Genomic DNA, 1,153,433 nt, shown 5'->3' on the forward strand with positions numbered 1-1,153,433 from the left:
GATGTTTACAATAACTGGATGTCTGACATTGCTCATTATCATCGCCATCAGGAATAGTGTTATCTATAACATTATCTGTAATCTAGTATTAATATCAACAGCGGCAGTGAACATTGATGTGGGGCAGGATGCAAAAAAGACAATATTGTATTTGTTGGTGGGTATAGGAACACCTGATATTGAGATCTGATGCTGTAACATGTTGCAGCTGCATTAAATTACAGTTGAAGACAAGCGAAAGGTGAATCATATTAATTTATGGCCTTTCTGTCTGTAAGAGCCGACTTTTTAAAATTTATGATTAATGATCAACTGTGAAGCGTTAACAGGCTGAATCTTACTTTCTTTTGGTTCAGTGTTAATATGTTTCATACAGGGTTTCTGTCTCTGAGACCTTATGAATTTTCTTGCACTATCATGCCAGCCTCGCATCATGCTTACCTGGCCTGCGCTATAGTGCCCCCTTCATCTGTTGCTAGCCTGATTTCAGCACTTCCTGCTACTGTGTATCCTAGAATGGACAGGCATCTCTGGAAGGTAATTGCACAGCCAGACACGCAGCGCCAGTCCAGAATTGTCCTTTGAGGATCTTGACGTTTGTACCAGACCAAGCGGGATACAGGGCATTTGGTGCCCTGCTTTACAGATAGGCGACTGGAGGTCCTGCTGAATGGGATTGTGCAGAAGAGGGCCCTTCTCTACTACCAGACCCTTTCATCCTGGTCTGAGGATGCCACCTGGGACAGTGTCTGGAGGAATGCCCTGCACTGTGGGGGGATGGTCAGTGACTTTCTCTGCTCTCCACAGTAAACAGCACAATGTAATCCATGCAAACTTGAAAGGGTTCAGAAAAGATTTGCAAGGATATTGCCAGTGTTGAAGGGTTTGAACTATGGGGAGAGGCTGAATGGACTTCGATTATTTTCCCTGGAGCTTTGGAAGCTGAGGGATGATTTTATAGGGGCATGGATAGCGTAATTAGCTAAGGTCTTTTTCCCAGTGTGGGGAAATTCAAAACTTGAGGGCATAGGTTTAAGGTGAGATGGGAAAGATTTAAAAGCGATGGAGAGGGTGGTGCATGTATGGAATGAGTTGCCAGAGGAAGTGGTGAATAGATTACAACATTTAAAAGGCATCTGGATGGGTAGATGAATAGGAAGGGTTTAGTGAGGTATGAGCCAAATGCTGGCAAATGGGACTAGATTTGTTTCGATCTGGTCAGCATGCATGAGTTGAATTGAAGGATCTGTTTCCATGCTCTACATCTCTGACTCTGATGTTCACTGGGGATACCATCATTGATATCCCCACTATCGATATCCTTCGATTGGATTGGATTAGATTAGATTCTCAAAAGTATGGAACCAGGCCCTTCAGTCCAACAAGTCCAGATCGACCCTCTGAAGAGTAACCCACCCATTTGCTGCCGGCCAAACCTCCTGTTGTACATAACTTGTGGGGCCAACCTGTCTGCTTCCACTCATCCTCACTGATTGGACAAAACAGCCGTGTAAACACCACTTATAATGAGCATTAGTAACGTGATGCTTAGTACTGCAGTGCCTTTCATTATTTTTGGTTTTAACACCGTTGTTTTCCTGTTTCCACAGTCAAAACTACAGAAAAGTCATTGATCATGCATTTATACCAACACAGAATCAAAACTATCTCTCTGCTTTCAGCCTTCCAGTGAAATTTCAGTCCATATTAATGCATTTTTCACTCTGTGTTTAGACTGATTGGTAATAAATTAGGAGATTACTGTGTGGGGCTCTGAAGAATCCAGATTGTAAAATAAAGAGGCTGGGCTAAGTATGAGAGTCTGACACTGTTTACAATAATTGGATGTCTGGCATTGTTTATTATCATATTCATCAGGAATAGTGTTAACTATAAAATTATACATAATGGGTATCTGTAATATTATTAATATCAACATTGGCAGTGAAAATGGATGTGGGGCTGGACGCAAAAAAGACAATATCATATTTGTTAGTGGTTATAGGAATACCTGATACTGACATCTAATGTTGTAACATGTTGCATCTGCATGAAATTACAGTTGCAGACAAGGGAAATGAGAATTGCATTAGTTTATGCCCTTTCTGTATATAACAGCTGACTTTTTAATTTATGATTAATGATCAACCGTGAAGAGTTAACAGACTATATCTTTCTTTTTGGCTCAGTGTAAATTTTATCATGTTTCATAGAGAGTTTCTGTCTCTGAGACCTTGAGAATTTTCTTGCACTATCAATCCAATCTTGCCTCATTAATTACCTAGCCTGCCCCCATCGTGCCCCTCTCATCTGTTGCTAGTCTGATTTCACATCCTGCCACTGCCCGTGTATCCCAGAATGTGCGGTGCGTCTTTAGAAGGTAATTGCACACCCAGCTAAGTAGAGTTAGTCCAGAACTACGCTACATTGATCCTGACATTTGTCCCAGACCAAGCGGATACCGGGAATTTGGCACCCTGCTTTACACACAGGCGACTGGAGGTCCTGCTGAATGGGATTGTGCAGAAGAGGGCCCATCTCCTCCACTAGAACTGACAGAGTAGGTTGCAACACCAGACCCTTCCGGCCTGCTCTGAGGATGCCACCTGGGCCAGTGTTGTCTCAGCCATCTGGAGGAATGCCCTGTACTGTAGGAGGAAGGGCGATGCCTTTCTCTGATTGTTACAATACCGTGGTGTTGTAATCAAACCAAACACCCAGAAAAGCTCATCTCACCTTGTAATAAAAGTATGGGTGACAGACAACTCCCAAATTCCACTATTAAAGAAAATAACGTCAGTTTATTCATTAACTCTAAAAATGAATATTAAACAACAACTATTCACAACTCTAAGCCTCCTTTCTCTTTAAGGTTTGTTATCTGCCTCTAACTCTATAACAATATACTGTTCTAGTAAAAGCTCCTGTTAAAATTATATCAACTTACTTTTCAAAACCAGACAGTGGCTGTCGTTACGGTGTCCTTCTTCTCTCAGCTGTAGATCTCCCCGGGTTGTCTTCTGTGTTTTGCTGCAAAGATGTTCATGTGAAAAAAGTACCTTTGAGAGAGAGTGTTTTGCTAGCAGTTACTCTGGTGATGGCAGTTGGTCGCTGTCTCTGGCCAGCTCTCAAAATGCCGGCTTCTTTATACTCCAAACATTGGATCTTCTCATTAGTTCAAGGTTGACAAAAACAATTAATTCAAATTCGGTTGAGTTTTAGCAGCCTGGGCCATAATTTAAACTGGTTAAATTTGAACTGTTGTGAAAACATAGCAACCAAAAGTCAGGGATTTGTTTCACAGCCAAATGTTACATATTTTCAATTTTCTATTACACTCTGAGACTGCTAGTCAGCCACATGACAGGTGCTTGTAAGCTCTCAGTGCAAAACGTGTTTCACCGTCTCTTAAAAGGTACAGTACGCGCCTTCAACCTCATAACACTGATCCACCACGGTAAATTACACAATCCACTCTCTGCTACCTCATACTCACTGTCTCTGCTACTATATACAGCTCACACCCATTCTTGTACTCACTATTGGATGCACCATCTTTCCTCACTCTCTCTCTTACTCACCCAATGCCCTGACATTATTAACCCTGCATAGCCTCTGTGCTGCCTACTAAGAAGACCTCACCACATTTTCCCCAGTATCGTGAGCTGTGCCACTCACTTTCTTTTCCCTTAATCTTTCCTTTTCTCCAATTTCAGGAGAAGATATGGCACAATAAGGCAGAAAGAATCAAGACAGATGAATATTGGCCTGCCCAGTATTCAGCTCCTCACTCCTTATGTGGAGAGGATCTTGACTGTCTGTGACTGTCTGTGTTCCAGCTCCTGGACTGGGATCAGAGGCTGTCCTTGATTCTCCTTTGACTGTGTGCTGTTGACACAAAAATGTCCTTGCTTTACTTCTCTAAACAACAGGGCAACAATCTGTCCTGTTAGCTTGGTGTGTTTTGGCTAAAGGAGCAAAGAGTGAAAGGCAGGGCAAAGCAGGGAAATTGCGAGCATCCGGCTAGCGTGCTGTCACTTGGAGCCTAGGAGGTAGTCTGGTCTGATCCATCAGCTTGGTGCCTGTCACTGAGCACAAAGTGTCTTTGCAGCAGCTTTGCAATGATAATTGCTGGTGCGCCCTGAGATTCAGCTTTAAAGAGCACAAGCAGAATGTTAATGGATCAGAGCTGTGCCATGTTGTTGCAGTTAGTGAGGCTGGCAACAGGGAAAGATTTCACTCCCCAGTAAGAATACGTTCTCCACACCTGGGACATTCCACTATGTAGATGTCAAGATGGGCCTTGCTAGACTTCTCATGTGACTGTCCCACGTTTCTCAATGTGGTCCAAATTGTTCAGGGCCCTATCAGATTCTGTTGTCATGCTGTGACCTTTACTCAGATCTAGTGGAAAAACTAGGTATGTAAAACACTTTTCACTGCATCTTGAAAGCGTACGTGACAATAAATAAATCATTTATTCATCATGTGACGGGTTTTAAGCAAATAATATTTGTGTCACACAAGTACCAGACAATGACGATCTCTAATAAAAGTCAATCTAACCACTACCCTCGAACAACTTGAATGGGCTCAGAAAAGATTTACAAGAATGTTGCCAGGGTTGGAGGGTTTGAGCTACAGGGAGAAGCTGAATAGGCTGGGGCTGCTTTCCCTGGAGTGTCAGAGGCTATGGGGTAACCTTATAGAGGTTTATAAAATCATCAGAGGCATGTATAGGGACCTGGGGTTGGTGAGTCAAAGTGAGAGGGGAAGGACTTCAAAGGGACCTCAGGGGCAACTTTTTCATGTTGTGTGTGGTGCATGTGTGAAACAAGCTGCAAGAGAACATGGTGGAGTCTGGTACAATTACAACACTTAAAAGTTATTTGGATTGGTATAGGAATAGGAAGGGTTTCGAGGGAAATGGGCCAAATAGGAATCTGCGGACAGAAAACCGACAAACGCTGACCAAATATTTAATTACACCAGCAACCATCCCAACACACACAAACAAAGCTGTATCAGAACACTATTCCAATGAGCCACCTCACACTGCAGCACAGACTAACTTCGGAAAACAGAGGAGAACCACCTATACAACGTATTCAAGAAGAACGGATACTCAAAAAATACAGTGCGCAGATTCCTCAAGAACAAACCACGACAAGCAGATCAAACACAGCCAGAAACTCTAACCACCTTACCATATATCAAAGAAGTTTCAGAAATGACAGCCAGACTACTAAGACCCCTCAGAATCCTAGTAGCACACAAACCCACCAACACTCTCAAACAAAAACTAACAAACTTAAAAGACCCAGTACAATCCATGGACAAAACCAACATCGTCTACAAAATTCCATGCAAGGACTGCCACAAACACTACGTAGGACAAACAGGAAGAAAGTTAGCCACCAGGATACACTAACACCAGCGAGCCACAAAAAGACACGATCCCCTCTCCCTTGTAGCCCTACACATGGAAGGAAAAAAACACCATTTTGACTGGGAGAACACCTCTATCCTGGGACAGGCTAAGCAAAGACATGGCAGAGACTTCCTAGAGGCCTGGCACTCCAACCACAACGCCATAAACAAACACACAGATCTAGATACCATCTATCAACCCCTTAGAAAACAAACAGGAAATGACATCACCACAAACCCCAGGAACCCCATCCAGGACAAACATATAAATAGAAAGCAGGAGACAACAACTTCACTTCACTTGGAGGTCACCACTGATGATGTTACCTCACCAGGTAATGAAACGTCTGGATATCAAACCTACAGCTCAGCGAGCAAACCTACACCCTAAACCTCACCTGACCTACAAACCTTGCAAAAATGTAGAGATGGCTGAGGGTTGGAATTAGTGTAAAATTGGCTGCAAAGGTGGTGGAGGGGAAAGCTCAATGCTTTCACTTTGGAAGTGGATATTACTGGAGGTGGCCTGGCTAACAGGAGGTCTTGTTTGAACCCAGTGGGAAGGTAATTAACCCTCTTCAACAGGCAATTAATTGATTTAATAAGCTTTACATTTAAAAAAAAACAGGATGCGTATATACAGCTGAGCATAGAATCTAAGTGTAAGGTCAGTACTGCAATTGACAGAAAAGGAAGGCCTTTTAGAACTGGGATAAGGAGAAACTTCTTCAGCCAGAGAATGGGGAATCTATGGAATTCACAGCCACAGGAGGCTGTCGAGGCCAGGTTATTGAGTATATTTAAGATGGAGATAGCTAAGTTCTTGATTGTCAAGGGATCAAGGCTTACTGTGAGAAAGTGGGAGAATGGGGTTGAGAAACCTATCAGCCATGATCGAATGATGGAGCATACTCGATGGGCTGAATGGCCTAATTTCTGCTCCTGTGTCTTATGGTCTTGCTTTGTGTCAATAAGATCTTCCCTCATTCTTTTGAAATAAAAGAATTAAACTGGTTTGCTCCCCTTGGTGAGTCAACATCTACATCTCTCAAATTAGTCTCATGAACCTCTTTTGATCTGCCTCCAATGCTGATGCCTCATTTCTTAAATACAGGTACAAAACTGTACAGAGCACTGTGTAGAAACTCACTAACACTCTGTATAGTTGTTGTAAGACTTTCCTAATTTAAGCTGCATCTGTCCCCTCACCAGCAATAATGATCAAAATTCAATTTGCCGCCTTAATTACTTGTAGTCTCTCAATCGATCCTTCACCCTTGCAACCTTATTGTGATCGGAACCCATCTATAATGGTATTCCCCATTTAGGGATTACCTCTTTTCCCATTACTTGAGTAACAGTTGTAGGTACACAGTCTCATTTGAATGATGCTTCACCTACATTGTAAATAGGTTGTAATGACCAAACAATAAATCTTTCCCTGGCTCGGTGTCGGATGCTGCGGAATGTTTTTGTCACTGCTCCCATGGTTCCTTCAGCCAGGACCAGTACAACATGAGGACCTTGACTGGCGTTCCCAGGTTATACTGAGCATTCCTGAAGAAGGGCTCATGCCCGAAACGTCGATTCTCCTGCTCCTTGGATGCTGCCTGACCTGCTGCGCTTTTCCAGCAACACATTTTCAGCTCTATACTGAGCATATTACATGCATCAACATAGTGCTTTTGTACATCTCTTCCCATTCCTTGCCATCACAGAATATTGGTCAAGAATGTGTAGCTGGAAAAGCACAGCAGGTCAGGCAACATCGGAGGAGCAGGAGAATCGATGTTTCAGGCATAAACCCTTCATCACCGAATCTTCCCTTCCTCCTCAACATAACTTCCCTCCCATATAATTCTGTGGGATGATGAGGTTATGGTGCTGCCATTTCTCCTCTCGAGAGCAAAGCTGTCGGTGCCTTTTTGCCTTTACATGGTTTTCCAATTTTTTTGCTTCCTCCTTCTTTCATATCCTGCTTAAATCTACTGTTTGAACTTCCTCAGCACACAATTGCTGCTGCTGTCACTTGTCGCTTTGGTCTGTTGAGATTGGTTGCTACGTGCCACATTTACCGGTCAGTTACCGAATTGGATAAAGTCTGTTCACTTCTGATGTGCTATAATCAAACCACTGGTGGCTACAGTGGTGCTTTACTGGCTTTTGATAATTCCTTATTTAATGTTTAATGCTCTAGATGTGTGTCTCCCTAAGTAGTATAAACCCTTTTCCCCACCCCCCACCCCAACCACACCCAAACTACTATACAATCATCTACCACCCAAAGACATACCTGCTATCTGTTTGTCTGTTCTGCATGGCACACGCTAAGAATAATAATCCGTACTCAACATTTCAATTTGGTTTCAAGATATTATTTCTTCTCCCCACCAAACCTGAAGATGTAATGGTTCCTGTCTGTCTCCCTGATGGCACTGGTAACCTCTAGATTTCTTCATGATCAAACAGAAATTATTTCTGATTCTTAATTATTGGTATTGAAACTTAAATGCTTTACCTTCCAAAACAAAAGAACTTAAGATCCTACTTTTTACCTTTTCCTTAAACTGTATTGAACTTGTTGATATTACCTAGTGTCCTCATTATAGTTCCCAAGCGATTAATTGTTCCAATCCAAACTTTATCCTTTACATACTTGGATTATAGAATATAGTATATAAACAGTACAGCACAGCACAGTACTCGCCCTTCAGCCCACAATGTTGTGCCGAGTATTTATCTTAACCTAAGATCATCTTAACCTACACACCCCTCGATTTACTGCCATCCATATGCTTGTCCAGCCGTCACTTAAATGTTCCTGGTGTCTTTACGCTACTACCACCACTGGCATTGCATTCCATGCACTGCGTAAAGAACCTATCTCTCACATCTCCCTGATACTTTCCACCAATCGCCTTAAAATTATGACCCCACGTGACCGCCATTTCTGCCCTGGGGAAAGGTCTCTGGCTATCTACTCAAACTATGCCTCTCATTACCTTGTACACCTCTATCAAGTCACCTCCCTTCCTCCTCCTCTCTAGTGTGAAAAGCCCTAGCTTACTCAACCTCACTTCATAAGACAAGCCCTCCAATCCAGGCAGCTTTCTGGTAAATCTCCTTTGCACCCTCTGTAAAGAAATATTCCAAGTGTGGTCTAACCAGGGTTTTATAGACCTGCAGCAAAATCTCGCGCCTCTTAAATTCAGTCCCCCTGTTAATGAAAGCCAAAACACCATATGCCTTCTTAACACCCAATCAACTTGGGTGGCAACTTTGGGGGACCTGTATAGGTGGATCCCAAGATCCTGCTGTTCCTCCGCATTGACAAGAATCTTGCCTTTAACCCTGCATTCTGCATTCAAATTCGACCTTCCAAAATGAATCCCTTCACAATTATCCAGGTTGAACTCCATCTGCCACTTCTCAGCCCAGCTCTATATCCTGTCATGTTATAGCCTTCAACAGCCCTCGACACTGTCTACAACACCAATGAGCTTTGTGTCATCAGCAAACTTACAAACATACTCTTCCACTTCTTCATTCAAGTTATTTAAAAAAACAACAAAGAGCAGAGGCCCAGAGGCTGCACTTGGTCTTAAGTTGTATAAAATCCAAATTAATATTGTCAGTCAAATTACACTCTGATAAATTATTCCTCGTTCTCATATCAAAGCAGATTGGCTGTTTTTATCAACTGTTCTAATTGAAGACCTGCCATTCTGTCTTATTCACGAGTCTTGGGGAATTTTTATAATCCAATAAAGCATTTTTACAATATTCTTAAAACAGCAATCAAACGTATCTATTTGATTCTAGGCATTGACATCAGTTCATTGATTTATTGTCATGTATTAGATTTTTTTAGATTACTTACAGTGTGGAAACAGGTCCTTCGGCCCAACAAGTCCACACCGGGTGCTCTGGTTTCTTCCCACAATCCAAAGATGTGCAGGTCAGGTGAATTGGCCACGCTAAATTGTCATAGGGCTAGGTGCATTAGTCAGAGGGAAATGGGTCTGGATGGGTTACTCTTTGGAGGGTCGGTATGGACTGGTTGGTCCAATGGGCCTGTTTCCACACTGTAGGAAATCTAATCTAAAGTATTAATTGGTCAAACAAATTTGAATGGTCTAGTAGCATCCTGTTTGCAGTAGCATTGCTCTAACAGAGGTCCTGCAGAGAGAGGAACCTCTTGGGTAGAAGCCTGTCAGTGGGTGGGGAGGTACAGCAGCAGTGTCGGCAAAAGGCCATTATTGAGCAATGAGATATAATGGAGGATAAATGGATCCCAATGGGAACGGTGAATGTTAATATCGATCGACAGTAACAGTCACTGTGGCACTGAATTTCTGCAGCGTGGGTTAATTCCGTGGACCTTCTGGAGATGACTGCGGTAATTTCCAGTTTGTGGCTCTTCACGACATCAGTACTATCTTTAAGAACACCAACCAATACAGGTGCTATGGCACAATTCAGTCAGTTATATTGCAGGCCTCAGGGCCTTCATTAGATTACCACAGGAGCAGGGTGTTTTTTTTTCTACTTATTGACTAGTGGGATGGAGGTGTTGCTGGCTGGACCAGTATTTATTGCGTGTGAGCTGCCACCTTGAACCACTGAGTTCATGTGCTGTAGGTTGAACCACATTTTATTGGGGATGGAGTTCCAGGATTTTCATTCAGCAACACTGCAGGAATTGTGAGATATGTCCAAGTCAGGATGGCAAGTAGCTTGGAGAGGGAATTGCAGGTGGTGGTGTTCCCAAGTATCTGCTATCCTTGTCCTTCTGGATGGAATTGTTCATGGAAGGCACTGTCTAACTACCTTTGGCAAATTTCTGCAGTGTATCTTATCAAAGAACAAAGAAAATTACAGCATAGGAACAGGCCCTTCGGCCCTCCATGCCTGCGCCGATCCAGATCCTCCCTTTGAACTTGTTGCCTATTTCTTAAGGGTCTGTATCCCTTTACTCCCTGCCCATTCATGTATCTGTCTAGATACATTTTAAATGATGCTATCCTGCCCACCGCTATCACATCTGCTGGCAGTGCATTCCAGGCACCCACCAACCTGTGTAAAGAACTTTCCCCCTAAATGTTTCCCCTCTCACTTTGAACTCATGACCCTTAGTAATTGAGTCTGCCACGCAGGGAAAAAGCTTCTTGCTGTCCACCCTGTCTATACCTCACATGACTTTGTAGATCTCAATCAGGTCCTCCCTCAACCTCTGTTTTTCTAATGAAAATAATCCTTATCTACTCAACCCCTCTTCATAGCTAGCATCCTCCATACCAGGCAACATCCTACTGAACCTCCTCTGCACCCTCTCCAAAGCATCCACATCCTTTTAGTAACGTGGTGACCAGAACTGTATGCAGTATTCCAAATGTGGCCGAACCAAAGTCTTATACAACTATAACATGACCTGCTAACCCTTGTACTCAATACCCTGTCCGATGAAGGAAAGCATGCCGTAAGCTGCCTTGTCCACTCTATTGGCCTGCGTTGCCACCTGTAGGTTACAATGGGCCTGAACACCAAGATCTCTCTGCTCATCAATTTTTCCCATGTCTTTTCCTTTTACTGTATAGATCGCTCTTGACTTGGATATTCAGATCACCTCAGATTTGTCCGGATTGAACTCCATCTGCTATTTCTCTGCCCAATTCTCCAATCTATATTCTGCTGTATTCTCGGAGAGTCCCCTTCGCTATCTGCTACTCCACCAATCTTAGTGTCAGCTACAAACTTGCTAATCAGACCACCTATATCTTCCTCCAGATCATTTACATATATTGCAAACAACGGTGGTCCCAGGATAGATCCCTGTGGAACACCACTGGTCACAGCTCTCCCTTCCCTCAGCAATGAAATTTGTCACTTCCTCAAAGAATTTAGATTACATTACAGTGTGGAAACAGGCCCTCCAGACCAACAAGTCCACACCGACCCGCTGAAGCGCAACCCACCCATACCCCTACATTTACCCCTTACCTAACACTACGGGCAATTTAGCATGGCCAATTCACCTGACCTGCACATCTTTGGACTGTGGGAGGAAATCGGAGCACCCGGAGGAAACCCACGCAGACACGGGGAGAATGTGCAAACTCCACACAGCCAGTCACCTGAGGCGGGAACTGAACCCGGGTCTCTGGCACAGTGAGGCAGCTAACCACTGTGCCACCGTGCCGCCCACTCACTCTCTCTCATCTAGCTGCCTGCCTCTCTCTCGTCTAACTGCCTGCCTCTCTCTGTCTATGTCTCTCTCTCTCCCTCTCTGTCTCCACCTGTGTGCCACTCTTCAACTCTCTCTCAATCTCTCTGAATTTCTGTCACACTCTCTCTCTGCCTGCTACTCTCACTCACACTCTGTCTCCCTAATTGCCTGTCTCCCTATCTCTTTTGCTCTATGTGCCTACCTCTCTCTCTTTCTCTCTGTCTACCTGCCTGCATCTCTCTGTCTCTCTTTTTCCCTACCTTTGTGCCATTCCCTCTCTCTGACCATCTGTCTGCCACTATCGCTCTCTCTCTCTCTCTCTCTCCCCAGCCTGCCCCTCTTTCTCTTTCTCCTCCTTATATCTCTCTCTACCTCTCTGCCAATCTCTCTCTCTCTATCTCTCTGCCTACCTGCTTGCTACTCTCTCTGTCTCTCTGTCTCTGTGTATCTCGCTCTCTCACTACCTGCTTGACCCCCTTTTTTATCTCACTTTCTCCACCTGCCTGCTACTCTTTCACTTTATTTGCCTGATTGCCTCCCTCCCTGCCTGCCGCTCTGTGTGTGTGTTTGTGTGTGTGTGTTACCTGTCTGACACTTTATATTTATCTCTCTATTTCTCTCTCGTCAACTGCCTGCCTCTCTCTTTGTCTCCCTACCTGCCTGCATCTCTCTCTCACTCTCTCTACCTGCCTGTCCCTCTCTATAAATACCTTCCTCTCTATCTCTCTCTCTACCTGCCTGTAATGCTGTCTCTCTCTCTCTTTCTCTTCACATGCCTACCTCTCCCTTTCTCTCTGACTACCTGCTTGTCACTCTCTCTGTGTCTCTACCTGCCTGCCGCACTCTCTTTCTACTTGCCGACTCTCTCCCAATTGCCTGTTACGCTCTCTCTATGTATGTATATGAATGCCTGCTATGCACACTCTCTCTCTCTTTACCTGCCTGCCTCTCTCTCCCTCCTTCTCCAATTGCCACTCTCACTCTCTCTGTCTCTCTCTATCTGTCTGCCACTCTCTCTCTCCCGCTCGCTCTCCACCCGCCTGCCTCTCTCTCGCTCTCTATCTGCCTGTCACTCTCTCTTTCTATCTGCCTGCCACACTTTCTCTCTCTCTGCCTACCTGCCTGCCACTATCGCTCTCAGTCTCTCTCTCTCTCTCTCTCTCTGCCTACCTGCCTGCCACTATCGCTCTCAGTCTCTCTCTCTCTCTGCCTACCTGCCTGCCACTATCGCTCTCAGTCTCTCTCTCTCTCTCTCTGCCTACCTGCCTGCCACTATCGCTCTCAGTCTCTCTCTCTCTCTGCCTACCTGCCTGCCACTATCGCTCTCAGTCTCTCTTTCTCTGTTTCTGCCTACCTGCCTGCCACTATCGCTCTCAGTCTCTCTTTCTCTGTTTTTGTCTACCTGCCTGCCAATCTCTCTGTCTCTGTCTCTCTCTCTCTCTTTCTCTCTCTCTGTCTACCTGCCTGCCATTCTCTCTCTGTCTCCATGTATCTCGCTCTCCCTCTACCTGCTTGACCCTATCTCTGTTTTATTTTCTCTCTCTCCACCTGCCTCCTCTCTCTCTCTCTCTCTCTCTCCCTCTCTGCCTGCCACTTTCACTCACTGTCTCTTTCTACCTCTCTGCCACTCTCTCTCTCTAACTTTCTTTCTTCGTGCCTGTCTCTCTCTCTCTCTCTCTCTCTCTCTCTCTCTCTCTCTCTGCCTACCTACCTGCCTCTCACTCTCACTCTCTCGCTCTCTCACTCTCTCTCTCTCTCTCTCTCTCTCTCTCTCAATCTACCTGACTCCCTCTCACTCTCACTTTCTCTCTCTCCCTCTCTGCCTGCCACTCTCACTCTGTCTCTCTTTACCTCCATGCCAGTCTGTATCTTTCTCTCTCTCTGTATTTGCCTGCCACTCTCTCTTGCTCTCTCTTTCTATCACTCTACCTGACTGCCCCTCTTTCTCTGACTCTCTATACATGCTTACCTCTCTCTCTACCTCTCTGCCAATCTCTCTCTCTCTAACTTTCTTTCTTCGTGCCTGTAACTCTTTCTCTTTCTCTCCCTCTCAATACCTGCTTGCCACTATTGTTCTCACTCTCTCTCTCTACCTGCCTGCCACTCTCTCTCTCTCCCCCTCTCCCTCCTCCCCTCTCTCCTTTTTTCTCTATCTGCCTGCCACTCTCTCCCCCTCTCTCTCTCTCTTTCTCTCTACCAGTCACTCCTTGCATGGTATTTTGTAAATGACATTAGTTTTGATTGTCTGTGTAGGGTCTTTCAAGTTCATTAGCTGCTGTTTTAGTGTGTTGGTGGGTTTGTGGGCTACCATGCTGCCAAGGGGTCTGAGTAGTCTGGCAGTCATTTCCGATAACAAACACTACATTAGCCAAACAGGCAGAAAACTAGTCACCGGAAACACAAACACCAACTAGCCACAAAAAGACATGACCCTCTCTAACTAGTATCCTTACATACAGATGAGGAAGGACACCACTTTGACTGGGACAACACATCCATCCTAGGACAAGCCAAACAGAGACATGCACAAGAATTCCTAGAAGAATGGCATTCCAATCGGAACTCTATCAACAGACATATCGAGTTAGATCCCATCTCCCACCCCCTGAGAAAAACATCACAGGAAATGATGTCCCCACAGGAAATAACACCACCAACCCAAGGAAACCTAAAGAAACATATAAATAGAAAGCAGGAATTATCAACAGTGCTTCACCCGGAGGCCCACTGAAGAGGTTACCTAGTAGAGTGATGACATGTCTGGAAATGAACCTTCCAGCTCAGTGAGCAAACTTACATCCAGAACCTCAACCTGAGCTACAAATCTTCTTAAAGCTCACACTCTCTCTCTCTATCTACCTGCCTGTTACTCCCTTTCGATATAGTCATATGTATACCTTCCACTCTCTCTCTATACAGGCCTGCCCCTCTCTCTTTTTCTGCAAACCACTTTATCTATCAGCCTGTCTCTCTCTTTCTTTCTGCCTGCCTGTCACTCTCCCTCTCTCTTTCTCGACCTACCTGCCACTCTATTTCTCTCTCACTGTCTACCTGCCTGCCTCTCTCTCTCCCTCCCTCCCTCCCTCCCTCCCTCTCTCTCAACCTGCGTGCCTCTCTCCACCTCTAACTACCTGACTCTCTCCCTCTCTGTCTGCGACTGTCACTCTCTATGTCTCTCTCTGCCTGCCTGCCACTCTCTCCCCTGTCTAACTGCCTGCCACACTCCCTCTCCCTGCCTAATCTCTCTCTCTCTCTCTTGCTCTCTCCTTCTCAACCTATGTGCCACTCTCTCTCTTTCTCTATACATGCCCTCCTCTAGAACATAGGACATAGAACAATACAGCACAGAACAGGCCCTTCAGCCCACGATGTTGTGCCGAACATTTGTCCTAGCTTAAGCACCCATCCATGTACCTATCCAATTGCCGCTTAAAGGTCACCAATGATTCTGACTCTAACACTCCCACAGGCAGCGCATTCCATGCCCCCACCACTCTCTGGGTAAAGAACCCACCCCTGACATCTCCCCTATACCTTCCACCCTTCACCTTAAATTTATGTCCCCTTGTAACACTCTGTTGTACCCGGGGAAAAAGTTTCTGACTGTCTACTCTATCTATTCCTCTGATCATCTTATAAACCTCTATCAAGTCACCCCTCATCCTTCGCCGTTCCAATGAGAAAAGGCCTAGCACTCTCAACCTATCCTCGTACGACCTATTCTCCATTCCAGGCAACATCCTGGTAAACCTTCTCTGCACCCTCTCCAAAGCTTCCACATCTTTCCTAAAGTGAGGCGACCAGAACTGCACACAGTACTCCAAATGTGGCCTAACCAAAGTTCTGTACAGTTGCAACATCACTTCACGACTCTTGAATTCAATCCCTCTGCTAATGAACGCGCTCTCTCTCTCCTCTCTCTCTCCTCCATCGACCTGCCTGCCACCCTTTCTCCCGTCTACCTGCCTGCCCCTCTCACTCACCCTCTCTACCTGCCTGCCCCTCTCACTCACCCTCTCTACCTGCCTGCCCCTCTCACTCACCCTCACTACCTGCCTGCCTCTCTCTCGCCCACTCTATCTGCCTGTCCCTCTCACTCGCCCTCTCTACCTGCCTCTCCCTCTCCCTTGCCCTCTCTACCTGCCTGCCCCTCTCACTCACCCTCTGTACCTGCCTGCCTCTCTCATTCACCCTCACTACCTGCCTGCCCCTCTCTCTCGCCCACTCTATCTGCCTGCCTCTCTCACTCGCCCTCCCTACCTGCTTGTCCCTATCACTCGCTCTGTCTACCTGCCTGCCCCTCTCACTAGCCTTCTCTAGCTGCCTGTCCCTCTCACTCGCCCTCCCTCCCTATCACTCAGGAGAGAAAGTGAGGTCTGCAGATGCTGGAGATCAGAGCTGAAAATGTGTTGCTGGAACAGCGCAGCAGGTCAGGCAACATCCAGGGAACAGGAGAATCGACGTTTCGGGCATAGAAGGGCTTATGCCCAAAACGTCGATTCTCCTGTTCCCTGCATGCTGCCTGACCTGCTGCGCTGTCCCTCTCACTCGCCCTCTCTACCTGCCTGTCCCTCTCCCTTGCCCTCTCTACCTGCCTGCCTCTTTCACTCACCCTCACTACCTGCCTGTCCCTCTCTCTCCCGTCTAACTGCCTGCCCCTTTCTCTGTCTCAATCTCTCTCTATCTCCATCTCCACCCGCGTGCCACTGTTTATCTCTCTCTATATATACCTGACTCCCCCTCACACCCCTCTCTCTCTCTCTCTGCCTGCCACTCTCAATCACTCTGCCTCTCTCTACCTACCTGCCACTCTCTCTCTTTCTCTCTACGGGCCCACCTCTCTCTTTGTCTACCTGCCTGCAACTCGCGCTCTCTCTTTCTCTCTCTCTCTCTCTATACACCTGCCTGACACTCTCTCTGTCTCTCTCTCTCTATCTGCCTGTCACTATCTCTCTCTCTACCTGCCTGCCACTATCTCTCTCAATCTCTGTTTTCTCTACCTATCTGCCTGCTTCTCTCTCTCTCTCTCTCTCTCTCTCTTTCTGCCTGCCACTCTCGCTCTCTGTACCTGCCGGCGTCTCTCTCTCTCTCTATCGTAAACTGCCACTCTCTCTCTCTGTCTCTCTCCAGCTGCCCGGATCTATCTCTCGCGCTCTCTCTCTCTCTACCTGCCTGCCACCCTGTTTCTCTATCTATTTCTCTCTACGTGCCTATCTCTCTCTCTCTCTTTTTTCTGTCTACCTGCCAGCCACTTCCTCTCTCTCTCTCTCTCTCTCTCTCCCTGCCACTCCCTTTCTCCCTGCCTGTCACTTTCTCTCTACCTGCCTGACACTCACTCTCTCTCTCTGTCTACCTGCTTGTCTCTGCCTCTGTCTCTCTCTCACTCTCTCTCCATACATGCCATCTCCCTCTTTCTCTCTACCTGCCTGCCTCTCTCTTGCTATCTCTCATTCTCTACCTGCCTGCCACTCTCTCTCTTTAACTGCCGGCGTCTCTCTCTCTCTCTCTCGTCTTACTGCCTGCCTCGCTCTCTCAATGTCTCTTGCTCAATACCTGTCTGCCTCTCTCTCTATCTGCCTTCCACTATCTCTCTCGCTCTCTCTTTGTCTCTCTCTCTGCCTGCTACTCTCCTCTCTCTCTTTCTCTCTCCCTCTCTCTCTCTCTCTTTCTCTCTATGTGCCCACCTTTCTCTCCATCTACCTGCTTGCAACTCGCTCTCTCTCTTTCTCTCTCTCTCTCTCTATATACACCTGCCTGACACTCTATCTGTCTCTCTCTACCTGCCTGTCACTATCTCTCTCTCTACCTGCCTGCCACTATCTCTCTCTCTCTCCACCTGCCTGCCACTATCTCTTTCTCTTTCTACCCGACTGCCACTCAATCTCTGTTTCTCTCTCTCTACCTACCTGCCTACTTCTCTCTCTCTCTCTCTCTTGCTGCCTGCCACTCTCACTCTCTGTATCTGCCAGCATATATCTCCCTCTCTGTCTCTGTCTGTCTCTCTCTCGTAAACTGCCACTCTCTCGCTCTCTCTCTACCTGCCTGCCACCCTGTTTCTCTATCTATTTCTCTCTACCTGCCTATCTCTCTCTCTCTCTTTTCTGTCTACCTGCCTGCCTCTCTCTCTCTCTCTCTCTCCCTGCCACTCTTTCTCCCTGCCACTTTCTCTCTTTATGCCTGACACTCACTCTCTCTCTGTCTACCTGCTTGTCTCTGCCTCTGTCTGTCTCTCTCTCACTCTCTCTCTCCATACATACCTATCTCCCTCTTTCTCTCTACCTGCCTGCCTCTCTCTTGCTGTCTCTCATTCTCTACCTGCCTGCCACTCTCTCTCTTTAACTGCCAGCATCTCTCTCTCCCGTCTTTTGCCTGCCTCGCTCTCTCACTCTCTCTTGCTCAATACCAGTCCGCCTCTCTCTCTCTATCTGCCTTCCACTATCTCTCTCACTCTCTCTCTGTCTCTCTCCCTGCCTGTCACTCTCCCTCTCTCTCTTTCTCTCTCCCTCTCTCTCTTTCTCTCTCCCTCTCTCTCTTTCTCTCTCTCTCTCTCCCTCTCTCTACCTACCTGCCTGCCTCGGTCTCTCTTTTTTTGACCTGCCTGTCACTCTCTCTCATTCTCTACCTGCTTGCTCTCTCTGTTTGTGTCTACCTGCTTGCCACTCTCTATCTTTCACTCGCTCTCTATCTGACTGCCACTTGCTGTCTCTCTCCACCTGTCTGCCACTTTCTCACTCTCTCTTGATAACTGCCAGTCTCTCTCTCTCTCTCTCTCTCTCTACCTGTCTGATTGTCTCTCAATATATATGTATATGTATGTCTGCCACACACTCTCTCTTTACCTGCCTAGCTCTCTTTCTCTCTCTCTGCCTGCCCCTCTCTCTTTATTTCTCTCTCGCTCTGTCTGATCTTACCTGCCTGCCACACTCTGTCTCTATACCTGCATTCCTCTCATTCTCTTGTCTACCTTCCTGCCCTCTCTCTCTCTCTCTCTCTCTCTCTCTCTCCCTCCCTCCCTCCCTCCCTCCCTCCCTCCCTCCCTCCCTCCCTCTCCCTCTCTCTCTCCCTCTCTCTACTGGTGTCTTTCTCCCTCTCTCTTTTTTGTAGACCCTTGGTGGTTGAGGATATAATTCTTACCTAATTAATGGTCTTGGGTCCTGTTGTAGAACACAAAGACTTTCTGGGTGCAGAACATAATTATTATTTAATTAATGTAGTGTTGTAGAACGGGGTCCTCGTGGGTGTAGGATGTAAATCTTATATAATTGATTGTAGTGTCTTGGGTAGTGTTGTAGAACAGAGGGAGTTAGTGGATGTAAGGCGTAATGCTTATGTAAATAATTGTACGACCATGGATAGTGTTGTACGGGGGAGCGAGGGGATGTAGGACATATTTCTATAATAATTAATTAGCAGTCTTGTAGAACACGGAGAATTAGTGGGTGTACCACATTATGCTTGCGTAATTAATTGTACAGCCTTGAGTAGTGTTGTAGTATGGGGGATCGATGTGGTGCAGGACACAATTCTGATATAATTAATGATTGGGCTTTGGGTTTTGCTGTACAACATAGGGACCTTGGGTATGCTGGACAAAATTCTTGGACAATTAATGGCAAAACTTGGTCGTTTTGTAGGACGGGTTACCTAGGGATTGTAGGGCATGATTCTGATATAATTAATGTTTAGTGCCTTGGGTGGTGATGTAGAATGGGGGACCTTAGGGATGTAGGACATAATTCTGATATAATTAAAGGGTGCAGGGACCTGGGGATATCTGACATAATTCTAACATAACAAAGGGTAGAGCTTTGGGCAGTATTGCAGGCAGGAGGACCAATGGCTTTTAGTACACAATTCTTATATAATTAATGGTAGGGCCTTGGGTAGTGTAGTAGAAACTAGGAACCTAGGTGGTTTAGGACATATTATATATTTAATGTTAGGGTTTTGGGTGGTGTTGTAGAACACTGGGATCAAGGGGTTGTAGGACATAAGTTTACATAATTGATGGTAGAGCCTTTGATAGTGGAGTATAACAGGGAGACCTATGGGACGTAGACCATAATATTTATGTAATTAATGGCAGGACATTGGGTAGTGTTGTAGAGCAGAGGGGCCTGTGGGATGTAGGACATATTTATTATATAATTAATGTTAGGGTCTTGAGAAGAATTGTAGAACACAGGGATCTAGTGGTTATAGGACATAATTCTTACATAATTAATGATAGGGCCTTGGGTAGGATTGTCGAACAGAGAGACCTTGGGGGTACAGGACGTAATGCTGATATAATTAATGTTAGGACCTTGTGTAGTGTTATCGAACACAGGGACTGAGGAGTAGTAGGGCATAATGCTTACATAAGTAATGGTTGGACCTTGGGTAGTGTTGGAGAACAGAGGGACCCAGGGCATTTCGTGCACAACTCTTATGTAATTAAAGGTAGGGCCATGGGAAATGTTGTAGAACAGGGGGACTTCGGAGGCAGAGGACATAATTCTTATTTAATTAATGATAGGGTCTTGGGTATTGTTGCAGAACAGCGGCAACAAGGGTGTATAGTACACAATTCTTATCTAATTAACGGTCGTGCCTTGGGTAGTGTTGTAGAACTGGGGACCTAGGTTTGTAGGATATAATTCTCATGAAATTAATGGTAGGACCTTGGATTATGTTGTTGAACTGGGGTCCACATGTGTGTAAGGAAAAAATCTAATATTATTAATTGTAGGGCATTGGGCCTTGTCGTCGACCAGGGAGACCAAGGGGGTGTAGGACATAATTCTTCTATAATCAATGGTCGGGCCTGGGGTTGTGTTGCAGAACAGAGGGACCTGCGGTGTGTAGGACATAATTCTTACCAATTAGTTGTGGGGCCTTAGGTAATGTTGTCAATCAGGGGGACTTAGTGGTGCAGGACATAATTCTTCTACAATTAACAGTAGGACCTTGGGTCATGTTGAAGAACAAAGGACCAAGGGAGTGTAGGATAATGGTAGGGTCTTGGGCAGTTTTGTAGAGCAGGGGGACCTAGTTGTGTAGGACATCATTCTTATATAATTAATTGTAGGGCCTTGTGGAACAGTTTATAGGAATAATCGTAGTGTTGTGAACAGCGGGACCGAGGGGTGTAGGGCATACTTATTATATAATTAATGGTAGGGCCTTGGGTAGTGTTGTAGAACACAGGGACCTTGGGGATGTAGGACTTAATTATTACATAATTAAAGGTGGGACCTTGGGTGGTGTTGTAAAACAGAGGGACCTATGGGGTGTACGACATAATTCTGATGTAATGAATGCTAGGGCCTTCGGCAGTGCGGCAGAATGGAGGGGCCAAGTCTGTATAATACACAATTCTTATATAATTAATGGTAGGGCCTTGGGTAGTTTTGTAGAACACAGGGACCTCGGGGGTGTCGGATTACATAATTAATGGGCAGTCCTTGGGTCGTGATTTGGGACAGATTATTATTTGTGGGCGGCACGGTGGCACAGTGGTTAGCACTGCTGCCTCACAGCGCCAGAGACCCGGGTTCATTTCCCGACTCAGGCGGCTGACTGTGTGGAGTTTACACGTTCTCCCCGTGTCTGCGTGGGTTTCCTCCGGGTGCTCCGGTTTCCTCCCACAGTCCAAAGATGTGCAGGTCAGGTGAATTGGCCATGTTAAATTGCCCGTAGTGTTAGGTAAAAGGGGTAAATGTTGGGGTATGGGTGGGTTGCGCTTCGGCGGGTCGGTGTGGACTGGTTGGGCCGAAGGGCCTGTTTCCACACTGTAAGTAATCTAATCTAATCTAATCTAAGTAATTATATACTGCTGGAAATGTGTTGCTGGAAAAGCGCAGCAGGTCAGGCAGCATCCAGGGAACAGGAGAATCGACGTTTCGGGCATAAGCCCTTCTTTATTCCTGAAGAATCAAGGGTGGGGTATTGGGTAGTGCTGCAGACCGGGGGAGTTTAGGGGTACTATACATAATTCTTATATAAATTAATAGTAGGAACTTGGGTGGTGTTGTAGAACACAGGGACCTAGGTGCTCATAATTCTTATATACTTAATGGTAGGGCCTTGGATAATGTTGTAGAACAGGGGGACCTGGGGTTTATAGGAATAATTCTTATATAATGAATGGCCGGGCCTTTAGTAGTGTTGCAAAACACAAGGACAGTGGGGTGTGTCGGAGAAATACGTAAATAATTAACGATTGGACTTTGGGTAGTGTTGTAGTACAGGTGACCAGTGGGGATATAGGATAAAATCCTTATATAATTAATGGGAAGGCCTTGGGGAGTGTTGTAGAACAGGGGATCTCAGAAGTTTCGGACACAATTCTTCTATAATTAATGGTAGAGCTTTAGGTATTGTTGTAGAACACAGGGACCAAGGGGGCGTAGGAAATCATTCTTATATAGTAGGGCCTTGTGTCATATTGTAGGGGTTATAGGAAATAATTTTTATGCAATTAATGGTATTGCCTTGGGTTGCGTTGTGGAACAGGGGGACCTAGTGGATATAGGACATTATTCTTATGTAATTAATAGTTGAACAGAGGGATCTAGGGGATGCAGGACACAATTCTTACATAATTAAAGAAAGAGTCTTGGGTATTGTTTAGAACAAGGGAACTGAGGGGGTGTTGGACATAAATCTTACATAATTAATTATAGAGCCTTGGGTAATGTTGTAGAATAGGCAGACTAGGGAGTGGAGGGCATAAATCTTATATAAGTAATTATAGGGCCTTGAGTTGTGTTGTAGATCATGGGGACCAATGGGATGAATGACATAATTTTAATGTACTTAATAGTAGTGCCTTGAGTAGTGTTGCAGAACACAAGGTCTTCGTGGGTGTAGGGCATAATTAATTGCAGAGCCTTGGATAGTGCTGTAGAACAAAGGGATCTTGGAGGTGTGTAGGACATAGAGTCATAGAGATGTACAGCATGGAAACAGACCCGTCAGTCCAACACGTCCATGCCGACCAGATATCCCAACCTAATCTAGTCCCACCTGCCAGCACACGGCCCATATCCCTCCAAACCCTTCCTATTCATATACCCATCCAAATGCCTCTTAAATGTTGCAATTGTACCAGCCTCCACCACATCCTCTGGCAGCTCATTCCATACACGTACCATCCTCTGCGTGAAAAAGTTGCCCCTTAGGTCGTTTTTATATCTTTCCCCTCTCACCCTAAACCTATGCCCTCTATTTCTGGACTGCCCGACCCCAGGGAAAAGACTTGCCTATTTATCCTATCCATGCCCCTCATAATTTTGTAAACCTCTATAAGGTCACCCCTCAGCCTCCGACGCTCCAGGGAAAACAGCCCCAGCATCATGATTCTTATATAAATAATGGCAGGACCTTGGGTAGTGTTATAGGACAGGGTGACCGAGGCGTTGTTGGCCATTATTCTTGTATGATTAATAGTAGGGCCTTGGGCAGTGTTGTAGAACACGGGGGCCCAAGGGAGAGTAGGACATAATTCTTATATAATTAGTTGTTGGGCCTCAAGTTGTGTTGTAGAACAGGGAGACCCGGGGGTGAAGGACATAATTCTTGGATTATTAATGGTAGGACCTTGTGTAGTGTTGTATAACAGAAGGACCTAGGAGGTTTAGGACAAATTTCTCAGCTAATTATAGTAATCATAGGACCTTGGGCATTGTTGTAGAATATAGGTATCTCAGGTCTGTAGGACATAATTCTTATAGAATTAAATGTGGGGATTTGGGTAGAATTCTAGAACACAGGGACGAAGTGCGTGTAGGACATAATTCTTACATATTTTGTGGTAGGGCTTTGAGTAGTGTTGTAGTTCAGAGGACCTTGGGTATAGGTCATAAATTTTATGTAATTAATGGTAGGGCCTTGGCTAGTGTTGTAGAACACAAAGACATCGGGGCTGTAGGTCACAATTCTTGTATAATTAAAGGGAGGAGAAAGTGAGGTCTGCAGATGCTGGAGATCAGAGCTGAAAATGTGTTGCTGGAAAAGCGCAGCAGGTCAGGCAGCATCCAGGGAACAGGAGAATCGACGTTTCAGGCATAAGAAGGGCTTATGCCCGAAACGTCGATTCTCCTGTTCCCTGGATGCTGCCTGACCTGCTGCACTTTTCCAGCAACACATTTTCAGCTCTAATTAAAGGGAGGGCCTTGGGTAGTATTGCAGAAGACAGGGACTTAGGATGTGGAGGACATAATTAATTTATAATTAATGGTAGGGCCTTGAGCAATGTTGCAGGTAAAAGAAATAAGAAAGGGATGATCACCTTACTGGTATTGTAATATAAATACCTCCCAAAGTCAGCGGGAAATTGAGAAACACATTTGTAAGGAGATCTCAGTTATTTGTAAGAATAGTAGGGTGGTTATCGGAGGGGATTTCAACTTTCCAAACATCGACTGGGACTGCCAAAGTGTTAAGGGATTTTGGGGTCATAGAGATGAACAGCTGGGAAACAGACCCTTTGGTCCAACTCGTCCATGCCGACCAAATAGCCCACCCAATGTAGTCCCACCTGCCAGCACCAGGTTCATACCCCTCCAAACCCTTCCTACTCATATACTCATTCAGGTACCTTTTAAATGTTGTAATTGTACCAGCCTCCACCACTTCCTCTGGCAGCTCATTCCATACACGTACCACCCTCTGCTTGAAAAAGTTGCCCCTCAGATCTCTTTTATATCTTTCCCCTCTCATCTCAAAATTATGCCCTCTAGTTCCCCCAACCAAGGGAAAAATAAACTTTGTCTATTTATCCTATCCATGCCCCTCATGATTTTATCAATCTGTGTAAGGTCACTCCTCAGCCTGCGATGCTCCAGGGAAAACAGCTCAGGTCTTTGCAAACACTCCAACCCTGGCAACATCCTTGTAAATCTTTTCTGAAACCTTTCAAGTCTCACAACATCTTTCTGATAGGAAGGAGACCAGAATTGCATGCAATATTCCAACAGTGGCCTAACCAATGTCCTGTACAGCCTCAACATGACATCCCAACTCCTGTACTCAACACTCTGACCAATATATGAAAGCTTACCAAACGCCTTCTTCACTATCCAATTTACATGTGACTCCACTTTCAAGGAACTATGAACTTGCACTCCAAGGTCTCTTTGTTCAGCAACACTCCTGAGGATCTTACCATTAAGTGTATAAGTCTTGCTCAGATCTGCTTTCCCAAAATGCAGCACCTCACATTAATTTAAATTAAACTCCATCTGCCACTTCTCAGCCCATTGGCCCATCTGGTCAAGATCCCATTGTAATCTGAGGTAACCTTCTTCGCTGTCCACTACACCTCCAATTTTGGTGACACCTATAAGCTTACTAAATCTTTGTTACTTACTAAGTTTGTGCCCACATTCAAATCATTTATGTATATGACAAAAATTAGAGGACCCAGCACCGATCCTTCTGGCACTCCACTCGTCACAGGCCTCCAGTCTGAAAAGCAACTCTCCAACGTCACCCACTGTCTTCTACCTTTGAGCCAGTTCTAAATCCAAAAGCCTAGTTCTCCCTGTATTCCATGATATATAATCTTGCTAACCAGTCTCCCATGGGGAACCTTGTCGAACGCCTTACTGAAGTCCATGTAGATCACTTCCACCGTTCTCCCTCATCAATCCTCTTTGTTACTTCTTCAAAAAACTCAATCAAAACTGAGGCATGATTTCCCACGCATAAAGCCATGATGACTATCCCTAAACAGTCCATGCCTTTCCAAATATATGTACGTTCTGTCCCTCAGGATTCCCCAAAACAACTTGCTCATCACCGACGTCAGGCTCACTGGTCTATAGTTTCCTGGCTTGTACTTACCACTTTTCTTAAACAGTGACACCACGTTAGCCAACCTCCAATCTTTCGGCATCTGACCTTCTCTAGTAGGTACATGCACATACTGAATCAGAACATTTTCTAGTCCATATTTAACAAATTTCTCTCCTTCATCTAAACCCTTATCACTATGGTAATCCCATAGTGTTTGGAAAGTTATAATCTCCGACCATAATCACCCTATTATTCTTACAGATGACTGAAATCTCCTTATACATTTGTTTCTCAATTTCCCGCTGACTATTCTGGGTCTATAACACAATCCCAATAAAGTTTATTATTCCTCAGTTCCACCCAAATAACTTCCCTGGATCTATTTCCAGGAATATGCTCCCTCAGTACATCTATAACACTATCCATTGTCAAAAACGCCACTCCCCCTCCTCTCTTGCCTCTCTTTCTGTCCTTCCTATAGCCTTTGCATCCTGGAACATTAAGCTGCCAGTCCTGTCCTTCCCTGAGCCACGTTTGTGTAATTGCTATGATATCCCAGTCCCATGCCCTGAATTCATCTGCCTTCCCTGTTCGGCCTCTTGCATCGAAATAAATGCAGTTTAATTTATCAGTCCAACATTGTTCTCTGCTTTGTCACTGCCTGCCCTGACTGTTTGACTTGCTTCTTTTCTCAACTATTCCAGTCTCAGACTGATCCCTTTCCTCAGTATCTCCCTGGTCCCACCAACACACCCCACCACTTACTAGTTTAAATCCTCCCGAGCATCTCCAGCAAATATTTCTGCCAGTACATTGGTCCCCTTTCAATTCAGGTGCAATCCGTTATTTTTGTACATGTCACTTCTACCCCAAAAGAGATCCCAATAATCTAAAAATGTGAATCCAAGTACCATGCATCAGCTCCTCAGCCACACATTCATCTGTTCTATCCTTCTATTCCTGCCCTCATTAGCTTGTAACACCGGCAGTATTCCGGATGTTACCACCCTGGAGGACCTCATTTTTAAATTCCTACCTAACTTTTGATATTCCCCCTTTGAAATCTCATCCTTTTCCCTTCCTATGTCGTTCATCCCAATGTGTACAACACTACACAAGGCCCTACCATTAATTATCTAAGATTTATGTTCTAAACCCCTGAGTCTCCCTGTTGTACAACACAACCTGAGGCCCTACAATTAATTATATAAGAATTGTGTTCTACACTCCCTGAGTCCCCGTGTTCTACAACATTGGTGATCCCTTTCCCTTTTGAGAACATTCTGAACCCTCTCTGAGACACCTTGACACTGTCACCATGGAGGCAACACACCATTCTGATTTTTCGCTGCTGGCCACAGAAACATCTCTCTGTGCCTCTCCCTCAAGAGCCCCCTAATACAATCGATCTCTTGTGTTAGGGACCCCGATATACCCCTCATTATTTTAGAGCCAGTCTCAATACCAGAAACTTGGTTGTGCTACATTCCCCTGAGAATCCATCCTTCCCAAAATTTTCCAAAACAGTATTATTTTTTGAGATGGGGAGAAACACAGAAGACTCCTACACTACCTGTCTACCCCTCCTACCTTTCCTGGAGTTAACCCATCTATCTGACTGTATCTGAGACTTTTCTACCTTCCCATAATTGCCATCCATCATACCCGCTTGCTCTTGTAAATGCCTCATTGCTTTCAACTCCAACCAATGTATTCGATCTGATACGACTCATAACCAAAGACATTTATTGAAGGTTTAATCATCAGTAACATAAAATATCTAAAAACTCCCACATCTACAGGCCCAGAAAATAGCACCATCTTATTGCTCTACAAAATACTGTTCCAGGCTAATTTCACACGTATGGCTTATATTTGTAAGGTTAATCAAGGAACAGATCTCAATAAAAGACATAATCAAGAACCCACTGTACTCAGTCTTGAAGATTTACAGCAAGGCTATAATTAAAACCATTTACTTAACTGTTTCTGTGCTGTGACTTCTCCCATATAGGTTCCTCCGAAATCAGTTGTGAATTTCGCTATTTGTTAAGTTTCCCTGGACGCAGTCCGATGTCCAGTGATTCATGAATTCAAACAGCAAAGGCAGTAAGTGGCAAAAAAAAAAATTATTCAGAGAAACTTATAACGAACAGTGTGATAATATTTACGTGTAACTGTCTGACCCGATCTTGGAAATAAAGAGATTACGTTTTTACCCATAAAAAAGTGAGCATTATTGAGAATTAAGTTTTCTGCATAAAACATATTTTTTAATTTAAGGAATATCGTTAAATCAGCAATGCAACTACATATTATTTTCACAGTCCTAAATCAATAAACGTTTTAACCCACACAGAGGGTGGTACGTGTATGGAATGAGCTGCCAGAGGAAGTGGTGGAGGGTGGTACAATTGCAACATTTAAAAGGCATCTGGATGGGAAAATAAACAGGAAGTGTTTGGCGGACTATGAACCGGGTGTTGGCAGGTGGGATTAGATTGGTTTGGGATATCTGGTCCGCATGGACAGGTTGGAGCGAAGGGTCTGTTTGGTGCTGTACATCTCTATCACTATGACTCTATATATTTTTGGCGAAACCCAACTTGATCCAATTAAAGTATAAGTAGGCCATCTAGTGGCTATTTGCTAGTATTGTGTCAGCTGAAATACTGTATAAACCCTTAGAGATGATTGTATTTCGGAGCAGTTCATTGACTGCTTCCCATGGTGTCTGTGTGTGTGTTGTGTGTATACACACATTTGAACAATACTGATGGTCTGTTATCGACATTTTCTTCAACAGTCATCAAACAAAAGCTTTTCTTTCTCCTGCCTAATTGTTTAATGTACTTGTCCGATAACTATTTTTTATTTGTATAAGCCACCCAGACTGCCCTGTATCTCAACATTCTCTAGTCTTCTTCAGTTAATGTACATTTTGCTTGTCCTTGCTGAATACGAGATGCTGAACTCCATCTGCTATTTTTTTTGTTTACTCACCTTAACTATATGTTCCCGATGGAGACTGTTACTATTCGACTCATTAGTTTCCTTCTTGACTCTGTATTAGTGTGAGACAGTTTGTAATGATGAATGCACCAGCACTGATCTCGCGTTATAGTTTAATGACCTGCAAATGACCCATTTTTTCCTCCATCTGTTTCTCATCATGATTCAATTCTCGCCCTAAACTATTACATTCACCCCATCACCATGTGCTGTGAGAACGGGCTGTAACATTATATCTGGAATATTATAAAATGTCCTTTAGAAATTCAAATACACTATATCTGCAGGCCCCCGTTTATCCATCCTGAATGATTTATCCTCCTAGGTTATGGACTAATTGGCTATCATGTTTTGCTTTTCATAAAACGCTGGCTTTGCTTCATTTTGAAATATCTTACAACAACCTCCTTAAAAAGGCAGTGTAGCAATATTTTCTTTGACGGTAACTGTTAGACTGACATAAATATTATTTCCTGGTTCTGTTTTCCATTCTTGGGTTGAGGAGGAGAGTCCTTCGTGGCAGTCTCAGTCAGTCACAGGGATTGAAGCTATGCTGTTGGCATCACTGTGCAACATAAACCAGCTGACCAGCTAACCAACCCTCTCTCAGGAGGTGCAGGTCAGAATAGAATCAGAAGCTGGCATTCCCATTCATCTGAGAAATGGAGGTGAGGCTGTGCATTTCAGAGGGCTAAACTACTGTTCAGGATTAAAACAGCGATGCTGCTGAATGAAAACAGGTTGTTGTGATGTTTGCCCTGGCAGGTAAAACAGTGACAATGATTTGACTGGATGCAGGGTAAACACTATGACGATTATTTTCCCTTGAGAAATGAGTAGGCGTACAACTTGAAACCATGTATTTTGAGAATGTTTAATTTTCACAAGTGCAATCCTCAGCCACATCAGAATAGGCTAAACAGAGTGAGAATACAAGCGGATATTTATTTAGTTTGGGAAGAAAGTTTTGGTTTCACTGTTTTTTTAAACCAAAGCCATGTTGAAACGAAAGGAGATTTCATCATCTTCATTATCTCTTCCCTGAACTTTGTTTGTGTCGCTACATAAATACCTGGGTTTCCACAGGAACTCAAACACATGAGAATGTACCCAGACTCAGTGGCAATATACGTTGGAGCTGTGTGATCCCCTCGGTAATATGCTGTTGTTGTGAGTTTGCTGGTTAAAAAGTTAAAGACTGCTGTTAGCCACAATAGGGCAGTAACACGCTGGATTTCCTTCTGCTTTTCATCTTTGGGTCGGTGCTATTCTCATTGCTGAGATCCAGCAGTCCTCTGCGGACTTTGCTGACCACTAATCAAACAGAAAGGCTGCCATATAACTAAAATACTTGTCAGCCAAGAGTAGGCCTCACCTGCAGGCGATGTATAAAAGGCCATCTTGGAGAGACAGCCACACGCAACACTGGAAATTATTCGCCTGGGATCATATGCAAACCAGAAGGGTATGTTCTCCAAAGAACAGAGAAGGGCAGAGAATATGGTTAAAATCACAGTGGCAGTTCTCACTGTACAGTAGCTTGATTTAAACTTCTGACAACAGATTGTTGCAAACCAGTCAGTTGTTAAGAAGACAATGAACCACACAGGCTTATCCAATGTGGCAGGATTAACACAGAGAATGAACTTACAAACAACAGTGTAGGAGAGAAATGAATGTGGAAAGTGATAACTCAAAATGTGATACACAATGACATTGAAAAATATCACCAGGAAATCTGCAGTTGCCATGGCAATCATGTAAGCCAAGATACATTAAGAAAGTCCACAATTCCCACTGAAGAGAATGACAATGGTTGGTAGATTTGCTATAAGAGGGAGGGAGAAGAGAAAGAAATATTGCAGGAAATGTTTGGGTATTAGTCAAAGGTGATTTTACATCGAGTTTCCCAAAGATTTGTTTTTATAAAGTTGACGAACACACTGACAATTTGAGGACAAAACAACATTGAAATTTTAATGTCTATGCTCTTCCAAGAAACTTTATATTTCATTGATAGCAACGTCTAAATCATTTCCAGATAATTGCTAAATGTTTCTTGATTTCAACAAAATATTGTGTTTGGGCACAAACATTGCATTAATGTCCAAGAGTTGATTTTCTTCGTTGATACTCATTCTGGAGGAGCTGCTCAGTAAATGTGCATCACCGAGTCTGTTTTCCCCACTTTCTTCTGATGGATAAGCGACTCTGCAATGAGGAATATTCCTGAAATCTGTTACATGAACACCATAACATTCACTGTCCATGAAAAAAATAACATTGTCTTACCAAGAACACCAAAGGCTGCAATATCAGGATCGCAAATGTTCTTTATATGGAGAATTGTTGCCATTCTTTCATGAAGAATGAAAAAATTCTCTCACATTCTCTGGCTTCTTGTGAAATCCATCTGAGATCCTTAATTTCAACTCCTTTATAGAGCAAGCCATCTCCCTGAGAGTAAATGAGACCACACATAGCTGTGGCAATACAATTAGTGGCAGTCCTGCAACAAACAAGGAATGGCTTTCTACCTCAATGCTGCTGGATCATTAAGACGATAACTACAAAGCTCGGGCCATGAATTTCCAAATATCAAACCTGGAGAAGGGAAGATGAACCCAAAGTGCAGGGAATAATTAGTGAAGACTGTTGTGGAATCGTGCTAATTAAAGCAAATGTTCAATAAATTATTTAATAATATTGTTTAGTCAAAGAATGACCGTGTAACATAATGGTATTGACTGCTTCTTTGTTCCTCACAGTACAATGCATTGCGTAATGTCATTAGCAGTGATGGTAATTCTTATTTAAGATTACTTCTCGTTGGCCCCTGCTCTTCTTCCTGGCAATGCATGAAATCGAGCATTAACGTCAACTTGACGCTTACAGAGCACAGGAAGTACTCGAACATGGTGTAAAGGACAAATAACCCTTATGATGCAGATGTGTGGTGGCATGCACACCCTTGTAAACACAGGTATGCGCACAAGCATGCACACATACACACACACACACACACACACACACACAGTAGTTTCTAAGGAACTTTGAATTCAAAAGATTAATTGGATTTTTGCAACCCTTGTATGTCAGGAAATTCACCCAGCTGGGTCAGGCTCAAGAATCACCTCCCAGATAATGGAAACTGTTCATGTGGACGTTTCAAACCATGAATCTAACAAAGCAGAATGGAGAGAATCACACAACGTTATTTGCAATGAATTTACAGAATGCTTCCATCCTGTTGGGAATGTTAGGAAGGTGATATCACAGAATGATTGATTAATACTTACAGGAGAGACCATTCTACCCATCAAGTCTCTGCCACCAAAAGCACACTCATGCCTACACTAATCACACTTTCCACACTAGGCCAATAGCCTTGAATATATCATGTGCTCATCCGGGTGTCTTTTAAAGGTTGGGAAGTTTCCCGTCTCAATTGCCCTCTCACACAGTGAATTCCAGGTTCCCACCACTCTCTGATAGGAAACTAATCCTCAAACTCACTTTTTTAAATACTCCTCATTTTCATTTTAAAAGTGTGCCCCTTGTTATTATTCCTTCAGTCAAGGTATTTGACCATATGGTTGAACAGATGAAATTGTGTGAATTTATGACAGTGTGTCTCTGCACAAGGGTGTGTGAAGAGCATGTAACGACATCTGTGTGAGTGACATGAATGTGCATGGCGTGTGTGTGTGTATCTGGGACTGCAGTGCACAGTGTGATTTAATGGGAGCGATTGAATAAGTGTGAGGGGGTGTGAATGTGAGGCAGTTTGCTGAAAAGTGTGAGAGACTGAATGCGGGAAATTGAGTTTGAGAGAGCATGTGGGTGTGCCAGAGTCGGTGCCCATGTGTGATACAGTGAGAGCAGGGGGTGTTTGGTATTGCGTGTGAGAGACTTGAGAGTGTGTGAGAGTGTACAGGGGTCTGTATGTTTTGTGAATTATTACTGGGACAGGGACAGGTTGGGATTTATAGACAGTAAAACTGTGGGATCATCGACACTCGGACTTTAAGCTCGGATGGACACATGCAGGCAGACAGGCACAGTCACATGTCCACATACTCAGGAACACAATTAGAAACATTCTCTCTCTCTCACACACACAAAAAAAACCACAAAACAACAGCATTCAACATTAACCTTATGAATCATAATAATAAACATTCAGATATCGAGTTGTTATGCAGAAACACATGGAACTGGAACTGAAGTAGATCACTTGCTCGCTAGAACCGACTCCATCATTTCAGAAGATTACAGCTGATGAGTTTACATTTACGGCTCTGCATTCCCATCTACCCAGAGTAACCTTAGATACTTGTTATGCAAGGAAATAAGTTTACCTGTAACTTATACATTTTCATTGTCCCCACCCCTATCACTTTCTGGGACTGTCAGCTTCCAAGTTACACATCCCTAAAAATAAACTTCCTATCTCTGTCCAAAAAGGGTGACAACTACCACATTAATTTTAAAACCATGTCCCCAGTCTGAACTCACCCACAAGGAGAAACATCCATTGCCCATCAACCATGTCAAGATTACTAGAGACGTTATACACTTTGATCAGGTCATCTTTAACTCATCAAAACTCCAGCAGAAACAAGCCCAGTCTGTCCACCTATCCCCAAATAAAAAGTCACCCATTCAAGGGGATTAAACGAGTAAGATCATGAGAGGCATGAATAATGTTGATAGCCAATAGCTTTTCCCTAGGGTAGGAAAGTCGAAGACTAGAGGGCACGAAGGGCCTGTTTCCATGCTATCAACCTCCATGACTCAATGACTCAAGACAATTGGATTGCCAACCAGTGATCCTGGTGTCACCAAATTCCCTGTGGCATCAAGCCTATGGCTCAACTGACCATCAGACAGCGATAAAAATGATCAGGGCAATGAGGCAGCTCTACACATTAGTCTCATCATCTGCTTTGGTGGGACACAAACCCAGTTTCCTCACAGGAGGCTCTACAAAGGTCAGTACAGCAACATCCACATGGTCACTGTGTCCGGGCCAGGTGGAGAGAACTCGACACTGCATCTAACCCTGTACTGTACCTGTCCTGGGAAGTCAAGTCTGAAACTGGCTAGTAACATGCGGGACACACTGTTAGGGTCATGCACAGGGAGCACAACACTGTATCTAAGCCTGTGTTGTACGTGCACGGGAGCTGACATTGCGTATAAAGTAGGAGTGATTGAATAGGCTGGGGCTTTTCTCTCTGGAGCATTGGAGGCTGAAGGGTGACCTGACGGACGCTTATAAAATCACGGTGGGCATGCGGAGGGTGATCAGCTAAGGTATTCTCCTCAAGGTAGGGGAGAACAAAACTAGAGGACATAGGCATAAGGTGACAGGGGAAAGATTGAAAAGGGAGCTGAGGAGAAACGGTTTCATGCAGAGGGTTGTACCTGTATAGACCAAGCTTTCGGAGGAAGTGATGGGGGCTGGGATAATAACAACATACAAAAGGCCATCGGGATTCTGATGTGAAAACGAAGGGTTTAGAGGGATATGGGCCAAGAGCTGGCAAATGGGACTCGATCATTTTCAGATATCTGGTCAGCATGGACGAGTTGGACCTAAGGATCTCCTTCCGTATTGGGAGCATTCGGTGCTGACCATCGGGAGAACTGGGGAATATTCTGTCAGGGTAATGTAGTTGAAGCTCTACACTGTGTCTAAGCTGTGCTGGACCTATCGTGGCATAACGTTTTGCTGTCAGAAATTCAATATCCCAGACAACAGAGAGGGTTTGACTTTTTATTTATCACAGGACAATTCATATATTATCCCGAGCACAAAGAGACACAGAGTCATACCCATCAGCATTACACAGTGGGTTCACCAGGTCAAAGTTGCTGATCCTTTAACCCACTGAAGTGAAGCCTGTCGCTGATATTTTACCAGGAGGTCCTTCACCCTGCTGGCTTTCAAATTCAGTTCCAGCAGAAAGACACTGGACAGTGATCAGGAGCAGGAACCCTGGCTGCTTTCCCCCAGCTCTCTCTCTCTCTAATCCAGGGGTCACTGGACAGTGATCAGGAGCAGGAACCCTGGCTGCTTTCCCCCAGCTCTCTCTCTCTCTAATCCAGGGGTCACTGGACAGTGATCAGAAACAGGAACCCTGGCTGCTTTTCCCCAGCTCTTTCTCTCTCTAACCCAGGGGATCACTGTACAGTGATCAGGAGATCTGCCTGATTTCCCCTCTGTCACTAACACAGGAGTCTCTGGGATGTGATCAGGAGTAGGAACTCTGGTTCATCTCCTACCTCCATCCCAGAGAATCACTGGACAGTGATCAGGAGCGCTGACTGATTTCCACACTGTCTCTAACACAGGAGTCTCTGGACAGTGACCTGCAACTGGAACCCTGGTTCTTCTTCTATCCCTAACCAATGAATGACTGGACAGTAATCAGGGCCAGTCCAAACATGTGAAGATTAGGTGGGTTGAACAGGTTAAATTTACCGTAGTAGGTGGATTAACCCTGCATCATTCTCAACAAACCTTAGCTTAGTTTTGTAACTGAGGGTGGATTTTCACTGTCTGTACACATGTCCTATCTGATGCATTATATAAGGCCCACAGACAGAAAGTCTCCCATGCAGCTTTGTGGTACAACTTTATCTGTGATTGTAAAGAATATCAATGAATTGGAATGGAAAATGTATCCCGTCACAGAAAGAGGGAAAGGTAGACCCTTGCCTCTGAAATAAAGTAGACGATGTTGAGAAACCGACAAGATTAGACAGCATCCAGAGAGAGACAGGAACAGTGAGATGGCAGTGGGCAGGGGAGAGGTTAATGATTGGGTTATGGTCGACTTCAGCAGCACTGACACAAGTTAGAAAAATATTTTTTTTCATTCAAGTGCTGAAGAAAGAAACTGATAGTCTGTGATAGAGGGAGGTTGCTGAGATGAAATGACAAAAGGTTTTAATGGAATCAAATCCAACCGGATTGGTCATTGGTTCATTAATGAACACAAGGACCCAGAAAATTGGAGCAGGAGGAGACCTGCCCATTCAGTCTTTTCAACCAGTTGTATGGTAGTGGCTGATTTTTGGCTTGAAATCCTGCCTCCTCCCCATATCCTGTGATTCCCTGAGACATCAGCAATCGGTGTACTCCAATCTGAAATGTTCTCAGTGAGGGAATATCCACAATCCTCAGGAACAGAAAATCTCAAAGACCTGGAGACTCTTTGAGAAAATTGTCTTCACTTCATCTGAGTCTCACAGAAGCTGTTCCTTATCCTGAGATTGTGTTTCAGATTCCCAGAACACGGGAAGAATTTCTCAGCATCTACTGGATCAAGCCTCTGACCTTCAGAACCTGATACATTTCAATCAGATCACTTCTCAATTTTCTGATCCCTGACAATATGAACCCACAGCAATAACCCTGACACTAAATAGGGAAACGGATTTTGTAATCTTCATGGGTTTGTGGCATTTCTAGTTGGGCAGCATTTTTTGCTCATATATAGTTCATCTTGAGAAGTGTCCATGAGCTACCTTCCTGAACTGCTGCTATCCATTTGGTGCAGCTAAACCCACAATGTTGGGTGGCACGGTGGTACTGTGGTTAGCACTGCTGCCTCACAGTGCCAGAGACCCCGGTTCAATTCCCGCCTCAGGTTACTCTCTGTGTAGAGTTAGCACATTCTCCCCGTGTCAGCGTGGGTTTCCTCTGGGTGCTTTGGTTTCTTCCACAATCCAAAAATGTGCAGTTTAGGTGAATTGGCCATGCTAAATTGCCCGTAGTGTTAGGTGAAGGGGTAAACGTAGGGGAATGGGTCTGGGTGGGTTACGCTACGGTGGGTCGGTGTGGACTTGTTGGGCCTAAGGGCCTGTTTCCACACTGTAAGTAATCTAATCTAATCTAAAAAAAACACTTCACAAATTATATCTGTGCAATCCAAAAATAAAACATCAATCCCAATTCTATCTTCCGTGCATGAGAAGATCTCGACCCACGGGAGGTGTCTCTCGGTTCTGCTATTAGTCAAAGGAACATTAGTAATTTGGTCTGGTTCTGCAAGATTTCACACTTCATTCAATCTTGGCCGGGCACAGGTTGTCCAGCAACACAGAGGTTAGACACTTCTGTGTTCCTAGGAGAAAGCTGCACACATAGCTTAAGACAAAGACATTTCATGCCCTTTTTGAAAAGAATTACTGCCATGGTTACAGAGCAAATTCAGACAATCACTAATCAAACTTAATAAAATGACATTATTGACAGCCACTTAGCCGAATGATATTTCCTGGGAACCAACATTGTTTTACACAAACAAGCTTCTTTATCTCCCTTTGCACCTGCAATTGCAAGGTCAGTTAGGATGGCTTCTCATGTCTTATCTAGTCTAGATATTTCTATGCTGTAAAGGAAGCATCTGTGATTCAGTAGTCAGGCATGCAGCTTTTAAACAGGGTTAGAAAGCCATTTTAAGCAGTATTGTCAATTGCAGCCTAGAAGCCATATTACTTGCATTCAGAAGCCATTTTGCTGTTAGCGAGAGCATGTATTAAATGGTTGCTCCTGACAGTAGCCTGTATTCAGATTTTAGATTCTCACATTAACTAATTCTCAATGCATTCTAATAAATAACCCCGAAATTGTGAGCTGCTAACTTTTGGAATAACGTTTAATAACATACCTTATTGAATGCCTTCTAAACATCCAATTAGCTCACATTTCCCAATTCCCCTTTCGCAACATTGCTTGTTATATCCTGGAGTCATAGAGATGTACAGCATGTAAACAGACCCTTCGGCCGAACCCGTCCATGCCAACCAGATATCCCAACCCAATCTAGTCCCACCTGCCAGCACCCAGCCTACATCCCTCCAGACACTTCCTATTCATATAACCATCCAAATGCCTCTTAAATGCTGCAATTGTACCAGCCACCACCACATCCTCTGGCAGCTCATTCCATACACGTACCATCCTCTGCGTGAAAAAGTTGCCCCTTAGGTCTCTTTCATATCTTACCTCTCTCCCCCTAAACCTATGCCCTCTATTTCTGGACTCCCCAAAACCCAGGGAAAATACTTTGTCTATTTATCCTATCTATGCCTCTCATGATTTTATAAATCTCTATAAGGTCACCCCTCAGCCTCCGACGCTCCAGGGAAAACTGCCCAGCCTGTTCAGCCTCTCCCTGTAGCTCAGATACTCCAACCATGGCAACATGCTTGTAAATCTTTTCTGAAGCCTTTTAAGTTTGACAACATCTTTCCGATAGGAAGGAGACCAGAATTGCACTCAATATTCCAACAGTGGCCGAACCAATGTCCTGTACAACCGCAACATGACCTCACAACTCCTATACTCAATACTCTGACCAATAAAGGAAAGCATACCAAACGCCTTCTTCACTATCCTGTCTACCTGTGAGTCTACTTTCAAGGAGCTATGAACCTGCACTCCAAGGTTTCTTTGTTCAGCAACACTCCCTCGGACCTTACCATTAAGTATATTAGTCCTGCTAAGATTTGCTTTCCCAAAACCCAGCACCTCGCATTTATCTGAATGAAACTCCATCTGCCACTTCTTAGCCCATTGGCCCACCTGGTCCAGATCCTTTTGTGATCTGAGGTAACCCTCTTCGCTGTCCACTACACCTGCAATTTTGGTGTCATCTGCAAACTTACTAACTGTATCTCTATGCTTGCATCCAAATCACTTATGTATATGACAAAAAGTAGAGGGCCCAGCACCGATCCTTGTGGCACTCCACTGGTCACAGGCCTCCAGTCTGAAAAGCAACCCTCCACTACCACCCTCTGTCTTCTACCTTAGAGCCAGTTCTGTAACCAAATGGCTAGTTCTCTCTGTATTCCTTGAGATCTAACCTTGCTAATCAGTGTCCCATGGGGAACCTTGTCGAACGCCTTACAGAAGTCCATATAGATCACATCTACTACTCTGCCCTCATCAAACCTCTTTGTTACTTCATCAAAAAACTCAATGAAGTTTGTGAGACATGATTTCCCATGCACAAAGCAATGTTGACTCTCCCGAATCAGTCCTTGCCTTTCCAAATACATGTACATCCTGCCCCTCAGGATTCCCTCCAACAATTTGCCCACCACCGACATCAGGCTCACCAGTCTATAGTTCCCTGGCTTTTCTTTACCACTCTTCTTGAACTGTGGCACCACGTTTGCCAACATCCAGTCTTCTGGCACCTCACCTATGACTATTGATGATACCAGTATCTCAGCAAGAGGCCCAGCAATCACCTCTCTAGCTTCCCACAGAGTTCTCGGGTACACCTGATCAGATCCTGTGGATGTATCCACCTTTAACCGTTTCAAGGCATCCAGCACTTCCTCCTCTGTAATCTGGACATTTTGCAAGATGTCACCATCTATTTCCCTACAGTCTCTATCTCCCATATCCTTTTCCACAATAAATACTGATGCAAAATATTCATTTAATATCTCCCCCATTTTCTGTGGCTCCACACAAAGGCCGCCTTGCTGATCTTTGAGGGGCCCTATTCTCTCCCTAGTTACCCTTTTGTCCTTAATATATTTGTAAAAACCCTTTGGATTCTCCTTAATTCTATTTGCCAACGCTATCTCATGTCCCCGTATTGCCCTCCTGATTTCCCTCTTAAGTATACTCCTACTTCCTTTATACTCTTGTAAGGATTCACTCGATCTATCCTGTCAATACCTGGCATATGCTTCCTTCTTTTTCTTAACTAAACCCTCAATTTCTTTCGTCATCCAGCATCCCTATACCTACCAGCCTTCCCTTTCACCCCGACAGGAATATGCTTTCTCTGGATTCTTGTTATCTCATTTCTGAAGGCTTCCCATTTTCCAGCCGTCCCTTTACCTGCGAACATCTGCCTCCAATCAGCTTTCGAAAGTTCTTGCCTAATACCGTCAAAATTGGCTTTTCTCCAATTTAGAACTTCAAAGTTTTGATCTCGTCTGTCTATTTCCATCACTAATTTAAAACGAATAGAATTATGGCCGCTGGTCCCAAAGTTTTCCCCTACTGACACCTCAGTCACCTGCCTTATTTCCCAACAGTAGGTCAAGTTTTGCACCTTCTCTAGTAGGTATATCCACATACTGAATCAGAAATTTGGCTTGTACACTCTTAAGAAATTCCTCTCCATCCTAAACCTTTAACACTATAGCAGTCCCAGTCGATGTTTGGAAAGTTAAAATCCCTGACCATAACTATCCTATTATTCTTACAGATAGCTGAGATATCCTTACAAGTTTGTTTCTCAATTTCCGTCTGATCACCAATAAGTTGATCATCCCTTTCTTTATTATCCTCCAAGAGTTCGAGCAAATTTGTCAAATGTGATTTCCTTTTCCCAAAACCATGTTTTTGATTATGTTACACTTTTCTAAATGTCCAGCTCCGTCTTCCATAAGAATGAATTCTCGCATCCGCAACAGATTTAGGTGAACTGGCCTACAGTTTCATGTTTCCTGTCTCTCCTCCATCTTGAACAGGGACGTCACATTAGCAGCTTTCCAATTTGCTGGAGTCCTTCTGGAATCGAGCCAATTCTGGAATATTTCAATCAATGCCTGAACTGTCTCTGCAGCCATTCCTTTGATATCCTTTGATATAGATGATCAGTTTGGTGAGTTGTCTGTCTTTCGTCCGATTAGTTGATCAAATGCTTTGTCCCTTGTGATAGTGACTTATCAGATCTTTCCTCTCCTAAGCACCTTCTTTAACTATAATAGAGGCATCGAGTCATACAGCATGGAAACAGACCCTTCGGTCCAACAAGTCCATGCCGAACATCATCCCAAACTAAACTAGTCCCATCTGTCTTCTCCTGGTTCATATCCCTCCAAACCTTTCCTAGTCATGTGCTTATCTAAGTGTCTTTTAAACATTTGTAACTGTGTCTGCATCCCCCACTTCCTCAGGAAACTTATTACACTTGTGGAAAAAGAAGTGCCTTTAAGTTTTCTTTTTAATCTTTCATCTTCAAACTATGTCCCCTAGTCTTGAATTCCCACATCATTGGAAAAAGACACCCACCAGTAACTAATCTATCCCCCTTGTGACTTCATAAAGTCAGCTCTCAAACTCCTACATTCCAGTGAAAAAGGTCTCCGCTGATCATGTCTTTATAACTCAAAAGTTTCATACCCTGCAACATCCTGGTAAATCCCTTGTGAACCCTCTGTGACTTGATAATGTCCTTCCTATAGCAGTGCGATGAGAACTGGACATGGTACTCCAGCATCTGCAGTCATTGTTTTTACCTATGGTACTCCAGAAGTGTCCTCACCAATGTCCTGTACAACCTCAACACGACTTCTCAACCCGCATGCTCAGAGGACTGAGCAGCAATAGCAAGCGTGCTAAATGCCTTTTTAACGACATCTTTGGGATGTTTACAGCATCCTCCAGGGTGAAGACTGATGCAAACTATTGGTTTGTTATTTGTCATTTCCCTGTCACTCATTATTAATTCTTCAATTTGGTCCTTCATGCAACCCACAATTCCTGAGTTACTGTACCTTAAACAAAAAACAGGAGAACTTCTTGTTATGGTTTGTGCCAAATTATTTTCATAATTAATTTCTTCTTCTTTATCAGTTTTTCGGCCTTCCAGTACTGGTTCCTTGTTGTAAGAAAAAGTTCCCAATCCTCCTACTAATCATGAGGTTTTACTGCATTATGTGCTTTTGTTTAGGATTTGGTATTATTTAATTAACCACAGGAGGTTCATCCTTGCCATTAAATTTTCATTTTTGACTGAAGTTAAGTTTTACTGAGCACTATGAAATATTTGCAAAAATGTCTGCCCCTGCTGATCCACCGCCTTCCCTCTTCCTACTATCCCAGCATGCTTTAGACAGCTTTTATCGCGATTCGTCTTGCCATTGCCTTCATTAAAGTTGAGGACAACTCTGATTCCTGATGAAGGGCTTATGCCCGAAACGCTGATTCTCCTGTTCCTCAGATGCTGCCTGACCTGCTGTGCTTTTCCAGCATCACACTCTTCTATACTAGTTTGGGAACCAATTTGCTCAACCTCAAACATAATTTGAAATTCTCTTATAATGGATGTTTGTCGAGTTTAAAAAAACTGTGACGGGCATGGATAGCATAAAGAGACAATTTCTTTTTTCCTGGGGTGGAGGAGTCCAGAACTAGAGGGTATTGGTATAGGGTGAGAGGAGGAAGATATTAAAGGGACATAAGGGTCAACTTTATCACGCAGAAAGTGGTGCGTGCGTGTATGGAATGAACTGCAAGAGGAACTGGTGGAGGTTGGTACAATTGCATCATTTAAAAGGCATCTGAATGGGTATATGAAAAGGAAAGGTTTAGACGGATATGCTAGCAAATGGAACTAGAATAGGTTGGAATATCTGATCGGCAAGGACGAGGTGGACCGAAGGCTCTGTTTCAGTGCTGTACGTCTCTATGACTCTGTGACCCTGTATGGAACTGAGATGTTTTTCCAAGTCAGGGTGGTGAGTGGTTTCATGTGTAATTGTCAACTGGTCGTTTTCCGTGTATCTACTGTGCTTGCATTCTAGATTACAGTGCCATGGTTTGGAAGCTGCTCTGTAAGAAACTTTGGTGAGTTTCTGCAGTGCATCGTCAGTGGGACACACTGTTGGAATCAGGGAATGTTTGTGACTGTAGTGATGAGCAAGCTGCACTGCAAGTTTATTCTCTCTAAATATGGAGAGCACAACTGATCCAGATGTGGTCTCAATGATTTTTGGCAATATTATTTTTGTTAAGTCCATTTACTTCTGTTAAATAAAAATGCAGAAAACTGTGTGCAGTGGCGTGGAGAGGCCAGCACAGGGTGGTATTGTATCATTTTAAACACAAGACGGTGCACACACAGACTGAGGGAGAGTCCCGCCGTCTCCCTCCATCTCCCTCCATCTTTCTCTGACTCTTTACTCCCTGTCTGCATATTTTCTGTCTTTTATCCCTACCCTCACCTCCTCCCGTGGTCAACCGTTGGTGTAAATTTCTTCTATTATGCCATTCAAAGAATCCATCTTGACTTACTCGCTTTTTGTAAATGATTTCAGAAAAGTTGTTTACATGCTGCGGAACTTAAGCTGTTGCACAAACACATTTATTTACTGAGGAAAGTGAAGAGCTGGAATGCAATAAAATGGCTGTTTACATGAATTCCATACTTTATGAATAAATAAAACTCTTCACTGAAGCCCACAGGAGGGTACTGCTGTCTCCAAACCGGAAAGAATTTTTAAAAAAATCATTCATGGGATATGGGTGTCACTGGCTGGGTCAGTGTTTACTGTCCGTCCCTAGTTGCCTCCCTTGAGAAGGTGGTGGTGAGTTGCTGTCCTGAACTGCTGCAGCCCATCTGCTGTCGGTTGACCCACAGTGTTGTTAAAGAATGAATCCCAGGCTATTGACCAAATGACACTGAGGAAACAGTGATATATTTCCAAGTCAGGATAGTGAGGGACTTCGAAGGGACCTTGTGGGGAAGGAGGGGTTGTCATCCCATGAACCTGCTGCCCTTGTCCTTCCAGATAAAAGTGGTCGTGGGTTTAGAAAGTGTTGTCTCAGCATCTGTGGTGAATTTCTAGAGTGCATCATAGAGATGGTACACAATGCTACTATCGAGCATCGTGGTGGAGGGAGTGAACGGTTGTGGATGTTGGGCCAATCAAGAGCTTCTTTGTCCTGGATGGTGTCGAGCTTCTTGAGTGTTGGAGGTACACCCATCTGTCCTCACAATCCTGACAGAGACGTCCTTATCCCAGTGCAGGGAGAGAGTTAAACAGAGGACCTGCGGATTCCCCATTGCAGCGCAATCCAAAGGAATTGTCCAGGTAAACGGAATTTCCTCCTGGGTAATTCATATCAGCTTGGAGCCCTCTCTAAGTCTCTATCATAATCAAATCCTTCTGAGGGTTCTCATGGAATTTAATAGAACAGATCATCAGAAGATGGGCCGACGAGTGGCAGATATTGTTTAAATCAGGTAAGTATGAGATGTTGCACTTTGGAATGAGAGGTGTGGCTTAAGAAAGAGACATTGGGGTGCAGGGTCATAGTTCCTTGAAGGGAGAGTCAGAGATAGACAAGATAGTGAAGAAGGCATTTGGTACACTTACCTTTATCAGTCATTGCATTGAGTTTGGAGTTGAGCTATGATTTTGCAGCTGTAAAGGACATTGGTTCGGCCACATTTGGAATATTACGTCCAATTCTGGTCTCCCTGCTATAGGAAAGATGTTGTCAAGCTTAAAAGGGTACAGAAACCATTTACCATGATTTGGCCAGAATTGGAGGTCTTGAGCGATAAAGGGAGACTGAATAGGCCGAGGCTGTTATCCCTGGTGTTTCGGAGGCTGAGGTGTGACGTTATCGAGGTTTGTAGAATCATGAGAGTCTGGATAGGATAAATAGACAAGGTCATTTTCTCAGATTAGGCGATAAGTGCATCACTGGCTATTCCAGCATTTAATACCCATCCCTAAATCACCCAGAGGGCATGTTACTGTGTGTCTGGAGTCATGTGTAGGCCAACCAGGAAAGGATGGCAGTTTCCTTCCTTGAAGAATATTAGTGAAAAAGGTGGGGCTTTCCAACAATTGACAGCAGATTCAGGGTCCATATTTACATTGAATTGAAATTCCACCATCTGCCGTGGCCAGATTCAAACCCAGGTCCCCAGACCATTATCTGGTCTCTGGATTAACCGTCCAGAAATATTACCACTAGGTCATCACCTCACCTGCTGACCTGAGTAATTGTTGGTTAATGTTGGGCACTGTAATTTCTTTGTCAGAATTTAAAACAGAGGAACAAACACATGAGGGCAGACTCAACAAACAAACAAAAACTCGGAAAAGTCAAGAGGTTAGGATGTTAAGTTGTTTTGCATAATGTTGATTCCAGCTGCTTTGTCAGAATATTAATACCTCACACTGAACTCAAAGAAGGCAGTCTACACATTTATTTCTGCAATCTCCAGACCAAGAAGAACATTATCTGCACTGTTCATCTAATCGACACATTTAAAAGTTCAAGAGAAACGTTGTGATGCCACCATTGAAAGGTCCAGCCCAAGTGGGCTTAATGGCCAGCTTCTGCTCGACTATCTTATGGACTTATGAATTGAAGAGGGGCCACTGTGTGAGAGACACTGCATCAGACAGAATTCGGTTTACTTCATTAATTAACTGATTGTCTAGCCTTTACAGGGAGCTTTGAACCAATCATTCAGAATAAATAATGAGCAAGGACAACCACAGGCCAAAGGTGAGCAGAACAGTCCTGAGAGTCAAGCTCATAGCTTGGACATTTAAGTACAGAATACCACCAGTACAGAGCTAAACCACCGTTTAGCCGTTCATTACTGACTGGTCACAATCGAATGCAGAATATTTCTCAAACACTGAAAAGATAAGTTGAAGGTGATGGCAATAAATCAGCTTTGGAAATGCTACTGCAACGGTGTGAATTCCAAGTTCCAATCGCATTCAAACTCAGAAAACAGGGCGTGGGAGATGCTCAGTGTAGAATTCTCACTGTTTACCTAATTCCTGTCCTTACCTCATTGTTAGTTCTAAATATAATCATAAGGGTAACACTCAGGATGGAGGGAGATAGTGGGACTCTCTCTCTCTCTCTCCTCTCTCTCTCTCTGTCTGTCTGTGCCTGTCCCTCTTGTGTTTAAAGTGATACAAGGCCAGTCTCTGCTGGCCTCCCCGCGCAACTGCACAATGAGCTGAGTGACGCTAAGGTGCAATGGGCTGCATGTTGACATCACCCCAAGATGGCCAAACCCGTGGGAATGGATTGACAAGGAGGAAGCAGAAGGAGGCAAGAGGTGACACGTGCCAGGGCCATGAGCTGAAGCAGAGTGGCTCCCTCTGTCTGAATGAATGAAAACCGGAAGAATTGTGGAAGCTGTAAATCAGGAAATTAAAAACAGAAATTGCTGGAAAAGATCAAAGTTAAAAATTAGACAACAGCAGGTTTTAGTTAAACAGTATTATTCAGAAGCATTAGCTTTTGGAGTGCCGCTCTTTCATCAGTCCAACATCAGCACGTCCAAGTCATAGAAAAGATCAGCAAATCAAGCAGCTTCTGTGAAAAGAATTCAGAGTTAACATTTCGGGACCGGTGACCCTTCCTCAGAACTGGGGGGAGCTGGGAACATGTCACTTTAAATGCAGAGGAGAGGGTAGTGGGGAAGGGGTAAGTAGTAAACGGTTGATGGGAATAATCCCAAATAGAAAGAAGAAAGGACAAAGGAGTGAATAATGAGCTGGCTGGGAGGGTAAATACCTGTTAATGGGGGATGCTAGTGGCTAACAAAGGTAGTGTATAATAGCAGACTACGTGATAACAAGCCCTGCTGTGTTGGGTAGGGAGCTAGGACATGGGAGATTTCAGACGCTAAAATCATTGAAGATTAGATTACTTACAATGTGGAAACAGGCCCTTTGGCCCAACAAGTCCACGCCGATCCCCCAAAGAACAACCCACCCAGACTCATTCCCCTAACTTATGCACCTAAAGTACAGGCAACTTAGTATTACCAATTCACCTAACCTGCACAGCTTTGGACCGTGGGAGGAAACTGGAGCAATTCCACACAGACACGGGGAGAATGTGCAAACTCCATACAGACAGTCGCCTGAGGAAGGAAATGAACCCGGGTCTCTAGCTCTGTGAAGTAGCAGTGCTAACCACTGAGCCACCGTGCTGCCCATGAACTGATATTGAGTCCAGAAGGCTGCAGAGTCCTCAAGCAGAAAATGAGATGTTGTTTTTCCAGTTTGCACTGAGCTTCGTTGGATCACTGCAGTAAGCCTGAGACAGAGATGTTGGCCTGGGAACAAGGTGGGGTGGAAAAGTGGCAGGCAGCTGGAAGCTCAGGATCTTTCTGGAGGCTGAACGTTGATGTTCTGTGAAGCAGTCACCCAGTCTATGCTTCATTTCCCTAATGTAGGAGAGACCACACTGTGAGCAGTGAATGCGGTAGATTGGATTGTGGGAAGTGCAGTTAAATCGCTGCTTCACCTGGAAATTATGTTTGGGCCTTTAGATACTGGGGAGGGAGGTGGGGAATAAGCATGCGGTGCATCTTCAACTCTTGCAGAGGCGTGTGCTGGTAAGGCTGTGGGGGGAGAGAGGGGTGTTGGTAATGAAGAGTGGATCAGGGTATCCCGGAGGGAATGGTCGCTGTGGATGGTGGGGAAGGGAGAAGAGGGGAATTTACAGCCTCCGCAGTTCTTTAGGAGACAGATAGAGTGGAGTGGTTTAACCCCATTCAATCAGCGCACCCCCAACACAACAGAGAGACCATTGCACAGAGATGCAGATACAGACAGATGCACAAGCACTGATTCACACACTGAGACACACAAAGGCAAACATATCCTACAGTCAGATGTTCAGACAGAGATAGACAGACACACACAGTTAGAGAGTCACTGGTACATACAGGCACACAGGTGCAGAGCCACAGACAGACACATTGACAAACATATAGAGAAACATATACACAGAAACACACCCTTCTTCTCTCTTTAATACCCAGTCTCACAATCTCACTTTCTCTCTTGTACAATCTCCCCATACTCGCTCATTCACAATATCTCTCTCTCTCAAGACACCAAAATTGGAGGTGCAGTGGACAGCGAAGAGGGATACCTCTGATTAAAACAGCATATTGATGAAAAGGGCCAATGGGCTGAGAAGTGGCAGATGGAGTTTCATTCAGATAAATGCGAGGTGCTGCATTTCGGGAAAGCAAATCTTAGCAGGACGTATACACTTAATAATAAGGTCCGAGAGAGTGTTGCAGAGCAAAGAGGCCTTGGAGTGAAAGTTCATAGCTCCATGAAAGTGGAGTCGCAGGTAGATAGGATAGTGAAGAAGGCGTTTAGTTTGCTTTCCTTTATTGGTCAGAGTATTGAGTACAGGAGTTGGGAGATCATGTTGCAATTATACTAACGTCCACCACTTCCTATGGCAGCTCATTTCATGCACGTACAACTCTTTGCGTGGAGAAATTGACCCTGAGGTCTCTTTTATATCTTTCTCCTCTCACCCTAGACCCATGCCCTCAAGTTCTGGACATCCCCATCCCGGGAAAAGCATTTGTCTGTTTATCCTATCCATGCCCCTCATGATTTTATGAACCTCTATAAGGTCATCCCTCGGCCTCCGACACTCCATTGGAAATAGACTCAGCCTATTTAACCTCTCTGTATAGCTCAAATCCTCCAACCCTGGCAACATCCTTGTAAATCTTTTCTAAACCCTTTCAAGTTTCACAACATCCTTCCAATAGGAAGGAGACCAGAACTGCACGCAATATTCCAACAGTGGCCTAACCAATGTCCTGAACAGCCACAACATGGCCTCCCAACTCCTGTACTCAACACTCTGACCAATAAAGGGAAGCATACCAAATGCCTTCTTCATTATCCTATCTACCTGTGACTCCACTTTCAAGGTGCTATGAACCTGCACTTCAAGGTCTCTTTGTTCAGCAACACTCCAGAGGTTACCATTAAGTGTGTAAGTCCTGCTAAGATTTGCTTTCCCAAAACCCAGCAGCTCTCATTGATCTAAATTAAACTCCATCTGCCACTTCTCAGCAAATTGGCCCATCTGATAAAAAGCCTGTTCGAAGAACAACACTGCATAAGGATCGAACCCTTGACACTTTCAGAGACAGATCACTGTTGTTGGAATCCTGGCCAGATTCCACCATTAATTGGATAATATGCATGTTGCATTGCGTAGCTTAACTTGCTTACTTAGAAGGTTTTATTTCTGCATGCAATAAAGTCTAAATCATTGTTTCAATACTTGTAACATAAGAAGCAGCAGCAGGAGTCGGCCATCTGTCCTGCGAGCCCGCTCCATCATTCAATAAGATCATGGCTGATCTTTTCATGGCCTCAGCTCCTCTTACCCACCCGTTAACCATAACCCTCAATTCCTTTACTGTCAAAACACTATCTATCTTTGTTTTAAACATAGTCAATGAGGCCGTCTCAATGGCTTCACAGGGCTAGGAATTCCACAGATACACAATAGTTTTGGTGAAAAATGTCCTCCTGAATTCAGTCCGAAATCTGCTCCCCGTAATTGTGAGGCTAAGCCCTCATGTCCTAGTTTCACCCAACAGTGGAAACATCCTCCCTGCTTCGATCTTATCCATTCCCTTCATAATTTTATATGTTTCTGAAAGGTCCCCCTCATTCTTCTAAATTTCAATGAATATAATACCAGTTTGCTCAGACTTTCTCTTATAAGCCAAACCCGTGGGCGGCATGGTGGCATAGTGGTTAGCACTGCTGCCTCACAGCGCCAGAGACCCGGGTTCAATTCCCGCCTCAGGCGACTGACTGTGTGGAGTTTGCACGTTCTCCCGTGTCTGCGTGGGTTTCCTCCAGGTGCTCCGGTTTCCTCCCACAGTCCAAAGATGTGCAGGTCAGGTGAATTGGCCATGCTAAATTGCCAGTAGTGTTAGGTAAGGGGTAGATGTAGGGGTATGGGTGGGTTGCGCTTCGGCAGGTCGGTGTGGACTTGTTGGGCCGAAGGGCCTGTTTCCACACTGTAAGTAATCTAATCCATCAACTCCGGAAACAGCCCAGTGAAACTCCTCTGCACCCTCTACTGCCAGTACATCTTTTCTCAAGTAAAGAGACCAAAACTGCAAACAGTACAGCTGCAACATAACCTCCCTATTTTTAAACTCAATCCCTGTAGCAGTGAAGGACAAAATTGAATTTGCCTTCCTAATTACCAGTTTCACCTGCAGACCAACCTCCTGTGATTCATACACATGTCCCTCTGCATAGCTGCAATGTTTTACCATTCAAATAATAGTCCTTTTTACTGTTATTCCTACCAAGATGGATGACTTCATATTTATCAACATTGTACTCGATCTGCTGGAGATTTGGCCACCCACATCAAGTATCTACACCCCCCCTACAAACCTGATTCCCTGTGACATTTCTGAATATGCAGCCAAATTAAAAAGAACTTGTGGAGATTTAGATGCTTTGCTATATTCATTGCTAGTCATATGTACCTTTAGTGAAGGGAATGAGTACTGAATGCTGTGATTGGCATGCTAATCGATTGGCTGTTTGTCCTGTACAATGTGGAACTTTGTGAGTGTTACAATTAGGGTGGTATCAGACAGATATATGGGGAGCATTCCATCCCAGCCCTGAGCTGTGCTTCCTGGATGGTGGACATGGATTGGAGAGGGATTGTCAAGCAATCAAAGTATCTGAAAGACCCCTGTGGCCACAGCAATTACAAGGCTGGATCAGACCATTTTCTTGCCAATGGTTGGCCCAGATTGTTGTTAGCCATGCATTCCGTGATGGTGATGTCACAGTAAACCAATGGGAGATGAGTAAATTCTCACTCTTTGAGATGGTCATTGCCTGGTGCTTGTGGGATGTGAATGGTACTTGTCAATTATGAGCCCAAGCTAGATGCTATCTTGCTGTATATGGACACATATCTATTCTTTATCTATGGAATTGTAAATGGTGCTGAACATTGTGCAATCACGTAAAAGCATCTCCAATTTAGACTGAAGGGCATTGTTAAGGCATGTTCAGATTTTAAAGCCTCAGTTATGAACCTGACGAACTGCTTTAGAGATGTCCGATGGCTGAAATGATTGACCTCCAATAGCTAAAACCATCTTCACTTGTATTCAGGATGAAACTAAAGAGAGTTGTAATTGCTTTGACTCCAGTTTTTCAAAGGCTCCTGTTATGACGTGGGTTGGGGGGGGGGAGGGTGTAACTCTCTTGCTTAGTTTAAACCAGCAAACACCGAAAAGCTTTATCCTGTGCAGTAATCTATGAAAATCCGAGAGGCCAAGAATTATTCAAAGTAAAACTTAACAACTTTATTTCCGGAAGTATTTTAAAGAATAATTAACTAACAAATATTTATAACTCAGTCCTCGAACCTATTGTTTAACTTCCCCTTCCACAATAAGAGTCTGATACAACTCCCAATTAAGATATGCAAAACAAAACTTATCTCAAGACCGGCAGCTTTCGGTTCTCTATCTGGATCTTCCACAGACTTTTCTTCTTCATAGGGATTCTGCTTCACAGGTTACTGATTGATAAAGGTACATTCAAGAGAGCTATTTTTCAGGCAGTCTTTTTTATATGCTGGTAGCTAGGCAATTCTCCACCCAACTGTTCAATTTTCTCTGGTCTTATACACGCAAAGCAACTGATTGTGTCATTGGATTTTAAGATTGTCAATATAATCAGTTCAAACTGGATTGGAGTTTGGTATTTTTTGGTGCACAATTTATCTGATTGGTCAAATTCGAATCTGTTCTGTCATTTCCAGGCAACCATCTACATTAGCTTTCGAACAAGTGTACATTGTTAACTTACTGAGAACACTTGGTGCTGTCAAGTCGCCCTACCAGCTTTTAACTCTCTTAAAACTACAGAACAACCACATCTTTATAACACCTTTTCTTTAAGAAAAAATGAAACATTGTGATGAAAAGATGGCTTCATTTCTTTTTTTCTATTTTTAAACACATTTCCCTAACATATAGATAGCATTAATATATTCTTCAACAGGTATTTGATGTCAGTTTTCACAGTAGAAGACACAAATATCCTGCAATGACTGATGACAAGGATTCGCTGGCTGGTGAGAAACAAAAAAAAACCCGATCATTTTCACAAAAGATGCAGTGTTGGGTAAGTTACTGGGGGCAAAAAAAGAGAAGTCTCATTCCCCTGCTAGAATGCGTCGTAAGGTTCTAAAAGAGTCAGCAGGGGACATAATAGATTCGCTCATGGTAAATTACCAAAATCTGGAGGACTGTGGTTTGGTCCTGGCAGGTTAGAAAAGAACAAATATGATGCTACTGTTTAAGAAAGGAAGTAGACAGAAGATAGGTAATTATAGGTCCATTAGCTGAACTCCTGTAGTGGCGAAAATGCTTGAATCGATAATCAAGGAAGACACAGTGACACATTGGGATTGAAATTGTCCAACTGGGCAGACATCTTATGGGTTTATGAATGGTAGGTCATGTTTAACTAATTTACTGGAATTTTTGACGACATTAGAAGCGCAATGGACAATGGGGAACAAGTGGATGTGATGTGTCTGGATTTCCAGAAGGCATTCAGTGAAGTTATGTACAAAAGGGTGCTGCATAAGATAAAAGGGCATGGCGTTACGGGTAATGTATTAGCATGGATAAGGGATTGGTTAAATAACAGGAAGCAAAGAATGGGAATAAATGGGCATATTGTGGTTCATGATCAGTGGCTAGTGGATTGCCTCAGGAATCAGCATTGGGATCACAATTGCTTACAATTCACACAGATGATTGAGAGTCGGGCATCAAGTGTAGTGTGTCAAAGTTCTCAGATGGCAATAACATTAGTTGGAGACGAGAACGTGTAGGGGACACTGAAAGTCTTCAGAAGGATATAGATCAGTGAAGTGAGTGAGCACATAGTGTAGAGTGTTGGTAAACGTGAAGTCATCCATTTTGGTACAAATAACGGCAAAATAGACTATTGCTTAAATGGTGAAAGATTGCTGAATACTGCTATGGCAAGAGACCTAGGGGATTGGATTAGATTAGGTTCCCTACAGTATGGAAACAGACCCTTCGGCCCAATTAGTCCACACTGACCCTCTGAAGAGTAACTCACCCAGACCCATTCCACTACTCTATATTTACCACTGACAAATGCACCTAACATTATGCAATTTAGCATGGCCAATTCATCTAACCTGAACATCTTTGGATTGTGGTAGGAAACCAGACACCTGGAAGAAACCCATGCAGACACAGGGAAACGTGAAAACTGCACACAGACATTCACCCAAGACGGGAATTGAACCGGGTCCCTGGCGCTGTGAGATAACATTGCAAACCACTGAACCTGAGCTGAAAATGTGTTGCTGGAAAAGCGCAGCAGGTCAGGCAGCATCCAGGGAACAGGAGAATCGACGTTTCGGGCATAAGCCCTTCTTCAAGAAACGTCGAACGTCGATTCTCCTGTTCCCTGAATGCTGCCTGACCTGCTGTGCTTTTCCAGCAACACATTTTCAGCTCTGATCTCCAGCATCTGCAGACCTCACTTTCTCCTCAAAAACCACTGAACCTCCCTGCCGCCATGAACTTGTGCATTAATCGCAAAATGTTGGTTTTCAAGTGTAGCAAGTAGTTAAGAAGGCCAGTAGAATATTGTCCTTCATTGTGAGAGGAGTGGGGTTTAAAAACAGGGAGATTATGTTGCAGCTGTACAAGGTGCTGGTGAGGCCATACCTGCAGTACTTTTCGGTGTACAGTTTTGGTTTCCTTACCCGAGAAAGAATGTGCTGGCACTGGACGGGGTGCAAGGAGCTCCACTACGTTGATACTGGATTTGAGACGGTTGCCTTGTGAGGAGAAACTGAGGAGACTGCCACTGTATTCACTGGAATTTAGAACAATGGTGGAGGGGGGTCCAATAGAAACATATAAATTATGAAGGGAATGTACCAGATGGAATTTGTGTCCGCTGCCAGATGACACTATAACTATGAAGCATAGCCTCAAAATGAGTGGAAGCAGACTGACTGCAGGAGGATCTTCTTTACCTGAACGGTTGTGAATCTGTGGAATTCTTTACCCAGTGAAGCAGTTAAGGCTACCTCATTCACTTCCTGTTCAGGCAAAGATTTCAAAACAGTAAATTAATTAAGGGATATGGTGAGCAGGCTTTGTCTTTGAAAAAGATCAGCCGTGGTCGCATTCAATTGTGGAGCAGGCTTATTTGGGCAGATGCCCTACTCCTGCTCCCATTTGTTCTGTTCTTATGTTCTGTTAAAGTTCAGTCAATGGACTTCAGTTTTTAAAGACCCCATTGATTTTTTAAACGAGAACTATGAGTGAAATACCGAAGCAGGGAATAGATGTGGTTGATTTTTGATGACTTAATGATACACCCCTTCCGAGCATCATACTTTAGAAAAGATGGCAAGATGACACAGCGAATATTTGTGATAATGTGCGAGAGATGGGGTACTGCAGGAAGGGCAGGAAGCTGGAGTGCTCCCCTAACAACAAAGGAGCTGTGGGGGAGGTTTTATCGAGCCGTTGAAATGCTGAAGACATGCTGAAATGAATGAGAGCAATCTGTTTCCATTGAAAGATGAGGAGAGAACCAGAGGATAGAGAGGGAATTGAGAACATTGTCTTTGATGCAGCAGATTGTTTTGATCTGGAATTTCCTGCAGAAGGGCTGTGGGAACAGATTCATTAATAACATTCATTTTGGATTTCAGTAAATACCGATTTTGGGGTGTGACAGTGTCATGGATTAAGGAAAGAGGAATTTAATTAATTGGATACAAAGGACAAATGACCTTCTTCTGTGCTCTATTATTCTGCCTCATCGTTACATCCCACGTTTAAGGTGAGATGTGTAAACTACTGCACCCTCTCTCATAACCTCTCTAACTGTCCTTATCCCTCTCTCAGACTATTCAGTTAACTCACCTATTTAAGACATATTCTTAAGTTTTTGAGTAATTTATTGTTCTGTTACCTCATTTTGCCTTTGATGGCTCAAGTCAACTTTGTTTAACTTTCAAAATAAACGTTTTGTGAGATATATTTGGGGATTGTGTTGAATTGCAATCCAGCGCCATGGCGGCATAGCTGCCTTCCAATCAGTTCTTCCTGTTTTGCTTCCCAACTGTTGCAAGTCTGGAACTTTAAAACCATCAACAGGAAAACGTAGAGGCAAAATCAATGTTTTCACTGCTTGTCTTTGCTTGGAAAACACATGCAATGTTTGTTTTACAAAGAAAGACCCCCTCAGTATTTCTCATTTTTGGTATTGCTGGTTCAAGTTTTCTTTTCATTTACTATCATAGTTTATTACACTGTTGTCTGACGAAGACACCAGCACCACATTCTTCAGAAGGACATTCACGACTCATGTGAGAGATGTTTCCATCTACTTGACTGTCTGATATGGAATTGCCACACAAAATTTATAATAACATATCGCCCGACATACGATATGATGAGTGAAGGACAAAAAGTGAGTGAGTTGCAGAGTAAACGAGTGATCGATGGAAAACCAGTCCAAGGCTGGTCCAAGTGACTAACTGAAACATTGGCTGGCAGGATTACTGGGAAAGTGAGAGTGCAAGGAAAGGACACGGCGCAGTCAAGAAGAAGACAATGTCGGAGTGAATGAAAGACTGGTGAGAGAATTAGTAAACAAGTGACAAAAAAGTGGCAGTTGAGTGAAACAGACTGAGTGATGGCAAAACGAAGGAGCAAGGAAGTGACAGAGTGTGAGCATTGGAATAACATGAGGAAGTAAGCGAGCACACAGATATCAGAGGCAAGCGAGTGACGGCGATGCATTACTTCAGGTCACACTTTGATGCACGCACATAACATGGAACACGATTAAATTATAAACTAAATCATGTATTTTATTAACTTGAATGAAGGAATGTTGCAGCACTTTCTTCCAGTGCTCTCTGAACTTCTCCTGTGGGATGAAATAAATCACGATATTTGTGCAGCAGCTCAGGAGCTGCAGCATGAAGCCTAATTCCTTTACAAATGGATGCAGATGCAAATACTTATATTCCAATTCCCTCATTCTGTACCATATAACATTAATCATGAACATCGACCATAACAGGATGAAATTTAACGAGATATTCAAAAGTAATATTATCGATTTCATTCGACTCTCCATTTCTGGATCATGGGAACTATTCCCAGTGCTATTGGCTCGGGGTCTCCTGCAGGCTCTGTCTGACGGTGAGATCATTGAGGAGCAGAATCAGGAGGAATGGGAGAGCTCCGGTTAGAATATGGAGGAGGAACTCGACTGGTATCTACATTGGACAGTAGAGAACAATCTACGCAAATTTACAAAACCAGGGGATGTTCCCCAGCTGATAGCGACGCTTTAGCATAAAATACCAGGAAATACTTTTTAAACAGCTCAGCATAGTCACTGTTCCCCAACCATAGCCGCTGCTTTCTTATTGCAGTATGCATTTTTCAGCTTCTGGCAACAAATGACCACAAACCGATCAAAGGTGAAAGTGACGGGGAACCAGACAGAACAGTCAGTGGCTGCGTAAAGCAGGACAGCATGGATATTACACACGGGAATGTCCCTCAGGAAATAAAACTATTCCTGATAAACAATGGGAATATGTCTCAATATCAGATCGAGGATAACGACCAATCGATCCGCCACTGCCATGGCTCCCAGTTAACGTCTGACACTTGGAGACAATCCACAATCTTTATAAAGCAGCACGTAGATCGTTACTACATTAACTGTGAGTGAGGTAAAAACAAACAATTGAAATATGGGCCAAACATTATGAGTTTTAATGTACATCTACAGACAACATAAAGTATGTTTCTGCATTCAGTGATTTATTGAAATGTGTATTTGAAGTAACAGTTTAGGTGGTTTGAGTTATTTGAAAATATGAAACTCAAAAGATATTTAGCACTCACTCCCCAAACAAGTTCAAATGCAAAAGCACAAGGGATTGCGAGACAAATAAATTGCATTGCATTACTGGAGCCCAGACCAAGTTTATTCTGATACTGTCGGTATTTGCCATACATGCTGTTTCCCAGTCAATTAATCATGCTGTTGACTTTCCAATTTCCACACGTTAACATATCCATTACATAGACCTTCCTGAACCTGAAACAGCCATCCCTTTAAAATCTCCACAAATCTGCAAGAATTGATAGGAAGGAGTTCAAACATCCATCAGGACCATTCAATCAACTCACACTCAATCATCGATACTAGATGCTTGACTACCCACTGATTGGAAATACCCTGAAAACTAATTTACAAAGCAGCGGAGGTGGCATTTCCACAATTCGAATTTCTTACAGAAACATGAGCAGGCCACATTTTGCACACATTCCCTATTGTTCTCCCCAGCATATATCTGACTGTGTAATAATTTGTCTGAGATGCCCCTATCATACACACAGAAAAAGGACAAACTGGAACAATCCAGTCATGGTCTGCAAGCTTCCTTTCAGTCATTAATAAATATTGGAAAGAGACATCAGCTGTGCTGCCAAACATAATGTATACTGCAAGATATTGCTGACTGAACACTCAATCTGTGACCTCATTCTGCTTCTCAATCAAACAAAGATGAAAGAGAACACCATAGAATAGGTGAAAGTGACTGCCTTTGACTCATGGATGCATTGAACAAAACATGGCATCAATGATCCCCTCTCAAACTGTAATAAATGTGGCCAAGGAAAAACTCCATTGGTTGCAGACATGTCTTGTCCAAAGGCAAATGTTATGGTTGTTTGAGGTCAATCAACACAGCTCTGGTCTTCTCTGCAACAGTGCCTTGGTGTAGACGTTTTTGTTTAAATTACACAGCACAGAAATGTCATTACATATGTCTGGGGTTGAGTGACACTTGAATCGGGAGCTTGCATGTCAGACGTAAAGACACTACCACTTTCCCAAAGGAACCCTTAGACGTCTGTCAGCGTAATGTGTTCAGCCTTACAATATTCAGTTGCTTTTTCAATGTATTTTCCTCTGTAATAAGTGCATTTGTTGACATTTCCACAGTGGTCAGCACTATTCAGGACTTCACCGAGAGAAATCTGATTATTGGAAACATGCAAAAATTCTGAGCGATACGTGTTTGCTCCTGGAAAGGCTCAGTCTGAAATGTATTCCGTTATTTCCATTTTGCTGCTCCCGAGTCTATCTCTCTATGTTGTCATCTTCCTTTTGTTCGAATAACGGAATACTTGTGTTCGAAATAACATCAGACTTGCAATGTTCCAGGAAATATCAATTTTTGAATGCTTCAGAGAATGTCAGGTGCAGATATTTCAGACTGCATGGAACAGTAATGTAAGATTTAATTTGCAACTATAATAATTCACCCAACCTAGTGATAACAGACCTAATGAAAATGTACATCATAGCTTGCTTTAAACAAATATACAAAAAAGAGATAGATTTACTCGGTCATAGAATCATAAATATCTGTAGCACATGGACAAAAGATTCCGGATGAAGGGTTTTTTTGTCACTTTTCCTGCTCCTCGGATGCTGCCTGACCTGCTGTGCTTTTCCAGCACCACTCTAATCTTGACTCTGATCTCCAGCATCTGCAATCCTCACTTTCACTTAACCAATGTCCTGTACAACCGCAACATGACATCCCGTGCGTTGTTCAGTTTTCATCACATTACCACAAAACTAAATAATTGGTGTGGAAGGAGGTCAGAGGAAGATCAGTCCACGAATTTATGGAATGAAGGATTAATCTTGGCACAAGATTTTGAACAAGTTCGATCAAGGTCGATAGCATTTACAGGAATCAGATATGATTTTGTTTAAGCATACACCATCCTAAAAGGAATTGGCTGGTGGATGAACAAATGCATATTCCCCAAATTGGGAAGGCAAAGTAGCAACAGAAAGTGCTTTCAGCTCATTCATCCTCTTGCAGAGAATAGCATGTTAAATTAGACCATCAGACATGTTACAGGGAACACGGGGAGATGGTTGAGCTTGTGGGCCCATGGGCCGTAAGATTGATTAGGGGACAATGATAACCATTCCTCCGGCCTGGGTATCCTGTTGTGAAGAGGCAACTTCACCATCTCCAAGGTTAAGGAGGTGGTGGGCGGGCGCCTTCTTGTTACCGATGTCATGTCCAGGAATGCTCCTCTGAGACTACTTAATGTATACACACCAGCTGGTAAGAGTGAACGGTTGGCTGTCCTGCAATGGCTTCCACTGTTGCTGGCTATGTCCAGGCTGATCATTCTGGCCGGAGACTTCAACTACGACATCGACACTAAACTGGGCCATTCAACTGGACGCCACGTACAGAGTCCTGATGGAAACAGTAAAAGATGCCAAGCTGAACGACATCTTCAGCATCCCTGCAGACAGAGTGCAGCGTAGATACATCTGGTCATGGGCAGATGGGTCTATACGCTCAAGGATAGATTGTTAGAGTCCCGAACTTTCTCGGTCAGATCCACTGAGGTCAAGCCAGTGTTCTTTTCTGACCACTGCCTCCTGCTGGTCAACTGTCACCTACAGGACAAGCAGTGGGCTGGTAAGCAAACGCGGAAGATGAACACAAAGTTGTTGACCCCAGGAAACATTGAGGAGCTCAATCGGGATTACACAGGCTGGAGAACCTTGAAGCCCCTCTTTGAGTCTCCAGCGGACTGGTGGGAAACAGTAAAAGGGAACATCAAGATGTTCTTCATCCTCAAAGTTATTCAGGAGGTAAGAGAGAGGCGGGGAAACCTGTCCCAACTACAGGAAAGTCTGTAGAACCTGCTCCTGCTGGAAATGATGAGGGTCGATGTCACGGAGAACCTCCAGGAGGTGAAGGACCAGCAAGCCTCGCTCTTTGCCTCGGAGGCGTTCAGGATAATCTTCTGGTCCAGGGTCCGCTCTGTGGAGCAGGAAGAGACGTGCTCATGTTTCTTTTTCCAGAAGGTGCACAAAGAGAGCTCCATGCTCAGCGGCCTGAAGGAAGAAAATGGCTCAATAACGTGATCTCAGGCTGACATCATGAGGGTCATCAAATCCTTCGATGCAGTCTGTATGACTCGAAGCCAACTGTCTGCACGGCCTCCCAGTCATTCCTGTCCTCGATCATGGAGGTCTTAGACGACAGAACAAGGGATGTGCTGGACCAGCCAATATCTCTGGATGAGCTGACAAAGTTCGCCGAGTCATTCAAAAAGAATAAAACTCCCTCAAGCGAAGGATTACCAGTCGAGTTCTACTCTGGTCTATGGGACTTGATTGGCCAGGACCTGCTGAAGGTGCATGTCGGTATGTTTCTAGCAGGTACCATGAGCGAATCCATGAGGAAAGGCATCATTGCCAGCATTTACAAGCAGAAGGGGGAGAGGGAGGAAATTAGTAATTGGCAACCAATTTCGCTACTAAATGTAGACGACAAAATCTCGTCAAAGGTCATCACTAAATGGGTCAGGTCTGGTCTGGGATTGGATATTCACCATGACAAAACCTGTGCTGTACCGGGCAGGAAGATTGCTGAGAGTCTCGCAGTCCTCAGGGATACGATTGCTACGTGCAGGACAGGGGGGTGGACACCTGTCTCATCAGCCTGAACCAGGAGAAAGCCTTTGACAGGATATCGCACAAGTGCATGAGAGATATTCTCTCCAAAATGGGCTTTGGGGAGGGAATCTGCAATTGGATCAGACTGCTCTACATCAACATTGTCAACGCAGTCTCAATCAATGGGTGGGAATAAGATAGCCTCCCAGTCAGATCTGGAGTCAGGCAGGGCTGCCCTCTCTCTCCTGCCTTGTGTGTGTGCTGCATAGAACCATTTGCCGAGTCCATCAGGAGAGGGGTGAGAGGGGTGACTACTCCTGGCATTTGGAGCCTACAGCTTAAGGTCTCCATGTACATGGATGATGTCGCCGTTTTCTGCTCAGATCCGTTGGCTTGCACAGACTCAGGTGCATCTGCGACCAGTTCAAACGGGCCTCTGGGGCCAAGGTAAACCGAGGCAAGAGCGAGGCCATGCTCTTCGGGAACTGGGTCGACCAATCCTGTATCCCTTTCACCATCAGGACTGAAGGTGCTGGGTATTTGGTTCGGAGGGGCTGGGGCATCCACCAAGTCTTGGGAGTAGCATATCAGTAAAGTTAGGCAGAAACTGTGCAGATGGGAGAAACTGTTGTTCTCCATTGCGAGTAAAAACCTGGTCATCAGGTGTGCGGTACTGTCAGTGTTGTGAAATGCAGCACAGGCCTGGCCTATTCCCAGAACCTGTGCTGCCGCAGTCACCTGGGCCATCTTCCATTTCATGTGGAGATCAAGATGGACCATGTCCAAAGGGACACGATGTACAAAGATCTGGGCAACGGGGCAAAAAATAAAACAACTCCCAATGCATCAAGCTGTGTCTTAATCTCAGGTACGCAAGCACCAAGTGTCACTCCGTACTGAGGCTACCTGTCCCCGGTGTTGTGAAGGATATGCCTGGTCTCACTGCCATGGAACACTCCAAGTAGTTGGGCCGTTCCATATCACCTGTCTTTAGTAGAAAAAGTTATGAAGAAAAACACCTTTGACCAAAGTCCATCAGGAAGGGGTCCGTAGGTCGTGTCCTTGAGACTCTTCGGGAAAAGGAGAAGTGGATTCTATTGTATGGTTCCCTGGGCAGTCTGTCAACGTCATTTGGCAGAATGTCTAATCTCCAGAACTTTCAAACAAGCACCAAAATATGGATTGGCTGGTGGTGAGAAGGGCTGTACCAGTGGGATCCTTTATGCATGCCTGGACTCTCTGCCCCACCACATGCTGCCTTCGAAGCGGCTGTGGAGGGGAAGAGACTGTCGCACACCTCCTTCTGGAATGTGCTTATGCAAGGGAAGTCTGGAGAGGAATGCAGTGGTGCTTGTCGAGGTTCGTCCCGAATAGCTTTGTGACGTGGGACTCCGTGCTCTACAGACTGCTCCCTTGGACTCATACTAAGATGAACATCAACTGTGCCTAGAGGATCATCAACTCGGTCAAAGACGCTCTTTGGTCTGCACGAAACCTGTTGCTCTTCCAGTTGAAGGAGTTGACCCCGACTGAGTGCTGCAGACTGGCACATTCCAAGGTCCAGGACTACGTGCTGAGGGATGCATTGAAGCTCAGGGCAGTGTCTGCCAAAGCATGGTGGAAAAGACTACCATGTAAGGTCTGCCTGCCAACGAAGAACAGGGGCCCCACCCAGTAATTGGGCTCCACTGCCGCCTCAGCTAAATACCTGAATGGTTAACATACAGACTTGTATATACGAATGATTAAGTCCGATCTCTGTATGTAAAGAAACACAATGTATACATATGAATGGGATCACCAATTGTACAGATATCAAAATAATCTTTATGAATTAAGTATATTTTTGAAATAAGAAAATTACTCGCTGCACTCTTCCTCATGTCCGTAGTCCCATGCCCTGAAAATAATTGGCAAACAAGCCTAATACTTGGTGACAGAAGCACATTAGGTTACTGTGATTTGTGAACAAGGATGTGAAAAATAATGTTTAATATTTAAGTCCTGAAGTGAACGAGGACTTGACTCAATATTGTAGGGCCTGGTAACAGCCAGACAGACTGACGGACACAAACACACACAGATGCACACTCTCTCTCACACACACACAGACGCGTGTGCACACACACACTCTCTCTCACAAACACACACAGGCACACACACAGATGCACACTCTCTCACACACTCTCGTGCGCGTGCACACACACACTCACATTCTCTTACACTCACTCATACACGGGCACACACATACACACTCGGTCACACAGTTACACAGGGACACAGAATGATAAGATAATGTTGGGATTGTCAAATATTAAAGTCCACTAAACAGTCCCTGGGTGTCCGATGCCCACATTCACACACCTGGGTCAGGCTGAAAACTCACCTCGCTCTGACACTGACAGGCTTCTGTCTCACTCCGGATTGGAATCAGATGCTGTGTTTGGGAGCAGGACGTAGCATCATGGGATTAGGGTGACTGTCCATGTAGATATTCAGAATCAGGAATCTAATGGAATCAGAACAGAACAGAGGGAATTTAAAAAAAAAATCCCTTGCTGTTGAATTTGTGGAGTAGTTCTGTTTTTGTTATGTCTGTGTGTAAGAGTAGAGAGTCAGTTTAAATCAGTATCTTTTGTCAGATTATACCTGTGTTTTTAAATTGTTGATTTGGGAATCATCGAGGGAGCTTCACTCTGTATCTAATGCTGTGCTGTCCCTTCCTGGGGGTAGTTGATGGGGATACAGTAATTCCAGCTTTATAGTGTATCTAACCCCATCCTGTCCCTTTCCTGAGAGTGTTTGATGGGGACAGTGTAGCGGGATTTTTGTTTTGAAACAGGAGTAGACTGTTCGGCCCCTCAATACTGTCCCATCATTCAGTTGTATCATGGCCGTTCTGTGTCTTAACCCGATATTCCTTCCTTGAGCCCATATCTCTCAATACCTTCACTGAACAAATATTTATCGATTGCAGATGATCCCGCATCCACTGCTGTTTGTGGACGTGAGTTCCAAACCTCTCCCATCTTTTGTGTTTCAACGTTCTTCCTAACATCTCTCCGAACGTTCTGGAATCCCTTTGTTCCCTCTTGTTATCGAATCATTTATCTTGATCTCTCCTGTCTCACCCTGTTTATATCTTGACGGCTTCTATCAGATCACTCCTTTACCTTCTCCATTCCAGAGGAAACAGGTCTCCTTTGTATAATCTCACCTCAGAGTGTTAATGCTGAAGTCCAGGGTCATTCTTGTAAAGCTCCTTTGTGCTCCCTCTTTATACTCCACTCACTCGCTTGCACTGGCATAGGTTTTCCCTTATCCCAGTCTATAAATATTGCTCCGTAATTCCAAGGTACCATCAGCACTGTTTACAACGCTGCCTAACTTTGTACCTATACCCGTGCTGTTTCTGTCCTGGGAGTGTATGGCTGGAACAGTGTAGAGAGAGCTTTACTCTGCATCCAGCCCCATATTGTAGTCCTGGGAATTTTGGATGGGAATAATGTAGAGGGTCTTCACTCTGTACCTAACTCGATGTTGTCCTTGTTCTGGGAGTGTTTGATAGGAACAGTGTAGAGGAGATTTCCTCTGCCCTAGCCCCATGCTGTACCTGTCCTGGTAGCATTCCATGGGTGCAGTGTGGAAAGGTCTTTATTCTGCATCTAACTCTAAGCTGTTGCTGTTCTGGGAGTATTTGATAGAAACAATGTAGAGGGCGTTTTATTTATCTAACCCAGTGCTGTTCCTGTCCTGGGAGTGATCGATAGAGACAGTATCGAGGGACCTGTGCTCTGTATCTAATCCTATTCTGCCAGATTCGGGGAGATTCAGATGGAGAAAGTGTCGAGGGACACATACTCTGTATCTAACCCAGTGATGGAACCGTTCTAAGTGTATTTTATGGGGAGAGGATGGAAGAAGTGGGTGATTGAATCAGTATCTAATCCCACACTGAACCTAGCCTGGAATTTGAGAAGTTACAGTGTAGAGAAAGCTTTACTCTGAAATTAAACCATTCTCTAACTGCTCTGGAGTTTTAGATGGGACTGGTTTAGAAATGGGGAGTCTGATGAATTGGCTGGACAACTGAAATGATTTGAGATGCTTGTTAGAGGCAAGATAAATTAAGGGGGTCAAATGTAAACTGGAAGCAGGAAGACAGAAAACTGCTGGTTCGTTTCTGTTCTGTTACACATCTCCAAGTTTCAGTTTGGGGCTGAAATACTGTCCCTGTGGGCAATGCCTCTAAAGCTGTTTCCTGTCCCACATTATTGCATCATAAACTTGTCGAGATTGGAAATGGAGACAGCTCTTTGAATTGATTAAAATGCAAATTCCAGAAGCTGTTTACAGTAAATGTCTGAGAGAATGTCACGTTTCAGCAATGCTTGCCTTACTTTGCAAGCTTCTGAAAGGTTCCAATGTACAAAAGCTGAAACAGTTATCTGTTATTCTATATACAAAGCACCTTAAAACCCTTGATTAGATTCCAGTTTGTAACTCACTTCCGGTCTCTGTTATTCTATATCTAAAAACGACCTCAAACCCCTCGATAGGATTCCAATATGTAACTAACTCCCGGGTTTCTGTTATTCTACATAAAGAAATCACCTCAAACCCCTCAACAGGATTCCAATATGTAACTCACTGCAGTATATATGTGGCTGATTACGTTCACCAACTCAATCCCTTCGATAGGATTCCAGACTGTATCTCACTATCAGGTATCAATTATACCAGATGTAATCCACCTTCACCCCCTCAATTAGATATGTTTGTAACTCACACTTGGGTATCTATTAAAATAAATCAATCGATTAGGTTCTAATCTGTAGCCCACTCATATATATCTTACTCCACACATAACCATATCGAAAGCTTGCTTATATTCCAGTCTGTAATTCACTCCTGACTATCTGTTGTTCTATATGTAAACACTCCGAACCCCTTGATTAGATTCCAGTCTGTAATTCACTCCCGGATATCTGTTCTTCTATATACAAACCACCCAACGTCCTCAATTAGATTCCAGTCTGTAACTTATTCCCGGCAATCTGTTATTCTACACTTAACCCTCCTCAAACCCTTCAATGGATTCTATTTTGAAACTCACGCTTGGGTTTTATTTTAATATAAATAAACCCCTTGATCCAACGATTAGATTCTGATCTGCAACTCACTTATCTCGTATATAACCCACCTCAAAAACCTCAATTATATTCTAGTCTGTAACACACTCCTGTGTATCTGGTGAACCATATATAAACCAATACAATCTCCTCAATCAGATTCTAGTCCGTAACTCACGCCTGGGTATTTGTGATTCCACATATAAACCAATCCAACCTCCTCGGTCAGATTCTAGTCTGAAACTCCCTCCTGGCTATCTGTTATTCCATATATCAACCAACCCAATCTTCTCGATCAGAATCTAGTCTGTAACTCACTCCTGGGCATCTGTTATTCCATATATCAAACAACACAACTTCCTCGATCGGATTCTAGTCTGTAACTCACTGCTGGGTATCTGTTATTCCACATATCAACCAACCCAATCTCCTCAATCCGATTCTCGTCTGTAACTCAATCCTGGGCATCTGTTATTACATATATCAACCAACCCAACCTCCTCGATCAGATTCTAGTCTTCAACTCACTCCTGGGCTATCTATCATTTGATACAAGAACACTACAAACCAGTCTGATTAGATTTCAGGCTGATTTACCCACTCACTTACCATCTCTACATCCAAATATCCTTCTGTCAAACACTCACCTTTGGTAAGTGTGTGTCTGTTTGTCCGTTTCACTGTCCTCTCCCGAATATCAGGAAATTGCCATAGTCATCTGTCAGGCATTTTGAATAGGTCCATGGTATGTGTGGAGGGGATCATTTACCAGGGAACACAGGCACAAAGTGTGGGGTTGGGGGGGGCATTTAAAAGTGATGTGCAAGGCCAGTTCTTCACACAAGGGGTGGTGTGTGCCTGGAACGCGCTGCCAGAGGAGGTGGTGGAAGCAGACACAATAGCAGAATTCAGGAAGTATCTGGACGAATATATGAATAGGAAGGGAATAGAGGGATTTGGACGCTCGAAGTGTAGACAGCTTCAGTATGGCAGCACATAATTGGAGGGTCAAAGAGCCTGTTCCTGTGCTGTATGTTCTTTGCTCTTACATTCACAGTGATTTGGAAGTCGACTTGCAGGTAGCTAAGATAGTGAAGAAAGTCTTTGGTAGGCTTGGCTTTATTGGCCAGTGAATTGAGTTTCAGAATGGAGGGGGTCATGCTGTGGCTGTAGAGGACATTGGTTAGGCTACATGTGGAATACAGTGTGCAATTTCGGTCTCCCTGCTGTAGGAAGGACTTTGTGAAAATTGAAAGGGTTCAGAAAAGATTTACAAGGATGTTGCCACGGTTGGAGAGTTTCGGCTAAAGGGAGAGGTGGAATAGGCTGAGGCGAAGGAGGCTGTGGAGTGACTTTATAGAGATTTAGAAGATCATAAGGGGCATGGATAGGGCAAATAGACAAGGTCCTTTCCCAGAGCTGGGGTAGTCCAAAACTAGACGGCAGAGAGTTAGGGTGAGAGCAGAAAGATTTAAAAGGTTCATAAGGTTTAAAAGGTTCATAAGGGGCAACTTTTTCACGCAGAGGATGGTGCATATATGGAATGAGTGGCCAGAGGAGGTGGTTGAGGTTGGTACAATTACAGCATTGAAAAGGCATTTGAATGTGCAGATGAATTGGAAGGCTTCAGAAGGATATGGACAAAGTGCTGACAAATGTGATTGGACTCAGTTGGGATATCTGCTTGTTAAGTTGGACCGAAGGGTCTTCTTCTGTGCTGTCCAATTCTGTCTCTGTGTTGCTATGACATGACATGTCAATTGAGCAGGACGCTGACTTTTATTTGACATTTACCCAGAACACTTACCCATGTAACTGGACTTATGCTGAGAACAATTCAATCACTGTAGTTACTTGCGAGTGGGATGACGTCATTTGCCATCGTGCCGACTGGAGAACAGTCTCTCCCCCGTGTGAACTCACTGGTGTACACTGAGGTGGGAACAACACTTGAACCTAGTCACCCTGTGAGAGCAGCTGAATGGTCTCTCATGTGCGAACACATGGATGGGAATTCAGATCCCCGCTACTTTTAAAGCATTTCAGAGTGTGGATAGTTGGAAAATAAGTGTGCACTCACTGATGTGCCAGCCAACTGTATAAATGACTGAATCCTTTTCCAACATTCTGAGGAGAAAATGGGAGGTCATGTTGCGGCTGTACAGGCCATTGGTTTGCACTTTTTGGAATATTGCTTGCAATTCTGGTCTCCTTCCGATCAGAATGGTGTCGTGAAACCTGAAAGGGTTGAGAAAGGATTAACAAGGATGCTGCCAGAGTTGGAGGATTTGAGCCATAAGGAGAGGCTGAACAGGCTGGGGCTAATATCCCTGGAACGTCAGAGGCTGAGGGGTGACCTTTTATAGGATTGTAAAATCATGAGGAGCATGGATAGGATAAATAGACAAAATCTTCTCCCTGCGGTGGGGGAGTCCAGACCTAGAGGGCATAGGTTTTGGGTGAGAGGGGAAACATTCAAAGGGACCTAGAGGCAACTTTCACGCAGAAGATGGGGCATGTATGGAATGAGCTACCAGAGGAAGGAATGGAGGCTGGTATAATTGGAGCATTTAAAAGGCATTTGTATGGGTGCATGAATAGGAAGGGTTTGGAGAGATTTGGGCCAAGTGCTGGCAAATGAGACTACATTTGCTTTGGATATTTGGTCGGCATGGATGAGTTGAACCAAAGGGACTGTTTCCGCGCTGTACATCCCTATGACTCTCCGACTGTGTAAAGTATATATGTTCTCCCTATGTTTGCATGGGTTTATCCAGGTGCTCCAGTCTTCCACCACAGTTCAAAGATGTGCAGGCTAGGTCGATTGGCCACGTTAAAGTCCAGAGTTATGGGGATAGGGTAGGGTGCTAGGTCTGAGTGTGATGATCATTGGAAGTTTGATGTAGACTGGATGGGCTGAGTAGCCTCTTTCTGCACTGTATGGATTCTGTGATTCGATCTGGAACAGAAGAATGGCAAGACTGATTTGACGAGTTTCCCGTTCAGATGGTGATCTGTATCCCATCGCATTATTCTCACATGCTCCATAGTTGGTCCAATTGTTGTTTGACGGGTCACATGATCAGCTAAAACCTTGTCCATGTCGAGAAAGGTGTGTGGTTTCTCAACACTGAACCATGCTCTTTCCTTCCATGTTGAAATCCCGAAGGTGTTCAGGTTACAATAATAAACTGGGTGACTCTTAAAATCTTGATGTCCACTTTGCTTTCAATTTCCTGATTATGAGACCTCCTATGACATTCTGTAAATTAAAGTCAGAGTCATAGAGATGTACAGCACGGAAACAGACCCTTCAGTCCAACTCGTCCATGCCGACCAGACATCCTAACCCAATCTAGTCCCACCTGCCAGCACCTGGCCCATATCCCTCCAAGCATTTACTATTCATACACCCATCCAAATGATTCTTAAATGTTGCAATTGTACCAGCCTCCACCACTTCGTCTGGCAGCTCTTTCCATACACATACCACCCTCTGCATGAAAAGCTTGCCCCTTAGGTCACTTTTATATCTTTCCCCTCTCACCCTCAACCGACGCCCTCTAGCTCTGGATTCCCTGGGGGTAATCCAATCCAGGGAAAAGACCTTGTCTATTTATCCTATCCATGTCCCTCATAATTTTGTAAACCTGTATAATATCACCCCTCAGCCTCTGGTGCTCCAGCGAAAAAAAGCCCCAACCTGTTCAGCCTCTCCCTATAGCTCAAATCCTCCAACCATGGCAACATCCTTGTAATTCTTTTCTAAACATTTTCAAGTTTCACAACATCTTTCCGATAGGAAGGAGACCAGAAGTGCACTCAATATTCCAACAGTGGCCTAACCAATGTCCTGTACAGTCGTAACATGACCTCCCAACTCCTGTACTCAATATTCTGACCAATAAAGGAAAGCATACCAAACGCCTTCTTCACTACCCTATCTACCTGCGAGTCCACACCCAAGAAGCCATGAACCTTCACTCCAAGGTATATTTGTTCAGCAACACTCCTCAGGACCTTACCATTAAGTGTATAAGCCCTGCTAAGGTTTGCTTTCCCAAAATGCAACAACTCACATTTATCTGAATTAAAACTCTATCTGCCAATTCTCAGCCCACTGGCCCATCTGATCAAGATCCTATAGTAATCTGAGGTAACCTTCTTCGCTATCCACTATCCCTGCAATTTTGGTGTCATCTGCAAATTTACTTACTATACCTCTTATGCTCGCAACTAAATCAGTATATAAATGACGAAATGTAGCTGACCCTTCACCGATCTTTATGGCACTCCACTGGCCACAGTCGTCTAGTCTGAAAAACAACCCTCCACCACCACCCTCTGTCTTATACCTTTGAGCCAGTTCTCTATCCAAACGATTAGTTCTCCTTGTATTCCAAAAGGCCTAACCTTGCTAACCAATCTCCCATGGGGAACCTTCTCGAACACCTTACTTAAGTCCATGTAGATCACATCTACTGCTCTGCCCTCATCAATGATCTTTGTTACTTCTTCAAAAAACTCAATAAAGTTTGTGAGACATGATTTCCCACGCACAAATCCATGTTGACTATCTCTAATCAGTCTTGCCTTTCCAAATAAGTGTACATCCTGTCCCTCAGGATTCCCTCCAACAACTTGCCCACCATCGATATCAGACTTACTGGTCTATTGTTCCCTGGCTTATCCTCACCACCATTCTTAAAAATCATGTTAGCCAATCTCCAGTCTTCCAGCACCTCATTTGTGACTACCGATGATACAAGTATCTCAGCAAGAGGCACATCAATCACCTCTCTAGCTTCCCACAGAGTTCGAGGGTATACCTGATCAGGTCCTGGGCTTTACGCATTTCAAGACATCCAACACTTCGTCCTCTGTAATCTGGACATTTGGAAGATGTCACCCTCTATTTCCCTACAGTCTATATCTTCATATCCTTTTCCACAGTAAATACTGATGCAAAATATTCATTTAGTGTGTCCCCCATTTTCTGTGGCTCCACACAGAGGCCGCCTTGTTGATCTTTGAGGGGTCCTTTTCTATTCCTACTTACCCTTTTTGTCCTTAATACATTTGTAGAATCCTTTGGATACTCCTTAATTCTATTTTCCAAAGCTTTCTCATATCCCCTTTTTGCCCTCCTGATTTCCCTCTTAAGTATGCTCCCACTGCCTTTATACTCTTCTAAGGATTTACTCGATCTGTCCCCTCTATACCTGACATATGCTTCCTTCTTTTTCTTAACAAAACCCTCAATTTCTTTCGTCATCCAGCATTCCCTATACCCACCAGCCTTTCCCTTCTCCCTAACAGGAATATATTTTCACTGGACTCTCGTTATCTCATTTCTGAAGGCTTCCCAATTTCCAGCCATCTCTTTACCTGCGCACATCTGCCCCCAAACAGCTTTTGAAAGTTCTGCCTAATACCTTCAATCTTGGCCTTTCTCCAATTTAGAACTTCAACTTTTACGTCTGGTCTATCCTATTTCATCACTATCTTAAAAATAATAGAATTATGGTCGTTGGCCCCAGAGTGCACCCCTACTAACACCTCAGTCACCTGCCTTGCCTTATTTCCCAGGAGTAGGTCAAGTTTTGCACCTTCTCTTGTAGGTACATCCACATACTGAATCAGAAAATTTTCCACCTAGTTCACTGCTTTGTCCCTGCCTGGTCTGACTGTTTGACTCGCTTCTGTTCTCAACTGTACCAGTCTCAGATTGAGGTATTTCCTCACTATCTCCCCGGGTCCCACCACACCCACCTTACTAATTTAAATCCTGCAGAGCAGCTCTCGCAAATCTCCCTGCCAGTATATTAGTCCACTTCCAAATTACGTGCAATCCGTTTTTTTTGTACACGTCACTCCTACCCCAAAAGAGATTCCAATGATCCAAAAGTATGAATCCTTCTCCCATACACCAGCTCCTCAGCCATGTGTTCATCTGCTCTATCCTCCTCTTCCTGGCCTCAATCGCTTGGAGCACCAGGAGTAATCCAGCTATTCTCGAGGTCCACCTTTTTAAATTCCTGCCTCACTCTCTACAATCTTCCTTCAGAATCTCAACATTTTCCCTTCTATTGTCGTTGGTTCCAATGTGGACAACGACCTCCTGCTGGCCCCTCTCCCTCTTGAGATCATCCTGCACCCTGTCTGAGACATCCTTGATCCTGGCACCAGGGAAGCAATTCCAGTCTTCAGCCAAGCCAATTCACTCCATGTGGTATGAATATACGATTGGAGGCACTGCATACTGCAAAGACAATGACACCTGATAATATTCTGGAAGTAGCACTTAAGACATGTCCTCCAGAATTTACCACTCCCAGGGCCAAGCTCTTCCAGTGTAGTTGCAATATTAATATCTGTTGACAATATGGAAAATTTGTCCAGGTATGTACTGTACACAAAACGCATCACAAATCCAATCCGGCCAATTACCACCCCAGCAGTCTACTCTCGTCAATAAAGTGATGGAAGTGGTCATCATGTTATTAAGCAGCATCTGCTCACCGACGCCCACTTTCTGTTTCACCAGGGTCACTCAGCTCCTGACCACATTACAGCCTTGGTTCAAACATGGACGAAAAGCTAAATTCCGGAGGTTAAGTGAGACTTCCAGCTCTTGACAACAAGGCTGCGTTCGACACAGTGTGGCATCAAGGAGCATTAGTAAAACTGGAATCAATCCATGTCGGGACGAACTCTCCAATGGTTCGAGTGGAATTTGACACGGAAGAAGATGGTCATGTTTGTTGGAAGTCAGTCATCTCAGCTCCAGGACACTTCTGCGGGGGTTCATCACGGTAGAGTCCTCGGACCAACCATCTTTAGCTCTTTCATCAATTTATCAATGACCTTCCCTTCATTAGAGCTTCAAATTTGGGGATATTTGCTGATGATTGCACAGTGTTCCAGCACAATTCGCGATTCCTCAGATACTGAAGGAGCCCAGGTTCAATTGTAACGAGATCTGGACAATATACAGGCTTCGACTTACCAGTAGCAAGGAACATTCGTCCACACTAAATGACCAACTATGACTATCACTAATAAGAGACAATCCAACCACCACCCTTGACATTGAATCGTGTTACCATCACTGACTGACCCACTATCAACAATGTGATATGGAGTTACAACTGACCACAAACTCAGCTGGACTTTCCACATAAACACAGCAGTTGAAGAGCAAGTCAGAGGCTAAGAATATTGTGGCGATTAACTCTCCTCTTGACGCTGCAAAGTCTGTCAATCATCTGTAAAGAACAAGTCAGTGGTGTGATGGAATACTCCCCACTTGCCTGGTTGCGTGAGTTCCAACAACATTTAAGAAGCTTGACACCATCCAGGACAAAGCAACCCGCTTGATTGACACAACATCTACAAACATTCAATCCCTCCCCCACCGGTGCTCAGTAGCAGCAGTGTGTATTATCCACAATATGCACTGCAGAAATTCACCAAAGATACTTACACAGAACCTTCCAAACCCACGACCACTTCCACCTTGAAGGAAAAGTGCGGCAGATACTTGGGAACACCACCACCTGCAGGTTACCCTCCAAGCCACTCACCATCCTGACTTGGAAATATACTGCCGTTCCCTCACTGACCTGGGTCAAACTCCTGGAATTCCCTCCATAATGGCATTGTGGGTCAACCCATAGCAGGTGGACTGCAGCGATTAATGGGGGCAGATCACCACCACCTTCTTAAGGGCAACTAGGGACAAGAAATTAATGCTGGCCAGCCAGCAGCTCCTAAATCCCATGAATGTATGTTTTTAGTTCATTGTAACCTGATGGATGATGTTACTCCCTTTCTTTGTATGAATCAGCTGACGTGTTGATGGGAGAATCCAAGGCCAACCAAACTGCTTGGTGGGAGACAGAAGATTAGGAATGGTGTTTGATGTGGCAGATGATCCGAATGTTGGGAATGGAGTCGGATGTGGCAGATAATCCGACATGCTCAGTACCTTCAAGAAAATGTATTTTTGACAGCATCTGTGGAGGCAAAGCAGAGCAAATATTTTTGTTCCAGTGACTCTTAGATTAGATTAGATTAGATTACCGTTAGATTAGATTACATTACAGTGTGGAAACAGGCCCTTCGGCCCAACAAGTCCACACCGACCCGCCGAAGCACAACCCACCCATACCCCTACATCTACCCCTGCACCTAACACTACGGGCAATTTAGCATGGCCAATTCACCTGGCCTGCACATCTTTGTGACTGTGGGAGGAAACCGGAGCACCCGGAGGAAACCCACGCAGACACGGGGAGAACGTGCAAACTCCACACAGTCAGTCGCCTGAGGCGGGAATTGAACCCGGGTCTCTGGCGCTGTGAGGCAGCAGTGCTAACCACTGTGCCACCGTGCCGCTCTTCTGCTAGAGCTGCTGAGTTTTCCCAGCAGCTTATGTTTTTTTGCACTGGATGAAAACTGTTTGCTTGTGGCTTCAAATTTGAACCTGATGTAAAATTTAAAAAAGAGATATTTCCACCAACACGAGCAATTATGTTGCCATCTGCAAAACAGCCCCTGAACCCATACTGAAAACAATGACTGCTGGAGATAACAATGGGTCAGGCAGCATTAACGGAGAGCAAGCGAATGCTTCGAATGTCAGTGACTCTTTAGCAGAGCTGAAGTGAAGTGTGGAGGGTCAGTATTTATGCTATAGCCTGTGGGGCTGGTGATGTGGGTGTTACTATAGCATAAATGCTGTCCCTCCATACTTCACTTCAGCTCTGATGAAGAGTCACCTCGACTCGAAATGTTAGCTTGTTCTCTCTCCATGAATGCTGCCTGACCCACTGTGATCTCCAGCATTGCTTGTTTTCAGTACTGATTCCAGTATCTGCAGTAATTTATCTTAGCTCCTAAATCTATCCCTGCGTCAGCTCATAATTGGTGAATCAGTCATTCATTTCACTGTTACCTCTGGACAGTTGTAACCAGCGCCGTATCAGCCTGTCAACAGATTATAAACTCCATACATTTATTTTGTTCAAATTTCTTCCATCCTCCTGATTTGCTTTCTCAACAATTCCCATTCCCAGGTCATCCACTTACCGTGGTGACCTACATAGGGATATTCTCCACCAAATTCTAAAATGTAAATGTTTATTCGTCTCTTCAAAGTGTCCCATTGTCAACCATTCATTTCTTTACATCTTTGGATTGGTGTAAATCTTCTTTTGGAAACTCCACATGAAAGTGTTCAAAGTTCTGCTGTGATGCAAATGTTACCAGCTAGTACAATGGAGAAATAAAATACAAACAATATTGTACTGAGCCAAATGTAAAGGTAGATAATAATGCCAAGAACAATAGTAAGTAGACAGGCAGGAGGATGGAAGGACACATCAAGCCAGGCAGCATCTGGAGGCGGAGAAGTAAATGTTGCAGGTGTAACCCTTCTTCAGGATCGGAGGTGTAGAATTCGGAGTCGTGAAGAAGGTTATACCTGAAATGTCAACTTCTACACCTGCCGTCCTGGAGAACGACGACATCTGAAACTTCAATTTCTACATCTTCCGATGCTGCTTGGCTTGCTGTGTTCTTCAGGTTTCCTGCCTGTATACTTTGGATTCCAGCATCTGCAGTTTTATTGTCTCTACCCAGAAACAGTTTTAAGCCTGACAATTGGGAGCAATTTAGGATCCAGAAAAGGATGAGCCAGAAAATGATCACACGAGGAACAGAATATGAATTCAGCCTTCCATTGAAGCCAGGAACCCATTTACATTCCCAGGCCATTTCCAATCCCATTTATCACCTCCCCAATAGCACTCACAAACCTCTTTGCGAGGATGTTCACCCCAGGCCTGCCAAGATGTAAACTGTCCATCATATTGAAGTTTAACGTGCTCCAGAACTGGTTCCAAAGCTTCCGTGACATGTTGCCTGCCCTCCTTACCCAGTTTTCCAGCCATATGTTCATCCATTCAATTATTCCGCTTATACTCTCATCAACACCTGGGGCTGACAGTGATTCTGAGATTACTATGTTCTTGGTCCTACTTTTCAACCTTACTCCGAGTTGCCTGGAATCTGATTTAGGGACCAAATGCCTCTACTTGCCTTCGGACTGAAGTATTTATAACCAACATGGTTCATATCCCCACCTTCCTACTGAGGTCTTTATAACCAACATGGATCACATGCACGCCTTCCTACAGAGTCTTTTTAACCAACCTGAACAATATCCCCGCCTCCCTACTGTGGTCTTTATAACCAACATGGATCACATCCCTGCCTCTCTACTGAGATCTTTGTCACCAACATGGACCGCATCCCCATCTTCCTGCTGAGGCCTTTGTAACCAATATAGAGCACATCCCCACCTTCCTACTGAGGTCTTCGTAACTAACATGGAGCACATTCCCACCTTCCTCCTGAGGTCTTTTTTATCCAACATGGAGTGATGTCCTTTGACCCTGCTCCAGCAGAATTTCCTGCAGTTAGTTTTTGGTCCCGGCAGTAGGGAGGTTATCATAACATGCTGAAGATATATTTATAGCTGTAGAAACTCCACCCTGTTCCCATAAGTAAAGAACCCACTGTCAGTACTGCGTGCCCACTCTTCCTCCTCCCTTCCTATCCAGCCGAGCTGCACACAGGTGCTGCTGACATAGCTCTTGTCTGAATTCCTCGACCTACACCTTTACGACTCAGCACATTGTACAATAAAAGCTACAATTCAGGTAGCGGTACTGACAGTGTGAGACACAAAAGGAGGGTCAATACTGACAGAGCTCTCTGCTCGTCGGTGTTATTACTGGGGGAGTGATGTATTGTTGAAAGGTCAGTCGTAACAGAGAACCGCACTATATGTGGATAATTCTCAGTGCCTGATTCACTAAGTGGTTAAGGTACAGAGCTCATTGTCTCCGCAATTTCAGTCAAGGGCCTCGTCTGTTCTCTCAAAGTAACCTGATCTCTATCACGACAGAAAGAAAGGCGTCAGGAATATTCCTGTTATCTTGTGGTCAATGATTCTTCCTCACAATAGAACACTCACAGAAACACAAGGTGACCTGGTTCTGATAATATTACTGTCTGTGGAAGGTTGGTGTGTGTAATGTAACTTTCATTTCCCTCCATTGAAATAGGGACGACACTTCACGACTTAATAGACTTCATTTTCTGTGAAACACTTTGGCATGTACTAATTTGAGAAAATTCTTATTTCTGATGGAATGTGGGCGAGCGTTAGGGATAAATCCCAGGAATATAGGGACTATTCGACCAAATAATGTTGAGAGAAATACAACATAGTTTCACTTTAGGTTTGTGTGATGTCATCAGTTGATGGGTACCTGTGTGTGTCTGGATCTTGACAACGGCCTCTTTATTTTTGGATGTTTACGTCTATGGTCTTTTAGTTTGGAAGCTGAAGCACGCAGAATCTCAGAGCTAAACAAAAATTAACACTTAAAGTTACTATCCAGAGTGAAGTCTGAACCCTGTTGGGGTGGATCCAGGATTAAGCAGTGGGAGAAACAGAGAGAAAGACAGAGAGACAGATCGAGAGAGAATTTGCCTTCTTACCCACAGACCAGACAAGGAAGGATTGGCGATAGGCTCTAGGATTGAGAGGGAGAAATCACACTGCGAAGACTGATCATAGATAAAATATGAACTGGAGTTTAGTTCTGGACAATGAAAGCAAGAGCATAGGAATCGGAACTTCCAACAATTAGTGCTGTCAGAAAAGCTGAACCAATAAAAGCTCGAGATGATCTATTCCTGAGACAAATCAATGAACTTGAGCCTGCTTTTGGAATAATGTGAGAGAAAAATAACTTTGTGTTCGTTTCAAAATGAACAACTCAGATGAGCTTCAATGTTTTGTATTTCGCAGAGAATGTAATCCTCACAATCAGATTCCTCCTCTATGCTAATCTCTCACATCCAGCTCCACCTCAATCAATCCATTTCCACCTCAATTTCTTCTCCTATCTCCAGTTCTTTATTGTCCAGTGTTTCCCACTCGTTATGCTCTTCAATGGTAGAGATATAGGGATTGCCTAGGTCAGCGGAAAAGAGTGCCATTTGTGATTAAAGTTTTTATTCCACATTAAAAATCAGTCCCAGATATTCTACCAGTTTAAGTAAATTCCAAACTTCCTCAGAATAAATCTCCCGAATATCAACTCTCCATTCCACCCATACCTTCAATTAGTGCAGAAGAATATTTTTAGACAAACTTTTTAAACTTTGCCATGTTCAGTCTGATCACCTCGCTGATGGTATTTTCATAGCATTGTATTCTCTCATTGTAAAGTGAAGGAGTTTTGATCTTCTCTCTGATCACACTCACTCCCAGTCAGATCAGCCTGAGACACAGTCAATGCAGCGATCTTGTCTTCCCTGTGTTTTCTCGTGCAGCCTCGTGTCTCAGATGGAGCCAGTTTACAAACCAATTGTGATGTCAGGTCTATCTCTGTGATGTATGCTGTGAGGTCACACTTGACCTGTACCATGCAAGGAGCCTCATTGCGATCAAACAGGGAGTTAGTGAAACCCTCACTGTCACCAGGTTGCAATATGTTCATATTGTATGCAGAAAGCTCTTTCAGACATAGACATTGTGGTGTATGTGTGATGGGATTGTCATCATCTTTTGTGTCTTCGCATGACTTTACCCAGTATTTGGCACTAATAAGCAGTCACTGGTGATCACCAATGGCTTCAAAAAGCTGCTCTGTGAGGGAGATGAGAATTTGCATCAATCACCATCCCTCCCTTTCTCTTGTAACCTCTCCATGCCCAAAACACCTATTTCTGCAAAACCCTCTAGTTCCTATACCCCTCTATATTTCTGTAAAATACTACAGCTCTGATACATCTACCTATCTCTCTAACCTCCCTCGGGCACATACACCTCTCCCCACTTTGTAACCTCCTGCAGCTCAGCTACTCACCCCATCTCTATTTTTTTCAACAAAACTGCTTATCTCTGTAACACCCTCAAGACTCTACATCAGACCCAACCATTGTAGCCACCTCCTGTCCATACGCATCTCCATAGCTCTGCATCCTCCTTTCCCCTACTCTTGAACATATCTATGTAACCTCCAACATGCCCTGCTGCCTGAACCATCTCTGTAACTTCCTCTAGCAATAATACCACGCCCAATGTCTGTACCATCCTCCAGTAACTTAAAACCTCCCTTTCACTCTGACCTCCTCCATCCCCTGCACCCTTCCGTATCTCTGTAACCTCTCCAGCCCCAACAACCCTCCATGACCTCTTACACAGTCATACAGCATGGAAACAGACCTTCCAGTCTAACCAGTCCATGCTAACCATAATCCCAATCTAAACTTTAATTAATGTATCACTGGACATCAGTGTGCGTCTGGTAAAATTAACAAACAGTGAAATTCACAATTAATCTTGAAGGAACTGTTTGGGTGAAGTTCACAGCACAGAAGCAGATAAGTGTATTGTTTTTAAGTGGGACCTACAGTAAGTCTGTAGTAGTGAGTGGACTGGGTGCTTTCTTGATTACATATTTTTTGAGCTATGCCTCTTGATTAAATTTAAAATCTAAGCCATAACCGTTAATTTAACTTGGGTCAGTGCTTTGTACAGGAATAAGACGGTGTTAATTTCTGGGTCTGTAAATTGTGAAGGAGCAAAAATGGCCTTTAGTAGAGTGATAAGCGCTTATTGTCAGAGATGGGAGTTCAAAGAGACTTTAAGGGTTCTGCGGTTATATCTGCAATAAATGCTGTTGATTGATAATCTTATCAGATCGAATGGATTGGTTGGAGAGACAGTAAGAAGCAATGAGGAATTTGCAACAGCAACAGTATGTGATGGATGGCAGTGATAGGACGGATGGAAAGTCTCAGATACAGTCACATCGATGGGTTAACTCCAGGAAAGGTAAGAGTGGTAGGCAGCTAGTGCAGTAGCCTTCTGTGGCAATGCCCATTTCAAACAAGTATGCACGCTTGGAAAATGTAGGTGGTGATGGATTCTCAGGGGAACATAATTTGGAGATGCCGGTGTTGGACTGGGATGTACAAAGTTAAAAATCACACAACACCAGGTAATAACTGGTTTAATTGGAAGCACACTAGCTTTCGGAGCGACGCTCCTTCATCAGGTGATAATGGAGGGCTCAATTCTAACGCAGAATTTATAGCAAGAATTTACAGTGTGATGTAACTGAAATTATACATTGAAGAATTGATTGCCTGTTAAGCCTTTCATCTGTTAGAATACATTGATAGTTTCACTTCAGGGGAACATAGCACGAACAGCCAAGTTTCTGCTATTGAAACTGGCTCTAATGCAACTAGGGGTGCGTCGGGATCCAAGAAAAGTATTAGGGGACACTCTAGTTAGAGGTACAGACAGACGTTCCTGTGGCCATCTGCGAAAAATCAGATTGGTGTGTTGCTTCCCTGGTGCCAAGATCAAGGATGTCTCAGAGGGGTACAGAATGTTCTCACGGGAGAGAGAGGTCAGCAAGAGGTCATTGTCCACATTGGAACCAACGACATAGGAAGGAAAATGGTTGAGATTCTGAAGGGAGATTACAGAGAGTTAGGCAGGAATTTAAAAAGAAGATCCTCGAGAGTAGTGATATCTGGATTACGACTGGTGCTACGAGCTAGTGAGGGCAGGAACAGGAGGATAGAGCAGATGAATGCATGGCTGAGGAGCTGCTATATGGGTGAAAGATTCACATTTTTGGACCATTGAAATTTCTTTTGGGGTCAATGTGACCTGTACAAGAAGCACGGATTGCACCTAAATTGGAAGGGGTCGAATACACTGGCAGGGACATTTGCTAGAGCTGCTCGGCAGGATTTAAACTAATAAGGAGAAGAAAGCGATCAATCTGAGACAGGTGCAATTGAGAACAGAAGCGAGTCAAACTGTCAGGCCAGGCAGGGATAAGGTAGGACTAATAAATTAAACTGCATTTATTTAAATGCAAGGGGTCGATCAGGGAAGGCAGATGAACTCAGGGCATGGTTTGAAACATGGGACTGGGATATCATAGCAATAACATGGCACAAGGATGGGCAGGACTGGTAGCTTAATGCTCCAGGATACAAATGCTACAGATAGGGAGGCAAGAGAGGTGAGGGAGTGGCGTTTTTGATAAGGGATAGCATTACAGCTGTGCTCAGGGAGGATATTCCAGGAAATACATCCAGGGAAATTAGTTGGGTGGAACTGAGAAATAGGAAAGGGATGATTACATTATTGGGATTGTATCATAGACCCCTAATCGTCACAGGGAAATTGAGAAACAAACTTGGAAGGAGATCTCAGCCATCTGTAAGAATAATAAGGTGGTTATGGTAGGGATTTTAACTTTCCAAACATAGACTAGGACTGCCATCGTGTTAAGGGTTTAGATAGAGAGAAATTTGTTAAGTGTGTACAACGACATTTTCTGATTCAGTGTGTCGGTATACCTACTAGAGAAGGTGCAAAACTTGACCTACTCTTGGGAAATAAGGCAGGGCAGGTGACTGAGGTGTCGGTGGGGGAGCACTTTGAGGCCAGCGACCATCATTCTATTAGATTTTAAATCGTGATCGAAAACGATAGACCACATCGAAAAGTTGAAATTCTAAATTGGGGAAAGCCCAATTTGGATGGCATTCGGCAACCTCTTTCAAAAGCTGGTTAGGGGTAGATGTGCGCAGGTAAAGGGACGGCTGGAAAATGGGAAGCCTTCATAAATGAGATAACAAGAATCCAGAGAAAGCATATTCCTGTCAGAGTGAAAGGTATGGCTGGTAGTTATAGGGATGCTGGATGACGAAAGAAATTGAGGGTTTGGTTAAGAAAAAGAAGGAAGCATATGCCAGGTATAGACAGGATAGATCGAGTGAATCCTTAGAAGAGTATAAAGGCAGACATTTTGCAGGAGGGCAAAATGGAGACATGAAATAGATTTGGCAAATACAGATAATGAGAATCCAAAGTGGTTTTCAAAATACATTAAGGACGAAAGGATAACGAGGGAAAGGATCAGAAAGGCGATCTTTGTGTGGAGCCGCAAAAAATGGGGAGGATACTAAACGAGTATTTTGCTTGAGCATTTTGCTGTTGAAGAGGATATGGAAGATGGTGACACCTTGCAAAATGTCCATATTATAGTGGAGGAAGTGCTGGATGTCTTGAAATGCATAAAGGTGGATAAATCCCAAGGTACTGATCAGATGTACCCTACAACTCTGTGGCAATCTAGAGAAGTGATTTCTGGGCCTCTTCCTGAGATATTTGTATCATCAATAGTCTCAGGTGAGGTGCTGGAAAACTGGACATTGGCTAACGTGGGGCTACTGTTTAAGAAAGGTGGTAAGGACAAGCAGGGAACTATAGACCAGTGAATCATTTCAAACAATCCACCGCCAAAGTCAGACTCACGGGTCTATAATTTCCAGTCATCTCCTGACATCACTTCTTAAACAAAGGCACACCATTCGCCACTCTCCAGTCATAGGGCACTTTATTTTATTTATAGATGCTACAAATATTTCTGCAAAGGGCCCCACAATTTCCTCCCTAACTACACACGAAGTCTTGGGTGACACTATATCAGATCTCAGAGATTTATCTATCTTTATATTTTCTATGTTCTCCAGCACATTGTTCTGAAATGTGTACTGATTTCAAAACATATTTTTCCGCTGAGTTCTCTGGCCTCCACCTCTTTTTCCATCGCAAAAACTGACGCAAAATATACTTTTAATATCTCTCCCATCTCCTGAGATTCAGCACAAGGACAACCTCGTTGATCTTTAAGGGGACGTACTGTCTCTGTAATTGCATTCTTACTCCTTATCAACTTCAGGAATCTCTTAGGATCATCCATAACCTTATTTGCCAAGACGATCTTATATTTTCTCCTTGCCTTCCTGATCTCCCTCTCAAGAATGTCCCTATACTGTTCAAGAGAGCCATTGTATCCACTTGTTTATAATTAACATATGAATCTTTTTTAAAATTCCTGATGTGAACCAAAATATCTTGATTCATACAGTCATAGAGGCAGAGAGATATACAGCATGGAAACAGACCCTTTGGTCCAACTCGTCCATGCTGGCCAGATAACCGAACCCAATCTCGTTCTACCTGGCAGCACTGGCCCATATCCCTCCAAACCCGTCCTATTGATATGCCCATCTAGATGCCTTTTAAATGTTACAATTGTACCAGCCTCCACCACTTCCTCTGGCAGCCTATTCCACGCACATACCACCCACTGCGTGAAAATGTTGCCCCATAGGTCTCATTTATATCGTTTCCCTCTCACCTTTAACCTATAATCGCAAGATCTGGACTCCCACACCCCTATCTATGCTCCTCATGATTTTAAAAACCTCTATAATGTCACCCCTCAGTCACCAAAGCTCCAGGAAAAACTGCCCTCATTTATTCAATTGCTCCCGACAGCTCAAATTCTCCAACCCTGGCAACATCCTTGTACATCTTTTCTGAACACTTTCAAGTTTCACATCATTCCGATAGGAAGGGAACTAGAATTGTAGGCAATATTCCTAAAGTGGCCTAACCAATGTCCTGTCTGGCCACAACACAACCTCTCTATCCTGTACTCAATATTCTGATCAATAAAGGAGAGCGTACTAAATGCCTTCTTCACTATCCTATCTACCTGCGACTCTACTTTCAAGGAACTATAAACCTGCACTCCAAGGTGTCTTTGTTCAGCAACACTCCCTAGGACCTTACCATTAAATGTATAAGTCCTGCTAAGATTTGTTTTCCCAAAATGCAGCACCTCAGTTAAACTCCATCTGCCACACCTGAGCCCACTGTACCATCTGATCAAGATCACATTGTAATCTGAGGCAAAATTCTTCGCTGTCCACTACTCCTTCAATTTTGGTGTCACCTGCATACTTACTAACTATACCTCTTATACCTCACATCCAAATCATTTGTATAAATGATGAACTGTAATGGACTCAGCATCGCTCCTTGTGGCACTCCACTGGTTACAGGCTTCCAAACTGAAAAGCAACACTCCACCACCACTCTCTGACTTCCACCTTTAAGCAGTTCTGTATCCAAATAGCGAGTTCTCCTTGTATTCCACGATAACTAACTTTGCCAACGACTCTCCCAAGGGGAACCTTGTCGAATACCTTACTGAAGTCCATATAGATCACGTCTACCACACTGCCCTCATCAATCCTCTTTGTTACTTCTTCAAAAAACTCAATCAAGTTTGTGAGATATGATTTCCCACGCACAAACCCATGTTGACTATCCCTAATCAGTCCTTGCCTTTCCAAATAAGTGTACATCCTGTCCCTCATGATTTCCTCCAACGACTTGCCCGCCACCGACGTCAGGCTCACTGGTCTATAGTTCCCTGGCTTGTCCTTACCACCTTTCTTAAATAGTGGCACCACGTTAGCCAATGTCCAGTCTTCTGGCACCTCACCTGTAACTATCGATAATGCAAATATCTCAGCAAGGGACCCAGCAATCACTTCCCTAGATTCCCACAGATTTCTAGGGTCCTGTGGATATATCCACTTTTATGCGTTTTAAGACATCCAGCACTTCCTCCTCTGTAATGTAGGTATTTTTCAAGACGGCACAATGTATTTCCCTACGTTCTATGTCTTCCATGTCCTTTTCCACAGTAAATGTTGATGCAAAATATTCATTTCGTATCTTACCCTATCTCCTGTGGCTCCACACAAAGGCCGCCTTGCTGATCCTTGAGGGGCCCGATTCTCTCCCTAGTTACCCTTTTGTCATTAATGCATTTGTAAAAACCCTTTTAATTCTCGTTAACTCTATTTGCCAAAGTTATCTCATGTCCACTTTTTGCCTTCCTGATGTCTCTCTTAAGTAGACTCCTCCTGCCTTTATACTCTTCTAAGGATCCACTTGATTTATCTTGTCAATACATGACATATGTATCCTTCTTTTCCCTTTGTTCTCCTGACCTTCGAGCCTCACACTTCATTCCAACAGAAACATAATGACTCTGAATGTTCGTTATCATATTCTTGAAGGCTTTCCACTGATCAGATTCCCTTTACCTGTGAACAGTTTACTCCAATCAATTTTTGGCAGTTCTTGTCTCATACACTTCAAAGTAACCATATGCCAATTGCCTTGTCTCTGTGTTGTGTAGAGCCTTTTGCTGAGTCCATTAGGAAGAATGCCAGCCTGAGAGGGGGGACCATTCCAGGCAGCGGAGGTCTGCAGGTCAAAGCCTCCCTGTACATGGACAACGTCACTGTTTTCTGCTCCGATCCTTTGTCAGTACGTAGACTCCTGAGGGTCTGAGAACAGTTGGAACTGGCCTCTGGAGCAAATGTAAATAACGAGGTTCTTTGGGAACTGTACTGACAGATTCTTTATTCCCTTCACCATCAGGACAGATTACTGGAAGGTGCTGGGAATATGGTTTGAATGGGCCAGTGCATGAATTCTTGAGAGGAGCACATTGCCAAATTGAAGCAGAAACTGGCCTTTTGGGAGTACCGCTCCCTGTCCATTGACAGTAAAAACCTAGTTAGCAGGTGTGAGGCACTCTGTTATTGTAAGTGGCACACGTCTGGCCCATCCACCCAAACTGTACTGTTTCAGTAACCAAAGCCACCTTTCACTTCATCTGGAGGGCTAAGAAGGAGTGTGTCTGCAGGGACTCCATATACAAAACTCTAGGTAAAGGGAGTGAACAATGTACCCAATATCACCCTCATCCTGGTGGTCACATTTGTGTGTGACTGCATCGAGCTGTGCGTAGACCCTTCATATGCAAACACCAAGTTTCTCAATGTACTAAGGTTAAACCTGTACCCAGTGTTATGAAGAATGAGATTGGGCTCTAGGCAGTTGGATCATTCCGTATCGTTCGCTTCATGCAGAAATTGGCAAAGAAAAATTCTTTTGACAACAAGTCCATCAGGGAGCGGTCAGTATATAGCGTCCTCAAGACCCTGCCAGAAAAGGAAGGTGGATCCTTTGGGTCGTTCCCTGAGCAGACTGTAAAGTCATTTGGCAGAATGCCTCATTACCAGAACTTTCTAACAAACCATTGCTTGGCTTGTGGTGAGAAGGGCACAACCTGTCAGATTCTTCATGGATGCCCGGGTCTGTCTGCGCCATTGCAAGCTGCCCTCAATGCAGGGCAGAGAATGAGACCGTCGCACATCTGCTTCTGGGAGGTGCCTTTGCAAAGTAAGTCTGGAGAAAGATGCAATGGGTTTTGTTGAGGTTTGTCCCAAGCAGCTTTGTGATGTAGGACTCTTTGGTCTACAGTCTGTTCCCCAGGATGCACAACAAGACAGACATCAACAGTGCGTGGGAGTCCATCAACTGAGTGAAAGACGCTCGTTTGTCTCCCTAAAATCTTGCTGTCTTCCAGACCAAACAGTTGATCGAGTTTTGCAGACTGACACATTCTAAGGTCGAAGACTACATTGTGTGGGATGCACTAAAGCTTTTGGCAACTGTCACCAAGGACAGTGGAGAATGACCACAGTCTGAATTAAAAATGGCAAATTTAAATGGGGGATCATTCAGTTATCAGACATTCAAATATATGACAACATAATTTTTACACAAGGAAGAAATATCTTCAGTTGGTTGTTGGTTGGAGTCCAATTTCAATGTATGTTTTGTTGCCTTCATATTCTATTGTACAGAGCCAAAATGCTTCAGCAGCTATGTAGTTCGTAGGTTTTAATGAAGAAAGTGTACTTTTGAAATAAAAGTCCTTCCAGAGATACTGGACCCAAAACTGCCCACAATATTCCAAATGCCTTATACAGCCTGAGCAGTACATTCCTGCTCTTGTATTCTAACCTCCTCAAATAAATAAAAACATTGCACCTTCCTTTCTTACTGTCAACTGAAGCTGCAGTTTAACCTGAAGACAATCCTGAGCACGGACTAACAAGTCCCTTTGAGTTTCAGATTTCCGAAACCTTTCTCCATTGTGAGGAACAAAGCTCATGTATCAATAAATTTCAGTCCGAGTCCAATTCTGAAGTAGCGAACTTTATTGAAACGTTCTTGCAAGGACGGGTCGTTAATACATAGGCACACCAATTAGAAGGTTACATCCCAAGTTATACAGTTTGGCTGAGTCTCTCAGTACTTCCCTGTTTATTCCATTGGCTTAGCATATAACGCGTCAAACCTATCACTATTCCCAATTGTACTCCGCCCCTGCCTAGCTTCGCTCCGCCCGTGTTTACTTCTCCCACTACTTTAAGCCTGTCACCCCTTACTCTTGTTGGTTGTATTCCTTGTATGTCTTATTCCTGGCTCGTTCTGCTGCCTAAGTGAAGGCAATCTGCTAAACTGGCATGACTCAGTGACCTATTCCTTCATACTATCCTTTTTATCTACTTGTCTGACTGATTTGTATAACATGTTCTATTGTTGCTCGTCCTAATCTTAACTGACTCCCTTCCTTTGGTTTCATCTTTGCACGCAAGACTAGCCAGCTCAGCTCTTTGCAGAAGCGATTATGTAATTTGTTTTCCAGCTGCAGAAGCAATACTACTTTAGCCATATCTCACAATAGCCCCTTTTTTGAATTTACATTTCTTGTATTTGCATTTCCTTCTTATGTCACCTCCAAGTTAGCGAGCATCATCCTCAAGATTTCATTTAATTTGGAAACCTCCGCCCCGTTGTTCACTCATCCCCCCGTTGTTCAAAAGGTAGAGATCCTCTCCCCGACTGCTCTTTAGTGGCAGTTCTGATTCCCCTTTCTTTGCTATCCTCTCCTTTTCAAATGCCAGGGTGAACGGAATTGGCAATTGCACGATCACACAAGTGTCCCTCCAATGTGAAGGGAGAGTAGGTTCAATATTCTCCCTCCGCAGTACCTCCATAGATCCGCTCGGGGAATCCTTAATGCTGAGTAGTTCCCTCTCGTATCCGTTTCTGTCACGTACTCAATTTCTGTACATGATTTCAGCTCCCCAAGTGTCTGGACCAATTTGTTCCTTGTCTGTTTACAGATGGTGTGTGATTTCCGACCATGGCAGAAAACGTGGGGTGGCGCGGGATGGAGGGGTGGGGGTTCGTTTTAATCTTCCTTCTTTAAGGGAGGGAACATTAATAGAAGGAGTATACAATTCTAAGTACTCAATGCGGTCTCATCCTGATACAGGGCTATCATGCACGTCATGCCCCTCCTGTCTTGCTTCCACCTGAGCGGAAAGGGGACTACTTGGGCCATTGGTCTCCCGGAGGCACATGCATAGCAATTGCTTTTACTTTACACATTCAACCCAGGAATGTGTATCCCCGTGTCCTGTTTCTACTTCAATGGTCTGTTTGAAGTCTTTTACCTCTACAATTTTTATCATCTTCAGTCATTGGGAGGGGCTTTACTATTCGTTTCTTCTGCTTGGGTTCCGTCTTCCACTTGTATATTGAAACAACAGCCCAAGAAATCCTTGTCGTCTGCTTTCATCTCTATCCCAAATGTTTTGTTTAATTGGACCTGATAGGTTTCTCCCCAAAAACCCGCTTCATGCCATCAGGTTTTCTTCATTGTTAAATATATTTTGTTGCACTTTTTATCGGGACAGTCAAGAGCTGGCTGGAAGGTGGGCCCGCTGTACTGTAACGAGCGGATTAATCAAAAGATCATCCTCACGGTCTTCCTGCCTCCACCATCCTTTACTTCCTCCATTCCAAAGATATCCCTTACACTTCTCTCTCCGAGATACTTTCTTCCCGTCAACCCCACCCCGTGCCCAATCTTCGGAGCCTCTTTCGTAGATACTAAGATCTGTCTCTGATAGACTGTATTGTTTCTAACTTTTTACATCTCCGCAATCCACTAGGCTGCAGGCATCCGTTTCTATAACTTGTGGATTTTTACTTTCTGGAACTGTTATTACTAAGTAAGACGACCACACCAGGATCTGACAAAATTCTAGGGTTAGAAGAGTGAATATCGTGTACCTAAACATCACCCTCATTCTACAATGGTACTGAAGCACCGAGAGACTTAGCATACAATACTATAGAAAATATCCCGAGCTCACATCGCCACTGTATAATCAGTTACTTAAAGTCTTTTTAGCCTGAGTTCAAGTGGTTCTTTTGTCGATTCAGTTGTCCAGATTTCTCTCTCAACCGGAGAATCCACTAGCCCCTTAATCCGGGTGTAGTGAGTCGGGCCTTTTTCCGCCGTTCTTATCGCCGTTTCAGTAGTCAAAAGAGCCTGGTACGGCCCCTCCCATTCCAGTTGCAATTTAGTCTCAGTCCATGATATGACTGGCACCCAATCTCCCGGTCAGATCGGATGGACGGCGAATTCAAAAAGGTGGGGTCTGTGCCAATAAACTCTGTGTCCTGAGGAAAGACAAAGAGGAGGACAAGCCCAGTATATACTTCCTTAAGAACAGAAGTTCAGTCTCCAGGGTTGGCAGTTCCCCTTTGTTCCCAAATAGGGCAGGCCAAACAATACCTCACAAGGGGACAGCCCCATATCTTTCCTTGGGGCCGCTCGCACTCGCAAAAGGGCTATAGGTAAACATTTAGTCCAAGGGAGTTCAGGTTTCTATTACAAATTTAGATAACTGCCTCTTGAGTGTTTGGTTCATTCTCCCAACCTTTTCTGATGAAGGTGGGTGCTAGGGGTGTGGAAATTCCAGAAGATTCCTAACCCCTTCATTGTTCCCTGGAGTACCTTGAATGTAAAATGAGTCCCCTGATCTGAATCTGTACACTCCACTATCCCGTATCTGGGGATTATGTGTTCAAGTATTATCTTAGATACCCCACTTACTGTGAGGTACACTTCCACCTATCCAGATAGGTGATCAACTATTACCAGCATATACCTCAGTCTTCCCACTCGGGGTAATTCGGTATAATCTACCTGGATGCTCTAAAATGGTCTTAGCCCAGGTTCTCTCCCTCCTGGGACTTGTTTCCTTTACACCTTCTTGATTATTTTTCTGGCATGTTATACATCCCTCACATATCTGTTTGGCTATCGTATATACCCCTTTGCATCCACATTTTCTTAGGACTAAATCACACATTGCTTGCACTTTCCAGTAACTCCCCTGATGTAGGACAGCCATAATTTCTCGCATCATCATTTTATTCAATATTTCCCTCCCAATGGCTAACATCCAGCGCCCATCTGCTGTCTTTGCAGCCCCCTAAATCTTTTAGTTTCTGTAGAAACAAAAGCTCACTCACTTTAATAATTTCAGTCCGAGACAAATATCTGAATCAGCCGTTTATTTGTACACCTATAGATGGGTGCTTTGTCTAATTACCAGGCAAGGCAATGACAAAATGCACAGTATATCCCAAAAAACCCTTGCAATTTATACTGTTTTTTCCCATATGTTTTCCTTATTCCATTGTCTGTTCCCTGCTTCGCTTACGTCACTCATTTCCTTAAGACTTATCCCACAACTTCTGTTGATCCTGTCTTGTCCGTGACAAACTCTTATCTCTGACTCCCATAAGGGTGTTTGACGTCAGTCTATTGTAGATTATTGATTAGGCATATCTTTTCTTCTATCAGCATCTATTTCCATCCAGAGGCCACTTTGACCTCTTTGATTAGGGTTTGTTCCTGTGTCTCCGTGTAAGGGGGAAACAGATGCTTTCCTGTTTGCCCATATATCCACCATTGTTCTGTATTCACGTCTCATGCTAACATATCCTTTCTTTTTGCTGAATATGTATTTTCTCATTCCTGTTCTGTATCAGAATTTATACTTGCAGAAATAACATTAATTCATTTATATCCCACAATTTCCCCTTTTTCTTTTCATTACTATCTGTTATCTTCTGCATTTTTGTCTCCTTTTTTTTAAACATTGTTCCCAAAATTCGCAAGCATCATTTCAGAGATTTCATCCATCTTAGTCTCACTCATCTCCTTATTATTTAGTTGATAAAGTTCCTCTGTCAAATTTCCCCTCAGGGGCATTCGTTTCATCAAGGCCGTTTCAATCAGCCTCTGGGTGAGCCCTCGTATACAGGGTATGATACAACAGCCAATGGCCACCAATACCCCGACTACTACTATCAGGGAAGTAAGGATAGAAACCACCACCCCCTTTCTCTGCTAAAATCATATCAAGGGCTATTCTGTTTTCCCATGCCATCCTACTCGTCGCATCAAGCTGTTCTGATATTCCTTTAACCGCCTCTCTTGTATAATTTATAAATCGCTGTTGATTATAGAAAATGTAATTTATCCAGTCTACATTTTTATTAATTGTTACCCACCAAAAGAGAGCTGACTCAAAGCCTGCTGCAATCTGGTTACGAGCCTTGAATTCATCAGGTACTCCCCTAGGAACTCCTACCGAATCAAGATAAATCCTGTCATCAAAAGAAGTATCTAACAGTAATCTCTTACCCCTTCCCCTTTTGCTTACTATCTTCTCCTTCTCAAATGCCAAGGTAAATGGAATTGCCAATTGTACAATTGCGCATATCCCTTTCCAATCTGGAGGTAGGGTGGGTCTCAATATTTTTCCTCCACAGTACCACCACAGATCCGTTCGGGGAACCTTTAATGCTGAGTAGTTCCCTCCCTTCTCCGTTTCGGTAACATTCTTAATCTCTGTACATAATTTCAGCTCCCCCAAATGTCTCGACCGACTCGTACCTCGCCTGTGCACACATGACGTGTGATTTCCAACTGCGGCGGAAAATGTGGGGGGAACTTTTGCATCTTTCTCCTCCAAGGGAGGGAACATCAGAGATAGGGAGGTACAATTCCTATCATTCCATGCAGTCTCATCCTGATACAGGGCTATCATACATTTCATGCCCTTCCTGTCTCGCTTCCACCCGAGCGGAAAGGAAACCTCCTGGGCCACTGGCCTACCGGAGGCACATGCAATTGCTTTTGTTCAGACTTTTTACAGTATACTTTAACCATTCAACCCAGGCATTTGCATCCCCGTACCCAGTCTCTATCTCGATGGTCTATTTCAAATCCTTTACCTCTATAATTTTTACTACTTTAGGATCATCAGGAGGGGTGAAAGGTTGTAACTCATTACCCAGTAATTCTACCCGTTTTCCCTGTCCTACGCTAATTCGAAAACAACAGCCCACAAACTCCTTCCCATTTGCTTTCATTTCAATCCCAAATGTTTCATTTAATTGTACCTCATAAGTGCCACCTCCCAAAACTGCTTCGTGCCATGTGGTTTTCCTTATCGTTAAATATATGGGGTTACACTTTTTTATCGGGACAATCGCGTGCTGGTCGGAAGGGGGCCCGGTGTATTGTGACAAGACCATTATACCAGGTACCATCCCCGAGGCCATCCCCATAGGACTTAAGATGTATCTCTGAGTTGCGGTATTGTCTCTGATTAGCTACATTCCCACAATTTACTAAGCTACATACATCAGTGTCTATTACTTGTGGATTATCAGACTCAGGAACCATTAATAATACATATGAAAATGATATTTGACAAAATCCTAATATGAAGAGGGCTAGCATCATAACTCTAAGCATTCCCAATATTCTAATCACTATGCTAAAACACAAAAAGGCTTAATATACAATCTTACAGAAATAATCCCGCACTCGCGTCGCCACTGTATAGTCAATTACTCAAAGTCTCTTTAGTCTGAGTTTCAGCCGGTCTTGCGTTGATTCGGCTGTCCAGACTTCTTCCTCAACTGGAGGGTCCACTGGCCCTTTGATCCGAGTATAATGAGTCCAGCCTTTTTCCGCGTCCTTATTGCCGTTTCGGTAGTCAAAAGAGCCTGATACGGCCCTTCCCAGTCTGGCTGCAGCTTAGTCTCTGTCCATGATTTTATTAAGACCCAATCTCCTGGCCGGATGGGATGAACAGCAAATTCAAGGGGCGGAGTCTGTGCCAATAGACCCTGTTTTCTGAGGAAAGATAAAGAGGAGGACAAGCCCAGTATATACTTCTTTAAAAACAAATCTTTAGTTTCGGGAATTGGCAATTCCCCCTGCGTTCCCAGATAAGGTAATCCAAATAAGATTTCATAGGGGGATAGTCCCAAATCTTTCCTCCGCTAAGGGACAAACCCAAAAGGCATCCTTTAAATCTATCACACTAAACCATCTGTGGTCATGAGGGATCTTACTTAATAACGTGTAGGGGTTTGGCACCACTGGGTGCCTGACCTGTACTATCCGATTTAATGTTCTCAAATCCTGCATCAATCGATAAGTTCCATCAGATTTCCGCACTGATGGAATTGGGGTATTATAAGGAGACATACATGGTTCCAATAGTCCATCTCTAATCAGTCCCTCAATTACTGGCTGCAGTCCTCGTTTACCTTCTATGGAAATAGGATATTGTCGTTCACAGATAACGTCTCCTTTTCGTTTTAAATTTATTGTAAGGGGAGGGATCTGTAGTTTTCCACGATTCCCTTCTCTAGCCCATACAATAGGGTTTATCTCTCTCTCTCTGCATCCTCTGTCAACATTGCCAGTTGTACAACTAATTCTTTTTCCTGAACTCCAATCTCCAGTCCTAAAAGGATAATTAGGTCTCTCCCCAGTAAGTTACTTCCTATATCAGGGATATACAGCAGTTCCCCTGTAACCCTACCTTAGGATCTTCTATCATCATAGGTTCAAATACTGGAACAGTAAATCCTTCCCCTTTTACCCCTGAAACAAAGAAACAATAATTGACCGTGTTAACATTTCTACTTTCTTTGGTTTAAAATTTAGCGATGACCGTGCTGCCCCCGTATCTACTAGGAAGACTACCTCTTCCCTACAGGGTCCCACCTTCAAGTTTATCAAGGGTTCCTGGTGGGCCCCCGAGGGCAGGAACCCCTGACAACCCTATTCTTCATCATAATTCATAAGCGGAATTGCCCTTTCTTCCCTTTGTAGATCAGGACACTCCCGCTTAAAATGCCCTATCTTTCCACAATAATAGCATCCTGCCTGTAGCGACTTCCATCTCTGCCCCTGTCGCTCAAACCCTCTATCAAATGTTCCCCCTTGTCCTCTCCCTCTTCCTCTTCCTCTCTGTCCTACATGCTGCCTCCTGCCGCTCCGGTTGCTCACTATTGGTTCCATTCTCCCCTTAATTACCCCATCAACCGTAGCTACCATCATTTTCACCTTCTGTTTTTGTCTCTCATCCTCCCTTTTTACAAACACTTTCTGTACCTCTCTCAACAATTCATCCAATGGTTTTTCGCTCCATCCTTCTATCTTCTGTATCTTTCTCTGTATGTCTGGCCATGCTCTTGTCACAAAATGTACTTTCAAAAGACCCTGTGCCACTGGGTCCTCAGGGTTCATTCCAGAGTACTTTCGCATTGAGTCCCTTAATCTTTGCAAGAAAGCTGAGGGAGTCTCATCTTTCTCCTGTCCAATTTCAAAGGCTTTAATCAAATTCTGTGACTTCGGAACTGCCTCTCTTATTCCTTTTAGAATCAGGCCTTTCAATTCCCTCATTTCTTCTCTATGCTCCGGGTTTTGGTTTTCCCATTGGGGTCTCTGAGGGGAAACTTCACCTCCCCCTGTCCAGCATACCCATCTCCAATCGGGTGTTCCCTGTCCCATATTTTAATGGCAGTTCCTCGTATAAGTCCCCTTTCCTCCCCAGTAAATAGTATATTCAAAATAGACATTAATTCAGCCCAGGTATACAGACTGGGCCCCAAAAATTGATCAATTTGTTCAGACAATCCCACCGGATCCTCAACCAGGACCTCATTTCCTTTTTAAATGTTCTGACCTCCCCACTGGTGAGGGGGGCACTTACAAACCCAATCTCTTTGTCCCCTATGGGTACCTCCCGAAGGGGATAAGTCATTACGTTTTCCCCCTTTTTCTTTTTTTTAAAGAAATATTGCAATATTTCTAGCTCCCCATAACTTCAAACACCAATTCATCAATTCATGCTTGACTAACCTTCAAAGCCTGTTCCTAATTTATAAATATATTTATATATATTTACGTTCATTTCTTCAGTATTTAATAGTTAAAATGCAAAATGCATACAGTTCCCAATTTTGCAATTCACTGTAATTACCCAGTTTTAGTCCTTTAATTTAGATCCAAAATTAGTTTTCTTAAATAGTCCTGACCAATCATTGCTCAATTACAATACTATAGGTCGTAAAATAATCAGAGCTTGCCTTAAAAGAATTTGTCTACTCAAGTTTTTTTAAAAAAAAACTTCTAATGCACGAACAATGGCTGAATCCAAGGTCACAGATATTAACCATAGAATTTTGCTTTTACTACAATCTAATGTTGAACTGAAACTTTAACTGTCCTCCATAAATCGCTGTTATGTAAAGATAAAAGAGATTAGTTAGAAACTGATAGTAAGGCAGTCATGATCTGTAAAAAGAACAGGAGTTATCATTCCTTTTTTTTCTTCATAATCACAATAGAATCCTTAACCTTAAAAGAAATCATGTTAAGAATCAGATTCAAAACAATCCTGGAACGCAAGCTCCAGGGAATAAAACACAAACATTCAATCACCAACAAACAAATGTTCACTCAAACCAAATCACAAAGGGTTAAACTTCCTACCAGCTGTACAGCTCTTTACATTGTCTCTCTCTCTCGCACATTGACATATGAACTCAGATATTCACAAACTCAGTCTTCATCCGATCTGTACTTTGGCCAGAAGACAGCGGGACGAAGAATGGAGTCCTTAGTCCATACAAAGCAACAATATTTAATCATCTTTCTCCCTTGTACAAGTATTATTTTGCCAATTTCCACAACATCCTGCCCAAAGGACTTTCCGGAAGAATGTTGTAAGGGACCCCGCCTCCATTTCCATTGCCGTTTCCTTACTTTGTTTCCCCGGAGGCTTTTTCCTTACGCACAGCGCAAGCCATAGTGAGTTCCTTCGTTAGTCCCTTATTAACTACTAAAACTCAATCCCGGCCACCAAGGCAATACTTAAAAGTCAATTTTCTTACCTTGGTCTGTGCACAGAGTTACCTGGCTCCTTTTGTCACCTTATCTTCTATCGAGCTCCAATCACTGTCTGATTCAGATGTCTCTCTTATAGGATTCACATCAGTCACCCAAGGGAGCAGACCAAACCGGGAAACGAGACCGCTCCTCAATGGGGAACGGGACGCATCTTCCCAGTGTCCAAGGCCAGCCACTCCCCCCGGTGATGGAAGAAAATCCCGGACACGAGCCCCCAATTGTGAGAAACAAAAGCTCACTCACTTTAATAATTTCAGTCCGAGACAAATATCTGAATCAGCCGTTTTATTTGTACACCTATAGGTGGGTGCTTTGTCTAATTACCAGGTAAGGCAATGACAAAATGCACAGTATATCCCAAAAAACCCTTGCAATTTATACTGTTTTTTCCCATATGTTTTCCTTATTCCATTGTCTGTTCCCTGCTTCGCTTATGTCACTCATTTCCTTAAGACTTATCCCACAACTTCTGTTTATCCTGTCTTGTCCGTGACAAACTCTTATCTCTGACTCCCATAAGGGTGTTTGACGTCAGTCTATTGTAGATTATTGATTAGGCATATCTTTTCTTCTATCAGCATCTATTTCCATCCAGAGGCCACTTTGACCTCTTTGATTAGGGTTTGTTCCTGTGTCTCCGTGTAAAGGGGAAACAGATGCTTTCCTGTTTGCCCATATATCCACCATTGTTCTGTATTCACGTCTCATGCTAACATATCCTTTCTTTTTGCTGAATATGTATTTTCTCATTCCTGTTCTGTATCAGAATTTATGCTTGCAGAAATAACATTAATTCATTTATATCCCACAGTTTCTCTTCCTTCTTTGCAGTAAATAACGGGGCACCCTGAAGATCTGGACTAGGGAGTATATCGCTGCTCCTTGTGGATCGAGGGCTGCTTTTTAAGCTACCTCATCGGCCAGGTTATTTCCTCTTACTTTCGATTCCTTCCACTTCTGATGTCCGTTTATATGAACTATCGCTTTTTCTCCCGGGAGGAACGGGATCCCAGCATTTGTTCTATCAATTCCTCATGTGCTAGTTCTTTTCCTCTGCTATTTATTAGTCCTCAGCTCTTTGCAGAAGCTAGCCAGCTCAGCTCTTTGTGGAAGCAAGTATACAATCATGCAAGTTAGCTCAGCTCTTTGCAGAAGCAATTATGTAATTTGTTTTCCAGTTGCAGAAGCAACACTAGTTTACCCATTTCTCACCCATTTACAAAACAGTCTCCACCTTTCTTCTTCTAATCGCAGTGCATAACCTCACACACTTTCCCACGTTGTACTCCACTCTCCAACTGAACCTTCAGAGAATCCTTAACGAGGACGCACCCCAACCGAGTATCTTTGACTGTGTTTCAGATCTGGCAGTATCTGCCCAGGGAGAGATAAAGCAGAGACAACGTTTCAAGTCCGGGGGCGGCCGTCCTTCGGGACAGTGCGCTTTGGGACTTGATGCTCTGACATACAATTCCTTCATCACTTTCAACTCTCTGTCTGTGAGGAGTTTTTATTCTGATCCATATTATTGTGTTCACCCACACCCGGATTCGGCACCTTTTGTGTTTTTGTTTTCTCCTCTGAAAGGGTTGTTTCTCTTTAAAACGTTTTTTTTTCCTGAAGCAACTGCTAACGGTCACGTGGGGCATGACGGCGGCTGTTTACAGCCATCTCCATGCGCGCGGGGCCTGAGGGGGCGTGGCCTTAGGCTAAAATGGTAGAACATAAAACATAGAACATAGAAGAATACAGCGCAGTACAGGCCCTTCGGACCTCGATGTTGCGCCGATCCAAGCCCACCTAACCTACACTAGCCCACTATCCTCCATATGCCGATCCAATGCCCGCTTAAATGCCCATAATGAGGGAGAGTCCACCTGCTACTGCTACTGGCAGGGCATTCCATGAACTCACTACTCGCTGAGTAAAGAACCTACCCCTAACATCTGTCCTATTCCCCCCTCCCCCCCTTAATTTAAAGCTATGCCCCCTTGTAATAGCTGACTCCATACGTGGAAAAAGATTCTCACTGTCGACCCTATCTAAACCCTAATCATCTTGTACACCTCTATCAAGTCACCCCTAAACCTTCTTTTCTCCAATGAAAACAACCCAAAGTGCCTCAGCCTTTCCTCATACGATCTTTCTACCATACCAGGCAACATCCTGGTAAACCTCCTATGCACCCGTTCCAGTGCCTCCACATCCTTCCTAAAGTATGGCGACCAAAACTGCACACAATACTCCAGATGCAGCCGCACCAGAGTCTTATACAACTGCAACATGACCTCAGTACTCCGGAACTCAATTCCTCTACCAATAAAAGCCAGTACGCCATATGCCTTCTTCACCGCACTATTTACCTGGGTGGCAACTTTCAAAGATGGACACCAAGATCCCTCTGCTCATCCACACTACCAAGTATCCGATCATTAGCCCAGTACCCCATCTTTTTGTTACTCTTACCAAAGTGAATCACCTCACACTTAGCTACATTGAACTCCATTTGCCACCTTTTTGCCCAGTTCTGCAGCTTATCTATATCCCGCTGTAACCTGCCACATCCTTCCTCACTGTCTACAACTCCTCCGACTTTCGTATCATCCGCAAACTTGCTCACCCCTCCTCCAGGTCATTTATAAAAATGACAAACAGCAATGGTCCCAAAACAGATCCTTGCGGAACACCGCTCATGACGGCACTCCAAGATGAACCTTTGCCATCAACTACTACCCTCTGTCTTCTTCCAGATAGCCAACTCCTAATCCAAACCTCCAACTCACCCTCAATGCCATACCTCCGTATTTTGTGCAGTAGTCTACCATGGGGAACCTTATCAAACGCCTTACTAAAATCCATATACACCACATCTACCGCTTTCCCCTCGTCCATCTCCTTAGTCACCTTCTCAAAGAATTCAATAAGGTTTGTGAGGCACGACCTGCCCTTCACAAAACCATGCTGACTATCCTTGATCACATTATTCCTATCCAGATGTTCATAAATCCTATCCCTTACAATTCTCTCTAAGACTTTGCCCACAACAGAAGTGAAAGATGTTAACCGCCACCTGCCGCACGCGGAGCCGAGTGGGCCGGGACCGCAGCTAAAATGGCGGCAGCGGCCGGTCCCACCCAGAAAGGGGCAGCGTCGGAGGGACCGCGGACTGTGTCGGCAGAGTCCCGTTCCTGAATGACTGGGGGGGAGCGCGGAGAGTTTCCTCTTGGGCCCAATACCCTTCCCCCTCAGTGGGTCATCTTTCCGTTAAGTGAGGCCGGGGACCGTTACCGATTTTATTTTATATTTTCCCCTCTCTCACTCAGACCACAGGGGTTTTGTTTAAACTGAACTGTACTCTTAACAAATATATTCTGACTCTCCTGGAATAATCAGTCACTGCCCATATGGCCATTGCTACCGTCTCCAAACACTTTTCCCACCCCTGGAAATGCAACAACAGCCTGTCCCCTCCCTCACACTTTCCAACAGCAGAGCGATAATTATTGCCTCTCCCTCCCTCACACTGTCCATCACAAGGGCAAAAATTATTGTCTCTCCCTCGCTCACACTGTCCCTCACAAGGGCAAAAATTATTGTCTCTCCCTCGCTCACACTGTCCAACACCAGGGCGATAATGATTGTATCTGTCTCCCTCACACTGTCCAACACCAGGGAGACAATGATTGTCTCTCCCTCCCTCACACTGTCCAGCACCAGGGCAATAATTATTGTCTGCCTCTCCCTCACACTGTCCAACAGCAGGGCGATAATTATTGTCTCTCCCTCCCTCATATTGTCAACACCAGGCCGTTAATTATTGTATCTCTCTCCCTCACACTGTCCAACACCAGGGCGACAATGATTGTCTATCCCTCCCTCACACTGAAGAAGGGCTTATGTCCGAAACGTCGATTCTCCTGTTCCTTGGATGCTGCCTGACCTGCTGCGCTTTTCCAGCAACACATTGTCAGCCCTCCCTCACACTGTCCGACACCAGGGCAATAATGATGATTGTCTGTTGTCCCCATCTCTCTGATCGGGAAACGTCACTGTTCTGCAGGTTATTGACCACTACTGGCCGCAGGTGGGATCTGCAGCCACTCTGCAGAAATGTTCAGAGTCCGTCAGGGTCAATGAATCAGTTCATGTGAACAAACCGATTCTGGTCTGTACACTAGCACTTACTTTGTAATATATTCAGATTGAGAAATATAACAAAATTGTACATAATACAGAATATTGTTTGGATATTTTTGAGCTTGACCAGTTCCACTTTGTTTCCATAAAGCAAATTACTGTGGATGCTGGAATCTGAAACCAAAAGAGAAAATGCTGGAAAATCTCAGCAGCTATGGCAGCATCTGTAAGGAGAGAAAAGAGCTGACGTTTCGAGTCTAACTGATGCTTTGACAAAGCTGGTCAGCTTTGTCAGCTTTGACAAAGGGTCAGTTAGACTCGTAACGTCAACTCTTTTCTCTCCTTACAGATGCTGCCAGACCTGCTGAGATTTTCCAGCATTTTCTCTTTTGTTTACACTTTGTTTCCAGCAGCTTCTATCACAGTTTCAGGTTCCCAACGGGAGCAATAGCTCACATTTTGACCTAAAACATATCCCGGTGCTGCAATCAACATTTAAATAAGGAATGGGAAGCAACGGCGAATTAAGCTTCTGAGATGGCACAACAGGTCAGGCAACATCTGAAGAGCATGCCCTTTTTCAGGAAATTATGTCTGAAACGTCGATTCTCCTGCTCTTGGACCTGTTGTGCTTTTCCAGCACCACACTCTGAACTCTGATCTCCAGAACCTGTAGTTCTCACTTTCTCCAAACGGAGGCTTTCCGCAAAGCTTCTGAGATGCTGAGTAATGCTGCCTGGTTCCACATTGCAATTTCACAGAATAATCACAAGAAAGAGCAAGCAGCAATCTGATGGATCTATTTGACACATTTATGCACTTTTCGGCAAAAATCACCAATAAATCTCACCTTAGATTTTTCCTTTGAAAGTCGCCTTAAAGCTGCAACCTTGAGATGGCCAGGAATCAATCCCGGGTCAACTGCTTGGAAGGAAGCTATGTTCACCACTATGTAATCATCGCTTTGACAGCAAGCTTCTCAGTATTCCCAAACACATTTAACTTAACCGTGATCATGACCAATTGAATGGGGCTGAAATAAAAACTGAGTTAACTGGAAAAGCTCAGCAGTACTGGCAGCATGTGTGAAGTGAAATCAGAATGAAACTCTTCAATCACCGAACCAGAAATGTTCACTCTGATTTAATTTCTCAGATGCTGCCAGTACTGCGGAGCTTTTCCAGCAACTCCTGAGGTTGTGTCATTGTTTTCCAGACTCCAGAATCCCGGCTATCTCAGCATCTACTCTACCAACCCTGATACACTCCAATGAAATTGCCTCTCAATGTTCAAGAATGTAGACTCAATATTTGCTCATTCTCAGTGTAATAGCAGATAGACTATCAATTAGTGAAGCTTTTGTTTATGATTCATTAATGTATTTGGGTCACCGATGGCTGGGACACCACCGATTGCTCAAACTTAATTGCTATGGTGAAGGTGACAATGCGTTATCGTTTTAAGTGTTGCAACCATTTTGTGCAGGTGAACGCACCAAGGGAGGGAGTTCCAGGACATTCAACCAATGGCATTTGTGGAACCGAGGTGTTTTTCCAAGCTAAGGTGGTGAATGGTTTGTTGTGGAATTGTCAACTGATGATGCTCCTGTGTATCTGCTGTACCTGACGGTCTAGACTATAGCGCCGTAGATCTGGAAGCTGTTGTGTAAGGAATCTTGGTGAATTTCTGCAGTGTATCTTGTCTATGGTACACACGGCTGCTCCTGAGCATCGGTGATGGAGACAAGGGATGTTTGTGGCTGTGGTGCTGAGCAAGCTGTACTGTAAGTGTATTCTACTAATTATAGAGAGCACAACTACTCTCCATAATCATCAATCCATTTCACAGATGGACACCCAGTAGTAGATCTTTTGTAAAAGCCTGTTAATTGTCTAAATGAACATGAGTTTTCAACAGATTCACCTCTTCCCTGACAATAGGCTGAGGGACATCACTTTCTCATCTGTAAAAGCTGATTGACATAATTTGTGTTCCAGATGGTTAAACTCAGGGAAGAGTCAGTTATTGCATACGGGATCCTGTGTGTGTGTGTGTTTCTATATGTATGTGTGTATATTCATGTGTTTCTGCGTCTGTGTCTATGTGAATCTGTCTAAGTTTTCTGATTATCTGTGTCTATATGCGTGTGTGTGTGAGTTAGTATGTATCAGCGTTGTACTAATATTTGTCTCTATGTTTGAGAGTCTCTCTTTGTCTGCGTTTTCTCTGCAATGGGGTTAATACTTTGGGATTTGTATCACTTGAAATGTCTCTGTCCATCTTTCTTGTGTATAAAGTGATACGACGCTCTTGGTCATGTTGATGTGTCTCTACGTGTTTTGTGTGTGTGCCCACCTCTGCCTGCAATGGGGCACAGCTTGTCCTAGAGTGAAATTTGCTTTTTAATTAATTTAACTAATTCAATGAATCAATATCACTGTCTCTGTCTCTCTCTCTTCAGACAGTGCTGGCCTCCCCGCACCACTACACAAGCAGAAGATTTTTGTCTCTGGGACAATTTGCTCCTGTCCCTGTTCATTTTGTTATTTCTGACAGTCTCACGATGACCTGAGTGATGCAAAGGCGCAAGGGGCTGCGCGATGACGCCACCCCAAGATGGCAGCCCCCATGGAGAAGTTTAAAAATCACCAGGTTATAGTCCAACAGATTTAATTAGAAGTACACTAGCTTTCGGAGTGCTGCTCCTTCATCAGGTAATAGTGGCTTCCAATTAAACCTGTTGGACTATAACCTGGTGTTGTGTGATTTTTAACTTTGCATACCCCCAGTCCAACACTGACATCTTCAAGTCCAACCCATGAAGAAGGACAGACAACAAGGAAGCTGGAAGAGGCAAGAGGTGACTCAGGCCATTCCTGTGAGGCGAGGCAAAGCGGCTCCATCTGTCAGCCAGAAGGAGGAATCAGCAGCCACTGTCTCAAAGAATAACACTAATTTAATAGAAATGGCCCATTGCCGCCTCTATTCTCCTTTCACCATCCTGTGAGAAGGCGGCAATCACCCCCTGAAATACCAACATAAATTATTTCAACACAGAATATATGTCACTGTTAGGAAACTCAGAAGTATGACAACCTTCAACATTGTTGCCGACATTGTCTAAGGATGTGCAGGCTCGGCGGGTGAGACATGGGAAATGCAGGATTACAGGGATAGTGTGGGGAGGGGATGGGTCTGGGTGAAATGCTGTTCGAAGGGTTTGTGTGGATTTGGTGGGCCAAATAGCCTACATGTGTCCTGCCAGTATTGTATGATTCTCAATCGAAATGCGGGTGCTGGTAAAGTACAGCTGGTTAGGCAGCATCTGAGAAGCAGGAGAGTCCACATTTCGAGCATAAGCCTTTATCAGGAATTACTCCGTGATCCCCATTGCATGATTCTCAGTTGGATGGTTGCTTGGTGATGGAGAGCGATGCCCACAACAAGGACTGAGTTACCCATACCAGCTGAGTTCAGCCTGAAGATCCTGCCTTGTCAACCTCAGGTTAATTCACCACTAGTCGCCTCTATCAAATGAGAGAATGACCTCCAGGACAATGGTGATTGGGTCAATAAAAGAGACACAGTGGGGCAGTGTGCTCTCCCCTGGGTCAATGACAGAGACACAGTGGGGTTAGAGTGCTCTTCCCTGGATCAGTGACAGATACACAGTGGGGTCAGTGCAGGATACCCTGGGACAGTGGCCGAGACACGGTGGGTCAGTGCGGTCTCCCCTGTGTCAACGTGGTCTCCCCTGGGTCAATGATGGAGAAACAGTGGAGTCAGTCTCCTCCCCTTCCCCCGTGGGAGGGGCTGATGATGCCTTCCCCCAAGGATTCGGACATGCTGCAGGCAGGGCTATGCTCTCGAGTACCATGGGCAGGTCAAGGCTGGTCCCGTCCCATCGAGACAAATGCAAATCTTTGGTTCATTGCTTCTGGGAGTTTTATTCTTCACAAAGAATTCTCCACGTTTTGCACATTGTCCAAATCCTCCAATATAGCATTGTCTGTGGTGGGCATGATATAGATTGGGAGCGGATGGAGGCTGTACTGTTTGTGGACTTCACATCACACGGTCCAGCATTAAACAATCCTCTGTACTTCAAAAATGTCAGACTGTGAGGAAGCTAGGGAAGAGATTGCTAGCCCTCTTACTGAGATATTTGTGTCATTATCAGGCATGGGTAAGGTTCCAGAAGACTGGAGGGAGGCTGATGTGGTAAGGTTCCAGAAGACTGGAGGGAGGCTGATGTTGGGCCTTTTTTTAAGAAAGGTGGAAAGGAAATGCCTGTGAAATATAGACCTGTGAGCTTGACATCACTGGTGGGTAAGTTTTAACAAAAAATATTTTCAAAAAAATGTAAACTAGGAGATATCTTTGCTTGTGGAGAGGCTGACACAGTTGGACAGCTCTGGAGAGAGTTTATTTTAATCCGGATCTTGAAAGCTGAATGTTGGATTTTTCGATGAGGAGTCATTTATTTTGTTTGTTCAATTGCGTTTGATTTCTTTTCAACATTCATATTTTTTCCTATTTTTTCTGTGTGTCATATTAGATCTGTGGTAAAGGAACGTAAACTCATTTTCATATATAAGGTGCCATTGACAGCTCTACTTCTTAGCTTAACCCCACTGAAAGCAACCCTGACAAACTGAGTGTGATGACCAGTAACTTTAGAGAAGGGATTACACAGCAGCATCAGTCAGACAGATGATTTACTGTCAGGAAAGGTGAGAGTAGTTCAGAACTCTCCTGCTGCTATTCTTCTCTCAAACACATATTTGAAAGAGAGAGTCTCTCAGGGGAATATAATGCCCAAGGTCTGATGAGCACTACTAAGAATAAATTTGTGTTCAATGGTTTTGTCAAGATATAAAAGAATCATTGTTATGGGGACTCTCCTTTCAGAGGCACAAACAGAGATTCTGTGGCAGTGAGCATGAACCTTGGACAGTATGTTGCTTTTCTGGTGTCAGGGTGAAGGACGTTTCAAAACGTGTGAAGCATATTGCCAAATGGGAGAATAAGAAGCTGGACGTTGTTGTATACGTTGGGAGGAATGATATTGTCAAGGAAAGGGTAAAGGCTTTGCAGAGTGAGTATAAAAGATTGGGTAGAAGGTTAAAATGCAGACCATAAAATGTAGTGATCTCTGGTTTCCTTCCAGCCCCAAGTTCAAATGAGGGAAGGATAGAACAGATAAATCAATGGGTCAACATGCAGGAATTATGTTTCTTGAATCTTTAGGGTCTCTTCTGGGGTAGAAAAAGGATGGGTTTGATCTGAACTGGAAACGGAACAATATCCTGGCAGGGAGATTTGCTCGTTCTATTTTGGGAGCCTGTAAACATTTAGTGATTGGGGTGGTGGCTTCCTAAGTACCAGTGAAAATAAACGGAAAGTGAGGATGCTTCTGAATCTAAAAATAAGGTAATTCGAAAAGACAGACAAGAGCCAGTCAGACAACAAAGTCACTTTGATGAATTAAACAACATTTATTTCAATGTAAGAGGTCTTACAGATAAGGCTGATGAGCTCAGGACACGGATGGAAACATGGGGCTGGGATATCATAACTTTACAGAAGCTTGGCTGAGGGAAGGACAGGACTGTCAGTTCAATGTTCTAGGTTTTAGATGTTACAGGAAGGATAAATAGATAGGCAAGAGAGGAAAGCGAGTGGCATTTTTGATTAAGGAAAACATCACAAGTATAATTAGATTAGATATTTCCGAGAGACCATTTAATGAAAATATATGGCTTGTAAGGTAACTGAAGCTGAGGTGTGACCTTATGGAGGTTTATAAAATCATGAGAAGCATGGCTATGGTAAATAGACAAGGTCTTTTCCCTGGAGTGGGGGAGTCCAGAACTAGAGGGCATAGCTTTCGGGTGAGAAAGGAAAGATATAAAAGGGACCGAAGGGGTAACTTTTTCGCACAGACGTTAGTGCCTGTATGGAATGAGCTGCCAGAGGAAGTGATGGAGGCTGGTACAACTACATTTAAAAGGCATCTGGATGGCAATATGAATAAGAATGGTTTAGAGGGTTATGAGCCAAGTGCTGGCAAAATGGACTAGATTAGGTTACGATATCGGATCGGCATGGATGAGTTGAACCGAAGGCTCTGTTTCTGTGCTGTATATTTCTATGACTCCATAACTGTACCGGCACTCCCCACTTTCTCTGGCAGCCCATTCCAGTAGTCAGAAGGGGTTCACTGATACCTTTTTCAATTCACTTCAAGATACCAAGTGTTAAATCCATTCTCCATTTATTTTTCACATTTACCTAAATAGTTGAAGGAATTGAGAAGCAAACATGTAGACATCTCGAATATATGTAAGAACAATAAGCTTGTAATAGTAGGAGATTTCAAATGTCCAAACATTGACTGGGACTGCCATAATTTTAAAGAATTGGATGGTGAAGAATTTGTTAAATGTGCTCAAGAAAGTTTTCTTTATCAATATATAAATGTTCCAACTAGCGAAGGAGCAATTCCTACTGTGTGGAAACACGTTCTTTGACCCAACAAGTTCACGTCAATCCATGGAAGAGGATCCCATCCCCATATTTCGTACTTAACACACCTAACCTGCAAACCATCAGCAATTTAGCATGGTCAATCTCCATAACTTGCGCATATTTGGGCTTTGGGCTAAAACCCACACAGACATAGGGAGAATGTGAAAACTCTATCAAACAAGGGTGGAAACAAACCCAGAGCCTTTCACTTTGAGGTAGCAATGCTAACCTCTGAGCTACATGCCACCCTATCTTCTGTTTGGAAATTAGGCTGGGGAAGTGACTGAAGTGTTGATGGGGAGCACTTTGGGACTCGTGATCATAGTACTGATAGTTTTGAAACAGTTATGGAAAAGGATAAGTCTTGCATAAAAGTTAAAGATCTTACTTGGAATAAGCCATGAGCTTTGAAAAATTGATTGGAGTAAACAGTTCTGAGATAAAAGGACGACTGACAAATGGGAGGCTTTCAATTGTGTATAACGAGAGTTCAGAACCATTCTGTTTCTGTTACAGTGAAAGGCAAGGCTGGTAAGATTACGGAACAATGTATGAACAAGTATATTAAAGTTCTCATCAAGAGGGGAAAAAAAAGGATCAACCGAATCTCTTGAAAAATATAAAGAATGTAGGGGCATTCTTAAAAAGGAACTCAGGAAGGCAAAGAGGGAATGAGATAGCCTTGTCAGATAAGGTTAACTATAATCCAAACAAATTATACAAATACTTTAAGAGCAAGAGAGCAATTTGAGAGAGAGTAGTACTCTCAAAAGATCAATGAGATTGTCTTTCAGTTGAACGTCAGGAGATGGGAGAGGCATTAAATGAATATTTGTTTTCAGTTGTGTCTGCTGAGAAAGAAATGGTGTTAGTGAACTCAGGGTAATAAATATTGATGTTTTGAAAACAGTTTACATGATGGAAGTGGAAATGCTGGAGATCTTAAAAAACATAAAGGTAACTAAATCTCCAGGAACTGATCAAGTTTGTCCCAGAACATTGTAGGCTCCCAATAGAAATACATCAATTACTGATAAAGATGGGTGAAGTAGCGTAGGACTGGAGGGTGAAAACCTAACTGCAACAGGATCTTGATCAGCCGGGCCAATGAGCATAGGAGTGGCAGATGGATTTTAATTTAGGTAAATATGAGGTGCTTTCAGTTCTTGTGTCTGCTATAGCAAAGATGTTCAACTTGAAGTGATTCAGAAAAGATTTACAAGAATGTTATTGGCACTGGAGGGTTTTAGCTACAAGGGAGGCTAAATAGGCTGGGGCTTTTTTCTCTGGAGCGTCAGAGGCTGAGGGGTGTCCTTATAAAAGGTTATAAAATGATGAGGGGCATGGATAGGGTGAATAGCCAAGGTATTTTTTTCACAGTAGAAAGAAGTCCAAACCTAAATGGCATCGGTTGAAGCTGAAAGGGGGAAAATTAAAAAGGGACCAAAGGGGAACATTCTCACACTGAGAGTGGTGAGTGCATGGAATGATCTGTCAGGGAAGTGGTAAAAGCTGGCACAATTACAACATTTAAAAGGTATCTGGATAGACATGTAAATAGAAAGATTAAGAGGGATAGGGACCAAATGTTGATAGCAGGGACTACATTACATCAGGATATGTGTTTGGTATGGATGAGTTGGACCAAGAAGCACGTTTACATACTTTACAGCTCTATGTCTCGAAAATCATGCTTAATAAGACTTTTATCATATCACATTAGAGTTAATGTTGACCTATCAAAGGTGACATTTGGTCAGGTAAAAATAACTTACTCAAGGAGATAAATTACAAAGAGCATCTTATTCGGGAGAATGAGCTGAGTAATCGGAAGAATTGAGAGGGGGTTTCAGACAAGAAGTGGACGCATCTCATTAACACAGGATTGTCAGTCCCGCAATCAAAGCCCATCCTAATTCCCCCTCTCACTTCCTTTCCGACATGACCATCCTTTTCCTGCTCTATTACTACAATGAATCAAGCCACAAACTGGAGAAACAACATCTCCTGTTCCGCCTGGGCAGCCTACTGCTGGAGGATTCAACATTGAGTTCTTTGATTTGAAATAACCTCTGTTCCCATCATCCAACTTCCTTTCCAAACCCACCCAACCCCTCAATACCGGCCTCCCGTCCAAGCCCCGCCCCTCCCTTGCATTCATTTCAGCCACCTACCAGATTCATCCCTCCCATTGACCAATCAGGTCTTACCCTCTACCTGTCTTCACCTGTCCCCAACTCACCACACTGCCCCGCCCACTACCTTTATCTACAGCTTCCCCCACACCCACCCCAAGTTCTGAGAAAGGGTTACACCGAAAATGTTCCCTTCTCTACCTCCTGATGCTGCCTGGCTTGGCGTGTTCTCTCACCCACCTCCGCTCCCCCCACTTGTATACCTTGTTACTGTTTTTGGCATTCTTACCTGCCATGTCATTTCACATAATTCTGCGAAATCTATCATTTCTTTGATCATCACATTAGATGGTAACATTTACCACCAGAATGTCTAACAAATTCATTAAGATATTACAAGACAAGATTTATACCAGTTCAAGAAAGCAAAGAAATCAACGAATGATATTGGAACATGTGGAATAAGAGTGAGAATGTAAAATTGAGAATTTGGAGTACAACATGTCCGTGTAGATCACTATGGTCAGTGAATGATCCAGGAATGGGAATTGTTGATAAAACACGCCAGGAGGGGATAAGAATTTGGACAAAGTAAATGTGTGGAGTTTACAATCTAGAGGCAGGGCGCTATGATTCTGGGATATGAGGATGCAGAGGTAACAATGGAACTGGTTTTAAAACATCAATATTTATTTCCCTGCGTTCTCTAATCTGCATTCCTTTCTCAACAGTCACAGCTGTTTCACCAATTATGAGCTGAGGTAGGGATGGCTGTGTTGCAAATGGAATTAATAATTCTTGTTGATGATGTGAATGGCCTTTTGAATTGATCTCAAGCACAAATGTGAGACCATAAGCAAACAAGGTTCATCCAAAGTCAGTTCCATGGAGTCAGTGAGAGCCACAAACTATTTTCTTGGAATCAGTGAGGGTGTTGGCTCATGGCTCACATCTAACCGCATTCCCGAGCTTCGGATCCCGTCTGTCACAGAGCCCTCTGATTGGGCTGTGGATTTCCCCATCAACACTGCAGCTGATTGGTGGAAATAAACAAATAAAGAAAGGGACTGATGGCAGCTTCCGGGCGAGGGAGTGGGGGGAACTGAATGTGAACAAAGTACAGCTGAAAATATATATGTCATCAAATACACATTTTAAAAAGTATATTATTTAATCTTTATAAATAGGAACATTCACATTTTTAAAATTATGATCCATTATCTACAGCAGCTAATGTTGACTCTCAGTTATTTGGATTTATTTATCAATTGAGCTACTTTTATAACTGGATATTTCACAGCATACTTTAACTGGTCTCTGAAATTTTTCTGCGTCACCACATAAATGCAAACATTTGTGCAGCAACTGAAGTCTCGCAGCATATATGCGAATTGTTCAAAGAGATAATAAGCATCAGAATCTAAGAAACGACTCACACGAAAGAAATGTAAAATATACCCCAACCAGAGAAGGATGAAGCTGGCAGATATGGCAAAGAGTAAAATCACAGATTTCTTTCTGCTCTCTGTCTCTGGGTCATTCTTTGTGTTTCTCTGACCCCTCAGTCTCTTATGCACCTTAATGGCCTCAAAGATATGTCTAACAGTCAGAATGTTGATAAAGAGAATAAAAATGAATGGCAAAAATGGTGTTAAAAATTGTTCAAAGTATTTAAAACATGCCCATTGCTGGCCATATGTATAACTGGAACTAGTAACACAATACACTGGAACATTGTTGATGATCTTCCAAGGTCTAAATCGAAAGTAGTTGGGAATGTTCTTTAAACAAAAGAAAATACAGATTGCTGCTAGAATCCTCATTGCAGTTTTCTCTGTGCAATACTTTGTTTTCATTTGATGTAAACAAATGATGACAAATCGATCAAAGGAAAAAGCAGCAGTGAACCAGACAGAACAATCAATGGTCAAGCAGGTCAGAGCATAGATGACACTACAAACAGGAGTGATGTCCAGGAAACACCGTGGATAATAATAATACATAAATCGATTAAGTACGACTTCAGAAAGAATGAACAATAGATCAGATGTTGCCATGGCCAGCAGATAGCGAGTGCTGCATGTAGAAAGACCATTCTTGCCCCGAGCTAAGAATACAATCACCATTAGACTAACTGTAAGAGAGAGAAAGGAAACAAGAAGACTTGAAGTTACTAATGAAACATTCTCAACGCCTGAGCCCAGACTGTAAGTAATAGCTGCAAGATAATAGATGCTCTGTGTCATATGAAATTTAAAGAATCTGAACAACAGCGTAAACTCTTGTCTAAATGAATCATTTGCACTTTTAAAAGACAGAGGGAAGAATATGAGCAGCAGATTGCTCACAGAAATATGACCACGTACTCAATGTGGGGTTTTGTTTGAGATTGGCAGTGTTTGATTTCATCTGTTTTATAGGTCACTCTGACTGGCTGGAGTTTCCCACAACACCCACTCAAATATACCTGGGATCAGTGAAACAAAGAACAGGAGACACCTAACCCAGACACGGTTTGCAAAATTCCTGCATTTGGTTTTGGAGTCTTCACAGTTCAGATTGCCTCCAGAGTTGTATATCCACACTGTATGAACAACAGTAATGGGGAACAGTAACAGTAAACATTAACAACTCCACAGTGTCAGGAAATGAATGCTGTCCACAATGTGAATGAACAAATGATCGGGCACTGAGTACTTTATGTACAGAATTGAACATCCTGACGATCTGAAGTTTGAAATTATTCAGCAATGAGTCCAACCAACATGTCCCAGGGTGGATTCCCATCACAATCCAAAGAATTACTTTAACATTTGGTATGACTCCCCTCTCATGTCCACAATCCTGGCCCAAATGGAAGCAGAATCCATGCAGCATCGGTCATTGCAACTTTCTGGTTTACAAATCACATACTTTACCTGGGATTAAGCAAAGCTTGCTGCCTGATGTTCAGGCTCATGCACCCAAGCTCCTCTCCATGTGAACAGAGATCCCGCTCCCAGATTGGAAGCAACCACCGGGACTAGGAATTTCCATAGCACTCTGCATGGAAATCACCAGAACTGTACCACAGCTTGTTCTCGGAAACTCAAGCATTGTCCTATTGATGGCATCAGAGACTGACTCTCTGGATTCAGGCCAATTCTAATGGTTAGGGGAGATGATGTCCAAATCATCGTATCACCATAGTATTAATTAAGATGCAGGTAATATACTAGGGAGCTGGGTTTTATGTCTACCATGTCAGATTGTGGAATTCCAGTTAAACAAAAACTGAACTTCCAATGTCTGATGATGACAATGCAACAGTTAGCAGTTGTTGGGGGGGAAATAAAGAAAAAAAGCTCATTCCTTTGGGGAGGATAGTCTGAGATCCATACCTAGTCTGATATAGATGTGACTCCAGATCCACAACAATCTGGTTGACTCTTACCTGCCCTGTGGGAAATTAGGGAAGGGTGGTAATTGTTGGCCTAGCCAGAGACACCCACATCCCTTTAAAGAATGAAAGAAAATGGGGGTCCCCATGCCTAGCTAACTCCCTGGCACAGATGACTTCTCTCTTTTTAGACCATTCTCTGGATTGGATATCACCACAGTAAATCCACTATCACTGAAATGTATCTCCCAGAATTGATCCATTTTCTAAGGTAAGAGATTCAATGCAGTTGTCTAACGTAGGGAACAACAAAGCAAAGACCAGTGCAAAGCACAGAGAACCGAGGCAAAAGGATCTGCCTCTTGGCTTTGAGACCAGTAAGAGTTGGGAAATGCGTTGGACTCAGTAAAATAAGTGGTCACGGATTAACCGCTGGGATATCTGATCCCCTAAATTTGGTAGGACCTCAGCAGCAAGAAGGATCCAGCCTTTCCCCTTGGGCACTTCTCCTGCTCTCTGCCATACAGGATATTCCAATGGACAGTAATCATCCCTGTGGTTCAGGGGTATCCTCATGCAGATTTAGGAATAGTGATTATTTGTAAAGGTACTAACATAATCTGAGCTTTGGGAGCTAGCCCAGTTGTATTCCCTTTGCGATGGTGTTGGCAATCTGGCTTTTTGAATATCTACATTCCCTGATGTACAGAAAGCCCACTGTGTTTTAGGGGAAGAATTGCAGAATGTTATCCCAGCAACAATGATGGAATGACAATAGTTTAAAGTCACAACGAAATCCAGCTTGAAGGCGAGCTTTCATGTTGAGGCATTTCTATGTAGCTGCTGCTCTTGTTCTTCCAGATGCTGGAGGTCATAGGCTTGTGAGGTGCTGCCAAAAAGAGACTTGGTCTGTTACTGGTTTGCATCTTATAAGTGATATTCATTACTGGTCATGCATTCTTTGGTTTAGGAAGTGAATCCTGAATGTGGTGATTGGCACACCGATCAATCACCTGTATGTCCTGCACAATGTGGAGCTTAGTTATTGCTTTGGGTGTCAGAGTTCCGGGATTCAAATCCCAGATGATCCCCCAAGCTGTTACCATACGGCGGTAAACCCTTCTGCTAATTAAACCAAAGACACAAAAATCTGTTAAAGTATGAATGACACAGAACTCCCCAAATTCCACTATTTAAAGAAAAAAGAATCAATTTTATTCAGTTTCTCCAAAGGTGAACATTAGACAGCAACTATTCACAGCTCTAAGCCTCTTTTCTAGAAATGATTTACCTCCAACTGTGTAACAACATATTATACCAATAAAAGCCCCTCTTAAAATTACATCAACTTAATTTTCAAAACCAGACAGTGGCTGTTGTCGTTAGTGTCCTCCTCCTTTCAGCTGTAGATCTCCCTAGCTGGTCTTCGGTCTTTTGCTGCAAAGATGTTAATATGAAAAAGGTAAATTTGTCAGAGAGTGTTCTGAAGGCAGTCTCTGTCTTGATGGCAGTTTATCGCTCTCCAGTTAGCCCTAAATAAATATCCACTTCATTTTTAACTGAAACATTGGATTATCTATTTTGTTCAAATTTAACAAAAACAATAAATTCAAATTCAATTGCGTTTTACTATCCTACGGCATAGTTTAAAGTGATTGGTTCAATTCAAAATGTTGTGAAAACAGCCAAATATTGCATATTTTCAAGTTTCCACTATACTCTGAGCCTGTTAGTCAGTCATATGACAGATTCTTGAACACTCTCAGTGGTAACAGCTTTCACTCTGAAAGGTACAGTACACTCCTTCAACTTCATAAGTGAGTGTTGCTCTCAGTGTTGTATTTGAGCTGTACTCAGCCAGATACATGAGGAGTGTTCCATCGCTTTCTGGATGGTAGACATGGATTGGAGCGGGAGGCAGGCAGCTTATTATTAAAGTAACCAGTATATCTGACTTGCTCCTGTGGCCACAGCACTTGAGTGGCTGGAGCAGGTCATTTTCCTGTCAACGGCCGACTCAGGTTGTTGACTGTCATGCATTCAGTGAAGTCATTGGGAGATTGGTAGGTTCTCACTGTTTGGAGATGGTCGTTGTCTCGTGTTTGCAGGCTGTGAATGTTACTTGTCGATTATCAGCCCAAGCGAGATGTTATGTCACTGGATATGGACACAGTGAGAAAGTGAGGACTACAAATGCTGGAGATCAGAGCTGAAAAATGTGTTGCTGGAAAAGCGCAGCAGGTCAGACAGCATCCAAGTAGCAGGAGAATCGACGTTTCATGCATAAGCCCTACTTCAGGGAAATTCCTTAATTCCTGAAGAAGGGCTTATGCCCGAAACATAGATTTTCCTGCTCCTTGGATGCTGGATATGGACACAGACCTCTTCATTCCCTAATTGTTATAAATGGTCCTGAATATTGCACAATCCTGAGAAAGCATCTCTAATTTGGAGGGGAGGACATTGTTGAGACATTCAGATTCTGGATTGTAGGACATGACCCTGAAGAATTGCAGTAAAGATGTATGATGGCTGTGATGATTGTCCTCCAACAGCTATAACCTCTTCACCTGTAGTCAGGATGAAACTTAAGAGAGTTTTAATCTCATTGAGTTCAGTTTATTGCGAACTCCTCTTTGTGAATGTTTAAGATTGCGAATTATGTTTAACTGTAGAAATGGACGCATCTGATTGAAAAAAACATAATCAATCCTTATGTAAAGGATCCTTACGCAAACCTGAGTTTGGTGCACCACAGAGTTAACATGCAGTTGTGCTGGAAGGTCAGGGTACGGTACAAAAAACAAGCAACGAGTGACAGAGATTAGGCTCCTTGGCAGAGTCCAAATGTTTGTCATTATCAAATTAAAAGAATAGCATTGATCGTAATTCTAGTAACTGGATTTGATAGCCATGTTAGTATAGAGTTGTGTTGAGTAGACATAGAATATAGAGTGTAGTTAATGAGAGAGAGAGCAACTGAAGTTCATGAATATGGAATATTCATTCAGGGCTAGAAAACGTGGTAAATGGGGGAGGCTCGTACGTTACATTAAATGTTCTGTAATCTGGATTGTTAATTTTATGTATTCCACATCAACTCAGATATTAACTATAGTCATAATATTGCAGGTAATGAAGCTAGTGTTTATTTCATTGAAACAGACATTTTTCTTCCTATTTGTGGGCGGCACGGTGGCACAGTGGTTAGCACTGCTGCCTCGCAGCGCCAGAGACCCGGGTTCAATTCCCGACTCAGGCGACTGACTGTGTGGAGTTTGCACGTTCTCCCCGTGTCTGCGTGGGTTTCCTCCGGGGGTTCCGGTTTCCTCCCATAGTCCAAAGATGTGCAAGTCAGGTGAATTGGCCATGCTAAATTGCCCGTAGTGTTAGGTAAAGGGGTAAATGTAGGGGTAGGGGTATGGGTGGGTTACGCTTCGGCGGGTCGGTGTGGACTTGTTGGGCCGAAGGGCCTGTTTCCACACTGTAAGTAATCTAATCTAATCTAATCTAATCTAAACAACAAGTTTAAAAAAAAATTATACGTTGCTTTAAAACTGATTGATGGGTGATTCTCATCAAAACCTCTTCCTCCCAAGGAGGACACATGTCACAAAGTGAACATAGAAGAATACAGCACAGAACAGGCCCTTCGGTCCACGATGTTGTGCCGAACATTTGTACTAGCTTAAGCACCCATCCATGGACTTATCCAATTGCCGCTTAAAGGTCACCAAAGATTCTGACTCTACCACTCCCACAGGCAGCGCATTCCATGCCCCCGCCACTCTCTGGTTAAAGAACCCACCCCTGACATCTCCCCTATACCTTCCACCCTTCACCTTAAATTTATGTCCCCTTGTAACACTCTGTTGCACCCGGGGAAAAAGTTTCTGACTGTCTACTCTATCTATTCCTCTGATCATCTTATAAACCTCTATCAAGTCACTCCTCATCCTTCGCCGTTCCAACGAGAAAAGGCCTAGCACTCTCAACCTATCCTCGTACGACCTATTCTCCATTCCAGGCAACATCCTGGTAAATCTTCTCTGCACCCTCTCCAAAGTTTCCACATCTTTCCTAAAGTGAGGCGACCAGAACTGCACACAGTACTGCAAATGTGGCCTAATCAAAGTCCTGTAGAGTTGCAACATCACTTCACAACACTTGAATTCAATCCCTCTGTTAATGAACGCTAATACACCATAGGCCTTCTTACAAGCTCTATCTGAGTGGCAACTTTCAAAGACCTATGAACATAGACCCCAAGATCCCTCTGTTCCTCGACCTCACTAAGAACCCGACCGTTAACTCTGTATTCTGCATTCTTATTTATCTTTCCAAAATGGACAACCTCACACTTGACAGGGTTGAACTCCATCTGCCATGCCTCAGCCCAGCTCTGCATCATATCTAAGTCCCTTTGCAGCCGACAACAGCCCTCCTCACTATCCACAACTCCACCAATCTTCGTATCATCTGCAAATTTACTGACCCACCCTTCAACTCCCTCATCCAAGTCATTAATAAAAATTACGAACAGCAGAGGACCCAGAACTGATCCCTGCGGAACTCCACTTGTAACTGGGCTCCAGGCTGAATATTTACCATCTACCACCACTCTCTGACTTCGACCGGTTAGCCGGTATCTATCCAATTGTGCAAATTTCCCTCTATCCCATGCCTCCTGACTTTCCGCAAAAGCCTACCATGGGGAACCTTATCAAATGCCTTACTAAAATCCATGTATACTACATCCACTGCTCTACCTTCATCCACATGCTTGGTCACCTCCTCAAAGTATTCAATCAGACTTGTAAGGCAAGACCTACCCTTCACAAATCCGTGCTGGCTGTCCCTAATCAAGCAGTGTCTTTCCAGATACTCATAAATCCTATCCCTCTGTACCCTTTCCATTACTTTGCCTACCACCCGAAGTAAGACTAACTGGCCTGTAATTCCCGGGGTTATCCCTATTTCCTTTTTTGAACAGGGGCACAACATTCGCCACTCTCCAGTCCCCTGGTACCACCCCCGTTGACAGTGAAGACGAAAAGATCATTGCCAACGGTACTGCAATTTCCTCTCTTGCTTCCCAAATAATCCTAGGATATATCCCGTCAGGCCCGGGGACTTGTCTATCTTCAAGTTGTTCAAAATGCCCAACACATCTTCCTTCCTAACAAGTATCTCCTGTAGCTTACCAGTCCGTTTCACACTCTCCTCTTCAACAATACGGTCCCTCTCGTTCGTAAATACTGAAGAAAAGTACTCATTCAAGACCTCTCCTATCTCTTCCGACTCAATACACAGTCTCCCACTACTATCCTTGATCGGACCTACCCTCGTTCTCGTCATTCTCATGTTTCTCACATACGCCTTTGGGTTATCCTTGGTCCTATCCGCCAAAGATTTTTCATGCCCTCTCTTAGCTCTCCTAATCCCTTTCTTCAGGTCCCTTCTGGCTATCCTGTATCCCTCCACTGCTCTGTCTGAACCCTGTTTCCTCAACCTTACGTAAGCCTCCTTCTTCCTCTTTACAAGACATTCAACCACCCTCGTCAACCAAGGTTCCCTCACACGAACATCTCTTTCCTGCCTGACAGGTACATACATATCAAGGACACGTCGTATCTGTTCCTTGAAAAAGTTCCACATTTCCACGACATCCTTCCCTGACAGCCTATGCTCCCAACTTATGCACCTCAGATCCTGTCTTACAGCATCGTAATTACCCTTCCCCCAATTGTAAAACCTACCCTATTGCACGCACCTATCTCTCTCCATAACCAAGGTGAAAGTCACAGAATTGTGGTCACCATCACCAAAATGTTCACCCATTAACAAGCCCATCACTTGTCCCGGTTCATTACCGAGTACCAAATGCAATATGGCCTCCCCTCTGGTCGGACAATCTACATACTGAGTTAGAAAAACTTCCTGGGCACACTGCGCAAACACCGCCCTGCGCAAACACCGCCCCATCCAATCTACTTGATCTAAAGAGCTTCCAATCAATAAATGGGAAGTTGAAATCGCCCATGACTCCTGCCCTGTGAAGAGCAGCGATTGCTGAAAAAATAACTGTGCGCAGATTATGAATTACAAATTCACCAACTGTTAATCCAAATCTAATGAATAAACAGATATGAAATTTTGTAAACGTTACAAGCTCTATATCCATCTTTATTAACGTACAGATAATAAATTGATGTAGCCATGTCCCACAACGTATCCTAACCTTGCTGGCAGATTAATCATTACCAAACTAATTATTTGAGTTGACAAGATATGTCTTTAGGGCATTTTATTGAATTAACATTGTTGCTCCTTCATGAAAACTGTTCAATCTGTTTGTCTTCAATGGGATGTTGCACATTGTAAATTTAGCACCATACATATCCAACTAGCTGTGACGATTTTCTCACTTGCAATCTATTTTTACATTTACAAACTATATTGATTGGAATTGTCCCCTCGAAATTCACTGTAGATTAACACAGTGCAGGTAGACCGCAGCAGTTCAAGATAACAGCTCACTACCACCTTCTCAAGATCAACTGGATCAGGTAATAAATGTTGACCAACCAGCGAAACCGCCATCTAACAAATGAATTAAAAAGACATCTGCATCAATGGACAGAACAGAAATAAGGAATGTCATAGAAGTGACGGATTTCATGGTGTGTACTGCTGTGGTCCTAGTTCCCACTGCAGTCAGATATTTCACTTCATTCAGATCTCCACAAATAGTTAAGTTCTGTCGTCTGATGTATTCCTACTTATACAAGACCACTGAGGTTGGTTGCTCCTCTCTAGTTTGTAATGACCAGTGTTGGACTGTGGTGGACACAGTAAAAATCACACAACACCAGGTTTTCATCCAACAGGTTTAGCTCTAGCTTTCAGAGCGCTGCTACTTCATCAGTTGGTTATGGAAAACAATAATCAGAAACGCCTGATGAAGGAGCAGTGCTCCGAATGCTAGTACTTCCACTGTTTGGAACCATATTTGGAAGTTTGACTATAATCTGGTGAAATGTGATTGCTAGCTTTGTCCAGTTAGTAACTCATACTCAGTGTAATTTTCCTTTGAGAGATGCTCCCGGTAACACATGGATACTAGGGTTAGTTGTTCCTCTTTGGCCAGGAACACATACTCGGGTAAGTTCTAATTGAGGAGAAAGTGAGGGCTGCAGATGCTGGAGATCAGAGCTGAAAATGTGTTGCTGGAAAAGCGCAGCAGGTCAGGCAGCATCCAAGGAGCAGGAGAATCGACGTTTTGGGCATAAGCTCTTCTTCAGGAATGAAGAAGGGCTTTTGCCCGAAACGTCGATTCTCCTGCTCATTGGAAGCTGCCTGACCTGCTGCGCTTTTCCAGCAACACATTTTCAGCTAAGTTCTAATTGATAAAATGCAGATTTACAGTGAAAGATATTCCCAATAAAACTTGTGATTACAGTCATTTCCTCTCATAGCTCCACACTTACCACAATGCTGCAATTACAGATACACACAGAAAAGCAGGCATACTGGGTCAGTAGATCATATTTGCTCAGTTACCCATGATCAGTACAACGCTTCAATGACGCATCCTCCCAGTTACATGAGACCACAGCAATCAGCGGGTTCAGCCTGAGGTTCATGATCGCCATTCAATACAATTCCACGATCAGTAACACCTTCACTCAGAGTGATTCCTGGAAATCGGGCTCAACAATACACAATATTCCAGTCAATCCCTGGAAAATGCAGAGAGCCCCGGGAACTACAGACAAAAGTCTTATTTTCTCTCAATTGAGGAATTACACCACAAAGTTAGTTTGAAACTATTAATAGCATACATTTTGTCACACATTAGGAACTTGCCCTGCCCCTGCTAGTGACCAATAAGTCAAGGGTTAAATGTAACCATTATACACAGCTTCCCACATCAGTGAGTCAGATGCTCTGGCGAAGTAGCTAATGAACTTCAAGAGAAGAATAAAAGACTCCAAGAGGGCTCATAACACAATGCTAGTTTCCACAACAGTCAGCCTTTTGCATTGTCCTAACCCCTGGCATTATGGCAGTAACGCATATTCTCTGAATCTTTCACAGTCTTACAGGATAGCAAATGAAATTACTTTGATATCTTGCCCCCATTAACTGTATTTGCCCTCGAGTGAACTGTATTGAAATTGAAGAAACAGGTCATTATTGCATCAAAGAGTTTGATCCACTGTGTTACTCCCCTGACATGAAACACACTATGCCAGATATGTCCAAGCCAGCAGGGTTGATGCAGCAACCCTGACATTTACAATGTGCTGTGGGAATGAACAGCTCCGTGTTATCATTACTGCAAACATTTACCGCAAACATTTACTGTAAACAAGATAGGGGTAAGGCTCCATGGGGAGTGGGGGGTGGGGGGTAAGGTAACTGGGAAGGCCATAGGTAGATGCTGGTGGGAGGTGATAGTGATAGTTCAGAGGAGAGGGTGGATCATCTAGGAAGGAAGATGGACAGGTAGGAAAGTTTAAGATGGCAGTTAAATGAAGAGTTGGACTTGGGATGAGGTGGTGGAAGGGGAGATGATGAAACTGGTGAAATCAACATTCATCCCGTGTGGTTGAAGAGTCCCAAGGTGAAAGATGAGGGTTTCTTTCTCCAGATATTGGGTGGCTTGGATTTAATGGCTGTATGAATCCCAGGACTTGCGTGTCCATGGTGGAGTGGGTGGGGCAGTTGAAGTGGTCAGCCATAGGGCGGTGGGGTTATTGGGTGCGTGTGGCCCAGATATGTTCCCTGAAACATTCCGTGACTTGGCGTCCTAATTCCCCAATGCAGAGACCATAACGAGAGCATAGTAGATGGAGTATTTGGATGTGTAGGATAATCTCTGCAGGTTGTGGAAGGCTCCTTGAAGGTCTTGGTTGGTGGTGGTGGCAAGGTAAGGTGGATTGGTGGGTAGCGCCTACCTAACAATGGAATGGTGGAGTCAATGGCCTCTGCAGAATGCTGATCGGGGCGGGGAGCGAAATATATCTCTGGTGGTGGGGACTGTTTATAGGTGGCAGAAATGGTGGAGGATGATGGGTTGTATCCAGTGGTTGGTGTGCTAGAAAGTAAGGACCAGAGGAACTCTATCCTTGTTGCGCTTGGAGGGTTGGGTTCGAGGGGGTAGGTGCAGGAAGTGGAGGAGATGAGATGGGGATTATTGTTGGGCACATGAGAGTGGAAATTGCTGCTGGCAGTTTTATCCCTCAATCGTCACAAAACTGTCGGGGTTACTGAGCTCCAAAATGTGACTTCCAATAAACCACCACACCTTGATGCAGCGATTTAAACGACATGAAGCCTTTCAGCTGAGCAGAAGCAGCTGACCATACTGAGCTGTCCTGAGTGGGGTCAGTTCCCTGAATGGCAATTCTCATCCAGCACAGGGTGTAGACATCAACAACTTCCCTAAAAGTGACCACAGGCAAACAGGCATTCCCACTTACCCCCACTGTCTGGGCATTCAGAGGGCAAGGAAGACGTGACAACATTTCTAAGATGCAGATTGGCTCAAATCGACCAGTGAGATATTGAACTGCATCAATATGAGTACAGTAAATCGCATTATAAATATCTTTATAAATCTGTCCCTGTGGTGTAAACCACAATCACTGTTCAGACTGACATCCCGTGTGACAATCGGTGCATTAATGTCCCATGCCGTAAGGCAAAGAGCACCATGTAAACCAGGGTGGACAGATTCTGATTGCAGTGTACTGCTGGTGGACTGTGAATAAATTGGTGACCCTGACACGATTCCCAGCTCACCATGCCCCTCAGTGCTGAATGGCAAGTTAAAGGGAGATCAAAACAGCAGGGCTGACTTACACTGGAGGTTCTTGAGCCTGACGAAACCCTTGGAGCAGCACAATATCAAATGTCCTAAATCGCACATCAGTCACCCCAAACCAACTTGTATTTCATCAGAGGAAAAGTCCTTCAGTACCACCCAATCTCCACTGTTCTGAGGCATCTGGACCAGGTACAATAACAGGAAATTCACAATGTTAGTGGAGAACTGCACTCCGTGGTGTAACACTATTTTATCACATTGAAAACAATAATCAAAATCATAAATACATATCTAAATTGGTACCCAAAGACTAAATGACAATCCCAAATAAATTCCCATGGGAGCACCTTCACACAGACGTGTATTGTTCAGAAATATCAAAGGATAACAGCAACAGAGGGCAAGGTGGGAAACATCTTGTTTGACAAAGATGTTTGATCCTCTGTGGGAGAGCTGTTGCCCCAACACTCCAGATCTCAGCCTTTGTCCGATTAAACTGTGTACTGTGCATCTTTTTACAAACGCTATAACATACACGCCTTTTTGGGAATCAAATAATTCAACAATAAACATCATAATTGGAACCCTGTTCTCAACACCCCGCTCCTAGCGATCAGTCCTCACAAATATCATGACCCCAACACATCCAGTCACTGACGAAAACATACAGGATAGTCAAAGCTATTCATGCTGACCGTCACTGATCACTCGATAACGGCCTGCCCGACTCACCCATTGCCCACCTGTTGTATCTGGGCTCCTATTTGCAGAGAGCTGCCTGAGCAAGACCCACCAACACAATCCCTTCACATCAAGGAATGGGAAACACCAGGTATCGCAAAGTGGTGAGTTGTTACAAAACTCATCTGTCCAATAGCAGGCTTTGAACTCCCACAGAGAGAGAATGGTCTTGCTAAACACTTTCTGGACCAGCCAGGGCCGGTGCTCAGCAAAACCCCATCAGTGTGGCCTCAGTGCAAACCCATTCTGCACAGTATAGAGCAACAGGCAACAGTGGACATCACTGAGGAGCCTCCTAATCAAACAATTGTTCACTTTAAATTCAGCAAGTGAGGATAGTATCGCTGGGCATCAGTATTTGCCTTGCCAAATGGAAATAAAGTAGTCATCAGTCATAGAGTGGTCAAAAGTCTACTGCACGGTGGCTCAATGGTTAGCATTGTGCCTCACAGTACCAGGGTCCTAGAGTCGATCCCAGCCTCGGTTGACTGTCTGTGTGAAGTTTGCACATTCTCTCTGTGTCTGCGTGGGTTTTCTCCGGGTGCTCCGGTTTCCTCCCACAGTCCAAATATGTGAATTGGCTGTGCTAAATTGCCCCATAGTGTTCGGTCAGTTAGTCAGAGGGAAATGGGTCTGGGTGGGTTACTCTTCGGAGGGTCGGTGTGGAGGGCCTGTTCTACACAGTAGGTAATCTAAAAAAAAGTACAACATAAGTTGGTACAGGCCTTACCAGGAAAACCGACGATGACAAGGCTGGTGTAGTACACTTTAGAGAGCATTAGCCTCTCCGTTCCTGCTGCTGGCATTCTGTCAGGATTGGAGAAATCTCTCGGAATTGGAGATGACACAGCTCCAGAGAATCTATTTTATATTGTGTGGTATCTCCACTGGGAAACTGATTACATCTTCAATTTTTAAAAAAATATTTTGAACAAACAGATTACGACAACAGGTTTATTTTAATGATGTGATATCATTGAGATTTGCATCTCTAATGATTACCCGAAAGGATGGATTAATATGATACTGTTAGGTCTGGAATGTTAGTTGCAACTTGTCTTCAAACAATAATACTAGAGTTATTTCACACACATGGTCAATCCTATCAGTACCTAAATATCTTCTGATAGTCTTTTCAGTGAAGCCCTTCATTTTGCTGAATTTATTCAGTTATTCAGTGCCTTATGTTGTACAGCTCCTTGAGAACTGTTGTACTGCACACTGTTATCCCACTGCTTTCCTTATTAGTTTAATGTTACAACACACTGGGAAATTCTATCTGTGAATGAACACGTGCCTGAAGCTGATATTGACCACAACAACAGCTGGAACTTACACGAGATAATATTTTATCAAAATAAAGATGAGAAATAAACTAATTCGGAACCTTAATTGTAAAACCATAGAATGATAGAATCATACGGAAGAGATGGGTTTGCTCATTCCATCGAGTTTGTACCTCCAAAATTCCTATAATAACTGCACCGTTCCGAATTTCCAACACTTAATAGTCAATAGTCATGAATATGATGACATTTTAATGTGCTAATCCAAGTCCTTTGTAAAGGGTCTGAGGATTCACACCTCAGTTACCCTCCTGAGCAGTGCAGTGCGGACTCCTACCATCCTCTAGGTGGCATCTTTACTCTCAACCAGCTCCTTTCAACTGCACATTACACCACCTTCTCATTGGCCCTTCAACTGAGGGGAACAACTGTTTTTTTTATCCCCCTCAACATGCTCCTCATAGTCTTACATATTCGGATCTCTGCTCGGAAGAAAGCAATGCAAGCTTATCTAGCCTTCCTCTTCACAGCTTATATGCTGCACCCATGCAACGTGCGGGTGAATCTCCTTTACACTCCTTCGAATAGGATCGCATTCTTCCTATTGTGCAGTGACCAGAACTAGACACATACCCCAGCTGTGGATGAATCGAAGGCAAACAGTTCCAACAGAACCAGTCTGCCAATATAGAAATAGAAAGAATGCTGTTAATCAGGAACAGAAAAAATGAAATTGCTGAGAAAGCTCAGCAGGTCTGGCAGTATCTGTAAATAATCAGATATAATGTTTCGGGTCTGGTGATCCTTCCTCAGAACTGATGCTAGGTTTGAACATGTCGGTTTATACACAGAAGGCAGAGTGGAGCAGGGAGTAAGGAGTAAATGGTAGTTGGGAATAAAGTACAAAAATGAGAACTGATCGATAGACAATGGTAACAATCAGGCTAGGAGACTGAATAGCTGTTAATGAAGACTGTTAGTGTTTAACAATGGGTAGTGTATAATGGTAGGCTGTGTGATAACAAGGCCTGTTGTATGGAGTAGGGGTGAGGACGTTGGAGCGTTCAGGCCTTAAAGTTATTGAATTCGACATTGAGTCCGGAGGGAAACAGGGTAACCAAGTCAAAAATGAAATGTTGCTCTTCCGGCTTCGCTGGAACGCTGTTGCAAGCCTCAGATAGAGATATTGGCCAGGGGATAGGGTGGTGTGGTAAAGTGGCAGGCAGCTGGAAACTCAGGGTCTTTTTTTGTGGGCAGAATGCAGTTGTTCTCCGAAGCAATCACACAGTCAGTGTGAACCCAATGTAGAGGAGACCACATAGTGAGCAGTGAATGCAGTGGCCTAGATTTTGGAAGGACAGGTAAAATGCTGCTTCACCTTGAAGGTGGGTTTGTGCCCTTGGATACTATGGGGGAAAGGAGGTAACTGGGCAGGTGTTAGACCTTTGGCAGTTGCAGGGGAAGGTGGTGTGGAGTTCTGGGAGGCTGTTGGGAGAGAAGGAAGAGTGAACCAAGGTGTCCCAGAGGTTAATATCCCTCCAGAAGGCAGACAAGGGAGGAGGGGGGGCATATGTGTCTGCTGGTGGCATCTTGCTGAAGCTGGCAGGAAAAGTGGCTGATGATCTCCTGGACGGCGATGTTGGTGGGATGCTAGGTAAAGACAAGGGGAACTATGTCACGGTTGTAGGAGGAAAGAGAAGGGGGTGAGGGTGGAAGTACGGGAGATGGGTTGGACGCAGTTGAGGGCTTTGTCAAAAACGGTACTGGGGAATCCTTGTTTGAGGAAGAAAGTGGACATTTCGAGGCTTCTTTGTTTAAGTTGGCCTCATCAGAACATACAACAGAGATGGAGGAACTGGGAGAATGGAATGGTGTCTTTACAGGAAGCAATGTGTGAGGATATATAGTCCAGTTAGCTGTGGGAGTCGATGGGTTTATGGTGTATGTTAGTGACCAGTCTATCTCTGGCAGTAGAAACAGAGATGTCGAGGAAGTTAGGAGAGGTGTCAGAGAAAGACCGAGTCAAAATGATGGCTGGGTGTAAATTGGAGGTGAAATCAATGACCATTTCCAATTCCAGATGAGAGAGGAAAGCAGCAGCGATGAACTGAGCGGCATCTCTCAGATGCCTCCTTCTCTGTTCCTCTGGACCACGCCCAATACCACAACGCTTTCTTTGATATATTGTAATATTATCAATTCAAAGTTTGTGAGAAGATTTGTAGCTCGGGTGCTTGTTGTTGTGGTTCTGTTTGCCGAGCTGGGAAATTCTGGTGCAGACGTTTCGTCCCCTGTCTAGGTGACATCCTCAGTGCTTGGGAGCCTCCTGTAAAGCGCTTCTGTGATCTTTCCTCCGGCATTTAGAGTGGTTTGTCTCTGCCACTTCCGATTGTCAGTTCCATCTGTCCGTTGCAGTGGTCGGGAAATAGGGTCCAGGTCGATGTGCTTATTGATTGAATCTGTGGATGTGTGCCATGCCTCTAGGAATTCCCTGGCTGTTCTCTGTTTTGATTGTCCTATAATAGTAGTGTTGTCCCAGTCGAACTCATATTGCTTGTCATCTGCGTGTGTGCCTACTAAGGATAGCTGGTCGTGTCTTTTCATGGCTAGTTGGTGTTCATGGATGCGGATCGTTAGCTGTCTTCCCGTTTGTCCTATGTAGTGTTTTGTGCAGCCCTTGCATAGGATTTTGTACACTACATTGGTTTACTCATAACAGCACACATATCAACAGCCACTCTCAGACAACAACGCACCAGAACAAAGGACCCGATACCCAGCATGAGCCAATATACCGACCACTGCAACGGACAGCTAGAACTGACAACCAGAAGCGACAGATATAAACCACTATAAATGCCGGAGGAAACATCACAGAAGCGCTTCACAGGAGGCTCCCAAGCACTGAGGATGTCACCTAGACAGGGGACGAAACGTCTGCAACACAAATTCCCAGCTCGACGAACAGAACCACAACAATATTATCAGTGTTTCTTCATTAATTAATCAAATATTTGTTTCCAATATCTATCCTTCTCTCATAATCCCCTGATCTTATTTAACTTTTCTCTTCCCTGACTTGTCTGTTTCCATTTCTGTGCAAAGGTTATACATCATCATCCATTATAAATCCACCAACTCCCAGTTATCTCGAATATCCTTCCTCACATCCTGCACCCGGTGAGGATTCCACTCCATTCTCCCTGTAACTCCATCTACATCTGTTCTGATGATGTCAACTTGCATCCCCATGTATCCAACACAAGCTCATTTATCATCAACTGAATTTCCCCCCTCCTCCACTCTGATATTCTCATTGAATCGACAATGGACGTGATAGGGTTCAGCTGAGAACTTAAAAAAGGTGGCAACCTCACTGCTAGTAATTTACTGTTAACGACCAAATCCTCTAAACAAACAGAACAGTAGGATGTGAGACATGCCTGAGTATTAAAACAATAGGACTACTTGGGGATTCCATCTCTCAAATGCCAATTAGTATATGAACAGATTGAAAGACACTGAGAGCACACAGTTCTTGAATTGCATTTAACCAATCTCTTTAGCAGGCAAGAGTCCATCAAGACGGAGAGCAATTCTAGATTTAATTTAATGAAGTGAAGCTGATCATGTGGACGAATTGCCAGAGACGGACTATTTTTAAGCCTGTGTCAATACATTTACATTTCGCGTAGGACCACCAGTGTAAAGCTTTGATGTTTAGCGTGGACAAATCTTATGAATCTAAGAGATTATCTGGCAAAATTGGACTGGACGTGGATATTTTAACCAAAAAAAATGACAGTGGGAGGAGAGGCTGCACTCACTACACCCGGATTAAGGGGCCAGTGGAATCTCTGTTTGAGAGAGAGGTCTGGACAACCGAATCAAACCACTTAAATGACTTTATATAACTGATTATACATTGGCGACATGAGCGCGCAATACTTTCTATCGTATTGTATGCTAAGTCTCTCGGTGCTTCAGTACCATTGTAGATTGAGGGGGATGTGTAGGTACACGATGTTAGCTCTTCTAATCGTAGGATTCTGTCAGACCCTGGTTTGGTCGTCTTACTAAGTGATAGCCGTTCCAGCAAGTACAAATTCACAAGTCATAGAAATGGATGCCTGCAGCCAAGTGGATTGCGCAGATGTAAGAAGTCAGAGGCAATACTGTAACTTATAGGTACATCTTAAGTTCTACGAAAAAGGCCCCCAAAGATGGTGGTGGTGGTGGGGGGTGGGCATGTGGTAGGGTTGATGAGACGACAGTGTCTCTGAGAGAGAAGTGTAAAGGATATCTTTGGGATGGGGGATGCAAAGGATGGCAGAGGCAGGAAGACCGTGAAGGTGATCTCTTGATTAATCCACTCATCACAGTACACCGGGGCCCCTTCCGGCCAGCTCTTGACTGTCCCGATAAAAAGTGCAACCCGATATACTTAACAATAAAGAAAACCTCATAGCATGAAGCGTTTTATGGGGGAGAAACCTATCAGGTACAATTAAACAAAACATTCGGGATAGAGATGAAAGCAGGCGGGAAGAATTTATTGGGCTGTTGTTTCAATATACAGGTGGAAGACGGAACCCGAGCAGAAGAAACGAATAGTAAAGCCCCTCCCAATGACCGAAGGTGATAAAAATTGTAGAGGTAAAAGACTTCAAACAGATCATCGAAATAGAAACAGGATATGGGGATACAAATGCCTGGGCTGAATGGGTAAAGTGCACTGTGAAAAGTCTGAATAAAAGCAACTGTTATGCATGTGTCTCTGGGCCACCAATGGCCCAAGTAGTCCCCTTTCCGCTTAGGTCGAAACGAGACAGGAGGGGCATGACATGCATGATAGCCCTGTATCAGGATCAGACCGCATGGAATAATAAGAATTGTATGCCTCTTCCATTATTGTTCCCTCCCTTAAAGAAGAAAGATTTTAAAACACCCCCCCACACACACATGTTTTCTGCCATGGTCGGAAATCACACATCTTGTGTAAACAGACGGGGATCAAATCGATCCAGATCCTTGGGGGAGCTGAAATCATGTACCAAAATTGAGTACGTGACGGAAACGGACAAAGGAGGGAACTACTCAGCATTAAGGATTCCCCGAGCCGACCTGTGGTGGTACTGCGGAGGGAAAATATTGAGACCCACACTACCTCCAGATTGGAGGGGCATGTGTGCGATTGTGCAATTGGCAATTCCGTTCACCCTGGCATTTGGAAAGGAAAAGACAGCAAAGAAAGGGGGACGGAATAAGAGATCATTATTGGATAAATCATTTGATGATCGGATATATCTGGACACTATGGTATTTCCAAGAGGGGTACCCGATGAGTTCAAGGCTCATAACCAGATCACAGCATATTTTGAATTGGCTCTCTTCTGATGGGTAACGGTCAACAAGAATGTGGACTGGATAAATTATGTTTTCTGTAATCAGCAAAAGTTCATTAATTACACAAGAGACACAATTAAAGGCACAGCCGAGCAACTTGATGCAACCAGTAATCTGGCCTGCGGGAAGAGCATGGCCCTAGATATGATCCTAGCAGAAAAAGGGTGTGTGTGTGTGTGTTGTATCTTTATTCCAAATAACACAGCCCCAGATGGGTCTTTTATTCGGCCCCTAACAACACTGGTGGAAGAACTAGCCGAAATCTCAGGAGTCAACACATCACTCACCGGGTGGCTAGAGTGGTGGTTTGGAAATTGGAAGGGTGTGGTGGACTCCGTCCTTACCTCTTTAATCGTGGTGGCAGGAGTATTGACCACAATAGGATGCTGTATCATATCTTGCGCAAAAGGACCAACCCAAAGGCTGATTGAAATAGCTTTGGCCTCACAAATGCCCCTAAAGCACAATCGGGGAGAAGGTCTCTACCTGTTGAACGAAGGGGACATGAGTGACCCCTTGGAGGTTTCCAAATTAAATGAAATTTCGGGGATGATGCTCGCCAACTTGGAGGCGACATATGAGGAAATGCAAAGACAACAAATGTTAATAAAAATGGGAAATTGTGAGATATGGCTAAAGTAGTGTTGCTTCTGCAGCTGAAGACCAAATTACATAATTGCTTCTGCAAAGCACTGAGCTAACTTACACAATTGTATGATTGTTTCTGCCAAGAGCTGAGCTAGCAAGTCTTGCATGCAAAGATGAAACCTTATGAAGGGAGTCAGTTAAGATTAGGACGAGCAACAATGGAACATGTTAAACAAATCAGACGGACAAGTAGATAAGGAGGATAGTCGGAAGAAAAGGTCACTGAGTCATGCCAGCTCAGCAGATTAAGTTTACATGGGCACGAGAACGAGCCAAGTTAGTTACAAATAAGGGATAAAGCAAACAAGAGTAAGGGGCTCTAGGCTTAGAGTAGCAGGAGAAGTAAACAAGGGTGAAGCGCAGGTTGGCAGGGACGGAATGCAATAGGGAATAGTGATAGGTTTGACTATCGTGATATGCTAGGCCAATGAAGTCAACGGGGAAGGACCGAGAGAGACTGAGTTAAACTGTATAAATTGTGAAGTAATTTTTAGATCGCTATGCCTACTTGTTAGTCACCCTTCTTTCAAGAACGTTTCAATAAAGTTCGCTGCTTCAGAATTTGAATCGGACTGAAATTTATTAATATGTGAGGTTCGTTCCTCACACTCCTGACACTTCCTCACAGTACAGAGGAGACTGTAATGTCAATCCACCAGTTACCTGACTCCTCCTCCCAGTCCTGGGGAGACTGCAATGTTAATCCTCCAGTCTCCTGACCCCTCCTCCCAGTCTTGGGGGACTGTATTGTCCATCCTCCAGTCTCCTGACACCTTCTCCCAGTCTTGGGGGACTGTAATGTCCATCCTCCAGTCTCCTGACCCCTCCTCCCTGTCAGAGGAGACTGTAATGTCCATCCTCCAGTCTCCTGACACCTCCTCCCAGTCCTGGGGAGACTGTAATGTCCATCCTCCAGTCTCCTGACCCCTCCTCCCTGTCAGAGGAGACTGTAATGTCCATCCTCCAGTCTCCTGACCCCTCCTCCCTGTCCTGGGGAGACTGTAATGTCCATCCTCCAGTCTCCTGACCCCTCCTCCCAGTCCTGGGGAGACTGTAATATTTGAGCCAGTGGCTCCATAGTTTCTCCTCTCGCTTCACTCAGAATCCTCGGGTGTATCTAATCCTGTCCTGGTTTCCCGCTAACCCCGAGGACCAACATTATTTGGGCAGTTACATGGACAGGAAAGTTTCCCTGTTCACTACCGTATATCTGCACATTAACAGTTTGCTGATAAATATTTAAGCTGTTTTCTCACGTTCACTGGAAAGATTTAAAAATAGATTCCTCATTCCCAAGCGCGAGGCCCTTCCCGCCGCGAGCTCGCGCAGTGTCCACTCAACGGCCGCGCCTCGAGATTCTGTGTGAGGCCTTAGGGCGGGGCGTTACTCTACATCCATTTCCGATTGGTCAGGAAGTCAGTCAGTCTCCTGGTTATGGCCAATAGGAATTGAGGTGCCGCCCTGGGAACATCGCCTGAAGGTGAATGTAGGAGAAAAGAGAAATCGCTTGAGAAACTCGGCATATTTGGCAGGATCTGTGGAGTTAAAGCAAAGGTAAAGTTTCGGATTCAGAAATTTGGTATATATGCTGAAGGGATCGGCAGGGGTGGGGGTGAGAGCTGTCACTGCTGCAGTAGGTGAAGGTGGAGCTCAGGAAGAGAGAGAAGGACAGTCAAACAGAGAAAGAGCTAGATCACTGTGAGGCAGGGAAAAGAATAGCTGATAATGGGACCGGCTGTGCCTGAAGCAGCCCATGTCAGGACAAGGGCCTGGGCTGCGGGGAAAGGACATTGCACAAGGTGCTGAGCCTTTAAAATTGTTGAGCTTGATATTGAGCCCTGAAGGCTGCAGGCAAAGTGAGCATGTTGTGTTGTGTTCTAGTTCGTGCTGAGTCTGCTGGAGCCCTGCAGCAGGCCCTAAATCAGATGCTGGGGACAGGGAACACGGTGTTGTGGGCAAGTGGCAGCAAAACCGGGAAGCTCGGCCTCATTCCTCGAAAACATGGGTGTCTCTACAAAGGGGTGGCACAGTCTGTGTCCCGTCTCCCTGATGTAGAGGAGAGCACAATGTGAGCAGTGAACACCGCGAACTCAGTTCAGCGAAGTGCAGAGTCCAGAGTATGGTGCTGCAAAAGCACAGCAGGTCAGGCAGCATCAAAGGGGCAGGAGAACCAAGCAAAAGCCCTCCGCCTGAAACGCCGATTTTCCTGCTCCTCTGATGCGGTTTGAGCTGCTGTGCTTTTACCAGCACCACACTCTCGACTCTGATCTCCAGCATCTGCAGTTCTCACTTTCTCCTGAGCAAAGTGCACGTAAAGCGCTGCTTTACCTGGAAGGTGTCTGGGGTCTTGGACAATGAGAAGGGACGAGGTAAACGGGAAATCTGTAATTGTATGGAAAGATGTCATGGGAGGCGTGTTGGAAGTGGAGATGGAGTGGACCAGGGTGTCACTGATGGCACGGTCCCTGCAGGATGCTGACAAGGCAGGGAAGGGGAATATTTGTTAAGTGGTGGCATCTCACTGGAGGTGGTGGAAATAGCAGCCAATGATCCTTTGGATGCAGATAGAAAGCATCCTATCCGGTTGCATCACAGTGTGCCGTGGCTGCTGCTGTGTCCGAAATGGCAAGAAACTGTAGAGAATCATGAACACCGCCCAGTCCATCACACAAACAAGTCTTCCACTTAAAATTCCCGCTGCCTCAGGAAAGCAACCGACATCAACAAGGACCCTTCACGTCCCAATTACACTATATTCCACCTGCTTGCATCAGGCAAAACATATTATATTGAATTGAATTGAATTGAATTTATTGTCACGTGTGCCGAGACACAGTGAAAAGCTTTGTTTTGCAATCAGATCACACAGTTAAGTAGCATAGGTAAGTAAACAATAGGTAAGCAGCGGCAAAAACAAAAACACAGATACAGGCAAATGTTAAGAGTTTGTGAGTCCAATCGGTATTTTAACATCAGTAGGGTAGAAACTGTTTTGAATTCGGCTGGTGAGTGTGTTCACGTTTCTGTACCTTCTCCCCGATGGTTGAGGTTGAAAAGCGTTGCCAGGGTGGGATGGATGGTGGTAGCCTTCCCTTGACAGCGGGCCTGGTAGATGATTCTGTAGACAGTAGGTTGACCTTTGTGATTGTCTGTACCAAGCTCACCACGCTCTCTGCCTTCGATCTTGAATGGTATAGTTGCCGTACCAGGTAGTGACACATCAAGTCAGGATGCTCTCAATGGCGCACCTATAAAAGTTGGCAAGGGTATTTCCCATCATGCTAAAATCCCTCAGCTGCCTGAGTAAGAAAAGACGTTGTTGGGCATTTGCAACCAGTGCGTCCACATAAAGTGTCCAAGAAGGCTTGTTGTGGATGACCACTCCCAGGAGCTTGACATTGTCCATGCAGTCCGAAAGTCAGCAGATTAGATTAGATTCATTACAGTGTGGAAACAGACCCTTTGGCCCAAAACGTCCACACTGGCCCTCCGAAGAGGAACCCATCCAGACCCATTTCCCTCTGACTAATGCACCTATGGTTAATTTCACACGGCCAATTCACCTGATCTGCACAGCTTTGCACTGTGGGATGAAACCGGAGCACCCGGAGGAAACCCAGGCAGATATGAGGAAAATGTGCAAATTCCATACAGACAGTCACCCGAAGCTGGAATTGAACCTGGGTCCCTGACGCTGTGTGGCAGCATTGTTAACCACTGAGTCACCACGCCACCACATAACATGCGCAGATTCAAGAACAACATCTTCCCTACTACTATGAAACTTCCAAATTAACCTCTCAAATGTTAAATTTAATGTTAATCATACTCACAGTGCACCTTCTCTCTGCAGCTGTAACATTGTATTCTTCCCTCTGTTCTGTTATCCTAATACACTTTGTATGGTATGGGAGGATCTGCCTGTACTGCACACAAAATAAAACTTTTTTTGTTGTACCTGTTTACATGCGATGATAATAAATCAAAGATGGTTGGTGCCAGTGGAATCCACATTTAAGTTGAAAAAGTGGATCTTTCTGAGGCCCGGCTGGGATTGACAGGGCCTTATCCATGTCCCATCCATTTCCTGCACTTCTGCCGTCACCATTACCTTCTCTTCCCTCCCACAACATGGATAGGATCCTTTTGGTCCTCACTTTCCATCCCATATGTGTCCACATCCAGAAGAGCGTATGCTACTTTTTCAGCCAACTGTAGTTGCCCCCTGTCCACTGGCCAACAGAACACAGTGTAAGTTACCTGCCTCTGGAAATATGATACAGTAATAAGGACTGGGGCAGAGGGAGGTTCTCTCAAAGGGTAGTTCTCATCAAGCAGATTTTGTCAGCAGCACTTCTCATCAGTTGGTCCCCAGAGAGCGATCTTCATTGAGCAGTCCTCACCAGGCAGGTGAAAGATGGACCAGAAGAAGAAGAAGACCGAGAGAAGAGTTCCCTACCACCTCGATGAGAGACCAGGTCCTGCCTCCTATGCTTTAATGAAATTGGAACATTTCATATTAATAGTCTGTTTGTTAACATTTCATATTAATAGTCTGTGTCAGTAGTAATACCAATTGTCACTGTTGTACACTTTCTCTATCTCGTTCTTCGAGAAAGGATGTTGTGAAATTTGGAAAGGCTCAGAAAAAAATTACAGGGATGTTGACAAGGTTGGAGGATTTGAGTTATAGGGAGTTGCTGAATTGGCTCGGCCTGTTATCCCTGGAGAGTCGGAGGCTAGAGGGGTGACCTTATAAATGTTTTATAAAATCTTAAGGGACATGGACAGTGTAAATAGATGAAGTGTTTTTCCTTGTGGTGGGGCTAGGGGGGAAAGGTTGGGGTGGTGGTCCAGAACCAGTGGACTTAGGCTTACAGTGAGAGAGAAAAGATTTAAAAGGGACCTATGGGCCAACTTTTTAACGCAGAGTGTATGGAATGAGCTACCAGCAGAAGTGGTAAAGGTTGGCATAATTGCAAGATCTAAACGGCATCTGGATGTGTGAATGAATAAAAAGGGTTAAGAGGTATATGGGCTAAGTGCTGGCAAGTGGGACTAGATGAATTAAAGATATCTGAAGGACATGGGTGAGTTGGACCAAGGGGTCTGTTTCTGTGCTGTACCTCTCCGTGACTCTATAATTAGTGCATCATACTGAAACTGATGCTTTGCAAACTCAATGAACAATGAAAAAATACTTACAAATTGCTGTCTGCCTGTTTTGGGTTCCTGTGATTACAAACACCCCAATAAAAATCAACAATAGTGTATGATTTGGAAGAATTGTGTTTAATGTGAAGTGAGGCCTTTCTTGCCACTCACACCATCAAGTCACCTTTACCAAGCAAATCTTGGGGGATGAGATGAGATTATTACTAGTAAATGGCGAGAGACCTATTGGGGATTATTGCTCGTTACGATGCTCATTATTACTTAACCTTGCCTTATTAATACACAATATCTTATTTTACCACTTGCCAAATGGAAACGAGATGTTGAAAACTTTTGACATAAAAGTTAGTGATTCCCTGTGACACCAGCTCGCCGCTTACTTCTCTGGACATCTACCTTGGATACTCAGCATCACCATCTCAGGGTTTGCTCAATTGGCAACGGCCACATGTACCCCATGTGTATGGACACTGACATGCAACATGTGGCATCTGACATGTGCTAACCTTTCTGCATCTTCGCAGCAAAGCAAAAAGCTTCTTACCATACATGATCAGAGTGGTGCTGGAAAGCACAGCAAGTCAGATAGCGTTCGAGAAGCAGGCAAATCGACGTTTCGGGCAAAAAGTTTTTCCTGTTCCTCGGATGCTGCCTGACCGGCTGTGCTTTTTCCGCACCACTCTAATCTTGACTGTAATCATCAGCATCTGCAGTACCCACCTCCGCCTTCTGACAATACATGTTTGTACCGCCAAGCTGCTAGGACAATTTGCACAAAAGAACAAGTACCCAGCTCACAGACTAGATTAGATTAGATTACAGTGTGGAAACAGGCCCTTCGGCCCAACAAGTCCACACCGACCCGTCAAAGAGCAACCCACCCATACCCGTACATTTACCCCTTACCTAACACTACGGGCAATTTAGTATGGCCAATTCCCCTGACCCTGCACATCTTTGGACTGTGGGAGGAAACCGGAGCACCCGGAGGAAGCCCACGCAGACACGGGGAGAACGTGCAAACTCCACACAGTCAGTCGCCTGAGGCGGGAATTGAACCCGGGTCTCTGGCGCTGTGAGGCAGCAGTGCTAACCACTGTGCCACCGTGCCGCCCATAAATGAGGCTGCATCTCTGTTGATACCTTCATGGTGACTTTTGTGCTCCCTGTTGTGTTGCTTTGCCTTTTTGCAATTTGGCCCCTCAGATAGACCTTAAAGATCACAAAAGTTTGTCTTGCAGTGCAATTTAGTCAAAGTATGTTCGGCTGCAACTCTAGGGAGAAAAGAGTTAGCGTTTCTGGTGACTTTGCATCAGAATGCTAAACATGCTGTATATTTTACAAGCAGTTGGTCATGCTTCAAAAACTGATGCTTCAAAAACGTGTACAATAAGTCAAGGGCAGTACCTGATATCTGTCCAGCAGTTTGGATGTGGTTAGAGAGCGGTCAGGCCAACAACAGTCAGAATAAGGGTTTTGCACATCTTTAGTGCCTTCCAGTGGGTCATAGTCTGCCTTCTCGATCCAGGTGCAACCTGTCGTGGAACGCAGTTGAGGAGCTCTTTCCCAAGATAAGTTTGTCACGAGAATCGAGCTTCATCTATCCTTGGGCTCCATTCATGAAAAGTCAAGAAGGATGATCAGAGCTGCTGCTACAGAAGGGAACATGGGAATTTAATTGTGGGATTATTGTCAAGAGGCTTTGATGCAAAGGGAACTACAATGCTGAAAGGGGACAAATCAATATATTAGGTGGGGAGATGATATAGAGTGGAAAGAGATTATGGGAGTTCAGGGGAAAGACGTGGAATCCAACGTGAATGTCTGGCTAACCACTGAGCCATTGGTCTGCCGTTTGTTTGAGAATACATCAAAGACTGTGAATCTCTCACATTGCACAATTGTTTCATGCGTCAAAGCATTCCTTGCAGACAGACAGTACTTTGTCTCATCCTTTGCAGTGTTGACCTTGAGATATTACCTAAAGAGATGGACATGCCCATGGTTGACCAGCTCCACCACTGGTCTGATTAAAGAATTTGGAATACATTCTTACGTATTACTGGCCAGAGTGTATCACAACAAAATTGTAAGTTCCAGAATGTGCAATTACAAATGCATCTCCTTACACGATGGTTCACTCGGAAACATCTGAGCACAATTGCTGTGGAAATACACCTTAATATATTCACTCTGTCTCATGAAATATACGCAAAGTCAAATCATTTCCACATTGCAGAGGGAGAGGGTTATTGATTTTAATTAACATCCTGGTTTCCATGGGGAGAGAGGACACTACTAGACCTGGCATGTTTTCTTCATATGCCTGGAGTTGGAGGGTGGTAGAGTGGTAAATAGACAGGTTAAGTGGGGACTTGGGAAAATGCAAATCTGCGGTGTCACCTGATGGCTGTTTAACTAAAGCAAAACGACTGAGTCTGAGACTCACTGCACATACTCCTAGCTCATCAGACCTGACCAAAAATTCCCAATCGCAGCACTACCCTTGTATTGATCAAGATTTTCTAATCAACTTGTTCAGTGATGTTATTTCACACTACTGAAACCATTGGGAGTGGAAACCAAACTCAGAGTTAGGGTCACTACCACTGTGCAGCAAAAACCTTCTTTGAATTATATGTTAGCTCAGTTAGCTGAACAGCTGCATATGCGATGCCAACAGTACAGGCCAACATCAGCTGAGGTTACCATGTCTTCTCAGTCTAACCTTTCCTTTAATTTCAAAACTATACTTTATTCATCAAGAAAATTGTGTACAGTTTTGGTCACCATGTTAAACGAAAGACCTAATTAAACTGGAAAGAGTGCAAACAAGATTTACAAGGATGTTGCCAGGCCTAGTAGGCCTGAATTACAGGAAGTGGTTTTCCAGGATAGGACTTTCATCCTTGCAATGTAGGAGAATGAGTGATGATCGTATTGAGGTCCATGAAATCATTAGAGGCATAGATAGGACGAATGCATGTCGTCTTTTCCCCAGGAATGGGAGTTGAAAACTAGAGGGCAGAGGCTTAAGGTGAGAGGCGAAAGATTTAAGAAGGACCTGAGGGGGCAACTTCTTCACGCAGAAAGTGATGGAATAGGCTGCCGGAGAAAGTGGTTAAATATGCTGGTACGATAGCATCATTTAAAAAGATTTGGACAGGTACACGGATGGGAAAGCTGAGAAAGATATGGACCAAAGGTGGGTAGTTGGAACTAGCTGACTGGGCACCATCGTCAGTATGGATCAGTTCGTGCTGAAGGGCATGTTTCCATTCAGTATTACTCCATGATTTTAATACCTTTATAGATATACGTAGTCACAAACACAGTTCAGTTCTGTACATTAACCATTTTAACGAAACAAACATTGGAGTTTGGTCATCTAACAAACAAATCAAACGTATCTCTTTCTTGTTTAAGATTATACTTCCATATAATTAAGATACTGGGAAGATCCAATAACGCGACAGATCTACATTTATCTTTGGCAGGAAGACTTCAAACAATGGTCTTTCCCCATTGCGACTTGATGGCAGCTGACTCAAACTTTAATTTGTCACTCAACACATATTCCTGGATCTTCGAATGTGCTAGTCTGTAACATTCGGTCAGGGTCAACTCCTTGTTATGGAAGACCAACAAGTATCGGCAGACCAAAGAATGTCTTTCTCTGAGTTGATGGTTCTCCAGGCGCAATCAGTGTTTGTCTTGGTGTGCATTCAAGGGAACAGACTGGAGAGCACCGTGTCCTCTGTAGTGGAGCTACTTGGGATGAATGCGACAAATACCACTGCATCTTTCTCCAGACATTTTGTGCAAAGACACATTTCAGAAGGAGGTGTGCGACATTCTCTATCCCTCCACAGCTGCTTCAAGGGCAGAGTGCAGTGGCGCAGGCTGACTGGGCATACAAAAAGGATCTCGCAGGTCGTGCTCTTCTCATCACCAGCCAAGCAATGAATTGGTGATTATTGGAAAGTTCTGTGTGAGGTTATGTGAGAAACTATGCATGTCAATGTCTGTATATGTGGAACTGTTAGTGTGCGATTATGTGTGTGAGCATTTATTTGTGTACGTCTACGTGGTTGCCTGTGTAACTGCATGTATGAGTCCACGTGTGACTATGTGAGTCTGCATGTGTTACTGTGTGTATGTGTGCGTGTGTGTGAGCGAGAAAGACTTTGTGCGTGTTTCTGTGCATGTGAGTGTGTATGTCAATATGCAATTGTGTGTGTAGATCTGCATGTTTGTGCATTTGAGTGTGTATTTACCTGAGCATGTATGTCTGTGTGAGCCTGTGTATGTTACTGTTTGACTCAGAAGTGAAATAGCCCTTCATGTGTATCATAGATTCTGTCTATGTTGTGATTCTGTAATTATTGACTGCAGGACGGTCTGTGTTTTCATGTAAGGAGCTGCTTTCCATCAGGCAGCTCAAAGTGCCGCAGAAAAGCAATTTAGGATGAGAACTGACCTGTTCTTAGTTCTAATGTTGTTGGTGATGGTGCAGCTAGGCACTGCTGACGAATTTGTGAAATAATATCTTTTCTTTGAACATGAGTCCATCTCGCCTGAAACAGACTTCACAAGCATTTAGAAGGGCAGACTGAAGTCACTCATTCCCCTGAAGACCAAGTTCCATTCCTTTGGTTTTAGCTGACAAGAGCCTAAAATCAATCAGTTAATATGTACAATAATTGCTCGTGAGATGCTAAGCCAAGTACAACCCTGATTTCCCAGATGGCATTTAGAAATAAATCTGGAGTCACATGTAAAACAGACCAGGTAATTTTCTTCGCTGAGGGCATTAATGAAGGAGCTATTCCCTCGTTTCACCACACCAACGGGTCTGGATAGTCAACAGCATTTATACATCTGACATTACACTTTTTGAATATGATTCAATTTTAACCATCGCCATGATGAGATTGGAAAGTGGTCCCTCGGTATATGAGCTTAATTGTCCAGTGATAGTCGCACCCAATCCACCATCCAGTCAATGCACATTTGGTGAACTATTGCAGACACTTCCCATGAGTGAACAACCCACTTCTGTTCTGAAAGGTTTTGTACTTTTGATTTCGTTTGGAATAAATAAACAATAGATTGTACCATTTTAAACCATCCCATGTCAACCTGTCCTTGATCACATCATAGTTACAATTGGCAAATTGTTCTTCCTGGGCATGTCCTGTGTTCATTATACACCAGTTTCTCATCACGGACTGAGAGAACATTCATCTTTACAGTTCCTGTGTCCAGGTAACGGGATTGGTTGTAAGTTGCGGCCCCTGACTGCAGGCATCAATGAACTGCTCTTCTTTTTGTTCCAGGTGTCTGTGTGTGTTTGAGAGAGAGAGAGAGAGAGAGAGAGAGAGATGGAGAGAGCGAGAGAGAGAGAGCGATAGAAAGTGGCCAGCAGAGGGAGAGTATGAGTGCGAACTTGTGCCTCGTGTTTGATGCGTATTGTCAACTTCTATACTCAATGTCTTGACTGATGAAGGCCATTGCACTAAAATCCCTCCTCACTGCCCCGTCTACCTTTGACTGCACTTTCTGAGAACAGTGCACCTGAACTCCAAGATCCCTCTGTTCTACTACACTCCTTACGGCCCTGCCATTCTGTATGAAACCCCTATCTAGATTTGACTTTCCAAAATGCAAGACCTCACACTTATCTCGATTAGACTACATTCTCTATTTCTCAACCCACTTGCCCAGCTGATCAAGGCCCTGCTGCAATTTCTGACAACCTTCATGTCCATGGTACCACCTATTTTAGTATCATCAGCAAACTTACAAATCATGCCTTGTACATTCTCATCCAAATTATTGATATAGATAACAAACAATAACGGGCCCAGCAGCGATCCCTGAGATACACCACTAGTCACAGGCCTCCAGTCCGACAAGCATCCTTCCACTATGACCTTCTGCTCCCTACCGTCAAACCAATTGTGTATCCAACTTGTCAGTTCCACGGATTACCTGCGATTCAACGTTTCAGAGCAGCTTATGATGTGAACCTTATCAAAAGCCTTACTGAAATTCATATAGAACACGTCTACAGCCCTGCACTCATCAACCTTCCTGGTCACTTCAGCAAAGAACTGTCACAAATTTGTGAAGCACAATGTCCCAAGAAGAAAGCCATGCTGACTACTCCTAATCAACCCTTTTCTTTCCAAATGCATAGATGTCTTATCCCTCAGAATCTTCTCAAGTATATTATCCACCACTGATGCTAAGCTTATTGGTGTTTAATTTCATTCACTCACAGGATGTCAGCTAAATTGGCTGTCCAGCATTTATCCCCCATTTCCCATCGCCCTTGAGAAGCTAGTACTGAGCCATGTCATTGAAGTACTGACAGAATTCCAGAGTCAAACTGAGTTTTTGGAAAAATGGAATGTAGCAGAAATTAAACTGCTGCTTTCTCTGTTTCTGCTCCAGGTTTAACATTTGACCAGTTAGTTTGTGCTGAGTCTCCTCAGTCTATTTTATAAATAACATCCACTCGCATCTCACAGTATTTCAGTTCTGTAGCTTTGTCTATCTCCCTGAACTACCTGCATCTTCCAAAAGACAATTGGCATGTTATCTGCAAACTTCGAAGCTCTGTCCCCTGAACCCAAGTCCAATTCATTAATATAGAACAGAAAGAAGCCTTGCATGACTGCGAGTGTGGATTTTAGATTATATTCCCGACAGCGTAGAAACAAGACCTTCGGCCCAACAAGCCCACACCGACCCTCTGAAGAGCAACTCACCCAGAACTATTTCCCTACCTTTACCCCTGACTAATGCACCTAACACTATAGGCCATTTAGCATGGCCAATTCCACCTAAACTTTAGACTGTGGGAGGAACCCAGCGCACTGATGGAAACCCACACAGACAGAGGGAGAACGTGTACACTCCGTGCACTGTTTTCCCCAGAACTATGTGGGTTTCCTCCCACTGTGCACAGATGGGCAGGTTAGATGGACTGGCCACGGGAAATGCAGGGTTACAGGGATAGGGCAGAGGGTTGAGCCTGGGTAGGATGTTCTTTTGAGAGTCAGTAAGGACTTGTTGGGCCAAATGGCCTGTTTCCACACTGTAGGATTCTATGATTCCTCCAGTCTTTTTATATCTTACATCACCCCTAGCAGTTACCTTGTGCCTTCTTACCTGCTTTCACTATCATGTCCTTCAATTTTGTTGAAGGTGGAGGCCGATAGATATTTATTCAGCTTGGGAGAGAAGGTTAGTCCTCTGGGACAGATGGGAATGTGGATCTGATGTGACACTTGAATTGAGGCTAGACCAGATTCGAAGGGTCGAATGTCCCTGTTCTACCCATGTCTCCGTAATAGCCACAACAGCGAAATCCCAGGTACCAACCCACGCTGCAAGTTCATCTACCTTATTTCGTATACTTCTTGCATTGAAGTATACACACTTCAAGCCACTTTCCTGTTTACAGGCACCCTCCTTTGAAATTGATGCCATGTTCTTAACCTCCCTACACTCCAGGTCCTGCACCCTAAAGCTACAGTCTAGGTTCCCATGCCCCTGCAGAGTTAGTTTAACCCCCCCCCCCCCCCAGAGCACTAGCAAACCTCCCCCCAAGGATACTGGTGCCCCTCAGGTTCAGGTGTAGACCATCCTGTTTATAGAGGTCCCACCTTCCCCAGAAAGAGCCCCAGTTATCCAGCTACCGGAATCCCTCCCTCCTGCACCATCCCTGTAACCACGCATTTAACTGTTCTCTCTCCCTATTCCTCGACTCTCTATCACGTGGCACGGGTAACAAACCAGAGACAACAACTCTGTTCTAAAATGTTATAATGCTGGGTGATGCCAACAGTGTATCATTCAGGTTGATTATAGTTGGTGTTATCCATCAGGCTCTTGATGTTCCAGCTGCAGATTCACTTGAGGATGGGACAGGGTTGGGATGGAAGCTGCCTGTCCCAACCACCACACTGTCCCAACGGAGGGAGGTCTGGAGCCAATGGCAGGGAAAATCCAAGAGAACTGAAGGCCAGACTCTGCTTTAGGACGCTGTTGGGTTTCTTTGAATAAGGGCTGGAAATGTGTTGCTGGAAAAGCGCAGCAGGTCTCGTATTATTCTTTGAATAAGGACGAGACTAGACAGTGTTTCTGTTACTATCTGAAATTTGTTTGGGGGAACAAGTAGCTTGTGATGACGCTAGGCAGACAATTTTTTTTCTTTTTGCTGAAATGCTACCTTCTGAGTTCAAGGGCAAAGAATCTGGAGACACATTCACACAGACTCAATGGCTTAAGGCACTTATCAGGAGTTGCTACGATTGGAAGGGTCGTGTGAAATTCTCTCTGCACTTGCTGAATGGGAAGATGCATTTTCACACAAGTCCCTTTGTAAAGTCAGTTTGTCTTTGTACAAAATGGCGAAGTGATATTTCCACAAAGGCTTTCATTTCTACCTTCTGGCATTAGCTAGTGACAGTGATATTGTGGTTCAATTGTTTGATTTAAGAAACTGAACAAATAGGTGACGACCGTGATTTAATTCCTTTTGTGATAGAACATTTATAGAACTGAGATTTACTGGTTTATACAAATTTCAATCCATAAATAAAAAAGTATTGGAAATGCAACCATGATATTGATACATGGTACTACCCATCCCACGTTGAAATCTCGTTTTATTTACGTGGATTTTGACCATTTGGTAATGAAATACAGATTGTTAAGTAGCCTTCTGATAACTGTTCTCCCCAACACTGGGATGTGGCTTCCTAGTTTAATAGAGACTGTGCCATAAAGTGACGAGGGTTGGTTACTGAGATGACACATTGTAGGTGTTAACAAATCCAACATTCAACAGATTTCCTCACAATGCAAGGATCCAGTGATTCCATCCAATATAGTTTAATGCAGAAAAGTGTGAAGTGATTCACTGTTGAAAAAGTAACAGGAATGTAGAGCACTGGGCTAATGATAAGATTCTTGATAGTGTAGATGAGCAGAAAGATCTCGGTGTCCATGTACATGGATCCTTGAAAGTTTTCACCCAGTTTGATAGGGTTGTTAATAAGGTATATGGTGTGTTAGTTTTTATTGGGAGAGGGATTGAGTTTCGAAACCAATAAGTCAAGATGCAGTTGTATAAATGTCTGGTGCAGCTGCACTTGGAGTATTGTGGATAGTTCCGATTGTCGCATGATAGGAAGAATGTGGAAGCTTTGGAAAGGGTGCAGAGGAGACTTACTCAGATGTTGCCGGGTACGGAGGAAAAATTGTTTCTTAATTTCAGTCTTGAAAGAATTTCAGGCCATTGTTCGATTTATAGATGATGACCTTAATAATAGATCACACTGCAACAAGAGGCTTTTCTGTCCATAAATTTCCAACAGTGTTCATTTTTTCTCTTGACAACTTTCATCCTCTCAGATCCTTCTCAATCTGAGGAATAGAGCCCTGGATTTGTGGGATTTGACTCCGTCATCATTGAAGCCTTGCTGTCCAGTTATCTTCCTGATGAATATATGCTGCACTCAAATGGAAATGGACTCACAAGTGCCTGCTCTTTTTTTTTTCCTTTCCAATGTTTATGAAGCCAAAGTCGATGCCATGCTAACATGGGATTGTAGCTTTAAAATGTGTTGATGGATTCCTGAAGAAGGGCTTATGCCCGAAACGTCGATTCTCCTGCTCCTTTTATGCTGCCTGATCTGCTGCGCTTTTCCGGCATCTGATCCCCAGCATCTGCAGTCCTCACTTTCTCCTAACATGGGATTGTGGCAGTCAAGAAATCGATAAAAGCTGACTGACTGGTTCTGAATGAACAGACAGACTTGACCAAGTTCAGGGTGAAATATTACGAGAACAATGCTTTATCTAAAGCATCAAGGAGCTTTAGATTAAAAAAAACTGCAGAAGCTGGAATTTAAAATAGACAGGCAGGAGGCTGGAAAAATGCAACAAGCCAGGCAGCATCAGGAGGTGGAGAAGTCGACTTTTTGGGTGTTAACCTTCTTCAGGTCAGAAGAGTTACACAAAAAAGGTTGACTTCACCTCCTGAAGCTGCCTGGTACGTTGAGTTCCTCCAGCATCAAGAAGGACACTGAACTGAGTCAGAACATTTGGGGGAGTGTGCATGGGGATGAGGTCAGAGGCGAGAACGGGCAAGTGTAGAAAGTAAAGACGCAGAGGTCAGGGGTTGCAGTACCATTAACAAGGTTTGGTCACCAATTACCCATTTATTCACAAATGCTTGGCCTTTGACAATAGCCTCGCCCTGAATCTGGCATTGAGCATCTCAATATCCCTGACACTCAGCTATTTATGAGAGCCAGGTCTTCCTGATTAAATCAGACTACTAGCCGCAGTCAGGGAGCTCATATACTCTGATGTCCAGTTGACTGACCTCATTACAAACAGCACAGGACGTAAATGCAGCGGGTTCTTGATAAAGAATTGTAGGAGTCGAGCAAGAGATTGAAAAGCTGAACCCTGACTTACTCCGATTGCTCATTCAGGCGACGAAAATGTGCCAGGAGCAGGCCCCTGGTCATCTTGAATATTGATGATGCTTCTGGAGCTAGTGCGATGGAATAACTTTGAAACATTGGATTCTTCTGAATAGAATAAGGTCTGCAACCCTTCTAAGGAAACATGTTCCTACTGTTGTGGAGTATTTAATCGAACCTGTCAGAGGGCTTCAATCTTGAAATCAAACTCAGTCAGGAAGAAAATAATGCTGGTCAAGTGAAGTAGAAAATCTGTGAATGAAAGAGAAAAGCAGCAGAATGACTTTCGACACCTATAAGAATGTAGTGCTTCCGAATGCTCGCCTTCAGGATCAAATACTATCCTGCCAAGCCTCACAGATTCAGAGGCAGGACTCTTTGTGGAGTGATGCAGTTTGTTTTCCCCGAGATCCTCAGTCACGTTTGGGTGAAATGGTGCAGTTCCTGCCGGAAGCTAACTTGTTGTATTTGATGACACTGAGGCACTGGACCTCTGGAAGAATACATCGATATCTAGAAATACAACCACCCAATGTCAAAACGCACACTTGAAAAACCTCCTCTTACATATCAGTGCATTGAACTTACACAAGAACACGGAAAAGAGAAGGCAGCAATTCAGTACACTTTCTTTAAAAAGTCCAACATACCTCTCCACACAGAAATCTGTTCTGTTGAACATGTGTTCCGCAGAATGGGATCACAATGGATGCATTTCCATAGAACAGATGGAAGATATAAACCCGGCAGTTCCACACTTGTTACCACATCTCAGATCTCAATCTCCAATTGAAACTGAATAACGGATCCAGTGCTTATCAGAAAACAGGCATTCCCTTGCCTCGCCCAGTATTGCACCCCAGGAACAAATGCACGTTACAAACAAAGCTGCAAGAAATTCATGTCTCACTGATTTCCAGTTGTCCTGGCTCCTCTTTTCCATCAAACATCTTTCTCCCAAATTCCAGCCGGAGCTCCCTCCTCATCTGCGTGTGTGGCTACTAAGGATAGCTGGTCGTGTTGTTTCGTGGCTAGCTGGTGTTCATGGATGTGGATCGTTCGCTGTCTTCCTATTTGTCCAGGACAAACAGGAAGACAGCTAACGATCCACATCTATGAAAACCAACTAGCCGCGAAAAGACGCGACCAGCTATCCTTAGTAGCCACACACGCAGATGGCAAGCAACATAAGTTCGACTGGGACAACACTACTATTACAGGCCAAGCAAAACAGAGAACAGCCAGGGAATTCCTAGAGTCATGGCACTCATCCACAGATTCAGTCAATAAGCACATCGACCTGGACCCAATATACCGACCACTGCAACGAACAGCTGGAACTGAAAACCGGAAGCAGCAGATTCAAATTACTACAAATGCTGGAGGAAAGATCACAGAAGCGCTTCACAGGAGGCTCCCAATCACTGAGGATGTCACCTAGACAGGGGATGAATCGTCTGCAACACAGATTCCCAGCTCGGTGAAGAGAACCACAAAAACATCAAGAACACTGTGGATTACTTTCATCCTCAGACCACCTGCAAACAGTTTCTGTCCGTATCGTTCTAAAGGCTGCTTTGATTATCTTCTCTGTTCTCTGCCTCCCTGTTCAATTTGTGTGTCCTAAGAAAGCATGTGTCGTGTTTATAGCGAGGTCAGAACTCATATATTATGAGTTCCCGGATTGGGGTTGTTAATCTGGTACAAGTAGGGAGCCCTGGCTGACAGACAAAACAAAAGGAGATATTCTGACGGTCTTAGAGCTGGGTCTGAGGGAATTGGAGCAGTATCAGAGACTTGTCCCGTGTAAAGAAAGTGTGACTTGATGATGGGATATCAGCCTCTGTGGAGTTATTTCAGCAAATTCAGCAAAGTATTGAATACAAGCTGCCACCTGTGAGTCACAGTTGCTGAGAGGACACATTGGGACATTGTGTCTGTGATGTTTGTAATTTTCGGTCTGTTATTTTCAAAGGGTCTATCCTGCGATGTCAGTGCCAATGATCTTAACATTGTAATGTCATTTATCACAGCATGAATATGGGAAGGAATATCAAAGACTTTTCAGATACAGAGAAAGTCTCAAATGAAGAGGCTGAATATTTTTTATATAATGTCCCTAATTCTCAAGAAACAGCAGAAGCATTGTTTTCCAATCCATGTTCAAATCAGACAGTTTTCCCCATCTAGATGTTGAACTTGGAATGATTTGAACCATATGATCCACACTGCTCCCATTTTGTGTTCGTTTTTAAAATTTCTTGTATGACTCTGGAAACTCAGTCTTCATGAAATCTCAATTGAAACATGCTCTGGTGAATATTTCCAGGATTTTAACAGAGGAACAGAAGGAATCGCCCTAGTTCTGAGAGCTGTTCAATCGGAGAGAGACAACTGCTGCTAAGCTTAACCTAAGGATCACCTTGCCTCTCTACATCTCACACCAGTCGTATAACCAATTGTGTTAACAGATTCTGACATACGGCATTATGATTGAGGGAGCGGCAATCATAATACCAATTATTTATTCAACTGAAGCTCCGGAATTCGTCATGATAAGACTTGACGGAGATGAGTACTGCAGATGCTGGAGATTAGAGACAAGTGGTGCAGTACAGCATCCGAGGAGAAGGAAAACCGACATTTTGTGAAAAGGCCGCTCATCAGGAGTGCAGGAAAATCGAAGTTTCGGGCGAAGGCCCTTGATCATGACGAACTAATCATGATAAGACTTGACCTGAATCGATCATAATAGATTGGAAGCATCTAAATATTTAGAACCCAAATGTGATACTTCTGTTCCAATAACAAAAATTAGGGTTTTGTGTATTGCTATTTATCATTGAGAGTAATATTAATTTGTCGTTATTTAGTTTCTAGAAAATGGGAACGTTGACAAAGTGGGGCTGAAAATTATAGTAAATTGAATTGACTGTGAACAATTGTGAGAGATTCAAGTTTTCTCCTGATTGAGATGGGCATTTGCTCAGTGGGAATCCTGAAGGAATCATGGATGAACGCAGTGAAATGTTTTCCTGTGCAAAGGAATGTATTAAGTAGAAACATTGAAGAATAATTTACATGTGTAAGGTTTATGTGCTGTGTGTGTGCTTGCATGTGTGTGTGAGTGTGTTTATAACACCCCAGACACTCTTCCACATTATGAGTGTTTTATTAAGAATTCTTTCTTTCACTTAGTCTTAAAGGACGTTGGAATGCCTTGATCCTCCAGGTGCTCTGGTTTCGTCCCACAATCCAAAGGTGTGCTAGTTAGGTGAATTGGCCAAGCTGAAATGCCCACAGCGTTCACGTTTGAGTAGGTCGGGTGCATTTGTCGAGGGGAGGTGTACAGTATTGGGGTGGGGGAGTGGGAATTGATGGGTTGCTCTTCGGAGGGTTGGTGTGGACATTTGTGAAGGGCCTGTTTCCACACTGTAATGATTCTCTTCTATACTGTAGGTTTGGAAAGCTTAAAAGTGAACAGGACCTGAGGTCTGCAGGAGTTTTAACCAAAGAAATAATGGTGGAAATTACAAGTATTGTGACCAAACCTTTACTGTCCCTTCAGCTACTCAGGATGTGTCAGGGAACATCAGCACAGCTGATGTGTTCCCACTTTTCAAGATGGGTGATAGAGATTGACCTGGATCATCAGTGATTCCCAATGCATGGAGAAAATTCTGAACTTGAGATTTAACGTCTATTTTGAGAGGCAAGGCTTGATCAGTCAGCATGGCTTTGCTAGAGGGACAAAATGACTCACAGATCTGGTTGGATTTTTCAAAGGGTTGACCAGGTTTGTCGATGAGGGTAGGTCCACTGATGCAGTTTATATGGTAGGCTACTGCAGAAAATACGGAGATATGGCATTGAGGGTGAGTTGGAGGTTTGGATTAGGAATTGGCTGGATGGAAGAAGACAGAGGGTAGTAGTTGATGGCAAAGTTTCTTCATGGAGTGCCGTTACTAGCGGTGTTCCGCAAGGATCTGTTTTGGGACCATTGCTGTTTGTCATTTTTATAAATGACCTGGAAGAGGGGTTAGAAGGTTGGGTGAGCAAGTTTGCGGATGATACGAAAGTCGGAGGAGTTGTTGACAGTGAGGAAGGATGTGGCAGGTTACAGCAGGATATAGAGAAGCTGCAGAGCTGGGCAGAAAGGTGGCAAATGGAATTCAATGTAGCTAAGTGTGAGGTGATTCACTTTGGGAAGAATAACAAAAAGATGGGGTACTGGGCTAATGGTCGGATACTTGGTAGTGTGGATGAGCAGAGGGATCTTGGTGTCCATGTACACAGATCTCTGAAAGTTGCCACCCAGGTAAATAGTGCGGTGAGGAAGGCATATGGCGTACTGGCTTTTATTGGTAGAGGAATTGAGTTCCGGAGTCCTGAGGTCATGATGCAGTTGTATAAGACTCTGGTGCGGCCGCATCTGGAATATTGTGTGCAGTTTTGGTCGCCATACTATAGGGAGGATGTGGAGGCACTGGAACGGGTGCAGAGGAGGTTTACCAGGATGTTGCCTGGTATGGAAGGAAGATCGTATGAGGAAAGACTGAGACACTTGGGGCTGTTTTCATTAGAGAAAAGAAGGTTTAGGGGTGACTTGATTGAGGTGTACAAGATGATTAGGGGGTTAGATAGGGTTGACAGTGTGAACCTTTTCCCGCGTATGGAGTCGGGTATTACAAGGGGGCATAGCTTTAAATTAAGGGGGGGGTAGATATAGGACTGAAGTTAGGGGTAGGTTCTTCACTCAGCGAGTCGTAAGTTCATGGAATGCCCTGCCAGTAGCAGTGGTGGACTCTCCCTCTTTATGGGCATTTAAGCGGGCATTGGATAGGTATATGGAGGATAGTGGGTTAGTATAGGTTAGGTGGGCTTGGATCGGCGCAACATCGAGGGCCAAAGGGCCTGTACTGCGCTGTATTCTTCTATGTTCTATGTTCTATATGATTTTCATCAAAGCCTTTGACAAGGCCCCACGTGGGAGATTGATAACTCAGGCAAAAGCACATGGCATCCAGAAGTAATTAGTAAATTGGCTCCAAATTTGGCTGAGTCAGAGGAGGCAGATGGCTGCTATGTAATTGTAGGCTGGTGTCCAGTGGTATATCACTGGGATGAATGTTGGATTCATTATTGTTTGAGATATTCATAAAAGTGTGCCTGTTTAAGTGTGAACGCGTGTGTTTGTGTGTGTGTGTCTATGAGTTTGTATGTGAGTGCATGTGTGTATGTGTGTGTGTGTGCGTGCGCATGTGTCAGCGTGCGTTTGTGTATCTGATTGTGCTTGTGAGTTGTAGGGGGTGGGGTGGTTGGGGATGATAAGTAAGTTTGCAATGACACAAATATTGACCAGGTGTTTGACAGTGAGGAAAATATTCTTAGATTACAAATAGAAATAGGCAGATTAGTCAAATGGGCAGATCACTGGCATTTAGAATTTAACCATGATAAACCTGGAGATGATACACTTTGCCAGAAGTTGCAAGAAAAGGCATCACTTAATGAATGGTGCAACACTAGGAAGGTCAAACGAACAAAAATGTCTTGACGAGCTTGTTACCAGATCTATAAAGGTAGTAGAACAGGTTAATAGGGTAGTTAATAAGGCGTATGGGATATGTGCCTTTACCATTCAAAACACAGATAATAAGAGCAAGGAGGTCCTGTTGGAGTAATTAAGGTGATTGGAGAAAGGTTTCGGGGAGATGTCCGAGGTAGGTATTTTACAGCGAGTGGTGAGTGCATGGAATGCCTTGCCAGTCGTGTTGTAGAATGAGGTGAATTTGGCACATTTTAGCGACTTTTGGATAGGCACATGTGTGATAGTAATATGTAGGTTAGTTTTATCTTAGAGTAGGAGAAAAGGTCGGCACAACATCGTGGGGTGAACACAACATTGTGTTCTATTGTATGCAAATCTGGTCAGTGCCCCATAGGAAGGGTGCAATTGCATTAATATAAACCAAACTGGTTCACCAGAATGTTGCTTGTACTGTAGCAATTCGGCTGTGAAGTGGAAGGCTGGATAAACGCAGGTTGCTTTCTTGAGAGCAGAGTTGGGAGTATCTATGCGAGGCATGGACAGAGTGAACGGAAAGGAGATGTTTCCCTTAGTTGAATGGCCAATAACAGGGTGGTTTAAGCTGAAAGGCAGAATCTTCAGAGTGGACATGAGGATAATTCTCCTCAACTCGAGGGTGGTACAGGCCTGCAATTGAAATGCAAAACCTCAGAAAATTAATTGGATGAACACATCAAATATCATAACGTTCAAGATTATGGGCCAAATGCTGGAAAGTGAGAATGCTGTAGATTTAGTGTCATTTTAGTGGGACAAGCACAATGGGCCGAAGGGCCTCTGCTGTTCAAGTTGATTCTATCATTCTAGAATTCTGCAATGCAGGCTCTGAATTAGTTTCTCTGATTCTTGTATTTGTTTTGAGAAACTTTCTATACGTTCCAGCTGTTTTTGTGGTCAATATCAGCTTCAGGTTCTCTATTGGAATGCTCATTCACAGTTAGAATTTCCCAATGGAGTTGGAAAACTGAATTAACAAGGAAAGCAGTGGGACAACGGGATGCAGTAGAATAGCTCTCAAGGAGCTCTACAACAAGAGGTATTGAATGACTGAATAAACTCAGCAAAATGACGGTCATCACTGAAATGAATATAGAAAAATATTTTGAAATTGATGGGACTGATAGTGAGTGAAATAATGCAAGTCTGGTTGTTTGAAGACAAATTGCAATGAACATTTCAGACCAAAACAGATCAGATTAATCCAGTCCTTAGAGTATTCAAATACAAATCTAAACCTGATTGATATCACTGCATTAAAATAAAGCTGTTTTCGTTCAAAAACGATTTGCAAGATAATGAAAGTATCATAATATTTTCCCAGTGGAGAGCCCAAACAAGATAAGACAGTCTCTGGAATTGCCTCATGTCCAATTACGAGCTAATTCTCCAATGCTGAGCGATTGTCATCGGTAGGAAGGGAGAGGGTGTTTCACAAACAACAATAAATATTGTCCAAGGCTAAGGATTTTTAAAATGTACGACATCATCCTTCCCGTTGTTAGTGTGGCCGGTAAGTCTTTTAACCAATTAAGTTATATAAATCTCCACATTTCTACTGTATGCCTGATAAGTATTTTGTTTCCACTTAGCAAGGCAAATCCCGAGCCAGATGATAGTGTCATCACTTATGGAGTTTAAAGTGAATAGTTTGTCAGTTAGGACGCTCCTCAGTAATGTACAGCATTGGCTGTTTCTCCATACTATGCAGAATTGGTTTACACTCAGGCCAGGTTGATGAAATTTGGCTGAGCACCGACCCTGGATTGAGGCACATGGTGGCTGAGCATTTTGCACTGCTGCCCCACAGCACCAGGGACTCAGGTTCAATTCCAGCCTACATGCCCGTTTGCACATTCTCCCCGTGTCCATGTGGGTTTCCTCAGGGTCCTCCAGTTTCCTCCCACCAAGATGTGCAGGTTAGGTGGATTGGTCATGCTAAATTGCCCACACTGTTCAGGGAGTAGTGTCAGTTTGGTGCATTAGTTGGGGTAATATGGAGTATAGGGAATAGGTCAGTGTGGATTACTCTTTAGAGGGTTGCTGTGGACGTGGGCCAAATGGTCTCATTTCCACACTGTCGGGATTCTATGGATTGCCTATAACGTGTGCAGCAAGATGACTCTCTCTCTGTGGCAGTTCAAAGCCTGCTATCGGTCAGATGCGTTTTATAACATCCCACATCTTAGTGATGCATGGTGTTTCCTAATCCTTGAAGTGAAGGTAATTTGTTGCTAGATCTCACTCAGGCAACTTGTTCCAAATAAGACCACAAGTACAATGTTGACAATATGTGGTTGAGAAGGTTATTATGTAGTGATAAGTGAGGGTCAGTACGGATGGCTTCCACCATCCCGAGTGTTTTTATCAGTCAGTGCATGCGTATATTTGAGAACACATCACTGGGAGGAGTGTTGGGTACAGGGTTCCAATTATAATGTGTATTGTTGAATTATTTGATTGTGAAAAAGACGTGCCCGTTGTGCCATTGGTAAAACGATGCACAACACTGTGGTGTGGACTTTAATAGGTCAAACGCTGGGATCTGGGGTGTAGTGGCAGCAGCTCTCCCATAGAGGATCAAACAACTTTGTCTATCAGGATGTTTACCACCTTGACCTTTGTTGCCGTTATCATTTCACGTTCCCCAAATAATAATCGTCTCTGTTAAGGTGCTTGTATAGGGAGCAGGAGAAGTTCTTCAAGGTGGGCTTCCTTGGAAGAGGCTTCACAGTAAGGTCTACAGTGGCTGAGGAAAAGTGAGGACGGCAGATGAGGGAGATTCGGAATGGAGAAGTGTGGCGCTGGAAAAACACCGCAGGTCGAGCAGCATCTAAGGAGCAGAAGAATTGGTGTTTCAGTCATAAGCCCTTCGTCAGTCCTCGCTTGCTGCCTGACTTGCTGTGCTTTTCCAGTGCCACACTTTTCGACTCTGACTCTCCAGCCTCTGTAGTCCTCGTTTTCTCTCCATGTGAAGGTGCTCCCAATTGTATTTGTTTGGGATTGTTAGTTCAGTTTTGGCTATCAATTTGGATAAGTGTTTGTTGTTGTTATTATTATTTTGATAGTACTGACATTTTGCAGATGAATACTCTGGAAGTGTTTTGAGGCCAATTCACTGTATGGCCATAGTATTACACCATGGAATTCAGTTTTCCATCAATTTTGTGAAATCTATTTTATTGTACCTGGCCCAGAGGCCACAGAATGGTGGAGATTGGGTGATACAACAGGATTTTTTTTTCATTGATGAAAGACAAGTTAGTTTGTGGTGACTGATATGTGATTTGGGATATTTGATATTGTTGTGCTGCTCTGAGGCTCCAATCAGGATCAAGAACCTCCAGCCCCATAACGAGTGAAAATCCGTCCTGCTGCTGTACTCTCCAGGTGGCCTGATGTTCAGTATTGACTGATTTGGTGAGTCGGAAACTGTAAATGAATCAGTAGTTGATTCATAGATCATCAGGAGCACACCGCTAAAAGAATATGGATCATCTGTCAAGTCTGATATAGCATGATGCACTTTGCATCATGGTGTGGGACATCATTGCACTGATTGTCACACGGGATGTCTGTCCAAACAATAATTGTAATTTACACCACAGGGACAGGTTTATATAAATTCATAACTTCCAACAGAAATAATGTAGTTACATCAGAACTGTTCAAGATCTTGCTGGGCAATTTTAGTGCATCTGTCTCTTGGAAATTTTATTGCATCTTGCTCGCATTTTGAATTATTGGAAAGCAATGGTGAGTGGGAATGACTACTCGCCTGTTCTCATATTGTAGGAAATTGTTCATGACCAGACCCTGAACTGGATGAGGATGGTCATTCAGGGAATGGATCCTACACAGGGCCGTTCAGTATGTTCATATCCACCTGGTTGGATGACGATTCTGAAGAAACGTTAACTCCAATTTTTCTCCACAGATGCTGCCAGACCTGCTGAGCTTTTCCAGCGATTCCTGTTTTCGTTCCGGATTTACAGCACCCGCAGTTCTTTCAATTTTTATGACATTTTTCACATTCAAATCACTGTATCAAGGTGAGTTGGTTTATTGAAGGTCACATTTAGGTGCTGAGTAACCTCAGACTGTTTTGTGCCTATTGAGGAATGGCAAGAGTGTTAGGGTGGGAGTGAGGTAGTATTGAAGGGACTCATTACTACCAGTTTACAATTGAAAGTTTAAAAATGTTTGCTGTAGCACCAATACTGAGCTGAACATTTCCACGATAAATGTCAGGGCTGATGCTGGCTGGGACGTATCTGGCACAGCGTGTTTTTATCAAGGGAGTAACACAGTGGATCAGATTGTCTGCTGCAATAACAACTTGTGTCTTCAATTCCAAAATATTTAATGAGAAGGAAATGCTTTTGTTGGAATGCTGGGTGGCAAGATCTCAAACAAATTTTATTTAGTAGCAGATCAGACTTCTAAGATTTAAAGAACATGTCACAAATCTGATTCGGAGATGCCGGTGTTGGACTGGGGTGTACAAAGTTAAAAATCACACAACACCAGTTTTTTTTTTTAGATTACTTACAGTGTTAAAACAGGTCCTTCGGCCCAACAAGTCCACACCGCCCCGCCGAAGTGCAACCCACCCATACCCCTACAGTTACCCCTTACCTAACACTACGGGCAATTTAGCATGGCCAATTCACCTGACCTGCACAACTTTGGACTGTGGGAGGAAACCGGAGCACCCGGAGGAAACCCAGGCAGACACAGGGAGAACGTGCAAACTCCACACAGTCAGTCGCCTGAGGTATTGAACCCGGATCTCTGGCGCTGTGAGGCAGCAGTGCTAGGCACTGTGCCACCGTGCCGCCCCAGGTTATCGTCTGTGGGACTGTGGGAGGAAATTGGAGCATCCGCTGAAAACCCACACAGACATGGGGAGAATGTCTAAAGTCCACACAGACAGTCCTCTAAGGCTACAATTAAATCTGGGTCCCTGGCGTTGCAAGGCAGCAATGATAAGCACAATGCCACCAGAGGTAATGGCGACGGCAATTTATATTCATGCCACATAAATGCCAGGAAATAATGATGACAATACCAATCTAATATTCACCCTATGACATTCACTGCTACTATTCCTGAATCCGTCCTTATCAACACCTTGGTGATTACCATTGAGTGGAAAATCGTTGGATTTACAGTATGAACACAGTGGTTGGAAGAGAAGGTCAGAGTCTAGGAATATGCGGTGAATAACTCAGCTCCTGATTCCCAAATCCTGTCCACCATCAATAATGCGCAAATCAGGAGTACAATGGAATATAACCCAATTTCCCTGGATGGGCGCAACTCCAAGAATACACAGGAATTTTAACACCATCAGGATGAATCGGCCCGTTTGATTGGTATCACATCCATATGCGTCCGCTGTCCCCAACACTGATGCTCAGTAGCAGTAGTATGTACCATCTACAAGATGCACTGCAGAAATTCACCAAACATCCTGAGACAGTACCATCCAAAACCAGGATCATGATCATCCAGAAGGATAGGCCAGTAGATACATGGACACACTACCATCCAAAGTTCCCCTCCAAGTCAAAGGGTAAGTATTTATACTCACTGCTTTCCTTCACGGCTGCCCCTCTGGTTCTCGTCACTTCCTCCGCTGCTCCCGCTCCTTCTGTGAAAGAGCAAACACCGCTGCCTGCTACCAGTAAGTAATTTTTAAAAGCTGCCTTGCCTTAGCTGCAGTCTTCCGGGTTCGTCTTACCTCCGCTGCTGCTCGCACTCAAAATGTGATTGAATATATTTGGTAATAAGTTTACATACTGAAATGTCCCTATGGAGATAAACTGATGTGATGTCTTTTTAATAAAGGGAGAGTAGCAGAGCTACAATGTTGATTCAATAAAATGCCTTACAGATGAAAGACTCAACAGACAATCAAGGCATTTTCCAATGTATAACTTCAGTTAAATCACACCGTAAATTTTTTGCTATAAATTCTGTGCCTTACAATTGTGTCCTCCATGATGATGAAGCGGCGCTCCGAAAACTAGTGCTTCCAATTAAACCTGTTGGATTATAACCTGGTGGTGTGTAATTTTTAACTTTGCACACCTCAGTCCGACACCAAATCTTTAACCTTAGATTTCAACAGGGAGACTGTGAGCAGCGATAGAAGACTGACTTTTCTAAAACGGAACCATTTAGCTTTGTTAATGGATAACTGAGGATTGCTGGTGTTTTGACAACAAGTTGAATTTGACCAATTAATTAATTAACATTCAGTCATTCAAAGCCAAATGAAGGACCTGATCACTGTCTGGAACATGGTCGAATCGCGTCGCGCCTACCCTCCGGCTGGAGTAGCGGCTGTCGTCAGGGAGCCGTTGCTCAGGAATCCGCACCTCCGTACTCGCGGGTTCGAGTGGCTGTCAGAGGGGAGGGCCGTGGCGGCGAGGGTGACCAGGGTCGGGGACGTGCTGGGTGCCGGGGGCCTGGGCTGGACGCTGCCGCAGGATATAGCAGGCAGGGCAGCGGTAGACGTCCGGTACGTGGCCACCGCCATCCGACGCATTAAAACGGCGGTGCTCGGACCCGACGTAGTGCACCAGTTGGAGGACGCTCAGGTGTGCGGTGGGATCCCGTCTGCGCTCACCCCAGCCCGGACGGAATTTCACATTGGCCCCAAGGTCCCGTACTTCTCGCGGGAGCCTGTGCCGCCTCCGAAATTTTAATTTTGTTTCGTTTAAGGAGGTGAAAAGGAGAGCCCTGTATAGACTGCTGCTGCACACCGTCCACCTCTTCTCCCTCATCCACCGTCCGGACACGCCTTGGCGTGCCCATTTGCCACCGGGCGGTGGGGATCCCCAGTGGAGGGCTCGCTACGCGGGAGTCCTCCCCCTTTCTCTCGGGGATCTGGGGTGGAGGGTGCTGCACGCAGCAGTCCCCTGCAACCGCAGATTGTGGTGGTTCACGGACTCCCAGCCCAACTGCTTGTTCTGTGGCGCTGTGGAGTCCGTGGAACACGTATATATTGGGTGTGGGCGTTTGCACTCCCTTTTTGATTTTCTGAAAAACCTTCTCCTCTGTTTTTGGCTGCACTTCAGTCCCACGCTCCTGATCTTTGGGCACCCGGTACGGAGGAGGGAGGGTAGGTCTGAGGACCTCCTCGTGGATCTGCTCCTGGGCCTGGCCAAACTGGCCATCAACAGGTCGAGGCAGCGGACCGTGGAGGGGGTCGTTAGGGCCGACTGCCTGCCCCTCTTCCGCGGTTACGTTAGAGCCCGGGTGTCCTTGGAGAAGGAGCACACGGTGTCGACCAACACCCTGGAGTTGTTCAGGGAGAGGTGGGCGCCGCAGGGAGTGGAGTGCATCATTTCTCCCTCCAACTCTATTTTGATTTAATCCCTACCCTCCCCTTCACTGTTTTGATCACACAGCACTGCCCTTTGATGTGAAGGGCAGTGTTTGTCACTAGCCACCTGGGTGTTTTCCTATCTTCCTGGTGGTGGAAATTGAATAAAGATTCGTGCACTTTGTGTCTTTCACTGTGTCTCACACCTGCACACACACACACACCATGGGTGCTGGGGAAAAAAAAATAAGCACTACCGCACTTAGGTGGTAGTGTGGGGGTTAAAGAAAAAAAGAAAAAAAATATAAACAGGAGATTTCCCGACCAACAAAAAAAAGAAAAAAAAAACAGGAGTGTTTCCCTCCAACAAAAAAAAACAAAGCCAAATGAATTTAGAAACTGATGGTGTTTACAGCATGAAATCAATCACGTTGCAAGAATTTTATGCATCATTAGGAATACGTCAAACCGGGATTTTTTAAAGTTGGTCCTTGCTAACTGTCCATCAAAACAGACAGCGCGTGTCACCTGAAAGGGGCTCTGAAAAGGAAATCTCAGAAGGCACTATCTATCAAAGATATCTTTTCCATTAAAAACATTAACAAGTAAGATGCCCATCTAGGGAGAAACAGCAGAATCGGAAGGACGGATGGAAGACAGCATAAGAGAGTATATGGACTGTGAGACATTAGGTTGACTTAATGTTTAATAATTGTATTATTAGAGCAGCTTTTTAGTAGCATCAGGATCAGGTAGCGATTAGTTAACAGAAAGGGGGCTCAGATTTGTTAATAGTTTTGTCGGGTGTTCACTGTTAGTGTTAGGAAAATGAATTGTTACTTTTTTAGACCGTGGAAATCAGGAGTTTCTTTCACTCACACTTTTTGGAGATCTTGGTGTGGTGAGCTTTTCTGGGTGATTTCGTTTTAATTAGCAGAGAGGTTCGACATCCATGTTGTAACACATTGAGCACTTGTCGCCCAGGATTTAAAATGATTGGCTGTTCAGGTCCCAGGTAGGGGCTCGACTCTGAGATCTGCCTGGTTCATTACAGGACCTGAACGGATCTGAATGGATTTGGACAGATTCAAAGAGACTTGGGGATTAGCCTCCTAATATTTAGATAAACCATAGGTGATAATACCTCTTTAATTTCGGTTATTTGTGGTTGGTTCGATGAAAAGGCAGAGAAATGCTGGGGGGTGGAAAAGGCAACTTGGGGAGTTTTACAGAAGGTGAGCTGGGAAAAGCTGCTGGAAGTGGCAGACAAGCTGGAGCTGGGGTTGTCTGTGAAGAAAGAAGAAGCTGTTACAGAAATAACTCGACATTTAAATGTGCTGGAAAAGTATTCAGAATCTTTGCCAATGGTTAAAATTCAATTTAAAATGAAGCAGCTTGAATTAGAGGCAAATTAAAAAGAAATATAAAGGGAAATGAAACTGTTTGAATTACGCTTACAAGCAAAGGGGAAAGAAAGAGAGAGAAGGTCTTGTCACTTCTTCAACATTCTGTTCTTCCACATAAGCAAAACGAAAAAGAGAGTTCGAACTTCAGAAGTTGCAAATTTATCAGGAAAGTCAATTCAAAAGGGGAGGCGAAGGGAGAGGTAGAGATACATACAAACAGGTTAAAACATTCCCACCTTTCTATGAGAAAGCTGTCGAAGCCTACTTTATTTCATTTGAAAAATTGGCTAGGCAGATGGAGTGGTCAGAGAGCATTTGGGGAATATTAATTCAGGCTTAGCTGGTAGGTCAGGGCGAGTGAGGTTTTTGCAGCGCCATCAGATAAGGGCTCACAGGATTATGCAGATGTCAAACAGACAATGTTGAGTGTCTACGGATTGGTATCAGAAGTGTACAGGCAGAGGTCCAGAACCATAAGTCTGATCTGGTTCCTCCTTTGAGTTTGAAAGAATTACCAGAACAATTTTAATATATGGGTGTGGGCCTTTAAAGCAGACAAGTCATGTGAGGCTGTAAGAAAGGCTATTCCACTTATGGAGTTTAAAAATTCATTCCAGAGATGGTAAGAATTCATGTGGATGAACAGAATGTTCAAAAGTGACAAGAGCTGCAGAGACAGCATACACATGGTGCATACAGCGAAATTCTGCTTCTGACAGGAATTTCATCCCATGAGGGATACAAATCAGGAGAAAGGGAGATCCTTTACCACAACAAAGAAAAGAATATCACCCTAAAACTAGTGAGAAGATTTGTAGCTCGGGTGCTCGTTGTTGTGGTTCTGTTCGCCGAGCTGGGAATTTGTGTTGCAGACGTTTCATCCCCTGTCTAGGTGACATCCTCAGTGCTTGGGAGCCTCCTGTGAAGTGCTTCTGTGATCATTCCTCTGGCATTTGCCGAGACACCTAGACAGGGGATGAAACGTCTGCAAAACAAATTCCCAGCTCGGCGAACAGAACCACAACAACCCTAAAACTAGCTAGTCACAGGTGAAAGAAGTAGCTGGTAAGCCAGGTGTTTCCAGTGTGATAAGGTGGGACACACAAAGTCCCAGTGCTGTTTGTTGAAGAAAGGCATTGTGGGAAAATACGTGGCAAAAAAGACTAAGACAGTAGAATTAGTGCAAGTAGCAAAGGAAACTCCATGGAAAGTGACGAAGAGACAAGAGAGTACACAGACGAGGCAGGGGCTGGGTATTGAATTAATGACTCAGCTCTATAAAGACACCACCTCTGTGGTTAAAACTTACTCAGGAAGAACAAGGGGAGATGGGAACGAGGTTGCAATTTTAAGGCATATAGTATCTGAACAATCTCTAATGTGTGAAGTGGAAGGATTTGCACTCTCTCACATATTAACAAAAAGGCCGGAAATTTTTGGAATAGATGGATGGAGATGATTGTCCCCCTGTGTAAGATCAGATTGGAGAGCCAATCAAGACTGGGGAAGTGATAGTGGAAGTGATTAACAGAGTGTCAGGAATGTAGTTTGTTTGTGAAGACAATCTAGCAGGATCCAAGGTGGGAGTGATGACTCTTGTGGTGGACAATCCAAAGAAAAGCAGGGAACTGAGGAGTTAAAAGAAAAACATCCTGGAACTTTTCCAAACTGTACAGTAATAAGTTACAGCAAAAAACTAAAGAGAAAAATGAAGGTGTTGAGCTTCAGTTACCCAACACCACGCATGATGAAAATGTGTAGGAAAAAACCTAAACAGGTAGAGGGTCAGGCAGAGGTCTTCAGTCTTGAAAGGCGAATGGATTTACAACGGAAAGATGAGGCAATAAAATCCCTAATATGATGCATATACAGGAAAGAAATTATAATGTTTTCCCAAAGGTTATTATCTTAACGGTAGAATCCTAAGGTGAAATGGAAGCCACAGCAGGTAAATTCAGAGGACAAACGGATAGCAGTGCACCAGATTGTGTTGCTGCTAGCTTACAGGCAGGAGACTTTTGTGAATATACCCATTTCAAACAGATATGCTGTTTTGGAAAATGTCATGGGTGATGGTTTCTCAGGGGAACGTAGCACGAACAGCCAAGTTTCTGGTATTGAGGCGGGCTCTAATGCAACGAGGGGTACGTCGGCTTCCAAGAGATCAATTGTGTAAGGGGATTCTGTAGTCAAAGGTACAGACAGACGTTTCTGTGGCCAGCAGAGAAAAAGCAGAATGCTTTGTTGATTCCCTGGTGCCAGGATCAAGAGGGTGCAGAATGTTCTCACGGGGGAGAGGGGCCAGCAAGAGGTCATTGCCCACATTGGAATCAACGATATTGGAAGGGAGAAGTTTGAGACTCTGAAAGGAGATTACAGAGAGTTAGGCTGAAATTTAAAAAGGAGGTCCTCAAGGGTAGTAATATCTGGATTACTCATGTGCTACGAGCGAGTGAGGGCAGGAATAGGATGATAGAGGAGATGAATGCATGGCTGAGGAGCTGGTGTATGGGAGAAGGATTCATATTTTTGGATCATTGGAATCTCTTTTGGGGTAGAAGTGACCTGTACAGGAAGGACGGGTTGCACGTAAATTGGAAGGGGACTAATATACTGGCAGGGGAATTTGATAGAACTGCTTGGGAGGATTTAAACTAGTAAGCTTGGGGGTGGGGGGTGGGAGCGATCCAGGCAGATAGTGAGGAAAGAGATCAATCTGAGACGGGTACAGTTGAGAACAGAAGTGAGTCAAACAGTCAGTGCAGGCAGGGGCAAGGTAGGACTAATAAATTAAACAGTATTTATTTAAAAGCAAAGGGCCTAACAGAGGAGGCGGATGAACTCAGAACATGGTGAGGAACATGGGACTGAGATATCATAGCAATTAAGGAAACATGGCTCAGGGGTGGGCAGGACTGGCAGCTTAATGTTCCCAGATATAAATGCTACTGGAAGGACAGAAAGGGAGGCAAGAGAGGAGGGGGAGTGGCATTTTTGATAAGGGATAGCATTACAGTGTGCTGAGGGAGGATATTCCTGGAAATACTTCCAGGGAAGTTATTTGGGTGGAACTGAGAAATAAGAAAGGGATGATCACCTTATTTGGATTGTATTATAGACCCCCCAACAGTCAGAGGGAAATTGAGAAACAAGCTTGTAAGGAGATCTCAGCTATCTGTAAGAATAATAGGGTAGTTATAGAAGGGGATTTTAACTTTCCAGTCATCGACAGGGACTGCCATAGTGTTAAAGGTTTAGATGGAGAGGAATTTCTTAAGTGTATACAAGACAATTTTCTGATTCAGTATGTGGATGTACCTACTAGAGAAGGTGCAAAACTTGACCTACTCTTGGTTAATAAGGCCGGGCAGGTGACTGAGGTGTCAGTAGGGGAGCACTTTGGGGCCAGCGAAGATAATTCTATTAGATTTAAAATAGTGATGGAAAAGGATAGACCAGATCGAAAAGTTGAAGTTCTAAATTGGAGAAAGGTCAATTTTGATGGTATTAGGCAAGAACTTTCGAAAGCTGATTGGAGGCAGATGTTCGCAGGTAAAGGGATGGCTGGAAAATGGGAAGCCTTCAGAAACGAGATAATAAGAATCCAGAGAAAGTATATTCCTGTTAGGGTGAAAAGGAAGACTAGTAGGTATGAGAATGCTAGATTACTAAAGAAATTGAGGGTTTGTTTAAGAAGCAGAAGGAAGCATATGTCAGGTTAGACAGGATAGATCTAGTGAATCCTTAGAAGAGTATAAAAAAGTAGTATACTTAAGAGGGACATCAGGAGGGCAAAACGGGGATATGAGATAGCTTTGACAAATAGAATTAAGGCGAATCCAAAGGGCTTTTACAAATATATTAAGGATAAAAGGGTAACTTGGGAGAGAATAGGGCCCCTCAAAGATCAGCAAGGCGGCCTTTGTGTGGAACCACAGAAAATGGGGGAAATAGTAAATGAATATTTTGCATCAGTATTTACTGTGGAAAAGGATATGGAACATATAGACCGTAGGGAAATCGATTGTGACATCTTGCAAAATGTCCAGATTACAGAGGAGGAAGTGCTGGATGTCTTGAAATGGTTAAAGGTGTATAAATCCCCAGGACCTCATCAGGTGTACCCAAGAACTCTGTGGGAAAGGTGAGGTGCCAGAAGACTGGAGGTTGGCAAATGTGGTGCCACTGTTGAAGAAGGGCAGAAAAGACAAGCCAGGGAACTACAGACCGGTGAGCCTGACCTCGCTGGTGGTCAAGTTGTTGGAGGGAATCCTGAGGGACAGGATGTACATGTACTTGGAAAGGCAATGACTGATTCGTGATAGTCTACATGGCTTTGTGCGTAGGAAATCATGTCTCACAAACTTGATTGAGTTTTTTTTGAAGAAGTAACAAAGAAGATTGATGAGGGCAGAGCAGTAGATGTGATCTATATGGACTTCAGTAAGGCGTTCGACAAGGTTCCCCATGGGAGACTGATTAGCAAGGTTAGATCTCATGGAATACAGGGAGAACTAGCCATTTGAATACAGAACTGGCTGAAAGGTCGAAGACAGAGGGTGGTGGTGGAGGGTTGTTTTTCAGACTGGAGGCCTGTGACCAGTGGAGTGCCACAAGGATCTGTACTGGACCCTCTACTTGTTGTCATTTACATAAATGATTTGGATGCGAGCATAAGAGGTATAGTTAGTAAGTTTGCAGATGACACCAAAATTGGAGGTGCAGTGCACAGCGAAGAGGGTTACCTCAGATTACATCAGGATCTGGACCTGATGGGCCAATGGGCTGAGAAGTGGCAGATGGAGTATAATTCAGATAAATGCGAGGTGCTGCATTTTAGGACAACAAATCTTAGCAAGACTTATACACTTAATGGTAAGATCCCAGGGAGTGTTGCTGAACAAAGAGACCTTGGAGTGCAGGTTCATAGCTCCTTGAAAGTGGGATCGCAGGTAGATAGGATAGTGAAGAATGTTTTCCTTTATTGGTCAAAATATTGAGTACAGGAGTTGTCAGAAGATATTGTGGCTGTACAGGGCATTGTTGGATTATTGCATGCAATTCTGGTGTCATTCCTTTCGGAAAGACGTTGTGGATCTTGAAAGGACCCAGAAACTATTTAAAGGATGTTGCCAGTGTTGGAGGATCTGAGCTACAGGGAGAGGCTGAACAGGCTGGGGCGGTTTTCCCTGGCACGTCGGAGGCTGAGGGAAAACCTTACAGAGGTTTACAAAATTACGAAGGTCATGGATAGTAATTAGATTAGATTACTTACAGTGTGGAAACAGGCCCTTCGGTCCAACAAGTGCACACCGACCTGCCAAAGTGCAACCCACCCAGACCCATTCCCCTTCACCTAACCTGCACATTTTGGATTGTGGAGGAAACCAGAGCACCCGGAGGAAACCCACGCAGACGCGGGGAGAATGTGCAAACTCCACACAGAGAGTCGCCTGAGGCGGGAATTGAATCCAGGTCTCTGGCTGCTGTGAGGTAGGAGTGCTAACCACTGTGCCACCGTGCTGCCCATAAATTGACAAACGTTTTTCCATGGGGTCGGCGAGTCCAGAACTAAAGGGCATAGGTTTAGGGTGAGAAGGGAAAGATATAAAAGAGACCTAAGTGGCACGTGTATTGAATGAGCTGCCCCAGGATGCGGTGGAGGCTGGTACAATTGCAGCATTTAAGAGGCAGTTTGATGTAAATGAATAGGAAGAATTTGAAGGGGTATGGGCCGGGTACTGGCAGGTGGGACTAGATTGCGTGGGGATATCTGGTCGGCATGGACGGGTTGGACCGAAAGGTCTGTTTCCATGCTATACATCTCTACGACTCTATGACTCTAAATATTATGGGTGGCACCTGAATTGCCAGTAGGAGGTGATCTAGGTGTGAGGAAGACTCTCAGGATAATGTGCAAAAGCACATCTCATGGCCTAGACTGCTTTAGGGTGTGGTTGAATGTTGCCATTCCTTGAAATGTGCCAAAGTTTAGGAAAGCCTCCAGAGAAACATATCCTACTTACTGCTACAGAGAATGACATGGATTTTAATGTGTCTCAAAATAAATTAATGAGGAAGAGCTTGAAGAATTGGATAGGATAATGAGCTGTCTTTCTCAGCAGTAAAAAACGAAGTTGAAAGGTTTGTTGCAGGAATATGAGTACACGTGTAAAAATAGAATGGGGAGGACTAATACTAGTGTGCCTGAAAGAAAAGTAGGGAATGTTGTTCCAATTATGCAACACCCCTGCAGGCCTAAACCACTTAAATCTGCACAGGTCCAGAAGGAGGTGGATGTGATGCTCAACGAAGACATCATCAAGGTAAAAACAATGACTGCAGATGCTGATGAAGGGCTTTTGCCCGACACGTTGATTTTCCTGCTCGTCGGATGCTGCCTGAACTGCTGCACTTTTCCAACACCACTCTACTCCAGAAGATATCATCAAGCCAAGACAGAGTGAGAAGAGTTCGCTGATCTTGTTAATTCCCAAACTTGATGAGACTCAACAGTTTTGTGTGAACTCTCGGAAGATCAACGCTGTAACTAAATCAGACTCTTATCCAATACCAAGGTTGGAGGACTCTATGGAGAACATTGGACAAGCCACTTTACATCGCCAGGTTGGACTTATTGCGTGGTTATTATTAAGTGAATGTGGAAGTTGTCAGAGAAAGCGAAATAAACTTGTGTTTGTGACCCCAAATGGGCTATATCAATTCAAAGTGATGTCTTTTGGAATGAAGGAAGCACCCACCACATTCCATAGACTCATGAAGAGAGTTGCAGCAGGATTAAGTATTTGTGCCGTATAGCTTGATGGTGTAGTGATCTTCAATCCTTCATGGAAAGATCACATGATACAATTGGCAGAGCTTTTTGAATGATTACAAGAGAAAAACTGGAAATAAGCTTAAAGAAACATAATTTGTGAAGATAGAGGTGAAATTCTAAGACATAACACCGAACAGGGAAGGTTGTCTCAAGGGAACGTGAAACAGAAGGCCATCAGGGAATTTCCACAACCATCATTGAAGACAGAGGTGATTCGAATTTTGAGTTACCACTGACAGATTTATGAAAGAGGAACACGAAATATTGGCAGACAAAACAACTCCAGGAGGCATTTGAGAATTTAAAACCACCACACCAGTTAACCACCACACCAGTTTTAGCTACTCCAAATTCTTGGAACCCCTTTAAAGTTGCAATCGACGCCAGTTGGTGCCGTGATGTTGGAATTGAAAGGCCAACTGGTTATTTTTCAAAGAAACTCACTGTACACCAGAGAAACTGTCCCACCATCGTAAAAGTTATTAAGTTTGTACAGGCCTTACAACATCTTAACCTTTATGTTAACAACAATGTTTCGGAGATAGTTGTGTACACGGACAAAATCCATTCACACTTTTGGACACATTGAAAAACAAAAAAATGTGAGACTAATTCATTGGAGTCTTATGTTGCAGGCTTTTACGCAACAAATTGAAGTTGTTGTGGGTCGGACAAATGTCATCGCAGATGTGTAATCATGGTCTGAAAGGACCATGTGAAGATAAGATAGAACTGATATAGTCCAATATTTATATTTACGCAGCAATACATTAATGACTTATGTTTCTCTTTTCATTATGATGGTTCATTGTTTTCTTCAGGGGAAGGTGTTATGAAGCAGGTAAAATAACAGGGAATTGAAAAGCACTGAACCATGCTCTTCCCTTCCATGTTCAAAACGCGATGGTATTTAGGTTACAACAATAAACTGAGTGACTCTCTCAAATCCAGATGTGAACGTTGGTTTCAATTTCCTGATTACAAATCTTCCCCTCTGATACACTGTAAATTATTTGAAACTTTATTATAACAGGGAGCTGATAGCATTATGATATTGACACGGGACTATTAATGCAGGTGATGTTCTGGGGACATGTATTCAAATCCTGCTCTGACAGAGGTGGAATAGTTTTTTTCCGTTTAAAAAAAAAACAGGGATTAAGAATCTATTGGTCATGAAACGATTGCTGATTGTCAGAAAAAACTCATCTGGTTCACTCATACCCTTTTGGGGAGGAAATCTGCCATCCTTCCCTGGTCTGTGCTCGGTATGAATTAGGGGAAATTAGGAAAAGACATGAAATCCTGACCTGGCCAGCAAGTCTGTACGGCGAATGGGTCGGGCAGCATTCATGGAGAGAGAGCAAGCTAACATTTCCAGTCAAAATGGCGCTTCATCAGATCTGAAGTGAAGTATGGAGTGTCAGCATTTATGCTACAGTAACACCCACATCACCAGCCCCACGGGCTATACCATCAATACTGTCCCTGCACACTTCACTTCAGCTCTGATGAAGAGTCATTTACACTCGAATCACTAGCTTGCTCTCCACGGATGCTGCCTGACCCGTTGTGATCTCAAGCATTTACTATTTTCAGTATGGGTTTATGAGATGTTTTGCAGATAGAAACAATGATTCTTGGTGATTGTGGAAATATCTTTTTTCAAAAAATTTACCTCAGGTTCAAATTTGAATCCACAAGCAAACGCCGTTCATCCGGCACAAAAACAGAAGTTTCTGGGAAAACTCGGCAGCTCTAGCAGAAGAGTCAGTGGACTCAAAACATTTACTCGGCTTTGACTCCACAGATGCTGTCAAAAATACATTTTCATGAAGTTGCTGAGGATGTCCGATCATCAGCCACATCCGACCCCATTCCCAAGCTTTAGATCATCTGCCATATCCAACACCATTCCTAAGCTTCTGTCTCCCACCGAGCAGTTCGGTTGGCCTTGGATTCTCCCACCAACACATCAGTTGATTCACAGAAAGAAGCAAACAAAGAAAGGGAGTAACATCAATCATCAGGTTACGGTGAACTTTTTTTCCCTTAAAAACATGCATTTATGGGATTCGGGAGTTGCTGGCTGGCCAGTGTCTATTAATGTCCCTACTTAGAGGCATAGTGTCATAAAGATGTACAGCATGAAAACAGACCCTTCGGTCCAACCTGTCCATGCCGACCAGATATCCCAACACAATCTTGTTCCACCTGCCAGCAGCCGACCCAAATTCCTCCAAGCCCTTCCTATTCATATATTCACCCAAATGCCTCTTAAACGTTGTAATTGCAACTGCCTCCACCAGTTCCTCTGGCAGTTCATTCCATACGCATACAAACCTTTGTGTGAAAATGTTGCCCCTTAGGTCTCTTTTATACCTTTCTCCTCTCACCCTAAACCTATGCCCTCTAGTTCTGGACACATCGACCCGAGGGAAAAGACTTTATCTATTTAACCTATCCATGCCCTTCATAATTTTGTAAACGTCTATAAGGTCACCCCTCAGCCTCCAATGTTCCAGGGAAAACAGTCCCATCCTGTTCAGCTTTTCCCTCTAGGTCAAATCCTCCAACCCTGGCAACATCCTTGCAAATCTTTTCTGAACCCTTTCAAGTTTGACAACATCCTTCCGATAGGAAGGAGACCAGAATCCAAACGTATCCAAATGGCTAGTTGTCCCATATTCCATGAGATCTAACCTTGCTAACCAATTCCCCCATGAGGAGCTTTGTTGAACACCTTACTGAAATCCAAATAGATCACGTCCACTCCTCTGCCCTTATCCATCCTCTTTGTGACTTGTTCAAAAAACTCTATCAAGGTTGTGAGACATGATTTCCCAAGCACAAAGCCATGTTGACTATCCCTAATCAGCCCTTGCCTTTCTCAATAGGTGTAAATATTTTCCCTCAGGATTCCCTCCAACAACTAGCCCACCACCGACATCAGTCGCACTGGTCTATAGTTCCCTGGCTTGTCCTTACCACCTTTCTTAAACAGTGACATCACGTTTGCCAACCTCCCGTCTTCCATCACCTAACCTGTGACTATCAATGATACAAATATCTCAGCAAGGGCCCCAGAAATCACTTCCCTCGCTTCCCACAAAGTTCCAGGGTGCACCTGATCAGGTCCTGGGCACTTATCCACTTGTATGCATTTCAAGACAACCAACACCTCCTGTTCTGTCATATGGACATTTTTCAAGATGTCACCATCCAATTCCCCACATTCTATATTTTCATCCAAGCTTGCAATTGGTCGAGGTCCCTCGAGCATTGCTAAGCAGTGTGCCACATTGCTGTTCCTTACTGTGGGAAGGGATTCACTCAATTATCCCAACTGTTGATATATGATCACATTCACACTGAGGAGTTGGCTTTTAAATATCCAATTATGGGAAATGGAGTGAAAGTGCTTTGGAATTGACACACCATTAATGTGCACACACTGAGGAGAGGCCACCCTGATGTTCTCACTACAGACCTGGGTTCAGGCAACCAGCTCATCAAACCGTTTTCACACCGGGGCGTGGCAGGGGCGGGGTAGGGGCGGGGCCTGTAGCAGGGGCAGGGCCGTGGGTGGAGACTGTGGCGAGGTAGGGGCGGGGCTATGGGCGGGGGACCATTCACCTGCACAGAACGTGTTTTCTGACACATCAGCAAATTGACACTGAACTTTTCACGATCCACACACTGTAATGCTTTAACAGTCGCGGGGATCTGATTTCCCATCCATTGTTCGTACATGAGAGATCATTCAGATGCTTTCACAGGGTAGATGGGTTCAAGTGTTCTTCCCAACTCAGTATACACCAGTGAGTTCACACGGGGGAGAGACTGTTCTCCAGTCAGGACGATGGGAAAGGATTTGCTTCGTCATCCCACTTGCAAAGATAGCCCACATAAAACTACAGTGATTGAATTCAAAGCATCAACCAAGTTACAGGGGTAAATATTCTGGGTTAGTGTCAAATAAAAGTAAGCGTCCTGTTCAACTGACATGTCATGTCAGAGAGTCACAGGGACAGAAGTAGACAACACAGAAGAAGACCCTTCAGTCCAAATCGACAACCTGATATCGTAACCCAATCCAGTCCCATTTGCCAGCGCTGGGCCCCTATCCCTCTAAACATTTCAAACTCATGTACCCATCCAAATGCATTTTAAATGCTGTAATTGTACCAGGCTCCACCACTTTCTCTGGCAGCTCATTCCACATAGGCACCACCCTCTGTGTGAACATGTTGCCCCTAATGTACCTTTATATCTTTCCCCTCTCACCCTAAAGCTATACTGTCTAGTTCTGGACTCCCCCACTCCAGGGAAAATACCTTATCTATTTACTTTATCCATGCCCTTCATGATTTTATAAACCTCTATTAAATCACCCCTCAGCCTCCGATGCTCCAGGGACAACAGCCACAGCCTATTCAGCTTATCCCTGTAGCTGAAACTCTCCAAACCTGGCAACATCATTGTAAATCTTTTATGAACCATTTCCAGTTTCACAACATCCTTCCTCTAACAGGAAGACCAAAATTGCACACAGTATTCCAACAGTGGCCTAACCAATGTCTTGTACAGCAGCAGCATGAACGCCCCCAACTCCTACACTCAATGCACTGACCAATAAAGACAAGCATACCAAAGACCTTCTTCACTATTCAATCTATCCACAACTCCACTTTCAAACAACTGTGAACATAAGAACAAAGAGCAATACAGCACAGGAACATGCACTTTGGCCCTCCAAGTATGCGCTGCCACACCTTGCCCTTCCACACTAAAGCTGCCTTCACATGGTTCATCCAAATCTCTCTATTCCCTTCCTACTGATGTCTTCATCCAGGTGCTTCCTGACTGCTGCTATTGTGTCTGCATCCACTACCTCCTCTGGCAGCGCGTTCCAGACACAAACCGCCCTTTGTGTGAAGAACCTGCCTTGCACATCTCTTTTAAACGTCCCCCTCGCACTTTGTCCCCTAGTAATTGATCCCCTCCACTCACACCATGAATCAATTCAAAATAGCTGACAGATGAATGTGGCAATTTACTGATATTCTGGGAGAGGAGAGTGAAACAGACAGACAGTCACACACTGAGAAAAGGACAGGGTTTGGCAGGAGGATATTTGGATGTCGAGATGGTAAGTGAGTGGGTAAAACATTGTCCAAGCGTGAAGTCTTATCAGAGTGCTCTTATATCGAATAACAGATACCCAGGAGTGAGTTACAGACTGGGATATAATCGAAGAATTCAGGGCAGTTTATATTGAGAAGAACAAATTCTAGGGAATGAGTTACAGACCAGAAGCTCATCGAGAGATTCATTGCGGTTGCTGGGCAGAGACACAGAAACATGGGCGTGAGTTAGTGGTAGGAATCTTATTGAGGGATGCAGAGTAGTTTATATTTAGAGTGACAGATGCATGGAAGCGAGTTACAGATTCAAATCTCATTGAGAGCTTTATAGACAGAATAACAGATACCCGGGAGTGAGCTGCAGACTGGAATCTAATCCAGGGGTTTGGGAGGGTTCATGTAGAGAGTCGCAGAGATATGGGAGTGAATTACAAATTCAAATCTAATTAAGCTGTTTGGGATGCTTTATATATGGAATGCACAGACCCAAGAGTGAGTAACAGACTGGAATTTAATTGAGAACATTTGGGGTGGCTTACCTGGAGAATGACCGACACTCAGGAGTCAGTTACAGACTAGAATCTAATTGTGGGATTTGGGGTGGTTTATATGTATATATGGAATAATAGATACTCAGGAATGTGCTACATGCTGGAATCTAATTTTGGAGGTCGGGTTGGTTTATATGTGTAATTACAAATATACATGAATGAGTTACAACTGGAATCTAATTGATGAATCGGGGTGGTTTATTTTTATATTAAAAAAAGTATCAGTTACAAACTGGAAACTAATTGCGGGATTTGAGGTGAGTTATGTATAGAATAATAGATGCCTGGGAGTGAGTTACAAAGTGGAATCCAATTGAAGTGCCTGAAGCTGGTTAGACGTTGAAGAACAGATACCTGAAATGAGTTTCCGACTAGAATATGATCTAGGAGGTTGGGTTGGTTTATATATGGAATAACAGATACCCAGGAGTGAGCTACAGACTGGAATCTGATTGAGGATGTTGGGCTTGGATTATATATGGAATAACAGATACCCAGGAGTGAGTTACAGACTAGAATCTGATTGAGGAGCTTGTGTTCAATGATATGTAGAATAACAGATACCCAGGAGTGAGATACAGTCTAGAATATAATTGATGTTTTTGCGGTGATTTATATGTGGGCTAGCAGATATATGTGAGTGTGTTGCAGATTAGAATCTAATCCGTGGATCAAAGGGTTTTCTTATATTAAAATAAAACCAAAGTATCAGTTTCAAAATGGAATCTATTGAAGGTTTTAAGGTGGGTTATATACAGAATAACAGATTCCCGGGAATAAGTTACAGACTGGAATCTAATTGTGGGTTTTGGGGTAGTTTATATATGGAATAACGGATAATCAGGAGTGACTTACCGATTGGAATCCAAGCGAGCTTTTGATAAGGTTTGTGTATGGAGTAACAGATATACGTGAGTGGGGGACAGATTAGAATCTAATCGATTGATTGAGCTTTATTTATAAAAAGAAGACACCCAAGTGTGAGTTACAAACTGAGATCTAATTGAGGGGATTGATGTGAATTATGTCTGGAATAATTGATACCCGGGAGTGAGGTACAGTCTGGAATCTAATCAAGGGGTTTGAGGTGGTGAACGTAAAAAGCCACAGATATATGTGAGTGAGTTGCATATTGGAATTCGATCGAAGGGTTTGAGGTGATTTTATATGTAGAATAACAGAGACCCGGGAGTGAGTTGCATATTGGAATCCTATGGAGGGGTTTGAGGTGGGATTTATATGTAGAATAACAGAGACCAGGAGTGAGTTACAGACTGGAATCGAATCAAGGAATTTCAGGTAGTTTGTATATAGAATAACAGATAGCTGTTTCAGTTTTTGTACATTGGAATCTTTCAGAATCATGCATAGTCAGGGAAACATTGCTGGAGTGTGACTTTGTCTCAGGCATTTACTGTAAACAGCTCTGGAATTTGCGTTTTAATCACCTTCAAAGAGCTTTCTCCATTTCCAACCTCTACAAATAGAATTCACATATTTATGATGCAATAATGTAGGACGGGAAACAGCTTTAGAGACATTGCCCACAGGGACAGTGATTCATCACCAAACTGATACTTGGAGATATGTAACAGAACAGAAATGAACCAGCAGCTTTCTATGTTCCTGCTCCCAGATTAACATTTGACGGCTTAACTTATCCTGCCTCCAACAAGCATCATTTCACATCTCATATTATTTCAGTTTGACAGCCAATTCATCTGATTCCCCATATCTCAACCAGTCCCATCTAAAACTCCAGAACAAATAGAGAATGGGTTAGTTTCAGAGTAAAGCTCTCTCTACACTATAACTTCTCAAATTCTTGGCCGTGTTCAGTGTGGGGTTAGATACGGCTTCAATCAACCACTTCCCCCATACTGTTCCCATCAAACATAATCAGGGCCGCTCGATCACTGGGTTAGATACAGAGTATGTGTCCCGCTACACTCCCTCCATCTGAATCTCCCAGAGACTGGGAGAATGGAATTAGATACAGAGTAAAGGTCCCTCGATACTGTCACCATCAACCAATCCCAGGACAGGGTCAACTTGGGGTTAGTCAGAGTAAATCACCCTCTGCACTGTTCCTATCAGTAACAGGACAGGGACAACAGCGAGTTAGATAGAGAGTAAAGACTCCTCTGCAACGTCCCATCCAAAACTCACAGGACAGTACAACATGGGGCAGGATGCAGAGTAAAACTCTCTCAATACATTTCCTGACATCCACTCCCAGGATGGCAACAGCACGGGATTAAGTACAAAGTTAGGCAGCGTGGACAGTGCAGATGGTACCTTGGAATTACAAAGGGACATTGATAGACTGGGCTAATGGGAAAATCTGTTAGATGAACATCATTGCCAGCAAGTTAGCGGAGTACAAACAGAGAGTATAAAGGACGTTTACAAGAATGATCATGGACTTCAGGGGTTACATTCTGAGGATAGATTATACAAAGGAGGCCTACTGCTCTGGAATGGAGAAGGTAAGGGGGTGATCTAATCAAAGCCTTCAAGATATAAACTGGGTGAGACAGGCTAGATCAAGATAAATGATTCCTGCTGGCTGCAGATTCGAGAACAAGAGGGAACAAAGTCTGAGAATTCGGGCCCAGAGCATTCAGGAGAGATGTTACGAAGCATTTTGTTACACAAAGGATGAGAGAGATTTGGAACTCTCTTCCACAAACAGCAGTGGATGCTGGATCATCTGCGATGGGTATTTTTTCATTCAATGAAGGTATTGAAGGAATGGGCCAAAGAAAGGAATATGGGGTTAGGCCACAGATCAACCATGATCCCATTGAATGATGGAACAGGATAGAGGGGTTGAATGGCCTACTCCATTTCCAATGCTCCAAAATAAAGATCCCCAACACTGTCCCCATCAAACACTCTCAGAAAGGGACAGGATGGGGTTAGATACACAATAAAGGTACCTTTACTGTATCCCCACCTACCACCCCCAGGGAGGGACACCACAGTGTTAGATACAAAGTGAATCTCCCTCGATGTTATTCAAATGAAAAATTTAAAAAGCAGGCATAATCGTCTGGAAAATACTGATTTAAACTGATTCTCTACTCTTCCCAGTTTACCCAAGAACAAAACTACTCCACAAATTCAACACCAAGGCCTTTGTTTGATTCCCTCTGTTCTGTTCTGATTCCGTTAGATTGCTGGTTCTGAACATCCACATGGACTGACGTCCTAATCCCATGGTGCCACGTCCTGCTCCCAAACACCACATCTGATTCCAATCCGGCGTGTGAGATAGGAGCCTCTCAGTGTCAGAGAGAGGTGAGTCTTGAGCCGGACCCAGGTGTATGAATGTCCTGTGTTCATCTGACGCTCAGGGATTGTTTAGTGGAGCTTTAATATTTGACAATCCCAACATTATTTTATCATTCTGTGTCCCTGAATACCTGTGGGAGTGAGCGTGTGTATGCCTGCGTGTGCCTGTGCGGGTCCCGGTGCACGTATGTCTGCGTTGATGTATGTTTGCGCGTGTGTGTGTGTCTGTGTGTATGTGTGAGTGTGCGTGTATCTGTGAGTGTGTGTGTATCTGTGTGTGAGTGAGAGTGTGTGTGTCTGTGTGTGAGTGAGTGTGTGTGTGTCAGTCTATCCGCCTGTTACTCGGGCCCTGCAATATTGCGGCAAGTCCCCCTTCACTCCAGCACTTAGTATTAAACATTATCTCCTGCATCCTTGTTCATAAATCACAGTAATCTAATGTGCTTGTGTCACAAAGTATTAGGCTGGTTTGCCGATTATTCTGAGGGCATGGGATTAGGGAAGTGAGGAAGCCTCGCTTCGTCTACAGATTTAGTCTGCAAGAGCAGCAAGTGATTAGCAAGGCGAAGGGATTGTTCATGTTCATTGACTCTCGGGATGTGTGCATCAGTGGCTGGGCCCAACATTTATCCGCCATTCCCTTCAGCCCCTGAGAAGGTGGCATTGAGCTGCCTTATTGAAACACTGCACGTCTTCAACCTAATATTTTAGGAACAACAGAATGTAGCAGAAATTAAATTATAGTTTTCTGTGCTTCTGCTCCCAATTTAATACTCCACCATTTGGTTTATACTTAGTTCGGGACTGAAATCTCATCAATGGTCTCAGCGAGTTTATGTCTTGCATAATACACTGCAGAGTGAGTTTCAGTCTGAAATCTAATTGAGAGATGGGGGGATTAATATACAGAGTAACAGGTCACAGGGAATATGTTACAGATAGGAGTATAGTCAAGGGTATGACGTGGTTCACAATTGACTAACCAATGCTGGGGAGTGAGGTACAGACTGGAATCTAACTGAGGAGTTTATGGTGTTTAGACATGAAATCACACATACTCAGGAGTGAGATATGGGCTGGAATCTAATGGACAGTTTCGGAGACTGGTGTTATGTATAGAATAACAAGTAAAGCAAAATTTGTCAGAGATCGGAATATTATTAAGGGGTTTGGTGCGTTTATTTACAGAATAATGTAGACTCGGGAGAGACATCCTGGCTGGAATCTGATTTCAGGGAATTTTAGATATAGAATAGCAGATGCCCAGGAATGAGATTCTGACTGGAATTAATATCTTTTAGAATGGATTGCAGGTTTTGGTTCATTAATATGTAAATCCCAGAGTTCTTTTTACGTCACATTCTCGAAATAACTTTAAAAGATGAAAGACTTAACAGCCAACTAGGTTTGTTCAATATATCATTTCGGTTGCATGACAGTGTAACCTTTCGCAATAAATTCTGTGTCTTATGATCGTGCTCCACAACCACCTGATGAAGAAGCAGCGTTCCGAATGCTAATGCTTCCAACTAAGCCTGCTGGACGAAAGCCTGGGTTTGTGTGGTTTTTAACCATGTCCACCCCAATCCAACACTGGCTCCCCGACATCAGAGTAGATATACAGAAGGGATTACACTGCAGGATCAGTTAGATAAATAATTGACTGTCTGGATTGGTAACAGGATAGTTTGGAGTTTTCATGTGGCTGTTGCTCTCTCAAGCAGATATTCCGTTTTGAATTGAATTGAAGCTGAATTGAATTCATTTATTCAAATCCCGAGACACAGTGAAGAGCTTTATCTTGCAAGCAACACAGGCAGATCATAGAGTTAAGTTGTAACAATAAGTAAATAATAGGTAAACAGTGGCAAAAAAACACAGAGACAGGCGAATGCAAAGAGATTGTGAGTCCATTCAGTATTCCAACAACAGTAGGGTAGAAACTGTTTCAAAACCAGCTGGTGCGTGTGTTCAGGCTTATGTACCTTCTTCCTGATTGTAGAGGTTGTAGAAAAACATTGCCAGGACGGGATGGATCTTTGAGAATACTGGCAGCTTTCCCTTGAGAGCAGGTCTGGTAGATGGATTTTATAGATGGGAGGTTAGCCTTTGTGGTTATCCGGGCCGAGTTCATCATCTCTGTAACCGTCACTGATCTTGAATGGTACAGTTACCATACCAGGTAGCGATAAATCCAGACAAAATGCTCTCGATGGCGCACCTATGAAAGTTAGCAAGGGTATTCAAGTCTCTCAGGGGCAAGCTGAAGTAGGAGTCAGATCTTGGGCAGCAAAAATGAATTGTGTTAAACCTGTTTGTCAAGATTCAAAAGAACAATTGTTACAGGAGACGGTCCTGTCAGGGGCACAGTGAAGACATTTCGCAGCAGTATATGTGAACCTAGCAAAATATGTTGCTTTTCTGGTGCCACGGTGAAGGACATCTCAAAATTTTGATGCAGATTGTCAAAGGGGAGGGTGGGAAGCTGGAATTTGTTGTATACATTGAGAGGAATGACATAATCACGGCAAGGATTCAGGTTTTGCAGAGTGAGTGTAAGAGCTTGGGTAGAAGATAAATGAAACAGAACATAGAGTCATAGAGATGTACAGCATGGAAATAGACCATTCAGTCAAACCCGTCCATGTCGACCAGATATCCCAACCCAATCTAGACCCACCTGCCAGCACCCGGCCCATATCCCTCCAAACCCTTCCTATTCATATACCCATTAAAATGCCTCTTAAATGTTGCAATTGTATCAGCCTCCACCATTTCCTCTGGCAACTCATTCCATACCCATGCCACCGTCTGTGTGAAAAACGTTTCCCCTTAGGTCCTTTCTATATCTTTCCCCTCTCACCCTAAACCTATGCCCTCTACTTCAGGACTCCCTCACCCCAGGAAAAAGACTCTGCCTATTTACCCTATCCATGCCCCTCATGATTTTGTGAACCTCTACAAGGTCACCCCTCATCCTCCGACGCTCCAGGGAAAACAGCCCCAGCCTGTTCAGCGTCTCCCTATAGCTCAAATCCTGGCAACTGGCAACACTGACAACATCCTTGTAATTATTTTCTGAATCATCTTTTACAAGATGATTAGGGGGTTAGATAGGGTTGACAGTGTGAACCTTTTCCCGCGTATGGAGTCGGGTATTACAAGGGGGCATAGCTTTAAATTAAGGGGGGGTAGATATAGGACTGAAGTTAGGGGTAGGTTCTTCACTCAGCGAGTCGTAAGTTCATGGAATGCCCTGCCAGTAGCAGTGGTGGACTCTCCCTCTTTATGGGCATTTAAGCGGGCATTGGATAGGTATATGGAGGATAGTGGGTTAGTATAGGTTAGGTGGTCTTGGATCGGCGCAACATCGAGGGCCAAAGGGCCTGTACTGCGCTGTATTCTTCTATGTTCTATGTTCTATGAACCCTTTCAAGATTCATTACATCTTTCTGATCGGAAGGAGACCAGAATTGCACACAATATTCCAACAGTGACCTAACCAATGTCTTGTACAGCCGTAACATGGCCTCCCAACTCCTATACTCAATACCCTGACCAATAAAGGAAAGCATACTAAACGTCATCTTCACTATCTTATCTACCTGCGACTCCACGTTAAAGGAGCTGTGAACCTAAACTCCAAGATCTTTTTGTTCAGCAACACTCCCTAGGACCTTGCCATTAAGTGTATAAGTCCATTTAAGATTTGCTTTCCCAAAATGCAGCAGCTCGCACTTATCTGAATTAAACCCCATCTGCCACTTCTCAGCCCATTGGCCCATCTGGTCAAGATGCTGTTGCAATCTGAGGTAACCCTCTTCGCTATCCACTACACCTCTTATTTTGGTATCATCTGAAAACTTACTAACTGTACCTCTTGTGCTCGAATCCAAATCATTTATGTAAATGACAAAAAATAGAGGAGGTTTACGACTGGTCCCAATTTCAAATGAGAAGAGAACAGGGCAGATAAATCACAGCTGAAAATTTGCAGCGATTCAGTTTCTAGGATCATTGAGATATCTTCTGGTAATGAAACGGCCTGTTCAAAAAGGGAGGGGTTTACCTGAAATACGAAGAGACCTATATTCTGGTGAGTTCTATTTCGAGAGGCTGTGAACCCTTTGTTTTGGGAAGGGGCGAGGTTGGGGCTTTCCTATGTAACAGTGAAAATAGACAGAAAGATGAGGATGGTTCTGAATCAGAAAAGAGCAAGTTAATTAGAAGAGATAGTCAACAACAATTCAGAGCCCAAAGGAAATCTGAAAAATTAACTGTATTTATTTCTGTACAGATAAGGCTGATGAACTCAGAGTCTGTCTGGCAACATGGAACTCGACTGTCAGAGCGATTACAGAAACGTGGCTGAGGCAAGGACAAGGCAGGTTGTTCAATGTTCTGGGTTTTATATGTTATATGAAGGGTAGAAAGAGAGGCAAGAGAGGAGGGGGATAGCATTTTGATTGAGGAAGAGAGGAGGGGTCTTAATTTACAGTGTAACGGGTACCAGGGAGTGAGTTACAGATTGGAGAATATTCGAGAGGTATAGAGTGGATCACAACTAATTAACCCGTACTGGGAAGTGAACTACAGTCTAGAATCTAACTGAGGCGTATAGGGTGTTTAAACATGGAATCACAGATACCCAATTACCACTGTACTTTGTGCAGCTATTATTGAGGAACCATGTAGTGAAAATCTATGGTTTGAAATGAGAAGTAAGCAAGAAATGATCACCTTGATAGGATTGAACTCCCGGACCCCCAGTAGTCAGAGGGTAATCGAGTAGAAAATATGTTGAGATCTAAAATGTATGTTAGAACAATAATGTTATAATAGCAGGGAAGATAATTTTCCTAATCCGGCACCATTTGGAAAAGTGTGGTAAGGAGTGTTCAGAGCATGTTGCTCCTGTTGGAATGAAAGGTAAAGCTGATAAGATTAGGGAACAATAGATGAATAAAAGTATTGAAGTTCTCGTCAAGAATAAAAAAAATCATATATTAGATACAAAATATTGGGACCAACTGGATCTCTTGAAGGCGATAAAGAGGATGGGGGCCTTCCTATGAAAGAAATCAGGAAGGCAAAAATTCATTTGAGATAGTCCTGGCAGAGAAGGTTAAGGATAATCCAAACAGATTCTACAAAGACATTACCAGCCAGACAGCAACTCCAGAAAGAGCTGGACCCCTTAAAGACTAGCAAGATTATCGTTGTATTGAACTTCAGATGAATATTTTGCATCAGTTTTTACTGTTGAGAAAGAAATGGAGGCGAGCAGAGTGTGCAGAGGCCTCTTCTGGATTAATGTGTGCAATTCTGGTTGCCCTGTTACAGGAAGGATTAAACTGGAGAGGGTTCAGGAAAGATTTCCCAAGATGTTGCCGGAATGGAGGGTTTTCGATGTAAAGATAGACTGGAAAGTCTAGAACTTTACTCACTCCAACATTGGAGGTGGAGGGTTGACCTTATTGAGGTTTATACAACCATGAGGTGCATAGAGAAGGTAAACGACAAGGTCTTATCCATCCGGTGGGGGAACATCAGAACAAGGGGTCATATTTAAAGGTGAAAGGAAAAAGATTTAAAAAGGACATGAGGAGGAGCATTTTTACACAGAGAGTCATTTGTGTGTTGGAAAGAACTGCAAGGGAAAGTGATGATTGCAGATACAGTTACAACGTTTAAAAGGCAGATCGTCACAGAAATGTACAGCACAAAAACAGACCCTTCTGTCCAACTCGTCAATACTGGTCAGATACCCAATATAAATCTTTTCCCGTTTGTCAGAAGTTGTTCCATATCCCTCTAAATGCTTCTTATTCATATAACCATCCTCCACCACTTCCTCAGGCGTACATGCACCACCCTCTGTGTGAACAAGTTGCCCTTTAGGTCCCTTTTGAATCTTTTAATTCTCACTGTAAGCCAATGCCCTCCTGTCCTTCCCATTCATGATTTAATAAACCTCAATAAAGTCACCCATCAAATTCCAATGCCCCAAGGAAAACAGCTCAACGTATTCAGCATCTCCCGGAAGCTCAAACTCTTTGACCCTGACAACATTCTTGTAAATCCTTTCTGAACCCTTTCAAGTTTCCCAATATCATTGCTATGGGGGGAGACCGGAACTGAATGTACTATTCCAAAAGTGGCCGCACCAATGTCCTGTACAGCCGCAACATGACCGCCTAACTCCTATACTCAATGTTCTGACAAATAAAGGAAAGCATTACAAATGCCTTCTTCACTATCTTATGGACCTGCGACTCTACTTGCAAGGACCCGTTAACCTGAACTCCAATGAATCTTTGTTCAGCAACACTCTCCAGGACTTTTTCGTTAAATGTATAGGTCCTGTCCTGATTTGCCTTTCCAAAATGCGCATTTGGATAAGTTCATGAACAGGAAAGGGATATTGGGATCCAGACCAAGCATAGGCAGGTGGGACATTTTAGTTTTGGTTTATGGTTAGTGTGGACAGGTTGGACCGAAGGGTATGTTTCTGTGCTCTATGACTCTGTGAGTCTATGACATTACAGCAGACAGTCAAATGACAGGTTAATTTCTGCACAAGCTCCCTTTATCCTCCACCCCAAGCGGGCTGGGACAATGCATGGAGAGTATTGTGGATGGATGGAGACACAGAGGTTCTCTTATACACAGTGAGTGTGTAACTGGGGAACGACAGAATGGGCGGCTCAGCGGAGATTAAGACACACAGGGGAAGGCAATTAGGCGGGATCATGGAAGGGGAAGGTGCTAAGTTTGTGAAACTGCAAAGTTTGCCAGGGTGGGGTGCGCAAAAAGAGAGAGAGAAAGTGCAACACGAAGAAAGAAGGGAAGAGTGTGAAAAAATATCCACAAAGTTGAAAGCAGAAGTAGGACAGAAAAAGGTTAAAAGAAAGGCTGTCAGTAGGAAAGAGAGAGAGACAGTTTGAGAGAGAGAAGGCTGAGAGAAATGTGGAACGTAAGCAAGAGAGAGCGAGAAAAGAAGAACGCTCAGAGAGCGATAAACATGAGTAAAAGAAAGACATGACTGGATTAACGTGATGATACTCACCATCCAGTTTGGTCCCAGCTCTCTCGATGGTCTCCCACACTCCCTCTTTCCCACTGGGGACAGACCCTGCTCCAGGGGCTTCCTTTAGGAGGGGCTAGTTCAGGGAGGGAATGGGGTATTAAAGGATCAAACAGGGATTGAGATACAAACACTCCCACACTCTCACACATAGAGACAGAACCACACAAATACTCACTCCCTGCTCAGTGAACATGGCGAAAGCGACAGTGGCTGACAGAACCTGTTTAAAATACTCCCAGGTCTGTCACTCACAGATGCCCTCTCCACCCAAATCTCAGTTCATCCAGTCAGCTCCAAGCTCCCTCTCCCTGTGGCAAACCTCCCCAGTGATGGAGCACAGCCAGAGTCATTTTGGTGTGATTAGAGGGAGGAACCGAGGAAGAGAGTTGTGAGAGAAAGCAGCAGGTAAATACTTTAGCCCAGATTGCCTTCTGTCTGTTGCTGCTTAACATTTTACTGTCTTGGAATGAAAGTTGTATATGTTCTCATCCTGATCAAATTCCTTTTGTTACTTTGGGTTTTCCGATTGATCGATGTCAAAATCATAACTTGCGATTGCCGGGAATCAAACACAGGTCACCTGTTTGGACGGCAGCTGTACTCACCACGATAGTACCATCAATGTCCACTTTAAATCAACATAATCTTCAAACACGTTTCAAACAGACCTTTATCATGACAAACTAAACAGAGCTGATGTTGACCCACTGAAGGTGATATTAGGTCACGTGGCAGTAACTGATATAACGATGCAGATTTCCAGGAGCATCTTAAATCGTAAGGAGAAGCTGGCTCATTGGACGGTGCAGAGAGAGAATCCAGAAGTCCCTCTGGTTGTGCTTGGATTCCCCGCCAACCCGTCAGCTGGTTCATGGGAAGGAAGGAATAAAGAAATGCAATAATATAAGGGATTGGATGGAAATGAAGTATGTTACTGCTGAAAATAAACTTGCAATCAGAAGACATAAAATATTTACAGGGCATGATTTACTTTTTAGAACAGAAGCTTTTTTTTCCCTTTCTTTGAGATGTATGGATCAGTGAATTCAGTGAGGAAGAGTGGAGAGGAGTCTGTCGGTGTGTTTCCCACTCTGGGCCTGTAGTGAACAATGATCGTTTCCTCCAGCTCATTTATTCATGTATCTGTGCGACCCACTGAGAACTGATTGCTTGAGATGAATGTATCTTTCGTTCATGTCTAACTCCTCTTTCAGTTTTGCTTTTGGTGTTCAGCTTTCTACAAACTGTTGCTCCTTGCTAACATCACTTTACACAGGCTTTACTCCTGCAATCTTTTTCATTCTGTTCCTCAGACGCAGTCATTCATTGCCCATGAGAAAGGACTGTTATGTTGCTGCCCCTCCTCCTTCCGTCCATGCCTCACATGGATTTCTTGTTCAATTATCTGCTGCAGCTAATGTTGGCTGTCAGTTACTTGGATTTGCTCATCAATTGAATTATTTTTATGACTGGATAGTTCACTGCATATTTTAACTGGTCTCTGAATTTTTTCTGTGTCAACACATAAATAATTGCATTTGTGCAGCAACTTAAATTCCGCAACATATATGCAACTTCTTTAAAGAGACGGTAGTCTTTGTAAACCAAGGAATCACCAGCTTGAAAGAACTTTAAAACATACAGAAACCACAACAGGATGAAGCTGGTAGTTATGGCAAAGAGTAAAATCACAGAATTCTTTCTGCTCTCTATCTCTGGGTCATTCTCTACTTTTCTCTGAGCTCGGAGTCTCTTACGGATCTTCACGGCCTCGAAGATGTGTCGGGCAGTCAGAATGTTGAGAAAGACAATAAAAGTGAATGGTAACATTGGTGTTAAAAAATGTTCAAAGTACTGAAAACTTTCCCACCGGTCACGATTATAACTGGACCTGGTATCACAGTACCATGGAACATTGTTAATAATCTTTTCAGGTTCAAATCGGAAGTAGTTGGGAATATTTTTTAAAGAAAAGAAAATGCAGATTGTGGCAACAACTCTCTTCGCAATTTTCTCTGTACAATACTGACTTTTTATCTGATGAAAACAAATGGCGACAAATCGATCAAAAGAAAAAACGACAGTGAACCAGACAGAACAATCAATGGTCAAGCAGGCCACAACATGGATAACACTACAAACAGGAGTGATATTCAGGAAACACCGTGGATAATAATAATACGGAAATCGGTAAAGTACGACGTCGAAAACAATGAACAATAGATCAGATGTTGCCATGGCGACCAGATAGCAAGTGGTGCACGTAGAAACATTGCACTTCCACCGAGCAAAGATTATAATCACCACTAGACTAACTGCAAGAGAGAGAAAGGAATAGACAGATTTGAATTTATTGATTAAATATTCGCTGATGCCTGAGCCCAGACTTAAAATAATGGCACAAAAATGATTGTTGCTCCATGTCAGATGAAACTTAAAGAGGCTGAACCACAGCAGCAACCTCTCACTAAATGAATCATTTGCACTTTTAAAAGACAGAGGGAAAAACATGAACAGCAGATTACTAACAAAAACGCGTCATCGACACAATTCTTTTGGATTGGCAGCGGCTTATTTCACCTGTTTTATAGGTTATTCAGAATGGCAGGAGATTTCCCTGAGACCACAAAATCTACACCATGATATCTCGAATCAGTAAAACAAAAAATGGGAGACACCTAATATTGACGTTGATTGCAAAATTTCTACCTTTGGTTTTGCAGTCTCCACTCCTCAGATTGTCCCCAGAGTTGTATATCCCCATTTTCTGAATGACTGAATCACTCCACACTGTACAGGAATGAATGCTGTCCACAATGTGGATGAACAAATGATGGGGCATTGAATCACTCTGTCATGGACAGAATTGAACATTCTGACAATCCGTTCTATGGGAGTACTCAGCAGTGAATCGAACCATGTCTCAAACTGCATACTCACTGAAATCATAATCACTGCAACATTTGACACGGACTCTCCCATATGTCCAACATCGTACACCACAGACCCGATCCAAACAAACCTTGAATCCATGCTGCATTGTTCATTGCAACTTTCTGGTTTTAGACAATGCACAATTTATCAGGGATTAAGTGAAACTTCCTGCCTGATGTCCAGGCTCATGCTCCCAAACATCTCTCCTTGTGAGTAGAGATCCCCCTCCCAGATTCCAAGAACACACTGGAGCTGTGAATTCCCATCACCTTACCAGCATTCTCCATGGCAATTATCAGAGACTATTTCTGTGATAGGATCATAGAAACCCTACCGTGTGGAAAGAGGTCATTTGGCTCATCAAATCTGCAGGAAACTTCTGAAGAGCATCCTAACCACACCCCACCTAACCCAATATCCTGGACACTATGGGGAAACCCATCTTATGTGCACATCTTTGGATTGCGAGAGGAAACCAGAGCACCTGAAGGAAGTCCACACGGATATGGGGAGAATGTGCCAGCTCCACACAGTCATTCAAGGGTGGAATCGAACCCAGGTCTTTGGCACTGTGAGACCACAATGCTAACCACTGTGCCACCAAGCCACCCTTAAATCTCTGTGGATTCACACCATTACCAAAGATGTTGGAGGACGATGGCCTAATGGACCTATCACGAGACTGTTAATTCCCAGACGTAGGCAATGATCTGGGGAGCTGGGTTCAACATTCCACATGGCTGATAGGGGAATTTCAATGTGTCTAATGATTACGATAAAATGGTTACCAGTTGTCCAGAAGAAAAACCATCTCATTCACTGATGTCCTTTGGGGAGGGCAATGTGCCATCCTTACTTCATCTGCCTTACTTGTGACTCCAGACCCATGAAAACCTGGTTGACTTTTACCTGCCCTTTGGGCAATTAGGAAAGGATGGCAAATGTCGACCTACCAAGCGACACCCAAAACCCTTCAATGAAGAAAAAAGAAAATGGAGTTTCTCATGCACAGCCAACTCCCTGCAGCAGCCATAGCTCTCTTTTTCTAGCTTTCTCTGGGATTGGATATCTGCACCCTGAATGCATCATCACAAATATGAAATGATCAACTCCAAATTTGATCCAATTTCAAAGATGAAAATATTGCAGGAAGATTAGGCATTCTTCCTCCAGGTGTCAGTTGTTAGGGTTTGACAATGGAGAAGGTCCAGGACCTGTGTGTGGTTGTGGAGTGGGTGAGGGAGTTCACGTGTTCAGCCGTGGGGCTGTGGGATTGGTCGGTTTAGGTCCCAGAGATGTGAAGTGCAAAACCTGCACCCACACCTCCACTCTCACATCCGTCCAAGGCCCCAAGTGATCCTTCGACAGAAGTTTCTGTTTCTGTTTTTGATTTCCAGTATCCACAGTTCTTTCAGCAGTTTTTTCGAAGAGACAGTGTTCTAAAACATGAACATTCTGTCATTGGTTGCCCTTGGAGATTTTTCTTATTCTTCTCTTGAAGTTCAGCCTTTACTTCCCCAGAGGATCCTTCTCGCTGATGTTGGGTGCTGTGTGATCCACTGCTCTGCATGATGGATTTAACCCTTGACGTACTCAGCATTCTACTGGGGCAGAAATGTACCTGTACTTCTACAAATGTCATTCGCTGTATCCATTACACATGATGTAGTCTCCTCCACATTGGAGAGGCAGGGTGCCAATTCGCAGATAATTTCAGAGAACATCTCTGAGACTCCCATACGAACTGTTATGAAGATGTGGGTGCACTTTAAGACGGTTAAATGCAGCAGAACGACCAGACACAGCACAAAATGTTCTCAATAAGGTAAGACTTGATCGAACAACTGGGTTAGCTCATTGCCTGGAGACAAAAACAAATTTGAATTCGGCCAAGCAGTTTACATTATAGAACGAAAATTATCAAACTCCAATCCAGTTTGAATTGAGAATATAAGCAATATTAAAACACAATGACACAATCTGATGCTCTGGGGTATATGACTGGGATAATTAAACAGTTGGGAGGAGAACTGCCAAGCCACCAGCATTTAAACAGACTGCCCGAAAAAAAGCTGTCTAAAAAATACCTTTTAAATCTGTAACCTCTGAAGTAGAAATTCCTATGAAGAAGAAAAGCAGACACAGAAAGACCCAAATAGATGAACTGAAAGCTGCCTGGTTTTGCGATAAGAAATGTTGTCTTGTAAATCTTAATTGGGAGTTTTATCCGACTAGTATTATAGAAGGGAATGTAAAAGATAGATTAGAGTAAGTATTCGTACATAGTTGTTAGTTAATTATTCACTTTTATACTTTGAGAAATAAAATAGTTAATTTTCAATTTAAATAGATCTTGGCCTTTCGAAAATTTTCAGATCACAGACAAATCTTTTATGTGTTGCTGGTTTTCAATTAAGCAGGAAAGTTAACACCAACCAACCTCACTGCCCCATGGCTGAGCAGTTGAACTCTCCCTCCCACTCCCCCAAGGACATGCCGGTCCTGCGCCTCCTAGATTGCCAAAGCCTAATCACGACGCCTGGAGTAAGAACGCCTCATCTTCTGCCTTGCGACTCTCCAACGACCTAGAATTAATGTTGAATTTCCCAGTTTTCCCATTTCCCTACCTCCACCTTAACGCAGGCCCAACTCTCCAACTTGGCACTGCCTTCTTTAACTGTCCAAACTGTCCATCTTCCTTCCTACCTATCAGCTCCACCCTCCTCTCCGACCTATCACTTTCACCCCCACCTTCATCTACCTATTGCATTCCCAGTTACCTTACACCCCAGCCCCACCCCACCTCACGTTTATCTCTCTACCCTCTCGGCCCACAAGCGTCATTCCTGATGAAGGGCTTATGCCTGAAATGTCGATTCTGCTGCTCCTCGAATGCTGCCTGATTTGCTGTGCCTTTACAACACCACACTGTCGACACTGCCCCAGCACAGTGCTGAGTACGTCAAGGGATAAATCCATCATCCAGAGCACTGGATCACACAGCACTCCACATCAGTGAGAAGGATCCTCTGGGGAGGTACAGACTGAACTTCAAGAGAAGAATAAGAAAAATCTTCAAGGGCAACCAATAACAGAATGCTCATGTTTCAGAACACTTTCTCTTCGAAAACAAATTACGGGAAGAACTGTGGATACTGGAAATCAGAAAAAGAAACAACAATTTCTGGAAAAGGTCCGCAGGCCTGGTGCGTCTGTGGAGAAAAATCACAGTGAACCTTTCAGCTACAATTATTGGATCTGAAACATTAACTCTGACTTCTCTCCACAGATGCTGCCAGACCTGCTGACTTTTTCCAGCAATATCTTTTTTTTCTTGATTTGTTGTTGACTCAGTTTTCTGTATTGCACTAACCTCTGGCACTATGGCAGTCACGTTCTCTGAATCTTATTGTCTTTCGGATACCATATGAAATTCGTTTTGATGTTAGTTACCCAACACTCCAGAAATAACCTTTTCTCTCAAGGGAACTATTTGGAATTGCATTCAAGACTTTGATCCACAGTGTTACACCCCTGATGTAAAACGCACAGTGTCAGATATTTCCCAGGCAATAGTATTGATGCAGTGGCCCTGACATTTTAAATCTGCTGTGAGAATGTTCAGCTCAGTGCTACGGTTACTGCAAACATTTATAAACTTCCAATTGCTAGCTGGCAATTAAAAGTCCCTTCAATACTTACTCACTCCCACTCATCACCTAAATGTGATCTCCAATAAACCACCCCACCTGTAAACCACAATCACTGTATGAACAATCACCGCGTGTGACATTCGGTGCAATGATGCTCCATGCTATGGGGCAAGGAACATTATGCACACCAAGGTCAACAGTGCACATGTCTTTTTGACAATCAAAGAATTCAACAACACAAATCATAATTCATATTCTTTGAGCTATGTGCTACTGATGGACATGGTTAAATTGGTGACCCATTTATGTCATTCAACTCACTGAGTCCCTGAGGACTAAACATCAGGTCAACGGAAGATCCCAACAGCAGGGAGATTCCTCTGCAGTGTGCATCATTGCATGTTTCTCTATATTGTGCAGAATGGGTTTGCCCTGAGGCCACATCGATGGGATTTGGTTGAGCACTGGCCCTGGCTCGTCTAGAAAGTGTTTAGCAAGACCATTCTCTCTCTCTGGGAGTTCAAAGCCTGAAATTGGTCAGAAGGGTTTTGTAACTACCCACCTCTTTGTGATACCTGGCGTTTGCCATTCCTTTATGTGAAGGGATTGTGTTATTAGATCATGGTCAGGCAGCTCGCTCCAAATGGGAGCACAGGTACAACAGGAGGGCAACGATTGAGTTGAACAAGTCATTAAGGGCTTTTGCCCGAAACGTTGATTTTGCTGAAGCTCCTCGATGCTGCCTGAATTGCTGTGCTCTTCCAGCACCATTGATCCAGAATCTGGTTTCCAGCATCTGCAGTCATTGTTTTTACCATTAGTCAACAGTCAACTATCAGTCAACTTGGCCGGTTGTTCTTGATCGCGATAAACACAACAATGACAAATATCCTAAATCGCACATCAGTCACTCCAATCAAACCAGTCTTTCATCAGTGAAAAATCCTGTTGAACCACCCAATTTCCACCGTTCTGAGTTCTGTGTAGCAGGTTAAAAAACAGAGATTTCACAAAGTTGTCAGAGCACTGCACTCCATGGTATAACACTACGGCCTCACAGTGGATCGATCTAAAAAAATATATCCAGAGGATTCTTCTGTCAGCACCAACAAAACACCAATAACAATAATCAAAATGATAATAAGATTTACCAAATTGGCAGCCAAAGACGAAATAACAATCCCAAACGAATATACATGGGAGCCCCTTCACATTGACCAGTATTGTTCCAGGAATATGAAGGGTAACAGCAACAAAGGTCAAAGTGGGAAATATCCCGTTGGACAAAGCTGTTTGATCCTCTGCATGAGAGTTGCTACCACTATACTCCAAATCGCAGTGTTTTTCCTAATAAACTCCACACCACCACACTGTCCAACATAACCAAATGGCGCAACTCACTCATCATTTGATTGTCAAATAATTTAACATTATGCATCATAATTGGAACCCTGTGCTCAATGCCCCCTCCCAGTGATCTGTCCTGACAAATATCGTGCCCCCACACGTGCGTTGACTGAATGAAACAGACAAGATGGTTACACCTATCTGTGCTAACATTCACTTGTCACTCTGTAGTGACTTGCTCAACTCGATCGTTGCCCTCCTGTTATATCTGCGCTCCCATTTGGAGGGAGCTGCCTGGCCGTGATCTAACAACACAATCCCTTCACGTAAAGGAATGGGAAACACCAGGTATCACAAAGAGGTGGGTTGTTACAAAACCCTTCTGACCGATTTCAGGCTTTGAACTCCCAGAGAGAGAAGTGTTGCTACACACTTTCTAGACGAGCCAGGGCCAGTGCTCAGCCAAATCCCATCGATGTGGCCTCAGGGCAAACCCATTCTGCACAGTATAGAGAAACATACAATGATGCACAATACAGAGGAACGTCCTAATCAAATTATTTTTTTCAACTCAGTAAGTGAGGATACTGACAACTGGCGTCAGTATTTGTCTCGTTAATGGAAATAAAATGATTAAGTAGAAAAAGTCTGATTTAATGCAGAGATGTATACAACTTACGTTGTTACAAGACTTACCTGGAATACCAACACCAGCAAGGATGGTGTAGTATACTTTGGCGACCTTTTGTTCTGGACGATGCATTTTGTTGTTTCTGAAACAACCTATCCCTGCTGCTGGCAATCTGTCAGACCAGGAGAATTTTCTCAAAATTGGAACTGACGCAGTGATTTGATTTTTATATTCTGCGTGGCATCTCCACTGGGAAACTGTAATTATATCGTCAAATGTTTTCTATCATTTTGGCAAACAAATTACGTCAACGGGTTTATTTTAATGATGTGATATCTTTGAGATTTGCCTCTGTAATTGAATACCCCAAAGACTGGATTAATCTGAACTTATTAGACATCAAAGTTAATTTCAATTTCTCTTCAAACGACAGTACTTATATTATTTCACATACTATCAATGCCATAAGTATTTATTTCAGATCTGATAGTCCTTTCAGTGAAGCCTTTCATTTTGCTGACGTTATTCAGTCATTCAGTACCTCATGCTGTCTAGCTCGTTGAGAGCTGTTCTACTGCACACTATTATCCCACTGCTACTCTTGCTTATTCAGTTTTCCAACTCATTTGGGAAGTTCGATCTGTGAAACAGCACTCTAATACTGAACTTGAAGCTGATACTGACCACAACAAGAACTGGAACTTATACTCAGACAAATACGAGAAAAAGATACTAATTCAGAACATTCCCTTCAGAATTGTAGAATAACAGAATCACATAGAACAGAAGAAGCTGGGAGGCCCACCATGTTTGTCCTCCCCCAAAATTATACTGAATCTCCAGTCGTCCCATTTTCCCGCACTTGGCGAATTGCCTTGAATGTTATGATATTTCAAGTGTTCATCAAGTATTTTATGAAGGTTGCTGTTTAAAGTTTTTAAAAGTTTCCCATTTCAACATCAGTGTGTTGCAGGCCCTTTCCTTCCTCGAGGTGAGAAGAGTTTTCCTCATGTCCTCCCTAAGCTTTTCAGCTTAAAGTTTTCCAGCCCTGTTATTGGCCCTTCGGCAAAGGGGAAACAACTACTGTTTCTCCGCACTGTCCAAATCCCTCAGTATTATATAACCCGATTCCTGCTCTAAAGAAAACAGCCAGAGTTTATAAGCCACCCTCTTCACAGCTGCATTATGACACCCCCAAAACATTCTGGCAGTATTTCCTTTGCACTCCCTCCAGTCCACTCACCCTCATCCTCTGGTGCAGTGACCAGAACTGCACAGAATTCTCCAACTCTGGCCGAAATAAAGTCCTGATTGATTCAGTTTTCTGAAGTGGTAACCAAGAAGTTCTATGAGGGCAGTGCGATAGCCATTTTCTACATGGACTTTAGCAAGACGTTCGACAAGGTATCGCAAGGGTAGTTTGTTGAGTAAGGTTAAATCTCATGGGATCCTGGAGAGCTAGCCAACTGAATCCAAAATTGGCTTGATGGTCGATGGTGTTATGAAGGGAGTGTAGAGGTGCTGTGCTTTTCAGAGAGTTGAAAAGCTAGCAAAACTGCCTGACACAGCACAAAGTGTTCTCAACAAGATAACAATGTAACACATGGTTGACACAAATAGAGCAACTCGGTTCTATGAGACAAAAACAAATTCAAATTCAGCCAGTCAGTTTGAATTGTGCCCCAAGTCACCAAACTCCAATGAAGTTTGATTTTAGTATTTTAACAATATTAAACAATGAAACGATCTGATGTTTTGGGATATAAAACCGGACATTTTTGAACAATTGAGAGAGAACTGCCACGTAGACTGGAAATTATAAGGGAATTACTCAAACACTTTTGTGTGTCAGAGAAACAGGCAAGTGCAGTAGAGATAGAAAAACGTAAATTACAATTGAGGAAAATTGAGTGAGAATATAAACAAAGGGAGAGAGAGAAGGAAGAGAAAGAGAGAGAGGCAAAAGAGAGAAAAAGAAGTTTCTTATCTGAGCAAAGGAGAAATGGAGAGAGGAAGAGGGAGAGAGAGAGAGGAAAGAGAGAGAGAAGGTGCTTAACTGAGCAAAAAGAGAGAAAATATGAACTTGATAAGTTGCGACTTGGTCAGCAAAGTTAAGTTAACAGGATGGAGATTATAACAGAAGGTCGTGATATATACAGATATGTCAAAACTCTGCCCCATTTTGATGAGAAAGATGTTGGGACCTTCTTTATTTCACTTGAAAAATTGGCTAGGCAGATGGTGTGGTCCAAGGATTTATGAGTAACGCTAGTTCAGACTAAACTGGGAGGCAGAGCTAGTGATGACAGATGAGGGGTTCGAAAGATTATGAGGAGGTCAAGCAGGCTATTTTAAGTGTTTATGAATTGGTACCACAAGCATACAGGCAGCAGTTCAGAAACAAAAAGAAGGAACCATGTCAGACTTATGTTGAGTTTGAAAGAAGTTAACATAGTAATTTGGATAGATGGGTGCACGCTTTAAAAAAAGGATAGGGCCTTTGAGGCTCTAAGAGAGATTATTCTGCAGGAGGAGTGTAAAAACTCACTTCCACAGATGGTACGAACTCAGATGAAGGAAATGAAATGTCAGGAAGTGAGAAGGGCAGCAGAATTAGCAGATGAGTGCATGTTGGTGCATAAGACAAGCTTTTAGCCAGAATTTCATCCATGAGGGAGAGAAGTTGGAAGAAGGGAAGATCAAAAACTATGAAACCAAGAGTAGAGATCACTGCAAAAATTTACCACAGGATAAGACAGAAGCCAAGTGGGTGGAAAGTAGGTGAAAGTCCTCAGTGTTTGCACTGTGGTAAAGTGGGACACATAGAGACTTAGTGCTGGTTGTTAAAGAAAGGCATTGCGGGAAAAGATGTGTTAAACGAAGCTCTGCCGGTGGCATTAGTGATGGCAGTAAAGGAGACCCAAGAAGAGCCGAGGAGCTGCAAGAGAGTGCACAGTCCAGGCAGGAACTGGGTATGGAGTTATACCTGATCTCTTACAAAGAATTCACCGCTAGGGGTGAAGTTTACTCAGAAAGAACAGGGGGTCAAGGACAATAAGTTATAATTTTGAGAAATACAGGATTTAACCAGAAAGAGATGAGCGAATTTGCGCTCTTTCTGATCTGTAACCCAAGAGTGTGGTAATTTGTGGAATACAGAGGAACGCCGATTATCAGAAGACGATCTTAAGATCCCAATAGAAACATTACGTCAAAGAGCTGTTTTAACGCTGATTGCATCTTTTCTTTAAAGGTACAATGATTAAAACCGAACCCGCCTCATTGAAATGCGGCCAGGAACAGTTCTGGACAGTCCAGGCACCGTCGCTAAATGACTGGCCTCCCACCCTCTCTCTCTTTCCCCACACTTTCCCTAGAGGTCTACATATGGGTGAAGCCTGAACACCCCCTTCTCCAGATAACCTCCGAAAAGGAGGCAGAGGATATTCCTGAGGGTTATTATCTGAAAGATAGAATCCTTCAGTCAAAATGGAGACCATGGCAGGTTAGTGCAGAGGAGAAATGGTCCGAAGTGCACCAGATTGTGTTGTCAGTGCCATACACACAGGAGGTATTACATGTAGCACATGAACTACCTGTATGATGTCACTGAGGTGTAAAAACGACTCGGGCTAAGGTACAAACACATTTTTATTGGCCCGGAGTGCACCAGGATGTGGTTACTTTTTGCTGTACAGGGGATACATGCCAAATGGTAAGACAGGCAGTCATGAAACCAGCAGCTTTGTTGCCAATTCCCGCATTCGAAGAATCTTTCATGTGGGTTATAATTGATTCTGTATGTCTGCTCCCGATAACCAAAATTGGGAACCAGTACTTGTTAGCCATAATGGATGTGACTACCACATTTTCAGAGGCAATTCCATTATGGAGTGTGAAGGTAAAAAGGGTGGTAGAGGAGATTGTAGCCTTCTTCACACGGTATGGGCTACCCAAAAAGATTCAGTCGTACCAAGGGTCAAATTTTACTGCGAGGCTGTTTAAGGAGGTTATGGATAACTTCAGTATACAGCACTTTAAATCCAGTGCATACCATTATGAATCCTACGGACCTTTAGAAATGTGGCATCAGACCTTGAAGACCATGTTGAGAGCATGCTGTCAGGATGACCCAAATGATTGGGATAAATGATTCTTATTGTTTGCCATTAGAGATGCCCTAACCGAACCTATTCACTACAGTCCCTTTGAGTTAATATTCAGGCATGAAGTGAGAAGCCCTTTGAAATTAATTAAAGAAAAAAATGCCAGGACCAAAGTCGGGAGTCGAGAATCAGGAGGTGTGCGGTGACTATTAGGAGCTGTCTGGGGCTCAGTGGGTATCCTGGCATAAAACCGCCATTGTTGAAAAATGTGGTGCTGGAAAAACACAGCAGGCCAGGCAGTATCCGAGAAGCAGGAGAATCGACGTTTCAGGCATCAGCTCTTCTTCAGGTCCCCCATTCCTCAGATAAACACATAGAGATAAACAGAGAGACACACACACAGATATACACAAGCAAAGATATGCACTGTCAGACACACGCTAATATGCACTAACATAAGCACATGCATGTCCGCAGATATACATTGGTAGTCAGTGTCACAGATGCATAGACAGAAACACACACACTCAGATACAGAAACATACATTGCTAGAGGCACACACATATACACAGAAACAGACACACACACACGCATAGACATGCAGACACATAAACAGAGACAGAAACACTTATACAGATAAACACACATAGATCACACACAGAGACACACAAACATACATATACACGCAGACACTCACAAAGACATACATCTTCACAGACACAGAGACACCCATACACAAACACAAGCAAGCATACACCTGTCATTTCCCTATGTCCTTATTCTCATTTTGTTTTACCCCTTTTTCTCCCATTGTCTTTTCTATGCAATCTATTCCCCTTGTCTATTCTATCCCATTGCTTTCTCTGCCACCTATTGCCCCCAAAACTATTTCCCTCATCGATTCTGACCATGTATATTTCCCCATCATCCTCCCCAGTCTATTCCAAATATCTATTCCCCCAATCATCTTCCCCACCAGTCAATTCCTCATGTCTATTTCCCCTAATCATCTTCCCCAACAGTCTATTCCCCATGTCTATTTCCCCGAATCATCTCCCCCAAGTCTATTCCTCGTGGATATTTCCCCAATCATCCTCCCCAGTCTATTCCCCATATCTATTCCCCCAATCATCTTCCCCCAGTCTATTCCCCATGTCCATTCCCCTCCCGAGCCTATTCCCCATGTCCATTCCCCCAGTCTATTCGCCATGTCTATTTGCCCCATCATCTTCCACCTCCCCAGTCTATTCCCCATGTCTATATACCCCCATCATCTCTCCCCAGTCTATTCCCCATGTCTTTTCCCTCCCAGTCTATTACCCCCACGGCCTGAGATGGAGGAGGGTGCACAAGAGGCAGAATGTAAAACACGGGGGAGAAGCTGTGTCCACAGGAAGGAGATGCAATGAGACCATTCAGGGTCAAATCCTGAGGAGCCAGACATGACTGGGAACATTTAGAACATAGAACATAGAACATAGAACAATACAGCACAGCACGATGTTGTGCCGAACATTTGTCCTAGCTTAAGCACCCATCCATGTACCTATCCAATTGCCGCTTAAAGGTCACCAAAGATTCTGACTCTACCACTCCCACAGGCAGCGCATTCCATGCCCCCACCACTCTCTGGGTAAAGAACCCACCCCTGACATCTCCCCTATACCTTCCACCCTTCACCTTAAATTTATGTCCCCTTGTAACACTCTGTTGTACCCGGGGAAAAAGTTTCTGACTGTCTACTCTATCTATTCCTCTGATCATCTTATAAACCTCTATCAAGTCACCCCTCATCCTTCGCCGTTCCAATGAAAAGAGGCCTATCACTCTCAACCTATCCTCATACAACCTATTCTCCATTCCAGGCAACATTCTGGTAAATCTTCTCTGCACCCTCTCCAAAGCTTCCACATCTTTCCTAAAGTGAGGCGACCAGAACTGGACACAGTACTCCAAATGTGGCCTAACCAAAGTCCTGTACAGCTGCAACATCACTTCACGACTCTTGAATTCAATCCCTCTGCTAATGAGCGCTAATACACCATAGGCCTTCTTACAAGCTCTATCCACCTGAGTGGCAACTTTCAAAGATCTATGAACATAGACCCCAAGATTCCTCTGTTCCTCCACCTTACTAAGATCCCTACCGTTAACCCTGTATTCCGCATTCTTATTTGTCTTTCCAAAATGGACAACCTCACACTTGGCAGGGTTAAACTCCATCTGCCACTCCTCAGCCCAGCTCTGCATCATATCTAAGTCCCTTTGCAGCCGACAACAGCCCTCCTCACTATCCACAACTCCACCAATCTTCGTATCATCTGCAAATTTACTGACCCACCCTTCGACTCCCTCATCCAAGTCATTAATAAAAATTACAATCAGTAAGTTAATGGATAGAGGCAGGTACGACGGACAGAGAGAAGGAGAGAGGGAGATAGAGATGGTGAGAGAGAAAGAGAGATGGAGAGAGTGGAGATTGAGAAGTAGGGAGGGAGAGAGAGCAAAGCACAGGGAGAGACAGAGGGAGAGGCCAGAGAGATTGAGAGCACGGGGAAATGTCAGACAAAGACAACATGAAGTTGGGACGTGGACAGATTGAAGGGCTGATCCTCATTATTCAGTTTGTGCCAGCTCTCTCTCAGTGGTTTGTCCCACTCCCACTCTCCCATGAGGGACTGACCATGCTCCTGGGGTTTGTTGCAGCCTGGAATGTATCAGTGTGTCTGTCCCTCAATACTGACCCTCCGACAGTGCGGCACTCCCTTAGCACCGACCTTCTGATAGCCTGACAAAATCCTTCAAAATGAAGTGCGTGAGCCCATAGGCAACCCCATCATTGCCATGAGTTTCCATCATAAATGCAGAGATCCAACTGGAAATAGAGAACGTGTGCTGGTTGAATTGACACAATGTGCTGGTTGAATCTCTTAGACACAATGGTTTTGTTCCAAATTCCCCAGGAGGCCAAACGTCAGAGGCATACTGTGAGCAATGACATCTTCCTAACAACATCACTGTCCTTCAAAAGAAAAATGAGGTCAGTGAGGAGCACCCTTGTACTGGTTTTGACTGCTGATATCTGGGCTACTTCTTTCTGATGACCTTCCGGTATTGAACATCGAACCGAGCAAAACCCAGCATTATGGCGCATGGTGGATAACATCTCATTCTGCTCATTAAAATCCCGAACACGTCAAACCAACTGTCCAGCTGCAGAGCAGCATTGGAAATATTGCTTCATTGTGTCAGGATAGATTGTAGAATCCCTCCAGTGTGAAAACAGGCCCTTCAGCCCAACAAGTCCACACTGACCCTCCACCGAATGACCCACCCAGGTGCATTTCCTCAACCCTACATTTACACCTGACTAATGCACCTAACCTATACTCCTTAAACACTGTGGGCAATTTAACATGGCCAATCCACCTAACCTACACATCTTTGGACTGTGGGAGGAAACCGGAGCACTCTGCACTCTCCCGATCTCTGTCACCTCCACCAGCCTTTCCACCCCTATCTCTGTAACCTCCTCCAGCCCCTACACCCCTCACTATCTCTATTATCTCCTCCATCCCCTACATCCTCCCGATCTCTGTAACCTCCCCCAGCCCGAAGACCCTTCCTACCTCTATAACCTCCTCAAGCCCCAACACCCTCCTGATCTATGTCACCACCACCAGCCTCAACATCCCTCCCTATCTTTGTTACTTCCAGCAACCCTCTAAACCTCTCCCTATCTCTGTAACCTCTTCTAGCCCCTACACCCTCCCGATCTCTGTAACCTCTTCCCGTCCCCGCACACTTCTCGATGTCTGTCACCTCCACCATCCTCGAAATTTCTCCTTTCTCAGTTACTCCTCTTTATGTCTGGAAACATCTCCACCCTTACATGCCGCCCTATCAGTGTATCCACCTCCTCCAATCTATCTTTCCTACTCCCGACCCCAATATTCCATCAGAACAAGATGTACAACATCAACCAGAGGCTTTGCATTTTATGTTTTTTGTGCGATACTTTGATATTTGGAATCCATGTGAGGTTTGTGAAGCATGGTCTGTCCCTGGTTGTATTTGTCATGTTACTATTCACTCGACACAATCGTATTCAGTGATGGGGAATTAAAATGGGGTGCTGGTGAGAGTTCAGTGAATTTTAACATTGCATCCAATGATTGCTATCTCTGTTTCTATTTCAAACTCCGTCTCTGACTTTGTCTCTGCCTCTCTGAGTCTTGCCCTCTGTCTTTCCTCAACTCTCTTCCTTCCATCTACCTGCACCTCTCCACACCTCTGTCCCTCCCTCTCTCTTGGCTCTCTCCCTCCCCTCAGTTTTCACCCTACCTCTCCTCAGCCCTCCCTCTCTGCAACTCTTACTCTTACCCTCCTTCCTCCTGTCGTTTTCCCTCCTCTACCTCTGGACTGCTTCCTCTCTGCTCACCGCCTCCTCCCCCCACCATTCAACACGCACTCTCACTTGGTCTGCCTATCTCCCGCTCCATTTGTCTATCTCCATCTGTCTTTTTGTTTTTTTTCTCTCTCTCCCTCCCTCCCTCCCTCCTTCTCTTTCTCTGTCTATCTCCCTCGCTCTCTTTCCCACTCTATCCTTCTCCATCGGCCCGTCTCTGTTTCTCTGTCTCTCCCCGTCTCTCTCTCACGATCTCCCTTTACCCCTAACCTCTGTTTGTTTAGTCTCTTTTCCACTGTATAACTGCCAGTCTGTCTCTCCCTCTCTCTCGTTTTCTTCCCCCCCACCCTATCTCTCTCTGTCTTTTTTCTCTGTGACTCTCTTTTACTCTCTCCCTATGTCTCTCTCTCTCCCTCCAGTAACCCAGTACCAAGAACGGAGCACCTCCTACCTTATCGTGGACTACCTTGATCTGGACTAAATCGGCAACCTCCAGAAAAAGATCGGCCTTTCAGTAAAGTGATGGAAGGGATCATCAACAGTGCTATCAAACAGCACCTGCTCAGCAATAACCTGCTCAGTGACGCCCAGCTCGGAATCCGCCAGGGCCGCCCAGCTCCTGATCTCATTACAGCCTTGGTTCAAACATGTACAAAAGAGTTGAATTCCTCAGGTGAGGTGGGAGTGACAGCACTTGAACATCAAAGCTGCATTTGACAAATTGTGGCATCAAGGAGCCCTGGAAAAAATTAGAATCAATGGGCATCGGGGGAAAACACTCTGCTGGCTAGAGTCATACCTGGCAGAAAGGGAGATGGTTGTGGGTGTGGAGGGTCAGTCATCTCAGCTCCAGGACGCCTCTGCAGGAGTCCCTCAGAACACCCCAAGAAGTCGCTCATGAGGCACAACAATCTTTAGCTGCATCATCAATGTCATAAGGGCAGAAGTGGGAATATTCGCTGATGATTGTTACTGTCGTCAGCACCATTCACGACTCCTCAGATACTGAAGCAGTCTGTGCTCAACTGCAACAAGACCTGGACAATATCCAGACTGGTGTCGACAAATGGCAAGTAACCTTTGCGCCACACAAATGCCAGGCAATGACAATCACCAATAAGAGACACTCTCACCACTATCCTTGAAATTCAACTTTACTACCATCACGGGATCCCTCACTGCCAACATCCTTGGGATTACCATTGACTAGAACTCAACTGGACTCACCACATAAACACAGTGGCTACAAGAGCAGGTTAGAGACGAGGGATACTGTGGCGAGTAAATCACCTCCTGACACACCAAAGTCTATTCACCATCTCCATGACACAAGTCAGGAGTATAATGGAATACTCCCCACTTGATTGGATGGACGAAGCTCCAACAACGCTCAAGAAGCTTGACACAAACTAGGGCAAAACAACCCGCTTGATTGGCACCACATCACCCAGGGAAAAAGGCCCAGCATGCATTGCCTCTCCTTGTGACTCAAACTGGCCAGTCCTGGTAGCCTCCTCGTAAATATTTTCAGAATCCTTTCTACTTTAATAATATTATTCCTAAAGCAGTGTTTTAAAAATGGCATTACCAACGAGATATCCCAACTCCTATGTTCGGTGCTCTGATCAATGAAGGCTAATGTGCCAAACACTGCCTTCACCACCCTGCCTACCTGTGACACCACCTTCAAGGAAGGGGTATCTGAAAGTTACGCTCACTATCCTCCCAGGCAAACATTCCAGACCCGCACAACCCACTGGCTGAAAACACTTTCTCTGAGAAAACTTCCCGAATGTGAGTACAGAGTGCCAGTCGTAGCTTCATTCCAGTTCAATATCCCTTCCTCACTGAGAACTCAAGTTTCAGCTCAACATTATTTTCAACCAATTTGTTATTGGTAATATTTGTGTCTTTAGATTAATCATTATTTGTGCATAAGAAGCATTTTGTTACCATGAACCTTACCACATTCTCAAAAAAAATTATGAGTAGACAAGCAGCTGCAGTCATTTTGCAGCCGATAACAATAGGAATGAACAATGATTGATTAGAACCGCTAAGAAAACAAACTTAGGATTTAAATTGAGAGTCTCGAACCAGATAATTATAATGGATTTCAGAGTTAGAAACTGTGCTGGTGTTATATGATGAAATTAGATTTTGAATACATGAATTTCCAGTTTATATTGAAGATTCTTAACAAATCTCATACTCAGTAGGAAGAAAATTGTAATTTAATATCAGAATGAAAATTGCGCATAATAGAACACTCCTGATCAATTTAATGTATACAACCCTAAGCAGATTTGAATCATTTTTGCGACATGAAAATCTGTCTGATCTTATTAATTAACAGTGAAATGCTTCAGTCACTTGTTCACTTTCCATCTCTCAATTAGGGAATATACTTATATTAGTCAATATTTTTAAAACATTTCAGCAAGATTTGTGAAGGTTTGTAGCTCATGTTGAGATTTAGGTTGTAAGTTTGCTCGCTGCGCTATAGGTTTGATATCCAGACGTTTCATTACCTGGCTATGTAACATCATCAGTGGCGACCTCCAAGTGAAGCGAAGCTGTTGCCTTCTGCTTTCTATTTATATCTTTCTCCTGGATGGGGTTCCTGGGTTTGTGGTGATGTCATTTCCTGTTCCTTTTCTGAGGGGTTGATAGATGGCATCTAGATCTATGTGTTTGTTCATGATGTTGTGGTTGGAGTGCCAGGCCTCTAGGAATTCTTTGGCATGTCTTTGCTTAGCCTGTCAAAGGATAGATGGTAGCTTTTTCGACTGGTAGCTACCAGACGAAATGGTAGCTTTTTTCATCCGTGTGTCGGGCTACGAGGGAGAGAGAGTCATGTCTTTTTGTGGCTAGCTGGTGTTCGTGTATCCTGGTGGCTAACTTTCTTCCTGTTTGTCCTATGTAGTGTTTGTGGCAGTCCTTGCATGGAATTTTGTAGATGACGTTGGTTTTGTCCATGGGATGTACTGGGTCTTTTAAGTTTGTTAGTTTTTGTTTGAGAGTGTTGTGGGTTTGTGTGCTACTAGGATTCCGAGGGGTCTTAGTAGTCTGGCTGTCATTTCTGAAACTTCTTTGATATATGGTAAGGTGGTTAGGGTTTCTGCCTGTGGTTGGTCTGCTTGTCGTGGTTCACAGACCAATCCGTCCACTTTCTCACCCACCTCATAAAAACTTGTAAGAGTTTACAGGAGATTGTGTGAGTATTGATGCTCATTTTTAAAGTAATAAATAAAATATGAATAGGGTTGTTTCAGTTTTAGCCTTATAAAATTGCATCAATAAAATATAAACTCCAGTGAGATGAAAAGGAAAAATATGGTATTTATTTACAAGATTACAATATAGATATTCCAAGTATTTTAAGCATCAATGATGTGAAAAATATTTTTAAAAATAGGACAAATAATTTCGAACATAAATTTAAGATGCATAGATCACCGAGGGAAGTTGACCAAAATGGCATCAGAAATAAAACACTGGTGTCTTACAAGGAGTGGGCAGTATTTTAAATTGAGATAATACCATAAGATTACTTTTTCAAGTCTAATTATTTGTATTGAACAAAGTTCAGAAAGTCATTGATCTAGCACATCATAGAATCTTGCACTCAAGGGACAGTCTCTGATTTAATTTTCTAACAGTCGAATCCCATATTTGAGCATCTGCAACGAGTCGGGGATTCCCAGAAATTCCCTTGAAATATAACAATAGCTGCACCTGCAGTAAACATGCAGCCCGCTGAATAGTGTATCAAGTGGGAAACTCCCCTTCCCTCCAAACCAACAGAACAGCGATATTTCAACAATGTCATGACAGAGAATAAAATTTCTTCCTTGTATATAATCCAGTGGATGGATTTATAGCAGCTGTTAATATGGTTTAATGATATTACTCAACCGGAAATAATCTAAAGATTAAAATGATGTACGGTTATTAAGTTCAAGAAATTGCGATTTTATCGTTTAATTCATCGAAAATTGTGCCATTCTGAAAATTCCCAGATTTAGTAACATCCAAGATGAGGGAAATTTTCGAAAACCTGGCATTCACACTGCTTCTGGAAGTTAAACCTGATTATCATGGAATGATATTAATGTGAACAGAAAGAGAGAGTTGTTTTTTTTATTGTTCTGTCTGTCACAAAGGTGGTTTTAGTATATTTTCTTATGTATTTTCCTGTTGGAATTGGGCTATGCTGTATTGCCCAAAATTTATGTTCGTCAAGTTCAACTTTTGAAAGGCACTCAAAAATGCATGGGGATTAAAATTTTAAAAAAGTTTGATTTATACAAACAGGCAACGGGGGATAGATCACATCAAATGTGTATACAGCACACGCACACACAGCGTAGATAAGGTGTGCAGCATCTGCAGTCCTCACTATCTCCTAAGCACGTAAACACGCACACACACTCATATTCAGACATAAGAAAGCAGGAAGAGAAAATGAGGAAAGAAAGTCATAAATATATTTTTTTTATTTACTAAGTCGCCAATGATTAATGTGAATTCAAGACCAGTATTTTGACATCCAATGTATGTTTGCAGTTAGCTCATAGCAACTCTCCGAGTGGATTACAGTTGAAGGTGCAGCAATAAAATTATTTCAGGTGGTGCATTAATCTAGTTTGCAGGTGATATAAAGGATTCTCACCAGAAGTAAAACTTTTGACAAACTATGAACTGTTGGTGTATCCCTTTGCTAATTAAAACTCAAACAATGTTACAAAACTCCTTCTATCCTTGGAAACATACAGACCTAATAAAAAACAATGGTGTTATGGATGAGGAGAAAGAAATGGGAAGATCACAAAATGGTTCCTTTCTCTTGAGATCACGCAGATGATGATTTAACTTGCCAGGATCTGCTTGTTCTTCAATCACTCTTCTCTCAATTCACTTCCTTGGAGGAAGCATTGAATGAACGATTTACAAATTGTAAAATGCCTGACTTACTGATTAAAAGTAATCGAGGAGAAAGTGAGGACTGCAGATGCTGGAGATCAGAGCTGAAAATGTGTTGCTGGAAAAGCGCAGCAGGTCAGGCAGCATCCAAGGAACAGGAGAATCGACGTTTCGGGCATAAGCTTAAGAAGGGCTTCTGCCCGAAACGTCGATTCTCCTGTTCCTTGGATGCTGCCTGACCTACTGCGCTTTTTCAGCAACACATTTTCAGCTCTGATTAAAAGTAATACCTTACAACAAATAGTGATGCAAAATATATTGGCTTTCCTCAAGATTCAAATATTTTCTACTGCAGAAAGACACACCCCACACTTCAAGATGTCTGAAAACTTTGTGCCATGCACATCCAAAAGCTGTTCAGCTCCCCAGGAACCAATCACACATTTGTTGACAGAGATGTGCACTTTATCATCCACAGCTGGTCGCACTCTACAAACCAATCAGCTACTTGTTGCCGGCCAAATTTGATATTGTACACAACCTGTGGGACCAGCCTGTCTGCAGTCCTCACTGATTTGACAAAGCATCAGTGCAAATGCTAAATATAAGTGTTGGTAACTTCCTTTTAATGTCGCAATCCCTTCTGCAGTTTTTGTTTTTACACCAACCTTCTTTCCTATTTCAGTCCACAATCAAAACAAGAGAAAAATCAAAATATAATGCTTTTATATTAACACAAAACCAAAACTAGCTCCTGTTTTTCAGCCCCCTACTGAAAATTCAATTCCTATTAATGCATTTTTCTCACACTCTCTGTTTAGACTGAATTCTACTGAACTGGGCAATTCGTTAGTGAGACTACTGTGCAGTTCTGCAGAATCCAGACTGTAAAATAGAGAGACTGGAGTAAGTACCAGAATGCGGCACTGTTTACAATGTCATAACTGGACATCTGACATTGTTTATTATTAATGTCATCAGGAATAGTGTTATCTATACTTTTATATATTGGGGTATCTTTTACATTATTAATATCAAACAATGGCAGTGAAAATGGACGTGAGGCAGACTGTAAAAAATGCTATATCACATCTGTTGGTCGATAAAAGAACATCTGATATTGACATCTAATGCTGTAATATATGATTGCATCCGTATCAAATTGCAGACAACGGAAAGGTGAATCGATTATAGCCTGGCCTTTCTGCCTGTAAGAATTGACTTTTAAATTTTTGATTAATGACCTAGTATGAAGAGAGTAACAGGCTGAATATTTCTTTATTTTGGTAATTTTATCATGTTTCATACACGGTTTCTGTCTCTGAGACCTTATGAGCTTTCTTGTACTGTCATCCCAATCTTATGTACTACCTAGCCTGCTCCGATAGTGCCCCTCTCATTTGTCATGAGCCCAAGTTTACCACCCGCCACTACCCACATGTCCTAGAATGGATTGGCATCCTTAGTGTATCTTTAAAAGGTATGTGCACACCCTGACAAGCAGTGTCAGTCCAGAACTGCCATTCACAGATCCCCTGACATTTGTCCTTGACATAGCAGATAAGGGAAATTTAGCACCCTGCTTTACAGATACAAATTTCCTTGCTTTACTTCTGTAAATGACAGAACAATAAACAGTATTGTGAGCTTGGTATATTTGGCTAAAGGGACAAAATGCAAAGAAGCAATGCAAAGCAAGGCAGGCATGCTGTAAACATTCGGACAGCACGCAGTCACTTTGAGTCTGAGAATTATTTTGGACTCATCCATCAGCTTGGTGCCTGTCATAGAGCACAAAGTGTCCTTGCAGTAACATGGTAATGCTAATCTCTGGTGCGTCCTTAGATGCAGCTTGAAAAGGCACAAGCAGATTGTTCATGGATCAGAGCTGTGCCATGTTGATGCAGTTAAAGAGGATGACAACAAGGAGTGATCTCCCTTAATAAGCATTTCATCACTCCCGAGCGAGAATCTGTTCTCCATACCTGGAAAATTCAGCAAGTCAGGTGTCAAGATAGTCCTCGCTAGAATTCTCTTGTAACTCTCCCAGGTTTCTTGCTGTGATCCATATCATTCAGGACCATATTACATTTTGTTTTAGTGATGTTAACTTTATTCAGAACTGGAAAAAGCTAGGTATGCAAACGACTTTAAGAAAAAAAACATTTGTAATGCATAAATGCTAGGCAATAAACACCTCCAATAAGAGACAATCTAACCACATTCAATCATTGATTCCTCCACTTTCAATATATTTGGGATTAGCATTGACCCGAAACTGAACTGGATTCGCCACATAATGACAGTGCCTACAAGAACAGGTAAGAGGCAAGGAATAATGCGTTGAGTAACTCATCTCCTGACTCCATGTGCAAGGCACAAGACAGAAGTGTATTGTAATATATGTGCCTGGATTGGTGCAGCTCCAACAACATTCAGGCTTGACAGCATCAATGTCAAAGTAGCCTACTGGATTAGCACCAAACCCACAAATATCTACTCCCACCACCACGACCAGTGCTCATTAGCAGCAGAGTGTATTATCTCCAAGATGCAATGCCGAAATTCACCAAAGGTCCTGAGGCAGTAACTTCGAAATCCATGACCACTTCACCTAGAATGCCAGCAGAAAGACATGCACAACACCCCTAAAAATTCTCTCCAAGACACTCTGACTTGGAAATCTGTTGCCATTCCTTCACTGCCACCAGATTAGAATCCTATAATTTCCTCCCTAACAGCATTGCAGGTCAAAAAACATGTTAACTGCAGCAGTTCAAGAAGGTAGATTTCCAAGATTTTCTTAAGGGCATCGAAGAGTGGACAATAAGTGCTGGCCAGTGTTGTGAATTTGAAGATGTGTATTGTACCTTTAACCTGTCACGTGACTGACTAACAAGCGCAGAGTGTACTGTAGAATTGAAAGATGTAACCTTACGATGTAACCTTTGGCTGTAACCTAGATATCACTTGCTTTCACAGCAGTTCGAATTTAACCAGTCAGTTTAAATTATGCCCTAAGATACTAAAACCCAATCGATTTTGAATTTTACCGTTTTGACAACCACTGAGATGATCTGATGTTTGGGATATAAAAAACAGGCATTTGGGACTGTTGGCCAGAAAGAGCACCATTTGAAAGACTGCTATTCATCACACTCTCTGTCAAAGGTACCCTTCTCCTAGGAAACATCTTTGTAGCAGAAGACTGGAGACAGCCCAGAAAGATTTACAAACCGAGGAAGATTGACACCACAGACAACAGCCGCTGTCTGGTTTTGAAACTTGAGTTGCTGCAAATTTAACAGGGACTTTATTGGATCACTATATATTGTTACAGAGTGGGAGGTAGATAACAAATTTTTAAACAGGAAGGAGGCTTAGAGTCATGAATAGTTGTTTAATGTTCACTTTTAGAGTTAAAAAATAGAATTGACTTTTTTGTTAAATGGTGGAACTTGGGTAGTTCTGTGTCACTCATTCTTTTACAGGTTGAGCCTTTCTGTGTGTTTTGTTTAGTTAGCAGAAGAGTTTACCACCGTGTAATAACACCAGCCAACAATGTCCAGTCCACTGACTGAATGAAAAGAAAATGTACTTGGACAGTGAGCATGGACAGGGAGGACAAAGCAAAGTGGAATGTGAGAAATAGAACGTATGAAAGGAAAAATAACAAAATGCAGATAGTTGGAAACAAAAATATTGGAAGGTTTGAATACATGACCCTGAACTGGGTAACCAATGTAGAGATGGGCTGCGGATTGGATTGGTGTAAAAATGGCTGCAAAGGTGGTGCAGAGGAAAGGCCTTCACTTTGGAAGTGGACATTACTAGAGGTGGCCCGGCTGACAGGAGGTCATGCTTGAAGGCAGTGGAAAAATAATTAACCCTCTAACAGGAAATTAAGTGATTTCACAAGGTTTACATTTCCATTATAAGGAGATACATCGATACAAGTGAGTATGCAGTCTGAGTTTGAGGTCATTCTTGCAATTACCAGTCATTGTGACAGGTAACATGATTTGGTGATACCAGCTGCACAACAGCAGTAACAATTTGAGTTCTACACAACCTACAAGCTTACTTAGCAAAAAGGAGCAGAAATAGGCCACACTGCTTCTCAATTCATGGCCCCACCACTCATAAGGTCAATATTGATCTGCACAGGACCCAGGGCATCTTTGGTGTTCGCTCCTCATAGCCCCTAACTCCCTGATACTTCAAAAATCTACCTAATTCCTCTTAGAACTTGCAGTGATCAAAACTCCACAACTGTCGGGGGTGGACAATTCCAAGTGTTCACTATTCTCTGGGAAAATCAATTCCTTTGCCTTTAGTTTAAATTATTCTGTAAGTAAATTCCTTAGTTTGAGGTTCCCCTACCAGTGGAAATATTTTCAACATCTACATTCTTAAGCCCCTTCCCACACCCGCAAAATCTTGTGTGTTTCAATAAAATGTTACCTCATTTTTAACAAATAAAATACTAAAATCCTAATAGATTTTGCCGTCCTTGATGAGTCAACATCTTGATCCCACTAGTTGGCCTCGTGAACAACTTTTGAACTGCCTTCAATGCTGATATCTCCTTTCTTAAATACCAGGTACAAAACTGGACATTTTACTCTGCGTGCAAGCCCTGCGTAGTCATTGACAGATTTCTCTAATGTCAACTCCAAGCCACCACCACTAACAAGCACTCTCACCTCAGCAATAAAGATCAAAATTATTTCCACCTTCTTAATTACTTGTTGCCTTTTGATCACTCCTTAATCCTTAAAACCTCATCATGATCTGAATCAATTTCTAATCGTATTCCCCATCGAGGAGATAACCCCTTCTAGCATTCCTTGAGTGACGGTTGTGGGTGAATCGTGTGAAAGAGGCTTGACCCATATTGCATATACGTCAATAGTAACCAAACAATGAATGTTTCTGTGACTCAATTGATGGTCCTGATAAACAGATTTCTAACCGTTCCCATGGCTGCTTTGTTTGCAGCTAGTACAACAGTGTGACCTTGACTGGTGTTCGCAGGTTATACTGAGCACATTCCATGCAGCAACATAGTGCTTTTAGTATTTTTCTACGTCTCTCCCCACTCCTACACCCCACCTCCAAAAGAATCTGCCCTTCCTCCCCAACATGGCTTCCCTCCTGTGGTGTGCATTTCTTGGGATGCTGAGGTCATTCTGAGTGCAAATGGTGCTGCCACCTTCCCTTTCTTCACTGGACTCGATGGTGCCTTTTTGTCATCCTTGTTTCTCCTATTGCTTTTGTTTTCCTTCCTCTCTTCCACATCCCTGTTTAAATCTGCAGTTTGCACTTCCTCAAACTCGATTGCTGCTGCTATTACTTGTTGCTTCGAGGTCTGTAGCAATTGTTTATGCCACATCTGCTCATCAGTTACCTAACTCGTGAAGCCTGTTCCGTTCTGATATGTTTGAAAAGTTATAGCTGTAACCTCTGGTGGCCCTAAAGCGGCTTCTTCTAATTCCTTAATTACAGTCTCATGTCGAGATGTGTCTCTTCCAAAGTGATGTTCTCCTCACCCCGGCGCCACAGGGCAAAAATGTACAACCCAATGATGTATCAGGCAATAATTCAATTGAGCGCATTAATTTGGAGTTTAGACATTTATAATGATATACAAATAAGACCAGTATATAAGGGAAAAAGTTTAGATTGGAAAAATTAATCGTTTGGGAACGACAATAAGGATGCTAAGTAATATCAACTGTATGTTAGAATGTTGAGTGTAATAATCTGGATCCGAACTTTTGATTTGTTTTCACAGTGTTATTTCTTCATCCTTCCACACTGAGGTTGTGATTGTTACTCGCTGTCTCTCTGATGGTATTGCTTACCTCCAGACTACGTCACTCTCAAATAGACATTATTCCTACTTTTTAATTACTGGCATTTAAATGAAAATGCTTGATCAACCCAATAAAAAGAACTGAAAATGTCATATTCTTCACTTTTCTTGAATGTGTATCCAATTTGCTGATATTGCTTACTATCCTCATTGTAGTTCCCAAACGATTAATTGTTCCAATCCAGATTTTATCTCTTATATACTGACCATATTTACACAAGGTTAAAATTGTATAATTTCCAAATTAATGTACTCAATCAAATTACAGTCTGATAAGTTATTCCTTGTTCACAAAAAAAAACGTATTTGTTGTTTCTGTCATCTCTTCTAATTGATGTATTTCATGACTTCTATTCTGGTTTATTCATAAGTCTTTTATTATCCAATAAAGTATTCTTACAATATTCTTAAAATGAAACATTTCTATTTGATTCCAGGCGCTAACATAACTTGACGGTTCCTTCTTTACATTTGTGCATCGTGGGTTTCCAAAAGCAACGTATTAACTCCTGCAAGCAATTCATATTTCAAAATTCCAATAACTCACAAATTTCCTTTAATTTGAATGCTTTTTAAAGAAAAATGTTCAAAGTTTGTGCGAAGATTTGTAGCTCGGGTGCTCGTTGTTGTGGTTCTGTTCGCCGAACTGGAGGTTTTGGTTGCAAACGTTTCGTCCCCTGGCTAGGCGACATCATCAGTGCTTGGGAGCCTCCTGCGAAGCGCTTCTTTGATGTTTCCTCCGGTGTTTATAGTGGCCTGTCCCTGCCGCTTCCGGTTGTCAGTTTCAGCTGTCCGCTGTAGTGGTTGGTATATTGGGTCCAGGTCGATTTGTTTGTTGATGGAGTTTGTGGGTGAATGCCATGCCTTTAGAAATTCCCTGGCTGTTCTCTGTCTGGCTTGCCCTATGATAGTAGTGTTGTCCCAGTCGAATTCATGTTGCTTGTTGTCTGCGTGTGGCTACTAAGGATAGCTGGTCGTGTCGTTTCGTGGCTAGTTGATGTTCATGTATGCGGATTGTTAGCTGTCTTCCTGTTTGTCCTATATAGTGTTTAGTGCAGTCCTTGCATGGTAATTTGTACACTACATTCGTTTTGCTCATGTTGGGTATCGGGTCCTTCGTTCTGGTGAGTTATTGTCTGAGCGTGGCTGTCGGTTTGTGTGCCGTTATGAGTCCTAGGGGTCGCAGTAGTCTGGCTGTCAGTTCCGAGAAAAATGTTGTCTGTTCACCCTTTGTTCTTTCTATTGTCTGTCCCAACTCAAGATTGGGAATCCAGGCTGGAGAGCAAGGGGAGGTGTCTTGCTTCAAACATTAGCCAGCCCACCAATGAGGTTTTGGTTTCTTGATCAGCATCAACTAACCTTTTTAGTTGTTTTAAAATTGGCCTTCTAATTTCTTTCCAGCTTGACATATTTTCACCTGCCTACGCAGCCTAGTTTTCTGACTGACTTTGGCCTATCGCTTCCCTTTGTAATTATTGAGGGATGTGCCCTCTCTGCTCGGATTTTTGTCTCTCTCCTCCCACTGTATCACCTCACCTGCTTGGTTCTGTCATGACCTGGACTGTCCAAAGTCTTCATTCAGATTCTTTGCATATTGTGCCAAATGCCTTCTTCGCTAACCCGTCTACCTGCAATCCCACTTTCAAAGAATCATGAACTTGCATGCTTAGGTCTCTCTGTTCAACAACACTTCCCAGGACCCTACTATTAATGATGTAAGCCCTGCGTGGTTTCCTTATCGACATGCACCCCTTGCATTTATCTAAATTCGACTCCACTGCCCCTTCTCAGTCCATTGGCCCATTTGATCAAAATCTCATTGTACACTTTGATAACCTTCCTCACATTGCACTACACCATCAATTTTGTTGTCATACGCAAACTTACTAAGTATACATCATCCAAATCCTAGCTATAAATGATGAGCAATCAGTCAGAGCACTGATTAAAGGAGTGGGATGTCATTTTGCACTGTATAAGACAGGTTGCCCTGCTATAGGAAGGATGTTGTTAAACTGGAAAGGGTACTGAAAAACATTCTAAGGTTTGTTGTTGGGACTGGAGGGTTTGAATAATTAGGATAGGCTGGTCCTTCTTTTCCATGGAGCATTGGAGGCTGTGGCCTGAACTTACAAAGATTTTTTGTTTTAAATAATGAGAAGCATATATAAGGTGAATAGTCAAGGTTTATTTTCCAAGGGTAAGGAAGTCAAAACTACAGGCCATAGGTTTAAGGCGAGAGGGAAGAGATTTAAAAGTGACCTGAAGGGCAACCTTTACACGCAGTGGATGGTGCATGCATGGAATGAGCTACCAGAGGAAGTGGTGGAGGCTGGTGTAATTTCAAAATTTATACGACATTTGGACTGGTATAAGATTGCAAGGGATATGGGCAAAATGCAGGTAAATGGAGCTAGTTCAGTTCAAGATACGTGGTCATCATGAACAATTTGAACAAGAGTCTATTTCTGTGCTGTGTGACTCTATCTATCTATCTATTTTGTATCCATCTCTGCCTGCTGCGGCTCTCTGCCCTAACCACTGGTGGTAAATTAAAACACTCTTGCCTCAATGCAGTGATAGTTCTGGGGATGTGGCATCAGAACTTGCTGACTACTTCAGATTCTTCTGTCTCTCAACTCAACGAATTGATAAGAAATTCACGAAGCAGGTACATGAGCATTTATTTTCATGCATACGAAAGGATAGCGAGTCTTATTCCGCAGAATAATGCACACCTACAAGCTTCATACAAAACATGTCAATTTGATGTATTGCAGTGTTTTATCATTCACCTGTCTTTTGTTTTCCACTGGGCCTCCATTCCACACCCGCCCACCAACACCAACACACCCCCCCCCCCCCACACACCCCGTTTACGCAGCTACTGTCTATATTTTGCCCAAGGCATGTGCTACCCTGCTCATAGTGCATCTCCTGCGCACCTATTCTTCCTTTGTACCGCTGTGGATTCCCATTTGCTTTTATTATTACTGACAATACGATTGAAAATTTAACCATTAACAAGCTGCAACACCTGCAGATAGGAAAGGAGCATAGAAGAGGGGACACAGAAACACACGATGGCCCTTTTGTGCACAGACTAAACAGGTTCATCATCAGAGATTTTCTGTCCATATCAGAACAGCTGTGTTGCTGCAGACAATGCCTCTCCAGGGAAGCCATTATTAAATAGCAAGGGACGCTGGAGGATAAATTAAGCCCAATGGAACAGGCAAATACCAAATGCTGATTGACATTTATGAGTTTCTGCATCTCAGGTTAATTCCAAAAATATACTGGTGACTTCTGTAGTAACTCCCAATATGTGGATTTTTACATTGTCAACGCTATTTTTAAGAGCACCGACCAATACATACGTTTTGGCACAAATGTAATAAGTTAGGCTGCAGGCCTCAAGGCCATCATTACATTACCGGTACAGTGTGCTTTTTCTTTTTATTCATTTGTGGGATGAAGGTATTGCTGGCTGGACCTGCATTTATTGCCTATCCTTATTTTCCCTTGAGAGGTTGGTGTTGAGCGGCCACCTTGAGCCACTGCAGTCCATATGCTGTAGGTGGACCCACATTTTGTTAGGCGGGTGGGGGAGGGGAATTCCAGGAGTTTGATCCAATGACACTTTAGGAATTGTGATATGTTTCCAAATCAGGATGGTGAGTAGCTTGGAGGGGAACTTGCAGCTTGTGCTGTTCCCATGTATCTGCTGCCCCTGTCCTTCTAGATGGAAGCGGTGCTGGGTTTGGCATTTGCAACGTATCATTGACAAATTTCTGCGGTATAACTTGTCAATGGTATGTACTGCGGCTATTAAATGTTGGTGGCGAGGGAGTGTGTTTTTGGAGATGGTGTCATTCAAGTAGAATATTTTGTTCTGGATGGTGTTGAGGTTATTTTATTATTGGGGCTGCAAGAAGGGCTTATGCCCGAAACGTTGATTCTCCTGTTCCTTGGATGCTGCTTGACCTGCTGCGCTTTTCCAGCAACACATTTTCAGCTGCAACCATCCAGGCAATTGAAGAGTACTCCATCACACTCCTGATTGGGGCCTTGTAGATGGTGGACAGACTTTGGGAGTCAGGAGATGAGTGACCTGCAGCAATGTTAGTCTGTGACCTGCTATTGCAGTCACTGTATGTATATGGTGCGTCCTGTTGAATTTCTGCTCAATGGCAACTTGGAGGGTGCTGATAGAGGGTGACACTGTTGTATGTGAAGAGGCAGTGGTTATATAGTCTTTCATTGGAGCTGGATATGATCTGGCATTTCTCCGGTGTGAATTTTAGTAGCCACCTGTCAGCCAATCTTGGATATTGTCCAGTTCTTGCTGAATTTCTATACGGACTGCTTCAGTACATGAAGAGTTATGAATGGTACTGAACATTGTGTAGTCATTGATGAATCTCCCCACTTTTGATCTTCTAATAGAGGGACGGTCATTGATTTTGCAGTTGAAGATACTTGGCCCAAGGACACTCCCCAGGAACCCCTACAGAGATGTCCTGGAGCTAAAATGACTGACCACCAGCAATCTCATTCAAAGTCCTATGTCACAGATATGACTAACGAACAGAGAATCATGCTGATTCCAGTATTGCTCAGGCTCTGTGATGCCACAATCAGGCAAATGCAGCCTTGATGTTGGGGGCTGTCACTTTTCCCTCACCTCTGGAATTCAGATCTTTTGTCCATGTTTGACCCAAAGCTGTAATGAGGTCAGAAGCTGAGTCGTTCTGGTGAAACCCAAAATGAATGTTCCTGAGCAGGTTTTTGCTGAGCAGGTGCTAGTACTAGTGATGTCATCAATAATGTTCTCACTCTTAATAACACCTTATATCACTTTACTGATGATTGAGTACAGACTGAAGCGGTGATAAATATCCGGTTGGATTTTTTCTGCTTCTTACATATAGGGCATACCGTGGTGGTTTTCCACATGGTGGTGTAGATGCACTAGCTGTATTGGAACAGCTTGGCGCGGAGTGTGGAAAGTTCTAGAGCACATGTGTTCAGTCCTGTTGTTAGTATTTTGTCAGGGCCTGTAGCCTTTGCTGTGTGCCATTGACTGCGTGCAAAAATCCATCAGTTGAATCTTCCACAGAGCAATCAGCGGCGTTTGTCAGCAAGAAGGACTTTCACTTTCAATGTACAATTGATCTATTACCACCACAGACTAAACCTTCATGACTGTGCACGTTCCTATGATACCAACACATTGTGGTAATCGTCGTGCTTGACTTTTTCAGGCTCTCTCTTTGTCATTAAGGTTTGGTACTGGATGTCAGGAGATAATGGTTTAATAGAAATGTCACTGAACTATTAGTCCAAAGCATGTCCATCATTTACAAGGTTCAAGACAGGAAAATCATGGAATGTTTCTCTCTTGTCTGAATCAGTGCCGTTCCATCAACACTTGCAACTCGACATCATCCAGAGAACAACTGGATCCACTCACTCTGCTGGCAATGCACTCTGCAAGCTGTGTGAATGGCATAGAAAATGCACTGAAATGATGCACACATATTTATTCCATTTGGTATATCGTGATCTAGCAAAGCCCTTACATCCTGGAAGAACAAAGGCAACAAGCACATGAAGGCAGCACCATCTGCAAGTTCCATGCAAGCTGCACGTTGTACTGTACTCAATACCAATAGCTGCCAATCTCTAAACACCATCCTACAACTCATCCGCTTCATCATCAAATACAACATTTTCACCTTTAACAACCAGCTCTCCATCCAGACACGCAGAACCGCCATGGGGATCCAATTTGCACCCCAGAATGCCAACATTTTCTTGCACAAGCTCGAACAAGACTTCTTTGCTGCACAGGATCTTCAACGTGTTATCAACGAGTTTCATCCCACCATCAGACTATGGTCTACTCTTTAGGATCTGTCTCATTCTTGGACACATGCATTTCAGTCAAGGATGGCCATCTCAGTACCTCACTCTACTGCAAACCCACAGATAGACTTACGATGCTACACTTCCCTAGCTTCCACCCGAAACAGATTAAAACAGCCATCCTCTATAGACAGGCCTTACACTGGATCTGTTCAGATGAGGACGAACATGACAGACACCTGAAAGTGCTCAAGGCCGCTCTCATAAGGGCAGGGCATGATGCTCAACTCATCAATTTCCAGTTCTGACATGCCACAGTGAGAAACCATAATGACCTCCTCAGGATACAGACACGTGCTGCAACTGACAGGGTACCCTTCGTGGTCCAGTACTTCCCAAGAGCCAAAAAGCTGCACCATGTTCTTCGTGGCCTGCAACGCATTATTGATGAGGAAAAGCACCTTACCAAGATCTTCTCCACACCTCCACTTCTGGCCTTCAAACAACCACCAAATCACAAACAAACCATTGCTCGCAGTAAACTGCCCAGCCTTCAGGACAACATTGAGCATGTCACCATGCAACCCGGTCATCGCAACACTGCAAGACGTGTCAGAGTGTCGACACGTATACCGCCATTACACGTGGGGACACCTCCCACCATGTACATGGCAGGTACTCATGTGACTTGGCCAATGTTGTCTATCTCATTTCCAGCAGGCATGGTTGCCCCAAGGTATGGTACATTGGTGAGACCAAGCTGATGCTACGACAACGGATTATTGGAGACTGTGCAACATTCACCAGACAGGGATGTTTCCTCCCAGTCAGGGAACACTTAAACGATCCAGGTCATTCGACCTCGGATCTTCGGGTGACCATCCTCCAAGGTGGATTTTGGGACAAGCAAAAACACAAAGTGGCTGAGCAGAGGCTGATAGCCAAGTTCGGTACCCCTGAGGATGGCCTCAACCTGGACCTAGGGCTCATGTCACAATGCAAGTGACCCCACTACACGATACACTCTCTCACATGCACACGCACACATGCACACACGCTACTCCATTTTCACACCCTCATTCAGACCCTCTCTCATACACTCTCCACACTGAGACCCTCGAACCCACCCTCTCATAGGCTTATACCCTGGCACATTCACACACATGCAAGCACACAATCTCTCTCATGAGCACTCACACACACTCATACTTTCTCTCTCCCACTTTCTCCTGCATACACATATACGTCTATGGGGGAATTTGTATTTTCAGAATTATATTCGCAGATACATTCTATTTTGCACAAAAATGCACAACCTGTGCATAGTCAAAGCAGATGGTCAATCCATATAAATTTTATAAATTCCTACTTTGGAAATAGAACCAGTCCGACTCAAGATTGGGATACAGACAGACTCTGACCTCACACCTTTAATGCATTGGTTGAGATGAGATCTCACCTTTTTTTGAGAAAACCTTAAGTTATCTTGAGAATGTGACTTAATGGAAATTCTGGGATTTACATATTAATGAACTGATACTTGTAAGCCATACTAAAAGATGAAAGACTTAACAACAAACTAGATTGTTAAATATATCCTTTTACTTACCTGAATCTGAAATCTTTTGCTATAAATTCTGCATCTTATGGTCCTGCTCCATGACCATCTGATGAAGGAGCAGCGCTCTGAAATCTAGTGCTTCCAAATTGGGTGGCACGGTGGCACAGTGGTTAGCACTGTTGCCTCACAGCGCCAGAGACCCGGGTTCATTTCCCGCCTCGGGCGACTGACTGTGTGGAGTTTGCACGTTCTCCCCGTGTCTGCGTGGGTTTCCTCCGGGTGCTCCGGTTTCCTCCCACAGTCCAAAGATGTGCAGGGTCAGGTGAATTGGCCGTGCTAAATTGTCCGTAGTGTTAGGTAAGGGGTAAATGTAGGGGTATGGGTGGTTTGCGCTTCGGCGGGTCGGTGTGGACTTGTTGGGCCGAAGGGCCTGTTTCCACACTGTAAAGTAATCTAATCTAATCTAATCAAATAAAACCGTTGGACTACAACCTGACATTGTGTGATTTTTAACTTCGTACACTCCAGTCCAACACTGGCTGCTCCACATCACATTTAAAAATATTTCCAGCATTGGCTGGACCGGGACATCCTCTGCCCACACTGTATGGATGACCCTCCCGTGCCTGCCGACCATGAATTGTCCGGCTCTGACAATAGTACATCCATGACTCTTCCTACCCTGTCCACGTGGCCACACCTCCTGATTCCAGTCCTGTTCCCAGGATTTCATCGCTTCCAGGAACATATTCAACACCAGCAGCAACTCCATTCCTGCTCCACTGACTTATCCCATTATCTTTCCTAGCAACACGGGGCAAAAACGTGAGGATGCAGAGATTCTATTTTGCACACTTATCCTTTTGTTGTTTAATCAATCCTGCTCTTCTATCTTGTTCTTTCATTCCCTCCGGTTCCCCTCCTCTTTCTTAGTCACTAAACCATTTCACTTTCTGGTTTCTTCCATTTTGATGAAAGCAGATGGCACTCATACACTAGTTTAACAGGATCTATGTGACTTTACTTCTAAACATAATCTTGAGGACATTACACTATACGTAATTATTGTCATCAAGACCACAGTGGATTTACCCTCATTTCTCATTCTACTCTCTGTGATCTACAGACTGCGTTATAAGCGTCTCATAGATTCCTGTGCAAAGCATCTTGCCTCTATTCTCAGTACAAACCAGTCATTGAAGTGTTTGGAGCTGACATCAAACTCTTTCACAGACAAATCCATCCCGTTTCTCACCTGCCTCATACAGATCTACAAGAACATACAGGAAATTGGGTATTTATGTCTATTTTTAATATAATAGTTAACATATGAATCGGATTCATTAAATTTCAGTCTTAATAGTTATAGATAAGTATTACTGAAAAATAAACTACAGTGTCCCCATTATTTTCGCTACTGCTGATTTTCTTCCTGACTTAATTTTCATTTTTCACATTACAGTACAATCAGTTCAGTTCAAATGGGAGAAGACAACTGGAGTTGCTGCAGGCACAGAGAGCCAACCTGACTGTGGACATGTGAGCTTTACAGTTTATATTCTCACTGCTCTCTCCGTCTGAACAATTTCTTCTGATTTCCTCTCCGTCCCCTTTTAAGTGGCCGTTCTCCAGGGTGAAATCCTATTGGTTGTTGCTGAGTCCCCAGTTCGAGTTAAGTGACGGTCATCGCCCATTATGAGGTCAGAGGCCCAGCCACAGGGTCACGTGATCTAGGACCCATCCCCACAGCTCTGCTTCTGTATGACATCCAGATCTCAGTGTTCCCCAATGGGAACTACACACCCAGGAAGGAGCCACTGTGGACTGCACAGTGGAAAACTGACAATTACACTCAGGACTTTGAGGGAATGTCCCAAAGGTTCACATGGGATATCTGTGCCCAGTTACTCTACTTGGGAAGTGAACCTGCAAGTGTTTTGGACAGGATCTCTTCAACTGGGATACATCCACTCATGCAAAATGGTCCAATACCGATGTCAATGGACAGTATCATATTTCAGGAGAAAGTGAGGACTGCAGATGCTGGAGATCAGAGCTGAAAATGTGTTGCTGCAAAAGCGCAGCAGGTCAGGCAGCATCCAAGGAACAGAAAAATCGACGTTTCGGGCATAAGCCCGAAAGGCCATTCCTGAAGAAGGGCTTATGCCCGAAACGTCGATTCTCCTGTTCCCTAGATGCTGCCTGACCTGCTGCGCTTTTCCAGCAACACATTTTCAGCAGTATCATATTTCAGCAGATTCTAGCAGATTGTGCATTACACTAAACGGTATAAACACTTTTATGCATTACCTCACTCAGCAAGGAACAATTCCAGAGGCACAGGCTGGAGATGCATTTAGGAATCTGTGGAAGCGTGGACATAACAGACTTTGTGGGAAGCACCTGGAGAACTGAAGACTCTGATGGGAAAACCATTATCCTAAAGACTCCACTAAAATTGGAACATTTGGAGGGTTCCATTTCTGTAAAGTTAATAATTGCTTGGGGAACGATAGACAGTGAAGACCCCAACTCAATACCATTTGAATAGTCATTATGACCACTGCCTCCCTGACATTTTCTGCCCTCCACCCCCCCTCACTGACCCTGATACATACCGAAACGCCCTCTCTACCAACTACGACATTTTTCGAATCCCTCCCGCCAGCCCCAATACCTCCAGCTCCCCCTACCCAACTTTGACCCCTTATAAGCAGGCCACCACCTTTACAGCAGTCTAACTCCTGAACAAACTGCCACCTAACCCGATACTTACTGTTAGGGTCTGGCTGGACTTCTCGGTACTTATCACACTCGGCACCCTCCTGCACAAAATGGGGTGGCTTGATTTCCCCCAATATGCCTGAATTAGAGGAAACTGTGTTCATGTCAACTATGCTCTGCATTTCTGATGGGGCTGACACTGGGAATGACAGGATTGTTCCATGAGGAGAGGTTGGTTCACCTGAGCCCGTGTTCAGAGGAATGAGAGGGGCATTCTGATCAAACCGTATCAAATTCGAATGTCTGGACAGACCTGATGCAGGGAGGAGGTTTCCCCTTGGTAGAGAAGTCTCAAACCAAGCATCACAGTCTCAGGATGTGGGCTTGGGCATTTTAAATGAAGAACTTTCTGAACTCAGAGGGTGGTTAACCTTTTGAATTCTCTGCCACGGTAGACTGTAGAGGACAGGTCACGGAATATAACAAGGAAATAAATTGATGGTGTGTTTCGAGGTTAAAGGCATCACGAGGATGGAGAGAAAGTGGGAATATGGCAGTGAGTAGGGTAGAGTAGCATTTCTTGGTTATTTCTTCCAAATACAAATGATAAAGCAAAACGAGACAGTGTTCCTCCAGGAAAAGGGTTCTACATGGGCAGCACAAACTACACAACCATACATACCATAAAATGCATAAGAAACGCAAAACACACAAGTTACAGTGTAACGAAAAATGATGGATAATGGACATTTTTCCAGCAGAATGTAAGAATTCCAGATTGCAAAGTGTCCAATTATACTGTGTTAAGGAGCCTGACGGTTCAAAAGGGTTCCGACTATTGTTAAATTTTTAGATGATGAGCCTAGCTCTGGAATCCAGAACCAAAAAGAATATTTTCTATCTCTATAAGGCAGCAGTTTCGGTTATTGTCTCAAACTTTCATTTCCGCAGATCTTTCTAAATAGCAAGGGCACAATCCTGGGTTTGTGTCATTTCAGTTCTTTAACATTGAACCCTAGCTGTCCAGCTATCTTTCTGATGAATGTACGCTGTGCTCACAATGCATATGGACTCGCAAGTTCCCCACTCTTTCTTGCCCTTCCCTATCTAGAAAGTCAATGTCAATGCTGTGCTAACATGAAATGGTGCCGTGAACAAACTTAAAATGGCTGACTGACTGACACCTTCAGAATCATTAGTCCCTGCTTTGCAGATTAAAACGATTAAACCGTTTTATTATCATCTCTCTGTCTGCTACAGATGAAATACAGTGAGATGTTAACCAATGGTGTTTGGATGTAAAGACTGAGCAGGGACAATATAAACAGAACAGTACAATGTGAAACTGAGGGCAGGACCTGGGAAGTCTTCCGTCTGGGTCTGGATTTCTGTCAGCAGAGAAGAGGGGCCAATGTGGCAATAGGTGTTTCCATTCACACATTCCTGCACTGTCGAAATGTCACGTTTGCAGGCAGAAGCAGGATATGGAAATTTTGATTGATTAATCTGTTTAAAGTCAGTGCCCTGAGATAATTAAGTGTCAGCATTGTCTGTCTAACTTTCCAAAATACAAGCATGAAAATATGAGGGGAAAAAAGGAAAGGTAACATGACAGGCCTGCCATTGGATTAGAGATTAAGGCCTTGTTCAGAATCTGTCACAAAATCTTAATCTGGAGTCAGGCATATTTCAGTCAGAAAACAGGAAGTGATCGAATGCAGCACTGATGGACGTTGGCTTCAAATTTTGTGCTATCTGAAAATAAAACAAAAATGGACTTGCAATGAGAAAAACCTCCTGGATCCTTAGATACATGTGTGTTGTTTGTGTATAATTGTGAGGGAGTGAGTACCTGTGAAGTAGTGAGTGTGCCTGTGTGGGAGTGAGTTTGTGGTTAAGTTTCTTTGACGAAGAGATTGTACTGGAATATGTGAGTGCCATGTGTAAGATTGAGTTATTCTGTGAGATGGAGATTTTGTGACGCTTGAGATATGTCTGTCTCATTGATTGATTTGGACAGCTCCTTACTCTGCATCTAATCCCATTATCCCCTGAACCTGGGAGTTTCAGGTGGAGAAAGTGTAGAGGGATACATGTTCTACATCTAACCCAGTGATGTAAATGCCCTGATTGTGTTTGATGAGGACATTATAGGGTATGGGGTAAAGTATTCAATGTCAAACCCCACGCTGAACGTGGCCTGGGAGTTTGAAAAGCTGTAGTGTAGCTTTAATCTGCATATAACCTCTGTTTCACCTGTTATACACATTGATGCTCTCGATTAGATTGCAGTCTGTAAATCACTCCCAGTTGTGTTGTAAGATGTATGAATTCGCTGAAACAGTCAATGAGATTCCAGTCTCTACCTTTCACTAAACTAAGTGGTTGAATGTAAAATGGGAGTGGGAACAGGGAAAGCTGCAGTTTAATTCCTGCTACATTCAGTTTCTCCAAATGGAATAGCATATGGAGTGCAGTGGTTCAATAAGGCAGCTCACTGCCACCTTCTCAAGGGCTGATGAGAATGGGAGACAAATACTGGGAGAAAGTGAGTACTGAAGATGCTGGAGATCAGAGCTGAAAATGTGTTGCTGAAAAAGTGCAGCAGGTCAGGCAGCATCCAGGGTACGGGAGAATCGACGTTTCGGGCATAAGCCCTTCTTCAGGAATGAGGAATGTGTGTCCAGCAGGCTAAGATAAAAGGTACGGAGGAGGGACTTGGAGGAGGGGCGTTGGAAATGCGATAGTTGGAAAGAGGTCAAGGTGAGGGTGATAGGCCTGAGTGGGGTGGGGGAGGAGAGGTCAGGAAGAAGATTGCAGGTTAGGAAGGCGGTGCTGAGTTCGAGGGATTTGACTGAGCCAAGTGTGGGGAGGGGAAATGAGGAAACTGGAGAAATCTGAGTTCATCCCTTGTGGTTGGAGGGTTCCTGGGCAGAAGATGAGGCGCTCTTCCTCCAACCGTCGTGTTGTTGTGGTCTGGCGATGGAGGAGTCCAAGGACCTGCATGTCCTTGGTGGAGTGGAAGGGGGAGTTGAAGTGTTGAGCCACGGGGTGGTTGGGTTGGTTGGTCCGGGTGTCCCAGAGGTGTTCTCTGAAACGTTCCGCAAGTAGGTGGCCTGTCTCCCCAATGTAGAGGAGGCCACATCGGGTGCAGCGGATGCAATAGATGATGTGTGTGGAGGTGCAGGTGAATTTGTGGTGGATATGGAAGTATCCCTTGGGGTCTTGGAGGGAAGTAAGGGGGGAGGTGTGGGCGCAAGTTTTGCATTTCTTGCGGTTGCAGGGGAAGGTGCCGGGGGTGGAGGTTGGGTTGGTGGGGGGTGTGGACCTGACGAGGGAGTCACGGAGGGAGTGGTCTTTACGGAACGCTGATAGGAGAGGGGAGGGAAATATATCCCTGGTGGTGGGGTCAGTTTGGAGGTGGCGGAAATGACGGCGGATGATATGCTGTACATGGAGGTTGGTGGGGTGGTAGGTGAGGACCAGTGGCGTTCTGTCCTGGTGGCGGTTGGAGGGGCGGGGTTCAAGGGCGGAGGAGCGGGAAGTGGAGGAAATGCAGAGGAGGGCATCGTCGACCACGTCTGGGGGAAATTGCGATCCTTGAAGAAGGAGGCCATCTGGGTTGTATGGTTTTGGAACTGGTCCTCCTGGGAGCAGATGCGTCGGAGATGAAGGAATTGGGAGAATGGGATGGCGTTTTTACAGGGGGCAGGGTGGGAGGAGGTGTAGTCTAGGTAGCTGTGGGTGTAGGTTGGTTTGTAGTAGATTTCCTTGTTGATTCGGTCACCTGAGATAGAAATGGAACGGTCTAGGACGGGGAGGGAGGAATCTGAGACTGTCCAGGTGAATTTGAGGTCGGGGTGGAAGGTGTTGGTGAAGTGGATGAACTGTTCAACCTCCTCGTGGGAGCACGAGGCGGCGCCAATGCAGTCATCGATGTAGCTGAGAAAAAGGTGGGGGGTGGTGCCAGTGTAGCTGCGGAAGATGGACAGTTCTACATATCCTACGAAGAGGTAGGCATAGCTGGGGCCCATGCGGGTGCCCATGGATACTCCTTTGGTTTGGAGGAAGTGGGCGGATTGGAAAGAGAAGTTGTTCAGGGTGAGAACCAGTTCAGTCAGTTGAAGGAGGGTGTCAGTGGAAGGGTACTGGTTGGAAAGGAAGACGAGGAGGAAGAGACAAGAGATGAAAGTGCAAGCACTCTGACCTAAAACTTTCACTCCTCTCGGGCAACAGAGGAGGTGCCAGACGACTGGAGGGCAGCTTCACAAGAAGGATGGTAGTGAAAGACAAGATAGAGATCATAGAGATAGAGATAGACAAATACGATAGATCATAGAGTTATGTGATATATACGACTAATGAGTGTCACATCATTGATATGGAAAGTATTTGAGAAAATTCCAAAGGCGAGAAATAATCTCCATTTGGAGAGCCAATATTTGATCATGTACAGTCAGCACGGCTTTGTCAGAGGGAGTAATGCCTGCCAAATCTGGTGGACTTTTATGAGGAGGTCACCAGGTCTGTAGATGAGGATAGGGCAATTGATGTTTATTTGGATTTCAGCAGCACTCTCCATGGAGATTTGAATTAGCTGAATTTATTTTACTGTCCTCTTTTTCCTCAACCGTGCATTTTCCTGGATGGCTTTCCACATTGTGTTGGAAACCTGCATGGAAAAGATGGAAAGCAAGCAACTGGATTATGACCATTTCCGTGGTACTTAATTAGAGACATAGAAAGGCAGTGTTTAATCCCACTGAAAGGACCACAAAGGGAAAGGTTTCTGGTGGCCAAATGTCTATCACCTCAGCAGTGCAACCTTTCCATTGGAGTCCCTCATAATAGTCTCCAACACCTCACCATGGCCAATACTTGGTTTCAGTTAATCAAATTCTATCTATTATGAGGTCAGAATTGTGGGTGTACCCCCAATCAATTGCCTAACACGCAACAGAATTGTCAGCTACTCAGACACTGAAGCGATCCGTGACAATATTCAAAATATTTTAGGCTTGGGATGAAAAGTGGCAAGTGGTATAAACGACATAATCCAGAGCCTAGCAGTAAGCATCCCCAGTAAAAAAGAATCCAAATAATCCCACTTGTTGTTCAGAGAGATTTCCATAAATCTGGGCCTATCAATATCATGGAAGCAAGACATGAGCATAAACTAAATTGACAAGTTTTATTAATACTTTGAGAAGTAGAGCTGGTGAGGAAATTATTTGATTTATTTTGCATTTTAGACTTTGCTTTCTGATTGCAAAAATAAATATTAAACTACTTATATTAATAACGTGCAGTCTGCACCTTAATAACAATATAGTTCTGGTTAGTTTGATGTCAGTGGTGGTTAAGTTACTGGACGGGATTTGGAGGGACAGGATTTACATGCACTTGGAAAGGCAAGGACTGATTATGGATAGTTAACATGGCTTTTCGTGTGGGAAATCGATTCTCGTTAACTTGATTGAGGTTTTTGAAGAGGTGACAAAGAAGATTGATAAAGGCAGAGCAGCAAATGTTGTCTACATGGACATCAGCAAGGTGGGTGACAATGTTCCCACATGGGATGTTAGAAGCTGAGTGGTGACATATAGACATTTATAAAAACCATGAAGGGCATGGATAGGGTGAATAATTGAGGTCAATTCCCCAGGGTAGGGGAATGCAAAAGAAGAGATCATAGGTTTAATTTGAGAGAGAATAGATTTAAAAGGGACGGGAGGGGCAACTCTTTCATACAGAGGATGTGGTGGAGGCGGGTACAATTTCAACATTTGAATGGCATCTGGATAAGTATATGAATAGGAAGGATTCAGAGAGATATTGTCCAAATGTTGACAAATAGGACTAGATTTATCAAGGTTATCTGGTTGATGCCAGCAACTTAAGTCAATTGTGTGTTTCTGTGCTGTACAACTCCATGACTCTATGAGTATTGATTTGCAATGGTAAGAGAGCAAATTACAATTGGAATATTTGGAGTCGAAGCCAAATCATTTGTGGCTGATTGACTCGATCGAACTTCACCACGGTTCTGTTCATTTCAATTGGCTGGGTGGGCAGAGTTTAATGGATTGGAGATCAGAGTTCACATAATACAGGTCAGGTGGACTAATCTAAGGATTTCTGTTCATAAGAGTGACCCAATATTTCCTTACAGTGATATCACTCGATCAGAATTAGGACCCATTTCAATTGTTTGTCGTGATTTGCCTTGTGGAGAGGCAGGAATTGTTTGTATTGCTCACAGTTCAGTTTGTTTAGACCAGGGAATGGAACAGCACAAATTGCAGACAATTGCACATTATCAGGGGAATACATGGGGGGGGGGGGAGGAGGGTTTATTTAACAACGTATTACATTTCATCCATGTTGGTAGGTAATCCCAACCACCTTCATCGACTGGTTACTATCGGTTGTGCACTACCTGAGGGGGCACTGGAGCCAGATTCACTCATGGCTTTCAGGAAAGAGTTGAATAATTACCTGCTGAGAGATTTTCAGGGCATACACCAGGAAAAGCATGGCGAGTGGAACTAGGGAAGGAGCCCATACAAAGTGCTGATGCAGACAATGAGAAGCTGCAGTGCTTTCCTCTGTGCTGCACCATGCTCTGTGTACAGGTCTGTCGCAATGGTTTGCTGCAATCTCACTGACGCTCTGTCAGACATATAATCGGATTGTGAGTGACAAACACTCAGTTCCAGTGCATCTGATTGGTACTTTACTGATCATCTACATTCACTATCAAACCGGCTCCCAGAAAAGATTAAAAGTCACTTGGCAAAACAGTTCGTTTACAACTGTTTGGAAATCTGGAAAGCTCGAGGTAGCATTCAAACTGTCAGCCATGAGCTTAAAAGGCTTTGATTACAGTCAGGGTGACAGAAAATATAGGAAGTGGCGGGGATCTATCGCTTCTCCGGATTTTGGCTAAAATTATGTGCAGTTGTTTAACAAGGAGTTTACTCTGACTGCCGAACGCTCTCGGTCAGATCCACCGACGTCAAGCTGGTGTTCTTCTCTGACCACTGCCTCTCGCTGGCCGACTGTCACCTACAGGATGAGCAGCGGGCTGGTAAGGGAACGTGGAAGCTGAACACAAAGCTGTTGACCCCGGGAAACATTGAGGAGCTCAAGAGGGACTACGCAGGTTGGAGAACCGTGAAGCCCCTCTTTGAGTCCACAGCGGACTGGTGGGAAGCAGTAAAAGGGAACACCAAGAGGTTCTTCATCCTCAAAGATGTTCAGGAGGCGAGAGAGAGACGGGGAAAACTGTTCCAGCTCCAGAAAAGTATGCAGAACCTGCTCCTGCTGCAGACGATGGGGGTGGATGTCACGGAGGACCTCAAGGAGGTGAAGGACCAGCAAGCCTCGCTCTTTGCGTGGGAGGCCTCCAAGATAATCTTCCGGTCCAGGGTCCGCTCGGTGGAGCAGGATGAGACGTGCTCACGTTTCTTCTTCCAGAAGGTGCACAAAGAGAGCTCCATGCTCAGCAGCCTGAAGGAAGAAGATGGCTCGCTAACGTCATCTCAGACTGACGTCATGAGGATCACTAAATCCTTCTCTGCCAGTCTGCATGACGCGAAGACGACCGACAGCACGGCCTCCCAGTCATTCCTGTCCTCTATCACAGAGGTCTTAGACGACAGAACACGAGAGAGGCTGGACCAGCCGCTATTTCTGGACGAGCTGACCAAGGCCCTCGAGTCCTTCGAAAAGCGGCTTACCGGTTGAGCTCTATTCCGCTCTGTGGGACTTGATTGGCCAGGACCTGCTGGAGGTCTATGTCAGTATGCTTCGGGCAGGTACCATGAGTGAATCCATGAGGAAAGGCATCATCACCCTCATCTACAATCTGAACAGGGAGAGGGAGGACTCAAAAATTGGAGACCAATCTCACTGCTGAATGCGGATTACAAAATTCTGTCAAAGATAATCGCCAACTGGGTCAGGTCTGCTCTGGGGTCGGTGATTCACCCTGACGAAACCTGTGCTGTGCCGGGCAGGAATATCGCTGAGAGTCTCGCACTCCTCAGGGATACGATCGCCTACGGGCAGGACAGCGGGTTGGACACCTGTCTGATCAGCCTTAACCAGGAGAAAGCCTTTGACAGGATATCACAGAGGTATATGAGAGATGTTCTCTCCAAAAGGGGCTTTGGGGAGGGAATCTGCAATTGGATCAGACTGCTCGACACCAACATTGTCAGTGCAGTCTCAATCAATGGGTGGGAATCAGATAGCTTCCCAGTCAGAAATGGAGTCAGGCAGAGCTGGTTCAGGGAAGGAATGGGGTGTCTTAAAGGATCAAACAGAGATTGAGAGTTAAACACTCCCTACACTCTCACATACAGAGACAGACAGAACCACACAGATACTCACTCACTGGTCAGTGCACATGGCGAAAGGGACTGTGGCTGCCAGAACCTGTTTGAAATACTCCCAGGTCTGACACTCAAAGAATGCCCTCTCTACCCACGTCCCTGCTCATCGAGTCAGCCCCCAGCTCCCAGCTTCCTCTCACTGTGGCAAACCACCTCCAGAAATGGAGCAAAGTCTGTGTCATTTTGTTGGGATTAAAGGGCGGAAGGGAGGAAGGAAAGTGTGAGAGAAAGCAGCACGTAAGTGGTTTAGCCCAGACTGTCTTCTGTCTGATGTTGCTTCGCATTTGACAGTCTTGGAATGAAGGCTGTATATATTCTCATCCTGTTCAAATTCCTTTTGTCCTTGTGTGTTCCGATTAATCAATGTCCAAATCAATCATAACTTGCGATTGCCGGGAATCAAACCCAGGTCACCTGTTTGCAAGGTAGCTGTACTCACCACGATAGCACCACCACTGTCCATTTTAACTCAACATAATCCCCAAACACATTTAAAAAGCACCATTATCATGACAAATTAAACAGAGCTGATGTTGACCCACCGAAGGTGATATTAGATCAGGTGACAGCAACTGACATAAAGAGGCAGATTTGAAGGATCATTTTAAATCGGAGGGGGAGCTGGGTCATTGGAAGGTGTAGAGAGAGAGAGTCCAGGAGTCCCTCTGGATGGGTTTGGATTCCCCGCCAATACATCAGCTTGTTCATGGAAAGGAAGGAATAAAGAAACGGAATGATACCTAGGGATTGCATGGAAATTAAGTAAATTATTGTTGAAAATAAACTTGTTATTAGAAAACACAGAACTTTTTACAGGACATTATTTTATGCATATAACACTCTTCGTTTTGTCGAGATATATGGATCAGTGAATTCAGTGAGAAAGAGTGGACAGGACTCTGTCGCTGCGTTTCCCACTCTGGACCTGTAGTGAACAATGATCAATTCCTCCAGCTCATTTATTTATGTATCCATGTCATCCACTGAGAACTGATTCCTTGGGATGAATGTATCTTTCGTGCATGTATAAGTCCTCTTTCGCTTACATATTATTTTCTTCAGCTTTCTACGACTGTTGCTCCTTGCTAACAGAAGCAAATTGCATTGGCTTTACTCCTCCAGTCTCTTTCATTCTGCTCCTCTGATTCAGTCATTCCTTGCCCATGAGAAAGTTATGTTGCTGTTCCTCCTTCTGCTTCCGACCATGCCTCACATGGACTCGTCGTTCCATTATCTGCTGCAGCTCATGTTGACTCACAGTTACTGGCATTTGTTCATCAATTGAATTATTTTTATAACTGGATATTTCACAGCATACTTTAACTGGTCTCTGAATTTTTCTGCGTCACCACATAAATACGTGCAATTGTGCAGCAACTGAGGTTCCAAAGCATATATGCGACTTCTTGAAAAAACAATAGTTTTTGTAAATCAAGGAATCACCAGCTTGAAAGAACTTTAAGGCATGCGTTGACCACAAACAGATGAAGGTGGTGGTAATAGCAAACAGTAAAATCACAGAATTCTTTCTGCTCTCTATTGCTGGGTCACTCTCTATCTTTCCCTGAACCATCAGTCTCTTACGCATCTTCAAGGCTTCGAAGATGTGTCTGACAGTCAGAATGTTGAGAAAGACAATAAAAGTGAATGGTAACATTGATGCTGAAAAATAGTCAAAGTATTGAAAACTTTCCCACCTGTCACCATAATAATTGGACCTGGTATCACAGTACCATGGAACATTGTTACTAATTTTTTCAGGTTCAAATTGAAAGTAGTTGGGATTGTTCTTTAAAGAAATGAAAATGCAGATTGTTGCTGCAACTCTCTTTGCAATTTTCTCTGTGAAATACTGAGATTTTATCTGATGAAAACAAATGGAGACAAATCGATCAAAAGAAAAAAAACGACAGTGAACCAGACAGAGCAATCAATCGTCAAGCAGGCCACAACATAGATAACACTACAAACAGGAGTGATATTCAGGAAACACTGTGGATAATAATAATACGAAAATCGGTGAAGTACAACGTCGAAAACAATGAACAATAGATCAGATGTTGCCATCGTGACTAGAAAGCAATGGTGCACGTAGAAAGACTGCACTTCCATCGAGCTAAGATCATAATCACCACTAGACTAACTGTGAGGGAGAGAAAGGAAGAGACAGATTTGAAGTTACTGATCAAATATTCGCTGATGCCTGAGCTCAGACTTAAAATAATTGCACAACGATAATTATTGCTCCATGTCAGATTAAATTTAAAGAGTCTGAACCATAGCAGCAACCTGTCTCGAAATGAATCATTTGCACTTTTAAAAGACAGAGGGAATAACATGCACAACAGATTGCTAACAAAAACACATCATGGACACGATGTTTTTCGGATTGGCGGCAGCTGATTTCACTTGTTTTATAGTTAATCAGATTCGTTGGAGTTCCCCCTGAGACCACAACACACTCACAATGGCACGTCAAATCAGTAAAAACAAACTGAATGGGAGACACCTAACATGGACGTTGATTGCAAAATTTCTATCTTTTGTTTTGTAGCCTCCACACCTCAGATTGTCCCCAGAGTTGTATACCCACATTGTATGAGTGAATGAATCACTCTACACTGTACAGGAATAAATGCTGTCCACAAAGTAAATGAAAAAATGATCGGGGATAGAATCAGTCCCTCATGGACAGGATTTAACATCCAGACAATCTGTACCATGGAAGTACATAGCAGTGAAATCCAACCACCATGTCCCAAGCTGTGTACCCACCGAAATCACAATCACTGCAACATTTTACCCGGACTCCCGCACATGTCCAACATCATACACCACAACCCTCACCTAAATAAAACCTGAATCCATGCTGCATTATTCATTCCAACTTTCTTGTTTAGAAATGACAATTTATCAGGGATTAAGTGAAGCTTCCTGCCTGATGTCCAAGCTCATGCTCCCAAACTCCTCTCCTTATGAAATAGAGATTCCCCCTCCCAGATTCAGAGAACACACTGGGTCTGGGAATCCCATTACCTAACCAGCATTCTCCATGGCAATGATCAGAGTCTGTTTCTGTGATAGGATCATAGAAACCCTGCCAGACAGCCCATCGAATCTCAGCAAACCGCTGAAGAGCATCCTACCCAGATCCCACCTGGACACTATAGGGCAACCCATTTAATATGCACACCTTTCGATTGCGAGAAAAAAAAACAGAGCACCCAGAGGAAGTCCATGCGGAGAACGTGGCCGATCCACACAGTTATTGAAGGGTGGAATCGAACCCCGGTCCTTGGCACTGTGAGGCTTCAAAGATAGCAACCCTTAAATCTCTGTGGATTCACACCATTACTATAGATGTTGGAGGACGATGGCCTAATGGACCTATCACGAGATTGTTAATTCATAGATTTAGATAATGATCTGGGGAGTTGGGTTTAACATTCCCCATGGCAGATGTTAGAACTTCAATGAGTCCAATGATGACGATGAAACAGTTGTCAGTTGTCAGGAAGAAAAACCATTTCATTCACTGATGTCCTTTGGGGAAGGTGATCTGTCATTCTTACCTCATCGACCCCACATGTGACTCCAGACCCGTAACAACCTGGTTGAATGTTACATGCTCTCTGGGCAATTACAGAAGCGTAGGAAATGTTTACATACCAAGCGACACCCAAATCCCTTTAATTAAAAAAAAAGAAAATGGAGTTTCTCATGCACAGCCAAATCCCTGCTGCAGCCATAACTCCCTTTTTCGATTTTACTCTGGGATTGGATATCCCCACAGTGAGTGCATCATCACAAATATGAAATGATCAACTCCAAATTTGATCCAATTTAAAAGATCAAAAATTGCAGGAAGATGAGGCATTCTTCCTCCAGGTGTTGGATTGTAAGGTTTGCGATGGAGGAGACCCAGGACCTGCATACACTTGTTGAGATGTTTATGCACGTGGCGGTAGGCTTTTTAAGTTCAGGTGTCCCAGAGATGTTTAGTGCAAAACCTGCACCCGCACCTCTCCCCTCACCTCCGTCCAAGGCCTCAAATGATACTTCGACATATGACAGAAATTTACCTGTACTTCCACCAATGTCATCAACTGCATCCGTTACACCTGATGTAGTCTCCTCCACATTCGGAACATCTCTGAAACGCCAACACCAACTGTTATGAAGGGTTGGGTGTACTTTAAGAGGGTTAAAGGCAGCAGAACTATCAGATGCAGCACCAAATGTTCTCAATAAAGTAAGAATGTAATATTTGGTAAAACAACTCGATTAGCTCGTTGCCTGGAGACAAAAACAAATTTGAATTTGGCCAATCAGTTTAAATTATATTTCGAAAAATACGAAACTCCAGTCCAGTTTTGAATTGATTATATTGACAATCTTAAAAGTCAATGACACAATCTGATGCTCTGGGGTATAAAACTGGGAAAAGTTAATATTTGGGAGGAGAACTGCCATGCCACCAGTCTGCCTGAAAAATAGCTCTCGTAAAAGTACTTTTTAAATCTGTAATCTCTGATGCAGAAATTCCTATGAGGAAGATAAGAAGTCACAGGAAGATCCAAATAGATCAATTGAAAGCTGCCTGGTTGAGTGATAAGAAATGTGGTTTAGGAAATCTTAATTGGGAGTTTTATATAACTGATTTCATAGAAGGGAAGGTAAAAGATGGGTTAAAGTAAGTACTTGTTCATAGTTGTGAGTTAATTATTCTCTGTTACACTTTAAGAAATAAAGTAGTTAATTATTACTTTAAATAGAACTTGGCCACTCGAATATTTACAGATTACAGCTAAATATTTCTGTGTTGCTCGTTTTAAATTAGGCATAAAAGTTAACACCGACCATCCCCACTGCTCCATGGCCGAACACTTCAACTCACCTCCCACTCCCCCAATGAAGGATATGGAGGCACTTATAGGAAGGATGTGGAGGCACTGGAACGGGTGCAGAGGAGGTTTACCAGGATGTTGCCTGGCATGGTAGGAAGATCGTATGAGGAAAGGCTGAGGCACTTGGGGTTGTTTTCATTGGAGAAAAGAAGGTTTAGGGGTGACTTGATAGAGGTGTACAAGATGATTAGGGGTTTAGATAGGGTCGACAGTGAGAATCTTTTTCCATGTATGGAGTCAGCTATTACAAGGGGGCATAGCTTTAAACTAAGGGTGGGGGGGGTAGGTATAGGACAGATGTTAGGGGTAGGTTCTTTACTCAGCGAGTTGTGAGTTCATGGAATGCCCTGCCAGTAGCAGTGGTGGACTCTCCCTCATTATGGGCATTTAAGCGGGCATTGGATAGGCATATGGAGGATAATGGGCTAGTGTAGGTTAGGTGGGGTTGGATCAGTGCAACATCGAGGGCCGAAGGGCCTGTACTGCGCTGTATTCTTCTATGTTCTATGTTCTATGACATGCAGGTCCAAGACCTCCTCCATTACCAAACCCCAACCACCCGACGCCCGGGCGAGAAACGCCTCATCTTCCGCGTTGGAACCCTCCAACCACATGGAATTAAAGGTGATTTTTCCATTTTAACAAATTCCCCTACCCCCAACTTATCCCAGGCCCAGCCCTCCAACTCGGCACCGCCTTCTAGAACTGTCTTATTTGCCCTTTTTTCGTCCCACGTGTCAGTTCCACCCTCCTCTCCGATCTATCACTTTCACCTTGCCTTCAACTACCTACCGCATTCCCAGCTATGTTCCCCCCAGCACACCCCCCGCCCCATTTATCTCTCAGCCCCCTTTGCCCACAACCATCATTACTGATGAAGGGCTTATGCCTGAAATGTTGATTCTCCTGCTCCTCGAATTCTGTCTGACCTGCTGTGCTTTAGCAGGACCACACTCTCGACAATGCCCCAGTCCAGTGCTCAGTAAGTCAACGGTTAAATGTATCTATCATGCAGAGCAGTGGATCACACAGTACCCGACATCAGTGAAGATGATCCTCTTGGGAAATAAAGACTGAACTTCAAGAGAAGAATTAAAAATAAAACTCTGAGGACAGTCCATGACAGAATGCTCGTGCTCCAGAACACTCAGCCTTCGGGAAAGCAAACTTCTGAACGAACTGCAGATGCTGGAAATCTAAAACAGAAACAGAAATTTCTGGAAAATGTCAGCAGACCTGGCTGCATCTGTGGAGAGATATCGCAGTAAATCTTTCAGCATCAGTTACTGGATCTGAAACATTAACTCTGATTTCTTTCCACAGATGCTGCCAGAACAGCTGACCTCTTCCAGCAATATCTGTTTTTTTTTTGTTGTTGTTGACTCAGTTTTCTGTAATGCACTAACCGCTGGCACTATGGAAGCCATGTTCTCTAAATCTTCCAGTCCTATCGGATACCGTATGAAATTAATTTGATATTCGCTACCCAACGCTCCAACAATAACTTGTGCCCACAAGTGAACTATTTCTATTTGATGAAAGGGGACATTTAGCATCAGAGAGTTTGATCCACAGTGTTACTCCCCTGATGTAAAACACACAGTGTCAGATATGTCCCAGCCAGCAGTATTGATGCAGCAGCCTTGACATTTACAATATGCTGTGGGAATGTTCAGCTCAGTGTTATCGTTACTGCAAACATTTATAAACTTCCAAGTGTTAGCTGACAATAAAGAGTCCCTTCAATACTAACTCACTCCTACCCCTAACACAATTTCCATCCCTCAATAGCCACAAAAGATTGTGGGTTTACTCAGCACCTATATGTGACCTCCAATAAAAATTCCCACCTGTAAAGCACAATCACTGTTCGGACAGATATTCTGTGTGAAAAGTCGATGCAATGATGTCCCAGGCTAAGGGACAAAAAACATCATGCAAACCAGGGTCAACAGGCAGTATAACACACATGTCGTTTTGACAAAGAATTATATTCATCTGGGATTGTTAATTAGTCTTTGGCTGTTAATTTGATAAGTCTTATTATTATTATGATTATAATAATAATATATACAATATAATTCATATTCTTTTAGCAGTGTGCTAATGATGGACATGAATCAACTGGGGACGCAGGTATATTATTCAACTCACTGAGACCCTGAGCACTGAACATCAGGTCAACTGAAGATCCCAACAGCAGGGCTAACTATCAGTCCACAAGGCCGGATTTTCTTGATCACGACCAACACAACAATATCAAACATCCTAAATCGCACATCAGTCATTTCAAACCAACCTGTCTTTCTTCCGTGAAAAATCCTGTTGAACCACACAATCTCCACTGTTCTGAGTTTTGTGGACCAGCTAGAAAACAAAGATTTCACAACGTTGTCAGAACTCTGCACTCCATAGTATAATACTATGGCCACACAGTGAATCGATCGAAAAATATATCCAGATGATTCATCTGTCACTACCAAGAAAACAACACTAACAATAATCATAATAATATTAAAACTTATCAAATTGGCAGCCAAAGACGAAATAACAATCCCAGATGAATGTACATGCGAGCCCCTTCACATTGACCAGTATTGTTCCATGAACATCAAAGGCTAACAGCAACAAAGGGCAACGTGGGAAATATCCTGTTGGACAAAGTTGTTTGATCCTCTGTGTGAGAGCTGCTACCACTATACTCCAGATCTCAGCGTTTGTTCTAATAAACTCCACACCACAGCACTGTCAAACGTTTTACAAACGGCACAATTCACTCATCCTTTTGACCGTCAAATAATTCAACAATACGCAGCATAATTGGAACCCGATGCTCAACTCCCCCTCACAGTGATCAGTCCTCACAAATATCAGGCCCCCACACGTGAACTGACTGAATGAAACAGACAAGATGGTCAAAGTTATCTTTGCTGCCAATCACTTCTCTCTCTGTAATGACTTGCTCAACTCGACTGTTGCCATCCTGTTGTATCTGGGCTCCCATTTGGAGGGAGTGCCTGACCATGATCTAACAACATAATCTCTTCACATCAAGGAATGGGAAACATCAGGTATCACTAAGAGATGGGTTGTTACAAAACCCACATGACCAATTGGAAGCTTTGAACTCCCAGAGAGAGAGTGATCTTGCTCAACACGTTCTAGAACAGCCAAGACCGGTGCTCAGACAAACCCCATCAATGTGGCCTCAGAGCAAACCCATTCTGCACAGTATAGAGAAACAGACAATGCCGCACATTACTGAGGAACCTCTTAATCAAAATATTATATTTTAAACTCAGTAAGTGAGGATATTGGCGTCTGGCATCAGTACTTGCCTCGTTAATGGAAATAAAACGAATAAGTGTCATACAGTGGAAAAAGTATGATTGAACGCAGAGATATATGCAACTTAAGGAAATTAGACAAATGCAACATAGAACGTTTCTGTGCAGTACGGGCCCTAAATAGAACCGCTCTTCTAATAAAGGAATTTAGACTCATAGAACAAGGTACATGACAGCGCAGTACAGGCCCTTTATGGAACCTCTCGGCCAATAAAGGAAGTTAATTCGGAGAGCATGAGCTTTGCAGTGGAATACAGTCATTTTATGGAACCGCTTGGCTAATAAAGGAGGTTCAATTAATAAACATAGAACATTACAGCACAGTACAGACCCTGTTTAGAACTGCTCAACTCATAAAGGATGTTAGACTCACACAACATAGAACATTACAGCGCAGCACAGGCCCTTTATAGAACGGCTCGGCTAGTAAAGGAAGTTAGACTCAGAGAACATAGAATATGGCAGCGTAATACTGCGCCTTTGAGGAACTGCTCGGCTGATAAGGGGAGTTCGACTGATACAACATAGAACCCTACAACGCAGTACATGGCCTTTACTGAAACGCTCAGATAATAAAGGAAATCAGACAACGGCACGGTGGCACAGTGCTTAGCACTGTTGCCTCACAGCACCAGAGACCTGGGTTCAATTCCCGCCTCAGGCGACGAACTGTGTGGAGTTTGCACATTATCCCTGTGTCTGCGTGGGTTTCATCCGGGTCCCACAGTCCAAAGATGTGCAGGTCAGGTGAATTGGCTATGCTAAATTGCCCGTAGTGTTAGGTATAGGGGAATGGGTCTGGGTGGGTTGTGCTTCGGCGGGTCGGTGTGGACTTGTTGGGCCGAAGGGCCTGTTTCCACACTGTAAGTAATCTAATCTAATCAGACTAATACAATATAGAACATTACAATGCAGTATAGGGCCTTTATGGAGTCGCTTGGCTAATAAAGGAAGTTATTCTCATAGAACATGGAACATCACAGCACAGTACAGGCAATTTATGGAACTGCTCGGCCGGTAACGGGAGTCAGACACATACATAATAGATCATGACGGCGCACGACAGGCCCCTTGTGGAACCGCTCGGCTGACAAAGGAAGTTAGACTCATGGAGCGTTACAGCGCAGTGCAGGCCCTTTATGCAACCGCTCGGTTAATAAGGCAAGTTAGACTAATACAACATAGAACATCACAGCTTATTGAAAGGTCATTTATGGAACCACTTGGATAAAACCGACGTTAGACTCATACAATATAGAACTTTACAGCGCAGTACAGGCCCTAGATTGAAACAGGCTGATAAAAGAGATTAGGCTAATACAACATCGAGCATTACAGCACAGTACAGGCCCTTTATGGTACTACTTGGCCAATAAAGCAAGTTAGATGAATACAACATAGAACATTAGAGTGCAGTACAGGCCCTTTAGAAATGCTTGGCTAATAAAGGAAGTTAGACTATACAGCATAGAACATCACAACACAGCACAACCCTGTTACGCAACTGCTCCGTTAATAAATGATGTTAACAAATACAACATAGAACTTTACAACACAGTACAGGCCCTTAATTGTACTGCCCGGCTAATAAAAGAGTTTAGACTAATACAACAGAGAACATTACAGCGCAGTACAGGCCACTTATGCAACTGCTTGATAATAAAGGAAGTTAGAATCATGGAACACAGAACTTTACAGCACAACCGCTGATGCAAAAGCTGGGCTGATAAAGGAAATTAGATTAATACAATGGAGAACACTACAGTGCAGTACATGCCCTTTATTGAACCGCTTGGCTAATAAAGGAAGTTAAACTCATACAACAAATAACAATGCAGCGCAGTACAGGCCCATTATGGAACCGCTTGACTCACGAAGGAAGTTAGACTCATACAAGATAGAGAATGACAGCGCAATACAGGTCTTTTATGGAACCACTCAGCTAATCAAGGAAGTTAGACATAGAACATATAACATGATGGCGCAGTGCAGGCCTTTTATTCAACCGCTCGGCAAATAAAAGAAGTTGGACTGATGCAACGTAGAACATTACAACGCAATACAGACCCCTTATGCAACAGCTCAGCGAATAAAGGAAGTTAGACTAATACAACATAGAAAATTACAGCTCGGTACAGGACCTTTATCGAACTGCTCGGCTAAGAGAGGATGTTGGAGCAATGCAACATAGAACATTACAGCGCAGTACAGGCCCTTTAAGGAACCGCTCAGCTAATCAAGGAAGTTAGACTAATAGAACGTCGAAAATTACAACGCAGTACAGGCACTTTATGGAATCGCTCACCAATAAAGGAGGTTATACTCATGGACCATGCAGCATTACAGTGCAATACAGGCCCTTTATGGAACCACTCGTCTAATAAAGGAAGTGAGACTCAGAGACCATAGAATATGACAGCGCAGTCCAGGCACTTTATGGAACCACTCGCTGATTAAAGTGAGGTCCACTAATTCAACATAGAACACTACAGCGCAGTAAAGGCATTTTATTGAAATACTCAGACAATAAAAGAATACAATCTGCAACATTACAGCACAGTACAGAGCCTTGATTGAATCGCGTGGCTAATAAAGGAGATTAGACTAATACAACATAGAACATTACAGCGCAGTACAAGTCCTTTGTAGAACCACTCGTCTAATAAAGGAAGTTCGACTCAGAGAACATTACAGCGCAGTACAGGCCTTTTATGGAATCACTCGGCTAATGCAGAAATTTAGACTAATAGAAAATTAGAGCACAGCAAATGTCCTTCATGGAACCGCTCACCTAATAATGGACGTTACACTCAAAGATCACATAACATTAAATAACAGCACAGGCCCTCTTTGGAACCACTCAGCTAATAAAGGGAGTTAGACTAATACAACAAAGAATATTACAATGCAGTGCAGGCCCTTTAAGGAACTGCTCAGCCGATAAAGGAAGGCAGACTAATACAACATAGAAAATTAAAGTGCAGTACAGGCCCTTTATGGAACAGCTCGGCTAATAAAGGAAGTTAAACTCATACAACATAGAGCATACCTCTTATGCTCAAATCCAATTCATTGATATAAATGATGAAACGTAGTGGACCCAGCACCAATCCTTGTGGCATTGAACTTGTCACAGGCCTCCAGTCTGAAAAAAAAATAACTCTCCACCACCACCCTCTGTCTTCTACCTTTGAACCAGTTCTGTATCCAAATGGCTAGTTTCCTCATGTGTTCCATGAGATCTAACCTTGTTAACCAATCTCCCATGGGGTATCTTGTCAAACATCTTTATGAAGTCCAAATAGATCATGTCCACTGCTCTGCCCTCATCAATCCTCTTTGTTTCTTCTTCAAAAAACTCAATCAAGTTTGTAAGACATAATTTCCCACCCACAAAGCCATGCTGGCTCTGCGTAATCAGTCATTGCCTTTCCAAATACGTGTAAATCCTGCCACTCAGGATTCCCTCCAACAATTTGCCCACCACCGATATCAGGCTCACTGGTCTATGGTTCCCTGCCTTTTCCATACCACCTTTCTTAAACAGTGGCATCACGTTAGCCAACTCCAGTCTTCCTGCACCTCACCTGTGGCTGCTGATGATGCAACTATCTCAGCAAGAGGCCCAGCAATCGCTTCTTTAGCTTCCCACAGAGTTCTAGGGTACACTTGATCAGCAAATGTTCTTTATGGAACCGCTCGCCTAATAATGGACGTTACATTCAAAGATCACATAACATTACATAACAGTACAGGCCCTCTTTGGAACCACTCAGATAATAAAGGAAGTTAGACTAATACTTCCTTTATTAATACAACCTTTATGTGTTTCAAGACGTCCAACACTTCCTCCTCTGTAATATGGACACTTTTTAAGATGACACAGTCTATTTCCCAACATTCTTTATCCTCCATGTCGTTCTCCACAGTAAATATTGATGCAAAATATTCATTTAGCATCTCCCCATCTTCTGCTACTACACACAAAGGCTGCCTTGCTGATCTTTGAGAGGCCCTATTCTCTCCCTAGTTACCCTTTTGTCGTTATTGCATTTGTGCAAACCCTTTGGATTCTCCTTAATTCTATTTGCAAAGCTATTTCATGTCCCTCTTTTGCACTCCGGATTTCCCTCTTAAGTATAATCCTACTGATTTTATAGTCTTCTAAGAATTCACTGTGTATGCATGACATAAACTTCCTTCTTTTTTAAACTAAACCCTGGATTTCTCGAGTCATCCAGCATTCCCCACACTACCAGCCTTTCCTTTCACTCTAACAGGAATATACTGTCTCTACACTGTCATTATCTCATTAAACCATCTCTAAACCTGTGAACATCTGCCCCCAAACAGCCTTAGAAAGTTATTGCATAATACAAGTAAAATTGGCCATCCGCCATTTTAGAACTTCAAGTTTTAGATCCGGTGTATCCTTTCACATCACTATTTTAAAACTAATATAATTATGGTTGCTGGCCCCAAAGTGCTCGCCCATTGACACCTTCAGTCACCTCCCCTGCCCCATTTCCCAAGAGTAGATCAAGGTTTGCACGTTCTCTAGTAGGTACATCCTCATACTGAATCAGAAAGTTTTCTTGTACATACTGAACAAATTTCTCTCCTTTCCAAACCCTTAACACTATGGCAGTCCCATACTGTTTGGAAAGTTAAAATCTCCTAACATAACCAAACTATTATTCTTATGGATAACTGAAATCTCCTTACAAATGTGTTTCTCAATTTCGCTCTGACCATTAGGGGGACTATAATACAATCCCAGTAAGGTGATCATCCTTTTCTTATTTCTCAGTTCCATGCAAGCAACATCTCTGGATGTATTTCTGGTAATATCCCCCCTCAGTACAGCTGCAATACTATCCCTAATCAAAAATGCCACTACGCCTCTTCTCTTGCCTCCCTTTCCGTCTTTCCTATAGCCTTTGTGTTCTGGAACATTAAGTTGTCAGTCCTGTCCATCCTTGAGCCATGTTTCTGTAATTGCTATGATATCTTGTTCCTTGTTCCTAACCATGCCCTGAAATCATCTGCCTTCCCTGTTAGGCCTCATGTATTGAAATAAATGCAGTTTAATTTATCAGTCCAACCTTGTTCTCTGCTTTGTTCCTATCTGCCCTGACTGTTTGGCTCGCTTCCTTTCTCAACTGTAACAGTCTCAGACTGATTCCTCAGTATCTCCGTGGTCCCACCCCCATCAACCTTATAAGGTTAAATCCTCCCAAACAGCTGTGGGAAATCTCCCTGTCAGTATATTCGTCCCCTTCCAATTCAGGTGCAATCCATCCTACTTGTGCAGGTCGCTTCTACCCAGAAGACATTCCAATAATCCAAAAACTTGAATCTTTCTTCCATGCACCAGCTCCTCAGCCACACATTAATCTTCTCTACACTCCAATTCGTAACGTCATTAGCTTGTAGCAACGGAAGTATTCCAGATGTTACTACACTCGAGGACCTCCTTCTTAAATTCCTGGCTAACTTTGGATATTCCCCCTTCAGAATCTCATAATTTTCCCATTCTATGTCATTGGTTCCAATGAATACAATGACCTTCTGCTGGTCCCTCTCCCCCATGAGAACATTCTGCACCCTCTGTGAAACATCCTTGACCCTCGCACCAGGGAGACAACACACCATTCTGATATTTTGCTGCTGGCCACACAAACATCTGTCGGTACGTCTTCCTCGAGAGTCTCCTAACACAATCGATCTCTTGTGTTAAGGACCTCGATGTACCCCTCATTACATTCGAGCCAGTCTCAATACCAGAAACTGGGTCGTGCCACGGTCCCCTAAGAATCCATCCCTCCAAACATTTTCCAAAACAGCATTATTGTTTGAGATGGGGAGAGCCACCAGAAGTCTTCTTCACTACCTGCCTACCTCTCTTACCTTTCCTGGAGTTAAACCATCTATCTGGCTGTATCTGAGACTTTCCCCCTTCCTATAACTACCATCCATCACATCCCCTTTCTCTTGTAAAGTTCTCATTGTTTTTAACTGCTGCTTCAACTATTGTATTCGTTAACAATTTAATTCTCAGTAAAAACATAAAATCTCTTAAAACTTCCACTTCTACAGACCCAGAAAATATCACCGCCTTATTGTTCTACAAAACACTGCTCCAGGCTAAATTCATATTTATGGCTTATATTTTAAAGTTTAATCAAGAGTCAGATCTCAATAAAACACATAATCAAGTACTCACTGTACTCACTCTTGTAGATCTACAGCAAGTCTATACTTGAAACTATTCACTTATCTGTTTCTGTGCTGTGACCTCTCTCATGCAGGTTCCTCTGAGATCAGTTGTGAATTTCGCAGTTTGTTAAGTTTCCCTGGACTCATTCTGATGTCCAGCGATACATGAATTCAAACGGCAAAGGCAGTAGGTGGCTAAAAAAAACTCAGAGAAATTTATAACGAACAATATGGCAATGATTATGTGTGACTGTCTGACCCAACCTTGGAAAGAAAGAGATTAAGTTTTTTTACCCATAGGAAAGCGAGCCTTATTGAAAATTAAGTTTTCTGCATTAAACATTTATGGAATCTCGTTAAATCAGCAATGTAACTACACATTATTTGCACAAAACTAAAACAATAGACCTTTTAATGTATATTTTTGACAAGACCTCCCTCGGTCCAATGAAAGTACAAGTAGGCCATCTAGTGGCTGTTTTGTAGTATTGTGTCAGCTTTGATATTGTATAAACCCTTGTAGCTGATTGTATTTCGGAGCAGTTCGTTGACTACTTCCCATGATATAGATATCGTGAATAAATTTGATCAATACTGAAGGTCTGTTTCTGAGATTTTCTTCAACACTCATCAAATAAAAGCTTTTTTTTCTCCTTCCTCATTGTTTGATGTACTTATCAGACAACAATATTTTATTTGTATAGGTCACCCAGGCTGCCCTGTATCTCAACTTTCTCCAGTCTGCTTCAGTTAATGAATATTTTGCTTGTCTATGCTGAATGCGAGATGCTGAACTCCATCTGCTGTTTTTTGTTTACTCACCTAAACTATATGTCTCTGATGGAGACTCTTTCTGTTCGACTCATTAATTTCCTTCTTGACTCTGCATTAGTGTGAGTACAGTTTGTGAAAATGAACGTAACAGCACTGATCTCTCGTTACAGTTTAATGACCTGCAAATGACCAATTTTCCTCAACCTGTTTCTCATCATGACTCAATTCTGGGTCTAAACTAGTACTTCACCCCATCACCATGTGCTGTGAGAACGGGCTATAACATTATTTCTGGAATATTATAAAATGTCCTTTAGAAATTCAAAACATTACATCTGCTGGTCACCCTCTATCCATCCTGCTTGATTATCCTCCTTGGTTATGGACTAATTGGTTATCATGTTTTGCTTTTCAGAAAACACTGCTGGCTTTGCTTCATTTCTAAATATCTTGCAACAACCTCCTTAAAAAAAGGCAGTGCAGCAATGTTTTCCCTGATGGTAACTGTTAGACTGATACAGACATTATTTCCTTTTACAGTTTTCCATTCCGGGGTTAATGAGGAGAGTCTTTCTTGGTAATCTCAGGCAGTGACAGGGATTGAACCCACGCTGTTAGCATCACTGTGCATCATAAACCAGCTGACCAGCTAACCAACCCTCTCTCAGATGGTTCAGGTCAGAACAGAATCAGAAGCGGGCAGTCCCATCCATCTGAGAAATGGATGTGAAGCTGTGCAATTCAGAGGGCTGAACTACTGTTCAGGATTAAAACAGCAATGCTGCTGACTGAAAATACGTTGTTATGATGCTAGCCCCTGGCAGGCAAAACAGTGACTAGTCTCAGGGTAAACACCATGTCGAACATTTGATCCTGAGAAATGAGCAAGCATAGAGCTTGAAAATATGTATTTCCAGAACGTTTAATTTTCACAAGTGTAATCCTCAACCAAATCAGAACAGGCTGTTCTGAGTGAAAAAACATGCTGATATTTACCCAGTTTGGGAAGAATGTTTTGGTTTAACTTCTTTTAAACCAATGTCAATATCAAATGGAAAGGAGATTTCATCATCTTCTTCATCTCTTCCCTGAATTTGGTTTGTGTAGCTACATAAATACATCGGTTTGTACAGGAACTCAAATACATGAGAATGTATCCAGACTCAGTGGCAATATATGTTGGAGCTGTGTGATCCCCTCGGTAATACGCTGTTGTGGTGAGTTTGCTGGTTAAAAAGGTGATGACTGCTGTTAGCCACAATAGGATAAAGCTACCTGATACACTGAACACTTACAAGATGGATTTCCATCTCTGGGTCGATGCTATTCTCATTGCTGAGACCCTGCAGTCCCCCGCGGACTTTGCTGGTCACTAAAATAAGCTGGATTGTAATATCAAACAGTAATATCAAACACAAAGGCAGCCATGCAACTGAAATACTTTTCAGCCAAGAGTAGGCCTCATCTGCAGGCGATGTATAAAAGGCTAGTGTGGAGCAACGGACCCAGGCAGCGTTGGAAATTATTTGACTGGAGTCATATGCAAAGAAATCAGGTCAGACAGCGTGGTTGAAATCACAGTGGCAGTTCTCACTGTGCAGTAGTTTGATTTAAACTTCTGACAACAGATGGTTACAAAATGGGCAATTGTAAAGAAGACGGTAAACCACACAGACATACCCAATGTAGCAGAATTAATGAGAGAATGAACTTACAAACAGCAGTATGGGATAGAAATGAATGTGAAAAGTGATAACTCAAAATGTGATAGACAATGACATTGAAAAATATCATCAGGAAATGTGCAGTTACCATGTCATTCATGTAAGCCAAGATACATTTAGAAATTCCACAATTTCCACTGGAGAGAATGACAATGATTAGTAAGTTTTGCTGAAACAGGGAGGGAGAAGAGACTACAAGGATGTCTTCCATAAAGAAATATTACAGGAAATGTTTGGGTCATAGTCGGAGGTAGTTTTACATCAAGTTTTCCAAAGATTTGTTTTTATAATGTAGATGAATGGACTGACAATTTGTTTGAGGACAAAACAACATTGCAAATTTAATGTCTGTGCTCTTCCAAGACACTTTATACTTCATTGATGGCAATGTCTAAATCATTTCTAGATAATTGCTAAACATTTCTTGATTTCAACAAAACATCTGTTCGGATTCAAAAATTGCATTAACGTCCAAGAGTTGATTTTCTTTGCTGATACTCGTCCTGAAGGATCTGCTCAGTAAATATGCATCACCGAATCTGTCTTCCCCAGTTCCTTCTGATGGATAAGCGACTTTGTAATGAGGACTATTCCTGAAATCTGTAACATGAACACCATGACATTCACTGTCCACGAAGAAAGATATCATTACCTTACCAAGAACGCCAAAGGCTGCAATAACAGGATAGCAAATGTTCTTTACATGGAGAATTGTTACCATTTTTCCATGAAGAATGAGAAAATTCCTTCACGTTCTCTGGTTCCTTGTGCAATCCATCTGAGATCCTTAATTGCACCTCCTTTCTAGAGCAAGGCATCACCCAGAGAGTAAATGAGACCATAAAACAGCTGTGTCAAAACAATTAGTTGCAGGTCTTAAACAAAGAAGGGATGGCTTTCTACCTCAGTGTGGCCATGAATTCCGAAACATTAAACCTGGAGAAGGGAAGATGAACCCAAAGTATAGGGAATATTTTGTGAAGGCTGAATCGGTTATTGCTGTTGTGGAATCATAATAATTAAAACAAATCTTCAATAAATTAATCTTTAATAATATTATTTAGTCCAAGAATGACAATGTAATATAATGGTACTGATTATTGTTTTGCTCCTCACAGTGCAATGTGTAATTTCATCAGCAGTTACGATAACGTATACCTAAGATTTAACCTGGTTGGCAGCTACTCAACTTCCTGGCTCTGCATGAAATCCAGCATTAATGTTAATTTGACTCTAACAGAGCACAGAAAGTACTCTAAGATGGTGTAAAGGATAAATTGTCTTCATGATGCAGAAGGATGGTGGTGCGTGCATATGCATACACTCGCGTGCACACACACTTGCACACACAGGCATGCACATGTGCACACACTTGTGCACACGCACACTCACACAATTTTGGAGGAACTTTGACTGCAAAAGATTATTTGGATTTCTGCAATCCCTGTGTGTCAGATTAATACAGGAAATTCATTCAGCCGGGTAAGGCTCAAGATTCCCCTCACAGATAATGGAAACTGTTCATGTGGACGTTTCCAACCAGGAATCTAACAAAGCCAAATGGAGAGAATCAATAAGGATATTTGCAGTGAATTTAGAGAATTCTTCCATCCTGTTTGGAATACTGGGAAGGTGATATCACAGAATCATTGATTAATACCGTACAGGAGACGCCATTCTACCCATTAAGTTTCTGCCACCAAAACCACACATCCCTACACTACTCCCACTTTCTACAATGAAGCCGAGAGCCTTGAATATACCCTGTGACCATCCAGGTGTTTTTTTACAGGTTGGGAAGTTTCCCATCTCAATTACCCTCTCACGCAGTGAATTCCGGGTTCCCAGTACTCTCTGTTGGGAAACTAATCCTCAAATTCACTTTTAAAACTCCTGCCTTTTACTTTAAAAGTGTGCCCTTGTTATTGGCCCTACAGTCAAGATATTTGCCCATTTGGTAGCACAGATGAGATGGTGTGAACGTGTAACAATGTGCCTCTGCACAAGGCAGTGTTTAAGAGCATGTGACTATGTCTGTGTGAGTGGCTGAGTGTGCAAGGACATGAATGTGCATGGTGTGTGTGCGGCCATGCCTGCAGTGCACAGTGTGATTTAATGGAAATTTCTGAATAAGAGGGAGTGGGTGTGACTGTGAGGCACTTTGTTGCAACATGTGAGAGGCTGAGTGCGGGAAATGATATTTGAGAGAGTTTATGGGTGTGTCAGAGTTGGTGACCATGTGTGAAACAGTGAGAGCAGTGGGTGTTTGGTCTTGAGTGTGAGAGACTGTGAGATTGTGTGTGAGTGTACAGGGGTCTGTATGTTTTGTGAATTATTATTAGGGCAGGGATATATTGGGGTTTTTAGACAGTTACACTATGGGGTCATCGACACTCAGACTTTGCACTCAGATGGACAGATGCAGGCAGGCACAGTCTCACATCGATATACTCAGGAACACACTCTCTCTCTCGCAGAAGCTCAAAACCACAGTGGGTGGCACGGTGGCACAGTGGTTAGCACTGCTGCCTCACAGCGCCAGACACCCGGGTTCAATTCCCGCCTCAGGCGACTGACTGTGTGGAGTTTGCACGTTCTCCCCGTGTCTGCGTGGGTTTCCTCCGGGTGCTCCGGTTTCCTCCCACAGTCCAAAGATGTGCAGGTCAGGTGAATTGGCCATGCTAAATTGTCCGTAGTGTTAGGTAAGGGATAAATGTAGGGGTATGAGTGGGTAGCGCTTCGGCGGGTCGGTGTGGACTTGTTGGGCCGAAGGGCATGTTTCCACACTGTAAGTAATCTAATCTAATCTAAAACAGGGTTCAACATTAACACTATAAATTTTAATAATAAAGATTCAGATATGGAGTTATTACACAGAAACACATGAAACTGGAACTTGCTCGCTGGAACCGACTCCTACATTTCAGAAGATTATAGCTGGTGAATTGATGTTTATAGCTCCACATTCCCATTTCTGCAGAGTAACCTTATAATCTTATTATACAAGGTAACAAATCTACCTGTCACTTATAAACATTCATTGTCCCCACCCCTATCACTTTCTGGGGCAGCCAGTTCCAAAGTTACATAGCCATAGAAACAAAATTCTCATCTCTGTCCAAAAAGGGTTACCCCCACTGATTTTAAAACGATGCCCCCAGTCTGAACTTACCCACAAGGAGAAACATCCATTGCCCATCAACCATGTCAAGATCATTAGAGACATTATGTACTTTGATCAGGTCACCCTTAACTCATCTGAACTCTAGCAGAAGCAAGCCCAGTCTGTCCATCTATCCCCAAAGCACAAGTCACTCATTCAGTGTTAATCGAGTACAATCATGAGAGGCATGGATAAAGTTGATAGCCAACTGCTTTTCCCCAAGGTAGGGAAGTCTAAAACTAAAGGGCATGGAGAAGTTGGGCCTAAGGGCCTGTTTCCATGCTAACAACCTCCATGACTCTCTGACTCTGTGAGGAGCCTGTGGCTCAAGCCAATTGGATTGCCAATCAGTGGGCCTGGTGTCACCAAATTCCCTGCAGCATCAAGCCTATGCCTCAACCGACCATGGGACAGGTCTGAAAATGACAAAGGCACGAGGCAGCTCCATACATTCGCCTCATTGTCTGCTTTGGTGGGACCCAAACCCAGTTTCCTCGCAGGAGGCTCTGCCCTTCAAAGGCCAGCACAGCAACATCCACATGGTCACATGGTGAAGGAGAGGTGGAGGGATCTCTACACTGTACCTAACCCTGTGCTGTACCTGTCCTGGGAGAGCTCGATGCTGAAACTGGCTGGTAATATGTAGGACACACTGTGAGGGTGATGTACAGGGAGCTCTACAATGTATCTGACCCTATGAGTGCCTGAAATGGGAATGCACAATGTTGACATTGTGTACAAAGTGGGAGAGGCTGAATAAGCTGGAGAGTCAGAGGCTGAAGGGTGACCTTGTGGAGGTTTATAAAATCATGGCGGGCATGGGGAGGGTGAATAGCCAAGGTCTTCTCCTCAGGGTAGGGGAGCAGAAAAACTAGAGGGGAAACAGGATTCAGATGATCGGGGAAAGATTGCAAAGGGAGCTTGTGAGCTCCTCTCTTCTGGAATAACGTTTAATAAAACAATTTATTGAATGCCTTCTGTAAACCCAATTATCCAACATTCACTAATTCCCCTTTATCAACTCTGCTATTTATGTCCTTAAAGAGCTGGAGCAAATTTGTCGAACATAATTTTGATAATGTTAATCATTTCTCAATGTCCAGCTCCGCCTTCCTCAAGAATGAATTCTCACATCAGCAACAGATTTAGGTGAACTGGTATAGTTCACCTAAATATGTTTTCCTACAGCCCTTCTGAATTCTAGTCAATTCTGGAATATTTCAGCCAATGCCTGGACTGTCTCTGCAGCCACTTCTTTTAAACCCTTCGATACAAATGATTAGACCCTGATGAGATGGCTGTCTTTTATCCAATTAGTTGACCAAAGACTTTCCCTCGTGACAGAGACTTATCAGACTTTTCCTCTCCTTAGCACCTTCCTTAACTATAATAGAGGCAGTGAGTCATATAGCATGGAAACAGACACTTCGGTCCAACCAGTCCATGTTTAAAATCATCCCAAACTAAACTAGTCCCACCTGTCTGCTCCTGGCTCATATCCCTCCAAACCTTTCCTCATCATGTGCTAATCTAAGTGACTTTTAAACATTTTCAACTCTCCTGCATCCACAAATTCCTCAGGAATTTCATTCCACAGACACAGTATCCTCTGTGGAAAAAGAAATACTCTTAAAATTTCTTTTTTTAAGCTTTCATCTTAAAAGTATGTCCCCTAGCCTTGTAATCCCTCATCATTGGAAAACGACACCTACCAGTAACTCATCTATAACCCTCAAGGCTTCATAAAGTCACCTCTCAATCTTCTACGTTCCAGTGAAAAAAATCTCAACTTATCCAATATTTCTAACTCAGAACTTTCTTACCCTGCAACATCCTGGTTAGTCCCTTGTGAACACTATCTGACTTGATAATATCCTTCCGATAGCAACGCGATGAGAACTGGACACAGTACTCGAGAAGTCTCCTCACCAATGTCCTGTTCAATATCAACATGACTTGCCAACCCATATACTCAGAGGACTGAGCAGCAAAAGCAAGCCTACTAAATGACTTTTTAACAACCCTCTTCGGTATGTTTATCGCTTCATTCAGGGTGAAGACTAATGCAAATTATCGTTTTGATATTTATCATTTCTCTGTCCCTCATTATTAAATCCTCATTTCCGACCTTCAAGCAGCACACAATTCCTAAGTTATTGTACCATTTATAAAAAAACTTCAAAACTCTTGCCATATGTTTGTGCCCAATTCTTTTCATAATTAATTTCTTCTTCTTTATTAGCTTTTCAGCCTTCTAGTACTGGTACTTGTTTTAAAAAGATGTTCCTAATCCTCTTACCAATCAGGAGTTTTTACTGCAATATGTGCTTTTATTTGGGATTGGATATTATTTCATTTACCACAGGAGGCTTATCCTTGTCATTGAATGCTCCTTTTTGACTGAAAAATGGACTCAAGTTTGACACTGTGAAATATTTGCAAAAATGCCCGCCCCTGCTGGTCCACGGCCTTCCCTCTTCCTACTATCCCAGCATGCTTTAGACAGCTCTACCTGTGATTCCTCTTGTCATTGCCTTCATTAAAGTTGTGGACAACTCTGATTCCTGATGAAGGGCTTATTTTCGAAACGTAGATTTTCCTGCTGGTCAGATACTGCCTGACCTGCTGTGCTTTTCCAGCACTACACCCTTCGACACGGTTTTGAGACCCAATTTGCTCCACAACAAACATAATTTTAATATTCTTATGTAATGGAGATTTGTAGAGATTTATGAAACCACGAGGACGAGGGGCAGGATATTTTCCCTAGAATGCGGGAGTGCAGAATTAGAGGGCATAGGTCTAGGGTGAGAGGAGAAAGATATAAAAGGGACATAAGGGTCAACGTTTTCACACAGAGGATGGTGCGTGTATGGAATGAGCTGCCAGAGGAAGTGGTGGAGGCTGGTAACATTACAGCATTTAAAAGACATGGGTATATGAATATGAAGCATTTAGAGGGATATGGGCCAAGTACTGGCAAGTGGGACAAGATTGGGTTGGGACATCTGGTTGGCATGGGCAAGTTGTACTGAAGGGTCTGCAATGCAGTGCAATGTTCCTCCTGCAACATGTATGAGGTGAGGGATGCCATCGACGTCCCTGCCGATTACACTTGCAGGAAGTGCACCCATCTCCAGCTCCTCCAAGACCGTGTTAGGGAACTGGAGCTGGAGTTGGATGAACTTCGGATCATTCGGGAGGCAGAGGGGGTCATAGATCAGAGTTATAGGGAAGTAGTAACTCCAAAGATGGCAGATAGATGGGTGACAGTGAGGGGGACTGGGAGGAAGCAGCCAGTGCAGGGACGCCCTGCGGCCGTTCCCCTCAAGAACAAGTATACCGTTTTGGATACTTGTGGGGGGGATGACTTACCAGGGGTAAGTAACGGGGCTCAGGTCTCTGGCACGGAGCCTGTCCCTGTTACTCAGAAGGGAAGGGTGAAGAAGAGCAGAGCAGTAGTAATTGGGGACTCGATAGTTAGGGGCACAGATAGGCGGTTTTGTGGGAACGAGAGAGACTCACGTTTGGTATGTTGCCTCCCAGGTGCAAGGGTACGTGATGTCTCTGATCATGTTTTCGGGGTCCTGGAGGGGGAGGGGGAGCAGCCCGAAGTCGTGGTCCATATTGGCACCAACGACATAGGTAGGAGGAGTGCCGAGGATGTTAGACAGGCTTTCAGGGAGCTAGGTTGGAAGCTCAGAGTTAGAACGAACAGAGTTGTTGTCTCTGGTTTGTTACCCGTGCCATGTGATAGAGATTCGAGGAATAGGGAAAGAGAACACTTAATTGCGTGGCTACAGGGATGGTGCAGGAGGGAGGGATTCCGGTTTTTGGATAACTGGGGTTCTTTCTGGGGACGGTGGGACCTCTATAAACAGGATGGTCTACACCTGAACCTGAGGGGCACCAGTATCCTTGGGGGGAGGTTTGCTAGTGCTCTTGGGGGGGGGGGGGTTTAAACTAACTCTGCAGGGGCATGGGAACCCAGATTGTAGCTTCAGGGTGCAGGGCCTGGAGTGTAGGGAGGTTTGGAACATGGCATCAATTTCCAAGGAGGGTGTCTGTAAACAGGAAAGTGGCTTGAAGTGTGTATACTTCAATGCAAGAAGTATACGAAATAAGGTAGGTGAACTTGCAGCGTGGGTTGGTACCTGGGACTTCGATGTTGTGGCTATTACGGAGACATAGCTAGAACAGGGACAGGATTGGCTGTTGCAGGTTCCAGGATTTAAATGTTTTAGTATGGTCAGAGGTGGGGGTAAAAGAGGGGAGGTGTGGCATTGCTTGTCAAAGATAGTATTACAGTGGTGGAAAGGACGATGGATGAGGACTTGCCATCTGAGGTAGTTTGGGCTGAGGTTAGGAATAGGAAAGGTGAGGTCACCCTGTTAGGAGTCTTTTACAGGCCTCCTAATAGTCCTAGAATCATTGAAGAAAGGATAGGGAAGGTGATTCAGGAGATGAGTGACAGTAATAGGGTGGTTGTTATGGGGGACTTTAACTTTCCTGATATTGATTGGGAAAGCTATAGCTCAAGTTCGTTAGATGGGTCAGTGTTTGTTCAATGTGTGCAGGAGAGTTTCCTGACACAATATGTAGACAGGCCAACAAGAGGTGAGGCCATACTGGATTTGGTTCTGGGTAACGAACCAGGCCAGGTGTTAGAATTCGAGGTAGGTGAGCACTTTGGGGATAGTGACCATAATTCGGTGATTTTTACTCTCATGATGGAGAGAGATAAGTGTGTACTACAGGGCAAGAGTTATAGCTGGGGTCAGGGAAATTATGATGCGGTGAGGCATGACTTAGGATGTGTGGCTTGGAAAAGTAGACTCCAAGGCAAGAGTGTAAATGATATGTGGAGCTTGTTCAAGGAGCAACTATTGAGTGTCCTTGATAATTATGTACCTGTCAGGCAGGGAGGAAAGGGTCGTGCGAGGGAGCCGTGGTTTAATAAGGAATTGGAATCCCTTGTTAAATGGAAGAGGGCGGCCTATCTCAAGATGAGACGTGAAGGTTCAATTGGGGCGATTGAGAGTTATAGGGTAGCCAGGAAGGACCTGAAGAGAGAGCTAAGAGCAGCAAGGAGGGGACATGAAAGGTCCTTAGTCGGTAGGATTAGGGAAAACCCTAAGGCTTTCTATAGGTATGTTAGGAATAAAAGAATGACTAGGGTAGGAATAGGTCCAGTCAAGGATAGTAGTGGGAAGTTGCGTGTGGAGGTGGAAGAGATTGGGGAGACACTGAATGAATACTTTTCTTCAGTATTTACTCAGGAACAGGGCATTGTCGTCGATGTGAATACTGAGTCACAAATAAGTAGAATGGATGGCTTTGAGGTATGTAGAGAAGAGGTGTTGGAAATCCTGGAAAAGGTGAAAATAGATAAGTCCCCTGGGCCTGATGGCATTTATCCTAGGATTCTCTGGGAAGCAAGGGAGGAGATTGCAGAGCCATTGGCCTTGATTTTTATGTCCTCTTTGTCTACTAGAGTAGTGCCAGAAGACTGGAGGCTAGCAAATGTGGTTCCCTTGTTCAAAAAGGGGAGTAGGGATAACCCTAGTAACTATAGGCCGGTGAGTCTCACTTCTGTTGTGGGCAAAGTCTTAGAGAGAATTGTAAGGGATAGGATTTATGCACATCTGGATAGGAATAATGTGATCAAGGATAGTCAGCATGGTTTTGTGAAGGGCAGGTCGTGCCTCACAAACCTTATTGAATTCTTTGAAAAGGTGACGAAGGAGGTTGATGAGGGGAAAGCGGTAGATGTGGTATATATGGATTTTAGTAAGGCGTTTGATAAGGTTCCCCATGGTAGGCTACTGCAGAAAATACGGAGATATGGCATTGAGGGTGAGTTGGAGGTTTGGATTAGGAATTGGCTGGATGGAAGAAGACAGAGGGTATTAGTTGATGGCAAAGTTTCTTCATGGAGTGCCGTCACTAGCGGTGTTCCGCAAGGATCTGTTTTGGGACCATTGCTGTTTGTCATTTTTATAAATGACCTGGAAGAGGGGTTAGAAGGTTGGGTGAGCAAGTTTGCAGATGATACGAAAGTCGGAGGAGTTGTTGACAGTGAGGAAGGATGTGGCAGGTTACAGCAGGATATAGAGAAGCTGCAGAGCTGGGCAGAAAGGTGGCAAATGGAATTCAATGTAGCTAAGTGTGAGGTGATTCACTTTGGGAAGAATAACAAAAAGATGGGGTACTGGGCTAATGGTCGGATACTTGGTAGTGTGGATGAGCAGAGGGATCTTGGTGTCCATGTACACAGATCTCTGAAAGTTGCCACCCAGGTAAATAGTGCGGTGAGGAAGGCATATGGCGTACTGGCTTTTATTGGTAGAGGAATTGAGTTCCGGAGTCCTGAGGTCATGATGCAGTTGTATAAGACTCTGGTGCGGCCGCATCTGGAATATTGTGTGCAGTTTTGGTCGCCATACTATAGGAAGGATGTGGAGGCACTGGAACGGGTGCAGAGGAGGTTTACCAGGATGTTGCCTGGTATGGAAGGAAGATCGTATGAGGAAAGACTGAGACACTTGGGGCTGTTTTCATTAGAGAAAAGAAGGTTTAGGGGTGACTTGATTGAGGTGTACAAGATGATTAGGGGGTTAGATAGGGTTGACATTGTGAACCTTTTCCCGCGTATGGAGTCGGGTATTACAAGGGGGCATAGCTTTAAATTAAGGGGGGGTAGATATAGGACTGAAGTTAGGGGTAGGTTCTTCACTCAGCGAGTCGTAAGTTCATGGAATGCCCTGCCAGTAGCAGTGGTGGACTCTCCCTCTTTATGGGCATTTAAGCGGGCATTGGATAGGTATATGGAGGATAGTGGGTTAGTATAGGTTAGGTGGGCTTGGATCGGCGCAACATCGAGGGCCAAAGGGCCTGTACTGCGCTGTATTCTTCTATGTTCTATGTTCTATGTCTGTTTCTGGGCTGTACATCTCTATGATTCTGTGGCTGTATATGGAACTGAGATGCTTTTCCAAGACAGGGTGGTGAGTGGTTTGATGTATAATTGTTAACTGGTGGTTTTCCATTTATCTGCTTGCATTCTAAATTACCATGCCATGGTTTGGAAGCTGCTCTCAAGCTAAGTTATGCTTTCTTTTATTGGTCATAGTATTGAGTATAGAAGTTGGCAGGTCATGTTGCAGCTGTACAGGGCATGGTTAGGCCACTTTTGGAATATTGCATACAATTCTGTTCTCCTTCCTATTGTAAGGATATCGTGACACTTGAAAGGATTCAGAAAAAAAACTACGAGAATGTTGTCCGAGTTGGAGAATTTGAACTATAGGAGAGGCTGAATAGGCTGGGGCTGCTTTCCCTGGAGAGTCTGAGGCTGAGGGGTGAACTTATGGAGGCTTATAAATCATGAGGGGCATGGATAGAGTAAATAGTCACGGTCGTTTCCCTGGAGTGTAGAGTATAGGTTTAGGGTGAGAGGGGAAAGATATAAAAGAGACCTAAGGGACCAACTTTATCATGCAGAAGGTGGTGTATGAATGGAATGAGCTGTCAGAGAAAGTGGTGGAGGCTGATCCAATTACAGCATTTGAAAGGCATCTGGATGGGTATATGACTAGGAAGGGTTTAGTGGGATATGGGCAAAGTGCTGGCAAATGGGTCTAGATTAGGTTTAAGATATCTGGTCAGCATGGATGCGTTGAACCGAAGGGACTGTTTCTGTGCTGTAAATCTCTATGGCTCTATAAGTCTATCATTGAAGTACAAACAAAATAAATATATATTGGAATAACCTAACTCTATTGGAAAACTTAACTGAAGGAAAGATTATTCAATGACTAAACAGTAACTCTTTCAAATTTGTAAAAGTCCATAAAACACTGTTGCACCTACCACACAGTGCGTTTGAACTCTTATTTCGTGTAAAGAACTACGAGTCGATTCTGAATAATGACAAGTAATAGTATTCATTTATATAACACAATATTTGAACAATACACTATAAAGTAACAATAAACACTACAACTATGTCTTATACTTTAATTTAACTTTGGATGATTGTATACACTAGAACTTTGCCATGTTCCATGTGGTGATGTCATCTTCTTCCATCTTGGAGAAGTTTTCCCATTCGGTGGTCATTCTCGAGTTAATACACCCAGATGGTTTTGCAGCGATTCTTATCCTCGAAAGTCTTTGCACCTTTTAGGAGGTCTTGAGTATTTTCCAATGGATCGATCACCTTTGGTCACCTTAATTGATCGGACCCAACAAGGTTTAGGCACACTGATGACAGGATGGCCTTTAGGTGCCCATTACTGGAGGTGCTGGGTACACGTGACCTCCTCCAAATAAGAGTGTGAGGTGCCTCCATGTCTTGTAGACACATCAATGTTTCCAGTTGTGCTTGGGATGACATCCCATTGTCTCATTCAAACTCAAATTCCGGTGGGTATTGCAGGGTCTGCGGTGACTAAGTTGTTTGGAAATTGTATGCAATTAGATGCAGCCTGTCTGCATTCTGCAGGATGTTAATTAACCCAGTCACTTTGGTAAAGGCTGGCTTTCATTTTCCAGCATCCTTTAATCCTTGTCCACTTTTATCAAATTCCGACATAAATCAATTATTTTAAGCGGCCTGTGCGGTCAAGTAATCCTGAATGGGAAACGTGACGGATCACATTATAAAAGACCAACCACTCTGCGGTGAGCAAACGATAATCCAAGCTCAAGTAAAGCACCATACCTATTTAAATAACTAAACTCTTCCAGGTAGTGTAGTAAATTAAAATAAATAATGACATTGGAGAAATTGACAAAGATAAAAAATTTCACAGTGAAAATTATAATTGCCAAATGTTATAAAGTCATACAATAAAAAAGTCATTAATAATGATAAAGAAAATTGAACCAACATTATTCACACACGATGGTAACTAAGATTCCTTCGCCCTTACCAAATATTTACAAGGTTTCAATAAGCTCAGGGCGACCGCGAGTGTATTGGGGTGTACACATTCAGTTTGTTTGATAGTTTATCCTCCGGGTAAATTTAATGGTGTGGTATACCAGGGTAACTAGAATTAACAACACAGATCATTCTGCGACAAGGCCGACCCAGGGATGGATCTGTATGTTGCAGCACCATTGCTAGAAATCCTCCCACCAAGTCGTTATTTTAATCTCCTTTCTTCACTGTTTGGCTCCGTGGGTCTGCTGTCCCACCTTAGATTAGATTAGATTACTTTTTTTTTAGATTACTTACAGTGTGGAAACATCCCCTTCGGCCCAACAAGTCCACACCGACCCTCCGAAACGCAACCCACCCAGAGTAATTCCACTACATTTACCCCTATCTAGCACTATATGGCCAATTTAGCATGGTCAATTCACCTAAACTGCCCATTTTTTGGCTGTGGGAGGAAACCGGAGCCCCTAGCGGAAACACACGCAGACACGGGGAGAATGTGCAAACTCCACACGGTCGGTTGCCTGTGGTGGGAATTGAACCCGGGTCTCTGGCACTGTGAGGCAGCAGTGCTAACCACTGTGCCACCATGGGGAAGATTCTATTGGCTGTGACCAATCCAGCTCGACGCTGTTGTACCTCCTCCAGCAGGGGCTCGGGGACGGTGTCATACTTCTCCAGATATTCCCCCAGAGACTTCTAGAGATCCTCACTCACATTGAATACGTCCCTCTCCCTTTTATGTTTATTAATGAGCTGGATTTGGCCTGTGCTAGCAGACATGTGTGCCCTAATGCTGAGTGTGCTGTTGGTGGTATTATGTTGAGCTGTGTCATGCTGATAAGGGCAAGTGAGGTTGAGAGGCCATACTGCCCTTCCCCGTTGGCTCTTTGGGTTTATGTCGGTGTTGATTTTCATCCAAAGTGGTCCCTATGAGCCTTCCATCCTTCTCTACTATGTACGATAGGGTATCGTAATATGCTATCCATAGGTCCTCGTGAATAGTGCCTATGTTTTCTAATTCGAACACCCTTAGTCCAATTCTGTCATGCGTAATTATTTGGAGTCCTAATGCTACCCAGGAGTCCCTTTCAAGTCATCATTGAATCAAATCTTGGTCAGTTGTCTCAGTTGGCAGTCCGGGAGAAAGTTAAGACTGCAGATGCTGCAGAGTCAGAGTCGAAAAGTGTGGTGCTGAAAAAGAACAGCAGGTCTGGCAGCATCTGAGGAGCAGGAAAGTTGACATTTCAGGCATAAGCCCTTCGTCAGGAATGTTGGCACTCTGGTAATTTGGGGTGTTTCTTTCCCCGAAATAAATGTTCCATGTTGGTGTCTATGAGACTCTGTCCCTCTGTACTGCAAATGGTAGAGTATCATTATGTCTTATCCATAGGTCCGCGTGAATAGTGCTTATGTTCGTGGTTGATCCAGGATGCAACCTGCCTCTGTCTCACCTGATCAAGATTTCCCTCAACTGTATTATCAAGCATTGTCTGCACATGTTGCACAGGGTCCGGTTGTATTGTCTGCCGGTATCTTCTAATTTCCCTTTTATTATTGGGTTGATTGTTGTGGCATGTCCTTCCCGCACAGCTACCATAAGACTACTGGCTTTATTTTCCTCCTCTACCTGCTCGGCATCCTGACAATTATTCTTATGAATTGTGGCGAAAGTCTGTTTTACTTGTCGAGTCAGGATTTGGAGTTCATTGTCCAGGTCGGCCAAATCCAGGGCATTAGGTGTTGATTAGCCTGCGACCTGTGCTGTCGCTAAATCATTCAGCATTTCACTTCGATGCCATTTTTCTGTCTGAGTTTTGGTTATCCTCTGTCCCTATCTCTCGTCCCAATAACTGATGGGTCAAATGGAGTTGTAGTCTTCTGAGTTGAGGAGAGCACCAGTCTGGCAGTTGTGTTCCTGTTCAATGTCCCATCACAGGTTCCAATTTATGGTGGATGGCATCGTGTAAAGCTTTCTCAATTGGCTCTAAAACTAATCTGTTTTATGGTCCGGGGTAGCTTCAGGACACAGGGTTGGGCTATCTCTGTAGTTGGTTTCAGGCCATTCCGTATTTCATACAGAGCGAACTTCCCTCTTGTGAGTTTCCTGGGACATTTCTGCGTGAGTCCCAATCCCTTTTCTGAGTCGCTTGCTCAGCATCCAATCTCAGGACACCCATTGCTTGACAATCTCCACCAATTCAGGGTTACCATGAAGATTTGTAGCTCAGTGCTGGTCACTTTAGCTGTGGTTGTTTTGGCCAAGCTGGGAAGTTGGTTTGCAGACATTTCGTCCCCTGTCTTGGTGACATCTTCAGTGCTTTAGCGCCTTCTGTGAAGCGCTGCTGTACTATGTCTTTTTGGAGTTTATTTGGTTTCATTCCTGTTGCTTCCAATTGCTGGTTCAGATAGCTCGTTGTACTGCTGCAACCAGCAACTGAGGATGTAGGAACGGAACAAAATAAACTCCAGAAGGCACAGCACAGCAGCGTTTGACAGGAGGCTCCAAAGCACTGAAGATGTCACCTAGACAGGGGACGAAATGTCTGCAAATCAACTTCCCAGCTCAGCCATCTTACCCACAACTACCACAATACCCATCAGTCACCCGTTATTTCAACGTTCAGGTTACAATCACCTGAGCGTCCATTTGTGTTTTTATACACTGCCCACTGATTGGTGCATCCAAACGTTATACTCTTATTGGGGTGCACGCGTAATGCGTCATCCTCACATTCGCCTGCATCCAGTGGGCCCAACTAAAAATATCCTGGAGATATCCAGTGGGCTAAACCATAAATATCCTGGGGACATCCAGTGGGCCAAAGCATAAATATGCTTGGGGCACCAGTGGGTGCAACCATAAATATCCTGGGGACATCCAGTGGGCGCAACCATAAATATCCTGCGGATATCCAGTGGGCCAAGCCATAAATATCCTGGGGCCATCCTGTGGGCACAACCATAAATATCCTGGGGACATCCTGTGGGCGCAACCATCAATATTCTGCGGACATCCAGTGGGCCAAGCCATAAATATCCTGGGGCCATCCTGTGGGCACAACCATAAATATCCTGGGGACATCCTGTGGGCGCAACCATCAATATTCTGCGGACATCCAGTGGGCCAAGCCATAAATATCCTGGGACCATCCAGTGGGCACAACCAAATATATCATGGGGACATTCAGTGTGCCCAACCATAAATATCCTGGGGACATCCAGTGGGCGTAACCATAAATATCCTGCGGACATCCAGTGGGCCAAGCCATAAATATACTGGGACATCCAGTGGGTCAAGACATAAATATCCTGAGGACATCCAGTCAGTCAAACAATAAATATCCTGGGGACATCCAGTGGGCCAAGCCATGAATGTCCTGGGAACATCCAGTGGGCTTCGCCATAAATATCGCGTGGACATCCAATGGGCCAAGCTATAAATATCCTGAGGACATCCAGTAGGCCAAACCATAAATATGCTGGGGACACCAGTGGGTGCAACCATAAATATCCTGGGGCCATCCAGTGGACACAAACATAAATATCCTGGGGACATTCAGTGTGCCCAACCATAAATATCCGGGGGACATTCAGTGAGCCCAACCATAAATATCCTGGGGACATCTAGTGGGCCAAGCCATAAATATCCTGGGGCCATCCAGTGGGCACAACCATAGATATCCTGGGGACATCCAGTGGGTGCAACCATGAATATCCTGCGGACATCCAGTGGGCCAAGCCATAAATATCCTGGGGACATCCAGTGGGCACAACCATAGATATCCTGGGGACATTCAGTGTGCCCAACCATAAATATCCTGGGGACATGAGGTGGGCGCAACCATAAATATCCTGCAGACATCCAGTGGGCCAAGCCATAAATATCCTGTGATCATCCAGTGTGCTAAACCATAAATATCCTGGAGACATCCAGTGGGCCAAGCCATGAATATCCCGGAAACATCCAGCGGGCTACGCCATAAATATCGTGTGGACATCCAGTGGGCCAAGCTATAAATATCCTGGGAACATCCAGTGTGCTAAACCATAAATATCCTGGGAACATCCAGTGGTCAAAGCCATAAATATCCTGGGGATATCCAATGGGCCAAGCCATAAATATCCTGGGGATATCCAATGGGCCAAGCCATAAATATCCTGGGGATATCCAATGGGCAAAGCCATAAATTTCCTGGGGTTTCCAATGGGCCAAGCCATAAATTTTCTGGGGTTTCCAATGGGCCAAGCCATAAATATTCTGGGGATGTCCAATGGGCCCAACCATAAATATCCTTGGGACATGTCGCAATGATTGTTTGTTGTCTCCTGCACCTGGTTCCCAATGATGACAATGATCACAATGAGGTATATCATGAGTGCGTTTCGTGCAGTCAAGGCTCTCCTAGGGAGAGACCAAGGTTGCTTTTGTTGTTATCCTTGTTTAATCGCTGAATAGTTTTGGTACAGTACTCTATCGTATACACACTAACCCTCCCCCCAAATTTTGTTTTTAAGGAAACAAAAATAAACTGAAAACTTGTAATGTGAACCCCAGGTGCAAAGTTTAGTCGGGTTTTCAGAGCCAGGTCTGCTCTAACTTTGGTTTCTAGTGGTCGGCTTGAGGACTGTTTCAATGACACGAGCATGGTGTGGTTCGCGAAGTATGAAACAGGGTGGTCCCCACAGTACCAGGGAACCGGGTTCAATTCCAGCCTTGGGCGACGTTCTGTGTGGACTTTGTACATTCTCCCTGTGTTGTCACTTTCTCCAAATCAGGCTGCGAGGTGCTTCCATGTCTGGTGCACACCTTGATGGTCCCGATTATCCTGGCGATGACATCAGGTTGTCACATTCAAACCGAAATCTGTGTGGGCACTGTAGGGTCTGAAGCAACCAGGTTGTTTGCAGCCTGTCTGTGAGTAGCTATAGTGTTCAAAAGTGCAAAGTCTGATGAAGGGCTTACTCTCCTCGGATGTTGCCTGACCTGCTGTGCTTTCAGTGCCACACGTTTTGATTCTGACTCTCCAGCATCTGCAGTCCTCACATTCTCCTGTTGGTTGCTGCAGCTTGTCTGCATTCTGCATCATGTTGGTCAGCACTGTTATTTTGTTCAAGGCTGGTTCCCATTTTACAGCCTGCTTTAATCATTGTCCATCCTTTGTAACTCCATGATAAGCTCATTATTTTACATCATAAGTTCATTATTTTCCTTTATAAATTCATTACTTTGAGTGGGCCGTCCGGCCACAATATGGAATAAATCTCAAACACAGTTACATGATTCAAAGTGATTGAAGTAATAAAATAATAACTAATACATTGATATACCATGATTTGTGTTTGTGTATCAGTCTGCAAATGCACATTGGCTTACATCAATTATTTTGTGTGATTCTTTGACAGCCCTATAAATTTCAGAGTTATCTTTTGGTATTAAATCTACTTGTATAATTTTTTTTTTGTTGAACGTACCCGCTAGTAATTTCCCTCTGTTCCCTTTCAGAGTTTATATTTAATTTAGATTTTCTGTTGGGCTTTCTTTTGTTTTAGGATTTTTTGTCATGGTAAGAATCTTTTTTTTACTGTTCCTTGCCCTATATGCTTAATGACACCAATATGACTCCCGATCTGGAAATATGACGATTTATATTGTTGGATCATGTCTGCGCTGTGCCTCCAGGAGCTCACTTTTAAAATCTTCCAACTGATTTGTCCTTATTTTCTCTTCAAGATCCAATTCAAATTAATCAGATAATCTCTGAGATTCTTCATATTTGGCTGCAACAAAATTTGAGGCTTGACCATTGTTGTCATTGTCTTGTTCCATATTTATACTCAACATAAAAGTGTTAACGTCGCTGGCTCAAAAACACTCCCTCCCAGCCAATTCATCCACAAACCCAGCATCATTTCAGAAGGTTAATTCTAGAATTGCTGTCCCTGTCGTGGGCTAACGTGTGCTAAATCGGTTGGTGAAATAGGATTCAAGAACTCTGTGTTCTCAGTCCCTTTCACTCTGTTCATAGGTTTCGAGGAGGTTGAGAGTAGTGAGGTCAGAAATAAGGTTTCAAGGTAGCAAGAATGCACAGACAAGCAGGAAGGTGGTTTAAAGTGTGTTTACTTAAACGCCAAGAGCATCCAGAATAAGGTGGGTGAGCGTGCAGCATGGCTTGTCACCTGGGACTTCGATGTTGTGGCCATTTTGGAGACATGGTAGAGCAGGGAGAGGAATAATTGTTGCAGGTTCTGGGATTTAAATGTTTCAGGATGAACAGGGTAGGTGGTGAAAGATGGGGAAGCATTGCTAGTCAAGTACAGCATCAGCAGGAAGGACGTTTGATGACTCATCTACTGGGGTAATATGAGCTGAGGATCGAAACAGGAATTGAGAGTTTCTGTTTGGAGTTTCCGAAAAGCCTCCGAAAGTTCCAGAGATGTAGCAGAAAGGATAGCAAAGATAATTCTGGATAAGAGCGAGAGCAACAGGGTAATTGATATGGAGGACTTTAACTTCCCAAATATTGACTGGAAATGCACTAGTTCTGGTACTCTAAATGGGTCAGTTTTTGTCCAATATGTGCACGTGTGATTTCCTGACACAGCATGCAGACAGACGAAGAAAGGGGTGATGCCACATTGGATTTGGTACTGGGTAATGAATCCGGCCAGGTGTTAGATTTGCAGGTGGATGGGCACTTTAGTGACAGTGACCACAATTCAGTTATGTTTACTTTTGCAATGGAAAGGCATAGGTATAGGCTGCAGCTCAAGAATTATGGCTGGGAGAAAGGCAATTATGATGTGGTTAGGCAAGATTTAGGATGCTAAGGATGGAAAAGGAATCTGCAGGGGATGGGCACAACTGAAATGTAGAGCTTATTCAAGGAATATTTACTGTAGGTCCTTGATAAGTATGGACCTGTCAGGCAGGGAGGAGGTGGATGCGCCAGGGAGCTGTGGTTTACAAAAGAAGTCGAAGCTCTTGTCAAGAGGAGTAAGGAGGCTTATGGTAGGATGAGACGTGAAGACTCAGTTTGGGCACTTGAGAGTTATGTTAGTCAGAAAAGACTGAAGTAACACGTTATGAAGAGCCCGGATGGGACATGATAAGTCGACAGCAGGTAGGATCAAGGAAAAGCTGAAAGCTTTTTATAGGGACATCAATAAGATTAGGGACAGTAATGAGAAGTTGTGCGTGGAGTCCGAGGAAATAGGCGAGGCTCTAAATGAATATATTTTGTCAGTATTCACACTGGATTCACACTGGATAAAGACAATGTTGTCAAGGGGAATGCTGAGATACAGGCTCCTAGACGAGATGTGATTGAGGTTCACAGGAGGAAGTGTTAGCAATTCTGGAAAGTGTGAAAATAGGTAAGTCTCTTGGTCCAGATGGGACTAATCCTAGGATTCTCTGGGAAGCCAGAGAGGAGATTGCAGAGCCTTTGGCTTTGATCTTTATGTCATCATCGTTTACAGGTTTGGTGCCAGAATGGAGGATAGCAAATGTTGTTTCCTTGTTCAAGAAGGGAAGTAGATACAGCTCTGGTAATTACACACCAGTGAGCTTTACTTCTGTCGTGGATACAGTGTTGGAAAGGATTATAAGAGAGAGGATTTATAAGTATGTGGAGAGGAACAATTTGATTTAGGATAGTCAACATGGTTTTGTGAAGGGTACGTCATGCCTCACAAACCTTATTGAGTTCTTTGAGAAGGTGACCAAACAGATGGATGAGGGTGAAGCGGTTGATTTAGTGCATATGGATTTCATTAAGGCATTTGATAAGGTTCCCCACAGTAGGCTATTAGAAAATACAGAGGCTTGGCATTTTTGGGTGATTTGGTGGTTTGAATCAGAAATTGGCTAGCTGAAAGAAGACAGAGGGTGGTGTTTGATGGGAAACTATCATCCTGCATTTCAGTTACTAGTGGTGTACCGCAAGGATCAGTTTTAGAGCCACTGCTGTTGGTCATCCTTAAAAATGAACTGGATGAGGGCGTAGAAAAATGGGTTAGTAAATTTGCAGATGACACTAAGGTCGGTGGAGTTGTGGACAGTGCAGAAGGATGTTGCTTGTGACAGAGGAACATAGATAAGCTGCAGAGCTTGGCTGAGAGGTGGCAAATGGAAGCGATTCATTTTGGAAGGAGTAACAGGAATGCAGTTTACTGGGCTAGTGTAGATGAACAGAGAGATCTTGGTATCCATGGACATAGATCCCTGAAAGTTGCCACCCAGGTAGATAGGGTTGTTAAGAAGGTGTACAGTGTTTTAGATTTTATTGGTAAGGGGATTGAGTTTCAGACCAATGACATCATGTTGCAGCTGTACAAAGCTCTCGTGCGGCCGCACTTGGAGGATTTTATGCAGATCTGGTCGTTGTATTATAGGAAGGACATAGCAGCCGTGGAAATGGTACAGAGGAGATATACCTTGATGCTGACTGATATGGAAAGAAGGTTTCATGGGGACAGGCTGAGGGATTTGAGGCTGTTTGCATTCGTGAGAAGAAGGTTAAGAGGTTACTTAATAGACATATATAAGCTGATCGGGGATTAGATAGTGTGGACTGTGAGAGCCTTTTTCCTCGAATGGTGATCGTTAGCACAAGCAGACATAGCTTTAAATTGAGGGATGAAACATATAGGCCAGATGTCAGAGGTAGTCTCTTCACTCAGAGAGTAGTAAGGGCGTGGAACACCCTGCATGCAATACTAGTAGACTCGCCTAACGTTAAGGGCACTTAAATGGTCATTGACTAAAACATATGGATGAATATAGAACATAGAACATAGAACATAGAAGAATATAGCGCAATACAGGCCCTTCGGCCCTCGATGTTGCACCTAACCTACACTAGCCCACTATCCTCCATATGCCTATCCAATGCCCGTTCAAATGCCCATAATGAGGGAGAGTCCACCACTGCTACTGGCAGGGCATTCCATGAACTCACGACTCGCTGAGTAAAGAACCTACCCCTAACTTCAGTCCTATACCTACCCACCCTTAATTTAAAGCTATGCCCCCTTGTAATAGCTGACTCCATACGTGGAAAAAGATTCTCACTGTCGACCCTATCTAAACCCCTAATCATCTTATACACCTCTATCAAGTCACCCCTAAACCTTCTTTTCTCCAATGAAAACAACCCCAAGTGCCTCAGCCTTTCCTCATACGATCTTTCTACCATACCAGGCAACATCCTGGTAAACCTCCTCTGCACCCGTTCCAGTGCCTCCACATCCTTCCTATAGTATGGCGACCAAAACTGCACACAATACTCCAGATGTGGCCGCACCAGAGTCTAAGACAACTGCAACATGACCTCAGTACTCCGGAACTCAATTCCTCTACCAATAAAAGCCAGTACGCCATATGCCTTCTTCACCGCACTATTTACCTGGGTGGCAACTTTCAAAGATTTGTGTACATGGACACCAAGATCCCTCTGCTCATCCACACTACCAAGTATCCGACCGTTAGCCCAGTACCCCATCTTTTTATTACTCTTACCAAAGTGAATCACCTCACACTTAGCTACATTGAACTCCATTTGCCACCTTTCTGCCCAGTTCTGCAGCTTATCTATATCCCGCTGTAACCTGCCACATCCTTCCTCACTGTCAACAACTCCTCCGACTTTCGTATCATCCGCAAACGTGCTCACCCAACCTTCTAATCCCTCCTCCAGGTCATTTATAAAAATGACAAACAGCAATGGTCCCAAAACAGATCCTTGCGGAACACCGCTAGTGACGGCACTCCAAGATGAACCTTTGCCATCAACTACTACCCTCTGTCTTCTTCCAGCCGGCCAACTCCTAATCCAAACCTCCAACTCACCCTCAATGCCATACCTCGGTATTTTTTGCAGTAGCCTACCATGGGGAACCTTATCAAACGCCTTACTAAAATCCAAATACACCACATCTACTGCTTTCCCCTCGTCCACCTCCTTAGTCACCTTCTCAAAGAATTCAATAAGGTTTGTGAGGCACGACCTGCCCTTCACAAAACCATGCTGACTATCCTTGATCACATTATTCCTATCCAGATGTTTATAAATCCTATCCCTTACAATTCTCTCTAAGATTTTGCCCACAACAGAAGTGAGACTCACCGGCCTATAGTTGCTAGGGTTATCCCTACTCCCCTTCTTGAACAAGGGAACCACATTTGCTAGCCTCCAATCTTCTGGCACTACTCCTGTAGACAACGAGGACATAAAAATCAAGGCCAATGGCTCTGCAATCTCCTCCCTTGCTTCCCAGAGAATCCTAGGATAAATGCCATCAGGCCCAGGGGACTTATCTATTTTCACCCTTTCCAGAATTTCCAACACCTCTTCTCTACATACCTCAAAGCCATCCATTCTACTTAATTGTGACTCAGTACTCACATTGACAACAATGTCCTGTTCCTGATTGAATACTGACGAAAAGTATTCATTCAGTGTCTCCCCAATCTCTTCAGCCTCCACACGCAACTTCCCACTACTATCCTTGACTGGACCTATTCCTACCCTAGTCATTCTTTTATTCCTGACATACCTATAGAAAGCCTTAGGGTTTTCCCTAATCCTACCAACTAAGGACCTTTCATGTCCCCTCCTTGCTGCTCTTAGCTCTCTCTTCAGGTCCTTCCTGGCTACCTTATAACTCTCAATCACCCCAATTGAACCTTCACGCCTCATCTTTACATAGGCCGCCCTCTTCCATTTAACAAGGGATTCCAATTGCTTATTAAACCACGGCTCCCTCACACGACCCTTTCCTCCCTGCCTGACGGGCACATACTTATCAAGGACACTCAATAGTTGCTCCTTGAACAAGCTCCACATATCAATTACACCCTTGCCTTGAAGCTTACTTTTCCAGGCCACATATCCTAAGTCATGCCTCACAGCATCATAATTTCCCTGCCACCATATGGAATATGGAATAGTGCAGGTTCGATGGGCTTCAATCCTGTTTCACAGGTTGGCACGACATCGAGGGCCGAACGGCCTGTACTGTGCTGTAATTTTCTATGTTCTGATACTTGTGGGTCATAAATCATGTGGATCACAGATTCGATAGACCGGGATGCTGCCTGGTATGGAAGGAAGGACGGGCACAAATAAGTGTGTGAAAAGTTTAGTGTACAATTTTTTGGGGGGAGCCATAAACTTGTTGGTTGCAAAAGTTTGAATGGGGGAGGCAGGGCAATTCCAGACTGGGGTGGCAGGAGGGAGGGTGTGAAGAGTGCGCGCTGCGGGAGTAAAAGGGCAGAGAGAGCAAAGACAGAAAGAAGACAATGATAAAAGGAAAGAGTGAGCGAGAAATTGAGAGGCTTCCAATAAGAAAGAAAACAAAAAAAGAGCACGAAGAGGAGAGAATAGCAGAAAGGGATAGAAGCAAATACGCATAGAACGAAAGAGACAAAGGGAGATGCTGCCAGTGAGGGGGATGGGGAGAACAAGAGGGAATGAAAGATAAAGATAAAGAGAGAAATGACAACTGATAATTGTTCAGAAGTATCTGAATATGAGTCAATTCAATCGCTGGATTCCTGGCTGATTTAGAAGCCAATTTGATATTTATGTTCCAAATACGAAATACAGGTGTAAATGTTGTGGTTTATCATTGAGTGTAATATTATTTATTCTGCTTTGGTCTCTCGAAAAGGGCGATGCAGACACTTGAAGTTGGGCCTGACAACTACACTGTGAACAATGATGAGACCATCCAGGTTGCTTCTGATCGAGATGGTTTCGTGTATTTGCTCAGTGGGAAGTTTGATCTCTGTTCACAAGAAAAGGGTCCAGAAGAAGAGCTTGGGAATGTGAGACTGAACATCAAGCAGAAAGCCTTGCTTAATCCAAAATACAAAGTCTGATTTCTAAACCAAAAAGTTGCATTGAGCAATGCTGCATGGATTCAGTTTTTATTTCTTTGGGAGCTGTGGTGTACAGTTTTGGACAGGTGGGAAGTCCGGGCCAAATGTTGGAGTTCTTCTGGTTGCAGTGGGAATCCAACTGGTAGTATGGTGATCGGATTCACTGGGTTCTCTATACCCAGCCATTGGATTCACTCCTGAGTACCTTCATAGTTCAGAATGTCAGGATTTACAATGCTGCACGATATAGGGACTCTCTCGATGATTTGTTCGTCCATTCATGTGCACTATGGAGTGATTCGATGTGTATTTTATATTGTGTGGATATATAATGGCCAAAGTAATCTGAGTTGTGGAGACTCTGAAATCGAATACAGAAATACTGCAATCCGTGTCCATGTCAGGTGTCTGCCGTTCTTGGTTTTGTCGATCCCAGGTGTCTTTGTTTGGATACTGTGATCTTATGGAAAGTCTCAGTAACCTATAAAACAGTTAAAATCATCCACTACTGTTCCCCTCCCAAAACAATTGAGAACATGACGATGCTTCTGTGAGAAATCCTTTGCTCATGATCTTCACTATGTCTTTGAAGAGTGCAAATGATTCATTTTAGAGATAGTTTGTTGCTGTGTTTCAGATTTTTTAAACTTCATATGGATGTAACAACAATTATGTCTCAGGCACGGAGAATGTTTGATCAGTATCTTCAACTTTTCCTTTTTCCCTCTTACAGTTAGCCTCATGGTGATTATAACCTTAGCACGGGGCAAGTGTGGTCTTTCAACATGTAGCACTTGTTATCTGGTGGCCATGGCAGCATCTGAACTAATCTTCATTGTTTTTTACATCCGACTTCGCCGATTTCCTGACGATTATTATCCACCGTGTTTCCTGGATATCATTCCTGTCTGTAGTGTTATCTATGCCCTGGTTCGCTTGACCATTGATTGTTCTGTCTGGTTCACTGCTGCTTTTACTTTTGATCGATTTGTTGCCATTTGTTTTCATCAGACGAAATCTCAGTATTGTACTGAGAAAATTGCAATCACGGTTCTATTAATAATCTGCATTTTATTCTCTTTAAAGAACATTCCCAACTACTTTCGGTTTAGACCTGGAAAGATCAGCAATAATATTCCATGGTACTGTGATACCAGCGACAGTTATTATTCTGACCATCATTGGGCAAGTTTAAATATTTTGAACAATTTTTAACACCATTTTTCCCATTCATTTTATTCTCTTTCTCAACATTCTGACTGTCGGACACATCTTTGAGGCCATTAAGGTGCGTAAGGCACTGAGGTGTCAGAGAAAAATCGAAGCTGACCCAGAACTGGAATCAGAGAAATCAAGGAAGAGTCATAAATGGATCAGGTGGCCATGAGAGAACGAGAGAAATTGGAAATAAATTGTTTTTTTTAGTCTAATCCTGGGAATTAAATAGCACCAATCGAGTCACTGGTACATTGGACAAAGACCTCTGGGTGGATCCCTAACTGGTACCGGAACAAGGAATATTCCACATTCCCGAAACAGAGACAGATACAGCTGGGAACCGTGCAGGTAGCCAGAACCACACCTTGGGTTTGGAAAAAGTGAGACAAGTTAACGTTAAGAAGTTAAAAATGAGCTCTGCCTGGAGAAAGTGGATGATGTGGACTGTTAAGGTCTCTTATTGAGGAAGAAGCAGAAACCCTTCAGACCATTCTGAAAGCAGACAAATGTGTAGAGGGATTGCACATCCACAGTCAGGAGGAGGCAGTTCGGGCCAAAGAAAAGAAATGGAAATTGTGCACTAACTTAAAGCCTCAGAAGAATTGTGGTTTCCACGGACACCTCAAACCTTTACTTCCTACTGTACACTGGGGATGAGCCATGGAGAACCATGAGGAACAACAGTTTCAGGAATCGAATAGTAAAGCGGTTTCACTGGCCGATAGTGTTTTCCCCATTCTCCATCAGAGGGGATGATTTCCTCAGGAACTGAAATATTCTGACTGATGAATGACCAAGGAAATCGAAGTGAATCGATATTATTGTACGCATCTTGGCTTTGACACTAAGATGGCGTTGGAGAATGACGACTCTGTACAGTTTTTACTGCCCTCATGTATTCCCATACTCAAATACACGTCGCAATAAAATCTATTTCTAGTTCTAATTCTAACATCAAATCTCGCGGAGTCAATTCGATTAACTGAACAGTTACATTAGTCACAGACATTTCATAAATATACTGAGATATGGTTTGTTTTATATACATCAAATTGAAAGCATTAGTTGGCAATGACATTAGATAACTCAGTAAGACAATGTTTACAGCTGGAAAGTGAGGGTTTGAAGTACTGGCAGTGAGCCTATCGCCACAGGACAAGTCATGGCAACTCATCTCAGACACAGCATCATCAGCCTGTTCTTGACCCAGGTTTTATTCCCCATCTCCTTCAGATCAGTGCTTTCCATATCACACCCAACAAGGTGACTGCACCTTACCTATTTCTGACTTCAGCCTGAAACATGAACACTGATTATTTACACATACTGCGAGACCTGCTGAGCTTTTCCAGCAATTTCTTTGTTTGTTCCTGATTGACAGCATTCACTGATCTTTCCATTTCGATATTGGCAGGCTGGCCCTGTTGGAGCTGTTTGGGTCTTTGGATCAGCCACAGCTGGAGTATGTGTCCAATTCTGGTCACTGCACAATGGGAAGTATGCGATCCCTTTAGAGGGAGTGTAAAGGAGATTCCCCTACACGTTGCTTGGGAGCAACAGATTAGCTGTGAAGAGGGCAGCTGGATAAGCTCGCATTGCTTTCTTCCGAGCAGAGGTCAGGATATAAACGACTATGAGGAGCATGCACCGGCTGGATAGAAAGCAGTTGTTCCCCTCAGTTGAAGGGCCAATGAGAAGGTGGTGTAATGTGAAGCTGAAAGGAGGAGGTTTACAGGGAAGATGCCAACTAGAGGATGGTAGGAGTCTGCACTGCACTGCTCAGGAGGATAACTGAGGTGTGAAACCTCAAACCCTTTACAACGGACTTGTCATCATATTCATGACTATTGACCAAGGATTGGAAATTGGGAAAAGTGCAGTTTTAGAGGGATTTTGGAGGTACAAACTCAATGGAATGAGCAAACTCATCTCTTCACTGCGATTCTACCATTCTATGGTTTTACAATTAAGGTTGCAAATTCGTTTATTTCTCATCGTTATTTTGAGAAAATATTACCTTGTGTAAGTTCCAGTTGTTGTTGTGGTCAGTATCAGCTTCAGGCAATTGCTCACTCAATTGAATTTTCCAATGTGTTGTAAAACTGAACTAACAAGGAAAGCAGTGGGTTAACAGTGTGCAGTACAACAGCTCTCAAGTAGCTCTACAACATGAGGTACTGCATAACTGAATAAGCTCAGCAAAATGAAAGGATTCGCTGAAAAGAATATCAGAAGATACTTAGATATTGATGGAACTGACAGTTTGTGTGAAATAACTCAAGTATTATTGTTTGAAGACAAGTTGCAACTAACATCCGAGGCCTAACAGAATCAGATTAATCCGGTCTTTTGGGTATTCATTACAGAGGCAAATCTCAATGTTGTCACATTATTGAAATAAAACTGTTGTCGTAATCTGTTTGTTCAAAATAATTTTTAAAATTGAAGGTGTAATCACAGTTTCCCAGTAGAGATATCACACAATATAAAATAGAGTCTCTGGAGCTGTGTCATCTCCAATTCCGAGATTTCTCCAATCCCGACAGAATGCCAGCAGCAATAACGGAGAGGATGATGCTCTCTAAAGGGTACTACACCAGTCTTGTCATCATCAGTGTTCCTGGTAAGGACTGTGCCAACTTATGGTGTACAAATCTCTGCATTAAAGCAGACTTATTCCCACTCTATGACTGACAATTGCATTATTTCAATTTAGCAAGGCAAATACGGATACCCGGCAATACTGTCCTCACTTGCTGAATTTAAAGAGAACAGTTGTTTGATTTAAAGTTTCCTCGGTCATCTGCACTGTTGCCTGATTCTCTATACTGTGCAGAATGGGTTAGCCCTGAGAGCACCGATCCTGGCTGGTCCAGAAAGTGTTTAGCAAGACTACCCTCTCTCTGTGGGAGTTCAAAACCTGCTATTGGTCAGATGGGTTTTGTAATAACCAATAGTGAACCTGGTGCTTCCCATTCCTTGATGTGAAGGGATTGTGTTGGTGGATCTTGCTCAGGCAGCTCGCTCCAAATGGGAGCCCAGATACAACAGGTGGGCAATGGGCGAGTTGGGCAGGCCGTTATGGAGTGATCAGGGAGGGTGAGCATGAATAGCTTTGACTATCCTGTATGTTTTCGTCAGACACTGGATGTGTTGGGGAACATGATATTTGTGAGGACAGATCGCTGGGTGCGGGGGTTGAGCACAGGATTCTAATTATGATGTTTATTGTTGAATTTTCTGATTCCCAAAAAGAAGTGTGTGTTATGGCGTTTGTAAAAAATGCACAGTATTGTAGTGCAGATTCAATTGGACAAACGCTGATATCTGGAGTGTTGGGGCAGCAGCTCTCCCACAAAGGATCAAACGCTTTTGTCAAACCAGGTGTTTCCCACCTTGCCCTTTGTTGCTGTTATCTTTTGATATTCCCGAACAATACAGATCTGTGTGAAGGTGCTGCCATGGGAATTTATTTGGGATTGTCATTTAGTGTTTGGGTACCAATGTAGCTACGTATTTATGATTTTGATTATTGTTTTCACTGTGAGAAAATAGTGTTTTAACACGGAGTGCAGTTCTCCATCAACGTTATGAAATTATTGTTATTGCATCTGGTCCAGATGCCTCAGAACGGTGGAGATTGGGTGGTAGAGCAGGACTTTTGCTCTGATGAAGAACAAGTTGATTTGGGATAACTGATGTGTGATTTAGGATATTTGATATTGTGCTGCTCCAATAGTCCCATCAGGATCAAGAACATTCGGCCCCATATGGAGTTAAAGTCAGCCCTGCTGCTGTGATCTCCCGTTGACCTGATATTCAGCACTGAAGGTCTTGGAAACTGTGTCAGGGTCACCAATTCATTCACAGCCCTTCAGCAGCATAATGCTATCAGAATCTGTCCAACCTGGTTTACATGATGCTCTTTGCCTTACGGCATGGGACATTAATGCATCGACTGCCAAGCAGGATGCCAGTCTAAACAGTGGTTGTGGTTTACACCACAGCGACAGTTTTACAAAAATATCTATAATGTGACTTACTGTACTTATATTGAAGTAGTTAAATATCTCGATGGTCATATTGGGCCAATCTGCATCTTAGAAATGTTGTCGCATCTTCCTTGCCTTCTGTATGACTGGACAGCGGGGGTGAGTGGGAATGCCCAATCGCCTGTGGTCACTTTGTGGGAGTTTGTTTGTGACCAGACCCTGTGCTGGTTGAGGTTCGTCATTGAGTGAACTGACCCCATACAGGGCAGCTCAGTGTGTTCATCTCCTTCTGCTCAGCTGAAATGTTTCACGAAGTTCAAGTCGCTGCATCAAGGCAAGGTGGTTTTCTGGAGGTCACATTTCGATGCTCAGTAACCCCGAACAGTTTTGTGACGATTAATGGATCAAAATCACCAGCGAGGAATTTTCCCTCTCATGTGGTCAACAATTATCACCAGGTCATCTCCTCTACTTTCGACACCTCCCCCCTCGAACCCCATCCTTCCAACCACAAGGATAGAACCCCCGGTCCTCACCTTCTTTAACTGTCCCACATGTCCATCTTCCTTCCCACCTATCTCCTCCACCCTCTCCTCCGACCGTTCACCATCACTTCCCACCTGCATCAACCTATCGCCTTCCATGAGACCTTGACCCCAACACCCCCCAGCCTCACCCCTACCTATTTATCTCCCAGTGCTGTTCCCCCACTTTCCCCATCACATTCCCGATGAAGAACTTATGCCTGAAACATCGATTCTCCCGCTTCTCGGATGCTGCCTGAGTTGCTGTGCTTTTCCAGCAAAACACTTTTCAACTCTGATCTCGAGCATCTGTAATCCTCACTTTCTCCCAACTAGCACTTGGACGTTTTAAATGTTTGCGGTATTGATAATATCGAGCTCTTCATTCCCACAGCACATCGTAAATGTCACGCCTACTGCATGTACCCTGCTGGCTGGGACATAACTGGCACAGTGCGTTTTACATCAGGGAAGTAACACAGTAGATCAAACTCTTTGATGTAATATGACCTGTTTCTTCAATTTCAAAATAGTTCACTTGAGGGAAAATGCAGTCGATGGAGTGTTGGGTGGCAAGGTATCAAATTAATTTAATTTTCTATCCGATAAGACTCTGAAAGATTCAGAGAACACGTGTTACTGCCATAATGACAGAGGTTAGTACAATGCAAAAAAACTAGCATTATGTAATGAGCTCTCTTGGAGTCTTTTATTATTCTCTTGAAGTTCAGTGGTTACCTCCCCTGAGCATCATACTCACTGATGTGGGAAGCTGTGCATGATGGTTACATTTAACCCTTGACTTAACGGGCACTGTCAGGGGCAGTGCAAGTTCCTAATGTGTGATATCAATTTGTAAATTAACTCTGTAATGTAATTCCTCAATTGAGAGAAAATAAGACTTTTGTCTGTACCTCCCAGACTCTCTGAATTATTCAGTGATTGACTGGAATATTGTGTACTGTTGATCTCGATCTCCAGGTGTTACTGATGGTGGAATTGGATTGAATGGGGATCATGAACCTCAGGCTGGACTCTCTGTTGCTGTGATCTCATGTTGCTGGGAGGGTGCGTCATTGCAGCGTTGTACTGACTGTGGGTAAATGAGCAAATATGACCTACTGAGCCAGTATTCTTGATTTTCTATGTGTATCTATAAATGCAGCATTGTCAGAAACATGGAGCTGTAAGAGGAGACTACCGTAATTGCAAGTTTTACCGTAAATATCTTTCACTGTAGAACTGTATTGGAACTCAATTAGATTTTTCCCGTGTATGGGTTCCGGCCCAAAGAGGAAGAACTAACCCCAGTATCCATGTGTTACTGGGAACAGCTCTCAAAGGAAAAGTACACTGAGTATGAGCTACTAACTAGACAAAGGGAGAAATCACACTGCACTAGGTTATAGTCCAACATCCAAATATGCTTCCAAATAGTGGCAGCACTAGCTTTCGGAAAACTACTCGTTCACCAGGAGTTTCTGATTATTATTCTCCACAACCAACTGATGAAGGAGCAGCGCTCTTAATGCTCGTGCTCCCAAGGAAACCCGTTGGATTATAACCTGGGTGTTGTGTGATTTTTAACTTTGTTCACCACAGTCCAACACTGGCACCTCAAAGCCATTACTAACTGGAGAGGAACAACCTACCTCAATGGTCTTGTGTAAGTAGGAATACATCTGACGATAGAATTTACCTGTGTGTGGAGAACTGAATGAAGTGAAATATCTGACTGCAGTGGGAACGAAGACCACAACAATACGAACCATGCAATGCATCATTTCTATGACATTCCTTTTTTTCTGTTCTGTCCACTGATGCAGCTGTGTTTTTAATTCATTTGTTGGATGGACGTGTCGCTGGTTGGCCAGCATTTATTGCCTGATCCAGTTGCCCCTGAGAAGGTTGTAGTGAGCTGTTTTCTTGAACTGCTGTGGTCCACCTGCACTGTATTAACCTACAGTGCCTTTCAGGGGGGAATTCCAGTCAAAGAGTCATAGAGATGCATAGCATGGAAACAGACCCTTAGACCCAACCTGTCCACGCCGACCAGATGCCCCAACTGGGACCTGGGACTTCGATGTTGTGGCTATTACGGAGACATGGCTAGAACAGGGACAGGATTGGCTGTTGCAGGTTCCGGGATTTAAATGTTTTAGTAGGGTCAGAGGTGGGGGTAAAAGAGGGGGAGGTGTGGCATTGCTTGTCAAAGATAGTATTACAGCGGTGGAAAGGACGATGGATGAGGACTTGCCATCTGAGGTAGTTTGGGCTGAGGTTAGGAATAGGAAAGGTGAGGTCACCCTGTTAGGAGTCTTTTACAGGCCTCCTAATAGTCCTAGAATCATTGAAGAAAGGATAGGGAAGGTGATTCAGGAGATGAGTGACAGTAATAGGGTGGTTGTTATGGGGGACTTTAACTTTCCTGATATTGATTGGGAAAGCTATAGCTCAAGTTCGTTAGATGGGTCAGTGTTTGTTCAATGTGTGCAGGAGAGTTTCCTGACACAATATGTAGACAGGCCAACAAGAGGTGAGGCCATACTGGATTTGGTTCTGGGTAACGAACCAGGCCAGGTGTTAGAATTAGAGGTAGGTGAGCACTTTGGGGATAGTGACCATAATTCGGTGATTTTTACACTCGTGATGGAGAGGGATAAGTGTGTACTACAGGGCAAGAGTTATAGTTGGGGTAAGGGAAATTATGATGCGGTGAGGCATGACTTAGGATGTGTGGCTTGGAAAAGTAGACTCCAAGGCAAGAGTGTAAAGGATATGTGGAACTTGTTCAAGGGGCAACTATTGAGTGTCCTTGATAATTATGTACCTGTCAGGCAGGAAGGAAAGGGTCGTGCGAGGGAGCCGTGGTTTAATAAGGAATTGGAATCCCTTGTTAAATGGAAGAGGGTGGCCTATCTCAAGATGAGACGTGAAGGTTCAATTGGGGCGATTGAGAGTTATAGGGTAGCCAGGAAGGACCTGAAGAGAGAGCTAAAAGCAGCAAGGAGGGGACATGAAAGGTCCTTAGTCGATAGGATTAGGGAAAACCCTAAGGCTTTCTATAGGTATGTTAGGAATAAAAGAATGACTAGGGTAGGAATAGGTCCAGTCAAGGATAGTAGTGGGAAGTTGCGTGTGGAGGCGGAAGAGATTGGGGAGACACTGAATGAATACTTTTCTTCAGTATTTACTCAGGAACAGGGCATTGTTGTAGATGAGAATACTGAGTCACAAATAAGTAGAATGGATGGCTTTGAGGTATGTAGAGAAGAGGTGTTGGAAATCCTGGAAAAGGTGAAAATTGATAAGTCCCCTGGGCATGATGGCATTTATCCTAGGATTCTCTGGGAAGCAAGGGAAGAGATTGCAGAGCCATTGGCCTTGATTTTTATGTCCTCTTTGTCTACAGGAGTAGTCCCAGAAGACTGGAGGATAGCAAATGTGGTTCCCTTGTTCAAAAAGGGGAGTAGGGATAGCCCTAGTAACTATAGGCCGGTGAGTCTCACTTCTGTTGTGGGCAAAGTCTTAGAGAGAATTGTAAGGGATAGGATTTATGCACATCTGGATAGGAATAATGTGATCAAGGATAGTCAGCATGGTTTTGTGAAGGGCAAGTCGTGCCTCACAAACCTTATTGAATTCTTTGAAAAGGTGACGAAGGAGGTTGATGAGGGGAAAGCGGTAGATGTGGTATATATGGATTTTAGTAAGGCGTTTGATAAGGTTCCCCATGGTAGGCTACTGCAGAAAATACGGAGATATGGCATTGAGGGTGAATTGGAGGTTTGGATTAGGAATTGGCTGGATGGAAGAAGACAGAGGGTAGTAGTTGATGGCAAAGTTTCTTCATGGAGTGCCGTCACTAGCGGTGTTCCGCAAGGATCTGTTTTGGGACCATTGCTGTTTGTCATTTTTATAAATGACCTGGAAGAGGGGTTAGAAGGTTGGGTGAGCAAGTTTGCGGATGATACGAAAGTCGGAGGAGTTGTTGACAGTGAGGAAGCATGTGGCAGGTTACAGCAGGATATAGAGAAGCTGCAGAGCTGGGCAGAAAGGTGGCAGATGGAATTCAATGTAGCTAAGTGCGAGGTGATTCACTTTGGGAAGAATAACAAAAAGATGGGGTACTGGGCTAATGGTCGGATACTTGGTAGTGTGGATGATCAGAGGGATCTTGGTGTCCATGTACACAGATCTCTGAAAGTTGCCACCCAGGTAAATAGTGCGGTGAGGAAGGCATATGGCGTACTGGCTTTTATTGGTAGAGGAATTGAGTTCCGGAGTCCTGAGGTCATGATGCAGTTGTATAAGACTCTGGTACGGCCGCATCTGGAATATTGTGTGCAGTTTTGGTCGCCATACTATAGGAAGGATGTGGAGGCATTGGAACGGGTGCAGAGGAGGTTTACCAGGATGTTGCCTGGTATGGAAGGAAAATCGTATGAGGAAAGACTGAGGCACTTGGGGCTGTTTTCACTAGAGAAAAGAAGGTTTAGGGGTGACTTGATTGAGGTGTACAAGATGATTAGGGGGTTAGATAGGGTAGACAGTATGAACCTTTTCCCGCGTATGGAGTCGGGTATTACAAGGGGGCATAGCTTTAAATTAAGGGGGGGTAGATATAGGACTGATGTTAGGGGTAGGTTCTTCACTCAGCGAGTCGTTAGTTCATGGAATGCCCTGCCAGTAACAGTGGTGGACTCTCCCTCTTTATGGGCATTTAAGAGGGCATTGGATAAGTATATGGAGGATAGTGGGTTAGTGTAGTTTAGGTGGGCTTGGATCGGCGCAACATCGAGGGCCAAAGGGCCTGTACTGCGCTGTATTCTTCTATGTTCTATGTTCAATCTAGTCCCACCTGCCAGCACCCGGCTCATATGCCTCCAAACCCTTCCTATTCATATACCCATCTAAATGCCTCTTAAATGTTGCAATTGTACCAGCCTCCACCACTTCCTCTGGCAGCTCATTCCATACACATATCATCCCCTGCGTGAAAACGTTGCCCTTCAGTCACTTCTTTATATTTCCCCTCTCACCCTAAACCTATGTCCTCTAGTTCTGGTCTCCCTGATCCCAGGGAAAATACTTTGTCTATTTATCCTATCTATGTCCCTCATAATTTTGTAAACATAGAACATAGAACATAGAAGAATACAGCGCAGTACAGGCCCTTGCACCCTCGATGTTGCGCCGATCCAAGCCCACCTAAACTACACTAACCCACTATCCTCCATATACCTATCCAATGCCCTCTTAAATGCCCATAAAGAGGGAGAGTCCACCACTGTTACTGGCAGGGCATTCCATGAACTAACGACTCGCTGAGTGAAGAACCTACCCCTAACATCAGTCCTATATCTACCCCCCCTTAATTTAAAGCTATGCCCCCTTGTAATACCCGACTCCATACGCGGGAAAAGGTTCATACTGTCTACCCTATCTAACCCCCTAATCATCTTGTACACCTCAATCAAGTCACCCCTAAACCTTCTTTTCTCCAGTGAAAACAGCCCCAAGTGCCTCAGTCTTTCCTCATACGATTTTCCTTCCATACCAGGCAACATCCTGGTAAACCTCCTCTGCACCCGTTCCAATGCCTCCACATCCTTCCTATAGTATGGCGACCAAAACTGCACACAATATTCCAGATGCGGCCGTACCAGAGTCTTATACAACTGCATCATGACCTCAGGACTCCGGAACTCAATTCCTCTACCAATAAAAGCCAGTACGCCATATGCCTTCCTCACCGCACTATTTACCTGGGTGGCAACTTTCAGAGATCTGTGTACATGGACACCAAGATCCCTCTGTTCATCCACACTACCAAGTATCCGACCATTAGCCCAGTACCCCATCTTTTTGTTATTCTTCCCAAAGTGAATCACCTCGCACTTAGCTACATTGAATTCCATCTGCCACCTTTCTGCCCAGCTCTGCAGCTTCTCTATATCCTGCTGTAACCTGCCACATGCTTCCTCACTGTCAACAACTCCTCCGACTTTCGTATCATCCGCAAACTTGCTCACCCAACCTTCTAACCCCTCTTCCAGGTCATTTATAAAAATGACAAACAGCAATGGTCCCAAAACAGATCCTTGCGGAACACCGCTAGTGACGGCACTCCATGAAGAAACTTTGCCATCAACTACTACCCTCTGTCTTCTTCCATCCAGCCAATTCCTAATCCAAATCTCCAATTCACCCTCAATGCCATATCTCCGTATTTTCTGCAGTAGCCTACCATGGGGAACCTTATCAAACGCCTTACTAAAATCCATATATACCACATCTACCGCTTTCCCCTCATCAACCTCCTTCGTCACCTTTTCAAAGAATTCAATAAGGTTTGTGAGGCACGACTTGCCCTTCACAAAACCATGCTGACTATCCTTGATCACATTATTCCTATCCAGATGTGCATAAATCCTATCCCTTACAATTCTCTCTAAGACTTTGCCCACAACAGAAGTGAGACTCACCGGCCTATAGTTACTAGGGCTATCCTTACTCCCCTTTTTGAACAAGGGAACCACATTTGCTATCCTCCAGTCTTCTGGGACTACTCCTGTAGACAAAGAGGACATAAAAATCAAGGCCAATGGCTCTGCAATCTCCTCCCTTGCTTCCCAGAGAATCCTAGGATAAATGCCATCAGGCCCAGGGGACTTATCAATTTTCACCTTTTCCAGGATTTCCAACACCTCTTCTCTACATACCTCAAAGCCATCCATTCTACTTATTTGTGACTCAGTATTCTCATCTACAACAATGCCCTGTTCCTGAGTAAATACTGAAGAAAAGTATTCATTCAGTGTCTCCCCAATCTCTTCCGCCTCCACACGCAACTTCCCACTACTATCCTTGACTGGACCTATTCCTACCCTAGTCATTCTTTTAAGGTCTTTATAAGGTCTTTATAAGGTCACCCCTCAGTCTCCGACGCTCCAGTCTGTAAATATAAAAATAGATTGCAAGTGAGAAAATCGTCGCAGCTGGTTGGATTTGTTTGATGTTAAATTTACAAAGTGAAACGTCCCATTGAAGACAAACAGTTGTGACATTTTTCACGAAGGAACAACAATGTTAATTCAATAAAATGTCCGATAGACAAATTTTGTTCACACAAGATTAGATTAGATTAGATTAGATTGCAGTGTGGAAACAGGCCCTTCGGCCCAACAAGTCCACACGACCCGCCGAAGCGTGACCCACCCATACCCCTACATTTTACCCCTTACCTAACACTACAGGCAATTTAACATGGCCAATTCACCAGACGCTGCACATCTTTGGACTGTGGGAGGAAACCGGAGCACCCGGAGGAAACCCACGCAGACACGGGGAGAATGTGCAAACTCCACACAGTCAGTCGCCTGAGGCGGGAATTGAACCCGGGTCTCTGGCGCTGTGAGGCAGCAGTGCTAACCACTGTGCCACCGTGCCGCCCACAAATAATGCTTTTGGTAATGATTAATCTTCCAGCAACGTTAGGACGCGTTGTGAGAAATGGCTATATCAAGTTATTATCAGTACGTTAATAAAGATGGATATAGAGCTGGAAACGTTGACACAATTTCACTTCTGCATTTCATTCGATTTGGATTAACAATTGGTGAATCTGTAATTCATAATCTGCGCACAGTTAATCTTCCAGCAATCGCTGCTCTTCACCTTGTGATGAGTGTCCTCTTTGGGAGGAAGAGGTTTTGATTAGCATCACCCACGAGTCAGTTTTAAAGCAATGTATATAAATAAAAGTTACTTGTTGTATTAGGAATAAAAATGTCTGTTTCAACATTAAAAATATATCTTAAGTACCTACAATACCTCGGGTTAACAACTGAGTTGAAGATCAATACATAGAATTAACAGTCCAGAATACTGAACATTTAATCTGACATACACAACTCCACCATTACCACGTTTTCCATGTTCAAAAAATTCAGTTGCTGTCTCCCTCATTAACTATACTCTGTATTCATCTGTATACTCTATTTCTATTCTACACAACTCTAAACTAACATGGCTATCTAATCCAATTACCAGAATTAGGATCATTGCTCTTTTATTCTGATAATGACAAATATTTGGATTCTGCCAGGGAGCCGAATCTCTGTCACTCATTGCCTGTTTTTTGTACCGTACCATGATCTTCCAGCACAACTGCATGTTAACTCAGTGGTTCACCAAACTCAGGTTTGCATAAGGATCCTTTCCGTAAGGATTGATTATGTTTCTCAATCAGATGTGTCCATTTCTACAGTAAAAATTTAAAAATAATTCGTAATCTTGTACATATAAATTATAAACACATTCACAATAAGGTGTTTCCAATAAACTTAACTCAATGAGATTATAACTCTCTTAAGTTTCATCCTGACTACAGATGAAGATGGTTATGGCTGTTGGTGGACAATCATCACAGCTATCATATATCTTTACTGGAGTTCTTCCGGGTCATGTCCGACAATCCAAAATCTGAATGTCTCAACAATGCCCTCCACTCCAAAGTAGAGTTGCTTTCTCAGGATTGTGGAATGTTCAGGACCATTTATGACAATTAGGGAAAGAAAAGGTCTGTGTCCATATCCAGTGAGATAATATTTCGCTTGGGCTGATAATCGACAAGTAACATTCATATCCCACAAACACCAGGCAATTACCATCTCCAAGCAGTGAGAATCTACCCCTCTCTCATTGGCTTCACTGAATGCAAGACTGTCAACAACCTGGGTCAGCCATTGGCAGGAAAATAACTTGCTCCAGCCACAAAAGTGCTGTGGCCACAGGAGCATGTCAGAAACTCTGATTACTTTAATAATAGGCTGCCTGCCTCCCTCTCCAATCCATATCCAACATCCAGAAAGCATAGGTCAGGGGTGGGATGGAACACTCCTCATGTTTCTGTCTGATTGCAGCTCAAATACAACACTGAGGCCAACAATCACTCTTTTGAGGTTGAAGGAAAGTACTGTGCCTTTCAGTGTGAAAGCTGTTTTTTGCTGAGAGTTTGCAGGCATCTGTCATGTGACTGACTAGCAGGCGCAGAATGTACTGGAAACTTGAATATATATAACATTTGGCTGTTTTCACAATGCTTTGAATTGAACCAAGCAGTTTAAACTCTGCCCCAGGATACTAAAACCAATTGAATTTGAATTTATTGTTTATGTCAACCTTGAAGCAATAAGGCAAATCGGTGTTTTGGGTTATAAGGAAGAAGTCATTTTTTAGCGTGAACCAGAGACTGATAAAGTGCATTCTAGAGAGAGAGACTGTCATTCAAAACACTCTCTGTCAAAGGTACATTTTTCATATGAACATCTTTGCAGCAAAAGACCGAAGACCACCTAGGGAGATATACAGCTGAAAAAAGGAGGACACCGACAGCAACAGCCACTGTCCGGTTTTGAAAATTAAGATGAAGTAATTTTAACTGGGATATTTATTGATATAATATATTGTTATTGCGTTGGGGTAGAAACAAACCATTCAGAGAAAGGAGGCTTAGAGTTTGTCTAATGTTCACTTTCAGAGAAACAGAGTAAAATTATTTTCATTTTAAATAGTGGAATTTGGGGAGTTCTCTGTCATTCGTACTCTAACAGATTTCTGTGTTGGTTTAATTAGCAGAAGGTTTACTGCTGTGTTGTAGCAGTTTGGGGGCGCATCTGGGAAAAGAACCCGGAACTCTCGCACCCAAAGCAAGAATTAAGCTCCACATTGTGCAGGACAAACAGGTGATTGATCGGTGTTCCAATCACCACATTCAGGATTCACTTCCTCAACCAAAGACAGCATGACCAGCAATCAATATCACTTACAAGATGAATGCCAACAGCAGACCAAGTCTCTTTTTGTCAGCACCTCACAAGTATCTGACCTCCAGCATCTGCAAGAACAAGGAAAGCAGCTACATAGAAACGCCACCACATGAAAGCTCGCCTTCAAGTTAGATGTCTCTGTGACTTTGAAACTATTGTCATTCTATCATTGTTGCTGTGGTAAACATGCAGAAACTCTTCCCCTAAAACACTTTTGATTTTCTGGGCATCAGGGAATGGAGATGTTCACAAAGCCGATACCATCGCAAAGACGAATACAGTTGGGCCAGCTCCCGAAACTCGGATTGCATTAGTACCTTTAAAAATGCTCACTATTGCTAAATCTGCATGAGGATACCTCTGAAACCAAGGAGTGATTACTGTCCATTGGAATGTCCTGTTTGGCAGAGAGCAGGAGAAGTGTCCAAGTAGAAAGGCTGCATGCTTGCTGCTGAGGTTCTACCAAATTCAGGACATCAGCAATCCCAGCGGATAATCTATAACATCACTTATTTTACAGAGTCCAACGCGTTTCCCAACTCTTCCTGGTCTCAAGCCAATAGGCGGATCCTTTTGCCTCGGTTCTATGTATCTTTGTGTTGTTGTTGTTCCCTCCTCTTGATAACTGTACTGAATCATGGGCAGGATCTCTTATCTTCAAAAGTGGATCAATTCTGGAAAATTCATTTCAGTGATAGTGGATTTACTGTGGTGACATCCAATCCCAGAGAATGGTCTAAAAAGGGAGCAGTCATCTGTGGCTGCGTATGGGGACCTCCATTTTCTTTCATTCATTGAAGGGAAGTGGGTGTCGCTGGTGAGGCCAACACATACCACTCTTCCCTAATTTCCCACAGGGCAGGTAAGTGCTAACTAGATTGTTGTGGATCTGGAGTCACATCAAACTAGACCAGGTTTGGATCTCAGATTACTTTCCTGAAAGCATATGAGGGATTGAGGTTTTTTTTCTATATTTTCCCCCACCAACTGCTAACTGTTACATTGTCATCATCAGACATTGGAAGTCCAGTTTTTTTTTAAACAAAAATTCCACAATCTGCCATGGTAAACATTGAACCCATTGTCGCAGTATGTTACCTAGATCCAAGTTAATACTATGGTCATAAGATCATTTGGACATCATTTCCCCTAATCTTTGGCATTGACCTGAATCCAGAGATGCCATCAATAGGACAATGTCTGAGTTTCCTAGAACAAGCTGTGTTACAGTTCTGGTGATTTCCATGCAGAGTGATTGGTAAACTATGGGAATTCCTCGTCCCGGTGAGTGCTTCTAATCTGGGAAGGGGATCTCCATTAACAAGGAGACGGCCTAGGACAGGGACTTGTGCGAATGAGCCTGGACATCAGGCAGGAAGCTTTGCTTCATCCCAGGTAAAGTATGTGATTTGTAATCCAGAAAGTTGCAATGATCAATGCTGCATGGATTTTGCTTCCATTTGGGCCAGGGTTGTGGACATGAGAGGGGAGTCATACCAAATGTTGAAGTAGTTCTTCGAATTGTGGGGGAATCCACCCTGGAACATGGTGGTTGGAATCATTGATGAATAATTTCATACTTCAAATTGTCAGGATGTTCAATTCCATACACAAGGGAGGGACTCAATGCACAATCATTTGTTCATCTACATTGTGTTAGGTGTATCCTGTTCTTTGTTTTTCTAATCCCATGAGTCTTTGTGTGGATGTTGTGGTCTTAGGGGAAATTCTAGCCAGTCAGAGTGACCTATAAAACAAGTGAAATCAAACACTGCCAGTCTCAAAAATAACAGAGAGGACATGATCATATTTCTGTGAACAATCTGCTGCTCATGTTCTTCCCTCTGTATTTTAAAAGTGCAAATGATTCATTTCGACAAGAGTTTGCTGCTGTTGTACAGATTCTTTTAATTTCATATGACACAGAGCAAATATTATCTTGCAGCTATTGCTTACAGTCTTGGCTCAGGCAAGATTAGTAACTTCAAGTCTTCTTGTTTCATTTCTCTCTCTTACAGTTAGTCTCATGGTGATTGTATTTTTAGTTCGGGGCAAGAGTCGTCTTTCTACATGCAGCACTCGCTATCTGCTGGCCATGGTAACATCTGATCTATTGTTCATTCTTTCTGAAGTCGTACTTAATCGATTTATGTTTTATTATTATCCACGGTGTTTCCTGGACATCACTCCTGTTTGTAGTGTCATCTATGCCCTGACCTGCTTGACCATTGATTGTTCTGTCTGGTTCACTGCTGCTTTTTCCTTTGATCGATTTGTCATCATTTGTTTACATCAAATGAAAACAAAGTATTGCACAGAGAAAACTGCAATGAGGATTCTGGCAACAATCTGTATTTTCTTTTGTTTAAAGAACATTCCCAACTACTTTCGATTTAGACCTTGGAAGATCATCAACAATGTTCCAGTGTATTGTGTTACTAGTTACAGTTATACATATGGCCAGCAATGGGCATGTTTTAAATACTTAGAACAATTTTTAACACCATTTTTGCCATTCATTTTTATTCTCTTTATCAACATTCTGACTGTCAGACATATCTTTGAGGCCACTAAGGTGCATAAGACACTGAGGGGTCAGAGAAACACAGAGAATGACCCAGAGACAGAGAGCAGAAAGAAATCTGTGATTTTACTCTTTGCCATATCTGCCAGCTTCATCCTTCTCTGGTTGGGGTATATTTTACATTTCTTTCATGTGAGTCGTTCCTTGGATTCTGATGCTTATTATCTTTTTGAACAAGTCGCATATATGCTGCGAGACTTCAATTGCTGCACAAATGCTTGTATTTATGTAGTGACTCAGAAAAATTTCAGAGACCAGTTAAAGTATGCTGTGAAATATCCAGTTATAAAAGTAGCTCAATTGATAAATAAATCCAAATAACTGAGATTCAACATTAGCTGCAGTAGATAATGGAACATAAGTTAAAAAAAGAAGTTTCCTGTTTATAAAGATTAAATAAAAACTTTTAAAAATGTGTATTGGATGACAAATATAGTTTCAGCTGTACTTTGTTCCCATCAAGCTCCCCCTTCGCCCCACCCCGACACCTTCGGCCTGATGCTGCTATCACTCCCTTTCTTTATTTGTTTCTTTCCACCAATCAGCTGCTGTGTTGATGGGGAAATCCACAGCCCAGAGGGCTCGGTGACAGACGGGATCCAAAGATTGGGAATGCGGTTGGATGTGAGCAATGAGCTGACACCCTCAGTGCTTCCGTGAAAATAGTTTGTGGCTCTCACTGACTCCATGGCGCTCAGTGGGAACTGATTTCAGACGAACCCTATTTGCTTGTGGTTTCATATTGGTGCTTGAGATCAATTCAAAAGGCCATTCACATCATCACCAAGAATTATTATTTCCATCTGCAACACAGCTCTTAAAGCCATCCCTACCTCAGCTCGTAATTGCTGAAACAGCTGTGACTGTTGAGAAAGGAATGCAGATTAGAGAACGCAGGGAAATAAATATTGATGTTTTGAAACCAGTTCCATTGTTTCCACTGGATCCTTATATCCCGAAATCTTATAGGCCTGCCTCTAGATTGTAAACTCCATACATTTACTTCGTCCAAATTCTTACCCACTCCTGGTGTGTTTTATCAACAATTCCTATTTCTGGATCATCTACTGACCACAGTGATCTACGCAGACATGTTGTCCTCCAAATTCTCAATTTTACATTCTCACTCTTTTATTCCAAATGTTCCAATATCATCTGCTGATTTATTTGCTTTCTTGAACTGGTATAAATCTTGTCTTAGATTAGATTAGATTACTTACAATGTGGAAACAGGCCCTTCGGCCCAACAAGTCCACACCGCCCCGCCGAAGCGAATCCACCCATACCCCTACCCCTACATTTTACATTTACCCCTTACCTAACATTACGGGCAATTTAGCATGGCCAATTCACCTGACCTGCACATCTTTGGACTGTGGGAGGAAACCGGAGCACCCGGAGGAAACCCACGCAGACACGGGGAGAACGTGCAAACTCCACACAGTCAGTCGCCTGAGGCGAGTATTGAACCCAGGTTTCTGGCGCTGTGAGGCAGCAGTGCTAACCACTGTGCCACCGTGCCGTCTTGTAACATCTTAATGAATTTTTTCGACATTCTGATGGTAAATGTTACCTATGGTGTGATGATTAAAGAAGTTATAGATTTCACAGAATTATGTGAAATGACATGGCAAGTAAGTATGCCAAAAACATACTTACAAGCAGGAAGAGCGGGGGTGAGTGGGAGAACACACCAAGCCAGGCAGCATCAGGAGGTAGAGAAGGCTAAATTTTGGGTGTAACACTTGCTCAGGACTGGGGGTTGGTGTGGGGGAAGCTGCAGGTAAGGTGATGGGCGGGGCAGTGTGGTGAGGTGGGGACAGATGAAGACAGGTAGAGGGTAAGATCTGATTGGTCAATGGGAGAGATGAATCTGATAGGTGGCTGAAATGAATGCAAGGAAGGGGAGGGGCTTGGAATGGAGCCCGGGATTAAGGAGGTGGGTGGGTTTGGAAAGAAAGTTAGATGATGGGAACAGAGGTTATTTCAAATACAAGAACTCAATGTTGGGTCCTCCGGCTGTAGGCTGCCCAGGCAGAATAGGAAGTGTTGTTCCTCCAGTTTGTGGCTTGATTCATTGTCGTAATAGAGGAAGCCAAGGATGGTCATGTGAGAAAGGGAGTGAGAAGGGGAATTCAGATGGGCTTTAACTGTGGGACTGACAATCCTGTGTTTATGAGATGCATCCACTTCTTGTCCGCATCCCCTTCTCAGTTCTTCCGATTATCCAGCTCATTCTGCCGAATAAGATGTTCTTTGTAATTTATCTCCTTGAGTAAGGTATTCCGACCTGACCAAATGTCACCTTTGATAGGTCAACATTATCATATCAAATTAGACTTAAAGGTCTTATTAAGCATGTTTCGCGAGACATAGAACTGTAAAGTATGGAAACAGACCTCTTGGTCCAACCCATTCATACCAAACCCATATCCTGAAGTAATGTAGTCACAGTTATCAACATTTGGTCCCTATCCCTCTCAATCCTTTCTATTTACTTGTCTATCCAGTTGCCTTTTAAATGTTGTAAATGTACCAGATTCTACTACTTCCTCTGGTAGATCATTCCATGCTCTCACCACTCTCTGTGTGTAAATGTTAACCTTCCATCCCTATTTAATCTTGCCCCTTTCATCTTAAACCTATGCCCTTTAGTTTTGGACTCCTTTCTACTGAGAAAAAAATACCTTGGCAATTCACCCTATCCACGCCCCTCATCATTTTGTAACCTTCTGTAAGGTCACCCCTCAGCCTCTGACGCTCCAGGGAAAACAGCCCCAGCCCAGTTAGCCTCTCCCTGTAGCTCAAACCTTCCAATGCCAGCGACACCCTTTTAAATCTTTCCTGAATCCCTTCATGTTGAACAATACCTTTCCTATAGCAGACACAAGAACTGAAAGGGCCTCACATTTACCTAAATTAAACACCATCTGCCACTCCTATGCTCATTGGCTCGGCTGATCAAGATCTTGTTGTACTCTGAGCTAAACCTTTTCACCCTCCAGTTCTATGCTACTTCACGCATCTTTACTAGTGATTAATGTATTTCTACTGGGAGCCTACAATGTTCTGGGACACATTTGATTAGTTCCTGGAGATTTAGTTTCCTTTATGTATTTTAAGACCTCCAGAATTTCCACTTCCATCATGTGAACTGTTTTCAAAACATCAATATTTATTACCCTGAGTTCACTAACCCCAATTTCTTTCTCAGCAGACACAACTGAAAACAAATATTCATTTAATGCCGCTGCCATCTCCTGAAGTTCAACATAAAGACAATCTCATTGATCTTTTGCGAGTCCTACTCTCTCTCTCAAATTGCTCTCTTGCTCTTAAAGAATTTGTTTGGATAATATTTAACCTTATCTGCCAGGGTTATCTCATTCCCTCTTTGCCTACCTGAGTTCTTTTTAAAGAATGCCCCTACACTCTTTATACTCTTCAAGAGACTCGGTTGATTTTTAAATGCCTTTTGATGGGAACTTTGATATCATTATTCATCCATTCTTCCCTAACATTACTAGCCTTGCCTTTCACTCTAACAAAAACACAATGGTTCTGAACTCTCGTTATCAGACAATTGAAAGCCTCTAATTTGCCAGTCGTCCTTTTATCTGTGAACTGTTTACTCCAATCAGTTTTTCAAAGCTCATGCTTAACCCTTAAAATGTGCCTTACTCCAAGTAAGATCTTTGACTTTTATGCAAAACTTATCCTTTTCCATAACTATGTCAAAACTAACAGTACTATGATCACTAGTCCCAAAGTGCCCCCCACCCCCTCATAACTCTTCAGTCACTTTCCCAGCCTAATTTCCAAACAGATGATAGGGTGGCATGGTGGATTAAAGGTTAGCATTGCTACCTCAATGTGAAAGGGTCTGGGTTTGATTCCACCCTTTGGTGATAGAGTTTGCATATTCTCCCCATGTTTGTGTGGGCTTTCTCCCAAAGCCCAAAGATGCGCAAGTTAGGTAGATTGGCCATGCTTAGTTTCTGATGGTTTGCAGGTTAGGTGTGTTAACTACGGGATATGGAGATGGGATCCTCTTCCATGGGTTGATGTGGACTTGTTGGGTCAAAGAACCTGTTTCTACAACAGGAATAGGAATTGTTCCTCGATAGTTGGAACATTTATATATCGATAAAGAAAATTTTCTTGAACACATTTAACAAATTCTTCACCATCAAAACCTTTAAAATTATGGCTGTCCCAGTCAATGTTTGGAAATTTGAAATCCCCTACTGCTACAAGCTTATTTTTCTTCCATATATTTGAGATCTCTACATGTTTGCATCGCAATTCCTTCAACTATTCAGGTAAATGTGAAAAATAGATGGAGAATGGATTGAGCACTTTTTTATCTTGAAGGGAATTGAAAAGGATATCAGGGAGAATGGATTAGTGAAGCCCTTCTGACTATTGGAATGGACTGCCAGAGAAAGTGTGACGTTCAGGTACAGTTATAGATGCATAGAGATGTACAGCACAGAAAGAGAGCCTTCGGTTCAACTCATCCAAACCAACCCGATATCGTAATCTAATCTAATCCCATTTGCCAGCACTTGGCCTATAACCCACTAAACCTTTCTTATTCATATTCCCATCCAGATGCCTTTTAAATGTTGTAGTTGTACCAGCCTCCAACACTTCCTCTGGCAGCTCATTCCATACAGGCTCTAACCTCTGTGTGAAAACGTTGCCCCTTACGTCCCTGTTATATATTTCCTATCTCACGCTAAAGCTATGCCCTCTAGTTCTGGACTCCCCCACTCTAAGGAAAAGACCGTATCTATTTAACCTATCCATGCCTCTCATGATTTTATAAATCTCTGTAAGGTCACCCCTCAGCCTCAGTTACATTACAAACCATATATTTTCACTAAATGTTTTTTCAGAAATATCTAATTTAATTATACTCGTGATGTTTTCCTAAATCAAAATTGCCACGTTCTCTCCTCTCTTGCCTCTCTTCTTATCCTTCCAATAACATCAAAACCCAGAACATTGAACTGACAGTCCTGTCCTTCCCTCAGCCAAGCTTCTGTAATAGTTATGATCTCCCAGCCATGTCCTAATCTCATCAGCCTTATCTGTAAGACCTCTTACATTGAAATAAATGTGGTTTAATTCATCAAAGTGACTTTGCTCTCTGACTGGCTCTTGTCTGTCTTTTCGAATTACCTTTATTTCAGAAGCATCCTCACTTTCTGTTTATTTTCACTGTTACTTAGGAAGCCTCCACCCCAATCTCTAAATGCTTACAGGCTCTCAAAATAGAACGAGCGAATCTCCCTGCCAGGATATTGGTCCTTTTCCAGTTCAGATGAAAGCCATCTTTTTTCTACCCCAGAAGAGATCCCAAAAATCCAAGAAACATAATTCCTGCACGTTGACCCATTGATTTATCTGCTCTATCCTTCCCTCATTTGAACTTGGGCTGGAAGGAAACCAGAGATCACTACATTTTATGGTTTGTATTGTAACCTTCTACCCAATCTTTTATGCTCACTCTGCAAAGCATTAACTCTTTCCTTGACAATGTCATTCCTCCCAACGTATACAACAACGTCCAGCTTCTTACTCTCCCCTTTCACAAAATGCTTCACACTGGCACCAGAAAATAACAACATACTGTCCAAGGTTCATGCTCACTGCCACAGACTCTCTATCTGTGCCTCTGACAGCAGAGTCCTTATAACAATGATTCTTTTAAATCTTGACAAAAACATTGAACACAAGATTTATTCTTAGAAGTGGTCATCAGACATGGGCACTATGTTCCTCTGAGAGACTGTCTCTTTCAATAGTACACAAAATAAAATATGTGCTTGAGAGAAGAATAGCAGCAGGAGAGTTCTGAACTACTCTCTTACCTTTCCTGACAGGGAATAATCTATCTGACTGATGCTGCTGTGTAATAACTTCTCTAAATTTACTGGTCACCACAATCAGTCTCTCAGGGTTGCTCTCAGTGGGATTAAGCTAAGAAGTAGAGCTGACAATGGCACCTCATATATGAAAATAAGTTTACATTCATTTCCCACATATCTAATATGACACACACAAAAAATAGTAAATGTTCAAAAGAACGAATGTTCAAAAGAAATCAAACACAATTGAATAAACAAAATAAATGACTCCTCCTCGAATAATCCAACATTCCGCTTTCAAGCTCCGGATTAAAATAAAATCTCTCCAGAGCTGTCCACCTGTCTCAGCCTTTCCACAAGCTCTTTCAATGAAAGATATCTCCTCCTTTACATTATCAAAAGAAAGTAAGCCTTTTTTGTCAAAACTTACCCACCAGTGATGTCAGGCTCACAGGTTTATAGTTCCCTGGCTTTTCCTAACCACCTTTCTTAATTAATGTCTCCACATCAGCCTCCCTCCAGTCTTCTGGAACATTAGGCTGCACTTCCTGCAGATGAGGTCACCCCTACCTCAAACATCCTGCAGGAGGAACATTCCACTGCCTGCGCCGCCATAACTCTATACTTAGTCTCCAATACAAGAACACTAAGTAACTTTCCAATTCAGCCGACTGAGTCTTTTTTTTTAGGTTAGATGAGGAGGGAGGGTGGGAGACACTACACGTGTAGCGTCTCGGGTTCCTTCTCCACTCAAATAACAATCACTTACCTTCCCAACCAGCTCTGCGCTCCGACGTCACTTCCGCCCAGCTCCCGCCGCTCTCTGCTGCAAAAAGACCATTGGCGTCGAGGCAAGTTCTCAAATAACTTACGTCATCAGAAATATGGCGGGCGGAAGTGTGGGAACAGTACTGGGAGATAAATCGGAACGTAGTGGTTAGGTTGGGAGGGTGTTTGCGGGAAGGTAGCTGGGAAGGCCATAGGTTGATGCAGGTAGGAGGTGATGGTGATCAGTCGGAGGGGAGGGCGGACGATCCAGGAAGGAAGATGGATAAGTGGGACTGTTCAAGAGGGCAGTTCAATCGAGAGTTTGATTTGGGATGTGGTGGAGGGAGGAGAGCTGAGGAAACTATTGAAATCAACATTGATCCCTTGTGGTTGGAGAGTCCCAAGGTGAAAGATGAGGCATTCTTTCTCCAGACATTGGGTGGCTTGGATTTGACAGTAGAGGAATCCCAGCACTTGTGCATCTTTGGTGGAGTGGGTGAGACAGTTGAAGTGCTCGGCCACAGGGCGGTGGGGTTGTTGGGTGTGTGTGGCCCAGATATATTCCCTTTAACATTCCGTGACTTGGCGTCCTGACTCCCCTATATAGAAGAGACACTAACGAGAGCAGAGTAGATGAGGCATTTGCATATGCAGGATAATGTCTGCAGGATGTGGAAGGCTCCTGTAAGATCTTGGATGGAGGTGAGGGGGTAGATGTGGGCTAGGATTTTACACCTCTATTGGCGGCAAGGTAAGGTGGGCTGGTAGGGTCGCCGACCTAACGATGGAGTGGCGGAGGGAATGGCCTTTTCAGAATGCTGATAGGGAGCGAAATATATCTCTGGTGGTGGGGTCTGTTTGAAAGTGCCAGAAATGGTGAGGGATGATGGGTTGTATCCAGTGGTCGGTGGGGTGGAAGGTGAGGACCGGAGGGATTCTATACTTGTTGTGGTTGGAGGGATGTGATTCGAGGGGGGAAGTGTAGGAAGTTGAGGATAAGTGCTAGGGATCATTGTTGACCACATGATTGGGAAAATTGCTCGCTGGCAATTTTGATCCCTCAATCGTCACAAAATTGTTCGGGGTTGCTGAGCACCGAAATGTGACCTCCAGTAAACCACCTCACCTTGATGCAACAATTTGAACCACATGAAGTATTTCAGCTGAGCAGAAGGAGCTGAACACACTGAGCTGCCCTGTGTGGGTGAGTTCCCTCAACCAGCACAGAGGCTAGTCATGAACAACTTCCCACAAAGTGAACGCATGTGAACAGGCATTCCCACTTACCCCCACTGTCCAGGCATACAGAGGGCAAGGAAGACGTCACAACATTTCCAAGATGCAGATTGGCTCAAATTAACCAGTGAGATATTGAACTGTATCAATATGAGCACAGTAAGTCGCAATATAAGTACCTTTATAAATCTGTCCCTGTAGTGCAAACCACAATCACGGCTCAGACTGACATCCCGTGTGACATTGATGTCCCATGCCGTGAGGCAAAGAGCATCATGTAAATCCGGGTGGACAGATTCTGATAGCAGTCTTCTGCTGATGGACTGTGAATGAACTGGAGACCCTGACACAGTTTCCAACCTCACCGAGTCACTCAGAGCTGAATATCACGTTAAATGGAGATCACAACAGCAGGGCTGTCTTTCACTCCGTATGGGGCTGGAGGTTCTTGATCCTGACTGGACCCTTGGAGCAGCACAATATCAAATATCCTAAATCGCACATTAGTCACCCCAAACCAACTTGTCTTTCATCAGAGGACAACTCCTGCTGTACCACCCAATCTCCACCGTTCTGAGGCATCTGGACCAGGTACAATAACAAGAATTTCACAACGTCGATGGAGTCCTGCACTCCATGGTGTAAAACTATTTTCTCACAGTGAAAACAATACTCAAAATCATAAATAGATATCTAAATTGGTACCCAAAGACTAAATGACAATCCCAAATAAATTCCCATGGGAGCACCTTCACACAGACTCGTATTGTTCAGGAATATCAAAGGATAACAGCAATAAACGGCAAAGTGGGAAACATCTTGTTTGTAAAAGTTGTTTGATCCTTTGTGGGACAGCTGCTGCTCCAACCCTTCAGATTTCGGCGTTTGTCGGATTAAACTGTGCACTACAGTACTGTGCATCATTTTACAAATCCGATAACATATACTTCTTTTTGGGAATCAAATTATTCAACAATAAACATCATAATTGGAACCATGTTCTCAATACCGTCCCCCTCCCAGCGATCTGTCCTCACAAATATCATGTCCCCCAACACATCCAATGACTGACGAAAACAAACAGGATAGTCAGAGCTATTCATGCTGACCCTCACTGGTCACTCAACAACGGCCTGCCCGACTCACCCATAGCCCACCTGTTGTATCTGGGCTCCCATTTGGAGCGAGCTGCCTGAGCAAGATCCACCAACACAATCCCTTCACATCAAGGAATGGGAAAAAAACAGGTATCACGAAGAGGTGGGTTGTTACAAAACCAATCTGACCAATAGCGGGCTTTGAATTCCAACAGAGAGAGAGTGGTTTTGCTCAACACTTTCTAGACCAGCAAGGGTCGGTGCTCAGTGAAACCCCATCAATGTGGCTTCAGGGCAAACCTATTCTAGCACTTGCCTGAAGCTGATACTGACCATAACAACAGCTGGAACTTGCACTCGGTAATATTTTCGCAAACTAAAGATGAGAAATAAACTAATTTGGAGCCTTAACTGTAAAACCATAGAATCACACTGCTCATTCCATTGAGTTTGTATATCCAAAATTCCTCTAAAACTGCACTTTTCCCAATTTCCAACACTTGGTCAATAGTCGTGAATATGATGACATATTAAAGTGCTCACCCAAGTCCATTGTAAAGGGTTTGAGGATTCACACCTCAGTTACCCTCCTGAGCAGTGCAGTACCGACTCCTATCATCCTCTATGTGGCATCTTCCCTCAAAGCCTGCTCCATTCAGCTTCACATTACACCACCTTCTCATTGGCCCTTCAACTGAGGGGAGCAACTGCTTTCTATCCACCCAGTCCTTGATCCTCAATTATCTGATCTCTGCTCGGAAGAAAGCAATGCGTGCTTTTCCAGGCTTCCGCTTCACAGCTAATCTGCTGCACCCAAGCAGCGTGCGGGTGAATAACCTTTACACTCCCTCCAATGGGATCACATCCTTCCTATTGTGCAATGACCAGAACGAGACACATACTCCAGCTGTGGCCGAACCAAAGGCCCACACAGCTCCAACAGAACCAGCCTGCCAATATCGAAATTGAAAGAACAGTGAATGCTGTAAATCAGGAACAAATAAAAAGAAATTTCTGGAAAAGCTCAGCAGGTCTGGCAGTATCTGTAAATGATCAGAGTTCACGTTTCGAGTCTGGTGACCCTTCCTCAGAACTGATGCTAGCTATGAACATGTTGGTTTATACATAGAAGACAGGGTGGGGCCTGAAGAAGGGCTTATGCCCGAAATGTCGATTCTCCTGCTCCTTGGCTGCTGCCTGACCTGCTGCGCTTTTCCAGCAACACATTTTTCAGCTCTGATCGCCAGCATCTGCATTCCTCACTTTCTCCAGAGTGGGGCAGGGCGTAAGGAGTTAATAGTAGATGGGAATAGAGCACAGAGAGAGAGAATAACTGCTGGATAGACAAAGGAGTTGGTATCAATCAGGCTCGGAGACTGAATAGCTGTTAATGAAGACTGTAAGTGTTTAACAATGGGTAGTGTGTAATGGCAGGCTATGTGATAACAAGGCCTGGTGTGTGGGGTAGGGGGTGACGACTTTGGAGAGTTCAGGCCCTAAAGTTGTTGAATTCGATATTGCGTTCCGGAGGGCAGCACGTTAACCAGGTGGAAAATGCGATCTAGTTCTTCTGGCTTCGCTGGAATACTGCAGCAATGAGATGTTGGCCAGGGAACAGGGTGGTGTGGTAAAGTGGCAGGCAGCTGGAAGCTCAGGGCCTTTTTTTGTGGGCAGAATGTAGCTGTTCTCCAAAGCAGTTACCCAGTCTATGTTTACCTAATGTAGAAGAGACCACATAGTGGCCAACGAATGAAATGGACTAGATTGTGGGAAGTGCAGGCAAAATGCTGCTTCACTTGGAAGGTCGGTTTGGTCTCTTGCATACTGAGGGGTAAATGGGCAGGTGGTGGACCTTTGACAGTTACAGGGGAAGGTGCCGTGGAGTTCTGGGAGGGTGCTAGGAGAAAAGGAAGAGTGAACCAATGTGTCCCAGAGGGAACTATCCCTCCAGAAGGCAGACAAGGGAGGAGGGGGAAAATGTGTCTTTTGGTGGCATCTTGCTGAAGGTGGCAGGAATAGTGGCTGATGATCTTCTGGACGGCGATGCTGGTGGGATGCTAGGTAAAGAGAAGGGGAACACTGTCACTGTTGTAGGAGGGAATAAAAGGGGTGAGGTCGGAAGTGCAGGAGACGGATTGGACCCAGTTGACGGCCTTGTCAACAATGGTGCTGGATAATCCTGGTTTGAGGATGAAGATGGACATTTCGACATACCAACTGGGATATGAACAGACTGAAAGCCACTGAGAGCACACACTTCTTTAATGGTATTTAACCAAGCTATTCAGCAGGCAAGAGCTCAATGAAAGGAAGAGCAGTTCGAGATTTATGAAGTGAATGCAGTCATGTGGTTGCATTGCCGTAGAGGCACTACTTTTAAGCCAGTGACAGTGCATTTACATTTCGCATAAATATGGCACAATGCAAAGACCACCAGTGTAAAGTTTTGATGCTTGGTGTGGACAAATCTTATGAATCTGAGAGATTATCTGGCAAAATTGGACCGGATGCAGATATTTGAAGCAAAAATAATGGTAGTGGGAGGATCTCAAGAGTGAGATTCCAGAGGCACAGTGCAGATATGGCCCATCAACAGAAATCATTATACTTTCAGATCTAGAGCCCCAGAGGTATTCCCAACCAATCAGGGCGAGATGAATCAGTAAAATAAAGATATTTATCATGAAAAGTATCCTAAAAGCATAGAGAGTTTAGTCGAAAATCGAAATCGATAATGTGAAAATATGTAAAAAAATTACTCAGAAAGGCCAAGCCGGGCACAAGGAAATTATTAGCGGGTAAGATCAACAAGAAATGCTTTTTTCAGTAGATTAAGAACAAAAAGGAAAACTACGAAAATTAAAGGGCTCCCAAAGTAGTTTCAGCCATTCGCACATGAATACACATTACAAAATCTTGATCATCCAAACTGTAACATTTTTTTTTTACTAATCATGTAGATGGCCCAACAAGGGGCGAGGCCACATTGGATTTTGTACTGAGTAATTAACTCAGCAAGGTGTTAGAATTGGAGATAGGTGAGCACTTTGGTGATAGCGATCATAATTCAGTTGCGTTTACTTTAACAATGAAAAAGGATAGGTACGTTTGGCAGGGCAAGCGTTATAGCTGGAGGAAAGGCAGTTATGATGCGATCAGGCAAAATTTAGGATGCATGGGGTGGGGAATGAAACTGCAGAGGATGGGCACAATTGAAATGTGAAACTTATTGAAGGAACAGCAACTGCGTTTCCTTGACAAGTATAAAACTGTTAGGGAGGGAGGAAATTGTCAAGTGAGGGAGCCGTGTTTTACTGAAGGTGAATCTCTTGTAAAGTGGAAGGAGGAGGATTATGCAGCAATGAGACGTGAAGGTTCAAGGTCCTTGAGTGTTACAAGTCAGCCAGGACGGACCTATGATTTGGAGATGCTGGTGTTGGTCTGGAGTGTACTAAGTTAAAAATTATATTTCCCTCCCCTCCCCTATCAGCATTCCGTAAAGACCACTCCCTCCGTGACTCCCTCGTCAGATCCACACCCCCCACCAACCCAACCTCCACTCCCGGCACCTTCCCCTGCAACCGCAGGAGGTGCAAGACTTGCGCCCACACCTCCCCCCTCACCTCCCTCCAAGGCCCCAATGGAAACTTCCATATCCGCCACAGATTCACCTGTACCTCCACACATATCATCTATTGCATCCTTTGCACCCGATGTGGCCTCCTCTATATTGGGGAGACGGGCCGCCTACTTGCGGAGCATTTCAGGGAACACCTCTGGGACACCCGGACCAACCAACCCAACCACCCTGTAGCTCAACATTTCAATTCCCCCTCCCACTCCACCAAGGATATGCAGGTCTTTGGACTCCTCCATCGTCAGACCACAGCGAAACGATGGTTGGAGGAAGAACGCCTCATCTTCCGGCTAGGAACCCTCCAACCACAAGGGATGAACTCGGATTTCACCAGTTTCCTCATTTCCCCTCCCCCCAGCCTGTCTCAGTCAAATCCATCAAATTCAGCACCGCCTTCCTAACCTGCAATCTTCTTCCCGACCTCTCCGTCCCCACCCCAGTCTGACCTATCACCCTCACCTTGACCTCTTTCCACCTATCACATTTCCGACGCCCCTCCCCAAGTCCCTCCTCCCTATCTTTTATCTTAGCCTGTTGGACCAACTTTCCTCATTCCTGAAGAAGGGCTAATGCCCAAAACGTCGATTCTCCTGTTCCCTAGATGCTGCCTGACCTGCTGCGCTTTTCCAGCAACACATTTCCATCTAAGTTAAAAATTACACAACACCAAGTTATAGTCCAACAGGCTTAATTGGAAGCACTAGCTTTCGGAGCACCGCTCCTTCATTAGGTGGTTGTGGAGGCCACAATTGTAAGACAATTGTAATTTATAGCAAAAGTTTGCAGTAAGAGGAGGGACCTAAAGAGAATTATAAAGAGCCAGGAGGGAACATGAGAAGTCTTTGTCAGATAAGATCAAGGAAAACCCTAAAACTTTCTATAAGTATGTCATGAATAAAAGAATTAATAAAGTAAGAATCGAATCTGTCAAGGACAATAGTGAGAAGTTGTGTATGGAGTCCACAGAGATAGGAGAGGTGATAAATGAATGTTTTTGTCAGTATTCACACAGGAAACAGATAATATTATCGAGGAGAATACTGACATACAGATAATTAGACTAGACGAGACTTAGGAGGTGCTGTGAGCAATTCTGGAAAGTGTGAAAATAGATAAATCACCTGGGATGGATGGGATTTATCCTAGGATTCTCTGCGAAGCCAGTAAGGTGATTGTGGTGCCTTTGGCTTTGATCTTTATGTTGCCATTGTCTACAGTAATTTTGCCAGAAAACTAGAAGATAGCAAACGTTGTCCTATTGTTCAAGAAGGGGAGTAGAGAAAACCCTGGTAATTATAGAGCAGTGAGCTTACTTCAGTTGTGGGTAAAGTGTTGAAAAGGATTCTCAGAGATGGGATTTATAATGAACTGGAAATTCGTCATTTAGTTCGGGATAGTAAACATGGTTTTGTGAAGTGCAAAAGTTTTGAGTTCTTTGAGAAGGTGACCGAACAGATGGATGAGGGGAAAACAGTTAATGTTGTGTATTTGGATTTCAGTAAAGCATTTGGTAAGGTTCCCCACGGTAGGCTATTTCTGAAAATACAGAGGCATGCGGTTGAGGGTGATTTAGTGGTTTGGATCAGAAAGTGTTTGGCTGAAAGAAGACAGAAGGTGGTGCTTGATAGGAAATGCTCATCCTGGAGTTCAGTTACTAGTGGTGTACCGCAGGGATCAGTTTTGGGCCCACTGATGTTTGTCATTTTTATAAATGACCTGAAAGAGGTGTAGAATGATGTGTTCGTAAATTTACGGATGACACTGAAGTCGGTGGAATTATAGATAGTGCAGAAGGATGTTGCAGTTTACAGAGAGACCTAGATAAGCTGCAGAGCTGGGCTGAGAGATGGAAAATGGAGTTTAATGCAGAAAGGTGTGAGGTGATTCACTTTAGATGGAGTAACAGGAATACACAGTAATTGGCTAATGGTAAAATGCCGGGAGATTGTAGATGAACAAACAGACCTCGGTGTCCATGTACATAAATCCCTTAAATATGCCATGTAAGTTGAGAGGGTTGTTAAGAAAGTATACGGTGTATTAGCTTTTATAGATAGAGGGATTGAGTTCCAGAGTCACGTGGCCATGTTGCAGCTGGACAAGACTCTGGTGCAGCCACACTTGGGAGTATTCAGTACAATTCTGGTTGCTGCAGTATAGGAAGGACATGAAAACATTGGAAAGAGAGCAGGGGAGATTTACCAGGATGTTGCCTGCTATGGAGGGAAGGTCATATGAAGGAAGGTTGAGGGATTTGAGGCTGTTTTCATTTGAGTGGAGGTTATGTGTTAACTTAATAGAGGCACACAAGATGATCAGGGGATTAGATAGGGTGGACAGTGAAAACCTTTTTCCTCGTATAATGATGGCTAGCACAAGAAGACATAACTTTAAATTGAAGAGTGATAGATATCGGACAGATGTCACAGGTAGGCTCTTTACACAGAGAATAGTAAGGGGGTGGAATGCCCTGCCTGCAACAAGAGTAGACTCAACAACATTGGGGGCATTTAAATCGTAATTGGACAAATAAATGGATGATAATGGAATAGTGCAGTTTAGATTGGCTTCAGATTGGTTTCAGAGGTCGGCGCAACATTGGGAGCCGAAGGGCCTGTACTACGCTGTAATGTTCTATGTTCTCTCACTTTGGTTAATGTAACTGTGTTTGTGATTTCTCCCATCTCAATGATTATGAACCTTGACTGTATCCCATGGGGTTGCTACTTCTGCTAGTTCTGTCCTGACAGAGGGACAGGACCTGCCCTGAGATGATCATAGTGTTGTCTGGGACATTGTCTGGAAAGTGGGATTCTGTAAGTGTGACTATATTCGATTGTTGTTGGAATAGTTTGTGAGAAATATACTGTAGGTCAGTTTTAAGTTTTTTACAATAAAGAGTTAACCTATCTTTGTTTGTTTGGATCTTAAAACCAAGCCAAACTAAATTGATTATTCATTTCAATAATCAGAATGCACACCAAATTATTGCTAATGTTAGTAACTGTAGTAACCAGCTGATTATTGCTCAGTTCAATAACAGCAGTAAACAGCTGATTCATGTTCAGATGAGTAAACACAAGATCTTTGCACTATCATATGCATCAAAAATATGATTGAAAAGGCTGGAATCTAAATCTCGTCTTGCTGGACCACACTGGCACCTCCAGTAAAGAGTGACTGGCTCCTTAATATTTCCAGACAGCTCCCAAACTGGATCTGGACAGTTATTCAAACATTTTCTCACAACAGACAATTTAAACTCACCCTTGAACAAGGGGTAAGTGCATGGAGCAGACTGGCCAATAAACTGGCACAAGGCTCAGTGCAATTTTCACCATTTATACAAATAAGCTGCCAATGACCATGTCTGGTAAGTTTGTCCATGTTGATGACATCTAGTGTGTCACATTCTCCTCTTTGGAGCAGATCCTTATAGAAGGTATTAGAAAAGTGATGGATCACATGGCATCTTGCATTGAATCCCTCATCAACAATACCCAGTGCATGTCAGCTCCACAATCCCAGTGTCCAAAGAAAATTGTGCATCTACATTGATAGCCAGCATGATCCCGACTAACATTATTGTGTGTGATATAAACATAAAATTTTATGGAGTTTTTTTCAAATATTTTATTGATCATTAACAGCAAAGTGTCATTATTGAAGATCATAAATCCTTTCATCATTACCACTTGATCATCCAATAAACAAATCCGCCCAACTGTTCAGTTCAATTTTTGGGGTGAAATCTTATGAAAACATAGCGCCCAAATGATGAATCTGATTATCACACCCACGATCAAATTATTACTTATCCCAAGTACTTTCAAAAAGTCCAATTATTTTTCCCTCGAATGTAAATATTCCGCACCTAATTGTTTTCATAACAGTAATTTAACTATGTTTCCAAATATTCCAGATGCGAGGACATATTAAATTGATTCTATCTATCTCACATGTGAGTAATTTGGGATATGAATCTCAGTGTCTGAGTGATGCTATGTACGGAGGCCGTGCCTCTGAAAGACTGACAGATTGTTCCAAAGAATATATCGCTTCAGCTCTTCATAACAAGCGAGGTACTGCTTGCAACCAACCAGCTTACACTCACAAAACCTCAAACCCAGTATCCACCATGAGTCACAATTGGTCAACATTTTTATTGAATTCTAATCCATTCGTGGGCATCGCTGGCTGGGCCAGCATTTATTGCTCATCTCAAGTGGCTGTTGAGAATGTGTTGGTGAGCTGCTTTCATGAGCTATTGCTGTCTCTGCGTTCAACATAGACTTGCAATACCGCTATGAAGGGCTGTGTAGCAGGGATACTTACAGAATGGTGAATTATTTCCAAATCAGGATGATGATTGACTTGGAATGGATTCTGTCGTGCATGGTGATCCCATGTATCTGCAGCTCGTGTCTTTCGAGATGATTATGGGTTTGGAAAGCTTTGTTTGAGGAACTTTGGTGAATGTCTGCAATGAATCTAGTAGTTGGCACATATTGCTGCTACTGAGAGTCAGTGGTGGAAATAAGATGGTTGTGGTTGCCGTTAAGTGAACAGCTTCATCTCAGAGAGTAGGTGAAAATGAGGTCTGCAGATGCTGGAGATCAGAGTCAAGATTAGAGTGGTGCTGGAAAAGCAATGCAGATCAGGCAGCATCCGAGGAGCAGGAAAATCGACGCCTAAAATATCGATTTTCCTGCTTCTCAAAAGTTGCCTGACCTGCTGTACTTTCCCTGCACCACTCTGATCTTGACTCTTATACCAGATAGTGGCAAGCTCCTTGGGTGTTGTTGCAACCTCAATCATCTCAGCAAATGGGGAGTGTTTCCCACACTCCTGACTTGGGCACATGGATGTCAGAAAGTGAGTTATTTGTTGCGGTATTCCTAGCTTCTGCCCTGCCTTCTCACCGCTGTATTTAAATGGATGTCCAGTTCAGTTTCTGGTTAATGCTAATCTCCAGATGGTGATAGTTGACGAATCAGCAACAGTAACCCCATTGAATATCAAAGGACGATTGTTTGATTCGCTGATATTAGAGTTGATTGCTGTCTGACATTTATGCTATTTGCCACTTTTCATCCCAAGCCAGCATATTGTCCAGGTTTCACTGCATTTGGTTAAGAACTGCTTCAGTATTTGAGTAGTCGCAAATGCTGCTGCACACAATGTATTCATTAATTAATATCCCCATGTCTGACCCTATGATGAAGGGAAGCCCATTGATGAAATTACTGAAGGTGGTCAGGCCTAAGACATTCCTTTGAGGAACTCCTGCAGCGTAGTCCTGCAGCTGTGACGACTGACCTCAAAGAACCACAACTTTCTTCTTTTCTGCCAAGGATGACTTCATCCAGTGGGAGAGTTTCCCCCGATTTCCATTGCCTCCAGTTTTGCTCAGGCTCCTTGAAGCCACATCAGGCAAAACACAGCCTTGATGCTAAGTACAGCCAGCCACACCCCACCTCTGGAATTCAGCTCTTTTTGTCCATGTTTGGACTAAGGTTGGAATGAGACCAGCAGCTGAGTAGTGTCACTGAGCATGTTGTTGGTATGTAGATGCTGCTTCATAGCACTGTTGATGAAGCTTTCCTTCACAATTTCATGATCGATATCATATTGATAGGGTGGGAATTCGCTGGGTTGGCTTTGTCCTGTTTTTTGTGCACAGCACATCCTGGGTCCATTTCTACTCTCTCAGGTCGATGTCAGCAGGAACTGCTTGCCCAGGGGTACAGCATGTTCTGGAGCACATGTCATCTGTCCCATTGCTGGGATATTGTCAAGGCCCCAGCCTTTACCCACTACCGGAGGCGCAGATGGATCAACCCATCAGCGTTTCTGTCTGAAGAGCTTGGTGAATGGGTTTAGCCTTATCTTTGCATTGATTTACTGGGCTCTCCCATGGTTGATTATTGCGGATACATGTGAAGCCACCTCCTGAAATGAGTTGTTTAAATGCTCCCCATCACTCACGACTGGATGTGACAGGACTTCAGGGCTCACAACTAACATGTTGGTTTTAGAATTGCTTATTTCTGTCTGTCACTTCCTACTCATGCATGTGGCGAATGTGTTGGTGAAGACCATAGCTTGGAAGTCATTTTGAAGCAGGCGGAGAATGGTGACAGAATTCTGTGGGCATCCACGTTTGAGGAAGATATCCCACAATCCCTCGCAGTCCACAGAGTCAAAGGCTTGACGATTGAAAACGGCCGTGTACAGAGGTTGCTGCTGTTCCCTGCACTCTGCTTGGATTTGTCACACACACTCCACCCGAGCCATTCACCCTCTTGATGGGCTGAATCTGCACTGAGACTCGGGAGGAGCTCTTCAACCACTGGGAGCAGGGACTGAGGAGGATACCCATGATGACCCTTCCCATGGCGGACATTGGGAAATCTCTCTGTACAGTCGGATCAGTCTCCTTTCTTGAAGATGGTCACAATAATGGTGTCTCTTCGCTCTCCCAGCATGCTCCCTTAATTCCAGACAAGGATGGTAAGGTGGATTCATGTCAAGAGCGACTCTCAGCCATATTTTAGTCCTTCACTGGGGATTCCATCAGTGCAGGTGACTTGTTGTTGTTCTTTTGTTGGAGGTGTTTTTGCCCTCAGGGTGAGTTGGAGGTTTGCAGAGATGGCAGTGGGTAGTGTGTTGTATGATGGTATCAGGACCGTTTGTGCTGAAGGCTGTGAATTGGTGGAGGAGGCCCTCGAAGTGCTCTCTCCAGCGAGTGCTGACTGCCTCTTGGGGATTCTTTGTGTTTGGCTCTCAATAGGGTCACTCCCTGGGTACTCGGGCTGACTCTCTCCACTCACCATCTATTCTTTAGGTCCGTTCGCACCTCGGACTTCAGTTGTGTCTCCACTTGTTTCCTTTTGCTGGTGATTTGATGGAGCTGCCGGTTCAGGAATACCTCACGTTTGGTGTCTCAGAGATCCTGGATCTCCTGCTTATTCGCACTGAGCCAGTCCTGGGGTTTCCTGGTCAAGAGGTCAAGGGTCTCCACACAGCTGCTGAATGGGGAGTGGTTTCGGGTGGACCAGATGCTGTGGGCAGTCTGTGACTCATGTATCTTGGTCATCATCAGGTCGGCTGTGAGGCACTGCCTGAGAACCACTTCCTTCGGCGGGATAGAGATAGTTCGAGATTGGTGTGGAATGAATTTTTTGTCTCGTCCATTGTGTCTACATTCAGGGCAGAGGCACCGACGGCTGAGATGTACTGCTTCTGGCTCAGGGTGTGTCAGAGTGTCATAAGGAGCTCATTTACCCCACAGGGGAATTTGTTGGGACGTCTGACTAGTTTGTTTGTGATGGTGAAGCCGATCCCATAGAGACATTGTTCTGTGTTTGCTTTTCCAGTACCCACCATCTTGTTCTTTAAGTTGTCTTTCTCCAGGTAATCATATCCCACTCACGGCAGTGGTGTCAATGTTGTAATGCTGCGTTATAGCAGCAGTATATTGGTATTGGTATTACCCATCGGGTTCCTGATGTTCCAGCTCCCAGGTTCATTTGTCAGTGGGGCTGGGTTGGGCTAGAAGCTGCCTGTTTCTCGATCCCTTTAATGTAGAGTGGTCACTGCACAACAAAAACCAAATGGTCCCAAAGGAGAGAGGTCTGGGGCCAATGACAGGGAAACTCCCAGAGAACTGAAGACCAGTCTCTGCTTTAGGACCCCGTTGGGCATGTTCGATCAGGGACTAGACAGAGATGGATGCTGTTATCTCCAGTTACTGAAGGGACAAGATGCCTGTGATGAAACTGACCGACTGATTTTTCCTGTTTCTGAAATACTCTCTCCTGAGTTCAGGGGCAAATATTTCTCTCCATCTTAAAGAGTGTCTGAAAAAGTTCCCCACCATGATAATTACCGAACAGCGTGTGCCTGCCAAGACCACGCAAGGAAATGCACTTGGCTTGGGCACTACCTTCTAGATCCACAAAACAAAATTAGAGATGATGTTAATATTCTATATTTGATGCTTTATTTTTCACTTCAAGAACAAAACCATCCTTTGGACGCAAGATTTTATTTATTATTTCAGAATGAAGAGTGAGTGTGTGTGTGTCTATGTTTCTATATTACTAATGGGTGTGGTTATTCAGGATTATGTGTTCATTCAATAAGCTGTGTTTTGATTCTAAATGTATGTTTTTAAACATCCCTGGCTGTTCAATCACTATTTTAACATGACACCGATCAGATGTTTAATTCGCTGAATTTGCAGTCTCCCAATTGTGCACCATCCCGTCCATTACCCCTGCCTAAATGGCCTAATCTGTGCAACTTCATTACCCTGAACTGCGCCCCCATAGTTCCTCCACCATACACCCATCGCATATCAAAGCCACTCTGAATCTCCAAAAGTGTACAATACCCTCCTCCATCCGAGAGTCTGAGAGGACTGGAGGCGGAACAAATAAAATCGATGAAAATGCCCAGAATATAGCTCCAAAGCCAAGTGAGTAACTGCAGGAGATCTCATATGACACAGTGAACATTGATGGTGAAAGGAGTGAATGTTTGTTGATGTGGGACCAATCAAGGGGCTGCTTTGTTCTGGATCAGGAAAATCCTTTTGTGTGATGTTGGAGGTGCATTCATCCAGGCAAGTGGACAGAGTTCCATCACACTCCCATCTTATGCCTTGTAGATGCTGAGCAAGCTCTGGGCAAAAGGGAATGGGAAGAGGTCCGGAGGCAAGTTACTGTCTGCAGGATTCTCAACAGCTGAACTGTTCTTGGAGCCACAGGATTTGTTTGGCTGCACCTGTTCAGTTTCTGATCAATGGTAGCTATTGGGAATTTAATCTCGATAATACCACTTAAACACAAGGATGTTGCTCGAGATGGTCATTGACTGGTACTCCCCGGTCATGAGCATTGTCCAAATCTTGCACCATTTGGACATGGACTGGTCCCAGAATTGAGGAGCTTCAAATGGTGCTGTTCATTTTGCAAACATTAGTGAGTATCCTATTTCCAACCTTCTGATGGAACAAAGAAGCAACTGAAGATGGTTGGGTCAAGGAAGCCAAACTCAGTCAATTATGACCTTTACATCAAGAGCTGTCACTCTCACTTCACCTCTGGAGTTCCTCTCCCTTTTCCATGTCTGTGCCAAAGTTTTAATGAGATCAGGACGCAACTGGCACTTGCTGAAACTATACTTACAACCATTGAGCATGCCATAACTTTGCAAGTGCTGCTTGGTAGTGATCCTTTCCACCAGTTTGGTAATCTTGGAGAGTAAAAAGTGAGGACTGCAGATGCTGGCGATCAGAGCTGAAAATGTGTTGCTAAAAAAGCGCAGCAGGTCAGGCAGCATCCAGGGAACAGGAGAATCGACATTTCGGGCATAAGCCCTTCTTCATTCCTGAAGAAGGGCTTATGCCCGAAACGTCGATTCTCCTGTTCCCTGGATGCTGCCTGACCTGCTGCACTTTTCCAGCAACACATTTTCAATCTTGGAGAGTAGACAGGTAATGGACTAAATGGTTAGGATTTGGATTTCGTGCTGTTGATACATGAGGACATGCTTCTGAAATATGTCCCATTGTCAGATTAATCGCAGATTTGTATCGAATCCTGCTCCAATAAAGTTTTATTGCATCAGATCAAACGTGGGCAAGGTCACCACCTATTGATTCCTAATGATGTCAACCCTCATCATACTTCGCTGCTGACACATCTCGTTTCCATTGTCAGAACCACTTAGAAGAAGCACTGAAGGCGAAACGACAAAGACTATGCACAAGGGCCTTTCTCTCTCTCACACACACACACACACACACACTCTTGTTGTCTCTCTTTGTCTTTCAGAAGTCTTGCTTCGACTGTTTTACTGTGAAAACATCAGTAACACTGTGGAACATTTTCATCCTCTGACCGATTGTAAACAACTTTCTTGTGTACCTTCCTAAAGTCTGCTACGATTCTCTTCCATGGCCACTCTATCGTCAATTTGTGTGGCATCTGTAAAATTGGAAGGTGCGTCCTGAGAACCCAAGTGTCGTGCCATCAGCAAGCTAGACTTCACTGCATAACAGTTCCCTGATTGGGGCTGTTAATCTGCTCCAATCAGGAAGTTCTGGCTTTAAAAAAAGAAGTGCCAAACATCCAACACTCTGAGAGAATTGGAGCAGTGTTAAGGATTTTCCCCATGTCAGTAAAGAGGGACTGGGTGATGGGATACCATCCTCTGAGGAGCTATTTCACCAAGTCCAGTAATGTTCTGAACATTAACTGCCATCAGTGAGTCTCAGTTGCCGGGAGCACACATTGGGACGTTGTGTCTTCAGTGATTGCCATTTTCAGCCTGTTATTTTCAACGGATCAATCTTGAGTGCCGCTGAATTTAACATCATCTTCTAATTTATCATGCACTCAGCAAGAATAAGTTGTGCAATATTAAAGATCTTTCAAATATTAAGAATGTCTAAAATGAAGAGGCTGAACCTATCCCTAACCACCTTCCCAAAAAGCAGCAGGAACACTGTTTTCCTGTCCCTGTTAGATCAGACACGATTCCCATATAGATGTTGAACTTGGAACCATATGGACCAGTTAATCAACACTGTTGCAATTTCCTTTTCTCTTTTCTTTGATATTGCTTGTGTGACTCAGTTTTCATCAAATCTAAATTGACATATGCTCTGGTGAATATTTCCAAGATTTTGACAGAGGAACACAGAAGGAATCACCCGGTTCCAGAGGGCTGTTCTTAGTGAGGGAGAGTGAGAAAGAAAGAGGGCGAGAGAGACAGAGCTGCCTTCTTGAATCACTGTTGTCCACTTGCTGTGGGTTGACCCATAATGCAGATAGGGGGGGACTTCCACGATTTTGACCCACTAACAGTGAAAGAACAGCAGTATATTTCCAAGTCAGGGTGTTGACTGGCTTGCAGGGGAACTTGCAGGTGGTGATGTTCCCAAGTACCTGCTGCCCTTGTCCTTCTCGATGGAAGTGGTTGTCGGTTTGGATGGTGGTGTCTGAGGATCTTTGGTGAATTTCTGCAGTGCATCTTGTCGATAGTACACACTGCTGCAAATGAGCGTCGGTGGTGGAGGGATTGAATGTTCGTAGATGTGGTGCCAATCGAGTGGATTGTTTTGTCCTGGATTGTGTCAAACGTCGTGAGTGTTGTTGGAGCTGCACCGATCCAGGCAAGTGGAGAGGATTTCATCACTCTCCTGACTTGTGCCCTGTAGATAGTGGATAGACTTTGAGGTGTCAGGAGGTGAGTTACTTGCTGCAGCATCTCTAGTCACTTGTATTTGTCGCCATTGTGTTTACGTGGTGAGGCCAGTTGAGTTTCTGGTCAATGGTAACCCCAAGGATGTTAACAGTGGGGGATTCCGTGATGGTAAGACAGTTGAATGTCAAGGGGCAGCGGTTAGAGTGTCTGTCATTAGTTATGAGATTATTGTCTGGTATTTGTGTGCCACGAATGTTACTTGCCACTTGTCGGCCCAAGTCTGGATTTTGTCCAGATCTTGTTCAGTTTGAGCACAGACTGCTTCAGTATCTGAGGAGTCACGAATGGTGCTGAACCCTATGCAATCATCGGCGAACATTCCCACTTCTGACCTTATGACAGAGGGAAGGTCATTTATGACGCAGGTGAAGATTGTTGGGTCTCATGAGGGACTTCTCAGGGTATCCTGAGGGACTCCTGCAGAGATGTCCTGGAGCTGAGATGACTGGCCCGTCTCAACAACAACCATCGTCCTTTGTGCCAGGTTTGACTCAAACCGGTGGAGAGTTTGTCCCCAGACACCCATTGATTCCAGTTTTGCCAGGCTGCTTGATGCTGTAACTGGTCAAATGTGGCCTTGGTGTCAAAGACTGTCACTCTCACCTTACCTTTGGAAGTCAGCTCCTTTGTCCATATTTGAACCATGGCTGTAATGAGATCAGAAGCTGAGTGAACCTGGCGAAACACAAACTGGGCGAAACTGAGCAGATTATTTCTGAGCAGGTGATGCTTGATAGCACTTTTGATGATCCTTTCCATCAATTTACTGATGAAGCTGTCATTAATAGTGGGAAACCTGATGGAAGTCAGAATACAAGTAATTTAAATATATACTTTCAGAAAAGTAGGATATTATGAGACAGTCAACATGACTTTGCCAATGGAAGGTCATGTCTCACAATTTTAGTTGAGTTCTTTGTTGAGGTGGGGCATGGGCAGCGGATGAGTGTCGTCCTCTGTATGTTGTATTTTCCACAATAAAGACTGATGTAAAATAACTGCCAACTGACATTTTCCATCACTGTCTCTCCATCACTGTCTCTGCAGATTGAGAAAGAGGGTTGACGAGGGAGAAAGGAGGTTTTACTTAGTGGGACAATCTGTAACGAGAGGATAGAGTTTAGGATAAATGGGTAGCAGATTTAAATCAGTGATGGGGAGGAATTACTTCCCACAGAATCATGAATCTGTGGAATTCACTCCCCAAGAGTGCAGTGGACATCAGGACACTGAATATATTTACGGTGGAGATGAATAGGTTTTTAATGGGTAATGGAGGATGACAGAGAGTGGGCAGGACAGTGGGAGTTGAAACTGAAATGAGATCAGTATTGAATAGCAGAGCAGGCTCGAGGAGATGAATGGCCTCCTCCTGCCCCTAATGCTTATGTTCTCATGGTGACTTGACAGAAACATCAGACAACTCTCCGCAGAGGCTGCCAGACCTGCTGAGTTTTTCCAACATTATCTGTTTTTGTTTGAGTATTAATTCGAGGTGCTATATTTAGTCGTGACATTGAAGTGAGATGAGAATAAAATTTATTTTGAAAATGGGGTTCCTATTTGGCAGCTTTTAATCCATATCCCTCTAAACTCTTCCTATTCATAGACACATCCAGATGCCTTTTCAATGTTCTAATTGTACCAGCCTCCAGCACTTCCTTTGGCAGCTCATTCAATACATACACCACTCTCTGCATGGAAGTGCCATTCTTTTGATCATATCTCAATCATTTCTGCCTCACTTGAAACCTGTGCCATCCAGTTTTGGACTCCTCTACCTTGAGAAAAAGAAAGTGTCTATTTACCCCATCCTTGTCCCTCATTATCTTATAAATCTTCATGAGGTCTCCTCTCAGTCTCTGACACTCCAGGGAAAATAGCCCCGGCCTATTCAGCCTCTTCCTCTAGCTCAAACTCTCCAAACCTGGCAATTCCTTTGTAAATCTTTTCTGATACCCAAGTATCACAACATCTTTCCTCTAACAGTGAGGCCGGATTGGGATGAAGTATTTAAAAGTGACCTAACCAGTGTCCATTACAGCCACAACATGACATCTCAACACCTATACTCAATGCACTGACTAATAAAGGCAAGTGTATCAAACGCCTTTTTCATGGCACTGTCTATATGCAACTCCACTTCCAAGGAACTATGAACCTGCACTCCAAGGTGTCCTTGTTCAGCAATAGCATCTTATAATTAAATGTGTAAGTTCTGCCCTGATTTGCCTCACCAAAATTCAACACCTCACATTTATATAAATTAAACTCCATATGCCACTCCTCAGACCATTGTCCCATCTGGTCAAGGCCCCATTGTATTCTGAGATAACCAAATTCACACTCCACACCATTACCAGTTGTAGTGGTAAATTTATTTTAAATTATAGATTTTAAAATTTTCCCCTCTAACCCTATACCTATGCCCCCTAGTTCTGGATTACGCACCCCAGGGAAAAGACCTTGTCTATTTACACTACCCATGCCCCTCATGATTTTATAAACCTTTATAAAATCCGACACTCCAGGGAAAACTTTCGAGAGCCTCCGACAATCCAGGGAAAACAGCCCCAGCCTATTCAGCCTCTCTCTGTAGCTGCAATCCTCCAACCCTGGGAGCATCCTTGTAAATCTTCATGAATGTTTTTCATTTGAGTGCAAGAGCAACTGGAATCAATAGGTGTGTTTGTGATGGCTTTATTTTATCAGTTCAAAGGCCTGTGAGTTGAATCAGATTACGTATTCACTGATGTAGGACACAATTTTGTGTGGTATCACGAATGACCAAGTCAGAGGCATAGTACTCCGAAAGTCAATTCTCGCATTTACCAATCCAATAGACACTTGCAGAGCGGGCGAAATGAGCCAGAGTTAACTAAAAGCACTGCAGCAAGATATAGAATTACCTGTCCACGAAGTACATTACTGCTCTCAGAACTCTACAAACATTCCAGTACCTGAGGCATGTCCAGCTCAGGGACTTGCACAATATCTCTGCCTTTCCTTGGCATTTTTGCACTTTGGTGCCTAAACCAGAATCTAATGTTTCACAGTGTTCCTGTCTTGCCTAGGCGATTATTGACAGACATAAGCCAGGCAGCTTAGCCTTGTTGTTAACGGTGATCAGTAAAGGGGCTGGACTGTCAAGCACTTGGAACAGCAGCTAAAGCAGCAAACACACTGCATCTGCTTCAACCAAATGGTCACGTCTCAAAGCCTCAGGGAATCAGTTCCCAGTCAAGGCAATGGAGACAGGGTTCAGTCAGGAGATCCTAGCACAGCATGTCCAGGGACTTTGACATTGTGTGGGACAATCAGGAGCAGGCAATCTGTATCACTACAGTCCAGAGCCACACAAACTACTCATTACATCCCCGAAATGCTCTGGTAGATTTTTCGATCCATAATTTCCGTTCACCAATCCATGCTGACCCTGTCCATTCCTGTCACTGGGGATCAGTTCAATGAAATTTAAAGGAGGGGTTCAGAGGCCCCTGCAGCAAGCAGTGAAGTTGGGGAAGTCAGTTCTGGGCACTGGGGACAGCCTGCTTGTAGAAGAGTGGACAGGAATTGTGGAAGGAGTGGGAAAGTCACCATATTAAAGGTGGAGGGAGACAAGGATGTGGGTTACTGTGGAAGTGCGAGTCACCTTCGCTGTCCCGGTTTTGATATGGGGACAGTGCAGCGTGGTGTTGTCATGGTGACGCTGTAGGCCTGGGGCTGGGGGATGGGTAGTGTTGTGAGGTGACGTTTGCAAATGAAGGAGCTGTGTGGTAAAGTACAGTAGCTCATGGACTCTACACAAAGTGCAAGGGGGAAAGGAGGCGGAGGATGTCATGTTGCAAATGTATAAGATTATGGTTCGGCTTCACTTCGAGTGTTGTGTTTAATTCTGTTCACCACCTTACAGGGAGGATGTGGAGGGTGAAGAAGAGGTTTACCAGGATGCTGCCTGCATTAGAGGGTATGAACTATGAGGAGACTCGAGAAAAAACTCAGGCTGTTTTCCTTGGACCAGCGGAGTCTGAAGGGTGACTCCGTAGAAATCTATAAACTTATTGGAAGCATCAATAAAGTTGACAGTCAGAATCTCTTTCCCAGAATTGAAATGTCTAAAACTATCCAGCACACATTTAAGGTGAAAGTGGGAAACTTCAAACGAGATGTGGGACACTGTTGTTTTCCACAGAGAGCGGTAGGTGTCCGGAACGTAATGTCAGAGGTAGTAATGGAGGCAGATATGACAGGGGTATTTCAGGGGCGTTTCGCCCCATAAGCAGATGTCTGTTCAAGGAATGGAGGGATGTGGAGAAGGTGACCATCCACCAGCTGGAACTGACAGTTAATAAATAAATGCAAACAGGCGTGAACGTATTTGCAGGAATAGTGGGCAGCAACCTAATCGAAAAAATAGACGAGAATTCAAACAGTGCCACTGTTCTTGTATTGGTCAGGAGATCTCTCACTGCCATGGAGACGAGGGAAAGTTCTGAAGAGACTGTATTTTCCCCTGAACAGCATCACAATGCTCGCCAGGGTCGAGAATAGATCAGGAAAATGTAAGCAGGGATATAGCACAGGACTCGTCTCAAACATTTGTTTGGAGTTAAAACTTTCCTTTGATTGTTATCCACAAATTGAAAGATTATGTTGTCTCCAACAAACAAATATCTATTTGGAGCTGGAATGTCTGTGGAAATGTAATAGGAATTGCAACTGTAAAGGTGTGCAGATGTATTAACCAAGTGCTGATTAACACATAAAAAGCCACATGACCTGAGTGCAATTTCCCGATTTATAAAGTATTCCATACTAAATGTTAACAATTCAGTGTGCTCAACAACGGATTCCCATCCATCTTCGATTCTTACAAGCGACCCATTGTTTTAGTCTATCCTCCTACATCGAACATACCCTCTATGAACAGAGAAGCAGCTGTCTCTCAGTGACTGTGAACTCAAAACTTTAATCATTTGTGTGTCTCCCCAGAAGCCACACCTCCTCCTGCAGCATCCAAAATATTTTACTTTTCTTCGTGATTTCAACTTTGGTTTGCACTCTTGTACAATTGCTCCAGATAAATTGCATTTTCTATTTACCACCTACTTATCCCACTTCAAAAAGATGTTGATGAAATTTCGTTGAGCTAAAATTTTCTCTGTGTGTATTTCCACCTGCCTGATCTGTTGAGTATTCCCAGCAATGTCCTTCCGAGAGTTGGACCTTTATACAACGGCGACGTCTCACAACGTCAATCTATGGAAAGATTTCCAGAATTAGCTGAAGATTTCTCCAGAACCAACCAGTAATCTGTGGAAAGGTGATGTGCTCTCTGTCCTGGAATCATTTGGTTTATGTCCATTGAGAGACATTTCACATTAACTCTGTCAGATCAATGCTAGTTTTGATTCAATTTAAATTCCATCATTGATCAGATCGATATTTATTTACGCATGACCTCCATCAAAGTATCAGGATCACAATATTATTGGTGTTTGTGTGTCAGCATTGAGTCCAAGGTCATTAACATTCATTGCATAAAATTTCTTCCTCACGTTCTCCCTGTGGGACATCCCCAAACTGACGTAACTCTCCTCTAATCCCTTTATGGTCAGCTAATGGAAGCAGCTTCATTTTATTTACATTGTGCGAACCAATCATGAACTTCTGCTCCTACTCTGTCAAATCTCCCTCAATGCCGATTTCGACAACCTAACCTCATCACCGAAATCTCTCATTCTCCAAACCATCCTGGTAAACCTCCTGCGTCCCTTGTCAGGAACACTGCCGTCCTTCCCAGTGTGTGGAGGATCTCGAGTTTGCAAAGACCCAGATGCTCTGTGTCCCTGTGGGTGATGTCATCACACAGTGACTATGAAATGGTGACATCACACCCATCCTGGGCATTCCCTCAGATTTAAGGGTTTTCTCTGACACCAGAGTTCAGATAGCTTTCCAGTTGAAGAATTATTTCAGAAGCGAAATTCTTTCATCGCTTTTTGAGCTTGCATCTCCAATGTCATTCTTTTTGTGTTGTGCTGTGTTCCATGAGTAATGATCCATGTCTCAGCGACTGTGATGACTCCTTACTGTTAATCTGAATTTCTATCCATCCATTGCTCGGTCTCACCTCTACAGATCCTAACCATTACGTTGCCATTCCCTCCCTTCCCTGCCTTTAACAATGAGTGAATTTTAGCTCAATACGGTGTTTAATTTCTGCTCATGCCAACTGTGTTTAACTGAGTTTTCCATCGCTGCCCATGTGCAGCTAATTTGCAATTTTTATCTTCCATCAGTTTCTCTACAATCACGAATTCTTTTCCCTTGCACTGGGGTGTGTTTCTCTTATGTTTCTGAGCTTATAGTGATGATAAAATTGTGCACTCTTCTTATTCCCATCTGAAACATGAACTGTGTTTGGTTTTTTTCTCCATAGATACTGCCCAACTTTCTGAGAATATCCAGCGCTTCCTTTTAGATGACAGATTTCCAGCAGCTGCAGAATTTCTCCATTATTTGATTACAGATGTTGCTCCCAGAACTGACTCTAACATAGACAGAGCAATTCAGAGCCAGATGTATCAGAGTGAACATTGATGGCAGAAGGTGATCCCTGGTCGCCACTGCTGTTTCATTTACCCCGAGTCACAGAATTATTGAATGATTTTCATATGGAGTGAGTCGACTGAGCTCATTGTGTCTGTGGGAGCTTTCTGCACGAGGAGATCAACTTGTTCCGTTCCAATGTATCATTTAGCAGCTAGCATTTAAGGATGATCAGATTGAGCAGTTACATTCTAGGGAAGATCATGTTGAGTGGCTAGATTCTGGAAACGATCAGTTGAATGGGCAGGATCTTGGTAAGATCAGGTGGAGCAGACAGATTCTCGGCAAGATCTGGTTGAGAAGATAAATGATAATGACGATCATGTCGAGCAGGTAGATTCCAGGGAAGATCAATTTGCTGAATAGACATTGTCTATAAAATGTAAAGCAACATTTTTTCAGAAACAAATTTGATGCTCTGAAGCTGTTTCATGCATACATATTTATAAATCTGTATTCTTCGAATTTGGAGTGCACTGCCAAGACCAGCAGTTGTTCCCATTGTGGGGAATCTGGTGTTTAACCTTTGAATGACTGCAGTGTGCATGGGCGACAGTGGTCCCCCAATGCTGTTTGGTGAGTAGCTACAGATGAATCACCCTATGATAGTAGTGGCAAGCCAGACAGAGAACAGCCAGGGAATTCCTAGAGGCATGGCATTCATCCACAAACTCCATCAACAAACACATCGACCTGGACCCAATATACCAACCACTACAGCGGACAGCTGAAACTGACAACCGGAAGCGGCAGAGACAGACCATTATAAACACCGGAGGAAACATCAAAGAAGCGCTTCGCAGGAGGCTCCCAAGCACTGATGATGTCGCCTAGCCAGGGGACGAAATGTTTGCAACAAAAACTTCCAGCTCGGCGAACAGAACCACAACAACGAGCACCCGAGCTACAAATCTTCGCACAAACTTTGATCTCTCTCACACTTCTTTTTAATCCATTCATGACATGTGGACCCCGTGGGTCTCTGCATTAATACTCTTGTGCTAATACCACAATGCGATCACCTCCCTTGTTTTAATAAAGTTGCAAACAATTTACAGACTATCAGAGTGGAGGAATTGTAATCAGGAAATTGAAACCAAAGTTCACATCAGGATTTGACAGAGTCATCCAGTTTATTATTGTAACCTGAATACCATCGAGTTTTGAACATGGATGGAAGAGCATGGTTCAGTGTTGTGAAACCAGACACATATTCCCGACATGGACAAGGTTTTAGCTGATCATGTGATTTGTCAAATAACAAGTGGATTCACACTGTGGACCAACTATGGGAAATGTGAGAAGAATATGATGGGATACAGACCATCATCTGAACTGGGAACTCAGCAATGCAGTCACATCAGTGAGAGAGTATTCACTTACTCTAAGTCGAATCACAGAATCCCTACAATGCGGAAAGTAGCCACTCAGCCCGTCAATTCAACGCCAACCTTCCAAAGATCATCATACCCAGATCCAGCTCCCTACCCTATCCTTATAACCCTATATTTGAACAAGGCCAATCGACGTAACCTGCACATCTTTAAACTGTGGGGAAAGACCGAACCACATGAAGAAACCCATACTGACACAGTGAGAACATAAATACTCCAACAGAGAGTCATAGGTATGCACAGAATGTAAACAGACCCTTCAGTCCAACTCGTCCATGCCAACCAGATATCCAAACCGAATTTAGTCCCATTTGCCAGCACTTCGCCCATATCCCACTAAACACTTTGAATTTATACACACATCCAGATGCCTTTGAAATGCTGCAATTCAACCACCCTCCACCACTTCCTCTGGAAGTTAATTCCACAGACATGCCACCCTCTGTGTGAAAAAGTTGCCCCTCAGTTCATTTTACCCTGAAGCTCTGCCCTTTAGTTCGGGACTCCCCCACCCCACGGGAAAGATTTTGTCTGTTTACCCTATCCATGCTCCTCATGATTTTATGAACCGCTGTAAGGTCACCACGTAGCCTCTGACGTTCCAGGAATTCAGCCCAGCCTATTCAGCATCCCCCTATAGCTCAAATCCTCAGATCCTGGCAACATCCTTGGAAATATTTTCGAAAAATCTTCAAGTTTCACAACATTCTTCTGATAGGAAGGAAACCAGAATTGCACACAATATTCCAACAGTGGTCTAGCCAATTTCCTGCACAGGCACAACATGACCGCCCAACTCCTATACGTCTCCTCGGAACTTAACACACTCTTGGACATTGCCATTAGGTGTAGAAGTCCTGCTAAGATTTGCTTTCCCAAAATCCAGCAGCTTGAATTTTTCTAAATTAAACTCTATCTGCCACTCCTCAGCTCATTGGCCAATCTGATGAAGATCCCGTTGTAATCTGAGGTAACCTTCTTTGCTGTCCACTATAGCTCCAATTTTGGTGTCCTCTGCAAACGTAGTAACTATACATACAATGTTCAAATCCAAATTATTCATATAACTGACAAAAAATACTGATTCCAGCACTGATCCTTGGCACTCCACTGGTCACAGGCCTCCAGTTTGAAAATCAACCCTCCACCAACACCGTCTGTCTTCTACCTTTGAGCCAGTTCTGTATCCAAATGGTTAGTTCTCCCTGTACTCCATGAGATCTAACTTTGCTCACCGGTCTCCCATGGGGAACCTTGTGGAACACCGTACTAAAGTCCATATAGATCACGTCCACCACGCTGCCCTTATCAATCATCTTTGTTACTTCTTCAAAAAACTCAATCAAGTTCATGAGATATGATTTCCCAGGCACAAAGCCATGTTGATTACCCCTAATCAGTACTTGCCTTTCCAAATGCATGTATATCCTGTACCTCAGTATTTCCTCCAACAAATTACCCACCATCGACGTCAGGTTCACTGGTCTATGGTTCCCTGACGTGTCCTCACCATCTTTCTTAAACAGTGGCACTATGTTAGCCAATCTCCAGTCTTCTGGCACATAACCTGTGACTATTGATTATACATATATCTCAGTAAGAAGCCCAACAATCACCTCCCTAGCTTCCCACAGGTTTCTAGGATATCATCTGATCAGATCCTGGGGATTTATGCACTTGTATGCATTTCAGCACATCCAGCACTTTGTCCTGTATAATATGAACATTTTCAAAATGTTACCATCCACGCCCTCACATTCTATATCTTCATCCAAGCCTGGAATTGGTTCGAGGTTCCTCGAGCTGTGAGCCAGCATTGCTGAGCACTGTGCCACAGTGCTGTCTCTTACAGTGGGAAGGGATACACTCAAACATTCCCACTGTTCATACATGACCATGTTCACACTGGGGAGTTGGCTTTTAAATGTCCAAATTGTGGGAAACACAGTAGAAGTGCTTGGGGACTGACACAACATCAATGTGCACACACTGAGGAGGGGCCACTTAGATGTTCTCACTGCACAACATTTCGTATGAGGTAACCAGCTCAACCCACTGTATTCACACCGGGGCATGGCAGGGGTGCCCAGGGGCAGTGCCACGGGCGGGGCCAGGGTGCGGCTTGGCAGGGACAGGTGCAGGCGCAGGGATGTGGGCGGGGCTTGTGGTGAGAAGGAGCGGGGCCTGAAGCAGGGGTGGAGGTGCGGACCATTTACCTGCTCAGAATGTGGAAAAGGATTCACTCATTTTCCCAGTTGATTGGCACAGCAGTGAGTTCACACTGACCTTTGAACTATCTCCACTCTGACATGCTCTAAAAGTAGCGGGGATCTGATCTCCACAGTTCACAAGAAACAGCAGTGATTGAATTATTCGAAGCATAAGCCCAGTTACAGGAGTAAATATTCTGACTAGAAGTCAAATACAAGTCAGCGTCCTGTTCAACTGACATGTGATGTCATAGAGTCACAGAGAGAGAATTGGACAGCACAGAAGAAGGCCATTCGGTTCAATTCGACAACCTGATATCCCAACCCAATCTAAGCCCATTTGCCAGCACTTGGCCCATATCCCTCTCAACATTCAAATCATGTACCCATCCAAATGCCTTTTAAATACTGCAATTGTACCAACCTCCACCACTTCCTCTGGCTGCTCGCTCCATAGCCGCACCACCCTCTGCACCATAGGTCCCTTTACATCTTTCCCCTCTCACCCTAAACCGAAATTGTCTAGATCTGAACTCCCCCACCCCAGTGAAAAAACCTATTCTATTTAGCCTATCCATGCCCTCATGATTTCTTAAACCTCTATGAAGTCACCAACAGCATCCGATGCTCCAGGGAAAGCAGCCCCAGCCCATTCAGCCTCTCCCTGTAGCTGAAACTCTCTGAACTTGGCATCATCTTTGTAAATCATTTCTGATCCCGTTCACGTTTCACAACATTTTTCCTGTAGTGCGGAGACCGAAATTGCACGCACTATTCCACATGTGGTCTGTACAGCCGCAGCATGACTCCCCAACTCCTAAACTAAATGCACTGACCAATAAAGACAAGCATAACAAAGCCCTTCTTCACTATCCTAGCTACCTGCAACTCCACTTTCAAATACCTGTTAACATAAGAACAAAGAACAATGCAGCACAGGAACAGGCCCTTTGGCCCTCCAAGTTTGCACTGCCACCCTTGCCCTTCCATACTATAGCTACCTTCACTTAGAGCATCCAAATCTCTATATTCCCATCCAATTCATGTCTTCATCGAGGTGCTTCCTGAATGCTGCTATTGCGTCTGCTTCCACCACCTCCACTGGCAGCACATTCCAGGCACACACAACCATTTGTGTGAAGAACATGGCTTGCACATCTCTTTTAAACGTTGTTCCTCAAACTCTGTCCCCTGGTAATTGATCACCTCCGCCCACACCATGATCCAATACTAAATGGCTGACAGATGAATATGGTAATTTACTGATATTCTGGGAGAGGAGAGTGAAACAGACAGACAGTCATACATTGACCAAAGGAGAGGGTTTGAGAGAAGGATATTTGGATGTAGAGATGGTACGTGAGTGCATAAAACATTGTCTAAGCCTGAAGTCTTATTGGAGTGCTCTTATATCGAATGACGGATACCCAGGAGTGAGTTACATATTGGAATTTAATTGACGAGTTCAGGGCGGTTTATATTGAGAAGAACAAATTCCCGGGAATGGGTTACAGACCGGAATCTCATCGAGAGATTCATTGCGGTCGATGGGCAGAGACACAGAAACACGGGAGTGAGTTAGAGATAGGAATCTTATTGAGGGATGCAGAGTAGTTTATATTTAGAGTGACAGATGCATGGAAGCAAGTTACAGATTCAAATCTCATTGAGAGCTTTATAGACAGAATAACAGATACCCAGGAGTGAATTGCAGACTAGAATCTCATCCAGGATTTGGGGAAGGTTCATGTACAGAGTCACAGATATATGGGAGTGAACTGCAAATTGGAATCTAATTGAGCTGTTCGGGTGCTTTATATATGGAATAGCACAGACCCAAGAGTAAGTAACAGACTGGAATTTAATTGAAAAGATTTGGGGTGGTTTACCTGTAGAATGACAGATATTCAGGAGTCAGTTACAGACTAGAATCTAATTGAGGGATTCGAGGTGGTTTATATATATGGAATAATAGATAACCAGGAGTGTGCTACAGGCTGGAATCTAATTTCGGGGTCGGATTGGTTTATATATGAAATAACAAATATACATGAATGATTTACAGATTGGAATCTAATTGATGAATCGTGGGTTTATTTATATAAAAATAAAGTACCCAAGTAGGAGTTACAAACTGGAATCTAATTGAGGGATTTGAGGTGAGTTATGTACAGAATAATAGATTCCTGAGAGTGAGTTACAAACTGGAAACTAATTGAAGTGTCTGAAGTTGGTTATATGTTGAAGAACAGACACCTGGAATAGGTTACTGATTGGAATCTGATTGAGGAGGTTGGATTGATTTATATCTGGAATGCCAGATACCCAGGAGTGAGTTGCAGACTAGAAAGTGATCAAGGAGATTAGGTTGGGTTATATATAGAATAACAAATACTCAGGAGTGAGTTGCAGACTAGAAAGTGATCAAGGAGATTAGGTTGGGTTATATATAGAATAACAAATACTCAGGAGTGAGTTGCAGATAGAATCTGATCGAGGAGACTGGGTTGGTTGATATATGGAAGAACATATACCCACGAGTGAGATACAGGCTGGAATCTTTTCGAGGTGGTTGGATTGGTTTATATATGGAATAATAGATACACAAGAGTGAGTTACAGACTAGAATCTGATCGAGAAGATTGGGTTCGTTGATATATGGAATAACAGATACCCAAGGAGTGAGTTACAGACTAGAATCTGATCGAGGGGGTTGGGTTGGTTTATATATGGAATAACAAATACCCAGGAGTGAGCTACAGACTAGAATCTGATCAAGGTATTTGTGTTGGTTGATACGTGGAATAACAGATACCCAGGACTGAATTACAGACTAGACTCTGATCGAGGATGTTGGGGTTGTTTATATATAGAATAACAGATACCCAGGAGTGAATTACAGACTAGAATCTGATCGAGGGGCTTCTGTTGGTTTATATATAGAATAAAAGATACCCAAGAGTGAGTTACAAATTCGAATCTGATCAAGGATGATGTGTTCGTTTATATATAGAGTAACAGATACGCAGGAGTTAGATACAGATTGGAACCTGATCGAGGAGGTTGTGTTGGTTGATATATAGAATTACAGATACCCACGAGTGAGATACAGACGAGAATATAATTGATATTTTTGAGGTGATTTATATGTGGGATAACAGATAAACGGGAGTGTGATGCAGATTTGAATTTAATCGGTGAGTCAAAGGGTTTATTTATATTAAAGTAAAATTCAAGTGTAAGTTTAAAATAGAATTCATTAAATGATTTGAGGTGGGTTATGTATAGAATAATAGATACCCAGGAGTGAGTTACAGACTGGACTCTAATTGAGAGTTTTGGGGTGGTTTATGTATGGAAGAACATATACCCGGGAGTGAATTACAGACCGGAATCTATTCGAGGGGTTTGTGGTGGTTTATGTATAGAATAACAAATAATCAGGAGTGAGCTTTTGATGTGAGTTACGTATGGAATCACAGATACACGTGTTTGGGTGACAGATTAGAATCTAATCGATTGATTGGGGTTTATTTATAAAAAAGACACCCGAGTGTGAGTTACAAACTGAGATCTAATTGAGGGGATTGATGTGGATTATGTCTGGAATAATTGAAACACGGGAGTGAGGTACATTGCCGAATCAAATCAAGGGGTTTGAGGTGGTGAACATAAACAGCCACAGATATATGGGAATGAATTACATATTGGAATCCTATCGAGAGGTTTGAGTTTTTTTTAACGTAGAATAACAAGAGGCCCGGGAGTGAGTGACATATTGGAATACTATTGAGGGGTTTGAGGTGGTTTTTATATGTAGAACAACAGAGACCCGGGATGAGTGACATATTGGAATCCTATCAAGGAGTTTGAAATCTTTATATGTAGAATAACAGAGACCCGGGAGTGAGTGTTTGTGTGATCAAGTGTCTTTGAGTGAGTATGTGTGTGTGTGTCTGTCAGTCTGTCTACCTGTTATCAGGGCCCTGCAATATTGAGTCAAGTCCTCCTTCACTTCAGGACTTGTTCACAAATCACAGTAACCTAATTACTGTGTCACCAAGTATTAGGCTAGTTTGCCGATTATTCCGAGGGCATGGGATTAGGGAAGTGAGGAAGTCTTGCTTCGTCTGTAGACTTAGTCTGCAGGAGCAGTGAGTGATTAGCAAGGCGAAGGGATTGTTCATGTTCATTGGTTCAGGGGATGTGAGAATCACTGGCTGGGCCCAGTATTTATCCCCCATTCCCATCAGCCCTCGAGAAGATGGCAGTGAGCTGCCTTATTGAATCACAGCACTCCATCAAACTAATATTGTTGGAGAAACAGAATGTTGCAGAATTTAAGTTCCAGATTTCTGTTTTTCTGCTCCCAATGTAATACTCAACCATTTAGTTTATACTGAGTTATGGACTGCAATCTCATCGATGGTCTCAGCGAGTTTATGTCTTGTATAATACACTGCAGAGTGAGTTTCAGGCTGAAATCTAATTGAGGGATGGGGGATTAATATACTGAGTAAGAAGTTACAGGGGATAAGTTACAGATAGGAGTATCGTCGAAGGATATGACGTGGTTCACAACTGATTCACCAATGCTGGGGAGTGAGGTAAAGATTGGAATCTAACTGTGGAGTTTACTGTGCTTCGACATGGAATCACAGATACTCAGGACAATATACAATAGGTTGCAGGAGTAGGCCATTCTGCCCTTCGAGCCAGCACCACCATTCAATATGATCATGGTTGATCATCCTCAATCAGTATCCTGTTCCTGCCTTAACCCCATAACCCTTGATCCCACTATTCTTAAGAGCTCTATCCAACTCTTTATTAAAATAATCCAGAGACTTGGCCTCCACAGCCTTCTGGGGCAGATCATTCCACACACCCACCACTCTCTGGGTGAAGACGTTTCTCCTCAACTCTGTTCTAACTGGCTTACCCCTTATTTTTAAACTGTGTCTTCTGGTTAGGGACTCACCCATCAGCGGAAACATGCTTGCTGCCTCCAGAATGTCCAATCATTTAATAAGCTTATACGTCTCAATCAGATCCCCTGCTGAAAATGTGTTGCCAGAACAGCGCAGCAGGTCAGGCAGCATCCAGGGAACAGGAGAATCGACGTTTCAGGCATAAGCCCTTCTTCAGGACAGCCCTCCTGTTCCCTGGATGCTGCCTGACCTGCTGCGCTGTTCCAGCAACACATTTTCAGCTCTGATCTCCAGCATCTGCAGACCTCACTTTCTCCTCAATCAGATCCCCTCTCAGCCTTCTAAACTCAAGCGTTTTCAAGCCCAGTCGCTCCAATCTTCCAGCGTAAGAAAGTCCTGCCATTCCGTAAATTGACCTCATGAACCTACGCTGCACTCCCTCAATAGCCAGAATGTCTTTCATCAAATTTGGTGACTAAAACTTCGCACAATACTCCACGTGCGGTCTCACCAGGACCCTGTACAGCTGCAGAAGGATGTCTTTGCTTCTTTACTCAATTCCTCTTGTAATGAAGGCCAGCATGCTATTGGCTTTCTTCACTGCCTGCTGTACCTGCATGCTTGCTTTCATTGACTGATGTACAAGAACACCTAGATCTCGCTGTACAGCCCCTTTATCTAAAATGACTCCATTTAGTTCGTAATCTGCCTTCCTGTTCGTGCCACCAAAGTGGATAAACACACATTTAGCCACATTAAACTGCATCTGCCATGCATCTGTCCACTCACCGAGCCTGTCCAGGACACCCTGTATTCTCCTAAAAACGTCTTCACATTTCATCCTGCCACCCAGATTTGTGTCATCGGCAAATTTGCTAATATTACTTTTAATACCTTCATCTATATCATTAGTGTACATTGTAAAAACCTGCGGTCCCAGCACTGATCCCGTGAGATATGGGCTGGAATCTAATGGAGAGTTTTGGAGACTGGTGCTATGTATGGAATAACAGGTAAATTAAAATTAGTTAGAGACCGGAATTTTATCAAGGGGTATGGAGCACTTATTTATAGAATTATGGACACTCAGGAGAGAGATCTAAGCTGGAATCTGGTTTCGGGGTAGTTTATGTATAGAATAACAGATGCCCAGGAGTGAGATACTGACTGAAATTAATATCTTTTAGAATGGATTGCAGGTTTCGGTTTATTAACATGTAAATCCCAGAGCTTCTTTTACGTCATATTCTCGGAATGACTTTAAAATATGAAAGACCTACCAGCCAAATAGGTTTTTTTTAATATATCATTTCGTTTGTATGATAGTGTAATCTTTTGCAATAAATTATGATCGTGCTCCACAGCCACCTGAAGAAGAAGCAGTGTTCCGAAAGTTAATGCTTCCAAATAAACCTGTTGCACTATAACCTGGAGTTGTTTAATTGTTAACCTTGTCCACCCCAGTCCAACATCGGCTCCCCAACATCAGAGTAGATTTAGAGAAGGGATTACACAACAGGCTCAGTCAGTTAGATAAATGACTCTATGGAAAGGTAATAGGGTAGTTCAGAATTCTCGTGTGGTTGTTCCACTCTCAAACAAATATTCCGTTTTGAATTGAATTAAATGTGAATTGAATTTATTTATTCAATTCCTGAGGCACAGGGAAAAGTTTTATCTTGCGAGCAATACAGGCAGATCACAGAGTTACGTAGCATAGATGAGAAAAAAATAGGTAAACAGTGTCAAATTAAAACAAAAACACAGGTACAGGCAAATGTTAAGAGTTTGTGAGTTCATACAGTATTCTAACAACAGTAGGGTAGAAACTGTTTCGAACCCGACTGGTGCGTGTGTTCAGGCTTATGTACCTTCTTCCTGATGGTAGAGGTTGTAGAAAAACATTACCATGGTGGGATGGATCTTTGAGAATGCTGGCGGCCTTTCCTTGTCAGCGGGCCTGGTAGATGGATTCTATAGATGTGAGCTTGGCCACTGAGATTGTCCAGGCCGAATTCACCAATCTTTGCAACTGTCTCCGATCTTGAATAGTACAGTTGCCATACCAGATAGTGATACATCCAGACAAAATACTCTCGATGGCGCACCTATAAAAGTTGTCATGGGTATTCAAGTCTCTCAGAGGAAATCAGAAGTAGGAGTCAGACGTTGAGCACCAAGAATGAATCATGTTAAATGGGTTTGTCAAGATTTAAAATAACAATTGTGTATAGGAGACTGTCCTGCCAGAGGCACAGATTTAGCAGCAGTAGACGTGAAACTAGGATTGTATGTTTCTTTTCTGGTGCCAGAGTGAAGGACATCTCAAAACATTTGAAGCAGATTGTCAAAGGGAAGAGTGAGAAGATTGAAGTTGTTGTATATATTGGGAGGAATGACATCATGAGAGCAAGGATTGGGGATTTGCGGAGTGAGTATAAGAGAATCGGTCGAAGATAAAAGAAACAGTACATACAGTCATAGAGTCATAGACATGTACAGCATGGAATCAGGTCCTTCGGTCCAACCCGTCCATGCCGATCAGATATCCCAACCCAATCTAGTCCCACCTGCCAGCACCCGGCCCATATCCCTCCAAACCCTTCCTATTCACAAACCCATCCAAATGCCTCTTAAATGTTACAATTGTACCGGCCTCCACCATTTCCTCCGGCAGCTCATTCCATACACGTATCACCCTCTGTGTGAAAATGTTGCTCCTTAGGTCTTTTTTATATCATTCCCCTCTCACCCTAAACCTATGTTCTCTAGTTCTGGACTCCTCGACACCAGGGAAAAGACCTTGTCTACTTATCCTCATGCCCCTCATAATTTTGTAAACATCTATAAGGTTTCCCCTCAGCCTCCGATGTTCCAGGGAAAACAGTCCCAACCTGTTCAGCCTCTTCCTATCACTCAAATTCTGCAACTCTGGCAAAATCCTTGTAAATGTTTTCTGAACCCTTTCAAATTCCACAACATCTTTCTGATAGCAAGGAGACCAGAATTGCACACAATATTTCCACAGTGGACTAACCAATGTCCTGTACAGCCGCAACATGACCTCCCGACTCCTGTACTCAATACTCTGACCAATAGAGGAAAGCCTTCTTTCCTACCTGCGACTCTATTTTCAAGGAATTGTGAACCTACACTCCAATGTCGTTTTGTTCAGCAACACCCCCGAGGAACATATGATTAAATGTATAAGTAGTGCTAAGATTTGCTTTCCCAAAATGCTGTACCTCACATTTATCTGAATTAAACTCCATCTGCCACTTCTCAGCCCATTGGCCCATCTGGTCAAAATCCTGTTGCAATCTGAGGTAACCCTCTTCGCTGTCCACTGCACTTCAAATTTTGGTGTCATCTGCAAATTTAATAACTGTACCTCTTATGCTCGCATCCAAATCATTTATGTAAATGTCAAAAAGTAGAGGAGGTTTATGAACGGTTCCAATTTCAAATGAGGGAAAAACAGGGCAGATAAATCAATGGCTGAAAATGTACAGGGATTCCGTTTCTCGGAACATTGGGATCTCTTCTGGGACAGAAAAGGCCTGTTCGAAAAGGGAGAGTTTCACCTGAAATGGGAAGAGACCTATATCCCAGTGGTTTCTATGTCGACAGGCTGTGAATGTTTATCTTTGGGAGGGAGGAGGGTGGGGATTTCCTGTGTAACAGTGAACACAGCCAGAAAGACGAGGATGGTTCTGAATCAGAAAAGAGCAAGTTAGTTAGAAAAGGTAGTCAACAGCAATTCAGAGCCCAAAGGAACTCTGAAGAATTAAAATGCATTTATTTCTATACAGATAAGGGTGATGAACTCAGGGTCTGCAAGGAAACTTTGAACTCGCCTGTCAGAGCGATTACAGAAACATGGCTGAAGTAAGGACAAGACAGGCTGCTCAATGTTCTGAGTTTTAGATGTTAGAGGAAAGAGAGAAAGAGAGGCAAGAGAGGAGGGGGAGGAGCATTTCTGATTGAGGAAGAGATGAGGGGGCTTAAATACAGAGTAACAGGTACCAGGGAGTGAGTTACAGATTAGAGTATATTCGACGGGGTATGGTGTGGTTCACAACGATTAACCAGTACTGGGGAGTGAAATACAGATTGGAATCTAACGGAGGAGTTTAGGGTGTTTACACATGGAATCGCAGACATTCAGTTACTACTTTACTTAGTGTAGCTATTACTGAGGGACCATTTCGTGAAAAACTATGGTTTGAAATGAGAAATGAGAAAGGGATAGTCACCTTGATAAGATTGGACTATGAGTCCCCCCATAGTCAGAGGGAAATAGAGAAGATAATATGTTGAGATCTCAAATGTATGGAAGAATAATAACTTTGTAATAGCAGGGGAGTTTAAGTTTCCCAATCCGGTGCCATTTAGAAACGTGTCGTAAGGAGAGTTCAGAGCATGTTGCTCCCGTTACAGTGAAAGCCAAGGCTGGTAAGATTAGGGAACAATGGATGAATAATGGTATTGAAGTTCTAGTCAAGAATGAAAAAACATGTATTAGATTCAGACAGTTGGGATCAACTGAATCTCTTGAAGACGAGAAAGAGTTTTAGGGTATTCTTATGAAATAAATCAGGAAGACAAAGAGAGATATGAGACAGCCCGGGCAGATAAGGTCTAGGATTATCCAGAAAGATTCTACAAAGGCATTAAGAGCCAGACAGCAACTCCAGAGAGACCAAGACCCCTCAGAGTTTCACAAAGTCATCTTTGTGTTGTATCTCAGAGATGAATATTTTGCATCAGTTTTTACTGTTGAGAAAGAATTGAAGGTGAGAGGACTCAGGGAAATAAATACTAATGTTTTGATAACAGGGATGACATTACAGAAGAGAAAGTGCTGGAGGTCTTCGAAAACATAAAGGTGGCTAAATCTCTAGAACCTGAACAAGAGTATCCCAGGACATGAGACGACATTAGGGAAGAAATTGCGGGGCTCCCAGAAGTAATATTTGTATCATCTATAAACACGGGTGAAATCCCAGACGACTGGAGGGTGGGCCATGTTGTGCCATTTCTTAAGAAGAGAGGGAAGGAGAAGTCAGCGAAATATTAACCTGTGAGTCTGACTTCGGTAGTGGATAGTTTGTTGGTAATTCTGAAAGATGTTGATTTACATGTATTTCAAGGGGAAAGGATTGCATGGGGATAGTAAGCATGGGTTTGTGTGAGGAGAATCATGCCTCACAAATTTGATCGAGTTTTTTTAAAAAGAAGTGACCGAAAAGATTGATGTGGGCAGAGCGGTAGACATTGTTTACTTGAACTTCAGCAAAGCCATTGACAAGGCTCTGCATGGTAATCAAATTAGTGAAATTATGTCACATGGGATTCAGGGAGTGCTTGCCAATTGAATACGAAATTGGCTTCATGGCAGGAAACAGACAGTGATAGTGGAAGTATATGTTTTGGACTGGAGGCGTGTGACTAGCGGTATACCACGGGGATCTGTACTAAATCCACTTTTGTCTTTCATTTAAACAAATGGTTTTGATGGAAATATTGAAGGATGGTTAGTAAGTTTGCGGATGACAGCAAAATGGAAGAATGTTACCTCAGATTACAAAGAGATATTGATCAATTGAGTCAATGGACTGAGGAGTGGTAGATGGAGTTTAATTTGGAAACGTGTGAGGGGTTGCATTTTGGTAAAACAAACAAGAATAAGACTTAATAGTAGTGTCCTGAACAGAAGAGGCCTCGGGATTCAGGTACGTCATTCTTTGAAATGTTTGTTCGAGGCAGACTGGGTGGTTAAGAAGGTATTTAGCATGCTTGCCTTCATTACTCAGACCATTGAATATCGCTGTTGGAATATGAGACTGAGGTTTTACAGAGTGTTGGAGAAGCCTCTTCTGGATGAATGTGTGCAATTCTGGTTGGCCTGTTATAGGAAGTATTAAACTGTAGAGGGCTCAGTAAAGATTTACCAACATGTTGCCGGGAATGGAGGTTCTGATATATAAAATAGATAGGACCTTTCCCCACTGGAGCATCGGGGATGGAGGCGTGACCTTATTGATAGTTATATAACGATGAGGTGCATAGAGAAGGTAATTGACTAGGTCTTTTCCATCGGGTGCGGGAGTATCAAAAAAAGGACTCATATTTAAAACTGAGAAGAGAAAGATTTAAAAAGGATATGAGAGGCAACGTTCTTAAACATACAGTGGTTTGTGTGCTGGAATGAACTGCAAGAGAAAGTGATGAATGCAGGTACAGTTACAACGTTGAAAAGGCAGAGAGTCATAGAGAGGTAAGCACAAAAAGAGAGACTTTGGTCAAACTCTTCCATGCCAACCAGATAACCTAAATAAATCTTGCCCCATTTGCCAGCAATTGGCCCATATCCCTCTCAACCCTTCCAACTCATATCATCGTCCAGACGTCTTTTAAATGTTGTAATTGTACCAGCCTCTACCACGTCCTCAGGCAGGACATTCCAAACACGCCACGCCCCCTCTGCAAACGCCCTCTCTGTCCTTTGGGTCCCTTTTTGAATCTTTGTCTTCTCAAATGAAGCCAATGCACTATTTCTTTCACCTATCCATGCCCCCCCACCCTCCCCCTCCCCCCGATGATTTTATGAACCTATATAAGTTTGTTAAGGTACAGATATGAGACGGATCAGGGAATCACTTGTGGAGTCAGACATGTAAGTGTCTCTCATGTTTCGTCCTGAGATCGTACTCTTTAGTGGTCTGGAATAAAAAAACTCTGAGAGACAGTTTAATTTAATTTTAATCTTTCCCTTCATTTACTAATAGCATCAACTATTACAACATAACACTGATACCGATAAGCCAGGATAACTGGATTGCAATAACACAGGAGAGTAGAACATGAGCTCTTCAAGAGCCTTGGCAGGTTATCAAAAACAGACTATTTATATACAAAGGTTTACACAAGCGTTACTGTCACAAACACAAAAGTTAATGAAAGCACTGCATATCCTTAAGTAGAAAGATAACAGCGTAGGACGATAATTAGGGAGATAAGTGAATTGATACAAAGTTTGTTTCGAGTTCAGAACCAAACACCGTTATTAATTTCATAAAAGAACAGCTGTGAATATTATCACTCCGTATTTTCTTTGTACAGATTCGTTGATATTTAGGCAAATTATTCTTAATTATCTTAAATTCCCTGCTTGCCTATTTTCTCGTTTGAAGTAAATGTGTTCTATAATTCAGAAAATTACATTTTAATCTAAATACTTAAGGACAATTTTTAAGGCTATAAACTTTCCCATCAAAATCTAATGCTGCAGGGAAAACAGCCTCTCCCTATAGGACAAAATTCTTCAACCCTGGCAATATCCTTTTGTAAATCTTTTCTGAACCCTTTCAAGTTTCATAACATCCTTCCTATTGCAGGGAGACCAGAACTGAATGCAATATTCCAAAACTGGCCGAACCAATGTCCTGTACACCCGCAACGTGAACTCCCACCTCCCATACTCGATGTTCAGACCAATAAAGGAAAGCATTCCAAATGCTTTCTTCACTATCCTATCTACCTGCAACTCCACTTTCAAGGAACTGTGAACCTGAAATTCAAGGTTTCTTTGTTCAGCAACACTCCTAGGACCTTACCATCAAGTGTATAGTTCCCGCCAGGATTTGCCTTTCCAAGATACACATTTGGATAAGTTCATGAATCGAAAAGATTTGGTGGGATCTGGATCAAGCAGAGGCACTTGTGACTTTCTGGTTTTGGAATATGGTTAGTGTGGACAGGTTGGCCCCAAGGTTCTGTTTCTGTGCTCTATGACTCTATGGCATTACAGCAGGCAGTCAAAAGACAGGTTAGTCTCTGCACATGCTAGCTTTGTCATCCACCCCAGGGGCTTGGACACGGCATGGGGAGCATTGTGGATGGATGGAGACAAAGGGGGTCTCCTACATACAGTGAGTGTGTAATGGAGGAACTAGAGATTGGGTGGTTCAGGGGAGATGAAGACACACAGGGGAGGGCAATTAGACAGGGACCATGGAAGGGGGAGGTGCTAAGTTTGTGAGACTGCAAAATTTGCCAGGGTGGTTTGTTTAAAATTGGGGTGGGAGGGCTGCAGGTTCAGGATAGAAAGATGGAAATAGGGAAGGAAGGAAAGAGAGAGAAAAGGTGAACCAAGAAGAAAGAAAGCAACAGATTGGGAACAAATATCCACAACGCTGAAAGAAGTAGGAGGGAAAAAAAGAAAGGCTGTCAGTAAGAAAGGGAGAGAGGGAAAAAGATTGCTAGAAAGGTATGGAATGGCAAAGGGAAAGAGATAGAGAGAGAAAAGAGGAAAGCTCCGAGAGAGATAAACAGGAGTTAAGGAAAGACATGACATGATTAAAATGGTGATACTCTTCATTCAGGTTGGTCCCAGCTCTCTCGATGCTCTCTCACACTCCCTCTTTTCCATTGGGGACAGATCCTGCTCCAGGGGCTTGCTTTAGGAGGGCTGGTTCAGGGAGAGAATGTGGGTATTAATGGATCAAACTGGGATTGAGACTCAAACACTCCTCACACTCTCACTCACAAAGGCAGACATAACCAATCAGATACTTACTCCCTGCTCAGTGCACATGGTGAAAGGGACAGTGGCTGCGAGAACCTGTTCGAAATGACCCCAGGTCTGTCACTCAAAGACACCCTCTACACCCAAGTCTCCGCTCATCCAGTCAGCTCCCAGCTCCCTCTCCCTGTGGCAAACCTCTCCCAGAGAGGCAGCACAGCCAGAGTCATTTTGGTGTGAATAGAGGGAGGAAGTGAGAAAGGAGTGAGAGAAAGCAGCAGGTAAAAATTTTAGTCTAGACTGTCCACTTTCTGTTCCTGCTTAGCATTTTAGTCTTGGAATGAAAGCTGTATATATTCTCATTCTGATCAAATTTCATTTGTCTTTGGGTTTTGCAACTGATCAATGGCAAAATCATTACTTGCGATTGCCGGGAATCAAACCCAGGTCACCTGTTTGGAAGGCAGCTGTACTCACCATGATAGCACCATCTCTGTCCATTCTAACTCAACATAATCCCCAAACACATTTTTAAAAGACCTTTATCATGACAAATTAAACAGAGTTGATGTTGACCCACCGAAGTTGATATTAGGTCAGGTGACAGTAACTAATATAAAGAGGCAGATTTGAAGGAGCATATTAAATCGGAGGTGTGCTGTGTCATTGGAAGGTGCAGAGAGAGAGAGTCCAGGAGTCCCACTGGTTGGGCTTGATTTCCCCGCCAACATATCAGCTGGCTCATGGGAAGGAAAGAATAAAGAAACGGAATGATACCAGAGATTGAATGGAAATGAAGTCAATTAGTGTTGAAAATAAATTTGCAATCAGAAGACAAAGGATTTTTTTACAGGACATGATTTACCCTTGATAACACTTTCCCCCTTTTGTTGAAATGTGCGGATAAGTGAATTCAGTGAGGAGGAGTGGAGAGGACTCAGTCGCTGCGTTTCCCACTCTGGGCTTGTAGTGAACAATGATCCTTTCCTCCAGCTCATTTATTCATGTATCCGGGTCACCCACTGAGAAATGATTGCTTGGGATGAATGTATCTTTCGTGCATGTCTAACTCCTCTTTCACTTACGCTTTTGTTGTTCAATTTTCTACTAATTGTTGCTCCTTACATTTACATTGGCTTTGCTGCTCCAGTCTCTTTCATTTTGTTCCGCAGATTCAGTCATTCCTTGCCCATTTGAAAATGGGTGTTGTCATGTTGGTATTCCTCCTTCTCCTTCCGACCATGCCTCATATGGATTCCTTGGTCCATTATCTAATGCAGCTAATGTTGGCTCTCAGTTACTTGGATTTGTTCATCAACTGAATTATTTTTATAACTGAATATTTCACTGCATACTTTAACTGGTCTCTGATTTTTTTCTGTGTCACCACATAAATATGTGCATTTGTGCAGCGATTTAAGTTCTGCAGCATATATGCAACTTATTCAAAGAGACGATAATCATTGTAATAATTGTAATTATAATGATTGTAAACACACACACGCAGATAATCCTACACACACACATTCTCACATGCACACGGACACAGGTACACACAGACGCGCACACGGACACCCACACACACCCTTATAGACACACACACTCCCACACTCACACATGCACCCCATCACAGACTTAAGACACTCTGCACTCACTACACACATACACACACTTTCTCACATTCACAACCCACAACCCAGACAGAAACACACAGACAGACAGACAAAGACCCACATGCACGCATATATTTTGTGGGGTGAATTTGTACTTGCAGAGTTACATTGTACTTTGCTCAAAAACTGCATGCATTCATGTAGAACTCTGAGGTCAAAAACTGCATGAATTGATGTAAAACTCCGTTATCGCACTTTTTAGATTAGAATCAATCTAAACATCATGGGCTTGGACAGAGAACACAGGGGGCCAACGCCTTCAACATATTGTCGAGCTATCACCATTGTTAACAACTAACACGAGAATGCAACTTTAAAAAACGGTTTTGTGCTTTACACATGAAAGAAGTGAAACTATCACTGTATTCTAATAGATGAAAGGCTTAACAGACAATCAATTTTTCAATGTATAATTTCAGTTACATCACACTGTAAATTTTTGCTATAAATTCTGCGTTACGATCGAGCCCTCCACTGTCACCAGATGAAGGAGCGTCGCTCCGAAATCTAGTGTGTTTCCAATTAAACCTGTTGGACTATAACCTGGTGTTGTGTGATTTTTAACTTTATGCACCTCAGTCCAACACCGGCATCTCCAAATCATCAAAGATTTAAGTCTTATTATTATTGTTTTGTGAAGTATTAACTTGTTTCTACTTGATTCCAAGAAAATGAGAATGCAGACAAAGTGAGCACTGTCAACGACATCACGATGAATTGATTGTGAACAATTGAGAGACAATCCCGTTAGTATCTGTTTGAGATGGGTTAATGTACTTGCTTAGAAGAAGGTTTGAATGAACTATGTATGAGCTACGGGAATTGATTTTACATGCGAAGGAAAGTATTGAGTAGAAAGGAGGAAGCATCATTTTTGTGTGTGTGTGTGCGTGTGTGTGTAAGTAAAATGCCTAAGACATTCTTTTGAGTTATGTGTGTTTTATTCAGTGGATCAGTGGTTAGCATTGCTACCCCACAGTGCCAGGGACACAGATTCATTTCCATTCTCAGCAACTGTCTGTGTGGAATTTGCATATTCTCCCCCGTCTGTGTGGGTTTCCTGTGGTGGCTCCGGTTTCCTCCCATAATCCAAAGATGTGCAGGTTAGGATATTTGCACATAGTGTTCAGGGATATACGGGATAGGTGCATTAGCCATGGGAAATGCAGGCTAACAGAGATTGGGTAGGGGATGGGACAAGTTGGGTTGCTCTCTGGAGAGTTGATGTGGACTTGATGAGACAGATGGGACTCTGAGCCAAACAGTTAATTCCGTGAAGGACGTGCCAGATGACTGGAAGAGAGCCGATGTGTTTCCATTTGTCAAGAAGGGTTGTGGAGATAACTCAGGAATCACAGGCCATTGAGTTTCACATCACTGTTAGGGAAACGATTGGAGAAAATTGCAAAGGAGGGAATTAATCTCCATTTGGAGAAGTGAAGTTTGATTAGAGATAGTAAACGTGGATTTGTCAGAGATAGCGTCATGCCTCACAAATCTAGTGGAGCTTTTCAACGAGGTGACCAGGTCTGTGGCAATTGATATAGTTTATATATATTTGAAAAAGACTTTGGCAAAGTCCAACGTGGAGGTTGAAAACGAAGGTAAAAGCACATGGCATCTGTAATAACTTTGTAAAATGGCTCCAAATTTGCTCAGTTCAAGGAGGCAGAAGGTGTTGATTGATGGCTGCTTGTGTAATTGGAAGCTGGTATCCACAGGAATCAGCATTGACTCCCTTATTGTTTATAATATCTATAAATAATATTGATGGGAGAGTGGGTTTGTTTGTGGTACGGAGGTGCAGGGGGTGATTTTGGGGATAGGCAGCATGTTTGCAGATGACACAAGTATTGACCGGGTTGTTGGAAGGGATGTATAATGTCTTCAGTGACCGATAGAAATAGACAGATTGTTCAGGTGGGCAGATCAGTGGTGGATGAAATTTGACCCAAATAAATATGAGGTGATGCACTTTGACAGAAGTCACAAGACAAGCAAATACTCAATGAATGGTTGGACACGAGGATGCTCAAAAGAACTGAAAGATCTTGAGGAGCTTATTAACAGATACCTGAAGGCAGCAGGACAGTTTAATAAGGTAGTTAAGAAGGCATACAGAACCAGTCGAGGTTACCAGTCAAGGCAGAGATTATGAGAGCAGGGAGATCCTATTGGAGCTGTTTTATTTGGCCACAGATGAAGTATTGTGTGTATCTCTGGTCACTTCATCAGAAGGAGGATGTCACTGCGTTGGAAGGAGTGCAAAGGAGATTCACACAGAATGTTGCTTGGGCTATAGCAATTTAGTTGTGAAGAGGGAGGCTGGATAGGCTGGGCTGCTTTCTTTAAAACAGAGATTGGGATGTGTGAGACTATGAGGGACATGGTCAGAGTGAATAGAAACCAATTGCTCCCCTTAGTCGAAGAGCCACCAACAAGGTGGTATAATTTTAAGCCAAAAGGCAGGAGATTTAGAGGGGATATGTGGAAAAACATTCTCACCTCAAGAATGGTAGGAGCCTGTAATTGAAAGGGGAAACCTCAAAAAAAGTACTTAGATGAGTATTTGAAATGTTGAAATATTCAACACTGTAGATCAAGTGCTGGAAAGTGGGATTGTTGTAATTTTGCCAGACAAATATGATCGGCCAAAAAAGCCTCTTCTGTTCGATGTGATTCCATCATTCTGGAATTCTGAATGCTAGATTCTGAATTAGTTTCTGTTTTGTTCTGTATTTGTTTTGAGAAAATGCTCCCAAGTGTATGTTTCAGCTCTTGTTGTAGTCAGTATCAGCTTCAAGTTCTGTATTATAGTGCTCATTCACAGACTGAATTTACCAAATGTATTGTAAAGCTGAGTGAACAAGAACCGCAGTGGGATAACAGTGAGCAGTAGAACAGCTTTTAAGGAGCTCTGCAACATGCGGTATTGAACGAGGTTGGTGTATCTAGATTTCCAAAAGGCAAGGTTGCTGCGTAAGGTTAAGCTGCATGGGTAATGTACTAGCATGAGTACAGATTTGGTTAACTGACAGGCAGAAAAGAGTAGGGGTAAACGTGTGCTTTTCTGCTTTGTAATTAGTGACTCGTGGTGTGCCTCAGGGATCAGTGTTGGGACCATAACTGTTGACAATTTACATAGATGATTTGGAGTTGAGGAATACGTGCTGTAGATCAAAGTTCGTGGATAACATTAAGATGTGATAGAAATAGAGAGATTGTTTTCACTGGGGTGTGAAACTAGGACAAGAGGGCACAGCCTCAAATTTAGGGGAGCAGATTTCAGACTGAATTGAGAAGGAACTTCTTCACCCAGAGGGTTGTGAATCTGTGGAATTTCTTACCCAGTGAAGTAATTGAGGCTTCATCAATGAATGTTTTTTTAAGTTCAGATAGATAATGTTTTGAACAGTAAAGGTGGACTAGTGGAGCTGAGGCTATGAAAAGCACTTTTCCAGTAAAACATTTTTCAGCTCTGATCTCCAGCATCTGCAGTCCTCACTTTCTCCTATGAAAAGATCAGCCATGATTTTATTGAATGGCAAAGCAGACTAGATTGCCTCCTCCTGCTCCTAGTTCTTATGTTCATCTGTTTTTATCAATAACCTTGGTAGAATGAAGATCATCACTGAAAAGAATATGAAAATATATTTATGTATTGCTGGGACTGAGAGTGAGTGAAATAGTGCAAGTCTTGTTGTTTGGAGATAAATTGGAATTAACATTTGAGACATAATCGGATTGACGTTTTGGGCATAAGTCCATCATTAGGAATGAGGACTCATTCCTGATGAAGGGCTTTTGCCCGAAACATCAACTGTCCTGCTTCTTGGATGCTGCCTGATCTGCTGCGCTTTTCCAGCACCACATTCTCCACTCTGACCTCCAGCATCTGTAGTGCTCACTTTCGCCTTGTCTGTAATGTGTTTAGCATGACCACTCTCTCTCTCTCCGTGGTAGTTCAAAACCTGCTACTGGTCAGATGAGTTCTGCAACAACCTTCTTCTTAGTGACACCTGATGGTCCCCATTCCCTGATCTAAAGGAAATTTGTTGACAGATATTCTTCAGGCAGCTTGCTCCAAATGATACAATGTGGTACAGACACAGTGTTGAGCAGGTCATTATGGAGTGGTAAGTGAGGGTCAGCACAGAGTGCTTCGACTATCCTGTGTATTTTTGCCTGTCAGATGTGTAGAGATATGGGATTTGTGAGGACAGATCCCTGGGACGGATGCTGAGCACAGGATTCCAATTATGATGTGTATTGTTGAATTATTTGATTTTCAACAAGATAAGTGAGTTGTGTCATTGGTAAAAAGAAACTGCTTTGGTGCAGAGTCTAATAAGACAAACGCTGAGATCAGGAGTGTTGTGGTAGCAGCTCTCCCACAGAGGATCAAACAGCTTTGTCAAACCGGATGTTTCCCACCAAGTCCTTTGTTGCTGTTATCCTTTGATGTTCCCTGAAAACTCAGTTTATGTGAAGGTCCTCCCACTGGTGTTCATTGGGAATGTCATTTAATTGTTGACTGTCAAATTAAACTTTTTATTATTAATAATAATAATAATAATAATAATAAAATGCTATTTTTATTTCGTGGTATTGACATTTTGGAGATGGATCTACCTAATATGTTTTCAGACTAATTCATTGTGAGGCCATAGTGATAACCATGGACTTCAGTACTCTGTAAACTTTACGAAATCTGTTATTGTCCCAGGTCCACAGGACTCAGAATGGTGGAGATTGTGTATACAACAGGATTTTGGGCAAATGGAAGAACGTTGGTTTGCAGTGACTGATGTATGATTTCAGGATATTTGGTATTGTTCTGATGCTCTGAGATTCCAATCAGAATCAAGAACTTCTGGCCATATGGGGTGATAGTCAGTAATGCTGCTGTGACCTCTAGGTGACCTGATGTTTAGCATTGAGGGGCTCAGTGAGTTGGATACTATATCAGGGGTGCCAGCTGATTCATTGTCCATCAGCAGCACACTGCTAAAAGAATATGGATCTATTAACCCAGATGGTGAGACTTCATTGCACGGATTGTCACATGGGATTTCTGACCAAATAGTAATTGGGATTTACACTACAGAGACAGTTATATGAAACAAATAAATTTCTACAGTTATAATGTTATTTGTTATAGTTACATCGATGCAGTTCAAAATCTCACTGGTCAATTTGAACCAATCTGCCTCAAGAAAAGTTGTCACGTATTCCTTGCACTCTGGATGATTGGAAAGCGGGGGTGACTGGGAATGTCTGCTCACCTGTCGTCACTTTGTGGGAAGTTGGTCATGACTAGACCCTATGCTGATTGAGGATGGCCATTTAGGGACCAGACCCCACAGAGGGCAGCTCAGTACGTTAAGCTTCTTCTGCTTGGATGATTTTTTTTCATGTAGTTCAAATTGCTGTAGCAAGGTGAGGTGGTTTAATGAATATCACATTTAAACACTGAGTAACCCCAGACTGTTTTGTGGCGATTTGAAGGCTGTAATCTATGTTGGAAGTGGGAGTGAGATGGTATTGCTGGCTAGGACATAGCTGGCGCAATTTGTTTTACATCAAGGGAGTAACACAATGGGTCAAATGCTTTGATGCAATGACAATCTGTTTCTTCAATGCCAAAATGGTTCATTTGAGAGAAAAAGCTGTTGTTAGAGAGTTCGGAGGCAAGGTATCTAATGAATTTCATTTCGTTGCCGATAGGACATTGTAAGACTTAAAGATCATGCAACAAGATCTGGACAATATCATAAGATCCTAGAATCTCTGCAGAACAGAGAGAAGCCATTCACCCGATTGTGACTGCGTTCATCCTGAGAAGAACATCCCACCCATGCACCCCACCCTATTGCCATTACCCTGCAGATACCATGGCTACTCCACATAGCCTGTACAAATTTCGACCGTGAGAAGAAGTCGGAGCATCCATTCGATGCCAATGCAGACATGGGGAGAACGTGCAAACTGCAATTCCCTAAGGCCAGAATCAGATCTGGGTCCCTGCATGAATGCGAAACACTGTGCCATCAGAGGTGCTGGATATAGAAAGTTATGTTCATGTCACACAAATTGCAGGCAATTACCATCGACAAGAAGAGAAAATCTAACCTCCACTCCTTCGATATTTAGTGTTACAGATACCGAATCCCTCATTACCAACATCTTCAGGGTTACCATTGACCACTGGACTCACCCCATAGACACAGTGACTTAATCAGAAAGTAGTTAGCTAGGAAAACTATGGAGAGTAACTCACTTCCTGACTCTCAAAACCCTGTCTGCCATCTACAAGGTACAAATCAGGAGTGTGATAGAATGTCAGCTTAAGTTGCCTTGATAAGGGTATCCACCACAATCATGTTCAGTTTTGTTTGACTTGAATTTGCAGAAGCATTGATTACATTTATTTCAATGAGATGGTCCTCATTTTACAGTTACACTTTAATTACTAAAAAGAAACACTCAGTTTTTAATCATATACATTGTGAACTATATTCATAATAAGGACCCAATCTGGAATCAATGAGACTACAGCTCTGTTTGGTATCATACTGGCTACAGTGAAGATGGCTCTGGCTGTTGGTGGTCAGTCATTTCAGCCATTGTATATCTCGGCAGGAATTCTTCATGGTCATGTCCTCCGCCCCAAAATCGGCAGCTGCATCATGAATGCCTCCATTGTCATTTCCGAAGTGAAGAGAATTGCTCGTAATTGCACGATGTTCAACATCATTTCCAATTCCTCAGATCATAAACAGGTTGTATCCATACACAACAAGATCGAGCTTGGCCTGATAATTGACAAGTAACTTTCACAATCCACAAGCACCAGACAATGACCATCTCCAAAAGTGAGAATCCACCATTCCCCCAACTGGCTTCCTATGACAGTACTATCACTGAATGCATAGCTATCAGCAACCTGCACCAACCACTGACAGAAAATGAACTTGTCCAGCCACATGAGTGCTGTGGCCACAGGAATATATCAGTCTGATTACTGTAGCAAGAAGCTCTCGGCCTCCCTCCCGAATATTTCTCCACCATTCAGAAAGCTACCGCAGTGTGGGATGGAATGCCCCCCACGTATATGACTGACTGCAGCTCCAGCAATATTCACAAAGCTTCACACTGTGCAGGACAAACAGCTGATTGATTGGCATATCAGTCACCACATTCAGTAATCATTCTGTTCACCAACAACATGCATGACCACAATGAATACATCGACAAGATTTAATTGAATTAAATTGAATTGACTTTATTGTCACGCGTACCGAGGCACGGTGAAAAGCTTTGTCTTGTGAGCGACAATAACACTACAAGTCTCTTTTGGCAACACCTAACAAAACCATAACCTCTAAAACCTAAAAAAAGGGTAGAAGCTGCATAGAAATGCCATCACATACTAGTTCCCTTTTAAGCCAGCTTTCATTCTGACTTGGAAACACATCGTTGTTCCACCAATGGCAGCCCTGTCGAAAACTTCTGGAACTCACCTCCAAAACTACAAGGTTTTCCTGTACACCAGATAATAGAGATGTTCGCTGATGCCACTCTCCAATACTATCACAAAGGCAATCAGAACTTGGCAATGAGTATTGGCATAGCCATCAGAACTTATATTCTATCAGCATATTTAAAAATAAACCAGTACTCCCAATCTGAAAGAAGATATCTCTGAACCCGAAAAGTGATTATTGTACAAGGGAGTGCTTGACATCGGAGACAGCCTGAGAAATGTCCAAGGGAAAAGTAGAGAAACTTGGTGCTGATGTCCTGCTGGATTCAGGGTGTCAGCTATCTCAGAGGATGGCACATGTCAAAGCTTATTTTGCCGAGTCCAATGAATTTCCCAACTATTATTGGTCTCAGAGCGAAGAGACAGATATTTTTGCCTTGGTTTTCAGTGGCCTGTGTTGGCGCTCCCTACTTCAAAAAAACGACTGAATTGAGGAAAGGGCCTCTTATCTTTGAAATTGGGTCAATTTTGGGAGCCACACCGTTGTAACAATTAGCATCACGTGAGGATATGCAATCCAATGGAGCTGTCCAAAAAGGGCAGCAGTCATCTGTAGTGAGGAGTTGGTGCTTTCCTGCTTGGTCCTTGTTTTTATTATTTCAATGGATGTGGTTGTCAGTGGCTAGGCCAGCAATTGTCACCCATCTCTAATTACCCAGAGGGCAATAAACAATCAATAGATTGTTCTGTGGCTGGACTCACATGAAGGCCAGACGAGGCAGGGGTGACAGATTACCCTCCATAAAGGACATTAATGAATGAAATTGATTTGTTTTAGAACATAGAACATAGAAGAATACAGCGCAGTACAGGCCCTTTGGCCCTCGATGTTGCGCCGAACCAAGCCCACCTAACCTATACTAACCCACTATCCTCCATATACCTATCCAATGCCCGCTTAAATGCCCATAAAGAGGGAGAGTCCACCACTGCTACTGGCAGGGCATTCCATGAACTTACGACTCGCTGAGTGAAGAACCTACCCCTAACTTCAGTCCTATATCTACCCCCCTTAATTTAAAGCTATGCCCCCTTGTAATACCCGACTCCATACGCGGGAAAAGGTTCACACTGTCAACCCTATCTAACCCCCTAATCATCTTGTACACCTCAATCAAGTCACCCCTAAACCTTCTTTTCTCTAATGAAAACAGCCCCAAGTGTCTCAGTCTTTCCTCATACGATCTTCCTTCCATACCAGGCAACATCCTGGTAAACCTCCTCTGCACCCGTTCCAGTGCCTCCACATCCTTCCTATAGTATGGCGACCAAAACTGCACACAATATTCCAGATGCGGCCGCACCAGAGTCTTATACAACTGCATCATGACCTCAGGACTCCGGAACTCAATTCCTCTCCCAATAAAAGCCACCCGAACCCCTTGATTAGATTCCAGTCTGTAACTCCCTCCCGGGTATCTGTTATTCTGTATATAAACCACCCCGAACCCCTCGATTTGATTCCAGTCTGTAACTCCCTCCCGGGTATCTGTTATTCTGTATATTAACCACCCCGAACCCCTCGATTTGATTCCAGTCTGTAACTCCCTCCTGGGGTATCTGTTATTCTGTATATAAACCACCCCGAACACCTCAATTAGATTCCAGTCTGTAACTCCCTCCCGGGGTATCTGTTATACTGTATATGAACCCCCCCGAACCCCTCGATTAGATTCCAGTCTGTAACTCCCTCCCGGGGTATCTGTTATTCTGTATATAAACCACCCCGAACCCCTCGATTAGATTCCAGTCTGTAACTCCCTCCCAGGGTATCTATTATTCTGTATATAAACCACCCCGAACCCCTCGATCAGATTCCAGTCTGTAACTCCCTCCCGGGGTATCGGTTATCGGGGACTGGTTTTCTGATAAGTGAGAACTGTTTCATGGTTATCATGAGAAACTTAAATCCAGATTTTTAATAGAATTAAAATCCCACCATCTGCTACAGTGTACATCAAACCCAAGACCCCACATAATTACTGAGGTCTCTGAATTAACATTCCAGTATTTTACCATCGTCTGACCTGACTTTGACATTGGCTTCAATCCAGAGACAGTGTCTGACACTAAGCAATGGTACAATGCATGGGTCTCCTGGAACAAGCTGTGGTGAAATTCTGGTGATCTCGATGGGGAGTGCTGCTTAAACTGTGGGGATTCCTAACCCCAGATTCTGCTCCGAATATGGGAGCTGGATCTCTGTTCACGAGGAGAGGAGCTTCGGTGCGTGCACCTGGACATCAGAGAGATTTGTTTAATCCCAGATAACGTGTGTGGTTTATGAACCAGAAATTTGCAATGCTGCAAGGATTCTGATTTTTTTGGGTGTGGGATGTGGTTAACAGTGTTGGACACATCGGGGGAGTTTGGGACAAATGTTGAAATTCTTATGATTGAGGGTTCAGAGGAGGTTTACCAGGGTGCTGCCTGTACTGGAGGGCTAATCTTATGAAGGGAAGTTGTCTGAGCTCGGACGTTTTTCATTGGAGAAAAGGAGGAGGGGAGGGGACCTAATTGAGGTATTTAAGATAATGATAGGCACAGATAGAGTCGATAGCCAGCGATAATTTCGCAGGGCAGAAAGCGCTAACATGAGGGGGTCATAGTTTTAATTAAGCTGGTTGGAGGAAAGTGTAGAGAGGATGTGAGAGGCGGGTTCTTTGCACAGAGAGTTGTGAGAGCATGGAATGCTGGAATGCGTTGCCAGCAGCAGTTTTAGAAGCAAGGACATTGGGGATATTTAAGAGACTGCTGGACATGCATATGGTCACAGAAATTTGAGGGTGCATACATGAGGATCAATCGTCGGCACAATATCGTGGACTGAAGGGCCTGTCCTGTGCTATACTGTTCTATGTTCTATTTTCTGAAAGGATGTGAATTTATGGATGTACATATACTCTGAGAGAAGTTTCTGGAATTTTGTGATTAAATAATATGGGTGGAACTGCAATGTAGTTTCAGTTCAGGTTGATGTGATGTTATCAATTGATGGGTTCCGAAGTGTCTGTGGAACCTGTCCTTTTAGATGACAGTGGTCTTTTTATTTTTGGAAGTTTACTTCTCCGGTGCTTTAGATTAGATTAGATTAGATTAGATTAGATTACTTACAGTGTGGAAACAGGCCCTTCAGCCCAACAAGTCCACACCGCCCCGCCGAAGCGCAACCCACCCATACTCCGACATTTACCCCTTACCTAACACTATGGGCAATTTAGCATGGCCAATTCACCTGACCCTGCACATCTTTGGACTGTGGAAGGAAACCGGAGCACCCGGAGGAAACCCACGCAGACACGGAGAGAATGTGCAAACTCCACACAGTCAGTCCCGGGTCTCTGGCGCTGAGAGGCAGCAGTGCTAACCACTGTGCCACCGTGCCGCCCACTATGCTTTGGTCTGGAGCCTGGAGCTGCAGCAACCTCAGAGCGATGGTCAAACTGAGATTGAAAGTTAATATCCAGACTCAAACCCGAACCCTGTTGGCACAGATGCAGGAGCAAGCAACAATTTGATTTCAGATAGTGAACATGGTTTCGTTCAGGGCAGGTCGTGTCTCACAAACAGGAAGACAGCTAACGATCCGCATCCATGAACACCAACTAGCCACGAAACGACACGATCAGCTATCCTTAGTAGCCATGCACGCAGATGACAAGCAACATGAATTCGACTGGGACAACACTACTGTTATAGGACAAGCCAAACAGAGAACAGCCAGGGAATTCCTAGAGGAATTCCACAGATTCCATCAATAAGCACATCGACCTGGACCCAATATACCGGCCACTGCAGCGGACAGCTGGAACTGACAGTCGGAAGCATCAGATTCAAATCACTACAAATGCCAGAGGAAAAATCACAGAAGCACTTTACAGGAGGCTCCCTAGCACTGAGGATGTCACCTAGACAGGGGACGAAACGTCTTCAACACAAGTTCCCAGCTCGGTGAACAGAACGACAACAATTAAGTACTAACTTTAATGTAGATTTATTAAAGAAAATAATTTCTTTTACCATAATGCTTAAAATAGCAGTTTCAGCAAAAATCTAAGATTACTGAAACATATAAGCGAAGCACGAAAAAGAGACATTGTTAAGATATATGTACAAGAATGGAATGTACCTATGGATAATGAAAGAAGTTACAATGGGGAACATCGAGATAAGAGTTTAGCTTTATGACAGCACGTGCAAGGGGGAAATTGCCAACTTGGAAAGAAAGGGGCAATGGGTGTGGAGCATAGATGGGTAGAGGCGAAATAGTAAGAGAGATTGGGTAATTAGGAGTCTGGAGAGATGACCTCACTCAGTTCAATGGGTATAACTGGACACTAACCTAAGTTCTAATTTACTTCATTTTGCTTCTGCAATTGAAGCCCTTACTTACAAGTTCATAATAAATTGTCTTGTTTCCTGTTTTGGTGGTCTCGTCTAAATTTTATTGATTTTGTTTCTAACTATGGCAACGTCTTAGCTACTATTCATTGTTTTTGAGGTTGTCCTTCTTCGTTTCCATTTTGTTATAATCCACGGTGTTTCCTGGATATCACTCCTGTTTGTTGCGTTCTCTGTGTCCGGAGCTGCTCGACCATTGATTGTTTTGTCTGGTTCACTGGCGATTTTACTTTTGGTCGATTTGTTGCCATTTGTTTTCATCAGATGAAATCTCAGTATTGCACAGAGAAAATTGCAATGAGGATTCTAACAGCAATTTGTTTTACTTTCTTTTCATCAATGAATATTCCCAACTACTTTCGATATAAACGTGGAGAGATCATTAGTAACGTTCCATAGAACTGTAAAACCAGGTTCAGTTATTATAATGACCTTCAGTGCGCAAGTTTTAAATATTTTGAACAATTCTTATCACCGATGTTCCCATTCACTTTCATTCTCTTTCTCAATATTCTGACTGTCAGACACATCTCTGAGGCTATGAAGGCACAGAAGGGACTGAGGGGTCAGAGAAACACAGAGAATGATCCAGAAACAGAGAGCAGACGGAATTCTGCAATTTTACTCTTTTCCATATCTGCCAGCTTCATACTTCTCTGGTTGATTTATAATTTATACATCTTTCATGTCGGTCATTCCTTGCATCACGCTGCATTTCATCTCTTTCTACAAGTTGAATTAATGCTGCGGAACCTAAGTTGCTGCACAAATGCTTTTATTTATGTGATGATACACAAAAACTTCAGAGACCAGTTAAAGCATACAGTGAAATATCCAGCTATAAAAGTAATTCAATTGATGAATACATCCAAGTAACTAAGAACCAACATGAGATGCAGCAGATAATGGAACGTAGTGTCCACATGAGGAATGGACTGAAAGAAGAAGGAGGAGCATCAGCATGATAACACTCCTTTTCTAATGGGCAAGGAATGACTCCATCTGTGGGGCAGAATAAAGGAGACTGCAGGAGCAAAGCCAGTGTAAAGTGTTGTTATCAAGGAGCAACTTTTCATAGAAAGCTGAACAACAAAAGCATAACCGCTATGCAGAAAAATACATTTATCCCATGTAATACATTCGCAGTGAGTGAAGCGAGTACAAATATAAATGACCTGAAAGAAAGTATCATCATTCACTGCAGGTCAGAGTGGGAAAAGTATCAACAGGTTCCTGATCCACTCTTCCTTACTGAATTCTCTGATTCACTCATCGGAACAAATGTTCAAAACTGTGAGAAATTTCCTGTACAAAAGATTAAATAATACACTGTAAAAAAAGTGTATTTTGTTTACAAATGTATTTCAGCAATACATTACTTTGCCTGTTTCCATTCAGTTCCCCCAGCCTGATGCTGATACCACTCCCTTTTTTGATTTGCTTTTTTTCCCCATAAATCAATTGCTGTGTTGATGGAGAATGCAAGGCCCAGTCAGAGGGTTCAGTGGCAAGTGGGATCTGAACTAGGAAATGGGGTTGGATGTGGCAGGTGAGTCTACATCCTTACTGCTTCCATTAAAAAAAGGTTTGTGCCTCTTAGTGACTCTGGAAGAACTTTGTTTCCATTGTGGCTTCATACAGAAGGGTGTGATAAATTCAAAAAGATGTTTAGACCATCATGAAGAATTGTTTGTTTCAGAAATCTCTGCCTCAGCTCATAATTAGTGAAACATTGTCACCACTGTACCCTTATATTCCAGAGCCATATCAGCTGGATACTAAATTATAAACTCCATGTCTTTATTTTTTCCAAATTTCTTCTATCCTCCGAGTTTGCATATCCCAACAAATCCCAACAAATCCCAATATTCCATGATCATTTGTTGACTGGCAGATCCAACACGTTGTCCTCCAAATTCTTGGTTGTCGATTCTCACTTGTGGATTCAAAATTTACCATATTCTTCCACTGATTTCTTCATTTTTTTGGACTGGTGTGAATCTTGTATTATAAACCCTCTATCAAAGTGTTAGATATTCTCCTGTGCTGTCAATGTTACCAGCGTGTGCGATGGCGAAATAAGTTACTGATCGCTTTGGAATATGTCAAATGAAATGACAGTTAAGAACACCATAAACAATAGTAAGCCTAATGATTGGGAGCACTTTCAGAATAGTTTATGTTTTCAACAAGATTGCTGCCCACCATTCCTGCAAACACATTCACCTCTGTTTTCATTTATTACACAACTGGCAGTTCCAGCTGGTTGATGGTCACTTGCTCCATGTCCCTCCATTCCGTGCACATCCATTTGCTTATGGGGCTAAAAGCCCCTGAAACACCCCTATCATATCTGCCTCCATTACCACCCCTGACATTACGTTCAACACACCTGCCACTGTCTGTGGAAATAAGCCTTGCCCCACATTCTGTTTGAACTTTCCCATGTTCACCTTAAATGCATGCTCCATAATTTTAGACATTTCAGTTCTGGGAAAGAGAATCTGACTGTCAACTCTATTATTGCATCTAATAATTTTATAGACTTCTATGGAGTCTCCCCTCAGCCTCCGCTGCTCCAAGAGAAACAACCTGTGTTTTTCTAGAGTTTCTTTATAGCTCATGCCCTCTAATACAGACAGCATCCTGGTAAACCTTTTCTGTACCCTCCACATCCTCCCTGTAAATTGGCATCCAGAACTACATACAACACTCTAAGCGAAGCTTAACTAAAGTCTTTTCCAGCTGCAACATGACATCCTCACTCTTATTTCTTCCTTGCATTTTGTGTCGAGTCCTTGAGCGTCTGTACTTTCCCACCCAGCTCCTTCATTTACAACCTTTCTCTCACAACATTACCCATCCCCAAGCTCCCGGCCTACAGCGTTGCCATGCCAACATCACGCTGCATTGTCCCCACATCAAAACCGGGAAAGTGAAGGTGCCTTGCACTTCCAAGTTACCCACGTCCTTGTCTTCCTCCGCCTCTAATATGGTGACTTTGCCACCCCTTCCACAATTCCTGTCCACTCTGCTACAAGCAGGCTGTCCCCAGTGCCCAGGATTGACTTCCCCAACTTCACTGCTACTGCAGAGGCCTCTGAACCCCTCCTTGAGCATTTCTTCGAACTAATCTCCAGTGACAGGAACGGCCAGTGTCAGCATGGATTGGTGAACGGGAATTCAGGATCGAAAAATCTACCAGAACATTTCGGGGATGTAATGAATAGTTTATGTGGTAACCTCTCTGGACTGTAGTGATATAGATTTCCTGGTCCTGATTGTCCCAAACAATGGTAAAGTCCCTGGATGCACTGTGCCAGGGTCTCCTGATTGAATCCTGTCTCCCATGCCCTGATTGAGAACTGGTTCCTGTGTCTTTGAAACGTGACCATTTGTTTGAAGCACGTGCAGTGTATTTGCTGCTTTAGCTGCTGTTCCAAGTGCTTGACAGTCCGGTCCCTTGACTGATCACCGCTAACAACAAGGATAAGCTGCCTGGGTATGCCTGCGATAAACAAGCAGGCAAGGCAGGAACACTGTGAAACATTAATTTCTGGTCTAGCCATCAAAGTGCAAAAAAGCCAAGGAAAGGCAGAGATGTTGTGCCAGTCCCTGAGCAGGAAATGTCTCAAGTGCTGGAAAGTTTGTTCGTGTTCTTAGAGTAGCAATGTACTTTGTGCACAGGAAATTCTACATTTGATGCAGTGTTTTTACTTAACTCTGGCTCATTTCACCAGCTCCACAAATATCTATAGGACTGGTTAATGTGAGTATCGGCTGTCGGAGTAATATGCCTCTGACTTGGACATTCGTGATACAACACACAATTGTGGCCTACATCAGTGAATATGTAATCTGATTCAATTCACAGGCCATTGAACTGAGAAAATAAAGCCGTCACAAACAAAACTATTGGTTCTGGTTGTTCTTGCACTCTGATGAAAAACATTCTTAAAGACTTACAAAGATGTTGCCGGGGTTGGAAGGTTTCAGCGACAGGCTGAATAGGCTGGGGCTGTTTTCCCTGGAGTGTCAGAGGCTGAGGGATGACCGTGTTGAGGTTTATAAAATCATGAGGGGCATTGATCGGTTACATATGCAAGGTATTTTCCCTGCGCTGAATAGTCCAGAATGAGAGTGCATAGGTTTAGTGCAAGAGTGGAAATAAAATAAAAGGAATCTAAGGGGCAATGTTTTCACACAGACGATGGTGAATGTGTGGAATGCGCTGCCAGAGGAAGTGGTGGAGGCTGGTAAAATTACAACATTTAAATGGCATCTGGATGAGTATATGAACGGGAAGCGTTTAGAGGGATATAGGCCAAGTGCTGGCAAATGGGACTAGATGAGGTTACAAATTCTGGTCAGCATGGACGAGTTGTGCTTTAAAAACATCATATCTTTTCCTACTTCACAGTGTTCTCAAAATCTCTCGTTCAATATATCTGAGTCATCATTGTTATCATCAAAATCCAAACTGCTGAATACTTCAACAGCTTCATCTTCTCCATTTTGTTTTCCAAAATGCCGTTTGCCATTAGGTAGAGCTGGGGGCAACATGGTTTTACTTCTGCTGTTCGGAGTTGGGAGTTGGTGTGAAGGGGGGGCATGCAACAGGGATGAAATGACAACATTGAGAGTGAAGGCTGAACATACAGAAAGAGACCGATGGATAGCAACCTAGAGCGAATTGATTTGCATGAAAGCGAGTCTGACTTGACCAAAAGACTGCCTGTATACTTTCTTACTTAGAGACTCGGTAGATGAGAAATAAACTAGCACACAAAGAAGTGAACTAATAAAGCTGTGTTTCGGATTCTTTAATGACGGGTGCACCATTCCCAGAAACATTGCAATACCAGGACGCTACGCGAAGTTGGTGGAGCAAGCTCCTAATCCCACTCCTTCCTACAAAAATCAGATTAATATTCTCCCCCTAATTCAGGAACGTATCTGACATTAGAACAGATACTACACATGATCTTAGCCAAAAGGCAGAGAAGTGATATTGGTGTCATCATCAAGATTAGAGTGGTGCTGGAAAAGCACAGCAGGTCAGACAGCATCCAAGGAGCAGGAAAATTGACATTTCAGGCAAACTCCCTTCATCAGGAATGAGGCTGGGAGCCTCGGGAGTGGAGAGGTAAGTCAGAGGTGGGTGGGGCTAGGGTGAAGGTAGCTGAAAGTGCAATAAGTGGGTCGAGGTGAGGTAAAGGTGATATGTCGGAGATAAGGGTGGAGCGGATAGGTGGGAAGGAAGATTGACAGGTGGGACAGGCTATGATGGTGTTGAGCTGGGCGGTTGGAACTGGGGTAAAGTGGTGGGTAGGAGAAATAAGGAAACTGGTGAAGTCCACACTGATGACCTGGAGTTGAACGGTCCTATGCAGAGTATGAGGCATTCTTCCATCAGGAGTTGGGTGGTCAGGGAGCGGAGATGGAGGAGGCCCAGGATCTGCATGTCCTCGGCAGAGTGGGTGGGAGAGTTGAAATGTTCAGGCACCGGGCGGTGGGGTTGATTAGTGTAGGTGTCCTGGAGATGTTCTCTGAAGTACTCTGAGAGAAGGCATCCGGTCTCCCCAATGTAGAGGAGACCGCATCAGGAGCAACGGATACAATAAATGATATTTGTGGAAGTGCTGGTGAAACTTTGATGGATGTGGAAGGCTGCTTTGGGGCCTTGGACAGAGGTTAGCAGGGAGATGTGGGCACAGGTTTTGCAATTCCTCAGCCGACTCTTCCTCAGCTCCAACTCCTCCAAGCGATGATGTGAACTGAACAAGATCGTCCCCGGGAGGTTTCTTGTAAACCTGTTTGACCTTGTCTGGATTGTCTCCACAATCCTTCCCATTATGTGGTTTCCAGAACGGAAAACAATGTTCCAGCTGAACCTGAACTGGTGCTTTATAAAAACACACCAACACCTCATTGCTCTTGCAGTCTCAGTCACTGTGAACAAGGACCAGGAGACAATGTTCTTTATCAGATATTCTCTCAGACTCTCCTGACACATAGATTCCATAAGTCCATGTACACCCTGCTACTGTAAGCCCTTTTTTGATTTGGATGACAGATTGTCGATTGACTCTTCTTCTGCTCGAAATCTCCATATTTGACTTCATCTACATCAATCCATCTACCTCACCAAAATGCCAATATCTTTCCGACGTTCAACACTATCCTGCTAACAACTGTCAGCTTCCCTTTTCACTGTCATTGCCTGGCAACAACTGGGAACGTATAATTTGTCCTCCTGTTTGGCTGCACCATCACATTAACTTTCTGATCGTTATGTACAGGGCACTGCCTTTCCCAAAGGTTGGTAATTTTCAAAATTTCTCACCATTTTAAACAGAAGCATTCATATTTTATCTATACTCCCTACTATCATGAATTACATTTCACTACATCACGTTTGATTTGTAAAATTTAAAATTTTATTTACCCAGTGAACTTTTCAGAAATCTTATTAGCACAGTTGGAAGTTTTGGTCACATGGAATGCAGGGAAAGCTAGTCATTTAGATACAAAATTGGTTTGAAATTAGGATACAGAAGGTGGTTTTTGATGATTGCTTTTTGGACTGGCGGCCTGTGACCAGAGGTGAACTGCCAGGATTGGTGCTGAGTCCACTGCTGTCCAACATTTATCTAAAGGACTTGGATGTTATTTTAGGAGGTATGTTTAGGAAGTTTTCAGATGACACGACAACTGGTGATGGGGTGGACAGTGGAAATGGTTACCGCAGTATACAATTGGACCTTGATCAGGAGGGCCAATGGGCCGAGGAGTGGTAGGTGGAGTTTAATTTAGATAAATGTGAGGTGCTGAATTTTGGTGAGACAAATCAGGGCAGAACTTACACATTTAATGGTAATATCTGTTGGTGATCAAAGGCACCTTGGAGTGCAGTTTCATAGTTCCTTGGAAGTTGAGTTGCATTCGACAGGGCCATGAAGAAGGTGTTTAATTCACTTGCCATTATTCGTCAGTGCATTAAGTATAGGTGTTGAGCTGTCATGTTCTGGCTGTAAAGCACACTGATTAGGCCACTTTTAAATGTTGTATTCTGTTCTGGCCTCCTTGCTTTAAAAGACATGTTGTGATACTTGGGCATCAGAGAAGATTTGCAAAGACGTTGCCAGGTTTGGAGGGTTTGAGCTGGAGGAAGAGGCAGAATCGGCCGAGGCTACTTTCCCTGGAGTGTCAGAGTCTGAGATGCGATCTAATGAAGGTTTTTCAGATCATGAGGGACATGGATGGAGTAAATAGACAATATCTTTTTCTCAAGGTAAGGGAGTCCAAAACAAGATGGCATAGGTTTAAGGTGACGGGGGAGGGGGAGGTTTGGATGTGATCAAAAGGGTGACATTTTCATGCAGAGTTGGTGTGTGTATTGAATGAGCTGACAAAGGAAGTGCTGGGTGCTGTTACAATTACAACATTGAAAAGACATCTGAATGTGTATATGAATAGGAAGGATATAGAGGGATATGGCTTAAATGCTGGCAAATGGGACCCCCATTTCCAAAATAAATTAAACTCACATCTCACTTTAATATCACGATGAAATATAGCACCTCAAATTGTAACACAATCAAAAACAGATAATGCTGGAAACACTCCGCATGTCTGGCAGCATTTATGGAGAGAGGGAGAAGAGCTATCTCATGTTTCTATGAAGTTACCCTGCGAATATAAACATTAGGGTTCAGGAAGAGGCCATTCAGCCACACAAGCCTGCTCTGCTATAAAATACGGCCCTGGCTGATCTTATTTCGGTCTCAACTCCACTGTCCTGTCTGCTCTCTCCAACCCTCCAATCCATTACCCGTTAAAAATCTGTCAATCTCCTCCTTAAATGTATTCAGTGTCCTGGCATACACTCTGGGGCAGTGAATTGCACAGATTCATGATCCTTTGGGAAGTAATTTCTCCTCATCTCTGTTTTAAATCTGCCACTCCCTTATCCTAATCTATATCCTCTTGTTCCAGATTGTCCCACGAAGTAAAACCCCCTCTCTACCTCGTCAAACCTCTTTTCCAATCTGCAGAAATAGTGCTGGAAAATGGCAGTTCGTCAGTTATTTTTCGTTCGTCTTTATTGTGGAAAATACAACATCCACAACACAACCCTCAGCCACTGCCTGTATCCATCCTTAACAAAGAACTCAAATAAAATTGTGAGACATGACCTTCACTTGACAAAGTCATGTTGACTGTCTTGTAATAACTGAAAAATGTGTTGCTGGAAATGCGCAGCAGGTCAGGCAGCATCAAAGGAGCAGGAGAATCGACGTTTCGGGCATAAGCCTTTCTTCAGGAATGTCTCGTAATAACCTATTTTTCTCAAAGTTATTATGACTTCCATCAGGTTTCCCAAATTGATGACAGCTTCATCAGTAAAGTGATAGAAGGGACGATCAACAGTACTATCAAGCAGCACTTGCTCACGCAGTGATGCCCATTTTGGGTTTCGCCAGGGTCACTCAACTCCTGAACTCATTAGAGCCTTGGTTCAAACATGGACAAAAGAGCTGAATTCCATAGGTGAGGTGGGAGTGACAGCTCATGACATCAAGGTCATATTTGACCAAGTGTGGCATCAAAGAGCCCTGGCAAAACTAGAATCAATGGGTATGAGAGGGCAAACAATCCGCTGGTTAGAGTCATACCTGGAACAAAGGCAGATGGTTGTGGTTGGGGAGGGTCAGTCATCTCAGCTTTCAGACATCATTGCAGGAGTCCCTCAGGTCACCCCAATGAGTTCCTCACGAGGCCCAAAAATCTTCAGCTGCTTCATCAATGACCTTCCCTCTTTCATGAGGTCAAAAGTGGGAATGTTCGCCAATGATTGCACAGTATTCAGCATCATTTGCGACTCCTCAGATACTGAAGCATCCCGTGCTCAACTGCAACAAGACTTGGACAATATCCAGGCTTGGGCCGACAAGTGGCAAGTAACATTCACGCCACACAAATGCCAGACAATGATCATCACAAATAAGAGTCCGTCTAACCACCGCCTCTTGATATTGAATGGTATTACCATCAATGAATCCCCCACTGTCAACATACTTGGGGTCATCATTGACCAGAAACTCAGCTGGAATCACCACATAAACACAGTGGTTACAGAGATTAAGGATACTGCGGCGAGTAACTCACTCCTCACACCACAAAGACTATCCACCATCGACAAGGCACAAGTCCGGAGTGTGATGGTGTACTCTCCAAGTGTCTGGATTGTTGCAGCTCCAACATCACTGAAGAAGCTCAACACCATCGAGCACAAAACAACCAGCTTGATGGGCACCACATCTACAAACATTCAGTTCCTCCACCACCATCGCTCAGTAGCAGCAGTATGTACTATCTACAAGATACACTGCAGAAATTCACCAAAGATCCTGAGACAGCATCGTCATAACACGGGACCATAGTGTCTTTTGGGGATCAATTCCACCATAACAAACAAACTAGTCAGACGTCCCAACAAACCCCACCATCACACACCCCTCAGGGGGGTACATGAGCTCCTCATTACCCTCTGACACACCCTGGGCCAGATGCAGTACATCAAAGCCGTCAGCACCTCTGTCCAGAATATAGACACAATGGAGGAGATAAAAGACTTATTCCCCACCAGCCTCGAACTATCGCTATCCTGCTGAAGGAAGTGTTTCTCAGGCAGTGTCTCACAGCCGACCTAATGATGACCAAGATATCTGAGTCACAGAATGCCCACAGCATCTGGTCCACCCTAAACCCCTCCCCAGTCAGCAGCTTTGTGGAGACCCTTGGCCTCTCGTCCAGGAAACCTCAGGACTGGCTCAGTGAGAATAAGCAGGAGATCCAGGATCTCTGAGACTGCAAACGTGAGGAATTCCTGAACCGGCAGAGTCATCATAACTCCAGCTAAAGGAAACAAGAGGAGACACAACTGATGGCCCAGGTGTAACAAAGAAGCCATGAACGAAAGGATAGATAGGGCGTGGAGAGAGTCAGCAGGAGAGTCAGTGCCTCACTGACAGCCACAATGTATGCGGCTTCTTAAGCACAATCAAAGCCATCTACAGCCTGGGTACCCAGGGAATGAACCCCACTGAGATCCAAACGCAGAGAGTACCTCAAAAAAGACAGAAAAGCAGTCAGTACTGACTGGAGAAAGCACTTCGAGGGCCTCCTCCACCAATTCACAGACTACAACACAAGTGTTCCTGACAACATCCCACAACACGGTACCCACCGCCTTTTCCGCAAACCTCCAACCAACCCTGAGGGCAAAGAAAACAACAACAAGGCCACTAGCATAGGTGAAATCTCGAGTGAAGGACTAAACTGTGGTAGGGAGTCATTTTTGACATGAATCCACCTTCTCATCCTTGTCTATATAGAGCACACAGATAACTGAACTTCAAGAAAGCAGCTCACCAACACATTTTCAATAGCCACTAGAGAAGAGCAATAAATGCTGGCCCAGCCAGAGATGCCCATGAATTGATTAGACGCTGTGTTTGAGGTTTTGTAAGTGTAAGCTCGGTGGGTACTGGCAGCACCTTGCTTGTTGTGAAGAACTGAAGTGATATGCTGTCTGAAGCAATTGTTCAGTTTTTCAGAGGCATAGCCTCCATCCATCGCATCACTCGGACACTGAGATTCATATCCCAGATTACTCACGTGTGAGATAGATACAATCAATTTAACATGTCCCCGTGTCTGGAATATTTGGAAACTTAGTTGAATTATTGTCATGAAAACAATTAGGTGCGGAATATTTATATTCAAGTGAAAAATAATTGGTTATTTTCAAAGTGGGCTAAGTAATAATTTGATCCTGGGTGCTCATCATTTGGGTGCTATGTTTTCATTAGATTTCATTCTTAACAAATGGGTGGATTCGTTTATTGGACAATTTTATCTTCAATCATAACACTTTGCTGTTAATGATAAATACAATATTGAAAACATCTTCAAAAAGGTTTCCAGTTTGAGCCACACATAATAATGTTAGTTGGGATCATGCTGGCCATCATTGAAGATGCACAATTCTGTTTAGACACTGGAACTGTGGAGCTGACATGCACTGGATATTGTTGATGAGGGATTCAATGCAAGATGCCATGGAACCCATCACTTTTCTAGCACCTTCAATAAGAATGAGCTCCAAAGTGTAGTATTATGAATCTTATGTGGCACACTAGATGTCATCAACATGGACAAACTTTCAAAACATGGTCATTGGCGGCTCATTTGTATAAATGGTGAAAATTGCACTGAGCCTTGTGCTAGTCCATTGGCCAGTCTGTTCCATGCACTTCCCCCTTGTTCAAGGACAATTCTAAATTGTCTGTTGTAAGGAAATGTTTGAATAATTGTCCAGATCCAGTTTGGGAGCTGTCTGGAGATATTTAGGAGCCGGTCACTCTTTACTGGAGGGGCCAGTGTGTGGTACAACAAGACTATATTTACATTCCAGCCTTTTCAATTGTATTTGGCAGTGCAAACATCATGTGCTTACTCATCTGAACATGAATCAGCTGTTTACTGCAGTTATTGAACTGAGCAATAATCAGCTGGTTCCTACAGTTACTACATTCAGCAATAATTAGGTGTGCATTCTGATTATTGACGTGAATAGTCTTCAACTAAAAAAAAGTTTGGTTTGATTTTAAGATTACAAGAAATAAAGTGGGGTTCACTGTTTATTGTACAAAATTTAAACCTGACCTGTAGTATATTTCTCACAGACTAATCCAGCAACACTCGAATATAGTCACGCTTATGGAATCCCATTTTTTGACAATGTCGCAGGCAATACTCTGATCGTCTCAGGGCAGGTCCTGTCCCACAGGAAGTACAGAGCCAGAAGAGGGAGCAGTCCCGTGGGTTACAGTCAAGGGTGGGATGGGTACCCTGGAAGTGCTCAGCGTTGATTCCTGTCCCCATGAATCCTCATGGCATCATGTTAAAAACGGGCATGGAAACATTCTGCTGATTACCAATTACCACATCCCTCGAATTTCCCTGTTTGAACACAACATTGAAGGTGGAAAGGACAGTAAATGGATTGTGTGTGGGAGGCTTCAGTGTCCATCAGCAAGACAGGCTCAGCAGCACCACCTGCTGACTGAGCTGGGACATTCCAAAAGGCATCGTCACCAATCTGCCTGCACCACGTTTTATCGATATTGCATCATGTGAGTTATATCATATCATGGAGTCACAGAGGTGGATAGCATGGAAACAGACCAGTTGGTCCAACTCGTCCACTCCGACTTGATATCCTAACCTAATGTAGTGTAACTTGCCTGCACCTGGCCCATATCCCTCCAAACATGTCCTATTCATATACCCTTCCAGATGTCTTTTAAATTTTGCAATTGTACCAGCCTCCAACACTTCCTCTGGCAGCTCATTCCATATAAGTACCATCCTTTTAGGTCCCATCTATATATTTCCCCTCTCACCCTAAACCTATGCCATGTTGTTCTGGACTCCCCTACCCGGGGAAAGACTTTGTCTATTTGCCATGCTCAGGCGCCTCATGTTTTGATAAACCTCTATAAGGGCACCCCTCAGCATCCAAAACTCCAATAAAAACAACCCCGGTCTATTCTGCCTCTCCCAGTAGCTCAAATCCTCCAACACTGGCAACATCCTTGTAAATAGTTTCTGCACCCTTTCAAGTTTTACCACATCCTGGCAGTACCTCTGTGCGGAATGAGTCAGAATTCAAACAGATCTATCAACTTATGAGAAGGTGTCCATGACAATCAATCATAGTCTATCTGCCCGACACATCTTCACTGATGTCCTGGACTCCTCCATAACTGAGAGGGGCAATAGAACACCTCACATCTATTTGAATTAAACCCCATCTGCCACTCCTCGCCCCATCAGCCCATCTCATCAAGGTCCATTGTACTCTGAGACAACTTTATTCGCAGTCCAGTACAACTCCAATTGTGGTGATATTTGTAAACATACTAACCATCCATCCGATAATGACATCCAAGCCACAAAGGAATTTGTAGGAGCAGGAGTGCACAGGCATACACAGACTCATGGCATGAATGAACAGGTTGAGAGAACATCTTATGAAAAGTACTGTCTCCTGGATCTTGCTTACAGTGACAGAGACTGTGAGAGCAATGAGATGTTCTTTATGTGATTAGAGAGTGGTGTGGGCGAAAGCAGCAGGTCAAGGGTTTAGCACAGCGCTGTCCCAGCCTGTACCTGTCCTACTCCCACCCCCAGTGGACCCAAACTTGGAATGCACACAGACCCAAAGCTGCAGTTTCAAACATGAAGCAGCAACGACACCAATTCACACAAGACTTCTGCACAAATTAACACAAGGTCTTTGCACAAACTCGTGCAAGTTTGTCCCCAAAATTAATACAAGATGTGTGAACAAATGGGCATATGTTTATTTCACAAGTGAACACAATATTACTACATACTAAGACAAACAGGTAAAGTCAGCAAGCTGAATGAGCTTGAGAAATATATATATATATATATATATAAATGATGATATGTACACTTGAGCACACTGCAAAAGTGGGAAAATTGGAAACCTTCAAAACTGTAATAATGAGCACCAGGGACATTATATTCCTGTTCTGGCGAAGAATGTCAAATTATTAGAGAAATTGAGATTTTGGTTAAATGGTATGATGATGTGGGTGTACCTTTAAAAGAGTTAAAAGCAGCAGACCTACTGGACTCAGCACCAAGTATTCTCAATAAGACAACAATATATGTTATACTGAGTAGAACAACTTGAGTAGTTTGTGGCCTGGAGACAAAAAAAAAACAAATTCGACTTTGGCCAATCAGTTTACTTTAAATCCTGATAAAAAAAAATACCAAATTCCAAATATCAAGTTTGAATTGAGTATATTGACAATGTTAAAAGTCAATGGCACAATCTGTTGCTCTGGGGGGGGGGGGGGGTAAATTGCTTGAAAACAACATCTCTCTGAAAAGTACCTTTTTGGTCAGTAACCTGTGATGTAGAAATTCCTAACACGGAGAAAAGAAGACACAGGAAGATCCAAACACAAATACCTACAGCTGCTGGATTTGAGATAAGAAGTGTTCGTTTGTAAATTTTAATTGGGAGCTTTATCAGAATAGTATGATAGAAGGGAAGGGAAAAGATAGGTTCGAGAATGAAATTGTGAATTGTAGTTGGTTATTTTTTCTCTGTTATATTTGAGAAATGAATTTGTTAATTTTTACTGTATTCTTGTCTCAAGTTAAGAGTGGTCTTTCGAGATGCACCATTCACTATCTGGTCGCGATGGCAGTGTCGGGTCTACTTTACATCATTTTTGTCATCATACTTGAAAGAGTTTTCTTACTATTATTATCCACCTTGTTTTCTGGACATCACTCCTGTTTGTCATGTAAAACAGGCACTGACCGACATTGCAGTTGATTGTTCTGTCTGGTTCACTGTCGCATTTTCTTTTGAACGGCTTGTCCCCATTTGTTTTCACCAGATGAAAGCTCATTATTGCACAGAGAAAACTGTGAAGAGAGTATAAAGAATATTCCCAACTATTTTCGATTTGAACCCAGAAGGACCATCAACACTGTTCCGTGGTATTGCTATAAGAGTTACAGTTTCTTAAATGAACCTTTGTGGGTAAGTCATAGATACATTGAATCATTTATGACACCACTTCTCCCATTCACTTTTGTTCTGTTTCTTAATGTTTTGACTGTCAGACACATCTTCGAGTCCAATAAGGTGTGTAAGGGACTGCGGAGTAAGAAAAAAAACAGAGAATGACCCAGAGATAGAGAGCAGAAACACTCTGTGAATTTACTATTTGCAATATCTGCCAGCTTCATTCTGTTCTGCTTGGTGTATATTATACATTTATATGGTGCCAGTTATAACGCAGATGATTTTGATCTCTTTGAACAAGTTGCATACATGCTGCGGAACATAAGATGCTGCACAAATGCTGTTATTTACGTGGTGAAACAGAAAGGTTTCAGAGACCAGTTAAAGTATGCAGTGAAATATTCAGTTATAAAAAATAATTCAATTGGTGAATAAATCCAAATTTATGAGAGCCAACATCTGCTGCAGCTGATAATGGAATGCGGAGTCATAGAGTCATAGAGATGTACAGCATGGGAATCGACCCTTCTGTCCAACTCATCCATGCAGACCACTCTAGTCCCACCTGCCGGCTCCCGGCCCATATCCCTCCAAACCCTGGCTAAAGTGAGGACTGAAGATACAGTCATAGAAATATACAGCATGGAAACAGACCCTTCGGTCCAACACGTCCATACCGACCAGACATCCCAACCCAATCTAGTCCCATCTGCAAGCACGTCGCCCATATCCCTCCAAACATTTCCTATTCATATGCCCATCCAAATACTTCTTAAACGTTGCAATTGTACCAGCCTCCACCACATCCTCTGGCAGCTCATCCCATACATGTACCACCCTCTGCGTGAAAAAGTTGCCCCTTAGGTCTCTTTTATAACTTGCCCCCCTCACCCTTAACCTATGCCGTCTGTTTCTGGACTCCCCGATACTAGGGAAAAGATTTTGTCTGTTTATCCTATCCATGCCCCTCATAATTTTGTAAACATCTATAAGGTCACCCCTCAGCCTCCGATGCTCCAGGGAAAACAGCCCCAGCCTGTTCAGCCTCTCCCTGTAGCTCAACCCTGGCAACATCCTTGTAAATCTTTTCTGAATCCTTCCAAGTTTCACAAAATCTTTCTGATAGGAAGGAGACGAGAATTGCACGCAATATTCCAACAGTGGGCTGACCAATGTCCTGTACAGCCGCAACATGACTTCGCAACTCCTATACTCAATACTCTGACCAATAAAGGAAAACATTCCAAATTCCTTCTTCACTATCCTATCTACCTGTGACTCCACCTTCAAGGAGCTATGAACCTGCACTCCAAAGTCTCTTTGTTCAGCAACAGTCCCTTGGACCTTACCATTAAGTGTATAAGTCCTGCTAAGATTTGCTTTCCCAAAATGCAGCACCTCGCATGTATCTGAATTAAACTCCATCTGCCACTTCTCAGCCCATTGGCCCTTCTTGTCCAGACCCTGTTGTGATCTAAGGTAACCCTCTTCGCTGTCCACTACACCTCCAATTTTGGTGTCATCTGCAAACTTACTAACTGTATCTCATATGCACGCATCCAAACCATTTATGTAAATGGCAAAAAGTACAGGACCCAACACCGATCCTTGTGGCACTCCATTGGTCACCCTCTGTCTTCTATCTTTGAGCCAGTTCTCTATCCAAATGGCTAGTTCTCCCTGCATTCCATGAGATCTAACCTTGATAATCAGTCTCCCATGGGAAACCTTGTCGAACGCCTTACTGAAGTCGATATAGATCGCATCTACTGCTCTGCTCTCATCAATCTCCTTTCCAAATGAGAAATGGACAGATAGGAGAAGGAGGAGTTGCAACATGATAATGCTCCTTTACCAAGGGGCAAGGATTGACTCCATCTGAGGGGCAACATGAAAGCGACTGCAGGAGTAAAGCCAGCGTAAAGTGCTGCCAGCAAGGAGCAACAATCAGTAAAATGCTGCAATACAAAAGCAAAACAGTAAGAGGAATTAGACATGCACAAAACATACACTCATCAGTTCTCAATAAGTGAACTGGGTACATAATGACCTGGAGGAAGAAATCATTGTTCATTGCACCCCAGAGTGGGAAATGCAGCGACAGGCTCCTGTTCCTCTCCTTCGCGGAATTCTCTTATGTATATATCTAGAGAAAAATATTTTGAGAAGTTCCTGTTAGGAAAGAGTACGTAGTATAACATAAGCTGTAAAACAATCTGCGCGTATTTATTACAATGTATTTTCATCCATATTTGACTTGGTGCATTTCCATTCAATCCACCGTGCCCTGATGGCTGACGATACTTTCTTTATTTGCATTTTTTGTAGCGGAAGAGCAGGTGGATGTTCGTGCCAGTGTAGCTGCAGAAGATGGACTATTCCACGTACCAGACGAAGAGACAGGCATACCTGGGACCCAAGCATTCGTCATGGCTACCACTATTGCTTGCAGGAAGTGGGAGGATTGCAAGGATAAGTTGTTGAGGGTGAGGACCAGTTCAGTCAGGTGGATGACGGGGTTAGTGGAAGGGTACTGGTAAGAACGGTGTGAGAGGAAGAAATGGAGGTCTTTGAGTCCCTGGCCATGGTGGATGGAGGTGTACAGGGACTGGATGTCCATGCTGAAGATAGGCATTGGAGACCGAGGAAAAACAAACGGTTTGGAGCATTATGAGGGCGTGGGTGGTGTCCCGAACGTAGGTGGGGAGTTCCCGGACGAAGGTATGCAGAGATGAGTTCAGTGGGACAGGCGCAGGCTGGGGCAATGGGTTGACTGGGGTAGTCAGGCTTGTGGATCTTCAGTAGGAGGTAGAACCGGGCGGTGTGGGGTTCAGGTCTGTGAGGTTGGAGAATTTGGACGGGAGATCCCCTGAGATGATAAGATTGTGGATGGTCTGGGAGATGATAATTTGGTGATGGGAGGTGAAATCGTGTCGAGGGAACAGTAGGAGGATGTGCCTGCCATGCGGCCCCACAACGTACTCCAAGTTCTCAGCTTCTTCCTCTCAGGCCGTCCCAACCAATACCCTTCCACTGAAACCCTCAGCCGCCTGGCTGAACTGGTCCTCACCCTCAACAATTTCTCCGTTCAATTCTTCCACTTCCTCCAAACCAAAGGGGTAGCAACGGGCACATGTATAAGTCCCAGCTGTGCCTGCCTCCTTATCGAGTATGTGGAACAGCTTATCTTCTGCAGTTATACCGGCATCATTCCCCACCTGTCCATCTGCTACATTGATGGCTGAATCAGCGCCACCTCGTGCTCCCTTAAGGAGATTGATATATTTATCAACTTTACTAACGCCTTTTATCCCCACCTCAAAGTTCCCCGATTTTCTCCAATACCTCGCTCCCCTTCCTGGACCTCTCCATCTCCATTTCCAGCAACCGACTAACCAGGGACATCTATTATAAACCCACCGACTCCCACAGCTGCCTGGATTACACCTCCTTCCACACCGCCTTCGAGAAAAACGCCATCATTTATTCCCAATTCCTCGGCCTCCACTGCATCCGTTCCCAGGTGGTCAATTTTACCTTAGAAAATGCCAGGTGGCCTCTTTTTTCCAAGATCGTAATTTCCTCTCCCATGTGGTGGACAAAGCCCTTCAGCGCATCTTCCCCAATTCCTGCACATCCGCCCTCGAACCCCACCCCTCCCAACGCAAAAAGGACAGAACCTACTGGTCGTCACCTTCCAGCCCACAAACCTCCATAGACATCGCATCATTGTCAACCACTTCTGCCAACTACAAGCAGACCCCACCACTCGGGATATATTTCCCTCCCCATCCCTATCAGTGTTCCAGAGAGACCACCCTCTCCGTGACTCCCTTGTCAGATCCACGCCCTCCCCACTAAGCCACCCTCCCCTCCCACTACCTTGCCTTGCCACTGTAGGAAGCGCAAAATCTGCGCGAACATCTCCCTCCTCACCTCCATCCAAGGCCTCAAAGTATCCTTCCACATCCGACAGAAATTAACCGTACTTCCACACACATCATCTACTGAATCCATTACACTCGATGTGGTCTTCACCACATCAGGGAGACAGGATGCAAACTGGCTGACCATTTCAGAGAACATCTCTGGGACACCGGCACCAACAAATCCCACCACCCCTGAACACTACAACTTCCCCTCCCACTCCGCCAAGAACTTGCAGGTCCTGGGCCTTCTCCTTCACCAAACCCTTTACCACCCGACGCCTGAAGGAAGAACGCCTCATCTTCCACCTTGGGACCCTGCAACCACACTGGATCAATGTGGTTCTCACCAGATTCCTCATTTCCCCTCCTCCCCACATTATCCCACCCTGTTGACCTGTCCATCACCTTTCCCATCTATCTGCTCCACCCTCCTCTCCGACCTATCACCTTCTCCCCCACTTCCATCTACATATCACATTTCCAGCTACCATTCTGCAGCTCCAACCCTCTCCTATTTATCTCTCAGCTGCCCGGCCGCATTCCTGGTGAAGGGCTTTTGCCAAAAATGTCGATTCTCCTGCCCCCTCGCATGCTGCCTGACCTGCCGTGCTTTCCAAGCACTATACTCTTGACTTTGATCTCCAGCATCTGCTGTAATCACCGTTTCCTGGATGAGTCGACATCCTCAGTGCTTTCATGAAAAGTTTTGTGGCTCTCACTGACTCCACCAAGATCAATTGGAACTGATTCTGGATGAATCCTGTTTGCTTCTGGCTACATTATGTGGTCTGAAATCAACTCAAAAAATTATTTGCGTCATCAAGGGATTTTTGTTTGCACCTACATCTACAACAGCTCCCAAATCCATCCCTGCCTCCACTCATAATTGATGAAACAACCATTCATTCCATCCATTGTTTCCCCGGAACCTTCTTAGCCAGCGTAATATCGGCATAACAACAGAGTATGCTGTTGGTACAAACTTATTCCATCCTCCTGGTTTACACATCCAAACAAATCTCAATAATCCCTGATCATCTGTTGACTACAGAAACTAACACAGGCGTATTGTCCTCAAAACTCTCGTGAATTCAAAATGTTCCATGTTCATTCAGTGATTTCTTTATTTTTTAGACTGATGTGAATCTTGTTTGATAAACTCTAGATGAACATATTCGATGTCCTGCAGTGCAATAAATGTCACCAGAGTATGATGGTAAAAAGTAGTTAAAGATTCCATTGCATTAAATCAGATGCAATGGCGGATAGGAATGACAGCAACAATAGTAAGTCTGATGACTGGGAGCAATTTAGGATCCAGCGAAGCCTAATGATCATGGGAGAGAGGGAATATGAATGCAGTGTTGTCTTGAAGCCAAGATCTTATCTTCCCAGGCCATTACGAATCTCATTTGTCACATCCCGAACAGCATTCACAAACCATTCCAGGCCTGCCAAATGCAAACTGTCTGTCTTGTTCAGCTTGGTCTGACTCCAGAACTAGTCCTATTGCCTCTGTAAAATGGTGCCTGCCCTCCTGAAACAGGTTTCCAGCCACATGTCCAACCATCCAATAATTCCACTTCAATTCTCACCAGCACGTGGGACTGACAGTGATCCTGAGATGAGTGTGTTATCGATCCTGCTTTTCAGTCGGAGGTTTCATTGCCTGATATCTGTCTATGGCTGGCATTCCTACCTTCCTCCCTCGGTCTTTAATACCGACAGGGAGCGTGGGTTCTCTTTTGATACTGTTCCCGCAGAATTACCAGCAGAATCTACTGAGTAAACGAGAGACCAGTCCCCATGTTATAACAGGAACTACCACTCGTGAAGAGGCATAGTTTCTGGTGACATTTAATCATTTTTCACAAGGTTCAGTGGAACAGATGAGGCCAGTTGAAGAGGTTGATTGCGGATCGAGGGCTAAGACCGGCATTTAAATTAAATCCAGCGATTCCAACGTTGTAAATTAGGATACTTCTGCGCACAAATAATGTTGGAACACTTGAGCTCCCTCCTGTGCATAGTCATTCCTGCGTGATTCATTATTTTATTTTAAATGCGAGATAAGGAAAGTTCGGTAAAATGTGGATGTGAAGAATTCTGACAATGATGGAAAATGAAGGATTTGGGGATGGCCATCAATGAACCCCAGCATCAGTGAATAACAGAAAAGTCTCCAGTGACTACAGTGTCTCAACAACAGCAAAGCTCAAATATCAGAATCTCATCTTCTAAAGTGGTCATTTTCTGGACTCAACATTTGACTTAAATAATTTTAGATCATAACATCACCTTCTATGGTGTTTCATACACATTCATGTTAAGTATGCTTTGTTTTTTTCAAATATCTCTTTATTTCCCCTTGTTGCAGTTAGGGCCCGTCATGCAACCATTTGCAACCTTGTGCTGTTTTTATAAGCAGTCCTACTTTTCCATTATAACACATTCTGTATTGCATACTCCAGCATCGCAGACCTTCACTTCCGAACATGACGCACCCTCCTGCACTTTTGATTTAAACCTTGTTGTTTTTCAAACTTCCTTCATTTGGGATGAAAAGTTATCCGCTTGAACTGTTCTGTCTGCATCTATTCTCTCTGACCTGCTGAGTATATCCTCAGTTTTCTGCATTTTATTAACAGAACGGAGTCCAAGGAGCTAACAGTCTCAACAAAATTAAATTTGCCGAACAAGAGGAACTAGAAGTGCTCACTGTATCTGACATGCTTCATGATAATCTGAATAGATAGAAGCAGTCCCTATTCCGCATTGAGGAAACAACTGAGGTAAATTAGACAAAGGACAGATCAGACAGCGAAATTCCACCATCGGTTACAAAAGAAGCTCCAAATTCTTGAGGATACAGAACAGGAACATCGGAAACAGAAATGGTGGAGGAAGAAATGTGATTGGGGAACGAATATTAATATGCATCCTGAGATTAGGGTAATATCTCACGTAGTGGTAGTAATACAATTAGTATTGGCCCTGGCCTAGGGAGCAATGGATTGTAGACCCTGTCAGTGTGACATGGTAAAGAAAAAAACATGGGCCCTGATAAGAGAATAGAAACTGCGAACAATACCAGTACTTGGACATACTGTTTTAACCGAACAGGATTCCTGAAATCACGGTATTGGCCAACACGAATGAGAGGAGGAATACCAGGCCTGGAAACTGTGTGTAAACTTTGTTCAAAGCTCTTTGGTTGACAGCCCTTACTCAAAGGGGAGAAATTGTTGGAGCTGCAAATGGCTGAAAGCAGCACAAAATAACCAAAACTGCTTCTCAGTTGACATAAGATGACTGAGAAGATTTTCAGCTGGAATTGTACCTTGGTTAGCTGAGTATCAAAAGGCAACCAGTAATCTAGGACAATTGTTGCCTTGAAAAAAGACGATATTCAAGGTAAAATCGCATGCATAGTACATAACACTTGTTGTAAAGCAGAAGTTGACCCCCCTCTTAGAACTAGAACTGAAATACCTAAAGAGCAGCAGCTCACCCTATAATCTGTAAAAGGAATGCGAAAAGTGGTGTCACCTGCTTTTCGGCTACGTCCAGTGGTTGGCTAAAAATAAATCCCTGACACTCACTTTAAAATAAACAAGCAACAATTTATTTATCTACCTCAAACAGCAAAAAAATTAACTAAACTATTAGAAATCTTAATAAATCCCTTCTAACTACTAACTATTCCTGAATATAGCAAGATTCTAATGGAATGCTGTTTCAATAAATGTAACCTCATATCACAAAAATGGAATTGAGTGTCTCCAAATTACAGCCAAGTCACGTGTCTTCTTGAATGTTCTGTGCCTTCTCCCTCGAGTCTTCTGTCAGGAATGTCTTCTACTTCATTCGTACCATTGTTATTGAGATCGTGCTTTCTCTAAGGCATAGATGAGTGTGGGAGCCCATTTCTCCCTCTTGAGAGCTCTGGCCTGTTCGCTCTGGCAGGTGGCAGCTTGATTTGGGATCTCTGTCCAATTGATCTCTTCTTTTACACCCTTGATGATCTCAGCATTTCTTACAATAGGATTGTTTCTCTGTTGTCAAAGTCATCAGATTTAAATTATATCGTTTTTTTCATTTAAGTACATGGTTTAAACTGACAGTTGCCTGAGGCGGGAATCATCCCTGCTAGCTTTTCACGACTGTCGAGGGCTCTACCTCAGGTAAATGTGTGTGTGAAGTTTGCACATTCCCCACATGTCTGCGTGGGTTTCCTCTGATTGCTCCGATTTCCTCCTACAGTCCAAAAATGTGCAGGTCAGGTGAATTGGCCATGATAAATTGCCCGTAGTGTCAGATGAAGGGGTAAACGTAGGGGAATGGGTCTGGGTGGGTTGCTCTTCTGAAGGTCGGTGTAGACCTGTTGGGCTAAAGGGCATGTTTCCACACTGTATGTAATCTAATCTAATCTAAATACCAGATGCAGAATCGGCAATATTGGAATGTGGTTGAAAGCCTAAGGATAAGTGATAAGGGTGTCTGGGAAACATCAAGAGATCATGGGAAGCCCTTGGATTGTCCATCACTCCATTGATTGATTGTGAATGTAAATTAATAATACAATTGGTTTGCAATTGCTACAGGTGAGTTTAAATAAACGTATAAAGGCATACGTTTTCCCTTTGTCCAGTGAAGAAGCTTCTCGATCCCCAGAGGTTTCTTCCCATCGGTGTAACATCAATAAACTTTGACACTCAAAGTGGACTAAAGATTGTCTGTGATTTATTCAGTCATTCGAAGCCAACAGATGCAGAAATGAAGGGGTCCATTGGCCCGATCACGCCTGTGCAGACTTTCTGGAAGGTGTACCAAATTAGCTCAACACCACTAACTTTCTCCATTAATCTTTAACTTCACAACATCAGATATTTACCGAAATCCATGATTAAAGTTATTATTGTATTTGCTTCCACCGCCCTTTCAGGCAGTAAATTCCAAATTAAAATAATCTGCTGTAACAAAGCAATTCTTCTCATTTCCCCCAAGGATTATATTGCCAATTCTGCATTCTCTGGTTCCCATCTCCACTCTCAATAGGAGCAGCTTATTCACAACCACCCTCAGCATGACCTCAGCTCTATTAAACCTCCTGCCTGTATCACCCTGTGTTTGTTTCAGGAGCTTAAGGAAACACATACACACAAACCACCAGGTCTGTCAGTCAAACCCCGCTCTCATCCCAAAGCCTAGCTCATCCAGTCTTTTCCAGTGCTCCGTCTATCTGGAGTACACCTCATCCTGGGAGAGCAGGAGACTGTAATCTTTGTGAGGTTACGGAGGGGAGTGAGGGAGGGGGAGGTGAGAGGGAAAGTGCAGTATGTCCCTTCCCTGTCCATGTCGTTCCCACACACAGAGACACAGCTGAAGTTTCAAACCAGCTACAACGCATTTATTTAAACAAGGGTACACAAGCTTTTGCATCCAGGGAACACAGATATATCCCAGATGGGAACACAGACCTTCACACAGACCAACACAAGGTGTGAGTGGGACTGAAATGAACCAGTCAAGTCAGCAAATTTAGTTTGTTAATGATTTTCCGAGGATGGACATCAATCCATTTCACAGATGGATTCCCAGTGGTTACATGGATCTGTTCTACAAGCCTATTAATTGTATAAATGACTATGAGGTTTTCAACAGATTCACCTCTTTGACTTTCTCTGCAAAAATGAGGACTGTAGATGCTGGAATCCTGAGTTTAGATCAGAGTGCTGCTGGAAAAGCAGCACCGAGGAGCAGGAAAATCGAAGTTTTGGGCAAAAGACCTTCATCAGGACTGGAGGCAGGAAGCCTCCAGGGTGGAGAAATAGATGAGAGGGGTTGGGGGCGCTGGGGAGAACGTAGCAAACAGTACAATAGTTGAATGGTTGTGGGGATGAAGGTGATAGGGCAGAGGGGAGGGTGAAGGAAAGTAGCAAAGAGTACAATGGGTGAATGGGGTGGGGATGAAGGTGATAGGTCAGAGAGCAGGGTGAAGCGGATAGGTGGGAAGGAATATAGGCAGGTAGGACAAGTCATGAGGGTAGTGCTGAACTGGAAGGTTGGAGCTGGGGTAAGGGGGTGGAGGGGAAATGAGGAACCTGGTGAAGTCCACTTTAATGACCTGGAGTTGAAGTGTTCCATGGTGGAGGATGAGGCGTTCTTCCTCCTGGCGTCGGGTGGTTAGGAAGTGACGGTGGTGGAGGCCCAGGACATGCATGTCCTCGGCAGAGTGGGTGGGGGAGTTGAAATGCTGGGCCACAGGGTGGTGGGGTTGATTCGTGCGGGTGTCCTGGACATGTTCCCTGAAAAGCTCTGCGAGTAGGCGTCCTGTCTCCCCAATGTAGAGGAGACCGCATCGGGAGCAATGGATGCAATAAATGACATTGGTGGATGTTCAGGTAAACTTTGATGGATGTGGAAGGCTCCTTTGTGGCCTTGAATGGAGGTGAGGGAGGAGGGGTCGGCGCCGGTTTTGCAATTCTTGCTGTGGCAGGAGAGGGTACCACGACGGGAGGGTGGGTTGTTGGGAGGCGTGGACCTCACCAGGTTGTCACGGAGGGAACAGTCTTTGTGAAAACCGGAAAGGATGGGGAGGCAAATATATCTCTGGTGGTGGGGTCCGTTTGGAGGTGGCAGAAATGTCAGCGAATGATGCGGTTTATACAAAGGTTTGTAGGGGGGAAGGTGAGCACCAGGGGGTCTGTCCTTGTTACAGTTGGAGGAGTGGGGTTTGAGGGCGGAGGTGTGGGATGTGAACGAGATGCATTGGAGGGCATCTTCAACCACGTGGGAAGGGAAATTGTGGTCTCTAAAGATGGAGGCCATCTGGTGTGTTCTGTGGTGGAACTGGTCCTCCTGGGAGCAGGTATGGCGGAGGTGGAGGAATTGGGAATACGGGATGGCATTTTTGCAGGAGGTAGGGTGGGAAGAAGTGTTAATCCAGGTAGCTGTGGGAGTCGGTGGGTGTGTAAAAAATGTCAGTTTCAAGTCGGTCGTCATTAATGGAGATGGAGAGGTCCAAGAAGGGTAGGGTGATATCAGAGATGGTCCAGGTGAATTTAACGTCGGAGAGGAATGCATTGGTGAAGTTGATGAACTGTTCAAACTCCTCACGGGAGCACGACGTGGCGGCGATGCAGTCATCAATGCAGCGGAGGAAGAGGTGGGTAGTGGTGCCGGTGCAACGACAGAAGGTTGACTGTTCGACATATACACCAAAGAGACAGGCATAACTGGGTGCCATACGGGTGTCTGGAGGAGGTGGGAGGATTCGAAGAAAAAATTGTGAAGGGTGAAGACCAGTTCAGCCAAACCAATGGGAGTGTCAGTGGAAGGGTACTATTGGGGACGTTGGGAGAAGAAGAAACAGGGGTCTTGGAGGCCCTGGTAATGGCGGATGGCGTTGGAGAGAGATTGGATATCCCTGGTGAAGATGACACGTTGGGGGCCGGGGAAACGGAATTCTTGAGGGAGGTGCATGGCGTGTGTGGTGTCTCGAACGTATGTGGGAAGTTCCTGAACAGTATCGAGGTAGGTGGAGATGAGTTCAGTGGGGCAGGAGCAGGCTGAGACAATGGGTCGCCAGGGTGGTTAGACTTGTGGAGCGTGGGATGGAGGTAGAATCGGGCGGTGCACGTTTACACCCCTAGGTCCCTATGTTCTACAACATTACCCAAGGTCCGTCTATTAATATATAAGAATTATGTCTTACAACCCCTAGGGCCCCCTGCCGTACCATACTACCCAAGGCCTTCCCATTATTTAGATAAGGCTAATCTCCTACACCCCTAGGTCTTCCGTTCTACAGCACTCCCCGAAGCACTAATTATTAATTACATCAGAATTATATCCCGCACTCCCTAGGTCCCTGTGTTCTACAACATTATGCAAGACCTAGCATTAATTATACAAGAATTACGTCCTATAGACACTAGGTCCCCCTGTTCTACAACACTACCCAAGTTCCTGCCAGAAATTATACAAGAAATATGTTCTTCACCCGCAAGGTCCCTGTGTTCTGCAACACTACCCAAGGCCCGACCATTAATTATAAAAGAATTATGCCCTACAGCGCCGAGGCCACTCTGATTGACAACACTACACAAGACCCTAATATTAATTATATAAGAATTATGCCCTACACCCCCGAGGAACGTCTAGTCAACAACAATACCCAAGTCTCTACCATTAATTATATAAGAATTTTGGCTGACACCCCGTAGGTCCCTCTGTTCTACAACACTACCCAAGGCCTTCCATTAATTATATAACAATTATGCCCTACTACCACTAGGTCCCGCTGGTCTACAACACCACCCAAGGTCCGAGTATTTATTGTATAAAAATCATGTCCTACACCCCCTAGGTCCTTGTGTTCGGCAAAACTACCCAAGGCCCTACCATTAATTACATAAGAAATATGTCCCAGAACCCCTTGGACCCACTGTTCTACAATACTAGCGAAGGTCCAACAATTAATTAGATAAGAATGATGCACTACAACCCCTAGGTAACCTCTGTTCGACAACACTACCCAAGTCTCTGTCATTAATCATGTAAGAATTATGTCCGACACCCTGTATGTCGCCTGTTCTACAATACAACTCAAGGGTCGACCACTAATTATATAAGACTTATGTCCTACTCCCCCAAGGTCCCTCTGTTCGACAACACTACCCAAGCCCTACCAATAATTATGTAAGAGTTATATCCTCCAACCCCTCAGTCCCACTGTACTTCAACACTACCCAAGGCCCTACCTTTAATTATATAAGAATTATGTACTACGCCCCCTAGTGCCCTCTGATTGACAACACTAGCCAAGGACCACTATAAATTATATAAGAATTATGTACTATGTCGCCGAGTGCCATCTGTTCTACAACACTACCCAAGGGCCTTTCATTAATTATATAAGAATTATGTCCTACACCCCTTATATCCTTCTGTTGTGCAACAATATCTAAGGCACATACACTTGTTATGTAACAATAATGTCCTATATCCCCTGGTTCTCTGTGTTCTACAACACTACCCAAGTCCCTACCATTAATTATATCATAATTCTGTTCTACAACCCTTGGGACCCAATGTTCTACAGTATTAGCCAAGGTCCAACAATTAGTTATATAAGAATTATGTCCTACACACTGAGGTCTCACTTTTCGACAACATTACCCAAGGACTGAGTATTCATTTTGGAAGAATTATGTCAACCACCAACTCGGTCCCACTGTTCTTCAACAGTACCCAATCCTCTACCTTGAATTAGAGAAGAATTATGTCATACACCGCCGTGGCCCGCATGTTCAACAAGCACTACCCAGGGCCCGACCATTAATGATATAAGAATTATGTCCTACACATCTTTAGGTCCCTCTGTTCGATAACACTACCCAACGCCTTACCATTAATTATATAAGAATTATGTTCAACACCTGCTAGGTCCCTGTGTTCTGCAACAATACCCAAAGCCCTATCATTAATTATAGAAGAATTATGTCCTACACCCTCAAGGTCCCTGTGTTCTGCAACACTACCCAAGGCCCTACCATTAATTACATAAGAATTATGTCTTACACCCCCTCGGTCTCCCGTTCTACAACCCTGTCCAAGGCACTAACCCGCAATTACATCAGAATTATATCCTACACCCCCTAGGTCCCCGTGTTCCACTACCGAAGGTCCTATCATTCATTATACAAGAAATATGCTCTACATCCTCGAGGTCGCTCAGCTCTGCAAAATTACAAGGCCCTACCATTAATTGTAAAAGAATTATGTTCAACAGCCCCTCGGACCCCCTGTTCTACAACACTACCCAAGGTCCTGCCATTAAACGCATCAGAGTTATACATGCACGGTGGCACAGTGGTTAGGACTGCTGCCTTACAGCGCTAGATGACCCAGGTTCAATTCCCGCCTCAGGTGACTGTCTGTGTGGAGTTTGCACATTCTCCCCGGGTCTGCATGGGTTTCGTCCCAGAATTCAAAAATGTGCAGGTTAGGTGAATTGGCCGTGTTAAATTGCCCGTAGTGTTAGGTGAAGGGGTAAATGTAGGGGAATGGGTCTGGATGGGTTATGCTTCGGCGGATCAGTGTGGACTTGCTGGGCCAAAGGGCCTATTTCCACTCTGTAAGTAATCTAATCCAACACCCCGAAGGTCCTTGTTTTCTGCAACACTACCCCAGACCCGACGAAGAATTAAATTCTGATGCACCTTGGTCCCTCTGTTCTTCAACACTACCCCAGGCCCTACCATTAATTATGTAAGACGTATGTCCTACGACCATTAATTATATAAGAATTCTGGCCTATGCCGCCAAGGTCCCTGTGTTCTATAACACTACTCATTAATTATATAAAAATAATGTACTACACCCCCAATGTCCCTCCGGTCTTCAACAGTACCCGAGCCCCCACCATTGTTCATGCACATGTTAGGTCCCTCTGATTTATGACACCACATAAGACCCTAACAGTTATTATATAAGAATTATGTCCTACACCCCTAATGCCTCCCTCTGTTCTGCAACACTACCCAAGGCCCTACCAATAATGATATAAGAATTAATTCCGACACACCCCAGGGCACTCTGATCTACAACACTACCACAGATTCTACCATTAGGTTTACAAGAAATATGTACTACGCCCTCCAGTTCGCCCTGTTCTGCAACACTCCGCAAGGCAGTTCCTTTAATAATAGAAGAATTATGTTCAACTCCCCTTTGGTCCCTCTGTTCTACAAAAGTACCGTAGGTCTAACCATTAATTATATAAGAATTATGACCTATATCCCCTACATTGTGCTCTCTTCTGAATAACTATGCCAGGCCCTTCCATTAATTAAATAAGAATTGTGTCCTCCAGCCCCTCGATCTCGCTAAACTGCAACATTACGCAAGGCCCTTCCATTCATTATATCAGAATTATGTCCTACATCCCCTAGTTCACTGTGTTCTACAACAGTACACAAGGCCTTACCATTAATTATATAAGACTTATGTCTTACACCCGCTCGGTCGCTCTGCTCTACAACACCATCCAAGGCCCGTGAATCAATCATTTAAAAATTATGTCTTGCACATGCCAGGTGTCTCTATTCTGCAACACGATCCAAGGCGTGACCATTAATTAGATAAGCATTATCTCCTACATTCCCTACGTCTCCGGTTCTACAACACTACTTAAGGTTCCACAGAAATTATGTCCTATGGACCCGAGGTCCCCCTGTTCTACAACACTACCCAAGGCCCGACAATTAATTATGTAAGCAATTTGCCCTTCTCCCCCTAGAGCCCTCTGATCGACAACACTAGCCAAGGCACCATTATAAATTATATAAGAATTATGTCCTAAACGCCCAAGTTCCCTCTGTTCTATAACACTATCCAAGGCCCTACCATTAACTGGAGGAGAAAGTGAGGTCTGCAGATGCTGGAGATCAAAGTTGAAACTTTATTGCTGGAACAGCACAGCAGGTCAGGCAGCATCCAGGGAACAGGAGATTCGACGTTTCGGGCACAGGCCCTTCTTCAGGAATGAAGAAGGGCCTGTGCCCGAAACGTCGAACCTACCATTAACTGGACAAGAATTATGTTCTACAGCCCATAGGTCCCCTTGTTCTACAACACTACACAACGTCCTGCCATTAAATATACAAAAATTATATCCAACACCCCCTAGGACACTGTTTTCGGAAATATTACCCAAGGCCCTACCATTAATTACATAAGAAATATGTCCCACATCCCCTCGTACCCACTGTTCCACAATACTAGAGAAGGTACCACAATTAACTGGATAAGAATTATGTTCTACAACCCCTAGGTCCCGCTGGTCTCCAACACTACACAAGGCCCTACCGTTAATTATATAATAATTGTGTCTTACAGCCCTGAGTTCTCTCTGATCGGCAACACTACCCTAGACGCTAATATTCATTATACAAACCCCGGAGGTGGGCCTGTTCACAACACAACCCAAGATTCTACCATTAATTATATAAGAATTACGTCCGACACCCCGTAGGTCGCCTGTTCGACAATACAACTCAAGGGTCGTCCCCCAAGGTCCCTTCTGCTCGACAACACTACCCCAGCACCACCATTAATTTTGCAAGAGTTATATCCTCCAATCCCTCGGTCCCACTGTTCTTCAACTCTACCCAAGGCCCTAACATTAATTATATAAGAATTATGTACTACGCCCCCCCCAGTGACCTTTGATTGACAACATTTGCCAAGGCACCACTATAAATTGTATAAGAATTATGTACTACGCCCCCTAGTGCCCTGTGCTCTACAACACTACCCAAGGCCCAACCATTAATTATGTCAGAATTATACCCTCCAACTCCTCGGTCCCTCTGTTCTACAACACTACCCAAGGGCCTTTCATTAATTATATAAGAATTATATCCAACACCCCTTAGTTCCTTCTGTTCTGCAACATTACCCAAGGCCATACCACTTGTTATGCAACAATAATATCCTATACCCCCTGGTTATCTGTATTCTACAGCACGACCTAAGGCCCTACCATTAATTATATCTTAATTCTGTTCTACAACCCCGGGGACCCACGGATTCACAATATTAGCCAAGGTCCAACAATTAGTTACATAAGAATTATGTCCTACACACTGAGGTGTCACTTTTCGACAACACTACCCAAGGACTGAGTATTCATTATAGAAGAATTATGTCCTCCACCACCTCGGTCTCTCTGTTCTTCAATACTAACCAAGCCTCTACCTTTTATTATAGAAGAATTATGTCCCACACCCCCGAGGTCCGCTTGTTCAATAGCACTACCCAAGGCCCAACCATTAAATATATATGAATCAATGATATAATGATATAAGACCTTTAGGTCCCGCTGTTCTACAACAATAGCCAAAGCCCTACCATTAAATACATGGGAATTATGTCCTACACCCTCAAGATACCTGTGTTCTGCAACATTAGCCAAGGCCCTACCATTACTTATGTCAGAATTATAACCTACAGCCCATAGGTCCCTCTGTTCTACAACAATACCCAAGGCCCTACCACTTGTTATGTAACAATAATTTCCTATACCCCCGGTTCTCTGTGTTCTACAGCATTAACTAAGGCCCCACCATGCATCAAAGAAGTTTCAGAAATGATGGCCAGACTACTAAGACCCCTCGGAATCCAAGTCGCAATCAAACCCACCAACACTCTCAAATAAAAATTAACAAACTTAAAATACCCAGTACAACCCATGGACAAAACCAACGTCATCTGCAAAATTCCATGCAAGGACTGCCACAAACACTACGTCGGACAAACAGAAAGAAAGTTCGCCACCAGGATATACGAACACCAGCTAGCCACAAAAAGACACGAACTTCTTTCCCTCATAGCCCTACACACGGATGAAAAAATCTACCATTTCGACTGGGACAACACATCTATCCTGCGACAGGCTAAGCAAAGACATGTCAGAGAATTCCTAGAGGTCTGGCACTTCAACCACAACGCCATAAACAAGCACATAGATCTAGGAACAGGAAATGACATCACCACAAACCACAAGAACCCCATCCAAGAGAAAGATATAAATAGAAAACAGGAGACAACAGCTTCGCTTCACTTGAAGGTCGCCACTGATGATGTTACCTAGCCAGGTTATGAAACTTCTGGATATCTAACCTATAGCTCAGCGAGCAAACCGACACACTAAACCTCAAACTGAGCTACAAACCTTCACAAACCTTGCAAAAACCTATGGGCACAACACGCTAAAACTTGCCCGAAAATAGGAAAGGAATGCCATCCGAGAGAGTTCCACCCTCGAACAACTGTACTTCCTGCATGAATGTTTGAGAAAACAGGTACTGCCAAAATTTCTCCAATATAAACCGCCAATAAAAACTCCTGAAGCCAGAAGTTTAGCAGAACAAAACGGCCGCAGAATGCTCCGAGAACTAATCCATGACGCCGACCACAGACTCCGAAAATACAACCGGAAATTGCGCGCCAAAAACCGTTATTCAAACAAGCAACAAATCAAGAATGGACAGATGCAGTAGAACGAGCCATAAACACCAAACAACGACAAACACAGATAAAGAAAAATCGGGACCTGAAGAAAAAACTTGACAAACTCACAAAAAAAGACAAAAGCGATAACAGGGGCATGGATAAAGATCTTATCAGACCGGACCCTTTCAGACACAGAAAAAGCTGTACTAGTAAAAGGATTAAATTTCAATTACCGATATGCTGACAAGAAGGATTTCCTCTCGGCATTAGAAACCACGTTGAAGTACAATTACCATACATCAAAGAAGTTTCAGAAATGACAGCCAGACTACGAATACTCCTCGGAATCCTAGTAGCACACAAACCCACCAACACTCTCAAACAAAAACTAACAAATTTAAAAGTCCCAGTACAACCCATGGACAAGACCAATGTCAACTACAAATTTCCATGCAAGGACTGCCACAAACACTACGTAGGACAAACAGGAAGAAAGTTAGCCACCAGGATACACAAAAAGACACGACCCTCTCTCCCTCGTAGCCCTACACACGGATGAAAAAACACCATTTCGACTGGGACAACACATCTATCCTAGGACAGGCTAAGCAAAGACATGGCAGAGAATTCCTAGAGGCATGGCACTCCAATCACAACGCCATAAACAAACCATAATTACATCAGAATTATATCCTACACCCCCAGGTCCCTGTGTTCCACTACCGAAGGTCCTACCATTCATTATCCAAGAAATACGTCCTTCACCCTCTAGGTCCTTGTGTTCTGCAACGTTATCAAAGACCCTACCAAGAATTATATAACAATTATATTCTGATGCACCTAAGTGCGTCTGCTCTTGAACACTACCCCAGTCCCTACCTTGAATTATGTTTAAAAAATGCCCAACACCCCTTGATCCCCTTTTTCTACAACATGACCCAAGACCCGACCATTAATTATATAAGAAATATGACCTATACGCCCAAAGTCCCTGTGTTCTACAACTCTACTCAAGGCCCTTCCATTAATTATATGAGAATTATGCCCAACACACCCCAGGTCTATCTGTTCTACAACACCACTCAAGGCCCGACCACTAATTAAATAAGAATTATGGCCTATGCCACCAAGGTCCATGTGTTCTACAACACTACTCATGGACCCACCATTAATTATGTAAGAATAATGTGCTACACGCCCAAGTTCCCGCTGTTCTCCAACAGTACCCAAGCCCCCAACACTGTTTATGTAAGAAGTATGTCCAGCACCACAAGTCGCGTTGATTCATGACACCACACAAGGCCCTACCAGTTATGATATAAGAATTATGTCCTACATCCCCTCCACCTCGCTCTGCTCTGCAAAACTACCCAAGGCCCTAGCATTAATTATACAAGAAAAATGTCCCACACGCTCCAGGTCGCCCTGAGCTGCAACACTCCACAAGGCCCTACCATTGATTATATAAGAATTATGTTCAAATCCCCTGACGTCATTCTGTTCTGCAACACTCCACAAGTCCCAACCATTAATAATATAAGAAGTATGACCGACATTCCCCACATCTCTTTCAGTTCTGCAACACTACATAAGGCCCTTCCATTAATTACATCAGAATTGTGTCCGACATCCCCTAGGTCTCCGGTTCTACAACACTACCCAAGGCACTAACCATTAATTATACAGGAATTTTGAGTGCGAGCAGCAGCGGAGGTAAGACGATCCCGGAAGACTGCAGCTAAGGTAAAGCAGTTTTTTAAAAAATTACTTACCGGTAGCTGACAGCGGTGTTTTCCCTTTCACAGAAGGAGCGGGAGCAGCAGAGGAAGTGACGACGACCAGAGGGGCAGCCGGGAAGGAAAGCAGTGATCATATATATCGGCAAGGCGGCTAAACCTGAGACTCTACAACTGTAGAGTCTCCCATCCGCCCTCCTCCTCTAACCAAGTTAATAAGGAAACGTTCATTCTAAACTTCCTCTATTGAATATAAGTTTGTTATTAATTTTATAGCAACTTGAACTAAGCTTTCTACTTTAGAACTGAGTGCGTGTTCAGATAAGCCGGGTATGGATGCTAGGGCAGTTGCTTGCTCCTCCTGCAGAATGTTGCAGGTGGAAGATATGGCACACGTCTCCGCTGGCTACATCTGTGGGATGTGCACCCAATTCCAGCTCCTTGAAAACCGTGTTAGGGAATTGGAGCTGGAGCTGGATGAACTACGAATCATTCGGGAGGCTGAGGGGGTAATTGAGAGGAGTTACCGGGAAGTTGGTCACTCCTAAGGCTCAGGACAAGCATAAATAGGTTACAGTTAGGGGGAGCAAAGGGGACAGTCAGACAGTGCAGAGATCCCCTGTGGACATTCTCCTCAGCAATAAGTATACCGTTTTGGATACTGCTGGGGGGGGGGGGAATGACCTACCAGAGGAAAGCCATAGCAGTCAGTTCTTTGGCACTGAGCCTGACACTGTGGCAAAGAAGGGAAGGGGGCAGAATAGAAAAGTACTCGTGGTAGGGGACTCAATAGTTAGGGGATTCGACAGGAGATTTTGTGGTCAGGATTGGGATTCCCGGAAGGTATGAAGCCTCCCTGGTGCCAGGGTTGGGGACATCTCCAATCGGGTCAATAAGGTTCCAAAAGGCAGGGCGAACAGCCAGAAATCTTGTTATATTTGGCACTAATGATATAGCCAGGAAAAGGATTGAAGATATAAAAAGTGATTTCAGGGAGTTAGGAAGGAAGCTGCAAAGCAGGGCGAACAGAGTAGTGTTCTCTAGTTTACTACCGGTGCCATGAGATAGCGAGGCGAGGAACAGGGAGAGGGCGCAGCTTAATATGTGGCTGCGGAGCTGGTAGAGGAGGGAGGGCTTCAGATATGTAGATAATTGGGACGCCTTCTGGGGAAGGTGGGGCCTGTACAAGAAGGACGGTTTGCATCCGAACTGGAAGGGGACCAATGTCCTGGGTGGAAGGTTTGCTCGAGTAGTTCGAGAGGGTTTAAGCTGGTATGGCAGGGGGGTGGGAACCTGAGCTGTATACCGGAGGTGAGAGTTGATGCAGATGAGGGAATAGCAAGAGGAAGACCAGCTCGTGGGAAGGATTTTCATGGCAAGGAACCAAGGTATCAGTTAAAGTGTGTTTGCTTTAACGCAAGGAGTATCAGGAATAAATGTGACGAACTTAGAGCATGGATCAGTACCTGGTGCTATGATGTTGTGGCCATAACAGAGACATGGGTTTCTCAGGGGCAGGAATGGTTGCTGGATGTTCCAGGGTTTAGAGCATTTAAAAAGAATAGGGAGGGGGGGAAAGAGGAGGGGGTGTAGTACTACAAATCAGAGAGGGTATCACAGCTACAGGAGCTTCCATTGTCGAGTCAGTATGGGTGGAAATTAGAAACAGCAAGGGAGCAGTCACCTCTTTAGGGGTTTACTACAAGCCCCTCAATAGCAGCAGGGAGATGGAAGAAAGCATAGGTCGGCAGATTTTGGAAAAGTGTGGACGTAGTAGGGTTGTTGTAATGGGTGACTTTAAGTTTCCAAGTATTGATTGGAACCTCCTTCGAGCAGACGATTTGAATGGAGCGGTTTTTGTTAGGTGTGTTCAAGAGGATTTCCTAACTCAGTACGTTGACAGGCCGACGTAGGGAGAGGCCATTCGAGACTTAGTGCTCGGAAACGAGCCGGGGCAGGTATCAGATGTTGTGGTGGGAGAGCATTTTGGTGATGGCGACCACAACTGCCTCACATTCTACATAGCTATGGAGAACGGGAGGATTAGGCAAAATGGTAGGATATTTAATTGGGGAAGAGGAAAATATGATGCGATTCGACATGAGTTAGGAAGCATGGATTGGGAGCAATTGTTCCATGGGAAAGGCACGATAGACATGTGGAGATTGTTTAAGGAACAGTTGTTGCAAGTGATGAATAAATATGTCCCTCTGAGACAGGCAAGAATTGGTAAGATAAAGGAATATTGGATGACGAGAGCGGTGGAGCTTCTTGTCAAAAGGAAAAAGGTAGTTTACATAAAGTGGAGGATGCTAGGGTCAAGCTCAGCTCTAGAGGATTACAGGCAGGCCCGGTAGGAGCTTTAAAACGGTCTGAGGAGAGCCAGGAGGGGGCACGAGAAAGGCTTGGCACAACGGATTAGGGAGAACACAAAGACATTTTACACTTATGTGAGGAACAAGAGAATGGTCAAAGAAAGAGTAGGCCCGATCAGGGATAGCACAGGGAATTTGTGTGTGGAGTCTGAGGAGGTAGGGGAATCCCTAAATGAGATTTCTGCTTCTGTATTTACGAAAGAAACGAACTTTGTAGTGAATGAAACCTTTGAAGAGCAGGGTTGCATGCTGAAATGGATAGAGATAGAGGAAGCGGATGTGCTGAAAATTTTGTCAAACATTAAAATGAGAAGTCGCCAGGCCCGGACCAGATTTGCCCTCGGCTGCTTTGGGAAACGAGAAATGTAATTGCTTCGTCACTTCCGAAGATCTTTTCATCCTCGCTCTCCATTAGAGTTGTACCTGAGGACTGGAGAGAGGCAAATGTAATTCCTCTCTTCAAGAAAGGAAATAGGGAAATCCCCTGCAATTACAGACCAGTAAGTCTCACGTCTGTCGTCTGCAACATGTTAGAAAGGATTCTGAGGGATAGGATTTATAGCCATCTGGAAGACCATGGCTTTGTGAGGGGCAGGTCATGCCTCACAAACTTTATCGAGTTCTTTGAGGATGTGACGAGAAACGTTGATGAGGGACGAGCGATGGATGTGGTGTGTATGGACTTCAGCAAGGCATTTCATAAGGTTCCCCATGGTAGCGTCATTCAGAAGGTCAGGAGGAATGGGATTCAGGGGATAATAGCTATCTGGAGACAGAATTGGCTGGCCAACAGTACACAGCGAGTGTTAGTAGAAGGAAAATATTCTTCCTGGAAGACTGTGGTGAGTGGTGTTCCACAGGGCTCTGTCCTTGGGCCGCTATTGTTTGTAGTTTTTATTAATGACTTGAATGAGGGGATTGAAGAATGGGTCAGCAAGTTTGCAGATGACACAAAGGTTGGAGGTGTCGTTGACAGTATAGAGGGCTGTTGTAGGCTGCAGCGGGACATTGACAGGATGCAGAGATGGGCTGAGAGGTGGCAGATGGTGTTCAACTTGGATAAATGCGAGGTGACGCTTTTTGGAAGGTCGAATTTGAAAGCTGAGTACAGGATTAAGGATAGGATTCTTGGCAGTGTGGAGAAACAGAGGGATCTTGGTGTGCAGGTACATAGATCTCTTAAAATGGCCACCCAAGTGGACAGGGTTGTTAAGAAAGCATATGGTGTTTTGGCTTTCATTAACAGGGGGATTGTGTTTAAGAGTCGTGAGATCTTGTTGCAGCTCTATAAAAATTTGGTTAGACCGCACTTGGAATACTGCGTCCAGTTCTGATCGGCGTATTATAAGAAAGATGTGGATGCTTTGGACAGGTTCAGAGGAGGTTTACCAGGATGCTGCCTGGATTGGAGGGCTTATCTTATGAGGAGAGGTTGACTGAGCTCGGACCTTTTTCATTGGAGAAAAGAAGGAGAAGAGGGGACCTAATTGAGGTATGCAAGATAATGAGAGGCATAGATAGAGTCGATAGTCAGAGACTATTTCCCAGGGCAGAAATGGCTAACACGAGGGGTCATAATTTTAAGCTGGTTGGAGGAAAATATAGAGGGGATGTCAGAGGCGGGTTCTTTACACAGAGAGTTGTGAGAGCATGGAATGCGTTGCCGGCAGCAGTTGTGGAGGTAGGGTCATTGGGGACATTTAAGAGACTCCTTGACATGTATATGGTCACAGAAATCTAAGGGTGCATACATGAGGATCAGTGGTCAGCACAACATCGTGAGCTGAAGGGCCTGTTCTGTGCTGTACTGTTCTATGTTCTATGTTCTATGAATTATGTCCTACAGACCCGAGGTCCCCCTGTTCTACAACATTACCCAAGGAGCTGTCATTACTTATATAAGAATAATATAATACACCCTCAAGTTTCATGTGTTCTACAACACTACCCAAGGCCCGATAATTAATTATGTGCGCAATATGTCCTACTCCGCCTAGTGCCCTCTGATCGACAACACTAACCAAGGCACCATTATAAATTATATAAGAATTATGCCCTATACCCCGTTCTACCACACTATCCTAGGCACTACCAATAATTGCACAAGAATTATGTTCTACAGCCCCTATGTCCCCCTGTTCTGCAACACTACACAAGGTCCTGCCATTAAGTGTACAATCATTATATCCAACACCCCCTCGGTCACTGTGTTCAGAAATACTACCCAAGGCCCTACCTTTAATTACATAATAAACACTAAATTCTAATTATATTAGAATTATATCCTACAACCCCTAGGTCCCTCTGTTATACAACACTACCCAAGGCCCTTTCATTAATGATATAAGAATTTTATCCTACACCTCTTCGGTCATTCTATTCTGCAACAATACCCAAGGCCCTACCACTTGTTATGTAATAATAATATCCTATACCCCTGGTTTTCTGAGTTCTACAACACTTGCCAAGGCACTACCACTAATTATATCATAATTATTTTCTATAGTCCTCTGGGACCCACATTTCTACAAGATTAGACAACGTCCAATGATTAGTTATATAAGAAACTAGTCCTACACACTGAAGTCTCATTTTTCGACAACACTACCCATGGACTGAATATTCATTATGGAAGAATTATGTCCTCCACCACCTAGGGTCCTCAGTTCTTCAACATGACCGAACCCTCTACCTTTAATTATAGAAGAATTCTGTACTACACCCCCAAGGTCCGCATATTCAATAGCACTACCCAGGGCCCTACCATTAATGCGATAAGAATTATGTCCTACACCCTCAAGAACTCCCGTTCTACAACCCTGCCCAAGGCACTAACCAGTAACTACATCAGAATTATATCCTACACCCCCAGGTCCCCGAGTTCCACTACCGAAGGTCCTACCATTCATTATCCAAGAAATATGCCCTACAACCTCTAGGACGCTTTGTTCTGCAAAATTACTCAAGACCCGACCATTAATTGTAAAATAATTATGTTCTACAGAACCTAGGTCCCCCTGTTCTACAACTCTACCCAAGGTCCTGCCATTAAATATACAAGAATTATATCCAACACCCCAAGGTCCTTGTGTTCTGCAACACTACCCAAGACCCAACCAAGAATTATATAAGAATTATATTCTGATGCACCAAGGTCCCTCTGTCCTTTAACACTACCCCAGGCCCTACCATTAATTATGTAAGAAACATGTCCTTTACCCTTTGGTCCCCCTGTTCTACAACACGACCCAAGATCCGACCATTATTTATATAAGAATTATGGCCTATGCCGCCATGTTCCCTGGGTTCTATAACACTACTCAAGGACCCACCATTAATTATATATGAATAATGTACTACACCCCTAAGGTCCCTCTGGAGTACTACAGTACCCAAGCCCCCACCATTGTTTATATAAGTATTATGTCCAGCAACCCCTCGGTCCCTGTGATTTATGACACCACAAAAGGCCCTAGCAGTAATGATGTTAGAATTATGTCCAACACCCTCAAGGTCCCTGTATTCTGCAACACTACGCAAAGCCCTTCCATTAATTATACAAGAACTATGTCCCACATCCTCCAGGTCGCTCAGTTCTGCAACACTCTACCATCAATTATATAAAGATTATGTTCAACTCCCCTTAGGTCACTCTGTTCTGCAACGCTCCGCAAAACCCAACCATTAATTAGATAAGAATTATGACCTACATCTCCTACATCTCTCTCTCTGTTCTGCAACGCTACGCAAGGCCCTTCCATTAATTACATAAGAATTGTATCCTCCAACCCCTCGATCTCGCTGTTCTGCAACATTACTCAAGGCCCTTCCATTCGTTATATTAGAATTATGTCCTACATCCCCTGGTTCCCTGTGTTCTACAACACTACACAAGGCCCTACCATTAATTATATAAGACTAACGTCCCACACCCGCCAGTTTCCTCTGCTCTGCAACACTATCCAAGGCCCGTGAAACACTCGTATGAGAATTATGTCTTGCACACGCCAGGTCTCTCTGTTCTACACCACCCAAGGCTGGACCATTAATTAGGTCAGAATTATTTCCTACATCGTCTAGATCTCCGGTTCTACAACACTACAGACCCGAGGTCCCCCTGTTCTACAACACTACCCAAGGAACTGCCATTACCTGTGTACGAATTACATAATACACCCTCAAGGTTCATTTGTTCTACAACACTACCCAAGGCCTGGCAATTAATTATGTGAACAATATGTCCTTCTCCCCACAGTGCGTTCTCATGGACAACACTAGCCAAGGCACCAATATAAATTATATAAGGATTAAGTCCTAAATCCCCAATGTCCCTCTGTTCTGCAACACTATCCAAGGCCCTACCATTAATGGGACAAGAATTATGTTCTACAGCCCCTAGGTTCTGCTGTTCTACAACACTATCTAAGGTCCTGCCATCAAATATACAAGAATCATATCCAACACCCCCTCGGTCACTGTGTTCGGCAATAATTCCCAATGCCCTACCATTAATTACATAAGAAATATGACCCACAACCAGTCCGACCCACTGTTCTAAAAATACTAGCCAAGGTCTAACAATTCATTAGATAAGAATTGTGTCCTACAACACCTAGGTCCCGCCGGTCTACAACACTACACAAGACTTTACCATTAATTACATAAGAATTGTGTCTTACAGCCCCGAGGTCTCTCTGATCGGCAACACTACACTACACGCTAATATTATTTATACAAAAATTATGTCCTAAGCAACGGAGGTGCGCCTGTTCAACAACACTACACAAGGCTATGCCATTGTGAAGAAAAGAAAAATGTTTGACACTCCCACTATCCCTCTGTTCTACAACACTATCCAAACCCTACCATTAATTATGTAAGAGTTATATCCTCCAACCCCTCGGTCCCACTGTTTTTCAACTCTACCCAAGGACCTACCTTTAATTATATAAGAATTGTGTACTACGCCCCCTAGTGCCCTCTGATTTACAACACTCGCCAAGACATCACGAAAATTAAATAAGAATTATGTACTACGCCCCCTAGTGCTCTGTGTTCTACAACACTACCCACGGCCCTAACCACATTAATTATGTCAGAATTATATCCTACAACCCCTGGGTCCCTCTGTTCTACAACACTATCCAAGGCCCTTTCAATAATTATATAAGAATTTTACCCTACAACTCTTAGATCGTTCTGTTCTGCAACAATACCCAAGGCCCTACCACTTGTTATGTAACAATAATATACTAAATCCCCTGGTTCTCTGAGTTCTACAACACTTGCCAAGGCCCTACCAATAATTATATCATAATTCTTTTCTATAGCCCGCTGGGACCCACTTTTCTACAATATTAGCCAAGGTCCAACGATTAGTTATATAAGAATTAAGTCCTACACACTGGGGTCTCATTGTTCGACAACGCTACCCAAGGACTGAATATTCATTATGGAAGAATTGTGACCTCCACCACCTCGGGTCCTCAGTTCTTCAACATTACCGAAGCCTCTACTTTTAATTATAGAAGAATTCTGTACTACACCCCCTACCCAAGGCACTAACCATTAATTATACAGGAATAATGTCCTACAGACCCGAGGTCCCCCTGCTCTACAACACTACCCAAGGAACTTTCATTTCTTATATAAGAATTATATAATACACCTCCAAGTTTCATGAGTTCTACAACACTACCCAAGGCCCGACAATTATTTACGTAAGCATTATGTCCTACTCCCCCTACTGCCCTCTGATCAAAAACACGAGCCAAGGCACCATTATAAATTATATCACAATTGTGCCCTAAAACAGCAAAGTTCCTCTGTTCTACAACACTACCCAAGGCCCTACCATTAATTATGTCAGAATTATATCCTGCAAACCCTAGGTCCCTCTGTTCTACAGTGCTACCCAAGGACCTTTCATTAATTATATAAATATTATGCCCTACACCCCTCAGATCCCTCTGTTCTGCAATAGTACCCAAGGCCTTATCATTTGCTATGTCACAATAATATCCTATACCCCCTGGTTCTCTGTGCTCTACAACACTACCTAACGTCCTATCATTAATTATATCATAAGTATGTCATACAATCCCTGGTACCCACTGTTCTACAATACTAGCCAAGGTCCAACAATTAGTTATATAAGAATTATGTCCAACACACTGAGGTCTGACTTTTCGACAACACTAACCAATGCCTAAGTTTTCGTTATGGTAGAATTATGTCCTACACCCCCTAGGTCCCTCTGTTCTACAACACTATCCAAGGCCCGTAAATTAATCATATAAGAATTATGTCCTGCACACGCCAGGTCTCTCTGTTCTACAACACTACCCAAGGCTCGACCATTAATTAGATAAGAATTATCTCCTACATCCCCTAGTTCTCCAGTTCTACAACACTACCCAAGGCACTAACCATTAATTATGCAAGAAATATGTCCTGCAACACCGAGGTCGCCATGTTCTACAATACTACCCAAGGACATGCCATTACTTATATAAGAACTATATACTAAACCCCCAAGGTTCATGTGTTCTACAACACTACCAAAGGCCCGACAATTAATTATGAAAGCATTATGTCCCACTCCCACAAGGTCCTTCTGCATTTACAGAAGGATTGATGCTCTGTTCCTCAATCAGTTATTTTCACAGTTAAATTTTAATTGCTGAAAGAAATCTTCAGCTCTTAAACATATAAATTGTGAGTACATGTTCACAGTAAGGAGCCCTTGAAACATTGAACGCAACGAGATTGCAACCCTCTTTGGTTTCATGCTGACTCCAGGTGAAAATGGTTCGGGCTGTTGGAGGTCAACCATCTCAGTCACTGTACATCTCTGCTGGGTTCTGCATGGTTGTACCTTGAACCTAAAATCTGCAGATGCCTCATCAATGCCCTTCCCTGCATCATAATTTCAAAATTAGAGATGTAGATATAGCTTGGATTCCAGCACCTGCAGGTTTCTGTCTCTGTCAATTTCCTGGACCAACCATTGATGAGAAAATCACCTGGTCCAGCCATATAAGTGCTGTAGCCACTGGAGTATGTCAGACACTCTGATTACTGTGACAGTAAACTCCCTGCCAGTCTCTCCAATCCATGTCCACCGTCCAGAAAGCTCAGGGCTAGGATGGAATGGTCTCCACGTATTGGCTGAGTGCAGCTCATATGCAGCACTGACTGTAACACTCATAAACCTCCACATTGTGCAGGACAGATAGCTGGTCATGGTGATTGGCACACAGATCATTTAGTACACACTCTCTTTAACAGTGATGCCATGACCAGCACTGAATATCACCGACACGATGCAATCAAGGAACAGTGCAAGTCTCTCTTGAACAGCACATCCCAAGATCTCTCAGAAGAACAAGGACAGCAGATGCAGAGAAACACCATCAAACAAAAGCTCCCTTTCAATCCAGGTTTCATTCTGACTATAAAATGTTGCCCTTTACTAACTGTTGCTGGATACAAATTCTGCAACTGTGCCCCAGAAAAATGTGGGCTTTCCTGCATCTCAGGCAATGTAGACGTTCAAAAAAGGTAGATCTCCGGTCCCATCAAAGGTGAATAGAGCTGGGCAACGAATACTGGCCTGGCCACTAAAGCTCACATTCCAATGGAACATTTAAAAATAACCCCCATTCCCAAATCTGCAAGTGGATATTTCTGAACCTGAGGGGTGGTTAGTGTTTCAGGGATTGTCTCGGATGGCAGAGAGAAGGAGAAATGTATTGGATGAAAGGATGAATGCTTGTCGCTGATCAGATAATCTCTGTCACAGTTTATTTTACCAAATCCAATTAGTTTTCTTATTCTTGATCTTTGAAATTGGATCAAATCTGAAGAAGATCATTTCATTATCTGTGACAATGGACTCAGTGTGGGGATAACCAATCCCAGATAAAGATCGAAGAAGGGAGCAGTTGGCTGCAGCACGGAGTTGGCTGTGCACGGGGAGCTCCATCTTTTTTTTTCATTGAAGGAATGTGAGTATGGCTAGTTAGGTCAACATTTACCTTCCTTCCATTATTGCCCAGAGGGCAGGTAAGTGTTAAACACGTTGTCATGGGTCTGGTGTCACATGCAGGTGAGACGACGTAATGTTGACAGATTGCCTTACCTGAAGAACATTAGTGAATGAGATGTTTTTTTTTCTTTCTGACAACTGTCAACCATTTCATCATCTTGATTAGACTCATTAGAATTCCCCTATTTGCCATGGGGAATGTTGAACCCAGCTCCCCAGTTCATTACCTAAGTCTATGAATTAGCAGTGTCATGATAGGTCCATTTGGCCATTGTCCTCCAACATCTTTACTAACGGAGTGAATCCACAGAGATTTAAGTGTCATGGAGGAACACTTGGTTAGCATTGTGGCCGCACAGTGCTAAGGACCTGGATTAGATTCCAATCTTAAGCCCTAACCATTTTCACCTGTGTAAAGCTTGAACATTCTCCCTGTCTCTGCATGCGTTTCCTCCAGGCGGTCCGGTTTCCTCCCGTAATCCAAAAGTGTACACATTGGCTAAACTTAATTGCCCCATAGTGTCTCGGGTATGGGGTTAGGTGAATTACTCATGATAAAAACCAAATCCATTGGGTGGGGTCTGGGTAGGATGCTCTTCAGAGAGTTGCTGCAGATTCTATGGGCCAAATTACCTCTTTCCGCACGGTCGGGTTTGTGTGATTCTATCGTAGAAACAGTCTCTGATGATTGCCGTAGAGAATGTTGATTCGGTGATGGGGATTCCCATCCCCAGTATGTTCTCTGAATCTGGAAGGGGGTGTCTCTATTCACAAGGAGAGGAGTTTGGGAGCATGAGCCTGGACATCAGGCAGGAACCTTCACTTAATCCCGGATAAGATGTGTGATTACAATCCCAGAAAGTTGCAATGAACAATGCAGCATGGATTCAGGTTTTACAGTATTTGGGTGGGGACTGTGGTTTACGATGTTGGACATGTGGGTGACTCTGCGTCAAATGTTGCAGTGCTTACGGTTTCGGTGGGTATACAGCTTGGCACACGGTGATTGGATTCACCGCTGAGTATTCCATCGTACAGATTGTCAGGTCGTTCAGTCCTGTCCATGAGGGAGTATTTCAATGCCCAATCATTAGTTCATCAACATTGTGGACAGCGCTAATTCCTGGACACTGTGGAGTGATTCAGTACCCTGTACTGTCATTCAGACAGTGCAGATACACAACTCTGGGGCCAATCTGAGGTATGGAGGCTCCAAAACCAAAGCCAGAAATTTTTCAATCAATGTCCATGTTAGGAGTTTCCCATTCTTTGTTTTACTGATTCAAGGTGCCATTGTGTGGATATTGTGGTCTCAGGGGCACCTCCAGCCAGTCTGAATAACTTATAAATCAGGCGAAATTAACCACTGCCAACCGCAAAAATCATTGAGTAGATTAGTGTGTTTCTGGGAGAAGTCTGCTGCTCATGTTTTTCCCTCTGTCTTTTAAAAGTGAAAAAAAGATTCATTTAGAGAGAGGTTGCTGCTGTGGTTCAGATCCTTTAAACATCATATGACACGGAACAACAATTATCTTTGTGCCATTGTTTACGTCTGGGCTCAGGTATCAGAGAATGTTTGCTCAGTAACTTCAAGACTGTTTATCAATTTCTCTGTCTCTTACAGTGAGTGCCGTGGTGATTGTAGCCTTAGCTCGGTAGAAGTGTGGTCTTGCTACATGCACCACTAACTATCTGGTGGCCATGACAACATCTGATCTACTGTTCATTATGTTTGAGATTGTACTTGACCGATTTTCATATTATTATTATCCACGGTGTTTTTTGGAAGTCACTCCTGTTTGTAGTGTTTTCTATGCTGTGAGCCGCTTGACCATTGATTGCTCTGTCTGGTTCACTGTTGCTTTTTCTTTTGATCGATTTGTTGCCATTTGTTTTCATCAGATGAAAGCTAAGTACTGTACAGAGAAAACTGCAAAGAGGGTTGTAGCAACAATCTGCTTTTTCTTTTCTTTAAAGAACATTCCCAAATACTTTCGATTTGAACCTGAACAGATTAATAACAATGTTCCATGGCACTGTAAAAGAAGACCAGTTTTCATGGTGACCGGTGGGAAAGTTTTCAATATTTTGATCATTTTTTAACACCAATGTTACCATTCACTTTTATTCTCTGTCTCAACATTCTGACTGCCAGACACATCTTCAAGGCCGTGAAGATCTGTAAGGGACTGATGGGTCAGGGAAAGATAGAGGATGACCCAGAGATAGAGAGCAGAAAGAATTCTGTGATTTTACTGTTTGCCATAACCACCAGCTTCATCCTTCTGTGGCTTCTGTATGTTTTAAAGTTCTTTCAAGTTGGGGATCCCTTGGATTACTATGATTATCGTCTCTTTGCAGAAGTCACATATATGCTGCGGAATCTAAGTTGCTGCACAAATGCACTTATTTGTGTGGTGACGCAGAAAAATACTTCAGAGACCATTTAAAGTATGCAGTGAAATATCCAGTTAAAAAAAATCAATTGGTGAATAATTCCAAATAACTGAGAGCCAACATTAGCTGCAGCAGATAATGGAAAGATGAGTCCACGTGAGGAATGGTCAGAAGGCGAAGGAGGAATACCAACGTGAGAACACTCATTTTCAAATGGACAAGGAATGACTGTATCTGAGGAACAAAACGAAAGACTGGAGGAGCAAAGCCAGTGTAAAGTGCTATCAACCAGGAGCAACAGTTAGTAGAATGCAGAACAACAAAAGCAAAACCGAAAGAGGAGTTAGACATGCACAAAAGATGCACTCATCTCAAGCAATCAGTTCTCAGTGGGTGACACGGAGACATAAGTAAATAAGCTGGAGGAAAGGATCATTGTTCACTCCAGGCCCAGAGTGGGAAACACAGCGAGAGAGTCCTCTCCACTCTTCCTCACTGAATTCACTGATCCACTCATCTTGACAAAAGGGAAAAAAAGAAAGTGTTATAAAGAGTAAACCATGTTCTGTAAAATATTCCGTGTCGTCTGATTGCAAGTTTATTTTCAACAGTAATTTATTTCATTTCCATTCAATCCCTGGTATCATTATGTTTCTTTATTCCTTCCTTTCCATGGACCAGCTGATGGGTTGGCAGTGAATCCAAACCCAACCAGAGGGACTACTGGACTCTCTCTCTGCACCTTCCAATGACTCAGCTATCCCTCTGATTTAATATGCTCCTTCAAATCTGCCTCTTTATGTCAATTACTGTCACCTGACCTAATATTACTTTCGGTGGGTCAACATCAGCGCTGTTTAATTTGTCGTGACAAAGGTCTTTTTTAAATGTGTTTGTGAATTATGTTGAGTTAAAGTGGACAGTGATGATGCTATGGTGGTGAGTACAACTGCCTTCCAAACAGGTGACCTGGAGTTGATTCCCGGCAATCGTATGTCATGATTTTGATATGGATCAATCAGAAAACCCAAAGACAAAATGAATTTGATCAGGATGAGAAGATATACAGCTTTCATTCCAAGACAGTGAAATGTTAAGCAGGAACAAACAGAAGGCAGTCTGGACTAAACTATTTACCTGCTGCTTTCTCTCACACCTCTCTCCCTTCCTCTAATCCCACAAAAATGACTCTGGCTGTGCTCCATTTCTGGCTGAGGTTTGCCACAGGGAGAGTGAGCTGGGAGCTGATTGGATGAGCTGAGACTTGAGTGGAGAGGGTGTCTTTGAGTGACAGACCTGGGGGTATTTCAGACAGGTTTTGGCAGTCACTGTCCCTTTCCCCATGTGCACTGAGCAGGTAATGTGGATCTGTGTTGTTCTGTCTGTCTGTGTGTGTGAGAGTGTGTTGTTAGTGTTTGAATCTCAATCCCAGTTAGATCCTTTAATACCACCCCATTCCCTCCTTGAACCAGCCCCTCCTAAAGCAAGAGGAGAAAGTGAGGACTGCAGATGCTGGAGATCAGAGCTGAAAATGTGTTGCTGGAAAAGCACAGCAGGTCAGGCAGCATCCAAGGAGCAGGAGAATCGACGTTTCGGGCATAAGTGCTTCAAGAAGGGCTTATGCCCGAAACATCGATTCTCCTGTTCCTTTGATGCTGCCTGACCTGCTGTGCTTTTCCAGCAACACATTTTCACCTCCAAAGCAAGCCCCTGGAGCAGTATCTGTCCCCAAGGGAAAGAGGGAGTGTGACAGACCATCGAGAGATCTGGCACCAACCTGAATGGAGAGTATCACCATTTTAATCATATCATATCTTGCCTGAACTCCTGTTTATCTCTTTCTGAGATAACTTCTTTTTTCTCTCTCTCTATCTCTCGCACATTCCACATCTCTCTCTCAATCTTTTCTCTTTCACACTATCCCTCTCTCTCTTTCTTAGTGATAGCCTTTCTTTTTGTCTATTTCTCTCCTACTTCTTTCAATTTTGTGGATATTTTTCACACTTTCTTCCGTTCTTTCTTCTTGTTTCACTTTCTCTCTCTCTCTTTCTTTCCTACATATTTCTGTCTTTCAATCCTGAAACTGAAGCCCTCACACCCCAATTTTGCACACCCCATCCTGGCAAATTTTGCAGCCTCACAAACTTAACACCTCCTCCTTCCATGACCCCTGTCTAATTGCCCTTTCCTGTGTGTCTTCATCTCCCCTGAACCGCCCATTCTGTAGTTCCTCCATTACACACTCATTGTATGTAAGAGACGCCCTGTGTTTCCAGCCATCCACAATAGTCCCCATGCTGTGTCCCAGCAACTGGGGTGGATGACAATGAGAGCATGCGCGGAGACAAACCTGTCTTTTGACTGACTGCTGTAATGTGATAAAGTCACAGAGTCATGCAGCACAGAAACAGATCCTTCGTTCCAACCTGTCCGCACTAACCATCTTGCAAAACTAAAATGTCCCACCTGCCTGCACTTGGTCCTTATCCTTCCAAAACTTTACTATTCATGAACTTATCCAAATGTGCATCTTGGAAAGACAAATCCAGGCACTTAATGGTAAGGTCCTGGAAACTGTTAATGAACCAAGAAACCTTGGAGTTCAGGTTCGCAGTTCCTGGAAAGTGGAGTCACAAGTAGATAGAATAGTGAATAAAGTCTTTCCTTTATTGGTCAGAGCATCGAGTTTAGGAATTGAGAGGTCAGTTTGCGGCTACACAGGACATTGATTCAGCCACTTTTGGAATACTGCATTCAATTCTGGTTTCCCTCCTATAAGAATTATATTGTGAAAATTGAAATGGTTCAGAAAAGATTTACAAGAATGTTGCCAGGGTTGAAGAGTTTGTGCTTTCGGGAGAGGATGAATAGGCTGGAGCGTCGGAGGATAACAGATGACCTTGTAAAGATTTATAAAATCATAATGGGCATGAATAGGTTAAAATAAAATGACATTGGTTTAAGGTGATAGGGGAAAGATTTAAATCGGAAATAAAGGGCAACTTTTTCACACAGAAGGTGGTGTTTGCATGGAATGAGCTGCCAGAGTAAGTGGTGGGGGTTGGTACAATTATAAAATTTAAAAGGTAGCTGTATGAATTGGAAGGGTTTAGAGAAATATGGGCCAACTGCTGCCAAATGGGACAGGATTTATTCAGGGTGTCTGACTGGCATAGACAAATTGGACCGAAGAGTCTGCTTTTGTGCTGTACATCTCTATGACTCTCTGCCTTTTAAACGTTGTAACTGAACCTGCATTAATCACTTTCTCTGGCAGTTCATTCCAACACGCAAACCAATCTCTGTGTAAAAAAGGCGCCCTTTATATCCTTTTTAAATCTCTCTCCTCTCACCATTAAATATGAGCCCTTGTTTTGATATTCACACACCCGATGTAAAAGAACTTGTCATTTACCTTCTCTATTCCCCTCATGGTTATATAAAACTCAATAAGGGAAACCCTCCATCGCCAATGTTCCAGTGAGGAAAGTCCTAGCCTTTCCAGTTTATTTTTATATCTCAAACCCGCCAGTCACTGGCAACATCTTGGCAAATCTTTACTGAACCCACTCCAGGTTCATCCTTCCAAAATAGGGCAACCAGAATTGCACACATTAATCCAGAAGAGGCCTCCCCAACACTCTGTGAAACCTCAGTATAACATCCCAACTGCTATATTCAATGGTCTGAGCAATGGAAACAAGCGTGCTAAATGCCTTCTTAACCATCCTATCTACCGGGAACGCACATTTCAAAAAATGATGTACGTGAACCCCTGGGCCTCTCACTTGTCCAGCACTGCCCAGGGCCCTACCATTAAGTCCTGTCGTTGTTTGTTTTACCAAACTGCAATACCTCACACGTTTCCAACTTAAGCTCTATCTGCCACTCCTCAGTCCATTGACCCAATTGATCAAGATCTTGTTGTAATCTGAGGTAACATTCTTCACTGACCACTTCAAAAACAATTTTGGTGTCATTCACAAACGTACTAACCATGCCTTTTGCATTCTCATCAAAATCATTTACATAAATGACAAAGTGGATCCAGTACCGATCTCTGTACCATGCAGAGCCTTGTCAAAGGCTTTGCTGAAGTTCAAGTAAACAATGTCTACTGCTCTGTCTACATCAACCTTTTTGCACACTCCTTAAAAAAACACACAATTGAATTTGTGAGACATGAATTTCCTCTCACAAACCCATGCTTAATATCGCTATTTAATCCTTGTCCCTCAAAATTCATATGAATCCTATCTTTCAGAATGATCTCCAATAACTCATCAACCATCGAAGTCAGACTTACAGGTTTATAGTTTCCTGGCTTCTCCTTCCATCCCTTTTTAAAGAATGGCACAACATTAGCCACCTTCCAATCCTCTGGTAATTCACCCGTGTTTATAGATTATACAAATACCTCTGCTGAGTGTCCCGTAATTTCCTCTCCAATGTCCTACCATGTCCTGGGAAACACTTGATCAGTATTGGAGATTTATTTACCTTTAGGACTTTCTCTTTTTTAATGTAATCCCTGTTTTCAAAACATCAATATTTATTTCTCTGAGTTCTTCAGCCTCCACTTCTTACTAAACAGTAAAAACTGATGCAAAATATTAATCTCCTGAGGTTCAACTCAAAGATAACCTTATTAATCTTCCAGGGATCTTGCTCTCTCTGGAGTGCTGTCTGGCGCTTAATGTCTTTGTATCATTTTTTTCTATTATCCTGAACGTTATCTGCCATGACTATCTCATATCAATTTTGCATTCCTGATTTCTTTCCTAAGAATGCCCCAATACTCTTTATTGCCTTCAAGCACAATTATCTGTATCTAATATATGATTATTTTGTATTATTGACTAGAACTTTAATACCTTTATTTATTCATTGTTCCTTCATCTTACCAGCTTTGCCTTTCACTCTAACAGAAGCAACATGCTCTGAACTCTCCTTACCACACATTTCTAAATGGCGCCGGAATAGGAAAAATTAACTCCCCAGCTATTACAATGTTATTATTATTACATGCATTTGAGATCTCAAAATATTTTCTTCTGGATTTCCGTCTGACTACTGGGGGTCCTGTAGTCCACTCCCACCAAGTTGACCATCCATTTCTTATTTCTCATTTCAAACCATTGGTTTTCACTAAATGATTCCTCAGTAATAGCTACACTAAGTACAGTAGTAATTGAGTACCTATGATTCCATGCCTAAGCACCCTAAATTCCTCAGATAGATTCCAGTCTGTAGTTCACTTTCTAGTACTGGTTAATAAATTGTGAACCACACCATACCCTTCGACTATACTCCAATCTGTAACTCACTCCCTGGTACCTTTTACTCTGTATATTAATCTCCCTCCTCTCTTCCTCAATCAAAAATACTACTCTCCCTCCTCTCTTGCATCTCGTTCTCTCCTTCCTATAACTACAACCAAGAACATTGAGCAGCCTGTCTTGTCCTTGCCTCAGCCACGTTTCTGTAATCGCTCTGACAGGCGAGTTCTATGTTGCCATCTATACCTTGAGTTCATCAGATTTCTCTGTATAAATAAATGCAGTTTAATTCTTCCGAATTGCTTTGGACTCTGAATTGCTTTTGTCTATCTTTTCTAATCAACTTGTTCTTTTCTGATTCAGAATCAACCTCATCTTTCTGTCGATTTTCACTGCTACATAGGAAAGCCTCCCCCCCAAAAAAAGTGTTTCCTGCCTCTCTAAATAGAACCCACCAGGATAAAGGTCACTTCCCAGTTCAGGAGAAACCTCCCTTTATTGAACAGGCCTTTTCTGTCCCAGAAGAGATCCTGATTATCCTAGAAACGGAATCGCTGCACATTGCACACCCCTTCAGCCACTGATTTACATGTTCTATTCTTCCCTCATTTGAAATTGGGGCCAGAAGTAAACCAGAGATTACTGCTTGTGATGTTCTGTGTCATTAAACTTCTTGCCAACCTCTTATACTCACTCTGCAAAGCCATAACCCTTGCCCTGATGATGTCATTCCTCCCAATGTACACAACAACTTCCGGCTTCTCACTCTCCCCTTTGATAATTTCCTTCAAATGTTTTGAGATGTCCTTCACCCTGGCACCAGAAAAGCAACATACTATCCTAGTTTCTCACCTACTGCTGCTTAATCTCGTCTCTGTGCCCCTAATAGGACAGTCTCCTGTAAAAAAAAAATTCTTTTAAATCTTGACAAATCCGTTTAGCATAAGATTCATTCTTCGTTCCCAAGATCTGACGAGTACTTCCGCTTTCCTCTGAGAGACCTGAATACCATTGCCAACTTTTATAGGTGCACCGTTGAGAGCATTCTGTCTGGATGTATCATCTGGCATGGCAACCATATCATTCAAGATCGGAGACGGTTACAGAGAGTGGTGAACTCGACCTGGACAATCGCAAAGGCCAACCTCCCACATATAGAATCCACCAACAAGGCCCACTGTCAAGGAAAGACCGCTATCATTCTCAAAGAACCATCGTGGCAATGTTTTTTCTACAGCCTCTATCATCAGGGAAAAGGTGCAGAAGCCTGAACACACGCACCAGGTGGTTTTGAAACAGTTTCTACCCTAATGTTGTTGGAATACTGAATTGACTCACAAACTCTTCACATTCGCCTATCCCTGTGTTTTTGTTTTTGCTGCTGATTACCTATTATTTACTTATCTATGCTACAGAACATTGTGATCTGTCTGTGTCGCTGACAATGCAAAACTTTTCACCTTGGTTCAGTACACGTGACAATAAATAAATTCAGTTCAGGTTCAATTCAATTCAATTCAAAATGGAATATCTGTTTGAGAGAGGGATTGCCACATGACAAATCTGAACTACCCTGTTACCTTTCCAGACAGTCAATTTTCTATTTGACTGATACTACTGTGTAATCCCTTATCTAAATCTACTAAAACAAGCTGGTGTTGGATTGACGTGGACTAGGTTAAAAATCACACAGCCCCAGGTTATAATTCAGCAGGTTTATGTGGAAGCACTAGCTTTCATAACGCTGCTCCTTCATTAGGTAGCTGTGGAGCAGGATATTTTGCAATGGCTACAGTGTCATGCAACCGAAATGATATATTGAAAAAACCTAGTTGGCTGTTAAGTCTTTTATCTTTTGAAGTTATTTCGAGAATGTGACTTAAAAGAAGCTCTGGTATTTGCATATTAATGAACCAGAACTTGCAATCCATTCTGAAGGATAATAATTCCAATCAGTATCTCACTCCTGGGCATTCTATATACAAACTACCCTGAAACCTTCGATAAGATTCCAGCTTGGTTCGGGAATTATTAAAATTTTGCACGCAATTTTTGTCTCCTTCCTATCGGAAAGATGTTGTAAAACTTGAAAGGGTTCAGAAAAGAGTTACAAGGATGTTGCCAGGATTGGATGAGTTGAGTGATAGGGAGAGGTTGAATAGGCTAGGCTGTATTCCCTGGAGCGTCGGAAGTTGAGGGGTGACCTGATAGAGGTTTATAAAATCATGAGGGGAATGAATCGGATAAATGGACGTGGTATTTTCCCTGCGGTGGGGGAGTGCAGAGCTAGGGGGCAGAGGTTTAGGGAGAGCGCGGAAAGATATAAAAGAGACCTTCGGGGCAACCTTTTCACGCAGTGTATGGGATGAGCTGCCAGAGGATGTGGTGGAGGCTGGTACAATTGCAACATTTAAAAAAGGCATTTGGATGGGTATATGAATAGGAAGGGGTTGGAGGGATATGGGCCAGGTGCTGGCAAATGGGACCACATTGGGTTTGAATATCTGGTCGGCATGGACGAGTTGGACAAAAAGGTCTGCTTCTTTGCTGTCCATCTCTGTGACTCTATGCAGCCTAGTTTCTAGTGTTTGATAGGAACTGTGTAGTGGGAGATTTCCTCTGTATCCAGCGCCATGCTGTACCTGTCCTGGTAGCGTTCGATGGGGACAGTGTAGTGGGGTCTTTATTCTGTATCTAACTATATGCTGTCCATGTTCTGGGAGTGTTTGATAGGAACAGTGTAGAGAGAGATTTACTCTAACTAACAACATGGTATCTATAACCTGGGAGCGAGCGACCTTTACCCTGTTTCTAATCCCATTCTCCAATACTTTGGGAGATTCAGATGGAGGAAGTGTAGAGGGACACTACTCTGTATCTATCCCAGTGATGGAGATGCCCTGAATGTGTTTGATGGGGACAGGTTGGGGGATGTGGATTATTTAATCTACATCAAAAACCACGCTGAACCCGGCCTAGGAATTCCATAAGTTACAGTGCAGAGAGAGAGCTTTACTCTGAAACTAAGCCATTCTCTATCTGCTCTGGATAGATGGGACTAGTTTAGATATGGGGAGTCTGATAAATTGGCAGTCGAACTGAAATAAAGTAAGATGTGAAGTGATGCTTATTGGAGGCAGGATAAATTAAGTAGTCTAATGTTAAACGGGGAGCAGGAACACAAAACGGTGTTGGTTATTTTATGTGCTGTCACATGTATCCAAATTTCAGTTTGGGGCTGAAATACTGTCCCTGTGGGCTTCCTATCCTTCATTATTCCATCATAAACATGCGAATTCTCTTTGTCGCGGTAGGAAATGGAGAGAGCTCTTTGAAGGTGATTAAAATGCAAATTCCAGAAGCTATTTACAGTAAGTGTCTGAGACAATGACAAATTCCATCAATGTTTGCCTCCGGGAGCAGCGGAGGAAGTGACGAGGACCAAAGGGGCAGCCAGGAAGGAAAGCAGTGAGTAGAAATACGCACCCTTTGAAGCCAAAGGCCATTTTGAGTGTGAGCAGCAGCAGAGATAAGACGACCCCGGAAGACTGTAGCTAAGGTAAGGCAGTTTTTAAAAAAAATTACTTACCGGTAGCGGACAGTGGTGCTTTCCCTTTCACAGAAGGAGCGGGAGCAGTGGGGGAAGTGACGAGGACCAGAGGGGCAGCCGGGAAGGAAAGCAGTGACCATATATATCAGCAAGGCGGCTTCTCAAATAAATTCCAGTCTGTTACTTACTCTTGGGTCTGTCTTATTCAATATATAAAGCATCCCGAACAGCTCAATTTGTGGTTAGGATCAGGATTCCCGGAAGGTATGTTGCCTCCCCGGTGCCAGGGTCGGGGACATCTCCAATCGGGTGTATAAAGTTCTAAAAGGGGAGGGCGAACAGCCAGAAATCTTGTTACATATTGGCACTAATCATATAGCCAGGAAAAGGATCGAGGATATAAAAAGTGATTTCAGGGAGTTAGGATGGAAGCTGCAAAGCAGGACGAACAGAGTAGTGTTCTCTAGTTTACTACCGGTGCCTCGAGATAGCGAGGCGAGGAACAGGGAGAGGGCACAGCTTAATACCTGGCAGCGCAGCTGGTGTAGGAGGGAGGGCTTCAGATAAGTAGATAATTGGGACGCCTTCTGGGGAAGGTGGAACCTGTACAAGAAGGACGGATTGCATCTGAACTGGAAGGGGACCAATGTCTTGGGTGGAAGGCTTGCTCGAGTAGTTCGAGAGGGTTCAAGCTGGTATGGCAGGAGGGTGGGAACCTGAGCTGTATACCGGAGGTGAGAGTTGATCCAGACGAGGCAATAGCAAGAGGTAGACCAGCCAGTGGGAAGGATTTTCCTGCAAGGAACCAAGGCATTAGTTAAAGTGTGTTTGCTTTAACGCAAGGAGTATCAGGAATAAAAGTGATCAACTTAGAGCATGGATCAGTACCTGGTGCTATGATGTTGTAGCCATAACAGAGACATGGGTTTCTCAGGGGCAGGAATGGTTGCTGGATGTTCCAGGGTTTAGAGCATTTAAAAAGAATAGGGAGAGGGGAGAAAAGGAGGGGGTTTGGCACTACTAATCAGAGAGGGTATCACAGCTACAGAAGCTTCCATTGTCGATGAAGATCTGCCTACCAAGTCAGTATGGGTGGAAATTAGGAACAGCAAGGGAGCAGTCACATCTTTAGGGGTTTACTACAGGCCCCCCAATAGCAGCAGGGAGATTGAAGAAAGCATCAGTCGGCAGATTTTGAAAAAATGTGACGAAGTAGGGTTGTTGTGATGGGTGACTTTAACTTTCCCAATATTGATTGGAACCACTTTCGAGCAGAAGATTTGAATGGAGCTGTTTTTGTAAGGTGTGTTCAGGAGGGTTTCCTAACTCATTACGTTGACAGGCCGACGAGGGGAGAGGCCATTCTAGACTTGGTGCTCAGCTCTACAGGATTACAAGCAGGCAATAAAGGAGCCTAAAACCGGTCTGAGGAGAGCCAGGTGGGGGCTCGATAAAGGCTTGGCAGAACACAAAGATATTTTACACTTATGTGAGGAATAAGAGAATGGTCAAAGAAAGAGTAGACCCGATCAGGGATTGCATAGGGAATTTTTGTGTGGAGTCTGAGGAGGTAGGGGAAGCCCGAAATGAGATGTTTGCTTCTGTCTTTACGAAAGAAACGAACTTTGTAGTGAATGAAACCTTTGAAGAGCAGGGTTGCATGCTGAAATGGATAGAGTTAGAGGAAGCTGATGTGCTGAAAAATTTGTCAAACATTAAGATTGACAAGTCGCCAGGCCCGGACCAGATTTGTCCTTGGCTGCCTTGGGAAACAAGAAATGCAATTGCTTCGCCACTTGTAAAGATCTTTTCATCCTCGCTCTCCACTGGAGTCGTACCTGAGGACTGGAGAGAGGCAAATGTAATTCCTCTCTTCAAGAAAGGAAATAGGGAAATCCCTGGCAATTACAGACCAGTAAGTCTCACTTCTGTCGTCTGCAAGGTGTTAGAAAGGATTCTGAGGGATAGGATGTATGACCATCTGGAAGAGCATGGCTTGATTAAATGCATGGCTTTGTGAGGGGCAGGTCATGCCTCACAAACCTTATCGAGTTCTTTGAGGATGTGACGAGAAACGTTGATGAGGGTCGAGCTGTGGATGTGGTGTATATGGACTTTAGCAAGGCAATTGATAAGGTTCCCCATGGTAGGCTCATTCAGAAGGTCAGGAGCAATGGGATTCAGGGGAACATAGCTGTCTGGTACAGAATTGGCTGGCCAACAGAAGACAGCAAGTGTTAGGAGAAGGAACATATTCTGCCTGGAAGTCTGTGGTGAGTGGTGTTCCACAGGCTCTGTCCTTGGGCCTCTATTGTTTGTAATTTTTATTAATGACTTGGATGTGGGGATTGAAGGATGGGTCAGCAAGTTTGCAGAAGACACAAAGGTTGGAGGTGTCGTTGACAGTATAGAGGGCTGTTGTAAGCTGCAGCGGGACATTGACAGGATGCAGAGATGGGCTGAGAGGTGGCAGATGGAGTTCAACCTGGATAAATGCAAGGTGATGCATTTTTGAAGGTCGAATTTGAAAGCTGAGTACAGGATTAAGGATAGGATTCTTGGTAGTGTGGAGGAACAGAGGGATCTTGGTTTGCAGCTACATAGATCCCTTAAAATGGCCACCCAAGTGGACAGGGTTGTTAAGAAAGCATATGGTGTTTTGGCTTTCATTAACAGGGGGATTCAGTTTAAGAGTCGTGAGATCTTCTTGCAGCTCTATAAAAATTTGGTTAGACCGCACTTGGAATACTGCGTCCAGTTCTGGTCGCCCTATTATAAGAAAGATGTGGATGCTTAGGAGCGGATTCAGAGGAGATTTACCAGGATGCTGCCTGGACTGGAGGGCTTATCTTATAAGGAGATGTTGACTGAGCTCGAACTCTTTTCATTGGAGAAAAAGAGGAGAAGAGGGGACCTAATTGAGGTATACAAGGTAATGAGAGGCATAGATAGAGTCGATAGCCAGAGACTATTTCCCAGGGCAGAAATGGCTAATACGAGAGGTCATATTTTTAAGCTGGTTGGAGGAAAGTATAGAGGGGACGTCAGAGGCGGGTTCTTTACACAGAGAGTTGTGAGAGCATGGAATGCATTGCCAGCAGCAGTTGTGGAGGCAGGGTCATTGGGGACATTTAAGAGACTCCTCGACATACATATGGTCACAGAAATTTGAGAGTGCATACATGATGATCAGTGGTCGGCACAACATCGTTGGCTGAAAGGCCTGTTCTGTGCTGTACTGTTCTATGTTCTATAAACTGAAATAGCTATCTGTTATTCTATATACAAAACACCTTAAAACCCTTGATTAGATTCCAGTCTGTAACTCACTCCCAGTCTCTGTAATTCTACATATAAAAAACCACCTCAAACCCCTCGATAGGATTCCAATATGTAACTCATTCCCATGTATCTGTGGCTGGTTACGTTCACCACCTCAAACCACTTCATTATTTTCCAGACTGTATCAATTATTCGGACATGATCCACCTCAAACCCCTCAATTAGATTTCACTTTGTAACTCACACTTGGGTATTTTTTATCCGAATAAACCCCGATCAATCAACTCGATTGTAATCTGTCGCTCACCCACGTATTTCTGTTACTCCATACATAAACCACCTCTGAAGCTCGCTTACATTCCAGTCTGTAACTCACTCCAGAGGATCTGTTCTTCCATACACAAACCACCCCTACACCCTCAATTAGATTCCAGGTCTGTAACTTCTTCCCAGGAAACTTATTCTCTACATAACCCACCTGAAACCCTTCAATAGTTTCCATTTTGAAACTTATACTTGGATTTTATTTTAATCTAAATAAACCACTTTATACACCGATTAGATTTCAATCTGCAACCTACTCACATATATTTGTTATTCCATATATAACCTATCTCCAAAACCTAAATCAGATTCTAGCCTGTAGCTCTCTCCTGGATATCTGTTATTCCATATATAAATCAACCCAACCTCCTCGATCAGATTCTAGTCGGTAACTCACTCCTGGGTATCTGTTATTCCATATATAAACCAACCCAACCTCCTCGTTCAGATTCCATTCTGTAACTCACTTCTGGGTATCTGGTATCCCATATATAAACCAACCCAACCTCCTCGATCAGATTCCAGTCTGTACCTCACTCTTGCGTATCTGGTATCCCGTATATAAACCAACCCAACCTCCTTGATCAAATTTCAATCTGTAATTCATTTCTCAGCAGAGAGCGGCGTGAGCTGGGTGGAAGTGAGGTTGGAGTGCAGAGCTGGTCGGGTAGGTAAGTGATATATAAAGAACTTACCTCGACACCAACGGTCTTTTCTCAGCAGAGAGCGGCGCGAGCTGTGCGGAAGTGAGGTTGGAGCGCAGAGCTGGTCGGGTAGGTAAGTGATATATAAAGAACTTACCTCGACGCCAACGGTCTTTTCTCAGCAGAGAGCGCCGCGAGCTGGGCGGAAGTGAGGTTGGAGTGCAGAGCTGGTCGGGTAGGTAAGTGATTGATATTTGAGTGGGAGTGGTCTAAACCCCAGGCCCTACATAGTAGGGCCTCCCTCCCATCCTCCTCCTCTAACCTAACTTTAAAGTTCACAGGTAAGCTACTCAGTGTTCTTGCTTTGGAGACGAAGTGGAGAGTAATGGCAGCGCAGGCAGTGGAATGTTCCTCCTGCGGATGTTTGAGGTAGGGGTGACCACCGATACTCCTGCCGACTTCATCTGCAGGAAATGCAGTCAGATTCTGCTCCTCACAGAACGAGTTAGGGAACTGGAACTGGAGTTGGATGAACTGAGGATTATTCGAGAGGCTGAGAAGGTGATAGATAGAAGCTACAGGGACATAGTTACGCCAGAGAACAGAGGTAGCTGGGTAACAGTTAGAGGTGGGAAGGGGAGGAAGCAGGCAGTGCAGGGATCCCCTGTAGTCATTCCCCTAAACAATAGGTATACCGCTTTGGATACTGGTGGGGGGGGGGGGCAGCCTAGCAGGGGTAAGCTGCAGTGACCGGGTCTGTGGCGTGAGGTCTGGCTCTGAGACTCAGAAGGGAAAGGGGGAGAGGAGGAGAGCGCTAGTTATAGGAGACTCTCTAGTTAGAGGGACGGACAGGCGATTCTGTGGGCATGGGCAGACTCTCGGATGGTTTGTTGCCTCCCGGGTGCCAGGGTCCGAGACGTCTCGGACCGTGTCTTCAGAATCCTTAATGGGGAGGGTGTGCAGCCAGAAGTCGTGGTGCACGTTGGCACCAACGACATAGGTAGGAAGAGAGGTGGGGAGGTCATTCAGGAGCTCAGGGAGTTAGGCTGGAAGCTAAAAGCTAGGACAGACAGAGTCGTCATCTCTGGGTTGTTGCCGGTGCCACGTGACAGTGAGGCAAGGAATAGGGAGAGAGTGCATTTGAACACGTGGCTGCAAGGATGGTGTAGGAGGGAGGGCTTCAGGTATTTGGACAATTGGACTGCATTCTGGGGAAGGTGGGACCTGTACAAGCAGGACGGGTTGCACCTGAACCAGAAGGGCACCAATATCGGGGGGTAGGTTTGCTAGCTATCTTCGGGGGGGTTTAAACTAATTTGGCAGGGGGATGGGATCCGGACTTGTAGTCCAGCAAGTAGGCTAGCTGTTTCTCAGAATGTCCAAGAATGTAGGGAGGCTGTGAAGAAGGTAGCACTGACAGGGAATACTTGCGGACACAGAGATGGGTTCAAGTGCATATACTTCAACGCAAGGAGTATCAGAAATAAGGTCGGTGAACTTAAGACGTGGATAGGTACCTGGGACTACGATGTTGTGGCCATCACGGAAACGTGGATAGAAGAGGGACAGGAATGGTTGTTGGAGGTTCCTGGTTACAGATGTTTCAGTAGGATTAGGGAGGGTGGTAAAAAAGGAGGGGGGGTGGCGTTGCTAATTAGAAATGGTACAACAGCTGCAGAAAGGCAGTTCGAGGGGGACCTGCCTTTAGAGGTAGTATGGGCTGAAGTCAGAAATAGAAAAGGTGCAGTCACCTTGTTGGGTGTTTACTATAGGCCCCCCAATAGCAGCAGAGATGTGGAGAAACAGATTGGGAAACAGATTTTAGAAAGGTGCAGAAGCCACAGGGTAGTAGTCATGTGCGATTTCAACTTCCCAAATATTGATTGGAAGCTCTTTAGATCAAGTAGATTGGATGGGGCGGTGTTTGTGCAGTGTGTCCAGGAAGCTTTTCTAACGCAGTATGTAGATTGTCCAACCAGAGGGGAGGCCATATTGGATTTGGTACTCGGTAATGAACCGGGACAAGTGATGGGCTTGTTAGTGGGTGAACATTTTGTTGATGGTGACCACAATTATGTGACTTTCACCTTGGTTATGGAGAGAGATAGGTGCATGCAACAGGGTAGGTTTCACAATTGAGGGAAGGGTAATTACGATGCTGTAAGACAGGATCTGAGGAGCATAACTTGGGAGCATAGGCTGTCAGGGAAGGATGTCGTGGAAATGTGGAACTTTTTCAAGACGTGTCCTTGATATGTATGTACCGGTCAGGCAGGAAAGAAATGGTCGTGTGAGGGAACCTTGGTTGACAAGGGAGGTTGAATGTCTTGTAAAGAGGAAGAAGGAGGCTTACATAAGGTTCAGGAAACAGGGTTCAGACAGAGCAGTGGAGGGATACAGGATAGCCAGAAGGGACCTGAAGAAAGGGATTAGGAGAGCCAAGAGAGGGCATGAAAAATCTTTGGCGGATAGGATCAAGGATAACCCAAAGGCATTTTATGCGTATGTGAGAAACATGAGAATGACGAGAACGATGGTAGGTCCATTCAAGGACAGTAGTGGGAGACTGTGTATTGAGTCGGAAGAGATAGGAGAGGTCTTGAATGAGTACTTTTCTTCAGTATTTACGAATGAGAGGAAACGTATTGTTGAAGAGGAGAGTGTGAAACGGACTGGTAAGCTAGACGAGACACATGTTAGGAAGGAAGATGTGTTGGACATTTTGAACAACTTGAGGATAGACAAGTCCCCCGGGCCTGATGGGATATATCCTAGGATTATGTGGGAAGCAAGAGAGGAAATTGTAGTACCGTTGGCAATGATCTTTTCATCTTCACTGTCAACGGGGGTGGTATCAGGGGACTGGAGAGGAGCGAATGTTGTGCCCCTGTTCAAAAAAGGGAATAGGGATAACCCCGGGAATTACAGGCCAGTTAGTCTTGCTTCGGTGGTAGGTAAAGTAATGGAAAGGGTACTGAGGGATAGGATTTATGAGTATCTGGAAAGGCACTGCTTGATTAGGGACAGCCAGCACGGATTTGTGAAGGGTAGGTCTTGCCTTACAAGTCTGATTGAATTCTTTGAGGAGGTGACCAAGCATGTGGATGAGGGTAGAGCAGTGGATGTAGTATACATGGATTTTAGTAAGGCATTTGATAAGGTTCCCCATGGTAGGCTTATGCGGAAAGTCAGGAGGCATGGGATAGAGGGACATTTGGCCAATTGGATAGAAAACTGGCTAACTGGTCGAAGTCAGAGAGTGGTGGTATATGGTAAATATTCGGCCTGGAGCCCAGTTACAAATGGAGTTCCGCAGGGATCAGTTCTGGGTCCCCTGCTGTTCGTAATTTTTATTAATGACTTGGATGAGGGAGACGAAGGGTGGGTAAGTTAATTTGCAGATGATACGAAGATTGGTGGAGTTCTGGATAGTGAGGAGGGCTGTTGTTGGCTGCAAAGGGACTTAGATATGATGCAGAGCTGGGCTGAGGAGTGGCAAATGGAGTTCAACCCTGCCAAGTGTGAGGTTGTCCATTTTGGAAAGACAAATAAGAATGCGGAATACAGGGTTAACGGTAGGGTTCTTACTGAGGTGGAGGAACAGAGGGATCATGGGGTCTATGTTCATGGGTCTTTCAAAGTTGCCACTCAGGTGGATAGAGCTTGTAAGAAGGTCTATGGTGTATTAGCGTTCATTAGCAGAGGGATTGAATTCAAGAGTCGTGAAGTGATGTTGCAACTGTACAGGACTTTGGTTAGGCCACATTTGGAGTACTGTGTGAAGTTCTGGTCGCCCCACTTTAGGAAGGATGTGGAAGCTTTGGAGAGGGTGCAGAGAAGATTTACCAGGATGTTGCCTGGAATGGAGAATAGGTCGTGCGAGGATAGGTTCAGAGTGCTAGGCCTTTTCTCATTGGAACGGCGAAGGATGAGGGGTGACTTGATAGAGGTTTATAAGATGATCAGAGGAATAGATAGAGTAGACAGTCAGAAACTTTTTCCCCGGGTACAACAGAGTGTTACAAGGGGACATAAATTTAAGGTAAAGGGTGGAAGGTATAGGGGAGATGTCAGGGGTGGGTTCTTTACCCAGAGAGAGGTGGGGGCATGGAATGCGCTGCCTGTGGGAGTGGTTCAGTCTGAATCTTTGGTGACCTTTAAGCGGCAATTGGATAGGTATATGGATGGGTGCTTAAGCTAGGACAAATGTTTGGCACAACATCGTGGGCCGAAGGGCCTGTTCTGTGCTGTATTGTTCTATGTTCTATGTTCTAGGTATCCATTCTTAAACACATTACCCACCTCTGATACCTCAATTAGATTCCAGTTTGTAACTTGCTCCCAAGTATCTGTTATTCTGTACATAACCCATCTCCTCAGTTAGTTTCCAGTTTGTAACTCATACTTGGGTAATTTACTTTTATACAAATAAACAGCTGATTCATCAATTAGATTTCAATCTGTAAGTCATTCATGCAAATATGTTATTCCATATAAAAGCCAATCCGATCCCGTAATTGGATTCAGCCATTAACTCACTCCTGGGTATCAGATCTATAAACCATCCCGAATCCCTCGATAAAATTCTAGTCTGTAACTGGCTCCAGAGTATCTGTCATTCCACTGGTTGGAAACCTAAATCTTCTCAACTAAATTCCAGTCTGTTACTTACTCTTGGGTCTGTATTATTCAATATATAAAGCACCCCGAACAGCTCAATTAGATTCCAATTTGTAATTCACTCCCATATCTCTGTGACTCTATACATGAACCATCTCAAATTCTCGGATTATATTCCAGTCTGCAACTCACCCCAGGATATCTGTTATTCTATCTATAAACCTCTCGATGAGATTTGAATCTGTAACTCACTTCCATGTATCTGTCACTCTAAATGTAACCGACTCTGCATCCCTAAATAAGATTCCAATCTCTAACCCACTCCCATGATTCTCTCTGCCCATCAACCGAGATGAACCCCTCCATGAAATTCCAGTCTGTAACTCACTCTACGAAACTGTTCTTCTCAACGTAAACCACCCTGAACTCTTTGATTACATTCCAGTCTGTAACTCACTGCCGGGAATCTGTTCTTCTCAATAAAAAAGCGTCCTGAACTAGTCGACTCTGTACTCACTCCTGGGTATCTCTCATCGATATAAAAATACCACAAACTACTCCGATGAGATTTCAGTCTTGGACAATGTTTGACCCATTCACTTACCACCTCTTCATCCAAATATCCTTCTATCAAACCCTGTTCTTTTGTTAGAATGTGTCTGTCTGTCTGTTTCACTCTACCGGAATTTCAGTAAATTGTCATATTCATTTGTCAGCCATTTTGAATGGGTTCATGGTGTGGGTGGAGGGGATCAATTACCAGGGACACAGGCACAAAGTGCGAGGTTGAACGTTTAAAACAGATATGTAAGGCAAGTTCTTTGCACAAAGGGTGGTGTGTGCCTGGAGTGCGCTGCCTGAGGAGGTGGTGGAAGCAGACAGAATAGCAGCATTCAGAAGCACCTAGATGAATACATGAATAGGAAGGGAGTAGAGGGATTCGGATGCTCGAAATGAAGGCAACTTTAGTACGGAAGGGCAAGGTGTGGCAGCACATACTTGGAGGGTCAGATGGCCTGTTCCTGTGCTGTATAGTTCCTTGCTCTTATGTTCACAGTTATTTGAAAGTGGAGTTGCAGGTAGATATGATATTGAAGAAGGACTTTGCTATGCTTGTATTTATTGTTCAGTGCATTGAGTTTAGGAGTTGGGGGGTTCATGCTGTACAAGACTTTGGCTAGAATACTGCGTGCAATTTCGGTCTCCCTGATATGAGCAGGATGTTGTGGATCTTGAAAGGTTTCAGAAAAGATTTACAAGCATGTTGCCAGGGTTGAAGATTTTCGGCTACAGGGAAAGGCTGAAAAGGTTGGGGCTGCTTTCTCTGGAGCATCGAAGGATGGGGGGGGGGGGGTGGGGGGTGACTTTATAGAGGTTTCAAAGCTCATAAGGGGCATGGATAGGGTAAACAGATAGAGTCCTTTCCCTGGGATGGGGGAGTCCAGAACTAGATGGTTTAGGTTTAGTTTTAGAGTGGTAAGATATAAAAGGACCTAAGGGGTAACCTTTTCACGCAGAGGTTGGTGCGTATATAGAATGAGCTGCCAGAGGATGTGGTGGAGAATGGTACAATTTAAAATGCATTTGGATAGGAACATGAATTTGAAAGGTTTAGAGGGATATGGGCCACATGTTAGCAAATGGAATAGATTGGGTTAAGATATCTAGTTGTCGAATTGGACCGAAAGGCCCTCTTCCATGCTGTCCTATTCTGTCTCTGTGACTCTATGACATGACATGTAAGTAAAACAGGATGCTGACTTTTATTTGACATTTACCCAGAATATTTACCCCTGTAACTGGGCTTATGCTTCAAATAATTCAATCATTGTAGTTTCTTATGAACTGAGGGGTGTCTTTGCAAGTGGAATGACGAAGCAAACCCTTTTCCATCGTCATCTCAGTGTACACCAGCGTGAACTCACTGGTGTACACTGAGATGGGAAGAACACTTGAACGCAGTCACGCTGTAAGAATACCTGAATGATCTCTCATGTGAGAACACATGGATGGGAAATCAGATCCCTGCTACTTTTAAATCATTTCAAAGTGTGGATAGTTGAGAGGTCAATGGGAACTCACATCAGTGGTAACTGAATAAATTACTGAATCATTTTCCAACCTTCTGAGCAGGAGTGGAGAGTTGTGGTTGTACAAGACATAGGTGAGGCAATTTTTGTAATATTGCGTGCAATTGTGGTCTCCTTACTATCAGAAGGATGTTGTGAAACCTGAAATGGTTTAGAAAGGATTGACAAGGATGTTGCCAGAGTTGCAGGATTTTAGCCAAAAAGAGAGGCTGAATAGGCTCGGGCTGTTTTCCCTGGATCGTCGTAGACTGAGGGGTGACCTATTCGAGAATTAAAAACTCATGAGGGGCACGGATATGATGAATAGACAAAGTCTTCTCCATGCACTTGGCGAGTTCAGAATTAAAGGCATAAGTTTAAGGTGAGAGGGTGAAGATATAAAACGGACAAAAAGACAACTTTTTTATGCAGAGCACAATCCGTCCATGCCGACACGATATCCCAACGCAATCTGGTCCCACCTGCAAGCACCCGGCCCATATCCCTCCAAACACTTCCTATTTATATACCCATACAAATGCCTCTTAAATGTGGCAACTGTGCCAGCCTCCACCACTTCCTCTGGCAGCTCATTTCATACACATACCACCCTCTGTGTGGAAAAAGTTGCCCCTTAAGTCTCTTTTATATCTTTCCCCTCTCATCCTAAACCTATGCCCTCTAGTTCTGGACTCTCCAAACTCAGGGAAAAATCTTTGCCTATTTATGCTATCCATGTCCCTCATAATATTGTAAACATCTATAAGGTCACCCCTCAGCCTGCGGCACACCAAGGAAAACAGCCACAGCCTGTTCAGCCTATCCCTACAGCTAAAATCCTGCAACGATGGCAACATCCTTGTAAATCTTTTCTGAACCCTTTCATGATTCACAACATCTTTCCGATAGGAAGGAGACAAAAGTTGCACGCAACATTACAACAGTGGGCTGACCAATATCCTGTACAGTCGGAACATGACCTCCCAATTCCTGTACGCAATACTCTGACCAATAAAGAAAAGCATACCAAAAGCCTTCAATATCCTATCTACTTGAGACTCCACTTTCAATGAGCTATGAACATGCACTCCAAGGTCTCTTTGTTCAGCAACACTCCCTAGGACCTTACCATTAATTGTATAAGTCCTGCTAAGATTTACTTTCCCAAAATGCAGCAACTCGCATTTATCTGAATTAAAACCCCATCTGCCACTTCTCAGCCCATTGCCCATCTGATCAAGATCCTGTTGTAATCTGAGGCAACCTTCATCTCTGTCCACTATACCACTTATGCTCACATACAAATCATTTATATAAATTACGAAACATAGTGGACCCAGCATCGATCCTTGTGGTATACCACTGGTCACAGGCCTCCAGTCTGAAAAACAATGCTCCACCACCACCACCTGTCTTCTACCTTTAAGCCTGTGCGGTATCGAAATGGCTAGTTCTCCATGCATTCCAATAGACCTTTCCTTACTAACCAGTCTCCCATTGGGAACCTTGTTGAACTGAAGTCCATATAGATCACACCTACCGCTCTGCCTTCATCAAGCCTCGTTATTACTTCCTCAAAAAACTTAATCAAACTTCCACGCACAAAGTAATGTTTACTATCCCTAAGCATTCCTTGCCTTTCCAAATACACGCACATCCTGTCCCTCAGGATTCCCTGCAACAAATTGCCCACGACTGATGTCAGGTTTACAGGTCTATAGTTCCCTGGCTTGAACTTACCACCACTTTCGCCAACCTCCAGTCTTCCGGCACCTCACCTGTGACTATAGATGATACAAATATGCCAACAGGAGGCCCAGCAATCACTTCCCTAGTTTCCCACAGAGTTTTCGGTGACACCTGATCAGGTTCTGGGGATTTATCCACCATTATGCTTTTCAAGACATCCAGCACTTCGTCCTCTGTAATATGGACATTTTTCAAGATGTCACCATTTACTTCCATGCATTCTATATCTTCCACGTCCGTTTCCACAGTAAATACTGATGCAAAATACTCGACTCATACCTCCCCCATTTTCTGTGGCTCCACAAAAAGGCCGCCTTGCTGATCTTTGAGGGGCTTTATTCTCTGCCCAGTTATCCTTTTGTCCCTAATGTATTTGTAAAAACCCTTTGGATTCTCCTTAATTCTATTTGCTAAAGCTATCTCATGTCCCCTCTTTGCCCTCCTGATTTCTCTCTTGAGTATACTCCTTCTGTCTTTATACTCTTCAAAGAATTCACTCGATCTATCCTATACCTGACATATGCTTTCTTCCTTTTCTTAATTAAGCCCTCAATTCCTTTAGTCATCCAGCATTCTCTATACCTACCAGCCTTTCCTTTCAGCCTAACAGGAATATATTTTCTCTGAACTCTCGTTATCACATTTCTGAAGGCGACCCATTTTCCAGCCATCCCTGTACCTGCGAACATCTGCCCCTAATCAAATTTTGAAAGTTCTTGCCTAATACCATCAATATTGGACTTCCTCTAATTTAAGCTTCAACTTTTAAATCTCGTATTCTTTATCATCACTATTTTAAAACTAATAGAATTATGGTGGCTGGCCGCAATGTGCTCCCCCACTGATTCCTCAGTCATCTGCCCTGCCTTATTTCCTAAGAGTAGGTCAAGTTTTGCACCTTCCCTAGTAGGTACAAACACATACTGAATCAGAAAAGTTTCATGCACACTTAACAAATTCCGCTTCATCTTAACCCTTAACATTATGGCAGTCCCAGTCTGTGCTTGGAAAGTTAAAATCCCTTACCATAACTACCTTATTATTCATACAGATAGCTGAGATCTCCTTCCAAATTTCTTTCTCAATTTCTCTCTGACTATTAGGGAGTCTACAATACAATCCCAATAAGGTGATCATCCCTTTCTTATTTCTCAGTTCCACCAAGATAACTACCTTGGATGTATTTTCGGGAATATCCTCCCTCAGTACAGCTGTAATGCAATCTCTTATCAAAAACACCACTCCCTCTCATCTCTTGCCTCCCTTTCTAGTCTTCCTGTAGCATTTGTATCCTGGAAAATTAAGCTGCCAGTCCTGTCCATCCTTGAGCAACGTTTCTGTAATTGCTATGATACCCCAGTCCCATGTTCCTAACCATGCCCTGAGTTCATCTGCCTTCCCTGTTAGGCCGCTTGCATTGAAATACATGCAGTTCAATTTATCAGCTCTACCTTGTTCTCTGCTTTGTCCCTGTCTGCCCTGACTGTTGACTTGCACCTGTTCTCAACTGTACCAGTCTCAAATTGATCTATTTCCTCACTATTTCCTTGGGTCCCACCACAGTCCACTTTACTAGTTTAAATACTCCCGAGCAGATCTAGCAAATCTCCCTGCCGGTATATTAGTCCCCTTCCAAATTTGGTGCAATCCGTTCTTCTTGTACAGGTCACTTCTTCCCCAAAAGAGATTCCAATGATTCAAAAATGTGAATCCTTCTCCCATACACCAGCTCCTCAGCCATGCACTGATCTGTTCTATCCTCCTATTCCTGCCCTCACTGGAACCGGCCGAAACCCAGATATTGCTACTCTCGTGGACGCCCTTTTTAAGTTCCTGCCTAACTCTCTGTAATCTCCCTTCAGAATCTCAATCTTTTCCCTTTCTATGTCGTTGGTTCCAGTGTGAGCAATGACCTACAGCTGGCCCCTCTCCCTCTTGAGAACATTCTGCACCCTGTCTGAGGCATCCTTGATCCTGTCATCAGGGAAACTATACTAGTCTTCAGCCAAGCCAATTAACTTCATGTGATATGAATATACGATTGGAGTCACTGCATACTGCAAAGGCTATGAAACCTGATTATATTCTCACAATAACACTGAAGACTTGTCCTCCAGAATGTGCCACTCCCAAGGCCAAGCTCTTACAGTATAGGCACAATACTCATATCTGTTTGACAATGTGGAAAATTGCCCAGGTATGTACTGTACATAAAAAGCAGAAGAAATCCTTTCCAGCCAATTACCACCCCATCAGTCTACTCTCGTTAGGAAAGTGATGGAAGGGGTCGTCATGTTATTAAGCAGCACCCGCTCAGCAGTAACCTGCTTAGTAACGCCCAGTTTCTATTTCACCAGGGTCACTCAGCTCCTGACCGAATTACAGCATTGGGTCAAACACGGACAAAAAAGCTACCTTCCAGAGGTGACGTGAGAGTTCCAGCCCTTGATGTCAAGGGTGCATTCGACGCAGTATGGCATCAAAGAGCATTAGTAAAACTGGAATCAATGGGTATCAGGGGGCGAACTCTCCAGTGGTTCGAGTTATACTTGATGCATAAGAAGATGGTCATGGTTGTTGGAAGTCAGACTCTGCTCCACGACACCTCTGTGGGAGATCATCAGGTTAGTGTCCTAGGACCAACCATTTTTAGCTCTTTCAACAATGACCTTCCCTTCATTATAAGTTCAAATTTGGGGATATTCGCTGATGATTGCACAGCGTTTACACAATTTGCAATTCCTCAGATGCTGAAGCACCCCAGGTTCAATTACATCAAGATCTGGACAATATCCAAGCTTGGACTGACAAGTGGCAAGGAACATTTCCGCTGGATAAATCTCTGGCTATGACCTTCACCAGTAAGAGACAATCTAACCACCACACCATGACATTGAATGTTGTAACCATCACTGAATCCCCCATCATCAGCATTGGGAACTGGAGTTACCATTGACCATAAACTCAGCAGAACTCCACACATAAACACATCGGTTGAAGAGCAGGTCAGAGGCTAAGAATACTGCGGCGATTAATTCTCCTCCTGACTCTGCAAAGCCTGTCCATCATCTGTAAGACGCAAGTCAGTGGTGTGATGGAAATTCCCCAGCTCCAACAACACTTAAGAATCTTGACATCATCCAGGACAAACAGCCACTTGATTGGCACTACACCTACAAACAATCAATCCCTCTCCCACCAGTGCTTGGGAGCAACAGTGTGTATTATCCACAAGATGCACAGTAGAAATTCACCAACGATTCTTAGACAGCACCTTCCAAACCCACAACCACTTCCATCTTGAAGGACAGGTGCAGCAGATACTTGAGAACTCCACCACCTGCAGGTTGCCCTCCAAGCTACTCATCATCCATACTTGGAAATATACTGCCGTTCCCTCACTGTCGCTGGTTCAAAATCCTGGAATTCCCTCCCTAAAGGCATTGTGGTTCAACCCACAGTAGACGGACTGCAGCAATTAATGGAAGCAGCTCACCACCAAATCTTCAAGGGGACACAGGGACACTAATATATGCTGGCCAGCCAGCAGCTCTCAAATTCCATGAATGTATGTTTTTCAGAAAAAAAAGTTAATTGTAACCTGATGATTGATGTTACTCCCTTTCTTTGTTTGCTTCTTTCTGTGAATCAGCTGATGTGTTGCTGGGAAAATCCAAGACCAACCAAACTGCTCGGTGGGAGACAGAAGCTTCCGAATGGTGTTGGATATGGCAGATGATCCGAAGCTTGGGAATGGGGTCGGATGTGGCGAATGATCCAACATTCTCAGTATCTTCATGAAAATGTATTTTTGACAGTATCTGTGGAGACAAAGCAGAGTAAATGTTTTGAGTCCAATGACTCTTCTGCTAGAACTGCCGAATTTTCCCTGCAACTTCTGTTTTTGTTCTGGATGAACCCTGTCGGTTTGTGCCTTCAAATTTGAAACTGAGGTTTTTTTTTAATTAAAGGTATTTTCACCATCACCAACAATTATTGTTTCCATCTGCAAAACAGCTCCTGAACCCATACTGAAGACAACAAATGCTGGAGGTCACAGCGGGTCAGGCAGCATCCATGGAGAGCAAGCTAATGCTTCCAGTGTAAGTGACTCTTTAGCAGAGCTGAAGGTAAGTGTAGAGGGACAGTATTTATACTATGGTCTGGGGGGCTGGTGATGTGGGTGTTACTGTAGCATAGATGCTGTCCCTCCATACATCACTTGAGCTCTGATGAAGAGTCAGCTCAACTCGAAATGTTAGCTTGCTCTCTCTCTCTCCTGATGAAGGGCTTTTGCCCGAAACGTCGATTTTCCTGCTCCTCGGATCCTGCCTGACCGGTTGCGCTTTTCCAGCACCACTCTAATCTAGGCTCTGATTTCCAGCATCTGTAGTCCTCACTTTTGACCAGCGCCGTATCAACCTGTAATCAGACTATAAACTCTATACATTTATTTTTTCTAAATTTCGTCCATCCTCCTGATTTGCTTTCTCAACAAATCCCATTCCCTGATCATCCACTGACTGCAGTGCCGACACAAGGATATTCTCCACTAAATTCTCGATTTTAAATGTTCCCTCATCTATTCAAAATTTTCCATTTGGCTGTAACCCTTCTTCAGGACTGGAGGTGTAGTAGTTGATGTTTCAGGTATAACCTTCTTCAGGACTCCCAAAACTTGACTTCTACAAGTCAAGATGTTGCCTGACTACTTTGGATTCCAGCATCTGCAGTTTGTTTTGTCTCTACTCAGAAACAATATTAAGCCTGACGACTCGAGCATTTTGCGACCCTGAGTTGGATGAGCCTGAAAATGATCATGCGATGGAGAGAGTATAAATTCAGCCTTCCCTTGAAACCAGGATCCTATATTCATTCCCACGACATTTCCAATCCCAATTGTCGCCTCCCCAATAGCACTCTCAAACCTATTTGTGAAGATGCTCACTCCAGGCCTGCAAAGATGCAAACTGTGCATCTTATTGAGGTCCAAACTGCTCCAGATCTGGTCACAACACATCTGAAACCTGCTGCCTTCCGTCCTGATCCAATTTTCCAGCCACTTGTTTAACCATTCAATTATTCTGCTTCTATTCTAATCAGCACGTGGGGCTAACAGTGATTCTGAGATTACTGTGTTGCAGTTACTGCTTTTTAACCTTATTCCTAGTTGCTTGAAATCTGGTTTGTGGACAAAATGTCCTTCCGTCCTTCCGACTGTGATCTTTGTCAACACCATGGAGCACTACCTCTGCCCTTTGATCTGTCCCAGCAAAATATCTTCAGCTGTTCTGTGATATCTTTGGCCCTGGCAACAGGGAGTTTATCATAACATGCTGAACATATGTTTATAGCTGTAGAAACTCCACCCTGTTCCCCTAACTAAAGTTCACCTTTGTGACTCAGCACATTGTACAATCAAAACTGCAATTCAGATAGCAGTACTGAGGGTGTGAGACAGAGTCAAAGGGTTCCTATAGCCTCCCTATTTATGTAAAATCCTCCAGCTCCGACACATCTGCCTATCTCAGTAACCTCCCCCGAGCACGTTCACCTCTCACTACTTTGTATCCTCCTGCAGCTCTGATTCCCACCCCATCTCTATTTTTTCCACACATCTACTTATCTCTGTAACCCACTCCAGACTCTACATCATACCCAAACATTGCAACCACTGCCTGTCCCTACACCTCTCCATAGCTCTGCATCCTCCCTTCCCCTACTCTTGAACATATTTTTGTAACCTCCAACAGGCCCTGATGTCTGAACCTTCTCTGTAACTTCCTCTAGCAATTATAACACAACCAATGTACCATCCTCTGTATCCTTAAACCCTCCCTTTCACTCTGATTTCCTCCAGACCCTGCACCCTTCCATATCTCTGTAAACTCTCCAACCCCAAAAAACCTCCATGACCTCTTACAGTTGGAAACTGTCTTTCCAGTCCAATCAGTTCATGCTTACCATAATCCCAAACTATACTCGTCCCACTTGCCTGCGCTTGGCCCACATCCCTCTGTTAGATCTCGCATGTTCATGTGAGTATCCAAGTCGTGGGAGGTTACAAGTGACCTTTATTTTCAGTAGACCTTTATTTTCAGTACGGCTTCATTCTCAGTACAGTAAGGCACACAAAAAGCTTCAGAATGTCTTAATTTATACACTTTAAACTCAGAGCGCATCACCCCCTCCCTTGATTTCTAAAGATCAGCAGCGCTGTAATTGGCTTTCTGGTACAGCATCTTGCATAGTTCAAGCTTATAACAGCAAATTCAGTGTATTTTCAATGAAGTCAATCATATTATTGAATAACAAAGGGATGGACAGCCTAGGTCCTTCATGCATTTTTCCCCGATTTTCTTATCTTTCTTCTTCAGCCTTTTCACAATGGATATTGTATTGGTACTGTGTTAACAGCCAATTAATTGGATACTGTTAATCATTCAAGGACCTTTCAATTCCTCACCACAGGATGTACAGTAAATATCGATTTTCGATCAGTTCCAACAAAATTATGCGATTCCACCTAATGTTAGAATTCAATACCGAACAAGTCGTCTTATTGTCATCCAATCCACATTCCAATATCTGCTAATTACTGCATTTGTTGCTGCCTGTAATAATATGGGGGTTACTTTTGTTGTTCGAAACTGCTTTGAATCTTTTGCTCTCATGCTTTTCATGATTTTTTTTCTATATAGAGTCATATTTATATGTGGATCTATAACTATTTCGGAATGCATATCTCTGATTATCTGAAGAATGTGAACTAAAACCTCGTTTTAATATTGTAACAGATTGATTAAATAATTCAAGACAAGCATTAATTAGTATGAAATATTCGTATCTATGTAAGCAACTGCGGCTACACAATCTACAACCTTGATTATATAGAGAGACCATTATACTACAAGAAGTAAATATTTCCAAAGTGCTCTAATTACTGTCAGCCATGTTCTGCTAGATTAGCCATCGGCCATTTTGTGCTGCTGACAACACCCTCTAAGCATTTCTTATTCAAGTTCTTATCTGAATGTCTTTTAATCCATCACTTCCTCTAGAAGCTTAGTCCACACAGAACCACTCTTCGTGTAAAAAAGTTGCCCCTCATATCTTTCCTTTAAATTTTTCTCCTCTCACTTTAAAAATATAGCCCCGAGGCTTGAAATCACTCACCCGAGGGAAAAGACATCTGCCACTCACCTTATCTATATGCCCCATGATTTCATCAGCCTCAGTAAGGCAATCTCCTACGCTCCTGTGAGAAAGGTCCAAGCCTATCCAGCCTCTCCTTGTTACATAAACCCTCCATTGTCAGCAACATCCTGATAAATCTTCACTGAATCCTCTTCATCTTAATAATATCCTTCCTATAACAGGGTGCCAGAAGCTGACAGAGTCCTCTAGCAAAGGCCTCACCAACATCCTGTATAACCTCAGCATAACACTCCACCTCTTATCCTTAAAATGCCTGAGCAATGAAGGCAAGCAGGCTAAATGCCTTCTTAACCACCCTGTCTATATGTGATGCAAACTTCAAAGAATTATGTACCTGAAGCCCTCTTTTCTACAACACTACCAAAGGCTCTACTCTAAATTATGTCAATCTCGCTAAAATGCCATATCCTCACATTTATTCAAATGAAAATGCCATTTGCCACTCTTTAGCACATTCACTCAGATCAAGATTGTTATGGAATCTTAGATCACTTTCTTCACTGTCCAAAACACCAATCTTGATGTCATCAGTAAACTTACTAACCATGTTTTCTATATTCTCATCTACATAATTTATAAGATGGAGAAAGTGAGGTCTGCAGATGCTGGAGATCAGAGCTGGAAATGTGTTGCTGGAAAAGCGCAGCAGGTCAGGCAGCATCCAGGGAACAGGAGAATCGACGTTTCGGGCATAAGCCCTTCTTCAGGAAGGAATTTATAAGATGACAACCAAAAGTGGCACCAGTACCAATCCCAGTGGAACACTGCTGGTCATAGATCTCCGGTCCGAAAAACAACTCTCCACCATCACTCTCCGCCATTAAGACAATTTTGTATCCCATTGGCAAACTTATCCTTGTGTTCTAACTTTACTAACTTGTCTACCATACAGGACTTTGTCAAAGGCTTCACTAACGTCCAAGTCAACAATGTCTACCGCTCTGCTGTCATCAATCTTCTTGCTTACTTTCTCAAAAAGACTCAGTCAAGTTTGTGAGATGCAATTTCCCTCAAACAAAATAATGTTGACTATCCCTAATCATTCATTGCCTCTCCAAATGTATCCAAATCCTATTTTTCCAAATCATTTCAAACAATCCACCGCCAAAGTCAGACTCACAGGTTTATAATTTCCAGGCTTCTCCTGACATGCCTTCTTTAACAAAGGCACAACATTAGCCACTCCCACGTCATATGGCACCTTACTGAATTTATAGATGCTGCAAATATTTCTGCAAATGCCCCCACAATTTCATCCCTAACCACCCATGAAGTCCTGCGCGACACCAGATCAGGTCTCAGAATATATACATCTGTATATTTTCTATGATCTCCAGCATTTTGATCTGTGATGTGAACTGATTTCAAAACTTTTTTTTCGCTGAGTTCTCTAACCTCTACTTCTTTATCCATCCCAAAAACCGACGCAAAATATTCTTTTAATACCTCTCCCATCTCCTTAGATTCAAAACAAGAACAACCTTGTTGACCTTTAAGGAGACCTACTCTCTCTGTAATTGCATTCTTGCTCCTCATAAACTTGAGGAGTCTCTGAGGATTATCCATAACCTCATTTGTCAAGACTATCTTATATTTTCTCTTTGCCTTCCTTATCTCCCTCTTGAAAATTCCCCGACACTTCTTCTACTGTTCAAGAGATTCATTGAATCCACTTGTTTACTCAGAGAGGAGTAAGGGAATGCAACGCTTTACCTGCAACGGTAGCAGATTCGCCAACTTTAAGTACATTTAAGTAGTCGTTGGACAAGTATATGGACGTACTTGGAATAGTGTCGGTTATATGGGCTTCAGATTCGTATTACAGGTCGGCGCAACTTCGAGGGCCGAAGGGCCTGTAATGCGCTATAATATTCTATGTTCTATGTTTATAATTAACGTATGATTCTTTTATTTTGAATTCCTGATGAGAACCACAATATCTTGATTTATACATTCAAAGAGGCAAAGAGATATATAGCATGGAAACAACCCTTCGGCTTAACACGACCATGCTGACCAGATAACTCAACTCAATCTCGTTCCGCCTGGCAGTACCCGGCACATATCCCTGCTAACCCTTCCTATTCATTTACCCATCCAGATGCCTTTTAAATGCTGCAATTGTACGAGCCTCCACCACATTCTCTGGCAACCCATTCCACACACACACCACCCTCTACGTGGAACTATTGCCCCTTAGGTCTCACTTATATCTTTCCCCTCTCAACCTAAACCTATAGTTCTGGGCCCCCACACCCAGGCAAAAGACCTTGTCTATTTATCCTGTCTTTCCACTCATGGTAATAAAAAACCCTGTACGCTCACCCCTTAGCAACTGAAGCTCTACGAGAAACTGCCCTCGCCTACTCATCCTCTCGCGATAGCTCAAATTCTCCAAACCTGGCAACATCTTTGTAAATCTTTTCTGAACCTTTTCAAGATTCACAACATCCTTCCGACAGGAAGGAGACCAGAATTGTATGCAATATTCCTGAAGTGGCTTCACCATTATCCTTTGCGGCTGCAACACGACCTCTCAACACCTGTACTCAATACTCTGAACATTAAAAGAAAGCCCACCAAACGCCTTCTTCACTATCCTATCTATCAACAACTCTACTTTCAAGGAGCTATGAACCTGCGCTCCAAGGTCTCTTTGTTCAGTAACACTCCATAGGACCTTAACATTAAGTGTATGAATCCTGCTAAGATTTGCTTTCCCAAAATGCAGCACCACACATTTATCTAAATTAAACTCCACCTGTCACTCCTCAGCCCATTGAATAACCTGATCAAGATTGCATTTTCATCTGAGGCAACCTTATTCGCTGTCCACTACACCCCCAATTTTGGTGTTATCTGCAAACTTACTATCTATACCTCTTAAGCACACATCCAAATAATTAATATAAATGACTAAAAGTAATGGACCCAGCACATATCTTTATGGCACTTCACTGGTCACAGACCTCCAATCTGAAAATAAACCCTCCACCACCACCCTCTGTCTGCTACCTTTGAGCCAGTTCTGTATGCAAATGGCTAGTTCTCCTGTATTCCATGAGATCTACCTTTGTTAACCTGTCTGCCATGGGGAACCTTGTCAATCGCCATTAATTCCATTTAGATTACGTCTATTGCACTGTCCTCATCTGTTCTTCTTCAGAAAACTCAATCAAGTTTGTGAGATATGATTTCCCATGCGCAACATCATGTTCACTATCCCTAATCAGTCCTTGCCTTATACATGCACATGCTGTCCCTCAGGATTCCCTCCAACAACTTGCCCACTACCGACATCAGGCTCACTGGTCTATAGTTTCCTGGCTTGTCCTTATCAACATTCTTAAACAGTGCTAACAAATTAATCCACCTCCAGTCTTCCAGTACCTCACCTGTGACTATCGATGATACAAATATCGCAGGAAGAGGGCCAGCAATCACTCCCTTAGCTTCCCACAGAGTTCTCGGGTACACCTGATCGTGTCCTGAGGATTTATAAACTTTTATGCATTTCAACACGTATAGCACTTCCACCTCTGTAATATGGACATTTTCTAGTTGTCACCCTCCATTTCCCTGCATTCAATATCTTCGATGACCTTTTCCACAGCAAACACTTTTGCAAAATGTTTGTTTCGTATCTCCCCCATCTTCTGCGGCTGCACTCAAAGGCCATCTTGCTGATCTCTGTGGGGCCCCATTCCCTCCCCAGTTACCCTTTTGTCTTTAATGTATTTGTGAAGACCCTTTGGATTCCCTTTAACTCCATTTGCCAAAGCTACCTTATGTGCCCTTTTTCCTTCCTGATTTCCCTCTTAAGTATACTCTACTGCGCTTATACTCTAAGGATTCCCTTGATCTATCCTGTCTCTCCCTGATAATATTCTTCCTTCTTTTTCCTTTTTTCTCTGAACCTTCCAGCCTTACCTTTCACTCTAACAGGAACATTATGACTGAAAACTCATTTTCATACTCTTGAAGGCTTTCCACTGATCAGACTTCCCTTTTACCCTTGAACAGCTTACTGCAATCAATTTTTGAAAGTTTTTGTGTCATACGTTTCGAAGTGACTTCACTCTATTTGCCTTGTTTGTGTGTTGTGTCGAGCCTTTTGCTTCGTCCATCAGGAAGGATGCCAGCCCGAGACGGGTGATTATTCCAAGCAATGGAGGCCTGCCGGTCAAAGCCTCCATGTACATGGACAACGTCGTTGTTTTCTGCTCCGATCCGTTGTCAGGACGTTGACTGGTGAGGTGCCAGAAGACTCTATGTCTGCAAACACTAACGATGCACTAAGGTTCAACCTGCACCCAGTGTCGCAAATGATGAGATTGGGCTCCAAATAGTTGGACCATTTCATGGAGAAATTTGCAAAGAAAAATACTTTTGGTCACAAGTCCATGAGGGAGTGGTCAGCATAGAACGTCCAGAAAAGGGGAGGGTGGATCATGTTGGGTTGTTCCCTGAGCAGACTGTCAAAATCACTTGGTAGAATGCCTCATTACCAGAACTTTCCAACTAGCAGCAAGCCATCGTTTTGCATGTGGTGAAAAGGGCATGACTTGTCAGACTCTTCCAGTACGCCTGATGTGTCTGCGCCACCGCAAGCTACGCTCAACGAAGGAAAGAATATGAGACTGTCGCACACGCCTTCTGGGAGGCGCCTTTGCAAAGGAAGTCTGGAGAAAGATGCAATGAATTTTGTTGAGGTTTGTCCCGAGCAGCTCTGTGATGAAGTACTCTGTGCCCTACAGTCTGTTCCCCAGGATGCACACCGACACAAACATCAACAGCGTTTGGGAGTCCCTCAACTCAGTGAAAGACGCTCTTTGGTCTCCCCAAAACCTTGTTCTCCATCTACAGCAACCAACTGACAGGGTTTTGCAGATTGACACATTCCAAGGTCCAGGACTACATTGTGAGGGACGCACTAAAGCTTTTGGCAACTGTCGCCAAGGCACAATAGAGAAAAAAAACCACTGTCTGAGGTCAAAATGTCAAATTAAAAAGGGGGATCATTCAGTTATCAGATCCTTCAAATACGTCAAATATAATCTTTACGCAAGGAAGGGATACCTTAGGTTGTTGTTGGCTGGAGACCAATTTCAATATTTCTTTGTTTGTTTCATATGCTGTTGTACAGAGCCAAAATGCTTCAGTAGCGATGTATGTTTGTACGTTTTCATGAATAAAGTATATTTTTGAAATAAGAAAAGAATCCTTCTTAGATATGGCACCCAAAACTTCCCACAATATTTCAAATGCCTTATGCAGCCTGAGCATTACATCCCTGCTCTTGTATTTCAAACATCTCAAACACTAACATTGCACTTTCTTCCCTTACTGCCATCTGAAGCTGAATTTTTACCTAGAGACGATCCTGAACACGGACTAACAAGTGCCTTTGAGTTTCAGATTTCCGAAACCTTTCGCCATTTAAAAGGCAATCTCCACCTTTACTTCTAATCCCAGTGCATAAGCTCACTCACTTTCCCACATTGCATTCCACCTGCCAACTGAATCTTCAGAGAATCCTGAACGAGGACTCACCCCCACCGAGTATCTTTGACTGTGTTTCAGATCTGTCAGTATCTGCCCAGACAGAGATAAAGCAGAGACAATGTTTTGAGTCCGGGGGGTGGTCCTTTGGGACAGTGCGCTTTGGTTTCTTGATGGTTGGGAACACAATTCCTTTATCACTTTCACCGCCTTATCTGTGAGCAGTTTTCATTCTGTTCCATATTGCAAAATATAGTCAAAGCAGTGTTGCTTCTTCAGCTATAATTGCTTCTGCAAGGTGATGAACTAACTTACACAGTTGTATAATTGTTTCAGCAAAGAGCTGAAGTTACAAAGAGCTGAGTCAGCTAAAAAGGTGCATGCAAAAGTTAAGATTAGGATGAGCAACAATGGAATATATTGTGGGCAAGATAAGGAAGAAAAAGAACACTGAGCCATGCCAACTTAGCAGATTGCCCTCATGTAGACACCAGAACGAGCAAGTTAGTTGCAAATAAGAGATAAAACAAACAAGAGTGAGGGGCGCCAGGCTGAGAGTTATGGGAGAAGTAAACAAGGGCGGAGTGCAGCTGGGCAGGGGCAGAATACAATAAGGAATAATGATAGGTTTGACACGTAATATGCTCGGCCAGTGAAGTTAGCGGGGAAGTACCAAGAGAGACTCAATTAAACTGTATAAATTGTGAAGTAATTTTAGGATCGGCGTGCCTACTTGTTAACCACCCATTTTGCAAGTACATTAAAATTCACTGCTTCAGAATTTGAGTCGGTCTGAAAATTATTGATATGTGAGCTTTGTTTCTCATAAATTGGGTGCTCTTCCGGGATGTCCATCATCAGAAACGGGGTAGGCGCCGTCGACGGCTGGGAAGACATGTCCCATTCCTTTTAGAACGGTCCTGTGTTCCTCGGTGGTGGGTTTACCCGTCTGGTTGATTGATCGAGATCCAATGACAGTCTATCTGAACCAGGTGAAAGGGTTGTCAAGTAAGAAATTTAAGTAGGCACAGGGAGACATCGAGCCAAGCAACTCTGTGCATGGACTAAGTAAGGTAAAATTGACTTTTAAGTACTATCTTGGTGGCTAGGAATGAGTTCTAGTAGTTAATAAGGGACTAACGGAGAACTCAATATGGTCTGTGCCAAAGGTAAAGAAAAAGCCTCCAGGGAAAAATGAAATGGAAATGGAGGCGGGGTCCCTGACAACATACCTCCAGACAATCCATTGGGAAGGATGTTGTGGAATTGGAAAAATAATTCTTGTACAAGGGAACAAGATGAGAAAAATATGACCAAATGTTGTTGTTTTTATGGACTAAGGAATCAATTTTTCTTCCCGCCGTCTTCTGGCCAAATAACGTGTCAGACGAAGATTGGGTTTGTAAATATTTAAATTATATGTCAACGGAAAACAGCCTTTCAGTCAAGAAGAATCAGATTATCAGATTATCATGTTGGAAGGAGGGTATAAGAATAAATATATATTTAGTTAAAATGGAAAAAATTGACTCTCCCATGGTGCCGCCTCGGTGGGATATAGAGACTCGGGTGAGAAGGGACGGCGGTGCTGGTGATCGAGCTGGAGCCGGGGGAAGCTGGAATGACAGGGTTAGCTACCCGCAAACAAAGGGAAAAGCAGAAAGAAAAGTTGGACAAAGGCCCGCTAGGCATTTCCAATATGTATCCCCCTCCGCGAAGTTCTAAAAGGGGATAAGGAAATCGGGTTTGTGAGTGCTCCCGTAATGAGTGGTGGGAATGGACCTTTAAAAAGGAAATGTGGGTCTTCACAGAGGACCCGGTGAGACAGTCCAAACAGATCAGTCAATTCCTGTGTCCCAGCCTATATACTTGGGCGGTGCTAATGTCTGTATTAAACATTTTATTTAATGGAGAAGAGAGAGGGCTCTTTAGAGAAGCCGCGATTAAAGTCTGGGAAAGGAAATATCCACTTCGTGGACGGGCAGGCCTGAGAAGGTGACACAAAACTCCACCTCAGGGAAAATAAAGATCATAACGAAGATCATAGAGAGAACATGAAAGAATTCAAAGACTTAGCATTAAAGAGAATGCGGGAAGCGGCGCCAAAGTCACAAAATTTGGTGAAGGCATTTGACGTATGCTAGAGAAAGAATGAAACCCCCTCGGCCTTTCTCCAGAGATTAAGACATTCCGGGAATTGCCCCGGAAGGGTCAGTAGCTGAAGGACTACTGAGGGTACATTTTGTAACTAAATCATGGCCAGACATCCAGAAAATGATTCAAAAGATCTGGATGGAGTGGGAAGCCTGTAGAGGAGTTGTTGCGGGAAGCTGAGAAAGTGTTTGTGTGAAGAGAAGATGAGAAACAGAAACAAAAGGCACAAATAATGGTACGCACAGATGACGAGGAAATAAAGAAAAAGACGGAATTAAGTGGATAGGAAACTGGAGTGGTAGCTGGCAGCATGTTGAGAATAAATGGAATGGGAAGAGATCGAGGAGGAGACGTGAAGGGGTCTAGTGGACAGGAACGAGGACCAAAATGGAAATTCCCAGAGGTGGGATGTTATTACTGTGGAAAGACAGGTCACTTTAAGTGGGAGTGTCCAGATCTGAAAAAGGGAAGCGAAGACATTACCGTTTATGAACCTCGATGTAAATAGGGGTGTCAAGGGTTCCTGCGTGGGGACCCACCAGGAACATTTGATAAATTTAAAGATGGAACCTTACAACGAGGATGTAGATTTCCTAGTCGATACGGGGGCAGCGAGGTCATCGATACATTTTGAGCACAAGGAGTGGAAATCTCGCGATGAATGTTGACTGTTTCTGAAGTTAAAGGGGAGAGATTTAGATTAGATTACTTACGGTGTGGATACAGGCCCTTTGGCCCAACAATTCCACACCGACCCGCCGAAACACAACTCACCCAGACCTATTCCCCTACATTTACCCCTGCACCTAACACTAGGGGCAATTTAGCATGGCCAATTCACCTGACCTGCACATTTTTGGACAGTGGGAGGAAACCGGAGCACCCGGAGGAAACCCACGCAGACACGGGGAGAATGTGCAAACTCTACACAGTCAGTCGCCTGAGGCGGGAATTGAACCCGGGTCTCTGGTGCTGTGAGGCAACAGTGCTAATCACTGTGCCACCGTGCCGCCCACTGGGTACAGTCCCGGTTTTTGAATTTACGATAATCGAAAATGAGGAAGAGATAGTCGAAGGCGAACATTTATATATCCCTGGTATTGGAATAAACCTATTGGGGAGGGATTTAATCATACTCTTGGCACTGGAAATGGGAGTATGAGACCAGAGATTAGTGATACAAATGGCCGTCCTGACCGAAGAAGAGGAGAGGGAAATACAACCCACAGTACGGGCTCGGGAAGGGAATCTCGTGGGATTACAAACACCTCCTTTGGAGATCAGCCGAAAGACAGTGGGAGACGTGGCTTGTGAGAGACAGCATCCGATTTCAACAGAGGGACGCAGGGGATTGCAGCTGGTAATTTGGGATTGATTAAGAATGGATTGCATGTCCCCTTACAATACTCCTATCATGCCAGTAAAGAAATCGGACGATAGTTACTGCCTGGTGCAAGAGCTATGGGCATTGAATTGAATAGTACAAACCCGCCACCCTGTGATCCCTAATCCCGATACACTACTAAGTAATATCACCCATGACCATAAATGTTTCAGTGTAGTGGATCCAAAGGATGCCTTCTAGGCATGTCCACTGGTGGAAAGGAGTAGGAATATGTTTGCCTTCGAGTGGGAGAGTCCAAAAAAAGGACGAAAACAGCAGTACAGACGGATGGTACTCCCACAGGGATTTACTGAAACCCTGGATCTCTTTGGTCTGGTGTTGGAACAAGTCTTGAAGCCCCAAAGGAACTACCCTGTTACAATATGTAGATGATCTTCGGGTAGCAGGCGAGAAAATGGATAAAGCGATAGAAGCCACAAACGAATTACTAAACTTTCTGGGACAACAAGGATTGAGGGTCTCCAAGATTAAATTGCAAAATGTAGAGAAGGATGTTAAATATTTGCGACACCTAATCAGTGAAAGAAAACGAAAATTAAACCCAGAAAAAATAAATCGTGGCCATACCTCTGCCTAAAACCAAATTGCTGGGGTTAACAGGGCACTGTAGATTATGGATAGACTCATATGCACAGAAAACAAAGAAATTATATTTAAAACAATTGGAGGAAGAACCTAAAGGATTGAATTGGACAGGGAAGAGAGGGAGTTAGTTGACGAACTAAAGTGGAGCCTGATCCATGCCCCTGTTCTTGCATTACATTCGCTAGACAATCCTTTCCACGTGTTTGTCATTGTAGATGGGGGAGTGACTCTCGGGGTTCTAACTCAGCGATGGGGGGAATGAAGCAGCCGATTGCCTACTTGTCTAAATTACTATACCCAGTCTCAAGGGGGTAGCCAGAGTGTGTGCAGGCAGTGGCAGCAACAGCCTTATTGTGAGAGGAGAGTATGAAGCTTACTTTTGGTGGAGCCTTAATAGTCAGCACCCCACACCAGGTACGTACCATAGTAAATCAGAAAGCAGGACGATGGCTCACAGACTCTAGGATGTGGAAATATGAGGCAATCTTAATAGAGCAGAATGATCTTGTATTAGTCACAGACAGTTGCTTAAATCCAGCTGCATTCCTGTGGCAGGGAGAGGGGGTGGCCCTCGGCTGCCTTGATATTATTGAATATCAGACCAAAGCCTGCATGGATTTGAGGGACATCCTGCTGCATGTGGGAGCTCGGTTGTTTATCGACTGGTCTTTCCGGATGATTGAGGAACAGAGACATAATGGATATGCTGTAGTAGACGGGATCGAGGCTGAAAGACTGCGTAACGGCTGCTCAGGCCAAACTTGTAAACTCTATGCCTGAGAAAAAGCTCTCAGTGCCTGAGAAGACAGGGAAGGAATGGTGTACACAGACTCCAACTATGTGTTTGGGGTGGTACACACCTTTTGAAAACTTTGTCAAGAAAGAGGACTAACAAATAGTAGAGGAAAAGAACTAGCGCATGAGGAATTGATAAAACAAGTGCTGTAATCCCTGTTATTCCCGAGAGATATAGCGATAGTTCATATAAACGGACATTAGAAGGGGAATGAACCGGAAGTAAGTGGAAATAAACTGGCCGATGAGGTAGCTAAAGAAGCAGCACGAAATCTACATAGAGCAGTGATATACTCCCTCATACCTACAATTCCAAATCTTCAGGGTGCCCCGTTGTTTACTGCAAAGGAGGAAAAGGAACTAAAAGATTTAGGGGATGCAAAGACAGCGGATGGGCGCTGGATGTTACCCGATGGGAGGGAAATGTTGAAGAAAATGATGATGCGAGAAATTATGGTTGTCCTACATCAGGGGAGTCACTGGGGAGTGCAAGCACTGTGTGATTTAGACCTAAGGAAATATGGATGCAAAGGTATATATACAATAGCCAAAACACATATGTGAGGGATGTGCAGCATGCAAAAAAAGTAAACAAGAAGATGTTAAGGAAACAAGTCCCAGGAGGTCGAGAACCTGGGATAAGACCATTTAAGCACATCCAGGTAGATTATACCGAAATGCTCCAAGTGGGAAGGCCGAGGCATCTGCTGGTAATGGTTGATCACCTATCTGGATGGGTGGAGCCGTACCCTTTAGCCACTGCCACCGCAAGTGGGGTGTTCAAGATAATACTTGAATACATAATCCCCACATACGGGATAGTGGAATGTATAGATTCGAATCAGGGAATTCATTTTAGTTCCAGGGTACACCAGGGAGTGATGAAGGGGTTAGGAATCTCCTGGGAGTTCCACACTCCTTGGCACCCAACTTCAACAGGAAAGGTTGAGAGAATGAAACAGACACTCAAGAAGCTGTTATCTAAGTTAGGAATAGAAACCAGACTCCCTTGTACTAAGTGTTTGCCTATCGACCTCTTGCGAGTGCGAACGGTCCCAAGGAAAGATATGGGGCTGTCCCCTTATGAGATATTGTTTGGACTGCCCTATCTGGGAACGAAAGGAGAAATGCCGACCACTAAAGATCTGTTTTTAAAGAGTTATATACTGGGCTTGTCCTCCTCTTTGTCTTTCCTCAGAAATCAGAGTGTATTGGCACAGACTCCACCCCTTGAATTAACTGTCCATCCGATCCGACCGGGAAATTGGGTCCTCGTCATATCATGGACTGAGAACAAATTGCAACCAGACTGGGGGTGGGGGTTGGGGGGCGTATCAGGCTGTTTAATTACTCAAACGGCGATAAGAACGGCAGAGAAAGGCTGGACTCACTACACCCGTACTAAGGGGCCAATGGAGTCTTCGTTTGAGAGAGAAGTCTGGACAACCGAATCAACAAAAGAACCGGTAAAACTCAACATAAAACGACTTTAAATAACTGATTATACAGTGGCGGCGCGAGCGCGGGATAGTTTCTGTAGTATTGTATGCTAAGTCTCTCGGTGCTTCAGTATCATTGTAGAATGGGGCGGATGTTTAGGTACACGATATTAACTCTTCTAGTCCTAGGATATTGTCAGGCCCTGGTCTGGTCGTCTTACTTACGAATAACAGTTCCAGAGAGTACAAATCCACAAGTCATTGAAATGGATGCCTGCCGCCCAGTGGATTGCGGAGATGTAAGATTTCAGAGGCAATACAGTAATTCAGAGATACATCTTAAGTTCTATAAAAAAGGCCCAGAAAGGGGGCACGGGGTAGGGTTGACTGGAAGAACATGTCTCGGAGAGAGGAGTATAAGGGATATCTTTGTGATAAAGAATGTGAGGAATGGCGGAAGGCAGGAAGACCTCAAAGGTAACCTCTTGATTAATACACTCATCACAGTATAACGAGGCCCCTTCTGGCTAGTTCTTGACTGTCCCAATAAAAAGTGTATTTAACAATAAAGAAAAACTCATGGCATGAATTGGTTTTGGGGGTAGAAACCCATCAGGTCCAATTAAACCAAACATTTGGAATAGAGATGAAAGCAGACGGGAAGGAGTTCTTGGGATGTTGTTTTATATACAGGTGAAAGATAGAACCGGAGAAGGAAAAAGGAATAGTTAAGGCCCTTACTCTGATCCTAAGGTGATAAATATTGTAGAGGTAAAGGACTTAAAGCAGGCCATTGAAGTAGAAACAGGATATGGGGATACAAATGCCTGGGTTGAATGTGTAAAGTATAATGTGAAAAGTCTGAATAAAAGCAATTGTTATACATATGCCTCTGGGAGACCAATCGCCCAAGTAGTCCCTTTTCGGCACGGGTGGAATTGAGACAGGAGGTGCATGACATGCATGATAGCCCAGTATCAGGATGAGACCGCATGGAATAATAAGAATTGTATGCCCCTTCCATTAATGTTCCCACTAATGTGATTTATTTTTACCCTTTTATAGATCTGAGACATTAATCCTCCCTCCTCATCTCTACAGAAGCAATCAGACCTGCTGAGTGTTTGCAACAACATCTGTGGTTATTGGAGATTCAGTATCACATTGTGTGAGAATTAAAAGAATCCATGTGCAGAAATCAATGTTGAAATACAGAATGGGTCGTAATAGAGAGTAATACTTCATGAATTCAGAGAATCTGGGCATTACTTTCCCTGTTCCACACTGGCATTCTCTAATAACCATCATATTGAAAAATAGGATGATATGTTTTCCGTAAAATCTAGCCCCCTTGTATTTTCAGGTCAAGTGGACGATCGATCAACCTAATTTTATCCTGCGGATTTTCTGATGGCCAATTTACAATTGAACAGCATAATGGCCATGAATTGGACCTGGGTCAACTGCTTGGAAAGCAGCTATACTCACCACTGTCGCAACATCATCCGTTAACACTGTGCTGTGCCTTCCCCAAACCATCTTTACCGTGTCCGAATCACGATGCTTTTAAAGACATGAAAGAACAACTAAAACTGTTGGCGTGATGGAGCAGGACTGACAGCATCAGCATCAGAACTCTTCAGTTCCGAACAGGAATCACTGAACTCGAGAGTGACTGAATATTAACTCTGCTTTCTCCCCAAAATACTGCCAGACCTGCGAGGATTATCCATCAAATTCTTGTTGTCTGTGAATCCCGAAGAATCGTTTTGGAACCAACTTTCCAATCACATAAATACGAGTCCGCCATGATCTTTCACATTATTCTCACGATCCATCACGCCAGTTACGTTCCCTTGTTGAGCACTTTGTCAGATAGCGTCAGGAAATTGGAGATAGATTACAGCACAGAAAGAAGCTGTATGGCATTTCGTATTTGTCAGTTAAGCCCAGTGAACGTTCTGCCAAAGCGATCTTTGAATCGGGTTCGATCTTCAATCTAATGCTCTCCCAACTGAATGTTTCCAGGCCAACATATCTTGCGTTATTGCTATCATCCATGTGATCTATATCGCACACACTCCTTTCGTCGATCCATCTCGTTCCTTCAAGGACAATCTTTCACATTGAGTAGACATGACCTTCTTTTCGAAGTCCATTCTGAATCACCTAGATTAATCAGTCAGTCTCAAGGAAATCACTTTTAAGATCTTTCAGAGTTTCGCAGGTCTGGAAATCGTCTGGGTCACGAGTCTCATTAATGCCATCTTGGGGATTTTCATTTGAAAATTGCATTGAATTCAGCACTGAGATGAGCCAGAATCAAACCCAGGTTAATGCTATACCACCCCTCATGGCCATTATACTAATAGCTGTTTCCAAACACACTTAACCAGACCATGATCGTGACCAAATGAAATAGAGCTGAAACAAAAACAAAGTGCTGGGGAATCTCAGCATGTCTGGTAGCATCAGCATCAGAACTCCTTCGTTCTGAAGAACAATTGCTAGATTCGAAACATTCATTTTGTTTCCTCCCCACAGATGCAGCCAGACCTCTGATTCTCACTAGCATTTTCCGTGTGGCCTCTCAGCTCTCCGGTATCTGCAGTTCCTTGTGGAAATTGACCCTGATATTTACTCACCAAAACTGTGTTCTGAGTTAGCTGGCAGTCTCCCTCATTCATTGAGGCAGATGTGAAGCTGCATCTTAACCCAGAGAGGGTTCTGGGTGTTTGGAGCAGTTTAGAGATGGAGTACAGACGTTAAGACAGCTCAGCTATAAGCACGGCGCTTCAAGCTGCTCGGATGGAAATTTTGAAGATGAGCAGAGGAGAATATAACCTGTGGCAGGGTGGTAACTGGGCAATATTAGGGTGCGGAAGGACATTGTTTACATCTGATAAGATTCTGGATAACAGCAGTCATTCCTGACACTGGATTCACTGAATGGTGGAGGGTGAATGAATAGAGCAGAGTATACCTGATGTTGTGTTCCTGACTCTCCAGCTCCCACTTTATTAGTGAGGACTTAGTCTCCCTGGAAATGTGCTGTCGCTAATTTTGCCTGATTTCTGGCCTTTAACCTTCTTTGAACTGACAGTCTGAGGAATATCATTCCCAAATATATCTTATCCAAGATATTTACAAGTGATATGTCATTGTATCCTCCTCTAATCTGCAAATGTACTTGTTCAGAACTCTGGGGCATTTATTGACTGAAACTGAGAACCAAACCCATTCAAAATGTATTCAGAAGATTGTCTAAATCCCAACATTTTCTGATCTTCTAAAGGCAGCTATGAGGCATTGCAAGTCGATTGGTCAAACTGCCAGGAAAGAATCAATATATACATTATTCCTACCTATCATTGAAATACAAACTAAACAATGAAATTTTGGACTAACCTAACTTAATCAAAAAACCTAACTGAGTTTAAGATTATATAAAGACTAAATGGTATCTGTTCCAATATAATATCATGGCATGAAACACACCCTTGGCAAATACACATTGAGTCAAATATATTGTTTTACATGCAGTTCCAGACAAGGACTGTAACAAATTTGCTCAAAGTTGTATTTACTTTTAGTGTTCTCGAAACAGGAAAATGTATTGTTTGAGGGAACAGTTCAAATCTCTGTAATTTCCTGTTGACCACTCAGTAGAAAGGATGATAGATCTGTACTGGTGATCTCTCACTAAATCTCGCCATTATCCATATGGAATTCCATTTCATAGATTTTGTGCCCAGCTGACCAGATGCTGAAGATCTCCCTGCAGTATACAGACATGTCCCCCACTTGCAATTAATAACATATTGTCACCTGTAAATTGAATATGGTACATCCAGTTCCAGGTCAGTGATATATACTAGGAAAACAGGTGACCAATGCTGAAGCCTGAAGATAAATCAAGGATCTGTACAATTTCATCACTGGACTCAAAACGTTGATTCGTCTTCCTTCACAGAAATGGAATCAGAATAATGGGCTTTTCCAGAAATTTTTGCTTTTGGTTATGAATCATGAGGAAACATTTTGAAGCCAACTTTCCAATCACATAACACGAGTCTGTCATTAACTTTCACTTTGACCTCATTATCAACCCAACCCATCACTTTCCCTGTAATATGCGATCAGCGAATTGGAGACCGGTTGCAACAGCGAAAAACGCCACTTGTTTGGATCAGTGAAACTAAATTATCATTTTGCGAACATTAGCTTTGAACCAGGTTCCATCGTTAGACAAAGAGTATATCAACCGAATTCCGAGCGAGTGCTGCTGAACAAAGAGACCTTGGAGTGCAGGTACATAGCTCCTTGAAAATGGAGTCGCAGGTAAGTCGGATAGTGTTGAAGGCGTTTGGTATTCTTTCCTTTATCGTTCAGAATATTGAGTACAGGAGTTAGGAGGTCATGTTGCGGCTGCACAGGACATTGGTTAGGCCACTTTTGGAATATTGTGTGCAATTCTGGTCTCCTTCCGATCGGAAAGATATTGTGAAACTTGAAAGGGGTCAGAAAAGATTTACAAGGATGTTGCCAAAATTGGAGGATTTAAGCTATAGGGAAAGGTTGAACGGGCTAGGGCTGCTTTCCCTAGAGCTTTGGAAGCTGAGGGGTGACCTTGTAGAGGATTTTAAATAATGAGGGGCATGGTCAGGGTCTTTTTCCTCGTGGAAGAGGGGGTATCCAGAATTAGAAGGCATCAGTTTAGGGTGAGAGGTGAAAGATATAAAAGAGACCTACGAGGTGACTTTTTCACTCAGAGGGTGGTACATGCATGGAATGAGTTGCCAGAGGAAGTGGTAGAGGCTGGTACAATTGCAACATTTAATAGTCACCTGGATGGGTATATAAATAGGAATAGTTTGGAGGGATATGGGCCAGGTGTTGGCAAGTGGGACTAGATTGCGTTGGGATATCTGGTTGGCATGGATGAGTTGGACCAAATGGTCTGTAGTCAACATCGCTGCGTCATGGGTCGAGCAACCAATGTTCAATGCTATCCTTGGGCGAATGTGGTTGACGTTTGTACATTGTCCCCATTTCTGCGTGGGTTTCATTCAATGGTCATGATCAGAATCCAGATAACTTAGTTTGGGAATGGTGAGGCAATCGCTGCCAGATAAGTCGTGGTGTAGTGGTGAGTGCAGTTGCTTTCCAAACAGTTGCGTGTGTACAACGAGATACCAGAAGAAGTGGTGGAGGTGGATATAATTACAACATTTAAAAGACACCCATTTATGAAGGGTTCAGAGAGATACGGACGAAATGCCGGCAAATGGGAACTATGTCAGGTCAGAATTTCTGATCTGCACAAACAAGTTGGACAAATGGTCTGTTTCCATGTTGTCACTCTGTACGTCAATAATTTGCCCTCCATTCTGTGGATTTTTAAAAAAAAATCTTAGTTAAATTTCTCTTACGTGAGACTTTGTCAAATGCTGTCTGGAAGTCCACATACTGCGGTGACATTTTCTTCCTCATTTGGTAAACCTGTCTAACCCCCTTTTCAACCTTTCTATGCCCTCTTCACATTTTTCTGTTCAACCTAGTCTGGTGCTATCAACAGATGTGGCACATGAATCATTATACATCCCCTATAAGTCCAATCTCACAAGGTTAATTTTCAATGCAGGTTTATTTACAAATCAACCCACCAGCTGAGAGAGAAAAACTTAAGTTGCTGGAAAAGATCCACAGGTCGGGTAGCATCTCTGAAGAGAAGTCACAGTAAATGTCTCAGGTCCAATGACCATCTTCAGAACCAGAAGCTCAGTTGTTTTCTCACACAGGGACACATGCATGCAGCCACTCCCACTCACAGGCACTGTCACATCATCGCAAACACTCATACACCCAAATATTTGCAAACTCACACACTCTCCACTATCTAACCTACTTACCTTCTGATCAGCGTAAAGGTTTGTGTGCTGTTCCCAATGGCAGATATAGTATGACTGTCTAACAGAGTTAAGATACGTGATCATGTGCTAGTCAACGACCAGGTCAGGATGTTATGTGCGAGAAGGGCATGCATGAGTTGTCTAGAAAAAAAACTGACACTAATAATTTGAAACAATATTTTCTCATTTGCAGACTTTATTATGATCTAATTCATTGTGAAGTGTTTTTTTTAATTTGAGAGATCAAACTATTAGCTATTCCCTGCATATGTTTGGTAAATGGTTCTAAAAATGTTCATGATGATATCACCTGTTTGACTCCTTCGAGGTTTGATGCTGCTTTATTTCTGGTTGCCCTCCACTGACTCTGTGATGATCCAGTCGGAGTCTTTCAGCTCGCACAGAAGACACGCACCATCACTGAAAATGGGTAAACCGACCATTCTGCTTGTGAAAGAGCTTTACTATCCCATTCTCGCAGCCGTTGCTTTCCCTGGTGAGCCAGTCTACTGTGTTTATTATTTGTCTGTGAATATTGTCTCGTTTCTATTCCATATTGGATGAACAGATGTGTTTTCCCAGTGTCAGTAATCTATAACAGGGAATAAAAACAAAGAACTGTGGCTGCTGGAAATCTGAAACAAAGAAAGAAATTGCTAGATAGGCTCAACAGGTCAGCTCGCATCTCTGAGAGAACGCAAGTTAAAATTTCGAGACCAGTGATCCTTCTTTGAAACATTTGCTCTGCTTTCGCCACGAGCTCCTGCTCGAACCGCTGAGCTTTTCCAGCAATTTATCTTTTCATTTCGTAATGGAATTACTGTATCAAACTCATCAAAACTGTGAGAAAGTGAGGACTGCAGATGCTGGAGATCAGAGCTTAAAATGTGTTGCTGGAAAAGCGCACCACGTCATGCAGCATCAAAGGAGCAGGAGAATCGACGTTTCGGGCATAATCCTGAGGAAGGGCTTATGCCCGAACTGTCGATTCTCCTGCTCCTTTGATGCTGCCTGACCTGCTGCGCTTTTCCAGCAATACATTTTTAAGCTCATCAAAACTGTCAATTTTGCATTTTGCATTATATGAAAGCCTCACTGATGTGATCGCAATTTTACTGAATGATCCTGGAAAAATATTTCCGTGGATGCTTGGATTGTTCTACCATCCAGCGCAGGGTGAGTTGTACATGGTTCAATGATTGTGATGGTACTTACCATGTTTTGGTAATCACAAGAAATTGATTGTGAACAGATATATCCGTGCACATTTAATCAGACCCTGATTTATTACTTATTTTCTCACTCTTCCAGCGAACTTGACGACTATTGTGATTCTCACACGAGGGAAATGTGGCCTTTCCAAATGTATCTCTGTTTACATGCTGGCTATGGCAACAACTGATCTACTGGTCATCATCATCAATGTAGTGGTGTACTATATTTTCACTTATCACTTTCCACTTTCATTCCTGTCTCACACTCCTGTGTGTCGGATAATTGTATATATGGTCGCTCTCTGTCCTAGTTTATCAGTTTGGTGCATTGTCTCTTTCACATTTGATCGATTTGTAGTGATCTGCAGCCAAACGTTTAAAACAAAATATTGCACGAAAAGAACAGCATCGACCGTTGTAACAAGTCTCTGTTCTCTGATCGTGTTAAAGGACATCCCAGTTTTATTCGCATATGAACCGGAGCAAATAATTAATAAGGTGCAGTGGGGCTGCCGCTCACGCAAGGCATTTTTTACTTCGCCTGCAGGGATAACATTTGTCTGGTTTTACAGTGCTTCCGTCGTTTGGGTTCCTTTTACTCTCATTGTCTTGTTTAACTCATTAACTGTTCGACGTATTTTGGTGGCCAATAAAACCCGCACAGGACTTCGGAGTCAAAGAAGTGAGAATCCCAGCGATTCAGAAACGGAAAGCCGGAGGAGATCCATTATTCTATTATTCTCTGTATCTGTCAGTTTTCTGTTGCTATGGTTAGCATATTCAATGACTTTAGTAATTACGAGAGTGACAAACACCAATTATTATCGAGGTGATCGGACAGACCCCAAGTATGTCGCGACTGAAATTCGAGACTTCCTGGCGTGTCTGAGTTCATTTGTAAATCCATGCATTTATGCAGTAACCCAGAGCAATTTCAGAGAAGAACTGAAAAATGTAATTACATCTCCTTGGAAACTAATTCGGAGAATAGTTAAATAAAATTGAGTCTTTGAAAAAAGGCATGAGGCTGTAGGAAAACCCTGTGTGCAGCTTCATTTGAAGCTCCCATTGGTTTCTTTCTTTAGAGCGACATGTGTGAGTTTTCCAATTTTGTTTTCTTCAGTTATGAAACTACATTTGATATAGATTTCATTTCTCGATGAGTAACAATAACACCTTTCTTCAAGAGCAATACAGTTTGAATTCAGGAATCATTGATGTTTATGAGTTTGAACAAGTAAATCAATTTTTTAGACGAGAATCAGTCAGACCATTGTGGCACAGACAGCCTCACACAGGGCAGCTCACACCTTCAATCAATTATCTGAGCCGACATGACGCCAATTGTTAAAGTTCTCTTGAGAATGTAACTTTTAAAAACGTTCTGCGATTTACATATGAAAGAACTGAAACCAACATGTTCATTCTAAAAGATGAGAGACTTAACAAATAATCCAGGTCTTTTTCAATATATAATTTCAGTTACGTCACACTGTAAACTTTTGCTATAAATTCGGTGTCTTACAATCTAATACTCCACAACACTAGCTTTCGGAGTGTCGCTCCTTCATCTATCCTGAGACACAGAAATTATAGCAAAAATTTACAATGTGATGTAACTCAAATGATAAATTGAAAAATACCTTGATTGTCGGTTGAGTCTTTCATCTGTTCCCATGATCGTTTCACTTCTGTCACGTGTACATGTTACGGCTATGCTAAGAATGCAACTTAAAAAAAAGGTTTTGTGATTTACACATGAAAGAAGTGAAACGATCATGGTATTCAAATAGACGAAAGACTCAACAGACCATCAAGGTATTTTTCAATGTATAATTTCAGTTCCATCACACTATACATTTTTGCGATAAATTCTGTGTTTTCGGATTGAGTCCTCCACTATCACCCGATGAAGGAGTGACGCTCCGAAAGCTGGTGTGCTTCTAATTAAACCCGCTGGACTATAACCTGGTGTTGTGTAATTTTTAACTTTGTACACCCCAGTCCAACACCGGCATCTCCAAATCATGGCTCAGTCAGCTCTGAAATATTTCCATGACAGTGTTATCCTGCAACTGGCTCTGTGTCTGTGTCCGTAACAGTCTTTCCCCCTATCTCTGAAATTAAAATTCTCAGCCCCTCACTCATTTTGAGTCTATTTCAAAACTTCTCCATTGTGTGTAACAGACTTAGGGCTACCATTAATTCATGAAAAGTGCTTTATAAATTTACACCCTCAGTTACTGTGGGGATTTTTAATTATGTAGAAAACTTGGATTAAATACAAAACAGGCCTGTCCCCCAAGGACATTGGGTGAAAACTTGTGACAAACTAAAAGCTCTGATCTCTCTGGTGTAGATTTTACTTCGAATTCTGATTTTACAGTTAATTGGCCATCAAGAATATGGAAGTCTTACCGTACGTGTTTTGCTGAGGCAATATCAGGTATAGAGTGGACCCTCTCATCCTCAGGCCGACTGGAAACACCTTCTGTCTGTATCCATCCTCTCTTCGTGACGTGTGTTATTGTGTATGTGCATTTCTGGGAGACCTGTGATTGTTTGTGTGTGTATGTACATCTCTCAGAGACCTGTGTTTGTTTGTATGTCTATGTACATCTCTGAGAGACTGGTGTATGTGAGTGTGCATGCACATCTCTGAGACTTGTATTTATTTGTGTTTATGTACATCTCTAAGAGACCTGAGTTTGTTTTTGTGTCTATGTAACTATCTGACAGACCTGTGCTTGTTTGTAAGTGCATGCACATCTCCGAGACCTGTGTTTATTTGTATGTGTATGTACATCTCTGACAGACCTGTGTTTTTTGTGTGTCTACGTACATCTCTGCGAGACCTGTGTTTGTTTGTGTGCGTATGTACATCTCTGAGAGACCTGTGTTTTGTGTATGTGTTTGTGAGTGTACTATATCTCTGAGTGACGTGTGTGTTTGTTACTACACACTTTTAGTGACTTCCCAGTTGTATACATTGAATTCTATTGCCCGCTCTTTTCCCCATTAATTTATGATATTAAAATCATATTATACATCGATGCTCTACGACTGTCGCATTCATTTTCAATCATGTGTCAGTATAATGAACCCAATATACGCACAGTCAACTCACAGTCACAGTCATGCACACACTTGCACTGTCCCACAAACTCTCTCAAAGGCACACACTCACAAATTCTCTGACACATACACACACACACACACACACAGAGAGAGAGACAAGCGTGCACACACACAATCTATGGGATGAATCATTCCATTCGAGAGGTTTAATTACATATCTGTTTTTTTTCATCTTTGACAGACGTGTTTCAATGTGTGTGTATTTCATTGAATGACGTATATTTGAGGTTTCTCTAACTTTAACGTTAACTACACTATTTTAGTGACTTAGCACGTGCCTCAATCGAATTTCATCTAACGCTGTTTTCTCCATTATTTAAAGACTTTAACATGCTTATATGTTTTAATTCTAGACTGCTCATAATGCTGCTACGCTGGCACTCTCTCATTCATCTTCAACCATGTGCCAGGGTAATCAAACCAATGTTCACATAGTCTCACGCTCTTACAAAAACTCTTACGTACGAAACCTCTCACACATGCACGTACACACTCTCCCTTATATGGCAAAGACAATTGGTTTTCATTCGTGCACGGAGTGTGGCTCATCATTTATCCTGCATCTATCAGCCATTGAGAATTTGGTAGTGAGCTGAACTTTTTGACAGAGTTCAGCAGTCAAACTGAGTTTGCACAGAACTGGAAAGCAGCATAAATTGAACTGCAGCTTTTTCCTCTCTGCCCAGTGCACACATCCATACCCAGTCCTATTGTTACACTGTGTTTATGTTGGGGAGGGGCAATTTTGTCACTGGATATTATAACGTTGCCACATATAGGTACTGAGTGTCACAGAGTTTGCTACATCCCACCATATCATCTGCTCTACTGTCTGTATCCTGTGAATTATGTTTAAAAAATCAGGGTATGGAACGCTATATGGCGACATGTAATTTATGTTTGTGTGCAGAATTTCTTTCACAAAAGCAGGATTTATTCATTTAAAATGTTGAGAAATGTTTGAATATTAACATCCAGAGAGTTCAGGTGATTTTCTCCATAAAAATCAGAGAGTTAACATGATGGCAGAGCCAGCAATGAGGAGGACAATGATACACTGCCAGGCGACTGTATTGGAAATGTGAGGAAGTATTGCTGGGAATGTCTTTATCAGATTTTCTAGGACAGGTGGACATAAAATGTGAACTCTGTTTTCTTCCCTCAATGGTCTCAGATTGCTGAGCTTTTCCAGAAATTTCTACTTTCGTTTATGAATCCACAGGAAACATTTCGAAGCCAACTTTACAATCAAACAAACACGAGTATGTCATTATCTTTTATGTTGACATTAGATTAGATTACTTTAGATTAGATTAGATTAGATTACTTTACAGTGTGGAAACAGGCCCTTCGGCCCAACAAGTCCACACCGACCCGCTGAAGCGTAACCCACCCATACCCCTACATTTACCCCTTACCTAACACTACGGGCAATTTAGCATGGCCAATTCACCTGACCTGCACATCTTTGGACTGTGGGAGGAAACCGGAGCACCCGGAGGAAACCCACGCAGACACGGGGAGAACGTGCAAACTCCACACAGTCAGTCGCCTGAGACGGGAATTGAACCCGGGTCTCTGGCGCTGCGAGGCAGCAGTGCTAACCACTGTGCCACCGTGCCGACATCATTATCAATCTAACCCATCACTTTCTCTTTTCGGAGCAGACTGTAAGTGGAGGGCCAGGGATTTGGAGACAGGTTGCAGCATAAAAGAAAACACCTCTTTGGGTCAGTGAAACCAAATGAACACTGTGCAAAAACTAGTTTTCATCCAGGTTAGATCTATAGACTAACGGCGTCTGAACTGAGCTATTTCTGCCAGGCACATGGGGCACTAATCAGGGGACTGATTTGATCGACATCACAATCACTCCTTCCTTCGGGCATCGACTTCCTTCAAACAAAATCTGTCAAGATCATCAGGGACATCTTTCACTGAACACATCCATGCTGATTCTTCTGCTTTAATCAATACACCTTGAAATACTCATTTCTGAGAGCTCACAGAGTTGTCCCCACTGGGGAAATGTAATAGCAGGTGGTTTTCCCCTTATCATTTGGAAACGTTTCGAAAATGTCTGAGAAATGCATCTCATTCATTTTGTCTTGGAGTTTTTCATTTGAAAGTTGCGTTAAAGCTACAACAGTGCGATACCTGGAAGCAAACCTGGCTCAACGGCTTGGAATCGAAAAGTGGAGTGCTGGAAAAGCACAGCAGGTCAAGCAGCATCCCAGAAGTTAAGACAGCTCAGCTAAAAACAAGGTGCTTCAAGCTGCTCGGATGGAAGTACTGAAGATGGCAGAGGAGCAGATAACCTGTGGCAGGGTGGTAACTGGGCGATATTCAGGGTGTGACCGGACAGTGTCTGCCTCACATAAGATTCTGGATAATATCCTTCATTCCTAACACACGATTCACTGAAGGATGAAGGGTGAATGAACAGAACAGAGTGTCCCTGTTGTTCTGTTCCTGACTCTCCAGCTTCCACTCTGTTAGTGAGGACTCAGTCTCCCAGGAAATATGTGGTCCCCAGGATTGCCTGATTCCTGGCCTTGAATCTTGGTTGAACTGACAGTTGATATTCTGAGGAACATTATTCCCAAATTTGTCATATCCAAGAGATTGACAAATAATATGTCATTGCATCCTCCTCTGATCTGTAAATGTCATTGTTCGATATTGTGTGGGCATTTATTTGACCGTTGTAGAGGATATTATAAACCAAACTCAATCACCCCCAGATTAAATTGAGAAGATGATCTCGATACATTAGATTTGAAATTAGAGGGGTCCACACTGTCTCATAACAGTGGGGAAGAATTTGTTCCTGAACCTATTGGTGCGTGTGTTTAAGCTTCTGTATCTTCTGTCTGAAGGAAGAGGTTGGATGAGATTATAACCGGGGTGGGAGGGCTCTTTGTTGGTTGCCTTCCCGAGGTGTCAATGGAGTCGGTGGATGGAAGCTTGGTTTCAGATGCTGTTGCTCCCACCCTGGTGACTGGCCTAACCAGAGGCATAATCCTGACGTGATGGTCATCCCATTTCTCTGCCAACCACGTTCCAGAATCCTCGAAGTGAAAGGGGACAATTGAATTTAATTTGACTTGCTTCAGGCAGAGGTGATGCCAGGAGGCTGAAAAGTGTCTATTCCCATAAGGACTGAGTTGAACAGTTGAGAGTGTGTGACCATTCTGCCCCTCGTTCTCTGCTGAGCACCTCAGGTTGTCACTTGGTGTTAGGGAACCATCATCCTGAAATACCAGTCTCCTGCCTGAGCAGCATTGCTGGCAGGATTCGGGGTGAAAGGCACCAAAAGTGTCTTTCTGTATCACTCGGGGGCTGCTGCCTCATACGGATGCTGAACCGAAGAAGGAATAACCGACCCCCCACTTCATTCGATCCCTTGGAATGTTGGTGATCGCTCCAGAAGCCAAGGGGCAGAACCATATGAACAAAAACAAAAATATGCCACTCGGCCCTTCCAACCTGCTCTGCCGTCTGGTATGATCATGGCTGTTCTTATTATAATCTCAATTCTCCTGCATATCCTTGGTGATTTCTCATCATCTTTTGTCGTCAAGGGGAAGTGGAGGACTGCAGATAGTGGCGATCGAGAATCTACCTCTACCTTAAAAATATTGAAAATTTCTGCGTGCATTGTCTATTTGAGGATGGGACTTCCACAGACTGTCCACTCAGAAAACCTTGCCCTCTCATTTCTTTCTTAAAGGATCACCCTCTTGTTTATTGTCTCTTTCCCCAGTTCAAGATTCTGCAACTACAGGAAATCTCCTTTCCATGTACACCAGGTCAAGTTCCACCAGGATCTTCCATGATACAATTCAGTCACCTCCGACCCTTGTAGGTTCCAGGGGGTACATGCCTTGTCTTCAGTCATATTGCTAATGCCTTTCGCTCATGGAGCTTTTGAAAAGGATCTGTCTCCATGTGGGCTGAGTCTTGTGGGACCAGGAGAGCAGGATCAGTGTGTAGGCATGACCTCCACTTATTCTGAACCCAACCATCACCGTCGGTGATGCCTCTTGTCTGTAGGGTAAGGGAGCGAAGGGCTGTGCATCTGTTTTTAAACATGAGCTGTTTCATGTTGAATGATGCTCCAGATGGCATCGACACACCAACAGGAATGTTGTGTGCCACTCAGTTGTTATAAAGTGCTCTCCCCCACCTTGTTTGCTGAAGTCTGGAAGAAATGCTACATACTTTAACGCTTCTTGCCTGAGGAAAAAATCTGATTTGGCTTCAGGATGTTCCTCAAAATATTCATAGTACGTGGTCTTTTCTTGATTACTAATGGATCCCAGCTATGTTGCATATGTGTGTATAAGAACGGACTAATTTTAACATCTTTAGGAAATTGGTGAGTCCACTTTTGGAATTCTGACTTTAATTCGGGTCTTCCTGCTATTTGAAAGATGTTGTGAAACCTGAAAGGGTTCGGAAAAGATTTACAAGGATGTTGTGGTTCTGTTCGCTGAGCTGGAAATTTTTGTTGCAAACGTTTCGTCCCCTGTCTAGGTGACATCCTCAGTGCTTGGGAGCCTCCTGTGAAGTGCTTCTGTGGTGTTTCCTCCGGCATTTATAGTGGCCTGTCCCTGCCACTTCCGGTTGTCAGTTTCAGCTGTCCGCTCTAGTGGCCGGTATATTGGGTCCAGGTCTATGTGTTTGTTGATGGAGTTTGTGGATGAGTGCAATGCTTCTAGGAATTCCCTGGCTGTTCTTTGTTTGGCTTGCCCTATAATAGTGTTGTCCCAGTCGAATTCATATTGCTTGTCATCTGCATGTGTGGCTACTAAGGATAGCTGGTCGTGGCGTTTCGTGGCTAGTTGATGTTCATGGATGCGGATCGTTAGCTGTCTTCCTGTTTGTCCTATATAGTGTTTTGTGCTGTCCTTGCATGGGATTTTGTACACTACATTAGTTTTGCTCATGCTGGGTATCGTTTCCTTCGTTCTGGTGAGTTGTTGTCTGAGGGTGGCTGTTGGTTTGTGTGCTGTTATAAGTCCTAGTGGTCGCAGTAGTCTGGCTGTCAGTTCTGAAATGCTCCTGATGTATGGTAGTGTGGCTCGTCCTTTGGGTTGCGGCATGTCCTCGTTCTGTTGTCTTTCTCTTAGGCATCTATTGATGAAATTGCGCGGGTATCCGTTTTTGGCGAATACCTCTTTTTGCAGTTCTGGTGAGCTGCAGTGTGTTGTGGCCCTTTTGAATAGTGTCTTGATACAACTTCGTTTGTGTGTGTTGGGGTGGTTGCTTTCATAGTTCAGGACTTGGTCTGTGTGTGTGGCTTTCCTGTATACCTTTGTGGTGAATTCTCCGTTTGGTGTTCTCTGTACCATCACGTCTAGGAATGGGAGTTGGTTATCCTTTTCTTCTTCTCTCGTGAATAGGATTCCTGTTAGTGTGGCGTTGATGATCCGGTGTGTTTTCTCTATTTCTGTGTTTTTAAGAAGCGCTTCACAGGAGGCTCCCAAGCACTGAGTATGTCACCTAGACAGGGGACGAAATGTTTGCAACAAAAATTTCCAGCTCGGCGAACAGAACCACAACAACGAGCACCCGAGCTACAAATCTTCACCCAAACTTTGAATTTCCAAGTATGTTGCCAGGGTTGCAGTGTTTGAGCTACAGGGAGAGGCTGAATAGGCTGGGATTGTTTTCCCTGGAGAGTCGAAGGCTGAGAGGTGACCTTACAGAGGTCAACAAAATTATGAGGGGCATGGATAGGATAAATAGACACAGTCTTTTCCCTGGGGTGACGAAGTCCAGAACTAGAAGGCATAGGTTTGAGGAGAGAGGGAGAAGATTTGAAAGAGACTTGAAACTTTTAAGTATGGAAAAGATTTGAGGGAGCAAGCATTGATTGTGATTGATACACCTTTCCGTGTTGGTATTGAAGACCTGTTTATGATCAATGTGGTCCAGTTAAATCTCTATTCAGTGAGGGAAAAGAAAATGTTCATAATGATACAGTTAATGCTGGTGAGGGAGTCAGTGAGCGAGTTGAGATTCTTTCATGAGAGATGATCACCAGCTGAAAGTGACAGAGACAGAATACGTTTGCATTTTTGGACTATCTTGTGCACCTCCATTAATGAAATCCATGGGAATGGTATCATTGTTGCATGAAGACATTGGAACCAAGTTGTATACAGCAAGGTCTACAGGAAACGTGCCAGAAACTGGAGCAGAGCAAATGTGGTTCCCTGTTCAAAAAGGGGAGTAGAGACAACCCTGGTAATTATAGACCAGTGAGCCTTACTTCAGTTGTTGGTAAAGTATTGAAAAAGGTTATAAGAGTTAGGATTTATAATGATCCTGAAAAGAATAATTTGATTAGGGATAGTCAGAACTGTTTTGTGTAGGTTAGGTCGTGCCTCACAACCTTATTGAGTTATTTGAGAAGGTGACCAAACAGATAGATGAGACTAAACTGGTTGATATGGTGTATATGGATTTCTGCAAGGTTCCCCACAGTACGCTATTATACACAATGTGGAGGAAAGGGACTGTGAGAGGGATAGCAGTTTGGATCAGTAATTGACTTGCTGAAAGAGGACAGAAAGTGGTGGTTGATGGGAAATGTTTATCCTGGAGTCCAGTTACTATTGGTGTACCGCAAGGGCCAGTGTTGTGTCCACTGCTGTTCGTCATTTTTATAAACGACCTGGATGAGGGCGTAGAATGATGGGTTAGTAAATTTGCAGACGACACTCAGGTCGATGGAGTTGTGGATAGTGACGAACGATGTTGTAAGTTACAGAGAGACAAAGGTCAGCTGCAGAGCTGAGCTGAGAGGCGGCAAATGGGGTTTAAAGCGGACAAGTGTGAGGTGATTCATTTTGGTCAGAATAGCCGGAATACAAAGTACTGGGCTAATGGTAAGATTCTTGGTAGTGTAGATAAACAGAGAGATCTCGGTGTGTATGTACACAGAACCTTGAAAGTTGCCACCCAGGTTGACAGGGTTGTTAAGAAGGCATACAGTGTTTTAGGTTTTAATAATATAGAGATCGAGTTCCAGAACCATGATGTTATGCTGCAGCTGTACAAAACTCCGGTGGGGCCGCACTTGGAATATTGTGCATAGTTCTGTACACCGCATTATAAGAAGGATGTGGAGGCTTTGGAAAGGGCACAGAGGAGATTTACTAGGATGTTGCATGTTATGAAGTGAAGGTCTTACGAGGAAAGGCGGAGGGATTTGAGGCTGTTTTCGTTCGAAAGAAGAAGGTTGAGAGGTGACTTAATAGAGACATATAAGTTAATCAGAGGGTTAGATAGGGTGGACAGGGAGAGCCTTTTTCCAAGTATTGTGAAGGCGAGCACGAGGGGGCATAGCTTTAAATTGAAGGGTGATAGATATCGGACAGATGTCAGAGGCACTTTCTTGACTCAGAGAGTAGTAAGGGTATGGAATGATTTGCCTGCAACGATAGAAGATGCGCCAAATTTAAGTAATTTAAGTCGTCATTGGACAAGCATATGGACGTACATGGAATAGTATATTGTTGGATGGGCTTCAGATTGGAATTCTGGATTAGTTGTGCTGAAATGTGATTCATGTTTGTCAGATGTGGTGTTAGGATGTGCAGGTCAGGTGAATTGGCCATGTTTGTTAGGATGTGGTGAAATGTGATTCATGTTTGTCAGAAGAGTCAATATATAGAGGATGCTTGTTTAAAATAGTCAGAAATTATGAAACATTATTTGGGTTTGTGGTGTGGGAGAAGGTTTGTGGTATCAGCAATTTAACATGATAATAAAGCCAACAATAAGGACAAATACATTGCCAGATCGTTCAAGCAGATTGTACTGGGAAAGTGTGGTAGTTTTGCAATGAATCTCGCAAAGTCAGAGGTTCCCTTTCACCGAACATATTAATACTCCGTTGGAATTCTTCCATCACACAGTCTCTCTGGGATTCATTCTGCACATATCATCATCGGCAGTCCCATAGAGACGGTATGACTGTTAAACTCTCAGCGTGAGTCTGTAGGTGTCTGTACAGAACAATGAGGAGTTAAACTTGGGGCAGAAGGTGATTGTAGAAAGGAGTTGGTGAGGCTTTGGTGAGGCAGTGCGCTCCTTATGCTGCTTTCGCCTGGGCTCTGATTTTTGCCAACTGCAAGACTTGAGGTGCTTAACCCTCCTTCTCTGCTTGGATGGTCTTGGTCTGGTGATTCCCACATGTCAGTGGGAGTGTGCTACACTTCAATAATGAGGACCTGAGGGTATCCCTGATGCAATTCACCAGTGAAGACCTGAGGGTATCCCTGAGGCACTTCACCAGTGAGGACGTGAGGGTAACCCTGAGGCACTTCGCCAATGAGGATCTAAGTGAATCCCTGAGGCACTTCACCAATGAGGACCTGAGGTTATCCCTGAAGCACTTCACCAATGACGACCTGAGGGTATCCCTGTGGCACTTCACTAGTGAGGACCTGAAGGCATCCCTGAGGCACTTCACCAGTGAGGATCTAAGTGTATCCCTGAGGCACTTCACCAGTGAGGACCTAAGGGCATCCCTGAGGCACTTCACCAGTGAGGACGTGAGGGTAACCCTGAGGCAATTCACCAGTGAGGACCTGAGGGTATCCCTAGGGCTCTTCACCAGTGAGGACCTGAGGGTATCCCTGAAGCACTTCACCAGTGGGGACCTGAGGGTATCCCTGGGGCACCTCACCAATGAGGACCTGAATGCATCCTTGAGGCACTTCATCAGTGAGGACGTGAGGGTAACCCTGAGGCAATTCGCCAATGAGGACCTAATGGTATCCCTGAGGCACTACACCAATGAGGACCTGCGGGTATCCCTGGTGCTCTTCACCAGTGAGGACCTAAGGGCATCCCTGAGGCACTTCACCAGTGAGGACCTGAGTGTATCTCTGAGGCACTTCACCAGTGAGGACCTGAGTGTATCCTCGAGGCACTTCACCAGTGAGGGCCTGAGTGTATCTCTAAAACACTTTCTTGTCCACCTGTGGATCTCCTGCAGGTTCGGAGCTTGGAGTAATCACCTGCTTGGGGTTTTTTATGTCGATCATGGGTACGACATGTCTAGGCCATTGAAGCCGATCAAGGAAGCGTCAGTGCCTTGATGCTGGGGCTGCTGGCCTGGAAGAGGACGCTGGTGTTGCTGTGTCTTGGTTCCGGTGGATTCGCAAGATCTTGTACAGGAAGTATTGGTGCAACTGCACCAGAGTCTGGAGGTGACTGCTGTAGACAGTCCACAGCAAAGAGCAATACAGGAGTGCGAGAACCGCCACAGCTCAACACACACATATACACTCCATCACTCATACAAACTCAAAAAATACACACAAACTGAATCTCACAAAAAACCCTTGCATGTGTATATGGGAGAGATGGCAGCGATGGTTAATGAGTTTTCAGGTAATAGCAAAATTGGACGTCCACTGGACAGTGGAAAAGGTTACTTAGAGCACAACAGAATCTTGATCAGATGGGCCAACTGGCATTGAGTATAGGAGTCGGGAGGTCATGTTGAGGCTACATATGAGATTGGTTAAGTCACTTTTGGAATACTGCATGACGTTCTGGTCTTACTACTGGAAGGATGGAGTGAAACTTGGAAGGTTCAGAACAGACAAAGATATTGGCAGGGTGAGAGGGTTTAGGCGAAAGGGCGATTCTGAATATGCTGGGGCTATTTTCCCTGGAGCATCAGAGACTGCGGGGTGACTTTATATTTCTGAAATCATGATGGACATGGATAGGATGAACAGCCAAGATCTTTTCGCTAGGGTAGGCGAGTCAAAAGCTAGAAGGCATAGGTTTAAGGTGGATGGATAAAGATGTAAAGGGTTCTAAGGATCAATGTTCCACACAGAGAGTGGTGTTTGTATGGAATGAGTTGCCAGAGGAAGTGGTGGAGGCAGATACAATTACAATATTTAAAAGGCTTTGAGATGGGGATATGAAGTGGAAGGTTTTAGAGGGAAATGGTTCAAATACTGGCAAATGGGACCAGATTAATTATGATATTTGGTCAGCACTGGAAGAGTTGGAATGAAGGGTTGTTTCCATGCTGTACAGCGATATGGTTTTGACTCTATGATATACAAACATATATAGTCATGGACTCACAACTTGTCAGTCACTCACACACATAGTCTTACATACGTACAGCCCCATCCTGACAAATATACACACGTGTGCAACCATGCACACTCAACAACACACAATTAATCTTACACATAACTTCTCATGCACTGAACATTCTGTCACTCAAATATACTCAATAACACAATCACTCACCAACCACTAACACACTCTCATACTCTCACACTCCCCACCCACTAACACACTCTTACACTCACACACACTCCCCATCCACTAACACACTCTTTCACACACACACTCCCCACAGACTAACAAACCGTCAAATCTCTGGCGTGAATCATTTCATGCAGGAGGCTTGTTTAGTTACAGATTTTGTTACTTTCATAAATCACCCAATCTGAATCCACGGTGGGACAGTGTGTGCTATTTGATATATTCCAGTCTTCGGCAGCAAACTAGTCAGATTCTCGGTTAAAACACTGTTACAGATTCTGAACAAGGTCTCACACTGAATATGCTTTATAAATCTCCATCCCTCTGTTACTATGAGGGTTTATAGTGTTATGGTGTGAGTTGGGTTAAATCCAGGCCAGGCCTCTTCTCCCAAGGACATTGGGTGAGTGTGACAATTTGCTCTTTATGAAAAACAGAAAGCTCTCATCTCTCTCACGTCTATTTCACCACAATTCCATGCTTCATATTAATGGGCCATCAGGCCCACTGAAGATGTTACCAACTCGGGTTATGAAATATCTGGAAATGAACCTTCCAGCTGAGCGCGCAAAACTACATCCAGAACCTCAACCTGAGTTACAAATCTCCTCAAATCTCAGTAAGGAAGTCTTTGCTGTGAGTATTTTACTAAGACAACTTCAGGAATCCTGTGGACAACTTTCTTCCTCAGACCAACTGGTAACAGCTTCTGCCTGTATTCTCCTAAAGTCTGCTTCTTCTCCCTTCCCTGTTTACTCCATTGTCAATGTGTGTATCATCTCCAAACTCTGAAGCTATGACCTGTTTTATAGAGCTCAATGTTGTAAAGCTCTCTCTACAGCGTCTACAACAAAAAGTACCAGTACAGGGACAGCACAGGCAGCTCTCTCGATGATGTCAGAGACCAGGTGCTCACTGACAGAGTGGATGGTGGAGAGTCAGAAACAGAGTAACTGTGACAGTCTGCTCTGTCCACTGTCTCTCCATCCCTCAGTCCGATTCAAATGCTGATCCAAATCAATTTTGAATGCTTAGTCACATCTGCCTCTCCTACATCTCCAGGTAGGGCACTCCATACACAAACCAAGCGTTGTTTGAAAACAATCTCTTACATCAGATCTGTTACTTATGCAAATTAGTTTGTGCGTATGTCTTCTCATACCAGATCGTTATATTTGGAGAATCTTTTCTCCCCCTGTCCATTGAATGCAGAGCTCTCATGGTTTTGAAAATTTCCATCACATCTTCAACACAAAAAGCCTCAATCTCTCCAATCCATCTTCATACCTGAAGGTTCTGATCCATGGAACAAATGCACAATATTCCAATAAACTGTAGTGGTTAACAAAGTGAGCGCACTACCACCTTCTCAGGATCAGTAAGTTATGGCCCAACCAGGGAAGCCTATATCCCTGAAAGAATAAAACTGGGTGATGTCTGACAACGGCCTTGTTAGCTCAGACTAACTCCCTTCTTGTATTCTATGCTCCAAGTCATAAACAATACTGTATGCTTTAGTAACCTCAATTGCCCCTCAATATTGTTATTCGCCAATATTGTTGAATCTTTGATTTAACTAGTTATTATGTCTTCGCATTTAATGATTATTGAAGTCCGACAAATACAGTGAAACTTTGCCATTTATCATACAGGCATAAGGAGTGAATGGTCAAATTACACGGGATCAAGGTACAAATTAAAGCAGCAAATTACGTAATATATTGCCGGACCAAACGACTCTGAAGAAAACACAACATCAACAGAACAGAATTATGTTTTAAGGAACCTCATCCAGAATATCAAACTGTCCTCCCGTTACTTAACTGCTGATAACCTTGCTCTGTTAAGACCAGAAGCCATGCATTATATCCAGAGTAGTTTAAGCAGGGCCCATTTATGTCCATTTACTGCAGTGTAGTACACACTGAATCAATGACTTCCATATTCATTATTGTTTGAGCATGCAGGAGAATTTCCTGGTCTATTCTTTATTCGACACGCTCCAGATGCTGTAAGCCATTTCAGCAGTTAAGAAACTCATCATTCACTTGAAAATGACACCAATGACAATGGGACAGAGTCTGCATTAAATACACTGGCCTGGATATTCTGAATGTGATTCCAGTTCACTCCATTTTTGTTTTACTGTCAGTACTGAGCTCAACATTTCTATCCAGATATTGTGGTTCCAGCCCCATCAGAAATGTGGAGCGTAGTTGACATGAACACAGTTTCCCTTAATTCAGGGGTAGTGGGGGAAGTCAAGCCACCCCATTTTGTGCAGGATTGTGTCGAATGTGATAAGTACACAGAGGTACAGCCAGACCCTGACAGTAAGTGTAGGGATAGGTGGCAGTTTGTTCAGGAGTTAGAGTGCTGTAAAGATGCTGGCCAGCTTACTGCAGGCGAGAGTTGAGCAATGCTTCAGTTGTGGGAAGAAGGAGAGCTGGGCTCCTGGGGCTAGTGAGAGGGTTACAAGAATGTCGAAGTTGGCAGAGGGGGCTTTCGGTATGTATCAAGGTCAGTGGGGAGCGGGGGGCAGAAAACGTCAATGCAGGCAGTGGTCATACTGACTATAGCAATGGTATTAAGTTGGGGTCTTCACTGTCTCTCATTTCCCGCGCAATTATTAACTTTACTGAAATGGAACCCTTCAAATCTTCCAATTTTAGTGGATTTTTTTGGATGATGGGTATCCCATCAGAGTCCTCAGCTCCCCAGGCGATTTCCACAGAGTCTGTTATATTCAAGCTTCCACAGGGGCCTGACATGCAACTGCGACATATGCTGCTCCAACAAATTCTTGGCCTCTGGAACCGTTCCTTTATGACTGAGGTAATGCAGAAAGATGTTTCTACCATTTCGTGTAATGCACAATCCACTAGAACCTGCTGCAACATGATACTGTCCCGTGAGGTAGATACTTGATCATTTTGAATGACAGGATCTAACCAAGTTGAAGAGATCCAGACCTAAATCCATGGAAGTTCACTTCCCAAGCAGAGTCACTAGACACAGATATTCCATGAGACATTCCCTCAAGGAGTGTAATTGTCAGTGTACCACTGCGTAGCCCACAGTGAGGCACACGGTGACTCCTTCCTGGTTGTGTAGTTCCCATTGGGGAACATTGAGACCGGGATATCCTACAGAAGCCGCGTTGTAGGGGCGGACCCTGAGTCACGTGACCCGGTGGCTGAGACTCTGACCTCACAATGGGAGATGACCCTTACTCAGCTCAGCTGGGGACTCAGCAAGAACCAATAGGATTTCATCCTGGAGTATGGCCGCTTAAATGGGACAGAGAGGAAATCAGAGAAAATTGTTCAGTTCGAACAGAAACTGTATTGCTCACAGGTCCACAGTAAGGTTGGGTCTCAGTTCCTGCAGTGACTCCAGCTGTCTTGCCCCACTTGGACTGAACCGATTGAGGCATAGCATGAAATATGAAAATTAAAGCAGGGAAAATGTCAATGGAAAGAAAAGACCAATAATGTGAAAACGAGAGTTTCTATTTCAAGAAAGCAAATCTAGAAATATTAATCCTAAAATTTAAGGAATTCTATTCATACTTTATTTATTATATTAAAAATTAACATAATTACTCACCGAATCTCCTGTAGACCCTTGCAGGAGGCAGAGAGCAGGGATGGATTGGTCTGTGAGAGAGTTTGATCTCAGATCCAAACACGTCAATGATTGGTTTGTACTGAGAGCGGAGACAAGATCCTCGGCACAGGAATCTGTGCGACGGTTATTACCCAGCCTGTGGATCAGATAGAGTAAAATGACGAATGAGGGTAAATACACTGTGCTTTTGACCAAGTCCCCAACGTTTGATTTAGTAAAGTTGCATTGATCCTGTAAAATGCTAAAAGTATAAAGTGTAAAGCAGAACCTTTGCATCCTCACGTTCTTGCCCGAGTTGCTGGGAAGAATAATGGGATAAGGCATTGGAGCAGGAATGGTGTTGGTGCTGGTGTTGAAGATAAGGACCATGATATTCCTGAAAGCGATGAAATCCTAGGAACAGGACTGGAATCAGGATGTGCAGCCGCGTGGGCAGGGTAGGAAGATTCATGACTGAAACAAAGGTTTCATATCCCCTACGACCTGCAGGATCTTAGGAAAAGTCATGTAAATGAATAGGACGTGAAAGAGAGCATTAGATAAAGCCATACAGCAAACAAGGCAGAGATGGACAGATCTGCTGCCATATGTCTCAAACAGAACTTATGCCAACACGCAGTAGAACAAATGGATTAACTCCACAGGAATTAATGATAACAGGGCGATGAGATTGTGGGGGATGTTGTGGCGAGAGACAAGGAACTAGGATCCATAAGACATCCAGTTTAATGAGTTGTGAGAAAGTTATGCAAGTAACTGCACAGAATGAGACAAGAGATTTGGGATCAGCCAATATTAATGCCATATGAGCAAGGGCTGTCATAGTGTCTTTGTGCCAAACTGTTACTGCTGGTGTGTGCAACCAGTTGCACCCAAAGTTACCTGGCACAATGGCTTTCAATTATAAGACTGCCCTTACACTGAGATTCTATGCTTAGCTGTAAAGACAGTTTGAATCCTACTTTTCATTGAGATGTAAACCTTGTGAAATCAGATAATTACCTATTGAAGAGAGTTAATTACCTTCCATCTGGGTTCAAGTGTGACCTCCTGTCAGCCAGGCCACCTCCAGTAATAGCCACTTCCAAAGTGAAAGGGTTGGGATTTCCTCTCCACTACCTTTGCCGCCATTTTTACACCAATCGCACCCTCAGCCCATCTCTACATTGCTGTCACAGATTGGGTTCAGGTCTCCAACCCTAACAGTATTTTATCCCCTTTTTATTTGGCACTATTTGTAAATGTTATTTCCCCTTTCTTCACTTCTGGTACTCACATTCTCTGCTTAAGTACATTTTCTTTTGATTCTTTCATTGGACTGGGAATTGCAGACTGCCCAGCATTTATTGTCCGTCCCTAGTTGCCCTTGAGATGGAGCTGGAGAGCTGTCTTCTAGTACAGCTGCAGTCCTCATGCTGTAAGTTGACTTATAAAGATGTTAGGGAGAGACTTCCAAGATTATGACACAGTGACAATGAAGGAATGGTAATAGAATTCCAAGTCAGGGTGGTGAATGGCTTGGAGGGGAACTTGTAGATGTTGCTGTTCATGTGTTTCTGTTGCCCTTGTCCTTCTAGATGCAAGTAGTCGTGGGTTTGGAAGACGCTGTCTCAGGATCTTTGAACAATGTCAGTAGTGCATCTTGTCGCTACTACATACTGCTGTTACTGAGGATTGTTGATGGTGAGAGAGGATATTTGTAGATGTAGTGCCAATCAGTCGGGCTGCTTTTCCTTTGATGCTGTCAAGTTTGAGTGCTGGTGGAGCTGCAGGCATCCAGACATGTGTAATCCATCACATTCCTGACTTGTGACTTGTAAATGTGGGACAGACTTTGGGTAGGTGAGTTACTCGTCACAGTATTCCTAGCCTCTGGCCTGCTCTTGTAGGCACTGTGCTTATGTATTTATCCAGTTGATTTTCTGGTCAACGGTGTCCCCAAGGATATTGAACGGCAGAGGGTAATAGTGGTTAGAATGTTTCTATATTGGAGATTGTCATTGATTTGTATTTGTGTGGCTAAATATTTTTCTTAAAATCAATTACATATCCAGCTTTTACCAGTTATGAATAAGGATCACAGCACTAACACAGAGTGTAAGTGTTCTGAACAATGTAGGCTGTAGTGAGAAACCTGGGAGAGTCAAATGATAAATCTAGTGGGGCCTATATTCACATCTAAACAGTGGAATTTTCCATGTGTCAAGAAGAGACCCTCACTATACAGTGATAAAATGCCTGTTAAGGGAGATCATTCCTTGTTGTCAGCCTCATTAACTGCACCCAGTAACAGCTATGTTTCAATAACAATCTACTTGTGAACTTTAAAGCTGCATTTTGGGGCACACCAGAGATTACTATTGCAATGCTGCTGCAAAGACATTTTGTGCTCAGTGTCAGATACCAAGCTGATGGATCAGACAAGACCATCACTTAGGCTCCAAGTGACTGCGTGCTGTCTGGATTCCCACAGTATCCGTGCTTTCCCTTACATTTTTGCACTTTACCCCTTTAGTCAAAGAGACCAATCTTACAGTACTGCATAATGTCCTGTCGTTTAGAGCAGAAGGAAAACAAAGAAATCTATGTGTAAACAGTACACAGACTCCAATACCAGTCCGGGAACTTGGACATGGTCAGTTGGCCACTTAGGTGGTCAGAATCAAGATTATCGCCTCATAAAGGGTGAAGAGCTGAACATTGGGCATGCTACCATCTTCCTTGACACTTTCTGAATATTGTGGGCAATTTTCTAATGAAATTGGAGCAAAGGATGGATAATGGAAAATGTATGTGGGTGTCACAGCTGTTACAGATAGTGATGGTGGGAAAAATGTGGTGAGATCTTCTGAGTAGGCAGCACAGAGGCCATGCAAGGTTAATGATGTCGGGCATTGGGTGATTAAGAGTGAGTGAGGGAAGATGGTACATGCAATAGTGAGTAACAGAATGAGTGTGAGGTTCATTCAGTTGCAGAGACAGAGTGAGTGTGAGGCAGCAGAGAGTACATTGTGCCATTTACTGTGGTAGATCAGAGAAGGTCACTGTTCTTCCTCCCAAAGTGTCGAGCATTCCTCCACCGGCTGAGACTACACTGACACAGGTGGCGTCCTCAGTCCAGGCTGCCAGGGTCTGGTGCTGTGGCTTACTCTGTCAGTTCTGGTGGAAGAGAATGGCCAACTTCTGCACAATCCGGTTCAGCAAGGCTGCCAGTCGCCTATCTGTAAAGCACGGTGCCAAATTCCCCTTATCTCTATGTCTGGGACAAATCTCAGGATCCGCATAGGGCAGTTTTCAGCTGGCATTGCTTGTCTGGGTTTGCAATTACTTTCAAAAGATGCACCAGGAATGGTCCACTCGAGGATATGTGACATTGGAGGGTGGCGAATCAGGCAAGCAGCAGGTGCAGGGAACACTATGGGGACAGGCTACGTAGTTAATGAGACAAGAGTCGGATATTAGCACAATAGGACTCTCAAGCTTGTAGAGACAGAAACTCTCGATGAACCATGACAAAATTGACAGTGAGCCAGAAGTAAATAAGATTCAGCTGGTTAACTCTTTACAGTTGATCATTGATGCTAACTTAAAAAGTCAGCTCTTACAGACAGAAAGGCTAGAAAATAATGCAGATGCAATAACCTATTACACCATTAGATCTCAACATCAGGTGTTGTAAAACCACCGACAAATATAATGTTTTCTTTGTCACATTTTGTCCCATGTCCATTTTCACTCCCACAGTTTATCAGAGAATCTCGACAGAGCAGAAGTCCACACAGATTCTGCAAAGAGCTTCCCACCCAGACTCACCCCATAACTCTGCATTTGCCATGGCTAATTCACACACCCCTGCACACTATGGGCAACTTAGCATGGCTAATCCACCTGAGCCGCACACCTTTGGACTGTGGGAGCAAACCAGAGCACCAAGATGGAACCCACGCAGATATGGGGAGAACATGCAAACTCCAATTGCCCAAGGCTTGAATTGAACTAGAGTCTCTGGAACCATGAATTAACAGTGTTAACAACTGAGCTACCATGCCAGCCTAATCATCTGCTCTATCCTCCTACTTCTAATCTCACGAGCACTTCCTGAATACAGCAAACACATTAACGACTTGCCAGTCCTCAAGGACCTCTCCACTGCCTCGAGGGGTTACCAAGATCTTGAACAAAGACCCAACAATCTCATCTATTATTTCGATCAATAACCTGAGGTAGATTCCTTCAGACTCTGGAGACACCTTAATGCTCTACTAGAGACCCAACAAGACGTCTTTCTTGACCTCAAGATGTCCTAGCATATTTGCAAGCCCCACACAAATCTCGCTATCCCCATGTTCTTTCCCTTAGTGAATATCGATACAAGGTCCACATTTAGGATCGCACCTATATTCTCTGCCTCCGAGCACAAGTCCCATTATTTACCCTTCAGTGGTCCTACACTCTCCCGAATAATCCCAAGAATGATATATCTTGGGATTCCCTTTAACTGTACTTGACAATGTGTTTCCATGGTTCATCCTTGTTCTCCTAATTCCCTCTTCCAGTTATGTCCCTGCTACATGGATTTCTTCATATTCCTTATGGACCTGTCCTATAGGACCTGTCCTATGCTTCCTTTATCTGTTTTAGAGTAAATTCCCAACCTCCCTCATCATCCACGGGTTCCCCACCTTGCTATACTTGTCCTTCCTTCTTATTGGAACATGCTGACCCTGAACTCTGATCAGTGGGTCTTCAAACAACTCCCACATGTGAAATATGGACTTGCCTGGCAACAGCTCCTCCAAATTAAAACTTCCTAACTCTTGCTTAATATTTTTGAAATCGGCTTCACACAATGTAGTACTTTCCTGGAATGTCCAGACTTGTCCTTATTCATAGACATCTTACAACTTCACGAGTTGTGATCTCTTTCCAAAATGTTCTCTCAGTGTAAGTTCAGTCACCTGGTTGGGCTTGGTGGCTTCAGTTAGTCTCACGAGTCCAGGGATCTGCGCCTGGGAAGGCTTGCTTCAATCTTTGAAAGTAAATCAGAGTCTGTTGTGGCTGAAGAGGACCACACAGGAGTGATATTAGTACTATTATAGATGCCCCCAGGAAACCAGTTTAGCTCAGTTGACTGGATTGTTGGTTTGCAAAGCACTATGAAGGACTCTCCTTCTCAACCTCGCTTCCCTTGCCTGAGGTCTGGTGGCCCATAGATTAGGTCACCTTTCTCTACTGAGAGAGCAGCCCTCTGGTCTGGTGAGATTGTGGTGACACAGTAGACATAACACTATACCTGATGATGATGATTGTAAACAGCATCAAGCATCCAGTTATTGTCAACAGTCTCTGAGTCTGGTACGTACCTCAGTCTCTCCATTTTATAGACTGGATTTTTCAGAACTGCACACAATGATATCACACTGGAATCTTCCAGAATATTTTTACAATATATGTTAATGATATAGAAGATGGTATTAGCAATAACATTAGCAAATTTGCTGATGATACTAAGCTGGGTGGCAGGGTGAAATGTGATGAGGATGTTAGGAGATTACAGGGTGACCTGGACAAGTTAGGTGAGTGATCAGATGCATGACGGATGCAGTTTAATGTGGATAAATGTATGGTTATACACTTTGGTGGCAAGAACAGAAGGCAGATTACAACCTAAATGGATTAAATGTAGGTAAAGGGGCAGTACAGAGAGATCTGGGTGTTCTTGTACACCAGTCAATGAAGGTAAGCATGCAGGTACAGCAGGTAGTGAAGAAGGCTAATAGCATACTGGCCTTCATAACAAGAGGGATTGAGTATAGAAGCAAAGAGGTTCTTCTGCAGCTGTACAGTGCCCTGGTGAGACCATACCTGGAGTACTGTGTGAAGTTCTGGTTTCCAAATTTGAGGAAAGACATTCTGGCTATTGAGGGAGTGCAGCGTAGGTGCACAAGGTCAATTCCTGCACTGGCGGGATTATCTTACACTGAAAGACTGGAGCGACTGGGCTTGTATACACTTGAGTTTAGAAAACTGAGAGGGGATCTGATTGCGACATATAAGATTATTAAAGGATTGGACACTCTGGCGGCAGGAAACATGTTTTTGATGATGGGTAAGTGCCGAACCAGAGGACACAGCTTAAAAATACGGGGTAGACCATTTAGGACAGAGATGAGGAGAAACTTCTTCACCCAGAGAGTGGTGGCTGTGTGAAATGCTCTGCCCCAGAGGGCAGTGGAGGCCCAGTCTCTGGATTCATTTAAGAAAGAGTCGGATAAAGCTCTCAAGGATAGTGGAGTCAAGGGTTTTGGAGATAAGGCAGGATCAGGATACTGATTAAGGATGATCAGCCATGATCATATTGAATGGTGGTGCAAGCTCGAAGGGCAGAATGGCCTACTCCTGCACCTATTGTCTATTGTCTATTGTCTATTATTATTACTCAGTCTAAACATAGAGAGAGTGAAAAAAATGCATTAATATGGACCGAATTTTCACCAGGAGGCAGAAAAACAGAGGCTAGTTTTGTTTTTATGTATTTATGATTGTGGACTGAAACAGGATAAGGACAGTGTTAAAGCCAAAGATTTTGGAAAGCATTTCAGTACTTAAAAGAAAATTATCAACACTCATTGTAGATGGCATTTACACTGCAGCTTTATTCAATCAGTCTGATTGGCTGCAGACAAGCTGGCACCACAGAGTGTGTACCAAATTAGATGGGATTCTATGATTCCCTTAAAGACAGAAGAGAACAATAAAATTAATTCATCACTCTCCTTCCATTCACAATACTATCATTCCTCAATGATCAGATTTAATCTCCAGAAGCTCAGTGATAGGCCCAGGCATATTTTGGGAACTTTCCCTCATTTTGGATGTTTTGAAATTTGGGAATTCATGAGATTGGCACAACTTTCCATGAATTAAATGATATAATGGTGAAAATTGCAGCATGCTGCTTTGCAGAAGGAAATAGATGTCCTTGTGCATGAATCTTAAAATAATTGCTTTGCAGCTGTAGCAGGTAATTAAAAGGCAAATGGAATATTGTCCTTCATTGCGAGTGGGATGGAATTTAGAAATAAGACGTTGTGCTGCAGCTGCATAGAGAGCCGGTGAGGCCACTACTGGAGTATTATATACAGATTTGTTCTCCCTCTTGAGAAAGGATATACTGGCATTGGAGAGGCTGTAGAAAAGGTGCACAAGATTGATTCTGGAATTGAGAGGATTGGCTTATAAGGAAAGATTGAGTAGACTGGGACTGTACTAATTGGAATTTAGGAGAATGAGGGGTACCTTATAGAAACATATAAAATTATGAAGGGAAGGGATAAGATAGGACGGAGATTGTTTCCACTGATGCGTTAAACTAGAACTGAGGGTGTAGCCTCAATGTTTTGGGGGTGCAGATTTAGAATTGAGTTGAGGAGCAACTTCTTCACCCAAAGGATTGTGACTCGATGGCATTTACTGACCAATGCAGTAGTTGAGGCCACCTTAATGAATGTGCTTTGTAATGCAAAGAGGGATAGATTTTTGAACAGTGAAGGAATTAAGGATTATGGTGAGCAGGTGGGTAAGTGGTGCTCAGCCATGATCTTATTGAATGGCAGAGTGACCTTGACAGACCAAAGGCCTATGCCTGCTACTATTCCTTATGTTTCTTTTGTTTAAGTGGCAATTCCTCGTACTTGATAACCGTATACCATTTTCATCTTCATAATATTTCCGGTTGATGAATACTATGAAACCATACTAATGGCTGCTGTAAAATCCATCCACTGAATTTTATGTAGAGTAGAAATTTATTCTGTTGTCTTGGTTTGTAGAAAGTGGTGCTTCCCATTTTATTCACCAATCAACAGGCTGCATATTTACTGCAGTTCAGCTATTAACGGGTGGAAATCAGGCATTCTTGGTTTGGTCAATACATTTAACTCAGTTGTACGACCCTTTTCAATTCTATGTCTGATGCCTCCTCTGACACCTGACAAAGGAGCAATGGCCCGAAATTTAGTGTTTTCTAATACACCCACTGGACTATAACCTGGTGTTGTGTGATTTTTGACTTGGTCCACAACATAGATTTGGTCCATATTCCTATAAATACTTCCTAATTATGTACTCACCTAGATGCGCTTTAAGTGTTGTCATTGTACCCATCTCCACCATTTTCTCTGGCAGTTCTTTCCAGGCACACACTGATCTCTATTGAAAAAGTTTCCCCTGAGGTCCCTTTCTAATTTTTCCCCTTTAACTACAAACCAATGCCCTGTATGTTTCGCTTCCCTAACCCTGATGAAAAGATTTGGCTATTCAGCCTCATGCTCCTCATGGTTTTATAAACTTCTATGAGGTCACCCCATCAGCCTCCAAGGGATCTATGTACATGGACGCCAAGATCCCTCTGCACATCCACACTACCAAGAATCGTTCTATTGACCCAATATTCTGCCATCCTGTTATTCTTCCCAAAGTGAATCACCTCACATTTATCTACATTGAACTCAATTTTTCACCTATCAGCCCAATTCTGCAGTTTATCCAAGTGTCCCTGCAACCTGCAACATTCTTCCACACTGTCCACCACTCCACTGGCTTTAGTGTCATCTGCAAACTTACTAACCCATCCAGCTATGCCTGCTTCCAAGTCATTTGTAACAATGACAAACAGCAGTGGCTCCAAAAAGGATCGTTGTGGTACACCACTAGAAACCGGATTCCAGGCGGAATATTTTCCATCAACTACCACTTGTTGCCTTCTTACAGAAAGCCAGTTTCTAATCCAAACTTTTAAATCACCCTCAATCCCATGCCTCCACATTTTCTACAATAGCCTACCATGTGGAATATTATCAAAGGCTTTGCTAGATGATTATAAATCTTATCTCTTATTACACTTTCCAAAACTTTTCCCACATCCCTGGAAGTTTGTGGAGGCCGATAAAAAACTCCCAGCAGTGTTACCTCTCCTCTCCTGTTTCGAACGTCAGCCCATACCACCTCGGTAGACAAGTCCTCGTCAAATGTTCTTTCAGCCAACTTTATACTGGCCATGACGAACAACGCCACACCTTCCCTTCTTTTACCGCCTTCCCTGATCTTAATGAAAGACTTAAATCCTGGAACCTGATTCCTGACCCTGCTCTATCCATGCCTCCGAAACGGCCACAACATCGAAGTCCCAGATACCTAACCATGCTGCAAGCTCACCTACCTTATTTCGGATACTTCTGGCATTGAAGTAGACACATTTCAAACCAGCTTGCCGTCTGCCAGCACATTCCAGTCACTTTGAAATCCTGTCCATGCCCTCCATACTCTCATCCTTCTGCGCACTTGGACTACACCTTGGGTTCCCATGCCCCAGCTGAAATAATTTAAACCCATCCGAATAGCACTTTCAAATTTCACAACCAGAACGTTAGTACCCCTCTGGTTCAAGTGAAGACCGTCCTGTATGTAGAGGTCTCACCTTCCCCAGAATAAGCTCCAATTACCCACAAACCTGAAACCTTCCCTCCTGCCCCATCCCTGCAATTGCGTGTTCAGCTGACATCTCTCCCTGTTCTTCGCCTCGCTATCACGTTGCATGGGTAACAAATCAGAAATAACAACTATGTTTGTTCGAGCTCCCAGCTTGCACCCTAGCCCACTGAAATTTTGCCTCACATCCCTATCTATCTTTCTACCTATGTCGTTGGTACCTATGTGGACCACGACTCGGGGCAAGTCACCCTCTCCCTTCAGGACCACAATCCGAGACATCACGGACCCTGGCACCTGGGAGGCAACACACCAACCGTGAGTCTCGTTCGTTCCCAACAAACCATCTATCTGAGCCTCTAACTTTTGATTCCCCAATGACCAACACTCTCCTTCTTTCCCTTCTGTGCAACAGGGACATACTCTGTACCAGACAGTTGCACCCCAAAGCAAGCCCATGATAAGTCGACCACCCCAATAGTATCCTAAACGGTATACATGTTTTTCAGGGGAATGACCACGGGGGATCACGACACGGGCTGTTTTCTCCCACTTCTAACAGTTACCCAGCTTTTTCCGTGCCTCGGAGTAACTGCTTCACTGTAATTCCTATCTATCACAGCCTCTGCCATCCCGAATAATCCGAAGTTCATCCAGCTCCTGCTCCAGTTCCCTAAGACGATCTTGGAAGATCAAGAGTTGGGTGCACTTCCTGTAGATGCACTTTGATGGGACACTAATTGTGTCCCTCACCTCAAACATCATGCAGGAGGAACATTCCTCTCCCTGTACTGCCAACCCTGTTAGTCTACTTATCACAAAGTAAAAAATGAAGAGTAACTTAACTGATGTATCCTCGTGTTTAAGGATAGAAGAGTTGGTTGGGTGGGAGGCCCTACAAGGGTAGAGTGTCGGGTTTAGAAAACACTCACTTATATACCTGAGGGGGGAAAAAAAAGTCTCTCGTTTCCCAGCCATCTCTGCTCTCCGAAGTAAGCTTTTAAAGAATTTAATTAGTGTCTCACCTTTCCCGATTATCCCTTATAACAGCAACTCTATTTTCAAGGAACTATGAGCTTTGTTTCTTTGTTTTGCAACACTCCGCAGGACCTTCCCATTAAATGTATATGTCCTGCCCTGATTTGCCCAGTCTCTAAATCAGCAGGTTTCTTCTTCTATTGAGCTATGATCTGTATAAATAATTAGATTTGAAAAAGACAACTTATGTATGTATCTCAATTTAAATTTCTTCCCACTCATTGTAAGGAACCAGTGCATTTTTTCTGATGATATTCGGTCACATTGTCTCATAATCTATGCGGCTTAAAACTGATGTTCTACATTGTTAGAATTGCTTTTATGATTTAACTTTCACAGCAATGAATATAAAATACTTGGAACATCCATATTCTCGTCTTGTAAATAATATTTACAATAAATATATCTCACATTTTTCCTTTTCATGTCGCTGTAGTTTATATTCCAATATCATTTATCTCTAAGTATTAAGTCTAAAATTAAATGAATCCTATTCGTACATTATTATATTAAAAAGTAACATAAATACTTACTGAATCTCTTGGCGACTCTTGCAGGTCTGTATGAGGTGGAGGAGGAAGTGAACAGATTGGTCTGTCAAGGAGTTTCCTGAGAGATCAAAATACGTCAATGACTGGTTTGTTCTGAGAGCAGAGACAAGATCCCCGGCACAGGAATCTGTGAGACTGTTATAACCAAGTCTGGGGATCAGAGAGAGTAAAATAAGAAATGAGGGCAAATCCACAGCATTTCTTTGTGGCAATATCAGTGTACAGTGTGAAGTCCTCAGGTATTATTTAGACGAATAGTTGCATTGATCCTGTAAAATTAAATGTCTGAATGATGTCTGCTTTTATCAGAATTGGAAAAAGCAGCAACTGAAAGGGTTTAGCAGCAAAAAAAGGCGAGGGTCACCAGAAGAAAAGAAAGAATAAAATGGAAGTACAGGAGGCATTAAACAACAAAACGTTCAGTAAAACAGAACCTCTGCATCCTCACGTTTTTGCCCTGAGTTGCTGGGAAGGATAATGGGATAAGGCAGTGGAGCAGGAATGGAGTTGGTGCTGGTGTTGAAGGGAAAGGCCATGATATTCCTGGAAGCAATGAAATCCTGGAAACAGGACTAGAATCAGGAGGTGTGGCCACGAGGGCAGGATAGGCAGAGTTCTGAACGTAACATTGTCAGAGCCGGAATATTAATGGGCGGCAGGCAGGGGAGAGTAATCCATTCAATGTGGGCAGACGATGTCCCGGTTCAGGCAATGTTAGGAACATTTTTAAAGACAAGTCTGCAGCACTTTCAAACAACAGCACTGGAGGTAGCAGCCAGGGATAATTGGCTATTAACAAAGAGCTGAAATGGCAGAATAGTCAGAAAGAAGTACAGTATGGAAGCAGGCCTTTCAGTCCAACTCGTCCATGCTGGCCAAATATCCCAACCCAAAATAGTCCCATCTGCCAGAACCTGGCCCATATCCCTCCAATTCCTTCCTATTCATGTATCCATCCAGATTTTTTTAAAAAACTGTTGCAATTGTACCAGCCTCCACCACTTCCTCTAGCAGTTCATTCCATACTCATACTACCCTCTGTGTGAAAAAGCTTCCCCTTAGGTTTTTTTTATATCTTTTCCCTCTCACCCTTAACATATGCCCACTAGGTCTGGACTCCCCCAATCCCAGGGAAAAGACTTTGTCTATTTATCCTATCCATGCCCCTCACGATTTTATAAACCTCGATCAAGTCACCCCTCAGCCTACGACGTTCCAGGGAAAACAGCTGTGGCTTATTGAACCTCTCCCTATCGCTCAAATCCTCCAACCCTGGAAACATTCTCGTGAATCTTTTCTGAACCCTTTCAAGTTTCACAACATCTTTCCGATAGGAAGGAGACAAGAAATGCACACAATTCCAGCTGCTCCCTGATTGGATTACTGCACCCTGCAAGTTCCCCTCCAAGCCACTCACCATTCAGACTTGGAAATACATCAGCATTCCTGCAGTGACTGTGGGCAGAAATCCTGGAATTCCCTCCCTAAGGGCATTGTGGGTCTACCACAGCACATGGACTACAATGGTCGAGGAAGGCAGATCATCACCACCTTCTCAATTGCAACCAGACACTGGCAGTAAAAGCTGGCCCAGACAGCAATACCTGTCTCCCAAAAGTGACCAAAAATAAAAAACATTCTGTGCCTGTGGCAATCTAATGAAGGCCCTGAGGCCTGCAGCCTAACTAACTGAATTTGTGCCAAAGCTCATGGTGTGGCCAGTGTTCTTAAAGATAACATTGATGTCAGGAATATCAACAGACTGGGAATTACAAGACATATCCAGCAAATGCTACCCATGCCGCAGAAATGCAGAGCCACAGTAACTTTTAATGTCAATCGGCATTAGGCATTCACCACCTCCCACAGGGCTCAATATATCCTCCATCATATCTTGCTGTTCAATAATGGCCAGGAGCTGTTTGCAGCAACTCAGTTGTTGTGGTAAGAACACGATGCCTCTGATGGTAAATCTGTTTCATGGGTAGTATAGTCTGTGCACAAAAGGTCATCGTGTGCCCCTGTGCGCCTTTTCTGTGCTCCTTTCCTATTTGAAGGAGTTTCAGCTAAGTAAGGCTTACCTTTTCAATCGTATTGTGAAACCAAGCGGCACAAAGCTTGGCGGGGAACTTGCAGGGTGCAGTGCTCCCATTTACATGCTGCCCTTGTCCTTTTAGATGGAAGTGGTCTGCCTCTGCTTTGCAAGTTTCTGCAGTGTGTCTTGTCAGTAGTATACACTGCTGTTAGAAAGGGCAAGAGGTCACACAACAACAGCTTCTAGTCCAACAGGTTTATTATACTGCAGGTGTGTGGGAGATGCACTGTCAGCAGAAAGGCACATGCCTTGGGCCAGATAAACAGTGACTGTGTGAACTGGGGGGAAACAGTAGATTATATGAGACACATGGATGATGAAACATGAGAACTGCAATATGTAATATTGTAATATTTTGTATAAAGCTTGTAGGTATCTATAATCCTGTGGGATTGGTTTTGTACGTCAGTGATAACATTAGCCCTCCTTGTGTATGCATGAAAATAAATCTGTTTCCTGAGTTTCCTTTCAGTTTGTGAACTTGAGAGACAACAGACTCTGATTCAGTGTGTTCGCACAGTGTGTAATAATCCGTACCTGACTTTTCAAAAATTGCTAGTTCTTCTCCTCACCAAATCCGAAGATGTAATGGTTACTGTCTGCCTCTCTGATGGTATTGTCTACTCCAGATTACTTCAGTCTCTAACAAACTTATTCCTAAGTATCAGGAACTCAGCATTATTGGCGTTTTAGCATCAACATTGAGTCCAAGGTCATTAATATTCATTGCATAAAATTTCTTCCCCACGTTCTCCCTGTGGAACATCCCCAAACTGATGTAACTCTCCTCCAATCCTTTGATGGCCAGCTAATGCAAACAGTTTCTTTTTATTTCCCTTGTGTGAACCAATCATAAACTAGTGCTCCCACTCTGTCAAATCTCCGCTCATTGTCAATTTCTACACCCTAACCTCATCATTGAAATCCGTCATTCTCCATACCATCCTGGTAAATCTCCTGGGTCCCCTGTCAGGAAACATGCCATCCTTCCCAGTGTGTCAGGGATCTCCAGCTTGCACAGACCCACATGCTCCTTGTCCCTCTTGGTGATGTCATCACACAGTGACAATGACACGGTGACATCACCCCATCTTGGGCATTCCCTCAGCTTTAAGGGTTTTCTCTGACACCAGAGATCGAATAACTTTCCAGTTGCAGGCTCCACATGAAACTGAACAGAATGTTTTCCAAAAAGTGAAATTATTTCAGTGCCTTTTGAGCTTTCATTCACAAAGTCATTCTTTTTGTGTTGTGCTCTGTTCCATGTGTAAAGTTCCATCTCTTTGGGACTGCGATGGCTCCTTGATGTTGATCTGTATCTATGCCCATCCATTGCTCCGTCTCACCTCTCCAGTTCCTGATGACCACATTCTCATTGCTTCACTTTCACTGTCTTTAATAATGAGTGTATTTTAGCATAGACAATAGACAATCGGTGCAGGTGTAGGCCATTCTGCCCTTCGAGCCTGCACCACCATTCAATATGATAATGGCTGATCATCCTTAATCAGTATCCTGTTCCTGCCTTATCTCCATAATCCTTGATTCCACAATACATGAGAGCTCTATCCAACTCATTCTTAAATGAATCCAGAGACTGGGCCTCCACTGCCCTCTGGGGCAGACCATTCCACACAGCCACCACACTCTGGGTGAAGACGTTTCTCCTGATCTCTGTCCTAAATGATCTACCCCTTATTTTTAAGCTGTGTCCTCTGGTTCGGCACTGACCCATCAGCGGAAACATGTTTCCTGCCTCCAGAGTGTCCAATCCGTTAATAATCTTATATGTCTCAATCAGATCCCCTCGCAGTCTTCTAAACTCAAGGGCATACAAGCCCAGTCGCTCTAGTCTTTCAGTGTAACGTAGGTATTTGACTTCTGCTTATACCAACAGTGTTTAACTGAGTTTTCTCCCACTGCTCATGTGCTGCTAATTTACAATTTTTGTCGTCCTCAGTTTCTCTCCAATCACAACTTTTTTCCTGCATTACAATGCATTTCTCTTATGTTTCTGAGCTTATAGTGACGATAAAATTGCGCACTGTTCCTATTCCCATCTGAAACATGAACTGTGTTTGATTGTTTTTCTCCATAGATAACTGCACAACTTTCTGAGAATATCCAGCCCTTCATTTGGGATGACAAATATTTAGCAGCTGCAGAATTTCTCCATTATTTGATTACAGATGTTGCTCCCTGAACTGACTTTAACACAGACAGAGCAATTCACAGTCAGATGTATCAGGGTGAACATTGGTGGCAGAAGATGATCAATGGCTCCTTTGCTGCTCCATTTTCACCAAGTCACAGAATCATTGAATGATTACCACATAGAGCGAGTCTACTGACCTCATCGTGTCTGTGGGAGATTTCTGCACGAGGATATCAACTTGTTGCTTTCCAGAGTCATCTCCTTTTATCAGTTTTCGCAGCAAGAATTTCGGGAAGATCAGATTGAACAGATATGTACTTGGGAAGATCATGTTAAGCAGTTAGTATCCAGAAATGATCAGGTTAAATGGGCAGGTTCTAGGCAAGACCAGGTAGAGCAGATAGATTCCAGAGAAGATCAGTTGAGAAAGTCAATTCGAGGGAAGATCAGATTGAGCATGTAGATTCTAAGCAAGGTCAGTTGAGATGGTGGATTCTCGGGGAGGTCAGTTGAGATGGTGGATTCTCGGGGAGGTCAGTTGAGATGGTGGATTCTCGGGGAGGTCAGTTGAGATGGTGGATTCTCGGGGAGGTCAGTTGAGATGGTGGATTCTCAGGGAGGTCAGTTGAGATGGTGGATTCTCGGGGAGGTCAGTTGAGATGGTGGATTCTCGGGGAGGTCAGTTGAGAAGGTGGATTCTCGGGGAGGTCAGTTGAGAAGGTGGATTCTCGGGGAGGTCAGTTGAGATGGTGGATTCTCGGGGAGGTCAGTTGAGATGGTGGATTCTCGGGGAGGTCAGTTGAGATGGTGGATTCTCGGGGAGGTCAGTTGAGATGGTGGATTCTCGGGGAGGTCAGTTGAGAAGGTGGATTCTCGGGGAGGTCAGTTGAGACGGTGGATTCTCGGGGAGGTCAGTTGAGATGGTGGATTCTCGGGGAGGTCAGTTGAGACGGTGGATTCTCGGGGAGGTCAGTTGAGATGGTGGATTCTCGGGGAGGTCAGTTGAGATGGTGGATTCTCGGGGAGGTCAGTTGAGATGGTGGATTCTCGGGGAGGTCAGTTGAGATGGTGGATTCTCGGGGAGGTCAGTTGAGATGGTGGATTCTCGGGGAGGTCAGTTGAGATGGTGGATTCTCGGGGAGGTCAGTTGAGATGGTGGATTCTCGGGGAGGTCAGTTGAGATGGTGGATTCTCGGGGAGGTCAGTTGAGAAGGTAAATTCTTGCGAGAATAGGGCGGAGCAGGTGGATTCTCGGTAAGATCCGGTTGATAAGGTGAATTAAATGGAAGATTCTGTCAGTAGATGGATTCTAGTAAAAATCAGTTGAGCAGGTAGATTCCAGGAAAGATCTAATTTACTGATTAGACATTGTCCCTAAAATGCAAAGCAACATTGTTTCAGCAATAATGTAGATGCTCTGAAGCTGTTGTTTGCATTCCTATTTGTAAATCTGTATTCTTGGAATTTGGGATTAACTGCCAAGACCAGCAGATGTTCCCATTCCAGAGCTGTCTGTTGGGAACCTAGCGTTAAACCTTTGAATGACTGGACTGTGTATGGTGAAAGTGCTCCCACAATGCTGTTAGGTCAGAAGATACAGATTATTCACCCAGTGGTGATGAAAGAACAACATCTGTCCAGATCAACAAACCACTTCTTCTCTCAGTCTTCTCCCAAAGAGCACAGCATCATTTGTAGGGCCAGACCAGGGGGAGGTGTCCCTTCACTGAAAGACATCGTTCAATCAGTTGGGGAATTTTGTAATGACAGTCAGCAGCCACTGTTGTTGCTTCATTTGATTTCAGATCCCACTAAATATCTGTTTCATTCAGCACAGTTTGACAACTTGTATAGGTTTTTTTTGTAAATATCCTCTCACACTTCTTTTTCATGAATTCATGGCGTGTGCACCCCGCTGAGCAGATGACGATTTGATGTCCTTCCCTAATTTCCCCAGAGGGCAGTTCTGGATTCATATCGAGCACAGAGCGGGGAGGATGGCAGGTTTCTTCCCCAAAAGGACATTAGTTAACCAGATGGGGTTTTCTGACAATTGGCAACTGTTTCATGACCATCAGACGCTTCATCCCAGGCTTTTAATGAAAATCGATTCCACCTCTGTCACAGCAGGATTTGAAACCAGGTCCCCAGAACATTACCTTAGTCTCTGCATTAATAGTCTCGTGGTAACACCACAGTGCCCTCACCTTCCGGTTATAATAAAGTTTCAAGTAATTTACAGTCTATCAGAGGGGAGGATTTGTAATCAGGAAATTGAAACTAAAGTTCACCTCGGGATCTGAGAGAGTCACCCAAGTTATTATTGTAACATGAATACCATCGGGTATTGAACTAGGAAAGGAAGAGCAAGGTTCAGTGCTGAGAAACCAGACACATATTCTCGACGCAGACAAGGTTTTAGTTGATCATGTGTCCTTGTCAAACAACAAGCAGATTCACACTGTGGACCAACTGTGGGGAATGTGAGAATAATGTGATTGGATACAGATCACCATCTGAACTGGAAACTCATCAATGCCGTCACACCAGGGAGAGACCATTCACCTGCTCCAAGTCGAATCACAGAATCCCTACAGTACAGAAAGAAGCCACTCAACCCATCAAGTTTACATCAATCTTTCAATGATCTTCACACCCAGACCCAGAACCCTCCCCTATCCGCATAACCCTGTACTTGAATATAGCCAATCAACCTAACCTGCACATTTTTGAACTGTGGAGAAAGGCGGGACGACATGGAGAAGTCCATGTAGACACCGTGAGAACATATATACTCCACACAGTGACAGAGTGAGTGAGTTGTACAGCATGGAATCAGACCCTTTGGCCCAACCCATCCATGCCGACCAGATAGCCTTACCTAATCTAGTCCCATTTAGCAGCACCCGGCTATTCAAACGCCCATCCGGATGCCTTTTAAAAGCTGCAATTGTACCGGCCTCCATCACTTCCTCTGGCAGCTCATTCCAGACACGTATCACCCTCTGCATGAAAAATTTCCCACTTTTGTCTCTTTTATACCATTCCCCTGATCCTATGCCCTCCAGTTTTGGACTCCCCCATCCAAGAGAAATATTTTGCCTATTTACCTCATCCATGCCTCTCATGACCTTCTAAACATTTATGGGGTCGCCCCTCAGCCTCCAAAGCTCCAGAAAAAAAATCAGCCCCAGCCTGTTCAACCTCTCCCTTTTGCTCAAATCCTCCAACCCTGGCAACATCTTTGTAAGTCTCTTCTAAACCTTTTCAAGTTTCACAACATCCTTTTGATAGGAAGGAGACCAGAATTGCATTAGATATTCTAAAAATTGCCTAACCAATGTCCTGTACAGCTGCAACATGACCTCCCAACTCCTCTACTCTCCCGAGGACCCTAACAATCCCTAGGAGCTTACCATTATAAGTCTTGCTAAGATTTCCTTTCCCAAAATGCAGCACCTCGCATTTTTCTGAATTAAACTCCATCTGCCACTACTCATTGCATTGGCCCATCTGATCAAGATCACGTTGTAATCTGAGGTAACCTTATTGCTGCCCATTACACCTCCAATTTTGGTGTCGTCTGCAAACGTACTAACTATATCTCCTATGTACACATCCAAATCATCTATATAAATGATGAAACATAATGGACTCAGCACCACCGCTGCCTCACAGTGCATGGGACCTGGGTTTGATTCCAGCCTCAGGCGACTGTCTGTGTGGAGTTTGCACATTCTCCCCGTGTCTATGTGGGTTTCCTCCGGGTACTCCCGTTTCCTCCCACAGCCAAAGATTTGTTGGTCAGATGAATTGACCATGCTAAATTGTTCATAGCGTCAGGAGTAAATATGGGGCAGAGGAATGGGTCTGGGTGGGTTACTCTTCGGAGGGTCACTATGGACTTGTTGGGCCAAAGGGCCTGTTCCCATGCTGTAGGGAATCTAATCAATCTTTGTGGCACTCCACTGGTCACAGGCCTCCAGTCTGAAAAACAGTCCTCCATCATCACCCTCTGTCTTCTACCTTCCAGCCAGTTCTGCATCCAAATGGCTAGGTCTCCCTGCATTCCATGAGATCTAACCTTGCTAACCAATCTCCCATAGGGAACCTTATTGAACACCTCACTGAACTCCATATAGATCACGTAAACCACTCTGCCGTCATCAATCCTCTTTGTTACTTCTTCAAAAACTCAATCAAGTTCATGAGGTATGATTTCCCACGCACAAAGCCATGTTGACTATCCCGAATTAGTCCTTGCCTTTCTAAATACATGTACAACCTGTCCCAAGTATTCCCTCCAACAATTTGCCCACCACCAACGTCAGGCTCACCAGTCTATAATTCCCTGGCTTGTCATTACCAGGAGAAAGTGAGGACTGCAGATGCTGGAGATCAGAGCTGAAAATGTGTTGCTGGAAAAGCGCAGCAGGTCAGGCAGCATCCAAGGAACAGGAAAATCGACGTTTCGGGCATAAGCCCTTCTTCAGGCACGAGGAAAGTGCGTCCAGCAGGCTAAGATAAAAGGTAAGGAGGAGGGACTTGAGGGAGGGGCATTGGAAATGCAATAGGTGGAAGGAGGTCAAGGTGAGGGTGATAGGCTGGAGTGGGGTGGGGGCGGAGAGGTCAGAAAGAATATTGCAGGTTAGGAAGGCGGTGCTGAGTTTGAGATATTTGACTGAGACAAGGTGGGGGGAGGGGAAATGAGGAAACTGGAGAAATCTGAGTTCATCCCTTGTGGTTGGAGGGTTCCTAGGCGGAAGATGAGGCGCTCTTCCTCCAACCGTCATGTTGCTATGGTCTGGCGATGGAGGATTGTCCTGGTTGGGTCCAATTTTCGTTGGTCGGAACGTAGTCCGGAGTCCGTGCGGGATCAGTCGGTTCCGTAGGCAGGTGCTAAGGAAGGAGATGTGGCTGTGGTAGCGAGTCTGTTTGAGAACTGTTTGGCCTTACCACCCTACTTAAACAGTGGCTTCATGTTAGCCAGCCTCCAGTATTCTGGCACTTCACCTGTGACTATCGCTGATACAAATATCTCAGCAAGAGCCCTGCTCTAGCTCCCCACAGAGCTCTAGGGTACACCTAATTTGATCCTGGGGATGTATCCACTTGTATGCATTTCTGGACATCCAGCACATCCTCCTCTGTAATATGGACAGTTTCAAGCTGTCACCATCCACTTCCCCACATTCTATCTCATCATCTAAGCCTGGAATTGGACTGACGTCCCAAGAGCTGTGAGCCAGCTTTGCTAAGCACTGTGTCACAGTGCTGTCCCTTACTGTGGCAAGGAATTCACATAATCAGCGAACGCGTTGATACATGACCACGTTCACACTGGGGAGTTGGCTTTTAAATGTCCAAATTCTGGGAAATTCAGTAAAAATGCTTGGGAACTGGCACACCATCAATGTGCAGACACTGAGGAGGGACCACCCAAATGTTCTCACTACAGACGTGGGTTCAGGAAACCAGCACTTTCCACAGTATTCACACCAGGGAGTGGCAGGGGTGGGTTTGTTGGCAGGGCTGTGGGCGGGGCCTGTGGCATGGTGGGCGTGGCCTGTGGTGGGACAGGGTGGGGCCTGCAGCGGGGTCTGAGATAATTCACCAGCTCAGAATGTTTTATCTGACACATCAGCAAGTTCACACTGATCCACACACTGAAATACTTTAAAGTTAGCGGGGATCTGATTTCTCATCCATGTGTTCTCAATGAGAGACCATTCAGGTTCCCTCACAGGGTGGCTGTGTTCAAGTGTTCTTCCCACCTCAGTTAACAACAGTGCGTTCACACGGGAGAGAGACTGTTTTCCAGTCAGGACAACAGGAAAGGATTTACTTAGTCATCTCACTTGCAAAGACACCAATCGGTTCACAAGAAACTAAAGCGATTGAATTGTTCTAAGCACCAGCCTATTTACAGGGGTAAATATTCTGGGCAAATGTCAAATAAAAGTCAGCGCCCTGTTCAGCTGACACGTCATGTCACAGAGTCACAGATACACAACTGGACAACACGGAAGAAGACCCTTTGGTCCAACTTGCCAGCCTGTTATCGTAGCTCAGGCTAGTCCAATTGCCAGCACTTGGCCCATATCCCTCGAAACCTTTCAAATTCATGTACCATCCAAATGCCTTTCAAATGCTGCAATTGTACGAGTCCTCATTACTTTCTCTGGCAGTTCATTCCATACACTACCACCCTCTGCGTGAAAATGTTGCCCCTTAGGTCTCCCTTATGTCTCTTCCCACTCATCCTCAACCTATACTGTCTTGTTCCGGACTCATCCACCCCAGGGAAAATACCTTGTCTGTTTTTCCTATCCATGCCCCTTATAATTCTGTAAACCTCGATAAGGTCACTCCACAGCCTCCGATGCTTCAGGGAAAACAGCCCCAGCCTGTTCATCCTCTCCATGTCGCTGAAATTCTCCAACCCTGGCAACATCCTTGTAAATGTTTTCTGAATCCTTTCACGTTTCACAACATCCTTCCTGTAGCAGGGATACCGAAATTGCACGCACTATTCCACGTGATCTAACCAATGTCCTGGACAGCCACAGCATGAGCCCCCCCCCCCGCCCCAACTCCTAAACTCAATGCACTTACCAATAAAAATAAGCATACCAAAGACCTTCTTCATTATCCTATCTAGCTGCAACTCCATTTTCAAATTACTGTGAACATAAGATCAAAGAACAATACAGCACAGGAACAGGCCCTTTGACCCTGCAAGTTTGCAATGCCTCACCTTGCCCTTCCATACTAAAGCTGCCTTCAGTTAGAGATCCAAATCCCTCGATTCCCTTCCTATACATGTCTTCATCCAGGTACTTCCTGAATGCTGCCATTGTGTCTGCATCCACCACCTCCTATGGCAGCGTGTTCCAGGTACACACCACCCTTTGTGTCAAGATCTTGGCTTGCAGATCTCTTGTAAATATCCCCCCTCACACTTTGTTCTGGGGTCCCCGGTAATTGATCACGTCCGCCCACACCATGAACTAAATCAAAATGGCTGATAGATGACTATGGCAATTTACTGATATTCCAGGAGAGTACAGTGAAACAGACAGACAAACACACACTGACCAAAGGAGAGGGCTTGATAGAAGGATATTTAAGTGTAGAGATAGTAAGTGAGTGGGTAAAACACTGTCCAGGTCTGAAATGTAATCTGTGCAGTTAGTAGTGTTCTTCTGTCGAATGACAGATACACAGCAGCGAGTTACAGACTGGAATATAATCAACAGTTTCAGGGTGGTTTGTATTGAGAAGAGCAGATTCCCGGGAGTTCAGGATGATTTATAATGAGAAGAACAGATTCCCGTAAATGAGTTACAGACTGGAATATAAACGAGGGGTTCATTGCGGTTGATGGGCAGAGACACAGAAACATGGGAGAGATTGGAATCTTATTGAGGGATGCAGATTGGTTTATATTTAGAGTGACAGATGCATGGAAGTGAATTACAGATTCAAAACTAATCGAGAGGTTTATAGATAGAATAACAGATACCCAGGAGTTAGTTGCAGACTGGAATCAAATCCAGGAGATTGGGATGGTTCATGTACAGAGTCACAGACATATGGGAGTGAATTACAAATTGGAATCAATTAAGCTGTTCGGGGTGCTTTATATATGGAATAGCACAGACCCAAAAGTAAGTAACAGGCTGGAATTTAATTGAGAGGATTTGGGGTGGTTTACCGATAAAAATACCGATACTCAGGAGTCAGTTACAGACTAGAATCTAATCGGGGGATTCGGGGTGGTTTATATATGGAATAATAGATGCCCAGCAGCACTACAGGCTGGAATCTAATTTTGGGGTCCCGTTGATTTTTATATGGAATAACAGATATATATGAATGAGTTACAAATTGTTCTAATTGATGAATCAGCGGTTTATTTATATAAAAGTAAAATACTCAAATAAGAGTTACAAACTGGTAACTAACTGAGGGTTTGGGGATGGGTTATGTACAGAACAGCAGATACCTAGAAGCGAGTTACAAACTAGAATCTAATTAAAATGTCTGAGGTGGCTTACATAGAGTCATCGAGTCATAGAGATGAACAGCATGGAAAAAGACCCTTCGGTCCAACCCGTCCATGCTGACCAGATATCCCAACCCAATTGAGTCCCACCTGCCAGCACCCGGCCCATATCCCTCCAAACCCTTCCTGTTCATATACCCATCCAAATGCCTCTTAAATGTTGCAATTGTACCAGACTCCACCACTTCCTATGGCAGCTCATTCCATACACGTACCACCCTCTGCGTGAAAAGATTGCCTCTTAGGTATCTTTTATATCTTTCCCCTCTCACCCTAAACCTATGCCCTCTAGTTCTGGACTCCCCGACCCCAGGGAAAAGACTTTGCCTATTTATCCTATCCATGCCTCTCATAATTTTGAAAACCTCTATAGGGTCACCCCCTCAGCCTCCGATGCTCCAGGGAAAACAGCCCCATCCTGTTTAGCCCCAGCCTGTAGCTCAGATCCTCCAACCTTGGCAACATCCTTGTAAATCTTTTCTGAACACTTTCAAGTTTCGCAACATCTTTCTGATAGGAAGGAGACCAGAATTGCACGCAATATTCCAACAGTGGCCTAACCAATGTCCTGTACAGCCGCAACATGACCTCCCAATTTTGTACTCAATACTCTGACCAAGAAAGGAAAGCATATCAAACGCCTTCTTCACTATTCTATCAACCTGCGACTCCACTTTGAAGGAGCTATGAACCTGCACTCCAATGTCTCTTTGTTCAGCAACACTCCCTAGGACCTTTTAAGTGTATAAGTCCTGCTAAGATTTGCTTTCCCAAAATGCAGCACCTCTCATTTAACTGAATTAAACTCCATCTGCCACTTCTCAGCCCATTGGCTCATCTGGTCAAGATCCTGAGGTAATCTGAGGTAAACCTCTTCGCTGTGCACTACATCTCCAATTTTGGTGTCATCTGCAAACTCGCATCCAAATCATTTATGTAAATGACAAAACGTAGAGGGCCCTGCACCGATCCTTGTGGCACTCCACTGGTCACAGGCCTCCAGTCTGAAAAACAACCCTCCACTACCAATCTGTTTTAGTTACAGATTGGAATCTGATCGAGGAGATTGAGTTGGATTATATATGGAATAACAGATACTCAGGAGTGAGTTATAGGCTAGAATTTGATCGAGGAGGTTGTGCTTGTTTCAGTGTGGAATGACAGATACCCAGGAATGAGTTACAAACCGGAATCTAATTGAGGTTTTTGAGATGGGTTTTACATGGAATAACAGATATACATGAATGAGTAGCAGATTGAAATCTAATTGGTTTATCAAGCAGTTTTTTTAGATAAAAATTAAATCCAAGTACAAGTTTCGAAATGGAATATATTGAAGGGATTGAGTTGGGTTATGTAGAGAATAGCAGACTCCCGGAAATAAGTTGCAGACTGGAATCTTATTGAGGGTTTTGGGGCGGTTTGTGAAGAGAAGAACAGATACCCAGGAACGAATTACAGCCTAGAAACTGATCGAAGGGTTTGGGATGGTTTATATACGGAATCACAGAGACTCAGTAGTGATTACAGACTGGAATCTAAGCAAGCTTCCGATGTGGTTTATATATGGATTAACAGATATACGTGAGTGGGCTACAGATTAGAATCTAATCGATTTATTCGGGCAAATTTATAAAAAACAACCAAGTGTGAGTTACAAACTGAGATCTAATTGAGGGGTTTGAGGTGAATTATGTCTGGAATAAGTGATACCCAGGAGTTAGGTACAGTCTGGAATCTAATCACAGTGTTTTGAGGTGGTGAATGTAAAATTATATGAAACATAGAGCGTAGAACATAGAATAGTACAGCCCAGAACAGGCCCTTCAGCCCACGATGTTGTGCCGACCATTGTCCTCATGTAAGGTAAACCTAATATACGAACCCTCAAATTTCTGTGACCATATGCATGTCCAGCAGTCTCTTAAATATCACCAATGACCTCGCTTCCACAACTGCTGCTGGCAAAGCATTCCATGCTCTCACAACTCTCTGTGTAAAGAACCCGCCTCTGACAACCCTTCTATACTTTCCACCAAGCAGCTTAAAACTATGACCCCTCGTGTTAACAATTTCTGCCCAGGGAAAAAAGTTTCTGGCTATCAACTCTATCTATGACTCTCATTACCTTGTACACCTCAATTAGGTCCCCTCTCTTCCTTCTTGATTCCAATGAAAATGTCCGAGGTCTGTCAACCTCTCTTCGTATGATATGTCCTCCATTCCAGGCAGCACCCTGGTAAACCTCCTCTGAACGCTCACCAAAGCATCCACATCTTTCCTATAATAGGGCGACCAGAACTGGACACAGTATTCCAAGTGCGGTCTAACCAAAGTTTTATAGAGCTGCAACAAGATCTCACGGCTCTTAAACTCAATCTCCCTGTTAATGAAAGCCAAAACACCATATGCATCCTTAACAACCCTGTCCACCTGGGTTGCAATTTTAAAGGATCTCTGTACTTGCACACCAAGATCCCGCTATTCGTCCACACTACCAAGAATCTTGTCTTTAATCCTGGACTCAACTTTCAAGTTCGACCTTCCAAAATGCATCACTTCGCATTTATCCAGGTTGAAATCTCTCAGCCCATCTCTGCATCCTGTAAATGTCACGCTGCAGCCTACAAAGGTCCCCTGTACTGTCAACGACACCTCCAACTTTTGTGTCGTCTGCAAACTTGCTAACCCATCCTTCAATCTTCTCACCCAAGTCATTAATAAAAATTACAAAGAGTAGAGATCCAAGAACAGAACCCTGTGGAACACCACTCACCGCTGACTTCCAGGCAGAATATTTTCCTTCCACTACCATTCGCTGTCTTCAGTCGACCAGCCAATTCTGTATCCAGACAGCTAGGTTTCCCTGCATCCAAGCCTACCATGATGAACCTTATCAAATGCCTTACTGAATCCATATACACCACATCCAACGTTCGACCGTCATCAACAATAACTCAATAAGATTTGTGAGGCATGACCTGCCCCTTTAATCAAGATGGTGATAAATCCTATCCCTCAGAATCCTTTCTAACACATTACAGACGACAGAAGGGAGACTGACAGGTCTGTAATTGCCGGTGATTTCCCTATTGCCTTTCTTGAAGAGAGGAATTACATTTGCCTCTCTTCATTCCTCAGGTATGACTCCGGTGGAGAGGGAGGATACAAAGGTCTTCGCAAGCGGCGAAGCAATCACAGTTCTCGCTTCCCAAAGCAGCCGAAGACAAATCTGGTCTGGCCCTGGAGACTTGTCAATCTTAATGTTTTTCAAAATGTTCAACACATCAGCTTCCTCAAACTCGATCTGTTTCAGCATACTTACCTGCTCCTCAATGGTTTCATTCACTACAAGGTCCTTTTCTTTAGTAAAGACAGAAGCAAAAAAACTCATTTAGGGCTTCCCCTACCTCCTCAGACTCTATGCACAAGTTTCCTGTGCTATCACCGATCGGCCCTACTCTTTCTTTGATCATTCCCTAATTCCTCACACACGTGTAAAATGCCTTTGGATTCTCCCTAATCTTTTCTGCCAAGCGTTTTTCGTGCCCCCTCCTGGCTCTCTTCAGACCATTTTTGAGCTCCTTCCTCGCCTGCCTGTAATCCTTTAGAGCTGAGCAAGACCCTTGCTTCCTCCACCTTAGGTAAGCTGCTTTCTTTCTTTTGATAAGAAGCTCCTCCGCTCTCTCATCCAAGGTTCCTTTACCTTACCCCTTCTTGCCTGTCTCAGAGGAACTCATTTGTCATCACTCGCAACAACTGTTCCTTAAGTAGTCTCCACATGTCTATAGTGCCTTTTCCATGGAACAATTGCTCCAAGACCATGCTTCCCAACTCACGTCTGATAGAATCATATTTTCCTTTTCCCCAATTAAATATCCTCACAAAATGCCTGCTTCTCTCCTTCTCCATAGTTATGTAGATATCCATCCCATAGATATATTGGAGTGAGTTATGTATTGGAATCGTATCGATGATTTTCAGTTGGTTTTATATGTAGAATAACAGAGACCCAGGAGAAAGTTACATATTGGAATCCTATCGAGCGGTTTGAGTATTTATTTTTATATGTAGAATAGCAGAGACCGGGAGTGAGTTACACACTATAATCTAATCAACGATTTTACGTGGGTTTGTATATAGAATAAGGAATAGCTGTTTCAGTTTTTGTACATTTTAACCTTTCAGAAGCTTTCAAAGTAAGGCAAACGTTGGTAGAAAGTGACATTGTCTCAGGCATTTACCGTAAACAGCTTCTAGAATTTTCATTTTAACTTCTTCAAAGAGCTGTCTCCACTTCCTACATCAACAAAGAGAATTCACATGTTTATGATGCATCGCTGTGGGACAGGAAACAGCTTTAGAGACATTGTCTACAGGGATTGAATTTCAGCCCCAAACTGAAACTTGGATTTGTGTAACATTCAACCAGCAGCTTTCTGTGTTCCTGCTCTCAGTTTAACATTTGACGGCGTAATTTATCCTGCCTCCAGCAAGCATCACTTCACATCTCACATTATTTCAGTTCTCCTGCCAATTCATCAGACTCCCCATATCTAAACCAATCTCATCTATCCAGAGTAGAAAGAGAATGGCTTACTTTCAGAGTAAAGCTCTCTCTCCACAGTAACTTATCAAATTCCCAGGCTGGGTTTAGTGTGGGGTTAGATACTGATTCAATCATCCACTTCCCCCATCCTATCCCCATTAAATACACTCAGGGCAGCTCCATCACTGGGTTAGATGCAGAGTATGTGTCCCTCGACACTTACTCCACCTGAATCTGCCAGAGTCTGGGAGAATGGGATTAGATACAGAGTACAGGTCCCTCGATACTTTCACCATCAACCACTCCCAGGACAGGGACAGCATGGTGTTAGTTAGAATAAATCTCCCTCTGCACTGCTCCTATCAAACACTCCCAGGACAGGGATAGCATAACGTTAAGTGGAGTTAATCTCCCTCTACACTGTTCCGATCAAACACTCCCAGGACAGGGACAGCATCGAGTTAGATACAGAATAAAGACCCTGCTGCACTGTCCTCATCCAAAACTCCCAGGACTGGTGCAACATGGGGCTGGATGCAGACGAAATCTCCCTCCACACTGTTCCTGACGTACACTCCCAGGATAGCAACAGCATGGGTTTAGTTACAAAGTTCGGCAGCATTGTAGACAGTGCAGATGGTACCGTGGAATTACAAAGGGGCATTGATAGACTGGTTGAGTGAAAAACCTCTGTCAGTGCAAGCAAGTGTGTGGAGTAAAAAGAGAGAGCACAAAGGAGCTTTACAAGAATGATCCTGGACGGCAGGGGTTACATTTTGTGGAGAGATTATATAAAGGAGGCCTGTTTCCTCTAGAATGGAGAAGGTAAAGGGGTGATCCGATCAAAGCCTTCAGGGTATAAACAGGGTGAGACAGGCTAGATCAAGATAAACAGTTACTGCTGGCTGCAGAATCGGGAAAAAAAGGGAACAAAGTCTGAGAATTAGGACCCAGAGCGTTCAGGAGAGATATTGGGAAGCACTTTGATCCACAAAGGATGGGAGAGGTTTGGAACTCTCTTCCACAAACAGCAGTGGATGCTGGATCATCTACAATGGATTAATGTTTTTTCAGTGAATGTGTTGAGGGAATGGGTCAAAGGAAGGAATGTGGTTAGACCACAGATTAGCCATGATCCCATTGAATGATGGAACAGGATCGAAGGGCTGAATGGCCCACTCCTGTTCCAATGCTCCAAAATAAAGATCCCGCGACTCTATCCCTCTCAGTCGCAGGAAGGGACAGGAAGGGGTAGAGACACAATAAAGCTGCCCTTACTTTATCACCATCAACCATACCCTGGGCTGGGACAGTACAGGGTTAGATACAGAGTGAAACTCCCTCGACGATATCTGAATCAAAACTTGAAAAGGCAGGTATAACCTGACAAGAGATGCTGATTTAAACTGATTCTCTACTCTCCCCATCATACACACAGACACACACACTAAACAAGAATGGAACTAATCCAGAAATTCAACACCAAGATCTTTGTTTGATTCTCTCTGTTCTGTTCTGATTCCGTTGGATTGCTGTTTCTTTATATCCCCATAGATAGTCATCCTAGTCCTATAGTGCCATGTTCTGCTCCCAAACACAACATTTGATTCAAATCCGGAGTGTGATGCAGGAGCCTCTCAGTGTCAGAGGGAGGTGAGTCTTGACCCTGACCCAGGTGTATGAATGTCCTGTGTTCATCTGACAATCAGAGATCGTTTAGTGGAGCTTTAATATTTTACAATACCAACATTATTTATTCATTCTGTGTCCCTGTGCAACTGTGTGACCGAGTGTGTATGTGCGTGCCCGTGTGTGTGTGCGTGTGTGTAGACTTACATGCGTGTGCATGTGTGTGCGTGTGTCTGTGTGTTCGTGTGTGTGCATGTGCGTATGTGTGTGCACGTGTGTGTGTGCATGTGTAAGTGTGCACAACTGTGTGCGCGTGTATATGTCTGTGTATGTGTGCTTATGTCTGTGTGTTGCGTGTGCATACGTCTGTGCGTGCATGTATATGTGTGTCTGTGTGTGCACGCGTGTGTGTCTGTGTATGCGCGTGTGTGTGTATTTGTGCATATTTGTGTGTGCGCATGTGTTTGTACATGTGTGTCTATGCATCTGTGTGTCTGCGTTTCTGTGTCTGCATGTGTGTGCGCGTGTATGTGTGTCTGTGTGTGCTCATGTGTGTCTGCGTGTGTGTGTGCACGTGTGTGTGTTTGTGTGTGTGTGCTTGTCTGTTAGAGAGTGTGTATGTGTGCGAGTGTCTGAGTGAGTGTGTGTTTGCCTGTCATTCGGCCTGCCTGTTAGTAAGGCTCTGCAATATTTAGTCAAGTCTCCTTCACTCCAGGACTTAGTTGTTAAACATTATTTTCCAAATCCTTGTTCACAAATCACAGTCACCTAATGTGCTTGTGTCACCAAGTAATAGGCTTGTTTGCCGATTTTTCCGATGGCATGGGACTTCGGAAGTCAGGAATCCTTGCTTTTCCTGCAGATTTAGCCTGCAAGAGCAGTAAGCAATTAGCAAGGCAAAGGGATGGTTCATGTTCATTGGCTAACGGGATGTGAGCATCACTGGCTGGGCCCAGCATTTATCCCCCATTCCGATCAGCCGTTGAGAACGTGGCAGTGAGCTGCCTTACTGAACTGCTACACTAATTCAAACCAATACTTTTGGCGAAACAGAATGTGGCAGAAATTAAATTCTAGCTTTTTGTGTTTCTGCTGCCAATTTATTATTCAATTGTTTAGTTTATACTAAGTTAGGGACTGGAATCTCATTGGTGGTCTCAGCAAGCTTATGTCTTGCATAACGAGCTGCGGAGTGAGTTTCAGCCTGAAAGCTAGTTGTGGCATGGGGGATCAATATACAGAATAGCAGGTACCAGGGAGTGAGTAACAGATATGACTATAGTCGAGGGTATGGTGTGGTTTACAATTGATTGACGAATGCTGGGGAGTGAACTACAGACTGGAATCTAACTGAGGAGTTGATGGTGTTTAGACATGGAATCACAGACACTCAGGAGTGAGATATGGGCTGGAATCTAATGGAGAGTTTCGGAGACTGGTGTTATGTAAAGAATAACAGGTAAATGAAAATCAGTTTGAGATTGGAATTGTATCAAGCAAGTTAGAGCATTTATTTATAGAATAATGGACATTCAAGAGTGAGATGCACGCTGGAATCTTATCGAAGGTTTCAGATTAGCTTATATATAGAATAACAGATGCCCAGGAGTGAGATACTGACTGGAACTAATATCGTCTAGGATGGGTTGCGGGTTTCAGTTCATTAATATGTAAATCCCATATTCATTTACTTAATATTTCCGAGATAACTTAGGGTATTAAAAGATGAAAGAATTAAAAGCTATTTAGGTTTTTTCAATATGCCATGTCAGTTGTATGACACTGCAATCTTCTGTGATAAATTCAGTGTCTTATGGTACTGCTCCACAGCTACATGATGAAGGAGCACCTGATGAAGTTTCGAAAATTAATGCTTCCTAATAAACCAGTTGGACTATGGCCTGGGGGTGTACCTGGTGATTTTTAACTTTGTACACCCCAGTTCAACACCGGCTCCCACCATCATTGTAGACTTAGGGAAGGGATTATACAGCAGAATCAGTCAGATGGATAACTGACTTCCTGGAACAGTAACGGGGTCGTTCAGAATTCTCATGTTGCTATTTCTCTCTATAACAGATATTCTATTTTGAATTGAAATTAATTTAATTTGAATTGAATTTATTTATTGTCACGTGTATCAGGGCACAGTGAAAAGCTTTATCTTGTGAGCAATGCAGGCAGATCACAGAGTTAAGTTGTATAGATAAGTAAATAATAGGTTAAAAGCACAGCGACAAGCGAATGCTGAGAGTCTGTGAGTCAATTCAGTATTCTAACAACAGTAGGGTAGAAACTGTTTCAAAACTTGTTGGCGCGTGTGTTCAGGTTTTTGTACATTCTCCCTGATGGTAGAGGTCGTAGAAAAACATTACCACGGTGGGATGGATCTTTGAGAATGCTGGCGGCCTTTCCTGGACAGCGGGCCTGGTAGATGTATTCTATAGATAGAAGGTTCGCCTTTGTGATTGTCTGGGCCAAGTTCACCACTCTCTGCAACCGTCTCCGATCTTGAATGGTACAGTTGCCATACCAGACAGTGATATATCCAGACAGAATGCTCTCGATGACGCACCTATAAAGTTTGGCAAGGGTATTCAAGTCTCTCAGAGGAAAGCAGAAGTAATGGTCAGATCTTCAGCACTAAGAATGAATCATATTAAACGAGTTTGTCACGATTTCAAAGAACAATTATTACAGGAGACTGTTCTGTCAGGGGCTCAGAGAAAAGATGTAGTAGCAGTAGGAATGAACTTAGGATGGTATGTTGCTTTTCTGGTGCACGATTGAAGGACGTCTCAAAACATTTGAAGTATATTGTCAAAGGGGAGAGAGAAGCTGGAAGTTGTTGCATACATTGGGAGCAATGACATCGTTAGGGCAAGGGTTAGGGCTTTGCAGAGTGAGTATAAGAGCTTGTGTAGAAGGTTAAAGAAACAGAACATCACAAGTAGTAATCTCTGGATTACTTCCAGACCCAATTTCAAATGAAAGAAAACAGGGCAGATAAATCAGTAACTGAAAAGATTGTGCAATGTGCAGGGATTCTGTTTCTAGGATCATTGCAATCTCTTCTGGGACAGAAAAACCTGTTCAAAAAGGAAGGGTTACAGCTGATCTGGGAAAGGACCTATATCCTGGTGGGTTCTGTTTCGAGAGGCTGTGAACCCTTTGTTTTGGGGAGGAGAGGAGGGTGGGGCCTTCCTATGTAACAATGAAAGTAGACAGAAAGATGAGGATGGTTCTGAATTAGAAAAGAACAAGTCAATTAGAAAAGGTCGACAATAGCAATTCAGAGCCCAAAGGAACTCTGAAGGATTAAACTGCATTTACTTCTGTACAGATAAGGCTAATGAACTCAGGGTATGTCTGGCAACATAGAGTTCGACTGTCTGAGCAAGGCTGGGACAAGGCCAAGACAGGCTCTTCAATGTTCTGGATTTCAGATGTTATAGGAAGGAAAGAAAGAGAGGCAAGAGAGGATGGGAAGTAGCATTATTGTTTGAGAAAGAGAGGAGGGCATGAATATACACTGTAACAGGTAGCAGGGAGTGAGTTACATAAAGGAATATAGGCGTGGGTATGCTGTGGTTCACAACTGATTAACCAGTACTGGGGAGTGAACTATAGATGGGAATCTAACTGAGGAGTTTATGGTGTTTTGACATGGATTCACAGATACTCAATTACTTGTGTGCTTGGTGTAGCTATTACGAGAGACTATTTAGTCAATATCTATGGTTTGAAATGAGAAATAGAAAAGGGATGATCACCTCCACCCAACGCCCCCACCCCCGCCCCCAACCCTCAGTACTCAGAGGGAAATCGAAAAGTAAGTATGTTGAGACCTCGAATATATGTCAGTGCAATAATGTTGTAATAGCAGGGGAGTTTAATTTTCCTAATTTCACGCCGTGTGGTAAGGAGAGTTCAGATCATGCTTCTCCTGTTAGAGTGAAAGGCATGGCTTGTAAGATCAGGGAACAGTGCGTGAATATCGGTATTGTAGTTCTAGTTAAGAATAGAAAAAAATCATATATTGGATAGAGACAATTGGGATCAACTGAATCTCTTGAAGACTATAAAGAATATTTGGGCATTCTTAGGAATGAAATCAGGAATGCAAAGAGAGATATGAGATAGCCCTGGCAGATAAGGTTAAGGATAATCCAAAATTATTCTACAAAGACATTAACAGCCAGACGGCAACTCCACAGAGTGCAAGACCCCTTAAAGATTAACAAGATTATCTTTGTATTGAACCTCAGGAGATGAATATTTTGCATCAGCTTTTACTGTTGAGAAAGAAATAGATGGTAGAGAACTCAAGGAAATAAATATTACCATTTTTAAAACAGGGATTACAATACAGAAGATAAAGTGCGAAATGTAGATCAATATCCAACACCTGACTCGTGTATCCCAGGACATGTTTGGACGTTAGGGAGACAATTGCGGGGTCCTGAGCAGAAATATTTGTATAATCTACACAGGTGAAATCCCAGACGACTGGAGGGGGGCTAATGTTGTGCCATTGTTTAAGAAGGGATGGAAGAAGAAGCCAGGGAATTATCAACCTGGGAGTCTGACATCGATGGTGGATAAGTTGTTGGAGGTGATTCTGAAAGATAGGATTTATATGTATTTTGAGAGGAAAGGATTAAATAGGGATAGTCAACATGGATTTGTGTGAGGAAATTCATGTCTCACAAATTTAATTTTTTTTAAAGAAGTGACCAAAAAGATTGATGTGAGCAGGGCTGTCGACATTGTTTACCTATACTTCAGCAAAACCTTTGACAAGGCTGTGCCTGGCAATCAAATCAGTAAAATTAGATCACATTGGAATTAGAGTGGGCTTGCCAATTGGATAAAATGTTGACTTCGTGGTAGGAAACAGATAGTGATGGTGGAGGTATATGTTTCTGATGGGATGCCTGTGACCAGTAGTTTTCCACTGGGATCGGTACTGGATCCACTTTTGTTTGTCATTTATATAATTGATTTTGATGTGAATATAGAAGGCATGGTTAGTGAGTTTGCAGATGACGCCAAAATTGGTGGTATAGAGGTCAGTGAAAAATGTTGCCTCCGATTACAAAGAGATTTTGATCAATTGGGTCAATGGGCTGAGGAGTGTCAGATGGAGTTTAATTTGGCAACATGTGAGGGATTGCATTTTGGTAAAACAAATAAGGACTGGCTTTAATGGAAGGACCCTGGGTCGTGTTGTAGAACACACAGGCCTAGGAGTTAAGATACATAATTCTTTGAAATTTCATTATATGTAGACAAGGTGATTAAGAAGGCATTTAGCATGTTTGTCTTCATTGCTCAGACCATTGAATATAACAGTTGGGATGTTATACTGAGGTTTTACAGAGTGTTCAGTAGGACTCTTCTGGATTAATGCGTGCAATTCTGGTTGGCCTGTTACAGGAAGGATTAAACTGGAGAGGGCTCAGTAAATATTTCCCAAGATATTACCAGGAATGGAGGAATTGAGATATAAAAGTAAACTGGAGAGGCTAGGACTTTTCTCACTGGAAGATTGGGGTGACAGAATTGAGGTTTATACAACCATGAGGTGCATAGAGAAGAGAAATGACAAGGTCTTATCTCTCAGGTGGGGGAATATCAAAACAAGGGCTCATATTTAAAAGTGAGAGAGGAAAGATTTAAAAAGGATATATTGGGCAACCTTTTTACACATTCATGTTGGAATGAACTGCCAGAGAAAGTGATGAATGCAGGTACAATTACAACGTTTAAAAGGCAGAGAATCACAGAGATGTACAGCACGAAAACAGACCATTCGATCCACCTTGTCCATGCCGACCCGTTACCCTCAATATATCTTGCCCCATTTGCCAGAAATTGACCCATATGCCTCTCAACCCTTCCAATTCATATACCCATTTACGGATGCCTTTTAAATGTTGGAATTGTACCAGCCTCCACCACTTCCTCAGGCAGGTCATTCCAGGTGTAAAAATGTTGTCCCTGAAGTCCCGTTTAAATCTTTCCCTTCTCACCTGAAGCCATGCCCCGTCATGATTTTATAAACCTCTATCAGGTCACCACTCAGCCTCTGACGCACCATGGAAAACAGTCCCACATGGATAAATCCACAAACTCCATCAACAAACACATCGACCTGGACCCAATATACCAACCACTACAGCGGACAGCTGAAACTGACAACCGTAAGCGGCAGGGACAGACCACTATAAACACCGGAGGAAACATCAAATAAGCGCTTCGCAGGAGGCTCCCAAGCACTGATGATGTCGCCTAGCCAGGGGACGAAACGTTTGCAACAAAAACTTCCAGCTCGGTGAACAGAACCACAACGAGCACCCGAGCTACAAATCTTCATACAAACTTTGAAGTAAATTACTATTGAAAATAAATTTGCACTCAAAAGACAGTTTTTATTTTACAGGACATTATTTACTTTTTAGAACAGAAGCTTTGTTTTTTTTGTTTTGTCGAGATCTGTGGATCAGTGAGGAAGCGTGGTGAGTACTCTGTCGCTCCGTTTCCCACTCTGGACCTGTAGTGAACAATGATCCATTCCTCCAGCTCATTTGTTTATGCATCCGTGTCACCCATTGTGAACTGATAGCTTGGGATTAATGTGTCGTTCGTGCATGTCTAACTTCTCTTTCAGTTTTGCTTTTGTTGTTCAGCTGTCTATTAACTGTTGCTCATTGCTAACAGCACTTTACAATGGCTTTGCTCCTCCAATCTCTTTAGTTTATTTCCTCAGATAAAGTCATTCCTTGCACATTTGAAAATGAGTGTTGTCACTTTGGTATTCCTCCTTCTCCCTCTGACCATGTCTCACGTGGATTCCTCGTTCCATTATCTATTGCAGATAATGTTAATTCTCAGTTACTTGTATTTATTCACCATTTGAGTTATTTTTATAACTGGATATTTCACTGCATACTTTAACTGGTCTCTGAATTTTTTCTGCGTTACCACATAAATAAGTGCATTTGTGCAGCAACTTAGGTTCCGCAGCATATATGCGACTTCTTGAAAGAGACGATAATCTTTGGAAACCAAGGATGAACTAGCTTGAAAAAAATTTAAAACATGCATCAGCCACAACAGGATGAAGCTGGTGGATATGGCAAACAGTAAAATCACAGAATTCTTTCTGCTCTCTATCTCTGGGTCATTCTCCATTTTTCTCTGACCCCTCAGTTCCTTACGCATTCTCACGGCCTCGAAGATGTGTCTGGCAGTCAGAATGTTGAGAAAGAGAATAAAAGTGAATGGTAACATTGGTGTTAAAAAATGTTCAAAGTATTTAAAACTCTCCCATTGGTCACGATTATAACTGGACCTAATACCACAATGCCATGGAACATTGTTAATAATCTTTTTAGGTTCAAATCGAAAGTAGTTGGGAATGTTTTTTAAAGAAAAGAAAATGCAGATTGTTACTACAAACCTCTTTGCAGTTTTCTCTGTGCAATACTGAGATTTTATCTGGTGAAAACAAATGGCGATAAATCAATCAAGAGAAAAAACGACAGTGAACCAAACAGAGCAATCAATGGTCAAACAAGCCAGGACATAGATAACACTACAAACAGGAGTGATGTCCAGGAAACACCGTGGATAATAATAATACGGAAATCTGTGAAGTACGATGTCGAAAACTATGAACAGTAGATCAGATGTTGCCATGGCGACCAGATAGCAAGTGGTGCATGTAGAAAGGCCGCACTTCCACCGAGCTAAAATGATAATCACAACTAGACAAACTGCAAGAGAGAGAGAAAGGAATAGACAGACTTGAAGTTACTGATCAAATATTCGCTGATGCCTGAGCCCAGACTTAAAATAATGGCACAAAGATAATTGTTGCTCCATGTCATATTAAATTTGCTGCCTCACAGCGCCAGAGACCCAGGTTCAATTCCCGACTCAGGCGACTGACTGTATGGAGTTTGCATGTTCTCCCTGTGTCTGCGTGGGTTTCCTCCGGGTGCTCCGGTTTCTTCCCACAGTCTAAAGATGTGCAGGTCAGGTGAATTGGCCACGCTAAATTGCCCGTAGTGTTACATAAAGGGGTAAATGTAGGGGAATGGGTGGGTTGCGCTTCGGCGGGTCGGTGTGGACTTGTTGGGCCGAAGTGCCTCTTTCCACACTGTAAATAATCTAATCTAATCTATTCTAAAGAGTCTGAACCACAACAGCAACCTCTCTCTAAATGAATCATTTGGCTTTTTTTAAAGACAGAGGGAATAACATGAACAGCAGATTGCTAACAAAAACACGTCATGCACACAATGTTTTTCAGGTGGGCAGCGGTTGATTTCATTTGTTTTATAGGTTACCCAGACTGGCTGCAGTTTCCCCTGAGACCACAACATCCACACATTGACACCTCGAAACAGTAAAACAAAGAATGGGAGACACCTAACATGGACATTGATTGTAAAATTCATATCTTTGGTTCTGGAGGCTCAACAGCTCAGAGTGCCCCCAGATGATGTGTACATCCATACTGTATGTGGACAGTACAGGGCAGTGAATCACTTCACAGTGTCCAGAAATGAATGCTGTGCACAATGCCGATAAACAAATGTTCGGTCATTGAGTCCCTCCCTCATGGACAGGATAGAACATCCAGACAATCCATACTTTCATCTACCTATCGCATTCACAGTTACATTCCCCATAGCCCAACCACCCTCCCCATTTATCTCTCTGTCCCCTTGGCCCACAAGCTTCTTTCATGATGATGGGCTTATGCCTAAAATGTTGATTCTCCTGCTCCTCATATGCTGCCTGACCTGCTGTGCTTTTCCAGCACCACACTCTCGACAGTGCCCTAGTCCAGTGCTCAATAAGTCAAAGGTTAAGTGCATCCATCATGCAGAGCACTGGGTCACACAGCACCCGACATCAGTGAGGAGAATCCTCTGGGGAAGTGAAGACTTAACTTCAAGAGAAGAATTTTAAAAACTCCAAGGACAGTCCATGACAGAATGCTTGTGCTCCAGAACACTCTCTCTTCCAGAAAAAAAAAGACACTGAAAGAAATGCGGATGCTGGAAATCATAAACAGAATTAGAATTTTCTGGAAAAGTTCCGCAGGCCTGGCCACATCTGTGAGGAGAAATCACAGTAAACCTTTCAGCTTTAGTTACTGGATCTGAAATATTAACTCTGATTTCTCTCCACAAATACTGCCAGATCAGCTGACCTTTTCCAGCAATATCTGTTTCTTGTTGTTGTTGTTATTGACTCAGTCTTCTGTATTGCACTAACCTCTGGAACAATGGCAGTCACGTTCTCTGAATCTTACAGACTTATTGGATACCACATGAAATTTGTTTGACATTAGCTACCCAATGCTCCAACAATAATGTTTGCCCTTAAGTTAAGTATTTGGAATTGAAGAAAGGGGACTTTATTGCATCGGAGAGTTTGATCCGCTGTGTTACTCCCCTGATGTAAAACGCACTGTGCCAAATATGTCCCAGTGAGCAGGGTTGATGCAGCAGCCCTGACATTTGCCACCTGCTGTAGGAACGTACAGCTCAGTGTTATCGTTACTGCAAACATTTATAAACTTCTAAGTGCGAGCTGGCAATAAGGAGTCCCTTGAATACTAACTCACTCGCACCCCCAACACAATTTACATCCCTCAATAGCCACTAAACAGTATGGGTTTACTCAGCACCTAAATGTGATATCCTATAAACCACCCCACCTGTAAACCACAATCATTGTCAGGACTGACATCCCGTGTGACAATCGGTGCAATGGTGCCCCATGGTATTGTGCAAAAAACATCACTCAAACAAGGGTCAACAGCAGAACAACGCACATATTTTTTTGACAATCAAAGTATTCAACAATACAAATTATAATTCATATTTTTATCAGTGTGCTACTGATGGACATGAATCAACTGGTGACTCAGATATATTATCCACCGAGTCCCTGTGTCCTGAACATCAGATCAGCTGAAGGTCCCAACAGCAGGGATAACTATCAGTCCGAATGGTTGGATGCTCTTGATCCCGATTGGACCCTTGGAGCAACACAACAATATCAAATATCCTAAATCACACATCAGTCACAACAAACCAACTTGTCTTTCATCAATGTAAAATCCTGGTGAACCACCCAGTCTGCACCATTCTGAGCTCTGTGGACCACATAGAAAAACAGATTTCACAAAGTTGTCAGAGCACTGCACTCCATGGTTTAACACTGTGGCCTCAAAGTGAATCAGTTTTAAATGATAACCAGATGATTCATCTATCTATACCACACAATAACAATAGCAATGATCAAAATAATAATAAGACTTATTCAAACCGGTAGGCAAAGACTAAAAAACAATCCCAAACGAATGTACATGGAAGCCCCTTCACATTTACCAGTATTGCTCCAGGAACATCAAAGGGTAACAGCAACATAGGGCATCATGAGATACATCCTGTTGGACAATATTGTTTGATCCTCTGTGTGAGAGCTGCTCCCACTATACTCCAGCTCTCAATGTTTGTCTTAATAAACTCGACAGCACAGTACTGTCCAACGTTTTACAAATGGCACAACTCATTCTTTTGACCGTCAAATAATTCATCATTGTGCATCACAACTGGAATCCTGTGCTCAATGCCCCTCCCAGTGAACTGTCCTCACAAATATCATGCCCCCCCCCCCCCCCCCCCCACATCCATTGACTGAAAATAAAAACAAAATTGTCAAAGCTATCTGTGCTGACATTCACTTCTCACTATGTAATGACTTGCTCAACTCGATGTTGCCAACCTTTTGTATCTGGGCTGCCATTTGGAGGGAGATGCCTGAGCAAAACCCAACAACACAATCCCTTCACATCAAGGAATGGGGAACACCAGGTATCACTAAGAGGTGAGAGGTTGCAAAACCCATCTGATCGATAGCAGGCTTTAAACTCCCACAGAGAGAGAGAGTGTCTGGCTAAACACTTTCTTGACCAGCCAGAGCCGGTGTTAAGGCAAACCCCATCAATGATGCCTCAGGGCAAACCCATTCTGCACAGTATAGAGAAACAGACAATGCTGCACATTGCTGAGGAACCTCCGAATCAAAATAATATTTTTAAACTCAGTAAGTGAGGATGCTGACATCTGGCATCAATATTTGCCTTTCTAATGGAAATAAAATAATTTAGAGTCATACACTGGGAATAAGTCTATTTAATGCAGAGATGTACACAACTTAAGCTGTTACAAGAGTTACCACGAATACCAACAACAGCAAGGATGGTGTAGTATCCTTTGGCGACCATCTGTACTGGAAGATGCATTTTGATTTTCGTGAAACAACCTCTCCCTGCTGTTGGCAATCTGTCGGAATGGGAGAATCCTCTCGAAATTGGAACTGACACAGTTCCCGTGATTTTAAAAAAAAATTCTGCATGGAATCTCCATTAGGAAACTGTGATTATATCTTCAATTTTTTAATATCATTTTGAACAAATAGATTACGACAACGGGTTTATTTTAATGATGTGATATCATGGAGATTTGCCTCTGTAATTGAATACCCCAAAGACTGGATTAATCTGAACCTATTAGGCATCATAATTAATTTCAATTTGCCTTCAAACAACAATACTTGCAGTATTTCACATATTATCAATGCCATAAATATCTAAATATCTTCTGATAGTCTTTTCCGTGAAGCCCTTCATTTTGCTCAGTTTATTCAGTGCCTCATTCTGTCGAGCTCCTTGAGAGCTCTTCTACTGCACACTGTTATACCACTTCTGTTCTTGTTCATTCCGCTTTCCAACTCATTTGGGAAACTATATCTCTGAAGCAGCACTCTAATACTGAACTTGAAGCTGATACTGATTGCAACAAGAACTGGAACTTATACTCAGACAAATACGAGAAAAGAAACGAATTCAGAACCTTACCTTCAGAATGAGAGAATGACAGAATCACATGGAACAGAAAAAGCTGTTCGGCCCAACATGTTTGTCCTACCAAAATTGGACCAAAGGCAGATGAGGGCAGAGCGATAGCCATCATCTACATGAACTTTAGAAAGATCTTTGACAAGATATCACATGGGTAGGTTATTGAGTAAGGTAAAATCTCACGGGGAGAAAGTGAGGACTGCAGATGCTGGAGATCAAAGTCGAGAATGCAGTGCTGGAAAAGCACAGCAGGTCAGGCAGCATCCGAGGAGTAAGACAGTAGATGTTTCGGGCATAAGCCCTTCATCAAGAATGATGTGGGGCTTATGCCCGAAACGTTGATTCTCCTGCTCCTCAGATGCTGTTTGACCAGCTGTGCTTTTCAAGCACTATACTCTGGACTCTAAATTTCACAGGATCCAGGAGAGACAGCAAATTGGATCCCAAATTGGTTTGATGGTAGACGGCAGAGGGTGGTGGGAGGCGATTGTTTTTCAAACTTCAGGCCTGTGACCAGCCGTGTCCCACAGGTTCTGGGTCCACTGTTATTTATCATTTATGACAATGAATTGGATGGGAATTCCAGAGGTACCATTAGTAATTTTGTGGATGGCCCCAAGATTGAAGGTACAGTGGGCAGAGAAGAAGGTTATCTGGAAATGCAGCGAGATCTTCAACAACTGGGCCATTGGACTGAGGAGTGGCAGATTGAGAATAATGTTGATTCGTGAAGAGTGTTGCATGTTGGCAGAACTTACATAGTCAATGGTAGGGCCCTGGGGAGTGTGACAGAAGAGTTTTTTTCAACTGTCAGATCATTGAGTATTTGGATTGTGATGTCTTTTTGCAGCTGTAAAAGACATTGGTGAGGTCACTTTTTGAATACTACATACGGTTCTGGTCGCCTTACTATATGAAGGATATTATTAAACTGGAAAGAGTACAAAACAGATTTACTAGCATGCTGGCTGGACTAGAAGGTTTGCGTTATAAGGAGAGGTTAAATGGGCTGCGACTTTTCTTCCCTGGAGAATGAAAGACTGAGGGGTGACCTTGCAGAGGTCTATAAACACACACATATACAATTCACTCACACACACATAGACACACACACACACACACAATTGGAATACACACCTAGAAATTATTTTTATGCCTTTTTCTGGAATACCTTCCTTTGCTTGGAGACATAATTGACTCTGCTCATCTATAGTTCCTTCAATCTTCCCACAGCACAAACGTGCTAAACCGTCCCCATCACAAGCTAAATGGACAATGTCTCAAATTATCAGCGATTTCAAGTTAATGCACTCGACCACTCTCACTTCGTCTTTCCATATTCCCAATTTCTAAGGAGCAAACAGAGACAAATTAGTTTGTCACTGAATGATAATTGAGAAAATTAAGCTTTATCGGGTAATTGGAACAGAAATGTTATCTTCGGTTCTTAACTGAGCCAGGAAGCCAGACACTGAATCACTTTAACTTTCCAAACAGACTGGGATTACCACAGTACTAAAGGCTTGGATGGGGAGGAATTTGTTCATTGCATTCGAGAAAACTTTCTCAATCAATAAGTAGATGTTACAACTGGAGAACGGACAGAACTCTGCATTATCCACTTAAAAATGGCACAGGCTGACGATACCCCAAATGGAGGGATTGTATATTGTTACGAACCCTCATGAGTATAGTGGGACCATATTCTGGCAATCATTATCTAACCACAAGAGCAGGTTGCTATGGAAAAGGCCAGACACACTATTCCAAGAAGGTCGCCGAGAACCTTACTTTCGCTTATTTTAAACGTACATGTGAAGTGGAAATTCCAGGTATGATGCAGCAGGTCAAACCACTCGGCTTTAAGCAGAACAGTATTTATTTAATCACGAACAATGGAAAACAGAATTTAGAATAACAACTATTTGAAAACCATCCAACTCGAAGCAGCAACTAAACTGAGGAACTGACCCACTTCCTGCAACATACCATAAACACAGCCTTTGGCAAATGGTAAATTCAAACTCATGTTCTTACAGGTAAGAGAGATTTCAGAGAGAAAGCCAGTCACCAACCATCTGGTGAAGCTTGAAACCTTCCTTCGATTGCAGGCAGCCTCTCATTGTTACAACTAAACGAAGCCAGAAAAGAACAGAACTAGCAGAACTTACCTGCCATTGTTAAACTAGACTTCAGCCCAGACATATTGGCACCTTTGCTTTTACGACCTCTCTTGGAACAAAACAAAGGACAGAATAACCTTTGTAATGTTATAGCATCGTCACAGCTCCAATACAAAAATGGTTTCATTTTAAATCACTTTGTCTTACTCTGTTAGTACACTACATTATGTTGACGATAGCTATGCAAACATGCCTTACTATATTCTATTTCAGTCTGTTTACTCCTGCAACTGAACGCCTTCATTTATTCATTCAAGGCTCAACAATGCGTCGGCAATTATCCCAACCCAACCTAGTCCCACCTGCCAGCACATGGCCCATATTCCTCCTATTCATATACGCATCCACATGCCTCTTAAATGTTGCAATTGTAACAGTCTCCACTACTTCCTCTGACAGCTCATTCCATACACGTACCACCCTCTGCGTGAAACGTTGCCCCTTAGGTCTCTTTTATATCTTATCCCTCTCACCTTAAACCTATGCCCTCTAGTTCTGGATTCACCGACCCCAGGGAAAAGACTTTGCCTATGTACCCTATCCATGCCCCTCATAATTTGAAAACTTCCTCAGCCTCTGACACTCCCGGGAAAACAGCCCCAGCCTGTTCAGCCTCTCCCTATAGCACAAATCCTCCAACCCTGGCAATATCCTTGGAAATCTTTTCTGAACCCTTTCAATTTTTACAACATCTTTCCGATAGAAATTAGACCAGAATTGCACAATATTACAACAGTGGCCTAACCAATGTCCCGTACAGACGCAACATGACCTCCCAATAACTGTACTCAATACTCTGACCAATAAAGGAAAGCATAACAAACGCCTTATTCACTATCATATCTACCTGCGACTCCTCTTTCAAGGAACTATGAAACTGCACTCCAAGATCTCCGTGTTCAGCAACACTCACTACGACCTTACCATTAAGTGTATAAGTCCTGCTAAGATTTGCTTTCCCAAAACGCAGCACCTCGCATTTATCTGAATTAAACTCCATCTTCCATTTCTCAGCCCATTGGCCCATCTGGTCCAGATCCTGTTGTAATATGAGGTAACCCTCTGCGCTGTTCACTACACCTCAAATTTTGGCGTCACCTGCAAACTTACTAACTGTTCCTCTTATGCTCGCATCCAAATCATTTCTGTAAATTTCAACAAGTCAAAAACACAGCACCGATCCTTGTGGCACTCCACTGGTCACAGGCCTCCAGTCTGAAAAACAACCCTCCACCACCACGTCTGTCTTCTACTATTGAGCCAGTTCTGCATCCAAATGGGTAGTTCTTCCTGCATTCCATGAGATCTAACCTAGCTAATCAATCTCCCATGGGGAAACTTTTCAAACGCCTTACTGAAGTGCGTATAGATCATATCTACCGCTCTGCCACCATCAATCATCTTTGTTACTTCATCAGAAAACTCAATCAAGTTTGTGAGACATGATTTCCCACGCACAAATCCATGTTGACTATCGTTAATCAGTCCTTGCCTTTCCAAATACATGTACATCCTGTCCCTCAGGATTCACTCCAACAAGTTGCCCATCATCGACGGCAGGCTCACTGGTTTATACTTCCCTGGCTTTTCATTACCACTTCTCTTAAACAGTGGCACCACGTTTGCCAACCTCCAGTCTCCTGGCAACTCACCTGTGACTATCGATAATACAAATATCTCAGCAAGAGGCCCAGCAATCACTTCTCTAACTTCCTTCGGAGTTCTCGGGTACACCTGATCAGGTCCTGGGGATTTGTCCACATATACCCGTTTCAAGACATTCAGCACTTCCTCCTCTGTTCGATCTATTTTTTAATGTCCATATTCACCTGTCAATATTGCTTTGTTTGATCCAGTCAAACTTAACGTATCTTTGACCACGGTCCCTCCTTAGATTCCTGAAACCTTGCCTGTACGCGTCTGGCTACAGCTCATACACACTTAAAATGGCTTTCTTCACCGCCTCATATTCTCCAGATACCTCCTCTGATGATGAGGTAAATACATCATTAGCTTTACGTACCAGCTTTGTTCGGATCAACAAAACCCACATGGTCACTGGTCACTTCATTTCTTTAGCTACTTTCTCAAATGCGATGAAAAAGTCTTCTATATCCTTCTCCTCTTATTAAGGCAATGCTTAGATATAATTGAACAGGTCGGTGCCAGCCCTTGGCTGCGATGGGTTTGCACATCCTCAGTGATCTACTCACTAAGCCGACCTTCTACCTTCACCTCCATTCTTTTTAACCAACTTTCCTGTTGAAGTGCCAGTTTGTGAAGGTCACACTCTCTCTTTATTTCTCCCTTTCCTCTCTCTATTCTCTTTTTGTTTTTCTAAAGTGATTCTGTTCGTTTCTTTTTGTTATGCTCAGCCCTTCCTTTCTTTTTTTTCTCTCTCTGCTAAAGCCGTTTGTACTTTTTCACATTTGTCAGCGTTTAATCGTAAATTAAACTGTTTCCATTCTTTCCATGTTCAAGCTGCCTCATTTCTAATTCAATTACTGCCATTTCCAGAGATTTTGATGACATTTTCAGAAAATGTAAATGCCGAGCTGTTACTGGAATTATCTCTTTTTATCTCACAGATGAAGGTGATCTCAACTCCACCTTGTCAGCAATTTCCAACTGCTTTGTCTTGGATGGAGAGGTGATTAGAAACCAGCAAAGTCGATGGTGATGCCGTATGGTTGAATGGTCCTAAGATGGAAGATGAGGCGTTCTTCCTCCAGGCATCAGATGGCTTGGCGTTGGTGGTAGAGGAAACCCAGGACTTGCAAGTCCTTGGTGGAGTGGGAAGGAGAGTTGATGAGGTTGTTGTGTGCATGTGTCCTCGAGATGTTCCCTGGAAGTTTCCAGAAGTTGGCATCCTGTCTCTCCACCTTTTCCCACCTTTTCCTCCACTACATTGATGACTGTACCAGCAGCGCGTTGTGCTCCCACGAGGAGGTTGAACAGTTCATCAGCTTCACAAACATCTTTCACCGTGACCTCAACCATCTCAGACACCTCCCCCCCTTTTCTGGACCTATCCATCTCCATCTCTGGCGAACAACTTACTGGTTTCTAATCACCCCTCCACTCAACTCATCCCAGATCCAACCCTCGAACTGAGCACTGCTCCCTTGACCTGTCCGAATTGTCCATCTTCCTTCCTACCTATCTGCTCCCCCTCTGCACCAACCTAGCACTATCAGCCCCCACCTGCATCTACCTATCGATTTCCCCAGCTACCTTCCGCCCACCACCTTCCCCACACTTCTATTTATATCTCTGTCCCTTTTCCCCAGCTCCCATGTTGCCCGAAACGTCAATCCCCCGGCTCCTTGGATGCTGCCTGACGTGCTGTGTTTTTTTTAATATATTTTTTATTTAAACTCCATCTGCGACACCTCAGCCAAAGGTGGACTGTTCCACATATCCTATGAAGAAATAAGCCTAGTTAGGATCCATGCAGGGGTCCATGGTCTGAAGGAAGTGGGCGGATTTGAAGGAAAAGTTGTTGAGGGTGAGGACCAGTTCCATCAATCGAATGAATGTGTTGGGGAGGGACACTGCTTGGGTCAGGAGGAGAAGAGAAAACGAAGAGTTTGGAGGCCTTCGTCGTGGTGGGTGGATGCGTACAGGGATTGGATGTCCATGGTGAAGATGAGGCAATAGGGGCCTGGGGAACCGAAAGTCGTGAAGCAGGTGGAGGGTGTGTGGGTGTGTCATGAATGTATGTAGGGAGCTCCTGGACCAAGGGGTACAGGATGATGTCAAGATGTGAGGAGATACGTTTGATGCATCAGGAGCAGGTGGAGACGATGGGTTGACTGGGGCAGTTTGGGTCAGGAGATAGTCAGTTCAAGGCTAGTCAAGCCTGGTGAAGGAGCTCAGTCAGAATGAGGATCATTTTCATTGGTTTGGGTGTACTGTAGTCCCCATCATCTAGAAGTTCATTCAAAATTTGGCCATGGCGAACTGAGCTTTACACCAGTTATATGAAGATCAACATGGAGCTGAATAAAATAATCAGTGCTTGGGATCTTCTCTGAGAGCACCCATCAGTCCCTATCCCTGTCAGCTTCTTCCAAACATCTCCAGTGGGTCCCAGAGCCCCATTTGCACTTGATTTATTTCAGCTCACTGACACAGTCCTGTTGGAATTCCTCTGTTAAACAGCAGCTCTGGTCCGGAAGTGAATAGTATAATTCTTCCTGCGGCCAGCCAATGTGCTGTTCGAAGGGTGTCTGTGTGAGTGCTGCGTGTAGATACAAGTACATCCACACTTAAACCATGGTGTTGATGTGGGAACCTCTCGGAGTGCTAGTGATGCTGCCGTTGTGTATTTGTCTTTGTTCCAGCCTTATTCAGCTGCCTTGCTACAGCCAGTACTGTGTAAAAACAATGACTGCAGATGCTGGAAACCAGATTTTGGATTAGTGGTGCTGGAAGAGCTCAGCAGTTCAGACAGCATCCGAGGAGCAGCATTGTCTTTGCACCGTTCCCTTTGAGCATCTCGATGTGGAGCAACTTCACCAAATTGTTTAAAGTTTCCACAAATTCCCGGTATTCAATGGACATTCTTTGGTACTTTTCTCTCGTCTTCAATTCCTCCAATTACATTTCAGGCAATTGTCTCTCTATTACTATCATGCATAAGCTCAAAGACACACATATCTATCATGCTCCCAACCTCATCCCCATTCCTTTGTCCTGTGGTCCCTTATATCCATCTCTATGTTCGTATTGTCGTCAGCAAAGGTTATCTAAGATTACAAAGGCACTTCGGTCAATTTGGGCAACAGGCTGAGTGGTGGCAGATGGAGTTTATTCCAGTTTAGTAAAATAAACGGGCGGCACTGTGGCACAGTGGTTAGCACTGCTGCCTCACAGCGCTAGAGACCCGAGTTCAATTCCCTGCCTCAGGAGACTGACTGTGTGGCGTTTGCACATCCTCCCCACAGTCCAAAAATGTGCAGTTTAGGTGAATTGGCCATGCAAAATTGCCCGTAGTGTCAGGTGAATGGATAAATGTAGGGGAATGGGTCTGGGTGGGTTGTGCTTCAGCGTGTCTGTGTGGACTTGTTGGGCCGAAGGGCCTGTTTCCACACTGTAAGTAATCTAAAGAAAGGACTTGTACAATTAATGGTAGGGCCTCTGGTAGCTTTCTTGAACGGAGACACCGAGAGATTCAGGCATTGTTCCTTAATGTTGTGTCACAGGTAGACAGGATGGTTAAGAAGATTGTTAACATGCCTGCTTTCTGAATGCCCGGTTCCTGCATGAATGGCGAAAGAATCGAATCCTTCCACCATGTGTCAGTTACAGACCACTTGTCAACAACCCACAAGCCAGGGACACAGCCAGACAGAACGGATTCAGGATGATCCAGGTAATGATTCCAGACGCTCACAACAGACTTCACAGATACAGACAAGAAATTGCGCGTCAAAAATCGTTAATTTCGAAAACCACCAATCAGGAATGGACCCAGACCATAGACCAGGCCGTCACCATAGTACAGAACAGGACCACACACCGCAAAAAAACGGCACTAAAAGAAAAAATGGCCAAACTAACACACAACAGAGAGGACACCACAACACACACCTGGGTTAGAAACCTCTCCCACAGATAGCTCACAGATACGGAAAGAACAATACTGGCCAAGGGACTCAACAACAACCACAGGGACGTCAAGACAGTAGACTTCCTAGCGGTACTAGAATGTACACTCAGGAACAATGGACTGACAGAAGAGACACAACAAACAGTGAGACAAAGTACCGTACCCCGATAACAAGGAAAATACAAACACATAACCTCAACACCAAGGACAGGGAAGCATTAAAAACACTAAGAAACGATAAGAACATAATCATACTACCAGCAGACAAAGGCAGAATGACGGTCATCCTGGACAAAGCAGACTACATCCAAAAAGCACAACAACTACTTGCAGATACCAACACGTACCAAAAGAGGGAGTTTGACCTCACCCCACAGCTCATAGGATAAACAACACACTGAGGAATCTACAAAAAGACGGACAGATAACCAGGCTTGACCTACAAAGAATGAAACCTGAAAGTAACAACACCCCCAGATTCTATGTACTACCTAAAGTGCACAAACCAGACATCCCACTCAGACTCATAGTATCATTACCAGGGACACCATCACACAAACTGGCTAAAGAACTACAGCAGAAACTGAAACACCTGATCAGCGGATTCAGACAGTCTATACAATCAACACAGGAATTCTTGGACATCATCAGAAATATACACATAGACAAGGAAGAAACTATGGTCTCATTCGATGTAACGGCACTGTTCACCTCTATCGACAAAACCCGAGCCAGAGAAACAATAGCCAACCTGCTGGACATACAGAACAGACAACAGGACGTTAAACCTATCAACAAAGACGGCATACTCAAACTACTGGACCTGTGCCTCACAACACACTTCACAATCAACATCCAAATATATGAACAAATCAGCGGCACACCCATGGGCTCACACATCTCTGGACTCATAGCAGAAGCGGTAATGCAAGGATTAGAACAAACAGTCTTACCACAAATTCAACCCAAACTCTGGGTCAGATATGTGGATGACATCTTTGTAATCATTAAAAACACAGAAATAGAGAACACAAACCGGATCATCAACGCCACACTCACAGGAATCCGATTCACGAGAGAGGAAGAAAAGGACAACCAACTCCCATTCCTAGACGTGATGGTACAGAGAACACCGAACGGAGAATTCACCACAAAGGTATACAGGAAAGCCACACACACAGAACACGTCCTGAACTACGACAGCAACCACCCCAACACACACAAAAGAAGTTGCATCAAGACACTATTCAAAAGGGCCACAAAACACTGCAGCACACCAGAACTGCAAAAGGAGGAAGAAGAATACCTATACAATGCATTCGCCAAAAATGGATACCCGCGCAATTTCATCAACAGATGCCTAAGGGAAAGACAACGGAACGAGGAAATGCCGCAACCCAAAGGACTAGCCACACTGCCATACGTCAAGAGCATTTCCGAACTGACAGCCAGACTACTGCGACCACTAGGACTCATAACAGCACACAAACCAACAGCCACTCTCAGACAACAACTCACCAGAACGAAGGACCCGATACCCAGCATGAGCAAAACCAATGTAGTGTACAAAATCCCATGCAAGGACTGCACAAAACACTACATAGGATAAATAGGAAGACAGCTAACGATCCGCATCCATGAACACTAACTAGCCACGAAACGACACGACCAGCTATCCTTCATAGTCACACACGCAGAAGACAAGCAACATGAATTCGACCAGGACAAACACTACTATTATAGGACAAGCCAAACAGACAACAGCCATGGAATTCCTAGAGGCATGGCACTCATCCACAGATTCAATCAGTAAGCACATCGACCTGGACCCTATATACCAGCCACTGCAGCGGACAGCTGGAACTGACAACCGGAAGCGGCAGATTCAAACCACTACAACTGCCGAAGGAAACACCACAGAAGCGCTTCACAGGAGGCTCCCAAGCACTGAGAATGTCACCTAGACAGGGGACGAAACGTCTGCAACACAAATTCCCAGCTCGGTGAACAGAACTACAGCAACGAGCACCCGAGCTACAAATCTTCTCACAAACTTTGAATGCCTGCTTTCATTGCTCAGACCATTGAGTGTAGGAGTTGCACGTCATGTTGAAGTTGTACAGGACATTGATGAGGCCACTTTTGGAGTACTGTGTATAGTTTGAGTCAACCTGCTTTGTGAAGCATGTTATCAAGTTGGAGACGGTTCTGCAAAGATTTACGAGGATGGCGTCTGAAGTGGAGGATTTGTCTTATACAAACAGGCAGGATAGGCTGGGACTGTTTTGACTGGAGTAAAGAAGATTGAGGGGTGACATTTTGAAGATTTACAAAATCGTGAGGGACATAGATAAGGTGAATAGCAAAGGTCTTTTTCCTAGGACGGTGGAGTTCAAAACTAGGCACCATATTTTTAAGAAAAAAAAGTTTTAAAAAGGACATATTTATTTCTAATTTATTTCTAAATACAGACAGCGGCTCATGTGCGGAATGAATTTGACTAAATTAGATTCCCACAGTATAGAAACAGCCCTTCGGCCCAACAAATCCACACCACCCTCCGAAGAGTAACCCACCCAGACTCATTCCCCTACATTTACCCCTGACTAATGTATGGACTGCTATAGGCAATTTAGCGTGGCCAATTCACCTGACCTGAGCACCTTTGGATTGTGGGACGAAACCAGAGCACTCAGCGGAAACCCACGCAGACACAGGGAGAATGTGTAAGCTCCACAAAGACAGTCACCCAAGGTGGGAATCGAATCCGGGTCCCTGGTGCTATGAGGCAGCAGAGCTAACCAGTGAGCCACTGTGCCGCCCCACACCCAAAACTCCAACCACAACCCCCACGCTCCCCCCAACCAAAGGAAATGGTGGATATGCGCATAATTACAACGTTTAAAAGACAGTTGGATAAGTGGATGAATAGGCAAGGTTTGGAGGGTCATGCGCAGGCAGGTAGTACTTTGGGAACATGTTCAGAGTAGACGAGTTGGACTAAAGGGTCTATTTCCGTGCTGCATGACTCAATGACTTTGCATGAAAAATAACAAACGAACGTTCTTTCTTCTGTACAATATATTACTCAGTTAAATATTCGAGTGTCACCCATGCTGTGAAGTAGTGTTAATTGTTATTTTACATGTTACCCAGGTGTTTTGAATAACAGGAGTTTATTCTGATTGTTTATTAAGTTTAAGTATCCTGTTATATAATGAATGATCTCCTCAAGCTTTAGTCACTATCAATGTGCCTGCATTAATTTCAAGCCAAATTAGTGTTCTACTTTGGGATAATTTCTGAAAGTTTCATGATTCCATAGATCCTCAGCCACAAAGACCTAATGACCAGTCAATGACTATAATGGGGATTTTACCAAACAGTGTTTGTGGAAACCAGCACAAATATGGACTTGTGGAAATCTCCCTCGTTATTTCATACAGAGCTACCAAATAAGATATAACTGCAACAGGTCTGCAAGGAGCCTTCAAATTGTTTAGATTTCACTCTTTAAATCTTTAGATTTCATTATTCAATGATAATTGAGAACAATTCTATTAAACAATTCTTTGAAAAATCCTTTGTCTAATTTTCTAAGTCAACGTCTGTTTGACTATATAGGTTATATGGCAGTTAATTTGTCTCGTGTACATTTTATAGAAGCTGTAATATGAGAAATACTGCTATTTTGTTTTAACTACATTGAAATGCATAACATGTCCGTGCATTGTTAAATCTTGTAAATAAAATGCTTGATCATGATTTCATGATGAATTTCTTCTAAAAGCTGGGAGGAATTGCAACATTTCCAACAATTGTTTGCAAAGGTTTCATTCCCAACCCTGACAGGCCATGGTACCATGATCCCATTGCTTCTTCAATAAAGCTTTGTGCCTCTGTGAAGAAGAGGGTGTTTTCTCATGATCGCGAAATGTTAGCATAGCTAATGACATTGAAAAATGTAGCAGCAGTTACAGAAACCAACATTTCATTACTTCAACAGTTGGCATTTGGGAGCCAGATACTGAAATTCTTCATAATGAGTGCAACAGTCACCTACATCGAGGTGTTTGAGTGTGCCATAGAACTCGCTGACATAAGATATGATAGCACAGTCCTCAATCCATTACGTTTAAATACTTTTCGAAATGCGAATGTGGATCCAGCTAGTCCTTTGATCTGAGATTCAAACATATTTTGCCATATTCTCAGGAGTTGCTGTCTATGAATTTCACTTGCTGAGTTTGTAATTTGTTACTTAACCATCACTTTCACCCAATCACTTCGCAGGTTATTTGATGAAGAAATTGACCCTGAAACTCCTCCAAGGGCCGAGCTGTCAGTGAGGAGGGGACACAAGCAACAAAATGAAGGAATCTCTCAAGCTGCCCATTTTCCTTGCAGTGGGCTTCACTGAGGACCTTTGATATCCAGAAATTGTACCAGAGCAGCTACGAACTCTTGGATGGTTGGATGTGGGAATGTGTAAACCACACTGCAGACAGAATCATCTCTCTCCAATAGTTCCATCATGAAGCCAGACAAGAACTCGGAGGGTTGCTGGATGTACTGGACCTAAACACAATCTTCTTCTCAGAGACTCCTGTAAAGGCCATCTCACCAAGCTTTAGTAACACATCACGGGAATCTTCAATCTCTCGACCATGGTTTTCCGAATGTTATAAATATAGCAGGAATAGAGCTGGGTGATAGTACTGGGAACTTGCTGCTGTTTCATGTCTTTTTCTGTGAAAAGGAGACCCAGTGACAGACCGAGGATCCAGCAGTACGAAGGGTTACGAAGCATGTGGTGTACAGGATCTCGTTCTCCTCCATGTGTCTGAAAAAAGCTGCTGTCACTGTCTGATCCTCAAAACGCCTGCTGAAATATTCCTTCCGCTTATCACCAACAAATCCCAGGATTTCAGCCTAGACCCAGACACGGATCCCAGCCTATTCCAGTAAATTGGATGCAGTGGGACAGATGGTCACTAGCACTGAACATCTTGCGAGCAGCTTGTGCTGGATTACACTGTACACAATATCATACACTTCACACCAGAACTGAGGATCTGTATTTCTCTGACTGTCAGAAAAATCAACTGTCTTTGAATTCATACAAACCATCGAATGTAAACAGCAAACCCTTTGGTTCTTCCAGACCTCTCCCTGAACATTCCCAAAGTAAGGATAATGATCCAGTATCAGGTTCCTCAGGTTTTTTGACAGTTAATAGTGTTCAAATCCGGAAATTTAACACTGAAAACAAATGCAAATTCTGTATGTATTTTCCCACTTGCCCAGTCATAAACAACCTATTGTTCCATTATTGCTTTTCCGATCCCTGGGTTGCAATCACTGTTACCGTACATGCATTGACATAAGTAGCAAAGATGTGTTGTTAGGCTAGAGGTTGTTAAGGTGGAATAAACCCCAGGACCAGCAGCGATCTATCCAAGATCGCTGAGGGAGGCAAGAGGGGAAATAACTGGGGCTCTGACAGATATATTTGTAGCATCCTTAAACACAGGTGAGTTGCCGGAGGACTGGAGAGTTGCCAATGTTACTCCCCCTGTTCAAGAAGCGTAGAAGGGATATTCCAGGTAACTACAGACCAGTGAGCCTGACGTCAGTTGTGAGGAAATTACTGGCGAAGGTACTGAGTGATAAAATCTATTTATGTTTGGAAAATATATTTATATTTGGCTTATCAGTAGCAGACAACATGGTTTTGTGTGGGGGTATCATAACTTGCCAACTTAATAGAGTTCTTTGAGGATGTGACCAAGCTGATAGATGAAGGAAGGGCTGTGGAAGATATATACATGGACTTTAGTTAGGCGTTTGATAAGGTTCTCCATGGTAAACTAATGGAGAAAGTGAAGTCACATGGTGTGCAGGGTGTTCTAGATGGGTGGATAAAGAATGTTTGAGCAATAGGAGATAGAGAGTAATAGTTGAAGGGAGTTTCTCGAAATGGAGAAAGGTAAAATCGGTGGTGTTCCACAGGGATCATTGTTGGGGCCAGTTTTTTTGTGATATATACAAATGATCTGGAAGAGGGCACTGTTGGTATGATCAGCAAGTTTGCAGATGACACCAAGACTGGTGGAGTAGCAGAAAGCATAGGGGACTGACAAAAATACAAGGGAATATAGATAGACTTTTGAGAGAGAGTTGGGTGGAGATGTGGCAGATGGAGTTCAATCCAGGTAAATGTAAAATGATGCATTTTGGGAAGTCTGATTCGAGAGCGAATTATATTGTAAACAAAAGAGCCTTGGGAAAAGTTGATGAACAGAGAGATCTGGGAGTTCAGGTTCATTGTACCCTGAAGTTTGCTGCAAAGGTGGATATAGTGGTCAAGAAGACATATGGTATGCTTGCCTTCATCAGACGGTTATTGAGTACAAGAGCTGGCAAGTCATGTTAAAAGTGTACAAGACATTTGTTTGGCCGCATTTAGAATACTGTGTATAGTTCTAGTCGCCACATTTACAAAAAGATGTGGACGCTTTGGAGACAGTTTAGAGAAGGTTTATGAGGATGTTCTCTGGTATGGAAGGTGCTAGCTATGAAGAGAGGTTGTGTAAGTTAGGTTTGTTTTCATTAGATCCAAGCAGATCGAGAGGGGACTTGATTGAGGTTTACAAGATCATGAAGGGTATAGACAGGGTGGATAGAGACAAGCTTTTTCACAGGGTGAAGGATTCAGTAACGAAAGGTCATGCTGTCAAGGTGAGAGGTGAAAGATTAAGAGGGATACTCGCGGTAAGTACTTTACACAGAGGGTGATGGGTTGTGGAATGCGTTGCCAGCAGAGATAATAGTGGCAGGCACGGTAGACTCATTTAAGATGCGTCTGGACAGATGCATGATTAGGTGGGGAGCAGAGGGATGCAGATGTTTAGGAATTGGGAAATAGTGAATTTGGATCGGCTCAGGCTTGGAGAGCTGAAGGGTCTGTTCATGGACTGTAAATTTTCTTTGTTCTTTGTGCTCCCAGATATGGAATTACTCTGGGGATAAAAATTGCTTTGGAATAACTGATGAGTTTGTTTTTTTTTTCCCAGTTCTCTCCAGAAATGTTTGTCTCTCTACACCTCAAGATCTTGGCCTCTTACGAGCAGTTCATCATCCATAAATGCCCGATCTCATATGTTAACGATCAGCAGTAACTCAGTGTATTAATCCACCAGCTCAAAAGTGTTCACCACCTCAGTTACTGGGACCGTGTTCACTCAGGTTTCCAGTTTGCACCTGGAGCATCACCTTGTATTTCTACTGATGAATTATCCACTATTGAATAAATTGTTGTCGATTTTATTTACAGCTCCAATCAATCTATGTGCAGCAATTAAAGATGTTGAGTAAGGTCATGTCCAAGTCATTCTCAGGTTGTCAAGCTGTTACCAGAAGGATCAGTTCTTGGCCACTGCAGTTCACAATGATTTGGATGTGGGGGCCATTTACAATATTTTCAAATTTGCAAATGACAAAATCGCTTAGTGGGATTGCACTTAGTGGGACACACACACACGCACGCACACACTCAGATTCTGTCTCATGTACTCACAAATTCATTCCAACACACGCCTCCTCACAGACTTAGACCCCTTTACCCTCACACTCACACGCATGCACACACCCTCTCACAGACACTCATAATCCCCGCCCCCCAACCCCGCCCCCCACACACCTACAAGTACACATACACATATAAGTTTGTGGGGTTAATTTGTACTTGTAGAATTACATTTTACTTTGCTCAAAACCTGCATGAATCCATGGAAGATTCCGTAAATCTTTTTTTTTTCAGAATCAGTCCGACCTTTGTGGCACAGACAACCTAACAGGGAGTTAACACCTACAATACCTTATCTCGGTCGACATGACACCAACTGTTAAAATGCACTTGAGAACGTAACCTTTAAAAAAGGTTTTGCGATTTACATATGAAAACACTGACATCAACATGACCATTCTAAAAGATGAGTGTGAGGTTGTCAATTTTGGAAAGACAAATAAGAATGCGGAATACAGGGTTAACGGTAGGGTTCTTAGTGTGGTGGAGGAACAGAGGGATCTTGGGGTCTATGTTCATAGATCTTTGAAAGTTGCCACTCAGGTGGATAGAGCTTGTAAGAAGGCCTATGGTGTATTAGCGTTCATTAGCAGAGGGATTGAATTCAAGAGTCGTAAAGTGATGTTGCAACTGTACAGGACTTTGGTTAGGCCACATTTGGAGTACGGTGTGCAGTTCTGGTCGCCTCACTTTAGGAAAGATGTGGAAGCTTTGGAGAGGGAGCAGAGAAGATTTACCAGGATGTTGCCTGGAATGGAGAATAGGTCGTGCGAGGATAGGTTGAGAGTGCTAGGCCTTTATCTCATTGGAACGGCGAAGGATGAGGGGTGACTTGATAGAGGTGTATAAGATGATCAGAGGACTAGATAGAGTAGACAGTGAGAAACTTTTTCCCCGGGTACAAGAGAGTGTTACAAGGGGACATAAATTTAGGGTGAAGGGTGAAAGATATAGGGGAGATGTCAGGGGTGGGTTCTTTACCCAGAGAGTGGTGGGGGCATGGAATGCGCTGCCTGTGGGAGTGGTAGAGTCAGAATCATTGGTAACCTTTAAGCGGCAATTGGATAGGTACATGGATGGGTGCTTAAGCTAGGACAAATGTTCGGCACAACATCGTGGGCCGAAGGGCCTGTTCTGTGCTGTATTGTTCTATGTTTATGTACTATGAGAGACTTAACAAACAATCCGGGTCTTTTTCAATATATAAATTCACTTACATCACACTGTAAACTTTTGCGATAAGTTCTGCATCTTATAATGTCATTCTCCACAATCACCAGATGAAGGAGCAGCGCTCCAAAAGCTAGTGCTTCTAAATAAGCCTGTTAGACTATAACCTGATGTTGTGCGAATTTTAACTTTGTGCACCCTAGTCCAACACCGGCATCTCTAAATCTTAAAAGGGATAGAGAGAGTTAATGTAGAAAGCATCCATCACTGACAAGACACAAGTCAGTAAAGTGATGACATAATATCCAATTTGGCAGGATGAGCAACACTTGAAAAGCTTGACATTTGACAGGACAAATCAGCACGCCATGTTGTATCCCATCCACAACCTGCAAATTCACTCTCTCCACCAACAAAATCCAGAGGCAACAGAAATCACAGCAATTACTCATCAAGGTTCTTTAGAGAGCACCTCACAGGCCTGCAACCTGTCTGATGCCAAAGAAAAAGGGCATCAGATATGTGGAACCATCTGAAAAGCCCCCTACATGTCACACACCATGAAGACTTGGAACGGGATTGCTGTTCTTTCACTGTTGACATCGAGTGGGTGATGTTTCCCCGACCAGGTAACGCACTGCCTGATCTCAGAGTCATACAGTATGAAAACATTCCCAAAATATGCGATCTGACCAGTTTCCTAAACCAAAATAGTCCCATTTTCCAGCATTTGGCCCACATTCCTCTAATCCATGTCCAGATCCATGTCCATGTCCATGTCCATGTCTTTTAAACGTTGCAATTGTACCAACTTCTACCACTTTCTTTGGCAGCTTGTTCCATATACACACACCTGTTTGTGAAAATATCACCCTCCGGGCCCTTTTAAATCGTTCCCTCTCACCTTAACCATATGTATGTTGTCTTGGGCTCTCTTAACCTGGTGAATATACTTTGGCTGTCACCTTACCTATGCCCCTCATGATGTTATACATGTCTATAATGGTCACCCCTGAACCTCCAAGTGAGAAAGCACACCTTATCCAGCTTAGCCTTATAACTTAAACATTCTAGTCTCTGTGACATCCTAGTAAATCATTCTGCACCCTTTCAATTTAATAACATCCCTCCTAAAGTGAGATAACCTAATAATATAATCTAATCCTTCTGATCTCATTAAGCTTTTGGTACACACATGGAAAAAGAGATGATTTCCAGGCCTAAGTGACAGGGACTGCCTTTGACGAAAAGGTCACATTTGACTGAGGCATCAAGGAGCCCTACCTTTTTTCTGGATAGTGTCTTTGGCCCAACCATATTTAGTTGCTACACCAACCAGCTTTCTTCCATCATAAGGTCAGACGTAGGACACTCACTAATGGTTGTAAAATGCACAGAACCATTTGCAACTCCTGATTTACTCAAACATTCATTGTATAAATAGAGTAATAGAGTCATAGAGATGTACAGCATGGAAATTGACACTTCGGTTCAAATCGTCCATGCTGAAAAGATATCCTAACGAAATCTCGTCCCATTTGTCAGCACTTGGCCCATATCCCTCACAACACTTGCTGTTTATGTATCCATCTGGGTGCCTTTATATGCTTTAATTGTACCAGCCTTCACCACTTCCATACATGCATCATCCTCTTCATGATAACTTTGCATAGTTAGATCCCTTTTAAATCTTTCCCTCTTACCGTAATCGTATGCCCTCTATCCTGGACTCCCCCACCCGAGGGAAAATAAATTGTCTGCTTTCCCTATCCATGTCCCCCGTGACTTTATGAACCTCTATAAGGTCACCCCTCAGCCTCCAACGCTTTAAAGAAAACAGCCCCAGCCTACTCAGCTTCTCCCGATAGGTCAAATCCTCCCACCCTGGCATCATCTTTGTAAATCTTTTCTGAACCCTTTCAAATTTCACAACATCCTTCCAATATGAAGAGACAAGAATTGCACACAATATTCAAAACGTGGCCCAACCCAATTCATGTACAGCCGCAACACGACCTCCCAACTCCTATACTCAATACTCTGACAAATAAAAGAAAGCAATACAAATGCCTTCTTCACTATCCTCGCTACCTGTGACTCCATTCCCAAGGAGCTATGAACCTGTACTCCAGGGTCTCTTTGTTCAGCAATACTCCCTCGGATCTTATTATTAAGTGTTAAAGTTCTGCTAAGATTTGCTTTTCCAAAATGCAGCACGTTACATTTATCTAAATTAAACTCCATCTGCCACTCATCAGCCCATTGGCTCATCTGATCAAGGTCCTTTTGTAATCTGAGATAACCGTCTCTGCTGTCTACTACACCTCCAGTTTTGGTGTCATCTTCAAACTTGCTAACCATCCCTCGCTTACGCACATCCAAATCATTTACATAAATGATGAAGAGCAGTGGAACCAGCACCAATTCTTGTGGCACACCACTGGTCACAGGCCTCCAGTCTGAAAAGCAACCGTCCACCACCACCCTCTGTCTTCTACCTTTGACCCACTGCTGTATCCAAATGGCTAGTTCTCTCTGTATTCCATGAGATCTAACCTTGCTAACCCGTCTCCCATAGGAACCTTATCAAATGCCTTAATTAAGTCCATGTGATCACGTCCACTGCTCTGCCCTCATCAATCTTTTTGTTACTTCTTCCAAAGACTCAATCAAGTTGTGAGACATGATTTCCCATTCACTAAGCCATGTTGACTATCCCTAATCAGTCTTTGCCTTTCCAAATGCATTTGCATCCTGTCCCTCAGGATTCCCTGCAACAACCTGCTCACCGCCGATGTCAGGCTCGCCAGTCTGTAGTTCCCTGGCTTTTCGTTACTACCTTTCTTAAATAGTGGCATCAAATTGGCTAACCTCCAAACTTCTGGGAGCTCACCAGTGACTATCGATTACACACATTTCTCAGCAAGAGGCCCATGAATCACTTCCCTAGCTTCCCACTGAGTTCGAGGATACACCTGATCAGGTGTTGCTGATTTATCCAACTTTATGCATTTTAAGACTCTCATTATCTCATTTATGAAGCCTTTCCATTTTCTAGCCGTCCCTTTATCTGCGAACATCCGCTGTTGGAAGATGTGGACACTATCCAGGCTTGACCTGGCAATGTTGTAATGCTGGGCGATGAGAGCTGTGTGTCATTCAGATCTTTTGTTGGTGTTATGCATCAGGTTACTGACGTTCCAGCTCCCAAAATTAATTTGGCGATGGGGCAGAGTTGAGATGGAAGCTGCCTGTTTGAGGATTCCTTTAACGTGGAGTGGTCACTACACATCAACCATCACATGGTCCCAATGACGGTAGGTCTGGAGCTAATGGCAGGGAAAGTCCCAGAAAATTGAAGACCAAGCTCTGCTTCAGGAATCTGGTTCGAAAAGTGTGGTGCTGGAAAAGTACAGCAGGTCAGGGAGCATCCGAGGAGCAGGAGAATCGACATTTAGTTAATGTCAAGGGCTTATGCCTGAAACGTTGACTCTCCTGCTCCTCGGATGCTGCGTGACCTGCTGTGCTTTTCCAGCTGCACGCTCTCGGTTCTGTCACCATCATGAGCAGTTCTCACTGTCTCCTCCGATTTAGGACCATGTTGGACTTGTTTGAACAGGGATTAAATAAATCGTGTTTGGGTAATCTGAGATTAATTGAGGGTAAAGAAGCCTGTGACGAAGCTGAGCCATTGATTTTTGCCTTTTTCTGGCAGACCCTGTTCTGAGCTCATGGACAAACCTATTTGTCCTTCTCAAGGAGTGTTTGAAAGAACTTCTCAGCACTGTAATTTCTGAGCATGCAGAGTCTGCCAAGACCACGGAAGGAACTGCTCACATCATGAGCATTGACTACAAAATCCAAAATTCAATTAGAGATGATATGAACATTGCAATTACAATCATTTATTTTCACTCCAAGGACAGTGAGTGGGTTATGAATGACAGGAGAAAGCTAACTGAAGGAACAATGTGGCAGATATATTTGAAAAATAAACACACAACAGCGTCTCCATGGAATCCCATAAGAAAGAAACCAGTCAGACGTCCCAACAAATCCCCCTGTGCGGTAAATAAGCTCCTCATGAACCTCTGATACAGCCTGGGCCAGAAGCAGTACATCACAGCCATCAGTGCCTCTGCTCTGACACAAAGGAGACAAAAGACTCAATCCACACCAGCCTCGAACTATCACTATCCCGCTGAAGGAATGTTTCTCAGGCAATGCCTCACAGCCGATCTGATGATGACCAAGATACCTGAGTCACAGAGTGCCCACAGCATCTGTTCAACCCTGAAACCGTACCCAGCCAACAGCTTTGTGGAAACCATTGGCCTCTAGACTAGGAAATCCCAGGACTAGCTTAATGAGAATAAGCAGGAGATCCAGGATCTCCGAGACTGCAAACGTGAGGTATTCGTAAATCAGCAGCTCCACCATAACTCCATCTAAAGGAAACAAGCGGAGACACAACTGAAGGCCGAGATGTAACAAAGAAGCTGTGACTTAAAGGTGGGTGGAGAGAGTCAGTAGGAGAGTCAGCGAGTCACTGACAGCCACAATGTGTGCGGCTTCTTCAGCTCAATCAAAGCCATCTCCAGCCCGAGTACCCAGAGAGTGACCCCACTGAGAACCAAACACAGAGAGTCCCTCATCAAAGACCGAGAGGCGATCAGCACTCGCTGGGGAGAGCACTTCGTGGGCCTCCTCCAACAATTCACAGCCTTCAGCACAAGTGTTCCTGACACCATCCAACAACACACTACAAACTACCATCTCAGCAAACCTCCAATCCACCCTATGGGCAAAAACACCTCCAACAACAGAACAACAGGGCCACTAGCATAGACGGAATCCACGGGGAATGAGTCAAGAATGTCTCTCCGATGAGAGACATTCTTGACATGAATCCACCTCACCATCCTTTTCTGGAATGAAAGGTGCATGCTGGGAGATGTCAGAGACGCCTTTATTGTGACCAACTTCAAGAAGGAAAGCATGTCCGATCATACAGAGAGATTTCCAATGTCCGTCATGGAAAAGACCATCGTGAGAATCCTCCTCAGTGCCTCCACCCAGTGACTGAATAGCTCCTTCCGAGACTACAGCGGGAGCTTCTGCCCCTCAAAAGGCAGAATATCCAGGATTGTCAGTGTGTGACAAATCAAGGCAGAGTGCCGGGAACAGCAGCAACAGCACATGGCCTTCTTCAATCTTCAAGCTTTTGACTTTATGAGGGATTATGGGATATCTTCCGCAAATGGGGATGCCCACAAGAATTCTGTCACCATTCTCCACCCGCTTCACAATGACTTCCAAGCTGTGGTCTTCACCAACGCATTCGCCACTTACATGAGCAGGGTGTGACAGAAACAACTAAGGAATTCTACAACCAACATATTAGATCTAAGCCCTGCAGTCGTATTACATTCAGTCGTGAATGATGGTAAACAATTAAACAACTCATTACAGGAGGAGGTTCCACATATATCTGCAATAATCAACAACGGGTGAGCCCAGTAAATCATTGCAAAGATCAGGCTGAACCCATTCACTGAACTCTTCAAACTGAAATGCTGATGGACTGATCCATCTTGGCCTCCTCTGGTGGGTAAAAGTTGGGACCTTGACAACATCCCAGCAATGGGACAGATGTCATGTGCTCCAGAACATACTGTACCCCTGGGCAAGCAGTTTCTGCTGAGCTACAGCACTGATATCTACCTGAGAGAGTGGAAATGTGCCCACGTATGTGCAGTGCATAAATAACAGGACAAAGACAATTTGGCGAATTCCCATCTCATCAATATGATATCAATAATGAAAATGTGAATGAAAGCTTCATCAACAGTGCTATGGAGGAGCACCTACATACCAACAATCTGCTCAGTGACACCACTCAACTCCTGACTTCACTCCAGCCTCAGACCAAACATGAACAAAAGGACCTGAATTCCAGAACTAAGCAAATGGGTGGATTTATTTCTTTGGTAATCAAGTGGCTATGATCAAATGATTTATGATCTTCAGTCACGGCACTTTCCCCTTAATGATAAATACAATATTGAAAATATCTGCATAAAATTTCAAGTTTGACTCACAAATGTTAGTTTGGATCATGCTGGACATCAATGTAGATACACAATTCTGTTTGGACACTGGGATGGTGGAATTGACATGCACTGGATTTTGTTGATGACGGATTCAATGCAAGATGCCATGTAATCCATCACTTTTCTAAGACCTACAATAAGGATCTGCTCCAAAGTTGAGAGTTACGAAGTTTATGTGGCACACTAGATGTCATCAACATGGACGAACTTACCAGACATGGTCAATGGCAGCTCATTTGCACACATGGTGAAAATTGCACTGACCCTTGAGCTAGGCCATTGGCCATGTCTGCTCCATGTATTTCACCCTTGTTCAAGGACGATTCTAAATTGTCTGTTGTCAGAAAATGTTTGCATAACTCTCCAGATCCAGTTTGGGATCTGTCTGGAGATATTTAGGAGCCGGTCATTCTGTATTGGAGTTGCCAATGTGATCTAGCAACACTATGTTTATATTCCTGCCTTTTCAATCGTATTTTTGATGTATATGGTAGTGCAAAGATCATGTGTTTACTCGTATGACCATGAATCAGCTGTTTACTGCTGTTATTTAACTCAGCAATAATCAGCTGATTACTACCATTACGAAATTTGGCAATAATTAGGTGTGCATTCTGATTATTGAAGTGAATAATCTTCAAATGCAAAGAAAAAATCATTTATTTTGGTTCGATTTTAAGATACAAATAAATAAAATGGGTTAACTCTTTTTTGTAAAAAACTTAAAACTGACCTGCAGTATATTTCTCGAAGACTAAGGAACAATCGAAAATAGTCACACTCACAGAATTCCACTTTCCATACAATGTCCCAGATAACACTATAGCCATCTCAGGACAGGCCCTACCCACTGGCAGAACAGAGGCATCTCACTACGTATAATAACCACTTCAATCCCCTTGATAGGATTTTAGCATGTAACTCACTCCTTGGTCTCTGTTATTCAACACATAAAACCCACCTCAACCCCTTGATAGGATTCAACCATACAACTCACTGCGGGGTCTCTGTTATTCTACATATAAAAACCTCAAACCCATTGATAGGATTCCCATACGTAATTCACTCCCGTGTCTCTGTTATTCTACATATAAAAAACACCTCAAACCTGTGGATATGATTCCAATATGTAACTCACTCCTATATATCATTTACGTTCACCACCTCACACCCCTTGATTAGATTCCTGACTGTACCTCACTCCCAAGTTTCAATTATTCCAGACATAATACACCTCAAACCCTACAGTTCGATCTCAGTTTGTAACTCACACTTGGGGATTTGTTTTGAGAAATAAACCCTGATAAATCGATAAATCTAATCTGTCACCCATTCATGTATATCTGTTACTCCATACATAAACCACATCGAAACCTTGTGTAGATTCCTGTCTGTATCTGGTATTCCATATATATATACCACCCCGAACCTCTTCATTAGATTCCAGTCTGTAACTCACTCGCATATATCTGTTATTCCATACATAACTCACCTCAGACACCTCAATTAGATTCCAGTGTGTAACTCAATCCTGTGTATTTGTTATTCTATATGTATAAACCAACACAACCTCCTCGATCAGATTCTAGTCTGCAACTCACACATGGGTGTCTGTTATTCCATATAAAAACCAACCCAACCTCTTCGATTTGATTCCAATCTACAATTAATTTCAGATAATTGTTCCTCAACATAAAACCTACTTCAGACACTTCAATTACATCTCTTTTTTTAACTCACTCCCAGGTATCTATTATTCTGTATATAACCCACTTCAAATCCCTCAATTAGTTTCCAGTTTTTAACTCATACTTGGGTATTTTATTTTCATATAAATACAACCTGATTCTTCAATTAGATACTAATCTGTAACTCATTCGTATATATCTGTTATTCCATATAATTACCAACCCGACCCCGAAATTAGATTCCAATGTCTAGCACACTCCTGCATATCCATTATTCCATATATAAACCACCCCGAATTCTTCAATTAGATTCTAGTCTGTAACTTACTCCTGGGTATCTGTTATTCCATATATAAACAAACCCAATCTTCTCAATCAGATTCTAGTCTGGAACTCACTCCCGCGTATCTGTTATTCCATATATAAACCAACCAATCGTTCTCGATCAGATTCCAGTCTGGAACTTACTCCTGTGTATTTGTTATTCTATATATAAAGCAACACAACTTCCTCGATTAGAATCTAGTCTGCAACTTATTCCTAGGTGTCTGTTATTCCATGTATAAACCAACCCAACCTCTTTGATTAGATTCTAACCTGTAACTCATTTCGGATATCGGTTCTTCAACATAAAACCCACTTCAGACACTTCAATTAGATCTCAGTTTGTAACTCACTCCCAGGTATCTATTATACTGTATATAACCCACTTCCAGTCCCTCTGTTAGTTTCCAGTTTTTAACTCATACTTGGGTATTTTATTTTTACATAAATACGACCTGAATCTTCAATTAGATACTAATCTGTAACTCATTTGTGTATATCTGTTATTCTATATATTAACTAACCCATCCCCAGAAATTAGATTCCAGCGTGTAGCACGCTCCTACATATCTATTATTCCATATATAAACCATCCCGAATACCTCAATTCGATTCTAGTCTGTAACTCATTCCTGGGTATCTGTTATTCCATGTATAAACGAACCCAATCTACTCAATCAGATTATAATTGGAACTCAGCCCAGTGTATGTGTAATTCCATATTTAAACCAAACCAACCTCCTCGATCAGATTCCAGTTTGTAATTCCTCCTGAGTATCTGCTATTCTATATATAAGAGGTAAAAACAATGACTGCAGATGCTGGAAACCAGATTCTGGATTAGTGGTGCTGGAAGAGCACAGCAGCAACCAACCCAACCTCCTCGATAAGATTCTAGTCTGTAACTCACTCCAGGGTATCTGTTATTCCGTATATATACCAACCCACCCTCCTCAATCAAATACTAGTCTATAACTCACTCCTGGGTATCAGTTATTCCGTATATAAACGAACCCAACTTCCTCGATCAGATTCCAATCTGTAACCCATTTCAGGTATTCGTTCTTCAACGTATAACACACCTCAGACACTTCAATAAGATTCCAGTTTGTAAGTAGCTCCAAGGCATCTAATATTCTGTGCATAATGCACCTAAAATCCCTCATTTAGTTTCCATTTTGCATCTCATTTTTGGTATTTTATTTTTATATAAGTAAAGTTCCGATTCATCAATTAGATTCCAATCTGTAACTCATTCATGTATACCCGTTATTCCATATATGAACCAAGTCGATCCCGAAATTAGATTCCAGCCTGTCGGACACTCCTGGGTATAAAGTATTCCATACATAAACCACCCCGAATCCCTCGATTAGATTCTAGTTTGTAACTGACTCCTGAGTATCTGTCATTCTACAGGTAAACCACCCCAAATCTTCGCATTTAAATTCCACTCTGTTACTTACTCTTGGGTCTGTGCTATTCCATATGTAAAGCACCCCGAATAGCTCAATTAAATTCCAATTTGTAATTCACTCCCATATCTCTGCGACTCTGTACATGAACCATCCCAAACTTTTAAATTGGATTCCAGTCTGCAACTCACTCCAGGATATCTTGTATTCTGTCTATAAAGCTCTCGATGAGATTTAAATCTGTAATTCACTTCCATGTATCTATCACACTAAATGGAAACTACTCTGCATCCCTCATTAAGATTCCTACCTCTAACTCACTCCCATGCTTCAGTGTCTCTGCCCATCAACCGCAATGAATTTCTCGATGAGATTCCAGTCAGTAACTCATTCTTGGGAATCAGTTCTTCTCAATATAAACTGCCCTGAACTTTTTGATTATATTCCAGTCTGTAAGTCCCTCCCGGGGATCTGTTCTTCTCAATATAAACCATACTTCACTGTTCGATGATATTCCAGTCTGTAACTCACTCCTGGGTATCTGTCATTCGATATAAGAACACTCCGATTTGATTTCAGGCTTGGACAATGTTTTACCCAGTTACCATCTCGACATCCAAATATCCTTCTGTCAAACCCTGTCCTTTGGTCAGTGTGTCTGTCTCCCGGGATATCAGTATATTGCCATAGTCATCTCTCAGCCATTTTGAATTGGTACATGGAGTGTGTGGAGGGGATCAATTACCGAGGACACAGGCACAAAGTATGAGGGGGGACATTTAGAAGGGATGTGCAAGGCAAGATCTTCACACAAAGGGTGGTGTGTGCCTGGAACGTGTTGCCAGAGGAGGTCGTGGATGCAGACACAATAGCAGAATTCAGGAAGCACCTGGATGTAGAAATGAATAGGGATGGAAAAGAGGGATTTGGATGCTCTAAGTGAAGGCAGCTAAGGGAAGGGCAAGGCGTAACAGCGCATACTTGGAGGGTCAAAGGACCTGTTCCTGTGCTGTATAGTCTTTTGTTCTTAGTTCTTATGTTCACAGGTATTTGAAAGTGGAGTTGCAGTTAGATAGGATAGTGAAGGGGTCATTGACATGCTTGTAGTTATTGGTTTATGCATTCAGTTGAGGAGTTGGGCGCGTGTGGTACTGTGGCTGTAAAAGACATTGGTTAGGCAACATGTGGAATATTGTGTGCAAATTCGGTATCCCTGCTGTACGAGGATGTAAGATTAGATTAGATTCCCTACAGTGTTGAAACAGGCCCTTTGGCCCTACCAGACCACACCAACACTCCGAAGAGTATCTCGCCCAGACCCACTTCCTTCTGAAAAATGCGTATAACACTATGGGCAATTTAGCATGGCCAATTCACCTGATCTGCACATCTGTGGAGTGTGGGAGGAAACCAGAGCACCGCGAGGAAACCCATGCAGACACAGAGAGAATGTTCAGACTCCCCACAGACAGTCACTTGCAGCTGGAATCGAATCTGGAACCCGGGTGCTGCGAGGCAGCAGTGCTAACCACTGAGCCACCCGTGCCACCAGTGCTGTGATACTTGAAAGGGTTTAGAAAAGATTTACAAGGATACTGTCAGGGTTGGAGAGTTTTGGCTACAATGAGAGGCTGAATAGGCTGTGGCTGTTTTGACTGGAGCGTGGAGGCTGAAGAGTGATCTTATGGAGCATGAGGGACATGGATAGGGTAAACAGAAAAGGTCTTTTCCCTGGGGTGGGGGAGTCCAGAACTAGAGGGTATCGGTTTAGGGTGAGAGGGGAAAGATATTTTTCATGCAGAGGGTGTTGCACATATGGAATGAGCTGCCAAAGGAAGTGATGGAGGCTCGTACAATTGCAGCATTTAAAAGGCATCTGGATATGTGCACGAATAGCAAAGGTTTAGAGGGATATGGGCCAAGTGCTGGCAAATGGGCCTTGATCGGGTTAGGATATCTGATTGTCCAGTTGGACCGAAGGGTCTTCTTCTGCGCTGTCCAATTCTGTCTCCGTGACTCTGTGACATGACATGTCAGTTGAATAGGACATTGTCTTTTATTTGACATTTACCCAGAATATTTACCCCTGCAACTGGGCTGGTGCCTAGAACAATTCAATAACTGTAGTTTCTTGTGACATGAGGGGTGTCTTTGTAAGTGCAATGACAAAGTAAATCCTTCCCCATCATCCTGACTGGAGAACAGTCTCTTCCCCGTGTGAACTCACTGGTGTACACTGAGGTGGGAAGAACACTTGAAGCCAGCCAACCTGTGAGAGCACCTGAATGGTCTCTCATGTACGAACGAATGGATGGGAAGTCAGAGTTCTGCTACTTTATAGGCATTTCAGCATGTGAATTGTTAAAAGGTCAGTGTGAACTTGTTGATGTGCCAGACAAAAGAATAAATGAGTGAATCCTTTTCTACATTCTGATCAGGTGAATGGTCCCCTACCCCTGGCCCCTCCCCTGCTGCCCCCACCCTTGCCATAGGCCTCACCACTTCCCCTCGGATGAGCTGGTTGCCTGAACCCAGGTCCGCAGTGAGAACATGTGAGTGGCCTCCTCTCAGTGCGTACACATTTAGATTGCTTACAGTGTGGAGACAGGCCCTTCGGCCCAACAAGTCCACACCGACCCGCCGAAGCGTAACCCACCCACACCCCTAACATTTACCCCTTAACTAACACTACGGTTAATTTTAGCATGGCCAATTCACTTAACCAGCACATCTTTGCATTGTGGGAGGAAACCGGAGCACCCGGAGGAAACCCACGCAGACACAGGGAGAACGTGCAAACTCCACACAGTCAGTCGCCTGAGGCGGGAATTGAACCCGTGTCTCTGGCGCTGTGAGGCAGCAGTGCTAACCACTGTGCCACCGTGCCACCCCCGACACATTGATGGTGTGTCACTTCCCAAGCACTTTTACTCCATTCCCCACAATTTGAAAATTTAAATTCCAACTCCCCAGTGTGAATGTGGTCATGTATCAACAGTTTGGATAATTGAGTGAATCCATTCCCTCAGTAAGGGACCGCATTGTGGCACACTGCTTAGGCATGCTGGCTCACAGCTTGAGGGACCTCGGTCCAATTCCAGAATTGGATGAAGATAGAGAATGTGGAGAAGTGAATGGTGACATTTTGAAAATGTCCATATTACAGAGGAGGAGGAGCTGGATATCCTGAATTATACAAGTGGAAACATCGCCAGGACCTGATCAGGTGTATCCTAGCACTCTGTGGGAACGTAGGAAAGTGATTGCTTTGATATTTGTATCATCGACACTCACAGGTGATGTGCTTGTAGGCTGGAGGTTGGCTAACGTGGTGCCACTGTTTAAGAAGGAAGGTAAGGACAAGCCAGGGAACCACAAATCAGTGAGCCTGATGTCGGTGGTGGGAAAGTTGTTGGAGGGAATCCTGAGGCACAGGATATGCATGTATTTGGAAAGGCGACGACTGATTAGGGATAGTTATCATGGCTTTGTGCGTGGGAAATCATGCCTCACGAACATGATTGAGTGTTTTCAAGAAGTACCAAAGAGAACTGATGAGGGCAGAGCGGTGGACGTGATCTCTATGAACTTTAGTAAGGTGTTCGACAACATTCCCCATAGGAGAACTGGTTAGCAAGGTTAGCTCTCAGAGAATACAGGAGAACTAGCCATTTGACTACAGACCTATCTCAAAGGTAGAAGACCGAGGGTGGTGGTGGGAGGTTACTTTTCAGACGGGAGGCCTGTGACCTGTGGAGTGCCACAAGGACTTCGTTTCACCATTTACATAAATGATTTGGATGTGTACATAGGAGGTATAGTTAATAAGTTTGCTGATGACATAAAAAATTGGAAGTGTCGTGGAAAGTGAAGAAAACCATGGACAAAACCAACGTCATCCATAAAATTCCATGCCATGCAAGGACTGCCATAAACACTACGTAGGACAAAACAGGAAGAAAGTTAGCCACCAGGATACGTGAGCACCAGCTAGCCACAAAAAGACCCTCTCCCTCATAGCCCTACACACGGATGAAAAAAACCACCATTACGACTTGGACAACACATCTATCCTGGGACAGGCTAAGCAAAGACATGCCAGAGAATTCGTAGAGGCCTGGCACCCCAACCACAACGCTATAAACAAGAACATAAGTCTAGATGCCATCTATTAACCCCTCAGAAAATGAACAGAAAATGACATCACCACAAACCCCAGGAACCCCATCCAGGAGAAAGATATAAATAGAAAGCAGGAGACAACAGCTTCGCTTCACTTGGAGGACGCCACTGATGATGTTACCTAGCCAGGTAATGAAACATCTGGGTATCAAACCTACAGCTCAGTAAGCAAACCTACACCCTAGTGAAGAAGCTTACCTCAGATTACAATGGGATCTTGATCAGATGGGCCAATGGGATGAGGAGTGTCAGATGGAGTTTAATTTAGATAAATGCGAGGTGCTGCATTTTGGGAAAGCAAAGCAGAGATGGAATTATGCACTTAATGGTCAGGTCCAAGGGATTATTAGGGTCCAAGGGAGAGTATAGGAGTTGGGAGGTCATGTTCGTCTTTACAGGACATTGGTTCGGCAATTTTTTGGAATATTGTATGTAATTCGTGTCTCCTTCCTATCAGAAAGATTTTGTGAAACTTGAAAGGGTTCAGAAAAGATTTACAAGGATGTTGCCAGGATTTGAGGATTTGAGCTATAGGGAGAGGCTGAATCGGCTTTGGCTGTTTTTCCTGGAGTGTGGGAGGCTGAAGGGTGACCTCATAAAGGTTTAGAAGATCATGAGGGGCCTGGACAGTGTAATTAGACAAAGTATTTTCCCTGGGGTGGGGGAGTCCAGAATTAGAGGGCATAGGTTCAGCGGAAAGATGTAAAAGGACCAGAAGTGGCAACGTTTTCATGCAGAGGGTGGTGCATGTATGGAATTATCTGTCAGAGGAAGTGGTGGAGAATGGTATAATTACAGCATTTAAATGCATCTGGAAGGGTATATGAATAGGAAGGGTTTAGAGAGATATGGACCAAGTGCTGGCAAATAGGTCTTCCCCAACAGTTCATAGATATGTAGGTTAGGTTGATTGGCCATGTTAAAGTACAGGGTTATGGGGTTGAGAGTAAGGTGCCGGGTCTGGGTGTGATATCATTGGAAGGTCGGTGTAACTTGATGAGCTAAATGGCCTCTTTCTGCACTGTAAGGACTCTGGTTCGACTTGGAGCAGGTGAATGGTATCTCCCTGGTGTGACTGCATTGATGAGTTTCCAGTTCAGATGGTGATCTGTATCCCATCACATTATTCTCAGAGTCCGCATAGTTTTTCCACAGTGTGAATCCACTTGTCGCTTGACAGGTCACATGATCAGCTAAAACCTTGTCTGTGTTGAGAACATGTGCCTGGTTTCTCAACACTTAATCATGCTCTTCCATTTCATGTTCAAACCCCAATGGTATTCAGGGTACAATAATAAACTGGGTGACTCTCTCAAATCCTGACGTTTACTTTTGTTTCAATTTTCCAATTACAAATCCTCCCCACTGATAGACTGTAAATTACTTGAAACTGTATTAAAACAGGGAAGGTGATGGCATTGTGGTATTATCACGAGACTATTAATCCAGAGATCTCGGTGACGTTCTGGAGACTTGGGTTCAAATCCTGCTATGACAGAGGTGGGATCTATTGTTGTTAAAAACCTGGGATGAAGCGGCTCATGGCCATGAAACTATTGCTGATTGTCAGAAAACCCCACCTGGTTCACTAATGTTTTGTTGGGCAGGAAATCTGCCATCCTCCCCTGGTCTGTACTCGGTCTGAATCCAGACCTGCCCTCTGGGAAAATGAGGAAAGGACATAAAATCCTGGCCTGGCCAGCACTGTCCACATGCCATGAATTTATTAAAAAGAAGTGTGTGAGATAATTTACAAAACCACAATTACAAGTTGTGAAACTGTGCTGAATGAAATGGATAATTAGTGAGATGAGAACTAGGGTGAAGCAACCACAGGAGCCGATGATTGACTGATGTATTTCACTGAAGGGATCCTTCCCCCTGGTCTGGGCCTAAACATGATGCTGTGCTCTTTAGGAACAGACTGAGGGAAGAGGAGGTTTGTTGATCTGGACAGATGTTGTTCTTTCATCACCACTAGGTGAATAATCTGTAGCTCCTGACCTAACAGCATTGTGGGAGCACTGTCAGCACTCACACGGCAGTCGTTCAAAGGTTAAACATCAGGTTCCCAACAGACAACTGCGGAATGGCAACATCGACTGGTCTTGGCAGTGAAAACAAAATTCCAAGAATACAGATTTGCAAATAGGAATGCACATACCAGCTTCAGAGTATCTCATTAGCTGCGGAAACAATGTTGCTTTGCATTTTATGGACAATGTGCATTCAGCAAATTGATCTTCCCTGGAATCTACCTGTTCAATATGATTTGCCCCAGAATCCCCCTACTCAACATGATCTTCCTTATATTTCACCCGCTCAACCGCAACTTGCCTGGAATCTATCTGTTCCACCTGATCTTCCCAAGAATCTACTGCTCAATCTGATCTTCCCTTGAATAAACCTTCTCAACTGACCTTCCTTATAATATATCTGCTCCACCTGATCTTGCCTAGAACCTACACATTCAATCTGATCATTTCTATAATATACCTGCTCAACATGATCTTCCCTGGAATCTAACGCTCAATCTGATCTTCCCGACATTCTAGCTGCTGAGACTGATACAAGGAGATGACACTGGAACGGGTCAATCTGAATTTCTCTTGCAGAAAGCTCCCATAGACACAATGAGCTCTGAAGGTTCACTCTAAGTGGTATGCATTCAACGATACTGTGACTTGGTGCAAATAGAGCAGCAGTGGAGGCCAGGGATCACCTTCTTCCACCAATGTCCAACCTTATACACCTGGCTCTGAATTGCCCTGTCTGTGTTAGAATCAGTTGTAGGAGCAACGTCTGTCATCAAATGATGGAGAAGTTCTGCAGCTGCTGGAAGTCTGTCATCCCAAACGAAGTGCTGGATATTCTCAGAAAGTTGGGCAGGATCTATGGAGAGAATAAAACACAGTTCATGCTTCAGATGGGAATAAGAACAGTTCTCAATTTTATCGTGACTATAAGCTCAGAAACATAAGAGAAATGCACTGTAGTGTAAGGAAAAAAATGTGATTGGAGAGAAACTGAGGGAAGATAAAAAATTGTAAATTAGCAACACATGAGCAGTGGGGGAAACTCATTTCAACACAGTTGCAATAAGCCGTAGTTACATTCCTAACTGAGCTAAAATACACTCATTATTAAAGTGGACTGGAGACAATGACAATGTGGTGATCAGGGACTGTAGAGGTGAGACAGAGTAATGGATGGACATAGATTCAGATCAACAGTAAGGAGCCATCGCAGTCCAAGAAACATGAAACATTACACATAGAACAGAGCGCAGCACAAAAAGAATGACATTGGAGAAGAGAGCTCAAAAAGCTCTGAAAGAATTTCACTTTTTAAAAAACTCCTGAGAAGTTTCAGGTGGAGCAATTGGAAAGCTATACGAACTCTGGTGTCAGAGAAAACCCTTAAATTTCAGGGAATGCCCAGGATGGGGGTAATGTCACTGTGTCATTGTCACTGTGTGATGACATCCGCCACAGGAACACAGAGCATCTGGGTTTGTGCAAACTAGAGATCCCCCACACACTGGGAAGGACGGCAAGGTTCCTGACAGGGGACCCAGGAGATTTACCAGGATGTTTAGATAATGAGAGCTTTCAGTGATGAGGTTAGAGTGTAGAAATCGGCACTGAGTGGAGATTTGACAGAGTGGGAGCAGTAGTTTCTGATCGGTTAGCACAAGGTAAAGAAAGTGAAGCTGTTTCCATTAGCTGAACACAATAGATTAGAGAAGAGTTACATCTCCCTTTGTCAGCGTGTGTTTCTTCCAGGTACACAGTACAAAGATGTGCGGGTCAGGTCAATTACCCATAACGTTAGGTGCATTAGTCAAATGGAAATGGGTCAGCGTGGGTTAATCTTCGGAGGGTCAGTGTGGACTTGTAGGCTGAAGGGCCTGTTTGCATACTGTAGGGAACCTAATATAATTCGGGAAATACCACTCAGATCATGTGACTTTTTATGTGTTAGTGCCTGGTTAATACGTCTGCACACATTTACAATTGCAGGTCCTATTACACTGCCACAGACATATTCCAGCACCGAATTGATATTTGTTTCTTGGAAACAACGTAGCCTTTTAATTTGTGGATAACAATCAAGGGAAAGTTTTAACTCCAAACAAAAGTTTTCGACGAGTCCTGTGCTATATCCCTGCTTGCATTTTCCGGATCTACTCTCGAACCTGGTGAGCATTGTGATGCTGTTCTGGGGAAATGCAGTCTCTTCAGATCTTTCCCTGGTCTCCAAAGCAGTGCGGGATCTCCTGACCAATACAACAACCATGACACTGTCTGATTTCTAATCTATGTTTTCTATGAGGTTGCTGCCCACCATTCCTGCAAATATATTCACCTCTGTCTGCATTTATTTAGTAACTGGTAGTTCCAACTGGTTGGTGGGCACTTGCTCCATATCCCTCTTTAACTTGCACATCCATCTGCTTATGAGGCTAAAAGCCCCTGAAACATCCCTATCATTTCTGCCTCCATTGCCACCCAGACACTGCGTTCCAGACACCAACCACCCTCTATGGTAACAAACCATGTCACACATTTCGTTTGAATTTTCCCATGTTCATCTTCAATGTATGCTCCTTAGTTTAAGACATTTCAATTCTTGGAAAGAGAATTCTGACTTAACTCTATTTATGTGTCTCATAATTTTATACATTTCCACGGAGTCTCCCCTCAGAATCCGCTGCTCTAAGGAAAACAGCCTGAGTTTGTCTAGAGTCTCCTCAAAGCTCATACAGGCAGCATCCTGGTAAACCTCTACTGCACCCTCCACACCCAAACCCCTGAATACTCACAGCAAGTCTTCCTCTCTGTCACCCTCCAACACATTACCCATTAAAAATCTGTCCATGCCCTCCTTAAATGTACTCTGTGTCCTGCTATCCACTCCATTCAAGGGGGAGGGAATTCCACAGATTCATGATCTTTTGGGAAGTAATTTCTCCTCATCTCTGTTTAAATCTGTCAGCCCCTTATCCTAAACTATGTCCTCTTGTTCCAGATTGTCTCACTAATGAAACCTTCCTCTCTACCTCGTCAAACCTCTTTTCCAATCTGCAGAGACAGTGATGGAAAATAGCAGTTAGACAGTTGTTTTACATTAGTCTTTATTGTAGAAAATACGACATCTACAGCACAACCCTCATCCACTGCCCGTATCCCAACTCAACAAAGAGTTCAATTAAAATTGTGAGACACGACATTCAATTGGCAAAGCCATGTCGACTGTGTTGTAATAACTTAGTTTTTTCAAGGTCTATATTTAACTTACTTATGTTCTGACTCCTATCTGGTTTCCCACTGTTGATGGCAGCTTCATCAGTAAAGTGATGGAAGGGATCATCAACAGTGCTAACAAGCAGCATCGGCTCAGCAATAACCTGCTCAGTGACGTCCAGTTTGTCTTTTGCCATTGTCACTCAGCTCCTGTTCTCATTACAGCCTTGTTTCAAACATGGACAAAAGAGCTGACTTCCAGACCTGAGGTGAGAGTGACAGCCCTTGTCATCAAGGTCGCATTTGACCATGTATGGCATCAAGGAGCCCTGGCAAAATCGGAATCATTTAGTATCAGCAGGCAAACTCTCCATGGTTTGAGTCATACCTGTCACAAAGAAAGATGGTTGTGGTTGAGGAGGGTCAGTCATCTCAGCTCCAGGACATCTCTGCAGGAGTCCCTCAGAACACCCCGAGGAGTCCCTCATGAGGCACAATAATCTTCAGCTGCATCATCAATGACCTTCCCTCTGTCATAAGGTCAGAAGTGGGAATGTTCTCCGATGATTGCACAATGTTCAGCACCATTCGTGACTCCTCAGATACTGAAGCAGTCTGTGCTCAAATGCAACAACATCGAGGACAATATCGAGGCGGGTGTCGACAAGTGGCAAGTAACCTTCACACTACACAAATGCCAGGCAATGACCATCACCAAAAAGGGACACTCTCACCAATTTCTTTGACATTCAAATTTATTACCATCATGGGATTCCCCACTGCCTGTTTGTGGCCTATTACAAAACATTTGCAGGTGATCAAGCCTTTAATCTTGAAGCTGACTCACCTTTGTTCAACGTTATGCTTTTGCAATGTATTCCTTCTGATGTCGTTGATATAACCCAGACAAACAATATGAACTGGTCCAAGAATTCCCAGTCACTAATGAGGTGAGTGGTGGTCTTCTATTGGAATGGCCAGACCGAGACTGAATCCCGATACAAGTTACAGAAACAAAAGAAACCCGAAAATGTTCATGACCTCGTGAGCCATATATCCCGTGTGCCAACCCCGACTGGATTTACTGAGGCCTGCATACCCACCCTTGGAACGTGCAGCCCTCCACTCCCTCAGTTCCAACCCCAACCTCACTATCAAACCAGCAGACAAGGGAGGCGCGGTAGTAGTTTGGCGCTCCGACCGTTATACCGCTGAAGCTAAACGCCAGCTCGCAGACACCTCCTCCTACTGCCCTCTTGACCATGACCCCATCTCCCACCACCAAACCATCATCTCCCAGATCATCCCTAACCTCATCACCTCAGGGGATCTCCCATCCACCGCCTCCAACCTTATAGTCCCACAACCTCGCACCGCCCATTTCTACCTCCTGCCCAAAATCCACAAAATCGACCCATTGTCTCAGCCTGCTTCTGCCCCACCGAACTCATCTCTGCATACCTCAGATCCCTGGCCAGCGACCATTGCTGAGCAACGCTTTCCTGAGGGGATCCTGGAAACGGGAACAGGCCAGCCCCAGTACTACACCTTTGGGACAGGGAACATGTCAGCTCACTCTCCAAGGGATGAATGGCAGCCCCTTGCTTTAACTGTGGGAGCTATGGGCACTGGGGAGAAAAATGTCCTTATCTTTCGAGCTGGAGCTAACTCAGGGATCGACAGGCTTGCATCCTAGCTAAAGGAGAATCTGCAAATATGTACCAACTCTTTGCTTTTGGAATGGCCCACAGTTTCGGAGCCTTGTGGGAACACAGATGATTGAACTTCCACAAATAATTTCCACGGGGTAGCTTATTAATAATGCTGGGTTTGTCCATCCAGTCTGGCAGTTATCAAATGTGCAGCTCACGCTGAGACAACTGATGCAGTCTCCAAAGGAAATTAGGGGTTGGTGCAAACTTCAGGCCACATTGGGTTCCCAGTAAAACTCGATTAGATGCAATATAAGGCTAGGGTATACCAGGAGAAAGTGAGGTCTGCAGATGCTGGAGATCAGAGCTGGAAATGTGTTGCTGGAAAAGCGCAGCAGGTCAGGCAGCATCCAGGGAACAGGAGAATCGACGTTTCGGGCATAAGCCCTTCTTCAGGAATACCAGACCTGGGGTATACCAGATCTGGGTAAGATACAGAAACCACTGTGGGGGGAGACTCTGCTGAACTGCACAATCAATGGACAATGTAAGGCTGGGTATGCCAGACCTGGGTAAGATACGGAAATCACGGCGGGGGGGGGGGGAGACCCTGTTGAACAGCAGAAACAGTGGACTCAAATGGTGTGCTCCGTTGTCACTCAAACCAAGCTGTGGGTGACCCCTGTGGGGCAAGTTTGTGCTGCTTCTTTGTTCCTACCCTCATTGATTTTGTGCATAACTGGACACGCTTGGGCAAGGAGTGAATGGTTAATACTTCATTACAAAACTGGAACACAGTCGAATTACGTACGAACGGATAATGGCACCTCTTTCACTTGCAGCCACAAGGCCTTGCCCTGGCTCCTATTATCCTGCACTGGGAGTTGCTATCGCGAGGATGTGGTTCCCCTTTTACCACACGTACTCATTCAGATTTGAACGACCTTCACCTCGTACCAAAAGAACGCTAAGATACACTGAGCGACTCTTTGCCATTATCTCTCCACCACCCCCCCCCCCCCAACTTTATGAAAGGGGTCGGCTAATAAAGGAAGTTAGAATCATAGAACATAGAATATTACAGCGCAGCACAGGCCCTTTATGGAACCGCTCGTCTAACAAAGGAATTTAGACAAATACAATATAGAATATCACAGCGCAGTTCAGGTCATTTATGGAACCAATTAGCTGATAAAGGAAACGAGATTCATACAGCATAGAACATTATAGTACAGTACTGGTCTTATAAGGAACCGCTCGGCTCAGATATGAAGTTACTCATAGAACATAGAACATTACAGCCCAGTACAGGCCCTTTATAGAATCGTTCAGCAAATAAAAGAAGTTAGAGTAACACGATATAAACATTACCGTGCAGTACAGACATTTTATGCAACTAATCGGCTAATAAAGGAAGTTAGACTGATACAACGTAGAACACTACAGCGCAGTACAGGTCATTTATTGAACCGCTCGGCTATGAAATGATGTTACACGAATACAACAGAAACAATATAACGCAATACAGGCCCAATATGTAACCACTCGGCTAATGAAGGATGTTAGATTCATACAATATAGTGCATTACCTGGCAGTACAGAACATTTCTGGAACCGCTTGGCTAATAAAGGAATTTAAACTAATACAACATAGAATATCATGGCGCAGTGAATGTTGTTTATGGAACCGCTCGGCGAATAAATAAAGTTACACTCAAAGAACATAGAACATTAAGCACATGACATCTTCCTTGCCATTTCAATGTTAAAGAATGGACAGATGAGACGTTAATTGACAACATCAGAGTTGCCCTCATTTTTCTGTGTAAAAAGTGCCTGGGTACTTTTTCACATTTTCGGTCCATGCCTGTGCTGTTGCTCCATCAGAACACTTTGGCTCGGCAGGCGACTTGTTTTCGATATTTAAAGTTGTCAGGATCCACAAACTTTTCAATATCCAGTGCCTCCTGTAGATTAGATTAGATTAGATTAGATTACTTACAGTGTGGAAACAGGCCCTTCGGCCCAACAAGTCCACACCTCCCCGCTGAAGCGCAACCCACCCATACATTTACCCCTGACCTAACACTACAGGTAATTTAGCATGGCCAATTCACCTGACCTGCACATCTTTGCATTGTGGGAGGAAAACGGAGCACCCGGAGGAAACCCACGCAGACATGGGGAGAACGTGCAAACTCCACACAGTCAATCGCCTGAGGCGGGAACTGAACCACTGCTAACCACTATGCCACCGTGCCGCCCACAATAATTCCATAATATCAGGAAGAGTAAATTAAATTGGCTGTAGACTGGGATTTGTGAACATGGGTACCTCAGGAGGAGGTTAAAATGGATCAACGTCTTCGTATTTTTGGTTGAAGATTGTTGCAAATGCTTCAGCTTTATCTTTTGCACTGATGTGCTGGACTCCCCTTTAAATGAGTGTTTAATTTTTAGAGAGCAACCTCCTTACCCAGTGGTTTAATTGTCCACCAACGTTTATGACTAAATGTGCCAGAGAGTAGATCTGTAGAATTTAGAAGTTATGCAAAAACAGAAATTACTGTTGGAACACGGCAGGTCTGGCAGCATGAGTGGAGAGAAAGCAGAGTCTCATTGATTGTGTGATCACTTAGCTCTGTCCATCACTTGTTGCAGACAAACGTCGTCCTGTTTTGTAGTTTCACCAGGTTGGAACCTCATATATTGGTTTTCAGTGCTGTCTGTATGTCCTGTTGTACTCTTTATTAAACCAGTCTGAAGGCTTCCTATTCATATACTGTACTCACCCAGATGCCTTTTCAATGTTTTAATTGTACCAGCTTCCACCACAGAGACATAGGGTCATCCAGCATGTAAACAGACCCTTTCATGCAAACAGTCCAAGCCGAACAGAATTCCAAACGAAACTGCTCCCACTGCCTGCTCCTGACCCATATCCCTACAACCCTTCCTATTCATGTATCAATCTAAAAATCTTTGTTTCATATTTACATCACCCTGTGCATGAAGGAATTGCCCCTCAGGTCGCTTTGAAATCTTTCCCTTCTCACTTTAAAACCATGCCCTCTAGTTTTTATACTATCCATGCTCCTCATGATTTTATGAATCTGAATAAATTCACTCCTAACCCTCTGTCACCCCCAGAGTAAAAACGTTCCAGACTATCCAATCTCTCCCTGTAACACAAACCCTCCAGTCAGATATGTTGGGAAACAGTCTATGATTGTTTGTGCAAGATACAAATCAGATGCAGCAGTTGGCCCGCTGAACTTCATGGACAATTCGTCATAAGTTGGTCGATCTGTTTGAAGGCTGCCCCATTTCACACAGAGACAGTGACACACCACATAATGCAGTGTTTATAAAATATGCGGCAGGCAGATTTGTGACAATGACTTTTGGAATGTCCCAACTCAGTCAGCAGGTTGTGTTGCTGAGCCTGTCTTGGTGATGCACACTGAAACCATCCACACAGAGTCCATTCTCTGTCATTTCCACCTTCAATGTTGTGTTCAAACAGGGAAATTCGAGCGATGTGTAATTAATAATCAGCAGAATGTTTCCGTGCCCGTGTTTAACATGATGCCATGAGGATTCGTCGGGAGACGCGTCAATGCTGATCACTTCCAGCATCCCCCAGTCCCTCCAACGCCTTGAGTGCATCCCATGGGATTGCTATCTCTGCTGGCTCTGACCTGCCAGTGAGGCAGGACCTGCCCTGAGATGATCATAATGTTGTCTGGGACATTGGCTAGAAAGTGGGATTCTGTGAGCATGACGATGTTCGATTGTTGCTGGATTAGGCTGTGAGTAATATACTATAGGTCAGGTTTACGTTTTATACAATAAAGAGTTCACCCCTCTTTATTTCTTTGAATCTTAAAAGTAAACCAAAATAAATGATTTATTTTCAGTTGAAGATTATTCACTTCAATAATCAGAATGCATACCTAATTATTGCTAAATTTAGTAACTGTAGTGAATAGCTGATTATTGTTCACTTCACTAACCGCAGTAAACAGCTGATCCATGTTCAGATGAATAAACACATGAATATGTGCACTGCCATATACATCAAAAACATGATTGACAGTGCCTGAATCTAAATATAGTCTTGCTGGTACAAACCGGCACCTCCAGTAAAGAGTGACTTGCTCCTAAATATCTCCAAACAGCTTCCAAACTTGATCCGGCAATTAGTCTAAATTTCCTCACAACAGACAATTTAGACTCGTCCTTGAACAAGGGGGAAGTGCAAGGAACAGATTGGTCAATGGACAACGCTCAGTGCAATTTTCACCATTTTTACAATTGAGCTGCCAATGGCCATGTCTCTTAAGTTCGTCCATGTTGATGACATCTAGTGTGCCACATAAGCTTCATAATCCTCCGAGTTGGAGCAGGTCCTGATTGAAGATGTTCGAAAAGTGATGGATGACATGGCATCTTGCATTGAATGTCTCATCAACAATATCCAGTGCATGTCAGCTCCACAATCCCAGTATCTAAACAGAATATTGCATCGACATTGATGGCCAGCATGATTCCATACTAACATTGTTGTGTGTGATTCACACTTGAAATTTTATGCAGATGCTTTCAATATTGTATTGATCATTAACAGAAAAATGTCATAACTGAAGATCATAAATCCTTTGATCATAGCCTCTAAATTGTCTAATAAGCAAACCCATCCTCGAGGACACCTCTTCCTACCGCCCCCTTGACCATGACCCCACCCCCCATCACCAAACCATCATCTCCCAGACCATACAGAACCTCATCACCTCAGGAGATCTCCCACCCACAGCTTCCAACCTCATAGTCCGGGAACCCCGCACTGCCCGGTTCTACCTCCTTCCCAAGATCCACAAGCCTGACCACCCTGGCCGACCCATTGTCTCAGCATGCTCCTGCCCCACTGAACTCATCTCTACCTACCTCGACACTGTCCTATCCCCCCTAGTCCAGGAACTCCCCACATACGTTCGAGACACCACCCACGCCCTCCACCTCCTCCAAGACTTCCGTTTCCCCGGCCCCCAACACCTCATCTTCACCATGGATATCCAATCCCTCTACACCTCCATCCGCCATGACCAGGGCCTCCAAGCCCTCCGTTTTTTCCTCTCCAGACGTTCCCAACAGTACCCCTCCACCGACACTCTCATTCGTTTGGCCGAACTGGTCCTCACCCTTAACAATTTCTCCTTTGAATCCTCCCACTTCCTCCAGACCAAAGGGGTAGCCATGGGCACACGTATGGGCCCCAGCTATGCCTGTCTTTTTGTTGGCTACGTAGAGCAGTTGATCTTCCGTAATTACACCGGCACCACTCCCCACCTCTTCCTCCGCTACATTGATGACTGCATTGGCGCCACCTCGTGCTCCCGCGAGGAGGTTGAGCAATTCATCAACTTCACCAACACATTCCACCCTGACCTTAAATTTACCTGGACCATCTCTGACACCTCCCTCCCCTTCCTGGACCTCTCCATCTCCATCAGTGACGACCGACTTGACACTGACATCTTCTACAAACCCACCGACTCCCACAGCTACCTGGATTACACCTCTTCCCACCCTACCTCTTGCAAAAATGCCATCCCGTATTCCCAATTCCTCCGCCTCCACCGTATCTGCTCCCAGGAGGAGCGGTTCCACCATAGAACACACCAGATGGCCTCCTTCTTTAGAGACCGCAATTTCCCTTCCCACGTGGTTAAAGATGCCCTCCAACGCATCTCATCCACATCCCGCACCTCCGCCCTCAGACCCAACCCCTCCAACCGCAACAAGGACAGAACGCCCCTGGTGCTCACCTTCCACCCTACCAACCTTCGCATAAACCAAATCATCCGCCGACATTTCCGCCACCTCCAAACAGACCCCACCACCAGGGATATATTTCCCTCCCCACCCCTCTCCGCCTTCCGCAAAGACCGTTCCCTCCATGACTACCTGGTCAGGTCCACGCCCCCCTACGACCCACCCTCCCATCCTGGCACTTTCCCCTGCCACCGCAGGAACTGTAAAACCTGCGCCCACACCTCCTCCCTCACCTCCATCCAAGGCCCCAAAGGAGCTTTCCACATCCATCAAAGTTTTACCTGCACATCCACTAATATCATCTATTGTATCCGTTGCTCCCGATGCGGTCTCCTCTACATTGGGGAGACTGGACGCCTCCTAGCAGAGCGCTTTAGGGAACATCTCCGAGACACCCGCACCAATCAACCACATCGCCCAGTGGCTCAACATTTCAACTCCCCCTCCCACTCTGCCGAGGATATGGAGGTGCTGGGCCTCCTCCACCGCCGCTCCCTCACCACCAGACGCCTGGAGGAAGAACGCCTCATCTTCCGCCTCGGAACACTTCAACCCCAGGGCATCAATGTGGATTTTAACAGTTTCCTCATTTCCCCTTCCCCCACCTCATCCTAGCTTCTAACCTCCAGAAACTCGATCCCCTGACCTGTCCGGACTTGTCCGACCTGCCCAGCTCCTTTTCCACCTATCCACTCCACCCTCTCCTCCCTGACCTATCACCTTCATCTCCTTCCCCACTGACCTATTGTACTCTATGCCACTCTCTCCCACCCCCACCCTCCTCTAGCTTATCTCTCCACGCTTCAGGCTCTCTGCCTTTATTCCTGATGAAGGGCTTTTGCCCGAAACGTCGATTTTGCCTGTCCTCGGATGCTGCCTGAATTGCTGTGCTCTTCCAGCACCACTGATCCAGAATCTGATTTCCAGCATCTGCAGTCATTGTTTTTACCCCATCCATTTGTTTAGTTCACTTTCAAGAGTGAGATCTAATGACAACATAGAGCACAAATGAAGAGTCTGTATGTTGCAACCAAGATCAAATTATTATTTAGCCCAAGCACTTCGAAAATATCCAATTATTTTCACTTGAATACAAATATTCCACACCTAACTGTTTTCATGACAATAATTTAACTATGTTTCCAAATATTCCAGATACGAGGACAGATTAAATTGATTCTATCTCGCATGTGAGTAATCTGGGCTATGAATCTCAGTGTGCATGTGCAGGACATAGCACATCGAACATTGCATCTCAGTACAGCCCCGTCGGCCCTCGATGTTGCGCCGACCTGTCATACCGATCTGAAGCCCATCTAACCTATACTATTCCACGTACGTCCTTATGCTTGTCCAATGACGACTTAAACGTACTTAAAGTTGGCGAATCTACTACCGTTGCAGGCAAAGCATTCTATACCCTTACTATGCTCTGATATAGACTTATAATACCATTATGAAAAGCTGTGAAATAGACAGGCAGCACGCTAGAAGAACATAGCAAGCCAGGCAGCATCAGGAGGTAGAGTCGATGATTCGGATGTAATCCTTCTTCAGGACTGGGCTATCAGGAGGTTGACATTTTTGTCTCTGATGAAGGACAGTAAAGCAGAGATACTTACAGAATGGCGGTATATTTCCAAATCAGGATGATGATTGACTTGGAATGGAATGTGTAGTGCACAGTGATCCCATGAACCTGCTGCTCGTGTCCGTCGAGATGATTGTGGGTTTTGAAGGTTTAGTTTGAGAAATTTGGTGAATTTCTGCAATGCATTTGGTCGTTGGTACATTTTGCTGCTACTGAGAGTCAGTGGTGGAAATAAGACGGTTGTGGTGGCAATCAAATGAACTGTTTTATCCCGGATAGTGTCAAGTTTCTTGAGTGTTGTTGCAGCCTCACTCATGGCGGCAAATGGGGAGTGTTCCACCACACTCCTGTCTTGGACGTTCCAGATGGTGGACAGATGGAAGGCTGGAAGTGCATTATTCCCTGCAGTATTCCGAGCTTCTACCCTGCCTTGTCACCACTGTATTTAAATGGATAGTACTGTTCAGTTTCTGATCAATTGTAATCTCAAGATGGCGATAGTTGAGGAATCAGCATCGGTAACCCCATTGAATATCAAGGGATGATTGTTTGATTCTCTGTTGTTAGAATTCATCATTGTCTGGCATTTGTGTGCCATATGTACTACTTAAGACGTTTCATCCCAAGCCTGGATATTGTCCAGGTCTCACTGAATTTGGATAAGGAGTGCTTCAGTACCTGATTTGATGCAAATTCTGCTGAACACAGCGTAATCATTCGCTAATATCCCCATGGCTGTCTCTATGATGGAGGGAGATCCATTGATGAAATTACTGAAGATGGTCAGGCCGAAGACACTCCTTTGAGAAACTCCTGCAGAGATGAACTGCAGCTGTGATGACTGACCTCAAAGAACCTCAACTTTCTTCTTTTCTGCCAAGGACGACTCCACCTAGTGGAGCATTTTCCCGATTTCCATTGCCTCCAGTTTTGCTCAGGCTCCTTGAAGCCACACCAGGCCAAACGCAGCCTTGATGTTAAATACAGTCAGCCTCACCCCCACCTCTGCAATTCAGCTCTTTTCGTTCATGTTTGGCCTAAGGCTGGAGTGAGGTCAGGAGCTGAGTGGTGTCACTGAGCAGGTTGTTGGTATGTAGGTGCTGCTTTGTAGCACGGTTGATGAAGCTTTCCTTCACATTTGCATGATCGATATCATATTGATGGGGTGGGAATTCGCTGGGTTGGCTTTGTCTTGTTATTTATGCACATCACATACCTGGGCACATTTCCAATTTCTGAGGTAAATGTAAGCTGGAACCGCTTGCCCAGGGGTACAGCATGTTCTGGAGCACATGTCATCTGTCCCATTGCTGGGATATTGTCAAGGCCCCAGCCTTTATCCACGAGAGGATGCCAAGATGGATGAGCCATCAGTATTTCTGCCTGAAGAGCTTAATGAATGGCTGTCGCCTTATCTTTGCATTGATTTAATGAGCTCTCCCATTCTTGATTATTGCAGATATACGTGGAGCCACCTCCTGCAATGAATTATTTAAATGTTCACAGTCATTCACGTCCGGATGTGCCAGGACTGCAGGGCTTAGATCTAATATGTTGATTGCAGAATTCCTTAGGAGAAAGTGAGGACTGCAGATGCTGGAGATCAGCACTGAAAAATGTGTTGCTGGAAAAGCGCAGCAGTTCAGGCAGCATCAAAGGAGCAGGAGAATCGACGTTTCGGGCATTAGCCCTTCTTCAGGAATCCTGAAGAAGGGCTCATGCCCGAAACGTCGATTCTCCTGTTCCTTGGATGCTTCCTGACCTGCTGCGCTTTTCCAGCAACACAATTTTCAGCTGTAGATTCCTTAGTTGTGTCTGTCACATCCTGCTCATGCATGTTGTGAATGTGTTGGTGAAGACCACAGCTTTGAAGTCATTGTGAAGCAGGCGGAGAATGGTGACAGAATTCTGTGGGCATCCACATTTGTAAGAGATATCCCAAAGTCGCTTACAATTGACAGGGTCGACGATCTTTGTGAGATTGAATAGTATAGAGGTTGCTGCTGTTCTCGGCACACTGATTGGATTTGTCACACACTGACAATCATGGTCATTCTACCTCTTGATGGGCGGAAGCTGCACTGAAACTCGGGAGGAGTTCTTCAGCCAATGGGAGGAGGGACTGAGGTGGATTCTCATGACGAACATCCCCATGGCGGACAGTGGAGAATCTCGCTGTACTTCAGACCGGTCTCCGTTCTTGAATTTGGTCATAGTAACTGCATCTCTGAGATCTCCCAGCATGTTCCCTTCATTCCAGACATGGAATGATGAGGTATATTCATGTCAAGAATTATTCTCTGCCATATTTCAGTCCTTCACCGGGGATTCCATCGGTGCCAGTGTCCTTGCTGTTGGAGGTGCTTTTGGGTGGGTTGGAGGTTTGTTGAGATGGTGGTGGGTAGTGTGTTGTGGGATGGTGTTAGGAACACTTGTGCTGAAGGCTGTGAATTGTTGGAGGAGGCCCTTGAAGTGCTCTCTCCAGCAAGTGCTGACTGCCTCTCGGTCTTTGATGAGGGACTCTCTGTGTTTGTCTCTCAGTGGGGTCACTCCCTGAGTACTCGGTCTGTAGATGGCTTTGATTATGGTGCAGAAGCTGCACACATTGTGGCTGTCAGTAAGTCACTGACTCTCCTTCTGACTCTTTCCACCCACCATCTATTCTTTAGGTCACGGCTTCCTTGTTACCCTTCAGCCTTCAGTTGTGTCTCAGCTTGTTTCCTTTAGCTGGAGTTATGGTGGAGCTGCCAGTTCAGCAACAACTCATGTTTGCAGTCTTGGAGATCCTGGATCTCTTGCTTATCTCACTGAGCCAGTCCTGGGGTTTACTTGTCGAGAGGTCATGGGTTTCCATACAGCTGCTGACTGGGAAGGGGTTTAGGGTGGACCAGATTCTGTGAGCACTCTGTGACTCAGGTATCTTGGTCATCATCAAGTTGGCTGTGAGGCACTGCCTTCGGAGGATAGCCATAGTTCAAGGCTGGTGTGGAATTAGTCTTTTGTCTCCTCCATTGTGTCTAGATTCAGGGCAGAGGCACTGACGGCTGTGATATACTGCTTTTGGCCCAGGGTGTGTCAGAGCGTTATGAGGAGCTCATTTACCTCTCAGGGGGATTTGTTGGGACGTCTGACTGGTCTATTTGCTATGGTGAAGCTGATCCCATCGACACAGTGTTCTGTGTTTGTTTTCCATGAAGAAGTTGTAACTTTAAGATCTTATCCTTTAAGTTGTCCTTCTGCTCCTCCAGCTCCTACACCCCTCCTTATCTCTGTAACCTTCTCCACCCCCTACATCCCTCTCTATCTGTGTAACCTCCCCAGTACTAAAACCCCTCCCTATATCTGTAACCTCCTGGAGACCTTACACCTTTCCCTTTCACTGTTACCTCCTCCAGCACCTACACCCCTCCCTATCTCTATAAGCTCATCAGCACCAAAACTCCTCCAGATCTCTGTAACCTCATCCAGGCCATACATCCGTCACTATCTCTGTATCCTCATCCAGCTCCTACAGCCCCTCACTATCTCTGCAACCACCTACAACCCCAACACACCTCCCTATATCTGTCACCTCCTCCAGCCCCTACATCCCTCCCTATTTCTGTAACACACTCCAGCCAATACATCCCTCCCCGTCTCTGTAACCTCCTCCAACCCCTACACCCCTCCCTATCTCTGTAACCTCCTACAACGTCTACACACCTCACTATATCTGTAACCTCCTCCAGCCCCTACACCTCTCCCTATCTTTGTAACCTCCTCCAGCCCCTACGCTCCTTCCTGGCTCTGTCAAGTCCTCCAGCCCTCACACCCCTTCTTTATCTTTGTAACCCCTTCCAGCCAGTACAACCCTTCCTACCTGTGTGACCTCCTCCAGCCCTCGCACTCCTCCTTGACTCTGAAACCTGCTCCAGCCCCTACGCACCTCCCTTTCTCTGTAACCTCCTCCAGCCCCTACATCCCTCCCTATCTCTGTAACTTCCTTCATCCCATTCAGCCCTCCCTATATCTGTATCCTACTCCAGACCTTACATCCCTCCCTGTCTCTGTAAGACCCTCCAGCACCTACATCCCTTCCTGTCTCTGTAACCTCCTCCAGCCACTACATCCCTCCCTAGCTCTGTAACCTCCTCCACTCACAACACACCTCTCTATCACTGTAACCTCCTTCAGCCCCAAATCCCTCCCTAACTTTGTAACCTCCTCCAGCCCTTACACCCCTCCTATCTCCATTACCCCATCCAGCCCCTACACCCTTCCCTACTTCTGTAACGCTCTCCCACTCCTTCATGTTTTCTTATCTCTGTAACCACCTCCAGCATCTACACCCCTCCCTACCGCTGCAATCTTCTCCATCCCCTAAATCGCTCACTATCCAAGTAAGTTTCGCCAGTCTCCTAAGCACCTCCCAATCGCTGTAATCTTCTCCAGCCTCTGTCACCTCCATCAGCCCCTACATGCCTCACTATCTCTATGACCTCCTCCAGTCCCGACACTCCTCCCAATCTCTAACTTCCTGTAACGCTCAGGCCATCGCTCCCTGCAAAGGACCAAACGTTCAGGACAACAGCAACTATAACACTACACAATCCTATCATGGCAACCTCTGCAAGACATGTCAGATCATCACCATGGATATTACCATTACACAAGGAAACAGCTCCCACCACATACATGGCAGGTACTCATATGACTCAGTCAATGTTGTCTAACTCATCCACCTCAGGCCAGGATACTCTGGTGCATGGAATATTGGTGAGACCATACACAGACTATGACAACGGATGAATGGACACCATGCAGCAATCGCCAGACTAGAATATTCTCGCCCAATCGAGAATACACCATCTGGTGTATTCTCGTCCAGTCTCGGGAGCAGACAGGACTTGAACCCAGGCCTCCTGACCCAGAGGTAGGGACACCACCATTCTGCTGTAAGAAAACGCCTTTTCTAAATTTACAACTGGGGTCCTCAAAATGCCACATTTTTTGTAATATGTTTCGACTGGAGTTGAGATAGGGTGGGGAGTAGGTCTAGGTGAGATGCTCCTCAAAGTGTCACTGTGCACTCGATGGGCTTAATGGCCTACTTCCACACTATAGTGATTCTAAGATTCTATGCTGGGATGTTGCATGATCTGGATATCTATCAGTTGAACTGCGTGCTCCTTGTGTGGGAGCCAATTCACAGCAGGGCTCAGAGACCTCCTTTCTGCTCTGATATTTTTTCATCATCGAGTCAACACGGAAGCAGACCCTTCTAATCAAAGATGTTATTACACATGTGGAGCAGGTGGTACTTGTACCCTGGACCAGAGGCAGAAATACTAACACAGTATTGCAAAATCACCCTCCTATTTTTCTAAACACCAACAGTATAAGCCTCAACTGTCCAACCATTACTCATCAGGCAATCTGCCCATTCTTGCATATGGTCCTGCGCTATTCAAACAGGGTCCTTACATTTCTGCTTCGGTATAGACTAAGGCATACTTGTTCCAAATACAAATATCTGCACTGACTTCTGCACGGCAAAACTGGAATTACAAATACGCATGTACGTTGAAATCACAAGATAGTGGGAATTTTCGTATAATAGCTGCTATATTTCACTTTCTACATCTGTACTTTTGCAGCAATGATACTCAGGAAAAGTTAACTGCAGGTGTGAAAACTACAGATGAAGAGCGATGGGTCAATTTCACTTTCCCGATGTTGTCGGTGGGATATGGATGGTGCTGGCAAGGCCAGCATTTACTGCCCATCCTTACTGCACTGATGGCGGTGAGTTGTCCACGTGAACCACTGCATTGCTGTAATGGAAAGAGTTCCCTTGACTTTTGCAATAGTTCCAAATCAGAAAAGGCAAAGGTTATTTAAGAATTTGTTCTAAGATTATGAGAAACACTGACTGGGCCAGCATGGCTGACCTGTTTCCATTTGGACTGGAACTGGGAGGCTTGTCAGGTTACGTCAGTGGACAATTAAGCGTCAACAGCATTGTGGTGGGGTATATTCTCACATCTGGAGCAGACTCGGTCAAGATGACTGATGGTCTTCCTGAAAGAACATTACCAGATAGGTTCTGATAACATGCAGTGTCTGTCCTTCAACTAGCATTTCTCAATTTCAATTCTTTTTAATTGGTGGGTAACTTGCAGGTAACGGTGCCTTATGCAACTGTTGAGTGGTGCCTTGTAGGTAATGAAGAGGCATTTAGGAAGCAGGTAACTAGCTACTCGCCCACAGAAATTCTAGCCTTCAGGGTGGAGAATGGGTCATCAACTGCTTCACGTTCACTACAAAAAGTACTTGACATATAAGACTTCATGAGTGATAATGTCTCTTAATTTGTAATTTAACAACTACAATATTTCAGCACTGAGCTTCCTGCAGGCTTTAACACCAATCCCCACACGGGCCAAAACCAGTGCCGAACGCCAGCAGATTTGAATGAGTCAATCTCAGTTAGGTTCAACGACACACTGAGAAATAGTCAGCAGTTTTCCAACAATTTCATTTTCAATGTATATTTATGTTTATTCAGACCCTGCAGCGATACCTTTATGTTGAGCTCCCTCCAAGGTTGATAGGCCCTGACGATGTATTTCTCCTTCATGACATAGGAGAAATACATCGTCATTTTCCTGAGTATCATTGCTCCACAAAACTGTTTGTGGAGTTTTCCCAGGATTGGGCGTCCTTCCAGGAATTGCCTGTCTTTTACTTGGACTTGATCACAGTCCAGGTCACCTATTCCCGCTACAGGAGCAGGGGCTCTTATCAGGGAGATGCTGCTCAGGAACTGATTTGTCTGAGAGCAGGATTTGCGCTGCCGAGGGAGGACAGAGCTCAGGATATAAGGCTGACCACGGTCGGGGACATGCTGGACGGTGAAGGAGCGGGCTGGATAATGCTGGCACAGTTGGTCGTGAAAGTGTCATTTGGCACTTGGTTCACACCCTGGGCCATCCAGAAGCTCATGAACAATTCACCTGTGCCCCACGTGAAATCAGGCGGGTGGAGCGTTTCTGGAAAAACTGAACCTTGTACTCCTAGAACTCGACATCAAGCCCGGGCTGTGAAACTTCCCCAACCCCAACTTCCACGTCCCCACCTCCCGGCTCCGAGCTGTCACGTGGATATCCTCCCGACCTGCCCCCACCCACACGCCCCCGACTCTGAGCTGTCTTGGGGATATCCTCCCAGTGCCCTTTGCAATGGCACAGAGGGGAATGTGGGCTGTGCCACTTTCCCATCTTCACCCAGGCACACCCTCAGAGTGCCATCTTGTCGTCCGACGGCAGAGATCCACAATGGAGCGTCTTCTACAAAGAGGTGTGCCCCTTTTCCTTTGAGAACTGTGGGATTGGGAGCAGACGGCACCGCACACTGATGTTACCGAGTAACTTGAGATGGACCATACAAGGATTGTGTGGCCAGGAGAAGACAGGTTATCATGACAACCTAGAAGGTGTTTGTCTGCTTCTTTATTTTTTTCTGAAGGGGCAGCTTAAATGCTGTCTGCATGTCAGCCCCATGCACCTGATCTATGGGCACCACAGTATGGTGGGGTGAGTGGGTGGATAAGTCCACGGGCCTTTTCATGGTCTTGCTCGGGGACCTGGTTCAGGTGGCCACGCACAGGTCCAGGGCATTGCTTGAAGTGGCTCTCGCCCATCATGATTGTTTGTCCCTCTTCGAGGTTATACCCACGCTCGGTGTCCCTGGACAGGGAGCACATAGTGCTCACAGTGCTATTTTCAAAAAATAGCTTTGCATCACATCGAGGAGTCCCACGCTGTTCCTGCCCTGGGTGTATTGGATGGGAGTCGAAGAGTGTCGTGCTGGAAACACACAGCAGGTCAGGCATCACCCTTGGAGCAGGAGAATCAACATTTCGGCCAGACGCCCTTCATCAGGAATGTTGTTGGATGCGGGCAGTTTTGAAGAAACTTGATTTACAATTAAGTTTTTTTCCGGCCCAGTGGAGGGACACTGGAAATAGTGTATGCACTGCCAATCGGAATCACAGGAACCCAACAATCAGCTTTCTGACCAACTAGGATAAATGGACAGGATACTGACAACTTGCATTTATATAGCACCATTAAGTTTAGCACCTCAAAGCATTTAACAAGCACACTCTGATAATCCAACACTGAGTCCAAGCGATCAAGAGCTTGGTCAGAGATAGTCCCTTTTAAAAGGAGTAGAGGGTTCCCAGGAGCCAGACGAGTGTAAGCTGAAAGAAATAGAGACTACAGAGTGAGCATAACAACACAAGAAACGAGGAGGAACACTGGCAACATCTTTGAAGAGTAACCAGAGTTAACATTACGGGTCTAGTGACCCTCAACTGCCATTAGTCTCTGATTCCTCTCCACAGATGCTGCCAGACCTGCTGAGCTATTCAAGTATTTTCTGTTTTCTTTTCTGATTTAGAGCATCTCGGTTTTCAAATTGGTGGAGTCAGCCATTCCATTCGGCCCTTGATCAATGCAAATGTCCACAAACAACCGTCACACCTTTCAAACCTTATGACAGAATAAGGGACTTTAAAATTATAAAGCTTTCTCTCTTCAGCCTGCAGCCTATGGAGCTGATCATTCCGGAAAGAAGAACACGTAGTTCTTTGTTTATGGGGTGGTTGTGTTGTTGTACAAACCCACAAACGCTCAGGATTTAGAAAAGTGCTTTTCACTTTTTTGGGCACCTTTGTTTGGTCGTTGTACACCGACTAGGCGTCAAGATGTCGCAATTGAGTAATGAAGTCCATTTTCTTTCCAACTGGCAGAGCTCAGCTTAGACAATGTCAGGGACACAAGGTGGAGTTTATGTCATGAACCATCTGGGGACCTACCCAACTAAACGTCTAACTGCACTGCACAGAATATCTTACACAGAGTATTATGTTGACACTGCACTCAAATCTATTCAATTTGAATTAAACACTGAAATGCACTCACCAAAATGTCAGTTTAGATGTTGAAAATGTTCCCGTCTATTGAGTCTATTTCGAAAACACCAATCCTATCAGCTCCCCATTCCAACAGTGCAGTTGACTCCTTCACCTGACTCCAGGATTGTTTTAACTGAGCAGGAGCCACTGACGTGCTTTTGACATCAAAACAATGTGCAACAGAACATGGCACCAAAACCATCTCATCAAACTGAAGGCAATGGAAAGCCTGTTAGTGGCTGAAATCATATTAGTCTCCAGATGGATGAGGGTGTCGAGATTGCATGTGTTATGGTGCTGGTCTGCCCTGCAGAGGTCTCTCTGTGTTGTCTCCTGGACCCAACCACTTCCAGTTGCTTCAGTCTTCCTTCAGTCACCAGCTTATGAATGGACCGACCTGATCTTAAAGTCAGCGCTGACGAGCTCCATTCAGAAGTCCATAGATGTGACGCTGGAAAAGCACAGCAGGCGAGATAGCATCCAAGGAGCAGGAAGGCCTCCACCTCTGGTCAACGCCCTTGGTCAGGATTCGGCCAGAAACGTTGGCCCTCCTGCTTCTCAGCTGCCCCCTGACCTGCTGCACTCCCCGAGCTTCAGATCGACTGACTCTGGCTTCCACAGAATCTGCAGGCCTCATAGTCCCCAGCTGTATTCGTCACTTCACCAATAAGCAATCTGGTGTAAACTGCTTCCAACAGAATCAAAATCCCAGGCCTGAACTGATCATGTTCACCCCACCTACAAAGTCAATTTCAGTTTCGTGAGGCGCCTGTGCCTCCCAGCTGGAAGCTTTCAGCTGTGTCAGCAACTCAAGTACAGCCCTGAGATGGGGCGTGGGGGGGTGGTGATTTGGTGAGAAGATGCATCGATCAAATGTGCCATCTAAAAAAGATGGATTCAGCTCGCATTGCAGGATAGAAATTATTCTCAACGCTAAACAGGAACAGAGAAGTTGTCCTGGTAAATACCTATCCGTCAGTCAGTGCCTCTGAAGCAAATTATTGAGGAGCGAATTATTGCATATGCTGGAATCTGTACTGAAAACAACAAATGCTGAAGATCATAGGGGGCCAGGCAGAATCCATGGAGAGAGAGTGAGTAAGCCAACGCTCAGTCATCTCAACTCAAAACATCAGCCTGCTGTCTCTTCACGGACGCAGCCCGATCTGCCGTGACCCCCAGCATCCCTTGCTCGTGTTTGCAAGACGAACGATTTTGTCATTTAATTCATTGCTGTTCAGAGACATAGATCATAGAACATTACAGTGCAGTACAGGCCCTTCGGCCCTCGATGTTGTGCTGACCTGTCATACCAATCTGAAGCCCATCCAACAATACACTATTCCATGTCCGTCCATATACTTGTCCAATGACGACTTAAATGTACTTAAAGTTGGCGAATCTGCTACCGTTGCAGACAAAGCATTCCATACCTTTGCTACTCTCTGAGTAAAGAAACAACCTCTGACAGCTGTCCGATATCTATCACCCCTCAATTTAAAACTATGCCCACTCGTGCTCGCTGTCACAATAATTGGAAAAGGGTTCTCCCTGTCCACCCTATCTAACTCTCTGATTATCTTATATGTTTCTATTAAGTCACCTCTCAACCTTCTTCTCTCAAACAAAAACAGCCTCAAGCCCGTCAGCATTTCCTCGTAAGACATTCCCTCCATACCAGGCAACATCCTAGTAAATCTCCTCTGCACCCTTTCCAAAGCCTCCACATCCTTCTTATAATGCGGTAACCAGAACTGTACACAATACTCCAAGTGCGGCCGCACCAGAGTTTTGTACAGCTGCAGCATAATCTCATGGTTCCGGAACTCGATCTCTCTATTAATAAAAGCTAAAACACCGTACGCCTTCTTGACAAACCTGTAAACCTGGGTGGAAACTTTCAAGGATCTGTGTACATCGACACCGAGATCTCTCTGCTCATCCACACTACCAAGAATCTTACCATTAACCCAGTACTTTCATTACCGGTTACTCCGACCAAAGTGAATCACCTCACACTTGTCCTCATTAAGCTCCATTTGCCACCTCTCAGTCCAGCTCTGCAGCTTCTCTTTGTCTCTCTGTAACCTTACAACATCCATCGTCAATATCTACAACTCTACTGACTTTAGTGTTGTCGACGAATTTATTAATCCACCCTTCTCCGTCCTCATCCAGTTCATTTATAAAAATGATGAACAGCAGTGGACCCAACACCGACCCTTGCGATACACCACTAGTAACTGGTCTCCAGGATGAACATTTCCCATCAACCACCACCCTCTGTCTTCTTTCAGCAAGCCAATTACTGATCCAAATTGCTATATCTCCCACATCCCATTCTTTTGCATTGTGTATAATAGCCTACTGTGGCGAACTTTATCGAACGCCCTGCTGAAATCCATATACACCACATCAATCGGTTTAGTCTCATCTATCTGTTTGGTCAACTTCTGAAAGAACTCAATAAGGATTGTGAGGCACAACCTACCCTTCACAAAACAGTGCTGTCTACCCCTAATCAAATAATTCTTTTCCAGATGATTATAAATCCTATCTCTTATAACCTTTTTCAATACTATACCAACAACTGAAGTAAGGCTCAGTGGTCTATAATTACCAGGGTTGTCTCTACTCCCCTTTTTGAACACGGAAATCACATTTGCTATCCTCCAGTTTTTGGCACTACTGCAGACTATTCCTGTGGACTTTGCTGAATACAACTTTGGTCCTTTGTCTTCATGCAACAATGATACCATTCCCATAGATTTCATTAACTGAGGTGCATAAGATCGTGCATAAATGCAAGGGTATTCTCTCTCTGTCCTCACTTTCAGTTGGTGATCATCTCCCACAAGAGAAACCCAACACGCTCACTGACTCTCTCGCCAGCATTAACTGCATCATTATGAACATTTTCAGGGTCATCGCTGACCAGAAATTTAACTGGACCACATTGATCATAAACAGGTCTTCAAGACCCACACGGAAGGGTGCATGTTTGCTATCTCAAATCTTTCCACCAATTCAAAGTCTCATGTCTCTTTCAAAGCTTTCCCCTCTCTCCTCAAACCTATGCCCTCTAGTTCTGGAATTCCCCACACCAGGGAAAAGACTGTGTCTATTTATACTATCCATGCCCCTCATAATTTTGTAGACCTCTGTCTGGTCACTTCTCAGTCTCTGACGCTCCAGGAAAAACATCGCCAGCCAGTTCAGCCTCTCCTTGTAGCTCAAACCCTGCAACCCTGGCAACATCCTTGGAAGTCTTTACTGAGCCCTTTCAAATTTAACGACATCTTTCCAATAGCAGGAAGACCCGAATTGAAGTCAGTATTTCAAAAGTGGCCTAACCAATTTCCTAAAGATGTTAAAATTAGTCAGTTCTCATGACACACATATGCGACACGGCTGGGGTCCATTAATAATCAAGAAAAGACCAAGTACGATGAACACTTAGAGGAACACCCTGAAGCCCAATCAGATTTCTTCCTCAGGCAAAAAGCGTCAAAGTATGCAGCATTTCATCCAAACTTCACCAAACAATGTGGGGAGAGCACTTTCTAACAACTGAGTGGCACACAACACTCCAGTTGGTGTGTGGGTGCCACCTGGAGCATTGTTCAACAGGAAACAGCTAATGTTTAAAAACAAATGCACTTAGAACTGGGAACAAACAAGACCCTTCGCTCCCTTACCCTACAAACATGAGGCATCACCGGCGGTGATGATTGGGCTCAGAATAGGTGGAGGTCATGCTTACACACTGATCCTGCTGCCCTGGTCCCACAAGAGTAAGCCCCCGTGGAGACAGATCCTTTTCAAAAGCTCCATGAGCGAAAGGCATTTGCAATATGACTGAAGTCAAGGCCTGTACACCCTGGAGTTTAGAAGAGTCGGAGATGACTGAATTGAATCATGGAAGATCCTGGTGGAATTTGACTTGGTGGACATTGAAATGAGATTTCTCTTGTGGAAGCATCTGGAAATGGGGACAGAAACTAAAAACAAGAGGGTGCCACTTTAGGAAAGAGATGAGACGGCAAAGTTTTCTGAGTGGACAGTCTTGGGCATTCCCATCCACAAAAAGATAATGCACGCAGAATTTTAAATTTTTTTAAGATAGAGGTAGATTCTCGATCTCCAGCATCTGCAGTACTCCACTTTCTCTTGACCACAAAAGATGATGTCAGTTCAACAAGGATATGCAGGAGAATTGAGATTATGATCAGAACAGCCATGATCATACCAGATGGCAGAGCAGGTTGGAAGGGTCGAGTGGAATATTTTTGTTTTTGTTCATATAATTCCGCCCCTTGGCTACTGGAGCGATTACCAACATTCCAAGGGATCGAATAAAGTGTGTGTGTCGGGGGGTATCGGTTATTCCTACTTCAGTTCAGCATCCATCTGAGGCAGCAGCCCCCGAGTGATGCAGAAAGACACTGTTTGGAGCCTTTCACCCCGAATCCTGCCAGCAATGCTGTTCAGGCAGGAAACTGGCATTTTAAGATGAGGGCAGATGGCCAGGTTCCGGAACACCAAGTGACAACCTGAGGAGCTCAGCAGAGAACTAGGTGCAGAATGGATACACACTCTAAACTGCTCAACTCAGTCCTTCTGGGAATAAACATTTTTGAGCCTCCGGGCATCACCTACACCTGAAGCAAGCCAAATTAAATTCAATTGTCCCCTTTCACTTCGAGGATTCTGGAACGTGGTTGCCACCGAAATGGGATGACCATCACGTCAGGATTATCCCTCTGCTTCTGCCAGTCATCAGGGTGGGAGCAGCAACAACTGGAACCAAGCTTCCATCCACCGACTCCATTGACACTTCCCATTGCCTCGGAAAACAACCAAAAAAGAGCGCTCCCACCCCGGTTATAATCTCATCCAACCTCTTCCCTGCAGACAGAAACTTAAACACACGCACCAATAGGTTCAGGAACAAATTCTTCCCCACTGTTATTAGACAGTGTGGACCCCTTTAATTTCAAATCTAATGTCTCGAGACCATTTTCTCAATTTAATATAGGGGCGATTGAGGTTTGTTTGTAATATCCTCTACATCGATTAAATAAATGCCCACACAATATCGAACAATGACATTTACAGATCAGAGGACGATGCAATGACATATTATTTGTCAATCTCTTGGACATGACTAAGTTGGAAATAATGTTCTTCAGAATATCAACTGTCACTTCAACCAAGGTTAAAGGCCAGGAATTAGGAAAACCTGGGGACCGCATATTTCCTGGGAGACTGAGTCCTCACTAACAGAGTGGAAGCTGGAGAGTCAGGAACAGAACAATAGGGACACTCTGCTCTGTTCATTCACCCTTCATCCTTCAGTGAATCCAGTGTCAGGAATGAAGGATATTATCCATAACATTATGCGATGCAGACACTGTCCGGTCACAATCTGAATGTCGCCCAGTTACCACCCTGCCTCAGGTTATCTGCTCCTCTGCCATCTTCAGTACTCCATCTCCAAACTGCTCCAAATACACAGAACCCTCTCTGGTGTAAGATGCTGCTTCAATGAATGACGTAGACTGCCAGCTGACCCAGTACCCCCGTTCGTGAGTAAACATCAGGTTCAATTTCCACAAGGAACTGCGGATACCGGAGAGCTGAATGACCACACAGAAAATGCTGATTCATTTCAGCAGGAATTGAAGCGTCTGTGTGGGGAAAGTAGAGTGAACCTTTTGAGTCCAGTAATTGTTCTTCCGAACTGAAGAGTTCTGATGCTGATGCTGCCAGACATGCTGAGCTTTAACAGCAATGTCTGTTTTTCTTTCAGCCCCAATCAATGATTTCTGATCACGATGTTGTTCGGTGTGTTTGGGAAGGGCAAGCAGCATTACAACAGAGCGATGTTGGTCTCGTGGTGAGCACAGCTACCTCAAAAGCAGCTGAAGAGGAAGTGAGATGCTGGAGATCAGAGTCGAAAATTGTGGGTCGAAAAAGCTCATCAGGCCAGGCAGCTTCCGAGGTGCAGGAGAGACGGCGTTTCGGACATACGCCCCTGTCGATTCCCCTGCTCCTGGGATGCTGCTTGACCTGCTGTGCTTTTCCAGCACCCCACTTTTCCATTCCAAGCCGTTGAGCCAGGTTTGACGCAACTTTCAAATGAAAAACTCCAAGATAAAATAAATGAGGTGCATTTTTCAGACGTTTTCGAAATGTTTCCAAATAATGGGGAGAAAACCACCTGCTATTACATTTCACAAGTGGGGACAACTCGGAGAGCTCCCAGGAATGAGTATTTCAAGATGTATTGATTACACCAGGAGAATCAGCATGGATGTGTTCAGTGAAAGATGTACCTGATGACCTTGACAGAATTTCTTTGAAGGAAGTCGATGCCCGAAGGAAGGAGTGATTGTGATGTCGATTAAATCAATTCCCTGATTAGTGCCCCATATGCCTGGCTGAAATAGCTCAGTTCAGACGTCTTTAGTCTGTAGATCTAACCTGGATGAAAACTGGTTTTCGCAAAGTGTTCATTAGGTTTCACTGACCCAAACAAGTGGTGTTTTTCTATGCTGCAACCTGTCTCCAAGACCCTGGCCCCATATTACAGTCTGCTCAGAAAAGAGAAAGTGATGGATTAGATTGATAATGGTGTCAAAGTGAAAGGTAATGACATACTTGAGTTTGTTTGATTGGAAAGTTGGCTTCGAAATGTTTCCTCGGGATTCATAAACGAAAGTAGAAATTTCTGGAAAAGCTTAGCAATCTGAGACCATTGAGGGAAGAAAACAGAGTTCACATTTTGTGTCCACCTGTCCTAGAAAATCTGATAAAGACATTCCCAGCAATACTTCCTCACATTTCTAACACAGTCGCCTGGCAGTGTATCATTGTCCTCCGAATTGCTGGCTCTGCCATCATGTTAACTCTCTGGGTGCTAATATTTAAACATGTTTCAACATTTTAAACAAATAAATCCTTGCATTATAAAAAAAAATCTGCATACAAACATAAATTACATTTCGACATATAGCGTTCCATACGCTGACGTTTTAAACATAATTCACAGGATACAGACAGCAGAGCAGATGATATGATGGGATGTAGCAAACTCTGATACACTCAGTACCTTTGTGTGGCAATTTTATAATATCTCATGACAAAATTGCCCCTCCCCAACATAAACACAGTGGAACAATAGGACTGGGTTTGGAGGTGTGCACTGGGCAGACAGGAAAGTGCTGCGGTTCAATTTTTGTTGCTTTCCAATTCTCTGCAAACTCAGTTTTATTGTTGAATTCTGTCAGTTTTCTGGAGTGCAGCAGTTCAAGATGGCAGCTCACTACCAAATTCTCAATGGGGGGGCTGATAGATGTGGGATAAATGCTGAGCCATATCCCGTGAATGAATGAAAACCAATTGTCTTTGCCATATAAGGGAGAGTGTGTATGTGCACGTGTGAGAGGTATAGTATGTGAGAGTTTTTGTAAGAGTGTGAAACTCTGTGAACATTGAATTGATTGCCCTGGCCCATGATTGAACGAGAGAGCGCCAGCGTAGTAGCATTATAAGCAGTCTAGCATTTAAACATACAAGCATGTTAAAATCTTTAAATAATGGGAAAAACAGCGTTAGATGGAATTCGATTTAGGCACGTGCTGAGTCACTAAAATAGTGTAGTTAATGTGAGAGTTAGAGAAACCTCAAGTGCAGGTCATTCAGTGATGTACGCACGCACTGAAACACGTCTTTCAAAGATAAAAGAAGTCAGATATTCAATTAAACCTCTTGAATGGAATGATTCATCCAATAGATTGCGTGTGCACACTTGTGTACGTGTGTCGAAGTGAAAATATAGTACAGCACTACATTGATGATGATGACCTGTCGATCAGTTGTTGCCATAGCCAGCATGTAAACACAGATACATTTGGAAAGGCCACTTTTCCCTCTTTTGAGAATCACAATAGTCATCAAGTTCGCTAGAAGAGTGAGAAAATAAATAATATATCACTGTCTGATTAAATGTACATGGATATACCTGTTGACAATCAATTTCTTGTCATTGTCAAAACATGGTAAGTACCATCACAAGCATTGAACCATGTACAACTCACCCTGTGCTGGATGATAGAACAATCCAAGAATCCTCAGAAATATTTTTTCCAGGATCATTCAGTAAAATTGCCATCACATCAGTGAGGCTTTCATATAATGCAAAATGCAGAAAGGATTGACACAGTTTTGATGAGTTTGATACAGTAATTCCATTACAGAAGGAAAACATGAATTGCTGGAAAAGCTCAGTGGTTTGAGCAGAAGCTCAGGGGAGAAAGCAGAGCCAATGTTTCAAAGAAGGATCACTGGTTTCGAAATTTTCTCTTGCGTTCTCTCAGAGATGCGAGCTGACCTGTTGAGCCTATCGAGCAAATTATTTCTTTGTTTCAGATTTCCAGCAGCCACAGTAGTTTGTTTTTATTCCCTGTTAGAGATTATTGACACTAGGAAAACACATCAGTTTATCCAATATGGAATAGAAACAAGGAGACAATATTCACAGACAAACAATAAACACAGCAGACTGGCTCACCAGGAAAAAAACAACGGCTGCGAGAATGGGATAGTAAAGCTCTTTCACGAGCAAAATGGTCGGTTTACCCATTCTCAGCGATGGTGCGTGTCTTCTGTGGGAGCTGTAACCCTCTGACTAAATCATCACAGAGTCAGTGGAGGGAAACCAGAATGATCCCGGGAATGAAAGACCTTTAATATGAGGAATGGTTTAGAACTCTGGGTCTAAATGCGATGGGGCTTAGAAGGTTGAGGACGGATCTGATTGAACCCTAAAGAAAACTGAGGCACCTGGACAGAGTGGAGGTGGTGACGGTGTTTCCAGTGGTCGGAGAGAATAGATACTAAGATCACAGACTCAACATGAAGGAATAGTCCTATAGAACTGAAATGGGAGGAATTTCTTCAGTCAGATGGTAGTGAATCCGTGTCTTTAAGACAGTGGTGTACAGATTCTTGAGACATAAGGGAAAATGTTGCCAAAGCGCAGCAAGTCTGGCAGCTTTTGTAGGAAGAAAGTAGAGTGAAACATTCAAATCCAGTGATTAGTCATGAGCTAGGATGGCACAGTGGCTCAGCAGTCAACATCGCTGCGTCATGGGGCCAGCAACCAATGTTCAATGCCGTTCTTGGGCGAATTAGGGTGGAGTTTTTACATTGTCCCCATTACTGCCTGGGTTTCTTCGCAGAGTCTAAACATGTGCAGGTTAGGTGGATTAGCCGTGCTAAATTGCCTATAGTGTCCAGGGATGAGTAAGGTAGCTATGGGAAAAGCAGGATGACTGCGGGAGCATGGCAGGTGAGCCTGGCTAGGAAGACCTTCGGAGAATTGGTGTTGACTTGTTTGGCTGAATGGCCTGTATGCAAGCTGTAGGGGTTCTATGAATTGATTCTGCCAGACTTGCTGAGCTTCACCAGCAATTTCTTGTGTTTATTCATTTTCATTCAATGGGCATGATCAGAGTCCAGATAACTGAGTTTGGAAATAGTGAGGCAATCGCTGCTAGACCAGTCATGGTGTAGTGGTGAGTGCAGTTGCTTTCTAAACAGTTGATCCTGCTTCAATTCCAGGCCATTGCACTGTTGTGTTTTTCAACGGAAAATCCCTAAGATGAAAGGAATGAGGTTCATCTCGCAGATGTTTTCCAAACGATTCTAAGTCATAAACGGGGCATTAGCTACATGATATTTCCAGATCTGGGAAAACTCGGACACAGCCTATAAAATGTTACTTCAATATTGATTGATTAACCCATCATGGATCTACTACGGGAAAGGTGCGTCCGATGATTTAGACTTTTTCTTTGGAAGAAGAGGACGACCAATGGAAGGAATACTTGCGATGTAGATCAAATGGAATATGGGATAAGTGACCAAGTGCCTGGCTGAAATAGAGTCATAGAGTTGTACAGCACGGAAAGAGACCATTTGGTCCAACTCATCCATGCCAACCACATATCCCAACGCAATCTCGTCCCACCTGCCAGCACCTGGCCCATGTCCCTCCATATACCCATCCAGGTGCCTCTTAAATGTTGCAATTACACCAGTCTCTACCACTTTATCTGGCAACTCATTCCATACATGTACCACCCTCTGAGTGAAAATGTTGCCTCTTAGGTCTCTTTTATATCTTTCAACTCTCACCCTAAACCTATACCTTCTAGTTCTGGAACCCATCTCTCCCACCAGGGAAAAATCCCTCACCATGCCCCTCATGATTTTATACTCCTCTATTAGGTCACCCCTCAGCTTCCGAAGCTCTAGGGAAAATAACCCCAGCCCATTCAACCTTTCCCTGTAGCTCAAATCCTTCAACTCTGGCAACATTCTTGTAAACCTTTTCTGTATCCTTTCAAGTTTCACAATATCTGTCCGATAGGAAGGAAACCAGAATTGTGCACCATATTGCAAAAGTAGCCGAACCAATGTCCTGTACAGCCACAACATGAACTCCTAACTCCTGGACTCAATACTCTGAATGATAAAGGAAAGAATGCCAAACGCCTTCGTCACTATCCGATTTAGCTGCGACTTCACTTTCAAGGAGCTATGAACCTGCACGCCAAGGTCGCTTTGTTCAGCAACACTCCCTCGGAGTTCGGGTGAGACACTCTTTGTCTGATGATGGAACCTGGTTCAAAGCTAGTGTTCGCAAATTTGGTTTCACTGATCGAAACAATTGGCGTTTTTCGATGTTGCAACCTGTCTCCAATTCCCTGGTCCCATATTACAGTCGGATCAGCAAAGGGAAAGTGACGGGTTGGAATGATAATGAGGTTAACGTGAAAGGTAATGAGAGATTCGTGTTGTGTAATTGGAAAGTTGGATTCAAAATGTTTCCTCATGATTCATAACGAAAAGCAGAAAGTTCTGGGAAAACCCAGCAGTCTGATTGTCTTTGTGGGAAGGACGCAGAATCAACGTTTTGAGTCCAGTGATGAAATTCTACAGATCCTTGATTTTTCTTCAGGCTTCAGCATTGGTCACCTGGTTTCCTGGCATGTATCACTGATCTGGAATTGGGTGTACCATATTCAATTTGCAGGTGACAAAATATTAGTAATTGCAACTGGGAACATGTCTGTATTCTGCAGGGAGATCTTCCGCATCTGGTCAGCTGGGCACAAAAGCTGTGAAATGGAATTCCATCTGGAGAATGGCGAGATTTAGGGAGAGATCACCTGTACATATCTATCATCCTTTCTACTGAGTGGTCAACAGGAAATTACAGAGATTTGAACTGTTCCCTCAAGCAATACATTTTCCTGTTTCGAGAACACTGAAAGTAAATGTAACTTTGAACAAATGTGTTACAGTCCTTGTTTGGAACTGCACGTGGAACAAAATATTTGACTCAATGTGTCTTTGCCAAGGGTCTGTTTCATGTCATGATACTATATTGGACCAGATACTGTTTAGTGTTTATATAATCTTAAACACAGTTAAGTTTTTTGATTAAATTAGGTTATTCCAAAGTTTCATTCTTTAGTTTGTATTTCAATGATAGGTAGGAATAATGGACATTTTGATTCTTTCCTGGCAGTTTGACCAATCTACTTGCAATACCTTATAGTTGTCTTTAGAAGATCAGAAAATGTTGGGATTTAGACAATCTTCTGAATACATTGTGAATGGGTTTGGTTCTCAGTTTCAGTCAATCAATGCCCCAGAGTCCTGAACAAGTACATTTGCAGATTAGAGGAGGATACAATGACATAGTGTTTGTCAATATCTTGGATAAGATTTATTTGGGAATGATATTCCTCAGACTGTCAGTTCAACCAAGGTTAAAGGCCAGAAATCAGGCAAAATTAGCGACAGCACAATTCCAGGAATACTGAGTCCTCACTAACAGAGTGGGATCTGGAGAGTCAGGAACAGAACAACAGGGATACTCTGCTCTGTTCATTCACCGTTCACCATTCAGTGAATCCAGTGTCAGGAATGACTGGTATTAGCCGGAATCTTATGCGATGTGGTCTCTGTCCTTTATATTCTCCTCTGCTCATCTTCAAATTTTCCATCCGAGCAGCATGAAGCACCGTGCTTTTAGCTGAGCTGTCTTAACTTCTGCACACCATCTCCAAACTGTTCTAAATACCCAGAATCCTCTCTGGTTTAAGATGCAGCTTCAGACCTGCCTGAATGAATGAGGGAGACTACCAGCTGACTCAGTGCACTGTTTGGTGTTGAAATATCAGGGTCAATTTCCACAAGGAACTGCAGATGTTGGAGAGCTGAGAGACCACATGGAAAATATTGGTGAGACTCAGCAGGTCTGGCTGCATCTGTTGGAAGGAAACAAAATGAACATTTCGAGTCTCGCAATTGTTCTTCAGAACGAAGGAGCTCTGATGCTGATGCTGCCAGATCTGCTGAGATTCCCCAGCATTTTGTTTTTATTTCAGCTCTATTTCATTTGGTCACGATCATGGTCTGGTTAAGTGTGTTTGGAAACAGCTATTAGCACAATGACCAAACAGGGTGGTATAGTGGTGAGCATTAGCCTGGGTTCGATTCCAGATCATCTCAGTGTTGTACTTCAATGTAATTTTCAACTGAAAATCCCCAAAATGTCATGAATGAGATTCGTGACCCACACAATTTCCAGTCCTGCGAAACTCTGAAAGATCTTAGAAGTGATTATCCTGACACTAATTGTTTAATCTAGGAGAATCAGAATTGACTTCGAAGAGAAGGTCATATCTACTTAAAGTAACAGATTGTCCTTGAAGGAACCAGATGGATCGACGAAATGATGTGCGCGATGTAGATCACATGGATGATAGCAATAACGCAAGATATGTTTGCCTGGAAACATTCAGTTGTGAGTGCACAAGACTGAAGATCGAACCCGATTCAAAGATTGGTTTGGTCAAACGTTCACTGGGCTTTACTGACAATTACGAAATGCCATACAGCTTCTTTCTGTGTTGTAATCTGTCTCCAATTTCCTGGCGCTGTCTGACAGTGTGTTCAACAAGAGAATGTGATTGCCGTGATGGATCGTAAGAACAATGTGAATGGTTATGGCGGACTCGTCTTTATATGATTGGAAAGTTGGTTCCAAAACGATTCTTCGTGATTCACAGGCAAGAAAAATTTGATCAAAAAGCGTTTTTCACTGAGTTGATGGACTCCCAGACGCTGTTGATGTTTGTCTCGGTGTGCATCCTGGGGAACAGACAGTAGGCCACAAAGTCCTACATCACAGAGCTGCTCGGGACAAACCTCAACAAAATCCATTGCATCTTTCTTCAGACTTCCTTTGCAAAGGCACCTCCCAGAAGGAGGTGTGGGGCAGTATCACATTCTTCCCTACTTTGAGAGCAGCTTGTGGTGGTTCAGACAGACCAGGCATACCTGAAGAGTGTGACAAGTCGTGCCCTTCTCACCACAGGCGAAACTATGGCTTGGTGCTAGTTGGAAAGTTCTGGTAATGAGGCATTCCACCAAGTGATTTTGACAGACTGCTCAGGGAACAAGCCAACAGGATCCACCCTCCCCTTTTCTGGCAGGGTCTTGAGGACGCTACATGCTCACCACTCCCTGATGGACTTGTGGCCAAAAGTATTTTTCTTTGCAAATTTCTCGATGGAATGATCCAACTATTTGGAGCCCAATCTCATCATTTGCGACACTGGGTGCAGGTTGAAACTTAGTACGTTGTTGGTGTTTGCAGACGAAGGGTCTTCCGGTACTTCACTAGTCAACGTACTGACGAAGAATTGGAGCAGAAAATAGCGACGTTGCCCATGTATAGGGAAGCTTGAATGGCAGGCCTCCACTGCCTGAAATAGTCTCACTTCTCTGGCTGGCATCCTTCCTGATGGACTCAGCAAAAGGCTCGACACAACAGATAAACAAAGTAAATAGAGTAAGGTTACTTTGAAGCCTATGAAACAAAAATTTTCAAAAATTGATTGGAGTAAACTGTTCACAGGAGAAGGGAAGTCTGATAAGTGGAAAGCATTCAAGTGTATGATAACGAAAATTCAGTCATAATATTCCTGTCAGAGTGAAAGGTATGGCTGGAAGGTTCAGAGAACAAAGGAAAAAGAAGCAAGCATATTATCAGGGCGAGACAGGATATATCAAAGGAATCCTTAGAGAATAAACACAGTAGAGTATACTTAAGAGGAAAGTCGGGAAGGGAAAAAGGGGACATGAGATAGCTTTGGAAAATGGAGTTAAGGGGAATCCAAAGGGTTTTCACAAATACAGTAAGGACAAACTGGTATCTAGAGAGAGAATACGCCCCCTTAAAGAACAGCAAGGTGGCCTTCGTGTGGAGTCGCAGGAAATGGGGGAAATACAAAACAAATATTTTGCATCAGTGTTTGCTGTGGAAAAGGACATTGAAGATATAGAATGCAAGGAAATAGATGGTGACATCTTGAAAATGTCCATATTACAGAGGAGGAAGTGCTGGACGTCTTGAAACGCATAAAAGTGGATAAATCCCCAGGATCCGATCAGGTGTACCGAGAACTCTGTTCGGAAGCGAGGGGAGTGGTTGTTGGGCCTCTTACTGAGATATTTGTATCATCGATAGACACAAGTCAGGTGCTGGAAGATTGTAGGTGGACTAATATGTTGCCACTGTTTAAGAAGGTTGATAAGGACAAGTCAGGAAACTATAGACCAGTGAGCCTGATGTCGGTGGTGGGCAAGTTGTTGGAGGGAATCCTGAGGGACAGGATGTACATGTATTTGGAAAGGCAAGGACTGTTTAGGGATAGTGAACATGACTTTGTGCATGGGAAACCATGTCTCACAAACTTGATTGAGTTTTTGTTTGAAGAAGTAACAAAGAGGATAGATGAGAGCAGTGTGGTAGACGTGATCTCTATGGACTTAGTGGCGTTTGACAAGGTTCCCCATGGCAGACATGTTAACAAAGTTAGATCTCATGGAATACAGGAGAACTAGCTATTTGGATACAGAACTGGCTCAAAGGTAGAAGACAGAGGGTGGTGCTGGAGGGTTTATTTTCAGATTTGAGGCCTGCGACCAGAGAAGTGCCATAAGGATTGGTGCGGGGTCCATTGCGTTTTGTCATTTATATCAATGATTTGGATGTGAGATTAAGAGGTATAGTTAGTAAGTTTGCATATAACACCAAAAATTGGAGGTGTAGTGGACAGCGAATAAGGTTGCCTCAGATTATAATGCAATCTTGATCAGGTTAGTCAATAGTCTATGGAGTGACAGATGAAGTTTAATTTAGATAAATGTGAAGTGCTGCATTTTGGGAAAGCAAATCTTTGCAGGACTCATACACTTAATGGTAATGTCCTAGGGAATGTTGCTGAACAAAGAGACCTTGGAGTGCAAGTTTATTCCTCCTTGAGAGTGGAGTCGCAGGTAGATAGGATAGTGAAGAAGGCGTTTGGTATGCTTTTCTTTATTGGTCAGTGTATTGAGTACAGGAGTTGGGAGGTCGTGTTGCAGCCGGAAAGGACAATGGTGAGGCCTCTTTAGGTACATTGTGTACAATTCTGTTCTCCTTCCTATCGGAAGGATATTGTGAAACTTGAAAGTGTTCAGAAACGATTTACAAGGATGTTGCCAGGTTTGGAGAATTGGAGCTATCGGGAGAGGATGAATAGGCGAGGGCAGTTTTTCCTAGAGCTTCGGTTCCTGTGGTTATAGAGGTTTTTAATATCATGAGGGGCATAGATAGGATAAATAGACAAGGTCTTTTCCCTGCTTGTGGGAGTCCAGAACTAATGGTTATAGGTTTAGGTTGAGAGGGGAAAGTTAAAATGAGACCTCAGGGGCAACATTTTCACGCAGAGGGGCGAGTGTGTGTGGAATGGGCTGCCAGAGGAAATGATGGAGGCTCGTACAATTGCAACATTTAAAAAGCATCTGGATTGGCATATAAATATGAAGGGTTTGGAGGGATATGGGCCGGGTACTGCCAGGTGGAACGAGATTGAGTAGGGTTATCTGGTCAGCATGGACGAGTTGTACCGAAGGGTCGGTTTCCATGCTGCATGTCTCTTTGCCTCTATGAATATATGAGTCAAGATATTGTGGTTCTCATCAGGAATTTTTTAAAAATCATATGTTAATTATAAACATAGAACATAGAACATTAAAGCGCAGTACACGCCCTTTGGCCCTCGATGTTGAGCCGATCTGTAATACCAATCTGAAGCCCATCTAACCTACACTATTCCATGTACGTCCATATGCTTGTCCAATGACTACTTAAATGTACTCAAAGTTGGCGAATCTACTATCGTTGCAGGCAAAGCATGCCATAAGCCTACTACTCTCTGAGTAAACAAGTGGATTCAATGAATCTCTTGAACAGTAGAAGAAGTGTCGGGGCATTCTTAAGAGGGAGATCAGGAAGGCAAAGAGAAAATATAACATAATCTTAGCAAATGAGGTTATGGTTAATCCTCAGAGATTCCTCAAGTTCATGAGGAGTAAGAATGCAATTACAGAGAGAGTAGGTCCCCATAAAGTTCAACAAGGTTGTTCTTGTGTTGAATCTATGGAGGTGGCAGAGGTATTAAAGGAATATTTTGCGTCAGTGTTTGCGATGGATAACGAGGTGGAGGCTAGGGAACAATCGAAAAAAATGTGTTGATATCAGTTCACATTACAGAACAACGTTTTGGAGATCATAGAAAATATAGAGATGTATATATTCAGTGACTTGATCTGATGTCGCACAAGACATCGTGGATAGTTAGGGAAGAAATTGTGGGGGCTTTGCAGAAACATTTGTAGCACCTATAAATACAGTGAGGTGCCATGTGACTGGGGAGTGGCTAATGTTGTGTTTTTGTTAAAGAATGGATGTCAGGAGAAACCTGGGAATTATAGACCTGTGAGTCTGACTTTGGCGGTGTGTTGTTTGAAATGATTTGGAAACATTGGGAGAGGCAATGAATGATTAGGGATAGTCAACATGGTTTTGTGTGAGGGAAGTTGCATCTCACAAACTTGACTTTTTTTGGTAAAGTAGGCAAGAAGGTTGATGAGGGCAGAGCGGTAGACATTGTTGACTTGGACGTTAGTGAAGCCTTTGAAAAAGTTCTGCATGGTAGACTAGTTAGTAAAGTTAGAACACAAGGATGAGCTTGCCAATTGGATACAAAAAATGACTTAATGGCGGAGAGTGATGGTGGAGAACTGTTTTTCGGACCGGAGGCCTATGACCAGCAGTGTTCCACTGAGATTGGTACTTGTCCAATTTTGTCATCTTATAAATTATGTAGTTCTGTTCGAGCATTGTGTACAATTAAGGCTTTCTTCCTATCGTAAAGATGTTGTGAAACTTGAAAGGGTTCAGAAAAGATTTACAAGGATGTTGCCAGGGTTGGAGGATCTGAGTTACATGGAGAGGCTGAACAGGCTGGGGCTGTTTTCCCTGGATTGTCGGAGGCTGAGGGATGACATTATAGTGTATTACAAAATTATGAGAGGCATGGATAGCATAAATAGGCAAAGTCTTTTCCCTGGGGTGAGGGCAGAGGTTTAGGGTGAGAGGGGAAAGATATAAAAGATATAAGGGGCAACTTTTTCATGCAGAGGGTGGTACTTGTATGGAACGAGCTGCCAGAGGATGTCGTGGAGGCTGGTACAATTGCAACATTTAAGAGGAATTTGGATGGGTATATGAATAGGAAGGGTTTGGAGGGATATGGGCTGGGTGCTGGCAGGTGGGACTAGATTGTGTTGGGATATCTGGTCGGCAAGGACGGGTAGGACCGAAGGGTCAGTTTCCATGCTGTACATCTCTATGACTCTCATATAGAAAACATGGTTAGTAAGTTTACTGCTGACATCAAGATTGGTGTTGTGGACAGTGAAGAAAGTTATCTAAGTTTACATAGCAATCTTGATCTGAGTGGATTGGCTAAAGAGTGAATGCCATTGCATTTGGATAAATATGAGGATATGGCATTTTGGTAAGATTTACATAATTTAAAGTAGGGCCTTTTTTGTAGAACAGAGGGCTTCAGGTACATAATTCTTTGCCGTTTGCATCACATATAGACAGGGTGGTTAAGAAGGCATTTAGCCTGCTTGCCTTCATTGCTCAGGCATTTTGAGGATAAGAAATGGGATATCCTGTTGAGGCTGTACAGGATGTTGGTGAGACCTTTTCTGGAGTACTGTGTCTGCTTCTGGGCACCACGTTATTCGAAGGGTATTATTAAGCTGGAGAGGATTCAGTGAAGATTTATCAGCATGTTGCTGACAGTGGAAGGTTTATATAATAAGGAGAGGCTTGGACCTTTCTCACAGGAGTGTAGGAGATTACCATGCTGAGGCTGATGAAATCATGGGGCATATAGATAAGGTGAGTGGCAGTCGTCTTTTCCCTCGGGTGGGTGCTGTCAAGCCTCGGGGCCATATTTTTAAAGTGAGAGGAGAAGATTTAAAGGAAAAATATGACGGACAACCTTTTTACACGGAGGGTGGTTCTGTGGGGAATAAGCTTCCAAAGGAAGTGATGGATTGAAAGACATTCAGATCAGAACATGAATAAGAAATGTTTAGAGAGTGTTGTCAGCAGCACAAAATGGCCGATGGCTAATGTACCAGAACACGGCTGACAGTAATTAGAGCAACTGGGAAAATATTTGCTTAATGTAGTATAATGATGGCTCTGAATAATCAAAGTTATAGAATGTGAAGCCGCAGTTGCTGACATAGATACGAATCTTTCATACTAGTTAATTGCTTCTCTTGAATTATTTAATCAAGCTGTTACAATATTAAGACTAGGTTTTGTTAACATTCTTCAGATAACCAGAAATATGCATTCCGAAATAGTTATGGATCCACAGATATATATGACTCTATATAGAAAAATAAAATCACTAAAAGCATGAGAGGAAAAGATCCAAACCAGTTTCTAACAACAAAAGCAACCCCCATATTATGACAGGGAGCAACAAATACAGCAATTAGCAGACATTGGAACGTGGATTGAATGACATTGAGACACAACTTGTTCGCTATAGGATTCTAACATTTGGTGGAACCACATCATTTTGTTGGAACTGATCGAAAATCGATATTTTTTTATACATCCTGTAGTGAGGAATTTTAAGGTCCCTTGAGTGATCAGCAAGTATTCAATTAATTTGCTGTTAACACAGTACCAATGCAATATCCATTGTGAAAAGGCTTGAGAAGAAAGATAAGGAAACAGCATGAAGGATCCACGGTTGACCACAAGGCTGTCCATCCTTTTTTTTTTCAATGATATGATTGGTTTCATTGAAAATGTACTGAATTTGCTCTTATAAGCTTGAACTGTGTAAGATGCTGTACCAGAGAGCCAATTACAAAGGGATAACTCAGTGCTGCTCATCTTTAGAAATCAGGGGAGGAAGCTCTGACTTTAAAGTGTATAAATTAAGACATTCTGAAACTTTGTGAGTGTCTTCCTGTACTGAGAATGAAGCCATACTGAAAATAAAGGTCAACTGTAACCTCCCACGACTTGGACATTCATAGGAAAATTTGAGATCTAACAGGGGGATGTGGGCCAAGCGCAGGCAAGTGGGAAGAGTATAGTCTGGGATTATGGTAAGCATGGACTGGTTGGACTGGGAGGTCTGTTTACATACTGTAAGAGGTCATGGAGGGTTGTTGGGGTCGGAGAGGTTACAGAGATAGGGAAGGGTGCAGGGTCTGGAGGAAGTCGGAGTGAAAGGGAGGCTTTAAGTCACCAAAGGATGCTAGAGGAAGTTACAGAAATGGGTCAGAAAGCAGGGCCTGTTGGAGGTTACTGAGATATGTTAAAGAATAGGGGAAAGGAGGATGCAGAGCTATGGAGAGATGTCGGGACCGGCGGTGGTTACAATGGTTGGGTGTGATGTAGAGACTGGAGGGGGTTAAAGAGATAAGTAGGTGTGTGGAGAAAGTACAGATGGGGTGCGTATCTGAACTGCTGGAGGTTACAAAGTAGGGAGAGGGGATGTGCTCGAGGGAGGTTACAGAGTTAGGCAGGTATATCAGAGCTGGAAGATTTTACGGAAATAGGGAGGGGTATAGGAACTGGAGGGCTTTGCATAGATAGGTGTGTTGGGGCTGGAGAGGTTACAGAGATAGGGAGGGATGGTTACTGATGCAAGTTTTCATCTCCCTCACTGAGCAGCTTCTTCCAGCCCTTGGTGATTACCAGTGACTGGTTATTAGTGCCAAATACTGGGTGTTGTCATGCGAAGGCACAAAAGATTATGACAACCCCATCACACGTACACACAATGTCAGTGTCTGGAAGAGCTTTGTGCAATCTGGAATATGAACACATTGCAACAGTGAGGGTATCAGTCACACCCTGTTTGATCTCAGTGTGGCCACTTGTACTGGACGGGTCAAAGTGTGACCTCACAGAACCAGTGTGAACTCACCATGTACATCGCAGAGAGAGACCTGACATCCGAATCGGTTTGTAAACCGGCTTCGTGAGAGGTACAAGACAAGACCGGGTTGGCAAGATCACTGCACTGGCTGTGTCTCAGGCTGATCTGTCTGGGAGTGAATGTGATCAAAGAGTAGATCAAAACTGCTTCACTTTGCAATGAGGGAACACAATACTATCAAAAGACCATCAGCGAGTTGATTAGACAGAACATGGTGAAGTTTAAAAAGTTAGTCTAAAATTCTTCATTCACACTGATTGAGGGTTTTGGTGGAATGGGGAGTTGATGTTCAGGAGATTTGATCCTGAGGAAGTTTGGAACTTACTTAAACTAGTAAGAAATCGAGAACTGATTCTTAACGTGGATCAAAACTTTAATCCCAAATGGCACTCTTTTTTTCTGACTTGAGCGATCCCTATATCCCAACTTTTGAACAGCATAAAGGGTGGTAAACATTGGACAGTGGCAAACTGACATGCCATCAATATGAAGAGAACCTCTTAAAGCCCATTGACAATGCATGTGAGAGGGAAGAAGACAGGAGAAAAAAAAATTGAGGTGGAGAGAGATTGATTGAGGTGGAGCTGGATGTGAGAACTTAGAATGGAAGAGGAATCTGATAGTGGGGATTGGAGGAGAGGGCATTGTGGATGGTACAGAGATGATACTCGGCTTCACAATTGTCCTCAATTCCACCGATGTCACCAAGGAAGCCAATCTGAAGAGCTTGTGGAGAGGCTAACCATTCACAGCATGGGGCACGGTGCCCAATGTTTCAATATTCTTCTTTACTTGGATGGAGGTGAACCTCTGTCCCTTCTCCTGCACCTCTTCCTGTGGATTGAGGTTACAGTCATGACAGGGAACATTTAAAGGTGAATAATATTTTTCCAGTTCCAGGAAAATGTCTTTTCCTTCATCCAGGGTGGTTTTATTACCTGGGATTGCCTAAATGTGGTATTGTCCAGGATGAATGAGAATGCATATCTTTGGAGTCGATTCAGAGATCGTGTTTTCCTTTTCACATGATTTTCATTCTGCTGTGGAATACCCACCCCGCTGCCATTTGACTTGGTTTCTGACACATTCTGCGACAATCTGACATTCCAGTGGTGAACCTAAAGACTGGCATTTGCATTGACTCTCCAAACACTTCCGTCACTTTCGTCAGTCAAATGCATACAGCTTGTATTCAATGTTTTCTGCCCTGCTTTCCTTTCAGTCAAATCTGAGATTCCTATTGAACATGGAATGTTTTCTCCTTCTCTCTGTTAAATAAGAAATATTGAAGCTCACGTGAGTTGGTTATTTTGCCCTGAACACAAGATTATTTTTATCTCTCATTATTCCAAAAGCAGGCTCAAGATCATTCATTTGTCTCAGGAGTCGATCATCTCAAGTTTTTATCGATTCAGCTTTTATGGTTTGAGTCGAGATCATGACAACACAAATTGCTGGAAGTTCTGATTCACATCGTCTACGTTTCACTCTCTCTTTCTCTCTCACTCTCTCTCTCTCTCTCGCACTCTCTCGCTCGCTCTCCCTCTCCTAAAGTGAAACTATATTTCACTCAATATCATTTGTCAAATAATCCTTGTAATCCTGGGATTTATGCCGTGCCATTCATGCACATGCCTCCAGAAAGAAGAATTTTCTCAATTCGTGCATCTCAAAGTGTTTTACAGAAAATCAAGTTTAGTAAGCCGATGAAGTGTGATCCCTGATGCAATGTAGGGAAGTGCCAGCTACATTACACGCACCAAGCTTCCACAGACAGCCATATCATCAGAACCAGGTCACCTTGTGCTTCTGTGTGTTTTATATTGTGAGGAAGAATTATTGGCCGCAAGGCAACAGGAATATTCCTGATGATTTTCTTTCAATAGTGATAGAGGTCAGGTTACTTTGAGAGAACAGACGGGGCTCTTGTTTTAAATTGCTGAGACAATGAGCTCTGTATCTTAACCAATCAGTGAAGCAGACACCGAGAATTACCCAAATATAGTGCGGCTCTCTCTTAGAATGACCTGCCACAATACGTCCCTCCCCCAATAATGACACTGGCAAGCAGAGAGCTTTGAGTGTGTCTCACACCCCTACCTGAATTTCAGTTTTGATTGTACAATGTGCTGCGGCACAAAGGTGAAGGTGGAGGACTTCAGACAAGAGCTATGCATCTGAGTGCAGCTCAGGTGGACAGGAAGGTAGCAAGAAGAGTGGGCACAAGTACAGACAGTGGGTTCTTTAGTTAGGGGAACAGCGTGGAATTTGCACAGCTATAAACATATGTTCAGCATGTTATGACAACCTCCCAGTTGCCAGGGCCAAAGATATCACAGAACAGTTGAAGAAATTCTGCTGGGGCAGATAAAAGGGCAGAGGTAGTACGAAATGGTGGTGACAAAGATTTCGGTAGGAAGAAGGGAGGGGCATTTTATCCACAAACCACATTTCAGGCGACTAGGAATAAGGTTGAAAGCAGGACCTCTAACACAATAATGTCAGAATCACTGTTATCCACATATGCTGATGAGAATGGAAGCAGAATAATTGAATGGTTAAACATGTGGCTGGAAAATTGGATCAGAACGGCAGGCAGCAAGTTACAAAGGTGTTGTGACCAGTTCTGGAGCAGGTTGGACCTCAATAAGATGCACAGTTTGCATCTTGGCAGACCTGGGGTGAATATCTTCACAAATAGATTTGTGAATGCTATTGGGGAGGTGACAATTGGGATTGGAAATGTCCTGGGAATGTAAATAGGATCCTGGCTTCAAGGGAAGGCTGAATTCATATTCTCTCCCTCGCATGATCATTTTCTGGCTCATCCTTTGCTGGGTCGTAAATTGCTCCCAATCGTCAGGCTTAATATCGTTTCTGAGTAGAGCCAAAACAAACTGCAGATGCTGGAATCCAAAGTAGACAGACAGCATCTCGAAGTGTAGAAGTCAAGTTTTGAGAGTCCTGAGGAAGGGTTACACCTGAAACATCAACTTCTACACCTCCAGTCCGGAAGAAGGGATACACCCGAAACGTTGACGTCTCCACCTCCCGCTGCTACCTGGCTTGCAGTGTTGTTCCAGCCTCCTGCCTGTCTACTTACTATTGTTTCTGGCATTCTTATCTATCTTTCTATTTGACTCAGTGCAATATAATCTGTAATTTATTTCACCATCACACCAGCTGATAACATTTGCATCACGGCAGAACAGCGAACACTTCAATGTGGAGTTTCCAAAACAAGATTTACACCATTCCAAATATGTAAATAAAATAACGGTTGATGATGGAACATTTTAAATACATGAGTGAAAATTTAAAATCGAGAATTTAGTGGAGAATATCCTTGCGTAGGCACTGCAATCAGTGGATGATCAGGGAATGGGATTTGTTGAGAAAGCAAATCAGGAGGACGGAAGAAATTTGGACAAAATAAATGCATGGAGTTTATAGTCTGATTACAGGCTGATATGGCGCTGGTCAAAAGTGAGGACTGCAGATGCTGGAAATCAGAGTCTAGATTAGAGAAGTACTGGATGTTGCACCATCCGAGGAGCAGTAAAATCGACGTTTCGGGCAAAAACTCTTCATCGGGAGAGCGAGAGCAAGCTAACGTTTCCAGTCGAGCCTACTCTTCAACAGAGCTGAAGTGAAATATGGAGGGGTAGTATTTATATTACAGTAACACCCACATCAACAGCCCCACAGACAATGGCATAAATACTCTCCCTCCACACTTACCTTCAGCTCTGCTAAAGAGTCACTTACACAGGAAGCATTAGCTTGCTCTCCATGGATGTGCCTGTCCCGCTGTGGTCTCCAGCATTTGTTGTTTTCTGTATGGGTTCAGGAGCTGTTTTGCAAATGGTAACAATAAATTATGGTGATGGTGAAAATACCTTTTTTTAAAAAAAATTACCTCAGGTTCAAATTTGAAGGCACAAGCAAACAGGGTTCATCCAGAACAAAAACATAAGTTGCTGGGAAAACTCGGCAGCTCTCACAGAAGTGTCACTGGACCCAAAACATTTACTCTGCTTTGTCTCCACAGATACTGTCAAAAATACATTGTCATTAAGGTACTCAGAATGTTGTATCATTCGTCACATCCGACCCCATTCCCAAGCATCGGATCATGTGCCATATCCAACACCATTCGTAAGCTTCTGTCTCCCACCGAGCAGTTTGTTTGGCCTTGGATTCTCCCACCAAGACATCAGCTGATTCACAGAAAGGAGCAAACAAAGAAAGGCAGTAACATCAGACATCAGGTTACAATTAACTTTTTTTTTCTAAAAACATACACTCTTGGGATTTAGAAGCTACAGGCTGGCCAGCATCTATTAATGTCCCTATTTGCCGTTGAGAAGTTGGTGATGAGCTGCTTCCATTAATTGCTGCAGTGCACCTGCTGTGGGTTGACCCACAATGTCTTCAGGGAGGGAATGCCAGGATTTTGCCCCAGGGACAGTGAGGGAATGGCAGCATATTTCCAAGTCAGGATGGTGAGTAGCTTGGAGAGAAACTTTCAGGTGCTGTGTTCTCAAGTATCTGCTGCACTTGTTCTTCAAGATAGAAGTGGTTGTGGGTTTGGAAGGCGCTTTCTAAGGATCGTTGGTGAATTTCTGCAGGGCATCTTGTGGCTAATACACACTGCTGCTACCAAGCACTGGTGGCAGAGAGATTGTTTGCTTGAAGATGTAGTGTCAATCAAGCGTCTGCTACGTCCTGGATAATGTCAAGCTTTGTAAGTGTAGTTGGAGCTCCATCCATCCAGGCAAGTGAAGAGTATTCCATCACACCCCTAACTTCTGCCTTACAGATGATGGACAGGCGTTGCAGAGTCAGGAGGAGAGTTAATTGCCGCAGTTTTCTTCGCCTTTGACCTGCTCTTCAACCGCAATGTTTATGTGGAGAGTCCTGCTGAGTTTATGGTCAATGGTAATTCCAGTTCCCAATGTTGATGTTGGTGGGTTCAGTGATGGTAACACCATTCAATGTCATGGGGTGGTGGTTAGATTGTCTCTTACCGTTATGGCCATAGCCAGGCATTTATCAGGCGCAAACATTCCATGCCAATTTTCAGTCCAAGCTTGGATATTGTCCAGATGTTGTTGCAATTGAACTTGGGTTGCTTCAGTATCTGAGGAATTACAAATTGAGTGAACACTGTGCAATCATGAGGGAACATCCCCAAATTTGTACTTATTATGAAGCGAATGTCATTGTTGAATGAACTAAACATGGTTGGTCCGAGGACACTACCGTTGATGAACTCCCGCAGTGGTGTCCTGGAGCAGAGACTGACTTCCAACAACCATGACCACCTTCTTATGTGTCAAGTATGACTCGAACCACTGGAGAGTTCGCCCCCTGTTACCCATTGATTCCAGTTTTACAAATGCTCCTTGATGCCACACTGTGTGAAATGCAGCCTTGATGTCAAGGGCTGGAACTCTCACATCAACTCTGGAATTTAGCTTTTTGTCCGTGTTTGAACCAAGGCTGTAATGCGGTCAGAAGCTGAGTGACTCTCGTGAAACAGAAACTGGGCGTCACTGAGCAGGTTATTACTGAGCAGGTGCTGCTTAATAACACGATGACCCCTTCCATCACTTTTCTGACGCGAGTAGACTGATGGGGTGGTAATTGGCCGGATTGGATTTGTTCTGCTTGTTGTGTACAGTACATACCTGAGCAATTTTCCACATTGTCAGACAGATAGTTGTATGGGGACTATACTGGAAGAGCTTGGCCCTGGGAGTAGCAAGTCTTCAGTGCTATTGTCAGAATGTTATCAGGTTTCATAGCCTTTGCAGTATGCAGTGCCTCCAATCATATATACATATTACATGAAGTGAATTGGCTTGGCTGAAGACTGGTCTTGCTTCTCTGATGCCACGGTCAAGGACGTCTCAGACAGGGTGCAGAATATTCTCAAGAGGGAGAGGGGCCAAAAGGAGGACCTTGTCCAGATTGGATCCAACGACATAAGAAGGGAAAAGATTGAGATTCTGAAGGGAGATTACGAAGAGTTAGGCAGGAATTCAAAAAGGGCGTCTTCGAGAGTAGCGATATCTGGATTATGCCCGGTGCTACGAGCTAGTGAGGGCAGGAATAGGAGGATAGAACAGATGAATGTATGGCTGAGGAGCTGGTGTGTGGGAGAAGGATTGACATTTTTGGATCATTGGAATCTCTTTTGGGGTAGAAGTGACCTGTACAAGAAGAACGGATTGCACCAGAATTTGGAAGCGGACTAATATACTGGCAGGGAGATTTGCTACATCTGCTCGTGAGGATTCAAACTGGTAAGGTGGGCTGTGGTGCACCCAGGGAGATAGTGAGGAAAGAGATCAATTTGAGATTGGTACAGTTGAGAACATGAGCATGTCAAACAGTCAGGGCAGACAGAGACAAAGCAGAGAAGAAGGTAGGACTGACAAATTAAACTGCATTTATTTCAATGCAAGGGGCCTAAAAAGGGAAGGCAGATGAACTCAGGGCATAGTTACGAACATGGGACTGGGGTATAATAGCAATGACAGAACCATTGCCCAAGGATGGACAGGACTGGCAGCTTAATGTTCCAGGATATAAATGCTACAGGAAGAACAGAAAAGGGAGGCAAGAGAGGAAGGGAGTTGTGTTTATGATAAGAGATAGCATTACAGCTGTACTGAGGGAGGATATTCCCGGAAATAAATCCACGGATGTTATTTGGGTGGAACTGAGAAATAAGAATGGAATGATCACTTTAATGGGATTATAGTATAGATCCCCTAATAGTCAGAGGAAAATTGAGAAACAAATTTGGAAGGAGATCTCAGCTATCTGTAAGAATAATAAGGTAGTTTTGGTAGGGGATTTTAACTTTCCAAACACAAACTTGGAATGCCATCGTGTTAAGGCTTTAGGTGGAGAGGCATTTGTTAAGTGTGTACAGGAAAATTTTCTGAATCAGTATGTGGATGTACCTACTAGAGAAGGTGCAGAACTTGACCTACTCTTGGGAAATAAGGCAGGGCAGGTGACTGATGTGTCAGTGGGGGAGCACTTTGGGGCCAGAGACCATAATTCTATAAATTTTAAAATAGTGATGAAAAAGGATACCAGAACTAAAAGTTGAGGTTTAAATTGGAGCAAGGCCAATATTGACGGTATTAGGTAAGAACTTTCAAACGCTGATTGGGGGCAGGAAAAGGGATGGCTGGAAAATGGGTGGCCTTCAGAAATGAGATAACGAGAGTCCAGAAAAAATACATTCCTGTTAGGATGAAAGGAAAGGCTCGTAGTTATAGAGAATGCTGGATGACTAAAGAAATTGAAGGTTTGGTTAAGAAAAGGAAGGAAGCATATGTCAGCTATAGGATAGATCGAGTGAATTCTTTGAAGAGTACAAAGGCAGTAGGAGTATACTTAAGAGGAAATCAGAAGGGCATAAAGGGGACATGAGATAGCTTTGGAAAATAGAATTAAGGAGAATCCAAAGGGGTTTTTCCAAATACGTTAAGGACAAAAGGGTAACTGGGGACAGAATAGAGACCCTCAAAGAGCAGAAAGGCGACCTTTGTATGGAGCCGCAGGAGAAGGGGGAGATATGAAACGACTATTTTGCATCAGTTATTTACTGTGGAAAAGGTCGTGGAAGATATAGAATGTAGGGACATCTTGAAAAATGTCTATATTACAGAGGAGGAAGTGCTGGATGTCTTGAAACGCATAAAAGTGGATAAATCCCGAGGACCTGATAAGGTATACCCTAGAACTCTGTGAGTAGCTAAGAAAATGATCGCTGTGCCTCTTGCTGAGATATTTGTGTCATCGTTAGTCACAAATGAGATACGGAAGACTGGAGGTTGGCTAACGTAGTATTTAAGAAGGGTGGTAAGGACAAGCCAGGGAACAATATACCAGTGAGCCTGACATTGGAAGTGGGCAGGTTGTTGGAGCAAATCCTGAGGGACAGGCTGTACACTTATTTGGAATGGCAAGGAATGATTAGGTTGAGTCAACATGACTTTGTGCGTCGGAACTTGATTATGTCTTTTGAAGATGTAACTAAGAGGCTTGATGAGGGCAGAGCGGTAGGTGTGATCTATGTGGATTACAGTTCAACAAGATTCCCCATGGGAGACTGGTTAGTAAGATTTGGTCGATTGGAATACAGGGAGAACTAACCACATGGATACAGAACATGCTTAAAGGGAGCAGACAGGTGGTGGTGGTGGAGCATTGTTTTGCAGACTGGAGGTTTATGACCAGTGGAATGTCACAAGGATCAATGCTGGGTCCACTACTTTCCCTAATTTATATGAATGATTTGTATGTGAGCATAAGACGTATAGTGAACAGCGACAAAGATTACCTCAGATTACAACAGGATCTTGAGCAGATGGGCCAATGGGTTGAGAAGTGGCAGATGGAGTTATATTTCAGTTATGTGCGAGGTGCTGCATTTTCGAAAAGCAAATCTTAGCAGGACTTGTACACTTAATGGTAAGGTATTGGGAGTGTTGCTGAACAAAGAGACCTTGGAGTGCATGTTCATAGCTCCGTGGAATTGGAGTCGCAGGTAGATAGGATTGTGAAGAAGGCTTTTGATATGCTTTCCTTTATTGGTCAGCGTATTGAGTACAGGAATTTGGAGGTCATGTTCCGGCTGTACAGGATATTGATTAGGCCACTGTTGAAATATTTGAGTGCAATTCTGGTCTCCTTCCTATCGGAAAGATGCTTTGAAACTTGAAAGGGTTCAGGAAAGATTTACAAGGATGATGCCATGGTTGCAGGATTTGAGCTGTAGGGAGAGACTGAACAGGCTGGGGCTGTTTTCGATGGAGCGTCGGAGGCTGAGGGATGGCCTTATAGAAGTTTACATAATTATGAGGGGCATGAGTAGGATAAATAGACAAATTCTTTTCCCTGGGGTGGGGGAGTCCAGAACTAGAGGGTGTAGGTTTTGGATGAGTGGGGAAAGACAGAGAAGAGATCAAAGGGGCAAATATTGCACACCGAGGGTGGTACGTGTATGGAATGAGCTGCTAGATAAAGAGGTGGAGGCTCGTAAAATTGCAACATTTAAAAGGTATTTGAATGTGTATATGAATAGGTAGTGTTTGGAGGGATATGGGCCGGGTGCTGGCAGTTGGGACCAGATTGCGTTGGGATATGGTGTCAGCACGGAAGGGTTGGACCATACACGTCCTGCCCTCTGCGTAAAAAAGTTGCCTATTGGTCTCTTTTATATCTTTTCCCACTCACCCTAAATTTATGCCTTTAATTCTGGACTCACCAGCTGCACGGAGAAGATTTTGTATAGTTATCCTACCCATGCCCGTCATGAGTTTTTAATTCTCTATAAGGTCACCCCTCAGTCTCCGGAGCTCCATGGAAAACTGCCCTAGCCTATTCAGACTCTCATTTTGGCTCAAATCCTCCAACACTGGCAACATCCTTGTCAATTCTTTCTAAACCCTTTCATGTTTCACAACATCCTTCTGATAGGAAGGAGACCAAAATTGCAGGCAATATTACAAAAATTGCCTCACCAATGTCCTGTACAACCACAACATGACCTCTCAACTCCTGCTTAGAAAGTTGGAAAATAATTTGGTAATTTATCCAGTTATCTGGCACATCAGTGAGTTCCCACTGATCTCTTAACTATCCACACTCTGAAATGCTTTAAAAGTAGCGGGGATCTGATTTCCCATTCATATGTTCATACATGAGAGATCATTCAGGTGCTCTCATAGAGTGACTGCATTTAAGTGTTCTTCCCACCTCAGTGTACACCAGTGAGTTCACGCTGTGGAGAAACTGTTCTTCAGTAAGGACGATGGAAATTGGTTTGCTTCGTCATCCCTCATTTCATAAGAAGCTACAGTGATTATTTTGTTTTAAGCATAAGCCCAGTTACAGGGGTAAATATTCTGGGAAAATGTCAAATGAAAGTCAGCATCCTGTTCAACTGACATGTCATGTCATAGAGTCACGGAGACAGAATTGGACAGCATGGAAGAGGACCTTTCGGTTCAATTCGACAACCAGATACTTTATCCCAATCTATTCCTTTTGCCAGCACTTACCCATATCCCTCTAAACCTTTCAAATTCATGTACCCACCCAAATACCTTTTAAATTGTACCATCCTCCACCACCTCCTCTGGCAACTCATTCCATATGCGAACTACCCTCTGCGTGAAAAAGTTGCCCCTTACGTCCCTTTATAACATACCACTCTCACTCTAAAAATATACCATCTATTTCTGGACTCCCCCACCCCAGGGAAAGGACCTTATCTATTTACCCTATCCATGCGCCTCATGATCTGTTAAACCTCAATAATGTCACCCCCCAGCTTCCGATGCTCCAGGGTAAATAGCTCCAACCTTTTCAGCCTCTCCCTTTAGCCGAAACTCTCCAACCCTGGCAACATCCTTGGAAATCTTTTCTGAACTGTTTCAAGATCCACAACATCCTGCCCATATCAGGGAGACCGAAATTGCACGCAGTATTCTAACCAAAGTCCTGAACATCCGCAGCATGAACCCACCAACTCCTAAACTCAATGCATTGACCAATAAATACAAGCATAGCAAATACCTTCTTCAATATCATATCTACCTGCAACTCCACTTTCAAATAATTGTGAACATAAGAGTAAAGAACTATATAGCAGAGGAACAGGTCCTTTGACCCTCCAAATATGCGCTGCCACACCTTGCCCTTCCATACTAAAGCTGCCTTCACATAGAGAATCCAAATCCCTCTATTCCCTTCCTAGTCATGTATTCATCCACGTGCTTCCTGAATGCTGCTATTGTATCTGCTTCCACCACTTCCTCTGGCAGCACGTCCCAGGCACACAACAACCTTTGTGCAAAGAACTTGCCTTACACAGCTCTTTTAAACGTCCACCTCGCATGTTGTGCCTGTGTCCCTGGTAATATATCCCCTCCACTCATACCATGAACCAATTCAAAATGGCTGACAGATGAATATGGTAATTTACTGAATTTCCGGGAGAGTGAAACAGAGAAACAGCCACACACTGACCAAAGGTTTGACAGAAGGATATTTGGATGAAGAGATGGTAAGTGAGTCGGTCAAACATTGTCCCAGGCTGAAATCTCATCGGAGTAGTTTGTGGTATTTTTAGATCGAATGACAGATACCCAGGAGTGAGTTACAGAATCGACGAGTTCAGGGCGCTTTATATTGAGAAGAACAGATTCTCAGCAGTGAGTTACAGACTGGAATTTAATAGAGGGGTTCATCTCGGTTGATGGGCAAAGAGAAACATGGTAGTGAGTTAGAGATTAGAACCTTATTTAGAGATGCAGAGTAGTTTACATTTAGAGTCACAGATCATGGAAGTGGGTTACAGATTCAAATCTCGTCGAGAGGTTTATAGATAGAATAACAGATACCCGACAGTGAGTTTCAGACTGGAATATAATCCGGGAGTTAGGGATGGTTCATATACAGAGTCACAGAGATATGGGAGTGAATTACAAACTGGAATCGAATTGAGCTGTTCGCGGTGCTTTATATATTGAATAACACAGACTGGAACAAATTGGAATTTATTTGAGAAGATTTAGGTTGTTTACCTGTAGAATGACAGATATTCAGGAGTCAGTTATAGACTAGAATCTAATCGAGGGATTAGGTTTAGTTTATAGACCTGGAATAACTGATTCCCTGGAGTAAGCTACTGGCTGGAATCTAATTTCGGGGTCGGGTTGGTTTTTATATGGAACAACAGATTTACATGAATGAATTACAGATTGGAATTGAATTGTTGAATCAGCGGTTTATTTGTAGAAAAGTAAATTACCCAAGTATGAAGTTACAAACTGGAAACTAACTGAGGGATTAGAGATGGTTTATGTGCAGAATAACAGATACCTGGGAGCAACTTACAAACTGGAATCTAATTGAGGTGTCTGAGGTGGTTAATGTGTTGAAGAACGAATACCTGAAATGAGTTACAGATTGAAATTTGATCGAGGAGGTTTGGTTGATTTATATATGGGATACCAGATACCCAGGTGTGATTTACAGATTGGAGTCTGATCGAGGCGGTTGGGTTGGTTTATATATGGAATAACAGATACCCAGGAGAGAGCTCTAGACTAGAATCTGATTTGGGTTTTTGAAGTAGGTCATATATGGAATAACAGATATATGTGAGTGAGTTACAGATTAGAATCTAATCGGTGTATCAATGGGTTTATTTAGATTAAAGTAAAATCCAAGCAGAAGTTTCAAATGGAATCTATTGAAGGGTGTGAGGTGGTTTATGTAGAGAATAACAGTTTCCTGGGAAGAAGTTCCAGACTGGAATCTAATTGAGGGTTTTGGGATGGTTTGTGGATGGAAGAACAGAAATTCTGGAATGAATTAAAGACTGGAACCTAATTGAGGGTTTTGGGGTATTTTGTGTACGGAATAACAGATACTCAGGGGTGAGTTACAGACTGGAAAGTAAGCGAGCTTTCGATGTGGTTTATGTATGGAGTAAAAGATATACGTGGATTGTCGACAGATTAGGTTCTACTTGATTGATCGGGGTTTATTTAGATAAAAAAAAAAGTGTGAGTTACAAACTGAAATCTAATTGGGGATCATTTCCGAATAATTGATGCCTGGGAGTGAGATACAGTCTGGAATCTAGTCAAGGAATTTAAGATGGTGGACATACATATTGGAATCCTATCGACGAATGTGAGGTTTTTTATAGGTTGAGTAACAGAGACCCAGGAATGGGTTACATTTTTGAATCCTATCGAGGGGTTTGAGGTGGTTTTTCTATATAGAATAGCAGACATTGGGAGTGAGTTAGAAACGGGAATATAATCAAGGGTTTTAATGTGTTTTGCATATAGAATAACAGGTAGCTGTATCAGATTTTGTACATTCGAACCTTTCAGAAGCTTGCAAAGTAAGGCAAACATTGATGGAATGTGACATTGTCTGAGACATTTACTGTAAACAGCTTCTGGAATTAGCATTTTAACCACCTTAAAAGAGCTCTCTCCATTTCCAACCACTACAAAGAGAATTCACATGTATGTGATTCAATAATGTGGGATAGGAAACAGCTTTAGAGACATTGCCCAAAGGGACATATTTCAGCCCCAAACTGAAATTTGGATATATGGAACGGAACAGAAATTAACCAGCAGCGTTTTGTGTTCCTGCTCCCAGTTTAACATTTAACTGCTTAATTTATCCTGCCTCCAATAAGCGTCACTTCACATCTTACATTATTTCAGTTCGACTGCCAATTGATCAGACTCCCGACATCTAAACCAGTCCCATCTATCCAGAGGAGATGGAGGATGGCTTAGTTTCAGAGTAAAGCTCTCTCTAAACTGTAACTTCTCAAATTCCCAGGCCCGATTCAGTTTGGGTTTCGATACAGACTAAATAATCCACTCCCACCCAACCTGTCCCCATCAAATACACTCAGGGCAGCTCCATCATTGGGTTAGATACAGAGTATGAGCCCCTCTACACTTTCTCCATCTGAATCTCCCAAAGTCTGGGAGAATAGGATTAGATACAGAGGAACGATCCCTCGTTACTGTCTCCATCAACCACTGCCAGGTTGGGGACATAATGGGGTTAGTTAGAGTAAATCTTCCTCTACACTGTTCCCGTCAAACACTCCCAGAACATGGATAGCATAGAGTTAGATACAGAATAATGTCCCCTCTACACTGGAACGCTGCCAGGACAGGTACAGCATGGGCCTGGATACAGAGGAAATCTTCTTCTACACAGTTCCCATCAATGACTCCCAGAAACGGGGCTGCATAGAGTCACAAAGATGGACAGCACGGAAACAGACCCTTTGGTCCAACTCGTCCAAGCCGACCAGATATCCCAACCCAATCTGATCCCATTTGCCAGCATCTGGCCCATATCTGTCAAAACCCTTCCTATTCATATGCCCATCCAAATGCCTTTTAAATGTTGCAATTGTACGAGCCTCAACCACCTCCTCTGGCAGCTCAATCCATACAAGTACCACCCTCTGCGTGAAAAAGTTGCCCCTAAGGTCTCTTTTATATCTTTCCTCTCTCACTCTAAACCTATGCTTCCTAGTTCTGGACTCCCCCCACACCAGTGAAAAGACTGTCTATTTATGCTATCCACGCCCCTCATGATTTTATAAACGTCTATGAGGTCACCCCTCCGCTTCGACTCTCCAGGGAATACAGCTTGGCCTATTCAACCTCTCCCTATAGCTCATATCCTCCAATCCTGGCAAAATCCTTGTAAATTTTTTCTGAACCCTTTCAAAATTCACATCATCTTTCCGATAGGAAGGAGTCAAGAATTGTATGCAATACTTCAAAAATGGCTGAACCAATGGCTTGTAGAACCGCAACATGACCTCCCAACACCTGTACTCTATACTCTGACGAATAGAGGAACGCATATCAAACACCTTCTACACTATCCTATCTATCTGCGACACCACTTTCAAGGAGCTATAAACCTGTACTCCAATGTATATTTGTTCAGCAAATTTGCCATTAGGACTTTGCTATTAAGCGTATGGGTCCTGCTAAGATATGAATAAAGACCCTTCTGCACTGCCTATCGAACACTCCCAGTACAGAGTAAATATCCTTCTATATTGTTGCAATCAAACACTTCCAGGACAGGGACAGCATAGTGTTAGACGCAGAGTAAAGACCCCTCTGCACTGTTCCCATCCAAAATTCATAAACAGTCCAACATGGGGTTCGACGTCGAGAAAATCTCCGTCTACGCTGTTCCTGACATACAATCCAAGGACAGCAACAGCACGGTATTAGGTACAAAGTTAGGCAGCGTTGTAGACAGTGCAGATGTGACATGGAATTACAAAGTGATATTGATAGACTGGGCTAAGGGGAAAATCTCTGTCAGTGCAAGCAGGTTTGTGGAATACACAGGGGGAGCACAAATGAGCTTTTCAAGAATGATCCAGGACTTCAGGGGTTACATGCTGAGGAGAGATTATACAAATGAGGCCTGTTTCCTCGAGAAAGGAGAAGGTAAGGGGTGATCTGTTCAAACCCTTCAAGATATAAACAGGGTGAGACAGCCTAGATCAAAATAAATGATCCTGCTGGTTGCAGATTCTAGAACAAGAGGGAACAAAGTCTGAGAATTCGAGCCCAGAGCATTCAGGAGAGATGTTAAGAAGCTCTTGGTTACACCAAGGTTGGGAAAGGTTTGGAACTCCCTTCCACAAACAGCAGTGGATGCTGGATCGTCTGCGATGGATAATGTTTTGTTAAGTGAAAGTATTCATTGTTATGGGCCAAAGGAAGGAATATGGAGCTAGGCCATAGATCAGCCATGATCCCATTGAATGATGGAACAGGATCGAGGGGCTGAAGACGTGTACTCCTGTTCCAATGCTCCAAAATAAAGATCGCGTTATGCTGTCCCCATGAAACACTCTCAGGAAAGGGACAGTATAGGGATGGATGCACAATAAAGCTGCCTTTACTGTATCGCCATAAACAAACCCCGGGAAGGGACAGCACAAGGTTAGAAACAGAGTGAAGCTTCCTCGATGACATCCAATTTAAACTTCGAAAGGCAGATACAATCTGACAAGAGATGCTGATTTAAACTGACTCTCTGCTCTCCCCATCTTCATTGACACACACACAAGAACAGAACTATCCCACAAATTCAACACCGAGATCTTTGTTTGATTCTCTCTGTTCTGTTCTGATTCCTTTAGATTGCTGGTTCTGAACATCCACAACGACAGTCGTCCGAATCCCATGGTGCCACATTCTGTTCCCAAACAAAGCATCTGATTCCAATTCGGAGTGTGTGACAGGAGCCTCTCAGTGTCAGAGGGAGGTGAGACTTGAGCCTGATCCAGGTGTGTGAATGTCCTGTGTTCATTTGACGCCCAAGGATTGTTTAGTGGAGCTTTAACATTTGACAATTCCAACATTATTTTGTCATTCCGCGTCCCTACATTACTGTGTGAGTGAGTGTGTGTGTGTGTACGCGCGTGTGTGTGCATGCGTATGCCTGTATGTCTGCGTGTGAATGTGTGTGTCTGTGTGTGCGCACGTGTGTGTCTATGTGTGCGTTTGTCGTCTGTGTTTGTGCATAACTGTGTGTGCATAAGTGTGTCTGTGTGTGCGCACGTGTGTGTGTCTGTATGTATACACGTGTGTGTGCGTGGGTGAGCAAGTGTGGTCTGTCTGACAGTCAGTCTGCCTGTTACCAGGAGAGTGCAATATTGAGTCAAGTCCTCCTTCACTCCAGGACTTAGGTATTAAACATTATTTTCTGCATTCTGGATTAGAGATGCTGGAAAATCACAACAGTTCAGGCAGCATCCGAGGAGCAGTAAAATCGACGTTTCGGGCAAAAGCCCTGCATCTTTGGTCACAAATCACAATAACCTAATGTGCTTTTATCACCAAATATTAGGTTGGGACTAGGGATATGAGGAAGTGTTGCTTCATCTGTATACATAGTCTGCAAGAGAAGCGAGTGATTGGCAAGGCAAAGTGATTTTTCCTGTTCGTTGGTTCATTGGATGTAAGCATCACTGGGTGGTCCCAGCATTTATCCCCCATTCCCATCAGTACTTCAGGCGGTAGTAGTGAGCTGCCTTATTGAACCTCTGCACTCTATCAAAAGAATATTTTTGGAGAAACATGATGTGGCAGAAACTAAATTCTAATATTCACTGTCTCTGCTCCCAATTTAATATTCAACTGTTTAATTTATACTGAATTAGAAAGTGGAATCTCATCGATGGTCTCAACGAGTTTACGTCTTGGATAATGCACTGTAGGCTGAGTTTCAGTGTGAAATCTAATTGGGGGATGGGGAGATTAATATAAAGAGTAACAGGTAACGGGAATAAGTTACAAACAGAAGTATAGTGGAGCGATATAGCATGATTCACAATTGATTAACCAATGCTGGGGAGTGTGGTATAGACTGTAATTTAACTGAGACGTTTGGGTGTTTAGACATGGAATCACAGAGTGAGATATGGGCTGGACTGTAATGGAGAGTTTTGGAGACTGGTGTTATGTATAGAATAACAGATAATGAAAACCAATTAGAAATCAGAATTTTATCAAGCTGTTTGGAGCATTTATTTAGAGAATAACGACACTCAGGAGTGAGATCTAGGCTGGAATCTTTCAAAGTACTTTATATATAGAATAACAGGTGGCCAGGAGTGAGATACTGACTGAAATTATTATCTTTTAGAATGTATTGCAGGTTTTGGTTCATTAATATGTAAATCCCAGAGCTTTTTTTAAGTCACATTCTCGAAATAACTTTAAAAGATGAAACACTTCACAGCCAACTAGGTTTGCTCAATATATATACAGCAGGACACTGTAATCTTTTGCAAAACATCCTGCTCCACAGCTAACTGATGGACGAGCAGCGTACTGAAAGCTAATACTTCCAAATAAACCTGTTGAACATTAACCTGGGGTTGTGTGATTTTTAACCTTGTCCACCTCAGTCCAACACCAGCTCCTCAACGTTATAGTAGATTTAGAGAAGGGATTACACAGCGGGATTAGTCAGATAGAAAATTGACTGTCTGGAAAGGGAACAGGGTAGTTCAGAGTTCTCATGTGGCTATGCCTCTCACAAACAGATATTCCGTTTTGAATTGATTTGAATTGAATCTGAATTGAATTTATTTACTGTCACATGTAATGTGGCACAGTGAAAAGCATTGCCTTGAATTAGGAAGGGACCTATATTCTGGTAGGTTCTATTTTGAGAGGCTGAAACGCCTGTTTTGGGGAGGAGGAGGTTGAGGCTTTCCTATGTAACAGTGAAAATCAACAGAACGATGAGGATGGTTCTGAATCAGAAAAGAGCAAGTTAAATAGAAAAGATAGACAACAGCAATTCAGAACCCAAAGCAATTCGGAAGAATTAAACTGCATTTATTTCTACAGAGAAAGCTGATGAACTCATGGTATGGATGGCAACATAGAACTCGCCTGTCAGAGCAATTACAGAAACGTGGTTCAGGCAGGACAAGACAGACTGCTCAAAGTCCTGGGTTTAGATGTTGTAGGAAGGAGAGAACGAGATACAAGAGAGGAGGGAGAGTAGCATTTTTTTATTGAGGAAGAAACGAGGGGGATTAATATCCAGAGTAAAAGGTACCAGGGAGAGAGTTACAGATTGGAGTATAGTCGAGGGGTATGGTGTGGCTCAGAATTGATTAACCAGCATTGGCGAGTGAACTACAGACTGGAATCTAACTGAGGAATTCAGGGTACTTAGACATGGAATCACAGATACTCAATTACTACTGTACTTCTTGTAGAAATTACAGAGGGATAATTTAGTGAAAATCTAAGGTTTGAAATGACAAATAAGAAAGGGATAATCACCTTGGTGGGATTGGACTACAGGACCCCCAGTAGTCAGACGGAAATCGAGAAGAAAATATGTTGAGATCGCCAATGCATGTAAGAATAATAACATTGTAATAGCAGGGGAGTTTGATGTTCCTAATCCAGCGCCATTTAGAAAAGTGTAGTGAGGAGAGTTCAGAGCATGTTGCTTCTGTTAGAGTGAACGGCAAGGCTGGTACGATGAAGGAACAATGAATGAATAAGGTATTGAAGTTCTAGTCAAGCATACAAAAGCATCATATATTAGATACAGATAATTGTGCTTGAAGGCTGTAAATTTATTGGGGCATTCTTAGGACAGAAATTAAGAAGGCAAAAATTGATATGAGATCGTCATGGCAGATAATGTTCAGGGTAATCCAAAAAGATTTTACGAAGACATTAAGCGCCAGACAGCAACTCCAGAGACAGCAAGACCCCTTAAAGATTAACAAAGTTATCTTTGTGTTGAACCTCAGGACATTAATATTTTGCATCGGTTTTACTGTTGAAAAAGAAATGGAGGATAGAGAACTCAGAGAAATAAATACTGATGTTTTTAAAAGAGGGATTACATTACAAACGAGAAAGTCCTAAAGGTATATAAATCTCCAATACCTCATCAAGTGTTTCCCAGGATATGGTAGGACAGTAGAGAGGAAATTGCGGGGCCCCCAGCAGAGATATTTGTATAATCTATAAATACGGGTGAATTGCCAAAGGATTGGAGGGTAGCTAATGTTAGAACATAGAACATAGAACAATACAGCACAGAACAGGCCATTCGGCCCACGATGTTGTGCCGAACATTTGTCCTACCTTAAGCACCCATTCATATACCTATCCAATTGCCGCTTAAAGGTCACCAAAGATTCTGACTCTACCACTCCCACAGGCAGCGCATTCCATGCCCCCACCACTCTCTGGGTAAAGAACCCACCCCTGACATCTCCCCTATACCTTCCACCCTTCACCTTAAATTTATGTCCCCTTGTAACACTCTCTTGTACCCGGGGAAAAAGTTTCTGACTGTCTACTCTATCTATTCCTCTGATCATCTTATAAACCTCTATCAAGTCACCCCTCATCCTTCGCCGTTCCAATGAGAAAAGGCCTAGCACTCTCAACCTATCCTCGTATGACCTATTCTCCATTCCAGGCAACATCCTGGTAAATCTTCTCTGCACCCTCTCCAAAGCTTCCACATCTTTCCTAAAGTGAGGGGACCAGAACTGCACACAGTCCTCCAAATGTGGCCTAACCAAAGTCCTGTACAGTTGCAACATCACTTCACGACTCTTGAATTCAATTCATCTGCTAATGTTGTGCCATTCTTAAAGAAGGGATGGAAGGAGAAGCCAGAGAACTATAAACCTGTAAGTCTGACTTCGATGGTTGATAAATTGTTGGAGGTGATTCTGAAAGATAGGATTCATATGCATTTTGAGGGTCAAGGATTAAATAGCGATATTCAGCAAGGTTTTGTGACAGGAAATTCATGTCTCACGAATTCAATTGTGTTTTCATTTTGAAGGAATGACCAAAAAGATTGATGTGGGCAGAGCAGTAGACATTGTTTACTTGAACTTCAGTAAAGCCTTTGACAAAGCTTTCCATCGTACAGGGATCGGTACTGGATCCACATTTTTGGTCAGTTATATAAACTATTTTGTTGAGAATGTAAAAGGCATGGTTAGTAAGTTTGCGGATGACACCAAAATTGGTGGTGAAGTTGTCAGCGAAGAATGATACCTCAAATTACAACGAGATTTTGATCAATTGGGTCAATGAAATGAGGAGTGGCAGATGGAGCTTAATTTGGAAACGTGTGAGGGATTGCATTTTGGTAAAACAAACAATGACAGGATTTAATGGTAGAGCCCTGGGCAGTGCTGTAGAAGAGAGAGGCCCTGGGGTTCAGGTACCTCATTCATTGAAATGTGCGTTCTCGGTAGACATGGTGATTAAGAAGGCATTTAGCACGCTTGGTTTCATTGCTCAGACCATTGAATATAGTAGTTGGGATGTTATACTGAGGTTTCACAGAGTTTTGGGGAGGCCTCTTCTGAATTAATGTGTGCAATTCTGGTTGCCCTGTTTTGGAAGGATTAACCTGGAGAGTGTGCAGCAAAGATTTACCAAGATGTTGCTGGTCAATGGAGGGTTTGAGATATAAAAATAGACTGGAAATGCTAAGATTTTCCTCACTGGAACATTTGAAATGGAGGTATGAACTTATTGAAGTTTATGCAACCATGAGGTGCATAGAGAAGGTAAATGACAAGGTTTTCTACATCGGGTGTGGGAACATCAAAACAAGGGCTCATATTTAAAGGTGAGAGGAGAAAGATTTAAAAAGGATATAAGGGGCAATGTTTTTACACAGAGAGTGGTTTGCGTGTTGGAATGAACTGACAGGGAAAGAGATTAATGCAGGTACAGTTACAACGTTTAAAAGGCAGAGAGTCAGAGCGATGTACAGCACAGAAGCAAACTCTTGGGTCCAATTCGTCTATGCCAACCAGATACCCTGAATAAATTCTGTCCCATTTGGCAGCAATTGGCCCGTATTTCTCTAAACCTTTCCAATTCTTATAATCATTTCCAGATAGCTTTTAAGTGTTATAATTGCACCACATCCTCTGGCAGCTCATTCCATACAAACACCACCCACTGTGTGAAAAAGTTTGCCTTTATTTCCGCTTTTAATCTTTCCTATCTCACCTTAAGCCAATGTCCTCTTGTTTTAATCTATCCATGCCCATAATGATTTTATAAACCGTCACAAGGTCACCCCTTCGCCTCTGACGCTCCAGCCTATTCATCCTCTCCCGAAAGCTCAAACGCTTCAACCCTGGCAACATCCTTGTGAATCTTTTCTTAACCATTTCAAGTTTCACAATATAATTCCTATAGCAGGGAAACCAGAATTGAATGCAGTATTCCAAAAGTGGCCGAATCAATGTCCTGTGTAGCCGCAAGCTGACCTCTCAACTCATATACCCGATGTTTTGACCAATAAAGGAACGCCTTTATTCACTATCCTATCTACGTGTGACTCCTCTTTCAAGGAACTGTGAACCTGAACGCCAAGGTTTCTTTATTCAACAACACGTCCCAGGACATTACCATTAAGTGCCTGGACTTGTCTTTCCAAGATGCAAATTTGGAAAAGTTCATGAATAGGAAAGGTTTGGAGGAACACGGATCAAGCACAGGCAGGTGGGACATTTTAGTTTTGGAAGATGGCTATTGTGGACAGGTTGGCCCGAAGGGTCTGTTTCTGTGCTGTATGGCTCTGTGACTCTATGACGTAACAGCAGTCAGTCAAAAGACAGATTAGTCTCTGCACATGCTTGCTCTGTCATCGAACCCAGGGGCTGGGGCACAGCATATGGAGTATTGTGGATGGATGGAGACACGGGTCTCTTATATACAGTGAGTATGTAATGGAGAAACTACAGAATGGGCGGTTCAGGGGAGATGAAGACACACAGGAGAGGGCAATTAGACAGGGGCCACGGAAGGAAGAGGTGCACGTTTGTGAGACGAAAAAATTTGCCAGGATGGGGTGAGCAAAATTGGGGTAGGAGGGCTTCAGTTTCAGGATTGAAAGACAGAAATAAGAAGGAAAGAAAGAGAGAGATACAGAGAAAGTGAAACAAGAAGAAATAACGGAATAGAGTGTTAAAAAGATCCACAAAGTTGAAAAAAGTAGGATTGAAAAAGACAAAAGGTAAGGCTATCAGTAAGAAAGAGAGAAAGGTATAGTGTGAGAGCGAAAAAGATTGAGAGAGAGAGAGATAAGAGGAAAACTCAGAAAGAGATAAACAGGAGTTAAGGAAAGAAATGACATGATTAAAATGGTGATACTCTCCATTCAGGTTTGTGCAAGCTCTCTCGATGGTCTGTCACACTCCCTCTTTCCCACTGGGGACAGACACTGCTCCAGGGGCTTGCTTTAGGCGGGGCTGGTCCAAGCAGTGAATGGGGTTGTTAAAGGATCAAACTGGGACTGAGATTCAAATACTCCCCACACTCTCACACGCACAGACAGACAGAAGCACACAGATACTCACTCTCTGCTCAGTGCACATGGCGAAATGGACAGTGGCTGCCAAAACCTGTTTGAAGTACCCCCAGATCTGTCACTCAAAGACAACTTCACCACCCAAGTCCCAGCTCATCCAGACAGCTCCCAGCTGCCTCTCCCTGTGGCAAACCTCTCCCAGAGATAGAGTACAGTTGGAGTCATTTTTGTGGGATTAGAGGGAGGAAGGGAGGGAGTTGTGAGAGAAAGCAGCAGGTAAATAGTTTAGTCCAGACTGCCTTCTGTCTGTTCCTGCTTAGGATTTTACTGTCTTGGAATGAAAGCTGTATATATTCTCATTCTGATCAAATTCCTTTTGTCTTTGGGTTTTCTGATTGATCAATGTCAAAATCATAACTTACGATTGCTGGGAATCAAACCCAAGTCACCTCTATGGAAGGCAACTTTACTCACCACCATAGCACCATCACTATCCAATTAACTCAACATCATCCCCAATCACATTTTAAAAAGACATTTACCAACGTCAGATTAAATAGCACTGATGTTGACCCACCGAGGGTGATATTAGGTCAGATGACAGTAACTGATATAAAGAGGCCGATTTGAAGGACCATCTTAAATCGGAGGGGGAGCTGGATCATTGAAAGGTGCAGAGAGAGAGTCCAGTAGTCCCTCTGGTTGGGCTTGGATTCCCTGCCAACCCATCAGCTGGTTCATGGAAAGGAAGGAATAAAGAAACAGAATGATGCCAAGGATTGAATGGAAATGAAATAAATTACGAATGAAAATAAACTTGCAGACAGAAGACACAGAATATTTGACAGAACATGGTTTATTCTTTATAACACCTCCTTTTTTACCATTTTGTCGAGATGTGTGGATCAGTGAATTCAGTGAGGAAAAGTGGAGAGGACTCTGTCTCTGCGTTTCCCACTCTGAGTCTGTAGTGAACAATGATCCTTTCCTCCAGCTCATTTATTTATGTATCCGTGTCACCTACTGAGAATTGATTGCTTGGGATGCATATAACTTTCGTGCATGTCTAACTCCTATTTCGTGTCTGCTTTTGTTGTTCAGCTTTCTACTAACTGTTGCGCCTTGCTGACAACACTTTACACTGGCTTTGCTCCTCCAGTCTCTTTCGTTTTGTTCCGCAGATGGAGTCATTCCTTGCCCATTAGAAAATGAGCGTTGTCACGTTGGTATTCATCCTCCTCCTTCTGACCATGCCTCACGAAGACTCCTCATTCCCTTATCTGCTGCAGATATTGTTGGCTCTCAGTTACTTGGATTTATTCACCAACTGACTTATTTTGAGAACTGGATATTTCACTGCATACTTTAACTGGTCTCTGAACTTTTTCTGTGTCACCACGTAAATAAGTGCATTTGTGCAGCAGCTGAGGTTCCGCAACATATATGTGACTTCTCGAAAGTGGCGATAATCAGTGGAATCCAAGGAATCAGCAGCTCGAAAGAACCTTAAAACATGCATCAACCACAACAGGATGAAAGTGGTGGTAATGGCAAACAGTAAAATCACAGAATTCTTTCTGCTCTCTATCTCTGGGTCATTCTCTATTTTTCCCTCAGCCCTGAGTCTCTTACGCATCTTCACAACCTCGAAGATGTGTCTGACAGTCAGAATGTTGAGAAAGAGAATAAAAGTGAATGGCAACAATGGTGTTAAAAAATGTTCAAAGAATTTAAAACTTTCCCACCGGTCACTGTAATACTTTGGCCTGGTATAACAGTACATTGGAACATTGTTGATAACCATTTCAGGTATATATCGAAAGTAGTTGGGAATATTTTTTAAAGAAAAGAAAATGCAGATTGTTGCTATAACCCTCTTTGCAGTTTTATCTGTACAATACTTAGTTTTTATCTGATGAAAACAAATGGCAACAAATCGATCAAAAGAAAAAACGACAGTGAACCAGACAGAGGAATCAATGGACAAGCAGGTCACCGCATAGATAATACTACAGACAGGAGTGATGTCCAGGAAACACCAGGGATAATAATAATATGAAAATCTATCAAGTATAACCTCAAAAACAATGAATAGTAGATCAGATGTTGCCATGGCCACCAGATAGTGAGTCGTGCATGTAGAAAGACCGCACTTCTGCCGAGTTAAGATTATAATCACCACCAGACTAACTGTAAGAGAGAGAGAAAGGAATAAACAGACTTGAAGTTATTGATCAAACATGCGCTAATGCCCGAGCCCAGATGTAAATAATGGCACAAAGATAATTGTTGTTCCATGTCATATGACGTTTAAAGAATCTGAACCACAGCAGCAACCTCTCTCTAAATGAATCATTTGCACTTTTAAAAAATGGGGAAGAACACTGCTCACAGAAACACGGTCATGTACTCAATTTTTGGGGGGATTGGAAACTGTTGATTTCCCCGATTTTAGAGGTTACTCAGGAAGGCTGGAGATTCCCCTGAGACCACAACATCGACACAATGACACCGTGAATCAGTAAAACAAAGAGTGGGAGATGCCTAACTTGGATATTGATTGCAAAATTACAGTATTTGGTTTTGGCGCCTCCACAGCTCAGATTGCTCCCAGAATTGTATAACCACACTGTATGAATGATAGTACACGGCATTGAATCACTCCACAGTGTCCAGAAATGAATGCTATCCACATTGTGGATGAACAAATGATCAGGCAATGAGTCCTTCCTACATGAACAAGATTGAACATCCTGACAATCCGTATCATGGAAGTATTCATCAGTGAATCCAACCACCATGTCCCAAACTGCATATCCACTGAAATCATAAGCACTGCAACATTTCACGCGGACTCCCCCACATGTCCAACACCGTATACCAGTAGCACCCATCAAACAAAACCTGAAGCCATGCTGCTTTGTTCATTGCAACGTTCTGGTTTAGAAATCACACATTTTAGCCGGGATTAAACAAAGCTTCCTGCCTGATGTCCAGGCTCATTCTCCCAAACTCCTCTCCTTGTGAACACAGATCCCCCTCCTAGATTCAGAGAACACACTGGTGCTAGGAATCCCCATCGCCTAACCAGCATTCTCCATGGCAATCACCAGTGACTGTTTCTGTGGTAGGATCATAGAAACCCTTCTGTGTGGAAAGAGGTCATTTGGCCCATTGAATCTGTGGCAAAGTACTGCACAGCATCCCACCCAGACCCACCCAATGGATGTTTTTTTTTATCATGACTAACTCACCAAACCCGATAATTTGGACATTATGACGCAATTTAGTTTAGTCAACCAATCTAATGTGCATACCTTTGGATTACGGGAGGAAACCAGAACATCTGGAGGAAACAAATGCAGACAAGGGGAGAATGTGCAACCTCCACACAGACAGTCACTCAAGGGTGGAATCAAACCCAGGTCCTTGGCATTCTGAGGCCGCAATGCTAGCCACTGTGCCAACGTGCCACCGTTAAATCTCTGTGGATTCACGCCATTACTAAAGATGTCGGAGGACAATGGCCTAATGGACCTATCACTAGCCTGTTGATTCATAGACAAAGGTAATGATCTGGGGAGCTGGGTTCAACATTCCCCATGGCAGATGGGGGAATCTCAATGAGTCTTATCAAGATGATGAAATGGTTGACAGTTGTCAGGAAGCAAAAAAAACCATCTTGTTCATTGATATCGTTTAGACAAGGCAATCTGTCATCCTTACCTCGTCTTACCTTCATGTTACTCCAGCCCTACGGCAACCTGGTTGACTCTTACCTGCCCTCCTGGCAATTAGGGAAGGGTGGTAAATGTTGACCAAACTAGCGACACCCACATTCCTTCAATGAAAAAAAAGAAGATGGAAATAACCATGCACAGCCAGCTTCGTGCTGCAGGCAACTGCTCTCTTTTTAGATCTTTATCTGAGGTTGGATATCCCCACAATGTGTCCATTATTACAAATATGAAATGATCCACTCCAAATCTAATCGAATTTCAAAGACCAAGAATTGGGTAATTAATTAGATTTGGTAAAATAAGCTGTGACAGGGATTATCCACTCAACACCAAGCACCCACCCTTTCAGACAGGAAATTTCTCCTTCTTTCTGCCTTATTTCTCCTTCTTTCTGCCTTTGACACTAACCACCCCTCGGATTCAGAAATGTTAATTTGTAGATTTGGGAATGGGTGTTAATTTAAGGGTGCTACTGGAATTTGAGCTTTCGTGGCCAGGCCAGTATTCGTTGTCCAGCTCCATTCACCTTTGTCATGGGGCTGGCAATCTACCTGCTTGAACGTCTATATTGCCTGAGATACAGGAAAAACCACAATGTTTCAGGGGTACAATTGCAGAATTTTAACTCAGCAACAGTGAAGGAATGACAATATTTTTTATTTAGAATGAAATCTAGCTTGAAAGGGAACTTGCATGTGGTGGTGTTCCTATACATTTGCTGCCCTTGTGCAAGAGATCGTGGAAGGTGGTATTAAGGAGAGACTTACACGATTGCTGGTTTGCATCGCATAAGTGATATTCATTGCTGGTCATAGTGTCATTGGTGAAGAGAGTGTGCAATGAATGATTTGTGCGCTAATCACCATGACTGGCTCTGTCCTGCACAATGTGGAGCTTTGTAAGTATTACACTCAGTGCTGCATTTGAGCTGCACTCAGCCAATACGTGGAGACCATTCCATCCCATCCCTGAGCTATGCTTTCTGGATGGTGGACATGGAATGGAGAGGCAGGGAGCTTACTGTCACAGTAATTGGAGTGTCCAACATACCCCCGTGGCTATAGCACTTGAATGGCTGGACCAGGTTATTTTCTCGCAATGTTTGCTCCAGGTTATTGATAGAGACAGAAACCTGCAGATGCTGGAATCGAAAGTAGACAAGCAGGTGGCTGGAAGAGCACAGTATCAGGAGGTATAGAAGTCAACATTTCGGGCATAATCCTTCAGCAGGGCTGGTGTGAGCGTGGCAGGAGCTGCAGATAAAGTGGGTGGTGGGTGCAGGGCGGTGAGGTGTTGAGAGGTGATCACAGGTAGAGGGTATGACCTGGTTGGTCGATGGGAGGAATAAATCTGGTTGGTAGCTAGAACGAAGCTTCAATGAGAGGAATGGAAGTAAGGGGAAGGGGCTGGGAAGGCACTCGGGTAATGGGAAGGGAGATTATTTGAAACTGGAGAACTCAATGTTGAGTGCTGTGGTCTGTAGTATGCCCAGGAGGAAGATGAGGTGTTGTTTCTCCAATTTATGGTGTGATTTATTGCTCAACATTGACTTCCTATCACCCCAAATCCCTTCCCAACCCCCCCCCCCCCACCTTCCATTCCCCTCATTGACACTTCATTGTATATTTACAAACTGCATTGGAAGCGAACTGAACAGAAATGGGGAATGTTATATAAATTAATCACTGCATGACCCCTATCATCATAGTTACCACTGCAGTCATGTATTGCATTTCATTCAGTTCCCCACAAATGGTTAGATTTTATCGTTAGAGATGCACCTCCTTGCACACGCCCACTGGGGTAACTTTTTCCCGTCCAGTTAGTAACTCACACTCGGTGTAATTTGACTTTGAGGGATGGTCCAGTAATGCTTGGACACGGAGCTAAGTTGGTCCCTTGGGTTGAACTCTCATTCAGGAACATTTTAATTGAAAGATGCTCACTGAAGATTCACGTTATCACAGGAACCAACTGTTTCCTGCAGGTTATTGACCCACATGCAATGCAGTTCGCCAGTGAAAGATACTCCCAGGAAAGTTGCAGTTGAGATCACGGATATTTTCCGTTTGTGCTCCACACTTATTACAGAAAACGCAAGAATAATGCGTCAAAATTTCCTGCTGTATCAGTTACCCACACTCAGCACAATTCTACAGTGACACATCCTCCGTGTAATATTAGCTCACAGCAATCAGAAGGTCCAGCCTGAGCTTCGGCCTCCCCATTCAGTACATTAGAATTTTAGATTAGATTACATTACAGCGTGGAAACAGGCCCTTCGGCCCAACAAGTCCACACCGACCCGCCGAAGCGCAACCCACCCATGCCCCTACATTTACCCCTTACCTAACACTACGGGCAATTTAGCATGGCCAATTCACTTGACCTGCACATCTTTGGACTGTGGGAGGAAACCGGAGCACCCGGAGTTCCACTATCAGTCATCCCTTTACGTAAAGTGATTCCTGAGATCTGGATCAACAAAACACAACATTCTAATCAATCACTGGATAATACAGAGTTCCTGTGAGCTACAGACAAAAGATATTTTTTTCTCAGTAGACTAATTACATCACAGAGTTAGTTTGGAAATGCTAAATGTGTGCACTGCTATCACACTTTGGGAACTCGCGCTGCCCCAGTCCAGTGCTCAGTAAGTCAAGGGTTAAACGTATCCATCATGCAGAGCACTGGATCACACAGCACCCGACATCAGTGCGGAGGATTCTCTGGGGAATAAAAGACTGAAACTCAAGAGAAGAATAAATAAGAAACTCCAAAGACAGCCTATGACAGAATGCTCGTGCTCCAAAACAGTCTGCCTTCTCAAAAAGTACTGAAAGAACTGCAGATACTGGAAATCAAATAGAAACAGAAATTTCTGGAAAAGTTAAGCAAGTCTGGCTGCATCTGTGGAGAGAAATCACAGTTAATCTTTCAACTGCAGTTTCTGGATCTGAAATGTTAACTCTGATTTCTCTCCACAGATGCTGCCAGATCTGCTGACCTTTTCCAGCAATATCTGTTTTTTGTTGTTATTGTTGTTGACTCAGTCTTACGTATTGCATTAACCTCTGGCACTATGACAGTCATGTTCTCAGAATCTTTCAGTCTTATCAGATACGAATGAAATTCATTTGATATTTTCCTACTCAACACTTCAACAATAACATTTTCCCTCAAGTGAAATATTTTGGAATGGAAGAAATGGGCCGTTATTGCATCAAAGAGTTAGATCCATTGTGTTACTCCCCGATGTAAAACAGACTGTGCTATATGTGTCCCAGCCAGCAGTGTTGATGCAGCAGTCCTGACATTTACAATGTTCTGTGGAAGCGAACAGCTCAGTATTATCATTTCTGTGAACATTTACAAACTTCCAAGTGCGAGCTAGCAAGTCCCTTCAATACAAACTCACTCTCACCCCCCAGCTCAATTTCCATCCCTCAATAGCAATAAAGTACTCTGGGTTTACTCAGCGCCTAAATGTGATCTCCAATAAACCACCCCACCTGTAAACCACAATCACTGTTAGGACAGACATCCATGTGACAATCGGTGCAATGATGTCCCATGCTATGGGGCAAAGAACATTATGCAAACCAGAGTCAAAAGGCAGTACAGCACACATGTCTTTTTGATAATCAAATAATTCTTTTAGCAGTGTGCTACTGATGGACATGAATGAACTGGGGACCCAGATATATTATCCAACTCGCTGAGTTCCAGAGTACTGAATATCAGATCAACTGAAGGTCCCAACAGCAGGGCTAACTATCAGTCCACATAGCTGAATGTTCTTGATCACGATTGGACCCTCGGAGAAGCACAACAATATCAATTTTCCTAAATCACACACCAGTCACCCCAAACCAACTTCCTTTCATCAGTGAAAAATCCTGTTTAACCACCCAGTCTCCACTGTTCTCAGCCCTGTGGACCAGGCAGAAGAACAGAGGTTTCACAAAGTTGACAGCGTACTGCACTCCAGGGCGTAACACTATGGCCTTACAGTGAATTGGTTTTAAACTTTATCGAGAGGATTCATCTGTCAGTACCAACATAATAACAATAACAATAATCAAAACAATAATAATACTTATCCAAAAAAGTAGTCAAAGACTAAATAATAATCCCAAACGAATTTACATGGGAGCCTCTTCACATTTACCAGGATTGATCTAGGAACATCAAAGGGTAACAGCAACAAAGGGCATCATGGGAAATATCATGTTGGACAAAGTTGTTTGATCCTCGATGTGAGAGCTGCTACCACAGTACTCCAGATGTCAGGGTTTGTCCTATTACACTCCACACCACAGTACTGTCAACCCTTTTTTTCAAATGGCACAACTCACTCGTCTTTCTGACAATCAAATAATTCAACATTGCGCCTCACAAATAGAACCCTGTGCTCAACGCTCCTCCCAGTGAACAGTCATCACAAATATCATGCCTCCATCCATCCACTGACTGAAAATAAAAGCCAAGTTGGCCAAAGCTATGCGTGCTGACGTTCACTTATCATTCTGTCATGACTTGCTGAACTCGATCATTGTATTTGCGCGCCCATTTGAAGTGAGCTGCCTGATCCACCAACACAATCCCTTCACATCAAGGAATGGGAAAAAAACAGGTATTACTAAGAGGTGGGATGTTACAAAACCCACCTGACAAATACTTTGAACTCCCACAGACAGAGGGAGTCTTGCTAAACACTTTCTAAACCAGCCCGGGCCTGTGCTCAGCCAAACCCCATCAATGTGGCCTCAGGACAAACCCATTCTGCATAGTATAGAGAAACAGACAATGCTGCACATTACTGAGGAACTTCCTAATCAAACAACTATTTTCTTTTAACTCAATAAGTGAGGATACCGGCATCTGGCATCAGTATTTGCTGTGCTAAATGGAAATAAAATGATTAAGAGTCAAAGAGTGGAATTATGTCTGAATTAATGAGGAGGTGTACATAACTTAAGTTGATATAAGACTTACCAGGAATGCCAACAGCAGCAAGGATGGTGTAATATACTCTGGCGACCTTTTCTTCTGGCCGAAGCATTTTGTTGTTTGCTGGCAATCTGTCAGAATGGGAGAATTCTCTCAAAATTGGAACTGACACAGTTCCAGTGATGCTATTTTTTATACAGTATGGCATCTCCACTGGGAAACTGTGATTACGTCTTCCAATTGTTTAATATCATTTTGAACAAAAAATTATGACAACAGGTTTATTTTAATAATGTGATATCATTGAGATTTTCCTCCGTAACTGAATACCCCAAAGACTGGATTAAACTAAGCCTACTGGGCATCACAATTAATTTCAATTTGTCTTGAAACGACAATATTATTTCACATACTATCAATGCCATAACTATCTAAATATCTTCCGAAATTATTTTCTTTTATGCCACTTCATTTTGCAGAGGTTATTCAGTCATTCCGTACCTGATGCTGTGGAGCTCCTTGAGAGCTGTTCTACTGCACACTGTTATCCCACTGCTGTTCTTGTTCATTCCGTTTTCCAATGCATTTGGGAAATTCTATCTGTGAACCAGCACTCTAATACAGAACTTGAAGCTGATACTGTTCACAACAAGAATTGGAACTTATACTCTCTCAAATACGAGAAAAGATACTAATTCAGAACATTACCTTCAGAATTGTAGAATTACAGAATCACATAGGACAAAAGAAGCTAGTCGGCCCATCATATTTGTCCCACCAAAACTATACTAACTCGACATTCGTCCCATTTTCCAGCACTTGGCCCATAGCCTTGAATGCTATGACATTTCAAGTGCTCAGCAAGTATTTTATAAAGGTTGTGAGGCTCCCGTCTCAACTACTCTCCCGGTCAGTGTATTGCAGGCCCATTCCATCTTCGAGATGAGAAGGGTTTTCCTCATGTCCCTCTATGCCTTTCAGTTTAAAATTATCCCGCCTTGTTATTAGCCCTTCCACAAAGTGGAAACAACTACTGTTTATCCGCACCGTACATGTCCTTCATAGTATTATATACCCCGATTCCTGCTCCAAAGAAAGCAGCCCGAGCTCATGAGCCATCCTCTTCACAGCTGCATTGTGACACCTCCAACAATATTCTGGGTGAATCTCGTTTGCACTCCCTCCAGTCGTATTATAGCCATCCTCTGGTGCAGTGACCGGAACTGCACACAATTCTCCGAATCTGACCGAAACAAAGTCCTGATTGATTCAGTTTTTTTTGAAGTGGGAAACAAGAAGGTAGATGAGGGCAGTGCGATAGCCATTGTCTATATGGATTTCAACAAGCTATTTAACAAGATATCGCATGGGTAGGTTGTTGAGTAAGGTTAAACCTCATGGGACACAGGAGAGCTAGCCAACTGGATCCAAAATTGGCTTGATGTTACAAGGTGTTCTGAAGTTGTAGTGTTAGTGTACTTTTCAGAGAGTTGAAAAGCTAGCAAAACTGGCTGACACAGCACAAAGTGTTCTGTACAAGATAACAATGTAACACAAAGTTGACACAAATAGAACAGATAGCTTGTCATGAGACAAAAACAAATTCAAATTCGGCGAATCAGTTTAAATTATGCCCCAAGATACCAAACTCCAATCAAGTTTGAATTTAATATTTTGATAATATTAAAACCAATGAAACGATCTGATGTTTTGAGTATAAAACTAGACATTTTTGAACAGTTGAGAGAGAACTGATCACGGAGACTGCGAGCTCAAGAGCACTCTGAAAGGAACGTGTCTGGGAGAGGATTTTTTTACAGCAGAACATCGAGGCTGACCGAGAGAGAATCTGCAGAGGAAAATCTACAAAAGGAGATTCGGCAGAGCTGACTGGGTGTGAAACGTGATTTTGTTTTGTAAATCTTCGTCGGGATTTTTTTGTCGGACTAGTATTGTCGAGTGGGAGGTAAAAGATAGGTTTGAGAGAAAGGAGTTTTAAATAGATATTTGTTTTAATATTCTCTGTTAGACTTAAAGAATACGTTGTCAGTTTTTAGTTTGAATACTGACCTCGGGGATAGTTCTTTGCCTCTCGTATTTTAACAGATTACAGCATGGGGTTAAACTTTTCTGTGGTGTTGCTGGCATAAATTAGCAGAGGGCTTTACCCCATATCGGAACAGTTTGGGGATTTTGTCCGTGATTTGGACAGGTTTAGACAGATCCACTCTATAATTTAGACAGATTTGAATAGATTTGGGGTACGCAAAAGCCCAGTAGATTTGAATACTTGCAGGTTAGTGTCCTCGATCTTCAAATAAAATGTAGTTGAGACAATTTGTTTAATTTGGGCGACTTGTGTTTGGTTAAATTAAAAGTAAGAGAAATGGCTCTTAAAATTGCCAAAGAGATTTTGGGATTTTAGGATGATTTTTCAATTTGCCAAGAAAGTTTAGAAGGAAAGAAAAAGGCTATAATTTTAGAATTAGCGACGACGTTAGATTTGGGTTTGACAAAGGACAAATGTAAAACAGAAATTATAAGGGAATTATCCAAACACTTAGATGTACAGAGAAATAGTCAAGTGCAGTCGAAGTAAAAGAAATGAAATTACAATTGAGGAAAATGGAGTTAGAATGTAAACAAGAAGAGAGAGAGAAGGAAAAGAAAGAGAAAGAGAGAGAAGAATGAAAAAAGAGGGAGAGAGGTAAAAGAGAAAATAAAAGCTTCTTAACTGAGCAAAAAGACACAGAGTTTGAACTTGAGAATTTGCGATTAGCAAAGTCAAGTTTACAGGACGGAGCTTAAAAGAGAAGGTAGAGGTATATACAAGCATGTTTGATGAGAAAAACGTTAAAGTCTTCTTTATTAGGCAGATGGAGTGGCATGAGGATTTATGGGTAATGCTAGCTCAGACTACTTTGGGAGGCAGAAATAGTGATGCTAGATGAGGGGTAAAGGGGTTATGAAGAGTTCAGACAGGCTATTTTAAGTACTTATGAATTGGTACCAGAAGCATATGGACAGCGGTTCAGAAACAACAAAAGAAGGAACCAACTCAGACTTATGTTGAGTTTGAAAGAATTAAACATAGTGATCTTGATAAATGGGTGTGTGCTTTAAAAACAGATAGGGCCTTTGAGGCTCTAAGAGAGATTATTCTGCTGGAGGACTTTAAAATTCACTTCCAGAGATGATAAGAGTTCACATGGAGGAAGAGAAAGTTCAGGAAGTGAACAGGGCAGCAGAAGTAACAGATGAATACATATTGGTACATAGCACAAGCTTTTAGCCAGAATTTCAGCCGTGAGGAATAGAAGTTGGTAGAAGGGAAGATCCTACACTACAAAACCAAGAGTAGATAGCACTTGTAAGATATTTCAATCTGATAAAAAAGCCCAAGAGAGTGGGAAGGTGGTGAAAGGCCTCAGGCGTTCCCACTGGGGTAAAGTGGGACATGTAAAGTCACAGTGCTGGTTGTTAAAGAAAGGTGGCTGTGGGAAAAGACGTGGTATAAAAAGCTCTGCAGTGGCATTAGTGAAGGTAGTAAAGGAAACCCCAAGAAGAGCCAAGGAGCTGCAGGAGAGTGCACAGCCCAGCAGGAGCTGTGGTTGTAGTTAGTACCTGATCACTACAAAGAATTCACCTCTGCGTAAAGTTTACTCAGAAAACACATGGGAGAAGGAGAAGAAGTTATAATTTTGAGGGATACAGGATACAGGATATAACCATTCACTGATGGTAAGAGATGAGCGAATTTGCACTCTCTCTGATTTGTTGCCTGAGAGTGTGGTATGAATAGATGGACAAAACTTACGCATTCCCCTATGTAAGGTCAGGTTGGAGTGCCAACTCAAGACTGGGAAGTAACAGTGGGAGTGAATGATAGAGTGTCAGTTCCAGGAATCCAGTTTGTTCTTGGGAATGATTTAGCAGGATCCAAGGTGGGAGTGACACCCCTTGTTGTGGAGAAGCCCAAGGAAGACCAAGAAACTGAGGAGTTAAAACAGAAACATCCAGGTATTTTCCTAGTCTGTGTGGTAAACAGATCCCGATATCATAAGTCACAGCATGAAGCAAAAACTAAAGAGAAAGATGAAAGAGTTGAGGTTCAGTTAGCGGACACCCAGTTTGATGTAATGGTGCAGGAAAAATCTGAACAGGCAGGGTGTCAGACAGAAGTGTTTAGTCCTCAAGAGCTAAGGGACTTGCAGCAGCAAGACAAGATGATAAAAGATATAGATGGGGATGCGAACTCCGAAAAGGAGGCAGAGGATATTTCTGAGGCTTATTATCTGAAAGATAGAATCCGAAGGTGGAAATGGAGACCACCGTAGGTTAGTACAGAGGAGAAATGGGCTGACGTGCACCAGATTGTGTTGCCGGTAGCATACAAACAGGTGGTGTTACAGGTAGCACATGAACTACCTGTAGGAGCTCACTGAGTGGTTCGAAAGATTAAGGCTAATGTACAAAAACATTTTTATAAGCCCGGAATGCACAAGGATATGGTTAATTTTTGCCGTATGTATCATACATGCCAAATGTAGGTAAGCCACTGGTGGTAATAAAACCAGCACCTTTCTTGCCAATTCCCACACTTAAAGAACCTTTCACACAGATTATAATTGATTGTGTACGTCCCCTCCTGAGAACTAAAGGTGGGAACCAGTACTTGTTAACAATAATAGATGTGTCGACCAGATTTCCGGAGGCAATTCCATTAGGGAGTATCAAGGTAAAATGGGTGGTAGAGGAGTTCGTAGCTTTCTTCACACGGTATGGGCTACCCAAAGAGATTCAGTCGGACCAAGGGTCAAATTTTACTGCTAGGTTGTATAAGGAATTTATCGATACCTTACATTGACAGCACTTTAAATCCAGTGCGCATCATCCTGAATCCAAGTGAGCTTTAGAAATGTGGCATCAGACCTTGAAGACCATGTTGAGAGCATACTGTCAGGTTTACCTGAATGATTGGAATAAAAGTATCCCATTGTATTATTTGTCATGAGAGATGCCCCAAATGAATCTACTCACTTCACTCCCGTCGAGTCAAACGTCTGGCATGAAATGAGAGGCTCTTTAAAATTAATTAAAGAGAAATTGACAGGACCAAAGTCGGAGATCTCTTATGCATTGAAAATTACCCACCAAAGATTTAAGTCCTGTTATTATTATTTTGTGAAGTATTAATTTGTTTCTACTTTGTTCCAACAAAATGAGAATGCAGACAAAGTGAGACCTGCCAACGACATTACCATGAATTGATTGTGAACAATTGAGAGACAATCCAGTCGTGTCTATTTGAGATGGGCTAATTCACTTGCTCAGTGTAAGGTTTGAAGGAACTGTGGATGAGCAGCGGGAATTGATTTCCCATGCAAAGGAAAGTATTGAGTAGAAAGGAAGAAGCATACGTTGTGTGTGTGTTTGCGTGTAATTAAAATGCCTGAGACATTCTTTTGAGTTATGTGTGTTTTATTCAGTGGTCAGTGGTTAGTATTGCTACCCCACAGTGCCAGGGTCCCAGGTTCATTTCCAACCTCAGCAACTGTCTGTGTGGAGTTTGCACATTCGCCCAGTGTCTGTGTGGGTTTCCTATGCATGTTCCGCTTTCCTCCCACAATCTAAAGATGTGCAGGTTAGGATATTTGCACATAGTGTCTAGGGATATATTAGTTAGGTGCATTAGCCATGGGTAATGCAGGCTAGCAGCGATTGGGTGGGGGATGGATCAAGTTGGGATGCTCTCTGGAGAGTTGATGAGGACTTGATTGGACAGATGGCCTGCTTCCACACTTCAGTGCTTAAGAACTCTATCTTTACTTAGTCTGGAAGTTGTTTGCAATGTATTTTTCTGAACAATTGAATAGGGAAATCAGAGTTGATATAACATTCCTTCGCAAGGCTGGGAACAGCACTGGGAAGGAAAGAGTGCAAAAAGAAGCCATGCTCAATCTATCTGAAGTAGATTTATAGATGGTGCAAACTGGTCACCTTAAACTTTTAAAAATCCTGAGATGTGGAGCAGTTATAACCAAAGAGACAAAGGAGAAAATTACAGGGACTCTGACCCAAACATTTAATTCCATGGAGGAGGTGCAGAAGGACTGGAGGACAGCTGATTCGTTTCCATTTGTTAAGAAGGGTGGTGGAGATAGCTCAGGAATAATAGGCAATTGAGTTTCACATCACTGTTAGGAAAACGATTGGAGAATATTGCAAAGGAGAGAATTAATCTCCATTTGGAGAAGTGAACTTTGATTAGAGATAGTCAACATGGATTTGTCAGAGGTGGGTCATGCCTCACAAATCTGTTGAAGTTTTTCAAGGAGGTGACCAGGTCTGTGGCTAAGGGTAGCGTAATTGATGCAGTTTATATCGATTTCAACAAAACCTTTGACAAGGTCCAACATTGAGGTTGAAAACGAAGGTAAAAGCACACGACACCTGTAGTAGCTTTGTAAGATGGCTCCAAAATTGGCTCAATTCGAGGGGGCAGAAGGTGTTGATTGATGGCTGCCTGTGTAATTGGATGCTGGTATCCACAGGAATCAGCATTGGCTCCCTTATTGTTTCTGATATTCATAATTGATATTGATGAGAGTGTGGGTGCGTTTGTGGCATGGAGGTGCAGGGGATGATGTTGGTGATGAGAAGTACGTTTGCAGATGACACAAGTATTGACCGGGTGGTTGACCGGGATGAATATAGTCTTCAGTGACCGATAGAAATAGACAGGCTGTTCAGGGGGGCAGATCAGTGGTGGATGAAATTTGACCCTAATGAATGTGAGGTGATGTACTTTGACAGAAGTCGCAAGACAAGGGAATGCTCAATGAATGGTAGGACACAAGGATGCTCGGAAGAACAGAAAGGTCTTAAAGGGTTTATTAACAGATACTTGAAGGCAGTAGGACAGGTTAATAAGGAAGTTCAGAAGAACACGTTCCTTTACCAGTCGGGGCAGAGATTGTGAGAGCAGCGAAGCCCTGTTGGAGCTGTGCAGGATATTGTTTCGGCCACAGTTGAAGTATTGCATGCAGTTATGGTCACTACACGATAGGGAGGATGGGACTGCATTGGAGGGAGTGCAAATGAGATTCACCCAGAATGTTGCTTGGGCTATAGCAATATAGCTGTGAAGAGGGAAACTGGATAAGCTCGGACTGCTTTCTTTAGAGCAAAGATCGGGGTGAGTGAAACTATAAGGGGCATGGACAGTGAATAGAAACCAGTTGCTCCCCTCAGTCAAAGAGCCACTAACAAGGTGGCATAATTTTAAGCTAAAAGGCATGGGATTCAAAGGGCATGTGAGGAAAAACAATCTTACCTCGAGAATGGTAGGAGCCTGTAATTGAAAGGGCCAAACTTCAAAAAAGTACTTGGATGAGTACTTGAACTGTCGTAACATTCAACACTATGGGTCAAGTGCTGGAAAGTGGGACTGTTGAAAATTTAGAGTAGATTTTGCCGGGCAAATATGATATGCTAAAAAAGCCTCTTTTGTTCAACAGAGTGTTACAAGGGGACATAAATTTAAGGTGAAGGGTGGAAGGTATAGGGGAGATGTCAGGGGTGGGTTCTTTACCCAGAGAGTGGTGGGGGCATGGAATGCGCTGCCCATGGGAGTGGTAGAGTCGGAATCATTGGCGACCTTTAAGCGGCATTTGGATGGGTACATGGATGGGTACTTAATCTAGGTTAGAAGTTCGGCACAACATCGTGGGCCGAAGGGCCTGTTCTGTGCTGTATTGTTCTATGTTCTATGTTCTATGTTCGATGTGATTCCATAATTCTGGAATTCTGAAGATTAGGTTCTGAATTAGGTTCTGTTTTGTTGTGTAATTGTTTTGAGAAAATATTACCGAGTGTAAGTTCCAGCTGTTGTTGTGGTCAGTATAAGTTTCAGGTTCTGTACTAGGGTGTTCATTCACAGATATAATTTCCAAAATGCTGTAAAACTGAATTAACAAGGAAAGCAGTGGGGTAAGGGTTTGCAGTAGAACAGCTGACAAGGTGCTCTACAAGATGAAGGATTGAACGAGGGTGATGCAACTTGATTTCCAAAAGGAAAGGTGCTGCCCAAAAGGCTGCTGCATAAGGTTAAGATGCATGACAGTACGGGTAATGTGCTCGCATGGATTGAAGGTTGGTTAACGGACAGGCAGCAAAGAGTAGGGATAAATCTGTGCTTTTCTGCTTGGTGATTAGTGACTGGTGGTGTGACTCAGGGATCAGCACTGGGACCATAATTGTTGACAATTTACACAGATGATTTGGAGTTGAGGAACACATGTAGAGCGTCAAACATTGTGGATGATATTAAGATGTGATAGAAGTTGAGAGGCTATTTTCACTGGCGTGTACAACTAGGACAGGTGTGTGCAGCCTCAAAATTAGAAGTAGATTTCAGACTGAATTGAGAAGGAACTTCTTCACCCAGAAGGTTGTGAACCTGTGGAATTTCTTACCCAGTGAAGTAATTGAGGCTTCCTCAATGAATGTTTTTAAAGCTCAGATAGATACTGTTTTGAACAGTAAAGTAATTACGGGTTATGGAGAGTGGGTGAATTAGTGGAGATAAGGCTGCAAAAAGATCAGCCATGATATTATTGAATGTCAAAGCAGGCTAGATTGCCTACTCCTGCTCCTAGTTTTTCTGTTCATATGTTCTTATAAATAACCTCAGCAAAATGAAGGCTGTCACTGAAAGAATATCAAAAGGTATTTACATATTGACGGGACTGATCGTGAGTGAAATAATGCAAATCTTGTGATTTGGAGACAAGTTGGAAGTGACATATGAGACCAGTTAGGATCAGATTAATCCAGTCTTTGGGGTATTCAAATACAGATGCAAATGTCAATGACATCACATCATTAACATAAACCTGTTGCTGTAGTTCATTCTTTCTTTCAAAAATGATTTTAAAATAGTGAAAGTAAAATAATAATACTTTCCCAAGGGCGATACCACACAATATAATATGAAGCCTCTGGAATTATCTCATTCCAATTACAAATTAATTCTCCAATTCCAAGAGATTGCCATCAGCAAGAAAGGAGAGGTTGTTTCACAAACAACAAAATGTATTTTCCAAGGCGAATGATCTTAAAACCATACTACACCATCCTTCCCGTTATTAGTATTGCTGGTAAGTGTTGTCACAGCATATATTATATAAATCACTACATTTCTACTGTGTGTCTGATAATTATTTTGTTTCCATTTAGCAAGTGTCTTATACCAGATGATAGTGTCCTGAGTCTAAAATGAATAGTTTGTCAACTAAAATACTCTTCAGTAATATTCAGCATTGCCTGTTGCTCTATACTGTGTTTGATTAAGCTCTGGCCCTGACTGTAATGTTGAGTGTGGACCTGGAAAAAAATAGTCTGAGGCTTCATTCCTGATAAGGACTTTTTCCCAAAACGTCGATTCTCCTGTTCCTCAGATCTTGCCTGGCCTGCTTTTATTTTCCAGCACCACACTCTCGACTCTGATCTCCAGCATCTGCAGTCCTCAATTTCACCTTGTCTGTAATGTGTTTAGCAAGATCACTTTCTCTGTCTGTGGTATTTCAAAGACTGCTACAGGTTAGATGGGTTTTGTAACAACCTTCCTCTTAGTGATACCTGATGTTCCCCATTCCTTGATTTAAAGGATCTTGTTCAAGCAACTTGCTCCAAATGGTAAAATGTGGTACAGATACAATTTGAGCAGGTCATTATGGCGTGGTAAGTGAAGGTCAGCGCAGAGGGCTTTGACTATCCTGTGTATTTTCGTAGTCAGTAGGTGTGTGGGGACATGGTAATTGTGAGGGCAGATCCCTGGGAAGGGTGCTGAGCACAGGATTCCAATTATAATGTGTATTGCTGAATTATTTGCTTGTCAAAAAGACGATTGAGTTGTGTCATTTGTAAAAAGATACACAGTGCTTTGGTGCATAGTCTAATTGGACTGAGATCTGTAGTGTTGTGACAGTAGCTCTCCCACAGAAGATCAAACAATTTTATGAAACAGAATGTTTCCCACCTTTCCCTTTGTTGCTGTGATTTTTTGATGTTCCCCGAAAGCTCATGGTTTATGTGAAGGTCCTCCCACTGATAATTATTGGGATTATCATTCAGTTGTTGACTCTCAAGTTGGTATTTTTTTGTTGATATTGACATGTTGGAGATGAATCCATTGGATATATTTTCAGATCAATTCACTGTGAGGCTAAAGTGTTACACCGTGGATGCAGTGCTCTGACAAGTTTGGAAGATAGCTGGTTTGGGGTGAGTGATGCATGACTCAGGATATTTGATGTTGTTGTGTTGTTTTGAGATTCCAATCAGGATCAAGCATGTCATATACCGATTGGGTCAGCCCTGCTGCTGTGCCCTCCAGTTGACCTGATGTTCAGCATTGATGGACTTGTTGAGTTGGAAACTATATCAGTGTCACCAGCGCACTGCTGAAAGAATATGAATCTGTCAACACGAGAGAGCATGATATTCTCTGCCTCATGGTGTGCGACTTCATTGCACGGATTCTCACGTGGAATTTCTGTCCAAACTAGTAATTGGGATTTACACTACAGAGACAGTTATATAAAACAAATAAATTCCGACAGTTACAACGTGACTTGTTATAGTTACATCGATGCAGTTCAATATCTCACTGGTCAATTTGAGTCAATCTGCCCATTAGGAATGTTACCATATCTTCCTTGCACATTGGATGACTTGGAAGCGGGGGTCAGTGGAATGCCTGCTCACCTGTGATAACTTTGTGGAGAAAGTGAAGACTGCAGATGCTGGAGATCAGAGCTGAAAATGTGTTGCTGGAAAAGCGCAGCAGGTCAGGCAGCATCCAGGGAACAGGAGAATCGACGTTTCGGGCATAAGCCCTTCTTCAGGAATCCTGTTCCCTGGATGCTGCCTGACCTGCTGCGCTTTACCAGCAACACATTTTCAGCTGTGGTCACTTTGTGGAAAGTGGTTCATGACTAGACCCTGTGCTGGGTGAGAATGGCCATTCAGGGAACTGACCCCACACAGGGCAGCACAGTATGTACAGCTCCTTCTGCTCAGCTGAAATGGTTCATATAGTTCTAATCGTTGTATGTAGGTGAGTTGGTTTACTGGAGGTCACATTTCAGTGCTCAGTAGCTCCTGACAGTTTTGTGACAATTGAGGGATGGAAATGATGTTGGGTGTTGGAGTGAGATAGTATTGCTGGTTAGGACATATCTAGCACAAAATGTTTTACATTAGAGGAGTGACACAGGGGTCAAACTCTTTGATGAAATGACAACCTGTTTCTTCAATTAGAAAATGGTCCACTTGGGAGAAAATGCTGTTGTTGGAGTGTTGGGAGGCAAGGTATCCAGTAAATTTCATTTGGTAGCTGATAAGACTTTGTAAGATTTAAAGAACATGCACCAAGATCTGGACAATGTCATCGGCTGTCAGAATCCCTGCAGGCCAGAGAGAAGCCATTCAGCTGATTGCGTCTGAACTCATCATCTGAAGAATATCCCACCTATACACCCCACCCTATTGCCATTATTGTGTGCAGTTTTGGTCGCCATACTATAGGAAGGATGTGGAGGCACTGGAACGGGTGCAGAGGAGGTTTACCAGGATGTTGCCTGGTATGGAAGGAAAATCGTATGAGGAAAGACTGAGGCACTTGGGGCTGTTTTCACTAGAGAAAAGAAGGTTTAGGGGTGACTTGATTGAGGTGTACAAGATGATTAGGGGGTTAGATAGGGTCGACAGTATGAACCTTTTCCCGCGTATTGAGTCGGGTATTACAAGGGGGCATAGCTTTAAATTAAGGGGGGGTAGATATAGGACTGATGTTAGGGGTAGGTTCTTCACTCAGCGAGTCGTTAGTTCATGGAATGCCCTGCCAGTAACAGTGGTGGACTCTCCCTCTTTATGGGCATTTAAGAGGGCATTGGATAGGTATATGGAGGATAGTGGGTTAGTGTAGTTTAGGTGGGCTTGGATCGGCGCAACATCGAGGGCCCAAGGGCCTGTACTGCGCTGTATTCTTCTATGTTCTATGTTCTATGTTCTATAAGCCTGCAGGTACCATGTCTACTCCAAATTGCCTGTACACATTTGAACCGTGAAAAGAAATCAGACCATCTGCTGGATGCCCATGCAGACATGGGAGAACATGCAAAGTGCTCATTCAGTAAGGCCGGAATCAGATCTGGGTCCGTGGCACTGTGAGGCATGAATGTTAAACACTGTGCCACAAGAGGTGCTGGATATGGCAAGTAATGATCAAGTCACACAAATGCCTGGCAATTACCATCACCAAGAAGAGAAAATCTAGCATCCACTCCCTCGACATTCAGTGTTACTTATACTGAATCCCTCATTATCATCATCTTGAGGGTTACCATTGACCGCTGGACTCATTGCATAGACACAGGGCTTGATAAGAAAGTCATTAGCTAGAAATACTGCGGAGGTTAACTCACCTCCTGACTCCCAAAACTTGTCTACTATCCACAAGGTACAAGTCAGGAGTGCGATAAAATATCACCCAACTTGCCTTGATAAAGGTAACTCCAACAGCACCCTGAATTTTGAAACCATCAGGACAAAGCAGCCCATTTGTTTGGCACCACATCCACATACGCCCACTCTCTCCAACACTAACACTCCGTAGCAGCAGGCTCTACCATAAATAAGGTGCTCTGCAAAAATTCACCAAAGATCCTTAGAAGTATCATCCTAAACCTGGACCATGACCATCTAGAAGGGCAAGCTCAGCACTTGCATTGGGCACACTACCACCTGAATATTCCCCCCACCCGCCCCCAAGCTGTTCAAAGTCCTGACTGTGAAATATTTTGTCATTCTTTCAGTATCAATGAGTAAAAATCCTGGAATTCATTCCTTTATGGCACTGTGGGTCTGCCTAAACAGGTCGACTGCAGCGGTTCAGAAGCATGGCTCGCCATCACTTTCTCAAGGGCAACTTAGGATGGATAATAAATTATAGTCAGACAGCGATACATCCATCCCACGAATGAATAATAAAAAATATTGCACTAAGTGTGGGTAACTTCTCAAATACGAACTTTTGATCGAGTGTTCTTACTTTCTTGTGGGTATCTGGAAGGGCAGAATTCAGTAAGTCTTGAGCGCTGACAGGGAAATGCCCTCAACTGCAAATTTTACAAAGAATATCTTTCACTGTCCAACTGCATTGCATATGGGTCAAAGGCCTGGCGGGAACACCCGATTCCACTGGCAATGTGGTTCAGGAAGCATCTTTCAAATCGAATTCTACGGAGTGTGGATTGCTACCAAAATGGTTACTACTTGGACAGTAACAACTTACAAAGTTTGGGAGAAGATTTGTAGCCGGATGCTCGTTGTTGTGGTTCTGTTCACCGAGCTGGGAATTTGTGTTGCAGACGTTTCATCCCCTGTCTAGGTGACATCCTCAGCGCTTGGGAGCCTCCTGTGAAGCGCTTCTGTGATGTTTCCTCTGGCATTTATAGTGATTTGTATCTGCCGCTTCCGGTTGTCAGTTCCAGCTGTCCGTTGCATGGCCGGTATATTGGGTCCATGTGGATGTGCTTATTGATTGAATCAGTGGATGAGTGCCATGTCTCTAGGAATTCCCTGGCTGTTCTCTGTTTGGCTTGTCCGATAATAGTAGTGTTGTTCCAGTCGAACTCATGTTGCTTGTCATCTGAGTGCGTGGCTACTAAGGATAGCTGGTCATGTCGTTTCGTGGCTTGCTGGTGGCAGAAACAACTTACCCCACGGGAGCTGCTTAAGTACAGTATCTCTGACTAGAATGTAACTGTTTGTGGGAAATTAAATTAAATGGAATATCTGACTACTGTGGGAACTAGGATCACAAAACCATGAATCACACAGTGTTTCATTTACATTACATTCCTCATTTCTGTTCTGTCCACTGATGGAGCTCTCAATGTAATTTTTAAATATACATTGGATTGAAACTTGGAAATTCTTCACAGTTGGTTGAATATGTTTGGTTGTAAGTTTAATAAACTGAAATATTCCGACGGAGGTAAACAGATAGGATAACCTTTTTAACAAAGCCCCAATGTATATTTAATAACATTCCCTATAAACATATTATGTTCACTCAAATAATATTGATGATACTTTGGGACTGATGAATTTTCCGTCAAGGTTAAGGCAAACTGTGTGACTTGGTTATTCTAATTTATGATCTAGACTTGAAGAGGGATGGATAGAGAGCTGGAAATGTTGAAACAATTAGATTGCATTAACAAGTTTTGAATCTGTAAATCATAATCTATCCACAGTTAATTTTCCAGTGATCGCTGCTCTTCGCTTTCTGATGTGTGCCCTCCTTGGGAGGAAGACATTTTGATGAGGACCGTGCATAAGTCAGTTTTGAAGAAATATATAAAATTAAAAAATATAAATAGCATTAGGAATGAAAATATCTGTTTCAATAAATAACCGACTTTCGTCCCTTTAGTACATTCAGTACGTGTGTAATTATGAAAAGAATTGAAGAGCATTGCATAGAATTAACAGGGCAGATTACAAAACACTTACATGGTGTTTCAATATACCATACATCCCTCTCCTATTATTAAATGACCGAACACTGATTGAGCATTCTAACAAAATGAATTCGAGTTATGAGCTCCGTCATTCATGGAAATATCATAAAAGTTTTAAGCCCCACATTGGTTGTACTTAGCATTCTCTCAGAGAATTTCAAGAAACAGAAATACATACTTAATTTTCCATGTGGCACATAGAACATAGAGCATTACAGTGCAATATCGGCCCTTTGGCCCTCGAAGTTGCGTTTATCTATTTTCCACCTATCTTACATTATTCTATTTTAATCCATATGTTTATCCAATGACCATTTAAATGCCCTAAAGGTTGGCGTGTCTACTACGTTGCAGGAAGTGCATTCCTTGACCTTACTACTGTCTGATTAAAGAAACTAGCTCTGACAGCTGTCCTATATCTATCACCCTCAATTTTAAGCTATGCCCCCTCATGCTAGCCATCACCATCCGAGGAGAAAAAACAGTCCATCCTATCTAATCCTCTGATTATCTTATATGTCTCTGCTAAGTCACTTATCAAACTTCTTCTCTCTAATGAAAACAGCCTCAAGTCCCTCAGCCTTTCCCTCAGCCTTAGGCTGTGCTAAAGAAGGACATTATGACAGTCTTGGGTGGTGAGGCATTGTGGGTGGAGCTGAGAAAGAAGAAGGGTGCAGATACATTGTTGTGACTGTATTATAGACCTCCCAACAGTGAGCATGAGGTAGAACAACAAATAGGTAAACAGATTATGAATAGATGTACAGGCATTAGGGTAGTGGTGATGGGAGATTTTAATTTCCCCAACATTGACTGGTATACACTTAGCGTGAGAGGTCTGGATGGAGTAGAATTTGTACGAAGCGTCCATGAGAGTTTTCTAGTGCAGTTTGTCCACAGTCTGTCTTTGGAAAGGCGTCATCCTGGACCTGGTACTGGGGTACGAGCCAGGACAAGTGGTAGAAGTTGTCGTGGGGGATTTCTTTGGGAACAGTGATCACAATTCTGTAAGTTTTAGAATACCCGTAGATAAAAAAGAGTGGTCCAAACAGAAGAGTACTAATTATAGAAGAGTACTAATTAAAGAAAGGCCAATTATATCAAAATTAGGCAGGAGCTGTAAAATGTGGATTGGACACAGCTATTTGAAGGGAAGTCCATAGTTGAGATGTGGGAAGCTTTCAAAGATAGGTTAACCGTAGTGCAGGATAGTCTTGTCCCATTGATGGCAAAAGATAGGAAGGGCAAGATTCGTGAACAGTGGATGACAGGAGAAATTGTACGACTATCCAAGAGGAAAAGAGAAGCGTACATAAGGTCTAAGCAGCTAAGAACAGAACGGGCCCTGGAGGCATATCTAAAGAGTAGGACAAGTCTTAAACATGGAATCAAGCGTCTAAAATAGATCATGAAATAGCTTTAGCAAGCAGAATAAAGGAAAACCCCAAAGCATTTCATTTGCATATAAGAAGCAAGTGGGTAACTAGACAAACGATTGGTCCACTAAAAGATAACGAAGGAAAGTTGTGTGCTGAATCTGAGAGAATGGGTGAGAGTCTGAATGATTACTTTACATCAGTGTTCACTGAGGGGAGGAACATGAGATTAGAGATAGAAGTTTGATTAGTCTGGATCACGTTGGCACAAGTAGGGAAGATGTGTTGGTTATTAAGGTGGACAAGTCTCCAGGACCGGATGGGATCAATCCAAGTTGCTGAAGGAGGCAAGAGAGGAAATAGCTGGGGCCCTGATAGATATCTTTGTGGCATCCTTAAATACAGGTGAGGTGCCAGACGACTGGAAGGTTGCTCATGTTATCCCCCTGTACAAGAAGGGTACTAGGGATATTCCGGGTAACTACAAACCAGTAAGCCTGACGTCGGAAGTGAGCAAGTTGTTTGAGGGGGTACTGAGACATAGGGTATATTTATATTTTAAAAAGAATAAGCTTCTCAGTGATAGGCAATATGTTTTTTTTTGCGGGGAAGATCGTGCCTTACCAACTTAATAGAGTACTTCAAGGAAGTGAGCAAGTTGTTAGATGAAGGAAGGGCTGTTGATGTCATATACATGGACTTTAGTAAGGAGTTTTACAAGGTTTCCTATTGTAGACTAATGGAGAAAGTGAAGTCACAAGGTGTGCAGGGTGTTCTAGCTAGGTGGATAAAGTACTGGTTGAGTAACAGGAGATAGAGAGTAGTAGTTGAAGGGAGTTTCTTGAAATGGAGAAAGGTGACCGGGGTGTTCCACATGGGTCAGTATTGGGGTCACTATTGTTTTTAATATACATAAATGATCGAGAAGCGGGCACTGTTGGTATGATCAGCAAGTCTGCAGATGACAACAAAGATTAGTGGAGTAGCAGAAAGCATAAGGGACTGTCAGAGAATAAAGGAGGATATAGATAGACTGGAGAGTTGGGCAGAAAAGTGGCAGATGGCGTTCAATCCAGACAAACGTGAGGTGATGCATTTAGGCAAGTCTAATTATAGAGCGAATTATGCAATGAATGGAAGAGACTTGGGAAAAGTTGTTGGGCAGAGAGATCTGGGAGTGCAGGTACATTGTACCCTTAAAGTTGAGGCCCAGGTGGAGAGTGGTCAAGAAGGACTATCGTATGCGTGCCTTCATTGGACGGGGTATTGAGTATAAGAGCTGGCAAGTCATATTAAAATTGTACAAGACATTGGTTTGGCCACATCTCGAATACTGCGTACGGTTCTAGTCGCCACATTACCAAAAGGATGTGAACACTTTGGAGAAGGAGCAGAGAAGGTTTACGAGGATGTTGTCTGATGTGGAAAGTGCTAGCTATGAAGAGAGGTTGAATAGGTTAGGTTTACCTTCACTAGGAAAAAAGGAGATTGAAGGGTTCCTGATTGGGGTTTAGAAAATCATGAAGGGTATAGACAGATTGGATAGCGACAAGCTTTTTTCCAGGGTGAAGGATTTAATAACTAGAGGTCAAGCTTTCAAGCTGAGAGGTGGAAAGTTTAAGGGGGGGCACACGCAGCAAGTACTTCACACAGAGGGTGGTGGGCAGTTGGAACGCATTGCCAGCAGAGGTAGTAGATTTTTTAAGATGCACAGTAGATTTTTTTAAGATGCGTTTGGACAGATGCATGAGTAGGTAGGGAGCAGAGGGTTACAAATGCTTAAGAATTGTCAGACAGGTTTAGACAGTACATTTGGATCAGCTCAGGCTTTGAGGGCGGAAGGTCCTGTCCCTGGGATGTAAATTTTCTTTGTTCTTTCCTCATAAGACCTTCCCTCAATACCTTGGTAAATTTCCTCTACACCCTTTCCAATGTTTCCACAACCTTCCTGAAATGTGGTGACCAGAACTGTACACAATACTCCAAGTGTGGCCGCACCAGAGTTTTGGAGAGCTGCAACATGACCTCATTGTCCTGAAACTCAATCCCTCTACTAATAAAAGCTAACACACCATATGCCTTCTTACCCACCCTACCAACCTGGATGGTCACTTTCAGGGATCTATGTACATGGCCACCAAGATCTCTCTGCTCATCGACACTACAAAGAATCTTACCATTAGCCCAGTACTCGGTATTCCTTGTTACTCCTTCCAAAGTGAATCTCCTGATACGTTTTCCACATTAACCTCTATTTGCCATCTTTCAGCCCAGCTCTGCAGCTTATCTAGGTCCCTCTGTAACCTGCAACCTCCTTCGGCACTATCTACAGCTCCACCAACCTTTGTGTCGTCCGCAAATGTGCTAAACCATCCTTCTGCGCCATCATCCCGGTCATTTAGAAAAGTAACAAAAAACAGTGGCCCAAAAATAGTACACCACTCGTAACTGAATTCCGGGATGGGCATTTCCCATCAAACACCACCCTCTATTTTCTTTTAGCTAGCCAATTTCTTATCCAAACTGGCAAATCACCCTCAATCCTATGTCTCCGTAATTTTTGCTTTAGCCTACCGTGGGGAACATTATCAAAAGCTTTACAGAAATCCACATACATCATATCAATGCTTTCACCTCAGCCGCCGATTTGGTCACCTTCTCAAAGACCTGATTAAGGTTTGTGAGGCATGACCTACACTTCACAAGACCATGTTGACTATCCATAATCAACATATTCCTTTCAAGATGATTATAAATCCTATCACGTATAACTTTTTCCAACACTTCACCCTTAACTGAAGTAAGGCTCACTTGTCTATAATTACCCGGTTGTTTCTACTCCCCTTCTTGAACAAGGGGCAACATTTATTATCCTCCAGTCTTCTGGCACTATTCCTGTAGACAATGATGACATAAAGATCAAAGCCAAAGGCTCTGAAATCTCCTCCCTAGTTTCCCAGAAAATCTTAGGATAAATCCCATCCAGCCCAGGGGACTTACCTATTTTCAAACTTTCAAGCATTGCTAAGACTTTCTCCTTGTGAACCTCAGTACCATCTAGTCAATCATTTCAGCCATTGCACATCTCTGCAGGAATTCTGCATGGTCATGTCCTCATCCCCAAAATCTGCAGCTATCTCATCAATGCCTCCATTGTAATTTCTGAAGTGGAGAGATTTGTTTGTGATTGTCCAATGTACAGCACCGTTTCCAAATCCTCAGATCATGAAGACGTTTTGCCCATACACAAAAGGATCGAGCTTGGACTGACAATTGACAAGTAACTTTCACAATCCACAAGCACCATGTAATGACCATCTCCAAAAGTGAAATTCCACCAATCTCCCACTGGCTTCCCACATTACTATCACTGAATGCACGGCTATCAGCAACCTGCATCAACCATTGACAAGAAAATTGTCTGCTTCAGCCATATGAGTGCTGTGGCCACAGGCACAGGCACTCTGATTACTGTAGCAAGAAGCTGCCTGCCTACCACTCCAATCTTTGCCTACCATTCAGAAAGCTGCCTCATGGTGGAATGGAATGCCCTCCACGTATATGGCTGACTGCACTCCAGCAACATTCACAAAGCTTCCACATTGTGCATAACAAACAGACGATTGATTGGCATATCAGTCACCACATTCAGTAATCACTGTGTTCACCAACAACATGCATGACCAACAATGAATACCACCGACAACATTGAATTGAAATGAATTGAATTGCATTTATTGTCACGGGTACTGTGGCACAGTGAAAAGCTTTATCTTGTGAGCAACAATAACACTAGAAGTCTCTCCTGGCAACACCTAATAAAACCATAACCTCTAACACCTAAACAAAAAGAGAGAAGATACACGGAAATTCCATCACATACTAGTTCCCTTTCAAGGCAGCTTTCATTCTGACCTGGAAACACATCATTGTTCCAAAACTGTTGCAGTCAAGAGATTCTGGAACTCTCCTCCAAATTTACAAGGTTTTCCTGTACACCCGAGAATAGAGATGTTCGCAGATGCCACTCTTCAATACTATCACAAAGGTAGTCAGAACGAGAAAATTAGTATTGGCCAAGCTATCAGAACTCATATTCTGTATGCATATTTTAAAAAATAAACCAGTATTCCCACATCTGAAAGAAGATATCTTCGCACTCGACCGGTGGTTATTGTACTAGGAAGTGTCCGACGTGGGAAAGAACCTGAGAAATGTTGTGGTTCTGTTCACCGAGCTGGGAATTTGTGTTGCAGACGTTTCGTCCCCTGTCGAGGTGACATCCTCAGTGCTTGGGAGCCTCCTGTGAAGCGCTTCTGTGATGTTTCCTCCGGCATTTATAGTGATTTGTATCTGCTTCCGGTTGTCAGTTCCAGCTGTCCGCTGCATTGGCCGGTATATTGGGTCGAGGTCGATGTGCTTGTTGTTTGAATCAGTGGATGAGTGCCATGCCTCTAGGAATTCCCTGGCTGTTATCCATTTGGCATGTCCGATAATAGTAGTGTTGTCCCAGTCTAACTCATGTTGCTTGTCATCTGAGTGTGTGGCTACTAAGGATAGCTGGTCATGTCATTCCGTGGCTATTTGGCGTTCATGGATGCGGATCGTTAGCTGTCTTCCTGTTTGTCCTATGTAGTGCCCTCATCCACAGATTCAATCAACAAGCACATCGACCTGGACCCAATATACTGGCCACTGCAGCGGACAGCTGGAACCGACAACTGGAAGTGGCAGATACAAATCACTAAATGCCGGAGGAAACATCACAGAAGCGCTTCACAGGAGGCTCCCAAGCACTGAGGATTTCACCTAGACAGGGGACGAAACGTCTGCAACACAAATTCCCAGCTCGGCGAACAGAACCACAACAACAAGCACCCGAGCTACAAATCCTCTCCCAAACTTTGAGCCTGAGAAATGTTTAAGGGAAATGGGTGGAAGCTTAGTGCTGAGGTCCTGCTGGATTTATGGTGTCAGCTATCCCAGAGGATGGCACATGTCAAAGCTTATTTTGCCAAATCCAATGAATTTCCCAGCTCTTACAGAGCCAAGAGACAGATATTTTTGCCTCGGATTTCAGTGGCCTGTTTTGGTGCTCCCGACTTCAAACAATTACTGATTCGAGGAAACGACCTCTTATCTTCGAAAGTGGGTCAACTTTGGGAGCCACACCTTTGTGACAATTAGCGTCACGTGAGAATGTTCAATCCTAGGGAGTTGTATAAAAAGGAGAGCAGTCATCTGTAGGGAGGAGTTGGTGGTTTACAGGTTGGTCCATGTTTTTATTATTTCAATGGATATGGATGTCACTAGCTAAGCCAACAAACTCCACCCATCCCTATTTACCCAGAGAGCAGTGAACAATCAACAGATTGTTCTGCGTCTGGACTCACATGAAGGCCAGACTAGGCAGGGGTGACAGATTACCCTCCCTAAGGGAGACTAATGAATGAGATTGATTTATTTTCTGATAATTGACAACTGTTTCATGGTTATCATTAGAATCTTAAATCCAGATCATAAATAGAATTAAATTTCGACCATCTGCCACAGTGTATATCAAACCCAAGACCCCGCATAATTACTTAGGTCTCTGAATTAACAGTCTAGTATTTGAACATCGTCTCAGTTAACCTTTTGAAATTGGTTTCAATCCAGAGACAGCGTCTGACACGAAGCAATCGTACAATGCATGGGTATCCTAGAATAAGCTGTGGTACAATTTTGGTGATCTCCATTGGGGAGTGCTGCTTAAACTGTGGGGATTCCTAGCCTCAGATTCTGCTCCGAATCTGAGAGGAGCTGTGGTGTGTGTATCTGGACATCAGAGAGAAGAGTTGTTTAAACCCAGATAATGTGTGTGACTTCTAAACCAGAAATTTGCAATGACCAATGCTGCATGGAATCAGATTTTATTTGGGTGTGGGATGTGGTTTAGTGCTGTACAGGTCGGGGGACTTTGTGGCAAATGTTGAAATTCTAATGTTTGTGGTTGGTATCCAACCTGCGACATTATTATTGGATTTACTGCTGAATACTTCCATGGAGCAGATTATCAGGAAGTTCAATCCCGGACACATGGAATGGCCTCAAAGTTTTATTTTATTTTATGTGGTTTTTACTTCATATTTTGGAGGGTATCGATTCCCAGTCACTATGAAGTGATTTCATGCTCTATAATGTAAATCATAGGATGTGATGCATAATTTTAGAAGCAGTCTGAGCTGTGGAAACTCCAAAACTAAATGCAGGAATTTTGTGATCAATGTTTGTGCAAGATGTTTCTTATCGCTTGCTGTACCCGTCCAGAGTTCTTTGTGTGAATGGTTTGGTCTTATGGGAAACGTCAGCGAATCAGAGTAACGTAAAAAGCAGCTTAAGCCAACGACTATCAACACCAATGAAACATTGATTAAATGTTGCTGGGAATAAACTGCAGCTCATCCACCTCTTATGTCTTCTAAAAGTGCAATTGATTCATTTTGACATGGTTAGCTGTTGTTCAAACTATTTAAATTTTATAGAGAACAACAATTAACTTTGTCTGAAAATCCATCCCTTACAGTCGAGATTAGGCGTGCAGAATGTATGATTTGTACCTTCAAGTCTTTTTTTTCCTTTCTCTCTCTTACAGTTACTCTATCGGTGATTGTACTCATGGTTCGAGGCAAGTGAGGTCTTTCTACGTGCAGCACTCGCTATCTTTGGCCATAACAATATCAGATCTACTGTTCATTATTTTTGATGTCATACTTGATCGATTTCGGTCTAAATATTTTACCCAGTGTTTCCTGGACATCACTCCTGTCTATAGTTTTATCTATGTGCTGGCCTGCTTGACCAGATTGCTCTGTCTGGTTCATTGCTACTTTTACTTTTGATCGATTAGTTGCCATTTTTTTTCATCAGATGAAAAATCAGTATTGCACAGAGAAAACTGCAATGAGGGTTCCAGCAACAATCTGCATTTTCTTTTCTATAAAGAACATTCCCAACTACTTTCGAATTAAATCTAGAGTAGACAGCAGTTATATTCCATGGCACTGTTATACCAGGTCCAATTATTATTATGGCCGTCGGTGGGCAAGTTTTAAATATTTGGCAAAGTTTTTAACACCAATGCTACCATTCACTTTTATTCTCTTTCTCAACATTCTGGCTGTCACACATATCTTAGAGGCCATCGGGGTGCGTGAGGGTCTGAGGGGTCACAGAAAAATACAGAATAATCCAGAAATAGAGAGCATAAAGACATCTGTGATTTTACTCTTTGCTATATGTGCCACCTTCATACTTCTCTGGTTGATGTATATTTTACTTATTTTTCAAGTTGCTTATCATTTGAATTCTGATTTATTTCGTCATTTTGAACTAATCACATTTATGCTACTGGACCTAAGTTGCTGCACAAATGCTTTTATTTCTGTGGTGACGCAGAAACAGTTCAGGGAACAGTTAAAATATGCCGTGAAATATCCATTTAGAAAATTAATTCAATTGACAAATAAATCCAAGTAATTAAGAGCCAACATGAGATGCAGCAAATAATGAAACGAGGAGTCCATGTGGGGAATGGGACGAAGGAAGATGGAGGATTTGCAACATGATAAACCTCTTCTTGCAATGGTAAGGGAATGACTCCATCTGAGGATAGCCATGATGTGGAGGAGCCGGTGTTGGACTGGGTGGAGGTTGTTAAAAATCACACAACCCCAGGTTATAGTCCATCAGGTTTATTTGGAAGCATTAGATTTCGGAGCGCTGCTCCTTCATCAGGTGGTTGTGAAACAGGACCATTAAACACAGAATTTATAGCAAAAGATCACAGTGTCGTGCAAGTAAATTTATATACTTAACAGACCTCAACTGTTGTTAAGTCTTTCATCATTTAGAATGAGTTACATCTTTCGGTTCATTAATATGTAAATCCCAGGACTCTTTAGTATCTATCTTATTCTTGGATACATGCATCTCCAGCAAGGATGGGCACCTCAGCACCTCACTCTACTGCAAACGCACGTATAAACTCACAATGCAACACTTCCTTAACTTCCACCCTAAATGTATTAAAACAGCTATCCCCTATGGGCAAGCCCGAAGCATAGACAGGATCTGTTCAGATGAGGAGGAACGTAACAGGCACTTGGAAATACTCAAAGATGCCGTCATACGAATGGGTTACGATGCTCCACTCATCAATCTTCAGTTCTGACATACCACACCGCAATGACCTCGTCAGGTGACAGACACGGACTGCAACTGGTAGGGTGCCCTTTGTTGCCCAGTACTTCCTGGAGAAATTCTGTGTCTTATTGTCCTGCGTCACAACCACGTGATAAAGGAGCTGCACTCCAAAAGCTAGTACTTCCAATTAAACCTGTTGGACTATAACCTGGTGTTGAGTGATTTTTAATTTTGTCGATCTGAGGAGCAGATAAAAGAGACAGCAGGAGCAAAGTCAGTATATTGTGTTGTTACCAACATGTTAGTAGAAAGCTGAACAACAAAAGCAAATCATAAGGAGGAATTAGTACCGGATGAAAAGAAAAGATCATTCCAAGCAAGCAGTTCTCAACTAGTGAACAGGACGTGAAAAAAAGAAATGAGCTGGAGGAAAGATCATCGTTCACTGCAGGCATAGAGTGGGAGAAGCAATGACAGGCTCCTCTTTCTCTGAACAAATGGACAAAAGAAATGAGAAGCTTCCTATATTATAAAGATTAAATAATGCACTGCATAAATTCTGTCTTTTGCAAGCAGTTCACAACTAGTGAACAGGACGTGAAAAAAAGAAATGAGCTGGAGGAAAGATCATCGTTCACTGCAGGCGTAGAGTGGGAGAAGCACTCTACGCCTGACAACGCTTTCTCTGAACAAATGGACAAATGAAATGAGAAGCTTCCTATATTATAAAGATTAAATAATGTACTGCATAAACTCTGGCTTTTGATGAGGGATGTATTTACGGTAATACTTTACCTGTTTCCATTCAGCTCCCCCCGGCCTGATGCTGACATAGAAAATAGAACATAGAACATAGAACAGTACAGCACACAACAGGCCCTTCAGCCCACGATGTTGTGCCGAGCACTGATCCTCATGTATGCATCCTCAAATTTCTGTGACCATATGTATGTCCAGTAGTCTCTTAAATGTCCCCAATGACCTTGCTTCCACAATTGCTGCTGGCAACGCATTCCATGCTCTCACAAATCTCTGTGTAAAGAACTCGGTTCTGACATCCCGTCTATACTTTCCTCCAACAGCTTAAAACAATGACCCTCGTGTTAGTCATTTCTGCCCTGGGAAATAGTCTCTGGCTATCGACTCTATCAATGCCTCTCATTAACTTGTATACCTAAATTCGGTCCACTCTCCTTCACCCTCCTTTTCTACAATGCAAAAGGTCCGAGCTCAGTCAACCTCTCTTTATGAGATAAGCCTTGAGGTCCAGGCAGAATCCTGGTAAACCTCCTCTGAACCCTCTTCAAAGAATCCACATCTTTCCTATAATAGGGCGAGCAGAACTGGACACAGTATTCCAAGTGCGGTCGAACTAAAGTTTTATAGAGCTGCAACAAGATCTCACGACACTTAAACTCAATCCCCCTGTTAATGAAATCCAAAACACCATATGCTTTCTTAACAACCCTGTCCAATTGGGTGGCCATTTTAAGGGATCTATGTACGTGCACACCAAGATCCCTCTGTTCCTCCACTCTGCCAAGAATCCTTTCCTTAATCCTGTACTCAGCTTTCAAATTCGACCTTCCAAAATGCAGCACCTTGCATTTATACAGGTTGAACTCCATCTGCCACTTCTCAGCCTTTTTCTGCACCCTGTCAATGTCCCGCTGCAGCCTACAACAGCCCTCTAGACTGTCAACGACTCCTCCAACCTTTGTGTCGTCCGTAAACTTGCTGACCCATCCTTCAATCCCCTCATCCCAGTCATTAATAAAAATTACAAACAGTAGAGGCCCAAGGACAGAGCCCTGTGGAACACTACTCACCACAGACTTCCAGGTAGAATATTTTCTTTCTACTACCACTCGCTGTCTTCTGTTGGACAGCCATTTCTGTATCCAGACAGCTAAGTTCTGCTGTATCCCATTCCTCCTGACCTTCTAAATGAGCCTACCATGGGAAACCTTATCAAATGCCTTGCTGAAGTCCACACATACCACATCCACAGTTCGACCCTCATCAACTATTCTAGTCACATCCTCAAAGAACTCGATAAGGTTTGTGAGGCATGACCTGCCCCTCACAAAGCCGTGTTGACTGCATTTAATCAAACCATGCACTTCCAGATGGTCATAAATCCTATCCCTCAGAATCCTTTCTAAAACCTTGCAGACGACAGACGTGAGACTTACTGGTCTGTAATTGCCGGGGATTTCCCTATTTCCTTTCTTGAAGAGAGGAATTACATTTGCCTCTGTCCAGTCCTCAGGTACGACTCCAGTGGAGATCGAGGATGCAAAGATCTTCGCAAGTGGCGAAGCAATTGCATTTCTCGTTTCCCAAAGCAGCCGAGGCCAAATCTGGTCCGGGTCTGGCGACTTGTCAATCCTAATGTTTGACAAAGGTTTCAGCACATTAGCTTCCTCTATCTCTATCCATTCCAGCATGCACACCTGCTCTTCAAAGGTTTCATTCACTACAAAGTTCGTTTCTTTCGTAAAGACAGAAGCAAAAAATTCATCTAGAGCTCCCCCTACCTCCTCAGACTCCACATACAAATTCCCTATGCTATCCTTGATCGGCCCTACTCTTTCTTTAACCATTCTCTTATTCCTCACATTAGTGTAAAATGTCTTTGTGTTCTCCCTAAACCGTTCTGCCAAGCCTTTCTCGTGCCCCCTCCTGGCTCTCCTCAGACCATTTTTGAGCCCCTTCCTCGCCTGCTTATCATTACCCCTTTTCTTTATTCATTTCTTCCACCAATCAGCTGCTGTGTTGATGGGGAATCCAAGGCCCAGTCAGAGGGTTCGGTGAGAGAGGGGCTCTCAAGCCTGGGAATGGGTTTGAATGTGTCAGATAAGCCGTTGTCCTCAGGGTTTCTATGAAAATGTTTTGCGGGACTCACTGACTCCATCAAGCTCAGCAGGAACTGACTCTGGATAAACCCTGTTTCCATTGTGGTGTCACACTGCAGGGCGTGATAAATCCAAAAAGATATTTGCGTCATCATGAAGAAATGTTTCCTGTTTGCAAAACGGCTCCGACATCCATTCCTGTCTCAGCTCATAATTGCTGAAATAGTCATTCATTCTACTGTTACCGCTGCACCCTTGTATCCCAATGTCATATTGGCCTGAAACTACGATTATAAACTCCACACAGTTAGTTTCTTCAAATTCGTCCCATTCTCGTGGTTTGCATTTCCCAACAAATCCCAATAATCCCTGATCTCAGGAATCAACCCAGCTATATTGACCTCCAAATTCTCAGGTTAAAATTCTCCCTTATGTATTCAAAATATTCCACATTCATCCACTGATTACTTTACTTTCTCAGACGAGTGTAAACCTTGTTTTGTAAACTCTATATGAAATTATTTGAATTTCTCTTGTGCAGTAAATGCTAGCAGCTGGTGTGATGGTAAAAGAAGTTCCTGGTTTAATTGCATTAAATCAAATTAAATGACAGATCAGAATCCCAGAAAGAATGTTCAGTCTGATGATTGGGAGCAGTTTAGCAACCAGCAAATGATGACGCAGAAACTGATGGCGAGACTTTGAATGAAGTCTTCCTTTGAAGGCAAGATCCCACTGACATTGTCAGGTCATTCCCAAACTTGTTTGTTACCTCCCCAACAGCACGTGCACACCTTTTGTGATGCTGCTCATTCCATTCTGCCAAGATGTAAACTGTCCATCTTGTGGAGCACTAGCCTGTTCCAGAGATGGTCCCATCCCCTCTGAAACATGCTGCCTGCCCTCCTGAACCCGTTTACCAGCCATACTTAAGACACTTAACGGGACTCCCCACGAGCATGTGGGGCAGGCATTCGCTCTGAGATCACAGCGTTACACCTCCTGCTTTTCAATCTTATTCCTAACTGGCTAAAACCTGTTTAATGGGCCATGTCCCCGACGTTCTACTGAGGTCTTTGTAACCAACATGGACCACATCCCCAACTTCCTACTGAGTCTTTGTAACTAACATGGACAATATCCCCACCTTCCGACTGAGGTCTTTGTAACCAAAATGAACCATATCCCTGCCTTCCTACTGAGGTATTTGTAACTAATATGCAGCACATTGCCACCTTCCTACTGAGGTCTTTGTAACCAACATGGACAACATCCCCGACTTCCTGCTGAGGGCCTTGTCACCAATATGGACCACATCCCTAGCTTCCTACTGAGGTCTTTGTAACCAAAATGGACAATATCCCCACCTTCCAACTGAGGTCTTTGTAACCAAAATGAACCATATCCCGGCCTTCCTATTGAGGTATTCGTAACCAACATGGAGCACATTGCCACCTTCCTACTGAGGTCTTTGTAACCAACATGGGCAACATCCCGACCTCCTGCCTTTTCACCAATATGGACCACATTCTCAGCTTCCTACTGAGGTCTTTGTAACCAGCATGGAACACATCCCCACCTTACTACTGAGGTCTTTGTCACCAACATGGACCACATCTCAACTTCCGACTGAGGTCTTTGTCACCAACATGGACCACATCCCCACCTATCTACTGAGGTCTTTGTAACCAACATGGACCACATCACCACCTTCCTACAGAGGTTTTTATATCCAACATGGACCACATCCCCACCTTCGTAACCAGCATGGAACACATCCCCACCTTACTACTGAGGTCTTTGTCACCAACATGGACCACATCTCAACTTCCGACTGAGGTCTTTGTAACAACATGCACCATATCCTCACCTTCCTACTGAGGTCTTTGTAACCAACATGGATCACATCCCCACCTACCTACTGAGGTCTTTATCACCAAACTGGAGCGCTAAATCTGCTTATGATCCTTCTCCAGCAGCATTTCATGCTGCTGTTCTGTGATATCCTTGACCCTGGCAGCAAGGAGTTTACCAGAGCACTCTGAAGGTATGTTTAGAACTGTAGAAACTCCACCCCGTTCCCCTAACTAAAGAATCCACAGTAAATACTGTGTGCCCACTCTCCTTCCTACCTTGCTGTCCAGGTGAGCTGTTCACACTGTCATTGTCTTGGCTCTGTCTGCAGTCCTCTGATGAATCCTCTCCATCGCAAGTTTCTAAAGCAGGAGACTGGTGTGTGATCTCACTCATCTCAGGAGATTCCGGGAGTCTCTGGCTGTAAAACATCCCTGATCGCCCATACCTCCCAAAACTGTGTTGTGTCTACCTCTATAGATGGATTTTTCCTCTAGTCCTCAGCTGTATGTCTGGCCCACAGTTACACCTATCCCGGAAAACAGAGCTTCAGCTTCTGTATCCCATTACATTTCCTGGAGGTTTGTTTTTCTCCGACACATTTTGCATCCTAGAATTCCACATTCCACAACCTGACCATTTTCTTGCAGTAGAGCTACCTTACTTTATTATGAAGTAACTTGTCAATTATAACGTGAGCAATGACTGACCCGTTAATCCCAAAAATAACTCTTTCCACTGCATCATATTAGGAACGAAACTCTGGGTGTTGTCTACTCAATGAAAGTAAATGAAAAATAGAGAACAGTAATTTGTTCCCTCTTTATCCAATCCACCATTCACCAAGATCACTGTAGCGATTATATGATTCGACTTGGAGCAGGTGAATGGTCTCTCCCTGGTGTGACTGCATTGATGAGTTTCCAGTTCAAATAGCGATCTGTATCCCATCACATTATTCTCACATTCCCCATACTTTGCCTCCAGTGTGAATCCATTTGCGTTTTGGCAGGTCACATGATCAGTTAAAACTTTGTCCATGTAGAGTATATGCGCCTGGTTTCCCAACACTGAACCATGCTCTTCCCTTCCACGTTCAAAACTCGATGGCATTCAGATTACGACAATAAACTGGGTGATTCTCTCAAATCCTGATATGAACTTCGGTTTCAATTTCCCGATTACAAATCCTCCCCTCTGACAGACTGTAAAGTGTTTGAATCTTTATTAAAACAGAGGAGGTGATGGCACTGTGGTATTACTCCTGGACTATTAATCCAGAGGCCCTGGTGATATTCTGGTGACCTGGATTCAAATCTTGCTATGACATAGGTGGAATCTATTTTCATTAGAAAAACTGTGACGAAGAGACTAATGTTAATTAAAACTGTTGCTGATTGTAAGAAATACCCATCTGATTCATAGATGTTCTTTCGGGGAGGAAATCTGCCATCCTCGGTCACGAGAGCTGCTGGATTGGTGTTAAAAAGACCCAAACAGATTGACTGATGTCTTTCAGTGATGGGACTCTTCCCCTGGTCTGGGACTACTTACGATGATGTGCTGTTTGTGAGCAGACTGAGGGAAGAAGGGGTTTGTTGATCTGTTCAGATGCTGTTCTTTCATCACCACTGAGTGAATAATCTGCAGCTCCTGAACTAACAGCATTCTGGGAGCACTTTCACCACACACACTGCAGTCATTCAAATGGTAAACATCATGGTCCTCACAGAAAACTGGAGAATGGGAACATCTGCTGGACTTGACAATAAATCCCAATTTCCAAAATACAGATTTACAAACATGTATGCATGTCACAGCTTCAGAGCATCAAATTTGTTGCTGAAACAATGTTGCTTTCCTTTTTTGGACAATGTGTATTCAGCAAATTGATCTTCCCTGGAATCTACCTGCTCCACCTGATCATCCCTAGAATCTATCTGCTCGACCTGATCTTGCCTAGAACCTACCCATTCAACCTGATAATTTCTAGAGTCTACCTGCTCAACATGATCTTTCTTCAGACCTGAATGCTCAATTTGATCTTCCCGAAATTCCAGCTGCTGAAACTGATACAAAGAGATGACACTGGAAAGGGACAATTTGATTTCCTCTTGCAGAAAGCTTCCACAGACACGATGAACTCCGCAGACTCACTCTATATGGTAATCATTCAATGCTTCAGTGACTTGGTGTAAATGGAGCACTGGTGTTGGCCAGGGATCACCTTCTGCCACCAATGTTCTCCCTGATAGATGTGGCTCTGATTTGCTCTATCTATGTTAGCGTCAGTTCTGGGAGCAACATCTATCATCTAATAATGGAGAAATCCTGCAGCTGCTAAAAATCTGTCATCCAAAATGAAGTGTTGGATATTCTCAGAAAGTTGGGTAGCATTTTATAGAGAGAGAAAAACAAAACACATTCATGTTTCAGATGGGAATAAGAACAGAGCACAATTTTATCATCATTATAAGTTCAGGAACAAAAGAGAAATGCACTGCAGTGCAGAGAAAAAAGAACTTGTGATTGTAGAGAAACTGAAGAAAGATAAAAATTGTAAATTAGCAGCACATGGGCAGGTGGGGGTAACTCAGCTAAACACAGCAGGCATAAGCAGAAATTAAATTACTAACTGAGCTAAAATACTCAATAGTAAAGACAGTGGAAGGGAGGCAAAGACAATGTGGTGATCAGGAACTGTAGAGGTGAGACAGAGAAATGGATGGACATAGATTTATATCAACAGAAAGGAGCCATTGCAGTCCCAGAGACATGAAAAATTACACATGGAACAGAGCACAGCACATAAAGAATGACATTGGAGATGAAAGCTCAAAAAGCTCTGAAAGAATTTTACTTTTAAAACAAATTCTGAGACGTTTCAGGTGGAGACCGCAACTGGAAAGCTATTTGATCTCTGGTGTCAGAGAAAACCTTTAAATCTGAGAGAATGCACAGGGAATTGTCACTGTGTGTTGACATTACCCACAGGAATGCAGACCAACTACAGTTCCCACACACACTGGGAAGGGTGGCAGGGTTCCTGACAGGGGACCCAAGAGATTAACTAGGATGGTTTGGAGAATGGTAGATTTCAGTGATGTGGTTAGGGTGTAGAAATCGGAATTGAGGCGAGATTTGACAGGGTGGGGGCAGTAGTTAATGATTGATCGACACAAGGTAAATAAAGTGAAGCTGTGTCCATTAGCTGACCATAAAGGATTAGAGGAGAGTAATATCAGTTTGGATATGTTCCACAGGGAGAATGCGAGGAAGACGTTCTGTGCAGTGAATCTCAATGACCTTGGACTCAATGTTGACACGCAAACGCCAATAATGCTGAGATCCTGATAAATTGATGGTGGTCATGCATAAATAAAAATCTGTCTGACCAATGACGGAATCTGAACTGAATCATTACTACCATTGATCTGATAGAATTAATTCGAAATGTATCTCAATGGACTTAAACCACACGATTCCAGAGTGGGCGGCACGGTGGCACAGTGGTTAGCACTGCTGCCTCACAGCGCCAGGGACCCGGGTTCAATTCCCGCCTCAGGCGACTGACTGTGTGGAGTTTGCACGTTCTCCCGTGTCTGCGTGGGTTTCCTCCGGGTGCTCCGGTTTCCTCCCACAGTCCAAAGATGTGCAGGGTCAGGTGAATTGGCCATACTAAATTGCCCATAGTGTTAGGTAAGGGGTAAATGTAGGGGTATGGGTGGGTTTCACTTCGGCGGGTCGGTGTGGACTTGTTGGGCCGAAGGGCCTGTTTCCACACTGTAATCTAATCTAATCTAATCTAATAGATAGCACATCACCTTTCCACAGATTACTGGTTGGTTCTGGAGAAATCTTCAGCTGATTCCGAAAATCTTTCCATAGACTGACGTTGTGAGATGTTGCGGATGTATAAAGTTGCGACAATACGAAGGACAATCCTGGAAACACTCAATAGATCAGGCAGGTGGGAATACACACAGTGAACATTTTAGCTCAACGAAATCTTAACAACTTTTTTTGAAGTGAGATCATTAGCGGGTAAATAGCAAATGTAATTGATCGTGAGCAATTGTATAAGAGTGCAAACTAGAATCTAAATCACAAAGAAAAGTAACATATTATGAATGCTGCAGGAGGAGGTGTGTCTGGAGAGACACACAAGGATTAAAGTTCTGAGTTCAAAGTCACTGACAGTCAGCTGACCTTGAAATGATAAATCTGCTTCTCTTTTCAGAGAGGGTATGTTCGGTTTTGAAGGATTACCCAAAACAATTGGCGGACTGTAAGAATCGGTAATGGAGGGAGAATCTTTGTTGTGCACATTGAATTATTAGCATTTAGTGTAGAATGCTCTTTAATCCCAGTTTAGATTCCAGCTTTGGGCGACTGTCTGTGTGGAGTTTGTGCATTCTCCCCGTGTCTGCGCGCGTTTCCTCTGCTTGCTCCAGTTTCCTCCCAAAGATGTGCAGGTTAGGTGAATTGGCCATGCTAAATTGTTGGGCCGAAGGGCCTGTTTCTACATTGTAGGGAATCAAATCTAATTAATTCGGAAATTGCACTCAGATAAAATGGCTTTTTATACGTATGCACACCTTTGCAATTGCAGTTTGTGTTACTCTCCCACAGACATATTCCTGCTCCAAATGCATATTTGGTTCTTGGAAACAATATAACCATTCAATTTGTAGATAAAACTCAAAGGAAAGTTTTAACTCCAAACAAAAGTTTGAGACGAGTCCTGTGCTATATCCCTGCTTACATTTTCCTGATCTGCTCTCGGCCCTGGTGAGCATAATGATGCAGTCCGGGGGAAATACAGTCTCTTCAGAACTTTCCCTGGTCTCCATGGCAGTGACAGATCTCCTGATCAATACAACAACCATGACACTGTATGATTTCTAGCCTATGTTCGAGCCTATTTCTAGCTCATAGCGAGGTTGCTGACACCATTCCTGCAAGTGCATTCATCTCTGTCTTCATTTATTTAGTAAGTGGCAGTTCCAGCTGGTTGATAGTTACTTGATCCATAACTCTCCATTCCTTGCACATCCGTCTGGTTATGGGGCTAAAAGCCACTAAAACGCCCCTATCATATCTGCCTCCATTACCATCCCGGAGATTACGTTCCAGAAACCTACCACTCTCTGTGGGAAGAAACCGTTCCCCCACATCTCGTTTGACCTTTCCCACTTTCACCTTAAATGCATGCTCCATTGTTTAAGACATTTCAATTCTGAGAAAGAGATTCTGACTGTCAACTCTATTTATGTGTCCCATTATTTCGTCGACTTCCACGGAGTCTCCCCTCAGCCTCAGCTGCTCCAGGGTAAAGTGCCGGAGTTTTTCTCGAGTCTCGTCATAGCTCATACCCTGTAATACAGGCAGCATCCTGGTAAACCTCTTCTGTATCCTCCACATCCATCCTGGAATGTGGCGACCAACATTAAACGCAACACTCCAAGAGAAGCCAAACTAAAGTCTTATAAAGCTGCAACATGACATTCTCACTCTACTTTGTTCCTTGCACTTTGTGTCAAGTCCATGAGCATCTGTACTCTCCCACACAGCACGTTCGTGTACAAACTTTACCTCAAAACATTACCCATCACCAAGTTACAGGCCTGCAGCATCGCCATATCAACCAACACGCTGCACTGCCCGCACATAAAAATCTGGGACAGTGACGGTGCCTTCCACTGCCACAGTAACCCACGTCCTTGTCTCCCTCCGCCTCTTATATGGTGATATTCCCATCCCTTCCACAATTCCTGTCCACTCCGCCTACAAGCAGGCTATCTCCAGTGCCCAGAACTGACTTCCCCAACTTCACTGTTACTGCAGGGGGCCCCAAACCCCTCCATGAGTATTTCATCAAACATATCCTCAATTACAGGAATGGACAGTGTCAACATGAATAGGTGAACAGAAATTCAGGATCGAAAAATCTACCGGAGCCTGTCGGGAATGTAATGAATAGTTTTTGTGGCCACCTCTCTGGACGGTCGTGATACAGATTCTCGGATCCTGATTGTCCCAAACAATGTCAAAGTCCCTGGACATCCTGACTGAATCCTATCTCCCTTGCCCTGACTGAGAATTGGTTCCCTGAGGCTTTGATTCGTGACAATTTGGTTGAAGCACATGCAGTGTGTGTGCTGCTTTAGCTGTTGTTCCAAGTGCAGCCGCTTGACTGATCACCGCTAACAACAACGACAAGCTGCCTGGCTTATGTGTGCGATAAAGAACCAGGCCAGAAAGGAGCACTGTGAAACATTAGATTCTGGTTGACGCATCAAACTGCAAAAAGCCAAGGGAAGGCAGAGATGCTGTGCCAGTCCCTGAGCAGGATATTTCTCAGGCGCTGGAAAGTTTGGAGTGTTCTAATTGTTTACAGCAATAATGTACTTTGTGGACAGGTAATTCTACAACTTGATTCAGTGCTTTTATTTAACTCTTGCTAATTTCGCTGCTCTGCAAGTATCTATTGGACTGGTTAATGTGAGAATCGGCTCTCAGTGTAATATGCCTCTGACTTGGTCATTTGTGATCCCACACACAATTGTGCCCAACATCAGTGAATATGTTATCTGATTCAACTCACAGGCCTTTGAACTGAGAAAATAAAGTCGTCACAAACACACCAATTGATTCCAGTTTCTCTTGTACTCTGACGAAAAATATTCTTAAAGATTTACAAGGATGTTGCCAGCGTTGGAAGGTTTCAGCTACAGGGAGAGGCTGAATAGGCTAGGGCTGTTTTCCAGGAGTGTCAGAGGCTGAGACATGACCGTTTGGAGGTTTATAAAATCATGAAGGGTTTGGTTAGGTTAATTGACAAGTTCTTTTGCTTGGGGTGAGGAGTCCAGAACTAGAGGGAATAGGTTTAGGTGAAGAGACGAAAACTTTAAAAGGGACCTAAGGGGCAACGTTTTCACGCAGAAGATGGTGCAAAAAATGGAATAAGCCGCCAGAGAAAGTGGTGGAGGCTAGTACAATTAAAACTTTTAAAAGGCATCTGGATGGGTATATGAACAGGAAGGGTTTAGCGGGATATGGGCCAAGTGCTGGCAAATGGAACTAGATTAGGTTAGAGTATCTGGTTAGCATGGACGAGTTGGCTGAAGTCTCTGTTTCCGTACATCTCTATGAGTCTCTGTGTTTTCGTACTTCACAGAGTTCTCAAAATCTCTCGTTAAGTCCATCCAAGTCATCCTCATCTTCATCAAAATCCAATCTGTTGAATACTTCAATAGTTTAATCTTCTCCATTTTGTTTTCTGAAATGCCGTTTGACATTAGGTAGAGCTGGTGGGCAATTCTGTTTTCCTTTTGTTGTTCGGAGTTGGTGGGAAAAGGATGAAGTAATAACATTGACAGTGAGGGCCGAACATGCAGGTAGACACAGATTAATCATAATCTAGAACATGATTTGGAAATGCTGGTTTTGGAATGGGGTGTACGAAATTAAAAATCACACAACACCAGGTTGTAATTCAACAGGTTTAATTGGAAGCACACGAGATTTCGGAGTGCAGCTCCTTCATCAGATGGTTGACAACCTGGTGTTGCGTGATTTTTAACTTTGTAATCTGAATCGCACAAAAGCCAGGCAAACACATATTAAAGTAAACAAATTAAACTGCTTTTCAGATTCTTTAAGGAGGGGTGCACCATTCCCAGGAACACTGCAATACCAGGACGATGCGTGAAGTTGGTGGAGCAAGCTTCAAACCCAATTCCTTCCTGCAAAAATCAGATTCATATTCAGTCTCTAACCCAGGGACGTATTAGACATTAAAAATGACAAGAACAGAACTGCACACGGTCTTAGCCCCTCGAATGCTGCCTGACTTGTTTTGTTTTATTACAAAAATATACTTTATTCATAACATAATTTGATGGTCTGTACAGTTGGCCATGCCATACAGTTGGCCATTTACATACAGAGATCAGAATTTATCATTATTATATACAGGTCTGTACGTTTATTAATTATATGTCCATATATTTAGCTGAGGCGTCAGCAGAGCCCAAATGACTGCATGGGCCCCCTGTTCTTCTTTAGGCAGGCAGATGTTACATGGTGGTCTTTCCACACCGCGCCTTGGCGGCAGCTGCCCCAAGCTTCAGGACGTCCCCCAACACATAGTCCTGGACCTTGGAATGTGCCAGTCTGCAACACTCCGTCAGGGTCAACTCCTTCAGCTGGCAGATCAACAGGTTTCGGACCGCCCAGAGAGCGTCCTTGACTGAGTTGATGATCCTCCAGGCACAGTTGATGTTCGTCTCGGTGTGCGTCCAAGGGAAAAAGACCGTAGAGCACAGAGTCCTGTGTCACGGCACTGCTTGGGACGAACCTCGACAAACACCACTGCATTCCTCTCCAGACTTATTCTGCGTAGGCACATTTCAGAAGGAGGTGTGTGCTAGTCTTGTTGGTTAGTTCGGACGATGAGGCATTCTACCAAATGGCTTTGACAGTCTGCTCAGGGAACCGCTCGATAGAATCCGCTCTCTCCTTAGCCCGAAGGTTCTCAAGGAAAGTACGTGCTGACCACTTCCTGCTGGAATTGTGGTCAAATGGGTTTTTCTTCATAAACTTCTCCATGAAGGACAGGTGATACAGAACTGTCCAACTACTCAGAGCGTTCCGCAGCAGCGAGGCCAGGCCCATCCTTCGCAACACCGGGGACAGGTAGTGACACTTGGTGTTTGCGTACTGGAGATCCACGCATAGGTGCAGCCACACACAAAGGTGGCCATCAGGGTGAGGGTGGCATTGGGTGCATTTTTCCCCCGTTGCCCAGACCTTTGTACAGCAAGTCCCTTTGGACCCGGTCCAACTTTGACCTCCATATAAATTGGAAGATGGCCAGGGCGAATGCACTGGCACAGATTATGGGAATAGGCCAGACCTGTGCCATATAACAGCAATGGCAGTGGCTCACAGCTGATGACCAGGTTTTTGTCCACAATGGAGAGCGATGGTAGCTCCAACTGCCCAATTTCTGCCTCACCTTGCTGATACGCTCCTCCCAAGACTTGGCGCATGCCCCAGCACCTCCCACCCCCGAAGCAAACCTTCAGGTGTTCGTTCCTGACGGTGAAGGGGATCGAGGATTTGTAGGCTTAGTTCCCAAAGAGCATGGCCTTGATCTTGCCTCGGTTTACCTTGGACCCCGAGGCCCGTTCGAACTGGTCACATATGCACATAAATCTGTGCACAGACAGCGGATCCGAGCAGAAAGCGGCGACGTCATCCATGTACAGGGAGGCCTTGACCTGCAGGCCCCCGCTGCTAGGCATAGTCACCTCTCTCAGGCTCGCATCCTTCCTGATGGACTCGGCAAATGGCTTTATGCACCACACAAACAAGGCAGGAGAGAGAGGTCAGCCTTGCCTGACTCAGATCTGACTGGGAAGCTATCTGATTCCAACCCATTGATTGAGACTGCACTGACAATGTTGGGGTAGAGCAGTCTGATCCAATTTCAGATTCCCTCCCCAAAGCCCATTTTGGAGAGAACATCTCTCATATACCTGTGTGATATCCTGTCAAAGGCTTTCTCCTGGTCCAGGCTGATGAAGCAGGTGTCCAACCCTCTGTCCTGCAGTAAGGTGATCGTACTCCACCACACCCTCTGGCAACACGTTCCATACACACGGCACTCTCTGCATGTAAAAAAGGTTGCTCCTTACGTCCCTTTAAAATATATCCTCTCTCAAATTAAACGTCTTCTTTTGGACTCGCCTACCCCCAGGAAAAGAACTCTATTAATCACCCTATCCATGCCCCTCCTGATTGTATAAACATCTATAAGGCAACCCCTCAGCCTCTAACACCCCATGTGCAACATTGTCACCCACTTTGCTGAACTCCATGCAGACAACATCGGCTTTTCTGCCTTCATCAGTCTTCTTTATCACTGCTTTGAAAACCTCAATCAAGTTAATTGAGGGACAATTTCCCTCACAAAGAGTCATGTTAACTGACCCTGATCAGTCCTTGCCTTTCCAACTGCACGTAAGTCCTGTCCCTTAAAATCACCTTCAATAACTTACCCACCAATGACATCAGGCTCACCAGAACTATATTGTTATTATCATGCAGACAGCACATTATTAAAATAGATAGTTTATTATTATCTTTGCAATCAGAACGCAAAGTCAAAAATGCAAAATAAATCAAAGAACTTCCTCACTTACTCTACTCCTCATAGTATTAATGAAAATTGTCCAATTCAGTTTCTGTTCAGTCTCGCTTCCACAATATTGCTAGCCGCGGATTTATGGAAATGCATCTGAATAGCAAGTGTGTTCAATTGGATTCTTTCTTACTGGGGCTGGTCACTGCCAGGCAGGGTTATGTCTTTTAAACCACTTGCCACTTTTCATCCCAAGCCCGAAATTCTTTGAATATTGTCATGGATAGCTTCAGTGTCTGGGTAGGTGAAAATTATGTTGCGCGTGAGGCAACCGATTGGGTACACCCACACTTCTGGTCCCATGGTAGATAGAATGTGATTAACCAAACCAAGCATTAGCTGTGGTGAGGGGTTGGAGACTGATTGTGAGGAGCTCCCATGGAAAATTTGTACTGCTGAGGTGATAGGCCTTTGGTCACCAGAAACATTTCGCTTTGTGGTATGGATAACTCTAACCAGTGGAGAATGTATTCCTTGATTCCCATTGACTTATGTAACAGGCGCTTACTCAGCTATATTAGATCAAATGCTGCAAAGAACTCTCACACTCTCTCGCCTTTCCTGTTCAGTTTATTTGACCGTGCTCTGCTGTAATAAGACTGCTAAAAAATGTGTTGCTGGAAAAGCGCAGCAGGTCAGGCAGCATCAAAGGAGCAGGAGAATCGATGTTTCCCTTCTTCAGGAATCCTTATGCCCAAAACGTCAATTCTCCTGCTCTTTTGATGCTGCCTGACCTGCTGCCCTTTTCCAGCAACACATTTTTCAGCTCTGATCTCCAGCATCCGCAGTCCTCACATTCTCCCTGTAATAAGACTGCAATGAGTTCTGAGCCTGTGTGGCCAGGGTGGGACCAAACTGACAGTGTGTTAAGTAGGTTGTTGCGAAATATTTACATCTTGATATTTACTTCTTACCTCTCCCAGTGTTGGAGTAATACTGGATCAGCTTAATTAGCTGCTCTTAAAAAAAAAACACTTGACTCAAGGCAATTGGCGCAAATAGTATTTCTTATTTTTATTTTGATATTACATAGAGCAAGTAAATTTTTTGTGGTTCAGGTCAGAGCTGGAAGATAATCCACTCAGATATCTATTTCAAGTTGACGGCAGGTACTTTATACCAATATCATGGGCATCTCCATCATCAACAAAGGGGAAAATTTGGGAGAAGATTTGTAGCTCAGGTGCTCGTTGTTGTGGCTCTGTTCGCCGAGCTGGGAATTTGTGTTGCAGACGTTTCGTCCCCTGTTTAGGTGACATCCTCCGTGCTTGAAAGCCTCCTGTGAAGCGCTTCTCTGATGTTTCCTCCGGCATTTATAGTGATTTGTACCTGCCGCTTGTGGTCGTCAGTTCCAGCTGTCCGCTGCAGTGGTCGGTATATTGGGTCCAGGTCGATGTACTTATTGATTGAATCAGTGGATGAGTGCCATGCCTCTAGGAATTCCCTGGCAGTTCACTGTTTGGCTTGTCCTATAATAATAGTGTTGTTCCAGTCGAACTCATGTTGCTTGTCATGCTTGATTAACAGTATTAACACCATATTAACAGTATATGAGGTTCCCAGTGTCAGTTTGCTGCTGGTCCTGCATCTCTGGGGTAGCTGTCTGCATTCCTGTGGTGAACACGAACTGCTGGACACTCACATGACTGAGGTAGTTACCCGTCTCCACGCTGCGGACATTTCCCTGCTCTGGTGTCTTCAGGTCGAGACCAGGGTTCGCACAGTACAGTTCTCTGTCTGCCAGCGGGGCTGCAGAGGATCGCTGCTCCCAGTTACCTGGAGCTGTGGGGCAGTGGTACATCCTGGTTCTCACCGTGTGGGGGATAGTCTTTACCAGCCCCCTCAGAGGGTTCGTCATTTCCTGTTTGGGGAGTGCTGCCCTCCTTTCTCCCTGCAGTGCTCTGTCTCTTCCTCTAGTGACGACCGTCCTCACCATGTGAAATGCTGCCTGTATCCTCTTCGTGCAGGTGTTGTTTCCTCCTTTTCTGGGTGGCTTTGAGGGCCTAGCAAGGTTTCCTCTTCCTTTTATTTACAGGAGTCTACTCCTCTGCCTCTTTGGTTCGCTCCTCCTACATTTCCTCCATCTGTCCTGTACAAGCTTGGATTGGTTGCTGCACCTCCCCGCTGGCTGCCATCTGCTCAGCTCCATCCTTCTGGGTGCCCCCAGATATCGTTCCCCTGCTGGTTTGTGGTACCTTTCTGGCCTTTTGCGGTCCACGGCTCGCATTGCTACCTCCGGCCATCTGTGCGTAGGTGGTGGCTGCTCGTCTTGGGCAGGCCTTGTACATGTGACCAGCCTCTCTGCACAAATTGCAGTTCTTGGCCTCTTTGCATTCCTTGGTCGTGTAACACTTCTGGTTGCAGTTCTAACAGATAGTGACCTTACAGTCCGCTGCCATGTGGCATGACCTCCCTCAGGTTCGGCACACTTTCGGCTGTCCTGCATACGTAGGTACCCTCTGCTCCCTCCGATTGCCAAGCTGGAGAGTGGGTGGAGGATGTTCCCACTGGCATCAACCCTCAAAGTTATCCAGAACTGCCGCTTGCTGGTCCAGATCCCGAAAGGTCGACCACGTCGGTGCTCTCTCCCTCGACCTCGGCGTACCTTCTCAGGAAGGTCAGGATGTCAACTGCTGGGAAGTGGGAGTTGTACATGTGAATCGTCATGTTGACCCTCATTTGCATGATGTTCTTTGCCAAATGGTGTGGGACATCATTGCACCGATTGTCACCTCGGATGTCTGCCTACATGGTGATGTGCAGGTGCGGGTGTTGGTCTGAAGTGGGAAAGGTCAGAAGTCATGTGAAGTCATGTGAAGTGAAGAGAAACACACAGGCGCAACGTTTATATAGTATTGGATTACTTGTTACTTTGGTTCAGTCATTGGCATGCGATTCTTCAACCTATCATATTATTCTAACCATTTGTTTTGTCTCCAGCATCATTTTTTTGTAATTATCTGTCTACTTGAATTATTTGGACTAAATGTCTTCCCTTCACTAGCTATTTAGCTGTTGACACTTTATTCACACAGTCTAACACTTCTGATCATTTGCGCAGACTTGCTATTCAGCCTGACACTCCACTCACACCATTTCTATGATATTTTGACCTATCTACTTTTAAATTCTGTGCCTGCATGCTTCTTTTCACTTTACCTGATGAAAGTGCAGAGCTCCGAAAGCATGTGATTTCAAGTAAACCTGTTGGACTATAACCTGTTGTCATGTGATTTCTGACATTGTCCAAACAGTGATTGTGATTTACACCACAGAGACAGTTACATATATCTAAATATCTAGAGTGACTTTCTGCAGGTACATTTATGCAGTTTCAGATTTCGCTGGTCAATTTGAGCTAATCTGCTTTTCGAAAGTTTGTTCCATCTTCATTGCATTCTGGATAATCGGAAAGCGAAGGTGTGTGACTACTCACCTGTGTTCACTTTGAGAGAAATGGTTCATGACTAGACCCTGTGCTGATTGAAGATGTTCATTCAGGGAACTGACCCCACACAGGGCAGCTCCTTCTGCTTAGATGAAATTTTTCGTGTTGATTGAGTCGCTGTATCAAGGTGAGGTGGTGTATTGGGTATCATATTTACATACTGAGTAACTTCGGATTGTTTTGTGTCTATTGAAGGATGGAAAGTATGTTCAGTTTGGGAGTGAGATTGTATGTAAGGGACTTGCTGTTGCCAACTAGCTCTTGGAAGTTTATAAACATTTGCAGTAGCAATAACACCAAGTTGAACATTTCCACAGCACATTATATATGTCACGGCTGTTGCATCAACCCTGCTAGCTGGGACATATCTGGCACACTGTACTTTACATCAGATGAGTAACACAGTCGAACAAGCTCTTTGATGCAGTAACGCTCTGTTTATTCAACAGTTCACGTAAAGGAAAATACTGTTGCTGGAGTTCTGGGTTTTAAGATCTTAAACTAATTTCATTTAATAACCAATAAGACTGTGCAAGATTCAGAGAATTGTTATTACCCTATAATGCCAGAGATTAGTACAATACAGAAGACTGAGTGTTCTGCCGTGTTATGACTCTGTAATGGCCTCTCTTGGAATCCTTATTCTTCCTCAGAAATCCTATTCATTGATTAAAGATGTTGTCTTAATGCTGCGACGTAGCTATGCATGATTTAAACTTTGACTTACTGGGTACTGGACTGGGGTATTTTGATTTCCTCATGTTTGATATCAATCTATGAAGTTAACATTTTAAACTAACTCTGTGGTGTATTTCGTCAACCGAGAACAACAACTAAAACATCTTTGAGGCTCGCAGGCACTTTTCATTGCAGTGATTTAAAAGATTGATGTATGAAGTTGATCCTGGTCTCCAGAAATCACTGATTACTGATTATGGAATGGCGATCTCAAATTTCGGGCTGGATTCTCTGGTTGTAATGGTGTCCTCTTTCTTGTTAGGAGAATCTCTCATTGGAGAAGATAAATTGCACAGATGTGGTGAGAGTGATATCCTTTAACATCGAGACCCCATTCGACTCAGTGTGGTATGAGAAGCCCAAGCAAAACTGGAATGAATGTGTTTAAGGGTGCAAATACTCCAATGGATGGAGTCAAACCTGGCATGGAAAGAGATAGTTCTGGGGTTAGAAGTCAGTCTTCTCAGCTCTAGGTCATCGCTGCAGAAATTCCTCAGGGTAGTGCTGGATCCCCTATTATCTTCAGCTGCTTCATCAATGACCTACCCTCCATCCTAAGGTCAGAAGTGTGGATATTCATCAGTGCTTGCACAATTCTCAGCAACATTCGTAACTTTTCTGATATTGAAAAAGTCAGAAAATGTTCAAATGCAACAAGATCTAGAAAATATCACGGAATCATAGTATCCCTAAACTGCAGGTAGAAACCATTCAGCCAATCATATCTACAATAACACTCCCACAATCATCGTATACCCCCACAGTACTGGCATAACCCTGTATTTAATATGGCTAAACGAACTAGCCTGCACAACTTTGAAATGTAGGAGAAAACCTGAGAAACCAAGACAACACAGACTCGGTGAGAATGTGCAAACTCCATGCAGATGGTCCTTTAAGGCTGGTATCGAACGTGGATCCCTGGCACTGGGACTCAGCATTGCTGACCACTCTACCACTGTGGCGCCAGAAATGCTCGGTGTCTGGGGTGGTGCTGATAAATGACTCGTAAGATTAACGCCACACAAATGCAAGGCAATGACGATCTCCAATAAAACAGAAGCTATTCTTTACCCCTTGACATTCAATGTTGTTAACGCCACTGAAATCCCTATTATCAACATCCTGGATGTTACCATTGGACGGGAACTTAACTGGTCTCAACCCATCAACACAGTAGCTAGAACAGCAGGTCAAATGCTGGGAATACTATGGTGAGTAACTCACCTCCTGACTCTCCAAAGCCTGTCCACCATCTACAAGGCAGAAGTCAGATGTTTGATGGAACACTCCCACTTTCCCCCACTTGTCTGGATGAGTTCAACTCCAACTGCACCCAAGGAGCTTGAAGTTATTTGGGTGGAACTGAGAAATAAGAAAGGGATGATCACCTTATTGGGATTGTATTGTAAACCCCCCAATAGTCAGAGGAAATTGAGAAACAAACTTGTAAGGAGATCTCAGCTATCTGTAAGAATAATAGGGTAGTTATGATAGTGGATTTTAACTTTCCAAACATCGACTGGGACTGCCATAGTATTCAAGCTTTAGATGGGAGGAATTTCTTAAGAGTGTACAAGACAATTTTCTGATTCAGTACGTGGATGTACCTACTAGAGAAGGTGCAAAACTTACCTACTCTTGGGAAATAAGGCAGTGCAAGTGACTGAGGTGTCAGTGGGGGAGCACTTTGGGGCCAGCGACCATAATTCTATTCGTTTTAAAATAGTGATGGGAAAGGATAGACCAGATCTAAAAGTTGAAGTTCTAAAATTGGACAATGGCCAATTTTGACGGTATTAGGCAAGAATTTTCGAAAGCTGATTGGAGGAAGATGTTCGCAGGTAAAGGGACGGCTGGAAAATGGGAAGCCTTCAGAAATGAGATAACAAGAATCCAGAAAAAGTATATTCCTGTCAGGGTGAAAGGGAAGGCTGATAGGTATAGAGAATGCTGGATGGCGAAAGAAATTGAGAGTTTGGTTAAGAAAAGGAAAAATGGATATGTTAGGTATAGACAGGACAGTTCGAGTGAATCCTTAGAAGAGTATAAAGAAAGGAGGAGTATACTTGAGAGGAAAATCAGGAGGGCAAAACGGGGGCATGAGATAGCATTGGCAAATAGAATTAAGGAGAATCCAAAGGGTTTTTCCAAATATATTAAGGACAAAATGGTAACTAGAGAGAGAACAGGGCCCCTCAAAGATCAGCAAAGTGATAAAATGGGGGAGATATTAACCAGTATTTTTCATCAGTATTCACTGTGGAAAAGGATATTGAAAATATAGACTGTAGGGAAATAGATGGTGACATCTTGCAAAAAGTGCAGATTACACAGGAGGAAGTGTTGGATGTCTTGGGACGGCTAAGGGTGGATCAATCCCCAGGATCTGATCAGGTGTACCCGAGAACTCTGTGGGAAGCTAAAGGAGTGATTTCTGGGACTCTTGCTGACATATTTGTATTATCGATATTCACAGGTGAGCTGTCGGAAGACTGGAGGTTGGCAAACGTGGTGCCACTGTTTAAGAAGTGTGGTAAAGACAAGCCAGGGAACTATAGACCGGTGAGCCTGACCTCGACTGTGGGCAAGTTGTTGGAGGGAATCCTGAGGGAAAGGATGTACATATATTTGTAAAGGCAAGGACTGATTCGGGATAGACAACATGGCTTTGTGCGTGGGAAATCATGTCTCACAAACTTGATTGAGTTTTTTGAAGAAGTGACAAAGAAGATTGTTGAGGGCAGAGCAATAGATGTGATCTATATGGACCTCAGTAAGGCGTTCGACAAGTTTGCCCATGGGAGGCTGATTATCAAGGTTAGATCTCATGGAATACAGGGAGAACTAGCCATTTGGATACAGAACTGGCTCAAAGGTAAAAGACAGAGGGTGGTAGTGGAGGTTTGTTTTTCAGACTGGAGGCCTGTGACCAGTGGAGTGCCACAAGGATCGGTGGTGGGCCCTCTACTTTTTGTCATTTGTATAAATGACTTGGATGCGAACATAAGAGGTACAGTTAGTAAGATTGCAGATGACACCAAAATTGGACAGCAAAGATGTTAGCCTCAGATTACAACAGGATGTAGACCAGATGGGCCAATGGGCTGAGAAGTGGCAGATGGGGGTTAATTCAGATAAATGCGAGGTGCTGCAGTTTAGGAAAGCAAATCTTAGCAGGACATATACACATAATGGTAAGGTCCTAGGGAGTGTTGCTGAGCAGAGAGACCTTGGAGTGCAGGTTCATAACTCTTTGAAAGTGGAGTCGCAGGTAGATAGGATGGTGAAGAAGGCGTTTAGTATGCTTTCCTTTATTGGTCAGAATATTGAGTACAGGTGTTGGCAGGTGATGTTGCACCTGTACAGGACATTGTTTAGGCTAGTGTTGGAATATTGCATGCAATTCTGATCTCCTTCCTATCGGAAAGACGTTGTGAAACTTGAAAGGGTTCAGAAAAGATTTGCAAGGATGGTGCCAGGGTTGGAGGATCTGAGCTATGGGAAGAGGCTGAAGAGTCTGGGGCTGTTTTCACTGGAGCGTCGGATGCTGAGGGGTGACCTTATAAACGTCCACAAAATTATGAGGGGCTTGGATCGAATAAACAGACAAAGTCTTTTCCCTGGGACCGGGGAGTCCAGAACGTGATGGCATTGGTTTAGAGTGAGAGGGGAACGATATAAAGGAGACCTAAGGGGAAATATTTTCTCGCAGAGGGTGATACGTGTATGGAATGAGCTGCCAGAGGAAGTGGTGGAGGCTGGTACAATTGCAACATTTAAGAGCCATTTGGATGGATATATGATAGGAAGGGTTTGGAGGGATATGGGCTGGGTGCTGGCAGGTGGGACTAGATTGGGTTGGGACATCTGGTCGGCATGGACGGGTTGGACCGAAGGGTCCATTTCCATGCTGTACATCTCTATGACTCTATGCCCAGCCAAGGCAAAGCGTCAAATTCACTGACAGCATATCCACAAACATCCAAGCTGTCCACCACTGACTCTCAGTCGCAGCAGTCTGTACTATCTACAAGATGCGCTGCCGAAATTCACTGAAAGTCCCCAGGTAGCACAATCCAAAATCATGAACACTATAATCTAGAAGGACAAGGGCAGCAGATACATGAGAACACCACTATCTGAAAGTTCCTGTCCAAACCACTATCTATCCTGACTTGGAAAACTATCACCATTCCTTCAAGACCAGGCTCCGTCAAAATCCTGAAATTCCCTCACTTACGGCAATGTGGGTCAAACTTCAGGAGATGGACTGCCGCAGTTCTAGAATGTAGCTCATGACCACCTCTCAAGTGCAACTAAGGGTTTGTAATAGAATATAGAATATACAAAATATAGAATATAGAAAAATACAGCGCAGTACAGGCCCTTTGGCCCTCGATGTTGCGCCGTTCCAAGCCCACCTAACCTACACTAGCCCACTATTCTCCATATGCCTATCCAATGCCCGCTTAAATGCCCATAAAGAGGGAGAGTCCACCACTGCTACTGGCAGGGCATTCCATGAACTCACAACTCGCTGAGTAAAGAATCTACCCCTAACATCTATCCTATACCTACCACCCCTTAATGTAAAGCTATGCCCCCTCTTAATAGCTGGTTCCATACGTGGAAAAAGGTTCTCATGGTCAACCCTATCTAAACCCCTAATGATCTTGTACACCTCGATCAAGTCACCCCTAAACCTTCTTTTCTCCAATGAAAACAGCCCCAAGTGCCTCAGCCTTTCCTCATACAATCTTCCTAACATACCAAGCAACATCCTGGTAAACCTCCTCTGCACCCGTTCCAGTGCCTCCACATCCTTCCTATAGTATGGAGACCAAAACTGCACACAATACTCCAGATGTGGCCGCACCAGAGTCTTATACAACTGCAACATGACCTCAGGACTCCGGAACTCAATTCCTCTACCAATAAAAGCAAGTACGCCATATACCTTCTTCACAGCACTATTTACCTGGTTGGCAACTTTCAGGGATCTGTGTACATGGACACCTCTGCTCTTCCACACTACCAAGTAACCGACCATTAGCGCAGTACCCCATCTTCTTGTTACTCTTATCAAAGTGAATTGCTGCACACTTACCTACATTGAACTCCATTTGCCACCTTTCTGCCCAGCTCTGCAGCTTATCTATATCCCGCTGTAACCTGCCACATCCTTCCTCACTATCAACAACTCCACCGACTTTCGTATCATCCGCAAACTTGCTCACCCAACCTTCTAGCCCCTCCTCCAGGTCATTTATAAAAATGACAAACAGCAATGGTCCCAAAACAGATCCTTGCGGAACACCGCTAGTAACTGCACTCCAAGATAAACCTTTACCATCAACTATTATCCTCTGTCTTCTTCCAGCTAGCCAATTCCTAATCCAAACCTCCAACTCACCCTCAATTCCATACCTCCGTATTTTTTGCAGTAGCCTACCATGGGGAACCTTATCAAACGTCTTACTAAAATCCATATACACCACACGGTGGCACAGTACTGCCTCACAGCGCCAGAGGCCCGGGTTCAATTCCCGCCTCAGGCGACTGACTGTGTGGAGTTTGCACGTTCTCCCCGTGTCTGCGTGGGTTTCCTCCGGGTGGTCCGGTTTCCTCCCACAGTCCAAAGATGTGCAGGTCAGGTGAATTGGCCATGCTAAATTGCCCGTAGTGTTATGTAAGGGGTAAATGTAGGGGTATGGGTGGGTTGCGCTTCGGCGCAGCGGTGTGGACTTGTTGCGCTGAAGGGCCTGTTTCCACATTGTAAGTAATTTAATCTAATCACATCCACCGCTTTACCCTCGTCCCCCTCCTTAGTCACCTTCTCAAAGAATTCAATAAGGTTTGTGAGGCACGACCTGCCCTTCACAAAACCATGCTGACTATCCTTGATCACATTATTCCTCTCCATATGTTCATAAATCCTATCCCTTACAATTCTCTCTAAGACTTTGCCCACAACAGAAGTGAGACTCACTGGCCTATAGTTACTAGGGTTATCTCTACTCCCCTTCTTGAACAAGGGAACCACATTTGCTACCCTCCAGTCTTCTGGCATTATTCCTGCAGACAACGAGGACATAAAAATCAAGGCCAATGGCTCTGCAATCTCCTCCCTTGCTTCCCAGAGAATCCTAAATGCCATCAGGCCCAGGGGACTTATCTATTTTCACCCTTTCCAGAATTTCCAACACCTCTTCCCGACATACCTCAAAGCCATCCATTCTAATTAATTGTGACTCAGTATTCACATCGGCAACAATTTCCTGTTCCTGAGTGAATACTGACGAAAAGTCAGTATTCAGTGTCTCCCCAATTTCTTCAGCCTCCACACACAACTTCCCACTACTATCCTTGACTGGACCTATTCCTACCCTAGTCATTCTTTTATTCCTGACATACCTATAGAAAGCCTTAGGGTTTTCCCTAATCCTACCAACTAAGGACTTTTCATGTCCCCTCCTTGCTGCTCTTAGCTCTCTCTTCAGATCCTTCCTGGCTACCTTATAACTCTCAATCGCCCAAATTGAACCTTCACGCCTCATTTTTACATAGGCCACCCTCTTCCCTTTAACAAGGGATTCAAATTCCTTATTGAACCACGGCTCCATCACACGACCCTTTCCTCCCTGCCTGACAGGTGCATAATTATCGAGGACACTCAATAGTTGCTCCTTGATCAAGCTCCACATATCAATTGCGCCCTTCTCTTGAAGCCTACTTTTCCAAGCCACGCATCCTAAGTCGTGCCTCACCGCATCATAATGGGCGGCACGGTGGCCCAGTGGTTAGCACTGCTGCCTCACAGCGCCTGTAGACCCGGGTTCAATTCCCGACTCAGGCGACTGACTGTGTGGAGTTTGCACATTCTCCCCGTGTCTGCGTGGGTTTCCTCCGGGTGCTCCGGTTTCCTCCCACAGTCCAAAGATGTGCGGGTCAGGTGAATTGGCCATGCTAAATTGCCCGTAGTGTTAGGTTAAAGGGGTGGATGTAGGGGTATGGGTGGGTTGCGCTTTGGCGGGTCGGTGTGGACTTGTTGGGCCGAAGGGCCTGTTTCCACACTGTAAGTAATCTAATCTAAAAAAAAAGTAATCTAATCTAATCTAATCTAAAAAATAATTTCCCTGTCCCCAGGTATAACTCTTGCCCTGCAGTGCACATTTATCCCTCTCCATCACTAGAGTAAAAGTCACCAAATTGTGGTCACTTCCCCAAAGTGCTCACCTACCTCCAATTCTAACACCTGGCCTGGTTCGTTACCCAGAACCAAATCCAGTATGGCCTCACCTCTTGTTAGCCTGTCTGCATATTGTGTCAGGAAATCCTCCTGCACACATTGGACAAACACCGACCCATCTAACGAACTCGAGCTATAGCTTTCCCAGTCAATATCTGGAAAGTTAAAGTCCCCCATAACAACCACCCTATTACTTTCACTCTTCTCCTGAATCATCCGCGCAATCATTTCTTCTACGTCTCTAGGACTATTAGGAGGCCTGTAGAAAACTCCTAACAGGGTGACCTCACCTTTCCTATTCCTAAGCTCAGCCCAAACTACCTCAGATGGCGAGTCTTCATCCATCGTCCTTTCCACCGCTGTAATACTATCTTTGACAAGCAATGACACATCTCCCCCTCATCTCCCCACCTCTGACCCTACTAAAACATTTAAACCTTGCAACCTGCAATAGCCAATCCTGTCCCTGTTCTACCCATGTCTCCGTAATAGCCACAACATCGAAATCCCAGGTACCAACCAACGCTGCAAGTTCACCTACCTTATTTTGTATACTTCTTGCATTGATGAATACACACTTCAGGCCACTTTTCTGTTTACAGGCACCCTCCTTTGAGATTGATGCCATGTTCCTAACCTCCCTACACTCCAGGTCCTGCACCCTAAAGCTACAGTCAAGGTTCTCATGCCCCTGCAGAATTAGTTTAAACCGCCCCAAAGAGCACGAGCAAACCTCCCCCCAAGGATACTGGTGCTCCTCATGTTCAGGTGTAGACCATCCTGTTTATAGAGTCCCACCTTCCCCAGAAAGAACCCCAGTTGTCCAGATACCGGAATCCCTCCCTCCTGCACTATCCCTGTAGCCACGCATTTAACTGTTCTCTCTCCCTATTCCTCGACTCTCTATCACGTGGCACGGGTAACAAACCAGAGACAACAACTCTGTTTGTTCTAACTCTGAGCTTCCAACCTAGCTCCCTGAAAGCCTGCCTAACATCCTCAGCCCTCTTCCTACATATGTCTTTGGTGCCAGTGTGGACTACCACTTCGGGCTGCTCCCTCTCCCCCTTAAGGATGGCCAGCCAGCGATACCCACATTTTCTGGGTGCAGACCCAAAAAGAATTGTATTGAGTATGTTTAACTTCTCAAATCGAAATGTCTGACCCAGTATTCTTGCTTTCCTGTGGGTTTCTGTAAATGCAGAATTCTAGTATGTCTGGAACATTAACAGGAGAATATCCTCAATTGCAAGTATTCCTGGGAATATCTTTCACTCTCGTACAGTATTGCATGAGGATCAATAGACTGAAGGGAGTATCCAATTCCAGCGACAATGTGATTCAGTGAGCATCTTTCAAGTTGCATTTTACTGAGTGTGGGTTCCTAGCCAAAGGGGAAAAACTAACTCCAGTGTCCAAGTGTTAGTATCTGTCAGAGTAAACTTACACTGAATGTGTGTTTATTAACTTAACCCCGTGGTCTTGTGTAAATAGGAGTATCTCTGATGATAGAATTTAGCTGTTGGTGGGCCACTGATTGAAATAGAATATCTATCTGATCAAAGTGGGAACTAAGACCATGATAATATGAACCATGTGGTGCTTTGTTTATATTACAATCCTCATGTTTTTCTGCCAATCATGTAGCTGTCAATGTAGTTTGTAAGAATGCAATGGATTATAAACTGGGAACATTTTCACAGTTGGTTAAATATGTTTGCTGCTAAGTTCACAAACTGAAATATTTCAACGGAGATTTTCAGATACGATATTTTTTTCAATAAGGGGAAAGTAGCAGAGCCATAACGTGTATTCAATAAAATGTCAAATGCACATATTGATTTTACTCAAAAAACATTAATGATATTTTTAGGACTGATTAATCTTACAACAAGGTTAGGACTAGTTTTGGCAATATAAAGAAATGGGAAAAAATGAATAGCATTAGGAATGAAAAATATCTATTTCAATAAATAGCTGACTTTAGACCCTTTAGGATCTTTAGTATGTCATGATTAATAACTGAGTTAGAGAGAATTGCATAGAAGTATCAGGACAGAATATCGTTCATTTAACTTGATGTCTTAATATACTTCCCTTTCTCATTAACAAGTGTTCAGACTCTGAGTGAGTATTGTAACTAGCTGAACACCAATTGTGATCTTCCTTACTCATGGAAATATCATTTCCATATTTTGCATTACTAAATCCTTTACAGTTTTTTGCCTCACTTTTAGTTATACTCGGCTTTCTGTCGGTGAATTTCAAGAAACTGATATGTCCTACTTTTTTGGATATGCTACATTAAATACATTAGAAAAGTATGACGGATTTATTTTACATTCAACATAACAAATTGATTCTGCCTGCCCTCTCTATAACTAATGCCACTAATTCAGCCTACAATTCCCATTTCCATAATTGTGAGTATTTATCTTCCTTTCATGCAGTAGTGACAAAAATTCTGACTTTGTCCAGAACTCCAAACTCTGTCGTACATTGCTCACTGTCAGCACCATCGCCACCCGGCCTTCCAATACAATCACGTGTTAACTCGAAAATGTGACAAACTCAGGAGTGTTTAACTTGAATTTATGGAAGCATTTTTAAAATCTCAAACAGATGCTTCTGTTTTTACAGTTTAATTGTACTTACTGAAAAGGAATAGTCAGCTCATAAACATATACATTGCGAACATGTATTTACAATTTTAAAAAACCCTCACAGAACTGGACTCACTGAGATCACAAATCTCTGTTGTTTCATTCTGAACACATGTAAAGATGGTTGCGATTGTTGGAGGTCTATCATCTCAGTTGTATGTCTCCACAGGAATTCTTCACGGACATGTCCTACGCCCCAAAATCTGCAGCGGCCTCAACAATGCCCTTCCCTTTATTGTCATTTCCGAAGTGGAGAGATTTGCACATTGTGCAATCAATGCTCAACACCCAGGACCCACAGATAATTTAGAGGGATGTGTCCACATACAGTGAGAAAATCAAAGTTTGTGAGAAGATTTGTCGCTCGGGTGCTCGTTGCTGTGGTTCTGTTCACCGAGCTGAAAGTTTTTGTTGCAAACATTTCGTCCCCTGGGAAAATGTCCAGCCTGGGATTATAATTGACAATCACATACCACAAGCACCGGGCAATGGCCATCTACATAAAGTGAGAATCGACCAATCTCCCATTGGCCTTTTATGACATTACCATTACTGAATTTACAATGTCCAACAACCTGGGCCAGCCAATGACACGTCACTAGTGCCGTTACTAGCGGTGTTCCGCAAGGATCTGTTTTGGGACCATTGCTGTTTGTCATTTTTATAAATGACCTGGAGGAGGGGTTAGAAGGTTGGGTGAGCACGTTTGCGGATGATACGAAAGTCGGAGGAGTTGTAGACAGTGAGGAAGGATGTGGCAGGTTACAGCGGGATATAGATAAGCTGCAGAACTGGGCAGAAAGGTGGCAAATGGAGTTCAATGTAGCTAAGTGTGAGGTGATTCACTTTGGTAAGAGTAATAAAAAGATTGGGTACTGGGTTAATGGACGGATACTTGGTAGTGTGGATGAGCAGAGGGATCTTGGTGTCCATGTACACAGATCTTTGAAAGTTGCCACCCAGGTAAATAGTGCGGGGAAGAAGGCAAATGGCGTACTGGCTTTTATTGGTAGAGGAATTGAGTTCCGGAGTACTGAGGTCATGTTGCAGTTGTATAAGACTCTTGTGCGGCCGCATCTGGAGTATTGTGTGCAGTTTTGGTCGCCATACTATAGGAAGGATGTGGAGGCACTGGAACGGGTGCAGAGGAGGTTTACCAGGATGTTGCCTGGTATGGTAGAAAGATCGTATGAGGAAAGGCTGAGGCACTTGGGGTTGTTTTCATTGGAGAAAAGAAGGTTTAGGGGTGACTTGATAGAGGTGTATAAGATGATTAGGGGTTTAGATAGGGTCGACAGTGAGAATCTTTTTCCACGTATGGAGTCAGCTATTACAAGGGGGCATAGCTTAAAATTAAGGGGGGGTAGGTATAGGACAGATGTTAGGGGTAGGTTCTTTACTCAGCGAGTCGTGAGTTCATGGAATGCCCTGCCAGTAGCAGTGGTGGACTCTCCCTCATTATGGGCATTTAAGTGGGCATTGGATAGGCATATGGAGGATAGTGGTAAAAACAATGACTGCAGATGCTGGAAACCAGATTCTGGATTAGTGGTGCTGGAAGAGCACAGCAATTCAGGCAGCATCCGAGAACAGGCAAAAATTGCTGTGCTCTTCCAGCACCACTAATCCAGAATATGGAGGATAGTGGGCTAGTGTAGGTTAGGTGGGCTTGGATCGGCGCAACATCGAGGGCCGAAGGGCCTGTACTGCGCTGTATTCTTCTATGTTCTATGTTCTATGACACGAAAATCGTTTGCTCCAGCCGGGCAACTACTGTACTCACAGGAGTATGTCAGACACTCTGATAAATGTAGTAATCATCTTCCTGCCTGCCTCTCCAATCCATGTCCATCACCCAAAAAGCATAGCTCAGGGCTGGGATGGAATGCTCCCTACGTATGGAGCTGAGTGCAACTCAATGAAGCTCCACATTGTGCAGTACAAGTAGCTGTTGATTAGTGTGCCAATAATCACATTCAGTACTCTCATTTCACCAATGGCATGCATGACCAGAAATGAATTCCACCTCCAAGATGCAAAACAGTTATACTCTAACTCACTTTGGACAGCATACTGTAACCCGTGACCTCCAGCACTGAGAGGATCGAGGCCACCACATGCATAGAAGCGCCATCAGATGCCAGTTCTCTTCCAAGCTAGATTTCAGTCTGACTGGAAATGCAGTGTAATTCCTTCATTGTGCAGTCTAAACATTCTGGAACTCCTCTCCAAAAATACAGAGCTTTTCTGTGCATAGATAATGCAGACACTCAAAAATGCCGCTCTCCAGCCTTGTCACAAAGACAGAAGCAATGAGTGTTGGCCTGGCCACCAAAGCTCACATTTCGTGAGCAGCTTTAAAAGTAAACAATATTCCTAATCTGAAATAAGATATCTCTGATCTCGAAAAGGGGTTATTGTCCAAGGGAGAGTCACAAATGGCAGAGAAATGTCCACAGGGAAAGGGAGGAAGCATGCTGCTGGATTCAGAGCATCAGCTATCCCAGGGCATTGTCTGTGCCGAGTCCAATGAATTTCCAAACTATTACTGCCACTAAAAACTAGGAAAGAGATCATATTCTCTCGGTTGTCACATTGGTGTTCCCTAGTTCAGTAATCTATGCTGAATCGAATGGAGGATCTCTTAGCTTCGAAAATATGTCAGTTTTGGGAGTTGTATGTTTTTTGACAATTAGCACCACGTGAGGATATCCAATCCACGAGAGTTGCCTAAAAAGTGGAGCAGTCATCTGTACTTGTGAGTTGATTGCATATGGGAGTGCTCAATTTTCTTCTATTCATTCAATGAATGTGGGCACCACTGGTTCAGCCAGCAATTACCGCCCATCCCTAATTGCCCAGAAGGTACGTAAGATTTCGCCAGATTTTTGTGGGTCTGGAGTCACATGAAGGCCAGGATGGACAAGGATGACAGATTATCTTTCCTAAAGAACATCAATGAATAAGACTGTTTTTTAACCCCTGACAACTGACAAATGTTTCAAGGTAATTATTGGAATCTTCAGTCCAGAATTTTAAGAGAATTCAAATTGCACCATTTGCCATAGTGGTCCAACAATCTGACCAATGGAAGTATTCAGCAGTGGATCCAACCAGCATGCCTCTTGTTAAATATCCAGTGCAATCATAAGAACTTGAACATTTGACACGGACTCCTCCCACCTGCCCGAGATTGGACACCACAGCCAACAGGATCCGACAGCATTACCAAGCTCTCTGAATAATCAGTTTAATATGAGATCCCATCGTTTGCCATCAACTTTAACATTGGCCTGAATCCAGAGGTCAGCCTCTGAAGCCAAACAAAAAGTACAATGTTTGGGTCTTCTAAGACAAGCTGTGGTATGAAACGGAAGATTTACATGGAGTGTGCTTGGTAAGCTATGGGTGTGGAGGGAGCTGCAAATAAAGGGGGTGATAGAGGCAGGGTGGTGGTGGGAAATGGTGAAGACAGGTCGAGGGTATAACCTGGTTGGTCAATGGGAGGATTGTATCTGGCTGGTGGCAGGCATCATGTGGTCAAAGAGCTGGAGGGCTGAGGAGGTCACGGCATTGTGGCAGTAGAAAGGGACACACTGAGTGCACATCTGAGGGATGCAGAGAACCTCTTCAAAGTGGGCATCCTTTGAAGAGGCTTTGCAGTGGAACAAACTTGCTTAGAGACAAAAAAAAAACACAGATGCTGGAATCGAAAGTAGACAAGCAGGAGGCTAGAAGAACACAGCAAGCCCCTGCTCCCTACCACCAACTGGATTCATTGCTCTCATTGATCAACCAGGTCATACCCTCTACCTGTCTTCACCCATCCCCACTTCACCATCCTGCCCCCACAATCTGCTTTATCTGCATCTTCCCCCACATCCATAATCAGTCCAGAAAAAGGGTTAGGCCGGAAACGTTGACTACTCCATCTCCTGATCTGTCTAGCTTGCTGTGTCCTTCCAGCATCCTGCCTGTCTACTTTGGATTCCAGCATCTGCAGTTTCTTTTTAAATTACTTACAGTGTGAAAACAGACCCTTCTGCCCAACATGTGAACACCGACCCTCCGAAGAGCAATCCACCCAGACCCTTTCCCCAACAGTCAATTCATTTAACCTGCACATCTTCGTGACTGTGGGAGGAACCCGGAGCAAACCCACGCAGAATGTGCAAACTCCACACAGACAGTTGCCCGAGGTTGGAATTGAATCCGGGTCTGTGGCTCTGTATGGCAACAGTGCTACCCACTGCACCACCGTGCATGCCTTCTTGGTTTAGATTGCCAAGATGTTCAGTCTCGGACACGTGAGATGGCTCAAAGATTTTTCATGCATTTTTAAAAATTTCATATTGTGGAGAGTATCCATCTCCATCACTGTAAAGTGACCTAATGCCCCGTTCTGTAGTTCATACAGTGTTTTTGTACAATTCTGGTGACAGTCTGAGCTGTGGAAACTCCAAAACCAAATGCAGGAAATTTGCAATCAATTTTTATACGAAATGTTTTTCATTGCTTGTTGTATTCATCCATGGTGTCTTTCTATGGATGCTGTGGTCTTATGGGAAACTCCAGCCAGAGTAATCTATAAATCAACCACTGCCAACCCCAATAAAACACCGAAAACATGATCATGTTGCCGGAATACACTGCAGCTCATGTTCTTCCTCATGTCTTTTAAAAGTACAAATTATTTAATAAAGAAAGGGAGTGGTTTGTTGTTGTTCAAACTATTTAAACTTGATTTGGTGGAGAACTGAAGGAACAAAGCCCATGTAAAGTGCTGCTAGGAATGAGCAACATATCATCACTGAAGCATTAGACATGCACAAAAAGAGTTCATCTCAAGCAATCATTTTTCAGTGAGTGAACCAGATACAAGGAAAAATTACCTGAAGGAAAGTATCATCGTTCACAACAGGTCAAAGTGGGGCAAGAAACGACAGGCTCTTATTTAAACTTCCTCATGGAATTCTCTGATCCACAGATATGGACATTCTTAAAAATGGTTTCAATTATAAAATTTAAATTATTGTTTAACAAAACTGTGTCATTTGATTACAACTGTATTTTCAGCAACAGTTTGTTTCCATTGAGATTCCCCTGGCCTGACGCTGATATCACTCTCTTTCTTTAATAATTTCATTTCCTGTATCAGTTCCTGTGTTGATGAGTCCAAGGCCAAACCGGACGGCTCAGTGACAGATGAGATCCTCTGATCATTGGTGGTATTGAATAGAGTCATAGAGTCATTAGAACGTACAGCATGGAAACAGACCCTTCGGTCCAAGCCGTCCATGCCGACCAGATATCCCAACCCAATCAAGGCCCAACTGCCAGCATCCAGCACATATTCCTCCAAACCCTTCCTATTCATATACCCAGCCAAATGCCTCTTAAATATTGCAACTGTACCAGCCTCCCCCACTTCCTCTGGCAGCTAATTCCATACCCGTACCACCCTCTGTGTGAGGGTTTTGCCCCTTAGGTCTCTTTTATATCTTTCCCCTCTCACCCTAAACCTATGCCCTCTAGTTCTGGACTCCCTGACCCCAGAGAAAAGACTTTGCCTATTTACACTAACTAGGCCCCTCATAATTTTGTAAACCTGTATAAGGTCACCCCTTAGCCTCTGAAGCTCCAGGGAAAACGGCCCCAGCCTGTTCAGCCTCTCCCTGTAGCTCAGATCCTCCAACCCTGGCAACATCTTTGTGAATATTTTCTGAACCCTTACAAGTTTCACAGCATATTTCTGATAGGAAGTAGACCAGAATTGCACGCAATATTACAACAGTGGCCTAACCAATGTCCTGTACAGCCACAATATGACCTCCTCACACCTGTACTCAATACTCTGACCAATAAAAGAAAGCATACAAAACGACTTCTTCACTAACCTAAGTACCGGCGGCTCCACTTTCAAGGAGCTATGAACCTGCAGTCCAAGGTCTCTCTGTTCAGCAACATTCCCTAGGACCTTACCATTAAGTGTATAAGTCCTGCTGAGGTTTGCTTTCCCAAAATGCAGTACCTTTCATTTATCTCAATGAAACTCCATTTATTAGATTCCCTACATATGGAAACAGGCCCTTAAGCCCAACATGTGCACACAGACTCTCCAAAGAGTAACCCACCAGACCCATTCCACTAACTAATGCGGCTATCATTATGTGCAATTTAGCATGGCCAACTCACTTGACCCACACATCTTTGGACTGTGGGCGGAAACCAGAGTACCCGGAATAAACCCATGCAGACAGTCGCCTGAAACTGCAATCGAATCTGGGTCTCTGGCGCTGTGAGGCATGTAGTGCCAACCACTGAGCCACCGTAGGTTGGATGTGGCATATGACCCGACATCGTCAGGTTCATATGAAAACGTTGCGTGGCTCTCACTGACTCCATGCAGCTCAGCGGGAACTGCCTCTGGAGGAAACCCTTTTTGATAATGGAACCTTAGATCAATTCAAAAAGAGATTTGCATCATCAACAATAAATACGTTTTCCATCTCAAAACAGCTTCTAAACCCATCCTCGCCTCAGCTCTTCACTGATGAAATGTTCATTTATTCCATTGTTACCTCTGGACCCTTGTATTCCAGCACCATATCTGTCTTACATTAGATTATAAATTCTACATATTTACATTGTCCAAGTCTCTTCCATCTTCTGGGTTGCTTTCCCATCAAACCCAGTTTCCTGATTATCCACCGACCGCAATGACATACAGAGGCATGTTATCCTCCGAATTCTTGAATTTAAATTCTCGTTCGTCTCTTCAAAATGTTCCAAGACCATTGATTTATTTGTTTTCTCGGACGGGAGTTAATCTTGTTAGTAAAATCTTTATGGAAGTATTAGATGATCTGTGTGTTGTAAATATATGGCTCGTGGAACCAGGGCCACATGGATCTCATTGACAATTAGATTCTTTGTATGGGTTGTGAACCAGCAAATGCATTGAATCCTTGTGATTCATTGAAAAATTATTTTCCCCTGGGGAGCTTCACTGATGCACGGTACTTGACACAATCCAACACTATAGATTTGTTTAGCTGTGTTTTTCAAAGCATAACTTTTTGTTGTTACTTTCAGAAGGTAATTGTTAAACAGTTAATCACCGAAGGATGTTGAGAAATGTGTAAACTCCAAATAGTTACGTTACTAAATCTCAGATTTATTGCAAAGCGTTTGTCAGATATGACAGATTTTGATTGGGCTGAAAAATACATTTTTTAAGTTTTGTTAATTATGCAATAGGCAAGGACGTGAGTCTGAGACTACCTTTGTTGATTTGTTCATTGCCTTGACACATTGCAGTTGCACTCTATTTGATAGGTAACATATTAAAATGTGAGCCTTTACTAATCATTTAATAGACACTAACTGATTTAAAATGTTTCTTCTGTTTTGTTTGAAAAGACTCTTTATTCACATACTTGACTAAAACTGTAGAACTGTTTCTGACAGTGATGCTAATGGCATAATGATCTGAGTCAGTTTTATGAAGTATATACCTTCTGACATTACTCTTAATCACATTGGCTTTTTACCTGTGGCATTTGCAAAATTCACTCTTCCTGACTAAAAGAAATGAATGCGCAGTAACTTGCATTTATTTAGCGTCAACTTTCTATGATGTTTAAGATTATTGCCAGGCACAATGGCAACTTGCCATAGTAAGAATTCAGAAAAAAATCCTTTTGGTATAAGTGCTACCAGGTGTGTAAAGACAATTTTAAAAAAAATATTTGGCAGGAGCACAAAGCAACAGTTAAATATTTGGGTTTCTGTTGAAAATTATAACAATTTTGGCTTTGCTCTCTTGACGTAATGCCATCAGAACTCTTCCATTTGATTGCCCAGCACCCTATTCATTACCAGCCATCTGTTGCAGTTGTGTTTATTAATTGTTAAGTGAAGTATCAAAGCACTTTGCTTCCATGTTTCTCCAGATTTGTAATTGTGTATCTAAATCTCTCTATGACCAAAGTACTTTTACTGGGGAATTGTGCGTTATACATTTCACGTGAGGAAGAACAACTTAGGATTTATACACCAGCTTTCTGGTCCTCAGGATGCTGAAAAGCATCATCGCCAACTAACTTTAAAGCACAGTTGTTATGTTGGCAATCCCAATATGTTGCACACAGAAAATGAGGTAATGATCAGTTATTTTGTTGGCAATGGCTGAGGAATAAATGTTGGTTATAGCTAGAGAAGAACGTCTATTTGACTAGTGCCATGAGAGCTTTTATGGCAGTCGACACGAGCAAAAAGAGCCTCCACTGAAAGTCTGATATGAATACTGGTATCTTAGACAGTGCAGTACTCTCAAACTATAGGCATATAATGTCAATTAATTTTGTGATCGGACCCTGAAATGCGGCATGTATATATTCAGATTTGTGCTGCTATTCTGACTTAAAGCAAACCATTCTCAAAAGTTTTAACTTGAAACTTTGCTTTCTTCGTTACAACTAACGTCATGAGATTTTTTACAAATTACTTTTGTTGTTGGAAAGTAATAAACAAATGCTGAGCTAACTTGGTGCTTCCAGAAAATGTTAGTTTAATTGCAGCAAGGAGTGAATTGGATTATGTAATGATTGCAAATGAAGTTAATGTCTATTCTAATAGTTTGAACATACCCAATTAGATACATTTCCAAAATTAATGTGGAGAAGTGTCTTAAAAGATTTAAACTGTACTCCATGCATTGCGCATATACGTTAGGGCAAACAAAGAAGTGCTGAAATTACTCAATGCAAGTTAACAAAAGCATCTTAAAGATCTGAGATGTTTTCAAGTCGTCTTCAAGAATATGTTCTTTTTGGGCAAGAGTTCTTAATCATCCACATATCGCGTTTGCCAAATAAGAGTAATGTGTCAATAAAGATTCACTTCGATAGAGATTGGAATTCTTTTGTTTTGGTTATGTAAAATGATGACTACCAATAAGTGCAGCAGTTACAAGAATGTCTACTTTTCTTAGGAAATTATCTGACCAGTCTTGATTTCTTATTTACTGTTTGCGACGTCTGAAAATCAATTGCACACTGTCTGTGCAAGCACCTTTTGTGATGTTAATATAACTCAAAATGTGATCACTTGATTGGTAGAAAGTTAAAATAACTAATATTTTGATTTCTGTTGCCCTTGTGCAGAAGGGTTTGATCCTCAAGTATTTTGATTTTTGACTTGAAATTGGACTCCAGACATAGGTCACCACTTCTCTGTTTTAAGCTGGGCTCTATTGAATTATTATCTGCAACTCTTTTTTAGATTTAATTGGAAATTGCTGAAGAGAACTAAGACTTTAGGATTTGTTTGTGAAGTATTTTACTCTTGCGTACTTAATGTGGTTTTCTTCTTCAGTCTAATTTATGTTCCTTGGAAGTAAATTTTGACCATCACACAATCCAGGTGAAACTGATGGAATGAATTTCTTTGAAATTAATATGGTATGTTTCAGGCTGCGAAGCTTCAGCTGTGACAGTGTTTTGGGTGGCGGTGGGGTCGATTGTAATGACTACTGTAATGAACACTGTCGGTTGTTAAGTCTCATTTTTGAGTAAATAGAGTTGTGACTATGTGGTTTAAAATTTGTCAGCTTTGTCCATATGTGATGGAAACCTATTAGCTGTGACCTTACCAGTCAGTCATATTGTTGTGGTGTCTCGGAAATTTCATTTGTGCTTTGGCTGGAAGTTTCATGAAGAGATATTAATTACTGAGAGTATTGATGATTTATTCTAATTGTGTGTGTGTGTGTGTCTAAAGCCATGTATGTCATCACAAATGCAGAAGATTGTTACAAAATGATGGCATCACTGAATGAGTTTGTGAAGCTTCTCGAGAAGGTCTCTGAAAATAATTAATGTTGGCTCCTTGGTTTGCAATATGCACCACATTTATTGTCTCAGCTGATTTATTCCCATGCCTTTTGTCATGTTTGGTTGAAAACTATTTTCCGCGACAGCAAAAAATGGATAGAGAAGCAAGTAGTCTGGTAAACCTGTTGTGGTGAACTGTGCACCTGTGGTTATACACCGTGACTGTGAACAAAATAATCCGGGCTTTTTCAAGAGCTCAAATAAGATGTGTCTATCAAGACTGAGACACTTTTTGGTAACGAATATGTGGAATGGATTATGGAAAATTTGGTACCAGTACCTTGAGTTAATATTTATCAGGAATCTACTATGACTGCTCGGTTGATTCATTGTTGCAAAGAACATCTAGCATACAAGCCATAAACTAAGTGTGACAGATGTTTCTTTGGAGTTGCTGTGATGCAATATTGTTCAGTGCAGGAGTTTGTTTATGCAAGAAAGTACAATATTTGTTCTAACACTTTGTTGAAGGACGCAGTCTCAGGAATGTTCTATGGTTGGTTCAGAAAATGCTCAAAAGTTCATAGGAGGTGAGGAGCAGAAGTGGGCTAGGCAAGCCTGTTTTGCTATTCAGTGTGATCATGAGCTGATCTGCCCAAGGTTTCAACTTCTCTTTCATGTCAGCTCTTCATTGGCCTCAACCACTAATATTTGACGAAAAAAAACCTGTCTAAATCCTTTTTACATAATTTTAGTGACATAGGTTCTACAGCTCTTGGGTATACAAAAATCTGGTCTGCAGTTCATTTCTGATTAATATTGAAAATTCATTGTTCTTGGTTTCACATCTAATACCCCTGATACCCTTTATCAAAGTGCATTCTAAATTAATTGATTTAATTTTGTGCGGATTTGGGACCTTGCAGCAAAGAAGCATACTGCGTATGTTCCAGCATGCTAGATTGTGATATAACATGAGTTTAATCTGACATTCTTCATAACCATGCTGAAGAACACTCTGGGTATCAGTCAAAAATGAGTAACCACATTGCTAAGTGTGGAGTCATCAATGGTGTGCAGAGTTAGGCTTCTGTGACTCAGTACTATGAAGAAAGGGGACAGTGACAGAGGAAAGGGTTAATTTCTGGACAGCTGTGCCCCCTGCAAGTGCCAGTTTATTTAATTATGAAGTAGATAGGCAGAAGGTTGGAAGAATACAGCAAACCAGGCATCATTCGGTGGTTGTCTGTGCACAATGTTGCAAACAGTGATTTTTGATTTTCAGCTGCTGATGCTCATTCCAAGAGGACCAAGTCAAGTTGACTTTGCAAAAGTGAACTGAGTGTAGACCCATGAAAACAGTTAACATCTTCATCAAATGTACCTTTTTAGTGCAGAGTCTAAACAATTATTTTTGGTACTCCTTGAAGGAACAATTTGTGCTTTGGGTAATTTAGAATTAATGTACTGTCCTTGGATTTCCAAAGGACATGTGACGTGGTGTCCCACTAAGTGTTATTTTCAAAACTAGGAGCTCATGCTGCAAGGGGTAACACATAAGTATAGATTATGACAGACAGAAAACAGAGTCTGCATAAATGTTTTTTTTTATTGGATAGATGTGACTAGTTTCTTTTAACTTGTCCTTGGGATATGGATGTCATTGACTGGGTCAGCATTTATTGCCTATCCCTTGAGAACATGGTAGTGAACTGCCTTCTTGAACCACTGCAGACCATTTGCTGTGGATAGGTCCCCAGTGCCATTTGGGAAGGAGTTCCTGGAATTTGACCCAGCAAGACTGAAGGAACAATGATATGGTTTGAAGTCAGGATGGTTATAGTTAAAGTTTTTAGATTAGATTAGATGAGATTACTTACAGTGTGGAAACAGGCCCTTCGGCCCAACAAGTCCACACCGCCCCGCCGAAGCACAATCCACCCATACCCCTACATTTACCCCTTTCCTAACACTACGGGCAATTTAGCATGGCCAATTCATCTGACCTGCACATCTTTGGACTGTGGGAGAAAACCGGTGCACCCGGAGGAAACCCATGCAGACACGGGGAGAATGTGCAAACTCCACACAGTCAGTCGCCTGAGGCGGGAATTGAACCCGGGTATCTGGCGCTGTGAGGCAGCAGGGCTAACCACTGTGCCACAGTGCCGCCCATCTAACTGCCACCTTCTGTAAGGAACCGTGGAGAATTTCTTCACTGCATCTTATATATTGTATACATTGTTGCTACTGAGTGACAGTAGTGGAAGAAATCAATGTTTGTAGATATGGTGCCAGTCAAGTGTGTTGCATTGTGCTAGACCGTGTCAAGCATCCTCGATGTTGTTGGAACTGTGCTTATCCAGGCAAGTAGGGAGTATTCGTACTCCTGACCTTTGCCTTGTAGATGGTGGACAGGCTTGGTTGGTCAGGAGTTAAGTTACTTGCTTGCAGGATTCCCAGCCTTTAACCTTCCTTTATAGCCAGAGTAGAGTCATAGGAATGGACAGCATGGAAACAGACTCTTTGGTCCAACTCAATCAGGACTGGATATCCTGACCTAATCTAGTCCCATTTGTCAGCACTTGGCCTATATCCCTCTCAACCCTTCTTATTCATATACCTTTTAAATGCTGTAATTGTACCAGCCTCTGGCAGCTCATTCCATGCATGCACCGCCCTCTGTGTGAAAACGTTGTCCCTTTTATATCTTTCCCCTCTCATCCTAAACCTATGTCCTCAGTTCTGGAGCCCACCCCCTGGAAAATACCTGTCTATTCACCCTATCCATGCCCCATAGGATTTTATAAACATCTAAGCTCACCCCTCAACCTTCAATACTCCAGGGCAAACAGCCTCAGCTTATTCAGCCTCTCCCTATAGTTCAAATCCTCCAACCCTTGAAACATCCTTGTAAATCTTTTCTGAACCCTTTCACGTTTCACAACATCTTTCTGATAGGAAGGAGACCAGAATTGCACGCAATATTCCAACAGTGGCCTAACCAATGTCCTGTACAGCCGCAACATGACTTCCCAACTCCTATAGTGCTCTGATCAATAAAGGAAAGCATGCTAAATGCCTTCCTCACTCTCCTATCTGCCTGCGACTGCACTTTGAAGGAACTGTGAACCTGCACTCCAAGGTCTCTTTGTTCAGCGACACTCCCCATTACCTTACGTTAAGTATATAAGTCCTGCTCTGATTTGCCTTTGCAAAATGCAGCACCTCACACTTATCTAAATTAAACTCCATCTTGCCACTATTTGGCCCATTGGCCCATCTAATCAAGATTCTGTTGTAATCTGAGGTAACCTTCTTTGCTGTCCACTACACCTCCAATTTTGGTGTCATTTGCAAGGTTACTAACTATGCCTCCTATGTAACCTCAGAGTGGTGGTAATAGGGATTCATTCATGGTGATGCCAATGAATATTGAAGGGTGATAGCTAAATTCTTTCTTGGTGGAGTTGGACATTGCCTGGCATTCATGCAGCACAAATGTTATTTGCCACTTGTCAGCCCAACCCTGGACATTTTCCAGATCTTGTCACATTTGGACACTAACTGCTTCAGTATCTGAGGAGTTGCAAATGATGCTAAGCATTGTGCAGTCATTCGTGAACGTCACCACTTTTTATTTAATGATAGACTGAGATGGCACCATGGTTAGCACTGTTGCCTCACAGTACCAGGGAAACAGGTTAGATTCTAATATCAGGTGACGGTCTGTCTGGATTAAGCACATTCTCCCTTTGTCCTCCGGTACTCTGATTTCCTCCCACAATCCAAAGATGTATATATTAAGTGGATTGGCTGTGCTAAATTGCCCCATAGTGTCCAGAAATGTGCGGGCTAGGTAGATTAACCAAAGTAAATAAGGGGTTGCAGGGATTGAAGGGTGGTGAGTTCAGATGGAATGCTTTTCAGAGGGTTGGTGCAGACTCAATAGGCTGAATGCCCTTTGTTCGCAATCTGTGACAGTTGCAACTTCTTCTCCAACTTCTCTAAGATGCAGAGGGATCCAAGGTTCTAATGCATCAGTTACAAAAAGTTAGTTTAGGTGGCTAATGGAATGCTATCCTTTTATTATGAGAGGAATTGACTATAAGGATGTTCTGCTTCAGTTTATAGGATTCTTCACCGAAGGCTGGAGTTACATCCTGAGAATTGAGTGAAATGACTTTATATAAAAACTGGAGAAATTAATTTACTTCATTAAGTTCCAAACATGATGCCCGTACCATCCAAACTGAAATCAAGCACCATCTTTACTTTAAATGACGTTGTTCCTGAGCTGGTAAATAAAATAACTTAAACAGCATTGTTTTTTTATCTGCTTTTAAATGTAATATTCTACTTTCAGCACATTCTGAATTATTCTTGACAAGGTCGAAGTGAAAAGGATGGTTCCTTTCTTGGTGCATACAGAACTTGGGATTGATACATAAAAATTAGGGGTTGCCATTTTGAGATAGTGGTTAGGAGAAATGTCTTTCTTCAGTACTGAGATTATCACTATGTCTCTGTCTCTGCATTAGTCGGTGCAGGGTTTAAATGTTTGTAAGGCAAATTTTGGTAGGTTTATATCTTTGGCATGAGAGTAAGGGTTAGCAAGATTAAATGGGAATGTGGAATTTGAGATGTCAATGGATTATCCATGATCTTACTGAAAAGTAGTTAGACACAAGGCACAGAATGGCATACTTTTGCGCCATTTTCATATATTCTGTAGAATTGTTCTCTCAGATGAATGATTTGACTGGTGGTGGCTTAACCTGACAGTCATGATGTCTCAGGCGAGAAGGAAAATCTTCATGATAATCTCAGCTGGTATGGAAGTTGAACCCTTGCTGTTGGAATCACAACTATACCCCTAACAGAGCTTAATGTGGGGCACAGTGTTGTAATGAACAAAGGGCATACTGAAACCCAATTAAGTTTGAAGTTATTGTATTGATAACAGTGGATCAATGAGCAGGAACAATGTTGTGGGTATAATAAAATACAGGCATTTTTAAAACTGGTCAGAGCAACTGGCGTAGAGCCAGAGAGCTATCTAACCTATCTACCTATCTAATCTATCTACCTATCTAACATGTAAAGCTCGCAAAGAAATCTCTAAGAAGGCACTATCTATCAAAACGTACATTTTCCTGTAAAAGCAGTTAGCAAAAAGGTAAGAAGGCAACCCAGGGAGAAGCTGGAAATGTGTTGCTGGAAAAGCGCAGCAGGTCAGGCAGCATCCAGGGAACAGGAGAATCGACGTTTCGGGCATAAGCCCTTCTTCAGAAATGGGGAGCTTATGCCCGAAACGTCGATTCTCCTGTTTCCTGGATGCGGCCTGACCTGCTGCGCTTTTCCAGCAACATATTTCCAGCTCTGATCTCCAGCATCTGCAGACCTCACTTTCAACCCAGGGAGAAGACAGCAGAATCGGAAGACGAGGAGGAAAACAGCATCAGAGACTATGGACTTTGAGAAAATAAGTTAATTTTTAAAAATTGACTTATTCAAAAATTAATAGAATAGTGTTCAGCTCCCCTTAGTGGTTACTTAGGAAAAAGAGTGTTTGGTTTGGTAATAGATTTGCTTAGTGTTCACTGTTAGAGTTAAAAAAATAAATTCTTATGTTTTACTTATGCGGTAGAAATCAGGAATCACTTTTTCATCCACACAAATTTTAACAGCTTCCAAGGCGAGGTGAGCATTTCTAGGTGTTTAATTGTAATAAGCATAGCGATTTGTCCACATCGCAACAATAGTCAGTCTTCTGCCGGACCGGAGAAGTTAGTCACAAGGTATCCCGTCAAATCACAGGGGTCAGTTTAATTTCAACATTAAAATATTTTAACATTTGACCATGTCTATCCATTAGCAACACTTGATCTTTAATCACTTATTTGCAAGATGGAAATTCATGTCTTAACAAAATACCCTGATCCTTTTCAATTCACTCTCCTCGAGACACCAGAATGGTCAGTGCACACTGAGACAGACAGACACACCACCCACGCACATACATATATGCACAAATACACATACCCATACACACACACGTGCACACACCCACAGGCACGCACAAACTATGAGGAAATCTTCGATTTTAGCAATGAAGCTTCAGAGGGGACCTGATAGAATTTTATATGATTAAAAGGGGTATGGATGGGATGCATTTACTTTCTTTTTCCATCAGTGGAGGATTCAACAACCAGAGCCACAGATTTATGTTAAGAGGAAGATGGCTAAGAGAACAGTTTCAGAGAAGGTTTGTCCCTTAGAAGGTCGTTGGAGTATGGAAGCCACTGCCTGATGGTGCGGTTGAGTCTGAAACTGGTGTAATATATAACCAGCACCTAATTGTTGAATTGCTTTGCTCTAGCTACTAAGGCTATAGAACCAAAGCTGGAAAATGGGATTATTGTACTCAGGTATTTGTTGGCAAGCATGGACACGATGGTCCCACTGTCTTCAAACTGTTCTGTTAAGTCTCTGTGTCTCTGTGTAAAACTTCTTTCTCACTGTCACAAACAAAAGCAGAAATAGCTGGAAAAACCTCGGTAGAGTTGCAGCATCTGTGGGGAGAAGTAAAAGTTTCGAACAGCTATCCCAGTTTCTGATTACAAGCATCTGCTGTTCTTAGGACTTGTTTTGAGTCTGTCCCATGGTTCCTGGTCCTGCCAGGGAGTTTGCTGATTTCTGATTGGATAACGCAGCTGTCACATAGGCAGAACTCAGCAACTACTGGATAAAGGAAATAACGGTGACAAACTGAGACATTCTGATTGGTTCAAACTGCCAAGATAAAGGCTGGATTTTCTAATTGGCTGATAGTTCATGTGTTGACGGCTTGAGATGTCGGTATTATCTAATTGGTTCATACAGCTAGCAGTCACAGTTGGCCTTGTCCTCATCTGTAGAGGCAATTGTCAGTAATCTGTCAGTTCTGTCTGAATGGTTGATGCTGGTCGAAAGGTAATAGGACAAGCTGCCTGATTGGTGTAACTGGCCATTGATGCTTAGGCTTCATTAATTTGTGTATAGGAGCAATTTATTACAAAACAAATTATTTTCAACTTGTGCAAAATAAAAATTTGGCCTCAGCTGGATTAATGCATTCAGTTTTTGGTATGGTATCTTAGGAAGATTGTGCACACTTTCAAGAGAACACAGAAGAGGTGTGAGAGAACAATTCCATTTTTGAGAAATTACTGTTATGGAAGTAGATTGATGAGGAGGATCCGGTGTTCGAATGTGGTGGACAAAGTTAAAAGTCACACAGCACCAGGTTATAGTCCAACTGGATATAGAAGTGGCTGGCCGAAAGAAGACAGTGTGTAGTAGTGGATCGAAAGTATTCTGCCTCGAGGTCGGTGTCCAGTGGTGCACTGTACGAATTTGTTCTTGGGCCTCTGCTCTTTGTATTTTTTTTATAAATGATTTGTTTGAAGAAGTACAGGGGTGACTTAGCTAGTTTGCCAATGACAAAGGTGGGTGGTATTGTAAGTAGTACCAAGTGCTGTTGCAGGCTACAACAAGACATTGATAGGATGCAGAGTGGGGCTGAGAAGTGGCAGATGGAGTTATACCTGGATAAATGCAAAGTGATTAATTTTGGAAGGTTGACGTTGAATGCTGGTTACAGGGTTAAAGACAGGATTCTTGATAGGAACATCAGGACCTTGGGGTCTACGTACCTAGATCCCTCGAAGTTGCCACTCAAATGGATAGGGTTGTTAAGAGGTTATATGGTGTTTTGGCTTTCATTAACAGGAGGGATGAGTTTACGAGCTGCAGGCTTTGCTGCAGCTCTATAAAACCATGGTTAGATCACACTTGGAATATTGTGTTCAGTTCAAGTCGCCTCATTACATGAAGGATGTAGGTGCTTAAGAGAATTTAGAGGGGGTGCAGAGGAGATTTATCAGGATGCTGCCTGGAGAGCTTGTCTAACGAAGAGTGTTTGAGTGAGCGAGGGCTTTTCACCCTGGAGAGAAGAAGGAAGGGAGGTGATTTCACAGAGGTGTACAAGGTAATTAGAGGCATAGGGAGAGTAGATAGCCAGAGAGGTTTCACTAGGGCAGAAATGGCTGTTACGAGGGGTCATAATTTTAACGTAATTGGAGAAAGCTTTAGGGTGTAGCTTTGCTCGCTGAGCTCTAGGTTTGATATCCAGACGTTTCATTACCTGGCTAGGTAACATCATCAGTGGCGACCTCCAAGTGAAGCGAAGCTGTTTTCTCCTGCTTTCTATTTATATGTTTGTCCTGGATGGGATTCCTGGGGTTTGTGGTGATGTAATTTCCTGTTTGTTTTCTGAGGGGTTGATATATGGTATCTAGATCTATGTGTTTGTTTATGGCGTTGTGGTTGGATTGCCAGGCCACTAGGAATTCTCTGGCATGTCTTTGCTTCGTCTGTCCCAGGATAGAGGTGTTGTCACAATCGAATTGGTTGTTTTTTTCATCCGTGTGTAGGACTACGAGGGAGAGAGGGTAGTGTCTTTTTGTGGCTAGCTGGTGTTCGTGTGTCCTGGTGGCTAACTTTCTTCCTGTTTGTCCTACGTAGTGTTTGTGGCAGTCCTTGCATTGAATTTTGTAGTCGACTTGGTTTTGTCCATAGGTTGTACTGGGTCTTTTAAGTTTGTTAGTTTTTGTTTGAGCATGTTGGTGAGTTTGTGTGCTACTAGGATTCCGAGGAGTCTTAGTAGTGTGGCTGTCATTTCTGAAACATCTTTGATGTATCGTAAGGTGGTAAGGGTTTCTGGTTGTGTTTGGTATGCTTGTCATGGTTTGTCCTTGAGGAATCTACGGACTGTATTTTTTGAGTATCCGTTCACCTTGAATACATTGTATAGGTGCTTCTCCTATGTTTTCCGAAGTTCGCCTGTGCTGCAGTGTGTGGTGGCTCGTTGGAACAGTGTTCTGATACAGCTTCGTTTGTGTGTGTTGGGATGGTTACTGGTGTAGTTAAGTAATTGGTCAGTGTTTGTCGATTTTCTGTATACGCAGATTTCTAGTTGTCCATTGTCCTTTCTTTCGACTGTGACGTCCAGGAATGCGAGTTTGTTGTCGGTTTCTTCCTCCTTGGTGAAATCTATGCCTGTGAGGCTGTTGTTGAGGAAGGTATGGGGCAGATGTCAGGTAGGTTCTTTACACAGAACGTAGTGGTTGTGTGGAATGCACTGCCAGTAGTAGTAGCAGAGTCAGAGATATTAGGGACATTTAAGCGACTGCTGGACAAGCACATGGACGACAGTACATTAAGGAGTGGGTACGTTAGGTTGATCTTAGGTTAAGATAAATGCTCGGCACAACATCGTGGGCCGAAGGGTGTGTACTCATCTGTACTGTTCTATGTTCAATCATTTATTTGGAAATGATAGCTTTCAGAGCACCGTTCCTTCCTCAGGTAGCTGTGGACCAGGATCATAAGACACAGAATGTATAGCAAAAGATCACAGTCTCATGCATGGAACTGATATACGATGTGTTGAACAAGTCTAGATTGCGTAGTCTTTCATCTCACAGAATGGTGATATGTAAATCCAAGAACTTCTTTCAAGTCCCATTCTCAACATAACTTAAGGTTTTATTTATAATAAAAGATGATACCTCAGCTCAAACAATGCATCAAACGTGTGAGTCTGTCTGTATCTCAGTCTTGTGTCAGATTGGTTCTATTTCCAAAGTCAGAATGTATAAAATGTTACATGGATTGACTGCCAGCAGAATGTATGCTCTTGGAACAAAATAAAATATGTCTGCAATTACAATTCTGCCAATGCAAATTCATCACATAGACTTATATGCGTGTGTGTATGTAAGGGAGACAGAGTGCGTATGCACACCCTGCAAGAGTTTGCACACATGTGCGCCTCTTGCAGGGTGTATGTGGATGAGTGTCTGAGAGACAGTGTGTGTGGTAGAGGGTCTGCGTCAGTGTGTGAGTATGTAAGAGCGGTTTGTATGTGTATGTTTGAGAGTGTATCATAAAGTGGGGTCACTTGTACTGTGACATGAACCTAAGGTCCCAGTTGAAGCCATCCTTATGGGTATGGAACTTGGCTATCAGCCTCAGCTCGGCTGGGAGGTAGAGGAAAATAGGGCTGTTGTGAGTAATGCTTTTAAAGAACATAGAACATAGAAAACTGCAGCACGGAACTGGCCCTTAAAGCCCATGATGTTGTGCCGAGGTATAATCCTAATCTAATATATAATAACTTAACCTAGCACCCCTCAACCCACCGCTATCCATGTGCACGTCCAGCAGTCGCTTGAATGTCCCTAATGGCTCTGCTTCTACCATCACCACTGAAAATGCATTCCATGCATTCACAATTCCCTGCGTAAAGAACCTACTTCTGATATCTCCTTTATACCTTTATCATAATACCTTAAAACTATGACCCCTCGTACCAGTCAATCCTGTAATGGGGAATAGTCTCTGGCTATTCACTCTATCTATTCCTCTCATTACTTTGTATACCTCGATCAGATCTCCTCTCTTCCTCCTTCCCTCCAGAGAGAAATGTCCGAGCTTATTCTACCTTTCTTCAGAAGGCAAGCCCTCCAGTTTAGGCAACATCCTGGTAAACCTTCTTTGCACCCTCTCCAAAGCCTCTGCATATAGTAGAGCGACAAGAACTGGACACAATGTTCCAAGTGTGGTCTCACCAGGGACTTGTAGAGTGTAGCAAAATCTCGCGGCTCTTAAACTCTATTCCCCTGTTAATGAAAGCCAAAACACCATATGCTTTCTTAACAACCCTATCCACGTGGATGGCAACTTTGAGGGATCGATGTACATGCACAGCCAGATCTCACTGTTCCTTCAAACTGCCAAAAATCCTGTCTTTACTCCTATTTTCAGCATTTTGTCCACAGCGTCCAGGAATTTGCAGACTTGGTGAATCAACCGTGTGAAATGCAGTGTTTCAGGGATGGAGTGCTCTGGTTGAGATTTTCTTCAGATGGTCGGTGGGATTTGATGGACCAATGTTCTCCGTCCATGCTGTAGGGATTCTGTTCTATGATTGAGGATAAAGGCTACACAGCAGCGTGTCCGTGGAGAAGGAGCAATGCTCCTGATGCTTTTAGATAGAGCTGTGCACCACAGGGTATATAGTGCTTCATCTGTGCCCCTGCCCTCTCCCCACAACTCTGCTGCGATTTCGTCCCTTCCCACTCTGTCATTTGTAATGATTTTCTTTGCCTGTAAGCGGCGTTGTTGTAAATATTCCACTGGTTGCACGAGTGGTTTCCTGCTGGTGATTATATGCTAACTAAACGCAAATTGTCAATGATAATTTTGATTATGGGAACGTTGTTCAGCTGTGTGCGATTACACTTCTGGATAGGAGAAATGGGGAAAAAAGAACACTTCACAGTTCACAAAACAAGAACTGAAAAGCAGTTAAATCAAACCAATGGTTCAGACAGGGAAGGAATATTTCCGTGGAGCTTGGGTAACTGGATAGTGCTGGCGTCCGGGAGTAGACAGGATTTTGTTTTCTAGGGCATTTGATTTTTTTTAAAACAGTTATTTTTCAGATAGTTTCATTTCTTTTCTTTTAGATTTATTTATTGTTGAATAAACTTTTATATTTTTTTAAAACTAAATTTGCAAATCTTGTGTTAAAGACAAATGATAAATAATATCCATCAAACCATCCCTCATTGAAAACTGATGTGGAAGAGCAGTCTCCTGGAGAATCCCAGCCCTGCCTACTTCTTCCTACCCGGGCTCCATGGCTAAATACATAGCTGGAAGATAGGAGCAGGAGGAGCCCATTCAGCCTTTCGATCCTGTCCCACCATTCAATGTGAAACAGCTGACCATCCAGCTCAGTATCATGTTGCTGCTCTGTTTCAATCCCCTTTAGTGACTTTACCTCGAAGAACCCGGTGGGCGGCACGGTGGCACAGTGGTTAGCACTGCTGCCTCGCAGCGCCAGAGACCCGGGTTCAATTCCCGCCTCAGGCGACTGACTGTGTGGAGTTTGCACATTCTCCCCGTGTCTGCGTGGGTTTCCTCCGGGTGCTCCGGTTTCCTCCCACACTCCAAAGATGTGCAAGTCAGGTGAATTGGCCATGCTAAATTGCCCGTAGTGTTAGGTAGGGGTAAATGTAGGGGTATGGGTGGGTTACGCTTCGGCGGGTCGGTGTGGACTTGTTGGGCCGAAGGGCCTGTTTCCACACTGTAAGTAATCTAATCTAAAAAAAAACTATATCTACGTCCTCCTTTGGCTTCAATGACTTTTGTTCCAGTGACGTTGCCATGTGGTCTACTTGGACAGTAGCAATGCTTTTGACGTGGTTCCTTTTTCAAAAGGCCCAGATTGTGGACAGGTCGTGAAAGTAAGAGACGATGAGATTAAAAGTAAAGTGGCAAGTTGGAGTTGAAAATTACTGAGAGGGAGGAAGCATACACTAATGGTAAAATGATGTTTCTTTTAATGGATGCCTATTTGCAATGGGTTCTGTCGGTCTCGGTGCTGGAATTATTTTGTTTGCGATGTGCAATGATTTGGACATAAATGTAGTGGATACGATGAATAAATTCTCAGATGACACGAATAGAGCTGTAGTGACAGACCAGGAATAACTGGCCCATGATTATCACATCAGCATGAGGAAAACTGTTGGAGAAACTTCTGAGCGAGAAAAGTAATCTGCCTTTAAGGGACAAAGTTTGATCAGGGATAGTCAGCATGGGCTTTGTCAGAAGGAGGTCATGCTGAACAAATCTAATGGAGTTTTCAAGGAACTAACCAGGTCGATAGATTGAGGGTAGGGCAATTGATGTAATTGATATGGATTTCAGCATTGGTAAAGTCCCACATGGGAAATTAATAACGAAGGTAAAAGCACATGGCATCCAGAGTAACTTAGAACAAAGAAAAACACAAAAGCAAATTACAGCACAAGAACTGCCCTTCCGCCCTCCAAGCCTATGCCAATCCAGATCAAAACCTGTTGCCAATTTTGTAAGGGTCTGTATCTGTCTAGATACATCTTAAAAGATGCTATCATGCCCGCCTCTATCATGTCCACTGGCAAAGTGTTCCAGGCACCCACCAACCTCTGTGTAAATAATTTCCCCTGCATATCTCCCTTAAACCTTTCCCCTTTCAGCTTCAACTCGTGACTTCTAGTAACTGAGTTCCCAATTCTGGGAAAAAGCTTTTGCTATCCACCCTGTCAATACCTCTCATGAATTTGTAGACCTCAGTCAGGTTCCCCTCCCTCAACCTTCGTCTTTCTAATGAAAATAATCCTAATCTACTCAACCTCTCCTCTTAGCCAGTGCCCTCCATACCAGGCCACAGCCTGGCGAAATTCTTCTGCACCATGCCCAACGTGTCCACGTCCTTTTGGTAATGTGGCGTCCAGAACTGTAGGCAGTATTCAAGATGTGGCCGAAACGAAGTCTTATATAACTGTCACATGACGTCTCAACTCTTGTAGTCAATACCCTGTCCAATGAAGGAAAGCATTCCCTAAGCCTTCTTGTCCACACTATTGGCCTGCGTTGCCACCTATAGGTTACAATGGGCCTGAACACACAAATCTCTCTGCACAACAATTTTCCCCAGGTCTTTTCCACTTATCATATATTTCGCGCTTGAATTAAACTTTCCAAAATGCATCGCATCACGTTTGCACGGATTAAACACCATCTGCCATTTCTCTGCCGAACTCTCCAATATATCTATATTCTGCTGCATTGTCTGACAATCCCATTTACTATTTAGCACATCACCAATCTTAGTGTCATAAGCAAATTTGCTAATCAGACCACCTATAACTACCTCCAGATCATTTACGTATTTCACAAACTACAGTAGTCACAGCAGGAATCCATGTGGAACACTGCTGGTCACAGCTGTCCATTTTGATAAATTCCCTTCCACTACTACTCTCTGTCTCCTGTTGCCCAGCCAGTTCTCTAAGCATCTAGCGAGTACACTGTGGACGCCATGCAACTTCACTTTCTCCATCAGCCTACCATGGGGAACTTTATCAAACGCCTACTGGGTTCCACCTAGTTGGCTCCAAACATTGGTTCAGTCAGAGGAGGTAGAGGGTGTTGTCAGAAGGCTGTTTGTGTAATTGGAGACTAGATCTTGTGGTATAGTACAGGGATCAGTTTTGGGTGCGTTATTGATTATAATACTCATAAATGATGCGTGTATGTGCGGCGGGGAGGGGGTGGTGGGAGGAGTGAAGATGCGGGGTGAATTTGAAATGATGAGTAAGTTTGCAGAAGACACAGATTTTGACCAGGCGGTTGCCCTGAGGAATACAGGCTTAGATTACAGATAGAAATAAACCGGTTGGTCAGATGGGCAGATGAAATGTAACCCTGATAAATGTGAGGTGATGCACTTTGGCAAAAGTCACAAGACAAGATAGTACTCAGTGAATGATAGGACATGAGGAAGTTCAGATGAACTGGAAGATCTTGAGGTGATAGTGCAGAGATCCCTGAAGGTGGCAGGACAGATTAATGGGGCACAGAAGGAATACTGGACATGTGCTTCCAACAGTTGAGGTATAGATTATAAGAGCAGGCAAGTCCTGTTGGAGCAGTACAAGATGTGCATGCAGTACAGGTTCGGTCACAACTGGAGTATTGTGCGCAGTTAAGGTCATTGTGTGTGATTGCACTGGAGGGAGTGCGAAGGAGATTCAGCAGAATGCTGCAAAGACTGTAGCAAACTGGTTGTGAAGAGGAAGGCTGTATAAGCTCAGGCTGGTTTCTTTAGAACAGAAATTGGGGCATGTGATTATTTGAGGGGCAAGGACAAGTTGAATACAAAACAACAACTGGAACTGCCATAAGCAAGATGGCATTAATTTAAGTTGAAGGCCAGGAAGTTTGCTGGAAAGATCTTCTTGCCTGGAAGATTGTGGAGGCCTGCAGAGCGCTGCCGGGAGTGTAGATGAGACTGGAAAGCGCACAACCTTCAAAAAGTACTTGGATAAGCACTTTAAATATCTAACATCCCAAGCTATGGGCCAGATCTGGAAAGTAGAACTGAGGTAGATTTAGTACAATTTTGGTTGTACAAACACAATGGGCCGCATTCTGTTCAATGTGATTCTGTCATTGTAAAATTCTGAATTTAAGGTTCTGATTTAGTTTTTTTGTATTGTTTTGCGAAATATTTTACTTAACGTGTTAACTGTTATTGTGCCAGTATCAGCGTCAGGTTCTGGATTAGAGTGCTCACTCATAGATAGAATTTCCCAAATGAGTTGTCAAAGTAGGGAAGAATAACTGCAGCGATACAAGGTGCTGGTGAGACAACATCGGGAGTACTGGAGCAGTTTTGCTCCCCTGATTTACGCAAAGTTTTCATTTCATTGGTGACAGTTCAGAGAAGGTTCTCTTGGATGATCCCTGGTATTGAGATTGCTTTATGAACAAAAGTTAAACTCCCTGGGACACTACTCACTGGAGTTAGAATGAGAAATGACCTCTTTGAAACATCTAGGATACTTAAGAGATTTGACAGGGTAAATGCAAGAAGATGTTTCCTCTCATTGGAGAGTCTAGGACAAAGAGCCATAGTCTTAGAAGAAAGAGGCACCAATGTAAGACTGAGATGAAGAGACATTGCCTTTCTGAGGGTTGATTGCCTTTGGAACTTCCCATTCCACAGAAATCTGTGGATGCAGAGTCATTAAGTCGCATACTTGGAAACAGAAACATTGGCCCAACCAGTCCAAACCAAACATAATACCAAACTAGTCCCACCTGCCACATGCCTCCAAACCTTTCCTATTTCATGTGACTATTCAAAGGCTTTTAAACATTGTAACTGCACCCAGATCTACTCCTTCCTCTGTAAGTTCATTCCACATGTGAACCACCCTCTGTGCAAAACATTTACCCCCCTGACTTTTCCAAATCTCTCTCCTTTCTTAAAAATGTGCGCACTCGTCTTGGAATCGACTGTCCCAGGTAAAGGACAACCATCTCTATCTGTACGCCTCATTATATTAGAAACTTGCATTAGGTCACCTCTCAAACTCCTACGCTCCAGTTTTTAATTATGATTCAAACCTTCTATACCAATCAATATCCCGGTAAATCTATTCTGAACCCTCTTCAGCTTAATAATACCATTCATATAAATTGACGACCAGGACTGGACAATATTCCAGTAGAGGCCTCACCTGTACAACTTTAAGGCAAGTGTGCCTTACTCCTTTTTAAACATCCTGTCTATATGTGACACAAAGTTCAAAGAATTATGTCCTACACCCACTAGGTCCCCTGTTCTACAACACTACCCAAGACCTTACCATTAATTATATAAGGAGAAAGTGAGGACTGCAGATGCTGGAGATCAGAACTGAAAATGTGTTGTTGGAAAGGCGCAGCAGGTCAGGCAGCATCAAAGGAGAGGAGAATCGATGTTTCAGGCATGAGCCCTTTTTCAGGATTCCTGAAGGGCTCATGCCCGAAACGTCGATTCTCCTGATCCTTGGATGCTGCCTGACCTGCTGCGCTTTTCCAGCAACATATTAATTATATAAGGCCTCTCCTTGTATGTTGTACCAACATGCAATACTTTGCCTTTATCTAGATTGAAGTCCATATTCCATTTTTCAGACCACTGACCCATTTGATCAACATGCCTTTGTAATCTTAGAAATCCTTCTTCACTGCTATCATGTCAATTTTGGTGTCATCCTCAAACTAACTAACCATGCTCTCATGTGTATGTACAGCTGAGGTAGATCTTTGATCAGAAAATGTGTTGCTAGAAAAGCGCAACAGATCAGGCAGCATCCAAAGAGCAGGAGAATCGACGTTTCGGGCATGAGCCCTTCATCAGGAAAGCCATTCTTCCTGAAGAAGGGCTCATGCCCGAATCGTCGATTCTCCTGCTCTTTTGATGCTGCCTGACCTGCTGCGCTTTTCCAGCAACACATTTTCAGCTCTGATCTCCAGCATCTGCAGTCCTCACTTTCTCCTCATAGATTTTTGATCAGTCAGGGAATCGAGGATTACGAGGAAAGGACAGAAAGATGGAAATGGCAAATCAGCCTTCATCTTATTGGATGGCAGAGGAGCCTCAAATGGCTGAATGGCCTGCTCCACTCCAAATTTCTTATGAACATACACTGTAATAATATGACGCAATGGATAATGTGTTACACATTATCACTGACGGTAATAATGTACAGTGTTATTTTAATGTGAAATATTTTAATTACTGTTGATGATGTGAATGGTTTTGAACACTTTCTGATGCTAATGTAGTATTTATTAATATCTCTATCACAAATACAGAAGAACCTCGATTATCAGAATGAAATGTCGAGCACAATTTCGTTTGATAATCAATTATTCATTTAATCGTTTAAATGCCTATCCTCCAGGGTTCTGAGTGTTTTAAGTCCACTCCCCATTCAGGAGACGAGGCAGCAGCAGCATACCACCCCAACCCCATCCAACAGCACACTGCCCCACCCCCATCCAACACCGCCTCCATTCAAGTCCAACCATGGCACCCTCTCGCTCCCAACCCCGTCCAACACCACCCTCTCCCCCCTTCAGGTCAGCAAACCTGCTGCTATTGCTGCCTTTGTGGGGAAAGTGTCCAAATAGTGCGAACGTGTGCGCACGCGCACACACATACAACTTTTTACTGCAACGTTTTGACAGGTTACACCTCTGCCCTGTACAGGCCAATGTTAGAGAAATTATCTGGGGAAAGCGGGGTTTAGGATACACCCCACTGTAGAACTCCAGGGAAAATGTGGGGAAAGAGAGCGGGCAGGAGATCCGTCATTTGGAGACGGTGCCTGTTTAATCACTGTAAACAAAAGACGTGATCAGTGTTGGAAATGCGTCTTTGATATAATGTTTCTATCGGGACCTCGAGATCTCCTTCGGATAATCTGGTATTCGAATAATTGGTATTCGGATAAGCGAGGTTGCTCTGCATTAACAATCATGTGCCAAACAATTATTGAAGATAATTTTACTGACAAGAATAATAATGCAGAGTGTTTAATGCTGCTATTAGTTTTGCTGGTCACTTTTTTTTGTTTTAAATGAATAACAGTATCACTGATAGTAATAATGTGCAACCTATTAAAATAATAATCATTACTCGTACTGAAAATAATTTACACTTAATGGGATAATTACAGACATTTGTTATCACATATAGTGACAGATATCCAGTTCTGATAATCAGTCTCACACAATCTGGTACTTACCTCAGATTCGATATTTTACAGTTTGGGTTCTACAGAGCCACAGTCAGTTGTTGCGCTCCCAACTGTGACAATTTATTATCATTTTGGTTCAGGTCTATCATGGACCAACGTGCATAGACAACAGAGATGGGATCTTAGGAGCCAGAATCTGAAACAGACACAATTCAGGCTATGGATTGGGTCAAACAATAATAATGATGGATAGCACAAAACAGAGCATGTGTAAAACTCCATATGGAAAACGATACTGCAGACATCAATGTGCAGTATTTACAGAATAAAGAACAATGTTACTGCTGGAAATAATGTTGAGTATACTGGTATGATTATCAATTCTAATAAAAATGAACCATATTTAACAATACCATTCCTGATACAAGTAATGCACCATTTTTAACCAATAGCGCGAGTCATGTACAGTATATATCATTCTCACTGATACATTATTCATAATAATTGTATAGAAATTAATAATGTGCAGTGCTTTTTAATCATCACTGGTATAGTACACTGTGGGACAATGTCAAACACAATCACACTTACCGCACAGTGTGCATTTTAGTTTGGATTCCTCATTCATAGACAGTCGTTTCACTCCTGAATCTCCCAGCTTATTACAGCCCATGTTCAGAATTATCAGTGACTGATTTGTACTGACAGCAGAGGCGAGGTCATCAGTGCAAGAATCTGAGAGGTTCTTATTGTTTAGACTGGGAACTAAAATCAGAAAACTGGATAATGAGCATTAGGGAGAAACACACCATGTATGAAATTGGGTCTCTTAAGGATGCAGAATACATGAGATTGCTTGGTTCATCTGTATCATGCTCAGCCGAATTTTAGCATATTCAGTTCAGAGGTTGATAACTGGGCGGGCCTGCACGAGCTGACAAATATGATGTTTACATCTCCACTCTTGTCCAACTTCACTTCCACTGTTTGTTATTAATGTCGTTACTGATAACGTTTAACTTGTACGCATTTTATTAACAATATGCGAGCTTCCACATTTTTTATTAATAACATTATAGCAAAATTAACAGTGTACAGTGTCAGACATCTGGTTATTGTAAACATTTCACATTCTGCTACTTACTCCAGTCCCTGTAATTTGCATTTTGGTTTCCTTAGAGCCACAGATGTAATTTCACTCCTTAATCTCCCAGGTCATTGTTCTGGAGACGATACAAAATTGGTGAGAACATGTTTATTTTATTAGATTAGATTCCCTACAGTGTGGAAATAGGCCCTTCGGCCCAACCTGTCCACACCAATCCTCCGAAAAGTAACCCATCCAGACCCATTCCCCTGCATTTACCTCTGCACCTAACACTACGGGCAATTTAGCATGGCCATACCACCTAACCAGCACATTTTTGGACTGTGGGAGGAAACCGGAGCACCCGGAGGAAACCCACGCAGACACGAGAAGAATGTGCAAACTCCACACAGACAGTTGCCCAAGTCAGGAATATAACCTGGGTCCTGGAGCTGTGAGGCAGCAGTACTAACCACAAAACAAAATTTATGCACAATATTACAGGAAACCAGGAGACATGCGTTTCGGAGAGATCATTCCACCCGCGAAACCCTTGTCAGACCCATGACACATCCCACCATCCCAGACTCCACTCCCAATATCCACCCCAGTCAACGCAAGACCTGTGCCAATATATCCTACTTATCTCTGTCCAAAGCCCCAAAGGGTCATTCCATATTCAACAGAAATTTACCAGTACTTCCACACACGTCACCTACTGTATCCGTTGCACCTGAAGTGGAGGAGACAGGATGCCAACTTGTGGATGTTTTCAGAGAACCTCTCTGGGAGTGGGCACCAACGAATCCCACTGCCTCGTAGCCGAAGACTTTAACTTCCCCTCCCACTCCACCAAGGACAAGCAGGGCCTGCGAATCCTTCAAAGCAAACCCCTAACCACCCTACGCCTTGGGATCCTGAAACCACACAAGATCAATGTGGATTTCACCATTTTTTCATTTCCCCTCCCCCTACTTTATCCCAGTCGCAAGCCTCCAAATCGGCACAGCCCTCTTAAACCTGTCCATCTTCCTTCCCACCTATTCGCTCCACCCACCACTCTGACCTGTCACATTTACCCCCAACCTTCGTTTACCTATCACATTCCCAGCTACCTTCCCCTCAGCCCCAACCCCACTCCCATTTATCTCTCAGCTCCCCAGGCCCAAAAACCTAATTCCTGATCAAGGGCATATGGCGCGAAACATCAATTCACCTGCTTCTCAGATACTGCCTAATCTCAAGTGTATAAACTTGCCTCAAATCTTCCTTTTGGGTTCTGGAACTCCTGAAAAAAACAAGCCAAGTTTTTCAATTCTCTCCCCCTTGCTCATACCTTGTAAACCAGACAGCATCCTGGTAAACGTCCTCTGCACCCTCTCTAAAGTCTCCACATCCTTCCTGTAACGTAGCAATCAGAACTGAATGTAATTCTCTAAGTGTGGCCACAGCAAGTCTTGTAAAGCTGCAGCATTACATCCTGACTGTTGCATCAATTCCCTGACAAATAAAGGCAAGCATGTGAAATACCTTCTTAACACTACCTACATGCACGGCCGCTTTCACGGAGATCTGGACTTGAACCCCATGATCCCTCTGTACATAATGTATTCAGATTCCAGCTATTAACTGTATACTTTTCCCTAACATGTGATCTCTCAAAGTGCAACACCACACGGTTATCCAGATCAAACTCCAGCTGCCATTTCTCTGCCATATTTGCAAATGATCTATATCCAGCTGTACCCTTTGAAAACCTTCTAACCTATCCACAACTCTATCAATCTTTTTGTCAACTGCAAACTTACTAACCCATGCACCTACATTTTCATCCAAGTCATTTATATATATCATATACACTAGAGTTCACAGCATCGATCCTGGCAGAACACCACTGGTCATGCACCGCCAACCACAAAAACCCTTTTCTACTTTCGTGGGCGGCACGGTGGCACAGTGGTTAGCACTGTTGCCTCACGGTGCCAGGGACCCGGGTTCAATTCCCGCCTAAGGCAACTGACTGTGTGGAGTTTGAACATCTCCCCGTGTCTGCGTGGGTTTCCTCCGGGTGCTCTGGTTTGCTCCCACAGTCCAAAACTGTGCAGCTTAGGTGAATTGGTAAATGTAGGGGAATAGGTCTGGGTGGGTTGCGCTTCGGCGGGTCAGTATGGATTTGTTGGGTCAAAGGGCCTGTTTCCACACTGTAAGCAATCTATCGAATCTATTTCATGTAAACCAAAACTACGACTACACTCTGCTTTCTACAGGCAAGCCAATCATGGCCCAATCTTGCTCCCCTAAGACGATAAGACATAGAAGTTAGGCCATTTAGTCCATTGAATCTGCTCACCCATTCAATCATGGCTGATAAGTTTCCCAACCGCATTCCCCCGTTTTCTCCTTAATCCTCCTGAAAATCAAGATTCCATCTATTACTGTCTTAAATACACTTAATGACTTAGCCTCAACAGCCTTCTGGGTAACGAATTTCACAGATTCATCACTCAAGAAATTTCTCCTTGTCTCCGTTCTGAAAGGTTTTCCCTGTAATCAAGGCTGTGTCTTCCGATCAAAGTCTCTCCATGCAATGGCAACATCTTTCCAACATCTGCTCTGTCCAGGGCATTCAGTATTCTGCCAGTTTCTATTTGATCCCCCTCATTCTTCTAAACTCCACTGAGTATAGACCCAGAGTACTCAAACGTTCCTCATATGTTACGCTTTTATTCCTCGGACCATTCTCGTTAATCTCCTCTGAACACACTCCAGGGACCGGTACATTGTTCCTGTGATATGAGGGCCAGAACTACACACAACACTCCAAATGTGGCCGACCAGAGCCATATAGAGCTTCAGAAATACATCCCGGCTTTTATATTCAAACCCTCTCAAAATAAATGTCATAATTGTGTTTGTAATGAAGCTGAAGGTGTACACTGTACGTTTAAGAGCAAGTGAATGCTGTTCTGCACAGAGTTTACAAGCACCTGTTTCACATGACTAGACAGCAGTCTCAGAGTGTACGGGAAAATTGAAAATATGTAACATTTGGTTGTGTAGCAGATACTTGAGTTTGTTGCTGTTTAAAAATTCAACCAGTTAAATACTAAAATTCAATTGAGTTTGAATTTATGGTTCTGCCAACATCGAAGCAATAAGACGATCCAATTTTGGAATATACAAAAAAGGCAGGCATTTTGAAAATCAGAGTAACTCCGATCAAGACAGACTAAAGAAATTAAGAACACTCTGTTTCAAAAATACCTTTTCATATGAAACATCTTTACAGTAAAAATAAAAACAATGACCCAGGGAGATCTTCAGCTGGAATAAGACAGACAGACATCGAAGACGACACCTGCTGTAGTTATGAAATTAAGTTGATGTAATTTTAATAAGAATTAGTGTATTGGTATAGAGTTTAGATTACATTACAGTGTGGAAACAGGCCCTTCGGCCCAACAAGTCCACACCGACCCGCCGAAGCGCAACCCACCCATACCCCTACATTTACCCTTATACCTAACACTACGGGCAATTTAGCATGGCCAATTCACCTGGCCTCCACATCTTTGGACTGTGGGAGGAAACCAGAGCACCCGGAGGAAACCCACGCAGACACGGGGAGAACATGCAAACTCCACACAGTCAGTCGCCTGAGGCGGGAAATGAACCTGGGTCTCTGGCGCTGTGAGGCAACAGTGCTAACCACTGTGCCACCATGCCACCCACAAGTTGTAGGCAGTTCATAAGCAGTTAAGAGTAAGGGAAACTTAGAGTTGTGAATAGTTGTTGTTTAATATTTACTGTTAGAATTACATAATAAATTGACTTTATTTCTTTAGGTAGCAGAATATGGGAGTTCCTTGTCATGCATATTTTAACAAATTATGAGGCAAGGTGAACTTTTCTGGGTGCTTGGTTTAATTAACAGAAGGTTTCACGGCTACATCCTAACATATTTACCATCCTAACTACTGAATTAACCTGTAAATGTTCCTTGAGAGAATCCTGGATTAGAACTCCCAAGTCTCTTTGTCGTAGAGACTTTAAATTTTCTTCCCATTTCGAAAATAATCTAGGCCTTTATTCTTCCTCCCAATGTGCACAACCGCTCACCTTCTCACATCGTATTCCATCTGTCATTTCTTCACCAACTCTCCTAACCAGTCTAAATCCTTTTCCAGTTTCCCTGACTCCCTCTCCCAACTTTGTATCATCTGCAAACTTAGCCAGAATACCCTCATTTCCTTCATCTAGATCTAATTCCCTGTTTGATCTTATATTCCTCACAGGCCCTGTCCAATTTTAGCTTCCTAAAACTTAAACGTGTTTTTTTTTAAATGGAATTCACAACCGCCCTGGTTTTGCAAATGTCCCTCACCTAGTCATCCTTGCCCTTCCTCCTTCCTGGAACATGCCCTTCCCCATATTGCCCCGCTGGAAAATCCACTCCATACTTTCCTCTATCACGAATAATCATTGACCATTATAGAACATAGAACATAGAAGAATACAGCGCAGTACATGCCCTTTGGCCCTCGATGTTGCGCCGATCCAAGCCCACCTAACCTATACTAACCCACTATCCTCCATATACCTATCCAATGCCCGCTTAAATGCCCATAAAGAGGGAGAGTCCACCACTGCTACTGGCAGGGCATTCCATGAACTTACGACTCGCTGAGTGAAGAACCTACCCCTAACTTCAGTCCTATATCTACCCCCCCTTAATTTAAAGCTATGCCCCCTTGTAATACCCGACTCCATACGCGGGAAAAGGTTCACACTGTCAACCCTATCTAACCCCCTAATCATCTTGTACACCTCAATCAAGTCACCCCTAAACCTTCTTTTCTCTAATGAAAACAGCCCCAAGTGTCTCAGTCTTTGCTCATACGATCTTCCTTCCATACCAGGCAACATCCTGGTAAACCTCCTCTGCACCCGTTCCAGTGCCTCCACATCCTTCCTATAGTATGGCGACCAAAACTGCACACAATACTCCAGATGCGGCCGCACCAGAGTCTTATACAACTGCATCATGACCTCAGTACTCCGGAACTCAATTCCTCTACCAATAAAAGCCAGTACGCCATATACCTTCCTCACCACACTATTTACCTGGGTGGCAACTTTCAGAGATCTGTGTACATGGACACCAAGATCCCTCTGCTCATCCACACTACCAAGTATCCGACCATTAGCCCAGTACCCCATCTTTTTGTTATTCTTCCCAAAGTGAATCACCTCACACTTAGCTACATTGAATTGCATTTGCCACCTTTCTGCCCAGCTCTGCAGCTTCTCTATATCCTGCTGTAACCTGCCACATCCTTCCTCACTGTCAACAACTCCTCCGACTTTCGTATCATCCGCAAACTTGCTCACCCAACCTTCTAACCCCTCTTCCAGGTCATTTATAAAAATGACAAACAGCAATGGTCCCAAAACAGATCCTTGCGGAACACCGCTAGTGACGGCACTCCATCAAGAAACTTTGCCATCAACTACTACCCTCTGTCTTCTTCCATCCAGCCAATTCCTAATCCAAACCTCCAACTCACCCTCAATGCCATATCTCCGTATTTTCTGTAGTAGCCTACCATGGGGAACCTAATCAAACGTCTTACTAAAATCCATATATACCACATCTACCGCTTTCCCCTCATCAACCTCCTTCGTCACCTTTTCAAAGAATTCAATAAGGTTTGTGAGGCACGACCTGCCCTTCACAAAACCATGCTGACTATCCTTGATCACATTATGCCTATCCAGATGTGCATAAATCCTATCCCTTACAATTCTCTCTAAGACTTTGCCCACAACAGAAGTGAGACTCACCGGCCTATAGTTACTAGGGTTATCCCTACTCCCCTTTTTGAACAACATTATATTCTTTCTTTCCTACAACTCAGTTAATATTGTATCCATGTTGCCCCTGCCTCTTGTATCATGAATTAAAAACTTCCTCACAAGTAGGTATGTGCTACTTTCAGGAAATCCAAGTAATCCTTATCAGTAGCTTTGCCCTCATCGGCACTTCCCTCTAATTCATCAAAAAACATCAACTAGTTAGTTATACACAGTTTCCCCTTGATTTTTCCGAACCAATCCACCTTATTCACATGACTACTAGCTTTATTCAATTGTCGCCAAGAGCTGCCCAGAACAAAACTGACAAGACGGTAAGTGCCATGATTAGCCTTAGAACCCCGTTTGGAACAATGGTGAAATATTGGCAATCGTCCAATCTACTGATACCTCCTCAGAATCCAGGGGAGACTGTAATGTTAAGCCTTTAGCCCATAATTTCTCCCCTCACTACACGCAAAATACTTGGATGCATCTCATTCAGTCCTGATACCCATTAACTCCGAGTATCAACTGCATTTGGCCAGGTACATGGATAGAATAGAATATAGAACTCCTTCATTGTGGAAACAGGGCATTCATCCCAACAAGTCCACACCAACTCTCCAAATACATCTCACCCAGACCCATCCCCCCTACCCTATCCCTATAACCCTGCATATCTCATGGCTAATGCATCTTACTATACAACAGTGAATACTATAGGTTATTTAGCATGGCCAACTCACCTAATTTGCACATCTTCGGATTGTGGGAGGAAACTGGAGCACCAAACCAAAAATTCACACACACAGAGGGAGAACATGCAGACTCCACTCAATTGCCCCAGGGTGGAATCAAACCTGGGTCCCTGGTAGTGAGGCAGTTTTAACCATTGAGCCATCATGTCACCCGAAAGGAAAGCTTTAGACAGAATAAACCAAAAACAACCACATGGACTAGTTCAGTTCAGGATGGATAGGCTCAGGTTAGGGCTGAGCCTATTTCTGTGCTGTTTGATTTCTTTCTTTGTCATTTGTTCTCAGTGACTCAATTGCTTCTTTGGGATAGAGACACGGTCTGATGTGACCTCCTCCCCAGTATCACTGTACAATTAGACTAATATCAATGTTGTTTTCTCACTGGAAGGATGAAAGAATTAAACTCTCACTCTGATCCAGTCGAAAACCCACAGCCAGCTCCCGCATTAAACAGCGCGAATGCACAGTCTGGAGCCTCAAACCGCCGCGCCTCCCCACGAGCTCGCGCACAGTTGGGTAACGCCGTCCCTCAAGAATGGCTGCGCCTTCAGGGCGGGACTTAGATCTCTCCCCGTTCTGATTGGTCCACAAGTCTGCCAATCTCTGGGGAGCCGGCCATTAGGAAGTTACTAACTCTGATTTTTCTCCAAAGGGGCGGCCAGATCTGCTGAGCTTTTGCAGCAATTTCTGATTTTGTTTTTGGGCCGAAGGGCCTGTTTCCGTGCACTGTGAGTTTTGTTTGGCATTTTGACCTCAATGACTCCTTCCACCCGATAACATAACCTTATTTGATGTAACTGCCCCCCAACCTCTCTGCACACTAACAGTTTGTTGACTAAAAACGAACCTGTTTTCACACCGTCATTGGAAGAGTTTAAAAAATAAACTCTCAGTTCGCTCCTGCCGTTTCGCGGTTCTGGGTGTAAACAGTGAGCAGCGCAACATTCGGTGCCGCACCGCCCGTTCCCGCAGATTCCGTCAAAGGGCCGGTCGCCGAGCGCCTTCAGGGCGGGCCTTAGCTCCCTGTCCAGCTCAGATCGGTCAGATCGCCCGTCAATCCTGTGTTTCTATCCAATAGGAAGTGAGGACCCGCCCAGTGAACGTCGTCTGAAGGTGAAAGCGGAAGAAAGGGAGGAATCGCTGGAGCAACTTGGCGGGTTGGGGAGCATCTGTGGAGATAAAGCAAAAGTAACTTTTCTGAGCCACTGATAGCAACTAAGCAAATCTACCAATTTTGTTTTATTCTGTGCTTATTATGAAGACTCTTGCTGTCTTGAAAATTTTTTGGACATGTTACTTTGACTATTTCAAGCAAGTGATCTCACGGTTGGTTACAACTTGTGTTTAAGAACTGGGAACGTGATCTTCCAAAGTGAAGGAAAGGTTTATCTTCAGTAATGGGGGCGGGGTGTGGGAATAGGGGCTAAAGGCAGGAAAGTTGTATTGAGAATGATCACATCAGTCATGATCTGATTGAATGCTGAAGCAGACTTGGTGACTGAATCACTTACTTCTGCTGCTTCATCTTGTGGTGTTTATGGTTTTCTGGTGATCCACTGTTCCATTGGAGAAAATCTCCCAGACTTGGTCAGTCCATCTGACAGTTCACTTGATTTGTCTAAGCCATTTTTAAAAAAAAAACCCTGCAGATGCTGGAATCTAAGGCACATAGGCAGGCGGCTGGAAGAACACAGGCAGTATCAGTAGGTGGAAAAGGCAGTGTTTCAGGTATAACCCTTCATCAGGGCTGGGGGCAGCGTGTTGTGGAAGGGGAGCTGCAGATAAAGGGGGTGGACGGGTGGGGGAGGATTGTGGGTGGGGAGATGGGCGGAGTGGGGAGGTAGTGTTCAGTGACCACAGGTGGAGGGTACAGCCCGGTTGGTCAATGGGAGGAATGAATCCAGTTGGTCGCTGGCAGGAAGGATTGGTCAGAGGAATGGAAGGGAGGAGAAGGGTGCTGGAAAGGGAGTCGGGGATGGGAATGGAGGTTTCTTGAAATTGGAGGACTCGATGTTAAGTCCTCCAGGTGTTGGCTGCCCAGGCGGAAGATGAGGTGCTTTTCCTCCAATTTGCGGTCTGATTTGCTGTGGCAATGAGGGAGGCAGAAGATGGTCAAGCCGAAGATGAAATTTGAAGCAGAATTGTAGTGGGCAGTGGGAGGTCAAGTCGGCCCTTGCTGGCCTGACTGAGAGGCTCAGCGAAACATGCCCTTCATTTAAATTTGGTCTCACTGATATTGAGAAGACTATATCCAGAGCAAAGTATACAGTAAACCAGGTTGGAGGAGAGTCAGATGAACTTCTGTCTCACCTGGAAGGACTGTCCGGTGCCCTGGATGGAGGTGAGATGGATGGTGTAGTATGCTGGCAGGTTTTGCATCTTTTAAGTTTGCAGGGGTTCAGGAAAATTCCTCACTCCACTGCTCTAAACATCTTCCCAAACGCAATAAATACAGGGACACCCTTGTCCCCACCTTCTAACCCACCAGTCTCTGTATTTAATACATCATCCTTAAACACTTCCAACAACTCCAGCTAGATCCCACCAACAAGAATACTTTCCACTCAACACCTCTGTCTGCCTTCCACAAGGACCGTTCCCTTTGACAGTCTTTGGTTTCTTCCACTCTCCCCACCAACTCCCCTAAACCCTTGGTACCTTCCCCTGCAACAGTAAAAGATGCAAAGTCTGCCAGGACACCACCCACCGCATCTCCATCCAGGGCACTAAACTGTCCTTCCAGGTGAGACAGATGTTCATCTACCTCTCCTCCAACCTAGTGTACTGTATCTGATGCTCCCGATGTGGTCTTTTCTACATTGACAAGTCCAAATGTAACCTAAGGGCATGTTTCACTGACTATCTCAGCCAGTTCGGCAAGGACTGACCTGACCTCCCAGTCACCGCTCATTACAATTTCCCCTTCCAATTCCCTCTTTGAAATGACCTTCCTCTGTTGCCACAATGAATCAGGCAGCAAATTGGAGGAACAACATCTCATCTTCCGCCTGGGAAGCGAACAGCCTGAAGGACTCAACATTGAGTTGTTCAATTTCAAATAACCTCCCTTTCCATCCTCGACTCCCTTTCCAGCCATTCCTCCTCGCTTCCCTTCTTCTGACTGACCCTACCTTCCAGCAACAAACATGAATGATTCTACCATCGACCAACCAGGCCAAGTCCTCTACCTGCATTCACCATTCACCACTCACCACCCTGACCCTCTCCCCAGCCGTAATCCTCGCTTACCTTTATTTACAGCTCCCCTTACCCCCACTCCCAGTCCAGAAGAAGGGTTATGCCTGAAACGTGGACTGCTCCACTTCCTGATGCTGCTTGGCTTGCTGTGTTCTCCTAGCCTCCTGCTTGTCTATCCAAACTATTTCTTAGCATAGCTGGTGGTGGTTTAATCTGAGGGTCACCATGCCTCAGGCGAGGGGAGAGGTTGAGAAGGAGAGCCCTGTGTAGTAATCCCAGCTGGCGTGGGAATTGAACTCATGTTGTTAGCATCATTTTGTACTGCAAACTGACTCTAGCCAGCTGAGCTAACTGACCTCAATACAGGGGTATTTCCTATAAAACTCAGTCGTAGCCAACTTGCATTTCTATAGAAGCCGGTAGCAAAGCTATTTGGTCCTCTCAAGCCAGAGGGAGAGCACGGGAAGCTGATGAAGGAAACATATGTCCTTCCCAAATGGAGCGGAAAAGAGCGTATATCTGGCCTGCCATTTTCTTCCCCGTGACTGGACTACTCCACCTCGCGGTCAGAGTTTAAGAGGACCCTTGAGGAGATTTTATTTCTCACTCAGAGACTGGAACTCAAATTCTGAAAGGCTGTTTCTCTCAGAAACTCTCGGAGGAGTGGAGCATCCGTGTCAGTTGCTTGTGTAATCCTAACCTCCAGTGTTTGGGCCAAGAGCTGGAGGTAGCGTTAAGAACATAAGACCATCCTAAATAGGAACAGAAGTAGGCAAATGAATAGGATCATGACTGATTCAGCATTTGATTTGGGAGCTGCAACTCGGACAATACAGCGACAGAGAGAATCAAATCATTCTGTAGTGAGGAAGATTCAGACCAGAACTGGAATCAGAGGGAGAGAACAATCATAAACCATCCTGTCTCCTTGTTCTTTCGGAAAAAAAAGTCTGGAGGTCAGGCTGTCAAAGGGGCAAAAATTTGGAGAAGGGGCTGCTGCACATTCTGATCCCACAGATTTCATTGACTCCCTCTCTCATGTCTACTTCCATGTTCCCAGCTGTCTCTCCCACATCTTCCCTTTAATCCCCCTTAACCAAACTTAACATCTCTGCCCTCTTCATATTCTCCTGTAGCAGAGGCAATGGCCTAGTGGGAATATTGCTGGACTGTTAATCCAGAAACCCTGATAATGTTCTGGGAACCTGGATTTTAATTCTGCCATGGCAGTTATTGGATTTGTATTCAATATAAATATGGAATTCAGAGTCTAATGATAACCATGAATTTATTGGTGAAAGAAACCCCACCTGGATCAAATCTCCTTTATGGAAGGAAGCTGTTGTCCTTACCTGGTCTGGCCTGCATGTGACTCCAGACCCACAGCAATGTGTTTGATTCTTAACTGTCCTCTGGGCAATTAGTAATGGGCAATAATGGCTGCAAAGCCAGCGACACCATCATCCTGTGAGTAAATAAAAAATAATCCCTTCCAAAACTCTTTGTCCCCTCTCCATTTTTGTCAGAAATTCGTAACTGTGCAATTTTTCAAAACCAGCATCATCGCCCATCTCTCTCCCTGCATCTTCCTCAGTTCTTTGGGATCTTGCCGTTCTTATCTGTAGATAATTCTGTTTGCATGGCAACAGCACACTACTTTCTGTCATCTCTCCCTTTCTGTTGTTCCAACTCTTCTCACTGTCTCTATCTCTGTCTTTGCCGGATAATACTCCTGGGATTTTGGTCTTGCTCTCTGTCCACCCTTCTCTCTTTCTCTTCCTGAGTTTTCTCTCCCTCTATTCCCTCTTCTTGTCTGTAACTGTTTAACATGCTGCATTTTTTTACCCTGGGATTCCGACATAACATCCATTCATATGTTTTTGGTAATAGAAAGGGAGGTGTTGAAGAGACCTTCCTTCCCTTGAATGGATGGGGACATGGGTGCAAAACCAACATTCTTATATCAAACTTTTTCTGAAAACATATATGACATATGTAAGTAAGTGTTTGCATGCAGTTCCTGAGTAGGCTAGTTTTTCAATATCAAATGTCTACCTACGTTAAAGAGTTCAGAAAGTTCAAAGACTACCAAAAAAGTGTTCATCCTATGTCCACTTCTGTTTGAGGAGTAATCTTCCTGCAATCAGATCGGTGGACACAGTACGAGCGTCCTTCAGTCTTGACAGAGGTTGGTGTTGGTGTGGCCACTTCAGCATTGTCCCAGTTTGTTCCTTTCCCAATTGGCATACATAATCCCCTGGGTTTACTCGTGAACTTTGTGAGGCGATCATGTTTTCCTCATCTGGGAAATGTGATTGTCAAACCTGCGAGTAAAGAAACTTCAGAGAAACAGTCAACTGTTTCAAGTAACTGCATTTGCTCACTCATTACATGGAGATCCACACCCTCAAGGGGCTTATCATGAGCATCTCACAGAGTCCTCATTGGAAGACCGTAAACTATGTCTGCATCTGACAGTCCGGTCTGCGAATGTGGAGACACTCACATGTGCAATACTGCCAAAGGCAATACTTGAAGCCAGGTAACCCCTTTTTTGACCAATTTAGATAATCTCTCTTTTAACATACCATTGGCCCTTTCCACAATCCCTGCTACCAGCGCAGTTACTGTTTAATTGACAGCGAATCACATAATTCAGTAATGGTTTGAGCCACAAAATGTGTGTTTCAGCAGCAGGAAGAATGGGAGTTTTGACCAGAGGGCTGACGGGAACGTGAAACACTGATTTAAAAACTTACAGAAATCGTTGGGGCCCTTCATTTTTGTTTCAGCAGCAGAAGAACCGAGAGAGTGTCGACCGGGGGGCTGACGAGAAGGTGAATCACTGATTTAAAAACTTACCTCGTGAGAAGATTCATTTTGGCAGCAGTCTGAGTGGTCTGCTGTGCTGGGCTCTCTGCCATGCCCCTGGTGCAAAGTGGACCTTTGCCACCTCCCGCCCGTCTTTCCAACCACCCCAAGGAGACAAAAGTAATAATTTAAAGTAACTGTTTATTTCGAGCTTTTGGAATCACTTCAGACACCTTCAAGCCAGAATGAAGACCAGTAAAGGAAAGGAGCTTAAAGGAAGACAGCAGACAGGGCACTCCACTACTGCATTGGGGATACCTGCAGCCAGAACTCAGTCTCCTGGGATGACTCCTTTGGCTCCAGCAGGACAGCAGTACTTACTCTCGGAGTTTGCTAAACTCCGAGAGTGGATTCAAGTAACAATGGTCCTACTGTCTGCCATGCTAAAGAAAGCATGAGCAGGAAATGCAGTTCATGGAATGAAGATTGGAGGCGGTAGACTAAAGGACCGCAGCATCAGAGAGGTCTCGGGAGGAAGGACCCGAACACTGGAAGACCAGGTTCGGATCCTTCAGGAACAAGTCTCCTGGAACATGAAGAAGGCGAGTATCTGGCTGACTTCCTGAAGGGATGGCTCCCGAAGTTTCTGCAGCTGGAATTGGAGTCTGGCCTGGTCAGTGTGGAGCAGGCCTACCGGTTCACAACGCGCAGGCGCGGAAGGGAACAGCACCCCCGTGTGGTCCTAGTGCAGCTCCTGCATTATACAGGAAAACAGTGAAGAGTGGAAGCAGCAAGAAGATTGGGGGAAAAACTCATAGTCTTAATGTATAAATGCCCACGCAGTCCAAACAGTCGGTGGACATGTGTGACCAGTTGTGATTATGTGGAGGTATTTCCACCCTAATGGAAGAGATTTCACATTCTATTCCAATCCATACAAACGTCATACATGCATTGATATGTTTTTTCTTTGTCATCTAATGATCTGAACAGAATATTTGTGTGTAATTTAGGGAATATAGCTGTTTTGGATTACGCCAGTACACTTAGATATTAAAGGCTAGGGCAGTGGAGCAAATGCACATGACTGGTGCATGGATTCATTTTTGTTAGGGGATAGTAAATTTATTGAATATATTACAAGGGAATTCAGGAGCTTTTGGGATATTAATTCATGTGCTGCTAGTTATCTGACCACGAAGGCATACGAGTTCTGATTGTTTCATATTCGGCGACTCTATAAAGGCAGAGGGTGGAGCAGCAGGAATTGCTGGAGGCCTGACTGAAGGTAGCTGAGAAAACATACTATAAATAACCGTCATTGTTTGAACTTCAGCGGGTCACAGCTCTCCGGGCTGCCCTCGACGCGATACACACACAAGTGACTAAAATAGAGGTCTCCTTTGCCAAACAGTCCTTCTTTGAAAATCTGGACCTGCACAATATGAGTAAAAAGCAGGCTTCCCTTTTGAATACGTCTCTACCAGTACAGGAAGTGCAGGAAGCAATAAGACATCTCCAAGATGGCAACCCACCGGGACCAGATGGATTGCCAACTGAATTTTATTAGGAATTCATAAACATGTTAAGTGGAAACATTTCTGGGGATATACAAATACTCTTAGACACAGGATTGTCTGCTGTCTACTCTTAGGGTAACTAATATCTCCCTTATTTTAAAGAAAGGGAAGGACCCCAAATAATGTACTTCATATAGACTAATTTTGCTATTGAATAGAGGTTTCAAAATTTTATCGAAGATGTTGGCCCTGGAGTTGGGGAAGGTTTTTCCCCATATTATAAAAGTAGACCAAACAGGTTTTATTAACGGCCTCAGTTACTCTAACAATAGTATGAGAGTACTGAATACAGTACAGGTATGTCAGCAAAGATTGATTCCGGGGTTGGTGGTCTGCTTAGATGCAGAAAAAAGCCTTTGATTGGATAGAACATCCGGATCAATTTGAGGTTCTAGAGTGTTTTGCTTTGGGGATATCCTTTGCCAGATGCGTAGCAGTACTGTATAAGGATCCTAAGGCAGCAGCTATTAAAAACGGTATTAATCAAATAACTTTAATATTAGAATATGTAGTAGACAGGGGTGCCTGTCTCACCCATGCCATTAGGGGGCTTAGTGGAGACACCTTGTGGGCGGCACGGTGGCACAGTGGTTAGCACTGCTGCCTCACAGCGCCAGAGACCCGGGTTCAATTCCCGCCTCAGGCGACTGACTGTGTGGAGTTTGCACATTCTCCCCGTGTCTGCGTGGGTTTCCTCCGGGTGCTCCGGTTTCCTCCCACAGTCCAAAGATGTGCAGGTCAGGTGAATTGGCCTTGCTAAATTGCCTGTAGTGTTAGGTAAGGGGTAGATGTAGGGGTATGGGTGGGTTGCGCTTCGGCGGGGCAGTGTGGACTTGTTGGGCCGAAGGGCCTGTTTCCACACTGTAAGTAATCTAATCTAATCTAAACCCCTGCCATTTACCTTGGCAATTGAACTATTAGCTGGAAATATTAGAAGAGACTTTGAAATAGTAGCGCCAAAGGTGGGAATGGGGAAGCATAATATTACGCTGATGACGTCCTTTTATTCCTGGCTTAACTGGAAAAGTCTGTTCCCCGGCTGATCCAAACAATTAATTCATATCGTAGTTTTTCTGGTTATATGATCAATTTTACAGAATCGGAAGCCATGCCATTAGGGGGCTTAGTGGAGACACCTAACTTGAAGGATAAAATGCAATTCCCGTTTAGGTTGTCAAGTAAGGTTCTCTTGTTTTGGAATTTTGATTACCCCTTCCTTCCATCTGCTATGTAAGGCTAACTTTGTATATTTACTAGAGAGGATAAAACAGGATTTGCAGTGATGGGAGGGATTACCATTATCATGATTGGGCCAAATAGCTCTGATCAAGATGAATGTCCTTCACCGACTGCTATATACCACAATAATGCCCCCATTACTGTTATCTAGACAAGTATTACGGAGGATTAATGGTTGCCTAGGGACCCTCATTTGATGCCATAGATGTCCTCTAATTAAATTCACTAGATTACAGCTTTCACAAGCTGAAGGAGGGGTAGATCTTCTGGATTTGAAGAAATATCAAATGACTGCTTTGTTAACATCTGTTGGTGACTGAGTACGGGTGGAATTCAGAATCAATATGGCTTGATATTGTACCCTCACAGTCGAGAATTCCTCCAATTCATTTATTATTTATGGACAAGATGAAATCCATGACCCAGCAATGAAATAGTGCAAATATCCTGATTATGGTGAAAGCTTGGAGGATAATGAGGTGAGATGAGGGAAGTTGGTTTAAGACTTCGCCTTTTACCCCATTAATAGGAGGCCAAGGATTTAAACCTGGGGCAACAGACTCTGGCTTTAAGACATAGAACATAGAACATTACAGGCCATTCGGCCTTCGATGTTGCGCTGACCTGTCATACCAATCTGAAGCCCATCTAACCTGCATTATTCCATGTACGTCCATATGCATGTCCAATGACGACTTAAATGTACTTAAAGTTGGCGAATCTACTACGGTTGTAGGCAAAACATTCCATACCCTTACTACTCTCTGAGTAAATAAACAACCTCTGACATCGATCCTATATCTATGACCCCTCAATTTAAATATATGCCCCCCTCGTGCTCGCCATCACCATTCTTGGAAAAAGGCTCTCCCTGTCCACCCTATCTAATCCTCTGATTATCTTATATGTGTCTATTATGTCATCTCTCAAACTTCTTCTCTCGAACGAAAACAGCCTCAAGTCCCTCAACCTTTCCTCGTAAGACCTTCCCTTAATACCAGGCAACAACCTCGTAAATCTTCTCTGCACCCTTTCCAAAGCTTCCACATCCTTGTTATAATGCGGTGACCAGAATTGTACACATCCTTCGTGACTATCCACAACTCCACCGACCTTAGTGTCGTCTTCAAATTTACTAACCCACCCTTCTACGCCCTCTTCCAGGTCGTTTATAAAAATGACGATCAGCAGTGGACCCAATACCGACCTTTGCGGTATTCCACTGGTAACTGGACTCCAGGATGAACATTTCCCATCAACTAACAACATCTGTCTTCTTTCAGCAAGCCAATTACTGATCTAAACTGCCATATCGCCCACAATCCCGTTCCTCTGCATTTTGTACAATAGCCTACTGTAGGGAACCTTATTGAACACCTTGCTGAACTACACCACTTCAACTGGTTTACTTTCATCTGTTTGGTCACCTTCTCAAAGAACTCAATAAGGTTTGTGAGGCACGACCAACCCTTCACAAAACAATGCTGACTATCTCTAATCAAATTATTATTTTCTAGACGATTATAAATCCTGTTCTCTTATAACCTTGACCAACACTTTACCAACAACCGAAGTAAGGCTCACTGGTCTATAATTACCAGGATTTTCTATACTCCCCTTCTGGAAAAGGGAGAGCACATTTGCTATCCTCCAGTCTTCTGGCACTATTCCTGTAGACAATGACGATGTAAAAATCAATGCCAAAGGCTCGGCAATCTCCTCCCTGGTGTCACAGAGGATAAATCCCTTTCGGCCCTGTGGACTTATCTATTTTCACACTCCGCAGGATTTCTAATACCTCTTCCTTGTGAACCTCAATTACACCTAGTCAAGTAGCCTGTTTCTGAGTCATCACCTCAACAATATTATCGTTTTCTAGAGTGAATACAGTCGAAAATGAGAGAGCAAAGGAATTCTATGTTTGGGAGATTTACTCGAGGGAGAAGCCCTGATGTCATTCAGTCAGTTAAGTCAGAAATATTGATTATCCAATAAGGACCTTTTCTGATACTTCTAGATTAGGGGCTATATACAGAGGAAGACCACAGTCCTGGCCCAATGTTATGAATCAGATGTGGAGGAAAGGGTACTCCAGTGTGCGGGTACTCTTTCACTTAGTACTTTATATCATTTACAGAAAGGTCGTGCTCTGGGGGATATGGAAGTACTCTGTAAGACGTGGAACCAAGAGATAGGACTGGACATTAGGTCTTCCGGGGTGGTGTAAGCTGGTAATGGAGTATCTACGAGGAGAAAATGAGGTCTGCAGATGCTGGAGATCAGAACTTAAAAAGCGCAGCATGTCAGGCAGCATATAAGGTTTTCTTTTTCTTTTTTCGTCAGCAGTATCAAAGGTTTTTCTTTTTCATTAATGGAGTATCTACCCCAAGGTTACCTCACAAATATGGTGCACCACGAAACTGAACCGTTTTATAGGACATGGCGGCACTTTGAAAATTATATTGCAACTAACTTGTCGGCAATATTAGACAGGGCCATGGTATAATCATGGGAATCTTTATGCGCTCCGGTGGGTCCCCGGGTGGAAGAGACTGGAAGGAAAAGAAGGAAATATACCGTAGGGGTGACTCCCAGGGATGGGAGCCTCAGTGGAGGTGTGATGAGTAAGACAGAATAAAGTTGTAAGACATTATTTGATTTAAGTAACTTGAATGTCATTTAATCTAGTATTTATTCAATATGTTTGCAGTCTAGTTTTAGTTAAGTAGATAGGTTTGTTTTGGTAGAATAGTGGGTTGCTTAGTAATAATGATACTATGTTATGGCCTTGTTCTTTGTACTTTTTTTTTCTGTTTTGACCGTGCTATTTTTTCTTTATATATAAATGTTTTGTTCAAGTTTTAAAGAAGATTTTCAATAAAAATATTTGTAAAATGTGTATTCAAGAAAAGTTTTTCTCTCAATGTATAAATATCCCAACTAGAGAAGGAGCAAAACTTGAACTTCATAGAATCTCTCTCGTGTGGAGACAGGTCGTTCAACCCAAATCCACACCAACCCTTGGAAGAGGATTCCATCTCCATTTTCCCATGGCTAACATACCTAACCTGCACATTCTTGCACACCATCAGCAATTTAGCATAGCGAACACAACTATCCTGCACATCCCTGCACGCCATCAGCAATTTAGCAAGGCCAACCCACCTAAACTGCACATCCCTGCACACCACCAGCTGTGCCAATCCACCTAACCTGCATATCCCAGCACACCATCAGCAATTTAGCATTGCTAACACACCCAACCTGCACGCCATCAGCAATTTAGCACATTTTAAGGGTAACGCATGAGCGTTGGAAATTTGTCTGGAGTAAACAGTTCACAGATAAAAGGACGACTGACAATTGGGAGGCTTTGAATTGTGTGATAACGAGAGTTCAGAAACATTGAGTTCATGTTCAAGTGAAAGACAAGCTTGGTAAAATGAGGGAAGAATGGATGAATAAAGATATTAAAGTTCTCATCAAGCATAAAAAAAGATTTGTTTATTATATATTGACAAATGGGATCAACCGAATCTCTTCAAGAGTGAAAATAGTGATGTGACATTACTTGAGAGTGAAGTAGTCTGGAGGTAGGCAATACCATCAGAAGACAGCGAGTAACCATCACAACCTCAGTGTGGAAGGATGAAGAAATAACACTTAAAACAAATCAAAAGTTCGGATCCAGAATATTACCCTCAATGTGCTACCATACTCAAGTCTAACATACAGTTGATATTACTTATCATCCTTATTGTCGTTCCCAAACGATTAATTTTCTTTCGAATATAAACTTTTTCCCTTATATACTGGCCTTATTTGAATATCATTATACATGTCTAAACTCCAAATTAATGCGCTCAATTGAATAAATTATTGGGTTGTACATCTTTGCCCAGTGGCGCCGGGGTGAGGAGAACATCACTTTGGAAGAGACACATCTCGAGCATGAGACAGTAATTAAGGAATTAGAAGAAGCCTGCTTGAGGACCACCAGAGGTTACAGCCATAATTTTTAAAACATATCAGAATGGAACTGGCTTAACGAGTTAGGTAACTGATGAGCAGATGTGGCATAAACAGTTGATACAGACTTCGAAGCAACAAGTAATAGCAACAGCAATCGAGTTTGAGCAAGTACAAACTGCAGATCGAAACAGGGATGTGGAAGAGGAGGAAGGAAAACAAAAGCAATAGGAGAAACAAGGATGACAAAAAGGCACCAACGAGTCCGGTGAAGAGAGGAAAGGTAGCAGCACCATGTTGCATTGAGCATGACCTCAGCATCCTAAGAAATACACACCACAGGAGGGAAGCCATGTTGAGGAGGGAGGGCAGATTCTTTGTTGGAATGGGGTCCTTACGGGAAGCAGGGTATGATGATATATAGTACAGTTAGCTGTGGGAGTCGATGGGTTTATAGTGTCCACTCTATCCCCAGAAATATAAACAAAGACATCAAGGAAGGGAAGGGAGGAATCATGGAAACTGGAAGTGAAATGGGTGAACGTTTCCCATTCGGGACGAGAGAGGGAAGCTCATCAATATATCCGAGAAAGAGTTGTGGTTGGGGGACTGGAATAGGACTGGAACAAGGAATTTCCACTTACCTCAGAAAGAGACAGGTATCTCTGGGTACCCATGGCCACCCCTCTGACCTGAAGGAAAAGAGAAGTAGTTGAGGATGAGGATGAACTCAGCCAAGCAGGGCAGGGTGATGGGAGATGGGCACGGTTCAGGCCTTTGCTCGTGGAAGAAACGGAGAGCCCTGAGACCATCCTGGTGGGGGATGGACGTGTGAAAGGGGATTGCATGTCCATGGGAAAGTGGAGGTGGCTGGAGCCTGCAAAGTCGAAATTCTGAAATTGGTGTAAAGTGCCGTGTGTCTTTAGAACTCCACCCCGCAGGGAGCTCAGGGGCAGAGTCCTTGTGTATGCTTGAGATGGAGTTATAAAGATTATTGATCAGTCATGAATCAAATGTCAAAGGGTAAAGGGCGGGGAAGTGGATATGAGGTGTTTCGCATCAGCCATGATCCTGTGGAATGGTGGATCAGGCTCGAGGGGCCTTGCCTGCTGCTATTTCTTATGAACTTAGTCCTAAGTTATATTGTCTTACTTTTCTCAGTCATTCCTCACAGGGCAGTGTTTGAAATCCTCTCTTTTTGATTTTGTTGATCCTTTGTTGGATACATTCCTCCTTTTAGAACCAAGCCTGAAACTGTTCACAGTCGCATTGACGGTTTGGAAATGGATTGTGTCGAGTGGATAGTAACATGACAAATACAACCAGGGACTGACCATGCTTTAGAAACCTCACATGGATTTCAAACATCAAAGTATCGCACAGAAAACATAAAATGCAAAGCCCCTGGTTGATGTTGTGTGTCTTGTTCTGATGGAATATTGGGGTCGGGAGTTGGAAAGGTAGATTGGAGGATGTGAATACACAGATAGGGCGGCATGTAAGGGATGGCGATGTTTCCAGAGATAAAGAGGAGTTACTGAGATAGGGAGAGATGTAGTGAATAGTGGAGGTGACAGAGATCGAGAAGTGTGCGGGGACGGGAAAAGTTACAGAAATCGGGAGGGTGTAGGGGCTGGATGAGGTTACAGAGATAGGAAGAGGTTTAGAGGGTTGCTGGAAGTGACAAAGATAGGGAGGGACGTTGGTGCTGGTGGAGGTGACATAGATCAGGAGGGTGTGGGGGCTTGAGGAGGTTATAGGGATAGGGAGGATGTAGGGGCTGGAGGAAGTAACAGAGATCGGGAAGACGTAGGGGTTGGAGGAGATAATTGCGATAGCAAGGGGTGTAGGGGCTGAAGGAGGTTACAGAGATAGGGGTGGAAAGTCTGGTGGAGGTGACAGAGATCGGGAGAGTGCAGGATGCTCTGGTTTCTTCCCACAGTCCAAAGATGTGTAGGTTAGGTGAATTGGCCATGTTAAATTGCCCACAGTGTTTAGGGAGTATAGGTTAGGTGCATTAGTCAGGTCTAAATGTAGGGTTGAGGGAATGCGCCTGGGTGGCAAAATCTGTGGATGGTTAGTATGGACTTGTTGGGCTGAAGGGCCTGTTTTCACATTGTAGGGATTCTACAATCTATCCTGGCGTTCAGTGCAGACACAATGAAGCAATTTTCCCAATGCTGCTCTGCAACTGGACAGTTGGTTTGACGTGTTCGGGATTTTATTGAGCAGAATGAGATGTTATCCACCATGCGCCATAATGCTGTGTTCTGCTCGGTTCGATGTTCAATACCGGAAGGTCAGCAGAAAGAAGTAGCCCAGATACCAGCAGTCAAAACCAGTACAAGGGTGATCCTCACTGACTTCATTTGTCTTTTGAAGGACAGTGATGTTGTTAGGAAGATGTCATTGCTCACAGTATGCCTCTGACGTTTGGCCTCCTGGGGAATTTGGAACAAAACCATTGTGACTAAGAGAGTTCAATTCAACCAGCACACGTTCTCTATTTCCAGTTGGATCTCTGTATTTATGATGGAAACTCATGGCAATGATGGGGTTGCCTATGGGCTCACGAACTTCATTTTGAAGGATCTTGTAGGCTATCAGAAGGTCCGTGCTAAGGGAGTGACGCACGGAGGATCAGTAGTGAGGGAGAGACACACTAATACTTTCCAGGCTGCAACAAATCCCAGGAGCAGGGTCAGTCCCTCATGGGAGAGTGGGAGTGGAACAAACCACTGAGAGAGAGCTGGCACCAACTGAATAGTGAGGATCAGCCCTTCAGTCTGTCCATGTCCCAACTTCATGTTTGTCTTTGTCTGACATTTCCCCGGTGCTCTAAATCTATGACCTTCTCTCTCTCTGGCCTCTCCCACTGTCTCTCCCTGTGCTTTTCTCTCTGTCCCTCCCTATTTCTCAATCTCCACTCTCTCCATCTCTCTTTGTCTCTCACCATCGCTATCTCCCTCTCTTCTTCTCTCTTTCAGACCTGAAAGTGCTGACCCAGTTTTGCACTCCCAAAACTATTTTGTCCTTCGGTTCTACTCCCCTCTCAAATTCATTCCCTCATTCAAATATTTTGCTCTCCTCAGGGTTGCCCTGACCCCACTCCCTGGGGCAGAGAAAAATGAGTCTGTACTGACCGGTCTGTGACTGACCGCTTTACTGTGCAGCAAGATCCCAGTCACAGAGTTACAGAAGATTTATGACAGAGATGGACCCCTTCTGTCCGTCGTACCTCATCGATTCTGCCCATGTGTATTTCCCCCATCATCCCCCAGTCTATTCCACATATCTATTCCCCCAATCATCTTCCCCAACAGTCTATTCATCATGTCTATTTCCCCTAATCATCCTCCCAACAGTCTATTCCCCATGTCTATTTCCCTGAATCCTCTCCCCGCAAGCCTAGTCCTCATGTCTATTTCCCCGAATCATCTCTACCTATTAACTGATCTCAGTCCTGTCTGGCTCCTCTGGATTTGCCCCTGAATGGCCTCATTGCATCCCCTTCCTGTGGAGAAAGCTTGTCCCCTGTGTTTCACATTCTGCCTCTTGTGCACCCTCCTCCATCTCAGACAGTGGGGGCAAGAGACTGGAAGGGACAGGATATGGGGAATAGACTGGGGAGAGATGATGGGGGTATATAGACACGAGGAATAGACTGGGGAGATGGAAGATGATGGGGTAGATAGACATGGCGAATAGACTGGGGGAATCGATATGGGGAATAGGTTGGGGAGGGGAATGGACATGGGGAATAGACTGGTGGAAGATGATTGGGGGAATAGATGTGGGGAATAGACTGGGGAAAGATGATTGGGGAAATCGACATGAGGAATAGACTTGGGGGAGATGATTCGGGGAAATAGACATGAGGAATAGACTTGGGGGAGATGATTCGGGGAAATAGACATCGGGAATAGACTGTTGGGGAAGATGATTGGGGGAATAGATATGTGGAATAGACTGGGGAGGATGATGGGGAAATAGACATAAGGAATAGGCTTGCGGGGAGATGATTCAGGGAAATAGACATGGGGAATATTTTGCCTCTCTCTCTCTTTCTCTTCCTTCTCTCACTCCCTTTGGTTATATTCTCACTCCATTTTCCTCAATTGTTATTTAAGTTTTTCTATCTCTACAGCGCTTGTCTGTTTCTCTGACACACAAAAATGCTTGAGGAACTCCCTTATAATTTCCGCTTTACGTTTGTCCTTAGTTAAACCCAAATCTAAGTTCTTTGCTAATTCTAAAAGTATGGTATTTTTCTTTCCTTCTAAACTTTCTTGGCGAATTTGAGAATCATCTTCAAATCCAAGAATCTCTTTGGAAATTTTAAGAACCATTTCTCTCAGTTTTAACCTTACTGCTTTCGACACCTAACTTAAACAAATTGCCTCACCTATGTTTTATTTAAAGGACACTAACCTGCTAGTTTTTAAATCAACTGGCCTTTTTTTGTATCTCAAATCTACTCAAATCTGTCCAAATCTCAGAGTGGATCTCTCTAAACATTTTCAAATCACGATTGTAAGCACCCAAACTGTTACGGTATGGAGTCAATCCCTCTGCTAATTTAAAACAGCAACACAGAAAATATTTACGCCATGCTGTAACAAGTTAAAATTCGAGAGAAGAACTATCCCAGAGGCCACTATTTAATTGAAAAAAATAACAACTTTATTCTTTAAGTCTAACAGAGAATATGAAAACCGACATCTATTCACAACTCCTGTCTCTTAGATCTATCTTTTACCTCCCACTCTGCAATACTTGTCCGACAAAAAAAATCCTGATTAATATTTACAATGAAAAAATCCCGTTTCAACCCCAGCCAGCTTTGCTGAATCTGCTATGTATATTTCCCTCTGTAGATTCTCTCCAGGCTGGCTTCAACGTTCTGCTGTGCAAACTCCTTCCCCAGGCAGGTTTCTTTCAAAGAGCTCTTGAGCTAGCAGTCTACGTAGCAGTTCTCTTTCAACTGTTCAAAAATGTCCAGTTTTATATCCCAAAACATTAGATCGTTTCATTGGTTTTAATATTATTAAAATACTAAAATCAAACTTCATTGGAGTTTGGTGACTTGGGGCACAATTCAAACTGGGCTGGCTGAATTTGAATTTGTTTTTGTCTCATGGAAACCGAGTTGCTCTATTTGTGTCGACCATGTGTTACATTGTTATCTTGTTGAGAACACTTTGTGCTGTGTCAAGCGGTTTTGCTAGCTTTTCAACTCTCTGAAAAGCACAGTACCTCTACACTCTCGTCATAACTCCTTCGACCATCAAGCCATTTTAGATACAGTTGGCTGGCTCTCCTGGATCCCATGAGATTTAACCTTGCTCAACAAACTACCCTTGTGACACTTTGTCAAACGTCTTGCTAAAATCCATGCAGAAAATGGCTATCGCACTGCCCTCATAGTACGTCTTGGTTACCACTTCGCAGAAAACTGAATCAATCAGGACTTTGTTTCGGCCAAAGTTGGAGAATTCTGTGCAGTTCTGGTCACTGCACCAGAGGATGAGGGTGAGTGGACTGGAGGGAGTGCAAAGGAGATACTGCCAGAATGTTGTTGGGGGTGTCATAATGCAGCTGTGAAGAGGGTGGCTTATAAACTCTGGCTGCTTTCTTTAGAGCAGGAATCGGGGTAGATAATACTATGAGGGATTTGGACAGTGCGGAGAAACAGTAGTTGTTTCCCCTTTGTCGAAGGGCCAATAACAAGGCTGAATAATTTTAAGCTGAAAGGCTTAGGGAGGACATGAGGAAAACTCTTTTCACCTCGAGGATGGAAGGGGTCTGCAACACATTGACCGGGAGTGTAGTTGAAATGAGAAACTTTTAAAAAACTTTAAACAGCAACCTTCATAAAGTACTTGATGAACACTTGAAATATCATAACGTTCAAGGCAATTGACCATGTGCTGGAAAATGGGACGACTGGAGATTCAGTATAATTTTGGTGGGACAAACATAATGACCGCCCAGCTTCTTCTGTTCTATGTGATTCTGTTATTCTACAATTCTGAAGGGAAGGCTCTGAATTAGTTTCTTTTCTTGCATTTGTCTGAGTGTAAGTTCCAGTTCTTGTTGTGGTCATTATAAGCTTCAAGTTCAGTATGAGAGTGCTGGTTCACAGATAGAACTTCCCAAATAAGTTGGAAAACTGAATGAGCAAGAGCAGTCGTGGGATAATATTGTGCAGTAGAACAGCTCTCAATGAGCTAGACAGCATGAGGTAGTGAATGACTGAATAACGCCAGCAAAATGAAGGGCTTCACTGAAAGGACTCAGATCTGAAATAAATACTTATGGCATTAATAGCATGTGAAATAATATAAGTATTGCCGTTTGAAGACAAATTGAAATTAAGTTTGATGCCTAATAGGTTCAGATTAATCCAGTCTTTGGGGTATGCAATTACAGAGGCAAATCTCAAAGATATCACATCATTATAATAAACCCGTTGACATAATTTATTTGTCCAAAATTATAGAAAACATTTGACGATATAATTACAGTTTCCCAGTGGAGATGCCATGCAGAATATAAAATAAAAACACTGTGTCAGTTCCAATTTTGAGAAAATTCTTCTGGTCCGACAGAAGGGAGAGGTTGTTTCACAAACAACAAAATGCGTCGTCCAGAACAAAAGGTCGCCAAAGTATACTACACCATCCTTGCTGTTGTTGGTATTCCTGGTAAGTCATGTAACAACGTAAGATGTATACATCTCTGCATTAAATCAGACTTTTTCCACTGCATGACACTTAATCATTTTATTTCCATTAACGAGACAAATACTGACGCCAGTTGTCAGTATCCTCACTTACTGAGTTCTAAATTTTTTTTTTGATTAGGAGGTTCCTCTGTAGTGTGCATCGTTGTATGTTTCTCTATACTATGCAGAATGGGTTTGCCCTGAGGCCACATCGATGGGATTTGGCTAAGCACTGGCCCTGGCTCGTCGAGATAGGGTTTAGCAACACCATTCTCTCTCGTTGGGAGTTCAAAGCCTGAAATTGGTCAGAAGGATTTTGTAACAACCCACCTCTTGGTGATACCTGGTGTTTCCCATTCCTTGATGTGAAGGGATTGTGTTGTTAGATCATGGTCAGGCAGCTCGCTCCAAATGGGAGCGCAGATACAACAGGAGGGCAACGATCGAGTTGAGCAAGTCATTACAAATTGATAAGTGAATGTTAGCACGGATAGCTGTAACCAGCTTGTCCGTTTCATTCAGTCAACGCATGTGTGGGGGCACGATATTTGTGAGGACAGATCAGTGGGAAGGGGCATTAAGCACAGGGTTCCAATTATGGTGTGTAATGTTGAATTATTTGACAGTCAAAGTTGCGTCATTTGGTAATTTTGGACAGTGCTGTGGTGTGGAGTTTATTAGGAAAGACACTGCGATTTGGAGTATAGTGGTAGCAGCTCTCACGCAGAGGATCAAACAGCTTTGTCCATCAGGATATTTCGAACTTTATTGCTGTTACCCTTGATGTTCCTGGCACAATACTGGTCAATGTGAAGGGGCTCCCATGTACATTCGTTTGGGATTGTTATTAAGTCGTTGGCTGCCAATTTGATAAGTCTTATTATCATTTTGATTATTGTTATTGGTGTTTTGTTGGTACTGACAGAAGAATCCTCTGGATATATTTTTTGGATCGATCCACTGTGAGGCCATAGTGTTATACCATGGAGTGCAGTGCTCTGACAACTTTGTGAAATCTCTGTTTTTCTGCCTGGTACACAGGACTCAGAACGGTGGAAATTGGGTGGTTGAACAGGATTTTTCACTAATGAAAGACTGGTTTGTTTGGAGTAACTGATGTGCGATTTAGGATAGTTGACATTGTTGTGTTTATCAAGAACTTCCGACAAAGTTGACTGATAGTTGACTGTTGACTGTAATGACTTGCTCAACTCGATCGTTGCCCTCTTGTTTTATCTGTGCTCCCATTTGAAGCAAGCTGCCTGACCATGATCTAACAACACAATCCCTTTACATAAAGGAATGGGAAACGCCAGGTATCACAAATAGGTGGGTTGTTACAAAACCCTTCTGACCAATTTCAGGCTTTGAACTCCCAGAGAGATAGAGAATGGTCTTGCTAAACACTTTCAAGACGAGCCAGGGCCAGTGCTCAGCCAAATCCCATCGATGTGGCCTCAGGGCAAACCCATTCTGCACAGTATAGAGAAACATACAATGACGCACACTACAGAGGAACCTGCCTGCTGTTGGGATCTTCAGTTGACCTGATGTTTCGTCCTCAGGGACTCAGTGAGTTAAATGACATACCTGGGTCACCAGTTGAATCATGTCCATCAGTAGCACACAGCTCAAAGAATATGAATTATGATGTGTGTTGTTGAATTCTTTGATTGTCAAAAAGACCTGTGCAATGTTGACCTTGGTGTGCATAATGTTCTTTGCCCCATAGCATGGAGCATCATTGCACCGATTGTCACACGGGATGATTGTTCAAACAGTGATTGTGGTTTACAGATGGGGAGGTGTATTGTGAGTTAACTCATCATTTCATTGATGAGTTAACTCACAATCTTTTGTGGCTATTGATGAATGGAAATTGTGTTGAGGTGGGAGTGAGTTAGTATTGAAGGGATTTTTTTATTGCCAGTTAGCACTTGGAAGTTTATAAATGTTTGAAGTAACGGTAGCACTAAGCTGAACATTCCCACAGCAGATTGAAAATGTCAGGGCTGCTGCATCAATACTATTGCCTGGGACATATCTGACACTGTGCGTTTTACATCAGGGGTGTAACACTGTGGATCAAAGTCTTGAATGCAAAAAGGTCCCCTTTCTTCAATTCCAAATAGTTCCCTTGAGGGAAAAGGTTATTGCTGGAATGTTGGGTAACTAATATCAAACGAATTTCACATGGTATCCGACAAGATAATAAGATTCAGAGAACATGACTGCCATAGTGCCAGAGGTTAGTGCAATACAGAAAACTGTGTCAACAACAATCCCAAAAAAAAGATATTGCTGGAAAAGGTCAGCAGATTTGGCAGCATCTGTGGAGTGAAATAAGTTCATGTTTCAGATCCAATAATTGTGATTTTTCTCCACAGACGCACCAGGCCTGCTGACCTTTTCCAGAGATTGTTGTTTCTGTTTCTGATTTCCAGTATCCAGTAGGTTTTTTTTCGAAGTGAGAGTGTTCTGAAACATGAGCATTCTGTCATTGGCTGCCCTTGGAGATTGTTCTTATTCTTCTCTTGAAGTTCAGTCTTTACTTTCCCAGAGGATCCTCCTCACTGATGTGGAGTGCTGTGTGATCCACTGCTCTGCATGATGGATTTAACCCTTGACGTACTCAGAACTGTATTGGGGCAGTGTCGACAGCGTGGTGCTGTAAAAGCACAGCAAGTCAGGCAGCATTCGAGGAGCAGCAGAATCGACATTTCAGGCATAAGCCCTTCATCAGGAATGAGGCTTGTGGGCCGAGGGGGTAGAGAGATAAATGCGAGGTGGGGTGGGGCTGGAGTCTAAGGTAACTGGGAATGCGATAGGTAGATGAGATTGGGGGTGAAAGTGGTAGGTCGGAGAGGAGGGTGGAGCTGATAGGTGGGAAGGAAGTTGGACAGTTAGGACAGTTAAAGAAGGCAGTGCCAAGTTGGAGAGTTGGGCCTGCGTTAAGGTGGAGGTAGGGGAAATAGGAAAACTGGTAAATTCAACATTAATTCCAGGTCGTTGGAGTGTCCCAAGGCAGAAGGTGAGGCGTTCTTCCTCCACGCGTCAGGTGATTAGGCTTTGGCAATGGAGGAGGCCCAGGACCGGCATGTCTTTGGGAGAGTGGAAGGGAGAGTTCAAGTGTTCAGCCATGGGGCTGGTTGGTTGGTGTTAACATTCTTGCTTAATTTAAAACCAGCAACACATAAAAGATTTCCCTGTGATCTGTTAAATTTCGAAAGACCAAGATCTATTTAAAGTGAAAATTAACTATTTTATTTCTCAAAGTATGAAATTGAATAATTAACTAACAAATATGTACAAATACTTACTCTAACCTTTCTTTTACCTTCCCTTCTATATTACTAGTCGGATAAACTCCCAATTAAGATTTACAAAGCAACATTTCTTATCACAAGACCAGGCAGCTTTCAAGTTATCTATTTGGATAATCCTGTGTCTGCTTTTCTTCTTCATAGGAACTTCTACATCAGAGGTTACAGATTGAAAAGGTATTTTTCAGACAGGTATTTTTTGGGCAGACTGTTTAAATGTTGGTGGCTTGGCAGTTCTCCTCTCAACTGTTCAATTATCTCAGTCATATACCCCAGAGCATCAGATTGTGTCATTGGCTTTTAATATTGTCAATATACTCAATTCAAACTGGACTGGAGTTTGATCATTTTCGTTCTATAATGTACACTGATTGGCCGAATTCAAATATGTTTTTGTCTCCAGACAATGAGCTAATCCACTTGTTCGATCAAATATTACTGTTGTGGTTCTGTTCGCCGAGCTGGGAATTTGTGTTTCTTCTGCTGTCTAGGATACATCCTCAGTGCTTGGGAGCCTCCTGAGAAGCGCTTCTGTGATGTTTCCTCCGGCATTTATAGTGATTTGTATCTGCCACTTCCGGTTGTCAGTTCCAGCTGTCCGCTGCAGTGGCAGGTATATTGGGTCCAGGTCGATGTGCTTATTTATTGGATCTGTGGATGAATGCCATGCCTCTAGGAATTCCCTGGCTGTTCTCTCTTTGGCTTGTCCTATAATAGTAGTGTTGTCCCAGTCGAATTCATGTTGCTTGTCAGCTGAGTGTGTGGCTATCAAAGATAGCTGGTCATGTCGTTTCGTGGCTAGTTGGTGTTCAAGGATGCGGATCGTTAGCTGTCTTCCTGTTTGTCCGATGTCGTGTTTTGTGCAATCTTTGCATGGGATTTTGTACACGACATTGGTTTTGCTCATGCTGGGTATCGGGTCCTTCATCCTGGTGAGTTGTTGTCTGAGAGTGGCTGTTGGTTTGTGTGCTGTTATGAGTCCTAGTGGTCGCAGTAGTCTGGCTGTCAGTTCGGAAATGTTCTTGATGTATGGTAGTGTGGCTAGTCCTTTGGGTTGCGGCATGTTCTCATTCTGTTGACTTTCCCTTAGGCACCTGTTGATGAAATTGCGCGGGTATCCGTTTTTGGTGAATACATTGTATAGGTGTTTTTCTTTCTCTTTTTGCAGTTCTGGTGTACTGCAGTGTGTTGTGACCCTTTTGAATAGTGTCTTGATGCAACTTCTTTTGTGTGTGTTGGGGTGGTTGCTTTCATAGTTCAGGACTTGGTCTGTGTGTGTGGCTTTCCTGTATACCTTTGTGGTGAATTCTCCGTTCGGTGTTCTCTGTACCATCACGTCGAGGAATGGGAGTTGGTTGTCCTTTTCTTCCTCTTTCGTGAATCGGATTCCTGTGAGTGTGCCGTTGGTGACCCGGTGTGTGTTCTCTATTTCTGTGTTTTTAATGATTACAAAGGTGTCATCCACATATCTGACCCAGAGTTTGGGTTGAATTTGCGATAAGACTGTTTGTTCTAATGTTTGCATTGCCGCTTCTGCTATGAGTCCAGAGATGGCTGAGCCCATGGGTGTGCCGTTGATTTGTTCATATATTTGGTTCTTGAATGTGAAGTGTGTTGTGAGGCACAGGTCCAGTAGTTTGAGTATGCCGTCTCTGTTGATAGGTTCAATGTCCTGTTGTCCGTTCTGTATGTCCAGCAGGTTGGCTATTGTTTCTCTGGCTCGGGTTTTGTCGATAGAGGTGAACAGTGCCGTTACATTGAATGAGACCATGGTTTATTCCTTGTCAATGTGTATATTTCTGATGATGTCCAAGAATTCCTGTGTTTATTATAGGACAAACCAAACAGAGAACAGCCAGGGAATTCCTAGAGGCATGGCATTCATCCACAGATTCAATCAAAAAGCACATCAACCTGGAACCAATATAGCGGACAGCTGGAACTGACAACCGGAAGCGGCAGATACAAATCAGTATAAATGCCGGAGGAAACATCACAGAAGCGCTTCATGGGAGGCTCCCAAGCATTGAGGATGTCACCTAGACAGGGGACGAAAAGTCTGCAACACAAATTCTTAGCTCGGCGAACAGAACCACAACAACGAGCTACAAATCTTCTCACAACATTTGATCAAGTATTACGTTTTTACCTTCGTGAGAACATTTTGTGCTGTGTCTGGTAGTTCTGCTGCATTTAACCTTCTTAAAGTGCACCCACATCTTCATAACAGTTGGTGTGGGAGTCTCAGATATGTTCTCTGAAATGATCTGCAAATTGGCATCTTGCCCCTCCGATGTGGAGGAGACTATATCATGTGTAACGGATACAGCAGATGACATTGGTGGAAGTACAGGTACATTTCTGCCCCAGTACAGTGCTGAGTACGTCAAGGGTTAAATCCATCATGCAGAGCATCCCCAACACCCGACATCAGTCAGGAGGATCCTCTGGGGAAGTAAAGACTGAACTTCAAGAGAAGAATAAGAAAAATCTCCAAGGGCAGCCAATGACAGAATGTTCATGTTTCAGACCACTGTCTCTTCGAAAAAAACTACTGAAAGAACTGTGGATACTGGAAATCAGAAACAGAAACAGGAATTTCTGTCGAACGACCACTTGGGGCCTTAGACGGAGGTAAGAGTGGAGGTGTGGGTGCAGGCTTTGCACTTCACATCTCTGGGACCTGAACCGACCAATGCCACCGTCCCGTGGCTGAACACGTCAACTGTTGAAACTTTATTGCTGGAACAGCACAGCAGGTCAGGCAGCATCCAGGGAACAGGAGATTCGACGTTTCGGGCACAGGCCCTTCTTCAGGAATGAGCAGAGAGTGTTCAGCAGGAGAAGATAAAAGGTAGGGAGGAGGGACTTGGAGGAGGGGAGTTGGAAATGTGATAGGTGGAAAGAGGTCAAGGTGAGGGTGATAGGTCGGAGTAGGGTGGAGGCGGAGAGGTCAAGAAGAAGACTGCAGGTCAGGAAGGCGGTGCCGGGCTGGAAGGATCCGGCTGAGACAAGGTGGGGGGAGGGGGGATGAAGAAACTGGTGAAGTCCAAGTTCATCCCCTGCGGTTGGAGGGTTCCCAGTCGGAAGATAAGACGCTCCTCCTCCGACCGTCGGGTTGTTGTGGTTTGGCGGTGGATGAGTCCAATGACCTGCATATCCTCGGTGGAGTGGGAGGGGGAGTTGAAATGCTGTGCCACAGGTTGGTTGGGTTGGTTCGTCCGGGTGGCCCAGAGGTGCTCTCTGAATCGCTCCGCAAGTAGGCGGCCTGTCTCCCCAATATAGAGGAGGCCACACCGGCTGCAGCGGATGCAGTAGATGATGTGGGTGGAGGTGCAGGTGAATCTGTGGCGGATATGGAAGTTTCCCTTGGGGCCTTGGAGAGAAGTGAGGGGGGAGGTGTGGGCGCAAGTGTTGCACCTCCTGCGGTTGCAAGGGAAGGTGCCGGGAGTGGTGGTTGGGTCGGTGGGGGGTGTGGATCTGACAAGGGAGTCGCGGAGGGAGTGGTCTCTACGGAAAGCTGATAGGGGAGGGGAGGGAAATATATCCTTGGTGCTGGGGTCTGTTTGGAGGTGGCGGAAGTGACGGCGGATGATGCGCTGTACATGGAGATTGGTGGGGTGGTAGGTGAGGACCAGTGGGGTTCTGTCCTCGTGGACACGTCAACTCCCTCACACACTCCACGAGCACATGCAGGTCCTGGGCCTCCTCCATTGTCAAACCCGAACAACTGATACCTGGAGGAAGAATGCCTCATCTTCCTGCAATTTTTGATCTTTGAAATTGGATCAAATTTGGAGTTTATCATTTCATATTTGTGATGATGCAGTCAATGTGGGGATATCCAATCCCAGAGAAAGATAGAAAAAGGGAACTATGGCTACAGCAGGGAGTTGGCTGTGCATGAGAAACTCCATTTTCTTTTTTCTTCATTGAAGGGATTTGGGTGTCGCTGGGTAGGTCGACATTTGCCACCCTTTCCTAATTGCCCAAAGGGCAGGTAAAAGTCAACCAGATTTTAATGGGTCTGGAGTCACAAGTAAGGCAGATGAGATAAGGATGGCACATTGCCCTCCCCAAAGGACATCAGTGAATAAGATGGTTTTTCTTCCAAACAACTGGTGACCGTTTTATCATAATCATTAGACACATTGAAATTCCCCTATCTGCCATGGGGAATGTTAAACCCAGCTCCCCAGATCATTGCCTACGTCTATGAATTAACAGTCTCGTAGTAGGTCCATTAGGCCATCGTCCTCCAACATCTTTGGTAATGGTGTGAATCCACAGAGATTTCAGGGTGGCACAGTGGTTAGCAGTGTGGTCTCACAGTGCCAAAGACCTGGGTTTGATTCCACCTTTGAATGACTGTGTGGAGCTGGCACATTCTCCCCATGTCCGCGTGGACTTCCTTCAGGTGCTCTGGTTTCGTCTCGCAATCCAAAGGTGTGCACATTAGATGGGTTTCCCCATAGTGTCCAGGATATTGGGTTAGGTGGGGTGTGATCAGGATGCTTTTCAGAGGTTTGCTGCAGATTCGATGGGCCGAATGACCTCTTTCCACATGGTAGGATTTCTATGATCCTATCACAGAAATAGTCTCTGAAAATTGCCATGGAGCATGCTGATGAGGTGATGGGGATTCCGAGCTCCAGTGTGTTCTTGGAATCGGGGAGGGGGATTGCTACTCACAAGGAGAGAAGTTTAGGAGCATGAGCCTGGACATCAGGTAGGAAGTTTCACTTAATCCCTGATAATTGTGCAATTTCTAAAACCAGAAAGTTGCAATGAACAATGCAGCATGATTCAGGGTTTGTTTCCGTCGGGGCTATGGTGTACAATGTTGGACATATGGGAGAGTCCGTGTCAAATCTTGCAGTGATTATGATTTCAGTGGGTATGCAGTTTGAGACATGGTGGTTAGATTGACTGCTGAGTACTTCCATGGTCCGGATTGTCAGAATGTTCAATCCTGTCCATGACAGAGTGATTCAATGCCCCATCATTTGTTCATCCACATTGTGGACAGCATTCATTCCTGTACAGTGTGGAGTGATTCAGTCATTCAGACAATGTGGATATACAACTCTGGAGACAATCTGAGGAGTGGAGACTGCAAAACCAAAGATAGAAATTTTGCCATCAACGTCAATATTATGTGTCTCCCATTTTTTGTTTTACTAATTCGAGGTGTCATTGTGTGGATTTTGTGGTCTCAGGGAAATCTCCTGCCATTCTGAATAACCTATAAAACAGGTGAAATAAGCCGCTGCTAATCCAAAAAAAAACATTGTGTCCATGATGCGTTTTTGTTAGCAATCTGCTGTTCATGTTTTTCCATCTGTCTTTTAAAAGTGCAAATGATTTATTTAGTGAGAGGTTGCTGCTGTAGTTCAGACTCTTTAAGTTTCATCTGACATGGAGCAACAATCATTTTTGTGCCATTATTTTAAGTCTGGGCTCAGGCATCAGCGAATATTTAATCAGTAAATTCAAATCTGTCTATTCCTTTCTCTCTCTTGCAGTTAGTCTAGTGATGATTATGATCTTAGCTCGGTGGAAGTGCAAACTTTCTACGTGCACCACTTGCTATCTGGTCGCCATGGCAACATCTGATCTATTGTTCATTGTTTTCGACGTCGTACTTCACCGATTTCCGTATTATTATTATCCACAGTGTTTCCTGAACATCACTCCTGTTTGTAGTGTTATCTACGTTGTGGCCTGCTTGACCATTGATTGTTCTGTCTGGTTCACTGTCGTTTTTTCTTTTGATCGATTTGTCGCCATTTGTTTTCATCAAATAAAAAGTCAGTATTGTACAGAGAAAATTGCGAAGAGAGTTGTTGCAACAATCTGCATTTTCTTTTCTTTAAAGAACATTCCCAACTACTTTCGATTTGAACCTGGAAAGATTATTAACAATGTGCCATGGTACTGTGATACCAGGTCCAGTTATAATCGTGACCGGTGGGAAAGTTTTCAGTACTTTGAACATTTTTTAACACCAATGTTACCATTCACTTTTATTCTCTTTCTCAACATTCTGACTGCCAAACACATCTTCGAGGCCATGAAGATCCGTAAGGGACTCCGGGCTCAGAGAAAAGTAGCGAATGACCAAGAGATCGAGAGCAGAAAGAATTCTGTGATTTTACTTTTTGCCATATCCACCAGCTTCATCCTGCTGTGGTTTCTGTATGTTTTAAAGTTCTTTCAAGCTGGTGAATCCTTGGTTTACAAAGATTACCGTCTCTTTAAAGAAGTTGCGTATATGTTGCGGAATCTGAGTTGCTGCACAAATGCAATTATTTATGTGGTGACACAGAAAAAAATCAGAGATCAGTTAAAATATGCAGTGAAATATCCAGTCATAACAATAAGTCAATTGATGAGCAAATCCAAGTAACTGACAGCCAACATTAGCTGCAGCAGATAATTGAACGAAAAGTCCATGTGTGGCATGGATGGAAGGAGAAGGAAGAGCAGCAACATAACAGTCCATTCTCATGGGCAATGAAGCAATGAATGACTGCATCTGAGGAACAGAGTTAAATTGCATGAGTAAAGCCAGTGTAAAGTGATGTTAGCAAGGAGCAACAGTTAGTAGAAATCTGAACACCAACAGCAAAACTGAAAGAGGGGTTAGACATGAACGAAAGATACATTCATCTCAAGCAATCAGTTCTCAGTGGGTGACACAGATACATGAATAAATGAGCTGGAGGAAAGGATCATTGTTCACTACAGGCCCAGAGAGAGAAATGCACCAACAGAGTCCTCTCCACTCTTCCTCACTGAATTCGCTGATCCATACGTCTCAACGAAAGGAAAAAAAAGCTTCTGTTCTAAAACGTAAATCATGCCCTGTAAATATTTTGTGTCTTCTGATTGCAAGTTTATTTTCAGCAGTAACTTACTTTATTTCCATCCAATCCCTTGTATTATTGCATTTCTTTATTCCTTCCTCCCCATGAACCAGCTGATGGGTTGGCAGGGAATCCAAGCCCAACCAGAGGGACTTCTGGAATCTCTCTCTGCACCATCCAATGACCCAGCTTTTCCTTACGATTTAAGATGCTCCTGCAAATCTGCATCTTTCTATCAGTTACTGCCACGTGACCTAATATCACCTTCAATGGGTCAACATCAGCTCTGTTTAATTTGTCATGATAAAGGTCTGTTTATAACGTGTTTCGAGATTATGTTGAGTTAAAGTGGATATTGATGATGCTATCGTGGTGAGTACAGCTGCCATCCAAACAGGTGACGTGTGTTTGATTCCCGACAATTTCAAGTTATGATTTTGACATCGATCAATCGTAAAACCCAAAGACAAAAGGAATTTGATCAGGATGAGAATATATGCAACTTTCATTCCAAGACAGTAAAATGTTAAGCAGCAACAGACAGAAGGCAGTCTGGACTAAAGTATTTATCTGCTGCTTTCTCTCACAACTCTCTCCCTCCCTTCTCCCCCTTTAATCCCACCAAAATGACTCTGGCTGTGCTCCATCACTGGGGGAGATTTGCCACAGGGAAAGGGAGCTTGGAGCTGACTGGATGAGCTGGGACTTGGGTGGAGAGGGCATCTTTGAGTGAAAGACCTGGGGGTATTTCAAACAGGTTCTGGCAGCCACTGTCGCTTTCGCCATGTTCACTGAGCAGGGAGTGAGTATTTGTGTGGTTCTGTCTCGGTGTGTGAGAATATGGGGAGTGTTTGTATCTCAATCCCAGTTTGATCCTTTAATACCCCATTCCCTCCCTGAACTAGCCCCTCCTAAAGCAAGCCCTGGAGCAGGGTCTGTCCCCAGTGGGAAAGAGGGAGTGTGGGAGACCACAGAGAGAGCTGGGACCAAACTGAATGAAGAGTATCACCACTTTAATCGAGTCATGTCTTTCTTTCACTCGTGTTTATCACTCTCTGAGCTTTCTTCTTTTCTCGCTCTCTCTCTCTTACATTCCACATTTCTCTCTCAATCTTTTCTCTCTCACACTATCTCTCTCTCTTTGTTACTGACAGCGTTTCTTTTAATATTTTTCCCTTCTACCTCTGTTTTCAACTTTGTGGATATTTTTTCACACTCTTCCATTCTTTCTTCTTGTTTCACTTTCTCTCTCTCTCTTTGCGCACCCCACCCTGACAAATTTTGCAGTTTCACAAACTTAGCACCTTCCCCTTCCATGATCCCGGCCTAATTGCCTTTTCCTGTGTGTCTTCATCTCCCCTGAGCCGCCCATGATGTAGATCCCTAGTCACACACACACTGTGTATAAAAGAACATCTGTGTCGCCATCCATCCACAATACTCACCATGCATTGTCCCAGCCCGCTTGGGGTGGAGGACAAAGGGAGCATGTGCAGAAATTAATCTGTCATTTGACTACCTACTGTAATGTTGTAGACTCACAGAGTCAGAGAGCACAGAAACAGACCCTTCGGTCCAACCTGCCCACACTAACCATAAACCAAAACTAAAACGTCCCACCTGCCTGTGCTTGGTCTGGATCCCAACAACCCTTTCCTGTTCATGAACTTATCCAAATGCGCATCTTGGAAAGGCAAATGAGGGGAGGACGTTTACATTTAATGAAAAAGTCCTGGAGAGTGTTGCTGAACAAAAAGACATTGGAGTTCAGGTTCACAGCTCCTTGAAAGTAGCGTCGCAGGTCCATAAGATAATGAAGAAGGCATTTGTAATGCTTTCCGTTATTTATCAGAACATCGAGTATAGGAGTTAGGCGGTCATGTTGCCGCTGTACAGGACATTGGTGTGGCCACTTTTGGAATAGTACGTTCAGTTCCGGCCTCCCCCCATAGGAATGATGTTAGGAAACTTAAAAGGGTTCAGAAAAGATTTAAAAGGATGTTGTCAGGGTCGAAGAGTTTGAGCTTTCGGGAGATGCTGAATACGTTGGGCTGTTTTCCCTGGGGCATTGGAATTTAATGGGGGACCTTATTGAGGTTTATTAAATCTTGACGGGCATGGACAGGTTAAAACAAGAGGGCATTGGCTTACACGGAGAATTAAAAGATTTAAAAGGGACCTAAAGGGCAACTTGTTCACACAGAAGTGTGAACGGAAGTGGTGGGCGGCACGGTGGCACAGTGGTTAGCACTGCTGCCTCACAGCGCCAGAGACCCGGGTTCAATTCCCGCCTCAGGCGACTGACTGCGTGGAGTTTGCACGTTCTCCCCGTGGCTGCGTGGGTTTCCTCCGGGTGCTCCGGTTTCCTCACACAGTCCAAAGATGTGCAGGTCAGGTGAATTGGCCATGCTAAATTGCCCGTAGTGTTAGGTAAGGGGTAAATGTAGGGGTATGGGTGGGTTGCACTTCGGCGGGTCGGTGTGGACTTGTTGGGCCGAAGGGCCTGTTTCCACACTGTAATGTAATCTAAGCTAATCTAATCTAATCAGAGGGTGGTGCATGTATGCAATGATATAGCTGAGGAAGTGGTGGAGGATGGTTATATGAATAGGAAGTGTTTAGAGGGATATGAGACAACTTCTGACAAACGGCGCAAGATTTATTTAGGGTATCTGATCAGCATTGACGAGTTGGACAGAAGGGTCTATTTTTGTGCTGTACATCTCTGTGACTATCTGCCTTTTAAACATTGTAACTGTATCTGCAATCATCACTTTCCCTTGCAGTTCTTTCCAACACACAAATCACTCTCTGTGTAAAAAAGTTCACCCTCATGTCCTTTTTAAATCTTTCTCCTTTCACCTTTAAATATGACCGCTTGTTCTGATGTTCCCCCACCCGATGTATAAGACATTTTCATTTACCTTCTCTGTGCACCTCATGGTTGTATAAACCTCAATAAGGTCAACACTCCACCTCCAATGTTCGAGTGAGTAAAGTTCTAGCCTTTCCAGTCTATTTTTACATCTAAAACCCCCCATTCCCGGCAACATCTTGGGAAATCTTTCCCGAACTCTCTCCAGTTTAATCCTTCCTGAAACAGGGCAACCAGAATTGCACACATTAATCCATAAGGGGTCTCCCCACACTCTGCTGGCCTCCATTTCTATCTCAACAGTAAAAACTGATGCAAAATATTCATCTGAAGTTCAACATAAAGATAATCTTGCTAGTCTTTAAGGGGTCTTGCTCTTTCTGGAGTTGCTGTCTGGCTGTTAATGTCTTTGTAGTATCTGTTTGGATTATCCTTAACCTTCTCTGCCAGGGCTATCTCAAATGAATCTTTGCCTTTCTGATTTCTTTCATAGGAAGGCCCCCATCCTCTTTATCGCCTTCAAGAGATCCAGTTGGTCCCAATATACTTTATCTAATATGTGATTTTTTTTATTCTTGACGAGAACTTCAATACTTTTTTTCATCCATTGTTCCCTAATCGCACCAGCTTTGCCTTTTATTTCAACAGGAGCAACATGCTCTGATCTCTCCTTACCACACTTTTCCAAATGGTGCCAGATTAGGAAAATTATCTTCCCTGCTATTATAACATTATTATTCCAACATACATCTGAGATCTCAACTTATATTCTACTCGATTACCCTCTGACTACTGGGGGTCCGGGAGTTCAATACTATCAAGGTGATCATTTCTTGCTTATTTCTCATTTCAAACCATAGATTTTCACTACATGGTTCCTCAATAATAGCTGCACAAAGTACAGTGGTAATTGGGTATCTGTGATTCCATGTTTAAACACCCTATACGCCTGAGTTAGATTCTAGACTGTAGTTCACTTCCCAGTACGGGTTAATTAGTTGTGATCCACACTATCCCTCTCGAATATACTCCAATCTATAACTCACCCCCCGTTACCCATTACACTGTATATCAAGACCCCTCCTCTCTTCCTCAATCAAAAATGCTACCCCCCTCCTCTCTTGCCTCTCTTTCTACCCTTCATATAACATCTAAGAATATTGAGCAGCCTGTCTTGTCCTTGCCTCAGCCACGTTTCTGTAATCTCTCTGATAGTCGAGTTCGATGTTGCCAGACAGACTCTGAGTTCATCAGCCTTATATGTACAGAAATAAATACAGTTTAATTTTTCAGATTTCCTCTGGGCTCTGAATTGCTGTTGACTATATTTTCTAACTAACTTGCTCTTTTCTGATTCAGAACTATCCTCATCTTTTTGTCTATTTTCACTGTTACATCGGAAAGCCCCAACATCCCCTCTCCACAAAACAAAGGGTTCACAGCCTCTCGAAATAGAACCCACCAGAATATCGGTCTCTTGGCATTTCAGATGAAACCCTCCCTTTTTGAACAGGCCGTTTCTGTACCTAGATGATCCTAGAAACAGAATCCTTGCACATTTTCAGCTGTTGATTTATCTGCCCTGTTCTCTCCGCATTTGAAATTGGGACCAGTCGTAAACCTCCTCTATTTTTTGTCATTTACATAAATGATTTGGATTCGAGCGCAAGAGGTGCTGTTAGTAAGTTTGCAGATGACACCAAAATAGGAGGTGTAGTGGACAGCGAAGAGGGTTACCTCATATTACAACATGATCTTGACCAGATGGGCAAATGGGCTGAGAAGTGGCGGATGGAGTTTAATTCAGATAAATGCGAGCTGCTTCATTTTGGGAAAGCAAGTCTTAAATTGACTTATACACTTAATGGTAAGGTCCTAGGGAGTGTTGCTGAACAAAAAGATATTGGAGTGTAGGTTCACAGCTCCTTGAACCTGGAGTCATAGGTAGATAGGATAGTGAAGACAGCATTTACTATGCTTTCCTTTGTTGGTCAGAGTATTGAGTACAGGAGTTGGGAGGTCATGTTACGGCTGTACAGGACAATGGTTAGACCACTGTTGGAATATTGGGTGCAATTCTGGTCTCCTTCCTATCAGAAAGATGCCATGAAACTTGAAAGGGTTCAGAAAATAATTATAAAGATGTTGCCAGTGTTGGAGGATTTGAGCTATAGGGAGACGCTGAACAGGTTGGGGCTGTTTTCCCTGGAGCGTCGGAGGGTGAGGGGTGACCTTATAGAGGTTTACAAAATCATGAGGGGCATGGATAGGGTAAATAGGCAAAGTCTTTTTCCTGGAGTGAGGGAGTCCAGAAGTAGAGGGCATAGGTTTCGGGTGAGAGGGGAAAGATATAAAAAGAACCTAAGGGGAAACTTGTTTCACACAGATGGTGGTACGGGTATGGAATGAGTTGCCAGACGAAGTGGTGGAGGCTGGTACAATTGCAACATTTAAGAGGCATTTGAATGGGTATATGAATAGGAAGGGTTTGGAGGGATATGGGCCGGGTGCTGGCAGGTGGGACTAGATTGGGTTGGGATATCTGTTCGACATGGACGGGTTTGACTGAATGGTCTATTTCCATGCTGTACATCACTATGACTCTATGACTCTATGTTCTGTTTCATTTATCTTTGACCCAAGCGCTTACACTCACTCTGCAAAGCCCTAACCCTTGCGGCTTCTCACTCTCCCCTTTAACAATCTGCATCAAATATTTTGAGATGTCCTTCACCGTGGCACCAGAAAAGCAACATACCATCCACGATTCACATATACTGCTGCATAATGTCTTCGCTGTGCCCCTGACAGGACCGTTTCTTGTAACAATTGTTCTTTTGAATCTTGACAAACCCGTTTAACACGATTCATTTTTCTGCCCAAGATCTGACTCCGACTTCTGCTTGCCCCTGAGGGACTTGAATACCCTTGCTAACTTTTATAGCTGCGCCATCGAGAGCATTTTGTCTGGATGTATCCCTACCTGGTATGGTAACTGTACCATTCAAGATCGGTGACGGTTACAGAGATGATGAACTCGGCCCGGATAACCACAAAGGCTAACCTCCCATCTATAAAATCCATCTACCAGACCTGCTGTCAAGGAAAGGCTGCCAGCATTCTCAATTATCCAACCCGCCCTGGCAATGTTTTTCTACAACCTCTACCATCAGGAAGAAGGTACATAAGCCTGAACACACGCACCAGCTGGTTTTGAAACAGTTTCTACCCTACTGTTGTTAGAATACTGAATGGACTCACAAGCTCTTTGCATTTGCCTGTCCCTGTGTTTTTGTTTGTTTTTTTTGCCGCTGTTTACCTATTATTTTCTTATCGGTACAACTTATCTCTATTGTCTGCCTGTATTGATTGCAAGGTAAAGCAATTCACTGTGCCTCGCGAATTGAATAAATAAATTCAATTCAGCTTCAATATAATTCAAAACGGAATATCTGCTTGAGAGAGCAACAGCCACATAAAAACTCCGAACTACCCTGTTACCTATCCAGACAGTCAAATACCTATCTAACAGATTCACAGATTCACAGATTTGAACAGTGGTTAGCACTGCTGCCTCACAGCGCCAGGGATCCGGGTTCAATTCCCGCCTCAGGCAACTGACTGTGTGGAGTTTGCATATTCTCCCCGTGTCTACGTGGGTTTCCTCCGGGTGCTCCGGTTTCCTCCCACAGTCCAAAGATGTGCAGGTCAGGTGAATTGGCCATGCTAAATTGTCCGTAGTGTTAGGTAAGGGGTAAATGTAGGGGTAGGGGTAGGAGTAGGGGTGGGTTACGCTTCGGCGGGTCGGTGTGGACTTGTTGGGCCGAAGGGCCTGTTTCCACACTGTAAAGTAATCTAATCTATGTAATCTATGTAATCTATGTAATCTATGTAACTGATCCTGCTGTGTAATCCCTTCTGTATATCTACTCTGATGTCGGGGAGCCGGTTTTGGACTGGGGTGGACATGGCTAAAATTCACACAACTCCAGGTTATCGTCCAGCAGGCTTAGTTGGAAGCATTAGCTTTCAGAACGCTGCTTCTTCATCAGGTGGTTGTGGAGCACGATCAAAAGACACAAAATTTATTGCAAAAATTTACACTGTCATGCAACCGAAATGATATATTGAACAAACTCGTTGGCTGTTAAGTCTTTAATTTTTGTATCGTTATTTCGAGAATGTGACGTAAACAAAAGCTCTGGGATTTACATATCAATGAAACAAAACCTGCAATCCATTCTAAAAGATATTAATTCCAGTCAGTATCTCATTCCTGGGTATCTGTTATTCTATATATAAAAAATGCCCTGAAATCAGATTCCATCTTGGATGTCTCTCCCGAGTCTACATTATTCTGTAAATAAATGCTCCAAACCTCTTAATAAAATTCCGATCTCTGACAAATTTTGATTTACCTGTTATTCTATACATAACACCAGTCTCCGAAACGTCGATTAGATTGCAGCCCATATCTCACTCCTGAATATGTGTGATTCCATGTCTAAACACCATAAACTCCTCAGTTAGATACCAGCCTGTACCTCACTCCCCAGCATTGGTTAGTCAATTGTGAACCACGTCATACCCTTGACTATACTCCTAACTGTAACATATTCCCTGTGACCTGTTACTCTGTATATTAATCCCCCCATCTCTCAATTCGATTTCAGACTGAAACTCACTCTGCAGTGTATTATGCAAGACATAAACTCGCTGAGACCATCGATGAGATTTCAGTCCCTAACTCAGTATAAACCAAATGGTTGAGTATTAAATTGGGAGCAGAAGCACAGAAAACTAGAATTTAATTTCTGCTTCATTCTGTTGCTCCAAAAATATTAGTTTGATGAAGTGCAGTGTTTCAATAAGGCAGCTCAATGCCACCTTCTCAAGGGCTGAAGGGAATGGCGGATAAATGTTGGGCCCAGCCACTGATGCGCACATCCCGTGAGCCAATGAACATGAACAATCCCTTCGCCTTGCTAATCACTTGCTGCTCTTGCAGACTAAATCTGCAGACGAAGCGAGGCTTCCTCACTTCCCTAATCCCATGCCCTCGGAATAATAGGCAAACCAGCCTAATACTTTGTGACACAAGCACATTAGATTATTGTGATTTATGAACAAGGATGCAGGAAATAATGTTTAATACTAAGTCCTGGAGTGAAGGGGGACTTGACGCAATATTTGCAGGTCCTAGTAACAGGCAGACAGACTGACACACTCACTCACACACACACGCTCACAGATCCACGCGCACTCACACATACACACAGGCACACACAGACACGCACACACAAACATACATCAACGCAGACATATGTGCACCGGGACCCACACATACACACAGAGAGACATGCACACACTCGCTCCCACAGTTACACAGGGACACAGAATGATAAAATAATGTTGGGATTGTCAAATGTTAAAGCTCCACTAAACAATCCATGAGCGTCAGATGAACACAGGGTTCATACACCTGGGTCCGGCTCAAGACTCACCTTTCTCTGACACTGAGAGGCTCCTATCTCACACGCCGGATTGGAATCAGATGCGGTGTTTGGGAGCAGGACGTGGCACCATGGGATTAGGACGTCAGTCCATGTGGATGTTCAGAACCACCAATCTAACGGAATCAGAACAGAACAGAGGGAATCAAACAAAGGCCTTGGTGTTGAATTTGTGGAGTAGTTTTGTTCTTGGGTAAGCTGGGAAGAGTAGAGAATCAGCTTAAAACAGTATTTTCCAGAAAATTATGCCTGCTGTTTAAATTTTTGATTTGAATATCATCAAGGGAGCTTCACTCTGTATCTAACACTGTGGTGTCCCTTCCTGGGGGTGGTAGATGGGGATACAGTAAAGACAGCGCTATTGTGTATCTAACCCCATCCTGTCCCTTTCTGAGAGTGTTTGATGGGGACAGTGTTGGGGATCTTGATTTTGGAGCATTGGAAATGGAATAGGCCATTCAACCCCTCTATCCTGTTCCATCATTCAATGGGATCATGGCTGATCTGTGGCCTAGCCCCATGTTCCTTTCTTTGGCCCATTCCTTCAATACCTTCACTGAATGAAAAATTGTCCATCGCAGATGCTCCAGCATCCACTGCTGTTTGTGGAAGAGAGTTCCAAATCTCTCCCATCCTTTGTGTAACAAAATGCTTCCTAACATCTCATGAATGCTCTGGGCCCGAATTCTCAGACTTTGTTCCCTTTTGTTCTCGAATCTGCAGCCAGCAGGAATCGTTTATTTTGATCTAGCCTGTCTCACCCAGTTTATATCTTGTAGGCTTTGATTAGATCACCCCCTTACCTTCTCCATTCCAGAGCAGCAGGCCTCCTTTGTATAATCTCTCCTCAGAATGTAACCCCTGAAGTCAAGAATAATTCTTGTAAACCAGCTTTATACTCTCTGTTTCTACTCCACTCACTTGCTTGCAATGATGTCCATCGAACAGATTTTCCCATTAGCCCAATCTATCAATGTCCCTTTGTAATTCCAAGGTACCATCTGCACTGTCCACGCTGCCTAACTTTGTACTTAATCCCGTGCTGTTGCCATTCTGGGAGTGGATGTCAGGAAATGTAGTGAGAGAGTTTTACTCTGCATCCTGCCCCATGTTGTACTGTCCTGTGAGTTTTGGATGGGACGTTGCAGAGGAGTCTTTACTCTCTATCTAACTATCTGCAGTCCCTGTCCTGTGACTGATAGGAACAGTATAGAGGGAAATTAACTCTGGACTAACCCCAAGCTGACCCTGTCCTGGGAATGGTTGATGGCGACAGTATCGAGGGACCTTGACCTTGTATCGAATTCCATTCTCCCAGTCTCTGTGAGATTCAGATGGAGGTAGTGTACCGGGACACATACTCTGTATCTAACCCAGTTTTCAAGCGGCCCTGATTATGTTTGATGGGAACAGTATGGGGGAAGTGGTTGATTGAAGCCGTATCTAACCCCACACTGAACACGGCCAAGAATTTGAGAAGTTATAGTGTAGAGAGAGCTTTACTCTGAAACTAACCCATTCTCTATCTGGTCTGGAGCTTTGGATAGGACTGGTTGAGATATGGGGAGTCTGATGAATTGGCTGTCAAACTGAAATAATATGAGATGTGAAGAGATGCTTGTTGGAGGCAGGATAAATTAAGCCGTCAAATGTTAAACTGGGAGCAGGAACATAGAAAGCTGCTGGTTCATTTCTGTTCTGTTACATATCTCCAAGTTTCAGTTTGGTGATGAAACACTGTCTCTGTGGGCAATGTCTCTAAAGCTGTTTCCTGTCCTACATTATTGCATCATAAATATGTGAATTCTATTTGTAGAGGTTGGAAATGGAGAGAGCTCTTTGAAGGTGATTAAAATGCAAATTCCAGACCGGTTTACAGTCAATGCCTGAGACAAAGTCACACTCCAGCAATGTTTCCCTGACTATGCATGATTCTGAAAGATTTCAATGTACAAAAATTGAAACAGCTATCTGTTATTCTATATACAAACCACCTTAAATTCCTTGATTCGATTCCAGTCTGTAACTCACTCCCGGCCTCTGTTATTCTACATATAAAACCTACCTCGATAGGATTCCAAATTATAATTCACTCCCGGGTCTCTGTTATTCTACATATAAAAAACACCTCAAACCCTTCGATCGAATTCCAATATGCAACTCACTCACATATATCTGTGGCTTTTTACGTTCACTACCTCAAACCCCTTGATTAGATTCCAGACTGTACCTCACTCCCGCGTATCAATTATTCCAGACATAATGCACATCAATCCCCTCAATTAGATCTCAGTGTGTAACTCACACTTGGGTGTCTTCTTTTTATAAATAAACCCTAATCAATCGATTAGATTCTAATCTGTCCCCCACTCACGTATATCTGTTACTCCATACACAAACCTTATCAAAAGCTGGCTTAGATTCCAGTCAGTAAGTCACTCCTGATTATCTGTTATTCCATATATAAATCAGCCAAAACCCACAATTAGATTCCAGTCTGTAACTTATTCCTGGGAATCTGTTATTCTATACATAATCCACCTTAAAACCTTCAATAGATTCCATTTTGAAACTGATACTTAGGTTTTATTTGAATATAAGTGAACTCTTTGATCCACCAATCTGCAACACACTCACATATATCTGTTAGCTCACATATCAATCACCTCAAAAACATCAAGTATATTCTAGTCTGTATCTCACTCCTGGGGATCTGTTATTCTATATATCAACGAACACAAGCTCCTCAATCAGATTCTAGTCGGTAACTCATTACAGGTATCTGTTCGTCAACATATAACCAGCTTCAGGCACTTCAATTAGATTCCACTTTGTAACTCACTCCCAAGTATCTATTATTCTATACATAACTCACCTCAAATCCCGCAATTCGTTTCCAGTTTGCAACTCATACTTGTTTTTTTACAATATAAAAATAAACTGCCCAATTCATCAATTAGATTCTAGTCTGTAACTCATTCATGTATATTTGTTATTACATATATAAACAAACCCGACCCCCAAAATTAGATTCCAGCATGTAGCACAATCCTGAGTGTCTATTATTCGATATATATAAAACACCCCGAATCCCACAATTAGATTCAAGTCTGTAACTGACTCCGGAGTGTCAGTCATTCTCCAGGTAAGCCACCCCAAATGTTCTCAATTAAATTCCAGTCTGTTACTCATTCTTGGGTCTGTGCTATTCAATAAATAAAGCATCCCGAACAGCTCAATTAGATTCCAATTTGTAATTCACTCCCATATCTCTGCGACTCTCTACATGAACCATCCCAAACTCCTGTCTGCAACTCACTCCCGGGTATCTGTTATTCTGTCTATAAAGCTCTCAATGAGATTTGAATCTGTAACTCGTTTCCATGCATCTGTCATTCTCAATATAAATTACTCTGCATCTCTCAATATAATTCCTACCTCGAACTCACTCCCATGTTTCTGTGTCTCTGCCCATCGACCGCAATGAATCTCTCAATGAGATTCCGGTCTGTAACTCATTCCCTGGAACTTGTTCTTCTCAATATAAACCCCGCCCTGAACTCTTCGATTACATCCCAGTCTGTAACTCACTCCTGGGTATCTGTCATTCGATATAAGAGCACTCCGATAAGACTTCAAGCTTGGACAATGTTTTACCCACTCACTTACCATCTCGACATCCAAATATCCTCCTTCTAAACCGTGTCCTTTTTTCAGTATGTGACTGTCTGTCTGTTTCACTCTCCTCTCCCAGAATATCAGTAAATTGCCATATTCATCTGTCAGCTATTTTGAATTAGTTCATGGTGTGAGTGGAGGGGATCAATTACTAGGGGACAAAGTGCGAGGCGGACGTTTAAAAGAGATGTGCAAGGCAGGTTCTTCACACAAAGGGTGGTTTGTTTCTGGAACGCGCTGCCAGAGGAGGTAGTGGATGCAGACATAATAGCAGCATTCAGGAAGAACCTGAATGAAGACATGAGTAGGAAGGGAACAGAGTGATTTGGATGAACCATGTGACGACAGCTTTAGTCTGGAAGGGCAAGGTGTGGCAGCGCATACTTGAAGGGCCAAAGGGCATGTTCCTGTGCTGCATAGCTCTTTGTTCTTATATTCACAGTTATTTGAAAGTGGAGTTGAGGATAGATTGAATAGTGAAGAAGGTCTTTGGTATGCTTGTATATTGGTCAGTGCATTGAGTGTAGGAGTTGGGGGCGTTCATGCTGTTGCTGTACAAGACATTGGTTAGGCCACTGTTTGAATACTGTGTCCAATTTTGGTCTTCCTGCTACAGGAAGGATGTTGTGAAACTGGAAATGGTTCATAAAAGATTTACAAGGATGTTGCCAGGTTTGGAGAGTTTCAGTTACAGGGAGAAGCTGAATAGGCTGTGACTGTTTTCCCTGGAGCATCGGAGGCTGAGGGGTGATTTTATAGAGGTTTATAAAATCATGAAGGGCATGGATAGAGCAAATAGTTAAGGTATTTTCCCTGGGGTGGGGGAGTCCAGAACGAGACAGTAAAACTTTAGGGTGAGAGGGGAAAGATATAAAGGTACCTTAGGAGCAACATTTTCACACACAGGGTGGTGCGTATGTGGAATGAGCTGCCAGAGAAAGTAGTGGAGCCTGGCACAATCACAGCATTTAAAAGGCATTTGTATGGGTACATTACTTTGAAATGTTTAGAGGGATATGGGCCCAGCGCTGGCAAATGGGACTGGATTGGGCTACGATATCAGGTTGTCGAGTTGGACTTAAGGGTCTTCTGCATTGTCCACTTCTGTCTCTGTGACTCTCTGACATGACATGTCAGTTGAAGAGGACGCTGACTTTTATTTGACATTTACTCAGAATATTTACCCCTGTAACTTGGTTGATGCTTTGAACAATTAAATCACTGTAGTTTCTTGTGGACTATCTTTGCAAGTGGGATGACGAAGCAAATCCTTTCCCATCGTCCTGACTGGAGAACAGTCTCTCCCCCGTGTGAACTCACTGGTGTATACTGAGATGGGAAGAACACTTGAACCCATCTACCCTGTGAAAGCATCTGAATGATCTCTCATGTACGAACAATGGATGGGAAATCAGATCCCCGCGACTGTTAAAGCATTACAGTGTGTGGATCGTGAAAAGGTCAGTGTCAATTTGCTGATGTGTCAGAAAACACGTTCTGTGCAGGTGAATGGTCCCCCGCCCATAGCCCCGCCCATAGCCCCGCCCCTACCTCGCCACAGTCTCCACCCACGGCCCTGCCCCTGCTACAGGCCCCGCCCCTGCCACGCCCCGGTGTGAAAACGGTTTGATGAGCTGGTTGCCTGAACCCAGGTCTGTAGTGAGAACATCAGGGTGGCCTCTCCTCAGTGTGTGCACATTAATGGTGCGTCAGTTCCAAAGCACTTTCACTCCATTTCCCATAATTTGGATATTTAAAAGCCAACTCTTCAGTGTGAATGTGATCATGTGTCAACAGTTGGGATGATTGAGTGAATCCCTTCCCACAGTAAGGGACAGTAATGTGGCACACTGCTTCGCAATGCTGGCCCAAAGCTCGAGGGACCTCGGACCAATTCCAAGCTTGGATGAAAATATAGAATTGGATGGTGACATCTTGAAAAATGTCCATATGACAGAAGAGGAAGTGCTGGTTGTCTTGAAACGCATACAAGGGTATAAGTGACCAGGACCTTATCAGGTGTACCCTGGAACTTTCTGGGAAGCTCGGGAAAAGATTTCTGGGGCCCTTGCTGGATATTTGTATCATTGATAGTCACAGGTGAGGTGATGGATTTCGAGAGGTTGGCAAACGTGATGTCACTGTTTAAGAAAGGTGATAAGGACAAGTCAGGGAACTATAGACCAGTGAGACTGACGTCGGTGGTGGGCTAGTTGTTGGAGGGAATCCTGAGGGACAGTACTTGCATCTATTGAGAAAGGCAAGGGCTGATTAGGGATAGTCAACATGGCTTTGTGCTTGGGAAATCATGTCTCACAACCTTGATAGAGTTTTTTGAACAAGTCGCAAAGCGGATGGATGCGGGTAGAGGAATGGACGTGATCTATTTGGATTTCAGTAAGGTGTTCAACAAGGCTCCTCATGGCGGAATTGGTTAGCAAGGTTAGATACGAAGCCCTTCCTGAAGAAGGGCTTATGCCCGAAACGTCGATTCTCCTGTTCCCTGGATGGTGCCTGACCTGCTGCGCTTTTCCAGCAACACATTTTCAGCTCTGATCTCCAGCATCTGCAGTCCTCACGTTCTCCTAGCAAGGTTAGATATCATGGAATATGGGACAAGTAGCCATTTGGATACATTTGGATTCTGGTCTCCTTCAGATCAGAAGGATGTTGTCAAACTTGAAAGGGTTCAGAAAAGATTTACAAGGATGTTGCCAGAGTTGGAGTATTTGACCTAGAGAGAGAGACTGAACAGGCTGGGGCTGTTGTCCCTGGAGCATCGGAGGCTGAGGGGTGACCTTATAGACGTTTACAAGATTATGAGGAGCATGGATAGGTTAAATAGATAAAGTCTTTTCCTTCGGAACGGTTTGTCCAGAACTGGAGGGCATAGGTTTATGGTGAGAGGAGAAAGATATTTAAGAGACCTAAGGGGCAACTTTTTCACACAGAGGTTGGTATGCGTATGGAATGAACTGCCAGATGAAGTGGTGGAGGCTGTTGCAATTACAACGTTTAAGAGACATTTGGATGGATACTTGAATAGGAGAGGTGGAGGCTGTTGCAAGTACAAGGTTTAAGAGGCATTTGGATGGATCTATGAATAGGAAGGGTTTGGGGGAATTGGGGCCGGGTGCTGGCAAGTGGAACTAGATTGAGTTGGGATATCTGGTCGCATGGACGGGTTGGACCGAATGGTCTGTTTTCATGCTGTACATCTTTACGACTCTATGCCTCTAACTAGGGATATTAATAGACACTGGCCAGCCAGCAACTCCCGAATCCCATAAATGTATGTTTTTATGGTAAAAAAGTTCACCATAACCTGATGGTTGGGTTGATGTTACTCCCTTTATTTGTTTGCTTGTTTCTGTGAATCAACTGATGTGTTGGTGGGAGAATCCAAGGCCAACCGAACTGCTCGGTGGGAGACAGAAGCTGAGGAATTGTGTTGGATATGGCAGATGATCTAAAGCTTGGGAATGGGGTCGGATGTGGCAGATGATCTGACATCCTCAGCAACTTCACGAAAATGTATTTTTGACAGCATCTGTGGAGTCAAAGCCGAGTAAATGTTTTGAGTCCACTGACTCTTCTGCTCGAGATGCCGAGTTTTCCCAGAAACTTCTGTTTTTGTGCTGGATGAACAGCGTTTGCTTGTGGCTTCAAATTTGAACCTGAGGTAATTTTTTTAAAAAAAGATATTTCCACCATCACCAAGAATTATTGTTTCTATCTGCAAAAAAGCTCCTCAACCCATACTGAAAACAATAAATGCTGGAGATCACAACGGGTCAGGCAGCATCTGTGGAGAGCAAGCTAGTGATTCGAGTGTAAATGACTCTTTATCAGAGCTGAAGTGAAGTGTGCAGGGACAGTATTGATGGTATAGACCGTGGGGCTGGTGATGTGGGTGTTATTGTACCATAAATGCTGTCATTCCATACTTCACTTCAGCGCTGATGAAGCGTCATTTTGACTGGAAATGGTAGCTTGCTCTCTCTCCATGAATGCTGCCTGATCCATTCACCATACAGACTTGCTGGCCAGGTCAGGAATTCATGTCTTTTCCTAATTTCCTCTAATCCATACCGAGCACAGACGAGGGAAGGATGGCAGATTTCCTCCTCAAAAAGGAGCCAGATGGGATTTTTCTGACAATCAGCAATCGTTTCATGACCAATAGATTCTTAGTCCCAATTTTTTAAGGAAAAGAGATTCTACCTCTGTCAGAGCAGGATTTGAATCCATGTCCCCAGATAGTCACCTGGGTCTCTGCAGTAATAGTCGCGTGTTCATACTACAATGCCATCAGGTCCCTATTGTAATAAAGTTTCAAATAATATACAGTGTATCAAAGGGGAGGATTGGCAATCAGGAAATTGAAACCAAAGTTCACATCTGGATTTCAGAGAGTCAACCAGTTTTTTGTTGTAACCTAAATACCATCAGGTTTTGAACATGGAAGGGAAGAGCATGGTTTAGTGTTTTTCAATTCCCTGTTATTCTACCTGCTTCATAACACCTTCCACTGAAGAAAACAATGAACCATCATGATGAAAAGATGGCTTCATTTCTTTTTCTCTCTAAATCTTAGCACTGTTATTGCGAGAAACATAAGTCATTAATGTATTGCTGCGTAAATATAAATATTGGACTATATCAGTTCTATCTTATCTCCACATGGTCTTTTCAGACCGTGATTACGCATCTGCGATGACATTTTTACGACCCACGACAACTTCAATTTGTAGCGTAAAAGCCTGTAACATAAAACTCCAATCAATCAGTCTCATATTTTTGTTTTTCAATGTGTCCAAAAGTGTGAATGGATTTTGTCCGTGTACACAACTATCTCCGAAACATTTTTCTTAATATAAAAGTTAAGATGTTGTTAGGCCTGTACAAACTTAATAACTCTTTTACGATGGTGGAACATTTTCTCTGTTGTACAGTGAATTTCTTTGAAAAATAACCAATTAGCCTTTCAATTCCAACATCACGGCACCAACTGGCATCGATTGCAACTTTAAAGGGTTTCAAAGAATTTGGAGTAGCTAAAACTGGTGTGGTGGTTAACGTGGCTTTTAAATTCTCAAATGCCTCCTGGAGTTGTTTTGTCTGCCAACATTTCGTGTTCCTCTTTCATAACTCTGTCAGTGATAACTCAAAATTCGAATCACCTCTCTCTTCAATGATGGTTGTGGACGTTCCCTGATGGCCTTCTGTTTCACGTTACTTGGGACAGCCTTTCCTGTTCGGTGTTACGTCCTAGAATTTCACCTCTGTCTTCACAAATTATGTTTCTTTAAGCTTATATCCAGTTTTTCTCTTGTAATCATTCAAAGAGATCTGCCAACGATAACATGTGATCTTTCCATGAAGGGTTGAAGATCACTACACCATCAAGCTATACGGCACAAATACTTTATCCTGCTGCAAGTCTCTTCATGAGTCTTTGGAATGTGGTGGGTGCTTTCTGCATTCCAAAAAACATCACTTTGAATTGATATAGCCCATTTGGGGTTACAAACACAAGTTTATTTCGCTTTCTCTAACAACTTCCACTTTCACTTACTAATAACCACGCAGTAAGTCCAACCTGGCGATGTAAAGTGGCTTGTCCAATGTTCTCTATAAATCATTCAACCTTGGTATTGGATATGAGTCTGGTACTGTTACAGCATTGATCTTCCGAGAGTTCACACAAAACTGTTGAGTCTCATCAAGTTTGGGAATTAACACGATCAGCGAACTCCTCTCACTCTGACTTGGTTTGATGATATCTTCTGGAGTAGGGTGGTGCTGGAACAGCGTAGCAGTTCAGGCAGCATCCGAGGATCAGGAAAATCAACGTGCCGGGCAAAAGCCCTTCATCAGCATCTGCAGTCATTGTTTTTACCTTGATGATGTCTTCGTTGAGCATCACATCCACCTCCTTCTGGACCTGTGCAGATTTAAGTGGTTTAAACCTGTAGGGATGTTGTATAATTGGAACAACATTCCCTACTTTCCTTTCAGGCACAATAGTATTAGTCCTCCCCATTCTATTTTTACATGTGTCCTCATACTCCTGCAAAAAAACTTACAACTTAGTTTTTTACTGCTGAGAAAGACAGCTCATTATCCTATCCAATTCTTCAAGCTCTTCCTCATTAATTTATTTTGAGACATTAAAATCCATGTCATTCTCTGTGGCAGGAAGTAAGATATGTTTCTCTGGAGGTTTTCCTAACCTTTGGCACATTTTACAGGAAAGGCAAAATTCAACCACAACCTAAAGCAGACTAAGCCATGAGAAGTGCTTTTGCACATTAGCCGGAGAGTCTTCCTCACACCTAGATCACATCCTACTGGCAATTCAGGTGTCACCCATAATATTTAGAGTCATAGAGTCGGAGAGATGTATAGCATGGAAACAGACCCATCGGTCCAACCGTCCATGCCGACAAGATATCCCAACCCAATCTAGTCCCACCTGCCAGCACCCGGCCCATATCCCTCCAAACCCTTCCTATTCATATACACATCCAAATGCCTCTTAAATGCTGCAATTGTACCAGTCTCCACCATATCCTCTGGCAGCTCATTCAATACACGTGCCACCCTCTGTGTGAAAAAGTTGCCCCTTAGATCTCTTTTACATTTTTCCCCTCTCTCACTTAATCTGTGCCCTCTAGTTCTGGGCTCGCCGACCCCAGGGAAAAAAAATTGTCAATTTATCCTATCCATGACCCTCATAATTTTGTAAACCTCTTTAAAGTTTCCCCTCAGCCTCCGATGCTCCAGGGAAAATGGCCCCAGCTTGTTCAGCCTCTCCCTGTAGCTCAGATCCTCCAACACTGGCAACATCCTTGTAAATCTTTTCTGGGCTCTTTCAAGTTCCACAACATCTGTCCAAAAGGAAGTATACCAGAATTGCACGCAATATTCCGATAGTGGCCGAACAAATGCCCTGTACAGCCGCAACATGGTCGCCCAACTCCTGTACTCAATACTCTGACCAATAAAGGAAAGCATATCAAACGCCTTCTTCACTATCTTATCTTCCCTCGATTCCACTTTCAAGGAGCTATGAACCTACACTCCAAGGTCTCTTTGTTCAGCAACACTCCCTGGGATGTTACCATTAAGTGTATACATCCTGCTAAAATGCAGCACCTCGCATTTGTCTGAATTATACTCCATCTGCCACTTCTCAGTCCATTGGTCCATCTGGTCCAGATCCTGTTGTAATCTGAGGTAACCCTCTTCGCTGTCCACTACACCTCCAATTTTGGTTTCATCTGCAAACTTACTAACTATACCTTTATGCTCGCATCCAAATAATTTATGTAAATGAAAACAAGTAGAGGGTCCAGTCCAGATCCTTGTGGCACTCCACTGGTCACAGGCCTCCAGTCTGCAAAACAACCCTCCACCACCACCCTCTGATTTCTACCTTTGAGTCAGTTCTGTATCCAAATGGCTAATTCTCCCTGTATTCCATGAGATCTAACCTTGCTAATCAGTCTCCCCTAGGGAACCTTGTCGAACGCCTTACCGAAGTCCATATAGATCACATCTACTGCTCTGCCCTCATCAATCTTCTTTGTTACTTCTTCAAAAAAACTCAATCAAGTTTGTGAGACACGATTTCCTACGCACAAAGCCATGTTGACTATCCCGACTCAGTCCTTGCCTTTCCAAATATATGTACATCCTTTCCCTCAGGATTCCCTCCAACAACCTGCCCACCACCGACGTCAGGCTCACTGGTCTGTAGTTCCCTGGCTTGTTTTTACCGCCCTTCTTCAACAGTGGCATCACGTTTGCCAACCTCCAGTCTTCTGGCACCTTACCTGTGACTATCAATGATACATATATCTCAGCAAGAGGCCCAGCAATCACTTCTCTAGCTTCCCACAGAGTTCTCGGGTACACCTGACCAGGTCCTGTGGGTGTATCCACCTTTAAAACCGTTTCAAGACATCCAGCACTTCCTCCTCTGTAATCTGGACATTTTGCAAGATGTCACCATCTATTTCCCTACAGTCTATATCTTCCATATCCTTTTCCACAGTAAATACTGATATACAATATTGATTTAGTATCTCCCCCATTTTCTGTGGCTCACCACTAAGGCCGCATTGCTCATCTTTGAGGGGCCTTATTCTCTCCCTAGTTGCCCTTTTATCCTTAATATATTTGTAAAAATCCATTGGATTCTCCTTAATTATATTTGCCAAATCTTTCTCATGTCCCCGTTTTGCCCTCCTGATTTCCCTCTTAAGTATACTCCTACTTGCTTTGTACTCTTCTAAGGATTCACTCGATCTATCCTGTCTATACTTGACATATGCTTCCTTCTTTTTCTTAAACAAAACCTCAATTTCTTCAGTCATCTAACATTCCCATACCTACCAGCCTTCCTTTTCACCCTAACAGGGTGGATTCTTATTATCTCTGGATTCTTATTATCTCGTTTCTGAAGGCTTCTCATTTTCCAGCCGTCCCTTTACCTGCGAACATCTGCCTCCAATCAGCTTTCAAACGTTCTTGCCTAATACCGTTAAAATTGACCTTTCTCCAATTTAGAACTTCAACTTTTCGATCTGATCTATCCTTTTCCATCACTATTTTAAATCTAATAGAATTATGGTCGCTGGCCTCAATGTGCTCCCCCACTGACACCTCAGTCACCTGCCCTGCCTTAGTAACCAAGAGTAGATCACGTTTTGCACCTTTTCTAGTAGGTAAATCCACATACTGAATCAGAAAATTGTCTTGTACACACTTAAGAAATTCCTCTACATCTAAACCTTTAACACTATGGCAGCCCCAGTCGATGTTTGGAAAGTTAAAATCCCCTACTATAACTACCCTATTATTCTTACAGATAGCTGAGATCTCCTTGCAAGTTTGTTTCTCAATTTCCCTCTGACTGTTGGGGGGTCTGTAATACAATCCCAATAAGGTATTCATCCTTTTCTTATTTCTGTTCCTCCCAAATACCTTCCCTGGATGTATTTCTGGGAATATCCTCCCTCAGCACAGCTGTCATGCTATCCCTTATCAAAAATGCCACTTCCCCTCCTCTCTTGCCTCCCTTTTTTTCCTTCCAGTAGCATTTATATCCTGGAATATTAAGCTGCCAGTCCTGCCCATCCCTGAGCGATGTTTCCACAATTGCTAGGATATCCCAGTTCAATGTTCCTAATCATGTCGTGAGTTCATCTGTCTTCCCCGTAAGGCCCTTTGCATTAAAATAAATGCAGTTTAATTTATTAATCCTACCTTGCCCCTGCCTGCCCTGACTGTTTGACTCACTTCTGTTCTCAGCTGTACCCGTCTCAGATTGTTTGTATGTATCCCTACCTCTCCCTTCGCCTCCCCTTTTGAAATGACTTTCCTGATAAATTTGCAACTTCTGAAGTTCGAACTCTCTTTTTCGTTTTGCTTATGTGGAAGAACAGAATGTTGAAGAAGTGACAAGAGCTTCTCTCTCTTTCTTTCCCCTTTGCTTGTAAGCGTAATTCAAACAGTTTCATTTCCCTTTATATTTCTTTTTAATTTGCCTCTAATTCAAGCTGCTTCATTTTAAATTGAATTTTAACCATTGGCAAAGATTCTGATGACTTTTCCAGCACAGCTAAATGTCGAGTTACTTCTGTAACAGCTTCTTCTTTCTTGACAGACAACCCCAGCTCCAGCTTGTCTGCCACTTTCAGCAGCTTTTTCCCTGCTCACTTTCCCTGTAAAACTCCCCAAGTTGCCTTTTCCACCGCCCATAAAACAAGTAACTGAAAATGGCATTTCTCTGCCTTTTCATAGAACCAACCACAAATAACCGAAATTAAACGGGTTTTATCACCTATAGTTTATCTAAATATTAGGACACTAATCCCTATGTCTGTTTGAATCTGTCCAAATCCATTCATATCCGTTCAGGTCCTGTACATGAGCCAGCCAGATCTCAGAGTCGAGCCCCTACCTGGGACCTGAACACCCAATCATTTCAAATCATGGGGGACAAGTGCTCAATGTGTTACAACATGGATGTCGAACCTCTCTGCTAATTAAAACGAAAACACCCAGAAAAGCTCACCACACCAAGATCTCCTAAAAGTGTGAGTGAAAGAAACTCCTGATTTCCACGGTTTAAAGAAAAAGTAATGATTTATTTTCCTAACTCTAACAGTGAACACTCGGCAAAACTATTAACAAATCTGAGCCCCCTTTCTGTTAACTAATCACTACCTGATCCTGATGTTATTAAAAAGCTGCTCAAATAACACAATTATTAAACATAAAATCAACTTAGTGTCTTAATTTCCATACAGTCTCTTATGCTGTCTTCCATCCGTCCTTCCGATTCTGCTATCTTCTCCCTGGATGAGCATCTTACTTGTTAATGTTTTTACTGGAAAAGGTATCTTTGATAGATAGTGCTTTCTGAGATTTCCTTTTGAGAGCCCCTTTCAGGTGACACGCGCTGTCTGTTTTGATGGGCAGTTAGCAAGGACCAACTTCCAAAAATCCCGGTTTGATGTATTCCTAGTGATGCACAAAATTCTTGCAACGTGATTGGTTTCATGCTGTAAACACCATCAGTTTCTAAATTCATTTGGCTTTGAATGGCTGAATGTTAATTAATTAATTAGTCAATTAATTGGTCAAATTCAACTTGTTGTCAAAACAACAGCAATCCTCAGTCATTCATTAACAAAGCTAAATGGTTCCGTTTCAGAACAGTCTGTCTTCTGTCGCTGCTTACAGTCCCCCTGTTGACATCTCAGCTTAAAGATTTGGTGTTGGACTGAGGTGTACAAAGTTAAAAATCACACACTACCAGGTTATAGTCCAACAGGTTTAAGTGGAAGCACTAGCTTTCGGAGCGCTGCTCCTTCATCAGGTGGTTGTGGATGACACAATTGTAAGGCACAGAATTTATAGCAAGAATTTGCAGTGTGATTTAACTGAAGTTATACATTGGAAAATGTCTTGATTGCCTGTTGAGTCTTTCATCTGTAAGGCATTTTATTGAATCAACATTGTAGCTCTGCTACTTTCCCTTTATTAAAAAGACATCACATCTGTTTGTCTCCGTAGGAACATTTCAGTTTGTAAACTTATTACCAAATATATTCAATCGCATTTTGAGTGCGAGCAGCAGTGGAGGTAAGACGAACCCGGACGATTGCAGCTAAGGTAAGGCAGTTTTTAAAAATTACTTACCAGCAGCGGGCAGCGGTGTTTGCTCTTTCACAGAAGGAGCGGGAGCAGCGGAGGAAGTGACGAGGACCAGAGGGGCAGCCGGGAAGGAAAGCAGTGAATATAAATACTCACCCTTTGACTTGGAGGGGAACTTTGGGATGGTAGTGTGTCCATGTATCTACTGGCCTGTCCTTCGAGATGATCATGATTCTGGTTTTGGATGGTACTCTCTCAGGATCTTTGATGAGTTTCTGCAGTGCATCTTGTCGATGGTACACACTACTGCTACTGAGCATCAGTGTTGGAAAGAGCGGACGCCTGTGGATGTGATACCAATCAAACGGGCTGTTTCATCCTGATGGTGTTAAAATTCCTGAGTATTGTTGGAGTTGCACCCATCCAGGGAAGTTGGGTTATATTCCATTGTACTCCTGATTTGTGCCTTATTGATGGTGGACAGGCTTTGGGGAATCAGGATTTGAGTTACTCACCGCGGTATTCCTAGACTCTGACCTTCTCTTCCAACCACTGTGTTCATAGTGTAAGTCCAACGATTTTCCACTTAATGGTAATCCCCAAGATGTTGATAAGGACGTATTCAGGAATAGTAACAGTGAATGTCATCGGGTGGATATTGTCATCATTATTGCCTGGCTTTAATGTGGCATGAATATAAATTGCCGTAGCCATCACCTCTGGTGACATTGTGCTTATCATTGCTGCCTTGCAACGCCAGGGACCCAGATTTAATTCTAGCCTTAGAGGACTGTCTGTGTGGACTTTAGACATTCTCCCCATGTCTGTGTGGGTTTTCAGCGGATGCTCCAATTTCCTCCCACAGTCCAAATGTGTGCAGTCTATGTGTGATAGCTTTGATAAATGCAGGATTACGGCAGTACGGTGGGGAATTTTGTTGGCATACTCTTTGGAGGGTTAGCGCAGACCTGATAGGCTGAATGGTCTCTATCTGCAATGTGGGATTTTATGATCCTGTGATATGATCCAGATTTTGTGACGTATTCTTTAGATCTTAGAAGTCTGATCTGCTACTAAATGAATTTTGTTTGAGATCTTGCCACCTAGCACTTCAACAAAAGCATTTCATTCTCATGAAATATTTTGGAATTGAAGACACAAGTTGTTATTGCAGCAGACAATCTGATCTACTGTGTTACGCCCTTGATAAGGAACACACTGTGCCAGATACATCCCAGCCAGCAGCAGCCCTGACATGTACAATGTATCGTGGAAATATTCAGCTCAGTGTTGGTGTTACTGCAAACATTTTTAAACTTTCAATTGTTAACTGTCAGCAATGAGTCCCTTCAATACTTCCTCACTCCCACCCTAATACTCTTCCCATTCCTCAATAGGCACAAAACAGCCTGAGGTTACTCAGCACCTAAATGTGACCTTCAATAAACCACCTCACCTTGATACAGTGATTTGAACATGAAAAATGTCATATAAAAATTGAAAGAACTGCGGGTGCTGTAAATTCGGAACGAAAACAGGAATCGCTGGAAAAGCTCAGCAGTTCTGGCAGCGTCTGTGGAGATAAATTGGAGTTAACGTTCCGATTCAAATGACCCTTCTTCAGAATCGTCATCCAACCAGGCGGAGGTAAACATGCTGAACGGCCCTGTGTCGGGTCCGTTCCCTGAATGACCATCCTCATCCAGCATTGGGTCTGGTCATGAACAATTTCCTATAATGTGAGCACAGGCGAGCAGTCATTCCCACTCAACGCTGCTTTCCAATAATTCAAATTGCGAGCAAGATGCAATAAAATTTCCAAGAGACAGATGCACTAAAATTGCCCAAAAAGATCTTGAACAGCTCTGATGTAACTACATTATTTCTGTTGGAAGTTATGAACTTATATAAACCTGTCCCTGTGGTGTAAATTACAATTATTGTTTGGACAGACATCCCGTGTGACAATCAGTGCAATGATGTCCTACACCATGATACAAAGTGCATCATGCTATATTAGACTTGACAGATGATCCATATTCTTTTAGCGGTGTGCTCCTGATGATCTATGAATCAACTACTGATTCATTTACAGTTTCCGACTCACCAAATCAGTCAATACTGAACATCAGGCCACCTGGAGAGTACAGCAGCAGGACGGATTTTCACTCGTTATGGGGCTGGAGGTTCTTGATCCTGATTGGAGCCTCAGAGCAGCACAACAATATCAAATATCCTAAATCACATATCAGTCACCACAAACCAACTTGTCTTTCATCAATGAAAAAAACATCCTGTTGTATCACCCAATCTCCACCGTTCTGAGGCCTCTGGGCCAGGTACAATAAAAGAGATTTCACAAAATTGATGGAGTACTGAATTCCATGGTGTAATACTATGGCCATACAGTGACTTGGCCTCAAAATACTTCCAGAGTATTCATCTGCAAAATGTCAGTACTAACAAAATAATAATAACAATAACAAACACTTATCCAAATTGATAGCCAAAACTGAAATAACAATCCCAAACAAATACGATTGGGAGCACCTTCACATGGAGAGAAAGTAAGGACTACAGAGGCTGGAGAGTCAGAGTCGAAAAGTGTGGCACTGGAAAAGCACAGCAAGTCAGGCAGCAAGCGAGGACTGATGAAGGGCTTATGACTGAAACACCAATTCTTCTGTTCCTTAGATGCTGCTCGACCTGCTGTGTTTTTCCAGCGCCACACTCCTCCATTCTGAATCTTCCTCATCTTCAGTCCTGACTTTCTCTCAGTCACTGTAGACCTTACTGCAAAGCATCTTCCAAGGAAGCCCAACTTGAAGATGTTCTCCTGCTCGCTATACAAGCAACTTCACAGAGACGATTATTATTTGGAGAACATGAAATGATAACGGCAACAAAGGGCAAGGTGGTAAACACCCCGATAGACAAAGATGTTTGATCCTCTATGGGACAGCTGCTGCCACTACACCCCAGATCTCAGCATTTGTCCTATTAAAGTCTGCACCACAGTGTTGTGCATCGTTTTACCAATGACACAAATGACACAAATGGTACGTCTTTTTGACAATCAAATAATTCAACAATACACATTATAATTGGAACCCTGTACCCAACACTCCTCCCAGTGATGTGTTCTCACAAATACGCATGCACTGACTGATAAAAACACTCAGGATGGTGGAAGCCATCCGTACTGACCCTCACTTATCACTCCATAACAACCTTCTCAACCACATATTGTCAACATTGTACTTGTGGTCCCATTTGGAACAAGTTGCCTGAGTGAGATCCACCAACAAAACACCTTCACTTCAAGGAATAGGAAACACCAGGTATCATTCAGAGGTGGGTTGTTACAAAACGCAGCTGACCGATAGCAGGCTTTGAACTGCCACAGAGAGAGAGTCATCTTGCTGCACACGTTTAGACAATCCATAGAATCCCGACAGTGCAGAATGAGACCATTTGGCCCAAGTCCACAGCAACCCTCCAAAGAATGATTCACACAGACCTATTCCCTCTACTCCACATTACCCCTGACTAATGTACAGTGTGGGCAATTTAGCATGGCCAATCCACCTAACCTGCACATCTTTGTGGGAGAAAACTGAAGGACCCTGGGGAAACCCACATGGACACGGGGAGAATGTGCAAACGCGCATATAGGCTGGAATTGAACCTCAGTCCCTGGTGCTGTGGGGCAGCATTGCGAAATGCTGAGCCACCGTGTGCCTCAATCCAGGGCCTGTGCTCAGCCCAATTACATCAATCTGGCCTCAGTGTAAACTAATTCTGCACAGTGTGGAGAAACAGACAATGCTGCACATTACTGATGAGCCTCCTAACTGACAAAGTATTCGTTTTAAACTCCGTAAGTGAGGACACTATCATCTGGCTCGGGATTTGCCTTGCTAAGTGGAAACAAAATAGTTATCAGGCATACAGTAGAAATGTATAGATTTATATAACTTAATTTGTTAAAAGACTTAGCGGCCACACTAACAACGGGAAGGATGATGTCGTACATTTTAAAAATCCTTAGCCTTGGAAAATATATATTGTTGTTTGTGAAACACCCTCTCCCTTCCTACAGATGACAATCGCTCAGCATTGGAGAATTAGCTCGTAATTGGACATGAGGCAATTCCAGAGACTGTCTTATCTTGTTTGGGCTCTCCACTGGGAAATTATTATGACACTTTCATTATCTTTCAAATCGTTTTTGAACGACAACAGGTTTATTTTAATGCAGTGATATCAATCAGGTTTAGATTTGTATTTGACTACTCCAAGGACTGGATTAATCTGATCTTTGTTGGTCTGAAATATTCATTACAATTTGTCTTCAAACAACCGGATTTGCATTATTTCACTCATTATCAGTCCCATCAATTTCAAAATATTTTTCTATATTCATTTCAGTGATGACCGTCATTTTTCGGAGGTCATTCCGTCATTCAATACCTCTTGTTGTCGAGCTCCTTGAGAGCTATTCTACTGCTCCCCGTTATCCCACTGCTTTCCTTGTTAATTCAGTTTTCCAACTTCATTGGGAAATTCTATCTGTGAATGAGCATTCCAATAGAGAACCTGAAGCTGATATTGACCACAACAAAGTTTCTCAAAACAAATGCAAGAATCAAAGAAACTAATTCAGAAGCTGCACTGCAGAATTCTAGAATGTTAGAATCACATTCAACAGCAGAGACCCTTCGGCCCATTGTGCTTGTCCCACTAAAATGACACTAAATCTACAGCATTCTCACTTTGCAGCATTTCGGCCCATAACCTTGAAAGTTATGACATTTGATGTGTTCATCCAATTAATTTTCTGAGGTTTTGCATTTCAATTGCAGGCCCGTACCACCCTCGGGTTGAGGAGAGTTATCCTCATGTCCCCTCTGAAGCTTCTGCCTTTCCGTTTAAAATTATACCACCCTGTTATTGGTCTTTCAACTAATGGAAACATCTCCTCTCCGTTCACTCTGTCCATGCCTCGCATAGATTTTCCCATCTCTGCTCTAAAGAAAGCAACTTGTGTTTATCCAGCCTTCCACTGCACAGACAAATTGCTACAGTACAAGCAACATTCTGGTTCACCTCTTTGGCTTCCAATTGCATCCTTCCTATGGGGCACTGACCAGATTTGCATACAATAGATCATAGAACAACAGAGTCCCTTCACCCTACAATGTTGTGCCGACCTTTTCTCCTACTCTAAAATAAAACTAACCTACATATTACTATCACACGTGTGCCTATCCAAAAGTCTCCTAAATGTGCCAAAAGCACTTCACTCTGCAACACGACTGGCAATGCATTCCATGCACTCACCACTGCTGTGTAAAATACCTACCTTTCACATCTCCCCGAAACCTTGCTCCAATCACTTTAATTACTCCAACAGCACCCCCCTGCTCTTATTATCTGTGTTTTGAATGGTAAAGGCATATATCACATACGCCTTCTTAACTACCCTATTAACCTGTTCTAATACCTTTATTGATCTGGTGACAAGCTCGTCAAGATATTTTTGTTCCTTTGCCCTTCCTAGTGTTGCACCATTCATTGAGTGCTGCCTTGTCTTTCAACTTCTGGCAAAGTGTATTACCTCCAGGTTTATCATGGTTAAATTCCACCTGCCAGTGATCTGCCCATTTGACTAATCTGTCTATTTCTATTTGTAATCTAAGAATATTTTCCTCACTGTCAAACACCTAGTCAATATTTGTGTCTTTGCAAACTTACTTATCATCCCCAACCACCCTCACCCCCTACAACTCACAAGCACAATCAGATATACAAACACACGCTGACACATGCACACGCACACACACACACGCACTCACATACAAACACACGCTTTCACACATAAACAGGCACACTTTTCGTTATCTGTTATGAATATCTCAAACAATAAGGAATCCAACATTCATCCCAGTGATATACCACTGGACACTAGCATACAATTACATAGCAGCCATCCGCCTCAATGACTCAGCCAAATTTAGAGCCAATTTGCTAATTACTTCTGGATGCCCTTGTGTTTTTGCCTGAGTTATCAATCTCCCATGTGGGGCCTTGTCAAAGGCTTTGATGAAAATTATATAAACTGCATCAGTTGCCCTACACTCATCGACAAACCTGGTCAACCCTTCGAAAAATTCAACCAGATCTGTGAGGCATTTTGTCCCTCTTGCAAAGCCATGCTGACTGATCAAGCCTTGCCTCTCAAAATAGACTTTACTTCTCACCTTCAGAATTTTCTCCATGCATTGAGAATCACTGATCTGTAGTTCCAGGTCAATCTCCATCACCCATCTTGAAAAGTGGGAACACATCAGCTGTGCTGATGTCCTCTGACACATCCCAAGTAGCTGAAGAGGAATTCAAGGTCACAGCACTTGTAATTTCCACCATAATTTCCTTGGTTACAACGCCTGCAGACCTCAGAACCTGTTCACTTTTAAGCTTTCCAAACCTACGAATAGTATAGATTCAATACAGTGTGGAAACAGGCCCTTCAGCCCAAAATGCCCACACCAACCCTCCGAAATCAACCCATCTTCCCCACCCCATTACTGTACACCGACCCTGGACAAATGCACCCGACCTACTCAAACCTGAACACTATGGGCATTTCAGCTTGGCCAATTCACCTTACGAGCACACATTTGGATTGTGGGAGGAAACCAGAGCACCTGGAGGATCAAGACATTCCAATGTCCTTTAAGACTAAGTGAAAGAAAGAATTCTTAATAAAACACTCACAATGTGGAAGAGAGTCGGAGGTATTATAAACACACACATATGCAAGCACACACACAGCACATACACCTTACACACATAAATTATTCTTCAACTTTTCTACTTAATACATTCCTTTGCACGGGAAAACATTTCACTGGGTTCATCCATGATTCCTTCAGGATTCCCACTGAGCAAATACCCATCTCAATCAGAAGCAAACTTGATGCTGTCACAATTGTTCACAGTCAATTCAATTTAATATAATTTTCAGCCCCATTTTGTCAACATTCACACTTTCTAGAAACTAAATCACGACAAATTAATATTACTCTCAATGATAAATAGCAATACACAAAACCCTAATTTTTGTTATTGGAACCAAACTATCACGTTTGGGTTCTAAATATTCAGATACTTCCAATCTATTATGATCGAATCAGGTCAAGTCTTGTCATGATTAGTTCGTCCTGATGAAGAGCTTTTGCCCGAAACTTCGATTTTCCTGCATTCTTGATGAGCGGCATTTCACAAATTGTCGATTTTCCTGCTCCTCGGATGCTGTTACAGCACCACTTGACTCTATTCTCCAGCATCTGCAGTACCCATCTCCGTCAAGTCTTATCATGACGGATTCCGGAACTTCAGTTGAATAAATAATTTGGCATTATGATTGCCGCTCCCTCAATCATAATGTCATATGTCAGAATCTGTTAACACAATTAGTTATATGACTGATGTGAGATGTAGAGAGGCAAGGTGATCCTTAAGTTAAGCTTAGCAGATTGAACAGCTCTCGGAACTAGGGTGATTCCTTCTGTTCCTCTGTTAAAATCCTGGAAATATTCACCAGAGCATGTTTCAATTGAGATTTCATGAAGACTGAGATTCCAGATTCAAACAAGAAATTTTTAAAACGTACACAAAATGGTAGCAGTGTGGATCATATGGTTCAAATCATTCCAAGTTCAACATCTCGATGGGGAAAACTGTCTGATTTGAACATGGACTGGAAAACAATGCTTCTGCTGCTTCTTGAGAATTAGAGACATTATATAAAAAAGATTCAGCCTCTTCATTTGAGACTTTCTCTATATCTGAAAGGCCTTTGATATTCCTTCCCATATTCATGCTGTGATAAATTACATTATAAAGTTAAGATCATTGGCACTGACATCGCAGGATTGATCCTTTGAAAATAACAGACCGAAAATTACAAACATCGCAGACACAATGTCCCAACGGGTCCTCTCAGCATCTGTGACTCACAGGTGGCAGTTTGCATTCAGAACCTTGCTGAACTTGGTGAAATAACTCCACAGAGGCTGATATCCCATCATCAAGTCACCCTTTCTTTACACGGGGTAAGTCTCTGATACTGCTCCAATTCCCTCAGACCCAGCTCTCAGACCGTCCGAATAACTCATTTTGTTTCGTCTTTCAGCCAGGGCTCCCTACTTGTACCAGATTGACAACCCCAATCCGGGAACCCATAATATATGAGTTCTGACGTCATATAAACACGACACATGGTTTCTTAGGACATGCAAATTGAACAGGGAGGCAGTTAACAGGAAGATAATCTAGCAGCCTTTGGGAGGATACGGACAGAAACTGATTGCAGGTGGTCTGAGGATGAAATTACTCCACCGTGTTCTTGATGTTTTCTCAGCAAAAGAGTCATAGCAAGACTTCTGAAAGTGAGAGATCGTGTGAGGGATAGAAAGAGAGATTCCTATGCATTGTCTTTGACGTTTCTTCCTCAGTAATCCCTCTAAGTCGTTCAACTTAGGGATATGGCAGCAGGGAAGCATGTTGTGGGTAAACGTTAATGGAAATCAATAGGATGTGCCCTGGCCCATATTTGATCTGATGCAATGAAACCATTGGTCCTGGTGTCAATGATAAATATTGCCTGGAAAACACTTTCCTAACTCTATTTCACAATGCTGCTCTGTGCCAAGCTGTTCCAGGACAGCTACAGCACTGGTATTCATCTGACAATTGGGAAGATTTCCCAAGGTGGGTGAGTTGTTGGAGGGAATCCTGAGGGATGGGATTTACATGTATTGGGAAAGTCAAGAAGTGGTTTGGGATAGTTAGCATGGCTGTGTGCGTGTGAAATCATGTCTCACAAACTTGACTGAGTTTTCTGAAGAAGTCACAAAGAGGATTGATGAGGGCAGAGTGTGGATCTGATCTATATGGACTTCAGTAAGGTTTTCGAAAAGATTCCACATGGGAGACTGATTATCAAGGTTAGATCTCACGGAATACGGGGAGGACTAGCCATTTGGATACAGAGCTGGCTCAAAGGCAGAAGACAGAGGGTGGTGGTGGAGTGTTGTTTTCAGACTGGAGGCCTCTGACCAGCGGTGTGCCACAGAGATTGGTACTCAGTCCACTACTTTGTGTCATTTACATAATTGATTTGGATTTGAAAATATGAGGGATAGTTAGTAAGTTTGCAGATGACACCAAGATTGAAGGTTTAGTGGACAGTGAAGATGATTACCTCAGAGTACAACGATACCATGATCAGATGGGCCAATGGGCTGAGGAGTGGCAAATGGAGCTTAATTTAGAGAAATGTGAGGTGCTGCATTTTGGAACAGCAAATCATAGCAGGATTTATACACTTAATGTTAATGTCCTAGGGAGTGTTGTTGACGAAAGAGACCTTGGACTGCATGTTCATATTTCCTTGAAAGTAGTCACAAGTACACAGGATAGTGAAGAAGGCATTTGGTATGTATTCTTTTATTGGTCAGAGCAGTGTGTATAAGAGTTGGGAAGGCATGTTGTGGCTATAAAGGACATTGGTTAGGCCATTTTTGGAATATTGCATGCAATTCTGTGCTCCTTCCTATTGGAAAGATGCCGCAAAGCTTGCAAGAGATCAGAAAAGATTTACAAGGATGTTGCCAGTTTGGAGGATTTGAGCTACAGGGAGAAGTTGCATAGGATGTGACTTATTTCCCTGGAACTTCAGAGGTTGAGGGGTAACCTTGTAGATGTTTACAAAATCATGAGACACATTGGTGGGGTAAATGGACAAAGTATTTTCCTGGAGTGGGGGAGTCCAGAACTAGAGGACATAGGTTTAGGGTGAGCGGGGAAAGAATTAAAAGAGACCTAAGGGGCAACATTTTCACGCAGAGGGTGGTGGGTGCATGGAATGATCTGCCAGAGGTACTGGTGGAGGCTGGTACATTCAACAGGCATCCGAATGGATATATGAATAGGAAGGGTTTAGAAGAATATGCTGGCCAAGTGCTGGCAAATGGGACAGGATTAGGTTGGGATATCTGGACGGCATGGACGACTTGGACTGCAGCGTCTGTTTCTGTGCTGTACATCTCTATGACTCTAAGTATCAGAGGCAGGAAAACCTCAACCTAACCTTATTTGTTAACTCTCCAGGAGTACCAAAGCGATGGAAAGGATCAGTATTAAACAATATTTGCAAAGTTAGGACACGTTCAAAGGCGATCAGTAAGGTTTCAGCCAGGGCCAGTTGCCTTCCGACCTCGTATTAACTTTTGGTGGAGACATGGGAAAAGAGAGGCATTCCAGAGACGAGTTGAGAGTGACTAACCTTGAGACAAAGTCACATTTGACTGAATATTTCATCAAGGAGCCTTACCCTTCCTCAGGGTAGTGTCGTTGGCCCAACCATCTTCAGTTGCTTCATGAAGCACCTTTGTTCCATCAAGTAGGAAATTCTCTAATGAAAACTGATTAAAACATACAGCACAATTGTGAATCATAAAGTATAGAAATGTACAGCATGGAAACAGACCCTTTAGTCCAACCCGTCCATGCCAGATATTCCAACCCAATCACGTACCATTTGGTAGAACTTGGCCCATATCCCTCTCAACCCTTCCTATTCAGATACCCATCCAGATGCCTTTTGAATGTTGTAATTGTACCAGTCTCCACCACAACTTCTGCCAGCTCACTCTATACGTGCACCAACCTCTGCGTGAAAAGGTTGCCCCTTTGGTCCCTTTACAGACAACATAGACAACATAGAACATAGAAGAATGTACAGGCCCTTTGGCCCTCGATGTTGCGCCGATCCAAGCCCACCTAACCTACACTAGCCCACTATCCTCCATATGCCTATCCAATGCCCGCTTAAATGCCCATAAAGAGGGAGAGTCCACCACTGCTACTGGCAGGGCATTCCATGAACTCACAACTCGCTGAGTAAAGAATCTACCACTAAAATCTGTCCTATACCTACCACCCTTTAATTTAAAGCTATGCCCCCTCGTAATAGAAAACTCCATACGTGGAAAAAGGTTCTTATGATCAACCCTATCTAAACCCCTAATCATCTTGTACACCTCTATCAAGTCACCCCTAAAACTTCTTTTCTCCAATGAAAACAGCCCCAAGTGCCTCAGCCTTTCCTCATACGATCTTCCTACCATACCAGGCAACATCTTGGTAAACCTCCTCTGCACCCGTTCCAGTGCCTCCACATCCTTCCTATAGTATGGCGACCAAAACTGCACACAATACTCCAGATGCGGCCGCACCAGAGTCTTATACAACTGCAACATGACCTCAGGACTCCGGAACTCAATTCCTCTACCAATAAAAGCCAGTACGCCACATGTCTTCTCCACCGCACTATTTACCTGGGTGGCAACTTTCAGAGATCTGTGTACATGGACACCAAGATCCCTCTGCTCATCCACACTACCAAGTATCCGACCATTAGCCCAGTACCTCATCTTTTATTTACTATTACCAAAGTGAATCACCTCATACTTATCTACATTGAACTCCATTTGCCACCTTTCTGCCCAGCTCTGAAGCTTATCTTTTTCCCGCTGTAACCTGACACATGCTTCCTCACTGTCAACAACTCCACCGACTTTTGTATCATCCGCAAACTTGCTCACCCAACCTTCTAGCCCCTCCTCCAGGTCATTTATAAAAATGACAAACAGCAATGGTCCCAAAACAGATCCTTGAGGAACACCGCTGGTAACGGCACTCCAAGATGAACCTTTACCATCAGCTACTACCCTCTGTCTTCTTCCAGCCAGCCAATTCCTAATCCAAACCTCCAACTCACCCTCAATGCCATACCTCCGTATTTTATTGCAGTAGCCTACCATGGGGAACCTTATCAAACGCCTTACTAAAATCCATATACACCACATCTACCGCTTTCCACTAGTCCACCTCCTTAGTCACCTTCTCGAAGAATTCAATAAGGTTTGTGAGGCACGACCTGCCCTTCACAAAACCATGCTGACTATCCTTGATCACATTATTCCTATCCAGATGTTCATAAATCCTATCCCTTACAATTCTCTCTAAGACTTTGCCCACAACAGAAGTGAGACTCACTGGCCTATAGTTGCTAGGGTTATCCCTACTCCCCTTCTTGAATAAGGGAACCACATTTGCTACCCTCCAGTCTTCTGGCACTACTCCTGTAGACAACAAGGACATAAAAATCAAGGCCAATGGCTCTGCAATCTCCTCCCTTGCTTCTCAGAGAATCCTAGGATAAATGCCATCAGGCCCAGGGGACTTATCTATTTTCATCCTTTCCAGAATTTCCAACACCTCTTCCCTACATACCTCAAAGCCGTCCATTCTAATTAATTGTGACTCAGTATTCACATCGGCAACAATGTCCTGTTCCTGATTGAATACTGACGAAAAGTATTCATTCAGTGTCTCCCCAATCTCTTCAGCCTCCACCCGCAACTTCCCACTACTATCCTTGACTGGACCTATTCCTACCCTAGTCATTCTTTTATTCCTGACATACCTATAGAAAGCCTTAGGGCTTTCCCTAATCCTACCAACTAAGTACGTTTCATGTCCCCTCCTTGCTGCTCTTAGCTCTCTCTTCAGATCCTTCCTGGCTACTTTATAACACTCAATCGCCCCAATTGAACCTTCACGCCTCATCTTTACATAGGCCGCCCTCTTCCATTTAACAAGGGATTCCAATTCCTTATTAAACCACGGCTCCCTCACACGACCCTTTCCTCGCTGCCTGACAGGCACATACTTATCAAGGTCACTCAATAGTTGCTCCTTGAACAAGCTCCACATATCAATTACACCCTTGCATTGAAGCCTACTTTTTCAAGCCATGCATCCTTAGTCATGTCTCACCGCATCATAATTTCCCTGCCCCCAGCTGTAACTCTTGCCCTGCAGTGCACACTTATCCCTCTCCATCACTAGAGTAAATGTCACCGAATTGTGGTCACTATCCCCAAAGTGCTCACCTACCTCTAATTCTAACACCTGGCCTGGTTCGTTACCCCCGAACCAATTCCAGTATGGCCTCACCTCTTGTTGGCCTGTCTACATATTGTGTCAGGAAACCCTCCTGCATACATTGGACAAACACCGACCCATCTAACGAACTCGAGCTATAGCTTTCCCAGTCAATATCAGGAAAGTTAAAGTCCCCCATAACAACCACCCTATTACTTTCACTCTTTTCCTGAATCATCCTTGCAATCCTTTCTTCTACGTTTCTAGGACTATTAGGAGGCCTGTAAAAAACTCCTAACAGGGTGACCTCACCTTTCGTATTCCTAACCTCAGCCCAAACTACCTCAGATGCCGAGTCTTCATCCATCGTCCTTTCCACAGCTGTAATACTATCTTTGACAAGCAATGCCACACCTCCCCCTCTTTTACCCCCACCTCTGACCCTACTAAAACATTTAAACCCTGGAACCTGCAACAGACAATCCTGTCCCTGTTCTACCCATGTCTCCGTAATAGCCACAACATCGAAATCCCAGATACCAACCCACGCTGCAAGTTCACCTACATTATTTCGCATACTTCTTGCATTGAAGTATACACCCTTCTTTCCCATCTCACCCTAAACCTATGCCCTCTAGTCCTGCACTTCTTTCACCCCAGGGAAAGACCTTGTCTGTTTACCTTGCCCATGTCTTTCATGATTTGATAAACTTCTATAACTTCATCCCTTAGTTTCCCATACACCAGGGAAAGCAGCCCCAGCCCATTCAGCTTCAGCTCATACCTGGCAACATCCTTGTAACTTTTTGTCGAACCCTTTCAGGTTTCACAACATTCTTCCGATAGGAAGGAGCCCAGAATTGCACGCAATATTCCAAAAGTGACCTAACCAATGTCCTATAGAGCCAGAAGATGACCTCCTAACTCCTACACTCAATGCTCTGACCAGTAAATGAAAGCATACCAAAGGCCTTCTTCACTATCCTTTCTACCTGCGACTCTACTGTCAAGGACCCCTCAATTCCTGAGGCAGTCCATGTCCAAATGGTGCAAGACCTGCACAATATCCAAGCTTAGGCTGATAAATGGCAAATAATGTTCACGCCACACAAGTACAATGTCCATGTCTAGCAAGAGAGAATCTAACTCTTGATCACTGTGTTTCAATGGCATTGTCGATATTAAATTCCTTATTATCAACAATCTGACAGTTACCATTGACTAGAAACTGAACAGGTGCAGTGATACAAATAGTGTGGCTCCAAGAGCAGTTCAGATGCTCGGAATCCTGAAGAAAGTAACTCACCTCCTGACACCCCCATCTCCCAGAACCTGTCCATCACCTACATGGTGGGAGCATGGTGGAATACTCATCATTTACTTCGATGAGTGCACCTCCAACAACACTGAAGAGAACTGACACTCTCCAGGACAAAGCAGCTCCTTGATTGGAACCGCATCCATTCTTTCTATCAGTTGTGCTCACTGTGCAATACAACATCTCCTGCAGGTTCTCACTTTGCTTTGGAGCAATATTCTGGGCAGCTTCTTTAATTTCTTTGTCCGCCTCTGGTCTACTGGAACTCTCCAACGGGGAGAAGCATGTATGGAGACTCAGTAACTTTGATATCGGGTGGGTGCGTAATGGAGGAACTATGGGGGATGTAGTTCAGTTTTTTACAGAAGCACAAGGAAGGGTCATTAGATAGTGGCCATGGCAGGGGTGCAAAATTGGGAAACTGTACATTTGCTGAATTAAACATCTGATCTGTGTCAGGCTGAAATAAAAAATAAGATGTATAAACCAGACTTTTTTTTAATAAACACAACTCATTTGTAATCAAGCACAACTTATTTAATGAAGATGCAATCCTTGATTAACATAAACATCAGTAATAAAGAAGCATGAATAGTTATCTCTTTATATGATTCAGACACATACACCACGTACAAAAAACAAAATCAGCAGTTGGTGTCTTTCTGAGGTAAATCAAAGCAATGTTGTCCAATGCACTTCTGTGTTCTTGGAGTAAAACATAAAATACCACATATGGAGTGTTGATGTCAACTTGAATTTTGTGTTTTAGATCGGACAGACATTATTCATGATACATATAATTCATTGCATGGTCTGGGCAGACTCAACATGCTCAGAAATTAGAGTGTTGAGAAGCGTTTTCAGACACTCCCTGAAAAAGCCAAGTAGATTTGCCCTTGAACTCAGAAGGTAGCATTTCAGCAAAACGGAAAAATTGGCTGGTCAGCGTCATCACAAGCTACTTGTTCCCCCAAACAAATTTCCGATAGTAACAGAAACACTGTCTAGTCTAGTTCTTATTCAAAGAAACCCAACAGCGTCCTAAAGCAGAGTCGGGTCTTCAGTTCTCTTGGGCTTTCCCTGCCATTGGCTCCAGACCTCCCTCCGTTGGGACAGTGTGATGGTTGGAACAGGCAGCTTCCATCCCAACCTTGTCCCATCCTCAAATGAATCTGCAGCTGGAACATCAAGAATTTGATGGATGACACCAACAACAATAAACCTGAATGATACACTGTTGCCATCACCCAGCATTACAACATTGACATCACCACCATGAGTGGGATATGATTGGCAGTAGAAAGACAACTTAAAGGACAAGATGGCGGGTACACCGTCTTCGGGAAAAGCAAATGCAGTACACTGTCTCCAGGGGATCGGGTTCACCAGAACAAACAAACTAGTCAGACGGCCCAAAAAATTCCCCTGTGTGGTAAATGACCTCTTCATGACCCGCTGACAAACCCTGGGCCAGACGAAGTACATCAGAGCCATCAGTGCCTCTGCTCTGAATCCAGACACAATGGAAGAGATAAAAGTCTCATTCCACACCAGCCTCAAACTATCGCTAACCCGCTGAAGGAAGTGATTCTCAAGCAGTGCCTCACAGCCGACTTGATGATGACCAAGATACCTGAGTCACAGAGTGCCCACAGCATCTGATCTGCCCGAAACCCCTCCCAGTGGGCAGCACGGTGGCACAGTGGTTAGCGCTGCTGTCTCACAGTGCCAGATAGCAGGGTTCAATTCCTGCCTCAGACAACTGTCTGTGTGGAGTTTGCACATTCTCCCCGTGTCTGCGTGGGTTTCCTCCGGGTGCTCCGGCTTCCTCCCACAGTCGAAAAATGTGCAGATTAGGTGAATTGGCCATGCTAAATTGCCCCTAGTCTTAGGTGAAGGGGGAAATGTAGGGGAATGGGTCTGGGTGGGTTGCTTTTCGGAGCATCGGTGTGGACCTGTTGGGCCGAACGGCCTGTTTCCACACTGTAAGTAACCTAATCTAATGTAATCAGTCAGCAGCTATGTGGATACTCTTGGCCTCTCGACCAGGAAACCCCAGGTTCTGTGAGAATAAGTTGTAGATCCAGGATCTCCGAGACTGCAAACGTGAGGTATTCCTGAACTGGCAGCTCCACCATAACTCCAGCTAAAGGAAACAAGTGGAGACGCAACTGAATGCCAAGGTGTAACAAAGAAGCCATAGCCTAAAGAATTAATGTTGGGTGGAGAGAGTCAGCTGGAGATTCACTAACTCACTGACAGCCACAATGTGTGCGGCTTCTTCAGTGCAATCAAAGCCATCGAAAGACCGAGTACCCAGGGAGTAACCCCACTGAGAACGAAACATAGAGAGTCCCTTATCAAAGACTGAGAGGCAGTCAGCATTCGCTGGAGAGAGCACTATGAGGGCCTCCTCCACCAATCACAGCCTTCAGCACAAGTATTCCTGACACACGGTATCCATCGCCATCTCAGTGAACCTCTAACCCATCCTTACGGCAAAAACACTTCCAACAACAGAACAACGGAACAACACCGGCACAGATGGAATCCCCAGTGAAGGACTAAAATATGGTGGACAGTCATTCTTGATATGAATCCACCTCACCATCCTTGTCTGGAATGATGGGAGCATGCTGGGAGATCTAAGGGACGCCAATACTGTGAACATCGTCAAGAAAGGTGATAGGTCCGACTGTACAGAGAGATTTCCCCACTGTCCACCATGGGAAAGGTCATCGTGAGAATCCTCCTCACTCCCCCCCCCCTCAGTGGCTGAAGAGCTCCTCCCGAGACTCAGTGCAGCTTCTGCAATTCAAGTGGTAGAATGGCCAGGATTGTCAGTGTGTGACATATCCAAGCAGAGTGCAGGGAACAGCAGAAACTTCTGGACATGGCCTTTTTCAATCTTCGAGCCTTTGACTCTGTGGACCGTGAGGGATTATGGGATATCTTCCTCAAATGTGGATGCCCACAAAATTCTGTCACCATTCTCTGCTTGCTTCACAATGCCATCCAAGCCGTGGTCTTTACCAACACATTGGCCACATGCATGAGTAGGATGTGACAGGTAGAACTAAGGAATTCTACAAGCAACATATTAGATATAAGCCCTGCAGTCATTTCACTTCCAGTCACGAATGACAGTGAACAATTAACAACTCATTGCAGGAGGGGGCTCCACATATATCTACAATAATCAACAATGGGAGAGCCCAGTAAATCAATGCAAACATAAGGCTAAACCCATTCACTAAACTCCTCAAACAGAAATGCTGATGGGCTGATCCATCTTTGTCTCCTCGAGAGGGTAAAGGCTAGGGCCTTGACAACATCCCAGCAATAGGACAGATGACATGTGCTCCACAATATGCTGTGTCCCGGACAAGCAGTTCCTGCTGAGCTACAGGACAGGCATCTAACTGAAAGAGTGGAAATGTGCCCGGCTATGTGCTGTGTGTAAATAACAGGACAAAGCCAACCCGCCGAATTCCCAACCCATTAATCATGAAAATGTGAAGGCAAGCTTCATCAACAGGGCTATGAAACAGCACCTACATACCAACAACCTGGTCAATTATGCCACTCACTCCAGCCTTAGTCCAAACATGGACATAAAGAGTTGAATTCCAGAGGTGGGGTGGGTCTGCCTGTACTTAACATCAAGGCTGTGTTTGGCCTGGTGTGGCTTCAAGGACCCTGAGAAAAACTGGAGGCAATGTAAATCGGGGGAAACACTGCCACTGGGTGGAGTCATCCCTGGCAGCAAATAAGACAGTTGTGGTTCTTTGAGGTCAGACTTCACAGCTGCAGGGCATCTCTGCAGGAGTTCCTCAAAGGAGTGGCTTAGGCCTGACCATCTTCAGTCATTTCATCAATGGACTTCCCTCCATCATAGGGTCAGACATGGGGATATTAGCTAATGGTTACACTGTGTCCAGCAGCATTTGGGACTACTCAGTTACTGAAACACTCCTTTTCCAAATGCAGTGAGACCTGGACAATATGCAGGCTTGGGATGAAAAGTGGCAAATGTGACACATAAATGCCAGACAATGATCAACGCTCATAACAGAGAATCACATAATGTTCCTTTGATATTCAATAGGGTTAACCAATGCTGATTCCTCAAATGTCACCACCTTGGGATTACCATTGACCAGAAACAGAACTGAATTATCCATTTAAATACAGCCGTGACAAGGCAGGGCAGAAGCTAGGAATACTGCAGGGAATAATGCACTTCCTGACTTTCATCTGTCCACCGTCTGGAAGATCCAAGCCAGGAGTGTGGTGGAACATTCCCCATTTGCCGAGATGAGTGAGACTGTAATAACACTCAAGAAGTTTGACACTATCAGGAAAAAAAAAACAGTTCACTTGATGGCCACCGCAACCATCTTATTTCCAGCACTGACTCTCAGTAGCAGCAATGTGTATCCACTACTCGATGCATTGAAGAAATTCACCAAAGTTCCTCAAACAAAACCTTCCAAACCCACAGTCATTGAGAAGGACTTGAGCAGCAAATACATGGGATCAAATACTTGGAATTCCCTTCCAAGTCAATCGTCAAATTGATATGGAAATATATCAGTATCTCTGCTTTGCAACCCTTCATAATGGTATTGTACGTATATATGTACGGCACACAGACAGCAAAAGTTCAAGAAACAGCTTGAACGAGGGGGCATAGCTTTAAATTAATGGGTGGTAGGTATAAGACAGATGTTAGGGGTAGATTCTTTACTCAGCGAGTCCTGAGTTCATGGAATGCCCTGCCAGTAGCAGTGGTGGACTCTCCCTCTTTATGGGCATTTAAACGGGCATTGGATAGGCATATGGAGGATAGTGGGCTAGTGTAGGTTAGGTGGGCTTGGATCGGGGCAACATCGAGGGCCAAAGGGCCTGTACTGCGCTGTATTCTTCTGTGTTCTTCTATGTTCTATGTTCTAGCTCACCAACACATTCGCAACAGCAACTAGAGCTGAGCAATAAATGCTGGCCCAGCTAACGATGCCCATGAATGGATTAGAATTCATGAAAGATGTTGTCGAATTATGACTAACGGTGGACACTAGGTTTTAGGTTTTGTGAGTGTCAGCTGGGTGGGTGCAGACAGTACCTTGCTTGTTGTGAAGATCTGAAGCAATGTGCTGTTTGGAACAACCTGTCAGTCTTTCAGAGGCACAGCCTACGTCCGCAGCATCACACAGACATTGAGATTCATATCCCAGATTACTCACATGGGAGACAGATCGAACCAATTTAATATGTCCTCATATCTCGAATATTTGGAAACATAGTTAAATTATTGTTATGAAACAATTAGGTGTGGAATACTTGCATTTAAGAGAAAAATAACTTGATATTTTCAAAGTGCTTGGGACAAGTAATAATTTGATCCTGTGTGTGATAACCAGACTCATTATTTGTGCGCTATGTTTTCATAGGGTTTCACTCTTAAAATTGAACTAAATAAATGGGTGGATTTGCTTATTGGACAATCAAGTGGCTATGATCAAAGGATTTATGATCTTCAATAATGACATTTTTCTGTTAATGATCAATACAATATTGAAAACATCTTCATAACATTTCAAGTTTGAGTTACACACAATAATGTTAGTTGGGACCATGCTGGCCATCAATGTAGATACACAATTCTGTTTGGGCACTGGGATTGTGGAGCTCTCATGCACTGGATATTGTTGATGAGGGATTCAATGCAAGGTGCCATGTAATCCATCATTTTTCTTTCACCTTCAGTAAGGATCTTCTCCAAAGTGGAGAATTAAGAAGCTTATGTGGCACACCAGATGCCAACAACATGGACGAACTTACGAAACTTGGCAACTCCATCAACATGGACGAACTTGGCAGCTCATTTTTATAAATGGTGAAAATTGCACTGACCCTTGTACTAGTCCATTGGCCAATCTGCTCCATCCACTTTCCCCTTGTTCAAGGGTGAGTATAAATTGTCTGTTGTGAAGAAATGTTTGACTAACTGTTCGGATCCAGTCTGGGAGCTGTCTGGAGATATTTAGGAGCTGGTCACTATTTACTGGAGATGCTGGTGTGGTCCAGTAAGACTATATTTAGACTCAGGTCTTGTCAATCGTATCTTTGATGTTTTTGGCATTGCAAAGATCATGTGTTTATTCTTGTGATCATGAATCAGCTGTTTACTGCGGTTACTGAACGGAGTAATAATCAGCTGGTTGCTATAGTTCCTAAATTTGGCAACAGTTAGGTGTGCAATCTGATTATTGAATTGAATAATATTCAAATGAAAAAGCATTTTAGTTTGGTTTTATCTGAAGATCCAAAGAACTAAAGAGGGGTTAACTCTTTATTGTATAAAATTTAAAACTGACCTGCAGTATATTTATCACAGACTAATCCAGCAACAATCGAACACAGTCACGCTCACAATCCCGCTTTCCAGACAATTTCCCAGACAAGACTATGATCATCTTAGGGCAGGTCCTATCCGACTGGCAGGACAGAGGCAGCAGAGGGAGCAGCCCCATGGGATACTGTCAAGGTGGTGGTGGTGTGGTACCCTGGAAGTGCTCAGTGTTGGTGCCTGTCCATATGAGGCCTCATGGTATCAAGTTAAACATGGGCACGGAAACATTCTGCTGATTATCAATTAACACATCCGTCGAATTTCCCTGTTTGAACACAACATTGAAAGTGGAAAGAACAAGAACGGACTCTGTGTGGGAAGCTTCAGTGTTCATCACCAAGACAGGCTCAGCAGCAGCACCACATTACAAAGACACTGTATTATGAGGTGTGGCACTGTCTCTGTGTGAATTGGGGCAGAGCTCAAACAGATCGACCAACTTATGACGAGGTGTCCATTAATTTCAGTGGGCCATTTGCAGCATTAGAATTATACCTTGCATAGACAATCATGGAATATCTGACTGGAAAGTTTGAGTTCGAGAAAGGGGTTGGATAGCCTGAGGCCTTTTTTACTCTAGGGCATCAGAGGCTGAGGGATACATTTATTGTGGCTCAAAGGCCTGAGGGACATGGATATGGTAAATAGTCAAGGTCTTCCCCAGGGTCCAAAACTAGAGGGCATGGATTTAAATTGAGAGGGGAAAGATTTCAAAACGATCGGAGGGACTATTCCTTCATGCAGAGGTTTTTTTAGATTAGATTACTTACAGTGTGAAAACAGGCCCTTCGGCCCAACAAGTCCACACCGCCCCGCCGAAGCGCAACCCACCCATACCCCAACATTTACCCCTTACCTAACACTACAGGCAATTTGGCATGGCCAATTCACCTGACCTGCACATCTTTGGACTGTGGGAGGAAACCGGAGCACCCGGAGGAAACCCACACAAACACGGGGAGAACGTGCAAACTCCACACAGTCAGTTGCCTGAGGTGCGAATTGAACCTGGGTCTCTGGCGTTGGGAGGCAGCAGTGCTAACCACTGTGCCGCCCAAGGGTTGATCTATGTGTGGAGCAAAGATATGTAGATGGATACATAAATGGGAAGGGTTTGCAGGCATATGGATCAGGAGCAGGTGGGTGGGACCAATTTAGTTTTGGCTGATGTTAGGCTTGGACTGTTTGCATCGAAGGGTCTGTTTCCATGTTGTATGACCCTATGGATCTATGGTGGAAGCTGATACAATTACAACATTGAAAAGTCATCTGGGTAAGTATATGAATAGGAAGTCTTCAGACTGGTTCAACGACGAGTACAACAGCACTGAAAACCAATATATGAGATTCCAAACTGGTGAAGCTACAAAACAAGATTACTTCTGTCTGCAATCAGTGCCGTTTGTTCAGAGCTCAGCGATCACAAAACCAATGAAATTCTGCTTTCTCCCCACCGATGCTGCCAGACCTGCTGTGTTCCACCAGTAATCTCTGTTTTTGCATCACATCTAGATTAGATTTTCCCCAGTGTGGAAACAAGCCCTTCGGCCCAACCAGTCCACACCGACCTTCCAAAGGGTAACGCACCCAGACACTTTCCCTGTGGCTAATGCACCTAACACAATGGGCAATTGAACATGACCAATTCACCTGACGGGTACATCTTTATACTGTGGGAGGAAACCGAAGCAAACCCACACAGATACGATGAGAATGTGCAAACACCACACAGACAGTTATGCGATGGTGGAATCAAACCTGGGACCCTGGCGCTGTGAGTCAGCAGTGCTAACCACTGTGCCACACATCTGTGGATTTGCAGATCCAAGCTCTGGCAAATTTACTCATAAAAGATAGTGGTCAATTAAACCACGGGGTGAGAAGACTGCTCTCCACCAATTAAAACCTCAGTTATGGGAGAGTCCAGGACATCTGTGCAAAATATTGCACTGAAGCATTTGCAACAATGTTCAACCAAAAATACCAATGCGTACAACCATTTCAGCCTCGTACTGAGGGCCCCATGTTCACAAATTGCAGTGTCCAGCCATTTCAATTGACTCTCCCTAATATTACAGAATTACAGGAGGCACTGGATACTGGAAAGTTTGTGGGTCCTGACAACTTAAATATCGAAATAGCCAAGTCAAATTGTTCAGATACAGCAACAACACTGGCATGGGTGGAGAATGTGAAAAATTACCGAAGCACGTTTTACACAGATAATTGAGGGCAAATCTGATGTTGTCAATTAATGTCTCATCGGTTCATTCTCAACATTGAAATGGGAAGGACGGAGTCATTAACAGGGCTATCATGCAATACCTGGTCAGCAATAACCTCTTGGGTACCGCAAGTGCCATTGATTACAGCCTTAGTTCAAAGAAGTTGGACTCCAGAGGAAAAGGGAGGTGAACCTACACGCACCCCCACTTAATAACAAGGCAGCATTTGACCAAGTGTGACACTAGGAGGTCAAGGAAAATCCACAGTCAACGAAAATCCAAAGAAATATCTCTGCTGTTTGCAGCAATAATCATTTCAGCAATTTCATCTTCAGGACATCACCTCAGGAACATTCTAGGTCTAACCATCTTCACCTGCTTCATCAATGAACACTCAGAAGTCTACCAATGAGCAGTGATAAAGTCATAGAGATGTACAACATGGAAACAGACGTTCAGTCCAACCCGTCCATGCCGACCAGATATCCCTACCCAATCTAGTCCCACCTGCCAGTTCCCGGCCCATATCCCTCCAAACCCTGCCTATTCATATACCCATCCTAATGCCTCTTAAATGTTGCAATTCTACCAGTCTCCACCACTTCCATTGGCAGCTCATTCTATACACATACCATCCTCTGTGTGAAAAAGTTGCCCCATGGGTCTCCTTTATATCTTCCCCCCTCACCCTAAACCTCTGCCCTCTAGTTCTGGACTCCCCGACCCCAGGGAAAAGACTTTGCCTATTTACCCTATCCAAGCCCCTCATTATTTTGTAAACATCTATAAGGTCAACCCTGAGCCACCAACGCTCCCTTTCAAGTTTCACAATATCTTTTCAATACGAAGCAGAACAAATTGCACGCTATTTTCCAACAGTGGCCTGTACAGCTACAATATGACCTCCCAACACCTGTACTCTTCTCTGTTGATCAGATTATTGAGTATATCAAACGCCTTCTTCACTATCGTATCTCCCTGCGACTCCAACTTTAAGGAGCTATGAAATTGCACTCCTAGGTATCTTTTTTGAGCAACACTCCCTAGGACCATTAAGTGTATAGGTCCTGCTAAGATTTGCTTTCCCAAAATGCAACACCTCACATTTATCTGAATTAAACTCCATCTGCCACTTCTCAGTCCATTGACCCATCAGGTCAAGATGCTGTTGTAATCTGAGTTAACCCTCTTCGATGTCTACTGCACCTCCAATTTTGGTGCAATCTCCAAACGTGCTAACTGTACCTCTTATGCTCGCATCCAAATCATTTATGTAAATGACAAAAAGTAGAGGATACTTTTTGGAATCGATGCTTATGGCACTCCACTGGTCACAACCCTCCATTCTGAAAAACACGCCTCCACCACCACCCTGAGCCAGTTCTGTATCCAAATGGCTAGTTCTGCCTGTATTCCGTGAGATCTAACCTTGCTAATCAGTCTCCCATGGGGAACATTGTCGACTGACTTACTGAAGTCCATATAGATCATATCTACCGCTCTGCCCTTATCAATCCTCCTTTTTACTTCTTCAAAAATCTCTATCAAGTTTGTGAGACATGATTTCCCACGCACAAAGCCACGTTGACCACTTCTAATCAGTCCTCGCCTTTCCAAATACATGTACATCCTGTCCCTCAGGATTCCCTCCAACAACTTGCTCACCACCGACGTCAGGCACACTGGTCTATATTTCTCTGGCCTGCCCTTACCACCCTTCTTAAACCGTGGCACCACGTTAGCCAACCTTCAGTCTTCCGGCACCTCACCTGTGACTACTAATGAAACAAATATCTCAGCAAGAGGCCCAGCAATCACTTCTCTACCTTCCAACAGGGATCCAGGGTACACCTTATCGGGTCCTGGGTTTTTATCGATCTTTACCCCTTTCAAGACATCCAGCACTTCTTCCTCTGTAATATGGACATTTTGCAAGATGTCACCATCGATTTCTCTACAGTCTATATCTTCCAAGTCCACTTCCACAGTAACTACTGATGCAAAGTACATTTTCTACGGCTCCACACAAAGGCCGTCTTGCTGATCTTGAAGGGGTCCTATTCTCTCCCTTGTTACCCTTTTGTCCTTAATGTATTTTTTCAACTCTTTCGATTCTCCTTATTTCTATTTTCCAAAGCTATTTCATGTCCCATTTTTGCCCTCATGAGTTCCCTATTAAATTTACTGCTCCTTCCTTTATACTCTTCTAAGTATTCACTCGATCTATCCTGTATATACCTTACATATGCTTCATTCTATTTCTTAATGAAACCCTCAATTTCTTCAGTTATCCAGCATTCCATATACCGACCAGCCTTTCCTTTCACCCTAACAGGAATATACTTTCTCAAGATTCTCGTTGTCTCATTTCTGGAAGGCTTCCCATTTTCCACATTAATTTTTACCTATGAACATCTGTCCCCATCAGCTTTCGAAAGTTCTTGCCTCATACCGTCAAAATTGGTCTTTCTCCAACTTAGAACTTCTACTTTTCGATCTTGTCTATCCTTTTACATCATTATTTTAAATCTAATAGAATTATGGTCGCTGGCGCCAAATTGCTCCCCCACTGACACCTGTGCTTTATTTCCCAAATATAGGTCAAGTTTTGCACCTTCTCTCGTAGATATATACACATACTGAATCAGAAAATTGTCTTGCACCTACTTAACAAATCCTTCTCCATCTAAACCCTTAACACTATGGCAGTCCCAGTCTATGTTCGCAAAGTTAACATCCCCGAACATAACCAGAGCTGAAAAATGTGTTGCTGGAAAAGCGCAGCAGGTCAGGCAGCATCCAAAGATCAGGAGAATCGACGTTTCGGGTATAAGCCCTTCTTCAGGAATGAGGAAGGTGTGCCAAGCAGACTAAGATAAAAGGTAGGGAGGAGGGACTTGGGGAGGGGCGTTGGGAATGCGATAGGTGGAAGGACGTTAAGGTGAGGGTGATAGGCAGGAGAGGGGGTCGGGAAGAAGATTGTATATCAAGAAGGCGTTGAGGGTTGGGATAAGGTGAGGGGAGGGGAAATCTCCCGTCCACTGCCTCCAACCTCATATTCTCACAACCCCGTTTCTACCTCCTGCCCAAAATCCACAAACCTGACAGCCCCGGCCGACCCATTGCCTCAGCCAGCTCCTGCCCCACAGAACTCATCTATGCATACCTCGACACTGTCCTGTCCCCTTAGTCTAAGAACTCTCCACTTACGTTCGGGACACCACCCACGCCCTCCACCTCCTCCATGATTTTCGATTCCCCAGTCCCCAATGCCTTATCTTCACCATGGAAGTCCAATCCCTATACACCTCCATCCCCCCATCACGAAGGCCTCAATGCCCTCCGCTTCTTCCTTTCCCGCAGAACCAACCAGTACCCTTCCACTGACACCCTCCTTCGACTGACTGAACTGGTCCTCACTCTGAACAACTTCTCTTTCCAATCCTCCCACTTCCTCCAAACCAAAGGAGTAGCCATGGGCACCCACATGGGCCCCAGCTATGCCTGCCTCTTTGTTGGATATGTGGAACAGTCCATCTTCCGCAGCTACACTGGCACCATCCCCGACCTTTTCCTCCACTACATCGATGACTGTATCGGCACTACGTTGTGCTCCCACGAGGAGGTTGAACAGTTCATCCACTTTACTAACAGCTTCCACCCTGACCTCAAATTTACCTGGACTGTCTCAGACTCCTCCCTCCCCTTCCTAGACCTCTCCATTTCTATCTCGGGCGACCGACCCAACACGGACATTTACTATAAACCGACCGACTCCCACAGCTACCTAGATTACACCTCCTCCCACCCTGTCCCTTGGAAAAACGCCATCCCATATTTCCAATTCCTTGGCCTCCGCCGCATCTGCTCCTTGGATGCTGTCTGACCTGCTGCGCTTTTCCAGCAACACATTTTTCAGCTCTGATTTCCAACATCTGCCGTCCTCACTTTCCCCTAACATAACCAGCCTATTATTCTTTCGGATAGCTGAGACATCCTTGCAAGTTTGTTTCTCAATTTCCCTCTGACTATTAGGGGGACTATAATACAATCCCAATAAGATTGTCATCCCTTTCTTATTTCTCAGTTCCACCCAAATAACTTCCCTGGATGTATTTCCGGGAATATCCTCCCTCAGCACAGCTGTAATGCTATCCCTTATCAAAACTGCCACTCCCCCTCCTCTCTTGCCTCCCGTTCTATCCTTCCTGCGGCATTTATATCCTGGAACATTAAGTTGCCAGACCTGCGCATCCCTGAGCCATGTTTCTGTAATTGCTATGATATCCCAGTCCCATATTCCTAACCATGCCCTGAGTTCATCTGCGTTCCCTGTTAGGCCCTTTGCGTTGAAATAAATGCAGTTTAATTTATTAGTCCTACCTTGTCAATGCCTGCCCTGACTGTTTGACTCGCTTCTGTTCTCAAATGTATCGGTCTCAGCACCAGTCTCAACTGCACCAGTTGAGCCGGGTTCGATTCCTGGCAATTGCAAGGTTGCAATTTTAAATTGACCACCAAGAGGATAAATGAGGGTAGAGCAGTGGATGTTGTCCAAATGGACTTTAGTAAGGCCTTTGACAAGGTGCCAAATGGCAGGCTAGTCGTGAATGTAAGGTCACATGGCATACAGGGAGTCCGAGTTAATTGGACTCAAAGTTGACTCAATGGTATCAAAGAGGGTAATTGTGGAAGGTCGTTTCTTGGACTGGTGTCCTGTGGCTAGTGGTGAGCCACAGGGTCCGGTGCTGGGACCTTTGGTATTTGTAATTTGCACAAATGTGCATGTCCAAGGCATGATGAGTAAATTTGCAGATGACACAAGATTCGGAGGTATTGATAACAAGCAAGGTTATTTTTTACAGGGAATTGGGCAGAGGATTGTCTCTTCAATACAGATAAATGTGAGGTTTTAAACTTTGGAAAGTAAAATCCAGGTAAGACTTATACCATAAATGCTAAGGTCCTGAGGAGTGTTATGGAACAAAGGGACTCAGGAGTACAATTACATCGTCCTTTGAACAGGTAGTCAGATTGGTGAAGAAGGCGTTTAGCATACTGGTCTACATCAGTCAAGGCAACGAGTGCAGAAGTTATAGCTATATAAATCATTGGTGTTGTCGCACTTGGAGTATTGTGTTCAGTTTTGGGCAGCATGTTATAGAAAAGACATAGCTAATACAGGATATAGTGCAAAGATGATTGACGAAGATGTTACCAGGATTAATAGGCCTGAGTTAGAGGGAGAGCTTTTCCAAGCTAGGACTTTATTCCTTGGAATGTCGAAGAATGGGGAGTGACCGATTGATGTGTATAAAATCATGAGGGGTAGACATAGGATGAATGCTTATAGCCTTTTTACCCAGGTATGGAGAATTTTAAGTGAGAGAGTATCGGTTGAGGGTGAGAAGGGAAAGATGTAGGAAGGACATGAGGGGCAACGTCTTCACACAGAAAGTGAATGGAATGAGTTGACAGAAAAAAATGATTGAGGGAGGTACAATAACATCATTTAAAATTCATTTGTAAATGTACAGGGATGAGAAGGGTTCAGAAGGAGTTGAACTAAATGTGGGCAATTGGAACTAGCGCATGATCAGCATGGAACAGGCCGAAGGGCCTGTTTCCGTGCTATATTAGTGTATGACTTTATGAACAGAAAAAACCCAAGCTGAAAGGATGTTCATGGATTATTGACTTGCCCTGTTACTAAAAAAGTATGTCATTCTATGAAAAATATATCATTCAAATTGTTCCTTATTTTTCATAATGACAGGTGTGAGGACTCCTTTGTGGAACTGGGAAAGTAGCGCTTAGTAAAAGAAATGTGAGTGCTTGAAATCAAAACAGAAGCTGAGGTGGATATGAACGAGAGCGTCAAGTTCCTGGGAGTGGCGATAACCAACAATCTGTCCTGGATCACTGACGGAAATGTGAGGATCAAGGAGGTACAATAATGCCATTTCTTTCTCAGGTTGCTTGGGAACTTCAGCATGTCCATAAGGACTCTCACCAACCTTTTCACATGTACCACAGCAAACATTCCATCTGGGATCATCACAGCTTAGTGCGGCAACTTCTCCAGCCCGGACTGAAACTTCTCCACCCTGGACAAGGCCCAGACCATCACACAAGCCAACCTCCTGTCCATTGACTACACCTGCACTTCTCGTTCCTGGAAATACAGCCAATATCATCAAATATCACTCCTTTCATGGATGTAATCTCTTCCAACCTGTTGTAATCAGATGTAATCTTCTTTGCTGTCCAGTACGTCTCCAAATTTCATGTTATCTGCAAACTTACTAACTACACCTTCTATGTTCACATCTAAATCATTTATATAAATAGTGAAAAGACCGTGGATTCAGCACCAATCCTTGTAGCACTCCACTGGTCACAGGCCTCAAGTCTGTAAAGCAACCCTCCACCACCCTGTCTTCTACCTTCGAGCAAAACTTTCTCCAATCACCCTAAAAATTATGTCCCCTCGTCAAAGCCATTTCTGCCCTGGGAGAAGTCTGACTATTCACTCTCTATGCCTCATCATTTTGTATACTTCCATCAAGGCACCTCTCACTCTTTTTCGCTCCAATTAGAGAAAAGCCTTAACTCTCTCCACCATTCTTAATAAGCCACGCCCTCCAGACCAGGAGCATCCTGGTAAATCTCTTCTGTACCCTCTCTGAAACTTCCACGTCCTTTCTATAATGAGGCGGCCAGAACTGAATACAATATTCCAGTGTGATCTAACCAGGAATATAGAGCTGCAGCAATAACCTCGCGACTTAAACTCAATTCCCTTGCGAGTGAAACCGACCACAGCATTTGCCTTCTTAACAATCATATCAACTTGGTTAGCAACTTTGAGGGATCTATGGATATGGTCTCCAAGATCGCGCTATTCCTCCACACTGCCAAGAATCCTTACTTTGACCATGTTTTCTACATTTAAATTCGGCCTTCAAAACTAATCACTTCACACTTCTCCAGGTTCAACTCCATCTGCCACTTACCAGCCCAGTTCTGAATCCTGTCAATGTCCTGTTGAAATCTACAACAGCCCTCCTCACTAACCATCACTCCACCAACCTTCATGTCATCAACAAACCCACCCTTCCATTTCTTCATCCAATCATTCACAAAAGTCACGAAGAGCAGAGGTCCCACAAAAATCTCTGCGAGTCCACTGGTCACCGAGCTCCGCTAATTACTTTCCATCTTCCATGAGCCTTTGTCTTCTAATGGGCCTGCCAATTCTGTAACCAGACAGCCAGGTTTCCCGGTATCCCTTACTTTCTGAATGAACCGACCATGGGGAACCTTATCAAATGGCTTGCTAAAATCCATAAACACCGCATTCACTGGTCTACCTTTATCAATATGTTTTGTCACATTTTCTAAGATTCCATAAGGCTTTTGACGCATGACATTTTCTAAGATTCCATGAGGCTTTTGACGCATGACTTGCCCCTCACAAAGCCATGCTGACTATCTGTAATCAAACTATGGTAATCAAAGTAATCATAAATCCTGTCTCAGAATCCTCTTCAATAATTTGCCCACCACAGAGTAATAGTGGTCTGTAATTCCCAGTATTACTTCTAATACTGACTTGAACAAGGGAATAGCATTTGTAATCTTCAAATCATCACCGTACAAACTTGTTTCTCCTTTTTCCATTGACTCCTGTGAAGAATACTGTCCATAGACTTAAAACATGTCCTTAAACATTTAGACTAAAATGTAATATTCAATTACAGAACACATTTGGTGAACACTGAAAATAGAAAGGCAGGGAGGTTACGGTGATTAAGAACACTTGCTTGAACATCAGTTATTCTGTATGAACAGGACACCGAGTGATAACATTCATGGGGAAAACCCTTTGTGAAATTATAAGTGTTTGATTCTGACCTAATTTCGAAACTTGATATCAATTAACGTCTCTCCCGAATTATTGTCTTTCACTGTTATCTGTGTAGTTCAGAACATGCAGTGCTTTTTTTTTCTAATCTTGCCTGTTTGTGATAGTTGAGCAGAGTAGCTTGCCAGAGCTGTTGAAGAGCTGATGGCCTACTATCCTGGGTTATTAGAACCCAGTTAGTTTAGCTTATAATTATCAGTGTTATGTTCTAACAGCGATGTTATTACTAAATAAAGGGGATGACTAACATTAAACTAAACTGTATGTAAGAAGTGTATTTATTCCAGTCTACCAAAAAATATGATCTCCAGGACGAATCAAGAGAGGCTAACAGGTTGAGTCAACAACGCATTCCCTGGGCCGTCTCAAATCTGTTCTTTATCAATTTGGTGCTACGAGCAGGGTTCCAATAAGGAATACGTTTGAGTGAAACTGGAAAAGAGGACCTTCACCTAAGGGTCGGACTCGAGACCAATAGGCCCACAAGGTAAGATTATACCTTGATTGCTCTCGATCTGCATCTTTGTGTGCTGCTTCCCCCATTACAGCCTCACGGTACCCTGACAGAACCCTAAATGAGATAGTTTAAATCGGTACTTAAAACAGAATTTTATTGGGTTGGAGCCCCTGTAGATCAATAGTTGTTTTAAGATTTCAACGCAATTAGGATAAATAAGGGTGTAGCCTTAGATAAGACAGAAGGCAAATGTCCCCCAACAGAAATAATAAGTCTGTATCCTAACTATGAGAAACAATTAGGGAGAATATCAGCTGCAGCTGCTCAACAGAATAAGGATTGGCCTCTAAGAGGCACATGTGATTTAACTCTACTCATTAAAATTGAACAAGGCATTTGAGAAAAAAATGAAAAAGGAAAGTAAGCAGAAAGAGGTCATAGAACATAGAACATAGAAGAATACAGCGCAGTACAGGCCCTTCGGCCCTCGATGTTGCGCCGATCCAAGCCCACCTAACCTACACTAACCCACTATCCTCCATATACCTATCCAATGCCCGCTTAAATGCCCATAATGAGGGAGAGTCCACCACTGCTACTGGCAGGGCATTCCATGAACTCACGACTCGCTGAGTAAAGAACCTACCCCTAACATCTGTCCTATACCTACCCCCCCTTAATTTAAAGCTATGCCCCCTTGTAATAGCTGACTCCATACGTGGAAAAAGGTTCACACTGTCGACCCTATCTAAACCCCCTAATCATCTTATACACCTCTATCAAGTCACCCCTAAACCTTCTTTTCTCCAATGAAAACAACCCCAAGTGCCTCAGCCTTTCCTCATACGATCTTTCTACCATACCAGGCAACATCCTGGTAAACCTCCTCTGCACCCGTTCCAGTGCCTCCACATCCTTCCTATAGTATGGCGACCAAAACTGCACACAATACTCCAGATGTGGCCGCACCAGAGACCTATACAACTGCAACATGACCTCAGTACTCCGGAACTCAATTCCTCTACCAATAAAAGCCAGTACGCCATATGCCTTCCTCACCGCACTATTTACCTGGGTGGCAACTTTCAAAGATTTGTGTACATGGACACCAAGATCCCTCTGCTCATCCACACTACCAAGTATCCGTCCATTAGCCCAGTACCCCATCTTTTTATTACTCTTACCAAAGTGAATCACCTCACACTTAGCTACATTGAATTCCATTTGCCACCTTTCTGTCATATCAAAGTGGAAAAGGGTAGCTCGGGAAAAATCCATGCAGTCATCGTGGAGACAACACTGTATGAGAAAGGAGAATTAGTCCATTAACTGAGGAAGGATCTGAACTAGATTGGACAGAACAAAAGCGCAAACGTGAAGAACATGATTTAGATGCAGAATTGGAAATGGATCTGGAGAAAATAAAAAGGAAGCAAAGAGTCAAAACCTACACTGAAACGTCACGGGCACCAAAGAAAAGGGAAACCAGTAAATAAACAACAGACTGCAGCTGCAGACGTGCAGGACCAAAGAGTGTTCCTTATACCCCATCCCCTCTCCCAAACATGCCGAGGCCCATGCCCTTGCCCCACCTGTTCAGCTAAATAAGGATTCGGCTTTCCACAAACCCAGAGCCCACCGCACCAGGAGTCAATTAAAATTCAAACATGGAAGGAACACCAAAGAGACGCCTTTGATTTCCACTGCTGCTAAACTAATAAGTCTCGAAGACATTGATGAATTGCAATCAAAGTTTCAGGACCCTAATATCTGTTCTTGCACTCACCCTAATGTGGGATGGCCAAAGAGACATTTCCCGAATAGAAGAGTTCCTAACCCCCAGGCCCTGAATCTGGGTTGAGCCCAATTTGTGGATCTTTATCAACCATGTAAACCTCATGAACTCTCAAGCATTATCAATAAGGCTCCAGATTATGGGAAAAAAACCTGCAAGAATTTGTTAATTTCATTAATAGGGCTAGGAACATTTATAATGTAGTCTCCCAAGACCTACTTCACCTCATAGGATGCACAGTTTGCCCTGAAAAATGGGCGGAATTCTTAGAACTTTTAATAATCATGCACAGCTTGTCGTCTGGCACCACGCCAAACCTTCCAGATCAGATTGGATTATTACCAGTCTCCGCCAAGCAGTGCGTCATGCAGTTGATGTGGGTAAAGTCTTAACATGCACATCCGGCTCGGGCGAAGGGGAGTTCCTTGCCCGTTTTGAGGAATGCTATGATACTTACTCTCGTGACACTAACTACTCACAAGGGCAATCAACCCCAATTTAATGCCCAATGTATGACCAACTTATCTGATCAGGTACAGAAAGATATTAAAATCCACAACATCCACTGGTAAGGTGCCAAGGTTGCACAATTCAGCGGAGAGGTTTGTTACTTCTGAGAACTAAAGGATTCCAACCGTAAGGCTACCATCGGCAAGGTCAAGACAGAAACTGCCCAAACGACAGGGGCTAAACCTAAACCCAGAATCCAGAATAGACCTTTCCGTCTGCAAGGTCAGTGAGACTATCAAATTGAATCCTCACAGTCATCCAGTGTGGCAGGACAGTAGGACTTGCACATTGTATTCACAACATCCCAATTGACCTTGGGGTCCTCCTATGTATCCACCCCAATCGTCCATGATGCCACTTACACCTATACATCCTCTCACTACTCTTCACTGCCTCCACCATCCCACTCAAGTCCCCCGAAAATCACATTTGTTTCAACTGTAATCAACCAGGACATTGGTTCAAGAACTGCCCTTCCCAAATCAACGCCTGTTTGATCGCCAGAATGGAAGCAACTGGCAACCTCTTGGTCACCTTCCCCGGGGACCCCAGCAGGATGCCCCTTTGCCTCACAAAACACTTTTCCATCCTTGATACCTGTGCTACAGCTGTTCTCACCCAAAAACATGGCTCGTCTTGCCGCCCTGTTGCCTATTATTCCACGAAGCTTGTCCCTGTTGTTTAGGGTATGCTTTTTTGCACCCACATTCTCCCCGCCATCCATACTATGGTAGTGGCTGCCTCTAATATAACTTTACATAAAAATGTGGAAGTCGCATTCTGCGGTATCCTTGCTTACATCTAAACATACCGAACATCTCACTGCAGTTTGTCGAAGTCGCTAGGAGATTTCATTACTTCAAAATTGGCTTCTCTCCTTCAAATACTGATCCAACAGTAACCCTGCTACAGTCCGGCAGAAAGGAGCTCTTGAATTGCCTGATCTTCCTCATGACTGAGTTCTCATAATTGACCTCGTTACTAAGTCATACGGACTCTTGTTAACCCGGACCTCACACTTTATGTCGATGGTTCTTCTTCTACCTCACCAGAGGGCAAACGCATGCCAGGATATGCAATTGTCAATTTGTCCCATACAATAGAAGCTTATTCTGTTGACTTACCCTGTTCAGCCCAACAAGCTGAGCTCCTTGCTCTCACCTGTGCCTGCATACTTGCTGAAGGAAAGTCAGCTAATATCTATATTGACTCCCGCTATGCCTTTGGATGTACCCATGATTTTGGTCACGTCTGGCAGCAGGACAATTTCCTTATCTCATCAGGAACCCTTATCCTCCGCGCTGCTTATGTTACTAATCGCCTCAGTGCTATTCAACTTTCCTCTCAGTTGGCAATTATCAAATGTTCTGCTCACGCCTCTAATGATTCCATCATCACTAAAAGCAGCAATATCACTGATGCAGCTGCTAAGAAAGCACTTTTTGAGCAAAAAGAAACGGTTACTCATGAAGGAGACGCTCCTATTTCCTCTTTGACACCCTGACCATGCTTGAACAACTGCAAAAACGGACCCATTACGGGAACGCCTCTGATGAAGAAAAACAAATATGGATGAGCCATGCTTGTTCTGTAAATAGTTACAATAATCTTTGGGTTACACCAGTCGGTCAGACATGTCTGCTCGACTCACTTCTGCATGTGAAGTTGATTATTTTCATAGTCATACGCATATAGGTCAGGAGGGAATGGTGGACACGATTGTCCAAACTTGATGGAATCCCCACCTGTAAGAAAACAAGCAGCTGCAAATTGCCCAGTTTGTCTAAAGCATTATCCTGGGACAGAGGTAAAGTGTCCACCAGGTGAAACTCCCTTGCCAAGTGCACCTTTTGATACTATCCAGTTCGATTTTATAGAGTTATCTAGATGCCATTGTTACAAGTATTGCTTAGTGATCATCGATAAATAGATTAAAGCTTATCACTGTACTGAAGCACAACAACAACTACTTGTAAAATTCTAAGGAAAATCATAACGAGATTTGGAACACCAGTAACGATCTCTTCCGATCATGGCCCCTACTTCTGTGCAGAGCTAAACAATGCATGATGTACAAGTTTGAATATGAGGGAATCAAAAATTCCATTGTGCCAGCCATCCCGAAGCAGCAGTAATTGTAGAAAAAGCCAATGGCACCTTAAAAGGTCAGCTAAGTAAATTGGTAGATGAAACGGACCTTCATTGGCTGCAGTACTCCCAATTGCCCTTGTTAACATGAGAATCCTGACACAGAAAACTACGGGATTCTCAGCAGCTGAAGTGGTACATGGAAAGCCCCTAACGACTCCCTGGTCTGCATCATTCACTGCCCAACACCCTGTTCCTGTGCATGTCATGGCAGAAGAGATGCACAGATACATGATTAGGCTCATCAAAGCATTCCAGTCTTATCAACAGGTCAAAGAAACCTATCGAGTACCCGGGAAGAAAGAAGAAAGAGCTCCAACGTTTAAATACATTAAACCAGGTGACTATGTACTATTGAAAGAGACACTTTAATCGTGAAAAATTGGGCCCCCGCTGAAAAGGTCCTTATCAACTTCTTTTGACAACTGAAAATGCAGTGAAGGTAGAAGGACTTTCAACATGGGTCCACAAAGTACATTGCAAACTTGCATCCCCCTCACATTTTGGATCAGTGGTGCTGGAAAAGCACAGCAGTTCAGGCAGCATCCGAGAAGCAGCAAAATCGCGTTCCGGCCAAAAGTCCTTCATCAGGAATAAGCTTTTGCCCAAAATGTGGATTTACTGCTCCTCGCAAGCTGCCTGAACTGCTGTGTTTTTCCAGCACCACTCATCCAGAATCTGGTTTCCAGTATCTGCAGTCATTGTTTTTACCTAGTTGATTTCCCCATAACAGTCTTAGTGTTAGTACTGACACAGGCATCCCAAGTATTTGCGCTCAAATGCAACCAACCCATCTGTGATATCTCAGGCTAGCTAGAACCCAATGTGACTGTATAAATGAAAGTTGTACTAAGTAAAAACAAGGACTGCAGATGCTGGAAACCAGAGTCCAGATTAGAGTGGTGCTGGAAAAGCACAGCAGGTCAGGCAGCATCCGAGGAGCAGGAAAATCGCCGTTTCGGTCAAAGGCCCTTAATCAGGAATAGAGGCTGGTTGCCGGCAGAGGGGAGAGATAAATGAGAGGGGGTGGGGGTGGGGAGAAAGTAGCAGAGAGTACAATAAGTGAATGGGGGTGGGGATGGAGTTGATAGGTCAGAGAGGAGGATGGACAGGATAGGTGGAAAGGAAGACAGACAGGTAGGACAGGTCATGGGGACAGTGCTGAGCTGGACGTTTGGAACTGGGGTGAGGTCGGGGAGGGGAAATGAGGAAACTGGTGAAGTCCACATTGATGCCCTGGGGTTGAAGTTTTCCGAGGCGGAAGGTGAGACATTCTTCCTCCAGGTGTCGGGTGGTGAGAGAGTGGCAGTGGTGGTGGCCCAGGACCTGCATGTCCTCGGCTGAGTGTGAGGGGGAGTTGAAATGTTGGGTCACATTGCGGTGGGGTCGATTGGTGCGGGTCTCCCAGAGATGTTCCCGAAAGCGCTGTGCTAGGAGGCGTCCAGTCTCCTCCCATCGTAGTGGAGACCACATTGGGAGCAACGGAGACAATAAATGAGAGTGGTGGATGTGCAGGTAAAACTTTGATGGATGTGGAAGGCTCTTTTAGGGCCTTGGATGGAGGTGCGGGAGGAGGTGTGGGCGCAGGTTTGGCAATTCTTGATGTGGCAGGGGAAGGTGCCAGGACGGGAGGGTCGGTTGTTGGAGGGCGAGGACCTGACCAGTTCGTCACGGAGGGAACTTTTTTTGCAGAAAGTGGAAAAGGGTGGGGAGGGAAATACATCTCTGGTGGTGGGGTCCGTTTGGAGGTGGGGAAAATGTCGTCGGATGATGTGGTTTATTCGAAGGTCGGTAGGGTGGAAGATGAGTACCAGGAGGGTTCTGCCCTTGTTACCGTTGTAGGGGTGTGGTTTGAGGGCGGAGGTGCAGGATGTGAACGTGATGCGTTGGAGGGCATCTTTAACCACGTGGGAACGGAAATTGTTGTTCCTAAAGAAGGAAGGTATTAGTGGTTTCTGTGATGGAACTGGTCCTCCTGGGAGCAGATACGGGGGAGGTGGAGGAGTTGGGAATACCGTGTGGGATTTTTTAAGGAGGTTGAGTGGGAAGATATTTAATCCAGGTAGCTGTGGGAGTCGGTGGGTTGTAAAAATTGTCAGTGTCAAGTTGGTCGATATTAACGGAGATGGAGAGGTCCAGGAAGGTGTCAGAAATGATCCAGGTGAATTTAAGGCCAGGTTGGAATGTGTTGGTGAAGTTGATGAATTGCTCAACCTCCTCGCAGTCATTAGTGTAGCAGAGGAAGAGGTGGGGAGTGGTGCCGGTGTAAATACGGAAGAAGGAGTGTTCTTCGTCGCCAACAAACGTGCAGGCACAGCTGGGGCCCATACGGGTACCCATGGCTATCCCTTTGGTCTGGAAGAAGTGGGAGACTTCGAAGGAGAAATTGTAAAGGGTGAGGACCAGTTCAGCCAAACGAATGAGAGTGTCAGTGGAAGGGTACTGGTGGGATGTCGGGAGAGGAAGAAACGTAGGGCTTGGAGGCCCTGGTCTTGGTGGATGGTGGTGTAGACGGATTTGATATCATGGTGAAGATGAGGCGTTGGGGGCCGGCGAAACGGACGTCTTGGAGGAGGTGGAGGGCGTGTGTGGTGTCTCGAATGTATGTGGGGAGTTCCTGGACTCAGGGTGATAGGACAGTGTCGAGATCGGTAGAGATGAGTTCAGTGGGGCAGGAGCATGCTGAGACAATGTGTCGGCCAGTGTGGTCAGGCTTGTGGATCTTGGGAAAGAGGTAGAATCGGGCGGTACGGGGTTCCTGGACTATGAGGTTGGAAGCTGTGGGTGGGAGATCTCCTAAGGTGAATACCTCTCCATCTCCATTAATGATGAGCGACTTGATACTGACATTTTTTACAAACCCACCGACTCCCACAGCTACCTGGGATACACCTATTCCCACCCTCCTTTCTGACCTATCACCTCCATCCCTACCCCATTCAACTATTGCACTTTATGCTACTTCCTCCCCACCCCACCTCCCCTCTCATTTATCTCTGCACTCTGCAAACACCCTGCCTCTACTCCTGATGAAGGGCTTTTGCCCGAAACGTCGATTTTCCTGCTCCTCGGACGCTGCCTGACCTGCTGTGCTTTTCCAGCACCACTCTAATCTAGAAACCTGTACTAATACCATTGGAAGTCATGAATGCAGTTGCCCAGCTGAAACTCATTTAAACTACTCAAATTGTGTATCCAAACATCACTCTTGACCTTATTATCACCCTCGCATCACTTCTATGCAAGCCATTGTGAGATGACAATTCTGTAACCTCACCTGCTCTGTCAATGGACAACTGATACTTTGAAATGCTTGTCTGTCCTCTCTTTAAATAAACCATATAGATTGCAGCATTGAACACATAGTACCGAAATCATCAAACTCTAAGGCACCAATTGCCAGGAGATTGGCCACCTGTATATTTTCGATGCAATCCTCTCCTATCCGACCGTCTGCCACCGATAGAAATACCTTTACACGATTCCTGTATTCAGTAGCTGCTGTAATGAACAAGATAAGCTGGAAAGATGAAGAAAGACCAAAAATACTATGCTCTGTCAATTCTCTTTCTGTTATTAATAGTTTCTTTATTCAAGCTAAACCCCTGATCCATGTGTCATCTGCTCACTCTTCCGTCATTCTGATGTGCAGTGGTATGAGTAGGACACACCCACTTATGCAATCCCTCATTTTTGATGGAAAAGCCCATTCGATTTAATACACTTGGACACTAGATGATTGCTAGCACCCACTGTTTACAAGATTCAGCTCTCGATTTGAGTAGACTAGTCATTCACTCACAGAAGTGCACCTTTGGAACTCCTTTTAGCCTTGCAAAAACAAAGCTTACCCATAGTTACCCAATGACTGGTACAGACATTGTGCCCTAGTACACACCGTACCACTGTTCACCATCCACCATGAAGTACCTGAAGTAGATGATGAATGGAACGTCCACCAACATTTGAATCAGTACAGAACAAAAAGTAGAGAAAAAACAAAACGGGTCTTACACAACTGCTTCCAGCAACAAATCTGGTGGTACAAGTTGCTGTGAGGTCTTATTCCTGAGTTGGGTGTTGAAATAGCCCTAGATCAGATAAGTGACCTAGCGTATGATTTCGAAAAACTTTTCAACTCAACTGCCCACGCTTTGAAGCTGGTGAACGAAGAGTTACAGGAGACCCGAATGGTGATGATTCAGAATTGGTTCGTGCTAGATTACCTCCTTGTTAAAGTGGCCTGAAATGTTGTGCCATATCAATGAGTTCTCGAAAGACATTTTGGACGATACAAATGTTAACAACAAAACGGGTCAAGATTCAGTGAAGATACCTACCGCACCATCGTCCAATTCAGATGGATGAACTGTTACTTGCTGGCAATGGTCTATGTGCGGATGGATCGTGTAGGACACACTGATAGTCCTTGGTCTCATCCTAGGAATATACATTGCCATCCGCTTCTGCATGAAATTGACTGTATATTGTTTTTCATCTAAGCTATAGAGGAATCTGGTTAAGTGACCCTTCGCTACCTCTGTACCTCCATGCCTGACATTTAATACTGAAATCCAGTATCTTTCAAACTATGCTCCTCCGAATGATGACTCGCCAGAGGAAGTACTTCACTTGTCGAGGAGACAAATCAATTAAATGGTCTAATTATACTTGTACAAGCCATGTAATTTTCATTAAATGACAAAAGGAGGGATTAAGAAAGTCTAAAGCCTTAAAACCTGTCTTTGAATTCAAAATTACATTTCAGTTCAAATGTTTTAGAATACGTTTGCTGCACACTAGAAAATAGACAGGCAGGGAGGGTAAGGCAATGAAGAACATTTGCCTTAACAGCAGTCAATCTGTATAAACAGGACACAGAGTGATAACATTCACAGCTGTTCCTTTGTGAAATTAATAAGTGTTGATTCTGACTTCGAAACGAAACTGTATCAATTAACTTCTCTCCTGAATTATTGCCCTTTCACTGTTATCTATCTAGTTCAGAACATGCAGTGCTTTTGTATACTTTTGTATAAAGTGAACCTGTTTGTAATAGTTCAAAGTAGCTTGCCAGGGCTCTTGAAGAGCTGATGTCCTACTCTTCTGGGTTATTAGAACCCAGTTAGTTTAGCTTATTGGTGTCAGTGTTATGTTGCAACAGTGATGCCATTAATAAGAAAAGGGGATGGCTAAAATTAAAGTATACTGTCTGTAAGACGAATTTTATTCCAGGCTACCAAAAAGTACGATCACCGGGATGAATCAAGAGAGCCTTACAGTTTGAGTCCACAAAGGATTCCTTGGGCCGCCTCAAATCTGTACTTTATTCATGGGGGTTCGATAGTACAATCGCAATAAGGGAAAGCATCCCTTTCTTACTTCTCAGTTCCACCCAAATAACTTCCCTGGACATATTTCCAGTGATAACCTCCCCAAGTATAGCCGTAATGCTACTCATTATCAAGAACACCATACCGCATCTTTTCACTCCATCTCCACCACAACCACTACCAAACCCCCTCCCTCCCCACCATTACCGTCTCCCCTGGACTGGGCGGAGGTGTTAGGAGACTGGAGGATTGACAACATTATGGCTTTCTTTCAAACAGAGTTGCCATGATGTGTGTTTGGGGTGCGAAAATTCACACTACACCAAGTTATAGTCCAACAGATTTATTTTAAATCCCAAGTTGATGTTTATGAAACAAGCTCTCCGTTCTTGCTGCTGGCAATCTGTTAGAATTGGAGAATTATCTCTGAGTTGGAGCCTACCCAGTTCCAGGGGCTTTATCTTGTATTGTGTCGTATCTCCACTGGGAAACTTTGATTACATCGTCATTTTTTTCATATCATTTTCAACAAACCAATTACACCAAAAGGTTTTTTTTTAATGATGTGACATCACTGAGATTTAATTCTGTATTTGAATACCCCAAGAACTGGGTTAATCTGATCTTATTGGGTCTCAAATTTTAGCTTTAATTCATATTCACCAACAAGATTTGTATTATTTCACTTAGATTAGATTAGATTACTCAGATTAGATTTTGTGGAATCAGGCCCTTCAGCCCAACAAGTCCACACTGACCCGCCGAAGCGCAACCCACCCCTACGTTTACCCCTTCACCTAACACTGTGGGCAATTTACCATGGCCAATTCACCTAACCTGCACATTTTTCGACTGTGGGAGGAAACCGGAGCACCCGGAGGAAACGCACGCAGACAGTGGGAGAATGTACAAATTCCACACAGTCAGTTGCCTCAGGCGGGAAATGAACCCGGGTCTGTGGCGCTGTGAGGCAGCAGTGCTAACCACTGTGCCACCGTGCCGCCCAAAATATCTAAATACCTTTTGACATTCTTTTCAGCGATGACCTTCATTTTACTGAGGTCATTCAGTCATTCAGTACCTCATCCTATAGATCACTTTGAGAGCTGTTCTCCTGCACACTGTTATCCCACTGCTTTCCTTGTTTATTCAGTTATACAACTTACTTGGAAAATTCTATCTGTGAATGAGCACTCTAGTACTGAATCTCAATCTGACACTGATAACACCAACAGCTGGAACTCTCACTGCGTTACATTTTCTCAAAAGAAAAAGTGAAAGAAAACTAGACCTTTACGTTTAAAATCGTACAATGATGCCATCATACAGGACAGAGATGGCTCAGCGCACAATTAAGTTTGTCCCCCGAAAATGACACTGCCTCAGCACTTAGTCAACAACAATGTTATTGCAGTGCCTCATCCAAGGACTTCATAAAGCCCTTGAGGATTTCTCCCTCATTTACCGTCCCTGGGCACTGCTGTTTCAGCCTCTATCATCCTTTGGGTGGCATGTCCCCTCTATACCCTCAGCCTTTCACCTTCAAGTTATACATCGAACATAGAACATTACAGCACAGAACAGGCCCTTCGGCCCACGATGTTGTGCCGAACATTTGTCCTTATACTACATTGTTATTGCCCTTTCGACTAAGGGGAACAGCTGCTTTCTATTCGCCCTGTTCATATCCCTCTTAGTTTTACATGCCCCGATCTCGGCTCTAACGAAAGCAGCTTAAGGTTATGCAGCCTCCCCTTCACAGCTAAATTGCTTCAGCCCCAGCACCATTCTCCTTTACATTCCCTCCAGTGCGATCCCATCCCCCCTATGGTGCAGTGACCCGAACTACAATACTCCAATTGTGGCCTAACCAACGGCCTGTACAGCTGCAACAGGACCTCCCTGCTCTTATAATTGCTCCCTTGACTTTTAAATGATTGTGTCCTGTATGTCTTGATACAGATTCTATGAACCTGTCCTGGTGCCTTCAGGGATCTGTTAACAAGTAGCTCAAGAGCTCGCTGTTTCTCTGAGCTTCCTTGTGCCTGAAACATTGATTCTCCGGTTACTTGGATGCTGCCTGGCTTACCTGACTAGTCAGAGAGTCAGGCTGTGTATGTTTTGTGGTGTACTATTCCAGCACCACACTCTCAACTCCGATCTCCAGCATCTGCAGTCCTCACTTTTTCCTAATTGAGTACTTCTTTGTCTGGTAATTCTGCCAAAACATATCACCTCTTGTTTATCAGTGTTAAATATCATCCATCACTTATATGCCCATCAGACCAATCTGCCTATTGCTACCTGTAACCTCAGATTTTTTTATTCACTACTAATGACCAGGTCAATATTTGTGTTGTCTGTAAATTTATCATTCTCATGTTTCCTCCTCCCCTACTCTGTCCCTCACAAAACATATACACTACGACTCTCTGGCATCTCTCTTCCATCCCTTGACATCTCTGTTTCTATTTCTTGAGTCAGACTGGCCACCAATGTCTAATATAATCCCACCAACTCTCACAGTTACCTGGACTATTCAAACTCGCACCCTGTTTCCTGCACAGACTCTATTCCATTCATGCACTTCCTCTGTCTCTATCACATTTGCTCCAATGAGACTAGGTTCAATAAGTGAGCCTCTGAAATGTTCACCTTCTTCCTCAACCGAGGATTCCCAGCTCCATTGTTTACAGGGCCATCAGCCGGGTTGAACCTATCCCCTGCACTTCGGTAGGTTTCCCATTGTCCTTACATACCATCCCACCAGCAACCACATCCAGGGGATCATTAGCCACCATCTCCAGTGAAATGCTACCACCAGGCACATAACCTTCATCCTTCCCTTTTAAGCCTTCTACAGGGACCATTCACTTCAGGAAACCCTCATCCACTCTCCCTTCATTTCTATACCCCAACCCCCAGCAGCCTCACGGCACCTTCCCCTGCAACCACAGAAGGTGTAACACCTGCTCATTTAGCTACTCTCTCCTCAGTATCCAAGGGCCCAAACACACCTTCCAGGTGAAGGAGCACTTTACTTGCACTTCACTCAATCTTGTCTACTCACATGCAGTCTCCTCTACACTGGGGAAATGAAGACGTCTGGGTGACATCTTCGCAGAACATCCACTTTCTGTTCGCAATAAAAGACACTGAGCTTCCAGTTGCCTGCCACTTTAACACATCGCTCTGTTCCCTGGCCAACAGCTCTGTCGCAGGCTTGCTGCAGTGCTCCAAGGAAGCTCAGTGCAGGCTGAAAGGAAAACACCACATCTCCTGTTTGGGGACCCTGCAGCTTTCTGGACTCAATATTGGGTTCAATAACTTTAGGGCCTGGACCCTGTCCTATCCTTGCCTCCAACTCCCACCCAAAACCTTATCACATAATCGGCTATTACATGCTACACATTGTTAACTACTTACAGTCTCCAAATACAGCTATTCACCCTCCTAGCCAGACTCTTATCCACTCTTCCCTGTCCAACTGTTCTTCTCTCTCTTTGGGCTCTATCGCTACCTCTTGTTTACTCCTTACACCTCCTCCCAACTTATCTTCTAGAATTAGTATTAGATTATCATTTATTGTCACATGTACTCAAGTACAAAAGTACAGGAATACAATGAAAAGTTTTATAATGTCACATCTTATGGTGCCATCTTCGGTATTAGTATCTTGGTACAACTCTTAGATACTGTTATGAATTCCAACAGTGTATGGTCACTTTAAAATAGAAAGTATTTTCTGAATTTAAGGTGAAGTAACAGCTGCTAGAATACAGAACAGCTCAGAGACAGGCTCTGCCAAAATAGATACGTGTGATAATTGTCTAGTAAATCGATCCCTGCGTTTTGGTTGCTGTTGTGTCACCAATTTGAATTTAACCAATTAGATTAAATTATGCCTAGAATACCAAAACTCAATTGAGTTGAATTTAGTGTGTTGACAATATCAGACCAATGAGAGGGTACGATGTTGATTGAATAAAACTTTTAAAAATTATTCAATGGAACTGCCATCTGAAGAAATAAACACCTTGGTCTAAAAGAAAATCCCCAAAGGCACAATCTATCAAAGGAACATTTTCCCGTAAAAGCAGTAAGGAGTAAGAAGACAATCCAGGAAGAAGACAGCAGAATGTGAAGGTCAGAGGGTAGGGAGAGGTTCAGAAGGCCAGCAGGAAGGCAGCAGAATGGGAATGTCAGAGGGAAGGAGAGGTTCAAAAGGCTATTAGGAAGACAGCAAAATGGGAAGGTCAGAGGGAAGGGAGAGCTTCAGAAGGCCGGCAGGAAGACAGCAGAATAGGAATATCAGAGGGAAAGGAGAGGTTCAGAAGGCTGGCAGGAAGGCAACAGAATGGGAAGGTCAGAGGGAAGGGAAAGGTTCAGAAGGTCGGCAGGAAGACAGCAGAATGGGAAGGTCAGAGGGAAGACAACAGAAGAGACTTACGGATTGTGATATATTGATTTGATATTTAAGAATTGAGTTATTGGAGCAGCCTCCTTAAAGAGTTGGGGCAGATAGGGGCTCGATAAGCTAAGGGAGCTCGGATTTTTTAATAGTTAGTTTTGATTTATGTATTTATTAGAGTTAGAAAAATAAGTTGTTCTTTTTTCCTTAAACGGTGAAAATCAGGGATTCTCTTCCCTCGCACACTAATAGCAGATTACGAGATGAGTTGAGGCGAGTTTTTTTCTGGGTGTTTTATTCTTAATTATATGAGGGGTTTCAAACTCCACATCATAACAGATTGGGGGCTCGTCAGGGATTTGGACAGGTTTAGATGAATCAGGATGGATCAGGTCTGGGATTTGGACTGATTTGGGTTGCAAAATGTCCCATCAGATTAAAATGCACTTGGGGATTAGTGTTCTCGATCATTAAATAAACTTCAGGTGAAAGAAATCTGTTTAATTTCCACTACTTTTAGTTGGACAGATTAAAAGTGAGAGAAAGTGCACTTTCAGTTTCTACATGTTTTCCAGGCGTTGAAAGAAGTGACTTTGGGAGTTTGACAAAAGGTGAGCGAGGAAAAGCTGATGCAATTGTCAGACAAACAGTCCGTGGATTTGCCTGTGTCTCTGAAAAACAAAAGTTGAGGTTGTTACTGAAATAACTTGACATTTAAATCTGCTGGAAAGGCCTTTAAAATCATTGGCCCTGGATAAAATTCAGTTGGACATGAAGCAGTTTGATTCAGAGGAAAAAGAAAGGGAGAGAAGTTTCTTAGCAGAGGAGAACAGAGAGAAAGAGGAGAGAGAGAGAGAGAGAAAGAGACAGAGCGAAAGTTTGCACTTCCTAAGTTGCGAAATAGTCAAGAAAGTCAAATTAACAGGATGGAGGTGAAGGGAGAAGGCAGAGATGTATACAAATATGTTAAAACATTGCCACATTTCGATGAAAAAGATGTCAAAGCTTTTTTTGTTATTTCCTTTGAAAAAAATGGTGAGGCAGATAGAGTGGACTGAGAACTTATAGGTAATACTAGATCAGACTCAGCTATAAGGCAGAGATGGTGAGGTATTTGTAGCACTGTCAGATGAGGAGTCAAGAGATTAAGCAAATATCAAACAGGCTATTTTGTGTGCCTGAAACATAAAGAAGGAACCAGGTTTGACTTATATGAGTTTGAAAGAATTAAACATCACAATTTTGACAGATGGGTGTGCGTCTTAAAATAGACAATGACGCTGTAAAAGTTATTATTTTACTGGAGGAATTTAAAAATTCTAGGGATGATAATAACTTAAGTGGATGAACAGAAAGTTGAAGACGTTGGGGTGATGGATTCTCAGGGGAAAGCAGCACGAACAGTCAAGTTTCCAGTACGGAGACCGGCTCAAATGCAATGACGGGTACTTCGGTTTCCGAGAGTTCAATTGTGATAGGGGACTCTCTAGTCTGAGGCACAGACAAACATTTCTGTGGCCAACAGCGAAAAATTCAGAGCGGTGAGCTGCTTCCCTGGTGTCAGGATCAAGGATGTCTGAGAAAGGGTGCAGAGGCGGGGTGGGGGGGTGGGGGGGGGGGGGGGGGAATGTATTTGGAGGGGCCAGCCAGAGGTCACTTGTACACATTGGAACCCACAACATATGAAGCGAAAACGATGAGATTCTGAAGGAAGACTATCGAAAGTTAGGCAGGAATTTAAAAAGGAGGTCCTCGAGGGTAGTAATATCTGATATACTACCGGTGTTATGAGCTAGTGAGGGCAGGAATAGAAGGATAGAACAGACGAGTGCATAGCAGCGGAGCTGGTGCATGGGAGAAGGATTCACATTTTTGGAACATTGGAATCTCTTATGGGGTAGAAGTGACCTGTACAAGAAGGACAGATTGCAACTAAATTGGAAGGAGACTAATATACTGGCAGGGAAATTTGCTGGAGCTGCTCAGGAGGATTTAAAATTGTAAGATTGGGGGAGGTGGTACCAGGGAGGTGGTACCAGGGAGGTGGTACCAGGGAGGTAGTGGTACCAGGGAGGTGGTACCAGGGAGGTGGTGGTACCAGGGAGGTGGTACCAGGGAGGTAGTGGTACCAGGGAGGTGGTACCAGGGAGGTAGTGGTACCAGGGAGGTGGTACCAGGGAGGTAGTGGTACCAGGGAGGTGGTACCAGGGAGGTAGTGGTACCAGGGAGGTAGTGGTACCAGGGAGGTGGTACCAGGGAGGTGGTACCAGGGAGGTGGTACCAGGGAGGTAGTGGTACCAGGGAGGTGGTACCAGGGAGGTGGTACCAGGGAGGTGGTACCAGGGAGGTAGTGGTACCAGGGAGGTGGTACCAGGGAGGTAGTGGTACCAGGGAGGTAGTGGTACCAGGGAGGTAGTGGTACCAGGGAGGTAGTGGTACCAGGGAGGTGGTACCAGGGAGGTGGTGGTACCAGGGAGGTGGTACCAGGGAGGTAGTGGTACCAGGGAGGTGGTACCAGGGAGGTAGTGGTACCAGGGAGGTGGTACCAGGGAGGTAGTGGTACCAGGGAGGTAGTGGTACCAGGGAGGTGGTACCAGGGAGGTGGTACCAGGGAGGTGGTACCAGGGAGGTAGTGGTACCAGGGAGGTGGTACCAGGGAGGTGGTACCAGGGAGGTGGTACCAGGGAGGTAGTGGTACCAGGGAGGTGGTACCAGGGAGGTAGTGGTACCAGGGAGGTAGTGGTACCAGGGAGGTAGTGGTACCAGGGAGGTGGTACCAGGGAGGTAGTGGTACCAGGGAGGTGGTACCAGGGAGGTAGTGGTACCAGGGAGGTAGTGGTACCAGGGAGGTAGTGGTACCAGGGAGGTGGTACCAGGGAGGTAGTGGTACCAGGGAGGTGGTACCAGGGAGGTGGTACCAGGGAGGTAGTGGTACCAGGGAGGTGGTACCAGGGAGGTGGTACCAGGGAGGTAGTGAGGAAAGAGATCAATCTGAGACTAGTACAGTTGAGAACAGAAGTGAACAAAGCAGATAATAAGGTAGGACTAAAAAATTAAACTGCATTTATTTCAATGCAAGACGCCTAACAGAGAAAGCAGAAGAACTCAGGGCATGGTTAAGAAAATGTGAGAGGGATATCATTGCAATTACAGAAACATGGCACAGGGAGGGACAGGACTGGCAGCTTCAGGTTCCAGGTACATAGGCTGTAGGAAGGACAGAAAGGGGACGGAGCAACAGAGGAGGCGGAATGGGGTTTTTGATAAGGGTTAGTGTTATAGCTGAACTGAGGGAGGATATCCCCAGAAATACATCTAGGGAAGCTTTTTTTTTGGTGGAACTGAGAAATAAGAAAAGTGACGATCATCTTATTTGGATTGCATTATAGAGCCCCAGTCAGAGAGAAATTGAGAAACAAACTTGAAAGGAGATCTGATATCTATAAGAATAATAGGGTGGTTACAGTGGGGGATTTTAACTTTCCAAATAAAGATTGGGACTGCCATAGTGTTAAGGGTTTAGATGGAGAGGAAATTGTTAAGTGGGTACAAGAAAATTTTCTGATTCAGAATGTGAATGTTCCGACTAGAGAAGGTGCAAAACTTGACCGGCTCTAGGTAAATAAGGATAGGCAGGTGACTGAGGTGGCAGTGGGGGAGCACTTTGGGCCAGTGAACATAATTCTATTAGTTTTAAAATAGTGATGGAAAAGGATAGACCAGATTTAAAAGTTGAAATACTAAATTGGAGAAAGGCCAATTTTGCCGGTATTAGGCAAGAACTTTCAAAAGTTAATTGGGGGCAGATATTTGCACGTCAAGGGGCGGCTTGAAAATGGGAAGACTTCATAAAAGAGATAACAAGAGTCCACAGACAGGATATTCCTGTTCGGATGAACGGAAAGGCTGGTAGATGTAGGGAATGTTGGATGATGAGAGAAATTGAGGGTTTGGTTAAGAAAAAGAATAAAGCATATGAATCTATCAATTCACAGGATAGATCAAGTGAATTCTGAGAATAGTATAAAGGCAGTAGGAGTATACTTAAGAGGGAAATCAGGAGGGCAAAACGGGGACATGAGATAGCTTTGGCAAATACAGTTAAGGAGAATCCAAAAGGTTTTTACAAATACATGAAGGACAAACGGGTAACCAGGTAGAGAATAGGGTCTCTCAAAGATCAGCAAGGCGGTCTTTGTGTGGAGCTGCATGAGATGGGGGAGATACTAAACGAGCATTTAGCATCAGTATTTACTGTGGGACATGGAAGTTATAGAATTGAGAGAAATAGATGGTGACATGTTGAAAAATGTCCATAATACAGAGGAGGGAGTGCTGGATGTCTTGAATCACATAAAAATGGATAAATCCCCAGGCCCTGATCAGCTGTATCCTTGAACTCTATGGGAAGGTAGGGACGTGATTGCTGTGCTTCTTGCTGAGATATTTGTATCATTGATAATCACAGGTGAGGTGCCAAAACACTGGAGGTTGGCTACAGTGGTTCCACTATTTAAGAAAGGTGGTAATGACAAGCCAGGAAACTATAGACCAGTGACCTGACATTGGTAGTGGGCAAGTTGTTGGAGGGAATCCTGAAGGACAGGATGTACCTGTATTTGGAAAGGCAAGGACAGATTAGGAATTGTCAACATGGCTTTGTGCATGGGAAATCATGTCTCACAAACTTGATTGAGTAATTTGAAGAAGTAACAAAGAGGATTGATGAGGGCAGAGCAGTGAAAGTGATCTATCAGGAGTTCAGAAAGACGTTCAACAAGGCTCCTAATGGGAGGCTGGTTAGCAAGGTACGATATCATGGAATACAGAGGGAACTAGCCATTTGGATACAGAACTGGCTCGAAAGTTAAAGACTTGTGGTTGTGGAGGGTTGTTTTTCAGACTGGAGGCCTGTGACCAGTGGTGTGCCACAAGGATCGGTGCTGGGTTCATTGCTTTTCGTCATTTACATAAATGATTTGGATGCGAGCATGGGAGGTATAGTTAGTAAGTTTGCAGACGAACCCAAGATTCGAGGTGTGGTGGACAGCGAAGAAGTTTACCTCAGAGTACAATGGGATCTTGATCAGTTGGGCCAATTGCCTGGGAATGGCAGATGGAGTTTAATTTGGATAAATGTGAGGTGCTACATTTTGAAAAAAACAAATCAGAGCAGGACTTATACCTTTAATGGTAAGGTCCTAGGGAGTGTTGCTGAACAAAGAGACCTTGAAGTGCAGGTTCATCGTTCCTTGAAAGTAGAGTCACAGGTAAAAAGGCAATCCTGGTCATCCTATCGGAAGGATGCTGTGAAATTTGAAAGGGTTCAGATAATACTTACAAGGATATTGCCAGGGTTGAAGGATTTGAGTTGTTGGGAGAGACAAATAGGCTGGGGCTGTTTTCTCTCAAGCATTGGAGGCTGAGGGGTCATCTTAGAGAGATTTATAAAACCATGACGGGCATGGATAGGGTAATCAGACAAAGTATATTCCCTGGGGTGGGGAAAACCAGAACTAGAGGGCATAGTTTCAGGGTGAAAGGGGAAAGATATAAAAGGGACCAAGGGGCAAAGTTTTCACTCGGTGCGTATATGGAATAAGCTGCTAGAGGAAGTGATGGAGGCTGGTACAATTGTCAGCATCTGGATGGGTATATGAATAGGAAGGGTTTCGAGGGATAATTGCCAAATGGTAGCAAACGGAACTTGACTAGATGAGGATAACTTTTGCAGCAGAGAGCGACAGGAGCTGGGCGGAAGTGAAGTCGGAGCGCAGAGTCGGTTGGGAAGGTAAGTGATTGTTATTTGAGTGGGTGTGCTCTAGACCCCAAGTACAAGTAGGATCTCCCTCCCACCGTCCCCCTCTAACCTAACTTTAAAGTCCACAGACTTGCCCCAAAAAAAGAGTCCAGGAAAGTTCCTGTTGAGAGTAGAAAATCTTTAGCTCAGGAGTCATCGACAAGAAGGTTGAGTGCAGTGATTACGCCACAGTTGAAGAGGGTGAAGACATGACTGCCCGACTGGCTCAGTGTGATACGTGCATGATGTGGGAGGTCAACGACTCTGGTGTATCTGGCTCGTATATCTGTGGAAAGTGTGTGCACGTTCAGCTACTGACAAAGCATATCGCAGCACTGAAGAAAGAACTCGAGGATCTTAGGCTCATCCGAGAGAACGAGATCTTTCTGGACAGGACCTTCAGCGAGGTTATTACACCGATCATACCAGAAGAGAGCAGAAGAGAGAAGATGATGAGGAAGGCAGAGAGGAGACAGGTGCAAGAGACCGCGGAGGAAGTACCTGTCAGGAACAAGTTGAATCTTTTGGAAACAGTAGAGATAGATGACACGGCCAGTCCGCGAGGTGGTCAGGTCTGTCAATCAAATGTTGGCGTGGAGGCAGAGCCGACGAGTCAGACATCGCACAGAGCCGCAGTGATAGGGGACTCCATAGTGAGAGGAACTGAACGGAGTTACTGAGGCAACAGGCGGGATTTAAAGATGGTGTGTTGCCTTCCTGCTGCCAGGACTAAGGACATCGCAGACAGAGTGCAGGAAATCCTCAAGGGCGAAGGTTAAGAGCCAGAGGTGGTGGTACATGTCGGCACAAATGATGTCAGGAAGAAGAGGAGGAACATACTACAGCAGGACTTCGGAGAACGAGGAAGAAGGCTGAAAAGCAGGACGTCCAGAGTGGTTATCGCCTGGCCTCAGGCTGGAGTGGCCAGGAACAGGGAGATAATGGAATTGAATGTGTGGCAGGGGAACTGGTGCAGGAAGCAAGGATTTAAATTCTTGGATCACTGGGGAATGTTTTGTGGTAAGCATAAATTATACAAAAGAGACGGTTCGCACCTTAATAGGTTGGGGACCAGCATTCTGGTAGGCAGGTTTGCTACTGCAACACAGCTGCGTTTAAACTAAATAGCGGGGCGTGGGGGGGGGGGGGGGGGAAGGGACAAACTGGATGTTTAAGAAGGAAATTGAAGGGAAAGTTAGAACAAGGGAAGTCAAGAAAGACAACGGTATCAATGAAGCAGAAAACTCAAAAAGGGATCATGCAGTAAGGTTGAGTGAAATAGGGGTTGATAGGAAGGGTGAGGGCAGTAATAAATTATAAATACTAGATATGAATGCACGAAGTATTAGAAATAAGATGGATGAGCTTGAGGTTCTTTTGGAAATTGGCAGCTACGATATTATGGGGATAACTGAGACGTGACTTCAAGTGGGCAGGCCCTGGGAAATGAATATTCAAGGCTATACGTGCAATCGCAAGGAGAGACTGACGGGCAGAGGGGGTGGGATGGTCCTGTTGGTAAGGGATGATATTCAGTCCCTTGCGCGGGGGGGAACCTAGAATCAGGGGATGTAGAGTCAGTATGGGTAGAGTTAAGAAATTCTAAGGGTAGAAAGACAATCTTGGGAGTTATCTACAGGCCCCCAAACAGCAGTCTGGATGTTGGAAGTAAGTTGAATAAGGAGCTGAAATTGGCCTGTCACAACGATGTTACTACAGCTGTTATATGGGGAATTTAAACATGCAGGTAGACTGGGAGAATCAGGATGGTATTGGACCTCAAGAAAGAGACTTTGTGGAGTGCCTCCAAGATGGATTCTTAGAACAGCTGGTGCTGGAACCAACCAGGGAGAAGGCAATTCTGGATCTGGTATTGTGCAACGAACCAGAATTGATCATGGACCTCGAAGTGAAGGAGCCATTAGGAGGTAGTGACCATAATACAATAAGCTTCAATCTGCAATTTGAAAGGGAGAGGGTACAATCGGTAGTGACAATATTTCTGTTGAATAAAGGGAACTATAGAGCTATGAGGGAGGAGCTGGCCAAAGTTCAATGGTGCAATATCTTGGCAGGGGTGACAGTGGAGGAACAATGGCAGATATTTCTGGGTATAATGCAGAAGATGCAGGGTCAGTTCATTCCAAAAATGAAGAAAGATCCTATGAAGAGGCAGGGGTGGCCGTGGCTGACTAGAGAAGTTAAGCAACATATAAAATCAAAAGAAAAAAAGTATAACACAGCAAAGTTGAGTGGCAAAACGGAGGACTCGGAAGCTTTTAAAGAACAACACAGGATTACTAAGGAGGAAATACGCAGAGAAAAAATGAGGCACGAAGGTAAACTGACCAAAAGTATAAAGGAGGATAGTAAAATCTTTTTTTTAGGTCTGTGAAAGGGAAAAAAAATTGGTTAAGACTAAAATTGGGGCCATGAAGAATGAAACAGGGGAATATATTACGGGGAACAAGGAAATGGCAGAAGGGTTGAATTGGTACTTCAGATCTGGGTTCACTGGGGAAGACACAAGCACAGTTACCTCCCAGAGGTAACTGTGGCTGAAGGACCTGAACTGAAGGGAATTTATATTTGCCAGGAATTGGTGTTGGAGCGACTGTTATGTCTGAAGGCTGAGAAGTCTCTGGGGCCTGATGGTTTACATCCCAGGGTACTGAAAGAGGTGACTCTAGAAATCGTGGATGCGTTGGTGATTATTTTCCAGAGTTCAATAGTTCCTGCGGATTGGAGGCTGGCTAATGTTGTACCACTTTGTAAGAAAGGTGGGAGAGAGAAAGCAGGAAATTATAGACCAGTTACTCTGACCTCAGTGGTGGGAAAGATGATGGAGTCAATTATAAAGAATAAAATTACTACACATCTGGATAGCAGTAACAGGATAGGTCAGAGTCAGCGTGGATTTATGAAGGGGAAATCATGCTTGACTAATCTTCTGGAACTTTTTGACGATGTAACTCTGAAGATGGCCAAGGCTTTCTGAAAGTCCAGGTACACTACATCAGAAAGCCTTTGATAAAGTCTCACATAGGAGGTTAGTGAGCAAAATTAGGGTGCGTGGTATTGGGGGCAAAGTATTGACTTGGATTGAAAATTGGTTGGCGAACAGGAAACAAAGAGTAGTGATAAACGGCTCCCTTTCGGAATGGCAGACAGTGACCAGTGGGGTACGCAGGGATCAGTGCTGGGACCGCAGCTTTTAACAATATATATTAATGATATAGAAGATGGTATTAATAGTAACATTAGCAAATTTGCTGATGATACAAAGCTGGGTGGCAAGGTGAAATGTGAGGAGGATGTTAGGAGATTACAGGGTGACCTGGACAGGTTAGGTGAGTGGACAGATGCACAGCAGATGTAGTTTAATGTGGATAAATGTATGGTTATCCACTTTGGTGGCAAGAACAGGAAGACAGATTACTACCTAAATGGAGTCAAGTTAGGTAAAGGGGCAGTACAAAGAGATCTGGGTGTTCTTGTACACCAGTCAATGAAGTCAAACATGCAGCTATAGCAGGTAGTGAAGAAAGCTAATAGCATGCTGTCCTTCATAACAAGAGGGATTGAGTATAGAAGCAAAGAGGTTCTTCTGCAGCTAGACAGGGCCCTAGTGAGACCGCATCTGGAATATTGTGTGCAGTTCTGGTCTCCAAATTTGAGGAAATTGCTCTGCCCCAGAAGGCAGTGGAGGCCCAGTCTCTGGATTCGTTTAAGAAAGAGTTGGATAGAGCTCTCAAGGATAGTGGAATCAAGGATTATGGGCATAACCCTTGATACTGATTGAGGATGATCAGCCATGATAATATGAATGGTTGTGCAGGTTCCAAGGGCAGAATGGCCTACTCCTGCACCTATTGTCTATTGTTTAGCTGGTTGGAATGGATGCATTGAACTGAAGAGTCTGTCTCCATGTTGTATATCTCTATGAGTCGATGACTCCATGCTGTCAGGCATGGAGGTTTTGAGGCACAAAAGTAGCCTGGAAAGACTGGAGTTTAAGAGTTTGAATGTTGACCAAATTAAGGTTTATAAAATCATGAGGGGCATAGATTAGGTGAATGACAGGGGTCTTTTCCATAGGGTGAGGGAGTTCAAAACTAGTGGGTGTTATTTTCGGGTGAGAGGAGAAAAGAATATGCAATGTAATGTTTTTACACAGAGGATGGTTCATGTGTGGAATAAACTTTGAGAGAAAGTGATGGATACAGATACAGTTGCAACATTTAAAAGACATTTGGATAACTTTGTAAATAGATAATGTCTTGAAGTGTAGCGCCAAGCTCAGGCAGATAAAACCAGTTTAGCTTTGGAGCATAGTCTGCAAGAACTGGTTGGAGTGAAGGGACTGCTTCTATGCTATATGATACTGACACTATGAATTGCAGTAGTCAGTCAAAAGAGAGGTTAGTTTTTGCACATGCTCATTTCTCCCTCCATGCTAGGACCTGGAATACTGCGTGGGGAAGGGCGATGTAGATGGATGGAGATATAGAGGAGCTATTAGATTTGATGTAGTAGGTGTGTAAGGAAGGACATTCAGGGAGATGAAGCTGCAGAGGGCAGGGCAATTGGACACGAACCATGGAGGGAAAAGTTGCTAAACTGGAAGAGGAATGCTGTTTCTGGATTGCAAGACAGAAATAGAGTAGGAAGGGGAAAAAAGCAAGAAAGAAATTGAGAGGAAAAAAAGAAAGAAAGCAAGAAAGTTGGGAACAACCCATACAAAAGGAAGAAGGACAGATAAGAAAGTAATAGATAAAAGGAGAGGCTGTCAGTAAGAGAGAGAGAGAGAGAAAGAGATTGAGACAGAGAAAGAGAGTAATGTAAAAAGTGAGAGAGACAGAGTCAGAGACAGACAGACAGAGAGAGAGAAGAGGATATATCAAACAAGTACAAAAAGGAGATAAGGAAATACACGGCGAAAGTAAAGAGGCGTTTCTCCCTGTTCTGGTTGGTCCCAGCTCTCTCGATGGTCTCTCACTCTTTGGGGTCATACCCTGCTACGGAGGCTTGCTTTAGGAGGGGCTGGTTCAGGAAGGGAATGGGAGTATTAAAGGCTCAAACTGGGATTGAGATTCAACCACATACCACACACATACACACAGACAGACAGAACCACATAGATACTCACTCCCTGCTCAGTGCACAGTGACTGCCAGAACCTGTTTCAAATACACCCAGGTCTATCACTTATAGACGCCGTATCCACCCAAGTCCTAGCTCATGCAGTCAGCATCCAGCTCTCTCTACCCGGGGGACAACCCAGGGATGAAGCACAACCAGAGTAATCTCTGTGGGATTAGAAAGGGAGGGAAGGAGGGAGGGAGGAGGTGTGAGAGAAACAGCAGGTAAATAGTTTCATTCAGACTGTCTCTGTCTCATCCTAGCTTTAATTTTATTGTCTTCTAATGAAAGCCATACATGTTTTCAAATAGATCAAATTCCTTTTGTCTTTGGATTTTCCTATTGATCATTGTAAAAAATCTCATCTTGCGATTGTCAGGAGTCAGACCAGGTCACCAGTTTGAAAGGCAGCTGTACTCACCACGATAGCACCATCACTGGTACACTTTTACACAACATAATCCCCAAACACATTTAGAAAAAGACCTTTATCATGACAAATTAACCAGAGTTGATATTGACCCACCAAAGCTAATATTAGAGCAGGTGACAGTAACTGATATAAAGAGGCAGATTTGAAGGAGCATCTTAAATCAGACGGGGAGCTGGGCCGTTGGAAGGTGGAGAGAGAGAGATCCAGGAGTCCCTGTGGTTGGGCTTGGATTCACCACCAACCCATCAGCTGGTTTATGGAAAGGAAGGAATAATGAAATTGAATGAAACCAGGAATTGAACGAAAAAGAATTGCTCAAAACATATTTTTAGCCAGAAGACATAATATTTAGAAGATATTATTTATTCTTTGTAAGAGAAACTTACTTTTTAAAACTTTACCCAGATGTGTGGATCAAAGAATTCAGTGATGAAGAAGGGACAGAATCCTGTCGCTGCTTTTCCCACTCTGGCCTGCACTGAACTTTCCTCCAGGACATTTATGTTCGCACCGGGTTCACTCACTGAGAACTGATTTCTTGGAATGATTGTATCTTTTGCCCTTTTGATTTTGCTTTTGTTGTTCGGCTTTCTCCTAACTGTTGCTTTATACTGGCTTTTCCCCTCAAGTCTGTTTCATTTTGTTCCACAGATATAGTCTGTCCTTGCTCCTTAGAAAAAGAGGGTTGCTCCTCATTCTCCTTTCAGTGCATTCTTCACGGGGACTCCTCGTTACATGATCTGCTGCAGCTAATATTGGCTCTCAGTTACTTGGATTTATTCATCAAATGAATTATTTGAATAACTGGATATTTCACTGCATATTTTAAATGGTCTCTGAAGTTCTTCTGCATCACGACGTAAATAACTGCATTTGTGCAGCAACTTAAGTTCCGCAGCATATATCCTATCTGTACAAAGACACTCGAAGCAGCAGAATCCAAAGAATAACTGACATTAAAGAAGTCTAAAATATACACAAGCCAGAGAAGCATGAAACTGACAGATATGGCAAAGAGTAAAATCACAGATTTCTTTCTGCTCTCTACTTCTGGGTCAGCTTCGATTTTTCTCTGACCCCTCAGTGCCATACGCACATTAATGGCCTCGAAGATGTGTCCGACAGTCAGAATGTTGAGAAAGAGAATAAAAATGAACGGGAAAAATGGTGTTAAAAATTGTTCAAAATATTTAAAACTTGCCCAACGGCGGTCAGAATAATAACTATCGCTGGTATCACAGTACCATGGAATATCATTGCTGACCTTTCCAGGTCTAAATCGAAAGTAGTTGGGAATATTCTTTAAAGAAAATACAATGCAGATTGTTAATAGAACCCTGATTGCAGTTTTCTCAGTACAATACTGACATTTCATCTGATGAAAACAAATGGCAACAAATCGATCAAAAGTAAAAGCAGCAGTGAACCAGACAGAACAATCAATGGTCAAGCGAACGAGGACATAGATAACACTACAGACAGGAGTGATATCCAGGAAACATGGTGGATAATAATAGTAAGGAAATCGGCGAAGTAGGATGTAAAAAACAATGAAGATTAGATCAGATGCTGCCATGGCCACCAGATAACAAGTGCTGCATGTAGAAAGACCACATTTGCCCCGTGCTAAGATTATAATCACCACGAGGCTAACTGTAAGAGGGAAAAAGAACAAGTTGAAGATACTGATCAAACATTCTCCGTGCCTGAGCTGTGGTTGTAAGTAATGGCACAGACATAATTGTTGTTCCATCCATATGAAGTTCAGAAAATCTGAACCACAGCAACAAAATATCTCTGAAATAAATCATTTGCACTCTTCGAAGACATAGTAAAGATCATGAGCAAAGGATTTCTCACAGAAGCATAGTCATGTTCTCAATTGTTTTGGGAGGGGAACAGTAGTGGATGATTTTACCTGTTTTATAGGTTACTCAGACTTCCCATAAGACGACAGTATCCAAACAAAGACATCTGGGATCTACAAAACCAAGAATGGCAGACACCGGACATGGACACTGATTGCAGTATTTCTGTATTCGATTTCAGAGTCTCCATAACTCAGATTACTTAGGGCACTACATATCCACACAATATAAAAGACCATCGAATCACTCCACAGTGTACAAGAATGGACGAACAAATCATCGAGATAATCCCTATATCGTGCAGCATTGTAAATCCTGACATTCTGAACTATGAAGATATTCAGGAGTGAATCCAATAGCTGGGTACAGAGAAGCCAGTGAATCCAATCACCATACAACCAGTTGGATTCCCACCGCAACTATACGAACTTCAACACCCACCTGTCCAAGACTGTATACCACAGCTCCCAACGAAATAAAAGCTGAATCCATGCAGCATTGTTCAATGCAACTTTTTGGTTTAGAAATCAGACTCTGTATTTTGGATTAAGCAAGGCTTTCTGTCTGATGTTCAGGCTCACATTCCCAAGCTCTTCTTCTGGACCCTTTCCTTGTGAATGGAGATCACCCTCCCAGATTCAGAGCACATGCTGGGGCTAGGCATCCCCATATTTTACCCAAAACTCTCCATGGAGAACACTTGAATTGTACCACAGTTAGGCATCAGAGAGTAATAAATACATATCTAAATGGATAGCCAAAGACAAAATAACAATCCCAAATGAAGGCATGTGGGAGCACCTTCACATAAACCATTATTGTTCGGGGAATATCAAAGGATAACATCAACAAAGGGCAAGATGGGAAATATCCTGTTGGATAAAGTTGTTTGATCCTCTGTGGGAGAGCTGCTGCCACAACACTCCAGATCTCAGTGTTTGTCCTATTAGATCCTGCAACAAAGCACTGTGTATCTTTTTTTAAATGACACAGTACATACACCTCTTTCACAATCAAATAATTCAACATTACGCATAATAATTGGAGCCCTGTGCTCAACAGTTCTCCCAGTGATCTGTCCTCACAATTATCATATCCCAACACATCCACTGACCGATAAAAACACACAAGATGGTTGGCAGTATTTGTGATGACCCTCACTTATCACTCCATAAGAGCCTATTCATCCCATCAATTGCCGACCCGTTGTCTCTGGGTTCCCATTTGGAGCGAGCTGCCTGATCATGACCCACCAACATAATCCCTTCACATCAAGGAATGGGAAACACCAGGTATCACTCAGAGGTGGGTTGTTTCAAAACCAACCTGACCAATAACAGGCTTTGATCTCCCACAGAGAGAGAGAGAGTGGTCTTGATAAACATTTTCTAGACCAGCCAGAGCCGGTGCTTAGACAAACCCCATCAATGTGACCTTAGGGCAAACCCATACTGCACAGTATAGAGAAACAGACAACGGTGCACATTATTGAGGAACCTCCTAACCGACAAACTATTCATTTAAACTCAGTAAATGAGGGCAAGATCATATGCCCATCGGGATTTGACTTGCTAAATGGAAAAAAAAAATCTGTCATACATTGGAAATAATTATGATTAAGTGCAGAGCTTTATCCAAGTTAAGCTGTTACGGGACTTACCAGGAATACCAACAATGGCGAGGATGGTGTCGTACACTTTTTAAACGCTTTCCCTTAGAAGATGCATTTTGTCAAATAACCTCTCCCTTCCCGCTGCTGGAAATCTGCCGGAATTGGAGAATTCTCCCGGAATTGGATATCTGACAGTTCAAGAAACTTTATTTATATTGTCTGCTCGTATCTCTACTGGGAAACTGTGACTAATCCTTCAATTATTTTTAATCATTTTGAACAAACGGTTATGTCAACAGGTTTATTTTAATGATTGAGATGCTTGAATACCCCAATGACTGGATGAGTCTAATCCTATTAGGTTTCAAATATGGATTGCAACTTGTTTTCAAATAACAATATTTACATTATTTCACATCAACATCAAACTATCTTTTGATTTTTTTTTCAGTGATAACCTTTATTTTACTGAGGCTGTTCAGCCATTCAATACCTCATATTGTAGAGCGTTTTGAGAGCTATTGTACTGCACACTGTTATAGCGTTGCATTTCTTGTTAATTCAATTTTACAAGTCATTTGGAAATCTTGTCTGTCAGTGAGCAATCTGATACAGAGGCTGAAGCTGATACTTGTTATTGACCCTTCGACTGAGCGGAAACAACTGCTGGGTTTGAGCTTCCTGCCATTCACGGACTCCTGCCTTGTCTTGTTAACTCTGACAAAGTGCATCACCTCACATTTATCAGGGTTATACTTCATCTGCCGCTGATCTGACCAATCTGTCTACTTCTATCTCGAACCAAGGACCATTTTTCTCATGTCCTACCACGAGGACACTATTTGTGACACCAGTAAATATACTTAGCATCCCCAACCTGCCTCACACACACACATTGACACACACGAACATGCACTCATTGATATCATTTACCAAACTTATAATCAGTAAAGGACCCAGCACTGATCCCTATGGTATTCTACTGGACACCAGCCTTCAATTACACAACCATCCCACAATCACACAAACAGCCCACAACCACACAAACTTGCCCAATTACACAAACGGCCCCCAATTTCATGAACAGCCTCCAATTACACAAACTACCTTCTAGCAACCCCCTCTGCCTCTCCTGACTGAGCCAATTTTGGAGTAGACATGCCAAGTAACTCTTGATGTCATGTGCTTTTATTTTTTGTTGTCAATCTCCCATGTAGAGCCTTGTCAAAGGCTTTGCTGGAATCCACATAAACGTTAATTTTCCTACCCTCACCTACAGAACTGCTGACCCCCTCATAAAACACTACCAGATTTATGAGGCATGACCCCCTCTGATAAATCTGTGCTGACTGTACATGATCAAACCTTGCCTCTCCAAATGATGATTAATTCTGTCCTTCTGAAATTTCTCCAAAACGTTCCCTATCAATGATGTGACACTCGTTGCTGTGTATTGTTCGTCTATCTCTACCATCCTTCTTGAGAAATGGAAAGGCATCAGCTGCCCTCCAGTCGTCTGGCACCTCCCCTGTGGACCGAGAGGAATGAAAGGTTTGGGTCAGAGTCCCTGTAATTCCTTTCCTCGTCTCCTTGGTTACATCTCCTCCAGATATCAGGATTTGACCACTTCAAAGCTCCCCAAATCTACAACTCCTTCTCGCATCATATATAAACCTGTTGAAGAGAGACTGGGATTGAGGCTTTTTGTAGCTTTTTACATTTTTCCTTTCCACTGCTTTTCCTATTTTTCCTATGCTTACTGAGGTGAGGTGGGGTGGGGGTGGGGGGGGGCGGGGGGGGGGGTTGGGAAGGTGAATGTGTTTCCGAAACCCTTGTTTCTGAATTCCAATTTTTCACATAAACACGTTCCAAAGTCATTTAAGACTATTTTATACAGAGAGAGTTCTTTATTAAAGAAATCATCTCGATCAGAAGCAAACTGGATGTTTCATTGTTCACAATGGATTCAAGTTAATGTCGTTGTCAGACCCAACTTCAAGTGTCTGCATCCCCCTTTTCGACAGATGAAAGCGAGAAAAAAATAATATTACACTCAATGATAAACTAGAACATTTAAACCTGTATTTCGTATTTGGAACAGAAATATCAAATTGGCTTCGAAATCAGCCAGGAATCCAGCCGTTGAATTGACTCATATTCAGATACTTCTGAACAATTATCGTGTGTCATTTCTCTCTCTATCTTTCTCTCTCACTCCCTCTTGTTCTCCCCTATCCCCCTCACTGGCAGTCTCTCCCTTTGTCTCTCTCCTTCTGTGTGTATGTGTTTCTATCCCTTTCTGCTATTCTCTCCTCTTTGCTCTCTTTTGCTGTTCTTTTTCTTATTGGAAACCTCTCAATTTCTCGCTCACTCTTTCCTTTTATCATTGTCTTCTGTCTCTCTTTGCTCTCTCTGCCCTTTTACTCCCACATTGCGCACTCTTCACACCCTCCCCCCCTGCCACCCCAGCCTAGAAATGCCCTGCCTCCCCCCATTCAAACTGTTGCCACTCATCAAGTTTATGGCTCCCCCCCCCCAACAAAATTGTACGCTAACCTTTTCCCACACTTATTTGTGCCCGTCCTTCCTTCCATACCAGACAGCATCCAGTTCTATCAAATTTGTGATCCACATGATTTATGACCCTCAAGTATCAGAACATGGAAAATTACAGTACAGTAGAGGCCCTTCGGCACTCGATGTCCTGCCAACCTGTGAAACAAGACTGAAGCCCATCTAACCTGTACTATTCCATTTTCATCCATATGTTTTATCCAATGACCATTTAAGTACCCTTAAAGTTAGGCGAGTCTACTAGTATTGCACTCAGGGCGTTCCACGCCCTTAATACTCTCTGAGTAAAGAGACTACGTCAGACATCTGTCTTATATCATTCACCCCTCAACTTAAAGCTATGTCCCCTTGTGCTAATGATCACCATTCGAGGAAAAAGGCTCTCACTGTCCACCCTATCTAATCCTCTGATCAGCTTACATGTGTCTCACGAATGCAAACAGCCTCAAATCCCTCAGCCTGTCCCCATGAGACCTTCCTTCCATATCAGACAGCATGCAGGTATATCGCCTCTGTACCATTTCCAAGGTTTCTATGTCCTTCCTATAATACAGCGACCAGAACTCTATAAAATCATCCAAGTGCGGCCGCACCAGAGTTTTGTACAGCTGCAACATGATGTCTTGGGTCTGAGACTCAATCCCCTTACCAATAGAATCTAAAACACTGTACACCTTCTTAACAACCCTATCTAACTGGGTGGCAATTTTCAGGGATCTATGTCCATGGATATCAATATCTCTCTGTTCATCTACACTACCACGAATCTTACCACTAGCCCAGTAAACTGCATTCCTGTTCCCCCTTTCAAAGTGAATCGCCTCCAATTTTTCCACATTAAACTCCATTTTCCTCCTCTCAGCCAAACTCTGCAGCTTATCTATGTTCCTCTGTCACTAGCAACATCCTTCTGCACTGTCCACAACTCCACCGACTGTAGTGTCATCTGCAAATTTACTGACCCATCCTTCTACGCCCTCATCCAGTTCATTTATAAAGATGACAAACAGCAGTAGCTCCAAAACTGATCCTTGCGGTACACCACTAGTAACTAAACTGCAGGATGATAGTTTCCCATCAACCACCACCCTCTGTCTACTTTCAGCTCGCCAATGTCTGATCCAAACCACTAAATCACCCAGAATGCCAAGCCTCTGTATTTCTAATAGCCTACTGTGGGGAACTTTATCAAATGCCTTAATGAAATCCATATACACTACATCAACCGCTTCACCCCATCCATCCGTTTGGTCACCTTCTCAAAGAACTCAGTAAGGTTTGTGAGGCAGGACTTACCCTTCACAAAACAATGTTGACTATCCTTAATCAAGTTGTTCCTCTCCACATGCTTATAAAAACTCTTTCTTATAATCCTTTCCAACACTGTATCCACGACAAAAGTAAGGCCCACTGGTGTGTTTATTACCAGAGCTGTACCTACTCCCCTTCTTGAACAAGGGGACAACATTTGCTATCTGGCACCAAACCTGTAAACAATAATGAAATAAAGGTCAAAGCCAAAGGCTCTGCAATCTCCTCTCTGGCTTCCCAGAGAATCCTAGGATTAGTCCCATCTGGACCAAGAGGCTTACCTGTTCACACTTTCCAGAATTGCTAACACATCCTCCTTGTGAACTTCAATCACACCTAGTCTAGGAGCCTGTATCTCAGCATTCCCCTTGACATCATTGTCTTTTTCCAATGTGAATACTGACAAAATATATTCATTTAGCTTCTCGCTTATTTCCTCAAACTCCACGCACAACTTCCCACTACTGTCCTTGATTGGCCCTAATCTTACTGATATCCCTCTAAAAAGCTTTCAGGTTTTCCTTGATCCTACCTGCTGTCGACTCATCATGTCCCGTCCTGGCTCTTCATAACGTGTTCTTTCAGTCTTTTCTGACTAACATAACTCTCAAGTGCCCAACTGAGTCTTCACGTCTCATCCTAGCATAAGCCTCCTTCCTCCTCTTGACAAGAGATTCAACTTCTTTTGTAAACCACAGCTCCCTGGCGCATCCACCTCCTCCCTGCCTGACAGGTCCATACTTATCAAGGACCTACAGTAGATATTCCTTGAATAAGCTCTACATTTCAGTTGTGCCCATCTCCTGCAGATTCCTTCTCCATCCTAAGCAACCTAAATCTTGCCTAATCACATCATAATTGCCTTTCTCCCAGCCATAATTCTTGCGCTGCAGCATATACCTATCCCGTTCCATCGCTAAAGTAAACGTAATTGAATATTAGTCACTGTCACTAAAGTGCCCATCCACCTGCAAATCTAACACCTGGCCGGATTCATTACCCAGTACCAAATCCAATGTGGCCTCACCCCTTCTTTGTCTGTCTGCATGCTGTGTCAGGAAATCACACATGCACTCATTGGACAAAAACTGACCCATTTAGAGTACCCTAACTATCGTATTTCCAGTCAATATTTGGGAAGTTGAAGTTCTCCATATCAATTACCCTGTTGCTCTCGCTCTTATCCAGAATTATCTTTGCTATCCTTCCCACTACATCTCTGGAACTTTCGAAGGCTTATCGGAAACTCCCAACTGAAACTCTCCTTTACTGTTTCGATCCTCAGCTCATATTACCCCAGTAGATGAGTCATCAAACGTCCATTCTGCTGATGCTGTACTTGACTAACAATGCTTCCCCATCTTTCACCACCTACCCTGTTCTTACTGAAACATTTAAATCCCAGAACCTGCAACAATTATTCCTGCCCCTGCTCTATCCATGTCTACGAAATGGCCACAACATCGAAGTCCCAGGTAACAAGCCATGCTGCAAGTTCACCCACCTTATTCCGGATGGAGTGTTTTTCAGCCAGCGACATTAACACTGTTATGTTGAGTGTAAATATGGATCAAGACAAAGACAACAATGATCAAACCTCAAATTTTGTCGCAGCCAAATATGATGAATCTCAGAGATTACCTGGTGAATTTGAGTTGGATCTTGAAGAGAAAATAAGGACAAATCAGATGGAGGATTTTAGAAGTGAGCTCCCAGAGGCACAGTGCAGACATTAGCCAACATAAATCGTCATATTTCCAGATCGGGAGCCCTATTGGTGTCACTAAGCATATAGGGCAAGGAACAGTAAAAGAAAGATTCTTACCATGACAAAAAATCCTAAAACTATAGAAAGCCCAACAGAAAATATTAATTAAATATAAACTCCGAAAGGGAGCAAAGGGAAATTACTAACGGGTAAGTTCAACAAAAATAAAGTTATGCTAGTAGATTTAAGACCAAAACATAACTCTGAAATTTATAGGGGTGTCAAAGAATCACACAAGATGATTGACGTAAGCCAATGTACATTCGCAGACTGATACACAAACACAAATCATGGTATATCAATGTATTAGTTATTATTTTATTACTTCAATCACTTTGAATCATGTAACTGTGCTTGAGATGTATTCCATATTGTGGCCGGACGGCCCACTCAAAATAATGAATTTATAAAGGAAAATAACGATATTATGATGGAAAATAATGAGCTTATCATGGAGTTACAAAGGATCGACAATGATTAAAGCATACTGGGAAATGGGAACTAGCCTTGAACAAAATAACTGACCCACATGATGTGGAGTGCAGACAGGCTGCAGCTACCAACAGGAGAATGTGAGGACTGCAGATGCTGGAGAGTTAGAATCAAAACGTGTGACACTGAAAGCACAGCAGGTCAGGCAGCATCCGAGGAGTGTAAGCCCTTCATCAGACTTTGCACTTTTTAACACTGTAGCTACTCACAGACAGTCTGCAAACAACCTGGTTGCCGCAGACCCTAAAATACCCACCCAGATTTCGGTTTGAATGTGACAACCTAATGTCATCCCCAGGATAATCGGGACCATCAAGGTGTGCACCAGACATAGAAGCACCTCGCAGCCTGATTTAGAAGAGGTGTCAACACAGGGAGAATGTACAAAGTCCACACAGAATGTCGCCCAAGGCTGGAATTGAACCCGGTTCCCTGGGACTGTGAGGACCACCCTGTTTCATACTTCGCGAACCACAGCATGCTCGGATCATTGAAACAGTCCTCAAGCCGACCACTAGAAACCAAAGTTAGAGCAGACCTGGCTCTGAGAACCCGACTGAACATTACACCTGGGGTTCACATTACAAGTTTTCAGCTTGTTTTTGTTTCCTTAAAAACAAAATTTGGGGGAGGGTTATTGTGTATACGATAGAGTACTGTATCAAAACTATTCAGCGATTAAACAAGGATAACAACAGAAGCAACATTGGTCTCTCCCTAGGAGCGCCATGACTGCACGAAACGCACTCATGATATACCTCATTGTGATCATTGTCATCATTGGGAACCAGGTGCAGGACACAACAACAATCCTTGCGACATGTCCCAAGGATATTTATGGTTGACCCCATTGGATGTCCCCAGGATATTTATGGCTTGACCCACTGGATGTCTTCAGGATTTTCATGGCTTGACCCACTGGATGTCCCCAGGATATTTATGGTTTGGCCCACTGGATGTCCACAGGATATTTATGGCGTGGCCCACTGGATGTTCCCAGATATTTATGGCTTGGCCCACTGGATGTCCCTCGGATATTTATGGTTTGGCTCATTAGATGTCCTCAGGATATCTATGGTTTGGCCCATTGAATATCCTGGGGATATTTATGGCTTGGCCCACTGGATGTCCCCAGGATATTTATGGCTTGGCCCACTGGATGTCCTCAGCATATTTATTGCTTGGCCCATTGAATATCCTGGGGATATTTATGGCTTGACCCACTCGATGTCCGCAGGATATTTATGGTTGCGCCCACTGGATGTTCCCAGGATATCTATGGTTTGGCCCATTGAATATCCTGGGGATATTTATGGCTTGACCCACTCGATGTCCGCAGGATATTTATGGTTGCGCCCACTGGATGTTCCCAGGATATTTATGGTCTGGCCCACTGGATATCTCCAGGATATTTATAGTTGGGCCCAGTGGATGTAGGCGAATGTGACGATGGCGCATTACGGGTACACCCCAATAGGAGTATAATGTTTGGATGCACCAATCAGTGGGCAGTATATAAAAACACAAATTGAAGCTCAGGTGATTGTTACCTGAAAATTGAAATAACAGGTGACTGGGGGATTGTGGCAGTTGTGGGTAAGATGGCTGAGCTGGGAAGTTGATTTGCAGACGATTCGTCCCCTCTCGAGGTGACATCTTCAGTGCTTTGGAGCCTCCTGTCAAACGCTGCTGTGCTGTGTCTTCTGGAGTTTATTTTGTTCTGTTCCTACATCTTCATTTGCTGGTTCCAGTACTACAACGAGCTATCTGAACCAGCAATTGGAAGCAACAGGAATGAAACCAAATAAACTCCAGAAGACACAGTACAGCAGCGCTTCACTGGAGGCTCTAAAGCACTGAAGATGTCACCAAGACAGGGGACGAAATGTCTGCAAACCAACTTCACAGCTCGGCCAACACAGCCACAGCTAAAGTGACTGGCACTGAGCTACAAACCTTCACGGTTAGCCTGATTTGGTGGAGATTGTCAAGCAATGGGTGTCCAGAGATAGGATGTTGAGCAAGCGGCTCAGAAAAGGAATTGGGACTCATGCAGAAATGCCCCGAGAAACTCACAGGAGGGAAGTTCGATCTGTATGAAATACGGAATGGCCTGAAACCAACTGCAGAGATACCCCAACCAGTGCGTCCAGAAGCTACCCCGGACCATAAAACAGACTAGCCAATTGGGAAAGCTTTACATGATACCATCCACCACAAATTGGAACCTGTGATGGGACATTGAGCAGGAACACAACTGCCAGATTGGTGCTCTCCCCAACTCAGGTGTTCGAAGTAGAAAACATAAGCACTATTCACGAGGACCTATGGATATTATATTACGATGCCCTATCGTACATAGTAGAGAAAGATGGAAGGCTCATAGGGGCCACTTTAGATGAAAATTAACAAAACAACACTGTGGCACCATGCCTGTACCCAGTTTACTTTAGTGAACATGCCCTGTGTGGCTGCAGGACAAACACCATCCGGTATTGAACTGGAGAAGCTTGTAATCTGGACACCGACATAAACCCAGATAGCCAACAGGGGAAGGGCAGTATGGCCTCGCAACCTCACTTGCCCTTATCAGTATGGCACAGCTCAACATACCACCAACAGCACACTCAGCATTAGGGCCCACATGCCTGCTATCACAGGCCAAGTCCAGCTCATTAAGAAACATAAAAGGGAGAGGGACGTACTCAATGTGAGTGAGGAACTCTGGCAGACTCTGGGGGAATATCTGGAGAAGTATGACACCATTCCCCAGCCCCTGCTGGAGGAGTTACAACAGCGTCGAACTGGATTGGACACAGCCAATAGAATCTTCCCCACGGTGGTACAGTGGTTAGCACTGCTGCCTCACAACGCCAGAGACTTGGGTTCAATTCCCACCTCAGGCAACTGACCGTGTGGAGTTTGCATATTCTCCCAGTGTCTGCGTGTGTTTCCGGTTTCCTCCCATAGCCCAAAAATAGGCAGGTTAAGTGAATTGAACATCCTAAATTGGCCATATAGTGTTAGGTGAAGGGGTAAATGTAGTGGAATGAGTCCGGGTGGGTTACGCTTCGGAGGGTCGGTGTGGACTTGTTGGGCCGAAGGGGCTTTGCAGCAGCAGTGTTAACCACTGTGCCACCATGCCTGAAGGGAAAATCCAGCCAATCAGAGTAACCCACAAAGAAGGTAAAATCAATTTCTGCCAACCTCACCAAGAAAACATTGATTACATGACCGTGTTTCTGTGAGCAATCTGCTGCTCATGTTCATCCCTCTGTCTTTTAAAAGTACAGATGATTCATTTAAGGAGAGGTTGCCCGCTATAGTTCAGTTCCATTAAACTTCAGATGACATGGAACACAAATTATCTTTGTGTCATGACTTATAGTCTGGGGTCAGGCATAGAGAACGTTTGATCAGTAACGCTAAGTCGTTTTTTTCCCTTTCTCTCTTACAATTAGTCTCGTGGAGATTCTAATCATAGATCAGGGCAAGTGTGGTCTTTCTACATGCAGCACTGGCTATCTGGTGGCCATGACAGCATCTGATCTATTGTTCATTGTTTATTTTGTTATACTTGATCAATTTCAGTCTTACTATTGTCCACAGTGTTTCGTGCACATCTTCCCGTCCTTTCCCTCAGTTATGGGAGTCCAGAATTAGAGGGCAAATTTTCAGAGTGAGAGGGGAAAGATATAGAAAGGATGTTAGGGGCAACGTTTTCATGCAGAGGGTTATGCATTTATGAAATGAGCTGCCAGAGGAAATGGTGGAGGCAGGTAAAATTACTGCGTTTAAAATGCATCTGAATGGTTATATGAATAGGAAGTGTTTCGAGGGATATGGGACTAGTACTGGCAAATGGGATTAGATTAGGTTAGGTTATCTGATTGGCATAGACGACCTGGACCGAAGGATCTGTTTCTGTGCTGACTCTATGTGCTGACTCTGTGCTGACTCACAGTAGTGCTACTTGATGTTAATTGTTCTTTCTGATTCACTGCCGGTTTCTCTTTTGATCGATTTGTTCCCATTTGCTTTCATCAGATGAAATCTCAGTGTTTCACAGATAAAACTGCCATGAGGATTCTCGCAATAATCTGCATTTTCTTTTATTTAAATAACATTCCCAAATACTTTCGATATAAACCTGGAAAGATCAGAAATAATCCTCCACGGTTCTGTTATTGCTATAACATTCGGCGGGACAGTTTTAAATATTTTGAAAACGATTTAACATCATTCCTTCCATTCACTTTAATTCTCATCAACATTCTGACAGTCAGACACATCTGTGAAACCAGTGATTAAACGAGAGCTCAGTCTCTGTGATAAAATGCTACTGGCTCTTCAGTGAACTGTTTCCTGTGGTTTATGAAGGGGTTTAATTAATTTTTTCTCAATGTTTTGTGGAACAGATAAAACTAGTCGAAGAGTCTGTTTATGGATTTAGGGCTAATACGCACAAGTACGTTAAATCCAGAGACTCCAACATTGAAAATAAGGAACTATTCTGCACACACATAATGCTGGACCTTTCGCTCTTACTTCTATACATGGCCAATCCTGCTTGATCCATTGTTTTATTTTCAAGCTGAGATGATTAGCGTTTAGATAAATGTGGATGTGAAGAGTGATGACGATGACTAGAATTGGAGCATATGGAGAGGGCTGCCAATAAATCCCATCATCAGTGAGCAACAGAACAGACTCCAAGGATTAAATTGTCTCAACAACAGCAAAGATCAAGGAACAAAACCTCCACTTCGAAAGAGGTCAGTTTCGTGTATCAACGTGTAAAATAGATTATGTTAGACCAGAGCTCCAGCTTCGATATTATTTCACTCTTACATTCATTTTTTGCCGTTATTTAAAATATATTCCTTTATTATTTCCCCTTGTTGCATCTTGACTATGCAGTCAGTCATAAACATTTGCATCGTAACACATTCTGCCTCGTGCACTACACCCTCACGGATTTTCACTTTTGAACACAATGCCACCCTCCCAAACTTTTGGTTGAAATACTGTTGCATTTCCTACTTCCTTCAGTTGGGATGAAACGTTATTAGCTTGAAGTGTTTGTCTGTTTGTCTGTATCTATTCTCTCTGACCCACTGAGCAGATCCACAGTTTTCTGCATTTTTATTAAATGGACTTAACAAAAATAATTTTGCCAAAAAACATTGAGACCACATCTGGATCGGTTGTCGTCTCCATATTTAGGGAGAATAAACTTGCAGTGCAGCTTGTTCAGCACCACAGCAACAAATATTCCCTGCCTCCATCACCTACATTCAGTAGCATCAGTGTGTCCAATGTCCAGATGCACTGCAGAAACTCACCAAGGTTCCTTACAGAGCAGCTTCCAAACCATGGCATGGTAGTTTAGAATGCAAGCACATCAGATAGATGGAAAACCACCAGTTAACAATTACACATCAAACCATTCACCACCCTGTCTTGGAAAAAACATCTCAGTTCCATATACAGCCACAGAATCATAGAGATGTACAGCCCGGAAACAGACCTTTCAGTACAACTTGCTCATGCCAACCAGATGTCCCAACCCAATCTTTTACCACTTGCCAGTACTTGGCCCATATCCCTCTAAATGCTTCCTATTCATATACCCATCTAGATGCCTTTTAAATGCTGCAATTTTACCATCCTCCATCACTTCCTCTGGCAGATCATTCCATACACGCACCATACTCTATATGAAAAAGTTGGCCCTTATGTCCCTTTTATATCTTTTTTCTCTCACCCAAGACCTATGCCCTCTAGTTCTGGACTCCCGCACCTTAGGATAAATACCTGACCTATTCACCGGAAACCAGCCCCTTGCCCTCGTGGTTTTATAAATCTCTACAAATCTCCAATACATAAGAATTTTAAAATAATGTTTGTTGTTGAGCAAGTTGGGTCTCAAACCCGCGTTGAAGGGTGTGGTGCTGGAAAAGCACAGCAGGTCAGGCAGTATCTGAGCAGCAGGAGAATCTATGTTTCGGGCATAAGCCCTTCATCAGGAATCAGAGTTGTCCGCAACTTTAATGAAGGCAATGACAAGAGGAATCACAGTAAGAGCTGTCTAAAGCATGCTGGGATATTAGGAAGAGAGAAGACGGTGGAGCAGCAGGGGCAGGCATTTTTGCAAATATTTCATAGTGCTCAGTAAAACTTGATTTCAGTCAAAAAGGAACATTCAATGACAAGGATAAGCCTCCTGTGGTAAATGAAATAATATCCAATCCCAAATAAAAGCACATAATGCAGTAAAAACCCATGATTGGTAAGAGGATTGGAAACGTCTTTTTAAAACAAGGAACCAGTACTAGAAGGCTGAAAAGCTGATAAAGAAGAAGAAATTAATTATGAAAAGAATTCGGTAAAAACATATAGCAAGAGTTTTGAACAGTTTTTTTTATAAATAGTACAATAACTTAGGAATTATGGGCTGTTTGAAGGTCAGAAATGAGGATTTAATAATGAGGGACAGGGAAATGACAAATAAAACAAACGATAATTTGCATCAGTCTTCACCCTGAAGGAAGTGATAAACATACCGAAGAGGGTTGTTAAAAAGTCATTTAGTAGGCTTGCTTTTGCTGCTCAGTCCTCTGAGTATATGGGTTGGCAAGTCATGTTGATGTTGTACAGGACATTGGTGAGGAGACCTCTCGAGTACTGTGGATCAGTGGTGCTGGAAGAGCACAGCAATTCAGGCAGCATCCGAGGACAGGCAAAATCGACGTTTCGGGCAAAAGCCCACCTCTCGAGTACTGTGTCCAGTTCTCATCGTTTTGCTATCGGAAGGATATTATCGAGTCAGAGAGTGTTCACAAGGGACTTACCAGGATGTTGCAGGGTATGAAATCTCTGAGTTAGAAATATTGGATCAGCAGAGACTTTTTTCACAGGAACGTAGGCGATTGAGAGGTGACTTTATGGAGCCATGAGGGAGATAGATGAGTTACTGGTAGATGTCGTTTTCCAATGATGAGGGATTACAAAGCTAGGGGACATACTTTTAAGATGAAAGCTTAAAAAAAACTTAAGTGTATTTATTTTTCTACAGAGGGTACTGTGTCTGTGGAATGAAATTCCTGAGGAAGTTGTGGATGCAAATGTTTAAAAGACACTTAGGTTAGCAGATGACTTGGAAAGGTTTGGAAGAATATGAGCCAGGAGCAGACAGGTGTGATTAGTTTAGTTTGGGATGATGTTCAGCATGGACTGGTTGGACAGAAGCATCTTTCCATGCTGTATGACACAGTGCCTCTATTATAGTTAAGGAAGGTGCTAAGGAGAGGAAAGATCTGTTAAGTCCCTGTCACGAGGGACAAAGTATTTGGTCAACTGATTGGATGAAAGACAGACATCTCACCAGGGTCTGATCATCTGTATCGAAGGGTTTAAAAGGAGTGGCTGCAGAGACAGTCCAGGCATTGGCTAAAATATTCCAGAATTGACTCGAATCCAGAATGGCTCCAGGAAAACAGGAAACTGTAGGCCAGTTCACCTAAATCTGTTGCTGATGTGAGAATTCATTCTTGAGGAAGGCGGAGCTGAACATTGAGAAAAGATTAACATTTTCAAAATCATGTTCGACAACTTTGATCCAGCTCTTTAAGGTCATAAAAAGCAGAGTTGATAAAGGGGAATTAGTGAATGTTGGATAATTGGGTTTTCAGAAGGCATTCAATAAAGTGTTTTATTAAACGTTATTCCAGAAGAGAGGATCTCACAAGCTCCCTTTGCAATCTTTCCCCGTCATCTAAATCCTGTTTCACCTCTAATTGTTCTGCTATCCTATCCTGGGGAGAAGACCTTGGCTATTCACCCTCCCCATTCCCGCCATGGTGTTATAAACCTCCATAAGGTCACCCTTCAGCCTCTGTCGCTCCAGCTTATTCAGCCTCTCCCACTTTGTACCCAATGTCAGTATTGTGCACTCCCATTGCAGGGACTCACAGGGTCAGATACATTGTAGAGCTCCCTGTACATGACCCTCACAGTGTGTCCCACATGTTCCCAGCCAGTTTCAGCCTCAAGCTCTCCAAGGCCAGGAACAACACAGAATTAGATGCAGTGTAGAGCTCCCTGTACATGACCCTAACAGTGTGTCCCACATATTATCAGCCAGTTTCAGCTCTCCCAAGACAGGTACAGCACAGGGTTAGGGACAGTGTAGAGCTCCCTCCATCTCTCCCTCACCATGTGGCCATGTGGATGTTGCTGTGCTGGCCTTTGAAGGGCAGAGGGTCCTGTGAGGAAACTGGGTTTGGTTCCCACCAAAGCAGACGATGAGGCGAATGTATGGAGCTGACTCATGCCGTGATCATTTTCAGCCCGTCCCATGGTCGGTTGATGCATAGGCTTGATGCTGCAGGGGATTTGGTGACACTGGGCCCACTGATTGGCAATGCAATTAGGTTGAGCCATCGGCTCCTCACAGAGTCAGAGAGTCATGGAGGTTGATAGCATGGAAACAGGCCCTTAGGCCCAACTTCTCCATGCCCTTTAGTTTTAGACTTCCCTACCTTGGGGGAAAGCGGTTGGCTATCAACTTTATCCATGCCTCTCATGATCTTACTCGATTAACACTTTGAATGAGTGACGTGTGCTTTGGGGATAGGTGGACAGAACGGGCGTGTTTCTGCTAGAGTTCAGACGAGTTAGGGGTGACCTGATCAAAGTACATAATGGCTATAATGATCTTGACATGGTTGATGGGCAATGGATTTTTCTCCTTGTGGGTGAGTTCAGACTGTGGGCATCGTTTTAAAATCAGCTGGAGAAATCTGTATTCATCCCTTGTGGTTGGAGGGTTCCCAGGTGGAAGATGAGGCGCTCTTTTTCCAGGCATCATGGTGCCATGGTCTGGGGACGGAGGAGGCCAAGGACCTGCAGGTCATTGGCGGAGTGGGAGGGCGAGTTAAAGTATTCAGCCACGGGGCGGTTAGGTTGGTTGGTGCGGGTGTCCCAGAGGTGTTCTCTGAAACATTCCGCAAGTAGACAGCCTGTCACCCCAATGTATAGGAGGCCACATCGGGTGCAACGGATGCAGTAAATGATGTGTGTGGAGGTGCAGATGAATTTGTGACAGATATAGAAGGATCCCGTGGGGCCTTGGAGGGAAGTGAGAGGGGAGGTGTGGCTGCAAGTTTTGCATTTCTTGCAGTTGCAGGGGAAGGTGCCGGGAGTGGAGGTTGGTTGGGGGTGGGGGGGTGTGGATCTGACGAGGGAGTCGCGGATGGAGTAGTCTTTCCGGAACGCTGATAGGGGATGGGAGGAAAATATATCCTTGGTGGTATGATGTATCTGGAGGTTGGTGGGATGGTAGGTGAGGACCAGTGGGGTTCTGTCCTGGTGGTGATTGGAGGGGCGGGGTTCAAGGGCGGAGGAGATGCGGTGGATAGCATCGTCAAGCACGTCCGCGGGGAAATTGTGGTCTTTGAAGAAGGAGGCCATCTGGGTTGTTCAGTATAGGAATTGGTCCTCCTGGGAGCAGATGCGGTGGAGGCGAAGGAATTGGGATTATGGGATGGCGTTTTTACAGAGGGCAGGGTGGGAGGAGGTGTAATCCAAGTAGCTGTGGGAGTCGGTCGGTTTATATTAAATGTCCGTGTTGAGTCGTTCGCACGAGATAGAAATGGAGAGGTCTCGGAAGGGGAAGGAGCAGTCTGAGACGGTCCAGGTAAATTTGAGGTCGGGGTGGAAGGTGTTAGTAAAGTGGATGAACTGTTCAACCTCCTCATGTGGGAGCATGAGGTAGCGCCGATACAGTTATCGGTGGTGCCAGTGTAGATGCGGAAGATGGACTGTTCCACATACCTGACGAAGAGGCAGGCATAGCTGGGGCCCATGTGGGGACCTGCATCTGTCCATCTGAGTGCAAAGTCGATGACCCCATAGTGTAACAGTTTATAAACCCCAATATATCCCTGCCCTAATAATAATTCACAAAACATACAGACCCCTGTACACTCACACACATTCTCACAGTCTCTCACACTCAAGACCAAACACCCACTGCTCTCACTGTTTCACACACGGTCACCGACTCTGACACAGCCATAAACTCTCTCAAACATCATTTCCTGCACTCAGCCTCTCACATGTTGCAACAAACTGCCTCACAGTCACACCCACTCCCTCTTATTCAGAAATTTTCATTAAATCACACTGTGCACTGCAGGCATGGCCGCACACACACCATGCACATTCATGTCCTTGCACACTCAGCCACTCACACAGATATAGTCACATGCTCTTACACACTGCCACACACCCTTGTGCAGAGACACACTGTTACACGTTCACACCATTTCATCTGTTCTACCAAATGGTCAAATATCTTGACTGTAGGGTCAATAACAAGGGCACACTTTTAAAGTGAAAGGCAGAAATTTTAAAAGTGAATTTGAGGATTAGTTTCCCAACAGAGAGTGCTGGGAACCTGGAATTCACTGCGTGAGAGGATAATTGAGATGGGAAACTTCCCAACCTTTAAAAAGCACCTGGATGGTCACAGGGTATATTCAAGGCTCTCGGCCTCGTTTTAGAAAGTGGGATTAGTGTAGGGATGAGTGTGGTTTTGGTGGCAGACACTTGATGCTTAGAATGGCGTCTCCTGTACGGTATTAATCAATGATTCTGTGATATCACCTTCCCAGTATTCCAAACAGGATGGAAGCATTCTCTAAATTCACTGCAAATATCCTTATTGATTCTCTCCATTCGGCTTTGTTAGATTCCTGGTTGGAAACGTCCACATTAACAGTTTCCATTATCTGTGAGGGGAATCTTGAGCCTTACCCGGCTGAATGAATTTCCTGTGTTAATCTGACACACAGGGATTGCAGAAATCCAAATAATCTTTTGCTGTCAAAGTTCCTTCAAAACTGTGTGTGTGTGCGTGCACAAGTGTCTACACATGCGCTTGCCTGTGTGTACAAGTGTGTGCGCACGCGAGTGTATGCATGTGCATGCACCACCATTCTTCTGCATCATGAAGACAATTTATCCTTTACACCATCTTAGAGTACTTTCTGTGCTCTATTAGAGTCAACTTAACATTAATGCTGGACTTCATGCATAGCCAAGAAGTTGAGTAGGGGCCAACCAGGTATAATCTTAGGTAAGTGTTACCATCATTGCTGATGACATTACACATTGCACTGTGAGGGACAAAACAATCATCAGTACCATTATATTACACTGTCATTCTTGGACTAAATAATAATATTAAAGAATAATTTATTGAAGATTTGTTTTAATTAGTATGATTCCACAACAGCAATTCTGCAACAAATTTTCAGTCCATTCATCTACATTATAAAAACAAATCTTTGGAAAACTTGATGCAAAATCACCTCCGACTATGACCCAAGCATTTCCTGTAATATTTCTTTATGGAAGACATCCTTCTAATCTCTTCTCTCTCCCTCTTACAGCAAAACGTCCTGATCATTGTCATTCCCTCCAGTGGAAATTGTGGACTTTCTGAATGTATCTTGGCTTACATGGATGACATGGCAACGGCACATTTCCTGATGATATTTTTCAATGTCATTGTCTATCACATTTTGAGTTATCACGTTCCACATTGATTTCTATCCCATACTGCTGTTTGTCTCATTAATCCTGCTACATTGGATATGTCTGTGTGGTTTACCGTCTTCTTTACAATTGTCCATTTTGTAATGATCTGTTGTCAGAAGTTTAAATCAAACTACTGCACAGTGAGAACTGCCACTATGATTTCAACCACGCTGTCTGACCTGATTTCTTTGCATATGACTCCAGTCAAATAATTTCCAACGTTGCCTGAGTCCGTCGCTCCACACTGGCCTTTTATACATCGCCTGCAGATGAGACCTACTCTTGGCTGAAAAGTATTTTAGTTTCATGGCTGCTTTTCTGTTTGATATTACAGTCCAGCTTATTTTAGTGACCAGTAAAGTCCGTGGGGGACTACAGGGTCTCAGCAATGAGAATAGAATCGACCCATAGATGAAAAGCACAAGGAAATCCATCGTGTTAGTGTTCAGTGTATCAGGCAACATTGTCCTATTGTGGCTAACAGCAGTTCATTACCTTTTTAACCAGCAAACTCACCACAACAGCGTATTACCGAGGGGACACACAGCTCCAACAAATATTGCCACTGAGTCTGGATACATTCTCATATATTTGAGTTCCTGTACAAACCGATGAATTTATGTAGCTACACAAACCAAATTCAGGGAAGAGATGAAGAAGATGATGAAATCTCCTTTCCATTTGATGTTGACATTGATTTAAAAGAAGTTAAACCAAAACATTCTTCCCAAACTGGGTAAATATCAGCATGGTTTCTCACTCAGAACAGCCTATTCTGATGTGGTTGAGGATTGCACTTGTGAAAATTAAACGTTCTGGAAATACATAATTTCAAGCTGTACGCCTGCTCATTTCTCAGGGTGAAATATTCGACATGGTGTTTACCCTGAGTCCAGTCAAACCATTGTCACTGTTTTGCCTGTCAGGAGCTAGCATCATAACAACGTTTTTTTTCATTCAGCAGCATCGCTGTTTTAATCCTGAACAGTAGTTCAGACCTCTGAATTGCACAGCTTCACCTCTATTTCCCAGATGGATAGGACTGCCCGCTTCTGATTTTGTTCTGACCTGAACCTTCTGAGAGAGGGTTGATTAGCTGATCAGCTGGTTTATGATGCACAGTGATGCCAACAGCGTGGGTTCAATCCCTCTCACTGCCTGAGATTACCAAGAAGGACTCTCCTCATCAGCCCAGGAATGGAAAACTGCAAAAGGAAATAATGTCTGTATCAGTCTAACAGTTATCATCAGGGAAAACATTACTGCATTGCCTTTTTAAGGAGGTTGTTGCAAGCTATTTAGAAATGAAGCAAAGCCAGCAGTATTTTATGAAAAGCAAAACATGATGACCAATTAGTCCATAACCGAGGGGAGAATAATCAAGCAGGATGGATAAAGGGTGGCCAGCAGATGTAATGTATTTGAATTTCTAAATAACATTTTATAATATTCCAAAAATAATGTTATAGCCCGTTCTCATAGCACATGGTGATGGGGTGAAGCACTAGTTTAGACCGAGAATTAAGTCATGATGAGAAACAGGTTGAGGAAAATCGGTCATTTGCAGGTCATTAAACTGTAACGAGAGATCAGTGCTGTTACGTTCATATTCACAAACTGTACTCACACTAATGCAGAGTCAAGAAGGAAATTAATGAGTCGAACAGTAAGAGTCTCCATCAGGGACATATAGTTTAGGTGAGTAAACAGAAAACAGCAGATGGAGTTCAGCATCTCGCACTCAGCATAGACAAGCAAAATATTCATTAACTGAAGCAGACTGGAGAAAGTTGAGATACAGGCCAGTCTGGGTGACCTATACAAATCAAATATTGTTGTCAGATAAGTACATCAAACAATGAGGAAGGAGAAAGAAAAACTTTTACTTGATGACTGTTGAAGAAAATCTCGGAAACAGACCTTCAGTATTGACTAAATTTATTCACGATATCTATATCATGGGACGCAGTCAATGAACTGCTCCGAAATACAATCAGCTACAAGGGTTTATACAGTATTTCAGCTGGCACAATACTACAGAACAGCCACCAGATGGCCTACTTGCACTTTCATTGGATCTAGGGCGGTCTTGTCAAATATTTACATTTAAAGGTCTATTGTTTTAGGTTTGCGCAAATAATGTGTAGTGAACGAGATTCCATAAATAAAACGTTTTATGTTTGATGCAGAAAGCTTAACTTTCAATAAGGCTTGCTTTCCTAGGGGTAAAAAAACTTAATGTCTTTCTTTCCAAGGTTGGGTCAGACAGTCACACATAATCATTATCATACTGTTCGTTATAAATTTCTCTGAGTCATGTTTTTTTTAAAGCCACCTACTGCCTTTGCCGTTTGAATTCATGTATCGCTGGACATCATAATGAGTCCAGGGAAACTTAACAAACAGCGAAATTCACAACTGATCTCAGAGGAACCTGCATGAGAGAGGTCACAGCACAGAAACAGATAAGTGAATAGTTTCAAGTATAGACTTGCTGTAGATCTACAAGAGTGAGTACAGTGAGTTCTTGATTATGTGTTTTATTGAGATCTGACTCTTGGTTAAACTTTAAAATATAAGCCATAAGTATGAATTTAGCCTGGAGCAGTGTTTTGTAGAACAATAAGGCGGTGATATTTTCTGGGTCTGTAGAAGTGGGAGTTTTAAGAGATTTTATATTTTTACTGAGAATTAAATTGTTAATGAATATCTTTGGTTATAAATCCTATCAGATCGAATACATTAGTTGAAGCAGCAGTTAAAAATAATGAGGACTTTACAGGAGAATGGGGGTGTAATGGATGGTAGTTATATGAAGGGGGGATGTCTCAGATATAGCCAGAGAGATGGGTTAACTTCAGGAAAGAAAAGAGAGGTAGGCAGGTAGTGCAGAAGACTTCTGTGGCTCTCCCCATCTCAAACAATAATGTTGTTTTGGAAAATGTTTGGAGGAATGGATTCTTAGGTGGCCGTGGCACGACCCAGTTTCTGGTATTGAGACTGGCTCTAATGTAATGAGGGGTACGTCGTGGTCCTTAACACAAGAGATCGATTGTGTTAGGAGACTCTCGAGGAAGACGTACCGACAGATGTTTGTGTGGCCAGCAGCAAAATATTAGAATGGTGTGTTGTCTCCCTGGTGCGAGGGTCAAGGATGTTTCAGAGAGGGTGCAGAATGTTCTCATGGGGAGAGGGTCATTGTATACATTGGAACAAATGACATAGGATGGGAAAATGATGAGATTCTGAAGGGGGAATATCCAAAGTTAGCCAGGAATTTAAGAAGGAGGTCCTCGAGGGTAGTAATATCTGGAATACTTATATTGCTACAAACTAATGATGATAGGAATTGGAGTGTAGAGCAGATTAATGTGTGGCTGAGGAGCTGGTGCATGGGAGAAAGATTCAAGTTTTTAGATTATTGGAATGTCTTCTGAGTAGAAGTGTCCTGCACAAGAAGGATGGATTGCACCTGAATTGGAAGGGGACGAATATACTGACAGGGAGGTTTCCCACAGCTGCTTGGGAGGATTTAACCTTGTAAGGTTGATGGGGGTGGGACCACGTAGATACTGAAGAAACAGTCTGAGATTGTTACAGTTGAGAAAGGAAATGAGCCCCAAACAGTCAGGGCAGGCAGGGACAAAGCAGAGAACAAGGTTGGACTAATAAATTAAACTGCATTTATTTCAATGCATGCGGCCTAACAGGGAAGGCAGATGATTTCAGGGCATGGTTAGGAACACAGGAGCGAGATATCATAGCAATTACAGAAACATGGCTCAAGGATGGACAGGACTGGCAGCTTAATGTTCCATGACACAAAGGCTATAAGAATGACGGAAAGTGAGGCAAGAGAAGAGGCGGAGTGGAATTCTTGGTAAGGGATAGTATTACAGCTGTACTGATGGCAGATATTCCCAGAACTACATCCAGAGATGTTGCTTGCGTGGAACTGAGAAATAAGAAAAGGATGATCACCTTCCTGGGATTGTATTATAGTCCCCCTAATAGTCAGAGCAAAATTGAGAAACACATTTGTAAGGAGATTTCGGTTATCCAATAGAATAATAGTTTGGTTATGGTCGGGGATTTTAACTTTCCAAACAGTATGGGACTGCCATAGTGTTAAGGGTTTGGAAAGGAGCGAAATTTGTTCAGTATGTACAAGAAAACTTTCTGATTCAGTGTGAGGATGTACCTACTAGAGAAGGTGCAAAACTTGATCTACTCTTGGGAAATGAGGCAGAGCAGGTGACTGAGGTGTCAATGGAGGAACACTTTGGGGCCAGCTACCATAATTCTATTAGTTTTAAAATAGTGATGTGAAAGGATAGACCGGATCTAAAACTTGAAGTTCTAAAATGGCGGATCGCCAATTTTACTTGTATTATGCAATAATTTTCTAAGGCTGTTTGGGGGCAGATGTTCACAGGTTAAGGGGTGACTTAATGAGATAATGACAGTGCAGAGACAGTATATTCCTGTTAGAGTGAAAGGAAAGGCTAGCAGTGTGTGGAATGCTGGATGACTCGAGAAATCCAGGGTTTGGTTAAGAAACAGAAGGAAGCATATGTCCTGCATACACAGGAGAGATCGAGTGAATTCTTAGAATACTATAAAATCAGTAGGAGTATACTTAAGAGGGAAATCCGGAGAGAAAAATGGACATGAGATAGCTTTGCAAATAGAATTAAGGAGAATCTAAAGGGTTTGCACAAATGCAATAACGACAAATGGGCAACTAGGAAGAGAATAGACCCTCTCAAAGATCAGCAAGGCAGCCTTTGTGTAGTAGCAGAAGATGGGGAGATACTAAATGAATATTTTGCATCAATATTTACTGTGGAGAACGACATGGAGGATATAGAATGTTGGGAAATAGACTGTGTCATCTTAAAAAGTGTCCATATTACAAAGGAGGAAGTGTTGGACGTCTTGAAACACATCAAGGTGGATAAATACCCAGGACTTGATCAGGTGTACCCTAGAACTCTGTTTGAAGCTGGAGAAGCGATTGCTGGACCTCCTGCTGAGATATTTGTATCATCAGCAGCCACAAGTGAGGTGCCAGAAGACTGGAGTTGGCTAACGTGGTGCCACTGTTTAAGAAAGGTGGTAAGGAAAAGGCAGGAAACCATAGATCCGTGAGCCTGATATCAGTGGTGGACAAATTGTTGGAGGGAATCCTGAGTGGCAGGATTTACACATATTTGGAAAGGCAAGGACTGATTAGGGATAGTCAGCATGGCTTTGTGGGTGGGAACTTATGTCTCACAAACTTGATTGAGTTTTTGAAGAAGAAACAAAGAGGATTGATGAGGGCAGAGCAGTGGACAAGATCTATTTGGACTTCCTAAAGACGTTTGACAAAGTACCCCATGGGACATTGGTGAACAAGGTTAGATCTCATGGAATACAGGGAAAGCTAGCCATTTGGATACAGAACTGGTTCAAAGGTAGAAGACAGAGGGTGGTTGTGGAGAGTTTTTTTTTCAGACTGGAGGCCTGTGACAAGTACAATGCCACAAGGATTGGTGCTGGGTCCACTACTTTTCATCATTTATATAAATGGATTGGGTGTGAGCATAAGAGATATAGTTAGTAAGTGTAGTGGACAGCGAAGAAGGTTCCCTCAGATTATGACAGGATCTTGATCAGATGGATCAATGAGCTAAGGAGTGGCAGATGGAGTTTAATTTAGATAAATGTGAGGTGCTGAGTTTTGGGAAAGCAAATCTTAGCACAACTTATACACTGAATGATTAGGTCCTAGGGAGTGTTTTTGAACAAAAAAATCTTGGAGTGCAGGTTTATAGCTCCTTGAAAGTGGAATCACAAGTAGATAGGATAGTGAAAAAGGTGTTTGGTATACTTTCGTTCATTGCTCAGAATATTCAGGATAGGAATTGTGGGGTCAAGTTGTGGCTGTACAGGACATTGGTTAGGCCACTTTGGGAATATTGCTGCAATTCTGGTCTCTTGCCTAATGGAAAGATGATGTGAAACTTGAAATAGTACAGAAAAGATTTACAAGGATGTTGCCAGGGTTGGAAATCGTGAATTGTATAGAGAAGCTGAATAGACTGGAGCTGTTTTCCCTGGAGCATCGGAGGCTGAAGGGTGACCTGACAGAAGTTTATAAAATCATAAGGAGTTTGAATAGGATAAATAGACAAAGTATTTTCCCTGGGGTAGGGGACCAGAAGTAGAGGGCATACGTTTAGGGTGAGAAGGGAAAGACATAAAAGAAACCTTCGGTCAATTTTTTCGTGCAGAGGGTGGTGCGTGTATGAAATGATCTGCCAGAGAAAATGGTGGAGGCTGGGACATATGCAACATTTAAAAGGCATCTGGATGGTATATGAATAGGAAGGGTTTAGAGGGATATGGGCCCAGTGTTAGCAAATGGGATGAGGATACCTGGTCAGCATGGACAAGTTGGACTGAAGAGACTGTTTCCATGCTGTACATCTGGGTGACTCTATGACTCTAAGTTTGAAGTCTAAATGAATATGGCTTTGAGTGCCACAAGATTACTTCCACAATCCCTCCCTTTGTTTGCATGGGATCAAAAGAGTCGGTTCGGAGTCTCAGCAAAAACAGGAGGGTGGGGGAGGGTGTGGTGGTGTTATGCGGTGGTGGTGGTTGTTCAGAATCAGATGGGTTCCCCTCAGAGTCGGTGGTTTCAAACTCAGTGACAATCTCACTCGGGAATTCTGCCTCATGGTAGGGGTTCCATTGAAGGAGGTATGATCAACAGTGATTTTGGCCAACTGGGTGGATTATGGGATGGAGGGTAACAGCAGTGAGCTGATACACATACAGCATTGCTAAGGGTGGTAATAAGAACCGGTAAAGTAATCAAAGTAACAACAAGGACGATAAAGCCTTGGTAGGAGGGCGCAGCCAAAGGATCCGACTGACTATTCATCCAACCCCACAGAACCAAACGGGAGCTGGTGTCACCAGGATTGGAGGCTGCCCTTCGAATGTGATTGGTGAGGTTTGCAATGTTCTCGCTGGGATCAGGAATATTGGTGCAGCAATTGGAGCTAATAATGGTCCATCTGCCCCCTTTATCAGCGTATAGATAATCTAGGGCTACTCTGGTTGGAAGGGTAACTGTGCAAATGGCTGTGACATCTGCACCTAGTTGTTCAAAGGCTGATGTCGTGTCGTTCGCAATTGCCTCAAGAATGGAGGGCATTATGTAGATCGGCCACAAGAGGTGAGGCCACATTGGATTTAATAATCTATTCTGAACAAGGCCAGGTGTTAGATTTGGAGGTAGCTGAGCACTTTAGTGATAGTGATCACAATTTGGTTACATGCAATTTAGCAATGGGAAGGGATAGATATGCACCAGACGGCAGCAATTATAGCCGGGGAAAGGCAATTATGATACGACTAGGCAAACATTAGGATGCATAAGATGAGGAAGGAAGCTGCAGGGGAAGGCCACAATTGAAATATGGAGCTTGTTCAAGGAACAGCTATTACGTGACCTTGATAAGTGCATACCTGTCAGGCAGGGAGGGAGGAAGTGGACAAGGGAGGGAGGTGTTATTTACTAAAGAAGTTAAATCGCTTGTCAAGAGAAAGAAGGAGGCTAATGTGTGGATGAGATGTGAAAGGTCAGTTCGGGTGCTTGAGAGTTACAAGTTAGCCAGGAAGGATAGAAAGAGGGAGATGAGAAGAGCCAGGGGAGGACACGTAGATAGAAGAAGGCAGGTGGAAATAAGGAGAACTGTAAAGCCTACTAATGGCATGTCAGGAATAAAAGAATGTCTAGCGTGCAATTCGGGCCAGTCAAGGACAGGAGTGCGAAGTTGCGCGTGGAGCCTGGGGATGTGGAGATGCTCTAAATGTATATTTTTCATCAGTATTCACACTGGAAAAAAAACCAATGTTGCCATGGAGAATACCAACATACAAGCGAATAGACCGGTAGGATTGAGGTTCATGAAGAGGAGCTATTAGCAATTCCGGAATGTGTGAAAATGGATAAGTCCACTGGGCTAGATGGGATTATCCTAGTATTCTCTGGGAAGCCACGGAGGAGACTGCAGAGCCTTTGGCTTTGATCTTTATGTTGCCATTGTCTACAAGAATAGTGCAAGAAGATTGGAGGATAGCAAATGTTGTTCCCTTGTTCCCCACGGTAGGTGATTGCAAAAAATACAGAGGTATGAGATTGAGGGCGATTTAGCAGTTTGGATCAGAAACTGGCTAGCTGAAACAAGACGGGTGGTGATTGATGGGAAATGTTCATCCTGGAGTTCAGTTACTAGTGGTGTGCCACAAGGATCTGTTTTGGAGCCAGTGTTGTTCAGGGGTGATACATTTCGGACAGAAGGCCGTGGTAGTTTCTTTACTCAGAGTAAAGGCGTGAAACACTATGCTTGCAGCAGTAATAGACCTACCAACTGTAATGCCATTTAAATGGTCATTAGACAAAAGTTTGAATGATAATGGAATAATGTAGGTGAGAAGGGCTTTGGATTGGTTTTCCAGGTTGGCACAAGATCGAGGGTCGCAGGGCTTGTACTGCACTGTAATGTTCTGTGTTGTATTTGTGTATCTTCCTTTATTAGATCAGCCATTCCGTAAAGGGCCTGCACTGTGCTGTAATGTTCTATGTTGTATTAATTAACATCCTTTATTAGTTGGGCGGTTGCACAAGGGGGCTATACTGCGGTGTGATATTCTGTGTTATATTACTCAAACTTCTTTATCGGCTGGGTAGTTCCGTTAAGAGCCTGGACAGTACTGTAATGTTTGATGTTGTCTGAGTCTAACGTCTTCTATTATCTGGGCTCTTCGATAAAGGGCCTGTACTGTGCTCTAATGTTCTATGTTGTATTAGTCTAATTTCCTTTATTAGATGAGCGGAATTATAAAGGGCCTGTAATGCACCGTAATGTTCCATGTTATATTAGTCTACCTTCCTTAATTAGCCGAGCGTTTCCATAAAGGGCCAGCACTGTGCTGTAATGTTCTAGATTCTATGAGTCTAACTTCCTTTATTAGCCAAACGATTCCATAAAGGGCATGCACTGCGCTGTCATGATCTATGTCGTATTTGTGTAACATCCCTTATCAGCCGAGTATTTCCATAAAGGACCTCTACTGCGCTGTAATGTTCCATGTTGTATTAATCTAACTTCTTTTATTAGACGAGCGGTTCCATAAAAGGCCTGTCCCGGACTGAAATGTTCTCTGTTGTATTAGTCTAACTTCCTTTATTAGCTGAACGGTTGCATAAGGGGGCTGTACTGTGGTGTGATGTTATATGTTGTATTACTCAAACTTCCTTTATCGTCCGAATGGTTCCATCATGGGCCTGTACTGCACTTTAATGTTCGATGTTACCTGAGTCTAACGTTCTCTATTTTTAGATTAGATTACTTACAGTGTGGAAACAGGCCCTTCAGCCCAACAAGTCCACACCGACCCGCCGAAGCGCAACCCACCCATTTCCCTACATTTACCCCTTTACCTAACACTACGGGCAATTTGGCATGGCCAATTCACCTGACCTGCACATCTTTGGACTGTGGGAGGAAACCGGAGCACCCGGAGACACGGGGCGAATGTGCAAACTCCACACAGTCAGTCGCCTGAGTCGGGAATTGAACCCGGGTCTCTGGTGCTGTGAGGCAGCAGTGCTAACCACTGTGCCACTGTGCCCTGTACTGTGCTCTAATGTTCTATGTTGTATTTGCCTAATTTTCTTTGTTAGCCGAGCGGTTCCATAAAGGGCCTGTACTGTGCTGTAATATTCTATGTTGTATTAGTCTAATTTCCTTTGTGAGCCGAGCGGTTCCATAAAGGGCCTGTACTGTGCTGTAATATTCTATGTTGTATTAGTCTAATTTCCTTTGTTAGCCGGGCGGTTCCATAAAGGGCCTGTACTGCACTGCAATTTTCGATGTTGCATTTGTCTAAATTTCTTTATTGGCCTAGAGGTTTCGTAAAGGGCCCGTACTGCGCTGTCATGTTCTATGTTGTATTATGCTAACTTCGTATATGAGCTGAGCGGTTGCATCACGGGGCTGTACTGTGGTGTGGCATTCCCTGATGTTTTACTCAAATGTTCTTCATCGGCTGAATGTTTCCATAAAGGGCCTGTACTGCATTGTAATGTTCTAAGTTGTGTTAATCTAATTTCCTTAATTAGCCGAGCGGTTCCATCGAGGGCTTGTACTGCTCTGTAATGTTCTATGTTGTATGATGCTAACATCCATTATCAGACGAGTAGTTCCATACATGGTCTGCACTGAACTGTTCTATGTTGTATTTGTCTAACTTCCTTTGTCGGCCAGGCTGTTCCATAAAGGGCGCGTACTGCGCTGTAATATTCTATGTTGTATTTGTCTGACTTCCTTCATCAGCCAAGTGTTTCCATAAAGGGCCTGCACTGCGCTGTCATAATCTATGTTGTATTAGTCTAACTTCCTTTATTAGCCGAGTGATTCTCTCAATGCCCTGTACCGCATTGTAATATTCTAAGTTGTATTAGTCTAACTTGCTTTATTGGCCGAGCAGTTCCATAAAGGGCCTGTCCTGCGCTGTCATGTTTGATGTTGAATTAGTCTAAACTCTTGTATTAGCCGGGCGGTTCAATTAAGGGCCTGTACTCTGCTGTAAAGTTCAATGTTGTATGATGCTAACGTCCGTTATTAGCCAACTGGTTCCATATATGATCTGCACGAAGCTGTGATGTTCTTTGCTGTATTTGTCTGACTTCCTTTATTAGCTAAGCGGTTCCATAAAGGGCCTGGATTGCACTGTCATGTTCTATGTTGTATTAGTCTAACTTTATTTATTGCCTAAGCAGTTCCATGAAAGGCCTGCACTGCGCTGTCATGTTCTATGTTGTATTAGTTAACTTCCTTTATTAACTGAGCGGTTCCAAAAAGGGCCTGTAATGCACTGTAAAGTTCTATGTTGTATGCGTCTAACATCTGTTATTAGCCCAGTGGTTCCATAAATGGCATTCAATGAGCAGTGATTTTCTATGTCGTATTTGTCTAACTTGCATTATCAGCTGAGCGGTTCCATAAAGAACCTGGACTGCGCTGCCATAGTTCTATGTTGTATTAGTCTAAATTCCTTTATTAGCCGAGCGGTTGTGTAAAGGAGTATTACTGTTCTGTAATACTCCGTTCTCTATGAGTCTAACTTCCTTTATCAACCGAGCAGTTTCATACAGGGTCTATACTACGCTGTCATGATCTATGACGTATTTGTCTAACTTCCTTTGTTGGCCGAACTGCTCCATAAAGGGCCTGTACCGCACTGTAATGTTCTATGTCATATTAGGAGAAAGAAGAAGGGCTTATGCCCGAAACGTCGATTCTCCTGCTCCTTTGATGCTGCCTGACCTGCTGCGCTTTTCCAGCAACACATTTTTAAGCTCTATGTCATATTAGTCTAACTTGGTTTATTGGCCAAGCGATTCCTTAAAGGGCCTGTACTGTGCTGGAATGTTATATGGTGTATTCGTCTAACTTGCTTTATTGGAGAAAGTGAGGTCTGCAGATGCTGGAGATCAAAGTTGAAACTTTATTGCTGGAACAGCACAGCAGGTCAGGCAGCATCCAGGGAACAGGAGATTCGACGTTTCGGGCACAGGCCCTTCGTCAGGAATGAGTCATTCCTGAAGAAGGGCCTGTGCCCGAAACGTCGAATCTCCTGTTCCCTGGATGCTGCCTGACCTGCTGTGCTGTTCCAGCAATAAAGTTTTAACTTGCTTTATTGGCCGAGCGTTTCCCTAAAGGGCCTGAACTGTGCTGGAATGTTCTATGATTTATTAGTCTACCTTCCGTCAGGAACCGAGTTGTTTGATAACGGGCCCTTATGACGCTGTAATGATCTATGTTCTATTTGTTGAACTTCCTTTATTAGCCGAGCATTTGCATTAGGGAGCTGTACTGCGTTGTGATGTTCTGTGTTGCATTACTCAAAATTCCTTCATCGGCTGAGTGTTTCCATAAAGGGCCTGCAATGTGCTGTAATGTTCTATGTTGTATTAGCTTCATCTCTTTTATTAGACAAGCGCTTCAATCAAGGGCCTGTAGTGCGCTGTAAAGTTCTACGTTGTATGAGTCCAGCGTCCGTTATTAGCCGAGTGGTTCCATAAATGGCCTTCACTAAGCTGTGATTTTCAATGTTATATTTGTCTAACTTCCTTTATCAGCCGAGCGGTTCCATAACGGGCCTATACTGCGCTGTAATGTTCTTTTTTCTATCAAACTAACGTCTTTTATTCGAGCTGAAAATGTGTTGCTGGAACAGCGCAGCAGGTCAGACAGCATCCAGGGAACAGGAGAATCAACGTTTCGGGCATAAGCTGTCCACTAATTCAACATAGAACACAACAGCGCAGTAAAGGCCTTTTATTGAAATGCTCAGACAATAAAGGAAGTCAGCCGAATACAATCTGCAACATTACAGCACAGTACAGACCCTTGATTGAACCGCGTGGCTAACACAACATAGAACATTACAGCACAGTACAGGTCCTTTGTGGAGCCACTCGCCTAATAAAGGAAGTTAGACTCAGAGAACATTACAGCGCAGTACAGGCCTTTTATGGAGTCACTCGGCTAATGCAGGAAGTTAGACTAATAGAAAATTAGAGCACAGCAAATGCCCTTTATGGAACCGCTCGCTTACTAACGGATATTCCACTCAAAGATCACATTACATTACATCACAGTTCAGGCCCTCTTTGGAACCACTCGGCTAATAAAGGGAGTTAGACGAATACAACAAAGAACATTACAATGCAGTGCAGGCCCTTTAAGGAACTGCTCAGCCGATAAAGGAAGGCAGACTAATACAACATAGAACATTAAAGTGCAGTACAGACCCTTTATGGAACAGCTCGGCTAATAAAGGAAGTTAAACTCATACAACATAGAGCATTATTGTGCTTTACAGGCCCCCATGCAACCGCTCAGCTAAAAGAGAAATTCAGACTAATACAACAAAGGATATGATAGTGCAGTACAGGCCCATTAAGAAACCACTCTGCTAATACAGGAAGGCAGACTAATACAGCATAGATTCTGGATTCTGAAGAGCTTCAGGGCAGAGGAAATGATCTGGTAGTTTAGATTAGATTAGATTAGATTAGATTAGATTACAGTGTGGAAACAGGCCCTTCGGCCCAACAAGTCCACACCGACCCGCCGAAGCGAAACCCACCCATACCCCTACATTTACCCCTTACCTAACACTACGGGCAATTTAGCATGGCCAATTCACCTGACCCTGCACATCTTTTGGACTGTGGGAGGAAACCGGAGCACCCGGAGGAAACCCACGCAGACACGGGGAGAACGTGCAAACTCCACACAGTCAGTCGCCTGAGGTGGGAATTGAACCCGGGTCTCAGGCGCTGTGAGGCAGCAGTGCTAACCACTGTGCCACCGTGCCGCCCACTTGCCACCGTGCCGCCCACGGTGGCTAGTTGTAGTGAGAGAGGGACTCCATGAGATTCTTGTAGAGAGAGGCGGAAAACGTCTTCAAGGAAGGCATCCTCACCTTCATCCCCCTCCGTCCACGCATCAATGAATTTAATACATGCCGTGACGTCGAACAATTCTTCCACCGCCTCCGAGCTTACTTTCACAATCAGGACCTTCGCCCACCTTCCGAGGAACCCTTCGCCCACTTCCAGCACACTGCATCCACCCGGACACCCCGGGCTGGCCTATTACCCGCCCTCGACCTCTTCATTTCCAACTGCCGCTGGGGCATTAACCACCTCAACCTGTCTACCACCCTCCCCCACTCCAACCTCTCACTCTCCAATTCCTCTGCTCAAATCCTGATCTCATCATCAAGCAATCAGATAGATTAGATTAGATTACTTACAGTATGGAAACAGGCCCTTCGGCCCAACAAGTCCACACCGACCCGCCGAAGCACAACCCACCCAGACCCATTCCCCTACATTTACCCCTTCACCTAACACTACGGCAATTTAGCATGGCCAATTCACCTAACCTGCACATTTTTGGACTGTGGGAGGAAACCGGAGCACCCGGAGGAAACCCACGCAGGCACGGGGAGAATGTGCAAACTCCACACAATCAGTCACCTTCGGCGGGAATTGAACCCGGGTCTCTGACGCTGTGATGCAGCAGCGCTAAACACTGTGCCAACATGCCGCCCACATGGGGGTGCAGTGGTAGTCTGGCACACTGACCTCTACACCGCTGAAGATAAAAAGCGAACCCGAGACACCTCTTCCTACCACCCCCTCGATCATGACCTCACCCCATCACCAAAATATCATCTCCCAGACCATACAGAACCTCATCAGCTCAGGAGATCTCCCACTCACAACTTCCAACCCTCATAGTCCGGGAACCCCGCACTGCCCGGTTCTACCTCCTTCCCAAGATCCATAAGCCTGACCACCCTGCCTGACCCATTGTCTCAGCATGCTCCTGCCCCATTGAACTCATTTCTACCTACCTCGACACTGTTCTATCCCCCCTAGTCGAGGAATTCCCCACAGATGTTCGAGACACCACCCACGCCCTCCACCTCCTCCAAGACTTCCGTTTCCCCGGCCCCCAACGCCCCATATTCACCATGGATATCCAATCCCTCTACACCTCCATCCGCCATGACCAGGGCCTCCAAGCCCTCCGTTTTTAGATTAGATTAGATTAGATTACTTACAGTGTGGAAACAGGCCCTTCGGCCCAACAAGTCCACACCGACCCGCCGAAGCGCAACCCACCCATTCCCCTACATTTACCCCTTTTACCTAACACTACGGGAATTTAGCATGGCCAATTCACCTGACCTGCACATCTTTGGACCGTGGGAGGAAACCGGAGCACCCAGAGGAAACCCACACAGACACGGGGAGAACGTGCAAACTCCACACAGTCAGTCGCCTGAGTCGGGAATTGAACCCGGGTCTCTGGCGCTGTGAGGCAGCAGTGCTAACCACTGTGCCACTGTGCCGCCCACTCCCGACGTCGCCAACAGTATCCTTCCACCGACACTCTCATTCGTTTTGTTGAACTGGTCCTCACCCTTAACAATTTCTCCTTCGAATCCTCCCACTTCCTCCAGACCAAAGGGGTAGCCATGGGCACATGTATGGGCTCCAGCTATGCCTGTCTCTTTGTTGGCTACGTAGAACAGTCGATCTTCCGTAATTACACCAGCACCACTCCCCACCTCTTCCTCCGCTACATTGATAACTGCATTGGCGCCACCTCGTGCTCTCGTGAGGAGGTTAAGCAATTCATCAACTTCACCAACACATTCCACCCTGACCTTAAATTTACCTGGACCACCTCTGACACCTCCCTCTCCTTCCTGGACTTCTCCATCTCCATTAATGACAACTGACTTGATACCGACATTTTTTACAAACCCACCGACTCCCACAGCTACCTGGATTACACCTCTTCCCACCCTACCTCCTGCAAAAATGCCATCCCGTATTCCCAATTCCTCCGCCTCTGCCGTATCTGCAACCAGGAGGTCCAGTTCCACCACAGAACACACCAGATGGCCTCCGTCTTTCGAGATCGCAATTTCCCTTCCCACGTGGTTAAAGATGCCATCCAACACATCTCGTCCATGTCCCGCACCTCTGCCCTCAGACCCCACCCCTCCAACCGTAACAAGGACAGAACACCCCTGGTGCTCACCTTCCACCTCACCAACCTTCACATAAATCAAATCATCCACTAACATTTCCGCCACCTCCAAACAGACCCCACCACCAGGGATATATTTCCCTCACCACCCCTTTCCGCCTTCCGCAAAGACCGTTCCCTCAGTGACTACCTGGTTAGGTCCACGCCCCCCTACAACCCTCCCTCCCATCCTGGCACCTTCCCCTGCCACCGCAGGAATTGCAAAACCTGCGCCCACACCTCCTCCCACACCTCCATCCAAGGCCCTAAAGGAGCCTTCCACATCCATCAAAGTTTTACCTGCACGTCCACCAATATCATTTATTGTATCCTGATGCAGTCTCCTCTACTTTGGGGAGACTGGACGCCTCCTAGCAGAGCGCTTTAGGGAACATCTCCGTGACTCCCGCACCAATCAACCACACCGCCCTGTGGCCCAACATTTCAACTCTCCCTCCCACTCTGCCAAGGACATGGAGGTACTGGGCCTCCTTCACCTCCACTCCCTCACCACCAGATGCCTGGAGAAAGAACGCCTCATCTTCCGCCTCAGAAAACATCAACCCCAGGGCATCAATGTGGACTTCAACAGTTTCCTCACTTCCCCTTCTCCCACTTCACCCCAGTTCCAAACTTCCAGCTCAGCAATGTCCCCATGACTTGTCCTACCTGCCTATCATCTTCTCCACCTATCCACTCCCCCTCCCCCCGACCTATAATCTTCATTCCCTCCCCCACTCACCTATTGTACTCTATGCTACTTTCTCCCCACTCCCATCCTTCTCTCACTTATCTCTCCACCCTTCAGGCTCTCTGCCTGTATTCCTGATGAAGGGCTTTTGCCCGAAACGTCGATTTTACTGCTCCCCCGGATGCTGCCTGAACTGCTGTGCTCTCCCAGCACCACTAATCCAGAATCTGGTTTCCAACATCTGCAGTCATTGTTTTTACCTCATACAACATAGAACATAACCGCTCAGCTAATTAAGGAGATTAGACATATACAAAATAGAGTATTATGGTGCAGTACAGGACCTATATGGGAGCACTCAGCTAACAAATAAAGTTGCACTCATAGAAAATGGAATATCATACAGGACGTTTATGGAACGGCTTGGATAATACAGGAACTTAAACTCATACACGATAGAGCATTTCAGCACAGCACAGGCCCTTTATGGAACCATTCGGCCAATCACGGACATTAGACTCATAGAACACAGAAGATTTCAGCTCAGTACAGGCCCCTTATTGAACCACTAGGCTAATAAAGGAAGTTAGGCTATTGCAAAAAAGAACATTACATCGCAGTAAAGGCCCTTCATGGAACTGCTTGGACAATAAAGAAAGCAAGACTCATAGAACAAAGAACATTACAGGACAGTACAGGGCCCTTAGGCAACCGCTAGGCTAATAAAGGATTTTTGACTCATGGAACATAGAACATTCCAGCACAGTACTGGCCCTTTTTGTACTGCTCGGCTAATACAGGAGGTTAGAGTCACAGTTCAAAGAGCAATACAGCGCAGTACACGCTCTTCATTGAACCGCTAGACTGATGAAGGAATTTAGACAAATACAACATAAAACATTACAGCGCAGTACAGGTTCTTTATGGAACTGCTCAGATAATAAAGAAAATTAGATAAATACAACAACGAACTTGACAGGCCCTTGTTGGAAGCGCTCAGCTAATACAGGGTGTTAGTCTCATAGATCATAGAACATTACAGCGCAGTACAGGCCCTTTATGGAACCGCTGGACCAATTAGGGAAGTTAGACTAATACAACAAAGAACATTACATCGCAGTACAGGCCCCTTATGGAAGCGCTCGGCGAATAAAGGAGATTAGACTCAATGAACATAGAACATAGAACATTAGAGCCATTACACTCCAGTAGACTCCAGTACAAGCCATTTATGTAACCGCTCGGCTAATAAAGAAAGTTAGACTAAAACAGCAAAGAACAATACAATGCAGTACAGGCCCTTTATGAAACCGCTCGGCCAATTAGGGAAGTTAGACTACTACAACAAAGAACATTACTCCGCAGAACAGGCCCATTATGGAACCGCTCGGTGAATAAAGGAGGTTAGACTCAGTGAATATAGAACATTAGAGACCAGTACAAGCCATTTATGTAACTGCTCGACTAATAAAGGAAGTTAGACTAATACAGCAAAGAACATTACAGCGCAGCACACGCTTTTTATAGAACCGCTTGGCTAATGAAGGAAGTTAAACTCATACAGCAAAGAACATGACGGTGCACTACAGGCCCTTTATGGAACTGTTTGGTTTATAAAGGAAGCTAGACTAATACAACATAGAACATGACTATGCGGTACAGGCCCTTTATGAAACCGCTCGGCTAATAGACGATGTTAGACTCAGACAACATAGAACTTTGCAGCGCAGAACAGGCCCTTTATGGAACCACCTGGCTAATAAAGGAAGTTAGACACATAAAGGTCCTGTACTGAGCTGTACTGTTCTATGTTGTATTAGTCTAACTTCTTTTATTTGCCACAAGGTTGAATAAAGGGTCTGCACTGCGCCATCATGTTATATGTTCTATATCTATCTTCCTTGATTAGCTGAGTGGTTCCATAAAAGACCTGTATTGCGCTGTCATTCTCTATCTTGTATGTGTCTAACTTCCTTCGTGAGTCAAGCAGTTCCATAATGGGCCTGTACTGCACTGCATTGTTCTGTGTTGTATTAGTTTAACTTCCTCTCTTCGCCAAGCGGTTCAATAAAGGGCATGTACTGCACTGTAGTATTCTATGTTGTATCAGTCTGTCTTCCTTTATTAGCCAAGCAGTTCCATAAAGCGCCTGCACTCCGCTGTCATGTTCTCCATTGCATTAATCTAATTTCCTTTATCAGCCCAGCGGTTGCATCAGGGGCCTGTACTGCACTCGAATGTTCTATGTTGTATTCGTCTAACTTGCTTTATTGGCCGAGTGGTACACAAAGGGCCTGTACTGTGTTGTAATGTTCGATGTTGTATTAGTCTAACGTCCGTTACTATCCAAGTGGTTCCATAAATGGCCTTTCAATAAGCTGTGATGTTCTATGTTGCATTAGTCTAACTTTCTTTATTAACTTAGCGGTTGCATAAAGGGCCTGCACTGCGCTGTAATGCTCCATGCTCTATGAGTCTAACTTCCTTTGTCAGCCGAGCGGTTCCACAAGGGGCCTGTCGTGCGCCGTCATGATCTATTATGTATTTGTCTAACCTCCTTTATCGGCCGAGCAGTTCCATAAAGGGCCTGTACTGTGCTGTGATGTTCTATGTTCTATGAGTCTAACTTTCTTCATTAGCCAAGCGACTCCACAAAGGCCCCATACTGCACTGTAATGTTTTGTATTGTATTAGTCTGATTTCCTTTATGATCTGAGCGTTTCAGTAAAGGCCATGTACTGCGTTGTTGTATCAGTCGAACTCCCCTTACCATAATGTGCTGTACTACGCTGTCATATTCTATGTTCTTTGAGTCTAACTTCCTTTGCTAGCCGAGCGTTTCCATAAAGGGCCTGTGCTGCGCTGTAATGTTCTATGTTGTGTGAGTCTAACATCCTTTATAAACAGGGTCTATACTGCGCTGAAATGTTCTATGTTATTAGATTAGATTAGATTACATTACAGTGTGGAAACAGGCCCTTCGGCCCTACATGTCTACACCGCCCCGCCGAAGCGCAACCCACCCATACCCCTACCTTTACCCCTTACCTAACACTACGGGCAATTTAGCATGGCCAATTCACGTGACCTGCACATCTTTGGACTGTGGGAGGAAACCGGAGCACCCGGAGGAAACCCACGCAGAATGTGCAAACTCCACACAGTCAGTCGCCTGAGGCGGGAATTGAACCCGGGTCTCTGGCGCTGTGAGGGAGCAGTGCTAACCACTGTGCCACTGTGCCACCGTTCCGCCCACATTACTCTACATTTATCCCAGACTAATGCACATAACCTGCACAACTTCCTTTATTAGCCAAGCAGTTCAAAAAAATGTCTGTATTCCACTGCAATGCTCCTTGCTCTATGAGTTAACTTCCTTTATTAGCCAAGCGGTTCCATAAAGGGCTTGTACTGCGCTGTAATGTTCCTTGTTCTATGAGTCTAAATTTCTTTATTAGAAGAGCGGTTCCATAGAGGGCCTGTACTGCACAGCAACGTTCTATGTTGTATTTGTCTAATTTCCTTAAATTGCATATATCTCTGCATTCAATCATACTTTTTCTCCTGTATGACACTTATTCATTTTATTTCCATTAACGAGGCAAGTACTGATTCCAGATCTCAATATCCTCACTTACTGAGTTTAAAATATAATATTTTGATTAAGAGGTACCTCAGTAATGTGGGGCATTGTCTGTTTCTCTATACTGTGCAGTATGGATTTGCCCTGAGGCCACATTGATGGGGTTTGGCTGAGCACCGGTCCTGACTGTTCTAGAATGTGTTGAGCAAGATCACTCTCTCTCTCTCTGGGAGTTCAAAGCCAGAGATTGGTCAGATGGGTCTTGTAACAACCCACCTCTTGGTGATACCTGGTGTTTCCCATTCCTTGATGTGAAGAGATTGTGTTGTTAGATCATGGTCAGGCAGCTCGCTCCAAATGGGAGCCCAGATAAAACAGGACCGCAACAGTCGAGTTGAGCAAGTCATTACAGAGTGAGAAGTGATTGGCAGCAAAAATAACTTTGACCATCTTGTCTGTTTCATTCAGTCAGTGCACGTGTGGGGGCCTAATATTTGTGAGGACAGTTGAGGGGGAGTTGAGCATAGGGTTCCAATTATGCTGCGTATTGTTGAATTACTTGACGGTCAAAAGGATGAGTGAGTTGTGCCGTTTGTAAAACGTTTGACAGTGCTGTGGTGTGGAGTTTATTAGAACAAACACTGAGATCTGGAGTATAGTGGTAGCAGCTCTCACACAGAGGATCAAACAACTTTGTCCAACAGGATATTTCTCACGTTGCCCTTTGTTGCTGTTAGCCTTTGATGTTCATGGAACAATACTGGTCAATGTGAAGGGGCTCGCATGTACATTCATCTGGGATTGTTATTTAGTCTTTGGCTGCCAATTTGATAAGTCTTATTATTTTGATTATTGTTATTGTTGTTTTATTGGTATTACAGATGAATCCTCTGGATATATTTTTTAGATCAATTCACTGTGGCCATACTGTTATACTATGGAGTGCAGTGTTCTGACAACTTTGTGAAATCTCTGTTTTTCCATCTGGTCCACAAAACTCAGAACAGTGGAGATTCTGTGGTTCAACAGGATTTTTAACTGAAGAAAGACAGGTTGGTTTGGAGTGACTGATGTGCGATTTAGGATATTTGATATTGTTGTGTTGGTCGGGATCAAGAACTTCCGGCCATGTGGACTGATAGTTAGCCCTGCTGTTGGGATCTTCAGTTGGCGTGATGTTCAGTCCTCAGGGTCTCAGTGAGTTGAATAATATACCTGAACTCCAGTTGATTCATGTCCATCATTAGCACACTGCTAAAATAATATGAATTATATTGTGTGTAGTTGAATTCTTTGTCAAAAAGACATGTGTGTTATACTGCCTGTTGACCCTGGTTTGCATGATGTTTTTTGTTCCTTAGCCTGGGACATCATTGCACCGACTTTTCACGCGGGATGTCTGTCCGAACAGCGATGGTGCTTTGCAGGTGGGAATTTTTATTGGAGGTCACATTTAGGTGCTGGGTAAACTCACAATCTTTTGTGGCTATTGAGGGATGGAAATTGTGTTAGGGGTAGGAGTGAGTTAGTATTGAAGGGACTCTTTATTGCCAGCTCGCGCTTGTACAATAGATCAGATGTTGCCATCTGACCAGATAGCAAGTGGTGCACGTCGAAAGACTGCACTTCCACCGAGCTAAGATCATAATCACCACTAGACTAACTGAAAGAGAGAGAAAGGAATAGATAGACTTGAAGTTACTGATCAAATATTCGCTGATGCCTGAGCCCAGACTTAAAATAATGGCACAACGATAATTGTTGCTCCAGGTCAGATCAAATTTAAAGAGTCTGAACCACAGCAGCAACCTCTCTCAAAATGAATCATTTGCACTTTGAGCAGCAGATGAACAGCAGATTGCTAATAAAAATACATCATGGACACGATGCTTTCCGGATTGGCAGCGACTAATTTCACTTGTTTTATACGTTACTCAGATTGGCTGGAGTTCCCCCTGAGACCACAACACCCACACAATGGCACCTCGAATCAGTAAAAAAAAATGAATGGGAGACACCTAACATGGACGTTGATTGCAAAATTTCTATCTTTTATTTTGTAGCCTCCACACCTCAGATTATCCCCCGAGTTGTATACCTACATTGTATGAATGAAGGAATCACTCCACACTGTACAGGAATAAATGCTGTCCACAAAGTAGATGAAAAAATGATGGGGCATGGAATCAGTCCCTCATGGACAGGATTTAACATCCAGACAATCTGTACCATGGAAGTACTCCGCAGTGAATCCAACCACCATGTCCCAAGCTGTGTACCAACCGAAATCATAAACACTGCAACATTTGACATGGACTCCCGAACATATCTAACATCATACACCACAACCCCCACCTAAATAAAACCTGAATCCATGCTGCATTATTCATTCCAACTTTCTGGTTTAGAAATTACATAATTTATCAGAGATTAAGTGAAGCTCCCTGACAGATGTCCAGGCTCATTCTCCCTCTCATATATGCTTCGGAACCTCAGTTGCTGCACAAATGGTGACGCAGAAAAATTCAGAGACCCGTTAAAATATGCTGTGAAATATCTAGTTATTAAAGTAATTCAATTGATGAACAAATGCAAGTAACTGAGCCAACATTAGCTGCAGCAGATAATGGAACGAGGAGTCCATGTGAGGCATGGTCGGAAGCAGAAGGAGGAGCAGCAACATAACTTGCGCATGGGGAAGGAATGGCTGAATCTGAGGAGCAGAATGAAAGAGACTGGAGGAGTAAAGCCAGTGCAAAGTGCTTCTGTTAGCAAGGAGAAACAGTCAGTAGAAAGCTGAGCAAAAAAAAGTAAGCGAAACATACATTCATCCCAAGGAATCAGCTTTCAGTGGGTGACACGGATACATAAATAAATGAGCTGGAGGAATTGATCATTGTTCAGAGTAGGAAACACAGCGACAGAGTCCTGTTCACTCTTCCTCACTGAATTCACTGATCCATTTTTCTCGACAAAACGAAGAGTGTCATATGGATTAAATAATGTCCTGTAAAAAGTTCTGTGTTTTCAAATAGCAAGTTTATTTTCAACAGTAATTTACTTCATTTCCATGCAATCCTTTGGTATCATTCCGTTTCTTTATTCCTTCCTTTCCATGAACCAGCTGATGTATTGCTAAAAATGTGTTGCTGGAATTCCTGAAGAAGGGCTTATGCCCGAAACGTCGATTCTCCTGTTCCTTGGATGCTTCCAGCAACACAATTTCAGCTCTGATCTCCAGCATCTGCAGTCCTCACTTTCTCCAGCTGATGTATTGGCGGAGAATCCAAACCCGTCCAGTGGGACTCCTGGACTCTCTCTCTCTACACCTTCCAATGACCCAGCTCCCCCTCCGATTAAAGATGCTCCTTCAAATCTGCCTCTTTATGTTGCTTTCACCTGATCTAATATCACCTTCGGTGATATTAAACATCAGCTCTGTTTAACTTGTCATGATAATAGTCCTTTTGAAATGTGTTTGGGGATTATGTTGAGTTAAAGTGGACAGTGATGGTGCTATCATGGTGAGTGCAGTTACCCTGCAAACAGGTGACCTGCGTTTGATTCCCGGCAATCGCAAGTTATGATTTTGACATTGATTAATTGGAAAACACAAGGACAAAAGGAATCTTAGCAGGATGAGAATATATACAGCCTTCATTCCAAGACTGTCAAATGCTAAGCAGGAACAGACAGAAGGCAGTCTTGACTAAACTATTTACCTGCTGCTTTCTCTCACACCTTCCTTCCTCCCTTCCTCCCTTTAATCCCAACAAAATGACTCTGACTGTGCTCCATTTCTGGGGGAGGTTTGCCGCAGGGAGAGGGATATGGGAGCTGACTGGATTAGCAGGAACGTGAGTGGACAGGGCATCTTTGAGTGTCAGACCTGGGGGAATTTCAAACAGGTTCTAGCAGCCACACTCCCTTACTTTTCTTCAGTATTTACGAACGAGAGGGACCGTATTGTTGAAGAGGAGAATGTGAAACGGACTGGTAAGCTAGAGGAGATACTTGTTAGGAAGGAAGATGTGTTGGACATTTTGAACAACTTGAGGATAGACAAGTCCCCCGAGCCTGATGGGATATATCCTAGGATTATGTGGGAAGCAAGAGAGGAAATTGCAGTACCGTTGGCAAGGATCTTTTCGTCTTCACTGTCAATGGGGGTGGTACCAGGAGACTGGAGAGTGGCGAATGTTGTGCCCCTGTTGAAAAAAGGGAATAGGGATAACCCCGGGAATTATAGGCCAGTTAGTCTTACTTCGGTGGTAGGTAAAGTAATGGAAAGGGTACTGAGGGATAGGATTTATGAGTATCTGGAAAGACATTGCTTGATTAGGGACAGCCAGCATGGATTTGTGAAGGGTAGGACTTGCCTTACAAGTCTTATTGAATTCTTTGAGGAGGTGACCAAGCATGTGGATGAGGGTAGAGCAGTGGATGTAGTATACATGGATTTTAGTAAGGCATTCGATAAGGTTCCCCATGGTAGGCTTATGCGGAAAGTCAGGAGGCATGGGATAGAGGGAAATTTGGCCAATTGGATAGAAAACTGGTTAACCGGTCGAAATCAGAGAGTGGTGGTAGATGGTAAATATTCAGCCTGGAGCCCAATTACAAGTGGAGTTCCGCAGGGATCAATTCTGGGTCCTCTGCTGTTTGTAATTTTTATTAATGACTTGGATGAGGGAGTAGAAAGGTGGGTCAGTAAATTTGCAGATGATACGAAGATTGGTGGAGTTGTGGATAGTGAGGAGGGCTGTTGTCGGCTGCAAAGGGACTTAGATATGATGCAGAGCTGGGCTGAGGAGTGGCAGATGGAGTTCAACCCTGCCAAGTGTGAGGTTGTCCATTTTGGAAAGACAAATAAGAACGCGGAATACAGGGTTAGCGGTTGGGTTCTTAGTGAGGTGGAGGAACAGAGGGATCTTGGGGTCTATGTTCATAGATCTTTGAAAATTGCCAATCAGGTGGATAGAGCTTGTAAGAAGGCCTATGGTGTATTAGCGTTCATTAGCAGAGGGATTGAATTCAAGAGTCGTGAAGTGATGTTGTAACTGTACAGGACTTTGGTTAGGCCACATTTGGAGTACTGGCTGCCTCCCTTTAGGAAAGATGTGGAAGCTTTGGAGAGGGTGCAGAGAAGATTTATCAGGATGTTGCCTGAATGGAGAATAGGTCGTACGAGGATAGGTTGAGAGTGCTAGGCCGTTTCTCATTGGAACGGCGAAGGATGAGGGGTGACTTGATAGAGGTTTATAAGATGATCAGAGGAATAGATAGAGTAGACAGTCAGAAACTTTTTCCCCGGGTACAAGAGAGTGTTACAAGGGGACATAAATTTAAGGTGAAGGGTGGAAGGTATAGGGGAGATGTCAGGGGTGGGTTCTTTACCCAGAGAGTGGTGGGGGCATGGAATGCGCTGCCTGTGGGAGTGATAGAGTCAGAATCTTTGGTGACCTTTAAGAGGAAATTAGATAGGTACATGGATGGGTGCTTAAGCTAGGACAAATGTTCGGCACAACATCGTGGGCTGAAGGGCCTGTTCTGTGCTGTATTATTCTATGTTCTATGTTCTATGTTCTATGTTCGCCATGTGCACTGACGAGGGAGTGAGTATCTGTGTGCTTCTGTCTGTCTCTGTGTGTGAGAGTGTGGGGAGTGTTTGAATCTCAATCCCTGTTTGATCCTTTAAGACACTCCATTCCCTCCCTGAACCAGCCCCTCTTAAAGCAAGGCCCTGGAGCAGGGTCTGGCCCCAACGGGAAAGAGGATGTGTAAGCGAACTGGGACCAACCTGAATGGAGAGTATCACCACTTTAATCTTGTCATGTCTTTCCTTAACTCCAGTTTATCTCTCTCTGAGCTTCCCTCTTCTCTCTTCTCTCTCTCTCTCACATTCCACATCTCTCTCAATCTTTTTTCTCTCACACTATCTCTCGCTCTCTCTTTCTTACTGATAGCCTTTGTTTTTGCAGTTTTCTCTCCTACTTCTTTTTCAACTTTGCGGATGTGTTTTTCACTCTTTTTTTATTCTTCTTGTTTCTCTCTCTCTCTCTTTCTCTCTCTCTTTCCTGTTTCTGTCTTTCAATCCTAAAACTGTAGCCTTCCAACATCAATTTTGAACACTCCATCCTGGCAAATTTTCCAGTCTCACAAGTTTAGCACCTCCCCCTTCCATAGTCCCTGTGGAATATATATACTTCCATAGTAATTGCCCTCCGCTGTGTGTCTTCATCTCCCGTGGATCTCCCATTCTGACGTTCCTCCATTACACACCAAGTGTATATCAGAGATCCTCTGTGTCTCCATTCAACCACAATATTCCCCATGCCGTCTCCCAGCCCCTGGGGTGGATGACAAAGGGAACATGTGCAGAGACTAACCTGCCTTTTTACTGCCTACTGTAATGTCATGGACTCACAGATTCATAGACCACAGAAACAGACCCTTGGGTCCAACCTGTCCACACTAACCAAAATTAAAAAGTGCCACCTGCCTGTGCTTGCTCCGGATTCCAACAAACCTTTCCTGTTCATGAATTTATCCAAATGCGCATCTTGGAAAGGCAAATCAGGGCAAGACTTATACACTTAATGATAAGGTCCTGGGGAATATTGCTGAACAAAGAGACCTTGGAGTTCAGGTTCACAGTTCCGTGAAAGTAGAGTCGCAAGTCGATAAGATCGTGAAGAAGGCATTTGGTGTCCTTTCCATTATCAGTCTGAGCATCGAGTATAGAATTTGGGAGGTCATGTCGAAGCTGTACAGGACATTGGTTAGGCCACGTTTGGAATAGCACGTTCAGTTCTGGTCTCCCGCCGAGAGGTATGATGTTGGGAAACTTGAAAGGGTTCAGAAAAGATTTACAAGGATGTTGTCAGTGTCAAAGAGTTTGTGTTTTCGGGAGAGGATGAATAGGCTGGACTATTTCCCTGGGGTGTTGGAATATGATGGGTGACCTTATAGAGGTTTATGAAATCATGACGGGCATGGATAGGTTAAAACAAGAGAGCATTGACTTAAGTTGAGAAGAGAAAGATATAAAAGGGACCGAAAGGGCATCTTTTTCACACAGAGGGTGATGCATGTATAAAATGAGCTGCCTGAGGAAGTGGTGGAGGCTGGTACAATTACAGTATTTAAAAGATATCTGAATGGGCATCTGAATAAGAAGGGTTTAGAGGGATATGGGCCAATTTCTGACAAATGGGACAAGATTTATTTAAGGTGTCTGGTTAGCATGTATGAGTTGGACCGAAGGGTCTGTTTTCGTGTTGTTTAACTCTATGCCTCTCTGCATTTTTAATGTTGTAACTGTGCTTGCATTCATCACTTTCCCTGGCAGTTCATTCCAACATGCAAACCACTGTCTGTGTAAAAACGTTGTCCCCAGGTCCTTTGTAAATCTTTCTCCTGTCTCCTTCAAACATGAATCCTTGTTTTGATATTCCCCCACCCGATTGAAATTACCTTGTCATTTACCTCTCTATGCACCTCATGGTTGTATAAACCTCAATAAGTTCAACCCTCCACCTCCAATGCTGCAGTGAGAAAGGTCCTAGCCTTTCCAGTCTATTTTTAGATCTCAAACCCGGCAACATCTTGGGAAATCTTTATTGAGCCCTCTCCAGGTTAATCCTGCCTATAACAGGGCGACCAGTATTGCACACATGAATCCAGAAGAGGCCTCCACACACTCTCCATGCTTCCATTTCTTTCTCATCAGTGAAACCTGATGCAAAATATTCATCTGAAGTTCAACATAAAGATAATTTTGTTAGTCTTTAAGTGGTGTTGCTCTTTCTGGAGTTGCTGTTTGGCTGTTAATGTCTTTGTATAATCTTTTTGGATTATCCTGAACATTATCTGCTATAACTATCTCACATTTGTCTTTGCCTTCCAGATTTCTTTCATAGGAAGGACCCAAAACTCTTTATTGCCTTCAAGAGATTCAGCTGATTCCAATTTTCTGTATCTAATATATGATTCTTTTTTATTCTTGACCAGAACTTCAATACCTTTATTCATCCATTGTTCCCTAATCTTACTAGCCTTGCCTTCCACTCTAACAGGAGCAACATTCTCTGAACTCTCCTTACCATACGTTTCTAAATGGCACTGGATTAGGAAAATTAAACTACCCTACTATTACAACACTATTATTCTTACATGTATCTCAGATCTCAACATATTTTCTTCTCGACTTCCCTGTGAATACTGGGGGTCCTGTCGTCCAATCCCATTTGGCTGATCATCCCTTTCTTATTTCTCATTTCAAACGATAGATTTTCACTAAATGGTCCCTCAGTAATAGCTACACTAAGTATAGTAGTAATTGAATATCTGTGATTCCATGTCTAAACACTCTAAACTCCTCAGTTAGATTCCACTCTGTAGTTCACTCCCCAGTACTGGTTAATCAATTGTGAACCACACCATACCCCTCGAATATACTCCAATCTGTAACTCACTCCCTGGTACCTGTTACTCTGCATATTATTCCCCTTCCTTTCTTCCTCAATCAAAAATGCTGCCCCCTCCTCTCTTGCCGCTCTTTTCTATCATTCCTGTAACATCTAAAACCCAGAACATTGAGCAGCCTGTCTTGTTCGTGCCTCAGCCACGTTTCTCTAATCGCTCCGACACGCGAGTTCGATGTTGCCACACGTAATCTGAGGTCATCAGCCTTACCTGTATAGAAATAAATGCAGTTTAATTCTTCAGAGTTCCTTTGGGCTCTGATTGCTGTTGTCTATCTTTTCTAATTAACTTTATCTTTTCTGATTCAGAACCACCCTCATCTTTCAGTCTATTTTCACTGTTACATCGGAAAGCCCCACCCTCCCCACTCCCCCACAGCAATAACAAAGCATTCACAGCCTCTCGAAATAGAACCCACCAGGATATTGGTCTTTTCCCAGGTCAGGTGAAACCCTCCCTTTTTGAACAGGCTTTTTGTGTCCCTGAAGAGATCCCAATGATTATAAAAACGCAATCCCTGCATCATTTCAGCCATTGATTTATCTATCCTGCTCTTCCCTCATTCGAAAGTGTGACCAGAGATTACTACTTGTGATGTTCTGTTTTTTTATCTTCTACCCAAGCTCTTATACTCACTCTGCAAAGCCCTAACCCTTGTCCTGATGATGTCATTTCTCCCAATGAATGCAACCACTTCCGACCTGCATTCTCGCCTTTCACAATCTGCTTCAAATGTTTTGAAATGTCCTTCACCCTGACACCAGAAAAGCAACATACCATCCTAAGTTTATGCATACTGCTGCTAAATCTCTTCTCTGTGCCCCTGACAGGACAGTCTCCTGTAACAATTGTTCTTTTAAATCTTGACAAACCCGTTTAACATGATTCATTCTTGATGCCCAAGATCTGACTCCGAATTCTGATTTCCTCTGAGAGACATGAATACGATTGCCAACATTTATAGGTGCACCCTTGAGAGTATTCTGTCTGGATGTATTACAACCTGGTATGGCAACTGTAACATTCAAGATCGGAGACGGTTACAGAGAGTGGTGAACTCGGTACGGACAATCACAAAGGCCAACCTCCCGTATATAGAATCAATCCACCAGGCCCGATGTCAAGGAACGGCCGCCAGCATTCTCAAAGTTCAATCTCACCATGCTAATGTTTTTCTACAACCTCCAGCATCAGGGAGAAGGTACAGAAGCCTGAACATAAGCACCAACCGGTGTCAAAACAGTTTCGACCCTACTGTTGTTAGAATACTGTATGGACTCACAAACACTTAACATTCGCCTGGCCCTGTGTTTCTTTTCTTTGCCGCTGTTTTCCTATTATTTACTTTTATAGATTAGATTACATTACAGTGTGGAAACAGGCCCTTCGGCCCAACAAGTCCACACCGACCCGCCGAAGCGCAACCCACCCATACCCCTAACCTAACACTACGGGCAATTTAACGACAGCCAATTCACCTGACCTGCACATCTTTGGACAGTGGGAGGAAACCAGAGCACCCGGAGGAAACCCACGCAGACACGGGGAGAATGTGCAAACTCCACACAGTCAGTCGCCTGAGGCGGGAATTGAACCCGGGTCTCCACACAGCTGCTGACTGATTACATTAGATTAGGTTACTTACAGTGTGGAAACAGGCCGATGCTCCGAAAAGCAACCCATCCAGACCCATTCCCCTACATTTCCCCCTTCACCTAAGACGAGGGGCAATTTAGCGTGGCCAATTCACCTAATCTGCACATTTTTCGACAGTGGGAGGAAACCGGAGCACCCGGAGGAAACCCACGCAGACACGGGGAGAATGTGCAAACTCCACACAGTCAGTCGCCTGAGGCGGAATTGAACCCGGGTCTCCGGCGCTGTGAGGCAGCAGTGCTAACCATTGTGCCACCGTGCCCGCCCACTTAACTCTGTGATCTGCCTGTATTGCTCACAAGATAAAGCATTTCACTGAGCCTCGGGAATTGAATAAATAAACTCAATTCAGATACAATTCAATTCAAAATGGAATATGTTTGAGAGAGGAACGGCCACACGAGAACGCTATCTAACTGATACTGCTGTGTAATCCCCTCTCTATATCTACTCTGATATCAGGGAGGCGGTGTTGGACTGGAGTGGACAAGGTTAACAAATAAACAACCCCAGGTTATAGTCCAACAGGTTTATATGGAAACATTAGCTTTCGGAACGCTGCTTTTTCATCAGGTGGTGATGGAGCACGATCAAAAGACCCAGAATTTATTGCAAAAGATTACACTGTCATCAACCGAAATGATATATTGAACAAACCTATTTTGTTTTTCATCTTTTAGATTCATTTCGAGAATGTGACGTAAAAGAAGCTCTGGGATTTACATATTAATGAACCGAAACCTGCAATCCATTCTAAAATATATTAGTTCCAATCAGTATTTCACTCCTGGGCATCTGTTGTTCTATATATAAACTACCCTGAATCCAGATTCCAGCCTGGATGTCTCTCCTGAGTGTCATTTGTCTATAAATAAATGCTCCAAACCCCTTGATAAAATTCCGATCTCTAACTGATTTTCATTTACCTGTTATTCTATGCATAACGTCAGTCTCCGAAACTCTCCATTAGATTCCAATCCATACCTCACTCCTGAGTATCTGTGATTCCATGTCTAAACATCCTAAACTCCTCAGTAAGATTCCAGTCTGTACCTCATTCCCCAGCATTGATTAATCAATTGTGATCCACGCCATATCCTTTGACTATAATCCTATTTGTAACTTATTCCCTGTTACCTGTTACTCTGTGTATTATTCACCCGATCCCTCAATTACATTTCAGACTGAAACTCACTCAGTTGTGTATTATGCAAGACATAAACTCGCTGAGACCATCGATGAGATTCCAGTCCCTAACTCAGTATAAGCCAAACGGTTGAGTATTAAATTGGGAGCAGAAACACAGAAAGCTAGAAATTAATTTCTGCTACATTCTGTTTCTCCAAAAATATTAGTTTGATGGAGTGCAGTGGTTCAATAAGGCAGCTCACTGCCACATTCTCAAGGGCTGATGGGAATATGGGATAAATGCTGGGCCCAGCCAGTGATGCACACTTGCCATGAACCAATGAAGATGTAAAATCCCTTCGCCTTGCTAATCACTTGCTGCGGCAGACTAAGTCTCCAGACGAAACAAGGCTTCCTCACTTCCCTAGTCCCATGCCCTCTGAATAATTGGCCAACCAGCCTAATACTTGGTGACACAAGCACATTAAATTATTATGATTTGTGAACAAGGATACAGGAAATAATGTTTAATACTAATCCTGGAGCAAAGGAGGACTTGACTCAATAATGCAGGACACTGGTAATGGGCAGACAGACTGAAAGACACACACGCACACAGGCTCACACACACTCACTCATACACTCACTCAAACACACACACACTTCCTCAAACACAGACACACTCACCCACTTGCTCACACACAGAGATACACACACTCACATACATACACGCATACTAACACATACACAAACACACGCACGCGCTCACAGTTACACAGGACACAGAATGATAAAATAGTGTTGGGATTGTCAAATATTAAAACTCCACTAACCAATCCCTGAGTGCCAGATGAACACAAGATATTGAAACATCTGGGTCAGGCTCAAGATTCACCTCCCTCTGACACTAAGAGGCTCCTGTATCACACTCCGGATTGGAATCAGATGCTGTGTTTGGGAGCAGGACGTAGCACCATGGGATTAGGACGCCTGACCATGTGGATGTTCGGAACCACCAATTTAACGGAATCAGAACAGAACAGAGAGAATCAAACTAAGACCTTGGCGTTTAATTTGTGGAGTAGTACCGTTCTTGTGTGTGTGTCTCTGTGTGTAAGATGGAGAGAGTACAGAGTCAGTTTAAATCAGCATTTCCCATAGTATTATACCTTCATTTTATTTTTGATTTGAATATCATCGAGGGAACTTCATTCTGTATCTAACCCTGTGCTGTCCCTGCTCAGTAAAGACAACTTTATTGTGCAGCTATCCCCATCCTGTCTCTTTCCTGAGAGTGTTTGTTGGTGACAGTGTAGGGTGATTTTTATTTTGGAACATTAGAACTGGAGTAGGCCATTCAGCCCCTCCATTCTGTTCCACCACTTAATGGAATCATGGCTTATCTCTGGCCTAACTCCAGTTTCCTCCCTTTGCCCTACATCCCTCAATACCTTCACTGAACAAAACATTATCCATTGTAGATTATCCAGTGTCCACTGCTGTTTGTGGAAGAGAGTTCCAAACCTCTCCCATCCTTTGTGTAACGAAGTGTTTCCTAACATCTCTACTGAATTCTCTGGGCCCTAATTCTCAGACTATTATTCTGTACATAACCCACCTCAAATCCCTCAATTAGATTCCAGTTCGTAACTCGCTGCCAGTAACTCACTTCAATGCATCTGTCACTCTAAATATAAACTACTCTGAATCCCTCAATAAGATTCCTATCTCTAACCAACTCCCATGTTTCTGTGTCTCTGCCCATCAACTGCGATGAACGCCTCAATGAGATTCCAGTCAGTAACTCATTCCCGGAAATCTGTACTTTTCAATATAAACCGCCCTGAAGTCTTCGATTATATCCCAGTCTGTGACTCACTACCGGGAATCTGTTCTTCTTAGTATAAACTACCCTTAGCTCTTCGATTGTATTTGAGTCTGTAAGTCACTCCTGTGTATCCATCATTCGATATAGGAACACTACAAACTACTCCGATCAGATTTCACGCTTGGACAATGTTTTACCCCCATACTTACCATCCCATATCCAAATATCCTTCATGAAGACATGAATAGGAAGGGAATAGAGGGATTTGGATGCTCTAACTGAAGGCATCTTTAGTATGGAAGGGCAAGGTGTAGCAATGCATACTCGGAGGGCCAAAGGGCATGTTTCTGTGCTATATAGTTCTTCGTTATTATGTTCACAGTTATTTGAAAGTGGAGATGCAGGTAGATTGGATAGTGAAGAATGTCTTTGGTATGCTTGTCTTTATTGGTCAGTGCCTTGAGTTTCGGAGTTGGGGCAGTCATGCAGCGGCTGTACACGACATTGATTAGGCCACATTTGGAATACTGCGTGCAGTTGCGGTCTCCCTGTTACAAGAAGGATGTCGTGAATCTTGAAAGGGTTCAGAGAAGGTTTACAAATATGTTGCCAGGTTTGGAGAGTTTCAGCTACAGGGAGAGGCTGAGTAGGCTGGGGCCTTTTTCCATGGAGCATCGGAGGCTGTGGGGTGACTTCATAGAGGTTTACAAAATCATGAGGGGCATGGATATGGTAAATAGATCACGTCTTTTCCCTGGGTTGGGGGAGTCCAGACTGGATAGTATAGGTTTCGGGTGAGAGGGGAAAGATATAAAGAATACATGGAATGAGCAGCCAGAGGAAGTGGCGAAGGCTGGTACAATTGCAACATTTAAAAGGCATTTGGATCAGTACATGAATTTGAATGGTTTAGAGGGATATGGGCCAAGTGCTGGCAAATGGGACTAGATTGGGTTGAGATATCAGGTTTGTTGAAACTTTATTGCTGGAACAGCACAGCAGGTCAGGCAGCATCCAGGGAACAGGAGATTCGACGTTTCGGGCACAGGCCCTTCTTCAGGAATCCTGAATCCTGAGATATCAGGTTGTAGAGTTGGACAGAAGGGTCTTCTTCCGTGCTGTCAAATGCTGTCTCTGTGACTCTGTGACATGACATGTCAGTTGAACAGGACGCTGACTTTTATTTGACATTTACCCAGAATGTTTACCCCTGTAACTCGGCTGGTGCTTAAAACAGTTTCTTGCGAACTGAGGGGTGTCTTTGCAAATGGGATGATGATGCAAATCCTTTCCCATCGTCCTGACTGGAGAACAGTCACTCCCCCGTGTGAACTCACCTGTGCATACTGAGGTGGGAAGGACACTTGAACCCAGTCACTGTGTGAGAGCACCAGAATGGTCTCTCATGTACGAACAAATGGATGGGAAATCAGATCCCCGCTACTTTTAGAGAATGTCAGTGTGTGGATAGTTCAAAGATCAGTATGAACTTATTGGGTGTGCCAGAAAACTGGATAAATGAGTGAATCCTTTTCCACATTCTGAGCAGGTAAATGGTCTCCAAACACCACGCCTGCTTCAGGCGCCGCCCCATTCCGGCCACAGACCCCGACCCACAGCCCTGCTCCTGCACCCGCCCCTTCCCACAGTAAGGGACACCACTGTGGCACAGTGCTTAGCAATGCCGGCTCGAAACTCAAGGGACTTCGGTCCAATTTCAGGCTTGGATGAAGTTATAGAATGTGGGGACGTGGATGGTGAAATTTTGAAAATGTCCATATTACAGAGGAGAAGGTGCTGGATATCCTGAAATTCATACAAGGGTGGATAAATACCCAGAACCTGATCAGGTGATACCCTGGAACTCTGTGAGAAGTGAGGGAAGTGATTGCTGGGCCTCTTGCTGAGATATTTGTCACATTGATAGTCACAGATGAGGTGCCTGAAGACTCGAGGTTGGCTAACATGGTGCCACTGTTTAAGAAACATGTTAAGGACAATCAGGTAACTACAAATCAGTGAGCCTGGCGTTAGTGGTGGGCAAGTTGTTGGAGGGAATCTTGAGGGACAGGATGTACATGTATTTGGAAAGGGGAGGACTGATTATGGATAGTCAACATGGCTTTGTGCGTGGGAAATCATGACTCACAAACTTGATTGTGTTTTTTTTAAGGAGTAACAAAGGATTGATGAGGGCAGAGCGGTGGACGTGATCTATGTGGACTTCAGTAAGGTGGTCGACAGGTTTCTCCGTGGAAGACTGGTGAGCAAGGTTAGATCTCACGGAATAGAGGGAGAACTAGCCATTTTAATACAGAACTGGCTCAAAGGTAGAAGACAGAGGGTGTTGGTGGAGGGTTGTTTTTCAGACTGGAGGCCTGTGACCAGTTGGAGTGCTATAAGGATCAGTGCTGGTTCAACTGCGTTTCATCATTTATATAAATGATTTTTTTTAGATTAGATTACTTACAGTGTGGAAACAGGCCCTTCAGCCCAACAAGTCCACACAGACCCGCCACCCACCCCCATACATTTACTCCTTCACCTAACACTACGGGCAATTTAGCATGGCCAATTCACCTAACATTCACATTTTTGGATTGTGGGAGGAAACCGGAGCACCCGGAGGAAACCCACGCAGAGAATGTGCAAACTCCACACAGATAGTCGTCTGAGGTGGGATTTAAACCGGGTCTCTGGCGCTGTGAGGCAGCAGTGCTAACCACTGTGCCGCCCAAGGATTACAGAGGGATCTTGACCAGATGGGCCAATGGGATGAGGAGTGGCAGATGGAGTTTAATTTAGATAAATGCGAAGTGCTGCATTTTGGGAAAGCAAATCAGAGCAGGAATTATACACTCGATGGTAAGGTCCAATGGATTGTTAAGTTGCTAGGGAGAGTATAGGAGTTGGGAGATCACGTTGCGTCTTTACAGGACATTGGTTAGGCGGTTTTTGGAATATATCATGCTGTTCTGATCTCCTTCCTATCAGAAGGATATAGTAAAACTTGAAATGGTTTCGAAAAGATTTACAAGGAAGTTGCCAAGGTTTGAGGATTTGAGCTATAGGGAGAGGATGAATCGGCTGGGGCAGTTTTCCCTAGAGTGTTGAAGGCTGAGGGGTAACCTGAAAGAGCTTGTGAAGATGATGAGGGGCGTGGATAGGCTAAATAGACAAAGCATTTTCCCTGGGGTGAGAAGTCCAGAATTAGAGGGCATAGGTTCAGGGGAAAGATATAAAAGAGACCTTAGTGGCAACTTTTTCATGCAGAGGGTGTTGCATGTATGAAATTATCTGCCAGAGGAAGTGGTGGAGGCTGGTGTAATTGCAGCATTTAAATGCATCTGGATGGGTACATGATTAGGAAGTGTTTAGAGGGATATGGGCCAAGTCTTCGCCCACAGTTCAAAGATGTGCAGGTTAGGTTGATTGGCCATGTTAAGGTACAGGGTTATGGGGTTTAGGGTAAGGTGCAGGATCTGGGTGTAATGATCATTGGAAGGTTGGTGTAGACTCGATGGGCTGAGTGGTCTCTTTCTGCACTCTAGGGTCTCTGTGATTCGACTTGGAGCAGTTGAGTGGTCTCTCCCTAGTGTGACTGCATTGATGAGTTTCCAGTTCAGATGGTGATCTGTATCCTATCACATTATTCTCACATTCCCCATAGTTTTTCCACAGTATGAATCCACTTGTCGCTTGACAGTTCACATGATCAGCTAAAACCTTGTCCGTGTCGAAAATATGTGTATGGTTTCTCAACACGGAACCGTGCTCTTCCCTTCCATGTTCAAAACCCAATGGTATTCAAGTCACAATAATAAACTGGGTGACTCTCTCAAATCCTGATGTCTACTTTGGTTTCAATTTCCCAATTACACATCCTCCCCTCTGATAGATTGCAAATTATTTGAAACTTTATTAAAACAGGCGAGTTGATGGAATTGTGGTAATACAACGAGACTATTAACCCAGGCACCCAGGTGACGTTCTGGCGACCTGGATTCAAATCTTGCTATGACAGAGGTGAAATCTATTTTTGTTTAAAAACCTGTGATTAAGAATCGAATGGTCATGAAACTATTGCTTATTATCAGAAAACCCCAACTAGTTCATAATGTCCTGTTGGTGAGGAAATTTGCCATCCTCCCCTGGTCTGTGCTCGGTATGAATCCAGACCTGCTGTCTGGGGAAATGTGGAAAATACATGAAATCCTGGCCTGGCCAGCGGGACCCATGCCATGAATGAATTAAAAAGAAGCGTGAGAGAGAATTTACAAAAATACAGGTTGTGAAACTGTGCTGAATGAAATGGATAATTAGTCGGAGCTGAAATAGGGTGAAGCAACCACAGAAGCTGCTGTTTGCCATGTAAAAAAGACCCCAATGATTGATTGTTGTATTTCAGTGAAGGAACCCTACCCCCTGGTCTGGGCCTACACACGATGCTGCGCTCATTGGGAGCAGACTGATGGAAGAAGGGGTTTGGTGATCTGGGCAGATGTTGTTCTTTCATCACCACTGGGTGAATAATCAGTAGGTCCTGACCTAACAGCACTGTGGAAGCACTTTCACCACACACACTGCTGTCATTCAAAGGTTAAACATCAGGTTCCCCACAGACACCTGGGGAATGGGAACATCTGCTGGTCTTGGCAGTGAAAACAATATTCCAAGAATACAGATTTACAAATAGGAATGCACGTAACAGCTTCAGAGCATCTAAGTTTTTGCTGAAGCAATGTTGCTTTGCACGTTATAGACAATGTCTATTCAGCAAATTGATCTTCCCTTGAATCTACCTGCTCAACATGATTTTCCTGAGAAGCCGTCTTTTCAACATGATCTTCCTTATATTTCAAACTCTCAACCGCATCTTGCCTGGAATCTACCTGTTCCACCTGATCTTCCCAAGAATCTACCACTCAATCTGATCTTCCCTTGAAGACCTTCTCAACTGACCTTCCCTAGAATCTATCTGCTCCACCTGATCTTGCCTAGAGCCTACACATTCAATCTGATCATTTCTAGAATCTACCTGCTCAACATGATCTTCCCTAGCATCTAACTGCTCAATCTGATCATCCTGAAATTCTCGCTGCAGAAACTGATACAAGGGGATGACACTGAAACAGAACAATTTGATTTCATCTCAAATGACATTTGAGATGAAAACTCAAAAAGCTCTGAAAGAATTTCACTTTTAAAAAAAACTACTGAGAAATTTCAAGTGGAGCAATTTGAAAGCTTTCCGAACTCTAGTGTCAGAGAAAACCCTTAAATTTGAGGGAATACACATAATGGGGTGATTTCGCGGTGTCATTGTCACTGTGTGATGACGTCACCCACACGAACACAGAGCATCAGTGTCTGTGCAAACTAGAGATCTCCCACACACTGGGAAGGATGGCAGGGTTCCTGACAGGGGACCTAGGAGATTTACCAGGATGGTTTGGAGAATGAGAGATTTCAGTGATGAGATTAGGGTGTAGAAATCGGCATTGAGGGAAAACTTGACAGAGTAATAGCAGTAGTTTATGATTGGTTAGCACAAGGTAAATAAAGTGAATCTGTTACCATTAGCTGACCATAAATGGATTAGAGGAGAGTTCCATCAGATGGGGATGTTTCAAAGGGAGAATATGAGGAAGAAATTGTATGCAATTATTATGAATGACCTTGGAATCAATGCTGACCCACAAACGCCATTGATGCTGAGATCCTGTGACATTGATTACGGTCATGCGTTAAAAAAAATCGGTCTAATCAATATTGGAATCTGAACTGAATCAATTCCAGCATTGAGCTGACAGAATTAATGTGAAATGTCTCCCAATGGTCTTATACCAGACGATTTCAGACAGAGAGCACATCACCTTTCCACAGATAACTGGTTGTTTCTGGAGAAATCTTCAACTGATTCTGGAAATCTTTCCATACACTGACGTTGTGAGATGTTGCTGATGAATAAAGTCCAACTCTCTGAAGGACAATGCTGGGAATACTCAACAGATGAGGCAGGTGGGGATACACACAGTGAACATTTCAGCTCAACGAAATTTCATCAACAACTTTTTGAAGTAGGCTGTAAATAAAAAAAGTAGTTGATCGGGAGCAAATGTCTAAGAGTGCAAACTAGTGTCTAAATCACAAAGAAAAGTAAAATATTGTGAATGCTGCAGGAGGAGGGGTGACGACTGGAGAGACACACATGGGATTAAAGTTCTGAATAACCAGTCACTGAGAGTCAGCTGACCTTGAATTGATAAATCTGCTTCCCTTTTCAGAGAGGGCATGTTCGGTTTAGGAGGATAGACTAAAACAATGGGCCAACTGTTAGAATCGGAGATGGATGGGAATCGTTATTTGAACACGCTGAATTGTTAACATTTAATCTGGAATGCTTTTTAATTCGGAAAGTTGCACTCAGATCATGTGGCTTTTTATGTGTTAATCAGCGCATGGTTAATACGTCTGCAAACCTTTAGAATTGCAGTTCTTATTGCACTTCCACAGACATATTCCAGCTCCGAATAGATATTTGTTTCTTGGAAACAATATAACCTTTCAATTTTTGGATAACAGTCAAAGGAATTTTTTAACTCCAAACAAAAGTTTGAGACGACTCCTGGGCTGTATCTCTGCTTGCATTTTCCTGATCTGCTGTCGACCCTGGTGAGAATTGCGATGCTGTCCAGGGGAAAATACAGTCTCTTCTGAAATTTACCTGGCCACTATGGCAGTGACAGATTTCCTGATCAATACAACAACCATGGCACGGTTTGATTTCTAGTCTGTGTTTTCGATTGAGGTTGCTGCCCACCATTCCTGCAAATACATTCACCTCTGTCAGCAGTTATTTTGTAACCGGCAGTTCCAGCTGGTTGATGGTCACTTGCTCTATATCCCTCCATTCCTTGTGCATCCATCTGCTTATGGGACTAAAAGCCCCTGAAACACTCCGATCATATCTGCCTCCATCGCGACCCCTGACATTACGTTTCAAACACTTACCACTCTCTGGGGAATAAAAAACCTTGCCCCACATCTCAGTTGAACTTTTCCACTTTCACCTTCAATGTATGCTCCATAGTTTTAGACATTTCAATTCTGGGAAAGAGATTCTGACTGGCAAATCCATTTATGCATCTCGTAATTTTCACGGATTCTCCCCTCAGCCTCCGTTGTTCCAAGGAAAACAATCTGCGTTTATCTAGAGTCTCCTTTTAGCTCATACCCTCAAATGCAGGCAGCATCCTGGTAAACCTCTTCTTCACCCTCCACATCCTCCCTGTAATGTGGCGACCAGAATTAAACGCAATACTCTAAGCGAAACCTAACTGCAGACTTATAAAGCAGCAACATGACATCCTCACTCTCCTTTCTTCCTTGAACTTTGTGTCAAGACCACACAGCTCCTCCATTTACAACTTTTACCTCAAAACTATACACATCCCCGAGCCCCAGATCTGCAGCATCGCGATGCAAACCATCTCGCTGCACTATCCCCACATAAAAACCGAGACAGTGATGGTGACTCGCACTTCCACAGTAACCCACGTCCTTATCTCCCTCCGCCTCTAATATGGTGACATTCCCATCCCTTCCACAATTCCTGTCCACTCTGCCTACAAGCAGGCTGTCCCCTGTGCCCAGAACTGACTTCCCCAAATTCACTGTTACTGCTGGGGTCCCCGGAACCCCTCCTTGAGAATTTCATCGAACTGATCCCCAGTGACAGGAACGGACAGGGTCAGAATGGATTGGTGAACGGGAATTCAGGATCGAAAAATCTACCAGAGCATTTCTGGAATGTAATGCGTAATTTGTGTGGCCACCTGGCTGTACTGTTGTGATACAGATTCTCTAATCCTGACTGGCCCAAACAGTGTCAAACTCCCTGGACATGCTGTTCCAGGGTCTCCTGACTGAATCTTGTCTTCCTTGCCCTGACTGAGAACTGGTTCCTTCAAGCTTTGAGACGTGACCATTTGGTTGAAGCACGTGCAGTGTGTTTGCTACATTAGCTGCTGTTCCAAGTGCCTGACTGTTCCAAGTGCCTTGACTGATCACCGTTAACAACAAGGATAAGCTGCCTGGCTTATGTCTGCAAACATCCCCAGGGAAGACAGGAGCACTGCGAAACATTAGGTTCTGGTTGAGGCATCAAAGTGCAAAAAAGCCAAGGAAAGGCAGAGATGTTTTGCCAGTTCCTGAGCAGGACATGTCTCAGGAGCTGGAAAGTTTGTAGAGTTCTGAGATCAGTAATGTTTTTTGTGGACAGGTAATTCTACATCTTGATGCAGAGCTTTTACATGACTCTGGCTCATTTCCCCACTCCGCAAGTATCAATTGGACTGGTTAATGTGAGAATTGGCTCTCGGAGTAATATGCCTCTGACTTGGTCATTCGTGATACCACACACAATTGTGCCCTACATCAGTGAATATGTAACCTGATTCAACTCACAGGCTTTTGAACTGAGAAAATAAAGCCGTCACAAACACACATATTGATTCCAGTTGCTCTTGCACTCTGAGGAAAAATATTCTTAAAGATTTTCAAGGATGTTGCCGGGGTTGGAGGGTTTCAGCTACAGGGAGACGCTGAATAGACTGGGGCTGTTTTCCCCGGAGTGTCTCATTTTATAGAGGTTTATAAAATCATGAGGGGCATGGGTAGGGGAAATAGACAAGGTATTTTCCCTGGCGTGCGTAGTCCAGAACTAGGGGGCATAGGTATAGGGTTACAGGGGGAAAAATTTAATAGGGACCGAAGGGGCAATGTTTTCACGCAGAGGATGGTGCGTGTGTGGAATGAGCTGCCAGAAAAAGTGGTGGAGGCAGGGACAATTACAACATTTCAAAGGCATCTGGATGGGCATACGAACAGGAAGGGTTTAGAGGGATATAGGCCAAGTACTGGCAAATGGGGCTAGATTAGGTTAGAATATCTGGTCAGCATGGACGAGATGTACTGAAGGGTCTGTTTCTGTGCTGTACATTTCTATGACACCATGTTCCATCTATAAATCAGTCCTTTTCCTACTTCACAGTGTTCTCAAAATCTCTCCTTCAACACACCCGAGTCATCCTCATCATTAAAGTCCAAACTGTTGAATACTGAAATAGCTTCATCTTCTCCATTTTGTTTTCTGAGATACCGTTTGCTATTCGATGGAGCTGGTGGGCAACTGTGTTTTACTTCTGTTGGTGGGAAGTGGCGCAAGTGCACCAAGGATGAAGTGATAACATTGAGAGTGAGGGCTGAACATGCAGAAAATGTCAGGTGAATAGCAACCTAGAAGGAGTTGATTTGCACGAAAGGGAGTCTGACTTAACGAAAAGGCTGTCTGTACGCTTTCTTACACACAGACTCGGTAGACGAGAAATAAAACTAACACACACAAAAGTGAACTAACAAAGCTTATTTTCGGATTCTGTAATGTGGGATGCACCATTCCCAGAAATGCTGCAATACCAGGATGATGTGCGAAGTAAATGGAGCAAGCTCAAAGATCAAACACATTCCTGCAAAAATCAGATTAATATTTACTCCTAATTCAGGGACATATCAGATATTAAAACTGACAACAGACACTGCACATGATCTTAACCAAAAGGCCGAAAAGTGATACTGGTGTTATCATCAATATTAGAGTGGTGCTGGAAAAGCACAGCAGCTCAGGCAGCATTCAATGAGCAGGAAGATTGACATTTCGGGCAAAAGCTCTTCATCAGGAGTGAGGCTTGGAGCTTCGGTCGTGGAGAGACAAAGGAAACGTGGAGCTAGGTTGAAGGTAGTTGAGAGTGCAATAAGTGGGCCAATGAGCGGGTAGAGCTGTTAGGACGGAGCGGATAGGTGGAAAGGAAGATTGTCAGGTGGGACAGGTCATGATGGTGTTGAGCTGGGAGGTTGGAACTGGGGTAAAGTGGCGGGTAGGAGAAATGAAGGGTCTGAAGGGTCCCAAGGTGGAAGATGAGGTGTTTTCCTTCAAGTGTTGGGTGGTGAGGGAATGGTGATGGAGGAGGCCCAGGACCTGCATGTCCTTGGCAGAGTGGGTGGGCGAGTTGAAGTGTTCAGCCACGTGTCGGTGGGGTTGATTGTCCTGGAGATGTTCCCTAAAGCACTCTGCGAAGAGGCATCCAGTCTCCCCAATGTAGACGAGACCACATCGGGAGCAATGGATATAATAAATGGCATTTGTGGAAGTGCCGGTGAAACTTTGATGGATGTGGAAGGCTCCTTTGGGGTCTTGGATGGAGGTGAGTGGGGAGGTGTGGGCACAGGTTTTGCAATTCCTCAGCCGACTCTTCCTCAGGAAACCAGCTCCAACTCCTCCAAGCGATGATGCGAACCGAGTATGCTCATCTCCAGGAGCTTTTTTGTTAATCCGTTTGACCTTGTCTCAATTGCGTCCACAATCCTTCTGACTGTGTGGTTTCCAGAACAGGAACCAATGCTCAAGCTGAACCTGAATTGGCACAGTATAATAGCACAGCAACACCTCGTTGCTCTCGCAGTTTCTGTCACTGTGTACAAGGAGCAGGAGACAGTGTTCTTTATGAGATGTTCTCTCAGCATGTCCCACCAACGTGGATTCCATAAGTCCATGTGCACTCTATTCCTGTTAACTCCTTTTTAATTTGGAGACAATTGTCTATTGACTCTTCTGCCGAAATCTATCACCTCACGTTTCTCCATATTGGACTTCATCTACATCCATCCATCTACATAACCAAAATTCCAATATCTTTCTGACATTCAACACTATCCGGCTAAAAGCTCTCAGCTTCCCTTTTCACATCGACATATTTTGGCATTGTGCCTGCATACTAGGAAACAATGAACATCGAGAATACCAAGCATCCCCACATTTACCAACATCTCTGGCCTTTGGGTGTGTGTGTGTGTAAACCTGTTTCCTGGTATCCATTATCACACTCAAACCCTGGATAAGTCTTCCTCACAGTCCTACTCCAATCACCTGGCAATAATTGGGAACGTATCATTTGTCCTCCGAGGTGGCTGCACCATCACGTTACCTTACTGGCCGTTGTGTACAGGACCCTCTCATTTCCAAAGGATGGCAATGATTCATAATTTCTCACCATTTTAAACAGGAGCATTCAGATTTTATCTAAACATGCTACAATCATAAATCACATTTCAACACATAATGTTTGATTTATTAAATTTAAATTATGCATCCATTGAACCTTTCAGAAGTCAAATTAACACAGTTACGAAGTTTTGGTCACATGGTGTTCAGCGAAAGCTGGCCATTTAGATGCAAAATTGGCTTCAAATTAGGAGACAGAAGGTAGTGGTTGCTGATTGCTGTTCAGACTGAAGGCCTTTGACCACAGGTGAGCTGCAAGGATTGGTGCTGAGTCCACTGATGTCCAACATTTATATAAAGGACTTAGATGTGATCATAGGAGGTATGTTTAGTAAGTTTTCAGATGACACTACAACTGTTGATTATCTGGACAGTGAAAATGGTTACCTTAGAAAACAATGGGATCTTGCTCAGATGGGCCAATGTGCCGAGGAGTGCAGGTGGAGTTTAATTTAGATAAATGTGAGGTGCTGAATTTTGATGAGACAAATCAGGGCAGGACTTACACATTTAATGGTAAGATGTGATTGCTGAACAAAGGCACCTTGGAGTGCAGGTTCAATGTTCCATGGAAGTGGAGTTGCAGGTAGACAGGACCATGAAGAAGGCATTTGAAACACTTGTTTTTATTAGTCAGTGCATTGAGCACAGGGCTTGAGATGTCATGTTGTGGTTTTAAAGAACACTGGCTAGGCCATTTTTAAATGCTGCATTCAATTCTGGTCTCCCTGCCATCGGAAAGATGTTGTGATACTTGGGTATCAGAAAAGATTAACAAAGCTGTTGCCAGGTTTGGAGGGCTTGAGGTAGAGGAAGAGGCTGAATAGGCCGGGGCTATTTTCCCTGGAGTGTCAGAGTCTGAGGGGTGGTCTAATGAAGGTTAATAATATCATGAGGGTCACAGGTGGGGTAAATAGACAATATCTATTTCTCAAGGTACACAAGTCCAAAACTAGATGGCATAGCTTTCAGGTGAGAGGGGAAAGGTTAAGATGTGATCAAAAGGGTGGTATTTCCATGCATGCAGAGTGTGGTGTGTGTATGGAATGAGCTGCCAGAGGAAGGTCTGGAGGCTGGTCCAATTACATCATTGAAAATACATCTGGATGTGTACATGAATAGGAAGGATTTAGAGGGATATGGGTGAAATGTTGGTTAATTGGACACACATTTCCAAACGTAATTAAACTCACATCTCACTTCAATATCATGATCAAATATAGCACCTCAAATTAACACATAAACAGCAACAGATAATTCTGGATAAACTCAGCAGGTCTGGCAGCATCTGTGGAGAGAGGAAGCAGTGATATCTGATGTTTCTGTGAAGTCACCATGAGAACATAAACATTCGGGGCAGGAGGAGGCCATTCATCCCCTCGAGCCTGGTCTGCTAATCAATACGATCCTGGCTGATCTCATTTTGGTCTCGGCTCTACTATCCTTCCCGCTCTCTGTCACCCTCCATCTCATTAACCTTTAAAAATCTATCCATCTCCTCCTTAAATGTACTCAGTATCCAGACATCCACTGCACTCTAGGTGAGTGAATTTCACAGATTCATGTTCCTTTTGGAAGTTATTCCTCCTCATCTCTGTTTTAAATCTGCCACCCCCTTATCCTAGATTGCCCCTAAGTAAACCCTCCTCTCTACCTCGTCAAACCTCTTTCCCAATCTGCAGAGACAGTAATGGAAAATGACAGTTATGCAGTTATTTTACATCAGTCTTTATTGTCGAAAATACAACATCTACAGCTCAACCCTTATCCACTGCCCGTGTCCCACCTCGACAATGAAATCAATTAAAATTGCGAGACACGAATTTTCATTGGCAAAGCCATGTTGACTGTCTTGTAATAGCTTATTTTTTCTCAAAGTATATATTTAACTTACTTGTATTCTGACTTCCATCAGGTTTCCCGCTGTTGATGACAGCTTCATCAGTAAAGTGATGGAAGTGATCATCAACAGTGCTATCAAGAACCACCTGCTCAGCAATAACCTGCTCAGTGACGCTCAGTTTAGGTTTCGCCAGGGTCAATCAGCTCCTGATCTCATTACAGCCTTCGTTCAAACATGGACAAAAGAACTGACTTCCAGAGGGGAGAGTGACAGCCTTTGACATCAAGACCGCATTTGACCGAGTATGGCATCAAGGAGCCCTGGCAAAACTGAAATCAATGGGTATCAGGGGGCAAATTTTCCACTGGTTTGAGCCATACCTGGCACGAACGAAGATGGTTGTGGTTGGGGAGGGTCAATCATCTCATCTCCATGACATCTCTGCAGGAGTCCCTCAGGACACCCCGAGGAATCCCACATGAGGCCCAACAATCTTCAGCTGCATCATCAATGACCTTCCCTCCATCATAAGTTCAGAAGTGGGAATGTTCACTGATGATTGCATTGAGTTCAGCACCATTCGCGACTCCTCAGATACTGAAGCAGTCTGTGCTCAAATGCAACAACACCTGGACAATATCGAGGCGGGTGTCGACAAGTGGCAAGTAACCTTCACACTACACAAATGCCAGGCAATGAACATCACCAATAAGAGGCACTCTCACCACTGCCCTTGACATTCAACTTTATTATCATCACGGGATCCCCCGCTGTCAACATCCTTGGGGTTACCATTGACTGGAACGCAACTGGACTCACCACATAAACACAGTGGCTACAAGAGCAGGTCAGAGACTATGGACACTGTGGCGAATAACTCATCTACTGACACCCCAAAGTCTATCCACCATCTCCAAGGCACAAGCCAGGAGTATAATGGAATTTTTCCCACTTGCTTGGATGGATGCAGCTCCAACAATACTCAAGAAGCTTGACACAATTCAAGACGAAGCAACTCACTTGGTTGGCACCACATCACCCAGGGAAAAAGGCCCAGCGTATCCAGCCTTCCTTGTAACTCAAGCCGTCCAGATCTGATAACCTCCTAGTAAATCTTTTCAGAATCCCTTCTATTTTCATAATATCATTGCTAAAGCAGGTTGTCTCGAACTGTGTGCAGTGTTTTAAAAATGGCCTTACCAACAAAGCATCCCAACTCCTATGCTCAATGCTCTGATCAATGAAAGCAAGTGTGCCAAACACTGCCTTCACCACCCTGTCTACCTGTGACACCACTTTCAAGGAAGGGTGTATCCGCACCCTACGCTCGCTATCCTACCAGGCAAAACTTCCAGACCCGCACCACCTACTGGCTGAGAACCCTTTCTCTCAGAAAACCTTCCATCTGTGAGTACGGAGTGCCAGTCGTAGCGTTATTCCAGTTCAATATCCCTTTCTCACTGAGAACTGAAGTTTCAGCGCAACATTAATTTGTAGCAAATTTGCTATTGTTAATATCTGTGTCTTTAGATTAATCATTATTTGTGCATAAGAAGCATTTATTACCATGAGCCTGAGCACATTCTTAAAAAATATTGTGAGTAGATAAGCAGCTGCAGTCATTTCGCAGCCGATAACAATAGGAATGAGCAATGATTGATCAGAACCGCCTAAAGGACCAAACTTAGGATTTAAATTGAGAGACTTGAACCAGGTAATTATAATGGACTTCAGAGTTGGAAACTGTGCACGTGTTATATTATAAAATTAGATTTTGAATAAATGAATTTCCAGGTTTTCTTGAAATTTCTTATCAAAACTCATACTCAATATGAAGAAAATTGTAATTTAATAGCAGAATGGAAAATGCGCATAACAAAACACTCCTGATCCAATTTAATGTATACAAACCTAAGCAGATTTGAATCATTTCTATGGTATGAAAATCTATTCGTTCTTATTAATTAACAGTGAAATATCTCAGCCACTTGTTCAGGTCCCATCTCTCAATTCGAAAACATAATTATATTAGTCAATACTTTTAAACCCTTTCCAATTGTCCTGAATTACAGAATTTGAATTAATGGTTTTTATATCTTTATACATTGTCGATGATCTGTGTCAGTGCCTCATAGTTAATTTGAAGCATGGCTGCATTGATTAATGTTCACCTGGACCATCCCATAAAAGGAATTGAGCATTGTCCATCCAATTGGCAATGGAAGGAGGCAATCTGATGGAAAGTGTGCGAAGCAGAGTGTTAAAAAAAGGGAGTTGAGGCAAAAGAACTATGTTATACAGGGGATGTTGAACCAATGCCTGTCATACTGACACTATTTAAAGACAGGGATCACACCGATAGGGATGAGGAATGGGGATTTTATTCCAGTCTACTCACTGAGCCTCTAACATCTCCTGATAGTCCCAGCACAACTCCCAATTCTAAACCTTCCCCTTCCTCTAAAGTAATGATCATTGGCTTCATAACCAACATCATGGGTATAAGCGGCCTCGACCATCCTCAAACAACGCCCATCCTGGTAAACAGAGTAATGTTAATGAACCAAACTCCTGACCACAAGGAGAAACTGGCCCCATTTGCTCAATATGTCCAGAGGACAACACAGATGGACAATGCCACTCCTCAGAACTTGTTTGCTCCTTGCTGTTTGATCCTGTCCCCAGCAGAAGTTACCAAGTAGCAAGGACAGATGGGCCAGGGTGGTGTAGGGCCTGTCTGCAGTTACGGGTCTTGAAGGAGAGATTCCTTAACAGTGATGCCAGGAAGAGCTCTCAATCCAGCTGTGAGAACGAGCCTTACAACAACCTGCAAACATTGGTGATGGACTGGAATGCAATCCCAAACTCTGGGAGTCAGGAGGTGATAACTGGGAATGGTTTATGGCCTGTTACAGAACATTTGCAGATGATCGAGCCTTTAATCTTGAAGCTGAGTCACCTTTGTTTAACGTTGTGCTTTTGCAATGCATTTCTTCTGGTGTCGTTGACATGACCCAGAAAAACAATTTGAACTGGTCTAAGAATTCATAGTCGTTCATGAGGTGAGTGGTGGTCTTCTGCTGCCATGTCCAGAACAATACCGAACCACGATCCAAGTTACAAGAACAAAAATACACGAATATGTCCATGACCTCACGATTGATATACCCAGTGTATCAATCCCGACGGGAGTGACTGAGACCACCATACCCACTCGGGGTAGCATCTACCTCAGATGCCCTCCCAGCGACCACTGCTGAGCAACCCTTTCCTAAGGGGACCCTGGAAACGGGGTCAGGCAGGCCCCAGGCCAACACCTTTGGGACTGGGAACAAGTCAGCCAACTCCTCCAGGGACGAATGGCAGCCCCTTGCTTTAACTGAGGGATTTATGGGCAATGGGGAGCAAAATGCCCTGATCATTGGAGCTTTGAGCTAACTCAGGGATCGACAGGCTTGCATCCTAACAAAAGGAGAATCTGCAAATATATACCAACTCTTGTTGTGCTTTTGGCATGGCGCACGGTTTCGGAGCCTTGTAAGAACACAGAGGATTGAACTTCCACAAATAACTTCCACAGGACAGCTTATTAGGAATGCTGGGTATATCCAACCAATCTGGCAGTTATCCAGTATTCAGCTCAAGCTGAGACAAGTGATACAGTCTCCAAAGGAAATGAGTGTGTCGGTACAAACTTCTGGCACGATTGGTTTCCCAGTAAAACCTGGTGAGACTCAATATAAGGCCGTGTATGCCAGATCTGGGTAAGATAGGGAAATCACAGCGGGGAGCGACCCTGCCGAGCAGCACAAAGCTGGGTATGCCAGACCTGGGGAAGATACAGAAATCACAGGGTGATCCCCTGCTAAACAGCACAAATAATGGACTCAAATGGTGTGCTCCCTCGAGATTCAAACCAAGCTGTGGGTGACCCCTGTGGGACAAGTTTGGGTTCCTTCTCTGCTCCTACCCTCATTGATTCTGTGCATAATTGACACGCTTGGACAAAGAGGGAATGGTTAATACTTTATTACAAACCTGGTGGCACCCGAATTTCCACAAAGCAAGTTTGATTTGTTTTTAAAAAAAGTCGAATGTGTAAAAGGGGGTGGTTCCTGCGGTCCAGAACCACCCCCTTCCCTGGTGGGCCCTTCTACGTATCTACAACTTGGTTTATAGAAGTATCTCGAGTATATTGTTACAAAAATTGTCTCGTGTGTGGAGATGTATTTAGGAGATTGATTGAAATCATCCCAAAGATGAATAATCCTGCTGCAACCGTGATTTAAAAGGTGTGAAAATATCCGCATAAGTTAACCAAAACGTTTCAAAGTTTATATTCACAGATACACCATGGAAGGCCGCAGGTTATGATAACGGCACTTCGACCTTTCACACTAATCCCACAGGTGAAGGTACACGCATGGGGACCATCTGCTTTATATGCAAGCCCAAGTCAGGGTGGAATGTTGGAACCAGTAAAAGTACCCCTTCCCTGCTCCTCACCCCACCTGGACATCGATCAATTTCCTCTGGACGTATTCTGAGCCGACTACAAGCGCAACATCTAAAACCCATTGGACAGGAATTCAGTCGAATTATGTACGAACGGATAATGGCATCTCTTTCACTTGCAGCCACAAGGCCTAGCCCTGGCGCCCACTCTTCTGCACGGGGAGTTGCTATCTCGCGGATGTGGTTCCACTTTTACCACACGTACTCATCCAGATTTGAGCAACATTCACCTCATACCGAACAAACTCTAAAAGAAACTGAACAGCTTTTTGCCATTATGTTTCTCCCTTTATGAAAGAGCTCGGCTAATAAAGGACGTTAGATTCATAGAACATAGAACATTACAACATTTATGGAAACGCTCAGATAATAAAGGAAGTTAGACTAATACAACAGAGAACATTACAGTGCAGTACAGGCCCTTTATGGAACCATTCGGCTTAGAGAGGATGTTAGACTCAGACAACATAAAACATTACAGCGCAGTCCTGGCCCTTTAAGGAATTACTTATCTAATAAAGGAGGATAAATCAATACAACATTGAATATTACAGCACAGTACATGCCCTTTATGGAACCGCTCGGCTAATAAAGGAAATGAGACTCATACAGCAAAGAACACGACATCGCAGTATGGAACGGTTCGGTTAAGAGGGGATGTTACAATCAGACAACACAGAACATTACAGTGCAGTATAAGCCCTTTAAGGAACCGCTCAGCTGATAATGAAACTTAGACTAATACAACATAGAACATAACAGCACAGTACAGACCCTTTAAGGAACCGCTTGGCGAAGGATCGAAGTTAAACTCATACAACATGGAGCTTCACAGTGCAGTACAGGCCCTTTATGGAAACGCTCAGCTGATAAAGGAAGTTGGAATAATACAACATAGAACATTACAGTGCAGTGCAGGCTGTTTATGGAACCGCTCGGCTAATAAAGGAAGTTAGACTAATACAACATAGAACATTACAACGTAGTACAGGAAATTTATGGAACCGCTCAGATATTAAACGAATTTAGACTAATGCAACAGAGAACATGATGGCGCAGTACAGGCCCTTTATGGAACCGCTTGGCTAATAAAGGCAGTCAGACGAATACAACGCAGACCATGACAGCTCAGCACAGGCCGTTTATGGAACCGCTCTGCTAATAATAGATGTTGGACCAACACAACGTAGAACATTACAGCTCAGCACATCCCCTTTATGGAACCACTCAGAATTTCTCAGCTAATAGAGGATGCTTGACTCAGACAACAGAGAACATTACAGCGCAGTACAGGCCCTTTATGGAACCCCAAGGCTAATAAACGAAGTTAGACTAATATAACAGAGAACATTAAAGCGCAGGACAGGCCCCTTTATGGAACCGCTCGTCTAATACAGGATGTTAGACTCAGACAACATCGAACACCGCAGTACAGGACCTTTAAGCAACTGCTCAGCTCATAATGGAAGTTAGACTAATACATCAGAGAACATTACAGCGCAGTACAGGCCCTTTATGGACCCACTCTCCTAATAAAGGAATTTAGATTAATGCAACAGGGAACATGATGGCGTAGTACAGGCCCTTTATGAAACCACTCAGATAATAAAGCAAGTTAGACAAATACAACATCGAACATTCCAGCGAAGTACTGGCTCTTTTTGAACTGCTCAGCTAATACAGGAGGTCGGACTCACAGAATACTGAACTTTACAGTGCAGTATACGCTCGTCATTGAACCGCTCGGCTGACAAAGGAAGTTAGACTAATACAACATAAAACATGAGATCACAGTAGAGGCACCTTTATGGAACTGCTCGGGCAATTAATGAAGTTAAACTAATACAACACGAAACATTACAGCACAGTACAGGCTATTTATGGAACCGTTCGGCTAATAAAGGGAGTTATGGATTCTGGATTAGTGGTGCTGGAAGAGCACAGCAATTCAGGCAGCATCCAACGAGCAGCGAAATCGACGTTTCGGGCAAAAGCCTTTCATCAGGAAAGGGAGTAATAAAGGGAGTTAGACTAATACAACATAGAACATGATGGCGCAGTGCAGGCCCTTTATGGATCTGCTCGGCTAATAAAGAAAGTTCAACGAACACAACGTAGAACATTACAGAGCATGACAGGCCCTTTATGGAACCGCTCGGGTAATAAAGGAAGTTAGATGTATACAACATCGAACATGACAGCGCAGTTCAGGCTCTTTATGGAATTGTCCGCCAATAAAGGACGTTAGACTAATACAACATTAAACATGACAGCACAGTGCAGGTTCTGTTTGGAACCGCTCAGCTAATAAAGGAATTTGACTAATCCAAGATGGAACATTACAGCGCAGGACAGAGCCTTTATGGAACCACTCGGATAATAAAGGAATTTAGACTAATACAACATTGAACATGACAGCCCAATACAGGCCCTTTATAGAATCGCTCGGCCAATGAAGGAATTTAGACGAATACAACATAGAACATAATAAAGGAAGTAGGACGAATACAGCATAGAATATGACAGGCAGTACAGGCACTTTATGGAACCGCTTGTCTAAGAAAGGAATCTAAGCTCAGACAAAATTACAGTGCAGTACAGGCCGTTTATGGAACCGCTCGGCTAATAAATAAAGTTACACTCATAGAACATGGAATATTACAGCACAGTACAGGCCCTTTACGGAAGTACTCAGATTAAAAAAGGAAGTTAGACTAATACAGGTCATTTCTTGAATCGCTTGGCAAATAAAGCAACTTAGATGAATACAACAAAAAAATAAGATCACACAGGACAGGCCGTTCATGGAAGATCTCGGCGAATAGAGGAAGTTAGACTCACACAACATAGAGCATGATAGTGCAGTACTGACCCCTGATGGAACTGCTCGGCTAATAAAGGAAGTTAGACAAATACATCATAGATCATGACGGCGCAGTACTGGTCATTTATTGTACCACTCGGCTAATACCAGACGTTAGACTAATACAACATAGAACATTACAGTGCAGTACAGGACCTTTATGGAACCGGTCAGCTAATAATGGAACTTAGACTCATACAAGGTACAACATTACAGCCCAGTACAGACCCTTTTTGGAACCGCTTGGCTAATTTAGGAATTTAGACTAATACAACATAGAACATCACAGTGCAGCACAGGTCGTTTATGGAACTGCTCGGCTAATAAATAAAGTTACACTCATGGAACATAGAACATTACAGCACAGTACAGGCCCTTTATGGAACCACTCAGATGTTAGACTAATACAGGCCATTTATAGAACCGCTCAGCTAATAAAGGAAGTTTGACGAATACAACAAAGAATTAAACCGCGCAGGACAGGTCCTTTATGGAACTTCTCGGCTAATAAAAGAAGTTAGACTAATACATCATAGAGCATAACAGTGCTGTACAGGCCCCTCGTGGTACCTTTCAGCCAACAAAGGAAGTTAGACTAATACAACAGAGAACATGATAGTGCAGTACAGGCCCTTTATGAGCCATGGGGCTAATAAAGGAAGTTAGACTCAGAACATCACAGCTCAGCACAGACCATTTATGGAGCCGCTTGGGGGTTAATAAAAGAGTTTAGACTAATACAGCATAGAACATTATAGAGCAGTACAGGCCCTTTATGAACCGCGTGGCTAATAAAGGACGTTTGACTCATCGAACATTGAACATTACATCGCAGTACAGACCCTTTATGGAACCACTTGGCTGATAAACGAAGTCAGACAAATACATAGAACATAGAACATAGAACAATACAGCACAGAACAGGCCCTTCGGCCCATGATGTTGTGCCGAACATTTGTCCTAGCTTAAGCACCCATCCATGTACCTATCCAATTGCCGCTTAAAGGTCACCAAAGACTCTGACTCTACCACACCCACAGGCAGCGCATTCCATGCCCCCACCACTCTCTGGGTAAAGAACCCACCCCTGACATCTCCCCTATACCTTCCACCCTTCAACTTAAATTTATGTCCCCTTGTAACACTCTGTTGTACCCGGGGAAAAAGTTTCTGACTGTCTACTCTATCTACTCCTCTGATCATCTAATAAACCTCTATCAAGTCACCCCTCATCCTTCGCCGTTCCAATGAGAAAAGTCCTAGCACTCTCAATCTATTCTCGTACGACCTATTCTCCATTCCAGGCAACATCCTGGTAAATCTTCTCTGCACCCTCTCCAAAGCTTCCACATCTTTCCTAAAGTGAGGCGACCAGAACTGCACACAGTACTCCAAATGTGGCCTAACCAAAGTCCTGTACATACAACATGACAGTGCAGTACAGGCCCTTTATGGAACCTCTCAGCTAAGAAAGGAAGTTAGACTAACACAACAGCGTAGTACAGGCACTTCATTGAACAGCTCGGTTCATAACGGACGTTAGACTGATCCAACATAGAACATTACAGTGCAGTACAGGCCCTTTATGGAACCACTCAGATAATAAAGGAAGTTAGACTAATACAACACAGATCATGACGGCGCAGTACAGGCCCTTTATGGAACTGCTCGGTTCATAAAGGAACTTAGACTCATAGAACATAGAACATTACAGCGCAGTACAGGCCCTTTGTGGTAGCGGCCAGCTGATAAGGGGAGTTAGACTAATCCAACAAAGAACATTACAGCCCAGTAGGGCTTTTGGCCGAAACGTCGATTTTCCTGCTCCTTTCGTGCTGCCTGAACTGCTGTGCTTTTTCAGCACCACTCTCATCTAGAACCCGGTTTCCAGTATCTGCAGTCCTTGTTTTTACCTAATAAAGGAAGTTAGACGAATTCAACACAGAATATTACAGCGCAGTACAGGCCCACTGTGGAACCGCTCGGCCAATAAAGGAAGTTAGACTAATACAACATAGAACATGATAGCACAGTGCAGGTCCTTCACAGAACCGCTCAGCTAATATAGGAAGTTAGACTAATACAACATAGAACATTACAGCACAGGACAGGCCCTTTATGGAACCACTCGGCTAATAAAGGAAGTTATGCTCAGATATAATTACAGCGCAGCACAGGCCGTTTATGGAACTGCTCTGCTATTAAATAAAGTTACACTCATAGAAGATAGACGATAACAGACAAGTACAGGCCCTTTATGGAACTACTCAGATAATAAAGGAAGTTAGACGAATACAACAAAGAATACCACCACGCAGAACAGGTCCTTTATGAAACCTCTCGGCTAATAGAGGAAGTTAGTCTAACACAACATAGAATATGACAGTACTGTACAGATCCCTGATGGAACTGCACGGCTAAGAAAGGAAGCTGGACTCAGAGAACATCGAAAATTACTGCGTAGTACCGGACCTTTAAGCAACTGCTCGGCTCATAATGGGAGTTAGACTGATACAACACAGAACATTACAGCGCAGTGCAGGCCCTGTATGGACCCTCTCTCCTAATAAAGGAATATAGACTAATGTAACAGAGAACATGATGGTGTAGTACAGGCCCTTTACGTAACCACTCAGATAATAAAGCAAGTCAGACTAATACAACATCGAACATTACAACGCAGTACAGGCCGCTGATGGAACTGTTTGGCTAATAAAGTGAGACTAATACAACATAGAACATTCCAGCGCAGTACTGGCCCTTTTTGAATTGCTCGGCTAATACAGAGGTCGGACTCACAGAATACAGAACTTTACAGGGCAGTATAAGCTTTTCATTGAACCACTCGGCTGATAAAGGACATACAACATTACAGTGCAGTACAGGCTCTTTATGGAAACGCCCCATCAATAAAAGACGTTTGTGTCATACAACATAGCACATCACAGCGCAGTACAGCTCCCTTATGCAACCGTGCGGCTAATAAAGGAAGTTAGACTAATACAACTTAGAACATTATAGCGCAGTACAGGCCCTTTATGGAACCACTTAGCTAATAATGGAACTGATACAACATAGAGCACTACAGCGCAGTACACACTTTTTATGGAACCACTTGGTCAAAAAAGGAAGTTAGACTAATACAACATAGACAATTACAGCGCGGTACAGGCCCTTTATGGAACCGTTTGTCCGATGAAGGATGTTAGACTCATAGAGCGTGGAGCATCATAGCATCTTACAATATCTTTATGGAACCGCTCGGCTAATAAAGGAAGTTTGACTAATACAACTTCGAACATGACAGGGCAGTACAGGCCCTTCGGCCCTCGATCGTTTGCCAATATGGAAAACCAATCCAAAACCCTTCTCACGTATACTATTCCATTATCATCCGTACGTTTGTCCGATGATCATTTAAATAGCCTCACAGTTGGTGAGTCTACTACTGCTGCAGGCATAGCGTTCCACGCCCTTACTGCTCTCTGAGTAAAGAAACTATTACTGCCCTCTGTCCTATATGTTTCACCCCTCAATTTAAAAGCTATTTCCCCTTGTGCAAGCCATCACCATCCAAGGAAAATCTCTCTCACTGTCCATTTTATCGAACCCTCTGATCATCTTATTCGTCTGGATTAAGTCACATCTCAACCTTCTTCTCGCTCACGAAAACAGCCTCAAGTCCCTCAGACTTTCCTCTTATGACCCTTCCCTCGATACTAGGCAACATCCTGTTACATCTCCTCTGCACCCTTTCCAATGCTTCCACACCCTTCCTACAATGCGCCAACCCTAACTGTATGCAATACTCAAAATGCAGCCATATCAGAGGTTTGTACCCCTGCGACATGACCTCGTGGCTCTGATACTCAATCCCTCTACCAATCAAAACTAATACAAAGTATGCCTTCTTAACTACCCTATCAATCTCGGTGGCCACGTTCAGAGATCTATCGACACTGAGATCTCTCTGCTCATCTACACTACCAAGAATCTTACTGTTAGCCCAGTACTCTGTTTTACTGTAACTCCTTCCAAAGTCAATCACCTTACACTTTTCTGCATTGAACTCCATTTTCCACCTCTCAGTCCAGCTCTGCAGGTTATCTATGTCCTCTGTAACCTGAAACATCTTCAGCACTATCCACAATTCTACTCATCCTTTTACGCCCCTCATCCAGGTCATTTATAAAAATGACAAAAAGCATTGGCCCCAAAACAGATCCTTGTGGTACAGTGTGAGCAATTGAACTCGAGGACAAACATTTCCCATCAAGCACCACCCCCGATCGTCTTTCAGCTCGCCAGTTTCTGATCCAAACCACGAAATCGCCCTCAATCTCATACCTCTGTATTTTCTGCACAAGCCTACCAAAAGCATTACTGAAATCCATTTTTTTTCTCATTTCACATATATACTTTATTCATAAAATATTTTGATGATCTGCACAATTGGTCATATCATACATGCGTAAAGTTTCCATTTCTTTGCATAGAGAGATCGAGTAATCATTCGTATATACAGGTCTGCATGTTTACTATTCAGATATTTAGCTGCAGCGTCAGTGAAGCCCGCTTACTGCATGGGCCCCCTGTTCTTTGGCAGACAGACGTTACACGGTAGCCTTTCCCCACCGCACCTTGGCGGTAGCTGCCCGAAGCTTCAGCGCGTACTCAGCACATATTCCTGGACCTTGGAATGTGCCAGTCTGCAAGACTCAGTCGGTGTCAGCTCCTTTAGCTGGGAGATCAATAGGTCTTGGAACGCCCAGAGAGCGTCCTTCACCGAGTTGATGATCCTCCAGGCACAGTTGATGTTATTCTCGGTGTGCGTCCCGAGGAACAGGCCGTAGAGCACGGAGTCCCGCGTCACGGAGCTGCTCAGGACGAAGCTCGACAAAAGCCCTTCTCACCAACAGCTGAGCCATGTCTTGATTCTTGTTGGAAAGTTCTGGCGATGAGGCATTCTGTCAAATGACTTTGACAGTTTGTTCAGGGAACCGTATGACAGAATCCGCACTGCCCTTTTCCCGAAGGGTCTCAAGGACACTACATGCTGACCACTTCCTGATAGACTTGTGGTCAAAGATTTTTTCTTCATAAATTTCTCCACGAAGGACAGGTGATACGGAACGGTTCAACTACTTGGAGCATTCCACGGCAGTGAGGCCAGGCCCATCCTTGATCTCCATATAAAATGGAAGATGGCCTGTGAGGCACTGCAAGCGTTGTTATATGTGGCACAGGTTCTGGGAATAGGTCAGACCTGTGCCACATATAACAACGCTTGCAGTGCCTCACACCTGATGACCAGGTTTTTACCCATGATGGAGAGCGACCGTAGCTTCCATTTGCCAAGTTTCTGCCTCACCTTCTTGATACGCTCCACCCAAGACTTGGCGCATACCCCAGCACCCCCACACCAAATACGCAGCAGCTTCCGGTGGTCAGTCCTGATGTGAAGGGGATGGAGGATTGGTCGGCCCAGTTCCCGAAGAGCATGATCTCGCTCTTGCCTCGGTTTACCTTGGCCCGTTCGAACTGGTCACATATGCACATGAATCTGTTCATGGACAGCAGATCCGAGCAGAAAACAGTGACATCATCCATGTATAGGGAGGCCTTAATCTGCAAGCCCCCGCTGCCAGGAATAGTCACCCCTTTCAGGCTCACATCCTTCCTGATGGACTCAGCAAATGGCTCTATGCAGCAACTCAAATAAGGCAGGAGAGATACGGCAGCCCTGACCGACTCCAGATCTGACTGGAAAGTTATCTGTTTTCCACCCATTGATTGAGACTGCACTGACAAGGTTGGTGTAGAGCTGTCTGATCCAATTGCAGATTCCCTCCACAAAGCCCATTTTGAAGTGAACATTTCTCATATATGTATATGATATCCTGTCAAAGGCTTTGTCCTGGTCCAAGCTGATGAGGCAGGTGTCCACCCCCCTGTGCTGCACGTATAAGCGATCGTATCCCTGAGGAGTGCGAGACACTCAGCGATCTTCCTACCCGGTACAGCACAGGTTTGGTCAGGGTGAATCACAGGCCCCAGAACAGACTTGTCCAAGGTTTGCTGGTCCCTGGATTGGCGCCAGGCCGAAGCCAGCTTGGAGATCCACCAAGAGCTGGTCGGCACCACCAAATGATTCTCCAACATCCAAGCACGATCCAGCGATGATCTCCACCAGCTCTGATATCTCCAAGCTCCACTCTTGATCCTGTTTTTTTTTATTTCAAATCTATACAACTGGACATGCCATACATATGTAAACATTCCATTTCTTTGCACACCGAAACAAAGTAATCATTTCTATTTACAGATTACATTTTTAGCTGATGCATCAGCAGAGCCCAAATGACTGTGCGGGTCCCTGTTCGTCTTTAGACAGGCAGATGTTACACAGTGGCCTTTCCCCACCGCGCCTTGGCAGCAGCTGCCCCAAGCTTCAGCGCGTCCCTCAACACATAGTCCTGGACCTTGGAATGTGCCAATCTGTAACACTCAGTCAGGGTCAAACAAGGGCTTCACGGTTCTCCAACCTGCATAGTCCCTCTCGAGCTCCTTGATGTTTCCCGGGATCAATAGCTTTGTGTTCAGCTTCCAAGTTCCCTTCCCAGCCCGCTGCTCATCCTGTAGGTGACAGTCGGCCAGCACGAGGCAGTGGTCAGAGAAGAACACCGGCTTGACGTCGGTGGATCTGACCGAGAGCGTTCGGGACACAAACAGGTAATCTATCCTTGAGCGGATAGACCCGTCTGCCCGTGACCAGGTGTATCTACGCTGCGCTCGGTCTGCAGGGGTGCTGAAGACGTCGTGAAGCTTGGCATCTTTTACCGTATCCATCAGGGCTCTGGATGTGGTGTCCAGCTTACTGTCCCCCCGCCGGATCATCCATCTGCATCAATGATACAGTTGAAGTCTCCGGCCAGAATGACCGGCCTAGACGTAGCCAGCAACAGTGGAAGCTGCTGCAGGATGGCCAACCGTTCACTCTTACCCACTGGGGCGTACACATTAATCAGTCTCAGGGGAGCATTCCTGTACATGATGTCGGCGACGAGGAGGCGCCCGCCCACCACCTCCTTAACCTCGGAGATGGTGAAGTTGCCTCCTCTCAACAGGATACCCAGGCCAGAGGCGCGGGTATCGTTGCCCCTCGACCAAACTGACGGCCCATGGGCCCATAAGCTCGACCATCTCCTGTAGCTGCTGAGGTGCGGTATCCCACACTCCTGCAGGAACAGGACGTCGGCTTTAACGTTGGCTAGGAAGGCCATCGTAGAAACACATCGCGTAGCCGATTTGATGTTAAGCACATTGATGCTGGCAACTCTTATCCCCATTTTAACAGTTTACATGGTTAACAGTGTCCATTTGCTGCTGGTCTTGCCCCTCTGGGGTAGCTGTGTGCATTCCCGTGGTGACGGCAAACTGCTGGACCATCCTAGGGCTGAGGGAGCTGTCCGGCTCCACGCTGGAGTCATTTCCCCGCTCTGGTGTCTTCAGGTCGGGCCCAGGGTTCGCATAGTCCAGTTCTCCATCTGACAGCGGGGCTGTCACAGGACCGCTGCTCCCAGTTACCTGGAGCTGTGGGCCAGTGGGTACCTCTTGGTTCTCATCAGGTCGGGGGAGGCCTTTACCCATCCCCTCAGAGGGATTGTCTTTTCCTGCTTGAACGGTGCTGCCCTCCTTTTTTCCCATGGCGCTCTGTCTCTTCCTCTGGTGACGACCCTCCTTGCGCCCGTCCTCACCATCGGAAAAGCTGCATGTGTCCTCGTCGCGTAGGTGTCGCTTCCCCCCTCGCTGGGTGGCTTTGGGAGGTTTCCTCTTCACGATAATCCAATCCTCTGCTTCCTTTGGTCCCTTCTCTTCCATTTCCTCCGTCTGTCCTGAAGGAGCTTGGATCGGCTGCTGCACCTCCCCACTGTCTGCCGTCTGCTCCGCTGCAGCCTGCCCTTCCTTCTGGGTGCCTCCAGACACCGTTCCCGTGCTGTTTTGTGGTGCCTTGCTGGTCTTGGGCGGTCCACGGCTCGTGTTGCCACCTCCGGCCATCTGTGCGTAGGTGGCGGCCCCTCGTGTTCGGCAGGCCTTGTACATGTGGCCCGTCTCTCCGCACAGATTACAGTTCTTGGCCTCCTTACATTCCTTGGTCGGGTGGCCATCCTGCTTGCAGTTTCGGCAGACGGTCACCTTGTAATCCGCTGCCATGTGGCCTGACCTCCCGCAGGTTCGGCACACTTTTGGCTGCCCTGCGTATGTCAGGTAACCTCTGCTTCCTCTGATGGCAAAGCTGGAGGGTGGGTGGAGGATGTTCCCACTGGCATCGACCCTCAGGGTTACCCCGACCTGTCGTTTGCTGGTCCAGATCCCGAAAGGATCGACCACGTCGGTACTCTCTCCCTCGACCTGGACGTATCTCCTCAAGAAGGTCAGGACATCTGCTGCTGGGACGCGAGGGTTGTACATCTGGATTGTTACGACCCGACTCCTCTGCGCAGGAAGCACACACAACGGGACTGCCGACAAGATGGAGAACAGAGGTTCCCCTTCCTTCTCCTTGAAGACCTTCAGGAGCTGCTCGCAATTCTTCACACTCCTGAAGGTCACATCGAAATAGCCTGCCACAGGGAAATCCTGCAAGGAATACACGTTTTTTTTTAATTTCAAAAATATACTTTATTCATAAAATAATTTGATGGCCTGTACAGTTGGTCATGCCATACATATGTAAACATGCACATACAGAGATCAGAATTTATCATTTTTTTCACAGGTCTGTACATTTTTCCATCATATGCCCATATAATTAGCTGAGGCGTCAGCAGAGCCCAAATGACTGCATGGGCCCCCTGTTCTTCGTTAGGCAGGCAGACTTTACACAGTGATCTTTCCCCACTGCGCCTTGGCGGCAGCTGCCCCAATCTTCAGCGCATCCCTCAACACGTAGTCCTGGACCTTGGAATGTGCCAGTCTGCTACACTCAGTCGGGGTCAACTCCTTCAGCTGGAAGATCAGCAGGTTTCGGACCACCCAGAGAGCGTCCTTCACGGAGTTGATGATCCTCCAGGCACAGTTGATGTTCGTCTCGGTGTGCGTCCCGGGGAACAGGCCGTAGAGCACGGAGTCCCGCGTCACGGCGCTGCTCGGGACGAACCTCGACAAACAGCACTGCATTCCTCTCCAGACTTCCTATGCATAGGGGACAGGTAGAACCTCAGTACGTAGTGACACTTGGATTTCCCACACGAAAAGCCATGTTAACTGTCCCTAATCAGTCCTTGCCTTTCCAAGTGCATGTAAATCCTGTCCCTCAAAATCCTCTCCAGTAACTTAACCACCACTGACATCAAACTAACCAGAACTATATTGTTATTAAGGTGCAGACAGCACATTATTGAAATAAGTAGTTTAATATTTATTTTTGCAATCAGAAAGCAAAGTCTAAAATGCAAAATAAATCAAATAATTTCCTCACCAGCTCTACTCCTCAAAGTATTAATGAAACTAGTCCAATTTAGTTTATGCTCATGTCTTGCTTCCATGATATTGATAGCCCCAGATTTACGTAAATCTATCTGAACAGCAAGTGGATTCTTTTTTACTGGGGATGCTCTCTGCCAGGCTCTGGGTTATGTCATTTATACCACTTGCCACTTTTCATCCCAAGTATGAAATTCTTTGAATATTGTCACGGATCGCTTCAGTGTCTGAGTAGCTGACAATTCTGTTGCGTGTTAGAAACACCCACACTTCTGACCTCATGGTAGATAGAATTTGATTAACCAAACCAAGCATTGGCCATGGTGAGGTGTTGGAGACTATTCTGAGGGACTCCAATAGAAAGGTTGTACTGCTGATATGATAGACCTTTGGCCACCAGAAACCTTTCCCTTTGTGGTCCTTTCAGTGGGATTAAAAACTGCCTTTGTATGTCTCTAATTAAGTACCGTGGAAGCGATTATAATCCAGTTGCTTGCTTTCCATCTTTTCCATGCAGGTTTCCAACACAATCTGGAAAGCCATCCAGGAAAATGCACGGTTGAGGAAAAAGAGAAGGAGAGTAAAATAAATTCAGCTAATTCAAATCTCCATGGAGAGTGCTGCTGAAATCCAAATAAACATCAATTGCCCTACCCTCATCTACAGACCTGGTGACCTCCTCATAAAAGTCCACCAGATTTGGGAGGCATTACTCCCTCTGACAAAGCCGTGATTGACTGTACATGAGCTGAAAATGTGTTGCTGGAAAAGCGCAGCAGGTTAGGCAGCATCCAAGGAGCAGGAGAATCGATGTTTCAGGCATGAGCCCTTCTTCAGGACTGTACATGATCAAACCTTGGCTCTCCAAATGGAGATTATTTCTCTCCTTTGGAATTTTCTCGAATACTTTCCCTATCAATGATGTGACACTCATTGGTCTATATATATCACATATCTCTATGATCTATTGTATTTGTCTATCTCTATCTCTATGATTTCTATCTTGTCTATCACTATCATCCTTCTTGTGAAGCTCCCCTCCAGTTGTCTGGCATCTCCTCTGTGGCCCAAGAGGAGTGAAAGTTTTGGGTCAGAGTGCTTGCACTTTCATCTCTTGTCTCCGTGGTTACAATTCCTCTGGACTTCAGGATTTGACCACTTTTAAGATACCTAAAACTATAATTTCTGCTGGCATCATACATTAATTTGCTTAAGAGACTGAGAGCAAAGTTTTTTTTAGCTTTAGTGAACTTTTCCTTCCTATCCTAACAGAGGTGGGGCAAAATGTATTTCCTGATCCCTCGTTTCTGAATTCAATTTTTTCAGATTAATACATTCTAAAGTCCTTTAAGATTATTTTGTAGATTGAGTTCTTCATAAAAAATATAATGCTAAAGAATATCTTAGGTACTTTATACAAACACATGATCTTATGTGCACATATGCACACAAACACATGCACGCACACATGCACATATACCTTTGCAGATTCTGGATTAGTGGTGCTGGAAGATGCCCTTCAGGCAGCATCCGAGGAGCAGTAAAATCGACGTAAAGCCCTTCATCAGGAATACAGGCAGAGAGCCTGAAGGGTGGAGAGATAAGTGAGAGGAGGGTGGGGGTGGGGAGAAAGTAGCATAGAGTACAATAGGTGTGTGGGGAAGGGATGAAGGTGATAGGTCGGGGGGGTGGAATTTACCTATATACCTTTGCATCTCAATTCTTCTAGTGAATGCCTTCCTTTGCATGGGAAAACAATTCACTCTGCTCATCCATAGTTCTGTCAAACTTCCCACCAAGCAAATACACGAACCTATCTCAAAACAGAGGCAACCTGGATGCTTTCATAATTGTTCATAATGAATTCAAGTTAATGTAGTTGACAGCCCCAACTTTGTCTGTCTGCATTTCCTTTTCTCAAAATCAAATAGAGATAAATTAATATTAAACTCAATGATGAATTACAAAATTTAAACCTGTATTTTGTAATTGGAACAGAAATATCAAATTAGCTTTGAAATCAGCCAGGAATGCAACCGTCGAATTAGCTCATATTCACAAACTTCTGAACTATTATCATGTGTCATTTCTCTCCCTCTATCTCTCTCTTTCACTGACAGTCCCTCCTTTGTCTCCCTCCTTCTCTGTGAGTATCTCTATCCCTTTCTGTTAGTCTCTCCTCTTCTCTATTTTTTCGTTCTCTCACTCAGTGGCAGACTCCCCTTCTCTCTCTCCCAGCCCTTTTTTGCTCTCACCGCACTCTCTTTCACCTCCCGCTCCCCCACCGTCCCAGCCTGGAATCGCCCTGCTTCCCCCAAATCAAAATTTTGCCTCCCCCTCAAATTTATGCCACACTCCAAAAACGTTATACACTAAATTTTCCTCAAACCAATTTGTGGCTCTCATACATCGCCCTACCAAATAAGTATTCTACATGATTTGTACCCCTCGACTATTAAGGCCCAAAAGCTGTGCGCCAAAAATTTACAAAACCCAATTTGTGCCCTTCAATGTTCTCCCTCACAATTTGCACCTTTTCGAAATTTTGCACTTCCTAAATTTCACGCCCCTCCACAATTCCACCCACCATCCCCAACCTAAAATGTTGTCTTCTTCCCAATTTCGGCACCCCAACCCCAAATTCGTTCTGCTGCAAATCTTTAGTCACACCACCCCCAGTTTCCAAGCCCTTGCCAATTTGAATCACACCCTCCTCACACATGTTTGCCCAAAATCATGCCCCCTCACCTTGCCGCACCCACAGAATTGTTTGCATGCCCCAATTTTCCACCCCTTATTTCACGTCCACTCTCAATTCCCTGCCTTACCAGATGCTGCCCCTTCCCAAGTATCACAGCCTCCCAGTTATGCCCCGTCTTGTTACACCAGAGACATGACCCCACCCAATTTTGCTCCACACCTAGAGTTGTGTGTGCCCCCTCACTATTGCATCCCCTCCCCATACAATTTTGCTCCCCCAAATATTGTTCATGCCAAACATGCATCACTGCTCCCCTGCAAAAATACGTCCCTCTCCTCCAAATATGTGCCCTCTCTGTTAGTGCATTCCCCCTATTTTAGATTCCCCAAATATAGATACCGCAAAGTTTACTTTCCATTTCAATTTTGCACACCCCATACTTTATATCCCCGCATATATAATGCTCACATTAACTCTAAATAGTCTCCCTTCACAAAGTTCAACCCTCAAATATTTTGACCCTCCTCCAAGATTTTTCAGCCTCTCAGCTTTGCCCCTCATTCCTCCCAATCTAACTTGCCTCCAATGCATAGCTTCATCCCTTCCTTCCAGTTCTTCTCCACCGCCACTGTATATATGAGCTCCCCCCCAAAACTACTGCCTCACAGCACCAGGGACCCGGTTTGACTCCAGCTTTGGGTCAGCTGTATGTGTGGGGTTTGCACATTATCCCCGTGACTGCATGGGTTTTCTCCAGTTGCTCTGATTTCCTCCCACAATCCACTGATATACAGGTTAGGTGAATGGATCATGCTAAATTGCCCATAGTGTTCAGGGATGTGCAGGTTAGGTGCATTAGTCCGTGGTAAATGTAGAGTGATAGGGTCGGTGAATGGGTCTGGTTGGGTTATACTTCAGAGGGTTGGTGTGGACTTGTTGGTCTGAAGGGTCTGTGTCCACACTGTATGGATTCTAATTCTAATTCTAATTCTAACCGCCGTATCTCCCAATCCACTGGTTGGAGAGTCGAGTACGAGAGGGAGCAGAGTCTGAGAATTAGAGCCAGAGCATTTCGGAGAGATGTTAGGAAGCACATTTTGATACAAAATGTTGGAGAGGTTTGGAACTCTCTACCACAAATAGCAGTGGATGTGGATCAGTTTCTCGTGTATGTCTGACAGAGAGATTTTTTTTGTTCAGCAAATGTATTGAGGAAAATGGGCCAAAGGAAGGAATGTGAACTTTCCCCATCAAATATTCTCAGGACAAGTACAGTACAGGCTAAGACACTGAGGAAAGCTCTTTCTACACTGCCCCCACCAAACACTCCAAGGCCAGATAAAGCACTGAGGTATTGGTCAGAGCATTGAGTATGCGAGTTGGCAGGTCATGTTGCTTCTGTACATGACATTGGTTAGGCTCTTTTGGAAAATTGTGTGCAATTCTGATCTCCATCTTATTGGAGGGATGTTGTGAAACTACAAAGGGTTCAGAAAAGATTTACAAAGATGTAAACAGGGTTGGAGGATTTGAGGTATGGAGACAGGCTGAACAGGCTGGGGCTGTTTTCCCTGGAGCGTTGGAGGTTGAGTGGTGATCTGATAAAAATTTATAAAATCATGAGTGGCTTGGATAAGATAAACAGACAAGGTATTTTCCATGGAATGGGGGAGTCCAGAACTAGATGGCATACTTTTAGGGTGAGAGGGGAAAGATACAAAAGGGACCTAAGGGGCAACATTTTCATGCAGAGGGTGGTATGTGTATGGAATATTTTCCAGAAGAAGTGGTAGAGGCTGGTATAATTACAGCATTCAGAAGGCATCTGGATGTTCATATGAATAGGAAGAGTGTGGAGGGGTATGCTGGTCAAGTGCTGGCAAATGGGATGAGAGCAGGTTATGTTATCTGGTCAGCATGGACTAGTTAGACTGAAGTGTCTGTTTCCGTGCTGTGCATTTCTGTGACGCCATGACTCGATACAAAGGAAATATGTATGGAACGTTCTTTAGGCAGAGGGTGGTGGGTGCCTGGAAAGCGTTACCAGTGGAGGATGTAGAGATGAGCACGATAGCGTCATTTAAAATGTATCAAGACAGATACATGAACGAGGGATACAGATACTCGGAAAATAGATGATAGGTTCAGACAGAGGATCTGGATCGTCACAGGCTTTGAAGGCTGAAGGGCCTGTTCCTATGCTGGAATATTTTTTGTTCTTTGTTCTCCCTCGATTATGTCGAACATTTGAAGGGCAGGTATCATCTGAGGATGATGCAAATTTAAATACACTCTCAACTATCAACATCTGAGACCACACACACACACTCACACTCACACATGCACACTCACACACACACACACTCACACTCACACATGCACATTCACACTCACACACACTAACACTCATACATGCACACTCACACACAAACCTTAACTCTCGACAGTGATACAACAGGGTCAAAATATCACTTGTTGAACATTTTCTCCACCACAAATACAACTTTCTTTGTTTGATTCTCTCTATTCTCATTCCCGATTAGGCTTCTGGCTCTTAACATCCACACGAAAAGTCCCATCCTAATCCCTTATTCCACGTCCTGCTTCCCAAATACAGCATCTGACTCCAACAAGAATGTGATCCAGGAGCCTCTGCCTTGAGTCTGACCCAAGTGTGTGAATGTCCTATATTTATCTGATCTCCAGGGATTATTTAATGCAGTTTTACTGTTTGAAGATCCCACTATTATTTTCTAATTCCATGTCCCTTAATAACTCTGTGTATGTTTTGGGTCAGGTACTCCTCTATCTCAGTACTTATTAAGTTATTAAAAATTACTGACTGCAAACTTGTACACAAATCAGAGAAAGCTAATGTGATGATGTCACCAAATATTTGGAAGCTTTGGCAGTTTCTACAGGGGCACCAAGCGAGGGAAATGAGGCAGTCTTAGTTTGATTGTACAGGGGATATCGACAGCATAAATTAGCTCAAAAAGGCTAGCGCTGAATGTGGCAATTTACAGATATTGTGGGAGAGGAGAGAGAAACAGGCACACACAGAACAAGGGACAGACAGTAACAGCAGGGTATATGCATTTCCAACGGGCATCAGTTCAAGTTAGCTTTTGATTTAAAAACTGAACATTTTCTCAGTGAAGTGGTTTGGAAGGTAGATTGTGACGTGGAAGTAAGCTACACTCACAGTGAGTGATGTAGAGATGGAAACTGTGTGGGTAAAACATCCTCCAATGCAGTGCAAAGTGGAGAGCATGATGTTTGTCAGGAAGAACCAATAAGGAGACATTGAGTTAAATGGAGAGATGCTGCATGATTCCGAGGGACAAAGGTATCTGGGTGTCCTGGATATCAATCACAATGTGTTAGTCTGCAGGGGCAGCAAGTGATTAGAAAGATTGTTCTTTGTCATTGGTTCACGGGATGTGAGCATCACTGGCTGACCCCAATAGTTGTCTCCCATTCTCATCAGCCCTTGAGAAGGTGGCAGCGAGCCACTTATTGAACCACTGCACTCCATATGCTATTCCATTTGGAGAAACTGAATGTAGCAGAAATTAAACTGCAGCTTTCTCTTTTCCCACTCCCAATTTTACATTCCACCACTTAGTTTCGAGTAAGGTAGAGACTGGAATCTCATTGACTGTTTCAGTGAATTTATACATCGGACAACACAATTGGGAGTGATTTACAGACTGCAATCTAATCGAGAGCATCAATGTGTACAGCAGGTTGAAAATGAGGTTAGATGCAGATTAAAGCTACACTGCAGCTTTTCAAACTCCCAGGCCATGTTCAGCATGGGTTAGACATTGCATAAATTACCCCGTTCCCCATACTGTCCTCATCAAACACAATCAGAGCAGTTACATCACTGGGTTAGATATAGAATATGTATCCCTTTACACTTTCTCCACCTGAAACTCCCAGGGTCAGGAGATAATGGGATTAGATGCAGAGTAAGGAGCTGTCCAAATCGATCAATGAGACACACATATGTAGAGCATCACAAACTCCCCATCTCACAGAATAACTTAGTCTTACACATGGCACTCACACACATTCCAGTACAATCTGTTTGTAAAAAAAAACCTAACCACAAACTCTCACTCCCACTCAGGCACACTCACTCCCTCACAATTATACACAAACAACACACATGTATCTAACGATCCAGGAGGTTTTTCTCATTGCAAGTCCATTTTTGTTTTATTTTTAGATAGCACAAAATTTGAAGCCAACGTCCATCAGTGCTGCATTCGATCACTTCCTGTTTTCTGACTGAAATATGCCTGACTCCAGGTTAAAACTCTGTGACAGATTCTGAACAAGGCCTTAACCTCTAATTCAAAGGCAGGCCTGTCATGTTACCTTTACTGTATTCCTCTCATATTTTCCTGCTTGTATTTTGGAAAGTTAGACAGACAATGCTGACACTTCATTATCTCAGGGCACTGACTCTTAATCAATCACTGCCTGGTTCGGGAATTGCACCGTCTCGGATTGTAAAGCCCTACAACGGATAGTGAGGACAGCTGAGAGGATCATCGGGGTCTCTCTTCCCTCCATTACAAACATTTACACCACACACTGCATCTGAACGGCTAGCAGCATTGTGGAATATCCCACACACCCCTCACTCAAGCACTTCTCCCTCCTTCCATCTGACAGATGATATTGGAGCATTCAGTCTCTCGCAGCCAGACTGTGCAACAGTTTCTCCCCCCAAGCCATCAGGCTCCTTAACACAGTATAATTGGACTCTTTCCAATCTGGAATTCTTACATTCTGCTGGAAAAATGTCCATTATCCATCATTCTTCATTACAGTGTAGCTTGTGTGTTTTGCATTTCTTATGCATTTTATGGCTATGTATGGTTGCGTAGCTTGTGCTGCCCATGTCGCACCCTTTTCCTGGAGAACACTGTCTCGTTTTATTTTATCAGTTGTATTTGGGAGAAATGACCAAGAAAAGCTACTCTACTCTACTCGGTGCCACATTCCCACTTTGTCTCCATCCTCGTGATGTCTTTAACCTCGAAACACACCATCAATTTCTTTCCTTGATATATTCCATGACTTGTCCTCCACAGTCTACTGTGGGACCGAATTCCAAAGATTAACCACCTCTGAGTTCAGAAAGTTCGCTTCATCTCCATTTAAAATGGCCAAGCCCACATCCTGAGACTGTGATATTTGGTTTGAGACTCCTCTACCAAGGGGAAACCTCCTCCCTGCATCAGGTCTGTCCAGACATTCAAATTGGACACGGTTTGATCAGAATGCCCCTCTCATTCCTCTGAACACAGGCTCAGGTGAACCAACCTCTCCTCATGGAACAGTCCTGTCATTCCCAGTGTCAGCCCCAGCAAAAATGCCGAGCGTAGTTGACACGAACACAGTCTCCTCTAATTCAGGCGTATTGGGGGAAGTCAAGCCACCCCATTTTGTGCAGGAGTGTGCCGAGTGTGATAAGTAACGAGAAGTACAGCCAGACCCTAACAGTAAGTATAGGGTTAGATGGCAGTTTGTTCATGAGTTAGACTGCACTAAAGGTGGTGGCCTGCTTATGAGATGTCAAAGTTGGGGAGGGGGAGCTGGGGTTATTGGGGCCTGTAGGAGGGTTTCAAAAAATGTCATAGTTGGCAGAGAGGGAATTTCGGTCTATATCAGGGTCAGTGAGGGGGGTGGAATTCCTGGAATTTTATTAGACTTAAAAGGACCATTGACTTTTAATTTAAACTTAGATCTCACTCTGGGCAGCTGTAACATTGTATCCTTTGCTTTGTTGTATTATCTAATGCACTTTGTCTAGTCCAATCTGCCTGTACTGCAGGCAAACAGAAGTTTTCACTGTATCTAGGTACGTGTGACAATCAAGTCAAAGATGCTGGTGGGTAGAACGTGAAGACTAGTGAGAAAAAACACTCACTGGGATTGACTAGGATCTCAGCCATGTCCCACCCACTTCCCACACTTCTGGCCTCCCCACCCCCTTCTTCCCTCCCACAACACTGACATGATCCCTTTTGTTCCTCACTTTCCATCCCACAAGCAGCTGCATCCAAAGGATTATAAGCTGCTATTTCCAATACTTCCAAAGCAATTGCCCCACAGCCACTGGCCAAAAGAGTTCAGACAATTGATTAATATAGTGTAAACTACATGCCCCTGGAAATATGAATTAATAATGTGTTGGGGTAGAAAGAAGTTGAGGGTAGTTCTCAACAAGCAGATCTTGTAGATAGCAGATCTCATTAGTCTGTCCCCAGAGAGCAGTTTTCATTGAGCAGTCCTCAACAGGCAGATGAAAGATGGACCAGAAGAGGAGGAGGAAGGTCAAGGGAAGAGTTTGCTTTCGGCTCTGAGATCAGGATGCAACTCTAACACTTCTAATGAGATTAAAACATTTTGTGCCGTCTGTCTTTGTTCTCTGGGTCTCAGTCATTGATATCAATTGTCACTGTTGTATATTTTATCTAATTTACTAATGTGACATACCTAAGCTGATGTTTCTTTGCAAACTCAATAAACAATGAGAAAATGACTTGTGGTATTGACTGCTTTTGTTTTTCTTTAACAGCTTCCTTGCCAAGGGAACTCTTCCTCCTCAAACAGGCCACTGGCTGTGGCCAGCCAGCTCGGAGTCAGTCGACTGCCCTTAATTTGGTAACTGATCATGAACCCCAAAAAAGGTCAATGGTAGTGAATACTTTGGAAGAATTGTTAAATGTGATGTGAGTCCTTCCTTGCTGTTGAGATCTACAGGTCAAATTTACCAAGCAAATCCTGGAGCCTGAGATGAGATTATTACTAGTAAATGACAAGGTGCCTATTCATGCTCATTATTACTTGCCTCACTAATATGTAGATTCCTATTTTCCCAACTGCTAAAAAGCAGAGGTGCTGAGAACGTAACTCACATAAGTGAGTATCTGTGACAGGAGCTTGCTGCTTGCTCTTCCAAACATCTATCTTGCATACATGGCATTAACATCTCAGGGTATGCCCCATGGGAGACAGCCATGTGCACTCCATGTCTGTAGACACTGGCATTCAAAATGTAACATCTGACACATGCCAACATTATGCTTTGTTAAATCACAGCAGTTGCCTTGTTACAACACTTGTCTGCATTGCCATGCTCCGAGGACAATTTTCACAAAATACAACACTCTGACTGGACTCCGCTGCATTTCAGACATCGCAGTTGATATCTTAGTACTCGAGCTATTGTACCTCCCTGGTGTCTTGCTTTGCCTGTTTGCACTTTTTGGCCTCTCAGCCAGACCTTTTTTTAAAGGATCACTGATTTTAAAAAGAATAGAATCCCAAAAATGTAGAAGCGCACCATTCAGTCCAAGTCCACACTGACCCTCTGAAGATAATCCCAACCAGTCCCACTCTATCTCTTCAGCCCTACATTTCTTATGGCTCATCCACCTGAACATCCCTGGATACAACGGGCAATTTGTGACCAACCCACCCAGTCTGCACAGTGAGAGAAAACAGAACACTTGGAGGAAACCTACACACACGAGGAGAATGCGCAGATTCCATACAGGCAACCATCTAAGGTTGAATTTGAACTGGACTCTCTGTAGTTGAGGCAGCAGTGCTCATGAAAGGGCAGCACAGTGGCTCAATGTTGTCTTGCTGTGCTGTTTAGTGAAAACAAACCTAAGCTGCAGAGGTAAAAAAAGTTTTAATGTTTCGAGTTTCATGATTCTTCAGAATGCCAAGCACTCATGTTTTACAGGCAATTGATTAGAGAGAGGCATAATGAGAGTAAACATCAGCCAAGTCTGGGACAACACCCTTCAGTCAAGTTGTACAATAGGTCAGCAGCTGTATATGATAGCTGCCTAGCAGTTTGGATGTGATCGGACCACTGGATGGTCATCAATAGTCAGGATGATGGAATCTCATCTCTTCAGTGCCAAGACTTGGCCATGGATTGCTGTCTGAGTCCAGGTGCAACCTGTCATGGGAAAGCAGTCGGGGCACTCTTTGTCCAGCTAAGTCTCAAGAGAATGGAGCCAAATTTATTCTGGGGCTCCATCCACTAAAAGTCAAGGGTGAATCAGGGACTGCTGCTGCAGGAGGGAACGTGGGAATTTAATTGTAGGATTGGAGTCCTACAAGGCAGGGATGCGTAGGGAATTACAATGCTGAAAGGGGAGAATTCAATACATAATATCAGGAGATGATAGTGAATGGAAAGGGATCAAACAAGGTGAGGGGAAAGTGGGAGGAGGTTATTGACTTAAATAACACCTTTGCTTCAAAGGGGAAACAGTGCACAGCTAGGTGTGGCATGTGTCTTTGTCTGCCTGATGGTTGGGGATGCTGCATTGGTAAAGTGCACAAATGAAGACTTCGATATAAACATTAGGGGAGTGGGGATCTTGGGGAAATTCAAAGCTTGCAGTCTCGCCTGGCAGAGGTTTAATCAAGACAAAGACACTAAGTCTGAGAGTCACTGCATATCAACCCTGCCAAGGAAATCCTAACTGAAAATGTGTTGCTGGAAAAGCGCAGCAGGTCAGGCAGCATCCAGGGAACAGGAGAATCGACGTTTCGGGCATAAGCACTTCTTCAGGAATGGGTTCCTGAAGAAGGGCTTATGCCCGAAACGTCGATTCTCCTGTTCCCTGGATGCTGCCTGACCTGCTGCGCTTTTCCAGCAACACATTTTCAGCTCTGATCTCCAGCATCTGCAGACCTCACTTTCTCCTCAAGGAAATCCTAACCACAATTGGACCCTTGTCTTGAAAGAGAATTCCTAATCTCCTGACCATAACTGTTATGATGCTTCACTGAAATGATTGGGTCATGGCATCATAAGAGTCCCACAGCACAGAGACTGGCCTTTTGGTGCAAACTGTTCCATGCTGATCAAAATGTCTGTCAACCCTAATCCCATTTCCCTGCACTTGGCCCATAGCCTTCTAACCCTATCCATGTATTTCTCCAAATACATTTAAATGTTAATGTACCTGCCTCAACCACTTCCGCTGGCAAGTCTTTCCATATGTGCATCACCCTCTGTGTAAAAACAAGTTGCCCCTCAGCTTACCTTTAACCTTAAACTGATGCCCTTTCGTCCCTGATTCCCCAACCTTGGGAAAAACACTGAGTGAATGTGCCATATCCATGCCTCTCATAAAATTGTACACTTCTAGAAGGTCCCTGCCCCTTCTCAGTCTCCTACACTCTAAAGAAAACAGTTTGAGCTTGTCCAACCTGTCCCTATAACTCAGACAATTGAATCCAGGCAACATCCTTGTAAATTTTCTCCTCTCCTTCCAGTTTAATAACATCCTTCCGATTACAAGGTGACCAAAGCTGAACACAATATTCAAAGTGCAGCCTCCCCAACGGCCTATGTAACTGCAACATAACTTCCCAACTTCTATACTCAATGCTCGAACTGAAGAAGGCCAGTGTCCCAAAAGCCTGCTTCACTGCCCAGTCTGCATGCGACTCCATTTTCAGACAGCCGTGCACCTGAACTCCTGAAGATACTATCATTCACCATGAAACTCCTACTCTGATTTGATTTTCCAAAATGCAAGACCTCACACTTATCAATATTAAACACCATTTGCCATTTCTTGGCCCACTTCCCTTGCTGCAACTTCAGATAATTAGATTAGATTCTTTACAGTGTGGAAACAGGCTCTTCGGCCCAACAAGTCCACTGAAGAGTAACCCACCCTGATCCATTTCCCCTCACCTAACCTATCTCACACTATGGGCAATTTAGCATAGCCAATTCACCTAACCTGCACATCTTTGGATTGAGGGAGGAAACCACAGCACCCGGAGGAAACCCACACAGACAGAATGTGCAAACTCCACACGCAGTCTCCCGAGGCAGGAATCGAACCTAGGTCCCTGGCGCTGTGAGGCAGCAGTGCTAACCTCTGAGCCACCGTGCCACCCTCATTAATGTTCCTCACTGTCCACAATACTGCCAATTTTAATATCCGCAAACTTACTGATCATGTCTTACACGTTCTCATCCAAATCATTAAGATAGATAACAAACAGTAATGGGCCCAGCACTGACCTCTGAGGCATTCAACTAGTCATAGGCCTCCAGTCCGACGAGCATTCTTCCACTATTACCTTCTGCTTCCTACCATTAAGCCAATTTTGTATCTAAATTGCCAGATTACCCTCCGTTCCATGTGATCTAACCTTCCAGAGCAGCCTATCATGTGAAACCTTATCAAAGGTCTAACTGAACTACATATAGACTATCCACCCTGCCCTCTTCAAAGAACTCCTAACAAATTTTCTGAGGCATGACCTCCCACGCACAAAACCATGCTGACTGCTCCTAATCAAACCAAATGTCTTTCCAAATATGTTTTATTTCTCAGAATCTTAAGTAACTTACCCAGCACACAGAGCAATACAGATATACAACATGGAAACACCCTTCGGTCCAAACCGTTCATGCTGACCCATGTCTCTCCAAACCCTTCCTATTCATATACCCATCCAAATGCTTTTAAATGTTGCAATTGTACGAGCCTCCACCACTTCCTCTGGCAGCTCATTCCATACACAAACCACTCTGTGTGAAAACGTTACCCCTTGGATCTCTTTTATATCTTTCCCCTCCCACCCTAAACCTGTACCTTCTAGTTCTGGACTCCCCGGGAAAAGACTTTGTCTATTTGTTCTATCTATGCCCCTCATAATTTTGTAAACCTCCATAAGGTCACCCCTCCGCCTCTGATGCTCCAGGGAAAACTGCTCCAGCCTGTTCAGCCTCTCCTTATAGCTCAAATGCTGCAACCCTGGCAACATCCTTATAAACCTTTCCTGAACCCTTTCAAGCTTCACAACATTTTTCCAATAGGCAGGAGACCAGAATTACACGCAGTATTCCAACCGTGGCCTAATCAATGACCTGTACAGCCGCAACATGATCTCCCAACTCCTGTACTCAATACTCTGACCAATAAAGGAAAGCATACCAAATGCCGCCTTCACTATCCTATCTACCTGCGACTCCACTTTCAAGAAGCTCTGAACTTGCACTTCAAGGTCTCTTTGTTCAGCAACACGCCCTAGGACCTTACCATTAAGTGTATAAGTTCTGCTAAGATTTGCTTTCCCAAATTGTAGCACCTCGCATTTATCTGAATTAAACTCCATCTGCCACTTCTCAGCCATACTGGTCTATGGTTCCCAGGTTTTTCTTTGCAGCCCTTCTTGAAGAATGGCACAACATTCACTACCCTTCAGTCTTCCTGGTCCTCACCCGTGGCTGACAATGATGCAAAAATTTCAGCCAGGAACCCAGCAATTTCTTCTCCAGGCTCTTGAAGCATTCTTGGACATGTCTGGTCAGGACCAGGAGATTTGTCCACCTTCATACGTTTTAATACATCCAGCACCTCTTCCACCTTGACATAGCTGGTCTTGAAACCACACCTTCTAGCTCAGAGTTAGGAGCACTACCACTGTGTCACATCAGCCCTCCTAATATAGATCAATTGGCTGTGCAGCTGCATTTGCTCAATTCCTGCAGCACTTGAGGTTGTCTTAAAGGGTCCAACTTCTCAACCTAACACTTCTCTATTTCAGAAATATACTTCATACATAAAATATATTTCTGTACATACATAGTCACAGAAAGGAGAACAAAGGAGGAGGGAGAGTGGCATTTTCCATTAGGGATAACATTACAGCTGCACTTTTGGAGGGTATTCCGGGGAGTGCATCCAGTGAAGTTATTTGGGTGGAACTGAGACACAAAAAACAAGGCATGATCACCTTATTGAGCTGGTACTGTAGATCCCCCAGCAGTTAACAAAGTAAATTTGTAAGAAGATCTCAGTTTTCTGTAAGAATAATAGGGTGGTAATTGTAGGGGATTTTTAAATTTGCAAACTTTGACTGGGACTGCAATAATGATAAGGGCTGAGATGGAGAGGAATTTAAGTATGTACAAGAAAATTTTCTTATCTAATATGTTGATGAGAATGAGAACGTGACCTTCCCTTAACAAATAAGGCCGGGCAAGTGACTGAGGTGTTAGTCTGGGAGCACTTTGAGGCCAGGGATCATAAGTTTAATAGTTTGAAAATGATTACAGGAAAGGATAGTGTTATGGACCATGCCAGACACCTTCAAAACGTTTTAAGAAGGTAGCCCAGATGCTAACAGTTTTTGTTGTTTTAGGCAGATGAAAGGTGGATATTCCAGATGTGACACAGCTGGTCAAACTACTTGGCTTGAAGCAAAACAAATTTATCTAAACACTATCGATGAAACACAAACAAAAGAAAACAGAATTTCAAGTTGCACCTTATTTGAAAACTTAACCAATTCTATCATAATTTAACAAAGCTGTTCTAATCCTTACAACACCCCATAAACACACCCTTTGGCGAAAGGTCAATTCAAGCACATGATCTTAGAGGCAAGAGAAATTTCAGAGTAGTCAGCCAGGGATCATTTGCTGATGCATGGAACCACTTTTCACAGGAGCTTCTTCTCTAGGTTACCAGTTAAAATTAAACTAGAAAAAAAACTGACTGGGAGTGATAAGGAAATTACTTAGTCTGAGACTTGGAGTCTTGTTTGAAGAAGCTTTATTTTTTGTGAATTCACGGGGAAGCTACCACAGTCTTCACTGTCTCACGGCACTCTCCCGAGCTGAACAGTCAGCCTATATTTTTTACAATGATACAAAACTTTGCTTGTTTTAGTTAGATTACATTCAGCACTCAAGTAATGTTGACTACAATAATTCAAGATAGACAAAAGCACAATGCAGCTACTCCCTTTGATCCCAACATTGCTCAAGACAGAGAGACTAACCAGCTTAAGATACACCCTCTGTATTTCATCAAACTATAACTACACAACCTCAGTCTATTTTTCCAGCAATATTTTTCCACTACAGCTGCGAGCTCGAGAGCCAGATAACCTTTAACCTTGGTCAATTGTCCCATCATGCAGCAGTATGCCAAGTTCTTACTACTTCTACCATTCCCTCCTTGTTGGTTTTCCAGATCAACACCAAAGTTTAGGATATCAGCTCATCCAAAAAAGGGGGCAAGTATCCTTCTGGAAAAGGTCACATACTCATACACTGGATTAGTGGTGCTGGAAGAGCACAGCAGCCCAGGCAGCATCCAAGGAGCTTCAAAATCGACATTTCGGCCAAAAGCCCTTCATCAGGCTTTTGCCCGAAATGTCGATTTTGAAGCTCCTTGGATGCTGCCTGAACTGCTGTGCTCTTCCAGCACCACTAATCCAGAATCTGGTTTCCAGCATCTGCAGTCATTGTTTTTATCGCATACTCATACACGTCTGTTCATTGTAGTGGTTGTCATTGGGTTCAGTCTGATGGATAATCACCAGTTTTGGAGTGGAAATGTGGTAGGAACAAACTGTACAACAACAACCTGTAGTTCTACATATGAGGCAAAGTATGAGAAGTATGATAGTAAAGGTGACTACTCCAATGACTAAGGAAGATCCCCACTTACCCTGCCAGGAAAGATAAAAAGACATCCAGAATCAAAAGGGCAGCTTAATCTCTTGACTTCCCTGCAAATGGGAGTCACCAAATTATAGACACTTTCAGAGTTGTAACACCCGATAACAGCACAAGTGTCTATTTTAGATAATAGACAATCCAAGACCAAGCGTTTCTGAAGGGCCGCTGTTCTAACTGCGAAAAGCTCAGCATTGATCTCAGTCAGGGCCTCAGGCGGTATCATTGGCAATGGTTTCCAATACTATTTTCAATTTGCTCAATTCTTGGGAATGCAGATAGATTCAAAAAGAAGGAGAAAACGTCCCAACCCAGGTGAGGAATCTAGTGAGGGATCTCTTGGGCTTCAGGGGAAGGTAACTCATCCAAAACTCTGATGTGAGACTACATATAGCCTATAACACACCCTGTCGAATGTGAGGCAAGTCAAGGATAAGTCATTAAGACCACAAGTAAAATAGGTGCCATTGTAAGAGGTTCAGTTGGAATCTCTGCCCCTCCACAACTTGGGACCTGAGTCTTTCCACAGGGAGCGTGACGTCTTATTAATGTCATGCGACCAATTAAATAAAGAGTGACCCTGGCTTGTCAAAGTTTGCTTATATTCAATCTAGGGGATAATAAAAGAACATTGACTAGATCCCATATAAGTGCCAGTAGAGACGTTCCTGTGTTGCGTGAAGCAAATGGTGTCGCTAACAATGTTGTTAAGTCCTACAAGGAAAGGAGGCATATGGAATCTGTTGTAGTCGGGTTCGTACCTATCTTGGAATCAGGGCAGATTATACCTTGCTGACTTCCACTCCAGCATGTCCTCAGAGTTATCAATTTAGCCTGAAGAGTTCGGTGTATAAGCCTTTCAGCAACTTCTGGTCAGCTAAAGGATATGGGCCACAAAGGGATACACCCTGTGAATGGGTAATAGCCAACAGTTGTTTTGATAGGCCAGATACAAAAAGGTATTATGTATATTGATAGTCTCAGTCACTTTACTCCCATAACAGGGGAACCCATTTTTCTGAGCCACACTTTCTGCCACCTAAGACTTCTCTAAAGGTTGAACACAAGATTCCAGGCACCTGTGCAAGGGATTCTGTCCAGGGGTACGACACAGATTCCTGTATTCACAGTCTGTATGCCTCCCCGACCCTGTATTGACAAACCCGGTGTGTCACACGAGAATTGCCGGTGATCAGGAGCAACTCAAATCAAATCTCTAACATGTCTGACACATGTCTGCAACCTACCTCCCCCTTGCACGCATACTTGCTAGAAAAGACTTCTAGTTTCCTGCGGTGGATTCCTTGCAGGTTGTGATCTCCCATGTGTCCCTGAGAAGCGCTACAAGAGAATCCTGAAAAATCTGCTTGACAGTGGAGGCTTAACTTACAACAACCAACATTGCAAGGCATCGGATACTCTTTTGAACCTCTTATTGCAGTGGAGAAAAGATAGTTAATTCTCCCCAGACCCTTGTATATTCTGAGTAAAAACAACGTTAAAGTGTAAAGTGTGATACACATTGCATTATGTCATCATTGCATAACTGACGGGTACTTTTCGCACGCCCACCATAAGGTCATATATCTCTAGTTTCGGTCGTTTGCAGGCTGAGGAAGCCCAGCAATTGCATCCACACAATACCAGGCTATACTCTAACCGATTTAGTTGGAAACACTAGCTTTTGGAGCACTGCTCCTTCATCAGGACGCTACTGGGGCAGGATCGTAAGACACAGAATTTATAGCTAAAAATCATAGTGTCATGCAACTGATACGGTATATTGAACAAATCTAGATTGCTGTGAAATCTTCCATCTTTTAGAATGGTTTGCAGGTTTCAATTCATTAATATGTAAATCCCAGAACTTATTTCAAGTCACATTCCCAAGATTACCTAACGTTTTATAAAAAAACGACATCTCAGCTCAGACATTGTATTAAAGGTGTGAGGTTTGAGTCTGTATTCCAATCCACTTTCAAGGAGCTATGAACCTGCACTCCAAGGTCTCTTTCTTCAACAACACTCCCTAGGACCTTACCATTAAGTGTATAAGTCCTGCTTTCCCAATTTGCTTTCCCAAAATGCAGCACCTCGCATTATTCTGAATTAAACTCCATCTGCCACTTCTCAGCCCATTGGCCCATCTGGTCCAGAACCTGTTGTAATCTGAGGTAACCCTCTTCGCTGTCCACTACACCTCCAATTTTGGTGTCATCTGCAAACGTACTAACTGTACCTCGTCTTCTCGCATTCAATCATCTATGTAAATGACAAAAAGTAGAGGACCCAGCACCGATCCTTGTGGCCTCCAGTCTGAAAAACAACCTTCTACCACAACCCTCTGTCTCCTACCTTTGAGCCAGTTCTGTATCCAAATGGCTAGTTTAACCTCCCCTCACAGCACCTTATCTATTTGTCTACCAATGTTTGCAGGCACATTTCATTCTTGCATGCACATTTTAGCTAATACAAAAACAATTGTGTATTTCCTTCACACAGTTTCCATTCTTGTTGACTAAGCTCTTGGCTGAAACAATTATACACTGCTGTGAGTTCATTTACCTTACATAAGTAAATATGATTGCAGAAGTAACACTACTTTACCTATATCCCACAAAGATAATAAAGAGGAGCTTGCTTTTCTAAAACGGCAACGCCATCAATTTGTGGGATATAAATGAATTTATGTTATTTCTGCAAGTATAAATTCTGATACAGAACAGGAATGAGAAAATACATATTCAGCAAAAAGAAAGGATATGTTAGCATGAGACGTGAATACAGAACAATGGTGGATATATGGGCAAACAGGAAAGCATCTGTTTCCCCCTACTCGGAGACACAGGAACAAACCCTAATCAAAGAGGTCAAAGTGGCCTCTGGATGGAAATAGATGCTGATAGAAGAAAAGATATGCCTAATCAACAATCTACAATAGACTGACGTCAAACACTCTTATGGGAGTCAGAGATAAGAGTTTGTCACGGACAAGACAGGATAAACAGAAGTTGTGGGATAAGTCTTAAGGAAATGAGTGACGTAAGCGAAGCAGGGAACAGACAATGGAATAAGGAAAACATATGGGAAAAAACAGTATAAATTGCAAGGGTTTTTGGGATATACTGTGCATTTTGTCATTGCCTTGCCTGGTAATTAGACAAAGCACCCATCTATCGGTGTACAAATAAAACGACGCTGTTGTTAAGAAATTTGGTCTCGAACTAAAATTATTAAAGTGAGTGAGCTTTTGTTTCTCACAAATTCTAAACGATTAAATAATATATCAGATGCAATAATTTTAACTTGTATTATTAATAAAATTATCATGTGAGAAACAGAACTCACTTATAAATCAGCCGGAGACAAAGCCATGAAAACAAGGACAATTTATTACAAGCTTGCAAGTTTGGACACTTTGATGGTCCGGAAAATGTGCGCTGGAAAAGAGCATGTCGCCTTTCTTTGTCTGGTTTGGGAGTTGCTGAATCACGCCTCCTCTTTCTCATTGGTCCTATCACAAGTCGGTTACCTCACTCGTTTTTCAATTTCCTTATCTTTGTGCTAAGTCGTTCCTGGATGTCTACATTCCTGTACTTGTTATTCTTATCATATTGAAATACTCTTGCTACAACACTTCATAGTTATTTCCCAAGCTTAAAACTATTTCTTTAAAACTATTACTTTAAAAGACCCTCTATAATTCATTAAAGTCTTGAACCTTAAGTATACTACATGCTACAAGGATTCCGTGACCGTTTGTATAATGTCTCACCCCTCCCCCATCTACAGAAGTTACATTCCACTAGCACTCACAACAACTACATTTCTATATCGCCTGCAGAAAACTGCATTTCTTATTTCCCACAATCAGTCATTAAATGCACTCAGACAGAATGACACGTTGCTGCAAATTTGCTGTCAGATTTGCAAACCACACTGTCATCGAGGGCTCGATCCATCAAGCTGATGAGTTGAAGAGCAGACGCACACTGTGAGCCATCAGGCAGTGACAGAATCCCTTAAATATTCTGTCCCAGGAGGGAGTCACAGAAGGTGCACTTAAGGAATGGTCAATTGTGACCAGGAGCATGAGGAGGGAGTGTGTGGGTAAGACCTGGGTTGGGCGGGATTTGTGTGTATGGGCGGGACCTGGGTTAGGGGCGGGGCTTGGGTGTGTGGGTGGGACCTCGGTTAGGGGCGGGGTCTGGGTGTGTGAGCAGGACATGAGTTAGGGGCGGGGTCTGGGTGTGTAGGTGGGACCTGGGTTAGGAGTGGGGTCTGTATGGAAAGGGGTGTGTAAGGTGGAGTGGGGCGTGGTCATTCTTCTGACTTTTTGCCCCTCAGACTCTCTCCCCCAGGCACTGAATACTGGTAATTGCCCCTCACCCCGTGCAGTCTTATTTAAGCCCCTGAACCTTCCACCTCCATTACTCCCACCAGGGCATAAAAGCCCTCTTTATCACACTCCATGTCCTGTATAAACCCCTACTGGACCCCATGTCTCAGACTAGGAGGAGGTTATATCCACATTAAATGCCTGAGGGTTCTCTCAGGATTTGACCCTTTGGGCAGAGACCACTCCTCTCTGAAATCCCACCATGGCCCCACACAGTGAGTGTGTGCAGACTCTCACTGACCTTTTGAGTCACTGCCTCACTACACAGCAACATCCCAGTTACCAGGCACCCCTCCCTGCCAAACCCACTCTCTGAAACAAGGGCTTTTACTAAGTGCCCCCCTCCCAAATATTGTGGCTCCCCCCCAATTATGACCCTGCCCACAATTCCCACCCTCCCCATGTACAGTCTTTTCTCCCCCACCCAGAGGTTTCCTGCCTAAAACCCCAAATATTGGGCCACTCCCCAATGACATAGTCCCACAATTTTCTGCACCCCCTACATTTGCTGCCCAATAATTCTGTAACCTGACCTCTCGATAATTTGTTACCCCACCCACAATTCTGGCCCACCCCTGTAGTTTTTCAGCTGATACCCACTTTCCCCTCCTTCCTCCCACCCCTAGTCTAAGTGCACTCCCACCCCATGCAGCTTCATTCCCCTCAACCCCCATCAAAATGCCCCCTCTATCTCTCCCCCACTTTTATTTAAAAGCCCCTTCTCCCTCTATACCTGCTCCCATGCTTCTACGAAAGCCCCCGTTTTCTCGATCCATGCTCCCATCTTTCTATAAAAGCCCCCCACCTCTATCCATGCTCCCATCTTTCTATAAAAGCCCCCGCCTCTATCCATGCTCCCATCTTTCAATAAAAGCCCCCTCTCCCTCTGTCCATGCTCCCATCTTTCTATAAAAGCCCTCTCTGCCTTTATCTATGCGCCCCATTTTTCCATAAAAGCCCCTTCTCCCTTTATCCATGCATCCCATCTTTCTATAAAATCCCCCTCTGCCTCTATCCATGTACTCCATCTTTCTATAAAAGCCCCCTCTCCCTCTATCCATGCATCCAATCTTTCTCTAAAAGTCCCGTCTCCCTCTATCCATGCACCCCATCTTTCTAGAAAAGCCCCCGCTCCCTCTATCCATGCACTGCACCTTTCAACAAAAGACCGCTCTGCCTCTATCCAAACGGTCCATCTTTCTAGAAAAGCCGCTCTGTGTCCCATTGTGTACGATTCCCCACTCCCCACCCCCCTATCATTGCTCCTTGCTGACATATGTCATGAAGGTGTCAGTCCGAACCCAGGGGCTGGTACTCATGGGAAGTATGTGCATAGAGTGACTTACCTTTCAAAAGCATGTGCCAAGAATTACAGAGTCATAGAGAAGTACAGCATGAAAGCAGACCCTTCAGTCCAACTCGTCCATGCCGACCAGATATCCCAATCAAATCCAGTCCCATTTAGAGTCAGAGATATACAGCACGGAAACAGACCCTTCGGTCCAACTCGTCCATGGCAACCAGCTATCCTAAATTAATCTAGTCCCATTTGCCAGCACCTGGCCCATATCCCTCTAAACCCTTCCTATTCATATACTCATCCAGATGCCTTTTAAAAGTTGTAATTGTACCACCTCCACCACTTCCTCTGGCAGCTCATTCCACACATGCATCACCCTCTGTGTGAAAAGATTGCCCCTTAGGTCTCTTTTATGTCTTTCCCCTCTCACCCTAAAACTATGCCCTCTAGTTCTGGATTCGCCCACACTAGGGAAAAGACCTTGACTATTTACCCTATCCATGCCCCTCGTGATTTTATAAACCTCTATAAGGTCACCCCTCAGCCTCTTATGCTCCAGGGAAAACTGTCCTAGCCGATTCAGCCGTGTCGTGGAAACTAAATAGACTCGATTCAACTGCTGACAAGAGCAAAGAAAAAGAGCTTTATTATTTTTTAACCTCTGCATGCAGAGGGGCCAATACACTTGGCAAAACGCCGCATGTAAGAGCAGTGAGCATAATTCACATGTTCTTCTTCTACCATTCTTATCACGCTCTCAAGGACAAGGGCTGGGAAGGCTCGAGTTCTTTTTTCTCATTCCCTTGCTGTGAACATAAATGTCTTTATGTTTTCCTTAACTACTTTGCTGAATTTGACTGCTCGCAAGGCCAGGTTGAATGTTTACAAAGCTCAGCAAAGACAAGCTGTCTCCTTGACTGCAGAATTCAGCAAAGTTCAGCAAAGTATTAAATTTAGCAAAGCAGTCTCTTTCAGATTTCACAGTAAATGTTAATTTTGTTAATTTTCCATTATATTTTCCCCCTTTTTGTCATTTTTATGACAAGGACAACAAAAATACAGAGCCAGATAGCCAAGACAGACTGCAGTGAATTGCTGGTTGCGATCTAAACAGAGACCAGGTTGATTTCTGACAGCTGGTTAACTGTCACCAGGAAATGACCATTGATCTTCACAGAAGATCTTTTGGTTCACTGCAGTGATGGTAACCTGTTACACTGACCACAACTGGCTTATAGGTGACTCCATACCAGCTGCAATGTTCCTGATTTTCAATGGGCCTCACTAATGGCCTTCCCTGCCACTCAGTTCACTGCAAGTGGAGATGGGCACCAACTGTACTTGAACGAAAAGAAGGGGTGGAATCAAAATGAATGAGGCAGCAGCAAATAGCAGACTGAGACCTAACAGGGGAGGGGACACTGAGAGGGGGCGAATACCTGGAAATACATCGTGGGCTTTCATCGAATGAAGGGTTAGATTGGTTTATGCACAAATTAATTTATTTCCTGTGAACAATTGCAACTTTTAATTATAAACAAGTAGATTCGGCATAATTCTTTAAAGTTTGTGTCACATGTAGACAGGATGGTTAAGAAGGCATTTAGCATGCTTGCCTTCATTGCTCAGACCTTTGAGTACAGAAGTTGGGACGTCATGTTGAGGTTATACAGGACATCAATGAGACCTCTTCTGGAATACTGTGTCCAGTCCTGGTCGCCCTGTTATAGGAAGGAGATTATTAAACTGGAGAGGGTTCAGAAGAGATTTACCAGGATGTGGACGGGAATGGAGGGTTTGATATATAAAAATAGATTAGCATAGGAGGTTGATGGGTGACCTTATTGAGGTTTGTAAAATGATGAGGCGTATCGATAAGGGGAATAGCAAAGGCCTTTTCACGAGGGTGGGTGAGTTCAAAATGAGGGGCTTTTTTAAGTTTAGAGGAGAAAGATTTAAAAAGGACATGAGGGGCAACTTTCTTACACAGAGAGTGGTTATTGTGTGGATTGAACTGCCAGAGGAAGTGGTGGATGTGGGTACAGTTGGACAGGTACATGAATAGGAAATGTTTAGAGGGATATGGGCCAAGGGCAAACACATGAGACCAGTTTCATTTGGGAATATGGTCAGCATGGAAGGCAGTTTGACCCTATGACACTGTAGGTACTGAGGAACTATTTTATACACAATCTGGCAAATTTTTAGCGCACAGATCTAATCAATCCATATCTCTTTACAGCCGCCTCATCTCCTCCTCGGCATCTAGGTCCCCAGCTTCTTTTGTGCAAAGGAGTAAACTGCACAATCAGTCGCATCATCCAAGTCATTCCTGTTGGTAGTAATAGTGATGTGTTCAAACAAACCTGAGCCAGCAGCAGACAGAGACATGAACTTGATATTACAAGGTTTCAGAGTAAAAGAAAATTTGTTTCTGAAATTTTGGGAGATTGAAGGGGGGAAACAGAAAAAGACAAAAGGAGAAATAAAGAGAGAGAAAAAAATCAAAGACAAACAAAGAGACCTTGGAATGCAGGTTCATAGCTCCTTGAAAGTGGAGTTGCAGGTAGAAAGGATAGTGAAGATGGCGTTTGGTATGCTTTCCTTTATTGGTCAGGCGTTGGGAGGTCATGTTGCAGCTGTACAGGACATTGGTTAGGCCACTGTTGGAATATTGTGTGCAGTTCTGATCTTCCTATTGGAAAGATGTTGTGAAATTTGAAAGGGTTCAGAAAAGATTTACAAGGATGTTGCCTGGGTTAGAGGATATAAGCTCCTATTTGGTAGATGTTGAATAGGCTGGGGCTGTTTTCCGTGGAGCGTCGGAGGCTGAGGAGTGACCTTATAGAGGTTTATAAAATCATGAGCGGCATGGATAGGGTAAGTAGACAAGGTCTTTTCCCTGGGGTGGGGGAGTTCCGAACTAGAGGGCATAGGTTTAGGGTGAGAGGGAAAAGATATAAAAGACACCTAAGGGGCAACTTTTTCATGCAGAGGGTGGTATGTGTATGGAATGAGCTGCCAGAGGAAGTGGTGAAGGCGGGTATACTTACAACATTTAAAAGGCATCTGGATGGGTATGTGAATAGGAAGGGTTCAGAGGGATATGGGCCAAGTGCTGGCAATTGAGATGCGATTAGGTTATGATATCTGGTCAGCATGGATGAGTTGGACCAAAGGGTTTGTTTCCGTGCTGTACATCTCTATGACTCTATGACTCCATCACCAATTGTTAGTGAGAGTAATTGATACTGAGAATGAGAATGAGATTAGAAAGGCAGGTATGAAGACAAAGCATCAGTAAGAAATGGTATGTGAAAGGGAGAGAAAGAACATTCCAAATGAAGACATTACTTCCTGGTTTCACACATTTCTTTACAACATAAGAAAAAAACATCTATTCAAAATACAGGAACCTGTTTCCTGAGAACAAAATGCTCTCAGTGTCAGTGGTTTCAGTTTCGAAATCACTCAGTCCACACATTGGCAGTACAGTCACACTCAGTACAACTCTGTGAAAATAAGAACACGTCCTGAAGTAACACAGCTCAGAGACAGGAGTCAGTTCACCTTGATGGATAAAGAAGGGAAGAGACGAGCAATGAGCTATCTGTTTCTTTCTCTGCTGACCACCCTCTGGTTTCATTGTAAGTATTTGATCGCTCAGGCGATCAGGAGATTCCTCTCCGTCTTTAATGCTCTGAGTTTATTTTTTCTCATATCTGCTTGCTGTTCAAACCCACTACAGCCGATCCCTGCCTGTCTCTCATTGTAACTCACACTCTTTCACGATGAAAGTGCTTTAAGCCACTTGTGCTTTAAGCACCTCCACAACAGACAGGGATCACCTCGTCAATGGGATTTTGGAACAAGCCCTGAGTTGCCCAAATTTCGGCACAATACTCTCTGCCTGAATATCAACCAGGAGAAAGGGAGGACTGCAGATGCTGGAGATCAGAGTCAAGAACATATGTTGGAAATGCACAGCAGGCCAGGCTGCATCCGAGGAGCAGGAGAGTCGATCTTTCAGACGGGTTCCTTCATCGGGAACGAAGGGCTTAGGCTCGAAACGTCAATTCTCCTGCTCCTCGGATGCTGCCTGACCTGGTGTGCTTTTCCAGCATACACTCTTGACTCTGCCTGAATATCAGCTTCCTGTTTGTTCTGGAAAAGGGTCTCTGGACCCCAAGATGTTAACTCTGCTTTTCCTCCATAGATGCTGCCAAACCTGCTGAGATTCTTCAGCACTATCTAGTTTAGCCCTTGATTCTCATCACAGTTAACCTCACCAGTGCCTAAAGTCTTAATGTACTTGGAATGTATTTGGAAGCGAGTGCTGTACATCTCTATGACTCTAAGCAGTTCAAAAAGTGTTTGGACCCATCTCCAGGCTGGCTGAGACTTGAACCGTTGGTCTCCGGGGTGAGGAACACTCCCTGTGTACCTCGTTGTCTGTTGCTTTCCACTCCGCGTTAAGTTCTTGAACAACATGAGCTGGGTCATAGTCTGGTCCCTGGGGGCTTGAGCTCCGTGCTCCAGGCTTTCTAGTGATATCTTGGCTGACCCGGCAGTCTGGGATGGATTGTGGGGGCTGAGCTGGGAAAGGGACAGCCAGTGTGTTCCTTCAGATGGGACATTCCTGAACAATTGGAGCAAGAATTAATCATTGAATCCGTGAGAGAAAATTTACCTGTGACCAAAGGTGTTGGTGATCTGAGTGTGTCCTTCACTTCACTCCCTGCTGTCTCTCCACCTCCTGAAACCCTCCCCCATTCCCCCCATCCCCATTCCCCCCGTAACGTAATCCTGCTCCGTTGTAATTATGTTGGAAAACCCAGCCTTCACTATCAAATTGAAATACCCAGGATTTGTAAGGGGCTCATTGTGGTCAAAACTGAGAGGATATTTTCTATCATGGCAGAATCTAGGACCTGAGGACAGAGACTCCGAATTAACGGGAGAGGATTTAAGGCTGAGATGAGGAGGAATATCTTCTCACAGACGGTGTACCTGTGCAGTAGGCATGAGGGGCCGAACAGCCTGGGACTGTTCCTATTTCTTACAGTCTTCTCTGCTCCACAAAAAAATAACCTAAGCTTATCCAGTCTCTCTCCACCACTGCGATCCTCCATCCCATGGGAGCACCCCAGGGAATCTCCTCTGCACACCCTCCAGTGCAATCCCATCCTTCCTACAGTATGGGGACCAGAACCAATATCCCCTCCCTGCTCTTATCGCCTGTACCACGACTCTGAAAAGCAAGTGTGTAATGTGCCTTCTAAATGACCGTATTGAACCCGTCAATCAATGAATTTCGGGAAAGGACAGGAAAGTGGACCTCAGGAATGTCAGATCAGCCGTGATCCTATTGAATGGCAGAGCGCGGTCCTGTCCCTTATGGTCTTTCTAAACCCTATGGAAATTAATTCCAGCTCCCATTCCTATTTCATTCCACAGCTCAGGGTCTTGAGAATGTTATCCAGTTGGACATGGTAAACAGTTCTGCAGCTTACATCTTCAGCTGGAGCAATGAATCCGATCAGCTGGCCATCAGCCGTATCCCGAAGGAAGCACGGGAACATGGCTTTGAGGATGTTTGGACCAATGCAGTGAAGAGAATGAACTGCATTGTTCCCAGTGGGCTCACAAAGGAGCACATGGTCGCACTTTATGCCTATACAGAAGATTATCCCAAGCATAATCCCTTCTACAGACAATTCAATGAAGCAGTCAGGCAGTATGGAACCAACGAAACCATCTATGACAAGAGGTTTGTGTATAAAAGTTATCACTACCTGCTGGCCACTGCCCTGGAGAAACTGACAACACATTCTCCTGCAGAGTTTGAGTGGGTTTATCGAGGGATCAGAAAGTTGGCGAAGGGCACTGAGGGGTCAAGGATGCGATTTGGCTCCTACGCCTCTTCTTCACTGGATGAAGGTGTTGCCCTGGACTTCATTGACGACAACACAAAGTGGAACACCATGTTCTCCATCAGCTCCCGATATGGGGTCCGTATCGAAAAGTACTCATGTTTCTCTGAGGAGAAGGAGGTCCTGATCCCACCCTACGAGGTGTTCCAAGTGGGAAGGATCACTTCCCGGAAGTATGGCAACTATGTTCCTCTAACGGGGGTGGATAAACAGGGGATCCGGGTGAAACTGGAGATAGGGGATAATGGGAAGCTGGTGGTGGTGCCCAATGAGGGGACAGCAAACTCAGCCCTGGGCGGATTGTGGATTCTGATAGCAGCAGCTTGTATCATAATGTAAAGTTTCACTCAATTCACTCTCTCCGTTCCCTCACCCCACTCCCACCCTCGTTCCCAGCTCGGTCTAAAGTCTGGCTCTCTCCCTGCCCATCGCTGAAAGGTGATGTAAAATATGAACCTCAAGGCTCCAGCTTACCTTGAACACTCCTGTCCATCCCTTTCCCAGCCCCTTCTCTCCACAACATTTCAGAATTTCTGTCTTTGTCTGTCTTCTCCCAGAGTGAATAGCCTCACACTTCCTCACATCATACCACATCCACCATGTTCCTTGGGCAGTCCACATCCTCTTGTTGGGCTGATAAGCCGAAGTCTGCCCGTATATTTTATGGTCTCATGGTGTCTTGAAGTTCCTTTTGATCTTCCTCATATCTTATGTTCCTATATCTGGAAATGTTACAATTGGGCCCCACTTTTGAATCATTGATATGGATTGGGAAGAGTTGGGGACCTCGCACTGACCTTTGTGGTACATTTACATTTTTAAATTTTTGATATCAGAAGGAATTAAGGGCTACGGGGAGAATGCGGGTAAGTGGAGTTGAAATGCCCATCAGCCATGATTGAATGACGGAGTGGACTCGATGGGCCGAATGGCCTTACTTCCACTCCTATGTCTTATGGTCTTATGGTCTTTATTAACGTGTGGGGGACCTTGGAAAAACACTCCCCATACGTCAGTTCCCTTTTATCAATCGCTACAAGTAACATCCTTAAAACTCTCCACTTGTCTGATAAACGTGATTTCCCTTTTCCAATTCCATGTTGACCCTGTCTAACTTTATCACACTTCCTCAGTTCTTACACCCTTTATGAAGATTCCCACATTTAACCTCCAACTGACTTCAAACTAACAAGGCCGCATTTCTCCATTCTCCTTCTTCCTCCCTTACGAAATAGTCAGTCAACGTCAAACTTACCAGACTCTATCAGGTTTTGAAAGATAATTCGCACCGCCTCCCCTGTATCTCTACCCGCCACCCCCCCACCCCCCCACCCCCACCCCGGCAATACTCGGAGTTGAATCTCATCCTGTCCGTGGGATTTCTCATCCCTTCATTCAGTTCGCCTTCCAACATCTTCTTCTCTACTCACTTCATTTCTTTTGCTTCATCTGTTTCACAAGTCCCTAGTATTTCTGGATAATTATTTGTTTCCCCTTCCACAAAGCCATTTGAAAGTGAATTGTTCCTTTTATCTCCATTTCCAGTCCCCTGTCCCTCCGATACTAGGGCCACAGTTTCCCTGGCTAATCTTTCCCTTTCCACAGAAGTTCTTCACAATTCCCTAACAATTCCCTTGAAGTCCCTAACTAGTTTGCATTCATATTCTCCTCTCCTTTCCTTGGTCCTCCTCAAATTACTCCCACATCTCAGGTATTCTGGTACCTTGTACACAGAGAAAGCAGGAATATGCTGTTGAGATACAGGATCAACAACGACCATGCCGAATGGTGAGGCTGGCTTGAAGGGCCGAGTGGCCTACTCCAGCCCCTAGTTTCTATGTTTTACAAGTCACTTCCTTTCACTTTTTTAGTTTGGGTTGTTTGATTTACTTTGGGTGCTTGATAAATGTACATCTCCAGTAGAACATGTATTTCGCAAATCTCTGGCTCTGAGGCTGTAACAAATCTAGTCAAGGGACAAATTATCTCAAAATCTACGATTATGAATATTGCAGATTTTGTTCTTTCTATTTGCTTTTCGATTTGGTGAATGTAGAGAGATGAATGAGAATCAAGAAATGTTATTTTGGACAACTATAGATTATTTCCCTAACTGTAGAGGTGAAATATGCAGTAGGCTTGGAACAAGAATGTACATAAGAACAGAAATGAATGATTATTAACCGATCATATATCATTGCCATATTTTAAGTAAACCATTAAAGTGTAAAAATGGCTGCAAACTTGAAGAGGCTTTTGCGCAGATTTCACTGTGCACTTGTTGACAAGATTCTTGGTCATTTTATACACAATATAACCAGCCACTCCCCTGACCTTGTGACTGCTGCCACTTTTATCCCTATTACGAAAGATTCAATAGATTCAGTGTTTGATATTCAGGTCTAATACTAACGTTCACCTCCTCTAGTCACAGTGTTACCTTCCCGCATGCTTTCTGGTTATGTTGTTGAGAGTAACCCAGGAAATGGAATCTGTTTTCCCTGACGTTGGTATCAAAAGCACTCTTTCTCCAGCCAGATTTCTGAGCATTGATATTTCGGGTGAAATCTCCGTCTTGTTGCTCCTAAATCAGGCAGATTGATGTAACTGTCCCTTCACAGAATTACAGAATTGTCAGCTTGCAGAAAGAGGTGGTCAGCTGAGATATTTAGCTTTGTGTGAATCTCATGGTTTTCCCTGCAAACCCTCAGATGGTCCTTTGGCAACTGCCAATAAATGATAAGATGCAGCGAGGTAACTCCTTCAAATCTTCAGGGCAAGGAAATGAAATGCTATCAAATCGAATTGGTTCGAACAGAGGATTGCAGGAAAGCAGTACGTTCCTGCAGTAGGAAGAAACGTGTTCTTCTTAAAATATACATTGAAGATGATCACGTGTTCTCCTTTTCCCCCAAAGATAATAAATAGGAATTTGCTTTTCTAAAACGGCATCGCCACCAATTCTAAGCGATTAAATGATATATCGGATGCAATAATTTTGACTTATATTATTAGGGGCAGGGTCTGGGTGTGTGAGTGGGACCTGGGTTAGATTAGATTAGATTACATTACATTACAGTGTGGAAACAGGCCCTTCGGCCCAACAAGTCCACACCGCCCCGCCGAAGTGCAACCCACCCTTACCCCTACATTTACTCCTTACCTAACACTACAGGCAATTTAGTATGGCCAATTCACCTGACCTGCACATCTTTGGACTGTGGGAGGAAACCAGAGCACCCGGAGGAAACCCACACAGACACGGGGAGAATGTGCAAACTCCACACAGAGTCGCCTGAGGGGGGAATTGAACCCGGGTCTCAGGCGCTGTGAGGCAGCAGTGCTAACCACTGTGCCACTGTGCCGGGTTAGGGACGGGGTCCGGGTGTGTGGGTGGGACCTGGGTTCGGGGCGGGGTCCGGGTATGTGGGTGGGACCTGGGTTAGGGATGGGATCTGGGTATGTGGGTGGGACCAGGGTTAGGGGCGGGGTCTGGGTGTGTGGGTGGGACTGTGTTAGGGATGGAGTCTGGGTGTGTGGGTGGGACCTGGGTTAGGGGCGGGGTCTGGGTGTGTGGGTGGGACTAGGGTTAGGGATGGGGTCTGGGTGTGTGGGTGGGACCTGGGTTAGGGGAGGGGTCTAGATGTGTGGGTGGGACCTGGGTTAGGGGCGGTGTCTGGGTGTGTGGGTGGGACATGGGTTAGGGATGGGATCTGGGTGTGTGGGTGGGACCTGGGTTAGGGACGGGGTTTGGGTGTGTGGGTGGGACTGTGTTAGGGATGGGGTCTGGGTGTGTGGGTGGGACCTGGGTTAGGGGCGGGGTCCGGGTATGTGGGTGGGACCTGGGTTAGGGATGGGATCTGGGTGTGTGGGTGGGACCTGGGTTAGGGGCGGGGTCTGGGTGTGTGGGTGGGACGAGGGTTAGGGATGGGGTCTGGGTGTGTGGGTGGGACCTGGGTTAGGGATGGGATCTGGGTGTGTGGGTGGGACCTGGGTTAGGGGCGGGGTTTGGGTGTGTGGGTGGGACTGTGTTAGGGATGGGGTCTGGGTGTGTGGGTGGGACCTGGGTTAGGGGCGGGATCTGGGTCTGTGGGTGGGACTGTGTTAGGGATGGGGTCTAGGTGTGTGGGTGGGAATGTGTTAGGAATGGGGCCTGGGTTAGTGGGTGGGACCTGGGTTAGGGGCGGGGTTTGGGTGTGTGGGTGGGACTGTGTTAGGGATGGGGTCTGGGTGTGTGGGTGGGACCTGTGTTAGGGACGGGGTCTGGGTGTGTGGGTGGGACCTGGGTTAGGGATGGGGTCTGGGTGTGTGGGTGGGACCTGGGTTAGGGATGGGGTCTGTGTGTGTGGGTGGGACTGTGTTCGGGATGGGGTCTGGGTGTGTGGGTGGGACCTGGGTTAGGGATGGGATGGGGCTTCCTATAAACGTCCCCTCTCCTCCTATCCATGCTCCCATCTTTCTATAAAAGCCCCCAGTCCATCTGTCCATGTGGCCCATTTTACTATAAAAGCCCCCTCTCGCTATCCATGTTCCCATCTTTCTATAAAAGCCCCTGCTCCCTCTGTCCATGTGCCCCATCTTTGTATAAAAGCCCCCTCTCCCTCTGTCTATGGTCCCATCTTCCTATAAAAGTCCCCTCACCCTCTCTCCATGTGACTCATCTTTCTCTAAAAGCCGCTTCTCCCTCTATCCATGCCCCCATCTCTCTATAATAGCCCCCTCTCCCTCTATCCATGCACCCATCTTTCTATAAAAGCACCCTATCCCTCTATCCATGACCCCATCCTTCTATAAAAGCACCCCTCCACCACCATCTATGCATCATCTTTCTATAAAAGCCCCCTCTCCCTCCATCCATGCATCCATCTTTCTTTAAAGCCCCTCACCCTCTGTCCATGTGCCTCATCTTTCTATAAAAGACCGCTCTCCATCTATCCATGCCCCCATCTTTGTATAAAGGTCCTCTCTCCCTCTATCCATGCCCCCATCTTTCTATAAAAGCATACTCTCCCACTATCCATGACCCCATCTTTCTATAAAAGTACTCCGCCCTCTATCCATGCCCCATCTTTCGATAAAAGTCCCCTCGCCCTCTCTCCATGCCCCCATCCTACTATAAAAGAACCCCTCCCTCTGTCCATGCACCATCTTTCTATTAAGGCCCCCTATCCCTCTATCCATGACCCTGTCCTTGTATAAAAGCACCCCTCCCTCTGTCTATGCCCAATCTTTCTATAAAAGCCCCCATCCCTCTTTCCATGCCCCCTTCTTTCTATAGAAGCCCCCTCTCCCTCCATCCATTCACTCATCTTTCTTTAAAAGCCCCCTAACCCTCTGTCCATGTGCCTCATCTTTCTATAAAAGACCCCTCTCCCACTATCCATGCCCCCGCCTTTCTATGTAAGCACCCTCTCCCACTATCCATTCCCTCATCTTTCTATACAAGAACCCAGTCCCTCTGTCCACGAGGCCCATTTTTCAATAAAAGTGCCCTCTCCCTCTGTCCATGCTCCCATCTTCTTATAAAAGACCCATCTCCCTCTATCCATGTACCCATATCTCTATAAAAGCCCACTCTCCCACTATCCATGCCCCCATCTTTCTGTAAAAGCACCCTGTCCCTCTATCCATGCTTCATCTTTCTATAAAAGCGCCCTCTCCCTCTATCCATGCTCCCATCTTTCTTTAAAAGTCGCCTCTCCCTCTATCCATGTGCCTCATCTTTGTATATAAGCCCCCATTTCCCTCTATCCATGCACCAGTATTTCTATAAAAGCCACCTTTCCCTCTATCAATGTGCATTATCTTTCTGTAAAGTCCCCCTCTGCCTCTATCCATGCTCCTATCTTTCTTTAAAAGCCCCCTCATGCTTTATCCATGCCCCCTTCTTTCTATAACAGCCCCCCTCCCTCTATCCATGTGTCTCATCTTTCTATAAAAGCTCCCTCTCCCTCTATCCATGCACCCACCTTTCCATATAAGCACCCTCTTTCACTATCCATTCCCTCATCTTTCTATAAAAGAACCCTGACCCTCTGTCCATGTGGCCCATTTTTCTATAAAAGCACACTCTCCCTCTGTCCATGCTCCCATCTTTCTATAAAAGCCCCCTCTCCCCCTATTCATGCACCCATCATTCTGTAAAAGCTCCCTCTCCCTCTATCCATGCACCCAACTTTCTATAAAGGCCCCCTCACCCTCTGTCCCTGTGTCTCATCTTTCTATAAAAACTCGCTCTCCCTCTATGCTTCTATCTTTATTTAAAAGCCCCCTCACCCTCAATCCATGCCCCCATGTCTCTATAATAGACTCCTCTCCCTCTAACCATGCCCCCATCTTTCTATAAAAGCTCACTCTCCCACTATCCATGCCCCCATCTTTCAATAGAAGTCCCCTCTCCCTCCATCCATGCCCCCATCTTTATATAAAACACCCCTCTCCCTCTATCAATGCACCCATCTTTCTATAAAAGCCCACTCTCCCACTATCCATGCCCCCATCTTTTTAGAAAAGCACCCTCCCTCTATCCATGCCCCGCCTTTCTATACAAGCCCCCTCTCCCTCTATCCATGCTCCCACCTTTCTATAAAAGCCCCCTCTCCCTCTATCCATGCCCCCATTTTTCTATAAAAGTCCCCTCTCCCTCTATCCATGTGCATTATCTTTGTATAAAAGCGCACTCTCCCTCTATCCATGCACCCATATTTCTATGAAATCCCTCTTTCCCTCTACCCATGTGCCTCATCTTTCTGTCAAAGCCCCCTTTGCCTCGATCCATATGTCTCATCTTTCTATAAAAGCCCCCTCTCCCAATATCCATACTTCTATCTCTCTTTAAAAGCCCCCTCACACTCTATCCATATGCCTCACCTTTCTCTAAAAGCCCCTCTCCCTTTATCCATGCCCCCATCATTTTATAAAAGCCTCTTCTCCATCATTCCATGCACCCATCTTTCTTTAAAAGCCCCCTCACTCTCTGTCCATGTGACTCATCTTTCTATAAAAGACCCCACCCTCTATCCATGCCCCATCTCTCTATAACAGACCCCTCTCCCTCAATCCATGCGCCCATCTTTCTATAAAAGCCCCCTCTCCAACTATCCATGCCCCATCTTTCTATAAAAGCCCCTTCTCCCTCTATCCATGCACCCATCTTTCTTTAAAAGACCCCTCTCCCTCTATCCATGTTCCAATCTTTCTGTAAAAGCCCTCTCACCCTCTATCTATGCCCCCATCTTTCTATAAAATGCCCCTCGCCCTCTATCCATGAACCCCATTTTTCTATAAAAGCCCACTTTCCCTCTATCCATGTGGATCATATTTCTATAAAAGCCCTCTCTGCCTCCATCCATATGTCTCATCTTTCTGTTAAAACCCCCTCTCCTTCAATCCATGCTCCTATCGTTCTTTAAAAGCCCCCTCACACTCTATTCATGCCCCTAAATTTCTATAAAAGCACCCTCTCCCACCATCAATGCTCCATCTTTCTATAAAAGCGCCCTCTCCCTCTATCTATGCTCACATCTTTCTATAAAAGCCCCCTCTCACTCTATCTATGCTCGCATATTTGTATAAAAGCCCCATCTCCCTCTATCCATGCCCCCATCTTTCTATAAAAGCCCCCTCTCCCTCTGTCCATGCAGCCATCTTTCTATAAAATCTCCCCCCATGTCCCTCTATCCATGATCCCATCTTTCTATAAATGCTCCTCCCTGTCCTTCTACCCATGCTCCCACCTTTGTACACAATCCCCCTCACTGTCTGTCCATGTGCCTCATCTTTCTATAAAAGCCCCTTCACCCTTTGTCCATGTGCCTCATCTATCTATAAATGCCCCCTCTCCCTCTATCCATGCCCCCATCTTTATATAAAAGCCCCCCTCCCTCTATTTATACCCCCATCTTTCTTTAAATAGCATCTCTCCCACTATCCATGACCCATCTTTTTATAAAGGCCTCTTCTCCCTCTATACATGCCCCCATCTTTCTATAAAAGCCCCCACTCCCTCAGTCCATTTACCTCATCTTTCTATAAAAGCCCCCTCACCCTCAGTCCACATACCTTATCTTTCGATAAAAGCCCTCTCTCCCTCTATCCATGCTCCCATATTTCTATAAAAGCCCCCTCTACCTATGTCCTTGAATCTCATCATTCTATAAAAGCCCCCTCCCCCGTATCCATACTCACATCTATCTATAAAAGCACCCTCTCCCTCTGTTCATGTGCCACATGTATCGATAAAAGCACCCTCTTCCTCTGTTCATGCTCCCATCTTTCAATAAAAGCCCCCTCTCCCTCTATCCATGCAGCCATCTTTATATAAAAGCACCCTCTCCCTCTGTTTATGCCCCCATCTTTCTATAAAAGCCTTCTCTCCCTCTATCCATGCGCCTCATCTTTCTATTAAAGCCCCCTCACCCTCTGTCCATGTGCCTCCTCTTTCTATAAAAGCCCCCGTCCCTCTATACGTGCCCTCATCTTTATATAAAAGCCCCCCTCCCTCCATTTATGCCCCATCTTTCTATAAAAGCCTGCTCTCCCTCTATCCATGTTCCCACCTTTCTATAAAAGACCCCACTCCCTCCATCCATCCCCCAAACTATTTATAAAAGCCCCCTCTCCCTCTACCCACGGCCCCATCATTCTATACAGCCCCCTCTCCCTCTATTTATGCTCCCGTATTTCCATTAAAGCCCCCACTCCCTCTAACCATGCTCCTACCTTTCTATAAAAACCCTCTCTACCTATGTCCTTGTATCTCATCATTCTATAAAAGCCCCCTCTCCCTGTCTCCATGCTCCAATCTAACTATAAAAGCCCTCACTTTCTCTGTCCATGTGCCACATGTGTCTATAAAAGCCCCCTCTCCCTCTGTTCATGCTCCCATCTTTCTATAAAAGCCACCTCTCCATCTATCCTGTGCTATCATCTTTCTATAAAAGTCCCCTCTCCCTCTGTCCATGGGTCTCATCTTTCTATAAAAGCCACCTCTCCATCTATCCTGTGCTATCATCTTTCTATAAAAGTCCCCTCTCCCTCTGTCCATGGGTCTCATCTTTATATAAAAGCCACCTCTCCATCTATCTTGTGCTATCATCTTTCTATAAAAGTCCCCCCTCCCTCTGTCCATGGGTCTCATCTTTCTACAAAAGCTCCCTCTCCCTCTATCCATGCACCCATCTTTCTTTAAAAGCCCGCTCATCCTCTGTCCATGTGCCTCATCTATCTATAAAAGCCCCCTCCCTCTATCCATGCCCCCATCTTTATATTAAAGCCCCCTCTGCCTCTATTTATGCCCCCATCTTTCTATAAATGCCATCTCTCCCACTATCCATGACCCATCTTTCTATAAAGGCCTTCTCTCCCTCTACACATGATCCCATCTTTCTATAAAAGCCCCCTCTACCTCTGACATTGTATCTCATCATTTTATAAAAGCCCCCTCTCCCTGTATCCATGCTACCATCTATCTATAAAAGCCCCCTGTCCCTGTATCCATGCTCCCATCTATCTATAAAAGCCCCCTCTCCCTCTGTTCATGTGTCACATGTATCTATAAAAGCCTCCTCTCAATCTATCCATGCTACCATCTTTCTATAAAAGCCCCCTCTCCCTCTATCCATGCTCCCATCTTTCTATAAAAGCACCCTCTCCCTCTATCCATGTGCCTCATCTTTCTATAAAAGCCCCCTCTCCCTCTGTCCATGTGCCTCATCTTTCTAAAAAAGCCCCCTCTCCCTCTGTCTGTACGCCTAATCTGTGTATAATGTCCCCCTCACCCGCTGTCCATGTGATTCATCTATCTATAAAAGCCCCCTCTCCCTCTGTTCATGTGCCACATGTATCTATAAAAGTACCCTCTCCCTCTATCCATGCTCCGATCTTTCTATAAAAGCCCCCTCTCCTTCTGTCCATGTGTCTCATCTTCCTATAAAAGCCCCCTCTCCTTCTGTCCATGCTCCCATCTAACTATAAAAGCCCCCTCTCCCTCTGTCCGTATGCCTCATCTTTGTATAATGGCACCCTCTCCCTCTGTCCATGTGACTCATCTATCTATAAAAGCCCCCTCTCCCTCTATCCATGCCCCCATCTTTATATAAAAGACCCTCTATTTATGCCCCATCTTTCTATAAATGCCACCTATCCCACAATCCATGACCCATCTTTCTATAAAGGCCCCCTCTCCCTCTATACATGCTCCCATCTTCCTATAAAAGCCCCCTCTCCCTCTGTCCATGCTCCCATCTTTCTATAAAAACCCCCTCCCGCATCCATGTGCATCATCTTTCTATAAAAGCCCCCTCTCCCTCTATCCATGTGCCTCATCTTTCTTAAAAAGCCCCCTCTCCCTCTGTCCGTGCTAACATCTTTCTATAAAAGCTGCCTCTCCCTCTGTCCATGTGTCTCATCTGTCTATAAACACCCTGCTCCCTCTATCCATGCATCCATCTTTCTATAAAAGCCCCCTCTCCCTCTATCCATGCTCTCACCTTTCTATAAGTGCCCCTCTCCCTCTATCTATGCCCCATCCTTCTATCAAAGCCCCCTCTCCCTCTATCCATGCTACCCTCTTTCTATAAAAGCACACTCTCCCTCTATCCATGCCCCCATCTTTCTATAAAAGCCCTCTCTCCCTCCATCCATGCCCCCATCTTTCTATAAAAGCCCCCTCACCCTCTGTCCATGTGCCCCATCTTTCTATAAAAGACCCCTCTCTCACTATCCATTCCCCCATCTTCCTATAAAAACCCCCTCTCCCTCTGTCCATGCTCCCATTTTTCTATAAAAGCCCCCTCCCCCATCCATGTGCCTCATCTTTCTATAAAAGACCCCTCTCCCTCTATGCATGTGCCTCATCTTTCTTAAAAAGCCCCCTCTCCCTCTGTCCATGCTAACATCTTTCTATAAAAGCACACCCTCACTCTATCCAAGCCCCCATCTTTATATAAAAGCCCTCTCTCTCTCCATTCATGCCCCCATCTTTATATAAAAGCCCCCTCTCCCTCTATCAATGCACCCATCTATCTATAAAAGCCCACTCTCTCAATATCCATGCCCCCATCTTTCTAGAAAAGCACCCCTCCCTCTATCCATGCCCCGCCTTTCTATACAAGCCCCCTCTCCCTCTATCCATGCTCCCATCTTTCTTTAAAAGCCCCCTCTCCCTCTATCCATGCCCCCATCTTTCTATAAAGGTCCCTTCTCCCTCTATCCATGTGCATTATCTTTGTATAAAAGCGCACTCTCCCTCTATCCATGCACCCATATTTCTATGAAAGCCATCTTTCCCTCTATCCATGTGCCTCATCTTTCTGTCAAACCTCCCTCTGCCTCGATCCATGTGTCTCATCTTTCTATAAAAGCCCCCTCTCCCAATATCCATACTTCTATCTCTCTTTAAAAGCCCCCTCACTCTCTATCCATTTGCCTCATCTTTCTCTAAAAGCCCCCTCTCCCTCTGTCTGTGTGCCTCATCTTTCTATAAAAGCCCCTTCACCCTCTGTCCATGTGCCTCATCTATCTTTAAAAGTCCCCTCTTCCTCTATCCATGCCCCCATCTTTATATAAAAGCCCCCTCACCCTCTATTTATTCCCATTTTTCTATAAATGCCATCTCTCCCACTATCCATGACCCATCTTTTTATAAAGGCCCCCTCTCCATCTATACATGCTCCCATCTTTCTATAAAAGCCCCCACTCCCTCCGTCCACATGCCTCATCTTTTTATAAAAGCCCCCTCTCCCTCTATACATGCTCCCATATTTCTATAAAAGCCCCCTCTACCTATGTCCTTGAATCTCATCATTCTATAAAAGCCCCCTCCCCGTGTCCATACTCCCATCTTTCTATAAAAGCCCCCTCTCCCTCTGTTCATGTGCCACATGTATCTATAAAAGCCCCCTCTTCCTCTGTTCATGCTCCCATCTTTCTTTAAAGGCCCCCTCTCTCTCTATCCATGCTCCCATTTTGATATAAGAGCTCCCTCTCCCCCTATCCATGCCCCCATCTTTCTATAAAAGCCTGTTCTCCCTCTATCCATGCACCTCATCTTTCTATAAATGCCCCCTCTCCCTCTATCCATGCTACCCTTTTTCTATAAAAGCACACTCTCCCTCTATCCATGCCCCCATCTTTCTATAAAAGCCCCCTCTCCCTCTATCAATGCCCCCATCTTTCTATAAAAGCTCACTCTCCCACTATCCATGCCCCCATCTTTCTAGAAAAGCCCCCACTCCCTCCGTCCACATGCCTCATCTTTTTATAAAAGCCCCCTCTCCCTCTATTCATGCTCCCATATTTCTATAAAAGCCCCCTCTACCTATGTCCTTGAATCTCATCATTCTATAAAAGCCCCCTCCCCGTGTCCATACTCCCATCTTTCTATAAAAGCCCCCTCTCCCTCTGTTCATGTGCCACATGTATCTATAAAAGCCCCCTCTTCCTCTGTTCATGCTCCCATCTTTCTTTAAAGGCCCCCTCTCTCTCTATCCATGCTCCCATTTTGATATAAGAGCTCCCTCTCCCCCTATCCATGCCCCCATCTTTCTATAAAAGCCTGTTCTCCCTCTATCCATGCACCTCATCTTTCTATAAATGCCCCCTCTCCCTCTATCCATGCTACCCTTTTTCTATAAAAGCACACTCTCCCTCTATCCATGCCCCCATCTTTCTATAAAAGCCCCCTCTCCCTCTATCAATGCCCCCATCTTTCTATAAAAGCTCACTCTCCCACTATCCATGCCCCCATCTTTCTAGAAAAGCACCCCTCCCTGTATCCATGCCCCACCTTTCTATACAAGCCCCCTCTCCCTCTATCCATGCTCCCATCTTTCTATAAAAGCCCCCTCACCCTCTGTCCATGTGCCCCATCTTTCAATAAAAGCCCCCTCTCCCTCTATCAATGCACCCATCTTTCAATAAAAGCCCACTCTCCCACTATCCATGCCCCCATCTTTCTAGAAAAGCACCCTCCCTCTATCCATGCCCCGCCTTTCTATACAAGCCCCCTCTTCCTCTATCCATGCTCCCACCTTTCTATAAAAGCCCCCTCTCCCTCTATCCATGCCCCCATTTTTCTATAAAAGTCCCCTCTCCCTCTATCCATGTGCATTATCTTTGTATAAAAGCGCACTCTCCCTCTATCCATGCACCAATATTTCTATGAAAGCCCTCTTTCCCTCTACCAATGTGCCTCATCTTTCTGTCAAAGCCCCCTCTGCCTCGATCCATGTGTCTCATCTTTCTATAAAAGTCCCCTCTCCCAATATCCATACTTCTATCTCTCTTTAAAAGCCCCCTCACACTCAATCCATATGCCTCACCTTTCTCTAAAAGCCCCTCTCCCTTTATCCATGCCCCCATCTTTTTATAAAAGCCACTTCTCCATCATTCCATGCACCCATCTTTCTTTAAAAGCCCCCTCACCCTCTGTCCATGTGACTCATCTTTCTATAAAAGTCCCCACCCTCTATCCATGCCCCATCTCTCTATAACAGACCCCTCTCCCTCAATCCATGCGCCCATCTTTCTATAAAAGCCCCCCCTCCAACTATCCATGCCCCATCTTTCTATAAAAGCCCCTTCTCCCTCTATCCATGCACCCATCTTTCTTTAAAAGACCCCTCTCCCTCTATCCATGTTCCAATCTTTCTGCAAAAGCACCCTCACCCTCTATCTATGCCCCCATCCTTCTATAAAATGCCCCTCGCCCTCTATCCATGCACCCCATTTTTCTATAAAAGCCCACTTTCCCTCTATTCATGTGGATCATATTTCTATAAAAGCCCTCTCTGCCTCCATCCATGTGTCTCATCTTTCTGTTAAAAACCCCTCTCCCTCAATCCATGCTCCTATCTTTCTTTAAAAGCCCCCTCACACTCTATCCATGCCCCTAAATTTCCATCTTTCTATAAAAGCGCCCTCTCCCTCTATCTATGCTCACATCTTTCTATAAAAGCCCCCTCTCACATAGATAGCTATGCTCGCATATTTGTATAAAAGCCCCATCTCCCTCTATCCATGCCCCCATCTTTCTATAAAAGCCCCCTCTCCCTCTGTCCATGCAGCCATCTTTCTATAAACGCTCCCCCATGTCCATCTATCCATGATCCCATCTTTCTATAAATGCTCCTCCCTGTCCCTCTACCCATGCTCCCACCTTTGTATAAAATCCCCCTCACTCTCTGTCCATGTGCAACATCTTTCTATAAAACCCCCCTCTCACTCAGTCTGTGTGCCTCATCTTTCTAAAAAAGCCCCTTCACCCTTTGTCCATGTGCCTCATCTATCTATAAATGCCCCCTCTCCCTCTATCCATGCCCCCATCTTTATATAAAAGCCCCCCTCCCTCTATTTTTACCCCCATCTTTCTTTAAATAGCATCTCTCCCACTATCCATGACCCATCTTTTTATAAAGGCTCCATCTCCCTCTATACATGCCCCCATCTTTCTATAAAAGCCCCCACTCCCTCAGTCCATTTACCTCATCTTTCTATAAAAGCCCCCTCACCCTCAGTCCACATACCTTATCTTTTGATAAAAGCCCTCTCTCCCTCTATCCATGCTCCCATATTTCTATAAAAGCCCCCTCTACCTATGTCCTCGAATCTCATCATTCTATAAAAGCCCTCTCCCCCGTATCCATACTCACATCTATCTATAAAAGCACCCTCTTCCTCTGTTCATGCTCCCATCTTTCAATAAAAGCCCCCTCTCCCTCTATCCATGCAGCCATCTTTATATAAAAGCACCCTCTCCCTCTGTTTATGCCACCATCTTTCTATAAAAGCCCCCCTCCCTCTATCCAGGCACCCATCTATCTATTAAAGTCCCCTCTCCCTCTGTCCATGTGTCTCTTCTTTCTATAAAAGCCCCCTCTCCCTCTGTCCATGCTGCCATCCTTCTATAAAAGCCCCCTCCCCCATCCATGTGCATCATCTTTCGATAAAAGCCCCCTCTCCCTCTATCCATGTGCCTCATCTTTCTTAAAAAGCCCCCTCTCCCACTGTCCATGCTAACATCTTTCTATAAAAGCTGCCTCTCCCTCTGTCCATGTGTCTCATCTGTCTATAAACACCCTGCTCCCTCTACCCATGCATCCAACTTTCCATAAAAGCCCTCTCTCCCTCTATCCATGCTCCCATTCTCTATAAAAGCCCACTCTCCATCTATCGATGCACCCATCTTTCTTTAAAAGCCCCCCTCACCCTCTATGTTCCTCATCTTCCTATAAAAGCTCCCTTTCCCTCTATCCACGCCTCCATCTTTCTATAAAAGCCCCCTCTCCCTCTATCCATGCCCCCATCTTTCTATAAGTGCCCCTCTCCCGCTATCTATGCCCCATCCTTCTATCAAAGCCCCCTCTCCCTCTATCCATGCTACCCTCTTTCTATAAAAGCACACTCTCCCTCTATCCATGCCCCCATCTTTCTATAAAAAGCCCTCTCTCCCTCCGTCCATGCCCCCATCTTTCTATAAAAGCCCCCTCACCCCCTGTCCATGTGCCCCATCTTTCTATAAAAGACCCCTCTCTCACTGTCCATGCCCCCATCTTCCTATAAAAGCCCCCTCTCCCTCTGTCCATGCTCCCATCTTTCTATAAAAGCCCCCTCCCCATCCATGTGCATCATCTTTCTATAAAAGCCCCCTCTCCCTCTATGCATGTGCTTCATCTTTCTTAAAAAGCCCCCTCTCCCTCTGCCCATGCTAACATCTTTCTATAAAAGCACACTCTCCCTCTGTCCATGTGCCCCATCTTTCTATAAAAGCCCTCTCTCTCTCCATTCATGCCCCCATCTTTATATAAAAGCCCCTCTCCCTCTAACAATGCACCCATCTATCTATAAAAGCCCACTCTCTCACTATCCATGCCCCCATCTTTCTAGAAAAGCACCTCTCCCTCTATCCATGCCACGCCTTTCTATACAAGCCCCTTCTCCCTCTATCCATGCTCCCATCTTTCTTTAAAAGCCCCCTCTCCCTCTATCCATGCCCCCATCTTTCTATAAAGGTCCCCTCTCCCTCTATCCATGTGCATTATCATTGTATAAAAGCGCACTCTCCCTCTATCCATGCACCCATATTTCTATGAAAGCCATCTTTCCCTCTATCCATGTGCCTCATCTTTCTGGCAAACCTCCCTCTGCCTCGATCCATGTGTCTCATCTTTCTATAAAAGCCCCCTCTCCCAATATCCATACTTCTATCTCTCTTTAAAAGCCCCCTCACACTCTATCCATTTGCCTCATCTTTCTCTAAAAGCCCCCTCTCCCTCTGTCTGTGTGCCTCATCTTTCTATAAAAGCCCCTTCACCCTCCGTCCATGTGCCTCATCTATCTTTAAAAGGCCCTCTCTCCCTCCGTCCATGCCCCCATCTTTCTAAAAAAAGCCCCCTCTCCCTCTATCCATGCTCCCATATTTCTATAAAAGCCCCCTCTACCTATATCCTTGAATCTCATCATTCTATAATAGCCCCCTCCCCCGTGTCCATACTCCCATCTTTCTATAAAAGCCCCCTCTCCCTCTGTTCATGTGCCACATGTATCTATAAAAGCCCCCTCTTCCTCTGTTCATGCTCCCATCTTTCTTTAAAAGACCCCTCTCTCTCTATCCATGCTCCCATTTTGATATTCGAGCCCCCTTTCCCCCTATCCATGCCCCCATCTTTCTATAAAAGCCTGCTCTCCCTCTATCCATGCACCTCATCTTTCTATAAATGCCCCCTCACCCTCTGTCCATGTGCCTCATCTTTCTATAAAAACCCCCTCCCTCTATACGTGCCCCCATCTTTATATAAAAGCCCCCTCTCCTTCTATTTTTGCCCCCATCTTTCTATAAAAGCCTGCTCTCCCTCTATCCATGCTCCCATCTTTCTATTAAAGCCCGCTCTCCCGCTATCAATGCTCCCAGCTTTGTATAAAAGACCCCACTCCCTCTATCCATGCCCCAATCTATTTATAGAAGCCCCCTCTCCCTCTATCCACTGCCCCATCATTTTATAAAGCCCCCTCGCCCTCTATGTATGCTCCCGTCTTTCCATTAAAGCTCCCACCCCCTCTATCCATGCTCCCACCTTTCTATAAAAGCCCCCTCTCCCTGTATCCATGCTCCCATCTATCTATAAAAGCCCCCACTTTCTCTGTCCATGTGCCACATGTGTCTATAAAAGCCCCCTCTCCCTCTGTTCATGCTCCCATCTTTCTATAAAAGCCACCACTCCATCTATCCTGTGCTATCATCTTTCTATAAAAGTCCCCTCTCCCTCTGTCCATGGGTCTCATCTTTCTATAAAAGCCCCCTCTCCCTCTATCCATGCTCCCATTTTGCTACAAAAACTCCCCCTCCCTCTATCCATGCACCCACCTTTCTTTAAAAGCCCCCTCACCCTCTGTCCATGTGCCTCATCTATCTATAAAAGCCCCCCTCCCTCTATCCATGCCCCCATCTTTATATTAAAGCCCCCTCTGCCTCTATTTATGCCCCCATCTTTCTATGACTGCCATCTCTCCCACTATCCATGACCAATCTTTCTATAAAGGCCTCCTCTCCCTCTATCCATGTTCCCATCTTTCTCTAAAAGCCCCCACCCCCTCAGTCCATGTGCCCCATCTTTCTATAAAAGCTCCCTCACCCTCAGTCCACGTTCCTCATCGTTCTATAAAAGCCCCCTCTCCTTGTATCCATGCTCCCATATATCTATAAAAGCCCCCTCTCCCTCTGTTCATGTGCCACATATTTCTATAAATGCCCCCTCTCTCTCTGTCCATGTGCCTCATCTTTCTATAAAAGCCCCCTCTACCTATGTCCTTACATCTCATCATTCTATAAAAGCCTCCTCTCCATCTATCCATGCTCCCATCTTTCTATAAAAGCACCCTCTACCTATGTCCTTACATCTCATCTTTCTATAAAAGCCCCCTCTCCCTCTGCCCATGTGCCTCATCTTTGTATAATGGCCCCCTCACCCTCTGTCCATGTGACTCATCTATCTATAAAAGCCCCCTCTCCCTCTATCCATGCCCCCATCTTTATATAAAAGACCCTCTATTTATGCCCCATCTTTCTATAAATGCCATCTATCCCACAATCCATGACCCATCTTTCTATAAAGGTCCCCTCTCCCTCTATACATGCTCCCATCTTCCTATAAAAGCCCCCTCTCCCTCTGTCCATGCTCCCATCTTTCTATAAAAACCCCCTCCCCCATCCATGTGCATCATCTTTCTATAAAAGCCCCCTCTCCCTCTATCCATGTGCCTCATCTTTCTTAAAAAGCCCCCTCTCCCTCTGTCCGTGCTAACATCTTTCTATAAAAGCTGCCTCTCCCTCTGTCCATGTGTCTCATCTGTCTATAAACACCCTGCTCCCTCTATCCATGCATCCATCTTTCTATAAAAGCCCCCTCTCCCTCTATCCATGCTCCCACCTTTCTATAAGTGCCCCTCTCCCTCTATCTATGCCCCATCCTTCTATCAAGCCCCCTCTCCCTCTATCCATGCTACCCTCTTTCTATAAAAGCACACTCTCCCTCTATCCATGCCCCCATCTTTCTATAAAAGCCCTCTCTCCCTCCATCCATGCCCCCATCTTTCTATAAAAGCCCCCTCTCCCTCTGTCCATGTGCCCCATCTTTCTATAAAAGACCCCTCTCTCACTATCCATTCCCCCATCTTCCTATAAAAACCCCCTCTCCCTCTGTCCATGCTCCCATTTTTCTATAAAAGCCCCCTCCCCCATCCATGTGCCTCATCTTTCTATAAAAGCCCCCTCTCCCTCTGTCCATGCTAACATCTTTCTATAAAAGCACACCCTCACTCTATCCAAGCCCCCATCTTTATATAAAAGCCCTCTCTCTCTCCATTCATGCCCCCATCTTTATATAAAAGCCCCCTCTCCCTCTATCAATGCACCCATCTATCTATAAAAGCCCACTCTCTCAATATCCATGCCCCCATCTTTCTAGAAAAGCACCCCTCCCTCTATCCATGCCCCGCCTTTCTATACAAGCCCCCTCTCCCTCTATCCATGCTCCCATCTTTCTTTAAAAGCCCCCTCTCCCTCTATCCATGCCCCCATCTTTCTATAAAGGTCCCTTCTCCCTCTATCCATGTGCATTATCTTTGTATAAAAGCGCACTCTCCCTCTATCCATGCACCCATATTTCTATGAAAGCCATCTTTCCCTCTATCCATGTGCCTCATCTTTCTGTCAAACCTCCCTCTGCCTCGATCCATGTGTCTCATCTTTCTATAAAAGCCCCCTCTCCCAATATCCATACTTCTATCTCTCTTTAAAAGCCCCCTCACTCTCTATCCATTTGCCTCATCTTTCTCTAAAAGCCCCCTCTCCCTCTGTCTGTGTGCCTCATCTTTCTATAAAAGCCCCTTCACCCTCTGTCCATGTGCCTCATCTATCTTTAAAAGTCCCCTCTTCCTCTATCCATGCCCCCATCTTTATATAAAAGCCCCCTCACCCTCTATTTATTCCCATTTTTCTGTAAATGCCATCTCTCCCACTATCCATGACCCATCTTTTTATAAAGGCCCCCTCTCCATCTATACATGCTCCCATCTTTCTATAAAAGCCCCCACTCCCTCCGTCCACATGCCTCATCTTTTTATAAAAGCCCCCTCTCCCTCTATACATGCTCCCATATTTCTATAAAAGCCCCCTCTACCTATGTCCTTGAATCTCATCATTCTATAAAAGCCCCCTCCCCGTGTCCATACTCCCATCTTTCTATAAAAGCCCCCTCTCCCTCTGTTCATGTGCCACATGTATCCATAAAAGCCCCCTCTTCCTCTGTTCATGCTCCCATCTTTCTTTAAAGGCCCCCTCTCTCTCTATCCATGCTCCCATTTTGATATAAGAGCTCCCTCTCCCCCTATCCATGCCCCCATCTTTCTATAAAAGCCTGTTCTCCCTCTATCCATGCACCTCATCTTTCTATAAATGCCCCCTCTCCCTCTATCCATGCTACCCTTTTTCTATAAAAGCACACTCTCCCTCTATCCATGCCCCCATCTTTCTATAAAAGCCCCCTCTCCCTCTATCAATGCCCCCATCTTTCTATAAAAGCTCACTCTCCCACTATCCATGCCCCCATCTTTCTAGAAAAGCCCCCACTCCCTCCGTCCACATGCCTCATCTTTTTATAAAAGCCCCCTCTCCCTCTATTCATGCTCCCATATTTCTATAAAAGCCCCCTCTACCTATGTCCTTGAATCTCATCATTCTATAAAAGCCCCCTCCCCGTGTCCATACTCCCATCTTTCTATAAAAGCCCCCTCTCCCTCTGTTCATGTGCCACATGTATCTATAAAAGCCCCCTCTTCCTCTGTTCATGCTCCCATCTTTCTTTAAAGGCCCCCTCTCTCTCTATCCATGCTCCCATTTTGATATAAGAGCTCCCTCTCCCCCTATCCATGCCCCCATCTTTCTATAAAAGCCTGTTCTCCCTCTATCCATGCACCTCATCTTTCTATAAATGCCCCCTCTCCCTCTATCCATGCTACCCTTTTTCTATAAAAGCACACTCTCCCTCTATCCATGCCCCCATCTTTCTATAAAAGCCCCCTCTCCCTCTATCAATGCCCCCATCTTTCTATAAAAGCTCACTCTCCCACTATCCATGCCCCCATCTTTCTAGAAAAGCACCCCTCCCTGTATCCATGCCCCACCTTTCTATACAAGCCCCCTCTCCCTCTATCCATGCTCCCATCTTTCTATAAAAGCCCCCTCACCCTCTGTCCATGTGCCCCATCTTTCAATAAAAGCCCCCTCTCCCTCTATCAATGCACCCATCTTTCAATAAAAGCCCACTCTCCCACTATCCATGCCCCCATCTTTCTAGAAAAGCACCCTCCCTCTATCCATGCCCCGCCTTTCTATACAAGCCCCCTCTTCCTCTATCCATGCTCCCACCTTTCTATAAAAGCCCCCTCTCCCTCTATCCATGCCCCCATTTTTCTATAAAAGTCCCCTCTCCCTCTATCCATGTGCATTATCTTTGTATAAAAGCGCACTCTCCCTCTATCCATGCACCCATATTTCTATGAAAGCCCTCTTTCCCTCTACCCATGTGCCTCATCTTTCTGTCAAAGCCCCCTCTGCCTCGATCCATGTGTCTCATCTTTCTATAAAAGTCCCCTCTCCCAATATCCATACTTCTATCTCTCTTTAAAAGCCCCCTCACACTCAATCCATATGCCTCACCTTTCTCTAAAAGCCCCTCTCCCTTTATCCATGCCCCCATCTTTTTATAAAAGCCACTTCTCCATCATTCCATGCACCCATCTTTCTTTAAAAGCCCCCTCACCCTCTGTCCATGTGACTCATCTTTCTATAAAAGTCCCCACCCTCTATCCATGCCCCATCTCTCTATAACAGACCTCTCTCCCTCAATCCATGCGCCCATCTTTCTATAAAAGCCCCCCCTCCAACTATCCATGCCCCATCTTTCTATAAAAGCCCCTTCTCCCTCTATCCATGCACCCATCTTTCTTTAAAAGACCCCTCTCCCTCTATCCATGTTCCAATCTTTCTGCAAAAGCACCCTCACCCTCTATCTATGCCCCCATCCTTCTATAAAATGCCCCTCGCCCTCTATCCATGCACCCCATTTTTCTATAAAAGCCCACTTTCCCTCTATTCATGTGGATCATATTTCTATAAAAGCCCTCTCTGCCTCCATCCATGTGTCTCATCTTTCTGTTAAAAACCCCTCTCCCTCAATCCATGCTCCTATCTTTCTTTAAAAGCCCCCTCACACTCTATCCATGCCCCTAAATTTCCATCTTTCTATAAAAGCGCCCTCTCCCTCTATCTATGCTCACATCTTTCTATAAAAGCCCCCTCTCACATAGATAGCTATGCTCGCATATTTGTATAAAAGCCCCATCTCCCTCTATCCATGCCCCCATCTTTCTATAAAAGCCCCCTCTCCCTCTGTCCATGCAGCCATCTTTCTATAAACGCTCCCCCATGTCCATCTATCCATGATCCCATCTTTCTATAAATGCTCCTCCCTGTCCCTCTACCCATGCTCCCACCTTTGTATAAAATCCCCCTCACTCTCTGTCCATGTGCAACATCTTTCTATAAAACCCCCCTCTCACTCAGTCTGTGTGCCTCATCTTTCTAAAAAAGCCCCTTCACCCTTTGTCCATGTGCCTCATCTATCTATAAATGCCCACTCTCCCTCTATCCATGCCCCCATCTTTATATAAAAGCCCCCCTCCCTCTATTTTTACCCCCATCTTTCTTTAAATAGCATCTCTCCCACTATCCATGACCCATCTTTTTATAAAGGCCCCATCTCCCTCTATACATGCCCCCATCTTTCTATAAAAGCCCCCACTCCCTCAGTCCATTTACCTCATCTTTCTATAAAAGCCCCCTCACCCTCAGTCCACATTCCTTATCTTTCGATAAAAGCCCTCTCTCCCTCTATCCATGCTCCCATATTTCTATAAAAGCCCCCTCTACCTATGTCCTCGAATCTCATCATTCTATAAAAGCCCTCTCCCCCGTATCCATACTCACATCTATCTATCAAAGCACCCTCTTCCTCTGTTCATGCTCCCATCTTTCAATAAAAGCCCCCTCTCCCTCTATCCATGCAGCCATCTTTATATAAAAGCACCCTCTCCCTCTGTTTATGCCCCCATCTTTCTATAAAAGCCCCCCTCCCTCTATCCAGGCACCCATCTATCTATTAAAGTCCCCTCTCCCTCTGTCCATGTGTCTCTTCTTTCTATAAAAGCCCCCTCTCCCTCTGTCCATGCTGCCATCCTTCTATAAAAGCCCCCTCCCCCATCCATGTGCATCATCTTTCGATAAAAGCCCCCTCTCCCTCTATCCATGTGCCTCATCTTTCTTAAAAAGCCCCCTCTCCCACTGTCCATGCTAACATCTTTCTATAAAAGCTGCCTCTCCCTCTGTCCATGTGTCTCATCTGTCTATAAACACCCTGCTCCCTCTACCCATGCATCCAACTTTCCATAAAAGCCCTCTCTCCCTCTATCCATGCTCCCATTCTCTATAAAAGCCCACTCTCCATCTATCGATGCACCCATCTTTCTTTAAAAGCCCCCCTCACCCTCTATGTTCCTCATCTTCCTATAAAAGCTCCCTTTCCCTCTATCCACGCCTCCATCTTTCTATAAAAGCCCCCTCTCCCTCTATCCATGCCCCCACCTTTCTATAAGTGCCCCTCTCCCGCTATCTATGCCCCATCCTTCTATCAAAGCCCCCTCTCCCTCTATCCATGCTACCCTCTTTCTATAAAAGCACACTCTCCCTCTATCCATGCCCCCATCTTTCTATAAAAAGCCCTCTCTCCCTCCGTCCATGCCCCCATCTTTCTATAAAAGCCCCCTCACCCTCTGTCCATGTGCCCCATCTTTCTATAAAAGACCCCTCTCTCACTATCCATGCCCCCATCTTCCTATAAAAGCCCCCTCTCCCTCTGTCCATGCTCCCATCTTTCTATAAAAGCCCCCTCCCCATCCATGTGCATCATCTTTCTATAAAAGCACACTCTCCCTCTGTCCATGTGCCCCATCTTTCTATAAAAGCCCTCTCTCTCTCCATTCATGCCCCCATCTTTATATAAAAGCCCCTCTCCCTCTAACAATGCACCCATCTATCTATAAAAGCCCACTCTCTCACTATCCATGCCCCCATCTTTCTAGAAAAGCACCTCTCCCTCTATCCATGCCACGCCTTTCTATACAAGCCCCTTCTCCCTCTATCCATGCTCCCATCTTTCTTTAAAAGCCCCCTCTCCCTCTATCCATGCCCCCATCTTTCTATAAAGGTCCCCTCTCCCTCTATCCATGTGCATTATCATTGTATAAAAGCGCACTCTCCCTCTATCCATGCACCCATATTTCTATGAAAGCCATCTTTCCCTCTATCCATGTGCCTCATCTTTCTGTCAAACCTCCCTCTGCCTCGATCCATGTGTCTCATCTTTCTATAAAAGCCCCCTCTCCCAATATCCATACTTCTATCTCTCTTTAAAAGCCCCCTCACACTCTATCCATTTGCCTCATCTTTCTCTAAAAGCCCCCTCTCCCTCTGTCTGTGTGCCTCATCTTTCTATAAAAGCCCCTTCACCCTCCGTCCATGTGCCTCATCTATCTTTAAAAGGCCCTCTCTCCCTCCGTCCATGCCCCCATCTTTCTAAAAAAAGCCCCCTCTCCCTCTATCCATGCTCCCATATTTCTATAAAAGCCCCCTCTACCTATATCCTTGAATCTCATCATTCTATAATAGCCCCCTCCCCCGTGTCCATACTCCCATCTTTCTATAAAAGCCCCCTCTCCCTCTGTTCATGTGCCACATGTATCTATAAAAGCCCCCTCTTCCTCTGTTCATGCTCCCATCTTTCTTTAAAAGACCCCTCTCTCTCTATCCATGCTCCCATTTTGATATTCGAGCCCCCTTTCCCCCTATCCATGCCCCCATCTTTCTATAAAAGCCTGCTCTCCCTCTATCCATGCACCTCATCTTTCTATAAATGCCCCCTCACCCTCTGTCCATGTGCCTCATCTTTCTATAAAAACCCCCTCCCTCTATACGTGCCCCCATCTTTATATAAAAGCCCCCTCTCCTTCTATTTTTGCCCCCATCTTTCTATAAAAGCCTGCTCTCCCTCTATCCATGCTCCCATCTTTCTATTAAAGCCCGCTCTCCCGCTATCAATGCTCCCAGCTTTGTATAAAAGACCCCACTCCCTCTATCCATGCCCCAATCTATTTATAGAAGCCCCCTCTCCCTCTATCCACTGCCCCATCATTTTATAAAGCCCCCTCGCCCTCTATGTATGCTCCCGTCTTTCCATTAAAGCTCCCACCCCTTCTATCCATGCTCCCACCTTTCTATAAAAGCCCCCTCTCCCTGTATCCATGCTCCCATCTATCTATAAAAGCCCCCACTTTCTCTGTCCATGTGCCACATGTGTCTATAAAAGCCCCCTCTCCCTCTGTTCATGCTCCCATCTTTCTATAAAAGCCACCACTCCATCTATCCTGTGCTATCATCTTTCTATAAAAGTCCCCTCTCCCTCTGTCCATGGGTCTCATCTTTCTATAAAAGCCCCCTCTCCCTCTATCCATGCTCCCATTTTGCTACAAAAACTCCCCCTCCCTCTATCCATGCACCCACCTTTCTTTAAAAGCCCCCTCACCCTCTGTCCATGTGCCTCATCTATCTATAAAAGCCCCCCTCCCTCTATCCATGCCCCCATCTTTATATTAAAGCCCCCTCTGCCTCTATTTATGCCCCCATCTTTCTATGACTGCCATCTCTCCCACTATCCATGACCAATCTTTCTATAAAGGCCTCCTCTCCCTCTATCCATGTTCCCATCTTTCTCTAAAAGCCCCCACCCCCTCAGTCCATGTGCCCCATCTTTCTATAAAAGCTCCCTCACCCTCAGTCCACGTTCCTCATCGTTCTATAAAAGCCCCCTCTCCTTGTATCCATGCTCCCATATATCTATAAAAGCCCCCTCTCCCTCTGTTCATGTGCCACATATTTCTATAAATGCCCCCTCTCTCTCTGTCCATGTGCCTCATCTTTCTATAAAAGCCCCCTCTACCTATGTCCTTACATCTCATCATTCTATAAAAGCCTCCTCTCCATCTATCCATGCTCCCATCTTTCTATAAAAGCACCCTCTACCTATGTCCTTACATCTCATCTTTCTATAAAAGCCCCCTCTCCCTCTGCCCATGTGCCTCATCTTTGTATAATGGCCCCCTCACCCTCTGTCCATGTGACTCATCTATCTATAAAAGCCCCCTCTCCCTCTATCCATGCCCCCATCTTTATATAAAAGACCCTCTATTTATGCCCCATCTTTCTATAAATGCCATCTATCCCACAATCCATGACCCATCTTTCTATAAAGGTCCCCTCTCCCTCTATACATGCTCCCATCTTCCTATAAAAGCCCCCTCTCCCTCTGTCCATGCTCCCATCTTTCTATAAAAACCCCCTCCCCCATCCATGTGCATCATCTTTCTATAAAAGCCCCCTCTCCCTCTATCCATGTGCCTCATCTTTCTTAAAAAGCCCCCTCTCCCTCTGTCCGTGCTAACATCTTTCTATAAAAGCTGCCTCTCCCTCTGTCCATGTGTCTCATCTGTCTATAAACACCCTGCTCCCTCTATCCATGCATCCATCTTTCTATAAAAGCCCCCTCTCCCTCTATCCATGCTCCCACCTTTCTATAAGTGCCCCTCTCCCTCTATCTATGCCCCATCCTTCTATCAAGCCCCCTCTCCCTCTATCCATGCTACCCTCTTTCTATAAAAGCACACTCTCCCTCTATCCATGCCCCCATCTTTCTATAAAAGCCCTCTCTCCCTCCATCCATGCCCCCATCTTTCTATAAAAGCCCCCTCTCCCTCTGTCCATGTGCCCCATCTTTCTATAAAAGACCCCTCTCTCACTATCCATTCCCCCATCTTCCTATAAAAACCCCCTCTCCCTCTGTCCATGCTCCCATTTTTCTATAAAAGCCCCCTCCCCCATCCATGTGCCTCATCTTTCTATAAAAGACCCCTCTCCCTCTATGCATGTGCCTCATCTTTCTTAAAAAGCCCCCTCTCCCTCTGTCCATGCTAACATCTTTCTATAAAAGCACACCCTCACTCTATCCAAGCCCCCATCTTTATATAAAAGCCCTCTCTCTCTCCATTCATGCCCCCATCTTTATATAAAAGCCCCCTCTCCCTCTATCAATGCACCCATCTATCTATAAAAGCCCACTCTCTCAATATCCATGCCCCCATCTTTCTAGAAAAGCACCCCTCCCTCTATCCATGCCCCGCCTTTCTATACAAGCCCCCTCTCCCTCTATCCATGCTCCCATCTTTCTTTAAAAGCCCCCTCTCCCTCTATCCATGCCCCCATCTTTCTATAAAGGTCCCTTCTCCCTCTATCCATGTGCATTATCTTTGTATAAAAGCGCACTCTCCCTCTATCCATGCACCCATATTTCTATGAAAGCCATCTTTCCCTCTATCCATGTGCCTCATCTTTCTGTCAAACCTCCCTCTGCCTCGATCCATGTGTCTCATCTTTCTATAAAAGCCCCCTCTCCCAATATCCATACTTCTATCTCTCTTTAAAAGCCCCCTCACTCTCTATCCATTTGCCTCATCTTTCTCTAAAAGCCCCCTCTCCCTCTGTCTGTGTGCCTCATCTTTCTATAAAAGCCCCTTCACCCTCTGTCCATGTGCCTCATCTATCTTTAAAAGTCCCCTCTTCCTCTATCCATGCCCCCATCTTTATATAAAAGCCCCCTCACCCTCTATTTATTCCCATTTTTCTGTAAATGCCATCTCTCCCACTATCCATGACCCATCTTTTTATAAAGGCCCCCTCTCCATCTATACATGCTCCCATCTTTCTATAAAAGCCCCCACTCCCTCCGTCCACATGCCTCATCTTTTTATAAAAGCCCCCTCTCCCTCTATACATGCTCCCATATTTCTATAAAAGCCCCCTCTACCTATGTCCTTGAATCTCATCATTCTATAAAAGCCCCCTCCCCGTGTCCATACTCCCATCTTTCTATAAAAGCCCCCTCTCCCTCTGTTCATGTGCCACATGTATCCATAAAAGCCCCCTCTTCCTCTGTTCATGCTCCCATCTTTCTTTAAAGGCCCCCTCTCTCTCTATCCATGCTCCCATTTTGATATAAGAGCTCCCTCTCCCCCTATCCATGCCCCCATCTTTCTATAAAAGCCTGTTCTCCCTCTATCCATGCACCTCATCTTTCTATAAATGCCCCCTCTCCCTCTATCCATGCTACCCTTTTTCTATAAAAGCACACTCTCCCTCTATCCATGCCCCCATCTTTCTATAAAAGCCCCCTCTCCCTCTATCAATGCCCCCATCTTTCTATAAAAGCTCACTCTCCCACTATCCATGCCCCCATCTTTCTAGAAAAGCCCCCACTCCCTCCGTCCACATGCCTCATCTTTTTATAAAAGCCCCCTCTCCCTCTATTCATGCTCCCATATTTCTATAAAAGCCCCCTCTACCTATGTCCTTGAATCTCATCATTCTATAAAAGCCCCCTCCCCGTGTCCATACTCCCATCTTTCTATAAAAGCCCCCTCTCCCTCTGTTCATGTGCCACATGTATCTATAAAAGCCCCCTCTTCCTCTGTTCATGCTCCCATCTTTCTTTAAAGGCCCCCTCTCTCTCTATCCATGCTCCCATTTTGATATAAGAGCTCCCTCTCCCCCTATCCATGCCCCCATCTTTCTATAAAAGCCTGTTCTCCCTCTATCCATGCACCTCATCTTTCTATAAATGCCCCCTCTCCCTCTATCCATGCTACCCTTTTTCTATAAAAGCACACTCTCCCTCTATCCATGCCCCCATCTTTCTATAAAAGCCCCCTCTCCCTCTATCAATGCCCCCATCTTTCTATAAAAGCTCACTCTCCCACTATCCATGCCCCCATCTTTCTAGAAAAGCACCCCTCCCTGTATCCATGCCCCACCTTTCTATACAAGCCCCCTCTCCCTCTATCCATGCTCCCATCTTTCTATAAAAGCCCCCTCACCCTCTGTCCATGTGCCCCATCTTTCAATAAAAGCCCCCTCTCCCTCTATCAATGCACCCATCTTTCAATAAAAGCCCACTCTCCCACTATCCATGCCCCCATCTTTCTAGAAAAGCACCCTCCCTCTATCCATGCCCCGCCTTTCTATACAAGCCCCCTCTTCCTCTATCCATGCTCCCACCTTTCTATAAAAGCCCCCTCTCCCTCTATCCATGCCCCCATTTTTCTATAAAAGTCCCCTCTCCCTCTATCCATGTGCATTATCTTTGTATAAAAGCGCACTCTCCCTCTATCCATGCACCCATATTTCTATGAAAGCCCTCTTTCCCTCTACCCATGTGCCTCATCTTTCTGTCAAAGCCCCCTCTGCCTCGATCCATGTGTCTCATCTTTCTATAAAAGTCCCCTCTCCCAATATCCATACTTCTATCTCTCTTTAAAAGCCCCCTCACACTCAATCCATATGCCTCACCTTTCTCTAAAAGCCCCTCTCCCTTTATCCATGCCCCCATCTTTTTATAAAAGCCACTTCTCCATCATTCCATGCACCCATCTTTCTTTAAAAGCCCCCTCACCCTCTGTCCATGTGACTCATCTTTCTATAAAAGTCCCCACCCTCTATCCATGCCCCATCTCTCTATAACAGACCTCTCTCCCTCAATCCATGCGCCCATCTTTCTATAAAAGCCCCCCCTCCAACTATCCATGCCCCATCTTTCTATAAAAGCCCCTTCTCCCTCTATCCATGCACCCATCTTTCTTTAAAAGACCCCTCTCCCTCTATCCATGTTCCAATCTTTCTGCAAAAGCACCCTCACCCTCTATCTATGCCCCCATCCTTCTATAAAATGCCCCTCGCCCTCTATCCATGCACCCCATTTTTCTATAAAAGCCCACTTTCCCTCTATTCATGTGGATCATATTTCTATAAAAGCCCTCTCTGCCTCCATCCATGTGTCTCATCTTTCTGTTAAAAACCCCTCTCCCTCAATCCATGCTCCTATCTTTCTTTAAAAGCCCCCTCACACTCTATCCATGCCCCTAAATTTCCATCTTTCTATAAAAGCGCCCTCTCCCTCTATCTATGCTCACATCTTTCTATAAAAGCCCCCTCTCACATAGATAGCTATGCTCGCATATTTGTATAAAAGCCCCATCTCCCTCTATCCATGCCCCCATCTTTCTATAAAAGCCCCCTCTCCCTCTGTCCATGCAGCCATCTTTCTATAAACGCTCCCCCATGTCCATCTATCCATGATCCCATCTTTCTATAAATGCTCCTCCCTGTCCCTCTACCCATGCTCCCACCTTTGTATAAAATCCCCCTCACTCTCTGTCCATGTGCAACATCTTTCTATAAAACCCCCCTCTCACTCAGTCTGTGTGCCTCATCTTTCTAAAAAAGCCCCTTCACCCTTTGTCCATGTGCCTCATCTATCTATAAATGCCCACTCTCCCTCTATCCATGCCCCCATCTTTATATAAAAGCCCCCCTCCCTCTATTTTTACCCCCATCTTTCTTTAAATAGCATCTCTCCCACTATCCATGACCCATCTTTTTATAAAGGCCCCATCTCCCTCTATACATGCCCCCATCTTTCTATAAAAGCCCCCACTCCCTCAGTCCATTTACCTCATCTTTCTATAAAAGCCCCCTCACCCTCAGTCCACATTCCTTATCTTTCGATAAAAGCCCTCTCTCCCTCTATCCATGCTCCCATATTTCTATAAAAGCCCCCTCTACCTATGTCCTCGAATCTCATCATTCTATAAAAGCCCTCTCCCCCGTATCCATACTCACATCTATCTATCAAAGCACCCTCTTCCTCTGTTCATGCTCCCATCTTTCAATAAAAGCCCCCTCTCCCTCTATCCATGCAGCCATCTTTATATAAAAGCACCCTCTCCCTCTGTTTATGCCCCCATCTTTCTATAAAAGCCCCCCTCCCTCTATCCAGGCACCCATCTATCTATTAAAGTCCCCTCTCCCTCTGTCCATGTGTCTCTTCTTTCTATAAAAGCCCCCTCTCCCTCTGTCCATGCTGCCATCCTTCTATAAAAGCCCCCTCCCCCATCCATGTGCATCATCTTTCTATAAAAGCCCCCTCTCCCTCTATCCATGTGCCTCATCTTTCTTAAAAAGCCCCCTCTCCCACTGTCCATGCTAACATCTTTCTATAAAAGCTGCCTCTCCCTCTGTCCATGTGTCTCATCTGTCTATAAACACCCTGCTCCCTCTACCCATGCATCCAACTTTCCATAAAAGCCCTCTCTCCCTCTATCCATGCTCCCATTCTCTATAAAAGCCCACTCTCCATCTATCGATGCACCCATCTTTCTTTAAAAGCCCCCCTCACCCTCTATGTTCCTCATCTTCCTATAAAAGCTCCCTTTCCCTCTATCCACGCCTCCATCTTTCTATAAAAGCCCCCTCTCCCTCTATCCATGCCCCCACCTTTCTATAAGTGCCCCTCTCCCGCTATCTATGCCCCATCCTTCTATCAAAGCCCCCTCTCCCTCTATCCATGCTACCCTCTTTCTATAAAAGCACACTCTCCCTCTATCCATGCCCCCATCTTTCTATAAAAAGCCCTCTCTCCCTCCGTCCATGCCCCCATCTTTCTATAAAAGCCCCCTCACCCTCTGTCCATGTGCCCCATCTTTCTATAAAAGACCCCTCTCTCACTATCCATGCCCCCATCTTCCTATAAAAGCCCCCTCTCCCTCTGTCCATGCTCCCATCTTTCTATAAAAGCCCCCTCCCCATCCATGTGCATCATCTTTCTATAAAAGCCCCCTCTCCCTCTATGCATGTGCTTCATCTTTCTTAAAAAGCCCCCTCTCCCTCTGCCCATGCTAACATCTTTCTATAAAAGCACACTCTCCCTCTGTCCATGTGCCCCATCTTTCTATAAAAGCCCTCTCTCTCTCCATTCATGCCCCCATCTTTATATAAAAGCCCCTCTCCCTCTAACAATGCACCCATCTATCTATAAAAGCCCACTCTCTCACTATCCATGCCCCCACCTTTCTATAAGTGCCCCTCTCCCGCTATCTATGCCCCATCCTTCTATCAAAGCCCCCTCTCCCTCTATCCATGCTACCCTCTTTCTATACAAGCCCCTTCTCCCTCTATCCATGCTCCCATCTTTCTTTAAAAGCCCCCTCTCCCTCTATCCATGCCCCCATCTTTCTATAAAGGTCCCCTCTCCCTCTATCCATGTGCATTATCATTGTATAAAAGCGCACTCTCCCTCTATCCATGCACCCATATTTCTATGAAAGCCATCTTTCCCTCTATCCATGTGCCTCATCTTTCTGTCAAACCTCCCTCTGCCTCGATCCATGTGTCTCATCTTTCTATAAAAGCCCCCTCTCCCAATATCCATACTTCTATCTCTCTTTAAAAGCCCCCTCACACTCTATCCATTTGCCTCATCTTTCTCTAAAAGCCCCCTCTCCCTCTGTCTGTGTGCCTCATCTTTCTATAAAAGCCCCTTCACCCTCCGTCCATGTGCCTCATCTATCTTTAAAAGGCCCTCTCTCCCTCCGTCCATGCCCCCATCTTTCTAAAAAAGCCCCCTCTCCCTCTATCCATGCTCCCATATTTCTATAAAAGCCCCCTCTACCTATATCCTTGAATCTCATCATTCTATAATAGCCCCCTCCCCCGTGTCCATACTCCCATCTTTCTATAAAAGCCCCCTCTCCCTCTGTTCATGTGCCACATGTATCTATAAAAGCCCCCTCTTCCTCTGTTCATGCTCCCATCTTTCTTTAAAAGACCCCTCTCTCTCTATCCATGCTCCCATTTTGATATAAGAGCCCCCTTTCCCCCTATCCATGCCCCCATCTTTCTATAAAAGCCTGCTCTCCCTCTATCCATGCACCTCATCTTTCTATAAATGCCCCCTCACCCTCTGTCCATGTGCCTCATCTTTCTATAAAAACCCCCTCCCTCTATACGTGCCCCATCTTTATATAAAAGCCCCCTCTCCCTCTATTTTTGCCCCCATCTTTCTATAAAAGCCTGCTCTCCCTCTATCCATGCTCCCATCTTTCTATTAAAGCCCGCTCTCCCGCTATCAATGCTCCCAGCTTTGTATAAAAGACCCCACTCCCTCTATCCATGCCCCAATCTATTTATAGAAGCCCCCTCTCCCTCTATCCACTGCCCCATCATTTTATAAAGCCCCCTCGCCCTCTATGTATGCTCCCGTCTTTCCATTAAAGCTCCCACCCCCTCTATCCATGCTCCCACCTTTCTATAAAAGCCCCTTCTCCCTGTATCCATGCTCCCATCTATCTATAAAAGCCCCCACTTTCTCTGTCCATGTGCCACATGTGTCTATAAAAGCCCCCTCTCCCTCTGTTCATGCTATCATCTTTCTATAAAAGTCCCCTCTCCCTCTGTCCATGGGTCTCATCTTTCTATAAAAGCCCCCTCTCCCTCTATCCATGCTCCCATTTTGCTACAAAAACTCCCCCTCCCTCTATCCATGCACCCACCTTTCTTTAAAAGCCCCCTCACCCTCTGTCCATGTGCCTCATCTATCGAAAAAAGCCCCCCTCCCTCTATCCATGCCCCCAACTTTATATTAAAGCCCCCTCTGCCTCTATTTATGCCCCCATCTTTCTATGACTGCCATCTCTCCCACTATCCATGACCAATCTTTCTATAAAGGCCTCCTCTCCCTCTATCCATGTTCCCATCTTTCTCTAAAAGCCCCCACCCCCTCAGTCCATGTGCCCCATCTTTCTATAAAAGCTCCCTCACCCTCAGTCCACGTTCCTCATCGTTCTATAAAAGCCCCCTCTCCTTGTATCCATGCTCCCATATATCTATAAAAGCCCCCTCTCCCTCTGTTCATGTGCCACATATTTCTATAAATGCCCCCTCTCTCTCTGTCCATGTGCCTCATCTTTCTATAAAAGCCCCCTCTACCTATGTCCTTCATTCTATAAAAGCCTCCTCTCCATCTATCCATGCTCCCATCTTTCTATAAAAGCACCCTCTACCTATGTCCTTACATCTCATCTTTCTATAAAAGCCCCCTCTCCCTCTGCCCATGTGCCTCATCTTTGTATAATGGCCCCCTCACCCTCTGTCCATGTGACTCATCTATCTATAAAAGCCCACTCTCCCTCTATCCATGCCCCCATCTTTACATAAAAGCCCCCTCTATTTATGCCCCATCATTCTATAAATGCCACCTATCCCACTATCCATGACCCATCTTTCTATAAAGGCCGCCTCTCCCTCTATACATGCTCCCATCTTTCTATAAAAGCCCCCTCTACCTCTGACATTGTATTTCATCATTCTATAAAAGCCCCCTCTCCCTCTGTCCGTATGCCTCATCTTTGCATAGTGGCCCCCTCACCCTCTGTCCATGTGACTCATCTATCTATAAAAGCCCCATCTCCCTCTCTCCATGCACCCATCTTTCTCTAAAAGACCCCACCCCCTCAGTCCATGTGCCTCATCTTTCTATAAAAGCCCCCACCCTCAGTCCACTTGTCTCATCTTTCTATAACAGCCCCCTCGCCCTGTATTCATGCTCCCATCGATCTATAAAACCCCACTCACCCTCTGTTCATTTGCCACATGTATCTATAAAAGCCCCCTCTCCCACTGTTCATGCTCCCATCTTTCTATAAATGCCCCCCTCCCTCTATCCATGCTACAATATTTCTATAAAAGCCCACACTCCCTCTATCCATGCCCCCAGCTTTCTATAAAAGCCCCCACTCCCTCTATCCAGGCACCCATCTTTCTATTAAAGTCCCCCTCCCTCTGTCCATGTGTCTCATCTTTCTATAAAAGCCCACTCACCCTCTGTCCATGCTTCCATCCTTCTATAAAAGCCCCCTCCCCCCATCCATGTGCCTCATCTTTCTTAAAAAGCCCCCTCTCCCTCTGTCCATGCTAACATCTTTCTATAAAAGCTCCCTCTCCCTCTGTCCATGTGTCTCATCTGTCTATAAACACCCTGCTCCCTCTATCCATGCTCCCATTTTTCTATAAATGCCCCCTCTCACTCTATCGATGCACCCATCTTTCTTTAAAAGCCCCCTCACCCTCTGTCTATGTGCCTCATCTTCCTATAAAAGCTCCCTCTCCCTCTATCCATGCCCCCACCTTTCTATAAAAGCCCCCCTCCCTCTATCCATGCCCCCACCTTTCTATAAAAGCCCCCTCTCCCTCTATCCACGCCCCCATCTTTCTATAAACGACCACTCTCCCTCTATCCATGCCCCCACCTTTCTATTAGTGCCCCCTCTCCCTCTATCTATGCCCCATCTTTCTATCAAAGCCCCCTCACCCTCTATCCATGGCCCATCTTTCTTTAAAAGCACCCTCTCCCTCTATCCATGTGTCTCATCTTTATATAAAAGCCCCCTCTCCCTCTGTCCATGTGCCTCATCTTTCTATAAAAGCCCCCTCACCCTATGTCCATGTGCCTCATATTTCTATGAAAGCCCCTATCCCTCTATCCATGCCCTGATCTTTTTATAAAAGCCTCCTCTCCCTCTATTCATGCTCCCATCCTTCGATAAAAGCCCCCTCACCCTCTGTCCATGTGCCTCATCTTTCTATAAAAGCCCCCTCTCACTCTATCTATGCTCGCATATTTGTATAAAAGCCCCACCTCCCTCTATCCATGCCCCCATCTTTCTATAAAAGCCCCCTCTCCCTCTGTTCATGCTCCCCTCTTTCTATAAAAGCCACCTCTCCATCTATCGTGTGCTATCATCTTGCCATAAAAGTCCCCTCTCCCTCTGTCCATGGGACTCATCTTTCTGAAAGCACCCTCTCCCTCTATCCATGCTCCCATTTTGCTACAAAAGCTCCCTCTCCATCTATCCATGCACCCATCTTTCTTTGAAAGCCCTCTCACCCTCTGTCCACGTGCCTCATCTTTCCATAAAAGCCCCCTTTCCCTCTGTCTATGCTCGCATCTTTCTATAAAAGCCCCCTCTCCCTCTGTCCATGCAGCCATCTTTCTATAAAATCTCCTCCCTGTCCCTCTATCCATGATCCCATCTTTCTATCAATGCTCCTCCCTGTCCCTCTACCCATGCTCCCACCTTCGTATAAAATCCCCCTCACTCTCTGTCCATGTGCCTCATCTTTCTATAAAACCCCCCCTCCCTTTGTCCATGTGCCTCATGTATCTATAAATGCCCCCTCTCCCTCTATCCATGCCCCCATCTTTATATAAAAGCCCCCTCTCCTTCTATTTATAACCCCATCTTTCTATAAATCTCTCCCACTATCCATGACCCATCTTTTTATAAAGGCCCCATCTCCCTCTATACATGCCCCCATCTTTCTATAAATGCCCCCACTCCCTCAGTCCATTTACCTCATCTTTCTATAAAAGCCCCCTCACCCTCAGTCCACATACCTTATCTTTCGATAAAAGCCCTCTCTCCCTCTATCCATGCTCCCATATTTCTATAAAAGCCCCCTCTACCTATGTCCTCGAATCTCATCATTCTATAAAAGCCCTCTCCCCCGTATCCATACTCACATCTATCTATAAAAGCACCCTCTTCCTCTGTTCATGCTCCCATCTTTCAATAAAAGCCCCCTCTCCCTCTATCCATGCAGCCATCTTTATATAAAAGCACCCTCTCCCTCTGTTTATGCCCCCATCTTTCTATAAAAGCCTTCTCTCCCTCTATCCATGTGCCTCATCTTTCTATAAAAGCCTTCTCTCCCTCTATCCATGCGCCTCATCTTTCTATTAAAGCCCCCTCTCCCTCTGTCCATGTGCCTCATCTTTATATAAAAGCTCCCTCTCCCTCTGTCCGTACGCCTAATCTGTGTATAATGGCCCCCTCACCCTCTGTCCATGTGATTCATCTATCTATAAAAGCCCCCTCTCCCTCTGTTCATGTGCCACATGTATCTATAAAAGCCCCCTCTCCCTCTATTCATGCTCCCATCTTTCTATAAAAGCCCCCTCTCCCTCAGTCCACATACCTTATCTTTCGATAAAAGCCCTCTCTCCCTCTATCCATGCTCCCATATTTCTATAAAAGCCCCCTCTACCGTATCCATACTCACATCTATCTATAAAAGCCCCCTCTCCCTCTGTTCATGTGCCACATGTATCTATAAAAGCACCCTCTTCCTCTGTTCATGCTCCCATCTTTCAATAAAAGCCCCCTCTCCCTCTATCCATGCAGCCATCTTTATATAAAAGCACCCTCTCCCTCTGTTTATGCCCCTATCTTTCTATAAAAGCCTTCTCTCCCTCTATCCATGCGCCTCATCTTTCTATTAAAGCCCCCTCACCCTCTGTCCATGTGCCTCATCTTTCTATAAAAGCCCCCGTCCCTCTATACGTGCACTCATCTTTATATAAAAGCCCCCCTCCCTCCATTTATGCCCCCATCTTTCTATAAAAGTCTGTTCTCCCTCTATACGTGCCCCCATCTTTATATAAAAGCCCCTCTCCCTCTATTTTTGCCCCCATCTTTCTATAAAAGCCTGCTCTCCCTCTATCCATGCTCCTACCTTTCTATAAAAACCCCCTCTACCTATGTCCTTGTATCTCATCATTCTATAAAAGCCCCCTCTCCCTGTATCCATGCTCCAATCTAACTATAAAAGCCTTCACTTTCTCTGTCCATGTGCCACATGTGTCTATAAAAGCCCCCTCTCCCTCTGTTCATGCTCCCATCTTTCTATAAAAGCCACCTCTCCATCTATCCTGTGCTATCATCTTTCTATAAAAGCCCCCTCTCCCAATATCCATACTTCTATCTCTCTTTAAAAGCCCCCTCACAGTCTATACATGTGCCTCATCTTTCTTTAAAAGCCCCCTCTCCCTCTGTCTGTGTGCCTCATCCCTCCATAAAAGCCCCTTCACCCTCTGTCCATGTGCCTCATCTATCTTTAAAAGTCCCCTCTCCCTCTATCCATGCCCCCATCTTTATATAAAAGCCCTCTTACCCTCTATTTATTCCCATTTTTCTATAAATGCCATCTCTCCCACTATCCATGACCCATCTTTTTATAAAGGCCCCCTCTCCCTCTATACATGCTCCCATCTTTCTATAAGAGTCTGTTCTCCCTCTATACGTGCCCCCATCTTTATATAAAAGCCCCCTCTCCCTCTATTTTTGCACCCATCATTCTATAAAAGCCTGCTCTCCCTCTATCCATGCTCCTACCTTTCTATAAAAACCACCTCTACCTATGTCCTTGTATCTCATCATTCTATAAAAGCCCCCTCTCCCTGTATCCATGCTCCAATCTAACTATAAAAGCCTTCACTTTCTCTGTCCATGTGCCACATGTGTCTATAAAAGCCCCCTCTCCCTCTGTTCATGCTCCCATCTTTCTATAAAAGCCACCTCTCCATCTATCCTGTGCTATCATCTTTCTATAAAAGTCCCCTCTCCCTCTGTCCATGGGTCTCATCTTTCTATAAAAGCCACCTCTCCATCTATCCTGTGCTATCATTTTTCTATAAAAGTCCCCTCTCCCTCTGTCCATGGGTCTCATCTTTCTACAAAAGCTCCCTCTCCCTCTATCCATGCACCCATCTTTCTTTAAAAGCCCGCTCACCCTCTGTCCATGTGCCTCATCTATCTATAAAAGCCCCCCTCCCTCTATCCATGCCCCCATCTTTATATTAAAGCCCCCTCTGCCTCTATTTATGCCCCCATCTTTCTATAAATGCCATCTCTCCCACCATCCATGACCCATCTTTCTATAAAGGCCTCCTCTCCCTCTACACATGATCCCATCTTTCTATAAAAGCCCCCTCTACCTCTGACATTGTATCTCATCATTTTATAAAAGCCCCCTCTCCCTGTATCCATGCTACCATCTATCTATAAAAGCCCCCTCTCCCTGTATCCATGCTCCCATCTATCTATAAAAGCCCCCTCTCCCTCTGTTCATGTGTCACATGTATCTATAAAAGCCCCCTCTCCCTCTGTTCATGTGTCACATGTATCTATAAAAGCCCCCTCTACCTCTATCCATGCTCCCATCTTTCTATAAAAGCCCCCTCTACCCATGTCCTTACATCTCATCATTCTATAAAAGCCCCCTCTCCCTCAATCCATGTGCCTCATCTTTCTATAAAAGCCCCCTCTCCCTCTACCCATGTGCCTCATCTTTCTATAAAAGCCCCCTCTCCCTCTGTCCATGTGCCTCATCTTTATATAAAAGCTCCCTCTCCCTCTGTCCGTACACCTAATCTGTGTATAATGGCCCCCTCACCCTCTGTCCATGTGATTCATCTATCTATAAAAGCCCCCTCTCCCTCTGTTCATGTGCCACATGTATCTATAAAAGCCCCCTCTCCCTCTATTCATGCTCCCATCTTTCTATAAAAGCCCCCTCTCCCTCTATCCATGGTCCCATCTTTCTATAAAAGCCCCCTCTCCCTCTGTCCATGTGTCTCATCTTCCTATAAAAGCCCCCTCTCCCTGTCTCCATGCTCCAATCTAACTATAAAAGCCCTCACTTTCTCTGTCCATGTGCCACATGTGTCTATAAAAGCCCCCTCTCCCTCTGTTCATGCTCCCATCTTTCTATAAAAGCCACCTCTCCATCTATCCTGTGCTATCATTTTTATATAAAAGTCCCCTCTCCCTCTGTCCATGGGTCTCATCTTTCTACAAAAGCTCCCTCTCCCTCTATCCATGCACCCATCTTTCTTTAAAAGCCCGCTCACCCTCTGTCCATGTGCCTCATCTATCTATAAAAGCCCCCCTCCCTCTATCCGTGCCCCCATCTTTATATTAAAGCCCCCTCTGCCTCTATTTATGCCCCCATCTTTCTATAAATGCCATCTCTCCCACCATCCATGACCCATCTTTCTATAAAAGCCCCCTCTACCTCTGACATTGTATCTCATCATTTTATAAAAGCCCCCTCTCCCTGTATCCATGCTACCATCTATCTATAAAAGCCCCCTCTCCCTGTATCCATGCTCCCATCTATCTATAAAAGCCCCCTCTCCCTCTGTTCATGTGTCACATGTATCTATAAAAGCCCCCTCTCCCTCTGTTCATGTGTCACATGTATCTATAAAAGCCCCCTCTACCTCTATCCATGCTCCCATCTTTCTATAAAAGCCCCCTCTACCCATGTCCTTACATCTCATCATTCTATAAAAGCCCCCTCTCCCTCAATCCATGTGCCTCATCTTTCTATAAAAGCCCCCTCTCCCTCTATCCATGTGCCTCATCTTTCTGTAAAAGCCCCCTCTCCCTCTGTCCATGTGCCTCATCTTTATATAAAAGCTCCCTCTCCCTCTGTCCGTACGCCTAATCTGTGTATAATGGCCCCCTCACCCTCTGTCCATGTGATTCATCTATCTATAAAAGCCCCCTCTCCCTCTGTTCATGTGCCACATGTATCTATAAAAGCCCCCTCTCCCTCTATTCATGCTCCCATCTTTCTATAAAAGCCCCCTCTCCCTCTATCCATGGTCCCATCTTTCTATAAAAGCCCCCTCTCCCTCTGTCCATGTGTCTCATCTTCCTATAAAAGCCCCCTCTCCCTCTGTCCCCGCTCCAAACTTTCCATAAAAGCTCCCTCGCCCCATCCATGTGCATCATCTTTCTCTAAAAGCCCCCTCTCCCTCTATCCATGTGCCTCATCTTTCTTAAAAAGCCCCCTCTCCCTCTGTCCATGCTAACATCTTTCTATAAAAGCTCCCTCTCCCTCTGTCCATGTGTCTCATCTGTCTATAAACACCCTGCACCCTCTATCCATGCATCCATCTTTCCATAAAAGACCCCTCTCCCTCTATCGATGCACACATCTTTCTTTAAAAGCCCCCCTCACCCTCTATGTTCCTCATCTTCCTATAAAAGCTCCCTTTCCCTCTATCCACGCCCCCACCTTTCTATAAGTGCCCCCCTCCCTCTATCTATGCCCCATCCTTCTATCAAAGCCCCCTCTCCTTCTATCCATGCTACCCTCTTTCTATAAAAGCACACTCTCCCTCTATCCAAGCCCCCATCTTTCTATAAAAGCCCTCTCTCCCTCCATCCATGCCCCCATCTTTCTATAAAAGCCCCCTCACCCTCTGTCCATGTGCCCCATCTTTCGATAAAAGACCCCTCTCTCTCCATCCATGCCCCCATCTTTATAAAAAAGCCCCCTCTCCCTCTATCAATGCACCCATCTATCTATAAAAGCCCACTCTCTCACTATCCATGCCCCATCTTTCTAGAAAAGCACCCCTCCCTCTATCCATGCCCCGCCTTTCTATTCAAGCCCCCTCTCCCTCTATCCATGCTCCCATCTTTCTTTAAAAGCCCCCTCTCCCTCTATCCATGCACCCATCTTTCTATAAAGGACCCCCCTCCCTCTATCCATGTGCATTATCTTTGTATAAAAACGCACTCTCCCTCTATCCATGCACCCATATTTCTATGAAAGCCATCTTTCCCTCTATCCATGTGCCTCATCTTTCTGTCAAAGCTCCCTCTGCCTCGATCCATGTGTCTCATCTTTCTATAAAAGCCCCCTCTCCCAATATCCATACTTCTATCTCTCTTTAAAAGCCCCCTCACAGTCTATACATGTGCCTCATCTTTCTTTAAAAGCCCCCTCTCCCTCTGTCTGTGTGCCTCATCCCTCCATAAAAGCCCCTTCACCCTCTGTCCATGTGCCTCATCTTTCTTAAAAAGCCCCCTCTCCCTCTGTCCATGCTAACATCTTTCTATAAAAGCTCCCTCTCCCTCTGTCCATGTGTCTCATCTGTCTATAAACACCCTGCACCCTCTATCCATGCATCCATCTTTCCATAAAAGACCCCTCTCCCTCTATCGATGCACACATCTTTCTTTAAAAGCCCCCCTCACCCTCTATGTTCCTCATCTTCCTATAAAAGCTCCCTTTCCCTCTATCCACGCCCCCACCTTTCTATAAGTGCCCCCCTCCCTCTATCTATGCCCCATCCTTCTATCAAAGCCCCCTCTCCTTCTATCCATGCTACCCTCTTTCTATAAAAGCACACTCTCCCTCTATCCAAGCCCCCATCTTTCTATAAAAGCCCTCTCTCCCTCCATCCATGCCCCCATCTTTCTATAAAAGCCCCCTCACCCTCTGTCCATGTGCCCCATCTTTCGATAAAAGACCCCTCTCTCTCCATCCATGCCCCCATCTTTATAAAAAAGCCCCCTCTCCCTCTATCAATGCACCCATCTATCTATAAAAGCCCACTCTCTCACTATCCATGCCCCATCTTTCTAGAAAAGCACCCCTCCCTCTATCCATGCCCCGCCTTTCTATTCAAGCCCCCTCTCCCTCTATCCATGCTCCCATCTTTCTTTAAAAGCCCCCTCTCCCTCTATCCATGCACCCATCTTTCTATAAAGGACCCCCCTCCCTCTATCCATGTGCATTATCTTTGTATAAAAACGCACTCTCCCTCTATCCATGCACCCATATTTCTATGAAAGCCATCTTTCCCTCTATCCATGTGCCTCATCTTTCTGTCAAAGCTCCCTCTGCCTCGATCCATGTGTCTCATCTTTCTATAAAAGCCCCCTCTCCCAATATCCATACTTCTATCTCTCTTTAAAAGCCCCCTCACAGTCTATACATGTGCCTCATCTTTCTTTAAAAGCCCCCTCTCCCTCTGTCTGTGTGCCTCATCCCTCCATAAAAGCCCCTTCACCCTCTGTCCATGTGCCTCATCTATCTTTAAAAGTCCCCTCTCCCTCTATCCATGCCCCCATCTTTATATAAAAGCCCTCTTACCCTCTATTTATTCCCATTTTTCTATAAATGCCATCTCTCCCACTATCCATGACCCATCTTTTTATAAAGGCCCCCTCTCCCTCTATACATGCTCCCATCTTTCTATAAGAGTCTGTTCTCCCTCTATACGTGCCCCCATCTTTATATAAAAGCCCCCTCTCCCTCTATTTTTGCACCCATCATTCTATAAAAGCCTGCTCTCCCTCTATCCATGCTCCTACCTTTCTATAAAAACCACCTCTACCTATGTCCTTGTATCTCATCATTCTATAAAAGCCCCCTCTCCCTGTATCCATGCTCCAATCTAACTATAAAAGCCTTCACTTTCTCTGTCCATGTGCCACATGTGTCTATAAAAGCCCCCTCTCCCTCTGTTCATGCTCCCATCTTTCTATAAAAGCCACCTCTCCATCTATCCTGTGCTATCATCTTTCTATAAAAGTCCCCTCTCCCTCTGTCCATGGGTCTCATCTTTCTATAAAAGCCACCTCTCCATCTATCCTGTGCTATCATCTTTCTATAAAAGTCCCCTCTCCCTCTGTCCATGGGTCTCATCTTTCTATAAAAGCCACCTCTCCATCTATCCTGTGCTATCATTTTTCTATAAAAGTCCCCTCTCCCTCTGTCCATGGGTCTCATCTTTCTACAAAAGCTCCCTCTCCCTCTATCCATGCACCCATCTTTCTTTAAAAGCCCGCTCACCCTCTGTCCATGTGCCTCATCTATCTATAAAAGCCCCCCTCCCTCTATCCGTGCCCCCATCTTTATATTAAAGCCCCCTCTGCCTCTATTTATGCCCCCATCTTTCTATAAATGCCATCTCTCCCACCATCCATGACCCATCTTTCTATAAAGGCCTCCTCTCCCTCTACACATGATCCCATCTTTCTATAAAAGCCCCCTCTACCTCTGACATTGTATCTCATCATTTTATAAAAGCCCCCTCTCCCTGTATCCATGCTACCATCTATCTATAAAAGCCCCCTCTCCCTGTATCCATGCTCCCATCTATCTATAAAAGCCCCCTCTCCCTCTGTTCATGTGTCACATGTATCTATAAAAGCCCCCTCTCCCTCTGTTCATGTGTCACATGTATCTATAAAAGCCCCCTCTACCTCTATCCATGCTCCCATCTTTCTATAAAAGCCCCCTCTACCCATGTCCTTACATCTCATCATTCTATAAAAGCCCCCTCTCCCTCAATCCATGTGCCTCATCTTTCTATAAAAGCCCCCTCTCCCTCTATCCATGTGCCTCATCTTTCTATAAAAGCCCCCTCTCCCTCTGTCCATGTGCCTCATCTTTCTATAAAAGCTCCCTCTCCCTCTGTCCGTACGCCTAATCTGTGTATAATGGCCCCCTCACCCTCTGTCCATGTGATTCATCTATCTATAAAAGCCCCCTCTCCCTCTGTTCATGTGCCACATGTATCTATAAAAGCCCCCTCTCCCTCTATTCATGCTCCCATCTTTCTATAAAAGCCCCCTCTCCCTCTATCCATGGTCCCATCTTTCTATAAAAGCCCCCTCTCCCTCTGTCCATGTGTCTCATCTTCCTATAAAAGCCCCCTCTCCCTCTGTCCCCGCTCCAAACTTTCCATAAAAGCTCCCTCGCCCCATCCATGTGCATCATCTTTCTCTAAAAGCCCCCTCTCCCTCTATCCATGTGCCTCATCTTTCTTAAAAAGCCCCCTCTCCCTCTGTCCATGCTAACATCTTTCTATAAAAGCTCCCTCTCCCTCTGTCCATGTGTCTCATCTGTCTATAAACACCCTGCACCCTCTATCCATGCATCCATCTTTCCATAAAAGACCCCTCTCCCTCTATCGATGCACACATCTTTCTTTAAAAGCCCCCCTCACCCTCTATGTTCCTCATCTTCCTATAAAAGCTCCCTTTCCCTCTATCCACGCCTCCATCTTTCTATAAAATCCCCCTCTCCCTCTATCCATGCCCCCACCTTTCTATAAGTGCCCCCCTCCCTCTATCTATGCCCCATCCTTCTATCAAAGCCCCCTCTCCCTCTATCCATGCTACCCTCTTTCTATAAAAGCACACTCTCCCTCTATCCAAGCCCCCATCTTTCTATAAAAGCCCTCTCTCCCTCCATCCATGCCCCCATCTTTCTATAAAAGCCCCCTCACCCTCTGTCCATGTGCCCCATCTTTCGATAAAAGACCCCTCTCTCTCCATCCATGCCCCCATCTTTATAAAAAAGCCCCCTCTCCCTCTATCAATGCACCCATCTATCTATAAAAGCCCACTCTCTCACTATCCATGCCCCATCTTTCTAGAAAAGCACCCCTCCCTCTATCCATGCCCCGCCTTTCTATTCAAGCCCCCTCTCCCTCTATCCATGCTCCCATCTTTCTTTAAAAGCCCCCTCTCCCTCTATCCATGCACCCATCTTTCTATAAAGGACCCCCCTCCCTCTATCCATGTGCATTATCTTTGTATAAAAACGCACTCTCCCTCTATCCATGCACCCATATTTCTATGAAAGCCATCTTTCCCTCTATCCATGTGCCTCATCTTTCTGTCAAAGCTCCCTCTGCCTCGATCCATGTGTCTCATCTTTCTATAAAAGCCCCCTCTCCCAATATCCATACTTCTATCTCTCTTTAAAAGCCCCCTCACAGTCTATACATGTGCCTCATCTTTCTTTAAAAGCCCCCTCTCCCTCTGTCTGTGTGCCTCATCCCTCCATAAAAGCCCCTTCACCCTCTGTCCATGTGCCTCATCTATCTTTAAAAGTCCCCTCTCCCTCTATCCATGCCCCCATCTTTATATAAAAGCCCTCTTACCCTCTATTTATTCCCATTTTTCTATAAATGCCATCTCTCCCACTATCCATGACCCATCTTTTTATAAAGGCCCCCTCTCCCTCTATACATGCTCCCATCTTTCTATAAGAGTCTGTTCTCCCTCTATACGTGCCCCCATCTTTATATAAAAGCCCCCTCTCCCTCTATTTGTGCACCCATCATTCTATAAAAGCCTGCTCTCCCTCTATCCATGCTCCTACCTTTCTATAAAAACCACCTCTACCTATGTCCTTGTATCTCATCATTCTATAAAAGCCCCCTCTCCCTGTATCCATGCTCCAATCTAACTATAAAAGCCTTCACTTTCTCTGTCCATGTGCCACATGTGTCTATAAAAGCCCCCTCTCCCTCTGTTCATGCTCCCATCTTTCTATAAAAGCCACCTCTCCATCTATCCTGTGCTATCATCTTTCTATAAAAGTCCCCTCTCCCTCTGTCCATGGGTCTCATCTTTCTATAAAAGCCACCTCTCCATCTATCCTGTGCTATCATTTTTCTATAAAAGTCCCCTCTCCCTCTGTCCATGGGTCTCATCTTTCTACAAAAGCTCCCTCTCCCTCTATCCATGCACCCATCTTTCTTTAAAAGCCCGCTCACCCTCTGTCCATGTGCCTCATCTATCTATAAAAGCCCCCCTCCCTCTATCCATGCCCCCATCTTTATATTAAAGCCCCCTCTGCCTCTATTTATGCCCCCATCTTTCTATAAATGCCATCTCTCCCACCATCCATGACCCATCTTTCTATAAAGGCCTCCTCTCCCTCTACACATGATCCCATCTTTCTATAAAAGCCCCCTCTACCTCTGACATTGTATCTCATCATTTTATAAAAGCCCCCTCTCCCTGTATCCATGCTACCATCTATCTATAAAAGCCCCCTCTCCCTGTATCCATGCTCCCATCTATCTATAAAAGCCCCCTCTCCCTCTGTTCATGTGTCACATGTATCTATAAAAGCCCCCTCTACCTCTATCCATGCTCCCATCTTTCTATAAAAGCCCCCTCTACCCATGTCCTTACATCTCATCATTCTATAAAAGCCCCCTCTCCCTCTATCCATGTGCCTCATCTTTCTATAAAAGCCCCCTCTCCCTCTATCCATGTGCCTCATCTTTCTAGAAAAGCCCCCTCTCCCTCTGTCCATGTGCCTCATCTTTATATAAAAGCTCCCTCTCCCTCTGTCCGTACGCCTAATCTGTGTATAATGGCCCCCTAACCCTCTGTCCATGTGATTCATCTATCTATAAAAGCCCCCTCTCCCTCTGTTCATGTGCCACATGTATTTATAAAAGCCCCCTCTCCCTCTATTCATGCTCCCATCTTTCTATAAAAGCCCCCTCTCCCTCTATCCATGGTCCCATCTTTCTATAAAAGCCCCCTCTCCCTCTGTCCATGTGTCTCATCTTCCTATAAAAGCCCCCTCTCCCTCTGTCCCCGCTCCAAACTTTCCATAAAAGCCCCCTCGCCCCATCCATGTGCATCATCTTTCTCTAAAAGCCCCCTCTCCCTCTATCCATGTGCCTCATCTTTCTTAAAAAGCCCCCTCTCCCTCTGTCCATGCTAACATCTTTCTATAAAAGCTCCCTCTCCCTCTGTCCATGTGTCTCATCTGTCTATAAACACCCTGCTCCCTCTATCCATGCATCCATCTTTCCATAAAAGACCCCTCTCCCTCTATCGATGCACACATCTTTCTTTAAAAGCCCTCCCTCACCCTCTATGTTCCTCATCTTCCTATAAAAGCTCCCTTTCCCTCTATCCACGCCTCCATCTTTCTATAAAATCCCCCTCTCCCTCTATCCATGCCCCCACCTTTCTATAAGTGCCCCCCTCCCTCTATCTATGCCCCATCCTTCTATCAAAGCCCCCTCTCCCTCTATCCATGCTACCCTCTTTCTATAAAAGCATACTCTCCCTCTATCCAAGCCCCCATCTTTCTATAAAAGCCCTCTCTCCCTCCATCCATGCCCCCATCTTTCTATAAAAGCCCCCTCACCCTCTGTCCATGTGCCCCATCTTTCTATAAAAGACCCCTCTCTCTCCATCCATGCCCCCATCTTTACATAAAAGCCCCCTCTCCCTCTATCAATGCACCCATCTATCTATAAAAGCCCACTCTCTCACTATCCATGCCCCCATCTCTCTAGAAAAGCACCCCTCCCTCTATCCATGCCCCGCCTTTCTATACAATCCCCCTCTCCCTCTATCCATGCTCCCATCTTTCTTTAAAAGCCCCCTCTCCCTCTATCCATGCCCCCATCTTTCTATAAAGGACCTCCCTCCCTCTATCCATGTGCATTATCTTTGTATAAAAGCGCACTCTCCCTCTATCCATGCACCCATATTTCTATGAAAGCCCTCTTTCCCTCTATCCATGTGCCTCATCTTTCTGTCAAAGCTCCCTCTGCCTCGATCCATGTGTCTCATCTTTCTATAAAAGCCCCCTCTCCCAATATCCATACTTCTATCTCTCTTTAAAAGCCCCCTCACACTCTATACATGTGCCTCATCTATCTTTAAAAGTCCCCTCTCCCTCTATCCATGCCCCCATCTTTATATAAAAGCCTTCTTACCCTCTATTTATTCCCATTTTTGTATAAATGCCATCTCTCCCACTATCCATGACCCATCTTTTTATAAAGGCCCCCTCTCCCTCTATACATGCTCCCATCTTTCTATAAAAGCCCCCACTCCCTCAGTCCACATGCCTCATCTTTCTAAAAAAGCCCCCTCTCCCTCTATACATGCTCCCATATTTCTATAAAAGCCCCCTCTACCTATGTCCTTGAATCTCATCTTTCTATAAAAGCCCCCTTTCCCTCTGTTCATGTGCCACATGTATCTATAAAAGCCCCCTCTTCCTCTGTTCATGCTCACATCTTTCTTTAAAAGACCCCTCTCTCTCTATCCATGCTCCCATTTTGATATAAAAGCTCCCTCTCCCCCTATCCATGTCCCCATCTTTCTATAAAAGCCTGCTCTCCCTCTATCCATGCACCTCATCTTTCTATAAATGCCCCCTCACCTTCTGTCCATGTGCCTCATCTTTCTATAAAAAACCCCTCCCTCTATACGTGCTCCCATCGTTATATAAAAGCCCCCTCTCCGTCTATTTTTGCCCCCATCTTTCTATAAAAGCCTGCTCTCCCTCTATCCATGCTCCCATCTTTCTATAAAAGTCCCGTTCCCAAATCCATGCCCCCATCTTTCTACAAAAGCCCGCTCTCCCTCTATCCATGCTCCCAGCTTTGTATAAAAGACCCCATTCCATTTATCCATGCCCCAATCTATTTATAGAAGCCCCCTCTCCCTCTATCCACGGCCCCATCATTCTATAAAGCCCCCTCGCCCTCTATGTATGCTCCCGTCTTTCCATTAAAGCTCCCACCCCCTCTATCCATGCACCCACCTTTCTATAAAAGCCCCTCTCCCTGTATCCATGCTCCCATCTATCTATAAAAGCCCCCACTTTCTCTGTCCATGTGCCACATGTGTCTATAAAAGCTCCCTCTCCCTCTGTTCATGCTCCCATCTTTCTATAAAAGTCCCCTCTCCCTCTGTCCATGGGTCTCATCTTTCTATAAAAGCCCCCTCTCCCTCTATCCATGCTCCCATTTTGCTACAAAAGCTCCCACTCCCTCTATCCATGCACCCGCCTTTCTTTAAATGCCCCCTCACCCTCTGTCCATGTGCCTCATCTATCTATAAATGCCCCGCTCCCTCTATCCATGCCCCCATCTTTATATTAAAGCCCCCTCTGCCTCTATTTATGCCCCCATCTTTCTATAACTGCCATCTCTCCCACTATCCATGCTCCCGTCTTTCTATAAAAGCCCCCTCTACCTCTGACATTATTTCTCATCATTCTATAAAAGCCCCCTCTCCCTCTACACATGCTCCCATCTTTCTATAAAAGCCCCCACCCCCTCAGTCCATGTGCCCCATCTTTCTATAAAAGCCCCCCCACCCTCAGTCCACGTGCCTCATCGTTCTGTAAAAGCCCCCTCTCCCTGTATCCATGCTCCCATCTATCTATAAATGCCCCCTCTACCTATGGCCTTACATCTCATCATTCTTTAAAAGCCCCCTCTACCTCTATCCATGCTCCCATCTTTCTATAAAAGCTCCCTCTCCCTCTGTCCATGTGCCTCATCTGTGTATAATGGCCCCCTTTCTATAAAGGCCCCCTCTCCCTCTATACATGCTCCCATCTTTCTATAAAAGCCCCCTCTACCTCTGACATTGTATTTCATCATTCTATGAAAGCCCCCTCTCCATCTGTCCGTATGCCTCATCTTTGTATAGTGGCCCCCTCACCCTCTGTCCATGTGACTTATCTATCTATAAAAGCCCCCTCTCCCTCTATTCATGCTCCCATCTTTCTCTAAAAGACCCCACCCCCTCAGTCCATGTGCCTCATCTTTCTATAAAAGCCCCCACCCTCAGTCCACTTGTCTCATCTTTCTATAAAAGCCCCCTCTCCCTCTATCCATGCTCCCATCTTTCTATAAAAGCCCCCGCTACCTATGTCCTTGAATCTCATCATTCTATAACAGCCCCCTCGCCCTGTATCCATGCTCCCATCGATCTATAAAAGCCTCTGTTCATTTGCCACATGTATCTATAAATGCCCCCTCTCCCTCTATCCATGCTACCATATTTCTATAAAAGCCCACACTCCCTCTCTCCATGCCCCCATCTTTCTATAAAAGCCCCCTCTCCCTCTATCCAGGCACCCATCTTTCTATTAAAGTCCCCTCTCCCTCTGTCCATGTGTCTCATCTTTCTATAAAAGCCCCCTCTCCCTCTGTCCATGCTTCCATCCTTCTATAAAAGCCCCCTCCCCCATCCATGTGCATCATCTTTCTATAAAAGCCCCCTCTCCCTCTATCCATGTGCCTCATCTTTCTTAAAAAGCCCCCTCTCCCTCTGTCCATGCTAACATCTTTCTATAAAAGCTCCCTCTCCCTCTGTCCATGTGTCTCATCTGTCTATAAACACCCTGCTCCCTCTATCCATGCATCCATCTTTCCATAAAAGCCCTCTCTCCCTCTATCCATGCTCCCATTTTTCTATAAAAGCCCCCTCTCACTCTATCGATGCACCCATCTTTCGAGAAAAGCCCCCTCACCCGATGTCCATGTGCCTCATCTTTCTATGAAAGCCCCTATCCCTCTATCCATGCCCCGATCTTTTTATAAAATCCCCCTCTCCCTCTATCCATTCTCCCATCCTTCTATAAAAGCTCCCTCAACCTCTGTCCATGTGCCTCATCTTTCTATAAAAGCACCCTCTCCCTCTATCCATGCCCCCATTTTTGTATAAAAGATCCCTCTCCCTCTATCCATGCCCTCATCTTCCTATAAATTACCCCTCTCCCACCATCCATGCCGCATCTTTCTGTCAAATCCCCCTCTCCCTCTATCCATTCTCCCATCCTTCTATAAAAGCTCCCTCAACCTCTGTCCATGTGCATCATCTTTCTATATAATCCCCCTCTCCCTCTATCCAGGCCCCCATCTTTATATAAAAGCCCCCTCTCCCTCTATCCATGCTCCCATCCTTCTATACAATCCCCCTCTCCATCTAACCCTCTATCCATGTGCCTCATCATTGTATAAACGCCCCATCCCCCTCTATCCATGCCCCCATCTTTCTATAAAAGTCCCCTATCCCTCTGTCCTTATTGCTCATCTTTCTAGAAAAGCCCCCTCTCCCTCTATCCCTGACCCATCTTTCTATAAAAGCCCTCATCCATGACCCATCTTTCTATAAAAGCCCCCTCCCCCTCTATTCATGCCCCATCTTTTTATAAAAGCCCCCTCTCCCTCTGTCCTTGTAGCTCATCTTTCTAAAAAAGCCCCCTCTCCCTCTATCCATACCCCCATCTTTCTATTAAACTCCCTCTCCCTCTATCCATGTCCCATCTTTCTATAAAAGCTCCCTCTCCCTCTATGCAGGTCCCCATCATTCTATAAATGCCCCCTCTCCCTCTATCCATGCTCCAATCTTTCTATTAAAGCTCCCTCACCCTCTGTCGATGTGCCTCATCTTGATATAAAAGCCCCCTCTCCCTCTATCCATGCCCCCATCTTTCTATAAAAGCTCCCTCTCCCTCTATCCATGCCCCCAGCTTTCCATAAAAACCCCCTCTCCCTTTATCCCTTCCCCCATCTTTCAATAAAATCCCCCTCTCCCTCTATCCAGGTACCCATATTTTTATTAAAGCCCCCTCGCCCTCTATCCATGTTTGTATAAAAGACCCCTTCCTCTATCCATGCTCCCATCTTTCTATAAAAGCCGCCTTTCCCTCTATCCATGCTCCCATCTTTCTTTGAAAGCACCCTCTACCTCTATCCATGCTCTCATCTTTCTATAAAAGCCCACTCTCCCTCTGACCATGTGCCTCATCTTTGTATAAAAGCCCGCTCTCCCTTCATCTATGCTCCTATCTTTCTATAAAAGCCCCCTCACCCTCTGTCCCTGTGCCTTCTCTTTCTCTAAAAGGTCCCTCTCCCTCTAACCATGCCCCCATCTCGCTATGAATGCCCCCTCTCCCTGTATCCTTGACCCCATCTTTCCATAAAAGCCCTCCCTCCATCTATCCATGCCTCATCTTTCCATTAAAGACCCGTCTCCCTCAATCAATGCTCCCATCATTCTATAAAAGCCCCCTCTCCCTCGATCCATGCTCTCATATTTCTATAACAGCCCCCTCTGTCCACGTGCCTCATCTTTCCATAAAAGCCCCTTGTCCCTCTATCCATGCTCCCATCTTTGTATAAAAGCCCCTCACCCTCTATCCATGCTCTCATCTTTCTATAAAAGTCCCCTCTCCCTCTGTCCATGCTCCCATCTTTCTATAAATGCCCCCTCTCTCTCTATCCATGCTAACATATTTCTATAAAAGCCCACACTCCCTCTATCCATGCCCCCATCTTTCTATAAAAGCCCCCACTCCCGCTATCCAGGCACCCATCTTTCTATTAAAGTCCCCTCTCCCTCTATCCATGTGTCTCATCTTTCTATAAAAGCCCCCTCTCCCTCTGTCCATGCTTCCATCCTTCGAGAAGAGCCCCCTCCCCCCATCCATGTGCATCATCTTTCTATAAAAGCCCCCTCTCCCTCTATCCATGTGCCTCATCTTTCATTAAAAAAAATCCCCCTCTGTCCATGCTAACATCTTTCTATAAAAGCTCCCTCACCCACTGTCCATGTGTCTCATCTGTCTATAAAGATCCTGCTCCCTCTATCCATACATCCATCTTTCCATAAAAGCCCTCTCTCCCTCTATCCATGCTCCCATCTTTCTTTAAAAGCCCCCCTCACCCTCTGTCTATGTGCCTCATCTTCCTATAAAAGCTCCCTCTCCCTCTATCCACGCCCCCACCTTCTATAAGTGCCCCCTCTCCCTCTATCTATGCCCCATCTTTCTATCAAAGCCCCCTCACCCTCTATCCATGCCCCATCTTTCTATAAAAGCCCCCTCTCCCTCTATCCATGTGTCTCATCTTTATATAAAAGCCTCCTCTCCCTCTGTCCATGTGCCTCATCTTTCTATGAAAGCCCCTATCCCTTTATCCATGCCCCGATCTTTTTATAAAATCCCCCTCTCCCTTTATCCATGCTCCCATCTTTCTATAAAAAACCCCTCCCTCTATCCATGCTCCCATCTTTCTATAAAATCTCCCTCACCCTCTATCCATGCCCCCATCTTTCTATAAAAGTCCCCCTCCCTCTATCCATGCCCCCATCTTTCTATAAAAGCCCCCTCTCCCTCTATCCAAGCCCTATCTTTCTAAAAAAGCCCCCTCTCCCTCTATCCAGGCCCCATCTATCTATAAAAGCCCCTTCCATCCATCTATCCATGCCCAATCTTTCACGAAAAGCCCCCTTTCCATCTATCCATGTCCCCTTTCTTTAAAAGCCCCCTCACCCTCTGTCCATATGCCTCATCTTTCTTTAAAAGCCCCCTCTCCCTCTATCCATGCCCCCATTTTTCTTTATAAGCCCCATCGTCCTCTGTCCATGCCCCGCATCTTTCTGTAAATGACCCTCTCCCTCTATCCATGCTCCCATCTTTCTATAAAAGCCCCCTCTCCCTCTGTCCAATGGTCTCGTCTTTCTATTAAAGCCCCCTCTCCCTCTGTCCATGCATCCATCCCGCAGATTGAGGGCAGCCCCCTCCCTTTGCCACTCCACCGGGAGCTCAGTCCCTTCATTCAGAGCCTCCCTAACCACTGACAGTAATCAGTAACCCAGTTTATGTCCCTAACCACTGACAGTAATAACTAACCTGGTTAACATCACTAATCACTGACAGTAATCACTATCCCGGTTAACATCCCTAACCACCAACAGTAATCCCTAACCCGGTGAATGTACCTAACCACTGACAGTAGTCATTAACCCAGTTAATGTCCCTAATCACCGACAGTAATCACTAACCCGGTTAACATCCCTAACCACCGACAATACTCACAATCCTGTTCATGTCCCTAACCACCAACAGTAATTACTAACCTGGTTAACATCACTAACCAGTGACTGAAATCACTAACTGGGTTAACATCCCTAACCATGACAGTAATCACCATCCCGATTAACATCCCGAACCACTGATCATAATGACAAAGGAGAAAGTGAGGTCTGCAGATGCTGGAGATCAGAGCTGAAAATGTGTTGCTGGAAAAGCACAGCAGGTCAGGCAGCATCCAAGGAACAGGAGAATCGACGTTTCGGGCATAACCTGAAGAAGGGCTTATGCCCGAAACGTTGATTCTCCTGTTCCTTGGATGCTGCCTGACCTGCTGTGCTTTTCCAGCAACACATTTTCAGCTCATAATGACGAACCCAGACTCACTCATTCTCTCATTCCATTCTCTCTCTCTCTCTCTTTTTCTCTCTGAGACAAGAGAATGTGACCAGTCTGCCTCTACAAATTTGCCTCGACTTTAACCTCTATTTCTTCCCATTCTGGTGGGTGTATGAAGTTGTCATGTTGGAGCTGAAGGTCGGATTGGGGATAATTAGGAATGATGGGAGGGAAGGAGCCTGATTGTCCCACAGCAAGGGCCAGTGGAGGAGCAGAGTAAGGGCTGGTATTCAGTAATGGGGTATTAAAACAGAGTGCTTGTGAGAGTTCAGTGGGTTTTGGCATTGCATCTGATGGTTGCTATCTCTTGTTCTATTTCAAACTCTGTCTCTGATTTTGTGTCTGCCTCTGAATTGTGCCCTCTGTCTTTCTCCAACTCCGTAACCTTCATCTCCCCGCACCTCTCCTCCCCCTCTGTCTCTCTTTCTCTCTCGGCTCACAATCTCTCCTCACGGCGCACCCTTCCTCTCCTCACCTCTCCCCCTTTGCAACTCTCCCTCTTATCCCCCCTTCCTTGTGTCCTATTCCCTCCTCCATCTCTGCACTGCTTCCTCTCTGCTCCCTGCCCCCACCACCCACTCCATCTGTCTATCTCGGTCTGTCTTTCTTTTTCTCTCTCTGTCCCTCTCCCCTCTCTGTCCCTCCCCCCTCTCTGTCTCTCTCTCTCCATCTCTCTCTCTCTGTTTCTGCTCTGTCTCTCTCCATCAGCCTGTCTCTGTTTCCCTCTTTTCCCACCTCTCTCTCCCGCTACCCCTAACCTCTCTGTCTGTTTCCCTGTGTTTTCCATCGTATCTCCCTTGGTCTGTCTCTCCCTCTCTCTTGTTTTCTCTCTCTCTCTCTCTCTCTCTTTGTCTTCTGCTCTGTTTGTCTCTCTGTCACCCTCTCTATCTATGCCCACTCTCTTTCCCTCTCTCTGTCTTCTGCTCTGTGAGTCTCTGTCTCTGTCTCTCTCTCTCTCCCCACCCCCCAGCCCTTAACCGAGCACCAAGTGCTGAGCACATCCTACCACATTGTGCTCCTGCTCACCCTCATCTCCCTGATTGAAGTGATCCACCTTTACCTGGACTACATCGGCACCCCCCCCGGAAAAGGGCAGCAGGACATGGAGTGGGCTGGAGGGGAGGGGATGGGGGAATGGATATGGGGGAGGGTACAGGGAGAGAATAGGGATGGGGAGAGGATGGAGAGGGGTGGAAGGAGGGGACAGGAAGGGATGGGTTTGGGGGAATGGAATGGGGTAAAATGGAAGAGGGAATTGGATTTCGGGATGAGGGTTGAGTAACTGGACCCTGCAGTGGGCAGTTCGGGCTGGCCATGCTGTGATCGCTGTGCCTGAGTTTGCCTTGTTTTCTCGCCCCTCCCTGTGTCCTGTCCCCGTCTCTCTCGGCCTGTGCCCACAGGTGCCTGAGATGGCTGGTTTCTGGTTGCTGAGCTTGCTGCTGCAGATCCCCATGACACTGTTCGATTGCTGTAACCAGCAGCTCATGGTGCTGCACCTGGAGTACGATGTGAACCTGGTCTTTCTCGCTTTCCTGCTCATTGAAACCATGCTCACCTTCAGCAACCATGCCACCAGCTGGAGATCCACTTTCACATCACTCAGTTCCATAGCCTGGAGGGTCGCAGGCACAGCCTGACCTCACCATCACTACCAAACCACATCTCGGGCACTACTCCCAACGTCAGGCACAATCTCCCCACCTTCTAACCCCAGCTTGGCACTGCCAGCACCCAGATCCACGGCTTGACTGCTCAAGGTGGCATTAACTGGGGCACCCCAGCCTGATGAGCACCAGAACAGCCATTACCAATGTCCAGATCATGACAAAAGATGGTGCATAGGGATGGAAGGGGCAACAGTATCTGGGCGTGCCCTCATTGGTCAGCATTACTCTGTGGTCACTCCCACCAACCAGTCTCTGGGGAAACAAGTTCGATCGGTCGCTGATGATGAATGCCTGCTGTCTATTAATGACCACGTCATCCTGCCCTTATCCAGAGACATCCTTTTACCATCCAGCGCCTCCAACTGTTTGAAAACACAGAAGAGCACTCAGCTCCGAACTGATGCCACAACAACAATGCCATCATGACCACATCAAGTTTATTTTTCCCAGGCGCTGTTGGTTACAGGAGAGATAATTGCTGGGACATCAGGACAAATTCTCCCTCGCATCTCACTAAAACTTCCATCCTTCACCAGCCTGTGTCTGGTGGGTTTGGGAAGTTTGTGGTCACAGCTCGCTGGCAGAGTTTATTCACTTCGTTAAGACGTTTCAGATTCAATACAAGATTTAATTGGATAAAGAAAGACAATTTCCAAGCAGGACCAGCTGAGAGTGTTTTCCTGGTTCTACAGCTGTTGTGGCTGCAGTAGAGTGTTCAATCCTGATCTCTTCCAGCTTTTGATGGTCTACTTTGGTAGGGACAGTCTTTGTTCATCCATCGGTCTCAACGAAGGGAATCCGGCTCTTCTCCTGAGAAGATTGTGATTTATTCTCCTGGATTTACCCTCTCTCTCTTTGTCTCACAATCTCTCTCTCTCTCTCACACACACACTCACACTCTTGTCCTTGATCTCTCTCAGACTGTCATCCTCTCCGTCTTTCTGACACACTCTTATCTCTCTCAGACATTCTTGCTCTCTCTCTCACACACACACACAATCTTGCTCTCTCACTCTCACGCAATTTCACCCTCTCTCTCACACACACACACTTTCATCCTCTCTCTTTCTCACAATCTCACCCTCTCTCACACATACTGTCTCTCTCCAATTCTCACTCACACACTCGCCTTCTCTCTTTCTAACACACACCCTCTATGTCTCCCTCTCACACACTCTCTTCCTCTCCACCTCACCTTATCCCCCACTGTCTTTCCCTCTCTCTCACATTTTCACCCTCTTTCCTATGCCCCATCTCTCCATCGTGGTCTATCTCTCTCCCCCGCTTCCTACAGCTATGTCTTCCCCTCCCCCTCTCTTTTTCTCTCACATCCCACTGTCTCCCACCTCTCTTCCTATCTCCATCTCTCCCTTCCTCTCCCATTCTCCCCTTCTTTTTCCATCTGCTGATGCTGTCTCTCCCTCTCCCTGTCTGTCTGTCTTTTCTGCTCTCACACTCTCTCATACAACTCTATCAGGTCTCCTCTCTTCCTCCTTCTCTCCAGAAAGAAAAGTCAGAGCCTTTCTTCATAAGGCAAGCCCTCCAGTCCAGGCAGCATCCTGGTAAACCTTCTTTGCACTCTCTCCAAAGCCTCTGTATCTTTCTTATAACAGGGCGACCAGAACTGGACACAATATTCCAAATGTGGCCTCACCAGTGACTTGTAGAGCTGCAGCAAAACCTCATGGCTCTTAAACTCTATCCCCCAGTTAATGAAAGCCAAAACACCATGTGCTTTCTTAACAACCCTGTCCACTTAGGTGGCAACTTTGATGGACCTACGTATTTGCACACACAGATCCCTCTGTTCCTCCACACTATCAAGAATCCTGTCTTTAATCCTATATTTAGCATTCAAGTTCGACTTTCCAAAATGCATCACTTCGCATTTATCCAGGTTGAACTCCACCTGCCGTTTCTCAGCCCAGCTCTGCATCCTGCCTATGTTGCGCTGCAGCCTGCAGTAGCCCTCTATACTATTTACGACACCTCTAACCTTTGTGTCATCTGCAAATTTCCTAACCCACCCCTCAACCTCCTCATCCAAGTCATTTATAAAAACTACAAAGAGCAGAGGCCAAAGAACAGAGCCCTGCGGGACCCCACTCAACACTGACCTCCAGGCAGAATACTTTCCATCTACAACCACTCTCTGCCTTCTGTCAGCCAGCCAATTCTGAATTCAGATAGCCAAATCTCCCTGTATCCCATACTTCCTGACTTAATGGATGAGCTTACCATGGAGAACCCTATCAAATGCCTTGCTGAAATCCACATCCACTGCTCGACCATCATCGACCTGTCTTGACACCTCCTCAAAGAACTCAATAAGATTTCTGAGGCATGACCTGCCCCTCACAAAGCCATGCTGACTGCCCTTAATCACACTATGCTTTGCCAAGTAGTCATAAATCCTATCCCTCAGAATTTTTTCCAAAACTTTGCTGACCACAGACGTAAGACTGACTGATCTGTAATTGCCAGGGATTTCCCTATTACCCTTATTGAAAAGAGGAACAACATTCGCCTCCTTCCAATCCTCCAGTATGACTCCCGTGGAGAGTGAGGAGGCAAATATCCTCGCCAGTGGCTTAGCAACCTCCTTTCTCGCTTCTCGGAACAGCCTAGGATAAATCTGGTCTGGCTCTGGGGACTTATCAATCTTAATGTTTTCCAAAGTTTCTAGCACATCAACATCATCAATTTCGATCTGGTCAAGACTGTATCCCAGCTCCTCTAAGTTTTCATTTATAACAAGTTCCCTTTCCTTGGTGAAAACTGAAGCAAAAAACTCATTTAGGGCTTCTCCTAACTGCTCAGACTCCACGCACAAGTTCCCTCTATCCCTGATCGGCCCTTCCTTCTCCCTGATCATTTTCTTATTCCTCACGTATGAGTAAAACGCTTTTAGGTTCTCACTAAACCTTCTTGCCAAGCCTTTTTCGTGCCCCCTGCTGGCTCTCCTAAGTCAATTTCTGAGCTCCTTCCTAGCAAGCCTGTAATCCTTTAAACCTGTGCTATGTCCTTGCTTCCTCCACCTTACATAAGCTGCTTTCTTCCTTTTGATGAGGAGTTCCTCTGTTCTCGTCATCCAAGGTTCCTTAATCTTACCCCTTCTTACCTGTCTGAGAGGAACAAATTTGTGCATCACTCACAACAACTGCTTCTTAAATAGTGTCCACATGTCTGGTGTAAGACTCAATAAACAAGTAACATTACACTCAATACAGGCCCTTTATGGAACCGCTCGGCTAATACCAGAAGTTTGACAAATATAACATAGAACATTACAGTGCTGTACAGGCCGTCTATGGAACTGCTCGCCTAATCAAGGAAGTTAGACTCATAGAACATGGGGCACTACAGCGCAGTACAGGCCCTTTATGGAACCGCTCAGCTAATAATGGACACTAGACTAATACAACATAGAACATTATAACACAGGACACGACGTATATGGAACTACTTGCTTGATAATGGAAGTTAAACTCATCGAACATGGAGCATTACAGTACTGCACAGGCGCTTTATGGATCTGCTCAGCTAATACAGGAAGTTAGACCCATAGAACATAGAACATTACAGCGCAGTACAGGCCCTTGCGGAACCGCTCGGCTTATAAAGGAAGTTTGACAAATTTAACATGGAGCATTACAGCACTGTACAGGCTGTTTACGGAACTGCTCTGCTAAAACCGGAAGTATGACAAATACAAGATAGAACATTACAGCGCAGTGGTTAGCACTGTTGCCTCGCAGCGCCAGAGATCCGGGTTCAATTCCCGCCTCAGGCGACTGACTGTGTGGAGTTTGCACGTTCTCCCCGTGTCTGCGTGGGTTTCCTCCGGGTGCTCCGGTTTCCTCCCACAGTCCAAAGATGTGCAGGTCAGGTGAATTGGCCATACTAAATTGCCCGTAGTGTTAGGTAAGGGGTAAATATAGGGGTATGGGTGGGTTCACTTCGGCGGGTCGGTGTGGACTTGTTGGGCCGAAGGGCCTGTTTCCACACTGTAATGTAATGTAATGTAATGTAATCTACAGGACCTTTATGGAACCGCCTGCTTGATAATGGACGTTAGACTCACAGAACATGAAGCATTGCAGCGCAGTACAGGCACTTGATGGACCCGCTTGCCTAATACAGGAAGTTAGACTCATAGAACATGGGGCATTACAGAGCAATACATGCCCTTTATGTAACCGCTTGGCTTATACAGGAAGTTTGACAAATCAACATAGAACATTACAGCGCGGTACAAGCCGTCTATGGAACCCATCGCCGAATGAATGAAGTTAGACTAATACAAAATAGAACATTACAATGCTGTACAGGCCTTTTATGGAACCACTCGGCTAATAAAGGAATTATGACTAATACAACATAGAACATTACAGCACAGTACAGGGCCTTTATGGAAATGCTTGGCTAATAAATGAAGTGAGACGCATAGAACAAGGAACATTACTGTGCAGAACAGGCACTTTATGGAACCGCTCGGCTGATAATGGACATTAGACTAATACAACATAGAACATTAAAGCGCAGTACAGGCCCTGCATGGAACCGCTTGCTTGATAATGCAAGTTAGACTCATAGAACATGGAGCATTACAGCGCTATACGGGCACTTTATGGAACCACTCAGCTGATACAGGAAATTAACTAATACATTACAGAACATTACAGCGCAATACAGGTCCGTTATGGAACCACTTGGCTAATAATGGACACTAGTCTAATACAACATGAAACATTACAGCGCAGAACAGGACCTTTATGAAAATGCCTGGCTAATAAAGGAAATAAGGCTCATAGAACATGGAACATTACAGCGCAATACAGGCCCTTTATGGAACCGCTCGGCTAATACTGGAAGTTTGACAAATGCAGCATAAAACATTACAGCGCAATACAGGCCGTCTATCGAACCGCTCAGCAAATAAAAGAAGTTAGACTCATAGAACATGGGGCATTACAGTGCAATACAGGCCCTTTGTGGAACCGCTCGGCTGTTAAAGAAAGTTAGACTAATACAAAATAGAACATTATAGCGCAGTACAGGCCATTGATGGAACCTCTCGGCTAATACCGGAAGTTTGACAAATACAAGATAGATTCCTGAAGAAGGGCCTGTGCCCGAAACGTCGAATCTCCTGTTCCCTGGATGCTGCCTGACCTGCTGTGCTGTTCCAGCAATAAAGTTTCAACTTTGATCTCCAGCATCTGCAGACCTCACTTTCTCCTCAAATACAAGATAGAGCATTACAGCACAGTACAGGCCCTTCATGGAACCACTCGGCTGTTAAAAGAAGTTAGGCAAATTCAAAACAGAATATTACAGCGCAGTACAGGTCTTTATGGAACCGCTCGGCCAACAAACGAAGTTAGACTAATATGAAATAGAACATTACAGCGCAGTACAGGCCTTTATTCCGGTATTAGCACTTTACACTTCTGAAGAAGTTTTACACTGGACTTGAAACATTAACATTATTTCTTTGTCTCTGCAGATTTGCCAGACCCACTGAGATCCTTCAAAAATGAAAAGTTACACAACATATTTTCAATATAGCAAAGACCAGTGGATACTGGAAATCTGGAACAAAAACAAAAAATGTTGGAGACACCAGGAGCTTTGACGAACAGTTACAGGACCTGAAAAATTAAATCTGCTTTCACTCCACAGATACTGCCAGACTTGTTTAGTGTTCTTGAATAAGTTTTGGCACGTGTCCGACATGGATTGCCATACACCAGGAAGTGAACAGTAACACAAGGTGTACAAATTCATTGCTTCTGAAGCTTCATGAAACTTCTGATGGTAATCTGTTAAACCTACCACACTTGATTGTTTACATTCCAAACAGCAGAACTAACATCTGATAGAGAGGGCGCAATGAATCCAAGACCAAAAGATCAGATCGAAGCTATGCTGTTCTGTGTAGTTCAGTCAGAAATGGTGCTGGACCACTGGACAGCTCACTGGAGGAGACTACTCCACAAATATTCCCCTCCTATATACTGGAACAGCCTGCATATCAGTGTAAGAGACAAGGATATACCATCTGCACCATCCTCAGCCAGAAGTGTTGAGTGGATGATCCACCACACCCTCCTCATGATGCCCACAAAATCACAGATGCCAGACTTCAAACCATTTGATTTATTGCACATGACATGAAGGAACAGCTAAACAAGGTAAATACAACAATGGCAATGGGCCCCGACACCATTCCTGCAATAGCACTGAAGTCTTGTGCTGCACAACAAGTCGTGTCCCTGGGGAAGCTGTTTCATTCCAGCTCCAACTCTGAAATCTCCCTGGCGAGGTGGAAAATTACTCAACTCTGTCCAGTCCTCTAAGAGGGGAATAATTACAATGTGAACAATCACCACCCCCTCAGTCCCATCACAACAGTCAAATTGGTGGGAGGTCTTTTTGACAGAGCTGTCATACAGCACAGAAATAACCTGCTCAGTGTGGTTTCCGCCAGGTCCCCATGTGGAGACGGTGCTGTTGTGGAAATATCACTGGATTACTAATCCAGACCAGGCTAATACTCTGGCAGCTGGTGGAAAATATAATTAATAAAATAGCGAGATGTAAAATCTGGTGTCAGTAACCATGACCTTGAAGGCAATGCTGATTGTAAACTCCAATTTATTTCACTAATGTGCTTTCTGGAAGTGAATCACCCGTCCTTTCCTGGTCTGGCCTGAAAGTGACTCCAGACACACAGACATGTGATAAACTCTTCAATGGTCTCTGAAACGGCCAAGCAAGACACTCAATTGTATCAAACTGCTCTGAGGACTTAAAGGATAAAGCCAATAAGAACACCTGACCCCAGCCTCAGTATCAGAAAAGGGAACGGGAAACACAGTCTTGTCGACCCTGCAGAGACCTCCTTCCTAACATCTGAGAGTTTGTAACAACATTTACAGAGCTTTCCCACAGATTGAACATAAACATTGGGAAAGGAGTAGATCATTCAATACTTTGAGCCCTCCCCCATTCTAGATCATGGCTGAACCTCTCCTCAACGTACTTTTCCCACACAACGTACATCTCCCTTAATGGGATTGCCATCAGGAAATATAAACTGCATTAGTCCCTTGGGTCCTTTGACTTTGCTCGCCCATTAACGTTCTCCTATAATGCGTATATATTATTGTGATGTTGCTGTAACATGATTAGTGAATTGTGAACCTTTGTGCGAAAGAGTGAGCTCCCATTCACTGGGACGTGATTCAATCCCCGGTAGCAGCTGATCAGCAAATCCCAGCCTCAGGATCTTCTGTCTGCAAAATGCACCCTCAGTGTGTTCAGGTAAAACAGGAATGCAATCCGCTCTGCAAGCCTTGAAACTCAGCCTGAAACTGGGAATCGTAGTCTACATTTAGAAAGAACTTTATTTCAAATGGGGAGGGGGTGGTGGATATCTTGGGGAGAACTGGAATTCCGCATCGGCATCACGTGTTCAGTCAGTTTAGGCGCTTTCTGGTGAAGAGCTTGGTGAAAGGTACAGTGCTGTAGTCAGTGACTGTAGTGTGAAAGTGTTACATTTACTACACTATTTCATTACAATATATGATTTAAAGAGTTACTTAAACTGAACTAGCATTTTTGTTCGGCAACTGTTATTTTTGTTTTGATTTTTAGTTGTTTTTGGCAGTTTCTTACTTACACTGCTTGTTTCCTACAGGCCCCATTATTAATATTGTACGATTTTCAATAACACAGCGTTCCACGGGATCACAGCTACCACATTATCTGTTATGATGGCTGATCCTCTATCCCAACAGCATTCGCCTGCTCTCCCACCATTACTTTCGTGTCTAGAAATCCTTATTTATATTCAGTGCCTTGACTTCCACAGCCTGATCTAAGAGAGACTTCCCCAGGTTCACCAGTCTCTGAGATAAGACATTTATTCTTATTTCAATGTGGAGTGGTCTGTCTGTACCTAATACTGAGGTCCCTTGTTTTAGACATCCCGGTCAGAGGAATTATCATCCCTGCTTCCAAACTGTCTCGCCCTGTCAGAGATTTATATATTTCAAAGAGATCTCCATTCATTTTCCTAAACCCCATGGAATACAAATTCTGCTCCAACAACAAGCCTGTCATCCCAGAGAACAATCTACTCATCCTTTGCTGCACTCCCTCAATGTGAGGTTTGCCCTTTATTAGATAAGGAGACCAAAACTACACACAGTACTGCACAATGTTCGAGATGGTGTCACACCAAGGCCCTGTACACCTGTAGTAAGACACACTTACTTCTGGACTCAAATCCCATTTTAATGAAGTTCAACACACCATTTATTTTCCTAACTGTGTTCTGTTCTGGCAATATTGCTTTCAGTGATTGGAGTACAGGGAGATCCAGGTCCTTTTCAATGTTACAACTCTCCACTTGGTGGATCTATGAATGCTGGTTAGCATGCTAATTCCATTCCCAGTATTGACGTCTGGATTTATAACTCACTGCCCGGCATGGAGCTCAGACGTTGGCACAGAAAGAAACAAAAATACAGCATAAGTTCCTGTAGATTGATTAATACAATTCAGCAAATTCCTTTTCAAATCATATGCTGCTGTTCTGTTTTTCACACCAAAGTGCACAATGTCACATCTACATGGCCTAGAGGCATGGCACGCATCCACTGATTCAATCAACAAGCACATCGGCCTGGACCCAATACATCGGTCACTGCAGCAGACAGCTGGAAATAACAGCCAGAAGCGGCAGAGACAAACCACTACAAATGCTGAAGGAAAGATCACAGAAGCGCTTCACAGAAGGCTACCAAGCACTGAGGATGTCACCTAGACAGGGGACGAAACGTCTGCAACACAAATTCCCAGCTCGGCGAACAGAACCACAACAACAAGCACCAGAGCTACAAATCTTCGCACAAACTTTGTCACATCTGCATGTTGCTCTTCATCTGCCACATAATAGCCCATTAATTCCACTTGTCTCAATCACCTAGGAGCATTTTTACATCCTGCTCAACCACACACAATCTGACATCGTTCAGTGCCATCAGCAGACTGGGAAATGTTGCATTTGATTCTCTCAACCAAATGTTTGATGTGTATTGGAAATAGTTGTAGTGAAAGCTCCGATTCCTGCTACATCGCCCGAGCCTTCTCCTCGAAAAAATATTGTTTTATTCCAACTCACTGTTTCCTTGTCAGTTTTCCCTCATTCTCATACTATGCCCATATATTATCCCCAGTGCCATAAGATTTGAATTTGCATGGAAGGGACGGTAGCTTGGAAGGAGATAGTTCGATGAAAGTGGGTGGTGACAGTGATAGATCAGAGCGCAAGATGGAGAGGTAGGACATTTCAAGAGGGCAATGCCAAATTGGAGGGTTCGATCCGAGATATGGTGGAGGTGAGTAGAGATGAGGAATCTGGTGAAAGTGACATTGATACCATGTGGTTGGAGGGTCCCAAGGCAGAAGAAGAAGCGTTATTCGTCAAGGCATCAGGTGGCAAGAGTTTGGTGGTGGAGGAGGCCCAGGACTGGCATATCCGTGGTGGAGTAGGAGGGGGAGTTGAAGTGGTCGGCCACAGGTTGCTGGGATTGTTGAGTGTGTGCGTCCCAGAGATTTTCACTAAAATGTTCCGCAAGTTGACGTCCTGTCTCCCCAATGTGTAGGAGACTGGGAGCAATGGACACAGTAGATGAGGTGTTTTCATGTGCAGAAAAAAACTCTGCTGGATGTAGAAGGGACCTTTGGGGCCTTGGATGGAGGTGAGGGGGGTGTGAGTGCAGGTTTAACGCCTCATGCGGTGGCAAGGGTGACTTGGTGGGGCGCGTGGGCCTAACGAGGGAGTCATGGAGGGAATGGTCTCTGCAGAATGCTAATAGGGGTGGGAAGAGAAATATATCTCTGGTGGTGGGATCTGACTGCAGGTGGTGGAGGTGGTGGAAATGGTGGAGGATGATGAGTGGGAAATGGAGGTTCGTGGTGTGGAAGGTGGAATCTATCCTTGTTGTGGTTGGAAGTGTGCGGTTCAAGTATGGAGGTGCAGGAAATTGAGAAGATGCACTGGAGCACCCTTCAGCAGGCTCTCCACCTCTTTAATGCTATCTGTCCCTTTACCTATCTTTGTAATGTCTGAAAATCAGGTTGTGGGTGGCACAGTGACTTAGTGATCAGCACTGCTGCCTCATAGCACCCAGGCTCGATTCCAGCCTTGGGATACTATCTGTGTGGAGTTTTCATATTCTCCCCGTGTCTGCTTGGGTTTGCTCCAGCTGCTCCAGTTTCCTCCCATAGTCCAAAGGTGTACAGGTCAGGTGAAGTTGCCCATGGAGTAGGTTATTAATCAGGGTAAATATAGGGTAGGGGAATGCGTTTCGCTGGGTTACTCTTCAGAGCGTTGGGGTGAACTTGTTGGACTGAAGGACCTGTTTCCACATTATAGGATTCTAATTCTAAAAACTTAGCCAGAGTGCCCTCAGTTCCTTCATCTAGATCGGTAACTGTATAAAATGAAAATCTGTGATCCCAACTGTAACTGTATAAAATGAAAATCTGAGTCTAGTGCAACAATACTTGTCACCAGCTGCCATCCTGAGAAGGTCCCTTTTATCCCAGGTCTTTGCTTTCTGTCAGACAGCCAAGCTTCCATCCATGCTAGCACCTTGCCTCCAACACCATGGGCCCTTATCTTTCTCAATAGCCACCTGTGTGGCACCTTGTCAAAGGACTTCTTCAGGTGCAGGTAGATAACATCCATTAGTTCTCCATGCTCCAATCTGCTTGGTACTTCCTCAAAGAATTCTAGTAGACTTATCAGGCATGACCTCCTCTTGATGAAACCATGCTGATCTGCCATTTTTTTTCAAACATTTCCAAGTATTTAGAAATCGCATCCTTCATGATGGATTCCAGGATCTTACCCACGGCCAAGGTTAGATTAAAATGTCTGTAATTTTCCATCTTCTGCCTTGTTAAATGGGGTGTCACTTTAGTGATTTTCCAGTCCTCTTGGCCCGTTCCTAATTCCAGTTATTCTTGAAAGATCACTACTAACACTTGCAGTGGCTCTTTATCTATTTCCCTTAGAACTCTGGGGAGTAGTCCATCTGGTCCAGGTGATTTATCAATGTTCAGGCCATTCAATTTTCTAACATGTTCTAATCGTGATGACCACATACTTGGCTCTGCCCCCTCACTCTCTTCAACTTTGGGGAAATTATGTGTGTCTTCCACCGTGAAGACTGATGCAAAGTTCCTCTGTCATTTCTTTGTTCCCCACTACTGCCTATCTAGCATAGTTTTCCAGTGATTTAGTTTACTTCTCTTTTGCACTTTATATATCTTAAGAATCTCTTACAGTCTTCATCTATACTACTGGATAACTTATCCCGTTTAATATTCTCTTTCCTTATATATATATATTTGTTGCCCTCTGTTGGTATTTGTAAACTTCCCAATTCTCTGGATTACTACTGCCCTTTGCCACATTATATGCTTTCTTTTTTCTTCTATGCTATCCCTGACTTCCCTAGTTAGCCATAGTTGCTGAACCCTCCTGTACTATGCCTCTTTTCCCTCGGAATGAACCTCTGCTGATTTTGATGAATTACTCCTTGAACTTCCTGCCATTGATGTTCCAATGTCTTTCCTGCTCGGCCCCTCTCCCAATCAAATCTACCCAGCTTCTCCCTCATGCCTCTGCAGTTGCCTTTATACAGCTGACATATTTTTTCCTCTGATTCTATCATCTCCCTGTCAAATTGCAGAATAAAGTTAACCATGTTATGATCACTGATTCTGGTGCGTTCCTACACATTAAGCTCCTTTATCTATTTTGCCTCATTACACAACACTAATCCAGTATTGCCTGTTCGCGAGTGGGCTGCAACACAAGCTGCTCCAAAAAGCCATTCCATGATTTTCTTACAATTCACCACCAACCTGATTTGCCCAGTCCACCTGCATATTGAAATCCCCCATGGATTTGCCTGATAGCAGCTCCTTCCAAGTAACACTCCCTAGCTCCTGCCTGTAACTTTGCCTTTCCTATACATCTTTCCTATCTCCTGGTGTAGTTTTTGGCCCAGCTCCTGACTACTGTTTGGAGGCCTGTACAAAACTCAAACTATGATTGCTTTAACTTCAATTTTACCCCTGCAGACTCTACACCATCTGACCCTACTTCATTTCCTACAATTGATTTAGTTTCACTTTTTTTTTCGAATAAGGCAAGCCCACTCTCTCTACCCACCTGTCTATCTTTTCAATAGGATGTATATCCTTGAATATTTGGCTCCCAATAGTGATCCCCTTGCAGCCACGTCACCTTGATGCCCAACACGTCATACGTGCCAATTTTGATCTGCGCCACAAGCTCATTACCTTATTCCTTATGCTGCATGCTTTCAGATATAATACTGTCAGCCCTGTATTAACCATCCCTTTTCTCGTTGTTATTTGTTTGTCCGGTGTGCTTGAAGTTTGATTATTAACCATTTCCAGATACTCTCTTCTGTTTGTGTCTGTGCTTAAGATTTTAATAACCTTCCTGAATTCTGCACTGCATTCAGATTTTCTGATTACCTCTATAACTGATTCCCTTCGCCCCTGCCTCTCCCCACCATCCCAAACTCCTATTGAAGCCCTGTCTACAGCCTGTGATTCTGTGATTCGCTTGGACTATGGTCCCAGCATAGTTCAGATGAAGACTGTCTCATAGAACATAGAACATAGAAGAATACAGCGCAGTACAGGCCCTTCGGCCCTCGATGTTGCGCCGATCCAAGCCCACCTAACCTACACTAGCCCACTATCCTCCATATGCCTATCCAATGCCCGCTTAAATGCCCATAATGAGGGAGAGTCCACCACTGCTACTGGTAGGGCATTCCATGAACTCACGACTCGCTGAGTAAAGAACCTACCCCTAACATCTGTCCTATACCTACCCCCCCCCCTTAATTTAAAGCTATGCCCCCTTGTAATAGCTGACTCCATACGAGGAAAAAGATTCTCACTGTCGACCCTATCTAAACCCCTAATCATCTTATACACCTCTATCAAGTCACCCCTAAACCTTCTTTTCTCCAATGAAAACAACCCCAAGTGCCTCAGCCTTTCCTCATACGATCTTTCTACCATACCAGGCAACATCCTGGTAAACCTCCTCTGCACTCGTTCCAGTGCCTCCACATCCTTCCTATAGTATAGCGACCAAAACTGCACACAATACTCCAGATGTGGCCGCACCAGAGTCCTATACAACTGCAACATGACCTCAGTACTCCGGAACTCAATTCCTCTACCAATAAAAGCCAGTACGCCATATGCCTTCTTCACCGCACTATTTACCTGGGTGGCAACTTTCAAAGATTTGTGTACATGGACACCAAGATCCCTCTGCTCATCCACACTACCAAGTATCCGACCGTTAGCCCAGTACCCCATCTTTTTATTACTCTTACCAAAGTGAATCACCTCACACTTAGCTACATTGAACTCCATTTGCCACTTTTCTGCCCAGTTCTGCAGCTTATCTATATCCCGCTGAAACCTGCCACATCCTTCCTCACTGTCTACAACTCCTCCGACTTTCGTATCATCCGCAAACTTGCTCACCCAACCTTCTAACCCCTCCTCCAGGTCATTTATAAAAATGACAAACAGCAATGGTCCCAAAACAGATCCTTGCGGAACACCGCTAGTGACGGCACTCCAAGATGAACCTTTGCCATCAACTACTACCCTCTGTCTTCTTCCAGCCAGCCAACTCCTAATCCAAACCTCCAACTCACCCTCAATGCCATACCTCCGTATTTTTTGCAGTAGTCTACCATGGGGAACCTTATCAAACGCCTTACTAAAATCCATATACACCACATCTACTGCTTTCCCCTCGTCCACCTCCTTAGTCACCTTCTCAAAGAATTCAATAAGGTTTGTGAGGCACGACCTGCCCTTCACAAAACCATGCTGACTATCCTTGATCACATTATTCCTATCCAGATGTTCATAAATCCTATCCCTTACAATTCTCTCTAAGATTTTGCCCATAACAGAAGTGAGACTCACCGGCCTATAGTTACTAGGGTTATCCCTACTCCCCTTCTTGAACAAGGGAACCACATTTGCTAGCCTCCAATCTTCTGGCACTACTCCTGTAGACAACGAGGACATAAAAATCAAGGCCAATGGCTCTGCAATCTCCTCCCTTGCTTCCCAGAGAATCCTAGGATAAATGCCATCAGGCCCAGGGGACTTATCTAATTTCACCCTTTCCAGAATTTCCAACACCTCTTCTCTACATACCTCAAAGCCATCCATTCTACTTAATTGTGACTCAGTACTCACATTGACAACAATGTCCTGTTCCTGATTGAATACTGACGAAAAGTATTCATTCAGTGTCTCCCCAATCTCTTCAGCCTCCACACGCAACTTCCCACTACTATCCTTGACTGGAACAGATCGGAACAGATCCTTTCTTCCCAAGTAATGAGCTGTGTTTATTCAACACAAAATACAGGGACAACATGTTTTTTTTCCTATAATACCAAAATATGAAAAGTATGAAGAGACAAGATTGTTCAAATGCACTCATGATATTGAGCTATATAAATTGAAATGCAAATTACAAAACCATGGAAGTCGTGTGGAAACTTTATCAATCATTATTTGACCCCCAGCTGAGATGCTGATTTCCCTTCTGTCAGTGATCCCCCTCACTGAGATTCTCTGGCCGAGTCTCTCACTGGGGGGTAATCAGTTCCTGTTGCTGTTGGCACAGTCTCTTCTGCCTAGAACCAATCTATTGGTCTATTGGGTTCTATTTAATTGTCAGCAACCCAGCTCTGTGATATTATTGGAGATAAATGATCTGGGATGACAGCCATTATCAGCACAATGCTCACAGAGTATGGCACCCAGGCAAAGGGCTTGCAATCCAGGGGAAATTTCGAAATAAAATTTCCATATTATGTCTATTTCTCCTCATGCTGTCTCCTGATCTTTCGTCTAACACACCTTTTTTCATTCAGTCTGTTGCTCTGTTTTCTCTCTGCTCTGTTTATCTCCCTTCACTTTCTTCCTCTGCCTAACTCACTCTCTCTCTCTGTCTCTCTCTCTCTCTCTCTCTCTCAGTCTATCTACAATAACTCTGCTTTCACATTGTGCAGTTGGAGAGCCCATGAACACACGGTGGCATGAATGGCTTCAGTCTGTGCTCTGTTAATTCTGAGGTTCTCTGACCCACAAGAAATACTTTAGGTACTTGGAGAGGCAAGCTGGTCCAGTGAAGTGCACAGTACATAATCATCCATTATCTCTTCCTGGTCTCTGGTATACAGCGGCATTGAAATATCTGTTCCAGCAAAATAGATTGAAATGTGGATTTGCCTGATAGCAGCTCCTTCCAAGTAACACTCCCTAGCTCCTGCCTGGTACTGATGTAATAAAGGAAGCAAGACTCATTAAACATGGGCAATAAAGCGCAGTACAAGCCCTTTATAGAACCGCTCAGCTAATACAGGAAGTTAGACTCATAGAACATGGGGCATTACTGTGCAGCACAGGCCCTTTATGGAATCTCCCAGATGTAATGGACACTAGACTAATACAACACAAAACATTACAACACAGGACACGCCCTATATGGAATCGCTTGCTTGATAATGGAGGTTAGACTGATAAAACATGGAGCATTACAGCTCAGTACAGGCCCTTTATGGAACCGCTTGGCTATATTCCTCCCACAATCCAAAAATGTGCAGGTTAGGTAATTGGCCATGCTAAATTGCCCGTAGTGTCCCACAGTGAAGGGATAAATGTAGAAGTATGGGTAGGTTGCTCTTTGGAGGGTCGGTGTAGACTTGTTGGGCCGAAGGGCCTGTTTCCACACTGTAAGTAATCTAATAAAGGAAGTTTGACAAATTTAACATGGAGCATTACAACGCAGTATAGGGCCTTTATGCCACTGCTTGGCTAATACCGGACGTTCGATTAATACAACATAGAACATTACAGCTCAGTACAGGACCTTTATGAAAATGTGTGGCTAATAAAGGAAGTAAGGCACATAGAACATAAAACATTACAGCGCAATACAGGCCGTTTTGGAACTGCTCGTCTAATAATGGACACTAGATGAATACAACATAGAACGTTACAGTACAATACAGGCCCTATATGGAACCGCTTGCTTGGTAATGGAAGTTATACTCATTGAACATGGGGCATTACAGAGCAACACAGACCCTTTATGGAACTGCTCGGCTAAGAATGGACACAAGACTAAAACAACATAGAACATTACAGCGCAGTACAGGCCCAATATGGAATCGCTAACTTGATATTGGAAGTTGGACTCATAGAACATAGAGCATTACAGCGCAGTACAGGCCCTTTATTCAACTGCTTGGCTGTTAAAGGAAGTTAGACTAATACAACATAGAACATTACAGCGCAGTACATGCCCTTTATGGAACCGCTCGGCTAATAATGGACGCAAGACTAAAACAACATAGAACATTACAGCGCAGTACAGGCCCAATATGGAATCGCTTACTTGATATTGGAAGTTAGACTCATAGAACATGGAGCATGACAGCGCAGTACAGGCATTTTATGGAACCGCTTGCTTGATAATGGAAGTTAGACTCATAGAATGGGGCATTACAGTGCAGTGCAGGCCCTTTATGGAACCACTTAGCTAATACCAGAAGTTAGACTAATACACAATAGAACATTACAATGAAGGACACACCCTATATGGAAACGCTTGTTTGATAATGGAAGTTAGACTGATAGAAAATGGAGCATTACAGCGCAGGACAGGTACTTTATGGATTCGCTCAGCTAATACAGGAAGTTAGACTCATAGAACATGGAGCATTACTGCGCAGTACAGGCCCTTTATGGAAGCGCTCGGCTAATAATGGACACTAGACTAATACAAAATAGATCATTACAGTGCAGGACAGGTCCTTTATTCAACTGCTTGGCTGTTAAAGGAAGTTAGACTAATACAAAATAGAACATTACAGCGCAGTACAGGCCCTTTATGTAAATGATTGGCTAATAAAGGAAGTAAGACTCGCACAACATAGAACATTACAGCGCAGTACAGGCCCTTTATGTAAATAATTGGCTAATAAAGGAAGTAAGACTCATACAACATAGAACATTACAGTGTAGTACAGGCCCTTTATGGATCCGCTCAGCTAATACAGGAAGTTAGACTCATAGAACATAGAACATTACAGCACAGTATAGGCCCTATATGGTACTGCTTGCTTGATAATGGAAGTTAGACTCATAGAACATGGGCCATTACAGCGCAATATGGAACTGTTCAGCTAAGAATGGACACTAGACTGACACAACATAGAACATTACAGCACAGGACAGCCCCTTTATGCATTTGCTTGGCTAATGCCGGACGTTAGACTAATACAATATTAAAGCACAGTACGGGACCTTAATGGAAATGATTGGAGGGTTCTGGGTAGTCCAAGATGGAGGATGGGAAAAATTCTGACTGTAACAGCTGCTCCTTTTTTTGAGGTACTTTAGGTGCTGGAGGTGATTTCCTCGAATTCCAGGAGCAGCAATTAATGTTTTATATACTGTTGCATTGGCTTGGAAATTTGGGAAAAAAAAAGTCAAAACAACAGCAGTTTTAAAAGGGAGAAGAGCAGACAAAGGAAGCACATGGTGAGGACAGTGCAGGCAAGAGAGAGAGAGAGAACCTGCACAGTTACTGCCTTTACTGTTTTTGAATTCATGTGTCACTGGACATCGGAGTGCTCCTGGGAAAATTAACAAACAGTGAATTTCACAACTAAACTTGGAGGAGGAACCTGTTTGGTGAAGTTCACAACACAGAATCAGATAAGTTAATGTTGTTTTAAGTCTGTCCAATAGAAAGGCTGTGGTAGTGAGTACAGTGGGTTTTTTCTTGATTATATATTTTTGGAGATAAGTCTCTTGATTGAACTTAAAATATAAGTCATAACTATTAATTTAACCTGGTGCAGTGTTTTGTAGAGGAATAAGACAATGTTATTTTCTGGGTCTGTAGATTGTAAAGGAGCAAAAATGGCCTTTGCAATGATATGTACTTCTTGTGAGATGTGGGAGTTTAAAGAGAGTTTAAGGGTTACTGCGGATTATATCTGCCATAAATGCTGTTGGATGTGAATCCTATCAGATTGAATGGATCGGTTGGAGAGACAGTTAGAAGCGATGAGGAATTTGCAACAGCAACAGTATGTGATGGATGGCAGTTCTGGAAAGGGAGGGAAGTTTCAGATATAGTTACATAGATGGGTTAACTCCAGGAAAGGTAAGAGAGGTAGGCACCTAGGGCAGGAGTCTTTTGTGGATATACCCATTTCAAACAGGTATGCTGTTTTGGAAAATGTAGGGGATGATGGATTCTTAGGGGAATGGAGCATGAACAGCCAAGTTTCTGGTATTGAGACTGCCTGTAATGCAACCAAGGGTACGTCAGCTTCCAAGAGATCAATTGTGTTAGGGGACTCTCTAGTCCGAGGTACAGACAGATGTTTCTGTGGCCAGCAGAGAAAAAGCTGAATGGTGTGTTGTTTCCCTGGTGCCAGGATCAAGGATGTCTCAGAGAGGGTGCAGAATGTTCTCACGGGGGAGAGGGGCCAGCAGGAGGTCATTGTCCACATTGGTACCAACGATATAGGAAGGGGAAAGGTTGAGATTCTGAAGGGAGATTACAGAGAATTAAGCAGAAATTTAAAAATGAGGTCCTCAAGGGTAGTAATATCTGGATTACTCCCAGTGCTACGAGCTAGTGATGGCAGGAATAGGAGGATAGAGCAGATGAATGCATGGCTGAGGAGCTGGTGTATGGGAGAAGGATTCACATTTTTGGATCATTGGAATCTCTTTTGGGGTAGAAGTGACCTGTACAAGAAGGACGGATTGCACCAAAATTGGAAGGGAAACTTGCTAGAACTGCTTGGGAGGATTTAAAGTAGTAAGATGGGGGGGGTGGTGGGACCTAGGAAGATAGTGAGGAAAGAGATCAATCTGAGACCGGTACAGCTGAAAACAGAAGTGAGTCAAACAGTCAGGGTAGGCAGGGACAAGGTAGGACTAATAAATTAAACTGCATTTATTTAAATGCAAGGGGTCTAACAGGGAAGGCAGCTGAACTCGGGACATGGTTAGGAACATGGGACTTGGATATCATAGCAATACAGAAACATGGCTCAGGGATGGGCAGGACTGGCAGCTTAATGTTCCAGGATACAAATACCACAGGAAGGATAGAAAAGGAGGCAAGAGAGGAGGGGGAGCGGCATTTTTGATAAGGGATAGCATTACAGCTGTGCTGAGGGAGGATATTCCTGGAAATACATCCAGGGAAGTTATTTGGGTGGAACTGAGAAATAAGAAAGGATGATCACCTTATTGGGATTGTATTATAGACCCCCCAATAGTCAGAAGGAAATTGAGAAACAAACTTGTAAGGACATCTCAGCTATCTGTAAGAATAATAGGGTGGTTATGGTAGGGGATTTTAACTTTCCAAACATTGACTGGGACTGCCATAGTGTTAAAGGTTTAGATGGAGAGGAATTTCTTAAGTGCGTACAATCACATACTGATACAGTATGTGGATGTACCTACTAGAGAAGGTGCAAAACTTGACCTACTCTTGGGAAATAAGGCAGGGCAGGTGGCTGAGGTGTTAGTGGGGAAGCACTTTGGGACCAGCAACCATAATTCTATTCATTTTAAAATAGCGATGGAGAAGGATAGACCAGATCTAAAAGTTGAAGTTCTAACTTGGAGAAAGGCCAATTTTGATGGTATTAGGCAAGAACTTTCGAAAGCTGATTGGAGGCAGATGTTCGCAGGTAAAGGGATGGCTGGAAAATGGGAGGCCTTCAGAAATGAGATAACAAGAATCCAGAGACAGTATGATCCTGTCAGGGTGAAAGGGAAGGCTGGTAGGTATAGGAAATGCTGGATGATGAAAGAAATTGAGGGTTTGGTTAAGAAAGAGCAGGAAGCATATATCAGGTATAGACAGGATGGATCGAGTGAATCCTTAGAAGAGTGTAAAGGAAGGAGTATACTTAAGAGGGAAATCAGGAGGGCAAAAAGAGGACATGAGATAGCTTTGGTAAATAGAATTAAGGAGAATCTAAAGGGCTTTTACAAATATATTAAGGACAAAAGGGTAACGAGGGAAAGAGTAGAACCCCTCAAAAGATCAGCAAGGTGGCCTTTGTGTGGAGCCGCAGAAAATGGGGTAGATACTAAATGAATATTTTGCATCAGTATTTACTGTGGAAAAAGGTATGGAAGATAGAGACTATAGGAAAATAGATGGTGACATCTTGCAAAATTTCCAGATTACAGAGGAGGAAGTGCTGGATGTCTTGAAAAGAGGAAAAGTGGATAAATTCCCAGGACATGATCAGGTGTACCTGAGAGCTCTGTGGGAAGCTCGAGAAGTGATTGCTAGGCCTCTTGCTGAGACACTTGTATCATCGATAGTCACAGGTGAGGTGCCAGAAGACTGGGCGTTGGAAACGCGGTGCCTCTGTTTAAGAAGGGCGGTAAAGACAAACCAGTGAACTATAAACCGTTGAGTCTGACCTCAGTGGTGGGCAAGTTGTTGGAGGGAATTCTGTGGGACAGGATGTACATGTATTTGGAAAGGCAAGGACTGATTAGGGATAGTCAACATGGCTTTCTGCATGGGAAATCATGTCCAACAAACTCGACTGAGTTTTCTGAAGAAGTAACAAAGAGGATAGATGAGGGCAGAGCAGTAGATGTGATCTATATGGACTTCAGTAAGGCGTTCGACAAGGTTCCTCATGGGAGACTGATTAGCAAGGTTAGATCTCATGGAATACAGGGAGAACTAGCCATTTGGATACAGAACTGACTCAAAGGTAGAAGACAGAGGGTGGTGGTGGAGGGTTGTTTTTCAGACTGAAGTCCTGTGACCAGTGGAGTGCCACAAGGATCGATGCTAGGTCCACTACTTTTTGTCATTTACATAAATGATTTAGATGTGAGCATAAGCTGTACAGTTAGGAAGTTTGCAGCTCACACCAAAATTGGAGGTGTAGTGGACAGCGGAGAAGGTTACCTCAGACTACAACAGGATCTTGACCAGATGGGCCAAATGGGCTGAGAAATGGCAGATGGAGTTTAATTCAGATAAATGCATCGTGCTGCATTTTGGGAAAGCAAACTTTAGCAGGACTTATACACTTAATGGTAAGCACGGCGGTACGGTGGCACAGTGGCTAGCACTGCTGCCTCACAGCGCCAGAGATCCGGGTTCAATTCCCACCTCAGGCGACTGACTGTGTGGAGTTTACACGTTCTCCTCGTGTCTGCGTGGGTTTCCTCCGGGTGCTCCGGTTTCCTCCCACAGTCCAAAGAGGTGCAGGTCAGGTGAATTGGTCATACTAAATTGCCCGTAGTGTTAGGTAAGGGGTAAATGTAGGGGTATGGGTGGGTTGCGCTTCAGCGGGTCGGTGTGGACTTGTTGGGCCGAAGGGCCTGTTTCCACACTGTAATGTAATCTAATCTAAAAAAATCCTAGGGAGTGTTGCTGAACAAAGAGACCTTGAGTGCAGGTTCATAGCTCCTTGAAAGTGGAGTCACTGGTAGATAGGGTAGTGAAGGTATGCTTTCCTTTATTAGTCAGAGTATTGAGTACAGGAATTGGGAGGTCATGTTGCGGCTGTACAGGACATTGGTTAGGCCACTGTTGGAATATTGCGTGCAATTCTGGTCTCCTTCCTATCGCAAAGCTGTTGTGAAATTTGAAAGGGTTCAGAAAAGATTTACGAGGATTTGAGCTTTGGGAGAGGCTAAACAGACTGGGGCTGTTTTCCCTGGAGCGTCGGAGGCTGAAGGGTGACCTTTTAGAGGTTTACAAAATTATGAGGGGCATGGATATGGTAAATAGGCAAAGCCTTTTCCCTAGTGTCGGGGAGTCCAGAACTAGAAAGTATAGGTTTAGGGTGAGAGGGGAAAGATATAAAAGAGACCTGAGGGGTAACGTATTCACGCAGAGGGTGGTACATGTATGGAATGAGCTGCCAGAGGAAGTGGTGGAGGCTGGTACAATTGCAACACTTAAGAGGCATTTGGATGGGTATATGAATAGGAAGGGATGAAAATGTGTTGCTGGAAAAACGCAGCAGGTCAGGCAGCATCCAAGGAACAGGAGAATCGACGTTTCGGGCATAAGAAGGGCATTACAGGCCCTTTATGGAACCGCTCGGCTAATAATGGACACTAGCTTAACACAATACAGAACATGACAGTGCAGGACAGGCCCAATATGGAACTGCTCAGCTAATAATAAACACAAGACTAAACCAACATAGAACATTACAGCGCAGTATCGGCCCTATATGGAACCGCATGTCTAATACCGGACATTGGACAAAAACAAAAGTGAACATTACAGCGCAGTTCAGGACCATTATGGAAAAGCTCGACTAATAAAGGAAGTTAGACTCATAGAACTTAGAACATTACAGTGCTAATTTAAGAGGCATTTGGATGGGTATATGAATAGGAAGGGTTTGGAGGGATATGGGCCGGGTGCTGGCAGGTGGGACTAGATTGGATTTGGATATCTGGTCGGCATGGATGGGTTGGACCGAAGGGTCTGTTTCCGTGCTGTACATCTCTATGACTCTAGACTAATACAACATGGGACATTACTGTGCAGGACAGGCTCTTTATGCAACTGCTTGGCTAATAAATGAAGTTAGACTAATACAACACAGGACATCACAATGCAGTACAGGCACTTTGAGGAACTCCTCGGCTAATAAAGGAAGTTTGACGAATACAACAAGGAACATTACAGCGCAGCACAGGCCCTTTATGGAACTGCTTGGCTAATAAAGGAATTATGACTAATACAACATTACAGTTCGGTACAGGCCCATTATGGAACCGCTCGGCTGTTAATGTAAGTTAGATGAATTCAAAATAGAACATTAAGCGCGGTACAGGCCCTTTATGGAACCGCTTGACTAATAAAAAACGTTAGACTAATACAAAATAGAACATTACAACGCAGTACAGGCCCTTTGTGGAACTACTCGGCTAATAAAGAATGGTAGTCTCAGAGAACATAGATTATTACAGTGTAGTACAGGCCCTCTGTGGAACTGCTTGGCTTATACAGGAAGTTAGAGTAATACAACATTGAGCACCTTTATGGAAATGATTGGCTAATAAAGGAAGTAAGACTCATAACAACATACATTACAGCGCAGTACAGGACCTTTATGGAAATGCTTGGCTAATAAAGGAAGCTAGACTGATAGAGCATAGAGCATTACAGTTCAGTACAGGCCCTATACGCAACTGCTCGTCTAATTTTGGACGTTAAACTCATACAACATAGAACATTACGGCGATAGTGGAAGTTAGACTCATTCAACATGGGGCATTACAGCACAGTACAGGCACATTATGGAACCGCTCGGCTAATAATGAACACGAGACCAATACAACATAGAACATTACAGCGTAGTACAGAACCTTTATGGAAATGCTTGGCAAATAAAGCAAGTTAGACTGATAGAACATGGAACATTACAGCGTGCAGTAAAGGCCCATCATGGAACGGCTTGGCTAATAAAGGAAGTTTAACTAATATGTCATAGAACATTACAGCTCAGTACAGGACCTTTATGGAAATGATTGGTAATAAAGGAAGTAAGACTCATAGAACAAGGAACATTACAGCACAATACAGGCCCTTTATGGAACCCCTTGGCTAATATCGGAAGTTCGACAAATATAATATAGAATATTACAGCGCTGTACAGGCCGTCTATGGAACCGCTCGCCTAATAAAGGAAGTTAGACTCATTGAAGATGGGGCTCTACAGCGCAGTACAGGCCCTTTATGGAACCGCTCAGCTGATAAAAGAAGTTAGACTAATACAACATAGAACGTTACATAACTTTATGGAATCGCTCACCTAATAAATGAACTTTGTATGATTAGTCTAACTTCCTTTATGAGCCCAGCGGTTCCGTAAAAGTCATTTACAGTGCGGTAATGTGCTTTGTTTTGCGAGTCAAAGTTCATTTGTTAGCTGAGCGATTCCATAAAGTTATGTAACGTTATATGTTGCATTACAGCGCAGTATCGGCGCCTTATGGAACCGCTCGGCTAATAAAGGGAGTTAGAGTCATAGAACATAGAAGATGACAGCGCAGTATAGGCCCTTTATGGAACCGCTCGGCTGATAAAAGAAGTTAGGCTCATACAACACAGAACATGACAGCACAGTACAGGCTGTTTATGGGGCCGCTTGGATTATAAAGGAAGTTATCTAACGTTAGATAAAGTGATGTATAACGTTACATTACTTCATGGAATCACTCGGCTAATAAATGAACTTTGACTCGTAGAACACAGCACGTTACAGTGCCATAAATGACCTCTACGGAACCACTCGGCTAATAAAAGAAGTTAGCGGCATAGAACGCACAGCAATACAGCACAGTGCGGGACCTTTATGGAACCATTTGGCTAATACTAGACATTAGACCAATACAACATAGAAGACTACAGCGCAGAACAGGCCCTTTATGGAACCGCCCGGCTAATAAAGGAACTTAGACACACAATTATTTTTTGATTCGCCGAGCGGTTCCATAAACAGCCTCTGCTGCACTGTGATGTTCTATGTTGTATTTTTCTAATTTCCTCTATTAGCCGAGCAGTTCCATTAAGGGTCGGTGCTGCACTGTAATGTGCTATGTTCTTTGTGTGTAACCTTTTTTAGCCAAGCGGTTCCATAAAGGGCCTGTAGTGCGCTGTAATGTTCCATGTTCTATGAGACTAACTTCTTTTATTAGCCAAGCAGTTCCTTAAAGGGCTTGTACTGCACTGTAATGTAATGTAATGTTGTCTGAGTCTAACATCCTCTATTAGCCGAGCAGTTCCATAAAGGGCGTGTACTTAGCTGTAATGTTCTATGTTGATTTAGTCTAACGTCTTTTATTAGCCGAGCTGTTCCATAAAACACCTGTGCTGAGCTGTGATGTTCTCTGAGCCTAACTTCCTGTATTAGTTGAGCAGTTCCATTACTGCACTGTAATTTTCGATGTTGTATTAGTCTAACTTCCTTTATTAGCCAAGCGGTTCCATAAACGCAGCCTGTACTGCGTTGTGATGTCCTGTGTTGCATTAGTCTAACTTCCTTTATTAGCCAAGCATTTCCATAAAGTCCTGTACTGCGCTGTAATGTATGTTGTTATGAGTCTTACTTCCTTTATTAGCCAATCATTTCCATAAAGGTCCTGGAATATGCTTTAATGCTCCATGTTGTATTAGTCTAACTTCCTGTATAAGCCAAGCGGTTCCACAGAGGGCCTGTAGTACATTGTAATTATCTATGTTCTCTGAGACTACCACCTTATATTAGCCGAGCGGTTCCACAAAGGGCCTGTATTGTGCTGTAATGTTCTATTTTGTATTAGTCTAACGTTGTTTATTAGCCGAGTGATTCCATAAAGGGTCTGTACTGTGCTTAATGTTCAATTTTGAATTCGTCTAACATACATTAACAGCCGAGCGATTCCATAATGGGCCTGTACTGAACTGTAATGTTCTATGTTGTATTAGTCATAATTCCTTTATTAGCCGAGCGGTTCCATAAAGGGCCTGTATTGCGCTGTAATGTTCCATGTTGTTTGAGTCTAACTTCCTTTATTGGCTGAGCGGTTTCATAAAGGGCCAGCACTGCGCTATAATCTTTTATGTTGTATTGGTCTAACTTCATTTATTGTCCGAACAGTTCGATAAAGGACCTGCACTGCGCTGTCATGTTCTATGTTGTATTAGTCAAACTTCCTTTATTAGCCGAGCGGTTACATAAAGGGCCTGTACTGTTCTTTGTTGTATAGGTCTAACATTCTTTATCAGCCAAGCGGTTCTATGTTTTATTAGTCCAACTTTTTTTATTACCTGAGTGGTTCTATAAAGGGCCTGTACTGCAGTGTCATGTTCTTGGTTATATTAGTCTAACTTCCCTTATTATCTGAGCAGTTCCGTAAACGGCCTGCACTGCACTGTAATGTTCAATGTTGTATTACGCTAGCTTTCTTTATTCGCCGAGCGGTTCCAGAAAGGCCTGTACTGTGCTGTAATCTTTGTTGTGTTAGTCTAACTATCTTTCATTCGCTGAGTGGTTCCTCAAAGGGTCTGCACTGCGCTGTAATTTTCTATGAGTCTAAGTTCCTGTATTACCCATAAAGGCCCTGTACTGTGCTTTAAAGTTCTCTGTTCTGTGAGCGTAACTTTCTTTATTAGCCAAGTGGTTCCATAAAGGCCCTCTACTGCGCTGTGATATTTCATGTTCTGTGAATGTAACTTTATTTGTAATTTGAGCGGTTCCATAAACGTCCTGTACTGCACTGTCATACTCTGTTTTCCTAACTTCCTTTATTAGCCGAACGCTCCATAAAGGCCCTTTGCTGCCCTGCAATGTTTTCTGTTGTATCAAGCAAGCGGTTCACATAAAGGGCCTGTACTGCTCAGTAATGTTCTATGTTCTGAGTCTAACTTTCTTTATTAGTCCAGCGATTACATAAGGAGCCAAGTACTGCGCTGTAATGTTCTATGTTGTATTAGACTAACGTCCGGTATTAGCCGAATGGTTCCACAAAGGACCTGTACTGCACTGTGTTTGTTCAATGTTGTATTCATTTCATCTCCTTTATCAGCCGAGCCGTTCCATGAAGGGCCTGTACTGCGCTGTCATGTTCTATGTTGTATTTGTCTAACTTTCTTTATTAGCCAAGCGGTTCCTTGAAGGGCTGTGACTGCACAATAATGTAATATGTCCTATGACTCTAACATTCTTTATTAGCCGAACGGTTCCATAAAGGACCTGTATTGTGCTGCAATGTTCTATGTTGCATGAGTCTAACGTAAGTTATTAGCTGAGCGTTTCCATAAAGGGCCTGTACTGCGTTGCAATGCTCTGTGTTCTATGAGTCTAACATCCTTTATACACCGAGCGTTACCATAAAGGGCCTGTACTGCGCTGTAATGTTCTATGTTGTATTAATCTAACTTCATTATTAGCCGAGCGTTTCCATAAAGGGCTTGTACAGCGCTGTAATGTTCTTAATGTTCTATGAGTCTAACTTATTTTATTAGTCGAGCGGTTCCATGGAATATATGCACTGCGCTATCATGTTCAATGTTGTATTTGTCTAACTTTCATTAATAGCCGAGCGGTTCCATAAAGGGCCTGTACTGCGCTGTAATGTTCTTAATGTTCTCCGAGTGTGAATTTCTGTATTCGCCGAGCAATTCATTAAGGGTCTGTGCTGCACTGTCATGCTCTACGTTGTATTAGTTCTAACTGCATTTGTTAGCTGAGCGGTCCTATAAAGGGGCTGTACTGCGCTATCATGTCCAAGTTGTCTAATTTGCTTTAATAGCCGGGCGGTTCCATAAATAGACTGTATTGCACTGTAATGTCAAATGTCCTATGAGTCTAACATTCTTTATTAGCCGAGCGGTTCCATAAAGGACCTGTACTGAGCTGTAATGTTCGATGTTGTATTAGTATTACTTCCTTTATTAGCTGAGTGGTTCCAGAAAGAGCATGGACTGAGCTGTAATGCTCTACGTTCTATGAGTCTACTGGTTTCACGAAGGGCCTGCACTGCGCTGTAATTCTCTATGTTCTGTGAGTCTAATGTCCATTATTAGCGAAGTGGTTCCATAAATGGCTTGTACTGCACTGTAATTTTCTATGTTAACATAGAACATAGAAGAATACAGTGCAGTACAGGCCCTTCGGCCCTCGATGTTGCGCCGATCCAAGCCCACCTAACCTACACTAGCCCACTATCCTCCATATGCCTATCCAATGCCCGCTTAAATGCCCATAATGAGGGAGAGTCCACCACTGCTACTGGCAGGGCATTCCATGAACTCACGACTCGCTGAGTAAAGATCACGACTCGCTGAGTAAATGTTCTATGGGTCTAATGTCAATTATTAGCCATATGGTTCCATATAGGGCATTTATTGTGCTGTAATGCTCTCTGGTTCTAATGCTACATCGATGACTGTATCGGCGCTACCTCGTGCTCCCACGAAGAGGTTGAACAGTTCATCCACTTCACCAACACCTTCCACCCCGACCTCAAATTCACCTGGACAGTCTCGGACTCCTCCCTACCCTTCCTCGACCTTTCTATTTCTATCTCAGGCGACCGAATCAACACGGACATCTACTACAAACCGACCGACTCCCACAGCTACCTGGACTACACCTCCTCCCACCCTGCCCCATGTAAAAACGCCATCCCATTCTCCCAATTCCTTCATCTCTGCCGCATCTGCTCCCAGGAGGACCAGTTCCAAAAACGTACAACCCAGATGGCCTCCTTCTTCAAGGACCGCAATTTCCCCCCCGACGTGGTCGACGATGCCCTCCACCGCATCTCTTCCACTTCCCACTCCTCCGCCCTTGAGCCCCGCCCCTCCAACCGCCACCAGGACAGAACCCCACTGGTCCTCACCTACCACCCCACCAATCTCCATGTACAGCGCATCATCCGCTGTTATTTCTGCCACCTCCAAACGGACCCCACCACCAAGGATATATTTCCCTCCCCTCCCCTATCAGCATTCCATATAGACCACTCCCTCCGTAACTCCCTTCTCAGATCCACACCCCCCACCAACCCAAACTCCACTCCCGGCACCTTCCCCTGCAACCGCAGGAGGTGCAAGACTTGCGCCCACACCTCCCCCCTCACCTCCCTCCAAGGCCCCAAAGGAAACTTCCATATCCGCCACAGATTCACCTGCACCTCCACACACATCATCTATTGCATCCTCTGCACCCGATGTGGCCTCCTCTATATTGGGGAGACAGGCCGCCTACTTGCGGAGCATTTCAGAGAACACCTCTGGGACACCCGGACCAACCAACCCAACCACCCTGTGGCTCAACACTTCAACTCCCCCTCCCACTCCACCAAGGATATGCAGGTCTTTGGACTCCTCCATCGCCAGACCACAATAACACGACGGTTGGAGGAAGAGCGCCTCATCTTCCGCCTAGGAACCCTCCAACCACAAGGGATGAACTCGGATTTCACCAGTTTGCTCATTTCCCCTCCCCCTACCTTGTCTCAGTCAAATCCATCGAACTCAGCACCGCCTTCCGAACCTGCAATCTTCTTCCTGACTTCTCCGCCCCCACCCCAGTCTGACCTATCACCCTCACCTTGACCTCTTTCCACCTATCGCATTTCCGACACCCCTCCCCCAAGTCCCTCCTCCCTACCTTTTATCTTAGCCTGCTGGACAAACTTTCCTCATTCCTGAAGAAGGGCTTATGCCCGAAACGTCGATTCTCTGTTCCCTGGATGCTGCCTGACCTGCTGCGCTTTTCCAGCAACACATTTTCAGCTCTGATCTCCAGCATCTGCAGACCTCACTTTCTCCTCTCTGTTCTATAAGTCTAATGTCCAGTATTAGCCGAGCGGTGCCATAAAGCTCCTGTACTGCGCTGTAATGTTCTATGTTCTATAAGACTAACTTCCTTTATCAGCCGAGTGGTTCCACAAAGGGCTGTACTGTGATGTGATATACTATATCCTATGAGTCAAACTTTCTTCATTAGCCGAGCGGTTCTATAAAGGCACTGTATTGCACTGTAATGTAATATATCCTATGTGTCTAACATTCTTTGTTAGCCAAGTGGTTCTATAAAGGGCCTGAACTGCGCTGCAATGTTCTATGCTGTATGAGTGTTACTTGTTGTATTAATCTAACATCCTTTATTAACCAAGCATTTCCATAAAGGGCTTGTACTACATCGTAACTAATAAACTAATGTTGTATTAGTTTAACTTCCGTTATTAGCCGAGCGGTTCCATGAGCGGTTCCATTACGATGTAATTAGATTAGATTAGATTAGATTCCCTACAGGCCCTTCGACCCAACCAGTCCATACCGACCCTCCGAAGAGTAACCCACCCAGACCCATTTCCCTCTGACTAATGCACCTAACACTATAGGCAATTTGGCATGGCCGATTCACCTAACCTGCACATCTTTGGACTGTTGGAGGAAACTGGAGCACCCGGTTATTTTCTATGTTCTATGAGCCTAGCGTCTATTATTATCCAAGTGGTTCTTTATAGGGCCTGTACTGCACTGTAATTTTCTTTATTCTATATATCTAACGTCCATTATTAGCTGAGTGGTTCCACAAAGGGATTGCACTGTGCTGTGATTTACTAGGTCCTGTGAGTCTGACTTTCTTTATTTAGACAAGTGGTTCTATAAAGGACATGTACTGCACTGTAATGTTATATATTTAGTAGTACAGCTTCCTTTAATAGCCGAGGGTTCCAAAGACGGCCTTTCATGCGCTATAATGTTCTATGTTCTGAGTCTAACGAGTGGTTCCATAAAGGGCCTGTACTGCACTGTCATGTTCTATGTTATAGTGGTCTGTTGAAGAAAACTCTCAGACTCGGACCTTGCGAACTGATTAGTTTATGACACGATATATCCTAACTGTGGCTTGGTGTTACCCGAAGTACATCAGGATACTACAGGATTATATAGAGAAAACAGCTAGGAGCTGATCATTAATTTCACGGTTTGGCATGCATACAAGTTGGTACAAAATTAGAGGTTAGTCACAAAGTTCAAAACTAAAGCACTATTCGGCATTCTACAAGTGGACAGATCGAACGGTATCACCACCTGCTGTGGTTACACAGATTGCTAACACTGAGCAGAGATATCCCTAATTGGCTGAATGACCGTGAAGAGGTAATAACTAGAGCCGGAAGGAGGACTAATTGGAAAGGCTATGTCAGCTTGACTAGTTCTACAGCCTGCGCTGATCATTCAGCAAACGGAGGAGGTACTACCTTGAGAAGGTTGATAAGGACAACCTTCCACATTACCTCATCGTAAGGAATGCATAACCAGCAAAGTTCTGGCTGGAGACACAAAATGGAACTCTCAGCCAAATCAGGAAAATGGCTTCCAGACAAATAATGTTAACTTTGCCCCAACACTCCTCAAACACTAACAATGCTAACTCCCTGTACACCAGCCTCCCCAATCACTAACAGAACTCACATCAAAATCAGCCGGAGACAAAGCCTTGGAAACAAGGGAAATTTATTACAAACTTGCAAGTTTGGACACTTTGATGGTCCGGAAAAAGTGCGCTGTAAAAGAGCATGTCGCCTTTCTTTGTCTGGTTTGGGAGTTGCTGAATCACGCCTCCTCTTTCTCATTGGTCCTATCACAAGTCGGTTACCTCAATCGTTTTTCAATTTCCTTATCTTTGTATCAAGTCGTGCCTGGATGTCTACATTCCTGTACTTGTTATTCTTATCATATTGAAATACTCTTGCTACAACACTTCATAGTTATTTCCCAGCTTAAAACTATTTCTTTAAAATTTACTTTAAAAGACCCTCTATATTCATTAAAGTCTTTAGCCTTAACTATACTACATGCTACAAGGATTCCGTGACCGTTTGTATAATGTCGCCCCCATCTACAGAAGTTACATTTCACTAGCACTTACAACAACTACATTTCTATATCGCCTGCAGAAAACTACATTTCTTATTTCCCACAATGCTAACTCCCTGTACACCAGATTCCCCAATCACAAACAATGCTAACTCACAGTACTACAGCCACCCCAGTTACTAACAATACTAACTCCCTATCCACCAGCCTCCCCAATCACTAACAATACCAACTTCCTGTACTCCAGCCTCCTTGATCACTAACAATGCTAACTCCCTGTACACCAGCCTTCCCAATCACTAACAATACCAACTTCGTGTCCACCATCCTCCCCAATCACTAACAATACTAACTCCCTGTCCACCATCCTCCCCAATCACTAACAATGCTAACTCCCTGTCCACCATCCTCCCCAATCACTAACAATACTAACTCCCTGTCCACCATCCTCCCCAATCACTAACAATGCTAACTCCCTGTCCACCATCCTCCCCAATCACTAACAATGCTAACTCCCTGTCCACCATCCTCCCCAATCACTAACAATGCTAACTCCCTGTCCACCACCCTCCCCAATCACTAACAATGCTAGCTCCTATCGTGGAAATTAAATCGACTTGACTGAACTGTTAGCAAGAGCAAAGAAAGGAAATTTATTTAAATTCGTCAGAATTGACCTCTGTACATTCAGCTAGATGCCTCAATGTAACGGGTACCTGAGCACTAATCAGATACTTGCCTTATCCTGTTCCTTATTACGCTCTCAAGGGCAAAGACTGGGAAAACTCAAATTGTTATTCTCTCATCCCCTGGCCTTGAACATAACAGTGCTTCAGCTTTTGCTAAGTTTGACTATCGCAAAGGTGAGTTGAATGTTTACAAAATTCAAACAGATACAAGCAGGCTGCAAACTTCATCAAAGTATTGTTTACAAAGCTCTGCACAGCATTAAATTTGAGAAAAGCATTTTCTTTCAAATTTCACAGTAAATGGATAATTTTCCATTACAGCCATACTCTTGAACACAGAGAAATGGCCCCATGTGATGCAAAAACAAAGGTAATTGGGGAATTTCCCAAACCATTGACAAAAAGAGCAGTATTACGTTTCTTGGGATTAAAATTTGTATTCAGTTCTAGGAAGGGAGTCTACATGGGAAGCTGGACAGAAGGGACAGGACAGAGGCTCAGTGGTTAGCACTGTTGCCACTTTGCACCAGGGACCTGGATTCGATTTCAGCCTTGAGCGACTGTCTGTGTGGAGTTTGCACATGCTCCCTGTGTTTGCCAGTGTTTCCTCCCACAATCCAAAGATGTCCAGGTCAGATGAATTGGCCATACTAAATTGCTGATAATGTTCAGGGATGTGCAGGTTAGGTGTATTAGTCAGAGGTAAGTGTAGAGTAATGGGGAATGGGTCCAGGTGAGTTACTCTTTGGAGCGTTGGTGTGGACTTGTTGGGCTGAAGGGTCTGATTCCACACTTTAGGAATTCTGAGGAAGATATTGGGAATGGGAGAGATTGGGATTGAAGGAGAAATGAGGGAGAGAAAGCTGGGAACATGGAAGCATGGAACCCAGATTAATTATTTTTCCCCCGCTGTGGTATGGACCAGGCCAGACACCCTCAAAACATTTCAGGAAAGTAGCCCAGGACCTAACTTTGATCGTTTTGTTCAGCAGGTATAATGCAAATATTCCAGGAGAGATGCAGTTGGTCAAACCACGTAGTTTTAAACAAAACAGAATTTATTTGTAAGACTACTGAATGAAGCAAGTAAAAAACAACAGAATATAGAATAACTTGAGCTATCCGAAAACCCAACAGATGAACCCAACTGAAGAGAAACAGACACTTCAGTCCAACCAGTCCATGCCAAACATAATCCCAAACTAAACTATTCTCACTCGGCTGCTGCTGACCCATCGCCCTGCAAACCTTTCCTATTCACGCATCTGTCCAGATGTCCTTGAAATGTTGTATTGTACCCACATCGACCACTTCCTCAGGAAATTCCTTCCAGACATGAACCACCTTCTGTGTCAAAAAATTTCCTTCTGTCTTTTTTTAAAATCTCTCTCCTCTCACCTGAAAAGTGTGCCCCTTCATCTTGAAGTTCCCCATCTTGGGGAAAAGACAACTACCATCAACTCTATCCCCATCTCTCCTTATTTTATAAACTGCTACCTTATCACCTCTCAAACTCCTCAACTCCAGTGAAAAAGGTCTCCACCGATCCAGTCTTTTGTTTATAACTCAAAACTTCCATCCCCACAAACATTCTCATCAATTCTCTTCTGAACTATCTCCAGCTTGATAATATCCTTCTGATAACTGGACACCCAGAAATGGACACAGTATTCCAGAAGATGCCTCATCCGTGTTCTGTACAATCTCCACATAACACCCCAATTTCTAGACTCAAAGACTGAGCAGTGAAGACAAGCGTGTCAAATGCCTTTTTCACTAGCCTGTCTGGGTGACACAAACTTTAAAGTATTGTGTCCATGCAATCCTGGGTCCCTCTGCACTACAATACTACACATAGCCTAACCATTAATTGTACAAGCCCTACCCTTGTTGTTGTACCGAAATGCAATACCTCTCATTTATCCAGATTGAACCCCATCTGCCATTGGTCCATTTGATCATGATCCTGTTCTAATCTTGGAAAGTTTCCTTCACTGCCTATTGTGCCACCAATCCCGGTGTCACTCATAAAGTTACCAAGTGTATTCTCATCCAAATCATTTATATAAAAGACAAACAAAAGAGGACTCAGCACCAATCCCTGCTGGTCACAGGCCTTTAGTCCAAAAATCAACCCTCCACCATTACTCCCTGTCTCCTGCTGGTAATCCAATTATGTATCCAATTGGCAAGCTCAACCTGAATCCCATGTGATCTAAATTTGCTGATTGTTCTACCATTATCAAAGGCTTTGCTCTCCCTGTAAAATGGTTGAACGGTAGGGTTTGGGGCCTAGCTTTGCTGCTCCTCTCCCTTGTAAAACTGCTGTCTTTTGTGTACAGCTGTCAATGTTTTTTGTAAACTGTTTTGTAATTTGTTTAATAAAATATATTAAAAAAAATAACCAGGGGGAAAAAAAACAAGATTAAAAAAATATATATATATATATAACCAGGGGAAGGCCGTCCTGACTGCTGTCACCCTGGGCGGGCTGTCCTAGAGGTGGTCGAAAGGTGTGTCAGGGCGGACCGAGAACTGGAAGGGGCATGGGGTGGACCGAGAACCGGAAGGTGGGTAGGGGCGGGCTGCCTTAGAGCGGTCGGAAGGTGGGAGGGGCGGGGGCTTGCTGGGTCTGTATTGTCTGCACCTTTGTATGTAACGGTATTGTCTAATGTATAAATGTCATTGTCATTGTCTTGTCACACGTGGAACTGGGATTTGAGGTTTGTCCTCCTCCCTGTAAAATGGTTGAACGGTAGGGTTCGGGGCCTAGCTTTGCTGCTCCCCTCCCTTGTAAAACTGCTGTCTTTCGTGTACAGCTGTCAATGTTTTTTGTAAATTGTTTTGTAACTTGTTTAATAAAATAAAATGGTTGAACGGTAGGGTTTGGGGCCTAGCTTTGCTGCTCCTCTCCCTTGTAAAACTGCTGTCTTTTGTGTACAGCTGTCAATGTTTTTTGTAAACTGTTTTGTAATTTGTTTAATAAAATATATAAAAAAAAATAACCAGGGGGAAAAAAAACAAGATTAAAAAAAAATATATATATATATAACCAGGGGAAGGCCGTCCTGACTGCTGTCACCCTGGGCGGGCTGTCCTAGAGGTGGTCGAAAGGTGTGTCAGGGCGGACCGAGAACCGGAAGGTGGGTAGGGGCGGGCTGCCTTAGAGTGGTCGGAAGGTGGGAGGGGCGGGGGCTTGCTGGGTCTGTATTGTCTGCACTTTTGTATGTAACGGTATTGTCTAATGTACAAATGTCATTGTCACTGTCTTGTCATATGTTGAACTGGGATTTGAGGTTTGTCCTCCTCTCCCTGTAAAATGGTTGAACGGTAGGGTTTGGGGCCTAGCTTTGCTGCTCCTCTCCCTTGTAAAATTGCTGTCTCTTGTGTACAGCTGTAAATGTTTTTTGTAAACTGTTGTTTGTAATTTGTTTAATAAAATATAGAACCAAGAGATATAAAAAAAAAATCAAAGGCTTTGCTAAAATCCGAATAAACAGGGTCCATTGCTCTGCCGTCATCAGCCTTTTTGGTAACCTCCTCAAAAAACTTAATCAAGTTTGTGAGACATGATTTTCCTCATCCAAAACCATGCTGACTATCCCTCCTCAATGTTGTCTCTCTAAATGTCCATAAATCCTATCTTTTATAATCACATCCAACAATATACCCGCAACCGAAGTCAGACTCTCAGATCCATCATCCCACAATTTCTCCTCACAATCTTTCTTATACAAATCATCAAGAGGATTGCTGAGGGCAGAGTGGTAGATGTGATCTGTATGGATTTGAGTAAGGTTCCCCGTGGGAGACTGATTAGCAAGGTTAGATCTCACCATTTAGGGAGAACTCGCCATTTAGATACAGAACTGGCTCAAAGGTTTTTCAGACTGGAGGCCTGTGAGCAGTGGAGTGCCACAAGGATTGGTGCTGGGCCCTCTACTTTTCATCATTTATATAAATGATTTGCATGTGAGCATAAGTTTGCATATGACACCAAATTTGGGAGTGTAATGGACAGCGAAGAGGGTTACTTCAGATTACAATGGGATCTTGACCAGATGGACCAATGGGCTGAGAGGTGGCAGATGGAGTTTAATTCAGATAAATGCGAGGTGCTGCATTTTGGGAAAGCAAACCTGAGCAGGACTTATACACTTAATGGAAAGGTCATCGGGAGTGTTGCTGAACAAAGAGACCTTGGAGTGCTGGTTCATCGCTCCTTGAAAGTGGAGTCGCAGGTAGATAGGATAGTGAAGAAGGCATTTGGTATGCTTTCCTTTATTGGTCAAAAGTATTGAGTACAGGAGTTGGGAGGTCATGTTGCAGCTGTACAGGACATTGGTTAGACCACTGTTGAAATATTGCGTGCAAATCTGGTCTCCTTCCTATTGGAAAGATGTTGTGAAACTTGAAAGGGTTTAGAAAAGATTTACAAGGATGTTGCCTGAGTTGGAGGATTTGAGCTACAGGGAAAGGTTGAATAGGCTGGGGCTGTTTTCCCTGGAGCGTCGGAGGCTGTAAACCTTATGGAGGTTTACAAAATTATGAGGAGCATGGATAGGATAAATAGACAAAGTCTTTTCCCTGGGGTGGAGGAAGCCCAGAACTAGAGGGCATAGGTTTAAGGTGAGAGGGGAAAGATATAAAAGGGACCTAAGGGGCAACCTTTTCACACAGAGGGTGGTAGATGTATGGAATGAGCTGCCAGAGAAAGTGGTGAAAGGTAGAACAATTGCAAAATTTAAGAGGCATTTGGATGGGTATATGAATAGGAAGGGTTTGGAGGGATATGGCAGGTGGGACTAGATTGGGTTGGGATATCGAGTTGGCATGGACGGGTTGGAGCGAAGGGTTTGTTTCCATGTTGTACATCACTATGACTCTAAATGTACAACAGTTATCAGGCACATCTCCCACAGTTACAGATGATGCAAATCTTTCTGGAAGGGGCCTACATTTGCTCCCTTATTCCCCACAAGGTTCTAGGAAGCATTAGATCAGGTCCTGGAGCTTTATCAACCTGGATATTCTCTAAGACCTCCTGAATGGTTTCTTCTGTAATGTGAAGTGCCTTTAAAACTTGCAAGTTTATTTCATACATTCTCTGGATTCCATTACGTTCTCTACACTGACGATTGGTATTCATTTAGTATCTTAGCCATCTCCTTGGGTTCCAACTAATGACAAACTCTTGATCTTTGCAAAAATTTGTTATTTATATAAATGATTTGGATGTGAACACAAAAGGAAGAGTTAGTAAGTTTGCAGATGATACCAAAATTGGAGGTGGGACAGCGAAGGATATACCTCAGAGTACAATGAGATCTTGATGAGATGGGCCAATGGGCTGAGGAGTGGCAGATAGAGTTTCATTTGATAAATGCAAAGTGCTGCATTTTGGGAAAGCAAATCAGAGCAGGACTTATACACTTAATGGTAAGGTCCTGGGGAGTGTTGCTGAACAAAGAGACCTTGAAGTGGAGGTTCATAGCTCCTTGAAAGTAGAATCACAGATAGACAAGGATAGTGAAGGTGGTGTTTGGCATATTTTCCTTTATTGGTCAGAGCATTGAATATAAGAGTTGGGAGGTCATATTGCGGCTGTACAGGACATTGGTTAGGCCAGTTTTGGAATATTGCACGCAATACTGATCTCCCTCCTATTGGTAGGATTTTGTGAAACTTGAAAGGGTTCAGAAAAGATTTACAAGGAAGTTGCCAGGGTTGGAGGATTTGAGCAAGAGAAAGAGGCTGAATAGGTTGGGGTTTGTTTTCTCTGGAGCGTCAGAGGCTGAGGGGTGACCTTATAGAGGTTTATAAAATTGACCACCTGATGAAGAGGCAGTGCCTTGAAAGTTAGTGCTTTCAAATAAACCTGGTGTTGTGTGATTTTTAACTTTGTCCATGCCAGTCCAACACCGGCACCTCCAAATTATGGATAGGATAAATAGACAAGGTCTTTTCCCTGGGGTGGGGGAGTCCAGAACTAGAATTCATAGGTTCAGCGTGATGTTCACTCCCATTTACAGGGAGACTTCTGTGTTCAATAACATTCACAGGGACTGCTGGTCTCCTAATTATGCACAGAGGCTGCTTATGTCTGTAATATACACAGGAACTACTATTGTCTGCAATATGCACTGGAACTGCTATCCTTTTTAATATATACTGGAACTGCCATTCTTTGTAATCTACACAGGGATTGCTGTTCAGGTATGCAGAGACTGCTGTTCGGTGTACTATTCACAGGGATTGGTATACACGGGTACTGCTAATCACTACAATATAGAAAGAAACTGTTCTTCTCTATTGTATAGATAGGGACTGCAGATCTAAGCAAAGCAGACAAGCACTGCTGTTCTCTACTTTATTGCCAGAAATTGCTATTCTCTCCATCATTCCCAGGACAGCTGTTCTCTGCAATTTACACCAGGACAGCTGTTCTCTGTAAGAAACATAGAAATGACTGTTCTCTGTAATGAATATAGGGTCTGCCGTTCTGTTTCATATACACAGTCAGATATTCAGTTGAAAATATATTTGCTGTTTTATGGAGTTATTGCTGTTCTCAGTAATAAACACAGTGACAGCTTTCTCTGTAATTATACAGAGGAACACCTGTTCTCTGGAAATACACAGAAACTAATTTGTTCACAATTCGCTCAAGAACTGTTATTCTCTATAATACTGGCAAGGACTGCTATTCTTTGTGGACATCGGTTTTGTTTCCTATCCTCAGAAATTGCTGCGTAGCACAGCATACATAGTGATTAATGCTCGCTATGACATACACAGGGACTGCTGTTCACACCAATATAGACAGTAAATGCTATTCACTACAATCTAATAATGCAAGCCAGGTGATGGCCAAGTGATGTTATTGCTGGATTGTTAATCCAGAGACCCAGGTAATGTGTTGAGGACTGAATTTAAAATTTTATCTCAGTTTTATCCCAATTTTATCTCACCACCCCCTTGGCTCACAGCCTCGTTCGTGATGAAGGGCCTTTGCCTGAAACATTGATTCTACTGCTCCTCAGATTCTGCCTGACCTGCTGTACTTTTCCAGCACCACACTCTCGACCCAGTTTCAAATCCTGCCATGGCAGATGGTGGAATTTGAATTCTAGCAAAATCTGTAAGTATGAGAGGAAAGATGGCCATGAATCCATTGCTGATTGTTGGATAAAACCACGTGTTCACTAATATCTTTCACGAAAGCAAACTGGCATCTTTACCTGGTCTGGCCTCCATGTTTCTCCAAACCCACAGCAACGTGACAGACTCTTAACTGCTCTTTGGGCCATTAGCGATGGGCAATAAATGCTGGCCTAGCATTCATCCCACAAATGAATAAAAAAAGGTAATATTTAACAAGTTGTAACAGAAACAATGGGCCAAAATGCCTCCTTCTGCACTGTAACACTACAGTGATTATTACTTGAGGTCCTGTGTCGTGTAAAGTGTGGAATTTAGGAATAATTTTGTTGTTGAATAAGAAACTGGTTGTTTTCTTTGTGTATTTGAACTTAACAACTACCTTGTCAGTATTTCTGTAATTGTGGTGATTTCTTTAAAGGACAGCTTTCAAAACTGGGCTGTAGAGTGGATGGGTTTTGTGCACTAGTGAATGTCTGTTAAATCTGAACTGTTATGTCTTAAAGTCAAACAAATTTAAATTATTAGAAAGAGATTCACCCAACTCACCAAATTTCTAACCCCTCTGTTTATGATGAAACTCTGATGCAACAAAGGTGATCAACCTTATCCCAAACTGTAATCCCAGCATTTCAAACAAACTGTGTCAGCAATGTTGCTCTCACACAGGTAGAAATCTATTCCATACTTTTGAAAACATTGCAAAGGGTGTTGAAGCTTTTTACACAGAATGGACAGATAATGCTGATTGGCTAGCTCATCATTACCATGGAGATGCAACAAAAACAGTTAGCTGTCAATCTTAATTCTCAGACCAGGTAGGTGGACTCTGATTGGTCAGGGGATGCGGCAGGGTTTGGTTCTCTCAGTAATGCCTTGCTCATCAAAGAAGTGCGATGTCTGTAAACATTCCTTTTGCCAACATGAACCAGGGTCCTGCATAATTATATTTTTTGCCTCTAGCTCATGCACTCTGTCATCCCAGCTGTTGATCTTGAATTGGTTTCCAGTTTAATACTTAGCTTAGTTCAGATTATTTAATAAATGATTTCCAAAGCAGAATCACTTCTAATGAGGTTTACATTAGAGGCTGGTTGAGCACAGGCAACTTGCTGCCAGCAGAGAATGGTCAAGTGGACATTTTTTCTGACATGGTCCACCAGTCATCAGGATGTAGGGCCTACATATCTGGCATCCCACTAGCAGCAAACCACGTGTCATGTTATTCATTTGTGAATCATTTGTTAGACTTATGTAAAGGTGGTAACCTCCCGAATGATGTATATGATAGAATTTGTTCTCACACTTCATTGCATCCAAGTATGGTTTGTCAGTAACCATGCATAATACATCTTTAATGACATGATAATTAGCTTCTATCCCTTGCATATTTCCAACATGTAGATGAAATGTTTGTGATATTTGAATCTGCATTAAAGAATTTCTTTATAATGCTTTATAATTTCCATCTTATGCTGAAATGTACCACTGAAATGGAGTACCCTTTCCTTGATGTATTCTTTGAGAAATCAGCCAAATTATTTCTCAACTCCTATTCACTGGTCAGCGTACATGTTAGGATTCCTACAGTCCCACAAGATTTTTCTTATCGACAACTTCATGAATGAAATGATTGAGTGGGGGATATGCCAGACCATGGGGTTACAGATTGTGCTGGAGTACAATTCTGCTGCTGTTGATGGCCCACAGTGCCTTATGGATGCCCAGTCTTTAGATGCTAGTCCTGTTTGAAGTCTGTTCTACTTAACACAGTGATAGTACCACTCAACACAATGGAAGTTATTCTCAATGTGAGGAATCTCGGAAGTGGATAACCAGAAGTTCAACATCATTGGTATGTCACTAAGATGACAGATGAGGAGGAGTGTTTCTTATTCTGAGAGTACTCAGGAGCTATGATTATTTGACTGGAAAAGGTGATGGAACCTGGTTCCAGAAATAAATTGAAGACAGTCAGAGAGTTCATTGAGGATAAGAAACTTGCAGCTTTAAACTGGAGATGTGGGACTCAGCATGTCTGCTGTTTCAAAGCATGAAAGGTTAAATGTTCTCCTCTGTACTTTTAGGTTTTGATAACACTGCAGTAAAATAACTGAGAACATTATGACTTGTAGGTAGCGAAACTTTTGTTCAACATAAAACTTTGTTTTTCTCACCCTGAATTTCCATATTACTTAAAGGATTAGATTAGATTAGATTAGATTACTTACAGTGTGGAAACAGGCCCTTCGGCCCAACAAGTCCACACCGACCCGCCGAAGCGTAACCCACCCATACCCCTACATTTACCCCTTTACCTAACACTACGGGCAATTTAGCATGGCCAATTCACCTGACTTGCACATCTTTGGACTGTGGGAGGAAACCGGAGCCCCCGGAGGAAACCCACGCAGACACGGGGAGAACGTGCAAACTCCACACAGTCAGTCGCCTGAGTCGGGAATTGAACCCGGGTCTCTGGCGCTGCGAGGCAGCAGTGCTAACCACTGTGCCACCGTGCCGCCCCAAATAATAGAGAAGCGAGCAAAGAAGGCGAAGGGGCAGGTGCATCCCAGCAAACAATCTGTCGTATCAATGACCAGTTTCAAACAGCAACGTGAACAATGTACAAAGGTAAGAATGACATATCACATCAGATATGTATCAATCTCCATCCACTCTCCTGCAACCACTGATTGTCCTTAACCTCCCCTATTACAGTGACTTCAGTGCCCTCAATGAAGGAAAGTCCTGACCACTCTCTGATTAAAGACGATTCCTTTGATTTGTCATTGGATTTGTTTGGATTTGGGGACAGAAGTATATAGTCTGTGGGACAGTGAGTATTCATGATGCAGGAGATTAGCAGGTGAAGTCCCTGACAACTTCCCACCTCCATGAGATAAATTTCAATGTGGGCGGTCTGTGGACACTCTTCCTGCCCACCAGAAATTGGGATCCTTGGAAGATTAATGCTCAACTAATACCTTATTCACACCTCCCATTGGTGGTAGCCAGCAGTGGGGAGGCAGCATTCTTTTAATGAGAAAACCACTCATTGATTTACTGGATGGTGTTGGTGTGTGATGGCGACATTCACCCTGTTACTCAAATGTTTGAAACACCTTCCTACAAGAGGCTAGAGAAGAAATTGCGGGAGCCCTGGCTGATAGGTTTCCATTATCGTTAGCCACAGGTGAGGTCCTGGAAGACTGGGGGTAATGAATGTTCTGCCCTTATTCATGAACGCCTGCAAAGAGAAACCTTGGAACTATAGACCTGTAAGCCAAACATCTGTGGTAGGTAAGGTACTTGAGAAGATCCTGAGAGGCTTTTGGAAAGATAGGGTTTGATTAGGAATAGTCAGAATGGCTTCATGTATAGGAGAATATGCCTTAGAAATCTGTTAGAGATCTTTGATAAAGTGACCAGGAAGGTTGATGCTAGCAGGGTGGTCAACATTGTCTGTATGGATTTCACTAAGATCTTTGGTAAGGTTCCACATGGTAGGCTGCTCTGGAGGTTAGATCACAAGGAATCCAGAGGGATCTGTCAAATTTTATACTCAATTGGCTTGATGATAGGAAGCAGAGGGTAATAGTGGAAGGAAGCTTGTCAGGCTGGAGGCCTGTGGAGTGCCTCAGGAATCAGTGTTCCGCCCATTGCCATTTGCTATCTATATCAATGACTTGGATGAGAATGTATAAAGCATGATTAGTAAGTTTGCAGATGATGCTAAGATAGTCAGTATCGTAGACATTGAGGATGGTTATCAAAAACTGCAGCAGGACCTCGATCAGCTGGGGAAGTGGGCCAAGAAATGGCAAATGGAGTTTAACACAGATAAGTGTGAGGTCTTGCATTTTGACAAAGTACAAATCAAGGTCAGAGTTTCATGGTGAATAGTAGGGCCTTAAGGATTGTAGTGGAACAGAAGGATCATGAAGTTCAGGTGCATGATTCTTTGAAAGCGGAGTCACAGTTCGAGATGGCAATGAAGAAGGCCTTTGGCACACTGGCCTTCATTAGTCAGGGCATTGAGTAGAGAAGTTGGGAAGTTATTTTGCACTTGTACAGGACGTTAGTGAGGCCATACTTGGAATATTGTGTTCAATTTTGATCACCTTGCTATAGGAATGATGGTATTAAACTGGAAAGAGTGCAAAGGAAAATTACAAAGATGTTGCCAGGACTCAGGGGATGGAGTTATGGGGAGACGGACAAATGAGGGCTGTTTTCTTTCGAGTGCAGGAGACTGAGGGGATCTTATAGAAGTGTGTAAGATCATGAGAGGCATGGATAAAGTAAATTAACTCAGTCTTTATCCCAGGGATGGGGAATCGTGGAGTAGACGGCATCAGTTTAAGGTTTGAGAGGAAAGAATAAAAGGGGAACTGAGGGGAAACGCTTTTACACAGAGGGTAGTACGGATATGGAATAAGTGATCAGTAGAAGTGTTTGAGGTGGGTACACTAACAACATTTGAAAGGTATTTGGACAAATACCTGGAGAGCAAAGGTTTAGAAGGATATGGGCCAATTGCAAGGAAATTAGGTTAATGTGGATGATATTTTCTGGTCATCCTAGACCATTATGGGCCGAAGGTGCTGTCTTTATGCTGCAGGACTCAATGACTCTATGATTCTATAACATTTCCCTTCCCAGATAATGAATGAGATAAGGCACTGCACAGTGTCAAAGTGGTGGCTACAGGCCCTTTCATGGGTTTTTAATGATGTACAATGAGTGATTATTTCATCTGGGAATCTGTTATCACAAGAACTAGTTTTGATAGGCCCTATCTCAGCATTAAGGCCACACAGTGAGAGGATGGTGATATTCATGAAGGTCCCCACAAGTTGATCTTGGGGGACCGTAGGAATCCTAACATGTATGCTGACCAGTGAATGTAGGCTTTCAGTAATCGGAATTTAAAACCAATTGGCTGATTTCTCAATGAAATCAAGGAAAGGATACTCCATTTCAGTGGTAAATTTTAGCATCAGGTGGCAATCATCGAATTATATAAAGAAACTCTTTAATGCAGATTCAAATTTCGCAAACATGTCATCTACATGTTGAATATATGAAAGCAGATAGAGGTTAGGTTTCATGACATTAAAGATGTGTTTTGCATGGTTACCAATAAAGATGTTAGGAAGAGTTTATCCTTGAGAATATCCCATGGTAACACCATCTATTTATGCAAACACGTTGCTATTGGAAGTCAACTACACAAGGTACTAAGTTCATGTATTTCATTGAATCCCTACAATGTGGAAACAGGCCCTTCAGCCCAAAAAAGTCCACACTAACCCTCCAAAGACTGAGCCACCCAGACCCATTCTCCAATTACTCTACATTTATCCCAGACTAATCTACACATCCCATAGCACTATGGGCAATTTAGCCTGACCAATTCACCGAACCTGCACATCTTTGGATTGTGGAAGGAAACTCATGCAGACACGGGGAGAATATCCACACCCAGTTACCCTAGGCTGGAATTAAACCCAGGTCTCTGGCCCTGTGAGGCAGCAGTGCTCACCACGAAGCTACTGTGCCACCAGAAAGGGAAAAAGAGATGATGTTTGTTGAACACTGAATCAGGCACAAGTGATATGTCTAGATTTCAATGGCTTATTTGATCTGTATACTGATAAATAAGGTGGCGATGTTGAAAGAGCACATGGGCATGCTATCACTTTCAGAATGTAGCTCTGATATAGTCTTCGTGAATGTTAAGGAATCCTTCACTGTGCATATGGAAAACACATTTAGACATGATTATTATAGTTTCACAAAGCATTCAGCCAATTCAGGTTGTGCAAACTCTGTCACAGATATGATAGGACGGAAAAGGGATAGCAATTTTGTGTCTCTCGGGTAACCCATACTTGGTGGGTGCAGCGAACCATGAGAACAAATTCTATCATCTCCATCATTAGGCAGGTTACCACCTTTACACACAAGGCCAACAGGTGAGTCACAAATGAATGACATTGCATGGGTTTTGGTGCTGGTGGGATGCCGGATATGTCGGCCCTACATCCTGACAACTGGCAGACCGTGTCAAAAAACATGTCCATTTGACTATTCTCTGCTGGCGGCAAGCTGCCCGTGCTCAACCAGCCCGTGCTTGTAAACTTCATTAGAAGTGATTCTGCTTTGGAAATCATTGATTCAATAATCTGAACTATGCCAAGAGTTAAACTGGAAACCAATTTAAGATCAACAGCTGGATGTGTCTCTGCATGAGTTAGAAGCAACAAATATAATTACACAGGACCCTGGTTCATGTCAGCAAAAGGAATATTTACAGACATTGTACTTCTTTGATGAGAAAGGCATCATGGAGACAACAAACGCTGCTGTATCCCCATGGTGACACCCTGACCAATCAGAGTCTACCTACCTGGTCTGAGAATTAAGATTGACAGCTAACTGTTTTTGCTGCAGCTCCATGGTAATGATGGCCTAGCTGATCAGCTTCATCTTCCCATTTCATATAAAATGCTTCAACTCCTTTTACAATATCTTCAAAACAAGAGAACAGGTTTCCACCTGTATGTGAGCAATATCACTGACATAGTTTGCTTGAAATGCTGAGATTACAGTTTGGGATAAGGTTGATCACCTTTGTTGCCTTAGAAATTCAGCTTAAACAGAACAGCTAGAAATGTGGGAAGTTAAGTGAATCTCTTTCAAAAAGTTTAACTTTGTTTGACTTTGAGACATAACATTAATGAACATTTATTAGTGCACAAAACCCATCTATTCTACAGCCCAGCTTTGCAACGTGTCCTTTTAAGAAATCACCACAATTACAGAAATACTGGGAAGTTCAGAGACTCAGAAAAAACAACCACTTTCTTGCTCCAAAACAAAATTATTCTGGGCGAAAGTGAGGACTGCAGATGCTGGAGATCAGTGTGAAAAAGTGTGGTGCTGGAAAAGGACTGATGGTGTTGAGGAAGAGCTTATGATGGAAACATCGACTCTCCTCCTCCTCGGATGCTGCCTGACTGGCTGTGTTTTTCCAGCTCCACACTTTCTGAACAGAATTATTCCATATAAATTTCACAATTTACATTCCACAGGACCTCAAGGAGTAATCAATGTCATGTTACAGTACAGAAGAATGCATTTTGGCCCATCTTTCCTGTTCCAATTTGTTAAATTTTATCATTTTTTATTTACTTGTGGGATGAGGGTGTTGTTGTCTAGGCCAGTGTTTATTGCCCATCCCTAATGGTGCAAAGAGCAGTTAAGATTCCACCACATTGCTTTGGGCCTGGAGAAACGTGGAGACCAGACCAGGTAAAGATGGCAATTTCCTCCCCTAAAAGTCATAGAACAAAGAACAAAGAAAATTTACACTGGATGAAAGCAAATTACTGCGGATGCTGGAATCTGAAACCAAAAGAGAAAATGCTGGAAATTCTCAGCAGGTCTGGGAGCATCTGTAAGGAGTGAAAATAGCTGATGTTTTGAGTCTAACTGACCCTTTGCAAAAAAATATTTACAGCCCAGGAACAGGCCCTTCGGCCCTCCAAGCCTGAGCCGATCCTAATGTACTGTCTAAATCTGTCGATCAATTCCTAAGCATTTGTAACCCTCTGCTCCCCACCTACTCATGCATCTGTCCAGACACATCTTAAATGAATCTACCATGCTTGCCTCTACCACGTCTGCTGGCAACGCATTCCAAACGCCCACCACCCTCTGTGTGAAGTACTTGCCGCATGTATCCCCCTTAAACTTTCCACCTCTCACCTTCAAAACATGACCTCTGGTTATTGAATCCTTCACCCTGGGAAAAAGCTTGTCTCTATCCACCCTGTCTATATCCTTCATGATTTTGTAAACCGTAATCAGGTCCCTCCCTCAATCTCCTTTTTTCTAATGAAAATAAACCTAACCTACTTAACGTCTCTTCATAGCTAGCACCTTCCATACCAGGCAACATCCTCGTAAACCTTCTCTGCACCCTCTCCAAAGTGTCCACATCCTTTTGGTAATGTGGCGACCAGAACTGTACACATTATTCTAAATGCGGCTGAACCAATGTCTTGTACAATTTTAACATGACTTGCCACCTCTTATACGCAATACCCCATCCAATGAAGGCAAGCATACTATATGCCTTCTTGCATCAAACTTCAGGGTACAATGGACCTGCACTCCCAGATCTCTCTGCCCATCAACTTTTCCCAAGGCTCTTCAATTCATTGTATAATTCACTGTAGAATTAGTCTTTCCTAAATGCATCACCTCACATTTGTCTGGATTGAAAACCATCCTTTCCATCCAACTCTCCAGTCTATCTATATTATCCTGTATTCTCTGACAGTCCCTTATGCTTTCTGCTACTCCACCAATCTTTGTGTCATCTGCAAACTTGCTGATCATACCAACAGTGCCTCTTCTAGATCATTTACGTGTATCACAAACAACAGTGGCCCAGTACTGACCCCTGTGGAACAGAACTGGTCACCTTTCTCCATTTCAAGAAACTCCCTTCAACTCCTACTCTCTGTTTCCTGTTGCTCAACTAGTTCTATATCCACCTAGCTAGAACACCCTGCACACCATGTGACTTCACTTCCTCCATTAGTCTACCATGGGGAACCTTATCAAGCACTTTACTAAAGTCCATGTGTATGACAGCAACCGCCCTTCCTTCATCTATCCACTTGGTCACTTCCTCGAAGAATTCTATTAAGTTGGTAAGGCATGATCTCCCCCGCACAAAACCATGTTGCCTATTACGGTTTACAAAATCATGAAAAGAAGTTCATCCTTTTCTAAATATAAATAGATCCTATCCCTCAGTACCCTCTCCAGCAACTTCTCCACCACCAATGTCAGGCTCACTGGTCTGTAGTTACCTGGAATATCCCTACTACCCTTCTTGTACATAAGCTACCCTCCAGTCCTCCAGCACCTCACCGGTGTTTAAGGATGCCACAAAGATATCTGTCAGGGCCCCAGCTATTTCCTCTCTCACCTCCCTCAGCATCCTGGGATAGATCCCATCTGGTCCTGGGGATTTCCCTCCTTAATACCCTCTTCTCTACTTATGCCACATGATCCAGACTAATCAAACTTCTATCTCTAATCTCAACATTCATCATGTTCTTGTCCTCAGTGAACACTGATGCAAAATAATTATTCAGAATCTCACCCATTCTCTCATGTTCGGTGCACAGCTTTCCTTCATTATCTTTTAGTGGACCAATCATTTCTAGTTACCTGCTTGCCTCTTATATAAGAATAAAATGCTTTGGGATTTTCCTTAATTCTGCTTGCTAAAGCTATTTCATGACCCCTTTTCGCCCACTTGATTCCTTGTTTAAGACTTGTCCTACTCTTCCAATATTTCTCCAGGGACCGTTGTGTTGTTAGCTGCCTAGACCTTATGTACGCTTCCCTTTTCCTCTTGTCTAGTCGTACAATTTCTCCTGTCATCCACGGTTCACAAATCTTGCCCTTCCTGTCCTTTGCTTTCAACAGGACAAGCCTATCCTGCACTACCGTTAACCTGTCTTTGAAAGCCTCCCACATCTCAAATGTGGACTTCTCTTCCAATACCTGTGTCCAATCCACATTTCCCAGCTCCTGCCTAATTTTGTTATAATTGGCTTTGGCCCAGTTTAATACTCTTCCCTGAGGACGACTCTCTTCTTTATCGATGAGTATTCTAAAACTTACAGAATTGTGGTCACTGTTCCCAAAGGAATCCCCCACCGCAACTTCTACCACTTGTCCTAGCTTGTTCCCCAGTACCAGGTCCAATATGGCCCCTTCCCTCATAGAACTATTGACATACTGATCTCGAAAACTCTCCTGGACACTTCTTACAAATTCTACTCCATCCGAACCTCTGATGCTAAATGTATCCCAGTCAATTTTGGGAAAATTAAAATCTCCCATCACCACTACCCTATTGCCTGTACATCTATTCATAATCTGTTTACCTATTTGTTGTTCTACCTCATGCTCACTGTTGGGAGGTCTATAATACAGCCCCAACAATGTAACTGCACCCTTCTTATTTCTCAGCTCCACCGATAATGCCTCACTACCCAAGACCACCATAGTGTCCTCCTTTAGCACAGCCGTGATATCGTCCCTGACCAGCAATGCAACTCCACCCCTTCTTTTACTTCCCTCCCTGTCCTGTCTGAAGTGTCTATAACCTGGAACATTTAGTTGCCAATCATCATTCAAACAAGTTTCTGTGATGGCAGTAATGTCCTACTCCCAGGCACCAATCCAAGCCCTAAGTTCATCTGCCTTACACACTATACTCCTTGCAATAAAGTAGATGCATTTCAGGCCATCAGTTCTTTTGCGCTCACCTGCTCTCTGCCTATTCTTCCCTTTATTAATGCTATTTTCATAATTCTTACAGTCTCCAGTCTCCACCTCACTGCCTACTTGTTTTCTCTTCTGGTCCCAGCCCCCTGCCACATTAGTTTAACGCCCCCCCCAACAGCAGGAGCAAAAACTCCCCCAAGGACATTGGTTCCAGTCTGGTTCAGATGTAGACAGTCCCTTTTGTAATAGACCCACCTTCCCCAGAACCGGTCCCAATATCCAACAAATCTGAACCCCTCCTTCCTACACCATCTCTCAACCCACGTGTTCATCCTGCTTATTTTTTTCATTTCTATACTGGCTAGCACGTGGCACTGGTAGTAATCCCGAGATCACTACCTTGAAGTTAAAGTACTCCACTTTAACTTCTCTTCTAGCTCCCTGAATTCTTCTTTCAGGACCTCATCTCGCTTTCTACTTACATCGTTGGTGCCTATATGCATCAAGACAACTGGCTATTCACCTCACCTTTGAGAATGCTCTGTAGCCGATCAGTGATATCCCTGACACGAGCATCTGGGAGGCAACATACCATCTGGGAGTCCCGTTTTTGGCCACAGAACCGCCTATCTACTCCCCTCACAATAGAATCCCCTATGACTATGGCCCTACGAGCCTTTTTCACCCTTCTGAACAGCAGTGCCCGCCACGGTGCCAGGATCTTGACAACTGCCGCCCTCCCCTGAAGAGCCATCTCCCCCAACAGTCGCAAAAATGGTATAGCTGTTTTGGAGGGAGATGACCGCAGGGTACAAGCTGCACTGCCTTCCTCCTCTTTTTCTGTCTTTTGGTCACCCATTCACTGTCTCCCTCAGTAATCCTAACCTCCGGTGTGACCAGTCCACGACCTCCTCAGCATTGTGGATGCTCCACGGTGAGTCCATCCGCAGCTCCAAGCTGTCATGTGGTCAAACAAGAGCTCCAGCTGGACATACTTCTGGTAAGTGTAAGAGTCAGGAACGTCAGACACGTTCCTAAGCTCCCACATCAGGCAAGAGGCACATGCCACGGGTCTGAGGTCCCCTGCCATTGTAAGCTTAGCTTTATATGAACTAACTAAAACCAAACAATGCACTTAAATAAATGAAAAAGAAAGATAAGAAATAAAAGCCTTACCTTACAGGGTCTTTTTCTTCCGGTTAGAGAAGAAGGTGTGCGGGAGGGAGATACTACCCGTGTAGTATCTCAGGTTTAGCCACTGCCCAAATATAAATTAATCCCTTACCCTTTCCGGCAGCCCTCGCTTCACTCCTTCTCTCCTCACCGGTCTGGCAAAATGGAGTCCCGACTCCCGAGGTAGTCCTTTTTATGCAGGAAAACGTACCCTTCCCGGCAGCCCTCACTTCACTCCTCCTTCTCTCCTTGCCGATCTGGCAAAATGAACAAGTTCATTCATGAACAAGTTGAGTTTTTCCAACAATCAGCAATGGATTCATGGCCATCTTTGCTCTCGTACTTGCAGATTTTTCTAAAATTCAAAGTCCACCATCTGCCATGGCAGGATTTGAACCTGAGTCCCCAGCACATTATCTGGATCTCTGGATTAACAGTCCAACACCATTGGGTCATCGCCTGCCCTGCTACATTAGATTATATAGAACAACATTTACTGTCTGTATTGCAGTGAACAGCAGTCCCTGTGTATGCTACGCTGAACAGTAATTTCTGAGTATGTGAAACAGAACAGAAGTCCTTGTGTGCATTACAGAGAGTAGCAGTCCCTGTCTGTATTATAGAGAAGAGCAGATCCTGTGCATATTGCAGACAGCATTAGTTCCCATGTATTTTCTAACCCTTTCTCGTTTCACAACATGCTTCGAAGAGGAAGAAATCCAGAATTGCACACAATAATCCAAAACTGGCTTAACCAATGTCCTGCATAGCTGCAATATGACCTCCCAACTCCCATATTCGATGCTCTGTCTCATAAAGGAAAACATACTTCACTATCCTATCCATCTGCGACTCCACTTTCAAGGAAATATGAACCGTGTTCCAAGGTCTCATTGGAAACTCCCCAGGACCTTACCATTAAGTGTATAAACCCAGTTCTGATTTTCCTTTCTAAAGTGCCGTACCTCTCATTTACCTAAATTAAACTTCATTGGTCGCTCCTCAGCCCATTGGCCCATCTGATCAAGATCCTGTTATACTCTGAGGTAACCTTCATCGCTGTGCACAACACCTCCAATTTTGGTGCTGTCTGTAAACCTAGTTACTACATATCCTATGTTCACATCCAAATAATTCATATAAATGACAAAATCAGTGGACCCAGCACCGATCCTTGTGGCACCCCACTGGTCACAGGGCTTCAGTCTGAAAGGCAACCTCCACCTCCACCACCATCTGCTTTCGACTTTCAAACCATTTGCGTATCCAAATAGCTACCTGTAGATTTACCTGTATTCCTTGTGTCCTAATCTTGATAACCAGTCAACCATGAGAGAGCTTGTCAAAGCCTTCATCAATCCTCTTTGTTATTTACATAGAACATAGAACAATATAGCGCAGAACAGGCCCTTCGGCCCTCGATGTTGCGCCAACCTGTGAACTATTCTCAGCCCGTCCCCCTACGTTATTGCATCATCATCCATGTGCTTATCCAAGGATTGTTTAAAACTCCCTAATGTGGCTGAGTTAACTACACTGGCAAGTAGGGCATTCCACCCTTACCATTCTCTGAGTAAAGATCCTGTCTCTGACATCTGTCTTAAATCTATCACCTCTTAATTTGTAGTTATGCCCCTTTATACAAGCCGACGACATCATCCTAGAAAAAAGACTTTCATTGTCTACCTAATCCTCTGATCATCTTGTATGTCTCTTTCAAATCCCCTCTTACCCTTCTTCTTTCCAATGAGAATAGACCCAAGTCTCAGACTTTCCCTCCAGACCAGGCAACATCCTGGTAAATCGCTTCTGCACCTTTTCCAATGCTTCCACATCCTTCCTGAAATATGGTGACCAGAACTGTACACAATATTCCAAGTACGGCTGCATTAGTGTTTTGTATATTTGCAGCATGATATTGCGGCTCCGGAACTCAATCCCTCTACCAATGAAACCTAACACACCGTATGCCTTCTTAACAGCACTATCCACCTGAGTGGCAATTTTCAGGGATCTATGTACATGGACTCCCAGATCCCTCTGTGCATCCACACAACCAAGAATCTTTTCATTGACCAAGTGCTCTGTCTTCCTGTTATTCTTCTCAAAGTGCATCACCTCATATTTAATGCATTGAACTCCATTTGCCACCTCTCCGCCCAATTTTGCAGTTTATCCAACTCCCCTGCAACCTGTAACATTCTTCCAAACTGTCCATTACTCCATCAACTTTAGTGTCACCTGCAAATTTATTATTCCATCCGCCTATGCCTGCATCTAAGTCATTTGTTAAAATGACAAACAGCAGTGATACCAAAACTAATCCTTGTGGCACACCACAAGTGACCATACTACAGGCTGAACATTTTCCATCAACCACCACTCGCTGCCTTCTTTCAGAAAGCCAGTTTCTAATCCAAACTGCTAAATCACCCTCAATCCCATATCTCTGCATTTTCTCCAACAGCCTACCACGTGGAACATTATCAAAGGCATTACTAAAGTCCAGCGACTAGTAGACAGCGAGGTGGAAACTGGAGACTGTAAGAATCATGAAGATAGCATTAATGAGGGGAAGAGTAGGCAGAGAGCAGTTGAACACAAAATAACTGGTGGCCTGAAGTGCATTTACTTTAATGCAAGGAGTATAGTGTGTAAGGCAGATGAACTGAGAACTTTGATTGGTGCCTGAGAATATGACGTTATTGCAATCACAGAAACTTGTATGAAGGAAGGGCATGATTGGCAACGAAATGTTCCAAGATATAGAAGCTTCAGACAGGACAAGGAGGGAAGTAAAAGTGGGGGGTGGGGGCATGGAGTTGCATTGCTGGTCACGGCTGTGCTAAAGGATGACACTATGGAGAGCTTGAGTAGTGAGGCATTATGGGAGGAGCTGAGAAATAAGAAGGGTGTAGTTACAGTGTTGTAGCTAAATTGCAGGCCTCCCAACAGTGAGCAGAAGGTAGAACAAATAGGTAAACAGATTATGGAAAGATGTAGAGGCAATACGGTAGTGGTGATGTGAGATTTTAATTTTCCCAACATTGACTGGAATACACTTAGCGTCAGAGATCCGGATGGAGTAGAATTTGTAAGAAGCATCCAGGAGAGTTTTCTAGAGCAGTTTGTCAATAGTCTGATGAGGGAAGGGGCCATATTGGACCTGGTACTGGGGAACGAGCCAGGACAAGTGGTAGAAGTTGCGGTGAGGGATTTCTTCGGGAACAGCGACCACAATTCTGTAAGTTTTAGAATACTCGTAGATAAAGAAGAGAGTGGTCCTAAGGGAAGAGTATTAAACTGGGCCAAGGCCAATTATATCAAAATTACGCAGGAGTTGGGAAATGTGGATTGGACACAACTATTTGAAGGGAAGTCCACATTTGATATGTGAGAGGCTTTCAAAGATAGGTTAAAGATAGTGCAGGATAGGCATGTCCCATTGAAGGCAAAGGATAGGAAAGGCAAGATACATGAACCGTGGATGACAGGAGAAATCATACGACTAGCCAAGAGGGAAAAGAATATCGGAAGAGTAGGACCAGTCTTAAATGAGGAATCAAGAGGGCTAAAAGGGATCATGAGAAAGCTTTAGCGAGCAGAATTAAGGAGAATCCCAAAACATTTTATATAAGAAACAAGCGGGTAACTAGAGAAAGGATTGGTCCACTAAAGGACAATAAAGGAAGGCTGTGTGCCAAACCTGAGAGAATGCGTGAGATTCTGAATGATTACTTTGCATCAGTGTTCATAGAGGAGAGGAACATGATGAATGCTGAGATTAGAGATAGACATTTGTTGAGTCTTGATCACATTGAAATAAGAAGTGAAGATGTATTGGGTATGCTAGAGGTTATTAAGGTGGACAAATCCCCAGGATCGGATAGGATCTATCCCAGGTTGCTGAGGGAGGTGAGAGAGGAAATAGCTGGGGCCCTGACAGATATCTTTGTGGCATCCTTAAACACCGGTGAGGTGCTGGAGGACTGGAGGGTAGCTTATGTTGTCCCCCTGTACAAGAAGGATAGTAGGGATATTCCGGGTGACCAGAGAGCCTGACTTCAGTGGTGGGAATGTTACTGGAGAGGGTACTGAGGGATAGGATCTATTTATATTTAGAAAAGAATGAGCTTATCAGTGATAGGCAACATGGTTTTGTGCGGGGGAGATCGTGCCTTACCAACTTAATAGAGTTCTTTGAGGAAGTGACCAAGTTGATAAATGAAGGAGGGGCTGTTGCTGTCATATACATGGACTTTAGTAAAGCATTTGATAAGGTTCCCCATGGTAAACTAATAGAGAAAGTGAAGTCACATGGTGTGCAGGGTGTTCTAGCTAGGTGGATGAGGAACTGGTTGAGCAACAGGAAACAGAGAGTAGTAGTTGAAGGGAGTTTCTCGAAATGGAGAAAAGTGACCAGTGGTGTTCCACAGAGGTCAGTGCTGGGGCCATTGTTGTTTGTGAGAAACAGACATGATCTAGAAGAGGGCACTGTTGGTAAGATCAGCAAGTTTGCAGATGACACAAAGATTGGTGGAGTAGCAGAAAGCATAAGGGACTGTCAAAAAATGCAGGATAATATAGACAGACTGGAGAGTTGGGCGGAGAAGTGACAGATGGATTTCAATCCAGACAAATGTGAGATGATGCATTTTGGCAAGTCTAATTCTAGAGCGAATTATACAGTGAATGGAAGAGCCTTGGGAAAAGTTGATGAGCAGAGAGATCTGGGAGTGCAGGTCCATTGTACCCTGAAGGTTGCTGCACAGGTGGATAGAGTGGTCAAGACGGCATATAGCATGCTTGCCTTCATTGGACAGGGTATTGAGTATAAGAACTGGCAAGTCATGTTAAAATTGTACAAGACATTGGTTCAGCTACATTTAGAATATTGTGTACAGTTCTGGTTGAAACATTACCAAAAGGATGTGGCCGCTTTGGAGAGGGTGCAGAGGAGGTTTATGAGGATGTTGCCTGGTATGGAAGGTGCGAGCTATGAAGAGAGATTAGGTTAGGTTTATTTTCTTTAGAAAAAAGGAGATTGAGGGGGAACTGATTGAGGTTGTCAACATCATGAAGGATATAGACAGAGTAGATAGCTACAAGCTTTTTCCCAGGATGAAGGATCCAATAATGAGAGGTCACACTTTCAAGTTAGAGGTGGAAAGTTTAAGGGGGATACACGCAGCAAGTATTTTACACAGAGGGTCATGTGTTTCTGGAACGTGTTGCCAGCAGAGGTAGTAGAGGGAGGCAGGGTAGATTCATTTAAGATGCGTCTAGACAGATGCATGACTACATGGGGAGCAGAGGGATACAAATGCTTAGGAATTGACCGACAGGTTTAGACAGTAGGTTTGGATCAGCACAGGCTTGGAGGGTTTGGAGGGCCGAAGTTCGTAAATTTTCTTTTGTTCTCTTTGTTCTTTCCATGTATACCATGTCAACTGCCCTATCCTCATCTGCATGCTTGGTCACCTTCTTTGATGATCACAAATCCTATCTCTTATAATCCTTTCCAAAAGTATTCCTACAACAGAAGTAAGGCTAACTGGTCTATAATTACCTGGGCCATCTCTATTGCCCTTCTTGAGCAAGGGCACAACATTTGCAATCCTCCAGTCCTCTGGCACTAAATCTGCAGACAATGACAACTCAAATACCAAAGCCAAAGGCTCTGTTATCTCCACCCTAGCTTCCCAGAGAATCCTCGGATAAATCCCATCCGGCCCAGGGCACTTGTTTGCTTTCACCCCTTCTACAATTGATAACACCTCTTCTTAACTAACCTCGATCCTTTCTAACTAACATCTTGTATCTCATTCTTCTCTACAATATTCTCCTTTTCCTGAGTGAAAACCGATGAGAAATGTTCATTTAGCACCTCTCTGATCTCCACAGGGTCCACACTCAACTTCCCACTTCTGTCTGTGACTGGTCCTATTCCTACCCTCATCATCCTTTTATTCCTCACGTATCTATAGAAAGCTTTCGGGTTCTCCTTTATTCTATTTGCTAAAGACTGCTCGTGTCCTCTCTTTGCTCTTCTTAACTCTCTCTTTAAATCCTTCTGAACTGATCTGTAATTCTCCATCGCCTCATCTGAACCATCTTGTCTCATCAACACAAGCCTTCTTCTTCCGCTTAACAAGAGAAGACCCTGTGGAGATCGTAGAGGTGCGAAACAAATATTTTTCAACTGTTTTCAATCAAGAAAAGGAGAATATTGTCAAGGAGAAGACTGAGATACAGGGTATTAGACGAGAAAGGATTGAAGTTCGTAAGGAGGAGGTGTTATTAATTCTAGAATGTGTGAAAATAGGTAAGTCCCCTCTGCCAGACAGGATTTATCTGAGGATTCTCTGGGAAGTGAGGGAGGAGACGGTGGAGCCTCTGGCCTTGTTCTTTGAGTCGTCGTTGTCTACAGTTTTTTTACCAGAGGACTGGAGAATGGCAAATGTTATGTCCTTGTACAAGAAAGGCAGCAGAGATGACCCAGGTATTTACAGACCAGTGAGCCTTATGTCTGTTGTCGGAAAAGTTTGTAAGAGATAGAATGTATAATCATCTAGCAAGCAACAATTAGATTGGACATAGTCAACATGGTTGCATCAAAGGCAGGTCGTGTCTCACAAACTTCATTAAGTTGTATGTGAAGGTGACCAAGCATGTGGATAAGGGTAGGGCAGTTGACGTGGTGTACATGGACGAGAGTAAAGCCTTTGATAAGGTTCCACATGGTAGGCTGTTGGAGAAAATGCCGAGGCATGGAATTGAGGGTTATTTAGCAGTTTGGATTAGAAATTTGCTTTCTGTAAGAAGATAACGAGTGGTGATTGATAGAGTTCGATCACGAGTGGTGTGCCACATGGATCTGTTTTGGGACCATTGCTGTTTGTCATTTTTACACATGACTCGGAGGCAGGCATCGGTGGATGGGTTAATAAGTTGAGACATGACACTAAAGTCGGTGTAGTGGTGAACAGTGGGGAAGAATGTTCCAGGTTGCAGGGAGATTTGGATAAACTGCTGAATTGGGCTGAGTGGTGGCAAATGGAGTTCAATGCAGATAATTATGAGGTGAGTCACTTTGGTAAGAGTAACAGGAAGGCAGAATACTGGGTCAATGAAAAGATTTTTGGTCATGTGGATGTGATGAGAGATCTCGGTGTCCATGTACATAGATCCCTGAAAGTTGCCACCCAGGATGAGTTAAGAAGGTATACGGTTTGGTTTTATTGGTAGAGGGATTGAGTTCTGGAGCCATGATGTCATGCTGGAACTATACAAAATGCTAGTGCAGCCTCACTTGGAATATTGTATACAGTTCTGGTCGCCCCATTACAGGAAGGATGTGGAAGCATTGGGAAAGGTGCAGAGGAGAACAGCAGTGCCTCTGTGTAAGAGAGAGAACAGCAGGCCTGTGTATCTGAGAGAGAACAGCAGTGACTGTGTATCTGAGAGAGAACAGCAGTGCCTGTGTATCTGAGAGGGAACACCAGTGACTGTGTATCTGAGAGAGAACAGCAGTGCCTGTGTTTCTGAGAGAGAACAGCAGTGCCTGCGTATCTGAGAGGGAACACCAGTGACTGTGTATCTGAGAGAGAACAGCAGGCCTGTGTATCTGAGAGAGAACAGCAGTGCCTGTGTATCTGAGAGAGAACACCAGTGACTGTGTATCTGAGAGAGAACAGCAGTGCCTGTGTATCTGAGAGAGAACACCAGTGACTGTGTATCTGAGAGAGAACAGCAGTGTCTGTTTATCTGAGAGCACAGCAGTGCCTCAGTATCAGAGAGAGCACAGCAGTGCCTATATATCTGAGAGGGAACACCAGTGACTGTGTATCTGAGAGAGAACAGCAGGCCTGTATTTCTGAGAGAGAACAGCAGTGCCTGCGTATCTGAGAGGGAATACCAGTGACTGTGTATCTGAGAGAGAACAGCAGGCCTGTGTATCTGAGAGAGAACACCAGTGACTGTGTATCTGAGAGAGAACAGCAGTGTATGTTTATCTGAGAGCACAGCAGTGCCTATATATCTGAGAGGGAACACCAGTGACTGTGTATCTGAGAGAGAACAGCAGTGCCTGTGTATCTGAGAGAGAACACCAGTGACTGTGTATCTGAGAGAGAACAGCAGTGTATGTTTATCTGAGAGCACAGCAGTGCCTCAGTATCAGAGAGAGCACAGCAGTGCCTATATATCTGAGAGAGAACACCAGTACCTGTGTATCTGAGAGAACAGCAGTGCCTGTGTATATGACAGAGAACAGTAGTGCCTTTGCACCTGAAAGAGAACACCATTTCCTGTGTCTCTGAGAGAGAACAGCAGGGCCTGTGTATCTGAGAGAGAACACCATTTCCTGTGTCTCTGAGAGAGAACAGCAGTGCCTGTGTATCTGAGAGAGAACAGCAGTACCTGTGTATCTGAGAGAGAACACTATTTCCTGTGTATCTGAGAGAGAATAGCAGTGTCTGTGTATCTGAGAGGGAACACCAGTGACTGTGTATCTGAGAGAGAACAGCAGTGCCTGTGTATCTGAGAGAGAACAGCAGTGCCTGTGTATCTGAGAGAGAACACCATTTCCTGTGTCTCTGAGAGAGAACAGCAGTGCCTGTGTATCTGAGAGAGAACACCATTTCCTGTGTCTCTGAGAGAGAACAGCAGTGCCTGTGTATCTGAGAGAGAACACCATTTCCTGTGTCTCTGAGAGAGAACAGCAGTGACTGTGTATCTGAGAGAGAACACCATTTCCTGTGTCTCTGAGAGAGAACAGCAGTGCCTGTGTATCTGAGAGAGAACACCATTTCCTGTGTCTCTGAGAGAGAACAGCAGTGCCTGTGTATCTGAGAGAGAACACCATTTCCTGTGTCTCTGAGAGAGAACAGCAGTGCCTGTGTATCTGAGAGAGAACACCAGTGCCTGTGTATCTGAGAGAGAACAGCAGAGTCTGTATGTCTGAGAGAGAGCAGCAGTGCTTCTATATCAGACAAAGAACAGCAGTGCCTGAGTTGCTGTGTGAGGACAGCCATGCCTTTTTATCTGAGAAAGAACAGCAGTGCCTTGTATTTGAGGGACAATGGCAGTGCCTGTGTGTCTGAGAGAGAACATGAGTGCCTTTGTAAATGAGAGGGAGCATCAGTGCCTGTGAAACTGGGAGAGACCAGCAGTGCCTCTGCGTATCTGAGAGAAAACAGCAGTGCTCTATAGCTGAAGGAGAACAGCAGGGCCTGTGTGTCTGAGAGAGAACAGCAGTGCTTGTATATCTGAGAGAGAACAGCAGGGCCTGTGTGTCTGAGAGAGAACAGCAGGGCCTGTGTAGCTGAAAGCCAAGTTGTAGATAAGTAGAAGGGCCAACCAGGCAAGGGGTAGTTCCTGAACTGCAGGCAATCTCTTTTCCAGTATCTGTCTTCTTTTACACAAATTTAAACATGCTTCAGCTCTTTTCTGAGTTGCTTTCTGAAAATCTGGGTGTCACCGAGTTTGTAACAGAGTATTAACCATTCTCTCCTTGCCCAAGCATGCACGATTATGCATAGCGTTATACAAAGGTGAGTCAACTTCTCAATGAAAGACTTGATCACCTGCAAATGTTCTATAACAAGCCTCAAATTGCACTCAATAAGTATCCTAACTCCCAAGGCTTGTGACTGCATTTCAGTACTTCACCAATATTCACAGGCCCCAGCAGAGGGATTATTCTTTCATTTGTGGGCTGCATACAACTTTCATCAGACAGCTTGCTGCTTATTTCAGTCTTATAACACAAGCCATTCTTATTCAGGTCATTCCCAGAATTTTGCTGCCTTTACATTTTAATTGTTCTTCAGCCATGTTGAGTAAAATGGTCTGGTTTCTCCTTGCTGTCAGGGCCTTGGTTCATTATTCTGATTCCTGGGATGGCCCCTGGCTTACGATAGCTCAGGCTGCTCATCCCAATGATGTCGGCTCTGAAGCTGGTTATCGATAATGGATCTTCATCTTCAGAGTAAGGGGTGGTTTAGAATTAGGTTCTGGATTAGTGGTGCTGGAAAAGCACAGCAGTTTAGGCAGCATCCAAGGAGCAGCGAAATCGACGTTTCAGGCAGAAACCCTGAAGGGCGATTTTGCTGCTCCTTGGATGCTGCCTGAACTGCTGTGCTCTTCCAGCACCACTAATTCAGAATCTGGTTTCCAGCATCTGCAGTCATTGTTTTTACCTCGGTTTAGAATTAGGGGCTGTCTTGGAGACTATCAGCAGATGTTAGGGGCTCAGTGAGAATCCTGGAATAAAATCCCCATTCTTCATCCCAATCATTGTCATCCCCATCCTTAAATAAAGTCAGACATAGGCTCAGGATCCCACGTAGAACTTAGATTCTTTTTATAGCGCTTTTACTTCAAATTGCAATGACACAGACAATGTATAAAAGTATCGATCTTACCAATTAATTCTGATTATGTAATTCAGCATTTCACAAATAGTTTAAAAAATTGATTCATACACCCATATTTTCTAATTGAGCGATGCAAACTGAACAAGATTGGTGCTGGGTCCTCTACTTCTTGTTGTTTACATAAATGATTTGGATGCTAGCATAAGAGGTACAGTTAGTAAGTTTGCAAATGACACCAAAATTGGAGGTTAGTGGACAACGAAGAAGGTTACCTCACATTACAACAGGATCTTGACCAGTTGGGCTAATGGGCTGAGAAGTGGCAGATGGAGTTTAATTCAGATAAATGCAAGGTGCTTCATTTTGGGAAAGCGAATTTTAGCAGGACTTATATATTTAATGATAAAGTTCTAGGGAGTATTGCTGAACAAAGAGACCTTGGAGTGCAGGTTTATAGCTCCTTGAAAGTGGAGTCGCAGGTAGATAGGCTAGTGAAGAAGACATTTGGTACGCTTTCCATTATTGGTCAGAGGAATGAGTACAGGAGTTGGGAGGTCATGTTGCGGCTGTACAGGACATTGGTTAGGTCACTGTTGGAATATTGCTTGCAATTCTGGTCTCCTTCCTATTGGAAAGATGTTATGAAACTAGAAACGGTTCAGAAAAGATTTACAAGGATGTTGCCAGGATTGGAGGATTTGAGCTATAGGGACGTTATAGGCTGAACAGGTTGGGGCTGCTTTCCCTGGCGTGATCTTATAGAGGTTTACAAAATTATGAGGTGCATGGATAGGGTAAATAGGCAAAGTATAGGCAAAGTATTTTCCCTCCGGTCAAGGAGACTGGAGGGCATAGGTTTAGAGTGAGAGAGGAAACAAGGGGCAACTTTTTCATTCAGAGGGTGGTGTGTGTATGGAATGAGCTGCCAGAGGAAGTGATGGAAGCTGGTACAATTGCATCATTGAAGAGGCATTTGGATCGGTATATGAATGGGAAGGGTTTGGAGGGATATGGGCCGGGTACTGGTAGGTGGGACCAGATTGGGTTGGGATATCTGGTCGGCATGGACTGGTTGGAGCGTAGGGTCTGCTTCCATGCTGTGCATTTCTATGACTCTATGAATCTAAGTGATTGAGACATTTCACTTAATTAATAAGAACAAACAGATTTTAATGCCACAAAAATGATTCAAATCTATTAGAGTTGCATGCATAAAATTATATCATGATTGTTCTATTATGTGCATATTAAATTACAGCTATTAAATTACATGTTTTCCTCCAATTAAGTATGAATTTTGATAAGAGTCTTCAATATAAACTAGAAATTCATTTATTCAAAATCCAATTTTATGATGTTAAATATGCGGTTTCCAACATTGAAATTCATTGTAATTGCCTAGTTCTAGTCTGTCAATTTAAATCCCAAATTTGGTTCTTTGAACAGTTCTGATCGATCATTGCTCATTTACCATGTTATAGGCTGTGAATGACTGCAGCTGCATTAATAAGTATTTTGTCTACTCACGTTAATTTTATTAGAGTGCGGTAAGGTTAATGTTAACGAAACGCTTCTTGTGCACAAATAATAATTATCCAAAAACACAGATATTAACAATAGCACCTTTTGTTACATATGTTGTTTTTTTTACAAAATAATGTTAAAATGACACTTGAAGCCTCAGTGAGGAAGGAAGTCTGATGTTGAATAAAGCTATGACTAGCACACTGTGCTCACCAATGAGATGCAGTGTCTGAAATCAGCTGGAAGCAAACAAGTCCAAAAAAACACTAAAAAATTACTGCCTGTACCATTTTCCGAAAACAATACTGTTGGTTTGAGATATTTTAGCTCCATCTTTATGCTTCCAGCTTTAAATTTTTAATTAAATTATATAAAGTTCACTGTGATTCCTCCACTCAATGAGCAAATGTTATAGACTGAGGTGATTTTCCTCAATGTTAGGCTTAGACCCTTTATTTAATGGAAATGAGCAGACAGTTGTTTTTATCTAGGTACAGTGTCATTCTGCACCTGAGGCCAGGATGCTGAAATATTAATGTCACTGTACTATACCATAAGATCGAATTTAATTGATTTATTAATTACAAACTAAATATGCTTCAGAAAACTTTGATAAGAAAGCAGTGTGCAGATTGATTCTGATTTGGTTACAGTGCTGCTGCTTTTACTTCCTTTAGTCAATTATTTGACTAGTCCAACACTGGGGTTAAAAGGGGTGAAATGATCTTTGGTGGTAGCATGAAATTATGGGGGAGTTGAGAGTAGGTTTATAGTGGTGTCAAATGGTGCAAGAATCTAAGGAAAAGACACTCTTCTTGAAAGATTGTAATGACATTTTCCTCCATGTTAAACTGATATGAATTGAATAAGTTGGATTTCATGAAAACATAAAAATGTGACTAGTTAGAAATTGATAGTATGGTCTGTAAGAAGAACGAATAGGTGAATACTTTATTAATTTTTTTTAAAGTATTTGCACTTCATAACCACTGATGATTCCTTCACCCTTAAAAGAAATCATCTTAAGTTCCCAAAATGCGAATCAAATTTAAAACAGTCCGAAATCTTGACCTCCAGGGAACAAACACATTCAATCACCAACAAGCCAATTTTCTTTCAAACCAGACCGTAAAGAGTTAACCTGTCCACAAGCTTTAGGGAATCAACGCTGAGTCAGTTTCTGTCTGTCTGTCTCTCTCTCTCTCACACACACACTCAGTTTCCTTTGAACACTTTTTTCAGTGAATGTCATTGACGGAATATGTTTTCTTTTTCTCTCACGAATGAACATTTTCTTCCTATCTCAATTATTTTTGCTTTTGTGTATTCCTTGCGTGTAAGGATAATGAGGCATTAACATTCCAGAATAGTCAAATTTAGGGAGTTGACCCTCACAAAACTTGGCTGTGACTCAAAGCTGCTTAATCAAATAGGCAAAATCCACAGAGCTTCTCAGCTATTCCATTTGCAATCCCTACAAGTTGCAAGTTGTTAGTGACTCTGCATTTGTCTACAACCCAGGGAAAATAAATTGGAGTCTTTAATAGTTGCCTAATGTGTTCCGTATGACAAATGAATTAAAGTCTGACCATCCTGAGGTAGATTTGTAATAGCCAATTAAAAAATAACGTTGGGCACTTAAACGGACCATGCCACGGACTTCAGCGTGGGTCCAGGGCTTATCAAATGAGGTTTCACCTGTCATAATCCATGGGCAAACAAAATTATTTATTACTAATTTTTTGTAAATTGTGAGATCTGGTGCCTTGTGCAGGGTCAGACAAGCTAGAGTGGATGAAACAGCAGACTCTGAAATCAAGTCTGCTGCAGCATTTTGTCCCTGGGCAGCGTCCCTGCGTAGTCAGGAAGGGACAAAAGTAGCAATATCATCGATTTGAGGATGGGACGGGGTAGTAAGTTTGGGATACTGAGGGGAATAGGGCGCCGGTGCATGGGAATGTTTTCTGAAGAGTTCTCTGGACGTTGACTGCGATTTTTATTCTTCGGCTTTGATGATCATTAGCCACTTCCTTAACCTTATCTTGGTATTGGATCACATAAATCTTATCCCAGGAGGGGTCTCTATATCCATATTTGTTCTCCAATATCTAACTTCCATCAGGCCAATTGCTGAGTGACCACCCGTGTAAGTCTCGAGTAAAAGGATAATATATCTGCTACCATATGTTTCTTTCCAAACAATATCACGTGGTGATCCTCATGGAGCCAGGCAGTCTACTACCTTCCCCTGGATTCAAACATATTTCCCATGTCACCTCTATCTTGTTCGAGAGAGTAAACAGATGTGAGCCGCCCTTCTCAGTGGGACAATGTTGGCTTGTCCCCGGGGGCATGTTTGGAGCTCAGTGATTCCCATCGATCTCTGATCAAACAAACAGACAAAAGACAAAGTACAGACTATAACTGAAACTGGCAAGAGCGGCCAGACAGAACCAACCCCAGCGATGTCGTCAAATTCACACGGTCTGCTCTCATTTTAAATGTATCCCGACAGCGATCTTTCCAAAATACTTCATGTTTTCTGCAGTTTTTCAAACCCGGGACCAACCTTTGACTCAGTTTGGATCAGGCAGACAGCCAGTTCAAAAACCCGACAGCCTTCTTTCCAACCTCCTTTCTCCCAGTTTGGATCACACAAACAGCCGGTTGGAAAAACCAGATCACCAATCGAAGCTCATTCTATAACTTAAAAACCGATTATATAATTTTCGGAAATTAAGTTTGTTCAAAGTCCCGGAAACGCGGAACCCTGCCAAGGCTACACCAAAACTGTTAAAAGAAAATTCCGAAATAACCTGAGTAATAAAGTTGGTCAATAATGAAGATCTGTTTCCGAAATTTTCTTCAACAAGTAGTCATTGAAGAATGCTATTTTGTTAAGTATTTTGATAGAGTTATAGTTAAGCCAATCTTTGTTTTTGTATTTATTTTCACTGTATTGTAAGAATAATGTGTTTTGTTAAAGCCTAATGGTTTGACCGATTGAATCGCATCTGGAATGTAATGCCTTCCACTTGCCTTTAAATCGGAAAAAGTTAGGGTTGAGGTTATCTCCTTGATATGTTTTTGAGTGGGTTTGGTCTGGTCCAGAACACTTGCTTCCTTTGAAATCGTGAGAGAGTCCAGCAGATGGTATGTCATTAAAGATTCATATCTGTGAGAGTGTGATAAAGAGTGTGAGAAGAGGAGAGGAGGGATTATTAAATATTTGTATGTGATAGAGAGAAAGTGCAGCAGAGGGTACACTTTTAAAGATCTGTGCATATGAGTGCAGCACAGAGCGGATTAGTAAAAATATGTGTGTAAGAGACCACCCGATACAGAGTGCAGCAAGGGATGGGGGAGACAGTTCATTAAAGTTCTGTGTGTGACACAGAGAAACCTTTCCTATTCATGAACTTATCCAAATGAGTTTTAAATGTTGTAACTGAACCTCCATCCACAACTTTCTCTGGCAGTCCATTCCACACACAAACAATTTTTTGCTTGAAGAAGGGTGCCGCCGCCCCCCCCTCCCCCCTCCCCCCGCCGTGTTCTGTTTAAATCTTTTACTTCTCACGATAAACAATGCTGTCAGTTTTGAACTAAGGGAAAAGATCCTTATCTTTTTTCCTCAAGATTTTATGAAGCTCAATTGTTTATATTTTATATTTGTCCTAAAGCTGAGCAAACGCTGTTTTACTTTTGTTCAAAAATAAAGGTATTGAGACGGAGCCATCAGGTAAAGTAACCATTGTGCCACTCTCTGATGATTAGATTACTTACAGTGTGGAAACAGGCCCTTCAGCCCAAACAGTCCACACCAGCCCGCCGAAGTGCAACCCACCCATACCCCTACATTTGCCCCTTTACCTAACACTACGGGCAATTTAGCATGACCAATTCACCTGACCTGCACATCTTTGGACTGTGGGAGGAAACCGGAGCACCCAGAGGAAACCTACGCAGACACGGGGAGAATGTGCAAACTCCACACAGTCAGTTGCCTGAGGCGGGAATTGAACCCAGGTCTCTGGCGCTATGAGGCAGCAGTGCTAACCACTGTGCCACCATGGGAGAGGTGGTAATTTAACCTGGGCTCACCACACTTCAGGAAAGTGGGAGAGGTTGAGCAGGAGAATCCTTCATTGTGACCTCAGCACATGCAGGAATTAAACCCACACTGTTAGTCTCATTCTAACAGTTAACCTCCACCAAACTGACCTAACCATTCTTGAGGATCATTTTCAAATTAGGCAGAAATGATCAGTTGTGAGATGTATGAAGCCTTGAGGAGGCCTCCACATTCCAAGAGGATGCTTTGACCTCGATGGAGACCAAGTATCTGATGGTAAAGCCGGTGTTCTTCTGGAGCCTCACCACGTCTTACAAAGTGACTCCTGTGAGGAAAGAATGAACAGGAAACGCACAAAGGAAAGAAAACAACAGAAGCCCGACAAGAGGAGAGGGAGTGTGTGGGATGGGGATAAGCTTAAGAAAGCAAAGAGAGGGCAAAGATCAGGGAGAATCCAAAAATATTCTTGAAGTAAGTCAGGAGAAGGGAATAACCAGGAAAAGAGTTAAGTCTACTAAGGATGAAAGGGGTAATCTGGGTGTGAAGCCTGAGGCCATTGGCAGAGTGTTAAACAAGTACTCCTCTTAGTTGCCGATTCAATAACCAAGGACATAATTTTAAAGTAAAAGGCTGGAAGTTTCGAGGGGAATGGAGAATACCCTTTTTCACGGCACTGGAGTTGTGATGGTGCACAATCTGAAATGCACTCTCTGAGAGGGTAATTGAGGACAGAAACCTGACAATCCTCACTACGTTCAAGGATGAAACTTCAAGTGTCATATCATCGAAGGCCCTGAGTGTCATGTGGGAAAGTAGGACGAGTGTATACAGTCCTGCGTGGGCTGAAGGGCCTTTAACAGCACTGCCCCCTTCCATGATTCCTTCAATGAAATAGAATTGGGAGAGTAGTTCAGAGGGAGCGCCTCACAGATGAAAGATCAGCCCTGCAGGTTCTGCCCAGTCAGAGGGTCAATGGCAAAGGAATACTACTCAGTCAGAGGGTCAGTGCTGAAGGAGTGCTGCCCTGTCAGAGGGTCAGCACCGTGGGAGTAATGCCCAGTCAGAGGGTCAGCACCGTGGAAGTAATGCCCACTCAGTGGGTCAGTGTTGAGGGAGTAATGCCCACTCAGTGGGTCAGTGTTGAGGGAGTAATGCCCAGTTAGAGGGTCAGTGTTGAGGGAGTAATGCCCAGTCAGTGGGTCAGCGCTGAGGGAGGAATGCCCAGTAAGAGGGTCAGCACTGAGGGAGTAATGCTCAGTCAGAGGGTCAGTACTGAGGGAGTAATGCTCAGTCAGAGGGTCAGTGCTGAGGGAGTAATGCCCAGTCAGAGGGTCAGCACTGAGGGAGTAATGCTCAGTCAGAGGGTCAGTGCTGAGGGAGTAATGCCCAGTCAGTGGATCAGCGCTGAGGGAATAATGCTCAGTCAGAGGGTCAGCACTGAGGGAGTAATGCTCAGTCAGAGGGTCAGCACTGAGGGAGTAATGCTCAGTCAGAGGGTCAGTGCTGAGGGAGTAATGCTCAGTCAGAGGGTCAGTGCTGAGGGAGTAATGCCCAGTCGAAGGGTCAGCGCTATTTTCCTAATTAGATTCATTGTTCCAGCTGATTGGTGAATTATTGTGTTTATAATCTTGAAGAATAAAAATAATACGATCTGGTTGATCTGCGATTTGCCGGGAAGATGGTGTCACTGCGGTGATCATATAAGATCCAAATTCGAAAAGGTCTGCAAAGTGCAGCCATTTGGAATAAGGACCAGACTGGAACCAAGGTCTTCATGGGTGCTTTTGCTAACGCTGTTGGGGAAGGTTTAAACTGATGTGGTGGGGGACGGGGGAAGGGAGCCATATGAGGAGGTTAGTCAATAGTAAGGAGGGAGTAACTAAAGCTTGTGAGGAACTAGATAATGGAGTCAGAATAGGTAGGGAGCAGATGATTTAGTGCGAGAAGTGTAGAAGGTAAGACAAATGAGCTTAGGGCTTGAGGGTAAACCCACGTTCGATATGCAACAGGCTTTTGAAGACAGGTTGATTAGAATGCAGGACAGACATATCACTATGAAAATGAGGGATAGAAATAGCAAGATTAGGGAACCATGGATGACAGGTGAAATTGTGAGCTGAAAATGTGTTGCTGGAAAAGCGCAGCAGGTCAGGCAGCATCCAGGGAACAGGAGAATCGACGTTTTGGGCATAAGCCCTTCTTCAGGAATGAGGAAAGTGTGTCCAGCAGGCTAAGATAAAAGACAGGGCGGAGGGACTTGGGGGAGGGGCGTCGGAAATGTGATAGGTGGAAAGAGGTCAAGGTGAGGATGATAGGTCAGACTGGGGTGGGGACGGAGAGGTCAGGAAGAAGATTGCAGGTTAGGAAGGCGGTGCTGAATTCGATGGATTTGACTGAGACAAGGTGGGGGGAGGGAAAATGAGGGAACTGGTGAAATCCGAGTTCATCCCTTGTGGTTGGAGGGTTCCTAGGCGGAAGATGAGGCGCTCTTCCTCCAACCGTCGTGCTGTTGTGGTCTGGCGATGGAGGAGTCCAAAGACCTGCATATCCTTGGTGGAGTGGGAGGGGGAGTTGAAGTGTTGAGCCACAGGTTGGTTGGGTTGGTTGGTCCGGGTGTCCCAGAGGTGTTCTCTGAAACGCTCCGCAAGTAGGCGGCCTGTCTCCCCAATATAGAGGAGGCCACATCGGGTGCAGAGGATGCAATAGATGATGTGTGTGGAGGTGCAGGTGAATCTGTGGTGAATATGGAAGTTTCCTTTGGGGCCTTGGAGGGAGGTGAGGGGGGAGGTGTGGGCGCAAGTCTTGCACCTCCTGCGGTTGCAGGGGAAGGTGCCAGGAGTGGAGGTTGGGTTGGTGGGGGGTGTGGATTTGACGAGGGAGTCACGGAGGGAGTGGTCTTTACGGAAAGCTGATAGGGGAGGGGAGGGAAATATATCCTTGGTGGTGGGGTCCGTTTGGAGGTGGCGGAAATGACGGCGGATGATGCGCTGTACATGGAGATTGGTGGGGTGGTAGGTGAGGACCAGTGGGGTTCTGTCCTGGTGGCGGTTGGAGGGACGGGGCTCAAGGGCGGAGGAGCGGGAAGTGGAAGAGATGCGGTGGAGGGCACCGTCGACCACGTTGGGGGGGGAAATTGCGGTCCTTGAAGAAGGAGGCCATCTGGGTTGTACGTTTTTGGAACTGGTCCTCCTGGGAGCAGATGCGGCGGAGTCGAAGGAGTTAGGAGAATGGGATGGCGTTTTTACAGGGGGCAGGGTGGGAGGAGGTGTAGTCCAGGTAGCTGTGGGAGTCGGTCGGTTTGTAGTAGATGTCCGTGTTGATTCGGTCGCCTGAGATAGAAATAGAAAGGTCGAGGAAGGGGAGGGTGGAATCTGAGACTGTCCAGGTGAATTTGAGGTCGGGGTGAAAGGTGTTGGTGAAGTGGATGAACTGTTCAACCTCCTCGTGGGAGCACGAGGTGGCGCCGATACAGTCATCGATGTAGCGGAGGAAAAGGTGGGGGGTGGGGCCAGTGTAGTTGCGGAAGATGGACTGTTCCACATATCCTACGAAGAGGCAGGCATAGCTGAGGCCCATGCGGGTGCCCATGGCTACTCCTTTGGTTTGGAGGAAGTGGGAGGATTGGAAAGAGAAGTTGTTCAGGGTGAGGACCAGTTCAGTCAGTCGAAGGAGGGTGTCAGTGGAAGGGTACTGGTCGATAAGGCGGGAAAGGAAGAAGCGGAGGGCTTTGAGTCCTTCGTGATGGGGGATGGTGGTGTACAGGGACTGGATGTCCATGGTGAAAATAAGGTGTTGGGGACCGGAGAAGCGAAAATCACGGAGCAGGTGGAGGGCATGGGTGGTGTCCCGAATGTAGGTGGCCAGTTCTTGGACTAAGGGGGACAGGACGACGTCAAGGTATGCAGAGATGAGTTCGGTGGGGCAGGAGCAGGCGGAGACAATGGGTCGGCCGGGGCAGTCAGGTTTGTGGATTTTGGGCAGGTGGTAGAAGCGGGCAGTGCGGGGTTGTGGGACTATGAGGTTGGAGGCGGTGGATGGGAGATCCCCTGAGGTGATGAGGTTATGGATGGTCTGGGAGATGAAATTGTGAGACTAGCTAAGGGGAAAAAGGAAGCATACGTACATTCTAGGTGACTGAGAACAGACCAAGCTTTGAAAGAATATCAGGAAAGACAATTCTGAAACAAGGAATTAAGAGGACTAAAAGAAGTCATGAAATATTTTTGAGCAAACAGGGTTAAGGAAAATCTCGAAGCCTTCTATTCATATATAAGGAGCAAGAGGGTAACTAGAGAAAGAGCTGGACCATTCAAGGACAAAGGAGGGAAGTTATGCATGGAGTCAGAGAAAATGGGTGAGATTCTTAATGAGTACTTCGCATCAGTATTCACCGAAGCCAGATGTTGAGGTTAGGGATAGATGTTTGATGACTCTAGGCCAAGTCGACAAAAGGAGGGAGGAAAAGGCATTAAAGTGGACAAGTCCCCACATCCAGATGGGATCTATCCCAGGTTGATGAGGGAAGTGAGAGAGGAAATAACTGGGGCTTCACACAATATCTTTGCAAAATCCTTGAACACAAGTAAGGTGCCAGAGGACTGAAGATTTGCTACTGTTGTCCTGTTGTTTAAGAAGGGTAACAAGGACAATCCAGGTAATTATGGACCAGTGAGCTTGATGTCAATGGTGGGGCAGCTGCTGGAGAAGATACTGAGGGACAAGATCTATTAACATTTGGGAGAAAATGGGCTTATCAGCAATAGGCAATTTAGTTTTGTGCAGGGAAGATCATGTCTTACTAACTTAATAGAATTCTTTGAGGAAGGATTGTTTTTCAGACTGAAGGCCTGTGACCAGTGGAGTGCCACAAGGATTGGTGCTGGGTCTAGAACATAGAACATAGAAGAATACAGCGCAGTACAGGCCCTTTGGCCCTCGATGTTGCGCCGATCCAAGCCCACCTAACCTATACTAACCCACTATCTTCCATATACCTATCCAATGCCTGCTTAAATGCCCATAAAGAGGGAGAGTCCACCACTGCTACTGGCAGGGCATTCCACGAACTTACGACTCGCTGAGTGAAGAACCTACCCCTAACTTCAGTCCTATATCTACCCCCCCCCTTAATTTAAAGCTATGCCCCCTTGTAATACCCGACTCCATACACGGGAAAAGGTTCACACTGTCAACCCTATCTAACCCCCTAATCATCTTGTACACCTCAATCAAGTCACCCCTAAACCTTCTTTTCTCTAATGAAAACAGCCCCAAGTGTCTCAGTCTTTCCTCATACGATCTTCCTTCCATACCAGGCAACATCCTGGTAAACCTCCTCTGCACCCGTTCCAGTGCCTCCACATCCTTCCTATAGTATGGCAACCAAAACTGCACACAATATTCCAGATGCGGCCGCACCAGAGTCTTATACAACTGCATCATGACCTCAGGACTCCGGAACTCAATTCCTCTACCAATAAAAGCCAGTACGCCATATGCCTTCCTCACCGCACTATTTACCTGGGTGGCAACTTTCAGAGATCTGTGTACATGGACACCAAGATCCCTCTGCTCATCCACACTACCAAGTATCCGACCATTAGCCCAGTACCCCATCTTTTTGTTATTCTTCCCAAAGTGAATCACCTCACACTTAGCTACATTGAATTCCATTTGCCACCTTTCTGCCCAGCTCTGCAGCTTCTCTATATCCTGCTGTAACCTGCCACATCCTTCCTCACTGTCAACAACTCCTCCGACTTTCGTATCATCCGCAAACTTGCTCACCCAACCTTCTAACCCCTCTTCCAGGTCATTTATAAAAATGACAAACAGCAATGGTCCCAAAACAGATCCTTGCGGAACACCGCTAGTGACGGCACTCCATCAAGAAACTTTGCCATCAACTACTACCCTCTGTCTTCTTCCATCCAGCCAATTCCTAATCCAAACCTCCAACTCACCCTCAATGCCATATCTCCGTATTTTCTGCAGTCGCCTACCATGGGGAACCTTATCAAACGCCTTACTAAAATCCATATATACCACATCTACCGCTTTCCCCTCATCAACCTCCTTCGTCACCTTTTCAAAGAATTCAATAAGGTTTGTGAGGCACGACCTGCCCTTCACAAAACCATGCTGACTATCCTTGATCACATTATTCCTATCCAGATGTGCATAAATCCTATCCCTTACAATTCTCTCTAAGACTTTGCCCACAACAGAAGTGAGACTCACCGGCCTATAGTTACTAGGGTTATCCCTACTCCCCTTTTTGAACAAGGGAACCACATTTGCTATCCTCCAGTCTTCTGGCACTACTCCTGTAGACAAAGAGGACATAAAAATCAAGGCCAATGGCTCTGCAATCTCCTCCCTTGCTTCCCAGAGAATCCTAGGATAAATGCCATCAGGCCCAGGGGACTTATCTATTTTCACCTTTTCCAGGATTTCCAACACCTCTTCTCTACATACCTCAAAGCCATCCATTCTACTTATTTGTGACTCAGTATTCACATCGACGACAATGCCCTGTTCCTGAGTAAATACTGAAGAAAAGTATTCATTCAGTGTCTCCCCAATCTCTTCCGCCTCCACACGCAACTTCCCACTACTATCCTTGACTGGATCTATTCCTACCCTAGTCATTCTTTTATTCCTAACATACCTATAGAAAGCCTTAGGGTTTTCCCTAATCCTACCGACTAAGGACCTTTCATGTCCCCTCCTTGCTGCTCTTAGCTCTCTCTTCAGGTCCTTCCTGGCTACCCTATAACTCTCAATCGCCCCAATTGAACCTTCACGTCTCATCTTGAGATAGGCCGCCCTCTTCCATTTAACAAGGGATTCCAATTCCTTATTAAACCACGGCTCCCTCGCACGACCCTTTCCTCCCTGCCTGACAGGTACATAATTATCAAGGACACTCAATAGTTGCTCCTTGAACAAGCTCCACATATCATTTACACTCTTGCCTTGGAGTCTACTTTTCCAAGCCAACATCCTAAGTCATGCCTCACCGCATCATAATTTCCCTGACCCCAGCTATAACTCTTGCCCTGTAGTACACACTTATCCCTCTCCATCACGAGAGTAAAAATCACCGAATTATGGTCACTATCCCCAAAGTGCTCACCTACCTCTAATTCTAACACCTGGCCTGGTTCGTTACCCAGAACCAAATCCAGTATGGCCTCACCTCTTGTTGGCCTGTCTACATATTGTGTCAGGAAACTCTCCTGCACACATTGAACAAACACTGACCCATCTAACGAACTTGAGCTATAGCTTTCCCAATCAATATCAGGAAAGTTAAAGTCCCCCATAACAACCACCCTATTACTGTCACTCATCTCCTGAATCACCTTCCCTATCCTTTCTTCAATGATTCTAGGACTATTAGGAGGCCTGTAAAAGACTCCTAACAGGGTGACCTCACCTTTCCTATTCCTAACCTCAGCCCAAACTACCTCAGATGGCAAGTCCTCATCCATCGTCCTTTCCACCACTGTAATACTATCTTTGACAAGCAATGCCACACCTCCCCCTCTTTTACCCCCACCTCTGAGCCTACTAAAACATTTAAATCCTGGAACCTGCAACAGCCAATCCTGTCCCTGTTCTAGCCATGTCTCCGTAATAGCCACAACATCGAAGTCCCAGGTACCAACCCACGCTGCAAGTTCATACTACTACTTTTCATCATTTATATGGATGATTTAAATGTGAATCTAACAGGTAAAGTTAATAAGTTTGCAGATGACACCAAAATTGGAAATGTAGTGGACAGGGAAGAAAGTTATCTCAGATTACGATGGGATGTTGACCAGATGGACCAATGGGCTGAGAAATAGCAGATGGAGTTCAATTTAGATAAATGTGAGGTGCCACATTTTGGGAAAGCAAATGTTATCAGGACTTATACACTTAATGGTAAGGTCCTAGAGAGTGTTGTTGAACAAAGAAACCTTGGAGTGCAAGTTCATAGCTCCTTGAAAGTGGAGTCACAGGTGGATAGGATAGTGAAGAAGGCGTTTGGTATGCCTTCCTTTATTGGCCAGAATATTGAGTATCAGAGTTGGGAGGTCATGTTACGGCTGTACAGAACGTTAGTTAGGCCACTTATGAAACATTGTGTGTAATTCTGGTCCTTCATATTGGAAAGATGTTGTGAAACTTGACAGGGTTCAGAAAAGATTTACAGGATGTTGCCAGGGTTGGAGGAATTGAGCTACAGGGAGAGATTGAATAGACTGGGGCTGTTTTCCCTAGAGTGTCAGAGGCTGAGGCATGACATTATAGAGGTTTATAAAATCATGAGGGACATGGATAGGATACTAGGCAAAGTCTGTTCCCTGGGGTGGGCGAGTCCAGAACTAGAGGGGAAAAATAAAAATAGACCTAAGAGGCAACTTTTTCACATAGAGGATGGTGTGTGTATGGAATAAGCTGCCAGAGGAAGTGGTGGAGACTGGTACAATTACTGCATTTAAAAGGCATCGAGATGGGTATATGAATAGGAAGGGTTTGCAGGGACATGGGCCGAGTGCTGGCAAGTGGAACGAGATGAGGTTGGGATATCTGGTCGGTATGGATGAGCTTAAAAATGTGTTGCTGGAAAAGCGCAGCAGGTCAGGCAGCATCAGAGGAACAGGAGAATCGACATTTCGGGCATAAGCCCTTCTTCAGGAATGAGGAGGGTGTGCCAAGCAGGTAGGGAGTAGGGACTTGGGGGAAGGGCGTTGGGAATACAATAGGTGGAAGGAGGTTAAGGTGAGGGTTATAGGCCGGAGAGGGGGTGGGGGCAGAGAGGTCGTGAAGATTGCAGGTCAAGAAGGCAGTGCTGAGTCTGAGGGTTGGGACTGAGAAAAGGTGGGGGGAGGGGAAATGAGAAAGCTGGAGAAATCTGAATTCATCCCTTGTGGTTGGAGGGTATAGATGAGTTGGATCAAAAGGTCTGTTCTATGTTGTACATCTATATGACAAAGTTGATTGAGGAAGGAAGGGCTACAGATGTCATATACATGGACTTCAGTAAGTCATTGATAAGGTTCCCCATAGTAGGCTGATGGAGAAATTGAAGTTGTGTGGGATCTCGGGTGTACTAGCTCGATAGACAAAAAGCTGGTTGAGCAGTAGGATACAGAGAGTAGTAGTGGAAGGCAGTTTCTGAAAATGGAGAACTTTGACCTGTGATGTTCCACAGGGATCTATGCTGGGATCACTGTTTGTGATATACATAAATAGTCTGAAGGAATGTACAGGTGGTCTGATAGTAAGTTTGCAAATGGCACTAAGATTAGCGGAGTAGCAGAAAGTGAAGGGGGGAACTGTCAGAGAATGTAGCAGGATATATATAGATTGGAGAGTTGGGCAGAGAAATGGCAGATAGAGTTCAATCAAGGCAAATGTGAGGTGATACATTTTGGAAGATACAATTCAAGCACGAACTATACGGTAAAAGGATAAGCCCGGGCAAAATTGATGTTCTGAGAGATCTGAGTGTTCAGGTCCATTGTTCCCTGAAATTGGCAACGCTGGTCAATAGAGTGGTCAGGAAGGTATACAGCATGCTTTCCTTCATCAGACCGGTATTGAGTACAAGAGTCGGCAGGTCATGTTGTATAGAACTTTGGTTCGGCCATATTGGGAATACAGTGTACAGTCCTGGTAGCCACATTAGCAAAAGGATGTGAATGCTTTGGATACGATGCAGAGGAAGTTCACAAGATGTTGTTGGTATGAAGGGCATGAAGAGAGATCATTTTCATTAGAAAGACAGATCTTGGGGGGGGGGGGGGGGGGGGGGATGATTGAGGTTGACAAAATAATGAGTGGTATAGACAGGGTAGATAGCAAGAAGCTTTTTCCCAGAGTAGGGACTCAATTAGTAGGATTCACAAGTTCAAGATGAGAGGGAAAAAGTTTAAGGGAGATACGTGTGGAAAGTTCTTTATGCAGAGGGTGGTGGGTGCCTGGAATGCATTGCCAGCAAAGGTGGAAGAGGCGGGCATGATGGCATCATTTAAGAGGTATCTAGATTCCCTTCAGTATGGAAACAGGCCCTTCGGCCCAACAAGTTCACACTGACCCGTCAAAGACCTATTCCCCTACCCTATATTTACCCCTTACAAATGCAGCTAACACTAAGTGCAATTTAGCACGGCCAATTCATCCGACCTGCACATCTTTTGATTTGTTCAAGGAAACCAGAGCACTCAGAGGAAACCCACGCAGACACGGGGAGAATGTACAAACTCCACACAGTTGCCCAAGGCAGGAATTGCACCCAGGTCCCTGGTGTTGTGAGGAAGCAATGCTAACCACTGAGCTACCATGTCAGCACAGACAAAGTGTAGACAGAACTAGAATTAGAAACCTTACAACGTGGAAACAGGCCCTTCAACCCAGCAAGTCTGCAGACACCGTCCAAAGAGTATCCCTCCCAGGTGCATTACCTTACATTTTCCCCTGACTAAGCATCTAACTTACATAACCCTTAACACTATGGGCAATTTAGCATGGCCAATTCACCTAACATGCACATTTGTAGGACTGTGGGAGGAAACCGGAGCACCAGGAGGAAACATTTGCCCAAGGATAGAATCAAACCTGGGTCCTCGGCGCTGTGAGGCAGCACTGCTAACCACTGTGCTGTCCCCATAGATACATGAATTGGCAGGAAACAGAGGAATACAGACCCTTACAAAATAAGTGACAGGTTTTGACAGAGGATCTGGATTGGTGCAGGCTTGCAGGGCTAACGGGCCTGTTCCTGTGCTGGAATTTTCATTGTTCTTTGTTGTTTGTTGTTGCCTCCTTCATACATTGTCACAAGTTTGTTCTCGTTTAGTTTGATGAACAGCAGAAACCAAGTTAGATCTTCCAGATCAGTGACAATCAAGACATCAGTTCACAAACTGGACTCCGACCCACAGCCAGTTGAGGGCTCCTCATCCCAGGGCCCCCAGCCAATCCAGTTCTTGTCGAGCCAGAAGACCCCATCAGATCCCTCAACCTCAGCCAATTCAGAACCCTAGGACCCCCAAATCACAGCCAATTCAGGTGCTGGGCCTCCCCGCCCCAGCCAATCAGGACTCTCAATGATCCTCCATCATTCAAGGCCCCGTGGCCCCCAGTCAATTCGGAACAACCATTTCCTGGAGAGGATTAATGTATCCAGAGCTCCTCTTCCCATCCTCTGCTTCCCAACCTTACACTGAAAACCAACATATTCAACACTGAGATTCTCTTCCGACAGAGAATGGGACATATTGGTCCTTGCATTCTTTGACCAACTCAAATTGCCAACTTTTCATTGCTTACCCAACTCACATGCCTGAGGGATGCAGTTGGAAGGAAGTCAGAACTAAACCTGAAGTAATTCCACAGAGGCCACAATCTGTCACTTCATCACTCTTTATTTACACATGAACAGTTTTTGACTTTAGTCCTTCCTCATTCAGAGCCAGAGTGTTGCTCTCTCTGACACTACCTGATATCAGCCAGAGCTCTGTGACTGGAACAGATTGACAGCCCCAATCAAGGAGCTCATACTGTAAGAGCTCCAGCTGGCTGACCTTGTTACAATCACCACAAACCCCACGGCTGAATTTTCTGAAATGATGTACATATTAGAATTCAGAAACGTAGCAAAGGGTCTTGACATCCAATGGGTTTGCCTGTATTTCTAGGCCAGAGGTTGGGATGCAAACCCCTCTGGTTATAGAATTGCCTCGTAGCCTGCCTGAACAGAATGATTCATACAATATTGTTCAAAATCAGTTTACAGCAGCATCTCCTCACTGAGAGCAAACACTGCATTGTGTAGTGATACAGTGAGCAAAACGAGCAAAACGAGCAAAACACCAATCTCTTTGAAGACCCATCATCCACCCACAACTCAGGAAGCTTCCACATTCATCACCTTCTGGGCAAACCTATTCAAATTAAACACAACTTCCTGCCAGTTTCTTGCACCAAAAACAATCATCCTTTCTTTAAAAACTTTTCTTTCTTTTCTAATCAACTTGCTATTACACACCTCTATAACAGGTGGGACTTCAAACTGGGTCACTAAGTCAAGGGAGTGGGACACTCCACTGCACCACAAGAGGGCCCTTCCTCATCCTTTTTCAATGTTACAGTGGACCTTCATCCCCTTGGCCCCTTCCCATACAATTGGACTTCACAGAGAGTGTCATCACTTCAGTCTGGACTTTATACTTACTTCTCTCAAAGGAACTCTCACAATTCTGTTTGATTTTACATTTTCAACCAGGAAGTGTGTGTTTCTCCTTCGCACATCCAACAACCGATCAGATTTCCCCTCTGCAGCCTCAGATACTCTCTGTAAGGTCAAATAAATGCTGAGTGCTGAAGGAATTTCGCAGGTCCAGAAGCATCTGCAGAGAGTGTGAACAGAGTTCAAATCCAGGTCTGACAGTGTGTCTGAATAAAGCTCAATCTTGTGGCACTGCCATGTGGACAATTGTTAGTGTCACCACCGCAATCATAGGCTCTTCATTGTCCTGCTTTTAGACACAGTGGTCTACAGTGCAGAAAAAAAGGCCCTTCAGCCCATTGATTCTGTGCCAGTCAAAAACAACCATCTAAAATCTAAAACAAAGTCTAAAAATTATGGTAACGTCATTTCTCAGTGCTCGGCCCAACACTTTGTATGCCTTTACGCTGCAAGTGCACATCTGATACTTCTTCAATGTTTTGAGAGCTTCTGCCTGCAACATCCTTACGGCACCAACCTCTGGGTGAAAGCCTTTTCCTCCATTACTCAGACATATGGGTATAGGAGTTAAGACATCATATTGAGGTTGGACAGGCCTCTTCTGGAATACTGGGTCCAGTTGTAGTCTCCCTGTTATAGGAAGGATATCTTTAAGGTGGAGAGTGTTCAGAAAATGGTTACAAGGCTGTTGTCAGGACTGGAAGGTTTGAACTATAGGGAAAGGGGTTTGGAGGTTGAGGGGTGACCTTACAGAGGTTTATAAAATCATAAGGGGCATATATAAGGTCAATGTTAGTTGTTTTTTCAAGACTTCAAGACTAGGGTGTGTATTTTTAAAGTGAGAGGAGAAAGATTAAAAGGGACATGAGGGGCTTTTTTTTACACAGAGAATGGTTTGTGTGTGAAATGAACTTCCAGAGGAATTAATGGATGTGGGGACAGTTCCAACATTTAAAAGATATTTGGATAAACAGGAAAGGATTGGAGGGATATGAGCCAGGAGCAGGCAGTGGGACTGGTTTTGTTTGGGATTATGGTGAGCATGGACTTGTGGGACCAAAGGGTCTGTTTCCATGACTTCATGACTCACATTCCCTTTAAACCTACTGCCCCTTACCTTAAATATCTGTACCACCTTCCAGTCTTTACAGCATATGTCTTAATTGATCCCTCTATCAAGGGGAAAATTTCCTTAAAGTCTACTCAACCAACACATCTCATTATTTTATACATCTCAGTGATGTCACAGAGTCATAGAGAAGTACAGCACAGAAACAGATCTTTCAGTCCAACTCGTCCATGCCAACCAGATATCTGAAATTAATCTAGTCTCATTTACCAGCACTTGGCCCATTTCCCTTTAACCCCTTCCTATTCATAGACCAAGTTAAAAACCACACAACACCACGTTATAATTCAACAGGCCTATTTGGAACCACTAGCTTTTGGAGCATCTTACCTTCATGAGGTGGTTGAGGAGTATTCATCTACCCATGCAGATACATTTTATGTGTTACTAGCGTCATACTAGACTGACTTCCTTTTCCATACACGCACCACCCTTTGCATGACAAAGTTGCCCCTTAGCCCCTTGTAAATCTTTCAGCTCTTTGCTGTGGTTCTGTTCGCCGAGCTGGAGGTTTTTGTTGCAAACGTTTCGTCCCCTGTCTAGGTGACATCCTCAGTGCTTGGGAGCCTCCTGTGAAGCGCTTCTGTGGTGTTTCCTCCGGCATTTATAGTGGCCTGTCCCTGCCGCTTCCGGTTGTCAGTTTCAGCTGTCCGCTGTAGTGGCCGGTATATTGGGTCCAGGTCGATGTGTTTGTTGATGGAGTTTGTGGATGAGTGCCATGCTTCTTGGAATTCCCTGACTGTTCTTTGTTTGGCTTGCCCTATAATGGTAGTGTTGTCCCAGTCGAATTCATGTTGCTTGTCGTCTGTGTGTGTGGCTACTAGGGATAGCTGGTCGTGTCAACAACTCACCAGAACGAAGGACCCGATACCCAGCATGAGCAAAACTAATGTAGTGTACAAAATCCCATGCAAGGACTGCACAAAACACTATATAGGACAAACAGGAAGACAGCTAACGATCCGCATCCATGAACATCAACTAGCCACGAAACGACACGACATGAGGAAACTGGAGAAATCAGTTCATCCCTTGTGGTTGGAGGGTTCCGAGGCGGAAGATGAGGCGCTCTTCCTCCAGTCGTCGTGTTGCTGTGGTCTGGCGATGGAGGAGTCCAAGGACCTGCATGTCCTTGGTGGAGTGGGAGGGGGAGTTGAAGTGTTGAGCCACGGGGTGGTTGGGTTGGTTGGTCCGGGTGTCCCAGAGGTGTTCTCTGAAACGTTCCGCAAGTCGGCGGCCTGTCTCCCCAATATAGAGGAGGCCACATCAGGTGCAGCGGATGCAGTAAATGATGTGCGTGAAGGTGCAGGTGAATTTGTGGCCTAGGAACCCTCCAACCACAAGGGATGAACTCAGATTTCTCCAGTTTCCTCATTTCCCCTCCCCCCACCTTGTCTCAGTCCCAACCCTAGAACTCAGCACCACCTTCCTAACCTGCAATCTTCTTCCTGGCCTCTCCGCCCCCACCCCCACTCCAGCCTATCACCCTCACCTTGACCTCCTTCCACCTATCACATTTCCAATGCCCCTCCCCCAAGTCCCTTCTCCCTACCTTTTATCTTAGCCTGCTGGACACACTTTCCTCATTCCTGAAGAAGGGCTCATGCCCGGAACGTCGATTCTCCTGCTCCTTGGATGCTGCCTGACCTGCTGCGCATTTCCAGCAACACATTTTCAGCTCTGATCTCCGGCATCTGCAGTCCTTACTTTCTCCTCCAATATGACCACACACATACATGCACATACACACACACACTCATACATGCACACACACACGTGCATACACACACATACATGCACATACACACGTGTACACACAATGACACATTGCCGTACAGGCATGGTTGAGGTTTTGATGGAGAGATAATTTCGTCCAGGACTGAACCCTGATCTCGGATGATGACTGTTCCAGCAACTGCAAAGGACTTGTTGGATCTCCCTGTGCACCACCTTTTGCATCGACAGCATTGGGCTGTTTGGGTGCCTGCTTTTCTAAAGCATCTCCAAGCAACAAATGACGATAAATTGATAACAGTTTTTCTCCAATCCATGTTTAAGACGTGTTTATGTTATTTTTCATATCGTATTGTATGCTAAGTCTCTCGGTGCTTAAGTACCATTGTAGATTGAGGGGGATGTGTAGGTACATGATGTTAGCTCTTCTAATCGTAGGATTCCGTCAGACCCTGGTTTGGTCGTCTTACTAAGTGATAGCCGTTCCAGCAAGTACAAATTCACAAGTCATAGAAATGGATGCCTGCAGCCGAGTGGATTGTGCAGATGTAAGAAGTCAGAGGCAATACTGTAACTTATAGGTACATCTTAAGTTCTACGAAAAAGGCCCCCAAAGGTGGTGATGATGGGGGGGGGGGGGGGGGGGGGGGGGGGGTGCATGTGGTAGGGTTGATGGGATTACAGTGTCTCTGAGAGAGAAGTGTAAAGGATATTTTTGGGATGGAGGATGCAAAGGATGGCAGAGGCAGGAAGACCGTGAAGGTGATCTCTTGATTAATCTACTCGTCACAGTACACCGGGGCCCCTTCCGGCCAGCTCTTGACTGTCCCGATAAAAAGTGCAACCCGATATACTTAACAAAAAGAAAACCTCATAGCATGAAGCGTTTTATGGGGGAGAAACCTATCAGGTCCAATTAAACAAAACATTTGGGATAGAGATGAAAGCAGGCGGGAAGGATTTATTGGGCTGTTGTTTCAATATTCAGGTGGAAGACGGAACCCGAGCAGAAGAAACGAATAGTAAAACCCCTCCCAATGACCGAAGGTGATAAAAATTGTAGATTTAAAACAGACCATTGAAGTAGAAACAGGATATGGGGATACAAATGCCTGGGCTGAATGGGTAAAGTGCGCTGTGAAAAGTCTGAATAAAAACAACTGTTATGCCTGTGTCTCTGGGCCACCAATGTCCAAGTAGTCCCCTTTCCGCTTAGGTGGAAACGAGACAGGAGGGGCATGACATGCATGATAGCCCTGTATCAGGATGAGACCGCATGGAATAATAAGAATTGTATGCCTCTTCCATTATTGTTCCCTCCCTTAAAGAAGGAAGATTTTAAAACACCCCCCCCCCACACACATGTTTTCTGCCATGGTCGGAAATCATCGTGTGTAAACAGACGGGGATCAAATCGATCCAGATCCTTGGGGGAGCTGAAATCATGTACCAAAATTGAGTACGTGACGGAAACGGACACGGGAGGGAACTACTCAGCATTAAGGATTCCCCGAGCCGACCTGTGGTGGTACTGCGGAGGGAAAATATTGAGACCCACACTACCTCCAGATTGGAGGGGCATGTGTGCGATTGTGCAATTGGCAATTCCGTTCACCCTGGCATTTGGAAAGGAAAAGACAGCAAAGAAAGGGGGACGGAGTAAGAGATCATTATTGGATAAATCATTTGATGATCGGATATATCTGGACACTATAGTATTTCCAAGAGGGGTACCCAATGAGTTCAAGGCTCATAACCAGATCACAGCATATTTTGAATTGGCTCTCTTCTGATGGGTAACGGTCAACAAGAATGTGGACTGGATAAATTATGTTTTCTGTAATCAGCAAAAGTTCATTAATTGCACAAGAGACACAATTAAAGGCACAGCCGAGCAAATTGATGCAACCAGTAATCTGGCCTGCGGGAAGAGCATGGCCCTCGATATGATCCTAGCAGAAAAAGGGTGTGTGTGTGTGTGTGTGTGTGTGTGTATCACCTTTATTCCAAATAACACAGCCCCAGATGGGTCTATTATTCGGCCCTTAACAACACTGGTGGAAGAACTAGCCGAAATTTCAGGAGTCAACACATCACTCACCGGGTGGCTAGAGTGGTGGTTTGGAAAGTGGAAGGGTGTGGTGGACTCCGTCCTTACCTCTTTAATCGTGGTGGCAGGAGTACTGACCACAATAGGATGCTGTATCATATCTTGCGCAAAAGGACTAACCCAAAGGCTGATTGAAATAGCTTTGGCCTCACAAATGCCCCTAAAGCACAATCAGGGAGAAGGTCTCTACCTGTTGAACGAAGGGGGCATGAGTGACCTCGGGGAGGTTTCCAATTAAATGAAATTTCGGGGATGATGCTCGCCAACTTGGAGGCGACATATGAGGGAAATGCAAAGACAACAAATGTTAATAAACATGGGAAATTGTGAGATATGGCTAAAGTAGTGTTGCTTCTGCAGCTGAAGACCAAATTACATAATTGCTTTTGCAAAGCACTGAGCTAACTTACACAATTGTATGATTGTTTCTGCCAAGAGCTGAGCTAGCAAGTCTTTCGCACAAAGATGAAACCTTATGAAGGGAGTCAGTTAAGATTAGGACGAGCAACAATGGAACATGTTAAACAAATCAGACGGACAAGTAGATAAGGAGGATAGTCGGAAGAAAAGGTCACTGAGCCATGCCAGCTCAGCAGATTAAGTTTACATGGGCACGAGAACGAGCCAAGTTAGTTACAAATAAGGGATAAAGCAAACAAGAGTAAGGGGCTCTAGGCTTAGAGTAGCAGGAGAAGTGAACAAGGGTGAAGCGCAGGTAGGCAGGGACGGAATGCAATAGGGAATAGTGATAGGTTTGACTATCGTGATATGCTAGGCCAATGAAGTCAACGGGGAAGGACCGAGAGAGACTGAGTTAAACTGTATAAATTGTGAAGTAATTTTTGGATCGCTATGCCTACTTGTTAGTCACCCTTCTTTCAAGAACGTTTCAATAAAGTTCGTTGCTTCAGAATTTGAATCGGACTGAAATTTATTAATACGTGAGCTTCGTTCCTCACACTCCTGACACTTCCTCACAGTACAGAGGAGACTGTAATGTCCATCCTCCAGTCTCCTGACACTTCCTCACAGTACAGAGGAGACTGTAATGTCAATCCACCAGTTACCTGACCCCTCCTCCCAGTCCTGGGGAGACTGTAATGTCCATCCTCCAGTCTCCTGACCCCTCCTCCCAGTCCAGGGGAGACTGTAATGTCCATCCTCCAGTCTCCTGACCCCTCCTCCCAGTCCTGGGGAGACTGTAATATTTGAGCCAGTGGCTCCATAGTTTCTCCTCTCGCTTCACTCAGAATCCTCGGGTGTATCTAATCCTGTCCTGGTTTCCCGCTAACCCCGAGGACCAACATTATTTGGGCAGTTACATGGACAGGAAAGTTTCCCTGTTCACTACCGTATATCTGCACATTAACAGTTTGCTGATAAATATTTAAGCTGTTTTCTCACGTTCACTGGAAAGATTTAAAAATAGATTCCTCATTCCCAAGCGCGAGGCCCTTCCCGCCGCGAGCTCGCGCAGTGTCCACTCAACGGCCGCGCCTCGAGATTCTGTGTGAGGCCTTAGGGCGGGGCGTTACTCTACATCCATTTCCGATTGGTCAGGAAGTCAGTCAGTCTCCTGGTTATGGCCAATAGGAATTGAGGTGCCGCCCTGGGAACATCGCCTGAAGGTGAATGTAGGAGAAAAGAGAAATCGCTTGAGAAACTCGGCATATTTGGCAGGATCTGTGGAGTTAAAGCAAAGGTAAAGTTTCGGATTCAGAAATTTGGTATATATGCTGAAGGGATCGGCAGGGGTGGGGGTGAGAGCTGTCACTGCTGCAGTAGGTGAAGGTGGAGCTCAGGAAGAGAGAGAAGGACAGTCAAACAGAGAAAGAGCTAGATCACTGTGAGGCAGGGAAAAGAATAGCTGATAATGGGACCGGCTGTGCCTGAAGCAGCCCATGTCAGGACAAGGGCCTGGGCTGCGGGGAAAGGACATTGCACAAGGTGCTGAGCCTTTAAAATTGTTGAGCTTGATATTGAGCCCTGAAGGCTGCAGGCAAAGTGAGCATGTTGTGTTGTGTTCTAGTTTGTGCTGAGTCTGCTGGAGCCCTGCAGCAGGCCCTAAATCAGATGCTGGGGACAGGGAACAAGGTGTTGTGGGCAAGTGGCAGCAAAACCGGGAAGCTCGGCCTCATTCCTCGAAAACATGGGTGTCTCTACAAAGGGGTGGCACAGTCTGTGTCCCGTCTCCCTGATGTAGAGGAGAGCACAATGTGAGCAGTGAACACCGCGAACTCAGTTCAGCGAAGTGCAGAGTCCAGAGTATGGTGCTGCAGAAGCACAGCAGGTCAGGCAGCATCAAAGGGGCAGGAGAACCAAGCAAAAGCCCTCCGCCTGAAACGCCGATTTTCCTGCTCCTCTGATGCGGTTTGAGCTGCTGTGCTTTTACCAGCACCACACTCGACTCTGATCTCCAGCATCTGCAGTTCTCACTTTCTCCTGAGCAAAGTGCACGTAAAGCGCTGCTTTACCTGGAAGGTGTCTGGGGTCTTGGACAATGAGAAGGGACGAGGTAAACGGGAAATCTGTAATTGTATGGGAAGATGTCATGGGAGGTGTGTTGGAAGTGGAGATGGAGTGGACCAGGGTGTCACTGATGGCACGGTCCCTGCAGGATGCTGACAAGGCAGGGAAGGGGAATATTTGTTAAGTGGTGGCATCTCACTGGAGGTGGTGGAAATAGCAGCCAATGATCCTTTGGATGCAGATAGAAAGCATCCTATCCGGTTGCATCACAGTGTGCCGTGGCTGCTGCTGTGTCCGAAATGGCAAGAAACTGTAGAGAATCATGAACACCGCCCAGTCCATCACACAAACAAGTCTTCCACTTAAAATTCCCGCTGCCTCAGGAAAGCAACCGACATCAACAAGGACCCTTCACGTCCCAATTACACTATATTCCACCTGCTTGCATCAGGCAAAACATATTATATTGAATTGAATTGAATTGAATTTATTGTCACGTGTGCCGAGACACAGTGAAAAGCTTTGTTTTGCAATCAGATCACACAGTTAAGTAGCATAGGTAAGTAAACAATAGGTAAGCAGCGGCAAAAACAAAAACACAGATACAGGCGAATGTTAAGAGTCTGTGAGTCCAATCGGTATTTTAACATCAGTAGGGTAGAAACTGTTTTGAAACCAGCTGGTGAGCGTGTTCACGTTTCTGTACCTTCTCCCCGATGGTAGAGGTTGAAAAGCGTTGCCAGGGTGGGATGGATGGTGGTAGCCTTCCCTTGACAGCGGGCCTGGTAGATGATTCTATAGACAGGAGGTTGACCTTTGTGATTGTCTGGACCAAGCTCACCACGCTCTCTGCCTTCGATCTTGAATGGTATAGTTGCCGTACCAGGTAGTGACACATCAAGTCAGGATGCTCTCAATGGCACACCTATAAAAGTTGGCAAGGGTATTTCCCATCATGCCAAAATCCCTCAGCTGCCTGAGGAAGAAAAGACGTTGTTGGGCATTTGCAACCAGTGCGTCCACATAAAGTGTCCAAGAAGGCTTGTTGTGGATGACCACTCCCAGGAGCTTGACATTGTCCATGCAGTCCGAAAGTCAGCAGATTAGATTAGATTCATTACAGTGTGGAAACAGGCCCTTTGGCCCAAAAAGTCCACACTGGCCCTCCGAAGAGGAACCCATCCAGACCCATTTCCCTCTGACTAATGCACCTATGGTTAATTTTACATGGCCAATTCACCTGATCTGCACAGCTTTGCACTGTGGGATGAAACCGGAGCACCCGGAGGAAACCCAGGCAGATATGGGGAAAATGTGCAAACTCCATACAGACAGTCACCCGAAGCTGGAATTGAACCTGGGTCCCTGACGCTGTGTGGCAGCATTGTTAACCACTGAGTCACCACGCCACCACATAACATGCGCAGATTCAAGAACAACATCTTCCCTACTACTATGAAACTTCCAAATTAACCTCTCAAATGTTAAATTTAATGTTAATCATACTCACAGTGCACCTTCTCTCTGCAGCTGTAACATTGTATTCTTCCCTCTGTTCTGTTATCCTAATACACTTTGTATGGTATGGGAGGATCTGCCTGTACTGCACACAAAACAAAACTTTTTTATTGTACCTGTGTACATGCGATGATAATAAATCAAAGACGGTTGGTGCCAGTGGAATCCACATTTAAGTTGAAAAAGTGGATCTTTCTGAGGCCCGGCTGGGATTGACAGGGCCTTATCCATGTCCCATCCATTTCCTGCACTTCTGCCGTCACCATTACCTTCTCTTCCCTCCCACAACATGGATAGGATCCTTTTGGTCCTCGCTTTCCATCCCATATGTGTCCACATCCAAAAGAGCGTATGCTACCTTTTCAGCCAACTGCAGTTGCCCCCTGTCCACTGGCCAACAGAACACAGTGTAAGTTACTTGCCTCTGGAAATATGATACAGTAATAAGGACTGGGGCAGAGGGAGGTTCTCTCAAAGGGTAGTTCTCATCAAGCAGATTTTGTCAGCAGCACCTCTCATCAGTTGGTCCCCAGAGAGCGATCTTCATTGAGCAGTCCTCACCAGGCAGGTGAAAGATGGACCAGAAGAAGAAGAAGACCGAGAGAAGAGTTCCCTACCACCTCGATGAGAGACCAGGTCCTGCCTCCTATGCTTTAATGAAATTGGAACATTTCATATTGATAGTCTGTTTGTTATCTGGTGTCAGTAGTAATACCAATTGTCACTGTTGTGCACTTTCTCTCTCGTTCTTCTAGAAAGGATGTTGTGAAATTTGGAAAGGCTCAGAAAAAAATTACATGGATGTTGACAAGGTTGGAGGATTTGAGTTATAGGGAGTTGCTGAATTGGCTCGGCCTGTTATCCCTGGAGAGTCGGAGGCTAGAGGGGTGACCTTATAAATGTTTTATAAAATCATAAGGGACATGGACATAGAACATAGAACATAGAACATAGAAGAATACAGCGCAGTACAGGCCCTTGGGCCCTCGATGTTGCGCCGATCCAAGCCCACCTAAACTACACTAACCCACTATCCTCCATATACCTATCCAATGCCCTCTTAAATGCCCATAAAGAGGGAGAGTCCACCACTGTTACTGGCAGGGCATTCCATGAACTAACGACTCGCTGAGTGAAGAACCTACCCCTAACATCAGTCCTATATCTACCCCCCCTTAATTTAAAGCTATGCCCCCTTGTAATACCCGACTCAATACGCGGGAAAAGGTTCATACTGTCGACCCTATCTAACCCCCTAATCATCTTGTACACCTCAATCAAGTCACCCCTAAACCTTCTTTTCTCTAGTGAAAACAGCCCCAAGTGCCTCAGTCTTTCCTCATACGATTTTCCTTCCATACCAGGCAACATCCTGGTAAACCTCCTCTGCACCCGTTCCAATGCCTCCACATCCTTCCTATAGTATGGCGACCAAAACTGCACACAATATTCCAGATGCGGCCGTACCAGAGTCTTATACAACTGCATCATGACCTCAGGACTCCGGAACTCAATTCCTCTACCAATAAAAGCCAGTACGCCATATGCCTTCCTCACCGCACTATTTACCTGGGTGGCAACTTTCAGAGATCTGTGTACATGGACACCAAGATCCCTCTGCTCATCCACACTACCAAGTATCCGACCATTAGCCCAGTACCCCATCTTTTTGTTATTCTTCCCAAAGTGAATCACCTCGCACTTAGCTACATTGAATTCCATCTGCCACCTTTCTGCCCAGCTCTGCAGCTTCTCTATATCCTGCTGTAACCTGCCACATGCTTCCTCACTGTCAACAACTCCTCCGACTTTCGTGTCATCCGCAAACTTGCTCACCCAACCTTCTAACCCCTCTTCCAGGTCATTTATAAAAATGACAAACAGCAATGGTCCCAAAACAGATCCTTGCGGAACACCGCTAGTGACGGCACTCCATGAAGAAACTTTGCCATCAACTACTACCCTCTGTCTTCTTCCATCCAGCCAATTCCTAATCCAAACCTCCAACTCACCCTCAATGCCATATCTCCGTATTTTCTGCAGTAGCCTACCATGGGGAACCTTATCAAACGCCTTACTAAAATCCATATATACCACATCTACCGCTTTCCCCTCATCAACCTCCTTCGTCACCTTTTCAAAGAATTCAATAAGGTTTGTGAGGCACGACTTGCCCTTCACAAAACCATGCTGACTATCCTTGATCACATTATTCCTATCTAGATGTGCATAAATCCTACCCCTTACAATTCTCTCTAAGACTTTGCCCACAACAGAAGTGAGACTCACCGGCCTATAGTTACTAGGGCTATCCCTACTCCCCTTTTTGAACAAGGGAACCACATTTGCTATCCTCCAGTCTTCTGGGACTACTCCTGTAGACAAAGAGGACATAAAAATCAAGGCCAATGGCTCTGCAATCTCCTCCCTTGCTTCCCAGAGAATCCTAGGATAAATGCCATCAGGCCCAGGGGACTTATCTATTTTCACCTTTTCCAGGATTTCCAACACCTCTTCTCTACATACCTCAAAGCCATCCATTCTACTTATTTGTGCCTCAGTATTCTCATCGACAACAATGCCCTGTTCCTGAGTGAATACTGAAGAAAAGTATTCATTCAGTGTCTCCCCAATCTCTTCCGCCTCCACACGCAACTTCCCCCTACTATCCTTGACTGGACCTATTCCTACCCTAGTCATTCTTTTATTCCTAACATACCTATAGAAAGCCTTAGGGTTTTCCCTAATCCTATCTACTAAGGACCTTTCATGTCCCCTCCTTGCTGCTTTTAGCTCTCTCTTCAGGTCCTTCCTGGCTACCCTATAACTCTCAATCGCCCCAATTGAACCTTCACGTCTCATCTTGAGATAGGCCGCCCTCTTCCATTTAACAAGGGATTCCAATTCCTTATTAAACCACGGCTCCCTCGCACGACCCTTTCCTACCTGCCTGACAGGTACATAATTATCAAGGACACTCAATAGTTGCCCCTTGAACAAGTTCCACATATCATTTACACTCTCGCCTTGGAGTCTACTTTTCCAAGCCACACATCCTAAGTCATGCCTCACCGCATCATAATTTCCCTTACCCCAGCTATAATTCTTGCCCTGTAGTACACACTTATCCCTCTCCATCACGAGTGTAAAAATCACCGAATTATGGTCACTATCCCCAAAGTGCTCACCTACCTCTAATTCTAACACCTGGCCTGGTTCGTTACCCAGAACCAAATCCAGTATGGCCTCACCTCTTGTTGGCCTGTCTACATATTGTGTCAGGAAACTCTCCTGCACACATTGAACAAACACTGACCCATCTAACGAACTTGAGCTATAGCTTTCCCAATCAATATCAGGAAAGTTAAAGTCCCCCATAACAACCACCCTATTACTGTCACTCATCTCCTGAATCACCTTCCCAATCCTTTCTTCAATGATTCTAGGACTATTAGGAGGCCTGTAAAAGACTCCTAACAGGGTGACCTCACCTTTCCTATTCCTAACCTCAGCCCAAACTACCTCAGATGGCAAGTCCTCATCCATCGTCCTTTCCACCGCTGTAATACTATCTTTGACAAGCAATGCCACACCTCCCCCTCTTTTACCCCCACCTCTAAACCTACTAAAACATTTAAATCCCGGAACCTGCAACAGCCAATCCTGTCCCTGTTCTAGCCATGTCTCCGTAATAGCCACAACATCGAAGTCCCAGGTACCAACCAACGCTGCAAGTTCACCTACCTTATTTCGTATACTTCTTGCATTGAAGTATACACACTTCAAGCCACTTCCCTGTTTACAGGCACCCTCCTTGGAAATTGATGCCATGTTCCTCACCTCCCTACACTCCAGGCCCTGCACCCTGAAGCTACAATCTGGGTTCCCATGCCCCTGCCGAGTTAGTTTAAACCCCCCCCAAGAGCACTAGCAAACCTCCCCCCAAGGATACTGGTGCCCCTCAGGTTCAGGTGTAGACCATCCTGTTTATAGAGGTCCCACCGTCCCCAGAAAAAACCCCAGTTATCCAAAAACTGGAACCCCTCCCTCCTGCACCATCCCTGAAGCCACGCATTTAATTGTTCTCTCTCCCTATTCCTCGAATCTCTATCACGTGGCACGGGTAACAAACCAGAGACAACAACTCTGTTTGTTCTAACTCCAAGCTTCCAACCTAGCTCCCTGAAAGCCTGTCTAACATCCTCAGCACTCCTCCTACCTATGTCGTTGGTGCCAATGTGGACCACGACTTCGGGTTGCTCCCCCTCCCCCTCCAGGACCCGGAAAACATGATCAGAGACATCACGTACCCTTGCACCTGGGAGGCAACATACCAAACGTGAGTCTCTCGTTCCCACAAAACCGCCTATCTGTGCCACGAACTATCGAGTCCCCAATTACTACTGCTCTGCTCTTCTTCACCCTTCCCTTCTGAGTAACGGGGACAGGCTCCGTGCCAGAGACCTGAGCCCCGTTACTTACCCCTGGTAAGTCATCCCCCCCACAAGTATCCAAAACGGTATACTTGTTCTTGAGGGGAATGGCCGCAGGAGGTCCCTGCACTGGCTGCTTCCTCCCAGTCCCCCTCACTGTAACCCATCTATCTGCCATCTTTGGAGTTACTACTTCCCTATAACTCTGATCTATGACCCCCTCTGCCTCCCGAATGATCCGAAGTTCATCCAACTCCAGCTCCAGTTCCCTAACACGGTCTTGGAGGAGCTGGAGATGGGTGCACTTCCTGCAAGTGTAATCGGCAGGGACGTCGATGGCATCCCTCACCTCATACATGTTGCAGGAGGAACATTGCACTGCCTTCACTGCCATCCCTCTAAAGCTAACTGTTTAAACAAAAACTGTATCTAAATAATACAAGCAAAATTCAGCACTTACCTGCTTGCCACAACAGATGTTATTATTAGGTTAGAGGAGGAGGGCGGGTGGGAGGCACTACCCGTGTAGTGCCTCGGGTTCCTCTCCTTCACGCTTTTAAAGGGGGAAAAAAACTAACCCAGCTAAGCTTACACTAACTGCTTCCGGGTCTCGGCTGCCCCTCTGCTTGCCGTCACTTCCTCTGCTGCTCCCGCTCTTTCTGTGAAGGAGAGAGAAAACAAAACACCGATGCCCGCTACAGGTAAGTAATTTTGAAAAAAACTCTTACCTTAGCTGTAGTAACACACCCTAACACACCATATCCCTTATTAACAACCCTATCAAACTGGGTGAAAACTTTCAAGGATCCATGTACATGGACACCGAGATCTTTCTGCTCATCTACACTATCAAGAATCTTATCATTAGCCCAGTACTCTGCATTCCTGTTACTTTTTCAACAGTGAATCACTTCACACTTTTCCGCATTAAACTATATTGGATGGAATCACTGGATCCTTGCATTGTGCGGAAATCTGTTGAATGTTGGATTTGTTAACACCTACCATGTGTCATCACAGTAACCAACCCTCGTCACTTTATGGCACAGTCTCTATTAAACTGGGAAGCCACATCCTAGTGTTGGGGAGAACAGTTATCAGAAGGCTACTTAACAATCTGAATTTCATTACCAAATGGTCAAAATCCACGTAAATAAAACGAGATTTCAACGTGGGATGGGTAGTACCATGTATCAATATCATGGTTGCATTTCCAATTTTTTTTATTGACGGATTGAAATTTGTATAAACCAGTAAATCTCAGTTCTATAAATGTTCTGTCACAAAGGGAATTAAATCCCGGTCGTCACCTATTTGTTCAGTTTCTTAAATCAAACAATTGAACCACAATATCACTGTCCCTAGCTAATGCCAGAAGGTAGAAATGAAAGCCTTTGTGGAAATATCACTTCGCTATTTTGTACAAAGACAAACTGCCTTTACAAAGGGACTTGTGTGAAAATGCATCTTCCCATTCAGCAAGTGCAGAGAGAATTTCACACGACCCTTCCAATCGTAGCAACTCCTGGCAAATGCCTTAAGACATTGAGTGTGTGTGAATGTGTCTCCGGATTCTTTGCAGTTTGACTCTGCACTGACAATGAGACATGGGCATGTTATGGCCACCCTCACACAGGAGCAGATGATCAGTGATTTAGTCTCAGATTACGGTAAGTCTGCGGAATCCCCATCATCGCAGACTCCACGGGAATTGCCTGGGAAATGGGACTTTCTGCTGTGCAATGCATCTCCCTGTACAATCTTCTGGAAATCTCCATTTCAATCAGAGACGAGAGAGAGTTTCAACGGAATTAATTAAAGCATTCAGTTTGGGTACATGTGATCTAAACTTTGGGAATTTTCAGTAGAAAGTGCAATAACATTTCGAATTTATTTGGATCTGGTCTTTGAGTAAGTAGCCGCTGGACTTCTCTGTGCATTTTAAGTTCATTGTTAAATTGCAGGTGTTTCTTTAACCACAGCAATTTAAAGAAACTCATTTCAAACTTGATTGAAGACTGAATGGCTTTGTGCAAGAATAAACTTTCATTTGTTTTCGAAAGATTGCAACCCTGTCTGATACAAATGAAGTCTCAAAGAATGTGTTGGAGAATTCTATAATCTGGTGTTAAGGAAAAATCCTCAATTGAGAAACCTTTTTCTTTTCCCTTTCAACCTTAGGTCATTCCTTTAGAACTTGGTACACCTTGGAACTGGGTGGATGTAAAGATCTGTGTTCATGAGAAGGGAATGATAGATTTACCAAGTGGGATGAGTGAGAACTTTGTGTTCACCCCAGACCAGAAGGTTTAGCACTGAAGAAAATAGTGAAGAGATTACTTAAAGCTGAATACAATGAATCTCGGTTGTGTGTTAGCTCCTGGAAGAATTTAGTAGCTTTGGTTTAAAGATGGAAGTCGCAAGTAACTTAACGAAATGTTAGAAGCAGGGATTATGGGGGTAAGTGTGAGGTCATACACTTTGGTAGGAAGAATAGAAACATAGACTATTTTCTAACTGGGGAGAAAATTCAGAAACAAAAGTGCAAATGGACTTCAAATTCCTTGTCCAAGTTTCTCTTAAGGTAAACTTGTAGGTTGAGTTGGTAGCTCAGGAGGTAAATACAATGTGCGAAGATTTATAGTTTGGGTGCTCGTTGCTGTGGTTCTGTTCACCGAGCTGGGAATTTCTGGTGCAGACGTTTCGTCCCCTGTCTAGGTGACATCCTCAGTGCTTGGGAGCCTCCTGTGAAGCGCTTCTGTAATCTTTCCTCCGGCATTTGTAGTGGTTTGAATCTGCCGCATCCGGTTGTCAGTTCCAGCTGTCCGCTGCAGTGGTCGGTATATAGGGTCCAGGTCAATGTGCTTATTGATTGAATCTGTGGATGAGTGCCAAGCCTCTAGGAATTCCCTGGCTGTTCTCTGTTTGGCTTGTCCTATAATAGTAGTGTTGTCCCAGTCAAACTCATGTTGCTTGTCCTCTGTGTGTGTGTGGATACTAAGGATAGCTGGTCGTGTTGTTTCGTGGCTAGTTGGTGTTCATGGATGCGGATCGTTAGCTATCTTCCTGTTTGTCCTATGTAGTGTTTAGTGCAGTCCTTGGTATTTTGTACACTATATTGGTTTTGCTCATGCTGAGTATCGGGTCCTTTGTCCTGGTGAGTTGTTGTCTGAGTGTGGCTGTTGGTTTGTGTGCACAATACACTACATAGGACAAATTAAAATCAATAACCCTCTCCCTCTGCAATGTGGAAATGATTTGACTTTGCGTATATTTCATGAGACAGAGTGAATATATTAAGGTGTATTTCCACAGCAATTGTGCTCAGATGTTTCCGAGTGAACCATCGTGTAAGGAGATGCATTTGTAATTGCACATTCTGGAACTTACAATTTTGTTGTGATACACTCTGGCCAGTAATACGTAAGAATGTATTCCAAATTCTTTAATCAGACCAGTGGTGGAGCTGGTCAACCATGGGCATGTCCATCTCTTTAGGTAATATCTCAAGGTCAACACTGCAAAGGATGAGACAAACTACTGTCTGTCTGCAAGGAATGCTTTGACACATGAAACAATTGTGCAATGTGAGAGATTGACAGTCTTTGATGTATTCTCAAACAAATGGCAAACCAATGGCTCAGTGGTTAGCCAGACATTCACGTTGGATTCCACGTCTTTCCCCTGAACTCGCATAATCTCTTTCCACTCTATATCATCTCCCCACCTAATATATTGATTTGTCCCCTTTCAGCATTGTAGTTCACTTTGCATCAAAGCCTCTTGACAATGATCCCACAATTAAATTCCCATGTTCCCTTTTGTAACAGCAGCTCTGATTATCCTTCTTGACTTTTCATGAATGGAGCCCAAGGATAGATCAAGCTCGATTCTCGTGACAAACTTATCTTGGGAAAGAGCTCCTCAACTGCGTTCCACGACAGGTTGCACCTGGATCGAGAGGGCAGAGTATGACCCACTGGAAGACACTAAAGATGTGCAAAACCCTTATTCTGTCTGTTGTTGGCCTGACCGCTCTCTAACCACATCCAAACTGCTGGACAGATATCAGGTACTGCCCTTGACTTATTGTACACGTTGACTGAAGGGAGTCGTCTCAGACTTTGTTTTTGAAGCATCAGTTTTTGAAGCATGACCAACTGCTTGTAAAATATACAGCATGTTTAGCATTCTGATGCAAAGTCACCAGAAACGCTAACTCTTTTCTCCCTACAGTTGCAGCCGAAGATACTTTGACTAAACAGCACAGCAAGACAAACTTTTGTGATCTTTAAGGTCTATCTGAGGGGCCAAATTGCAAAAAGGCAAAGCAACACAACAGGGCGGCACAAAAGTGAGCATGAAGGTATCAACAGAGATGCAGCCTCATCTAGTCTGTGAGCTGGGTACTTGTTCTTTTGTGCAAATTGTCCTCGCAGCTTGGCGGTACAAACATGTATTGTCAGAAGGCGGAGGTGGGTACTGCAGATGCTGATGATTACAGTCAAGCAAAAAGCTTCTTACCATACATGATCAGAGTGGTGCTGATAAAGCACAGCCGGTCAGGCAGCATCCGAGGAACAGGAAAAACTTTTTGCCCGAAACGTCGATTTGCCTGCTTCTCGAACGCTATCTGACTTGCTGTGCTTTCCAGCACCACTCTGATCATGTATGGTAAGAAGCTTTTTGCTTTGCTGCGAAGATGCAGAAAGGTTAGCACATGTCAGTGTCCATACACATGGGGTACATGTGGCCGTTGCCAATTGAGCAAACCCTGAGATGGTGATGCTGAGTATCCAAGGTTGAAAAAATCCTCCACATCCTTCTCATCAAATTTAGACAATGGTGAATATATTTAAGTAGTTTCAACGCAGGCCTTTGGCTACCATGTGTTTGCTAATCCTCACTAAGTTTACTTTCAGCCTTCATCTCCATCCTTTAAAGTGACTTTCCTGTCTCAGTGCTAATTTCTGGAGTTTGAACTCTCTCTCTTTCTTCCTTTCCTTTCCTGTCTCTCATTTTCTCTCTCTTCCCTTTCTCTTTCTATCTCTTCTCGCTCTGTCTTTCTCCCTTTTCTCTCCTTTTTCTTTTCCTTTTTGTTCTGCTAAAGCGATTCTTTATTTTTTTCCCTTTCCTCCACTTTTATTCATAATTCAAACTATATCATTTCCGCTGCCCTTGCCTTGTCTCTTATCTCTAACTCAAGCTCCTCCATTTTCAGTTGAATTTTAGCCGTCTCTAAAGATTTTGATGCCGTTTCCAGTAAATGTAAATGCTGAGCTCCTGCTGCAATTATCTCTGCTTTCCTCACAGAAGGAGACAGCTTCCACCCCATCCTGTCTGCTAATTCCAGCGGTATGGTCTTATTCACCTTTTGCAAACCCCCAAGGTCACCTTTTCCACCTGCAGAAACCTCTTGGAAACTGAAAGAGCCATTGCTATCCCAAACACTGTTTCAACCAAACGAGTTCAAAACCCAGAACAAAAGATACTAACAACTACCACTCGCTGCCTTCGAGACCAACAACCCTCATCCCAAATCGGAACTATGGAATAATTCCTAGATGAGCCCCCACTCTGTAATGGAAATGGCTAGCGCCCTCCAAATATTTCAAGAAGGTAGCCCAAACCCTCACTTTGTTAGTTGTTTTAAGCAGGTGTCAAGTTGATATTCCAGAGCGATATAGCTGGCCTAACCACTTCGTTTGAAACAAAACAAACTGTATTTACAAGAATTCTGAATGAAACACAAACAAAACCGAACAGAATACAGAATAAATTAACATAATCGAAAACCAAACAGATTATCCCAATTTAATGATGCTGTTCCAATACATGCAACACGCCCCATGAATACACCTTGTCACAAAAGGGAAAATCAAATCCAGGGTCTTACAGGACAGAAGTCAGAGAGAGAGGACCAGGTCGGACCTACATCTGTGGGTCCAGCAGATTCAAAACACTGGTGCGAAAAAACAAAACAAACCAGAGAGAAGCTGAACTGAGAGAACTGGCCCCTTTCATTGTACAAAGGTTTTAATTTCAAAAACTTAAAAGCCTGATGCATGAGGCAATCTCTATTAGCTATAATCAAACTGGCCCTACAACCCTTCAGCTAACACTTTTCGGAGTCTGGGTCTTTTACAATGTCTCTGAAAAAGAACCCAAGGACAAAATCAAATTGTTAAAGCAACAGCTTCGTTAAATTCAGCAGGTCTGGCAGCATCGGGTGAGAGAAATCTGAGCTAATGTTTCATCTCCACTTTCTCAGAACTGGATTGGTAACATTATCTCTGATTTCACTCCACAGATGGTGCCAGACCAGATAAGTTTTTCCAGCAATTTGATTTGATTTGTTATTAGCACAAATACCTAAGTGCAATGAAAAGTTTTGTTTTATGCTCGGTACAGGCAAATCATAACATACAAGGACGTACAGATAGCAGGGTGATTGAACAAAGGGAGGGAGACAAAGTTACGTCAACACGTGATGGTACAAAAGCAAGATCAACATTAGATTTAAAATTTGAGCCATCCATTCACAGTCTAATAACAACAGGGAAGATGCTGGTCTTGAACCTGTTGGTACGTGGAATTAAGCTTTTGCATATTCTGTCTGGTGGAAGAGGGTGGAAGAGATTATATCTGGGATGGGAGCGATGTGTGATTATATTGTCTGCCTTTCCAGGAACGAGAAGTGCAGATACAGCCAATGGACAGGACGTTGGCTTGTGTGATGGTCTGGGCCTTGTTCACAACTTCCTTACAATCCTGAGTGGAGAAGTTTCTGGACAAAGCCATGATGCTCCCAGATGGAATGTTTTCTGTAGTGCATCTGAAAAGGTTGGTAAGGGTCCTTATGGAAATGCCGAATTTCCCAAGCATCCTGAGGAAGAAGGGGCATTATTGTGCCTGCTTGACCATCGCATCTCCGTGGGTGGTCAGGACAGATTGTTGGTTATTGTCACTCCCAGGAACTAGACGCTCTCGATTGTATCCAACTCAGCTTCTGTTTTGATTTCTGATTTCAAATATCCACAGTCCTTTTGCTAGATATTATTTTCCCAGTTCCACAATGGCGTCCTCAGTTACCAATCATTACGAAAAGCAAGGAACTATTTCAATGATGCATTTTTCATAGAATGACATACTCATATATGAAGAGGACATGTCAACAATCCATGAACATCCTTTCAGCTTGTGTTTTTTTTCTGGTCATAGAGTCATAGACTGATACAGTCTGGAAAAAGGCCCTTCGGCCCAAACTGCTCAATGCTGACTTTGTGCTAGTTCCAATTGCCTGCATTTGGTCCATATACTTCTAAACCTTTGCCATTCCTGTTCGTATTCAAATGAATTTTAAATGTTGTTATTGTACCTCCCTCAATCACTCTCTCTGGCAACTAATTCCATTCACTCTCCGTGTGAAAAAAAAAATTGCCCCCCCCCAGGTCGTTTCTAAACCTTTCCCTTCTCACCTTCAACATCTGCCCTCTAGTTTTCAATTCTCCGTCCCTGGGAAAAAGGCTATAAGCATTCATCCTATCTCTCCCCCTCATGTTTTTATACACCTCAATAAAGTCACCCCTCATTCTCCTGCTCCAACGTATAATTCTGATGCTGCAGATGGCCCACTGAACTTCATGGACACTTTGTTATAAGTTGGTCGATCTATTTGAAGTCTGCCCCATTTAACTCAGAGACAGTGCCACACCACTTAATGCATTGTCTTTTCAATGTGCGGCCGGCAGATTGGTGACAATAGTTTTTCCAATGTCCCACCTTAGTCAGTAGGTGGTGCTACTGAGTCTGTCTTGGTGATGGACACTGAAGCCTCTGACACAGAGTCCATTCTCTGTCCTTTCCACCTTCAATGTTGTGTTCAAACAAGGAAATTCGAGTGATGTGGTAATTGATAAACAGCAGAATGCGTCCGTGCCCGTGTATTGCCTGATGCCATGAGGCTTCATGGGGACAGGCATCAATATGAGCACTTCCACGGTATCCAAATTCCCCCAACCACACGCCCCCACCTTGACTGTATGCCACGGGGCTGCTCCCTCTGCTGGCTCTGTCCTGCCAGTGGGACAGGACGTGCCCTGAGATGATAATAGCATTGTCTGGGATATTGTCTGGAAAGTGGGATTCCATGAGCGAGACTAATATCGATTGTTGCTGGATTAGTCTGTGACAAATATACTGCACGTCAGGTTTAAGTTTTATACAATAAAGAGTTAACTCCACTTTATTTCTTGGAATCTTAAAATCAAACCAAACTATTTTTTTCCATTGGCGGTTATTCACTTCAATAATCAGAATGCACTCCTAATTATTTCTAACTTTAATAACTGTAGTAACAAGCTGATTATTGCTCAGTTCAATAACCGCAGTAAACAGCTGATTCATGTTCCGATGAGTAAACACGTGATTTTTGCATGACCATTTCCATCAGAAATATAATTGAAATGGTCGGAATCTATATACAGTCTTCCTGGATCACACTGGCACCTCCAGTAAAGAGTGACCAGCTCCTAAATATCTCCAGACAGCTCCCAAACTGGATCTGGACAGTTATGCAAACATTTCCTCACAACAGGCAATTTAGATTCGCCCTTGAACAAGGGGGAAGTGCATGCAGCAGATTGGCCAATGGACTAACCCAGAGCTGCCAATGACCATGTCTGGTAAGTTCGTCCATGTGCATGACAACTAGTATGTCACATAAGCTTCATAACTCTCCACTTTGGAGCAGATCCTTATTGAAGGTCTTAGAAAAGTGATGGATGAAATGGCATCTTGCATTAAATCCGTCATCCACAAAATCCAGTGCATGTCAGCTCCACCATCCCAGTCTCCAAACAGAGTTGTCATCTACATGGATATCCAGCATGATCCCTACTAACATTATTGTGTGCGACTCACACTTGAAATTTTATGAAGATGTTTTCAATAATGTATTGATTATTAACAGCAAAGTGTCATTCTTGAAGATGATAAATCCTTTTATCATAGTCACTTGACTGCCCAAGAAACAAATCCACCCACTTGTTTAGTTCAATTTTAAGACTGAAATCTAATGAAAACATCGCACCCAAATGATAAGTCTGATTATCACAGCAGGATCATATTATTACTTAGTTAAAGCACTTTAAAGATAACCAATTATTTCCCCTTGAATGCACCTAATTGTTTCCTTGGCAATAATTATTGTGTCATGTCGCACTACAGGTGAACACCGCTACATTAAAAACACACACAGACACTCCGATACACACACATACACACGGTCACACATATACACAGACACGCACACACACACCCTTACAGACTCACCTGCTCCCACACTCACGCATGCATCCTCTCAGAGACTTAGACCACTCTACGCTCACGCGCACACATATACACTCTCTCACACAAGAAACGCACAACACCCCCCCCATTCCCAGACAAACACACACACTCCTACAGAAACACACACTCCCACACTCACACATGCACTCCCTCACATACTTCAGGCACTCTGCACTCAGGTACACACACATATACACTCTCTCTCACACTCACAAACCCTCTACCCAGACAGACACAAACAAAGACCCACATGCACACATATACATATACGTTTGTGGGGTGAATTTGGACTTGAAAAGCTACATTGAACTTTGCTCAAAAACTGCATGAATTCATATAAGACTCTAACATCTCACTTTTTGGCTTACAATCAGTCTAAACATTATGGCACAAAAAGAGAACACAGGGGGCTCACACCTTCAACATATTGTCTCGCTAACATCAATTGTTACTGTTAACCTGAGAATGCAACTTTTTAAAAATGGTTTTGTGATTTACACATGAAAGAAGTTAATCTATCATGGTATTCGAACAAATGAAAGACTCAACAGACAATCAAGGTATTTTTCAACGTATAATTTCAGTTACATCACACTGTAAACTTTTGCTATAAATTCTGTGCCTGACAATTGTGTCCTCCACAACCACCTGATGAAGGAGATGCTCCGAAAGCTGGTGTGCTTCCAATTAAACTTGTTGGACTATAACTTGATGTTGTGTGATTTTTAACTTTGTTCATCGGCATCTCCAAATCATGACAGCATGAGGTGTACTCGCTCTATTCAGGATAAGATAGTTAGATGCCTTATTATAACTGAAAAAAATACAGGTTTAGGATAGATAATGGAGGGACCGTCGGGCCTATCTTTGTGACTTCCCAGAGTATCTGGGTAATCCATGATTATGTCCATGAACGTAAAGGCTGGAAACCATTTAGTTGAATGAGGTGGATCTCTTGATAAAAAAAACGTGGTCGACATCCCAGAATTGTTGTAGCCATCCAACAGAAGGGACAATATTAGTTCCATTAGGAGTGTCATAATGAAGGTGGGTGTTGTTACCCACCCCACAAAGGGTTTGAATACCAGTGGTACTTGAGTCACATTCCTCCTTAAGGTACAAGCATGGGATGCGGGGTCGTTCAGGGAAGCAATAACAACTGACACATAGAACATAGAAGAATACAGCGCAGTACAGGCCCTTCGGCCCTCAATGTTGCGCCGATCCAAGCCCACCTAACCTACATTAGCCCACTATCCTCCATATGCCTATCCAATGCCTGCTTAAATGCCCATAATGAGGGAGAGTCCACCACTGCGACTGGCAGGGCATTCCATGAACTCACGACTTGCTGAGTAAAGAACCTACCCCTAACATCTGTCCTATACCCCCCCCCCCCCCTTAATTTAAAGCTCTGCCCCCTTGTTCTAGCTGACCCCATACGTGGAAAAAGATTCTCACTGTCGACCCTATCTAAACCCCTAATCGTCTTGTACACCTCTATCAAGTCACCCCTAAACCTTCTTTTCTCCAATGAAAACAACCCCAAGTGCCTCAGCCTTTCCTCATACGATCTTTCTACCATACCAGGCAACATCCTGGTAAACCTCCTCTGCACCCGTTCCAGTGCCTCCACATCCTTCCTATAGTATAGCGACCAAAACTGCACACAATACTCCAGATGCGGCCACACCAGAGTCTTATACAACTGCAACATGACCTCAGTACTCCGGAACTCAATTCCTCTACCAATAAAAGCCAGTACGCCATATGCCTTCTTCACCGCACTATTTACCTGGGTGGCAACTTTCAAAGCTCTGTGTACATGGACACCAAGATCCCTCTGCTCATCCACACTACCAAGTATCCGTCCATTAACCCAGTACCCAATCTTTTTATTACTCTTACCAAAGTGAATCACCTCACACTTAGCTACATTGAACTCCATTTGCCACCTTTCTGCCCAGATCTGCAGCTTATCTATATCCCGCTGTAATCTGCCACATCCTTCCTCACTGTCTACAACTCCTCCGACTTTCCTATCATCCGCAAACTTGCTCACCCAACCTTCTAACCCCTCCTCCAGGTCATTTATAAAAATGACAAACAGCAATGGTCCCAAAACAGATCCTTGCGGAACACCGCTAGTGACGGCACTCCAAGATGAACCTTTGCCATCAACTACTACCCTCTGCCTTCTTCCAGCCAGCCAACTCCTAATCCAAACCTCCAACTCATCCTCAATGCCATACCTCCATATTTTTGCAGTAGTCTACCATGGGGAACCTTATCAAACGCCTTACTAAAATCGATATACACCACATCTACCGCTTTCCTCTCGTCCACCTCCTTAGTCACCTTCTCAAAGAATTTACTAAGGTTTGTGAGGCACGACCTGCCCTTCACAAAACCATGCTGACTATCCTTAATCACATTATTCCTATCCAGATGTTCATAAATCCTATCCCTTACAATTCTCTCTAAGACTTTGCCCACAACAGAAGTGAGACTCACCGGCCTATAGTTACTAGGGTTATCCCTACACACCTTCTTTAACAAGGGAACCACATTTGCTCGCCTCCAATCTTCTGGCACTACTCCTGTGGACAACGAGGACATAAAAATCAAGGCCAATGGCTCTGCAATCTCCTCCCTTGCTTCCCAGAGAATCCTAGGATAAATGCCATCAGACCCAGGGGACTTATCTATTTTCACCCTTTCCAGAATTTCCAACACCTCTTCTCTACATACCTCAAAGCCATCCATTCTACTTATTTGTGACTCAGTACTCACATTGACAACAATGTCCTGTTCCTGATTGAATACTGACGAAAAGTATTCACTCAATGTCTCCCCAATCTCTTCAGCCTCCACACGCAACTTCCCACTACTATCCTTGACTGGACCTATTCCTACCCTAGTCATTCTTTTATTCCTGACATACCTATAGAAAGCATTAGGGTTTTCCCTAATCCTACCAACTAAGGACCTTTCATGTCCCCTCCTTGCTGCTCTTTCACTCTTCTCTTGAATCATCCTCGCAATCCTTTCTTCTACGTTTCTAGGACTATTAGGAGGCCTGTAAAACACTCCTAACAGGGTGAGCTCACCTTTCCTTTTCCTAACCTCAACCCAAACTACCTCAGATGGCGAGTCTTCATCCATTGTCCTTTCCACCGCTGTAATACTATCTTTGACAAGCAATGCCACACCTCCCCCTCTTTTACCCCCACCTCTGACCCTACTAAAACATTTAAACCCTGGAACCTGCAACAGCCAATCCTGTCCCTGTTCTACCCATGTCTCCGTAATAGCCACAACATCGAAGTCCCAGGTACCAACCCACGCTGCAAGTTCACCTACCTTATTTCGTATACTTCTTGCATTGAAGTATACACACTTCAAGCCACTTTCCTGTTTACAGGCACCCTCCTTTGAAATTGATGCCATGTTCCTAACCTCCCTACACTCCAGGTCCTGCACCCTAAAGCTACAGTCTGGGTTCCCATGCCCCTGCAGAGTTAGTTTAAACCCCCCCCCCCAAGATCACTAGCTAACCTCCCACCAAGGATACTGGTGCCCCTCAGGTTCAGACCATCCTGTTTATAGAGGTCCCACCTTCCCCAGAAAGAACCCCAGTTATCCAAATACCGGAATCCCTCCCTCCTGCACCATCCCTGTAGCCACGCATTTAACTGTTCTCTCTCCCTATTCCTCGACTGTCTATCACGTGGCACGGGTAACAAACCAGAGACAATAACTCTGTTCGTTCTAACTTTCAGCTTCCAACCTAACTCCCCGAAAGCCTGCCTAACATCCTCAGTGCTCCTCCTACCTATGTCATTGGTGCCAATGTGGACCACGACTTCGGGCTGCTCCCCCTCCCCCTTAAGGACCCGGAAAACATGATCAGAGACATCACGTACCCTTGCACCTGGGAGGCAACATACCAAACGTGAGTCTCTCTCGTTCCCACAAAACCGCCTATCTGTGCCCCGAACTAGCGAGTCCCCAGTTACTATTGCTCTGCTCTTCTCCACCCTTCCCTTCTGAGTAACGGGGACAGGCTCCGTGCCAGAGGCCAGAGCCCCGTTACTTACCCCTGGTAAGTCCCCCCACCACAAGTATCCAAAACGGTATACTTGTTCTTGAGGGGAACGGCCGCCGGGGGTCCCTGCACTGTCTGCTTCCTCCCAGTCCCCCTCACTGTCACCCATCTATCTGCCATCTTTGGAGTTACTACTTCCCTAAAGCTCCGATCTATGACCCCCTCTGCCTCCCGAATGATCCTAAGTTCATCCAATTCCAGCTCCAGTTCCCTAACACGGTCTTGGAGGAGCTGGAGATGGGTGCACTTCCTGCAAGTGTAATCAGCAGGGACGTCCATGGCATCCCTCACCTCAAACATGTTGCAAGAGGAACATTGCACTGCCTTCACTGCCATCCCTCTAAAAGTAACCTTTTATGAAAAAAAACTGGGTCTAAAGAATACAACAAGCAAAATGCAGCACTTACCTACTTACCACAACGGGTCTTATTATTTAGGATAGAGGACGAGGGCGGGTGGGAGACACTACCTCTGTAGTGCCTCGGGTTCTTCTCCTGCGCGCTTTTGAAGGGAAAAAAAACCTTCCCGGCTGCCCCTCTGGTCTTAGTCACTTCCCCCTGCTGCTCCCGCTCTTTCTGTAAAGAGAGAAAAAAAACACTGCTGCCCACTACCGGTAAGTAATTTTAAAACAAACTATCTTACCTTAGCTGCTGCTCGCACTCAATACGTTTAATCATAGCACAGGGGATAATTTTAGGCACTCTTACAGAAGCACACCCCCATCTGTACACCCCCATCCCTTACTCATGTCGCAATTTGAATAGGATATCACGGATTTATTGGAGGAAGTCCAAATCCTGTAAATACTTTCGAACCATTCAATACCTCCATGTTAGGATTTGGAAGGCTAAAACGGTTCAGGGAGTCTATTGTTGAAGTCAGGGCGTAACTTCATTCTCTCCAAATATTTTATTATGGGTTTCTAGAAACAAATTGTTAGTGAAGGATAACATTCCACCCCCCACACCCCACTTTATCTCTTTTATTACGTGATCTATGTGGGCACAGTTGTTAGCACTGCTGCCTCACAGCGCCAGAGACCCGGGTTCAATTCCCGCCTCAGGTGACTGACTGTGTGGAGTTTGCCCGTTCTCCCCGTGTCTGCGTGGGTTTCCTCCGGGTGCTCCGGTTTCCTCCCACAGTCCAAAGATGTGCAGGTCAGGTGAATTGGACATGCCAAATTGCCCATAGTGTTAGGTAAGGGGTAAATGTAGGAGTATGGGTGGATTGCGCTTCGGCGGGTCGGTGTGGAATTGTTGGGCCGAAGGGCCTGCTTCCACACTGTAAGTAATCTAATCTAATCTATCTGAAAAGGGTCAAGGCTTTCCAGGGATGCCCATAGTACAAATGAAATCAAACTGGCACACAGAACCTTTACTAGGTAAAGACCTTTTAGACGTGTTCTGTAAATGAACTGTTCAATCTTTTTGATGCAGTTGACAATTGCAATCATCATTCTTGGTAACATTCAGTCTCTCGGCACATAAGAACATCTTCCCGGCATAGATGGTACACAGTCTCTGGTTGCTCAGGATTGCACAGGAAAACTATCCCTTCTTGTGCATCAAAGCTGGCAATGGCAAGTCCACACAGTAGGGCAAGTTCGATTTTTATCAACCTCCCCACTACCCCCCGCCCCGTCTTGCAAGGGGCCCGTCTGATGAGCTTGCAATGATGGAGATGAACCCAGGCAGAACGTTCGGCGACCTTAGCAGCAGTTAGGGTGGTGAGAAGGACCAGGAAGGGTCCTTCTCAACAAAGCTGGAGGTCATGGGGTGTCCATTGTAACAAATTAATCAAACTCAAATAGCCCACTTGAGTTAACATATTGCCCACACTGGCAAAAGGCTCATTCATTTTATTCATTACAAGACATATTCCTTTCTTACCCATCATTTTCTTACTTTATATGGAAGAACCCCGGCATGGGCGAATTAAGCAAACCTAATTTTTATAAATCTAGATTCGCTAAGAGGTAATTCTCTTCGAAGTTTTGCTACCAAAAAAATCAATATTACCTAAAATTTATATTAGTTCCGCAATGCATTATATTCTTTTTAAAAACATACATTAACCTTGTGGCCAATCAAATGGACTGATCACCACTGTGGTTAAGATTATTTAAAATTAAGTGTAGAAATCTGGTGGTGATTTTGAGCTGAAACGTTTGTGATGAGTATTGGCTGGAGGGAAATACTGTGCCCAAACTATGGTAACATGACACAAAGCTTTCAAACTACACTGAAATTTTCTAATATTGAGCTAACCCTATAACTTGGAAATTGGTACAGCCTTAAAATTATAAACGATCATTACTCAGTATCAAATATCTAAGTGAAGGTAATAGCTCAGCCAGACACTTCTCCTGAGATCTAACAGCCCAGTCCAAAGATAAATCAAATCGACCAGTGCGCATTCTTGTAAGCTCCATACACAAAACAAAAACATTTACACTTAGTGTCTATGTATGAAAACAAATCACTTGATAATTCAGTCAGTAGTATTTTGTAATATAAAGTGCCTGCATTATTTCAGAAGTGGTAATTTGCAAATTACTTCCAAATTTCTCAACAATATGGAAAACGATGCAAACACTAAACCTGCTTACAGTCAGTAAGCAAAAGAAAAATCAACCTCTACATTGTGAATTGGTATTGAACAGACAGTCTCATTCCCATGTGATTTCTGCACCTTACCCAGTTCTAGCATATCCATCCTTAGTGTCTAACCGGGTTTTGCTGGGGACCCAATGGGATCAAAAGTTTTGGGTGTAAGGCTGCCTGCTTGGAAGCTGCATATACTTGCCCACTACATTTGAATCTGTATGAGTTTCATCAGAATGAGCTGAACATCTTGATAATCGTCACATTGATGGGAAAAAATAGCATTACTATAACACTGGCCCCTTGGGAGGTTAAAACTCTTCAATGTTCCCACAACGCTCGAATATCGTGGACCATATTAAAAGCACAATGAAGAGTCATGTATATTAGTAGATTTTCCTTTTGATAGGATGAAAGCATGTCGATTCCCAACATCATTTCCGAGGTAACATTAAAGACTCATTACTCCCCATTGGCCACATTTCAACAGTCAAAGCAATGGCGACGCATGGGGTTTTTGCTGTCTTATTCCCAGTCTCAAATGTGAAGTGCTGGGAAATTCCTGTCCCCATTTTCAGGATTCCTTCAGGAAAAGGTTGTCCAGCAGTGGTCGTCGGCTAGTTACATGAGGTACATTCCGCACCCAGTGGGTATCCTGATTCCAATCAACCATATCAGGGCTAACATATGGCTTTTGGAATCGAGAGGGCGCTGGATTTAATATGTTTTATCTGTAACTTGCATCTTGGTTCGGTCCCATTCTGGCCATTCCAATAAAGAAAACACCGCTCACCTCATTTGAGATGGGAAATCCCTGGACTGGTTCATACTGTTGGTCTGGATTTTGACAGTGACTCCAGGTGGAAAACATTTCAAAAACATAGGGTTACGAAAAGGTAATAGGGCGTCTTGATTATTGCTCAATTGTTTGTCACTTCCATCAGACAGATAGCCATATCTTTCAGTCTTTTCATACAAGCCATTCATATTCAGGCTACTCCCAGAATATTACTGCATTTACATCCGTATCACCCTTGGACAAATTGGGCAAATTTGCCAGTTTGGTCTTGCGATCAGGGGCATGCTTCATTAACGTATCTCCAGTTCCTGGGATGGGGCCTGGTTTAGGATGGCGCAGGCCACTTACCCCCATGATATCAGCTATGAAGGCTGGATGCTTCATTTTCAAAAGAAAGATTTGTAACAGGTGGGTGATTAAAATTAAGGCTGGGGACATTCAGGAGATGTAAGGGGCTCAATCCTAATCCTCAAAACGGGTCGGCATGCCAGACATAGGCTCGGGAATCCGAATATAAACTAAGTTCTTTATTTGATAGTATTGTTGCTTTACCCTTATTTATATATTCTTCAACCTTAGTGGCATTGCATTGTTTTCTCATGTCCCAATACACACACACACACACACATTCAGAGTCACCTCCCCAGCGTTTGGGATTTCCATCTATATATATATCCCTATCCCCCAATCGCATGCAGAATTACTTCAGTAAGATATCTTTCCATTCTTTAATTAACAGTGAATTAATGCAGCCATATTTTAAGTTACCCATGAGGCAATAAGACAGGTCACTGACAATGCGTAAAGAAATAAAACCAAACGACCCTGCCAGTTAAATTTGATTCGGGCTAATACAATTGATTATAAATATTATAAAATATTAATTTAAAATAATAAATAAATTAACCAATATCTATAATTCAGGGTGGGAACACAATAAGACATTTTAAAAACTGTAATCTGCTGCTTTATCCTTCTTATTGCATCATTCTTTTCCCTTCTGTAGTTGATCTCCGAGTCTCTCTTTTCATTTTAACCTTGTTTAACCAATTTATCAATTTATGTTTGTTTAACTTTAAAGCCTGTTCCTAATTCTGCATTTTGGAATCTTGATTGTCATAATCTGAAAGTCAGTCTTAGGAATTGAATTTTTAGCTAATCAAAAATTGCAAGAGGAGAATAACTAAATAGGCGATTTGTCTCGTTCACTTGTCCTGGTCACTGTATCACATCTTGTGACATTATGGAGCCTGCTAACTCCATGGCAATGGGGCAGTGATGCTACAAAAGAAGGAGTGATTGATTTACCACCCTATTCCTTGATATGTTTGGCTGTCCCTATTGTCCAAAGGGTGGTTTGCGGGGTGACAGCAGTACCTGCTTAAGTCAGGCACTAGTCCTTTTGCATTTGTTAGGGACACCTAACGATGTGGATAGAATTTAGTTTGGATTTTAAAGAGACCAAGCATACTTTGCGCATTATTGAGTGTAGCTGAAGAAGAGTCAGGAAAATAAGTTTACATTTATTTTAGTGGACATTGGAGGATCAACAGAGCTTAGTTTTCTTGGTCTTGTTTTGAGAGCAGATCTCCTCTGTGATCTGCAGTTCCCTGCACTCGGCTTGGATTTGTCACACACTGACAATTCTGGACATCTTGTCCCTTGAATTGCGGAAGCTGCACTGAGACTCGGGAGGAGCTCCTCAGCCAACCGGGGGCGGGAGGGGTGTGGAGTGAGGAGGATTCTCACGATGACCTTTCCTATGGTGGACAGTGGGGAAATCTCTCTGTACGGTCAGACCTATCACCTTTCTTGACGATGTTCACAGTATTGGCGTCTCTTAGATCTTCCAGCATGCTTCCATCATTCCAGACAAGGAGGGTGAGGTCATGTTAAGAATGACTATCCACCATATTTTAATCTGGGGATTCTATCTGTGCTGGTGGCTTTGCTGTTGTTCTGTTGTTGGAAGTGTTTTGCTGTCAGGATGGGTTAGAGGTTCACTGAGGTGGCGATGGGTACTGTGTGTCAGGAATACTTGTACTGAATGCTGTGGTTGGTGGAGGAGGCCCTCATAGTGCTCTCTCCAGCGAATGCTGACTGCCTCTCGGTCTTTGATAAGGGACTCTCTATGTTTGGTTCTCAGTGGGGTCACTCCCTGGGTATTCGGGCTCGAGATGGCTTTGATTGCGCTGAAGAAGCCGCACACATTGTGGCTGTCAGTGAGTTAGTGAATCTCCAGCTGACTCTCTCCACCCAGCATCAATTCTTTAGGCTCTGGCTTCTTTGTTACACCTTGGCCTTCAGTTGCGTCTCTGCTTGTTTCCTTTCGCTGGAGTTATGGTGGAGCTGCCGGTTCAGGAATACATCTCGTTTGCAGTCTCGGAGATCCTGGATCTACAACTTATTCTCACAGAACCACTCCTGGGGTTTCCTAGTCGAGAGGCCAAGAGTATCCACACAGCTGTTGACTGACTCCATTAGATTAGATTACTTCCAGTGTGGAAACAGGCCCTTCGGCCCAACAGGTCCACACCGACCCTCCGAAGAGCAACCCACCCAGACCCATTTCCCTACATTTTCCCCTTCACCTAAGACTAGGGGCAATTTAGCATGGCCAATTCACCTAACCTGTGCATTTTTCGACTGTGGGAGGAAACCGGAGTACCCGGAGGAAACCCACGCAGACACGGGGCGAATGTATAAACTCCACACAGTCAGTTGCCTGAGGCAGGAATTGAACCCTGGTATCTGGCACTGTGAGACAGCAGTGATAACCACTGTGCACCGTGCTGCCCACTGGGAGGGGTTTCGGGGAGATCAGATGCTGTGGACACTCTGTGACTCAGGTATCTTGGTCATCATCAAGTCGACTGTGAGGCACTGTTTGAGAAACACTTCCTTCAGCGGGATACCGATAGTTTGAGGCTGGTGTGGAATGAGTCTTTTGTCTCCTCCATTGTGTCTAGATTCAGGGCAGAGACACTGATGGCTGTGATGTACTGCTTCTGGCCCAGGGTGTGTCAGAGGGTCATAAAGAGGTCATTTACCACACAGGAGGATTTTTAGGGCCGTCTGACTAGTTTGTTCTGGTGAACCAGATCTCGTAGAGACAGTGTTCTTCATTTGCTTTACCAGAAGAAGGTGTACCCGCCATCTTGTCCTTTAAGTTGCCTTTCTCCTGCCAGTCATATCCCACTCATGGTGGTGATGTCGTAGAACACAGAACATAGAAAAATACAGCGCAGTACAGGCCCTTTGGCCCTCGATGTTGCGCCGATCCAAGCCCACCTAACCAACATTATCCCACTATCCTCCATATGCCTATCCAATGCCCGTTTAAATGCCCATAAAGAGGGAGAGTCCACCACTGCTACTGGCAGGGCATTCCATGAACTCACGACTCGCTGAGTAAATAATCTACCCCTAACATCTGTCCTATACCTACCACCCATTAATTTAAAGCTATGCCCCCTCTTAATAGCTGACTCCATACGTGGAAAAACGTTCTCATGATCAACCCTATCTAAATCCCTAATCATCTTGTACACCTCTATCAAGTCATCCATAAACCTTCTTTTCTCCAATGAAAACAGCCCCAAGTGCCTCAGCCTTTCCTCATACGATCTTCCTACCATACCAGGCAACATCCTGGTAAACCTCCTCTGCACCCGTTCCAGTTTCTCCACATCCATCCTATAGTATGGCGACCAAAACTGCACGCAATACTCCAGATGTGGCCGCACCAGAGTCTTATACAACTGCAACATGACCTCAGGGCTCCGGAACTCAATTCCTCCACCAATAAAAGCCAGTACGCCATATGCCTTCTTCACCGCACTATTTACCTGGGTGGCAACTTTCAGAGATCTGTGTACATGGACACCAAGATCCCTCAGCTCATCCACACTACCAAGTATCCGACTATTAGCCCAGTACCCCGTCTTTTTGTTACTCTTACCAAAGTGAATCACCTCACACTTACCTACATTGAACTGCATTTGCCACCTTTCTGCCCAGCTCTTCAACTTATTTATATCCCGCTGTAACCTGACACATCCTTCCTCACTGTCAACAACTCCACCGATTTTCGTATCATCCGCAAACTTGCTCACCCAACCTTCTAGCTCCTCCTCCAGGTCATTTATAAACATGACAAACAGCAATGGTCCCAAACCAGATCCTTGCGGAACACCACTAGTGACAGCACTCCAAGATGAACCTTTACCATCAAGTACTACCCTCTGTCTTCTTCCAGCCAGCCAATTCCTAATCCATCTTCCAACTCACACTCAATGCCATACCTCCGTATTTTTTGCAGTAGCCTAACATGAGGAACCTTATCAAACGCCTTACTAAAATCCATACACACTACATCTACCGATTTACCCTCGTCTACCTACTTAGTCACTTTCTAAAAGAATTCAATAAGGTTTGTGAGGCACGACCTGCCCTTCACAAAACCATGCTGACTATCCTTGATCACATTATTCCTATCCAGATGTTCATAAATCCTATCCCTTACACTTCTCTCTAAGACTTTGCCCACAACAGAAGTGAGACTCACCGGCCTATAGTTACTAGGGTTATCCCTACTGCCTTTCTTGAACAAGGGAACCACATTTGCTATCCTCCAGTCTACTGGCACCTTTCCTGTGGACAACGAGGACATAAAAATCAAGGCCAATGGCTCTGCAATCTCCTCCCTTGCTTCCCAGAGAATCCTAAGATAAATGCCATCAGGCCCAGGGGACTTACCTATTTTCACCCTTTCCAGAATTTCCAACACCTCTTCCCTACATACCTCAAAGCCATCCATTCTAATTAATTGTGACTCAATATTCACATCGGCAACAATGTCCTGTTCCTGAGTGAATACTGACGAAAAGTATTCATTCAGTGTCTCCCCAATCTCTTCAGCCTCCACACGCAACTTCCTACTACCATCCCTGACTGGACCTATTCCTACCCTAGTCATTCTTTTATTCCTGACATACCTGTAAAAAGCCTTAGGGTTTTCCCTAATTCTTCCAACTAAGGACTTTTCATGTCCCCTCCTTGCTGCTCTTAGCTCTCTCTTCAGATCCTTCCTGGCTACCTTATAACTCTCAATTGCCCCAATTGAACCTTCATGCCTCATCTTTACATAGGCCGCCCTCTTCCATTTAACAAGAGATTCCAATTTCTTATTAAACTACGTCTCCCTCACACGACCCTTTCCTCCCTGCCTGACGGGTATATACTTATCAAGGACACTCAATAGTTGCTCCTTGAACAAGCTCCACATATCAATTGTGCCCATGCCTTGAAGCCTACTTTTCCAAGCCACGCATCCTAGGTCGTGCCTCACCAGCTATAACTCTTGCCCTGCAGTGCACACTTATCCCTCTCCATCACTAGAGTAAAAGTCACCGAATTGTGGTCACTGTCCCCAAAGTGCTCACCTACCTCCAATTCTAACACCTGGCCTGGTTCATTTCCCAGAACCAAATCCAGTATGGCCTCACCTCTTGTTGGCCTGTCTACATATTGTGTCAGGAAACGCTCCTGCACACATTGGACAAACACCGACCCATCTAACGAACTCGAGCTATAGCTTTCCCAGTCAATATCTGTAAAGTTAAAGTCCCCCATAACAACCACCCTATTACTTTCACTCTTCTCCTAAATCACCCTCGCAATCCTTTCTTCTACATCTCTGGGACGATTCGGAGGCCTGTAGAAAACTCCTAACAGGGTGACCTCACATTTCCTATTCCTAACCTCAGCCCAAACTACCTCAGATGGCGAGTCTTCATCCATCGTCCTTTCCACCGCTGTAATACTATCTTTGACAAGCAATGCCACACCTTCCCCTCTTTTACCCCCACCTCTGACCCTACTAAAACATTTAAACCCTGGAACCTGCAACAGCCAATCCTGTCCCTGTTCTACCCATGTCTCCGTAATAGCCACAACATCGAAGTCCCAGGTACCAACCCACGCTGCAAGTTCACCTACCTTATTTCGTATACTTCTTGCATTGAAGTATACACACTTCAAGCCACTTTCCTGTTTACAGGCACCCTCCTTTGAGATTGATGCCATGTTTCGAACCTCCCTACACTCCAGGTCCTGCACCCTAAAGCTACAGTCTGGGTTCCCATGCCCCTGCAGAGTTAGTTTAAACCCCCCCCCCCAAGAGCACTAGCAAACCTCCCCCCAAGGATACTGGTGCCCCTCAGGTTCAGGTTTAGACCATCCTGTTTATAGAGGTCCCACCTTCCCCAGAAAGAGTTCCAGTTATCCAGATACCGGAATCCCTCCCTCCTGCACCATCCCTGTAACCACACATTTCACTGTTCTCTCTCCCTATTCCTCGACTCTCTATCACGTGGCACGGGTAACAAACCAGAGACAACAACTCTGTTCTAAAATGTTATAATGCTGGCTGATGCCAACAGTGTATCATTCAGGTTGATTATTGTTGGTGTTATCCATCAGGCTCTTGATGTTCCAGCTGCAGATTCACTTGAGGATGGGACAGGGTTGGGATGGAAGCTGCCTGTCCCAACCACCACACTGTCCCAACGGAGGGAGGTCTGGAGCCAATGGCAGGGAAAATCCAAGAGAACTGAAGGCCAGACTCTGCTTTAGGACGCTGTTGGGTTTCTTTGAATAAGGGCTGGAAATGTGTTGCTGGAAAAGCGCAGCAGGTCTCGTCCTTATTCTTTGAATAAGGACGAGACTAGACAGTGTTTCTGTTACTATCTGAAATTTGTTTGGGGGAACAAGTACCTTGTGATGACGCTAAGCAGCCATTTTTTTTTCTTTTTGCTGAAATGCTACCTTCTGAATTCAAGGGCAAATCTACTTGGCTTTATCAAGGAGTGCCTGAAAATTCTTCTCAACACTCTAATTTCTGAGCATGTTGAGTCTGCCCAGTCCATGCAATGAATTCTATGTATCATAGATAATGTCTGTAAGATCTAAAACACAAAATTCGAGTTGACATCAACTTTTATTTTTCACTCCAAGAACACAGAAATCCATTGGACAACATTGCTTTGTTTTACCTCAGAAAGACACCAACTGCTGATTTTGTTTTATTATACGTGTGTGTATGTGTCTGAGATCATATAAAGAGATGACTATTCATGCTTCTTTATTACTGATGTTTATGTTAATCAAAGATTACATCTTCATTAAGTAAGTTGTGTTTGATTACAAATGAGTTGTGTTTATTAAAAGAAGTCTGATTTATGCATTTTGTTTTCTTTCAGCCTGACACAGATCAAATGTTTAATTCAGCAAACGTACAGTCTCCCAATTTTGCACCCCTGCCATGGCCACTATCTAATGGCCCTTCCTTGTGCTTCTGTAAAAAACTGAACTACATCCCCCTATAGTTCCTCCATTACGCACCCACCCTATATCAAAGTCACTGAGTCTCCATACATGCTTCTCCCCGTTGGAGAGTTCCAGTAGACCAGAGGCGGACAAAGAAATTGAAGAAGCTGCCCAGAATATTGCTCCAAAGCAAAGTGAGAACCTGCAGGAGATGTTGTATTGTACAGTGAGCATAACTGATAGAAAGAATGAGAATTTGTGGCTGTGTTTCCAATCAAGGAGCTGCTTTGTCCTGGAGAGTGTCAGTCCTCTTTAGTGTTGTTGGAGATTCACTCATCGAAGTACATGGTGGTTATTCCAATATGCTCCCACCTTGTAGGTGATGGACAGGTTCTGGGAGATGGGGGTGTCGGGAGGTGAGTAACTCTCTGCAGGATTCCGAGCATCTGAACTGCTCTTGGAGCCACACTATTTGTATCACTACACCTGTACAGTTTCTAGTCAATGGTAACTGTCAGATTGTTGATAAGATGGAATTTATATCGAGAATGTCATTGAAACACAGTGATTAAGAGTCAGATTCTCTCTTGCTAGACATGGACATTGTACTTGTGTGGCGTGAACATTATTTGCCATTTATCAGCCTAAGCTTGGACATTGTCCAGGTCTTGCACCATTTGGACATGGAGTGCCTCAGGAATTGAGGGGTCCTTGACAGTAGAGTCGCAGGTAGAAAGGATAGTGAAGAAGGCCTTTGGTATGCTTTCATTTACTGATTAGAGCATTGAGTGTAGGAGTTGGGAGGTCATCTTCTGGCTCTATAGGACATTGGTTCGGTCACTTTTGGAATATTGCGTGCAATTCTGGTCTCCTTCCTGTTGGAAGAATGTTGTGAAACCTGAAAGGGTTCAGAAAAAAAATCACAAGGATGTTGCCAGGTATGACCTGAAGCTGAATGGGCTGGGGCTGCTTTCTCTGGAGTATGGGAAACTAAGGGGTGACGTTATAGAAGTTTATCAAATCATGAGAGACATGGGCAGGGTAAACAGACAAGGTCTTTCCCTGGGGTGGAAGAAGTGCAGGAGTAGAGGGCATAGATTTAGGGTGAGAGGGGAAAGATATAAAAGGGACCAAAGGGGCAACGTTTTCACGCAGAGGTTGGTGCATGTATAGAATGAGCTGGCAGAAGATGTGGTGGAGACTGGTACAATTACAACTTTTAAAAGGCATCTGGATGGATATCTGAATAGGAAGGGTTGAGAGGGATATGGGCCAAATTCTACCAAATGACACTAGATTGGGTTGGAATATCTGGTCAGCATGGACGGGTTGGACTAAAGGGTCTGTTTCCATGCTGTAAATCTCTATACTTTATGATTCACAATTGTGCTGTGTGTTTTAGTGAGTTTTCATTAGCGAGTGTCCTACTCTTAGAACAAAGGTGATTCATGAAGCAACTGAAGATGGTTGGGCCAACGACACTACCCTGAGGAAGGGTAAGGCTCCTTGATGCAATATTCAGTCAAATTTGACCTTTGTGTCAAGGTTAGTCACTCTTACCTAATCTCTGGAATGCCCATCTTTTCCCATGTCTGCACCGAAAGTTATTATGAGGTCGGAAGGCAACTGGCCCTGGCTGAAACCTTACTGATTGCCTTTGAATGTGTCCTAACTATGCAAGTATTGTTTAATAGTTATTCTTTCCATTGCTTTGGTACTCCTGGAGAGTAGACAAATAAGGTGGCAAATGGTTAGGTTGAGGTTTTCTTGCCTTTGATACTTAGAGTCATAGAGATGTACAGCACAGAAACAGACGCTTCAGTCCAAGTCGTCCATGCCGTCCAGATATCCCAACCTAATCCTGGTCATTTGCCAGCACTTGGCCAGCATATTCTTCTAAACCCTTCCTATTCATATATCCATTCAGATGCCTGTTGAATGTACCAGCCTCCACTAGTACCTCTGGCAGCTCATTCCGTGCACCCACCACCCTCTGCGTGAAAAGGTTGCCACTTAGGTCTCTTTTAATTCTTTTCCCGCTCGCCCTAAACCGATGCCCTCTAGTTCTGGACTCCCCCACCCCAGGAAAAGACTTTGTCTATTTACCCCAGCAATGTGTCTCATGATTTTATAAACATCTACAAGGTTACCCCTCAACCTCTGAAGTTCCAGGGAAAGAAGTCACATCCTATTCAACTTCTCCCTATAGCTCAAATCCTCCAAACCTGGCAACATCCTTGTATATCTTTTCTGATCCCTTGCAAGATTCGCGACGTCTTTCCAATAAGAAGGAGACGAGAATTGCATGCAATATTCCAAAAATGGCCGACCCAATGTCCTTTATAGCCACAACATGCCTTCCCAACTCTTATACACAATGCTCTGACCAATAAAAGAAAACATACCAAATGCCTTCTTCACTATCCTGTGTACTTGTGACTACTTTCAAGGAAATATGAACCTGCAGCCCAAGGTCTCTTTAGTCAACAACACTCCCTAGGACATTAACATTAAGTGTATAAATCCTGCTATGATTTGCTGTGCAAAAAGGAACACCTCACATTTCTCTAAATTAAGTTCCATTTGCCACTCCTCAGCCCATTATCCCATCTGATCATGGTCCCGTTATACTCTGAGGTAATCATCTTCGCTGTCCAATAAACCTTCAATTTTGGTGTCATCTGCAAACTTACTAACTATGCCTCATATTTTCAAATCCAAGTCATTTATGTAAATGACAAAAAATAGTGGACTGAGCACCAATTTCTGTAGCACACCGCTGGAAAGAGGCCTCCAGTCTGAAAACAACCCTCCACCACCACCCTCTGTCTTCTGCCTTTGAGCCAGCTCTGTATCCAAACGGCTAGTCCTCCCCGTATTCCGTGAGATCTAACCTTGATAATCCCATGTGGAACTTTGTCGAATACGTTACTGAAGTCCATATAGATCAGATCCACACTCTGCCCTCATCAATCCTCTTTGTGACTTCTTCAGAAAAATCAGTCAAGTTTGTGACACATGATTTCCCACGCACACAGCCAAGCTAACTATCCCAAACCAGTCTTTGACTTTCACAATACATGTAAATCCCATCCCTCAGGATTCCTTCCAACAACTCGCCCACCTTGGGAAATTTGCCCAATTGTCAGATGAATACCAGTGCTGTAGCTGTCCTGGAACAGCTTGGCACAGAGCAGCATTGTGAAATAGAGTTAGAAAAGTGTTTCCCAGGCAATATTTATCATTGACACCAGGACCAATGGTTTCATTGCATCAGATCAAATATGGGCCAGGGCACATCCTATTGATTCCCATTAACTTTTACCCACAACATGCCTCCCTGCTGCCATATCCCTAAGTTGAACCACTTCGAGGGAGTACTGACGGCAAAGACTATGCATAGGAATCTCTCTTTCTATCCCTCACACGATCTCTCACTTTCAGAAGTCTTGCTATGACTCTTTTGCTGAGAAAACATCAAGAACAAAGTTTGTGAGAAGATTTGTAGCTCGGGTGATCGTTGTTGTGGTTCTGTTCGCCGAGCTGGGAATTTGTATTGCAGACGTTTCGTCCCCTGTATAGGTGACATCCTCAGTGATTGGGAGCCTCCTGTGAAGCGCTTCTGTGATCTTTCCTCCGGCATTTGTAGTGGTTTGAATCTGCTGCTTCCGGTTGTCAGTTCCAGCCGTCCGTTGCAGTGGTCGGTATATTGGGTCCAGGTCGATGTGCTTATTGACTGAACCTGTGGATGAGTGCCATGACTCTAGGAATTCCCTGGCTGTTCTCTGTTTGGCTTGGCCTATAATAGTAGTGTTGTCCCAGTCGAACTTATGTTGCTTGCCATCTGCGTGTGTGGCTACTAAGGATAGCTGGTCGTGTTGTTTCGTGGCTAGCTGGTGTTCATGGATGCGGATCATTAGCTGTCTTCCTATTTGTCCAGGACAAAGTGGGGCTGAAAATTATAGTAAATTGAATTGACTGTGAACAATTGTGAGAGATTCAAGTTTTCTCCTGATTGAGATGGGTATTTGCTCAGTGGGAATCCTGAAGGAATCATGGATGAACGCAGTGAAATGTTTTCCTGTGCAAAGGAATGTATTAAGTGGAAACGTTGAAGAATAATTTACATATGTAAGGTTTATGTGCTGTGTGTGTGCTTGCATGTGTGTGTGAGTGTGTTTATAACACCTCAGACACTCTTCCACATTATGAGTGTTTTATTAAGAATTCTTTCTTTCACTTAGTCTTAAAGGACGTTGGAATGCCTTAATCCTCCAGGTGCTCTGGTTTCCTCTCACAATCCAAAGGTGTGCTAGTTAGGTGAATTGGCCAAGCTGAAATGCCCACAGCGTTCACGTTTGAGTAGGTCGGGTGCATTTGTCGAGGGGAGGTGTACAGTATTGGGGTGGGGGAGTGGGAATTGATGGGTTGCTCTTCGGAGGGTTGGTGTGGACATTTTGGGCTGAAGGGCCTGTTTCCACACTGTAATGATTCTCTTCTATACTGTAGGTTTGGAAAGCTTAAAAGTGAACAGGACCTGAGGTCTGCAGGAGTCTTAACCAAAGAAATAATGGTGGAAATTACAAGTATTGTGACCAAACCTTTACTTTCCCTTCAGCTACTCAGGATGTGTCAGGGAACATCAGCACAGCTGATGTGTTCCCACTTTTCAAGATGGGTGATGGAGATTGACCTGGATCATCAGTGATTCCCAATGCATGGAGAAAATTCTGAACTTGAGATTTAACGTCTATTTTGAGAGGCAAGGCTTGATCAGTCAGCATGGCTTTGCTAGAGGGACAAAATGACTCACAGATCTGGTTGGATTTTTCAAAGGGTTGACCAGGTTTGTCGATGAGGGTAGGTCCACTGATGCAGTTTATATGATTTTCATCAAAGCCTTTGACAAGGCCCCACGTGGGAGATTGATAACTCAGGCAAAAGCACATGGCATCCAGAAGTAATTAGTAAATTGGCTCCAAATTTGGCTGAGTCAGAGGAGGCAGATGGCTGCTATGTAATTGTAGGCTGGTGTCCAGTGGTATATCACTGGGATGAATGTTGGATTCATTATTGTTTGAGATATTCGTAATAGATAACCAAAAGTGTGCCTGTCTAAGTGTGACCACGTGTGTGTCTATGAGTTTGTATGTGAGTGCATGTGTGTATGTGTGTGTGTGTGCGTGCGCGTGTGTCAGCGTGCGTTTGTGCATCTGATTGTGCTTGTGAGTTGTAGGGGGTGGGGTGGTTGGGGATGATAAGTAAGTTTGCAATGACACAAATATTGACCAGGTGTTTGACAGTGAGGAAAATATTCTTAGATTACAAATAGAAATAGGCAGATTAGTAAATGGGCAGATCACTGGCATTTAGAATTTAACCATGATAAACCTGGAGATGATACACTTTGCCAGAAGTTGCAAGACAAGGCATCACTTAATGAATGGTGCAATACTAGGAAGGGCAAACGAACAAAAATGTCTTGACGAGCTTGTTACCAGATCTATAAAGGTAGTAGAACAGGTTAATAGGGTAGTTAAGAAGGCGTATGGGATATGTGCCTTTACCATTCAAAACACAGATAATAAGAGCAAGGATGTCCTGTTGGAGTAATTAAGGAGCAAGGTTTCGGGGAGATGTCAGAGGTAGGTATTTTACACAGCGAGTGGTGAGTGCATGGAATGCATTGCCAGTCGTGTTGTAGAGTGAGGTGAATTTGGCACATTTTAGCGACTTTTGGATAGGCACATGTGTGATAGTAATATGTAGGTTAGTTTTATCTTAGAGTAGGAGAAAAGGTCGGCACAACATTGTGGGGTGAAGGGACTCTGTGTTCTATTGTATGCAAATCTGGTCAATGCCCCATAGGAAGGGTGCAATTGCATTAATGGAAACCAAACTGGTTCACCAGAATGTTGCTTGTACTGTAGCAATTCGGCTGTGAAGTGGAAGGCTGGATAAACGCAGGTTGCTTTCTTGAGAGCAGAGTTGGGAGTATCTATGCGAGGCATGGACAGAGTGAATGGAAAGGAGATGTTTCCCTTAGTTGAATGGCCAATAACAGGGTGGTTTAAGCTGAAAGGCAGAATCTTCAGCGTGGACATGAGGATAACTCTACTCAACTCGAAGGTGGTACAGGCCTGCAATTGAAATGCAAAACCTCAGAAAATTAATTGGATGAACACATCAAATATCATAACGTTCAAGATTATGGGCCAAATGCTGGAAAGTGAGAATGCTGTAGATTTAGTGTCATTTTAGTGGGACAAGCACAATGGGCCGAAGGGCCTCTGCTGTTCAAGTTGATTCCATCATTCTAGAATTCTGCAGTGCAGGCTCTGAATTAGATTCTCTGATTCTTGTATTTGTTTTGAGAAACTTTCTATACGTTCCAGCTGTTGTTGTGGTCAATATCAGCTTCAGGTTCTCGATTGGAATGCTCATTCACAGATAGAATTTCCCAATGGAGTTGGAAAACTGAATTAACAAGGAAAGCAGTGGGACAACGGGATGCAGTAGAATAGCTCTCAAGGAGCTCTACAACAAGAGGTATTGAATGACTGAATAAACTCAGCAAAATGACGGTCATCACTGAAATGAATATAGAGAAATATTTTGAAATTGATGGGACTGATAGTCAGTGAAATAATGCAAGTCTGGTTGTTTGAAGACAAATTGCAATGAACATTTCAGACCAAAAAAGATCAGATTAATCCAGTCCTTAGAGTATTCAAATACAAATCTAAACCTGATTGATATCACTGCATTAAAATAAAGCTGTTGTCGTTCAAAAACGATTTGCAAGATAATGAAAGTGTCATAATATTTTCCCAGTGGAGAGCCCAAACAAGATAAGACAGTCTCTGGAATTGCCTCATGTCCAATTACGAGCTAATTCTCCAATGTTGAGCGATTGTCATCGGTAGGAAGGGAGAGGGTGTTTCACAAACAACAATAAATATTGTCCAAGGCTAAGGATTTTTAAAATGTACGACATCATCCTTCCCGTTGTTAGTGTGGCCGGTAAGTCTTTTAACCAAATAAGTTATATAAATCTCCACATTTCTACTGTATGCCTGATAACTATTTTGTTTCCACTAAGCAAGGCAAATCCCGAGCCAGATGATAGTGTCCTCACTTACGGAGTTTAAAGCGAATAGTTTGTCAGTTAGGACGCTCCTCAGTAATGTGCAGCATTGTCTGTTTCTCCACACTGTGCAGAATTGGTTTACACTGAGGCCAGATTGATGTAATTGGGCTGAGCACCGACTCTGGATTGAGGTACATGGTGGCTGAGCATTTAGCACTGCTGCATCACAGCACCAGGGACCCAGGTTCAATTCCAGCCTATATGCCCGTTTGCACATTCTCCCCGTGTCCATGTGGGTTTCCTCAGGGTCCTCCAGTTTCCTCCCACAAAGATGTGCAGGTTAGGTGGATTGGCCATGCTAAATTGCCCACACTGTTCAGGGAGTAGTGTCAGTTTGGTGCATTAGTCGGGGTAATGTGGAGTATAGGGAATAGGTCTGTGTGACTCATTCTTTAGAGGGTTGCTGTGGACTTGGGCCAAATGGTCTCATTTCCACACTGTCGGGATTCTATGGATTGCCTATAATGTGTGCAGCAAGATGACTCTCTCTCTGTGACAGTTCAAAGCCTGCTATCGGTCAGATGCGTTTTATAACATCCCACATCTTAGTGATACATGGTGTTTCCTAATCCTTGAAATGAAGGTATTTTGTTGCTGGATCTCACTCAGGCAACTTGTTCCAAATAAGACCACAAGTACAATGTTGACAATATGTGGTTGAGAAGGTTGTTATGTAGTGATAAGTGAGGGTCAGTACGGATGGCTTCCACCATCCTGAGTGTTTTTATCAGTCAGTGCATGCGTGTTTGTGAGAACTCATCACTGGGAGGAGTGTTGGGTACAGGGTTCCAATTATAATGTGTATTGTTGAATTATTTGATTGTGAAAAAGACGTGCCCGTTGTGCCATTGGTAAAACGATGCACAACACTGTGGTGTGGACTTTAATAGGACAAACGCTGGGATCTGGGGTGTAGTGGCAGCAGCTCTCCCATAGAGGATCAAACAACTTTGTCTATCAGGATGCTTACCACCTTGCCCTTTGTTGCCGTTATCATTTCACGTTCCCCAAATAATAATCGTCTCTGTTAATGTGTTTGCAAAGGGAGCAGGAGAAGTTCTTCAAGGTGGGCTTCCTTGGAAGAGGCTTCGCAGTAAGGTCTACAGTGACTGAGGAAAAGTGAGGACGGCAAATGAGGGAGATTCAGAATGGAGAAGTGTGGCGCTGGAAAAACACCGCAGGTCGAGCAGCATCTAAGGAGCAGAAGAATTAGCGTTTCAGTCATAAGCCCTTCATCAGTCCTCGCTTGCTGCCTGACTTGCTGTGCTTTTCCAGTGCCACACTTTTCGACTCTGACTCTCCACCCTCTGCAGTCCTCACTTTCTCTCCATGTGAAGGTGCTCCTAATTGTATTTGTTTGGGATTGTTATTTCAGTTTTGGCTATCAATTTGGATAAGTGTTTGTTGTTGTTATTATTATTTTGTTAGTACTGACATTTTGAAGATGAATACTCTGGAAGTGTTTTGAGGCCAAGTCACTGTATGGCCATAGTATTACACCATGGAATTCAGTAGTCCATCAATTTTGTGAAATCTATTTTATTGTACCTGGCCCAGAGGCCTCAGAACGGTGGAGATTGGGTGATACAACAGGATTTTTTTTCATTGATGAAAAACAAGTTGTATTGTGGTGACTGATATGTGATTTAGGATATTTGATATTGTTGTGCTGCTCTGAGGCTCCAATCAGGATCAAGAACCTCCAGCCCCATAACGAGTGAAAATCAGTCCTGCTGCTGTACTCTCCAGGTGGCCTGATGTTCAGTATTGACTGATTTGGTGAGTCGGAAACTGTAAATGAATCAGTAGTTGATTCATAGATCATCAGGAGCACACCGCTAAAAGAATATGGATCATCTGTCAAGTCTGATATAGCATGATGCACTTTGTATCATGGTGTGGGACATCATTGCACTGATTGTCACACGGGATGTCTGTCCAAACAATAATTGTAATTTACACCACAGGGACAGGTTTATATATGTTCATAAATTCCAATAGAAATAATGTAGTTACATCAGAGCTGTTCAGGATCTTGCTGGGGAATTTTAGTGCATCTGTCTCTTGGAAATTTTATTGCATCTTGCTCGCATTTTGAATTATTGGAAAGCAATGGTGAGTGGGAATGACTACTCGCCTGTGCTCACATTGTAGGAAATTGTTCATGACCAGACCCTGAACTGGATGAGGATGGTCATTCAGGGAAGGGACCCTACACAGGGCAGTTCAGTATGTTCATATCCACCTGGTTGGATGACGATTCTGAAGAAGGGTCATTTGAACCGAAACGTTAACTCCAATTTTCTCCACAGATGCGGCCAGACCTGCTGAGCTTTTCCAGCGATTCCTGTTTTCGTTCCAGATTTACAGCACCCGCAGTTCTTTCAATTTTTATATGACATTTTTCACGTTCAAATCACTGTATCAAGGTGAGGTGGTTTATTGAAGGTCACATTTAGGTGCTGAGTAACCTCAGACTGTTTTGTGCCTATTGAGGAATGGCAAAAGTATTAGGGTGGGAGTGAGGAAGTATTGAAGGGACTCATTACTACCAGTTTACAATTGAAAGTTTAAAAATGTTTGCTGCAGCACCAATACTGAGCTGAACATTTCCACGATAAATGTCAGGGCTGATGCTGGCTGGAACGTATCTGGCACAGCGTGTTTCTTATCAAGAGAGTAACACAGTGGATCAGATTCTCTGATGTAATAACATTACATTACAGCGTGGAAACAGGCCCTTCGGCCCAACAAGTCCACACCGACCCACCGAAGCGCAACCCACCCATACCCCTTCATTTACCCCTTACCTAACACTACGGACAATTTAGCATGGCCAATTCACCTGACCTGCACATCTTTGGGCTGTGGGCGGAAACCGGAGCACCCGGAGGAAACCCACGCAGACACGGGGAGAACGTGCAAACTCCACACAGTCAGTCGCCTGAGGCGGGAATTGAACCCGGGTCTCAGGCGCTGTGAGGCAGCAGTGCTAACCACTGTGCCGCCCACAACTTGTGTCTTCAATTCCAAAATATTTAATGAGAAGGAAATGCTTTTGTTGGAGTGCTGGGTGGCAAGATCTCAAACAAATTTTATTTAATAGCAGATCAGACTTCTAAGATTTAAATAACATGTCACAAAATCTGATTCGGAGATGCTGGTGTTGGACTGGGGTGTACAAAGTTAAAAATCACACAACACCAGGTGTTTTTTTTTAGATTACTTACAGTGTTGAAACAGGTCCTTCGGCCCAACAAGTCCACACCGCCCTGCCGAAGTGCAACCCACCCAAACCCCTACAGTTACCCCTTACCTAACACTACGGGCAATTTAGCATGGCCAATTCACCTGACCTGCACATCTTTGGACTGTGGGAGGAAACCGGAGCACCCGGAGGAAACCCACGCAGACACAGGGAGAACGTGCAAACTCCACACAGTCAGTCGCCTGAGGTATTGAACCCGGATCTCTGGCGCTGTGAGGCAGCAGTACTGGGAATTGTGCCACCGTGCCGCCCCAGGTTATAGTCCAACAGGTTTAATTGGAAGCACATTAGCTTTCAGAGCGATGTTCCTTCATCAGGTTATTGTCAATTAAACCTGTTGGACTATAACCTGTGTTGTGAGATTTTTAACTTTGTTCACAAAAATTGGATCATATCACAGGATCATAAAATCCCACATTGCAGATAGAGGCCATTCAGCCTATCAGGTCTGCGTTAACCCTCCAAAGAGTATGCCACCAAAATTCCCCATCGTACCACCGTAATCCTGCATTTATCAAAGCTATCACACATAGAATGCACACATTTGGACTGTGGGAGGAAATTGGAGCATCCGCTGAAAACCCACACAGACATGGGGAGAATGTCTAAAGTCCACACAGACAGTCTTCTAAGGCTCGAATTAAATCTGGGTCCCTGGCGTTGCAAGACAGCAATGATAAGCACAATGCCACCAGAGGTAATGGCGACGGCAATTTATATTCATGCCACATAAATGCCAGGAAATAGTGATGACAATACCAATCTAATATTCACCCTATGACATTCACTGCTACTATTCCTGAATCCGTCCTTATCAACACCTTGGGGATTACCATTGAGTGGAAAATCGTTGGATTTACAGTATGAACACAATGGTTGGAAGAGAAGGTCAGAGTCTAGGAATATGCGGTGAATAACTCAGCTCCTGATTCCCCAAATCCTGTCCACCATCAATAATGCGCAAATCAGGAGTACAATGGAATATAACCTAATTTCCCTGGATGGGTGCAACTCCAAGAATACACAGGAATTTTAACACCATCAGGATGAATCAGCCCGTTTGATTGGTATCACATCCATATGCGTCCGCTGTCCCCAACACTGATGCTCAGTAGCAGTAGTGTGTACCATCTACAAGATGTACGGCAGAAATTCACCAAACATCCTGAGACAGTACCATTCAAAACCAGGATCATGATCATCCAGAAGGATAGGCCAGTAGATACATGGACACATTACCATCCAAAGTTCCCCTCCAAGTCAAAGGGTGAGCATTTATATTCACTGCTTTCCTTCACGGCTGCCCCTCTGGTTCTCGTCACTTCCTCCGCTGCTCCCGCTCTTTCTGTGAAAGAGAAAACACCGCTGCCCGCGACCAGTAAGTAATTTTTAAAAGCTGCCTTGCCTTAGCTGCAGTCTTCCGGGTTCGTCTTACCTCCGCTGCTGCTCGCACTCAAAATGCGATTGAATATATTTGGTAATAAGTTTACATACTAAAATGGCCCTATGGAGATAAACTGATGTGATGTCTTTTTAATAAAGGGAGAGTAGCAGAGCTACATTGTTGATTCAATAAAATGCCTTACAGATGAAAGACTCAACAGACAATCAAGGCATTTTCAATGTATAACTTCAGTTAAATCACACTGTAAATTTTTTGCTATAAATTCTGTGCCTTACAATCGTGTCCTCCATGATGATGGAGCGTCGCTCCGAAAACTAGTGCTTCCAATTAAACCTGTTGGTGTGTAATTTTTAACTTTGCACACCTCAGTCCGACACCAAATCTTTAACCTTAGATTTCAACAGGGAGACTGTGAGCAGCGATAGAAGACAGACTTTTCTAAAACGGAACCATTTAGCTTTGTTAATGGATAACTGAGGATTGCTGGTGTTTTGACAACAAGTTGAATTTGACCAATTAATTGACCAATTAATTAATTAACATTCAGTCATTCAAAGCCAAATGAATTTAGAAACTGATGGTGTTTACAGCATGAAATCAATCACGTTGCAAGAATTTTATGCAATACGTCAAACCGGGATTTTTTAAAGTTGGTCCTTGCTAACTGTTCATCAAAACAGACAGCGCGTGTCACTTGAAAGGGGCTCTGAAAAGGAAATCTCAGAAAGCACTATCTATCAAAGATACCTTTTCCATTAAAAACATTAACAAGTAAGATGCCCATCTAGGGAGAAACAGCAGAATCGGTAGGACGGATGGAAGACAGCATAAGAGAGTATATGGACTGTGAGACATTAGGTTGACTTAATGTTTAATAATTGTATTATTAGAGCAGCTTTTTAATAGCATCAGGATCAGGTAGCGATTAGTTAACAGAAAGGGGGCTCAGATTTGTTAATAGTTTTGTCGGGTGTTCACTGTTAGTGTTAGGAAAATGAATTGTTACTTTTTTTAGACCGTGGAAATCAGGAGTTTCTTTCACTCACACTTTTAGGAGATCTTGGTGTGGTGAGCTTTTCTGGGTGTTTTCGTTTTAATTAGCAGAGAGGTTCGACATCCATGTTGTAACACATTGAGCACTTGTCGCCCAGGATTTAAAATGATTGGCTGTTCAGGTCCCAGGTAGGGGCTCGACTCTGAGATCTGCCTGGTTCATTACAGGACCTGAACGGATCAGAATGGATTTGGACAGATTCAAAGAGACTTGGGGATTAGCGTCCTAATATTTAGATAAACCATAGGTGATAATACCTCTTTAATTTCGGTTATTTGTGGTTGGTTCGATGAAAAGGCAGAGAAATGCTGGGGGGTGGAAAAGGCAACTTGGGGAGTTTGACAGAAGGTGAGCTGGGAAAAGCTGCTGGAAGTGGCAGACAAGCTGGAGCTGGGGTTGTCTGTGAAGAAAGAAGAAGCTGTTACAGAAATAACTCGACATTTAAATGTGCTGGAAAAGTAATCAGAATCTTTGCCAATGGTTAAAATTCAATTTAAAATGAAGCAGCTTGAATTAGAGGCAAATTAAAAAGAAATATAAAGGGTAATGAAACTGTTTGAATTTCGCTTACAATCAAAGGGGAAAGAAAGAGAGAGAAGCTCTTGTCACTTCTTCAACATTCTGTTCTTCCACATAAGCAAAACGAAAAAGAGAGTTCGAACTTCAGAAGTTGCAAATTTATCAGGAAAGTCAATTCAAAAGGGGAGGCGAAGGGAGAGGTAGAGATACATACAAACAGGTTAAAACATTCCCACCTTTCTATGAGAAAGCTGTCGAAGCCTACTTTATTTCATTTGAAAAATTGGCTAGGCAGATGGAGTGGTCAGAGAGCATTTGGGGAATATTAATTCAGGCTTAGCTGGTAGGTCAGGGCGAGTGAGGTTTTTGCAGCGCCATCAGATAAGGGCTCACAGGATTATGCAGATGTCAAACAGACAATGTTGAGTGTCTACGGATTGGTATCAGAAGTGTACAGGCAGAGGTCCAGAACCATAAGTCTGATCTGGTTCCTCCTTTGAGTTTGAAAGAATTACCAGAGCAATTTTAATAGATGGGTGTGGGCCTTTAAAGCAGACAAGTCATGTGAGGCTGTAAGAGAGGCTATTCCACTTAAGGAGTTTAAAAATTCATTCCAGAGATGGTAAGAATTCATGTGGATGAACAGAATGTTCAAAAGTGACAAGAGCTGCAGAGACAGCATACACATGGTGCATACAGCGAAATTCTGCTTCTGACAGGAATTTCATCCCATGAGGGATACAAATCGGGAGAAAGGGAGATCCTTTACCACAACAAAGAAAAGAATATCACCCTAAAACTAGTGAGAAGATTTGTAGCTCTGGTGCTCGTTGTTGTGGTTCTGTTCGCCGAGCTGGGAATTTGTGTTGCAGACGTTTCATCCCCTGTCTAGGTGACATCCTCAGTGCTTGGGAGCCTCCTGTGAAGTGCTTCTGTGATCATTCCTCTGGCATTTGCCGAGACACCTAGATAGGGGATGAAACATCTGCAACACAAATTCCCAGCTCGGCGAACAGAACCACAACAACCCTAAAACTAGCTAGTCACAGGTGAAAGAAGTAGCTGGTAAGCCAGGTGTTTCCAGTGTGATAAGGTGGGACACACAAAGTCCCAGTGCTGTTTGTTGAAGAAAGGCATTGTGGGAAAATACGTGGCAAAAAAGACTAAGACAGTAGAATTAGTGCAAGTAGCAAAGGAAACCCCAAGGAAAGTGACGAAGAGACAAGAGAGTACACAGACGAGGCAGGGGCTGGGTATTGAATTAATGACTCAGCTCTATAAAGACACCACCTCTGTGGTTAAAACTTACTCAGGAAGAACAAGGGGAGATGGGAACGAGGTTGCAATTTTAAGGCATATAGTATCTGAACAATCTCTAACGTGTGAAGTGGAAGGATTTGCACTCTTTCTCACATATTAACAAAAAGGCCGAAAATTTTTGGAATAGATGGATGGAGATGATTCTCCCCCTGTGTAAGATCAGATTGGAGAGCCAATCAAGACTGGGGAAGTGATAGTGGGAGTGATTAACAGAGTGTCAGGAATGTAGTTTGTTTGTGAAGACAATCTAGCAGGATCCAAGGTGGGAGTGATGCCTCTTGTGGTGGACAATCCAAAGAAAAGCAGGGAACTGAGGAGTTAAAAGAAAAACATCCTGGAACTTTTCCAAACTGTACAGTAATAAGTTACAGCAAAAAACTAAAGAGAAAAATGAAGGTGTTGAGCTTCAGTTACCCAACACCACGCATGATGAAAATGTGTAGGGAAAAACCTAAACAGGTAGAGGGTCAGGCAGAGGTCTTCAGTCTTGAAAGGCGAATGGATTTACAACGGAAAGATGAGGCAATAAAATCCCTAATATGATGCATATACAGGAAAGAAATTATAATGTTTTCCCAAAGGTTATTATCTTAACGGTAGAATCCTAAGGTGAAATGGAAGCCACAGCAGGTAAATTCAGAGGACAAACGGATAGCAGTGCACCAGATTGTGTTGCTGCTAGCTTACAGGCAGGAGACTTTTGTGGATATACCCATTTCAAACAGATATGCTGTTTTGGAAAATGTCGGGGGTGATGGTTTCTCAGGGGAACGTAGCATGAACAGCCAAGTTTCTGGTATTGAGGCGGGCTCTAATGCAACGAGGGGTACGTCGGCTTCCAAGAGATCAATTGTGTAAGGGGATTCTGTAGTCAAAGATACAGACAGACGTTTCTGTGGCCAGCAGAGAAAAAGCAGAATGCTTTGTTGATTCCCTGGTGCCAGGATCAAGGATGTCTCAGAGAGGGTGCAGAATGTTCTCACGGGGGAGAGGGGCCAGCAATAGGTCATTGCCCACATTGGAATCAACGATATTGGAAGGGAGAAGTTTGAGACTCTGAAAGGAGATTACAGAGAGTTAGGCTGAAATTTAAAAAGGAGGTCCTCAAGGGTAGTAATATCTGGATTACTCATGTGCTACGAGCGAGTGAGGGCAGGAATAGGATGATAGAGGAGATGAATGCATGGCTGAGGAGCTGGTGTATGGGAGAAGGATTCATATTTTTGGATCATTGGAATCTCTTTTGGGGTAGAAGTGACCTGTACAGGAAGGACGGGTTGCACGTAAATTGGAAGGGGACTAATATACTGGCAGGGGAATTTGATAGAACTGCTTGGGAGGATTTAAACTAGTAAGCTTGGGGGTGGGGGGTGGGAGCGATCCAGGCAGATAGTGAGGAAAGAGATCAATCTGAGACGGGTACAGCTGAGAACAGAAGTGAGTCAAACAGTCAGTGCAGGCAGGGGCAAGGTAGGACTAATAAATTAAACAGTATTTATTTAAAAGCAAAGGGCCTAACAGAGAAGGCGGATGAACTCAGAACATGGTGAGGAACATGGGACTGAGATATCATAGCAATTAAGGAAACATGGCTCAGGGGTGGGCAGGACTGGCAGCTTAATGTTCCAGGATATAAATGCTACTGGAAGGACAGAAAGGGAGGCAAGAGAGGAGGGGGAGTGGCATTTTTGATAAGGGATAGCATTACAGTGTGCTGAGGGAGGATATTCCTGGAAATACTTCCAGGGAAGTTATTTGGGTGGAACTGAGAAATAAGAAAGGGATGATCACCTTATTTGGATTGTATTATAGACCCCCCCAACAGTCAGAGGGAAATTGAGAAACAAGCTTGTAAGGAGATCTCAGCTATCTGTAAGAATAATAGGGTAGTTATAGTAGGGGATTTTAACTTTCCAGTCATCGACTGGGACTGCCATAGTGTTAAAGGTTTAGATGGAGAGGAATTTCTTAAGTGTATACAAGACAATTTTCTGATTCAGTATGTGGATGTACCTACTAGAGAAGGTGCAAAACCTGACCTACTCTTGGTTAATAAGGCCGGGCAGGTGACTGAGGTGTCAGTAGGGGAGCACTTTGGGGCCAGCGAAGATAATTCTATTAAATTTAAAATAGTGATGGAAAAGGATAGACCAGATCGAAAAGTTGAAGTTCTAAATTGGAGAAAGGTCAATTTTGATGGTATTAGGCAAGAACTTTCGAAAGCTGATTGGAGGCAGATGTTCGCAGGATGGCTGGAAAATGGGAAGCCTTCAGAAACGAGATAATAAGAATCCAGAGAAAGTATATTCCTGTTAGGGTGAAAAGGAAGACTGGTAGGTATGAGAATGCTAGATTACTAAAGAAATTGAGGGTTTGTTTAAGAAGCAGAAGGAAGCATATGTCAGGTGTAGACAGGATAGATCTAGTGAATCCTTAGAAGAGTATAAAAAAAGTAGTATACTTAAGAGGGACATCAGGAGGGCAAAACGGGGATATGAGATAGCTTTGACAAATAGAATTAAGGAGAATCCAAAGGGCTTTTACAAATATATTAAGGATATAAGGGTAACTTGGGAGAGAATAGGGCCCCTCAAAGATCAGCAAGGCGGCCTTTGTGTGGAACCACAGAAAATGGGGGAAATAGTAAATGAATATTTTGCATCAGTATTTACTGTGGAAAAGGATATGAAACATATAGACTGTAGGGAAATCGATTGTGACATCTTGCAAAATGTCCAGATTACAGAGGAGGAAGTGTTGGATGTCTTGAAATGGTTAAAGGTGTATACATCCCCAGGACCTGATCAGGTGTACCCAAGAACTCTGTGGGAAAGGTGAGGTGCCAGAAGACTGGAGGTTGGCAAACGTGGTGCCACTGTTGAAGAAGGGCAGAAAAGACAAGCCAGGGAACTACAGACCGGTGAGCCTGACCTCGCTGGTGGTCAAGTTGTTGGAGGGAATCCTGAGGGACAGGATGTACATGTACTTGGAAAGGCAATGACTGATTTGTGATAGTCTACGTGGCTTTGTGCGTAGGAAATCATGTCTCACAAACTTGATTGAGTTTTTTTTGAAGAAGTAACAAAGAAGATTGATGAGGGCAGAGCAGTAGATGTGATCTATATGGACTTCAGTAAGGCGTTCGACAAGGTTCCCCATGGGAGACTGATTAGCAAGGTTAGATCTCATGGAATACAGGGAGAACTAGCCATTTGAATACAGAACTGGCTTAAAGGTCGAAGACAGAGGGTGCTGGTGGAGGGTTGTTTTTCAGACTGGAGGCCTGTGACCAGTGGAGTGCCACAAGGATCTGTACTGGACCCTCTACTTGTTGTCATTTACATAAATGATTTGGATGCGAGCATAAGAGGTATAGTTAGTAAGTTTGCAGATGACACCAAAATTGGAGGTGCAGTGCACAGCGAAGAGGGTTACTTCAGATTGCAACAGGATCTGGACCTGATGGGCCAATGGGCTGAGAAGTGGCAGATGGAGTATAATTCAGATAAATGCGAGGTGCTGCATTTTAGGACACCAAATCTTAGCAAAACTTATACACTTAATGGTAAGATCCCAGGGAGTGTTGCTGAACAAAGAGACCTTGGAGTGCAGGTTCATAGCTCCTTGAAAGTGGGATCGCAGGTAGATAGGATAGTGAAGAATGCTTTCCTTCATTGGTCAGAATATTGAGTACAGGAGTTGTGAGATGATATTGTGGCTGTACAGGGCATTGTTGGATTATTGCATGCAATTCTGGTGTCATTCCTTTCGGAAAGACGTTGTGGATCTTGAAAGGACCCAGAAAATATTTAAAGGATGTTGCCAGTGTTGGAGGATCTGAGCTACAGGGAGAGGCTGAACAGGCTGGGGCGGTTTTCCCTGACGCGTCGGAGGCTGAGGGAAAACCTTACAGAGGTTTACAAAATTACGAAGGTCATGGATAGTAATTAGATTAGATTAGATTAGATTACTTACAGTGTGGAAACAGGGCCTTCGGTCCAACAAGTCCACACCGACCTGCCGAAGTGCAACCCACCCAGACCCATTCCCCTTCACCTAACACTACGGGCAATTTAGCATGGCCAATTCACCTAACCTGCACATTTTGGATTGTGGAGGAAACCAGAGCACCTGGAAGAAACCCACGCAGACACGGGGAGAATGTGCAAACTCCACACAGAGAGTCGCCTGAGGTGGGAATTGAACCCAGGTTTCTGGCTGCTGTGAGGTAGGAGTGCTAACCACTGTGCCACCGTGCCGCCCATAAATTGACAGACGTTTTTCCATGGGGTCGGCGAGTCCAGAACTAAAGGGCATAGGTTTAGGGTGAGAAGGGAAAGATATAAAAGAGACCTAAGTGGCACGTGTATTGAATGAGCTGCCAGAGGATGTGGTGGAGGCTGGTACAATTGCAGCATTTAAGAGGCAGTTTGATGTAAATGAATAGGAAGAATTTGAAGGGGTTGGGCCGGGTACTGGCAGGTGGGACTAGATTGCGTGGGGATATCTGGTCGGCATGGACGGGTTGGACCGAAAGGTCTGTTTCCATGCTATACATCTCTACGACTCTATGACTCTAAATATTATGGGTGGCACCTGAATTGCCAGTAGGAGGTGATCTAGGTGTGAGGAAGACTCTCAGGATAATGTGCAAAAGCACATCTCATGGCCTAGACTGCTTTAGGGTGTGGTTGAATTTTGCCATTCCTTAAAATGTGCCAAAGTTTAGGAAAGCCTCCAGAGAAACATATCCTACTTACTGCTACAGAGAATGACATGGATTTTAATGTGTCTCAAAATAAATTAATGAGGAAGAGCTTGAAGAATTGGATAGGATAATGAGCTGTCTTTCTCAGCAGTAAAAACGAAGTTGAAAGGTTTGTTGCAGGAGTATGAGGACACGTGTAAAAATAGAATGGGGAGGACTAATACTAGTGTGCCTGAAAGAAAAGTAGGGAATGCTGTTCCAATTATGCAACACCCCTACAGGTCTAAACCACTTAAATCTACACAGGTCCAGAAGGAGGTGGATGTGATGCTCAACGAAGACATCATCAAGGTAAAAACAATGACTGCAGATGCTGATGAAGGGCTTTTGTCCGACACGTTGATTTTCCTGCTCGTCGGATGCTGCCTGAACTGCTGCACTTTTCCAACACCACTCTACTCCAGAAGATATCATCAAGCCAAGACAGAGTGAGAAGAGTTCGCTGATCTTGTTAATTCCCAAACTTGATGAGACTCAACAGTTTTGTGTGAACTCTCGGAAGATCAATGCTGTAACTAAATCAGACTCTTATCCAATACCAAGGTTGGAGGACTCTATGGAGAACATTGGACAAGCCACTTTACCGCACCAGGTTGGACTTATTGCGTGGTTATTATTAAGTGAATGTGGAAGTTGTCAGAGAAAGCGAAATAAACTTGTGTTTGTGACCCCAAATGGGCTATATCAATTCAAAGTGATGTCTTTTGGAATGAAGGAAGCACCCACCATATTCCAAAGACTCATGAAGAGAGTTGCAGCAGGATTAAGTATTTGTGCCGTATAGCTTGATGGTGTAGTGATCTTCAATCCTTCATGGAAAGATCACATGATACAATTGGCAGAGCTCTTTGAATGATTACAAGAGAAAAACTGGAAATAAGCTTAAAGAAACATAATTTGTGAAGATAGAGGTGAAATTCTAAGACATAACACCGAACAGGGAAGGTTGTCTCAAGGGAACGTGAAACAGAAGGCCATCAGGGAATTTCCACAACCATCATTGAAGACAGAGGTGATTCGAATTTTGAGTTACCACTGACAGATTTATGAAAGAGGAACACGAAATATTGGCAGACAAAACAACTCCAGGAGGCATTTGAGAATTTAAAAGCCATGTTAACCACCACACCAGTTTTAGCTACTCCAAATTGTTTGAACCCCTTTAAAGTTGCAATCGACGCCAGTTGGTGCCGTGATGTTGGAATTGAAAGGCCAACTGGTTATTTTTCTAAGAAACTCACTGTACACCAGAGAAACTGTCCCACCATCGTAAAAGTTATTACGTTTGTACAGGCCTTACAACATTTTAACCTTTATGTTAAGAACAATGTTTCGGAGATAGTTGTGTACACGGACAAAATCCATTCACACTTTTGGACACATTGAAAAACAAAAAATGTGAGACTAATTCATTGGAGTCTTATGTTGCAGGCTTTTACGCTACAAATTGAAGTTGTTGTGGGTCGGACAAATGTCATCGCAGATGCGTAATCATGGTCTGAAAGGACCATGTGAAGATAAGATAGAACTGATATAGTCCAATATTTATACTTACGCAGCAATACATTAATGACTTATGTTTCTCTTTTCATTATGATGGTTCATTGTTTTCTTCAGGGAAAGGTGTTATGAAGCAGGTAAAATAACAGGGAATTGAAAAGCACTGAACCATGCTCTTCCCTTCCATGTTCAAAACGCGATGGTATTTAGGTTACAACAATAAACTGAGTGACTCTCTCAAATCCAGATGTGAACGTTGGTTTCAATTTCCTGATTACATATCTTCCCCTCTGATACACTGTAAATTATTTGAAACTTTATTATAACAGGGAGCTGATAGCATTGTGATATTAACACGGGACTATTAATGCAGGTGATGTTCTGGGAACATGGATTCAAATCCTACTCTGACAGAGGTGGAATAGTTTTTTTCCGTTTAAAAAAAACAGGGATTAAGAATCTATTGGTCGTGAAACGATTTCTGATTGTCAGAAAAAATTCATCTGGTTCACTCATACCCTTTTGGGGAGGAAATCTGCCATCCTTCCCTGGTCTGTGCTCGGTATGAATTAGGGGAAATTAGGAAAAGACATGAAATCCTGACCTGGCCAGCAAGTCTGTACGGCGAATGGGTCAGGCATGGAGAGAGAGAGCAAGCTAACATTTCCAGTCAAAATGCCGCTTCATCAGATCTAAAGTGAAGTATGGAGTGTCAGCATTTATGCTACAGTAACACCCACATCACCAGCCCCACGGGCTATACCATCAATACTGTCCCTGCACACTTCACTTCAGCTCTGATGAAGAGTCATTTACACTCGAATCACTAGCTTGCTCTCCACGGATGCTGCCTGACCCGTTGTGATCTCAAGCATTTATTATTTTCAGTATGGGTTTATGAGATGTTTCGCAGATAGAAACAATGATTCTTGGTGATTGTGGAAATATCTTTTTCCAAAAAATTTACCTCAGGTTCAAATTTGAATCCACAAGCAAACGCTGTTCATCCAGCACAAAAACAGAAGTTTCTGGGAAAACTCGGCATCTCGAGCAGAAGAGTCAGTGGACTCAAAACATTTACTCGGCTTTGACTCCACAGATGCTGTCAAAAATACATTTTCATGAAGTTGCTGAGGATGTCCGATCATCAGCCACATCCGACCCCATTCCCAAGCTTTAGATCATCTGCCATATCCAACACCATTCCTAAGCTTCTGTCTCCCACCAAGCAGTTCGGTTGGCCTTGGATTCTCCCACCAACACATCAGTTGATTCACAGAAAGAAGCAAACAAAGAAAGGGAGTAATATCAATCATCAGGTTACGGTGAACTTTTTTTCCCTTAAAAACCTGCATTTATGGGATTCGGGAGTTGCTGGCTGGCCAGTGTCTATAAATGTCCCTACTTAGAGGCATAGTGTCATAAAGATGTACAGCATGAAAACAGACCCTTCGGTCCAACCTGTCCATGCCGACCAGATATCCCAACACAATCTTGTTCCACCTGCCAGCAGCCGACCCAAATTCCTCCAAACCCTTCCTATTCATATATTCACCCAAATGCCTCTTAAACGTTGTAATTGCCACTGCCTCCACCAGTTCCTCTGGCAGTTCATTCCATACGCATACAAACCTTTGTGTGAAAATGTTGCCCCTTAGGTCTCTTTTATACCTTTCTCCTCTCACCCTAAACCTATGCCCTCTAGTTCTGGACACACCGACCCGAGGGAAAAGACTTTATCTATTTAACCTATCCATGCCCTTCATAATTTTGTAAACGTCTATAAGGTCACCCCTCAGCCTCCAATGTTCCAGGGAAAGCAGTCCCATCCTGTTCAGCTTTTCCCTCTAGGTCAAATCCTCCAACCCTGGCAACATCCTTGCAAATCTTTTCTGAACCCTTTCAAGTTTGACAACATCCTTCCAATAGGAAGGAGACCAGAATCCAAACGTATCCAAATGGCTAGTTGTCCCATATTCCATGAGATCTAACCTTGCTAACCAATTCCCCCATGAGGAGCCTTGTTGAACACCTTACTGAAATCCAAATAGATCACGTCCACTCCTCTGCCCTTATCCATCCTCTTTGCGACTTGTTCAAAAAACTCTATCAAGGTTGTGAGACATGATTTCCCAAGCACAAAGCCATGTTGACTATCCCTAATCAGCCCTTGCCTTTCTCAATAGGTGTAAATATTTTCCCTCAGGATTCCCTCCAACAACTAGCCCACCACCGACATCAGTCGCACTGGTCTATAGTTCCCTGGCTTGTCCTTACCACCTTTCTTATACAGTGACATCACGTTTGCCAACCTCCCGTCTTCCATCACCTAACCTGCGACTATCAATGATACAAATATCTCAGCAAGGGCCCCAGAAACCACTTCCCTCGCTTCCCACAAAGTTCCAGGGTACACCTGATCAGGTCCTGGGCACTTATCCACTTGTATGCGTTTCAAGACAACCAGCACCTCCTGTTCTGTCATATGGACATTTTTCAAGATGTCACCATCCAATTCCCCACATTCTATATTTTCATCCAAGCTTGCAATTTGTCCGAGGTCCCTCGAGCTTTGAGCCAGCATTGCTAAGCAGTGTGCCACATTGCTGTTCCTTACTGTGGGAAGGGATTCACTCAATTATCCCAACTGTTGATATATGATCACATTCACACTGAGGAGTGGGATTTTAAATATCCAATTATGGGAAATGGAGTGAAAGTGCTTTGGAACTGACACACCATTAATGTGCACACACTGAGGAGAGGCCACCCTGATGTTCTCACTACAGACCTGGGTTCAGGCAACCAGCTCATCAAACCGTTTTCACACCGGGGCGTGGCAGGGGCGGGGTAGGGGCGGGGCCTGTAGCAGGGGCAGGGCCGTGGGTGGAGACTGTGGCGAGGTAGGGGCGGGGCTATGGGCGGGGGACCATTTTCCTGCACAGAATGTGTTATCTGACAGATTAACAAATTGACACTGACCTTTTCACGATCCACACACTGTAATGCTTTAACAGTCGCGGGGATCTGATTTCCCATCCATTGTTCGTACATGAGAGATCATTCAGATGTTTTCACAGGGTAGATGGGTTCAAGTGTTCTTCCCATCTCAGTATACACCAGTGAGTTCACACTGGGGAGAGACTGTTCTCCAGTCAGGACGATGGGAAAGGATTTGCTTCGTCATCCCACTTGCAAAGATAGTCCACAAGAAACTACAGTGATTTAATTGTTCAAAGCTTCAACCAATTTACAGGGGTAAATATTCCGGGTAAATGTCAAATAAAAGTTAGCGTCCTGTTCAACTGACATGTCATTTCACAGAGTCACAGAGACAGAAGTAGACAACACAGAAGAAGACCAGTTAGTCTTACTAACTTACAGGCCAGTTAGTCTTACTTCGGTGGTAGGTAAAGTAATGGAAAGGGTACTGAGGGATAGGATTTATGAGTATCTGGAAAGGCACTGCTTGATTAGGGACAGCCAGCACGGATTTGTGAAGGGTAGGTCTTGCCTTACAAGTCTGATTGAATTCTTTGAGGAGGTGACCAAGCATGTGGATGAGGGTAGAGCAGTGCATGTAGTATACATGGATTTTAGTAAGGCATTTGATAAGGTTCCCCATGGTAGGTTTATGCGGAAAGTCAGGAGGCATGGGATAGAGGGAAATTTGGCCAATTGGATAGAAAACTGGCTAACCGGTCGAAGTCAGAGAGTGGTGGTAGATGGTAAATATTCAGCCTGGAGCCCAGTTACAAGTGGAGTTCCGCAGGGATCAGTTCTGGGTCCTCTGCTGTTCTTAATTTTTATTAATGACTTGGATCAGGGAGTCGAAGAGTGGGTCAGTAAATTTGCAGATGATACGAAGATTGGTGGAGTTGTGGATAGTGAGGAGGGCTCTTGTCGGCTGCAAAGGGACTTGGATATGATGCAGAGCTGGGCTGAGGAGTGGCAGATAGAGTTCAACCCTGCCAAGTGTGAGGTTATCCATTTTGGAAAGACAAATAAGAATGCGGAATACAGGGTTAACGGTAGGGTTCTTAGTGAGATGGAGGAACAGAGGGATCTTGGGGTCTATGTTCATAGGTCTTTGAAAGTTGCCACTCAGGTGGATAGAGCTTGTAAGAAGGCCTATGGTGTATTAGCGTTCATTAGCAGAGGGATTGAATTCAAGAGTCGTGAAGTGATGTTGCAACTGTACAGGAATTTGGTTAGGCCACATTTGGAGTACTGTGTGCAGTTCTGGTCGCCTTACTTTAGGAAAGATGTGGAAGCTTTGGAGAGGGTGCAGAGAAGATTTACCAGGATGTTGCCTGGAATGCAGAATAGGTCGTACGAGGATAGGTTGAGAGTGCTAGGCCTTTTCTCGTTGGAACGGCGAAGGATGAGGGGTGACTTGATAGAGATTTATAAGATGATCAGAGGAATAGATAGAGTAGACAGTCAGAAACTTTTTCCCCGGGTACAACAGAGTGTTACAAGGAGACATAAATTTAAGGTGAAGGGTGGAAGGTATAGGGGTGATGTCAGGGGTGGGTTCTTTACCCAGAGAGTGGTGGGGGCTTGGAATGCGCTGCCTGTGGGAGTGGTAGAGTCAGAATCTTTGGTGACCCTTAAGCGGCAATTGGATAGGTACATGGATGGGTGCTTAAGCTAGGACAAATGTTCGGCACAACATTGTGGGCCGAAGGGCCTGTTCTGTGCTGTATTGTTCTATGTTCTATGTTCTATGTAAGACCCTTCAGTCCAAATCGACAACCTGATATCGTAACCCAATCCAGTCCCATTTGCCAGCGCTGGGCCCCTATCCCTCTAACCCTTTCAAACTCATGTACCCATCCAAATGCATTTTAAATGCTGTAATTGTACCAGGCTCCACCACTTTCTTTGGCAGCTCATTCCACATACGCACCACCCTCTGTGTGAACATGTTGCCCCTAATGTACCTTTATATCTTTCCCCTCTCACCCTAAAGCTATACTGTCTAGTTCTGGACTCCCCCACTCCAGGGAAAATACCTTATCTATTTACTTTATCCATGCCCTTCATGATTTTATAAACCTCTATTAAATCACCCCTCAGCCTCCGATGCTCCAGGGACAACAGCCACAGCCTATTCAGCTTATCCCTGTAGCTGAAACTCTCCAAACCTGGCAACATCATTGTAAATCTTTTATGAACCATTTCCAGTTACACAACATCCTTCCTCTAACAGGAAGACCAAAATTGCACACAGTATTCCAACAGTGGCCTAACCAATGTCTTGTACAGCAGCAGCATGAACGCTCCCAACTCCTACACTCAATGCACTGACCAATAAAGACAAGCATACCAAAGACCTTCTTCACTATTCAATCTATCCACAACTCCACTTTCAAACAACTGTGAACATAAGAACAAAGAGCAATACAGCACAGGAACATGCACTTTGGCCCTCCAAGTATGCGCTGCCACACCTTGCCCTTCCTCACTAAAGCTGCCTTCACATGGTTCATCCAAATCTCTCTATTCCCTTCCTACTCATGTCTTCATCCAGGTGCTTCCTGAATGCTGCTAATGTGTCTGCATCCACTACCTCCTCTGGCAGCGCATTCCAGACACAAACCGCCCTTTGTGTGAAGAACCTGCCTTGCTCATCTCTTTTAAACGTCCCCCTCACACTTTGTCCCCTAGTAATTGATCCCCTCCACTCACACCATGAACCAATTCAAAATAGCTGACAGATGAATGTGGCAATTTACTGATATTCTGGGAGAGGAGAGTGAAACAGACAGACAGTCACACACTGAAAAAAGGACAGGGTTTGGCAGGAGGATATTTGGATATCGAGATGGTAAGTGAGTGGATAAAACATTGTCCAAGCGTGAAGTCTTATCAGAGTGCTCTTATATCGAATGACAGATACCCAGGAGTGAGTTACAGACTGGGATATAATCGAAGAGTTCAGGGCGGTTTATATTGAGAAGACCAAATTCTAGGGAATGAGTTACAGACCAGAAGCTCATCGAGAGATTCATTGCGGTTGCTGGGCAGAGACTCAAAAACATGGGCGTGAGTTAGAGGTAGGAATCTTATTGGGCAATGCAGAGTAGTTTATATTTGGAGTGACAGATGCATGGAAGCGAGTTACAGATTCAAATCTCATTGAGAGCTTTATAGACAGAATAACAGATACCCGGGAGTGAGGTGCAGACTGGAATCTAATCCAGGGGTTTGGGAGGGTTCATGTAGAGAGTCGCAGAGATATGGGAGTGAATTACAAATTCGAATCTAATTAAGCTGTTCGGGATGCTTTATATATGGAATGCACAGACCCAAGAGTGTGTAACAGACTGGAATTTAATTGAGAACATTTGGGGTGGTTTATATGTATATATGGAATAATAGATACTCAGGAGTGTGCTACATGCTGGAATCTAATTTTGGAGGTCGGGTTGGTTTATATGTGTAACTACAAATATACATGAACGAGTTACAACTGGAATCTAATTGATGAATCGGGCGGTTTACTTTTATATTAAAAAAAGTGTCAGTTACAAACTGGAAACTAATTGCGGGATTTGAGGTGAGTTATGTAAAGAATAATAGATGCCTGGGAGTGAGTTACAAAGTGGAATCTAATTGAAGAGCCTGAAGCTGGTTAGACGTTGAAGAACAGATACCTGAAATGAGTTTCCGACTAGAATATGATCTAGGAGGTTGGGTTGGTTTATATATGGAATAACAGATACCCAGGAGTGAGCTACAGACTGGAATCTGATTGAAGATGTTGTCTTGGATTATATATGGAATAACAGATACCCAGGAGTGAGTTACAGACTAGAATCTGATTGAGGAGCTTGTGTTCATTGATATATAGAATAACAGATACCCAGGAGTGAGATACAGTCTAGAATATAATTGATGTTTTTGAGGTGATTTATATGTGGGCTAACAGATATATGTGAGTGTGTTGCAGATTAGAATCTAATCTGTGGATCAAAGGGTTCTCTTATATTAAAATAAAACCAAAGTATCAGTTTCGAAATGGAATCTATTGAAGGTTTTAAGGTGGGTTATAAACAAAATAACAGATTCCCGGGAATAAGTTACAGACTGGAATCTAATTGTGGGTTTTGGGGTAGTTTATATATGGAATAACGGATAATCAGGAGTGACTTACCGATTGGAATCCAAGCGAGCTTTTGATAAGGTTTGTGTATGGAGTAACAGATATACGTGAGTGGGGGACAGATTAGAATCTAATCGATTGATTGAGCTTTATTTATAAAAAGAAGACACCCAAGTCTGAGTTACAAACTGAGATCTAATTGAGGGGATTGATGTGAATTATGTCTGGAATAATTGATACCCGGGAGTGAGGTACAGTCTGGAATCTAATCAAGGGGTTTGAGGTAGTGAACGTAAAAAGCCACAGATATATGTGAGTGAGTTGCATATTGGAATTCGATTGAAGGGTTTGAGGTGTTTTTTATATGTAGAATAACAGAGACCCGGGAGTGAGTTGCATATTGGAATCCTATGGAGGGGTTTGAGGTGGGATTTATATGTAGAATAACAGAGACCGGGAGTGAGTTACAGACTGGAATCGAATCAAGGAATTTAAGGTAGTTTGTATATAGAATAACAGATAGCTGTTTCAGTTTTTGTACATTGGAATCTTTCAGAATCATGCATAGTCAGGGAAACATTGCTGGAGTGTGACTTTGTCTCAGGCATTTACTGTAAACAGTTCTGGAATTTGCGTTTTAATCACCTTCAAAGAGCTTTCTCCATTTCCAACCTCTACAAATAGAATTCACATATTTATGATGCAATAATGTCAGACGGGAAATAGCTTTAGAGACATTGCCCACAGGGACAGTGTTTCATCACCAAACTGAAACTTGGAGATATGTAACAGAACAGAAATGAACCAGCAGCTTTCTATGTTCCTGCTCCCAGATTAACATTTGATGGCTTAATTTATCCTGCCTCCAACAAGCATCATTTCACATCTCATATTATTTCAGTTTGACAGCCAATTCATCTGATTCCCCATATCTCAACCAGTCCCATCTAAAACTCCAGAACAAATAGAGAATGGGTTAGTTTCAGAGTAAAGCTCTCTCTACACTATAACTTCTCAAATTCTTGGCCGTGTTCAGTGTGGGGTTAGATACGGCTTCAATCAACCACTTCCCCCATACTGTTCCCATCAAACATAATCAGGGCCGCTCTATCACTGGGTTAGATACAGAGTGTGTGTCCCGCTACACTCCCTCCATCTGAATCTCCCAGAGACTGGGAGAATGGAATTAGATACAGAGTAAAGGTCCCTCGATACTGTCACCATCAACCAATCCCAGGACAGGGTCAACTTGGGGTTAGTCAGAGTAAATCACCCTCTGCACTGTTCCTATCAGTAACAGGACAGGGACAACAGCGAGTTAGATAGAGAGTAAAGACTCCTCTGCAATGTCCCATCCAAAACTTACAGGACAGTACAACATGGGGCAGGATGCAGAGTAAAACTCTCTCAATACATTTCCTGACATCCACTCCCAGGATGGCAACAGCACGGGATTAAGTACAAAGTTAGGCAGCGTGGACAGTGCAGATGGTACCTTGGAATTACAAAGGGACATTGATAGACTGGGCTAATGGGAAAATCTGTTAGATGAACATCATTGTTTGTACTCCGCTCACTTGCTGGCAGAGAGTATAAAGGAGGTTTGCAAGAATGATCATGGACTTCAGGGGTTACATTCTGAGGATAGATTATACAAAGGAGGCCTACTGCTCTGGAATGGAGAAGGTAAAGGGGTGATCTAATCAAAGCCTTCAAGATATAAACTGGGTGAGACAGGCTAGATCAAGATAAACGATTCCTGCTGGCTGCAGATTCGAGAACAAGAGGGAACAAAGTCTGAGAATTCGGGCCCAGAGCATTCAGGAGAGATGTTAGGAAGCATTTTGTTACACAAAGGATTAGAGAGATTTGGAACTCTCTTCCACAAACAGCAGTGGATACTGGATCATCTGCGATGGATATTTTTTCATTCAGTGAAGGTATTGAGGGAATGGGCCAAAGAAAGGAATATGGGGTTAGGCCACAGATCAACCATGATCCCATTGAATGATGGAACAGGATAGAGGGGTTGAATGGCCTACTCCATTTCCAATGCTCCAAAATAAAGATCCCCAACACTGTCCCCATCAAACACTCTCAGAATGGGACAGGATGGGGTTAGATACACAATAAAGGTACCTTTACTGTATCCCCATCTACCACCCCCAGGAAGGGACACCACAGTGTTAGATACAAAGTGAATCTCCCTCGATGTTATTCAAATGAAAAATTTAAAAAGCAGGCATAATCGTCTGGAAAATACTGATTTAAACTGATTCTCTACTCTTCCCAGTTTACCCAAGAACAAAACTACTCCACAAATTCAACACCAAGGCCTTTGTTTGATTCCCTCTGTTCTGTTCTGATTCCGTTAGATTGCTGGTTCTGAACATCCACATGGACTGACGTCCTAATCCCATGGTGGGACGTCCTGCTCCCAAACACAGCATCTGATTCCAATCCGGCGTGTGAGATAGGAGCCTCTCAGTATCAGAGGGAGGTGAGTCTTGAGCCGGACCCAGGTGTATGAATGTCCTGTGTTCATCTGACGCTCAGGGATTGTTTAGTGGAGCTTTAATATTTGACAACCCCAACATTATTTTATCATTCAGTGTCCCTGAATACCTGTGGGAGCGAGCGTGTGTATGCCTGCGTGTGCCTGTGCGGGTCCCGGTGCACATATGTCTGCGTTGATGTATGTTTGCGCGCGCGTGTGTGTGTGTGTGTCTGTGTCTGTGTGTATGTGTGAGTGTGCGTGTATCTGTGAGTGTGTGTGTATCTGTGTGTGAGTGAGTGTGTGTCAGTCTATCCGCCTGTTACTAGGGCCCTGCAATATTGTGAGGTAAAAACAATGACTGCAGATGCTGGAAACCAGATTCTGGATCAGTGGTGCTGGAAGAGCACAGCAATTCAGGCAGCATCCGACGACAGGCAAAATCGACGTTTCGGGCAAAAGCCCTTCATCAGGAATAAAGGCAGAGAGCCTGAAGCGTGGAGAGATAAGCTAGAGGAGGGTGGGGGTGGGGAGAGAGTGGCATAGAGAAAAATAGGTCAGTGGGGAAGGAGATGAAGGTGATAGGTCAGGGAGGAGAGGGTGGAGTGGATAGGTGGAAAAGGAGCTGGGCAGGTCGGACAAGTCCGGACAGGTCAGGGGATCGAGTTGCTGGAGGTTAGAAGCTAGGATGAGGTGGGGGAAGGGGAAATGAGGAAACTGTTGAAATCCACATTGATGCCCTGGGGTTGAAGTGTTCCGAGGCGGAAGATGAGGCGTTCTTCCTCCAGGCGTCTGGTGGTGAGGGAGCGGCGGTGGAGGAGGCCCAGCACCTCCATATCCTCGGCAGAGTGGGAGGGGGAGTTGAAATGTTGGGCCACAGGGCGATTTGGTTGATTGGTGCGGGTGTCTCGGAGATGTTCCCTAAAGCGCTCTGCTAGGAGGCGCCCAGTCTCCCCAATGTAGAGGAGACCGCATTGGGAGCAACGGATACAATAGATGATATTAGTGGATGTGCAGGTAAAACTTTGATAGATGTGGAAAGCTCCTTTGGGGCCTTGGATAGAGGTGAGGGAGGAGGTGTGGGCGCAGGTTTTACAGTTCCTGCGGTGGCAGGGGAAAGTGCCAGGATGGGAGGGTGGGTCGTAGGGGGGCGTGGACCTGACCAGGTAGTCACGGAGGGAACGGTCTTTGCGGAAGGCGGAGAGGGGTGGGGAGGGAAATATATCCCTGGTGGTGGGGTCTGTTTGGAGGTGGCGGAAATGTCGGTGGATGATTTGGTTTATGCGAAGGTTGGTAGGGTGGAAGGTGAGCACCAGGGGCGTTCTGTCCTTGTTGCGGTTGGAGGGGTTGGGTCTGAGGGCGGAGGTGCGGGATGTGGATGAGATGCGTTGGAGGGCATCTTTAACCACGTGGGAAGGGAAATTGCGGTCTCTAAAGAAGGAGGCCATCTGGTGTGTTCTATGGTGGAACCGCTCCTCCTGGGAGCAGATACGGCGGAGGCGGAGGAATTGGGAATACGGGATGGCATTTTTGCAAGAGGTAGGGTGGGAAGAGGTGTAATCCAGGTAGCTGTGGGAGTCGGTGGGTTTGTAGAAGATGTCAGTGCCAAGTCGGTCGTCACTGATGGAGATGGAGAGGTCCAGGAAGGGGAGGGAGGTGTCAGAGATGGTCCAGGTAAATTTAAGGTCAGGGTGGAATGTGTTGGTGAAGTTGATGAATTGCTCAACCTCCTCGCGGGAGCACGAGGTGGCGCCAATGCAGTCATCAATGTAGCGGAGGAAGAGGTGGGGAATGGTGCCGGTGTAATTACGGAAGATCAACTGCTCTCCGTAGCCAACAAAGAGACAGGCATAGCTGGGGCCCATACGTGTGCCCATGGCTACCCCTTTGGTCTGGAGGAAGTGGGAGGATTCAAAGGAGAAATTGTTAAGGGTGAGGACCAGTTCGGCCAAACGAATGAGAGTGTCGGTGGAGGGGTACTGTTGGGAACGTCTGGAGAGGAAAAAACGGAGGGCTTGGAGGCCCTGGTTATGGCGGATGGAGGTGTAGAGGGATTGGATATCCATGGTGAAGATGAGGCGTTGGGGGCCGGGGAAACGGAAGTCTTGGAGGAGGTGGAGGGCGTGGGTGGTGTCTCGAACGTATGTGGGGAGTTCCTGGACTAGAGGGGATAGGACAGTGTCGAGGTAGGTAGAGATGAGTTCAGTGGGGCAGGAGCATGCTGAGACAATGGGTCGGCCAGGGTGGTCAGGCTTGTGGATCTTGGGAAGGAGGTAGAACCGGGCAGTACGGGGTTCCCGGACTATGAGGTTGGAAGCTGTGGGTGGGAGATCTCCTGAGGTGATGAGGTTGTGTATGGTCTGGGAGATGATGGTTTGGTGATGGGGGGTGGGGTCATGGTCAAGGGGGCGGTAGGAAGAGGTGTCCTCGAGTTGGCGTTTGGCTTCAGCGATGTAGAGGTCAGTGCGCCAGACTACCACTGCGCCCCCTTTGTCCGCTGGCTTGATGGTGAGGTCAGGATTGGAGCAGAGGGATTGGAGGGCTGCACGTTGTGAGGGTGAGAGGTTGGAGTGGGGGAGGGGGGTCGACAGGTTGAGGCGGTTAATGTCCCAGCGGCAGTTGGAAATGAAGAAGTCGAGGGCAGGTAATAGGCCAGCGCGGGGTGTCCAGGTGGATGCAGTGTGTTGGAGGTGGGCGAAGGGGTCCTCGGAAGGTGGGCGGGAGTCCTGATTGTGAAAGTAAGCTCGGAGGCGGAGGTGACGGAAGAATTGTTCGATGTCACGGCGTGTATTAAATTCATTGATGCGTGGGCAGAGGGGGACGAAGGTGAGTCCTTTGCTGAGGACTGATCGTTCGTCCTCAGTGAGGGGGAGGTCTGGGGGGATGGTGAAAACTCGGCAGGGCTGGGAGCTGGGAGCTGGTGTGGGTGTAGAGCTGGGAGTGGGGTCGGAGCCAGTACCTGGAGTGGGTGTGATGGTGGGGGGAATGGGGGTGGAGTCATGAGCAGGGGTAGTGTTCCCCTCGGGGTTCTGGTGGGTGGCAAGTCCCCCTTCACTCCAGCACTTAGTATTAAACATTATCTCCTGCATCCTTGTTCATAAATCACAGTAATCTAATGTGCTTGTGTCACAAAGTATTAGGCTGGTTTGCCGATTATTCTGAGGGCATGGGATTAGGGAAGTGAGGAAGCCTCGCTTCGTCTACAGATTTAGTCTGCAAGAGCAGCAAGTGATTAGCAAGGCGAAGGGATTGTTCATGTTCATTGGCTCACGGGAGGTGCGCATCAGTGGCTGGGCCAAACATTTATCCGCCATTCCCTTCAGCCCCTGAGAAGGTGGCATTGAGCTGCCTTATTGAAACACTGCACGTCTTCAACCTAATATTTCCGGAACAACAGAATGTAGCAGAAATTAAATTATAGTTTTCTGTGTTTCTGCTCCCAATTTAATACTCCACCATTTGGTTTATACTTAGTTCGGGACTGAAATCTCATCAATGGTCTCAGCGAGTTTATGTCTTGCATAATACACTGCAGAGTGAGTTTCAGTCTGAAATCTAATTGAGAGATGGGTGGATTAATATACAGAGTAACAGGTCACAGGGAATATGTTACAGATAGGAGTATAGTCAAGGGTATGACGTGGTTCACAATTGACTAACCAATGCTGGGGAGTGAGGTACAGACTGGAATCTAACTGAGGAGTTTATGGTGTTTAGACATGAAATCACACATACTCAGGAGTGAGATATAGGCTGGAATCTAATGGACAGTTTCGGAGACTGGTGTTATGTATAGAATAACAAGTAAAGCAAAATTAATCAGAGATCGGAATATTATTAAGGGGTTTGGTGCGTTTATTTACAGAATAATATAGACTCGGGAGAGACATCCTGGCTGGAATCTGATTTCAGGGAATTTTAGATATAGAAGAGCAGATGCCCAGGAATGAGATTCTGACTGGAATTAATATCTTTTAGAATGGATTGCAGGTTTTGGTTCATTAATATGTAAATCCCAGAGTTCTTTTTACGTCACATTCTCGAAATAACTTTAAAAGATGAAAGACTTAACAGCCAACTAGTTTGTTCAATATATCATTTCGGTTGCATGACAGTGTAACCTTTCGCAATAAATTCTGTGTCTTATGATCGTGCTCCACGACCACCTGATGAAGAAGCAGCGTTCCGAATGCTAATGCTTCCAACTAAGCCTGCTGGACGAAAGCCTGGGTTTGTGTGGTTTTTAACCATGTCCATCCCAATCCAACACTGGCTCCCCGACATCAGAGTAGATATACAGAAGGGATTACACTGCAGGATCAGTTAGATAAATAATTGACTGTCTGGATTGGTAACAGGATAGTTCGGAGTTTTCATGTGGCTGGTGCTCTCTCAAGCAGATATTCCGTTTTGAATTGAATTGAAGCTGAATTGAATTCATTTATTCAAATCCCGAGACACAGTGAAGAGCTTTATCTTGCAAGCAATACAGGCAGATCATAGAGTTAAGTTGTAACAATAAGTAAATAATAGGTAAACAGTGGCAAAAAAACACAGACAGGCGAATGCAAAGAGATTGTGAGTCCATTCAGTATTCCAACAACAGTAGGGTAGAAACTGTTTCAAAACCAGCTGGTGCGTGTGTTCAGGCTTATGTACCTTCTTCCTGATTGTAGAGGTTGTAGAAAAACATTGCCAGGACGGGATGGATCTTTGAGAATACTGGCAGCTTTCCCTTGAGAGCAGGTCTGGTAGATGGATTTTATAGATGGGAGGTTAGCCTTTGTGGTTATCCGGGCCGAGTTCATCATCTCTGTAACCGTCACTGATCTTGAATGGTACAGTTACCATACCAGGTAGCGATAAATCCAGACAAAATGCTCTCGATGGCGCACCTATGAAAGTTAGCAAGGGTATTCAAGTCTCTCAGGGGCAAGCTGAAGTAGGAGTCAGATCTTGGGCAGCAAAAATGAATTGTGTTAAACCTGTTTGTCAAGATTCAAAAGAACAATTGTTACAGGAGACGGTCCTGTCAGGGGCACAGTGAAGACATTTCGCAGCAGTATATGTGAACCTAGCAAAATATGTTGCTTTTCTGGTGCCACGGTGAAGGACATCTCAAAATTTTGATGCAGATTGTCAAAGGGGAGGGTGGGAAGCTGGAATTTGTTGTATACATTGAGAGGAATGACATAATCACGGCAAGGATTCAGGTTTTGCAGAGTGAGTGTAAGAGCTTGGGTAGAAGATAAATGAAACAGAACATAGAGTCAGAGAGATGGACAGCATGGAAATAGACCATTCAGTCAAACCCGTCCATGTCGACCAGATATCCCAACCCAATCTAGACCCACCTGCCAGCACCTGGCCCATATCCCTCCAAACCCTTCCTATTCATATACCCATTAAAATGCCTCTTAAATGTTGCAATTGTACCAGCCTCCACCATTTCCTCTGGCAACTCATTCCATACCCATACCGCCGTCTGTGTGAAAAACGTTTCCCCTTAGGTCCTTTCTATATCTTTCCCCTCTCACCCTAAACCTATGCCCTCTACTTCAGGACTCCCTCACCCCAGGAAAAAGACTCTGCCTATTTACCCTATCCATGCCCCTCATGATTTTGTGAACCTCTACAAGGTCACCCCTCATCCTCCAACGCTCCAGGGAAAACAGCCCCACAGCCTGTTCAGCGTCTCCCTATAGCTCAAATCCTGGCAACTGGCAACACTGACAACATCCTTGTAATTATTTTCTGAATCATCTTTTACAAGATGATTAGGGGGTTAGATAGGGTTGACAGTGTGAACCTTTTCCCGCGTATGGAGTCGGGTATTACAAGGGGGCATAGCTTTAAATTAAGGGGGAGTAAATATAGGACTGAAGTTAGGGGTAGGTTCTTCACTCAGCGAGTCGTAAGTTCATGGAATGCCCTGCCAGTAGCAGTGGTGGACTCTCCCTCTTTATGGGCATTTAAGCGGGCATTGGATAGGTATATGGAGGATAGTGGGTTAGTATAGGTTAGGTGGTCTTGGATCGGCGCAACATCGAGGGCCAAAGGGCCTGTACTGCGCTGTATTCTTCTATGTTCTATGTTCTATGAACCCTTTCAAGATTCATTACATCTTTCTGATCGGAAGGAGACCAGAATTGCACACAATATTCCAACAGTGACCTAACCAATGTCTTGTACAGCCGTAACATGGCCTCCCAACTCCTGTACTCAATACCCTGACCAATAAAGGAAAGCATACTAAACGTCATCTTCACTATCTTATCTACCTGCGACTCCACGTTAAAGGAGCTGTGAACCTAAACTCCAAGATCTTTTTGTTCAGCAACACTCCCTAGGACCTTGCCATTAAGTGTATAAATCCATTTAAGATTTGCTTTCCCAAAATGCAGCAGCTCGCACTTATCTGAATTAAACCCCATCTGCCACTTCTCAGCCCATTGGCCCATCTGGTCAAGATGCTGTTGCAATCTGAGGTAACCCTCTTCGCTATCCACTACACCTCTTATTTTGGTATCATCTGAAAACTTACTAACTGTACCTCTTGTGCTCGAATCCAAATCATTTATGTAAATGACAAAAAATAGAGGAGGTTTACGACTGGTCCCAATTTCAAATGAGAAGAGAACAGGGCAGATAAATCACAGCTGAAAATTTGCAGCGATTCAGTTTCTAGGATCATTGAGATATCTTCTGGTAATGAAACGGCCTGTTCAAAAAGGGAGGGGTTTACCTGAAATACGAAGAGACCTATATTCTGGTGAGTTCTATTTCGAGAGGCTGTGAACCCTTTGTTTTGGGAAGGGGCGAGGTTGGGGCTTTCCTATGTAACAGTGAAAATAGACAGAAAGATGAGGATGGTTCTGAATCAGAAAAGAGCAAGTTAATTAGAAGAGATAGTCAACAACAATTCAGAGCCCAAAGAAAATCTGAAAAATTAACTGTATTTATTTCTGTACAGATAAGGCTGATGAACTCAGAGTCTGTCTGGCAACATGGAACTCGACTGTCAGAGCGATTACAGAAACGTGGCTGAGGCAAGGACAAGGCAGGCTGTTCAATGTTCTGGGTTTTATATGTTATATGAAGGGTAGAAAGAGAGGCAAGAGAGGAGGGGGATAGCATTTTGATTGAGGAAAAGAGGAGGGGTCTTAATTTACAGTGTAACGGGTACCAGGGAGTGAGTTACAGATTGGAGAATATTGGAGCGGTATAGTGTGGATCACAACTAATTAACCCGTACTGGGAAGTGAACTACAGTCTAGAATCTAACTGAGGCGTATAGGGTGTTTAAACATGGAATCACAGATACCCAATTACCACTGTACTTTGTGCAGCTATTATTGAGGAACCATGTAGTGAAAATCTATGGTTTGAAATGAGAAATAAGCAAGAAATGATCACCTTGATAGGATTGAATTCCCGGACCCCCAGTAGTCAGAGGGTAATCGAGTAGAAAATATGTTGAGATCTAAAATGTATGTTAGAACAATAATGTTATAATCGCAGGGAAGATAATTTTCCTAATCCAGCACCATTTGGAAAAGTGTGGTAAGGAGAGATCAGAGCATGTTGCTCCTGTTGGAATGAAAGGTAAAGCTGATAAGATTAGGGAACAATAGATGAATAAAAGTATTGAAGTTCTCGTCAAGAATAAAAAAATCATATATTAGATACAGAATATTGGGACCAACTGGATCTCTTGAAGGCGATAAAGAGGATGGGGGCCTTCCTATGAAAGAAATCAGGAAGGCAAAAATTCATTTGAGATAGCCCTGGCAGAGAAGGTTAAGGATAATCCAAACAGATTCTACAAAGACATTACCAGCCAGACAGCAACTCCAGAAAGAGCTAGACCCCTTAAAGACTAGCAAGATTATCTTTGTATTGAACTTCAGATGAATATTTTGCATCAGTTTTTACTGTTGAGAAAGAAATGGAGGCCAGCAGAGTGTGCAGAGGCCTCTTCTGGATTAATGTGTGCAATTCTGGTTGCCCTGTTACAGGAAGGATTAAACTGGAGAGGGTTCAGGAAAGATTTCCCAAGATGTTGCCGGAATGGAGGGTTTTCGATGTAAAAATAGACTGGAAAGTCTAGAACTTTACTCACTCCAACATTGGAGGTGGAGGGTTGACCTTATTGAGGTTTATATAACCATGAGGTGCATAGAGAAGGTAAACGACAAGGTCTTATCCATCCGGTGGGGGAACATCAGAACAAGGGGTCATATTTAAAGGTGAAAGGAAAAAGATTTAAAAAGGACATGAGGAGGAGCATTTTTACACAGAGAGTCATTTGTGTGTTGGAAAGAACTGCAAGGGAAAGTGATGATTGCAGATACAGTTACAACGTTTAAAAGGCAGATAGTCGCAGAAATGTACAGCACAAAAACAGACCCTTCTGTCCAACTCGTCAATGCTGGTCAGATACCCTAAATAAATCTTTTCCCGTTTGTCAGAAGTTGTTCCATATCCCTCTAAACGCTTCTTATTCATATAACCATCCTCCACCACTTCCTCAGGCATACATGCACCACCCTCTGTGTGAACAAGTTGCCCTTTAGGTCCCTTTTGAATCTTTCAATTCTCACTGTAAGCCAATGCCCTCCTGTCCTTCCCATTCATGATTTAATAAACCTCAATAAGGTCACCCATCAAATTCCAATGCCCCAAGGAAAACAGCCCAACGTATTCAGCATCTCCCGGAAGCTCAAACTCTTTGACCCTGACAACATTCTTGTAAATCCTTTCTGAACCCTTTCAAGTTTCCCAATATCATTGCTATGGGGGGAGACCGGAACTGAATGTACTATTCCAAAAGTGGCCGCACCAATGTCCTGTACAGCTGCAACATGACCACCTAACTCCTATACTCAATGTTCTGACAAATAAAGGGAAGCATGACAAATGCCTTCTTCACTATCTTATGGACCTGCGACTCTACTTGCAAGGACCCGTTAACCTGAACTCCAATGTCTCTTTGTTCAGCAACACTCTCCAGGACTTTTTCGTTAAATGTATAGGTCCTGTCCTGATTTGCCTTTCCAAAATGCGCATTTGGATAAGTTCATGAACAGGAAAGGGATATTGGGATCCAGACCAAGCAGAGGCAGGTGGGACATTTTAGTTTTGGTTTATGGTTAGTGTGGACAGGTTGGACCGAAGGGTATGTTTCTGTGCTCTATGACTCTGTGAGTCTATGACATTACAGCAGACAGTCAAATGACAGGTTAATTTCTGCACAAGCTCCCTTTATCCTCCACCCCAAGCGGGCTGGGACAATGCATGGAGAGTATTGTGGATGGATGGAGACACAAAGGTTCTCTTATACACAGTGAGTGTGTAACTGGGGAACGACAGAATGGGCGGCTCAGCGGAGATTAAGACACACAGGGGAAGGCAATTAGGCGGGATCATGGAAGGGGAAGGTGCTAAGTTTGTGAAACTGCAAAGTTTGCCAGGGTGGGGTGCGCAAAAAGAGAGAGAGAAAGTGCAACACGAAGAAAGAAGGGAAGAGGGTGAAAAAATATCCACAAAGTTGAAAGCGGAAGTAGGACAGAAAAAGGTTAAAAGAAAGGCTGTCAGTAGGAAAGAGAGAGAGATGGTGTGAGAGAGAGAAGGCTGAGAGAAATGTGGAACGTAAGCGAGAGAGAGCGAGAAAAGAAGAACGCTCAGAGAGCGATAAACACGAGTAAAAGAAAGACATGACTGGATTAACGTGATGATACTCACCATCCAGTTTGTTCCCAGCTCTCTCGATGGTCTCCCACACTCCCTCTTTCCCACTAGGGACAGACCCTGCTCCAGGGGCTTCCTTTAGGAGGGGCTAGTTCAGGGAGGGAATGGGGTATTAAAGGATCAAACAGGGATTGAGATACAAACACTCCCACACTCTCACACATAGAGACAGAACCACACAAATACTCACTCCCTGCTCAGTGAACATGGCGAAAGCGACAGTGGCTGACAGAACCTGTTTAAAATACTCCCAGGTCTGTCACTCACAGATGCCCTCTCCACCCAAATCTCAGTTCATCCAGTCAGCTTCAAGCTCCCTCTCCCTGTGGCAAACCTCCCCAGTGATGGAGCACAGCCAGAGTCATTTTGGTGTGATTAGAGGGAGGAACCGAGGAAGAGAGTTGTGAGACAAAGCAGCAGGTAAATACTTTAGTCCAGATTGCCTTCTGTCTGTTGCTGCTTAACATTTTACTGTCTTGGAATGAAAGTTGTATATGTTCTCATCCTGATCAAATTCCTTTTGTTACTTTGGGTTTTCCGATTGATCGATGTCAAAATCATAACTTGCGATTGCCGGGAATCAAACACAGGTCACCTGTTTGGACGGCAGCTGTACTCACCACGATAGTACCATCAATGTCCACTTTAAATCAACATAATCTCCAAACACGTTTCAAACAGACCTTTATCATGACAAACTAAACAGAGCTGATGTTGACCCACTGAAGGTGATATTAAGTCACGTGGCAGTAACTGATATAACGATGCAGATTTCCAGGAGCATCTTAAATCGTAAGGAGAAGCTGGCTCATTGGACGGTGCAGAGAGAGAATCCAGAAGTCCCTCTGGTTGTGCTTGGATTCCCCGCCAACCCGTCAGCTGGTTCATGGGAAGGAAGGAATAAAGAAATGCAATAATACAAGGGATTGGATGGAAATGAAGTATGTTACTGCTGAAAATAAACTTGCAATCAGAAGACACAAAATATTTACAGGGCATGATTTACTTTTTAGAACAGAAGCTTTTTTTTCCCTTTCTTTGAGATGTATGGATCAGTGAATTCAGTGAGGAAGAGTGGAGAGGAGTCTGTCGGTGTGTTTCCCACTCTGGGCCTGTAGTGAACAATGATCGTTTCCTCCAGCTCATTTATTCATGTATCTGTGCGACCCACTGAGAACTGATTGCTTGAGATGAATGTATCTTTCGTTCATGTCTATCTCCTCTTTCAGTTTTGCTTTTGGTGTTCAGCTTTCTACAAACTGTTGCTCCTTGCTAACATCACTTTACACTGGCTTTACTCCTGCAATCTTTTTCATTCTGTTCCTCAGACGCAGTCATTCATTGCCCATGAGAAAGGACTGTTATGTTGCTGCCCCTCCTCCTTCCGTCCATGCCTCACATGGATTCCTTGTTCAATTATCTGCTGCAGCTAATGTTGGCTGTCAGTTACTTGGATTTGCTCATCAATTGAATTATTTTTATGACTGGATAGTTCACTGCATATTTTAACTGGTCTCTGAATTTTTTCTGTGTCAACACATAAATAATTGCATTTGTGCAGCAACTCAGATTCCGCAACATATATGCAACTTCTTTAAAGAGACGGTAGTCTTTGTAAACCAAGGAATCACCAGCTTGAAAGAACTTTAAAACGTACAGAAACCACAACAGGATGAAGCTGGTAGTTATGGCAAAGAGTAAAATCACAGAATTCTTTCTGCTCTCTATCTCTGGGTCATTCTCTACTTTTCTCTGAGCTCGGAGTCTCTTACGGATCTTCACGGCCTCGAAGATGTGTCGGGCAGTCAGAATGTTGAGAAAGACAATAAAAGTGAATGGTAACATTGGTGTTAAAAAATGTTCAAAGTACTGAAAACTTTCCCACCGGTCACGATTATAACTGGACCTGGTATCACAGTACCATGGAACATTGTTAATAATCTTTTCAGGTTCAAATCGGAAGTAGTTGGGAATATTTTTTAAAGAAAAGAAAATGCAGATTGTGGCAACAACTCTCTTCGCAATTTTCTCTGTACAATACTGACTTTTTATCTGATGAAAACAAATGGCGACAAATCGATCAAAAGAAAAAACGACAGTGAACCAGACAGAACAATCAATGGTCAAGCAGGCCACAACATGGATAACACTACAAACAGGAGTGATATTCAGGAAACACCGTGGATAATAATAATACGGAAATCGGTAAAGTACGACGTCGAAAACAATGAACAATAGATCAGATGTTGCCATGGCGACCAGATAGCAAGTGGTGCACGTAGAAACATTGCACTTCCACCGAGCAAACATTATAATCACCACTAGACTAACTGCAAGAGAGAGAAAGGAATAGACAGATTTGAATTTATTGATTAAATATTCGCTGATGCCTGAGCCCAGACTTAAAATAATGGCACAAAAATGATTGTTGCTCCATGTCAGATGAAAATTAAAGAGGCTGAACCACAGCAGCAACCTCTCACTAAATGAATCATTTGCACTTTTAAAAGACAGAGGGAAAAACATGAACAGCAGATTACTAACAAAAACGCGTCATCGACACAATTTTTTTGGATTGGCAGCGGCTTATTTCACCTGTTTTATAGGTTATTCAGAATGGCAGGAGATTTCCCTGAGACCACAAAGTCTACACCATGATATCTCGAATCAGTAAAACAAAAAATGGGAGACACCTAATATTGACGTTGATTGCAAAATTTCTACCTTTGGTTTTGCAGTCTCCACTCCTCAGATTGTTCCCAGAGTTGTATATCCCCATTTTCTGAATGACTGAATCACTCCACACTGTACAGGAATGAATGCTGTCCACAATGTGGATGAACAAATGATGGGGCATTGAATCACTCTGTCATGGACAGAATTGAACATTCTGACAATCCGTTCTATGGGAGTACTCAGCAGTGAATCGAACCACCATGTTTCAAACTGCATACTCACTGAAATCATAATCACTGCAACATTTGACACGGACTCTCCCATATGTCCAACATCGTACACCACAGACCCGATCCAAACAAACCTTGAATCCATGCTGCATTGTTCATTGCAACTTTCTGGTTTTAGACAATGCACAATTTATCAGGGATTAAGTGAAACTTCCTGCCTGATGTCCAGGCTCATGCTCCCAAACATCTCTCCTTGTGTGTAGAGATCCCCCTCCCAGATTCCAAGAACACACTGGAGCTGTGAATTCCCATCACCTTACCAGCATTCTCCATGGCAATTATCAGAGACTATTTCTGTGATAGGATCATAGAAACCCTACCGTGTGGAAAGAGGTCATTTGGCTCATCAAATCTGCAGGAAACTTCTGAAGAGCATCCTATCCACACCCCACCTAACCCAATATCCTGGACACTATGGGGAAACCCATCTTATGTGCACATCTTTGGATTGCGAGAGGAAACCAGAGCACCTGAAGGAAGTCCACACGGATATGGGGAGAATGTGCCAGCTCCACACAGTCATTCAAGGGTAGAATCGAACCCAGGTCTTTGGCACTGTGAGACCACAATGCTAACCACTGTGCCACCATGCCACCCTTAAATCTCTGTGGATTCACACCATTACCAAAGATGTTGGAGGACGATGGCCTAATGGACCTATCACGAGACTGTTAATTCCCAGACGTAGGCAATGATCTGGGGAGCTGGGTTCAACATTCCACATGGCAGATAGGGGAATTTCAATGTGTCTAATGATTACGATAAAATGGTTACCAGTTGTCCAGAAGAAAAACCATCTCTTTTAATGATGTCCTTTGGGGAGGGCAATGTGCCATCCTTACTTCATCTGCCTTACTTGTGACTCCAGACCCATGAAAACCTGGTTGACTTTTACCTGCCCTTTGGGCAATTAGGAAAGGATAGCAAATGTCGACCTACCAAGCGACACCCAAAACCCTTCAATGAAGAAAAAAGAAAATGGAGTTTCTCATGCACAGCCAACTCCCTGCAGCAGCCATTGCTCTCTTTTTCTAGCTTTCTCTGGGATTGGATATCTGCACCCTGAATGCATCATCACAAATATGAAATGATCAACTCCAAATTTGATCCAATTTCAAAGATGAAAATATTGCAGGAAGATTAGGCATTCTTCCTCCAGGTGTCAGTTGTCAGGGTTTGACAATGGAGAAGGTCCAGGACCTGTGTGTGGTTGTGGAGTGGGTGAGGGAGTTCACGTGTTCAGCCGTGGGGCTGTGGGATTGGTCGGTTTAGGTCCCAGAGATGTGAAGTGCAAACCTGCACCCACACCTCCACTCTCACATCCGTCCAAGGCCCCAAGTGATCCTTCGACAGAAGTTTCTATTTCTGTTTTTGATTTCTAGTATCCACAGTTCTTTCAGCAGTTTTTTCGAAGAGACAGTGTTCTAAAACATGAACATTCTGTCATTGGCTGCCCTTGAAGATTTTTCTTATTCTTCTCTTGAAGTTCAGCCTTTACTTCCCCAGAGGATCCTCCTCGCTGATGTTGGGTGCTGTGTGATCCACTGCTCTGCATGATGGATTTAACCCTTGACGTACTCAGCATTCTACTGGGGCAGAAATGTACCTGTACTTCTACAAATGTCATTCGCTGTATCCATTACACATGATGTAGTCTCCTCCACATCGGAGAGGCAGGGTGCCAATTCGCAGATAATTTCAGAGAACATCTCTGAGACTCCCATACGAACTGTTATGAAGATGTGCGTGCACTTTAAGACGGTTAAATGCAGCAGAACGACCAGACACAGAACAAAATGTTCTCAATAAGGTAAGACTTGATCGAACAACTGGGTTAGCTCATTGCCTGGAGACAAAAACAAATTTGAATTCGGCCAAGCAGTTTACATTATAGAACGAAAATTATCAAACTCCAATCCAGTTTGAATTGAGAATATAAGCAATATTAAAACCCAATGACACAATCTGATGCTCTGGGGTATATGACTGGGATAATTAAACAGTTGGGAGGAGAACTGCCAAGCCACCAACATTTAAACAGACTGCCCGAAAAAATAGCTGTCTAAAAAATACCTTTTAAATCTGTAACCTCTGAAGTAGAAATTCCTATGAAGAAGAAAAGCAGACACAGAAAGACCCAAATAGATGAACTGAAAGCTGCCTGGTTTTGCGATAAGAAATGTTGTCTTGTAAATCTTAATTGGGAGTTTTATCCGACTAGTATTATAGAAGGGAATGTAAAAGATAGATTAGAGTAAGTATTCGTACATAGTTGTAAGTTAATTATTCACTTTTATACTTTGAGAAATAAAATAGTTAATTTTCAGTTTAAATAGATCTTGGCCTTTCGAAAATTTTCAGATCACAGACAAATCTTTTATGTGTTGCTGGTTTTCAATTAAGCAGGAAAGTTAACACCAACCAACCTCACTGCCCCATGGCTGAGCAGTTGAACTCTCCCTCCCACTCCCCCAAGGACATGCCGGTCCTGCGCCTCCTACATTGCCAAAGCCTAATCACGACGCCTGGAGTAAGAACGCCTCATCTTCTGCCTTGCGACTCTCCAACGACCTAGAATTAATGTTGAATTTCCCAGTTTTCCCATTTCCCTACCTCCACCTTAACGCAGGCCCAACTCTCCAACTTGGCACTGCCTTCTTTAACTATCCAAACTGTCCATCTTCCTTCCTACCTATCAGCTCCACCCTCCTCTCCGACCTATCACTTTCACCCCCACCTTTATCTACCCATTGCATTCCCAGTTACCTTACACCCCAGCCCCACCCCACCTCACGTTTATCTCTCTACCCCCTCGGCCCACAAGCGTCATTCCTGATGAAGGGCTTATGCCTGAAATGTCGATTCTGCTGCTCCTCGAATGCTGCCTGACTTGCTGTGCCTTTACAACACCACACTGTCGACACTGCCCCAGCACAGTGCTGAGTACGTCAAGGGATAAATCCATCATGCAGAGCACTGGATCACACAGCACTCCACATCAGTGAGAAGGATCCTCTGGGGAAGTACAGACTGAACTTCAAGAGAAGAATAAGAAAAATCTTCAAGGGCAACCAATAACAGAATGCTCATGTTTCAGAACACTCTCTCTTCGAAAACAAATTACGGAAAGAACTGTGGATACTGGAAATCAGAAAAAGAAACAACAATTTCTGGAAAAGGTCCGCAGGCCTGGTGCATCTGTGGAGAAAAATCACAGTGAACCTTTCAGCTACAATTATTGGATCTGAAACATTAACTCTGACTTCTCTCCACAGATGCTGCCAGATCTGCTGACTTTTTCCAGCAATATCTGTTTTTTCTTGGTTTGTTGTTGACACAGTTTTCTGTATTGCACTAACCTCTGGCACTATGGCAGTCACGTTCTCTGAATCTTATTGTCTTTCGGATAACATATGAAATTTGTTTTGATGTTAGTTACCCAACACTCCAGAAATAACCTTTTCTCTCAAGGGAACTATTTGGAATTGAAGAAAGGGGACCTTTTTGCATTCAAGACTTTGATCCACAGTGTTACACCCCTGATGTAAAACGCACAGTGTCAGATATTTCCCAGGCAATAGTATTGATGCAGTGGCCCTGACATTTTAAATCTGCTGTGGGAATGTTCAGCTCAGTGCTACGGTTACTGCAAACATTTATAAACTTCCAATTGCTAGCTGGCAATTAAAAGTCCCTTCAATACTTACTCACTCCCACTCATCACCTAAATGTGATCTCCAATAAACCACCCCACCTGTAAACCACAATCACTGTATGAACAATCACCGCGTGTGACATTCGGTGCAATGATGCTCCATGCTATGGGGCAAGGAACATTATGCACACCAAGGTCAACAGTGCACATGTCTTTTTGACAATCAAAGAATTCAACAACACAAATCATAATTCATATTCTTTGAGCTATGTGCTACTGATGGACATGGTTAAATTGGTGACCCATTTATGTCATTCAACTCACTGAGTCCCTGAGGACTAAACATCAGGTCAACGGAAGATCCCAACAGCAGGGAGATTCCTCTGCAGTGTGCATCATTGCATGTTTCTCTATATTGTGCAGAATGGGTTTGCCCTGAGGCCACATCGATGGGATTTGGTTGAGCACTGGCCCTGGCTCGTCTAGAAAGTGTTTAGCAAGACCATTCTCTCTCTCTGGGAGTTCAAAGCCTGAAATTGGTCAGAAGGGTTTTGTAACCACCCACCTCTTTGTGATACCTGGCGTTTGCCATTCCTTTATGTGAAGGGACTGTGTTATTAGATCATGGTCAGGCAGCTCGCTCCAAATGGGAGCACAGGTACAACAGGAGGGCAACGATTGAGTTGAACAAGTCATTAAGGGCTTTTGCCCGAAACGTCGATTTTGCTGAAGCTCGTCGATGCTGCCTGAATTGCTATGCTCTTCCAGCACCATTGATCCAGAATCTGGTTTCCAGAATCTGGTTTCCAGCATCTGCAGTCATTGTTTTTACCATTACAGTCAACAGTCAACTATCAGTCAACTTGGCCGGTTGTTCTTGATCGCGATAAACACAACAATGACAAATATCCTAAATCACACATCAGTCACTCCAATCAAACCAGTCTTTCATCAGTGAAAAATCCTGTTGAACCACCCAATTCCCACCATTCTGAGTTCTGTATAGCAGGTTAAAAAACAGAGATTTCACAAAGTTGTCAGAGCACTGCACTCCATGGTATAACACTACGGCCTCACAGTGGATCGATCTAAAAAAATATATCCAGAGGATTCTTCTGTCAGCACCAACAAAACACCAATAACAATAATCAAAATGATAATAAGATTTACCAAATTGGCAGCCAAAGACGAAATAACAATCCCAAACGAATATACATGGGAGCCCCTTCACATTGACCAGTATTGTTCCAGGAATATGAAGGGTAACAGCAACAAAGGTCAAAGTGGGAAATATCCCGTTGGACAAAGCTGTTTGATCCTCTGCATGAGAGTTGCTACCACTATACTCCAAATCGCAGTGTTTTTCCTAATAAACTCCACATCACCACACTGTCCAACATAACCAAATGGCGCAACTCACTCATCATTTGATTGTCAAATAATTTAACATTACGCATCATAATTGGAACCCTGTGCTCAATGCCCCCTCCCAGTGATCTGTCCTGACAAATATCGTGCCCCCACACGTGCGTTGACTGAATGAAACAGACAAGATGGTTACACCTATCTGTGCTAACATTCACTTGTCACTCTGTAGTGACTTGCTCAACTCGATCATTGCCCTCCTGTTGTATCTGCGCTCCCATTTGGAGGGAGCTGCCTGGCCATGATCTAACAACACAATCCCTTCACGTAAAGGAATGGGAAACACCAAGTATCACAAAGAGGTGGGTTGTTACAAAACCCTTCTGACCGATTTCAGGCTTTGAACTCCCAGAGAGAGAAGTGTTGCTACACACTTTCTAGACGAGCCAGGGCCAGTGCTCAGCCAAATCCCATCGATGTGGCCTCAGGGCAAACCCATTCTGCACAGTATAGAGAAACATACAATGATGCACAATACAGAGGAACGTCCTAATCAAATTATTTTTTTCAACTCAGTAAGTGAGGATACTGACAACTGGCGTCAGTATTTATCTCGTTAATGGAAATAAAATGATTAAGTAGAAAAAGTCTGATTTAATGCAGAGATGTATACAACTTACGTTGTTACAAGACTTACCAGGAATACCAACACCAGCAAGGATGGTGTAGTATACTTTGGCGACCTTTTGTTCTGGACGATGCATTTTGTTGTTTCTGAAACAACCTATCCCTGCTGCTGGCAATCTGTCAGACCAGGAGAATTTTCTCAAAATTGGAACTGACGCAGTGATTTGATTTTTATATTCTGCGTGGCATCTCCACTGGGAAACTGTAATTATATCGTCAAATGTTTTCTATCATTTTGGCAAACAAATTATGCCAACGGGTTTATTTTAATGATGTGATATCTTTGAGATTTGCCTCTGTAATTGAATACCCCAAAGACTGGATTAATCTGAACTTATTAGGCATCAAAGTTAATTTCAATTTCTCTTCAAACGACAGTACTTATATTATTTCACATACTATCAATGCCATCAGTGTTTATTTCAGATCTGATAGTCCTTTCAGTGAAGCCCTTCATTTTGCTGACGTTATTCAGTCATTCAGTACCTCATGCTGTCTAGCTCGTTGAGAGCTGTTCTACTGCACAATATTATCCCACTGCTACTCTTGCTTATTCAGTTTTCCAACTCATTTGGGAAGTTCGATCTGTGAAACAGCACTCTAATACTGAACTTGAAGCTGATACTGACCACAACAAGAACTGGAACTTATACTCAGACAAATACGAGAAAAAGATACTAATTCAGAACATTCCCTTCAGAATTGTAGAATTACAGAATCACATAGAACAGAAGAAGCTGGGAGGCCCACCATGTTTGTCCTCCCCCAAAATTATACTGAATCTCCAGTCGTCCCATTTTCCCGCACTTGGCCAATTGCCTTGAATGTTATGATATTTCAAGTGTTCATCAAGTATTTTATGAAGGTTGCTGTTTAAAGTTTTTAAAAGTTTCCCATTTCAACTCCCTCCCGGTCAGTGTGTTGCAGGCCCTTTCCATCCTCGAGGTGAGAAGAGTTTTCCTCATGTCCTCCCTAAGCTTTTCAGCTTAAAGTTTTCCAGCCTTGTTATTGGCCCTTCGGCAAAGGGGAAACAACTACTGTTTCTCCGCACTGTCCAAATTCCTCATAGTATTATATAACCCGATTCCTGCTCTAAAGAAAACAGCCAGAGTTTATAAGCCACCCTCTTCACAGCTGCATTATGACACCCCCAACAACATTCTGGCAGTATTTCCTTTGCACTCCCTCCAGTCCACTCACCCTCATCCTCTGGTGCAGTGACCAGAACTGCACAGAATTCTCCAACTCTGGCCGAAATAAAGTCCTGATTGATTCAGTTTTCTGAAGTGGTAACCAAGAAGTTCTATGAGGGCAGTGCGATAGCAATTTTCTACATGGACTTTAGCAAGACGTTCGACAAGGTATCGCAAGGGTAGTTTGTTGAGTAAGGTTAAATCTCATGGGATCCTGGAGAGCTAGCCAACTGAATCCAAAATTGGCTTGATGGTCGAAGGTGTTATGAAGGGAGTGTAGAGGTGCTGTGCTTTTCAGAGAGTTGAAAAGCTAGCAAAACTGCCTGACACAGCACAAAGTGTTCTCAACAAGATAACAATGTAACACATGGTTGACACAAATAGAGCAACTCGGTTCTATGAGACAAAAACAAATTCAAATTCAGCCAGTCAGTTTGAATTGTGCCCCAAGTCACCAAACTCCAATGAAATTTGATTTTAGTATTTTAATAATATTAAACAATGAAACGATCTGATGTTTTGGGATATAAAACCGGACATTTTTGAACAATTGAGAGAGAACTGCCACGTAGACTGGAAATTATAAGGCAATTACTCAAACACTTTTGTGTGTCAGAGAAACAGACAAGTGCAGTAGAGATAGAAAAACGTAAATTACAATTGAGGAAAATTGAGTGAGAATATAAACAAAGGGAGAGAGAGAAGGAAGAGAAAGAGAGAGAGGCAAAAGAGAGAAAAAGAAGTTTCTTACCTGAGCAAAGGAGAAATGGAGAGAGGAAGTGGGAGAGAGAGAGAGGAAAGAGAGAGAGAGAAGGTGCTTAACTGAGCAAAAAGAGAGAGAATATGAACTTGATAAGTTGCGACTTGGTCAGCAAAGTTAAGTTAACAGGATGGAGATTATAACAGAAGGTCGTGATATATACAGATATGTCAAAACTCTGCCCCATTTTGATGAGAAAGATGTTGGGACCTTCTTTATTTCACTTGAAAAATTGGCTAGGCAGATGGTGTGGTCCAAGGATTTATGAGTAACGCTAGTTCAGACTAAACTGGGAGGCAGAGCTAGTGATGACAGATGAGGGGTTCGAAAGATTATGAGGAGGTCAAGCAGGCTATTTTAAGTGTTTATGAATTGGTACCACAAGCATACAGGCAGCAGTTCAGAAACAAAAAGAAGGAACCATGTCAGACTTATGTTGAGTTTGAAAGAAGTTAACATAGTAATTTTGATAGATGGGTGCGCGCTTTAAAAAGAAGATAGGGCCTTTGAGGCTCTAAGAGAGATTATTCTGCAGGAGGAGTGTAAAAACTCACTTCCACAGATGGTACGAACTCAGATGAAGGAAATGAAATGTCAGGAAGTGAGAAGGGCAGCAGAATTAGCAGATGAGTGCATGTTGGTGCATAAGACAAGCTTTTAGCCAGAATTTCATCCATGAGGGAGAGAAGTTGGAAGAAGGGAAGATCAAAAACTATGAAACCAAAAATTTACCACAGGATAAGACAGAAGCCAAGTGGGTGGAAAGTAGGTGAAAGTCCTCAGTGTTTGCACTGTGGTAAAGTGGGACACATAGAGACTTAGTGCTGGTTGTTAAAGAAAGGCATTGCGGGAAAAGATGTGTTAAACGAAGCTCTGCCGGTGGCATTAGTGATGGCAGTAAAGGAGACCCAAGAAGAGCCGAGGAGCTGCAAGAGAGTGCACAGTCCAGGCAGGAACTGGGTATGGAGTTATACCTGATCTCTTACAAAGAATTCACCGCTAGAGGTGAAGTTTACTCAGAAAGAACAGGGGGTCAAGGACAATAAGTTATAATTTTGAGAAATACAGGATTTAACCAGAAAGAGATGAGCGAATTTGCGCTCTTTCTGATCTGTAACCCAAGAGTGTGGTAATTTGTGGAATACAGAGGAACGCCGATTATCAGAAGACGATCTTAAGATCCCAATAGAAACATTACGTCAAAGAGCTGCTTTAACGCTGATTGCATCTTTTCTTTAAAGGTACAATGATTAAAACCGAACCCGCCTCATTGAAATGCGGCCAGGAACAGTTCTGGACAGTCCAGGCATCGTCGCTAAATGACTGACCTCCCACCCTCTCTCTCTTTCCCCACACTTTCCCTAGAGGTCTACATATGGGTGAAGCCTGAACACCCCCTTCTCCAGATAACCTCCGAAAAGGAGGCAGAGGATATTCCTGAGGATATTATCTGAAAGATAGAATCCTTCAGTCAAAGTGGAGACCATGGCAGGTTAGTGCAGAGGAGAAATGGTCCGAAGTGCACCAGATTGTGTTGTCAGTGCCATACACACAGGAGGTATTACATGTAGCACATGAACTACCTGTATGATGTCACTGAGGTGTAAAAACGACTCAGGCTAAGGTACAAACACATTTTTATTGGCCCGGAGTGCACCAGGATGTGGTTACTTTTTGCTGTACAGGTGATACATGCCAAATGGTAAGACAGGCAGTCATGAAACCAGCAGCTTTGTTGCCAATTCCCGCATTCGAAGAATCTTTCATGTGGGTTATAATTGATTCTGTATGTCTGCTCCTGATAACCAAAATTGGGAACCAGTACTTGTTAGCCATAATGGATGTGACTACCACATTTTCAGAGGCAATTCCACTATGGAGTGTGAAGGTAGAAAGGATGGTAGAGGAGATTGTAGCCTTCTTCACACGGTATGGGCTACCCAAAAAGATTCAGTCGTACCAAGGGTCAAATTTTACTGCGAGGCTGTTTAAGGAGGTTATGGATAACTTCAGTATACAGCACTTTAAATCCAGTGCATACCATTATGAATCCTACGGACCTTTAGAAATGTGGCATCAGACCTTGAAGACCATGTTGAGAGCATGCTGTCAGGATTACCCAAATGATTGGGATAAATGATTCTTATTGTTTGCCATTAGAGATGCCCCAACCGAACCTATTCACTTCAGTCCCTTTGAGTTAATATTCAGGCATGAAGTGAGAAGCCCTTTGAAATTAATTTTAAAAAAAAATGCCAGGACCAAAGTCGGGAGTCGAGAATTAGGAGGTGTGCGGTAACTATTAGGAGCTGTCTGGGGCTCAGTGGGTATCCTGGCATAAAACCGCCATTGTTGAAAAATGTGGTGCTGGAAAAACACAGCAGGCCAGGCAGTATCCGAGAAGCAGGAGAATCTACGTTTCAGGCATCAGCTCTTCTTCAGGTCCCCCATTCCTCAGATAAACACATAGAGATAAACAGAGAGACACACACACAGATATACACAAGCAAAGATATGCACTGTCAGACACACGCTAATATGCACTAACATAAGCACATGCATGTCCGCAGATATACATTGGTAGTCAGTGTCACAGATGCATAGACAGAAGCACACACACTCAGATACAGAAACATACATTGATAGAGGCACACACATATACACAGAAACAGACACACACACACGCATAGACATGCAGACACATAAACAGAGACAGAAACACTTATACAGATAAACACACATAGATCACACACAGAGACACACAAACATACATATACACGCAGACACTCACAAACACATACATCTTCACAGACACAGAGACACCCATACACAAACACAAGCAAGCATACACCTGTCATTTCCCTATGTCCTTATTCTCATTTTGTTTTACCCCTTTTTCTCCCATTGTCTTTTCTATGCAATCTATTCCCCTTGTCTATTCTATCCCATTGCTTTCTCTGCCACCTATTGCCCCCAAAACTATTTCCCTCATCGATTCTGACCATGTATATTTCCCCATCATCCTCCCCAGTCTATTCCAAATATCTATTCCCCCAATCATCTTCCCCACCAGTCTATTCCCCATGTCTATTTCCCCGAATCATCTCCCCCAAGTCTATTCCTCGTGGATATTTCCCCAATCATCCTCCCCAGTCTATTCCCCATATCTATTCCCCCAATCATCTTCCCCCAGTCTATTCCCCATGTCTATTCCCCTCCGAGCCTATTCCCCATGTCCATTCCCCCAGTCTATTCGCCATGTCTATTTACCCCATCATCTTCCACCTCCCCAGTCTATTCCCCATGTCTATATACCCCCATCATCTCTCCCCAGTCTATTCCCCATGTCTATATACCCCCATCATCTCTCCCCAGTCTATTCCCCATGTCTTTTCCCTCCCAGTCTATTACCCCCACGGCCTGAGATGGGGGAGGGTGCACAAGAGGCAGAATGTAAAACACGGGGGAGAAGCTGTGTCCACAGGAAGGAGATGCAATGAGACCATTCAGGGTCAAATCCTGAGGAGCCAGATATGACTGGGGAACATTTAGAACATAGAACATTTAACAATACAGCACAGAACAGGCCCTTCGGCCCACGATGTTGTGCCGAACATTTGTCCTAGCTTAAGCACCCATCCATGTACCTATCCAATTGCCGCTTAAAAGTCACCAAAGACTCTGACTCTACCACTCCCACAGGCAGTGCATTCCATGTCCCCACCACTCTCTGGGTAAAGAGATGGTCACGGTATCACACGGTCGAATAGCAAAACGACACTCGTGGGGTGGGGGGTGGGGTAAGAGAGAGGGAGCAGGCTGATGAGAAGCCCAATGTGTGATGCCCCACTCAGTCGAATAGCAATAAGACACTCATGGGACACCCCTGACATCTTAAATTTATGTCCCCTTGTAACACTCTGTTGTACCCGGGGAAAAAGTTTCTGACTGTCTACTCTATCTATTCCTCTGATCATCTTATAAATCTCTATCAAGTCACCCCTCATCCTTCACCGTTCCAATGAAAAGAGGCCTATCACTCTCAACCTATCCTCATACAACCTATTCTCCATTCCAGGCAACATTCTGGTAAATCTTCTCTGCACCCTCTCCAAAGCTTCCACATCTTTCCTGAAGTGAGGCGACCAGAACTGCACACAGTACTCCAAATGTGGCCTAATCAAAGTCCTGTACCGCTGCAACATCACTTCACGACTCTTGAATTCAATCCCTCTGCTAATGAGCGCTAATACACCATAGGCCTTCTTACAAGCTCTATCCACCTGAGTGGCAACTTTCAAAGATCTATGAACATAGACCCCAAGATTCCTCTGTTCCTCCACCTTACTAAGATCCCTACCGTTAACCCTGTATTCCGCATTCTTATTTGTCTTTCCAAAATGGACAACCTCACACTTGGCAGGGTTGAACTCCATCTGCCACTCCTCAGCCCAGCTCTGCATCATATCTAAGTTGTGGGCGGCACGGTGGCACAGTGGTTAGCACTGCTGCCTCACAGCGCCTGAGACCCGGGTTCAATTCCCGCCTCAGGCGACTGACTGTGTGGAGTTTGCACATTCTCCCCGTGTCTGCATGGGTTTCCTCCGGGTGCTCCGGTTTCCTCCCACAATCCAAAGATGTGCAGGTCAGGTGAATTGACCATGTTAAATTGTCCGTAGTGTTAGGTAATGGGTAAATGTAGGGGTATGGGTGGGTTGCGCTTCGGCAGGTCGGTGTGGACTTGTTGGGCCGAAGGGCCTGTTTCCACACTGTAATCTAATCTAAAAAAAAAAAAATCTAAGTCCCTTTGCAGCCGACAACAGCCCTCCTCACTATCCACAACTCCACCAATCTTGGTATCATCTGCAAATTTACTTACCCACCCTTCCACTCCCTCATCCAAGTCATTAATAAAAATTACAAACAGTAAGTTAATGTGTAGAGGCAGATACGACGGACAGAAGGGGCTCCATTTCTGTCATAAATCTTCTGTAACTCTATGACTGGGATCTTGCTGCGCAGTAAAGCGGTCAGTCACAGGCCGGTCAGTCCAGACTTATTTTCCTCTGCCCCAGGGAGTGTGGCTCAGCGCAATCTTGAGGGGAGCAAAATATTTGAATGAGGGAATGAATTTGAGAGGGGACAAAATAGTGTTGGGAGTGCAAAACTTGGTCAGCACTTTCAGGTCTGAAGAGAGAAGGAGAGAGGGAGATAGAGATGGTGAGAGAGAAAGAGAGATGGAGAGAGTGGAGATTGAGAAGTAGGGAGGGAGAGAGAGCAAAGCACAGGGAGAGACAGAGGGAGAGGCCAGAGAGATTGAGAGCACGGGGAAATGTCAGACAAAGACAACATGAAGTTGGGACATGGACAGATTGAAGGGCTGATCCTCATTATTCAGTTTGTGCCAGCTCTCTCTCAGTGGTTTGTCCCACTCTCCCATGAGGGACTGACCATGCTCCTGGGGTTTGTTGCAGCCTGGAATGTATCAGTGTGTCTGTCCCTCAATACTGACCCTCCGACAGTGCGGCACTCCCTTAGCACCGACCTTCTGATAGCCTGACAAAATCCTTCAAAATGAAGTGCGTGAGCCCATAGGCAACCCCATCATTGCCATGAGTTTCCATCATAAATGCAGAGATCCAACTGGAAATAGAGAACGTGTGCTGGTTGAATTGAACTCTCTTAGACACAATGGTTTTGTTCCAAATTCCCCAGGAGGCCAAACGTCAGATGCATACTGTGAGCAATGACATCTTCCTAACAACATCACTGTCCTTCAAAAGAAAAATGAGGTCAGTGAGGAGCACCCTTGTACTGGTTTTGACTGCTGATATCTGGGCTACTTCTTTCTGATGACCTTCCGGTATTGAACATCGAACCGAGCAAAACCCAGCATTATGGCGCATGGTGGATAACATCTCATTCTGCTCATTAAAATCCCGAACACGTCAAACCAACTGTCCAGCTGCAGAGCAGCATTGGAAATATTGCTTCATTGTGTCAGGATAGATTGTAGAATCCCTCCAGTGTGAAAACAGGCCCTTCAGCCCAACAAGTCCACACTGACCCTCCACCGAATGACCCACCCAGGTGCATTTCCTCAACCCTACATTTACACCTGACTAATGCACCTAACCTATACTTCTTAAACACTGTGGGCAATTTAACATGGCCAATCCACCTAACCTACACATCTTTGGACTGTGGGAGGAAACCGGAGCACTCTGCACTCTCCCGATCTCTGTCACCTCCACCAGCCTTTCCACCCCTATCTCTGTAACCTCCTCCAGCCCCTACACCCCTCACTATCTCTATTATCTCCTCCATCCCCTACATCCTCCCGATCTCTGTAACCTCCCCCAGCCCGAAGACCCTTCCTACCTCTATAACCTCCTCAAGCCCCCACACCCTCCTGATCTATGTCACCACCACCAGCCTCAACATCCCTCCCTATCTTTGTTACTTCCAGCAACCCTCTAAACCTCTCCCTATCTCTGTAACCTCTTCTAGCCCCTACACCCTCCCGATCTCTGTAACCTCTTCCCGTCCCCGCACACTTCTCGATGTCTGTCACCTCCACCATCCTCGAAATTTCTCCTTTCTCAGTTACTCCTCTTTATGTCTGGAAACATCTCCACCCTTACATGCCGCCCTATCAGTGTATCCACCTCCTCCAATCTATCTTTCCTACTCCCGACCCCAATATTCCATCAGAACAAGATGTACAACATCAACCAGGGGCTTTGCATTTTATGTTTTTTGTGCGATACTTTGATGTTTGGAATCCATGTGAGGTTTGTGAAGCATGGTCTGTCCCTGGTTGTATTTGTCATGTTACTATTCACTCGACACAATCGTATTCAGTGATGGGGTATTAAAATGGGGTGCTGGTGAGAGTTCAGTGAATTTTAACATTGCATCCAATGATTGCTATCTCTGTTTCTATTTCAAACTCTGTCTCTGACTTTGTCTCTGCCTCTCTGAGTCTTGCCCTCTGTCTTTCCTCAACTTTCTTCCTTCCATCTACCTGCACCTCTCCACACTTCTGTCCCTCCCTCTCTCTCGGCTCTCTCCCTCCCCTCAGTTTTCACCCTACCTCTCCTCAGCCCTCCCTCTCTGCAACTCTTACTCTTACCCTCCTTTCTCCTGTCCTTTTCCCTCCTCTACCTCTGGACTGCTTCCTCTCTGCTCACCGCCTCCTCCCCCCACCATTCAACACGCACTCTCACTTGGTCTGCCTATCTCCTGCTCCATTTGTCTATCTCCACCTGTCTTTTTGTTTTTTTTCTCTCTCTCCCTCCCTCCCTCCCTCCTTCCCTTTCTCTGTCTATCTCCCTCACTCTCTTTCCCACTCTATCCTTCTCCATCGGCCCGTCTCTGTTTCTCTGTCTCTCCCCGTCTCTCTCTCACGATCTCCCTTTACCCCTAACCTCTGTTTGTTTCGTCTCTTTTCCACTGTATAACTGCCAGTCTGTCTCTCCCTCTCTCTCGTTTTCTTCCCCCCCACCCTATCTCTCTCTGTCTTTTTTCTCTGCGACTCTCTGTTACTCTCTCCCTATGTCTCTCTCTCTCCCTCCAGTAACCCAGTACCAAGACCGGAGCACCTCCTACCTTATCGTGGACTACCTTGATCTGGACTAAATCGTCAACCTCCAGAAAAAGATCCGCCTTTCAGTAAAGTGATGGAAGGGATCATCAACAGTGCTATCAAACAGCACCTGCTCAGCAATAACCTGCTCAGTGACGCCCAGCTCGGAATCCGCCAGGGCCGCTCAGCTCCTGATCTCATTACAGCCTTGGTTCAAACATGTACAAAAGAGTTGAATTCCTCAGGTGAGGTGGGAGTGACAGCACTTGAATATCAAAGCTGCATTTGACAAATTGTGGCATCAAGGAACCCTGGAAAATATTAGAATCAATGGGCATCGGGGGAAAACACTCTGCTAGCTAGAGTCATACCTGGCAGAAAGGGAGATGGTTGTGGGTGTGGAGGGTCAGTCATCTCAGCTCCAGGACGCCTCTGCAGGAGTCCCTCAGAACACCCCAAGGAGTCGCTCATGAGGCACAACAATCTTTAGCTGCATCATCAATGTCATAAGGGCAGAAGTGGGAATGTTCGCTGATGATTGTTACTGTCGTCAGCACCATTCGCGACTCCTCAGATACTGAAGCAGTCTGTGCTCAACTGCAACAAGACCTGGACAATATCCAGACTGGTGTCGACAAATGGCAAGTAACCTTTGCGCCACACAAATGCCAGGCAATGACAATCACCAAGAAGAGACACTCTCACCACTATCCTTGAAATTCAACTTTACTACCATCACGGGATCTCTCACTGCCAACATCCTTGGGATTACCATTGACTAGAACTCAACTGGACTCACCACATAAACACAGTGGCTACAAGAGCAGGTTAGAGACGAGGGATACTGTGGCGAGTAAATCACCTCCTGACACACCAAAGTCTATTCACCATCTCCATGACACAAGTCAGGAGTATAATGGAATACTCCCCACTTGATTGGATGGACGAAGCTCCAACAACGCTCAAGAAGCTTGACACAAACTAGGGCAAAACAACCCGCTTGATTGGCACCACATCACCTGGCAGCACATCACCTGTCACCACATCACCCAGGGAAAAAGGCCCAGCATGCATTGCCTCTCCTTGTGACTCAAACTGGCCAGTCCTGGTATCCTCCTCGTAAATATTTTCAGAATCCTTTCTACTTTAATAATATTATTCCTAAAGCAGTGTTTTAAAAATGGCATTACCAACGAGATATCCCAACTCCTATGTTCGGTGCTCTGATCAATGAAGGCTAATGTGCCAAACACTGCCTTCACCACCCTGCCTACCTGTGACACCACCTTCAAGGAAGGGGTATCTGAAAGTTACGCTCACTATCCTCCCAGGCAAACATTCCAGACCCGCACCACCCACTGGCTGAAAACACTTTCTCTGAGAAAACTTCCCGAATGTGAGTACGGAGTGCCAGTCGTAGCTTCATTCCGGTTCAATATCCCTTCCTCACTGAGAACTCAAGTTTCAGCTCAACATTATTTTCAACCAATTTGTTATTGGTAATATTTGTGTCTTTAGATTAATCATTATTTGTGCATAAGAAGCATTTTGTTACCATGAACCTTACCACATTCTCAAAAAAAATTATGAGTAGACAAGCAGCTGCAGTCATTTTGCAGCCAATAACAATAGGAATGAACAATGATTGATTAGAACCGCTAAGAAAACAAACTTAGGATTTAAATTGAGAGTCTCGAACCAGATAATTATAATGGATTTCAGAGTTGGAAACTGTGCTGGTGTTATATGATGAAATTAGATTTTGAATACATGAATTTCCAGTTTATATTGAAGATTCTTAACAAATCTCATACTCAGTAGGAAGAAAATTGTAATTTAATATCAGAATGAAAATTGCGCATAATAGAACACTCCTGATCAATTTAATGTATACAACCCTAAGCAGATTTGAATCATTTTTGCGACATGAAAATCTGTCTGATCTTATTAATTAACAGTGAAATGCTTCAGTCACTTGTTCACTTTCCATCTCTCAATTAGGGAATATACTTATATTAGTCAATATTTTTAAAACATTTCAGCAAGATTTGTGAAGGTTTGTAGCTCATGTTGAGATTTAGGTTGTAGGTTTGCTCGCTGCGTTGTAGGTTTGATATCCAGACGTTTCATTACCTGGCTATGTAACATCATCAGTGGCGACCTCCAAGTGAAGCGAAGCTGTTGCCTTCTGCTTTCTATTTATATCTTTCTCCTGGATGGGGTTCCTGGGTTTGTGGTGATGTCATTTCTTGTTCCTTTTCTGAGGGGTTGATAGATGGCATCTAGATCTATGTGTTTGTTCATGATGTTGTGGTTGGAGTGCCAGGCCTCTAGGAATTCTTTGGCATGTCTTTGCTCAGCCTGTCAAAGGATAGATGGTAGCTTTTTCGACTGGTAGCTACCAGTCGAAATGGTAGCTTTTTTCATCCGTGTGTCGGGCTACGAGGGAGAGAGAGTCGTGTCTTTTTGTGGCTAGCTGGTGTTCGTGTATCCTGGTGGCTAACTTTCTTCCTGTTTGTCCTATGTAGTGTTTGTGGCAGTCCTTGCATGGAATTTTGTAGATGACGTTGGTTTTGTCCATGGGATGTACTGGGTCTTTTAAGTTTGTTAGTTTTTGTTTGAGAGTGTTGTGGGTTTGTGTGCTACTAGGATTCTGAGGGGTCTTAGTAGTCTGGCTGTCATTTCTGAAACTTCTTTGATATATGGTAAGGTGGTTAGGGTTTCTGCCTGTGGTTGGTCTGCTTGTCGTGGTTCACAGACCAATCCGTCCACTTTCTCACCCACCTCATAAAAACTTGTAAGAGTTTACAGGAGATTGTGTGAGTATTGATGCTCATTTTTAAAGTAATAAATAAAATATGAATAGGGTTGTTTCAGTTTTAGCCTTATAAAATTGCATCAATAAAATATAAACTCCAGTGAGATGAAAAGGAAAAATATGGTATTTATTTACAAGATTACAATATAGATATTCCAAGTATTTTAAGCATCAATGATGTGAAAAATATTTTTAAAAATAGGACAAATAATTTCGAACATAAATTTAAGATGCATAGATCACCGAGGGAAGTTGACCAAAATGGCATCAGAAATAAAACACTGGTGTCTTACAAGGAGTGGGCAGTATTTTAAATTGAGATAATACCATAAGATTACTTTTTCAAGTCTAATTATTTGTATTGAACAAAGTTCAGAAAGTCATTGATCTAGCACATCATAGAATCTTGCACTCAAGGGACAGTCTCTGATTTAATTTTCTAACAGTCGAGTCCCATATTTGAGCATCTGCAACGAGTCGGGGATTCCCAGAAATTCCCTTGAAATATAACAATAGCTGCACCTGCAGTAAACATGCAGCCCGCTGAATAGTGTATCAAGTGGGAAACTCCCCTTCCCTCCAAACCAACAGAACAGCGATATTTCAACAATGTCATGACAGAGAATAAAATTTCTTCCTTGTATATAATCCGGTGGATGGATTTATAGCAGCTGTTAATATGGTTTAATGATATTACTCAACCGGAAATAATCTAAAGATTAAAATGATGTACGGTTATTAAGTTCAAGAAATTGCGATTTTATCGTTTAATTCATCGAAAATTGTGCCATTCTGAAAATTCCCAGATTTAGTAACATCCAAGATGAGGGAAATTTTCGAAAACCTGGCATTCACACTGCTTCTGGAAGTTAAACCTGATTATCATGGAATGATATTAATGTGAACAGAAAGAGAGAGTTGTTTTTTTTATTGTTCTGTCTGTCACAAAGGTGGTTTTAGTATATTTTCTTATGTATTTTCCTGTTGGAATTGGGCTATGCTGTATTGCCCAAAATTTATGTTCGTCAAGTTCAACTTTTGAAAGGCACTCAAAAATGCATGGGGTTTAAAATTTAAAAAAAGTTTGATTTATACGAACAGGCAACGGGGGATAGATCACATCAAATATGTATACAGCACACGCACACACAGCGTAGATAAGGTGTGCAGCATCTGCAGTCCTCACTATCTCCTAAGCACGTAAACACGCGCACACACACACACACTCATATTCAGACATAAGAAAGCAGGAAGAGAAAATGAGGAAAGAAAGTCATAAATATATTTTTTTTATTTACTAAGTCGCCAATGATTAATGTGAATTCAAGACCAGTATTTTGACATCCAATGTATGTTTGCAGTTAGCTCATAGCAACTCTCCGAGTGGATTACAGTTGAAGGTGCAGCAATAAAATTATTTCAGGTGGTGCATTAATCTAGTTTGCAGGTGATATAAAGGATTCTCACCAGAAGTAAAACTTTTGACAAACTATGAACTGTTTGTAGCAGAAGACTGGAGACAGCCCAGAAAGATTTACAAACCGAGGAAGATTGACACCACAGACAACAGCCGCTGTCT

General features: G+C 43.9%; 2 protein-coding genes, 4 long non-coding RNA genes, 3 other non-coding genes and 2 pseudogenes across 12 annotated transcripts; 4 read left to right on the forward strand and 7 right to left on the reverse strand.

The window, feature by feature from the left end:
- Positions 1-39,968: 39,968 nt before the first annotated feature.
- LOC148141084 (uncharacterized) lies at positions 39,969-56,034 on the forward strand. Its single transcript, XR_015753145.1, has 4 exons — positions 39,969-40,101; positions 51,098-51,220; positions 53,814-53,944; positions 54,408-56,034. It is a non-coding gene; the product is annotated as an uncharacterized LOC148141084 (long non-coding RNA).
- A 34,772-nt stretch (positions 56,035-90,806) lies between these two features.
- LOC122541288 (uncharacterized) lies at positions 90,807-702,868 on the reverse strand. 4 transcript variants are annotated; one of them, XR_015753142.1, is made up of 6 exons: positions 701,429-702,867; positions 696,989-697,310; positions 689,585-689,663; positions 689,032-689,205; positions 688,489-688,636; positions 90,807-91,691 (listed from the first exon to the last, which is right to left on the reverse strand). It is a non-coding gene; the product is annotated as an uncharacterized LOC122541288 (long non-coding RNA). The 4 variants fall into 4 exon arrangements; XR_015753144.1 differs by lacking the exon at positions 90,807-91,691 and adding an exon at positions 675,959-676,987 and having other exon boundaries at positions 701,429-702,868; XR_015753141.1 differs by lacking the exon at positions 90,807-91,691 and adding an exon at positions 675,959-679,353 and having other exon boundaries at positions 701,429-702,868.
- On the reverse strand, positions 108,814-109,812 carry LOC148141085 (neuropeptides capa receptor-like). The gene has a single exon (XM_087979788.1). The coding sequence runs from the start codon at positions 109,810-109,812 to the stop codon at positions 108,814-108,816; it is 999 nt and encodes a 332-aa protein (XP_087835914.1).
- Positions 117,108-130,214, reverse strand: LOC122541289 (uncharacterized). Its single transcript, XR_006309557.2, has 3 exons — positions 130,118-130,214; positions 120,816-120,960; positions 117,108-117,548 (listed from the first exon to the last, which is right to left on the reverse strand). It is a non-coding gene; the product is annotated as an uncharacterized LOC122541289 (long non-coding RNA).
- LOC148141086 (U2 spliceosomal RNA) lies at positions 353,368-353,549 on the reverse strand. The gene has a single exon (XR_015753177.1). It is a non-coding gene; the product is annotated as a U2 spliceosomal RNA (small nuclear RNA).
- On the forward strand, positions 509,780-514,028 carry LOC148141087 (uncharacterized; annotated as a pseudogene).
- On the reverse strand, positions 643,762-643,947 carry LOC122541672 (U2 spliceosomal RNA). Its single transcript, XR_006309646.2, has one exon. It is a non-coding gene; the product is annotated as a U2 spliceosomal RNA (small nuclear RNA).
- A 166,895-nt stretch (positions 702,869-869,763) lies between the features above and the next one.
- LOC148141088 (U2 spliceosomal RNA) lies at positions 869,764-869,952 on the reverse strand. The gene has a single exon (XR_015753179.1). It is a non-coding gene; the product is annotated as a U2 spliceosomal RNA (small nuclear RNA).
- A 45,662-nt stretch (positions 869,953-915,614) lies between these two features.
- On the forward strand, positions 915,615-919,296 carry LOC148141089 (ecto-ADP-ribosyltransferase 5-like). Its single transcript, XM_087978935.1, has 2 exons — positions 915,615-915,739; positions 917,550-919,296. Exons 1-2 carry the CDS (start codon positions 915,667-915,669, stop codon positions 918,362-918,364), a joined length of 888 nt encoding a protein of 295 aa, XP_087835061.1. The 5' UTR covers positions 915,615-915,666; the 3' UTR covers positions 918,365-919,296.
- A 507-nt stretch (positions 919,297-919,803) lies between these two features.
- Positions 919,804-973,854, forward strand: LOC148141090 (transmembrane protein 17B-like; annotated as a pseudogene).
- A 50,959-nt stretch (positions 973,855-1,024,813) lies between these two features.
- LOC148141091 (uncharacterized) lies at positions 1,024,814-1,059,330 on the reverse strand. The gene is made up of 3 exons (XR_015752975.1): positions 1,059,278-1,059,330; positions 1,052,886-1,053,060; positions 1,024,814-1,024,932 (listed from the first exon to the last, which is right to left on the reverse strand). It is a non-coding gene; the product is annotated as an uncharacterized LOC148141091 (long non-coding RNA).
- Positions 1,059,331-1,153,433: the final 94,103 nt, after the last annotated feature.

Source organism: Chiloscyllium plagiosum, unplaced genomic scaffold (assembly GCF_037043375.1).
Source record: "Chiloscyllium plagiosum isolate Xiang-an unplaced genomic scaffold, Cpla_swu_hap1 HiC_scaffold_35, whole genome shotgun sequence".
NCBI lineage: Eukaryota > Metazoa > Chordata > Chondrichthyes > Orectolobiformes > Hemiscylliidae > Chiloscyllium > Chiloscyllium plagiosum.

Excerpts from the sequence above, each read along its gene's own strand:
- LOC148141089 (XM_087978935.1), top strand. The coding sequence starts at position 915,667 with ATGGATAAAGAAGGGAAGAGACGAGCAATGAGCTATCTGTTTCTTTCT. Across the intron at positions 915,740-917,549 it reads GACCACCCTCTGGTTTCATT|CTCAGGGTCTTGAGAATGTT; the intron begins GTAAGTATTTGA and ends TTCATTCCACAG.
- LOC148141085 (XM_087979788.1), bottom strand. The coding sequence starts at position 109,812 with ATGACACAGAGCATCTATTATCTTGCAGCTATTACTTACAGTCTGGGC.